The following is an 897,065-nucleotide window of genomic DNA, read 5'->3' as shown; positions in this document are numbered from 1 at the left end:
GCATGTTCGTGCTTTGGTTGCAGCAGAAACATTTAAGACACAAAAATATCCTGAGATGGTGCAGGCACTGGCTCCAGAGGTGACTGCAGCAAAGCCTGGACATTTGAAAAGTCTAAATTTACCCAATCTCACAACAGTCATTGTAATTGGAGATAAACAATATCCGTAAGTTAACTCTTGTCATTGCATTGCACGGTTTATTTGATTAAGTTAAGATCATTCCTTTTTTATGCACTTACGTTGTTCGCACAACTAAGTATTGTAAATGTTCACTCATTTTTTGTGCTAGTTACCTTCTCTCCCTTCTTTCCACCAGCTAACAGCCACTGCATTTGGGACACGGATAACTGTTATTTGATGATAAGTATCATTCTGCTCGTTTTGATATTAAGCTATCAATAGGAGGTAATCAGCAGATATTTAGTACAACCTGGGAACTAGCAGCTTTTTGAAATGTTACTTTCTTTTTCAGTTTATCTGTCTTAAATTTTACTTGAATGTACACATAGCAGTAACTTGCATCCCTTCCAATACCTTTCAACAACAGTCTCAAGATGTCTGCAGTTCATTTACATTTCTTCTTATTGGTGGTAGCAAGTAATTAACCTGCTAAGATTTTATCTGTCCAATCTAAATTACCTACTTTTTTCTCAGTATCACAATGTGGCCTGTCGAAGTGATTCCTTTCCTTTTTCCTTAAGTTCAGTGTTTTGCTGTATAAGCTACTTTCATAAGCCCAATCTGTCTAGCAGCCAGTAGCTGCCTCAGCATAATGAGTGAAGCATTTGACATGATAAATTTTTATCCATATCCATTACTGGTATCTTAAACAATCAGACAATCTACGAATTTGGTCATTACGGTTCTCTCTTTTTATGGTTTTTCTCTCTGATTTGCAGTAGTCTTTCATTATTCAGCATTCTCCTTTCTCTGTGTTTTTAATGTTTACCTCCAAACGATAATTCTCTTCTGGTTACACCGGCGTTCGACAGAAGCCATCCATCCATCTGTCTGGTACAACACCAAGTTACATAACAGCTTCAGTGGTTCCTGACAGAGCAAGATGGCACAGTAGTCAGCACACTGAACTTGCATTCAGATGAATGAGAGACTAAATGCACCTTCAACCATCCTCATTTATGTTTTCCATGATTTCCCTAAATTGTGCCCAGCAAATTTCAGGATGATTCCTTTGAAAGAGCACAACCAATTTCCTTCCCCATCTTTGAAACAATCCAAACTTGGGTTCTGTCTCCAATATCCTCCCTCTGTCCATCTGTCTGTCAGTCGCAAATTCTTTATTCCCTGTAAGGTTATTTTTGCCAACCTTCCTTCTTATAGAATAAAAAGGATGTGTGAGACTATACATTGTGAACACTCCTCCTGTATGCACAGTGTTAATCTTCTCTTAGTACAGATGCATCATCATGTATTGCTCTGACAAACTTAGAAAAAAGCAATCCATTTCCTCTGTGGCTGTACAACAACAACAACAATAATAAACTCAAATAGTACACAGCTTAAAATGTATGAATTCTATACAACTGAACTAGCTGTAGTTTCGTTATGTAAAAACAGTGGAGTATCATACATAGTTGCTATTGAGAATGTCCTTGCAACAGCTCTAAATCAGAAATAAAATCAACAACTGTTCCTATGTAGCTGTACAAGGAGAAATGTTTTCTTGTGACAGCTTTAAGACATCCAGTAAACAAATGCTTGCCAAATACTGGCACCTCACACTAAACATAGACAGACAAAGATAATGTGAATGAAAAGAGAAATATGTACTTAGTGTGAATACCATACACTACTGTTAAGGATAGAATTCTCCAAACTTGGGAGCATCATTAAAGTATGCTGATATGATCATTTAAAGCCGCACACAAAATTACCAACTCAATTCCTATATTTCCAGTGCACACTGTGTGTTACTGTGATGCTACAAATGGTTTCTGAGTAGAATATCATACAGCATTTGAAGCAGCAATGACCACTGTTGGAATATTTTGCAGAATTAGTATAATTCTCAAAAATTAATAATTCATAACTTCTTGGAGGGACCAAAATTGCTTCTTTTATTTGAATAGTAATGTTTTAGCAACCTAGTTGCTTGAATTTATCTTATAAAAAATATAATCATTATTTCAGTGGAATGTTCAGATTCAGTGATGTTATGGACTGTGCTTCAGCTGCATCATTTGAGAAGTTAAAGCAGCTGGATTATGATATCCAAGCAGATGAAGGCTGCAATGTGCAATTCACATCGGTAAGAATTTTACTTTTATTTTCATTCTGTGGCTTTTTTTTTTTTTCAGAAGAGGAAAACACTATCTGAATAGGTACCAAAGCAAACAAATACATAGGTCTTAAGAACCACATTCAAAATGGTGATCACACTACTTGTACAACAAATTACAAATTCTGTGGAAGTACTGGGGCTCTTCTGGAGCAGTGTTTGCCTAGGTTTGGGGGGGGGGGGGGGGGAGCGGCAGTTGTATTTGCTTAGTCTTCTGTGTGGGCAACATTGCCTGAGCCCTGTGTCAAGCATCCTCTGACTATAGCCCGTAACAACTTAATGTCCTTGTCTCCTTTGATATGATGTTTCTTAATACTTATTTTTATTGATTTCTTTAGCACAATCTCTCAATAGTAAGGCCACAGCAAGGTTATGCATTGAAATAAAATGTTTTTACATTGAAGCTGTGTTCTTTCACCATCAATTTCTCTTTATATCCTATGTGTATGCATTTAATGCTTGTCATGCTATGTTGAGAGATACAGTACTGCCTTTGTACATTGTGTTGATGCTTTTGTATACCTGGTACATGTGGCAGGTTACATATATCTTTAGTCTTTCATGATGGCTGAAAATGATTGTTCAATTGATTTAAGTCATTCAAATAATTACAGTTTATCACACTGCAGACCAAGTCTCAGTGAAGATGGATTTTAATGTTTAATTTCCCAGGAATTTTAACAATATTGTTGAGTGTGGTTCTGTAAGGAACATTGTTGTGCGTAGTCAGCAATTACAGGGAGAGCATCATAAAGAAATCAGTAGGAATAAGGATAAACACAGAGGAGTGCTATCGTCTCAAGTTAGCGTGGAATCCTCTGTAAGCAGCCTTTGTGAGAGCTCACCTCCAAATATGTTGCACATGAGCCGAGGCAAGAATGTACACCAAGTGAATAAGCACAGGTTCTACATATACAATCAAGAGGACATTCACAAGGACTCGACACTTCATCTGAGAATTATGGATATGACCCTTGTTGCAATGCTGTGGAATCTGAGCATTGCTGCCAACTCAAACCCAAGAGCTACTCATCAATATTATATGTAAGGGGGTGCATGCTCATGCACATACGGGTCCATTGTCCCAGGACTGCAGTCCAACTGGGGTGAAAATTGCTAGCAGCAGAGAGGAGGGGGGAGGGTGCAATAGTGACAGCTGGGAGGGAGAGGCAGCAAGGGAATTAAATAAGAATGTGGCAACAACGACCATGTCCTGGTGCAGGCTGCAATGATTGTTTGACATGCGATGAAGTGAGACTAAGTTGGACATGGGTGAAGGGTTAATAAAACAGCGGACAGGAAGGTGGGGGGAGGCCATTAAAGATTAATGGAGGGAACTGAGGGCCTCAAATGTAGGTGTCAAGTCTTAACACCTGCTGTGCTATCTGTTTCAGCTGGCCCTCTTCAGCCTCAACATCTACTTCTGTGCCCAGGTGCCTTTATCCACATAAAGACCATCAACCATCAACAATAGTCATCTTTGACATGTACCATTAATTGCACACCAAAGATTGTTTCCCATACAGTTGGTCACCCCTTGGATGGTACATTTGGAATGATGAAAAAACCCTTTTCCCAGTTTGTTGAAAGTTTTGCTAACATCTTCACAGACAGGCACTATTCATGACATGTAGTTCACAAGCAGGCCTGATGTACCCTATCTCAAGTCCTAAATTCACCATCTATCTACATTAACCAGCTGCAAAGGAGCACTTAGCTGTATCCAGTGCTAAGGCTAATTTCTCTCTCTCATTGTGCCCCAAAATGAAGAACACTTTTCAAAAAACCCTTCCCACCGCTGTAGTGTTTCAGGATGTTACAGCAAATATCATGGTCCACTATGAAGAATCGTTCCACCAAGACATGATTGCAATAGAGGAAATTGGTAGAAATAGTGTTCAAGGTGAAATTAGATACCATCCGTGCCGCTTTTCACTGGCACAGATGCTGTGGAAAGGACAAGGTATGTTGGCAGTGAATGTGCAACATCTAGCAGCTGGGCCTCCAGTTGAAGGTGTCATGGGCTGCCTGGAATACACAGCCTGCTGACAATGTCAACTTCATCATCAGGACAAATGAATTATCTTTTAATATACCACTGCCTGTCTGTAAGGCCTTTAAGTCAGAAGTGTTTCAATGATTTTTGTCTGTTACCATAGATATAGCTTCTTTGAACCACTGTAATATATATCAGTGAGAAGTAATGAACTGTAAAAGATAGAAGAGCTGAAACAAGAGTTCATTCAGTCATTTCGTAGCTTGGAGTAGAAGTTGCGATCTTTCATTTAACATTTCCTGCAAGATGGAATGAAGTGCAGAAAGGCTGGATGTTCATTCGAGCCTGGTGATGGGATGGAGAGTATGGACCACCAGAACAATGCAGCAAGACAATAATTCATCAAGAACGGACATTTGAGGTGGTAACAGATGGCATTCTAAAACTGTGTTAAATATGTATTCAACCTACATAAAGCATACTGACAGCTTTTAGTGCAGCTATTTGTAAATTTTACACAGTTTTTGGTGACTGTGAAGTGAGGAGAAACTGCGAGGCTGGAAAGATCACAAGTTTTGCAAGAAAGTATACCAATTTTCAGGAAATGGAGAGATTATTATTTTTGTTTCCTGTGGCAACTGAGGATGAACAAGAGAGCTAAATTGCTCGATACACCATGTCATCTAAATATTTCGACAAGAAATAAAAGATACTGTTGTTGTTGTGGTCTTCAGTCCTGAGACTGGTTTTATGCAGCTCTCCATGCTACTCTATCCTGTGCAAGCTTCTTAATCTCCCAGTACCTACTGCAACCAACATCCTTCTGAATCTGTTTAGTGTATCATCTCTTGGTCTCCCTCTACGATTTTTACCCTCCACGCTGCCCTCCAATACTAAATTGGTGATCCCTTGACGATGCTTCAGAACATGTCCTACCAACCGATCCCTTCTTCTAGTCAATTTGTGCCACAAACTTCTCTTCTCCTCAATCCTATTCAATACCTCCTCATTAGTCATGTGATCTACCCATCTAATCTTCAGCATTCTTCTGTAGCACCACATTTCAAAAGCTTCTATTCTCTTCTTGTCCAAACTATTTATCATCCATGTTTCACTTCCATACATGGCTACACTCCACACAAATACTTTCAGGAATGACTTCCTGACACTTAAATCTATACTCGATGTTAACAAATTTCTCTTCTTCAGAAACGCTTTCCTTGCCATTGCCAGTCTACATTTGATATCCTCTCTACTTTGACCATCATCAGTTATTTTGCTCCCCAAATAGCAAAACTCCTTTACTACTTTAAGTGTCTCATTTCCTAATCTAATTCCCTCAGCATCACCAGACTTAATTCGACTACATTCCATTATCCTCGTTTTGCTTTTGGTGATCATCTTATACCCTCCTTTCATGACACTACCCATTCCATTCAACTGCTCTTCCAAGTCCTTTGCTGTCTCTGACAGAATTACAATGTCATCGGTGAACCTCAAGGTTTTTATTTCTTCTCGATGGATATTAATATCTACTCCAAATTTTTCTTTTGTTTCCTTCACTGCTTGCTCGATATACATATTGAATAACATTGGGGATAGGCTACAACTCTGCCTCACTCCCTTCCCAACCACTGCTTCCCTTTCGTGCCCCTCGACTCTTATAACTGCCATCTGGTTTCTGTACAAATTGTAAATAGCCTTTCGCTCCCTGTATTTTACCCCTGCCACCTTCAGAATCTGAAAGAGAGTATTCCAGTCAACATTGTCAAAACCTTTCTCTAAGCCCACAAATGCTAGAAACGTAGGTTTGCCTTTCCTTAATCTAGGTTCTAAGATAAGTAGTAGGGTCAGTATTGCCTCACGTGTTCCAATATTTCTACAGAATCCAAACTGATCTTCCCCGAGGTCAGCTTCTACCAGTTTTTCCATTTGTCTGTAGAGAATACGCGTTAGTATTTTGCAGCTGTGACTTATTAAACTGATTGTTCAGTAATTTTCACATCTGTCAGCACCTGCTTTCTTTGGCATCAGAATTATTATATTCTTCTTGAAGTCTGAGGGTATTTCACCTGTCTCGTACATCTTGCTCACCAGATGGTAGAGTTTTGTCAGGACTGGCTCTCCCAAGGCCGTCAGTAGTTCTAATGGAATGTTGTCTACTCCTGGGGCCTTGTTTCGACTCAGGTCTTTCAGTGTTCTGTCAAACTCTTCACGCAGTATCATATCTCCCATTTCATCTTCATCTACATCCTCTTCCATTTCCATAATATTGTCCTCAAGTACACTGCCCTTGTATAAACCCTCTATATACTCCCTCCACCTTTCTGCTTTCCCTTGTTTGCTTAGAACTGGGTTTCCATCTGAGCTCTTGATATTCATACAAGTGGTTCTCTTTTCTCCAAAGGTCTCTTTAATTTTCCTGGGTGCAGTATCTATCTTACCCCTAGTGAGATAAGCCTCTACATCCTTACATTTGTCCTCTAGCCATCCCTGCTTAGCCATTTTGCACTTCCTGTCGATCTCGTTTTTGAGACGTTTGTATTCCTTTTTGCCTGCATCATTTACTGCATTTTTATATTTTCTCCTTTCATCAATTAAATTCAGTATTTCTTCTGTTACCCAAGGATTTCTACTAGCCCTCGTCTTTTTACCTACTAAGTCCTCTGCTGCCTTCACTACTTCATCTCTCAAAGCTACCCATTCTTCTTCTACTGTATTTCTTTCCCCCATTCCTATCAATTGTTTCCTTATGCTCTCCCTGAAACTCTGTACAACCTCTGGTTCTTTCAGTTTATCCAGGTCCCATCTCCTTAAATTCCCACCATTTTGCAAGGTGGGGGGGGGGGGGGGGGGGGAAGATACTAAAGAAATAATATTGAAAAGTGCACGATAGCATTAATCACATGCTTAATTGGATAGCTGAAAGACAGTTGCCAGTCGTGCGCATGTGTGTGTGTGTGTGTGTGTGTGTGTGTGTGTGTGTGTGTGTGTGTGTGTGTGTGTGTGTGTGTGTGTGGGCGCGCGCACGTTTTTTGTTGTTGTCGAAGGCCTTAATGGCTGAAAGCTTTAATTGTGAGTGTCTTTTTGTTGTGCCTATCTGCGACAGCATCTCAACTGTATGGTGAGGAATAACTTTCCTTCTCATAATATTGTTACATTCCATCCTGGATTTTCCATGGTTTGATTTACCTTTTACTTATTGTGCATGGTCTCCTTCGAAATACTCTCCTCTACAACAGATACTTAACTCCCAATGCCGTTTCCATTTCTGGAAGCAATCTAGGTATGCCTTTTGCTGGATCGCATGAAGTGCCATCTGCGAATTTTCTTTTATCTATTCTATCGTTGGAGATCGTCCTTTCAATGGGTTTTTCAACTTTGGAAATAAAAAAAGTCCGCAGGGGCCAGGTCTGGAGAGTATGGAGGATGAGGCAGCATAGTGATTTAGTTTTTTGTGCAATAGTCATACATCAACTAGAGTAAATGTGCAAGTGCATTATCATGATGCAAGAGCCATAAATTGTCTCACTACATTTCAGGCCATTTTCTTCTCACATTATTTCACACGTATCACAGCACATCCCAATAGTACCATCGACTGACAGGTTGTCCCTGTGACATGGATTCATGATGAACTAATCCTTCAAAGTAAAAGAAAACTATCAGCATGGCTTTGGTATTTGACCATTCCCAACCCATTGTGAAGAGTGAACCTTGGTCTCAACATCATAACTGTAGACTCATGTCCCATCATCGGCTGTGGTTCTCGTAAGGAACATCCATTTCTCATTTGCGCTCATCACAGATTGCGAGGTGAAGGACTTTCTGCTCTTGACTCGTGGGTCTTGGCAGCAACACAACGCATTCCAAGATGCTGTGTCAGGATTTTGACATTATCCAACTGAAATGTTAGATTCTTCTTCAATCTCTTGGACAGTCAGCCTTAGATTGACAGGCACAATTTTTTTGAAGTTCCTGATGTGAGCATCATTGTGAGATGTAGAGTGGCGTCACAAATGAATGTCATCTTTAACTCCTGTCCGGTCATTTTTAAACCATGTGAACCATTTGTAACACTGAGAATGGCTTAAACACGGATCACTGTAGGTTTCCTGTGTCTTTGTAAAGGTTCTTTAGCTTCAGGCAATATTTAATGCAGATGCATTGCTCCTCTAACCCTGCCATCTCGAAATTCGCAAACTGTGTGACAACTTTCTACTCAAAAAAGTAGTGAAAAAATAACTAACGGACATACAAGAATGAAACTTCCAGCAATTACACATTAAACACAGGCTTGTGCAGGGATGCCAAGCACATTTTGCTTCAACACACCATTGGCGTGAAATTATGAATGTTCCAGAATTTTTTGAACAGACCTCGTATTTGTAGGGGTTTAAATGGGACACTGTCATGGAAATAAAGAAAGAAAGATTGTACAGTAATGTGTGAATGATTATTTGACAGTGTAATTAAATTGTTACAGTGACAATTGTCATGTAACTGGAGAGGTTTTCCTTACTAGTGAAGGTAATGAGAACATTGGTAGTTTATATCTCCATATGTACAAATGCAAGAGAATTTGAAATATTGGGGTGTACTCGTGGAAGATAAGGAATCTATATGAGTTGCTTCTAGAAAATAATGTTGTATACATTTGTATGTTCTGCGTGAAAAATATTAAATGAAAATGTGAGATGTCAACACTAGAAAATTTAAAAGCAAATTTGTCCTGTTATATTATCAAGCCCAAGCAAAAAAGAATGTCTACATACGTGAACAAATTTTAAATGTTGATGAAGAAAGTTATGTACAGAATTCTAAAAGAAAGCAATCACTTGCTGTGATAATTTTGACCTAGTGAATAGAAAGAAAAATGTTTTCTTGGGGTTTTATGATCTGTTAGTAACTGCATAGTAATCAGTTATGGTGTGTGAAATATATGTACCTGTTGGATATGTATTACAATCATGATGTGTGTAATTAAGAGTTATTACACATCTCTGTTGGAGATATAGTACAGCATTGGTAATGTATATAGTTAAGAAATTTGTACATGACATCCTTAGCTTCAGTGTGGGGATATTAGTGTATCGGGATCTGTTAGCAAGTATACTAGTCCACCAGAAGAATCATCTCGACAAAAGATGATCGCAAAAGGAAATTAGACTGTCCGCACTGCTTTATATTGACACAGCTACTATGGGAGGTCCAAGGTACGTTGGGAAGAATGTGTGGTATCTACCAGCCGGGGCCATGTTTATTCTGTGATACCTACTATTGAAGGTATCATGGGCTTTAAAATATAGGAGAGTTGAAACAAATGTTCATTCAGTCATTCCGTAGCTCAGAGTTGAAGTTGTGATCTTTCATTTAGCATTCACTGCAAGATGGAACGAAGTGCAGAAGAGTTGGATGGTGAAGCATGGTGGTGGCACGGATTATCCGGACCACTAGAACAAGGTAGCAAGATGATCAGGTATCAAGAAGGCACACTTGAGGTAACATGGCAATCTAAAACTATGTTCAAGGTGCACTCAAGCTGTATAAAGCATACCCACAGCTTTTATCACAGTCGCTCTCAAATTTTACATCATACCCCTATGCACAAAAAACCTGGATTATTGTTGTATCACATCTACTCCCGACCCCTTTTCCATATGAAAAATATCCTTTTGGAAGGAGCAACACCTGCCCCATGCACCCAACTTGGATACCCTATTCTAGGCCTGTGACAGGCATTGTCTATCCTAGAAGAGGCGGAGCCACCTGTGAAAGCAGTCACATTGTACGAGGGCGGTTCAGAAAGTAACCTCCGATTGGTCACAGTGCGGGATGTGGAGGGAGTAGCGACGCCATCTGTGCGTTCACGCACTCAACAGGTCAGTTGGCATCAAGCCGTGGTCGAGTGAACGTCGTACCTGCGCTAGTTTAGTTTTTGTGGCAGTTTGAAATGTGTGCTGCAATAGAAAACCCCGCCAAATGTGAAGTGCGTGCTGTCATAAGGTTTTTTACAGCCAAAGGATATTCTGCAGCAGCTATTCATCGTGAGCTTTGTGCCGTGTACGGACCAAGAGTTATGAGTGAAGGAGTTGTCCGTGAATGGGTACGTTTATTTAAAAGTGGACAAGAAAACGTTCATGATGAAGAGAGGAGTGGTAGACCATCGTTGGTGACTGACGAACTCGTTCAGACAGTTGATGCAAAAGTTCGTGAAAATCGACGTTTCTCAATGTCGGAGTTGTCTACTGGTTTTCCACAGATTTCTAAGACTCTCTTGTACGAGATAGTGACAGCAAGATTGGGTTACCGTAAGTTCTGTGCACAATGGGTGCCCAAAATTCTTACCGACCACCACAAAACTCAAAGAATGGCCTCTGCATTAGACTTTCTGTCACGTTATGAGGACGAAGGAGAACCATTGTTAAACAGAATCATGACCGGTGATGAAACCTGGATTAAGTACGTGAACCCTGAGACAAAAGAACAATCAAAGATGTGGGCACATTCAAATTCGCCTACCAAACCAAGAAAAGCCTCGTAAGATTTTTCTGCCAGAAAACTGATGGCAACGGTGTTTTGGGATGCCAAAGGGGTGTTGTTGGTTGAATTCATGGAACGTGGTATGACCATTAATCAAGACGTGTACTGTGAAACAATAAAAAAGTTACGACGGGCTATACAGAACAAACGCCGTGGTATGCTGACTTCCGGTATCGTTTTTTTGCACGATAACGCCCGTCCTCACTCTGCTCGCAGAACAACGGCCCTTCTTCAGTCCTTCAAGTGGGACGTTATCAACCATCCACCTTACAGCCCAGACCTGGCGCCAAGTGATTATCACCTCTTCATGCATTTGAAGAAATGGCTCGGGTCACAGCGGTTTGATGACGAAGAGCTCAAAGATGCGGTCACAGGCTGGCTCCAGGCACAAGCGGGTGATTTTTATGCAGAAGGAATTTCAAAGCTTGTGAAGAGATACGATAAGTGCCTCAATCGCTATGGAGACTATGTAGAAAAATAGTGCAAAGATGTAGTTGTAGGATGTATATATTAAAATATTTTTATTTAACTTGGTGTATTTTTTTAAATCAACCGGAGGTTACTTTCTGAACGGCCCTCGTATATCGAATCTGATGCATATTTTGCGGAGCCTTTTGCATGACTGTAAGCCTTTGCTCCTTTCATTATTTATAGTCTTCCCCCAGAACTTCCCAGTATCATATTAAAACAGTTTCTGTGATGAGCAACCCTGGAAATAGTGAGGGTGCACAAATTCTGGAATATTATAAGATATCTAATGTTTGTCCCCTTTTGCTGTAAGCTGTGTAAGACTACTGAATGATTTGCAGAATCTAAGGCCTTAAACAATTCAAGAATAGCCCAATAAAATACAAAAACCAAGATAATGAGTTGGGTCTAGGCAAAGCAGTCAAATGTAATAAAATGGGATCTTTATTTAAAGGGTTCCAAACATTATAGCTCAATTAAAATAACCCTGTGACTGACAAACTCCATTGGCAGCTGGCAGTATTTTTTTACATGGCTCTGCATGTACCTACAAAACAGGCGACACAGCAAGCGTGTGGCAGTTGAGAAATAACTATTAACAGGTGCCTGGTGGCTGGCTGAAGCCAACCATTTGACTCACTTAAATGTCAGTTATAAAGTTATTTTAACCAAAGTTTAATGTGAAAGTTTCAAAAACAGTGTTTATGTGGCATAGCAAGTACATATTGTCTTCATACTGGAATATATAGATGGAATTGTTGCATTCAGATGCTTATTTCCACTAGGCTACAAAATAACTAATTTATTTTGATGTAAACAGCCACAACATGAAAAGAGGTCTACACAACATTAGAGGCAGTTCATAAAATGTGTTCATACTGTAAATGCATTGCAGGATACCTCTGCATAGCTAATATTACCTGAAATTGCGTCCTACCATAGCTTGAAAGTACTGCTGGAGTTGTAAAAGTTCTTTTATTACCACAAGACTGGTTTTGGGATCTTATATGCCCATGTTCAGGTGTCGTAACTTGGTGCTGTGAAGCCCCCCCCCCCCCCCCCTCCCTCCCCGCAGCCATGCGCAGTGGATGTGTACAAGGCACGGTGCACTATCTACAATTTTCAACCTCTGGTATAATGCTCAGCTGCGGATGTTCCTCCAACAAGATTGCTTGAAATTGCTGTTAATGTCAAAATGTGCAATAGCTATAGAAGTAAATTTTCAGACGCATCATTTTAAAAATCAAGAATGGTAGTTTTCTCAAATTGTTGAGATTAGTTTTGACTATTTTCAGCTCTTCCATGGCTTATTTTCATTTTAATTACTCACAGCATTAGAATTCTAAATTGAGAGGCCAACTGAGAGAGGTACTTAGGCCACTTAGACAAGAAAAGGGAGATATTATTTTCCAAACCATTGCATTGAGGCTTTATTTGTACAGTAAGGGGTTAATTTTTTACTGCTTAACTTAGTGTCAGGTAAATTATGCAAAAGTTGGTTAACAAGAAAATATAATCCTTTCTTTATGCATAATAACACAAAATTGTCCCATTGGCAGTTTGGTATAATTAATTTTTTTCTGTTACATTTTCATAGTTTATGCAATTGCCTTGTTTTTAATATGTATATCTTTAATAGGGCACAACCGGACATCCAAAAGCAACCTTGTTAAGTCACCACAGTGTTGTCAACAACTCATATTTCTTGGGTGAGAGAGTAGGCCTATATAAAAAGGTAAGTTATATATTATTTAACCTATTACCTGAGAGATTTAAATATAGTAATATGGGTATTCGAGAGCAGGGAATCTGTTGTGTTCTAGCATCATCGTATATGTCTACAAGTGCCCTTTTTTCACTGTTTTGGAAATGTGTGTGGAGTTCTCAATTCACTGCATCACGGGTGTACAATTGTGTTACCTTCAGCGGGTTTCAAAGGAGAGGATTCAGCAAAAGCAATACTGAAAGAAAAGTAAGTTTTTTGTAATCATCTCATCATAATTAACAATTAGTTGCAGACCAAATTGTTTAATAGTTGATAGTCTTCTGAACTGAATGTTACAAACATTCATCATCTCAGCCAGGCACAGGCACAAAATATAAATTTTGATGTACTGTGATTTATTTAGAACAAACCACAGAAAATTATACACACTCACTAAATAGTCACTGTAAACTAAACATGAATTGGAACAAGGCAGGTAAAATTTTTTACAGAAGTCAGAAGTCCAAGCCCAAACAGTAACTAGCTGGAAAAAATTACACACACACACACACACACACACACACACACACACACACACACACACCAGCTGACAGCTCTTTGATGACGTGCTGATGTTTGCTGCTACATCAGCCCTTCCCTGGGGAAGGCGGATTGTCATCCACGAATTGCAATGGGAAATGTACGTGCCATCCAGGACACATTCAGAACTTGGGTTGAGTTTCTCCTTCACCTGGAAATGTGGCTGGTTACATTGTGCAAGCATTTCTAGTAATGCAGGTAACATGAAGACTGGGTTCAACATTGATCAAAATTTCTATGGTTCTTTTGCCTCAGCCAATGACATGACGAGGGCCTGTATATGGAAGTGTCACTGCCAGTTTTACTCTATCTGTGCATAACATAACATGTGTGCATATAGGTAGGTAAAGTTCCACGTCTTGGTGCTTTGTGAGGTTGGATTTGATTCACCCGTTCCCTAGGGCAAGAGATGGAATATGTAAGATTGATGTCATCCATCTTGACTGCACTTAGAAAAGTTGCCTCACCTGGCAGTTGCTGGGCAGTTTATACGAGCTCAGCTGATGGAGAGTCCAGGTCAGGTTCATAAGTGCTTCACATACTGAGCAAGACCAATGGTATGGTTTTTGTCCAGTAAGGATCGTGACACATGATTGTGGCTCCTAATGAACTGTGGCAGTGTTCTCTCTTGCCATTACTTGTTGAGTGATAGCTTGTGGTCTTCTGATGTACGGCAAAACAGAATTTGCTCAGCTGGGCAAACAATTTAGACTCTTAATTGTCGGCTGTGGGCTGTTGTGATATGTAGCAAACAACCAAAGCTTGAAATCCAAAGTGAAATGGAGGCGGCGGCCAGTGTTCCTGCTGAAATATTGTTGACTGGTATGGCTTCAGGCCAGCAGGTAAATCAGTTGATCGCTTTTAATAGGTATTGTTGACTATTCAGTAAAGTCATATGTGCAAATCATGTGGTTGCATAAGGGAAATGTCCCACTGACACAGGAACGTGCATGTGGTGAGATACTTCACTACGTTGACACTGAACACATGCATGAGTCCACACATGATAATCTTTCTGCATACCAATCCAAATGAAATGGTTAGCAATTAGTTAAACTGTAGATCTGATGCCAGGATGGTGAAAGTTGTGAAGGCTCTCAGTAGCTTGTCTGGAGAGGCTTCACCATAAAGCTTTACATTTGTGGCAGTAACACCAATCAGTTTCAGCTGAAGATTCAAGGAAGCATCTTTGAGAAGGTCCTGAAGCTCCTAGTCTGACTTTTGTGCTTTAGGAATTTACCAAAATCTATAGCATTCACTGTGCTGTTTACGTTGGGTAGGCAGTCAACTACTGTGTTATCGGTTCCTGCTATGTAGTGTATGTCAGTTCCGTATTGAGTGATAAATTCTAACTGATTGTATTGCTGTGGCATGCATTTATCATTACTCTGTTGTAAGGCACAGAAGGCTTTTGTCGCTGATGAAAATGGTAAACTCTCTTGCCTCCAACTGTGTGCAAAGTATTAAATACCTTGCAATCGAACTCACTTCCTTTTTAATTGTGACAGAGCTCATGTGAATAAAATGCAGTTGGCTTCAGTGCACCATCTGCCCTGTTCCAGTGCTGCACTGACTGCAGTTTGACTTGATATAATATGCCAGACAACCTGGGCACCAATTGTGGAAACACTGACCATTTACTACTGGAAAGATGAATGATGCCTTCCTTCCACTTAATATTGAATTCCACCTTGGCAGCAGCATAGCTATCAGGGGCAAATCCTCTTGGTCTACATGAAATTGGTGGGCTGCAGTAGTCTTAATATAGTGCACAAAATTGTGACATACCTCGTGAGGTGCACCTGGAGGTAATGTAGTACCTGGGAACTGCTACAGCAGCGTGGTGTACCTGCTGCCTGCCGACTGGACAAGCTCGGCACTGTGCGTCGCTGCACTGCCTCGAAGACCAGTAGCAGCTAGGCCAGTGATGAGATACACTATGTGATCAAAAGTATCCAGACACCTGGCTGAAAATTATTTAAAAGTTCGTGGCACCCTCCATCAGTAATGTTGGAATTCAGTATGGTGTTGGCCCATCCTTAGCCTTGATGACAGCTTCCACTCTCACAGGTGTACGTTCAGCCAGGTGCTGGAAGGTTTCTTGGAGAATGGCACAGAGTGCTGCACTGAGAAGAGGTATCAGTGTCAGGTGATGAGGCCTGGCATGAAGTCGGCAGTCCAAAACATCCCAAAGGTGTTCTATAGGATTCAGGTCGGGACTCTGTGCAGGCCAGTCCATTACAGGGAGGTTATTGCCATGTAACTGCTCAGCTAGAGGCCATACATTATGAGCAGTTTTGTTGATGGTTTAACATACCACATCACTGAGTCTTCATGGTTTTTTTTTTTTTTTTTATGTTCTTTCCTGCAAAGTGGAAGAAATTTATTACTGTATCAATCCTTAGTCATCCCATTCATTTCAGCAGCACTCAAGTTTTGGCCAAATTCAGACTTAATGACTCAGGCTATTACGTGACAATACTGTGGAATTATGATGACCATTCCAGGAAAGAACTATCTTCTAAAACTACACTTGTAGCTGTTCTTGTCTAAAGTGTATGTCAAGCTGTGTCATCCATACATTAACTCAGTAAAAAATTGTAGTAAATTATTTTAATCTTATTGTTTCTTTTTTGTTGTTGTTGTATGATGGAAAGGAGATGAAGAGCCAAAACAGTTTACTTTAGTCACAGCTTTTGTTTCTTGTTGCAGATGCTCTGTTCTGTATGGTACCCCTACTATGAATATAGACCTGTTAAATTTTGTAGAAAGTTCTGGATTGAAAATAAACTCATTAGAAATTTTGGCAAGTGGTGGTGCAATATCTTCACCAGACCTGTATGAAAAGTTAACCAGAACATTTGGACTTGAGAGAGTTACAGTAAGGAACAATAAATAAGTCACTTAAGTTTTCACGAACTAATAAAGTTACTGGGTGTTATAACTTTGGTGTCCTATTTGCAGACTTTCTATGGCATGACTGAAACTGCTCCCTTGTCATTCATTCCTGAGGAAAATGATCCACCAGAGAAAACGTACACTACTGTTGGCAGAGTCATTGACCATGTTGAGGTAAATAGTTGCATATCAAGTGTGTTTTATCTGTTTAAAATGCAATGGTGTTAAACTGTAGATGTGTCATTATGTTTGATGTTCATGACAGTGGGAAAATATGCATTGCACTAAAAATTAACAAAACTGCTGTTCCCCTCCCTTCACACATATTCACCCACTGAACTGCATCCCACTATATACCAGAGAGTTGGAACTTAAATACAGTTTTAGTTTATTATCACTTTCTCTGCACAGGGACTGGGTGTTTGTGTTGTCCTCATCATTTCATCATCATTATTTGTGATAGTGGCTGGATTGGATTGTGTAAAAAAGAAATTGGACTGTGTAAAACTTGGGACTTTGTATGGGCACTGATGAACATGTGGTTGAGCACCCCACAAACAGAACATACTTACTTTTCAGTACAGCCTACTCCCTCCACCTACTTTATCTGTTCCATATTTTGCGTTTTTCCTACATATTTGTACATGTTTTTACACGTTTTTATTCTCCAATATGGATCCTAGCTCCTTCCATCTACACCAATACAGAAAAGTTTCTCTATGTGTAACCAGAACCTAGACCCGCATACTGTTCCTGCATTGTTACCTTGCCCATGGAAACACCATCAAATAGCCCATCTCTGGCTGCAACTCCTCCTTTCACAAGGACCTCTGCCTGTTCGAATTCCGTCACTCCATAGTCCTCTCTAACATAATCCAACAAAACCATGTAAATCTACATCTACACTCTGCAAACAACAATGAAGTTGCCTCTGCTAGGTCCCATTGTACCAGTTATTGGGGTGTCTTCCTGTTCCATTCAGTTATGGAGCATGGGAACAATGATTGTTCGAATGGCTCTGTGTGTGTGCGGTAATAATTCTAATCTTATCCTCATGACTCCTATGTGAGGGGTTGTAGTATATCCCTAGAGTAATCATTTAAGGCCAATTCTTGAATTTCTTAACTGACTTTTTCGGAATGGTTTACATCTGTCTTCAACAATCCTCCTGTTCAGTTCCTTCAGTATCTCTGTGATACTCTCCCATGGATTAAACAAACTTGTGACCATTCATGCTGCCCTTCACTGTATATGTTCAATATCCCCTGTTTGTCCTATCTGGTATGGGCCCCACACACTTCAGCAATATTCTAGGATGGGTCAAATGAGTTTTTTTGCAAGCAATCTATTTCCCAGTATTCTACCAATACTGAAGTCTACCACCTGCTTTACACATGACTGAATCTATGTGATGACTCAGTTTAATATTCCTACGAAGTGTTACACCCAGGTATTTGTATGACTTGGCCGATTGCAACAGAGCTCATTGATATTATAGTCATAAGATTTTTTTTTTTTTTACATTTTATGTGGTGTAAAATTTTACATTTCTGAAGATTTAGAGCAAATTGCCAATCTCTACAACACATTGAAATCTTATGAAGCTCTGACTGAATATTTATGCAGCTTTTCTCGGACAGTACTTCTTTACAGATAACTGTGTCATCTGCAAAAAGCCTGATTTTATTGTTAATAAATACAGCCCAAATCTCCTTGCAATACCTCCTCTCCACCTGTAAATTTCTCCTGCTCTGCATTTACAAATTCCTGCATCCCATCTCACACATTAAAACACTTTCCATCCAAGAACTAGAGCAGTGAGCACACCACCACCTCAAAAACATCTCCAGCTTGTTCACCACCTCCTCCCACCTTAGACAACCACTATCAACCACTTCAACAAGAACCTCTCAACCTTCCTTGCATCCCCTCAAAGCTGGCTAATCTTGCCTCACTGACAAACTCCCCATCACCACACAGAGTCCAGAACCTAAAAAGACCCAAAACACAGCTGTGAACCTTTTCTCTTGTAGCAGACACCTTAGTCCCACAGAAATACCAATCATCTCCAAAGGTCTTACCTTTTGCCTCATTACCAAAGTCACTCATGTTGGATTTGGTAAAGGCCTTCTCTCCTCCTCGCACTCTCTATATGGAAATATTTTTTTCACTGACCCTACCAATCAGACTATACAAAAAACCAATATTAAACCCTGCCTGGTTCATTTCACTCTATCCAACCATGGGCCACCCCGACTGCCCCCAACCTGCCACACCCCCTCTCCCTCATTCCCAGTTAAAATTACAGAATTTCTTAACCTCAAACCTTACTTCACTATTATTCCTCATTTTCTTCAACATGGAATCCAACCATACACCCACAGAAATCCCCCAGCAAAATAAGGATTCTAACCTTACAGTTCTATCTGCTGACAATGGTTCCACCACTATGGTTGTGAACCATAGGAATTACATGGCAGAGGACCACCTACAAACCCTGCCGCAAGGACCCCATTCCAAAAATACAACAGGCCATCCTGTCCCTCCGCATGTCCTCTGAGGTTAGCAGCAGAGTATCCTTTCTATAATATTTTGTTGGTCCATCATGGACTTCCCATTGTTTTTAACAAAATTAATCTGTTTATAACTATTATTATTATTATTATTTTGCAGTGGTTATTAATTTTTTTGTTTCATTTCAGGGCTCACATTATTGAGACGTGTAATTTATCAGAGAAATTATTACAGCAATTTTTTTTTTTAATAACTGGTAACTATGATGGAACTTACCATTTGTTTCTGCAGTGCTATTAAACCAGTTGTATGAGCATTGTATATAGTTTAACCTAAACAAGCAACATTTACAAATTATGTTGTTGTAAAAAAAAAAACTGTTTAGGATATTCTGTAGAATTACCTTTCACTGAATAATATCCGTAACTGAGCAATTCAAGCACAGGACAGACTGTAAATATTGACTAAGATCAAATTTGCTGCAGTTTCAAGAAATGCAGTAATTAGTGTGGAGAAAGTAACCATTTTGATTTGGTGTTGCACAACAATCAGATCGAAAACTGATGATGTTAGATTGTGGTGAAACACTGATTGTGGCTCAAACTACAGTTAGTGAAAAATTGTACCTGACCTTTAAACAATAGAAAATCCAGAATGGAATATAACAGTGTTTTGAAAAGGATAGTTACTACTCACCATATAGCAGACATGTTTGGTCACGGATAGGCACAACAAAAAGACTGTCAGAAAGCTAGCATTCAGCCAATGAGGCCTTTGTCAAAAGTCCCTCCCCCCCCTCCCCCCCCCCTCACCCGCCCCCTCCCCCCCTCCCCCCCCCCCCCCCCTCACCGCCCCCCCTGCCCACTCACACACACACACCTACTTATGCCATCCTGTTTGAGCCATCTGGAGGGAACCTTCCTGTTGGGAATGCAGGACAGCGGCATAGGTTATTTTCAATCAGAAAGATTCCCAACAATTAGTACTAAAATAATATTAAGTAAATATGAATAAATATTCGGCTTAAATGATGCTGCTTCTTGTGAAATGTCCAGCACAATTAGACGTTTTAAATTATTGCAAGTCATCTAAAATATCAAAGTCCTATCACTGTGCCTCTGAGTGATGCCTACGTAGAGGCCAGGAGCTGACCTACAATGCCTAATGTACCATGTCTTTAGTTGCATCTTGCAACTAAAGACTTCGCCTCTGACGGGCATCGGGCTCATGTCCAATGCAGACAGGGATGTGGCTATTGGCTGGCAGGAATCTTGCTGGCGTGGCATGAGGCATGCAATGAGATGAGGGCGGTGAGACCTAAGTTACTGTGACGCTGTGGATGAACTCTGACTGTTAATGTTTTACAGCAACAGGGTTGGAATATGCATTTAGGATTATATGCCTGAGCTGGGATTATGTCCAAGGGATAGGCAATGCCAGCAAGGATGCTAAGTGTTTCTGGTATTTGAGATTGGCATTGATCGCAGTGTCATAGTAAATCACTTATAGTGCTTACCGTGCTTCCAATGAAGTGGCCTTGTGGATTACTATGGAATTGACTACCTTTCAACATTGCTCCTGCAAGTTACAAACTCAAGTTTGTTACAGGTGACATTTTATTGCGCTGTGTCATTCTGAAAACACTATAGCGGATGTGTAGAAGAGTGTTGTTATGGGCAGGAGAATCAAGAACCAAGAGGAAAGATTAAAATTATATGGAAGTACTCCATTCCACAGCCACACACAGATAGAAGGGAAGACACATTGCTTTATTTCATTAATAGTTGCCTATCTGCAAAATTTCTTTTTGTTCGATGATGATGATGATGATTCTCTCTCTCTCTCTCTCTTGGAACTTATTTTAATGCACCGTAATTAACTGCTAGTCTGTCTTTTATGTAGTGTTGTTAATGTATTATTGAATAGACATATAGAGTGAGTGACACTAGCATAGGGGAGCTGTTTGTCTTGTTTTGTACTGTTATTAATTTTATTATACAGAAGTCACAAAGTCATTTCAGGACTTTCTGTAAATTTTCTTATTGCCACCTGGCGAGCTTTCATGAAATACCAGTTTATACTTAATAGGTGGAATATTTTATTATTTAACATTTGTGTATGTTGAGGGGCTGCAAGTCTGTTGTTTAATAGAGATGTCTTTACACTTGTGTTTTTTTAAAACTATGGGTAACTTTTGATAATGAATGATTTTGGGCACTATTACTTGTTGAATTTTATTAATTTCTGGTCTCTCTCTCTATCTAACTATCAAACAAAAAAGTAAAGGTCCCATAACGCTCAGTCAGTCATTCCACCCCTCGACTTCCAGCTTCCTGTTGCACTATGGGTCCCAAGCCTCGGAGACTGTGGATAAACATTGCAGCTTGTAGACTCAGCAGTAACTGGAGACCATACACAACTCGGTGCACTGAAGAGAACTGTCAACTGTAGCTCAGTGCTCGAGTATTTGAGGCATTGATAAATCGCTATGCAAACGGGTTGGCAACTGTGGCTCCTGGCAGACTGCGGTAAAGTTCTTACAACTGCTATGCTAAGAGTGTTTTGAGTGCAGCTTATCGATTGTAGTGTGGTACTATCTGAAGTCATGAGTACCACACCATCCCCCTCACTCTCCAAATTGATGCACGGTCATCGGGGGAGGAGCACTACCGTAGATTAGAAAACTGGTGGCAGAACTGTGACAGGTGGCTCCCACTAACCCACACGCTGACATTTGTCTTGCAACTGTGAGGAAACATCTGCCAGGAAACTGTCAGCAGGGTGCACGCCGGGGGCAGATCTTCAGGGGCACCAGGACATGAGGCGTCCCTGATGGTTCTTGAAGGTAGTTGCAATAGGGATGATGTCGGTGCATTCAGGTCAGAGGGGGCAGGGTTGTCTGGTGATGGCAGGTTCACATTTGTGTGGGTTGGCAGCGGGGAAAGTGGCACTGGTGGCAAAGGCTGCTTGAAGGCGTGCAGAGGTGGCTGCAGCCTGGAGGTGGGGCTGGCCAGAGGAGACTCCATTAAGTCAGATGCAGGTCCTGCGATGCAAAGGGTGACTGAAGCTCGGGGTGACAACCAGCCAGAATCTTTGGAATGAAATCTCATGACACAATCACCATAATCATCATAAGGGTGGGCTCTCAATTGATTCTGGTGCCAGCAACAGATATGACCAGAAGACGGCATGACATCATAATGTGCTCACCCATAAATGACAACCACAGTGTGCTGTTCCCAGGTATGTTGCTGATTATATACGCAGAGGTATACATTGTCAGACCCTGTGAACTTTGTGCAAAAGTGCTGAGGAGACGGCACTGTTCTGGGATGTGATAAGCTCAAAATAGTACCGTGGGGATGTCCACGTAGCTCTGCTGGAGATTGGCCATTAGGAGGCAGAGATTGATAAGAACTGAAGAATAACAGAAGAGCATTCTCTCTGGAATGTTCTTGGTGGAGCTTCGTCATCTGTGTCTTAAATGTTCTTACAAAGTGTTAGGCTGCCCCACTGCTTTAGGTTGAGAAAGTTGCTGTAGTCAAATGATTTATTCCATTAAGGCAACAAAACTGACAAAATTATGCAGAAACAAATTGAGTTCCATTGTCAGAAACACTCACTTTTGGTAATCCCTCTAAACAAAAAAATAGCCTCCCATGCACAGACATTGACATTGCTCACTGATGATGTAAGAGTGCATAGGGACACAAATGGCAAATCTACTGTGTGCTTCCACTAAAATCAGCCATCTTGTATTTCAGAATGGGCTACAAAAGTGAATATGAATACAGTAGGATGAGGCCAACTGAAATTCTGTTGCCAAGGCACTGCAGAATTCTCAGAACATGCTTGACATTGTGCAGTGATGCATTCAATCATTTTTAGAGTCCAAATAAAGTAGAATGTCAACAAATGAGCTGTTCGGTCTTGACCAGACCCCATTGTCCCATGCGGAGCTGGTGTAAAACAGAAGCTTGACTCTCAGGAGGAAGTAGGACCAGTGTATGGTCATTTGGTGAGTGAACCAGAATAACACCTTGCTGTATAGACAATGCCTCATGTTGCAGATAGCTAGGGCAAATGACTGGATCAGTGATCCCCAGTCTGTTAGTCGACCGCCTGTGTTGAATGAATTGAGAAAGCCATTTCAGTTGTGGATTGCGTACTTTGGCTGAAACAATGATCTGTACATCGATAAGAAAGGATTTCAATTTTTCAAGTTCAGGATGATCCAGCTGACATCAAGGATCTTCTGATGAATTGATACCTGGATCTTCATTCACTGGCAGACATAAAAGTGTATCTGCATTTGCGTGCTTAATGGTGGGCCTATACACGATATCATAATTGTAATTGGACAGAATCAATGCCCAAAATTGAAGTTTCTGAGCTGTTTGATCCAGTATATCCTTGGACAGATGAAACAAAGAAGTGAATGGCTTGTAGTCAGTAATTAAAGCAAACCATCTTCCATAGAGGTACCAGTGAAATTAATATGCACCAAAGAAGATGGCCAGAGCCTCCTTCTCTATCTAGCTGTAATTATGTTGGGTCTCAGTAAGCACTGGCATGTGAACACAATGGATCGTTCCGAGGGGCCAACCTTGTGTGACAGCACTGCCACTGAGCCAACATCCGATGTGTCCATTGCTATGATAAGTTTCTTCACCAGATCAAAAGGCATGAGGTAAGGGTCACTGAGAAGTTCATCCTTAAGTTCATCCTTAAGTTCATCCTTAAGTTTTTGAAAAGCATATTGAAATTCCCTTGTCCATTGAAAGAGCACATACTTCAGCTGAAAGCAATGAAACAGAGCAGTGATTTGAGTCGCATTTTGTATGAATTTAAAGTAATAAGACAATTTCCCCAAAACAGACTGTAGTTACGACACAGTCTTTGGTGGTGATAGGTGGCAAATAGTGTCCAAATTCCAGAATGAGATTTTCACTCTGCAGCGGAGTGTGCGCTGATATGAAACTTCCTGGCAGATTAAAACTGTGTGCCCGACCGAGACTCGAACTCGGGACCTTTGCCTTTCGTGGGCAAGTACTCTACCAACTGAGCTACCGAAGCACGACTCACGCCCGGTACTCACAGCTTTACTTCTGTCAGTACCTCGTCTCCTACCTTCCAAACTTTACATGTTTCATATCAGCGCACACTCCGCTGCAGAGTGAAAATCTCATTCTGGAAACATCCCCCAGGCTGTGGCTAAGCCATGTCTCCGCAATATCCTTTCTTTCAGGAGTGCTAGTTCTGCAAGGTTCGCAGGAGAGCTTCTGTAAAGTTTGGAAGGTAGGAGACGAGGTACTGGCAGAAGTAAAGCTGTGAGTACCAGGCGTGAGTCGTGCTTCGGTAGCTCAGTTGGTAGAGCACTTGCCCGCGAAAGGCAAAGGTCCCGAGTTCGAGTCTCGGTCGGCCACACAGTTTTAATCTGCCAGGAAATTTCAGTGTCCAAATTGTTTTAAGCTGGGTGAATGCCTGATTGATCAGTCATATGGCCCAAAAATTCCAATTTGGGAACAAAAAATACACACTTGTCATGATTGCATTTAAGACCAGCTAAAGCTAATATAGTAACAACATTTATGAGGTTGTTCAAATGATTCTCAGGCAATGTTACTATCCAATGTTGTCATCCAGATAGGTGGCACGACATGGAACATTATGCAATAGTTGTTCTAAATCCTTTGGAAATAATCAGGAGCAGAAGAGCTGCCAAATGGTAAACATTGAAAACAAAACAGGCCAATGTGAGTGTTGATCACCATAAACCGTAGGGTTTATTCATCCAATGGTATCTGGAGGCAGACATCCATTTGATCAGTTTACGATAAATATGTGCCAGATTGATGTTTATTAATGAGATCTTCAGGGTGAGGTAGGGGAAGAATGTCACCTGTGGCCTGGGCAATTACTGTAGATTTGAAATCCACACAAATTCTAATGTCTCCATTAGGTTTAGTTATTACGAGATGTGATGCCGACTTGACTTGCCATAATAGTCTGCAAAACACCATTGCTTTGCAAGCGACATAGCTCTGTTGCAAATTTGATGCAAAGTGCACGAGGGACTGGGTGAACCCTACAAAACTTTGGATGGGCATCTGAGCAAAGAATAATATGTGCAGCATAATCTTTGCTGCACCCTAGGGAACCATCAAATAAAATTTTAAATTCATCACACAAGGCATTAAAATCATTAAAAGATGTAAGAGAAGCCAGGTGCAGAACATTGCCCTATATTGTCAATCCAAAGAGATCAAAAGCATCCAAACCAAAAATGTTCTGACTCGGAGCTGCTGGAAGGACAGTAAATGGCACCAATTTTGTGGTGTTCTTATAAATAGCACTTAAGACACACATTCCTAAAATGTCAAGTTTAGCACAATCATAAGTTGTCACATGTGTATTTGAAGGGAGCAATGGCAGACTGCCAAGCAATATGTAATTATTTTGATTCAGTAAGGTAAGAGGTGCATCTGTATCCAGTTGAAATTGCACATCATGCTGAACAATCTTAAGAGAAATGAACAATTTGAGATCCAGTTACTTTTGATTGGCTCTGGACAGGGTTTGCTTTATTAGCAGTAGCAGATGCTGGAGCAGATTTAAGACATCTGTGTGGACTTGACATTTTGATGGGTTAATAACATTTATATCCATGTGTTCTTCTTGCTGTCTGTTCTGAAGGCTTTTGTGAACATAACTTGTGAGAACAGACTTGCTGTACATGACCAGGTTTTGTTACAGGAAAAACATACAGCGTCTTTATGAAGACAAAATTTATGTTTGTGGCAGACAAAGCATTGTGGGCATGATTTTAATTTATTTCTGGCAGATGCACTTGGTTATTGATTGTTTATGTTCAAGCATGTCTCTTGTTTATGAGAATGCAATGCCCATATTGGGCTGCAAGAGCATGGCTCGCTGCGTGCTGGCAGATGTTTGCTGCAGCACTTTGTCAACAGCAGCAGTTATGGGAAATGGCTGCACATAATTAGACAATTTGCACATCATCTGATAAGGTTGGATTCCTGTGCTGCACTATTTTAGAATGGATCCTTTCATTGGGAACATTCTGAGTAATTGTGTTGGAGAGCATTTCATCAGCAAATGATTTGCCACGTGAACAGTGAAATTTGCAATTTCTAGTGAGAAAACATAGCTCGGTAAGCCATTCCTTTTTGGTTTGCTGTGGTTGTTTGGTATCTCAAAAGAATTTTAATCAAGCCACAGTAACATGAGTTTTGCTGGAATAGTAACCTATCAGAGATGTGCTCATAAGTGTATTTGTCAGGGTCAGACTTGGGAAAATGATTGACAAGGAGACTGTAGGTCTCCTTGCCAACCAAGCTGAGAAAATAAATGATAGACAATCCTCACCTTTGATGTAGGCCACAAAGTGCTGCTGTAGTTGCTGAAGGTAGATTTTCCAGTCTTGGCCCTTCTCATCATAACTATGAAAAGGTGGTGCAGTGATTTTATTGCTTTGTCCCTCATGTCTAAGCAGCAGTGTTTGAAGAGCAGCCAAGAGCTGTGTCATCTGTTGTGACTGAGACAAAAATAATTCACATTAATTCAAGTTATCATTAGGCACCATGGTAAATAAAGAATCTCACGAATATATTTGATAAATAAGAAATACTGTTAAATTAAGTTCTGTTGTCTACCTTTCTGCAGAAGAAAATTGTCCACATACACAGTAAATTATTATCCACAAGCACTACACCCCTAACCTCTCCCATCCCCTTCCACCATCTGCTGCTCACTACAGAGGAAATGGTGTGTCAAACGGAAATTGCTGACCAAACCATTTCTTTGGGAATGCAGGAGGACAGTGCAGGTTATCTTCAATCTGAAAAATTCCCAGCAATTAGTAATAAAATGATCTTTATTAAATATGAAGAAATAATCAACTTAAATGATGATGCTTCTTGTGAAATGTCCAGTGCAATTAGATGTTTGAAACTATTAAGAGTCCTCTAAAATATTGAAGTACTGTTGTGAGGTGCCGGGGCTAGCAGTGTATTTAACACTAAATTCTTCTCGAATTTTCCTATGGAACTGATGCTCTAAGCCCCCCCTTTTCTAACTTCTACTTTTGCTGTTGCACATGGATTAAGAAGCAATGCGAACTGACTGTATTTGACCCTGCAAGTGGAGTAGAAAAGAGTTTGGCACCTGCAATAATGTAATTTGATAGACATTAATGAAATAAAGGAAAGTTTCAGTAACGTAGTGAGAAATGAAAGGGTTGTTCTACCGATTAACAGAACAAAAGTTCTGTCCAAAATAACAATTTGATTTATTATGACTAAACTCAAAATCATAAACAAAACACATGAAACATTTACAGTACATCAAAATGAATCAAATTGGATACTCAAATAAATGCTGTGAAGGTGAAGTTGTCCATAAACTAGATTGTGACATTTATGACGAAGTGGTATGTGGAGCCAATCCCTTGCAACTCAAATCTTAAGAGAAACACACAACCAACCCAACATTAATTGCTGCTACAGTAGTGATAACTCAGAAAATGAACACCCAAGACAGAACAAAGTTAGAAAAGATGAACAGGTACGCTCTGCTGAGCTCTGATTATCACAGTGCAAATTCCCTAGTCTGCCGGTGCTGCGGACATACATTACCAAGCTGTCTTCTTAACTGTAAGGACACAATCTGGTGTACCGTAAGCGATCGCTGGTTGCTTCGACGTCCCGTCGTGGCGACGATAATGTCGCAAGTATAGCCCGAAACAAATTGTCCTGGTCTGGTTGTTCCAGACTAAAGACTTCCTATCAATACAAATGCGCCTCTGAGGGAGACGAAGGCTCACCACACAATCACTGACAGTACAGTGATTGATTTTAACAAGCAAAGTCACACAGTAACTCCGATACAGTCAACTTTAGCCAAAACTGCCCAAGACAGACAACATAGGCCGCTTGTATGCAGAACGCTCAATTGCCAACTGTACTTGGAAAGTTACGTTGAAGTCGAAACTTCAGCAACTTCGTTAAACAGTTACAATCAAATAAAAGTATATTAGGCAGCCAATGGAAGGCAGGCTGTCCAGAGCAGCGAGAGCTCAGTCTTGTAACCTACTCCGAATGAAAGGCGAGAACCGACTCCCACAAGAGCACCCGTACAAACCGAACACAGAACATTCTCACCCCCACAACAGTGGCCATGGTTAAACACTCCAATCAGCAACTCGAAAACCGGCGGAGAATTCCACTCTATTGCCGAAGCACTACCATTCCACCAATGGAGATTCTTGGCGCCAATTTCTGCGCTGATTTTGCTACGTCACGGAGCTATGCCCTGAGCAAGCCAATCACAGTTACGATTTTGCAGAAAACGCGGGAATTTGCCCTCCCAGACTGCCTGGGAACACAAGTCATTCCCACGCCTCACTGGTAGCCCGCCAGAAAGTGTTTTCACTAAGTTTCTGCGAAGTAACGGAATGTCTAGCCCAGCCGCTCCTTCAGGCTCCTGCGGTTGTATCTCCGCTGCTATCATGACAATGTCGGCATCTGGAAAGCATTCACTCAACTCCCTCACACCCGCCGGCTTAACCCTTTCAAGATCAGCAGTGTCCGCCCCTTCACCGGACCACCTGGGTGACGAGAGATGCTGCGTGGGAAGTCCGCGTGTGAAGGAATAGCAACTTTTCACTGCATGCAATTAGAGAGGAAAATCAAATTACTCAGAGTAAGACAGAAATACGAGAGGGGGCTTCTGCCACCTCTCACTGTCACTGTGCCTCTGCGTGATGCATACGTAGAGTCCAGAGTTGGCATACGATGCGCTCAGTCATTCTGCCTTTTGACTTCCAGCTTCCAGTTGTATTATGGAGCCTAAGTCTCGGAGACAATGGATGAACACTGCAGCTCATAGGCTCGATGGTGACTGGGGACTGTACACAGCTCAATGTACTGAAGAGAACTGGGCACTATAACTCGGTGCTCAGATATTTAATGAACCATTGACCAATTGCTACCCACACATGTAATGCCCATGGATTGGCAGCTGCGGCCCTCGTGGACCTCAGTATAGCCAACCCATACAGCTGCTGTGCTGAGTGTTTTGAGCGCAGTTTATCAACTGTGGTGTTGTACTCTCCGAAGTCATGAGTACTGTCTTAACACTTTCTAGCCACCAAAGATCCCAAACTGCAACCTGGCAAAGCCACTCAATCCTCATGGAAAGTGGCTTACCTGCAGTGTCATATTCTGCCCTCAGTATCTCATTGGATACATCAAACCACTTTAAACAAATTTGATTATCTTCTTCATTTACTGTCCTTCTCATCAGAACACTGACGAATCTCACGTAAATAAATCCACAAGTCTACACAATAATGTGATCATTGCCGTATAATTGCAGTGCACTTCAACAGATAAAGATTGACATAATAATGTAACTACAATATTCATGGTGCACACAATTTGTTGATACAACCAGTTTCCACAAATGTAATGCAAGTCCACTGTCTTTCATAATGTTGAAACAATTACACAGCTGGTACAAATGTTGCCTACCGAAAGACAGTGCACGTAACTGCAAAGTTGTTAATTGTACACATTTTAATGACAGGTTTTAATGAAGATGTTATATGTACTGACTTTTGATGATATTGACATGAAGATATTAATCGTGAGAGCGCTAGCCACTAACTCTCCACCACATAGATGTTGCCAGAGTTAATTATAGTGGCAGACTCAACATGTTCACACTCAAGTACTGACTGAGATATTTTCTGAGGGGTTTGACTGTGTAAAGACTAGCATAAGAACAAATTGTTATTTCTGAAGCTTCATTATCATTTGAAAAACAACTAGTTTAAATTTTGTTACTTAGGCTGGATTAAAAGCATTAACATTAACTTGTTTTATGAAATATATTGGAGGTTACTAACCCAGAAAAGTTCATGAAACTATTTTATGCATCTGCATTGGGGATACTCCGATTTAAAGTATGGCAGCCATATTTAAATTTGTAATGTTTTATATTAGTTTTATCAATTTTTTAATTTGTGGCTCAACTGCTGAGTGAAGGATGTTGTTTGGTCCAGCAACATTCAGTCTACAAAAAGTATAAAGTTTATCTTGGGAATCTAACAAATAATGTATGGCATGGAAGAAAACACTGAGTATAGCTTTTTCTGAACTTTAATTACAAATATCTTTAAAGTTAATTGATTCCCATCAAATCAAAATATTCTCAGAGAGAGTGATATGAATGCTTCTGAATGAATGGTGTCAATAGTTTATAGATTGTGCTGATTACCACAAAATGTTTTCCCATTTGACTTCATTATTGTAACTTGTTACTTAAAACTCTCAGTCAAAAAATAGTTTGTAAAGCTAAAGATAACTGATCATCAGTTATAAGAAGGACAATAAAATTATATGAATTATGGTGTAAATAGTACTTTGATAAACCTTTGTATCTGCTGCTTATACATGATGTGTGTAATTATTTTTGATGAAAGTTACAAGATAAAAATAGTAATTTAGGAAGCATAGAAACATAACAGATGGGGAAATTCCTCCTTATTATGTCACAATCTCCCTACATACAATGGCCTCCTTGCTTATGGCCCTGCCACTGTCAAATTCTATCTCTCCTGTGTCCTCCAAATCCACCACCTCAGTCCTCGAGAGTAATACGTACAAACAAATACATTGGCACATACGTGGGAATCAGTATGGTCCACACAAATCGGTGCCAACCTGTTTGAGCCATCTGAAGGGAACCTTCCTAGTAATCCAAAATCGAAAACCTCTTAATTGAATCAGGTTCATTGATATCTTTATAATCTGTGCACTGGGCAAAGCCACTCTCTCTCCCATCTGCTTCACCTGGTCTTCCTCAGCCCAGCTTATCACTTCCTGGATGTTGACATGTATACATCTCCTATATCACTATAAAAACCTCTGGTCTTATTACACCCACTAATCATCAACAGAACCTCCATTTTGATAGCGGTCACTGCTTCCACACTAAAGTGATTTCCATGTAGTCTGCCTACCTTGGTTGAATCATCTGCAGTCATGAGCAACCCCTTGCCCAATATTCTGTCTTGCTAAGTGCTTTACAGAGCTGTTACCCTCCAAACATAGTCCACAAATAAATCTTCTGTGCCATATCCAAACATACACCTAATCCTCTGATCATTCCCAGTACCTACATTCACTCTGGACTGGAACAACTTAACTGTATCAGCCAGAGCTTCAACCTCTTACCAACCCTTTCCCACCACCTCTATGAAATGCTCTGGTACTCTAATCTGTCCTTATGCCACATATGCTTCCAACACTTCACCACATGGGTCATACACGTGTGGGGAGGAAACCAATGAGTAAGACTACCATACACACCTTATTTCTGCCCCATCAGACATATCCTATTTTATCCTCTTCTGCCTTGCGTTTGTTCTATACTGAACTGTATGAGGCACAACTAATAGTGAAAGCAAGTCATGTCATCTCTGCTGTAACTTCTGCACAGTATTTTATGGTGGCATGACCACCAACCAGCTGCCCACCTGAATAAATACTGTGGCCGAGACCAACTGCAAAATTGGTCACCTAGTTTTGTGCACGTGTGCACACAGTATGTAATTGAAACATTGGGCATTGACTGGGACTTAAGAGCCTAAAATTGTAGCTAAGCTTTTGGTCAATGTCCTTATAAAGGGTTAACTAAAAAAAAAACATGCACATACTCTCCCTTCATTACATTTTCTCAGCTGGCTACATCGTCATAGCACAGGTCGGGCTACTGTGTAGGGACAATTTTCATCTTGTTTGTTTGCCTGTCAATACCCAATGTCTCAACTATATGGTGAGTAGCTACCTTTACTACTTCCATTATTTGTATTCAACCCAAGACTTTAGATTTCAGCGCTGTTCAAACTGCAAATCTGTCTTACAGTTACATCTGTTGTAATTGATTTCTTTTGAAGGGTATAACTACCATTGTAGTTGCTCCTTCATCATATTTTCTTGTTAAAATTTGCTCAAAAATTTTGCACTTTCCGTGAAATGAAAATTATGTGCTCACTTCAGGTAAAAGTAGTCGACGAAACTGGAAAGATGGTACCACTTGGTACCACTGGCGAACTCTGGGTGCGTGGCTACTGCAATATGCTAGGTTATTGGGGTGACAAAAAACACACAGAAGAAACAATCAGAGAGGATCGATGGCTCAGAACAGGGTATGTACAAATCACATGCTATATTACACCACTGTTTAGATTTATTTCAAATATGTTAATGAAAGTATACCAACAGCAGAGTTGCTGCTATTCTTTATATTACAAAAACATCCAGCAAATTCTCTTGGGTAATCAAAACTGGATAATGTTCTGGACAAATCGCTAAAAGTGTTTTATCACTTATTTCCTCGACTTGAAATCTTTTAGTCAGCTCTGTATTCCACCTTAATATGTAATGAACATAAACTGAGAAATAGAAGTTTTATACTGAGGTTACCTAGTAATAAAATGTTACTCACAGCTGTTAAGATGAATTATATTTTTTCTTAGTAGTTTCAATCAGTAATGCTCATTCTCATACAGAGCCTGTCACTGAAACTAGTAGTAAAATAACATAATTTGTCTTGGCAGAACCTGGTGAATATTATCGACTAAGAGTCCTTTGCCACAGTACTCTGCACACTTGGCTGTAATACGTGCATAATATTTTGTCAACAAAATGAGTTACCAGGCTTACTAATGTCTGGAGGCAGCAGCACCACCTCTCTTTTAATCCCTATGTGCTTGATCCACTTCTTCTGCAGCCTACAGAGGTGAACCAATCATTATATGCTAGATTCTCCCCATGGTACTACCACATCTGATGTGCTATCACTCAAAAATTTTGAAGTGCTTAACACAGTGCATTTTGTTTGACTTCATGTTTGGATTCTCAGATGCCATTCTCAGCATCCACTGTCCTTTAATGAAATGGAAGGTACCATCCCAGACAAGAAATATCTGATCAATCTTGTCACAATCCAAATTTCAATTGATTCATCTATGACCCAAGGATTAGATGTCATTGAGAGTACCTTCATTTATAATAAATTAAACTAAGCAGAAATGTGTTCATTAGGATTTAAGATTATGCAACAAAAATAGAAAAGAAACAACTGAAAATAATAAGGATAGTAATAAAACAAAACATACACCTATGTTGGGTAGACACCACATTTGAGCATGTAAGATTCCAGGTGGCGAAATAACAACAAAAAATATAAAATTTTAATATTGCTTTAAATTTTTGCATAGTTAAAGAGATGAATCAGAAACACAAACAATAATTAAGAGAATGTCTGCTGTACATATTATGCAAGAGACACACTGAAGCTATACTAGCTACATAGAAAAAATATTAACTTTTAATCTGATAAAGGAAGAAGTTGGCCCCAGAGGAGAGTACAGCACAATGAACTCTTGCAAGCTACAAACAAAATTACAGACTGGCATAATGTGTGTGAATTATCACTTTATCTGGGTTCAAGATGTCGAGAAAGTTTTTGTCTAGGTTTGCCCAAATCCTTTTCAAACAAAACGAGAATTAGTGTTAACTCAACCTTTGTTAGTATACTGAAGAATATATTGCTATAGCTTCCCTTACAATTCATAAAGGTAGTGAGAGATTCAGGTCACCTGAAACTAGCAATACCAGATATTCACTACTTTCCATGACATTATCATGTTGTTGTATGTGACGTCATGCAGATGCAAACAGGAAGGGAACTATACGCTAGCAATAATGTCTATTGTACCCATTAGTTTAAAGAAGTGGCTCAATATAACTGTTAGGAATTTGAAGAATTACATGCTTGCCACCAGCTGTACAGTTTATTCTATAATGGCGCTAGTTTTGGTTGTAGTGACCATCTTCACATGAACAAAAGCTGCACTGTAGATGAATAAGCAGACCAGCCTTCTATAGAATAAACTGAAAACTTCAGTCATGAAGCATGTATAGGGCCATATATAACAGGTCACAATTAAGATACCAGCATAAAATTGACTTTTCCCACACTAAACTGAGTGATCATTTAGAAAGTGTCACTAGGACTGGTATCTGTTGACATGAGTACATGAAAGTAGTTGTTGTTTGAGGTACTCATGTCAGCAGTGGCCAGTCCTAGTGGCACTACCTTAATGATCACTCACTTTAATAACAGTGGAAATGAAATTGTACTGTTTGCTTCTAGTGCAGAAGTTACTTTTGTTCTGGTATCATGATCATGGCCTATTATGTTGTTCTGTAAACATTTTTTGATTCAGTTGGTTTTCAGATTATCCTAAGAAAAGTTTTTTGTTTGTAATTTTTTGCAATGTAGGTCATTGTGACTAACTGATCTTTAGCCTGTAGCATAGCTCAAAGTAAGTCAGACTGAAAGGTGACAACTTGGTTGAGAGTTAGCAAAGCCAATAAAACTGAGTATCAGATCTTAATGTGGAGAAATATTGATCTGTAGTGTAGCTTGAGTTTTATGGTTTAGTAATGATTTAGTTAAATGGTACCAAAGATTTCAGTTAATACAGAATTAAGGAAGAAATATGCAAGGTGGAGTCCACACCAGTTAAACTATTCTTGGCATTCATAGAGGAAGTTTTCAGATCCTATAGCTGGAAGTATGAAGAAGGAACACGAGATGCCAGAACATAACTGAATGAAATTTGTTCACTGATGACATATTGTTTCCCTCTAGTGTGATTAAGCATCAACAATGAGTAGAAGAAACTAATACCACAGTATTTGTAGCAGACCTGAAAATTGATTAAAGTAAGACTGGAAATAATGCAACATCTTACACAGAAAATAGTGCAAATTAACAGTAAAATCATAGAACTGGATAAGTTCATGTATTTAAGGCAGCGGAAGACCTTCGGAAGGATAGCTGCAGACATAAACAGAAGAGTAGAAAATGACCTAAAGTGCTTTTGGTAAACTAAATGGAGTTTTCAAAATTAAGCTTCCAGTGTTTGTGAAAAGGAGGGTTTACAGTCGGCATATATTGCCTGGTTTCACTATATGTTGCAAGGTGTGGACTCTTAATGGAAAAATGATTCAAAGTAGTGGTTAAGCAGCATGGACCTGTATAGTTATATATCATAAAATTTTTGAAAACATACTCAGCGATCTTATTTGTTAAAATTAAAATTTAAATCAATCTTGATCGCAATTTTTTTTATTTATTGGAGTTAGTGAGCGGTTTAGACTCTTTCATAGAGTCATCTTCAGACTCCAGAGCAGTGGATGGACACTGCCAGACGAGTTTCTAGGGTCACAGATCACACTTATTAATAATTATAATACAGAGTCATATCTCCTGTTACAGTTACATTGTCAGCATGTAGACCAAGTCCTTTCATCAATACATGAATTTTTTCATCATTACTTACTTTTCTACATGAAAGTGTATACAATGTAAATGACAAATTGCTATATACATAACTAGGTCTACTTTGTGTCTTCGGATCGATACTGTGAAGGATTCCAGTCCAGGTAATGAAGCATTTTCACAATGAACAATGGCGAGTGTAAACCAACTGCTATCATTATTTCCTGTTGTGACGTCAAAGGAATTCTGTCATCGTATCGCTCTACATTTTCTAGGAATTCCACATTTCACTATCTTCAGTCTAATATTGCCAACCATCTCACCTGCAAACAATGGTGAACTAACTGGGGGCAATGGGATGGGGTTGAGGTATGGTTTCTGCCCTCTCAAATTCACTTGGAGAGGTAAATGATCTACAGTCAATTGGTGATAAAAATTAAGCTGCCCATCAGGAAATATGTGATTGATACTTCAGTTGACAATAATTTATGCTCGTTACTGAATCAGATCACATTCTTGAAGCTACTGTCTGTCTGACCATGTTAAACATCTTATAACTTGATGTGACTCTTCAAGCTCTCCCAGTGGATGTCTTGTAAATAGTCTTCACAATCTTGCCGTCGGATCACGTTGTGGAAATTCCACAATATTTCCTCGGAGCAACTTTCAGACATCTTCAGGTGGTTCAACCTTGCTGGTGGCTAGGTAAGACTGATGGTATCTGCACATCAATGCCCATTTCTAGAACATGCACATGAAGAATGCGTAGGCACAGAAATCGTGCCTGCACATTCTTCGCACGCGTGTTCTAGAAACAGGGCGTCGATGTGTAGATACAGTCAGTCGTGCCTATCCACCAGCAATGTTGAACCACCTGAAGATGTCGGATAGTTGCTCCAAGGAAAGGAATTTGCACAACGTGATCCAACGGCAAGACTGTGAAGGCTATTTAGGTCTTATAACTTCTCCTAGACTCTGTCCCGTCCTAACCTGCCCTGTCCTTCTCTTTCTTTGTCCCATTTTTTAGTCCATGCCTCTTTAACTTTCCATAAAGAAATGCCCTACTGGGAGACAAGCACTGACTGTATTTGTAATGAACCACTTTTGTGTAAAATTTAGCCATGTGAAAATAGGACAACTCGCATGAGATTAGCAACATCTGCTGGCCAGTTAGGAGAAAGCTGGAACTGCTTTACATGTAATCGTCAGTTGACTCAGGTTACTGCGGTGACCAGCAAAGGCACCTTTTATGTGCAATTCATCAATGTGTAGCTCTGATCTTCCAGTCTGATTGCTTGTGGTGCCTGGAAGAAGTCTTACCTGAGAATATCAGGACTGCATTCTTTTAAAATGACAAATTCAGGGGCTGCATCCTGTCATATATATTCTTGTAATAGATCTACCTGTCAGCTGGATGTATTTCCCATTTGTGATTTTCAGCACAATTACTTTGATATCACAGAACATAGTCATTTTAACTGGCAACGAAAATCATTTAACATGATAGAAAAAGAAACTGCTGTGTTGTCTAGCACCTGAAATGGTTGGCTGTTGATGGTGAATCGATGCCATCTTGGTAACTGTCACCCATGGAAGATTTACATGTGTGACAGCCTCAACAGCATAGATGGCCACCTCACTTGGTTTTCCTGAATTCAGCAGCTAGGCAAGTGGCTGGACCCTCTGAGATGGGAAATGGCTACAGCATGTTGAGGAGTGATCTCATCCAGGGTACAGAAACTAGCTTTGACCCACAACTTGACTGTAATCATGTGAAGTTGAACAGCATTAATAGGACTGTTGTGAAACTGACATCTTGTTGTGTAATAGTCATCAAACACTCATATTCTTTCTCTGCAGCCTCCAAATGTCTGTCCTTCTGCAGTGCTTCATACTTGCTGTAAGAGTTGGTTGTACCTGCCTCAGCCAGATATTGGACTGTCATTTGACGGCTGTGCCACAGGTCCAAATTGGTAATAGCCATTCTTCATGGGGCATTCATCTGATGGTGGAGACTGGTGCCAAAGATACATACATCTCTTCAATGTTCTCTACTACCTCCTGCCATATGGGGTCAACGTTAATGGGCTCTATATCTTATGTATTCAGTGCAACTGTTTTGGCTGCCATAAAATGCTGTGAGTCTTCTTTTACAACCTGGTGTAGGAGAGAAGCAAAATCATAGTGATCTTCCACAACTGTCATAGGAACCTCTTTCATCTGACTCTTCTCTTGTACATTTCCATGATGTGCTGTCACAGCTTCATGAATTTTTGTGTTACTGTGTTGTTGTTTAATAACTTGGTACATGTATTCTGTGACGCCTTTCATGAAATATGAGATTTTGTCAGATTCTGTCATATTAGGATACACAATATTGCAAAGGGTCAAAACATTCTGTATATAAGACTGCCACCCCTCCATGACAATGATGCCTGCTCATAGATAATTCTTCTGCTAAGTGGACTTGCTGTTGATTGTCACCAAATGTTTTCTTCGCTTCAGCTTGAAATTTGTCCCAGCTTTTGAGTTTGTCTTCATTGTTCTCTGCACATTCTTGGGTTGTGCTGTCCAGGTAAAAGCATAATTTTCCAAACACAGCATGTCATCCCACTTGTTGTATTTGCTGATTTGGTCAAGTCCTTTAATGTTACACTGGGTTGTGGCCAGTATCTCCAGAAAAACAGTGACAGAGCCTGATCTACTCCCGTTTTGGAGTCTATTGTCTTCTGACTACATGGACCTTGGGAATGATATATTGTTTTTATTCTGATTCCTGCCCATGTAGGTGATGGCTTTTGTATTGCTTAATTGGAGCCACATTGATGTAGATGTTTTGAAGTACATGCCATCTTCAGCAAACTGTCATGTTGAAATCACAATAAAGTCCAAATCTGATGGCAGTATCGTCAGTGAGGTAAAACACTTAAAATTGAAGACAAATTTATTACTGACATCAGTGTGCAGGCAGAGCAGAACTGACTTCCTGGACAAAGTATGCAGCTGATACGCAAATGTGCCCCCCCCTCCCCCCGCCCCCCCCCACATACACACACACACACACACACACACACACACACACACACACACACAAAAATAACAGATTTTAATAAGATGCTTCCATTTCTTACAGGGACGCTTTCATCCTTGAAGAAAATGGTTATGGTAAAATTGTTGGCAGGATAAAAGATATGATTATTCGCGGAGGAGAAAATATATTCCCAAAGGAAATAGAAATACTATTGGAGACTCATCCAAGTATTTCAGAAGCTCAGGTAGGAAGACTTCTTCATTTATTCACATATTCAGCTTTATTCCCATGCTTGCTTGAATTACATTTGTGATTTCTCATGTTAATCAGATTCGGTATTTTTATCCTAAACATTTTCAGTGCATAGCCAGGGCTTTTTTTTTTTTCGACAGTCACAAATACAACCCTCACTCACATTGTACACATTGTATCTTTCTGCTGTACAGTTTTCAATGTTCTTTGCTTCTTCAATAATTTTAAGTTTTTCTTTAGCTGTGTATGAGTGATGATGAGAGCTTCTGGCCTTCATAAGTTAACATATGGTTAATACTTCACTTCTAACATGCTCACATTAAGATTGAGGCTACAACACCTCTATAGTATAACGAGATCTATTTTTGGAGATGGAGCAGTACCAACCTTATTATAATTAACCCATGCAACCCAGTTTCCATCCTTAAGTTTGGGGAAAATATGCGCAGATTATTCGTGTATATATTTTAATAGTACTATATTAATAGCATTATGTATTAAAAATTAACTGGATGACTGCCTACATACTCAACAAATAGAGTATTAGACAAATGGCATTATTATCTTGCGTGTAACAATATTTTACTTTAGCAAGCCGAAGTATTTCCTGTGTTTTGAATCTGCACTTGTTATTTTATTTAGGTGTTTGGGATAGCTGATGACAGACTTGGTGAACAAGTGTGTGTCGCCATAAGTACCAAAAAGGGCCACAAACTGACCGAACAAGATGTGAAAGACTTCTGCAGAGGAAAGGTAGGGTGCAAACCTAGTCCTTGTTAATCTTCTCAACATTAAATATGTTGTGTGGCCTTGGTTGCCTGAGACTGCAGTCACACACGTCTGTCTCATTTATTTTTTAATCTATTTTTGATGATTGCCTTACTGGTCAAAAGCTTTATTTGTGACAGTCTTTTTGTCGTACGTATCTGCGACTTAGCATCATCGCTATATGGTGAGTAGCAGCTTTCCTTTTCATATTATAGTTACATTCCACCCTGGATTTTTCCATTGTTTGATCAAGTAATGAGAGTATTCTGCTCAATATTGCTGGAGTTTCAAAATTGTTTTGGAGTTATTCTCTGATGAGTAGGGAAAACAATTAGTGCATTAGAGCTGCTATCAAAGATTGTCACTACAGTTACATGAAATAATAGTAACTAATAGTTCATTTTGTTCTAAATACAATAGCCAGTTCTTGAACAATCTTGTTTTATTATTTATACCATAAAAACATGTATAAATCAGTTTAAAATTACTAAGTTTCAAAACTAAGAGTTCCTTTATTTATAAAAAAAGTTTCAAGGACTTGGAAATACTTAATACAATATTCACCAAGTATCTCAGCTCACAGACTCTGCTAAATACCAGGTTGAGAGGAAAATCATCAATCCAGGACCAACCATACAAATGATTTGAAAGCCGGGAACTTGGAGGGAGGCGATTCATCAAGAAAAGCAAAATTAATAAAACATCCAGGAAAGATGTATGTCAGGCATATCACACTTGCTGTAGGAAAAGATCTGCAAAAGAGAGAATTTTTAGAAAGAATGGAAATATTTGAACATTTGAAGTCTTAGGTTGACGCCAGTCAATAATTGACTTTTTGTAGTCACCACACTAATATAGAAATATGAACTATCACGTTAGAACAGCTAGCAGGATACTGGATTATGAAAGAAGGGGTTAGATTAGTTGTTATTGGAAGACCATGTAGAGCAAGATACGCAACAGTAGTATTGTCACAAGTGTATAAACCATATAGGAAGAGTGCTGAGTAGAGAAATGCTCTCTCTCCCTCTCTCTCTCTCTCTCTCTCTCTCTCTCTCTCTCTCTCTCTGGGGGACAGGGGGGAGGAGATGTCTGTAGCTAGTGAAATCAGTACGATTATGTTTCAGTATTGTGAAAAGGAAAGTTGCTACTCACCATATAGCGGAGATCCCGACTCCAATCCAGACACAAACAACACCTATCCCATCAAAAGCAGGACCACCTGTGAAACCAGTCATGTAATCTACAAGCTATGCTGCAACCACTGTGCTGCATTCTATGTGGGCATGAAAACCGACAAGCTGTATGTCCCAATGTATGGCCACTGACAAACTGGGGCTAAGAAACAAGTGGACCACCCTATTGCTGAGCACACTACCAAACACATCATTCATTTCAATGACTGCCTCACAGCCTGTGCCATATGGATCCTTGCCACAAACACCAGATGTCCAGGATTTGTGCAGATGTGAACTTTCCCTGCAATGTATCCTACATTCCCGTAACCCTCCTGGCCTCAACCTTTGTTAGTCATTGTCCTCTCCCATGCAGCCCCTTCTCTATTCCCATTCCAGCACTACACAGCCCTTATTCCTTCATCACACAGTAATTTCACTTCCCCCTCCTGATTGCACATAGCTATCCTACCCTTTTTACACCTTGACCCTCCATGCTCCCCAACAGCACTCCACCATGCCTACCCTACTATCCTTCCCTCTCCCATCCTCCTCCTTACCCCCACCCAGTTGCCACTCTCATCATGCACCGGTTCTGCAGCTCGCAGTGTGGGCTCAGTCACCTGAGACTGCAGTCAAGTGTGTGTGAGGTGTGCGTGTGTGAGGTGTGTGTGTGTGTGTGTGTGTGTGTGTGTGTGTGTGTGTGTATGTGTGCTGTCTAATTCTGACGAAGGCCTTACTGACCAAAAGCTATTATTTGTGACAGTCTTTTTATTGTGCCTATCTGCAACTCAGCATCTCCACTATATGGTGAGTAGCAACTTTCCTTTTCACAATATTGTTGCATTCCATCGTATTGTGCCTATCTGCAACTCAGCATCTCCATCGAGGAGGAGGAGGAGGAGGAAATGTGGATTGATTTGACATATGCAGTAAAATGTTATAAGAATAATTACATAATATAGATGTACTAAATTAAGGACTGCACAAAATTAAGTACCTTTAAAAAAGTGGATATCATCATTTGATGTGGATCTATGTGAAATGTATGTTCATTTCCAGTATTTCTCCAAAATCTCTGTATGTTAAACAATATTACGCTATAATATATCGTGCTATGTGGAGCCTTGTAGTATAGTTCAGAATAACTATTGTTGAACATTTCTGCCACATGGAGTTAAACACAAAAAATGAACAGTGAAATTCACTCCCAATAGAAGTATAAACAATATCCATATAATTATTAGATTTAATTTCCACAATTGTCCATCTCAAGAAGTTAATCCTAATCACAGCCTGCAGTAGCTGGTATTAATTTACAACTTGACAAAATCCACATCCTTGAAGACACTCCTTCATTATGGGATTTACAGAACTTTTTGTATGTATAAATAAATGAAAGTCCATTTTGTCTATTTTAAACATTCAAATTGTAGTCTTAAACATTTCATGTGTTTATTCTGTGCTGATCAATACAAAGCTGTATGCTTGTAATTTAAGATATCTTGCCATATACAGTTTCTGCAGTTTGGCAATATATTGACTTTAATAACTTCTCTTCTCTTTTTTGAACAGATTGCACATTTCAAGATACCACACTACATCAGATTTGTGAAGGAATTTCCAAAGACTGTGTCAGGAAAAATTCAAAAATTTAAACTGAGGAATATGTTAGAAAAAGAACTTGGGAAAGAAACACAGTGAATGATGATGCAGTCATGAAATGAAGTATTCTGTGTAACTGTAAAAGAAAATTTTATTGTGCTTAAAATATTCTTTAGGATATTTAAATAATAAATCTGAAAAGCAGAATGAACAACAAACAAACTGTTAAGTTTAAATCAATGTTCTTAGTTAATATTGAATAGCTGCCATAAGAAACTTGAAAAATAATTTGTATAGATCAATGGAGCACCTTCATCATGTAAATGTAACTATGAACAGCAAGTGACAGAAGTCACTGATATTAGAATACTGGCACTATTCAGTGCATACTACATAAAAATGTATAGATGCTGAGTATAATATTTATAAATTAATAACCTAATTTGATGTTACAGTAAGTAAACTTTTTTTAATTGTAAAGTCTTGGGCATTTTTCTATGTTCTGTGAGTCAGCTTCCACCTCCACCAGTTCAAATATTTCAAATTGTTTTTACCAGAATGAAGATTTTAATCCCATACTGGCATCGGGAGCAGTGCAAGAGAGGATGTGAAACATTAGAATTTTTTAAAAAATGTACTCTGCATGTTGTGATTTGGTAATTGCTCTATGGTATAGAGCTGATTTGAAAAACTTTTGACTTCTCCGAACAACTGGTTCTGTTCACACAATACACAAAAATTAACATGCAAATTAATAATGAAATTGTGCTAATGACATAAGTATCACATCAAAGTGCTGCATCTTTCTACTTGAAATGCTGAAAAATAGAACTTGTAATACAATAAATGTTCATATAAACCTGTTATCTGATGGATTAAAAATAAAGGAATGCACAAATAACTCAAAATCAGCACATATATTATGAAATCATTTAAATTTACATCCAACAATGCTTACATTGTGACAGCTGAAAGCAAAAAGACAAGTGCGAACAGCCAGGCTTCTAGCAGATCTCTAAAAAATTTGAAGGGTGCAACTTCTTACATAAGCATTCACATACAAAACCATTGACATCCATATACATATAGATACAAATATTGGTACATACACACAAAAAAATAAAATATTTGGAAAGGGGTATTACAGTGCCCACTGAATGACTATGATACAGATCATTGCTTTGTTGCAACTAGTCATTCACCCTTTACACATCAAAAGGAACTGATGATATGTACACATTTCTTTGTCTTGTTTGATGAAAACTGTTTCAGTAAGTGTACTGTTCAATCATTGTGTAGTCCTTGGCATGGATTAGCCTTCTGTCAACATGATATGTGAGTGAAACAGTGTTCCAGAGTTGAGTGTTGATTCCGCACTCTTGTTGGCTTGTGCACACATGCAATCTTTGGCTGTGAGTCCATTGGAGAAGTGACATCAGTTGCGGGTTATGACATCAGACAAACACAGTGTTGTCTTCCTCATTCTCACTCCTGTGTCCGCTCTCATACATGCAGCAGTGCTGAGGCTCCATGATTCATGAAACATTTGTGCACTGACATAACTGCACTTCTGTTGTGCATATGGAATTAAAATACATATATAATACGTAAGTCCACACACACCCTATTGGCAGCACAACCTCATTAAGAAAGTGGCATCAGTTCTTTCCTAAGGTAACTGTACCCCTTGGTACCTGGCAGAAATGCTGTTTTTAGATTCACCTATTTACAATGGATATCAAATAACAACAAAGGGTCGTAATAAACTATTGTTCATTTTTCATCGTGTTTTCTACTGGAAAGGTTTGGGCGTTGTCCATTGCAGAAACAAAGCAAATTCAGGCAAAGCTGAAAGTTCATTGTCTGTTGGATAACACATTGCTTATCTACAAGGATTAAAAAGTGGTTGTTGATATTCACATGGTTATCACTGTGTCCATAAGCTTTGTTTTCTTGTTTTAAATGGCACAATAATGTGCACTGCGTAGACATGCAGTGACAATTACAGTTTATTGCTGGTGTGCTGCAGCTTTATTCAGACACGACTGTCCAACACGGCACACCTTTCTTTCATGAGGTAAGTTTACACCTTTTGTACCCGGCAGAAATGCTGTTTTAAAAAACTAAACTCCACCCAAACAGGCCATAATGGCCCAACAATACCAGGCAGCAGCCATGTCATCCTCAGCCCACCGGTGGATGTGGAGGGCCCTGTGGTCAGCACAGTGCTCTCCCGTGTGTCAGTTTACAAGACCGGAGCCGCTACTCCTCAATCAAGTAGCTCCTCAGTTGTGCCTCAAAAGGGCTGAGTACACGCCGTTTGCCAACAGCTCTCAGCAGACTGAATGGTCATGCACCCAAGTGCTAGCAGAGCCCAACAGTGATAAACTTTGGTGATCTAATGGGAACTTGTATTGCCACTGCGGCAAGGCCATTAACCCAGAAATGGTGTTTACTTGTGCTGATATTTGTTTAGCACCCCACCAGGGATCAGGATTACATACAATGCACTAATTCTCCAGCTCAGCATGTGATTGGTCATTGTTTAGCAGATGCACACCACTAGTTTGTTTTTTTGTTATAATAGTACTCTAGGTATCTTCGTACATAAGCTGTGTGGGGTAGCCATGCGGTCTGAGGCTCTTTGTCACAGTTTGCGCCACCTCCCTCCCCCCCCCCCCCCCACCCTCCCCCTCCCTGTTGGAGGCTATCCTCCGTCAGGCATGGGTGTGTATGTGTTGCCCATAGCGTAAGTTAGTTTAAGTTACATTAAGTAATGTGTAATCTTAGGGGCTGATGACCTCAGCAGTTTGGTCCCATAGAACTTGCCACAAATTTCTACGTTTGTAATATTTCCTCCGTTGTTGTTGCTGTTGTTGCAATCGCATTAGTGATATGATGTCGCAACGTAGGAATATCATCCACTTTAGTCGCATACATACGGTCCTTCATGAATGACTTGAACTCAAGCAGTGAAATGTCGGGTGAATGTGATGGCCGGGAAATGAGTCCTTCGTGTCCAATCCAACAATTGGGAAATTTCCTATCAAGGAACTTGCAAACAGCCATTGACCAATGCGGCGGAGCTCAATCTTGTTGAAAAATGATGTTGGGTTGCAAGTCTTGTATCTGAGGGTACACAAAGTGCTCCAACATGTCCAGATGTACTGATCCATTCACTGTTTGTTCCACAAAGTAGAATGGTCCAACAATCCTGTTGTGCAGTAACTTACACCAGACGTTTAATTTAGGGCTATCACGAACATGTTCAATGACAATGTGCAGATTTTGAAAACCCCAAATCCAAACATTATGCCTATTAACCCTTCCTGATAGATGAAAGGTTGCCTCATCTGAGAATAAACATCTTTCCAGGAAGCTGTCATCCGTATCAATCTGCTGCAGCACATCCACAGCAAATTGTTGTTGGTGTGGTTTGTCGTTCGGTGTCAGATGTTGCAAAATTTGCACTTTATAAGCACACACATGAAGATGCTGGTGAACTACTCGATGTAATGGTGATCGACGTACATAAAGTTGCCTAGATGCTTGACGAATTGACTTATGTGGGCTCCCGAGAAACGTTTGTCTGATGTTCTTCACCGTCTCTTCTAAAACTCCATAACATGCACCGCCAGAATGTTTCAGTACCCTATCTGTAACCAGAAACTTCCTATACCATTCCTTAATTGTTTTCACATCGGGTGGATCACATTCATACACACGACAATAATTTCTTTGCACAGTAATCGGGGAGTTTGTTTCTGCACACCACACTATTACTTGCGCGCACTGCTGTGGAGTCGCCATTTTCACTTCATGCGATAATGCTGCACTCTGGTGACGATACTTGGCACTTCTGATGTGGGAATGTAAATTCTTTGAGATGCTCTACAATGTGGTGCATTTTTCATTGTCGTATCTACTGTGGTTTTTCTCCCCTGGATCCTTGAAATTGGGGAGGTTTGAGTGGGACACCCTGTATTTTCAGCTTTTTAAAATCTGTATGATATTGCAGTGCCTGTGTTGTTTCAAATTACGATGTAGTATTCCTTCAGACATGAGCGCATGTCCAGAGGAGCAGGCACTGAAGTGACTACAGTCATCATGAACTACATGAAATGTTTTCACAGTTGTGAATACGGACTACTGTCAGCTGTGTAATTGAATGATGGCAGTGAAAATTTCTGCAGCAGTGGGACTCAAACCAGAATTTCATGCTTATTGCAAGCAGCCGCCTTACCATTTGGTTACTCAAGCACGACTCACAGCCAGATACAAACTTCTACATGCTGTCAACCATGTGCCTACAACCTGTTCTCGTACATCCATTATGTATATTCTTGTACAGGGAGACATTTTCCCTGAAAATCGCTTGCCTAGTGTCAGCGGATAAATATGATATTTCAGTGTCAGTGTTTATTCCAAATTATGATGAAAGGTTCTTACATCATAACCTGGAATAACAGTGCATGTCCAAAGGAACCTTACATCATAATTTGGAAGAACAGAGGCACTGCAATATCGCATTCATCCAGCACAGTGGGCAAGTGACTTACAAGGAAAATGTCTCCCCTGTATGGGAATTTACATAATTGATGTACAAGTACAGGTTGTTGACACACAGATGACGAGATGTGGAGGTTTGGGTCTGGCTGAGAGTCATGCTTGGGTAACCAAATGGTGAGGCGGCCGCTTGTGATAAGTGGAAAGTCCAGGTTAGAGTCCTGCTGTGGCACATTTTCAGTTTTGCTGATAGATTTTGCTCTCCAACAGATGACAAAAGTGTACTTTCTGCCAAGTAATGGGAAATCAGCAAAAACAGCTTAAGTTTCTTTGCACATTTTTGTTATTGTAATGTCCCCGGGCATCATCATTAAACCTCAGTTGGAATGCATGTTCTCACCTTGTGCCACTGTGGTTCTGCTTATTGCAATTCTTCACATTTCTGCACGTCGGTATAGTAGTGTTTGTCTTGCATGAATAAAACATGATAGTCTGTTGCTCATTCAACCATTTTCTGTAAGACCTTGTGACAGTCTAGACATTGCGTCAGCAAAGATTCTTTTAAAATAATGATAACAATCAATTTTTGACAAAACAATTTAATTTGGTAGATAAAAAACCTACTCATCAAGTAACAGCAGAACACACATATAAAAGAAAGTTACAATTAGGCAAGCTTTTGGAGCCTGTGGGTCCTTCTTTTAGGCAGGAGGGTTGAAGAGGGAGGAAGAGGGGTGAAAGAAAAGAACTGGAGAGGTGTAGGAAAAAGGGTAGATTCCAGGAAGTCACCCAGAACCATGGTTTAAGGGAGACATACTGGACAGAGCAAGAAGGAAAGACTGATTGTTGGGGACTGCATCAGATGAGATTTGAAAACCTAAGAGCTTAAAGGTGGTAGACAGGGTAATATGCAAGGTAGAGATTACTGCTTAAAAATCATGCATGATTTAATGAGGGTAAAGGCTAAGTGTATTGTCCATAACAGAGATGGAGAGGGCACTGAAAAATGGATGGGTAAGACAATGAAAGATGTAAAAAACTAAAACAAGAGTGAAGAAAAGAGTAGTTAGTGTGAAGAAATGCTAAGATAGAAGAAATTAATATAAATTAAGGCTGGGTGGGTGGCAAGAACTAAGGACACATTGTTGTGCTAGTTTGCATATGTGGAGTTCTGAAGAACTGGCGTCTGGGGAAGGATTCCAGATGGTGTGTGTGGTGTAACAGGCACCGAGATCACAATTGTCACGTTGTAGAGCCTATTCTGCAACAGGATATTGTGTGTTGTGAGTATACACACTCTTCCTATACACATTCATCCTGATAATTTGATGGCTGATGTAAAAGGCTGAACAGTGTTTACATAACAGCTGGTATATTGGTATATGGCATGTTGTTTCACAGGTGGCTCTCCCTTTGATAGTATATATTTTGCCAATTACAGGGCTGGTATTGGTGGCGGTGGTGCAAGTCTTGGGGGGAGGGGGGGGTCACACGGGTAGTAGAAGCCATAGGGTAGGGGAGATGACTGCAGAAGGAGCATAGGCTCTGAAAAGGATAAACAGCCACACCATCAACCAGCACTCCTCTCTCCTACAAACAGAGCTTGGCCAGCATCCTTAACATCCCACAGTCTTCACCACTGCCTCCCGCACCAGTAATAACTCATAATCACAAGAACTAGTCACAATAGTACAATGTTCTCAACCTCTTGTCTAAAGTACTCTCCCCCTCCTGGATTATCTGTACTATCCAAGGGTCTCACTTTCAGCCCTAAATCTCTATTAATCATGTTGCTTTGGTGAAGGACCTACATCCCATCATATGCAATATCAACTAGAAACTAAACTTCCCAACTTAGTCTCAATCTCAAAACCTTTCCAACAGCAAACCTAACAATGAAACCTGTCTTGAACTGTTCTGATCACAATCCCAACTTGATCCTCCACCACCATCACCACCACCACCACCACCACCTCAAAATAATCCCTTACAAGCCTTCCAAGAATTCCTCGAATCCTCCATTGCTTCACAGCCCTTCCTCAGATCCCTGTAACACAACCTTTACCTGTGCTCTGCAGAACTCCAGGTTCTGCATTCCCATAAAGCTGATAACTCCATTACCCTACCAGAAGACAAAGGATCTGCCACTGTGGTACTTGACTGACAGGAGTATGTTAGTGAAGGTCTATGTCAGCTGTCTGACACCTCTACATACAGCATCTGCCATCAAGATCCCATCCCTGTGATTTAAACTGACCTGCAATCACACCTTGAAACCTCAGGCCCCACACAAGGGCTAACACCTCAATCTGTAGAACTTCTTACCCACCCAAACCATGCACCCTCTCCTTGTACCTCCTTCCTAAGATCCTGGCCGCCCATAGTTTCAGCTTCAAAGCACCCACCAAATACATATCTGCCTCAGTTGATCAGCACCTGCAGCACATAGTACAAAGAACTTGCTATTACATTAAAATGCCAACAGTTCCGTAGATCAACTGAAATTCGTGCCCTCCCGCTTGCTTGTCACCATTGATGCCATCTCCATCTGTACCAATAGCCCCCATATGTGTATGGTCTGTCAGCTGCTGAATATTACCTCACTCAACACCCACCCACTATGACATCCTTCCTGCTCACCTTAATCACCTCTATACATGCCAATAACTACTTCACTTTTCAGGGGTAGACAAACAGACAGATCATGGGTACAGCCATGGAAACTCGGATGGCTCTTTCCTATGGCATCTTTTTCGTGGATCCCTTGGTGGAGGCTTTCCTAGGATCCATAAGCCTTTAGTCCCGGGTTTGGCTTAGATACATTGATATCTTTGCCATATGGACTCAGGGTGAGGCTGATGTGTTAAAATTCCTGGATTCACTAAATATCTTCTCCCAATTACATTTCACATGGTCATATTCCGAATAACACGTCACTTTCCTTGATGTTGATCTCTTCCCTCACTAAAGGTCAGCTACACAATTCTGTCCACATTAAACCTACTAACAAACAACAGTACTTACATTTTGAAAGTTGCCATCCTTTCCATTTCAAACATTCCCTCCCATACAGTCTTGGCATTCAAGGCAAACATATTTGTTCAGATGCAGACTTTACAGAAATACACCACCATTTTCACATCATCCTTTGGTGGACATAATTACCCCACCAGCCCAGTTCAAAAGCAGATTGGCCGAACTGTCACATCCAATCATGGTACTACTGATCCCTCCAAAAAACAACTTCAGATCACACCACTTATGACTCAGTATTATCATGGCCTTGAATGTATTAATAAGCTACTTTGACAAGGCCATGACTTCCTAAAATCATGCCCTGAAATGAGACCCATCCTGTCTGCAATTTTGCGCACCACACCCAGAATAGCTTTTCCTCATATCCTCCCAACCCCAATCTTCACATTATCCTTGTTAGACCCCCAGACCCTATACTCCTTCTGCACCCATCTATGACTCCTACCCCTGTAACTATCCCCATTGCAAGACTTGCTTTATGCACACTCCTACTGCTGCTACCACCACCACCACCACCACCACCACCACCACCACCACCACCCCCACCACCACCACCACACCTATTTCAGCCCTGTAACGGGCAAAACATATACCATCAAAGGGAGAGCCACCTGTGAAACTACATATGTTGTCTACCAGTTGTTATGTACACACTGTTCGGCCATTTACGTCGACATCACTAACACAAAATTGTCTGTCAGGATGAACAGGCATAGGTGGAGGGTGTATTGCAGCAACAAACAAGAGCCTGTTGTAGAGCATGCTCTACAACATTATAGTCATGAACTCGGTGCCTGTTTCACCACATGCACAATCTGGATTCTTCTCCTGGATGCCGTTTCCTCGGAACTCCGCAGCTGGGAACTAGCACTACAACACGTCCTTGGTTCTCACCACCCACCTGGCCTCAGTTTACATTAATTTCTTCCATCACAACATTTCTTCACAGTAACTCCTTTCTTCACTTTATTTTGTTTTCCTACATCCTTTTTTATCTTTGTGGTGGCGTTCGTAGTGACAAGCAATTCGCTGTAGAAACGGCTTACGAAGTCACCGCCACACTTTTAGTAGCGGGCCGACCGGTCCGCTGGAACAGTGAACAGAAAGAGGAAAACCCAAACATCTGATTAAATAAAAGTCGGTACTTATCTTTATTAACGAAGATACAGCAACACAGTAGTGAACTCCGTGTCTACAGAAATCTGTCTAGTTCGAGTCAGAGCGGCTAGGTCAGCGTCGGCTGACGACAAACAACAACTCTGCTGCGATGAACACACAACTGACTAGCAAGTACACAATTCGGTGGCGAGTATACAACTGAGCGGCGAATACAGAACTGTCCTAGCACTCGCGACTCCAGCGCTTAAGAAACCAGAAGCCAGCGGTGGCGCGCGCAGACTTGCGGCGATTTCCTGTATCGCTGGCGCTGCTTATGCGGACGGCGTCCGGACTTTGATGCTGCCAACCTTTTGGCAGCGGGCTCGGTTGGCATTACTGGCTAGGATATAACACTCCTCCCCCCCAAATCGCCGCACCGTCGTTGAATAATGACGTGGCGAGCGTCGACGGCAGGGGAGGGGTCTGGCCGCAGGCGTAGCAGAAGAGACCGGGGCGGAGACTGTTGTCGGTGGCAGTCCCTGGTCCGCACCCCAGCATTGGCTGCGCGGGGCCTCGGGAAACACCGACTGAAAACCGAGGTCAGGGTGCACGCCTGTGACCACGGGCACAGCTTCTGGTACTGGACGCGACGGGGCGTCGGGACCCACGAAGAGAGGCAGCGTCTCCGGACGCTGCGTCGACGGCTGTTGAGTGGGCGCCGGACAAGGCGCTGCGGTGTCAGACTCCTTGGGGGTGCCCAAGGAAAGCGGCTGCAGGACAGGCTGCACAGCCACCGCTTGGAATGGCGGCCCGGCTGAGGGGTCGACGTCCATCAGCTCCGAAGGCGGTGGCGACTGAAGAGGGACCGCAGGCACCGGAGTGACCACCTGGGGTGCTCCCGGATGAAGCTGCGCGGGAGGCATCAACGGGACGGGCTGTCGGCGTGGTTGCGGCGACGGCTGCTGCTGCTGCCCTGGTGGCGGCAGCGAAGTCGGAAGGCGCGGCTGGAACCCGCCGCAGACCAAATCTGTGGACAAAGAACGAGCGGCAGAATCCGGGCGGCCAGCGCGGCGCAACTGGTTCTGATGCCTCCTGTGCACCCCAGTAGCACCTTGAACAGTATAAAAACCGCGACCCTGGACACTTATCACGGTACCACGTTCCCAACGACGGCGACCGTGATAAACTCTGAAAAAAACGGCGTCGTTGTGCTGAAAACGCGTACGATGCTCAGAAGCGGCGGGTCGATCCGGGGGGTGCAACAACCGTAGTAGGGTGCGATGACGACGGCCGTGGAGAAGCTCCGCAGGCGAAGGGCCGTCGCGTGGCGTGGTCCGGTACGACGACAGGAACGTGATGAGGGCCTGCTGAGGAGAGTGCGTAGCACGAAGGCGGTCCATATGATCCTTGAATGTGCGTACAAAACGTTCCGCTGCACCATTCGATTGAGGGTGGAACGGCGGAGTAAGAACATGGCGAATGCCATTGGCAGAACAAAAACTTTCAAATTCAGCAGAGGTAAATTGTGGACCATTGTCAGACACTAAACCTTCTGGAAGACCCTCAATACAAAAAATTGAAGTCAACGCCTGTATAGTTTGTGCAGACGTTGTAGACTGCATGGGCACAACAAACGGAAAATTACCGAATGCATCTATCATGATGAGCCAACGAGAATTCCAATATGGACCAGCGAAATCAATATGTACTCGCTGCCAGGGACCGGCAGGGCGTGCCCACTCAAAATAGTGTTGAGGCGGAGCAGCTTGGTGTTCGGCACACGTCGAACAATCTGTAGACATCTGCGTAATCTGCTTATCAGTGCCGATCCATGTACAATGACGGCGGGCAAGCTGCTTGGTGCTGACCACTCCCCAATGACCTTGATGCAACAAGTCGAGGACCTTGGATTGGAGCACTTGGGGAACCACTACACGAAGCTGGTCATTCTCGGTGCGTAACAGCAAAACTCCGTGCGAAACAGACAACAGATGACGTTGCGGATAATAGCGACGAACCACAGGATCCGATATGTCCTTTGCCTTGGACGGCCAACCACGTTGAACAAAACGTAATAGTAAACTCAGATGAGGATCCGTAGCTGTCTCACGTGCCACCTGACGATAATCAATCGGAAAATCCCGGAGGGATTGATGCTCATCGGCGTCAATCTGATGGCAAGAGTCGTCAGAGGAATCGAAGACATCATCCGCAGCAATCGGCAATCTAGAAAGCGCGTCAGCGTTTGCATGCTGAGCTGTAGGGCGATACAGTATCTCATACTGGTATTGTGATAACAAAAGAGCCCAACGTTGTAGTCTCTGAGCTGTCCGCTGAGGAACTGGTTTAGACGGATGAAACAGTGACATCAGGGGCTTGTGATCTGTTACTAAATAGAATGGTCTACCATAGAGGTAGTGATGGAATTTTGTGACACCGAACACAATAGCCAACGCTTCCTTGTCCAATTGGCTATAATTACACTGAGCTTTGTTTAGCAATTTAGATGCGAACGCAATAGGACGTTCGGTGTTACCGACTCGGTGAGACAACACAGCACCGAGGCCGAAAGAAGAGGCATCACAAGCTAACACCAGAGGCTTGTTAGGGTCGTAATGGACCAGACAACGATCATTCAATAAAGCCTCTTTAAGCTGCTGAAAGGCTGATTGGCAATCAGCTGACCACACAAACGGAACATTCTTACGGTGGAGACGATGCAACGGTGCAGCAATCTGTGATGCATTAGGTATAAACCTAATATAATACGTCAATTTGCCAAGAACTGCTTGCAATTCATGCAGATTGCGAGGGGCGGGCAAATCACGAATAGCTGCTAAATGTGACTGGGAGGGATGAATGCCTTGAGCATTAATAACATGTCCCAGATACTCCATCTCCGTAAGGAAAAATGAACATTTATCGATGTTGCAACGTAGGCCTGCCTGAGACAACACTGTAAACAAACACTCCAAATTACGGAAATGTTCAGCAGGCGTCCGACCGGACACAACAATATCGTCTAAATAGTTGCAACACGATGGCACATTAGCCAGAAGTTGTGACAAAAAACGCTGAAAAACAGCTGGAGCTGACGCACAACCAAAAGGCAAACGCAGAAAACGGAATAACCCCAACGACGTGTTTATGACAAAATACTGTTGTGATTGCTCGTCGAGGGGCAATTGCAAATATGCTTCACGGAGATCAATTTTGGAAAAGAAACGAGCTTCCCCTAACTTATCCATCAGCTCGTCCGGTCTAGGCAAAGGAAAAGAATCAATGACAGTCTGAGGATTAACTGTCAACTTAAAATCAGCACACAAACGTAACTTGCCAGACGGTTTCTTTATAATAACTAAGGGAGAAGCCCACTGGCTCGCTGAAACAGGTTGAATAACACCGTTGTTTTGCCAATGACGAAGTTCATCTTCTACAGGTGCCCGGAGGGCGTGAGGCACTGGACGAGCACGAAAAAATCGAGGCTGAGCATTATCTTTTAACGTAATATGAGCGGCAAAGTTCGCAGCACAACCTAGTTCGTCTTTAAATATGTCACTGTATCGTTTACACAAATCGGTTATGCTGTCTTGAGGAACAACAACAGAATTAATTTGCAACACATTGTCTTAGATAGACAGGCCAAACAAGTCAAAACAGTCTAATCCGAAAATGTTTACACTGTCTGTAGCACGGAGCACTGTGAATGAAACTGTTTTTGTATTGCCACGGAATGTGGCTGGCACGCTACATACACCTAACACAGGAATTTGTTCTCCACTATAAGTAGCCAAAGAATGTTTTGCCGCTGAAAGTTTAGGGCGGCCGATAGCCGCATACGTAGCACTATTTATGAGAGTCACAGATGCACCAGTGTCTAATTGAAAATTGAAGGTCTTATCCTGGATGCGTAGCTTCACAAATAGTTTATTACACTGTCTCTGGATCGGTGCAGTGGAGGCGGAAGACACAAAATCAGCGCGTTTAGCGCGTGTTCGCTGCTTACGACAACTCGTGGGTTGGGCGGGTGGAACAACAACTCCCGCTTCACTTGCAGTCTGTACATTACTTTTTACAGTGTTTGAATTACGCTTGGGTCGCATAGCAGAGGGCTGGGTGGGTGGCTTATTGCGAACAAGGTTATTACCCACACGAACCGTGGAAGAGTCTTTAAACGCGACCTTCTGGGCGGGCTGGCTTTGAAGAACATGAATATCCATGGGCTGGGCAGCACTAGAATTGTTCTTGCGTTTACGCAAACAAACAGTCTGGATGTGTCCTTTCCTTTGACAAAAGTGACAAACCGCGTTTCTCAATGGGCAACGTTCACGAGGATGAGCAAGAACACACTTAGGGCAAGACTTAACTCTATCATTTTGCACACGCGGCTGACGAATGTGTTTAACATGACGCGGCCTTCTAGTGTTTACAGTCTGACTCTGCCGGTGGGGCCGCGGGCATGACATAACTTGCTTAGCACAGGCAATTTGAGAAATACATGGCTGATCTAACTCACACTCAGCATAGTCAAAAGTATCTTGGGCTTCAATGATGTTCATCACAGTCTCTAATGACGGGTCAGGCAACTTTAAGATAGCAGCACGAATACGAGAATCTGCAATGTTTTGAGTAATAGCGTCTTGTAACATGACATCACTGTAGGAAGCTCCACACACACAATTAAATCGGCACTGACGGGTGAGGCCCCGTAAATCTGTTAACCACTGTTTATTAGATTGATGTGGCAGTTTCTTTAATCTGAAGAACTTGAATCTGGCTGCTGCCACATGAACTTGCGACTCGAAATACTCAGCAAGCTTGTTAACAACAACGTCATAGTCTAAAGCTTCTGGCTTGGATTCTGGGAACAACTTACAAAGTAGTCGATAGACTTCCACGCCTGCAGTGGAAATTAAATAAAGCTGCCGCTCAGTACCCATGATTTTGTAGACTGTCATGTGTGCCTGCAACTGCGCGAAATATTCTCGCCATTCTCCTCTTGATGCATCAAAAGCATGGAAAGGTGGTGCTGCCTGTGCTTGTTCCTTTTGTGTTGGAGGATTAGCCACTTGTTTGGCGATTGCTTCCACCAGACTTTGTATTTGCTGACTCTGTAACAAGATCAACTGTTGTAATTCGGCAGACATAGTGAACACAAATTAAACCAGCCCCCAAAATTTTATCGCTATAATTAGTATAACCAGAAACAAGTTGAACCAGCCCTGCACACGAGTTCGGAAGCCATCGTCGCCAGTTTTGTGGTGGCGTTCGTAGCGACAAGCAATTCGCTGTAGAAACGACTTACGAAGTCACCGCCACACTTTTAGTAGCGGGCCGACCGGTCCGCTGGAACAGTGAACAGAAAGAGGAAAACCCAAACACTCTGATTAAATAAAAGTCTGTACTTATCTTTATTAACGAAGATACAGCAACACAGTAGTGAACTCCGTGTCTACAGAAATCTGTCTAGTTCGAGTCAGAGCGGCTAGGTCAGCGTCGGCTGACGACAAACAACAACTCTGCTGCGATGAACACACAACTGATTAGCAAGTACACAATTCGGTGGCGAGTATACAACTGAGCGGCGAATACAGAACTGTCCTAGCGTTCAGGACTCCAGCGCTTAAGAAGCCAGAAGCCAGCGGTGGCGCGCGCAGACTTGCGGCGATTTCCTGTATCGCTGGCGCTGCTTATGCGGACGGCGTCCAGACTTTGATGCTGCCAACCTTTTGGCAGCGGGCTCGGTTGGCATTACTGGCTAGGATATAACATTTATTTCCTGACCAGTCTATTTTTCGTGTCCCCCTCCCACCTCTGTTACATACAATGCACTTCGCTTTTCATTCTTATAAACTCATGCATAATGTTTTAGCATTAATCTCTGACTTGCATATTATCCTGACATCCACCTTTAAGATCTCAGGCTTTCATATCTTGTCGGGTGCAGTTTCCAACAGTCCGTCTTTCCTTCTCATCCCGTTCAGTAAGTCTCCTGTGACCTGAAGTTCTGGGTGAATTTTCTGAACTCTACCCCTTTTCCTAAATGTCTACAGTTCCTTTCCCTTCACCCCTCTTCCTTCCCCTTCAACCCTTTAGCTGGAAGGAGCAGCCCCTGGCTCTGAAAGCTTGCATAAGTAAAACTTTTTTACGTGTGTGTTCTCCTGCTGCCACTTGGTGAGTAAATTTATCCGTCCAATTATGTTTTACTTGCACTATTAATGTTTACTGTTAACAAAGTCCAGCCCCTTGTCAGAGTTTTCAGTGAGTCGGACTGCCATTCAGTGAGACCAGGTTTGATTCCCGGCTAGGTCGGAGATTTTCTTTGCTTGAGAACTGGGTGCTGTGTTGTCCTCATTGTCATTTCATCATCAATAATACACATGTTGCCCAATGCAACATCAACTGAAAAGACTTACAGCTTGGTGGCTCAAGTTCCCAAAGTGGGGGCTTCTGTCCATCAATGCCACATGGTCCTTTCATATTACTATTAATAAAGTTATATCTAAAAACAAAGATGTGTGACTTACCACCGAAAGCGCTGGCACGTCGATAGACACACAAACAAACACAAACATACACACAAAATTCTAGCTTTCGCAACCAACGGTTGCTTCATCAGGAAAGAGGGAAGGAGAGGGAAAGACAAAAGGATGTGGGTTTTAAGGGGTAAGGAGTAATTCCTATCCCGGGAGCGGAAAGACTTACCTTAGGGGGAAAAAAGGACGGATATACACTCGCACACACACACATATCCATCCACACATATACAGACACAAGCAGACATATTCAAAGGCAAAGAGTTTGGGCAGAGATGTCAGTCGAGGCGGAAGTGCAGAGGCAAAGATGTTGTTGAATGACAGGTGAGGTATGAGTGGCGGCAACTTGAAATTAGCGGAGATTGAGGCTTGGTGGATAACGGGAAGAGAGGATATATTGAAGAGCAAGATCCCATCTCTGGAGTTCGGATAGGTTGGTGTTAGTGGGAAGTATCCAGATAACCTGGATGGTGTAACACTGTGCTAAGATGTGCTGGCCGTGCACCAAGTCATGTTTAGCCACAGGGTGATCGTCATTACCAACAAACACTGTCTGCCTGTGTCCATTCATGCGAATGGACAGTTTGTTGCTGGTCATTCCCACATAGAATGCGTCACAGTGTAGGCAGGTCAGTTGGTAAAATTGTATGTTTGTGTTTGTTTGTGTGTCTATCGACCTGCCAGCGCTTTCGTTTGGTAAGTCACATCATCTTTGTTTTTAGATATATTTTTCCCATGAGGAATGTTTCCCTCTATTATATTCATATTATTAATAAAGTTATATTTATCACACACTACAATATTTGTGTCAGTCTTACAAGGGGTTTATTAAAACCAAGGATCTTATCAAAACTAAGGATCTGTAATAAGACTTTATTAAATAATAATGAGAAACTGCGTGAAACAACTGATTCAGCAAAACTTCAAAAACATGATATTTGATGAGGGACATTTTGTTATTGTCCAAAGCTTGCAAGGACAATACGGACAGATTTAAAGCACTACTTGAAAGGCAAAAGAGCTTTTAGGAAGAGCACATTCAGTGAATAAAAATGCTGCCAGCACACACAAGCCAGCCTCAGCAGTTCAACAACAAATCTATGTGAACATAAAGTTGCCTACCTTCAAACTGCATCCTTCCTGTGGTGACATACAAACATTGCCTCAATTCTTGGAGCACTAATGAAATTCTGATGGTGTCTAGTTTTGAATAAGCACTCATTCCTATGTGGATGAGGAACCCAATGATTCTGTCAGTGGTATGTTGTTAGAGATGACACATGCGAGCAAACAAAACAGATTTTTAAATTCAAGTACGGTGCAAGAACAGGAGTATCTAAAGTCACCTTGAGTTCGTGGAGAACCATAACACTTCAACTTTAGGTAGTCCATAGGCTCTTATGCCATTTGCATTGAGTACCATTAGCGGATCCATCACTTTGAGTGCTAGGAGAGGATGTGAATTCTTACGTTAAGACTGCTCGTCCCCCAAATTGTTGTTTGATTCCCAGAAGAAATTTACAGACACTGGCTTACACATGATGAAGACAAAAGATCCAGAGAGGGAATATTAATCACCTTATGGTGTCTCTAAAACAGAAGTGCAGGAAGCCATCACCACATGCAAGATACATAGAGATGCCACTTCAGAAGAGAATTATGTACCCATGGTAGCTACTTTCATTTGAAGATTAAAAGGAATGTGAGAAGAAGAACAACAACAAAATTCATACCCAATTTGTGTATGCTGTGAAAAAAAGCAAGGAATGGAGCCAAGTTTGCGAAATGGTTGTAAGCTTACAGGCTACAATATATATCCTGAAGAAAACAAGCTACTGATTTTTATGTTTTGGATGTGAGCACAACAAGAATCAATATTTAAAGTGGGGAAAGGCATCCTGCATGAAATTTAAGGGTGAGCACAGTTCTATCTAGAATAGCCACCACATAAAGTGACCAAGACTGAAACGACATCTAACTTTGAATACTTGCAAACTGTACTACTCAATGCCACTTTTTTTGATGGACAGTATCGTACGCTGCTGTGAGACCCACGCCCATTACTTGACAGATTTCAAAACCATCCTCTATAAAATGAGTGAGATTCAAAAGTTGCCCTGTGCAGCTTCTGTTTGGTCGAAATCCTGCTTGTTTGGGTATGAGAAGAGGGTCTATTCAGATTCTATTCAGAATCATACGTTCAAACAGTTTATAAAGGTGACTCAAAAGGCTACATGAAAGGAGCCTCCACAAAGATTGCAATGATTTCCGACCAAGGTAAGACTTGCACTCGGGCGTACCCTGGGCATCAGGTTTCTCTGGCGGCTGATCCTTTCACACCAGAAACATCATCTCAATGCCACTGAAACCACAGCTTTGGAGGTAACATCATTTGAGTGATCCTACACTTCATCCCTCTCAGGTAGAAAGATTCATTTTGATATGATGAGATACTCCACCAATACTCACATTTCATTTACAGCTTACAAAAACAGCAATAAATTCTCACACCAAGCAGTAGTACGACATGAGAGGGTACACGGCTGGCAGATCTGTGAAGAACTCCTGATTGGAGCTAATTGCCATTGGAAAATTTGTGGCCCTTGAAATAATCAGGTAAAGCATCACCATCATTGGTTCTTCTTTGTGCATTCTTTGGATATATTCTTAACAGAAAAAGAACTGGTACTGCAGTTAACCAGGCAACTGTCAACTTCATTCAGGGTAGCTCCAATGAGATGTCTGATAAGTCAGTGCACTGCTTTTCAGACTTGAAAACAGTTGGCATAACAGAGAATCAAATACCATGGAATCAAGCCAGTGATGCAGGTCTTCAGAAGCAACTGGAGAACAGAAGATGACTGTATCTCCACTGGTTACCAGAAGGTAGCTGAAGACATAACTGGCAACTAAGAGAAACAGTGTCATTTTTTTCTGTTGACTGTCATTCCTTAGTTGCTTCTAAATTCATGGAGGTACAGTTTGTCTATGCAACTAAATGAAAGACAGTCTTTTTATTGCCATACACATTTCACTTTCTATTTGTGAAGCATCTTCAGTGACCTGTAACATGCTTCTTTTTATACATATAATAACTGTATTATGTAGTAGTTGCAGTAGGTTATGATGTTACATTTTGTCCCGTTTTTCTCTTGTTTTTCGGCTTGGAATCAACTTTTATTGCACAAATTTTGTGAGATGAAATTATCATTCATTGTTACTTAAGATTTCCAGTGCTGTTAGCCTATATGTCTGGTCCTGGAGATGTGTTCATTAGTCCCCATCCTGCAGCTGGCAATTTCCAGTGTTTTTTACACCCACATTTGTTACATCACTTCACTTGCACTTTTAATTTTGTGATCAACATATGTGAGTTGACAGTGTGTAATGTTGCCAGCTGTCACTGTGTGTTTATCTTTAGTCTTTTGTTTGTGTTGTGTGTGGTGTTTGATATTTTTATTTGTTTTGTGTGTGCGAGTGGCAAACATGATCAGTGTGCTATTTCTTATAAGTATGATTAGTACTTTCTTTTTCATTGCAAGGGTTCTTTGTATGCAAAAGTTTTCTTGTAATGCCAGGAGTTTTTTTGTTGTGATTACTCACTCTCATAACTTTCGTATCATCATTCATGTCAATATTTTATCAAGTGTTCAATGAAGGGAATGGCTATTTTCATACTTCCAGCTTCTTATATGTTCCTCATACCCCAGTTTTGAGATTCCTACTTGTCATCCCCAAATATAATAATTTACATTCTTGGCACTTTAACTGGTATATACCTGCTCCTTGGTATTTATTGGGTTTTTCTGTTCTTTGTAAATGTGACTGGAGTGTGTGTGTCTTGTTCTGAAGGCAATGTGTAATCCCCGTGTCTTTAATATATCATGTATGTTTCTTTGTGTTTATATGTTAAACTGTACCATTTTTACTGTTAGTCATGTCACGAGTGTTACTGTTTTCTGTTTCTGTGTGTGCTGTAGTGTCTGTGGGCTTCTTTAATGTTTGTGTTCTCAACTTGTTTTCATTTTTCTTTTGCTGTGTTTTGATTTTTTGGTTGTGATTTTGTATTACATGAGTGCTGTAACCATTGTTCATGGCTATGAGTTGTACTGTTTGTAATTCTTTTTCATAATTTTCATTGTTGAGTGGAATATCATTTAGTCTGTGTAACATGTCATAGGGCTGCTAATTTTTTTATTTTGTGGGTGGTTGGATGAAGCATGTATAATTGTACCTGTGGCTGTTGACTTTCTGAAGATGTCAGGTGTGTGCTTCTTGTTGTTTCTCTCTATTGTTATATCTAAGAAAAGTATTTGTTTGTTTGTTTGAGGTTTATCAATTTTCTCAGCTGGTTCATCTTCCATACAGATTGTCATCCACATATCTGTACCAATAAACAATTTTGTATCATTTCTTTGTGATTACTGTATCAAAGATTGTGTTTCCTATGTGGTTAAAGAACATGTTTGCCAATGTTCTGGTATTGGAGATCCCATTGGAAGCCCATCTTCTTGTAAGTAAAATTCCTTTTCAAACTGGAAGTAATTTTAGGATATGTTTGCTTTGAGGGTTCTACTCATTTCATTAGTATTGTCTTCAGGTAGTTTGTCGGATGTCAGCAAGTTTTCTTCAATTAGTTTTATTGTGTCTGCAGTGGGTTTGGAGGTGTACATGTTATCTGTGTTGAAAGAAATGAGTGATGCTGTTTGTGGAATATATAAGTCTTTTATTTATGTTAAGAGCTCATTTGTATTTTTCACTGTTCTGCTGTGCTTTATTTCATAATGTTGCATTATGAGTTTGTTCATGTGCTTTGCCACATGATATGATAATGCATTCATGAAATTAACAATAGGCCTCAACGGAATAAGGGGTATGTGACCCTTGGTTTGGCTTCTGAATGTCGGTGCTTTTGGGTTCTTCTGTGTGATGTGTTGTTTTTGTTTATCTGTGAGTATGTGTTTGAGATCTTTGAGGTTGTTTTTTTATGCATGTCTGGAAATGTGCTGTTGGATCAGTTATCAGTTTCGTGATATTGTTAGATGAGATGAAATCTTAAGTTTTTTTTTCTTTATATTGTTCTTTATTGGTCAGTACTCTGCTGTTCCTTTTATCAGCTCTTGTGACTATGATGTTGTTAGACTATAGTTTTGCTTTTAATTTCTTAGTGATGGTGCTTTCTATTTGGAGTTTCCTGGTTTGCTATTTCTTTGACATAATCATTATGTTGTTTATTTCTTTCTTCACTTGTTCTCATGTTAGCCCAATATTTATAGTGTTATTTCTTTGTTTCTCTTCCTCTGTCAGGATGCTTTCTGTTTCTACAATCAGGTTTTCTATGTAGTGGTTATCTATTTTTCTACTGATGTTGTGTTTGAGCCCTTTCTCTAATAGCAGTGTTTCATTCTCTGTTAATTGTGTATCTTTGAGTTTTAGTAGTTTTGGGTGAAATTTGTGGTGTTGGATATGTTGTTCTTCATTGTGAGTTTCTTTCTGGTTATTTTTGCTAGTGAGTGTATTGGTTTTTTGTTCGTTTGTTCTGTGTATATTGCAGTGTTCTTGCTGTCATATTGTAATCTCCCCACAGAAAATTACCCTCTACCACACAATAATTAATAATGGTCAATCAAATCATCTACATTTATTCACTTTTGGAAAGTATCTGAACGGATTTTCTAGTAATATATGCGCCGACAGCTCGTCGATGCCAAGGTATTTTTCCAGTACGTTTATTCTTTGGAATAACAGAGAGACATATATGTGTTCTCCATGGTTATTATAGACGGATAACTAGGACAGCTTCGGAAGTATCTGTTGGAAGATTGTCGGGTTGCTAAAAGAGACATATTTGCTCTTCTTCTCGCTAAAGCGAGCTATTAACGTTTGTGCCACTAGCGGGTTATTTGAAGAGAGAGAAAAACTGTAAACGCAAATTAAGTAAGACTGGGAATCAACAGAAAATGGAACATGTAATGGAGATGGATTGAATATACAATTTTCCTCAGAAATAAGGTTTATGACCCTTTTATTCTAGACTGAATGACGAATGAGTCCTCTTTCTGAATCATTGATGATTGTCTTGGCCCTGTAATTAGTGGGGAAGTTTCAGTTGTGACGAAGAGAGCCTGCAATCACCAAGATTTTAAAAAATCGTCCAAAAAGGCTTTGGACACATCTGAAATTCTAAATCTGTCGTAAAATGAACGAATTGTTCAAACGATTGATTTTCCCAACCAAATGCAGCGCTTAACAATAATAATAGATATAAAGATCTTTTACAGCAAGCCAGCCGCTGAATAGTAAGACAAAGGGCTCCACCAGAGATTCTATTGGGCTGAGTTCACATAATGAAATATTGTATTTAAAACTGCATATAGATAAAGGACAGAGAGAGAGAGAGAGAGAGAGAGAGCGAATGAAATTAGAGAAAATACGCAGAATCCTCCATTAGTATAATTGTTTGCCTGTCTTATCACGGATCAGCCTAAAGATAAAACAGGAGGCCCTTACTTTACTGTACAGGTTTATGTGTGAGAGACATTACACCAAGTTAGCGGCAAGCTGCATTCACATACTTTCATCATTTACAGTATAATCCATTATAATGGCCAATCCGTGACAGGACACGTTTTTGGACGTTGTTAAAATAATTTTGTTCTCTGTTTCATGTGAACTATGACGAGTCAACTTAACTGACGCTTGGAAAAGAGAAGAAATACTCACAGTCACATTAAGTGGATCTACAAATAAGAACATAAAACAACACGCTGGGCGCAGAGAAAAGGCCAGATCTATAATATTATTATTAAAGCTTGCTAGTATAGATGAAGTATACGCTTTTCTATTTAGTATTATTGGATATTTGAACACTGATTAATTGTGTTCATGCTAGATGTAGTTTGATTGACTTGCCCCAGTTGCATTTATTTGTATAAGTACAGTAAGAAACTAGCCACAGAAGTACTCTTGTGTGAACGGAGTTACATATAGTGACAGTAGAAGGGAGATATATATATATACTGACGGTAGAACATTTATGTGGTTTTAACTAGGGCGATGTTTAAGATGAGTCAAGCAGAGCAGAGCAGCACGCAACAGCCTTCAGCTGTTAGCACTGATAATAATGATGTAGTAAGAAGTGTTGTAGAACCGATCGCTACAGATAGCGCAAGAGAACGCCCTGTAGACACGGCTGGAGATGAAATGGCAAGTACGCAACATGGGTTAGATCCATTGGTCATTATCATGAGACAGATGCAGATGATAACCGAGAGCATGAATAATATGAATACAAAATTAGCCTCAGTTACGGAAGGGCAGGAAAATTTGAAAACTGAGATTAAGCAGCAGTTACAAGACAGTTTTTCCGAATTAGAGCAGCGGATAGAGACGAAGACCAAGAAACTCAAAGATCAGGCAAAGAGACGGAACGAAAATTATCTGCACAAATAGAATTGGTGAAAGCTCAATGTGAGGAATCTACTCACCGCGTATGTGTAGAAATGAAGGAGTATGTGGCTATTAAGATAGATACCATACGGGAACAGGTGGAAATGGTTCTGCAATTAGTACAAAAGCAAGATGCCATGTCATGTGCAATTGCGCAACTTCCTGAATTGGCACGTACACAGACTAACCTAAAGGAAAGTGTTGAACATCTGACAGAGCGTCAAGATGTTATAGACCACCAAATTAATGTATTAACAGGTAAATTATCCGAAATCACATTAGAAAACAAAAGGCTAATGTGTGAAAACGTTGAGCAAAAAGTTAAGGCAGCATTCCAGAGTCTATTTGGCAAACAGGAAGAGAATTTGTTTGCGAAAGGACTTGAGGAAGTGCGACAGCAGTTAGGTGCTGATTTCGAGCATTGGAAACAAACGATAGAAGAGTCGATATGCGTTTCACAACAAGGCTCAGAACAAATGAATACAGGCCAGCAGCAGAAATTGGCAGCAACTATAGAGCCAGTTACTGCACATTCGCACACGATACCGACTGGTGTAAGTAACTCAAACATTAAATTGCCACGAGCTAGTTGTTCGCGTGAATTTTTGTCTAACGGAGATTATGAAAGCCTTTGCCATGCCAAAGAAAAAAATGATAAAGCATCGGCAATTCCAGATTTTTAACACTGACAAAAGGGGGGTCCATCCAATTGTTTTTATTCGAAGTTTCAGAGGAGTGCTACCCAGAAATTGGTCGGAGTGGCAGAAGATCAGTTTCGTTACAGGATATATACAAGGTTCGGGGGCGATTTGGGCCTCGGACATGACTTCTGTTTGCTCGACATATGACGATTTTGAGAAGGCGTTTTTAGCAAAGTTCTGGTCAGAAGGGGTACAGGAACGCCTAAGGCAGGAGGTGCTCTACCCAGAGCCTTTCTCCTTTTCAAAAGGAAGCCTTAGGAAGTATTTTGAAAAATATATAAATAAAACTAGATACTGGGACAGACCTATGCCCTTGCCAGACATAATAAACATACTTAAGGCAAGACTACCAATTAGCATCCGGAATCAATTGATTTAGGGCAATGATAAAGACTTGGAGTCGTTCCTCACGAAGTTAGACCATATAGATATTATTGAAGAGAACAACCAGAAAGCCCGTAATAACAGATTCCAATATAGGGAGACAGAACCTCCGCCCAACGGTAGGCAAGGGAATGGACAGAGATCGTTAAATAGCGGAAAAACCCCTCAAAATCTCAATAGTAATACCGGCAATAGTCTTGCGAGGGGCGATCCAAGGAACAACAGGAATGGGAAAAGATACAATCCTGTGTGGGGGAACGAAAGGAATTTCAGACCCCAAGCCTGGAATAATAACAGTAATAGAAAGTGGAATCAACCGGGGGGAATGAATTCAAATAATCAACATCAGTGTGGACGGACATCTACGAATCAACCGGTAATTACCGAAGTGACGGATGATGTCAACCAGCAGGCAAGTCAAAATCCAACAAACTTGTAAGGACCCACTCGTGCCCCGGAGGAGCGGTCAACAATTGGTTGAGGGGCAACAGGATATGTGTACCCATGCTAACGTATAATGATGGACGATTACTGGCAGATGAATTGACCGAGGACTTAGAACCACAGGATGAGGATAAGGAACAGGTGGCAGTAGCCGAAGTGCAAGTCATTTTGGAGACTGTACCTATAGTGGCGGTTTTAGACACAGCTGCAACCACAAATGTGATTTCGGAGGCACTATTCAACAAGATCAGAAATATAAGACGAGTACCAATTTTTCCAGTTCAAAATTGCAGAATAATAGGCGCCGTTGGGGCTATATCGGCTAATGTAAAAGTGCAGTCACTACTTAGTATAGAAGTCGGAAATGTAGCAATATTAAGCACATTCCTTGTTGTGAAAAATTTGGTGGTATATTGCATTATCGGAGTCGACCGCCTACGTCAATACGGATGCAGAATAGATTTTAAAACAGGAAAAATTTGGTTAAATGTAAATAAACAAGAAATTGAGTTGGACTTGTTGAAAAAAGAAAGCCTTACCAGAAAATATAATAGTGGGATCAGTGTGCAAGTAATCAGGACGGCACAAAATTCTAAACAGCACGTAATTAATGAGTTCCAAGTCAAAGGAGATTTCGGTCAATTAGTGTATGAGAAGTTAAATGAATCCGACTGCATTACTGAAGATCAGAAGAAGCAGCTAAAAGAATTATTATTAGCGTATAAAAACGTGTTTGATGAAAGGCCAGGAGTTATTAAGGGATACATATGCCATCTCTACGTTAAGCCACACGAAACGTATTGTAGAACTTTCTATCCTGTTCCCTGGAGGTTAAAGGCTCAAGTTCAGAAAGAAATAGATCGCATGTTGAAATGGGGTTTGATCGAACCCTCTACAAGCCCATACTGCTCCCCATTGTTGGTCGTGCCAAAAGCAAATGAGACTGTGTGTGTAGTGTTAGAAAACTTTAAATTGAAATAATTAATCAGTGACATAGACTATAGAAATAGTGACTAACTATTACTATCGAGTGTTGCAAAGAAGATAGTGGAGATAGGCTTCACCTGTGTTTGGGTGAACATGGAACTTTAGCATTGCTAATGTCATCAAGATTTATAAAGGATCTAACTGACCTTCAAGAACAATGAAATGTTTCCCGTAAATGACACTGAATAATCAAAAGAGGTTCCGAGTGAAGGTTCATATATAATTTCAAGTGCACGCTTAGATGTGTAAACGTGTGAAGGGATGTGTTGAGGCAGTGAATCATGAGTGACGGTTAACGCCGCAAAGATAATTTCCCGCGCAAAACAGTTGACGTTGGCGCGAGAGGTAGAATCGATATAGACGACACAGATATGCTTTGTAAGAGACTCGCACCAAACGCGAGGGTAAACTGATTCATGTTGAACTTTAAAAAGAAAAGGTGTTATAATTAGAAGTTAAGAGTTTTTAATTTATTGTTTGAAAAAAAAAAAAATCCATTTCCATACATGTGCATGTGTGAACGCCGTATGAATCAGAGAATGAATGAAAGAAGTGAATCCACATTCCTCAATGCTAATAACTTTTACATTACAACAATCAATTGGAGAAATATGTGTATTTAGGATAAAAAGTTTTTGAGTATAGATAAATTATATGACTTTCAAGGAAATGATGGATTATGTCTTTGTATAAAATGAACTACACTTTCCATTATTCGATGATTTGAATCCAAAATCTATTGTAAGTTGCATGAATCCTTTAAATTACGAAGAACAAATCAGTGATAGGAAATGTGTCAGAACTTTTGGACTTATAAGCACAAGTGGGGATGCAAAGTCAAAAAGAGTATTCAAACGAGAGTAAATATGATGATGCTTTTGGCAACATCATTAGTTAATGGCTAAATTCCTTGACGTACGTCGTAACAAAAGGGATCCATGAAGCCATAAGGATTTTGCTTTCAAAAAGGAGAATCTTGGACGGTGCAACCCAACCAGTTCTCTTACAGGAAGAGTTTCCCTTTTGGTCATTGCTAATTCTTTTGGAATGAATGTTGCATGTGAATTCGAGTATCCCTGTCCCTTCTACTCTTCCCATTGTGGGCCACTTAGAAGACCGACTACAAAGTGGGCCGCGTAGAAGACCGACTACAAATGTGGACGTCGGGGACATGCAAGACCCGGGGGAGTTTTAGCACCTCAAGATATGGTCCTAGGAACAAGATTGTAAAACGAAAATTCACATTAGTTATTGTAAAATGTTTTTTTTTTTTTGCTAGAGGCACAAATCACTCTTCTCCAAATCATGATATAAATTGATCCCTGTCTTTCCTTTAGAGATCTATTTCAAAATTATTTTTTTCTTCTATAGGCTTTCCTATCTTCTATGCACCGTAGGCTGGGGGTCTAGGCTTAAGAGGTTTTCCAAGGTTTCCCTGCTTAAGAAAGTTCCCGAATGGGTAGACCCTGATAACAGTTTCATGAAAGATCATCTTCCTTGGTTGTGCACAGCAAACATAACACCTAGATGCACGTAAAAGCAATACAGCCGCGGTAACTGTCTCTTCATTTCTTCTGTTTTCAACATTTCTTTTCTTCGTCTGTCTTAAACATAATAATCTTTTTCAGTCGGAGGACTGACAATCATCATTTCCGGGTTACCCACACTAATAGATAGCTCGCGAAGTGTGTTCGGTAAATCAAAATTGAGCTCACAAACTTCGCTCGCTGCGAGGGGCATTGTAATCTCCCCACGGAAAATTACCCTCTACCACGCAATAATTAATAATGGTCAATCAAATCATCTACGTTTATTCACTTTTGGAAAGTATCTGAACGGATTTTCTAGTAATATATGCGCCGACAGCTCGTCGACGCCAAGGTATTTTTCCAGTACGTTTATTCTTTGGAATAACAGAGAGACATATATGTATTCTCCATGGTTATTATAGACGGATAACTAGGACAGCTTCGGAAGTATCTGTTGGAAGATTGTCGGGTTGCTAAAAGAGACATATTTGCTCTTCTTCTCGCTAAAGCGAGCTATTAACGTTTGTGCCACTAGCGGGTTATTTGAAGAGAGAGAAAAACTGTAAACGCAAATTAAGTAAGACTGGGAATCAACAGAAAATGGAACATGTAATGGAGATGGATTGAATATACAATTTTCCTCAGAAATAAGGTTTATGACCCTTTTATTCTAGAGTGAATGACGAATGAGTTCTCTTTCTGAATCATTGATGATTGTCTTGGCCCTGTAATTAGTGGGGAAGTTTCAGTTGTGACGAAGAGAGCCTGCAATCACCGAGATTTTAAAAAATCGTCCAAAAAGGCTTCGGACACATCTGAAATTCTAAATCTGTCGTAAAATGAACGAATTGTTCAAACGATCGATTTTCCCAACTGAATGCAGCACTTAACAATAATAATAGATATAAAGATCTTTTACAGCAAGCCAGCTGCTGAATATTAAGACAAAGGGCTCCACCAGAGATTCTATTGGGCTGAGTTCACATAATGAAATATTGTATTTAAAACTGCATATAGATAAAGGACAGAGAGAGAGAGAGAGAGAGAGAGAGAGCGAATGAAATTAGAGAAAATACGCAGAATCCTCCATTAGTATAATTGTTTGCCTGTCTTATCACGCATCAGCCTAAAGATAAAACAGGAGGCCCTTACTTTACTGTACAGGTTTATGTGTGAGAGACATTACACCAAGTTAGCGGCAAGCTGCATTCACATACTTTCATCATTTACAGTATAATCCATTATAATGTTTCCATTTTTTTGTATTGTGTTGATAACCTCTGTTCGGTTGTTAATAAATGGAGATAACTCAGGATGTAAATCATATAACATTCTATTAAGCAATGAAAAAAAAAGTACTTAATGACCAAATCCACATAAGTAATAGCTCTCTGATCACATTAGCCACTAAAACAATAGCAAACAGATGTCTGTAACATTACCAAAATGAATAATTAATAGCTCTTCGTCTCCCCCCCACTCCTGTTTCTCCCTCCCCCCCCCTCCCCTCTCTCTCTCTCTCTCTCTCTCTCTCTCTCTCTCTCTCTCTCTGCACTTTAGGACGACCATACAATCTTGGTGGTATGCTGCCATGTGGTCTTAACCACTTGATGGTCTCTACAGGTAACGAGGAATCCAGGAGTGTACACACATGTCATTTCACATGTGCTGTAGGGTCATGATCAGTCTTTGTGTACATAGAATCACTAAGTAGGTCTTACATCATCTCCAAATACAAACTACGGTGTAACAGAGCTGCCTTTATCATCCTTCAGCACTACTATGTCCGGATCCTCTCAGAGATTTCGTAGTGCAGCTCTATCTTCAGAGGTTATATTACTGCATTTAGGAGAAGCTTACAAGAGAGCTCATGAAGTTTCCCTTCTTATTTCTCTGGCAGCATCCATAGTAAGGCAGCATACAGCTTCTGCAATACCACTCACAAAACTAATCAGAAGTAGTGCTCTTGGTGTTGGTGCAACTATGAGTTCTTTACCTAAAACTGGCTACCTCATGTTGTCCAAATTCTTCTCCATGAATTTGGCAGTGGAACCTCATGCAATTATTCCCCGCAGTGACGTTTGTTGTGGTACCAAATGATCAGATTTTGACATCTGCTGAGAACTTGCATCCTTATATACCCAATCAAACTTGGCGGAAGTCACTCTATCAATCTAATCCCATGATACAGGAGAAAGAAGTGCTACAGTCTTCAGACATAGATGCAACAGTTCTTGTGAAGTGGCACCCAACATTCATCTCTTCGTAACAATAGCATGACTGGCTTTCACCATTATCTTCTGTGCAGAGGCAGTCTTAATAAAGTATGTTACTCTGGCAAATTTTAGTATTATGCCCATAGCCCCGACATCTTATTAAAAATCTTAAGAGTTTTGCTCTTTTAACATGTAGCTTGTCGAAACTTCTTACATGTGAGGCCATTTCCTCCTCATAAAGGCATTTGATGTGAAATTTAAAATTTTTGTGGCAAATTAAATGTTCTAAGAGATTTTGAGATTTCAGCTGGTGGCCGTAAACTTCACTCCGTGATATTTCAGCTGGACACCTGCCAGTCATATTCGAGTGAGCCACTGAACACTGACAAAGACGTTCTCCGCTCTGCCTTAAATAGTATGCCGCACATGCATCACGGTCACAGTGACAGGAGGACCACACCACCCAGCACCGGTGCCCTTTCTGGTGGAATTGCGAGATCAGCTGTCTATGGCGTTGGCGCTCACTGGAGTCGTCTGAGTACTCTGGTGTCTTTGTCTTTTGTCTGAAGCAAATCTTGGAGATATAGGGATTCCACTCATTATCAAAGTGGTAACTGCTGTCACAGTTTATTTTGCACCTACACTGAGTGTGCTACCTCTGCTAAGTTTCGTGGGTGGTGTTGAAGAAGCTGTAAGACATCTTCCTGTGGATGCTGCCAAAGAAATAAGAAGGGAATCTTGCTGTGCTCTGTTGGAAGCTCATCCTTAAGGCAGTAATATAACTTCTGAAGAAAGGGCTGGACTGCAAAATCTCAGAGCGGATCCAGACACAGTGGTGCCAAAGGTCGATAAAGGTAACTCGACTATTCTGTTACATCGTAGCTTGTATTTGGAGGAGACGTATTGCCTGCTTAGTGATACCATGTACAGGAAGACTGATCACGACCCTACAGCATGTGTGCAATGGAAGGCGTGTTGCTGTGCCGTCCAAACAACACACAGCCAGGGCAAAAGCACCACGGGCACAAAGATGTGAACTGGTCCCAGTGCCACAGAGACTCGCCACTTGCCCGAGCTCCGCCAGCGTCACGGGCAGCGCCGAGGATGACTTCGCCTCTGCCAGTCGGCGACCAAATACGGTCCGCCAGTGATCGGATGACAACGGACAGAAACTTACTCGGAAGATAGAAGAGCAGCTCTCACCCACTCGGTTGTCGATCATCGTCCAGGACTGACTTGCACAGGGAATGTCATTTAGTGAACTCTTAGAAGTGAGCAGACAGTTGTAAATTGCATTTGCTATGTACTGCAAAATTTTGAAGTTTACCTAAGATTACATGCACTTATCCATTGGGGTTTTTTTATTTTTATTTATTTTTTTAAAATTGTATGCAGTATGGTGCACTTCATTATTCGACAAATCACAAAGATAAGTAAACCTTTTTAACTCATTTGTGTGACTCGTTACTAATTTGTTGGACGTTGTAGAACCTTTGGTCTCCTATTCTGTTACATGATGCTGGGGCATAGCTGTGTAATAGTGGCAGACAGAAATTGTCTTAGCAGTGTACTGCACCAGCAGCCATTTCACGAACACTCAAATTCGGCTTACCGTTAAAACAGTGGCAACTCAGCTTTCGTGGAAGTAGTGATGAGGCCTTTACAAAATGTGTACACTCCTGAATTCTTCCTGATTACCTCCAGAGATCACCAAGCAGTTAAAGACCTCATGGCAGCGTACCACCAAGACTGCACGGTCTTCCTAGAGTGCACATCGGTCTTTGTTTACGGCCTGTAGTGAGTAATATTGATGCCCTTATGGAACAGACTGGGGGCTCTTCATCTAAGTAGTTTGGATCTTCTAGTGAGCTTTGATGTAGTATCTCTTTTTACTAAGGTGCCTCTTGCTGACTCCTTGGCACTAATTGGTTAACAGTTTCATCTGTACTTCACTGCTTTGTTTTGGCATGCTCTTTCCTCAACCTATTTTATGTTTAACCAAGAATATTTTGGACAGACTGACACCATTGCCACGGGCAGTCCCTTGTCGCCCCCCCCCCCCCCCCTGGTGGCTAATTTTTTTATGGAGGATATTGAGGAAAGAACACCTGAATGAGCAATTCTTAAACCAGCTGTTATTTGGAGGTAAGTGGATTATACTTTCGTAGCGTGGCCACACGGAGAAGAGAAGTTAACTGAGTTTTTATATCATCTTAACTTCTTTCATGAGAATATTAGATTTCATGTGGAATTAAGAGAAAGATCATTGTTTCCCATTTCTGGATGTTTTGGTTAGACAGAAGAGTGAGGGCTCTCTGGGACATTCTGTTTACTGTAAGCCCATTCACAACATTTTCTACTTGCATTCTTAAAGTTGCCACCACCCATCCAAAAGTGTGAGTGTGCTTAACACTGATGCAGTCAGTTAGTTTACATAAAGTGCTTGCACATTTAAGGACGGGGTTCAAACATAATGGATACTTGACCCGGCAAATTAACAGGGCATTTTCAGCTACAACCAAGAACTGGGAAGTGGATAAAGAGGAGAATGTGCTAGCAAAGTCTGTAGTTTTTCTTCCCTTCATTGGAAATGTTTCCTTCAAAATAGCAAGAATCCTTAGTAATTTTCAGGTGATTTTCTGCCCACCATCTAAAATTTCAGATATGATGGGTTCAGTGAAGGATACTTTGTTAATTTGGAAGGCAGGAATTTACAAAATTCATTAAAGCTCCAAAGAAATTGGTATAGGCATGCATATTCAAATACAGAGATATGTAAACAGGCAAAATACGGCGCTGTGGTCGGCAGTGCACGTGTAAGACAGTACATGTCTGACACAGTTGTTAGATAGGTTGCTGCTCCTGCAATGGCAGATTATCAAGATGTGAGTGAGTTTGAATGTGGTGTTACAGTTGGCGCATGGGCAAAGGGACTCAGCACCTCTGAAGTAGTGATGGAGTGGGAATTTTCCTTTACAACCATTTCACAAGTGTATCATGAGTATCAGGAATCCTGTAAAACATCAAATCTCTGACATTGCTGTGGCTGGAGAATGATCCTCCAATAATGGGACCAGTGACGACTGAAGAGAATCATTCAACGTGACAGAAATGCAACCCTTCTGCAAATTGCTGTAGATTTCAATGCTGGGCCATCAACAAGTATCAGCATGAGAAGCATTCAATGAAACATCATCGATATGGACTTTCAGAGCCGAAGGTCCATTTACATACCCTTGATGACTACGTGACACAAAGCTTTCCACATCGCCTCGGCCTGTCAAAATCGACATTGGAATGTTGAGGACTGAAAACATGTTGCCTGGTCAGACGAGTCTTGTTTCAAATTATACTGAGCAGATGGACATGTACAGGTATGGAGACAGCCTCATGAATCCGTGTACCCTGCATGGCAGCAGGGGATTGTTCAAGCTGCCAGAGACTCTGCAATCATGTAGGGTGTGTGCAGGTGGCGTGATATGGGACCCCTGATACATCTAGATATGACTCTGACAGGTGTCATGTACTTAAACATCCTGTGTAATCACTTGCATTCATTCATGTCCTTTGTACATTCCGATGGACTTGGGCAATTCCAACAGGACAATGCGACACCCCACACGTCCAGAATTTCTACAGACTGGCTCCAGAAACACATTTAAGAGTTCAATCACTGCTGCTGGCCACCAAACTCTACAGGCATGAACATTATGGACATTATTGCCTTGCAACGTGCTGTTCAGAAGAGACCTCAAACCCCCTCATACTATTATGGATTTATGGGCAACTTTGCAGGATTCATGCTGTCAATTCCCTCTAGAACTACTTCAGACATTAGTAAAAGTCCATGCCACATCGTGTTGCGGCACTTCTTTGTGCTTGCAGGGGCTATACATGATATTAGGCAGGTGTACTTGTTTCTTTGACTCTTCAATGTACCTTGCCAGTGTGGTATGGCTTATATAGGACAAACAACACATACAGTGGAAGAACATTGCACAGAACATAAATGTTGTACTTGCCTTCTGCAAGTCAGCAAGGCTGCAGTTGCAGAACATTCCATCTCCAATGGACATTCAGTGGAGTATGACAAAATATTAATTTGGGCCACAGCAATATCCTTTGGGGACTCCATTATAAAAGAATCTATTGAAATTCGCATCGCTGAAATCTAATAAAAACCAAGACTGTGGCTACCAGCTGGATAATGCGTGAAATCCCCTCATCACTGAGATTTACTCCAGATGAAAATGAGGGAATACTCCAATGACTGTGGAGTGGTAATGCTGAAGACAGCTGATCCTTGTAGTTCCGGCAGTGAGGGTGCTGCTACCTGGCAGTATCACCATGACTCTGATGCATGCACTACAATACTATCAGTATGCTGTATAAGGTGGAGTGAAGAATGTCTTTGTCAGTCTTTGGTGGCTCACCTGAAGTTTACGATGACAGGCTGCAATCCTGAAAGTGTGTTGGCTGTCATGCCCACTTAGGTAGTAGCAGAGTCACTGAAGTTTAGTATGTAGCCCAGCCTGTGATAAGTTAGGTGATTCTTGTGACCTAACTGGATAGGTGGTGGTGGTGTATTCCTCATTTCAGAGCTTTACGAGAAATAGTCAAAACCCTGACTGAGGATGTGATTCAGGTGCTTCTGTCCTGGGCGGTAGTGAGTCATGAAGGGAGAGGCCAGACACTGGGAATATGGAATGTGGTAGGGAACTCGAGTGACAAGGCATTGATGATCTGCTTTTGTACAAGGTTGGGAGAGTAATTACAACATGTGAAGTTCAAGGTAGCTAGGCTGTATGGAAGGGATTTCTTTGTATGTAATGGGCTGTCAAAGAGGAGGTATTGCTGCTGACTGGTAGCTGTGATATAGATGGAGGTACTGATACAGCCATCTTTGAGGAGAATGTCAGCGTTGAGGAAATAGTCTTGTTGGGTTGAGGAGGATCAGGTGAAGTGAACAGGGAAGAAGGTGTTGAGATGCTGGAGGCATGTAGATAGTGTCGTCGTCCTCAGTCTACATCACAAAGATGTCGTCATTGAATCTGAACCAGTTGAGAGGTTTGGGATTCTGGGTAGTTAGGAAAGATTCATCTAGATGGCCCATGAATAGGTTGGCATAGGATGGTGCCGTGTGGTGCCCATTGCTGTATCATGGATTTGTTTGCAGGTGATGCCTTCAAAGCTGAATTAATCATGGCTGAGGATATAGCTGGTAATGGTGACCAGGAAGGAGGTTATAGGTTTGGAGTGAGTCAGGCATTGGGAAATGTCATGTTTAATAGTAGCAATATTATGGGTGTTTGTGGATGTGTGTGTAGAGGGAGACGACATCAATAGTGACAAGCAGTGTGCTGTGTGGTAAAGGAACAGGAACTGTGGAGGAAACGGCTGGTGTCAAAAGAGGGTTGGTTACAGGTAATAGACTGGAGGCATTGGTCAGTGAGAGCTGAGAAGCTCTGTGGCAGCACAGTAACCAGCCACAGTTGGGCATCCTGGGAGTTTGGGTTTATGGAAGTTGGGAAGCGTGTAGAAGGTAGGAGTGTGGGGAGTGGTAACAGCGAGGAAAGAAATAAATGTAGGGGAGAGGTTGTCAGATAGGCCTAACAATTTGTGGAGAGACTGAAACATCCTGTTTGATTTCTGGAATAGGATCACTGGGGAACATCCTGTTTGATTTCAGGAATAGGATCACTGGGGTAGAGTTTGCTGATGGATGTATCACAGCTGGAAGGCAGAGTCCTTCCACCAGGTAATTGCTACAGTTCAAAACAAGAGTGGTGGAGCCTTTGTCAACACGAAGGATTATAAGGTTGGGATCAGGTTTTAGGTGGTGGATTGTGGTTCTTGCAGACATGTAATGTTGGATTTCAATGTTGAACACTGCCTGACTCAATTCACTCCTCCATCCAACCATGATCCACCCACAATGCCCCCAATCACCCCCTCTTAACATTCTCGATTTTCTTAACCTCAAACCTTGCCTCACCAACATTCCCCAAATCCCTCAAAATGGAAGCTAACATTCCATCTGCACAGAGAACCAGAATCCACCACCCAAAAGCTGATCCTGACTTCATAATCCTACCTGCCGACAAAGCCTCTACCACTGTGGTCTGGAACAACAGGAGGACTCTGCCAGCTATCGGAATTGTCCATCTACAAATCCTGCCACAGTGCTCCTATTCCAGAACCCAATAGGGTCTCTGCCTATCTTGAAATCCCTAAGCCCACATTTCCCTGAATCTCTCTCCTCACCCTTACTACTTCCTGTACTCCTACATTCTACATGCTTCTCATATTCCATAAACCCAACCACCCAGGGTGCCCCACTGTTGTTCTTTATTGTGCCCCCACTGATAGAATCTCTGCTGTCATATATCAACACCTACAGACTATTACCCAAAACCTACCCTCCTTCTCTATATAAAAGACAGAACCATTTCCTCCACCGACTCTCCACAGTTCCTGTTTCTTTACTACGTGGCACCCTGCTTGTCACTATTAATGCCACATCCCTCTTCACTAACATCCCAATGCCAATGTCCTTGCTGCTGCTGCTGAACACTACCTTACCCAGTGCCCAAACCTACAACCTCCTACCTGATTACCATGACCAAATGTATCCCCACCTATAATTACTTCACTTTTGAAGGCACCACATACAAACAAATCTGTTGTACAGCAAGGGGCATCCGCATGGGATCACCCTATGCCAGTCTGTTTATGCGCCATCTACAGGAATCCTCCTCCACCACTCAGGATAAGGACACCCTATCCACATTCCCCCAGAATGTCAACACCTTCTTCCCTATTCATTTCACCTGGTCCTCAAGCCAACAAGCCACCTTTCTTGATGTTGACCTACACCTCAAATATGGTAGCTCTCTCTCTCTCTCTCTCTCTCTCTCTCTCTCTCTCTCTCTCTCTCTAGTGTGTGTGTGTATTTTGATTACATAATTTTATATGATTTATCCTGTTTTAATCACAAACTGTGATTTTTTGTGGTGTCAGTAGTCTCATTATACTTTACTATCATGTGATGTATGTTTTCATGCACAGGGGCCTAAAGATAAAGCATTTTGGCTTCGAAACTGGTACCATGTTTTGAATAAATGACGTTTGAATTACAATATAGTTGTTGATTTCAGTCCTCATTATTCAAGCAGCTCATGACCACTTTAGTTGGTTGAGCATTGGGAAAGTGTTAGAAAGTGTCTGAGCTTTGCAGAAGGTAATCCTCTTATTTCTCAACATGGTTTCGTGAAGAGTGGAGATGTCTGCAGCCTGATATATCTGAAAAATTGAATGGACTGATTGTGACATTGCAGGGAAAGGAGTTGTTTATACATGAAATGTGGGTGCATGTAAGATCTTTCAAAGCTCAACTATGTCTATTGGCAATGCAGGCAAGTGAAAGCAATTTTTGTCATTTCCCCTAATTAGGAAAACAGAAGGTGATGTGATTGGGAGCATCTGCCAGGTTTGGAATAGTAGGGCAGAAGAAGATTTCAGGAATGAAGAAAATTGAACCTAAACTCAATCTGTTCTCGTATCACATCACTGTTGGTGACAGAGCACCTGAGAAGCTACAGCTTGAACTTATTGATGTGCAATCAGATCACACCATGAAAGAAATGCATAATGGGCACTTATTGACTTTTACAAATCTTCATCTCCTGAAAAATTTCCATCCATGAAGAAGTTTTGTAGAAGTATGTTCTCTATATTTGGCTTCACATACATTTGTGACCAAAGATTTTCTTGCTTCATAATTAACATGAGTAAATACAGAGGCTACTTGATGGACATTATCTCACAGGGTGTGATGTGTACCTCAACAAGGAATCTGTCCTGATTTCAAAAAAGGTGTAGAAAAGAATGACAGGTTGCATTTGTCTCATTAAACTGATTCTAAAATTAAGTGTGCTTGCAGCTATAGATAATATCTATAAATAAACTGAGTATCACTGTCACCATTTTATTTCATTTACATTTATTGACTTTTATGATATAGTTTACACCATTTCTGAAATACAATAGTAACTTGCAGATTCAGTCTTTTCAAAAAGTGTGACCCTCTGCCAACCTCCACTTCCACAAAGCAGCCTCCAAGCCAAAATAACTGTCCACCCCTGATATAGTAAATCATCTCTCACTATCCATTCCCCTTCATTTACTTCGTTACTTATTATGTGAGTATTCACTACTAAATACAAACCTGTGTATTCCATGTTGGACAATTCACTTTGGATGGTATCTCATAGAGGTATTTTCCATGTTACCAATATAAAATTTTGACATCAAAATCTAACTTTCTGAGAATTTTATTAACCAATCAGTTCCCATAATAACTGTAAATTTACATTCAGTATTACCAGCACTGTTTGTATAAACTTAAAATTGCTTATACTTAAGGTTAATAGAGATACTTCTCTGAATTTTTCTTCCTTTAATGCCAGTTATTCCAATAACATGCACAGCCATCACTGGTAAAATGTGACAGTAACATTAAGTGGGTTTTGCTTGTTCCTGTTCCAAAGATTGTTTTTCTTCTACCAACCAGTCACTCATTGATAAGGTCTGAGGAAATGCGATAAGTTTTTCTTTCTTTGGGCCTACTGCTGAAATGTCACATCCTGGAATTTGGCCCTCTCTCCAGGATGTTCCTTACTTTCCTCTGTTATATCGGTATTGTCAGTTTGTATCACATTTTGTTTAGAATAAAGTGTACTCTGTCTGGTACATAATATCAACAACATCATTTGCAGGGTTTGGTATGAAAACTTGCATATTCAGTTGTTGCACAAGTTGATTATGTCTGTTGTTTCTGTTATGGTTATTTCAGGATAGATGCATAAACAAATCTCCTTACATCTTATATTTGTGTTCGTATATATATATATATATATTGTCACTAGTTTCATTAATATAACTCTTCTCTTTTTTTTTTAATGAATCCAGTTCCCCTATGAAGGTCAATAGCTCCTTAACATCGTTCCATCTTCTATACAAAATGTCCTTCCATACATAGCGTGTAAGTCTCCTGACTAACAAGTTTGTCAAGGAGTTTTCTTCTAAAGGGTTATGATTGTGTTAAATGCCATTTTGTGTATTTCTTGCAGCCTCCCCATGAATTATATAATACCTGGGGCCTGACAGTTGTAGCATCAACTCCTCCTGTTTAGTTGCAGACAAAATTTTCTTTTAAATTGTTCTTTAAAGTCTTCCCACAATTTAAAATTCTTGGAATGGACTGCTCCTCATTTTGCGGTGTCACCAACTAAGTAACTGAGTTCAAAATCTGTTTTTCTTTGGTCTTCCCAGCTCTTGTGTAAACCCTAGAAAATACTTGTAAGAAATATGTAGGATGTACGTCTCCATCTGATTTAAACTTGGGAAACTGTTTTGACAGGTTGTACCCAACCCCTATTTGAAGTTCTAACCATTCTTTTAGATTAACCGTATTATTTGGACATACAGTACTCATTTAATGTAGTTCCTGGTGTGTTTTTTTCTAACTCCTCCCATATTCTCTGAAACTTTCATTGATTTATAATCAGAGTTTTCAGTAGAAGTGTCAAGCTAGATAAATCAATTCTTTCCTGTACATTTTGTTCTACGAAGTCTTGCAATCATTCCTCCAAACCTGATAAGGTGGCATGAGGACTCAAAATTTCATTGAATTCCCTACCTTGTTTGAGTATATTTACCATTTCTTTAGTATCTGAGATTTCCTTGTTTACTGTGTTCATGTTTTTATGAGTATCTTTAAAATGTTCGTCAAATCCTTTGCAATTTCCTTTCGAAATTTAACAAATAATGCTTTCATATCTACATATCTATTCCCTGTGTCTCAGGTGCCATTTTCTGGATGGTGATTTGCATAGACTATTACAAGAATTATAAATCTGAGTTTGCCACTTCTTAGCTGTTGTCACAAATTTTATTATTTTAAACATAGTTCATCTGTGCCCCTCCTTAACAATGTCCACAACAAACATTTGCGACTAATACAGCTCACCAGATATTGTAACTGTGTGCTGCGGAGAACCACGGTCGAGCTGCGGGCATGCTGCAGACATGTCACATCAATCAGCTGTGTAGTGGGTTGCTGGTGGAACTGCTGTTATGTAGCTGGTGGACGTAACTGTGTGACACTGTAAACAATGTGCCATGTTGAACTCTCTTGTGAGATTTGTCAGCTGCTATAACATTGGTAATATTCTTCTCTGAGCTGAAAGTAAACTTCAGTATTGCAACTCCAACAGTATGTGCACGACTCATGTCTACACTTTCATGAACATACACAATAATGTAACAGTTGACCCTTTTAATCAGGACCCCAGCTCATATCCTCAAATTGTCCAAAAACTACTTCTTTTTCTCTCTAAGACAAAAACATATTTTAATAATATAAGTGCAACTGTATAATATGTGCACTGCTAGATGTTCCGTTGCTGACTCTTGTTGTCCTTGACAATGAAGTATATTCTCAAATGTTTTAAAGGAATTTTTCTCCAAAACCTTTTTGTCTTGTTCTTTGCACCTTATCTTCATGTTCTCAATTAAGGTGGCCAAATGGAATGTTTAATGGCTTATTTACCTACTGGGGGTGATAGGACTGGGCTGTTGAAACAGTCTAATACTCAATCTGCAGCTCTCATATTTTTCTGGATTTTTCAATTCTCTTACATTTTCTGCTGGTAGCCGTGCAACATCAATGCTGCAAAGGCCCTGCTATGCAGCACCCTTGAACCATGGAACCAGCTTCACCCCTGTGGACCTTGATCTACAGTATCAGTGATATTGAAAGAGAATTTTCCTTCTACCTAGTGGAATAAAGCACACAGTGAAATTCAACTTACTGTATTTCTAGAACATACAATCCTAATCTAATTGATTGACTACAAAGGCATAAGATTCCAGCTAGATGTTTGCATGAGTATGTCTCACAAGAGACTCTTAACAAATTTTTTTACAGTAAAATCTAAACATCAGTTGTCTTTTCAGCAATGGTTTCTTTGACGTCATGGAGGTCATGTGTGCTCCATGCCCTTCACTTGTGGCCCCACAGAGCAAAATGACTCCAATCAGTAGCTCAAAGCACCAGCCCGCAGCCCTCATCACTAACAGCTTAGGATCATTACAACTCCATTATGTACAAACCATCAAAATCCTCCTGAAAGTGAGGTGCTTCTACTTATTACCTACCTTAACCTATTAACATCTTTCATTGGCCAATGGAGATTAAGGGTATGGAACATCTCATTCTACAAATGACACATTACACCTCATCGTGGCCATTCTCTGTACACAAAAGATAAATAGGCTTAGTACATCCACAATTTTATAGGGGCCAACAAAACATGGTAACATTTTTTTCTCTTTTTTATCTTATCAATAGCCTTACTCTGCATCAGAAAATTTTTCACAAATACTATGTCTCCTACTTTCAGCAAGGCAGGCCACCTTCCCTCCCTGACTATATCTCCCAGCCTCCCTTTGATGTGCAGGTCAAATATTCTTCAAGGCCCTAGCCCAGTTCCTTTTGATGAACTTGGGGGTCCACTTTCTTGGGAAGGAAATCATTAGTATTCTATAACATAGGTGAGTTCAGAGGATTTACTAACATAAGTTTAGCTGGAGTGGTATCATGCTTTTCATGGACCGCCGAGTTGAATACGAAGCTCAGCCAACCCAAGGACTTGTACCAGTTAGACTGACAATCACCACAATAAATACTTAACACAGACTTCAGATTACAATATACTCTTTAATCAGAGGAAGGTTGCAGATAATAAGGGGCAGTGGTGCCATGATAAGTCATTTCTGAAATGTGGGACACTCTGTAGACATAGAAGTACGAGCATTATCTCTCACCTGTACCCTGGGCAGCCACAGCAGGAGAGAATCTCTTCAAAATGCTGAACAGCCAGACGATATGACTAAAGGAGTCGATGACCCCAAAGACATACCTATTCCCCTTCATGTATGGAGCAATGGTTCTAAATAATCTAAGAATAATTTATCCGTAGGACTACACTCTTCGCTGGAAGTGAATAAACCCCACCAGTTGTTTGGGTTTGACTTAGCAATCTACAATCCACACTTCCTAATATCTGAATACAAAATTGGCCATGTTAGACATTCTTTGATTTTCTCAATAGGTTTAAACATCCACAGGTGCCCTCCCCATAAGGACAGTGAAAGTAATGAAAAACAGCTGGCAGCAACTGCTTGGGGAGACAAATCTTAGATTTTCTGTCATTGCAGGTGCAGATAACATTAAGACCCCCTTTACTTAAGTGATAGCCACTTGGTGACTTTCCTTCCCGTATCTGTCTCCCAATTTCACTCCAGTGCTTGTCATCTTCCTGTTTCTGAGGCAAATCCTCAGAGGGAGAATCCTAATAAGTTTCCTGAACCTAGGGCTCACAATTCCGAATTTCTAAATTCGCCTCAATGCATCCACCACTGTGTTGCCTGATCCTCTAAAGCATTTGACTGAAAATTGGAATGTGGAGATGTGCACAACCCAGTGGGCTATGTGGTCAGTTTTCTGTGGCCTTGCAAGAACTCAGCTCTAGCCCGGTTTTTCACCTCTGACTTAATGATTATGCGGAAGGTAGAAATAGAGAAAATCTGCAAGGGCCTTGAGTTCATATACCAAGTACGTCGTCTCCATCTCTGTCAAACACGTAGAGGAATAAACAGTGGGCCGATACCCTCTCTCCTGTTCTTGTAACAGTAACACTGCTAGTCCAATAGTAGAACCATCAGTCTGGAGGGAAAACTCCTTGTCAAAATCAGAAATCCCTAAAACTGGAGCATTCTCTTTTGGAGCATCAAACCCCCACCAACTCTCCCTCCATCCAGTTAAAAACCTGCCTTTCCTCCAGAGTTGATTTAGAGGTGCTACCAACTGACCAAAATTTGGAATGAAGTTTATAAAAAAATTTATCATTTCTACGAAATGCATGATACCCATTTTATCCTGAGCAGTTTGTAATCTCCAATAGTCTTAGTTCTTCCTTGTTCAGTCCTCACACACCAAGCCAAAACCAGGTGTCCCAGGAATGATATTTCAGAATGCACTAGATTGTCTTTAGAGGGCTTCACAGTCAGATCAGCACCTCTCAAAAACTCCAATACTTGTCTCAGATGGATGAGATGTCTGAAAAATGTTTCACTGTTCACATAAAGATCGTTCGAATAATAATACACAAATTGAAACTTTAATTCTCCAAAAATTGAATCCAAAAATTGGGACAGAATGTTGGCAGCTGTGGCTAACCCAAATATGGAACTCTGTTAAACTCATACAAGCTCCAGTTGGTGTAGAAAGCCATCTTTCTGATAAAGGCATGTGATAGTATGCCCAATTCAAGTCTGTTACAGTAAAGTAACGAGTTCCAGCAAATCATTAAACACAATTATGGAGGTCTGGGTAAGGGTACTGATTTTAGAACAACCTTATGATTTAATGCCAAACCTCTTCTGTGGATCAATAACCCTCACCTCTCCTCTTAGGAACTAGGACACGGAGTGCTGCATATGGCAAAATGGAGGACCCAGTTGCACTACCCTCCAGCAACTGAGTAATGATCCACTTTAGCTCTCACATCTTTGATGGGGGTGGTCAGTAGGATGATTGCTGCACTGGGATTGGATCCAACAGCTGAATATTATGCTCTTTGTTATTAGTAACCCACAACTGCTCGGTCATTGTATCAGGAAACTGTTTTAACAAATTAAAAATTTCTTGTGCCTCAGTGATATAACTGAAATTGTTTCTCAAATCCAACAACTGCATTAACGTGCTGATTTAAACTGTTTAACACAAATTATACTTAACTTTAGGGAGGAGCTCAAGAAGAAAACTTTTTCCCGCATAATCCAACATGCATTGTGATTTAGTTACAAAACCACACCTCAGAATCAAGTTCATCAGAAGGCCCTTAGCCACTAGAAATTCCAATGGCCAAGTAAAATTCTGAACCCTTTCCCACTAATGATAGATTCTCTCTTTTTAACTGTACAGCACTGCTGTTCCATCAGGTCCAACGGGGGAAACTTACCCAGATACTTATGCCATCAGTACCACTGGTAACTTACTAGAATCTAACAATCTGCGCAATCATTCCAAGTTAATGGCAGCGCAAATGAGGTGAAGAGCACTCTTCACACCCCTTACTTTATTACAAGCTTTAGGCAAGGCCCCCTTCACCAAAACCGTCAGCATTTCTTATCATCCAGGTAGGATCAGATTTTGCAGTTTGCCACAAAATCCCCCAGCTAGTTGCAGCAGAAATAGTTCTGTGATTGAACAAATGCCTGATTGCTGTTCTCTTGCTTCATGCTAACAGAATCCATGCCTCCTTCACAATCATCCGTCATTTGTTTTTCTTCAAGCAATTGAAAGCCATTCACAGCTGTGACTAATTCATCAAACTCCCTGAAATTCATAATATTATCAGCCAAAACTACCCTTTAATGGTCCTGAGGGCACATTCCTTCCAAAGTACTACTAATCATTTCCACTTCAGTAGTTTCAAGATAAAGAGCAAGCTTTGCACTACGAATGCTTTCCATGTAACAGGCAGAACAGTGCACCCTAAAATAGTGCACATTCATCAACTCATACAAATTTCCACAAATGATCACTTTACTTAAGTTTTCCACTGAACCGTGCTGACTAATAGTCTGAATCACCAAAATGCTCAGTCTACTTGTTTCCATAGGATAAATAATCTGAAGTTCCAGCAAGAGGGAGGTGTGAAGGATATCAACTTGGTCTTGTAACTTAGTAGACCACCATAAAACTGTATCATTGTGGATCTTGACTCAACTGATAACACATCAATCTCCTCTAGTAGTTTTGCTAGTGGATTAGGCAACCTATTGAAACAAGTTCCATTATGCTTCCTTCTGTACCTTAGTTCCTGAGTCTCAGTTCATAATGGAGGAACTCCCTTTTTAAATGAGACATGCCAGTCCCCTCTCATGTACTCATATTCAGAAGTGGTATAACTTGAAAGATAAACCACACACAGTGCCAGACAGTAAAATATCCTTAATAGTGTTCCTTAAAACTATTTTACCAAAAACTAAATTTCCTGTACTGCTCAATCACACTCTAGCTATCAATTCAGCACTTTTAATTGATTAGTTATGGCAAATAAAGGGCTTATTGCAATAGTGGTAAAAGTCCATTATCTCCATTTTTCTGGCTATAATGCTTCTGAAATTAATGATCCAAACAAACAGAAAGAAAGGTTCATCTCTAGAAAGAAGTCATATGTTGGAATATTTCTGGTATTTTAACTGCAGATTTTTCAGCGCTCATTTAACTTTAGGACTCTGTATCTCTATCTCCAAATAAACAAAAATGGACTTGTACCACTATTGAAATTATATAATTTTTGTTGACAAGATAATAAATATTTTCCTTTTTCTTTTAAGTCAGATGCACTACTACAACAAGAGAGAGAGAGAGAGAGAGAGAGAGAGAGAAAGCAACAAGAACTTTAAAGAATAACCTCAGATCCATTGCTTTTATCTCAAACTTTAACTGACTCGAATCTACATACACTAAATTTCAAGTCCAGGATGACCAGAGGTTTTAATATTAAGTGAAATTTTGTTGCAACAACTTTGAAGTAGCAAGTTTCAAAACAACAGCATTGGTTTTGTGCAAATTTTATATTAAAAAAATATAATATAATTAACTAAACAAATTGATTTTTTCTCTTTTTTATCATTCTGATTCCTTACAGATTTTTAAGGGAATGCAACGTCCTTCACTTTTAACTTACATCAATTTCTGTATAATTAGTTCTCATTCTTGACCGTGTGTACAATATTTGATTCTTAATCGGACTTCCTCTTCAGATGCAGACAGCTAGTGACATGACGTTAGCATAATGTGAGGAAGGAAATGGAAACTTTCATGGTTTTGCACTAATAAGAATCCTCACACTTCATATTTTCATAAACAATTATTATTCAGTAATACAATGTCTACTATACACTTCTCCCAAGAATACGTCTTCTCAACACGAGAACTAACGACAGGGTCTTTCTAATAATTGTAAAAAAAAAAAAATGAAAAAGGTTTCTATCATTTGTCTTTCACCTTCCAGCATAGCAAAATATCTCTTTGCTGATGATTACAGTGGCTACACTAGTGTTTATCATAGCGTGTTGGGGCTTTTCCTCTATGTACCTCTACAATTGCTCCCACACTGTGCGGTGACATGAAATGGAGGCGCACAGTGTTTTGTATACATTCATACAGCTTAAATCTAAATTTTTCCTGAAAGGGGTACAATGACCTTTATTTGTTGGCGTATTTTTCTTTTTATTTTGGGTTGGAGATATCAGCTTGTCTTGCTTACACATTATCTTACAGGAAATACACAACTTACATACAGAATGATAATTCATTAAGTATTTACAGGAGAGTGCTGCGAAAGCAGATACTTGTCCTTTTGGCGACATTACCAGTCTCTGTGCAAATGCATACGAAATAGGTTTGTTGGCTGTGCAAGAGCTGTTAATGCTCCATGCATTATTGTGTATGGCCGTTCACGCTTCCACTCCCGCTTTAGTGTCACTTTCACATTGAGTGCTGTACTATCCATAGAATAATTTGCTGTGGCATGGTCTTCCATTGTTAGTGCAAAAAATGGTTCAAATGGCTCTGAGCACTATGGGACTTAACATCTGTGGTCACCAGTCCCCTAGAACTTAGAAATACTTAAACCTAACTAACCTTAAGGACATCACACACATCCACGCCCGAGGCAGGATTCGAACCTGCGACCGTAGCGGTCACGCGGTTCCAGACTGAAGGGCCTAGAACCGCACAGCCACACCGGCCGGCATTGTTAGTGCAGTGCATGTGCGTTTACTGTCCAAGAACTGACGCTGTGCCAGATAATTCCACTTTGATGCGGCCCAGGAAGGAGCTTTTCCATCGTATCCACATTTTGAGTGCGGTGAATATTGCACATAAACACCTGCTGTCAAGATAAGTGATGCTTTCACAATTGTAGTTTGCTGATTAATATATCAGATGTTGTGTAGCATGACACTACCACAATTGATTCGTTGCACTATTGCACACACATTTGGATACCACCATCTATTTCGTCGTTCACTTTGGTGTGAGAATTGTTTTTAGTCCTTGAGGGTTTTTTCCCTTTTTTTTCTCAAGTTCATCTTATACATATGACTTGATATACACTTAAAATTCACATAAACATTTTTACATAACAATTCGTATTACAATGGCTTACATCTAAGGCTGACATTCCACCCATTATTTATATCAAACGTAGAAAATTCTGAAATACTAAAACATTACACCGTGTTACCATATATGCATTTAATTCATCCACATTTTATTTTCCAGTCATGCATACATCAGTTATGATAGTTTAATACTTTCCTAGGGAGAAATAGAGAAAAACATTTACATCAGGATTCTGCATTATGCGTTGCTGACTTAACTACGGCTTGGCACTGCCTCGCGCTTTGGTGAGGGAATAAGGAATACTATTCTACTGGTTTATGGATTACTGAGGAAATGCTATTTGTCCTTATTTAAATCACTTATTAGGTAACTCCTTTTTCATGGAACCAAAACATATTAACGACTCACGTACTATATACCATTGTGTTGCTTATAATTATTTACGTGTAGCTTTGTTTTCGTAACGCAAAAGTTTTTGCATTACCTCATGCTTACCTCTTTATGATTATGTGGAAATGTCATCATTTATATTTCCATGTGACGCGATATGAATTGATTAGTTTTATTTGAGGTCACATGCCTCTGTGTTTGTGTCCACTTTGTAGTCAGTAGGTATGGGTAAATGTTTTGTAGGTGCACTGCAAGGATGTAGATTCTTATTCTTCATTTGTCTGATGACCAAAATATACACATTGACATACTAATAACTTAATCATTTATTTGAGGTGCAGTCCATTTTTTCATTTGGTACCTATAACACCAGTCGTAAATAACTTCTTCTGTGCTGTGTCGATGTACTGGTACTGCAATATAAAAAACTTATAGCTAATTTAAAAACTAATTGTGTTTCATAGCCCACAGGCCACACATATACTCGGTCACCACATTTGTTCACAGACGTTTTTCACATTTCATTCTTATTTGTTTATATATTTTATTTACTTGCATTTGGATTCCTTTTATTCATTTACTGCAAAGGAAGTTACTTTGACATCTTGTACGGTATCATCTTTTTGTTAGCTAACACATCCTGTATGTTTCGTTGTAATGATTTCTTTTAATTCTAGTTACAATTTATGTATCTTAGTATTGACGCAACTTTGCAGGTTGATATAAATGTAATATTATATTCTTTCATTCCCTGATAGCAAATATAGTTGTTGTGTGTTGTTATTTATTTTGAAATTGAGTTTGATACTTGTGAAGCTTTGCCTTTCTATTTGGTTGCGCCGCAAGTTAGCCTGTTGCGCTTGTGCAAGGTCAATGTCTCTTCCCTAGTACTGACATAAGCATGCATTGTTGAGCGCACACAGCTGAGTTGTACGCTGCTCCAGTTTGCATTTCGCTTCATATGAAGCTGTGTTTTTACACTTCCTTCTAGTCAAATGTTTGCCTTTACTTACAAAGCAAGAAAATTACTTGAGTTTATATACATTTCATTTAAAAATACACATAATAAAAATTTTTACTGATAAATATATTTTCTGACAAGAGAACTGCTGTGATCCTGTGCCACTACTTGTGAAAAGCCTTTAAGTCTTTGTGACGGGGTGGAGACCTTTGTCTCTCCCCGTTCCAGGATAAGGTATTTTTGCAATAATGTAGGGCCCTAAGTATAGTAATTGCCATTTTTTGTTAGCTCTAGAGGACTCGTTGCCCTTCGAAAAAATGTGTAACTCGTTTTAACTTTTTGTTGTATATTCTCTTTCTGTATTCTGCTCTATTCTCTAGTGTAATTACTGCTTGTTTGATTTTATACTCTAAAGCTTACTCTTTAGCAGGTAATTCTGGTACGGGTGATTCCCATTTGCCATTTTGCTTTGTGTTAAACATAAGTTCATTAGGAGTGAAACCTGTGGAAGAGAGGGGGAGATGGTTTGCTATTTTTGCATAAATGGAGTCACATATTCAATCCATTGTGAATGCTTGTTATGAGCGTATTTCCATATAAACCTATTGAATTCTTTAAACACCCTCTCCCTGGGACTTGCTTCTGGGTGGAAAAACTTACCAAGATATGTTTAATGCCCTGTGTATTCATGAATTGTTTCCATTTCCTTACTACAAAATACGCTGTATTGTCTGTTAAAATTACTTAGGGTTTCCCTACTCTTCATACATAATCCGCTTCAATTCTCCTTATGATGCTACTGACTGTAATAGTTTTGATAGCATAAAGTTTAAAGTATTTTGTGAAAATATCATAAAGAGCTATTCTGTATTTGACACCACCTTTTTCTCTGGGATGTGGCGCTGCGATATCCAGAGAAATCATTTCCAGTGGAGCTTTGGTTAGTGTGGGATGCAGCTCTGTAAACTTTGACATATTGGATGGTTTTGTTCTTTGGCAAATAGCATACTTCTTTAATATTTGTGAAACACGTCATCGTAAATTAGGAAAATGACAAAGTTTGGAAATCTTGTCTGTACATTTTGTTACTCCACAGTATCCCCACGCTTCATGTGTATGTTTTATAAATTCGTTGATATATTCCTCTGGAAGGCATACACTCCAGTGGTTAGAATTTTCATGCTTCTGGTGAAACGAAACGCCTTTGTATAACTGATACCATTTACTTACCTTATGGTTTGCATTCTGGTTGAGATTTTGTATTATCTTTCTCCACTTATTGTCTTGGTGTTGTATCATTCCCACCTGTTTACAAAATTTTTTGTAGTCTGGTTTTTGAGTATTACTTTTCATCAGTAATGTTCAGATTTCTGAATCATGTTCAAACAGTTCACTGAACTCGTCTAGTCCCTGCGGTAATCTGGATAGTGCATCTGCGATAATATTCTGATTGCCTTTTATGTATATTATTTCAAAATTGAATTCCTGCAGGTACAAACGCCACCTTACTAGTCTTCGGTGTAACAGTTTACATGTTAATACAAAAGGTAATGATTGGTGATCACAATAGACTTTAGTGTTTTTACCCCAAAGAAAATACTCGAATTTCGTAAATGCCAAAATTACTGCTAAACTTTCCAGTTCTGATATGGAATATGATCTTTCTCCCTCTGATAAAGTACTGCAGGCAAAGCTGATGACTTTGGGTACTGTTTTCCCTTCTTCTTCTTGTATCTGGAACAAACATGCCCACAGCCCCTGAGACGAGGTGTCCGTGCTTGAACAAAAGTCCTTGGGACATGTCAGGATGACTAAAAATGTTTGCTGATACTAATGCATTTTTAATTTTGGTAAAGTCCTCCTGGCATCTGTCATCCCATAGCCAAGGTTTATTCTTTCTCAACAGGTTAAGTGGACCATCACTGTCCGTAAGCTGTTGTGGTAAAAATTTTCAAGAAAAGGAAGTTAGTCCTAGATATGCTTTCAATTGTTTTCTGTTCCTTGGGCGTGGGCAATTATGTATGGCATCTAGTTTCTTTGGATCTGGTAATATACCCTGTTCTGATATGATATGTCCTAAGAATTTTACTTGTTCTTTGCCAAAGTTAGATTTTTCAAGATTTGCTGTTACTTTATACTCTGTAAATCTCTGAATAATTTTTCCATTATACTGATGTGTTCTGCCCAAGTTGATGTGGCTATTAACATATCATCAACATAAATTGTAACTTTACTGAGCAATTCTAGTCCTAAGACCCTGTCCAAAGCTGATATAAATACGCCTGTGCTAATGTTTAAGAAAAAGGGTAGAACTTGAAATTCATAACTCCTGCCATTGCAGACAAATGCTGTGTATTTTCTGCTCTCCTTATGTAACTTAATTTGCCAGTAGGATTATCTAAGGTCGAGGGTGCTGAAATATTTGGTGTTATGAAATTTTAGCAAATGTTCGTCTGAATTATCTGGTTTTGTTCTTACTGGTACTAGATTTTGTTTATGCCTCTAGCCTCTAAAACTAGTCATACTGATCCATCAGGTTTGCTAACTGGTAGTACTGCACTGCAATATGGTGAGAATTATGGCTGTGTGATTCCCCATTCGCACATTCTATTGATTTCCTGTTTAACTGCTTCACACTTTGACCACGGTATATGGTAAGACATAGCACAAAATGTTCTGTGAGGATAGACATTAAGTTTCTGTTCATAATCTTTGATTAATCCTGGATTCTTATTAAAAACATTTGCATATTTAAAAAGTAAGTGAGAAAGCTCTTGTCGTTGTGTAGCATCTAGAATATTTGATTCATTCAATTTTTGTTCTACTAATTCCTGGTTAACTTCAGTGTCTGTCTCGTGTTCGTTATTATATTTGTTCAACAAGTACACAGTGGGATATGAATACTGTACAGTGACATGTGGGATATGAATACTGTACAGTGACATGTGGGATATGAATATTGTACAGTGACATTGAGTTCTGGGTTTACTTTGTCATACCTCCCCGGTGTGGTAATCAGGCTGATAGAAAATCTTTTGGCACTTACCATTACCTATGTCTATTTGAGTTTTGTAGGTTCTAAATGTGTCCATACCTATCAAGTAGTTGACAATAAGTTTGTCTACTATTAAAAAATTACACTGCACAGAAAATTGTTCAATGTGCACGGTGATAAGAGCTTGGTGTTTTACTAATTTAGTTTTGCCACCGGTAGCGGTTTGTACTTTGGAATTTTGTACTGGCAGAACAGGACATTTATTCAGTCTTTTTAATTCAGTGAAAAATGCTTCAGGCATTAAATTAGTTGTGGACCCTGTATAAATTATTAACTGTGTGTGTATACCAAAAATTTTCACCCTGATTGCTGCTTGCACTTGTTCTTCTAGTGTATTTTTCGCTGATTCTAGTTCATGTTGGTATAGATTGTCTTTTATGTCTCCTTGCTCATCAAATTGTACAAATCATGTTTGAAAATCTGATTTGCCCCCATCACTTATAAGGTCTATAGTATGGGGCTCAACTATGACCGATTTGGGTTTTCCTGCGGTGTAGTCTGATCTACTTCAGTACACAGGACAATTTCTGTCAGTTGTACTGTGTGATTGTTTCCCTAGTGTGTATCATTTCCAGTTTGTGACATGCTTTCTCGTGTGTTCATATGGCTGTTGTGGAATGTTGCCATATTGTGATTTTGCTGGGCAAAAGTTGGCTGTGGTATGGCATGCGGCGTGGTATTGTTGTTGCCTCGCGCCGGCCTTTGGTACGGCTGACAGTTTTCATTTACACGCAGTGCATAGTTTTGAGAGGAGGGATTCAAATTAGCTTGTGGATGGTAATTGTTCCTGCTATACAGAAAGTTTTGTTTAAGTCTCTTGTTCCTGCCATTTCGATTCCCGTATCCATTACCACGGTTAATGTATCCTTGCGGTTGCATGAACCGTCCTTGCTATATGTTCACATCTGGCTTTTTGTATTGACCATTCGAGTTATGTTGTTGTGGTGTTTGGCTGTCTGACATCCTATTTGTTATTACTTTCTCCTCATATATTAGGTTGATTCAATCTAAATTGGATAGAAAATATTGTGTGTTGTGCTCAGGTGTGGTAATTAATTTTTCACAAATGTGTGATGGCAAACAATTCTTTAAAATTTTTCAAACATCAACATGAGAAATATGATTCATCCAATAATGTGTTTAATGGACGTACTTCTCAAAATACCCTTGCTAGCTACCATATTTGCTGTTAAAAGGGGTGGGGTTAAAAACCTCTCGCCTAAGTCTCTCTTGTACGATTTCTGACCACTATTTGTCAAGAAATGCCCGTTCAAATTGTAAATATGTGGCGCAACGCTCAGCTACCTCCGTTGCCCACAAAAGTAATCGCCTTGCATGTACCCAGCAACAAACCTGATCTTTTGTGCTTCCCTCCAATTTCTAGGAAACGCATGTCGAAAAGCACTAATAAATACAACAGGATTAATCTTCTTACCTTCACTTGTAAATGTTGCGACTTGATGGTGTCTTAATAGACCTTCCTCAGCAAATATAGTGGACAAGCTGTTTGCATTTTGTGCTATGTTCACATAGCTGTCATAATTATTTGCATTTCTCATAGGTACTGGTCTGGTATACTTACACTCTGTGGTCTGTCATTACTACTGGCATTGTTTGTGGGGTTTGCAATGATCCATGTGCATACATTACTTTGGTTTGCTGTGACTGGCTCTTTGTTTATGTGTACCACTTGTGTCCCTGGAACACTTTCACCTAAGTAGTTGCATATCCTATGCTCCGTAGCTTGCAAATTACTGTTCATTTCATCAGTAATGTCATTTTCCTTTTACTGAATAACCTTTTCAACTACGTCATTGATTAATCTACATTCCTTTACTACCTTTTCCGCTGTGTTACTGGTTTTGTCCAAAGTACCTGCTTGTGACATTACATCAGATAAATTTTCACTAATTTTGTCTCTCTCCTTTTTGGCACAGACTGATTCGATTTCAAGTGATGCTACATTTAAAGTGAGTTCATCAATAGCTGTTGGTATATTTTCGTAATCCTTACGCAGTTTTTTCACTACAGTAGAGATGTTCTTTACTGTGGAAGTTAATTGTGTTTGTGTAGCTTCCAGGTTTGTGTGTGTGTCTTTAATCACTTTTATTTGCTGCTCTACTGTATCATTCTGCTCGTTAAGAGTGTCTAATTTCTGTTTTATTTCCATAGCATCATTGTTTACTTCAGAAATTACATCTTGTTTTAGCTGTTTTCCCATATCTCTAAATTTTATATTCATTTCTTCGTGAAAATTCTTTGTCAGATTGTTGATCTGTTGTGTTACTGTATCCTGAAAATCTTTTAAAACTTGTTTCTGCTCTTGTTTTATGTTGTTTATGTCTTGTGTGACTTTGGTAAGGTTTTGCGACAAACTGTCAAATTTTGTATTTATGTCCGTTCACAAATTGGTGTTTGTTTTTTTATGTCTGCACACAAAATGGTGTTCATAACACAGAGTTTTTGAAGTGTAGTGGCAAGTGTGTCATTTTGGTTTCTATGCAATGTACTTTGGTTGTTAATAATTGTACTTTTTAAATTGACATTTGGATTTCATATGATGGGTGACGGTAAAGTGTCATCAAAAAACATGTTATCTTTGCTTTCTGTGTTTTCCTTGGCAAGGAGAATGTTTCTTGCAGAGATACGTGATGTAGTTTCATCTATTGTCATCAACTCTGTGAAAGCTCGCTAGCACTTGTCACTTGGTTATGTTCATCTCTGAACTACTTAATACTTACGAGTGTGGAAGACATGGCACTAGTACTTCAGATGTTCTGTCTTGCAATTGACCTTGGCTCATTGCTTTTTTGCCATTGTCAACAATAATGGAAACTGATTTTTGTGCCATTTTGACTGAATATTAATGTCAAAATTTTGAAAAATATAAAATTGAGATATATTATTTTTGGAAATCTAAACATATGATTTACATGTCGTCAAGCGTTAATTGGCTACTTTTATGATGCACGAAATGTTGTGACACAAAAACTTCAAACTTTTCTCTTGCTAATCATTACGTAAAATTTCTGGAAAATTCATTACAATAAATTTAGGAAGGGAAATTGAGGAAAAAGGTGTCTAATTACTATGCAGGACATGCTACCAAGCATAGCTAAGCAAGCGGTTGTGTAGAGTGGTCCTACCTTTGCTGTGATCAAACAAACAGCGTATTTCCAAAGTTTTCCATAAATTCCCATTTCACTTTTGATTCTCTTCTGAATTGGTTGCTTCATCCACAATAATTTTTGGTTCTGGTTGTTTTGCTCCCACACGTGATGTTGCATATAAAAATTTAAAAATAATTAGTACATGCAAAAAATTTTCACACAGTGTCATAAATAATTTTAAATAATTTACACAACTGGCTTCATGGCTTTCTCAATGTCATGTCACCAGGTCGCCAGTTGTGTAAATTTTATATTAAAAATGTAATTAATTAAACAAATTGATTTTTTCTTGCTTTTATCACTTTGATTCGTTATAGATTTTTAAGGGAATGCAATGTCCTTCACTTTTAACTTGCATCGATTCCAGTACAGTTAGTCCTCACTCTTGACTATGTGTACAATATTGATTCTTAATCGGACTTCCTCTTCAGATGCAGGCAGCTAGTGACATGATGTTAGCATAAAGCACAGAAGGAAATGAAAACTTTCATGGTTTTGCACTAATAAGAATCCTCACACTTCATATTTTCATAAACATTATTATTCAGGTAATACAATGTCTACTACAAACTTCTCACAAGAATACATCTTCTCACCACGAGAACTAACGACAGAGTTTCTTTAATAATTGTCAACAAAAAAAAAAAAAAATTAAAAATATTTCCACCATTTGTCTTTCGCCTTCCGGCATAGCAAAATAGCTCTCTTGCTGACGATTACAGTGGCCGCACTAGTGTTTATCATAGCGTGTTGGGGCTTTTCCTTTATGTACCTATACAATATGATACAATATCAAAACAGAACTTAATCTCTATGTTAAATTCAGTCAGTACAAAGAAAAAGGAACATACTTAACCCATAATAACTTAAAATTTGATAAGGTGTTACTACACCAAAATTCTGTGATTTGAATAACTTTTAAAAGGAAAACAAATAATGAAAGGCAAATCAGCCTTTGCCAGAACTGTGTGCAAGCTGCTTCTGGCTGGTACCACATCAGTTGCCATGTCTCAGCTACAGGGAACATCAGCTTGACAATGATGTGAACATTTGTTGCTACTGCAACACAACAAAATTCCAATTATACACACACTGTAAAAAAGCAGTTGTAGATAATAAGATAACTTTCAAAAACACTTTAATTAGAATCTTCAGAACTAGTAAGTATACTCACGCACAGTTCCATCAAACCCGGCCAAAACTAACATACTTGAACAGATCGATCACTGTTGCCAAACAAATATAAGTTTAGTATATGTAGATGCAGCTTAAGTTTGCTTCAGATTAATCACTTATCTGAATGGCTGACAGAAACACACAGCAGATCAGCAAATGCTAACACTAGTAGTTACGTCACAATAATGCGAGTGTGGTACCACCATGAGCTTCAAACAGAAATCCTCGCCAGAAGTAATGGCTGTGGTGCTGTGCCATGCCTCTCATTGATTAGCACCGTTATGCAAGCTAAAGAGTGGATTCTGAGACCCTCAGGGGCAGGGTGCAAGCTAAAAAATGGACTCGGAGACCCTCAGGGGCATCTTCAGTGGAAAATTTCTTTGCAGAATTCCATAGAAAAAGTATTGTGCCACACTAAGCAATCAATGGGCATCCTCGAGTTGTCATGTTGACCCTTTTGTTTCCTGACTCTTGGAGCACAATGCTGGAGGGCTGTTTACCCCGTCTCACTCAGACACAGCAGGCACTTTAGTTTCTTACAACCACCATACTGACATCATGCGGTGGATGAGGAATGGTGCATCGAGTCCTAAGCAAAGATCTTTGATGTATAAAGATGGAGTCGAGCTGACTGTGGCTCAGTCAGACACAGATCTTGTTTGAGTGGCTTCAGGTGTTACATCCGAAAATTGGTTTTTCTAAGGCAAGTTTTATATGAAGTTGAAAGTTTGAGAGGCTTGTAGATGTAAAAATTGCTGTGTTGTGTCTATTTCTTCAAAAGTTTGAGGTTTCATAAAATAAAATTATGGGTCTTCTTCACAAACCATTAATAAATCATGCAGTATGTCTGCAACAAGAATGTTAACTGCTTTTTGGTTGGAGTAAAGTAATTGAATAGCAATGGCAATGAGAACAGTGTTTTCACAAAGTCTAGCCAGTGAATCTCGTCAGGTGTGTGCAGACAAAAATTCTTAAATAAAAAACTTATGAATGAACTTGTAATCATGTTATAGCAAGACAGTAATAATTATTTTGTGCTCAAAATTTTAAATTTTGAAGGAAAATAGAAATGTTTTTTAAGTATTACTGAGCAAATATGATTTCCTTTAGATAACAACTAATTTTTGCATTTAAAAGATTTATGCTTGCAATTTAAGACAAAGTAAAATATAAGCATTAGTTTTACATAATTATTTAAAGACTGTCATTTGCTTTTAAATATTTGTAAAATGAAATTATGCTTTATAGTGTCTTTTGAACTACTAACAACACAACATGTTTAAAAAACTTTATATCATTTAGCATGAAAAGTAACAATTTTCTTCATATGACAAGTATCTGAGTCATCAGGTTCTTTGAATATGTTATGATTTTTTCCATATGTCTTACATCAGGTTTTTGTAAAAGATTGTTTTTTTTATCTGAAAATAAATTATAATTATTATTGTAATTGGATTGGAGACTGGTGTTGCTGTAACACTATATCACTATATTATAACTCTTGGAAATGAAATGGAAATGAGCGTTTGGCGTCATTGGCCGGGAGGCCCCTCGCGGGGCAGGTCCGGCCGCCATATCGCAGGTCTTATTACATTCGGCGCCACATTGGGCGACCTGCACGCCGGATGGGGATGAAATGATGATGAACACAACACAACACCCAGTCCCCGAGCGGAGAAAATCTCCGACCCAGCCGGGAATCGAACCCGGGCCCAGAGGACGGCAATCCGTCACGCTGACCACTCAGCTACTGGGGCGGACATTATAACTCTTAATAGCTATGGTTTTTCAAAGTAGGCTCAGTTAAATGAAATCACATGACAAATATCATAATAGAACATAGCATTTGTGTATATTGAAAATAAAGTAAATGCTATAAGAAAAGATTTTCTTTTTCATTTGTACTTTGACCAACAGTGCAAATAAAATTTTAAGAATTTACAAGTGAAATATTCTGTTTCAGGGTAAGAGCAACTGAATGGATAGTCAAATTCCTTCTTCATTTTTGTGAAGAGCTGAATCGGGTTGTTTTATCTCACTTCTGCAATAACAAATGGCACAAGGGAGATTACAAAGAGCTGGTAAAAACATTTTCAGTTGAGACAAGAGTGCAGTCTTTCCATTTTTGGCACCACACAAAATTTGTAAACAGAAAATTTAATGAACCTGATTTGACTAAAATACTAACAAATGTGAAGTACAATTAAAAAGTAACAGGAATTTTAGTTTTTCTTAAAGAATTTTTATTTTTCATCATTAACTTCATCCACTTCAAAGTAATACACTTCTGATAAAATAACTCACTTTTCATTATAGTGTTCAGCTCCTTCAGCAATTTTATTTTTATCTCACCAGTGGTGGCAAAACGATGTCTCTCTGTATTTCTGTCCAGCCTCAGAAAAAGAAAGAAGTCACAGGGAGCTACGTTGGGTGGATACAGTAGCAGAGGCAATTTAAGAGTTTTGTTTTTTGCCAAAAAGTCATGATGTGTTAGCAGGAGCATTATCATGATTCAGTTTCCATGAGTGGTTTGGCCACAATTCTGGTTGTTTTCTTTGGATTACTTCATGCAAATGACATAATTTCCAAGTAATATTCTATATTGACCGTATGACTATAAGGCAGGAACTCGTGATGTACTACCCAATGTAATCGAAGAAAGCAATGAGAAGAACCTCCACATGTGTTCAAACTTACCAAACTATTTTTGGTCCTGGCTCTTCAGGCAGTTTCCATTGGGATGATTTGGCCTGGTTTCAATGTCATACCCATAAACCTATGTTTTGCCACCTGTTATAACCTTCTTTAGAAGTTCTGGATTGATGCTGACTGCATTCAGGAATTCCTGAGTGATTTCCACACAATGTCGTTTTCGTTCAGATTCAACAATTTCAGAACATACTTAGGTGCTACGTGTTTTATGCCCAAAACATCAAAAAAATTGCTTGGCATGAAAAAAATGACATGCTGACATCATGAGCAACTTCTCTGATGCTGATTCATCTCTTTCTCAGAATCATTTTCTTTACTTCTTCCACATCATTGTCAGTAATTGATGTGATAGGGTGTCCAGGGCAGTCATCACCTTTAATGTCTTCTTGACTTTCATTGAAATGTTTGTATCACTCATAAACTCTTGTTTTACTCAGTCAAATCGCCAAAAGCCACAGACAACATTCTGAATGCGGTGCTGCTCTTATTCCATTTTTCAAGCAAAATTTAATACAGATTCTTTGATCGATGTTTTTCAAAAATAAAAATTCTTCAAGCACTTAAAAAAAACATGTAGCCTTTTCAATTGTCAGTAATAAATGAAATATTCAAAACAGCTGAAAAATACTAAGGTACATCAAGAACATGTAAACCAACAAGATACAAAAAAATTTGAAAAAGGGTGTATAAAGTATGTGAAATTAAAAAAGTTCCGTTGCTTTTGACCACACCTTGTATATTCTAATTATAATAAAACTGGTACATATATAAGGTTGGTCCAAAATTATGCCTGCAAACTTTGCGGGTATGTAGGAAGTGTCTTTAGGAATAAAATGAGAATAGGTACCCATGACCGTAATCATCATCCAACGACGCTACAGAGTGTTGAAGTTCTAGGTGGTGATTTGATGATGATGTTACATACTTTGAAGGATAATGAAGAAGGGTAAATGTATCAATTTGAGGTACGGAACACTGGTCCGGAAATGGCTGTGTCAAAAGTTATTAGTAAAAATTGTTCTGATACCTCTGATAGTGGAATGTATGTGTTAAGATTGAAGGTAGCCAACTTTCAGAGGTGGAAGTATGGACCAAAACCAGAAAAACTGCCTAGTACACATTAACTACAAAATGTATGATCCTTAAGAGCTATGAGCACTTGTTCATCTTTGCTACTGCGAAACACCGAAACACATCTCCACTATTGAACAAAAGTTCATAGGTCTTATGAAGTATGAATTTTATAATCGATGTATACTAGGCATTTTTTTCTGGGTTTGGTCCATACTACCATCTCTAAAAGTTGCGTATCCTACAATCTTGGCAAAAACAGTGCTTTTACCTGTATTCCACTGCCAGAGGTATCGGAACAATTTTCACTTGTATGTTGCAACTTGTTCATTTCTGGACCAGGGTCCATTGCATCAGTGATACATTTATTCTTTTCCATCATCTCTGAAAGTTTGTAACATCATCACGGTATAATCCTGTAAATACATACATATACAGGCACCTGTGCCTATAGCTTCAATGTTCTGTAGTGTTGGATGATGACTAGTCATGGGTCCTATCCTCATTTTGTTCCTCAAGACACTCCTATATCCCCTCACAGTTTGTTTATGTAATTTTGAAAAGACATTTGGATCTTTCATATCTGAATTTTAGTCAGAATTTTTTGTGTTGATTTTCGTATGCTATCCAGGAAGACCAGTTACAGGAATGAGCACTTTAACAAAATGATGTATGAAGTCACCCAGTTGGGGTAGGTATTACCTGCTGAGTAGTACAATCACCAAAAAATAATGATCATTCTACATGTGTCATGTAACGATATTTATTATTTGAAAGCTTTTGGTTTCTGACAAATGGACCAACTATTTTCTCATTAAACCTAAAAAATGAGTTGTCATTGCATTGAACAATAATGGTGTCAATGACACAGTAGTGTGAGCAACCATAATTAATATACACCAGTTTTCTTAACAGCATTTTCAAATGTTGCTGTCCTATTTCAGTAGTAAACCATTAACAGATGTCAGTAAGGATATATTTCATGAAGAAAAATTATTATGCTCAGGTGAGTCTTTAAAATTTGCAAGAGATGTGTCTACTTCTCAGACAGCTGTCGTAAATGTTCCAGATCAATTAATAGCAAAAAAATGTGGCATTAGCGCACTCTTAATTGTTGTAATGCTGTAGTGTGAGCACGCGTAATCAAGCAGCACACGTAATCAAGCAGCACACGTAATCAAGCAGCACACAATACAAGTGCATCCACAGCTGGCCTAGAGATGTCACCTCACAGCCTGGGCAGGTGGAACAGCAAGTGCTGTGCACAACAGTTGAACACAAGACAGGCATGCCAGGCCCTCAGCCTCACTTGGGTTTACTTGCTTATTGTATGCTCACCTACTGGACTGTATATTGATGTGTTCTGTAGATATGAGATTTTGTACCATTCTATACTTCATTCAGTGTTGCTGTCGATCTCTCCACATGAAAGCAGAACATAAGTTGGTGTTATTGCCGATATTGTGTCTGTACAATGTTACAGCAGACTCAGCAACAAGGATGAGACTCTACTTAGTGTGTTTTTTTTTTCTACTTTGATACACAGCCAACATGTCAGAAGGTCTTCAGTCTCTTTTTGAGCAACAATGAGATCTCAATGAAAGCAACACTCTCTCACCATGGCACGAAACAATTTGGTGCCATAGCCTCATTTATGCACCGGGTTCTGTTGCCATTGATGCAACTTCCACCGTTTCCTAATATGATTATTCTGTAAAAGATTGGGATGAAAATGGAAAATGCCTTCTGCAACATTTCTAAGCTTTTGGAGTCACTGACCCCAATTTTTGTAAGTCTTTATTTTTTATGTGTATTTCTCCTCGTTTATTGCCTTTCAAATCAACTAGCTTCTCTTCAGGAACCTTCCAGTCCCTCTTTGGGTGAAATGTGTGAGTATCGTTACAGACTTACTCATGTTATTGCTGCTCATGTTGAGTTCTACCATTGTCAAAAGCAGCCGCAACAGTCATACAGAACAGTCATACAGAGCTTGGATAGTGGATCTTCATAGGCTTAGCCATTATTGGCAGTTTGTCACTGAGGCCTACCGAGACTCATATGCTGACTCGATGGTTAATGATGCTATAATACTTCTGGCCCCTGACAGAGAAGTTTGTGAACATGCTTTACAATGTGGAAATCACTCTCTCACAGATGGACTCACCATTGCTCAGTCTTTTGAACTATCTATGGCAGCAGGAAATCAGATGAAAGAACAGTGTGAAGTAATTGCCATTGGTTCCTCTCGTCGTTGGCCACCTTTGGTTAGTTAGCACAAGGGGGAAGACAACATTGCAGCCATGTAACTGAAGCCTCCACGCCACATGGGGCAGTGCCATCTAAGCAGCAGCACCAGTCAGCATTACAATAGCAATCACATGCTCCTCTTCTGTTGAGCTCTTATTGTTTCATTCAACACGAACAAGCCACATGCCCAAAGCATTGGGTGATGTGCAACAATTGTAAACAAAAAAAGGGGGGGGGGGGCATTGCATCTGTGTGCAATTCTCAACCTCCTTCACCGGACATGAATATGGATATGAACAGTGTCTCCCAAGTGATGGTAACCCCAAACAAACCCTACACTGAAGTACATGTGATAGACAAGATGTTAAAAATGCAAGTTGTGCCTATTTAATTCTCAAACCTATGTGGATCTTAGATCACCAGTCTTGTTCCCTGTATCTCATCAGTTTGTAAGTTACAAGAAATGACATATACCTATATTGGGACAGTTTTATATTCCAGAGTGTAAAAAGCAGTTGTATGGCATCTGAATTTTCTAGTAGTAGATGATACCAATACTCACAACTTATTTGGTTTGGACACCTTCAAAATTTTTGGGTTCTCGATTTCTGATGAAGTGCACCTGATATTGAATCAAGTTCTGTACCAACAATTGGATGCACTCTGATCAGACTGCTCCTGTTTTTGGAAGGTTTAGGGTGTGATACCAATCACAATTAAACCAACTGACAGCATGTTCCCCACTCCCCCACCATCAATTAATTTACTTTTTTTTAATTTTTTTTTTTTTTTTTTCAGATGCTTGCTTACAACTGCCTGTGAATGATGGTTCCACACATGTCCTCATAGTGAATGACCATTGGGATTATATCAATACTAGTGCCAGCCATTCAGCATATCACTCCTGCTATTTTCCAACAATTTTTGGAGCAACTTACATCCTCGGTGCTGGAGTGGTCTGAGGTTCCTCAACAGATCAATATTTCTGGAGCTTTTGTGACTTTTTCACAGTGCTACAGGCCATCAGTTTGAAATGTAATTTGGACAAATCACAATTTTTCCAGTGGTCTGTCGTCTACCTTGCTTTTGAATTCTCACATGCTGGCCTCAAGCCTTTGTCAGCATCGTGATGCCATTACAGCTTCACCACATTCTACCAATGCCAAAGAGTTGCAAGCCTTTCTCAGAAAGAACACATACTACCATAAATTTCTTCCTGGCACCCCCCAGAGGGCTCACAGTTCTTTCGTGAGTTCATGCACGGCACACACGGGGCCCCGAGCTATTGCGACCAGTTCTTCATCCCCTGGCTGCATTTCTTAACCCTGCCCCCTCCTTTCCTCACTCCTTCCCCGTTGCCATCTCTTTCCACCTTCTCAGTTTTCTGATTTATGGCACCCTGGCTATCCATCTGGTTTCCTGTATTGGTTGCAATTTTGTTCCTTTTGCCTTTTCTTTCATCTTGTTTGGTGTTAGGTCCCCACTTGAGGTTTGACCTACACTTCAAAATTTCCTGGTTTTAGTGAGAGCCATATGGGGAAGAACTCCCTCCCTAGCATCTACAGTGTGGATTCCTCTCCCCCCCCCCCTCCCTTCCTTCCCCTCTCCCTATTTCACTGAAGCCCTCCTCCACCCTGCTAGGTCACCAGCACGTGTAGCCAGTCCTTGCGGTGGGGCTGTTACGTACCCATATGCCTGAGCCCCCTGACAACACAGGGATCACACTACTGATCTGCTGATACCCGAGCTGTTCCCTCCCCATGTATGCCAAGGAGTGGTTGCATATCTTCTTGGAGCATCAGAACTCCTGGCAATGGCTGGGTGGCCCCATGACGAGAGCCCCTGGTCGGAGTGGATGGTATCAGGGCAAATGCTTGGCACATGAAGCATTTCAAGCTGCAAAAATCTGGCCGTCTCTTTGAATGCTTCCCCCTACTTATACCTCCCGAGGAGATCACGAATGTAAAATTAGAGAGATTAGAGCGCGCACGGAGGCTTTCAGACAGTCGTTCTTCCCGCGAACCATACGCGGCTGGAACAGGAAAGGGAGGTAATGACAGTGGCACGTAAAGTGCCCTCCGCCACACACTGTTGGGTGGCTTGCGGAGTATAAATGTAGATGTAGATGTAGATGTAGATCCTTGAATGCTGCTTCGTATGACATGGCAACCATCCCTTCCCTGGCTACACCATGGGAGGAGGGCTAGGCTCGCCATCTTGGGGTGAAACCCTTTCCCCGTTACCTCATCTGTACTAGGACGGATGGGGAAACATTCACCGCCACAGAGACATTGTTTTTCATGGAAAATGTCAAGGATGAATTTGGTGAAGTGGAGTTTCTTTGCACGAGAGTATTTCGGAAAGTAAAGATACACCGTATGCCAGAGGAACAGAAGAGTTTTGGCGAGCAGGTTGGCAACACTGGTGTTAACCTTGAACCATTAGCTTTCTCCTCACGGTCATTCGGCAATTGAACGTTACTTCTGGTTGGAGTAGGTCATGTTTAAAATGGCTGCACTGATTCAGAATCCTGCCAAATGCGAAGTGCGCTACATCATACGCTTTCTTCATGCAAAAGGTCAGCGACCAGCGGATATTCACAAAGAAATTGTTTCTGTTTATGGGAACATTATGAATTGACAAAATGTAACAAAATGGCGTCATCATTTCTCTGGAGGTAGGGCCGCTGTTCATGACGAACAAAGAACAGGTCAGCCATCTGTGATCTTTGATGCCCTTCTTTGGAGAATGGAGGAAGCAATTCGTGCGAATAGATTTCTCACATTGAAAGAATTGCATCCGATCATACTGGACGTGTCAATGACAACTCTTTATGACATTGTGACTGTCAAGTTAGGGTACAGGAAATTGTGTTCGCGCTGGGTTCCAAAACTGTTAACGGAAGAACACAAAAAGAAAAGGATGGGCTTTGCACTTGACTTCCTCACATGCTATGCTGAAGCAGGTGATGAGTTCCTTGATCACATTGTGACAGATGATGAGACATGGGTTTATCACCATACACCTGAATCCAAGCAACGATCAATGCAATGGTGCCATTCGAATTCACAAAAGCCAAGAAATGCAAAATGTCGATTTCAGCGAAGAAAATCATGGCTTCTGCCTTTTGGGACAGACATGGCATTCTTCTGTTGGAATTTATGCCTCCTGGAACAACAATTAATGCTGCTGCATATTGCCTGACTTTGAAATGTCTTCTAAGGGCAATTCAAAACAAACGTAGGGGAATGCTGAAAAGTGGAGTCCACTTGCTTCATGACAACACTCGGCCTCACACAGCACTCGTAACCAAAGCACTACTCAAACAATTCAAATGGGACATATTGGACCATCCGCCATACAGCCCAGACCTGGCGCCCACTGACTTCCATGTCTTCCATTACCTGAAGTCACATCTTGGTGGAAAATCATTCAACGACGATGAGATGAAGTTGAAATGCGGTTCCGACAACAGCTGGCAACCTTCTATGACCGTGGGATATAAAAGCTTGTGCACCAACTGAACAAATGTTTGGATAATGAGGGTGATTATGTTGAAAAATAACAAATAATCCAGTTAGTAAACCATAACTGACGTTTTCAAAATAAATGTTCTATTTAAGTACTGCGAGCCACTGTATCTTTACTTTTCGAAATGCCCTTGTAAGATGCTGTCGGGCTCCCTGTTGATCAAAGCTTTTTCTGCCTCCCAGTCTGCAGCTCTTCATTGCCTGTGATCATCTTGACAACGTCCCAGTGTCTATCACTCCTCACCACTCTCATCCTGCAAACTGATGAGGGACTCCAGGCTAATCTGGAGCAGCGTGGTGTTCATTTTGTTTGACGAGTGCAGAAGGGTTGCAAAGACAACCACACCAATACTGGCACCTTCATTCTGGCTTTCAAGGGGAATACCCTCCGAGAGAAGGTTAAGGTTATGTGCTACAGATGTGATATGAAACAATACATCCCTCCACCTATGCAGTGCTTTTGGTGCTTGTGTTTTGGGCATATGTCTTCCTGCTGTAAGGTGGGCCCTTTGTGTGGAGACTGTAGCCACCCACTCCATGAGGGAAGACCCTGTGTTCCATCACTTGCATGTGCCAATTGTGCTGACTGCCACTCCCCTCACTTGTTGGATTGCTCGGCTTACGAGAGAGAAAAGAAAATTAAAGAATACAAGTCCCTGGAACACATGTCTTATGCTGAGGCTCACCAAAAATATGAGACACTCCATCCAGTGTCACTATCTTCAACTTTTGTCTCTGTTACTTCCTTTCCTCCTCCTCCTCCCTCGTCCTTACCCCTGCTCCATCCCACTATCCCCTCCCCTTCCCCCTCCCCTGTAGTTCCCCCTCCCCGGCCAAAGAAGTGCCTCCCTTCTTCGGCATCTGCTGGTGGTTGGGCTCCCTCCCAAGACCCCTCTCCCTGGCGTCTCTCAGACCAGAAGACTGTCACCACCACTCGGCCATGAGGCACACCATCTGTGCGCCCCAAGGTCGCCCTCTCTCTTTCGGTTCCAAATCTTGCAAAAGCCTGTGCTCTCCCTGTGCCCTGCCCTCCTCCACCTCAGAAAGAGAAGAAGAAGAAGAAACCTAAATCCCAAGACAAGGTGCCCCCGGATTTGCCATCTCCCCCCTTACAACCTGAGCCTGACATCTTGTTTATGGATGTTACACCATCCTTGTTGGTGACAACTACTGACCGAGTGACCTGACCTGCTTCTCAGCTTCTTCATGTCTACCTTGGACTCGTGCCACACGATCATCCGGTGGAAATGCAACGGATACTATAGTCACCTACTGGAAATTTGATGTCTTGTCCCATCTTATTCTGGATTCTGTCTTGTTCTTCAAGAAATCCATTTCTGTGATGACCACTCTCCACCTTTCTGTGGTTATCAGGCGCTCTGTCGGAACTGTGCTGGCCCTGGGGTATCGTCATCTGGTGGGGTCTGCTCTTTGATTTGCTCCGATGTCATTAGTGACTGGATCCTCCTATGTACCACCTTGGAAGTGATAGCAGTTCGAGTGCAAATGACTCTGCAAATGGTGATTGCCAATGTCTGACACCCACCAGGTAGGCCACTTGCTTACACTGCACTGTCTACCTTAATCCAGCACCTTTCACCCCCATTTCTCCTCCTTGGGGACTTCAATGCCCATCATCCACTGTGGAGTAGTGTCACTTCAATGGATAGGTTGACCAACCTATCACAGACCTCAATTTGTCTCCTCAATGATGGTTCCCCTACCCACTTCAGTGCCTCTCATGGCACCTTCTTTGCTATCAATCTCACGGTCTCCTCCCCTGCCCTCGTGGCTTCCTTACATTGGTTATACCGTGATGACTTCTGTGACAGTGACCACTTACTGGTGATTCTGTTGTTCCCCTGCTGCTGCCAGGCATACAGGCCCCCACGTTGGGCATTTCACAGGCCCAATTGGACTTTATATATGTCTGCTGTCCACTTTGGTACCCTCCTCTAGACTTCCATTGACGTAGTCGTGTAAGGCGTCTCTGCTACTATTCTTCATGCTGCTGGCACTGCTGTCCCCCTATCCACAGATCCCCTTCATTGTCAATCGATGCCGTGGTGGACCGAGGATATCGCAGTCACTGTCCAAGACCACTGACAGGTGCTGCAGCGATTTAAGTGACACACTTCACAGACCAACCTCCTCACTTTGAAGTGTCTCTGTGCTAAGGCTTGTCACCTTATTAAGCAGAGTAAAAAGAAATTCTGGGAGCAGAAGTTTCCTCCCTAGGGGCATATGCCTCTTCATCGCAGGTTTGGTCCAAGCTCCATAGACTTCTGGACTGCTAGTGATAGTCAACTGTTCAGGGTCTGAACCTCCAAGGTGTTCTGTGCACTGATCCATTGGTCATCGCAGAACACCTTGCGACACACTTTGTGATGGCATATTGTCCTCTTCCTACCCTGTTACCTGCTAGAAATGCAGAGTTGAACAGAGCCCCCTCTGTTTCATTGCACACCACATTGAGCCCTATAATGCACCCTTCACTGAATGGGAATTGCTGCAGGCTCTTAGCTCTTCACAAGACACAGCCCAAGGACTGGATTCCATCCACAACCAGATGATCCAACACTTGGACGTTTCCTAGAGGCAACAGCTCCTCAGGTTCTTCAACCACATTTGGCTCACAGGTGCTTTTCTGTCACAAATGTGAGACAGTATAGTTATCCCCATCCTTAAGTGTGGGAAAAACCCAACATCTCTCAAGACCTACCACAAAATTAGCCTTATGAATGTACTTTGTAAACTGCTCAAAAGGACGGTCAAGTTCAAATTATGTTGGGTACTCAAATCTCGGTGCCTTTTGCCCCGTATCAGTGTGGCTTTCAGGCAGGGCGATCTCCAACTAACCATTTACTCTGATTGAAATCAGCCATCCGACAGGCTTTTACTCACTGCCAGAACCTTGTTGCAGTCTTCTTCAACCGATATAAGGTGTATGACATGACTTGGCACCATCACATTTTAGTTACCCTCCGTGACTGGTGCTTCCGTGGTCCCCTTCCAATTTATATCTGTGAGTTTTTATCTTACCAGCTGTTCAGGGTTTGAGTTGGCTCTTCACTCAATGCCCCTCAGATTAGGGAGAATGGTATCCCACAGGGTTTTGTGCTAAGTGTCACACTCTTCCTCATTGCCATCAATGGGCTTGCAACCTCTGTTGGGCCTCTGGTTACCCTGGTGTTGTACTTCGATGATTTTGCATCTGGTGCAGCTCCCATTCAGTAGCGTCTGCTGAGTGCCAGCTCCAAGGTGCCATCTGAAGGGCCTCTGCGTGGGCCACCACCCATGGCTTCCAGTTTTTACCCTCCAAAACGCGGGTTATGCATTTTTGTCATTGACCCACAGTACACCCCAATCCAGAACTTTATTTAGGCAACCAAGCTCCTCGATGTTGTGGCACAATCCAATTTCTTGGGCCTTATTTTTGATAATAAGCTGACATGGCTGCCCCACATTCGCAACCTAAAGACTACATGTATGCAAAAGCTTAATGCTCTCTGCCTCCTGGTCACTCATCTTGGAGTGCAGACTGTTCCACTCTTCTCCATCTTTACCATGCTCTGGTCTTGTCTAGACTAGATTATGGTAGTCAGGTTTATGGCTCAGCAGCTCCTTCCACTTTGAAACTCCTTGACCCTGTCCATCATTGTGTGTCTGACTATTGGTGCTTTTTTCGCACTAGTCCTGTTGATAGTCTCCTTACAGAAGTGGGGATTCCCCCTCTACACATCTGATGGAGCCAACTCCTTGTTTCTTATGCAATTGCCATTCACCAATTCCCTGTCCATCCTGTGTACCCTCTGCTCTTCGCCAATGAGGGATGTCTCCCTCCTAACACCCCGTGTCTTTCCGCCCATACCTCTCCCCCCCCCCCCCCCCTGGATGGTGCTTAGACCACGTATTAGGACTGATCTATTCCAGGGTCCTAAGGTCTCTGCCACTCCTATGTTTTTCCAGTGCATTATCTGCTCCATCTGTGCAGAGTTCCAGGGTGCCACCATCTTTTACACTTTACACTTATGGTTCTAAGACTATTGATAAGGTGGGATATGCTTTCACATCTCCTGCTGGCTTCAAACACCATTTATTGCTGGTATCATGTAGTGTGTTCACAGCAGAGCTTCTAGCCATTCACAGGGCCCTCCTTTTTGTTTCTCAGGCCTCCTTCCACAGTGTTTTAATTTGTTCAGACTCCATGAGCAGCCTGCAGACTACTGACCAATGATACTCTCGTCACCCCTTGGTCTCTGCCATCCATGACATTCTCTCTGCCTTTGAGCGTGCCGCCTGTTCAGTCATCTTTCTCTGGGACCCAAGTCATGTGGGCATCCCAGGGAATAAATTGGCTGACCATTTGGCTCAAGAAGCAGATACTTACCCCATTTCCATTCATGATTAGCAGCAGATATGCGGATCTATTTCAAATATCTCTTTGCCCAACAGTGGAATGTTATCTGGAGCACTACTGCTCATAGTAATAAACTCCACACAATCAAGGAGTCTACTACAGTTTGGCACTCTTCTTTCCACTCCTCCCAGGAGAAGTCCACAGTTTTATACCATTTTTGCACTGGTCATACCCGGCTCACCCATTGTTTCCTCTTATGTAATACCCCTCCCCCCCCCCCCCCCCCCACTCACCCCACCATTGTGGTCATGGAGCCAGACTGATGATATTTCAAATATTGGTGAAATGTCCCCATCTTTCGGCCCTTTGTGTTAAGTATAGTCTTCCCGATTCCATAAATTTGATATTATCAGACGATCCACGGATGGCTGAACTGGTCCTCAGTTTCCTCCGTGAAAGTGTTTTTTTTTTTTTAATTTTATTTTCAGTAAGGTTCTCCTTTAGTCTTGGAGTGGGGGCAGTTTGGTTGTGGTCAGGACTTCTTTCAGTCTTCTCGGTCTGTGACCCCATGACAGCCCTCTTTTTTTGCAGTTTTTAGATTTGGTCTTACCTTTTATGCCTTTACTGTGTGTGTTCAATGTTCATTATTATATAATTTTACTCTCCTGACCGGATCTGTCCACTTTTAGCAGACCCTCTTTCTTTTGTAACTCACTCTGGAATCGCAGGACTCATGACCTCGCCATTTGGCTCCATAACCCCTCTCAGTTAATCAATCAATCAATTCTTCCTGGCACAGCCACATTAGACCATCTACTTCATGCTCTCTGAGGTAAAGATTTCCATTTCCACTGGTCACCCACCTGTAATTATGCTTATACCCTATTAAGGTCTAAATTTCACTCAGCAACTTGCTATGTCACCTTCCAATCAGACCAACTTGTCATGGCCACAAATGCTTCCCATTATGGCCTTGGGGCTGTTCTCTCACACAAATATGCCCATGGTTCTGCCTTGCAGCAATTCTGTCTGGGCTCCACTGTCTAGCCCTGCAAAATTGCTCTGTAAACTCTTTGGAGTGTTGCGAGTACAGCAGAATGTTAGGAGTAGTGGACATGCCTCTGATGGAAGTGCACGTGTTTTTTTTAATTTTGTCAGCAACAATGTAATTGATGGTTGTATGAAAATGGAGTTTGTGAAGTCAGTGTGATATAGAAGAATGGGATAAAATAAAAGAAAATCGTAGCAACAGATAATACTTCATCAGTTATTAAGTCATGAGGAACCCACAATGTTAAATCAAAATTTCAGCTGCAAGAATGTACCCCTTGACGCAAGAACTGGAGCCAGCAACAAGAGAAAATGGAGATAGGTAAAAAGTTTCACTTTTGTATATCTTACACCTCATGAAGCTTTCAAAACTTGTGCAGAGACAGAGAATTTTAATAGCGATGTGTGGGAGGGTAAGATTACAAGTGTGGGCATCAGCCATGATCTGTTGACTACAATGAAGTTTTTTCTGTTGCGGAAGAAGAATGGATTTTGGATTTGTGTCATTTACAGTTTATATATAAATGAAATTACAGTCACTTGATGAAAGAAAACCAGAGAGCTGCCCAACAAATTCGTATCAACAGTGACTAGATTATATCAACAGTGACGGACTGGATGAATTGAAAGAGGACTTTACAAAGACGATGGGGGACATCAGTAAGAAAAAATGTAATAGAGATGATGGCAGCGGCAATGAAATGAAAACTGTAGGACATAGCCTAGACATGTTTAAACCACGTGGATGTGTAGACAGCAAAGAAACAGTTAAGACTGATGTTACACAGTTGATTTTGGAAAAACTGAGTGCAGTTAATGATTAGTGATGGAAATAAAAGGAGAGAACAAGAGCAAATTTACTGTAGTCAATGGTCAGTTAACGGAAATATGAACTGAAAACAAAGGTAAAATGGACAGGGTACAATACCAAATACACCAACTTAGTAGTCAGGTTTTGGAGCTAAAAAATGGGTTGTATGATGGATTAAAAAGTGTGAATGAAAAAGTTGAAGTACTAGAAAAAAAATTTTGTTATTTGGAAAACGAGTTGGTTGTACAATCTGCAAATCAGGAGAAGAATGTTAATGACATCAGAGTTCAACAGAAGGCTGTAGAGGAAAAAATGGAACAGAACTTTAGTAGTTTAGATCAAAAATTTTAAATGTTGAAGACAGTAAGCTAACTAACATAAATGTTCTAGATCAAAAAATTTCAGTAGTTCAGGAAAATTTTATTCACAACAATCTGTAATCAAATAATGGTATTGCATGGTCCAACATTCCAATAAAGTTTTCCATCATACCATTTACATCCAGTGGATTTTCTACACTATTGTAGAGATACTTTTGTGTTGGGCATGAGTGATGATTAAAAAATTAAATTTGTTAAAAAGTGTCTTTAAGGCAAAGCTCTGTCTTGGGTAAATCTAAATTTAAGTCAGTGGGAGACATACCAAAGTTTTGAAAAATGTTTTTTAAATAAATTTTGGTCAGAAGCTGAACAAGCAAAAATTGAAAGTGAATTTCTGAATGACCAAATTTATAGGAATAGGGATGGTACCTTGAAAGAGTTTTGTAAGAATCAACTTAGGAAATTAACACATATTGACAAACCATTTGACAAAATGACATTGATTGATGTACAAAGAAGGAGATTACCAGAGAGATTGCTATGGGATTTAGTACACAGACCTGACGATTGCCTTGAATAATTTTTATTTTGTGTTGACAGGCAGATAGGGTAGTAGAAAGAAGCACGTACCATAATAATTGAAATGATAGAGATCTCAATGGTAATAACTACAGAAGCAGAGATAATGGTAATTTCTTTCAGGGCCAAAATGCTAATAGAGACAGAAATTTTGAACATCACCAGTGTAGGAATAATGGGGATAACTATGGGCAATTTAATAGCACAACATCACCAGAATAGGAATAATGGGGATAACTATGGGCAATTTAATAGCAAAAACAATCAGAGAGATAACTATTGGGGAAACAGTGGTCTGCCTCAATGAAGTTCCACAGTTTTGGGGCATGGAAACACAACAAGTACAGGACCCCCAATTTATGCTGACAATAATGACAGTATTAATAATGTGGCATAGATATCTGAAGTTGAACAGAAGGAATATCAGATTTCTCATTTATGTGTTAATCAAAAGTTTTGGGATACTATGTTTAATTGTAGTGATGTAGGTACTAATCACAAACCAGAATTTGAGAGTAATAAGAACTGTGATGTGGTGTGTATAAATGATTTCATCTCTTGGTCAGAAAACAGTGCTATTGACGTATGTAAAACAGGTGATCACAGTATCGGATCTGAATTAGGTGGTAGTTTTGATGCAGATATGAATGAGAGCTGTGAAATGACAGGTTGGTAAGTCTGAGATTGGTAACTTATTGCAAATGAATGTAGGTGAGGTGTGTGACTTTGATAGTGATGAGACGTGTTTTTAATAATTTTGTTGATGAAGTAATTTTGGAAGAGGTTGCTGATGATAATGATTATGATGATGATGATGATGATGAGTATCAGTTATTTGTGGAGTTTAAGAATAATGAAGTTCCAGAGTTATTTGTGAATTTGGTTAAGGTAAGTGATGTTTGTTATGATCTAAGTGAGAGTCCAGTCAAAGCAGTTTTTCATTGTCATGCAGAGTATTAGTATTAGTATTTGCATTTGTATTTGTATTTCTTTATTGGTCCTGTAAATCGTGTTTAGGTACATATTTTGCACAAACGATGTAGGACAAGTCAGGTTGGTATAGTATATACATCATCATACACATTGTTATTTTGAAAGAATAAATAGTTAAAAATTATTCAATACATGTTGAATATTGATGACAAATTTAATATAATAAAATAAAATGATAGACTTATTAAGAATATTTGAGCAATTACACTACACGTTTCTGGTACTCTAAAAACTCAGAAACAGAATAGAAGCAGTGGTCAAGCAAGTACTCTTTCAGTTTCACTTTAATCTTTTGTAAATTTTGCATGTGTTTCAAATAGGATGGCATGTGATTGTACAGCATTATGCCAGTATGATACATCGTCTCTTACAAATGTTTGTACTTACTGTATTGACATGCAAGTCATGAGGGTGGTAATCACAGTTATACTTGAAGATATTTCCATCTTTTAAAATACTTCCTTTTGTGAAATTTAATATTTCATACATATATAAGCAAGGAAGAGGCAGTATACTGAGATTTTTAAATATTGGTCTACAGGAGTCTCTGTACTTAGCACGGTTTATTATTCTAACAATCTTTTTCTGTAGCCTAAATGTTTTTTTTGCACCTACGGAGTTCCCCCAAAAGATAATGCTGTACATCAGCAGTGACTGAATACTGGCATGGTACATTGTGATCACAGACGCACGGCTTGTATTTTGTGCGAGGATTCTTACTGCGTACGTAAGTGTGTTTAGGTTTTTATTTACATGGTTAAGATGTGTCTCCCATTTTAGGTTTTGCTGTTTATGTATACCTAAAAATTTTGTGTCGCTCACAGATGAGACAGTTTTTCCATCAATTTTAAAAATTGGTCTTGCAGGATGTAGTTTCTGTGAATTGTGGAAATTGACTGTCACTGTTTTTTCATTATTTATTATTAGCTTGTTTGTTCTGAACCATTGTGTCAAATTTTGTATTATACCTGTAGCTGTTTTTTTGTAGGCTTTCCTCATCACGTGATTTGATTAGGATATTTGTGTCATCTGCAAAAAGTACTGTTGTCCCTTTAGTTATTTTTTCTGACAAATCATTAACATAAAGAATGAAAAGAATTGGCCCAAGGACTGACCCTTGAGGAACTCCATATGTAATGTTTTGTGCATTACTGTAAAAATTACAAATTTTTTTGTGTTTTTATGTCTTTGTATTTTATTTGAGTGATCTGTTGATGGTCATGAAGGAAAGAATGTATCAACTTGTTTAGCAGGCCTCGTATTCCATAATTACCTAGCTTTTGCAACAGAGTATTATGATCAATTACATCGAAGGCTTTACTAAGGTCAAGAAATATGCCGTACACATGTTGCTTATTATCTACTGCAGTTAGAATTTCATTTAAGAAGGTATAAATAGCCGACTGCGTTGATCTGCCAGTTCTGAATCCGTGTTGCGCATCACTTATTATGTTTTCTTTATTTAGAAAGGCTGTCAGCCTTCTAAGAAATAGTTTTTCAAGAATTTTACCAAAGCCTGACAATACTGATACAGGTCTATAGTTTGCAGCTTCATGTTTGTCCCCTTTCTTGTACAGTGGTGTCACTTTTGCCATTTTCAGATTTTTTGGGAATATACCACTCACGAATGATGAATTGAAAATATACATTAGTGCTTCTATGATAGATGTTACACTTGCTTTGATGATATCTGGTAGTTCATCAGTACCTGCTGCATACTTATTGGATAACCTTTTTATAATGACAGATAATTCCTCAGATGGTGGAGACATGAATAGGGTTCTTGTAAGAATTTTTGTATCTGACTGAAGTGTATTTCTGTGTGGTTGTGAGTTGTAATGTTTGGTAATTAGGTGGTGTGCAACATTACAAAAGTAGTTGTTAAATTTATTAGCCACTACTGTGGGGTTGATTATTTTATTGTTGTTTTCATGAAGTTCTATATTTTTGTGGGCTAATGATGTAGTACCTGTTTCTCTTTTTATGATACTCCGGGTTGCTTTAGTCTTATTCCTGGAATTTTTTATTTGTTTGTCATTTTCCATTTTCTTTGCTTTTGTTACAACTTGTCTAAGAATTTGTTTATATTGTTTAAAGTAATTGATAAATTCAGGATTTGTGATTTGCTTTGAGTATTCATATAAGTTCCTTTTATTCTGGCATGATATTTTTATTCCTGTTGTGATCCATTTATTTGGTTTGTGCACAGAATTCATAAGTGACGTTTGTTTAGGAAACGCTATTTCAAAAAAATGTTTGTATGTGGCCATAAATTTATCAAACTTGTCATCTGTGCTGTTTGAACTGTAAACATCAGTCCAGTTTTGTCTTCTCACGAGAGAACAAAAGTAATCTATGTTTTCATTATTAAACTTCCTCACAATAGTTCTAGTTTTCTGGGCTTTCGTGTTTCCTGGAATAGTGATTGTTAGTATTTGGGCATTTTGATCACTAAAACCAGTGTTTGCAGTCTGTGTGTTGCAGATATATTTAGCTGTGTTTACAAACACCTGATCTATGGTTGTTGCAGAAGTAGTGGTTATATGAGTTGGGTTGGTTATAGTTGGTTTTAGGTTAAAGGACTTCAGTAAGTCTTTGATTTCATCTTTAAATTTACTGGGTTTGGAGAAATCAACATTGAAATCTCCACATATGATAATATTTTTTTAAGGGTGTTGAAGTCCTCTAACAGCTCTTCCATATGATTATAAAAAACTTTTTTATCGCCATCTGGTGACCTATATACATAGGTGATTACAGAATTGCTAGTTGGCAGTTCTACTATTGAGAGTTCTATGTCTCTTTCTTTAGATAAGCTGTCAAAGTTGGTTATGTTAGTGAAGTCTATATCTTCTGGAACATATATGCAGCTACCACCATGCCTGAGTACTTCTCTACAAAATGTGGCAGCTAATTTAAAATGAGGTAGGTATGCTAGTTCTATCATGTCTTTATTTAGCCAGTGCTCAGTAAAGCATAAAACAAAAATATCACTCATATCATATTTAACAAGATTTGTATTTCATTCAGTTTATTGGAAAGAGAATGAACATTCTGATGTAACAATTTAAAGTATGAAGCAGGGACTATATTGTGTCTTGCTTGACCACTTACCTCTTTTTTACATTTAGTATTGTTAGCTGTAAAAAATCCTCCTTGATTTGAGGTGTGGGTGGGATCTTCTTGCTAGCTGGTTCCCTGGATTCTGGGCCCTGCCTTTCATGTGCTGTGGTACTTCTAATGATAATCCACTTATCAAGTAGCATTTGTTTCATTTTAGGCACTTGTATTGCACTGGTTTTCACATTGTGTTTATTTTGGTGAAACACTGATTTCTTCAGGTAGACTGGTCGATTCAGGGATACATGCATCTGGTTTGTACGATTGTTAATTTTAATTAACGAAGACAGTCTGTTGCATACTTGCTCCTTCCCCTGTCTGTTCAAGTCGAATCTTTTCTTTTTTTTCCTTTATTGTTATTTTGAAACCTGTACAACAGGCAGGCTGGCAGCAGCATTCTACACCGCTCTTCAGCCGTAGAATAGCCAATGAGAAAAAAAACATAAGGAAGGCACAGAATTTACATAATGGCAGGTAATAAAACAGTAGACACATTAATACAAACATGGAGCCATTCACACTCGACGATAATCCACACTACAAACTGTTGACATGACGCACAAACACTGAAGATGTCGATGGCACAGGTGAATGATGGAGTGTGACGGTGAACACTGAACACTGAACACTAAACACAAAACACAAAACTCAAAACACGACGGCACATACGAGACACTGATGGCAATGATCTCTGGTGCGCGAATGTCCACGTAACATGTGAGAGTCCGGGGACCTGCCAAGAGGGGAAGAAGGGTCATGGGGGGGGGGGGGGGGAGGGGAAGCCTGGGGGAGGAGTGGTGAGAAAGGGAGGAGGGAGGGAAGGGGGAGGGAGGGTGCCCAAAGGAACAAACACAGGAAGAGGGAGGGAGGATCAAAGTTGGTAAGAGGGGTAGATAGAGGAGAGGAGGGCATCATCAGGGAGGGGGAACTGGCGGAAGCCACCTTGGGAGAGGGTAAGGAGGGTGGAGAGATGGAGAGCATGTGGGACGTGGGAATACAGGCGCGGCAGTGGGTGGGGGTGGGAGAGGATGGGGGAGACAAGCGGGTGAGGAGGATCGAGTTTACGGGAGGTGTAGAGGATCCGTATCTGTTCAAGGAAAAGGAGGAGGTGGGGGAACAGAATGAGGTCGTACAGGATCCACGTGGGGGAGGGGAGACGGATGCGATAGGCGAGGCGGAGAGCATGTCATTCAAGGATCGAAAGGGATTTGTAAAAGGTAGGGGAGGGGCAGAGATCCAGGCAGGATGGGCATAACAGAGGATAGGGAGGATGAGGTATTTATAGGTGTGGAGTACGGTGGAGGGGTCGAGACCCCATGTACGGCCGGAAAGGAGTTTGAGGAGACGGAGTTGAGAGCGTGCCTTGGCTTGGATTGTCCAGAGATGGGGGGTCCAGGAGAGGCGACGGTCGAGGGTGACGCTAAGCTACTTAAGGGTGGGGGTGAGGGCGATAGGACGGCCATGGCTGGTTAGATAGAAATCGAGGAGGCGGAAGGAAGGGGTGGTTTTGCCTACAATGATCACCTGGATTTTGGAGGGATTGACCTTGAGCAACCACTGGTTGCACCAAGCGGTGAACCGGTCAAGATGGGATTGAAGAAGGTGTTGGGAATGCTGCACAGTGGGGGCAAGGGCAAGGAGGGCAGTGTCATCAGCAAACTGGAGAATGTGGACGAGGGGGGGGGGGGGGGGGGAGGGGGGGGTGGCGGCGCTGACATGTCCACCACCATACACAAAAGGTACAGAAGGGGGGAGAGGACGGAGCCTTGGGGCACACCGGCGGAGCGAAAAAAGTTGTAAGAATCCGTGTTATGGATGGTGACGTAGGAAGGATGGTGGGAGAGAAAGGAGCTGATCAGACGGACGTAGTTTATGGGAAGGGTGAAGGTTTGGAGCTTGAAGAGGACACCAGAATGCCATACGTGGTCATAGGCACGTTAGAGGTCCAGGGAGAGGAAGATTGCGGAGCGACGGGAATTAAGCTGATCGGAAAGGAGATGAGTGAGGTGAAGGAGAAGGTCGTCGGAAGAGAAGGACGGCCGAAAGCCACACTGGGTAATGGGAAGGAGGCAGTGCTGGCGGAGGTGCTGGTGGATGCGTCGGGTGAGGATGGATTCCAGGACCTTGCTGAAGGCTGAGGTAAGGCTGATGGGGACGGTAGGAGGAGATGGCAGACGGCGGTTTACCGGGTTTGAGGAACATCAGGATATGGGAGGTTTTCCACAGGTTGGGGTAGTAGCCGGTGGACTGGACTACATTGTAGAGCCTGGCCAGGGTGGAGGGGAAAGAGACAGGAGCTTCACAAAGGTGGCAGTAGGTGACACGATTGTGACCAGGAGCGGTGTTGTGTTTTGTGCGGAGTGTAGCAATGAGATCCTGTGTAGTGATAGGGGCACTGAGTTCAGTGCGTGCAATGTTGTCCAAGTACTGGAAACCAGGCGTGAGGGGAGGGACAGAGGTGTCAGTTAGATCACGGACATCTGGGAAGAGGGAGAAATCGAACTGGGGATCGTCGGGGATGGAAAAGACATCGGAAAGGTAGGAGGCAAAGTGATTGGCCTTACTAAGGGTGTCAGGGAAGGGGTGATCATCATGGAGAAGAGGATAGTAGGGGGAGGGTTTAGTTCCGGTAAGGCGACGGAAGGCTGACCAGAACTTGGACGAGTTTATAGGTAGGGTAGCATTTAAACTGGTGCATGTCTGTTGCCAGTCCCGGTGTTTCTTAGCCACGAGCAAGTTTTGGATGTGTCACTGGAGTTGCCGGTGGCGTCACAGTGTGTCCGGGTCATGCTTGAGGAGGAAGGCATGGTAGAGATGGCGGGATTCATGGAGGAGTAGGACGGCCTGTGGGGGTAAGGTAGGATGGTGGGGGTGGATGGCGACATTAGGGACGTGGGCCTACATGGCCTCAGACAAGGTCTGCTGGAGGAAGGAGGTGGCGTGGGTAACATCGTCAGGGTGGTGGTAGGTGAAGGGGTGGCCTTCGACCTGGGTGGAGAGGGTATCCCAGTAGGCATTCCAGTCGGCACGGGAATAATCATGGACACACTTCGGGGGAGGGTCATTACGAGGGTCGGGGTGGGGGCGATGACCGTCTGAAACGGTGAGTAGGACAGGGAAATGGTCGCTACCAATGAGGTCCAGGACATCCACCGCTATGCGGCCAAGGAGGTTGGGGGAGGAGAGGATGACATCGGGAGTGGAGTTGGATTTGGGGCGGGTGTGCTTGGGGATGAGGATGAGGTCGCCTTGAAGGGAGGAGAGGAACTGATGCCACTGCCGTAACTGGGTGGTGGAATGACTATGGATGTTGAGGTCGGTGGCGATCATGTAGGAGGAGAAGGTATGGTCAATGTGCGAGAGGAAGTCGAAAGGAATAGGGGCGTTAGGGCGGACATAGATGGTGGCACAGGTGACGGTAAAGCCGGGGAAGAAGAGACTAAGGATCAGGTGTTCGGTGGGGTCAGGAAGGAGAGGTTGGAGCCAAACTGGGATCTGGCAGTGGTGACCAATGGCAACTCTGCCACACACAATCGGGAGGGGATTATCAGAGGGGTGGAGAAGGTAGGGCAAAGTGTGGATGGTGTGGTGGGGTTGGAGGAAGGTTTCATTGAGGAGGAAGGCATCCACACGGTGGGTTGCAAGCATGTGCATGAAGAGGTTCTTGTTGGCTGGAAGGGAACAGATGTTGTTGAAGAGGATATGGTGCTGTCATGCCATGACAGGGATTTAGACGAGGGTGTCGAGATGGGAGAGGGTGAAATGGGCCTGGTTGTGGGAGTAGGAGGCATACATTTTTAGGTGGAAGACGGAACGGGCGGAGAGGGAGAGCTGTTGGAAGGTGTGAGGGCACTGGAAAGAGTGGACGTTTTGCAGGAAAATGGTGAGGAACCTGATGTCCTCAGTGGTGGGGGGAGGGGACGAAGGGAATTGCCAGGAGGGGTGGGGGCGTCCAGAGGGCGGACAGGAATGGTGAGATCAGGAGTGCCAGGAGGGGGTCGGGCTTTACACTTTTGGGAGTAGGTGGGATGCGGGAGATTGCAGGTATTACAGGATAGAGGAGACTCAAGGACAGGGCACTGCCGGAGGAAGTGTGCTTGCCTACAATGTGGGCAGGTGGGGGCCTCGCGGCATTCAGCTGTTGCGTTTGCGTTGTAGCGCAGACACCTCTGGCAGCGAAGGGATTTAGGAAGGGAATGGGAGGGTTCGACCTTATATCGCTGGTTGAAGAGGAGGGCAGCCTCCTTCAGGAGACGGTCTATAGAGGGGGCGTCCTCGGAGAAAACCCGCATAAGGCGGGTGGGACCGGCGGAGTTAAAAATGTGGTGGACCGCCCGCACCTCCAGTGAGGGATGCGCCTTGAGTTCCACCAACACCTCCTCCTCCGTGATCGTCGGACTAAGCCGAGTGATCACAGCGGTGAGGTTCGGCGGGTGACGCGGGGGTTGGGGTTGGCGGGTAGGAGATGGAGAATGAGCAGGGGTAAGGGAGGCATTGGGGGCAAACTGGGTGATGGAGAGGTGGGAGAGGATGTCAGTATGGAGGGTGGGGCTGGGGGAGGAGATGAGAACTGAATCCCATCTGGGAGTTAGGAGGGAGATGGGGGCTCCAGGGAAGTGTTGGCGGAGGAGTAGGGAGAGGTTCCGGGCCTCGAGAAGGGAATGATCGGGATGAGAGAGTAGGTATTTGTATAAAGAGGTGGGGGGGGGGGGAGGAGGAGGAAGAGGAGGAGGTGGAGGCGGAGGGAGCAGGGCCAGGTGGGGAGACATCCATGGCATCTTGGTCCGGGGGGGGGGGGGGGGAAGGAGGACGGGATGGGGCCTTCTTGGGAGCGGAGGAGGTGGGGGTGCCACTAGGGTGTTTAAGGGCTGCGGAAGGGTGGGTGGTGATATGAGGTACAGGAGCTATGGGAGGTGGCGGGAAGCGGCAGGTCCCAGCGTGGACGCAGTAGCCAGAGATGGCGATGGTGAAGGTGACGGCGACAGCGACGGCGACGGCGATGGCGATGGGGAGAGCGGGGCATGGGCAGTGGCCCGTCGGGCCACCACCCTAGCTGGAGCTGCAGTGACAGGCCGGGGGAGTGGGGGGAAGGGATTATAGGTGGAGGAGCGGGAGGAAGGAGCTGGGGAGGAGGCGACAAAGAGCAAGGGTGATGGGAGAGTTAGAAGAGAAGGGATGTAAGGGGGGGGGGGGGGGCGACTGGGCACACCATGTAATGGTGGTGACGGCGGTGGAGGGCAAAGTGTAAACTATGGCAGTGGTGGTAGTAGTGGCAGTGGTGGTGGGGGCTGACATGACGACAGGTAGAAACTAAGACGGTACAGGACGAAAAACGAGAGAGGAAAACCGGGGACAGACGAAGACGGACGCCAAAGTCCCACGCTGCTGGCGATGGCGACTGCTGGCAGGAACACCGCAGCTGCTGCTGCCGCGGACGGAGTCGCCGCCGCTGCTGCCGCTGCTGCCGCTGCTGCTGCCACTGGCTGGGACCGCTGCTGGCTGCTGGCTGGGGCCGCTGCTGGCTGCTGGCTGGCTAGCACCTGCAAAACCTATCGTTTCGATTAGTGCTGGAATGGCACAATCGAAGGGTGGTATTCTAGCAAATTACTGCCGGAGATGTCAAGTGGAATCCATGACATGTGAATTTATCACGAGACAGTATTTCCATTTCAAAGTTTATAAATATTCTACTTTTGTTGCAAGATTTTGAACAGTCCACTGTTTGCACTAAATGATGATTATTCATGTCAATTTTTTGATTTATATATTCTTTGTCGAATCTTTGGGGAATTGGATGCAAAATGATATTTGTCTTATTGCTGAGTTGGAGAACACTTGGTAAGACATTATCAATGCTTTCCACAATGTTGTTGTACGAGTCTTCAGTATCGTTCGACCCAGCCATTAAGATAAGAGTAACATTCGCATTCAAGTCTTCTGCTAATTTGTCAATTCGATTAAAAACTTCACGGAGAGGAGCGTTTGGTTTAATAAAACTTTGAATGTCATATTTTGTGTCTAGTTTTGTCTCCAGAATGTTTTTGCAGTACCGGCCTTGGCTGTCACTCACTAAAACTTTCGGATTCCGTACTGCATTCCTTAACTCGTAACCTTGTTTCATATGTTCAGGTGCTTTATCTTCTGGAACACTATTGGTATCGTTCATTACAGTTTCGTTTTCACTGATTGCCGTGTAAACACTGCCTTCAGTTACACTTACAAATTGCATTGGCTCTTTACCAGCTGACATCAGAACAGTTTCTTTATCTGAAGGTGCACTTACTTGTTTAGTCACACTGTTTCTGGATACCATTGGCATTGCAGATACATTATAACACAAGTGCATTTTTAGTTGCGATTTTAAATTGTGTGTGTTCGACACACTTTTTATGGTACACCACTTTCCACTGCTTACATATTTGCTTAGTTCTTGTTCTAACTTGCTGATTCTCACTAACAGATCATTTCTATCCTCTTGCAACACTTTAATTATTTTGTCTTTCAATGCTGAGTCCATTACGAATTTGTGATCGCCATGTGGCACTGAAACACAGTTCTTCGTTTTTGATCGTGTAAACATACCTTTACAGTTATTTACTTTTACAGTGCACGGATAGCACAGATTGTCCTTATCACCACCATTTTTTACACATTTTGCACATAATAGTCTTGTATTTATATCAGTTTTCGTGAGCTTTGAATACGTTACAATTTTACTCTGCGCCATCTTGAATCCCGTGTTTCAGACAGTAAAGGTAAGTTATCTATAAGCTTAGAGAATAAAGGTGAAAACTTTTTGAAATTTGCTTGGGACCAAATTGATGATAACATAGATTAATGTGCATTCTGGAGTAAGTTAGCTGTGGTTAATCCAAATTGGTGGAATGAAGTGAAAGAAGACCTAAGTAGGAAATGTAATTTTGACAGTAATATATTTTATATAAGTGATGTCAGTTGTGTCATGGAATCATTTCAGTGTGTTCAGTTTTTACCTGATAACATATGTAACCAAAGTAATACTATGATACCAGTAAAGTTGATAGAACCCTGAAATAACAGTGTGGATGTAGCATTTGATGAAATTGAAAGTGATCTCTTACATGAAGTGTCTACTAACAAAGATGATAAATCAGATTTTGGATGTCCTTACATTAAAATTAAGATTAATCAGTGGGAAGGGAACTATTTGATTGATACAGGTAGCCAAATTTGTGGTATAACTGAACAATTTAAAGACAAGATTAAACACAGGAAGAGTTTTGTGGAAATGCCCATTGCAGGTGTAAAGATAAGAGGAGCTACAGGTAAGCAAAGCAAATTGGTAAAATCTCGGGTACTTTTAACATTTAGAATAGAGTACAAGACATATGAGCATGATTGCATAATGATACCTAGTGTAGAAGAAAAGATACAGTCTTTCTGTAGAGTTTTGAGACTATGTAATAGTGTTTTGTTTGCCATGAATGTAGTGTGTAAGATCATGTAGTTTCTAGCATTCTATCTTATCCATTGACTGGATATAAATCTATTTGTAGATTCATACAATGAGATAATTGCTTTGTTTTTCTGGAATTTAGTATGTAAGATGACATGAATTTCAAGGTTCTATCTTACCTATTAACTGAGTTAAAATCTATCATACGATATATAATTATGTTCCGTATTAGATTCGTACTTTACAATTTGATACATATACGCCATGAGCCTAAATTAGATCTTTTCACAGTTTTGGAATGGAACAATGTTCATAATTTTTACTGCCAAGATTAGGAATAATATCTGAGCATATTTGTGTGCATTACCTCATTAGCCCATTCTTTTCATTGCACTCAACTCTGTTTCTTAATGTTTCATATGTGGACACTTTTTAATTTCACCATACATAAATCCCATATAATTGACTTTGAAATGTTACTAAGGAGAACATATCTTGTGTGATGTGAAGAAGTTATTGAACAGCATATTTAGTACACAAAACAATGTTTCAGTATTTGATGTGAATGCTAGACAGGAAGTTACCTATCGATTGGAGTGTGTGATGAGAAGTCTAAGGAGGAAACTGAAAGATGTGGGAAAATCCACTCCCCACACTGCTGTATGGCTGTACCCTGCTGGACCAGTCAACTTGCAAGATGTCGTGGGTGCTAGGTAACATAATCGAGCATCTGTCGACTGGATCTGTGCTGTGACTGATGTTTGTGAATTGTTAGCCCAGACTGCTAGAGACTGTGTTATTTCGCTTAAAGGCATGTTTTTTCAAGTATAGGGATTGACTTTCCAATGCATTATGTAACTTCAAATCACTATGTATTTTCTTATATCAGTTGTAAATGAATCTTCTAGGTCTTAGAGTATGTAGGCTAGTTTGTATGGGCAGTTAGCAAATAGTGTGGAAGACATCTCTTAGTATAAACAATATAACAAGATGTACACATGTCTGCTTTCGTATATTGATTTTGATCCTCAAGCTACTGGAATATGTCATTATTCAAAGCTGTTTACCTATGTGATTGAACCTACTGATATGATTATGAACATTATTCATTTAGTTGTGTTGAAAGATTTTTTTGCAGTGTGGTTTGGATTCATGGGTCGATCCCCACATCATATACTTAGACCCTAATATTTCTCCATTATTTTGTCCTTTAGTGAGTCAACATATCCATAAATATTCTGGTTTATGTGGCTGACTGATTTTGTACTACACGCCAACTCATGGTTGAGTATATTCTTCTGGTCTGTATCCATCGTTGTAAGTTTTTCCAGTCGGCTCACTCATCACACCCTTAGACTCTGAAATTTTGCTCTTCTCTTTTGAAGATTTTGAAGGTTTGATTGTATGGATGTAACTTTCAAATTGTAATGCTGGTAATTTACATTATCTTCGTATTTCTATAGTTAAGTAGTTGTAGTTTTGACCTGGTATTATTTGTCATGTGATAGTATGTTCCACAAATGTAAAAATCTGAATGCCATATCCTGATATATGTATAGATTACGATTTGCATAGCATATATTTTTCTTATGTTTTCTGTAATATGTAATGTATCAGATACTTCGATACATCCATCTGCTATCCTGGGAATCATTTTGTAAACAGTTTGGCAAACTATATAGTCTGTCACAATATATTATAAACACCTTGTTTCCAAATTTTGTGAGGGGGGGGGGATATTGTAATGGGACACTCGTTTCTAACATAACCTTTTTTTATAGAAGCAGCCGATACCAGGATTAATTCCGAATCTGGTATAGGTGAACATTCCCTGCTGTATCATGGAAAGAATTGCATTTGATTTTGTATATGATGTATTAAATTTCAGACTAAAATGTATATAAAGAAATTAATTTGCGGTTAATTTTATTCTTCTTTTGGAAATATCTGAAACTACAAAATGTGTGGCATACTTAAAATTCATATTATTAATTGCACAATCTGATACTAATTATTAAATTTATTTCTAGATTCTTTTATAAAATAATGATATAACTTGGTGGTGATTCTTCTTTTATCAAGAAAGTTTGAGCTTTGTAGACTCTTCAGAATGTTGTGAGTAGCGCAGCATGTGAGGAGTTGTGGGCAGGCCTCTGATAGAAGTGCACGTGTTTTTTAATTTTGTCAGCAACAATGTAATTGATGGTTTATGAAAATGGAGATTGTGAAGTCAGTGTGATATAGAAGAATTGGATAAAATAAAAAAATCATAGCAACAGATAAAGTATTATCTGTTATTTACTCATCAGGAGCCCACAATGTTAAATCAAAATTTCAGCCACAAGAATGTGCACCTAGACACAAGAATTGGAGCCAACAACAAGAGGAAATGGAGATAAGTAAAAAGTCTTTCTTTTTTATATCTTATGCTTCACAAAGCTTTCAAAACTTGTGCAGAAACAAGGAATTTTAATAGTGATGTGTGGGAGAGTAATATTACAAGCAGTTGTCACCTTTTGATGGAACATGAGCATCTCCACAGTGAACACTTTTCCGTGAGGGAGGAGGAGTAACCCTATACAGTGAGCACACATAATCAGTGCATCATACAAGTGCCCCCACCCCTCCCTGTGGCCAGCCTACAGAGATCACCTCACAATCAGGTTGGATGGTGCAACAAGTGCTGTGCTGTGTCCACAACAGCCCTTGGCCACAATGTTAGAACATTAATCTTAGTGCAATATAGAGAGAAACATCAAAAAAGTTGTTTAAATTGTGATGACACAGAATACGGTAACATAATGATCAGCAACCAATAAATTTCTTAATACATTTTCTCTGCTAGCTTAGTTGTATGGCACTCAAAGAATAGTAGGTGTAGCTACTAATAAAAACCATAGTTATTGGTTTTTTACTATTTTTGTATAAGGCAGAGAATATTTTAAATTATCTGGATTAACAAACTTTTGGTATTAGGTATCATGCCTGTAAAGTTTTAATGCAGTGATATTACGTAATCTTAATAATTATCTAGATATGGAGATACCAGTTTGTATGCATCAAGACATCAAGATTTATTTTTTTTTTCTAGTATTTCAAAGGGGCCTATGTAGATGTCCACAAATTTCCTTACTTCAGCAGTCATGATTTTAGAAAAAGCAATCTATTACATAGTTTACATATTTTTGTTTTAGTTAAAAGTTCTTTATGTGATGTAACGTACGTATGGGAAAAATGAATGATACTTTTTAATGGCAAATGGTAGAAGAACTGATGATGAAAAAAAATTTTATTGACAATCTATAATTACATCATGTAAATAACTACAGGAAAGTTAAGATATAATATTGCTGAAGTGGTCAAAGGAATCATAATTAAAATTAACATTTTCAATCTTTGTTTATCTCTTGTTGTCTGTCTGTTCTGTACTCTCACATGAGCTATACATTAAGTAGTTCCTGCCTCAATAATTCATGACAAAGTTTGAACGATTGTTTCTTTGAGTTATTTAAACACCAGTATGCAAATATGAAACAGCTATGTAAGAGAAGAAAGCACAGCTGAAAAGTCAGAATACCTTCTATTAGAATTACATGCAGCATAAAATCATTACTAGGAGAATGGTCAAATCTAGCACCTCCAGAGAAAACAGAAACTTTGAAAAAGAAATCTTTATCAGATGCCATTTATAATACATGTGACTTGTGAGACTAAAACAAGAAGTGTGCAGGTCAACATTACAGACAACTGTAAAAATTTATATTATTTCATTATACACTGATCAGCCAGGACAATACGACCACCATTTTTCTATCAGTATAAATCATCCAGGAAAGAGCAGTGTCACCTGGTGAGGAATAACTGCTAGTCATGCATGCATGGTGCATGTAGTATCAGTGAGTGTGCTGTCCACATGTAGAATGTGGAAGGTGCGCCATCTGTCTGAACTTGACCAAGGGCTGATTGTAATGGCCTGGAGGCTTGGTATGAGCATTTCAGAAACTGTGCAGCTTGCCAAGGGCTTGAGGAGAGCTGTGATGAGTGTCTTCAACAAGTGGCAAAACCGAGGTGAAACCACATCCAGACATCACAGATTGGGTGACTGGTAAAACAGGACAGGCAGCGGAATGTGGCAGAACTAAAATCAGACTTCACTGCTGGACAGCGTACGAGTGTTTCTGAACATACAGTGCACTGAACACTCCTAACAATCGGACTCTGCAACCTATGACCCATGCCTGTGCCAATGTTAACACCACAATATCAGCTCTATGACTGAAATGAGCATGTGACCATCACCATTGGATGTTGGCACATTGGCAGAGTGTTACATGATGTGATGAATCCTGATCTTTCTTCATCATGTCAGTGGGAGGGCACGTGTCTGTTGCCTTCCATGGGAAGAGCTGCTTGACGCCTGTACTGTGGGACAGAGAAAAGCTGGTGGCAACTCCATTATGTTCTAGGGAAAATTCATGTTGGTGTTCATGGGTCCAATGGAGCTCGGACAAGGCACCATGATGGCCAAGGGGTATTGTATACTGGTGGCAGAACACATACGCCCCTTCATGACAACCATCTCTCCTGACAGCAGTGGCATTTTTCAACAAGATAATGCCCCATGTCACAAGGCCAAGAGTATGGAGTGGTTCGAGGAACACAGTGGTGAGCTCCTATCGATGTGCTGCCGCCCTGCCCCCTCCCCCCCCCCCCCCCCCAAAACTCGTCAGACCTGAACGCGATTGAACACATCTGAGACGTGGTTGAACATGGCGTCAGAGCTCATCGACCCCTTCCCCAGAATTTACAGGAATTAGGTGACTGTGTGTGTGTGTGTGTGTGTGTGTGTGTGTGTGTGCGTGTGCGCGTGCGCGCCAATGTGGCAATGCGGTGCCAACTCCCTCCAGTGACCTACCAAGGCCTCACTGCTTCGGTGCCACAATGCATCGTATTTTCTGCAAGCGGTCTAAGGCATTTGACTCTTTGAATCACAGTATTAGCCTATATAAATTGATGTTTTATAGGATTGAGTCTGCAACCAACCAACTGATAATGCCATTTCAAACCCAAAGAATGCAGAAAGTTGTAGTTAGCAATTCAAACAATAATGTCCAGAGACATAATTCTGACTGGGGAGAAATCACCTATGCCATTTCCCAAGGTTCAATCTTAGGTCCACTACCATTCCTCATATATGTAAACAAACGTCCATCTAGTATACAACAAGCAGAACTAGTCCTTCTTGCAGATGACACTAGTATTGTAATCCATCCAAGCATACATACAGAAAGAGAAGAAATGGCAAACAAAGTTCTTAAAAGTATCACTGACTGTTTTTCTGCAAATATAGATGTACTGCACCAATGATAAGTGTAAGACATGGTGAGGAAATAATAAATAGGGTGAAAACTTCAACATTCCTAGTGGTCCCTATTGATGAGAATTTAAACTGGAAAAAACACTTCTTGGAACTCCTAAATCAACTTATTTCAGCCACATTTTCCCGTAGAGTCATTGCAAATCTTGGGGAGAGACAAATAAGTAAGTTGACATATTTTGCATATTTTACTTCAGTAATTCATATGGAGTAAGTTCTGGAGTACCTCATCTTTAAGAAAGAAAGTCTTCATTGCTCAAAAACATGCTTAGGAATAATACATGATGTTTCAAAAAGGACTTTACAACTTTGAAACTTTTAAATCATAGTACTTACAGAGGTGACCATAGTGTCAATTTGTAGGGAAATGCATCAAGTTTCATCTCGCATGGTTTGCTAGTGCTGAATCACACCATAAGGAGTGTCAGTGGCAGATGCATTAAAGATGGATAGCTGTGTGCTTTGGTTTGAAGAATCAAAGTCGGCAACAACCAAGTACACTAAAGATCTTCCTAGTAGGCCTACAATTTATGAGTGGCATAAATGTTTTGTAGAAACAGGGTGCTTGGTAAGACATGGGAAATCATCAGGCCATCTGATGACGTCAATGAGTGAGTGAGACAACGTCTTGTCAACAGCCCTTCAAAATTGACCTGGCATGCATCTATCAAACCACAAATCCCACATACTACTGTCTGGCATGTGTTGATAAACTGCTTGCATTTGAAACTGTACAGATTGATGAATAAGACACTGATAAGTCAAGTAAAATCCACATCAATCATTGCAACACATTCATGATTGCCCTAAACTGAATGTTTTTTGTGAATTGAGCAAGAAAAAGTGTACAGCCCTTTTTTTCCTGTGAGAGAACCCTCATCGGGATAGTGTTCCTGGATATGTTACAACAATTTTTGACACCACAAATATGTATTTGCAAACAGGAATAACTGGCATTGATGACAAAATGACATCATCATGATCCAAATTTGATGCAGAATACAGCCAAGGGCATTATGCTAGGAAATATTTTTATGGAAATGCAGCTAACATCAAAAAGTGTTTTTCTCAAAGTAGTTTGGTTGAGGGGGTATTGTAAATGGATCAGGAAATTTTTAACGTCTGCTGTCAAAAGCAAAAAAATCTTTTCGGGCAAAAGGGCATTACAAATGTCAAGAAATACTACTTCATCTAAGCCAAGTGACATGAAGAAGATTATGTAGTTTTTAAAAAGTATTTTTATGAATCTGTCAAATTATTTTGATCAGAAATCTACAAAAATGTCTCCGGTGTGTGTTGGGAGCCAAGATGACTGCCCACGGTAGCGAACCGTGGAGTGGCTCACCATTGGCTGTCTACGGACCCCATGTTGACCTCAGGGTGTCGAATCAGTGACCTTCCGTGGACTGGAATGCTGGCACCACATCTACTGCTGCGTGTAGCCGGTAGTGTGACACGCCCTGCTGTCCTGGAGAGCTGCCAAACTGGAATGCTTTGTTAGTGAACTGGCACCTTATTTATATGTGGCTGTGCACCTCTGTTTTGCTAAATGCACTGCTCTGCATCATGAACTCATAACACTTAGGTTGCCCAGTGGGCCTCTTCTGCCTGTGACTTGTGCCATGCAAACTGCTGTGTGTACTTATCCCAGCAGTTCTATGCGCCGGTGGCCTCTATTTTACTTCACAACTGCTGGTGAGTGTAACTCACTGTAAACAGGCCTGCGCCTGGCTGTAACTTGTGTGCTCAGAAATATTGTACCAAAACTGACTTATCCTATACCAAATGGTAGTGCCTCTACATTATTCCCCCCTTCTGAAGGACCCAGTCCCCAGGTCGACCTTTAACTAACTCAACTTGTTTGGGCTGGCACGTATGACATATTTCCTTACTTTTAGAAAACTTAAATGTGGCCTAGTGCACCTTAAAACACATGACATGAAACAAAACATAAAAATTCCTTACTGGACAACCACTGCTCGATCAACCCCTTACCTAGTCTTCTCACGCCCTTGGTATCCAATCCACTGGGACTTGGACTACCCTTGGTTCCCTCTTGGAATTGGTTCTCTGCCTGATCAGAATGAAAACACATAACAAAGTTAAGGCTGTAAAGACACTTGGCACAGAGGCGCTCAAAATGATCATTATTTGCCATTGCCTTTCCCTATACATGTTGCACAAGTTCTTCGGCTGGTATGCACCCCTCTTGCTCTAAAATGAACTGGTTTATGGATCTCAACAGACCCAGCTCCAGAGTTTGATTTAACAAGGTCAGATTCTGCCTTGGCAAAAACTCTAAAGTTGCTTCCAGGCAGTACAGCTGTGGCTGCATAACATTCAATTGAATTGACACTGGCAGGTGGAAGGTTGGTCCTATTATGTTACACTTAGTTCCATTGATTAAAATTCCACTCCCCTCAAGCTCTATATGTTTTGCTTCTGCAAATACTCTCTGCTCAAAACAACTTGCTACTACTACCAAATTCTCATAGGTGGAGAAGATCCAGTGCATCTTGACTTGTTGCAAGCTCAATTTTCGCTCCAGTCTATTCCTTTCCCCCTAGCTAAAAATAACTGCACCGTGCACATGTCCGGATTGGTGCTTACCATCCTGGCTGGACATACTGTTACCTTCCCTCTCCGGTTAGGGAATTCGGCTGTAGAATTCATTACACTGTTTCTAAGACAGTTAGCATGTCATAATATCACAATTTTCACGTTAAAGTTATGTGTATTATATACTAATAAAAATGTCTTAATTATTTCTATTAACTGCTTTATAAATACACTGTGAATTTCGTTCCTAACATAAATCCTGTGTCTTTTAGTTGGCTGTGTAATAATTACTGTAACTGTTCTAGTGAGTGTGATGGCTAGTTGAAGTGACTGTGACACATTCTTTTGAAACACATTACATTTCTGGCAATTTCAGCATCCAACGAACATTTCTTTAAAACCTAATACTCAAGCCCCCATTGTAACTTCCTTTATTTCAGGGTTTTCAATCATAAAAATCCCCAGTAAATTTTACTTATGGATAAGCTCACACACAAATTATAATAAAATGATACAAATGGCTTCCCACACAATTATAATGAGCAGGATACAAATGGTGTCCCATACAATTATAATAAAACAAAATGTAAATGCCTTCCCATACAGTTATAGTAAAACAGACACTAATGTCTTATTCCAGCTAATAGTTATGTGCTGTTTAATAACTTGGTCACAAAGTTAGAAGCAACATCAGCAGTCTTAGATAAAACACCCTTTCAAACCTGAAATATTTTGACTGAAGAATATATTGCAATGTACTCAGACAACAAACAAATGTCCATCAACTAGTTCAAATAGCAACATAAATCATTACTTGTCTGTATAATACAACTCAACACAATTCCATCTGCCTCTAATGATCTCATTGTCATTGGAATATTTAACACTAATCTCCTCCTCCTCAGCATCATTCTTATTCTTCAAAAAAGGTCACTCCCGATAAACCTCAGGCAACTACAAACCAGTCAGTGTGGCTTACACAAAACACCATTGGCCTCTGTTCATGTACTGTACATTGCCATAGCAGCCCCATGAAAACATCAGCCAAACCATGCAGCAGCCCTCACCAAATTGGAAGTCCACCATAGAAGCTTTCTCCAGTATTGGCTCCAAACTAGTACACAAAATAAAATTAATGTTTGATGGTATTGTCACTGATAGTTACCAAGAAACTGCTCTGCAGTTGTGTGGAGGGCAGCATCCGGCATGGAGAGCAAGCTGACTTCTCGGAACTTCCAGGCCAAAGGCTGAATACAGAAGGCCTATGTGTCCAGTATAATATAATAAAAAAATATTAATAGAATAATAATAAATAAAATGTGAAATGTGGCCTTTTAAACATATTGAAATTAATGAGATTAATTTTTTGGCACTCAGACAAGCACAACAAGCTGGGCTGTGACTGCAAATGAATTCTTATGAGTTCATATTGGTTCTGCACACATAAAATACTCTTTTTCTTTCTGTATATTTTTGCTTACTAATTGATAATGCTACATCCATCTGCTGTATCCACTTACAATATCTTGTCCATGTTTGTTGTTACTTTTACAGTTGGATCTTCGTAATTTTCCGAAGTATACACGTGGGCTTCAGTTCTCCTTGTTACAGTACTACTTGAAATAATAACTCGGACACACTTTCAGTTAATAAAACAATACTATATTCTTCTGTTCGATGCACATAGAAAATACATACTCTTCACTTTTTCATATCACCTAAAATTGCTGACTTGATTATGTGCCAAGATACTTGCATCTACCTTCCTTCACTAGCAGAGTACGAATCCCTCCTTGTACTGAGGAACCAGAAAACGTCTTCTGTTTTTTAACATCTGAAAATCAAAAATATGTTATGGTAGGCACAGGTTCTATGCTGGGCTACCACTTCACCTTTTCTCTTTGCCTTTAAAGAAAACAAAAATATAAAAGTAAGAAATGTGAAAGGTTTATCACACTGTAAAGCTGCAGCACCACAGTCACACTGCTCACAGCACTGCACTGCAGCCAGAGGCATGCATGGGAATCTGAGCCAGCACAGCTTGTGACGACTTGTCATTGGCTCATCCTCCCCCATCAACCTCAAACCCGTGGGGGGTGGGCTGTGGCTGAAACCTCAAACTTGCACATTAACCATAAATTCTCTGTTGTACCTTACTCACAATATAAAGTGGTGAGAAAACACCTCAATGTGTTATTCTTTCAATTGCAAGATGTCATTTTCAAAATGAGAGCGAAAAATATGTGATAAAACTACTTCACCCAGCTGCCACACAGAGCAGAAATCATAACTGTACAGTTCATCAACAGATTATGTGTCATAAGGGTACATTCTTATTTAGATCCATTCTCTGGCACATAAAGTTTAACTTGAGATAAGTGTGTTCTAAATATTCTTCTATTCTGTGGGTTCTTGATATGACCAGGTGACTGGGGTGATGAAACACAAAATTCAGGCAGGTCCCACAAACAGGGACAAAAGCTTTCCCATAATTTTATCTGCCCCACAGCTTCTCAGACTGCAGTTTTTAATCCAAACCTGATCCCATGGCTTCAGGGATAACAGCTGCCTTCCACCATTGTAAGATTTTTCCATTTTCTCATGGGCTGCTCTCAAGTTTTTATTAGTGCACTTTCAATTAGCACAGATATGTGCAGTATCAGTCATCTCTGGAAGCAAATAATTGAATTATCACAAGTCGGTAAGTGGCGAATTAGGTTTAAATGCAAACATGGAGCTAGTTGGAATGGCTTTGTGTGATTCCTGCATGGCTGTATTAAAGGCATACCCTGGCCATGATACAGAGCAATCACAGTGGGTACAGTCACAATGGTGGAAGAGAATCAGGGCTCTCCTCAAATTAAGATTCATGGGCTCTGCCAGAGAAGGGTTCTGATAAAAGAGCATGGTTGTATCATGAGCCACGCCTAGTTCAGAGCAAAAATTATGAAATGTATCAGATTTAAAGGACATAATCCTATCCAAAATCAGTGTGTGACAAGGCCTAAATCAACCAAATATACTTTGAATACACGTTGTAGGCACTTCAGCAGTAATATTATGAGTGGACACTGTGGATGTGTGTGGTAGCATCTATAAAACATTCCAATAAAATGAGCAACTGCTTTAACGTTTTCAGGAGTGAGACACAAGTAAATCACCTCATTGTGGCTTTGATCAATTCTGTCTGCTCACTCAGAAAAAAAAATGGCCTAAAAGGGATATTTCAGGCTGAGCAAATTTTACCTTTGAAGGTTTAGTGGTAAATCCCATCTTTTGCAATCACTGGTGCACCTCTCTAATGTGACCCAAATAGTCCTGAAAATTCTAACTAAATGTCACTAAATCATCCAGATAATGCTACACACACCAAAACTTAAGATCTGGAAACACCCTATCTATGATAACAGACAGCACTGCTGTCCCTGTAGACAGTCGAGATGGAACCCTATTACACTTGTAAGGCACCCAATTTTATCTATACTGGCTGCAACACTTTCACCTGTTATGCTGATAACCTGAATGGTGAATGCCTTATGGGGACATTAACTGTGAATTCAATTTCATATTCATCTTCTTTAACCTCTCCTAATCTATCAGTGTGTACATCACTACATTCTTCATGTAACTTAATGCTCTGCTCCGTCTGTTTGGGTACACATACCTGAGATCATACATGGTAATATCAGTACCCAGTGAATTAATTACATGCTAATTACCCCCTACACAACCATTAACACATACTTACAAAATTTAAAAATCTTTTGGTAAACGGACTCAAAGTAAAACATTCCTTGACTCCTCTGGGGAGCTAATCCAACCTAGCAGATAAAGCCTGCACCCAGATTAGCCAGCACAGATAGATTATGGGTCACCTTAACAGGAAATTTCCACATAAAATCACCAATCCAGATCTTAATCATCCCTAAAATTTGCATTTATGTCAAATTTGCTAGCTGACAAGACTCAATTCCACCTGCAGTTCTGCAAAGTTGCAACACTTTCAAAGCATTAACACTCATTTCTCCTTAATAACAGAGGCAGAACTACTAATATTGAGCAGAGCATAAACAGTCTCCTCATTTATAGGCATATACACAAAGAAAACCTGAGCTCTGGGGATCACCATATTTCTTCTGCAATATCCCCTTCTTTGTGATCCTTACTTAAGGTATCATCAACTGTCTTTAAGGATTCTGTGCCCTGTACAATTCCTCATAATATGTCTATTTCCTTTACACTTAACATACTTTACTGCAGTTGACACTAGCTACCAGCTGAGATTACCAATTGGTTTTCTGTGTCACCCAAGGGTTAATTCTTTTACTGCAACCCTGGTCTGGGTGTGCTACTGCTTTTTCACAGCTCACCTCCTCTTCTAGCTGGTGGAAGTTCTGCTGCAGATTACAAAACCACACCCCAGTGTAATCAACAGGACATATGCCCTCAAAATATTTTCAACTACTTCCCTTTCACTATAATTCAAACAGAAACTTATAGCACCACCTTTTATCCTTTTGATGTATTTCTCCAATGGTTCACTATAATGTTGCACTTCTAGGTAGCCTTTACTGATGAGCTCATGTCGGGCACAGGTACTCAAATAGTTACAACATATCCATTCAAAAACTGCTGTCAATGACAATTTATGCCACACAGGATCCACCAATTCCTGCTCCAATTGCCAACCTACCATATGGCTCAGCAACAGATAACAATGTTCATCACCTAAACCAAAACACTCTCCTCTGTCTTGAATTTCCAATAAAAACCTTAATGCCCTCAGTACTTCCTCAGCAGAGCCTCACAAGCTTCAAACACTCCTTTAATACAAGTTTAATACAGGATCCAGCGTCACTCAGCTACTTGCAAGTCCACAGAGCAATCAAGAACCTCTCGTACGTACTATCTCGACTGTGCTGCCCAATGTGTCAGACCCATTTATCTTCAATTTGTAACTTACATCTTCCTTTCTGAGTTCCACCACCCCAAACACCTCCCTCTGTGATGAACCTTTTGCATTCCTTACTTTTATATTTTTGTTTTCTTTAAAGGCAAAGAGAAAAGGTGAAGCGGTAGCCCAGCATAGAACCTGTATCTACTGTCCTGTGTTTTTGATTTTCAGATGTTAAAAAAACATAAGATGTTTTCTGGTTCCTCAGTACAAGGAAGGATTTGTGCTCTCTTAGTGAAGGAAGGAAGGCACAAGTATCTTGGCATGTAATCGAGTCAGCCATTTTGGGCGATCTGAATAAGTGAAGAGTATGTATTTTCTATGTGCATCGAACAGAAGAATATAGTATTGTTTTACTAACTGAAAGTTTGTCTGAGTTATTATTTTGAGTAGTGCTGTAACCAGAAGAACTGAAGCCCACCTGTGTACTTCGGAAAATTACGAAGATCCAATTGTAAAAGTAACAATGAACACAGTCAAGATCTTGTAGGTGGATATGACAATTGGACTTAGCATTATTAATTGGTAAGCAAAAATATACAGAGGGAAAAAGAGCATTTTGTTTGTGCAGAACCAATATCAACTAATAAGAATTCATTTGCAGGCATTCTGTTAATATTTCTTTAATTATGTTATAAAGTGGCGACAAGTGACAGGCATGATATGTAGTGGGCTAAACTGTGAGTATTAGTATTGTTAAAACAGTGAACATACGTGTATGTTAATATTTCTTTATGCTCCATGTATGCTGATGACATGACAGAGATGATGAAGTAATACTGGAAAAAATACTAACTGAAAGGAAAAGAAGTAACAAATAAATTAGAAGGAAGAAGACAACAATACCAAGAGTGGACACCAAAGCACAATGGAGGAAGTACCAGTTACAAGACAACAATCAGGTAGGACCGCACAATGCATATAGAAAATGCATTCCCAGTAGGCTTAGTAGAAGATCCAAGCACCTATTTCCTAAAATCCAGAATCAAGAATTTTATTCGCCATAGATCATTTTACAATGACATTGGTTTCATCATACAGGATGTACTAGTACGTACAGAATAATAAAATAAACAAGTGTCAGTACATTACAGAATACATTTCAAGCATGGCAGTGTACCGAATTACACCAGGATAGCTTCTAAAAGTTAATGCAATAAGCTATACTATAATCTAATATAGTATACTATTGTATTGTTTATTGTATACACTATGTAATTACACATGGTTAACCACAGTATACAATAATATGTTTAACTACAGACAACTTTTAAATGGTAGTATCCTCATCAGGCATCTCAAATAATTCTTTAATGTCATAGAATGGATTATCTTACAGCCAGCTGTACCACTTAATTTTTAAAAAAATTATATCCATAGACTGGAAATGAATTGGCAGTTTATAGAACATTTTGAGTGGGTTTACTTTGTGGGAATTTCCTGTGCTTGTTAATCTGTGGCACAGTATATCTAAATTACCCTTAGCTCTGGTGTTGTGTTCATGTATTTCCCCACTGGCAATAAATTCTGAAATATTATTTTTAATATAGAGTACAAACACATAGATGTATACATTTATAATTGTGAGTATTCTGAGTCTGTAAAAAAAAGAGGACGACTGTGCTACTTATGACATCTTCACATGTTCTTGATGTGAGGGGAGTGCCCCCATATAATCAGACCATATGAAATATGTGTCTGGAATAGCCCGAAGTATGTCACCCTAAGGTATTCCAAGCTCACTACCTCTCTTACTTTCAAGATAAGGTATGCCACCCAAGATATTTTTTCTCATGCGTGATGGACATGTTCCTCCCAATAGAGTTTAGATTCAATGTGAATACCTAAGAGTTTTACCGACTTATTGCCTACTTCATTTGATGTTCCCATTAAAAGTTGTTGGGTTTTATCAGGATTGCACAGGAGCTTATTGGCTGCAGACTAGTCCAGGGCCTTGTCAAGTGTTTCTTTTGTTAGTTTATTCAGATCTTAGATGTTCTGACGTGTGGTGAGTAGTAGTGTATTGCCAACATAACACATGACAGGGTGGGCTATATTTTTAGGTAAATCATTAATAGCTACAGTGAAGAAGAAGGGTCCAAGGATAGACAATTGTGGTACACCTGTGCTGATTTCCGTTACGCAAGAACTTACATTTCTGACTGAAACAAATTGTTTTCAGTTACTTAAATAATAATTTACCACAGCTAAAGTGCTCCCTCTCACCCCATAAGACTCTAGTTTCCCCGGTAGTATGTCAACAGGAATGCAATCAAAAGCTTTGCTTAGGTCACATAATACCAGTGACACCGTGTTATTGTTTTCAAAAGCTGTTAAGGTATGGTCAATGATTTCCAAGATGGCCCCTGTTGTGTTTCTACCTACACACATACCAAACTGATTGCTACATAGGATATAGTGTTTTTCAAGGAGGCTGCTTATTTGTGTACCTTTGAGAGTATTGGAACAGTGGAGACTGGTCTGTAGCTTTGGGGAAGATGTTTGTCCCCTTTTTTAAAAACTGGGACAACTTTTGATACTGGAAAACTCCAAATTCTACACATTTATTAGAAATAAAAGCTAATGGTTTGGCAATTGAGTGTATTGTCTTTTTAATTATCTTATTTGATAACCAATAACAGTCCATACTTTAGAACCTGAAAATTTGAATACAGCTTTTATAACATCAGCAGGTGTGACAGCCATCCATTGAAATACCAGGTTAACAGGCAGTGGTGTTCCAACAAGGTCCATTGCAGATGAATTTGTTGCTTTAATACCGTTACTTATTTCTTTAACTGAGTTTTAAAAGTATTGATTTAATTCCTCAGGTTCAAGCAGAGGTGTTTCTGTGCATTTTTGTGTATTCTCTTGTCTTATTATTTGCCATGCTGCCTTGCATTTATTGGGAGTCCTTTCTATATAGTTTTGCACTGCCTGCTTTTTTGCCAGAAGAAATTTAGCTTTGTAGTATTTTTTGCATTTCAGACATGACCTATGAATGCTCATGCTCTGTTCTGCTCCTTGGTTAGCCACTTGCTTATGCATCTGGTACAGCATATGCATGTTTCCTCTAATTTCTGCTTGCTCTTCTGTAAACCAGTTCAGTCTTTTCTTTTTCATTTCACTTGGGTATTTATTTTTTTTAATGGTGAGCAAGAATACCTTAAATCTGTGTACTTCTTGAAGAAGTTATCGAAGGTAGTTTCAGCTTCCCTTTTTCCTGATTGACAATTATATATAAAGTCCCAATCTGCACTTCCTAATCTATCAAAAAAACATACTTATGTATTCTTCTTTTTGTCCTCACACCATCACTATTTTAGGTTCTTCAGTTTTAACTGGTTGCCTCTCACAGAGGGTAAAGAGTAGTGGCTCATGATCTGCAAGTCCACTTCCTGCAAGTCTGACTGTAAAATCTTCCCTATGGAAATTCACAACAATATTGTCTATGCAGGCATTCTTACGTGTGTCATGGTTATTTGTACAATAGAGGTCTAATGATCTTAGCATATTCAAAAATGTCCTAGCAACTGTCCTCTGTGTGTTTACCATTTCTGTGTTGAAATCACCACATGTAGCAGTTCTTGTTTTATTCTTCAATAATTCACATTTTTCAGTAAATAAATTTACACCACCATCTGGCGGTCTATATAGACTAACTACCACTATATTTTCATTCATTAGTTTTACACAACTAAACTCCCCATCTACTTCTGAGGAGTACATAGATACATCAATTCTGGAAAATTTTATTCCTTCTTTGACAAAAATTCCAGCACCACCATTCTTTCTCTGTTTTCTGCATATCATGTCTCCCTCAACGTACCCTTGGGGAACAAACATATTTACTTGTTCTTGGGTTAACCAGTGCTCAGATAAACATATAACTTCTACATGCTCAGTGTTATATAAATGTTCTAATTTCTAAAATCTTATTTCTAATAAAACATATGTTAACTTGTAGAAAAGTAAGTAGTTTGTCTCTGTCTGTATTCCTCTGAGAGCAATTTGACTCTATAGTTGAAGTTGTAGGTTCAGTTAATGTCTTTAATCTTGATACACTGTGATCATCTGTGTTATGATAGTCACATACCTGTTCATCCACTTGATAACTCACTTTGTTAACTGCTCTCTTCTGATCCCACCAAAAATCCTGGTCCCTTGGTTGTGGTTTCTTTCTTCGAGTTGACTTCCATATTCCACCTGTTGGTATTCTCATTCCTTGAGCTTGAGTTGCTGTTCTTCTTTTTGCAGATAGTTCTCTCTTCTTATATGGTGTCTTCAAAGGTTAATGTTAATGCTATTGCAGTCAAGTAGAGAGAATGACATTTCTTTATCAGCATGAAAAAAGAAATTAATTGAACAACAATTGAGATTACAATCACAAATAGATGTACATGCATTTTGTCACGTGAGTAGTGCAGAAGTAAAATCTAAATAGAGGAAATATTAATTTTGGTAACTGCAGAGGTGTGAGGAATTCAGTAATGGAAGGTCAAAACAATAAGGAAATGTCATTCCAAAGTCAAAATGCCAATGTAGTAGATTTGCAATTGCAAAACGCAGCAATCAGTGGTTTACAACTGTTAAGCAGTGATTATTTGGATGCTGGGCACGACATGCCATTGTTGCATTAGATGCCTGTGAATACGGAACATTTCATTACAAGCAATATATTGATTGCAATAGATGAAATTAATGACACCTCAAGGCAAGAGAATATTTTAAATGAAAGTAGTACACATAGTGCAGATGCAGATGCAGATGCTGACAGGTGTAGGTTGGAAATGAATAGGGAAGATATGCAAGCCTAATTTTGAGCCTTGACAAAAACAATAAAAACAGGCGTGAATGCAATGAAAACAGACATGAATGCAATGAAAACAGATATAAATTCAAAAATGTTGGGTTTAGAGACTAACATGAACACAGTCAATTCAAAGATGTTGAGTTTAGACACAATACAAACAGACATGACTAATATGAAAGCAGACATGACCACAGTAAAGTCCAAGATCGGAACGGTAAATACAAACATGACACACATTTCAGACAAGGTAAAAAATTTATGCACATAACTCAATAGTCTGGATACAAAGTTCACACAACAGATTTCTCAAATCTCCACGGAGGTGGATAGGAAAATTAATGAACAGGTACAAACTTCAGTTCACAATATGAGTGATAAATTAAATGGCATAGTGGAAGAAAATTTTGAAACACTAACACACACGTAAGGACAGGAGCTATCTGGAATCAGAGAAACTCAGGATGGTTTACAAGTAATGCAAAAGAATACGCAGGTTAACATAGGCAATGTACATTCAGAATTAGCGAAGCTGCATTCTTTCTGTAATGACTTGCCAGAAAATGTAGAGAAAATCACAGTGGAGAAAGGATTACTTAAGTTAGAACATAAAAGAATCAACTCAGACATTGTGCAACTTAACGAAATGGTAAAGAGTAATACAAAGGATGAAAACACAATGTTCGTGGAAAAGTGCATATGCAAACAGCATACTTACGTTGAAGTGGTAAAGGAAGTGATGGGGGACATGGAGGAAGAAATTCTAAAACACATAGAACAAACATGACAACAGACAGGTAGAACAAAGGTTAAGGGACGAAACAGTTAGCAAACAAAATACGATAATATCATTGCCAGGGGCAGTGAGCTGAGCTATAGACAGCTGTCTGCCTGTGAGAGAAATCAGTGGAGCGAACTGCATTCTAACACGTGACGTGAGCAATGGGCAAAACTTTTGTGAAATAGATATGTCACTGCCACAGTTAAATGCTGTTCCACCCTGCTGGACAGCATTGTTAATGGACAAGACTTTACTAAAACATCAACAGTTTCCTGTGTTCTCAAATGAAAAAAGCAACCACACTCAGTAGTGTTTGTCTGAGCCTTTGGAAATGTACTGCCTATGACTTAGACAGAAGCTCAAAAGATCAAATATGTGGTAGGACACACTGAGAGTGATGCCCTTTTATGGGCCACAGAGATGTCGGAACTCTGCAAGACATATGATCAGTTTTAAAATGCGTTTTTAGATAAATACTGGTCAACAGCTACCCAGGAGAGATTAAGATGAGAGGTAATTAACCCAGTATCATATCATCCAAAGTTCAGGGGGATAAGAAACTATTTTGAAACATACCTAAACAAGACCTGTTACTGGAATAATCTAATAACTCATGTCAATGTATTGAAAATCTTAAAGAATAAGTTATCTGCAAATGTTAGGGAAAAGTTAGTAACCATTCCTGAATATCATGTTGAGTATTTTCTTTCAGTGCTCAACTCAATAGATCTAATTCATGATGATGGGCAAGCCATGCCTAGTTATTGTAATGGTAATGAACACAACCCAAACAGGAAGAACAACTATGGTAATGGCAATGGCTTTGGAAACTATAATGTTTATGTCCATATGAATGAATGGCATCTGTATGCACTCCCATGCCACAATGGAAATCTGTACAGTTGGTTTATCCATCAGCCACAGGGTGATCAAAAGTACAAAAATAAATATCAGCCCCATAGGTATGGCCAAGACAGAAGAAATTCAAGAGAAAACTTAGACACTAGGCAACAAGGAAATGCAAATTACCAGGACTGGAATATGCAACCCAGGGATCCAAGAGAGAACTTGCAGCCCATACAGTCAAACCGAAACAACCAGGCAGAAAATGAATCTGTACCTTTACCACCCCAGGAAGTAGTAATCGAGCGTGACTAGATGAAGAAGGTAATGAGCTGTCAGTGTGCCACAGTACTTATATGAGCGACATAAACATTAACATGAACAGGAATGGAAAAGAGGAAGTAAACACTGAAACAAACCTACAAATACAGCACATCCGGAATCTATTTTTAAGGTATGGTAAGGAAGCAGAAATGAAAGGTGACTTGTTTACTGTAGAGAAAGAAACAACATGCAAGGTAAGTGAAATTATTCAAGCAACAACAAAGGTAAACATGGGAAACATAGATGTACCAGTTGTTTTGGATACTTGCATGTCAACAAGCCTGATGTCTACCAGCTTGTTTAAAGAGATAGCGAGGGAAGTAGATGTAACCACGCTACCTGTAGAGAAGTGTAAGATCATAATGGTGTGGGAAGTAAATCTAAAGTTATAAAATTACAGGCCAGCATACCAATTAGCATATGTGGTGTAATTTTGCAGTGTACTTTCTTGTTGGTAGACAAACTTATAGTGGCGAAGAGTTCTCGGGCTTCCAGCCGGGTGGCAGTGTCTTCAAACTGCGACGTTTTGATGAGTGACATACTCATCATCTTCGCCAGAAGATGATGAGTATGTCACTCGTCAAAACGTCGCAGTTTGAAGACACCGCCACCCGGCTGGAAGCCCGAGAACTATTTGCCAGCTGTATACGCTGGGAAAGCATACATTCAAACTTATAGTGAACTGTATACTTGGTATGGAGGTGTTCAGAAGATATGGGGTAAAAATATTGGCATCAGGGAATGTCAAATACATGTAGGGAGAGTGCACACTGACAGTGGACTTAATAAGAACTACAATGACAAATTAGAGTAGGCAGATACCTGACATTAATGTTAAACGGCAAATAAGATGGAACTTGATGATGCTGGTGGGGAGATCCTCGATGAGCAAACAGTAGATAGTAAAATAAGTAAACCCACTTCTCTTAACAATTAACAGTGAAGTGAATTGACACAATTACTCTTTAAGTGCCATAACTTTTTTCATAAACAGCCTCGGGTTGTTAAGGGATATGGATATAAAATAGAAGTGTGCCTGCATGAAACCTATTGTAGAACATCATATGGCATTCCTTGGGCAAAGAAAGAGGCAGTAAGACAAGAAATAGAGTGTATGATTAGGAAGGTTATTGAAACATCGCACTCACCTTACTGCAGTCCACGTCTCGCAGTTGGTAAAACTGACAGAGTGGTGCAGTTGGTGTTAGATTTAAGAGAAATAAACAAAATCATCATTCCAATAAGAACAATGCCAGAGAATTTAAAAGAACAGTTATTAAAGTTTCATGGTGTGAAGTATTTAACATCCCTTGATTTGAAAGCTTCATACTGACAAATTTTATTACGTGGAGAGAGTAGAAAGTATACAGCTTTCATAAATGTTGGGAGGAGCTACCAGTTTAGGGTGCTACCTTTCAGACTAAATGTGAGTGCTGGTGTATTCATAGAAGCATTGGACAGGGTACTTGGACCGAAACTGCTTAGCCAGGACACACTCTACATTGATGATCTATTAATTGCAACTCAAACATGGGATGAACATGTAAGTATTTTGGAAAAGGTTTTTCAAAAATTTGATGAATACAATGTCACAGTTAACTTTAAAAAGTCTGAATTCGGAAAGGACAAAATAAAATTCTTAGGGCATATTATTTCACCAGTAGGAATTCTACCTGACCCCAGTAAACTAGATGCAATACGAAATTTCCCAACACCCTATACTAAGAAACAATTAAAAGGTTTTCTAGGAATGGCCTCATTTTTCAGGAAATTTTTACCACAACAATCATTGAACAGTATTTCACTTTTAAACTTACTGTGTAAAAACCACAGTTGGTTGTGGACTAAAGAATGTGAAAATGATTTTCAGCTGATTAAGCAGGTGCTGATTAATGCACTATCCTTAAACACCCCAATATGGAATTGTACTTTTGTTTAAGCACTGATGCTTGTTATCAGGGGCTCAGTGTATGTCTGTTTCAAATAATAACAAAGGATGGTAAGGAAGAAGTCAATGTAATCAGTTTTGCCAGCAGGACCCTCACAGAATGAGAAAGATCTTCATCTGTAACTGAGCTACAAGCGGTAGCAGTAGTTTGGACATTTCGCAAATTTCAATATTATCTTTGGGGAAAGCATACTAAAGTTTACTGAGATCAACAAGCCTCATCCTTTCTTCTTACATGTAAATTTTTACATAAGAGAATAGTGAGGTTGTACATACCTGTCCAAAAGTTTGATTTTGAGATAGTGTACATAAAAGGGGAACAGAATGTTTTGGGAGATACACTATCACAGTTACCACAAGGCCTCATCAATTTCCACGAATTAGAGGAACAATCAGGCTTCAAGGTACTTTTAATAAATGATGGAACTTTTAAACCATGTTATATCAAAATATGCAAAAACATGCAACACTTAGAGGAAGAAGACCCAAGATAGAGCAAGCAAACCAAAATATCACACATGTGCAGAGTCAATTTTCATTATCAAAGTCACTGAAAATGATGTTGCAGAAGCCCTCAGAGGGTTGAAAAATTCATATTCAGCTGCAATTGATGGTATCCCAGCAGCTATAATCAAAAAATGTGTACACACAATTGCTGAACCATTAACTCACCTCTGTGACTGTTCTTTCCAGGCAGGTACTTTCCCTGAAGCTCTGAAACTTTCTAAAGTAATTCCTGTCTTTAAAAAAAGCTGATAATAAAGATATGAATAACTACAGGCCTATGTCAATCTCTACCTGATTTTCTAAAGTTTTTAAAAAATAATGTACAAAAAACTGATGGACTTCATTGGAAAAAAAAAAAAAATTACTAAGTTTAGCTCAACATGGGTTCAGTAGCAAGAAATCTACTGAAACTGCAGTATATGATTGCATAAATATGCTATTAGATCTGTTAAATAAAAAACAACCCATAACAGGCATATTTCTGGATCTGTCAATGCTTTTGACACTGTTGAGAACAAAATATTGCTGGAAAAAATAGAACATTATGGTATCAGAGGAATTGCAAACAATTGGATTGCTTCATTCCTAACCAATTGGATGCAGAGAGTCAGCATGAAAGACACTAATAGACAAACCAACTTAATAAGCGAAATCCTATCAAGTAATAAAACTGTAAAGCAAGGTGTACCACAGGGCTCAGTGTTGGAACCTCTACTTTTCCTCCTGTGTATTAATGACTTGAGCATGAATCTAGATGCACACAAAACAATAATATTTTCTTGTGACACAACTGTACTCCTCAAAGGGGAGAATACAGAGGCTGTGTAAAAAGCTGTGAACTTGGCCACTGAACAACTGAGCAACTGGGCTAAAATCAACAGATTAACTATCAACACCAAAAAGACAGCTTCCATGAACTTTCACACAACACAAAATACAAATTTCTCTCAGCCACTTGTCCCTGTAAATAATCAGCCAATAGGTACTGACATTATTTTCAAATTCCTGGGTCTGTGGGTTCAAGATAGCCTGAAATGGAATGCACATACAGGAAAGGTAAATGCCAGAATTAGTACTGGCTGTTATGCATTGAGTGTACTGAAATCATGTGCTGGCCTGAAAACATTAACCAGCACATACTACACTTGCATACAAGCCCACCTAAAATATGGTGTGATATTCTGGGGAAATTCTCCAACTGCCCTGAGCACACTCAAAATCCAGGAGAGAACAATGAGGATAATTACTGGGAGCAAACCCAGAGACTCCTGCAAACCCATCTTCAGAAAGTTGGAAATCCTTACATTGCCTTGTCTATACCTTCTCAAGACTAAAATTTTTCAGAAACCACATAGTGCCAACTGACTCCAGAGTCATAAAAAATAGTGAAATACATAAACACAACACCAGGAAAAACTCTAAGCTGCATGTTTTATGTACAAACACTCATGTGTGTAAAAAGGGAGCTTTCCACATGGGCCTCCAACTGTTCAATAATCTTACCACTAGAATTAAGTCCCTCAAAGACAACATAAAATTTATCAAAGCCATGAAGTCATATTTGTTGTGTCACTGTTTTTACTCTATAAATGAATACTTAGAACAGTAATCTTGGTATTTGTGTTAAATTGAAAACATTGAGCAATTGGAGTGAAGTAAACTCAACCAATCATTGCAATATAATACATTAGGATACTGTATGTTAATATATGTTAACAATGTTAACTGATATTTTCCGACATCTGCAACACACTGTGTACCATCAGATCACATGGGATAAATAAATAAATAAATAAATAAATAAATTGCTGTCTAGAACATATGAACAATTAGAGCAGTGTTACACAATACATAATGGCATCCTCTTTCATAGAAGAGATCAACGAATGGGTAAGTGGTGTGTGTGTGTGTGTACCTCAGGAATATGTGGACAACCTAATTCAACACATGCATCTCACATGCGGACACTATGGAGTGCTAAAGTGTGTTGCCAAAATTTCTATGTATTGTTATTTCCCTAATATGAGGCGGCGTATAGAGCAAGTCATCAGACACTGTTCGGTGTGTCAAAAGGTCAAACATCAGAATAGGAAATGTCTTAATGTACTACACCCGATAATACCAAAGCAACCAAGGGATCTTGTATCTATTGACGCTGCATGATCTTATCCTCAAGCCTGTGGTGGGGTTAAATACATTGTAGCCCTGTATGATGTTTTTAGTAAGTATCTCTAACTGTACTCAGTCAAAATGGTTAGGTCTGGACCAGTTATAAGGCAGATTCTGGAAGACTACATACTGCACATTGGGAAACTCAATGCAGTCCTAAGTGATAACGCATCAAATTTTGCCGATGACCAATGGAAATCACTTTTTAAATCACAAAACATACATCATATTCTAGTATCCAAGTTCCACCCAGAAGCAAGTCCTGTTGAATCGTGCTTCTGTGAATTTAATAGGTTTATCTGGACATATACACGACAGAACCAAAAGAAATGGACAGAATACCTGGGTCTGTTTCAACAAATAGTAAATCACCTACCACACACATCAACATGGTAAACACTGGCCAAACTTATATTTGAAAAGGTGGAACTAGATGAATGGGCAAAACCAATACCTAAATTAAGGCACAGAGACATAGCCTTAGATGAGAAAGTACGGTGAGTGCTAATGACATTGGAAGAGCAAGCTCAAATAAGGAAAGGAATTTATGACAGGAAATTGAAAAACATAACAGAATTCCAGATTGGACAGGAGGTACTACTAAGAACTCATCCAAAATCATAAAATTAAAGGCATTGAATAAAAAATGGCAATTGTTATATGTTGGTCCATATACCATTGTTGTGAAGCCACATCCTGAGTGCTACTTGAAAGGAAATATAAAAATGTTAAAATAAAAGGCGTGTATCCAATAAAGATTGTTGTTGTTGTTGTTGTTGTGGTCTTCAGTCCTGAGACTGGTTTGATGCAGCTCTCCATGCTACTCTACCCTGTGCAAGCTTCTTCATCTCCCAGTACCTACTGTAACCTACATCCTTCTGAATCTGCTTAGTGTATTCATCTCTTGGTCTCCCTCTACGATTTTTACCCTCCACACTTCCCTCCAATGCTAAATTTGTGATTCCTTGATGCCTCAAAACATGTCCTACCAACCGATCCCTTCTTCTAGTCAAGTTGTGCCACAAACTTCTCTTCTCCCCAATCCTATTCAATACCTCCTCATTAGTTATGTGATCTACCCACCTTATCTTCAGCATTCTTCTGTAGCACCACATTTCCAAAGCTTCTATTCTCTTGTTGTCCAAACTGGTTATCGTCCATGTTTCACTTCCATACATGGCTACACTCCATACAAATACTTTCAGAAACGATTTCCTGACACTTAAATCTATACTCGATGTTAACAAATTTCTCTTCTTCAGAAACGATTTCCTTGCCATTGCCAGTCTACATTTTATATCCTCTCTACTTCAACCATCATCAGTTTTTTACTCCCTAAATAGCAAAACTCCTTTACTACTTTAAGTGTCTCATTTCCTAATCTAATCCCCTCAGCATCACCCGATTTACTTTGACTACATTCCATTATCCTCGTTTTGCTTTTGTTGATGTTCATCTTATATCCTCCTTTCAAGACACTGTCCATTCCGTGCAACTGCTCTTCCAAGTCCTTTGCTGTCTCTGACAGAATTACAATGTCATCGGTGAACCTCAAAGTTTTTACTTCTTCTCCATGAATTTTAATACCTACTCCGAATTTTTCTTTTGTTTCCTTTACTGCTTGCTCAATATACAGATTGAATAACATTGGGGAGAGGCTACAACCCTGTCTCACTCCTTTCCCAAACACTGCTTCCCTTTCATGCCCCTCGACTCTTATAACTGCCATCTGGTTTCTGTACAAATTGTAAATAGCCTTTCGCTCCCTGTATTTTACCCCTGCCACCTTCAGAATTTGAAAGAGAGTATTCCAGTTAACGTTGTCAAAAACTTTCTCTAAGTCTACAAATGCTAGAAACGTAGGTTTGCCTTTCCTTAATCTTTCTTCTAAGATAAGTCGTAAAGTTAGTATTGCCTCACGTGTTCCAACATTTCTACGGAATCCAAACTGATCTTCCCCGAGGTCCACTTCTACCAGTTTTTCCATTCATCTGTAAAGAATTCGTGTTAGTATTTTGCAGCTGTGACTTATTAAACTGATAGTTCGGTAATTTTCACATCTGTCAACACCTGCTTTCTTTGGGATTAGAATTTTTATATTCTTCTTGAAGTCTGTGGGTATTTCACCTGTCTCATACATCTTGCTCACCAGATGGTAGAGTTTTGTCATGACTGGCTCTCCCAAGGCCATCAGTAGTTCTAATGGAATGTTGTCTACTCCCAGGGCCTTGTTTCGACTCAGGTCTTTCAGTGCTCTGTCAAACTCTTCACGCCGTATCTTATCTCCCATTTCATCTTCATCTACATCCTCTTCCATTTCCATAATATTGTCCTCAAGTACATTGCCCTTGTATAAACCCTCTATATACTCCTTCCACCTTTCTGCCTTCCCTTCTTTGCTTAGAACTGGGTTGCCATCTGAGCTCTTGATATTCATACAAGTGGTTCTCTTCTCTCCAAAGGTCTCTTTAATTTTCCTGTAGGCAGTATCTATCTTACCCCTAGTGGGATAAGCCTCTACATCCTTACATTTGTCCTCTAGCCATCCCTGATTAGCCATTTTGCACTTCCTGTCGATCTCATTTTTGAGACGTTTGTATTCCTTTTTGCCTGCTTCATTTACTGCATTTTTATATTTTCTCCTTTCATCAATTAACTTCAATATTTCTTCTGTTACCCAAGGATTTCTATTAGCCCTCGTCTTTTTACCTACTTGATCCTCTGCTGCCTTCACTACTTCATCCCTCAGAGTTACCCATTCTTCTTCTACTGTATTTCTTTCCCCCATTCCTGTCAATTGTTCCCTTATGCTCTCTCTGAAACACTCTACAACCTCTGGTTCTTTCAGTTTATCCAGGTCCCATCTCCTTAAATTCCCACCTTTTTGCAGTTTCTTCATTTTCAATCTGCAGTTCATAACCAATAGATTGTGGTCAGAATCCACATATGGCCCTGGAAATGTCTTACAATTTAAAACCTGGTTCCTAAATCTCTGTCTTACCATTATATAATATATCTGATACCTTTTAGTATCTCCAGGATTCTTCCAGGTATACAACCTTCTTTTATGATTCTTGAACCAAGTGTTAGCTATGATTAAGTTATGCTCTGTGCAAAATTCTACAAGGCGGCTTCCTCTTTCATTTCTTCCCCCCAATCCATATTCACGTACTATGTTTCCTTCTGTCCCTTTTCCTACTGACAAATTCCAGTCACCCATGACTATTAAATTTTCGTCTCCCTTCACTACCTGAATAATTTCTTTTATCTCGTCACACATTTCATCAATTTCTTCATCATCTGCAGAGCTAGTTGGCATATAAACTTGTACTACTGTAGTAGGCATGGGCTTTGTGTCTATCTTGGCCACAATAATGCGTTCACTATGCTGTTTGTAGTAGCTAACCCGCACTCCTATTTTTTTACTCAGTATTAAACCTACTCCTGCATTACCCCTGTTTGATTTTGTATTTATAACCCTGTAATCACCTGACCAAAAGTCTTGTTCCTCCTGCCACCGAACTTCACTAATTCCCACTATATCTAACTTTAACCTATCCATTTCCCTATTTAAATGTTCTAACCTACCTGCCCGATTAAGGGATCTGACATTCCATGCTCCGATCCGTAGAACGCCAGTTTTCTTTCTCCTGATAACGACATCCTCTTGAGTAGTCCCCACCCGGAGATCCGAATGGGGGACTATTTTACCTCCGGAATATTTTACCCAAGAGGACGTCATCATCATTTAATCATACAGTAAAGCTGCATTTCCTCGGGAAAATTTACGGCTGTAGTTTCCCTTGCTTTCAGCCGTTCGCAGTACCAGCACAGCAAGGCCGTTTTGGTTAATGTTACAAGGCCAGATCAGTCAATCATCCAGACTGTTGCCCCTGCAACTACTGAAAAGGCTGCTGCCCCTCTTCAGGAACCACATGTTTGTCTGGCCTCTCAACAGATACCCCTCCATTGTGGTTGCACCTACGGTACGGCCATCTGTATCGCTGAGGCACGCAAGCCTCCCCACCAACGGCAAGGTCCATGGTTCACGGGGGGGACATAAAGATTAGCGGAAATTTATTAAATGAAAATTCAAGTCTCAGTCTTTCCTTGTCTGTTGCATCAATAAAACGCAAGAAGGTAGGAAGTTTGTCATCCTTTGATGAATAAACCGACTGGCGCTCAGTTCTTCTCCAGCTAGGGGGTACAATATTTATATTTCCGATACCCTCTCCCTCTTCTACTATCCTGTTGAGCCAATAAGAGATGTTCAGTTTTCTTCTATTATCTAACATGCAAAGAATGAGATGCAACCTAGTGAATAAAAATTTTCCTTGTATTTTGATATTGTACTTTCTTAAGACTTAAATAGCTCACATTTGTTAGTTGCTGTTAATTACATGATACCTTATAGGAAAAGCAAAAGCAACAAACTGAAACTGTGAACATGGATTGTACAACACACGAGAGATAAGCTAAGTAAATATGAAAACCAACCAATACACATACAATGTAATTACATGAACGTAAACATAATAACTGAGGTAAGTACTGTGTGTTTAAAAAGCAATATAGAGACATGAATGGTATTTCACTGCTGGATAATACTTGCAAGTAGAGATAGTGTGAGAAGGATTTTATATTCAATTGGAGGTATTAATTAGTTAATCTACATTTGTGGTGGTATATCATACATGGAATGAAACTAGGAATAGAATGAAAGTGTATAAGAGTAATATGAGTTTATTTATATTTGTGGGAAGAAATAAATAGGCGGTGCTTGTGTGAGAACCCCATAGGTAATACACGGGTATAATGGAAGATTTTTAATAAATAATTGTATGGGTATATGGTGATGAATATTGTGGTGTGCAGTTAGGATTGTGGTATTTTAAAAATTGTAGGCAGGACTACAACAAAAACAATTACTTATGATTAGCATAACATGAGGTTTCATTTAATCACTGCCTCTCCCAGCTAAAGATAACTATACTGTCAAAGAAATCTCCAGCTGAGAACGCATACCAATGTTGTCTGTCAAGAAGTGTAAATGGGACTAAATTTTTTCGCAAGAGTGATCTCTCACAATTTACCACACTATTATCCAAGGTGGCAACATTTCTCCTTAAACAAAATGAACTATTTTTACACACAATACCTCATGTGCACAACACTAATGTATTCTTTCCTGTCAAAAAATATTTCCTTATAGTTCTTATGAAATAATCAGGGTTCATACATTAGCAGAGAACAATTTTACCATGTAAGATACTGTTTGCACCACATTTAAAGATTATTCATAATCTAAGTAGAACTTATGATTTCTGCCTGGGTTCTGGGCCACCAATACACAATTATTATTGTGAAAATTGACCATTAAGATTCTTGTGTCTTTAGTAGTTTGATTTAAAACTGCCGCTGCAATATTTCACTAAGATGGCAGCCAACATAAGACAGTCACTTATCAATTCTGTTTCAGGCATTGTTTTATTCCCAACAGATAATATATATATTAAATCTTTTCTGTACCTTAACTATATGCATTAACATTTAAAAGTATTTCTCCATCAATCATTATTCAGCACTTTACCAATACACAGACACTCTATTTTTGAAACATTACCTAACAATATAATACAGTTTTTTACCAATCTCAGTGCTAGAAGACATCAATGGTGTCCGATCATTATAAGAGTTCAAACAGGAAGAACCATTATTCTAGAAATATCATACATAACAAAAGATGAAGATTTCCACTATCTTTTTCCGTGAGTATTGTCTGAGTTATAATTTTCACACAAAAATTAAATTACTTCACAGACAATAATTAATTATTACCATTATTTTAGTATCAATTAAGTCCTTTTCTATAAATATCGTGAGAATGTTTGCTCAAGTTGCACACATAATGCCGTCATGAATATTGTTCTGAATAAAATATAGTCATGGATATTACATTGTCCCTTGGGCTGAGAAAAAAAATTAATTTATGTATTATATATTTTTTTCTATCAGACCACCATATCCACATTGCTTATTGTTCAGTTTCACTTGATTAAACATTGTCATCATCATGCAGATGTTCAGATATAACATTGAGTAATGCATGACACAGTTAGTGTTGACATGTACAGTCTTGGAAAATGCAGCGGAGACTTCCTGAATTAATAATTCTTAGCAATACCAATTCATCGACACAGTATTGGTGTTTGTTAGTAATTTTTCTATCAGATTTTGCCTTTCAGAGCTCTGCTTGATGACTGTAATGCTATATGCAGATTCTCCTGATGTGTTATTTTTTCATCTTGGATCTTTGATACGGGATTAGCACATTCATTTACTTCATTCTTCTGTTCGTTTATGAGTTCACACGGGGTAAAACCGGTTGATATGTGCAGTAAATCATTGTAGGTTTCCATAAAACTATTTAGGTATTCTACCTACTTAGTGTGCTTATTGCGGGCATAAGTTTGGATGAACTGGTTTAGCTCTTTAAAAGTTCTGTTGACTGGGTTACTGCTGGGAGAAAATTGTAAAATCAAGACATGTTTAATGTTATGTTCTTCCATAAGGTCCTTCCACCTATCTCCAGTAAAATGTTGTTGTTGTTGTGGTCTTCAGTCCAGAGACTGGTTTGATGCAGCTTTCCATGCTATTCTATCCTGTGCAAGCTTCTTCATCTCCCAGTACCTACTGCAACCTACATCCTTCTGAATCTGCTTGGTGTATTCATCTCTTGGTCTCCCTCTACGATTTTTACTCTCCACACTGCTCTCCAGTACTAAATTGGTGATCCCTTGATGCCTCAGAACATGTCCTACCAACCAATCCCTTCTTCTAGTCAAGTTGTGCCACAAATTTCTCTTCTCCCCAGTTCTATTCAATACCTCCTCATTAGTTATGTGATCTACCCATCTAATCTTCAGCATTCTTCTGCAGCACCTCACATTGAAAGCTTCTATTCTCTTCTTGTCCAAACTATTCATCATCCACATTTCACCTCCATACATGGCCACATTTCACACAAATACTTTCAGAAATGACTTCCTGACACTTAAATCTATTCTCGATGTTAACAAATTTCTCTTCTTTAGAAATGCTTTCTTGCCATTGCCAGTCTACATTTTATATCCTCTCTACTTCCACCATCATCAGTTATTTTGCTCCCAAAATAGCAAAACTCATTTACTACTTTAAGCATCTCATTTCCTAATCAAATTCCCTCAGCATCACTCAACTTTAATTTGACTACATTCCATTATCCTTGTTTTGCTTTTGATGATGTTCATCTGATATCCCCCTTTCAAGACACTGTCCATTCTGTTCAGCTGCTCTTCCAAGTCCTTTGTTCTCTCTGACAGATTTACACTGTCAATGGTAAACTTCAAAGATTTTAATTTCTTCTCCATGGATTTTAATTCCTGCTCCAAATTTTTCTTTTGTTTCCTTTACTGCTTGCTCAATACACGGATTGAATAACATTGGGGATAGGCTACAATCCTGTCGCACTCCCTTCCTAGCCACTGCTTTCATGCCCCTCGACTCTTATAATTGCCATCGGTTTCTGTACAAATTGTAAATAGCCTTTCGCTCCCTGTATTTTACCCCTGCCACCTTTAGAATTTGAAAGAAAGTATTCCAGTCAACATTGTCAAAAAGCTGTCTCTAAGTCTACAAATGCTAGAAACATAGGTTTGTCTTTCCTTAATCTATCTTCTAAGATAAGTCATAGAGTCAGTATTGCCTCACATGTTCCAACATTTCTGTGGAATCCAAACTGGTCTTCCCTGAGGTTGGCCTCCAGTAAAATATGTAACATTATCAGTTATCAAAGTAGCTGGGCACCCGACAATCTTGATATAATCATTTGTTAATCTTTTAGCAATACTGCTGGCAGCCGACATTGGAAGTGGATTTAGTAAACAAATCATACATTCTCAGGACATATTTCAACCTCCCTCTAGCAGTTGGTAGAGGTCCTGCAATGTTTATAGTTGCAATCTGTCATGGTCATTGTGCAATAATTGGATGTAATTCAGTGTCCCTGCATACATTGCTCAGTTTCACTTTCTGGCATATCTTACATGTTCTTATAAGTTCTTGTATTTTTCTTTTTAAATTCAGATAGTAACAATACTGATTAATCTTTGTTGTGCATTTGATAATGACGAAATACCCCCATACTCAATGTGTTCACTAAATTAGGTCTTCAAGATGGTCTGATGGAATACATACTCACCAATTACTGCTAGGATTGTCTGATTTGTAAAACAGAATATTGTTGTGTAACTGATAATACTTCTGGAAAGCACTGTCATTTTGCTGACACAACATGTCTTTGATGTTCTTCCACATCAGATCATTTTTTTGGCATTGCTTCCATTTTTTCCACAACGCTAGATATTTTTTTGTATTAGATTTATCTTTTACAAGAAAGATCTTATATTCTGTGGAGTTTTCAACTAAGGCTGCAAACTCTATTAAACCTTGCACTAGCCTGGATAATGCATTGACAACTACATTATCAGATCCATGAACATGCCTGATTTCAAAGTCATATTCTTGTAGAGCTAGAGTCGACTGAGCTAAATGTTCTTGCAGTAACTTGCAAGTTAACATAAAACTCAAAGCCTGATGATCACACAGGATGTTAACATGTTTCCCACACACATAGTATCTGAATTTTTTAAAAGCAAATACTCCAGCGAGTGCCTCATGTTCAGTCACTGTGTAGGAGCATTCATATTTATTTAGTATTCTACTGGTAAATCTGATCGTTTTGACTTCCAGTTTATCGTTTATCAGCTAAGTTTGAAACAGGCATGCCCCAATTACATAATTTGAGGCATCTGATGCAATAAAGAAATCCTTTGACATATGTGGCTGATGGAGAATCGGTGCATTAATGAGTGCCTCCTTGATATTGTCAAAGTCTTCATTGCACTGTGATGTCCAGCACCAGTGTGCATTTTTCTTTAACAGGCTCAGTAATGCTTCACTTTTAAGCTGCTGAGTCATCAGAAATCTTTGAAAAAAGGATGTTAACCCAATGAAACTTTTGAGATGTTTTTTCATCCGTAGGTACAGATAATTCGCAGTTGCTTCCATTTTGCTTGGATCTGCTCTTATCCCTTGAGGCGATATTATGTGACCTAAGAATTTTATTTCTTGTCGAGTAAACTCCGATTTTTTTTTTTAATTTACTGTTACTCCCCTTGCGAGAAACTTGTCTAGCACATTCCATATTAATTCAAAGTGTTCTTCCCAGGTATCAGTCACTAGCAAAAGGTGATCCACATATGCTATGACCTGATCTAATAGCTAGGGTCCTATTACTTTATCTAAGGCTGCGATGAACACCCCAGCACTAATATTCAAGCCAAAGGGAAAACATAGAATTGGTAGCTCCGGCACCCCAAACATGAAAGCAGTATATTGTCTAGATTCCTTAGATAATATGATCTGCCAAAATGAAGAACACAAATCAAGTGAAGTCGGAAATTTTTTACCAAAAAATTTCTGAATTTGTTTGTCGAGGTTTCCAGGTCTCAAATGCATTGGCACAATAATCTTGTTGACGTCTCATGCATAAAGAACTATACGTATACTTTTAGCTGCTTTGGTTATGGCCAAAAAAGGGCTACTATATGGTGAATTTTATGTTTCAATAATTCCCCAGTCCAACATTTTTCAGATTTCCTTCATTACTTCATTTTTCTTTGTCCAGGGAACTGAGTATGAAGCTCTATAATAGGTCTTATGGGGATAGTCTTTCATATCATAAACACAATCTTTTATAATAACTGGTCAATCACTAAATACTTTGTGGCATCTGGATAACAATTTTATTAATTGCCCAGCTTGTGAAGCATCAATGCAAGTTGCCAATTTCACCTTCTCCTATATTGTTGCACTGATGTCACTCACGATATTGGGTGTATCATTGTTTCGGTTAATATGACACTTTTGTGGGTGATCATATTCTAGCACCAACAATTTTTGTTTGCCAACAGATACACCTAATTCTCTGTCAGCAGAAGGCTCACACCGAACCCCTGATTTAGCTTCAATGTTATTGGTCTTGCCGTTACTTAAGTGCACATGTTCCCTGTGCAAGATCTATTCGAAATCTGTCCCATAAGAACTCAAGGCCCAGTAACATTGATATTGATAAGTTTTCATTTAATAGGAATGTGCATATAATGCTATCATTTTCAAAGGAAACTTCAGCCTGTGTCTGGTACTTTATAATTTGTGCGTCATTTCCCAGCACTCCTATGACTTTGTAACAGGCGAAATTGGCAGTTGTTTTATTTGCATTACTTTCTTAAAAAATAGTGTGTTCATCACTGATACACTCACACCTATGTCTAGGAGGATAATGGTTGGTACACCATTGATGATTCCATTGACACTTTCCTGGATACTTTCTTTTTCTTCCCTATCAGTGACGACAGATTCTTGATAGAGTTTCTCTTCGATTTTCTTACCATCCTGATAGCAAATCATATTAACATTCTCTTGCACAAACTTATTGCCTTCATTCTTAGTCTTGGTCTTCCGGCAAAGGCTTAGAGGGACCGAGATTAGTTGCCTTTGGTATATTTTGTTTTGGGTCCGAGGATACCTCCACTATTTTCACATTTTGTGATTCTACAGTTGGAGGTGGTGTACTCAGATCCCACTGTTGTGGATACTGGTTATTAGACATAGGTATAGCCTGTACATAATTTACTGGCTGACCCAGATTCATAAAATTTTGTTCTGGCTGCACATGACTGGGCCCTGGTTGTTGCCAATATTCATTGTCACCACGCATGTTTTTTGGTTTATTCTTGTATGGACTGTCTGATTTATTTTCATTTCATCTTTTATGATTAGAATTATTATTGTTGCATTTTCATTACTATATTGCCTTTGATTACTATTTGGATGCTGGTAGTCATTGGTTTCATGGTAATTATTATTATTACAGAAGTAATCAGATTATAGTTTGTAAATATTTTTACCTTTACTATACTTTCCATTACCATGGGATTTGTTTTTGTTTTTCTTGGGTCTGCCTTTGCCACTATTTCCATTACTTCCATTCCAGGAACCTTTTTTGTTAGAACAGTTGGTACTACCTGTTATGTCAGAATTCTTTCTGGTATCTCCTTGGACTAAGTCTAACGAATCTATCACAGATAAAAATTCCTTAAGATCAGTATCTGTGACATTAAACAGTTTCTCCCTAATATCTATTGGCAATCTAGCCTTCAAATCTCGTAACAAGTCCCATGTAGTTACTGGTTCATCCCGGTACCACGTCATATTAATGTATTTTTCAATGAATTTTCTCAAAGATCCTGTCTTCGGGTTATATATTTCTGCATTATATACAATCTTTCTTAGTCATTCTTGAGTCGACACTGACCAGAGCTGGTCAAGAAACGCCTTCTCAGATTTGTTAAGTGTTTTGCATGTTTCTGCTGTGTTCAGTGCCCAGAGCGATGTGTCACCGGAAATGTGTGAAACCACAAACTGGATTTTCTGTTCCTCCATCCAAAACTTAGGAAGAACACTTCTAAATTTCCTAGTAAAAACTGTGGGATGAATATTCTTTTTACTCTCCTCATTGAATACTTGTAATTGATAGTGTTTAATTAAGCTCTCTTCACGCATTAAGGTACTTAAGTGCATGGAGTTGTTGTCATTAGCAGGTGGTGTACTGTCTTTATTACAAGTACACTCTGTTTCATAATTCAGGTTTCTTGGTGAAACAAAATGCTGGGGTAATATAGGTTGCTTACTGGAACTTGGTCTTTTATGCACTGCAATAGAGGTCATCAGCAAATCTTCATTGTTCCTTTGCCTGTCAGTACCAGCATCCTCATTGCTGTGTGCTGATATTGTTTCAAGGTTGTGATTTTCCATGTTCCATACCTTGGCTATTTCTGTTCGGACTTATTTATGTACTCCTGTGGGGGATGTCATTCTGTATTGACTCCACAGTAGTAGCCAAAGCTTTGAACTGGGTTTCTAACTTATCTACTTCCGTTTGAAGATTATTCACTCGAGTAGGTGTGTTTGCCAATGGTTCAATATTAGTTTTTTATTACACTGATTTCTTTGTCAAAATGAGCCATAATTGGTTTATCATGATCAACTAACACTTGATTAATCCTCTGGAAAATTTCCTTATCTCATTCTATAAAAGTATTGTTTATTTGTTCCATTAATTTCCTATCACGCTCCTGCTCCTTGAGCTCACATTGCTGTTTTTCTAAAGCCCTTTCTTGCTGCTGCCTGAGCTCACATTGTTGTTCCTTTATAACCTTTTCTTGTCTACACTTTTCCTTTTCGCACTCCTGCTACCTGCACTTGCATTCCAGTTCCATGCACTTGTGTTACTGTTCCATTATAAAGAACTTTTCAAATAACAATACTAGCATATCCGGTAGTGGCATAGCTTGATAGTTGCTAGATCATCTCATTTGTAATGAAAAATTTTGATTCCATACAGACTGAAACTTCATGCATACCTGTTGCAATTTAAACATCTTAACAGCTTTTAAATGTGGAAATATGAAAATCTGTTCATGTAAATACATAGACTGTTTATATGAAAGTTATTAGAAAGTATTGTGAACTGACAGTCATATGTTAAAATATAAATTTCAGCACAATTTAAAAGACTTTTCTTTATAAAAAACACTAAAATTTTAGCACTGAAAATGCAGAACTGTAGGACACTAAAATACTTAATTTATAGTTGTGAAAGTTGCATATTTTTGAAAAGTTGTTAAAATAAAACATTTTATGAAATTTACTACACGACAATTTTATATTTAATTGCAATATGTGTCTGAAATTTATTAATCATTTATGCAGAATATGTTATATTTAAAACTTCATAAATGAACATTTATTAATTGCAGATCAAGATAAATTAAAATTATAACATTGTGGAAATAGTTGTCAACTGTCAGCTCCCTAAACACAGGCTGGTGCAAGGACAAGGAGCTAAGTTAGTTGGATGGACATAGTAAAAGTTAGTAAAGTGATTGTTGATTGACCAAGATGAGTTTCTAATGTGAATAAATGGTGAAATTAGCGAATTTGGCTGTCAAAATTTATTTTGAAATTGACCAGTTTCATTTGTTGAATGTCAAATAATACAAATCCAGGACTTCATGCAAAATATGGAATAAGTATGATCAACACTCACCAAGAGCATCAATTCCTCATGCTTATAACTAAGTTTCATTTCCAGTTCTTGAATAACTTCAAGCATGTTGCAAAAAACTCGATCTCTTGCAGTAAACTGCAGTTATAGCTAAATACTTTAGGTGTAAACACAACCGCTCATGGAAAAGCAGAAATATTGAGCCATTGACACAAAACAAAGAAAGAAAACTCGTTAGCTTTCAGAATGAGTCCTTTCTCAAGTTATAGTAGTAAATACACACACAAAATACACATGCACACACATGCGTGTGCCCCTACATGGGGCTGGCTGTGTGCCAACAGAGTTGCTCACCCTTGTGGGGGCTTCACAAGGCAAACTGGGCACCTTTTAGTTTTGAGTCATATTTGACACCAGTCACTGGACTGGAAATAAGGATACTACACAGGCTATCACTGAAACACAGCCACACATTGGAAAAGACGTGATTCCTTCCATCTCAGATCCCTCTTTGTAACTTGGTGGCCTGAATAAATTACAGCTCACATCAGGGACTTTCAACAGGGACTACAATGGTATATCCTCCACTCTGCCACAGTCAACCTAGTCATGTTCAAAAGGAGTCTTGTGAATGTCATTACTGAGTGCAACCATCCCACTCTTTTAGGTATAAATTAATCATCAGAATAAAACAGTTTCCAGAATCTTTGAAAATTATGATACCATCATCAATCCTCTGTCTACTAATGATTACTTCTTGGTTCTAGTTAGAGTTAATATCGGGGTTTCTACTCATCCATATTATCTGTCGCAGCCATGGACCTGGATTCAAAGATAACAACTGTAAATAGACTGTTAAGTCAAATGAATATTTAATCAAGTATTAAGTTTCAATATATTGTTTATTGTAATTTCGAAACATCCAGCCATCTTTACAAAACTCAAATAATTTCTAACATACTTACAATACTGAAATGAGTCTTACTTAACAAGCTACATGCTTTCCATCCAAACCCACACAAAATACTGCGCGCCTATGCCAATATGGCTGCCACTATGTATAAACAATCCTCTGTATTGTTATAAACAGTTTTTCAATGAAATAACAAAGAAAACTCATCTGTCAGAATTAGGACAACATTTCATTAATTACATTGACTCTTATATATTAAACATATGAGTGAATTTTAGCATGTGTAGTAATTTAAGTGTGTACACATGCTTAGGTATTGAGTGTTAACAATGCTTCTATTATTTTTATTAATTACAGAAGAGACATGCTCCAGAGAATATTCCTACCAATTACAGCACTTATACACTTTAATATATTTATAATTTAGTAAATGGTTTCTTTGTAACCTTTCCACAAGCACATACTTTCCTACACCCCCTATAGTATTTATGTCATAAATTTATGTTTATGGTTGAAAATTACGTATTTAAATAGGTTTCAATGGATTGTTACGTCTCAACAACCCCTAAAAGGATTTGTGCAACTAAAAGTTGAACAAAAACTTTTCTGACAGGTCAATGTAACAGTACTCACTTTACAATTAATTGGATGAACAAACAATTTACGTAAGATATGAGATCAGATTTCTGCTTATTTTCCAGAATAAAATGTACACATACATCATAAAGAAATTTGAACTATGTTTTCAACCAAATATGTAAAAAATATTTTGTATCAGAATCAACTAGATTAAACAAAATATTAATTAATAGCACAAAGAAAGAACAAGTTAATTTGCAGGATTTGTCTGTAGCTTGTATTTCAGCATGAATATGAGGTAAATCTATTTCAATCAGAAAAATTATCTAATGGAAATTAGCTGGATTGGCCTCGTTTCTGTATAATTATGTCTGTCATTATAGCCTCCATGTTCTCCTTAGTGCAATGGAGATATTGGTGCATTAAATCTTTATCAATACTATCGATGCATTGTAGAACAAGCATTAGTATCGGACACTACGATACTCAAAATCCATATTAGTTTTTATTTAGGAATCTCCTATTGTAGGCAAGTACACCTAGTATTAGACCATAATATAACAAAATGTTCAGTATCCTCTATGTGCAATGAAGAGCACTGAACTGAAGCTTATTTATTTATTTGTTTATATGAATAAATATATATTCATATATATTTAAAAACAAAGATGATGTAACTTACCAAACAAAAGCATTGGTATGTTGATAGACACACAAACAAACACAAACACACACACAAAATTCAAGCTTTCGCAACCCACAGTTGCTTCATCAGGAAAGAGGGAAGGAGAGGGAAAGACGAAAGGATGTGGGTTTTAAGGGAGAGGGTAAGGAGTCATTCCAATCCCGGGAGCGGAAAGACTTACGTATACAGATATTCCATAGGAATGACTCCTTACCCTCTCCCTTAAAACCCACATCCTTTCGTCTTTCCTTCTCCTTCCCTCTTTCCTGAAAAAGCAACCGTGGGTTGCGAAAGCTTGAATTTTGTGTATGTGTTTGTGTTTATTTGTGTGTCTATCAACATACCAAAGCTTTCGTTTGGTAAGTTACATGATCTTTGTTTTTAGATATATTTTTCCCACGTGGAATGTTTCCCTCTATTATATTTCTAATCATATATATGAATATATATAAATATATCAAAAAACAAAGATGATGTGACTTACCAAAGAAAAGCGCTGGCAGGTCGAAAGACACACAAACAAACACAAACATACACACAAAATTCAAGCTTTCGCAACAAACTGTTGCCTCATCAGGAAAGAGGGAAGGAGAGGGAAAGACGAAAGGATGTGGGTTTTAAGGGAGAGGGTAAGGAGTCATTCCAATCCCGGGAGCGGAAAGATTTACCTTAGGGGGAAAAAGGACGGGTATATGCTCACACACACACACACACACATATCCATCCACACATATACAGACACAAGCAGACATATTTAAAGACAAAGAGTTTGGGCAGAGATGTCAGTCGAGGCGGAAGTGCAGAGGCAAAGATGTTGTTGAATGACAGGTGAGGTATGAGTAGCGGCAACTTGAAATTAGCGGAGATTGAGGCCTGGTGGGTAACGGGAAGAGAGGATATATTGAAGAGCAAGTTCCCATCTCCGGAGTTCGGATAGGTTGGTGTTGGTGGGAAGTATCCAGATAACCCGGATGGTGTAACACTGTGCCAAGATGTGCTGGCCGTGCACCAAGGCATGTTTAGCCACAGGGTGATCCTCATTACCAACAAACACTGTCTGCCTGTGTCCATTCGTGCTAATGGACAGTTTGTTGCTGGTCATTCCCACATAGAATGCATCACAGTGTAGGCAGGTCAGTTGGTAAATCACGTGGGTGCTTTCACACGTGGCTCTGCCTTTGATCGTGTACACCTTCCGAGTTACAGGACTGGAGTAGGTGGTGGTGGGAGGTTGCATGGGACAGGTTTTACACCGGGGGCGGTTACAAGGATAGGAGCCAGAGGGTAGGGAAGGTGGTTTGGGGATTTCATAGAGGTGAACTAACAGATTACGAAGGTTAGGTGGACGGCGGAAAGACACTCTTGGTGGAGTGGGGAGGATTTCATGAAGGATGGATCTCATTTCAGGGCAGGATTTGAGGAAGTCATATGCCTGCTGGAGAGCCACATTCAGAGTCTGGTCCAGTCCCTGAAAGTATCCTGTCACAAGTGGGGCACTTTTGTGGTTCTTCTGTGGGAGGTTCTGGGTTTGAGGGGATGAGGAAGTGGCTCTGGTTATTTGCTTCTGTACCAGGTCGGGAGGGTAGTTGCGGGATGCGAAAGCTGTTTTCAGGTTGTTAGTGTAATGATTCAGGGATTCCAGACTGGAGCAGATTCGTTTGCCACGAAGACCTAGGCTGTAGGGAAGGGACCGTTTGATGTGGAATGGGTGGCAGCTGTCATAATGCAGGTACTGTTGTTTGTTGGTGGGTTTGATGTGGTCGGTAGTGTGAAGCTGGCCATTGGACAGATGGAGGTCAATGTCAAGGAAAGTGGCGTGGGATTTGGAGTACGACCAGGTGAATCTGATGGAACCAAAGGAGTTGAGGTTGGAGAGGAAATTCTGGAGTTCTTCTTCACTGTGAGTCCAGATCATGAAGATGTCATCAATAAATCTGTACCAAAGTTTGGGTTGGCAGGCCTGGGTAACCAAGAAGGCTTCCTCTAGGCGACCCATGAATAGGTTGGCGTACGAGGGGGCCATCCTGGTACCCATGGCTGTTCCTTTTAATTGTTGGTATGTCTGGCCTTCAAAAGTGAAGAAGTTGTGGGTCAGGATGATACTGGCTAAGGTAATGAGGAAAGAGGTTTTAGGTCAGGTGGCAGGTGATCAGTGTGAAAGGAAATGCTCCATCACAGTGAGGCCCTGGACGTGCGGAATATTTGTGTATAAGGAAGTGGCATCGATGGTTACAAGGATGGTTTCCAGAGGTAACAGATTGGGTAAGGATCCCAGGCGTTCGAGAAAGTGGTTGGTGTCTTTGATGAAGGATGGGAGACTGCATGTAATGGGTTGAAGGTGTTGATCTACGTAGGCAGAGATACGTTCTGTGGGGGCTTGGTAACCAGCTACAATGGGGCGGCCGGGATGATTGGGTTTGTGAATTTTAGGAAGAAGGTAGAAGGTAGGGGTGCGGGGTGTCAGTGGGGTCAGGAGGTTGATGGAGTCAGGTGAAAGGTTTTGCAGGGGGCCTAAGGTTCTGAGGATTCTGAAGCTCCGCCTGGACATCGGGAATGGGATTACCTTGGCAAACTTTGTATGTGGTGTTGTCTGAAAGCTGACGCAGTCCCTCAGCCACATACTCCCGACGATCAAGTACCACGGTCGTCGAACCCTTGTCTGCCAGAAGAATGACGATGGATCGGTCAGCCTTGAGATCACGGATAGCCTGGGCTTCAGCAATGGCGATGTTGGGAGTAGGATTAAGGTTTTTTAAGAAGGATTGAGATGCAAGGCTGGAAGTCAGAAGTTCCTGGAAGATTTGGAGAGGGTGATTTTGAGGATGAGGAGGTGGGTCCCGTTGTGACGGAGGACGGAACTGTTCCAGGCAGGGTTCAATTTGGATAGTGTCCTGGGGAGTTGGATCATTGGGAGTAGGATTAGGATCATTTTTCTTCGTGGCAAAGTGATATTTCCAGCAGAGAGTATGAGAGTAGGACAGTAAATCTTTGACGAGGGCTGTTTGGTTGAATCTGGGAGTGGGGCTGAAGGTGAGGCCTTTGGATAGGACAGAGGTTTTGGATTGGGAGAGAGGTTTGGAGGAAAGGTTAACTACTGAATTAGGGTGTTGTGGTTCCAGATTGTGTTGATTGGAATTTTGAGGTTTTGGAGGGAGTGGAGCTGGAAGTGGGAGATTGAGTAGATGGGAGAGACTGGATTTGTGTGCAATGAGAGGAGGTTGAGGTTTGCTGGAAAGGTTGTGAAGGGTGAGTGAGTTGCCTTTCCGGAGGTGGGAAACCAGGAGATTGGATAGTTTTTTGAGATGGAAGATGGCATGCTGTTCTAATTTGCGGTTGGCCTGTAGGAGGATGCTCTGAACAGACGGTGTGGATGTGGGAGAGGAAAGATTAAGGACTTTTATTAAGGATAGGAGTTGACGGGTGTGTTCATTGGCTAAGTTGATGTGTAGGTAAAGGATTAGGTGGGTGAGGGCAATGGATTGTTCAGTTTGGAACTGGTATAGGGACTGATGGAAGGAAGGGTTGCAGCCAGAGATGGGAACTTTAAGTGTGAGGCCTTTGGGGGTGATGCCAAATGTTAGACAAGCCTGAGAAAATAGAATATGGGAGCATAATCTGGCTAGGGCGAAGGCATGTTTGTGGAGGGAATGTAAATGAAACTTAATGGGGTCATTGTGGGGGTGTTGTGAGGGTGACATGGTATTAGAAGGTGGAAAGTGTACCATGAGACTACCCTCCCGACCTGGTACAGAAGCAAATAACCAGAGCCACTTCCTCATCCCCTCAAACCCAGAACCTCCCACAGAAGAACCACAAAAGTGCCCCACTTGTGACAGGATACTTTCCGGGACTGGACCAGACTCTGAATGTGGCTCTCCAGCAGGGATACGACTTCCTCAAATCCTGCCCTGAAATGAGATCCATCCTTCATGAAATCCTCCCAATTCCACCAAGAGTGTCTTTCCGCCGTTCACCTAACCTTCGTAATCTGTTAGTTCATCCCTATGAAATCCCCAAACCATCTTCCCTACTCTCTGGCTCCTATCCTTGTAACCACCCCCGGTGTAAAACCTGTCCCATGCACCCTCCCACCACCACCTACTCCAGTCCTGTAACCCGGAAGGTGTACACGATCAAAGGCAGAGCCACGTGTGAAAGCACCCATGTGATTTACCAACTGACCTGCCTACACTGTGATGCATTCTATGTGGGAATGACCAGCAACAAACTGTCCATTAGCACGAATGGACACAGGCAGACAGTGTTTGTTGGTAATGAGGATCACCCTGTGGCTAAACATGCCTTGGTGCACGGCCAGCACATCTTGGCACAGTGTTACACCGTCTGGGTTATCTGGATACTTCCCACCAACACCAACCTATCCGAACTCCGGAAATGGGAACTTGCTCTTCAATATATCCTCTCTTCCCGTTACCCACCAGGCCTCAATCTCTGCTAATTTCAAGTTGCCGCTACTCATACCTCACCTGTCATTCAACAACATCTTTGCCTCTGCACTTCCGCCTCGACTGACATCTCTGCCCAAACTCTTTGTCTTTAAATATGTCAACTTGTGTCTGTATATGTGTGGATGGATGTGTGTGTGTGTGCGAGCATATACCTGTCCTTTTTCCCCCTAAGGTAAGTCTTTCCGCTCCCGGGATTGGAATGACTCCTTACCCTCTCCCTTAAAACCCACATCCTTTCGTCTTTCCCTCTCCTTCCCTCTTTCCTGATGAGGCACCAGTTTATTGCGAAAGCTTGAATTTTGTGTGTATGTTTGTGTTTGTTTGTGTGTCTTTCGACCTGCCAGCACTTTCGTTTGGTAAGTCACATCATCTTTGTTTTTTGATAAATTTTTCCCACGTGGAATGTTTCCCTCTATTATATATATAAATATATATTCATATCATTAATTTTAACCCAATATTTATTTATTTATTTATTTATTTAGCATCCGTGTCATCGTACAAATGATATTGGACCTGTCATACATAGAAATTAGCAATATAGAATATACAAAATGAAATTGTCTACAATTGGATTTGTCATACACAGAAATTATAATATAGAATGTACAAAATGAAACTGTCTACAATAAATAACAGAAAACTTACAGTTTCTTTTCACATAAATGGTTTATAGTAATTTGTTTCTCAGTAACAATATATAACTAGTAGTATAGATGGTAAAGTATAATAAAAGCTGAAACAAACGAAGATAGAAAATTTTGGAGGTTAGTTTGTAAAGTCATTTTCTTGGTCTTCAAGACATTCATTTATTGAGTAGCAACATTTATCAATTAAAAATTTTCTAAGTTCCAATTTAGAAATTGATATTGTCCTTTAAATCTTTAATGTACTGAGGCAGGGCATTATAGAGCTTAATGGCCATGTGGCTTACATGCTTCTGAGTTTGTGTTCTTCTTACTTGTTCTATGTGGAGATCATTCTTCTTCCTTGTGTTATAGTTGTGACAGTCTGCATTTGTGTGGAAATTGCTTAGATTAGCTTTGGTTAAGAGTACACATTTAAGTATATAGACTGATGGCAAAGTAAGTATTCCTTACTTTTTGAAAAGAGGTCTGCAGTGAGCTTGTGTTGGACTGTATGTAATTATTTGAACAGTCCATTTTTGTAAAATAAAAATGTCTTTCAAATTAGATTTTGAGCTGGCCCAGAACACTATTCCAAATGAGGCAACAGAATGAAAGTATCCAAAGTATGCCATTCTGATGGCTTCTAGAGTGCAAACATTTGCAATAACTCTCAGTGCAAAGCAGGCTGAGTTAAGTCTGTGTGTAAGAAATTTTACATGGTGTTTCCAATGCACAGCTTCACCTATATGCATTCCTAACACTTTTGCAAAGTGCACTCTCTCTATTAGTCGGTCATCCAGTTCTAGATTAATGTCTTCATCCTGAATCATTTTACCAAACTGTATGCAATTTGTTTTCTTTGTATTGAGTGTATGTTTATTTGCACTGAACCAAGTCTCAATACTTTTTACGATTTTGTCAGTAGTTCACTGTAACGAGTTTTTAAAGTCACTCACTATCAGACTTGTGTCATCTGCATATAGTACAATTTTGGCTGTATCATATTGCAACTGTCAATCTTTGACATATATGAGAAAGAGTAGTGGCCCTAAGATGCTGCCCTGGGGTACTCCTAAAGGAACTTCTTTTGCTTCTGAAACTAACCTTATTTTTTTATTTGAATTTACATTGGTGAGCTCTACAATCTGAGATCTGTTTTTGAGATATGACTCAAAACATTTTAACTCTTCCCCTAATACCTACTGCTTCCAGCTTATCAAGGAGGATTTCATGACAGACCGTATTGAAAGGTTTAGATAGATCTAAATTCATTCCTATGACACCTTTGCTTTTCTCCAAATTTTTAATTATTTCTTGGCTGTAGTCTATGACTGCACTTTCTATAGTATATAGACATGATGTAGCAACATCAGATCAGACAGCAAAGAAAATTGGGCACTCGTAAGGGTAAGTTTGTACATAGGTTAAGACAAAAGGTGAAGTAGCACATGTTACATTTGAATGGGTCAAAAGTTAGGACTAAAAATGGTTAGTTCAGCCATTCCAAAGGTATGCTTTATACTTTTCCTGATCAGGTAAGGCATAATAAATAATCTACATTCAATTTGAGAGCAGATTATTTTACCATAGCTTTGCCTTTGCTACTCATTACATAGCAATTGTTTATGACAGTCAGAATGCAAGTAAAATAATAACATAAAATTGAACTAGTTTTCATTAAGTACATCTGCCCCAATAACTATCTCCAACATAAATTTCCATTTTCTTCATGCTCCACAAATGGAGCCATTCAAGTAATATAAACATAATAAATTTCTTTCTGAGAAATGTTCCTTTGCCATGTACATAGTAGTTCCAATGAATAATATAGACAAGATCATAACATAGAATATTTTCATATCAGATAGTGAGTCATTATCGTATCCAGTGACTTTCACATAACTGGTATAGTAACCAGACAAACTAGCACGCCTATTCAGTCTTAATGTTTAAATCAGAACACATATAGGAGACTATAAACAGTCTAATCTAATTGTACTCACATCCAAGATGTAAAGTGATATAATTCCACTATAACTGCACACACATCGTAAGTAAACTTCACACCAACTCTAAACATTTTCTCAACTTTTCACAATGACAGTATCATACCCAAAATATAAAGTAACAGAACTTCACTATAACTGCACAACAGCATACGTAAACTTCAGACCAACTCTCCTCAAAAATCATACATGTATTGCAGTATTGCATTTTCTGACCAGCTGTGTTTATTTAAACAACATTTCTCTCTATTAACTAATCATTGACTTACTAACTATTTGAGGACATGGATAGTGGAAGGAGGGTTAGTTTGGACACTCCTCACAAAATTGTTTTGCCTGTCACTACATGTTTCATCAGAATTCAGAATAAATATGGAGATTGTGTTTGTGTCTTGCCTTCTTCTTTGAAAATGGAACTCTACAAGGTTCTAGTGTAATAGAGTCATGGTATGTATGTTTGGGTTTGCTTTGGTAGCTATACTTATTATTCAGCATAGCATACAATATTACCCCATATCTGTTAAATTTCACCACAAAATTACTGAAAAATGTTTCTGAGAGGATTTTCACCCCCAGATTTTGCCTTGACTATACAGTGCAACTGTTTCAGCTCCTCAAATCACTTTAATTTGTAATGGAGACAAATATTCAGTGATAACACAGATCAGAATAAATTTCTTTCTATTAGTTACTTCACATTCACTAGGTTAAAGTACTTACTGTACGGTTTGCTAAAGTGTACAGTATGATCTTGATAGTGTAGTGTAAGATGCATTTCAAATACATAAATATCAAACAACCCCCTATATATGCCAGGTAAAAGCATACACACATGTTCAAATATTCACTTTTCAACCCCCACTCTATGAATAGACAAAAATATAGGAAATATGCAACTGTTCACATATAAAATAAATATGAATGTAAACTACAAAAAAATATATTTTACTCTATTAGCTTCAAATGTGTTGAGTTATCCGATTTTTCACTTCTCAGTGTTTGAAAGCAGTGGACACTAATTGCACTTCTTATGAGTTGTAATTTTCTTTCAGTTAGTATTTTCATTACTACTGGATCAAAATATTAATAGTGTGGCATGACAACATGTACAATATGGATTTGTCTGAGTGGCATAGAGATAAAAATTCTTCAGAACACGTTTACTATTTGCTGGTTGTTCATTTGGTTTTGTAGTACTTTCACTAACTGGGTAATTACTTTTGCAAATGTCCCTCAAATCTGTCTGCAAGCTACTAATTTCAACACACACACTCCCTTCCTCCACTACTTATACACATTCACTGATTGAATTGCTATTAGGTACCTGTTCCAAATTTTCAAAACAACTTTCCTTCCCTAAATGCACATTTTGACAAATTTCATTTATGATTTTAAGTTTTTGGTCACTATGGCTACATCTGTTACTATAGTCACTACATTCACACACAAGTTCACTAACATCTACAAATAAGCAGCTTCTTTGAAAAACACAGTATCCTATGTAACAATCAGTTTGGTTTGTGCAAAGGGGAAAACACAACAGGGGCCATCTTGGAAATCATTGACCAAACCTTAACAGCTTTTGAAAACAATAACATGGTATCACCGGTATGTTGTGACCTAAGTAAAGCTTTCGATTGCATTCCTGTTGACGTACTATTGGGGAAACCAGAGTTTTATGGGGTAAGAGGGAGCACTTTAGCTTTCATAAATTCTTATTTAAGTAACAGAAAACAATTCGTTTCAGTCAGAAATGTAAGTTCTTGCATAACAAAAATCAGCACAGGTGTACCACAAGGGACTATCCTTGGACCCTTCTTCTTCATTCTAGCCATTAATGATTTACGTAAAAACATAGCCCACACTGTCATGTGTTATGCTGACTATACAACACAGACATGATGGATGTATGGAAAGCAGATGTAAGTCTTAAGTCTGTAAATAGTGGAAGTTTAATTTTAAATCTTGTACATAATCTGACTGTTCTTAACTGAGGATCACTGAAATAAATAATTTACTTTATTTTTTGACAATACTTGGTTGTAATAGCCAAGAAACTAACAAATGTCTGAATGATGGATTTAATGAAAGCAGATGTAAGTATTAAACCTGTAAATATTAGAAGTTTAAATTTAATTCATGTACATAAATTTACTGTTTATTGACTGAGGATCATTAAAATCAATGAAACTCAAGTTTTTCTAATTATATTTTTGTAATGTGTTCCACACCCATGAGGATTCCATCTTTTATGGGTCTATGGAATGAGTAATTAATCTAATCTAATCTAATCTTACCACACATCAGAACATTTCAGATCTGAATAAACTAACAAAAGAAACACTTGACAAGGCCCTGGACTGGTTTGCAGCCAATAAGCTCCTGTGCAATCCTGATAAAACACAACAACTTTTAATGAGAACATCAAATGAAGTAGGCAATAAGTCGGTAAAACTCTTAGGTATTCACATTGACTCTAAACTCTATTGGGAGGAACATGTCAGTCACGTATCAGAAAAAATATCTTGGGTGGCATACCTTGTCTTGAAACTAAGGGAGATAGTGAGCTTGGAATACCTTAGGGTGACATACTTTGGGCTATTCCAGTCACATATTTCATATGGTCTGATTATATGGAGGCAGTCCCCTCACATCAAGAACATCTTGAAATTAAAAAAAAAAAAAAAAAAAAAAAAAAAAAAGTCTTATGCATAATATGTAACAGAGGTCATAGGGAGCACTGTCGTCCTCTTTTTTCCAGACTCAGAATACTCACAATTATAAATTTATACATCTATGTGTCTGTACTCTATATTAAAAATAATATTTCAGGATTTATTGCCAGAGGGGAGAAAAACATTTTGAACTTTCAGTAGTAGAGTTAAAAGAACAAAATACCATTAAAAATTGTATATACTGTGTTTATATAGGTCTCCTAATGGTGACATCGAAACCTTTTTCAGTAAATTAACACAAGTGTTGGACAAAGTATGTAATCCTAATGCACATATTATTACTCATGGAGATTTAAATATCAATATGCTGAAAATGGCTGAAGTCAGCACCAGGTTCTTGAATATCTTGTACAGTTATGGAATCTCAAAACAGGTAAAAAATGCCACAAGAGTAACCAAACACTCATCTTCAATAATTGACCATATTCTAACAGATATTAACCATAAATGCTGCGAAGTAACTGTTAAAAACCTTGGGATATCAGACCACTTTGGTCAAAGTGCAAAACTTAAAATATCTACAAAGTTACAAGCAAAAGTGCTTAGCTACAGAAGGGTTTTTTTCTAAATCAAAAAGGTGTGAATTTGCAACACAGATGACTGGCTAGATATGGTCAGAAGTATATTCAGGAACACATGTAAATGAAAAATTCAACAAATTCACGAATATATTCAAGTTAAAATTTGAGGAAACATTTCCTAAAGTAGCACTTTCTGTAGCGGGATCTAGTAGGAAGACTTGGGTAACAAAAGGTATCAGAAAATCCTCTGAAATACTCAAATATCTGAGATCTATCAAAAATGATAACAGTGACCCAGCCTTCTTACAGTTTTTCTCGGGTACAAGAGGACATACAGAAAACTGTTTGCAGGAAGCAAAGAGAATCCACAATGAAAAGACCATACAGAACTCAAACAATAAAATCAGAGCCATTTGGAATATAGTAAATCAAGAAACTGGTAACTCAAAATCAAAGCAGATGGACATAAAAAATAGAAATAAAGGTAATTTAATAGATAATCCAAAGGGCCTGGCAAACTTTATAAACAACTACTTTAGTAATATAGAAATAAAACTGCAAGAAAAGCTTCCTAAAAGACAACAACAATGGCAAAGAACTATGTATCTCACACAATGCTACTACTACCCACCAATAGAGATGAAATCAGTAGCATTGTACATAAATTCAAGAGTAAATCATCCACAGGTCTAGATGAAGTTCCAATGTGTATACTAAAAGACTGGTAAGATGGCGGCTAGTGTAAAAATTCATTGTGCGTCTCCGAGAAAAAGTGTGAATTTTGCCGTGAAAAAGAAAAATTGTGACAGTTGTAAGGATGAAATTACAAAGATCAGCGAACGGGTGTCTAGTTTACAATTTATTATCAGTTCCTTGAAGATGGATATCAAGAAACTTAAAGAAGAAAAAAGTGAACGGAACATGAAAAACTCACGCCATGAAAGTACGAATATGTTGGAGAATTGGACAGAAGTGAAGTACAAAAGACGCAAACAGATAATACAAGATACATCTCCGGCAGTACTCCGCAAGGTTAATGCCCTTCGATTGTGCCGTTCCAGCACTAATCGAAGTGCTAGGTTTTTCAGGTGCCAGCCAGCCAGCCAGCCTGCCAGCCAGCTGAGCAGCAGCAGCAGCAGCAGCAGCAGCAGCAGCAGCGGTCCTGGTCCCAGCCAGCAGCAGCAGTCCAGCCGGCAGCAGCCAGCCAGTCCTCCTACTGCAGCAGCAGCAGCAGCAGCGGTCCAGCCAGCAAGTCAGCCCAGCAGCAGCAGCAGCAGCCCCGGCCCCGTCTGCGGCAGCAGCAGCAGCAGCTGCGGCTTTCCTGCCACCCGCCGTCACTGTCGCCGTCGCCATCACCATCGCCGTCGCCGTCAGCACCAGCGCCAGCAGCGTGGGTCTCTGGTGTTCGTCCATCTTCATCTTCCTCCGTCTTCCTCCGTCTTCATCTGTCCCCAGTTTTTGTCCTTTCTTTTTCATCCTGTGCGTTTTTGTTTCTCCCTGTCGTCATGTCTGCCCCCACCACCACTACCTCCACAGCCATCGTTTATACTTCCCCCTCTGCTGCCACCACCACCATAACATGGTGTGCCCAGTTACACACCCCTCTTTCCATCCCACCTCTTCTCACTCTCCCTTCGCCCTCACTCTTTGTCGCCCCCTCTCCAGCTTCTTCCTCCCACTCCTCTCCCTCTGATCCTTTCCCCCCACTCGCCCGGCCTGTCACTGCCGCTCCAGCTAGGGTGATGGCCTGTTGGGCCACTGCCCATGCCCAACTCTCCCCATCGCCTTCGCCGTCACCGCCACCACCGTCGCCGTCGCCTTCACTGTCACCATCTCCAGCACCGACTGCTGCGTCCACACCGTGACCTGCCCCTTCCCGTCACCTCCCTATAGCTCCCATCCCTCATATCACCACCCACCCTTCTACCACCGTTAAACGCCCTAGTGGCACCACCACCTCCTCCACTCCCATAAAGGCCCCACCCCATCCTCCTTCCCCCCCCCCCCCCCCAGAATGCCATGGATGTCTCCCCGCCTCGCCCCGCTCCCTCCACCTCCTCCTCCTCCTCCTCCTCCTCCTCCTCCTCCTCCTCCTCCTCCCCCCATCTTTATACAAATACCTCCTCTCCCGTCCCGATCCTTCCCTTCTCGAGGCCCGGAATCTCTCCCTACTCCTCCGCCAACACTTCCCTGGTGTCCCCATCTCTCTTCTCACTCTCAGACAGGATTCAGTTCTCATCTCCTCCCCCAGCCCAACCCTCCATACTGACATCCTCTCCCGCCTCCCCATCACCCGTTTTGGCCCCAACACCTCCGTCACCCTTGCTCCTTCTCTGTCCCCTACCCGCCAACCCCAACCCCCGCATCGCCCGCCGACCCTCACTGCCGTGATCACTCAGCTCAGTCCGATGATCACGGAGGGGGAGGTGTTGGTGGAGCTCAAGGCACATCCCACACTGGAGGTGCGGGTGGTCTGCCACATTTTCAACTCGGCCGGCCCCACCCGACTTATGCGGGTTTTCTCCGAGGACGCCACCTCCATTGACCGTCTCCTGAAGGAGGGTGCCCTCCTCTTCAACCAGCGCTACAAGGTGGACCCCTCCCGTTCCCCTCTTCAATCCCTGCGCTGCCAGAGGTGTCTGCGCTATAATGCACACCCAACAGCTGAGTGCCACGAGGCCCCCACCTGCCCGCATTGTAAGCAAGCACACTTCCTCTGGCAGTGCCCTAACCATCAATCCCCTCCCTCCTGCAACACCTGCAATCTCCCCCATCCCACATACTCCCAAAAGTGTAAAGCCTGACCCCCTCCTGCCACTCCTGAACTCACCGTCCCTGTCCGCCCTCTGGATGCCCCACCCCTCCCGGCAATTCCCTTCGCCCACCCCCTACCGCTGTGGACATCATCACATTCCTCACCGTCGTCCTTCAGAATGTTCATCCTTTTCAGCGCCCCCACACTCTCCAACAGATATCCCTCGCCACCCGTTCCATTTCCCAACTCAAAATGTACGCCACCTACTCCAACAACCAGGCTCATTTCACCTTCTCCCGTCTTGACACCCTTGTCTAAATCCCTGACATGGCGCAACAGCACCGTATCCTTTTCAATAATATCCGCTCCCTTCCCGCCAACAAGAACCTCTTCCTGCACACCCTTGCCACCCACCGCGTGGATGCCTTCCTCCTCAATGAAACCTTCCTCCAACCCCACCACACCATCCACACTTGGCCCTATCTCCTCCACCGCTAGGATAATCCCCTCCCGATTGCACGTGGCAGGGTTGCCATTGGTCACCACCGCCGGATCCCTGTTCGGCTCCAACCTCTCCTTCCCAACCCCACCGAACACCTGATCCTTGGTATCTTCTTCCCCGGCCTTACCGTTACCTGCGCCACCATCTATGTCCGCCCTAACGCCCCTATTCCCTCCGACTTCCTCTCCCACATTGACCGTACCTTCTCCTCCTACGTGATCACCGCCGATGTCAACATCCATAGTCGTTCTGCTGCCCAGTTACGGCGGTGGCATCAGTTCTTCTCTTCCCTTCAAGGCGACCTCGTCCCCATCCCTCAGCACACCCGTCCCGAATCCAACTCCACTCCCGATGTTATCCTTTCCTCCCCCAACCTCCTTGGTCACATAACGGTGGATGTCCTGGAGCCTATTGGTAGCGACCATCTCCCTGTCCTCCTCACCATTTCAGACGGTCGTCGCCCCCGCCCTGACCCTCGTAATGACCCTCCCCCTAAGTGCATCCATGACTATTCCCGTGCCAACTGGAATGCCTACTGGGATACCCTTTCCACCCAGGTCGATAGCCACCCCTTCACCTACCACCACCCTGATGATGTAACCCATGCCGCCTCTTTTCTCCAGCAGACCTTGTCTGAGGCCGTGGAGGCCCACGTCCCTACTGTCGCCGTCCACCCCCACCGTCCTACCTTACCCCCACAGGCCGTCCTCCTCCTCCGTGAATCCTGCCGTCTCTACCGTGCCTTCCTCCACACGCGTGACCCGGACACTCTACGATGCCACCAGCAACTCCAGCAACACATTCGTAATTTGCTCGCGGCTAAGAAATGCCGGGACTGGCGACAGACATGCACCAGTTTAAATGCTACCCTACCTATCAACTCGTCCAAGTTCTGGTCAGCCTTCCGTCGCCTTACCGGAACTAAACCCTCCCCCTACTATCCTCTTCTCCATGATGATCACCCCTTCCCTGACTCCCTTAGTAAGGCCAATCACTTTGCCTCTTACCTCTCCGATGTCTTTTTCTATCCCCCCCCGATGATCCCCAGTTCGATTACTCCCTCTTGCCGGATGTCCGCGATCGAACTGACACCTCTGTCCCTCCCCTCGCTCCTGGTTTCCAGTACTTGGACAACATTGCACACGCGGAACTCAATGCCCCTATCAGGATCTCACTGCTACACTCCGCACAAAACACAACACCGCTCCTGGTCACAATCGTGTCACCTACCGTCACCTTCGTGAAACTCCTGTCTCTTTCCCCTCCACCCTGGCCAAGCTCTGCAATGTAGTCCTGTCCACCGGTTACTACCCCGACCTGTGGAAAACCTCCCGTATCCTGATGTTCCTTAAACCTGGCAAACTGCCGTCCGTCGTCTCCTCCTACCGTCCCCATCAGCCTTACCTCGGTCTTCAGCAAGGTCCTGGAATCCATCCTCACCCGACACATCCACCAGCATCTCTGCCAGCACCACCTCCTTCCTGCTACCCACTGTGGCTTTCGGCCGTCCTTCTCTTCCGACGACCTTCTCCTTCACCTCACTCATCTCCTTTCCGACCAGCTTAATTCCCGTCGCTCCGCAATCTTCCTCTCCCTGGACCTCGAACGTGCCTATGACCGCGTATGGCATTCTGGTGTCCTCTTCAAGCTCCAAACCTTCGCCCTTCCCATTAACTACGTCCATCTGATCGGCTCCTTTTTCTCCCACCGTCTTTCCTACGTCACCATCCATAACACCGACACCTTTTTCCCCTCTGCCGGTGTGCCCCAAGGCTCCATCCTCTCCCCCCTTCTGTACCTTTTGTACACGGCGGACATCCCGCTGCCGTCACGCCCCGTCCACCTTCTCCAGTTTGCCGATGACACCGCCTTCCTTGCCATTGCCCCCACCCTGCAGCACTCCCAACACCTTCTCCAATCCCATCTTGACCGGTTCACCGCTTGGTGCAACCAGTGGTTGCTCAAGGTCAATCCCTCCAAATCCCAGGCGATCATTGTAGGCAAAACCACCCCTTCCTTCTGCCTCCTTGATTTCTATCTCACCATCTATGGCCGTCCTATCGCCCTCACTCCCACCCTTAAGTACCTTGGCGTCACCCTCGACCGTCGCCTCTCCTGGACTCCCCATTTCCGGACAATCCAAGCCAAGGTACGCTCCCAACTCCGTCTCTTCAAGCTCCTTTCTGGCCGTAAGAGGGGGTCTGGATCCCTCCACCATCCTCCACACCTATAAATCCCTCATCCGCCCTATCCTTTGTTATGCCCATCCGGCCTGATTCTCCGCCCCCCCCCCCCCTTCCTTTTATAAATCCCTCCAAATCCTTGAACACCATGCTCTCCGCCTCGCCTATCGCATCCATCTCCCCTCCCCCACACGGATCCTGTATGATCTCATCCCCTTCCCCCACCTCCTTCTCTTCCTTGAAAGGATACGGATCCTGTACACCTCCCGCAAACTCGATCCTCCTCATCTGCTTGCCTCACCAATCCTCTCCCACCCCCACCCGCTGCTGCACCTGTATTCCCACGTCCCACTCGGTCTCCATCTCTCCACCCTCATTACCCTCTCCCAAGGTGGCTTCCGCCAGCTCCCCTCCCTGATGATATCCTCCTCCCCTCCATCTACCCCTCCTATCAACTTTGATCCTCCCCCCCCCCCACTTCCTGTGTCCTTTCCTTTAGGCACCCTCCCTTCTCTTCCCTTCCCTTCTCTTTTCTTTTCCCCCCGTCCCCTCCCTCCTCTCCTCTTCTCCCGGGCTTTCCCTTCCCCTTCCTCCCTTCCCCCTATCTCCCCTACCCATGGCATCTCTGCTCTCCCCTCTCCCTCTCCCATTCCCCTTCCTCCTCCTCCTCTCTTGGCAGGTCCCCGGACTCACACACGCTCAGTGAACATTCGCGCGCTGGAGATCATCGCCATCAGTGTTTCGTGTGTATGCCTTCGTTTGTGTGTAGTGTTGTTCGCCGTCACGCCACCACCGTTCATGTGCCATCGCCATCATCCATGTTATGTGCACCGTGTTACCTAGTGTTAGTGATGTTTCTCGGCCAGCGTGAACGGCTCCATGTTTTTTCGATCTTTAGTGTCTACATTTTTTGCCCACCGTTTTGACTGTCTTCTCTGTGCCACCTTTATGTACTACTTGTTGTCAAACTCAAGGCTGAAGAGCGGCATATTGTGCTGCTGCCAGCCCGCCTTTGTATAAGGTGTTTAAAATCACAATAAAGAAAAAAAAAAAGAAAAAAAATACAAGATACAGAAAACGGCAAAAGGAACATAAATTTAGTGAACGAAAATTACTTTCAAGCTCTTTCGACTACGGATTGTGAAAGTGAAGTTAACAGTGTGAGTGTACCATGTGGAAAACCAAACGACTTTGTGAATAAGGTAAAACATGGAATATTTCAGCAGCAGTTAAGTAAAAGATCATATGCGAAAGTGCTCACGAAAAATCATCCACTGCAAAGCTGCTCTACTGAGATAATATTGACATATGTTAGCAAAAAAGACATAATAAATAGTGCCAAACAAGACTTTGTTTACTGCAAAGGTAGGCAGAAAACAGGTAATCTCGGAACAGCAAGTGCCGGTAAAATTGAACTGTATGCCGACAGCCAATGATGAATTATAGCCACTGAATTTCGGCGTACAAGTAGTCAGAATTTTAATTTTAACTACAATAAAACCAGGAGCAAAATTCAGTGCTGCTATGTCAATGAGTCAAGAAAAAATTTCCTCATTGAGCAAAAAGGACTTTTCCATCTTCCTGGAGGGATCAAATGATATAGCTAGGAACAAAAAAAACGATCTCTTAATCTCGCTAAAAAGAAATCTGTATGAGCTGATAGGAACAAATGTTATTGTTTTTTCAGTGCCACACTGTTACGGCTTGATAGAATGGTCCTGTGTAAATAAAGAAATTGAAACTGCAAATAAAGAGATGCAAAATATTTGCAAGCGGTTTGAAAATGTAACATTTGTGAACATCAGCAATGTAGGGAAAAGATTTCACACAACACATGGTTTCCATCTAAATATACTTGGAAAAAATGTAATAGTAACAAAAATTTTAGAACTTGTAAATAAAATCTCAAATGTGCAGTGTGATGATAGAAAAGTCATACCTCTCATGAACAAGAGGTGTGTGTTACCTGTAGACTCCAATGTGAAATCTACTGTCAGTGAAGCTACACCTCTCCAAGACAAATGTGAAATTTTATTAATGCAATTGAATACTCCGAATGTTAATAATTCACAGAAAGGCACAGCAGTTGTGCAACAACAAACACCAGAAATAAGTGAAACAGCAGCAGCACCATCATTATCAGCAGAAGCAGCAACAGCAGCAGAACCAACAACGACTGGAGCAGTAACACAGCAATGCTTAAGGAGGAGCCAAAGGAAAAATACATCTGTGTCATTCAGTGATAATTTTTTATGGTTTCAAGCCAAGAAGAAAATAAAAATGTGAAAAACCAGCCTGCTAACTCACAGATAAGTCACAAAAACATCCTATTTTTAAACATTCAGGGTCTTGAAAATAAAGTTAAAATTCTGGAGGAGTCATCGCCACAGAATAAGTATTCTTTCTTGTGTCTATCAGAACGTTGGCTTAAACCAGAACAAATACAATACTATGAACCAGAAGGTTATAAACATGGAAACAGTTTTTGCAGATCTGAGTACCGTAATGGTGGTACTGTTATCTATGTTTCAAATGAAATAGAGTGTGGAGAACTAGATCTTAGTTGGGCATGTGTAGAGAAACACTTTGAAATTACTGGGATCATATGAGATATAATGAAACTTATCATAGTATGTATCTACCATTCCCCTGACTAGGATGATAAAACTTTTTTTTAGATAATTTAGACAGTGTACTCTGCTACATTACGAAATGGAAACAGTATGTAACTCTAATTGGGGGAGACTTTAATTCAAGCTTTGATGTAACATGTAACAAACCCAGTGTAAATAAGTTACTGAATATGCTAAGGCAGCACAACTTCCATCATGTAAATTCAGAACCAACAAGACTGCAAGTGTGCTTGGATAATGCTTTTGTCAGCTGTGCTCGTAATATGTACTCCACCAAGGTAAAGGAATTTCTTTTCTCAGACCACTCCATGTTAACAGTAGAGTTAAGACATTTTATAAAAGGGGATGAGAGCAAGGCTGCACGAAAGTTAACAAAATCCAATACCTTAATATTAACAAAACACAATCTCATAAAACTAACACACCAGCTCAGCATAACAAACTGGGACAAATTATTTCAAAACTGTGATTCCAGTGCCCAAACAGTTTATGAAACATTCCACAATTACTTAACAGGTATTTTAAAAGCCCATTGTGTAAAAAAAAAAAAAAAAAAAAAAAAAAAACCATAAAACAAGAAAGGGTAAATTTTGGTACACCAAAGAACTGGAGAATCTAAAAAATAAGCTACTGCTGCTGAAGTGCCTTGCCTAAGTAAACAATTCTAATGAAATTAAGGATCTCGAAAAAATCTCTAAGAAACTGTATAAGAAAGAGTTGCAATTGGCGAAACAAAGATATAACACAAATTTCATAAAAAATAGTAAAAACCAATGCAAAACAGCCTGGTCAGTAATTAATACTGTTAAAGGTGAAGTCAGAAACTTTGACAAGACAGACCCAATACCAGCAGACACATTCAATAAATATTTTGTAAGCTGTGCTGGTGATATCAAAAAGATGATCAGTAAACCCAATTTAACATGTATAGATTATCTTAAGAGAGCAAACCTAAATCATAATAGGGCCAGATCATCATTGAAACACTTTAAAGAGGTACGCCAACATGAAGTTCTTAAAATAGTCAAAGAAATGAAAAATTCATACAGTACAGATATTTTTAATGTGTCAAACAATCTATTGAAAGAAATCATACATTACATTGCAGCACCGTTAACATATTCTATAAACCTGTGTCTCATAGAAGGGTTTTTTTCCTGGTCTTCTCAAACTATCCAAGGTAACTCCAGTCCTTAAGAAGGGTGTCAAATCAGATCATGCAAACTATAGACCAATTTCACGAATTCCAGTACTAGGAAAAGTCTTTGAAGGCATAATGTATAAGCAGATATATGAGTACCTAGAACTAAATGGTATGTTAAGTGCATCACAGTTTGATTACAGAAAAGGAAGGTCAGCTATACATGCCGTAGAGCTCTTAGTCAGAGACATTCTAGCAGCATTTGAGGACCATGCACCCACACAGGTAACCTCATGTGATCTGAGCAAAGCTTTTGACTGTGTTGCCACTCACTTCTGCTCTCTAGACTTGAGTACTATGGAATATGGGATAAAAGTTTAAAACTCATCAAATCATACCCCAATAAAAGGAAACAGGTGGTGAGTTCAGGAGGCCATCTGTCAAACATACTCGAGGTTCAACACGGAGTGCCACAGGGATCTAAATTGGGACCACTTCTTTTCCTTGTACACATAAATGACTTACCACGAAATGTAGATGTAAAGACATATATGTATGCAGATGACACAACTTTTGTATCTGTAAACCATGTACTTGATAACCTTGTAAGTGATATGAAATTGGCAAAAGAAAATGCAACATCATGGTTTAATGCCAATGGTCTGCTATTAAATGAGGAAAAGACCCATAATATGTGGTTCAGTCTATCAAAGACTACAAAAATAGAAAAACAAAAGGCAAAGTTTTTAGGTATGGTACTAGACAACAGTCTAACATGGAACTCTCATGTTGATCACATAGTGGTTAGGTTGTCAAGAATTATATATTTGTTGAAGAGACTGATGTGTTGTGTGACATTTGAGTACATAAGGACAGCATACTTTGCCTTTTTTCAATCTGTTGTAAGGTATGGGTTAATACTCTGGGGAAACAGCAGAAAAATAAATGAAATTATGGTGATCCAGAACAAAGCAATCAGAGTAATGGCTAAGGTAGATAATAGAACACATTGTAAACCATTGTTCATTAGATATAGAATTTTAACAGTTATTAATTTATATATTCTTGACAGTGTTAACTGCATACTTGCTGAACTACCTAATTTAAGTGTAATAAATGAAAGGCATGACTACTCTACAAGAACGTGTACTTCTCTGCTGTTGCCACAAAATAGATTAGCTAAAACTAACAATAGTCATAAGTATATGGCAATTAAAATATATGACAAATTGTCTAAAAATGGGTTAATCAAGTCTGACAAATTATTTAAAGACAATGTTCATAACTTCTTCTTAGCTAATCCATTCTATTCATTAGAAGAATTTTTAGAAATGCCCAATATCAACTTAAATATGTAAAAAATTTATTTTGTAAAATTAATAGGTTAAGTGAACTGACGAAGTCTATTGCATGTAATAATGCTGAATGACCAATAAAGAATCTGAATCTGAATCTGCATTAGCAGCATAAAAGAACCCTTAGCAGACATTATAAATGAGTAATTCTCATCAGGTTGCTTCCCTAATTATCTAAAGCATGCAAAAATTCTTCCTATGCACAAAAAATGTGATACAGAAAATATAGAGAATTACAGGCCAGTTTCATTGTTGTCTTCTTTTTCAAAAATAATGGAAACTATTCTGAAAAACAGACTTATGGACTACTTAAATAAATACCAACTCCTATGCAAAGAACAGTTTGGTTTCAGGACTGGAAAGGGAACAGAAGCAGCTATAGAAAAATTTACAAGAGTAGTTCTAGAAGCCCTAGATAAAGGAGAACAAGTAACAGGCATTTTCCTAGATCTCAGCAAAGCATCTGATACAGTTGATCATGAAATACTACAAGGTAAACTTGAAGCACTAGGAATCATGGGGGTTGTAAATAAATGGTTTAGATCTTACCTTGCAGACAGAGTGCAGAGGATGGAGATATCTCAAATTTCAAGTAGCTCAAATTATTTAGTGAAACATCTTTCAGATGAAGAATATTTGAACATTGGAGTACCTCAAGGGAGTGTGTTAGGCCCAATACTATTTCTTATTTATATTAATGACTTCCCACAGTGGGTAACGCAAGGAGAAACAGTGTTGTTTGCTGATGACAGCAATATAATAATTACAGACAGGACACCAGAAATGTTAAATGTAAAAGCTGAAAAGGCACTTGTGGAAGGTCACAACTGTTCAAATAACAACAAAGTAACCCTTAATGTGAAGAAGACTAATATCATAAACTTCCATATAAAGAAAAAAACCAAATATGACAAAACTTAAAGTTCAAAATGAAACTGTAGAGTGTGTAGCCAGCACAAAATTTTTGGGTATGTATGTTGATCAACAATTAAAATGGGATGAACATATTAGGATGCTTGGGAAAAAAATTAGCACAGCATGCTATGCCTTATGAATATTAGTCACTGTGTGCAATAGTTCATGCCAGAGAATGACATACTTTGCACACATATATTCTATAATAAGTTACGGCATAATATTCTGGGGTGCAAATGCCCAAAATGTGAAATATGTGTTCAGATTGCAAAAACAAGCTATCAGAATAATGAGCAAGAGTCACAAAAGAACACACTGCAGTGAGCTATTTAAAAAGTGGGGTATTCTGACAATCCCAAGTGAATATATCTTGCAAACTATAGTTTTTATTCACAAACATATTGAGCAATACTTAGCAAACAGCTGCATACATGATCACCAAACCAGAAACAATAATTGCTTGTACCTAGACAGAATGAATAAAACTAAAACCCAAATCACTATGTTTTACCAAGGTGTCAAGATACACAATCAATTTCCAAAAGAAATCAAAAGCATAAAGGAACTCTGTAAATTTAAAGCATTTCTTAAAGAATATTTATTAAAAAATAGTTTTTACTCGTTTAGAGAATTCATGCAGCATAAAATTGGCATAAATAAATAATCAGGTTAAAAAATTATAAAGTGGACATTCTAGATTGTAATTTACCCATGCAAGTATTCTTGATTCTTGACTGGCATGATTAAACTATCATGTATGTTTCTACTTATTTCAAAATTATCACTCAAGCTTACATCAGAGTTTCCAGAATTATTCAGCACACAATCATCAACCTTAACTTCTGCATATCAAACAATGGAAAATCCAGGATGGAATGTAACAATACCAGAGAAGGAAAGTTGCTACTCACCGTGTAGTGGAAATCTGAGTCGCAATATGCACAACAAAAAGATTCATACAATTATAGCTTTCAGACATTAAGGCCTTTGTCAGCAGTAGACACACATACACACACACACACACACACACACACACACACACACACACACACACACACAAACGCAGCTTGCACACATCTCTGCAGTCTCCGAGAGCTGAAACCACAGGTCTCTGAGACTGCAGACATGTGTGCAACAACTTCAAGACTAAGATCCTTCTGTTCTACCACATCATCATCTTTTTCCTGTTTATTGCTTACTGAAATTTTATCTGGAATAACATTGTCATCCTCACTTTCATTTCTAAATACATGATCATCCACCTCCATACATACAGCACCAGTATCAGTTCTTTCACTCATTTCACAATCACTTAACATTTTCACTAAACCATTCTCATCAGATCTATTCTCATCACTGTCAGTAACTAGTACTACATTACTACTACCAAAGAAATTTGTCAAAATGTTTTCCTCTATTTTAAATTCAGATTTTCTTTTCCTTCTTTGTTCATCTTTGTTTTCAGATAGAAAATTCTTCTAAAATTCCCAATCAAAATTCATTCTGTTCACTTGAGATTGTCTTCTGGATACATTGTTTTGGTATATCCTATTTGTACTACCCCTTCTCCTTCTGAAACTGTCACAATGTGCCTGATTATAAATACCATTTCTTTTGCCTCACTCCGCCAGGCTCTGAAGGAGGCAGGCCTTAGTTTTCTGGACCATTCCTTTTGTTATAAAAATTGTTACCATTATTTCCTTGACCTTGTCCCACTGCCTACTTCTTGGTTCAAAATTTATGTTCTCTGGTCTCTGCCTATCATTTCTTTACTCATCTCTTCTGTCATCATTTCTGAAACTATTATTCCCTTGGTATTCTCCCCTATAATTTTCATTTCTAAAACCTCCTCTCCTTTCTCTATGTTCAAAATGATCATTGAAAGGTCTGTTTCTATTTCTACTGTCATCTTGAAAGTCATTATACATTTTATTTCTTTCCCACGCTAAGTCTAATTTGTCTACAAATCTTCAAAATTCCTCAATAGTGTCATCAGGCCCATAGACCAGACTCCACTGTAATTTATATGGCAGACATCTTTTGAGTGTGTCTATTTGAATCATCTCATCAAGTGACTTATCTAAATGCACTAATGTTTTTAACTGTTTTTCACAAAATGTTTTCATACAACCACTACCTTGCTTGAAATTTGGACTTGATTCCGGCTTGTCTAGTTTCTGACCAAAATTTGCTCATAAAAGCATGTTCATCATCACAAAAAGACATTTCAGGTTTGATTGCTTGGTTAGCCCACAAAAGAAACCTGACCATCCAAGATTTTTTTAAAGAATTTGATTTTTAATTTGTGACTTGTGCTACTTTCAAAATTGTCTTTAATTTGAAACAAAGTCAATAGCACATACATTCCTCTCCCATGAAAATGTTTTAATATTGATATTGTTCCAAAAATAATTGTAGTTGCCAAAAGATTTCATAGTAACAATGTCTTCAATTTCTTGGATTTTTAAATTTAAATTTGAAGTTCACCCTAAACATGTACCTACGTCTTCTTTTAGTTCAGCAAAATTATCATTCGCAATTTTGTTATTTCTGTGAATTTCTTCACAACATATTTGTTAAATCTTTTTAATTGTTGCACTTCTGCAGTAGCAAATTTTTCTAAACTATCATCTTTCCTTTGTACGGAATCCAACCTTTCTTCAAATTTCTGCTGTTCTTGTTTTAAGATAACGATTTCCCCCTCTATAACTGACAAGTTTTTGGTACTTTCACCTACTTTTTCCCAGCATTTTTCTAAGCTATCTTTTGTTTCACAAATTTGGTTTCCATGACCATCTAATTTCTTTTCAATTGAATCAAGCTTTTGATCAAGAAAAAATTTGTGTTCATCAAACGACTTTTCAGTTGACTTTCTTTGCTCCTCCATCAGTTGAACTAACCTATCCAAGGCAGATACATTTGATTCAAACGCACAAAAAGGTGAACATACATTAATGTGATCACTATTCTCCCCTATTTCATTGTCCCAATTAACTACATCATTTATTTCCTGGCTTGATGAGCAAATACTTGTATTTCTATCAGTAACATTTACACTATTCTGAATATTCACATTAACCTCCCTATCATCGTTAACCTCCCTATTGTCCTCCATATTGACAATGCAGGAGAGAAAATATTCAACAAGTAACAGTTCAAATAAATTTTGTACTCACAGTATTTTTTCTTCTTAGTTTACCAGGTTTCTGGTGTTTCACATCATTAAGTTCTTCTTTGTAGTACTGCTCATTTTCCTTGCTATCCAGAACTTCTGCAATACTTTAACAAATAAATTCTGAAACAAAATACTAGATTAGTTTACAGAATTACACTGCATCCCAGCTCCATACACCACTTGAAAGGTTTCTTGGTTCTAGTTAGAATTTATATCGGGTTTGTACTCATCCATATTATCTGTCACAGCCATGGCCCTGGATTTATAGACAACAACTATAAATAGACTGTTAAGTCAAATGAATATTATTTAATCAAGTATTAAGTTTCAAAATATTGTTTATTGTAATTTTGAAAAATTCAACCTTCTTTACAAAAACTCAAATAATTTCTAACATACTTACAATACTGAAATGAATCTTACTTAACAAGCTACATGATTCCCATCCAAAACCACACAAAATACTGTGAGCCTATGCCAACGTGGATGCTAATGTGTGTGTGTGTGTGTGTGTGTGTGTGTGTGTGTGTGTGTGTGTGTGTTACAATACTTAAAGGAATCTTACTTAACAAATGAACGTGCTGGCAGGTCGACAGACACACAAACAAACACAAACATACACACAAAATTCAAGCTTTCGCAACAAACTGTTGCCTCATCAGGAAAGAGGGAAGGAGAGGGAAAGACGAAAGGATGTGGGTTTTAAGGGAGAGGGTAAGGAGTCATTCCAATCCCGGGAGCGGAAAGACTTACCTTAGGGGGAAAAAAGGACGGGTATACACTCGCACACACACACACATTCATCCACACATATACAGACATCTGTATATGTGTGGATGGATGTGTGTGTGTGTGTGTGTGCGCGAGTGTATACCCGTCCTTTTTTCCCCCTAAGGTAAGTCTTTCCGGTCCCGGGATTGGAATGACTCCTTACCCCCTCCCTTGGAACCCACATCCTTTCGTCTTTCTCTCTCCTTCCCCCTTTCCTGATGAGGCAACAGTTTGTTGCGAAAGCTTGAATTTTGTGTGTATGTTTGTGTTTGTTTGTGTGTCTGTCGACCTGCCAGCACTTTCATTTGGTAAGTCACATCATCTTTGTTTTTAGATATATATTTCCTACGTGGAATGTTTCCCTCTATTATAACCATATCATTAATTTGAACCCAACAATTACGTTTGTTATTGTCGCTGTTGCTTCTCGAAATCTTTCCTGTCGTCTTATTTTCTCTTTATTTTCTCTTTCTGTTTTTACCAGTAGTACCACTTTGTATTCACCTTCCCCTTGGTCTTTAAATATGTCTGCCTGTGTCTGTATATGTGTGGATGGATATGTGTGTATGTGCAAGTGTATACCCATCCTTTTTCCCCCTGAGGTAAGTCTTTCCGCTCCCGGGATTGGAATGACTCCTTACCCTCTCCCTTAAAACCCACATCCTTTCGTCTTTCCCTCTCCTTCCCTCTTTCCTGATGAGGCAACAGTTTGTTGTGAAAGCTTGAATTTTGTGTGTATGTTTGTGTTTGTTTGTATGTCTGTCGACCTGCCAGCACTTTCATTTGGTAAGTCACATCATCTTTGTTTTTAGATATATATTTCCTATGTGGAATGTTTCCCTCTATTTTTTTTATATATATATATATATATATATATATATATATAAAAAACAAAGACTTACTGAACGAAAGCACTGACAGGTCGATAGACACACAAACAAACACAAACATACACACAAAATTCAAGCTTTCGCAACAAACTGTTGCCTCATCAGGAAAGAGGGAAGGAGAGGGAAAGACGAAAGGATGTGGGTTTTAAGGGAGAGGGTAAGGAGTCATTCCAATCCCGGGAGCGGAAAGACTTACCTTAGGGGGAAAAAAGGACGGGTATACACTCGCACACACACACACATTCATCCACACATATACAGACATCTGTATATGTGTGGATGGATGTGTGTGTGTGTGTGTGTGCGCGAGTGTATACCCGTCCTTTTTTCCCCCTAAGGTAAGTCTTTCCGGTCCCGGGATTGGAATGACTCCTTACCCCCTCCCTTGGAACCCACATCCTTTCGTCTTTCTCTCTCCTTCCCCCTTTCCTGATGAGGCAACAGTTTGTTGCGAAAGCTTGAATTTTGTGTGTATGTTTGTGTTTGTTTGTGTGTCTGTCGACCTGCCAGCACTTTCATTTGGTAAGTCACATCATCTTTGTTTTTAGATATATATTTCCTACGTGGAATGTTTCCCTCTATTATAACCATATCATTAATTTGAACCCAACAATTACGTTTGTTATTGTCGCTGTTGCTTCTCGAAATCTTTCCTGTCGTCTTATTTTCTCTTTATTTTCTCTTTCTGTTTTTACCAGTAGTACCACTTTGTATTCACCTTCCCCTTGGTCTTTAAATATGTCTGCTTGTGTCTGTATATGTGTGGATGGATATGTGTGTATGTGCAAGTGTATACCCATCCTTTTTCCCCCTGAGGTAAGTCTTTCCGCTCCCGGGATTGGAATGACTCCTTACCCTCTCCCTTAAAACCCACATCCTTTCGTCTTTCCCTCTCCTTCCCTCTTTCCTGATGAGGCAACAGTTTGTTGTGAAAGCTTGAATTTTGTGTGTATGTTTGTGTTAGTTTGTATGTCTGTCGACCTGCCAGCACTTTCATTTGGTAAGTCACATCATCTTTGTTTTTAGATATATATTTCCTATGTGGAATGTTTCCCTCTATTTTTTTTATATATATATAAAAAAAACAAAGACTTACTGAACGAAAGCACTGACAGGTCGATAGACACACAAACAAACACAAACATACACACAAAATTCAAGCTTTCGCAACAAACTGTTGCCTCATCAGGAAAGAGGGAAGGAGAGGGAAAGACGAAAGGATGTGGGTTTTAAGGGAGAGGGTAAGGAGTCATTCCAATCCCGGGAGTGGAAAGACTTACCTTTGGGGGAAAAAAGGACAGGTATACACTCGCACACACGCACATTCCATCCACACACACAGACACAAGCAGGCATATTTAAAGACAAAGAGTTTGGGCAGAGATGTCAGTCGAGGCAGAAGTGTAGAGGCAAAGAAGTTGTTGAAAGACAGGTGAGGTATGAGTGGCGGCAACTTGAAATTAGCGGAGATTGAGGCCTGGCGGATGACAAGAAGAGAGGATATATTGAAGGGCAAGTTCCCATCTCCGGAGTTCGGATAGGTTGGTGTTGGTGGGAAGTATCCAGATAACCCGGACAGTGTAACACTGTGCCAAGATGTGCTGGCTGTGTACCAAGGCATGTTTAGCCACAGGGTGATCCTCATTACCAACAAACACTGTCTGCCTGTGTCCATTCATGTGAATGGACAGTTTGTTGCTGGTCATTCCCACATAGAATGCGTCACAGTGTAGGCAGGTCAGTTGGTAAATCACGTGGGTGCTTTCACACGTGGCTCTGCCTTTGATCGTGTACACCTTCCGGGTTACAGGACTGGAGTAGGTGGTGGTGGGAGGGTGCATGGGACAGGTTTTGCATCGGGGGCAGTTACAAGGATAGGAGCCAGAGGGTAGGGAAGGTGGTTTGGGGATTTCATAGGGATGAACTAACAGGTTACGAAGGTTAGGTGGACGGCGGAAAGACACTCTTGGCGGAGTGGGGAGGATTTCATGAAGGATGGATCTCATTTCAGGGCAGGATTTTTAGGAAGTCATATGCCTGCTGGAGAGCCACATTCAGAGTCTGGTCCAGTCCCTGAAAGTATCCTGTCACAAGTGGGGCACTTTTGTGGTTCTTCTGTGGGGGATTCTGGGTTCGAGGGGATGAGGAAGTGGCTCTGGTTATTTGCTTCTGTACCAGGTCGGGAGGGTAGTTGCGGGATGCGAAAGCTGTTTTCAGGTTGTTAGTGTAATGATTCAGGGATTCCAGACTGGAGCAGATTCGTTTGCCACGAAGACCTAGGCTGTAGGGAAGGGACCGTTTGATGTGGAATGGGTGGCAGCTGTCATAATGGAGGTACTGTTGCTTGTTGGTGGGTTTGATGTGGACGGACGTGTGAAGTTGGCCATTGGACAGGTGGAGGTCAACGTCAAGGAAAGTGGCATGGGATTTGGAGTAGGACCAGGTGAATCTGATGGAACAAAAGGAGTTGAGGTTGGAGAGGAAATTCTGGAGTTCTTCTTCACTGTGAGTCCAGATCATGAAGATGTCATCAATAAATCTGTACCAAACTTTGGGTTGGCAGACTTGGGTAACCAAGAAGGGTTCCTCTAAGTGACCCATGAATAGGTTGGCGTACGAGGGGGGCCATCCTGGTACCCATGGCTGTTCCCTTTAATTGTTGGTATGTCTGGCCTTCAAAAGTGAAGAAGTTGTGGGTCAGGATGAAGCTGGCTAAGGTAATGAGGAAAGAGGTTTTAGGTAGGGTGGCAGGTGATCGGCGTGAAAGGAAATGCTCCATTGCAGCGAGGCCCTGGACGTGCAGAATATTTGTGTATAAGGACGTGGCATCAATGGTTACAAGGATGGTTTCCGGGGGTAACAGATTGGGTAAGGATTCCAGGCATTCAAGGAAGTGGTTGGTGTCTTTGACACAAAATTCAAGCTTTCACAACAAACGGTTGCTTCATCAGGAAAGAGGGAAGGAGAGGGAAAGACGAAAGGATGTGGGTTTTAAGGGAGAGGGTAAGGAGTCATTCCGATCCCGGTAGCAGAAAGACTTACCTTAGGGGAAAAAAGGACAGGTATACACTCGCACACACACACATATCCATCCGCACATACACAGACATCTGTGTGTGTGTGTTTTTAAACAATACTCAGTATTGTTGTAAATGGAAATGGTTTTTCAATGATACAACAAAGAAAACTCATCTCCCAGAATTAGTACAACATTTCATTAATTACATTGACTCTTATATATTAAACATATGAGTGAATTTTAGCGTGTGTAGTAATTTAAGCGTGTACAAACTCTTAGGTATTGAGTGTTAATAACACTTTTATTATTTTTATTAAGTACGGAAGATTCATGCTCCGGAAAATATTCTTACCAATTACGGTACTTATACGCTTTAATATATTTATAATTTAGTAAATGGTTTCTTTGTAACCTTTCCACAAGTACATATTTGCCTCCACCCCTATAGTATTTACGTCAGAAATTTCTGTTTATCGTTGAAAATTATGTGTTTAAATAGGTTTCAATGGACCGTTATGTCTCAGCACTTCATATCATCCTATGCTGATGCATCTCCTTCCTCAGCTGCAATATTTTGCACCCTGCTATTCTCTCCAATATACATGGAGTAGTATAATGTCCCTTTCACAGAATGTAAACTTCACAGTGGAAGATGAGCACATTAATGGGACACCTTTACAGGACTTGACAAAATCCACAACAAACTTCCCAAACTTCTTAACAACAACAAATAATGCATGCCTTTAATTTTTAATCATATTTGGAAAAAAAGAGGAATTTTCTTTTCAGTGACAAAAAAGCACCATAGTTCCTATAGTGGAACTTGGAAATGAACCTTGCCCCCTGCACAGTTATAGGCTAATCTGCTTAATGAACAGACCATGAAAGCTGTTGATAAGAATGGCGAGCCAGAAGCTGCTCTGAAGCTTGGAGTTGTGACAGCCGTTTTTCTCCATACCAATATGACATCAATAACTTCCAGTTCGACACTAACTATTTGATATGCTTGCAGTCTGTAGTTTGAGATGCTTCAGCCCATCACTCTCAGTTAAATGGCTTGATCTGCATAAAATATATGATACTACCTAGCATTACCAATCCTTTCCACACTCCACGTGTTGAGATTCTGGGCTGCTTAACAATCGTCATCCAAAAGTTTCCAGCTCAATAGTTTTTTAACATCCAAGCAAAGCTCAGCAAACAATGTATGCAAAAGAACAGAGTATCTTAGGGACTGATGCTGAGTGTGATTCTCTTTGCCATTTTGTCATCACAATCAATGGTATGGAAGCTGCCGTATGCTCTATGGTTTCAGCACCATAAACTCAGTTCTTTGTTTAGTTTATTCATGTGTCAGTTCTATTTTAACTTGTTAACCAGCTGGGCTCAAGGGAATTTTCTGCACTGTGCTTCATTTAGTGTATGATCATTAATGTCTATTTCTGGTGTTCAATGGTTATAACTGCTTGTTTGAAAGTGAATAATATGATTTTTGTGAGATTAAGACTTAAACAATCAGCTGTGAGGCACTCATAGGGCGGTTCAGTTGCCATCTGAGCTGTGTCTGCTATGGCCGAATTTGGACTTTTAATTAGTGTACTTATGTCATAAGTAAACATTACTATTTTTGCAGTGCCCTTTAAAGTCACTGGACAATCATTTATATAGGTTAGAAACAACAGTGGGCCCAATATCAATCCCTGTGACATTGACATGTTAAGTTACCCGTTCTGGGGTTCTTTTCACACCTGCACTACAGATTGCTTTCTGTTTTGGAAGCAATATTTTGTGTATGCATGAGAGATGCCATTAATACACTAAAAGCTTTTAGGATGAATGGGCATAGGTAGAGTGTGTATACTGGAAAGTTGCAATATCTTGTTGCAGAGCACGCTCTACAACATGACAATCGTGGGTACCTGTTTCACCACACATGCCATCTGGATTCTTCCCCCATACACCAGTTTCTCAGAACTCTGCAGATGGGAACTAGCACTACACATGTCCTTGGTTCTCACCACACACCTGGCCTTAATTTAAGTTAATTTATTCCATCTCAGCATTTCCCCACTCTTTGTTTTACTCTGTTTTAGTTTTCTACATCTTTCATTGTCTTTCCCATCCATTTCCCACCACTGACCTCCCATGTCTGTTGTGTACAATGCACTTAGCTTTTCACTCTTATTAATCCATGCATGATGTTTAAGCAGTAATCTCTATCTGTATATTACACTGTCTTCCACCTTTAAGCTCTTAGGTTTTCAAATCTCATCCAATACAGTCCCCAACAATCAATCTTTCCTTCTCATCCTGTACAGTAAATCTCCCTTGACACACAGTTCTGGGTGGTTTTCCTGAAATCTACCCCTTTTCCTAGATCTCTCCAGTCCTTTTCCTTCAACCTTCTTCCTTCCCCTTCAACCCTTGTGCCTGAAGAAGGAGCCATTGACTCCAAAAGCTTGCCAATTACAACAGCCTTTTATGTGTGTGTTCTACCGACACTTAGTGAGTAGACTTTTTATGTATCCAACTACAAGCTAATCAGAATTTTGTGATTCCTACAGTCAAAGGCTTTGGAAAGGTGGTAGAATATACTAACAGGATAATATGTTTTGTTTATCTCTGCTAACACCTGGTTTTTGAGGTCTCGTATTTTGTGGAGAATCCTTTATGAAAGCCAAACTGAGAGGCAGTTAATGAGTTCTGCTCAAGTAAATGAGCCAGTATTATATCATATACCGCTTTCACAAATATTTTTGAAAAGACAGGAAGGAGTGATATAGGTCTGTAATTGAAGGTTGTTTGCTTATCTCCTGTGAGAGGGTAATACTTTTTACATATCCTCTACACCACATTTAAACTCAGTGTAACAAGAAGTTCCTATTTTGCTGCCACTCAGTGAGATGCCTACAAGATGACTGATCAATGTTATTCACAAAATATACTAGTAGCCAACATCCGTTAACCAAGCTTCATGGAGCTAGAATCTCTATAGCATTAATCTGCACAACAAGCCATGAATGATTGCCCAGGATATGGCTCACCAGTGAAAAGGCCAATGAGTTACCACAAAGTACCACTAGACACCAGAACGTCTGACACAGATATACTCTCACAACTAAGACACCTAATCATAAAACATTGGGACCATGGGACCATGACATCAACAAAACAAGCTGATTAAAGGACTCACTACTGTGTGGAAGACTTCCCCATGAACCTCTCAGTTCAGATCAATTGATTACATAGACTAACATGGGTCACACAACACTTGCCAGTAACAATATCTTATGATAAGAGGATTCCCACATTTGATACCTCCTTGACATAGCCCACAAGGGCACCACACTGGAAAATGTTAAGGATGGAACTGGAGTTACACACTTCTCTACATTTAATACTTGCAGGTAATGAAATAACTGTCAGATGAACCCTGCAATTCAAGACAAGAAGACGATTCTACAATAAACTTTAAGACCCCCCTCATTCTATGTCACAACTGAGATGGATGGGGAAGGAGAGCCCTGCTCACAGCTTCAGCTTGGAGGGTCTCAACCCAGATACTTCCCCTGCAGTGAGGCCCCCATCAAACTCACAACCTTTACAGCAAAGGCTAATCCTATCGACCCTTAAGGTACCACCAGTCATTAGACACCCTTCTCAGCCAAGCATATTTGAGTATGGAAATGGTGACTCTTCCCACAGTTGACATGAGCAGCTCAGGGGCCATCAGTTGGTTTTACCAGGGTATCTCCAACCCCCTCCCCCCTTCCCCCCCCCCCCCACCCACCCACACACAATCCCAGCCCCCTCCAAAGTGATCAACATTTTCCTTACTAGCCCAGTGCATCAGACACCTATTCATCCTCCTTTTTGCCTTACATGCTGAAGCTGCTATTATAATTTACCATGACAGTCACTCCACTCACATAGAGAACTACTGCTGTCCTCCTTGTGCATGACATCAACAGCTGATTACTCTGCGTCTTAGGGTACCGATGACCACACAGTCCCTCAAAGCAATCATCACCAACATTGTCATCCTCATTTTCGTATGTCCAAGGATACCACAGAAGACTGTTCATCAGGTGACTAAACACTAAGGAGCTACACAGAAGCTAACCACCACAGGGGGCCATGAGTCACGTCTGGCTTCAAACTGACCCAAGCACATCAAATCAAAAGTCAGTTGTAACTTAAACAGTGAGAGTCACAAACACATACCAAACAAAAACTAAACACACAACAGGGCAGTTATCACAATATTCATATGGATCAAGTTGGAGAGCTTTGTAACAAATTGTGAAGTGGCCGCCACCCTAGAAGCAGCAGCATTTATTTATCATAGTGCACTCTTGGTACCAACCAATTTATGGCCTTCTAGCACCTCTGGTGGGATGCCCTGGTTTTAGCTGGGTTGGACTATACACCCATACCTTAGGGACTATCAGTGTCAATATGAGCACCACATAGGAGTACAATAATTGCACAACATACATGAGAGGTAAAGCAGTTGGAAATATCAGAGAGAGAGAGTGAGGGTGGGGAGGGTGAGGGAGGGGAAATTATGACAACAATTACCATTAGCCCTCACCAACATAGTCCTGAAAAACCACATCAGTCAGGCCCAAACCTCCTTGCAATACCTTCTCTCCATTCACAAAATTCTCCTGTTATGCAATCCTACATTCCTGGATCCCTTAACACACATTGGAACTTTTGCCCTCTGGGGACTAGAACAACATGCCCAACACCACCTCAAACACTCTCCACCCTGCTCACTTCCTACTCCTGCCTCAGAGTATGACTGTCCATCAACTCTACAACAATCTCCAAACCTCCCCCACGTCCCCTCACAGCTGACAAACCTTTCCCACAGACCTACTACATTTACCCCAACCTACAAAACTCCCTCCCACCACCACACAGAATCCAGAAGCTAAACATACCTGAAACAAAGTCATGAACCTTTCCTCCAGAAGTCTTAGCCCCACGAAACTATCAGTCCTTTCTGAAGGCCTCACCTTTTGTCCCACCTCCAAATTCAACCAACAGGACTTATTAAAGACCTTCTCTCCTTCTCCTGATCCCTACAGTGGAAACACTTTTTTATCACCAACCCTACCAATCAGACTCAACCAAAAACCAATGTTGAACCCTGCCTGACTAAATACACTGCTCCATCCAACTACCATGATCCACCCCCCACTGCCCCCAAATCAGCCCCTGTTAACTTTCCAGAATTTCTTAACATCAAACCTTGTTTCACAATCCCAAATCCCTCCACATGCAAACCAACTTCACATCCACAGAAGGATCTGCAATACACCACCTAAAAACTAATGCTACCTGCTGACAAAGGCTCGACCACCATTGGTTTGAACTGCTCACCTGGCAGAAGGACTCTGCCAGCTATCAGATTGACCCACCTACAAACTCTGCCACAGTGACCCCACTCCAGAAATCCAGCAGGATCTTCAGTCTCTACTCAAATCCTTGGGCCCATCCGAGAACCTCTCTCTGGAGTACATCTCTCTCCTCACCCCTACCACTCCTGATACTTCTACCTTATACGTGCTTCCTGAAGTCCATAAACCCAACCACCTAGGATGCTCATTTGTGGTCGGTTACTGTGGCCCCATTGATAGAATCTTTGCTCTCATACACCAACACCTTTCTGTTACCTGCAACCTACCCTCCGACATAAAAGATACCAACCATTTCCTCCATGGTCATGGACTCTTCACATTTCCTGTTGCTTTACCACATGGTGCCCCGCTCATTATTGATGTCACATCCCTTTACACTAAAATCCCTAGTGCCCATGGCCTTACCACTATTGAACACTACCTTTCCCAACACCTGACAGATTCCAAACCAACCACCTCCTCCCTAGTTGCCATGATCCACTATATCCTCACCCACAATTTCTTCTCCTTTGAAGGCATTACCTACAAACAAAGCTGGGGTATGGCTATAGGCACCCACATGGCACCATCCTATGCCAACCTATTCATGGGCCATCTAGAGGAATCCTTCCTAAACACCAAGACTCTCAAACCCCTCACCTGGCTCAGGTTTACTGATGACATCTTCATGACTTGGATCGAGGATAAGGGCACCCTATCCACATTCCTCCAGAACCTCAACAGCTTCATTCCCAGTCGCTTCACCTGGTCCTACTCAACCCATCAAGCCACCATCATTGATGTTGACCTCCACCTCAAAGATGGCTATATCAGTACTTCTGTCTATATCAAACCTATTGACCACCAGCAATACCTCTACTTCGAAAACTGCCACCCATTCCATACCAAGAAGTCCCTTCCATATAGCCTAGCCACCCATGGCCATCGGATCTGTAGTGATGAGCAGTCCCTTTCAAAATGCAAGGGTGGTTTGAAAAGTTGTTGGAATGGAACATAAAAAAGTACTTACATCACTGAAACTTTTTATTTTTATTTTTCAATGTATTCTCCTTGTAGATTAATGCACTTGGTCCAACGATGTTCCAGCACCTTGATCCCATCTTAAAAATGAGTTTCCTCCAGGCCTGCAAAATAGTTGTCAACACCAGCTATCAACTCTTTGTTTGAAGTGAATCTTCGTCCAGCAAGAAAAAATTTCAGTTTTGGGAAGAGATGGAAGTCAGATGGAGCCATATCAGGTGAATAAGGTGGGAGTGGCAACAATTCAAACCTTAGTTTGTGTAATTTTGCCATGGCAATGGCACATGAGTGCAGGTGTGCATTATCTTGATGGAAGGTGACCTTCTTCCCTTCTAAACCTGCCCTTTTCTCATGTATCTTTTGTTGCAGTTTGTCCAGGAGGTTAGCATGGTATTCTCCAGTAATTGTTTTCCCAGTGGGGAGATAATCTACAAACAGAATCCCTTTTGCAATCCAGAACACTGATGCCATGCCATTACCCTCCCCGCTGAAGGAATTCTCTTTGCTTCCTTTGTGTGGTGGAGAATGAGCATGTTTCCACTGCGTTGACTGTCGTTTTATCTCTGGAGTGTGGTAGTCTACCCAAGTTTCATCTGCGGTCACAAACTGGCACAAAATATCGTGTTCATATCTCCTAAAAGGTGACAAACATTGTTCCAATCTGTCCTTTCCCATGTGTTTTTGATCCAGTGTCAAGAGTTGTGGCACCCATGTTGCAGATAATGTTTTCATTTCTAATTCTTCAGTTAAAATGTGATATATCCTTTAATATGACATCTGGAAAGCATGAGCAATTTGACACACTTTCAATCGGTGATCCTCCATGACCATTTTGTGCACTTTTGCAATGATTTCTGGAGTAGCGAGACATCTTGGCCAACAACTGCGCAGATCATCATCTAAGCTCTCCCAACCAAATTTAAATTCATTTGTCCACTTGGCAACAGTTGAATATAAAGGAGCAGCATCCCCAGTGTATTCTGGAAATTGGCATGAATGTGCTTTGCTTTACGAACTACTTAATTACTACTTGAATCTAGATTTTTTCCATCCTCGCAAATCACTATGCAGGAACAACAACAGAGCCACATTACCGCCACAGCTCTCTTCAAAGAACACTGATGTGGCATGTTTTTACAGGCAACAGTCTAATGAAAAGCACGTGAACAACTCGTTGCACTAGCACTGGCTTCTCCTGATGATTCCGAGAACTTTTCAAACCATCCTCGTACACCAAGGATCTCACTGAGGCCTTTACAGATCACAATTACCCTTCCAACCTTGTACAAAAACAGATCCTCTGTTATCTTTCCAGTCACCTAACACATCCCAAAGTCCCACCATCTGGCCACAGAGGAGCATTCCCCGTGTGACTGAGTACCACCCAGGGCTGGAGCAATTGAATTACATTCTCCGTCAGTGTCGACTAACTCACATAGTGCCCTGAAATGAGGAATGTCCTGCCCACCGTCCTTCCTACTCCTCCCACAGTGGTATTCTGCCACCCACTGGACCTACACAATATCATCATCCATTCCTACACAATCCCTACTCCCAACCCCTTGCCTCATGGCTTATGCCCCTATAATAGACCTACATGAAAGACTTGTCCCATACATCCTTCCACCACCACCTACTTCAGTCCTGTCACAAACATCACCTATCCCATCAAAGACAGGGTTACCTGTGAAACCAGTCATTTGATCTACAATCTAAGCTCCAACCATTGTACTGCATTCTGTGTGGGCATGACAACCAACAAGCTGTCTGTCTGCATGAATGGCCACCGACAAACTGCAGCCAAGAAACAAGTACATGACCCTGTTGCTGAGCATGCTGCGCAATACGACATTCTTCATTTCAACTGCTTCACAGCCTGTGCCTCTGAATCCTTCCCACCAACACCAGCTTTTCTGATTGTGCAGGTGGGAACTCCCGCTGCAATATATTCTTCGTTCCCATAACCCTCCTGGTCTCAACTTCTGTTAGTCATTGTCCTTACCCATCTAGCGCCTTCCCTGTTCCCATCGTGGCACTACAAAGCTTTCTATTCCACCAATGTACCCAATGTTCACTCGTTTTCCGCTAAACCTCTCCCTCTCTCCCTCACTCTCCGTGTAACCCCCCGACTCCACCTAGCTGCCCCACTCTCCACCTTATTCCTGCGTGCTCCCAGTACCACTTTATTGTCCCTCACCCCTGCTATCCCTCCCTCTCCCTGCCACAACCTCCTCCTTACACCCACCCTGTTGCCCCTCCAATAATGTCCTGCTGCTCGCAGTCTGGCTGCAGCTGCCAGAGACTGTGGTCATGTGTGAGAGAGTTGCGCTTGAGTGAATGTGTGTGCGTGTGTGTGTGTGTGTGTGTGTGTGTGTGTGTGTGTGTGTGTGTGTGAATGTTGTCTAATTTTGGCACAGGCTTCACTGTCTGAAAGCTAATTGTGTGACAGTCTTTTTGTTGTGCCTTTCTGCGACTCGTCATCTCCACTATATGGTGAGTAGCAACTATCCTTTTTATTATATTGTTACATTCCATCCTGGATTTTCCATTGTTTAATTATGATAATAGAATTTTTTGTGACCAAGAGATTGAAGAGGTATGTTTTCTGAACATGAAGCAGAGCACAAATTTCTGCACTGCAACAGGTGAAATACCGAGCGAGGTGGCGCAGTGGTAAGACACTGGACTTGCCTTCGGGAGGACGACGGTTCAATCCCGCGTCCGGCCATCCTGATTTAGGTTTTCCGTGATTTCCCTAAATCACTCTAGGCAAATGCCGGGATAGTTCCTCCGAAAGGGCACGGCCGACTTCCTTCCCCATCCTTCCCCAATCTGATGAGACCGATGACCACGCTGTCTGGTCTCCATCCCCAAAACCAACCAACCAACAGGTGAAATCACAGTTACTACTCAGTGGAAATGGTTGATGATCTGCACTCAAGCAACCACTTCCTACATTACACATACATTACAGATTAAGCGTGGCCAAAAACTAAATTGCAATAGTATGAGTAGGGGAAAGTACTATATTGGATAGATGGTGGCAGATGGAGTTAACACCAGGAAGAATGTGACTGTCCCCAGACTCCTCTTATTCTCCTCTTCTAAGCCAAGTATGTGAGCTACTTGTCTGGGCATGCTGTCACATGTAAGCACAAGCACTTACTAAAAATTATGACTATTTAAAATCATATAATTTATCACTAAGGTGCTTCAGAAATGAGGAAATGTACTTATGCTAGAGTTCAAACTTCCTCTGTTAAATAACATCAACAAAAATCAATGTTTTACAAAAGTTTCACTTCTGCTGAAACTTGAAGCTATAGAGTTGATATCATAATAGTTTTATGGAAGATGACATATTGTTAATGGGTACAGTGCCAACAGAAAGCACAGTTCAGAGAACAATGACTACTCAACATCCTGTTAAAAAAATGGCCCAAACTATATTTATTGGAATAGAGAATCAAAACTTAAATAGAGAATCAAAACTTAAATTATTCTAGAGTTCAAACTTCCTCTGTTAAATAACATCCACAAAAATCAATGTTTTACAAAAGTTTTACATCTGCTGAAACTTGAAGCTACAGAGTTGATATCATAATAGTTTCAAGGAAACTGACATATTATTAATGGGTACAGTGCCAACAGAAAGCACAGTTCAGAGAACAATGACTATTAAACATTCTATTTAAAAATTGCCCGAACTATATTTATTGGTTAGAGAATCAGAATTTAAATAGTATGTTCTTTTTGTATTCACTTGTGATGGTAGTTGCAACTGTGAGCATGAGTCTTGAGTGGCTACATGTAACAGAACCTTCAGTTACTGAGACAGAGACTGTGACCATTCTTGATTTGCGATGTGTAAAATTGGATTTTCATGTAAATGTTAGGCAATAATTTGCCTCATCCATTTCAGTTTATCAAGCTTTTATGTGCAGCTCATATCAAAATACACATGGTGAATGGAGCATTAAACTTTCCACTCTTATGTGAACTAAACTGTCTTGGATTAGTCCAGCTGATATTTGATAGAGACATAATTTTTAGGGCTGTGATTAGTATTTTGTGCTTGTGATACAAGGGAGATATGAATATAAGGCTTTTGTCTTGACACATTGCTCAAGTGATCTGACTAGCTACTTCTTCATGATCTCACAGCATAAAGCAGCAGGTTTTTCCCAGCTATGGAGACCTGGAAGTGTGGGAAAATGGAATGCAGACTACAGGTCTATGGCTATTTTCAGATTACATACCTCAGTAGTTTGTAGGCCACTGTTGCGTGATTGACAATAAGTATCAGTACAAAACCAATGCCCTAAAATGAAATCTATCCACCCACCCTGCCGGAAACATTCAGCAGAAAACTAGATGCCTTAATGAAACAAAATGCCATTGGGATAATTATATTCATTTTCAATATGAATAGCTTTGATATGACTAACAGATCATCTTCAGATCCGAGAGCTACGAAGAACAGTTTGCCCACAAGAGTGTCAAGAATGAGGGTATTACATCAACTAAGTTTAGCATTACATCATCACTTTATTGGAAAATATTTCCATATTTGAGGCAAGTGACCATTCAAATTTGGCACAGGATATAATTTTGGAAATACCATACTCTCAAATTAATTGATTCACTATTATGCATATTAATACATCACAGTCAGACGAAAACTGTATTCTGGTAATGATGTTTCAAAAAGTGTAATGGTGAGTAAATGAATGTGTGATGAGCACATTTCCAGAATTAAATCCTGTGCCTGACACTACATCCTCTTGCAAACTGCCTTTTGTCTCCTCTTGTTCTCATAATAGGTAGGTCCTTAGATCTGAGTGATCTGCCCTTCCTTTCTAACCTTCTTCAAACTATCCCTCATTACTCCATGAGGAAAACACTTAAGTTTCAAAAGGTAGGATAGGTTTTCATACTTCTGTCATACAAAACTAACATTTGATGTGTCATATGTTGATGTTGCATGTGATCATTGCAATTTATGCATGCTGATCTAGCTATGAATTACCTCACTGTGGGATTTCAAATGCTCACTGGATTTGGAAATCTCTTCTAATAATGGATCAAGTAATTTTAATGCTTTATCTTTAATTTTCTTCTGTTGTGGTCCTGCAGTACCAAGTGAACCCATACATCTGACATATAACTGTGAAGACTTTGTACAGGTGATCTAATATTTTATGAATAGGGTGAAAATGACACCCAGTGACCACAATAGGCATTTGTTTATGAAAGTAGCCTATTTGCAGATCTCACATTTCTACAAATGTGTAAGGTTATATAACTAGTGAAATTTGTCTTGTCCTGACCATGAGAGGAAAAAGTATCTCTGATTGTGCATATTATGTATTTTAAACAATGAGAAATGTTGAGGCAGTTATTTGATACATGAATCCTGTAACGTTGCACCTCTCCTGGCTGTGACATAATGCAATTTGTTTAGATCCTTGGCACCAATGAAGCATTTTCCTTTATTATTTTTTCAGTCATCTCCTTTGATATTAATTAGGTTCTCTTTTGAGCAAAATAATACAGGTTAAGTGAGGAGGAAGGGTACTTGTTCTGAGGGATGACAGTATTTCTGATTCTGAACAAAAAACTTTGAATGAACATATTCCCTTTTCTTAACTGTATCTGATATACATTAGTTTGAAGAACATGGGCATCACTCACATGTCCTTTTCACCAGCACTCACACGTGAATATAACCACATGGGCATTATGCTATGTAGAGTTGTTTTTATTGACCATTTCAATGTGCATTTCAGTTGCACAAGGTGGAGCAATGTGTCCTCAAGTAAAGGACTGTACGAACAAGCTCAGATCAGCAACACAGCAGCTGTCTACAAGAGCTGCAAAATGCATTGTAGTTGACAGTGGACTGTTTGATCATCTTTTGTGAAGAAATGTACAAAATTAAACCAAACATTAGATCCTAATGTTTCATTTACTGTCACCTGTATTTATCCTGTTCCTCAAACTTTCCATTTGTTTCCTCTGAAACAGTTAAGAACGGGACTTAGTTCCATATAGATTTTACTTACACCTGTGCATATATATAAGAACTTTTATCTGATAAGGAGCCTTATGGACTGGCCCTGTTCACTTTTCTTTCTGTTTATTTATGGAATTTTAAAGTAAGTACCCCGATATCAGTTTCCTAATAAGTGTGACACAGTTTCAAAAGAGAAAAAGTGGGAAAAGTTGCCTATTAAAGTACGATGATGTATGAACTCTGTTAAGTGTACAAAAAAAAAAAAAAAAAAAAAAAAAAAAAAATTCTTGGAGTGTCACAGATGCCTGTAATGTCAAATTCTAGTAACTGAAGAGTCTTGTGATAGAATCTCTGATTCTTTTTTTTAACTTTTATTTAAATTCTATTTTCTGTTAAGTGGAAATTTAAATAAAAAATACTGAATCATAATTTTGTAATGAAAATAACATTTTATTTTCAACTTTGGGTCACATGAAACAAAATTTGGTGCAGGCATGTGAAATGACTTACATCAATAATAGTCCAGAATGAATTTTCACTCTGCAGTGGAGAGTGTACTGAAATGAAACTTCCTCACAGATTAAAACCAAATTAATCTGCCAGGAAGTTTCATCAACAATACTGATGCATTTTGTATGCTCATTTCTCCATGAATGAAGAAAGAATGAATTAGTGGGCATTAGCAATAAATTGAGGAGATATAGAATTCCCAGATAAAAAAAAAGCACTTGTAGTTGACCAATAAGTCTTTCTGTAGATAAAGTTCAGACTTTTGAATTTTTTCATATTAGTATCTACTAGATGACCACTGTCATTTTTTGCATTTGCAGTTCTTTGCTGTTTGCAGTAAATAAGCACTGGCTTGGAGATATTTTGCTGAACAAATAGGATTGATGATACATTACACCACCAGTTCCCAACCTGTTTAGCTGTGCAGACCATATACTCTGTAAAAATAAAACACACACACACACACACACACACACACACACACACACACACACACACCTGTGTTTGTGTGTGTTTCAGCAGACTTAATTAGTAAAACATACTACTGAAATATTTATATTTTTGTTTTATCCAAAATATTTACGTTTTCTATAAAGGAAAGTTTGTATTATATTCAAATAACTATCACATCTAGATGAAAACTCATAATTGAGTGGTCAGTGTTAAGAAGAATGCAATGGAATTTTTGACATTATTCATACATTATTCATCGCCCATGAGAGAATCAGTATCTGTATTAAAACTGCTTGATTTTAGCCTCAAATCACTATCTACATTCACTCTATTCCTGTATTTATTTTTCAGAAAAAGCAAACATGAATAGGCTCATTCTCACAGATAATTTCTGAAAAAACCCACCAAGTTTCTCAGTTAACAGTAATTTAGGAATACCTCCACAGAGACTGAGTAAAATGGTGTAGAGGCTAACACCCTAAACTTGCAGTTGAGAGAAGTGGGTTCAGTTGTTGGGTCAGCCATCCACATATCAGTTTTCTGTGATCACCCATGTCATTCCGTACAAATGGCAGGATGGTTGCTCAAAAGGGTCATGATTGCTCCCTTCCCCTCCAGTAGCTCCATCTCTCATAATCTTAGCCATGGGTAGGATATAAAACACCAGTTGTCCTGCCTTCCTTCTTGTGTCAAGATATTAAGTGATCAAAATTCAGGCAAGTCACTCTTGTGAATACTTTTGTCTGAGAAACTACCAACTCGCCAAATTGCAACCAGACTGTGGTATGTTGTGTGTTTATGCTATGAGCATTCAGCCAAGGCTGCACACCAGACCTTTAGTGCACTCTTTAGACGTATACACTTCCAGACACATCCTGGCAGATGATATTGGTAACTTTCAACATAGAAAAATACTGGCAATCCATCTTTTGATCCACCATTTCAGTGTGATAAAAAAAACTGGATAGGTTTCCAACATGGCAGAATGGACCATTCTCTTGTGAATTGTGTAAGACAGGAATAAAGCATTTCAACTCTTCTTTACTTCTGTACTCTTTCACTTTGGTGACTGATGAGTGAAATCCCTGAAGCTCCCAATAATTTTTATCTTGTCTTCACCTCTTGACCGGCATTCACAACCTGCTTTCAGTTACCTGAGACTGCAATCGTGTGTGTAAGTTATGTTTGCATGAGTGTGTGTGTACGTATGTGTGTCTATTGTTGACAGAGGCCATTGGCTGAAAGCCTTAAGTGCGAAAATCTTTTTGTTGTGCCTGTCTGTGACTCAGCATCTGTGGCGAGTGGCAACTTTCCTACTCATAATATTGTTACATTCCATCCTGGATTTTCCATTGTTTGATTCATGTTTACTTGACTTGACATGAAAAAGAAATCTTAGAACACTTAAATTTGTAGTGTGTGTTCTTGTCAGTTCAGTGACTTGTCTCCTGAATAAACTTCAAAGCAGAAATATGTAGCTGCATAAATACCTTACATTCATTATATTGAACTCTATATATTAATATCACAAATAACACTAGGGAGATGTATTATTGGTCCAGTAAGCATACAATAGTTCTAAACATGTTTACTAGCACATATTCTGCAATTTCATCTGATGTGTTTGCCTATGTGACAAAGGTATAAAAGTGGAATTTGCACTCAGCTATCATCTGTTGGTACATGCCACACAGTTAGGCAGAAATTGCTGTACAGGAGCAGCATTGGCCATTATCTCTCTAAAGATGACTCACTGAGTGTGACTCCTATTGGCAGCACTAGGTACCTGCAGCATGACATTATGAGCCAAGACCCAAGAAAGCTAAGGATTTAACTTCAGGTGTTAATAAGGCCTGTGGATTTTTTTTACTTTGGTAAATAGTAAAATAAATGTTTTTCTCTTCCAATAAAAGCCTGCCCCCTCCCCTCCCCATCTCTGGTAGCTGTGGTATCAAGTGAACAGAAAATAAGGAGCCTGCTCACATTTTGTATCTGTCTGAGGAACAAATAAAAAGTAAGACTAAGAAATAATTGCACTGCCTACATTATTTTCAGCTAACACTCTTTGAATGCCACATATGTTGAACAGTATTAAAGTATTAACATCAGCCAACTCAGCAGCCACATACCTATTTTCTGTAGTAGTAATTGCTTCTCTCAAAGTTGCTTTTCTTGCAAAAACTTTTGCCACTGTCAAGAGTTTAGAAATTAAGAGCCCATTCTGCTGTTCATAAGTTCCCATTTTAAGTTTGGATTCTCGTGTCGCCAATTTCATTCTGACACCAAACATCAGTTTATAGAAGATGAACACAATAAAAAGACACTTAAGTCACAGGACCCAGCATGAACCAGCAGTCAAATAATAATTTCTATAGTTCACTTTCAATTTGGAAGCCAATCCATACCCGGAATATGCCAGTAGCATGTCATTAAAAATCCCAGCAGCATTTAGAGCAGCAGTTCCCCAACCTGGGAATAATTACCCCAAGAGGATAAAATATAATTTTTGAGTGGTAAAAACAAAAAGATTCAATTGTATTTTGGTCATGAAACTAAATTGTTTTTAAAAGATCATTACTATGATCACTATTTCATAAGACTTTAATACAGATTACACAAGGTCCAAATAATCTTTTTAAAAATGCTATCATTAATGCATGGCACAATACCGTGAAGGTTAAGTCTTGTGAAATAAATGTATCAACAGCATCTTCCTCACATACCCCACCCATTACAAATATATTTGTACAAAACATGTATGACAGTTGTCGTAGCAGCCTCTTATTGTTAGAGGGCCCACAGAACCGACACACAAGATGGGTTGCTAACCCCTTCGCAGCAGTGCGGAGAGAAACATCACCAGAGGACAGAAATAATAACAGACGTTCCAGATAAACATGGAACTACTTCGCCAGACAACATGTGACAGTGTTCCACCAATCGGAACTCATATGAATGATGTAGCACTCTCCTGACCTGGCTTTATAAGCATTCTAGACCATCAGACCTGCAGTGTTTACCAACTGCTAGAAACAGCTCTGGCCAGTACTTACGCTGGCCTTGGCATTGTATTCACTCACTGTAGCATTTGTAGTAGCATGTTGTATTTTGTATTGTGTAGAGGAGATTTTGGTCAGTATTTTTTTCCATAGTCTTGTTTCCTTATTTGGTTTGTCACCACAAGAGTTGTGGGTTTTCTTGTTGTTCTTACATTTAAAACTTAGTGTATGCCAAGAAAGAATTTTTCATTAATTATAATAAAGTGTGTTCAAATTGACTGTTAGTTCTTCTTCCTGCTGACCGCAGGTCACAACAGTTATTGGCGACGAGGATAAAACTTTCATTTTCAAACAGAATGGCCTCCTCAGAGGAACTTCTTCAGTACTTGGTGAAAACTCTACAGTAGATTCAGGCAGAGCTCACAGGGTCAGAACATCACTCTCACTCCCCAGCATTGCAAGAGGTAGCTCATGGAGTAATTACCATCGCAGGTAAATTGAACACTTTGCACGTGGCTCCACCGATGTTTCTGGCTTTTGATAGGTCTGTCGAACTGCGGTCAAATTATGTCAAATGGTTGGAACAACATTTATTGGCACACGGGATCCATGACAACAATCAAAATCAGGCTTTCTTTTTAGCAACAGTCAGTCCACAGGTGTATCGTTTAATTCAACAATTGAACCCTGAGCAGTCCCCCTGCAATTTCTCATTTACCCATATTAAGGGCTGCCTTTTTGAGAAATTTGACACACAAATACACGTCACCTCCACCTGTTACAAGTCACAAGTTGCCAGGTCAGACTTATCAGGAATGGATTACCATGCTCCAGGGTATCTCCTGCGATTGTAAATTCCAGTATGCCAATGTTGCCTGCAAGCAGTCTTATGCTTCTTCATTGACTCGCGATATGGTGGTGTTTCAGGCACCAGACAAGACCCTTCGGGTTGATATTTTGAAGTTACAGGACCTGTCTCTCAACACCTGTCTGTCTATCATTTGTGCATTCGAACAGTCCCACAAGCTACAACCACCGTGTCTTGATCCAGCTGTTTTCATGGCCCACCAGTTGCCTAGTGCCGAGTGTGAGTCTTGTCGATCTGCTAGTCCATCCTGTGACAGGAAGTCTTTCACCCACCTTCCCTCCTGTCCAGACTGTTTCCGGACTCACCAATGGTCAGAGTGCCTCCACCAGCTGGCAGCCAAGCGGGCCATATCGTCACGGTGTGTTAGGCTCCGCAGAAATATTGTGTAGACACCGTGCTTCCTGTGGATGCACAGGCTTGTCATGAATCATCACCTCAGGACCTGGACACCTTGCTTTCCATTGATGGCCACTTATTCTCCATCATTCCCCAGTCAGGTGCCCGTTTTCTCCTTACCTTGGAGGTCGCACATATTCCGGTGTTCTTCCAAATTGACACAGCACCACCTGTTCCTATTGTGGATGGTACCACACACCAATGCTTGGGCTCACTGGCTTTATTCCCATACACTCACAACTTTCACAATTCCAGTAATCACTCTAAATCAGTTGATAGCATTTTTTCCACACAAATCTCTTACAACAGTCGTTCCTTCACTCCTCAGTTTTTGGTGTCCGGATCTCCCAGCGCTACTAATCTGGGTGTGGACATTTTTGGTCATCTGAGTTTATCAGTGCAGGACACTGTACAAGCGGTATCGATTTCCTCTCAGATACTGTCCTCGCCCCGTTACTCAGCAAATACAGAACGTTGTTCTCATCTTCCACACCAGGGGTGAAGGATTTCACTCCGCACGTTCAGCTCCTTTCTTCAGCTGTTCCTCATTTTTTTTTAATGCCCGCCCAGTCCCCTTTGCTCTCCAAGACAGGCTCCAGGTGGAACTTCGCCACTTACAAGACGAAGGCATCCTTTTTCCCGTCACACACAGTCGCTGGGCGGCACCTGTCATGATAGTCGAGATGCCAAATGGCACTTTACGCATTGTACTGGTTGTTACCTATCTCGTTTCTTGATAACTGAATGATGTGGAATCTTACGCGGTATATTGTGGTAAGACCACATTCGCACCACGTGTTTGTAATTGATAATAATACGAGTAGTTCCAGCACAATTTCAGCAAGGCTTATTTATTAGTAGCTGCTGAAAGATTACACACTGCAGATCTCGTTTGTCTAGGGGTTTTCGAAGTTTTGTCTGCAAAATCATTACTCTAACAAGCATGGTCTGGGTTTTCTTCTTGTTTGAAATAAACACTACCGGATTCGAATTACTTTCGGCTAAAAATAATATTTATTCGTGCTTTTTGTTTAGTCACTACAATATTTTCACTACGAACATTGATACCCTAAAAATGCATTATACTGTACTGGTCACTTAAACACGTCCATCTCCCTCCAATACCGACAAAGAAGTGGCGTGCAAGCCAACATGTGCCCGGAAGTTACAGACATTCCTGCATTCCAGATTCTTTGGTCTTCTGATATTAATACACTTCAAAGACACATAAATAAATACATATAAATATACAACATTTATCATCTCAAACAAATCCATTATTTATCATAAAAGAAAATATTCATAAATAAATAAATTAAACACATTGTATGGCAACATAATGAAGTTACCTTAACTCTCTACTGTGGGCAACGTACTTTTCGCATGAGATAAAGTTTATCTCCGACATTTAATTACATTACAATAGCCCACCAGGACTTACAAGTGTACCTCGGTCCACTTGTCAGTCCGATACAGAAATTGCATCATTGTCTTGTATACAACTTTTTATCACAACTGTAGTAAACTGTTTATTCTTTCATCCTCCTTTGTCTCACAACATAGATTACATACATATGTCAATTTGTAGCCCAGAAATTTACTATAAAATAACACTAAAGTTAAAACATTTTCTCATATTAGAACATAGTACTAACTCCTATATCATCAGTGAGTTTGCAAAAGTATTTCAATTCAACAACACTATTCTCTCATGAGCCTTGTAAATTATGTGATATCAAAAGTAAGAGGCAAAATAAGCCAACAAAGTATCTTTATGGGGTTATAAACAGAGCTGAATAAAAACAGTTATGGTGAGCATGATGTAAAACAAAAGCACACTTGCATATACAAGAAAATATATTCTATTAACTAAACAATTTTTTTTTTACGCATTATGGTCTATTTAAGTGAATGAACAAGATTTCAAAATTTATGAGATTTGCTATTCTCAAACTGTGAGGGTGGGTGACATGTCTTGTCTCCTAGCATCATCAGTAAAATAAAATCCCTTATTTATCAAGTTTACACATTTTGCAATTCATTAAATACTGTAAAATTACTTAAAAAAAACACATAGGAATCATGAAATCTAATCTTATAATAGAATTATGTGACGATCAGTCTAGATACAACATCGTTTTGCATGAGATGTGTTACATGGCATAGTATGGTGACTGCATTTTTTTTTTCTTTACTTCCAGTAAAATTCTTTCCAGATAAAGGCATGTTTTCAGGCTCAGTTTGCTCTTTTCTCAATATACGGCTTCAAAGAAACAACATTCCTAAGACCAAACAGCTTTCTCGACTTGGGATATACTAATCGGTACGCATTTGGATGGGGGTTCTCAATAATCTCAAATGGCCCAATGTAAATGTCAAAGAACTTCTTGAGTTCTGCTGTTAGTAACTTTGATCGTTCGTGGGATTTCACTAAGACATGGTCACCTACTCTGAATGTGGTAGCCTTTATTTTCCTATTATGTCTGTTTTTCCTAGCTTCACCTAGTTTCTTCATGGTTTTCTTTACAATCTCTTCACGTTCTTTCATTGATATTAAGCTACATTGTGGAAAGTCTATTAATTCAGAAATAAGATTTGCTGGTCTGAGGTGAAACATAATTTCATATGGTGAAAACCCAGTAGAGCTATGCTGCAAGCTGTTCATGATATCCTCGAAGTTGTTTACATGGTCGGACCAACTAGGATGTTTGTGACTGCAATATGTCCTACAAAGTCTCCCTATTTCTCTCATGTACCTTTCTGCTGGGTTTGAAGATGGGTTGTACACGGATATCAAGATATGTTTTGTGTTAGTTTTTTCCATGAATGCTTTCCAGTTTTTTGAAACAAATTGTGAACCATTATCAGATAGTATAGCTTTAGGTTTCCCTACACTCTTGAAGTAATCTCTCTCAATTTTTGCAATGATCTCTTTACTTGTAGCTTTTCGCACAGAATAAAGTTTAATTAGTTTGGAAAATACATCAACCATGACGAATATAAAACAATGGCCACCTTTGCTTTTAGGTAAAGGTCCATAAAAGTCTACAGCTACTAAATCTAATGGTTTATCTGGAATGATGTTCTGCATTTCTCCCTGACATGTTCTGTTGATTACTTTTACTCTTTGACATTTGTCACATGTTGATATTTCGTTCCTCACCTTCTTTACCATGTTATAAAAGTAGATATTTTCTTGTAACTTTTTTACACATTTCTGTATTCCACAGTGACCATAACTCTCATGGGTGTACTTAATTAATTTGTCTGCCTCACACTCTGGCCAACATAGCTTCCAATTGTCAGAGTCCACATCTGTTCTTCTAAAGAGTGTTCCCTTAAAGACCTTATAGTACTTGCCAAGTTTATCGTACCCTCTTTTGCCTAAACAGTCCTTAACCAATTTCCAATTAGGATCGTTATTCTGTCCCCTCCTGATGTTATTGCAAAGTGTCTTTATGATCTTTTCATCCTGGATTCCCTTCATGTATCTTATTTTAAATTCCTTTTCTTCCTCTTGATCAAACATTTCCTGATCTCCTCCTACTGGTAACCTGGATAAAGCATCAGCTACTACATTTTCTGATCCCTTAATATACACAATTTCGTAATCAAACTGTTGCATGAACATTGCCCACCTGGTTAATCTACTGCGATATAGTCTACACTCCTGCAAGTAACTTAAAGCTTTGTGGTCTGAATAGACTTTTATCTTGTGTCCTAACAGGTATTTTTAAATTTTGTAAACGCCCAGTGTACTGCGAGTAATTCTTTTTCTGTGACAGTGTACGTTCTCTCATGTTTAAGTAACATTCTGCTGGCAAATGCAATTGTACAATGAAGATTTTCTTCATTCACAATTTTCTCCTGAAATAGTTCTGCTCCTAGTCCATAATCACTACTGTCAGTGTGAAGACAAAATGGCAAACTAAATCTGGTCTGTGTAAAAGACTGTTCTTACAAAGTTCATTCTTAATTTTATCAAATGCTTTCTGGCACTCTTCAGACCAATTCCATGGAGTATTTTTTCTAAGTAAATTGCTTAAACATGTTACATTAAGGCATTGTCCATTTACATATTTTCGATAGAATCCACAGAGTCCGTAGAAAGACTTTAATTGTTTCCGGTTTCTAGGTGATGGAAAGTTTACGATAGATTTTATTTTCTCCGGATCTGCACTTATCCCTTCCTTAGTAATGACATGACCTAAAAATTTGAGTTCTGACACACCAAATTTACATTTTTCCAGTTTTAATGTCATACCACCTCTTCTGAGTTTCTCACACACCTTTTTCAATAACTTCAAATGATCCTCCCAACTTTGATTTGAAACTAATATATCGTCTACATAAATTGTTAATTCTGACACAACTTCTTGGCCAAGTACATAGTCTAGTGCCCTTATAAATTCGGCGACTGATGAGTTTAATCCGAAAGGCACTACACAATACTGGTAACATCTCCCATTGTATAAGAAAGCAGTGTACTTTCTGGAACTAATTGCAAGAGGTACTTGATGAAAACCTGAAGTTAGGTCAAGGCTTGACATAATTTGGATATTTTTAAATTTATATAACAACTCATCGATGTTCTCTGGGTGGTCAGTTTCTCTGTATAAACATTTGTTTAACTGTCTGGAATCTAGTACTAGTCTGACTTGTCCATTAGGTTTATTTACAGTGACTAAGGGATTATTATATGGGCTTATACTCCTCTCAATGATTTTGCACACTTCCATCTTTTGCAATTCTTTCTCCACTGCTATCCTTTTTGAGATTGGAATACTGTATGGTTTTGTAAAGAAAGGTTCATGTGGCTTCAACTGTAAAGTACATTGGTATCCAATTACTTTACCTGGTATATTGCTAAATACATCACTATATTCCCACAAAAATAATTTCAAATCTTGTTTTTGGTTCTCAGTTAGTTCTCTAGCTTCGGCTACTTTTTCATTTACCAACTTTTCAAACTCTATCTCGTCTGTATCAAAATCTGTGACATGGCTTTCAATGTACTTACCTTCTTTTGTAACTTCAATACTGTTCACAGTCTTACTTATACAAAACAAATTTGATTGAAGAAGTTTCGTAGTGATGACTTCACCACTTGGTAGAGTCATCATTAATTTCTGCCCTGCCCAATCAAATGCTGCACTTACTTTTGTTATCCAAGACATGCCTAGGATAAAATCCTCTGTGAGATCAGGAATGACGAGACACCCATGTGACCATGATACTCCTTCAATTTCAAAAGTAATAAAAGCCTGACTCCTTATTGATTTACTGTGCTTCCCGGTAGCACCTCTTATTTTAATTCCTACCACAGGTAACTCGACATAATCCTTATTAGTTTTCAGTTTTTTACTTAATGATTCTGATATCCCAGATACTTGACTTCCTGTGTCTACTAAACACTTTCCTTTCCATGATCCTATCTGCACATCAATAAACGGACTGCTTACATCAAAGTCAAATTTTTTGTTAATATTCTCATGTAATAAGTCATCTTCAATTTCACCGAATCCATATCCCTTTCCAGTATCCTTACCTGTATCATCACTACCAGAGTTATATGCTGTTATTACCCTAATTGCATTTTCTTTGGCCTGATTACTATTTCTGAATATTTCATTAATCCAACAACATTCATTTGTGCTATTGTGTGTCTCTCCTTTATATTTCTCTCTTAACATTTGTGCAATGTGATACTTAATTCTATCCCACCAGTCTGGATACAAAGTTTCACATATATCAAGTGTTACCTTTCTGAAATTTTCATCATCCTTAATGGCACTACTGTTAATCCATAAATTAAACAAAAATTGCTCACTATCTGACATTTCATCATCTACTCCTCTAATGCTGTTAAGATTACCTGCTGTCAATTCCTTCTCATTTTTCTTCCCTGTATCAAGATCAAATAACTCATTGGCTGAAATTCTGGCATCCTTATCATTCAAATTGTCAACTGTGTTCATGTGTACCTCGCTAATTTCATTACTATCCTCTTTTATATTAGTAATCCCTAAAGCTTCCTCGCATTCGGGAGGACGACGGTTCAATCCCGCGTCCGGCCATCCCGATTTAGGTTTTCCGTGATTTCCCTAAATCGCTCCAGGCAAATGCCGGGATGGTTCCTTTCAAAGGGCACGGCCGACTTCCTTCTCTGTCCTTCCCTAATCCGATGAGACCGATGACCTCGATGTCTGGTCTCCTTCCCCAAAAACAACCAACCTAAAGCTTCCAACTCCTCACTTACACCAATAAAACATCTATCTTCACTACTATCCTCAATCTCCTTTTCCTCCCAATCAACATCACAAAAATTATCATCTTTATCCTCTGCACTCTTACCTTCAGTATGCAGATACACATTTAAATCATCCTTACTAGGTGCTCTTTTCATTCCTAGCCCACCAGACTCTTCCATAAGTTCTCTAATTCCTAATACACTTTGATCATTTGAACAACTATTTTCCAGCAAGGTGCTCCTCTCAGCCCACTCATAGAATGAATCTAAGTTTACTTCTTCACAGTTTTCTAAGCAATCAGTGTCTTTAAATAACTTACCTTTTGTTTCTGGTTTATTTGTATGACATATATTATTTGTAACAGATACTACATTAATGGGATAACACTTCTCTTTAAAATAATTACTCATTATGTCAGAGGTATCTTTCTGTTTAGTTAGACAGTTTGGGTTGGCCCTTTCCATTTGTGCATAAGTAGCTCCTACCTTGCGGACCGCCAATGGAGCCCTATTCAGTTTTTTAACTCTTGTTCAGTTCTCCCCATACCATTATGACTATTCCACTCCTTTGGTTTATTTCCAAAGTTCCTGTTACCAAATTGATTATGACTATTTCCATATTGACCCTTGTAATGGTAATTGTGTCCTTGTGATCCCTTGAAGTTGTGCTGGTGATTTCTCTTATGAGAATCACTACTTCCAAAACTGTGTGGTTCCTTTTTATCATGTGTGTTTCCCCAATTTGTATGCCCTGTCTTTTGAAAATGGTTTTGACTATGGTGTGGTGGTTTACCCGTTTTCTCAATAATTCTGTCTAGTTTGTCAACATATTTCAAAAACTGATCTATTGTGTCATCTGGACCATAAGCTAACTCCCACTGTAGTTCACATGGTAGCCTCCTTTTGAGTGCATCAATTTGAGTGAGTTCATCAAAAGGTTTGCTTAGGTGAGTGAGTTTCCTTAACTGATTTCTGCAAAATTGCTTCATGCTACCAAATTCATGTTTATAAACAGGTCCATTCAAGAATTCGCTTTTTATTCTTGCCTGTTCTGTCTCTGACCAGAATTTACTTAAGAACCTCTCCTCGAACTCTGCAAAAGACATTCCCTCTGTACAATAATGATTAGTCCATGACAATGCTTCACCTTCTAGAAATCTTTTCACAAATTTAATTTTCAAATTATCATTCATATTTGGAAAAAAGTTATCCTTGCAATGCTGCAGGAAATCTACCGGATGCATACTGCTCTCATCTGAAAAGTTTTTTACTGGAATATTGTACCACAAAGTGCCAATATTGTTCGGCAAACTATTGGTGACCATATTGCTACTAACACTTTCAAGTTTCTTAGTGATGTCATTAATACTACTTTCTAAACTCTTGACTTCATTTTTGTTTATCTGATTATTTACATTTATTTTTTCAGTAATAATTCCTATCTTTTGTTCAAATTTGCTTTCTACTTTAACAATTTTATCGTCTACAAGAGAAATACGCTCAGATACCGTTTCTTCTACATGTTTGATATCTGAATGCACAACTTTAAACGCATTATGGATTTTCTCTCTACCTGTACTAACTTCAGTTTTCAGATTTTTTACTTTTGCATCTACATTTTTAACTTTTCTCCCGACATAATTGACCTTACCCGTGATCTTAACCATATTACGACTCAAACTGGAAATTTTTGCTTCTACTTTTTGAAAGTGATCGTCATTTTTCTTTTCATATTCTTTGAATTGTTTTTCAAATTTATCACTCATGAGCTTAAGAGTCTGGTCTAACTGAGCAGCGTTGTTTTGCTCCATTTGATCCAAAACGAATCTCATTAGCATCGAGTCTGTCTTTAATATTTCCTAACCACTGTCCGTTTTGTCTGTTAGTGTCACCAATTGCCTTAAATTTTCCCTCCATATAATTCATTATTTTTGATAGCATGTCTTTAACTTCATTCTGTCTTTCCGTACGAGTTTCAACTTTGTCTCCAGGATTCGGACTATTACTGTTGCATTCAGTTTCGTATGATAAATTTACATCTGTACTAGCGTTGGCGACACCGTCGTCAATACTTTCCTCTTTTACAATAGTCATCTTTTTACACAGGAATAAACAAAACACAACAAATTTATCTTTTCTAAAGGATACTAAACTATTTTACTCACAGTTTACTTATTTTCTTATAAGGTCTTCTTTGTTGATTGGTGCGTGATGGAATTCACAACACTGAAACACTACACTTATATGAATATTGCTTTTTTGGTTGCACAACACTTTACACTTTTTTCTTCTTTCGTGACTTATTGCGCCGTTATTCTTGCTCCAGTAACTGCATCCCGTTGTCTTGAAGGTATCAGCATTCGACTTCCTTTGTCTTGAAGGTATCAGCATTCGACTCCCATTAACATTTTCAGCCAGGATGTACCAATTCTGTAGTTTTCTTCGCAATCTCGGTGGTAGTTTATTTCGGTAACATTTTCAATAATCCCGGACGACGCCACCATATTGTACTGGTTGTTACCTATCTCGTTTCTTGATAACTGAATGATGTGGAATCTTACGCGGTATATTGTGGTAAGACCACATTCGCACCACGTGTTTGTAATTGATAATAATACGAGTAGTTCCAGCACAATTTCAGCAAGGCTTATTTATTAGTAGCTGCTGAAAGATTACACACTGCAGATCTCGTTTGTCTAGGGGTTTTCGAAGTTTTGTCTGCAAAATCATTACTCTAACAAGCATGGTCTGGGTTTTCTTCTTGTTTGAAATAAACACTACCGGATTCGAATTACTTTCGGCTAAAAATAATATTTATTCGTGCTTTTTGTTTAGTCACTACAATATTTTCACTACGAACATTGATACCCTAAAAATGCATTATACTGTACTGGTCACTTAAACACGTCCATCTCCCTCCAATACCGACAAAGAAGTGGCGTGCAAGCCAACATGTGCCCGGAAGTTACAGACATTCCTGCATTCCAGATTCTTTGGTCTTCTGATATTAATACACTTCAAAGACACATAAATAAATACATATAAATATACAACATTTATCATCTCAAACAAATCCATTATTTATCATAAAAGAAAATATTCATAAATAAATAAATTAAACACATTGTATGGCAACATAATGAAGTTACCTTAACTCTCTACTGTGGGCAACGTACTTTTCGCATGAGATAAAGTTTATCTCCGACATTTAATTACATTACAATAGCCCACCAGGACTTACAAGTGTACCTCGGTCCACTTGTCAGTCCGATACAGAAATTGCATCATTGTCTTGTATACAACTTTTTATCACAACTGTAGTAAACTGTTTATTCTTTCATCCTCCTTTGTCTCACAACATAGATTACATACATATGTCAATTTGTAGCCCAGAAATTTACTATAAAATAACACTAAAGTTAAAACATTTTCTCATATTAGAACATAGTACTAACTCCTATATCATCAGTGAGTTTGCAAAAGTATTTCAATTCAACAACACTATTCTCTCATGAGCCTTGTAAATTATGTGATATCAAAAGTAAGAGGCAAAATAAGCCAACAAAGTATCTTTATGGGGTTATAAACAGAGCTGAATAAAAACAGTTATGGTGAGCATGATGTAAAACAAAAGCACACTTGCATATACAAGAAAATATATTCTATTAACTAAACAATTTTTTTTTTACGCATTATGGTCTATTTAAGTGAATGAACAAGATTTCAAAATTTATGAGATTTGCTATTCTCAAACTGTGAGGGTGGGTGACATGTCTTGTCTCCTAGCATCATCAGTAAAATAAAATCCCTTATTTATCAAGTTTACACATTTTGCAATTCATTAAATACTGTAAAATTACTTAAAAAAAACACATAGGAATCATGAAATCTAATCTTATAATAGAATTATGTGACGATCAGTCTAGATACAACATCGTTTTGCATGAGATGTGTTACATGGCATAGTATGGTGACTGCATTTTTTTTTTCTTTACTTCCAGTAAAATTCTTTCCAGATAAAGGCATGTTTTCAGGCTCAGTTTGCTCTTTTCTCAATATACGGCTTCAAAGAAACAACATTCCTAAGACCAAACAGCTTTCTCGACTTGGGATATACTAATCGGTACGCATTTGGATGGGGGTTCTCAATAATCTCAAATGGCCCAATGTAAATGTCAAAGAACTTCTTGAGTTCTGCTGTTAGTAACTTTGATCGTTCGTGGGATTTCACTAAGACATGGTCACCTACTCTGAATGTGGTAGCCTTTATTTTCCTATTATGTCTGTTTTTCCTAGCTTCACCTAGTTTCTTCATGGTTTTCTTTACAATCTCTTCACGTTCTTTCATTGATATTAAGCTACATTGTGGAAAGTCTATTAATTCAGAAATAAGATTTGCTGGTCTGAGGTGAAACATAATTTCATATGGTGAAAACCCAGTAGAGCTATGCTGCAAGCTGTTCATGATATCCTCGAAGTTGTTTACATGGTCGGACCAACTAGGATGTTTGTGACTGCAATATGTCCTACAAAGTCTCCCTATTTCTCTCATGTACCTTTCTGCTGGGTTTGAAGATGGGTTGTACACGGATATCAAGATATGTTTTGTGTTAGTTTTTTCCATGAATGCTTTCCAGTTTTTTGAAACAAATTGTGAACCATTATCAGATAGTATAGCTTTAGGTTTCCCTACACTCTTGAAGTAATCTCTCTCAATTTTTGCAATGATCTCTTTACTTGTAGCTTTTCGCACAGAATAAAGTTTAATTAGTTTGGAAAATACATCAACCATGACGAATATAAAACAATGGCCACCTTTGCTTTTAGGTAAAGGTCCATAAAAGTCTACAGCTACTAAATCTAATGGTTTATCTGGAATGATGTTCTGCATTTCTCCCTGACATGTTCTGTTGATTACTTTTACTCTTTGACATTTGTCACATGTTGATATTTCGTTCCTCACCTTCTTTACCATGTTATAAAAGTAGATATTTTCTTGTAACTTTTTTACACATTTCTGTATTCCACAGTGACCATAACTCTCATGGGTGTACTTAATTAATTTGTCTGCCTCACACTCTGGCCAACATAGCTTCCAATTGTCAGAGTCCACATCTGTTCTTCTAAAGAGTGTTCCCTTAAAGACCTTATAGTACTTGCCAAGTTTATCGTACCCTCTTTTGCCTAAACAGTCCTTAACCAATTTCCAATTAGGATCGTTATTCTGTCCCCTCCTGATGTTATTGCAAAGTGTCTTTATGATCTTTTCATCCTGGATTCCCTTCATGTATCTTATTTTAAATTCCTTTTCTTCCTCTTGATCAAACATTTCCTGATCTCCTCCTACTGGTAACCTGGATAAAGCATCAGCTACTACATTTTCTGATCCCTTAATATACACAATTTCGTAATCAAACTGTTGCATGAACATTGCCCACCTGGTTAATCTACTGCGATATAGTCTACACTCCTGCAAGTAACTTAAAGCTTTGTGGTCTGAATAGACTTTTATCTTGTGTCCTAACAGGTATTTTTAAATTTTGTAAACGCCCAGTGTACTGCGAGTAATTCTTTTTCTGTGACAGTGTACGTTCTCTCATGTTTAAGTAACATTCTGCTGGCAAATGCAATTGTACAATGAAGATTTTCTTCATTCACAATTTTCTCCTGAAATACACTCCTGGAAATTGAAATAAGAACACCGTGAATTCATTGTCCCAGGAAGGGGAAACTTTATTGACACATTCCTGGGGTCAGATACATCACATGATCACACTGACAGAACCACAGGCACATAGACACAGGCAACAGAGCATGCACAATGTCGGCACTAGTACAGTGTATATCCACCTTTTGCAGCAATGCAGGCTGCTATTCTCCCATGGAGACGATCGTAGAGATGCTGGATGTAGTCCTGTGGAACGGCTTGCCATGCCATTTCCACCTGGCGCCTCAGTTGGACCAGCGTTCGTGCTGGACGTGCAGACCGCGTGAGACAACGCTTCATCCAGTCCCAAACATGCTCAATGGGGGACAGATCCGGAGATCTTGCTGGCCAGGGTAGTTGACTTACACCTTCTAGAGCACGTTGGGTGGCACGGGATACATGCGGACGTGCATTGTCCTGTTGGAACAGCAAGTTCCCTTGCCGGTCTAGGAATGGTAGAACGATGGGTTCGATGACGGTTTGGATGTACCGTGCACTATTCAGTGTCCCCTCGACGATCACCAGTGGTGTACGGCCAGTGTAGGAGATCGCTCCCCACACCATGATGCCGGGTGTTGGCCCTGTGTGCCTCGGTCGTATGCAGTCCTGATTGTGGCGCTCACCTGCACGGCGCCAAACACGCATACGACCATCATTGGCACCAAGGCAGAAGCGACTCTCATCGCTGAAGACGACACGTCTCCATTCGTCGATCCATTCACGCCTGTCGCGACACCACTGGAGGCGGGCTGCACGATGTATGGGCGTGAGCGGAAGACGGCCTAACGGTGTGCGGGACCGTAGCCCAGCTTCATGGAGACGGTTGCGAATGGTCCTCGCCGATACCCCAGGAGCAACAGTGTCCCTAATTTGCTGGGAAGTGGCGGTGCGGTCCCCTACGGCACTGCGTAGGATCCTACGGTCTTGGCGTGCATCCGTGCGTCGCTGCGGTCCGGTCCCAGGTCGACGGGCACGTGCACCTTCCGCCGACCACTGGCGACAACATCGATGTACTGTGGAGACCTCACGCCCCACGTGTTGAGCAATTCGGCGGTACGTCCACCCGGCCTCCCGCATGCCCACTATACGCCCTCGCTCAAAGTCCGTCAACTGCACACACGGTTCACGTCCACGCTGTCGCGGCATGCTACCAGTGTTAAAGACTGCGATGGAGCTCCGTATGGCACGGCAAACTGGCTGACACTGACGGCGGCGGTGCACAAATGCTGCGCAGCTAGCGCCATTCGACGGCCAACACCGCGGTTCCTGGTGTGTCCGCTGTGCCGTGCGTGTGATCATTGCTTGTACAGCCCTCTCGCAGTGTCCGGAGCAAGTATGGTGGGTCTGACACACCGGTGTCAATGTGTTCTTTTTTCCATTTCCAGGAGTGTAGTTCTGCTCCTAGTCCATAATCACTACTGTCAGTGTGAAGACAAAATGGCAAACTAAAATCTGGTCTGTGTAAAAGACTGTTCTTACAAAGTTCATTCTTAATTTTATCAAATGCTTTCTGGCACTCTTCAGACCAATTCCATGGAGTATTTTTTCTAAGTAAATTGCTTAAACATGTTACATTAAGGCATTGTCCATTTACATATTTTCGATAGAATCCACAGAGTCCGTAGAAAGACTTTAATTGTTTCCGGTTTCTAGGTGATGGAAAGTTTACGATAGATTTTATTTTCTCCGGATCTGCACTTATCCCTTCCTTAGTAATGACATGACCTAAAAATTTGAGTTCTGACACACCAAATTTACATTTTTCCAGTTTTAATGTCATACCACCTCTTCTGAGTTTCTCACACACCTTTTTCAATAACTTCAAATGATCCTCCCAACTTTGATTTGAAACTAATATATCGTCTACATAAATTGTTAATTCTGACACAACTTCTTGGCCAAGTACATAGTCTAGTGCCCTTATAAATTCGGCGACTGATGAGTTTAATCCGAAAGGCACTACACAATACTGGTAACATCTCCCATTGTATAAGAAAGCAGTGTACTTTCTGGAACTAATTGCAAGAGGTACTTGATGAAAACCTGAAGTTAGGTCAAGGCTTGACATAATTTGGATATTTTTAAATTTATATAACAACTCATCGATGTTCTCTGGGTGGTCAGTTTCTCTGTATAAACATTTGTTTAACTGTCTGGAATCTAGTACTAGTCTGACTTGTCCATTAGGTTTATTTACAGTGACTAAGGGATTATTATATGGGCTTATACTCCTCTCAATGATTTTGCACACTTCCATCTTTTGCAATTCTTTCTCCACTGCTATCCTTTTTGAGATTGGAATACTGTATGGTTTTGTAAAGAAAGGTTCATGTGGCTTCAACTGTAAAGTACATTGGTATCCAATTACTTTACCTGGTATATTGCTAAATACATCACTATATTCCCACAAAAATAATTTCAAATCTTGTTTTTGGTTCTCAGTTAGTTCTCTAGCTTCGGCTACTTTTTCATTTACCAACTTTTCAAACTCTATCTCGTCTGTATCAAAATCTGTGACATGGCTTTCAATGTACTTACCTTCTTTTGTAACTTCAATACTGTTCACAGTCTTACTTATACAAAACAAATTTGATTGAAGAAGTTTTGTAGTGATGACTTCACCACTTGGTAGAGTCATCATTAATTTCTGCCCTGCCCAATCAAATGCTGCACTTACTTTTGTTATCCAAGACATGCCTAGGATAAAATCCTCTGTGAGATCAGGAATGACGAGACACCCATGTGACCATGATACTCCTTCAATTTCAAAAGTAATAAAAGCCTGACTCCTTATTGATTTACTGTGCTTCCCGGTAGCACCTCTTATTTTAATTCCTACCACAGGTAACTCGACATAATCCTTATTAGTTTTCAGTTTTTTACTTAATGATTCTGATATCCCAGATACTTGACTTCCTGTGTCTACTAAACACTTTCCTTTCCATGATCCTATCTGCACATCAATAAACGGACTGCTTACATCAAAGTCAAATTTTTTGTTAATATTCTCATGTAATAAGTCATCTTCAATTTCACCGAATCCATATCCCTTTCCAGTATCCTTACCTGTATCATCACTACCAGAGTTATATGCTGTTATTACCCTAATTGCATTTTCTTTGGCCTGATTACTATTTCTGAATATTTCATTAATCCAACAACATTCATTTGTGCTATTGTGTGTCTCTCCTTTATATTTCTCTCTTAACATTTGTGCAATGTGATACTTAATTCTATCCCACCAGTCTGGATACAAAGTTTCACATATATCAAGTGTTACCTTTCTGAAATTTTCATCATCCTTAATGGCACTACTGTTAATCCATAAATTAAACAAAAATTGCTCACTATCTGACATTTCATCATCTACTCCTCTAATGCTGTTAAGATTACCTGCTGTCAATTCCTTCTCATTTTTCTTCCCTGTATCAAGATCAAATAACTCATTGGCTGAAATTCTGGCATCCTTATCATTCAAATTGTCAACTGTGTTCATGTGTACCTCGCTAATTTCATTACTATCCTCTTTTATATTAGTAATCCCTAAAGCTTCCTCGCATTCGGGAGGACGACGGTTCAATCCCGCGTCCGGCCATCCCGATTTAGGTTTTCCGTGATTTCCCTAAATCGCTCCAGGCAAATGCCGGGATGGTTCCTTTCAAAGGGCACGGCCGACTTCCTTCTCTGTCCTTCCCTAATCCGATGAGACCGATGACCTCGATGTCTGGTCTCCTTCCCCAAAAACAACCAACCTAAAGCTTCCAACTCCTCACTTACACCAATAAAACATCTATCTTCACTACTATCCTCAATCTCCTTTTCCTCCCAATCAACATCACAAAAATTATCATCTTTATCCTCTGCACTCTTACCTTCAGTATGCAGATACACATTTAAATCATCCTTACTAGGTGCTCTTTTCATTCCTAGCCCACCAGACTCTTCCATAAGTTCTCTAATTCCTAATACACTTTGATCATTTGAACAACTATTTTCCAGCAAGGTGCTCCTCTCAGCCCACTCATAGAATGAATCTAAGTTTACTTCTTCACAGTTTTCTAAGCAATCAGTGTCTTTAAATAACTTACCTTTTGTTTCTGGTTTATTTGTATGACATATATTATTTGTAACAGATACTACATTAATGGGATAACACTTCTCTTTAAAATAATTACTCATTATGTCAGAGGTATCTTTCTGTTTAGTTAGACAGTTTGGGTTGGCCCTTTCCATTTGTGCATAAGTAGCTCCTACCTTGCGGACCGCCAATGGAGCCCTATTCAGTTTTTTAACTCTTGTTCAGTTCTCCCCATACCATTATGACTATTCCACTCCTTTGGTTTATTTCCAAAGTTCCTGTTACCAAATTGATTATGACTATTTCCATATTGACCCTTGTAATGGTAATTGTGTCCTTGTGATCCCTTGAAGTTGTGCTGGTGATTTCTCTGATGAGAATCACTACTTCCAAAACTGTGTGGTTCCTTTTTATCATGTGTGTTTCCCCAATTTGTATGCCCTGTCTTTTGAAAATGGTTTTGACTATGGTGTGGTGGTTTACCCGTTTTCTCAATAATTCTGTCTAGTTTGTCAACATATTTCAAAAACTGATCTATTGTGTCATCTGGACCATAAGCTAACTCCCACTGTAGTTCACATGGTAGCCTCCTTTTGAGTGCATCAATTTGAGTGAGTTCATCAAAAGGTTTGCTTAGGTGAGTGAGTTTCCTTAACTGATTTCTGCAAAATTGCTTCATGCTACCAAATTCATGTTTATAAACAGGTCCATTCAAGAATTCGCTTTTTATTCTTGCCTGTTCTGTCTCTGACCAGAATTTACTTAAGAACCTCTCCTCGAACTCTGCAAAAGACATTCCCTCTGTACAATAACGATTAGTCCATGACAATGCTTCACCTTCTAGAAATCTTTTCACAAATTTTATTTTCAAATTATCATTCATATTTGGAAAAAAGTTATCCTTGCAATGCTGCAGGAAATCTACCGGATGCATACTGCTCTCATCTGAAAAGTTTTTTACTGGAATATTGTACCACAAAGTGCCAATATTGTTCGGCAAACTATTGGTGACCATATTGCTACTAACACTTTCAAGTTTCTTAGTGATGTCATTAATACTACTTTCTAAACTCTTGACTTCATTTTTGTTTATCTGATTATTTACATTTATTTTTTCAGTAATAATTCCTATCTTTTGTTCAAATTTGCTTTCTACTTTAACAATTTTATCGTCTACAAGAGAAATACGCTCAGATACCGTTTCTTCTACATGTTTGATATCTGAATGCACAACTTTAAACGCATTATGGATTTTCTCTCTACCTGTACTAACTTCAGTTTTCAGATTTTTTACTTTTGCATCTACATTTTTAACTTTTCTCCCGACATAATTGACCTTACCCGTGATCTTAACCATATTACGACTCAAACTGGAAATTTTTGCTTCTACTTTTTGAAAGTGATCGTCATTTTTCTTTTCATATTCTTTGAATTGTTTTTCAAATTTATCACTCATGAGCTTAAGAGTCTGGTCTAACTGAGCAGCGTTGTTTTGCTCCATTTGATCCAAACGAATCTCATTAGCATCGAGTCTGTCTTTAATATTTCCTAACCACTGTCCGTTTTGTCTGTTAGTGTCACCAATTGCCTTAAATTTTCCCTCCATATAATTCATTATTTTTGATAGCATGTCTTTAACTTCATTCTGTCTTTCCGTACGAGTTTCAACTTTGTCTCCAGGATTCGGACTATTACTGTTGCATTCAGTTTCGTATGATAAATTTACATCTGTACTAGCGTTGGCGACACCGTCGTCAATACTTTCCTCTTTTACAATAGTCATCTTTTTACACAGGAATAAACAAAACACAACAAATTTATCTTTTCTAAAGGATACTAAACTATTTTACTCACAGTTTACTTATTTTCTTATAAGGTCTTCTTTGTTGATTGGTGCGTGATGGAATTCACAACACTGAAACACTACACTTATATGAATATTGCTTTTTTGGTTGCACAACACTTTACACTTTTTTCTTCTTTCGTGACTTATTGCGCCGTTATTCTTGCTCCAGTAACTGCATCCCGTTGTCTTGAAGGTATCAGCATTCGACTTCCTTTGTCTTGAAGGTATCAGCATTCGACTCCCATTAACATTTTCAGCCAGGATGTACCAATTCTGTAGTTTTCTTCGCAATCTCGGTGGTAGTTTATTTCGGTAACATTTTCAATAATCCCGGACGACGCCACCATATTGTACTGGTTGTTACCTATCTCGTTTCTTGATAACTGAATGATGTGGAATCTTACGCGGTATATTGTGGTAAGACCACATTCGCACCACGTGTTTGTAATTGATAATAATACGAGTAGTTCCAGCACAATTTCAGCAAGGCTTATTTATTAGTAGCTGCTGAAAGATTACACACTGCAGATCTCGTTTGTCTAGGGGTTTTCGAAGTTTTGTCTGCAAAATCATTACTCTAACAAGCATGGTCTGGGTTTTCTTCTTGTTTGAAATAAACACTACCGGATTCGAATTACTTTCGGCTAAAAATAATATTTATTCGTGCTTTTTGTTTAGTCACTACAATATTTTCACTACGAACATTGATACCCTAAAAATGCATTATACTGTACTGGTCACTTAAACACGTCCATCTCCCTCCAATACCGACAAAGAAGTGGCGTGCAAGCCAACATGTGCCCGGAAGTTACAGACATTCCTGCATTCCAGATTCTTTGGTCTTCTGATATTAATACACTTCAAAGACACATAAATAAATACATATAAATATACAACATTTATCATCTCAAACAAATCCATTATTTATCATAAAAGAAAATATTCATAAATAAATAAAGTAAACACATTGTATGGCAACATAATGAAGTTACCTTAACTCTCTACTGTGGGCAACGTACTTTTCGCATGAGATAAAGTTTATCTCCGACATTTAATTACATTACAGCATCTGTGGCGATTTTAAGGTTACGGTTACTTCTCAGTCCATCATCAATGTCTATCCTAGCCCATCGGTGGATGACATACTCACATGTCTTGTGGGCTTGACCGTTTTCATCAAAATTAATTTGCGTGATGCGTATTTGCAGCTGCTGTTGGGAAAGGAATTGCAGCAGGTCCTAGTCATCAATACCCCTCGTGGCCTTTTCTGGTAAAACCACATCCCGTTTAGCATCGCAAGCATCCCAACCATTTTCCAACGTTATTTGGAACACCTCACAAGCCAGGTGCCCGGAGCAGCCAATTATCTGGATGATATCATCACAGGTAGCTCATCCGTGATGGACCTCGTGGACAAGCTGGATTGGCTGTTTCAGGTATTTGCCAAGGCTAACCTGCATTGCTGGAAAGGAAAGTGTGACATTTTTGTGGGAGAAGTCAGCTGTCTCTGGTTCACGATTGATACCAGTGGCCTACATGCCTCTAAGGAGTATGTTGATGTGATTCAAAACCGGGCCTCCTCCCAGTAACATGAAGCAACTGCAATATCTCTTTGGTCAAATCAACTATTATCGGTGTTTTGTACCCCATGCTGCTGAGATTTTGCCTCCCCTGACTGGGTTATTGTGCAAGGGTGCTCTTTGGGTTTGGGACATGGCATGTGAGCAGGCTTTCACATGTCTCAAGTCAGCTCTCTCCCACCCTCCTTGTCTGACCACTCACGATCCTTCCCTGCCTCTTACTGTTGATGCTGATGACTTGGACTACGGCCTGGGTGTAGTCCTCCCACAAGTGGTCGGCGGCATTGAAAGGCCGGTGGTTTTCCCACATAAAAATCTGACTGAAACTTAAACCAAATATAGTCCAATTAAAAAGGAAGCTTTGGCACTGGTTTTTGCTCTGACGAAGTTCTACGATTTTGTGTATGGTTGTCATTTCACACTGAGACTGCTCACAAACCTTTGGCTTCTTTGTTTCACCTGGGTGCCCCCCCCCCCATCCCCTGCCCCCCCCCCATCCCGCCCCCCGCCCCACCCCACCCCCCACCCCCAGGCGGCGCGCCACCTCCAGTGTTGGGCACTCTTCCTGGTGACATTTGACTTTGATGCCTATCGCAACTATGAATGGCATGTAAACTCCAATTTTCTGTCCCGTCTGCCTGCCGGGGTGGACCATGAGTTTGACGCATTCCCCTTGGTTTGTTTCTATGTGGATGCAGACGTGGATGCAGCTCTGGACATGTTTCCGTTGGATGCCAATGCGGTCCAGCAAGCCACCGCTGAGGATCAGACACTGCAAGCTCTCTGCTGCCAAATAACTGCTGGTTGGCTGACCAGCCAACGTAGTGTCTGCAATGCAGAGGTCCATTGTTTTTGGGATCATTGATACAGTCTCTTTTCCTGAAGTGGTGTCATCCTTTTGCATAGTGATTCTGATGTTCCCTGGATGGTCATACTGCATGCATTGCGCCTTCGTGTCCTTGACCTTCTCCATGTTGGCCATTGGGGCATTGTTCTCACCAAAAGCTGGTGCACCAACACCTTTATTGGTGCGGTACGGATAAAGACCTTGCCTCCCTCATGTCAGCCTGCAACACATGTAAAACACGTCAACCAGCATCCCCGTGACAGTATTTTTCATGGCCGGATGCAGCTGCTCCATGGGAATGTCTCCATTTGGATTTCGCAGGGCTGTTTCATGGTTTCCAATTGCTCATACTGATCGACTCTGGGTTGGGATATCCTTATGTCTCCCGCATGATGAACACCACTTCTGCTGAGACTATCAAAATTCTCCAGCACCTCTTTGCTGTTGAGGGACTCCCCAAAATAACTGTTATGGATAACGGTCCACAGATCACTGTGGCTGTGCTTAAGCAATTCTATACTGCCAAAGGAATTTCCCTCGTCCATATCGCCCTGTTTCACCCTGCGTCAAATGGCTGGGCAGAACATTTTGTGCAGACGTTCAAGACCCAGCTCGATAAGCTGCTGAGCCATCACCCAATGGAGGAGGCCATGCTTTTTTTGGCAACATACTGTGCCGCCTCCCATTCCAGTAAAAGTCCAGTGGAGATACTTCAAGGTCGACCTTCCCGCTCTCCCTTATCTGTCCTGGTGTCTGAGGCTTCTTACCCTCTCGCCCGCATGCCGGCACACTCCTTTTGTGTCAGGCAGAAAGTCTGGGTGTCGACCTTCTCTCACCCATTGGCACGCAGGGTGCCTGCAGTCATCAGTGAGTTCTGTGGCCAGGCGATGGCATCTCTCCGGTGGGTCGACAGTTCTGCCACCCACTGGCACCTCAACCAGCTCTGCCCCCGTTTGGTGGAACACGACGCCCCAGGGGAGCTGCCACTGCCTTTCACTGAGCGCGCTGTGGTGGAACCTCCACTTCCACCTCTGCCTCTGCCTCAGCTGCTGTCTCCACCACCAGCTAACTGTGCTGCATTGCCACCGCCGGCCCCTGCCAGCCACGAACCCATGGACGTCGACCTGGATGGTGCTACTACTGTGGGAGTTTGTGGTGCGGTTCATTTTTTTTTTTTTTTTTTTTTTTTTCCCAGAGGGAGAAATGTCATAGCAGCCCCTTATTGTTAGAGGGCCTGCAGAATTGACATGCAAGATGGGCTGCTAACCCCTTTTCAGCAGCATGGAGGGAAACATTGCCAGTGGACAGCAACAATAACAGACTTTCCAAATAAACATGGAACTAATTTGCCAGACAACATGTGACAGTGTTCCATCAATTGGAACTCATATGACTGATGTAGCACTCTGCCAACCTGACTTTATAAGCATGCCTAGACCGCAAGACTGGCAGTGTTTACTAACCACTAGGAGCAGCTCTGGCCAGTACTTACGCCAGCCCTAGCATTGTATTCACACACTGTAGCATTTGTAGTAGCATGTTGTATTTTGTATTGTGTAGAGTAGAGTAGATTTTGGTCAGTATTTTCCTTCCATTGTCTTGTTTCCTTATTCAGTTTGTTACCACAAGAGTTGTGGGTTTTCTTATTGTTCTTACATTTAAATCTTAGTGTGTGCCAAGAAGGCATTTTTCTTTAATTATAATAAAGTGTGTTCAAAATGACTGTTAGTTATTTTTCCTGCCCACCACAGGACACAACAACAGTTAAACTGAGACACATAACCATATATGCTTAAATATACAGAGGGCTAAGTGGTGACACCTCTGCATGCAGTCAGGATAGCTGTTGGGTACCAGTGAAGTCCCTTCCATCTCAAATCAACTTAGTAGTTGCACACCCTAAAAAGGTTTGGTGACCCTAGTGCCATGGCAGGGTGACAGTGAGCAGGCACAACCATTTCTGAATGTGAAGAGATCTCAGGCTAGCTGCTGGAGTGTCCACAGATGATGACCATCAATGACTTGTTCACAGTATGTTTGGTGTCAATACTCACGTGGCCATTTCATCTCCTCCCTATCCCTGATAAGTTTCATCACCCAGAGGCACCAGAATTTTGAACAGGAATGTGGATCCCAAGAGGCACTGCTTCTGGCTTCCTCATTCATTTCAGTGCTGGCAACGTCCTGGAATGTGATGTTGTTGGAAGTCAGCCAGTTCTTCTGTCAATAAACGGTAGGCAACGGGCAGCATGAAGTTCATCATGTGAATGCCACCATTCAAAATACATCATCAGTTAGTTCATAGACTATGCTGGAGCATTTAGGACATAGATTTACTACAGTATCATGATCATGGAATCAAGTGCTTCTACTGTCGATGCCATTGATCCCGTTGATCAACTCGTGCTGAGAGCTTGAAAGTGGGGATATTTTAATGGAGCTAACACGAGGCTGTGATGTGAGGCTCAGTTTGTAATGACCACATTTGTCTGGATTCTGCTATATTCACTTAACAGACTGTTACCTGCTGTATTAGTTCCTCACTAAGTGCTCTTGTGAAAGAGATACAGTTTCTCGCAATATGTCTTATGAGCTGACTAACACAGTTGTATTGCTTCCTTTAGTTTTCTTTTGCAGTCTGATGAATGCCCATACTCACTCGACAGATGGTGTTGTAATGTGTCAATGACCTGATCCACCTGTGACATACTGACTCACTTCCTACTTCTGCCTCAGTCTCTGGGAAGACTTAAGTCTGCCTGTGGCAATCTGAATGAGTTTTAATAATTTTTTTGTAATGTCTATCCCTTACTATGCTCTGCCATACCATATTGCCCCTCTTTAAAAAAATTTGTCCTAAAGTTTTCTTTTGTTTCACTTACTACTCATTAGTCTATGTCTGCCTTGTATTTTTTAAAAAAGTAACTCTCCGGCTGCATACACTATTTACACTTTACACTTAGATTATTTATTACTAACTTGTATCCATTCCACAGGTATCTGATGGCCAGTTGACTCAATAGAATGAAGTATCTTAGACTTTATACCAAAGTAAGTTGCACAAATGAACATTAGAACAAATATGATGCTTGTCATTGATATTTATTGTGTTTTGTTTACATTTCTCACTATATTATATCATATGTTGCATTATTACACAGTGAAATTTCCCTTTTTCTGAAGTTAATAATTCATCTAGGGATTTTAGGAAAATACAATATGAGGTATCATAAATAAAAGTTAGGTTTTGTTTAGGTAATATGTGTGGTGGCTCCAGCCAATACAACATTGGTCAGAACATGTTAACCATTGTTGTGTCCATGTTGTTAGCTGGATGGTGAAATTGTATTATTTCTGCTAACTGTTGCAACTGAGTCCTCAATTTTTCGTACAAGAGTTCTAATTCCTGAGAGAAAAAGAACTAGTGTCAACTCCCTCCCTTCTTTATACAAGTAAGTAAACACAGAACATGACAAGTAAAGAAAATTAATACTAACCTAAGTAACTAAACAAAACCATATGTGAATTTTGCATGATATTTATACTAGGTCCTATATCTAAGTGCATAAGACACATTTCTCTGATGTTCCTTTTTCCTTTGTAATTCTTCTTTTCCTGTAACAACTGAAGGAATCTGTGACAATGCTCCATCTCACCCCAACACAGTTTGACTCTACTTAAATGGACTATAGAAGCTCTAGCTGGCAACTGTAATATTACACTGAATGGCACAATAATTTCTATAACTTGGTAAGGTCCATGATATTTTGTTAAAAATCTTTTCATGTTGCTCTTTGAGTTACACAGATTAGCTAGTAAACCCACCGTCCTGTTCTCTATTGTGGCAGTTTACTAGTCTGTTGCCCAATATGTTCTTGCTTTTGTGTTGGCTTGGTTTCCCTTTAGTAAATTTGTCTCGATTAATTCACAAAACTTTTCACTTGTTCCTCCTGTGGATCCAGTGTAGGTTGAACTTCATCAAAAGGTTACAGCACTTTTTCCCCATATTTTTTTTCTTTTATAGCAAGATGGGAGTTCCGGTATGAACTTTTGACATATATGCACTGATTATTATTATTCACGAGTCAGAAATATACAAATTTACAATAGCCATACAGATGTAGGGCACAAAGGGCACTCATATGGCTTGTGACTTGTCCTTGTCCACAATCACAGGACATGATCATCCAACTCCTGGTTGTAATCTGTTTAAAGATTTCCACACCGGCCAGCTTTCATTGCGTCCAGGTGGCAGTTCTTCAGCTTCTGGCATCCATCTGCACAGGTGAGGGGTTGACTTCTTCTATAACTCCAGCCTTGCCATCTCTGGTGAAATGGTGAGCTTCAGGGATGTTCTCAGGAAGCTCTTTCACAAGTTTAGCCATTGCTGGGGTGCACTGGATGGGCACTGTTCTGTTCCATGTTCAGTCTCTCCTTGTTGGCAGCCACTGCTCTGCTTACCCATGGTGGCACTATTAAAGCCAAGTAGAGAGCTTATTGGTTGGGGTAGGTCTTAAGCATCCTGTGATCAACCTGCAGGTTTCTTTGAGAGCAGTGTCTACTTGTTTGGCATGAGATGACCTGTATCAGACAGGGGAAGAATATTTGGCAGTAGAAAAGCACAGTATGCACTGATGGCAAGACTTAAATATGCATCCCAATCTGAGTTATGCGCATTTGCATATAGCTTAACACTCTGGATAAGATAAGGTGAACTTGTTTTATCCATCCATATGTTTGAGTATGGAATGGGATGTTATGTAAATTCTTAATTTTTGACAAGTGACAAAACTGTTTCATTAGTTCAGATGCCAAGTTAGTTCACTGGTCTGTCATAATGGTTTCTGCCATGCCAAATTTCAATAACCAGTGGTTTACCATTGTCTGTGCAATATTACTCACCTTCTCATCTGGGATGGCTACCATAACTAAATATCATGAAAAATAATCTAAACATCATAAGAACATATTTATTAGCCCCTTCCATTATATTAAAAGAAATTAAAACTTTTAATCCTTCATAGAAAGTGGTCTGTCAGCCTCATCATGGTGTAACTTCTAATGAGTTTCTTTTTCTTTAACAATTGTGGCACTTGCTCCATCAGAGTAGTTATACTGTCACTGATTGTAGATAACCTTGTGCCTAGCATTCTGGGGCAGTTTACCACTATCTTATATTTACATTGGAAATACATGCTTCCAACAGAGCACCATACACCACACGAAAAATACAACTTACAATGTAAAAAGCTAGATAAAAACTAGGCTTAAGTAATTCTTTAGCCTGGTCATCACCAGTGACACTCACTACACTTGTTTGCTGCATGACCATACCATCTACAGGTAAACAAGTTACTGGTATCAACTTAGCACATGGCTCGCTATGACTTCCTAAATTACAAGTAGTACACCTTACCAGTACCAAAAATGTATCTTTGTAATTTCCTCTGAATTCTGATAAATCAACAGGTTCCTCAGGTTTCACAAGAGACAGTTGGACATATCACATCCATCAATACACCTAAACTATGCCATATTCAAATAAAGAAGGAGATAGATGTCTTTTGTGTTTACACATTGTGGTTACTGCTGCGCTGTGTGAATGTTGTAGATGCACCACTGCATCCAAATTCCAGGTGTTGAACACTTCTGATGACAAATCCTCTGATGACAGCATCATAGTGCACGCTCCTTGCACCAGTTTACAGAGGGCCAAGCATAGGCACCTTGGCGTGAAGGCAGGATAGCTGTTGGGGGCCTGTGAAGTGTCTTTGATGCTTGTAAAACATTATTATTAGAGTTCAGTCTTTTATTCTCAATGTTTAAAAGTCATCATTCTTCTGCACCAGTCTCAGCTGTTGCTCATTCAACTGTATGTTGGATTCTAGCTGACATCCATCAAGTTGGCTCTGCTGTTGCAAGCCCCGGTGAGGTTTAGTAAACCCAGTGCCACGGTGGATTGCCAGTGAGCAGGCACCGCCACTGCCCAGTGCAAAGTGTTCTCAGGATAGCTGCTGGAGAGTCCTCAGTCCCACTCTGAGTTCTACAGTGGCCCTCGATAACCCATCTACGATGTACCTCGTGTCTGTAGTCGTAAGGTCGGTTTATCCCCTCCCGACCCCTGGTAGGTTTCATCACCTAGAGGTGCGCGAGTGTCAAACAGGCCCTGTTGCTCACTTGTGCTTTAGTTTCAGTGCTGGCAGCACCCTGCAATGTCAATGACCTGACCCACTTGTGACATACTGCCTCGCTTCCTGGTTCTGCCTGTCTCTGGCATGAATTGAGTTTACCTGTGGCAATGTGGATGAATTTAAATAAAATTTTTCTAATTTATACCTCTTACTATTCTGTACCATAACAAATATCTCACGGAAATGGATTCTCCGAGTTGCAGGTACATCCCTCAACAGACCAGACATTACTTCATTATTCACTTAAAAACAGTGAATGAACTAATTGACAGCACAAAAAACAGTAATTATGTGATGGCTGCTGTGCCATTGTGGAGCTTACACAGAATTATTATTATTATTATTATTATTATTTCTTTCTTGTCTGGTTAAAAATGGAAGGTTACACGGACCTTGATCAAGCATCACTTCCTTTTAACTGTACGGTATATGTTACACTGCATTTAGGAACTTTCAGGTAATTGAACAAGTGTCAATAATTACAGATTTCTGTAGTTGTATATATAAGTTTGGATGTAGCTGTATTGCATTGATGTACTGGTGGATATTGTGTGGTATGACTCCTGTAGTTGATAGTATAATTGGTATAATGTCAACTTTATCCTGATGCCACATGTCCTTGACTTCCTCAGCCAGTTGGATGTATTTTTCAGTTTTTTCTCCTGTTTTTTTTTTTTTTTTTTTTATATTTGTTGTATTGGGTATGGATATTTCGATTAGTTGTGTTAATTTCTTCTTTTTATTGGTGAGTATGATGTCAGGTTTGTTATGTGGCATTGTTTTATCTGTTATAATGGTTCTGTTCCAGTATAATTTGTATTCATTGTTCTCCAGTACATTTTGTGGTGCATACTTGTATGTGGGAACATGTTGTTTTATAAGTTAATGTTGTAAGGCAAGCTGTTGATGTATTATTTTTGCTACATTGTCATGTCTTCTGGGGTATTCTGTATTTGCTAGTATTGTACATCCACTTGTGATGTGATCTACTGTTTCTATTTGTTGTTTGCAAAGTCTGCATTTATCTGTTGTGGTATTGGGATCTTTAATAATATGCTTGCTGTAATATCTGGTGTTTATTGTTTGATCCCGTATTGCAATCATGAATCCTTCCGTCTCACTGTATATATTGCCTTTTCTTAGCCATGTGTTGGATGCGTCTTGATTGATGTGTGGCTGTGTTAGATGATACGGGTGCTTGCCATGTAGTGTTTTCTTTTTCCAATTTACTTTCTTCGTATCTGTTGATGTTATGTGATCTAAAGGGTTGTAGAAGTGGTTATGAAATTGCAGTGGTGTAGCCGATGTATTTATATGAGTGATTGATTTGTGTATTTTGCTGGTTTCTGCTCATTCTATAAAGAGTTTTCTTAAATTGTCTACCTGTCCATAATGTAGGTTTTTTATGTCGATAAATCCCCTTCCTCCTTCCTTTCTGCTTAATGTGAATCTTTCAGTTGCTGAATGTATGTGATGTATTCTATATTTGTGGCATTGTGATCGTGTAAGTGTATTGAGTGCTTCTAGGTCTGTGTTACTCCATTTCACTACTCCAAATGAGTAGGTCAATATTGGTATAGCATAAGTATTTATAGCTTTTGTCTTGTTTCTTGCTGTCAATTCTGTTTTCAGTATTTTTGTTAGTCTTTGTCTATATTTTTCTTTTAGTTCTTCTTTAATATTTGTATTATCTATTCCTATTTTTTGTCTGTATCCTAGATATTTATAGGCATCCGTTTTTTCCATCGCTTCTATGCAGTCGCTGTGGTTATCCAATATGTAATCATCTTGTTTAGTGTGTTTTCCCTTGACTATGCTATTTTTCTTACATTTGTCTGTTCCAAAAGCCATACTTATATCATTGCTGAATACTTCTGTTATCTTTAGTAATTGGTTGAGTTGTTGATTTGTTGCTGCCAGTAGTTTTAGATCATCCATGTATAGCAGATGTGTGATTTTGTGTGGGTATGTTCCAGTAATATTGTATCCATAGTTTGTATTATTTAGCATGTTGGATAGTGGGTTCAGAGCAAGGCAGAACCAGAAAGAACTTAATGAGTCTCCTTGGTATATTCCATGCTCAATCTGTATTGGCTGTGATGTGATATTATTTGAATTTGTTTGGATATTAAGTGTGATTTTCCAATTTTTTATTACTATGTTTAGGAACTGTATCAATTTAGGATCTACTTTGTATATTTCCAATATTTGTAGTAACCATGAGTGGGGTACACTATCAAAAGCTTTTTGGTAATCAATGTATGCATAGTGTAGCGACCCTTGTTTAGTTTTAGCTTGATATGTCACCTCTGCATCTATTATCAGTTGCTCTTTACATCCTCGTGCTCCTTTGCAACAGCCTTTTTGTTCTTCATTTATAATTTTGTTCTGTGTTGTATGTGTCATTAATTTCTGTGTAATGACTGAAGTTAATATTTTGTATATTTTTGGTAGGCATGTTATGGGGCGATATTTAGCTGGATTTGCTGTGTCTGCTTGATCTTTAGGTTTCATATAAGTTATTCCACGTGTAAGTGTATCAGTGAATGTGTATGGGTCTGCAATGTAACTGTTAAATAATTTAGTATAATAGAGGGAAACATTCCATGTGGGAAAAATTTATCAAAAAACAAAGATGATGTGACTTACCAAACGAAAGCGCTGGCAGGTCGAAAGACACACAAACAAACACAAACATACACACAAAATTCAAGCTTTCACAACAAACTGTTGCCTCATCAGGAAAGAGGGAAGGAGAGGGAAAGACGAAAGGATGTGGGTTTTAAGGGAGAGGGTAAGGAGTCATTCCAATCCCGCGAGCGGAAAGACTTACCTTAGGGGGAAAAAGGACGGGTATAAGCTCGCACACACACACACATATCCACCCACACATATACAGACACAAGCAGACATATTTAAAGACCTGATGGGAACTTTAAGTGTGAGGCCTTTGGGGGTGATGCCAAATGTTAGACAAGCCTGAGAAAATATAATATGGGAGCGTAATCTGGCTAGGGCGAAGGCATGTTTGCAGAGGGAATGTAAATAAAACTTAATGGGGTCGTTGTGGGGGTGTTGTGAGGGTGACATTGTATTAGAAGGTGGAAAGTGTACCATGAGGCTGAAATGAAAATGAAAATAAAAATATATGGGGAGAGATAAAGGTGAACTGGAAAGTAACTGGGGATCTGGTGTGAAAAAGGCGAAAAGGTGTTGGTTACAGCTGGGCTATGTTGGACTTGGGTTGGTAGACAACGATGTGCACAAAGGTTAGGTGGTTGTGTTGCCGCCAAAACACGTTAAAGGACGGAGAAATTCGGGAAAATTTCGAAAAAACTGCGTGTAATATATTAAAAGGAGTGGTTTTGTGGTGGTAGGTTATGAAAGTGAGGCTAACAATTGTCTGACGAAGAAATAATGACGTTAAAACCTGTGGGAAGCGGCTAAAAATTATCAGTGATGTGGGAAAAACGGAAATGGAAATAAAGCGAAAGTTATTAGAAATAGCCGAAATGGTTGTTTAAAAGGTGAAAGGAACTGTTTGTGAACTAGAAACGGTGAATTTTATAGCAGCGGTAGTGTTGAAAGCGGCAAAAAAAATTTTTTTTTTGGTTATGATTAGAAAGTGGGTTACGTATTATTGAGTATATATAGGCGGGATAAAATTGTATAGCAGATTACGTTAAAAAGGAGAAGGTGAATGCAAAGTGAATCTACTGGCAAAAACACAAAGAGAAAATAAGACGACAGGAAAGATTTAGAAATGCAACAGTGACAATAACAAACGTAATTGTTGGGTTCAAATTAATGATATTAATATAATAGAGGGAAACATTCCACGCGGGAAAAATTTATCAAAAAACAAAGGTGATGTGACTTACCAAACGAAAGTGCTGGCAGGTCGAAAGACACACAAACAAACACAAACATACACACAAAATTCAAGCTTTTGCAACAAACTGTTGCCTCATCAGGAAAGAGGGATGGAGAGGGAAAGACGGAAGGATGTGGGTTTTAAGGGAGAGGGTAAGGGGTCATTCCAATCCCGGGAGTGGAAAGACTTACCTTAGGCGCTAATGACCATAGCAGTTTTGCGCCCTAAAACCCAAAAAAACTTACCTTAGGGGGAAAAAGGACGGGTATACACACACACACACACACACACACACACACACACACACATATCCATCCACACATATGCAGACACAAGCAGCCATATTTAAAGGTCTCTAAATATGTCTGCTTGTGCCTGTATATGTGTGGATGGATATGTGTGTGTGTGCGAGCGTATACCCGTCCTTTTTCCCCCTAAGGTAAGTCTTTCCGCTCCCGGGATTGGAATGACTCCTTACCCTCTCCCTTAAAACCCACATCCTTTCGTCTTTCCCTCTCCTTCCCTCTTTCCTGATGAGGCAACAGTTTGTTGCGAAAGCTTGAATTTTGTGTGTATGTTTGTGTTTGTTTGTGTGTCTTTCGACCTGCCAGCGCTTTCGTTTGGTAAGTCACATCATATTTGTTTTTTGTTAAATAATTTAGTTAGATGTGAATGTGTTGAGGTGAATTTCTTTAGCCAGAAATTTGCTATTTTATCTTTTCCAGGGGCTTTCCAATTGTGAGTAGAATTAATTGCTTGAGTGACCTCATGTTGCAAAATTATCACTTCAGGCATTTGTGGTATCATCTTGTACGTATCTGTTTCTGCTTGTATCCACAGTGCATGCCTGTTATGTTGTACCAGGTTTGACCATATGTTGCTCCAGAAGTGTTCCATGTCTGTTATGTTTGGTGGATTGTCTATTTTAATGTGTGTGTTATCTATTGTCTGGTAAAATTTCTTTTGGTTTGTGTTGAATGCTTGGTTTTGTTTCCTTCTATTTTCACTTTTTTTGTATCTTCTAAGTCGTTTGGCCAATGCTTGTAATTTCTGCTTCTTTTCATCTAATTGCTCTATCACTTCTTGTTGTGAGATTTTACCTAACCTTTTTCGTTTTTTTTCTGACATTTCATTTCTTATAAATTGTGTTAGCTGTCCGATGTCTTTTCTCAGTTTTTGTATTCTGATCTGTAGCCTGTGTTGCCATGATGGTTTTGTGGGTTTCTTCTGTGTGTTGGTTGGTTCTGATCTCTGCCTAGTGTGTATATTTAGTGTAGTGAGTGCTCCTATATAAACCAGTAGTTGCAACTCTTCCATAGTTGTGTTTTCATTTATTTTGTTGTGTATGATTGTGTTGATAGTTTTTATTGTTGTTTCGACTTGTGGGTTATTTGGCGGTCTATGTAAGAATTGTCTACTGTCTGTATTTGTGTCTTTGTATTCTATATATGTCAGCTGAAATTTTTCTTCTATATCTAACATGTGTGTCACTTTGTATTCTATTTGTGCTTGTTCTGGTGGCTGTCTTAAGATTTCGTTTTCCTCTGACTGTTTAATTGATGCGTGTTGTTCTTTGTTTGTTTGCTCTGGGATGTTTGAGTCCATTATTGTATTTTCTTCTTCTTCTGATTGCACATTATTTTGTTCCAGTATTTGTTGTACTTGTTGTTTGATGTTTTCTAATTCTGACTGGGGTATCCTGTTATTTTTTATTATTACACAGATCTGATCAGCTAGTCATTGTTCTGTTAAAAATTTTAATTCTGGGTATCTGGTAATAAATGTTGTGTATACTTGTGATCTGTATCCAGTTGTGTTGGTTCCTAGGTTTGTTGCTTGGTAATAACAGAACATGAGGTGTTGATTAACTTCATCTGACCATCCCATCCTCTGTCTTTGTTTTCCTTCTAGAGTGGTTGCAGGAAGCATATCCTGCAAAACACCTCTATTTGGATTTGAATCATTTTCCAATTGGCTAGCAGTGTTGTTACCATTGTGGGCGGGCATAGGGTTTAAGCGTCGTCCCCGACCATGACGGCGCTTGTCCGAGGCTTCTTTAGTTCTGTCCTGAACCAACTAATCACACTAAAAGGGGGGTTAGCCCTATTAGTGGTTTGTTCTTTTCCTCGCCTTTTACGACTGGCAGAACATACCGGAGCCCCATTCCTTTCCCGAGCCTCCACGGGAATTATTATTATTATTATTATTATTATTATTATCATCACCATTATTATTGTAACTATCATCATCATCATCGTCACTGTCATCATCCTCAGTGGCAGTGACGAGACAGTGCGCTGTCAGTCTGAATTCTTCCAATTTGCCAGTTCTGAAGTGTGGAGTATGGAGTACATCATCAAGTGATTTACAAACAGCAGGCCTAAGTAAAGAGCACACATTTTAATTTAGTTGATTTTAAATGGAAATGTAAGATGTGAATGAAGTATGTGTCATTAGGAAGAGGAAGCGAGTTTTGTAACAAATGTCTTCCCTCATTGTAAATCAGTTCCCGACACACTTAGAACTGCTTCATTATATATATATAGAAAAGGTGTATTTGAAGAAAATTACAGTATATTGCAGACACACTTGTTGACTATTTCTCGACATAATCATCATTCATTCAATGCATTTGATGAGCTGTCCAACAAGCTCCTTTATACCTTCCTCAGAGAATTCTCCCACCAGCTCCTTTAAATCCACTCATTTTTAGCCTTCAAAGGGGTGAAAAGATGATAATCCGAAGGTGCCAAAACAGGGGAATAGAAGAGGACACTGTTGTGACAGTGCCACAACATTTTAACAGTGCCGCCATGTCAGTACACGCAAACAGCAATAGAGGCGCTCCGCAACTCGGCTGTGCGTGGGAGCGCCACCTAGATACGAACGGTGCCGGCCGCATGTCACGGCAGGGCAGTCGAATGACCGATACGGAATTGGTAGCATGTAACCAGCTATTGTTTCTACATTTGTATATCCACGCAATTTATTAGTGATTAAAGGTTATAACACTTTTTGGCGACGAGGTCGGATATTTTTGTTCCTGCATTGTGGATTTGTGTGTTCGTGTCGGGGCAGACATGGAACAGCTTATGCAAGTGCTCATCGAACAACAAACACAGCTGACAGCTGCTATTCAGGTGTTGTCGACGTCACTTACTCATCGTCTGTCTTCCTCTTCTCCGCCTCCGTTCCCTCCTTATGACGAGGCCGCTGAAGACTGGGAGGATTATGAGAAGCATTTGCGGCAACACTTCTTGGCTTTCGGTGTTGTCGACACTCCTACGTGTAAGTCGTTATTTCTATCTTGGATTTCCCCACGGATCTATCAGCTGCTATCTCAGTTAGCCCCTCTGTGGGAACCTGCCTCTCTGTCCTTCCAAGAAATGTGTGTCTTATTGTCTAACTATTACCGAAAAAACACCCACGTCGTTGCCGCCCGCGTGGTGTTCTACCGGTGTCGTAAACAGCCCCATCAATCTTATCGGGCTTGGGCGGCGGAACTACACGGTCTGAAGGAAATCTCAGTTTGTCACGGACACTCATCATGAGTCTTATGCTGATTCAATGGTTAGGGATGCTATTCTACGGCTTGCTCCCGATAAAGAAGTTCGGCAACGTGCCTTACAACTGCCAAACCTGTCGTTGTCGGACGTTCTAAGCCTCGCTCAATCTTTTGAAGTGTCTCACACTGCTGGTGCGCAAATAGACGTGTGGTGTGATGTAGGCGCTATACAGACCACTTTCGACACGGACAGTTTGCCTGTTTCCCAGGGGACTGACGATGTGGCGACAGTTCACTCACATCAACAACGTCGCATTGGGCCGCCACGCTCGCAGCAAAAACAGCAACCACAGAAGCAGGTTCGTTCCGCACTTCCTTCTTGTCCACATTGTTTCGTACAGCATGACAGGGCCGCGTGTCCAAAACGTTGGGCCAAGTGTAATTCATGTAGGAAAAAAGGCCACATTGCTTCTGTGTGTCAGTCCCCTAAAGTTCCTGTAGAAGAGGACGAGGCATCGGACATGGATGTTAACTGTGTGCTTTCTCAAACAAATAAGTTGTTTGTTACTGTTCGTGTTCTGGATAAAGACGTTCGCATGCAAGTGGACACTGGCTCTGCAGTAACTCTCATTAATTCTCGCACGTATTTGGAGTTGGGCTCCCCTCCCTTGTCTCCAGTTACGCGAAATCTGAGAACTTATAATAAACAGAAAATTCCTATCATTGGACAGTTTGATGCTTCCACTGCCTACAAGTCTGTTGTTAGGCCCCTCACGTTTTATCTGGTGGATCATGCGGGCACTGAAAACCTGTTCGGTTATGATGCTTTCCAGTTGTTTGGGTTCTCCATTGATGATGATGTGCACCTCATATCAGAGGATATTCCGTATCAACAGCTGGATGGATTGTGTTCTGAATTCTCGTCCGTGTTCTCTGCTGGTCTGGGTCGTGCCAAGGATTTTGAAGCACATATTACTCTTAAACCTACAGCTCGCCCTAAGTTTTTCCAGGCATGCCCTATTCCGGTGGCGTTGTGTGCACCTGTCAAGGCTGAGATAGACAGGTTAACAGCTTCAGGGATTCTCCTTCCTGCTACCTCCAGCGAATGGGCATCACCAATCGTGGTGGTTTCTAAACCAAACGGGACTCTGCGATTGTGTGGTGATTTTAAAGCCACTGCAACGCTCAGAGCCTCATTGACACTTATCCTCTTCCCCGTCCTGAGGAGTTATTTACCAAGCTCGCTGGGAGCCAGTTCTTTTCCAAACTTGACTCATCAGAGGCGTACCATCAGTTGCCGTTGGATGCGTCTTCCAAGGAATTTCTCATCATCAACACTCCTTGTGGGTTGTATCAGTACCAACAGTTACCGTTTGGCGTCGCCAGCGCGCCGGCCATTTTTCAGCAGTTTTTGGAACAGCTCACAGCTTCCGTTCCCGGCTGCATAAACTATCTGGATGACATTGTTGTCATGGGCGCCTCCACTGAGGAGCACCTTTGCAATTTGCGTTCACTGTTTCGGGTTCTGCATTCGGCTGGGTTGAAGTGCAATCTGGACAAGTCACAGTTCTTCCAACCCTCCGTTGTGTATCTTGGTTTCCACTTGTCCTGTGAGGGTATACGTCCTCTACGTCAGCACGTTGCGGCCATTACCGCTCTACCCCTGCCGTCTATGGTAAAAGAACTTCAGGCGTTTCTAGGCAAGATTGCTTATTATCACAAATTCATTCCATCCGCGGCGGCGGTGGCTCATCCTCTGCATCAGCTGTTACGCAAAAACGTCCCTTTCTGTTGGTCCGACGAGTGTGAGCAGGCTTTTGTCCGCCTGAAGGCTCATTTGCAGCCGGCGCCTTGTCTTGCCACATTCCGTCCGGGTCAGCACTTGGTTCTGGCGACTGACACATTACAGTATGGCATAGGGGCTGTCCTCGCCCATCGGTATGAGGATGGGTCGGAACGACCCATCGCCTATGCTTCCAAGAAACCTCAACGATGTGCAACGGCGTTATTCTCAAATCGAAAAGGAGGCGCTCGCTATCGTTTATGCTCTAAAAAAGTTCAGCGTTTTTTTGTATGGGTCTAAGTTTCACCTCATCACCGACCAAGAGCCGCTGGTCTCTCTGTTCAGCCCACCAGCGTCGCTTCCGGATAAGGCAGCTCACCGCCTGCAATGTTGGGCCTTATACTTGTCTCGTTTTCACTATGAGATTCACTATCGCCCCACGGCCCAGCAAACCAACGCCGACGCGTTGTCACGTTGTCGCGTTTGCCGATGGGCCCCGACCCGGTTTTCGATCGAGATGAATTACTCTGTTTCCACATTGATGAGGAAGAACGTTGTGCGGTCGAGGGTTTTCCACTTACAGGTTCGCAGATCGCGTCGGTTACTGCGTGGGACCTGGTCCTGCATCAGGTGATCGGTTTTATTCAACGGGGTTGGCCGGACAGGACCAAGGGCCGGGCATCGGATCCCCTTTGCAACTACCATGCCTTGCGCCTTCGTCTGTCTGTTCGTGATGGTGTTGTTCTTCTGGCCACGGATGGCGCATCTTCACGGGTCGTGGTGCCAGCCTCTCTTCGCAAAGATGTTCTCAAACTGTTGCATGAAGGCCATTGGGGGATTTCTCAGACCAAGTCCCTGGCCCGCAGGCATGTTTATTGGCCCGGTATTGATTCGGACATCGCCCTCATGGTCGCTGCATGTGGTCAGTGTGCTCAACAACTGGCTGCACCCTGTACAATGCCCTCTCTGTGGCCTGATCCGGCGCAGCCATGGGAACGGGTGCATGCTGACTTTGCCGGCTCCTTCCTCGGCACTTATTGGCTGCTGTTGATTGACGCCTTCTCAAAGTTTCCGTTTGTTGTTCGATGTCCATCGCCCACCACTGCGGCGATGATGCTGGCTTTGTCCAAAATCTTTGCGCTAGAAGGTCTCCCATCCACGATTGTCACGGACAATGGCCCTCAGTTCTCTTCGCAGGCCTTCCGTGATTTTTGTACTGGACACGGGATTCATCATGTTACAGCACCGCCCTTCCATCCGCAATCGAATGGGGAGGTCGAGCGCCTTGTCCGCACTTTCAAAAGCCAGATGAAAAAATTCCTTAGTGATTTTTCCACAGATGACGCTCTGTTGCATTTTCTGAGTTCTTATCGCTTCACGCCTCTGGGCGATCGCAGCCCTGCTGAACTCTTGCATGGCCGCCAACCGCGCACTCTACTGCACCTGCTTCACCCTGTCAGGCCTTGTGCTGTGTCCCCTAGTGCGGGAAAATACTCGGTGGGCGCCGACGTGTGGGCACGAGGGTATGGGTCTCGCCCTAAATGGATTCCAGGGGTGGTCCAGGCTCTTTGCGGCCGCCGGCTTTATGAAATACGTATGGACGGCGGCATGGTTGTTCGTCATTATGACCAGGTGCGCCCACGAGTGGTGGCCATGCCGGTGTCACCGCCCCTTCCTTTGCCTCCACCAGCCTGAGAAGCCAGTCCTGTCGCTGCTGCCGATCTCTCGTGCGTGTTGCTGCAGCCGACGTCGCTACCGCTTCCGAGTACGCCGGAACCGGCCCCAGTCGCGACGCCGCCTTTTCCGGGACCCATCTCGCTGGAGCACACCCCCAGGTCCACGACACCTATGGATGCTGCTCCGGAGTTTTCACCCATCATCTCATCCAGGAGGCACGTTCCACACACGAGCTTCCGTCCTGGACATTTTCGACCATACTCTCGTGTTTCTCCGTGGGATCTTCTCGGGGCCTCCTAAGAGGCCATGGATGTCTCCGCACTGTCCGTGTCTCCAAGGAAGTGAGTGTTTTTTTTTTTTTCAAGGGGGGAAAAGTGTTGTGACAGTGCCACGACATTTTAACAGTGCCGCCACATCAGTACGCGCAAACGGCGATAGAGGTACTCCGCAACTCGGCTGTGCGCGGGAGCGCCACCTAGATACGAACGGCGCGGCCAAATGTCACGGCAGGGCAGTCGAATGACCGATACGGAATTGGTAGCACGTAACCAGCTATTGTTTCTACGTTTGTATATCCACGCAATTTATTAGTGATTAAAGGTTATAACAGACACGTTTCAAAACATCCCAACCAAATGACTCCAAGAGCACCTTGGTGGCTAAGGCTGTGTGAGGACAGATGTTGCACAACAAACACACTCCTCCCACAGTATTCTTTGCACGTTCCTTTTGCATTGTTTTGAACTTCACAATATCATTTTGCATTGATGGTTTCCCCCTGAAGCAGAAATCTACAAAAATGATGCCTTTCCTATCCCAAAGCACTGGAGCCATGATTTTTTGCCTGAAATTTTTTCTTTTTGTTTTACACATGTAACAAGCAAAAACATTTCATCTCCAGTCACAACTGAACTCATAAAATCCTCACCTTCCAATTTAAGTTGCTCAAGAAACTCGCGGGCACTGCTGACCTGATTTTTCTTGTGCTGCTGTCAGCTCTTTTGAGGCCCATCTTATGAACAGTTTCCAGTATCCCACTATTTCTGTGAGTGTCTTCTACAATAGAGTTCTGGAAGCATCACAGAAATTCAGCAGTCTTCACCTACATTTCCTCGAGTTTTTGCACCATGTCATCAGTCAAAATGGGAGGTTCTCCACGCCTTTCTTCATCATGAAATTTTGTTCTGCCTCTGCTAAACTCTCTACATCGCTTAAACACACAATTTCTGTTCATAACATTGTCACCATACACCATTCACAGAAAAATGTCATTATGTGTTATTCCTTCTGTGAGTAGGAAGCAGATCACAGCACGTGGCTCACTCCTAGCAGGATCTGTTACTGACATCTTTCACACAACTGGACTCAACAACATGAGTTGACATACAACCATGTTCCTGGAATGCTCATTTCAGTCAGGGGACCCCTCTGTCACACAGTGTTGCAACAAAAAAAAAAAAAAAAAACAAAAAAAAACGCATAGTCTGTTAGGGTCATGTACACTTACTTTCTGAACATACCTTGTCATGGGACACACAGGCCCAGGTGCATTAATGCCCCCAGCTACATGAACATCAATCAAAATTTTGTGTTGATGATGTTGATGAACATTAGGAAGCCAAGGAGTAGTTCATAGCTAATGGTTTAAGTATTAGTTTCACAATGAGCCATACTAAGTAATTAAAACACACTACAATGATGTGCTAGCATTGTATGTAGACATTAGTAGTCATACATCAAATGAAACACAGTGTGCAAAATTCTTTGGGGTCCAGCTGGATGTTTGGTTGATTTGAGCTTAGCACAGTGAACTCTCATTCAGGAGAACAACAGTTCAAACCCACATCTGGCCATCCAGATTTATGTTTTCCATTATTTCACTAAACTGCTCCAGGAAAATGCCAGGATGGTCGCTTTGAGGGGACATGGCTGATTTCCTTCCCCGTCCTTGACACAGTCCACAATCTAAGTAGACAAACTAATGGAGAAACAACACAAATTGCACACTCCCATGATGGGAAAGGAAAACGAGCAAACAAAGAGACAAAAGGAACATCAGGTTGGCCACAAGAGTAAAGAACAAGAGGAGGGGGGGGGGGGGGAGGAGGAGGAGTAGGCTGACATGAAAGGGGCACCCCAAATGCACTACATGCAACAGGGCACCAACACTGTTGTCAACCCATCCCAATCCACACACCATACCATGAAAGTGACACTATGGGAACAACACTTGAGGAAAAAGACAAGAGAAGGGGGAAAAAAGGGCACAAGAAAACAGACCAAATGTAAGGAAAAGTGGAGGAAAATCTGGCTGGCATGGAGGCAAGGCTGAAGGCATCCAAAACCAACATCAGTGCTAACCGAGAGACTTCAGTTCTGGTAGGAAATTCAGGTACTTAAATCTGCTAGGGCAAGCCACTTCCATGAAGAAAACAAATTAATAAGAAAGGGGAGAGGGCATATTTAGTACAAAGGGCATAAAGGTGAAGGTAGTCCAGCAAAATGTGGATCACCATAGGGGGCCCCTGCAATTACAAATAAGAGGCACCTCATTACAGAGTAAAAATCATGGGTCAACATGGTATGGTCAATATGAAGACAGCAGAGGATGTCAGATTCCCGCCAGGAGAGAAGGAGGGGAGGGTGCCCTGTGTTGGGAGCTCCATTGACTGTATGAAATTTATTAGACAGGAGAGTGGCCCCCAAAAGCCAGCCCACGACAGAGAAAAATGGAGTTTGATGTGAAGCTGCAAATCTGCCACCAGAGAGGCCATGGAGAATGAGGGGTAGATGGCTGCTGGCCCAGTCACATGATCAGCAAGCTCATTGCTCGGGATACACATTTGGCCGGAACCCAAAGGAAATCAACCAAACAAGCACCACAGTCTAGATTGTGGAGAAGGTCACAGATGGAAAAGATCAATGGGTGGCAGGAAAAACAGCAGGTGATAACCTGAAGGCCACTCATTGAGTCCATACATAATAAAACTTGAGTGATGTAGGACCCTTTAATAAAGCAATCTAAAGCTACAAGAGGCTCCTCTCCACTCAGCTGTGACATTTGGTAAAATCTCTTTCATATACACAAAGTATAACTGTCTGAATGCCTCCTCCTCCTAGCTCCCTTCATGCAAACTGACAGTTCCCATTCCCCACCACCCTTCACCCTTCTCAACCTATCGAGTTCCTCCTTTGCGCATTGTAACTGCACCTGAAGGGCACAGATCTCACACTCCTGCTCCTCTGTCAACTTAATTCTACCACATATTCTGCATTCCCAGGAGAGGATCTTGCTAGAATGCCCACTGGCTTTCCCCTACATTTCCTCCAATGAAAATACTTTGAACAAATCCCACACCATATTCCACTACTCATAAACCTATGAAAGAGCCCACACCTCACACTCGTGGTAAAATTTTACAGTTACTGAAAAACACTATATGTCTACATTACCTAAGTTCAGTTACACCAGTAGAACTATTTATAGAACTAACAATAGCTGTCTTGAAATTCTCTGTCTACTAAGAAAGCAACTACTTGTATTAATACTACTACACCACATCTAATACCAGTACCAACAGAACTTCACAAAATTATTAGCTAAAACCAAAACTTCTAGCAGCCACTGGAACACTCAACGAAGTTAAAACATTGAATGAAAATTTTACTGAAATACTTCACAAGAAACAATAACAAATGTCAGCTGAAGACTAAAACATGAAATTTACTAAATGACTTCAATGCACAGAAAACTCTAAAAAACACAGTGAGCGAATGTTTCCAATAGTTTATTAAATCTTTATTTCACCACAAGCAGCATGAAACACCACTGAAAACAATTAAATTTAATAACTGTATAACAGTGCATGAATCACTTTGTCAGTACTTAGCTTTATAACCAATACAGCTGCAACTGCACGCCGCAAAATGTAAACACACTACTGAGGCGTCAGCCTTGGATGAACAACGTAAGCACATTTACAAATAACAGACCACCTGAGTCAATAACACAGGAGAAAGACTGAGATTAATGAAAATCCACTAATTAGTTACTTTTACAGCAAATATTAACGTAAATAAACTTTAAAATAAGCAACTGAAGACTAAAACTTTATGAAATATTGAAGAGCAATTTCAACAGCAGTCCAGCACATGTGACATCACACCAAAGAGTGGATGATATCATCACCTTTCAGAGTTACAACTCATTATTTCGTTTACTCCATAGCTTGTGTCGTTCTCCAGGAATTTCATTTTACTAATGCTTACTCACCAAACCTTTATATGTTCTGTGCCTTCCATCAGAACCAAATTGGCCCTTTGAGGGCTTGTGGTGGTATCTGCACATTGGTCTGTGTGGAAACTGCTAGTATGTGGCCCTCTCTTTGTACCAAATTGGAAGCAGTTGCTGTCCAGGTCCACTTGGACTCTGCGCTCGCAGTTTCTTTCTTCCTCCTGACAGGCCACCTACAACCACTGCTGTTAACTTAGTTTCTTCAGCAACTACCCCCTCCTTTCTCTCCTTTGGATTTTAATGTTTGTCATCCGTTGTGGGGCAGTGCTCCTCATACAGCAGTTTCTTGCAGGCCCTGACCTATGCCTTCTTAATGATGATTGCTCCACCAATTTCAGTACCACTTATGACACTTTCACTGCCATATATCTTCTGCCCATTTCCCACCCCTTCTCCCATCATTACAGTGGTCAGCACATGTTGATCTCTGCAGTAATTACCATTTCCTGTTGATTCTCGCATTCCCTTCCTACATTCTGATGGCCAGGTTACCCTGTTGGGCTTTCCATCTGCATCTCTCTGCCATGATTTTTATCTTCCCTCCTTGCCCTGTTCCCCACGTTCTCTCCCAAACACCCTTTCTTAGTTAGTTCCTCGGCCCAGATTTGTATGGATCTCTTCTGGGGTCAGAAAGTCTCCACTGCTCTGGTGGTGTTCCATTCTTTGTTGTGCCCGCTCTTACAGGAGTTTTTGGATGCTATTGTTTTTTTATACCTATGGCTCTAAATTGACTTATCATGTGGGATATGTCTTCATGTCTTCTGTTGCACAGAACACCATTGCTCGACTTCTACCTGTGGGGTATTTACCACAGATCTGATGGAAATCAATAGGGACCTCTGCTTTATTAAATTGTCCTCCCTCACCCAAGTTTTATTATGTATGGACTCAATGAGTGGCCTTCAGGTTATCACCTGCTGTTTTTCCTGCCGCCCATTGATCTTTTCCATCTGCGACCTTCTCCACAATCTAGACTGTGCTGTTTGTTTGGTTGATTTCCTTTGGGTTCCGGCCAAATGTGTATCCCGAGCAATGAGCTTGCTGATCATGTGACTGGGCCAGCAGCCATCTACGCCTCATTCTCCATGGCCCCTCTGGTGGCAGATTTGCAGCTTCACATCAAACTCCATTTTGCTCTGTCATGGGCTGACTTTTGGGGGACACTCTCCTGTCTAATAAATTTCATACAATCAAGGGAACTCCCACAACGTGGCATCCTCCCCTCCACCTCTCCTGGCAGGAATCTGACATCCTCTGTTGTCTTCATATTGACCATACCATGTTGACCCATGATTTTTACTCTGTAATGAGGTGCCTCTTATTTGTAATTGCAGGGGCCCCCTATGGTGATCCACATTTTGCTGGACTACCTTCACCTTTATGCCCTTTGTACTAAATATGCCCTCTCCCCTTTCTTATTCATTTGTTTCTTCATGAAAGTGGCTTGCCCTCACAGATTTAAGTATCTGAATTTCCTTCCAGAACTGAAGTCCCTCGGTTAGCATTGACATTGATTTTGGATGTCTTCAGCCTTGCCTCCATGCCAGCCAGATTTTCCTCCACTTTTCCTTACATTTGGTCTATTTTCTTGTGCCCTTTTTTCCCCTTCTCATGTCTTTAGCCTCAAGTGTTGTTCACATAGTGTCACTTTCATGGTATGGTGTGTGGATTGGGATGGGTTGATGACAGCGTTGGTGCCCTGTTACATGTAGTGCATTTGGAGAGCCCCTGTTGTTTCAGCCTTCTTCTCCTCTGCCCCCTTTCGTTCTTTACTCTTTTTGCCGACCTGATGTTCCTTTTGCCTCTTTGTTTGCCTGTTTTTCTTTCTCATCAACTGGAGTGTGCAATTTGTCTTGTTTTTCCATTAGTTTGTCTACTTAGATTGTGGAACTGATGACCTAACAGTTTGGTCCATGCCCCCCTATCCCCAGCCACAATTCAAGGAAGGAAGATTGAGATTAATGTGCTGTTGAGATTGAGGTCATTAGAGATGGAGCACAAGCTTGGATTGTGTAAAGGATGGGGAAGGAAATCAGCTGTGTCCCCTCAAAGGGACCATCCTGGCATTTTCCTGGAGCAGTTTAATGAAATAATGGAAAACATAAATCTGGATGGCCAGATGTGGGTTTGAACTGTTGTTCTCCTGAATGAGAGTCCACTGTGCTAAGCTCAAATCAACCAAACATCCAGCTGGACCCCAAGGAATTTTGCACAGATTAGATTAGATTAGATTAATACTTGTTCCATAGATCACGAATACGACACTTCGTAATGATGTGGAATGTGTCAGGTTAATAAAAGATGTTTGTACAAATATTACATTACACAAAATATTGCATGACACTAATGTTTAAGTTGTTTTTTTTCCCTGTGTTTCATTTGATGTATGACTGCTAATGTCAACATATAATGCTAGCACATCATTGTAGTTTGTTTTAATTACTTAGTATGGCTCACTGTGAAGCTCTGAACTAGTCCTTGGCTTTCTAATGTTCATCAGCATCATCAACACAAAATCTGAATTTATGTTCCTGGAGCTGGGGCCATTAATGCACTGGGCCTGTGTGTCCCATGACAAGGTATGTTCAGAAAGTAAGTGTATGTGACCCTAACAGACTATGTGGTTTTTTTTTTTTTTTTTTTTTTTTTGGCAACACTGTGTGACAGAGGGGCCCCTGACTGAAATGAGCATTGCAGGAACATGGTTGTATGTCAACTCATGTTGTTGAGTCCAGTTGTGTGAAAGATGTCAGTAACAAATCCTGCTAGGAGCGAGCCATGTGCTGTGATCTGCTTCCTACTCACAGAAGGAATAACATGTAATGAAATTTTTCAACCTTGGAAAGATAGGATCCAGTGAAAGCATCCTTTGTGCTAAGTGTGAGAAAATTTTAAAAATAAGGAAGTCAGTGTTTTGTGGGGACTTTGGTGTGGAAAAATCGTTTCATATGGATTATGTGGGGCTCACCAACAGTGAAGATTGCATTCTAAAGTGCTCAAAAGGTCACTCAAAATACGTTTGTGACAACTGTGAAGTGAAGTTAGCTGACGAAATCTCATAAGACATTAATACAGCAAAACATGAACAAATCTTGTACTCTAAGCAGCAATGCAGTGTTGATCTAGTTGCATCAGTGAATAACCTTATGCAAACAAATAATAGAAAAACTAGGCACTGTGATTGCCACAAACTATAAGTTAGAAATATTGGTACCACAAAGTGAAGAAGCATCTCAGTCATCAAGAAACACAGCAAGACAGTGTGCAGAGGATATAGAAAACAACATGTCATGTATTATAGCTGGAAATAAAGAGGTAAACATCACTAATCTGAGGCAAAGTTCAAATACTGGTCTGGAGTGTGTCAGAGAAGCAGCACCTACCACCATCACCAATCACAACAGCAGCAGGAAGCCTGGAATTTCATCATGTGGTAATTTTCCAATGAGAAATAATGTTGATGATCCAAACATTGCTAGAGTGGCATCTAGTACAAATGTAAACAATGAGTGTGTTAGCGAAACTCAACCCCACATTAGAAACAAACCAAATACAGATGTAAACAATCTGATGGATAAAAACTCTTCGGAAGGCATCAATACAGAATGGTAAGAAGTAAAAAAACAAGCAAGCAGGCAGAAGAAATTCGACTGTAGCGAAACAAGAAAATGAACTGGCCAAAACCACTGAAGCCACAGAAAAAGAAAACAAAACCTCTTACAAGAATGTGCTACAAAATGGAAAATCTGGTGAACAGTGTTTGAGGCCCACTATACAAATGTCTGTGAATGCCAGTAATAAACACAGAAATAAAGCCATAATAGGTACTGGTGATGAAAAACGAATGTTGTATGGTGACAAAAAAGCCTGGTTCCTCCTAAGCAAACTAAGAGGTGGCACCACAGCTGAAACTGTAACTAACTTCTTACAGAACACTTTCCCAAATCACAACAATTTTACAGTTGAAAAACTGGAAACAAAGGGAATAAATAATAGCTTCAAAATTGGTGTTGATTTTGACCTAAAAGATAAAATAATGGACAACAGTATATGGCTGAATAACATTGTGATAAAACGTTTTTTATTCCAGAGGATACCCAGTGTACCAGTGCAATAAACTCCCAAGACCAAGAACATTCCAGTGAAAAAGGAAATGATATCATTGAAGAAAATGTTGTCTTAGTTACAGCGAGTGTAAATGTGCAGTGTCTCAGAACAAAATTGGATACGTTATCACTATTTGTTGACATAGTGAGACCTGATGCATTATGTACATATGAACACTGGCTAGCTCAACCACAAACAGAATACTACAGAAACACTGAATATTTAGAAATAGTGAATGCATGGTGTAGAGAAACTACTATCCATGGTGGTGTGGCAGTGTATGTAAATAGTAAACTCAGTGCCAATAAAATTGATTTAGGTACATTTTGTGTAGATCTTGACCTATTTGCTTTGGGACTGTCAGATGCCAACTTAATTGTTGTTTCTGCCTACAATTCACCAGATGGAAATTTTGAAAATGTCCTCAACCAGTTGGAAAGCTGTCTGTGTTACCTAGTGCACTTAGGGACAAAAATTGCTTTATGTGGAGACTTCAACATTCATATTAGAGAAGGTAATGATAAAGAAGGAGCTTTCATGAACTTAGTAAGCAGCTAGGGGCTATTTGTAGGAAACTCTCTACCAACAAGAGGAGCTATTTGTCCTGACACAATTGTAACAAACCTAAATAGTTGGGACTACAAAGTAAGTGTGGTGGACCCTATACTAGCAGATCACCATGCAGTAATCATGAAGTTATGGACAAACTCAGTAAGTACACAACAAATTCCCAGCTGGTATTCAAATTATGTATTCAGAAATAGAGTTATTAGAAAGAAAAGCTTAGATGATTTCAAAACTACAGTGGCTTCTATAGATTGGCACCAAATAATTGATGAATTGCCACCAAATTCTGCATTCAGTCACATGTTCCAGACCCTTAAAGTGAAATTTCATGAACATTTCCCATTAAAACCCAAGAGATATTCAAATGCTAAATCAAAATGTAGACAAAAAACTAACAAAGTAAAGAGGTGGTATACTCCTAGACTAGCCAAAATAAAATGTATTGTCCAAATACCAAATGACAATGTCAAAGCTGCTAAAAATATAGATATTAAGAATAGACTGTCCTCTAGTTATTTACAGACCGAAATGATCTACAGAAAGGAAGTAGAAAAAGCAAAGAAGGAAAGCAATGCCAGATTTATTGAAGAAGCTCACACTCCTTGTAAAGCAGCATGAGAACAGGAAAAAGCTCACTTCTTGCTCTAATCCTTGCAGTCCAGATGAATTTAATGACTATTTTATAAAAATAGTGGAAAACACAGTAGATGAAATTCCTGACTTTGGAATATATCCTTCAGCTGCTGCTAAATTTGAGAATAAATGCAGCATGGTAATGTGAAAGTGAGTGTATCCAAAAGAAATAATAAAAATTGTAAAAATCTACAAATCTTCAGAGAGCCCTGATATTTATGGCAGGTCCTGTACTATGTCAAAAACTATAAACAGTGGAATTGTACATCCATTAGCAGTAGTAATAAATATTAGCCTCCGCGCAGGGGATTTCCAGACATCCTGAAAGTAGCAAGCACAGTGCCTGTTTACAAAAAAGGCAGTCCACATGAAGTGTCAAGCTACAGGCCCATATCTATCATACCAGTACTAGCGAAGGTGATGGAATCGATAATGAAAGAATAACTATTAAGCTACTTTGAAGGAAATAGTCTCTTTTATGATGCTCAATATGGCATTTGGAAGGGCAGGTCAACAACAACAGCTGCACTTGACTTAGTTACAAATGTAAGTCAGGGTTTTGAAGATAAAAAGTCTATAGCACTAGTACTCTGTGACCTTATTAAGGCATTTTACTGCATCCCACATAAGGCCCTGCTCAGAAAGCTGAAAACACACAGTATAGGTGGATATGTCCTGCAAACTCTTGAATCCTACCTGATAAACAGATAACAGATTGTCTCTGTGCAAGGAGCTGATTCAGGTGAGAAGAAGCTACAGCATGGTCTGCCACAGGGATTGGTAATAGGGCCCCTGCTGTTCCTTATCTTCATAAATGACATAGGCTCCAATGGGCACACCTTGCAGTTTACGGATGATACAACCTTTTTCTCAAAAGGAGAAAATGTTGAACAGACAGTCCAACAAGCAGAAGTCTTGTTCAATGAAGCTAAGGCTTGGTTTATCATGAACAAAAGGAAAATTAATGAAGAAAAGACTCAGAGGATGATATGCAGCCTCAGCAATGCTGGAGCACTGGGTAATGCAGCAGATGTTAAACTTCTGGGCTTTCTCACTGATACCAAATTAACCTGGCAACAGCACACCAAACATGTGTGTTCCAAACTTTCACAGGTCCTGTACCTCTTGAGGAAACTGAAAATTATAGTACCAGAACAGTACCTTCTAACTGTGTATACTATGCAATGTTCCACAGCCACATCAGTTATGGGCTGTTGTTGTGGGGCCATTCTGCAGGCTGCAAGAATGTGCTTTTACTGCAAAAGAAAGCAATGAGGATCATTACTTCAAGGAAGAAAAAAAAAAGACCACTGTAAACCAATTTTCACCAGGTATATATTGAACTGCCTCTTCCATGTTAAGAGAAACCATGATATTTACAGAAAGAGAGATGAAGTTCACAAATACAGCACTCGCAACAAAGACAGATCGACATGCCAAGGTGTCGATTAGCAAAGATACAAAACAGCTTCCCAATGGTGGCCCTAAAATTGATTAATGCTCTAGCTGATCACATTCAGTCTTTACCACGGGAGCAGTTTAAAATCACTATTTTGTGTAAGCTAAAAGAGCAACCCTTCTTCAATATTGAAGAATTCTTCTCTAGTAATAGCGTAGTGTTTACTTGAGCTGCAGCTCAGTTCCATGACTCCGACAGCAACCGTTATATTTAATTTCATTATATACTTGTATCTATTTTATAGTTGTGATATTATTGTAATCTAATTTATAACTTAAATATGTCTAGCAGTATTAAATTACTATCATAGTAGAATCATATTCATGTATTTTGATAATGTTATATCTTGACGCTGTCTGTCCAGCTGTGGCTGGTGAGTGACACAGCATTGGTAATAAAGGTGAATGGTTTATGGTGACAGTGTTATGAACAGAACGAGTGTGTATAAGTGATGTAGAGTTCAGCAGAGGCAGAACAAAAGTTCATATTGAAGAAAGGAGTGGAGAACCTCCCATTTGACTGATGACATGGTGCAAAAACTCGAGGAAATGTTGGTGAAGACTGCCAATTTTCTGTGATGCTTCCAGAACTCTCTTTTAGAAGACACTCACAGAAATAGTGGGATACTGGAAACTGTGCACAAGACTATAACATTCTTATACATTAGTTTTACTCATTGTAGCTGGCAATCTGTTGCAGCAGAAGTCCTGGAACAGTAATTGTAGGTTTTTACTATAAAGTAAAAACAATATTTAATCAAGTATAGTGTTTCATTTAATATTTATTACAGTTTCAAAATAAAGGCATCTTGACAAATCTGAAATAAGTTGTAACGTACTTACAATAATGAAATAAATTATGCACAACAAGCTACATGCTTTCTGTCCAAAATCACACAAAGTACTGACCTCCACTGCCAACACGGCAGTAACTATTTATACTTTCTTAACAGTCCTGAACAATCCTCGACATTGTTTAAAATGAATATATGATTAATTAACAATTAAAATTGATATAAAGAAAATGAAAATACATATCTGATTGCATATTTACCCCAGAACAGATAGTACACTATGATATTAGTACATGTCTGTTATTTTATTTGAGAATAAATTCTCGAATAAGAAATTACAATAATACATTTACATTTTTTATTAATTACTAGAGACTCCCTTCATGGAAAATGTTTCCTTCATTTACAGAGCTTCTACACTTTAGTGTAATTAAGATTACATAATTCTTTTCTTCGTAACTTTTTCACAAGTACATATTTCCATACACCTCTATGTCATAAATTACTGTTTATGGTTAAAATTTGCGTGTTTTTATAGGTTTTTATTAGAATGTTACATTTCAACAACCCCCAGAAGGATTTGTGCAACTGAAAGTTGAACAAAACCTTTTCTGACAGATCTATGTAACAGTCCTCATTTTACAATCAATTGGATGAACAAACAATTTGCGAAAAATACGTACAACCAAATATGTAAAATTGTCATAAATTATTTTGTATCAGATTCAGCTAGATTAAACAAAATATTAATTAATAGCACAAAGAAAGAACAAGTTAATTCAGAGGATTTGTCTGCAGCATGTATTACAACATCAATATGAGGTAAAACTATTACAATCAGAAAATTATCAATTGGAAGTTAGCTGAATTGGTCTTGTTTCTGTATATTTATGTGTGTTGTTAGATCCTCCAGGTTCTCCTGAGTGCAATGGAGACACTGGTATGTACAACTTTTTCTCAATATTGGCGATGAAGTACACTGTAGATGTGAGCCGCAAGAGTGCCACTCCAGTGCTCGCTTCATCCCTTTATACTCGTGTACCGCGCAACTGCGCATGCGGCCACAGATGCAAATGTGCCAGAGACGTTGGTCGGCGGCAGAGACGTGCATAATGCGCGAGTTGTATCTATGACTCCACAGTTGATCTGTGTTGACATATCGATATATCATTGTGAGCTGCACTGTGATGACGTCTTTGCGAGTTTATTACAGCAAGTACCGGATTCCATGATTTATCGAGATTGAAACCACTATCTCTATTAATTAAATTCGTCGTCAAGCAAATTTCAATTGCCTCCTTCACTATCGAGTCCCAAAAGGATGATGTAGTTGCCAAAATTTCGACGTTTTTATACAACATACTGTGACCATTATCAATACAGTGCTCTGCCACTGCCGACTTGTTAGGTTGTAAAAGTCGCGTGTACCTCTGGTGTTCTGTACATCTTTCTTGGACGGTACGAGTTGTTTGTCTGATGTAAGAAAGGCCACATTCACATGGAATTTTGTAAACTCCAGATTTTCGGAGCAGCAAATCATCTTTGACGGGGCCCACGAGTGCAGCTGTCTTGGGTGGAGGACGAAAAATCACTTTTACTTTGTGTCTCCCGAGAATGCGTCCTATTTTTGATGAGAGGCTACCCACATATGGCAGGAAGGCCATCAATTTAAAGGTTTCTTCATCTGCTTCTGCTTTCTTCGTGGCCTCTTTTGGTTTCATTTTCAGTGCCCTCTGTATTTGTTGTGGAGAGTACCCATTGTCTTCAAACACTGTTTGCAAGTGGGAAAGTTCATCTTGCAGACTGCTTTCATCAGAAGTAATATGCGCTCTGTGAGTCAAAGTTTGGAGAACACTCATTGTCTGGGCAGGATGGTGGCAGCTATTTGCACATAAATACAGATCGGTGTGCGTCAGCTTCCTAAACACTTCATGTCCCAAAGTGCCATCCTCTCTGCGCCGAACCAAAACATCCAAGAATGGAAGCCATCCCTCCTTTTCAATTTCCATTGTGAACTTTATTTGATCGTGGAGGGAGTTCAGATGTCTTACGAAGTCTTGCAAGTTGTCTTCACCATGGGGCCAAACTACAAAGGTGTCATTAACATACCTCCAGAATACCGTGGGTTTCAAGTCAGCAGATTCAAGCGCCTTCTCCTCAAAGTCCTCCATAAATAAATTGGCCACCAGAGGGGATAAGGGACTACCCATGGCAACTCCGGCCGTCTGTTCAAAAAATTTGTTGTTAAATAAGAAATACGTGGAGGTCAGAACATGTTTAAATAAAGCTGAAATCTCTTTGTCAAAACTTCTTTCAATAAGTTGTAGAGATTCTGGAAGGGGAACCTTTGTAAATAAAGCCACCATGTCAAAACTAACTAATATATCAGACGGGTTCATTTTCAGTGATTTCAGTTTACTAATGAAGTCAGCCGAGTTTCTTATGTGGTGAGCACATTTTCCCACAAGAGGCCTCAACAATGATGCCAGATGTTTGGCAATGTCATAGGTCGGAGAGCCTATGTTACTCACTATGGGGCGTAGAGGAACGTCTTTCTTGTGGACCTTTGGTAGTCCATAAAGTCTAGGAGGTACCGGACCACTTGGATGTGGCCACCTCACGAATCCAGTCTCATTTGGCACAAGTTGTACCATCAGTCCAATTCCAAGAGTCATAGGGCATCTCCACAGACATCTTCAGGTGCAGGCAATAAAGTTCTTCAGATACCAGGTCCAATTTTCAGTGAGTAAAGTGGATCCTCTCCTTAACAATAGCAGAGCCAGCTTTTGTTAAAATCTTATTCATAGACGTCGTTTTTATAAAATGTACTAATCTGGCATTCCATGTGAATGTGGTGTTTCTTACATCGGACAAACAACTCGTACTGTCCAAGAAAGATGTACAGAACACCAGAGGTACACATGACTTTTACAACCTAACAAGTCGGCAGTGGCAGAGCACTGTATTGATAATGGTCACAGTATGTTGTATAACAACGTCAAAATTTTGGCAACTACATCATCCTTTTGGGACTCGATAGTGAAGGAGGCAATTGAAATTCACTTGACAACGAATTTAATTAATAGAGATAGTGGTTTCAATCTCGATAAATCATGGAATCCGGAACTTGCTGTAATAAACTCGCAAAGACGTCGTCACAGTGCAGCTCACAATGATATATCGATATGCCAACACAGATCAACTGCGGAGTCATAGATACAACTCGCGCATTATGCATGTCTCTGCCGCCGACCAACGTCTCTGGTGCATTTGGATCTGTGGCCGCATGCAGAGTCGCGCGATACACGAGTATAAAGGGATGAAGTGAGCACTGGAGCGGCAGTCTTGCGGCTCACTCTGAAGATGGCTGAACGTTATACAGCCAAAATATTAGAAGAAGAAGGAGATTTCTTGTGGCTGCACACCCGAAACTTAATGGAACAGTCTTTGTGTTGCCAAAACCTGAAGATTTACACTGTAGATATCTGCTCGTCAGAAGTTCTTCGTTGCAAAAACCTGAAATGTGGCTCATACTCCACTCCTTATTATGACCATCATATATACCGTGTAGTTAGTTGATTGTTTTGAATAGAATAGTTCAATTCATCAAAATTCCAACTGTTCATACTTAAACATTTTCTCTCTTAAATCTCGTACTGTAATTTTAGCTTGTTCTTTGATAACATATCACTAAAATCATACTAGTACAAAAAAAATTTTAAGTGCTACATCACTATTCTCTGCAATTTATATTGACATTTACATATAGTATTGAATAACAAATATATTATTATAGTATAGTACAAGTAAATTCTTGGAGTATAGTTCCTCAGCTGTTAACATAATTCACTCTACATATATGGAATGAAATGTCTGACCAATGTCCAAGCTTTCCATTTTTCATTTGTCAAGACACTTCCAGTACCATTTCCCACCTTTACAATCATTCAAACATTAATTAACAGAATGATATGTAAGAGTGCAGTTACATATAACTCTGAGTGACAATATAAATGACTAATACCTTTTGGTTGTGTTTTATAAGCAGTTGAAACAGCTCTGACAACTATGTTGTTGGGCCTTATATACAGATATGTGTTCACCACTTGGGCAAGAATACACAATAAATGAATCATAAATGATTGCTAAATCATGACAAAACTTGGTTAGGTATTATACATTGGTAAGTGTTCACCACTTAGGTGTGAATACATGATAAATAAATCATAAATAATTGGTACATTATGACAATTATATGGTTGAACATTATACATTGGTAATTGGTTCATAAGTGATACATACATCACAAGAATTATGGTTGAGCACTACACATTGGTAAATTGGTACATGAGTGACACATACATCATGACAATTATATGAATAGGCTTTATACATTATAAGTTGGTTTGAGCATTATATATATATATATATAATAGAGGGAAATATTCCACGTGGGAAAAATATATCTAAAAACAAAGATGTTGTGACTTACCAAACAAAAGCGCTGGCACGTTGATAGACACACAAACAAACACAAACATACACACAAAATTCTAGCTTTCGCAACCAATGGTTGCTTCGTCAGGAAAGAGGGAAGGAGAGGGAAAGACGAAAGGATGTGGGTTTTAAGGGAGAGGGTAAGGAGTCATTCCAATCCCGGGAGCGGAAAGACTTACCTTAGGGGGAAAAAAGGACGGGTATACACTCGCACACACACACACACACATATCCATCCACACATATACAGACACAAGCAGACAAAATAAAGGCAAAGAGTTTGGGCAGAGATGTCAGTCGAGGCGGAAATGCAGAGGCAAAGATGTTGTTGAATGACAGGTGAGGTATGATTGGTGACAACTTGAAATTAGCGGAGATTGAGGCCTGGTGGATAACGGGAAGAGAGGATATATTGAAGAGCAAGTTCTCATCTCCGGAGTTCAGATAGGTTGGTGTTAGTGGGAAGTATCCAGATAACCCAGACGGTGTAACACTGTGCCAAGATGTGCTGGCCGTGCATGTTTAACCACAGGGTGATCCTCATTACCAACAAACACTGTCTGCCTGTGTCCATTCATGCGAATGGACAGTTTGTTGCTGGTCATTCCCACATAGAATGCGTCACAGTGTAGGCAGGTCAGTTGGTAAATCACGTGGGTGCTTTCACACGTGGCTCTGCCTTTGATCGTGTACACCTTCCGGGTTATAGGACTGGAGTAGGTGGTGGTGGGAGGGTGCATGGGACAGGTTTTACACCGGGGGCGGTTACAAGGGTAGGAGCCAGAGGGTAGGGAAGGTGGTTTGGGGATTTCATAGGGATGAACTAAGAGGTTACGAAGGTTAGGTGGATGGCGGAAAGACACTCTTGGTGGAGTGGGGAGGATTTCATGAAGGATGGATCTCATTTCAGGGCAGGATTTGAGGAAGTCGTATCCCTGCTGAAGAGCCACATTCAGAGTCTGATCCAGTCCCAGAAAATATATATATATTCCCACGTGGAATGTTTCCCTATATATATATATATATAAAACAAAGATGATGTGACTTACCAAATGAAAGTGCTGGCAGGTCGACAGACACACAAACAAACACAAACATACACACAAAATTCAAGCTTTCGCATCTTCAATAGTGCAGAAATACTAGCTTGTTTCCCAGATTCTCCTATAAAATAAGCTTTAGTCAACAGTTACAAGTGTTGACATGGTAAATTAGAATGATCTTAGCATCAGCGGTACATGCATGTGGAAAGGGGGAAACATAGCTTTGTACTCTGATGAGAAGTAAGAAATTAAATAGAAAATTTAGAGTGTTGGAGTTGAAGGAAAAAAAAAATACACCCCACAGATTAGAACAGCATTACACATGAAACATAATTATGTGACAGAAAACAGTATAAGCAAGTCATTCCTCTCGACATTATAGTTACAAAGTATACTTGTATATAAGTGAGTGTTCACAATTTTGAGTGCTGGTATATAGCAAAAGGAAAAAAAATTACATACAACAAACTTAGACATTGATAAACAAAGAGATTAGTGTTAAGTGAGCCATTCCTCATGATAATTAAAAAAAGTTAGTAAGTGAGCCACTCCTCAAAATATATAAATATCTAAAAACACAGATGATGTTACTTACCGAACGAAAGTGCTGGCAGGTCGACAGACACACAAACGAACACATACATACACACGAAATTCTAGCTTTCACAACCAACGGGTGCTTCGTCAGGAAAGAGGGAAGGAGAGGGGAAGATGAAAGGATGTGGGTTTTAAGGGAGAGGGTAAGGAGTCATTCCAATCCCGGGAGCGGAAAGACTTACCTTACGGGGAAAAAAGGACAGGTATACACTCGCACACACACACATATCCATCCGCACATGTACACACACAAGTGTCTGCTTACTAATATATATATATTAGTAAGTTTTCACAACTTTGAGTGCTGGTATGTAGCAAAATAAATACATAAGTAAAATGTTTACGAATTTGGTGACAACATACAACAAAATCAGATATAAAAGTATGACAGAGCAATGTTACATCTAATAATGTAGAAATGCTAGCTTGTTCCCTGAATCCTCCTATAAAATAGGTTTTAGTTGCTTAATAAAACTGACACGGTAAATTAGAAGGGTCTCAGCTATAGAGACATATGCATGTGGACAGAGGGAAAGATAACTTGGAACTCTAATGAGAAGTAAAAAATGAAATAGAAGGTTCAAAGTGTTGGAAATGGTGAACAAAAGACGACAGACCCCAAAGACAGGAAACCCCCCTACCCAGGACCCCCACTATTCCAGTACTTCACTGTAGCGCCAGAGGGAGAAGAGTGTTCGGCATTCCCTGCAGAATGGACTTGCCACAGCTTCACCTTCACAGTCCCCAAAAATTAACCCCAACTCTCCCTATTGATTGATCAACGAAGGGTGAACAAATAGCATTTTGGTGGACAAAGTAAATGACTAATATAATGCTGTATTGGTTGACTAAGCAACAAATCCTAGATCCTACCAGCTGACTTATAAGCAGTCCCTCTAGTATCTGGGTTTGATCAAACATAATCAATTACATAAACATAAAATATTGAAACCTGTGACATATCGGAGACATAAACATGAAAATTACTAAGGTGAGGTACAGAATTACTGTGTTCCTCTGACATCTGTTGCTGCTCAAATATAAATTATTATATAAACATACTAATATAGAAATAAGGTAGCCAAATGTATTGAATTACAGCATATCTCACATCAAAAAAATAAACAAAGTCAACTTATATATATATAAAAATTGGTGTTTTGCCCTTAAAGAGTGCATTTGGACTAAACTACATGGCCAGTTCCTTTTGCTGCCTTCCTTGCTGCCCCAACTTCCCTCATTTGCTCGCTGTGTTTCTGTTTCTGGTCCTCTGTCCATGCTTCTTGTCGGCTTTGTGTCTTTGGCTTCATCTTGATTGCCTTTTTGGTTGCCCATATTTCTTTCATCTTCTGGCTGTGATCTTGCTTGCGTTCTTCAGTCCATTTTACACCTGTTCATTTGTCACATTGTATCTCATGTAGTTTACTTTTCTTAATGATGTATCTGAATTTTATTCTGGCGTTTATTGTGTCTGCTGTTATGTTGAGTTGGTTCAGGTCGTTTTTTGCCTCTGCCACCCATTTGTTGTTTCTAGTGGTTACCCAGTCAAACATCTGTTTGGTCAGACTGTGTGATGGTATTCTGTATAGGTGTCCATAGAATTGCAGTCTGCGTTTTCTAATCTTTTCTGTGATTGTCTCCATATGTTTGTACAGTTCCTCTGTAGGTTTCTTGATCCATATTCCATTGTTGTTAGTTGCACCAAATATTTCCTAAGTATTTTCCATTCTACTTTTTCTAGTTGTCTGATAGGTGTATGCCCTAGGATTAGTGTGGTCTCTGCTGCATATAGTGCCTCGGGGAGCACCACCATGTCGTAATGGGGTAATTTGGCTTTTTGTGAGATAGACTTCTTGTTGTTATGATTCCACACTACTTTGTATGCCTTGTCCAGATTAGTCTTTCTTTCTTTCTTTCTTTGAGTCTCTGTTATGTCCACTCATTTGTAGTGTTTCACCGAGGTATTTGAAGTTTGCCGTTTTGTAAATCGTGCCATACTTTGTGTTCAGAGATGAGAGTTTCTTTGTGCTCATAAACTGTGTCTTTTTGTAAGAGATCTGTAGTCCAGTTTTGGAAGCGATTTTGTGCATTTTTTTCAATAGCATCTTTTGTTTCCTTTATACCTTTCATGACAATCGCCAAATCGTCTGCAAAAGCCAGGCATTTAATCTGTAGGTTTCCTAAGGTTATCCCCTGTTGTGATGTTTCCCATTCTTTTATTACCTTATCTAACACCAGATTCAAAACGAGAGGTGAGAGGCCATCGCCTTGTCGGACACCTGTGCGAATTTCAAAGGGCTCTGATAGTTCCCCACAGAACTTTACTTTGGAGGTCATGTTGGTTATATATGTATTTCAAGTGGCAGTACGTATAAATAAACAGTCTTTAGCAGAGTGATAGAATCAATTATAGTTATGATATTTCTGTTATGGACAATGAATAATTACAGGGAATTAGATTGCATGTGGCAGCCCATCATAGTATAATATATGTCAATACATCAGTAGCTCTAATTTTGTGCCTGTAAGTTGTAGATTAATTATAGTAAGTGCGTTTCTTTTGAAAGGAATAGAGCATTGAGCCGGCCGGTGTGGCCGTGCAGTTCTAGGCGCTTCAGTCCGGACCCGTGACCACTACGGTCGCAGGTTCGAATCCTGCCTCGAGCATGGATGTGTGTGATGTCCTTAGGTTAGTTAGGTTTAAGTAGTTCTAAGTTCTAGGGGACTGATGACCACAGACGTTAAGTCCCATAGTCCTCAGAGCCATTTTGAATAGAGAATTGATAATAAGTGATTACTGAGAACCATGTTGCATGTAACAGTACATTATTGTATTAAGTATAGGCAGAAAATATTACAACCAGCAGTGCGAACAGATAAACTCTCGTAAGTTTGAGAATAAATTGACAATGGGTGATTAAAAAGAATTTTATAGCATGTAACAGTATATCACTGTATTAAGTCTAGATAGACCAGATTAAACAGATAATTATATCATGTATAGGTAGTTGTCAAGCAATTTACAAGAAACAGTAACTGTTAGCCTTTCAGACATCTATTTTTATGGAAAAATTATGTCAGTTTTCAGCTGTTGAAATGCACATAGGCATAATGACTGTACCACTTGTAGGACCAAGGTTCCTCATTTCTTTACAAGTCAAACTCAGACTTTAGAGCAACTGAACCAACATGAACATTTCAGGTCAGGAAACCACAAGGACAAATAAAGGGATTTGCCCACAATAACTGTCAAAGGTACCCTGTTCTCATAGCTTGAAAGTCATCATTCCAAATTTTTCAGCATCATCTTGTAGAGACTGAGAGCCACCATGGCCACAAGCCATTGTAGAATCAGATTTACATTGGTAAATTAAGTACCAGCAGGTTACTTCCAGAATACATACTGTTCAACAACTAGTTGACAGATTTCTCGTTGGTCGTCACCACATTAGACATGATGTAGCAACATCAGATCAGACAGTAAATAAGACTGGGCACAGATAAGGTAAATTCCAAAGTAGGTTAGGGCAAAGGGTAAAGTACCAGTGGTTAATATTAGGAGTAAAATGATTAGTTCAGCCACTCTAAAGGCATGATAAATATATATATTTCCTCATCAGATACATATTAATGAATCAACTAGACTTAAATTGAAAGTAGATGTCTGCAATAACCATAACTATACCATGAATACAAATCCTCAATCTTTAGTTTTTGCTCTACTACTCATTATACATGAATCATTAGTGGTCACCAGAGTATTGTCAATAAGATATTGGATAAATTTAACCACTTTTCATTAAGAATCAGATTGTGAGCTAACATTTGTACATATTGAAAAGCATTGACTATCTGTAACATACAGCAGTACTGAACAGTTCAGTATTGCTATTCACAATATACATAAATGACCTGGTGGATGACATCGGAAGTTCACTGAGGCTTTTTGCAGATGATGCTGTGGTGTATCGAGAGGTTGTAACAATGGAAAATTGTACTGAAATGCAGGAGGATCTGCAGTGAATTGACGCATGGTGCAGGGAATGGCAATTGAATCCCAATGTAGACAAGTGCAATGTGCTGTGAATACATAGAAAGATAGATCCCTTATCATTTAGCTACAAAATAGCAGGTCAGCAACTGGAAGCAGTTAATTCCATAAATTATCTGGGAGTACGCATTAGGAGTGATTTAAAATGGAATGATCATATAAAGTTGATCGTCGGTAAAACAGATGCCAGACTGAGATTCATTGGAAGAATCCTAAGGAAACGCAATCCGAAAACAAAGGAAGTAGGTTACAGTACACTTGTTCGCCCACTGCTTGAATACTGCTCAGCAGTGTGGGATCCGTACCAGATAGGGTTGATAGAAGAGATAGAGAAGATCCAATGGAGAGCAGCGCGCTTTGTTACAGGATCATTTAGTAGCCGCGAAAGCGTTACGGAGATGATAGATAAACTCCAGTGGAAGACTTTGCAGGAGAGACGCTCAGTAGCTCGGTACGGGCTTTTGTTAAAGTTTCGAGAACATACTTTTACCGAAGAGTCAAGCAGTATATTGCTCCCTCCTACGTATATCTTGTGAAGAGACCATGAGGATAAAATCAGAGAGATTAGAGCCCACACAGAAGCATACCGACAATCCTTCTTTCCACGAACAATACGAGAGTGGAATAGAAGGGAGAACCGATAGAGGTACTCAGGGTACCCTCCACCACACACCGTCAGGTGGCTTGCGGAGTATGGATGTAGATGTAGATGTAGATGTAGATGTAGATTTGTGTAGACATTGTGTCAAAGGACACCTCGTATCTATACTAAGGAGATAGCATGACTTATATAGATACCAGACATATAGCAAACCTTACCCCTATTTTACAGTACTAAGATGGCAAAAGAATAATTAAATAAGACTACCAATGGATGATTATAATGGTCACTGAAGCAGTAGAAATAACAAGAAAATAAAACTGTGTGAATCTTAAATCCTGGGAATCAAAACACATCTGTCCCAATAACTATCTCCAACATAAAATTCCATTTTCTTTATGCTCCACAGACGGAGCCATTCTAATAATTTAGACATAATAAATTTATTTCTGATAAATGTTCCTTTTCGAATTACACAGTAGATCTAATAAATGTTAAGGACAAGATTATGACATAGAGTATTTTCATACTTGATAGTAAATCAACGTCTATCCAGTGACTTTCACATAATACACTCCTGGAAATTGAAATAAGAACACCGTGAATTCATTGTCCCAGGAAGGGGAAACTTTATTGACACATTCCTGGGGTCAGATACATCACATGATCACACTGACAGAACCACAGGCACATAGACACAGGCAACAGAGCATGCATAATGTCGGCACTAGTACAGTGTATATCCACCTTTCGCAGCAATGCAGGCTGCTATTCTCCCATGGAGACGATCGTAGAGATGCTGGATGTAGTCCTGTCGAACGGCTTGCCATGCCATTTCCACCTGGCACCTCAGTTGGACCAGCGTTCGTGCTGGACGTGCAGACCGCGTGAGACGACGCTTCATCCAGTCCCAAACATGCTCAATGGGGGACAGATCCGGAGATCTTGCTGGCCAGGGTAGTTGACTTACACCTTCTAGAGCACGTTGGGTGGCACGGGATACATGCGGACGTGCATTGTCCTGTTGGAACAGCAAGTTCCCTTGCCGGTCTAGGAATGGTAGAACGATGGGTTCGATGACGGTTTGGATGTACCGTGCACTATTCAGTGTCCCCTCGACGATCACCAGTGGTGTACGGCCAGTGTAGGAGATCGCTCCCCACACCATGATGCCGGGTGTTGGCCCTGTGTGCCTCGGTCGTATGCAGTCCTGATTGTGGCGCTCACCTGCAGGGCGCCAAACACGCATACGACCATCATTGGCACCAAGGCAGAAGCGACTCTCATCGCTGAAGACGACACGTCTCCATTCGTCCCTCCATTCACGCCTGTCGCGACACCACTGGAGGTGGGCTGCACGATGTTGGGGCGTGAGCGGAAGACGGCCTAACGGTGTGCGGGACCGTAGCCCAGCTTCATGGAGACGGTTGCGAATGGTCCTCGCCGATACCCCAGGAGCAACAGTGTCCCTAATTTGCTGGGAAGTGGCGGTGCGGTCCCCTACGGCACTGCGTAGGATCCTACGGTCTTGGCGTGCATCCGCGCGTCGCTGCGGTCCGGTCCCAGGTCGACGGGCACGTGCACCTTCCGCCGACCACTGGCGACAACATCGATGTACTGTGGAGACCTCACGCCCCACGTGTTGAGCAATTCGGCGGTACGTCCACCCGGCCTCCCGCATGCCCACTATACACCCTCGCTCAAAGTCCGTCAACTGCACATACGGTTCACGTCCAAGCTGTCGCGGCATGCTACCAGTGTTAAAGACTGCAATGGAGCTCCGTATGCCACGGCAAACTGGCTGACACTGACGGCAGCGGTGCACAAATGCTGCGCAGCTAGCGCCATTCGACGACCAACACCGTGGTTCCTGGTGTGTCCGCTGTGCCGTGCGTGTGATCATTGCTTGTACAGCCCTCTCGCAGTGTCCGGAGCAATTATGGTGGGTCTGACACACCGGTGTCAATGTGTTCTTTTTTCCATTTCCAGGAGTGTAGGTATAGTAACAGGTGAACCAAATGAGAACACATATATAAGGCTACAAACAATCTAACCTAACTGTAATCACATTTCAGTTGCTTGCAACAGCAGAGTCAACTTGATGGATGTCAGCTAGAATCCAACATACAGTTGAATGAGCAACAGCTGAGACTGGTGCAGAAGAATGATGACTTGTAAACATTGAGAATAAAGGCTGAACTTTAATAATAATGTTTTACAAGCATCGAAGACACTTCACAGGCCCCCAACAGCTATCCTGCCTCCACTCCAAGGTGCCTATGCTTGGACCTCTGTAAACTGGTGCAAGGAGCGTGCACTATGATGCTGTCATCAGAGGATTTGTCATCAGAAGTGTTCAACACCTGGAGTTTGGATGCAGTGGTGCATCTGCAATATTCACACAGTGCAGCAGTAACCACAATGTGTAAACACAAAAGACATCTATCTCCTCCTTTATTTGAATATGGCATAGTTTAGGTGTATTGATGGATGTGATATGTCCAAGTGTCTCTTGTGAAACCTGAGGAACCTGTTGATTTATCAGAATTCAGAGGAAATTACAAAGATACATTTTTGGTACTGGTAAGGTGTACTATTTGTAATTTAGGAAGTCATAGCGAGCCATGTGCTAAGTTGATACCAGTAACTTGTTTACCTGTAGATGGTATGGTCATGCAGCAAACAAGTGTAGTGAGTGTCACTGGTGATGACCAGGCTAAATAATTACTTAAGTCTAGTTTTTATCTAGTTTTTTACATTGTAAGTTGTATTTTTCGTGTGGTGTATGGTGCTCTGTTGGAAGCATGTATTTCCAGTGTAAATATAAGATAGTGCTAAATTGCACTGAAATGCTAGGGACAAGGTTATCTACAATTAGTGATAGTATAACCACTCTGATGAAGCAAGGCCACAATTGTTAAAGAAAAAAAAACTCATCATAAGTTACACTATGATGAATTGGTGGATTAATTTGAATCTTTGTGGGCTGCACAAGAGCCACAATCTAGTTCGAGTGGATTTAAGTTGCCAATAGCAATGCCCAATTTTCAGTAAATAGCTCCCTTCTCTGTAAAAATGACAGACAACATAACCATTTTCATTAATGATGTACTGGCTGCAATTGGTATGAGTAATTGATCAAATGAAACTACTCTGCGGGTGGTTAATTTATGCCTTATGGGTGATGCTAAGACGTGATGTATCATGAAATGCTGAGCAAGCCAAGTATATTTGTTGGAAGGTTGGTGTCAGAGATACTGCAAGCAGAACAGTGCTAGGATTTTTAGAGCTAAGTTGAGTGTGTTGACACAGAAGGCAAATGAGGCAGTGAAGACTGTTTTGGATAGAATCTCTAAAGTAAATGTGCAAATATTTGAGTTGACAGGGAATCCAGAAGTGAACTGCATCATACTCAATGTGTCTTTGCAAGGAATTCATGTGGAGTTTTCACAAAAAGTATGAATGGAAAACCCCTAGGATTTGGCTACACCACTATGTGTCGTCACGCATCTGTAGGAAACAGATATTGCTACATGAGTACATTATGATGAATGAATTTTTGCTTCTGAAGGAATTGTTACTGTTGTGAGAAGAAAGAGCATTTGAAGGCACAATGCAATCAACTGCAAGGTTACAGATGTGGATGTTTTGGTCACAAGGCAAACACGTGTCGGAATAGAAAGCAGGGTAATCGAAATAAGAAACAAAAAATGTAAAACATAAATAGGGGTGTTTAGTCCATTGGAAAACAGTCCCAGTGAGTCACAGTATTGCAGATACTAATGCAGAGATGGATTGGTGCTTGATTGGGTTTGTGAATGGTAATAAATGCACATTTTTAGTCAATACCAGTGCATATGTATCTGTGATTAGTCTAGATGTCGTGGAATGAGAAGATGAGGAACTCCGAGGTATAATTTATAAGAAGTGGGAAATAATGATTTGGTATCACTGGGAACAATACAGCTCATCTTTAGGACTGGAGCTATGGAGATTCATGAGCATATGGAAGTGTTACCAACTGCGGTCAGGGGTATCCTGTGATTCTTGGACTTGACTTCCTGTATAGGCTTCAAGAGAAAATTAATCTTGCAAGGTGTACAGTTCAAGTCGGTAGGCATGAGCTGACAGATGTGAATGTGTGTGTCATACAATACATCTGTTGCTAACGTGTCACTAACTGCACTGCACTGACATACATTTAAGGTAATTACACATGATGAAGTACGTGCGAGTACACGGAAGCTGGTTTGGGTATCTGTAGATGCTGACATGGCACAGCAGAGATTATGTGTGGTTGAGCCACTGTAGAACAATGAAGCATTAGATCAAATGCATTGTTTAACATTTCTGCTCAAGCTAGAGAGGGTTCTTGGTTCACTTTATAGGAAGTACCAAATATTAGTTAATTGTGGTGACTTCAATATTAATTTTGTATGTGATTGTGCAAGAAAAGGAATGTTTGGGATCTCCTAAATTCATATTATCTGATGCAGACTGTGTTCTTTCCAATCAAGGTGCAGGGGAACAGTGGTAGAGCCATAGACAATATTGTTATTCATTCATCATTAGTAGTTGGGCATTCTATTAGTAAAAGTGTGAATGGCCTTTCGTACCATTATAAAATAAATAAAATAAATAAAAAAAAATGTTGTTATTTTGAATATGTTAATTATTCTATCTGTATGATGGTGATTGTGATTGCAATTGTATTTGCTTATCTGGAACGTGGACGTTTAATTATTCGATATCAGACGCTTGACAATGGCTTTTTCGTAAAGGCAATGTTACTCGTGGTTGACCGTGAAATAAAACTGAATAATCAGACTTCGTAATTAAATCGTTTCCAAAGACTGCTGCGGTAGGTGCGGACTCATAATCTAAATCTCAATATTACAATAATTTGCCAGCCATGCCAATACGTCGTACAGAGGTGATTGTCTACTAAACATAAAAAAGTTACACAGTTAGTTAAATCAGATATATTCAATGAATAAGCCTACAGTTCATAATCCTACTTACTTTTATAAATATAAATTCTTTACAGAATCGAGTGCCTAGTGTGGTTGCAACTCGCAGTATTCTTCTATAACATGAAATACGGCGGTGTGCCAGACAATAAAATAAAATACGTGCTTCTCGCACCACTTCAACCAGAGCTCTCTCTTTCTTAATCAAACATAAGAGTAACGTAATTGTGCTTTTGTTTTATCAGCGACACAGCGCTGCAGTTGTGTGCCATAGGCTTTATTTATTTGTCACTGATTATTTATTTAATTAATATTTCGCGTTTCCGCGGAAACTCACGCTCGGCATGCAAATGTGCCTTTATATTGCCCCCTGAATTGCGAGGTGAAAGGACACACCTGCAGACGAGCAATTCACCTAAAGGCACAAGAAAATCTAAGTTATCTACAACTATTTACATGATTTACATTACACATTATATACAAAATTTGAATGACGCGGGTGCGCCGTAAAAGTTCTAATGTTGGCAGATAGAGTGCGCGCATGCGCAGAAGCGTCTGTGTAACTGCGGCACTGCCGTTATATCGTACAGTTAGATCACGCGGCACAGTATTGCAGATCATATTGTTCGTGTGCGCGCGTTTTTCAGTCGTTGCACAAAGAAAATATTCAACCAAGATTACATATGAAGACTACATTCTACGACAGGTAACTTAGTTTTAAATTTACAATATTTGTTATAACAGAATACAACTTAGATTGTTGAATGTTCTTAGTTACATAGTATTGTTTTGAAATACTTCAAAGAAAAATGTCCGTATTTTTCAGGTGCGTTGACCTATACACATCGTGTCGTTATTACAGTTCATATTCATCCGCTGCACAATAATTTTTTACAGGTTAGTATCGTCGTGGTAAAGTTTTTTGATCACAGTAACATCGTTGTATAACAACGTGATTAATACATAAGCGTGTCCATTTCTCATTTCCATTATAGTCGTAGTGATGCAGTTCGTTGTGACTAAAAGCATTGCTTATTACAGATCAGACGTGACCCGTCGAGTAATTGGTCCACGTGCAGTTCGTTTTTTACATTCCGTGGAAGCTTGGTTGCAGAACCTCGGATGGCACATAGCTGGCGTCGATCCTTGGACAGTCCAGGTAAGAGTGTCCGTCACATTTCGAGAACATTTCATTCCCTGAAGTTCCAACCAAAATTCTTCCACCCGTCGTGTTGTTTTCTGGACAGGCACTTTGTGTCCATTTAATCCAGTTAACATCTTGAAGTTGGGTACTGTAGTAATATCACTAGACGATGCACGAATTATGCACTTCACATTTTCAGTTTTTTGCTGAATATAGCTCACCTAAATGTTCGTAGTTATTAATCAAGGAAATCGTTCATCGCGTTCACATAGATACGCTGCATAATGAATGGCATTAACAGTTTCTTTCACATAGGTTTCCGCGTAGTTGCAGAGTTAGTAATGTTCGTTAATGTCGGTGAACAGTGGTTCACTATGCAATGTCTTTTTAGCACTCGTTTTGTTCAAATTTTTACATAGTAACAGTTGCACTATACATCAGTTAAAAAAATAAGTAATTATACATACACACGTCACATATTTTCTTAGCATAAACATAATATAGTTGCACATAAACATGTTTACATCATCATTACATCGCTATAGGTTATTACATTGTGTCACATTTGATTACATGAATTGCAGATATTTACATCCTCTTTAGCGGTTTTGCTGGGATATTATCGATGTTTTTTTGTGATGCCATCTGAAATTAAGATAGGTTAGACACAACATTCATTACATCAGTAGTATGTTTTGATGAAATATAGGTCCTCATTAAACGGTTTAATTCTCGGAAAAGTCTCTCAGTCGCGTTACATTGTGGACTAAAGCTCGAAATAAATATACTTTTAATGTTATTGTCCTTCAAGAAATTTCTCCATTTGTACCCAGAGTAGTATGCTGCATTATCTGATAGAATTGCTTTAGGTTTTCCCACGTGCGTCAGGTAATCACTTGAGAATCTTCGTATTATAGCATTTGCAGTGGCGGATTTTAAAGCATAAAGTTTTACATGTTTAGAAAATATATCGTAAAAAGCTAAGATATATTTGACGCCTCCAGAGCTTGCTGGATGCGGTCCACTGATCTCAGTACACAGAATTTCCAGGGGTTTACTGGGTAAAATAGAATGTAAATCTGTTTTTGTGGATAAATTCTGAGGTTTTGATTTTTGACATATGACACATGTTTTTAGTTCCCTGTAAAATTTTCTTCTCATATTGCTAAAATAACAGTATGTGCTGAGCTTCGCTAAACACTTTTTTGTCCCATAATGACCCCAAACTAAGTGTGTGTGCCAAATTAAATTACGTTCAGACTCTTTGGGAATGCATACACACCAGTTAGTAGCATTTGGACGTCGTCAATAAAATAGCACATCATTGTGTAACTTGTAATACTTAGTCAAAGGATGATTGTGTTTTTCTACCAGTAATGTTATTATCTTATACCAGTGAGGATCAGATTTTTGTAATTCAGCCATGTTTCTGCACATATCAATATAATATTGGTGATACTGCTTGTCTTGCATTAAGAGAATCCTGTAGTCATTTATATTTTCTAAGTCACTGTTGGTATCATTCATACCTTGTGGAAGTCTAGACAAAGTGTCTGCATTGGTGTTGTCCTTACCTCTTATGTACTTCATTTCAAAAGAGTAGTTCTGGAGTGTAACTGCCCATCGTGATAGTCTAGGATGTACAAGCTTACAAGTTAACAAAAATGTCAGGGCCTGGTGATCGGTGTAAATTACCGTATGTTTTCCAAATAAATAATAATTGAATTTCTTGAATGCCCATACTATGGAAAGTGTTTCTAACTCTGTAGTGGAGTATGTACGCTCACATTCAGTTAGAGTGCGACTCGCAAACCCAATAATTCTTATCTGTTCCTCCTCTTTATTCTTTACGACTTGAAATAAGCAACAGCCCAAGCCAGTACGTGAAGTGTCACAAGTCATACAAAAATCTAAATTGAAATCTGGATGGCTCAATATGTTAGCATTCACTAAAGCATGTTTAATTGTATTAAAGTCATTCTGGCACTGTTCCGACCAGATCCAAACTTGATTCTTTCTGAGTAGATTTAGCAGATGTTTACTGTTCAAAAGTGGTTGTGGCAAAAAACGTCTGAAAAATGAACATAGCCCAAGGAATGATTTTAACTGCTTTTTAATTCGAGGGCTAGGAAAGTTTCTGATAGCATCTAATTTACTGGGATCCGGACGTATGCCCTGTGAATTAATGATATGTCCTAAATACTTTATCTCACTGCAACCAAATTTTGATTTTCTTAGGTTGGCTGTGACTCCAGCTTGTGCAAATTTTTCTAAAATTCTTTGAAGAGTGTCAACGTGTTCATTCCAAGATTGTGTAGCTATCAGTATATCATCTACATAGTGTGTGACTGTCTCAACTAAATCGTCGCCAAGCACGGTATCCAGGGCTGTAATGAATACCCCAGAGCTGACATTCAGTCCGAAGGGTAGAACACAAAACTGATAGGTTCGCCCCCCGAACATAAATGCAGTATACTTCCGAGAATCGGGAGTGATACCCACCTGCCAAAACGAATTAGCGAGATCTATTGTGGAAAAATATTTTGCATCTAGAAATTTCTGTAATTGCTCTTCTAAATTTTCAGGTTTTGTGTGAACCGGTAAAATTATTTCATTAATAGCTCGTGCGTCTAACACTAACCTAATGCTTCCATTTGATTTTTTGACAACAAGTAGAGGACTACAATAAGGTGAGGTGGATGGTTCAATGACCTTCCAGTCTAACATTTGTTTTAATTCTTGCCACACAGCAGGTCGTTGAGATAACGGTACGTTATATGTCTTATGGTAGAAGATCTTGTGAGGCTTAACTTCAATCTTGTACACATACGTGTTGATAACACCTAATCGTTTGGTAAAAACTTGTAAATATTTGGATAACACTTCCTGTAGTTTTATACGTTCATGTACACTGAGAGCTGTAGCTTCACTTATCTTATGATCAAGCAATGTTTTCAAGTCCATTAGCTCTGTGTCAGATGAGTGTGTTTGCATGTCTTGAATGTCTTTGTCAAGTACCAACTGAACCTTGTACCCTGTACAGTGTTTGTCATGCCTTAGAGTTCTCCTGTCCAAATCAATAATAATTACACTGCCTTTATCATTTAAAATACATTTACCTTTGGAGAAGTCTATAATGCAGTCCTTCTCGCTCATAATATCTATTCCTAATATGCAATTTGTCACAAGGTTTTGTACAACCAGGAATGGCCATTGTATGGTTCCATTACCTATTTTAACGTTTACAAAAACTTGCTTCGTAACCCTACATGACTTATTACCTAGTGCAGTAGTTATTTTACAGTTTTGGACAGGAAACTCAGGCACAGGTTCCAATTCACACATCTTTTTATAGAAATTAAAAGACAAAACGCTCACAGCTGCACCTGTATCTAGGATAATAGTAGTTGGAATCCCACCTACTACACCAGTAGTAGATGCTAAAACAATTTCATTTGTGTTTAAACGACATTGTGTACTGTCTTGTAAAAGTTCATCTGATATATTGTTATTGTGGTTGTATCTTATAAATAAAACAGGTAGTTTTTGTTTAGAATTACTCGGCATATCATTATTCTGTTGTTCAAGTGTGGTGTCAAATAACTGATTAACATTGAAGTCGCCCCCCAAGAATTCTTCAGCCACGACCTGGGGCAAAGTAGTGACTGTTTCTAGTTTGTTGGATTAGCATTTGTACTAGGTACTGACACAGATTGAGGTTGTGCATCAGGTGTCATTTCAATTATATTCACATTCGGATATTGCCTATTATGATCTCCAAACTTTTGCGGTTGTTGTTGCTGTTGCGCATTATAACTTACCTGTCGGTCGTAAGGTATGCTCCAATTTTGTCCTGGTGGCTGCTGTGGTAAAGCAGAGTTTGAATGAAAGTACTGATCGTTACGAGTCCAACCTTGATGCTGTCTTGGCTCGTAGTTATTATTATTTCTATTTCTGTTTGTGTTTTTGTTATTACCTTTGTATCCGTTGTTACCGTTGTAGTTATTACCGCGGTGCCTTTTGTATGGATTGCCGCATGAAATGTTATTACTGTTGTAACTATTGTTTGTATTGGAATACGCGTGTTGATTTTGATTTCCGTACTGAGACGGCATGTGAGTTTGCTGTTTTTGTTGTACCGCGTATCCGACTGTGGGCGCGCCAGAATTGTGTTGGCAAACCTGCATGTTTTGCATACCACTAGTGTAAACATTGTGGCTGCTGTTTTGCCGCGCGAAGCGCTGATCTTCAAGTAACATGTCAACCGAATCTAAAGCTGTTAAAAAATAATCTGAATCGTCATCCGGGATATGTAGAAGTTTTTCCTTAATGTTGAAAGGCAATTTGGCCTTCAACGCTCGGCGTATATCACGCGTTGCGACTGGTTCGTCTAAAAAATGTCCCATGTTCAAGTATTTTTCAAAATATCTGTGTAAGTTACCATTTTTACTGTTAAAAGTTTCAGGTTCTAAAATTTGTCTTCTGAGTCGCTCCTGGACGGATTGCGACCAGAATTTGTTCAGAAAAGCACGCTCAAACTCACTGTACGTGGTACATACGTCAGCTTGACTGTATGCCCAGACAGCTGCATCGCCTTGGATGTAACCGACAATATATGAAATCTTTTTCCGGTCACTCCAAGTGCGTGGAAATGCGTTACTAAAAGATTTAAGAAAAATCACCGGATGAATGGTTCGTTTTTCTGGGATAAAAATCTGAAATTGCCTGTGTTTCATTAAGCTTTCATCTTCCTTCGCATTGTGATATGGATTTATTCCACTGTAATTACTGGTATGTTCAGCTGGCGAGTAATTACGATAATGTTGCTGTGGTTTACCATGATAATAGCTTGTGTTTGTGTTTCCACATCGTGGTATGTGTTGTAGTCGTGGTGTGTTTTGTTCTTGTGTATTTGTCGTGTGCGGAATGTGTGTATCATACTCGAATGTATATTGGTTTCTGAACTGTACATTTTGACTGATATTTTCGTTACATTCAGACTGTAGTTGATCGGTGAATTGTCTCATGGGTGCAGTGACGGATTGTACTGCGTCACTGATCAGCTGTTTGTTATTAGTAATGTATTGCGCTACGGAGTCGTGCACAATTGTTGGTAAATTTTCACGTAAGCATCTATCAAAATGTTTGTCTTTGTTCTCAACCCAATCATGAAATTCTTTATTAATATTTTGAAAATGAGCTGTGGCATCTGATTGTAAGATGTCAGTCAGGTGTTGTTCAACATTGTCAAATTTATTCTGTACGTCAGTAATTCGTTTTTCAAGGTTGTCATGTACTGAAGGATATGTTTGAATTTGTTCAGTAAGAACTTCACACGTGACATTAAGGTTTTTTACTTGTGTCTGTAAAAGTGCTACGTCAGTTGTAGTCTTTTCTTGTCTCGTATTGAGCTGGGAAAATTTAGTACTGAGTTCGGTCATCTGTTTGGTCAGTGTGGCGTCTATAAGTTCCACACGTTTGCACAAAGTGTCATTACCTATCTTGATTGCTATGAGATCAGATTTGATTTCGTCATTTTGTGTTTTTAACTGTTCATTTTGTGTCTCTAATTGTGCCTTTAAGGTTGCCATGTTTTCTGCGTTTTGTTTCATTAGCATTTGTAACATGTCGGCAATGTTTACCGTTTGCAAGGTCTCTGCCCCCGCCGCGTCATTAGACGTGACGTCATGCATTAACATGGGCTCTGATTGAGATTTTGAAATTTTTGTAGTGGACGGCCTATCGTCAAAATTTTCGTCAACACTTGCGTCAATGTTTGATGAATCGTCACTACCGGTTGCTGTCGTAAAGTCATTTTCTAACACTTGTCTCACGTCCGTGTCGGATTGCGTCTGAATAGTACGTCCTTGCTGTTCCATTTTTGCGTATTGTTTTCTAGTTATTACCATGCCACACGTGATATATGTTTCAAGAAAATTTTTGACACTGATTTTAAAATAAAATGTAGTTGAGCATGAATCGCTCGTAGCAACAATGGCTGTCTGTTAATTTAAAAATATAAACTGAATTTGAGATTATTGGTAATGGCTGCTGGCCATGTTACATGATATCGTACAGAAGTCGGCCATATTGTACACTCGTGTATTGGTATTGTTGCATACGTTATTGTTTAGGGAAAAGTACTGAGAATGAAATTTATCACTGAAACTGTTATGCAGAAAAGAAACACTACAGAATTTACTGAAAAGCTAATACACTGAATTATACGTCTGGTCAAGCCTACCAATGCAAAGATGCTGCGTCTTACCTTATTTTGCTGGAAGTTTCATTGCGTCTTCCCGCAAAATTTCAGAATTGGAAAATATCTTCAGATTTTGTTATCTCTCATACATTGACGTCCAGGTCCAGAAAGTTGATTTTTTACATGAAACAAAGAGAACAATGTAACAAATGACAAAATAACAAGTCCAACACGCAGTCGCCAATATAAAATAAATAAAAAAAATGTTATTGTCATTTAGATATTGATTATTCTATCTGTATGATGGTGATTGTGATTGCAATTGTATTTGCTTATCTGGAACGTGGACGTTTAATTATTCGATATCAGACGCTTGACAATGGCTTTTTCGTAAAGGCAATGTTACTCGTGGTTGACCGTGAAATAAAACTGAATAATCGGACTTCGTAATTAAATCGTTTCCAAAGACTGCTGCGGTAGGTGCGGACTCATAATCTAAATCTCAATATTACAATAATTTGCCAGCCATGCCAATACGTCGTACAGAGGTGATTGTCTACTAAACATAAAAAAGTTACACAGTTAGTTAAATCAGATATATTCAATGAATAAGCCTACAGTTCATAATCCTACTTACTTTTATAAATATAAATTCTTTACAGAATCGAGTGCCTAGTGTGGTTGCAACTCGTAGTATTCTTCTATAACATGAAATATGGCGGTGTGCCAGACAATAAAATAAAATACGTGCTTCTCGCACCACTTCAACCAGAGCTCTCTCTTTCTTAATCAAACATAAGAGTAACGTAATTGTGCTTTTGTTTTATCAGCGACACAGCACTGCAGTTGTGTGCCATAGGCTTTATTTATTTGTCACTGATTATTTATTTAATTAATATTTCGCGTTTCCGCGGAAACTCACGCTCGGCATGCAAATGTGCCTTTATACCATGATGCACAAATTTTAATATTAAAAGGTTTTTGTACTCAAAGAAAGGTTATATATAGTTACAAACTATGTATAAAATATAATCCAACAACAACAGAGAAATTTTTAAATCTCGTTAAGGAACAAGAGTTGCAAGACATTTATAGTGTTGATAACATAGATGACAAATATAATCCTTTCCTTAGCACATTTCTCATACTCTTTGAAAGTTACTTTCCATTAGAATGTTCTGAACAGTGTACTAGCAGTAAGAGACAGCCTGGATGGCTGACTAGTGGGCCAAGGACATCATGTAGAACAAAGTGGGAATTATAATAAAATGTTAAAAGTAGTCACAATCGAGCTACAGTAGCCCATTACAAACAGTATTGTAAGGTGCTTAAAACTGTTATTAGAAAGTCAAAGACTACGTGGTATGCAAATAGAATAGCTAATTCACAGGATAAAATTAAAACCATTTGCTCAGTTGTGAAGGAAGTGTCTGGTCAGCAGCACAAGGTTGACGATATAAAGTCAGTTCATAGTAAAAATATTTCTATTACTGATAAATCAGATATATGTACAGTATTTAACAATCATTTTCTGAGAATTGCTGGTGAATTAAATAAAAATTTAGTTTCTACAGGGAATCATTTAACTTTCTTGGCAAATGCCTTTCCGAGATTGATGTCAGAAATACTCCTCTGTGATACAGACAAAGGGGAGATTGAGTCAGTAATTAAATCACTGAAAACTAAGGACTCTCATGGATATGATGGAGTGCCTAGCAGAATATTAAAGTACTGTGCTGCACATGTTAACCCTCTATTTAGCCATATCTGTAATTTTTCCTTTAGGAATGGTCAGATTAAAGTACTCAGTAGTAAAGGCACTTTATAAAAAGGGAAAAAAGGATAATGTAGACAATTTTAGACCTATTTCTATGCCATCATTGTTTGCTAAAGTTATTAAAAAGGCTGTGTATGTAAGGATAATTGATCATTTTATATCACACGATTTGCTATCAAATGTACTGTTTGGCTTTAGAAGTCATTTTACAACTGAAAATGCTATATTCTCTTTTCTCTGCGAGGTACTGGATGTGTTAAACAAAAGGTTTCAAACACTAGGCGTATTTTTTGATTTAACTAATGTGTTTGATTGTGTGGATCACTAAATATTGCTCCAGAAGTCAGACCATTATGAGACCATTATGGAATACGGGGAGTAGCTCACAATTGGTCCACCTCTTACTTTAGCAACAGACAGCAAAAGGTCATTATTCACAATGCTGAGAATGGCTGTGATGTGGAGACTGAGTGGTGTACTGTCAACTGGGGGGGACCTGGGACCACTCCTGTTCCTTATTTATATAACTGATATGCCCTCTAGTATTACAGGTAACTCTAAAATATTTTTGGTTGCTGATGACAGTAGTTTGGTAGTAAAGGATGTTGTGTGCAACACTGGCGCCATTTCAAATAGTGCAGTTCATGACCTAAATTCACGGTTTGTAGAAAATAAACTAACACTAAATCACAGTAAGACTCACTTTTTACAGTTTCTAACACACAATTCATCAAAACCTGGCGTTTTAATTTCACAGAATGGGCATAAGATTAGTGAAACTGAATAGTTCAAATTTAGGTGTTCAGATAGATAGTCAACTGCTGTGGAAAGCCCATGTTCAGGATCTTGTTCAAAGACTTAATGCTGCCATTTTTACTATTCTAACAGTATCAGAAGTGAGTGATCATTTGACATGGAAATTAATCTACTTTGCTTATTTTCATTCACTTATGTCATATGGTATTATGTTTTGGGGTAACTCTTCTCATTCTAAAAGGATATTTTTGTCTTAGAAATGGGTGGTTCAGTCAATACGTGGTGTTAGTTCATTAACCTCTTGTTGACCCCTGTTCATGAGACTGGGTATCTTGACATGGGCCTCTCAATATGTATATTCCTTACTGTCATTTCTTGTTAACATTATTAGCTTATTCCCAAGAACAAGCAGCTTTCAGTCAGTTACTACTCAGCAGAAATCAAACCTGCATTTGGATCGGACTTCCTTAACTCTTGTGCAAAAAGGTGTGCAGTATACTGCTGCATCTATTTTCAATAAGCTACCACTCAAATTCAAAAATCTTAGCAGTAATCCATGTGCTTTCAAATTGAAACTGAAGAGTTTCCTCGTGAGTCACTTCTTCTATTCTGTCGAGGAGTTCCTTGAAAAATTAAGCTGATTCTTGTTGTATTGTTGATTGCGTTTACTTAAACTTATGGATTGACTTTTTTCAGGTTCATAAACATTTTATTTTTATCTGGTATTACTTTTATGTTGTAATTTCATGTACTGACCTTGGAGATTTGCTCCTCAATTTGGTCCTACTCAACTTTACATGGAAATAAAAAATTAAAAAAGAGAGAGGAAGCAAATGTTCAAATGTGTGTATTCCTAAGGTAGTAATCTTCTAAGGTCATCACTCCCTAGACTTACACACTACTTAAACTAATTTATGCTAAGAACAACACACACACCCATGCCCAAGGGAGGAATCAAACCTGTGCAGTCCATGACAGGATGCCTCAAACCGGGCGGCCACTCCACGTGGCAGAGAGGGAGCAGTCTTCATCAAGACCTGGAACTGAAAAAGAGTGAGGGACATTGGTGCACCTGGACTGCGGGTCCCATGGCCAATTTGTGGCAGGAAGCATTCGGTCTGTGAGACATCAGGGGAGGGCTCCTGGGGAGGGCTCCCACCAGCAGCAGGTGCTGAATAAGAGGGACACCTCTCTGTCCAGATAGAGAGAGTGGCACCCAGAGGGGACGGTGTCAGAGCCACAAGGGAGGGAGAAGGAAGGAGATGGAAAAGATGAAACAGAGGCAGAGTTAGGTGTCATTGAGACTGGATGAAGGAGGCTCTATTTTTGATGAACCTCAGTGTTGGATAAATGATCGGGGGACTTATACTCCCGTATCTCCTTTTCCTTCTTAGAAACTGGACTCTCTGGCAAGCATAGAGAGTGATGGTCATGACAATTAACACACATGGACAGCAGAACATGGTCTCCCTTCATGAAGTAGGCGTCCATATTCATCACACTGAGGATCTACTGTACAGCAGGCAGACGTGTGTCCAAAACACAAACACTGAAAACACCTCATGGATGGCAGGACGTAAGTCTTCATGTCACACCAATAGGTCATAACCTTGACCTTCTCCAGGAGGGCTCAAATGGCTCTGAGCACTATGGGACCTAACATCTGTGGTCATCAGTCCCCTAGAACTTAGAACTACTTAAATCTAATTAACCTAAGGACATCACACAACACCCAGTCATCACGAGGCAGAGAAAATCCCTGACCCCGCCGGGAATCAAACCCGGGATCTCCAGGAGGGTATTGCCTTCAAATCCCAGAATAAAGTCACCAGTATCAATTTGATTGTCCTTTTGCCCTTTCTGAAGACCCAAACAAAATGAATACCCCACTGTTCCACATGGCCCGGAGTTCCTTGTCAGTTTGACGGATGATGTCACTATGAAACATTACTCCCAGAATCATATTCAATGACAGGTGAGCAGTACTGGACACCAGAAGGTTGTCAAGATGGTCACAGGCACAAAGGGCTGCAAATTGGGTGGCAGTAGTAGTTTTGACCAACAGCAAACCCTACCACATCTTACTCAGTGTGTTCCCTTTGCCAAAAGTCTCTTCAATAGTTTCCAGAAAAATAGCAGCTGGGTGGTGGTGAATATGTCCCTATCAGTTGGTGCAGACCAGGTAGCAGGGAAAGGTGTGGCGTACTGAGATACCACGCAAGAGGAGTTTGTGACAACTGGTACCAGAAATACCGTGGATGTCTGTCCAAAGCAGGAACATCACTCCACGCAAACCACTCATACTGCCCATGAGATTCACGAGCACAAGTTGTGAGTTGCAAACTGTAGGTCAATCTGAGTCTCACTAGGGAGTTCCAGCAGAACTTCATGTCTTCCAATTGTTGAGTGAGATAGAGTGGCCAATAGACAGACAGTGGTTAGTCTTCAATAGAAATAGAACAGGGAATGGAATTATCATGTCTGGACAGGGACCACATGCCTAGAGATTTAACTGAATACTGTTAGTGTTGAACTGTTCTTTAAATAGTACATCAAAACAGAAGATTAGTTTTTTTTCCAACTTTAGTTCAGAGAATATTATTTAGTTTCTGTTCATGTTGATGTAGGTCAGATAGGCTAAACCTGCATTCTAGAATTGCTGTAACCAACATTATCAAAACTGAGTAACATATTTCACTATTCTGTTTTACTTTCATTGTGTGTGTGATGCCCTAGAACCCATGCATTCAATCTGCCAGGACACCTTTATTAGCCTTTTTCAGCGACATTGAGATTTTCATCAAAGTGGATGCCCCCAGTCCACAAAGAAAGCATTTCAACCTAAGTTGGCAAACCAGCCCTCCTCTCAGGGTGTAGCCAGGGATGGGAGGCCGCAAGGTTATAAGAAGCAGTATTACAAGTTCCATTGCCAACTAGAGAGACAGCTGTAGTGGATGGCCAGCTTGAAGTTTAATGCATTTCATACACAAAGTGACTACACTGATACCATCCACTCTGATCAGGGGCTCTCCCCATGGGTGCCACCCAGCCGCAGCAAGAGTTGTCTGGCCCGGCAGCCATTGCCGAAAGTTCTGATGCTCCAGAATGATAACCGAACACTTCTAGGCATACATGAGGAGGTATCAGTTCAGGCATCATAAGTGTGATCCCTGTAATGTCAGGGGGCTCAACCATAAGGGTTCATAATGACTCCACCACGTGGACTGGCTATCGAGCATCAAAGAACAACAGTATTGAGGAAAAGATGGAAGGGACGGTAAGGCTGGACTCTGAAGATGATAAGTAAGGTGATCTTCCCCAGTATTCTCACACTATGGAGAGAAAATTTGGAGGGGGAGGTTGAACCTCAAAGGGGTCCAAAAATGCCAAAAAGGAAAGGTGGAAAAGAGAAAGCAAAAACCAGAAGGAATGTCAGAACCAGGAGGACAGCTGGGCCAATGTAATCAAGGACACAGAGAGGAGGAGGAGGGGGCACTGGATAAAAAGTTAAAATGGAGTCAACAAACAGGTGAACTAATCAAGATGATCAGATCGGTACTTTCGCACTTATAGTTAGAAGCACCTCCAGGGTGTTGAGTTATTCTGCATACATTTGCTCCCTGTTGACTTGAAGAATTAGTGTGTGGGACACTTCATATAAAGGAAATAAACAACTTATTCATAATAATAGTACAGTATAAAGTAGATAAATGTATATCTTGCACAGGTTTCTTTGTGGGTCTTGGAATACTCACACGCACTTCATGGTACTTTCACTCCTTAAAGGTTTTTGTTGTCAATATTAACAGTTACATCAGTGAAGTGATTTTTTTTCACAGTAACGATTATCATTTGGTCTCTGAATCCTTGTATAGTATTCAGAGTGGGGTTACATACTCATTATCTCGAAAGATGCAACTTACTGCTTGGGCAGTATGTGGCATTAAATGAACATAGTCAAGTATAATATTTTCATAGACCTTGTTAGTGTCCCTTTCTCATAGTGTTATCTTTAGCAACCACTGAAAGCATCCCTACTATTACAAAGCCTCCATCATGCACATGGAAGCAGATGGCCTGAACTGCACACTCCTTGATGTTCTCCATATTTAAACATGTTGTGTAGTAGTGTCATAGTAATTGTATTGGAGTTTTATCAGCTCATAGTACAAATTTTGTATTTCTTATACCACTGAGGATCCTCCTCTGCATTCTCTTAGTTTACAAGAGCTTTGAAAACAGAAGCTGTACAATCAATGTTTTGTTTGTGCATTTCCTAAAGATTACTTTTGTTGACATTGTACTGTCTAGCTTTCATCAGTCAAAATTGCATCATTGAAAGCTGAGCACAAGCTCAGTTTACAAAAGGATGGGGAAGGATATAAATTTTACCCTTTGCAAAGGAACCATCCCAGCATTTGTCTTGAGCAATTTAGGAGAAAAACGGAAAACCTATATCTTGATGGCCAGACAGGGTAGAAGCAACAGTTCACTTTAATAGACTTTCCAGTAATTTTTCTCTCTTTTTCCATCATTGTGTTCATAGCAGTAGTTTCCACATGCATTCTTTAGGCTGCCATGACACTAACAAACACTATTCACAACAATGCAGATATGTGACTGCTGTCATGGGTGCACTAACCAATCCAATCTGTTAAGAATTTATCCTCAATTATAGCATGTGAAGTCCAGTATAACAGTAGATAAAGAATACTATCAAAACTGTACTGACAGTTCTGAGTGTTTCTACAGATGTCACAATAAAAGCAGAAAAGAAGAGCATGCCAGCTGAAACAGAGCAGATTAAAATCTCTTACCTGTTCTTAATGGACCCCTGCTAATAATTTTGTTTTCTTCACTTATTTTTCAATTTTTGTACACATTTGAAGTAATATACAGGTTGTCCAGAAATTCCCACTACAAACTTCTAGGACTGGTAGAGGGGAGTGAGTAGATAGTATTTTAAATTGGACCTTGTGTCCAAGAACGTACCATTTCTGTGCTACAGCCATCTGAAAACATCTTGGTAATGCAACCACTTTTACAAGTCATTGATGACCCAGTACATCACTTGTTTTACAATTCCACTCATTAGCAACCAAAAAAATTGTTCGTGTAGTCATTGACGGGTTCTTTTCAATGTGATGCAGCATGGCCTCTTCCAATTCATTTGTGCGGTATCTCCTTGAAGCACCAAAGTCATGCCTGCTGGAGGTGGAGGTACCCTTTCTCATAGCTGTCGCATAATTGTAGTGGAAAGGGTATGCAGTGGAGTTGGATGTTGTAGATAACAATCTTGATAAAGACAACGGGCAGCTCTTCCATTACCGTGAGCTTCGCCAATCAGAAGGATCATGTTAGCGTATTCGGCAAACTTGTACTCAATCATGTTGCTCTCACACATACAGACATGTGAATGAGGCTCCAACCAGGTCAAAGAGGTAGGACAGAAGTCAAATGACAACAGTAAGTCTGACATAACCAACCCCAGCATGACTACTATGTTGCATCCCTACCTAGCAAACATGTTTTTAAACAACTGAAGCACAGAAACACTATGTTTCCAGACACAGGTTTCTATTCAGAATATTATGTGCTCTCACCCTCTACAAGTCCTGGAAGCTCGTAATGGGAATTTCTGAACACCCTGCACATGTGGTAGGTGGTCAAGTATTTCAAAACCTTCACCTAGCTTTTCAACACTTTGACTCATTATTCAATAATTTTTTTCAATGTGCTGATTCCAGTGATTCATGTAGTTTTACTGGAAACCCTGTAAATCAAATACTTCACTGTTGTTGTTGTTGTGGTCTTCAGTCCTGAGACTGGTTTGATGCAGCTCTCCATGCTACTCTATCCTGTGCAAGCTTCTTCATCTCCCAGTACCTACAGCAACCTGCATCCTTCTGAATCTGCTTAGTGTATTCATCTCTTGGTCTCCCTCTATGATTTTTACCCTCCACGCTGCCTTCCAATACTAAATTTGTGATCCCTTGATGCCTCAGAACATGTCCCACCAGCCAATCCCTTCTGCTAGTCAAGTTGTGTCACTAACTCCTCTTCTTCCCAATTCTACTCAATACCCCCTCATTAGTTATATGAGCTACCCATCTAATCTTCAGCATTCTACTGTAGCACCACATTTTGAAAGCTTCTATTCTCTTCTTGTCCAATCTATTTATCGTCCATGTTTCACTTCCATACATGGCTACACTCCATACAAATAATTTCAGAAACGAGTTCCTGACACTTAAATCTATACTCAATGTTAGCAAATCTCTCTTCTTTAGAAATGCTTTCCTTGCCATTGCCAGTCTACATTTTATATCCTCTCTACTTCACCCATCATCAGTTATTTTGCTCCCCAAATAGCAAAACTCATTTACTACTTTAAGCCCCTCATTTCCTAATCTAATTCCCTCAGCATCACCCAATTCAATTCAACTACATTCCATTATCCTCATTTTGCTTTTGTTGATGTTCATCTTATATCATCCTTTCAAGACACTGTCCATTCCGTTCAACTGCTCTTCCAAGTCCTTTGCTGTCTCTGACAGAATTACGTCATCAGCGAACCGCAAGGTTTTTATTTCTTCTCCGTGGATTTTAATACCTACTCCGAATTATTCTTTTGTTTCCTTTACTGCTTGCTCAATATACAGATTGAACAACATTGGGGATAGGCTACAACCCTGTCTCACTCCCTTCCCAACCACTGCTTCCTTTTCATGTTCCTCGACTCTTATAACTGCCATCTGGTTTCTGTACAAATGGTTTACCCCTGCCACCTTTAGGATTTGAAAGAGAGTATTCCAGTCAACATTGTCAAAAGCTTTCTCGAAGGCTACAAATGCTAGAAATGTAGGTTTGCCTTTCCTTAGCCTATTTTCCAAGATAAGTTGTAGGGTCAGTATTGCCTCACGTTTCAATATTTCTACGGAATTCAAACTGATCTTCCCCAAAGTTGGTTTCTACCACTAATTGAACTTTTTACTGCAATACAACTTTGCAATTTTCATGTGAGCTAATACATATTTTTGAATGGTAACGCTTCTCATGAGAAAGAATGGCATTACAAGTTTTCAGTAACTTATTTCAGTTCTCATGAAACTAATTACCTTAAGAGAGAATTAACATTAAAATCTGTGAGCAGCTACATTTTCCTTTTCAGATTTTACCTGTCTTGTTACATTCCGACCTTTGCCATTATTCTTTTATTGGGCTGGATTTTATGCACAAAATGATATACTTCACTAATTTATTAAGCCATTAATTTATATTTCTGCATAATATATTACAATTGTACCCATAAACGGGATATTCCCAATGCGGATGCATAGAATGGTTTCATAAACTTACCTAAATTCAACATATTTATCACAATATGTTTGTACATCAGTCTTTAAATAGTTGGACACCAACCATCTAGCAATCTGCAACTCGTATGTTAGAGCTTGGGATGTGCTGAAGTCAATTCTTGAGTTCATGGTCTATCTTCACAATATTTACTTCTGTACAGAAAAATTGTGGCTCACTACCACCATGTTGATACTCACAAATCTATTTCATGTCCGTGGAATTCATATTTAAAATTTCTATGAAAACCTTGTCACTATTTGCATACAATATGATTGTAGGTATGGATTATATGAAGTTCTTATCGTGACTAGTGGCTATCATTTCTTTTTATGTGATAGATGTTGTTCCAACACAGTCTACTAAGTAGTCTTGAGGGACAGGATTTAGTTCCAACTATTTGTGAAGTGAATAATTATAAGCGAGGTCTAGATAGACGTATCCTTTTCAATTAGAAAATGCAAGTAAATTCTGCAAGGGTAGACACAACCCAAGGGCAAGACACATCATGTTTTTCACCGTGGGTCAGCATTCGCCTATTCATGACAAATCACAGCTATTGTGTGTCTGCCGCCCCCCCCCCCCCCCCCCCCCCCCCGCCCCCTTTCCGCCCCTCCACCACTTCCCTCTCGACCCATCATACTCATGCTGAATATTAGGTGCATTACAGGATTGTGGCATGTGGGTCATGCTAGTTTAAAAGCCAATTATCAACACGTCTACCAGTGCAAGTGAAGGTGCCGACAACACCACAGGTAACAAAACACTGTTCGTCAATTTGATATCCGAGTACACGATCGTAGTACAAAAATCCAGAATACCGAAGGTAGTGTCAGAAAAGAATGCATGGAATACTATTGCACCAGAATACTACCAAGGAACTAAAGATTTAGGAAAGGGTTCATTGGTACTGCTCTCCTAAAGAGATAATCCTGTTTTCAGGAGCTATTTCTGTTGATACCAAGTACATATCAAACACTGCTCAAGATGGCGACAAAAATGAAGATCAGAGGGACATGCCACACTAGGTATGTGTCCAGTTGTTGCTCCTGCAACAACAAAACCTTCAACCTCAATGTACATTGGAACTGGAGTGTATGAAACTAAAGAAGCAAAACACTTGTGTTACGGCAACTTCAGAGACTTGTATTGTTGAAACAAATGGAATTAATAAACATTCAAATAGAAAATGAAAAGAAAACATTAGAAAAAAATTCAGAGTCCTGATCTACTCAAATTGATTATTAGTATGAGATGCAAATATTGCATTGTTAAATGTTTCTTATCACCACAGCCTTTCCATTCCTTTCTTTACTGTCTAAAAGAAACAAATACCAATACAGTTTGTACATTCTTCTTGCTCTCTTGTAATTAAGTGATTTTCAGTTATAATTACATTACTTAAATGCTCTTTATTTCATTTGAAAAGACAGAAATTAAAACTAAATAAATCCAAGCATTTGCTGCCATTTCTGTTCACCATGGACCTTGCTTCCACTGCTTTCCAGCTGTCTGTCAGTAGCCTCATCTTCATCAGGGCTCTTACTTTCATCATTGTCTTTTTCTTCTTTTTCTGCACCTCTCCTGCCCTCCAAATTATACTACAGGTTATCCTTGAGATGCTTCAATTGATGTGCAGTATGTACATGTTCCTGTAAATTTGGGATTGCCTGAAGGTCTTACATAGTTACCGATGATCAGAAATCATCGCTTCAATTGACCAGAGGCTCGGAGTGACTAACCATGGAGATAATCTGTATCCCAAATCACCAAATAAGCAAGCATCCCCGTTGTACCCTCTAATTATATTTCTAATTGGGCTACATATCCATAGTCTAGCATTATGCACTCTGCCAGGCCATTCTGCACTTATGCTAGCAAATATTTTACCAGCACAAAACAGAGGCGTAATCTTTGCAATTGATATATTCAACACCATGTAATGCTGGTTTTCTAATTTCTACTTGGATACAATCGATAGTCCCAATAACAATTGGCAGTCTAAATACTTTTTTCCATTACAGCTTAGCAGTATTAATTTCCTGCATTTTAGATAGGAACAGAACCCAATCTTAAGTTTTTACTATCTGATCCATAACACCATTCACTGTTTTACATACTGTTACACAGTCAACTCCAAAATCCTTGGCCACACCAGTCTAGAATCCACGATCACCCACACAATGAAGAACTATCTCCATCTGGCTAGACTCCACTAAGTTTGTCATCTCGTACTGGCATAAATTCTGCAGGTAAAAAGGTCACATTTTCAGTTTAAAATTGTAACAGTTCTTTATATCTACTAACATCCTTCCAAATCTGGTAACGTTACTCATGTCTGACCAGCAGAAAAATTGCCATGGGTACGCTGATGATCAGTGCTTAAGACTAGCACATTTTTATTCACACTGCTCATTGTGTTATGCACTTGACATTTAATGATTTCTCTGGCTTTCTGGAAAGTTCTAGTACGTGTACTGGTACTGTTTGAATAATTTACAACTATTGTGCCCAATAGTGGTCTTAAAGGGATTGTAACTTCACACAGTGATTATTTTGTAAATGCCATGTCTGTGTATAGTTACACGAAGTAATGGAGGTACGTACTTGCATAAAAATATTTCAAATATGCTCATTGTAGTGTTTCTGCTGGTAATAAAAGTGGAAAAATGCCTCGTCATTTGGAAGTCTGCATAGTGTACATCATTTGCACAGTTCATTAAATTTACAGCTACCTACATGGCTCTGATCATCAAGAATCCATGGGCATAGTGAACAATGCAAGTAGACACCATCACACAGTGAATCACAGGTATGTGGGTACCCAAGTTCTCAATAACAGTTTAAACACTAAAGTGTTCAAATTATTTTGTCCAAAATCTGTATTTCAGTTTATCAGTTATCATCATTGTACACTTTTTATCTGCCGTGGGAATGATCAGAGACTTAAACTGAGGAATGGAGCCTTTCATTATGGAATGGTTATGACTTAAAGTTTTAGCAAAACCATGGAGAAACTCAAATCTACATGTTCAGACACATATTACAACGATTCTCTTCCTGAATACAAGTCTGACACGTAAGTTACCACTACACTATCTACAGGGTAGTCCAAAGGCATAAACCACCTTTCTATAGAAAGAACAGGTGGATAAACTGCAATTTAAAGTCGAGTAATACGAGATGGGAACGGGGTAAAACTGTTAGACTATGTTACCAAAATGGTAGCCATTTTGGAAGCAGCCACCAAGGATGCAATTTGTAATTTTAAAATGCACAGAGGGTCATGTGACACACAAAACAGAATTATGCAAAAAAAGATAATGGTTTTTTCCCTTCTGAGTATAGCTTTTTTCATTCTAGAATTCAACTGATGTTTATTCCTTACCGCTAACATAAAAAGCTGATTGTGTTAACACGAGCCGAACAAATTGAGAATGTCCCGATATCAGGAGAAGGGCACAACCTAGGAAACACAGAAGATTTCAAGCACCACAAATACAGACTACCACAAAATTCCCCAAGACTGGCTCACTCGGAGAAGCCACGAGCCAGACGATTTAATAGCTGAGGGTGAAGCGACAACTGCCGTACTGGCCTCGCTCGATAAGAGTTCAGACAGCAGTACTCTCTGCGTCAAACAGAAGACTACATCAGCCGTGACACAATCGCGAGAATTTTAGGTACACAAATGGGACCCTCACAAAATGCAAATGTTACATCATCTCAGTAAGGACAACGCAGATTGTCCGGTTTAGTTTATCGAACAGCTGACACAAAAGATGGACAAAATCTGTCAGTTTGTGTGTGGATGGAGATTATATATATAACAGAATCACAGCCACTGGTCCAATGTCAATCCTAATTGGATGGATTCAATGAAGACAATTGGCACCATGAAAGTGACGCGTCTGGTGTGGGATACGGGGACCTCCGACTTTCTTTCAGCACAATGCGAATTACAAGCTATCTGTCCTGACATATCTAGATTAATGTAGCCACAACAGCATCTCACTCTGTAAGAGATATACCTATCTTTACTCAACACTATCTTTGTATGTGAATTTTAAAATTTTCCCGGCGAATTGACTGTTCAAACAAATTTCGGGCTTGCAGCCGGTCGTCGTTCAATACTTCGCACGATATTTCAACTGGGCACCTGCCAGTCGTCTTCAGGTGAGCCGTCGCAGACTGGCGAAAACGTCCTCCGTTCCGCAATATATAGCGTACTGTAAGTATTCTGTAACAGATTGTCCTTAACTGATCCCACAAGGTCCGCAATATTCGATGGTGGGCGGAAAACCACTTTTACCTGAAATTTTCGGAGGATTCTTGCTATTTTAAACGAAATGTTGCCAACTAAAGGAAGAAAAGCTAAAGATTGTTCCGGCATGTTCTCCTCTTTATTCACTTCCTGCTTCTTAGTTTTAACTGTTGTGCCCTGTTAATCTGCCGGATGGAATACCCATTTTTGCTGAATACCGTCTTTAGATAGGCGAGTTCTTGAGGTAAGCTATCTAGATCTGAAACAGTATGAGCTCTACGAACAAGTGTTTTAAGCAAACTCATGGTTTGCGATGGGTGATGGCAACTCGATGCTTGCAGGTACAAATCAGTATGAGTGGGTTTCCGGTAAACTGAATGCCCTAGAGAACCATCATTCTTCCTTCGAACCAGGACATCCAAGAAAGGCAAACAACCATCTTCCTCTATTTCCATGGTGAACAGGATGTTGCTATGAATGGAGTTGAGGTGATGTAGAAACTCCATTAATTTATCTTCTCCATGAGGCCACACTATGAAAGTGTCAGCCACATACCACCAAAAAACTGTTGGCTTCAGGGCAGCTGATTCAAGCGCGCTCTCTTCAAAATCCTCCATAAAAAGGTTGGCCACCAAAGGAGACAGGGGACTACCCATGGAGACACCGTTAGTCTGTTCAAAATATTCTTGATTAAACATAAAATAAGTTGAGGAAAGAGAGTGCTTGAACAAAGCAGTGATATCAACAGGAAACATGTTACCAATCAGTGTCAAAGGATCTGCAAGAGGAACTTTTGTAAAAAGTGAGATCACATCAAAACTTACTAGAAGGTCTACACTGCTAAGACGAAGAGCACCCAGTCTATTGATAAAATCAGCTGAGTTTCGTATGTGATGTGAGCACTTACCTACGAAAGGTCTCAGTAAGGAAGCGAGATGTTTAGCTAAATCATACGTAGGACCTCCAATGTTGCTCACTATTGGACGCAGAGGAAGACCCTCTTTATGTATCTTTGGAAGGCCATAGTCTTGGAGGTACACAACCATGTGGTCTTAACCTCTTGATGGTCTCTTGCGGTAAGGAGGAGGAATTTAATAGTGCTGAAGTTTTTCGTTGCACACGTCCTGTAGGATCGTAATCAATCCTCCTATAGGTAGAGTCACTTAGCAGACCATACACCAAATTTTCGACACATACACACAATACTTACAGTACACTACATATTGCGGAACGGAGGACGTTTTCGGCAGTCTGCGACGGCTCACCTGAAGATGACTGGCAGGTGCCCAGTTGAAATATTGTGCAAAGTATTGAACGACGACCGGCTGCAAGCCCGAAATTTGTTTGAACACTATCTTTGTATGTCTACCCACAGCTCAATGTCTCTTCCATATTGTAGACAGATGTGCTTCTTGACATCAATGATTATTTTATACACGTTTCTTCCCTATGTTTTCTTGCTCACTGAATGTCCATGATAAGTAAAAGTTGATGTTATGTAAATATGGCCTGTATCTTGTGTACCTGCTTTTCTGTTATTGAAATTGTTTTTCTAATGCATATATGATATTTTGTTTTAGCTGCAAAACTTAACAGTGTACATTCGTGCCTGTAGAATAGTACACATGATTTTATACGAGAACAAAACTGCTTTATCGAGATCATAACTACAGTACAAAAATATGAACGCGGTGGCCATTTCATTTTTGCATTAGTAAAAACATAAATAAATAGTGTATAGCACATGCGATATCATCTGAAAATTCTACACTACAAAATTAAGAAAAAACTGTTCGGTATACCCTTACACTACACCATTTTTTGAAAAGTGCACATAGCCAATTTTGCTCCTGCAACTATGATAGTAAAACAATCGACCCCTCCTGAATCACTACTAATAGTGACATACAGCTCTTTAATTATTTTACACAGCAAACTCTGCTCTTTACATGATGACTGAATTCTCACAATTTAAAGTCTCTCTCTCTCTTTTAATTATGACAATTTCTATACCATGACTTTAAGTAATTACCTCTTGTCCATGAATTTTTATAACACTTAACACTTTGTACAGCTCTTGCACAGTAATATTGTGATCTCATTGCTGTTACTGGTAGAGTTCACTCATGGCAGGTTATGGGGCCGGAATTGTATTAAATATTGATATTGACTATAACTATGTCTTGATTATCATAAATGCCATAACAGTTGCAATTTTGGGACGTTTCAACACAGTTTCGCCATCAATTTTGAAAGAATGTTAGAAGTTAGTTGTCAACTCACAGCAAGAATTTTATTCACTGTCAAACACCTTTTGTTCACTATAATTCATTTAAACTTACTTGCTTTTCTTTCTAAACTTTTGACTTGTATAGTATCAAAACTGCAGCTCCACTTTTCAGTGTGTGAGATAATTATGAGTAGTGTAGTAGCATTTCCTTACAGGGTCTGGTGAAAATACGTAATTTCCTTATTCTTCATTTTAATTACACTCGAAAACACCATAGCTTCTCGATATTTCAGTTCCCCTACTCTGATTCTTTATATAACTTGCATCGCTGTTAGCACAAAACTTACAGATTCCAACAATCTCAACTTGTTAAGAGTCTGAAGTGTTGCTAAATGACCTCGATAAAACATCTTTACAAGAAATAATACCTGACACCATCCACTGCTTACATACATGTCCTACTTACAAATAATTCAAAAGCTTTAAGGCCAGATTACATAGAAAGTCACCCGTGACAGGCCTGTTACTCTGCTGTACAATGTCAGCTGTTATTATCAACTGAAATAACTATCACGCCTAATGTAGCCTTTTAGCCTAAGAGCCATTTATAATGCACAATACACAAGTGATTTAGATGTACTATCCGCACTCTGTATAAAGTGAACTGACCAGTTCAGTTGTGTACTGAGAGAAGAAACACATCTGTCTAGTTTTTCAGTGTTTTGCAAGACAATCATATGTTAAGTTAATTAACGTGTTACTGAACCGTGAAGAGCACTGAGCATATACAGGGAGGGCCTAAAGTCTTTGCACAATTATAGATATTTATTTTGTAAAAACTATAGAACTTAAAAACTTCTAGTTTGTGACAAATGAAAGAATAAATAATCAAGTTAGTTTGCATATCTGTGTTGTAGTTAGGAGTTGAGCAGAGAGCACTACAGTCACTGTTGTGAAACAGCACCACTTGAGGAGGAAAAGGAGGAGGAGGAGCAGCAGTGTGTTCTGTGGCAATTACTGAGCATCAAAGGTTTCAAAGACAATACGGGGGAGAAACCCTGACAAGAAGATGTACAGATCAGCAGTGTGCTGGATCTTCCACAAACACAACAGCATTCAGTCAGTGAACAAAGCATTGGAGCTGTATAACAGACGTTCTTATGAAGCCCTTTGAAATCTACTCGACGTGCATCTTGTGAATTAGGGATTCATAGGACCGCCGTGCAAAGAATTCTACACAACAGAGTGCACCTGCCTGTATATAAGGTCCATATAAGACACATGTAGGTGCCAGATAGTGGAACTTGTCTAATAGCTTTTGTGACAGACATGCAGGGTGTTTATAAATTAGTTATATAAAAATGTCCTTTAATTGTGAAAAAGGTAAATAAGTTAAATAAATGCTTGATACAACACTAAATGCAGTATCCTCAAGTTTTATTTACAAATGTTAATTGTGGCTACCTTTCATAGCAAAACAAATGTTCCATCTGTAATCAGTTTCCAGCCAAATCCCATGAAACAAGTCTTTCTGTATGGTGGCAACTGCTTGTGTTATCCAGTCACAGCTCATCGACGTTTCCCAGAAGCAGAGGAATGAACACGTCTTTACTGTAGTCCCATATGCGGAAGTCTGTTGAGGTTAAACCAGGTGATTGTGGTGGCCAGGATATTGTTCCACCACGTCCAATCCAATTTGGCATATTCCTATTGAGATGCGTGACAACTTCACGACATTAACATTGCGGCAGGCCATCTTATTGGAATAAAATTTTGTGCCCATATCCTGTTGTAATTGAAGCACTGAATAATGTTCAAGCATGTCTAGGTACAATATGATAGTTACAGCTGACTCGGCAAAAAAGAAAGGACCGCAAATCTTGCTACAGCTTACAGTGCAAAAAACACAACCTTAGGCGAGTCCCAGACACATCTGATTACGTGATGTGATCTCTGGTCACTCCATATCCGAACACTTTACAGATTCACTTAACAACAGGATGGAAGGTCGGTTTTTCACTGAACACAATTTCATTATGAAAATCATCTTCAATCTGCATTTTGTTAAACACTTCTGTGCAAAGCTCAGCTCCTTTTCCTTTGTCATTTGCAACAGTTCCAGTCTGTAGGGTTTGGATGACAGGCTTTTCATAGTACCTTCCACACTAGATATATTCGATTCTAAGCTGGCACATCTCACGGATTTACCCAGACTATGAATGTATGACTGCCAAACTTGTTGAACTGCTCCATCAGAGACTGCTGGCCGAACTTGACCCGCTATCCTGAGGTACACAGCCAATCGATGAAATGATTGTACCAGATAATAACAGTTTGTCTTTGTGGTGGTGGCTTGTGATATTTAGTCTTGAATTTCCTCTGAACTGTAGTAGCAGATTTTGATTCATGAAACCATAAACAATGCTGTGCACTCTTTGCACCATTATATGACTCCATGATTACTGTTGAAATAACACTTTCGTGCTTGCCACCTAGTATCAATGTCAGGAACTGTAAGTGGTAGGTGGGAATAAAACTTTAAGACAGGATGCAGTGCCATATCAAACATTTCTGCAAGTTATTTACCTGTTTCACAATTTAAGGCTACTTTCGTATACCTAATTTATAAGCACATTGTACTGACATGAATCAACACCAGCAATGAATATCTCCTCTAATTTGTTTTTCCGATAATGCTATTTTCTACAGGTTAGATAAAGTTAACAAGCACAGTAAGAAGATGATATGGGGTCTGCAAAGTACACACGTTGCTGTAAATCACATCACAGATTCTCCTTAAATGAATATGTGGTGTGATTTAATGCAGAACAGTCACTGGCCCTTTCTTTTTTGTTGAAGAAAGTCAATAACAGCTAATATCTGGACATGCTAGAAAATTTTGCAGGACACCAACAGAGAGACTTGCAGCCTGATCCAATTTTCCAACATTCACTGCATTGGGGGTTTGCATGTTAGGAAATTTCTTAACAGAACATTTATTGACAGCTGGATTGGGTGTGATGGTCCCAATGCCAAGCCTGCAACATCATCACACAAAATTCCTTCAGATTTCTTTCCATGGGACTACGTATATTATACCAAGTACCTGATCTGAACACACTAAGAAGAAGGATAATGGATGCTGTTGCTCGTGTTGCACAAGGAATGTTGTCAAATGTATGGCATGAAATCTAACATCGATTAAACATTCTTCAAGCAACAATTGGCACATGAGTAAGTTCATTGTCATCTTAACAAAAACTCCACGATTTGTTCTTTCATTTGCCACAAATCTGTAAGTCTATTACTTTTTGTAAAATAAATATTGATAATAGTACAAAGACTTCAAGTTCCCCTATATATCTTCCAAGGTCTTATTTAAATTACACAGTGATGAATCTTTTTTCATAAACAAACACTCTGCAGCATTTGACATTTAAATAAGTCATCTAGATATGAATATGAAAAAGTACATCATGTTTCACAATTACTGCATTTTTTAGAACCAAATCCCACAGAGAAATGAAAAGCCTCCCTGGTAAAATCCTGATCACTGCACAGACACCCTTCTACAATTCTCACCCAATTGTTGATGAATGTAAAAAGAAAGCTGTTAACAAAAAACTGTACTCCCATCAAAAAATAATTTTTCTCCAAATAGTAGCAACTCTTTATTTTTACCTTACAAGATAGTGACATTCTGTAACAAGACATGATACAATTCCAATGTACATACAAACAACTGCAATATCAATTGTGCTTTGAAAACACAACATAAATACAGCAAAAAAATTCACACAAAATATACTATTTCATCAGCCACACATTGTACTCAAAATCACAATAAAATGTAAGTAGCATATGGTTTTCTTATATAAAACTACCAAATTAAAACAGCAGAAATTTTATAAAAGTTGATCCACAAGTATCACATATACAAACACAGAATGCGGAGACAGTTCAGTTGTATGAACTAGCTCTGGCTGAGTTAGTTCACAAAGCACGTATTCCACACAAGTAGTAATTCTAGGTTTATCATATCTGTAAATTATCAGTATTTTAACAGCATCAAGTTTTAGATTTATTAGATAAGATGTATTGTGTGAACTGTCACCACTGTGCACTAATTTACATCTCTCAAAGCCTATTAAACACTCTTACTTACATAATATTTTGTAGCTATGACGTATACAAATCTAACAGTCATCAAACAGCCTCTGATAAACTTTATTACAAGCAGTAGCAAATTTACAAATAGCTCACATGTATGCAGCCAAAGGAAAGCTGTGTAATAGCTCAACACAAGATCATCCTCTTACAAATATTACCTCAAAAAAAGAGGAAATGATGTTACTTTGGTAATGACAATTTGATGAGTATACAGTAATTGTTCTCAAGTTTGAGTCACACTTTACCCCCATTTCTCAATTACTCATCACATAGTTCAGCATTTTTTGCTCAAAGTTCAGTGGCTTCGTAAATCATCATGTTAGTATCACAAAAGTTATGTATAATTCTTCCAATTGGTGCCAAACGATTAAACACAGAATAGCAGTACTGTTTATGCATAAAATATATGGTGATCAAAACATTTAAAAAGAAAGCAGATACACCAACAGGGATATGTGGAAAATGAAATGCTCTTGGAAGAAAAGAAACATAAAATGGATATTCTTATAATGATAACTTCGATAATTTCAGTGCATGTTTTGCTTGTATTAGTTCAGCACTGTGTAAAAATGCAGTATTGCATGATAGAAACTTTTAAAATATGACATCACATTCAGTGATGTTCAGTAACTGATGAGTGAATGTCCAAATTTTAATCACAGTGCTGCAGTGTTTAGCATCTGGAGTTTTATTCTCCAATAAATCACTGTTTAATCTTGATGATTTTCTGCAGTTTATGATCCACCCACACCCCAAAATATTATGAAATGGAAATGGCATTAGTCCTCACACTTAAGTGCAGTTAAGACCTCCCCCCCAAGTCAAGTCAAATAATTTAATATGCATGTTAACAAGCTGAAAGCTCTCTCAATCCAATTGATAAATTCTATATACAAGATTGAAGGTGGGAGCACTAAGGTTTTGCTGGAAGAATTCTCACGAGAACCTCCAACAACCTGAACAAAATATTAAGGCACAAGAAAATGCAAGAATTAAAGTGGCTCATTCATCCTATGGATCATTACTGGAACTATCACGGGATGATTTCACATTTTGAAGTTTCCATCACACAAAACAGCACTATAAAACCAGTTAAATACAATTAACAATAATTTCATCAGGTACTGATTTAACCAAATTATCAATGAAAAAAATTAAGGAGCCCAGTAACAAATCTGAGTCATCTGTATAAAATCAAGAGGTGTATGCACCATGCTTTCAAAAAGCTGATAAATTATTAATGAGAAAAATTAAGAAACAGCACAATAAAGAGTCTGAGTCGTGTGTATAAAACCGAGAGCTGTATGCACCATACTCTCAACATACCGGATATACAATATTCAATGCCATCGTGTTTTGTCTTAGGTTTAAACCAACACACACATAAATGTAAGGTTTAAAATGCCAGGGTATTAAGTCTCAAGTATTTCAGAACTTCTAAAATACTCCAGCTTCAAGTAAGCACATACACCAGCAAGACATTCTGCCTCAGGCCTCATTGTCTGATGGTAACAGCCCCACATTCTCCCAGGACTGGGGATCTTCACCATCAGATGATGTATCGCCCCCATCTCCATCATTCTGTTGAAAGAAAAAGGAAAAACATTTTTTTCTAACTTACTTCTCATCATTCCCACAAAAATATAAAATCTTTTAAGAGGGTAATGAAAGTTGAGAGAGAGAAATTTAATACCAAGTTGACTGATAGGAGCTAAGAATAAACTGCCAGGAGCAGCTTTGGGGATTGATATGTTAAACCTGATTTCATATGAGGTGACAACTGTTCGTGTGCATGTGTCAAGCTAGAAGTTTTCTGAACTATCGGTTTTTTTATTATATATTCCTCAGCTTGGTACTGAAAGCTAGACGATTATTTCTAGCTATCAGAGAAGAAGAGATTGCTTCAATAGGCACAACACAGTGAAGTGTTGGAGGAAGAAATACATTAGAAAACAGAAGAGTCACTCAGGGTCTTAATTAAATGGCAGCATAATAATTATCGTTTATTTTTGTGTGTGTGTGTGTGTGTGTGTGTGTGTGTGTGTGTGTAAACTGCCAGGAGCAGCTTTGGGGATTGATATGTTAAACCTGATTTCATATGAGGTGACAACTGTTCGTGTGCATGTGTCAAGCTAGAAGTTTTCTGAACTATCGGTTTTTTTATTATATATTCCTCAGCTTGGTACTGAAAGCTAGACGATTATTTCTAGCTATCAGAGAAGAAGAGATTGCTTCAATAGGCACAACACAGTGAAGTGTTGGAGGAAGAAATACACTAGAAAACAGAAGAGTCACTCAGGGTCTTAATTAAATGGCAGCATAATAATTATCGTTTATTTTTGTGTGTGTGTGTGTGTGTGTGTGTGTGTGTGTGTGTGTGTGTGTGTGTGTGTGTGTGTGTGTTCCCAATGCATTGCTGCTGCTGCTGCTTCTTCACAATAAGGAATTTTTTATCTCATAATTTTATTGTAGATTCATTGTTTCACCAATATTCCCCATATCTTAGAGTAACAATATCCTTTGGACCTTTCAGCAATATGCAGTTCAACTGAAATATCTGCAACCAAATTATAAAACCAACTATTACTTCATTTCGTGCACCAGTTAGGCATTTCATTCTAAAGACCAAATTTTTTCTTTTTCTTTGGTAGATTTTATTCTTATTATTATTCTTACCATACAGCATTTTTTAACACCTACATCAGGAAGACATAATCCTGAGTGCATGCTTGCACACGCACGTGTTTTAATCCCAAAGTAACTAATTAACTAGTACACAGGAAACTACGAGTGCATGTGAAAAACGCAAAACCGCAAATACAATAAAACTTATGACTAACGAGGACAACACAGCACATAAAAACAAACAGGGCACACTATCTATATAGTGTGATAGTAACATTTGTATATCTGAAAAATTATCATCTGATGATGCTACTAACTACCAATAAAATCACTAAAACACTGATGTTTGACATTATCAAATCATCCCGTATAAGCTCAAACGCACTGCTAGAATCTCAACCTATAGAAATACCTCATTGTCCAGTGTCTCTTCAGAGATCATCGCCTCTCCTGCCGCATCCTTGGGAGCTCCCATCAGAGGTTTGGCAGCAGCACAGGCAGCAGCCAAAATCGAGAGATCACTGCTACCAGGAAGGTGGGGAATGGGAACAACCCTCATGTCTGCAGTCTCTGTCTCCACTTGCCGGTAAATAATTGTGCCATTCAAGTGTCTGTAGTTGTGTTCTGCTTCTGAACAGCTGCTTGTGGAACTGCAGGTGTTGCTGCCAGGGGGGCTGGCACTGCTGCTGTTACTGCTGCCACAAGTGCGCAAACTCAACAACTGTCCATCGAGGCTGGAGGGACCACTATCTGCGTTGGACCTCTTTGCAACACTTCCATTTGCATTATGGTGCTGGCGCATGTCGTCGTCGTCGTCTTCGTCACCGTTAACAGAGCACTCGTCAGGATCACGGCTGCAGCGCTTCAGTGGCGTCTAAGGAGAAACAGAGAACATAGGTCCAATTACTGGAACACTGTGTAAAACTATTTCGTACCTTATGATGTCTTATTAAGCCTATGATTCTAAGTACATATATGTAAACAAATATGAACAACATAGGCCTATAAAATATTTGTCATACGGTAGTTCTATGCAGCTTGACGAAGAACAGGATTTTGAAATCTGCATGTGTTGTTTCTGCTTATATTTACTAGAACAGGGCAATGAAAAGTGATATGTGGAATTGGTTACTACCAATACTAATGGCCACTTATCAGAAAAATACGGTATGTTCCAGTCAGCATGTAAGCAAAGAACCCAGAAGATTCTGAGAAAGATGCAACAATCTGTTGTGTGACACTGCAGTGTATTCTGTTGAATAAGTTGTGCAATAATCAAGGAAAGTTTCAGATTGATCTGTGGGAAATTTCTGTATATTTGATTTTTTAAACTAGACATATTGTTCATGTTTCATTCAGATTGATAAATTACAACATTGCGTTATCATGAGAATATTTGTTTGGGCATTTTAACGTCTATAGGAATTCATACAAGGTACGGAAAAGTATCTCCAACAGTTTTAAGAGTTAAGAAATAATGGTTAAAGTCAATCCTGGCCGAGTTTTTCTCGAAAACGATCGAATTCAAAGATATTCCAAAAATTCAGACAAGAATGAAAACACACGGAAAGTGTACAATAAGATATTGTGCTATTGCTAATTAAAGGAAGTATCAAACAACTGATAAAATATGCTAAATATTTTGCCTATAAAGAATGAAGTTTGCAAGTGCAATATAGGAACCACTTTAGCTGAATGTTAACCAAAAGTAAATGCAAAAACAAATTTCTCAATATGGGTTTTTCTTTTAAAAAATCCAACTGATTTTGTGTGAGAATTCATTTCTTCAGATCAGATGTGTGTCTGTAGCTTCCAATAACAAGCAGACCTGATGCATCAGTTGTCAGAATATCGACACCTACGCATCATATCTGACAACATCTATGTCCACCAATTTCCTCATCTGAATAAACTTGCGCCTGTAAAACACTGAGGCCAATAAAGGCATTATGCAGGCTTTAGATTTGTAGTCGATATATGTGGCAGTCATATTTTAGTGATGAAGTCTACTCACTTGGAGGAAGGGAGCAATCACAGACAAAATGTTCTGACAAAAAGTGAGCACATCACGAAGTAAGTGCCTTTAAAAAAGTAAGTCTCACTTCTAGGCTGAAACTTTTCACTCTGTCCGTCAACAGATTAATTGTTGTATTTGAAGATGAATACAATGACCAAACTGCTTTTTTATGATCAAGAAAGCAGGTTTGGTGAGCCTAAGTGGCACCTACATTGTGTGTGTATTGGATTTGAACCGAAGTGTTGTCTCACCTAAAAAAAGGAGCTATCACAAAACATGAAGTGTGGTGGTCGCAGCAGGTCTTTAAGGCACCAAGAAAATTGATACAGAATAAAGGAACAGACATGATATTTCATCACAAATTGCTTTATACATTGTCACTTCTTGAAACAAAAAAATGCTTTACACAATGCTAATGTTTGAAGCATCCATGTTTCTCTGTAACCATACCACGAGTGCTGCAGTGTGTAAGACACTACTCTGAAAAAATCCCATGCTGCCTATTTCATTGAGCAACATTGCAGCAGTTACTGAATAAATTGGCAAACTGGGAGAAGTAGAACAGAGAGCAAAGGTGGCATGTTCCAAAATGAAATTAAGTTGCAGCTTCTACTGAGTTCCTGACGATTCCCAATTAGTCCCGTGCTGTTCAACACAATTCCATCTTTTTCCGATCGAAGCATCTCTGGTTCTCAAAGGTTTGTATTATCTGCAGCCTCTCTATCTTATGACTTGGTATTTTATTTTATTTTTTTCTTAAGAAACACGATTTTTATAAGAAGTGTATCTCAAATAAAACCACAGCATTCATAATAAATTGCGAAACCAACAGGTTACACCTCTACTGAATGAAAGCACAAAAATATCAGCTGTGATTTCACAATTATGCAGAAGCAAACCGCACAACAAGGTAATTCTTGTTCACTTTCTAAAGAGCCGTGTTGTGGTGACTGATAGGAGTTGCATTTTCGGTGTCAGTCGAAAGGTCTCAGTCGGTGCTGACTGCTGCTTCGGTGCAGCCAACCAGTTAATAGATGACAAGAGTGTTCAGCACGAATTCATACTTGTAATCACAAGCAGACCTAATTCACAGTGTTCAAGATAACAGAAATGTTTTATGTATATGAATTTGAAATAGTTTGTCTTTAACATTTAAGTTCACTGAAGCTCCTCCCGATATAAAATACATAGCAGTCATTGCATACACCCGACAGAATGAGTCTTACTACATGTCAGAAACTATTTTAGGTTGGCCACACTTTTTCCTGAGTAGGCAGCAGCTTGCTTTGTAGATTGAGTATGAGGGTGTAGCAGTTTGTTCTGCTCTTTTTCAATGTCATGGCATTTTACAGCATTTAGTGTCATTTTGAGAGGTTGGCTCCAAATTTTAGCTCTATTTTCCACTAATAGGAATGGAAGGAGTCCAGGAATGGAAGGAGTCCAATGAAGCAGCCTCACACTAGTCACTCACTCTGAAAGTGAATACAAATTGCAAACTGCTTCTCAAGTCACAACTCAAGATGATGACGTCCATCCAGAAACAATATGTCAACAATGATATTAGCATACTATCACGTGTTATTGAACGCTTGTGTTAGTAGTGACCACAAACAAGTGAATATTGTTTCTAAGTCAGATTCAGTCTGTTGGCTTTCACTGAAACAGTGGTGTATAGCCATCAGTAGCTCTTTAGAAAGTGAAGTAGTAGTAGTAGTAGTAGTAGTAGTAGTAGTAGTATGATCATCAATAGTAGCAGTAAATACTGTGAAAATTTTACATTTTTCATTGTGTTTGTAACTCATTACAACTTCATTTGAAAGCATTAGTGAAATACCACCAAAATGAAGCACACAGCTTAGAATAATCAATTCTGGCTCCAAACATTAGATGAAAATGTCATAGCTAATGAATACAACATGGTAACATTATGAACAAACCTTTCCAGGGGATACTGTGTAATTATCTTCTCCATAAGAATGTGCTACAGGTGATGGTGTTCCTGAAACTGAACGCTGCATTGTAACAGGAGCAGATGTAGCGCACGTTCCTGATGAACCCCAGCAGGATACAAAGTTGTCCGAAGATGACACTGACCATGCCCTCGTTCTCGATCGTCCAGCACTGGTTCCTGTCGATCGTCGATTTCCAGGACCAGATGCACCACGGCTTCGTGGAAGGGTCTGAGACTGGGCAGTAGATGGTGGAGATAAGCCAGAAGAGCCACGAAAACTGCCTGCACGGCGCACTAGGCGAGACACTTTTGCTTCAGGAGATTCATCCATGTCCAGTACCCATGACACAGAGTCACTCTTCTCAACAACAGCCTTCACTTTCGGTGATGCTGGGGGACTAGGGTGCTCGAGATCATGATGCATCACAGGTGTGTTGCTCAAGTCACAACGGCGCTGCATCAGCGGCGACCTGCTGAAAATTCAACCACATTTTCAGTTGTTGCACAGGAAGCATAATTATCATGCAAGTAAATGAAATCACTGAAAGAAGATTGATACTAAATTTCACTCTTTTTCTTCTTGAACAGGAAAGATCGTATTTGGAGGTAATTATATCATAGCACTTTACAAAATATTTCTAATTCCTGGCAGACATCCTCTGTGAAACCTTTTTCTGTAGAAACATGTTTAAGTAAAAAAAACCAACAACCACACCACATGTAAAATACCACTGTGTGATGAGAGGGAGATCATGAAAACAGAAAAATAGAGAGGGAAGTAAATTTTCACTTACCTACTCAATTTAGTGTAGCTCTTGCTGATTTCTGGAAATGCTTGACTATAGTCATGGAAAGAATCAATCAGCTTTCGGTTAGTTTTATGATTGTTATGTGAGATAGGCGTAGAAGTCAGAGCCTGTGTAATCACATGAACTGCTTCAGTGCTCTGTTTCAGTTTCCACTGCAGTTCTTCATTATGCTGTGAAAGCCTTTGTTTCTGCACAGCAACATGATGAAATGACTCGTTCAGTTTCCTGTTCTCTTGAGATAGCTGCCTGAAAAGTAACATTAACATTAACATTAACAACAACAACAACAACAACAACAACAACACTTGACATCCAAGTTTTCAAAACAGCCCGTACAGCCTACCCCATGAGGAGGAAGAAGAAGAAAAAATTAATTAATTAATTAATTATTCAATATCAAATTACTCCAAATATACCAAAATTTGGTGACTCTACATCCATGTGCTGGATTGACTAGCATGGAGAGCTGCACTAAACCAATCTTTTAACTGACTACAACAATAATGACAACAACAGTAAAATGTGAGTACGGGATTAACACCACCAAGCTGTGAGGACTATGGATATAGATGTAAAATAATTAAAAACATTTCACCACACTACAATGAAATGATGTAGATCAATAAAATCTTGTATTTAACCTGCAGAACATATAATATTTAAAACAGATTTACAAATACGTACTGCACCAACCAAAAAGTTTGTTAAGTTCGACAGCATTACCATTTACCATATACATGTGCTGACATTTTTATGACATTCTGACTGTTCCTCGAGGAAAAAAAAAATTACCTTTCAAAGTCAACTTTGTGCTGCAGTTGCTCCTGGAGATCCTCAACTCGCGCCTGCAGTGTTGCTATCCTTTGTAATGCTCCTGGTAGCTCTCCAGCATCTTTTGCTAGCTCAGCATTCTGCTTTCTTACCTCGGCTAGCTCTTCATGTCTCAAATCCAGCACTGTCCTCAATGACCTCACTTCCTCTTCTAGGTCATGACATCTTCCGGCTGTGACCTGTGAACAGGGATAACAGTTATTTTGGTGCCGAGGAAGCTGTAGGGAACTATCATTGAGAGAACCACTTTAATTTCCAGGTCTTCTGAAGTACAGAAATTATAATCTAATTCACTGCTATTGTACCTGGTGCGTACATAAAAAAAAGTAATAAAATGTATCACCGAAGTAAAGTATCGGTGAGCAATATATGGAAACTGGGATTAACGCAGCTCTAGCAGCCACTGGGAAATTGATGCGACAAGTCAACATCTACACCTATATTTCACAAGCCAGCTTACTCACAAATGATGTGGGACAGGGTTGAGATTTCTCAGGTTCTGTCTAGGGGTCATTTAACGCAGTGTATGTGGTAGGAGGTAGTACATTAACTGTCTTATTGGATGGTTCACTGTCTGAATTTCAACTCTAAAGCTCTTCGTGATACATATCTCTCTTGCAGTGTCTGCCACTGGAGTCTGTTCAGCACCTCCGTAATGCTCCCATGTCACACCAACGACGAAACGCACTGTTTTTAACTGAATCTTTGCTATCTTTTATATTAATACAACTTGGTAATGGGAAACTGATGAGAAGTACTAAAGAATCATTTTTACAAGAGTTTTGTAAGCCACTTCTTTCATATAGAATTACATTCCCTCAAGATATTTCCAATGAATTTCAGCCTGACATCTTCCTTTCATACAATCAGTGTAGTTTAGGATGGTTAATCTTTGGCATTTTATAGTGGTGGTGTTTACAGTGGTCCTTCACCAACAGCTTAATCTAAAATCCTATTTATGCACAATAATTTACATTTATTTACATTCTCGGTCAACTACCATTCCCTCTTCTAGTCATCAATGTGTGTGTCATAAGCAGAATAGCGCTCCCACCATTTTGTAACATACAACACTAGTGCTTAAAATATGCATGGTTTGTATCTCCACCTTTATGGTCTTCCAACTTGTTAACATACAGAAAGAAAGAAATTTTATGTTAAAAAATTCCCTAGTATAAACACGTAGTTGTCACCTGAAAAACGAAAAGCGCAATACATGAGAGTTTATGAAATATATACATACAAACTTCCATTAACTGACAACAGACTTCTCTGTAACCAATGGTGCCTGAGGACAGTTCAAGATTAACAACAATTTTGAAATTTCAGTTCCTCACCTGCAACTGGGCATCACGGTCTTGGCGAAGGCCGCTGACAAGGCCAGCTACCTGCTGCTGCAGGTGAGCTGTCTCCGCATCGGCTGCCTCCAGGCGCACGCGCAGCTCTGCGGCACGCTGCTCACTTTCACTGAGCTGGCGTTTGTGCTCCGCCTCTGCCTGCCGCAGCCTCATTACACCATCCTCCAGCAATGCTGCCTCTCGCTCTGCGTGGAGACGCTCCAGGCGTGAAATCTCACCCTCGTACCGACACCGCGTCTGCTCCGTCTGCAGAAAATACAAATGTTTTTCTAACCGATGGTGCCTTGTATATGCTGAAACTGCAGAGTCTAGTCAACTATCTAGTATCAGGAATAGCTGACAAAGTCTTTAATTTATATCTAAAAACAAAGATGATGTGACTTACCAAACGAAAGCGCTGGCAGGTTGATAGATACACAAACAAACACAAACATACACACAAAATTAAAGCTTTTGCAACCAACAGTTGCTTCATAAGGAAAGAGGTAAGGAGAGGGAAAGACGAAAGGATGTGGGTTTTAAGGGAGAGGGTAAGGAATCATTCCAATCCTGGGAGCGGAAAGACTTACCTTAGGGGGAAAAAAGGACAGGTGCGCGCGCGCACACACACACACACACACACACACACACACACACACACACACACACACACACACACATATCCACCCGCACATACACAGTCACAAGCAGACATTTGTAAACGCAAAGAGTTTGGGCAGAGATGTCAGTCGAGGCGGAAGTACAGAGGCAAAGATGTTGTTGAAAGACAGGTGAGGTATGAGCGGCAGCAACTTGAAATTAGCAGAGGTTGAGGCCTGGCGGATAACGAGAAGAGAAGATATACTGAAGGGCAAGTTCCCATCTCCGGAGTTCTGACAGGTTGGTGTTAGTGGGAAGTATCCAGATAACCCGGACGGTGTAACACTGTGCTAAGATGTGCTGGCTGTGCACCAAGGCATGTTTAGCCACAGGGTGATCCTCATTACCAACAAACACTGTCTGCATGTGTCCATTCATGCGAATGGACAGTTTGTTGCTGGTCATTTCCACATAGAAACCTTCCAGGAATTTCTGACTTCCAGCCCTGCCTCTCAATCCTTCTTAAAAAACCTTAATCCTACTCCCAACATCACCACTGCTGAAGCCCAGGCTATCCGTGATCTGAAGGCTGACCGATCCATCGTCATTCTTCCGGCGGACGAGGGTTCCACGACCGTGGTACTTGATCGTCGGGAGTATGTGGCTGAGGGACTGCGTCAGCTTTCAGACAACACCACATACAAAGTTTGCCAAGGTAATCCCATTCCTGATGTCCAGGCAGAGCTTCAAGGAATCCTCAGAACCTTAGGCCCCCTACAAAACCTTTCACCTGACTCCATCAACCTCCTGAACCCACCGACACCCTGCACCCCTACCTTCTACCTTCTTCCTAAAATTCACAAACCCAACCATACCGGCCGCTCCATTGTAGCTGGTTACCAAGCCCCCACAGAATGTATCTCTGCCTACGTAGATCAACACCTTCAACCCATTATATGCAGTCTCCCATCCTTCATCAAAGACACCAACCACTTTCTCGAACGCCCGGAATCCTTACCCAATCTGTTACCCCCAGAAACCATCCTTGTAACCATTGATGCCACTTCCTTATACACAAATATTCCGTATGTCCAGGGCCTTGCTGCAATGGAGCACTTCCTTTCACGCCGATCACCTGCCGCCCTACCTAAAACCTCTTTCCTCATTACCTCAGCCAGCTTCATCCTGACCCACAACTACTTCACTTTCGAAGGCCAGACATACCAACAATTAAAGGGAACAGCCATGGGTACCAGGATGGCCCCCTCGTACGCCAACCTATTCATGGGTCGCTTAGAGGAAGCCTTCTTGGTTACCCAAGCCTGCCAACCCAAAGTTTGGTACAGATTTATTGATGACATCTTCATGATCTTGACTCACAGTGAAGAACTCCAGAATTTCCTCTCCAACCTCAACTCCTTTGGTTCCATCAGATTCACCTCGTCCTACTCCAAATCCCATGCCACTTTCCTTGACGTTGACCTCCATCTGCCCAACGGCCAGCTTCACACGTCCGTCCACATCAAACCCACCAACAAGCAACAGTACCTCCATTATGACAGCTGCCACCCATTCCACATCAAACGGTCCCTTCCTTACAGCCTAGGTCTTCGTGGCAAACAAATCTGCAAATCTGCTCCAGTCCGGAATCCCTGAACCATTACATCAACAACCTGAAAACAGCTTTCGCATCCCGCAACTACCCTCCCGACCTGGTACAGAAGCAACTAACCAGAGCCTCTTCCTCATCCCCTCAAACCCAGAACCTCCCACAGAAGAACCCCAAAAGTGCCCCACTTGTGACAGGATACTTTCCGAGACTGGATCAGACTGAATGTGGCTCTCCAGCAGGAATACAACTTCCTCAATCCTGCCCTGAAATGAGATCCATCCTTCATGAAATCCTCCCCACTCCACCTAGAGTGTCTTTCCGCCGTCCACCTAACCTTCGTAACCTGTTAGTTCATCCCTATGAAATCCCCAAACCACCTTCTCTACCCTCTGGCTCCTACCCTTGTAACCGCCCCCGGTGTAAAACCTGTCCCATGCACCCTCCCACCACCACCTACTACAGTCCTGTAACCTGGAAGGGGTACACGATCAAAGGCAGAGCCACGTGTGAAAGCACCCACGTGATTTACCAACTGACCTGCCTACACTGTGAAGCTTTCTATGTGGAAATGACCAGCAACAAACTGTCCATTCTCATGAATGGACACAGGCAGACAGTGTTTGTTGGTAATGAGGATCACCCTGTGGCTAAACATGCCTTGGTGCACGGCCAGCACATCTTGGCACAGTGTTACACCGTCCGGGTTATCTGGATACTTCCCACTAACACCAACCTGTCAGAACTCCGGAGATGGGAACTTGCCCTTCAGTATATCCTCTCTTCTCGTTATCCGCCAGGCCTCAACCTCCGCTAATTTCAAGTTGCCGCCGCTCATACCTCACCTGTCTTTCAACAACATCTTTGCCTCTGTACGTCTGCCTCGACTGACATCTCTGCCCAAACTCTTTGCGTTTACAAATGTCTGCTTGTGACTGTATATGTGCGGATGGAAATGTGTGTGTGTGCGCGAGCGTATACCTGTCCTTTTTTCCCCCCTAAGGTAAGTCTTTCCGCTCCCAGGATTGGAATGACTCCTTACCCTCTCCCTTAAAACCCACATCCTTTCGTCTTTCCCTCTCCTTCCCTCTTTCCTGATGAAGCAACCGTTGGTTGCAAAAGCTTGAATTTTGTGTGTATGTTTGTGTATCTATCAACCTGCTAGCACTTTCGTTTGGTAAGTCACATCATCTTTGTTTTTAGATATATTTTTCCAACGTGGAATGTTTCCCTCTATTATATTCGTAAAGCCTTTAATTTGTTGCTCAGGTAGTACTGTCAACGCCAGACAGACAGGAATTGCTTCATTTAGTGGATTCAGATCAAGGAATTTATCCCTGTAGCCAACTCTGAATGATGTGTCCAAGTTGTTTTGATCTTTCCCCATTCCCCGGTCAATCTCTTTAGGACAGAGACTTGGGTACAAGTTATCTCCAGATAATTATTCAATTATCTCCTGGTTTTATCTCAAACTTGTTTGTTCCAGAAAGATCTTTCATTTGACAGTATCACAATCTTACCAAAAAATCCATTACTCGTTTTTATTTACATAGTTTTGTACATTCTACTGTAAAGTTTAGATTGTTCAGCAGAAGCTTGTCCCTACCAAGAATAACTTTAATTTTCCAATTGTTTATTTGTGAAATGCAAAACAACATAACCACCTCTTCTCGCCCACAGATTGAAACTATTCTTCCAACCCTCCCCCCATTCCCAAAATCCCACTAGCAGGTCAATCTCTGTCTTTACAGTCTCTCAACTCATTAACAAGTTCAAAGAAATACTGTAGTAACAGGCAGATTTTTGGCTAGGATATTTGAAATGAAATTGTGGACCATTTAGTGAAAAAATGTTTTTGTCACCTGAAACATAAAATGTTTATTGTATGAGACAATTTATCAAATACATACATACTAACCTGAAGTTACTTGACTAACAACAGGTAATCACTGGTATTGAGCCAAAGAGAACATTTCGAGATTAACATATCATCTTTGTTCTCACCTGCAACTGGGCTTCGTGGTCTCTACTGACGAGGTCTTCAACCTGCTGTTGCAAACGGGCTGTCTCTGCGTCAGCTGCCTCCAGGCGCTCGCGCAGGTCTTTGGCACGCTGCTCACTTTCTCTGAGCTGGTGTTTGTGCTCTGCCTCTGCCTGCTGCAGCTTTGACAAGCCATCCTGCAGCAATGCTGCTTCTCGCTCCGAATGGAGACATTCCAGGCGCGAAATCTCATCCTCATACTGACACCTTTTCTCTTCCGTCTGTAAACCATCAACATTTTTTATGAACCACTCATAGTGAAACTGGGGGGAGCAGGTGGGGGGGGGGGGGGGGGGGGGGGGAGGGGGGCAGTACTGCCATTGGATACCACAGGCAGATTATAAAGTACAAGTAATTGCAGAAGGAACTGTTCTATACACTGACAAGCTCTCCATTTTGTTGCATCACATAGTACTGTACTCTGCAAATAAACACACTATCTAGTGTATGGCAAATCAAATTGATGGTGACTGCTTCAGCTAAACTACAAACTTCACTTGGTTACAAAGTTACAGTTCAGTTATACACTTGTGAATGTACAGGATGAATCTGACTCCCTCATCATCATCATCATCATCATCATCATCATTATTATTATGGTCTTCCCCACTCCTTGATCGATCTCTAGAATATAGACACAGGTGCGAGTTATATCCACTTTCTTATTTAACAAACATCTGCTTCTATATCAAACCTGTTTGATGCTAACTAGTACCACACACGGAGTGTGTTTTTCATTTCACAATATCATAACATCACCGTGAAAAAGAAATGGCCGTTTGGCATATTTGACACTACTTCAGCAACTTGTCCGTCTGATGAAGATGAAATCGATGATGATAAGAGGACCATCCAGTCACCTGCGAGAAGAGAAATCAGTTCAGAGACAATAAAGAAGATCAAAAATATGCTTCGACTGCTATTAGGGGTGAACAATGTGTGGACTCTTTGAAAATAAAGTAAATCTGTTAAAGTTGTTATTAGTTGTCTTTGTTTTTCTTAAAATAAAAAGTTTTATGTTGAGGGCAACCTCAGCTGTAGTAGTCCACGTCACATTTCACAAGTAAACCGCTTTTTACTGGGCATGAACTTTTATTTAGCCTACAGGAGCACAACTGGTTTCGTTATATCAAATTACATCTTCAGGTGTGTATCTATATATCATTAATTTCCTCACCCCCCTCGACTTTCAAAAATGTTTATCTGTTCATTTAGGTTGTTTCTGTGTCATTTTGGAATTCACCGAGTTACTTCTCACAATCTACAAACATGCAATTTTTCTCGGGAGAGTATATCCAGCATATTCACATTTCACAGTTGAAAACAAAGTCAAATGGAATAAAATGCCAAACTGAAGAAGGTAATTCTGCATGTCACCTGACAATATTTGCATCTCAAAAAGGTTCCAAAGAAATAAAAATTTTCAGCACACCAGCAACAGTTACATAATGAAAGAAGTGAATCCTGTCTTGCTGGAAGACAAATGAGTTTTCATCACAAACTATTGCTTTTGGATAAATATGAACTTTTATAGAAATTCTGTTGTAATCATTTTGGTCTAAACAACTATTATATGATTAAGGGCGTATGGGTTATTACTTTGGAAACAGATGATCAGTTGAAAGCTATGACAAAGAGCAATGTTAAACATGGTAAGAAACAGTGCCCAACACAATGAAAACAATTTGCCACAAAAGAGCACTACAACACTGCCAGAAGCTGAAGCAGTACATCCTAAAGAATCACTGAACACAAGCCTATATGCTGCTGCTGTCTCTCCTCAGAAATCTCAACAGATATAATTTAGGGCTGCCAGAGATTACGCAAAAAGAATATTAAGTGATACAAAAGAAGCAGCTGCATTTAACACTGCTGCAGCTGGGTTCTTTGATACAAAAAATTATCAAAACATCTACACTGAAGCACAAAAAAAACTGGTATAGGCATGCATATTCAAAGCATGCCTATACCAGTTTTTTTGTGCTTCAGTGTAGATGTTTTGATAATTTTTTGTATCAAAGAACCCAGCTGCAGCAGTGTTAAATGCAGCTGCTTCAGGCAGAATGTGGTGTTGCAATTGGCAACACCTATACAAGACAAGTGTCTGGCACAGTTGTTAAATCAGTTACTGCTGCTACAATGGCAGGTCGTCAAGATTTAAGTGAGTCTGCACGAGGTGTCATAGTTGGTGCACAAACAATGGGACACAACCTCTCTGAGGTAGCAGTGAAGTAGGGATTTTCCCGTACAACCATTTCATGAATGTACCATGAATATTGGGCATCTGGTAAAACATCGAATCTTCGACATCGCTGCGCCGACATCACTGCGGGCTGAAAAAGATCCTGCAAGAACAGGACCAGTGACAATTGAAGAGAATCGTTTAATGTGACAAAGAGCAACCCTTCTGAAAATTCCTACAGATTTCAGTGCGGAGCCATCAACAAATGTCAGCATGTGAAACATTCAACGAAACATCATCAATATGGGCTTTTGGAGCCAAAGGTTCACTCATCACTCATGTAACCTTGTTGACTGCACAACACAAAACTTTACACCTTGCCTGGGCCCATCAAGAACTGACTTGGAACTGTTGATGACTAGAAACATGATGCCTGGTTGGATGAATCTCATTTCAAATTGTATTGAGAGGATAGACCTATATGGGTATGGAGACAAATCTCATGAATCCATGAACCATGCATGTCAGCAGGGAACTGGGTCATTCCATGTCAAATCAACACACCTATTTTACCTCACCGTCTTAGATTTTGCTGAAAGTTGGTATACTTACAGTGGGCACTGAGAGTAAGAAAAATTCCAAATTTACATTTTTTATCTCAAACCATTCCTGAAATATGGCTAGGTAAACTTTTCAAAAACTGGCCAAAAATTTGTGAACGTACTTTTTTTAAATTGCCCTAGGAGCTGCCCTAATTGAGCTAGAGAACTGGGAAAGGTGTCATTTTGCAGCATTTTGCATGCTCTTTCCAGGGATATACAACAAAACATAGCTTCTAATTAATAACCTATTCCAAAATAGTAATTAATATTTTGATTTAATTTTAATTTTTTACAAAAAGTACAAAATTGAAAATTTTCAAAATATTTCCATAACTACATCATACTATTGTAAATCACATGGCAAAATATAAATCTGGGATGATGATGGGTTCATTGTTAAAAAAAATTATTCTGGACTCTTGTTTTTCACTAACGGCCCTAGGTTGACCAAATTGACCTTTAACAAACAGGAATTTCTTTAAAATATACTGAAAGGTAAGTAAAAAAAGTATTATAAATATCAAAACATCACCTTATTAAACCAAAACTAACCAGCATATTTTATAATTAAGTTGACTGCTTATTTTAATTTCATACAACTTCACTAACAGTATATTAACCAATATAACAAAAACAAGAAATTGAGCATTTAACTACAAACTGAAATAAAGTATGAATAAGTACAAGTATTTACATAATAGTTCTGGTCCATGATGTTTGAAATGGAACTATTAAACAAATTAAATATGTAATGCTTGTTTTTGAGTAACTGTACATAGCTAAATTAACAGAATAGGTACTAACAATAATTTTGAAATAACTTTCTACAAAATATACATTAACACTAACCTGAGACAAAAATTGAGTTTTGAGTTGAAAGTAGTTTTCCAATAAATTATCTTGGAACTTCACATATTACATTTTAATAAAGCTGACTGGGTTCGGTTTACATCACTTTCATTAAGAATGTATGTTCTCCTGTCGGAGTAAATGGATTCACTTTTGTGAGAACATCCACAACTGACACCCACATGACATCTGCATGTGCAGGATAAGAGAATGACTTAGCTGGTCCACATGGATGAAGAAAAGTTATTTTCACTTCATCAAGTTCTTCGTTTTTATCTAAAATGTACCCAAGCCACCAGTTTGTGCCATATACAGTGGTGACATAGCCTGATACATCTTGTAACTTCAGTTTGTCTGGTGGTGTAGTTACTTCCCTCTCCCAACTCTGCATATCACCTGAGAAGTATTTGACTATTAATTTTGATGTAGTGTTGGGAATGAAAACGTGAAATTGCTGTGTTCCTTTGATTGTCAATGCCTCTTCAAGTCGACTTTTTAAGAATATTTCTGAAGCAGCGTAGTCTTCTTGAGTGGAATATGCAAAATCAACATTTGTGATATTATCTACTGCCCACTCTCGTGCGGTTTGGATCTGATTTTGGTATTGCCTTTGCAAACTTGCACGAGCTGCCAGTCTCTTTACTGAACCCCCTACTCCATCACAAGGCCCTTTCCCATGTGCTGTGGCTGAAAAGTGGCACTCAGCTTTTATGTTGAAGTCTTCCTCATGAAGGTAAAGGCTCAGGAAGTTTTTCTTATTTTTATACTGAGCGGCAGAACTGTCAGAATAATAGTATATCTTTTTTGGAATCTTTTGAAATTTATTTGTTAGATATGAAATTAGCTTCTTTTGAAAGGTGTAAACCAAAGTTGTATTGTGCTCCAGGCAATCAGAAACAATGAAAAAGCTCATATGCTCAATTTTGGCTTCCTGTTTGTAATATGTAACAAAAGGATGAAAGGTAATTTGTTGTCTTGTCCAGTGGAAACTCTGAGCTTCATCCTGTAGAACTATACTATAATTTTCTGAAAACTCACATATGACAACAAATTCAGATTCCATAAGGTTTTCTCTTGTGGAGTTAAGGAATGTTTGTTGTTGCTTGGCAAGGAAGTTATGGTGAATCAAAGTCGACATCTTACTACAAAATAAATCTATGAATTCTTCAGAAGTTTTCTGAACAATTTCCATATTACATACGTCAACTGACATCCACTGTCGGAACTGAACTTGTTCAATTAGGTTTTCATGAAAAGAGTCTTTTAAAATTTTACGTATGACAGTTTCTCCTGGGCCGTATTCACAGTTTCCCATGTTGCAAGCCGGGATGGTTCCTTTCAAAGGGCACGGCCGACTTCCTTCCCCGTCCTTCCCTAACCCGATCAGACCGATGACCTCGCTGTCTGGTCTCCTTCCCAAAACAACCCAACCCCATGTTGCAATTAACTGATGATGGGTCGCAAAGCATTTTTGCAATGCACTGCTTATAATTGTTTAAGCTGCTGTTTGTTACTGTACTTAGTTTGGGATTTTCTATCATTAATTTTATGTTTTGGTGAGTTGTACACACGGAGACATGGTGTGTGCCACTCCAGCCAGCTAATACACAATGTTTTGGTCTCAACTCAGCAAATTTAGAGAAATCTATTTTTATGTTAGGAAACTTGTCTTTAAAATGCTTTAAAGCTTCTTTAAGGTTACACAAAATAAGTCTTAATGATATTTTTGTTTTATTTCCACTTGTTTCTGTAATTGTCACACAATCTTTAATACCTGGCATTGCCCTGCTAACTTCTTCATTTTCATAAAATGAATGTACAGTTTCAACAAATTCTGCTGGTAAACACTTCCCTGGTTTTGGGTTTGGACCTTCCATGAATCCTTTCTCTTTCAAAATTTTTTTTGGACTGCCGAACAATGTAATTAGGAGCATTAAATTCCCTCATTATTTTCCTGACACTCCACTTTTCAGATAAACTTGTAAGAATCATTAGTTTTTTTGCTCTACTTATAGAATTTTTAAAGTTTCTTTTAAGATTTTCAAGAACGGATTCATCAGTATCAGTATCTGATGAAGTTTCAGGAGCAACAAACAGTTTATGTGTCATTGATGAGATTTTCTTCACTTTTGATTTGGCGTAATGCCTAGATGTTAGTTTTCTCTTGTCAATTGGGGACTCACCAAGTTCTTGAAGTGTTGTGTTAAATATTTTAACAGCTACTGAAGTTGGAGTGAAGTCAGGGTCTTGGTCTCGGATGATTATCTCTGATCCAGAAGATTCTTCTTCAACACTTTCATCACTGATGGGCTCTGGTGTATTTTTCAATTTGGTTACATCTTTCCTACATTTATCACAAATCTTGGCACCACTTGGTATTCGAGGAAATAATTTGGGCATCCATGTTGTGCCATTTCTCAGTTTTTTTCTGTCTCTAATAAAATGATTTGACTTCTTCAAAGGATTACAACATTGCACTCTTACAGCACTGCACTTTTTACTTGGTTCAATATTTATACAAAAACCACTTATAAACTCTCCTTCAATGTATAGATTTACTTGAAAACGAACTATTAAATATAATAGATACAGACTGGTCAACACAGAGGTAACAATTGATTTGCACTAAAACCACAGTGCACAATAATGCTGTAGGCACACAAAGCCTTAGAAGGTAACAATGCAGACTACATCATCTCAACAATGGCTCCAGTCCCTGAATTATTGTACAGACATCAAGCCCCATGATACGGTCCACTACTGACGTACTACCTTAAAGGTCAGTTTGGTCAAACTAGGGCCGTTGGCGAAAAACAAGAGTCCCGAATAATTTTTTTTTAACTATAAACCCATCATCATCCCGCATTTATATTTTGCCATGTGACTTACAACAGTATGAAGTAGTTACGGAAATATTTTGAAAATTTTCAATTATGTACTTTCTGTAAAAAAATTAAATCAAAATATTAATTACCATTTTGAAAAAGGTTATTAATTAGAAGCTACGTTTTTTTTGTCTATCACTGGAAAGAGCATGAAAAACGCTGCAAAATTACATCTTTCCCAGTTCTCTAGCTCAATTAGGGCAGCTCCTAGGGCAATTTAAAAAAGTCCGTTCACACATTTTTGGGCAGTTTTTGAAAAGTTTACATGACCATATTTCAGGAATGGTTTGAGGTAAAAAATTGAAATTTGGTATTTTTCTTAGTATACCAACTTTCAGCAAAATCTAAGAGGGTGAGGTAAAATTTTTATTTAAAGTGTGTTGATTTGACATGGAATGACTCAACTGTTCAAGCTGGTAGAGGCTCTGTAATGCTGTGGGGCATGTTCAGTTGAAGTGGTACGGGACCCCTGATATGTTTAGATACGACTGACAGATGACATGTATGTAAGCATCCTGTGTAATCACCCTGCATCCATTCAAGTCCATTGTGCATTCTGACGGACTTGGGCAAGTCCAGTAGGGCAATGCGACATCCCACACATCCAGAATTGTTACACAGTTGCTCCAGGAACTCTTCCGAGTTTAGAAACTTCTGCTGGCCACCAAACTTCCCCGACATGATTATTGAGCATATCTGGGATTCCTTGCGCAAAATATGCTGTTCATAAGAGATCTCTGCCCCCTCATACCTCCATGGATTTATGGACAAACCTGCAGGATTCATAGTGTCAATTCCCTCTAGCATTACTTCACACATTATTTGAGTCCACGACACGTCATGTCGCAGCACTTCTGCTTGCTAGCGGGGTTGCTCGCACGGGTCCTACACGATATTAGGCAGGTGTACCAGTTTCTTTGGCTCTTTAGTATAGTACAAGTGAGGCATGTCCTGATGTTTAGATCACAGGCTGCTGACCATAAAACTGCAAGAAAAGTTGCAATTGTCATAGCAGTAACGCAGTCAAAAAATTGCAGGTTTCATGCTACCACATCGAAGGTGGCCAATAAAGGAAGTGATGCACGTCTGCTGTTCCAGCAGCAAGTTAAAGGCAGAAAATGGCTTACTGGTACTGTCAAAGAATAAAATAATGTGGATAAAGAAAGTTTCAGTCCAAAAGTATTTGTTGTCAAACAAAATGGAAGATATATTTACTGCTTATTTTCTAAATTCTGTGAAATTATTCCAAAATGCTGCATCATAGTTGGAATTCTAGCAAAATATTTGGTCTGTTACTAAAATGTAAAAATGATGCTTGCAATCACCCAATTAAAGAAGATTATAGAAGTTTAACTGCTAAAACAGCACATAATTTGGAATCCAAGTACTGTAGGCCAGATATTTTTACCCAAAACAAAAATTGTTTGTTCGTAGAAGGTGAAAAAAGTTGTGAATTCCAAAATAGCATGAAACAACCTAAATTAACAAGTAAACATTTCTAAAAGTCAAGAGACTTTTTACTTTAATGTAACCAGAGACAATGAATAACACCTTTAACAGGTTTTACATCATTTTCAAATATGCTTACTGAAGAACTCTTCATGTTCTTTGTTTTTAATAGCAGTCAAATCACGTTTTTGACCTCCTTCATTACGTTTCAAGCCATCTGTCTGAAAAATGAAATGAACTTTTCCTGACCGAAGAAAATGAGCTTGTTTCAATTGCACAAAAGAAACTCAGGTCTTAGACGACCCTTTCAAGATACACGATTTTGAAAAATCGTGTAAAATTAATGAAAACATTATGTGAATCAACTTTAATCTTCAGTAATCAAGAGACCACTTGCACAGCCTTATGACATGCTGGCTGGCTCCAAAAAGAGGAAAAAAAAATTGGCAATGGATATTCATCCTATCATAACAAACAAGCAGCCAAAACGTCATCCAAATTTGTCACAAGATTTAAGAGCTACTTTGACAGAAAATTGAGAAATCTAGTGCTCAGTATACGCTATATTGAACACTTGTTCGGTAATTAGGCTGTTGTATCCTAAACAATGAGGAGAGTCACCAAGTTCCAGCATAATTTGCCCTTATCTCATGAGCAAACACAAAGCAAACTTCACTTGTTTCAGTGTCGCGATATGGAAATGCTGGACTTTATGAAAGCATAGCTTCATATGCATACATAGTGGAATTATTTCATCAAAATCTGTGAGGGAGGGGATTACGGGGCCAGGGAAGGGGGGGGGGGGGGGGGGGGGGGGTAGGAGCGAGGTACTTGGGGGCTTGCTTTATATTTTAAGCACTTGAAATGGAATGACCCAGAAGTAAGTACACTGAACAATTGAAACAACTGTTGCAAAAGCAAACAAGTAGCCACAAGGAAAGGGATTCCTCACTGCCTAAAGACTGTGAAGATAGAATTATGAGGGAAAAAGAAAGCTGGTAGCTAGGGGTAGTAATAACTAATGATAATTCCATTAGCAGGGCATCGGAAATGGCGACCATAGCATGGCATACACTTTCTGGAGCAGCACTTGGCAAAGCATACATGTAATGAATCTGAAACCATCTGGATTTAGCCCAAGCATCATTTCAAGCTACGTCTACCATTTCAGAACACTACGGGCTGGTGCTAACATGAAGTCATGTCCTCAGAACGCAAATGTCAAAGGAGAGAAAGCAAACTGAGCCAAATGATCAAAATGAAAAAGAATCAAATCAAATTCGTACTTCTATTACCTTTGACTCAAAGGAGTGACTGACCACTACGCTCCGATGCCAACAGATCTACGGAGTCAAAAAAGATGACACCTTTATTTCTTCCTGTTCTAACAGTGAGGTCGTGTGTTTTCTGAGGCTGGCAGACATCAAAAACCACAGACTGGAGGTGTCTTTGTTTATGGGACATCATACCACTTTTTTAAGGACACCGAAACTGCAAAGGATCTCTCTCCGTATGGTAGTCTTTCTAAAGGTGTCCTGCTGCAATCAAGGACAACTGTCCACAATCTCAGTTAACCTATTAATTGAAAGTGGGTTGTTACCTTTTTTCAGAAACTGGGAAAGCAGCTCTCCAACTGCTCAGGGCATACTTGTAGGGCTAGTCAAATTCAGATCTCTACGACTGCTGCAGGTCAGCACATCAATTTATAAGAATCCTTAATTTAATGACTGATCAAAATTACAATGCTCATTTCTCCATCACTCCTTACAATGTTACTTGCCATTCAAACTTCATTCTCCATATTTCTTGAGGAAATGAGGCTTGACACATGAACATTTTAGAAGTGAGATCACTGTAAAGAGTGAAAAGAATGTCAATTTAACCCCTCCCCCACTTCTTCAATAAATAAATACATACATAATCCCAATTTTTAATTTGTAATTTCTAATCATGCCTCTATGACGTTGCAACACTGAATTTTTCTGCAAGAATTATGACTTGGGGTAAGGTGTGATGAGTGATAAGGAAGGGGTGTGAGAAGTTGAAATTTCTATCTAAGTGGTTATTACGATTACAAAAATTTGAGGATCACATCACTTTATCGGCCCTCTGTCTGTGTTTGGCAAAGTGACAACAGATTTTCTAAGACCTTAAAATATTCAAATACATTAGAGTTGGTGACTCATCATGGAAACCTATATCTACACAAAATGTGTGTGTTACTCTTAATTCTGTTCACGTGCTAAATTTCAACAGATGATTCAGTACTAACTTATTATGGATGGGGAGCTAAATATGTAAAACCGTTAGAACTGGAAACAGGTATATGGTATAACTGAATGTGCAGATTCAAGATTTGCGATTATGTAAGGTATCATAGTGTTTAAAAATGATACAGGTCTACCTACAATGATTAAATACTGCCGTTGGTTATTATTTTGTAGAGCAGATAATGCAAGCATCTGCTCTTTCCATTTAATTTAGCAGCTATGGATATTCAAGTAGTCACAACTACCAAAAAACTATGTCACTTTTTGACAGCTGACAACAGACTAAATACACTGAAGTGCCAAAGAAACTGGTACAGGCATGCATATTCAAATACAGATAAACGTAAACAGGCAGAATACTGTGCTGTGGTCGACAATGCCTATATAACACAATAAGTGTCTGGTGCAGTTGTTAGATCAATTACTGCTGCTACAATTGCAGCTTATTAATATTCAAGTGTGTTTGGACATGGTGTTACAGTCAGCACACGAGCAATGGGACACAGCACCTCTGAGGTAGTGATGAAGTGGGGATTTTTCCATATGACAATTTCATGAGTGTACTGTGAATATCAGGAATCCGGTAAAACAATAAGACTCCAATATCGCTGCAGCCGGAAAAAAGATCCTGCAAGAATGGGACTGACGACGACTGAAGAGAACTGTTCAAACTGACAGAAGACCGACCCTTCCGCAAATTGCTACAGATTTCAGTGCTGGGCCATCAACAAATGTCAGCATGTGAACCATTGAACGAAACACCACCAATATGGGCTTTCGGAGCCAAAGGTTCACTCGTGTAATCTTGTTGACTGCACAATACAAAACTTTACACCTTGCCTGGGCCCATCAAGAACTGACTTGGAACTGTTGATGACTGGAAACATGATGCCTGGTTGGACGAATCTCATTTCAAATTGTTTCGAGAGGACAGACCTATATGGGTATGGAGACAATCTCATGAATCCATGGACCCTGCATGTCAGCAGGGGACTGTTCAAGCTGGTACAGGCTCTGTAATGCTGTGGAGCATGTGCAGTTGAAGTGGTACGGGACCCCTGATATGTCTAGGTACAACTGACAGATGAATGTATGTAAGCATCCTGTGTAATCACCCTGCATCCATTCAAGTCCATTGTGCATTCCGGCGGACTTGGGCAAGTCCAGCAGGGCAATGCGACATCCCACACATCCAGAATTGTTACACAGTTGCTCCAGGAACTCTTCCAAGTTTAGAAACTTCTGCTGGCCACCAAACTTCCCAGACATTAACATTATTGAGCATATCTGGGATTCCTTGCACAAAATATGCTGTTCATAAGAGATCTCTGCCCCCTCATACCTCTATGGATTTATGGACAAACCTGCATGATTCATGGTGTCAATTCCCTCTAGCACTACTTCCGACATTAGTCGAGTCCATGACATGTTGTCTGCATGCTCACGGAGGCCTACACGATATTAGGCAGATGTACCAATTTCTTTGGCTCTTCAGTGTATATGATACGGGTACCCATTTTTTCAGACATGTTTACCAGTATAACAAAGAACAAACTACATGAATCTAACTGATACAATGTGCAAAATTACAAAATTCTAATGTCTTAGTTATCAAACACACTTGTAAATAAATTTCCAAATATGAGAGGTAATTTTTAGATAATAAATTGAATAGAAGCTAAGTCCATAGAATGATCTGAGGAGAATCAGCAAACAACAGTAAGTTGAGTGAGGCTGCACCAAACGGGGAAACCCAGCTCCCAAAATGTAGATGTAAACTATTAGGTTCGCACAGAAGTTCGTAGTGTTTTTCTATACATTTAATAAACACAACAGATATGTATAACAGACTTTAGTCATCAATAATATAGTCTCCTTCACTACGTACAATAATCTGCAATGTCGGTGCAACTTTTTGATTCCACAAATGTAGAAATCACATTGTTTTGAGGCGAAGAATTTGTCAAGCATTTCTGGAGTGCTATTTCATCCAGGAAAGAAGTTCCTCAAAGGTTTCTCGATAGTTTGTGGAGGAGATGAAAATCTGTGGGCACAAGATCAGGTAAATAAGGTCAGTGTGGACAGACTTTACAATCCTACACCGGTATAGGGTTTTGTCGGTCTAGCAGGATGCAGGTGAGCATTATCTGAAACCTGAATCACTTCACGCAGTCTTCTTGGTTGTTGTTCTTCGACTGGCAAGAAGCGTTAGTGAAGGTTTTGTAAGAAAACCATCTTCTTGCAGACCTCTATCCAACGGCATTATCCCTACGCACAGTGCAAACGTTTCTGGCTACCTCCGATGCTGTCACCCCTCACTTGATTCAGACAGTAGAGTATTTCGGAAATGTTTCGATTTCTCCACACAGTACTCAATTTTCTAGTGGCCACAGCTCCACTCACTAATGACAAAATACAATAAGTAAACCCAAACAGCAACCGTGAACTATAAATAAAAAATGACAACTGGTAAATAAACCCATAGCAACCTGTATACCAACAGGCAAAACAAAAATGCTACGAACATATGCCCCTCCTAGTACTAAAAAGAAGCAGCAATTCTCTCATTTACACCGTTGTACGGCCATAATTTGCAGAACAGTGTTCATCATCAAAATGCCTAGTGAAATACTGGAGACTGCGAGTGCACACTTTGATTTAACTGCGTAAATTAAATGATGGAAAATCCAGGATGCTGTAACAACAATACCGCGAAAAGGGCAGATTGTTACCCACCACAGAGTGGTGGCGTTGAGTTGCAGGCAGGCACAAAATCACCACTGTCTCTAGCCGCACTTTCGAAGTGGGTCTGTAGCCCAAAAGCTCAAATGTTTATAGCTGTATTTTTGTTGGGCCTGTCTGCAGTCAACATTTCCTCTATATAGCCAGTAGCAAGGTATCATAATAATAATTGTCTCCCGCATACCACATACATCGGCACCATGATTCTGGGTTTTTAGAAGACGTGCTGACCACAGGTAGAATCTGCCCAGCACATTTAACAACGTGGGCTTTTTTTTTTGGGTCAGTTTCACACATCAGTTAGACAAATTGCAAACTTTTTGAAACATTCTCTCATACTTTGACATGGTTAACACTACACAGAGACGAGTGGAGGTACACCAGTTCTGTCCTGGGGTACAACAGGATGGGTGGCAACAGAAGGGGCATCCGGCCACTGTCTATCACCAACATCACCAAATACAGAACCCAGAACAACTCGCCACACACACACACACACACACACACACACACACACACACACACACACAGAGAGAGAGAGAGAGAGAGAGAGAGAGAGAGAGAGAGAGAGAAGGGGGGGGGGCAAAATCTAGTTACACCCTGGCTTGGATGACCGTTTGGGATGATTGTTCCTATAATCTGTAAAAATAATTGAGATTGTGTTAGAAAATTTAAAAAATCAAGTATTTTAGCCATGGCAGTATCTCCGAACTATAAACTATGTACTTTGTGGAGTCTCTTCCGAACTTACGTCATTGACGAGGTACTGGACGAGCACGGCGAAAGCCTCGAAACCGGTGGCGCTGTGGCGCAGCTGCTGCAGCTGGGCGCGCGTGGGCACGGCCGGGGCGGCTTGCAGCTGCGGCTGCAATTTGCCGGCCGGCTCCTTGAGCGGCGCGCCGCTGCCCGCCACGCGGTTGTGATCTGCAACAAAGCATCGCCGTTAGGGGGGATTCGTGAGCTGAACAGTAAGGGCGGAGGGGTGTGGAAGACGTAACCGCTTTAAGGGGTGAAAACTGCTTGCAGGTACACTGCAGTATTTAACAAAGAGTTAGGATGTACGTCTTTCTTATAAATACCTCTTCATTAAAAGTCAAATTGTACGACAAATAATAATTTCACTTCTAATTATTATTCCAGTAACATTTCATGATAGTGATTAGTTGAAGATGATTTATTATTAGCTGCTTCGAACAACGTAAGATGATCAGGAAAAGAACTCAAGTCGTCCTCTCCCAGAAACACAACCCAGTTCATTTGAGAATACACTTTTCGTCGGGAGAGGATTGTGGTAGTCTTCCTCTGGTCAGTGCTTGTAATTACTGTAATTCACCATTAACTTAAGACACAACCATCACTAAATAAGCTTCATTGTCTCATATCATTGGCATTTCGTAACTATCGAACACAGAAAAAATGTATTTATGTACGTAACTGCTTTACACTCACGCTTCACCATCATTAACACACAGTTTGATGAGCATATCACATGCAATGATGACAACTCTACATCAAGAACAATTCAAACAATTCTCAATCAGAGCTAAATATACTAAAGTTACAAGAGAAGTCTGAAAATAGGTTACTGCATTGTCTCTCACCGTTTCCGTATTGAATGGCCGGGAAGTCTGGTGAACAGAAAGCATCTTTCAAGCTACGCAAACGCCTTATAAAAAACGATCTCACACACTCCATCACTGACACTGAAGGCAACCCATAACGGTCCCAGATGTAGCGATGTAAGCCAGACTGTATCGTTTCGATCTTGCTCTGTCTAGAGCTGCGAAACGGAATACTGGCGCCACAACCAACAATGGCACGCTGCGCAATGTATACAATATCTAAAGCTGTTTTCTATCAGAAAACGACAACCATCCTTCTTGTAGTTGTCCTACTAAAATTCATGACGACATGTTGTTGGGAGTAACGAAAGGCATGTTCTGGTGTCACAATTGCAAGTAGATTGTCAAAATATCTGTACCTCTTACTAGTTCACACAGTGCAAAGAGTTATAAGTGATGTGAGATATAACAACTTTTGTAACTGGCTAAACCACCATTAACGTCGAGCAAAGATTCTGTTTGCCTGAAACGAACAAATGAAAGCGTAAAACCGCCATTCAAAGAGTACGGTGTAAACAGAAATACGGCAAACTCAGAAAGTTATGACAAATCAAAATAAGTTTTTAGCTAAACCTCCAACAATCAAACTAAGGTATTTCATGCGTTGGTCCTCTCACTGGCATCATTCTTCATATATCCTATACTTTCTACGCAGTTATCAAGTTATCGCTGACATTTTTGTACAGGTTAAGTACTGTACAGGGGAAAACGTAGAAACGGGAGAGGTTGATGGACGTGCTTCTTACTCGAATCGAGTGCTAAAAAAATAAGTGCCGCGTACGATATTTTTACAGAAAAAGTTCTGAATCCTGGCACGACTTGTGATAATGAAACGCTGAAAATAAGCAACGTTCTATCCGCTTTTCGGAAACGATGTTGAAGAAGCAAAATAGCTAAAACCACGCAACAAACTGCGGCTCTCCTGTCTGTCACGAACACTGCAAAGAACTGCGAACAGTAACTGCTCCCATCACATTGTAAGGCACCTCATATGAGAGAGGGGAGGCGTGTGTGGCGATGGAGGGGGAGGGGGGGGGAGAGGGGAGGGAGGTAAGCTTGCACGGGGTGCACAGGAAAAAGCTTGCGCCATGTTAAACATTACAGGGTGTTGCGGTCCCCAACAAATCTGTATCGTCACGGATGTTTGGCCACGTCACACTCAGCTTTACGCGTGAGAACACTCCCGACAAAATCTCACTGGTTACTGGCGGTTATTACAGGTGCATTTGCAGAACAGTTCAAAAGCGACCTGTCGTCTGATGCGACAAGCATTTTGCTACAATCTACTTCACATTAAACAACTAAAAATGCTAACAATTATAGCACGAAGTGTGGTTTTTCATTGTTTTTCTGTTTTTGTTTGCACTTTAATGTGTATATATTTTGTCTCTAAAACACATACCTATGTTTCGTTCTTGTTTGTTCATCACATACACCTTAAGCAAACGAGCGAAGCCAGTTTATTTGCCACTTATAATAATTTCCGTAACGCTGTCTTTGCTCCACACTTCATACTTAAGTCAGTCATTGTTCGCGAGGTCGAGTTGGACTAGAGTTGCCACCTTTGGCAGGTTGAAAGTTGGGACAGTTCAAACAAAAGGTAGCACTTAATATATTAAATGTTCAATTCTTACTAACGTTAGTCACTTTTTATCACTTCAATCTACCACGCTACTGCTCCTCTACACTCCGTGAAACTTGGCATCATGATCGCGAACACACCTTCAGTTGTGCATGTACAAGGAGCTATTGCGCATGCGCAACTCGTGTGACGTAATTACCTTGATAATCAAGGGGCACGGTTCACCATTTGCACAGCTAGCCCTTGCCACTCAACTAAAGGTGGTAGCACACTGCAGCAGACTTTTATCCCCGTTCGCTCGGCATAAATCCTGCTAATATGCAGATATGCTAATTCACTCACTATTTACTGCAGTAAAATTATATCAGATTTCATTATATGTTAAAGTTGTACGTACAGTAAACCTATTTTGTGATTTTCTGAACGAATTACAGTATATTAAGTTATGAGGCACTGAGACTCATACTGGGCAGATCATAGTCGATCGTGAGATTGTAGCGTTTATTCATGTTCCTGAACTCTGTTGATTTTATGGCGAGTCAAGTTCATCTGTGCTGTAGTCCTTGAAAATACACGAAAAGCGTTATCACTGGTTTCTCTGATATTCACTTAAATGTGGGATCAATGACGATATGCTGTAGGCCCTTATTGATCTCAACGCCTCATTTGTATTCTAGTCAAGTGATCACGTTGGTAGACATTACAATTTGAATTTAATCATTTCCACAAACGGCACTTTGTGTGCAGTGTAAACATGAACTATGGTGAATCTATTTTAAATGTTAACTGAAAAGTAAAGTTATGAGAACGGGTCGCGAGTCGTGCTTGGGTAGCTCAGTCGGTAGAGCACTTGCCCCCGAAAGGCAAAGGTCCCGAGTTCGAGTCTTGGTCCAGCACACAGCTTTAATCCGTCAAGAAGTTTCGTATCAACGCACACTCCGCTGCAGAGCGAAAATCTCATCCTAGGAACAGAAAATTAAATTATCAGGAGTAGTTAGCCGCAGAGGAACTAGGGCCTCCGAGAACAGATCCTTTGATTGAGACAGTGACCAAACCAAATAAGCATTACTACTAGTGAACATTTAACAAGGATGTGTACAATTAGCACAAGTTATTGTGTGGGTGTAGCGTAAGAATCTGTTTCTCAGCAGAAAGTAAATTCGTGAACTAATACATCTTTTAGGCATCTTGTAAATTCATCCGAAAAAAATGGAAAAAGCACAAAAACTCCCACTTACACAAAAATCCAAAATGGAGAGTTGCGAAAGCTTACACATTATTTCGTTATCGCCCTAAACTGTACTTAATTATGTACAAAACAACAAAATTCCACAAAACAATTCTTTGTTTTGTCAGATAAGTTTGCATATTATTATTATTATTATTATTATAGACAGTGTCTGAAGTTCTGTAAACTTGTTGATAAGCGTAACTTTCATACCACAGGTGCTATTAAGTTCACCCTCTCAAATTCATCTGAATCCAAAAACTTGTTAAATGTATACTCACGAGCCGCCACTGATTCTGAGAATATGTTATTTTGTTATTTTCCTTGCAGTGTCGATAAACATTATAATCAGCTCAGGTATTTTTTTGAAGTTTTACACAATTTGAACAATTTGGTGTCAATTCTTTGTGATGTTTATTAAACATTTATGAATGGAATTAGTGTCGCCTGGGTCTTCTGTACATATTTTGATTAGTGTACAACGAGATGACTGATGTGGAACCGGTGAAGGCGAAAGAAAATGGGAAGAATAAAGACACCTAATGAAAGTCTGCACGCAATGGCGTGAGGCTGAGACTACTGTAGGATAGCGATATGCACGTACACAAATGGCGATAGTGTCGCGTACACAATGCATAAAAGGGCAATGCATTGGCGGAGCTGTCATTTGTATTCAGATGATTCGTGTGAAATGGCTTCCGACGTGATTATTGTCGCACGACGGGAATTTATATACTTTGAACGCGGAATGGTGACTGGACATACTCATGTAACATATTTCGGAAACTATTAGGGAATTCGATGTTTCGAGATCGCAGTGTAAAGAGTGTGCCGAGGCATTACCTCTAACCGTGGACAACGCACTGGCCGACGGTCTTCACTTAACGACCGAGATCAGAAGCTTTTGCATCGAGCTGTCGTGGTAACAGACAGAAGAGCGACGCGAGTGCCTTGGCTAACAGCACGACATTACCTGCGGGGGCCTCTCCTTGGCTCGTGACCATGTCGGTTGGACCCTACTGACTGGTTGCCTGGTCAGATGGGTCCCTATTTCAGCGGGTAAGAGCTGATGTTAGGGTGTGAGTGCGTCGCAGACCCCCCACGCAGCCAAGTTGTCAACAAGAAACTGTGTAAGCTAGTGGTGGCTCCACAATGGTGTCGACTGTGTTTACATGGAATGGACAGGTCTCTCTCTTCCAAATGAACCCATCGTTGACTGGAAATGGTTATGTTCGGCTACTTGGAGACCGTTTGCAGCCATTCGTGTTCCAAAACAACGAAGGAATTTTTATGGATGATAATGCGCCATGTCATCGGGGCACAATTGCTCGAGATTGTTCTTCAAACCACTCACGACAATGCGAGCGAAAGATTTGGCCAACCTGATCCCCCGAAATGAAACCCATCGAACATTTATGGGACGTAATCGAGATGTCCTGCAACGGTAACGCTTTCGCAATTATGGACTGTTATATAGACAGCGTGGCTCAATATTTCGGCAGTGGACTTTCAAAGACTTGTTGAGTCCCTTGTACGTCGGAGTTTGCACTACGCCCGGGAAAAGGTGGTCCGACACGAAATTAGGAGGTATCCCGTGATTTTTGTCAACTCTGTGTATATGTGATACAAGAAGTACTGTTTCTTTGTGGATGTCACTGAACTTAATGAAGAGAGACGATACAGTCGAAACTTTTATTAGCTCTTCCGGAGACATGCTTTATGGAAAAAATACTCACTAATAGAAGGTTAGACTATTGCATTATTTTGGGCTTTGATGCGCTAGACAACTTCACCTTTCTGTGCACAGAATTAGCGAAAGTTTTGTCCCTGGGCACTGACTGTGTAGGAGAGTCTTCTCAAATGAAATGATAGACTGGGTATAGCAGTTTACAAATCCAAATGTTCAGAGTCGGTTTGATTTTCTTATAGCGGTGTCCTACGTTAGCCGAAGAAGCGACATCTGCCTTCGCGACATTGCAGCTTCAAGCAACAGCGCGGGCGATATTTGGTGTCCTACGTATGATCGAAAATTTCGAGCTACACCTGGCTGCTACGGCCGACAAGTTGTTTCCATAAAATGGCGCGCATGAACGGTAGCATATTGTGGCTCGAGAGAAAGGCAACAAAATTAGCTTTACTTAGGAAAATAAGGGCGATAAAGAAGCGCTGTGCGTGTAGTTTGCAGAGGGAAAATTTCGTAATTTATATCATAAGCTACGAAGATCACCAAACAGTTTCTCATATACGCGAATGAGCAGAGATATGTTCGACTAGCTAATCAGTGAATTAAACACTAATGTTTCTTACATACACTCAAATTTCAACAGCCTATACGTTCGGAAGAATTAGTTTACTCCTGTTGAGCTCGAAGGGTAGTGATTACTTAGGAGTAACCTTTATGAACGTATGTCATTTGGTTCTTCTATGGGTTAATGCTGCATCATCTGTATAATAGTTTGCAGCAGTTCTTGTAATTTTATTACAGAACAGAAGATGGTGACTTAAGTTTTGCAAAAATCTGTTCCTACAGTAAAGGTTTTTATAGCGATCTCGGCTCAGAACTCCACCTCCTCCTCTTCCTCCTGAGTTCAGAAGAATGCCTGACTTCGAAAAAAATGAATCATTTTTCCCCATGAGGAGTCTATGGGGCAGTGGTAGCATCTTTGGCTGAAGTGCCATTGATCCTGGGTTCGGACCCACCTGCTATTTACGTTTTAACTGACTCGACTACAATCGTATCACCTGCTGTGTGTGCCAAGTTTTATCAGTACTCTTCACACAGCATCGAAAGTATATATTTTAGGTCTTGCCAAAGTGATTGATAAAGCGAACACACACCTATCCTAGTGTAACACACACATTTAATTCCTAATAGAAAACAATGATCAACCATGAAATTTTACTGATACTTGGTTGTTGGGAACACAATTCATCAGTCATCAATGGTAATTCCAAGAGTTTCAATTAATTTAAATAATCTGCATATATAAATCACACAAAACTTTTCAAAAACTGTATTGCGAAATCATTTGCCTAAAAGTAGGAAGTAAAATAGATTAGAGAAACATTCGGTGCACCTCATTTGCTGTACCTGATTTCGAGCATCATTAAAAGGGACATAAAATGTGCCTCTTACTTTTAGACAAATTACTTCACAAAACATGTGACCCATTTTTTCATTATTTATTTTCATGTTTTATTCAGAAAACATGATCTTACTGACGCCAAATTTGCCTTCATAGCGAGTTATGACCACGAAATGTGCTAAATTTAGTACCTGACTCGAAGGAAGCCTTTTTGACAGTTAAATATCACACTAACGTATCTTTTTATGTACGAAACAGTCGATGAGATCAGGTTTTTGAAACTTCAGCAACTTTTTGTTAAGTATTTCAATATCCCCTTAACTCACTAAGCTATTTTTTAATTACCAGATTACTTTCAAGTAATTAAATATTTGTTTGCAAAACTAGCCTGTTTGCCATTTGTCACTCTTAACTGGGCTATAAACCTACTGTGTATTTTATAGGGAGTCGTCTTTACGTTCCTCTCAAACATTTGACCAACACATTTCGAATGTTAATCACACAACAAAATACGTCCTCTTTGCGTGCCGTCATTTGCAGGAAATCTCGTACTGATATCCTGAATCGATTATAAAAATCAAGATCTCAGAATAAAAAGAGATATCATTCTGCTCTGAACTTTAAATACAATTTAGATATGTTGGATCATTTCATACGCAATCATGTATGACCTAAAATAACTATGCGCAAGGTCTACGCAAGCTCAGAACACGCTTACGCGGAACCGTTCGAGTGCGAGGTCGTGAAAGGACAATGTTGTTTACGGCACCTGATGCGCCACCATATTGTCGGCAAAAGGGGGCGGGACTGGACGTATCCAATGGTGAGCACAGCTGATGCTACGAAGCACAGTTCAACTGCTTAGTCGACGAGTAACAAACAACAGAGCTACAGTGCTGGTGGTGTCGATACAAAGCAGAGAAATGTCCACAATAAACAAACATTGCATTACATCTACAGCAGTTGCTGAAGTTGACGTTTCGTCAGAAGGGAACCCAACGACTTTCGCAGAGCGAGAACAAAGTGGCAGATGAAATACTAGAGTTTCTGCAAGACGAGTCGGTGGAATGTGTGGTGTCGTATACGCTCGACTGTGCGAATAATGTACTTGAGGAACAATACGTGCTTAACAAGTGAAAGCGATACTGAAACAGTGTCGAGCCATGTAGTTCATCATCCTTGCAGGACAGGGAATCATAAATCCTGCCACCGGTTAAACGTAGTAAAGGACACTCATCGAAGGAGCATGTACTAAAACCTTACGTACTTGGAATATCATCCCCAGCATAGTAAAAAAAAACAATTAGGAACATATTTCGAACAGTCCACAGCAATATGATCGTGCGCTGAATAAGGAAAAAATACCGATATTCAAGAGAGGCCAAGGCGCACTTGTTACAAAAACTTGTAAACCCGTCTATTCGTGTGAACCGATGTTCCAGGGTGGCTAACGCACCTGTCTAGTAAGCAGGAGAACTGGGTTCGATTCCCTGCATTGGTACAATTTTTCAGTCGCCGCTTTAGGCTATATACACAAAATCATATCTGTGCGAGACCAGTAAATGTCTCTGTATTTATGTCATTTCTACGATAATGATGGAAGCTGAAGAAATGAATTAAAATTTGTGCTACGGCTGGGGCTCGGGCCCGGGCCTCCTCGCTTACTAGGCAGGTATGCTAGCTAGTGCACCGCCACAGCATGACAAGCAACACAGCTGCACAGACTGCCCTAGTCCAGTGCCCTCCCCAACGCAATCTCCATGAAAATTTAATTATGTCATTTCATTTGTATGACTACAAAAACTGTTGATTGCGCACTTCGAGGGTGCTCCATACAATTTGCCTACTACGTTATGCACACAAATTGCGCGCAGCGTATATTACAGACATTTCAGGGGAAGAAGTGGATAGCTGCGAAACTCCAAACAGTGCTACAGTATTGGAAAAGTTAAGACAACGAAATTTCAAACAAAGCGTTAACTTGACGATGCACAACAAACTGCGGGATCGGTCCGAGAGTTTTTAGACGAGATAAACTTATCCCATAGTTGAGCAAGCAATTTGTTTTGAACTTCGAGGAATCGGTATTTGATGAGGAAATGCATATGAAAGGAACCCTGGAAATTAAAGGTAGCAAGAGAGTTTTATCAAGATCAACTGACATGAAGGCCTTAACGCTTTCTTATAAAATTATGTCAGCTGTTCATCTGGATGGTGGAATTGTCTGGAAAATTAATTTATTGTGCTGCGAGAAGTTGGAGGTGCTCTGCCCAGACCATTCTTTTTCGTTTGTGAGATTTTGCAAGGGCAGTAGGGAGTATTTACGTCACAGCACGCAAGATTGGGAAAATGGCCGTAAGAGAACTACACCTACGGTAAGAGCAGTCCTTTTGGCTAACAGCTGGTCAAAATAACTTTCTTTTGCTCGATTCCTGGTCTGCTTGTAAGAATCTTACTCCTTTCGAGCAAACTATCACTCGCGAACTGCAATTCATACCAGCTGGAAGCTGTGGACAAATTAGGCCTCTGGATGCTTGTTTTCTCCGTTACTATAAAATATCATCGCACTACCTGCAGCTACGCCCGGTTTCAGGATAAGCTCCACGACAGACTGTTTCGAATTTGGTTGCATACAATCATTTCATCAGTCCTCATGACCCCGTTGCACCACGCTCACTCTACACGCAGTGGATACCGGCCAGAACGTTCTGCGACTCCCAAGGAGTTCGCCTTCGACCTTGATGGTGCGAACCTTTGTGATCACTGTGGTGTACCATTTTTTTGTTCGGTATTCATGGTGCGTGTTAATGGTTTGTTCTGAACATTTCTTGGATGTCGACGCTGTCCAATTTGTAAAGCGTAATAAGTATATCTCATAAAGGCTGATCTCTGAACCTTCCGACACTCGTTTTATTTCGCCCTCGTGATGCACATTGTGAGTAATTAGCAGCGAATGTTTTTCCTGTCATAACTGTTAACACAAGAATTTCAAACGCGCCTCACTAAAGACTGAACTTGCCACCTCGCACTCAAGGAGTTCCTCGTTAGATGAAATCTCGTGCACTCATTTAGTTGCGTGCAGCACGGTAACTGTGACCAATAGCGAAAAGAAGTTCAGTGTTTCATCGAGCGAAAATATGTATCTGTAAAATGCAGAAGAATCAAATTTTTTGATTGAGTAGTGTTCTTAAAATCGGATTATACGTATTTCGTTGCAGACTTCGTGCCCACTCCAGCGACAAGATTCAAACACCGCTGAATTTAAATGTCGCCAGCTACAGTGGACAAACGACCATTGGCACGAACGTCGCCAACCCGTAGCGCACTTACTTAGCTACCAATACCCTGCAGTCGCGTCTTGTCGCCTGAAGCTGTCGCTAACATAGGACGTAGCCTAATGCAACAATTATGTCATCCTTCGTCTCTTCCTTTCAAAATAACGAATATAAACGTACTTCTCTTCAGTTAAATAAAGGAAATTAATAACTTCCTGCTCGATGTGATACTCATTTTTTCCTTTAACGCACACAAAATGTTTCGTCCATATTAATCTACATTTTTGAAAGTAAGAGGAACTTGACAATGTAAGCACGTCTCAAACTGTTTAGCCTTTACATGGAAGCGAATATCGACTGTGGAAAACTGGCACCAGCATTTCCAGAAGCGGTACTGCTATTGAAGTGTGTACATGATCACGAGGAATAAGTAGATGTATCTTCAGGCGTGCCCCACACTAGTGTATTAGGGCAACTGCTCTTCATTTTGTATAGTAATAACTTGGCACACAGTATTAGGGGTTACCTCATATTTTTCGTATATTATGCAACCGTCTATAATGAAGTATTGTTTAAAGCAAGCTGAACAAATACATTGTCAGACCTTAATAAGATTTCCACGTGGTACGAAGGTCGGCAATTTACTTGAAAGTACACGAATGTAAAATTATGCACTTCACAAAACGACGAGAAAAACTATCCCACGACGACAATATAGTCACAACTGGAAACAGTCAACTCATTAATATATGGCTTTAACAATTTTTAAGGAAATGACATTAAACCATCACATAGGCACAATTTCAGATGAACTATGTGGCAGGCTTCAGTTCTTGGCGCGAACTGGGAAAATGCAGTTAGTGTTCAAAGGAGACTGCAAACAAAACACGTGTGATGTCTTAGAATATTGCTCAAGTGTGTGGCAGCCACACCAAATAGCACCAGCACGGGATAAGTAATATATTTAAAGAAGGGGAGCACAAATTATTGGTTTGACTCCCCAGAGAGCGTCAACTGAAAAGCCTGAGCTGGCCAACACTTAAAAGATAAGACGCCCAATTACCCCGCGAAAGTCCACGCACAAGATTTCACGTAGCAGTCTTAAGCGAAGAACTTTGATAACAGACTAATTGCAGCGCACAGAGAAAATCAAGCAGTCAAAAGGTGCCAGAAGAAACCCTAACACGTGTACCAAGCTAAGAATCCTCTAGCATGCACTTCACGTGGGTTTGCGGAGTACGTATTTAGATGTACAAGCGGTTTTGGGAAACTGATTCGTGAAACCCTGATTTGAGAGCTTCATGTGAACGTAGTAATTGCGCTAGAATGCGCCGAAGCCGAATCCCGCAGGTTTAATGCTGGTTTTGTCTTTGGGTCACAGCAGTGAGTTCTTCCAATAACGTTTTCATATTTAAACTCTAGTGCTAGAAACTTTATTTTTTCTATGCATTTTACAACAGCTTAAGGCTTAAATGAAAATATAGTTTTCTTCCCTTTTTATGGCTTAATTTGGTTACACTGATGTTCCTGAGATTAAGTAACGTGTGTGTTTAAAAATTTACGTCATGTACAAATACCGATAGAAAATTTTTATTACTACGAGTCTGAGATACAAGCACACACTATAATAATGGCGGACTTTGTTGAAATGTGGGACTTAATAATGCAGGTCGGTTATTACGTCCAAATCATCAAAGCATTATCGCTACTAGTAAGGTTTTATCAACTGTTTGGTTCGGTCGCAGTTAATTTAATCAACGTAGGAATTTCCGTGTGGCTATCAAGACGGAACGATTTCTTTCTGAGCAGGAATCTGAAGCATTAGTAAATGCATGTGACAGTAAAAAAAATTTCTGAAGGAAAAAGAAAAAAAAATATCACTGACGTTAGCATTTGTCCTAGATCTGGCTTTCAAACATCGATACATCACATGGCAACGTGCAAGCGGCACAAGTGGTTCAGTCAAATGACAAAACCATAATGTGGAACTTGGCACTTTTCTGCGACCTGTAAGAGTATACAGTGCAGAAAAGTTATAAAAGTGACTTCGGTCCAACAAGATATTATGCTGTGTCCATAGTAAGTGATATAGAATCCTCTTTTCAAGGTCTTATAAACGGTAATATTCAGAGTACTGCGGCGAAAATGAGTAGTACTGAGAGTCCAAAAGTTTATGGTGATAGCTGGGAAGAATTAGATCAAATTACACTTGAAGACTATATCGGTTTGTTGTTATTGGCTGCGTGTATAATTCCTATGGTGAATCAACAGTCTACAGGCTTCAGTAACAGGCAGACCCATCTTTCTTGCCTAATGTCACAGAATTGTTACCCTTGTGATCGAAGAGCAAATGGCAAGTTATCACCTATAAGAATTCTAAGGAAAACATCAGTGAAAATACTTTCGAAACTACGTAACCAGGAGACGAGCAAACTGAACCTACAATAGCTTTTGGTAATTTACGAATATTATACCCTTGAATACAGAGTTGTTATGATCCAAAATGTGTGTACAGGGTGTTCCGAAATTATTCGTTCAGGTTAATGCAAGAGGTAGAGAACATAAATGTCCTTCGATAAGGAACATACGGTCTCTGAAATCAACTCGTAATCTTACGGAACATTTTGTTAGGGGGTTAAGCTGTTGTGTCGGTGTCGCTGACAGGGAACGTGTACTGGCATTCAAATACCAACAACTCACATGTCTGGGCGCGTGGGAATCCACGACATAGCGGCGATTCGGTGTTAATGTGGAGGCCGGCATTCTCGGTGATACGTTGATTGGACAATACGTTCTTCCATTTCGCCTCAACGAAATATCGTCGCTTCGTGGGACGTGTTATTAGAACTACTGGACGATGTGCCTCTGAATGTTAGACGAAGGATGAACTTCCAGCACGATGGGGCGCCACCCCATTTCAGCACTGCTGGAATCGATGGATCGCCCGAGGTGGCTCTGTGGGCCAGACACCAACGTCAACTCACGTGTCTCCACTTCTTCCCCCATGGGCATAAGACGTAACTGGCCTATGAAACAAAATGAGATCTTGTCACTAGAACTGCCGCTGCTGGCACCATTGCGGACACGACAGGACTCTCATAGCGGATTCGACAATCAGTGGTCCGACAATGCACTGCGCGCATACAGCGCAATGCTCGCGTATTTGCGCAGTTTCTGTGAATGCCACTGCTGCAATTAGTATGCTACACTGCCTGCTGTTTAAGTTGTCCCTGGCATCAGAAATTGTTGTCAGGGGGCCACATGTACCATAAATAAATACACTGAATCGCCAAAGACACTGGTATGGGCATTCGGTCGGCAACGCCTACACAAGGTAACAAGTGTGTGGCGCATTTGTTAGATCGGTTCCTGCTCCAACAATGGCAGATTATCACGATTTAAGTGAGTTTGAACGCGGTGTTATGGTCGGCGTACAAGCGATGGGACACAGCATATCCGAGGTAGCGATGAAGTGGGGATTTTCCCATAGGACGATTTCACGAGTGTACCGCAAATGTCATGAATCTGGTAAAACATTAAATCTCCGATATCGCTGCGGCCGGAAAAATGCCCTACAAGAACGAGACCAAAGATAAGTGAAGAGAATCGTTCAACGCAACAGAATGCAACCCTTCCGCAAACTGCAGCAGATTTCAACGCTGGGCCATCAACAAGTGTCAGCGTACAAACCATTCAACGAAACATAATCGATATTGGACTGTTTATGACTGGAAACATGTTGTCCGGTCGGACGAGTCTCTCTTCATATTGTATCGAGCGGATAGAAGTTTACGAGTATGGAGACAACCTCATGAATCCATGAACCCTGCATGTCGGCAGGGGACTGTTCAAGCTGGCGGAGGCTCTGTAATGGTGTAGGGCGTGTGCTTTAGTACTGATAAGCGACCCCTGATAGGTCTAGATATCATTCTGACAGGTGACACGTACGTAAGCATCCTGTCTGATTACCTGCATCCATTCATGTCCATTGTGCATTCCGACGGACACGAGCAATTGCAGCAGGACAATGCGACACCCCACACGTCCAGAATTGTTACACAGTGACTCCAGGAACACTCATGCGAGTTTAAACACTTGACTGGCCACCAAACTCCCCAGACATGGACATTATTAAACATATCTGGGATGCCTTGCAACGTGTTGTTCAGAATAGATCTCCATCCCGTCGTACTCTTACCGATTTATGGACAACCCTGCGCGATTCATGGTGTCAGTTCCCTCCTGCACTATTTCAGACATTAATCGAGTCCACGCGGCAGTTCTGCACGATATTTAGGCAGGTGTCTCAGTTTCTTTGGCTCTTCAGTGTGTCAGTTTCTTTGGCTCTTCAGTGAATATCTGACTCCATGTTCTCCTCCTCCTGAATTGATTTGAACGAACAGTTTCGGAACAGCCTGCACACGTATATAAAAGTATGTGAAGCTTTTTCAGGAGAGGAGCACGGTTAGAGTTGGACTGGAGTGTTGCAGCGTTAGTTGGACGATCCTATTGCAAGACAGTTGAAAACTGTGAAGGCGACATCGGATGGCTCAAATTAGTCTGCGAATGCGCTAGTAGCAATGACAACACGACTTCCGTAAGTCCAACAGGCGGTCGGAAAAGCACCCAATTCGAAATCAAACGATCCTATCTCTGACGAGCCGCCTTGGAGGAGAGGGAGCAGGAATTTAGGGTACGTGAAAAGGAAACTTAGGCCACTGCGTCGGCGAGCAGACGACGCTTCGGCGTGGGCCGGCGTGGCGTATTCTCTCTCTCTCTCTCTCTCTCTCTCTCTCTCTCTCTCTCTCTCTCTCTCTCTCTCTGACCTTATCAAGCGCTGAATTAGGCCGCTCTGGCTAGTCACGGCATCCTGCCCGCTGCACCCAGGGGCGGTGGCAGGAGGGGGGGGGGCTATAGCCCCCCCCCCCCCCCCGCCAATGGAGTATCATACTACACTGGATAAAATGACTTCAGAAATCAGCGCATATATTACTCCAACAAATTCAATCATTTTTTTTCTTTTATAATTATGTAGCAATATAGGTTGCAATGTATTTCAAACACATGTTAACAAATGAATAAGAGCAGCAAATAAATCACTATCTAAACCAATAAATATCATTTAACTTAAAATGGGAGTCTTATTATTTGTCAATGCACATTTTTTTTACCCTGAACTCCAAAACAATTACCAAAAACTACTTTAAGCAACACCAAATTTTACCAATTTGTCGGTGGAGGACCCCGACTGTCCTTTTGTTAAGCGATATTCCATGCCCCCAACCCCCCTCCCCCCCCCCCCCTTGATGGACTTCTAGAATCGTCCTTGGCTGCGCCTGCAACCAATGGAATGACGTTGTCCGTAGTTGTCCTACAAAGTGTCTTCCCGGGAAACTCCGTGGTGGTGGTGGTTGTTGTTGTTGTTGTTGTTCTAGTTTGGAAAGCTGGTGGTCTGGAGGTCACTTTTAAGTTTATCTAGATTATCCCGAAAATCGCAGCTTCTAGCGAAAATGTTGCACAGTGCAGAATCCAACTACATCAAATTTCCTGCAAAGGAGGTCACATTCATTTCTCCTTTGGGTTTCCGCGTTGCATGGGTTGGAAAAATCGGAGAGTATTAAAAACAGTGTTTTAAATTTATGATATGAATGCACATTGCTAATAAAGTTGGTTAATAACAAATATTAAATGTCTGTACCGCATCTAAGTGCAGCAGAATCATGCTAAGGGATGAACGGTGTTCTGGGGGTGTTAACGGGTTGGTAAGGCGGTGGTGGAGGTTAGAAGCGTGAGGGATGTTAGGTCGCCAGATTGTGGTCACGTACTTCCCTCCTTAACTGCTGTAAAGAAATACCGATTAGATAAACCGAAATCAACTCCACTATACAAACACGATCTCACTGAAGATATTTGTCAACTTCCACAGGAGAACTGGGCAGGTTATGCTAGGAAGATACAAGTCCGTTTGTAAACTGAAGAGCGAGCAACACTATTTGTCGGGGAAGTCGCCTTTTCCGGAAGAAAACTGCCGTATGACTAAGAATGAATTTCACCTGTAGCAGTGTAGAACAGTGTGCAGAGATTTACACGTATTCTGTCCATACGCATTTCTCGGGTTAGTATCAGAAATTTTTCTGTATTGCACGTAGTGTTAACGCACTTTGTAGAAAATAAAACACCTCCGGGTCTGTCTGCACACTACTCCGCCAGTAATTCATAAGGCGAGCTACGGAAGGGTCGGTATAACTGTGTGAAACCTACTGTAGTGTCTTTTAGTGAATGTGCGGCAGAGGGAATGGCCACATGAAATGCCTGCACACCGGTGAGTGAGGGAAGTGCGTGACCACAGAGCGGCTACCTACCTTCCCTCACCCTCCTAGCCTCCGGTTCCACTCTGTAACACCCTAAGAACACAATTTATCCCTTAATACGATTCTACTTCATTGTGGTGCAAAAATTTTATATTTGTTCGTAACACACGTTATTTAACAGTACAGGCTACATTAGTTTTTAAACACTGTTTTTAATAACTTGCGATTTTTCCTTTTCCTGGAACGGTTAGTCTTAGGGAAGAAATGAGTAGTACCTTTCTTAGTAGGAAATTTGCAGTAGTTTAATTTTTCTATTGGCAAACATTTTCGCTGTATACTGTGGTTTTCGCATGTTCGAGAAAAACCTAAAAAGCAACCATTCGCAACCCCCCCTCCAGTCCCTTACTTACACACACACACACACACACACACACACACACACACACACACACACACACACACACGGGGAGAGAGAGAGAGAGAGAGAGAGAGAGAGAGAGAGAGAGAGAGAGAGTTTAGTAGTCGCGAGAGCATTACAGAGATGCTAAAAGAACTCTACAAGACGATGCAAGATAAGCTTGTATAACGGATAGGTTTACTGTTGAAATTCGACACACTAAGATCAGTCGGGCAACATACTGCTGCCTCGTGAAGTGACCACGACGTCAAAAATCACAGAAATTTGAGCTCACGAGAAAACCCCCGATTCTTCATAGTATACAACTCCCATGTAAAAGGAGCTTCAAACGGCTGATTACTTCACAAATGAGTTAATGTGTTAAATATTTGTCCTGGAGGTCGCTATGTGCTTTCATTACGAAACATTGGATTAATATAGTCTGGGTAATTTACCTCCCATTTAAGCAAAAGTAAGTTTTCCAAGCGTATAAATTTTTACTGGCGCCATATCTCCCGAACGACATGTGGCGTCTTGCAACTATGTAACTATGTAACTCTGCACGTACACTGCCGGCCGGAGTGGCCGAGCGGTTCTGGGCGCTACAGTCTGGAACCGCGCGACCGCTACGGTCGCAGGTTCGAATCCTGCCTCGGGCATGGATGTGTGTAATGTCTTTAGGTTAGTTAGGTTTAAGTAGTTCTAAGTTCTAGGGGACTGATGACCACAGCAGTTGAGTCCCATAGTGCTCAGAGCCATTTGAACCATTTCTTTGCACGTACACTCAGTGACACGTGCAGATACTATTTACAAATATAATGTGATTAGAGTTAATAGTGAAGAATTAATAAACTAAAACGTCATCCCCGCTGGTGCCGTTTGACTACATGTACGACGGAAATGTAGTAAGTGATAAACATTTTTTCCTTTCATCATTTTGTCGAGGATGCCAGCGAGAAAAAGTTTCGAAAACTATGTGTACAGTTTGGTGGAAGTCAGTAAAGTGTTCTCATCCTTAAATATTGGCCGAATAAAGTACGAGAATTTGCGCGCCGTCAGTTACGCCTTCTCGAAACACACCGTTTCTAACTGTGATACTTGTCTTGGTGTATTAAACTTGTAAGCTTATGCCTCTTAATTAGTAGATTAAGACAGCAATTTAACTAATTACATTCACTCAACAATTGCGCGAAATATTAAAAACCTAATTTTTGTTGCCCCTGTAAGCCGTCAGATAGGCAATCTAGAAATTGGACTGGGTACCGTGCCCTGGGATAGTCTTTCAGTAATAGAGGTAACGATGGTAATTCTTCTTCCCACGCGCCATTCGCAAACGGAACAGGGGAAAAGATAGTGATAGTACAGTACCCTCTGCCACACACCGTAAGGCGTCCAGCGGGTATAGATGTGAGTACCAGTGGACCAGTTCGAACCCGCCAAATTACGGCGACGCGGAACCATCGTTACGAAACTGTATAAAAGTAACGTCTCTTCCGTAGCGTCAAAAAGACTGTGGATTGCAAAACGCATTGCAGTGATGTGGTCACTTACAAAGTTTACACTAAGAAGTCTCTGGCTGACTGCTCAAGACTAACAAGATAATCTTTCCCACCATTACTAATTACAAGGACTTTCAAAGCAAAATCATGTGATAAACGATCTTACACCCAGTCACGAATATGCCGATCAGTAAGCATCGTTGTGTTAAAGTAATGACTCTACAGGACCTGGTAACTTTTCGTGAAGTCATGATAAATTTTAATGGTATCGAATATGAAGGTTAGTGGAAGGCAACTGGCTGCTACTGACTACAATTGTTTCTCCATTAGAAGCAAGAATACAAGTTATGAGTGAAAGGTAATAAGTATTTGAGACGTGTGCGTGATCGTATGTAGTGCGGCTATCAAAGAAGTTTAGACAGTGGCTGGAAGAGAAGGCACTTGCTGAAGCGGACGCTCAGGCGTGTAGCCAGCTCGCCGGCCGTCGCGCTAGAGCATACACAGGCGCCGCAAAAAATCCCTAGTTGGTCAAGGGCACGAGCCGGGAGCTGCGTTGCATATGCGAGCTGTCGCTTCTAGCCTTGTCACAAGCGCTTAAGGGACGAGCTTCCAAGCGATGTGGCAGGGCTCGTAACTAACTCACAATACGGAAGCAATCTCTGCTTGGTGTAAGCGCCCGGTAGGACGAACCAGCTATCGTGTGTTTAGCCTCTCCACCAAAGGACTGGACTGGACTGATTTGGGGGAAGAGACCAAACAGCGAGGTCATCGGTCTCATTGGATTACGGAAGGATGGGGAAGAAAGTCGGCCGTTCCCTGTCAAAGGAACCATCCCGGCATTTGCTTGAAGCGATTTAGGGAAATCATGTAAAACCTAAATCAGGATGGCCGGACGCGGGATTGAACCGTCCGCCAAAGGGATAAAACAATATGAATCACGTCCGTGAGCTTTGACAATCTAAATTGTTTACTGTGTCTGGAACTAAGTCTTTCGTTTGAAGCGTCAGCCTATTGAGCTGAGATGTGAGATTGATGGTTCGTGTAAAAGGCACCGCGTGCGTGCGTGTGTGTGTGTGTGTGTGTGTGTGTGTGTGTGTGTGTGTGTGTGTGTGTGTGTGTGTGTGTAAAATGGAGGAATATCAGAGATTCTACACCATTCGGTGCTAGAATGAGTAGTATAAAGAGTTATGAACTGATGTGGACTGCGAACAGTGCTATCTCTACTATGGATTGTATCATTTTTCTTGCGAAAAAAGTTGATTGATGTGGTTGAAGACTCAACAAACCGTGAGGTTAATCCTGGTGGGTAATGAGAAGAAGGTACACGCCACCATTGACAAAACAACTTTACTAAAGGAGTCTGTACGACCATCTGCAGCTTGAATGAAGATAGGCACAGTCTGTAACGTACACTCAAAGTTAACATGTCGAGTACGATGTGTGTATCTTCATAAGCGGATAAAACATGGTTGGTTGGTTGGTTGGTTGGTTTGTGGGAGGGGACAGAACAGAGAGATAATGGGTCCCATCGGAATGGGGAAGGATGGGAAAGGTAGTCGGCCATGTACTTTCAAAGGAACCATCCCAGTGTTTGCCTGGAGTGATAGGGAAATCACGGAAAAACTGTATCTGGATGGGCGCACGTGGGTTTGAACCATCGTCCTCCCGAACGCGAGTTCAGTGTGCTAAACACTGCGCCACCTTGCCCGGTGGATAAAACATTCAACACTTCCATTCGAAGTTTCAGATAACAGACGGTTTGATCGTAGGAGTACAGGAGGAGGAGGAGGAGGACAATTTTTTTTATCGTGGTTACTGCGAAGGACCAGCGCTACTGCTGAATGCGTATCGGCGTTTTGTGAGGTTTCGTAGCAATGAAATCAAGACTGCAACTGCTTATAAACAAACCGTGGTGCTTGCGAATTCGATGATCAGCCTGCCTGCCAACTCTCATTATTTCGTGGAACGTGTACAAAACTTGGACTAAAAGCGAGCGTTGTTGTAGCAAGCCTTGCCTTCTTAAGACCCTTTCCGCACTCTGCAGGGAACTGCCTGCTTCCGCCACTCTTGCCAGCATCATGTCAGTCGTGTGAAGCATAGTCCTGGAATGTCTACTATGGTGCGTGGAAACAGTACCTCCGACACAGGACTATTACAGGTGGTGGTTCTCTCGATCGTGTTTCCAGGTAATAAGCAGGCGTGGGTAATAGCAAAAGCGTAGCAAACGCGTAGCAACACTGCACCTAGAAATCGATTACTCAGCATTAAGATGGTGACTGGCAACTGCTGTCCCAGTTCCACAGTACACGAACGCTACACGTTGGGCATAGGGGCACAGTGTGTAGGTATGATGCTAAGTACCGCCAGCACTCTCATACTCCCGAAAGTTTCGATACATAAACTGCACAGGTAAGGGCTATACTGCAGGCATAATCGGAACGATAACAGTGAATCTTTGATTTATGAAACGCAAATGACGAAACAGTAGAATAAACCATAACCTGTACACATTTGAACAGACGTTCCCCGGTCGTTTGCGACATCACAGCGACAGTTCGTCTGATATACCGACGAAGGAGGAGGGGAGGAAACTATTATAATCGACTTTCTTAAATCACTTTAGTCCCGAGGTGTAAGGTGGAGGGAGACTCGCAGCAGAATCCAGGTTCAGCTCCTACATTTCAAATGAGTGAACTTTTTCGTGGCAGACAAAAGTTTAAATCACATCACTGCTCCCATGGCAGTTGCTTTCTCGTTCATAACAGTATCCAAAATGGTGTACTCTTGTTTCAGAAAGAAGACAACGCACGAACGCCAGCACAAGCTTTTTCTATGACGTCATTCCGCTCTGACATAAACATGCTGTTAGTGTCGGGAATCAGGCAGGGTCGTTACGAAGTGAAGAGTACGGTTTCGCTGCTATCAAAAATCCAATGGCAAGGTGGATGTGAAGTATCCACCTTGCACACTACTAGCTTCCCTCAAAAACAGAGGGGATCACGCAACTCGTCACCATCCCAATGCGAACAGGCAGGATTGTGTATCGTGTCTTCACCCCGCGGCACGTTCGTAACCATTTTTTTATTCCTGAACAATCAGCCCACCATCTCGTTAATGACAGAATGAATAACCTGTGATTTTCAGGCTTCAAAAGACGGCGAAACCTGCAATAAATTCTTTATTGATGCGTCGATTCGGGAGACATGAAAGGGAACAGTGGTTGAGAAGGGAGCGAGACATGGTTGAAGCCCATCCCCAATGTTAATCAATCTGCACATTCAACAGACAGTAAAGGAAACCAAACAAAAATTTGGAGTGCAAATTGAAGTCCAGGGAGGAGAAATAAAAATTTTGAGGTTTGGCGATGACACTGTAATTCTATGACAGACATAAAAAGACTTGGGAGAGCAGTTCAACGGAACGTACATTGTTTAGAAAGGAGGATATAAGATGAACAGCAACAAGAGCAAAACAGGGATAACGGAATGTAGTCGAATTAAACCAGGTGATGCTTCGTGAATGAGATCATGAAACGAGACATTTAAAAGTAGTTGAGTTTTGCTATTTGGGCAGCAAAATAACTGATGATCGCGTAAGTTTAGAGGATAAAATGTAGGCTGGCAATGGTAAGAAAAGCGTTTCCAAAGAAGAGAAATTTGTTAACATCGAATATAGATTAAGTGTTAGGAAATCTTTCCTGGAAGTATTTGGCTGGAGTGTAGCCATGTAGAAAATTGCATGGACGATAAACAGCTTAGACAAAAAGAGAATACAAGCTTTCGACATGTGGTGCTACAGAAGAATGTTGAACATTACATGGATCGATCGCTTACCTGACGAGGAGGTACTGAACAGAACTGGAGAGACAAGAAATGTGTGGCACAACTTTACTAAAAGAATGGATCGGTTGATAAGACACATTCTGAGACATCAAGGGATCACCAAATCAGTACTTGAGGGAAGTGTGGGAGTTAAAAATTGTAGAGGGAAACCAAGACACGAATACAGTAAGCAGATTCAGGAGGAGGTAGGTTGCAGTAGGTACTGGGAGATGATGAAGCTCGCACAGGATAGAGCAGCATGGAGAGCTGCATCAAACCAGTCTCAGGACTGAAGACAACAACAAGAACAACAAGAACAACATTGATGCGTAGTGGTATGCGGCAACAGCCAGCGGCTACCAGCCTGTTGTCCTAAGATTTATGTTTGATTGTGGTACGCCTCTGGCTTCAGATGTTGTATACACACAAGCGCGGCTGTATCCCGCAAGGTCGCCGCAGCATCAAAAGGCGCCGCTACCTGCGCCTGGGAAGGCCGAGGCTCATTCAGCTTCAGCAGGCACTGTGCGACGCAACTCCGAGCCAGCACAGCGCTCCTGCCAAGCATTAAGCTCGGTGTAACGTCGCAGTTTTAGGTGGAAGTTACTGTCTGATAGACATTAACTACTACTGACCATTACTCTGGATGTATTTCGCATTCACTTTTGCTTCACAAAATATTCTTCTCTGTTCATTTCCCCAATGAGATAGGAGAGAGTGCGCGTGCGCGTGTGCATGGTGAGGGAGGGGGAACGCAGGCTGTGTCAGATTTCAACAACATCGACGGCGGCTTGATTAGGAGCAGTGGGTGGGGTATTTACTACAGTCATGTACGAAATCTCACAGACAAATGTTGCGGGTCTGTGGAACACTTTCGGCAGCAGGACCCATTTCAATAGGAACACGTCTGCAGTCATTCTTTCCACTACGCAAAGCACATCTGCTTGTCGTTATCCGCTAGGTCGCGCAGGAGCAGTGCCGTTTTGCCTTCTGGCGACGAGCAGGTACATGTCTGTAGTAAACTGCCATGCTCTTGTTCAAACCAAGTCGCACTGACAACGCACAGCTGAAGGTTCTGATCCAGACGTGCACTTACAGACTGCTGCAAATAATTACTTAACTCTTAATCAGTTTTTGGCGTAAACATAATTTGAACCGGTTCAGGTCAGTCGGTAATTAATCACTGACATTCTTGTGTCGAATTTATCAAACAACATTACGCAATACAAGTGAGACTACTTCACGTAAACACAACTTACGGTAGCTTAAAATAGGTGACAGGGATTACTATAGAGCCACTTCACACGGTAACGTGTCATCGTCAAAGCAGACATCTATCTGGTACAACATATCACCTGCCTAAACTCCGGGTTCGTACTGATACAGAACACCAAGGAGCTACAGAGAGATCTTACAGCTGGCAATCTCGCGACATCTCTGCATTATGGCTGCGTAGGAGCTCCGTGTTTTCCTCGTCCGGATGGAGCGCAAGATTGATTGGTTGGGCATTAAGGGACTAAACTGTGAGGTCATCAGTCGCTCGGTGAATAGTTAGTTCAGCGGGAATTATGGCGCCCGCTAAAAATGTAACGGAACGACGAAAGTTCGTAGGAGTGATAAAATCGAGGTATTTAAAATGAGATTTGTATCAAAGCTGAGAAATAATTTACGGAGAAGTAGAGGGTAGTAAAAGTATATACATCGGACAAGTACGTCTAAACGGACGACGAATCTCATCTGTGGGGGAAGAAACCTTACCCTCGAAGCAGATTAAGAGCCAAGAGAGTTTCAGAGAAAAGAATGCCTTCTTGGCTGGAGACACGCAACGGTAGAAGTGAAAATGCTGCGTACGTAAATGGACATAAGCTGCCCGTCAAAAATAAAACAAGGTGGGAGAAGTAATCAAGGCAGCAAGTGTGTGGAGCTAAGCTGTCCGTAGGGGGCGGGTTACGCCCTTCCCACAGCCGCCCCACCACCGGTACATTCTAGTCACAGAGTTGAGACGGAAACAGCGCCCACAATTCGACATACTGCTACCCCTACAACGGAAAACCTGTAACGCGCTCCTAAAGTGCTACTAAAGTTGGAGGGCAAAGACGAAACATGCTGAAGGTCGAAATACAGTCCCGCAAGAAAACGTTACGAGACACCTCGGTAATGAAAGTCGCCGCCCCCTCGTAAGTGTGCCGCTGACAAGTGGAATCACAAGTGGGAGGGAGACGCGTTACGCACGGAAGGCGGCCAACTGCAGGTGCCTCGTCCCGGCGGCTGGCAGCAGGCGCACCTGTGCGGCGAGAGGCCACTAAAAATAAGCAGCGTGTACACAACAGAGGTCGGGCTGCAGGCGGCGCCGCCGTTCGTTTGTCGTCTCGCATGTCGCAATCCTCACAGCTCCGCACGCGGGGGCGTGGCGCTACGGGACGGGGCGGGGTCGAGTTGGTCGTGGAGGTCATTAGCCACTGCGAACATTTTATACCACTCAAATGGCTAGGATTTCTAGAAAATTATAAGCCTTCTCTAAGAAAGGAAACTTTTCACTTGCTTGCGTGAGGGACAGGCCACTTTGATGTGCTTGTCGCATGACCGGCAGCAGTAAACATACCGGCCAGGGAACGGCTGACCCCACACGCTGCCAACAACAAATCTGACACGTTTCACGAGGTCGCCAGTGAAATCCGCATGCCAATGAAGACACAGTATGACACGTGAGGAGGAGCTGTACCTTCCACTATGAAATAATAAAAGACTGACTTTAAAGAACGTAGGTGGAATGAAACAACTGATTCACCCGTATTTACACACGCTTGTAGTCTAAGTCTGTGTTCAGAATAGGTACTATTAAACGATGTAAACGAGGTATTTTTTATTAATTTTTTAAACTTTTTTGTTCTTTAAATGCTAGGCATGTGTAGCACAACCCAGAAGTCGTCCGTCTACTGCGCGGCGATACTTTGCATCGCGGGGGATCAGTGACGCCTGAACTACAAACACAGTGAAATGTCTAGCTATCGAGCCTGGACAGACGCGTTAACAGCTTGACTCTTCACTTTAAATTTACATAATAATATTTACTGCTTCAGACACCTGTTCCTAATATTTATTAGTACCATGGATGTTACGATTACATGCTGTGTGTGCGAGAGGGGTTACGTACCCCACTTTAATCATTATTGCTGTAAATTTATTGTTCTGACACACGCACGCACGCACGCACGCACGCACGCACGCACGCACACACACACACACACACACACACACACACACACACACACACCATTTTCACATTAATCCCAGACAACATGGATCAACTTAAGTTACGCTGCACTAAATAGTGCGCGCCTAAACGAACAGGTCTATTCCTTGCCAACTGTAGTCCATCAACAAGGCTGTGTTAGAATCATAACAGAATAAACGACGTCAAAGCTATATACGACTAGAGTACTCTATGATGCGTTCTAAAGAACGAGAGCGTAACTTCCATCGAGGATCGGACAAAATATTGCCTCCATTTACATACAGCTCGCGAGAATACCGCCAAAAAAAATTAAGAGCGCACACGGAGAATAGCCGACACTTCTCGCACCGACGCAACGTCCGCGAATGGAACAGCAAACGTGGCGGGTGGACGGTAACAGCCTACGCCGAGCGTAACTGAAGATGCGAGGTCGTGCAGGCGAACTCGTGACTTGCCGAGGACGGCGATGTCGTGACGGCGGCGGCGAACTCTGGAGGAAGCTGGAGGCGAGTGGCGCTGATGAGCGTGGGCGGCGGGCAGGGCTGGCTGGCTGGCTGGCTGGCGTGGCGTGCGCTGCAGTCAGTCGGTCTTACTGACTGACTGACTGGCTCGACCCGGGACTGGCTTTCACCGGCCGCTTCGCTTTCGCCCCTCAGCGGACCCTACAGCCAGGTTCTGCCAATGTCCCGAACTCGCCACCTACCGTACTGTCTTCTCGGACATTCTCTAATCTGCCCAAGGCATTCGACTCTGCCCCACTAAAAGGGCTGCCGCAAGTGGATTCTGCTGCCACATAATGTACCTAGGTATCTTCTTGCAACAGTACAGCAACACCTCGAAATTTACACCTTAGTACGGTAGCGTACTGGCGCACGTATTCCGTAGGTTGGAGACAGATAGGAAATGCAGCCAGACACCAACTCTGAATCAAAAACGACTACACTACACCGGCGAAAATAAATAACACTCTAAAGCACTGTGTTCAGGGGCACCAGGGTATAGTAAGTGCATACTGAGTGGTAGTGATTCATCTGTCACGCTCGTCGGCGATCAGAAGGCGTTGAGGAAGCCTGTCTGTGCCCCCTCTGTTTTGACTCTGCAGGTAGTGACTATGCTGAGTTTAGAGGTGAATCATGTTTGCAACATTCACTGTAGGGTACAGTCATGCCCCACCTACGAGTACGCCCTGGTGAACAACTTCCGCCATTTCAACGTGGTCGTGCTGTGGACCTACGGGTGTTGACCACAGTGTGTTAGTGGAGTGTCAATGTGTTCAACAGTGGTCTGTGCAACATTGACACACCACAAAGAGACCAAATTCTGGACGTTCGCGCTGTACAGACGCGCGTCTATATCGACGCATTGTGCGAACAGCTGAGACCTATCGATCATCATCCAGGGGCGAAATCTGGGCACCATTGCCGTGTCATCGGGGACCACTGGGAACCGCCTGGACGCAGCTGGATTAAGATCATGTACGCCTCTAGCCAGCCTACCACCGCCGACACCACCGAGCATGCCTACTCTGGCGTCGTGGAAGAATTCCCTGGACAATGGAAGAGCGTTCTGTCATCTTCAGTAATGAGGGCACATTCTGTCTGTAGGCGAGTCACAGGCTGAGCTGCCAGTTTCTGAGTCCGCTCGTCCACGACAGACAGATTCGATCCCAGGCTACATGTTTGCCGAGGGTAAAGAATCCAGTGTACGCTACACTGGACAGGCCGTTATCCCAGTGATACTGCCAGTTATTCGAGAGAACTGTGATGTGCTTTTTCAGTAGGACAGTCCACGTCCACATACGGCTGCTGCGACACAACCTGCTTTTCGTGGTGAATGCCCTGGCCAGCAAGATTGGCAAATATTTCGCCAACTGAACGCGTACGGGACGTGATGATGAGAGAACTTAATCGTTCTCCGGGACATACAACAACCATTGGCGAATTGCAACGAAAGGCGCAATATTCTTGGAACAATCTATCGCAAGATGTCATTCGGCACCTTTACGATCGTTTGCTTGCGAGAATACGCCCCTGCGTTGCCGCCAGACGAAGGAACACTTGTGTCGAGGTGCGGTTGCTTTGATACCCCTTACTGCGACCCGTGTGTTTCATCTGATATCAATGTGTTATATACTACTACGAAGACGACCTACTGTCACCTCATTTGTGAACCGAGTTCTCCTTGAGGGTGTTTCATTTTTTTTTTTCCAGCAGTGCATTTGTTACAATTTCTCTAGCTGCAATTTCGATATACAAGTAATTTTCCAGGGGTTAAAGTTTTCAGAGAAACAACCGTTTTTCACTGGGGTCCCAACTACTGTTTTCAGCAGCTTAACGACTCGAAACTGATTTAAAAGTCGAAATGGCAATCGTGGAAATCATAATAAATAGCACAGTCGATGGAGGACACGATGCCACCTGTGACTCAAAAGTTGCGATAAATCCGATCCGACGACGACAAACACGGACCCAACTGCACAGTAGAGCTTCAAGCTCATTTCTGCCTATTTTTGTGCCACTCCAGGCAGAACGGCATTGTGTGTGCGCATGCGCCGGCCTAGAAGGCTCATTCCGGATGACCTTTGCGAAAATTGCTCGCCGGCATGTAGCGCCGCTCTCTCTCTCTCTCTCTCTCTCTCTCTCTCTCTCTCTCTCTCTCTCTAACCTTTCCCACCAATCTGCGGTGATGACGCCACGTGAGAAGCTGCTAGGAAGCTCAACAAAAGAGCGGATGGCGGGAACCGCCGAGTCCGGTGCGACGGTACGCAGGCGCCGCGAGGTGTACAACAGCTAAGGGGCGTAGAGCGAAGCCACCATTTGCAGAATAAGCCGCACCTCCTTCGAGTGTGCCCCAGCGAAGTGCGTTGGGACACTTGCTCTTCATGTTGCGTATTTAATGACCTCCCAGAACATCAACAGTAATCTGAAAATTTTTCAGATGATACACTTATCCATCGTAAAGTACTGTCTGAGAAAGCGGCACAAGAATCCATTCAGATCTTGGTAAGATTACGAAGTGGTGCGAAGATCGTCAGCTTGAGTTTAATGTTCAAAAATATAAAACTGTGCTTTTCACAGAACGGAAAAACGTAGTATCTTCAGACTACGGTATCTACGATACACAGTTCGAAACTGTGAACTCGTACAATTACTTGGGTGTAACACTTTATAAGGACATTAAAGTGGAACGATCTCATTGGCTCAGCAGTGAGTAAAGCGGGTATCAGACTTCGATTTATCGGCAGAATACTACGGAAACGCAATCAGTCCACAAAGGAGAGTGCTATAAATGTCTCGTGCAGTCGTCCTACAATATCACTGGAGTGTGTGCGGCTTTTAACACGCAGGGCTAACATGGGATATCGGATGCGTACGGAGAATGCCAGCATGAATCGCCACGGATTTGACTCCTCGTAGAGAATAATAGAGATAGGGAAGGAGCTGAACTGGCATACTCTTGAAGATGAACTATTCAGAACACGCGTGCTTACACAGTGAAGAACCGGCTTTAAATGACGTCTCTAGAAAAAATACTATACTGCCCTACATATCGCTGCGCAGCGATTGTGAGGCAAAGATTAGATTAATTACAGCACAATACAGAAGGATTTAAACAGTCATTCTCCACGCACTCCATACATGGATAGAAGGGGATAAAGCGCTAATGAATGGTGCAGTGGTAAGAACCCTCTACCACGCACAATACAGATGTGCTGTCGGGGAGGGAATGCGTGTGGGGTGAGGAAAAATAAGAGTCTAGACGCATTCTGAAGTGCCACTTCTCGACAAATATTTGTAACGCCGCCTTAAATCGTGTACTTTTGTAAGGGAACAGATTTTCCTCCGCTTAAATACGAGCTGTATCTGAGTAATAGCACGTGCAGATGAAACCTTTACGAAGAAATACCGATAGTGTGTTACAGAAGATCTGGAAACTCCTTAAGATTCATTATGTCTGATACGAAACTATCATGTCTGGCATATGGCTGAATTTGCGACCAGACAGGAGTTACAAGATCCGCAGAAATATGTTTCATGATGCTAAAGAGAATACTGCCAATACAGGACGTCCATTCTCGAGATAACATGGCTTCAGAGTAGTGTTGTAACGTTGAATTAAGAGAAAAACGAACTTATTTTAATAGTTGTAATATTTAGTTAGCTGTTTCGTCGTGCGTCAGCTTGTTATACGTCTTTCGAAGGAAGAGATAGTTGTTCCAGATGCTTAGCGTATGGATTTTACAATGACATATAACGTCTATTAAAGGAACGTAACATTAATCGAAATATGCTCTTGAGAAATGTAACTGGGGAGAGCCGTCTACCAGTATTTGCCATCCCCCTTTGTCCTGATGGTTGCGGCACGGTGAGGACTCCGCGAGACACCAGACGCGCTCACGTGCCGTCATCCTCGGACACTGCCACAGACTCACAGAGTGAGGGCGTGCACGTGGTGGGCGACAGAGTCCCACGTGTACTGGATACGACTCAGGTCGTCAGGAGATCGCGAAGGAAGAAGGGGGGGAGAGGAGCATATGCTTTTTAATATTGTGGTACGCTCCTCAAACCATTACGACAGAATACGTCAGATACAGTGACCTAACTGACGGCTGGAGATGACTGTGTACGTAGCTTGTTGTTTAGTTCGCTATTTGCTCGTATGAGCTGCTGAAACTATTTCAAACAACGTTTTTCTTCCTTTCGGCCATACACTCATGGGTGATGCCGTAGCTTCTGCAGTAGTTCTCGAACTTCCGTTTCAGTTAAGAGCGTTGTTTCCTCCAGCCCTGTTACTGTCCACACGTAAGGACAGCTCTACCACTTGCGGGATAGATTGCCTGACGTGATTTTCGACGTTCTTATATTTTATCACGGCCTGACAAAAGGCGTATAGGAATTCAGTACAAGGACGTTTTTCAATGCTTGAAACGCCCAAGAAAGCAAAAAGAACCGAGAATACAATAAAGAAACGAAAAGAAAAAAAAAAACTAATAAAGGACGAGAACTAAAACGGAACAAAAACAAAACAGGGCAAGAAAACTAACAGAAACAGGTGAAAAAGAATAGGATGAAAATACAATAAATTTGTATTCCAGAAGGACTACACATAAGTTTACTGTCCACGAATCCACATCCGCAGTAAAAGTTTTGAAGGTTACAACCAGTTTGCCACCTACCGTTGTAAAATGAATATTTATTTCACCACTCGCTTTCAGCTGATTTCGATATATGGTTATCAAGTGGTTCCTACAATACCCCACTTAGTATAGTTCTGTTCACACTCCCAAGTTACGCGAACTATTGAAGTGTACAGGGAGCTTCGACATCCGTTAACTAGCTATTCAAAAAGCAGTTACTGCTGTCCCACCATCCATAATCCCGTAATTTGTGCTTCTCTCCTATTATATCAATGTATTTCTAATTGTGTTGAATATTTCTGGAAACATTTGCTATTAGTCAGGCAGCGAAATCAACTGATAGTGCGTAAGTGAATGACGAAATAAATAATCATTCATTTCCACTTCTCACTCTATACCGCGAAGCTCAATGCAAGTCACAGAATCGTGCAGGAATTAAGGGGGTACGACCACCAGTCGTCATGTAACAAGAAGGCAACGCCGGAATCAGATTTTTTTTGCATTTTTTAATTTTTATGGTGCGTGGAAATTCAGAACCCAAATATAGGTGTTTCAAAGTCCTTAGTTGCAACTTTCCATCATCCTCTAGAAAACCGATCTGGAGTTTTCGAATCGTCTGTAACACCCTAGAGCGAGGCCGCTTTTCCTGTGGACTGTTCGCCTGCCATGCGGGCACCCCGCTATCGCTTCCTCCGGCACCCCGCTATCGCTTCCTTACAGGTGTATGTTCTATAGGTATTTCTATGAAGTTTACAGTATATGAAGACCAAAGAAAGTTTCTATTATTTTTTGGAATTTAAACAAATTTATTAATAGTCTCTAATATTTTTCGCAAAAATGACAGGTGTGTTAAGCAGCATGGTCTTGATGAACTTTGTATTTAAATAATGTAAAATTGACCGAAAAGAACGGAAAACAATAATAGCCGAACAGACTCGAATGAGTGATTACCGACCCCAGGCATTGCCGACAGTTTTTACCATCTTCCTGTATTTAAGCTTCACGAAAATGTTCATCGAACATGACGTAGCAGGCAAGAATTCTACCACAGGGCCACGCTGCGTGCCGAAAATTGTACCTTATTTTAACTTGTTACAGACGCTCGGAAAAACTCCAAAGTTGATTTTCTCGGGTATGTTTGAGAGTTGCATCTAAGTACTTTCCGAGATTGATATTCGAGCACTGAAGTTTACGTATCAAACTTACAAAAATTATACGAATTCGGTTGTCACGTCGCTCCGTAACATGTGATACCTCGTATGTCGCATTTTTATCATTTTGCTTTACTGGTATCAAAAACTGCAGGAATGTGGTCCGCATCGTGCTAGAATTACCTCACAAACCACGAATGAAAACTTCTGAGACAAATTCTGTTTCAAAGTGGCACATCGCAAATCTGTATGTTATACAGATTGTTAGGCCGGCCGCGGTGGCCGAGCGGTTGTAGGCGCTCAGTCCGGAACCGCGCGACTGCTACGGTCGCAGGTTCGAATCCTGCCTTGGGCATGGATGTGTGTGATGTCCTTAGGTTAGTTAGGTTGAAGTAGCTCTAAGTTCTAGGGAACTGATGACCTCAGATTTTAAGTCCCATAGCGCTCAGAGCCATTTGAACAGATTCTTGTTTAAAAGAATACGTATTATAAACAAAAAATATCAGTTCTATCGTATTACTTTTAATTTTACCATTTCGTATCTATCAATTTGCAACAAATATCGCAAAACTTACTGTAGGTCTTTATAGGAAGATGTTTGAGCGATGTGGTATCGTCGTTAAGTGTCGATAACAGGGAATGTTTACGTACTGCGTCTATTCGTCCGTAATTACTCGACATGATGATGATGATGATGATGATGATGATGATGATGATGATGAAGGTGGTGGTGGTGGTGGTGGTGGTGGAGGTGGTGGTGGTGGTGAACAGTTACCTAACGTAAAACTGTGACGGAGACCTAACAAACGAAACTCCCCTTCGCACCCCAGTCAGATTTTGTGGAAAGACGGTCCAGCAGATAGCCCGTCAAAAACTGAACACAGATGAAGCCTGGAAACAGGAAGAAGGTGTACTGGACTGTGAAAAATGAAGCGAAACAGAAACAGTGGATGGTCCAAGCAGGATATGAGCAACATCGAACGAAGGTGTATCACCAAAGAATCGCGGTTGTGTGATCACGGTGCTGGATTGCGAGGAAAGATATCCGTGTTCAAATCTGCTTTGCACACCTTGTTGACTGTTCATCCGGACATTGACGTGTCTGTTCACTGAATTGAAATTTGTGTCTGTGTCGTGGCGTAAAATCCATCTATAACACTGGGGTGGTCAGTTTTCGACGGGCTATCGAATGGGTCATCTTACCACAAAATCTGAGGCGGGTGCGATGGGGAGTCTACCTTTAAGTACCGTCTACGCGTAATTGATGAGGAGATGGCAATATTTACAGAGCACTCTTTGCGAGAACGACGCAGGTTTGTCGTCGCCAAGAGCCGCGACATTGTGCTAGGCCAGAGGTCGTCCTCTGCTGGGCTACCTAGGACAGCAGGAAATTTGGCAGCCCGCCGCGCGGCTTGCGCCGCTAAAGTTAGGAGGAGACTTCAAATAAACGCACCGCGCAGCGCAGCGCCGCCCAGTTATATACACTGACGTGCAGCGCCCGCTTTGCTGCCGTGCGTCGCTTCTGTTGAGGCTGACCAGCACGGCCCGCGTTCTCACCTAAAAGCAGTGCCACGCGGCACGCTGTTGAGTGAGGGCTTTGTGAGCGGGCTCGCGGCTCTGCCGCACGGACTCTCGGTCACAGACTGAACTCCGACTGAAGTTTTAATACACTCAAGTATCAGATTTAGAAAAGCCACGGAAATGGCAGCACCTGGCTGGCTGGCTGGCTGACGTGGACTTGACTCGTCGTCTCTCCGAATACGAGTGCAGTGCGTCTCACCACCCCGCACGGTTTTGATTAACTAGGGTCGAGGAGCTGAGGGTTCTGTGCTGTTCAGTGGCTGACTATCATACTCGCTGGCAGGCTTGTACTTTCAAATTTTCACTATTTACATAGTATCAGATTAGGAGTCGACTTGATGTCGTAGTCTAGGTGCAGATCAACTTTTGTTTCACTGTTGAAGTTAGCGTTCTGTTCCATAACAAAGCTCTGTGTTAGTGGACGTTTCTCAGACTTGCAGTATTTAATTGGTGGCACTTTGACAGAAATATTATCGCTAGTTCTTGCTCTCTTAAGTTACTGAACGCGTTCCAGACAGAATTTTCCTTCCACTGTTTGTACACTCAGGGACACAGCCGTAGCTTCTGGTGTGCTATTCTAACGGTATTGTTATGTTAAAAGGTCGTTTCCTGCAACAAGTAGCATTGCAGTAGTTTCACCGAAGACCGACCTCGATACGACCGTACGAGGACAGTTTAACGATTTTTAAGTTTGGTCTACTTTCGATTTATTGTATTCTATATTAGATGTATTTAATGTTAAACAGTTACTATGGTTTATCTTGTTAGACAGGAACTTGATGGTCGAAATTAACCATCCCAATCTTTTTGTGAAGCATCGAAACAAAAATGGCAAAAATTGTTCTTCCGGGGACAGAATTCCGGATATATAAATTTTAACCGAACATCGACGAGGAGGGGGACTATGTTTCATCATGAGGGAATCTGGACCAACTGACCCGTTGGAGTGCTTCAAAGTGTTAAGAACATTCGACGAAATTTATTATAACCAAAACTTCAGTGTTTCAATCGTTAAACCTGTTTCAACTATTAGGAAGTGAACGTCATAGTCAGAAATATTTATGCGTTTTATGACTAATAAACTTCTTACGTAAAGTAGTGCTCGATGTCTGATATCCTAGTTATGAACGATGGCTGAGTACAACAAACAGGCGATGTTCTGCATGCATATGTATCGTATCATCTCTCCACTTCAATATCAAACCGGTCTCTCTCTCTCTCTCTCTCTCTCTCTGTCTGTCTGTCTGTCTGTCTGTCTGTCTGAAATACCGGAGATTATTAGCACAGTGGTCGCTGGTGCAGACCAACATCCGACGTAGTTATTCTTCTAACCGAATCGCGATTTCTTAACGTCGTATATACTCTACAAGTCACTGAATGGATGGTGGAGAATATTCTCTACCAATGTTAGCGATTGTTTGTCCAGCGCCACTCGCATACTGAACGACGAAAGTGCCTACTTGTGTACGGGTGGCAAATTTCCCTTGCCTTATTCTCATGATACCTTCGGAAAATGTATTACGATGCCAGCACAAATATCGCACAGTGTTTCTCGAATAAAAGTTCCGTAGACTTTATCGAGCAGGGTCACTACAGAACAAAGTCGCCTTTCTTCCAAAAATTCCCAATTCAGTTCCCCGAGCATCTCAGTCTCGTGTGCGCTGTATTAACTTGTTACGGTACTTGCAGCGCTTCCCTGAAGTAACAGATGCCTGATGTCGTGCCTCTAGAACTGCTGTCACTAGCTTCTCCGATGTCCCATTCTTTAAAGGTGCGCCGAGCTTTTCTAGCTGCGTCCGTCTGTAGCGACCTAAAGCAGAAAGGCCGCATAAAACCAGTTCTAGCAATAGCATACGCCGGGGGTTCGGATTCGTTCAATAAGGACGGAGGCGCTACGAAAATTCTCAACAAACTCTTATGTCGGACGCTATAACAAAAACGTTGTGCATCAGTGCGCTGTTACTGCTGAAATTCCGAGAGCGTACTTCACAAGGTAAGTAACGCGCGTCTGCCGGAATGAGCAGACGAAGAAGAAATCAGAATTTTGGAACAGGGACGGGGGAAATGATATTAGAGCCAGAAGTGCTCTCCACCATACACCGAACGCCGTCTTGTGGCGGTGTATCTGCCCGCGCCGTGTGAGCCGGCGGATGTGATCCACTTGTTACCGGCTGCAGCGCGGGACTCACCTGCGCCGTCAATGGTCGCCGCCGGCGGTTGCGGAACCCCAGGCGCCGCGGCGCGGCCGTGCGCTCGCGTCGGCGTCTCTCGGCCGACTGACGCGCCGCCGCTCTCAGAGCGAGTGACGCACCGCCAGCAAGTGGCGGCGGACGGGCGCGTGGGCAACGGCCGCGCCGCCTTCTTTCATCTCAATAATACGCCGCCTCAGTGGCGTTCAGTCCAGCATTCCACGGACATTTCGCAACTGACGCAGCAGTCGTCTTCAGGTGCTGCGAGCTGCGCCTGTTGCGTGTTCTCGCTGCCTGCACTCCAGACGGAAGTACTGCTGCTATTTGCTGCGAAGTTCGACCCACGGCGCTGGCTACGTCCTTTGCTGCTTTTCTTCTTCTTCCCAAAACCCGCGTTTATTTCGTGAAATCAACATTCCCTGGGCGTTTCCCAGCTCAGTTGAATGCGGTGACCGGCGAGATCTTAATAATTCGAGTGCCGCACCCCAAGCCACTTTCCCCGGTTTACTGGGTTTTCGTACCCCTTTATTTCGGCGGACACCTCAACTATACTGCCCGACCGACCGCCCTCCCCCAGATACTTGGGATTTGCATTCCATTTCACGGTTACATTCGAAGCAGGGCTCGGTCACGGCTGATTTGTTCAACTGCTTTAGTTGGTGGTGTCACTGACGTGCCTTGCACATCGCCTTGACTGTTACAATGGTCTTCCACACCTAAGACACGCCACATCCGCATGAAACCCTCCTTCATCTTCCATTTTCTCTCTCTTGCAGGGAGAGCGTGGGCTGATGAGAACTTATGGTCTTTTCTTTTCCGCTTGCATTCCGTTTATCTACGTACAGGGACAAAGGAGAATTTCGAGTTTGTCTATTTTTCTCTCATTGTTCTGGTTTTGGGTTTTAAGTAGGTAACTATAGCCGAAGGAATAGAAAAAGAAAAAAGACCACGTACAGATCTCAATCCCACCTCGGTAACCGAGGTTGCCAACGCTCGCCTGTGCGTTGCCGGTCGACTCCGAGGTGAACCTTTTCGAATCCTGGCAGTGGAACATTTTAACTGCCAGTATTTGGCCGCCAAGCGGAGGGTAAGTTGTTGTCGGCTGATTCGGGGGAGGGGACCAAACGGCGAGGTCATCGGTCCCATCGGATTAGGGAAGGAAGTCGGCCGTGCCCTTTCAGAGGGACCATCCATCCTGGCATTTACCCTAACCGATTTAATGGAATCACGAAAAACCTAAAGCAGGATGGCCGGATGCGGGTTTGAACCACTGTCCTCCCGAATGCGAGTCCAGTGTGCTAGCCACTGCGCCACCTCGCTCGGTGGGAAGTTGTGGCGCTAAGTTGCCCATCGCCAGTCTTTGCGCAAATGTCCGGATTAAACTCCAAACCTCTCCGCGGTGTCTCGTGCAGTGAGGACATACGGCACTGCGTCGTACGGGGACATTGAGGTCGGTGGCTCATTGGTGCTCTTCTGAAGGCGTAGTCTGTGCGCTTGGTGCCGGCCGAAGTGGCCGTGCGGTTAAAGGCGCTGCAGTCTGGAACCGCAAGACCGCTACGGTCGCAGGTTCGAATCCTGCCTCGGGCATGGATGTTTGTGATGTCCTTAGGTTAGTTAGGTTTAACTAGTTCTAAGTTCTATGGGACTAATGACCTCAGCAGTTGAGTCCCATAGTGCTCAGAGCCATTTGTGCGCTTGGTCTCGCCCTCCACCTTCCTTTCATCCGTAACAACACAAACCCAACACTGCACTGCACTGTGCAAGCACCCGCCACAGCCATCCGCACTGCTCACATACACGCCTGACACTCCGTAACAGGTCGGAGAAAGGCGCAATGGTAACCAGGATCTTGGTTAGAACGGCGATCCAGGATTCCTGCATGTGGTAGCGTACGCTCATTGGCCGAGTACGGGACCATTCTTAAGCTTGGAACTAATCAACATTTGGAATTTACGTAATTTCACTGGATAACCCTGTACATTTCATGCATTTCGAATGAAAAGACCACTGACGATAAATAGTATGGGGATAGGAAAAAAGATAACATCGGGGCAAACCCACAAATCTCATTCTTATTCTGCAGATAAACGGACCAGTCAGACGAAGAAATCAAGTCTCAATGATTGCACCTTAAAAGGATTACTCCGAAGATTGTGCTATCAATCTATACAAACTGAACTCTGAATTGCTTTTCGCTTGGGAACTGATTTCCCCTTGAGCCTCAACTAATGGCATTGCTTTTTTGCGACTGTTACGCAGAAATAGCTGAATGTTAATTTTCCTTGAAATGTTAAGACCGGCAAAGAAATTTCCTGCAGCCGCGTCACCAGACTAAAGTCAGCTTCACTTCAAAAACAGTAAGTTTTGGGAACAGTTCTATTCGGTTGACAAGACAGAGGCAAAGATGTGTTTCATTACCGCAGCCATAGACAAAAAAAATCTATACAGTACGCAGTATGTTCTTAGACGATCCGCCGTTAGTAATGAATTAAACGGCAAACGCCCGAAACACAACAGAAAAAAAACGTTCGGCACATTTCTCACTGAAAGCAAATTCGGCAACACATTTCTGAGCAATGTCTGGACAGTTTTAAAAAATAGTTTTGTATAAGGGTATGTCACGTTGCAAAGTGTAACACAAGATGATTGGCAAGTACTTCTACAGTAACTGCACGAATAGAAACGAAAGAGAACGCGACGCAACGGCAAAAGAAGATTTCAAGGCAAGGCAACGCACCTTTGGAATTGGGAAAAGTGAGGGCTTTGTAGTGGGACCTTTTAAAATATTCCTTAGACTTCCTTCCGCACCACTGTTAAAGAAATTCTTGGCTGGGAAACGTTCAGTTCAAAGAAAATTCCACGCTGTGAACAGCAATTTTACTGATCTTCCACAATCGAACTTCAGCTATGGAAAATGTTATAGTTTTCAATCCGACGATTTCATGCTGTGCTCTGTACTGGGCCTTCCTGTACAATTCTACTCTACAGAACCACTGCAACGTACATCGTAACACATTTGTAGACAACGTTACTTTTTTCCCTTTCAAAAACGTTTTTACTGCTATTGCCGGTTTATATTTATATCAGCTTTGAATCATCTATCGTCATTTAGTTTGTTGTCCAATTAGCGAAACTCATCTACTTTTAGTCTTTCCGTTACTTATCTAATTCACTCAGCATCAGCTGACGAAATTTTAGTACATACCATAAAGCCTTTTTCTGTTTTAAGTTTGTTGTTAGTCAAATGTTCAAATGTGTGTGAAATCTTTTGGGACTTAACTGCTAAGGTCATCAGTCCCTAAGCTTACACACTACTTAACCCAAATTATCCTAAGGACAAACACACACCCCCATGCCCGAGGGAGGACTCGAACCTCCGCCGGGACCAGCCGCACAGTCCATGATTGCTGCACCGTAGACCGCTCGGCTAATCCTCGAAGAAGCTATCCATTCCAACGGCTCTTACGAGTCATCTTCCCTCTCTGACAGAACTGCAATGTCGTCGGCGAATCTCACAAGTTTTCATTTCTTCTTCCTGAACTTTTATTCCGTTTTGAAAGTTCTCCTTGGTTTCTTCTTCGCTTACCCTATATCTCTATTAACATGGGCTACAATCTTTTCTCACTCTTTCTCAATTACCGTTTCAGTGTCCTTCGACTCTCAGAAGTGCAGCTCGGTCTGTGTGGTGAGTTGTAAATAACCTTTCGCTCAAAGTGCTTTATCCGTGGTAATTTCAAAATTTCCAAAGCTGTTGCAGATGGTGTTTCACGTATCAACCTCGCATCTAAATTCAGTATTACACACTCCTCCGTTGTGAGTTACTAACTCTTCGGAACACACACTAGTCACACGGTAAATGTCGATAGTACCGTATAATTCGCTGCTGTAGTTCCTAGACCGTATCGAATGGACTTGTGTCCACTACACTCTTGAGAGGAAAAAGATGCCGTGGTCCAGAGGGCTGATCAGGTGATGAGGTACAGGTCCGGATCGCCCAAACATTCTTCGACTACAGTGGCGCGTTAGGCGCAGCCTTACACGAATAGCAAAATGTGCTGATCCCCATCACGCATGCACAAAATTCCACAACCATGGGCCACAGGTGAAATTCGACGCTGTTAGATGGGAAATTAATCGAAAAGTTTACGTTTGAAATACGTTTGTCCTTAGAAGGACAATGTTTCACACTTAGATGAAGGGCGGCTAGCAGCTCCCTCCCCACGTATGCAGTTATTTTGCTGACGGCTCGTTCGCAGTCCCTTGTTTACTGGACTGTTTTTGCTGCTTTTAGAGTACACTCCTAACCGTGCTAGTTTTCACTCTTAGTTATGACACACGCCGAACACTAGAGCTGTCATCGATGCGAAAGTCAGTTTGAACACTACAGTGCATTTTACTTGAGTGCTGCTGGAGTTAGTATCCCGTTGTCTTTCTCCGACCTTCTGATTGACGTATCCGGCCAGTCATTGGAGGACGTACGTGGAATCCTACACACGGCACGTTTTTCATATTAATACCGTGCGCTTTAGCCTAGAAGGGCACTCCGTCGGAAAATCAGATTGCCGAAGTCATTTACCGTACCGTTTGCCTCGTGAGTACGAATACATTCATCTGGGAATCTGGCAATTAACAACGTGGAAGGCACTAGATGTTAGACAAGTTGCCTGTAATTCTAAACGTATTGCTCTGCTGCAGCTAATCGCATATCGCATGTTACCTCAACTCAGTGGGGTACCCGAAACTGCATGTAAAGGACTCCTCCGTTTGAATTCTTCTCTTCATGTTTGTAGGTAACTTTACAGGTTCGTTCTCTTTAGCAGAGTAAATTGAGAATTGAATTAAAATAAGTGCGCCCTATTTATAGGGCCTTACCTGAGTATGATATTCAAGTCAGGATATATACATAACGGAATCTATTCCTCAGTATGCGTTGCTTATCCGAGACAACCTTCCAAGTTACGCCCGAAACAATAGCTTGTGCAGCAGCCAGTGATGTATAACCCATCGGGCGGCGCGATCAACCCGCGTTTCGAATTTTAATTTCGTCGAGCAATGGACGTAGGCGTACGATCGTCACTTGTGTTATCCAACACACGATGTTGCGGTGGATGCGGTCTGTTATTTAACGGAGTGAGTGAGTGAGTGTGTGTGTGTGTGTGTGTGTGTGTGTGTGTGTGTGTGTCTCCAATGTTACTAATGGGCAGTTTCGTACTGTAACAAACGTAAAAGAATGTGTTACTACTTGAAGGAATAGTCACGAACTATGAAAAACTGGCGTTTTGAAGTTTGAGTCAAACGTCTGTAGAGTTGTTCAGGGGATATTTGCTGAAGCAGAGCATAACGTCGTTCGCCGAAACTGGTGAATACGATGGCGTGGTGGTAAGTAATGCCCCTGACTCTGTTGTCAGTATCGGTTGAGATATCAGAGGTCTCTCGTGTTACTCGATCGCCTCTCTCGCTTCGCTGACGCATGTCGCAAACTTCCGCCGCCAGAGTGGGTAGCAAAGTGCCGGGGCGGCGCTCTTCGTCAGTTCGCAGCGTGCACGGTACACCATCACAGGCGGACCGCCGAGCTCGATGGCGGACTGCCACATGGCGCACGGGCAGTGTCAACCACGACACCTGCCGCACGGCAGCCGGGCTCCGTGCACTCGCTTCGCCAACTACTGCACCGGCTGGCAGCGCACCGGAAGTTGTGGAGAACAGCGCCAGAGGGCTGGTGGGAGTCGCGGTGGGGGCGGGGAGGAGACAAGTGGGGGAGGGAGGGAGGAGACAAGTGGGGGAGGGAGGGAGGAAGGAAGCGGGGCAGCCGAGCGAGACGCTCTCACAACCAGGCAGGCAGCCTTCGTGCCAATGTCCCGTAGCAACAAGGTGCAGCCACGGGAGCGACCTCTAGTCTACCACGTAAAACTGTGGTTATGTATGGTGAACCAGATCTCGACAGACTGAGATGTGGCAGTATGGGCCAAAAACAAAAAAGTGTCTCGGAAGTATGGGCTCTAAAATGCGTGCATTACTAACTCTGAGCACTTGCTTAATGGAAGAGGTGTGTTTCACAGTAGCGAAACTAAACAATACATTTTAAAGCCCACGTTTATTCGACGTTTTTTCCTCGTTTCGGTCAAAGTTTGTTGGTGGATAACTCCCTTGTAAGATGCAATTTTGTCATATGATGACATGATGGAGACCGTGGCTGTTTTTTGAAGACAAATGTTGACGGTGTTAGGACAGCAAACAAAATAATCTACTACAGAAGATATTGGGTTGGGTTGTTTGGGGGAAAGAGACCAAACAGCGAGGTCATCGGTCTCATCGAATTAGGAAAGGATGGGGAAGGAAGTCGGCCGTGCCCTTTCAAAGGAACCATCCCAGCAGTTGCCTGGAGCGATTTAGGGGAATCACGGAAAACCTAAATCAGGATGGCCGGACGCGGGATTGAACCGTCACTCCTCCCGAATGCGAGTCCAGTGTGCTACTACAGAAGATATGTTGATGATACAATCTTGCTTTTTGATGGTACAAGCAATGAAATACGTTAGCAGCAGATCTAAGCAAAATACACAAAAATATTAAATTCACAGTTGAACATGAAACTAATGAAAGCATTAACTTTCTTGACTTGAACATTTGCAATAGTAACAATAAATATCAATTTAGTATTTACAGAAAACCAACCACCACAGATTTCAGTATTGGTAACTCATCTTGCCACCCCCGCCAACAAAAAATGGCATATTTCAGAACGATGCTACACCGAATTAAAAAAGTACCAATGACTGACACTGACCAACAAAATGAAATCAATATAATTAAAACAGTTGCTCATAATAATGGATATAAACCCACAATAATAGAAAAACTCCACAACAAAATGCAGACAAAAACCTCAGATCCACTTCAAGCCAAATCAGTGTACCATTGAAGCCAAACCTAAATATGCTACTCTCCCATACATAGGCCCACTTTCATACCATATAGAAAACTTGTTTAAAAAGAAGAAACATATCACAATCAGCTTTTCCACAAATAATAAATGACAACAAAAAGTAATCCATGATGTAAATACCTCGAAGAGCCCCTACCGTAAATCAGGAATATAAGAACTCAAATGTGATACATGCCCAAAATTCTACATTGGACAGACAGGCAGAAGTTTTGAAATTAGATACAAAGAACATATTGATGCTTTAAGACTTGGTAACTTGAAGAAATCAGCATTTGCAGCCCATATTGCTGAAGAAAACCACTCAGCGGGAAACACTGAGGACAACTTAAAAATTTTTCATCTAGCAGAAAAAGGAGCCACTATGAATATATTAGAATAATTAGAAATACACACACACACACACACACACACACACACACACACACACACACACACAAACACACAAAAACAGCATCCTAGACTATATCCTTAACGAACAAACAGAATTAGCTTACACCCCTTTCCTGAAACATTTCCGAAAATTATTTCCAGCCTCCAAAGCAAATAATATTAGTACACCTATGTGCAGATCAAGTAGCAAATTTATATGTTACTATAATTCTCATGATGCTAAATGCAATTAAATAATATACTATCTCTCTCTCTCTCTCTCTCTCTCTCTCTCTCTGTCTGTCTAAAATAAAAACTTTATAATTAATTTAACAACATCAACTCAAAAATTCAATTTCTCTGTATTAGTGTAAAAGGCATTACAGTTGCGTAAATGAATAAATGATCCTTTCCAAACATAGGACATCATCGTCAAATGTTACGATATATCATAGTATCTGTCATATGTTTGTAAGCTCTTGTATGTACCAAACAGGTGGTGCGTGGTAGAAATCTCAGTGACAAATATAAAGTGTTCAGTGAGAACAATTTACGTGTGCAACAATAAGAACGCAGTGGGAATGCATTTACATCTGTTGGACGAATGTTATGGAAACAAACACTCCAAACCGACGTTTCACGTAAGTCACATGCAACGAAAATCTGTAACGCAACCACCTGTGTGTGGCGTGTTTATAATTATGTATTATTTATATTTTAGGACAATTAATCTATAAAAAACACGCCACATGTCATAAAGAAAGCGTGTAAAGCGTCTGAGGATGAATCACAACGATTCGAAACCGGTAACGTTACCCTTTGAATAAAGGAACTGAAAGTAAATTTGTGGCTGGTTGCTGTCCCAACACCATCGATATTTGCCTTGTACGAGTCGCCAGGCGCATTTTCTCATGTGTTTCGGCAGTTGTTCGCAGTTTCGTTTTTGCACTGTGTGGCTGGAGTCGGCCGACACGAATACCGCTCATTGCGTCTTTCATGCGACGCCCAGTACCGGCGGAAAGCGTCTCTGTTTCCAATTACAACGAAAATGAGCTTTAACGCATAATTTTACGTCCCCATGTGACAGGGAGGTCCGTAGTTAGCATATTTGTCCTATCGATATGTATTAAAGGGGGCAGTAAAACTGTAGGAATAACCGGTTCTGCTAACACATATCGCTAAAACAAATATTGCAATTATATGCCAAAACACCAGCGGAGACGTCCTTGAGGACTCTTTATGAGACGCACTCTGTGTGAGAGAAGCAAGCTCCCGTGATTATCCGGATGCAAATCATTTGTGTACAGTTCAGCGGTTTTTGTAAAGATAAAAAAATCAGGCAGTAGATTTTCGTTTCGGAAACACTATTACGCCTGTACCTTTTCGACTAAATTAATGGCCACTGCGATTCTTCTTATCCTTAACTCCTCCAGAAGATCGGTCCACACTAGCCAAAAATTTTCGAAAGCATAAAGCTAATTGACAATCGATTCACGAATACAGTCGAGTGTTTACATGAAGCTGACACCGGTTTTCTATGTAAGGTAGAAGCGGATAGCCACTGCCACATTTACACAATCTTTACTGAAATGTTTACATTAACGACAAGAATCGGTACTGGGAACACTTTACATAAAATCTGATTTTGGAGTCCTAAACGGCATATCTGCCACACGGGTGAGCGTGCTTTGCCTCACGACGATATACTTTTACGCTCCCGCCACGTAGTACCTGCAGTCAGAAATTACTGCACGAAGCTACGCTACACGTGCGCAAGCATGCCCACGTGGCCAGCGTTAAGCTCCGTAGCTCGACGGCCGTTCCCCCTGGGCCAGAGATCGCTCACGCCGGCAGGAGAGTCCGGTCACGTCAAGCTGCGTCGCCTTACTGGCTGCGTGCTGGGGTGAGCTGCTTCCGGCACGTGATCCTCACACAGTTACACGGGGTTGCGCCAACTGGTGTGGCGTGCGGAACTGCCCGCGGCACAGTACGTAGCGCCGTCGCGGCTACTGCATACTGCAAAGTTCACCCCAAGGAGCGGCGGGCGAGGACCTACTTAGGCTGTTCTCTTCACGACAGCAGGTAGTGACCCGCTCATTGATACTGCTGCCACTAATACCAACACTTCTTCTCATACCACATTTCGGAGGAGCACTTCACTTCTCCTCCCCTCCCCCCTCTTATTCTTCAGTTGCTTCTACATTATTATTTACAAAAGTATTTTCAGCATTTCCTGCAGTTATTGATGGAATTTACAAATTTGCACCGCTAATCTAATCCGCTCATCAAGAGGTATAATCTTACGTTAAAGGTTTAAACATGGCAAGTATTACAGAAACGATTCTGCGACCCAGACCACATTTATCCAGTATTTGAGAACGAGGGTGAGCCGCGCGTGGCTCGTGTTCGTGCCATCTCTTATTTAATATCCTGTTTTTTTTTTTTTTATCGTACCGCCACCTCGTTATGTTAATTTCAGTTACTGGTGTCACTGAGTTGCTGCTTCGCCTGCCCGTGAGCGGCGGCAGCAGCAGCGCTTATCGATCTTAGCCCTGCCGTACTATCTTTCCGGGACTGCTATCGTCGTGTGTTGTGAGTTAGTTCGGACCTGGCAGTGTTTGATTTGGCACGCGGCAGCAGTGGGGTCCGGACCGCCACGTTTCGCCCTACGGTTGCCGACACACTTGATTGGAGTGGGGACGACTTTGATTGGTCGTTGGTCGGTCGTCTTCCCGGATGACATGTATTTGGCCGGCGATCGCTTATGGGTTGGCTGTGTGTGCCGACTCTTGATTCGTCCATGTTACTGTACAGTCACTGCCGTTAGTACTGTCTAGTTCTTCGTCCAAGTGTTCGTGAAACTGTGTGTAGTTTCTGTGATTTTGACTGAAGTTATTTTAAATGTTGTCGGCGTACTGGCTCTGAGGAGTCGGTCGGTTGGCGTGGAGCAGTGAGGAATTCTCGGTGGGGCGTGGTTTGGCCGGGGCCCGCTGGCGGTCTCTACGCGGTGTCGGAGAGTGTGGCGTTGTTCCCATTGCTAAGAGGTCCGTGTCTCACCGACCCTGGACGCGAAAGTTGAGTTTTGATTTAACCTACCAGCAAGTCAAGACTGTTCACATTGTGTCGTTTGTAGTTCGTTCTCGGCTGTTGGGATATTCCCGCGAGCAACAACGTGGTTTTCAAGTTGAAAATTCTACCCACCCTCCGGTGGAGTTTCACTGTATTTGGTTATTTGAACTGAGGTGCACCAGCGGAATCTTCTGCCTTGTGGCCGTTAACGTTCCGGTTACCTGCCCTGGGCGTTGACGTAAATTTCAGGCAGTGTAGTTTCCTTATCGTGTTGCTGCTGTCCAGCACAATGTGTAGTTTGACAATTCTGTGCATGACTGGTTGTGGGCGCCAATATCTTCTACGTTGTTCCGTTGAACTCCCTGTTGAACCCTGGTCGGGTGAAGTGGAAGTTATCTTGTCGGTGGGTCCGCTGACTGTCGGTCGGTTGGGTTGTCGTCGGATCGTGAATTATTGGCCCGACTGCCTGTCTCATCTAAGCGAGCGTTTGTGTTTGAATTACAGGCCGACCCTCGAACATCTGGACGCCCTTGTGTGTACTGCCTTATTTTTTTTAATTTGTTCTTGTTGTTGATACTTGTAAGGCTTCTAGCCGGATTTGTGTTTTAAATTAGAGTTGTTTTACTCTTAATGCCTTCAGCATTGTTTAAGGTACTGTTTTCACGTAAGCCCTTTGGCAATTAAAAAAATTTTTGAATTTTTAAGTCTTCGGCCTTCAGCCGATTTGAATTTCAGTTGTTCACTTCAGCCTAACCGTTTTAAGATAAGGCTTGCCTTTTAAATTTCTGATTATGCTAGCGTTTTAAGTTATTGGTCCTCAGCCGTTTTTAAATTAAAGTGGCTTCCAGCCGGTAATTAAGTTCCAAAGATTAAAGCTGTGTGTTTTTTTTTTAATATTTGTTTGTGCTCTTGTAATGTTTGATCAAATAATAAAGTTGTATGTTGAGTGTGATTGACAGCCCCTTATTTTGGCCCGTTTCCACAATGTATTCTATCTGTCCTGTTGTCCTGTCCCGCGGGTTAAGCAGGGCGTTTCAGGGGGTACTTCGTGACTACCAACAAGCCTTCCTCACAATTTCATTTCGTTTCCAAATTTATTCATTAGTATACCTGTCAAATATTCGAAACTAGTAAGAAAGAATATAATCACGGCTGTCTGTCTTCAACCGTAAAGGCGGAAGTGTTCACGTAAAATATTTACTACGCTGACTCATTTGCTGAGTAATCACAAGTCTGAAGCTGTTTTACACATGGGAGTTCTATTCTTTAAAAAAAAAAAAAAAACTGGGGTGAGGTTACCAGCTGTAGTACACCGTATGTCGTAACCGATACAACGTTCCCCCACCCGTCTACTGCTCTTCCTGCTACCAAAATTTAGACTTTTTTTAATGCTATACGTCCTGAGAAGCCTTACCTCCTAAAGACAAATCGTCTTTGTGGTCAGCAAGTATCGGAAGAGAGACACGAGTGGATGATGTTTAATTTTCGGAAAACATCTTACATTTGTAAAGATTCCAGCGAACGTAATACATTTGGGGAATGCAATGGAACCTCGCTAATCCGACCTCGGATGGTATTACTCTCCTCTTAGTCCCCACCATTATTTTCCGATGTTTGCTTACGTGCACTGGCCGCTGCTGCAGCCTAGTCTGAACTCACCGCCTGCCACATGGATCAAGACAGTTCATCGTCGCTAAATGCGACAGTTCCATCAGCTTTGGTGCGACATAGCTTGTTTATAGCTCGATCGGTAAGGATTACGTAAACGCATTTGTTTTATAAATTAGTGACAGTGTTGTTCTCACTTATTAAAGTGTGTACGACTAAATTACGACACCAACTAAACTTACGCATATTGTGCCGTCTTTACAATCGAACATTAAGCCCAGTGACGTAAGTGGGTGGAACAGTATTGTTGACGTTGCCTACACAGCGGAAGCAGAATTAACTGACGACCAAATCACTGACGATGTAACTAACAACCGATGACAATGAAGACAATGAACCTACGGCTCGAGTATTACATAAAGATGTTAAAATGCATTTCTATATATCGAAGTCCTACGTCTACCCCAAATGAGTTTTGTTGATTAGGAAATAGCGGAACATCGCTGCAAAATCAGTGTTCTCGTCAGCCATAAAAAAGAACTTTTCTCGTCCTGCTTAATAACAGAAAATTTTTCCCGTGTGATTTCCTATTTTTCGAACAGTCAAGTGAAAATCTGTTGTGTGTGAATGCAGTACTGTAATAGGTTTTGTTCAGTTGTTATACTTCCACTCACAGTAACAATATCTTACCATACGATATAGGAGAATTTCACAGTACACGCACTACTATAGGACCTACATTAAACTTTCGTGCACGGTCTTTTTTTTCATTTTGTTACTGTTTTGACATGGAAAAATATTTCAGACAGTATTTACAGTTGGAAATTAAAGTTTTACACTACCATACTGTGGTGTTACGGATCAATAACGGTGTTCCTCTGGTAATCCGACCTTTGTGTGTTTCGACCACGCTCCCGGTCCAATACGGGAGAGATTAGCGAGGCTCTACTGTACTGTTCGCTTTACGTAATCAATTTTACATGAATTCTAGAAAACAGATGTTTTGACAGCACCGCTTCCCTCCCCTAGACACGCATAGTATCAACTTCCCTTTGGTAGTTAAGAAGCCTGACATGAATATAGTGCATGTTTCTGTGAAGCATCTGTTGTTGGTATGGTAATTGTTTGAAGTTTAAAAAGTGACAGTAACTTCAGAAAAATACTACTTTCAATACTTTTGACCAAAATAACAACATTCCGAGAAAACTGTATCTACTTCTGTACCGGTCAGAACTTAGGGCGCGTAGATTATACGGCTAAGAAACAAATTCTGTAGGTCTTCAACTGCTCTGATGAGAAACACTAGGCACTGACAGACTAGTAAAAACTTATTTTGCTGATCATGGTTAACATTGTTATTCCAGAATGAGATTTCCACTCTGCAGCGGAGTGTGCGCTGTTATGAAACTTTCTGGCAGATTAAAACTGTGTGCCGGACCAAGATTCGAACTCGGGACCTTTGCCTTTCGCGGGCAAGTGCTCTACCAACTGAGCTACCCAAGCACGACTCACGCCCCGTCCTCACAGCTTTACTTCTGCCAGTACCTCGTCTCCTACCTTCCAAAGTTTAAAGAAGCTCTCCTGCTAACCTGCTAGGCAAAGGTCCCGAGTTCGAGTCTCGGTCCGGCACACAGTTTTAATCTGCCAGGAAGTTTAATATTATTATTGTGTAAATGCGTATACGACGCGCACAGCAATTTAAAGCCCAAGTGAGAACGCGAAAAATGAGATATTCAAGACTAAATGTACATGTTCTTACACACTGAAAACCTACTCAGTTGAATCACCGGTAACTGCTGTGGCTACCAACGAAGCACTCGCATAAAAATCAGTGTCTCGCTTCGTATATTGTACTCACGAAAGCAAGAGAAACAAGACGTGTTCTTCGTGGAATCCGAAACCATGGAAATTCGTGAAGTCGACCGAAAGAAAAACTGCAGGTATTTACGTGAAGGGAAGTCTTCGGTAATTTCATCGAAAACTTATTTTCTTCAAGTATCTTTACGTAAATTAAAACCGGTACCATCGTTTACAGTCAGCTACTGACCTTCGTGTTGTCGATACTAGTGTTGGGTAATAAGATAAATTTATCGACCTCAAAGAAAGTACTACCTAAAATAACTTACGCCCGCCTCTAGATGCCACAGAAGCGTCCCTTGCTTTGGCTCTGACTCTAATACGTGCAGAGGGTGGGGATTGGGAGGGGGGGAGGGAGGGGGGCGGCTGTCGGCCCAAATACCGCCCCCACCTGCAGCGAGGCCGGCGTAGATAGCCTCCAAACGAGGACATCCGCCGGACGCGGAGGAAGCGCCAGACACTGTTCACCGGCGGATAATGGCGAGCGGAGAACAATCGAGATGGAGAGTGGAAACTGGGAAAGGATGCGAACTACCAATCTAAGGGAGCCGCAGCTGCTACTGGGGAGAGGGGGGGGGGGGGGTCGGCAGATAACCACGAAACGACGTACGGTTAGAGAAACTTAGGAAACAGAGGAGGAAGAGAAAACGGGAATCAGGGTGGGAGGATCTAGGAGAGAGAGCGATTGAACTGAGAAAGAACGGAAATAAGGTTGTATCTAAGACAGTGGATAGCAAATGTTTTTGGCGAGGAACCCTTCTGAAATACTAAATCTTTTACGGAGCTCTAAAAGTAAGTGAAACGTGGTACGTTCATATTTAAATTAAAGTCATTCACTGAAAATCATACAGAAATAAATACATTATATGCAATTGACTTCTACAGCAATAAAAAAATTGATCCCACTGTAAATTTATAAAATTGTTTCCATTTAATTGAGGGTATGATTCTTTTAATCAACTGTTTAAAGGTGGGCTTTATAGAATCGCTTAACACCTATGTCAGATTCACCATCCAGTCCGGTGCGGTGTTTCGTCTTCGTAGCTGCAGGTGCTGAGAGTCTCACTCCACGCAAGTATATTTTGGGAACGGGAGAACAGCAGTCGCGTCCATGTGCCAAGCAGTGGATATTCGTCAAGATCCATGTACCAAAACTGAAGTAACATCGTTTTGAAGAATGATTCTATGCTTCAATCTGATGTCGTTTCCCAAAAGGATGCATAGGTTCGCTCAGTAGGCAGTGCAGTCGAAGGAGAAATGGACATCTCTAAAAAGGGCAATGACAGAAGTTGGAAAGAAAAACGTAGGTACAAAGAAGTTAATTGCGAAGAAACCATGGGTAACAGAAGAAATACTTTAGTTTACCGATGAAACAAGGAAGTAAAAATATGTTCAGGGAAATTCAGGAATACAGAAATACAAGTCGCTGAGGAAAGAAATAAATAGGAAGTGCAGGGAAGCTAAGACGAAATTGCTGAATGAAAAATGTGGGGAAATCGAAAATGAAATGACTGTCGGAAGGACTGACCGAGCATACAGGGAAGTCTAAAACAACCTTCGGTGACACAAAAAGCAAGTGCAACGGGAATTCCACTGTTAAATGCAGATAATAGAGCGGATAGGTGGACAGAGTACATTGAAGGCCTCTATGAGGGGGAATATTTGTCGGATGTGATAGAAGAAAAAACAGGAGTCGATTTAGAAGAGATAGGAGATCCAGTATTAGAATCAGAATTTAAGACAGCTTTGGAAGACTTGAGATCAAATAAGGCAGAATGGATAGGTAACATTTCATTAGAATTTCTATAATCATTGGGGGAAGTTGCAACAAAACGACCCTTCACGTTGTGTGTAGAACGTATGAGTCTGGCGATATACCATCTGACTTACGGAAAAAATATCATCGATACAATTCCGAAAACTGCAATAACTTACAAGTGCGAAAATTATCTCACAATTATCTTAACAGCTCATGTGTCCAAGTTGTAAACAAGAATAATATGCAGAAGAATGGAAAAGAACATTGAGGATGTGCTAGACGACGATCAGTTTGGCTTCAGAAAAGGTAAAGGCACCAGAGAGGCAATTCTGACGCTGCGGTTGATAATCGAAGCAGTATTTGTCGTCCTGGAAAATCGCCGAGTCTCATCAGAGAGGTTGCTGATCATGTTCGTATATCCTTTGGCTCATGCTAAGCAACTTTTTCGGGTGCCGTGGGCATGAAACGTGTAGCAGCAAAGTTTGTTCCGGAATTATTGAATGTCGATCAAAAATGACATCGCATAGATACCCTCAGGAATTGCTGAATTTAGTCGACAACGATCCAGAACTTCCAAAGAAGGTCGTAACATGTGACGCAACATAGGTATACTGGTATGACGTCGAAACCAAGGCCCAGTCGTCGCAATGGAAACTGCTTGAAGAGCTAAGACCGAAAAAACTCTAAAGTTAGATCGCATGTGAAGGTTCTTCTCAGGATTTTCTTATATTACTAAGGTACAATGCATCACGAGTTCCAGTCGTTTGGTAGTACGGTCGGTAAGGAATACTACCTGGAAGTTCTGGGCCGTTTGCGTGAATCAGTCCAAAGAAAACGGCCAGAACTGTCGCAAAACCGCTCGGGAAATTGCGTCACAATAATGCTCCCTCTCACACCTCAATACTTGTTCGTGATTTTTGGGCCAAAAACAAAACCGTTATGTTGCCTCAGACAACGTATTCATCGGATATGGCCCCCTGCGACTTCACCTATTCCTGAGGCTGAAGAGAACTGTGAAAGGACGTTGTTTTGCCACCACTGATGATATAAAAACAGAACTGCTGAAGGAGCTGAACATCATAAGGAAAAGTGATCTCCAGGAGTGCCTCCAAGATTAGAAAAGACGCTCGCTGGCAGAAGTGTGTCGCATCTCAGGGGGAGTACTTTGAAGGGAAGAAAGTCGATGTTGATGAATAGACAAATTTTTCTTTAAGAAAAACAAGAACATCCGTTACTTTTTGATCACACCTCGTATGTAGAAAAACGACAAAAAACTTCAACGTTGTGCAAGGCGATTAAGCTTGCTTTGTTAACAAAGCGGAAATAAAATGGGAGAATTAAAACGAGCCACTGTAACGAATAACCTTACGGAATTTCAATAGTAAACTTTACCGTGACACACAACCCCTTCTTGTAACGTCAGCCACTGGAGTTTTTTAACCACCTCAAAGTGACGTCAGTGTTGTTGACCAAAACGCTAATAAGACCTGGGTTTTTATTTTTCCATTAACGACGCGTGTCACCGCTAGGCAATATGTTTTTTAATCGGGAAAAGGGTACGGCTAACAAGCAGGGAACCACAGCTGCAGAGTTACACGTGTCCTGGAAAGGAAAACATTTCTCAGAGTCCAGCAGCAATCTTGTCCGGCTAATATAATGGAACCGGTTCACTAGGCGACGGTCAATTGTGATTATTGCGGCGTCCGCTCAGAAAGAGGCGACCCGGGCGGTCACAGCTACAGCTGGCAGCGAGGACCTCCGAGAGGCGTCTTGTTAGACGCGTCGACGGAATTAGGGGTCCGCCACACACAGACGTCGGACTGCCACGGGCTAATTGGGCGGTCCACGTGGCTCGCTCCAGACTGCCGAATTTCGCCGTCTTTCGTGCGTGCGGGCCAGTCGTAGGCAAACGCTGTTGTCCTATTCCACGATCCACTTACATCCACAGAAATGAGTATATAATTAGTGCTATCGTGTGGATGACGAATAGCAGGACCACAAAGTAAACTACATATAAAGATAAATGCTTGCCTCCTCCTCAAGCCTACTACGAATTTGCGGCAGAGAGAGACCGGACTCTTATGCCACTGGAAGGCGACATATTGCTCATTCTCAAACGTCATGGGAACTCCAAATCGCTCATCCTTAACCCTAAAGCACTAAAGGGCGGAAAATATTATACTGAAACTAAACCATCGTAAATTTTACCTCTCCAAATTTTATTCCACGAAAGTCATAATTTACATGTTAGGCACTAGTTAATTAAAATTATTGGAACTCCATCGGTATGTTACAAACAAAAAGGTACAAAATGTTATGTTTTGTACCCGTAGCTCAAAATATTATTGAAAAAGAAGTCATAATTTTTTATGTACAAGGTATAAGCTATTATCATAATTATAAAACCTCTAAGAGACGGGATTTTACACACGAAACATGGTTCTTCTGTTTTAGACACTATTATTGGAGTCTAAGCAGGACCTAGGTCAGTGTTCCTCACAAAGAGCTCTTGACCTGTCGTTACAAAATATTGACCTTAGTTTGCTCGAAGGAGAAAATGAGGTGGTTGCAGGTCCTGCTGCTGCTTATGCTTTTGACGTGAAATTTCGCAAGCAAATCACCCAGTGTGTTAATGTCCAAATGAAGCCCAGTACCATCCGTACTGTTCTAATTTCTATAGCAAAAGACGAGATTAGGGCTGAAGAGAGCCGATATGATATAAACTAACGCTCATTTAACTTTCACTGCTTGCTGTTTCAGTAAGACGGTAAACTAACAAATTCTAAGCATTTAAACAAATATGTCGACTATCAGAAACCATGCACAACGTTACTACACATTCGTAATATTTACAAGAGCACTAGAGTTAGCAAACCGCTTGAATCGGGCAATAAATAAATCAGCATCAGTTTACATAGATGTCTGCCATGAAGAGATGCTAACTGCAACAGTAAACTTAACGAGGGTTTAGTAATCTAGGGTTAACCATCCGCTGATCTTCAAGAATTTTCTTTGAGGTCTTCCATTTTTAAAATGATGAAAGGTGAATGATATTCATTTTTTTTGTAGGTGTTATGTTAAATCATGAATTAAGGAGTCAACGAAGGAATGCTTACTTCTAACAATCGCTTGTAGAATGTTAAGCAGTTTTCAGTACACCGCAGTTGCTACCCACAGCAACTCCTCCTCGGAAAAGAGAACTAACTAGCCACGTTAAGGGTGGACACTAGTTATAAAACCTGCTTTTTCTCTGCACCACTCCTCTCCCTAGAGTCACTTGTTGCACCCACATCCTGCAGCGCTATCTAAAATCAAAATGTGTGCATTACACACCGGTCTACTGTTTGTAAACCACTTGACTGCTGGACTCCAAACTTCTCAACTGGCAGAAATTGCAACACTTCTGGTTGCTAGTGCTTTGAGTCTTAACACTGGCACTAATAACAATAATAATATTTGCAGGTATTATTATTATTATTATTATTAATAATAATAATAGAGTCTCGCACCTAAATAGTAGCAATTACATAGTTCCAGTTGTGTTGTCCTGTCAGTTACTTCGTTTACTGTCGCAAAATAATGAACCAATGCCTAGTCTATTTTGGGCACTGCCAACAACTCTGAGAAGCCAGTTTCATGAGATATGTAAGCATGTGTGATGTCTACGTATCAGGTACTGCTGTCCGACGCGTGGAGCAAAGAACAAAGTATGTGTATAAAGGGTGACTTGTGAGGAAGACGACTGATAATAGTAATGATCTTTTAAAAATCGAATCCTTTTGTTTTTAACCCTCAGAAAATTACGTTTTACCCCTCACGGGATAATTATCCCCGGTTGGGATCCACTGTTATAGGGCTACCAGAGCGGTCGTTGTCTTCAGCGTCTTCTCGACCCTCTTCGAAATGTTAATACCACTCGCAAACCCTTGTCTTACTTATAGTAGATTTGCAAAATGTGAGTCTGCATTTTGAATGCTGATAATAAATAAGTTTTTGTACAAGTTGTTTCATAACATAAAAATACGACCCATCAGTTAGCTAGTTACTGAACGATCAACGGAAATAAATACGTCTATGAAAAATAAAAGAATATAATATCTTAAGTCTCAGGAATTTACTGCGGAATGCTTTTCTGGAGATCCATCATGTGAGTGTATGTCTCCGAGTTTTACTTCAGTGAGACTTTCTTAGGTACGCGACCACATGTCATGTTGCAGTACAGACCAATATTTGAAGAGCGTTGCACGTAGCACTGACCATAATGATGTGTTTACTTCCGAAACGCTACCCACGTTAAAACCTATTATAACGCTGTATCTTCCTACTGCTGGTGTCAATTTGTCAAAAGCGTCTACCATTTTTTGGTGGTTTTTGCTGCGTCCGCAGATGGGGAGCCGAAGTACGACCGTTCCCTCGATGGTGACTGCCAGAGAGTGACTGTGTGCAGCCAGCGACCGGCTTCTAGCCCTCCACACGATGGCGGAACGAAACATGAAAACTGCCCAAGAGCTCGTCTTGTTAACTTACATCTGGAGAAGCTTTGCAAAACACAGTTGCCTAATACGAGCGACAGAAGTTTAAAGAGTGATTGCCTGAGTGAAGGCCAGCTTAGCCTCAGTCGACCGCGCGCGCAGAGAGAGAGAGAGAGAGAGAGAGAGAGAGAGAGAGAGAGAGGGGGGGGGGGGAGAGAGAGAGAGAGAGAGAGAGAGAGAGAGAGAGAGAGAGAGGGGGGGGGGGGGAGAGAGAGAGAGAGAGAGAGAGAGAGAGAGAGAGAGAGAGAGAGAGAGAGAGAGAGAGAGAGAGAGAGAGGGGGGGGGGGGGGGGGTTCCGGAAGGCTTCACTTGGCAGCTCCGCGCGTCACTCAGAGCTCCTGTCTTTCCGCCACTCGACCGCGCAAACACCCGATCTTAAGATTACCTGCGGACGTGTCGAAGCGTGTAAACCTGTTGCAGATTAGAGGCACCCGCGACACCCGTGTCCGGTAGTTCATAAATGCTTACCGAGCATCAGAGGCCACTGCCGCTTGCGTAATCTTATTTCCTTAAGCATACGTCCATAGCTAGGGAACACGTAAATTAATACTGAAGCAATAGAGCTGCTAGTGCGCACGGTTTTCGCCTTCGTCAGCTGGTTCAACGTACGCTCTAGCCCACGGTCAGTGTGCCACAGTAGCGGTAGGCGGCGCGCTTTGATGTGCCGTGCGTGGTGACTGCTCTACCCCCACCGCACTCTATGGAAGCAGGCACATGTTTAACTCGACACACTAACAGATCCGTCTTTAATGTCCTCGAGGCCGTCGCAGACCCGCGGACATTGGTCACTTACTTGCGCTTACTTTGGATGAAAGGGTACGAAGGCGTTCTGCATGATGAAACTGCTGACCGTCTCGCTAAGCGCGACGTTAGGGAAGGACAGTTCCGCCCAACACCAATTCCCTGCACTAATTTCAACTGGACGGTCAGGAAAGCTGCCTATGACAACTAGAATTGTGTATGGCGCGTTGTCTCGGCACTACAAGGGCAGCCATACAACAGAACGTCCGTTCTCAGGCATGGTTCAAATCGCTGAAAGTTAGACGTCATGTGACCCCCCCCCCTCCCTCAGCCGCACAGGTTGTCTTGTACAAAAAAAATGGTTGGTAGGAGCTACCCCCTCCCTACAAGTGTAGCTGCTTTACTTCACCGGTTCGGTATGTACAACTATTACTTGCTCGCGAACTATTTAAAACACTAGGGTATCCAGCTTTGACATATAAGTAGTATGGCTCTAGTCCTTCCGTGAAAACAGCTCGGTTCTGAGACTGGGAAGTCTGTTTCTGTTATTACTTTGCACCAATACCTTATCTCTTGTAACCGATTCCATTCTCCAGCTGTCAATAACAAGTCGCTGTGGGTGTTATTCTCCTCTGGAATGGGCACAATTCGAACTCCCTCGGTTGTAATTTTGAGTTTTTTAGTTTATACAATGAATTTATCTTTCTACTTCACACTCTTGTTCATTAGTTGCTAATGCACTTACCAGTAAAATCTGTTCCGCCGTTTCGTGGCAACTGCGGTTCTCCGCCCCAACTTTTGTTTCATTTTTAGGCGCATTACTACCGCCTAAATAAACTCCGGAGGATGCAAAATACAGAGTTGGAACGCAGTCACCCTTAAACTTCCGGTTCGGAGGTAGATAAAACAGTGAACTTTTCAAACACTTTATAAACCTCTCACAACCCCTCAATACGCTGATAACTGAAGCTTAACACTGTACTTAGTCGTCAATAACGTAACTGGTACGGTCTTCAAACAGCAAATCATGGTTTCACAGGAATACGGTAGGTGCTCTAAGTCGTAATTATGGCCCACAATAAATGAAGAAGTTACGTAATACATTTGTTTGTCTGCACACATTTCAGTTGTTGGTTTGGGTTGTTTTGGGGGAAGAGACCAAACTGCGAGGTCATCGGTCTCATCGGTTTAGGGAAGGACGGGGAAGGAAGTCAGCCGTGCCCTTTCAAAGGAACTATCCCAGCATTTGTCTGGAGCGATTTAGGGAAATCACGGAAAACCTGAATCAGGATGGCAGGACGCGGGATTGAACCCTCGTCCTCCCGAATGCGAGTCCAGTGTGCTAACCACTGCGCCACCTCGCTCGGTCATTTCAGTTGTTGGCACCACGGTACCGTAGCACGCCGCTACACGAGGCGAAAGAAAATGGCGAGGCCCATTTAGAGAGTGAGGGTGGAATGCGATATTTCAAGTTTATTAACAAACAAATTTCTGCTACTCCTCAACACCTACTCCTATCTTTCCTTTACTCTCGATCCATATTATTGGAACGCTAATTTCATTCAACAAATCGTTAATTCTTCTTCACTTTAACCGAGGATTGCAACGCCATCAAGGACTCTCACCAATTACGTCCTCTCACCCTGTATTTTAACGCCAATCCTAAGCCTTTCATTTACTTTTTTTAGTGCTTCGCCGATGTACAAGTTGAACAGTAAATAGTGCTTTCCTGTTTCACGTCCTTCTTAATCCGAGCTACTACGCCACTCTTTAATACCTGTAGACCTCTCTGAGTCCCATTATTACTCACTGCTTTTGGTTCCCGTACATATTTTACATTTTGTTCTATTTAGCTGAAAATTTTAAATATGTTACGTGACATTACGCTGTCCAACACTTTTCTAGCTCTACATGTTACGGAGAAAGCAAACTAAAGACTGCGATCTATTGGTAGAACAGTTAGAAAACGCAACAGGTCTTCTAAACAGACTGCTTACACTATGCTCATCCGCCACCTTCTGGAGTATTGCTGCGCAATGTGGGATCCGCATCAGATAGGATTGACGGAGCTGAAAGAAGGGTAGCTCATTTTTTATCACCGCGAAATAAGAGAGAGGGCAACGGATATGATACACTAATTGGGTGGCAATTTTCTTTGCGGCAGGATCTTGTCACGAAATTTCAATCACCAACTTCGTCGTCATAGTGCGAAAATATTTTTTTGGCGCCCACCTCCACAGGGAGGAATGCTCATCGTAATAAAATAAGAGAAATCTGAGCTCGTACGGAAAGGAGTAAGTGTTCGTTAACCCTGCGCGCTATCGAGAGTGGAAAGGTAGAGAAATAGCTTCAAGTCGGTTCGAAGGGCCCTCTGTCAGGCACTTTAATTGTGACTTGCAGAGTAATCATGTAGATGTAGATATCCAAGCAGTCTTTCTTCCCACGTCTCATTCGCGAATAAAATGCACAGAATTCTTAGTTGTAGAATGTAAAGGATCCTCCGCCACGCACTTCACAGTTTATCTCAGAGTACGCAATCTATACGTAAAGGCTGACACTTGTGCCTCACTGTTCACTCTGTTGCGAGATATTTAATCAGAATTCCTAACAATGTCAGAACAGAGTGGTCTGTGTGCCTGCTGTGATACTCCACGGCAGGATGGGAGGAGACTGCTTCTCAACCCTTCTTCAGGGGCCGCATTCTCCGGCGCGTGGTGGGGAGAGGTGGTGATGCGAGGTGCCCGGCATGCAAATGAGGCGGGATTCCCGAGAGGAGGCGCCGCTTCCGCCAGCCAGGCGGACAAAAGGGCCGCCGGCCTCCGTGAGGGAACTCGCCTCAGGGCCGCAGGGCCGCGAGGGCGCGCTCTCACAGGCTGCGGGTGGTCCCCGTCACAGGCGCTTAGGGGCCCTGGCAAAGAGATGATGATGATGACTGCGAATAAACCCATTACGACAACGCATAAGTGTTTCTTTCATTCTCTTCCCGTGGGCTTCCTTTCTGTCTTCAGTCTCCTCGTTCGTGTTTCCTCTTGCTCAACTTACAATATCCGAATTTTGGACACCAAGAGTTCGAATTTTGGACACCAAGAGTTCGAATTTTGGACACCAAGAGTTCGAATTTTGGACACCAAGAGTTCGAATTTTGGACACCAAGAGTTCGAATTTTGGACACCAAGAGTTCGAATTTTGGACACCAAGAGTTCGAATTTTGGACACCAAGAGTTCGAATTTTGGACACCAAGAGTTCGAATTTTGGACACCAAGAGTTCGAATTTTGGACACCAAGAGTTCGAATTTTGGACACCAAGAGTTCGAATTTTGGACACCAAGAGTTCGAATTTTGGACACCAAGAGTTCGAATTTTGGACACCAAGAGTTCGAATTTTGGACACCAAGAGTTCGAATTTTGGACATCAAGAGTTCGAATTTTGGACATCAAGAGTTCGCGGGTTTGGATGGACATCATCTGGAGTAATTCCTGCCAGTTTCAGATTAGGTCTGATCTCGCCAATCCATTTCGTACCGTCCGTTTTGGCTTCGTTCCTGTTGTCAACAAAGAAAAGAAAACACTACTTTGTTGTAAGCCTATCTGGGTTTTCATTTTGTGTGCCCAGTGAAATTTAAACTCCTTTTTCCTAACGTCACTGTTGAGGTTTCTGTGTTGTTCGATTTCCTGACTCCTCCTGCGTCATTTACAAGTTTTGGACCTAGAATTTTTCTTACGATTGTGCGCTCCTTTTCTCCGCGTTTTCAATATCAGTTTTCCTTCTCAAAGTTAGTGTTTCTGATCCATAAAGGCATTCCGTTTTAATTTCTGTACTGTAATGCCTTGAGGTTGTGTGTGCTTCGAGACATTTCTTGCTGTAGCTATTTTGGGTAAGTCAGTATGTTGTTTCTATCTTTCAGCATCTGATTTCGTATGCTTTTGTTTGAATTCCGTATTCTTAAAAGTTCTCATGAAGATATTTAAATTGTGGAACGTGTTTTAATTTTACCATATTTCGTCTTCATGAATTTCGTGCTTGATAGTTGCAGGTCACGTAGTTTGTTTTTTCAGAAGTTATCACCGGCCGCGGTGGCCGAGCGGTTCTAGGCGCTTCAGTCCGGAATCGCGCGACTGCTACGGTCGCAGGTTCGAATCCTGCCTCGGGCATGGATGTGTGTGATGTCCTTAGGTTAGTAAGGTTTAAGTAGTTCTAAGTTCTAGGGGACCGATGACCTTAGATGTTAAGTCCCATAGTGCTCAGACCCATATGAACCATTTGATTTTTCAGAAGTTATCTTTAGACAGACATTTTATTAATAATGTTCAAATTTCTAATGTAACTTTCGGAGAATGAAATAGAATGGAACTTCGAATGTTTAAGACGAGGGGAAAAAATTCTGGAAATTACAGTGTGTTGTAAATGGCTTGCGAGAGAGAGTGCGCACACGCGGATGGGCTTCTGCCTGACCGCCTGCAGATAACAGTCGAGAGAGGGAAGGCGCGCGCGCGCACACACCACAGATTCATCGTACCAGCCCAGCTGTCAACAACTAACCCGAAAGGGTTCATGAGTCGATAGCTAGAACCTGTGCATCACTGGAAGCTGAGTAACGGAAGGAAGGTGCGACATCTAAAGATGACGTCAGGGTTCTTTCTGATTGAGCATATTCAAAATGAAACTGAGAACAGACAAATGGCTACATCTAGCAAACAAAAATGTGATGTAATGCACTGATGCACCTCAAGATTAGGAGCCCTGGAAAAGCGTCATGGGAGAAAACAAAAGTGGCTCATACAGGTAACTGTTTTAATTTATCTTTCATTGCGTATTATTATTATTGTTATTAAAATCTTACGCAGGTTAAATGTGGGGAGATGTCAAGTGCTGTGGGGAGGGGGGGGGGGGGCACTGTACAAACCACTCGTTTCCAGTCATCGACTGTCCAGTGGCGTCTTCTAGCGTTGACTACGTTTATAGAAATGGGTGTGGGGGCTGTCGCGCGCGCACGCGGTAGACAACGAAGGACCCGAGAGTAACGAAGGAATCGACTAAAGGGAAACGGAAGATGGGGAACAAAAGCCTTGAATGCCTTTTTTAAAAATCACTGTTACGAGTATCCAATCACGGTAGATGCATTTAACAACTTACGAGAAGTGTTGGACTAGATGGCACTGAAAAACTGAGGAAGAACGGCAAGAGAAACTAAAGCTGTTCCGTCGAACTGTGTAAGTTTCAGAAGAGAATTTGCTCGTTCTAGAGTGAACCGACAATGTTTGTTACCAGGACAAGTGTGAAACCTAATGGCACATATACAAACTGTTTTTCGATGTAGGATGATTAACGATTAATTCCCCATCCACGACCATGTTGTTATAGAAATGGGCCACGTCCTTTTTGAAGGAAACACCTCGGCATTCGTCTTCCGCGATTTAGGGAAACACTATCAGGTACGTCAACGATTTGAACCGCAGTTGTCCGAACAACAGAAGTCCACTGCCATACAACGGGGTCACCTGTTTCCTGCTCCACTACGTTTGAAACACACACACACACACACACACACACACACACACACACACACACACACACTCACTCTCTCTCTCTCTCTCTCTGGACGTAGTACGTTTTGCGGCGTCTGCCTCCACGCCCTGCGCTCCTCAACACAGTGCTGGCTCACCCTGCGACGGGGACTCCCTCGGCCTTGGCAGCAGAAAATAAGACACTTTGGCCGCGAGCGGCGCAGCCCGCGCTGCCTCGACGTCTTTTCGGAGAATCGCTTCAGCAGCGCCGCCGACTATTTCCAGCCACGCCTCCCCACCAGCCGTTACTCCATTGAAGTGGACTACTGCGCACATCACTGACGTCATTCGCTAAGCCCCTGCGACTAGTTTAGTTCTAACCGGCATTTGTGGCTCACCCAAGGTGCCTGCGCAGCTGATACTGCTGAATGTCTAATTTTACAGGACGAGCTTACGGTGGTCGCAAGTAGTGAAGAACAGTCCCACTCTTTGGGGACGTGGCGAACAATGCCGAAACACTCGCTCAACAACTGTGATATTTCAGAAGCTTCCTACTTCTTCAGTGGTCTTACAAAATTCTTTTTCGATGTCGTCCATTGCTCATAACTGCGATGACCCCCATTTCGTTTTCCTCCCCTCTCTTCCATCTTTTCTCTTGCTATAATCTGCTACTACAATTTACGTGAACTAACTTTATGACAGCCGCTTTTTCCGTGTGCTTCTATTGACATCCAACCAAATTTTTCTTCCGACTTCGTCTTTTCGTTCAACCGCACATGAACAACGACCCATCTACGTGCAACTCGCTCCCAATAATTTTAATATTGTGAGATCATGCAAATCAATGTTTCAGTTGGCTGTTGCTTGACGTAGAGGTTAGCGTTACTGAACACTTAGGTCCTCAGTTTGATTCCTAGTCACCATCAGCAATCTTCCAGCTGTAGGAAGGTCTGAAAAGAGGTGCACTCAACCTCTTAAGGCTATATGCTTATATATAGCAGCAGCTTTCTCAGAGAAACTGACAGGCAAGGCGCCTTCAAACAAACGACAGGCTGGTATCTACACGACATTTCCGTATGTAGTATTACGATCGTTCAAGCATCCGTAAAATGTATTTAGTGTTTTGTAACACTGAAGTTAGTGTTCTCAAACTGAAAATATATTAATAGGCATCAAAAATTTCGTGTGAACATAACATTCATATAATTAAGACACTGAGATATTAAGCATTTTAAAATTTGTAATTTAAAGCAACTCAATGAAATTCAATTTCAATGCTAGGTTAAAAACGAGGGGAATTTACGAAATTCCTGACTTTCCTTGGTATTTCCCCGTTTTTCCAGGTAGATTGTAATTCCCCTGTGAGTTTCAGTTTGTCCAGAAGAATCGTCACCCTGCTACTGGCTAACGCGTTCATTTCTTTTTGTGCATCAACGTGAACTAACCACGCGTTCTTGTGACACTTCGCAAGAATAATGAACGTCGAAATTCTGCAGTTGAGTATCATATATCAAAGGCTGTCTCAGTGGATCGTGTCCGAAGCCAGACATTAGGAAGAAAATAAATTCGTCTCCCGACAACTATCTCAACTGGACGTATGAAGCAGTAACAAATATTACAGACGTACAATCATTCACGGCTCGATTATATCGCGATACTGTAAGTTCAACATAACGAGCAACGAAAAAAAAATTTAAGTTTCATATCCTGTCTAAATACACTGAAGAGCCAAAGAAACTGGTACACCTGCCTAATATCGTGTAGGGCTCCCGCAGGCAGGCAGAAATGCCGCAACACGACGTGGCATGGACTCGGCTCATGTCTGCAGTAGTGTTGGAGGGAACTGACACCATGAATCCTGCAAAGCTGTCCATAAATCCCTAGGAGTAGGAAGAGGTGCGGATCTCTTCTGAAAAGCACGTTTTAAGGCATCCCAGATATGCTTAATCATGTTCACGTCTGGTGGCCAGAGAGAACTGTATAAAGTCAGTAGAGTGTTCCTGGAGCTACTATGTAGCAATTTTGAACGTTTGGGGTGTCGCTTTGCCCTGCTGGAATTGCCGAAGTTCGATAGAACGCACATTGGACATGAATGCATGCAGGTGATCAGACAGGATACTATTATACGTGTTCCTGTCAGGGTCATATCTAGACATATCAGGGGTCCCTTATCACTCCAACCGCACACGCACCACACCATTACAATGCCTCCACCAGCTTGAACAGTACCCTGCTGACACACATGGTCATGACGTTCTCTACACACAAGTACACGTCCATACGCTAGATAAAATTTTAAACGAGACTCGTCCGACTAGGCAACATGTTTCTAGTCATCAACAGTCCAATGTCGGTGTTGATGGGCCCAGGCGAAGCTTAAAGCTTTGTGGCGTGCAGTCATCAAGGGTACACAAGTGGGCCTTCTACTCCAAAGCCCATGATGTTTCGTTGAATATTCCGCACGCTGACACTTGCTGATGGCCCAGCACTGAAGTCTGCAACAATTTGCGGAAGGGTTGCTCTTCTATCACGTTGAACGATTCTCTTCGTTTGTCGTTGGTCCCATTCTTGCAGAATCTTTTTGCAGCCGCAGTGATGTCGGAGATTTAATAATTTACGGGATTCCTGATACTGACGGTACACTGGTGGAATGGTCATGCGGGAAAACCCCACTTCATCGCTACCTCGGAGATCCTGTGTCCCACAGCTCGTACGGCGAGTGTAACACCGCGTTCCAACTCACTCAAATCTTGGTAACTTGCCAGCAGCAGTAGCCGATCTAACAAATGCGCCAGACACTTGTTGTCTTATATAGGCGTTGCCGACCGCAGCGCCGTATTCTGCCTGTTTACGTATCTCTGTGTTTGAATACGCATGTCTATACGAGTTTCTTTGGCGCTTCAATGTATATTCAGAAAATTCTGGTTGCAATACAGACAAGCGGAAGTGTTCTCGGAAGTGTGCGAAAGTATTGTCTGACCAGCGGAACTGCTAATCCAAAGTTACCTGTAAGTAGCTGCCGTTTCTGGTAAGATACTTGGGTACCGTAGAGAAGAATATGAGTTAATAACTAGTTTCCGACTGTATACAAAATAACTTGAGAGTTTTTCTGCACTTAGTAGGAGTTGCAGGTTTGGAGTCCACTCAAACTGTGGGCAAACATCGTTCATGAGGACGATGGCATCGTTGGTACCTTCAGATCTGGCACTTAAGAGGAGCTAGAGACTATCGGCATAGGACAGAATGTACGTGATGTCGCGAGTGTTCAGGGAGAACAGGAGTGGTCCCAGGAGCGAGCCCTGTGGTACTGCTGAGAGAGAGTGCTCGCCGGTGCCACCTGCCGCGAGCACTCTGGCGTGCGGAGTGCAGACGTCCCGGCCTGTGCCTGGGCTGGGCCTGGGGTCCCGTTGCGCAGGCACGCGCCTCGCACACCAACCAGGGACCGCCGCGCCGTTAGCCGGCCTGACCTCGCCTACCCGAGCACGTAACCCGCTGTTACCGATACCACCAGCTGGCGACATCTATGATAACAGGTATTTGTCGTCAGCAATGTCAGAGTGTTGGAATCGGAAGAACCGAATGGAGTGGTTTAGTTGGGTAAATGCAAGACTCCGAACAAAAAGATACAGCGTTTGATCCCCAGTTGGTTCCAAGACTGTCAATTATCGCTTCTTTAACCATTGGCAGTGATTGGTGTATGTGAAAAATGCTGACATGCACCGTGTTTCGGAAGGGAATAATGAATGGAAGAGCGAAGGGAAAGGTTGCACGTCTCGTCGACGACGAAGTCATTGACGACCAAGGGCAACCTCTGATCGGAGGAGGAAATCGCCTGTACTTGTCCAAAGGAACCAACCCAGCGTTCACCCTAACTGACGGTCAGGGAAAATCCGAACGGTCCTCCCGCACACGAATCCAGGGTCTTGTCGCTGCAACATCTGCTGAGTGGAATCCGCGTTAATGTGTAACTGGTTAGGTACATCAGTTCTAAGGTACAAAGCAAAGGAATACCATCCCCAATAGGAATGTCTGGTAAAACAAAATGGTGCACAAACCAAACCTCGCGTTTTTTGTGGCTTCCCCTTGCTACTTTAACGAGAATTAAAATGTAACTATCTAACAAACAGGAAGCTAAAATGCAATAGGAAAGAATACAACAAACCATACACACACTATAATGAGCATATGTTAGATTTCAACAATATATATGCGTATCTATAGGTACAGGAAGGCGTTAATAACTCAGTGAAATGGTGTTTCTGAAAAACTTTGTAATGTTTTGAGGTACTAAATGCCTACAGATGTGGTGACCTCTTTCACATTTTCAGCATCTGTAAGCAAAACGCTTCTCCACTAGCTGCCACACTAATTCATCTCGCACATATAAGGAGAGGAGTCTTTGCACTTCACTTCATAGGACCGGTGCAGCCTCTAGAAGAATGGGAAGACATTGAGACCAGCTTCCTGGATTACTCAAAGAGGCAAGGATTGACGCCATCACCAACGCCTTTCTCGAAAGTTGGTGACGCTGTCATCCCACAGGCAAATCGGCTTTCTGAGACACACTCAGAAAAAATATTTTGGGCAGCATATCGGAAAACTAATTCTATTACGCATTATTTTTCACTGCAAAAATAATTTTTCAACTTGTAATTTACGTCATGTCATTTTTCTGTACAATACTAATTATACTAAAGTTGTTCCTCTATTAGTACTTTTCTGTTAAAGAAATACTTAAAATGTACATGAAACATCAATCACTACCTTGCGATACAGTCGGTTTTGGTACTTTTGTCCCAAGATTGTTAAGTTACTGTATTTTTCAGCATCAACACCAAAATCGAAGCAGGTACTGGAAACCCCTTACCAGCATATCATCCTCCATTCGCACTCAGCCTCTCATATCCGTAAGTAAATCAGCCACGCCCAGAATATCCTCCTCCACTATTTTGTTTTGGACTAGTACAACATGTTTAAGTCTGGCTTATTATCAGTTGGTATGCAGACGAATTCCCCAGTTGCTGGCATCGAAAGATGCAGGCCGCTCTTTTAATGCGCTGGTTGTAATTATTTGGCTTCCCAGACAGGCATGCAGTATCATTATTTTATAACTTTTTAAATTCAATTTATGTAAACTGGAAACTACATCTATCATTAGAATGTGTCTAGGACAGGACTGCTATCTAGGCTATCTCGATGGGGTGAGTTGAAGACATGAAGCTGTTCAAGCATGCGATCTCAGTGACGTTATTCTGGCGAGTAAAAACTACAAGAAAGATCAAGAGGAATTATACGGTTAACAAAGTCACAAACAACATTTACGAAACTTCGACTTTGTACTTGTCTCGGGGACACATCTATAATTAATAAAATGGTTCAACGCAATTCATATCTCAAACTAGACTTTTACGTGTAACACTCTGTAGTCTTATACTTGAAGTAGTTATAGCATTTAGCTATTGTTACAATGTATGTTCACTCATACAGCTATTGTTAATTAGCGACCTAAGCCAGCTCCCCACCGGTAGCACTATCTGCGGCCCAATGACTTGCGTAGCGCTAATAAATCATACACACATTCATGGTGAATCAGTGGATGTTTAGTGAGAAGCGTATCAAAATCTGTACGGTAGTTCCTCAGATTAGTCTTCACATACACAGACTGAAAAACCCCGTGGGAGAGAGTAATTTATGGTAAGCATGGATGTAGAAGAGGCTGGATGTATAATAAATATATATTTTGGTTGTCGTTAGCGCGATCCTCAGCTATAGGATAGTTAACACCGAGATTTAAATAAAACATTACGAAGAGGCTCGTTCTGCAGACTCTCTTGCAGTGAATTAATATTCTGTTATGTTTAGACTCATTTCGGATCTTTCGTTAGATATCTCTGTCGTTTAGATAGGTTGTCTCGAATAGTCGTACATACCTTTCCGTTCAACCTGCGGTGCTAATTTGTTCCCGCTGTGGACGACGATGCACTGTGTGTGTGTGTGTGTGTGTGTGTGTGTGTGTGTGTGTGTGTGTGTGTGTGTGTCGAGCGCTTTTCGACCGCTATGGTGCTGTGGGCGCAACGCAGCGCCCTGCAGATGGCGAAGCGGCTGGCAGTTCGCCTTGGCATTTGCCGCGCTTATCTGGTCGCTGCGCCAACTCGAGAGGACAATCTTAGCAACCCGGGGCCCCGAAGCCTTTGTTGATTTGCACAGCGCCTAACTAACTGTGATTACGAGATTACTGAGATATGGAGACAGTAGTCACGGCTGGAGTTAGACAAAGAGGGAGTGTGTGACGCATGAACACTACAGTCCCAATCGATTCTGACACAACGTGTGCGGGCTAGAGGAGGAAAAAGTGTCCTGAAGTACTGCAGGCCTTCTGCCCTCAAACACGGGCGCGCTAAAGTAGTGAACACTCAGTCCAGAGTAGCTGGCTTCTAATCCCCTTACTAGTGTTGTTTTTGTTTTCCTAGGTCGAATGCCGGATCGGTTCATTTGAAACGCACGGCCGATAATTGCCTGAAATGATCTCGTAGCTGACTGGTTGTTGAACCCTGATGTTCTTCCAACTTTACTGTGCAAGTGCTAGTTGCGAGTTGGAAATGGGGGGGGTAACAGAAGCAATAAGTTGTGAGAGAAATTTGCAACGATACAGGATCTTCCTAACAATGTCCGGAAATCAATGTCAAAATTATTACAAGTAATACACTAACTGTTGCAAGTGATGACAAACCATTTACTACTTACCACAAGTCCGAATAGTAAGCAATAAATCTAATCTGATCAAATGGGGTTTGTTGGACGAAAATGACGACGAATGCGACTGCGGCACTCGACAGGACATGGAACATCTCCTACAATGCCCTGCCTGCCCCCACAGATGCACCTTCGACGATCTATGGCTGGCTAAAGAAGAAGCATTGGACATTGCCCAATACTGGGCAAACAAATTGTAGTTTCCGGACACGAAAAAGTATTGTAAGTAAGCAATAGTTAAATTATTTACAAGATCAGGCAAACGATTACCATTCAAATTGTAATCAATAACAGGTTCCCTGATACAATCACTGTTCTCTCTGAAAGTTAGGACGAATTACACGACCGGCTGAATGGTGTGGACAGTCTACTAACCACAGAATATGGAAGGAGAGCAAATCAAACGAAGACAAAAGTATGAAGGTGCAGCAGAAGAGAGATTAGTAACAAACTTACGATAATTTGTAAGCATGCAGAATAGAAATTGAAGGAATTTTGTTACTTCGGAAGCACAAAACATGGCGAGCGGACCAAATACGACAGAAGAGGGAAGACCTTGGGCGAAGAAAAGAACTCGCCCAAAGGTATCTACTAGTATCCGACATTGGCTATAATTAGAGGAAGAAATTTTTGAGAAGGTAGGTTTATAGGATAGCGCTGTGCGGAAGTTAATAAAGGGCTGTGAGAAAACTGTAAAACGAGACAAAGGAAATGGAAAGGTTGTGATGATGCTGAAAATTAACTAGACGTAATATACTAAATGAGGTGGTTCTCCGCAGAAGTGGAGAAGAAAGCAATATATGGAAAATACTAAAGGGACAGGACGGTATGAGATCTATTAAGGCACGGGTAATAGCCTCCATTCCACTAGAGGAAGCGGCAGAAGGTGACAACTGTAAAGGAACACAGCGATTGGATTATATGGAGCGAACAACTGACGCCTTCGGCTGCGCTACTCTGAGACGAAGACACTGGTACAGGAAAACAGTGAAAGGGATGCACATATTGAGCGGCTAGGTAGACACTACTGAACACCTGCGTGGATTTCCGGCAAAATTAATCCAGTTTTGTGTAAAGATGCGAGGTCCAAACGAAATTTGTTCAAACGAAAATTGCTCTGAACAGTAAACGTTTTCTCAGAATATCGAATAACTGAAAGCGTCCAAATTTTGACTGTGGCTAAGACACGAAACGTGCGTACACTTTAACGTAGTGATACAGAGCAGACCGATGGAAAAGGATCATGATCTGTGGGATGCATGTCTGTCTCTGCCAGCTATATGCAACGGTGCAAAAAAACGTATCGCCCTCTAGCGGTCAGTACAGAACGTGCAGACAGCTGGCCGTAATACGTCACTCAGAAACAGCTCCTACAGGCACAGGAGCAGTAACGGGACACTGCGCCGCCGCTCGGTCGTTTTGTATCACTGTGCATTTAAGAGAGGTGGAGGGGCACTAAGGGCACGAAGGGGGGAGGGGGTTCCAACGTCGAACGAAACCAACGGATGATATTTACGATCATTAGAAAGTAAAGACTGTTTCAAACGCTCATCTCCTAGCACAGGATCCGCTTCAAACTTGTACAAATACCAAATTTGTGTACTTACTGCCTTGGTTGCATACTATGTCATATTGTCAATACTAGCGCTCCGTCTGTCGCGAAAGACTTGAGAGATGCTGTGTTCAGTGACGACTAGTCTGGATTGAGAGTGCCCTGCACTTACAACGTTTCATGTGTACATGGTGAAAACGACACAGCGCAGGCGATCTTCAATCGCGAACGAACGCTCTACTGAACATAAACGTTATATGAGCTTCAGCAACTTGGAAAAGTCACCAATAGCAAAACGTGGCCCAAGGAGGGAAGTAATACCATTTCCGAAGATACAAAAGCCTTGCCACGGGCTTCGCCTCTTTTCGAGTGTCCAACGTTCCGATGTGGAGCCAAATTTAACACAGTGGCTATAATCTTAGTGGATCCAGGAGCGGGTTCTATAAACGGGAAGTTCATAATGAATAAAAACGAAAACCTTGATATGAAAAGTAAGTCATAGTGCTAGGGATGGTCTCTGTTCTCCTCCCCCACACACCCCTCACTCTGGCCTGTAAAGTGGGGGAGGGGGAGGGGAGGAGAGGCTGTGGTCTCTTCACTCCCACACTTCACAGTATGGGAATCGGCTGCAGGTGACGTCACTCAAGCAGTAAGCCAGACCACAACCAAATGGGACATACTTCTATACCGGCAGTCAATCATATCTTTGAAATCTCGAGTCTTTCACATGGCGCGACTTGAGCGCCTAGGAAACTCTAGACGCGTATATGTCATTCCAGTCGTGAAGTCAGTATCTCTACGGGGTTCTATCATAAAAATTATGGTGTTATTCGATTCAAACATAACGGGTTTCAGGAAAGTATAGTCTTATCACCATGTATCTTTACTACTTGCTGTATGTGCAGACATTTCTTTCCCAATTACAGCCTTTCATTTCGTTCGCTTCTTATAATAGCAGCCACAGGCAGCAAATGTCCCTGAACGCGAATTCGACATAGAAACTGTGTTGTGAAATTATGGACAGTACTACTGGAATAAATGAAACAGCTGATGAAAGCCCATATGGATGGTCCACCCACTATAAATTCGGCAAAAATGTAAACTTGCAGGTTCACATGACGTACAAGGAACCGCTCTCATTTCTCTGTCTGTAACCCTAGGCCAAGTAAATCTATCTGCACCAACCGAGGCTGCGAGTATTCGAACTAACTCATTCCCACGGCACATCTTCGTAAGAGAATTGCCTTGCTGGGCACACGATTCGCGTAAAGAAAGAGAGGTCACCGCTCCGCAGTTACAACAACAACAACAACAACAACAACAACCTGGAGCATGTTACTGCCAAAAGTACTTGTGAGGGGAAAAGTATCGGCAATTATACCACATCATTTCATTTTTCGATGTCGTTCTGGACAGCCACGATAGGTACGAGAGTTACTTTTCTCAATAGTCCACACTACCATACTTATTTACATTTCGTTCTAGCCAGCTGTACTGGCAAGTTTCTTTATAGATACTGCCTTCAACACAGGGAACCCAATTTAGCTAATTATTTTTGCTTCTTTAACTGCCTATCCGAGAGGGCAACGCGACCCATGGTAGACTTCGTCGTTCTGTACAACCAGATCTCAGTGGGATGGGTGTGGGATACAGGAGATCTGAACGTGGAATGCATCAGTTCTGACACTTGCCTTCAAACCACGGACAACCTACCTAACCAATTTGAACAGAAATAAGGATTTGGTACTTTTTATACTTGCTGCTGGTGGAACGGCGTCCCGTTCATAAACACGCAGCTCCATTATGTAGGAGTAAAGCCTGTTGCTTCCTCTACGTTGATTGATGCCCAACCGATAAATCATTCGCGATTCTTTTTGTCTGTCGCTCCACTGGAGCCGAAATATTTCTGACTGTTGTTAGCTTCCCTTTGGGGAGGCCTGTTCTAGTAATTTAAACGCAGAAACTGCTAACCGCTTTAACGACTAACTTTTGCAAGAGGTTTCACAACGTGTTATAGATACTGTTCGTAGGTAATCTTAACCTTTTGACTGCCAACGGGACGTATGTGTCCCACGATAGGATATCAGATAATCAAGTGCAGTTTATTGCTCACTACTGCTACGTATCAGTGTCCCACTAGTAAAGGGAAGCTCACTAATGGTTAGCAGAATTCTTGTAATTACAGATTGTACCAGTAGACTGTGATGTCCTGTAGTTTGGTTGTTTACCCTCGTCACCGTATTGTCACGTCGAATTAGTTCGTACTTGCCTCCTCGCCTTCCCGGACACACCGCGTGTAGTGTGAGCTACAAACTTGGAAAGATGCTCTGTCCGCTAATGCGTGTCTGTTTTCAGTAAGTCTTGTAATTTTTGCGCAGTCGTTTGCTGAAAGCCTGGAGGTATTTATGAATAATCCTCTTCGTCCAAACCATCAACACCATTATGGAAAACGAAACGGCGTGAAATATTATTTTGATGCTGTAACTTGTGTGCAAGACATTAATGAAAATAATCACAAGAACATGGCTTAAAACTCTGTTAAGAGCATCTGCCGACTAATTAACGTTTTAAAAGCAGCATTACATGTAATGTTCTTGGTATATCTGTTGTATCTTCCAATGAAGATGTCACACCGTGTAGAGCATTTCAGTCTAGCCACGCGCGCCGTAACTTACAAAGGGTCCGAGTAGTACATTCGCGTCGCCGTGTGTGGGCCGCTCATGATTTTGCCGCGGGCTGCGGGTGGAATTCTGATAGCGCCGTACAGTCAGGTGCTGGACTGGCGGAGGCTCCGACGTCTGCTGGAACCACGGCACCGGACCCGGCGCACGCACACACACCTGCGCGCTTGCGTAAGCCGGCCCCTTCACTTCGCGCACAGAAGGTCGGGTCGAAGCGCCCCAAACCGACGCTGGGTCTGTCTGAGAGCTCCAAGCGCCCGACACAACACAGTACCCCGTGCAGATAAATACCTCTCCCTGGCCAACCGTGTTGCAGGTGTGCGGCGAAATGCCTTTACGTGACATAATTACTTACCTATAGGAAGCGAAGTTTCAGAACTGCCTATAGATACATAAAGAGCATACCATAACCCTAGCCTTCGGAGCTAATAACTACTAACCAGGGGAGGAGACAAAGGTACGTTGGGGAGGGGTAAAAAGGAAGTACATGTGACAGACTCCGGGATGAGATGGATCTACTTGAAGGGCGACAAAGATGGAAGATACTGTGGTTTTTTTCCGTTTGTGTGTGTGTGTGTGTGTGTGTGTGTGTGTGTGTGTGTGTGTGTGTGTGTGTCGGCAGTACTGAATTTTTGCCCAGGGGCGTAACTGATTAAAAATGCCTAGCACTGCCGGAAAGCGTCAGCGAATTTCTAACAGAAGGTGTTTCCTATGACGTGACCTATCACCCGTAGACGCCTGATGCAAAGACCTCGAAATATCCTATAGAGATACTAAGATGAAAAATAGTTAAAAATTGGGCATAAAGACTGTTAAAAAGTAGGCAAGAAAGAAGAAATAAAAAACGCATAGAAAGAAGCTGAGAAACATTTGGGGCATCACATTTGAGCATTTTCTATTATTTTCTTTATGTCATGGTATTTTACGTGATTATCTGCAGTAATTACGCTCGTTTGAACTACACAACCCCTTGATTCCCAAGTGCATGTGTAAAGCGTTCGGAACCTCTCTCCCAGCAACTCGAGGAAAGTTTTCTATTCGCTAGGCTGTTCTTTTCATCCACGCCAGCTCCAATTTTTGCTACCCCCAGGTCCCAGTGAGCCAATGCTCCGCATCAAGGAGCCTTTTTCAGATAGAGATGTTTTTACTTCTTCCTCCATACTTTTTCGTTCAACATCTTTCGACTTAATTTTGCTCATTTAACATCCAGTCAACATGTTCATCGGTTACAAAACCATCTTACGTTGGATTTACTCTCCGTAAGCACTTCTTTACTATATTCCAACCGTCAATTTGTGGTGCATCATACCGCGCCCGAAGACCCTAACTTTGACATATTTCCTTGCATTAAGAGCACCGTCTCAAGACAATCGATGTAGCAGTTCAATTAAGTTTTGCGCAATCTCCTAACCCGAGCTTTTAGGTACGTACGCCAAATGATAATCATGATTTGCGGCAAGAAACCATTTCCTTGTTCTGAATATGCTGAATCTAGGCGCCCAGTTGGGCATCGAGTAAACGTGCTTAAACGGACAATTACGCCTTGTATTTTCAAGTTTTTTAGCCATAGTTTCCGACGCTAGTCATCTTTCCATTCATCAAGAGCAAAAAGTGAAAACTACTAGGTGTCGTTTGGACAGTCATGTGATGAGTGATTACCAGGTGAATACCAGCAATACAACACCACATAATTAAGGGATACACCTCACACCAGTCTCTATAAATTAAGTGTCGCGGAATACGGAGATTGTGTTCAACGTACGGGTAAATTTCGCATAGCGTAATGAGTGGAAATTTGCGTCCTGCGCAACGTAATTACCTTGCGAATGTGTGCTTAATTACAACACCTAATAGCCTCCACTGATTCAGCGAGGTAAATAACAGGTAATTAAGCCTCACTTCCTCGTAGCACTGATCAAACTGGTACATTTCTATTCTTCTGAAATGATTTCGATGAAAGCGGAGCCTAGCTTCGACCTGCGGGGAAATGTTAATTAGTCACTCCTGCATCACTATTAGATGCCCTGGAGCTACAGTACTGCACTCCGGAAAACTCAAGTCTCGATCCCAACCAACGGTTCGCAAACGCCACACACCAAAAGTCTCCAGAACACTATCCAATTCATTTTCTTTCTGTGTACCAAAAGAATCTTGAGGCAGTAGTTCGGAATCTCTAAAGTTACACGGCTACGCAACAAATTATACGCTGCGATTTAACTGGCAAGAACACAAATTTTTGCCCGTGTGACTAATCGAGTACTTACTTTCGTCGAACACATTCTCAAGTACGATGTTAGCTCAGTTACTTCAACTGTGGCTGGAGAGTCGCAGATACGCCGAGTGTCCGCAAATGGTTTCTTCTCCACCCACGAAAAAATAATAATAAGTTGCCCGATTCCTCTTGGAATTTCAAGCAGAAACCTCTCTGTGATGACAACGCCTCCGTTGTAACGTCTGCCACTTTAGTTTGCTGTAGATATACTCATTTTTACTCTAGGGATTACTAAATAATACCGTAACGAATAGCGCCGCTCTTCATTGGGTCTTGTCTACGTCTTTTATTAATACAACTTGGTAGGGTTCCCACACCGATGAGCAATTCTTAAGAGTGAGTCGATCGAGTGTTCTGTAAGTCAGTTATTATTTCGTCGATGAGTTTAATTCAATTACCGCAATATTCTTCCAGTGAGGGTATGGCATATGCGTTTCAGACAATTACATTTATATTGTCGTTTCAGTTCGGGTACCTGTATCTTACGAGGTGTTACTCTTTCGCGTTGTATATCGCCAGTAGCGTGATCTAACACTAGCGGACACCTTCGCCTACTAATGAGCAATAAATTACATTTGATTACGTTTAACTGGAAGTTGTTGCACCAACATTCGATCCTCTGCAGATATTCCTGCAATTTTCTGCCACTCTCGAGCACGACTACCGGCTCAAGAAAATCTCAACTCGTTTCTCCATCTCTATGGACACCAAAACTATACAGGGAACTCAGAAACAGTGTGAAAAGCTGGTAGGGGCGTCGCAAGGCAGGTTGAACTGGGAACTAATTATTAAGAAAGAAATTCGATAGGCTGCGCTGTTTGAGAGTTAATTATCGTTGAAGTTAAGCAATGAGGCTGTTGAGCGCTCTCACTACGTAGATGATAGTGCACGAGGCTGATCAGCTTTTGGCTAGGGTTGGATCCTTACTACCGTCCTATGTTCGGTTTTAGTGAACCAAACGGTGAACACGTTTGGCGACACAGTCTCTGGCGGGCCGCTCGAATTTGCACGCGCTACAACCCGATTCAGTGCTAATTAACTCGGAAACAGCGCTACCTGCGAATTTTTTCTTCTTTGTATTTCTCAGGACAACCTACCCTATGACACCTTTTAAGCTGTTCAGACATTTTCCGACCACACTGTATATTTTCACTATGTGGACGCCGAGTGACCCCTGAAATTTGATGCCCGACAGTGCCAACCTTGAGCTTACAAACTGATTGTTTTAGGACTCTGTGACGGCGTTTCTTATTAGAATGAGATTTTCACTCTGCAGCGGAGTGTGCGCTGATATGAAACTTCCTGGCAGATTAAAACTGTGTGCCCGACCGAGACTCGAACTCGGGACCTTTGCCTTTCGCGGGCAAGTGCTCTACCATCTGAGCTACCGAAGCACGACTCACGCCCGGTCCTCACAGCTTTACTTCTGCCAGTATCTCGTCTCCTACCTTCCAAACTTTACAGAAGCTCTCCTGCGAAGGATGGTAGAGCACTTGCTCGCGAAAGGCAAAGGTCCCGAGTTCGAGTCTCGGTCGGGCACACAGTTTTAATCTGCCAGGAAGTTTCGGCGTTTATTATTGGTTGCGCCACCTCTACGTTTTTGCTAACTTCATTAGTGCTACATTTCTGTTTATGGGATCCCCGGAAAGTATATCGATGTCATGAAAAACTGACTTATAGCATCCTGGACTGATTGCTGGGTAGCCGGCGAGTACTGGCGCTTGTGATGAGCAAAAGCGTCCACACTCCTACAACATCCGCATCGTAGTGCCGAAAAGTGTGTCGACGAAGGGCAGATACGGTTTCAGTGACAACAAAGTAAGACTATTCTCCGCCATTGTTTAGCGGCGCAGTTGAGACTATCAAAGCTGTATCTGGAATCAACCCAACGCAACTATGTAAACCTGTGTCCCGCGATGTATGTTACGTTACGTCATCGGAGCTAGTGACCAGGTGCTCAGACAGTGCCTACCTGGGACGTCCGCTCCCTTGTGGCGCCGGCGTCGCAGCGTGGCGAACAGCGAGACGCCGCGGCGGCGCGCCTCGACGCCCGCCTGCGACTGCGGCGGCGGCGGGTCGGGCAGGTGCGGCGCGCTGGCCGCCAGCACGGCAGACGCCAGCCTGCCCAGCGGGCCCATGGCTGACTGGCTGAGCGGACCGGCTGCCCGCTGCGGCACGACCACACTGCACTCCACTCCACTACTGGCTTTCGCCCGCAGCTTTCTCCCGCCGCCTCGCGGGGCGCCACTAGCAGCACTTCCGGCCGGCGTTCCCACCTCGCCAGCCGGCGACAAGGCTCCGCACTCACCCCGCACGTTCCCGACTGACGGCTCAAACCGCGATAGCGTCAACCCCACCGACAAGCTACTGTCCGGCTCACATGTGTACCATCCACAGTGCTCCGATTCACGTAGGCTTCTGGATTACGGAGCGGCTAACCGGGGACGCAACCTCAACTGCAATTGACTAGCTAAAGGCGTGTACACACTACACCGACGAACGGCAGCCAACCGCTACGCTAGCCGTGATTTGCTCAGTGTGTATGGGCGGCAAATCTGAGCCAACGAAGCGGTTGGCCTCGGTTGCGATTCGGTCTACTGCCGATAACATCAAACCGCTAGCGGTTAGTTGCCATTGGGACCCTATTCTCCTATTGTCGATACTGGGTCGAATGTTCGTTGGTTCCGTAGCGTCTTCTTGTCCATCACCATCCAATTATATCACTTCGTGATGTGGCCTCCGAGTCGGCATGCAACGTAGTATCTTTGCAAATTGTTCCATTCCTGCCGATCTCGGAACTTCCCGTTGCCAGTTCAGTCCGGCTCTTCTTTTGAAATCTCTGTCCGATCTTAGTATGTTTTATTCACCGGTTCCGCTCTTTAACAAGAGTATCATCAGCAACTCTGAACTTTACCGTTTAAAATGCAATAGTTGGCTGTTAAAGAGGGAAACCAGTCATCAAACCTACTGACGTGCGACTTGTGGCTGTCCTGAATGGTTCAAATGGCTCTGAGCACTATGGGACATCACATCTAAGGCCATCCCCCCTACAACTTAGAGCTACTTAAACCTAAGGACTTCACACACATCCATGCCCGAGGCAGAATTCGAACGTGCGACCGTAGCCGTCGCGCGGTTCCGCACTGAAGCGCCTAGAACCGCTCGGTCACCGAGGCCGCCGGCTGTCCTGAAAAGCGTAATTTCAGCAATCGTCGTTTCCTCTGCAGGCAATGTCCGCTCTCGCCAACGGTGTCTATTTATGTCTTTTAAAATGCTGCAGTAGGGAGTGAAATATGGAAAGTGCATTAAACCTCATAAGAGTTCTATCGTCGACGTGCATGTTTATGGGATCCTACTAAATGACTAGGAACCCCCTTGAGCGCGTGGTCGCAAAACGCCAATCATGTTTACGGCATTCCACGCCCCCACAATTCTCTACCACGCAACCACAACATTGGCTGCTAATGCCAACAGCGGGCAGTACTGGAGGTATCCAGTGGTGAGGACTGCACGCGACTAAGGAGCCTAGATCATCTGCTTAGTCGACGAGCAATTCACAATCCTACAGCTCTAGTGCTGATGGTACAAAGCACAGCAAAGGCAACGATAAACAAAACAAACATTTCATTATCTCTTCAATACTTGCCGAAGTTGACACTTCGTCAGAAAGGAATCCACGGAATATCGCAGAGTGAGAAAGAAGTGGCAGTTGCATTAGCGTTTCTGTAAGACGAGTCTGTGGAATGTCTGGTGTCGTATACGCTCAGTTGTGTGGACAATGTACGTCAGGAGTACAAAGATCAGGATACGTGCTTCACAAGTGACACTGAAAACGGGGTCGAGCCATATAGTTCATCAGCCTTGTCGAACAGGGAGCCTCAAACCTCGTCTCCAGTTCAAGGTATCAAACGACCATTTTTGTCCATGGAGCCGGTACTAAATATAATCACGCAGATGGAAAATTATCCGCAGCAAAGCAAAATTTCAATTATGAACAAATTTCGAATGCTTCACAGGCGACGACTGCTAAAGCCTCTTCTCCCTCGTAATATCGGCTGGTGAATACTTAACTGAAACGATATTTTATAACAATAACAAAACAGGAGCAACGTCAACAAGTAATCAGAGCCAGCTCAGATTCCATCCGACCAAATCCCTTTGCCCCAAGCCCTTCGTTTGGCGTGGGTGAGAAGCCAAGCCGAGCGACAATGCAGTGACGACAACGTTCGGCCCCATCCAGTCCCTGCCGTTCGTCTTCCTTCGTCAGCAGAGTGTGTACTCGCCCTAACGCAGTGGTCGTCAAACTGCGGCCAGCATGCGGCCCTTATCAAGTATTCGTGCAGCCTGTCCAGCATTTTATTGTAATAATATGCAGTCAGCAACTAACAGCCAAATCCAAAAAAAGTCGTCTACACTCAGGAGGTTCTCAACTGTCTAGTTTTCGTAATCAGTAACAAACAAAATAGGGTGTTTCAAAAAGAATCATCAGATTTGGCACGTCTATATTTCCGATACTAATAAACATATAAAATTAAATTTCGTTTTTTGATGAACGGGAAACTCAGTTTTTTTTCATACCTTTTCATAGGTGTTCAATAGGCTCCCCTTGAGACGCACGGCATGTCAGTGCGCTATTCACATACACTGCAGCGAGAATGTCTTGAAGGTACAGCTTCCACAGCTACTGTTATGCGATGTGTGCGTCCGTTCATTGATTGTTGTTGCTAACGGAGGAACACAAACAGAGTCCTTTAAAAACCCGCACAAGAAAATCACGACCTCTGAGGCCAGTAATGTAAGGCTGAATCATTTGGTCCAGTGCCATGAATCCACCGTTCAGTAATCCTTTGATTTGAAAATTCCCGCACTTCCAGATGTCAGAAGTGACTGTGTCCCATCCTGTTGGTACATGGTGTCTTTCTAATCAATTTACAATTGAGAGAAAAGAAACTTCAAGCACATCGACATACTTGCTTCCTGTAACAGTATTCTCGGCAAAGAAAAGTGGCCCATACGCCTTTTCCCGGGACAAAACGCATTAAATTTTGAAGAGTCCCTAATTTGTGGTGATAAGATTGGTACTTACGCGGCGCTAAGTCTCACCCCACGAGGCCAGTATTAGTTCTTCAGCGAGAAAGTTTACTATTCTAAAGGTTTCAAGGAACAACAATTTCATTTTCAACATTTATTGCAGTTATCGACAGAATTTAAAAATCTAAACTCCTGTTACATTCTGCTCATTAAATGCTATAACGATAGGTCAAAAGTTTAACAAAAGTATGACACGTATTTCAGATGGAAACTGCGTATACCTGTGTCTCTTGAGCCACCGTAACTCCAGTCGCACCCATTAGCCCACTGTATGCATGAAGTATTGGAGCATGAGAGCACTTGGCGAATTGTAACAAACTTTACAGATAATTTCAATAGTTTTCAAAACTTTTTTTTTCCTTGTAGACACCACCACAAAATATTGAAACGAAAATACGACATTTTAATTTACTGCTTCTTTCCTACTAACTGTATTCGCAACACATTTTATAGTGTGTATCCACATATACCACTCAAAGTACAAAATTGCATCATTGTGAGTGACATGCTCGGGTCATATGACATTTTATACATGGGAGCTGGAGTCTTGCGCCTCTGTGTGTGTGTGTGTGTGTGTGTGTGTGTGTGTGTGTGTGTGTGTGTGTGTGTTGGGAACTACCAGTATTTACACTACTGGCCATTAAAATTGCTACACCACGAAGATGACGTGCTACAGAGGCGAAATTTAACCGACACGAAGAAGATGCTGTGATGTGCAAATGATTCAGAGTATTCACACAAGGTTGGCGCCGGTGGCGACAACTACAACGTGATGACATGAGCAAAGTTTCCAACCGTTTTCTCAAATGGCTGGCTCTGAGCACTATGGGACTTAACATCTGTGGTCATCAGTCCCCTAGAACTTAGAACTACTTAAACCTAACTAACCTAAGGACATCACACACATCCATGCCCAAGGCAGGATTCGAACCTGCGACCGTAGCGGCCTAGAACCGCACGGCCACACCAGCCGGCCCATTTTCTCATACACAAACAGCAGTTGACCGGCGTTGCCTGGTGAAACGTTGTTGTGATGCCTCGTGTAAGGAGGAGAAATGCGTACCATCACGTTTCCGACTTTGATAAAGGTCGTATTGAAGACTATTGTGATTGCGATTTATCGTATCGCGACATTGCTGCTCGCGTTGTGTTTACAGCATCATGATGGTCGCATCCGTGTTTGGCGACGTCGCGGTGAACGCACATTGGAAGCGTGTATTCGTCATCGCCATACTGGCATATCACTCGGCGTGATGGTATGGGGTGCCATTGGTTACACGTCTCTGTCACCTCTTGTTCGCATTGACGGCACTTTGAACAGTGGACGTTACATTTCAGATGTGTTACAACCTGTGGCTCTACCCTTCCATTCGATTCCTGCGAAACACTACATTTCAGCAGGATAAGCACGACCGCATGTTGCAGGTCCTGTACGGGCCTTTCTGTATACAGAAAATGTTCGACTGTTGCCCTGGCCAGCACATTCTCCAAATCTCTCACCAACTTAAAACGTCTGGTCAATGATGGCCGAACAACTGGCTCGTCACAATACGCCAGTCACTACTCTTGATGAACTGTGGTATCGTGTTGAAGCTGCATGGGCAGCTGTACCTGTACACGCCATCGAAGCCCTGTTTGACTCAATGCCCAGGCGTATCAAGGCCGTTATTACGGCCAGAGGTGGTTGTTCTAGGTACTGATTTCTCAGGATCTATGCACCCAAATTGCGTGAAAATGTAATCGCATGTCAGTTCCATTTCTTCTTGGTGTAGCAATTTTAATGGCCAGTAGTGTAGCACCCAGAGTCGGCCATGGATCCGAGAAGAAGCGGCGGGAAACGTGTCACGACTCACCCTCTGGGTCACCACAAAAAAATTGTAGGAGCGTTTTGTTGTTACATACTTCAATTTCCAAATTTCACAGTTGACTTCCGAAAAGTAAATTAGCATGAAGAGCAGATCTCGAAAATGGTAAGGAATTCGAGGAAATTGCAAGTTGTGACTAAGCACGGGAGTACTTTTCAGTTGATGCCGTGAACAGGTTTATTTACCTACTGACAACAACAACAAATCTGACACTGCTCGTGAATCGACAGGTAGAACAGGCAAACCAAAGATGCTGAATAGCCACTGCGGATGGGGTGGGAGGTTAAAAGCTGAAACGTATGGCATAAACAGCACTCATCACGCTGTACGTACGGCCGTAGATTGGAGAAGTGTGTTCACAATCTTAATTCTTAGTGAAATACTCATAACTGTGTGTGGACACTTCGACTTCATTCTGTACAAATTATGACGTTGAAGTTGGGAGCCATTGTTGCTATTAAAATTATTGAATTTATTGTGCGATATAAGTACTTATCAAATATATGCAGATATTTTTTTTCGAAGGGCTACATTTTTCTGAACTTTGCTTTCTAGTGTGTTATGCTATGGCAATCTATGGTTGACCGATGTAAAACTCTTACCACCACCACCACCACCACCACCACCACCACATAATTTATGTTTTGTACGACTTCATACACAAGGTTAAGGATAGGTGGACTACAGAGTGGTGTGGCAACTGTCGTCGTAGGAAAGCTGGACAGGAGCAGAAAGAAGATTTATCTAACTTTTTTTTCTCGAAGCACATGAAGATTCATTACAAGTAATGCAGCAGAAACCAGATACAAGGATGAGGCTCCCTAAAGTAAGCTCGGACAATGGTGTCGTAGTGATCAGCCTTCAAGTGGAAGAGGGTTGGGCATCTGCAGTCGGCCATTCTGCAGCGCGGCGGTAGAGGACGCTCGTATTCCAGAGCCACTGCAGGCGTGGCTCTGCGGGCGCAGACCACTGGGTCCGCCAGGTTCCCTGCACTACCGCTATCGGTTCCGTTGCAAACTTCGAGACGCCCGTGGGGTGGTATTGCTACGTGATGTTGTAATTTATTGTTATTAAAATTGTGTATATCTGTGGCACATAACATGTTGCTGCGTGATAATCAGTTATTCCTGTTTTTATGATGTTATATGTAAATTATCTTATTTAAAATGTTTTATAAATGTTAGGCTGTTTATAGACTCATTGTTTTACTTAACCCTATCACCCCCCCCCCCCGGTAAGAGAATTGCTGTACCCGATAGGTGGTTCTCCCAAGATGTAATATATTTTGTGAATGTAGAGCTGAAAAAATATACCAGCTGTCGCAAAGATAATCTCTTTACTGTGTTACTAATTTCCATCTGCCATCGTCCAAATAGAAAGCACTACCTGAGTATTTGTATGTATAATTTGTCACGATTTCGATAATGACGATTCTGTCTCAAGTTTAAAATGTGCTATGTCCAGTGAGTTTCTAAATTTCTTGCGATAGGAATTTATTTTGACGAAAAGAAAGAAAAGGTAAATATTTTTTTAATATTTACATCATTGGTTAGATAAACTTTTGGAAAAGTATGTTGGCAATAAAAATACCGCTATCCGTGTTAGTAGTTGATAGTTCGTCGAGTCGAAAAGCAAAATCGTTTCCTTCCAATAAAGAAAGTCACGGAGAGTAGTTGCGTCCGCGCGCGCAACGACCATAAAATCAATTTTATCACTGCTTGACAGCTTTTTGCTTACGCGGCTATTATGATCCTACCGAGGCGATTTGAAACCGATGTTTCCACTTTGAAAGCAGTCGTGGCTGAATAAACATCTTAAATGTGTAAAGCTGTGCAAATATATTTAATTTTTTCTTTTGCCGGCCGGAGTGGCCGAGCGATTCTAGGCGCTACAGTCTGGAACCGCGAGACCGCTACGTTCGCAGGTTCGAATCCTGCCTCGGGCACGGATGTGTGTGATGTCCTTAGGTTAGTAGGGTTTAAGTAGTTTTAAGTTCTAGGGGTCTGATGACCTCAGCAGTGAAGTCCCATAGTGCTCAGAGCCATTTTTTTTTCTTTTCCTGTTGAAGAGTGAAATTGTTACGCACGTTTTCAGATTGAATTCAATAGTTATTTAAAGAAAAATTCGTGGAATTCTTTAGTGCGAGGCACGTTGTCATGTAGAGTTGTTGTGCTTTTTTTAAAGTCAGTTTTATTTAGATGAAGGCGATACCTCGTTTAAGAAAGTGCAACGAAGCGCCTACGTTTCATCGAGGAATCAGGTCCGCCTCTGTAAATGCTTTTTACAGCCAGTATTGACTGCCTTCACGGAACATTTGAACAGCACTTTTCAGAAAGCGTAATAACGGTTGCTCATTCTACTGTCCCTGTTGCCAACATAAAAGTATTACATTGTTCCTGTTGCAGCCTTTCTTCTTGATAAGATTCACAAACTTACTAACTCAAACAACGTAATGTAAAAGCAAAGCTGAAATTCTACTGTACTATTCCGCATGTTTTCATGTGCTCCTGAATACGGTGACAAAGCGGAGAAAATGGACTTCATTCAGCACGAACAATGTTCAGCCCGTTATTTGGCCAACGTACTGTTCTCCACTGTTTTCTTAAATCATGTCAAACGAAAGCTGGGTTGACTTTTGAGAACGCATCTGCAGTGACCAAATTCTTGTCTTATCGTTGTCAACATTGACCCGACGGTCACTCAAACGACCTCGCCGATCCCTTATTTCCTTCACTGAGTGAAATGCAGCCTCTGACCACGTACACAGTCAAAAGGGCGAAGGGCGGACCTGAAACATCAAGAAATCCTTGTGGTTACGGGTTAGATGTCTGCTACGGTGTTCAGGATCTACGTGGAACTTACAGTTCGACATCGGTTCACAATAGACTGAAGGTGGTGATATCACATTTCAGAGGCCCAGTCGACTAAGATCATTACAGACTGTGTCCCCTACAGAAAGAACCATCCCCGTTTTTGTCTTATCATTTACGGAAGCTACGGAAAACCAGCAATTGTGTGCCGCCAAGTATGTTACTACAATTTAATGAGGACGCTATTTAACATGAGGCGTTCACAGTGCTGTAGCACAGTGCAGTCTCCGTAAGTGCGTGCGTAACGTCGTTGCAGTGGGCGGCGCTCGTGTCGTCAGGCCAACAACCGGAGTTGGCTGCGTCGCCGAGGCGTGCAGTGCGGTGTCAGCTGCGTGCCGAGCTTTCGCAGCGCAGCAGGCAGTGGCCGTTAAGCCAGCGCCTTGTTGTCGGCCGCTACCGCATACGCGCCGATAAATAAATAAACGTTTGGAGACAGCGCACAACAATCAACAAGGAACATTGTGCCACAGAGTGAATGTGGCTGCCGGGGAGGGAGGTGGAGGGAGGGGGTGGTCAGCTGAAGAGCTACGGTTAACACTTTGCCGCGATAATCGCTTGCCGCATTTAGCGCTTCTCGGCTCTGCTTCTATCCGAACGCACTGCTGCCTGTCTAGATACACGTTCGATTCCCGACGCAATATTCTCTATGAACGGTACGTGCCAGTCACGCAGGTATTTTCAGCGTTTCGTTGACAGAGTAAGCGCTTAGATACTGTTTAATGAGGTCATGTGGCGGGTGTTCCTGCAACCGTGCGCTATACTCCGTTCATCATACGAATAAACCTCATGTAAACATTACACTATGTATTCTGCGTTTTCTGGAACCTCATTAAAATATCGTTTCACGTGAAGCGGAAGCCAAGCTGTCTCGAGTACAGCCAAGTACGATCATGAGGGTACGTTTTATGCTGTCCGTTACGCCTACATCGACTCAGCGATAATACGGGACAACAGCTTTACCGGCGCATTTAACTTGGACAGGAGTGGCCGGGTGAGTTATCCAGCTAACCTGCAGTCATGTGAACACTTGCGGTAATGACGCAAAGAGAGACGAGCAGAGAAACGCTACAGCTTTGAATGTCATTTAATTTTTGAACAGAAGGAAACAATGGTAAAACTCAGCCGATACACTTCTTAGGTGATCGGACGGAAAACTTAACATGCTCTCGATCGTAGCTAACATACTATTGGAGAAGTATCAAGTATTGTCCGCGGAAGACCCACTCAGCGACGAAACCATCACCTGCGGCACAGCTTTAATTTCAGCCCTCAGCGAGGCACGCGAGTAGAAGTGGATAGCAACCCTAGAAAGAATGGATATGTCCCACAGTAGCAAAATAGCCTGGAACCTGATTAAGAAATTGGATGGTGACCCAAGGCTAAGCAAGGCCCCGGCCAACGTAACTCCAAACCAGGTGGCCAACCAGCTCCTTCTAAACGGCAAGTTCAACTCCAAACGTCAGAAAACTAAAATCACACGCCTACTGCCAACGGAAAACACCAACTTCCAGAAACCATTTACCATGAGATAGTTGAACAATGGCATAAATACCATAAAGAATGGGAAAGCCGCTGGGTTTGATGATATTTGCGTGGAACAGATTAAAAACTTCGGCCTTGGCGCCAGGGACTGGATACTTGGACTTTTTAACGTGTGCCGTGAAACCTTTCAAATCCCGGAACTGTGGAGGAAGTCAAAAGTGGTGGCTCTCCTTAAACCCGGAAAGGACCCAGAGTCTCCGAAGAGCTATCGATCCATAACCCTTCTCTGCCACCTGTTTAAGCTCTATGAAAGATTGATCCTCAACAGAATAGAGAAGATCGTTGACTCGAAGCTAATTCCACACCAAGCAAGGCTGGCACTAGTCGACCTAAGTTCCGCCTATGATACAGTGGATCACCGGACACTACTGCATAAAGCCTATGAGACCCTGAAAGACTACCACCTAGTCAAGATAATCGAATCCCTGCTCCAAAATAGACAGTACTTCGTAATGCTTGAGGGGAAAGAGAGTCGATGGCGGAATCAGAAAAATGGGCTCGCCCAAGGGAGCGTGTTGGCGCCAATCCTATTCAACATATATACAAATGACCAACTCCAGACATGACCAACTCCAGACAAAACCAAAACTTTTGTATATGCAGACGACCTGGCAATAACAGTTCAAGGCAACAGGTTTGAAGCCATCCAGGAGAAACTAGAAACCGCCCTTTCTACAATGTCAGAAAGAATTCTCTAAAACCCAATCCCTCCAAAACTTAAGTGAGTGCATTCCATGTGAACTCGAGGCAGGCAGAGTACAGGCTCAATGTTATCTGGGATCGGACACTACTAGAACACACAGATACTCCCACCTACCTTGGCGTCGTGCTGGACAGAACATTGACATACAAATATCATTGCGAAAACACATGCAAAAAAGTAGAAGCACGAAATTCCCTAATAAGAAAGCTGTCCAAAAGTAAATGGGGTGCCAAACCTACCGTGGACAGGACTTCAGCCCAAGCTTTGTGCTTCTCAACTGCCGAATATGCCTGCCCGGTATGGTGCCAATCCGCCCACGCAAAAAAGGTAGATATTAGCTTGAATGAAACATGCAGGATAGTGACAGGCTGCATGAAACCCACCCCCATAGAAAATCTTCACAGGGCCGCAGGTTTCACAAACCCTGACTCACGTAGGAAAGCCCATGAACATACCGAGAAGCTAAAACAAACCTTTGATGCCCGTCACTCAATATTTGGCCTAGAGTGTGGCCCCAGCAGACTCAAATCCAGACGCCGTTTCCTAAGTTGCGCCTTAGATGAGCCCCCAATCTGCTATCCACAAAGAGAGGACCCACCAAGCGGCGTTTATGGTGATTGGAAAACCTGGAGAATGCTTAACTGCATCAGAACTGGGGTGGCTCCTGTGAAATCTAATCTGGTCAAATGGGGTTTGTTGGACGAAAATGACGAATGCGACTGCGCACTCGACAGGACATGGAACATCTCCTACAATGCCCTGCCTGCCCGCACAGATGCACCCTCGACGATCTATGGCTGGCTAAAGAAGAAGCATTGGACATTGCCCAATGTTGGGCAAACAAATTGTAGTTTCCGGACACGAAAAAGTAAAGTAAGCATAGTATTGTAATTAAAAACAAGAGTGACGAAAACTCCGATTTTAACAAGGGTGATTTTTCTGCATGATCTGCGTGCGGCGTAAAAGCGCACTGCTGGGATTTCACCATTAGTTAAACGTTGACACTCAGTCGCCTGGTAAGCTCTGAACTCCTTCGGGACGACGACGGTTCAAACCTGCGTCCGGGCATCCTGATTTAGGTTGTCCGTAATTTCCCTAAATCGCTTCAGGCAAATGCTGGGATGGTGCCTTTGAAAGGAGACGGCCGACTTCCTTCCCCATCCCTTCCTAATCCGATCGGACTGATGACCTCGCTGTTTCGTTCCATCCCACAAATCAACCAACCAACTTCCACTTCTGAACTCCTTCCATGTCGGACTCCGAGGAATACATTTCACCACTGCTACTTGATAACGAGGCTATCAGCAACAGAATCCCGAGCCACCGAAAAGTTCACGTTTGCTGCTCGTCTTCTATGACGTGGTGTTCTGCATTTCGCCGTCGTTGGGCAGTGAAGTGTCACAAAGCTTCGTGCATTAGTTGCAGTTCATTGACAGCTTAAATGTCTCATTACTTCTCGCGACAAATCCCTTAACTTCGCTCCAGATCAATTCTACTGGGTTCAGATTTGAGTGTTAAGACGACAGCCATAAATTTGAAGCATTTGTACAGTGTGCTCGACGCCGTGAAAATGATCGGTTTGCACATTTCTACGACGCTTATCACTCTGGCTGGTGGGAGACTACGTGTACTACAAAACAGTGGACATATTCGAACAAAGATTATTTGACTTTTCGTTTTTCGCCAAAAACTTGGTGTAATCTTTTCTTAAGTTCAACAATCTTGTATGAAATAGCGATAATTAAGAATTTATATCTGCAATGCAAACCAGAATTTTGTGTACGAAATGTAATTAGAAACTAACAATCCACGCGTTTTTCTTGAAAAATAATGGTGAAGTTTGAGTTAATTAACATACATTTGATAAATTTGATATTCAAATGATTTAGGTATTCAAACAAAAAAAATAGTTTTAGACCATAATGGGATTCGAACAGCCGCCCCGAAGCACATTCGATAATCTACCTAAGCTGCTACAGATTACGCCAAACTTTGAATTAAAATTGAATGCCTTATATTTAGTACATAGCTATATCTCAAAACAGGTCAAAGTTGATTTTTCTCTGTAATTTGTTTCTAGCCATTAATGGCGTTCCGCGCACGTGTTTCACTACGAAGCAGAAAGCGGTATCATCCATTTTCATTTTCAGGTACGTATGAACAACCAAACTGTGACTCTACACGATTTTTGAAATAAAAATTACGTAGCTAAAGTATGATTAAGAAAAATGTTGACGGCTGTTAATACATCAGAATGTCTTTAAGTTTCATTTACAGTGAGACAGTAATAAGATACCTAAAACGTAAGTTGCGCCTACTTCCAAGAGCCGAACAACAACAACAACAACAACAACAACAACAACAGTGTATGAGAGCTACGGCTGCTGACCAATCATCGCGTTTGTGTTTATTTACGCCAGGTTTATTCTTATCGTTTGAAACCTACAGTGACATTCGAGAGATAGCGAAAACCGATGTGCTCGTAACAGTTGAATCAGGTGTGGGTGGCGGCTACAAAAATTCCCGTGAATGTGGGAACAGTGGAGCGGTCATTCCACCTCCGTCTGGACGCGGCGCTGCCGGCACCGCCCACACACACCGCCGCTTGCGACGAACGCGCCATCAAGTGGTCATCAAACTTCATTGCGCCGGCAGCTCCTCGATTGTGAGATCACACGCCGGCCGCTGACATTTAGGCAGCCTCATAAAAAAAGAATCCACTGCCTCAGACGTCTACATTCACAACAACGCAATGTGCGCTTCCGGGAAATCTTTTTTAGACTAAAACAAGCTTAAGTGTTCCGTTTATAGCATTATCGCAGTAAAGGGGCAGGGCGAGGGAGATGAGGACACACACACACACACACACACACACACACACACACACACACACACTACTACTACTACTACTACTACTACTACTACTACTACTACTCGCAAGGCGAGTACCAAACATTTCGCAAGGCCTGAAAGCAGAATACAAATTAATTTACAACATGGAGACGCGTGAGTTCTACTTCGCATCTAGGCAGGTGAAAGTAGGCTGTTTGCAAAAACCTGATGTTTCGTCGTTAGCCGATGTTAATCCCGCAGAAGCTGAAGAGACGATGATGTTACGGTATGCTCATAATTATTACTCTGTGACTGTCTGATGACAACTGACTGACAATCTTCGAGTCACACGCGTTTTGCCTTTACTCTCTGAATGGTAGCTGCACCGGCCTCGAATATGTCCGTATTTTCGATTGTACTATTCAGTTTACATTTAGGACGTTGTAAATATACATTCGAAACAGTTCTGGCACTTCTTGTTTTTTCAATGATATAGTAATAAATTAAATTTCTACTCACAGATTTCGTGGATGTTTATTTCCATGTTGTGTTCTTGTTGTTCTGTTACAGGTGTTCCTCGGATTATTGCCATCTGAATCTGAAATTACTTTACACTTTTGTGTTTGTGTCTGATCACAGACAACACGAAAATTCATTCAGTAGTTGGCAATTTGATTCAACCGTTGCCAATACCATCCAGAACTTCAAAATGTGTTCAGTTCCTAATGCCGTGAAGTGTAAAAAAAAAAAAAAAATCAATTATCAGAAGGAGAACAGCTGTATGAAAGGAACAAGAATGCATCATCTAAACCAACATCCACAAAAGCTGTGGGTCGAACTTTAAATTATCATCACAGCACAGAAAAACGAAGAGTGCTAGAAGCGTTTATAACCAATATATACAACGTCCTAAATTTACATTATATATCTAACTAAAATACGGACATATTCAAGGACACTGAAGATGCCTTCCGAAGAATAAAGCCGAAACGCGTATAGCACAAAAGCTGTATTTCATTACTTTCCCATTAGACTGTCCCAAAGTAACGATTATCAACATACCGTAATGTTATACACAACTGAGGATGGCAGAACTCCTTGTTGAAAGTAATACTGTGTAAGACAGTTATGAACAGCAAAGTCTGTAGAATCATAAAAGACTTGTTATTTCACAAAAGAAGAAGCGAACTTTGATTGAAACGATGCAGCGTAACACATCACACAGTCGTATTTCCCAAAATAAAGGTTGCTGTGCTGTGAACTTTGTCGTCTTGTTTATCCTCTACGAACAAACGCGGAGTTTCAATGCTGTGACTGAAAGACACGGAACTGGAGCGGCTCGTGTCGGAGATACGATTAATGCGATCGCTGAGGCCTAGTTGTGTCGTGCGGATCCAGCGAAAACGCAGCGCGTTCACCCCTTGCCCTTAAGGGTGCACGCTGTTCCTCCACTGGAACCCCGTATTTCCTCTTTGAAGACGATTAAAGGCAGGACGGATAACGGCAAAGCGATTTTGTTTTGATTCTCGAAGTAGCGCACGTTTAACGTACACTGAGTGGCCGAACGTCCTGGGAAGGTACGGGACGTGATGTCAGTCGTCCGCTACCGAAACCTAGGCGGCGCGTGTCCCTCCGCGCAGTCGTGGCAGAAACGGCTACCTGGCGGGCGGCGATCTGCCAGAAGGCCCTCCACAGCCTCGTACGGCTATGCGGAGGCGGCAGGCGACGCCACACTGAAAGCCCGCGCTCGTCCTCTGCGGCTGTTTACACGTCTCGAAACATTGCACCTGTGATGCTGTACGTCAGCCCGAGACACTACCGATCTCGCTAACCCGAATTCTTGTGTAATGTACGACACGGTTTGAGCCATGCACCTTGCGCCTACTCCTCAGTAACACACATCTACCTTATCTGCATCAGTTGCTGAATAAGTTTTTACTAATATTCACTTTGAAAGGTCTACCACAGACAGTTTCACATTGTGAATATTCTTAATCAAATATTTGTAATTCTACTAGTTACTAATTTTATATTACGTATTCAGCTGTGGCAAACAGAGCGCCTATAGCTGACGAGTTCGCCTAACGTATTCAGTGGAGGTTGAAAATACCGCTATAGTTGTAAGGTTCTTTTATTTAGAGCACGACCGGTTTCAGTCTCTTATACGCCCGTCTTCACGTGTTACTAGTCCGTGCTGTGACCCCGTGCGGCGCGGTGGACTAGTACTGGACGTGGAGTATTACCAACGAGCGCAGAGCACGGAGTGCTCCACCGCGGCTACGAACTAATAACACGTGAAGACGGGCGTATATGAGCCTGAAACCGGTCGTGCTCTAAGTAAAATAACCTTCCAACTGTAGCGGTATTTTCAACCTCTGGCATAATGCTCAGTTGCGGATGTTCCTCAGACAGGATCGTTTATGGTCTAACGTAATCAAACACGCACGGTGTGACGGCCCGCCTATATCGGCCGCCTTGAACTGCCTTACTTGGAGATTCCGCGGAGTAGACACGTCACTATGGGGACTTGCACAGACTGCTGGGAGGGTAACCACCGACCGGGCAAAGGGATTTTCCGTGTGTCAACTGAAATGGCTACATGTTTTAGAAAGCACAGTTTAAGTTACGGGGCGTCGCAGCCGATCAAACCATCGGTGAACAGAGTAGCCGTTCGGTACGAGTTTGCAGCCGACTGCCGAGGCTTTGCGAAGATATCAGCGCCCACATACGCTTTAATTATGGTGAATATAAACAGACTTGCTTGTAATTATCACGAATCAGTGATTGTGTGTCTTTAACTTGGTGGTGACGGATTTGCAGTTCGGACTCTAGTAGAGTTCAACTGGATTGATATTATGATCTGGAAGTCAGTTTAACGTCAGGAATGACATTATGTGAAAGATGCATTGTGTTTATTCTGTAGATATTCCCAGAAGATGGACATTTACTCAAGAATCTTTAACTCCCGTTCGCCGCGGCCAATTTTTTAAGGACCAGGCAACGTTTTTAATTGAGGGCGAGATTACTCTCATGAGATATCAAAAATTTAGGGGATAGTTATTCAGTCATATTCATGTTGCTTCTACCTAGGCCTCAGTGCACCCAAGTTCCTACGGGCCAACTGGTCGACAAACCACTATCCTTCTGCGAAAACGTAGCGCCTACCAGTACACAACGTCCGTCAAAACGGCTGTGAATACAAGTGCTACTCGCCACAACTTCTCACACGATATTTTGTTTTCGGCGAATTGTGCTCTGTAGTCTCCAGATAAACACTTCAAATATCCATTGTACACTAATGCAGCTCTACAGACGCATGATCTTGACTAGTGGCAGCACGGGCAACTCTGTACTTTAATGTAATTTCTATTCGGTTCAATCCTGATATACAATCAATAGCCAACGAAACTGGTATACCTGCCTAACTTCATGTAGGACAGCAACACGACGTGGCATGGACTCGACTAATCTCTGAAGGAGTGCTGGAGGGAACTGACACCATGAATCCTGCTGGGCTGTCCATAAATCCGTAAGAGTACGAGGGGGTGGAGATCTCTTCTGAACAGCACATTGCAAGGTATCACAGATACGCTCAATAATGTCCATGTCTGGGGAGTCTGGAGGCCAGCGGAAGTGTTTAAGCTCAGAAGAGTGTTCCTGGAGCCACTCTGTAGCAATTCTGGACGTATTGAGTCTCGCATTGCCCTGCTGGAATAGCCTAAGTCCGTCGGACTGCACAATGGACATGAATGGATGCAGGTAATCAAACAGGATGCTTACGTACGAATCACCTGTTAAAGTCGTATCTAGACGTGTCAGGGGTCACATGTCATTCCAGCTGAAGACGTCCTACACCATTACAGAGCCTCCACCACCTTGAACAGTCTCCTGTTGACATGCAGGGTCCACGGATTCGTTAGATTGTCTCCATACCCGTACACGCCCATCCCCTCGGTACAGTCCAATGTCGATGTTGACGGGCCCAGGTGAGGCGTAAGGCTTTGTGTCGTGCAACCTTCAAGGAGACACGAGTGGGCTTTCGGCTCCGAAAGCCCACGTCGATGATGTTTCGTTGAATGGATCGCATGTTGACACTTGCTGATGGCCAAACACTGAAATCTTCAGCAATTTGCGGAAGAGTCGCACTTCCGTCACGTCGAATGACACACTTCAGTCTTTGTTGGCCCCGTACTTGCAGGATCTTTTTCCTGCCGCAGCGATGTCGGAGATTTGATGTTTTACCGGATTCCTAATATTCACGGTACACTTGTGAAATGGTCGTACGGGAAAATCCCCACTTCATCACTACCTCGGAGATGCTGTGCCGCGTCGCTCGTGCGCCGACTATAAAACCACTTTCAAACTAGCTTAAATCTTGATAACCTGCCATTGTAGCAGCAGTAACCGATCTAACAACTGCGCCGGACATTTCTTGCCTTATTTAGGCGTTGCCGACCGCAGCGCCTTATTATGCCTGTTTACATCACACACACTCCCTCCCACTCCCCCCTCACTCACTCACTCCCCTCTCTCTCTCTCTCTCTCTCTCTCTCTCTCTCTCATTGTCCCCCTCTACTCAGCTGTATGTCGGCAACGTTACGCTTTAAACCGTGACTTCCACTGGCGACGTTCGCCGCGGCAGTCTACGTCTAGACCGCAGCCGGCGCCTGCCCGCGGGCTGATGAACTTGTGCCCAAGCGACCGTGACGGGCGCAAACACAGGCCGCTACTGTCCGTGTGCTGCCCACAACCGGCTACTGGCCTCTCAGGAGTCCGCGTTTTTTGGAAGCAGCTCCGCGTAAATCACCGCGCCGCCCCCGCGCTCCAGCCCCAGTAGCGTAACACTGGCTGCCCGTCAGATGACGTCACACACGGAGTCTATCACGCCGGAAAAGTCAAAGCTGCTCTGGCTGCTGCGCAGAGAACGGCGCCTCCTTAGCTTCGCATAACGAAAAAGGGAGAAACGCTGTCGCACGGTCTTGAGCCACTGTTTTTCTCTGACAAATGGCATGGGATCAACCGTCCGTAGATTCACAGGAACTATAAGCAGCCTGTCACTGAATTGTGTGGCAAAGGGTACTTTTTACTGTACAATATACTCAAATTTCTCCTCCTTCCATTCAACGCTCGATGAATGGCCACAATTATTTAACTTTGTACGTACGCGATGCCTACGCAACATTTATGTAACGGAGAAGAAGAATATTTCTATACTCCGTCCTTTTGTTTTATTAAGTTACTTCTCTCAATATGCACCGACTCCATCTTCGGGTGAAAAAAAAAAGAGATGATTATCAGAATTCAAACAACGCTGTATTTCCGGCACACTTCTCCACATACGTTCGATGACACGCGTTTCTGTTGCCTGTTACGGGTCGCAAATATTTGACCTGTATCGAAGTACGGTTCATACAAGTCCTTTGTAGGGAATCTCTTCTACAGACACACTAGCACGTTTTGGCACCATTCTAATATTTTGTTGAGATTGAACTGGATATTACTGCAATCACTGCTTATTGAATACATTTCACGTGTTTCTAGTATACGCAAAGTTCCTAAACGGTAACTATAACCTCGTAGTGACACACTTCATTGTCACTAACTCCGGATTTTCCTTGATAATGGAGCTACCTACGAAGTATTTCCGTCCCGTGAAGATTGCTGTAATTTCCAGTTAGAACTCGAGAAAGTATCAGCTTGGTCGAACAACTGGCATCAAGCCCTTGATGCAGGTACACGCAAAGTAGAGCAAATGACGATAGATACAGTTCTGGTGGCGTTTCACTGCAGGATCACCGAGTTACTTGGGACTAACAGTGTTTAGATATATGATGTGAAACGAGCGCATAAGTTCCGCCATAGACAAAGGAAACGACGGTATACAGTTCAGTGGGAGGTTTCTGGCATATTGCATTTAGCCTACAAAACAAACTTAATACCTATCCTCTTCAGGCTTCCCTCATCTCTGCATAGCTACTGCTGCCTACATCCATTTTAATCTGCTGGCTGTACTCTCTCTGCAAATGTTAATCTTTTTCTTCCCCCCCCCCCCCCCCCCCCCACACACACACACCATTAAGAAATTGACGATGATTCCTAGGACATGACCCAACATAATCGATACTTTCTTTTAGTTAGATTTTGCCATAAATTTCTTTTCTCCCCAAACCGATGCAGTGACTCCTATGTCTTTAAAATTCGAACTATTTAATTTTTTACATAAAATTACAAATTAACTGAAACAGTTTAAGGCAACACTTTTATACACTTGCCCTGTAGGAACAACAATGAATATTTTTAAGCGAACCGACTCTTATGTACCTACGCCATCTGTGACACATTCAGCAGTTGTCAATAGGCTGCACCTACTGACAGCTCTATACTGTCCTGCACGTTGCATTAGCCAGAACCTGGACTTTAATGTCGTCCGTAGGGTCAGCAGCGAGACAATCGAACCCCAAGACTGTGCTTTCGACATTAATATTAGTTGCTTCCAATTAGTTTCACATACATCCCCTTCAGCCGGCCGCTGTGGCCGAGCGGTTCTAGGCGCTTCAGTCCGGAACCGCGCTGCTGCTACGGTCGCAGGTTCGAATCCTGCCTCGGGCATGGATGTGTGTGATGTCCTTAGGTTAGTTAGGTTTAAGTTGTTCTAAGTTCTAGGGGACTGGTGGTGGTGGTGGTTAGTGTTTAACGTCCTGTCGACAACGAGGTCATTAGAGACAGAGCGCAAGCTCGGGTTAGGGAAGGATTGGGAAGGAAATCGGCCGTGCCCTTTCAAAGAAACCATCCCGGCATTTGCCTGAAACGATTTAGGGAAATCACGGAAAACCTAAATCAGGATGGCCGGAGACGGGATTGAACCGTCGTCCTCCCGAATGCGAGTCCAGTGTGCTAACCACTGCGCCACCTCGCTCGGTCTCTAGGGGACTGATGACCTCAGGTGTTAAGTCCCACAGTGCTCAGAGCCATTTGAACATCCTCTTCCAACCTCTACGAGTCTCTTCACTAATTTGCATTTTTTAAAATATTATTCGGCATAACAATTCCTTAGTGCATCAAGTTCGGTCAAAAGTGCTGCAAGTCAGGCTGAAAGAAACACGTTCAGACGTTCCTTCCTTGTCCCAAAGGTAGCTGATAACGTATTTATACCTCTGAGGACATAGGAGACTTTTGCTCCGCCAGAGTTAAGTATGCTCTCATGCAGCCCCTTCGTTGACAGGACGTTCAAGTCTAACCTTCCCTCGTTTATTTTGAAGTCTTCGCAATGGACGGTATTAGTGCAACGTTTCAACACGGAATGAATGTTAAATTAGGTGAACGAGGGAAAACGTCAGGGACAGGGGGTTCGAACCGTGTACGAACGCAGAGCCAGAGTCGTGCCGGCCTTGGAAGCGCCTCGCGCTCCGCCGGTCGTACAGCAGTGACGTCAGCCAGTGGCGGTCGAGGTATAATCGGATTCCGCTCGTGCGGGCGGGCGGCCAGCGCAGGTGGCGGGCGGCGCGGCGCGGTGCTCTGATCGGCCGATAGCCCAACTGCGAAATACCGCCGGTGACGCAACGACCAGCGTTTCCATTTTTCCTTACTCCATTACACTGCGCCATCAACAAGCTTGGCTGGGAAATTTCCTCTGGCCACTCAATGCGAGTACGGGCGACTCGACTTAGTTCCTGGTTAGTCACCTTCACAATTTCACTATTCTCTCTCTCTCTCTCTCTCTCTCTCTCTCTCTCTCTCTCTCTCTCTCTCTCTCTCTCCTCTCCCTCGCCCTCCTCCTCCACCCAACTGCTCAAACCACTTTAAGGTGCACCGAACGAAATGACGCAGTAGTTACGACAAAGCAGTTTTATTCCAAACAACATGAGGTCAATTATCAATTCTCAGTTCTACGTCCTGTCTGGCCATCCCGATTTACGTCTTCCGTAGTATCACTGGAACACAGGAAAGGAATACTCGTAGGAATTAATGCGCAGGCTTGTATTCAGTCCTTAGACACGCCGCCATGGACTGGACGATAAATCCGAAAATTCCTTCCTACACTTATTGACTTCTCCTCCCTTCACGCATTAGGCAGTGCGTTCAGCTGCAGTTCCTATTGTTATATCCACCTCTTAGTTGGCCGTGCGACGCTCGTACTACTTTCAGTAGCCGGCCGTATTCCATCCCTCGGACGCGTTGTACTGATTATGTTTCGCGTCTTGCCAACTGCCTTCTGAATACTAAGACCATCACAAACTTCTACAGTCTCTCTGTGATGTAGCTGTGAAATTCCCGTCCGTCTCTACGAAATCCACTTGCTTGAGGACTGCTTTCTTAGGATGTCGTGATCTGCGTTCCGTTTCCGTAGAAGCCAACTGGTACTGCCACGACTTCGTCGCTTCACATATAGCACATTCGAGATGGTACTCGAACCTCACTAGTGCACTGGCATAGCCAGTGCGACTGGCCGCCGTCTCGAAAGGGTTAGCATTACGACAAAACTAATCATTTACAGGAACAGAACCACGTTCTTCGTTATTGTCGGAATTACTTGAAAACATTGCCACATTACGCTTCCTTACACGTCTAATGATGTCACCGTCAGAGGAATCGTCCTCAGAACCATCAAAACAATCACTCAGTTATCTTTTATTCTCGTTTCGAACATGTCAATAATGATCGCGGAAAACCTCAGGAAATACTTCAGGACCGTTTTTTCCTTTCCGTTTTCTGAATAGGACCATCTCTAAAAGCAGGAGCAATTTCAAGACAAAACCAATAACTGTGTGAAATGTCAAAACAGAATCAAAGTATTAAAGAAGCAAAAAGTATAAGAAGGCAATCAAGTCTGACACACTAGTAGATTACCTGACATTTACAGCTGTATTGGGGTTGATCTCAGAATCTAAACACTGTTGTTGTTGTTCTTATTACGCACGTATATTCGCCTAGTTCGCACAAAAACACGCAATGATTACTGGTTGCAGCAAAATTAAATCCCCAACTTTAGATCATTTTGGCAAGATTTTTTTATTATTACAGGGCCAATCCATACGAGACTCTACACCTGCATGTAGTAATGCCACAAAGCACCGTTTTATATTTTTAATCTCTATATCCAAGAATTTATTATTTTAACGGTATTAATTCACCACAGAGTGACGATAATACTGATGTAAGAGACACTAATATCTTGCAATAATTTTTTGAGGCATATATTTGGAAAACGAAGTATGTACACCCGGTTTTCCATATAAATATATAATTCTTTGCACTGTATTTCGAAGATGTGATATTAGGGTGTAAAATAATTATCCCATCTGGTGGCGCCTCAAAACACGATGTGTACCGTTGATTGCCTCACAACAGTTTCGTGCCAGTTGTCACCAAGGACGGAACATTAAAACGTTTTACACATGTCTTCTGCATTTCATCTGTAACTATATGTGCACTGCTCGCACAGCTATTTTCTAATTATATGACGAGAGACGATATTATGGAATGGTGTCTCTATAAGGGATGTTTACTTCGAATTTGCATGCATTTTATGTGGGTTTGACGTTTTTAGATAATTGTGTCCCTTATATACATCATAATTTCATCCAATTAATGTGAACAGACGACGACATAAACTGGAGAAATGATCTGAAGATGGGGTTAATTCCGTTGAAGCCAGTAATTTTTGTGTGGTTGGTGGAATAAACTTCTGTAATAAGAAGAACAACCAAGAAGTAAACACCAAAATAGACGATGCATTAAAAAAAAAAAAAAAAAAAAAAAAAAAAAAAAAAAAAAAAAAAATCACCGCACATGTCATCTACAGACAGCATATAAAAAAACCGAGTTATGTCGAGATAGGTCTGCAACAGATTGCGTGCGAAACACGAATAAACTCGGGATCCGTCAGCAACGTGTTAATAGTTCCCGTTGCACACAGGTAATTCAATATTTCAATTTTGTGAATAATATGTACCTAATACCAGAAATATGCACGTAAGGGATCATTTTCTCATAAATGCGAACACCTATGGTTTTCGTTCTGTAGACACGATCAAATTAATATCCTTAGCTTTTTACACAGAACACACCTTTGCCTTCCATTCTCACATCGTGTAAGTCATTAATAACTTCTAATCTGTAATTCTTCCGTCTAATCATTTTCTTCTACAGGTGGCATAGCTGTTCGTTGTAGAAATATTAGTTTTCTACTGGCAAATAATACAAGAGAGAGGACTACAGAACAAATGTGTTGAAATTTGGAAGGGAAATTTTAAAATTTCCCTTGAGGCTAACTTACCATCGCACTTATAATTTGCCTAAATCGCTGCGTATTTATTATGAATCACGGCGCTATTCGGTTATAGCCACAATCAGGTCAAAATATAGGGTGTCCCGGGAGGAGTGGTCGATATTTAGGGATATGACAGGAAGAAGCATTCGAAGCACAAAGTCTGGTAAACGTGGGTTCTAAAGCCTTCAGAGCTATGAGCACTTTTTCATCTCCGCTACTGTGAAACACACTACTCCTACTGGAGAAGTGTTTATAGATCTAATGGTATGCATTCTGAGCCCACGTTAATTAGACGTTTTTGCTTAGAATAATCGTTCCTGTCATGTCCCTGAATACTGACCATTCCTCCTGGCATTCCCTGTAACTGTAAGTACAGGTACAATGCGTAACGTTGACCAAGTATACTGTAAAGAAACTTCCTGGCCCGAGCGAGACTCGAACTCGGGACCTTTGCCTTTCGCGGGCAAGTGCTCTACCATCTGAGCTACCGAAGCACGACTCACGCCCGGTACTCACAGCTTTACTTCTGCCAGTATCTCGTCTCCTACCTTCCAAACTTTACAGAAGCTCTCCTGGAAGTGTCCTGTACTTTCCTAGATTTGTAATGAGTAAAAAACATTGCTTTCTTTATTATCTTGGGTTTACACATATTTAGTGAAGGTTACCTTTCTGGACTCCAAATGTAAGCTGTACGACTTTCTCTACAATCACCCAGTTACCACATTTCCATGTGGACAACAGAATCGTTAAGGAACTGAGTGCCGAGGAGGCTCCATTATGAAGTACGGTGTAAGCAAAGGCACGAGAAATATTAGAGGAGATTATATATAGAGATATCTGTGATAGGTTAGCGGCTGTACCGCAGCCAGATGCTGCTGCTGCTGCCACGCGCTGAGTGAGACAGATGGCCTGTGTGACGTGCGGCGAGCTGACGGCCCGCGCAGACTTGGCTCGTCGGCTGGCTGGCTGCCTTTCCAGGCCACGTCGCAGGTCAGCGCTCCCGACCACACAGCAGCCCGCCTTCACCACCCGCACTTCAAAGGCGCCGACGCAGAGTCGGCTAGAATGTTTTGCTCGCTACACTAGCCGAAGTGTTCGTTCCGCGTTCTAATTCCTGCACCGTGGGACAGTTGATATAGGCTGCCTAGCACTAATAATGAGGCATTACTTCGATATGTACACTCGCTTTGAAAAGACTTTTTGCGTCGTGTCTGGCGCGGCTAGCGGTAATATACGGTTCTCAAAGCTGCACGCCTGTGTATTTCCTACAGTGCCGCGACGGATTGGTATGAGGCAGCGAACTACTGATGGAAAAGTCTTTGCTAAGAAACCTGATGACTCTTGAGAAATTTTCTAGAAACCTGTCATCTGATCTGTAGTGTTATCACCGTTCTCTTTCGAAGTAAACACTGTAGTGTTTTGGTGCACTTGAAAGACAGACACAAAGCCTGCAGACCGCAACCTCGGCCACTCGCAGACCAATGTTTACTTTAACGTGAGCTACAGTAGCAGGCACAGCTTCGATGTTGGCGCGTAAAGCGGCTCTCTTCTGCTCCCCATAATGTCTGCTGCGTAACAGGAGCTCCATCGTCTTCTCCTGATGTTTCTCTAGTTTATCTCCGACATGCCTGCTGGTTCTCACATACGCACGATTGGGCTACCAAATTTCTATACCTCGACAATACAGCTCCTAGTTAAAGGCATAGTTAACTCAAAACGCACCTCTCTAGTAATAGGTTTCCATTAAATCTTTACCAGTGTATAGGAACTACCTATTAATGTTTCTTATTTCCCGGTAAGTACTGCTAGCTCGTTGCTTTCAGGCAGTTACAATTTTGGTACAACTTCTTGCTCATGGAAAGCAGCGAGCGAGGGGGATGGGGGGAGGGTAAGGGGCTCAAAAGGAGGTTAAATAATGTTTCGCTGAAATCTGAGGCATATCATAAGGAATAGGGTAGACACATCACTGCACTGAATGGTTACTCTGCAACTATGAATGACAAGTTGAATAAGAGAAAACGAGTGAAAGTAGCCGTAACATGGAACATCCCCACTCTCGCTCCAGGTAAACGGAAGAGCAATAATGGTTCTCTAGGCTGCCGTATCATGGTCATGTATCGGACAAGACTGGAAGAAAACTTCTGACACCTAATAATGTTTTGGCTTATTTTGTACGGGAAAGTTTTGGCTAATAAATCGTGAAATATATAAGGGTTCGCTTTCCAATTCTGGTGTATATCGTACTGACTATAATGCAGGACAGATGTGTAATAGAGAGGTTGGTCCAACGGGACCATACTTTCATAATAGATTTGAAGAAAATAAAGGCTACGCTAATTCCACGTCAGCTTTGACCACGCATCTGATTGATGATCAGCTTGAGCTGCAACAACTTAACGACAATTTTTTGCACATTGTAGGTAAGGATCCGTACTTAATCTACTTGAAGGGATAGAAACTCTAAGAAGTCTCCCCTTTCACCCCAGTGAAACTTAACGAACATACAGATTCATACAACAGAAACATTTTAGCTAATTATGGCATATTTCAGGTCACCGTATAAGTTAGGTCTTTTCAAAGTTTTGTGCGTGTTTGGAGCATTTCCTCTTACAACTATAATTTTAACTGGTAACATTTTGTTTCTATAAAACTGGTTAATGTGGCGGTTTCTGTTTTACATCTAGACGTACAGGTCTTCTTCCTCTCTGATGTTGAGAGTATCCACACTCATGTTTGGTTTTGCCGCTCGCGGTTTTAAACCTTCCACCTACCATAGCTGCGTGTAGACACTGTGTTTGCGTCACGTGTGGTGCGTGCTCCCACCGGCCTCTCGCGTCAGCTGTTTACAGTTTTCCTTTTAGTATGGTGAGACGAGCGAGATGGTGGTTGCTGGCGGGATCCTATGTAAGAGTCTTACACGGTCCGATCTACATTTTGTTACGTGTTCCGTGATTCTGCGGGTAGTCGTTCCCTAATGATTTTTTTCGTTTTTTAACTTCTTAGTTTCCTATTTTATAAAGTGGTACACTGAACTTTTATTCAGACTACAGAGGGCGCAAGACAATCTTAGTTCTTTCACGTTTTATGTGAGTAATGCCAAGTCCTGAGTTTGCCGTCACATTTTCAGTTTTGAATGACTGCTTATCCATACTTTTAACATATTGTTTCCATCGTTACGATGTATGCCAGAAAATGGAATTATTTCATTCCGAAACCTGTCGTAAACAGTAACATTTGATTCTTGTGTTTTTCTTTATTTTGTAAAATGGACATTTACACTTTCGGCTGCTCCACAAAAATAAAAACTGTTTTTTAATGAGGCTTTTAGCTTTTGAGAGTCTTCAGCTACATCGCAAGTCCAACAATGTTCTCAACCTCCCACTATCAAATCGAACGACACTTCAAGCCTATCTTGCAATAGTAATCTTTTATTCTTGCCTTCAGATGTAATACGAATCAACACACCGCAAAATAGAGAGAGAGAGAGAGAGAGAGAGAGAGGAAATATACGCACTTTTCTTCCACAAGCGCACTCTGTATAGGGAAATTCACACGAACCTGACCATAACGTCTGCAACATTTTCTCAGTAGGTCACGTCCCAGCCTGACATCGCAGACGCACTATGGTCATCCATTTTCGATATCTTACATTAATGACCTCTCTAGTATATTGGAAGATTAGTATTAATATCCGCTGTGTATCTGTATCACCGAAAAGCAGCATGAAAACTGCACACAGTAACTTCTGATTATATTTTTCCCCATGTTTCAGAGAAAGTAGCTCCGCTTTCGAACTAACTCCCGTACAACGTATTATTGTAACACGTGCCATCTTCCTTTCCAGATACTTTGTACTTAACTGACACAATCATAAGTGACACCTGTCGAAAAAGCTACCTGCACAACGTGAACTGAGAACTTCGCTTGCCGTACCCGGAGCGGCAGCATGAAATTTTAGGATTCCTCCACAGGAGCCGCCAAACAAGGGTCGACGAATGCAGCACAAATGGAGCGAGTGTCAAGGGAGTAGCTCGCATTAGCGACGCTGTAGCGATCCAGTTACGTTTCCCTCGCACATCCATTACGCGCACACGTATGCATAACGCTTGGTAATCGCGTGAGGCTACGGAAGAAAACAGAACAGGTTTCACCGGCTATCAGGGAAATGTTGGGCTGCGGAAACCACTTTCCTTTCGCCGCGGTGAAAGAGAAAATAATCGCCCCCAAATGACTACCCGCTGGCGCCAGCCGGCGGTTAATGTTCGGTATCCTACTCTATCCGCCTAGGGCGCTGTGCTGCGGTCAGCCGCATGACAAGCCCAACTTGGGAAGATCTGATAATTTCCCGCGTTTACAAAATTGTTTTTCCCTCTCTGAGACTTTCTCCAAATATGATGGATTACTACAGTTAGTAACCGAATTTCTCAACCAGAAAGAAGACTTACGACGCGTTAATCTTCTCGAGTGTACGTAAGCAATCTGCTGCAAATCAGTCACTGTAAGAAGACGGACGATTACTGTGTACCGTCTCGCAGACGAAACGGTCATTAGAGAAGCACCAGAAGCTCGGATTGAAGAAGAAAACCAGTTGTGTCTTTTCCGAAATGGTTTAGGGAATCGTGGAAAACCTGAACGTCGATATCTAGACTGGGATTTGAACTGCCGTCTTTCTACATAAAGTCCTTTGTGTTACCACTGCGTCACTTCGCTCTGTCGCTGTTTTGCTCTGAAAACACACACACACACACACACACACACACACACACACACACACACACAAACAAAAAACGCTCGCGCGTGCGTGCGCGCTGTCCATCGATGACACGTAGTACGTTTGAAAAAACACGTTGCATCGTTTGAGTCACGCCTGTGAGTGTGTGACGGACTAGCCCGCAAAGCACGCCCGTCAGCACCTTAGCGACGACGCGGCCGTGCAGGCGTCATGCAACAGCTACCCGAGTCTGAATTGTGTGTGCCAAAAACGTGAACAATTGGAACGGGAAACTTGCCGCTTACATTAATTATTATTTCGGCGAACAATACCGCAACTGACTGCTACTAATCTTCGCCCAACAAGTGAATCCCCTCTCCAGAACACGCAGATATTAGTTAAGCTGCCAAGTTGTTCGATCGCTCATTGCGCACTTCAACAGTTTTTCTGACTGATCTGCGTCCGCAGATCGCGATAGTATGGGGTTTGCAGGTCACTTTTACACAAACATTGTTTCTTCTCCCCAACTACTGTCTGTGATTATTGGGGCGCCAATTATTTCACTAGCTCTCACGGCTTATTATAGAATCAACAATAACTGGACACAGCCTTCAGAAATTTTCGCTGCCACCTCCCGAAGCTATACTAAATGGAACAGTAATGATGGAAAAATAAAACGATTATCGAGGACACTGTAGCTTTTCTAAAAACGAGTAACTTACAAAATGAGTGTGCGAGCCTTTCTCTTGGAGAAGTAGGAGAAAACTTGAGGTATCGCGCATATATATATATTCACACGAAATCGCAAATTAGTTGAAGCATCGTGTGCCATTTTAAGAATTCCGGCTACCACAATCTCTTGCAAACTCAGTGAATGCAACAAATAAAGGGTATATCACGTCAAGATTAGTAGAGTAGTTGTTAGTGGTGAAACAGGTAATATTCTTGACGTGGTGCACCGCATGTACTGTATTCATATCGATTCTAATGGTTAAGATGGCAAAAACATGAGAAATTTTGCAAATGCTTTAATAATTTTACGATCCAGACTCTTAAAATAATTATCCGTTGTCTGAAACACACATGATGTCGACCTGAGCCGAAAAAATTGCAAAAAGCTACGCAATTTGCGACTGGTGTTAGGTCGGTACCTTAGAGTGTACTACAGTAAACAGTTTCTAAATTTACTGGAGGTTCACAAAGATTAGTGTAGACATCTCATTCCTGTAAGAAATCAGACTGATCTTTAAACAATCATTAATGCTTGTTATTGAATGCATCACGGAAACTAGAATTGTCTAAGTCTGTAAACCGTGATTCCGTCAGCTGCATCGGTAGATTGTTGCCGTATCGATGTTCCGGTTCTCTGGATGAAACAACATCGGTGTCCTGGAATGTTTCCTCATTGATACTTTCAAGTCCAACTCTTTTAACAATCTTTTCAAATTCCGGCTTCCTTAAAGTAACACGATACGAACAATCCAATATTCAACAGAAGGTTGTTGACTTTTCTGAGTTTATAGAGAGAGAGAGAGAGAGAGAGAGAGAGAGAGAGAGAGAGAGAGAGAGAGAGAGAGAGGGAGAGGCAGTCTCTGATAGCTGGAAGGATGGGTAAGGAAATCACCAGAATGCTTTTGAAAAAGACAGGTTCCTACATTTACTTCAAGCACTTAAGGGAAGCCACGGAAGAAACACATCTGGATTTTAGGTGAGTCCAATGTGCTAAACACAACGCCATGTGGCTCTTCTTGGTCGAGTTCTTGCTGAAAAGTACAGTCCACAGTGTACACGTGCTTATGATGCCTTTAGAATTTCATGCAGTTCATCTCTTCTTATCACTGCTGCACTGTTTTCAACTACAACGTGGACGAATACGTATATGCCAAGTTAACATAGAAGGATACACGAGGACAAAAGGAGACATCCTCACAAATCTACTAACAGAAGAAAAAATTGATGTGCTGACCTTGCAGGAAACACATCTATCAGAAGAAAATATCTCGAGACTTCTTATACCAGGCTATGAAATTGTGGGCTATAAAGCCCATAATAAACACGGTATTGCAACACTGATCAAGAAAGAACTGGTTGATAATATTGAGGAAACTATGCACCACGAATTTGCCGTGGGAATCAAACTAAACGATATGACTGTGTATAACTTGTACAAGCCACCTTCAGAAAAATGGGAACAACCTGTTTTACCTAACCCACAACACCCTGCAGTCATAATTGGCGATTTTAACTCCCACCACCCCAGATGGGGCTACCAGTCTTGCGACAAAGAAGGACTCATGCTGGCAGACTGAGCAGATATAAATAATTATACATTAATATACGATGCAAAAGATACCCTCACCTTCTGTTCAGGAGCGTGGGGCACAACATCAACGCCCGATCTTTGTTTTGTCTCATCTGGAGAAACTGGAATAGCACTTCCGTCCAAGAGAACTGTACTGAGCCGTATTCCTCGGAGCCAACACAGACCAGTTATTATAGACCTTGGGATCCAAATACCAGTAATAAAGAGCCCCCCCTATAGCCCGCTGGAACCTCAGGAAGGCTAACTGGGTTAAGTTTAAAGATACCATTGAAAATAATGTAAACAGAATTCCCCCAATTCCAGAAAATTACGACAGATTTACGAAGTTAATTATTAAAGCGGCACGTAACTCAATACCTAGAGGAGCGCGGAAAGAATACATCCCATGCTGGACAAAGGAGTGCGAACAACTACTCGATGAATATAACAAAACAGAGAATCCAGAACTAGGAGAACAGCTCATAAGAGCTATGGACGAGGAACGCAAACAGAGATGGCAAAAGCGGATGGAACAAATGGACTTTACGCACTCCTCACAGAAGAGCTGGAGTCTACTGAGGAAACTTGGCGGAGCACAATTCAAGGGACGGAACATCAATAATAAAATGACCCCTAACAAGATATGCTCTTCTATACTACAAACATCCAGAATCCATGCCTCCGCCTCGAAGAAAAAAGAACTGCACCAACTGATGAACGAAGAGCTAGATGCAAGCGAGGGGGAAGCAGGTTTAGCGAACTGGGTAACACAAGAAGAGATAAATATAGCACTAAAGAAAATGTCACCTGGTAAAGCAGCTAGCTGTGACGGCCTTCTTCCAGAATTCTTGAAGAACCTCGGGCCAAAGGGAAGAGCATGGCTGTCTTCTCTTTTCTCTAATATCATAGATACCAGCCGGTTACCAAAGCAATGGAAAAACGCACAAGTCATAGCCATCCAGAAACCAGGGAAAATAGGAGAGAATGCTAAAGATTATAGACCGATATCTTTATTGTGCACCACTTACAAGCTGTTTGAACGAGTCATCCTAGGCAGAATAGAAAGTAAAATAGAAGCTGCTCTTCCCCCAGAGCAAGGCGGTTTTCGAAAAGGAAGAGATTGTTGCGACCAAGTTCTCGCCCTAACCACTTTCATTGAAAGAGGTTACCAAAACAAAAAGAAGACGGGCATGGTATTATTAGATCTCACCTCAGCATACGACACCGTATGGACAAAAGGGATACTGTATAAACTGTCAAAAGTCGTGAAATGCAAGAAGATCATAGATCTAGTCAGAAATATGTTGATAAACAGGAGGTTCAAGGTATCTCTGAATGGGAAAACAAGCAGCTACAGGACACTACAAAATGGTCTCCCCCAAGGGTCTGTGCTGGCTCCATGCCTTTTCAATTTATACATAGCGGACATCCCAAACCTGGAATCTCGTTCTTTTATGTATGCAGATGACATCGCTATCGCGGCTCACGCCAACACTTTCGAAGAACTGGAAGAAATTTTAAACAGGGATCTGGAACGACTACAACAATATTATGACAACTGGCACCTCAAAGTAAATCCGACTAAATCCGTGGCATCAATAATGCACTTGTGTAACAAAGATGCAAATCGTGAGCTAAAAGTGCAAATAAAAGGTAAATTGTTGAAAAACGATAGAACGCCAAAATATCTGGGTGTTAAGCTAGATCGCACTCTCACATATAAGAGCCACCTGTACGAAGTCGCCCAAAAAATGAAAACAAGAAACAACATCATAATGAAACTGGCAGGAACAACCTGGGGATGTTCCACTGAAACTCTACGCACATCAGCACTGGCACTTCTGTATAGTGTAGCGGAATATTGCGCACCCGTCTGGGCCCGCAGTAGGCATGTCAGATATATTGATGTGCAACTTAACGAGACAATGAGGCCCATAACAGGAACAGTAAGACCCACCCCGAAACCTTGGCTGCCCGTCCTTGCCAATATCGAACCACCCTCGATTAGACGTGAAAGAGCAATCCAGAGGTACAAAGAAAAGTTCAGGGACCTACCTCCTCCCCCTGACAGATTGATGTCAAGAAATCCCTTCTGGAAAGAACTCAAACAACAGATTGATATCGATAACCTGTGGAAACAGCAATGGCAGGAAAGCAAAGTGAATAACAGTTTCCTTATTGAGGACCCATCTCAACGAGTTCCAGGCTTCCAACTCCAACGTAGAGTGTGGGTAACTCTAAATCGTCTGCGGACAGGTGTTGGTCGGTGCGGATATTTGTTGAAAAAGTGGGGTTTCTCCCAGGACCCCAATTGTGAGTGCGGAGAGAGTCAAACCATGCAGCATATAGTTGAGTGCGACGTACACGGACTTAAGGGAGGAAATCTGATGGACATACATGTGATAAGTGACCAAGCACTTTTGTGGCTGGAAACCCTGAAAATTTTATTGTAAATCATTGTTAATGTTAATTTAAATTTTTATGTTGATGTTTGTAAGTGTATCACGCTTTGCCCGTAGCTGAACGAGAAATAAATAACTACAACGAGAAATTATTTTCTTTGGGGAGAGCAAGGATGGGAGCTTCATTTCTTCGAACCGTGCGGTGTGGAGCGTTGTCAACTTGAGCAGTGTGGCTGTGTGGGGTATTTGGAGGTATGCCTTCAATCGCTTTACGTAGCCTGTACCAGTCATAAGGTTCCTGTAAGCTACTTTCTGCAATGTCTTTCCAAACACTACAAGCTGCGGCCTTCGAACTGAATAAATACGGGAGAGTCCTGTACTTCAGAATAAAACAACAATGAGAGTCCTGTACTTCAGAATAAAACAACAATGACAGTTCTGTACTTCAGAATAAAACAACAATGACAGTTCTGTACTTCAGAATAAAACAAAAATGCCAGCACTGAATGTGAACAGTAATTCCAACACGGCTGTTATCACCGTTATCAACGTACCTAACTGTCTCACGGGAAGACTGTCAGGTGCTGTCGTACGACACTTAGTAACACCGTGTCTCAGCGTTAAACTCCTGGCTTCATTTGAGACAAATTCTTTGCATAGATGTGGTTGGTGACGTACCTGCTCAAGTGTCACAAAGGCTACGTGATTCAACAGATAATAAACACCTTTTATACTGTTACTTTTGCCCAAGGGATAAGTTACCGGATAATTCGGAGATTTATAACAAAAAGGGAGTTCGTCACAAAGAATGAAGGGGCTTTATTCCTATGGCTCGGGTTAGTAAGATACTGATTTAAGCGGGTAGTGTAAGAAAAACATCTACTATAAATTTATGAAAATAGAAGTTAAGCCTAACATCATCAAGTGTATCAAGCGACCTGAGGAACACGATTCGAGAATCATTTTTCTGTACAAGTTTCAATTAAATAATTAATTGTAATTTCGTTTTATGTGCAAAAATGCGTGTGAAATGACTATCTAATTTCCTGCTTCGACAGGCTACAATTAGGTGAAGCAGCTTACTTAAAAAAAGTTTATGGCAGAATAAGTGTGCATGTGACTATCAATGAAAGGACTATCTCTCCAAGAAAAGCAAGAGGAGATGAAACCTAACTCATACACTCATATCTGTTTCACTTACTATGTATAACGATACTAAGGCTACAACTGTTTTTAAGTCCCGCTTTTCTTTCATGTCAATACTTTTGACCAAATGCCAAACCAGATGTTACTGCGTGCAAAATATGTACGAGAATTCAAGAGCTTTTTGTGTAATGCACTTGATCGTATGCTCAGTACGGATATTTGAATATAGAAAGTGGTGGATTGATGAGAACTGTATCACTTGGTTCAGATGATCCGGTATGTAAACGACGAGGAAATGTTAGCACCAACGAAGACGGACACACAGGGTCCGAAATATAGCATTCAATTTAAAACAAGTGCTCGAGTGCGGAATACTAAATACGACGTGCGGATCTTGCGCCTAGCTCCAACAAAGCCCCACGAATTTAGCGCTCAAGCGATAATGGGTAAGACGATTCCCGAACGATTTGAATATCTGTAAACTCATGCCAGAGGCCTTCGTTGCCGTCATCTGGGAGCACATTGATCAAACCGCTACTTTCTCTGCCCGGGGACTGGGTGCGTGTTATCATATAATCATCATTCGCGACAGTGAATAGATTGGACTGTGTAAAACTTGGACTGCGTAAAAATTGGGACTTTGTACGGACGCTAATTACCGCTCAGTTGAGCGCCCCCACAAAGCAATCACAATCATGATCAAACCGCTACCACTTGTGAGAGTAACCTCAATGAACCACGAGTGTACTGAGGAGACACTTTCCATTTCTTTTCCGGCCATGGTGTTCCATTTTCTGTGGTATCGTAAATCCCTAACAGCGAATGCCTTTACGCTTCCTAAAGTAAGCAGTTTCCCTCGTCCTCTACCCCATACCTGCGAAACTGACCCAGAGGTCTTATTCAATTTCTTCGTTGTCGATGCGATGATCAACACTACAACATGTCATTCATGTAACATTAGTCAAGACCAGACCCGTTCGGTCAATTCCTGCAATCCTTCGTGTGTGACACCGTGCTCTGGAAGTCCACAAGACTACTACTCGTAGGCGGCTGTTGTGACGTATGAAGTGACGTACGGTTAAGAACCTTCAAGTTCTTTTTCTTTTGCCGCATCCCAGGTTAGGAAGTTAACCGGTGAGAATGGCCGGACTGCAAGCAGTCGGTGCACACACTGCCACCGAGCGCGGAAGCGGCGCGGGCGCCCCTGTTCCACATAAGGCGGCGGCATTCCCGCACGGCTGCGACCGCGGCCTCGGATCTGGCACGCACTGCGTCCTGCTCCGCACGCAACACGCCGCCACACGCACTGCGGGGACCGGCGTACAGCCGCTGCCACTGGCCACTCCGCGTGACCGCTTACTTTCTACCTGCGTAGCCTCAACCTCTAGGCTGCACCTCGCCCAACAGCAGCCGGAGTGCGTGAATACCGTCCCACGCGTGCCCTGCTGATAACGCCACAACCCAAACGGCTGCGTCTGGAACGGTGCCGTGGACTGCTGACGAAAGGCGTCGCACTGTGTTCAGCGGTGAATCGCGGTTCTGCACTACCCCGGATGACAACCGCTGGCGATTATGGCGGCGAGCTCGACAGGTCCCATTCTTCCTACATTTTTTTTGTGGGGGGGGGGGGGGGGGGGGCGGCGCACAGCGGTGTTACTCCAGGCGCTATGGTACGGGGAGCCACTGGTGTCACTTCGGTTCACGGGTGGTAGTGATCGGGGTAGCTCTGACGGCACAGAGGCATGTCACGACCATCTTGGGTCCTGACGTGTTATCTCTCACGAAACAGTATCGTGGTGCCATTTTCCAACAGGACAACGGTTCTCCGCACACGGCACGTGTGTCTATGAACTGTCTGGGTGATGATAAGGTAATCCCTCGGGCAGCAAGAACTTTAGATCTCTCCCCAATAGAAGATGGATGGGAAGTCCCCGATAGGAGATGGGTGGGACAAACTCTGACGTCAGTTCCGTTCCAGATGCATTGCCCACGAAATCAAGGACCAGTTGCGACAGCTGCGGATCAGCTTGCCTCAGAGGAGGATAGTCTATATAACGGCTTTATGATAACCTTACCAACCGGATCACTGCATGCATCCTGGCCACAAAGGGGGGGGGAGGGGGGGAGGGGGGGGGGAGAAGGTGCAACATCATACCAATAAATTGGTGGTTCACTTTTGTCGGGCAGTGGACGTCGAGTAATTCCGTAGCATATTAATATATCAGTCGACGTTTGAATCAGAACATCGTCACAGTGAGACCTACGGTAGTCATGAAGTTCTGGGAATCGTGTCGGAAAAATAAAGTTACGTAATCGTATTTGTTTGTTGGCTGGTCGGTGCACGCCTGCAGCCCTAACAAGCACTGAAATACGCCCGCCACGTAAGCGCAGCACGCCGCTAGGCTAGTCGAAGCACAACGCCGCTGCCCATCTGCACCTTATGAGCAGGTCGCAGCGTTTCCCCTTGTCTCACCCCATCGGCATGATACGGTGTTGTGGCGAGACGATTTCAATGCGTACAGAAACTGCATACATATGCGTGCGCTAACAAAATGGAAATTACATATATTTATCTTCTGGAGGTGATAACTGAAAATCTTACAGTGAATAAAATTCGCGTCTTCCAGAATGTGCTTTATTAAAAGTTACACACGGCTGTATCTCTACCGACGACGAAATATTAATCGCCCGTTTTCAAAAATCTTACAAACGTATACCTACATGGCATAAGATGCGTTACCAGCCTACAGTTACAAGGGTGGAAAAGTATTGCGCCTGCCACGCAACATTGTGAATGAAATTTTTGGACGTTTGTCGCATCATAGTTTCATTAACTCCTTTTTTGACTAATATTGAATTGTAAGCGTCGCAGAAATACTTATTCTTTGGACAATGTGCTGAAAGTAGCCCACATTCGAAAAGCTTCCAACGGCATTCATTAGCGCCACCCTACTATCTAATAATGCTGCATAACAACTTAGAAAAGTGATCATGTGAACACACAGTAACAGCCAATTCCACATGGTTATGTTACAAGTAGCTTGTGACAAAACTAAATTCATGTTGCTGAACAGTGTACGTATTGCCTGCTTGGATGCAACTAATGCCACAGCAAGTTACATGATGATGGCTAGTGCCCGACCATTAATAGATAAAGAATACATTTGTGTGCAGCTTAAAGGAGTCGTTTTTGAATGACCACATGTACCACGTGACTGCATATATACATTGATCATCCCACAATGATAATGTCGACTTTGACGTTATCAAGTGATTTGAGTACTGAAACACAGCAACCGTAAACATGGGTAAAACAAATCCAGCGAATGTGAGCTTATACCGGGTGTCTCTGCTATAGCTCTTCAGGAGCATTTCCTCTATAGTTTTAGCAAATATTTGCCGTTTCGTTCTTGCACTGTGAGGCCGTAGTCAACTCAAATTCTGCTCATTACTTCTCTCATGCGGTGCCTCGACGGAAAGTGTCGATTTGTTTCCTGCTACAAACTAATCGTTTCTGAATCGGAGTTTTACGTTATCATTCGACAGAGAGGTTTCAAATTAATAGAGTGCGATATTCGCTTTATCGATATGTATTAACAGGGACACTCAAAACACGAAGAATAACCTCGTCTTCCTGCAGCAACTGAGGAGCTTCGCTGCTTGGCGGGTTATTACTCGTGTCTTACTGCTACTGTTAATACATATCGATAAAACAAGTATCTCACTACAGTAATTTCGAACCGCTTTGTGGAATGGGCACGTAAAATTCCGAATTAAACATCTTTTCTTTGGAACGTGAAACAAACCGACGCTTTCCGTCGACGCTGGGAGTCGCATGAAAGACGTGACGTGCAGTATGTGTTCGGGCTGGCTCCTGTTACACTTTGCGAAAGCATCAGAGAAAATGCGCCTGACAACTCTTAGAAGGGACACCCTGTGTATGGCTTTTATCGAGGCTAGTTACGGCACTGATGGAAGTGAATCTCGTTGACAAATGTAAGCATTCGATACCTAACATGTCCTCGAGAAAACTGAACGAAAACCCAATACATGAAAGGCGCGTGCGCCTATCAAAAATGACATATCTGAACTGATACATGGGCTGTCCAAAACAAAATTTAATGTGGTGGTATTTACATATGTTTTTGGATGGTGTCCCCCTTTAGCAAAACACAATTTTGTTTTTTTATCCCAAACATATTTCACTGCAGTTGCAGTATCATCAGTGGGCTTTTATTTTACGGCTTTTTACCGTATGGTGTGGTTTTCCTGAGGTGGTATATTTTTATAGTGCCCATTTCCTTTCACAGTTTCTCATATTTTCTTTTTTCATCTTCACGGTGAAGTTCTGTATATTGAACTGCCACTGTTTCACTGTTTACCAGCTGTGCTATTTGTCCAGTTCCTGAAGATGTAGGGTTAATTTAAGAATTAAGAAGAAACAGTGCGTCAGAGGCGAATTTTATTCGCTCTCATTAATACCAGCAACCAATGGCTCACGAATGAATACTTTAAAGAATGATCGTTATCAAAAGAGAAGGCGGCAGTAGCTGTCTGAAGACGTAGCAAAACCAGAGGAGAGAGGGAGCAGTGTGCCCTGGGAACGGGCCGCAGTAGTAGGGCACACCGAGAGTCCCGCAGCGTCGCCCGTGGGAAGGCGGTGTCCGCCCACGCCGGGAATCGAGGCCAGAGGCTCCGGGCTATGGCTGGGGCACCGTTACGGCCGCTGCGTCTGCCGACCGCGCTCGCTGGCTGCCGGCACCTGACTCCACACCTCTCCTCTGCGGCTGCACCACACACAGTACACACGCCGCTTCCGACACTGTCCCGTCCGGCTACCAGCATTACAAGGACACCGTTACCGTACTCCATCCGAATACTGACACAGCGACGAATAAGCACACACTGATCTTTTGACAGGGGACGAAAGAATGACTACGAGTTTGCCGTCCTTTCGACTACCAACTCACTAGAGGCGAACCACACGGTCACTTTCGGGGCGAGGACAGGGAAAGAAACCTCCCGTGTCCTCCTCAAACGAACCTTCGCGTCTTCTTGTCTTACAGATAGGAGCGCTTTTTTCCGACCTCCGACGGGTCGCGAAATGGAAACCACAGCGAAAATAAGAAATGTTTTATTCGCAACATTTAGCTACGCCTTGCAGCTACTTGTCTACACCGAAACATTTGCCGTAGCGTCGTACAAACTTTCCAATGCCGTCACAGAAGGCAGCCGCCTGCGACTTCTGCAAATTCCCTACGCTGGTCTGCACTTCGTTGCCTGTGGCAAAATGCTGTTTTCATGGTCAGCTGCTGATGTGAACAGAGAGATGAAAATCAGAGGGAGCCCAGTCTGGGCTGTACGGTGGGTCATCGAACACTTACCATCGGGGAAGCCGCAGGACTATCGTCGTTCCACCTGCAGGATGCATTCGAGGATTGTGATAAAGACGGAAGTGAGTGACGAATCAGGAGAAGGCTCTCAGCAGAACTTCACACTTGGTGGGAGCACTATTGTTCTAGGCATCTTTACGTGCTCACTGTGCGCTCGGAACTGAAAAGTGCGACGTGGGGCGATAGACAAGCGTGCTAGAGAGACTGCCCAACACATCCGCGCCAAGTTTCACTGCATTTTCACTGTAGTTTTAATTCGGCGACCGATCGGAGATTTTTCCAAACAGGCCTCGTATTTGGGAAACCTAAACTGGACGGCTGGGCGGACGTATCAATGGCAGTTCTCACGGACGGGGGTGGGTACTCTACCGTGCGGTCCTTCGATTTCCTCCATACTTGTACGATTTCAAAGTCAGTGCTCAGATCACTTTCCTAAAGCATTTCTCAGTAACACTCGAGGAAAAAAAACTCGACTTCGAAAATTATCCAGCGAGGCTAAATATGAAACATTTCAAATATTTTAATAGAGCCGCTTGTATCTGATTAACTGCCGAGTCGCTAATTCCATTCTTACCAGTAGCAACTTTTAATTTTTAATAAGTAACATTTTTATTAGTGATTACTGAATGCATGAAATCTCATGTTTTTTATCTAGTTTTGTTTACTTTTCAACCACAGGTGTTGGTTTTGCTGTTCCGGTTGAGTATACGTACTCGTATAAGTTTGAGAATTCGTAAATACGACTTCGCGTCCTATTAATATCTGATGATGATGGATGAAATAGGCAACACTGCTTAATTGTTCGTAGGAAATACGAGCTACCCTGAATTCTTCAGTCTATTTAGACTTCAAGGTAAAGTGAGAGGTTTGTCTTCCCATCGTATTCGTATGTCTTTGTACTTACAGACATGGTAGCAATTTTTACCGCTGACGTGCCGTTTCCCGACGTTATGACAAAAAATACCCATAACTACGCGTTGTGTGTGTGTGTGTGTGTGTGTGTGTGTGTGTGTGTGTGTGTGTGTGTGTGTCATGTCGGTGCCTTGAAACAGCGTATTTTCATGTTCGCCTTATGTAATACAAAAATCGCAACTAACGCCACTCCATCTTTGCAAGCTGTGTTCCTATACGTCATCTGCTCGGTTCAACCTATGAAGCTCAAAGTAACGTCGCACAGTATTGGTAAACATTTCATAGCATATTCGCCACATCCGGCACAATTTAATGCCTTGTTCGAGCATAGGGATGTGTCACAACGCGAAATTCCCCGCTGTGATGCCGAAGGCCCGTCCCCGATCTTCGTCAACATCAGCTGTCGCGTCCCTCATGATGACAACTTTGACGTGTCTGCCTGCAGTCCCGATAGCGAACGCAGCCCAGGCAACAGCTCGTAGCATGCGATGCAGATGGCTCTGCGTCAGTCGTTAAAACACAGTTCCAGATATCTAGTTGCCAATTCAGCTTCGTGTACACACACACACACACACACACACACACACACACACACACACACACACACACACACAAATCCTTACGAAACATCGAAACATACTGTAGCTATGTGGAGCGCAATTAATACCTAACTCTTTCGGTGTTGGTGTAACCCGACAGTTTTCGCTGGAGGATTACGTTGCAGGTGCAGTAAATTTCCTGTCTCGAGTGTGTATTGACGCGGAACTCTCAGCTAGCCCTAGGTCAACAGGCGGGCAGGTCGATCGTCCGAGTCGTCTCTCACGGCAACGAGACAAACAAACCAACCGAGGCGAACCGAAGGTGACCGCAGTGTGGACACACTGCTCGCAGGCACCCCGTGTCTGCGAGCAAGCCGTCAACCCCACGTCACCGAGTCGAAACTGAAGCAACAGTAGTCGATTATCCTCCGTCGCCTCTTGTCATTATTTCAAAAAATAATTACTTGTTAATGTCGATACCGGCTACGTTTGACTATACGCGTCTTTTAAAGGATTTGGACTTCGAATAACTGTCTGGACATGGGCTGTCGTTGGGAAATAATTGCGTCACCAATGGAAAGGAAGTTCTAATTTATCAAAACATATTGATTATGATCCTTCGCACAGTGAAAATATTGTTTTATGCCACGAACGTTACTAATATTCCTAAATATATGTTCCACAGTGTATCATGTGCCGCTCAACTCAAAGTCAGACGTTCAGACCATGAAATGAACTGATACTGCAGTATATCGGTTTCCATTGGCAAGGAAGACTAAAAGGATGTGTGCGACGATTAATGCCTCGCAGTCGTAGAGCGGACTACGGATTTTCAACAAGTTTGGTTTTCGCTGCGGGTCGCTGCCTGACAGCACACTTTGCAGAGTCAGTAACAACGCTCCACACTCAAGTTAACGTCTAATGGGGGAGGTCTGTCAGTGCTGAGGCAAGTAACAAACTCTCTTTCAAGTGAAAAAGATGGAAGTCGCGTGCAAACTATATGACTGCGACGATACACGTTCGCATTTACTCTGGGACTGCAATAAAGGCACAGCAATAAAACAAGGTTCATAGCAATGAAACTAAAGAACAGGCACAAACAACACTAACTGATGGATGTCGTTATATGGAAAGTAGTGATCTATATATCTAGATACATTATTTCAGAAGCGAACACAAAACCGGAAACTGATTCCAAGACCAGAGAAGTCAGAAAATTTGAATGTGAATGTGTATATTGTTCGCCCATTACGTAACACATATCTGTAATTATTTTAAGGAGGCTATATGTTAAGGATTTTAAATATTTTTTGAAAAATCACGATTAGGCACAGTAGCTGTGGGTCACTTTATTGAAAGCTCAACTTACCCGACGACATACTTTCAGGCATAAAGGAACGACAATTATACGGTTTATGTCCTGGCTATCCTCGGTCTGACGAAACTGGTAGCTTTAATGAAAGAACATATAGACATTGCATCAAATCATGACTCTTCAAAAGCGGCCATAACATGACTGATGCTACCGAGTCGTGAGAGTTCTTCCAGTTCTTTCGCCGACTCCAATACGGCGCGCAGTATCACATTTCACATCTTTCCTCTCACTTTCATCACAACATGCTAAAGCGCAAGGAACTGCTACTGTTCCACTTTGACGTTCAGATGACTCTGAACTCTTAACCATCTTGAAGAATATTTTCCAAATCGAATGCAAGTGTGCCAGTGTGCTTGTGTTGCACGTTGTTATTCTGCGGAACAATAGCGCGGGCTACCAAGGAAACAGAAGAAGTATGTTACAGCAGCGTCGGCAGAGCTGGTGGCGGTACTCACCCCTGAGAGGCTGCGGCTTGGCGGGGGTGGTGACCGGCGCCGAGCGCCGGGACGCCGGCTTGCGCGCCACGGGCGTCTTCATGTCCGGCACCCCGTTCTTCTCTGCACAAACAAACAAGGCGGGCGTCAGATGGCTGTTCTGAACGCTCTCACTGCGTCAAAACGCGACGTGTGAGGCGTACACGAAGGAAGAGATATAGTACACGTAGGACAGATCGACTATCTGCGGAAAAGTACACTGGGACTGTGATGAAGGAGAAGAGGGGAAAGGGAAGGGTTAGTGGGTGACATGGAGTTGGAATGATTAGAATACCAAGAGTTTAATTGCAGAGGATTTAAAAAAAAAATGAATTTGAGCAAGATATTACAAGGGAATAAGGTTGGTCTCATACATATATATATATATATATATATATATATATATATATATAGAGAGAGAGAGAGAGAGAGAGAGAGAGAGATCACCTAGTCTACAAAGAAAGAAATGTTTATAACTGTACTATTTTGACTCCTGAATAGAGAGCCATAATTTTAGTAGAAACCATCTGATACAATTGTCTGGGAGAATAATGAGGTATTTATTTTATTTATTATGATATCCACTTCACAAAGCTACATTTGATGTTAGTTATTAATCGCTATCGATTTCGAAGCAAAAACAGACCTATAATGTTCGGGCAAGTATTGCTGATGTGCTGGCTCGACACATTCACGTCGAATAAATATCTACGCGTAAAGCGACAAAGCGAGATGAAATACATCGAGCACGTAAGGCCGGCTGTACAGAATCTGAATGATCAACTCTTGTTTCACTGCTATAATTACAGAAAGAAGTTCACCTATAAAGGGAAACGAGTACGTACGTTACTGAACCGGTAACCCGAAACAGCTTCCAGGTTCCCTCATACCTTACGCAGGCAAAAAATTTGATTTTCAATATTTCGTGTAATTATTGGTCGAATTGGGGAGGGGGAGGAGGAGGAGGAGGAGGAGGAGGAGGAGGAGGAGGAGGAGAAGGACGAGGAGATTAGTGTTTAACGTCCAACTACGTCATTAGAGACGAAGAACAAACTCGGTTTAGGGAAGGATAGGGAACCTAATCGGCCGGCACTTTCAAAGGAACCACCCCGGAACTTGCCTGAAGCGATTTAGGAAAACCACAGGAAACCTAAATCAGGGTATCCGGACGCGGGTTTGAACCGTCGTCCTCCCGAATGACAGTGCAGTGTGCTAATCAGTGCGCCACCTCGCTCGGTTTGGCCGGTGTGTGTGTGTGTGTGTGTGTGTGTGTGTGTAAGCTGCGTTAACTGATGGCGCGTAAATACCCGTAACTATATTCATCCAGTATTTGAGAATGATAGTGCTTAGGGAGATATATATACAGGGTGATTCAAAAATGCATGTAAATATTTTAAGGGTGTATTTGTGAGGTAAATATAAGACAAAAATGTTCTATAAATGTTTTTCCATAAACGTTTAATTCCAGAGTTATCGTTAAATACGAAAGTCATGTCCGTATCAAAACGACGGCAGTGCAAGCAGCAGGATGCCATATTCTGGTACGTAATTCACATACGTATCTCCCAACAGTTGATTCGAAACTGCATGAATAGTGTTTGTTTTTGTTTGCACGTGATGTTTACTCCTACTGTACGGAAGATGGCGCTGATGTTGTTGGTAACGGAAAAGTACGTCCTGTCGTTCATTCATCGTTGGAAGGCTAAAGGTTTCGTGCACATGATGTACTCAAACAGTGAGTATGCTGATATGCACCTTGTGTATGGTGCAGCAGATGGAAATGCACTTGCAGCAAGACGAAGGTACAGTGAGCTGTTTCCAGGAAGACGGTTACCAAGTCATCAGACGTTTGTATCTGTGGACAGACGTATGCGGGAGTATGGCATTCGTCCTGGGCCACATTCAGGTCGACCACTTGAGCATGCAGTGAACGTCGAGGAACATGTTTTGGACCTGGTAGACCAAGATCCATCTATCAGTACGAGACAAATTAGTGCAGCTGTACGACTTCCACAATCTACTGTATGGCGGCTGCTTCGGAGACAACAGTTGCATCCATTTCACCTGCAAAAAGTGCACGAATTGACACCTGAAGACTATCCTCGCCGTCAGCAATTCTGCCAGTGGTTACAAGAGCGTCATTTGAATGATCCAATGTTCATTCGGCGGATATTATTCACAGATGAGGCCATGTTTACTCGTGCGGGTGTAATCAATTCGCATAATATGCACCAGTGGGCTGTCGAGAATCCTGGCGCGAGAATTGTGCGTGGATATCAACATCAATTCTCCATAAACATTTGGTGTGGTATTGTGGGGAATTACTTACTCGGACCTCATGTTCTGCCTCCAAGGCTGAATGGGCACGCGTACTGCGAATTTTTGGAGGGAGAATTGCCTGGATTGTTACAGGATGTCCCTCTTGCAACACGAGCCACCATGTGGTTTATGCACGATGGTGCTCCCGCCCATTACAGCCGCAACGTAAGGGCGTACCTCAATTCTGCGTATCCACATCGATGGATAGGTCGCGGAGGACCAATTGCTTGGCCAGCCAGATCACCTGACCTGAACCCTTTAGACTTTTATTTATGGGGCCGACTAAAGACATTGGTGTATTCTTCTGCAGTACCGAACAGAGAAGTGCTACAACAAAGAATTGAAGGTGGTTGTGAAATTATTCGTGGAGAGTTGAACGGACTGTGTAATGTGCAGAGATCATTGATGCGACGAGCACGGGTCTGTCTGCAAGTTCAGGGACAGCATTTTGAACATGCATTGCATTAAGATTTGTGCAAATACAGTACAGTACAGTACAGTCTGCAAAATGCTTCAATTTTCCTTAGTTATTGTGCATTGCTGTAGTTCAATCAACAGGACCTAAATTAATACAGTGTTCGCGAGGAATTGTTTCAGTTTGTTACGTCACGTTTATTTATCAGTTTGCGTTGTTAGTCCAAATGCACTGTAATTAAACTGTGAACTCTGGGAATTAAATACCTTACATTGTATTGAATGTATTATCCTGTTTTGTTCATAACTCTGTAATAAGCCAAGTATGGCAAAAATTGTATAGAACATTTTTGTCTTATATTTACCTCACAAATACACCCTTGAAATATTTACATGCATTTTTGAATCACCCTGTATATATATATATTTTTTTCGAACTCTTTTCTAAAAATTTTCTCGTTTACATTATTTAAGACAAATACAGGGCTAGTATTAAACATATCCCACACATAAAATAACTAAACATTTATACATGGGATTTCGATTCTTTAAACAATCGGGGGTGTCCTGGTAGAACAGTAGTGCGACCCATTATTTAGTACCGCTGGTATGTTTGATTCCCACCAGGTCGGATTGAAGGTAGACATGGAAGCAATTCATAGTCGTACTGCTAGAGCTGTTCGATCAACACGGGAGCATTGCGGAGTTTAAATTGTCTCAGTAGTCTTTCATGTAAAGAAAGAAGAGAAACGGCCGTTGCGTCTGACTACAGTACAATTCTATTGCTGACAGCGCACATTTCGCATTAGGGACCTTGAAGGCACGATTAGATAGATTAGCTGGAGGATCGTACTCGCTTGCAGTGGTACGAAGTACTCTCCGTCATTCACCATATGCTGGCTTGCGCAGTGTGTACGTCGATTTAGATGGACATACTGTGCAAACACAAAGCACATTATTTTATAATCACTGACTGTATCAAGTACGGCTCGACCTTAACTGGCAACATCGAACAGTTGTTTGGTCCCTGATCGCGTTGCATTATTAAATTTCGCACAGAGGTACTTAACGAATGGCATGCTTGGAGTGTGTCGTAATTTTTGGTAATATATTTTTGTCTGCAGCAACAAAATGTTTTTAAAACTGTAGCTTTTACGCAGTCCGTAGGTATTGCATTCTGCAAGCTCTTTAAGATGAATCTCGTGGTGGAATTCAAGTTCGCAGCAACCCTCTTCAGTGATCTTGTGGGCTTCCTTTATGTGCGAACATAACAAACAGCTAACCGGGTTGCCCATCGTCGCGTGATAGACTCAGTTCGGTGCGCGTCTAGCGGACGGCTACCTCGAGGCAGTCAGAGCTCTGGGAGCCAGTGATGTGTTCCGCCGGCTGCCTGTTGCTGCCGCTGCTGCACCTGTTGGCGGCAGCTGCTGTCCTCTGTCTGACACACACGGCACAGCCAGCACCTGGCGGGCAGCAATTATCATACCTGCCCCACCAACAGCTGCGCCTTTGGGCCCGCCACCAATGGAAGAAACAGCTTGCTCATCTTGTAGCACTTAAGTAATGTAGTGGCCGTTTCACAAATGCTGTTAATGTACATACGCAGCAATGTTGGAAGTGGTCGCTGCGAGGAATGTCAGAAATGCAAGATGCTCTGTCGACGTCTGATTTTAATGATCAAGGTCCGAACTGCGTAAGATATTTGTAGCCCTGAATTTAAACTCATGTCCTAACCTAGCCACAACCGCGTGATGTGAAATATAACCGAGAAAACGGCGGTCAACAATCTGCGGCAGACCTGAAAGCATAATCGTTTTGTTCACGGCGATCAGAAAGCTAACCTCTACGAGCAAACTCAAGGGGAAAAAAAAGGAAAGATTCAGTTTCAGAGCTAGAAGCAAACTGTAACTCTCGCTGTCACTGGTTACCTGAAACTATCCTCACACTAGTAGCCTCGTTTCCAAGCGATCAGCAGTCCTAGATGGCGTTTGGTTGCAGCTTATAGGCAACACAGGCAGATTTCAAACGAAAAAAGAATGGCAGGAAGAAAAATAACAGCAAATAAAATCAATAAGATGATGAAACTGACGTGGCAAAGAACTAGAAATAAAAAAATTACATTTAAACTAATTACCTGAGTATAGGTAATAATCATACTCTTCTGATTAGATTTAGAAATATTTTCGCTGTCTTCAGGTTTGCTGGCCTTTACACTTCGCCTCAACACTACCTTAAATAATTCTGTTAACGACTGTGGTGTACCAGTCCCAACGCTCAAATTAGAGCCTTCAAAAATTACGCTTCGTGCAGTGTCGTGTAAAGCTTCTCTAATGTTAGGCGATCTTCAAAATGGGTCCCGTAGACTTAACATTTGAGGTCATCAGTGCCCCTAGCCTTAGAACTACTTAAACCTAACCAACCTAAGGATATCACACATCCATGCCCGAGACAGTATTCGAACCTGCGACCGTAGCGGCAGCGCGGTCATAGCGGCCGGCTAGGCGATCTTCTCTGCGATTACAATCACTGTGTATGTGATGCTCAATAGCGTCTTGTGCGGAAGAATCCCGTAGCGTTTGGTTAGTGCTGTGTATGGGAACGTATGTATGTCCTTAGCATCGCGCGCTTGCGGTTTTGTTTGTTTGTTTGTCTGTGTTTCGAAATACGACTGTCAGAGGCAAATCCATGAATCGGGACCGATAAACACAAAGAATGCATAGCGGACAAGGAATTGGAACCGAACTTCTTGTGGACTATAGCTAAATTTTACAAGTTTACAGTATCTTACCGACACCATATACAACTAGGTGGAAGTATAGAGTACTAAGTCACACTAATATACAGCAACGTTTCTTATCGCAGTGTTGGACATACTGCTCTCCTACTGAGGAAGAATAGCAGCGAATACCCCGCGTGACCCATCTTTACAAATAAGGCAATATGTTCAACCCGTGTCTACATCGCCTTAAATACTCCGCAAGGGACTGTAGGCGGGGGGTACATCGTTCCAATGTTCTCGATTCTCTTTCCTATTTAACTCGCGTACTGAGCGAGGGGAAAATGACTGCCCGTATGCCTGTAATATTTCTCATCTTCCTGTCGTGGCCCCTACGTGAGAAGTATGTTGGCGGTAGCATAATGGTCACACAGTCATCTTCGGATACACGTATCTGTATTTACACAAGGTTTCGCGAGGATTGTGTCGCCTTTCTTCCACTGTTTCCCGTTTAAGCTCTACGAGCATTTATGTTACACTGCCATCCGGGTTATACCGGCATACTAGCTCGCGTCTCAATTCTTTCGAGGTCTGGTGTCGTGCCTACTTGATAAGCAGTCAAAAAATGCAGCAATATTCTAGAATTGGCACCATTGGCATCTTATACGAAATTTTGTTTACAGATGTAGCTAATTTTCTCAGAACCCTTCTAGAAAATCGAAGATACATTCATCCGCCTCCCCAAACACCGATTTTACGATGGTCGTCCCATTTAACAAGGCTTGCTCAGAATGATCTCCAGTAGTCCTACCAGATAGGATACGCCTTCTCTATGTTACACACATTATCTCAACATTTAAAGAGATCTGCATTGTCATTAATCAAACTTACGGAACAATATTTGTAACATCGGTCTATTGCAGGGTCTGAATTCTAATTTCAAGTTCCAACATTATGACGTTCATGTAAAATAAATAAATAAATAAATAAATACGAGTCCTCTTAAAGACAAAGATGATTCACAAAAACCACGTCCGTGTAGCATAAGTTTTTTCATATACATTTTCTAGATGAAAAGTATGTGCCGCCTTTCCAAATGGCTTTCGACACAAAACTGATTATGAACTTTTGTCAAATAGAACCGATAACGTTCTACACGACTGTACGTTCTACAGGAACAAAAGTACCATCACATGTTCACCAAGAAAGCGTAATATCGAGCGCTTATGGTCTCAGGGCTTCTAAACGAGCCATCAGGTTGCATCCGCAGCACTGTAAGACAGCACACTGACGACGTTGTCTGCAGCAAACTATCTTAGTTGGACGATCGAAAGGAATTGCAGAAAGACTAACGAAATTTCAAGGGGGTCTAATGAGCGGTAACTCAGTGTATGTGGATATAGGCATTATAATATCCATAAAAAAAGAGATGGAATACGATAATATCCGATTCCGAGGTCACAGGTCAAGTTATGGAGCAGATCACATCGTTCAAATATTTTGAGTTGATTCTAAGAAGCGATCTAATATGCGACGAACGCTTTACGCCAGTGGCTGCGAAGGCGGATGGAAGACATTTTGTTACAATTTGTTGTTAAGAGTTAATAGAATGTGCGGACACCCGTAAAGGAAACTAAGTACAGGACGCTACAGCCACCAGTTCTAGAGTACGTCTCCACACAGACGCGCTCCTGGGGTCGTAACACACCGGTGTCGCCTTTAGGAAAGTGTCGCAGACACGACTGCACTATGGTATGAGACTGGAAAACACCAGAGGGAAACGCCGTCTGACGGGCATACACGTACTTCTTAGAGATGCATCGATTTCATCGAAAACGGCGCCAGGCGTGCAAATAAGACGAAGCATATGAGTTATGCATGATAGAGCTCTTATTGTTCTAGAAGCACAGGACGATTTCTATTACGACCGACGGCCTGCACGCTCGTGCGATCTCAGTCCTTTCGGGTGTCATCCTTGGGGTGATCCGCTTACGGAGCAGAAAATAATCACTGATGCAGAGACTCGTCATCAACGCGCCACGGACGCCTCCGAATTCAGCCACCTCTGGCACTGTCCGGCAGTGGCAGTCTTTCGCGGCTGAGGGAATGCTCCCAGCACGCGGTAGCGGCAGGTAACCGGACTCCGCAAGTGGCGCGTGCCCTCAGCGGCCGGAGCGAGCCACACGCCCGGCAGCTTGTTCCAGGAAAACCAGCACAGTCGCCCCGCTATCAGCTCGCGGACGTTGATCCTCCGGAAACATCTTCTCCAGCTGCTGCGGCTACCGTAAGGCACTACACGCCCCGCACCTTTTTTGAAAACTCGCGCGAGCCAGAGAGCTAAACGGAAAGTACCAGCTTCTTCATTAACGTGATACAACAATGCCTGTCAATAACACGTACGGAGGCACACGGAAGAGAGGAAAGTTAACAATCGTGGGGAAACGAGGAAATTATGGGAAGCTGCAAACTACAGGTATGGAAACATGGCCTCATATTGGCTGTAAATGGAAGACTACTGGGTCGTTCTCATTTTCACCACAGTTTCGGCCTTCTAATGCGGTCTCCTCCATCCCGTTTATTCTTTCGCCACACAACGGTTTTCCATACCTCTGTCTCCTACGCGAGGTGAACATCTGTCGCCCATTTCGTCATTCAAGTCAAGAATATCTACAGTTCTTTTCTCAATCATTGCAACTGTGTAGCCTGGACTCTTACTTTTGTACTGCATTTTTTCTTAACTAAGCTTTGACACATTATTAAACTCCTCTTAGGGCATACATATATAAATACGTCATTTTCTCTGTTGTTGTCCCAGAATTTGAGCGTTCTCTTGAAAAAGCAGATCCTTCCCTATATCCTTCCTGTGAGTAGACGATATGTAAATTGCTATTTCTTTCAGAGTATCTTACATGCGACATTCAGAACTTAAAAACGGAACCAATTGAGCTTAGGTGTCCAGGCCACTTTAAGACAAGATTGTTGGGACAGGAGAGAAGAGCATAGAACCGAGTGGAGCACTTTCGGTAACGGAATGGGGGTTTCCAAAACTAAGCTTCCGATATGTTGAATTTGGAAACATTATAATCGATGCGTATAGACTTCCAACCCCAAATCATTCTACTCTTCGGCGGCCAATAGAAACAAGCATGCTAGAAATTACCAAGGCGGATTGGAAAACTAATAAATGAATCACAGAACTGACTGGAGTTAAAAACGTAATGCGACTGTAGCGATAATGAAATGGAGACACTCGGCGAATAAACTGCACGCGGACCACAGAAGTTCTCTACTATGGTCAAGATTAAATCGACAACTGAATGGAATGCAATTAGATGACATCGAAAGCGCTTGAAAGCAATGTGGATGCCTTTGACTGAAAAATCATCTGTGCAATATATTTATCGAGCGCCGGCCGGAGTGGCCGATCGGTTCTAGGCGCTACAGCTGGAACCGCGCAACGGCAACGGTCGCAGGTTCGAATCCTGCCTCGGGCATGGAGGTGTGTGATGTCATTAGGTTAGTTAGGTTTAAGTAGTTCTAAGTTCTAAGGGACTGATGACCTCAGAAGTTAAGTCCCATAGTGCTCAGAGCCATTTATGCAGCACTTGACGTCAAATGCCTAACACTAATTACATGTTACAGTAATACGTTATTTCAATAAGTTCTTAATCAGATTGTTACAAGTATGTATGAAATGACCGCGCGAGAATCTAGGTTGAGGGTGGGGGGTGCCCTTGGTGCTCGGTCCCTGTTTGAGCCAGGAGCATGTGGTAGAAATCAATTATTCAAAATGACAGTCGCAATCGCATTATTTATTTTGCCGCCAACCGGTTTCAACCCGTGATGGGGTGATCTTCAGGGCAATTTACACCATTTGGTCGCTCGCTGGAGTCGTCACCCTGCCTGTGCACGGTTGGTAACTATGATTAATTTGATTATAAGTAAATTAATAGCTGTTTATCACCATACAACTATGTTGTCTAAAAATTTATGGGGTAGAAAGTTTTTGGTACAGGCCAGACCAGCATTTGTATACATGTAGGAATATGAAAATCTCTGTTCCTGTAGCTATGTTTCAGTATATAAAGGCAATGGTTGAACAACGAACCGGAGATAGCACGCAGGCAAATTCTGCTAATCGATTAATCCCTTTCGCTACAGATTTTAATCCGGCTGAAATCAAAGCTCAGCTAATGGCACCATTTGTATGTAGAGTCACCATCGTTCGGACTTTACGTGAAAAAACACACTTAAATAACTCTGGAATGGAGCGAGACTGATAGTTCAAATTTGGTCCACCAGCGTATCGGATCTTGGTCTGAGAAGTTTTAGCTGTCGGAAAAATCTTGCTCCGTTTGGATTTTAGAAGCGAAAAGATGTAAAAAATAAGTCTTTCTGGGAGGATTTTGAAGCGCGCCACTCACATACTTTAAAAACTTGTAGGCCTACGAATCTGTTGAAACTTTGCACGGAGGTAGATAAATGGATTACATAAATTTCTTTTAACTAGTACTCTTCAGCCGTTGTCGAGATACGATGGTTTAAAGTCGAGCTGAATGTAGCACGTTAAGTTCTTTGTTACGTCAAGTGAATACGCGGAAACTGTTTCAAGACAATCAAATAAAAAATGCAGTCTTACGATACAATTTAAAACTCGCTTTCAAAAATCTATCATCTTTCGGATTTTACGTGCAAAAAGCACACGAGGTGTTTTTTACGCACGCCGCTTCTATTTTTGCAAATACGTTCAAATTGTGTAAGAAGATACACAAATACATATAATTAACGGTCGTTCTGTTGTTCTGTGAAACTTTTATCCGTTGCCACGATAAAGGCAACATGGTTCTAAAGAAAAGGAAAAAACGTATGTCGGATCGGTCGTCGCCCAAAATCTACATTGATTGCGAAGCTATGGCAGTCTAATGTCAAAATGAAAACAGTAAAAGTTGGCAAGAAAAAAGAAAAATCCTTCAATTGTAGCACAAAAAGAGGTGTGTATATCCTGGGCAGAGTGATGGATGTAAAAGAAGGCACCTGGCTTCTTGAATTATCTGGCAGTTTCATAGACATTTAAATCACAACATCTTCACATATAAGCGCAATGAGTGCTAAGAAAGCACGTCCTGTTGCATGCGTGGAGAGGCCTATAAGAACAAACAGATACAAATTTATATGCTTTAGAGAGAGTGATGCGTCCGAGAGGGAGGGTGCATGCATCCTAAACTTAAATGACACGTTGTGTCATACTGCACGACATGGCAAATGCCATGTTGGATGACATGTGTCATGTTGTAAGACATCACATCATGTATCGTGCTACTTTACTTGACACTATGCATTATACTACACGATATGGGTACTAACAAGTAAAAAGGCGCCACTTTGTCAATATATTTTGATTTGAAGGTCTTTGTAGCTGTCAGATAAGCCGGAAAGCTAGTTCCCTACCCAGGACATACTCGCCTTTTTTGTGATATGACAGGGGTTTTTTCCATTCTGATAATACATTTAGCGTAGAGTACAATATCTTTGGTAACCACTTATAAAATTTCATAATCGTATCCTGCTGGCCGATCCTTATCACCTGAATCGGTGTTGCGTTCTCCAGTGGAGAGTGCACTATTTGTAAAATCAGTGACAGGTGAGATCTGCTGCGTCACAGAGACTGAACCTGCAATTTTTTTTATAATGGTACAGCTTAAATAAAGACGAAGCGGCACCATCAGCATTCATCGACTGGCAGCAACGGCTGGAGGGTTTAGCGACAGGTTGATCTCATGTCCGATGATCACAGGTCCCCCCTTGTAGACCTAATCGGTGAGTGGTAGTGTAGACACTTCCTTCATTGCATATTTAATATGCTAATTAAATACAAATAGTCACAATGAGATTTTGGTACTATCTGATACTCTGAGGTGGATTAGCTGGATTTCCGTGTTCCAGCCTCCTCCTCCGATGATGCACGTGAAGTTTTACGAACAGTAGACGGAGACGACCCCACAGACAGTGGGACTTGGCTGAGGCTGCGTCCAGACCCCGGTCCGCGGTCCCATGCAGCGACGAGTGGCGAGTGGCCCCGGCGGCAGGAACTGGTTCCCCTGACTGACCACCGACTGGTCCCTGGCGGGCGCGGGCAGCAACGGCCGCTCCTGCGTCATTATACTGTGCAATACCCAGGGGCACCTGCCGCGCCCCGAACCAGCCGCTCCACCGAAATTTACACTGGTCACGCCGCTAGACGTCCACACCGTTCTGAGCCCAAGACAGTATGTGGAACACAAACTATAAAAGCTGGCACGTTTTAGGGGTTCCGAGAACATTTTCATTTCTCTTCTATGATGTGAATCTAACCGGCATCGGCGAAATTCTTGGTAAGGGTCGCAAGCGTCACCAGAGAAAGATGGAACAGCAAGATCTTACCCACTGCTAACATCCAGCGCAGCATCCCCAACTGCTTCCTTGCAACTAATACAAAATTGGAGGAAAAATAGACATAAAAATCCTCATGCTTCAGTTTCCCAAGCACCCAATACAATTTACTTGCTTTAGTTGGACACTCCACCGACGCTGTATCCACTTAGCGAAGATACAAACTGCCTACTATAAAGAGATGCGCGACACGTATAACGCACTGGATCAGATAACCACCAGATGGATTTGAAGACCCTCACAGAAACCAGTCTTAGTCCACCCAAGCCGCTTCATCTACAGCATCTGGGAGTAGAGCCGATATCCAGCTGAGAGACCAGAGTTCATGGTCAGTTGCACAATATTTGTAGCAGCACTGTATGCCATCACATCACACTGAGCGTAATGCCCTCACTTTTGAGGTGAAGAGCTATATGTCAATGGGAGAAAAAATGGCTACGGGGAGGGAGGGAGGGAGGGAGGGAGGGAGGGAGAAGGCGCAAGCTTCGGTCAGTGACACGGCCGTGGCTTAGCTTCCACCATCACAGAGTCAGCACCACGTGGACGCAACACTCCCCTGCATAGGACACTGGCCTGAGACGCACCACGTTTTACCCCTACCTAGACGACCCACCACTGCGTCCCACAGTCTTGCAGTAGGTCCACAATCCTGCTAGCAACTTGCCTTATGAAAGACAGCACACAAAGAGTGATGCGATTATTATTTTTTTGGTTTATTTTTTTGTTTTTGTTTTGTCTGTAAGCTTTCGCTGGATGTGTCGACAGAACTGAAGCCTTTGATTTCAAATTGGTTCAACCAGAATAATCATCTGTAACATCTACAGGAGCCTTTTTCACGTTTCTCTACTTCTAAAATTTTGTGTACTTTTTATTTTTTATTGCACTTTCTTTTTACTAATTCTCACTGCTTGTCCCCTACGTCATTCAATTTCTGTATAGAGGGAGTAATAGAAGAAAATGAGAAATGTGAGAAGAAATAAAAATAAAATAGGTGTGTGGATTATGGGTGTATTGGAAGTTAAATTGAAAAAAATGGACAGAACCTAATATTTATCAGATGGACATAAAGTAAAATAAAACCAGAATAAAGATGATGGAATTAGATTAGGAAATACGACACCGAAAGTACGGCAGTAGCTCAGCTGTGACGCGCAACTGGCGACGGTCGAAGAAGAGGCGATATAATAGAGAGACTCTCACCAACAACAGGGTTTCTGAAAGCCAAGCATAGCTTAACATTAATTTAAATGTTTAAAATCTCCTCTCATAGTATTTGTTTTGTGCAGCCTTTCGTGGAATTGAAACGTGGACTCTTAACGGTAGAGGCAAGAACATCATCGAGATTAGTTGCGTACAGAATCGAAATACGGGAGACATTTACGACAAATCGTTGTAAGAAGGGCTAGGGGATTGATGTGACTCAAATTTTAAGATTTATCTTTTAACTTTTATTTTCTTTGAGTGTTTATTTTAATAGCGTTATTTTTGTTATACGTAAATTGCTTATAATTGCAAGAAGTGATGGGTTCCTAGAATTGCTCTTTTCTGTTTTAAGAAACGGTTTATTTGGTAATAGAGAGAAGTGCAACGTGTATAAATTGCAGGTGGCGGCCAAGTTTCGACTACAATTAGGAGGTTCGAATGCCTGTACTGTGCAGTAGTAACTAAGAGATAGCAAGACTTTCGCATCAGAGGCTGGCGTGGCGAGCTGAAGAATACTAGGGCCACGACACATCGGATCAGATCGGGCTCTAATGACAAATCTGCCGAGTGTCCCCTAGAGATAACAACAGCCACGCCATATACCATCTAACTTCGGCCGCAAGAATACGGCGTACGGGATGGAAAGTACAGCAGCAGACGCAAATGTCAACCCTACCACACGTCTCTAGCACCTGACAGTTTTAAATGTAGAATCTTGCGGTAGGTAGTCTTACTTAAACGGGTACCACCGGTAAAAGTACACGTATCAATGGCTGCAGAAGCAGCTCCCGGACTGGGAAAGCGTAGCCGTGTTGCAGCACTTTCTTCCGCGGCGAGCAGCTGCACAGCCGCTTTAGGGCAGAGGGTAAGCGCGCGACGCGCTGTGTGTGCCGCCTGGCGCAGCACCGCAATGGTCACGGCCTCGTGCCATCTGCTTGCCTGCCGGCAGAGCCGCCGCCGCCGGTACATCCGTCACTCGGCCATTCCCGCCCTCGGCAGGGAAAGCACTCTACTCGGTGGCCTGCCACAGCCAATGGGTCTGCTCTCACCCGCCTCCTCGCCAACCCACGACTGTCAGGAGCCGCACAGCCACGGCCAGCAGCGACATTCTTAGGGAAGCCTAAGCAACGACTGCAACCACGGAAGGTATTCAATTCGGGTCGAAGAAACCGAATCACGATGACACTAGTTTTATGATCTGACGCGCCTTCAATTTAAAACCCGACCAGCGTATAAAGTTACAAAAAACAATTTTCTGATACATGCCATTCAGTTGCATTTTTAAAGGACTATTTGTGGCACTAAAATGTTCACGTGAAGAAAATAGCTCATGATTTAATGTACCTATATAATTAATCCATTACTAATTAGAACACGGCGTTTGAAATGCAATGGATTTTCTCGTACCGAGGTACTCTGACCGCTGCGTCGTCTCGACAGCACACTTAACTTTGATATGTGTTGCAGTCAGAACGATGTAACGCGACCTACGAAAAGCAGCACATCCCACGTGCTCCGCGTGTATTTAATGAAGTGATCCTGTACGAAGCCTATTGTGTCACTGAACGATTTGTCTTCCTATCTTCCAATAAAAATGCGCTGTTCACAAAACAGAGAATTCTACGAATATGTGAATTGAAGGGGGATCACTGCCATCAGCAGCAGCGGGGCATTAAGCGGAATCAACGGCGACGAGGGAAAGTGTGTGCCGGACCAGGATCTCCTGCTTATTAGGCAGGTGCGGCAACCACTGCGCCACCCAGGGGACAGCGTTATCGCAACTGCGCGGACTGTCTGGGTACGCCTCACGGCCGATCCACACTCCCATTGAGCGCAACCTATCTGGACTCCCTGTCCATTATTATTACTGTTACTATTTTATTTGTAGTGTTTCACAGCTGCTGGATTCGCGTGGTCCCCGTATAGGGGACAAGCAACAGCACAATTTCCACTAGCGAAACCAATATTCAATGTTTTTATCCAAAGGCAAGGGCGTTCGTCATTGCTACATTTTCCTGGAGATAGATGACAATATTGGATTGATTTAGGACGAATAGTTGAAGTCTTTCTTGAAACTCATTTCAATGGAAGATATTTCAGATTAACTCGAATTGCATGAGGTAGAATTATCTGTTTTCAAGGAACTCACATTGTTGATTTTTAATTAAACATTTCAGAAACTTAGGTATTTGCACCTTCTGTCGTGGATTTCGCGGACCTACTCTGACCACTGTGACTGTAGCACAATGGGACGATTACTGTGTTTTACTCTAATAGCACGCTATATACCTAAATTCCCCCTTCCATTGGGTATAGTTCAATTCAGTATTATTATGACAATGAAGGGTCATCATAGTTGAAAATGCAACAGGAACATACTAGAAGATCACATCTAACATTTGACGAACTGACAGGAAACTTTTATAATGGTAATACGCCAGAAGCCATTAAACTTAAAAATGCTGTTTGTTTGTACTGAAATTATGTCCACTGATTCTGGAGAAGTCGAACGCCACAAAATTGTAGTAATTGCAAGAAAACGTGAAGAGAATCTACGCTTAGATTAATAATTACAAGTTGACCTAACAAGTCGCGGACCGTATTATGTATAAACAGGGTGAAAAGCTTGCGATGGATTAGTTACACGACACGACTGCTGAGCCTCCACTGAAAAGTCACATTCGGAGTATGCACGCGGAGAACTGCAAGGGTGGCGACAACATAGAAGGAAATGAAGGCAAATTCAAACGAAGTGACTGGAAAAATCGTCAGGAAGTTCAATATAATCGGGAAACCTCCGTTAGACAGATACTGGAGTATCTTCTCCAGGCAGGACTTCTGCAGGAAACGAGAAGATTTACAGAGGAGCAACACGTTTCATCACAGGTTCATTTAGCAAGCGCAGAAGCGTCACGCACGTGGGTCTCCATTGGGAGAGGTTTTACTTTTGACATTCCGAGAGCCTATGCATCTAGAAGGGTGAACAAACCTATTGCTTACTTCCACTCGTATCCAGAGAAAAAGACTACGAGGATAAACTTAGATTCTAGCTTCTCCCTGAGCCTCCTTGGAAACTGGAATAGGAAATGGGTGAAGTGACTGTGGACTTGTGGGCTTTGCTGACTACTGACGTAGCCACTGCGAATGGTGAGGACCACGGGAGGTAGTCAGTCCCCTCCTCTCGCCAGACATGCAGCGCTACAGACCGCCACCGAAATCTGGTGACAAGACGATTTACTCTCACTCTATGGCACTTTCACAGTCTGCGTCGGATCATCCTGACGCGTGTCGTAACAGAACTGACGCAATTTGATGTACGCATATCGGCAGAGCACATTTGTGACGGACCAGTTTAACGAGTCGCCTCCTGAACAGCCTCCAGTTACGGTTAGCGTATTCTGGAGTGCACGCCAACTACAGTGCAGGGCGCGGCGCCACCTCTGTGCTCCGCACCAGGAATGTCGCAAGCGGCGCGCGCCCTGGGTCGTGTCGCCGCTGGCGGCCACGCCCACCTCTAGGCGGCAGCAGCAGCAGCAGCCCAGGACGTACCGGCACCGAGCACGAGCTGTACCCGCCTGTTCATTCGGCAGGCGCTTCTCACATGCGCTCTCCACCTCCCTGGCCTTCACTCGACTACTATTCGGCCGGACGGCACATCCATGAAAGGCCACTCCCATTCAGTTTCTCTCTCGTTTCTCTAGATTGGCACAAGGAAGAAGCTTTACAAGTCGTTTCAAAAGGAACAGCAGATTTCTTTCCCCAAATTTGCGTTTGTCCTCCAACTCTTAGGACGGGACAGTAAACCCTTCGCACAGCTGTTCAGCGGCTACTTTTGAAACCTGCCCCCATCGTCTGCGCTGCCTAAATATTCGACACAAAATCTGCAAATAACTTCTAATAATCATCAAATCTGATCACTCTGTGATTATGGAATTAACAATACCGTCAGTAAATGGCAAGAATGTCCTGCACCTACATCTACGTATCTACAGGGTGACAATTACTGAAGTATATGAAAAAATAAACGTACATTAGTTACAAACTACTGCGTGCACACAGTTTATTCAAGATGTAAAAGTCACTACACGTATTCGGATTTACGTTTTGACATCATCGACAAGCCTGCCATCTTTGGCAACGACGTGGCACAGATGAATACCGAAATTCTGCGTGACCCGTTGAAATATCGGAACATCGATGCTATCGATGAGCTCCTGAATGTCCCTTTTTAGATCAGCAATGATTTTGGGATTATTGCTGTACAACTTGTCTGTAATATAGCCCCACAAAAAGGAGTCGCACGTGTTCAGATCCGAGACCAATCGAGACCCATTCCAGGGGCCTCTGGGTACTCCACAGCCAGAATGCGCTCCCCAAAGTGCTCCTCCAAGACATTAATCACTCTTCTGTTTCGATGCAGTCGAGCTCCGTATTGCATGAACCAGATCTTGTCGAAACCGGGGTCATTTTCGATAACGGGGATGAAGTCGTCTTCCAAGACCATCACGTACCGTTCGGTAGTCACTGTACCATCAAGGGATATCGCACCGATTATTCCATGACCGGACATTGCACGCCCCACAGTCACCGGTTGGTAGTAAAGAGACTTCTCGATCACGAAATGCGGATTCTCAGTACGCCAAATGCACCAAGTTTCCTCACTGATGAACCCATCCAGATGAAAGTGGGCTTCATCGCTAGACGAAACCATATTCACATGCTAATTCCCACCACGACGCGCGGCCAACCGTGCACTTTCAGCATCCTAACGGAAACCATTCAGAAGTTATGACGATTTTATTTCATATAGTTCAATAATTGTCGCCCAGTACTTCCAGTCGATACTTCGCACCCGATCACAAAGATTGGCGGACGTCCTTTCTCTTGCCATACTCTTTCTCCAGTTAAAAATGAGAATTCCTGTTACGAAATGGCAACTGTGGCCGGACGAACGGCTATTGGTAAGCCACCATGTGAACTCTTTAATTTCTTCGATTTTCCCGTTGGGGAAAGCAGTATGACGCCGGAGTAATGGAATTAACGCTCTGGGTAGCTCAACGGCGAACCTATCCGAGACGCCGGACGGCTTCACAAACATTCCCGTAACGCGCTCGCGGCTACCAAGCGACCGTGAGATGAAACCAGAGGCTCCTCCTTGTGTAACTTCCGGAATTTGGAATTCAAAATCAGTCAAAATTGATTTTTTGGGGACACATTTCCGCCGCTGGATAGTGTTTAATTTATCAATGCGTATATTAAAAATAGAACGAAATCGATAGCGAAATGATTAAGTCCCTCAAAACATATATTCTTTGTAAACCGACGGAGATCACTCGAGGATCGGTCGAACGAGAATTTTTTATGCCACTTCTTTCATGAAAGAATTACATTTTTGGATTTACGCCACGAGTTTCATCCTGGCATCTGATTTTGCTGCAAATAGTTTTATCTGCTTTGTCCAAAACCGATACTCCTATAAATGTTTAGTTGTTTTCAGTGGTTTATCGCTACTAGTGCAATCTAAAAGCTACATCAAGTCTTTCCGATCATTTAGGTGGAATATGCTACAATTGATTACATCGAGATTCAACTAGCAGTCCAGGTACCAAGTCCCGGTGCTGTGCAAAACTAAATGGACTTCGGTACTTTTTTTCCTTGTACACGATACCATCATCTACGAACTTTCTCACGAAACTTCTGACGTTATGGATATTACAATTCTATGTGGATAGAGTGGGCAAAAAATCGTATAGAATGAGTTGTTAGTATATTTTGCCTTCTAACTCACCTGACATCGGGGTAGAAGTTACCATTATCACTTTCACGAATTCCGCATCCGTAGCAGCAACAATTATTTGTTATTCATTTTACTAATAAATAAATATGCACGAACGGCAGAAATACTTGCAATAATTGTTGGTTTTGGTATTTTGTCCAAAATATGAACAGCATTCAACCAAAAAATTTACGCAAGGTTTACTGTTTGCTACTGGCGAAACAGCCAGTACGCTGTGGTCACATCACTGGCAGTTACACTATGTGCTTATCCACGATTCGTGGAGGATAAGAGCGCTGTGTAACACATCAAAAGTTACTTTGAGCAGAGCAGCAATAGCGCACGCCCTACCACGGCTGCTGCTAACGGGCCAGCACTATAAAAACTTAAAACTGAAAATGTGTGTTTCCTTCTGGGCATCAGAAACATGCTGCCACGATATTTCAGAGCAGAGTCTTCTCCTCGTCTTCATCCCTAGACTGGCGACATTACAATGACCTGTATTTTATTTATTTATTTTTAAATGGGACGCGCGTGGCGTACGCAGTTGTCGCTGTGCATACGTTTCTTGGCCGCTTGCCCTTTTGCTGCAGTGTGTGCGCTGTTGAAGGTACAAGTTAGTTTCCCTCAAAGCTTACTGATAAGTGACGTCAAAATGACGTTCGTAGCAGTCGACCTAGAGTGTCGCGAATCACACAGCTCAATATATATGAATAAATGACATTGCTGCTCGTTCAGCTCGCAGAAATTTAATTTTTCGTTTTTAATCAGATCGGTGAACACACACACATTCCAGAGGTGCTAATGAGTACCGCTATTGCGAGCATTCTCCATGGTGAAAATTAATGTCACGGATGTCAAATCTATCGTCTGGACCACAGTTCTGCTGCGTTATAGTTGAATCCAATTACCAGTAGAAACGCACGGGCTTATCTGGCTTGGAGGAGGCTAGTATGCCACTGGTATCGCAGTCTGCACGCTGTGCAGCTTCAGATCTCACCACCCTGTTTTAATGCAGGGCACTCCTGTAATCTTGAGCAATGTTGACGTAATTGCTTTGCATGTACTTTTGTGGCTATTCCAGTGCATGTCGGTGCAAAGAAAGCTTGTGACTTGATCGCGGCCGAGGGAGGTGGCGCAGCGGTTAGCAAACTCGACTCGTATTTGGGAGAACAACGCTTGAAACCCGCATCCGGCCATCTTCATTTACGTTTTCCGAGATTTCCCTAGATCACTTTAGACAAATGGCGGGATGGGTCTTTTTAAGGGGCACGGCCGGTTTCCTTCAGCGTCTTTCGCTAATCCGAGCTTGTGCTCCGTCTCTAATGATCTCGTTGTCGTCGGGAAGTTAAACACCAATCTCCATTTCCTCCTCCTCGATCGCGTGTATGTACACTAGATTACTTGTTTCGACAGCACTAAGCTGTCATCTTCAGATGTGTAGAGCCACCGGCTACGTAGTCAAGACGGGAGCCAACCCCGACACATGCGGCACTTCTTGATGTGCCACTTTTGCACGATTCTGTCTAATCACGAAGCTACGTTTTTTAAATGTCCTACTATTATTATTATTATTATTATTATTATTGAGTCAGTTTTGTTGTTACGAAAACGAACGTACAGTTTAACGCACAGCATGATTTCGTAAACTGTACTCTGCATAAGATGGCAGCTTAGTCTTGTCGAAATACACGACAGTAAAAAGCTTCATATTAGAAGACTTCTTTATATTGAATTAATCGATCGCTCCCAGTCGACAACATCAGGTGTTTACAAATTAAGTAGCCATTCACATCTCAAACCTCGCGACAAATACCCAATGGCGCGCACTCAAACGAGTGGCACTTCCAACGGCAAGACAGCTAACATTTTTAAAAGAATGGTTAACAGAATTTTAGCAATTTCAAGTGAGTTCGATTTACCGGAAAGCACTTTTCTTCGTAAGTCACTGCAAACAGATCCACAAAAAAAATGTTACTCCCTTTCGTTGGACACTGATTCTTCAGCCTCTGAACTGGGAGAAACCATTCGTTATCGAGATATTGTGAGAAATGCAGATGTCTTTACATCCATGGCGCCTGACAGGTAGCTGACTCGTGACGTCATAACCACGATCATGCACCACTGGACGTTTCAGCGGTAAATTAAATATACAACAAATGCGTAACAAATACGAGAGTACTTTTGCCTGTACTAATGAGAGTTGCACCGCCTGGAAACAACTACGAGCATTTGGAGGCTAGAGCTGGAGCTAGGCAGCGAGCGCGGCTGTGGCAGGCTAGCGGCGGTGGTGGCGGCTGGCCGGTAACTGGATAGGCTGGGACAAAAGCAGCAGCCAGCCACGCGCCACTGACCGCGTCCTGTGTCTGCCAAACACACGGCGGCAGCGGCAGCGGCAGGGACGCCGTGGCTCACAAACTTGGCTGGGGCGCCACTTGTTGCCGGCGGTACCTGCACAGCTGCTCATCAACAGCACGTTCCCAATAATGGCCGATAAAGGGAAAACAAATTACGAACTGAACAGAGGTGTCACCGATTGTTCAAACGCCATGCAACAGAAAAATATTTAGGAAGACTATCTTACAAAAGCGTCGCCATGTTACGTTTGGCTGTTGACTTTATACTATCTCAATAGATTAGAGTACATTCCAGGTTCCGATGAAACAGCGGAGCATGTACATGTACCATTTATCTGATTCGGTCACGCAAGTGTTTATATCAAGAAGTGTACTACAGCTGGCGTTTTTAGTAAAACAGATGGCCTAGCTAACCTTTTCAGACTGGCTCACCAAACCGTAAGCCAATATGGTGTTTTGTCCACACACAAAGCGTTGCCACGTGGAAAGTAATGTAGTGGCAGACAACATTGTACATCTCACCTAAAGAATAAGGGAAAACCAGACAGATGGAAAAAAAAGTAATTTGTTTATTATTTCGAGAGTAACCTCCATGACCATTAATACATTTATCCCACTGTGTGACAAGACGGGCAGTGCCCTCACAGAAAGATAGTTGCGGCTGCCTGCGGAACCACGATTTTTTCTTCAGGGCTCCAGATTTATGGAAATCGCACGAGGAGAGATCGGGACTGTATACAGAATAGGATCTTCCCAACGAAACTTCTGGGTTGTAATGCGAATAACCTTGGCATCATGTAAGCGAGCGCTGTCCTGCAACAGAACGGATGTCGCCGAAGTCGTTTCCACTAGGCTGCAGACGTTCCGCTGGGAAGCCCTCACACATCCTCCACACAGTCTCTATCTCCCCCTACGCGATTTCCATATTTCTGGAACCCTGTGGCTGTCGGTTTGCTTTGGACGAAGACGTGCACGTCTAGCTACAATCACGATTCCGTGGGTAAACTCGAACACTTATTTAAAGACTAATGTACCACGCAGACCACCCGAACACTTGCTCTCCACGCACGAACCGCCACACGCAAGTCGCGTGACATGGCAGGGCGGAACGGTGCGCCGGGCAGTTGCAGCGGACGCGGAAGCACCACCTTAACTCGATTTGCGCTCCTCGGGGCTTCTGCGGCGCTGTCCAGCACGCTGCCGGCCGCTTCCGTAGCGGCGCAGGCGACGTCCACGTCCCCCCTCCCTCCACGGCACGGCACGGCACGCCACGCCACGCCACGCCACGCCACGAGCTCCTCCACCCACTTAATAAAACACCGGGAGCTTGGCGCGCGCGCACACACTCGTACTCTTGCTGCCATAGACGTAAGATCCGTCCGTACAAACTTTTCTGTATATTTCGTAAGGCCGTAGATCATCCAGTGGAATTTGTGATGGATACAGTGCAGAAACCTAATTTCCGGTGGGGATCGACTCTTCAACCAGAAGTTTCTACACTCTTTGCATATTTTTGGAGTGAGGTAGCAATCTGTCTTTAAGCATACTACATAACGTAAGCCACAAAACCTATGAAATAAACCAGTCGGAGCAGGAGTACTTGGAGAGAGAAGAGACGGAGGAACAGCAATAAACTGCGCGCGAAAGGCAGAGAGGGTGAATCTTGCAGAATGAATACAACATCACGGAGAGGTGTTGACCATAGAAGACTATAGAAGACTACGGTGAACACCTGAAACTTTTCATTACGTTAAAGTAGATCTGGTTTGGATTTTCGTAAAATGAATGTATGTCGACGATGTAACCAGGGCTGCAGGTATTCAGATTTAACCTTGTCGTAATACTTAAAAGTCCTGTTTACACAGAACCAGAACTGTTTCACATAATACACACTTCATTGTGAAAATGTTTACGAGACAGTCTTGTGAATGTGTATGAAATTCAAAGGTTTTTGTTAGAAAAGAATCTAAGTCGGCAAGCCTTCACTCACAAACAGTTAAAATCAAACTCTACCGTACTCAGCAGCTAATCGTAAGCCGCGGAAAACGACTGCTGGTCGTTACCGTGCGTTTCGTGTTTTCCGTACCTCATTCTATTATTGCTCCATGAAGAATTTTTAGCCCGTGCAAAGATCTATCAGTCGAGAGAAAATGTTTGCCAATGCTCATGTTGAAAGCTGTATTAATGATGAAGATGAACTGTAGTTTTGTCGTTCTATAGATTGGGAAGAAGGGATGGTTCTCCTAAGGAGGTTGAAAGGCGACCAGAAGTCCGAATACGGTAAAATGCGATGCTTTGCTTCAAGTCAGACTTCTGTATATTGTGTTATCCGTGTTTTTTTAACAACTTAAGAATTGAAAATCACAGACAGATGATTGTAAGAAAAATATTTGAATTTTAGACCTCTTTGTGTTAATTCTAGCTTTGAAGTTGTCAGATTCGTTGGACATTCTGAATTTCTTAAAGGGGAAAAAACACCCAGCCTAGCGACCAAGGATACCTCTCGGAATACTGTCATAGAGCCGAGGTCAGAATTTTCTGGTTCTGTTATGATTCGCTACGACACCATTTTCCAGCAGGGATGACAGCAGAGCGGCCTCTGAAGCCGCTCTGCGACCCGCGGAAAGCGGCTGTCCCGCATCTGCTGAGATCGCATCTGGATTTCCGAGGGAAACGCCGCACCGCCGTACTGCCGGTCTGAGAACAATCCCGCCGCCTACACGGGCCACTGCTCACACCGCCTCTCACTGTGTAAGAGATAATCCTGGCGGTGACCTGCACGCTCGCTCCCAACAGGGAAACCGAATTCACCCGACTCTGATGTAAGGTTGGCATTCTCAGCACACTTCCGCGACGCTAACTTCCGCGAAGCGTGAAAGATACTCCCAATCGGCAGATGCAACGCGCTTTCCCACGGTAAATACTGATCTCAGCTTTAGTGGTGTGTTTCCGACCTCTTAGCGGCCTACTAGGTCTCACAGGTAATGTCAACGAAGTTGTACCGTAAGAGGCATACCTACACAGAGCATCCTGAAAATGGCATGGTCACTGCTGTAAAAAGGAAGAAACGTCAGACATGTGACTAGATACAAATACTCAAAGCCTTCACCAAGTTCAGTTGTTAAGATTACAGTAGCAATAAAATCCCTCCCAACACTTTTAAGCTGCGTTAGCCATTCAACAAAGGACGCTTTTCAATATACCTTCGTCCAGAATGGGTTTCTATTAAACAAAGAGCCCTGTAGGACATTATGTATTGTACTGAGTCCTCAGTAGCGTGTTATCACTCCTCAGCCCAAAGGAACGCGTCATCATAAGAGTATTATCAAATCAAAAATCAAACACACACACACACACACACACACACACACACACACACACACACACACACACACACACTCTTCAGAAGTTGTGGACGTCACCGTTTTCAGTACACACGGAGTATGAATAGCAACGCCTGCAGTCACTAACAATTTGGTGTTTTATTAAATCGCGTGATGCGTTTTGGACCTTGTGAGTCCATCATCGTGTACCTCTCCTCTTTAGTGCAGCGACGTGAAATATAAATTTCTGTTAGGAGATGGTTCGATTTTTAATTTATAAACCCGCCAATCAAACTATGGAAAACAAAACGAAAAGCTTACCAAAGGATCCAGGAATAACATTTTTAATTCCGTAATTGTGCACTGAGTTCCGCGATTTGCAATTACAGAATGGATAAATAAGATACAGAATTACAGAATTAGCACCTGATGATTGATCCACAGATTCAGAAATAATTTTTTTCTTTTTTTTTTTTTGTAAGTAAAGCTCTTATGTTAAATGCATCCTGCTTACGTAGTAACTGTATTGCAACAGACACTCAGTATGGGAGGCCAATGTTGTGTGGAACTTTCATCTCAAAACGCCTTGTACAACCGGAGAGTGTAGTACTGTGGAATAAGCGAGAGGGCAATCTGCAATACCGGCAGCGTTGAAGTGGTCTGCCTTCCGCTCACAGGAGTGACGCAACCCTGAGTGACGCGAGCACTGCGTCATCAACAGACCGGCTCTGGCGTCATCTCCAGCGAAGCGACCCGGCCGCCAGGGCTGCACACCGCATCCGCGCCATCTCTGCTCGGTAAGCACTGAAGCGCGGGTTCCACGTGGCACGCGCTTCAGCTACGATAATCTGCGACTTCTGAGTCATTCAGCCCCCTAACTTTGCGAATCTCTTAATTTTTCTTCCTATTCCTGAATCACAGTGTAATTTCAGTAACGTGTTCCTATCTTAATCCCATTCATTAAAAATATGCCCCTGAACTTCTTGTACTGCTCTCCGTCACTGCATAGTTTTGACCACCTAGATGCTTAGCAAACACAGATCCAAAATGACTGAAACGTTCGCAACAGTTTGTGTTCCCATCGACTTCCTGGTATACTGTATCAGGTTCTATAATTGTACAATCTCTGCGTAAAATAATTTTCTATTCAGTTACATTATTCTTCAAGCTTCCATCTTCAACATCGGCGCTAATTACAATTAGTCACACATAAACAGTGTTTGGAGGTATTAATTAGAAGTACGTAACACAGTTCCACGGATTGTGCTATTCAACCACTGAGAGCGAATAGAAGAGTATCTGCACCAAATCTGGAGAAAGATATCTGTAGCAAACCTTTCGTTATTTCAGACTGCTCCACGACTATGTTATTCAGTTTTGAGAAGGACTTTGTAGAATCATAGCAGCGTTTTACATACTTTACATGAAACTGGCCAATTCCACGCTGGGTCAAACTTTTCCTAGTCACTCTTCTCACTGGTTTGATGTGGACCACCACGACTTCTCCTGTGCCTACCTCTTCATCTCCGAGTAGCAATAAAACCCAGTGTCCTCTTATTTGTTGATGTGTCTCAATCGCTGTCTTCTTCTACTAGATTTGCCCTTTACGGCACCGCCTCACGACCTGCGAGTTATTCCCTGACGTCTTTACCCATGTCGTGTCAACCTTTCCCTTCTAGTTCCGCTTTACCCCAGATAGCTCTGCGTAAAACCGCGTCATTTCTCACGTCAGCATTCTTCCTTGACACCACGTCTCAAACATTTCGATCCTTTTCCTTTTCAGACCAAGCCGGTCTAAAGATTATAATGGTAGGACTGATTTCCCTATTGCTTGGGTGCTAGTTTATATGAAAATCCTGAGAAAATTACATGTCAGCGCTATAAGCAATAAGTTGCTCTATATCTTTCTGATCTCTCTCTCTCTCTCTCTCTCTCTCTCTCTCTCTCTCTCTCTCTCTCTCCCCCCCCCCCCCCCCAACGAAATGTCACGCTATCGGATCCGAGTCTCGAGTCACGGATTTCTCATTGACTTAACCTAGCAATGCAACGTCAGTCATTTGGAGATTCCCCAGAAAGGAAACGTGTTACAGCTTTCATGTTACTCTTCAGGTCTTCCTTTTCCTGTTCCCTAACTGGCTAAGGAACTAAACTGCCAATGTAACGTCCAGTTGAAAGATTTTCACTAGGGTTTTGACCTGCATGAAATTATTATTACCTGAATTTATAAATACATAAATATATACATTCTCGTTCTATACACGTTTTAAATTGAAGTCCCCCACCATCTTCTTTTGTCTATATATTAAAGCTGATGTCAGGAATTAATATGGACGTTTTGGGAACGTTTTCACCAATAGGCTCGTTGATTCACGAGGAAAGTTCAAAGGTGTACATCCAGCATCTCCTCCTGAACCCCTGCATCGATTTCAACCAAATTTGGCAGAGAGAGCAGGGCTCTTGAGTATCAGCACAGCCTTCTAACTCCTGTGGAAACAGAGGTACAGACAAAAATGTGTTTATTCCAGCCCCTAGCATACTGGCTGTCCTGCATGACATACATGCTGCGTATGAACTGCTTCGGACTGCAAAAATCAACCCGCTTTGAAGAGCACTCTGCGTTTCAAGGCCAAGAAAATGTAGTCTGCACTGCATGACTGCTGTGTGATGGGATTAATATTGGCCTGCTTTATTGAACTGCATTGTAAGGGCTGCATGTCCTCATGAACATGGCTAGAAACAAGTTCAGATGTATAAAGGAGGGGATGGGCAAAGTGAATGGGAACAGGAAATGCACAAAGAGGGGAGGAGGGGGAGATTCACGAGACAAAATGAAGTTGTATGAGGGTAGCCGACAAATGGGAAAAAGAAGAGGGGAAGGCAGAGATGGGGAAAAGAGAGCAGGAACAGGATACAGTCAAATGTAAGGGGCAGGAGAATATGTTCATAGGGGTAGGGGGAGGTTGATCAGAGAGACGGGGTGGAGGAAATAGATAGATAGGGGGAGAAGGAGATTAAGAGACAGCGAGTGGGAAGGAGGAAACATATAGGAGGGGGACGAGGAGGAGTGGATACTAGCGGCGGAGTGGAACGATGGCCTCACCGACAAATGAATGGCCACGAAGGCGCCATTGATACCCACGTCGCGTTGTTATCGGGCTGAGGTGAGGCAGTCCGCTCAAGCCTTTAGCCACTGCAGTACACCGTAAAATGGCTTGTGCCGCTTAAATCGTTTAATTTGTAGGAAAGTGATGATATTCCATTACCTGACGCTGACCTCTGATGTTTAATCGTTACTCTACACAGCGACCCGTAAACAAAGTTACCGCTACGGCAAACAAGTATCCCGCCGCAAATACTTAGCGCTACCTGTGCGAAGCCGTGGAGGGTCATTAGTTGTGCTACAGTACGTTATTTTTTTTAAGTCAGGAAAGAAAAAAACACATATTAGAAAGTCAAAAGGACTCGTAATATGGGCCAAAGAACTAAATACAAGAGGACGGAGAAAGTGGGCCAGTCGCCACTTCGCCAGCGCAGTGTGTGTGGTGTTTACTAACACGGGGCCGGCGACTTGGCAGCGCGCAGGCGTCAGGCGTGCGGTGCGGTGCGGTGCGGACGCAGCGGTGTAACCTTTGGCGCTCTCCGCTTGGCATTCCTCCAGGTGTCAGCGACCGCCCCCCCCCCCCTCCCCCACAAGTCATTTGCGGTGGTTGCAAAACCGGCACGCCCGCCGCGCGGCGCCCTGCGCCGTTTCGCAACAGCAGTTCCTCTCCCCTTCTGTCCGCCGGAGGCAGTTCACAAACGGCGGAAGGCGCCGCGGAACATCGCACGCAGTACAGATTCCATGCGATTCACTTGCGGCCGTCTCTCGAGCCAACCGGCGCGGAAACCAAATGCAAACCGGCCTCTCTCCGTCAGCTCAGTGTTGCACAGAACGTAACAGATCACACACAACTCTCGCAGCGTTACTAGAATTATGGTGTGTTTCTACTAACAAGTAGCTTGTAGAAGTACTTGCCGAGCTGTATACGTTAGAACACAAGCTTGCTCAAGTTTAATTCGGTAAGTCGCTCAGCAAATTATTTTTAGAAAATTGCTGCTAGTGCTTACAGAACTGTTCCACTACACTCGCGTGGCAACGCATAAACGCAACTTATCAATGTCGTACTTGAAGATGTGATCAGGTCTGAGTGGTGTTGCACTGTTATGAAAGAAAAATTGTTATGAAAGAAAAATTGTAACGAAAAACGAAAAGATAAATGTTTTGGTGACGAAATGGATACAGAGGCGAACCCATTTAAGCTTTTCAAGAAGTGTGGTATTAATTCGTTGTTCGTACCGAGCACGTAATTTGTACATTTTTTCGCCTATTTAGGTATCTGTTGTCTCGAAATCTGCATTATTTTCAAGTGCGTTTAGTTTAATAACATAAATCAAAAGTGTACTGCTTTCCTGTATTATGCGACACGATACATGTGGATTTCAAGAGTAGTCTTTCAGTGGTCCACAGGCATTTCTCTCTTCTCGACACTGACATTTCTGTACCGGTAATGAACACACAAAACTTCTGAAAGTTTCCGAAAAACTACCAGGAACTGGCAAGTAATTGCAACTAGTTGCATGAAACTGTTCCCAGTAACTTTGAGAAGTTAACGGAACTTGCTAATCTCTACTTGGCAGGAGTGTTTCCACGTCAAACGAACTGCAGACGTAGCTTCTACGAGTGACTTGCAGAAGTTTGTTTATTAGTGGGCTCCCATCTTTATGCTTGGGTTATTGGATCAGGAAATGGTTTGAGCAGTGAAATAATTCAGGGCTGTAGAAGCAAACGACATAAAATGCGGTTGACTTTTAATATAAATTTACTCGTTTTTAAATTATACAATATTTATGCAGTCGCTGCGGCAAATTGATACACAAAAATATTTTTAAAATATTAAGCTTTACGGAGTAAAACTAAAAGGAAGGTCAGCGTTGGCCGTAATATTAATTAATGGTTTATTGATAGAAAAATCGATTTTCAATCACATAGTGATTTTCAATCACATAGTGATTTTCAGTCACATAGTGATTTTCAGTCACATAGTGAGTTATTGTGATTGCTTCTCAGCTTTGGTTACTGATAGTAACTTGATGCCAGTGCCTATGAGTTTAATGTGTACACCACAGCACTGAAGATGATCACTGTGTGATTGAAAATAGATTTTGCTGTCAATAAACCGTCAATATTACGGCCAACGCTGACCTTCCTTTTAATTTAAGATATATGGTCGTTGTGCACACAGCACTCCATGGAGTCGCCAATCAATATTTACGAAGTAGTTTCTTAAACAATGTGTAGCGTTGTATGGAAATGAAACGTGGACGATGTACAGAGTAGACAAGAAGAGGACGTTCCAGAAGAATGCCGGTAATTAGACAGGCACATTGGACGACCGATGAGGAAGCACTAAAGAGAATCAGAAAGAAAAGAACAGAAAGGTTCATAGGACACATTGTTAGGCATCAAAAAACCCTTCTTCCGACCAACAAAGGTAACAATTCCTCTTCTTTTACTATTGTTTGTGTGTTTCTTTAGGGCGAGTCGGAGAAAACAGAGTGCGACTGCCAGCTGCACGGTCTGGTAACAAATGACTGTCGTCACAAAACTGAACCAAATAGATGAGACAGTTACTTGTTGACAGCCATATGAATGTCACGTCTAGAAGGAAACAGGAAAGTTTACTGTTGTTACCATATTTTAAGCTTTGTACTACTATGGAGATCGATACTTTAGTGAGAGTCATTGGGTTTCTGCACCAGCACTTGCGATAATTTAGTGTACGATTAATTAATTTAAATGTCACCGTTGAAGCATTTTAGATGAAAAGCGGATCACCTGCTCAGAGACCGGAAACGAGAAGACGCACTGACGAAAAAAAAGATCACACGAGCACGGGTGTGGGCATGTCAACTGAGCGAGTGTACAGTACTGAATGATTGAAAAATGGGAAGGAACATGGTTGGACAGTGTGTTGGCGATGTTTACTCGCAGCCCGGAATATTCTGGAGTCGTTCTGTCACTCGTATGTAGAATGAGATACGAGTTTCATCAGTGTTATTACAACTGTCATACCAATGGACAAAGACTGACGAAGAGTGCGCTGCCCACAAAAAAAGGCAGACACATTTTCGTTAGTCGGTAGTTGCTATGATTTCAGGGTAAAATGCTTGCCTTTTACTCTGGGTCCCGAAACATAACTGGGGACTCTTGTGCTTCGCTGTTGGATCGTTTTGAACGAAAAGCGAACCAGGCTCGCACGGGAGAAAGGTGATTTTTCATCAGGATACAGCAGTCGCAATTACATTCACTTCATCGCCGAACCCTCTCATTCATTACCGGTTTCGACTTCTTGTCATTTCATCTTCAGATGATATTAATGCGTTACACTTTAACTCCTGAATTGAAGCTGCAGTATAGACCAACAACAAATTACTAGAGTGTCACCATGTAACATCATGCTAAATGAAGCCCAGCACTTCAGAACAGAAGCCGCTTTCCTTTTAATACTGTGCCATCCTTGCCGTGCAGTGCGCGAGCCGCGTGGAGCCAAAGGAGAAAGCGCCGCTCTGGAGTCTGCTTTGGCAACGGCCCAGTAATTAATAACACGCTGAGGTGCGAGCAGCCTTAACGTAGTCCTACAGAAAATCAGGTGCGACGTGGTAGAAAGCCAGAATTACAGCAAAATCTGAGAGAAAGTGGTGGTTGGAAACTGCGTCAGGTATTCTGTCACGAAACAGATACGCTGTAATCTTGCCATTTGCCGGGAAAAACATTTCCCGTGCACAGCCCAGGAGCTGAACTGATGCGCACTGAGACACTAACCTGTGCGCTGTGTGATGAAACGCAAAAGCGTAAAAGCCGGACAGAACGATTCACTGAAGGTTCCGCTCAGAGCCCAAGCTTTAAACGGAACAAGGGCTCCGGCAAGCGGTTACAGTACTGAATAAGGAATATGAGGTTTTTTTTTCATGGCCGCATGCTATCTTCTTCCCGTACTTCTCCCGGCGGGGTGCTTAACGCCATGCGGTTCTCATGTATTTCAGATAAACAGCTTCTCCATTTGTTCTACCAAATTGCTATTTTTGTATTGGGGAAAAAGATGTTACTTTTTCCAATATCATTTCTGTTACGCATCAAGGAGGTATGTTTAGGATTTAATGTCCCGTCGAGACGAAGCACAGATTCAGATTAGCGAAGGCAATCCACCGAGGCCTTTCAGAGGAACCGTCACGCATTCGCCTCTAGCGGTTTGGTAAAGTCGATGAAAACTTGAAATATGAACTGTCGGACAGCGACTTGAATCCCCGCCCTCCAGCGTCTTACGACACAACTGTGGCACCCCGCACTGTCGCCTCTTTCAGAGTAGACCTTCACCGCACATTCCTGTTGCCAGAATCCAGCACTGAACCGTGTGTTTCAGTCCAATAAAACATAGCTGGAGCATCCGTGTGTTCTGTATAAAATCTCAACTACTTTTACAGTCTCATCAGCGAGCTAGTGGAACCAACTAGCAGTCTTGCTCAATTCCATTTATCACCTACACAGAACATTAAGCAGTTGGATGGCTTATATCTTTTTAATATCTCTGCAGTGACATTTCTAGCAAAAATGTGACCAGGGCATTTTCCGTAATGTTTCGTAATTCCCCTGAAAATAAGAAGCGTGGGCAGCTTGTAACTGAAAAATAATTTGAGACGGAAAACTCATTAGGCGTAAATCTATTAAATAGCACTGTGGCTTAAACCTGAAGGTCGTAATGACGTTCCACTATAAATAATTTACTTGTTTCGTAGCACAACCTGAAACGTTTGAACAGGCAACGGATCAATGTCCACTCCAAAGAGAAGTGTCCACCGAATACCGACCTTATGTAAACACCTTCGCGATGAGTCCGTGGAGATTTTCATTTAGATTCAATGAATTCCTTCATATCGCGAAAATCTTTTAATAAATTCAAAATACACACGTACAAATATGACAAAGAGAATCTGTATGATTTATCAGAATGAGATTTTCATGCAGCGGAGTGTGCGCTGACATGAAACTTCCTGGCAGATTAAAACTGTGTTCCCGACCGAGACTCGAACTCGGGACCTTTGCCTTTCGCGGGCAAGTGCTCTACCAACTGAGCTACCCAAGCACGACTCACGCCCCTTCCTCACACCTTTACTTCTGTCAGTATCTCGTCTCCTACCTTCCAAAGGCACTTGCCCGCGAAAGGCAAAGGTCCCGAGTTCGAGTCTCGGTCTAGCACACAGTTTTAATCTGCCAGGAAGTTTTTGTATGTTTTATGTTACACGGTAGCGCCGACAAAGGCTTACGGGTAATGAATTCTGAGATGACACCAACATTGGAGAGAGAGAGAGGGGGGGGGGGGGATGATCGTTTGTGGAGCTTACACTGGAAGGCTGGTTTTACCACTGATCACAAACACAGTCTCATTTCATGTTACACACACAAGTCTAGCTTGAAAAATTCACAACGGCACACAACAATGTGGCCACAATTACTGCCACGTTTCTTCAGGTACGACTGTCCCGAATCGAATTCTCTGACGAATGGTTCGCAGTGCCTTGATCACCGACCGCCGTATCCACACAATGGGGACGTCCAACAACACAATGGACGCGGCACCCTATTCTGCATGCAGGCCACAACGGCGCACACATTTACAGTGGCGGCAACGAAGAGCAGGCAATTAAAAATCACTCCAGGGCTTCCGAACACGCGTAACGCCATCGACACAATGCGCTGCATCAGACACCGACAAAATTCTTTCCCACGGATGTATAGTGGGAAACCGGGATTCCCAGAGACTACCTAATACCCCATTGCAGCGTGTGAAACGCGTTTGCACTACAGGTTAAAACTGCGAGATCGCTGACTTTTTAAAGTGTTATACATGCTGATAAGGGGACAAAATCCACACATAAGTCGCACTTTTTTGTTTTACGCACAAATTTCACACTTGAGATACTTGTGCCCCTACCTGCTATGGTGTGCTGACGCCAAAAATGGTTCAAATGGCTCTGAGCACTATAGGTCTTAACATCTGATGTCATCAGTCCCCTAGAACTTGGAACTATTTAAACCTAACTAATCTAAGGGCATCTCACATCCATGCCCGAGGCAGGATTCGAACCTGCGACGTACCGGTCGCGCGGTTCCACACTGGAGCGCCTAGAACCGCTCGGTCACATCGGCCGGCCTGACGCCAAAACAAGCCGATTTTTCCACAAGTGTATAGATATCAACGATTTTGTGGTGTATTGTAGTTTGATGATGCCCAAGCGACTTAAATTTCCTAATGAAGTAGTGTATTTCAAACACAAAAAAGAGCCTACGTTTCTACGAAATGTCAATCAAAGACAATTTAACAGTGTGGTACTGTAGGGGAAAAAAGATGTACCACGCCAGTTTATTCACAAGAGCTGTAAAAATATAATAGCAGCATTAACAGAAATAACTTTACAAAAAGTATGACGGCCATACTACAACCGTATGAGATACGAAAACTCTAGGCTATTCATGTGGCGAGAAAAATGGTTTTTTCCAGTGGTGTGGAGAGACAAACTTTCTCACAGGCTCTTCTTTGTACACCACATCGCAGACGGAAACGGCAGTCGGTATCCTGGCTAAAGGCTGACTAACAATCTACAACAGTGGCGTTGATAGTGTGCAGCTTGACAGAGTCACGTCAATTAAATATCAGCCGTAACGCCGCACACCGATACGAAATGGAACAAGCACGTAAGGCCGGTAGTAGGGAAGGCAAATGGTCGACTTCGGTATAATGGCAGAATTTTAGTAAAGTATATCAAATCAATCAAATTGTGCGACCCATTCTTGAGAACTACTCATGTCTTTGGGATCCCTGCCAAGTCGGATTAAACGAAGACATGAAGCCAATTCAAACGTGAGCTGCTACATTTCTTACCGCTCGGTTCGACCAACACGCATGTATTACGGAGGTTCTTTGAGAAGTCCAACGCGAATCCTGGAGAAATTATCACTTTCTTTTCGCGAAGCACTATTGAGAGAATTAACAGAACCCGCATTTGCTGACTGCAGAACGAGTCTACAGCCGCCAACGTACAATTCGCATAAACAGCACGAAGGTAAGAGAAATGTTGGCTTGTACGGTGGCATACAGGGTAGTTTTCCGTCACTCCATTTGCGATTACAACAGAAAAGGAAACGACTAGTAGTGGTACAAGATAACCTCTGCCGTGCACCGCACGGTGGCTTGCGGAGTAAGTATGTAGACGCTGAAAGATCACAAGGACTGTTAAGGCACTGACTTGATTCATGGGGCTTCCTACAGGATACCGCTACTGTAGCAACCGTCGAACATCGGAATAAAGCTAATCGCCAGACATGCGCGATGCCCGATATCAGTGAACCTTGCACGGTTGGATAAAAAAGTTATGAGAAGACAGTGGTAAACCGGCAGTGAAAACAGATTGTTAGAGGTACGAACAGATTGGTTGGTAAGTCGTTGTGATGTAAGAAGAGATTGGTTGGTACCTCATTCTGATTGGCGAGTTTTGAAGCTTAATTCGTGCAAGACCAACTAAAATGACATGTTCCGTCGACCACAATGTAATCAGAGATGGAGCTACAGCTCTAACTGGCAAAAAATGGGGTAGAAAATCGACTGTGGTTCAAAGGAATCTTTCTCGAGTTGCTGTACGAGACTTAGAGAAATCACGGAAAACTATGTGGATTCCCGCACAGTGGTTAGGGCCCTCCCCCACAGTTCCCGAATGGGAACTGAGCCCCCGTAGGACTAAGGGTCGGTAGTAAGGGCAACAGAATGGTGCAACAGCATACAACACAGTGGCATTATCTAAACTGGATGTCTCCTCCGTCAGTCCAACTGTGCTTCGAAAAACCTTAATCCTAGTGTGCAAACAACTTACTTCAAAATCTAAAGCACTGATTCACCACATCAACATCTGAAACTGAACTTCGCAGAACTACCGTAAGCGGTGTGTGTGGCGGACGGTAGTTAGTGTGCCACAATTACTCTCTCTCTTGACAAAGTAGTTCCTTCCCTCACAGCAATGTAAGTAGGGCGCTGGTGGTTCCACTGTTTGCCCCATATGGGTAACAGTGGAAACTGACTGAAAGTTAGGAGTCAGAAACCCAGGGTGTGTAACCCTTCCGGTAGTGACTTCGCTCTGTGAGCCCAGTACCATCTCCTGCTCCATCTTCTGGGGGGTTGATGACACACGCTGAGGAATGCAGAGTAAACAACCTCCCGTTATCCACACAGCTAATGTGTGTGCGGTAGGTAAGACAAGACAACCATGAAGTCGGAGGTGGAATTTATCACCACAGTTCTATGTAATCGCCGCGGGCCCCTAGAAGCAGTACGTCCTGCCTTCATGCGACTTGGGGAAGCAAGCTCACCCAGCCGGTTGTGCGGGATGCTTATGAGGGGAAACGATGGGGGAGGGGGGGGGGGGGGGGGGTCGCAAGAGATGGAATCTGGAACACGGTGCAGCTTGGCATTTTTCATTGTCGCATTCCGGGACACGAGAGAGAGAGAGAGAGAGAGAGAGAGAGAGAGAGAGAGAGAGAGAGAGAGAGAGAGATTTCAGTCAAATCGTGTCTATGCCGAGTGTCATTTAAAAACCTCTTGCACCCCAAAAGCAATCTCTTTCTTTCATTGTAACTGTCTGTTAAAAAAGTTAGGGTAACAGCATCGGTACTCCGATAAACGACCTGTTACAACAACCGACACTGGTAGCCGAAGGGACCTCACTGAAAAGTAAGTATGAAACTAGGGGAGAATTGGGATGGTATTAACTGTCATGTTCGAACACAAGATTCATGCTTGTCTAGCACCGTACACGATCCAGATCTTAGAACGTGGTGCTGCGTTGTAAGCCGGTCCCTTGCGAGACTGGCAGTAACAACTTTACTAACATGTACGTACGGGAAAATATAACGATAGAAATATTAGGAAAACAGGTAACTCAACTTGAATGGGACACTAACAATTCTCCACTGTTGGGGTAACCAATTGACGTCAAAACAGAGACTAATGAATGGGCATATAATATAAGAGACTACTAACAACTGTCGCTCATGTGAACACACAAAGTAAAGGCAGAACATTTCCTGACCGCCAATTCGCGCGGTGTATCATTACCAGCGATGATCACACTACGCATTTGCGTGGGTATATTCCACGACCACGATCCTCAAGAACAACTACGAAAAAATATCAGACACATGCTGTACGTATTACTGTTTTGTAAACCATGAAAATGAAGCGGAAGGACAAACGAAATACACTACTTGCGGACTTGTGACTTCAGAAACACAGCGTGAGGTGAAACAGCAATGGTGTTACTTCCCGAATATAAAGACTCGCGGTGGCAGCACTCTCTTCGAAATTTCTCAATTATACGCATTGCTTGCAAAGTGGGTGCGACCAGTTTTGCAACTGCAGTGGTAGCAACTCACTTCACGAAATTCAGTGTGAAACAAATACGGATGCCAGTGTGGAGGAAATGCGTACAGTTGTGCGTAGATAATAGTGAAGGCAGAACCATATCGGATCCGCGCGACGCCAGCGCGTGCGTGATTTTAATGGCGTTCTTGACAAATGCGTGACCAAACAACACACTCACTCACTCACTCTCTCTCTCTCTCTCTCTCTCTCTCTCTCTCTCTCTCTCTGCAATGCGACATGACTATTAAAATTACACACTACACAAAATGTACATTGTTCACAAACACAGACAAACGTTCGTGTACTCAAAGGCCCAGATGATGGAACAGGAGTGACTACGTCGTGTCTCAGCACATATCGGAGCATCTCTGTAAGTGGAACACGGAAGAAAATGACTGGTAGTTTTACAACGTACCCTCCGCCACGCACCATACGGCGGCTTGCTGAGTACGGTAGCAGAGGCCACAAACTGAGTCCTCCAATTGTGTTTCAGTTTAATGGATTAGCGATACACATAGGGTTTTTCCCACCCCTCCCTACATCTGCGCTCCACTAATGTGTAGACACGTAAGCCCAAAGCCTTATTATCACAAACCGCACAGTGTAGTAAGCGTGTCTGAATGCTAGCTTTGGCGCCAGCATTGCCAACCTTTCAGCGTTACTGAATCACACAACTGCGTGAAAGTATCGTACATTTCGCTAAGACATCGTGCATATGAACAACATAAAATCAATTTGTGTGTGTCTGTGTGTGTGTGTGTGTGTGTGTGTGTGTGTGTGTGTGTGTGTGTGTGCGCGCGCGCGTCCTGGGCTTCTTGTTGGAGACTGTCCGTCTAACGGCTTCAAGGGGCCAATAAAAAAGTTCATTTTCAATATTTCGCGTAATCGACTGAATTTCAAAACTTCACATGCTACCACAATCTACTCATTAAGAGTAAAGTAAGTTTAATATTATGAGGTAACTACTACAATTTGAGACTATGTATGTGTCTCGAAGCTGATGGCGCTCAAATGTTTCAAATTTGTTCATCCATTACTCGAAAATGATAACACTTAGCAACATCCAACAACCTTCACTTTTAACTTCACCGGTTTTAAAGAAATGTTTATCAGGCTCACCGTAGTTCATTAACGAGAGGGATCATCGAACAAGTTTTTGAGTGCAGCACAATAAAAAGTTTTGTATGTTGTGGTTTCCAATTTGGAGATAAACGCCGGATGGAAATAAATATGAACTGCCGACCTACGAGAGTTATACTCCAGTACTCTTATCAAAAATTTTAATTGCGCACATAGCACAAAACATGACACTATATCAGTCAATATTGTAATATATGCCTTCAGCAGCACAATAAATCGAATGATGTGATAAGAGTAGTTGTTACAATAAGGATCGACGCTGAATGCCACCCCGTGGGATGTTGAACAAAATGTTTGAAGAAAAAAAAAAAAAATAAATAAATATGGGGGGGGGGGGCGAGAAACGTACAACTCCTTCGGCCATACGTTTAGTGCATAAACTTATACTGTGTAGAATACCTTCATTTAAATTTCCATACCTTAGCACATGATTTTTTTTTCTTTTTTTACTGTGGGACACAATGGCAATTAAAATCTTCCAACAGTAATTCGTATCATTACTGAATTGGAGCCATTCGAAAATGAGCGTTTGTTCGAAACCGGTAATGCAAAGGAACAATTCAATATATGAAACGTCATACCATTAGTGGTCTGTAGCTGCTTGGTAATACATCTACTGCATCAGTAACGAGTAGCGTAAAGAAGGCATATTAACAGCCTTTCTCCACGGGCTCCTTGCACGAAAGGGACGGGTTTAACCCTTGCCGCGCAGTACTAACACACACTTTGATGTGTGTAGTACAGATGCAGTTATCTAAATCGGCGACAACACGCCGCTACGGAGTCAGCCCTGGAGAAGTGGCGACTTACTTTTTGTAGAGATACCGCCCTCCGTGGTTGACAGGTGATGAGGTTGCTAGGGAGGTTCACAGGCGCCACTGCGTCCGTCACATACTGCGTGGGCCCAGCCACGGGCGTCCCTCGCGCTGGCAGTGACGCACGCACGCACGCACTACTACGGCACACGCCGCACACGGCACCTCTCCCACCGCCACGCCGACCTACTCTGCGTTCAGAGCGAAACTGAGCTGTCGGCTGCCGCGCATGCAACAAGGATAGACGGTGAGGTAGGGGGAGGGGAGGGAGGGCTCTGTCCCCACCACCAGGGCCGCCGGTGAATCCGCAGAGGACGCGCGCGAACACCGAACCCCTGGGTCTGCCGGCCGGTCGCACCCGCACAGTGAAGCCTTGCAGCGTCTCTGCCGCGATTGATTAAAACACACACACACACACACACACACACACACACACACACACACACCTACTATCTGGCGGCAGGCTTCTGATTTCGCACGCGCTGCTGTTACTTGCCGAACTATAAAGAAACGCGATGTAGTAAGCGGATGGATTCTATTACTGACGCAACGATTCACAATGGGAACAAAGTACCACAAATTTTCTCCAGTTCTGTTCTATCCCTTATTGCCAACATGTCAAAGATATCCATACACGTTATTGCACGTTTGACAAGCTCGCAGGATCAACTACGGAAGACGCGCCTTGCCCCGCGTAGCGCGAAAGCACGCTGATTCCAATCACCTCCGTATACGCTCCGTCCCGTGGTTTGGAGTGTCGCAGGGGTTAAGAGAGAGAGAGAGAGAGAGAGAGAGAGAGAGAGAGAGAGAGAGAGAGTGTGTGTGTGTGTGTGTGTGTGTGTGTGTGTGTGTGTGTCGAATTTTGACAACAATAGATCGATCTCGCCTCGAGTAGCTTTCACGGTTCAAACGCTTGCGGAAAATTTCCCTACACACGCGCAAGCATGTGCTTGTTGAGCTTTCGCTGTCGCTGGCTTCCCCAGGAGTACACCAGTAAGATGAAGAGATGGCTGTGAGCCTATCTATACTTTTCAGGTCTTACTGTTCATAATAAAGGGATAAAGCCTCGAGACATTATTACATTTTTGTAGATATACGGCTGGAGACGTGTTGTGATCTTCAGTCCTGAGACTGGTTTGAAACATCTGTCCATGCTAATCTATCCTGTGCAATCTTCTTCATCCCCCAGTACCTACTGCAGCCTACATCCTCCTGAATCTGCTTAGCGTATTCACCTCTTGGTCTCCCTCTACGATTTTTACCCTCCACGCTGCCCTCCAATACAAAATTGGTGATCCCTCGATGTCTCAAAACATGTCCTACCAACCGATCCCTTCTTCTAGTCAAGTTGTGCCACAAGCTCCTCTTCTCCAATTGTATTCAATACCTCCTCGTTAGTTATGTGATCTACCCATCTAATGTTCAGCATTCTTCTGTAGCACCACATTTCGAAAGCTTCTATTCTCTTCTTGTCCAAACTATTTATCGTCCACGTTTCACTTCCATACATGGCTGCACTCCATACAAATACTTTCAGAAACGACTTCCTGACATTTAAATCTATACTCGATGTTAAGAAATTTTTCTTCAGAAACGCTTTTCTTGCCATTGCCAGTCTACATTTTATACCCTCTCTACTTCGACCATCATCAGTTATTTTGCTCCCCAAATAGCTAAACTCCTTTACTACTTTAAGTGTCTCATTTCCTAATCTAACTCCCTCCGCGTCACCCGATTTAATTCGACTACGCTCCATTATCCTCGTTTTGCTTTTGTTGATGTTCATCTTATATCCTCCTTTCAAGACACTGTCCATTCCGTTCAACTGCTCTCCCAAGTCCTTTGCTGTCTCTGACAGATGACAGAATTACAATGTCATCGGCGAACCTCAAAGTTTTTATTTCTTCTCCATGGATTTTAATACCTACTGCGAACTTTTCTTTTGGTGGAGACGTATTTTATCTGAAATTATAGGAAGTACTCTGTAAAATGAATGGTGCCTACAACTGCGTTTTAAATCAAGTGTCGGAGCAGTAACATGTATTGTTCCTACTTAGCGCTCTCTCTCTCTCTCTCTCTCTCTCTCTCTCTCTCTCTCTCTCTCTCTCTCTCGCTACAAAGCACTCAGTTTCACGGCGCTGATTCTACTTTAGTTATACTCAGACTGTAAGTTATATGTACGACAATATCACAGTACTATCACCAAAGACAGAAGAAGTCAGGACTCCGCAAATGTGTATGATGTATGTGACGCACGCTAGACATCGTCAAGGCGACCAAAATCAAATATTCGGAAATGAGCAGGTGAAAATTTTTTTTTTTTTCCTATTTGTACAAGACGCACGAACTGGTCCTGTTAACTTTGATACATTATCTCTCTGCTGTTTAGATTATGTTGATACGAAATCATGAAGACCCTAACCAGATCAGTTTCACTTCGACGTCCTCTTACACTGCCAACTTGTCACTAACATTTGACAAAATATCGCCTTTTTTAACAATGAAAACCAAATTATGTTGTTTATGCTTATAATCCTGGACAGACGGAGAATAGATGGATGATACAAAATATCAGAACCACTTAGAACGTAATAATTACCACAGCTAATGTAACGGAGCTCTTTGGGAGCTGTTGGAGTTCGCTAAAACATAAGCCGCTGTTTTATAATGGTTTCACAACAATGTAACCTAAAATTTACACTTGTCAGCGGAGGAAGTCAGCAACTGATCAGCCACTAACCGCAAGGAAGGGGCAGACAGCACAAACTTAACAATTCATTTAATGCACTTTTAGTATATTCCATGCTCTGACCAAACGAAACGAGATCTTTAGTTATGAGGCAAGTGCTGTACTGGTTAGCGATTCCAAGAATATATACACTGTACTGTGTAAAGAAGAAATACTGTCCAGCATCGTTCACTGGTTTCATGGAAGCTTTTCCACGATTATTAATATCAGATATTTCTGTACCTACGAACGAAAACGAAAGAGCACGACAGTTTTCGTGGAATTCATGTTCACACAAAATGATTTATTGATAAAGGCTGCAATTCGTTACTAAACTAATTGGTCATTTTTCCTCCCATGTGTCTTGCAGGTGAAACACTTATTAACATTACCTGAGTTATTTATTTCACTGACACTTGTTGACATGTAAGATTTAGCTCCATAAAATTTTCATAAAAATTTCAACTTCAGATTCACAATCAATTATTAAATAACTTTTCTCTGCACATATTATAGCAATTTGAGCTGAAGATCAGGGAGATACACTGCCAGAGGTGAAACCTTAACGTGTGTTTGAAATTTCTTGCTCAACAATGCAATGAAGTAAGGGAAAGACTTCACACGAATCCCGTTCTGTCGCCAGTTGAACAATGGAACTCGGCAGACAATGGAAGTTTCACTCTTGCTGTATTTCGCACAGTACTTCTCTGTAAAGATGAGAAAACAGGGCCTTGGCAGTGGCCAACTGACATGGGCGACTGCGAAACATGGAAAGTATTCCCAGACAACAGCCGAGGCAGAAAAGATGGTTAACTACGTGTGCATCGTAACCCCTTCATTAATGAAAACAATTTTATGCATCTACAGAGAGGCCTGATCACAGAAGTTATAACTGTCTCAGAATTTCTGCCCCCATTATACAACAACGGTTAACAAAAACGCACGTCGTAATGTTAACCAACTTTACAGCTGAAATTAAAACAGAACTCGATGAAGATACGCCTTTTTGGCATTGGCCGTTGTGTTTGGGAAAGTATCGCTGACAGTGTCCTTAGTCATTCATATGTAGTGCGCTTTTCACCTAAAACGATTCCTGTTCAACCTTAAGCACTGTTAGTTTCGTTTCTTTCTTTGTATTTTCGCTATCTGCTGCACTGTCTTAATTAACTGGCTGCCAGTGAAAAAGTACGCAAACTAGTTCCTTAATCTATATCAGTTGATAAAGAAAGGACACGAGCACAAAAGGACAACAAAATGCTTGCCAATACCCACTGGAACTACCTTCCCAACCATACACATATTAGCCATATAAAATATTTCCTTGTACTATCTTTATTAAAGCTCTGCTTAGATCAGACCAAATGTACAAGTCAGTTTGAATGTAAAGCTAATCCTGCTCATCTTAGATAACTCAGTGGGTACAAGAGTATCACTAAACATGCTGGAAAAGAAGCTATAAAAATATTCCACATTTTTTAAAATCTGAACGGAAGACAGGTTTTCACACAACACGAATGGTTGTCCCGAATTTCTACAGAAGTTTTTATTCGGAATCGAAGAACCTAAGTGCTATTCGAGTGGAAAATCCAATCTTGACATTTTCTACCTCAAAACTTTCCTGCGTAGCCACCAAACACAACTAGGACATACAGCTGCCAATAGGCACAGAGATAGTTAACTTGACATTATTCGTCAAATACACTACCCAAATGGGTAATAAGTATGTCGTCAGCTCATTAAACAAGGGAAAACACCTTAACAGCGTAGACGGTGAAGACCTGGTCCACGCCACGGCATCACGATTTTCTATAATGGATATGTGTTGCAAATACGTATGTACACAGCCCCAGTTTTGTACTAAACAAGACAGTTCTCGAGTGATCCACGTCACGAACTCCCTCAGGTGAAGTCTCCAGCATTTGGAAACGGAATGTTAGGCACAGAAACACGCCTTGGTCCACGACCTAACGCCTATATAACAAAATTCAACAAGGGAAAAAGTGCAAATACGGCCGTGAAAGCCCACATCGAAATTTTCGAAGTCTTCTGCAACAATGAATATTTACCAAGGATGGGTTCTATACAGTAACCTGTACCTTACAGTCGTGTACCATGAACGGACTTTTTGTAACTTCCTGCTCCAGTTGTTCGGATCAGGTAGCACCAGCACATCCGTGTTTCAGGAAGGCCGGTCCCCTAGAGGGGCCAGATTCGGCCGATATACGGCATCGGCTGTGGACGGGGCCACGCGCTATCGTGTTACGGATGAGCGGGAGGTGGAAGAGGGTGAGGAGGGGGGGGGGGGGGGGGCAGAAGGGAAGAGCTGACGCCCGCCGCGTGATGGATGCTGCCTGCCATTGTACCGGCCGGCCGGAACCCGCCGTTCTGCACTGGATGGCAACCGCTGTCTGCTCGTCTCTGCACTGCGCAACATCTAAAGGCTTGTCCCCCGCAATGACACACACACACACACACACACACACACACACACACACACACACACACTTGCTTTTAGGCGTAGACTTAAGAAAAATCGTAAAACGATGACTGCATCTGTAAATCGGAAAATTAGCACTGACAAGTAATTTACGGTATTACCTCGAAAATGGTATGTATGAACTGTCCTGTCGCTACAGTACATGGAAAGGGGAAGGAACTTCAACATTATCTACTCATATCTGTAACAGATTATAACAGATTAGTGTGTGCTTATTCACTGATCCACTGTTGTGTAAACAGCAGAGAACCACTGCGTCGCCACAGCGTTAACAGCCATTGGTCGTGCACAGGATTAATACCCTGCTCTTGAGAACTAACTTCCGGGCACTTTCCTCGTCGCCTCCCTCTCTTTGTGTGTGTGTGTGTGTGTGGGGGGGGGGGGGGGGGGGGGGGGGCACCGAACTGTAATGGCACGGAATTCTCTCGTCACGCAAAGGCCAAAGGCCAGGTGGGGCCTAGAGCCGCAGTCATTATAGTGACCTTTCTGCTTAGTTCTAGGACTGCACCGGACCTGCAACTCGTCTCAACCTAAGTGAAGTTTTTCGCAGTCTTCGACTGCTGTTTCGAATGTAATCGTGAAACAACTGACATTTACACAAGTGCCAAATAGTGCTGCGGCGTGAGTGTACGAAACCACACGGCACCTTTTAGAATGTGTGTTTTCATGATACGAGTAACCGAAAAATTAAATTACAGCCTTTGGTAACATCTAGCACACCTCAAGCGCAAGGAATTCAGTAGTAAACAAGTTTTATAAAGGTAGCGTGGACAAACGTGTTATCCTAACCGTACATTGTTCTTTCTGCATATTGTTTTTAAATCTGTTATTTATGGCGCTATCCGACGCATTACCGAATGGTTTCCATGAAACACGAACGAGCTCGGTTCGCAAACAATACTGGCTCCACAATTCAAGGTACTGTCATTGTCACGCTAAAGTGCCGCCATGTTTGATTGTTGAATACTTTCTACACAAAGCGATAAGCTCACCGCAAATAAAGGAATAATTCAAAGAGCCGAGGAAGGGGGAGGAATAGTGGACATATATCAAAGGATTAAAAGCTGCTACGTAGTTAACGAGAGACAAGAAAAATGAAAATTTTACATTAACCGATGTCAGAAACGGGGAACAACTTTGAACACTGGTTAAACCAAATGGACAGTCTTCGAAAGACGTTACAAGCTGAACATCGAAAAAAGTAAAAGAAGGGTAAAGGAGGGAGTCTAATTAAACCAGGCGACGCTGACGGCATTACATTAGAAAATAAGGACACCAGACGTAGTAAATGAGATTTGTTATTTACGCAGCAATACAAGTGGCCACGGCCGAAGTGCAGAGCAGATAAAATGCAGCACGATAGGTATTCCGGAAAGGGAGAAATATTTAAATACCTAATATGATATAAATTTGCCTCAGGAAGTATAAGTATTCGTCTTTGACTGTTCCTTTGTTCGGATGTGAAATGGAGACGATAAACCGCTCAGAAAAGAGAACTGTTTTTGAAATGTGGTGGTACAGTAGATTAGAAGTTAGGTTGGTAGCTCTGATAGTTAATCAGGAAGCCGAGAACCAAAATGTATGGCAAAACTTGACCAAACATGAATCAGATGATCTGACACATCCTGAGCCATCATTCAACAGTCGTCGGCGCCGCCGTTGCAAAGTCACCGATCACAACTATACCTAAGACCTGATATCGTGTTCTGTTAGATTTTTTAATGACAGAGATTAGAAATTGATGTTTAAACAGGTACCTACAACGAACTTGAAGGAAATGTGTGGTTATAACTTTACGACTTGAGATAATTGCTACACCACCGCTGAGGAGTGGACACACTAGATACACAAAGTTGCAAAACAATGAGACTGGGTAATGCCGCATGCTTGTAATTCGTGGGAACAAACTATTAGCTAGCAATGATGATTACTGTTGAGCACTGCAGACAGTCTCAAACTCCGTCACAAATCTCAAGTCTTTAAATTGTGGTACTTTTCTGTGACCGTTTTTTCCAAAAACAGTTACATGACGTATCCAAATAACCGAAACACCCATTTGATCGAATAGTTAATCAACGTAGAGCAATATGATGAACAACAATACTATTCGGTGATTGTCGGTAACTGACCGACGCAACCTTTTCTTTTACTCTTGATTCGAATTTGCACGCCTTGTAGACGTGAGACAACGGTGAATGCATTCTCAATGGTGGGGGAAAAAAGCACATGGGTCGCCACGGGCGGTAGGGTCGGTCGCCTCCCCTAGAGCCAGTTCTCGAATCTATTTTGAAATATAATAGCAGGGGAGGAAAACATCGGTACGAGTCTCTGGTACTCGATAATTAGACCGTATCAGTCACAAATTGACAGCCGTGCCCATGAGCAACCTGCGAGACGCGTCTGACCTTTAGCAATATTCTGTGCAGGTCAAAAATAGCGAAGAGCACCATGGTTCGGAGTAGCAGACAGTAAATTCGCCAGCAATAGGCTAGGCAGGCCGGTTTCAAAAGCAGAGGAAAGCTGCTTGCCCTTTGACGCTCTCTTCCCATCAGGAGCATCCAATGCACGTGGCACGACGCACTGTTTTATATTTATATATATATACGGTGAACCATTCTAATGCACAATGGGGAATAACTTCGGATAGAGATGAGATACAGCAAAATGTTTAAAATTTGTAGTTCGCGAAGACGGTAACGCATTGCTACTAATTTCCGTGACCTTTAGCGCGATTTTCAAGGCGATTTGGAGGTTAAAGCGATTTTCTTAAATGAGAACCCTAATATTTCATTTGAGATCTGGAAAGAGCAGCATATTTTACGTATAAATGATACATTATTCAAGGTCATAGCATTCTTCAATGAAGGTCAAATAAAGCAAAGAGGAGGGATAGAGCGAATGTTATTCATTTTTAAGCATATGCTCAATGGTTAATTTCCACGTGCAAAGAGGAAGGCATAGGAACTCTTTGAATCAAACACCCAAACGAATGACATGCGAGAAGGGGGGGGGGGGGGACACTGAGCTATTTGGAAATCAATTATCTACGTTTTATTTATGCTTGTTCTGTCTTGCAGATGTCAAAACAACATTTATGTATTGTGATGTATATATTTTTGCCTATAAACATGTTAATTAATTATAAACATGTTAATTATAAACATGTTAATTAAAACAAAGTTCAAATAGCTCTTCGCTCTTTCCAAACGAGCTTCACGAATAGGGGTTTCCATGAAACAACACGCAGCCTTCGAATGACGCTCGATAATTACGTTGAAGATCATGGTTATTAGTAATGATACGTAACTCCTGATGTGTCTTCCAATTTATATGTAACATTTTGTTCTGTTGTATAGCCCTCCTCTGTTCCGAGCTAATGCCTACTAGAACTCAAAACATATCTGCTTATATGGTCTCGACTGAACCTTGCGATACCGTTGACTAATGTATCGTTGTATATGTAAAATTTGCCGCTCTTATTAAAGCTTAAGTAGTATGGTTCCCATGTAACAAATGATTTTGATCTCCAAGCCACCTTGGAAATCACGTTCAAGGTGAGCTTTTGGAAGAATGTCCGACGGAACTGCGACTGTGTAGTAATAGCAGTGTACATGGTTACAACACTAGGAGAAAGGATGGTCTTCACTACTCAAGGCTCAGAAGGGGGTAAATTATGCTGCCACAAAAGTCTTTGGTCACTTACCTAATAGCATCAAAAGTCTGAGAGATAGCCATATAGCATTTCAAACGAAATTATATTAATTTCTTAATGGCAACTCCTTCTACTCGTTAGATGAATTTTTGGATATAATAAGTGGGTAATTTCCCCAATCCCCACAAAAAAAAATCAAAAAATACTAAGTGTCGTGTAATGTTTTGTGTAATGTAATATCTTGTATAGACACCTTTTATTAACCTGACACGTTCCGCATCATTACTAAGTGTCGTATTCATGATCTATGGAACAAGTACTAATCTAATCTAACAGGTATGGCGCCTCCCACAGACGGCCGGGTTGCACCGCATCCTCCCCCGTCGGCTGCGAACTCAATCGCAGGCGCGGCGACCCCGGCCCGGGCAGCATTGGCTGCTCCTGCCGGTGCGTGGTGCGCGCGCAGGGCCTATTTGCGGAAGGTCACCGGCCTTGGCCGTGGCCGACTGCGGCGGCAGACACGGTGCGCTACGCAGTCACGGTCACCATCCGCCCTGTGTCCGACAGTTCGTGAAACGTCCAGCACTTCACTCTGCACCAAGTTAACGGTTACTTTCATTTCCCTTCTGTTACGAACATACGCTTCTGATTACACTGAGGTGACCAAGGTCATTGGTCAGTGACATGCTCGTATACAGATGGCTGTAGTATGGCGCACACAAGGCATAAGAGGGCGGTGCATTGCCACAGGTGTCGCCTGTACCGAGTCACTCGTGACAAATGCTTTCTGAGGTGATTGTGGCCGCTCGACGGCAATTAACAGACTTTGAAACCGGAATAGTAGTTGCCGCTAGACGCGTGCGACATTCCTCTTTCTGAAATCGTTAGGGAATTCATTATTTGCCCACAGTATCAAGAGTGCGCCGAGAATGCCAAATTTCGGGCATTACTTCTCACCGTGCACGACGCAGTGGCCGACAGCCTTTACTTGACGACCGAGAGCAACAGCGTTTTCGCAAAGTTGTCAGTGCTAACAGACAAGCAACACTGCGTGAAACAACCGCGGAAATCAATGGGGCGCGTACGACGAACGTATCCGTTAGTGCAGTGCAGCCAAATCTGTCGTTAATGGGCTGTGGCAGCAGACGAAGGACGCGAGTGCCTTTGCTGACAGCAGCGCCACTTGGGCTCGTGACCATTTCGGTGGCACAACAGATGACGTGAAAACCGTGGACTGGCCAGATCAGCACTGACTTCGCTTGCTTAGAGCTGATGCAAGGGTTCGAGTGTGGCCCACACCCCACAAAGATATGGAACCAAGTTGCCAACAACGCACTGTGCAAGCTCGTCGTGACTTCGTGATGATGCGGGCTGTGTTTATATGTAATGTGCTGGGTCCCCTGGTCCAACTGAACCCATAAAATGATTATGTTCGGCTACTTTGAGACCATTTGCAGCCATTCGTGGACTTCATGTTCCCTGAAAACGCCGGAATTTTTATGGATGACAATACGCCATGGCACCCAGTCACAATTGTTCGCAAATATGGTTTGAAGAACATACTGCAGAACCGAAGCGAATGACTTGACCACCCAGATCGCCCGGCATGAATCCCGTCGAACATTCATGAGGCATAATGCAGAGGTCAGTTCGTACACAAAGTCCTGCGCCGGGAACACTTTAGCAATTACGGTCGGCTATACAATATTTCTACAGGGGACTTCCAACGAATTTGTGTGTCCATTCGACGTCGAGTTGCTGCACTACGCCGAGCAAAAGGAGGTCCCTACACGACATTGGGACGTGTCCAGTGACTCGTCACCGAAAAGTAATTTCATTTTCAAACGTGTGTGGTATTGTAACAAGGGCTCCTTGTTGAAGTATGAAAGAAATTTCACTTTTACATTATTAACATCAACGCCAGTTCGTTATTGAGCAGTTTGGCCAGACTGCTGTTGGAGTTTGAAGAAAATGTTCTCTGTTCCCTGCGTACAGAAAAAAATAGTCTTTGGGGAAAAATACAAACTTTCACTTGCGTTGAAATTTTTATGCGCTTATGAATTGTAGCAAATTCTCTTCAAAAGCGCTGGGTAATACATTAGTTCTTAGAGAGGAAAGAATTGAAAATTTTCAGACACATTATGGGAAAAACTAACTTTTCTTAACGGAGGTCGTTGCAAGAGCGAGGCGAAACGTGAAGTGCGGGACAGCAATGTGAACAGTCGAAAGAAATGGGGGCACGGGATCTCAAGAAGAGTTTTGAAATTAAATACTGCAGGGTAACGAACTGACCAGTTCTCACAGAAGTTAGCGCATGTAGCAAATGTAATACAATATCGCACTCTAGACGTATTTAGAGTTTACATTTTGGGTGCTGTAAAAGAGGCATTATGACTTTAGAGTGTGACAGCATCAAAACGTACACGGTGGATTTTTGGCCTATTTCTTTCGCTGCTTTGGTGGCATCCACGACGTGTGACTTGTATTCTGGTCGCAACACACTTGGCGCAGTAGGTGGTGATCATCTCTGTTGGTGGTGTCAATGGCTCTGAGTTTCAAATCTTCTGTCCAGTTCACAGGGCGAATGGAAAACCTTTAACTTTGAGAAGTTGCAATGAGAAGCCTTCTCTAGCCTACTGTAGGGTGACACAGGAGTGGAGAGACTCCAGTCTCCCAGTCGAACGTTCTACATAACGTTTCCACGGAGTGATGGTGTGACAACGTTGTGTATGACAACTACTGTTTAACGGCCTGGTTATTGCGTTATATAATATAGATGAAACCACCACGACAACTGATATAATTAACAGTTCTTTGAGAAAAAAGGAATGAGTCGACAATGAGTGAACCACTGAACACCATACAACCACTGTAGGGCCGCCATGTACCACCTTACGTACCGTATGCAGGTTATTTTTGGGCATACGTGAGTGTTATTTATTTACCACGCTTGAAAACCGAATTCATCAAACAACGTGGACACAAACAAGCCCTCAAAAAATTATATTGTGTAAAGACAAAAAAATGTTCAAATTTGTGTGAAATCTTATGGGACTTAACTGCTAAGGTCATCAGTCCCTAAGGTTACACACTACGTAACCTAAATTATCCCAAGGACAAACACACACACCCATGACCGAGGGAGGACTCGAACCTCCGCCGGGACGAGCCGCACAGCCCATCACTGCAGCGCCTAAGACCGTTCGGCTAATCCCGCGCGGCTGTATGAAGGCAGACCGGTAAAAAAAAATATAACAACGGCGATGAAACACATCAAAAATGGAACAACGACAATGAAACAGTAAAGAATGGAACAGTGGTACGAAACAAAAAGACGTGGCATGTGCCGTGGCAAAATAATCTTGCACGACAACAGAAGTAGTGAAAAAATCGTGAGGGCAAACACGAAAAATTACTTTGAGCGGACACAAGCACGAAAAGTTGCGTTGAGGGAAAAGGAAGAAAACGTTGAGAGAAAATGACACACACACATACATCGTTTGGCGGACAGGCACGGCCAGCAGGAAATGGAGAACCGAGGGGATAGGAAGAGAGAAAGGCGGCCTTGCCCCTGACTGAGTGCCGCCCACGCTGCGCGGCGCGGCTGGCTGGTTTGCTGAATGGAGGCCGCCCGCCGCCCGCTGCCGTGGCGTGGCGTGGGCGCAGCTAGGGCTTCAGCCGCCGCAGCGGCGGTTCGGCACATGACGACCCGGGCGGTTGGCGGTCCTCCTAGCTAAACCGGCCACGGCTGCCGGCGAGTCACCGCCCCCCCCGGTGCATTCGCGCGCGCTCTTGCCGCAGGTCTGAAACCGCTCTCGTCTTCGTTACGCTACTTCTGCTGCGATCTGCTCACTGCTGTGGCTCCGGTGGCGAAAACTTCGACGCGTGGACTGCGCCTCTGGTTTCTCGGCACGGATATCTACTTACGTTTCGAACATCGGAACGCCAAATAAAAATATTTTTCCTAAATTAGGTGACTTACATCACACCCCCTCTACGGTTGTGCTCAAATGGCTCTGAGCACTATGGGACTTAACATCTATGGTCATCAGTCCCCTAGAACTTAGAGCTACTTAAACCTAACTAACCTAAGGACATCACACAACACCCAGTCATCACGAGGCAGAGAAAATCCCTGACCCCGCCGGGAATCGAACCCGGGAACCCGGTACGGTTGTGCACCCTACATTAATTTTGGAGCTGTTAACATATTTTCTACAAAAGGAAAGGACTGAAGGGTTTGATATGTGGTGCAGAAACATGCCGGAAATTAAATGAGCTTACAAGAATAGAGAAAGTCACCCACACAATCTTCGGAGGAAAGGAATATGTGCAAAGACACACTTGGCTCCAATGAGGAACATGGCGACAGGACGTGTGATAACACAACAGTCAATCGCTCTGACGTTATTACAGGGAGCTACAGAGGGGGGAAAAATTGTAGTGGAAAACAGAGACTGGAAGTATACAACAAAGTTGGATTTCAATGCCACTGCGTAATTAAATGATTGGCACATGAGACAAAATCGTGGCGAATCGTATCGAACCAACGATGATACTTTTTTAAAAAATCCTACCATCTCCCATTGGTTACATTCACATTGTTTCCGCGGAAACAATTTACGAGGTTTTCTCCTTTCCACACGTATTATTAACACGCAAAGATTCTCACTTACGGTATAACAGGTGTTGGGTGGTAGTTGGCCCTTCATTCGGTTCAAGGTTGCCTTCTGAGTCGCCGCACGATGCGATAGGGCGGGGTTGACGTTTGACATCGAACGTGGGGCAGCTTTAATATCTGTAGAGCGCTAATACTGTTACATACACATACACCGAATGACCCTTCAGTACCAGTATTGAGGAAGAAATCCCGTAATCGGCAACGTTGAATCAACGACCTAGCTTTCAACCCCTGAAAACGGCAAAATGAGATTCACTGATGTCAACAAACGACGAACTACTTTACCTCCAATGCGAAACAGTCTCCGAAATGGATCACCCAGAATCTCTGAAACTGCATGTTGCCATGGTATTCCTCGTTATTCGACATTAGTAACTGTTACTAAGTGCGTAGCACCACTATAAGTGAATTATTTTTGTAGTCTGAATATGTTTGATGATAACCTCACATGTATGTAACGAAATACGAATTATGAATCCGACAACTAAGCAGGCAACAGATTTCTGTTAGATGGGAGGGAAAGAGCGATTTTCCATACAGTCGACAAGAGGGATTAACATATTATGACCCTCACTGACAGCTTTAACAAATAAAAACTTTTAACTTCCATGTTCTTAAATACACAAATTACTTTAGTTATAGGTTAGGCAAAGTACCGCTGTGTTTAAACTCTTATTATACAAGATGCTACGCTGATGACCGCCAGAAGCAGACTGGGCTAATTTTTCGCTCTCTCCATCCCCTTCAGCATCCATTTGGTGACGTCACATCCGCGTACCACAACGTGTTTACGCATTTGCCTTCAGCGGCTCGAGTAGATCTGCGAATAAAGTGGTAAAATGTTGAACTGCCGATTATATTTAGAAGAGGATGCATCTCCTATCATCACACATAGATGCCCAAAAAAAGCCATGTGTTCAGCGCACACCTCTACAGGATAACGAGAAAATTTGCGACGACGAACAGGAGGAATTTTAGTGCGGCAGGTCTGTCAACTGGGTTGGGTACCGACAGGCAAAACACTGACCTAACCCTCTCCGACAAGCCGCTAATATGACGATCGCTTATACCCCTACCACGACATCTTGCAGCAGCAGCAGCAAAAACCGAGAGGGACACTAGAGAGAGCGGGCGCCTCGGGTACAGACCTGGTTTCCTCAGAGGGCAGCAGCACTGCGGCAGAACACTCGTTTAACACTGAGACGGCACAGACTGAGTCGCCGGCTGGCGGCCCACTGACGAGCTGCCGGCTTTCTCCGGCCAGCATCCCACCGCCCCGTCCACGCGCACGCAGCACGCTCGCCACGCAGGTGGGAGCGCAGGTTTCGCTTTCGCGCCAAAACACTGGACACTGTCGCAGCTGGAGCCGCGTCACCCCTCCCGGCCACTTTCTGGCGCGTCCGTCACCGACAGCTCTGCTTCTGCCCCCTCCCAGGCTGTCCGCTACATACGCTCAACAGTATCCAGACACCTATTGTGGACATTAGTACGGGGTGCGACCACAAACTTCGATTGCATGAAGGTGCGAAGTCTGCTGGGGACGTCCCCGAATGTCTGGAGGATTGGCTGCCCATTGTTGCGCAAGATCCGAAATCAATGAATGTAGCGATGTCGCCTGCTGGAGCCTGGAGCGAGGGAATTTTAGACGCTTTGGCAAATGGAAACGATCATCAACGCAGTGTGCTCTGAGGGGTAGACGAGTGAATTCGCAATGGGTACGATAGGTGTTGATGGGTAGTGTGGAGCGAAGGGCTCATGTTCAGACTAATCCGAAAGGCGCTCCATTGATTTTAGGTTGGGACTCTTAGTATTTCAGGAATGTTATTGTCCAAAAACTAGTGTCTTACATTGTTTTATGGCCGGAGGTGCTGCTACGCTGACAAAAACAGTCGTCGTCTCCGAACCGTTCCTCTACCGCAGGCACTACTCAATACTGTAAAATGGGTTCATATCCTTCCGCATTCAGCTTTTTCTTAAGACCAATAAGGGGACCACACCGTAACCACGAACACCATCCCCATAGCATAACACCAACTCCTCCGTACTTCACAGTTGGCAGTACATACCAAAGCATGCGATGTTTTCCACGCATTCGCCAAACACAAACGCTTCCGTTCAGTTTCCACAGGGTACAGCGTGATTTGTCACTACAGATCACTTGTTTGGAACCCATCCATAGTCCAGTGCGGCCGCTCTCTATACCACTCTCAAGCGTCGCTTAGCGCTGACTACAGAAATTCGTGGCTTGTAGAGTACAGGTCGATCATTGTATCCCACTGATTTTAGCTCCCTACGCATAGTCATTACGCTAGTTGGGCTGCTGGTAGATTTCTTCCTTTGATGCAATGCTATTTTCTGCAACCACCCTCCACACTACTAAACGGAACAACGAATTCCGCTTATTCAACAGGGCAGCATTTAGGGAGATAATTTTAAGGATCGCAATGCGAGCCCTGGTTTGTTCGTGATTAACCTCAGCCTCAAGCGAGTCCGACATCACTTCTCACCAACATTTGACACTGAAACCTCTTGTGCGATCATGTGCATCAGTTGTCTCGTTCATACCATCCCGCACAGCAACCTGCAGTTTTATTAACGTGATACCCATCATCACTGTTCCCTAACTTCGTCAGAAACGTTCAAGGAAAACGTTACCTACAGCATGCGCTCCTACAGGCCTTCGTATCATCCAGTATCAATCAACTCACCCTATTTTGGACTTGCGCACGCGTGTAAACCCCTCTGATTACCCTTCGTGAGTTGTGGACGGCGGTATAACATTCTCAAATCAGAACGGTTCCCCAAAGCTTACGGTGACTGCTGGGGTGCATACCAAGATGCCATCGGCGCGGAAGGCTATTATCAGACTGTGTCTGTGATTCAACAGCCCATGACTGTGCGTCATCACACAGTATCTAAAGTGAAAAGTGAGTATTACGTAACATATAGCCTTATAGTATTGTGCAATGTGCTGGAAAATGCCAACAGTGTTACAGGAATTAAAGGTATTCAAACGGAGTTCGCATAGTTGTAATTAGCTAACCCCCTTTGTGAATTGCAGACGCTAACCGAATGAACCAACAGCCCTGTTGTGGGTCGTAACAAAAAACACCCCTCTCCAAAGTTCCCATTGCGCACCATGCGTGAGACTACCAGCTGCAGCCGGACCGTCACTGCTGCCTCCCCCGTCCGCGACGGCGAGTACATTCGGAGCGGCAAGCGGACGGCCCGGCGGGCGCCGAGCGCTTTCCCGCTCCGCCAGCCGGCCAGCCAGCCGGTATGTTAAGTGGCGCCGCCTGTTTACCCAGGCGCGCGCGCTCGCCGCCGGTCCATCCTTTTCATTGCCCGAGTCTAAGGCAGACAGGAAGAGACTCGTGTCTCAAGCGCTACTCCTACTGGGGCAACTAAAGGCACGGCCGGACAGGCTCTCGCTCTCGAACCAGACGTCGTTTCTTCTGGAGCATACAACTGTTTCGGCTGCTGCTCAGATTTCGTAACCATTATTTGGTGTAGAAGAGAAGTTAAAACTTCCCGGCGTGTAGGCCACGTCTCGAGAATAGGCAACACCGTCTTTCCCGACAATGTATAGCGCTCTGCATTGACATCATACCTTTTTATCACTGCAAGTGGCTATCTACAGTGAAGTGTAGCGTAGCGTGAATACTAATAATCAAGCTTGTTGCAATATTCGTCAACTAATGGCTTCATACGAAGGTACAGGACGCAATGGAAACCACTGCATTAACGACACAATGTGTATCCAGAAACGTGTGGCCCGTAATTCATAGACTGTCATTATGACCACTGCACTGACTAAAGATTTCGGATTAGTCCGGCTTTCGCATCTCCGAGAGGCGGCCACCAACAGGGAGAAAGATGGAATAACCAACGAAAGGGTAGCGGTCTGGACGTCAGGGTCGATATTATGAGTTGTTTGAAGCTATAAAATCTAAAAAGGGAAACGCAAAGGCTTAATCTATATATTTTATGTCACAGTGAAATTAAATAGAAAGTAGGGATTTCTGGCCAGTGGTAGGCTTGTTCCTATCAAAATCTACAGCAAACCAACGCCAACGAAAGTAGTTCAGGTATAAATCCCGAAGTCAGATGAGATAGATAAAGAAGGTGACAACACTGAGCAGGTAATCGAGTATGTTAAGGGAGGTGATTTAATAATCACCGGGGATTGGGATGAGGTAGTAGGTGAAGAAATAAAAGACAAAGTTACGGGAGAATGATATAGCGCAGAAGCTAACAGAGTCCTGCAATAAATGATAACATTCCAGCTGGATTACTACATATTCAGACAGAGATTGCGAAATCAGATATTGGACTGTACGGCGATTCGGGAGCCAATACAGACTGAGGCAACAGTTTGGTAGTAATGGACAGTAGACGGAAGTTCAAGAGAATCGCCCGGTACAAGCCACCAGGGAAGATGTGGGATGCGGAAGTAACTGAGACACCATGAGATGCGTTTGAAGCTCTCTCAGGCTGCAGATACTGCGATGATTAACACCACACTAAACATATCAGTTGAAGGGCATGTGACAAGTCGAAAATTGAGAGATCAGAATTTGGAGGGACAAGCGTAGGGACAACGAACATAGCTGGAAAGAAACTTTGCACAACTGAAGAAATACTTCAGTTGGTCGACGGCAGAATGAAGTACAGTAACGTTCAGTGATAGACGGAGCACAGCAACATAGATCATTCACGGAAATGGGCGACAAGTGCTGGGAAATCAAGGCGAAATGGCTAAAATAACACGTAAAGAAATCGAAGAAGAAATTTCTGAAATCACTTGGTAAAGTGGCATCCAAAAGGCTGTTCAAGATGATATTTAGAATCTACGAGTTTCGAGAATTTTGGAAAATACATCGTCCACACAATCCCGAAGATATCAAGGGCAGTTATGTGGGAGAACTCGTACATTCGGCTTAACAGTTCATATATCTGAGTTGCTGACAATAATAACATACAGAAGAACTGAAAAGAAAATTGAGGATTTGTTACATGACCATCAGAATGGCTTTAGGAAAGCCCAAGGCTCCAGAGAGGCAGTTCTGACGTTGCGACTGGGAATGAAAGATCACGACAGGTACACAGAATTTGCCAAACTAGAAAAAGCTTTCGACGGTGTGAACCGGTGCAGTATGTTCGAAATTCCGAGAGAAACGGTAGTACGTTTTAGGGAGACACAGGTAATACACAGTTTGTACAAGAGCCGAGAAGAAGTAATAAAAATGGAAGACCAATAACGACGTGTTTAGATTTAAAAGGGCGTAAGAAGGGGATGCAGCCTTCCTTCCCTGCTGCTCAATTTATACATCGAAAAACGACGAAAAAAAAAGACAGGTCCAAGAGGGGGATGAAAATTCAAGGTGAAAGAGTGTCAGTGATACGATTCGCTGTGTGAAAGTGAGGGGGAAAATGTAGTACATGTTGACTGGAATGAAAAGTCTAATGAACACACACTGCGGACAGAGTAAACGGAAGGAAGACGAAAGTAATGAAGGGTGGTAAACTTAACATGAAAATTGGTGGCAACGAATTGGAGGAAGTTTACGAATATATTGGAATCAAAATAACGCATGATGGGCGAATCAAAGAGAACATAGATTCCAGACTAGCACAGGCAGATAACGCATCTTTAGTCAAAAGTAGTAATCTACTAGCGTGATACGTAGCCCTTAATTTGAGCAACAGTTCCTGAGAATGTAGGCTTGGAGCACAACACTCTATAGTAGTGAGTCATCGAATGTGGGGAGAGGGGAGATAATGGAAGCATCTGAGTTGTGGTGTAACAGAAGAATGTTGAAATCTAGTTGGACCGATTAGACAAGGACTGACGTGGTTCTCCGTATAACTGGCGAAGAAAGGAACGTGTGGCAAACACTAACAAGTAGAAGGGACAGGCCGATGGGACCTATGTTATCAGGGAATAACCTCCATTGTAGGAGAGGTATCTAAAGAAGGAAAAAAATTGTAGGAACGGTAGTGAGTGGAATGAAGTCAACAAATCGTTTAGGACGTGCTATTCTGAGGTGAAGAGGTTGGTACATGAGAGGAATTTGTTGCGGGCCTCATTAAACCACTTATTAGACTACGTGATGACTCATTACACCTCGTCTAGTAGGGACTTGACGTACCTGTGGGCTTCTCGCTACTTGCTAACGCAGCCATCGGTTTACTACTATTTGTGGGCTATTAAATAACAGCGGTAGAAAATTTACGTGAGTACTTAACTGAAAAACTTTGTTGTTTAAAACAATGAACTCGCTGATGCTGTCTGCCAATAACGTGGCAAAGAGGAATGACCTGAGCCTTAGAGGAGTACAGGGACGTCGCGTTCTGCATCAGCTATCAGAAAACCACCTAACGTTGTGAGACAGAGGGTACTTCGCGCAATACGGTCATCTCCTCCTCCGTCCAAGTGGCCAATAGAGCGGGGGACAAACGAACTGTCGTTAAGCCTCTGCATGAGTTCTAATTTCTCCGTTTTCTCTACGAGGTAATTTCGCGAGGTGCTTGTGGAAGGTTGTTTTATGTTGTCTGACTCTTCTTGTAATACGCTCTTGGAATTTCCAGAGTAACCTTTCCGCCCAGAACACGGGTCCCTCTTGTAACGTCTGCCATTTGAGTTTTACAGTCATCTTCGTGATGATCTGTCGTTTATTAAACGAAATAACGACGAAACGCACCACTATTTTTTCTAACTCTCGATTTCTCCTATTAAACTTACATGGTAAGGGTCTCCGACCAACAAGCAATGCTATAAAAGCAATCGAAGAAAGGTTTTGTAAGCTACAGCTCTCGTGGATAAGTTTCACTCCCTTAGGATTCCTCCAACGAAAGTCAGTACTTCCCTGCATGTGGCTTCAGACTGTTCCTCCTAGTTACATGTAATACAGTATCCACCTCTCCGTCGCCTGTGTAATGTTTGTGGGGTACCGTGACACTGGTGCTATTTCTCACATGGTCCCCCTTGGCCTTTGCTTGCGAACATAGTTGGTAACGGAGCCACGTGGAAGCTGATCAGCTGGCGAGACCACTTTTAGACATGACGGCACACACTGGCGGTCTGGGAGCGTGACGTGAGGTGAGGTGGTCGCCTTCCGCCTGCGAGAGAGCGGCCGCCCACGCGAAGGACACGCAGGCCGCTCTGTGGCGCGCGCCATCCGGGTCTCCCCAGCTCCTGGTAGCGGCTCAGCTGCGGACCAGACTTTCCCTAGGATGACGCCGGGTTCCACGCCCATCAACTACGTCGGCGCCACAACCAAGAACGTAGTGTACTGTTCCCCCTCTAGTAAACTGTCACATTAAAGAGGCGGTTTCTGCAGTGACTTACTACTGTGTCGAACATACTGAACGCCCACGTTGCCGTTAGCGAACGGTTGCATGTGGAGGAGCAAGTTGAATGAACCGCCAAGGTAAAGTCTAGTACACTGCTCTCGATTCTTCTCTGGACGACCAGGTAGAGGCTTGCTTATTTCACATCATCTAAAGCTCTCTCAGTGTCCCCGTTCACATTGGTCTCCGTAGGCAGCAACTTCTAACATGCGCTTTTAAAACACTGAAGTTTGGCATGCATTTGCGAATGTTGTTACGAGGCTGAAATAATGTCTCAATTCGTGTGATGCCGCCTCATTTATTAATCATAACCAAAATAAGGGAAAAAATAAGGAAAAAATTATTTATCACAGTCAGCATTTCACATCCACATTATAGAAATATGTACAGTACACTCAAGTGGTGTTTATGACTCTCGAAAGGGTATGTTATTGGAATAAATGGGGTGAAGATGTGGACTGTAATGAATGAAAGAGATTCCCCAGTGCATCTAGGAGGACCTACTTACCGAAAAGTGAAAGATATATACGGCACGGATGATATTCTGAGTCGATGACATTACATTGAATCTGAGCAGATTGATGAACATCTTGCATTTCGCTCTTAATAAAATTCTTGTGACTCTTCAGGGTTTCGCTGTAGACTTGTTGATTAAATGGCTCTCGGCAGATATGTGTTACAATGATGAGAGGAACACAAGTAACATACATCTAAATCCATCGGATAAATCTGTTATAGCAGTGCATTACCTCTGTACAAGACACCACATGATGAACATGAAAACTAAGAATGTACCTCAGTTTCGTCCTTTTGGCACCGTATGATGTAGGAGAAATAGATATTCCCAAAGCGGATTCAGAGTACTGGAGCTGTAGCCTGAATACCCGTGCTTTATGCCATCGGCCACATAAGAGAAAACCAATAGCTTCAGACGTCTGTGTAACTTTTGCTTTTTAAGATAAGGTAAAAGCTATGAACAAATCTAAGACAAAAGAAATATGTAAATATTAACCAACATCCAAACAATTCACACAAAAAGTAAAGGATAATATGCAATCCCGCATTACAAAAATGTTAGCATGGCAGTACCTATATCACTACACAGATGTTATTTTCTCCCTCTTCCCCCCCCCCCCCCCCCCCACTTCCTCAAACAGAAAAAACAGATTTAGACACAGGTTAATTTTTGTAGAAATACGCTCTAAATGATGAAATGCGACAGTATACAAATAAATGGAAAGACCATTTGGGAGCGAATGCATGACGACAGATTACTTAAACCAGTTATTTGACATTTAATGGTAATTATAGATTTTGAAAGATTACGTGGAAGATGGACTGACGTATGATGTCTGAACAGGTGGTGGCCTAATCCCTGAATTGGAAACAGAAGAAGACAATAAATAAATTCTTTTTACATGTCTTAGGAGAGTGGCGCGCGCGACACACACACACACACACACACACACACACACACACACACACACGAAGAAGCATCTAATATATTTCGCAGTTCAGGTCATTACCGTTCTTTAATTTGTCATCGTCCTTATAAAACACTGTATAAACATTTTCACACGTAGATCCTGATTATAAACGTAAAACTTCACTCACGAAAGCTGGAACTCCGTACCTCGGTATTTCAAAAATCCCAGGAGTATTAATGAGCACACATCACAACATTTCTGCTTGAAGTAGCAGTTATCGAAGCAGCGCCAAGCAAATCTTACCAAATGTAGACTGACTTTATTTCTCAGACAACCTGACGATCGGTGACCTTTGAGAACAGCACTTATTCATCGTCGTCGTTCATACAGGCGTTAGGCATATGCATGATCCACCTTTACCGTCATTTCCGTGGTCGACCTGTGTCAGCTCTTTCGGGTTGTAGTTCAGACTTTTCTTGGGTAGACTCATCCTGTATTCTGCTCCCATGATAGTTCCACATGTGTCTGCATTCAGCTATTTCCTCATAATAAGCGCGTACATTCACCTCACCTAGAAGATCTTCATTCTTCACTAAGTCTCTTCCTCTGCTGTCCTCAACTCTCCCCAAGGTTCTCATCTCTAATGACTGTATTTTGCTGTCACCTTTTTTCTTGTTTTATCCAACTCTCGTTTCGAAAAATCAGTCATGATAGTTTTACAAAATTTAATTTTTGTATCTTTTCCGGTTTTGTCGTTAAATGTCCTCTTTTTTGTTGCCTGAAATTTGTGTAGTTTTCACCTGGATCACTATCATAATCTTAACTCGTGTCTCATCCCAAGTATTTACAATTTAACTCCTGTGCAGTACTTTGTTGTTAATTAGAACTTTCGAACATACTCAATATTTACGTCGAAAGGCTGTAACTTTCATATTACATAACTAAATTTTTATATTGTATTGTGTACGTATTTGGTTTAGCTGCTGTAATGCTAACTGGAGGAAGTCCTCTCACTTCCTTGTATTATTAATTCATCATCTACGATATGCGATGCAGTTAGATTAGTGTGTTTAGTCAATCTGATTGCTGAATAATTACCTGACTTCCAATTTTTAATATAAATTGTTAATATAAATTTTGAGATGTGTCGGTGAAAGAAACTCATTTCTTGAGAGATCTTTATCGCTTCTGTCTTCTTTCCCTGTATTAATTACGATTTTTGTTTCACGATATAGCCTTTTGATTGCCCTTTTGACATGTGGTGGCGTTCTTTATTGCCAATAATTTATTTCGATGATGTCGATACGAAGCTTTTGCAAAATCTATAAAAGCGAAGTGGTTTTGGAAATTTTGTTTTTCCTTGAGTCGTTTTGTTGTAAAAAATAGTCACAAAACGAATGTCGTTTTCTAAGCCCACTTTGATCTTCTGGGTGAAGTACCTCAGCTAGAACTGTTACCCTATTGCTCAAGATTTTTGAGTAGGACTTAATGACAACACTCTCCACTTGGCACCTTCGTGTCTCCGAGGGGTCGTATCGCCCAACTACCTCTCTTGCCCGCTCGGAGCCACTGCTATGCGATTTCCACAGAGAAACTGGCACAGGGTACACTGCAGCCCCCCCTGCTGTCGGTCGGATTACGGAAATCGCTTCCCGTCTGAAGTCTGGCGACTTGTGTACACTGGCCGTTGTGACCGTATTGTTTGACTGAGACAAGGCTACAGAGACCGTGTGTAAACAAGCGCCCATACCGACGCGGCGATTCGCAAAGCGACGCACGGGGCAGCGGCAGCAGAGCCTTATCACAGGCAGCTAAATATTTACGTGCGATATCTCCTCGCGCCGCGGTGCCTTTTGCAACCGAAAGCGAAGTCTTAGGAACACGAAGTCCGAAATGAACACTCCTGCGAAAATTTTAGCATGAAATCCTCATACTAGTTCATCGGAAGATTGTCTGGCTGCATATCTTAAGACTGTCTCTTACTTTATTCTCGTTATCAGTAACTAGACTTCTGCCGTCGCATCACTGCGAGTTCGTTGGACACTACCCTGGATATTTTTCTCCAGCTAGCTAGTCAGGAACAGAGAACAAGAAGTCGGAAACAAACACACTCTAAGAACAGTATTCAAGAAGTAACTTCTTCAGAAATTATGGGAAAAAGAGAATGACCTAACAAAATTTGGTTTAACGTAAATTGCCAAGAAAAAGTGCTGGAGGCAAGAAAAGCGAGGGGATCATCGATTCAAGAGAGTAACAATATGACACTAAAGGAAAGATACCATACAATCCGCAAGGAAAGAAAAAGAACCCTAAGATAAGAAGTTAATACAACAATATGATTAGAAAAGCAGAGACTGATTTGAAGCACCACCGAGCATGGCACACGTATCAAAATATTTAAAAAAAATTTTTTGTTAAGTTTACAAAAAGTGGTCTCTAAATGATCAGGACGAGAAAATACTGACCAACAAGAATGACATACAAAAAAGGTGGTCGACGTACTTTTCGCAACTACTCATTTGCAATCATCCACAGTATTATCTTATATTTGATGAATATGATACAGTTGATATACAACTCACCATCCTATCAGTAAACGAAATACAGCAAGAAATAAAGAAATTAAACATTAACAAGGTTTGTGGTGAAGACAGGATATACGATAAGTTATTAAAGAATGGAAGATCACAACTGGAATTAGAACTACAATATTTAATAGAAACAGTACTGGAAGACAGAAACCATACTTGCCGACTGGAAAAGCTCACTTAAATGTCGCCTATTTAAGATCAAAGATCCCCGTATGTGCACTGACTATAGACGAATTGCTTTACTGGATGTCACTTATAAAACCCTATAAATGTGTCTATAAGCAGGCTGATTACGATAACAAAAACTGTAGGGCTTCCGATGCAGTTTCCGCACAAAAGTGGATAAGTTATTCGCTCTATGATAAATAACTGAGAAGGCGTGGGAATTCAGTGTTGACGTCTACATATTATTTACAGACTTCAAAAATGTCTACGATAGCATACACCGACCAACACATCTAAGTATGAGGGAATTTAAAATACCCTCAAAGCTAATCAGATTAATTAAAATATGTAAACACGAAAAAGAGACCTTCAGTATGAAAATTTTAATTTCTACGCTGTAGTGAGACAAGGGGACGCCATTTCACGTATTTTATTTAACCTCGTCTTAGAGACGTGGATGACAATGTAGTAAAATTAATCGACAAGGAAACCAATTCCGTGTTGGGAGCATTACTAGATTTGCCTACGCAGTTGACATAACAATAATGCGTAGTTCCAAAACGGAATGAATCGCTGAGAAAACAAGATTACGCATTAATGAAGAAAAGACTGAATATCAGATCATAAGTCAGAAAATCCAAAGTAAAGCACCTGTCGCTGTAGATGGATTAACTTTCAAGAAAGTTGGCCGCCTCAAGTACTTGAAGAGTCTTTTTAGTACAAACAATAGAACGCATATAGAAATAGATGCCGGTCTAGCAACAGTGTACAAAACAATTTTTAGTTTTATCAAAATATTAAAGAAAAGATCACTTAGCACTAACTTCAAAACCCGCTTTTATCAATAGACTACTATATACCGGTAACATCATACGGCTGTTAAGGATTAAAGTTTACAGACAAAGACGAAGACAACTTAATATTCGAAAGAAAAATACTAAGAAAAATTTTTGGACCGGTATATGGTGAAAATAACATGCTATGGAGGGTAAGAAAAAAAATTATCAGAGCTGTACATACACCGTACAGTCATGTAAGTGTTAAAAAACAAAGGTGCTCTCATCAGGCCATATAGCGTGGCTGACGGAGAATAGACTGCCTAGAATAACATTCGGCTTGACAACAGATCTAACGCGAGGAAGATCTAGAATCAGGATTCGAGATAACATCCTGAAGGACACAGCTCGGATGAACACCAAACAGACAAACAACGCACTCGACAGAAGGAAGTAGAAGAGACTCGTAGAACAGAACGTGTGGTCGATAAGGCCCTTGCCACATGTGAAGTAAAAAGGCAGGCAGAAATACGAGAGACTTTATTGGACCGTTAAGTAGCAGAAGGACTACTTTCTAGGTGGCATTCTGTTAATGGAGAAGTACATTCTATTAGCCCATCTACTGGTTAAGTGAAGTATGAGATACCTCCTTAGGGCTACATTTATAGTTACTTGGTAGCTTCGATTGTGGGAAGATCTAAAATTGTCCTTTCTGACTTTCATTAGCGATTAGCATTATTCCGTCCACATACCATTTTCCTTGAAGTCTGCACCAGTTCATGATAAAAGACATTAATAGTTACCACTGCCTGTAACATTTTTATTAATACATGATACGCATTTCGAGGGTTTACATAACCACATCTGAGGTGGCTACATTGTTCAGATGCATATTTTTACTCGTCTTACATTACATAAACAAGAACAAATTTTCCGCAAATAGTTACAGTAAGTTCTCTATTGCAGGTCATTATTATGTTTGCTTGTAGTACCTAATGTGTACGTATATCATACGCCTGAAGTATGTAGATTACTGGAAAACTCTGAATAATTTTGTCACTGCATATAATGTAATTTCAGTGCCATATTCAGGATAACGAGGGGAGATTTAGAGTAAACTCAAACACAAAGGAGATTACTGGCTCCATCAAGCAGAACAATACATGTGAGCCACTGCACTCACCAAAGAACAACGGCGGGAAATCTTCGAAATACGTCGGGGTATTGACAAAAAATTAGACTGACGCAGATAACTTTTGTCTCGTTGGTAATAGTCCACGATAAAGGATTCCGGGGAAATAATCATCCAAATAGAAATAATTAACTTATTCCTACGGTGACAAACGATTTACTGAAAAGAACCATACGGTCTGGTGCAATCAGGGCCGATAGCAAAAGGGGACATACATTACATACGTCAGCGGCTATTTCATAGCATCGTTGAGGGTTTACCGAAATCCAGTATCCATGCTCCGTTATTTCATGCGTAGTCTACGCAACTGCTGCATTCCATGCCTTAAAACCAATTAGCGCTTCTAAATCTTTTACTTGCTGTTCTATTCTTTTTTTACGAAACAATATTCCCACGGAGGAAATTACTTTCGCTCATTGAAATATTTTTTATAATTTCCTTTTTGTGTGTAGAATTATACAAGCTAATTTCCATACCTAGGAGATCCTTCTTTATCCATACAGCTGTAGAAGGTTTCTACAATCAATTGTAATACCACCAAAGGGAAATCTGCACCAGCTGTGATTATTCTAGCCGTCCGATGTGCCCGAGCGGTTCTAGGCGCTTCAGTCTGGAACCGCCCGACCGGTGCGGTCGCAGGTTCGAATCCTGCCTCGTGCATGGATGTTTGTGGTGTCCTTAGGTTAGTTAGGTTTAAATAGTTCTAAGTTCTAGGGGACCGATGACCTCAGATGTTAAGTCCCATAGTGCTCAGAGCCATTTTTGTTTGGTTGTTGTAAATTTACACTGGGAGCGACACCGAATATTGTCCTAAGCCCTTTATTCGTGCTAAATGCATACAGGAATTACAGCATTATAATGACCATCTCATACATGACGCGTCAGCTACGACTTTTGGGAAGCACCTTACATAATTTGAAAGTATAAAATTCGCTGACGGCAGGGTGGTTTTGCCCGACGGCGAACTGACAATGAATGACATAGCACTTTACGACTGGTTAAATGCTGTGTGAAGCGTAATTTTGTATGGCGCCGAAACGTGGACATTTAGGGACGGAAGATGGAAAACGACTGGATGCGGTTGAGATGTTGACATGAAGGAAGATGGAGAAGTAAGACAAGATAGAGTTAGCAATGAATAAGTGTTGGGTAGGTTTGGTGAAAAAATCAGTCATTGGACATTTTAAGGAGGAAAAGGAACTACTGTAGCCAGGACACTAAGACGACAACGCTTACTTACGAGCTTTAGGAGGGATGGTAACAGGAAAAAGAATGAGGGAGGAAAAGGTAACTACTGTCACGTAAAATGAAAAATAGTCACGTAATTACTGAAAGAATAGCAGAAGACAGAAAGCAGAAAACATTTTTATTAATACATGATACGCATTTCGAGGGTTTACATAACCACATCTGAGGTGGCTACATTGTTCAGATGCATATTTTTACTCGTCTTACATTACATAAACAAGAACAAATTTTCCGCAAATAGTTACAGTAAGTTCTCTATTGCAGGTCATTATTATGTTTGCTTGTAGTACCTAATGTGTACGTATATCATACGCCTGAAGTATGTAGATTACTGGAAAACTCTGAATAATTTTGTCACTGCATATAATGTAATTTCAGTGCCATATTCAGGATAACGAGGGGAGATTTAGAGTAAACTCAAACACAAAGGAGATTACTGGCTCCATCAAGCAGAACAATACATGTGAGCCACTGCACTCACCAAAGAACAACGGCGGGAAATCTTCGAAATACGTCGGGGTATTGACAAAAAATTAGACTGACGCAGATAACTTTTGTCTCGTTGGTAATAGTCCACGATAAAGGATTCCGGGGAAATAATCATCCAAATAGAAATAATTAACTTATTCCTACGGTGACAAACGATTTACTGAAAAGAACCATACGGTCTGGTGCAATCAGGGCCGATAGCAAAAGGGGACATACATTACATACGTCAGCGGCTATTTCATAGCATCGTTGAGGGTTTACCGAAATCCAGTATCCATGCTCCGTTATTTCATGCGTAGTCTACGCAACTGCTGCATTCCATGCCTTAAAACCAATTAGCGCTTCTAAATCTTTTACTTGCTGTTCTATTCTTTTTTTACGAAACAATATTCCCACGGAGGAAATTACTTTCGCTCATTGAAATATTTTTTATAATTTCCTTTTTGTGTGTAGAATTATACAAGCTAATTTCCATACCTAGGAGATCCTTCTTTATCCATACAGCTGTAGAAGGTTTCTACAATCAATTGTAATACCACCAAAGGGAAATCTGCACCAGCTGTGATTATTCTAGCCGTCCGATGTGCCCGAGCGGTTCTAGGCGCTTCAGTCTGGAACCGCCCGACCGGTGCGGTCGCAGGTTCGAATCCTGCCTCGTGCATGGATGTTTGTGGTGTCCTTAGGTTAGTTAGGTTTAAATAGTTCTAAGTTCTAGGGGACCGATGACCTCAGATGTTAAGTCCCATAGTGCTCAGAGCCATTTTTGTTTGGTTGTTGTAAATTTACACTGGGAGCGACACCGAATATTGTCCTAAGCCCTTTATTCGTGCTAAATGCATACAGGAATTACAGCATTATAATGACCATCTCATACATGACGCGTCAGCTACGACTTTTGGGAAGCACCTTACATAATTTGAAAGTATAAAATTCGCTGACGGCAGGGTGGTTTTGCCCGACGGCGAACTGACAATGAATGACATAGCACTTTACGACTGGTTAAATGCTGTGTGAAGCGTAATTTTGTATGGCGCCGAAACGTGGACATTTAGGGACGGAAGATGGAAAACGACTGGATGCGGTTGAGATGTTGACATGAAGGAAGATGGAGAAGTAAGACAAGATAGAGTTAGCAATGAATAAGTGTTGGGTAGGTTTGGTGAAAAAATCAGTCATTGGACATTTTAAGGAGGAAAAGGAACTACTGTAGCCAGGACACTAAGACGACAACGCTTACTTACGAGCTTTAGGAGGGATGGTAACAGGAAAAAGAATGAGGGAGGAAAAGGTAACTACTGTCACGTAAAATGAAAAATAGTCACGTAATTACTGAAAGAATAGCAGAAGACAGAAAGATTGAGTGCAAATATTCTCGAAAGATGCGCGTAGCGAACGGAACACAAAGAAAATGACCATTTAAGACGCTTTGTGTGTTCAAGCTCGATCGCATCAAAGCAAGACTAGTGTAGGACGCGCCGCGCGCACAGTGGGCTGGAGGTGCGGTCCTCATTGTCGCCGTCGCGAGGAGGCCAGTGGGTCTCCGTAAATAGCGACGGCCGCCTTCCGGCGCGCGCCGGAAGTTGCGTCTGGGCCGACGCGGTGGCGCAGCACCGCCAATACCGGGGCGTGTCGTGGCGGGCCACATGCTCTCTGTCCTCTGGTGGAGCGGGAGACCAGCGGGTCAAGGGCAGGTGCTCCTCATCACACTACAGCACTCGACGCTTATTTTGAGCGGTCAAGTTCCGGGCCTCCACTGACGCGCTAGGCTGCTATCTCTGCACACTTAAAACAGTCACAAGGTTTTTACCAGAAAAAAATGTCTATCACGGTCGGCAACGCGCGGCAATTCTTTGCGAATAATCGTAAAAAGCGTGGCAGACACTACCTTTTACTGTATGATATACTGTTTCCTCCCGTTTCATGAAAAGCCGTTATTTGCCTAATTTTATCGTACGATTTCGATGGGACATACGAAGGAGGCGCAAGAACCATCATCTGTGCTCTTTAACACCATTCATGGAATTTCCTGGAGTGGCAGCGTTGTAACATTTAACTCCTGTCACACACGCACAGCCGTCAAACGATTCTGTGACCCAATCTTTGTACATGCTCAACGGCCGCCTTTTAGTCCGACGTAACATGTATCCCACAGACTTGAGCAGAGTTCAAGACTGAGCCATACAAATTTTTCACAAGCAATCTCTCTTACAGACGCTTTGCAGCGTACCTGCACGTTAACAATGAACCATACCCCTCCACTTGCTCGTATCTAAAGAACTGAACCTATACAGCCGTTCCACGTCTTATCTCTACACGTTATTGATCCCACATATTTATATCACACGACTGACTAGTTCTGCCTCATTAATCTTGTAGTGAACGAATGTCAAGCTATAAGCATAGTGAAGTCCTAAACTTCGCATTTCTCTTCTTTCAGTCTTAGTTATCGGTATTTGCACCCAGCTGATGTTCGTCTCGCAGTATCTTGTTGAAAGATAACGGCACAGAGATCTCGATGACAGTAGACATTAACTGGCCTTAACACGTAAAATGGTAATGACAGTCGCACAAATTACCAGCTACCGCGACGCACAGGTGATAGTGTTGAATATCCAGTGGCGCCCATATCATCACACCAGACGCTACGTTTTACGAACATGGCGATTGCAATCTGGAAATATTCAGCTTCCCTTGGAGCATCGACACGCGTATGCGTCCATCATGATGACATACGCAAAACTGGCATTCGCCTAGAAAGACTGCGACTGCGACTTCTACTTCTGCGTTTCTGGCCAGTGCTGCTGTTGATCTCGCCGCTGTCATCGCGCCTCTCTATCCGCTGCGTGAACAGAAGTCTTCACAATCGTCGCCATGCTGACACACTCTGGTGCTCAGGACATCGCCATATGTTTGCCTGGCTACGTATCTAACTGCAAAGAAGTCAGCTGCCTGACTCAAGGTACGCAACGCAGCTGGTAAGATCCCGTGCGGCCCAGTGAGCAACGTCCGTCCTTTGGAGCGCCAGTCGCGTCGGGACAGTGTCGTGGAATCCCGAACAACGCCAACAGCACCACAGCTGAAAGATAAACCACAGTCTCGGTAGGCTCCGATCGTGCTGCTGCCAAACTCCGACACAACCTGGTACGTAGTTTTCCTTCTTACTGTTCTCACGAACGAACAACGTTCAAATTTGATTTCTGGAAATTGTGGTAAATTGCTATGGGGCCAAACTACTGAGGTCATCGGTCCCTACGGTTACAAACCACTTAATGTAACTTGAACGAACTTATGCTAAGGACAACACACACAGCCATGTCCGAAGGAGCAGTCGAACCTCCGACGGGGGAGCCGCACGAACCGTGGAAAGGCCCCGAGACCGCGCGGCTTTCATTTATGAATGAGACATGCGTCATTCCAGCTACGTTGTCTGCAGCTGGTGATATCTTCATTTAAATATATACTCCGCTAGCAGTGTGTGGCGGAGGGAACTATTCGCGCCGAAGTCATATTTCCCCCTTCTGTTCGAACTCGCGCATCGCGGGAGGGGAAAAACGACTGTCTGATCTCCTCAGTAAGAGCTCCAATTTCACTTATCTTTGAATGGTGATCATAGCGCGATTTGAAAGTTGGTGGTAATACTATATACTCTACATCCTCGCCGAAGATGGGATTCTGGAATTTAGTGAGCAGCCCCTTCCGTTTAGAGCGTCTTCTATCGGCAAGTGTGTCCCACTTCAAACTTTCTAAGAGATTTGTGGCGTTCTCGCGATGGCTAAATGTACCAGTCACAAATCTTGCCGCTCTTCTTTGGACCTTCTCAGTCTCTTGAATCATACCCTACTGGTAATGGTCCTATACAGACGAACAGTATTCCAAGACTGTACAAACTAACGTATTGTAAGCAATTTCCCTTGTTGAAGGACTGCATCCCTTTAGGATTCTACCAGTAAACCGCAATCTAGAGTTCGCCTTATCCGTTACTTGTGTAATCTGATCGTTCCATTTGAGATTATTTCGAATAGTCACACCCAGATACTTGACGGATGCTACCGCTTCCAAGGACTGGGCATTTATTTCTGGTAGATTAATGGGGATTTTCGCCTTGTTATACGCAGTAGGTGACACTTACTAATATTGAGAGTTAACTGCCAGTCATTACACCACGCATTTATTTTCAGCTAATCCTCGTTGTTTGTTCACAACATCCGTGTGATACTACTTTCCTCTAGACTACAGCATCATCGGCAAACCGTCTAATGCCACTGTCAATACCATCAACCATATAGTTAATCTAAATCGTAAAAAGCAGCGGACCTATTACGCTGCCCTGGGGCACACCTGATGTTACGCTTGTTTCTGTTGAAGTCACCCCATTTAGGACTACATACTGCTCTGTCTGTCAGAAAAGTTTCCATCCAACCGCATATGTCATCGGATAGACCGTAAGCGCGCACTTTGCGACAGTGCGGAACTGAGTCGAACGCCTTTCGAAAGTCGAGGAATATGGCATCAACCTGGGAACCGGTATCTAGAGCCTGTTGTATATCATGCACGAAGAGGTCCAGCTGTGTCTCGCATGACCGCTGTTTCCGAAAACCGTGGTGGTTTCTGCAGATGAGCTTCTCACAGTCTAGAAAGGTCATTATTTCTGAAAACAAAATATGTTCCATGATTCTACAACAAATCGATGTCAGTGAAATTGGTATTATGTGCATCCGATTTTCTCCCCTTTTTATAGATTGCTATAACCTGGGCCTTCTTCCAGTCCCGTGGAACTTACCGCTGTTCCAATGATCTCTGACAGAGGATACATAAGAATGGTGCTATATTTGTATCATAGTCAACATAAAATCTTACGGGGATACCGTCTGGGCCAGATGCGTTCCTGGCGTGTAAGGATCTTAACTGTTTTACAATCCCAGATACCACTATGTCAGCCACCCTTGCGTATGTTCGATAATGAAAGGGGGAATGGTGTTGAAGTCCTCTAGCATAAACGAGTGTCTGAAAGTTAGGTTTAGAATTTCGGCCTTCAGTTTGTCATCATCCGTTACACTACCCGTACTTTCAGCAAGAGAAGGTAGTGAATTATTTGTAGTGTTCAGAGATTTTACGTACGGCCAAAATTTTTTGGCGTTATTTTTAGAATCTGCAGATAAAATATTGCTCAGCATCGCTGCCTCTTGATATGGAGTTCCCGAGTTCCATTCCTGGCCGTGCCGGGGACTTTCGTCGCTCGCAGAGTGGCTGTTTGTGTTATCATTTAATCACATCTTCATCGACCTGCAGGTTGCCGAAGTGGCGTCAAATACAGGGACTTGCACCAGGCGGACGAAAACTCTGAGGGGTTTCCAAGCCAGTAGCGCCGTACGCCCATTTCACCACCTACGTTGTGAGGATCCTCTGTACTGCTGCTCACTCGCACACCCGAGCCTGTGGCAGTCAGTCGCCTGGTGCCGGGGCGGGCGAGGTCAGCGGGCGCCCTCCCGTGACCCGACCGCGACTCCCACGTCGATCTCCCAGCACGATAGCGCCCGACCGCCCTCCTAATTCGCTTGTTACCGGTCCTAATTGTGCCGGGGTTCGCAAATAAGTCGCCACTTAGCTCGTACCTACCACTGTCGGGCCGTTTCGCAGTCTAATTGCCACTTTGAAGTAATCTGTACTAGCCGCTAGATAAGGACAGAACTGGAAAGCCAAGGTACATGCCAAAGGTCTAACAGTTCGAGACGTCGCCCATTAACCGAGTAACGACCTCTTTAAGTGCTGTTTGTACCAACAGACACTTGGCGAGCACACCACTAGAGCGGCAGTGAACACTGAGTGGAATAGGAGCCGATAAACGACGGAGTGAAATGGAGACTTACCAGTAGCACAAGCATGTGATTTTCCGGTCGTATCGCGACTACAAACAAACAAGATGACTGTACGTAGTGATAATACTGGCGAATTCTTCGTCTCACAGGGTGACCTTTGCTACACCTTAGACTTGGGAACACTTTTCTTCCACTCCGTATCCTAGCTGCGCCCCCCACCGCCACCTAGTTCACTCTCCGCTATTACAGTGTGCTCCGCCCAGGCAACTACATACGACGGTGTAATACCTGAGCATAGTGGCGCTCTGTCGCTCTTCCGTTCCGGTCACTGGATGTATTCACCAGGTGCATAGCGCATCTCTTCGCCTGTCAACCTACCAATACTGCTGTGTGTCACAGTAAACGTACAACTCACGGGCAGGAAATACAAATCCGTGACAGACTCGAGCACAACTGAATGCAAGCTTGACGTCTAAGAGTGAATGAAACGAGATTTTGCAGGTATGCAGGGCCGTCAGAAACAGTGTGAAAACCTTTTAAGGGTTTTTCGGGGGATGTTGTGCTGAGAAATAATTGTTAAGAAAAAATAATTCCGTTCCGGCGTTTCCTAGTTAATCAGCACTGAAGGTGGCCAATGAGGCCACTGCGCGAGCAAATTCAAGCGGCCCGCGAGAGACGGTGTTTTCTTCGTCTCGTTCCCTAAAACCGAACAAGAGAACGATACAAATTTGGGCAAGGGGAGGTACTAAGGATCGAATCCGAGCCAAGGCTGTGCAGTCTCGCGCGCAATCACTTACGCTATGAGATCAATTCACACTAGTTTTATCTACTGGGCCGCCTGTATTTGCGCGCGCAACAGCTTGACTGGCTAACTTCAGTGATAATTAACTTTGAAACGGCGCAACGTATCGAATTTCTGCTTAATAAGTACTTCTCAGCACAACCTACCCTTCAACACCCTTACAAGCTTTTCAGACTGTTTCTGTACAGTCAGTATACAGAGACAGACTCATATTTCGTTTGATTTCTTGCACACATTAAATTTTGCAACGAGCAACCGTTGACCTGCGGTCGTTTGCAGTAAAGCAGTCAGGAAATATCCCTTATCAACGTATAAAATTTTGTCGGTTGCATACAAGTTCATGCTCTATATGCGCATCGAAATTAGCTTCGACATACCAGGTGTCAGATTTTTCACCCGATGCGCTCATTTCACATGAACCTATGAAAAACCCTAACATCAGAATGAAAAGTTCACTCTGCAGCGGAGTGTGCGCTGATACGAAACTTCCTGCCGGATTAAAACTGTGCGCCGGACCGAGACTCGAAATCGGAACCTTCGCCTTTCGCGAGCAAGTGCTCTACCGACTGTTTGGGAGGTAGGAGACGAGGTACTGGCAGAGTGAAGCTTTGATGACGGGTCATGGGTTGTGCTTCGGTAGTTCAATCGGTAGAGCGCCTGTCCGCGAAAGGCAAAGGTCCCGAGATTTAATCTGCCAGGAAGTATCAACCCTAACATCTTTTACACCAGGTGTTGTCACTTTATGCTTCTCGTCTTAACGAGCACGTGTATGAATAAATAGCTACTTCAAATATTAGTTCACGTGTGAGGAAGACTCAATCGTGGCATCCAGTCGAAACTCACTTTGGTTGCCGATTTAAAAATAAACAGCAACGGCAGACATAGGAAAGGCGGAAGTATACGATTTCTAGTGACAAAAAATGTGCCAAATCTGTGCACGTGAAAAGGATCATTTTTACTCACTTGGAAATTTTCCAGCCGTTACATCATTGACCGCTTTTTTTTCTTTTTTTTTTTTGCAAAACACTTGTGATCATATTGAAACGAAAGAAACAAAAAACAGCTTTGTACTCATCCATGATTTCTCCACTTCACCGTGCAGATAAAATCGGAAGAACCAATTTTGACACATCATCCGTGTCGAACAACCGACTGTGGGAACACCGATACTTGACCGGGCTAGCAAAAACTGATCAGTCCTAATACGTGAAGAAGACAAGTATGTTTACGGTATCCTGTTTTCGACAAGCGACGTCACATGTATACCTGATATGACACACACACACACACACACACACACACACACACACACACACACACACACACACACACCTCGTGACCCGAAGACACGAGTGGCTATCAAGCACGACACACCTCACAGGCACCCACGCGCCAGACTTCCCTTCACTTTCCTTTCCTTTGCCAGACACGCAGTGGACATTTTAGGGACCGCTTCCTGTCGTAAACGCAAACCTGACGAGACGCCGGTCTCCTGCGGCGACGCCGCAGTTTGGGCCCTGGCAGTGGCCATTGTTCGGCGAGAGGCAGGATTCCCCGCGACACGCGCATTCCACCTTAAAACTCTGCAGCCCACCCCACAGACCACCAGCCTCTCCAGGCCAAGCTAGTGAGATGCCAGCGTAAGTTCTTAGGCTCATTTTCCGCTCAGGCATCAGACAAACAACAGGGAATGGGAGGTGGACTGGATCACATCAACTCTCTTTCCAAGCTTGATGTGAAGTATAACAGTTTTCTGCTCTGACATAATAAGCACGCTGCACATTGACTCCCAGCCGAGATAGCAATTAGACGTCTCACAGAAATGAATACAACAAATATAGGGGTGTGAACTAGGTTACGACAAAGGAATTAGAGAGTCAAGACTTCCAAAACGGAACGCAACTTCAGAAACGTTAAAAACATGTGTTTTGATAGAGCACAGAGAAACCGTGCGATTGTGAAACTCTTGCGCTCGTTTGTTGCAGCTCTTGTGACAAACTGTTATGTTTTGATCATTTCCTGGGGGAGCGATCACATTCACATTCATACGAACAGCTGTATCAGAAAAGGAGGCAAATCCCACTCACTCATCAGGCGTACAAGATAGGTGCGTCGATAAGAGATTCCTATACACGACACACGTACTGTCAGTAATGCCATGTATGGCACACCAGACGTGTTTCACGGTGGAGGATCCAGTTGAGTTGTCGGCTTGTTATGAAACGTTTGCGGCTCGCATACAAAAGCCACTCCCTTTCGGCTGCTAAAAGAATAGTTGTGCAGAATCAACTGTCATTATAGATTCCTACCTTACACCTCGCTGTTCCAAAAGGACGTTACATCACGACACAGACAGAAATTTGAATATAATTAGAATTATGTATTAATACCTTCAGCTGCTGACGGTCGTTGATATATATCAACGGGGACACGTGAAAACGTGTGCCCCGACCGGGACTGGAACCCGGGATCTCCTGCTTACATGGCAGGAGATCCCGGGTCCGAATCCCGGTCGGGGCACACATTTTCACGTCTCCCCGTTGATATACGTCTGCCATATAAGTGCAAATTAAAATAAAGCGAACAGTGAAAAAAATCTGACATGAGGGAGATTAGATCACGTTTCGGCCGCTTGTTAGTCAAACACCATGACCACTTCACCACGACGCCATTTCTCAACTCTGCTGCTCTACATTGCACTTTTTCTTCTTGTATCTTTTTTGATTTTTCTTCACAGTCCTGTACACCTCCGTCCTGTTTTCACGCTCGATATGAGATACCGCACATCAGCAGCTGTGGAAGCTGTAACTCAAGACCTCAAGTGGGGCATATTGAACACCTATGAAACAGTATGAAAAAAACTGAATTTCCCGTTCATCAAAAAACAAAATTCATTGTATATGTTTATACTCTCAGAAATATAGACGTGCCAAATCGGATTATTATCTTTGATACACCCTGTATTTTGTTGACCCTCACTTATATGGGGAAAAACGACAATCGCAATAATATAAGAGATCAGAGTTCGCTCTGAAAGATTTAGACGTTCATTTTATTCGAGAGTGAAACGGTAGGGAAATAGTAGGAAAGTGGTTGCGTGACCCTTTGCCAAGTACTTGAGTGTGAATTTTGCACAGTAGTCGCACAGATATAGGTAAGTGTGTATTAAAATGTGCCGCTGTGTCGCTCAGGAATAGAGCCCCGAGCCAGTTGGGTTGCAGTAATTCACCAGGAACGACAATACCGATAAAGGAAGAATGTGTAACCGGCCGACACTGGCTGCCGAACGAACAAACCTTCACACGGGCATGCCACCCGTGACTGGCTGTAACTCCAACGAGCGACAGTTTTGTCGGTATTTAATCTTCTCGCGACGATAACAACGGCGGTCCTTAAAGGCATTGCGTTGTAGGCTGAGAGCACGACTCGCTCGGTACGAGCCACTCCAGTGTCCGTATCAGTGATTTACCAGTGGCGGACGGAAGCCGTTTCTAAAGCCGTGTCGGGCATTACAGCGTCGGCAGCGGCACTTTGTGCACGGTGAACACGCCGCCGTGACACGCACGGCAACAACAACTCGGTATTTGGGCGGTGTGTCATCTTTACGGCCGCTCACGGCTAGGGAGCAGTTTGTGGTCGCCGGGTGGGATGTCCTGCCCTCGCTTCTGAAGGGGAGCGTATTCTTGGCGCGAATGACGTCATATGCGGCGGCCGCCACTCAAATAAACGTGGGTCTATCGCTGCGGTTATGACACACGGCGCAGAGGACGTCTGTGGGCCCTCCGCTGGAAAGTGGCTCCCGAGTGGCCAATTCTGCAGTCCTGCTAAGACGTACCGTCTTTACAGGCGCGTACGAAGTACTACAACCAGTGGAATCGGACTAACGTTGGTCGCCAACGCATCAGAGCAACGGGTTGTGGCCAGGAGATTCGTTCGTGCGGAATCGCAGTTGATTCTCACAACATTTTGTTACTTTTATGAAGTGGCGTTTCAATTAAAATTTCATCGGCCGGTATTATGAGGAAAGAAAAGGATTAACAGTCGTCGCATGTGCAGCATTTAGTTTATTGCAACAGGGAACGGAATAGGAAGAAAAGAAGGAGAAGAAACAACGCTGGTGGACGACCTCTCTTTTTCAAAAGTATGGAGCAGTGTCGTAGGACTAAATGTCTGACTTTCAAGCTAAATTGTAATGGTTTTCCGGAAGAAAGTTTAGATTCTGAACAGTTGTTGAGTTGTGCAAGCCCTAAAATGTACAAAGGTGACACCTTCTTTTTAGGAGGGCTGTACCCTCAGCAGAAAGATCAGAGGTATCTGGCAACTCTGAGTCACCTCCACTCCCAGCTTTGTTTCTCCTCGTCGTCCACGGCGAAAGGATGTCAATAAAGACTACATTTTCTTTTACACGCCGTGCACATTGCTTCCTAATAGCTCTGTAACTTCCCTGCAAGTGCCTAATCTTTTCGATTTGTTTTTATAATCACAGGTGTTAAGATCCTTTAAACATTCCTGACTATTATAAAACTCCGTACTACAGTACGTTTAAACACAATAAATACAGACCAGTTCAAGACACAAAGCAAATTTCTGCTTAACCAACGAATATTGGACCCGGTGTGCACACTGGGACAGGAGTCTAAAGTCCAACACAGCACCGACACTTTAATGTTACCGCTAGCATCCCGAACCGCAGCCTCGTCCAACAGTTCCTTGGCTCCTATTTGCAGTCTGTATACACTAAGCAAATCTTGGACAACGATGCGATTGCTTGTCGCTCGCTGCCCTAGACTGTACGCGCCTTCAAGGGACTAGGGTCCTTCACAGAACTAGGAGGGTTCATAGTGCTTTCAGGTTTCACCTAGTTTCCCTCACTACTACAAATTGATCATATACTTCTTTAATTGGACCATAATCCATTCTTTTCGCACGTCTTTCTCCGACTGAATAGCGTGTCGTCTCAAATGACACGTACTGACAGCTCAGAGTTACGTTGCCGAAAGATGCTGTATTGTGCAAGAGCGTTCACGATTTCATACCTGACAAACGTAAAAACGTGTTGGAATAAATAAACAAAAGAAATAAATACATACATACTTATCCTGCTAATAGGCATATGAAGAGACTCTCGAATGCGATCGGTTCTTAGAAATAATATTGATTAAAATGAGGAATTGCAAATTTTCTCTCTTTATATTCCTATTGGCGACAAGGAGCAGCCTTCTCGCAGACTAAATTACAGATTGTTAGAAGACTGTCGGACGTCCACGTGTAACGACAGTATCGGTTAATGCTTCCTACACCGGAGCGCCAACTGCATAAAAAAAAGCTACACTGTTAGACTAAAAAGGCTGTTGTCAAAGCCAGCTTCAGTGACAACTTCGATAAATATTGCTGTTCTTGTCTTCTTCCTAATAGCATGAACTCTATTTTGTCTTAATTCGCCTTAAGCCCAACCTTCTGTGCTTAGTTGTCCATTTTCTGGTACTTTTTTCCAACTAGTGCTTTGATTTACAGGGTGACAATTATTGAAGTAAATGAAAAAAAAACGTGAATTAGTTACAAACTACCGCGTTCACACACTTTATTCAACATGTAAACGTCACTACAGATATTCGGATTTCGGTTATGACATGTTCGATATGCCTGCCATCATCGTCGATGATGTGGCGCAGACGAATAGAGAAATTCTGCATGAAATGTCTGCTGAAATGTCGGAATATCGATGCTGTCGATGACCTCCTGAATGGCTGTTTTCAGCTCAACAATGGCTTTGGTGTTATTGTTGTACACATTGTCTTTAATATAGCCCCTCAAAAAGGAGACGCATATGTTCAGATCCAGAGAATATGGCGGCTAATCGAAGCCCACGCCATTGGCCTCTGGGTACCCCAGAGCTACAATGCGGACCCGGAGTTCTCCTCCAGGACATCACCCTTCTGCTTCGATGGGGTCGAGTTCCGTCTAGCGTGAACCACATATTGTCGAAATCAGGGTCACTATGGAAAATAGGGATGAAATCCTCTTCCAAATCCTTCACGTACCATTCGGTAGTCACCGTACTAGCAAGGAACTTTGCACCGATTATTCCATCACTGGACGTTGCACACCACACAGTCACCCATTGAGGATAGAGAGACTTGTCGATCACGAAATGCGGATTCTCAGTCCCCCAAATGCGGCGATTTCCCTTATTGTCGAAGCCATCTAAATAAAAGTGGGTTTCGCCGCTTAACTAAACCATCGTTACATCCAAGTCATGTTCGTCAGTTCTGCGGACAATAGTGCTTTAGAGATACAACAGCTGTTCCATGGCCCTGGGGCTTAATAGCTGATGAGTCTGAATTTTGTTTGCGAATAGATGCAAGTATTCAACAGCAGTCTGACGCAGTGTCTCCCGTTTGATTCCCACCTGTTGTGTGGGTCGTCTGATAGATTTCCTGGGGCTGGTTTGAAACACAGCGCGTGTCTTCTCGATGTTTTCAGACATTTTCGCCCTTTTTGGTCGACCGATGTTGCCAAGACTGTCATTGTGAACCCATGCCCATGTGCATACTAATTCCCAACACCCCCCCGCGACCAACTTTACCATTTGAACGTCCTAACGCAAACCGTTCAGAAGTTATGACCATTTTATTTCACGTACTTCAGTAATTGTCACCTATACTTAGCAGAAACAACATATTCCATCTGCACTCCAGCTCATTCCGGTTGCCTATATTCCCTTATTACTTTCTCTAAGATGTCATTAAACAAACACGTAAGTGCATCCTCCTGTCTGTGACCTGTTTTAATCTCGAACGACCGAGCGAGGTGGCGCAGTCGTTAGCACACTGGACTCGAAATCGGGAGGACGACGGTTCAAACCCGCGTCCGGCCACCCTGATTTAAGTTTTCAGTGATTTACCTTAATAGCTTCAGGCAAATGCCGTGATGGTCCATATGGAAGGGAAAGGCTGACTTCCTTCAAAAATCTTGAACGTTTGTGACGTAACCCGTCGGGAACGCACTGCTGCCTGTGATCAATCCATAAAATTTTCCAGCATTTTCACTTGCTTGAGAGGTATTCTGAAGTTACCCAGTGCATTGTATAGACTATTCCTGTGTATGTTGTGGTACGCACGTTGAAGAGCAGAGATTTTTGTCATATTCCCAGCCTTTTTCAAACAGTTGTCTTAGGGTGAAGATGTCGATCGGTTTGGTCGAAACCAGTTTGGTATCCCCGTATGTTGCTCACTTGTCCCCCTTCTTTGTAGGTCTGGTATATTATGGCCAATTTCCATTCTCCTGGCAATGTCTTATCAACTGGATCAGTTTGTAAATCTCTAAGTCAAACTCTCATCTTTCTCTTCGATTAATTGTCCTGTTATTCTGACCTTTCCTGGAGAAACGTTATTTCTGAATCTTTTGACGGCAGTCTTCACGTCTTGTTCGTTGACTTGCCATCATTCTTCTTCACCTTTTCTTTCCATCGTGTTACCAGCAGGTAGCAACTCATCTGGGTCTGGGCGATTGGAGAGTTCCACATTTCTAAGACTCTTATCATTTCTCAAGTTGCCGTTCCTAACCTAATGACAAATGATGAGCTCTGAAATACACGTTTGCGGTTTTTGATGGATTTGAAAAATTGTCTAGAATTCTTGTTACGGCGCTCTGCCTCAGCTTGTTCTAATGAACTGGTTGGGTATATCCTCTTCCCTGTTCTGAGAATTCACGTTGTCTACTTTCTGTTGATGAGAAAATATTCCCTTTTCTGCTCACTCATTCTGTCAACCAGCCACGTCTCCATATCCCTTCCCTTCTCTGCAGCGTCCTAGCGTGTCTCGTTGAACCGTTCTCTTCTTCATTATTTTCTTTCTTCTTCATATCCTCCGCTACACTTAATACTGTGATCTTTATTTCTTTCCACTTTTCCTCCTCGTTGTCTCCTCTTGCGTCTACGTTTTCTAGGGCCTCAGAGCGGGTTTTCATTTCTATAGCACATCGTTGTTTATCTGCACTTTAACGCAGTTTCCCAACATCCTAAGTAGGTTCTAGTGATGTTACCAAGAGTAAATATATCCTTCGGTACTGCGACATTTCGACCCTTGCAAAACCGTCAGCAAAATCGCCATTTAGCTGCTATCGGAGAAGACATGCAAATGTGTATTTGTAATTGTTTCATCACTTAGATAAGTGCGAGCAATCATTATTGTCGCCACCTCTCAGTGCACTTGGCCGCCGCACACAACGGCTCCGAATTTCCCTAGATATTACATCATATTTTCTGACAGTTAGTTCCATGAGCCAGAACCTAGGGAAGCAACAGATGGGAAATGTTGCGAAGTTACCCGAAGACGACAAACACTGCTTTCCCGACTTACAGGCCACCCGTTAGCTGAGTCATTAGTGCAGCTCCAGTTCACCTTCAATCTACGCCATTTGTACTGCAGCTGCTAGTGTCTCTGTACCAAATAGTTCAACGCCTGCAAGCGATCGGTAACGAGGTGCACTCATCTGTGTTTCAGTGTTGTGATACTTATATGCTGTGCGCGCTACCTTCCTCCAAGACGACGGCAGACTTGACAGGGCTGAATGCGTTAAGTTCCTGCTCTGACGAACTCTGCGCTCCCCTATCGCTCATCAACTGTCCCGCTAAATCGCAGCGCCTCCCCCAATCACATACAGAACGTCCATTTGGGAGAGCGGCTGAATCTTACCTGTCAACATTCCCATATTTCGGCGGCTGTATGCGATTACTGGCCAATGGACGGCTTGGCTAGATGTGGCACACATGCAGAAGCCTGTGGATTCTCTTCCGTTACCAAGGCCGAGAGCAGAATGGGACGCTCCGCGGAAATCACGGACTTCGAACGTGGTCGGGCAATTGCGTGTCACTTGTGTCATAAGTCTGTACGAGACATTTCCACACTCTTCAACATCCCTAGGTCTACTGTTTCCGATGTGATAGTGAAGTGGAAACGTGAAGGGAAACGTACAGCACAAAAGCTTACAGGCCGACCTCGTCTTTTAACTGACAGAGACCGTCGACAGTTGAAGAAGGATGTAATCTGTAATAGGCAGACATCTATCCAGAGCATCAGACAGGAATTCCAAACTGCATTTGGATCCACTGCAAGTACTTTGACAGTTAGGCGGGAGGTGAGAAAACTTGGATTTCATAGTCGAGCGGTAGCTCTTAAGCCACACAACACGCAGGTAAATGCTAAACGACGCATAGCTTGGTGTAAGGAGCATAAACATTGGACGGTTGAACAGTGGAAAAACGTTGGGTGGAGTGATGAATCACGGTACACAATGTGGCGATCCGATGGCAAGGTGTGGTTATGGCGAATTCATTGATGTTTTAAGCGCCTTCTTGCTTCCCACTGTTGAAGAGCAATTCGGGGATGGCGATTCCGTCCTTCAACGCGACAATAACATCCCTGTAGTGGACTGACCTGCACAGAGTCCTGACCTGAAGAATGGGCTGCCATCCCCCAAGAAACTTTCCAGCACCTGACTGAACGTATGCCTGCGAGAGAGAAAGCTATAATCAAGGCTAAGGGTGGGCCAACACCATACTGAATTCCAGAATTATCGATGGAGGGCGCCACGACCTTGTAAGTCATTTTAAGCCAGGTGTCCGGATACTTTTGATCACGTACGACATAAAAAGCGCACTAGCAGAGGCGTAGAAGGCAATCCTGGCCGAAAGGTATGTACCATATTAAAGATCAGCCATAATTTGAGGAAGAAACTTGTGAGAAAGTACGTTTGGAATAGGGAATTGTGTGGTAGTGAATCATGAGCTGTGGGAAAGCAGGGAAAGTAAAGAAAACGTTTGACATGTGATGTTAAGGAAGACTGTTGAAAAGTAATTGGACTCTTTAAGATAAGTGAGATGGTCCTCCGCAAAACTGAAGAAAGAAACGTAGGGAAAACACTGACAACGAGGGGCTTGTGCTAAGACCCCGGAGAGTATCTTCCATGGTACTAGATGGAGTTGCAGAGGATAAAAACTACTGGCAAGGGCAGAGACTGGAATATATCTAACAAATAACGAAGCACTTTACGTGCAAGAACTGGTCTGAAGTGAAGAGTTGACACAGGAGAGGAATTTGTGGCGGACCACATCAAACAAGTCAAAAGTGTGACGACACAAAAAACTGTATTATCTGTTTTCTATCACGAGATCCCGTCAGTACTTTATCTCAGAACAGTGATGCACAGATAATAGCAGAAACTGACGCAAACTACAAAAACATCAAATGTATGAAGTCACGCTTTCGATAAATCACGGCTAAAATTGGTGAACGAACGGTTTCCTTTAGCCGTCATTGTTTGTTTTGACACCGAGCGGGTAGCGCCAAGGAATTACTGTAGCAGCTAATCTCGTTTTTAAGCGAGAGATCTTTAACAAGCGGGAAAAAACATGGTGGCGAGCTGGCATACTACTTGTTTCTGACGCCATGTCTTTTTTTAACTAAAATTACTTTGAAAGACGTACCCCCCGCAGAGTGGAAGTTGCCTAATAAAGCCGTTCCTGCCGCAGACTAATCTCAAGCAGTAATCTCTGTCTGTAGCAATTAACTCCATGCCCTTGGGAAGACGCGAGTTAAAGCAGTTCCTGTATAGCTGTGGCGCTCCACTACCACATTAACAAGATGTCTAGTCTTACACTTTCTGGAAGACAATCTGAACACTGACAAAATGTACGATCTGCAGCAGTGATACAAACCAGATCTTGCTGAGGACCGCCTGTTTCGAATTAGGAAACATTTTAATGGTTTGTTTATTTCATATTTATTTGTGCTTTGTCTTTACAGCTGGATTTGGCAGAGACTTGTAGGAACTGAGGAGCACGATTTCCAATCACGAAATCACAATATTCAGTTTGATAAGATCCGAGATTGGGTGGTATTAACGCATCGCCTCCGGAAAATTGCCCTCGAATCCACAGCCATATGACGTCATTGTTTAGCGCTGACGTACCTCGATCCGAAATTTCACTTCAGCAGCATGCTATCTTGTTGTGCAATGAAATGCAAAAACGGCTCACCCACCTCCTTCCCCTACACACACACACACACACACACACACACACACACACACACACAGAGAGAGAGAGAGAGAGAGAGAGAGAGAGAGAGAGAGAGAGAGGAACGGTGGCTGTTGCGAAAAAGCTGTTACGCGCAGCAGTTCTTGATCGATGACGTCAGGACTGATCGAGTTCGCTGGCGGAAGCGGCGGCCTGGATTCCTGAAACGCAGGTCTGCGGCGGTTCTACGGCTGTGAGGGAAGGAAACCCAAGGCCGCAAGGCAGTAAGGACACGCCGCTAGGTTCTGAGAAGATAAGCGCAGTACCACACTTGTCTCACTACGGGTGAACCTTCCGCCATCTAATTCTCTTTTACTACTCGCACTACCTGCGTGAACAGCTCCCAGAACTGATTCAGTGATTCTTTTTTCTGTTTCTCAGTAAGGATGTGCCATCAGAAATTATGAAGCCCTTACACCATTGGCGAGGTTCTTCTAAATAAAAAATTACTGTTTTGTGTGAAATATTCAGTAACATGTATCCGTGAAGTTACACAATACTTCCTTGAGTATTTTACCTATTTTCATATGTATGTAAATACTTTGCATGTTAATGTTAAATAAAAATCTTGGCTCTAGTTATGACAAAGGAAACTAAGAGTGCAGGAGAACTCGTCAGTGAGAATCTTGCGGCACTAGTATTCTTGTAAACTAATCGTGCTAACGTAAAATAAGTTACTTCTGGCTCATTGTTCTGTGCGTTGCATGACTTACCTTTAAGAGGAAAAACAAATTCAGATGCTGTTTTTGATTACTTTTTGGAGTTTCTTTCGATTTTTAGGAATCTTATTCGTGAATACTCACACGCAGCTGTTGACGACAATAACGTGCAGGCACCTATAAAATGATTATTTTAAAATAACTACCGATTAGACTTGGCCACTGTTTCTATGTTTCGATAGAGTGTATCGATACGTGGAACTGTTTCAGTGTTTCGGAACGGCTGTGGTTAACTGTTTCGAAACAGTGGTGTTTCATTCCGCTCTGTGTCGGACGAGATTCGGGCTCGGCACAGATACTGAAACACAACATGCCACTTCATGAAACACTTTCAAGAGTGTCGAAATATTTTTGACAAGCAATAGCATGAAGCTTAAGATATCCGAAAATAAAGCTTCGTTTCTAGCTGACTGTCCTATTTCGAAATGGCGTAACATCTGCTTTATAAACACTAACGAAACATTAAAACAACGCATACTATTTACATTCAAAATAACAAATATGTGAAAATCTTTCAGTTAAATTACACTTTTTTTTATAACATACGCTTCTCTGTTCATGTACAGTAATCATATTAAGAAACGCAAGTAAGCCTACAACACTTTGAATAAAAAAAGGCGTAGAGTGACAGTTATTAGACATATACATAAATTTGATGTAGGTATAATTGCAAGCAATCTGTTTGACATATCACTGATAGTGTAATGGTGAACGGGAAGGGCTGGGAAGCATGGTGAATTTATAGTAACGGTTCGAAACACCTTGAAAGACAAAATTTTTTCTGTTATATTTTGTTATTTATTCGAATTATTTGGCGTTATTTGTGAGTCTATAGTCACTGTGCCTGTTATCCACAATGATTCCCTTTGTGCGCATGGAAATTAGCATACTAACGGAATGTGTCCGCAGCTCGTGGTCGTGCGGTAGCGTTCTCGCTTCCCACGCCCGGGTTCCCGGGTTCAATTCCCGGCGGGGTCAGGGATTTTCTCTGCCTCGTGATGACTGGGTGTTGTGTGATGTCCTTAGGTTAGTTAGGTTTAAGTAGTTCTAAGTTCTAGGGGACTGATGACCATAGCTGTTAAGTCCCATAGTGCTCAGAGTCATTTGAACCATTTAAACTAACGGAATGTGGGAATCCCAGTAGCACATCCGTTGTTTCTGCAGTTTGCTCCCACCTCCAGTTCCGTTCGTGGTGGTTCTTCTGTCTTCAGCTATGGCTGTCCTCAGGCAATTGAAATGTATGAAAGTCACACGACACGAAAGCAGCGCATTTGCTGCAGGAAATGCGAAACTGCCAAGACGCCTAAGTGATGGTTTCATGCTTTCTGCGGTATGATTATTGCTCTCGCACCTCATTTTTGTTTATATGGAAATACTTATACAGTAGACATTCAAGATGATAAAATGTGTAGGTTTATTAGATTACAAAACACAAACTGTTTCACTGTTTCGAAACAGCGTATCGAAGCACTTCATTGTACTGTTTCATTTGTTTCGAAACAGTTACGTGTTTCAGTTTGCCCATCTCTACTACCGATGCTAACTTGTCGTGGGTCGTTTAACAATGAACTGATGTTATGGCAACTCTTGGGATACACTGCAGTTTCAGAATTCTAGTACGGCCATCCTGAAGTGGTGTTCCTAACATCGAGATGATTAGTATAGAGACTGTCGTATTTCTTGATTCCTGTTACGTGGTCACAATGTTAGTGGACTGGTACGCGCAGTTGCTATATGGGAAATTCACGAGTTTGTAATTGTACGTTAACAAAGCGAACAGCTACGCACAGTACTTGACACTGCGCCCAAGTTAGTGCCCACGTTGTGGTAAGCATTGTGAAACTAGTGATTCGCCACGCGTGAGCAGCGTTTACGACCGGACGAGTTGCCTGGCGTAGCGGTAGTCTTGTTTACGGGGCACTGCATACAGTTAGGATGCAAAATCAAGTCACAGCGTTAGGTAACTGAATATCACCATTTTCATACAAATTCAACGACCTAAGCAGCGCAAGGCACTTGGCGGAGCCCAAAGGCCTGAGCGGACTGCCCAACAGCAATCCGTGAACAATGCGTGCCGCGCATCGAAGGAACTGCCGCACCGCGACTATAAAAATACGCCCACAAGATCCCGAGAGTAGCATCGACACACCGACAGACAAACGGAGTGGGCGACTGTATTCGTTATGGTTCAGCTAATTAGCACCACATATATATTTACGAAATGATGGTGTGGCATTGTTGGCCGGGAGACTTCGCCTGGAGATGTTCGCCGGCCTACTGACAAGTATTTCTATTCGACGCCCATTGGGTGGCTTGCACGACGACGGAGACGAAATCAAATGGAATGAAATGATGGGGACAACAGAAAGGACGCAGTCCCAGAGTGAAGAAAATCTTCGACGCAACCGGGAACCGAACATGTGGTCGATCCTGCCTACTCGTCAGTATGTGGTGTCCAGGAAACCTGCTTTTTCGTATCGCTAGACCACATTCAAACAAATCGTATTAATGAGTTTTATTGCAAAATGAGCAATTACAATGCATAATTTTGTGTTACACAGATGTGTCGCAAGCAGAGGGCGACATACGAAATAACCAAGTTTCTCCAATATAACAATTCCAAAGTCTGATACATAGATTGTGCAAAGTAATGAGATTTGACGCTTCTATGCAAGTCGCTAGTCTTGAGGCTGCTGTGCAACTGGGCGGCGTTTGACTTGACGCCGTAACAACCTGGGACCCCGCGTGGAATCCGAAACACGTTTCGTTTCTGACGAATGTCCACATCATTATGAAGTGATCGTTAAGTTAAGAAACACAGACGAAATGCCGTGGTCCGACCATAATTCGAACCCGCAACCTTTATGTTACGAAGCCCGAGCTTTAACGCTACACCACTTCTCTCGGCAAATGCGGCTTTCAGTTCGACACGAAATCCGCGCGACATCTTGCTTTTGGCAAACATCCACCTCATGAAGTGGTGAATGCTAGCTTAAATGTCAATGAAAATTCCGGCTCTATCTGGGATCAGATCGCACGACATTACCTCGGTTGGAGCACACGATAGACTGTCAGCCCCCAGGCCCGTCCCTACTTCTGCTCGAGGTTCACTGCTGTCTGCAGTAGCAGCTGTATTGCTAGATGGCAATGTCATCGTTTTGAAAGCGATGCGGTCTTTATTTCGTCACAGTTCAGCCAATCTGCAAGAAATATATGTCAATTCTGTAGAGAAACTTTCGTCACGGATGTATCGACCACCGAAAACCGAATCAAAATCCCGACAGTAGTTTCTGCGATTATCACGTATACACTGACAGAAAGGAACAGTGAATTTCACTTTACTTCTACAGGGTGTGACCTGAGAGTAGTCAGGCGCAATTTCTTTCGTGTTTCGCCATATATTTGAAATTTAAAATGAACATAAACAGCGTCGACCGCAAGAAATACTTTTTCTGATGTTACTGGTTTTGGTCTGTTTTAGGCCATCTTCAGACATCATACTGAAATAGGAACATATAATACAATCAGGGGGATGCAGTAATATGCGAAATATATGTTACGAAACAACTAATAAAAGAAGAAATTTCACCCCTGATGGTAGGCGAAGGCGGTGAACGAGAAAAGGCGTTACGACTCAACGGACGTTAACTGGTAAAGAGAGCAAGGCAAGTGTTGCTTAGATACGCGATGCTACAGCTGTATTACTCTCTTTAGCAGTTAACGTCCGTGGAGTCTTAAGGCCTGCTTCGTTCACCGCCTACCGTAAAAAAGAAAGAAAAAAAAAGTTTCTGGCGGTGGAGAGTGTATGTTAATTTTTAAGTAATAAAAAAGCTGTTTTCCAATATAAATGGTCTCCAAAATTACTGTTTGCGATTTAGTTTTTGTAACGTGTAGCTGGAGTCAGCCCAAACCAGTACTGCCTGCTCATAACGTCCTTCGTGTGACATGCATTGTTGACGGAGAGCGTCAGCTTGTTTCCCGTTACAAGCAAGATGATTTTTAAAGCGGAATTCTTCGTGGCACTTGACAGAGCGCTCCCAAATTAGTCGAGTGCCATATTCGTTTTACCGGTATGCATTAACAGGGACAGTAAATCTGTGGCGACAGCAGAGCCCTGGCGCGCGCTGACCGCTACCGCCAAGCAGCAGTCGCTTCCGGAGTGTTTGATGTTCTTCGAGTTTTATTCTTCCTGTTAAAGCAGGTCGATAAAACGAATATCGCACTACACTAACCTTGGACCCCTCTATCGAGTGGGCACTTGAAGCTCTGCCTTACAAATTATTTTATTAGTAATAGGGAACAAAGGGACGCTTTCCGCCAATAATTGGTGTCGCGTAAAAGACGCAATTAGCAGTATTTGTCTGATCTGACTGCAGCTAGACACTGCAAAAATGAAACTGCAAGTATCTGTTAAAAGACCGGAGAAAATGCACCTGAAGAATGTTACGAAACGACACATGGAATAAAGATGAACCCGTCGACTTAGCTGTTTAGCAATGTCGGTAGACTCAGAGCTTCCATAGAGTACCCATTTGTCATTTAAGACAGTCGTTAATGGATCAACCTCGCACATTTCACCAAGTATTGTGCGTCTATTGTCCTGGGACACAGCAGCTAATGTAACCAGCTGACAATGTTTGACGCTCGTATGCTGTGTCATCCGAAGCAGAATTATCGCGTCAAGGAGGCTGCAGACAGGAAATTTCAAATATTGCAATTTTTGTTTCTTATTTTTACTTCATTCATAAAGCTGAAAGATGCATTTTGCGTTCAATTGGACAACAAATGGTTCAAATGGCTCTGAGCACTATGCGACTTAGCTTCTGTGGACATCAGTCGCCTAGAACTTAGAACTACTTAAACCTAACTAACCTAAGGACATCACACACATCCATGCCCAAGGCAGGGTTGGAACCTGCGACCGTAGCGGTCGCCCGGTTCCAGACTGTAGCGCCTAGAACCGCACGGCCACTCCGGCCGGCAATCTTTCTACTGTGGACCCTAATCCTTGTCTCCACGTTTAATTATGAACATTGGCTTCACGCTGGGCTGTCTTGCATACTTTGGACCTGCTTGCTGTACCTTGGCCTCGCATTTCTCCAACATTTTACCATCACTTATGTTACAACAATTTAAATGAACTCACCTAATGGTGGTTGTGGTGATGGTGCTGTGGTAAGTTACTATCAGAACAAAATGCTGAGGTCATCGGTCCCTAGGCTTACACACTACTTAATCTAACTTAACTTACACTAAGGACAATACACACAGTCACGCCCGAGAGAGGACTCGAACCTTCGACGGGTGAGCCGCCCGAACCGTGACATACCGTAATAGACTGGGCGGCAACCCCGCGTGGCTCACCTGACGGGACTACAATCCTGCGAAATGCTGATTCTCAAACCGAGATACAAGTGAATGGTTCTGGTTACTTGCGTATTCCATTTCATTAAAGGCGCGCGCGCGCGCCCCGCCCCCCTGTGTGCGTGAGCGCGCGCGCCGCCCCTGTGTGAGCGCGCGTGCGTGCGTGCGTAGGTGTGTTTCAGTTGGTGTATGCTCCTGGGACAGAGTGGTGCGCCACTAGCCACCCACTCCAGATGCGATCGCTGGCTGCACGCTCCCGCTCCACGCCGCCTTACCACCGACAATGCGTGCGGATCAAGGACCGCGCCGCGGCCGCGGTCACGGTCGGCGGCCCGCGACCCCCTGGTCTGCACTGCACGCCTCGTCGCCCTCCGCTGCATGGCGGCGGGGTCGCCCCACAATACGCTCTGGCCTCAGGGACCAGCTGGCTGGTTGACCTGTATTTCTGCTCCAGCACACTTCAACAGCGAGGTTCGATAGACAGTTCGGGAATCCGCTAAGGCAATCTGGCACCATACGAGGAGGTACACCCCCTCCCCACAAAAAATCGGAATAACATGGCCGTGGACGGAACTTGTGTAGTACGCATTTCTGCCGCTAGGCGTGTATAGCGCAACTCACAGCCAGTTCAGTACCGTCAGTGTTTTCAGCCTGGCTTGTTCTGTCCAACTGCAGTGATTGTTTTTGTTAGCGTTGTTGAGTTCTTGTTTTGTTTTTCGTTGCCAGGTTTAAGTGAATAACGTGCAGCTGTGAAATTTAGTTTTATACTCGGTAAAATTGCTGCTGAAACTGTTTTAATGTTGAAAACAGCTTATCAAGATGACTCCATGGGAAAAACTCAAGTCTACTAGTGGTTTGCTCCATTTAAAAATGTTGACTGATGACAAAACCTCGTTCTGGACGTCCATCAGCTGCCCGAATCGAAGAAAATATTGAAAAAATTCGAGAGCTTGTGCTCACAGACGGTCGACAGACAATTGATCAACTGTCAGTGGGTTATATTGGAGCTCGGTGCTAAAAAAAAAAAAAATTGTGGAAGACAGAAGACTGGTTCTCGCACATCGACAACGCATCTGCACACACAGCCATCTCTCTTCTATAGTTTTAGGCTGAAAATGAAATGGTTCCGCTGCCCCACGCGCCTTACTCGCCCGACCTGGCTCCGTGCGACTTTTTCTTATTCCCAAGCACGAAAAGGGCCATGAGAGGACACCGATTTGACAACACTGAAGTATTCAAGAAACAAAACGAGGGAGGAGATATCAGAAGACGTATGGCCAACGCTTACTGAAAGGTGACAGAAGGAAAACCGTGTTTTCGGCGAACCACTCTGCTACGTAGCGCGCCAGGAAGTGCACGGACTACGTGTAACCTTAAGTCGCGAGTGTCTGTACGGAGGGAGGAAGGGCGGTTAGGGAAACGTACCGTTTCGATTAAGGAACATGCAGATGAGGCAGCACTGGCTAGCTCTGGACGAGAGCTGGGAGCAGAGGAGATGGGCCACGTCCCTGCTGACGTACAATGTCGACTTTCGCCTTACGTTCCGATGTATCCGATCACACAGCATCTATACATACTATTAAATTAAAAGTCTCCAGCCGCGTTTTACTGCCTGTATGTGACTCTCAGAAATTTGATACTGTTTCACATAACTGACAGACTTATTCTCGAGAAATGCTTATATACCGGTATGTAAATACAGGCCTACTATAAAACATTCATTCGTTTTCAAACCTATATCTCTGCGAAGGTATTGTTTGTAGAAATATGGCTGCTGCATGAATAGAATCGTAATCTCACCAAGTTTGCGTTTTGGACTCAACGAACGTTCTATGACTGCCCCGCGGTGCACGTCCAAACGGTAGTCATGTTCGTTCCATACATCTTGCGACATGTCAGTGGTCATCACACCAACGCCCCTTTCAGCTGTTCCATTATTCTTGGAAGTAGGTGGTACGTAATCACTGTTCTTTGTACCCCCAAAGGCAAAAGTCACAAGCTGAATGGTCAGGCGACCTGGTGGGGCAAGGGAACAGAGCGATGCGGAAGTTCGTAGTTTAGGTAGTGAGAAACAGCGATGCTCCAACGACGGGGTGCCCCGTATAGTTGGAAGATAAAATTTCAGGGATCAGCAATCAGTTGTAGGAACAACAACCACCACAACATACCCGTCACAGTCTTCCCACAGATGAGAAACGGGCCACACAGCTTCGTTTGTGGCATTGCACAGAAAGCAATCTTAGCGAATGCCCTTCATGCGCCACAATATCATGATGATGATCCGTGCCCAACTCTGTCACATTGAGGTCATTAACCTTTCCAAGTAAAAGAGGATTGCTTCGTCGCTTAATATCACCTTGCAGGCGAAATATTCATCCTGAATTGCTTCCCGCATTGTGACGCAAATTGAAGGCTCCAGTCAATCTCTCTCCTGCAGTCGGTACGGTCTGAAGTACAACTGCTGTCGCAAAATCTTCTTCACATTTTGTTGCGTATTCCAACTTCGTGGCTTGAGGGGAGGAGCACCTTTTTTTTTTGGCTGCTTGGGAAACTTTCCCTCACCCTCCCCACCGTTGCGCCTCGCGCATTTGGCCGACTGCTACTTCACTGTTTACAACGAGAACCAGTGTCCGGACATTATCGATACCAACGCACGATGCTGCTCTGTTTACCTGGCGATTCTTTTCTGCAATTCCTTCTGGACGCACGCCGCACTACGAGGTGCAGCTAGAAAAAAACCGGACTGATGCTGGAAAAAACATTTATTTACAATTTCATGTTATCTCCTTCAATGTACTCTCCTCCTCGGTCTCTACACCGCTCCATAGGAATTTTCCACTGTTCAGCGCAATGCTGCAGATCATTTTCGGTAAGTCCATACATTACTTCCGTCGCTTTTTCTTTTACTGCTTCAACAGTCTCAAATCTAGTTCCTTTCAAAGCTAACTTGACTTTAGGGGAAAAGAAAAAAAGTCACAGGGGGCCAAATCAGGTGAGTAGGGTGGATGATCTAAGATGGGAATGTTGTGTTTTGCCAAAAACGTCTTCACTGACAACGCACTGTGAGCTGGGGCATTGTCTTGGTGAAAGATCCATGACTTTTTTCTCCACAAATCGTTCCGTTTTCTCCGTACTCGCTCACGTAGGGTAGCCAGGACGCTAATGTAGTAATGCTGATTCACTGATGTGCACAATCCCTTTGATGTAAAAAAAAACAATCATCATTGCCTTGAATTTCGATTTTGACATTCGTGCTTTTTTTGTCGTGGAGAACCAGGAGTTATGCAATGCATCGATTGGCGTTTAGTTTCGGGATCGTAAGTAAAAAAACCACGATTCATCGCAAGTAATAACATTTTGTAAGAAGGTGGGATCACTTTCAATGTTTTCCAGGATGTCAGAACAAATCATTCTTCGGCGTTCCTTCTGTTCAATTGTGAGACACTTTGGAACCATTTTTGAACACACTTTGTTCATGTTGAAACTTTCATGAAGAATCTGCCTAACACTTTCCTTGTCAACTCCTGTTAACTCAGACACTGCTCTGATTGTTAAACGGCGATCTTGTCGAAAAAGTTTACCGATTTTTTCAACGTTTGCATCAGTTTTTGCTGACAATTGTCTGCCAGTGCGAGTGTCATCACTGGTGTCTTCGCGGCCATCTTTAAATCGTTTAAACCAGTCAAACACTTGTGTTCGCGATAAACAATCATCACCGTACACTTGTTGTAACATTACAAACGTTTCACTTGCAGATTTTCCTAGTTTGAAACAAAATTTGATGTTAACACGCTGTTCTTTCTGTACACTCAACATTTTCCGACGCACAGACAAAACGTCAACTACTTAAAAGAGACGCCACGGGCAGACTGAGTGCAGGAGGCAGATGAAACTCGAGCAGTAGGCGGAGCGAGAGTCACGTGACAGGCCACGCGACTTTCAGCCTTATTGCATTCGTTTTATTGTTTCACCAGTACTGGTCCGGTTTTTTTCTAGCCACACCTCGTATTGTTAACGGGTAAACGTCTCGCATATTCCAAGACACAAAAACAGTTTTCTTGTTTTGTGGCCATTTTGTCAAGGCACTGCACTCAGCGCCATGTGGTGGGGACAATCATATTTGTACATGTAATACTTTGGAAAACGAAGAACTCTGAAAACGAGTGAATCATTTATCGAAGTGATTTCGTGCACATTGGCCGACCTATTATGACAGATTAAGTCGTGCCTACTAAGAAACTTTCGGCGCCCGCGGCTGAAGTTGTTTAAGCTGCGATTTCCTCCTGTTGTGGCACATCACTTACGGAATGAACACTACAAATAACCATAAACGATTGGAGGAACAACATGTGTGAAGTGCCTTAGACTCGTTAATGTCCAATACAGAGCACCGCATCACAGATGAAGAAAACAAAGCTCCCAAACTTGATTTCTGCGAAGATAATTACTGTTTAAGTTAAAGAAAACATTACTTAAGGGTCAAAAATTTTTTAGGCAAATAAAGCCTGTGCGCGTCGTAGACAATTTTAGAATAAACTTTTTCTGTTCTACGATTACTTCCCTCTCACTGCCAATAAAATCTAATATGACTGATTTTCTACATAAAATGCACCAGCAACAATGATTCGGTGAGAAGTCTGAAGGGGCCGACGAAGGTGCATGAAGAAAGGAACTCACGAATATTCACGAGTAAGGTGTGCACTTGTCAAAAGTAGTAACAGCTAACGCTCGCTCAGTGGTCATTTTCAATGTAACGAGAACTTTAAATGCTTGTGATACGCACTTTAAGGTAGTGACTACGAAAGTGACCGAGATACCGACGTTGTGGCTTCCGGATAATAGGAAGTCCTACCGACAGAGCAAAAGAATCTGCTGATATAGCTGTTACAGACTCAAAAATGGCTACATAATTAACGAATATCAGTAAGTAATACGTTTGTTCTTAAAACCTACCAGGATGCAATGTGTGAAAAAATATCCTCCTACTGTCGATGTTCCGAAGCGATGTGTACTCGTGGTGGGGGTTGTGATTGTGGTGGTGGTGGTGGTGGTGGTGGTGGTGGTGGTAGTAGTAGTAGTAGTAGTAGTAGTAGTAATTGTTGTTGTTGTCATCGTCCTCTTATTTCTCCTTTCTTCCTTTCCCCGCCTGTCGTTCCTCTTTGAACCCCTTCCCTCCAACCCCCCCGCAAACCACGATCAATGTTTGCGCGATGACCAACCAACACTAGCTCAGCGGTGAAGTTATGCCACCCAAGTAAGGGAAGCATCAAATCCCCTGGTTGCTGAGAGAATACGCAGCCGGTAGTTCACCAATAACGTGAGATATGAAAAAAAGTGGAGGGTGGTTGGTGGCAACAGCCTGCGTACACATCCTTCGCCACGAATGATGTAACGATGAAACCGACACGCCGGGGCTGCGCTATTCTGTATGCGGCAGCTGTACCCGAGGCGCGCACAGCGCGAGATAACATCTGGCACCAATCAGTGCGCAGACTACATACAGAGCAGCACCGGGCGCTATCACAAGCGATTTCCTCACATCAACTCAACGGCTCAATGGCACTGAAAACTTAGGAAGCAAGCAATGTTTGGATCACAGCACTGGCGTAGGATTCACCATTGCACGGAACTAGTGGCAAGTCCTATCTTGATGCGTACTCCGTTAGTTCATTTACAACAGCAAATAACTTCGTTCATATCCACTTGAGAATGCCGTTACGTGACTCATCCCTGCAAACTCAGCAGTCTCACCAACACTGTGCTTTACATGGCTGGAAGTATCGGAGGTGGCGTGTCCACACAGTTTAACAGCAGGCTCGTACAAGCTGCTGTACGATGATCCAAAGAAATACATCGAGTGTAGACCGCTGCTCAGAACGACACACTTAAATATGTCAAACTACCGCCGTCAGGCCCGAAGATTACATGATATCGAAGAAGAAGAAGAAGAAGAAGAAGAAGAAATGGGAAGACGAATATCAATTAATTATGGAAACGCCATAAAATTAAATATTATGGACAAACAGAACCTAACACGTTCGAAGCCCTGGTTCCACCAAGTTAGAACGAATGAAGAGTTTATAAGTTCACTAATTCGCCCGAGATTTAATTACAGATTTTATGCAATACATAATTCCTACTGTGAAAGTGACAGAGCTACAATAGGAGATAGAAATTACATTTTCTTCGCATATAAGACATATGTAAACCAGCAAATGGACATCTTATAACATTTAATTATATTTAAATCACTCATTATCGGCTACGCAATTCTGTTTCAAAATATACCAATTTTAAAAATTACATAATTTTTCGATAAATGTAACCTTATCCAGGAAAACCTATAAAATATGTAAATCTCTAGGAGAAAACTGTATGAACTGCAGAAAAAAATCGAATTCACAGCAAGGACGAACTTGGTTATTCTCCAATACAAAAAACATTAACAGAAATGAAAGCCACACTGCCAGAAAATGTTAGGAAGAATTCTGCCTCTAACGCCGAATCATCCAACCAAATCGATGGAGTTACAGTAAACCTTATCAAAAATGCACGCTTGCTTAGCTGGGTGGTACCGTGCTTGGTTCCCATGCAAGCGGGCCCGGGATCGATTCCCGGCCGGGTTGGAGATATTCTCCGCTCGTGGACTGAGTGTTGTGTTATCATCACTACATCCTCATCACCGGTACGCAAGTCGCCCAATGTGGCGTCGAATGAAACAAGACTTGCACTCGGCGGCCGAACTTCCCCGGGTGGGGTGTGCCGCCAACAATGCCACACGCTCATTTCATTCCACAAAAATACATAAATGCATTCCAGAACAAGTTTCTCATAGTGAATGGCAACAGAGGAGACCATTTTCAGTTACGTTCGTTAACGACCATGACTCTAATTTGTCGGTCCAGTGAAGTTTGCGAAGCGTTCCGCAGTGTCTATGACATTATAAAAGCAAGCTGGACGTCATCGCCAACATTATTTTTATTTAAAAAATGTCGAGGTGATGGACTGATATGTAACGTAACGAAATGTTTAAGTTCTGTCGTGATCTGGCCTTTCAGGAGACCAGTTCCTAAGCGGAGAAGGCCTCAGCAAACGTCTGGAAGTGTCCCCTCCTCCTCCTCCTCCTGGCTTCTTCGAACAGTCTGTAAGCATTTCCTTTTGTTCATCGCTTTTTCGCTACGCGCCTCTGTCAAAAGAAACGGTGCACTGAATGCCAGCGTCTTCACTAAATATCTGCCAAACACGCATTATTAAGGTAAGTACGGATGCACAGTGACCTTTCCAGTTCAATTTGATATTAATGACGCTATTCACTCTACTGGTTCTGGCAGACACAGGTGCTGTAAACGGGAATTCTAAATGATATGAAATAAACACGAACACGCATGTATTTTAGTATTTTGTCCATCTTCATAAACTTTACTCTTCTATAATGAAACAATAAGCAAGAAGTTGCACATAAGTAATTTCTTGATCGCTTTCGGGCACTTACTACCCTTCTTTAGAAGGTTATGCCTGTCGCATTATTTGCGAGTGCCGATAATAAAGTGGATACAGCACAATGCCATAGTCAAGTGTGTTCACAGTGTCTGCATAGAACTAGTAGTTTCATGCCCCCTAAGACCAGCTTCAAAGTATGCATGCCACTGACTGATTAGTTCATATTCCGGCGGTACGTCTGCACTTTTTGTTTCGCTTGTTTTTACTAGTTTTATGCAGACACTGAATACATGACCATGTCATTGTGCTGTATGCACTTTATTATTGACACTCGCTAATAATGCGACAGGTATAGTCTTCTGAAGAACGGCACTGAGTGCCAGAAACCGGTCAAGAAATTAAATTTCTTATATGTAACTGGTTCCTTATTATTTCATTACATACATGTATTTACGTAAACTTAAGTACAAGCTCTTGACGACAGTTATCAATGTGGCACCACGGGATATTTTGCCGGAGTGGGACTGCTATCTAGCCTGTCGACGAACACCGCCTGGACACAGACACACACACACACACACACACACACACACACACACACACTCTCTCTCTCTCTCTCTCTCTCTCTCTCTCTCTCACGCGCGCACGCACACACACACACACACACACACACACACACACACACACACACACACACACACACTCAACTGTACACATGTCCCGCGTGCTCAGTTCCTGCTACAGCAATTTAATAATTGAAGTTGTTTAGCCGTAATGGGGAAGTACGCATCTCTCTACCGGACGAGGGCGATAACTCTGTTTTGTATGAGCGGAGGGGAAGTGGAACCGGAAGAGCGACCGGGCTGGTACGCAGCGACGTGTCGCCTTGCCTCTTGTCCTTTCCAACATTTGCAATTACTTTTGAAAATGCCGAGAGGAAAGGCAAAATGACGGCAGGCAGCACTTGAAAGTCAATACGTGAATTGATACACTGATAGAAGTCAGTGTCCTAATTACATGTGCACCATAATACTCAACTCTTAGTGCTATGAGTAACTTAAAGTACTAAGAGGTTCCTACAGACTAAAAAAATGTTTATAACGGAACACCAACGTAGATTCAGAAAGTAAGATCTTCCACACGTTATATTTGCTCTGTGGACATGTGATGTACGTTCATAGTTGACTATCGAGGCAAAGTCGATCGCGGCCCGTAACAACTAACTCTGTAAACATAACCAAAAATTTTATATCACCCTAACTACTTTTCTAATACACTATGTGATCAAAAGTATCCGGACACCCCCCTCTCGAAACATACGTTTTTCATATTAGGTGCATTTTGCTGCCACCTATACGCAGGCACTGCATATCGGCGACCTCAGTAGTTTTAGACATCGTGAGACAGCAGAATGGTGCGCTCCGCGGAACTCACGGACTTCGAACGTCGTCACGTAATTAGGTGTCACTTGGGTCATACGTCTGTACCCGAGATTTCCACGCTCCTAAACTACAGTGTCTCTAGGTCCACTGTTTCCGATGTGATAGTGAAGTGGAAACGTAAAGGGGCAACGTAAATGGGCAACGTAAAGGGGCACGTACAACACAAAAGCGTACAGGCCGACCTCGTCTGTTGACTGAGAGACCGTCGACAGTTGAAGAGTTTGTAATGTGTAATATGCAGCCACCTATCCAACCCATCACACAGGAATTCTAAACTGCATCAGGATCCACTGTAAGTACTATGACAGTAAGGTAGGAGGCGAGAAAACTTTGATTTCATGGTCGAGCGGTTGCTCATAAGACACACATCACGCCGGTAAATGCCAAACGACGCCTCGCTTGGTGTAAGGAGCGTAAATATTGGACAGTTGAACAACGAAAATACGTTGTGTGGAGTGACGAATCACGGTACACAATGTGGCGATTCGATGGCAAGATGTGAGTATGGTGAATGTCCAGTGAACGTCATCTGCCAGCTTGTGTAGTGCCAACAGTATAATTCTGAGGCAGTGGTGTTATGGTGTGGTCATGTTTATCATGGAGGGGGCTTCCCAGTGTTGATGAGCAATTCGGGGATGGCGATTGCGTCTTTCAACACGATTGAGCAGCTGTTCATAACGTACGGCCTGTGGCGTGATCTTAATCCTACAGAACACCTTTGGGATGTTTTAGAACGCCGACTTCGTGTCGGGCCTCACCGACCGGCATCGATACCTCTCCTCAGTGCAGCACTCCTTCCAGAACCTGTCTGAACGTATGCCTGCGAGAGTGGAAGCTGACATCAAGGCTAAGGGTGGGCCAGCACCGTATTGAATTCCAGCGTTACCGATGGAGGGCGCCACTAACTTAAGTCATTTCCGTCAGGTGTCCGGATACCTTTCATAACATAGTTTGTATAGGGCATATTTACTACAATAATAAAATATTGCTAACTGATTGTTAATTCCATTCATACCGAACAGACCACCTGAAAATTATTTTAGAATTCCTGTAAGGAAACCATATTTCGAATGTTGCAACCAGTTTAATACGTTATCCCACATTTTGCTACCATGAGGTGAGAATCCACAGCAACTAGAAAACATGGTAGGACAATAGGTTTCATTGCGGACCAGCTCACTGCGCTAATTCCAAAATTCCGTTGTATATGAACTAAGTAAGCTGTTGCGCATTACTCAAATTCAGTTTGAAAACTAACATTTATTCAGCAAGTGCTGGAGGACAAAAGGTCACAACTTGTACTAATAACTAACCCTAACACATCAGCCGAGCGATTGCTAAAACAAACCGAAATATTAAATTCTCCGTAACTTCGAGAACATTACAGACCGTTAGTTTTTAATCAACACGAAATTTCAGTAACATGAGAATTTATAAAAAAATTTCAATACTTTTAAATTTCGTAGAAATTTCACTTGCTTTTAATGCTTATCACTTAAGGGAGAAAGATTCCAAGATATAGAAGTGGACCCATGCTATATTAATATAGCACAACATTTACTTACATTCAGACATATGTGTCATACACCAGAAAAACACTTAATTCTTACATAAAACAAGAAAGTGCTAGTTTCTGGCAGCTTATTTCTATTACAAACGTTTCCATACATCGTTCTTTGGCATCGAATTTCTTACATCGGTGGAGAGAGTGACGCCTTTAAATACACTGTGCAGACGCCAAGCGTCACACGGGTTGTGTGATAGGAAATGTAAACCTGCTGTTCTTTTAATTTTGTGCAGTGTAACTAAATACACGTTGGCAACAGTGTACGAGCCTGTCGAGTGAAAGTCACGTGTGTCTTCAGCCAGTTGTTTAGAAAATAAATGCTAAACTATGGAGACTGACTTACTGATCAATGTTGACCATGAACATAGCTTTAAAATCTGATGGCAGAAGTTACTTTCGGAACCAGATACATGGAATAACTGTAGCCACCAAAATCATCACAGCATCAAAATGAAACGCAAAAGTTGGATTTGTGGAGAGCTGGTACCGTACTGAATGGGGGCTCAAACGCATTAAACGTCGAAAAACCACAGGTAAAGCCGCAACGAAATGGCAGATAACGAGGAAACATTTGATTAGCCCCTAAAATAGGGGCTTCCTTGCAGCGTTTTAACAGGGTTACTACGATCGTCAAAGTGCGTGACAAGAGTGGCCTCCACCACCGCCACTACACAACATTTGGCACGTCTTCTCAGAATTTTTAGACTGTCACTGAAAAATACGTGTGATGTGTCCCAACGGGCATGAAAAATACGATTGAATCAACTGCCAACAATACTTAATTGAAATTTAATGGGAGCTAATACCATTCCTCCCCCCCCCTTGAACCATGGACCTTGCCGTTGGTGGGGAGGCTTGCGTGCCTCTGCGATACAGATAGCCGTACCGTAGGTGCAACCACAACGGAGGGGTATCTGTTGAGAGGCCAGACAAACGTGTGGTTCCTGAAGAGGGGGGCAGCAGCCTTTTCAGTAGTTGCAAGGGCAACAGTCTGGATGATTGACTGATCTGGCCTTGTAACAATAACCAAAACGGCCTTGCTGTGCTGGTACTGCGAACGGCTGAAAGCAAGGGGAAACTACAGCCGTAATTTTTCCCGAGGGCATGCAGCTTTACTGTATGATTACATGATGATGGCGTCCTCTTGGGTAAAATATTCCGGAGGTAAAATAGTCCCCCATTCGGATCTCCGGGCGGGGACTACTCAAGAGGATGTCGTTATCAGGAGAAAGAAAACTGGCGTTCTACGGATCGGAGCGTGGAATGTCAGATCCCTTAATCGGGCAGGTAGGTTAGAAAATTTAAAAAGGGAAATGGATAGGTTGAAGTTAGATATAGTGGGAATTAGTGAAGTTCGGTGGCAGGAGGAACAAGACTTCTGGTCAGGTGACTACAGGGTTATAAACACAAAATCAAATAGGGGTAATGCAGGAGTAGGTTTAATAATGAATAGGAAAATAGGAATGCGGGTAAGCTACTACAAACAGCATAGTGAACGCATTATTGTGGCCAAGATAGATACGAAGCCCACACCTACTACAGTAGTAACAGTTTATATGCCAACTAGCTCTGCAGATGACGAAGAAATTGAAGAAATGCATGATGAAATAAAAGAAATTATTCAGATTGTGAAGGGAGACGAAATTTTAATAGTCATGGGTGATTGGAATTCGAGTGTAGGAAAAGGGAGAGAAGGAAACATAGTAGGTGAATATGGATTGGGGGACAGAAATGAAAGAGGAAGCCGCCTGGTAGAATTTTGCACAGAGCACAACATAATCATAACTAACACTTGGTTTAAGAATCATGAAAGAAGGTTGTATACATGGAAGAACCCTGGAGATACTAAACGGTATCAGATAGATTATATAATGGTAAGACAGAGATTTAGGAACCAGGTTTTAAATTGTAAGCCATTTCCAGGGGCAGATGTGGACTCTGACCACAATCTATTGGTTATGACCTGTAGATTAAAACTGAAGAAACTGCAAAAAGGTGGGAATTTAAGGAGATGGGACCTGGATAAACTAAAAGAACCAGAGGTTGTACAGAGATTCAGAGAGAGCATAAGGGAGCAATTGACAGGAATGGGGGAAATAAATACAGTAGAAGAAGAATGGGTAGCTTTGAGGGATGAAGTAGTGAAGGCAGCAGAGGATCAAGTAGGTAAAAAGACGAGGGCTAGTAGAAATCCTTGGGTAACAGAAGAAATATTGAATTGAATTGATGAAAGGAGAAAATATAAAAATGCAAGAAGAAATACAAACACCTCAAAAATGAGATCGACAGGAAGTGCAAAATGGCTAAGCAGGGATGGCTAGAGGACAAATGTAAGGATGTAGAGGCCTATCTCACTAGGAGTAAGATAGATACCGCCTACAGGAAAATTAAAGAGACCTTTGGAGATAAGAGAACGACTTGTATGAATATCAAGAGCTCAGATGGAAACCCAGTTCTAAGCAAAGAAGGGAAAGCAGAAAGGTGGAAGGAGTATATAGAGGGTCTATACAAGGGCGATGTACTTGACGACAATGTTATGGAAATGGAATAGGATGTAGACGAAGATGAAATGAGAGATATGATACTGCGTGAAGAGTTTGACAGAGCACTGAAAGACCTGAGTCGAAACAAGGCCCCCGGAGTAGACAATATTCCATTGGAACTACTAACGGCCGTGGGAGAGCCAGTCCTGACAAAACTCTACCATCTGGTGAGCAAGATGTATGAAACAGGCGAAATACCCTCAGACTTCAAGAAGAATATAATAATTCCAATCCCGAAGAAAGCAGGTGTTGACAGATGTGAAAATTACCGAACTATCAGTTTAATAAGTCACAGCTGCAAAATACTAACACGAATTCTTTAGAGACGCATGGAAAAACTAGTAGAAGCCAACCTCGGGGAAGATCAGTTTGGTTTCCGTAGAAACACTGGAACACGTGAGGCAATACTGACCTTACGACTTATCTTAGAAGAAAGATTAAGGAAAGGCAAACCTACGTTTCTAGCATTTGTAGACTTAGAGAAAGCTTTTGACAATGTTGACTGGAATACTCTCTTTCAAATTCTAAAGGTGGCAGGGGTAAAATACAGGGAGCGAAAGGCTATTTACAATTTGTACAGAAACCAGATGGGAGTTATAAGAGTCGAGGGACATGAAAGGGAAGCAGTGGTTGGGAAGGGAGTAAGACAGGGTTGTAGCCTCTCCCCGATGTTGTTCAATCTGTATATTGAGCAAGCAGTAAAGGAAACAAAAGAAAAATTCGGAGTAGGTATTAAAATCCATGGAGAAGAAATAAAAACTTTGAGGTTCGCTGATGACATTGTAATTCTGTCAGAGACAGCAAAGGACTTGGAAGAGCAGTTGAACGGAATGGATAGTGTCTTGAATGGAGGATATAAGATGAACATCAACAAAAGCAAAACAAGGATAATGGAATGTAGTCGAGTTAAGTCGGGTGATGCTGAGGGAATTAGATTAGGAAATGAGGCACTTAAAGCAGTAAAGGAGTTTTGCTATTTGGGGAGCAAAATAACTGATGATGGTCGAAGTAGACAGGATATAAAATGTAGGCTGGCAATGGCAAGGAAAGCGTTTCTGAAGAAGAGAAATTTGTTAACATCCTGTATTGATTTAAGTGTCAGGAAATCGTTTCTGAAAGTATTTGTATGGAGTGTAGCCATGTATGGAAGTGAAACATGGACGATAACTAGTATGGACAAGAAGAGAATAGAAGCTTTCGAAATGTGGTGCTACAGAAGAATGCTGAAGATTAGATGGGTAGATCACATAACTAATGAGGAAGTATTGAATAGAATTGGGGAGAAGAGAAGTTTGTGGCACAACTTGACCAGAAGAAGGGATCGGTTGGTAGGACATGTTCTGAGGCATCAAGGGATGACCAATTTAGTATTGGAGGGCAGCGTGGAGGGTAAAAATCGTAGAGGGAGACCAAGAGATGAATACACTAAGCAGATTCAGAAGGATGTAGGTTGCAGTAGGTACTGGGAGATGAAAAAGCTTGCACAGGATAGAGTAGCATGGAGAGCTGCATCAAACCAGTCTCAGGACTGAAGACCACGACAACAACAACAACAACAACAACAACAACAACAACACCATTTTAACGCAATTTTCATGGAATTAATTTTTTAAGCTGAGTTATCACAAGCACTCGATTTTTTATCTTTGTCACTGATCTTGCCAGGCAGCGATGTGTTTAGGCGAAGTCATCAAGGTAACAAATACAGTTAATGAAAAGTTTTGTTTCTTGTGTGTGATACGGTTAACTTAAGATGTAGATGCAGAAGACAGCCTTATTTGCGGATGATCAACGTATCGTAAGTAGTCTAGACAATGAAATACAATAAATGATGTACAAACTGAACCTTGTTGCCAAAGAATATTAAAGTATCTACGGAAAAAAACCAAAACAAGAGCTTTCCACATCGAAATCGCTATCAAAGCGAAAGAACTGTCCTAAACTCATTCTTCTGTCGGTTCTTCGTACTTTATAATAATAAATGAAAAGTAGAACATTGCCCATGTTCTACAGCACTAATTTATTTTGTTAGTATTGTTAACCACTTCAAGTCGTCTGATGGCTTTGTTGGCCAAAAAGCAGTTAACAAAATAGGGTAATACAGTAGAACGTATACAATACTGTGCTTTTCATATATAACGAAAAGTGTTGTCAACGAACAAATCATTAAGCAGCTCACAGATTGTGTCAGAATCACTACATCAAACATACCAGATTTACGTATTGAACGGAAAAGATACAAGAAACACTAATTATGTAAGGACACTGCAGTACTATTAGTGCATCGCGGGAGAAAGAACCGGACTTCTACATCTTGTAACGTAACTGCTCTGCTACATGTCGCTACGCGATCTTTATTGTGTCTGGAAATATGTGTGTTTTGTTAACTTTGCTGGGAGGCTGAACGCCTGTTGGAGCCAAGCTACAGTGTCTTCTCTCCTGTGAGACAGTTCAGACGAGCCAACATCGTGCCTGGGAGGGCTCGTCGCTTTGGTACACAGGGCTCTCTCCCTGGGCTTCTCAAGGGCCGCGTTATGTCTGTCACCGTTCCTGTCTGTCGGCAGGACGGAGCGCGTCCTTGCCAAGTCAGCAATCCCAGAAGTGTTCGCAAGCGTGATGAATTTGCTCTCCCTTCAGGGTACTTAAATATGCAACTCCGCCATTTTCTGCTTCCACAGCGTGAGAACTTTTAGTATTCCGGGAGCTCCAGCAGATAGCAATCTCTGTGCCAGCCTTCACCCAACTCAGGAATACGCAGTGTGCGCTAGTCACGAATTTCAGCAGTTTCTCCTCTGTGGTATGTGCTGGAAAGAGAAATCCTGCGTCGTCAATCTGGTATTGGTGACAGACTCTACCCTCGAGCACGTGGTGTTCTGGAGTGGGGCAGTGTGGCTGTACAGAGGGTGAGGGGCGGCGCGTGGCTCCGCCAGGTCAGACTTGCGATCGCCGAGACGCGCGTCTACAAGAATCGCAGCATGTGTTGTGTCCGCATTAATTCAGAGTTGACTTTAATATTCATTTCGCTCAACTTCATGACTTAACAGGGGACCCTTCATTATTGAAAATGTTATGAATATGTTGCGGCACATTTGCTTATTTTGATCTGTGCTTTCATTGTGTCAGCGATCCCCTTAATACAGGTACCAGCACTAACAAGGAGGCGGCACGACGGTGGGGTCGGGGATTTGTCCGAAATTGTGTTTGGTGAAGGACCACCCCTAACACCTCACGTGGTTAAAATATTAGGACGCACTACCCGGAAAATCCCGGGAAAAATCGATCCAAAGTTTGTTAGTGCATTGCCGAGGCGCCGTCTGGCCAGATGTTTACGGCTCGGACTCTTACGCCAGAGGTCTCGGGTTCGATTCCTCCTCCGGCACTTTTTTTTCTTCTGTTTCATTTTCTTTTGTTATTCGACCAATTATTCAGAAAGTTTCCCAAACCTACATTATCTTTAACAAATGAGTTACATTATTGAATGAAAATTATTTTCTTTTTGTCCAAAAACACAATTCATGGCGGTGGGTTTTCCATTTTTCATTGTAAAGTACATGAGGAGAAACATTGGGTTTTTAATCAGAATAGCAAAGTCGATTGGGAAACATTCAATTTTTGTACATATAATAATTATAAACAAGAACCACCGCAGCGGTAATTATCGTAAAAACAAACAAAGCAATAGTTTTTGCGACATCTTGCGCAACATATGAAAGCGGGTCTTTTACAATCACAGGGCGTTTGCAATAAATCTGTACAAAAACATGCCCCATTAACATTTACGAAAATGTTTGGAGTCTCTGATAATTTTGAGGCAAACCAGGAATATTGAATGATGTCTCGGAATATTGGTGACGATAATTGATGGTGAATTATAGAATGAATTTTTATACAACCTTCCCTGGAATTAATTTCACGATTCTCCTGTAACAATGCGCTGCAATTTTGCAAGCAACAGAAGAAAAAAAAATGTGCGCGGGGGAGGAATCGAACCCGAGACCTCTGGCATAAACGTCCGAACGCTAACCACGTAGGCCAAACGGCGCCTCGGCAATGGACTAACATTTTATACTATTACGGCACCAAACAAACTTTGGATCGACTTTTTTTTTTTAACCACGTGAGGTGTTGGGGGTCCTCTTCCACCACACAAAATTGCGGACAAATCCCCGACCCCACGGTCGTGCCGTCTCCTTGTAAGATCTATTTGAGGACTTTCCTATGGAAACATTTGACTGCACTACCGCCACGGAACCCCAGAATGTTTCATTGCAAAATAATAATAGGAGAGTAGATTAATGAGAAAAACTGAGATTTCAATAAACAGACGCGATGGAAATTAAATTTCACAGACATGCAGCGAGATGTCCATTGCTTCGTCTCAAAATAACCGGTTGGAACTCCTGCACCGCATGCATGCATGCATCAAGCATAACCGAAACAACCTTGGCAGCACAAAGCAGCAAGTGCACAAAGGCAATGACATCCATGGAAACGATTGCAGGATCAGTAGGCAGTCGCAACACGCCCAGAGTCCTTACGGAGATGACCGCCATCATGATGGATGACGACAGTAGCAGATAATAACAGACGGGAGCTCAATCTGTTTTGTTCGCTCCTGGAGAAGACAAAATGTCTGCGTAGAGTCACATCAAGAGAGCTACTTATCTTCGACTGTGAAATGCAGGGGGCTCTCAATAAAAAACGTGTGTTTGATTACTATAGCTAGTCCACGCTAACACATTTTTATGTGTTCCATATCGTGGTACAGTGTCAAAACCCGCGTAAAAGATGCACTTTTTCCATTTTACATATGGACTTCACATCTGAGATGTGCGCGTACATAGTAAGGTTATGTAACACTCGAACTAGGACCGCTACGACATATTTCTTGCCCCATAATGGTGTGTGGCTCATAAAAAAACACTAAGCATAACACTTTCCGTTGTGATGTAGTCCGATAATGACAAATTGAGTGGAAATAAAAGAACATCCTACGAAAGAAAACGACTAATATGCTTACATTTATGTGCTAATTGGGACGATTGCACCTTGCTAATATTAACATACGAACTATAAGCTTCTAATGGTTCAAATTCCATTAATGAAAGCAAAGAAGCCACGTTTGATCCTGCGACTGCATCGCGCGACCAGCTGCAGAGGGCAGCCGATGGCCCGAGTGAGGGACTATGCCGATAACACTTGTTGGCCCTCGCCTCAGCCTCTGCCGTCTCGTCTGCTGTGGACAGCTGGCGGAACGCGGCTCAGCGGCCGGTAACAGCCGTTATACAGATCTGGGGGGGGGGGGGGGGGAGGGGGGGGGTCTGGTCTCACTGCGTTTCTCTGCTAAGCACGGTCAGCTTCCTCAGCCATGTCCAACTGCCCCCTTAAGACGCCAAGTTTATCTGTAGAATTGAGGAATACAAGTACGATATTTGAAAGGAGATGTCTAAGAAAGTTACTCGATGAATTAGGGGCAATACCCCAGACAGAATTAGACAGTCAGAAAATTGATTACTACATATTCGTCGAACTACAATTAATCTACCGGTTAGTCCTGTGACAGTGAATATTAAACTAAACTCTACAACTAATTTTCAAATAAGCATGAATGCAGAGGTTAAGAGAGCAGTATCGTACTCCTCAGTAATAAGGGACACTACTCATAGCAGCAACTCTAAGATCCACGTGGGTTTTCGGAAAATGTGAGTATGACATAAAATGTCGACAACTGCGTCTTCAGAATAATCACTGTTCTTGTTCTCGATATGTATATTCTCAGTGCTTTCTCTTTATTATGCTGTACAAGATCTTCGAATAAACCAATAGATACAGGTGTGATTACTACCAATTAGTTTCAATGACACTTTTAACAAGACATTTACGGGTATCTTAGGAACACTCTTAGTTGCTGGATGGCCTCTGCAGCTTATAATCTGCAACTTATGTTCCTTTACTTTGGGGACAAAAAATTAGGTGTTTGAAGTTCTCTTCCTGTCTTCCTCTCTCCCCCCCCCCCCCCCCCCCTGTAACTGCTTAAGTTATTTGTTTACTACTACCGCCCAATTATTGTTATAATTACGTACGTTTATTTTAAGTAATCCGGTTCTGATCTCATCTCCCGGTTTTTACGAAAGTTTCTGATTTTAATTTTAAAAATTTCTTACTCGAGTCATAAATCAAAACACCGTTGACAGCTGGTGAAACGTGGTTTTGATTGACAGATTACTGTTCTCACATGTTACAGCCGCATCTACAGGTGGAACCTACCTATTTAGAAGTTGAAACATAGTTATAAATTATATCGCGTATTTGTGCTACTATATAAAGGCTATTTGAAGACGCATACTCACAAAAAATTATTACATTAATCCAGGTGAATCCAGCGGTGTTCGTCAAGGTATTGCCATAAGGAGAATACTGTCAACATTTAAATAAAAAGTCCTCTGGACGAACGAAGGATAACCGAGATGACTGAATGCACGCACATATTTCACTAGCGACCAGCCTGGCTTCCCTCCGCCAGCTCTAACAAGTGCTTATCCGGTAACGCTAGTAAATTATACGCTATACACTGCTGGCCTTCCTCATGAATCACGCCACCCAGTAGTGAAAACCCCTTTCAAAATCCCTACAATAGTTCCTGAGATTGATCATGCACTGAGAGAAAACTCGGCGGTGTATTTTATAATACCGGGTGACTATAATTGTGCTTTCCCTATTTAACACATTACAACACGGCAACTGATTACCGTACGCGTACCAAACTTGGTAGCACTAATGTCCAGAGTGTGGGGGCGCATGATTCACGTGCGTCACAGCGCCACCGTACAGTTCCACTTATGGCTGCCACGTGCCGTGATCACTCATCGTGATTCATCGCCTCACACGCCTGACCAGTCGCAGGGTACTTGTTGACGTGTCAACATGACCTTGGGCAAAAGGAACAGGGCATTATCGGTGAAGCTCTGTTATCAAAACAACAGTAATGCTGCAGCTGCACTTCGAGAATATCGCCGACTGAAAGGATTACAGAGGGGTCCTTTCCCCACCTGCTGTGCGGAGCATGGTGAAGTTCGAATCAACTGGAGAAATGGGCGTCCCTCCGCGAAAAGGCCGACGACTAGTTGCACCACAGTTGGTTCATGACATCTATGTTGCTACGGCAGACAGCGCTGCGTGTAATACTCGATCGTCAGGCAGTGAGCGCGCTGTGTCACGACAGTTGAACATCGCGTGGTCCACTGTATGGAAGGCTCTTCGAACCATTCTCAAATGGTGTCCGTACAAGATCCATATCGCACAGCAGCTTGCACCACAGGACGCACGACGAGGTGTTGACTTCGTTCTCTACTTTCTCGTAAAGTTTCAAGTTGACGAACTGGCCCTGGACCGTTCTATGGACAGACAAAGCTCATTTTTCTCTGACAGGTGAGGTGAGCACAAAGAATTGACGAGTGTAGGGATCTTCACCTCCAGTCACTGCCGGTGAAGTTCCTCTGTATGGTGAACGTGTCACCATATGGTGTGGCTTCACGGCTACGTTCAACATTGGCCCATTCTTTGTCAAACAGGTTGGCACTCAAGGACCAAAGACGTGCAGTGTGAATGGCCAACGTTACTGCGATATGCTTCGCCATTATGTCATACCCGCCCTACGGGAGAGAAACGCATTGAAGTCAACCGTTTTCATGCAAGATGGGGTCCCCAACGCACATCGCTCGTAAAGTTCACGTGCTTCTCCGAAACACATTTGGAAACAACTGAATTATCAGCCGATCGTTTCCAGATGCTTGACCGGCACGATCACCTGGTCTCACTCCCGGTGATTTCTGGTTGTGGGGCTCACTGAAGACAGGTTTACCAGGGGGACATTCACATATCTGCTGATCTGAAGTGCAGCACACCAGGAGAGGTTGTCAGTATACCTACGAACATGCTTCGTTCTGCTGTAGAATCCCGAGCTTTCAGACCCTAATCGACACTGACTGGCGCCGTATTGAGCCCCTTCTGTGGCAATAATGACACTGGTATGTCGTTATATGACGTAGCTTTGCAGTACATTACAATTGTTTCAACTGAAGTGATTCTGCATCATTCCTCTTCCCCATGTCCTTGACATTAATGCTACCAAGTGTGGTACTCGTAAGGTAATTAAATAGGGAAAGTTTAATTATAAACACACTGTGTGTATAGTGCACTGTATAAAAAAATACGGCAGCGGACAGTGAGATTTTTGAGCATTAAACCTCGAGATGAGGGAGTATTAGCCACTCGCCGTTGGAAAGGGTGCCACAGCAGTCGGCGAGAGACTGCTTTCGTAGTGGTTACAGACGACAATGGCAAGAGCACCGGACCCGCAAGTGAGTCAGCAGAGCAGGTACGAGCACGGAGAGCGGCGTTGCGAGCCTGCCGCCAGGCCTGCTTCGGCTCTCTGGACTGTTGGCTGGCTGGCTGGGGGGCGGCGTTTCTCCGGGCGCCGTGGGCGTCGTCTCACGTCGCGTCGCGTCCCGCCCCGTCACGTCACGTCGCATTAGCCTCGATACCCCGAGCTGTCGCTCAACGCCGTACAGCGTACAGGCCGGGGGCACGGCTTTCCTCACACAGACCGTGTCCGTCGGCCTCTTCAGCAAGTCACCAGTACAACGATGCAAGCAACAGCCACCTTCACCATCAACTATTTGCCATCTAATGCTGCATGAAGGTCGGCTCTTAAATTTCTCCATGCCTTAAGGGGGTTAGATATGCTTATCTGTAATCCTTCCGCACGTCTTTTAATGCCATGTACTCAGATTCCATTACGGTATCGTCTCTTTTTTGTTTTATTGACCACACGTTCGTCTAGGTACATGTCACGACCACCGTTCCCTTCTTGTCTGCTTATGATTACGTCTTTCATTCCAGTCTGCAAAACTAAAACTGAGCCACTAAATTTGTTAGCGTTACTGATTAAGTTACTAATACTACTAAATACTAAATACACTACTAAATACTAAATAAACTACTAAATACTAAATAAACTACTAAATACTAAATAAACTACTAAATACTAAATAAACTACTAAATACTAAATAAACTACTAAATACTAAATAAACTACTAAATACTAAATAAACTACTCAATAATTAATTTTACTGCTCGTTAAAGTGCCTCAAGAATTGAAGTACTTATGGCGGCCGGAGTGGCCGAGTGGTTCTAGGCGCTACAGTCTGGACCCGTGCGATTGCTACAGTCGCAGGTTCGAATCCTGCCTCGGGCATGGATGTGTGTGATGTCCTTAGGTTAGTTAGGTTTAAGTAGTTCTAAGTTCTAGGCGACTGATGACCTAAGAAGTTAAGTCGCATAGTGCTCAGAGCCATTGAACTATTTGAAGTACTTACTAAGTAGTTTCAGTCTTCAATATAGGAAAGCTATCAGTGTAATTTAACATGATGTAATTTTCATCGTCTAATAATTAGTATGATAATTTTTGTTATTCTTTATATCGTTGTCTATCTATCTACGGTTTTATGAACCAATTGTGTGGCTTAGTGTGCACGAGCATTACGCAGACGTTGAATAATCACTCTAACAACAAGTATATCTTGTTTTGTTAGTTTATTTATTTGCAACATACTCCATTACAGTATGTGTAATGCTACGTGTGTGTGTGTGTGTGTGTGTAATGAGGATGAAAGGGAGATAGTGAAACACGGTGTTGGCACACAGCCTACTCCTCGTGAATAACACAAATGTGGCCGCCAGTCTTAACGTCCCCATCCGACGGACGGATCACTATGAACTGTGTGACAAGCCCTCACTTCATGAGAGACTCCGGAAAGGTTTGGTATACAAACCACAACATTGGTGCACCGTCTGGTGCTCAGGAACTTTACGCCACCAACTCTCCAGCCCTCACCGACCCAATACTGGCACTGAAAATGTTTCCCACCTCCAGGACCCGATTCGAGCTGCATCAAACCAGTCTCAGGACTGAAGACCACAACAACAACAACAACAACAACAACAACAACCTGGGCCGAGCGCCACCGCACAGGCGTGCTTTAGTGACCTCGGCCACGGAGGCGTGTCGACTGCAAGCATGAGATTATCTCATAGTGATCATTACATTTGCTCCAGATACTCGCAATGAACCTCAGCCTAGCATCTGCTTTTCTTACTGTGTTTCATATGACCATTCCAGTTTAGGTCGTTCTGGATGGTTAATCCTGGGCGTTTTACGGTAACTACTGTTTCCATTGACTTGTCATCGAACTGTAGTACTAGCCTTTATCAAGATTTAAAAGGAAGAGTTTCTTCAGCTCAAAGTAACTCATTTTTTTGCGTTTGACAGGAAGATTTTCGCTTATACATGGAACGTCTTTATGCAAGCGTATGTAGGTGTGTGTTTCTAAATTATGTGGAAGACTGCTGCTGCAACTAATTAGTTGAAAACAGTTCGGCATACAGTACAACTGTTCGTACTGCACTAGCGATCTTATTGTATTGTCGTAATTGTTCTTGTTTGCACCATTACTCACCAGTTGCGATCCCTTCTAACGTCTGATCATCCTCTTACTACTTTGCACTGTGCGTAATCAAAACACCGTGAATTATTCTACTTATTTTTATTGTTTATGTTTGTTTATTATTTTGCTTATTCGTAGGGTTCCGGAACCGTTTTAGCATCACGTTCTTCTCCACCTCTCTACCAAAACCCCTTTTCCTCAGGAACAGATAGAGGTGTTAAGTTCCAATTTATATCATACAGCGTGTTTGGAAATTCCCGTTACTATATATATTTCTTGCTGGTGTTACAAACTTCCAAGTATGATGGAGACGGGTAAATGTAGCAACTGAGGTAGTTGGGAAACGAACTAGTCGGAAACTTACTACCGAAAATCATTCCGATATCTCTGACTGTGGAATACATGTACTTTTTCTGTCGTCGTTAAGAATGTACGGTACGCAACTTTCAGAGGTGGTAATATGGACCAAACGAGGAAAAAATGGTGTAGTAAACATGGGCTCTAAAATGCACACCTGAGGAACCGTGATCTACATCTACACTCCGCGAGCCACCTTACGGTGTGTGGCGGAGGGTACTTATTGTACCACTATCTGATCCCCCCTTCCCTGTTCCATTCACGAATTGTGCGTGGGAAGAACGACTGCTTGTAAGTCTCCGTATTTGCTCTAATTTCTCGGATCTTTTCGTTGTGATCATTACGCGAGATATATGTGGGCGGTAGTAATATGTTGCCCGTCTCTTCCCGGAATGTGCTCTCTCGTAATTTCGATAATAAACCTCTCCGTATTGCGTAACGCCTTTCTTGAAGTGTCCGCCACTGGAGCTTGTTCAGCATCTCCGTAACGCTCTCGCGCTGACTAAATGTCCCCATGACGAATCGCGCTGCTTTCCGCTGGATCATGTCTATCTCTTCTATTAATCCAACCTGGTAAGGGTCCCATACTGATGAGCAATACTCAAGAATCGGACGAACAAGCGTTTTGTAAGCTACTTCTTTCGTCAATGAGTCACATTTTCTTAGAATTCTTCCTATGAATCTCAACCTGGCGCCTGCTTTTCCCACTATTTGTTTTATGTGATCATTCCACTTCAGATCGCTCCGGATAGTAACTCCTAAGTATTTTACGGTCGTTACCGCTTCCAATGATTTACCACCTATGGCATAATCGTACTGGAATGGTTTTCTGCCCCTATGTATGCGCATTATATTACATTTATCTACGTTTAGGGAAAGCTGCCAGCTGTCGCACCATGCATTAATCCTCTGCAGGTCCTCCTGGAGTACGTACGAGTCTTCTGATGTTGCTACTTTCTTGTAGACAACCGTGTCATCTGCAAATAGCCTCACGGAGCTACCGATGTTGTCAACTAAGTCATTTATGTATATTGTAAACAATAAAGGTCCTATCACGCTTCCCTGCGGTACTCCCGAAATTACCTCTACATCTGCAGATTTTGAACCGTTAAGAATGACATGTTGTGTTCTTTCTTCTAGGAAATCCTGAATCCAATCACAAACCTGGTCCGATATTCCGTAAGCTCGTATTTTTTTCACTAAACGTAAGTGCGGAACCGTATCAAATGCCTTCCTGAAGTCCAGGAATACGGCATCAATCTGCTCGCCAGTGTCTACGGCACTGTGAATTTCTTGGGCAAATAGGGCGAGCTGAGTTTCACATGATCTCTGTTTGCGGAATCCATGTTGGTTATGATGAAGGAGATTTGTATTATCTAAGAACGTCATAATACGAGAACACAAAACATGTTCCATTATTCTACAACAGATTGACGTAAGCGAAATAGGCCTATAATTACTCGCATCTGATTTATGACCCTTCTTGAAAATGGGAACGACCTGCGCTTTCTTCCAGTCGCTAGGTACTTTACGTTCTTCCAGCGATCTACGATAAATTGCTGATAGAAAGGGGGCAAGTTCTTTAGCATAATCACTGTAGAATCTTAAGGGTATCTCGTCTGGTCCGGATGCTTTTCCGCTACTAAGTGATAGCAGTTTTTTTTCAATTCCGATATCGTTTATTTCAATATTTTCCATTTTGGCGTCCGTGCGACGGCTGAAGTCAGGGACCGTGTTACGATTTTCCGCAGTGAAACAGTTTCGGAACACTGAATTCAGTATTTCTGCCTTTCTTCGGTCGTCCTCTGTTTCGGTGCCATCGTGGTCAACGAGTGACTGAATAGGGGGTTTAGATCCGCTTACCGATTTTACATATGACCAAAACTTTTTAGGGTTCTTGTTTAGATTGTTTGCCAATGTTTTATGTTCGAATTCGTTGAATGCTTCTCTCATTGCTCTCTTTACGCTCTTTTTCGCTTCGTTCAGCTTTTCCTTATCAGCTATGATTCGACTACTCTTAAACCTATGATGAAGCTTTCTTTGTTTCCGTAGTACCTTTCGTACATGATTGTTATACCACGGTGGATCTTTCCCCTCGCTTTGGACCTTAGTCGGTACGAACTTATCTAAGGCGTACTGGACGATGTTCCTGAATTTTTTCCATTTTTGTTCCACATCCTCTTCCTCAGAAATGAACGTTTGATGGTGGTCACTCAGATATTCTGCGATTTGTGCCCTATCACTCTTGTTAAGCAAATATATTTTCCTTCCTTTCTTGGCATTTCTTATTACACTTGTAGTCATTGATGCAACCACTGACTTATGATCACTGATACCCTCTTCTACATTCACGGAGTCGAAAAGTTCCGGTCTATTTGTTGCTATGAGGTCTAAAACGTTAGCTTCACGAGTTGGTTCTCTAACTATCTGCTCGAAGTAATTCTCGGACAAGGCAGTCAGGATAATGTCACAAGAGTCTCTGTCCCTGGCTCCAGTTCTGATTGTGTGACTATCCCATTCTATACCTGGTAGATTGAAGTCTCCCCCTATTACAATAGTATGATCACGAAACTTCTTCACGACGTTCTGCAGGTTCTCTCTGAGGCGCTCAACTACTACGGTTGCTGATGCAGGTGGTCTATAGAAGCATCCGACTATCATATCTGACCCACCTTTGATACTTAACTTAACCCAGATTATTTCACATTCGCATTCGCTAAGAACTTCACTGGATATTATTGAATTCTTTACTGCTATAAATACTCCTCCACCATTGGCGTTTATCCTATCCTTGCGGTATATATTCCATTCTGTGTCTAGGATTTCGTTACTGTTCACTTCCGGTTTTAACCAACTTTCCTTTCCTAATACTATATGCGCACTATTTCCTTCAATAAGAGATACTAATTCAGGAACCTTGCCCTGGATACTCCTGCAGTTTACCAATATTACGTTGACTTTCCCTGTTTTTGGTCTCTGAGGACGGACGTTCTTTATCAACGATGGTAAGCCGTCAGGTATTTTATCGTTTCGCCCAAGGGGGGGGGGGGTCCCTCTAACCTAAAAAAACCCCGTGTGCACGCCACACGTACTCTGCTACCCTAGTAGCTGCTTCCGGTGTGTAGTGCACGCCTGACCTGTCTAGGGGGGCCCTACAGTTCTCCACCCAATAACGGAGGTCGATGAATTTGCAACCATTATAGTCGCAGAGTCGTCTGAGCCTCTGGTTTAGACCCTCCACACGGCTCCAAACCAGAGGACCGCGATCGACTCTGGGCACTATGCTGCAGATATTAAGCTCAGCTTGCACTCCGCGTGCGATGCTGGTTGTCTTCACCAAATCAGCCAGCCGCCGGAAGGAACCAAGGATGGCCTCAGAACCCAAGCGGCAGGCGTCATTCGTTCCGACATGTGCTACTATCTGCAGCCGGTCACACCCAGTGCGTTCAATAGCTGCCGGAAGGGCCTCCTCCACATTACGGACGAGACCCCCCGGCAAGCACACCGAGTGCACACTGGCATTCTTCCCCGACCTACCCGCTATTTTCCTAAGGGGCTCCATAACCCGCCTAACGTTGGAGCTCCCTATAACTAATAGGCCCGCCCTCTGTGACTGTCGGGACCTTGCCGGAGAATCGGCCACTGGCCCAACAGGCGTGGCATCCTGTGGTGGCTCGGAAACGATGTCATCACCACTAGGAAGCACCCCGTACCTGTTGGAAAGGGGTAAGGCAGCTGCCACGCGGCCAGATCCCACCTTCGCCTTTCGGCCAGGCACGCGCGAGCCCACCACTGTCCGCCATTCACCCTGGAGTGATGGCTGACCGGTAAGATGCTCACTGCCGGAAGACGCAGCGACATCAGGGGTTCCATGCGATTCCAAGGCCACCGAAGTAGGCATAGGTCTCACCACAGTTGCCCCAACGCCACTACGAGCCGACGCCTGCGCCTCGAGCTCGATGAGCCTAACAGACAAAGCCTCCACCTGTCCCCGAAGAGTGGCCAATTCTCCTTGCGTCCGCTCGCAACAACCACAGTCCCTACACATGACTATGTTTACCCTACAAGCGAACGGTGTACTCGCCTTATTAGCAGCTGGAAATCGAAGTGCTTTCTCACTGACGGTCTAACCTGCTAATCTTCCCAACTGTAGAACACGCCTCTACTGAACAGGTGCTCATGGCTCTTAAGGAATCCGTTTTAGAGCCCATGTTCACTACACATTTTTCCCTCGTTTCGGTCCGTACTACCACCTCTGAAAGTTACCTACCCTACAATCTTAGCAACAATATACCGGTACGAGTATTCCACTGTCAAAGGTGTCAGAACAGTTCATCCTTCATCTGAAATTGATACATTCATCCATCATCGTCCTACAAAGTTTCTAACATCAGTACGGAATCATCCTGTACATACCTACATTTACAGGCGCCAGTCCATATATCTTAGACGCTCCGTAGCGTTGTTGGATGACGTTTCCTAACATGTGTTCCTATTCAATCTATTATGTACTCACTGCCCTCTACAACTCGTAGAAGTTTGCAGTGGAAATTTCCGAACACGCTATAGTAAGGTCTACCGTCCCTTGGTGGTGTAAAAAACTGGAACTTCAAAGTCAATGAAATCAAGAGATTAGGCAATTTATGTCACATATTTTCATACTCACAAACTTAACTCATGAAAACCTATAGCGTCTTCCTATTGACCTAGACTCGTGAAATTTGGCAGGAAGCAAAGTGTAATGGTACAATTACAGGAAAAAATCCGAAAAGCCTTAGTCTGTAATTACATCGCATGAAAAATAATTTTCTCGTTTATCACCCGACTTCAAACTTGAAATTAAAACGTTCTCGAAAGTCTTAAAATTCCCGGAGAAAACTATCTTGCCAGTACCAACGTTAACAACAGGCAAAAATCGTCTAGATTCTCTATTCCTGGGATGACTAAACTGACTGAGTGGAACCCCCAGAGAGCAAGTCGTCCTCGCACTTGGCTAATTTTTGACAGTAGACTGCCGTCTCCCAAACTGGTTTCGGCTGTAATTCAGATCTGGTTGCCCTATTAGACGTACCATCACAGAATCATGATGATTTATCCGATCGAGGTGTTACACATTCTGCCGGCCAGTGTCGCCGAGCGGTTCTAGGCCCTTCAGTCTGGAACCGCGCGATCGCTACGGTCGCAGGTTCGAATCTGCCTCGGGCATGGATCTGTGTGATGTCCTTAGGTTAGTTAGGTTTAAGTAGTTCTAAGTACTAGGCGACTGATGACCTCAGACTGATGACCTCAGATGTTAAATCCCATAGTGCTCAGAGCCATTTGAACCATTTGTTAAACATTCTGACGGCGTTCCCCCAACCCCATTCGTATACTCACTGCAGCACGAAGGCGCCAGTGTACACACCTTATTGCCTAAATAGGGCTCCGAAAGTTCGCCGACTGCTCCGATCGGCTCAGTCACCAGACTGTTCCATCTGTGCACCTCTCATTGAGAGGTGGTGACCGGCAGTTCCGAGCCTTCAGCGGTGTCTACTCGGCGTCTCCCTGTTCGCTCAGCCACAGACGTGCTCCTGACTTCTTATTCAGCAGCTTTACGTGAGCGAGCTGACCGTGACACCTTTGTCTCCACGGCATACTGTGTTCCCGCAATGCTGCTAACGGCAAAAGGAACCAAGTTAAACTAGTCACAACAAATTCAAGACTATGCGGATACGACAGTCTCGTCTTAGTGTTTTTCCCATGAGAATGGGGACATCATACGCCCAGAGCTTGGTCGTAACACAAGTGTATCTTGTAACCAGACAACGCCATAAAAAAGCGCGCTGTGCACTCTTTCCTCGTGATTGTAAATCTACGTGAACCGATCACAAAAATACACGCTACCACGTTCCACCCGGCGTCTTCACTTACCAAAAATCTCCAGATTTGGGAGCGCTGGTACCCTTCCCGTTTAGCGCCTGGAAAGCGCGAATCACGTCACATCGAAGTTTAGCGACTCGTATCCATTCGTAGTTAAACTTTAAGCTGGCAGTGTCGGCTCCGAAACATTTCCTCATAAAGAGTAATATTTATTTTATTCGCTAATTCTCAGAAACTAACATGCAAACTAGGTGTGTTCAAATTCATAACTTATGGAGAATTGCTTTAAGCACCACTTACTGCCCGACAGATCGCTAGTAAAGGCCGGGAAGCGAACCTGTACAGGATCCACACTTTGCGTTTTTACTGGCAGTAAACACTCAACAACAACAAATGCAACGCACTCTCACAATTGAACGGAGTGATCCTTTGTTATTCTATTACATGAATGGTGATACATCACAGAGTGAAGGCCGAATAAAACCATTTCAATAAAAGGCCTATTCATTGCACGAATCTCATTAGGGTTCTCACTTTTAGTCCCAGAACTAGTTTGACGGAGGTATCTGCCCCAGTCTGCCCTGCGCAAACCTCTATCTCTACTTAGGTACTGACACGTAATGAATTTGAATCTGCTTCCTACAGTCAGTCAAGCCTTCGTTTCTCTCTACAATTTTTATCCCCACTTACACCCTTCAGTCCCATATCAAATTGACGTGTCCTCAACGCCTTGGGGTGTGACCTATCAATCGACCCCATCTTTTAGTCAATTTTTTTCCAATTTTTCCCTCGCATTCGAGTCAGAATTATCATTTTACTTATACTGCTGCCCATCCAGTGATCGGCGTTCGCCTATGCCACGATATTTCGGATGTTTCTATTCTCCTCTTGTCTGAACTGCTTATATATTCCAAGGCTATATTCCAGACAAATACTTGCAGAAAAAGACTTCGTAACACTTACGTCTCTATTCGCTTTTCTTCAGAAACGCTTTTCTTGCTATTATCAGTCTGCATTTTATCTTTTGCTGCCCAAACAGTAAATCTTGTCTAATGGTGTCTGCGTCTTATTTTCTACTGTAATTCAGTGTGCATTGCTCGATTTAATTCGACTACATTCCAGTGGCCTTGTTTTCTGTTGATTACGTTCATCTTCCTTTGCCATCTATGACACAGTTATGACGACTTCGACATAACAACGTTTTTATTTCAGAGAATATCTCCCGAAATGTCCATGATGGGGAAAAAAACGCGAAAAATTGCAGTTGGTACAGAGATTTCACCGAAGTATTTCCGAGCATCAATCGCCAATAGCACAGGAATGGATTGGAATGATATTGGTACTGAAAGCGGCCCCTGTCACATACCCTTAGTTGGATGGAGCAGTACGTACGAGGACGTAGACTGTCGTAGCAGTGCCCGTCGCGTTCAAGCCACGTATTTGGTGAAGTGCTTTGGGCTTTAGTGTCAAGCTCTTTAGTTATGGATATGGCGGTGCAGTTAGGGGCTAACGACCAGCGAGAACTGTTATGGAGAGCAGCTTATAAGACGCCAAGGACAAACACGGGCGGGTTTACGGCGTCAGCTGCCGCGTGACGTCAGACGTACAGTGTTTACAGGCAGTGGCGGGATGACACGGCGCGACAGCTGCCTGCCTGCCGGCCGCTCACGTAACCGCTGACTGCTGCCCGCTGGAATTACACACCCCGAGGCTAATGCGCTCCAGAGCACGCGCTCAGCTATTCTCGCTCGCACCACGTCTGCTCCACCCTCCCGACGGCGATTCCGGGGTCGTACCGGACCGCAGAAAGCTCCCATCGCTAATGGGATGTGTTAGTTTACCTCGTCTAATGATATCATTGGAACCAGCGCGTACGTTAATGACTGTAGCTCACGACGTGACACGACGACGTGGACCGAAAAGCTACTATCCGTGCGTATTTCACTCGTTACTCAAACTGGCCCGTATGTGTCAATCATATATCTTTGCAACTCCGATAGATCGCCTCTCTAACCAAATGGTGCCGTACTTCTGACATGGCCGTGACAACTAACTGCTCGCGTGACTGCCGTAAACTGTATCGCAGAAAGTCTAATAAACGACCTGGAGTGTTAAGATCTGAACGTGAACTTCTCGTCAGAGAAACTGCTATGCTGAAGTGAAAATCACGCGACATGCGACAGTGGAGCGGTGAGTGTTTAAATGCACTCCGGAGCACTTTTATTACACACATGCAAACGCGTTATGAAGTGCACCACACGAGATAGTGAAACCATTGTAGAGTCGACATTATCGGTGACGCTTAGCTACCGTCCCCAACTGAAGGATCTCTGATCTGCATACAAGCGGCCTACATCTCGCTTGATACAGCCCCATATATGCTCAGCAGGACTGAGACCATTCGACATGGGTCCACACTTCAGCGGGAACTTGCTCAAGTCAACTTACACATTCGAGGAGTCACGGAATGATGCTGTGTTTGGTCACAGGACCGTAGGAAAGGAAATACATTCACGTGATAGGACAGTAAATTAATGTAGGGTTCGCTTGAAGAGGAGATCGCAACCTAGTCAAGGGCCTAATTCCAGCCAATGTTGAGATCCCACGCTAGAAAATAGCTGCACCACTTGCCAGAACTGAGAGCGCCGTGGAGCAGCCTGGCGGCGTACTGTGGCACTGGCGCCACCAGCGACTACGGCAGTGGTTCCCAATCTCAATCAGACCATTACCCCTGACTGCCATCATACATTAGCTAGTACTCTCCCCCCTCCCCGCCATCTGTTGCCCTCCTCCCCCACATTAACAACAATTCTAGCACTTACCTAAATCGTAAAAAGAAAGACTTTTCTTGGAACACTTATTTTTAAAATGATGAATGCTGAATGACATTTGATGTGTGTGTGTGTGTGTGTGTGTGTGTGTGTGTGTGTGTGTGTGTGTGCGCGTGTGTGTGTCACCAACAACTTCTCGTCATATAAGAATGCTAACGGTAGGGTAAGGTAGGGTAGGGTAGGGTAGGGTAGGGTAGGCACTTGCTAAAAACCATACTTACCCTGCATTACTCTTCATTACGGCGCTTGCTTGACCTGCTCAATGTAGCCCTATTAAAAATCCAACACGTTCAGATATTTGCGTTACACTCACTCTTTGTGAATCACTTGACTGCTGGATTCCTTACTTCGCAACTGGCACAAATTGGACTTCAGGCTCTTTAATGCTTTGTTTCTAACCAGTCTAACAACAACAACAACAACAACGTGTACAGCCTTATGTACTTACTGTTGTATCCTGCTGTCGAGTAAATCATTTATCTGTTTCGAAGCGGGTAATGAAGCAATTTCTGGACGACTGCAGGTACTATGTACAACTTTGAGAAGATATTTTCTTGAGACATTCAGCATTTGTTACGAACATCTCACTTTTGTCATCAGAAATGTACGGGAAAAGCCCAACGTAAGTGTGTAGTGGATGGACTATGTGAGGAACCTGTAGCCTGCTTCTGATTAATACTACTAATTGAAAAAAGTGATTATTGGTAACTTATATAACCAATATTTGTGTCTTACACAATTATGATAGTAGTAATGATCTTTCGAAAATAATTTAGTGACAAACAGAATTAAATCGATTATTTTTTATCCCTCAGAAAATTTCATTTTACCCCTCAGGAGGTAACTACCCCGAGGTTGGAACCACGGGCCTAGTGCGACCCGCCCTTATCTGACGCTTTTATGCAGCGCAGAACGCCTTCAAAAACCACGTGCGAGAATTTCACATTCCTCGCTCGCTACGCGGAAACTATTACACCTATTGTACTTGGAATTTGAGGGCGTTGCGGGTTGCACAGGACCCACAGGTAGGGGCAGCTGAATCACCGTGTACGGTCCACGTGACTACTTCTGCTGCTTCCTCTGTGGGCGGAGAGCGACAGCGGGCACCGCTGCACACGTAGTCACGGCGAACGGCTATATTCGTGATGCGTGTGAGGTCTAAGTGGATCTGTATGTTAAGTTACATTACATTATTTCTAAACGTTTAATACTTAATCACAACAAACATCTAGTCCTTGTATATATTTGATGGAATTTCGGGTTGCCATTGCGAATTCTCACAGCCCTTCTATGTGGTCTGGTGCTGTACTCTTCCCTGACACGTCGGATAGTGTCTCTCGGTGCCCAGCTGTGGAGAGAACAGCATTCCCCATCTAAAAAGTGACTGTACACATCCCATGTCCTGGCTCAGTCTGTTGAATCTTAACCCCCTCTTTGGGAATTGATCAAACCCAGGGACGGTATCAGCAATGCAAAGCATGTTGCTGGGGCATTTTGGAACCATTATTTCCTCCAGGAATTGGTGACGTGAGACAGGAAGTGGAAAAGAAGGATGCCTCGAACGAAACCTGTTGATTCCGTGGTGAAGGATGTCAGAATGCACCAGTCGTCCAGGGTTTGCTACGACCTCATTGTATTCCATGATCGAGGCTTCTTTCCTCCGCAGATTTAGGGGTAGAACGTGGCCGAGAACAGGCAAGCCAGATGGTTGCAGTAAACCTAATTTTTCCCGAAATGATGCGAGTCGTATTAACAACTTGGACAAAACCATACAGGCAAGACAGCTGCATCCTGCGAAAAGTGGCAATAGTGCCTAAACAATAAGAAATGTAAGGTCCTGCACATGAGTACAAAAAGAAGTTAAATTTCAGCAATTCCATAAGTGACAGAAACGTAAAGATTGTCAAGTGAACTAAAGGCCCGGGGTTTACAATTACGACCAATTTAAATTACGGCCATCATATAGAAAATGTTGCGGTGAACGCGAACAAGAGACTGCGTTTTATTGGCAGAACACTTGGACGAAGAAACTGCTCCGAACGGTGTCCTTACCAGGTTGCAGCTCTCACAGAAAGATTTAGGTGTTGATTTTTCGCATGTGTTGTTCGAGAGTGGAAAGGTTGGGAAGCAGTTTGGAAGTGGTCGTACAAAGCGCGTGGCAACCACTTGTGCGTGACTTACAGTGCAGTCGTGCAGATGTTGGCATCTAAGATGTGTCTCCCACACCGCTTCCCTGCCCCTAACCCCACACTCCTATGGACATACATATGCTGGATTTTAATTTATCACAAGTGTATCACACGATCAAATACCAAATACTGTATAGTACTACAATGGAATTTTTTAAATGTAGATTTATTTCGAAGAACGTGCTGTGAATACGTTGTCATTGCCTGTGGCAGCCGGAAAATGAATCTGCCCTGGAACTAGCAAAATGGTGCAACAGAAACGGTACGTGAAATTCTAGACGCCAGAAAGGGACAGGGAGAGTGAGGGTGAGAACGTATAGGCTCCAAACAGTGTGGATATTTACGAGCCACGAAGTCTGTGACGGCTTTGTTTCCAGACAAGTGTAAACGTTAAGATGAGAAATAGAGACGGCTCCGGCTGGCGCCGCCCGCCGCTCACGTGACCGGCCGTCGGGCTGCCGTGCTGCTCGGCTCGTGTTGATATTCCCCGGCGGCTGCGGCGCCGCCTGCTGTCTCCCCCGCCACGGACCTGATTGATATCGCGCCGCGACGCGCGCCGCAGGTATTCGCCGCTTCCACTTCCCCCCCGTGCCCCCTGTCCCTCAGCACACTCTCCACGGCGCTTACCATTCGGCGCCACTGCCGACAGAGATGGTCTCCTCCGCACGTAAACAGAAAACACACACTCCTTACCGGGAATGGTGAGTGGAAGCGGCGTCAACGGACGGGAATATTTACACTGCACAGGGTGATATGGCCGCCCTGACAGGTATAATGTGCCCGCGGCCTGCCAACGTACAACCTTCAGTATCTCAGATGTACAGTGAAGGACTATCTGTTTCCGGGCAGGACAGATACACATCCTGGAGATGACAGCTACGTGTGTGCCTTGTCCAGTGTCTGACAGGTGAAAAATCCCGCCGGTGAGTTGAAGAGGTACGCGCGAGCGGTGCGGCGCCGTAATCGGATGGTAGTCTCACTGCTCCGACAGCTTACGTCTTCGGCCACATCTGCACTCCGAAAGCCATTGTGCTGCGCGTGGCGGAGGATAAGCTATGTACAAGCACTGTTTGCCCCTTTCTGTTTCACCCGCAGAGGGTGTGTAGACTATCAGTCTTCTGTCGCACTGCCATGCGTACTACACAAACACGTGGTACTGTTACCGACGACTGTGCCGCTAAAGCGGAGTTATTGAACGCAGTTTTCCGAAATTCCTTCACCAGGGAAGACGAATGGAATATTCCAGAATTTGAAACACGAACAGCTGCTAGCATGAGTTTCTTAGAAGTAGATACCTTAGGGGTTGCGAAGCAACTCAAATCGCTTGATACGGGCAAGTCTTCAGGCCCAGATTGTATACAGATTAGATTCCTTTCAGATTACGCTGATACAATAGCTCCCTACTTAGCAATCATATACAACCGCTCGCTCACCGATAGATCTGTACCTACAGATTGGAAAATTGCGCAGGTCGCACCAGTGTTTAAGAAGGGTACTAGGAGTAATCCATCGAACTACAGACCTATATCATTGACGTCGGTTTTGGAGCATATACTGTATTCAAACATTATGAATCACCTCGAAGGAAACGTAATCAGCATGGTTTCCGAAAACATCGTTCTTGTGCGACGCAGCTAGCTCTTTATTCGCACGAAGTAAGGGCCGCTATCGACAGGGGAGCTCAAGTTGATTCCGTATTTCTAGATTTCCGGAAAGCTTTTGACAGCAAGACACAAAACCAGAAATCTGTACGCAGACAGCGTTCCTCACAAGCGACTTCTAATCAAGCTGCGGGCCTATGGGGTATCGTCTCAGTTCTGCGACTGGATTCGTGATTTCCTGTCAGCAAGGTCGCAGTTCGTAGTAATAGACGGCAAATCATCAAGTAAAACTGAAGTGATATCACGTGTTCCCCAGGGAAGCGTCCTGGGACCTCTGCTGTTCCTGATCTATATAAATGACCTGGGTGACAATCTGAGCAGTTCTCTTATGTTGTTCGCAGATGATGCTGTAATTTACCGTCTAGTAAGGTCATCCGAAGGCCAGAATCAGTTGCAAAGCGATTTAGAAAAGATTTCTGTATGGTGTGGCAGGTGGCAGTTGGCAGTTGACGCTAAATAACGAAAAGTTTGAGGTGATCCACATGAGTTCTAAAGAGATCCGTTGTAATTCGATTACTCGATAAATAGTACAATTCTCAAGGCTGTCAATTCAACTAAGTACCTGGGTATAAAAATTACGAACAACTTCAGTTGGAAAGACCACATAGATAATATTGTGGGGAAGGCGAGTCAAAGGTTGCGTTTCATTGACAGGACACTTAGAAGATGCAACAAGTCCACTAACGAGACAGCTTACACTACACTCGTTCGTCCTCTGTTAGAATATTGCTGCGTGGTGTGGGATCCTTACCAGGTGGGATTGACAGAGGACATCGAAAGGATGCAAAATAGGGCAGCTCGTTTTGTATTATCACGTAATAGGGGAGAGAGTGTGGCAGATATGATACGCGAGTTGGGATGGAAGTCATTAAAGCAAAGACGTTTTTCGTCGCGGAGAGCTCTATTTACGAAATTTCAGTCACCAACTTTCTCTTCCGAATGCGGAAATATTTTGTTGAGCCCACCCTACATAGGTAGGAATGATCATCAAAATAAAATAAGAGAAATCAGAGTTGGAACAGAAAGGTTTAGGTGTTCGTTTTTCCCGCGCGCTTTTCGGGAGTGGAATGGTAGAGAGACAGTATGATTGTGGTTCGATGAACCCTCTGCCAAGCACTTAAATGTGAATTGCAGAGTAATTACGTAGATATCGATGTAGAACCCTGCAGCTCTATTCCGTAGTTTCCGTTAGTCTAGCTTAATGAAGGTAACACGCCGATTAACAATACTCAAGAATTGTTCGATAAATTTCACTTTCTTAGGAGCTATCTACCTTCCCCGTGACTAGACACAAAGTATGTATCAGTACGTGTGTACCATCATCAGTGGGTCTTTATATCCCTAAGAAAGCGTTCATTAAACAGATTGCTTTTAACACCACTGGGCTTTTGTCGGGCGTGGTCCTATTATATCTGGTATGTCCTAGACTTCCTCCGACCTCTTAATTGACTTATCTAGTCAGTTATAATGCCAGCTGCGATTTAACTTGGACTGTGTGACTCGACATACTATAAAATCACTGCTAGAAATCAAAAAATGACAAAATATCCCGTGCCCTATTTCGGATTGAACACTGCATGTTTGGGTTTGTAATTTGAGACTTACCAACCCACACGTCATTATATATCTTAATTACTAGTCTGCTTGGTTTCATGCAGCGCTCCCAAGATGAGTATTATTTGTCCTTGTTTGAAACGAACAGTTTTACATCTCTTGCGTTCAGCTTACAAGGAGTAAATAAAATTCCTGTTATGGATCAACGTTTGAGTGCCACTCACTACAATAAAATAGCTAGTGTGGTTTTTATTGTGGTAAAAGAACATGTAAGCAGCTAGTTAAAGTCCGCCGGACCAATGGATGCATTCCATAGCAAGGAACGAGCTATCGTCTCCAACGTGTACGGGTCCCTTATGGGCTACGGAAATGACGTCACAGCCCATAAACGCGGCTGGCGGCCCTGCGACGACTCGGTAAATAGCCGCTGCCCTTGTGGGCAGGTTCTGGGAAGTCAGGCCCTTAAAAGTGGCACTATAACGACGCCGGTACCGCCTACACACAGGCATACGGTCTGAAAACTGCGTGCTGGGATAAAGTGGAAAGTGCTGCTATCATCGACTGTGGACCAGAAAGCAGTCCGAAAAGGCACATGGGTGACATTATCGTGCTACCCAGAAGCTACGTCAATCTCTAATTACACTGTTCTAAGACGTCGAGATATAATGAAACCACTGTCTGTTGTACGGAATGCACGATTAATTACACCTCTGAGCACATCGGAATATGGATCCCCCAGCAGTAAAGTCTTACGTGTCGATTGTGAAGTTGAGTGGAAAGGACATATCATGCAAGGCATAATAAACGGAAGTATTCACTTACTAGACCAAACCAATTGGCAAATTTGCGTACTACGCACGAGGCACTTTCCATTGCTGTCTAAACTGTCGATTCCTCGCTATTCACCGACCTGAATTACACGAAGTGTTCCGCAGCTAAATAACTGCACTAACGCACTTCTGAAACAGTGGGTCTCTCATATCCACTACAAAGTCTGACTTTATTCCCCGTGTCGGCGATGGTGTTTGAAGACTATGGTCCTTTCCTACGTAAATGCAGTCAGCGTTATGGAAGATAAGAGTTACATTACACATTACTTCTCGTTGCCGCTGCCATCATCTTTCCATATAGTCTGTACTCTTTAACCCAATACACACTGTTTTAATAACTTTCGTACCTCATCCTTATTGTCAACATTGCTTCCTAAAAACGGCTACCTTACTTTAAGTTAATACAGCAAACTAGCTCTCCATCCAGCCGTGCCACCAGTTCTACAAAGAAAGTTTTATTTTTTTGTTATTTCGTAATTTCTACATTTGTTTGTAAGTACCCATTTCTTTTTTTTGCGAAACTAAAGCCATGTAACATCTGACAGTGCGAATAAGTTTTAACTCATCACTGTACTGTATTTTATTGTGACTATAGTATTGTAATATTTATTTTTCGTATGTATAACTTGTCGTAAATATATGGGCCGACATGGGGAGAAATGAACAGCAGGTAATTGTAGAAGGAGGCAGGCACTAACCATAACAACAGAGAAAAACTGGACTGGACTGATCAAAGTGGAACGGGATCCAAAAAAAAAAAAGTCCTTCGAGGATATGTAAGGGGGGGGGGGGGGGGGGAGTAAGGGAGAAGCAGCAATGAGAGTACGATTCAGCTCTTAAATAATCTATTGAAACAACACAAGTGCAGCGAATTGAAAAACCAAACAGTCGGTAGAAAATGAGGCAAAAAAGGCCTCTCCAGGGCAGAATACCAACGGATGAATGAGTGGATGTTGAGACAAAGATGAACACAGACACATGGAGTACAGCAGCAACCTAAGATAAAGGGTGATGACATGATATATTGTTTGTCAATATTCGGTAAGCTGGCTACTGAAATTATAGAAGACAACTTTCTTGCAGGTTTCGTTTTAAAAGCCGTTGCTGGGAGTGGCGGAAAGAAAGTGAAACCAGTCGTGTTTAACGTCACGGTGCCAGCGACCTCTTGGCGAGACACGCGGGTAAACAGAGGACACTTCCGCAGGAGAGACGCGCGCCCGCCACCTGCTGGCAGCTGTTGCGTAATGTGGGGGAGGGGCTCTGGAGTGCCCTCAGCACTGCTGACCGCTGGGTGCCCGGCTGAGTGCTGCCGAGGCGCGGCCCGTCTCATTGACGGAGGTGGCGCCCGTATGGTGAAGAAGCACTTTCGCCAGCGAGTTTGCTTTCTCCGGTCGCTCGTTAGGCGGGGCGCTTTCGCTACACGGCAAAGTCAGCTAGGCTCGGCTCTGCCAGAGGCAGTGGAAACGGAACGCAGACCGCGTCTCAGCTGCCGCGCTGGGAAAATCACGAGAAGAGGAGCACGCCGCCGCGCGCCGTTCCGGGCAGAGCAGGCTGCGAAGACGGGAGCCGCTTTCGTGCTCGCTCGCTCACAACCCAGGTGGGAGCGCATCCTTCCCCACTCCACACTCACACGGCGCGAAACCAACTGAACAATAGGCACGGCCGCTGCAACACGGACGGCTGGAAACAAACACTACACATTCAGAAACAGAGGAGACGGTTTCTTACAAGTCAAGCACCGACTTTGCAAGTGATCAGGGCAGGAAAATAAAATGGAAGGATTGGGATGACGTTAGAAGAACGTGATAGCAACATACCACGTTGAAGCAGAACTGACAAAATTTCTGAGGTTGTTCACGGGTATTTATGAATATTTTGGTACGAGAGTTCACAAATTTTAATCATTCCGATTCTTTTTCTTTCTTTGCAGGTACTTTCCTGCATCCTGGTATACGCTGAAATCCCCGATTCACGGCACCGCAGCACGCCGCTGGTGTTGCTGAGTAGTACGCTTCCAGCGTTGTCAGACAAGTCTGCCTGATGAAATATGAAATGGCAGGTCATTGAGAACCAGGAATTCTCTTCCTTTTAACCAGATAGCTACTTTGAATGTAGCATGCGCTAATATAGGTTACCTTTGAAGCTAGTAAGTGACAGGGAACAGATAGGGATCTACTATTACATCCAGAATTTAAAAGAACTTTTGACGACTTAAGATCAAATAAAGCAGAAGAGACAGATAACACTCCACCGGAATTTTTGAAAGCTTTGAGGGAAGAGCGGCAACAGAACGACTATTCACACTGGGGTGTAGAATGTATGAGTCTGACATTATACCGTCTGACTTCCGAAAAAACATCCCTCGGAGCATTCGTTTTTTGTTCTAAACCTAGGAAGTTAGTAAGTCCAACTTTTATTTAGTCCACATAAACTTCCTCATTCTGTATCAAAAATTGCAACAGCCGACAAGTGCGAGAAATATCGCACAATCAGCTTAACAGCTCACGCATCCAAGTTGCTGACGAACAAAATATACAGAAGAATGGAAAAAGAAATTGAGGATATGTTAGTTGACGATTAGTTTGGCTTTAGGAATGGTAAAGGCACCAGAGAGGCTGTTCTGACGTTGCGTTTGACAATGGAAGTAAGGCTGAAGAAAAATCAACGTTCACAGGATTTCCCGACCTAAAAAGCGTTCGACAATGTAAGACGGTGAAATATGTTCGAAATTCTGACAAAAATAGGGCAAGCTATAGGGAACGACGGATAATGTACAATAAGTACAAGAACCAAGAAGGAAGAAGGAAGAATAAGACTAGAAGACCAAGAAGGAAGTGCTCGCATTAGAAAGGATGTAAGACAGGGAATACTTTTTCGACCTTACTGTTCTATCTATACATCGAAGAAGCAATAACGGAAACAAAGATTCAAGAGTGGATTAAAATTCAAGGTGAACGGATGTCAGAGGCAAGATTCGTTGATGACATTGCTATTCTCAGTCAAAGCAAAGAAGAATTACAGGATGTGTAGACTGGAATGAACAGTCTAATTCGAAGAAAGTAAAGAGAACTAGCAGAAATGAGAACACCGAGAAACTTAGCATCAGGATTGCTGATCGCGAAGTAGACGAAATGACGGATTTCTTCTACGTAGGCAGCAAAATAACCCGTGACTGACGGATCAATAACGACATAAAGAGCAGACTAGAACCGGCAAAAAGGACACTCCTAGTCTACTAGTTTCAAATATAGGCCTTAATTTGAGGAAGACATTTCTGAGAATGTAAGTTTGGAGCACAGCACTGTATGGTACTGAGGCAATGACTGTGGGAAAACTCTAACAGAAGGGGATCTAAGCATTATAATGTGGTGCCACAGAAGAATGTTAAAAACTAGGTGGACTGACAAGGGAAAGAATCAGGAGGTTCTATGCAGAATCGGAGAGGTAAGGAATATGTGGAAAACAGTGACAAGGAGAAGGGACGAGTGACAGCACATCTGTTAAGACATCAGGGAAAGATTTCCATGGTACTAGAGGGAGTTGTAGAGGGCAAAAACTGTGGAAGAAGAATGCGTCCAGCAAATAATTGAGGACGTAGGTTGCAAGTGCTACTCTGAAAAGAAGAGGTTCGCACAGGAGTGGAATTCGCGTGGCGAGCCGTATCAGACCAGCCACAAAGACTGACGACCTGGGGGGAGAAGGTGAAGCGTTCAGGCGGTGCGAGAGCGTAGAATGGTGCGATAGCTCTGTTGGGTATATTCACAGAATTCGAATACGAAAATGTCAAACAGGATTATCTACTGGACGTCGGTATTAATCCTGAACAACTTAAAACAGCCGCAGTTGCCTAAGTGTCGGTACACACAGTGCCTCTCACCTAGAGTGAAGAGCCCAAATTATTTTAAACAATTCAACACAAAAAAAGAAGTTTTGCTGTCAAATGATTGAGAAGAAATTTATTCAACGTTATTAACAGTATGTGTCAAGGTATTAAAGCAAAGTCATTTCTTAAATTCAACTGTTCGTGGACGATTTATTTATTAACGAGAAACGTGCGCTCCGAGTGTCAGGTTTCAGTGTTTGCTATGGTCAGTTACAGTTTTCGTTCTCTTCCCACACGTTGTAATGAGAGATATTTTACACCCTTTGCCACCTAGTACACATTTCCACTTTTTAGCTATTTCCTGGAATAATTGTTGGTACATATTTTACGACGAAACCTGCGTATTGCGGATCTGATTGTTAAGTCTCTGGTTTCTATATTACGTGGTCCAGTTATCGTCCAGAATCGCTGGTGTATTACAGAATATTCGGTTTATCTTCTCCTGTTCCCCACTCCATGATGTTAGTCATTTACTAGTATGACCACGTGGTAGGTAGCCATAGTTCTAATCTGATATCCGTACGAAGTAAGTTTCTTTCGTCAGTTCATATGCAAGTTGTAATGGCGCTGTTTTTCGCACCCTGGTACTTGTTTCATGAACATCGTCTTTACTTTTTCTGTACTCTTTATAGCGCCGATCCCAATTTTCTTTCCATGTGATCCGTATCCTCTATACATTACGACAGACGCCAGTGCCGCTGTGCTTAACGACAGGCTGGTTGCGTTCGGGATGTTGCATTGCTGCTGCTGCTGCTGCTGCTCTTTTCTGAATATGCAAATCGAATGATGTTCTCCGAAGTAATTCCTAGGTATTTTTATTTCCCCACTATTTGTAGGATTTCACTCTATACAGTTACACCGTCTCTGATTGACATTTTCGTACTCTCCTGACTGTCATTTGAACTGTCCTCTTGGTTTACTTTTAGGTCATTTTCCTTTTCCTACGTTTCGAGAGTTTGTAGTGGTTTCTATTTCTCCTATCTCACTACTACTACTATTACCATGTCGTCTGCGTACAGATTTCTGGTTTTGTGTCTTCCTGTATTATGTTTGTCACGTCTGCTTTATACATTTTGAAGGAAATGCACTCTAGGTGCGAGAGTAAAATTTACATATTTTCAATTTTTGATCTGCTCAGGACATACGCGGTAAGAATTACGAGGGAGTTCCCGATATGACAGAATTTTCTGCCTTTGACTGTAGTAACTGTTTACTTCGGCTATTGGGCAGCTTCGGCTATTATATCACTTCAGAGGCAATGGTTGACATGCACGATGAGCACAAGGCACGAGACACGAGACTACACACACCGACTAGCTTAATGCGGGAAAACACACAATTTATGATACATAACAATACGTTAGTTTTGTTTGCCCGCCAAACGCTGGAAGATTTGTAGCTCGGCGACTTGTGCCCATCATGCACGTCAAGCACCTTCTGTGGAATTGTATAAAGCCGAAACTGGACAATAGTCGAAATAAAGTTACTACAGTCAAAGGCAGAAAACGCTCCATTTCGAAAAAAAAATGAATGACTGTGGAAGCTGCTCGAAGAAAAGTTGCAATTAAGTTAGTAGACAAATGGCCTTGTGTACGGAAATTTGGAATTCAGTGCATAAAACATGCTGAAAGGTCTTTATTGGATTTCTTCCATGTTAATTTCTTAAATCTGTTGTCATTTACGGCATACATTCCTCTTCTAAATTTACTGTGGTGTTTCTGACTATCTGGGAGGAGACTGAGCAGTTGAAATTGTTACTTTTCCACATAAACAAGAGAACGATCTGTCACACTACCACACTTTGAAACACAGTTTATACGTAATTCATGTCACACCGTCTCATATGGAACCTTCATCCACTTTCTTTTATACAGTGTATATGATAAGATACTGTCATCCCCCTTCCCTTCTGTGTGGAAGGATGAATGAGCAAATGTATTTCTAGTTGCATGCTCGATGGTAGCAGACAAGCCGGTCTGCTAGAGAACAGTAGGACCAATGTCTGAACAGGTAGCTACGCTTTCTAAAATCAAAGAGATTTCTATTCTTGGTATGGTCCTGTCCGTCCCTTGTCATGTAGGTATAGGAAGCTGCCTCTCTGGTCACTTCCGCTTGTATCTGTTAAGCGCGTTTGGTAGGAGAGCAGGCCAGTCTGTCCGCGGCGAGCGTCTGAAGTGGTAAGATCTCCAGCTAAGCGCGTCTCTGGTACGTCCGTAGTACAATGGATTTCTTAAGTTCAGCCTAACTGAAAATTTAATCACATTTGTTTCAGGTTTAGGTCTAAAATATCTTATGTTATCTTAAATTGCAACGCAGTGTAATTCGAGTGTGAAGTTCAGAATATCTTCCAGTAGTTGCTTTGTCACTACTTTGTGAGTGAAGTGGAACCATGTGTGGATGATCTGTAACTCTAACTAAGATATCAGTCTTAAATGGGAATGTGCGTGAGATTATAACGTCTCGTCTTGACAATATTTTCCAGTATAGCAACTTTTCTTTATGTTCAACCGACGTGGGGTGTACTTTGAGAGACCAGTACCACGTGCTTATATAATTGTTTGACCCATCAGGTTAATAGTATGACGACAGTAACCAGTTCGAGGTTTTTCTTTTATAAATTGCGTTTCGATGTAATTTATTTTAATTATCAAAATTATTGTGGAGTTGCACTCTTTGTGTAAAAGAAGTTGACCACATGAAGCATGTGGTGTAATCAACAAAGTGGCACTCAGCTATTCTTTTCGAGAAGATTTCACACACAAGTAGTATGAATTTAGTATACCAGTATGTGGTAATTTCATGACAGACAGGATTGCGCTATTCTTCTTTGGGTGAAAATTGAATCGGTTGGTTGTGGTTAATTTCCTCTTGCATATGTTTCAACGTTCTTCATGTGTTATTTTATGAATGCAGTGTTGTATACAGTCTCCCAATCTTGGCTCCATATTTGATGTGTTGCATAAGATTACGAACTCACATTTTCACAATCGTAAATAAGGCACCAGTTTAGTTATGAATCAAGTTTAATATGCTGAAATTTTAAAGAACAATCATCAATGTTAAAATAAATATCCAAATATAAACTGATTTTTTTTTAATTTTTTTAAATTCTTTTTTTTAAATTTTTTTAATTTCTTTTAAATTTTTTTTAAATTCTTTTATATATATATATATATATATATATATATATATATATATATATATATATATATATATATATGTAAAGAATTTAAAAAAATCAGTTTATATTTGGACATTTATTTTAACATTGATGATTGTTCTTTAAAATTTCAGCATATATATATATATATAAAACCGGTTGTCTTAAGATGACTATTAGAAGATTATGATTAATGTTAGTCTGGTTGGCAATTTGGTAAACTAGACTGGATACCTGGTGAAACAGTTGCCCAGTAATGCAAGGATAACTTCCCCAGATAGCTCACAGCTTTTAACCCGCTTTTATTATCTTGAATAGCAGCACCGCTTTCAGAACAACTTAATGCATCAACATTACAATGCATGTGTGCTATTTTCCCCTGATTTCCAGACGAAAAACGTCCCAAGTACTGGAGGTGTAGCCTAGGTGCTGTAAAACGAAGTGCAGCAAAGCACTGTGTATATTTGTGTACTCGATAACGAACATTATCGGAAGAGATTTGAAATGGACACCACAAGGCAGTGCGCCCATCAGGCCTGCACCTAGCTGCACTTGGTCCACAGCGTAATGTACGTGTAACACATGTTTATGGCTGAATAAATGTTATCAAAAAACTAAAAATGCGATTAGTTGCATATTTATTCCGAGATAAATAGAACAGGACGTGGTGCCGTAACGTGGCTAGATAGCGAGTGACACAGTGTAGGTGGGTGTTGGCAGAGCCAGCACACTGGACGGCGGGTGTGGTAGGACAGGAGAGGGGCGTGGCCAGGCAGCGACCCGTCGCCTCCAGTGTGCGCCGCCGCGGCCGGCCGGAAGTGAGCCGCCGTATGTGGCGGCGGCGGCGGCCTCCAGCCGGCCGGAAAATTGCCTGCCTGCCAGCAGGCGGCCGCGGGGGCGCCGCGCTGGGTGGCGCTCCCATTGTCACCCATACTCGCTTTGAGGCGGCGCGTAAATACCAGCAAGGGGGGGCGGCTCAACTGGTAGCTCAGTACTGCCTGTATCTCTCGGCTCTCATACAGCTGCCGTCTTCATCTTCATTAGGTAAGGGAGTACAATGCTTCACCGTGCCACTATTACAGATTACAGGGCCCGGGGCCTGGGGGGGCCGAGCAGCTCCGAAACGATGAAGCTGGTCGGCTGTCTATGGCGAGTGGTCTAACGACGGTGATATCCTGATTAGGCCACAAGATGCAGGGCGCCCACGCTTGATCACCGACCGTGGAAGACGTCGACTTGCCCGCCCTGTAAAGCAGGACAGGTGGCGATCTGTGGAAGGTCTGACAACAGGGTACAGTGCTCGTCCATGCGCACACACACACAGTTCAGTGCACATTGTTGAATATGGACCTCAGCAGCACGTGACCCCTACATTTTGCCACACTGATCCTCCCGACATCTTATTTACCATTGCAGTGGAAACTGGGTCTTCGAGATTTGACTGTGTAGCAACAGAAACCTGTCTCGTGGTCGGGGGAATTCCTGTTATTGTTACAACAGGTCGACGGTCGAGTCCCGATACGCCATCTAGAAAAGTACACCGTGCCATAGAAGCTGCCGCTGGGGTACTATTATACAAGGGGGGACATTTCTGTGGGCTTTCGTACGATTCGTGGTAGTAACCCAAGGCGACATAACAGGCCACCTGAACCCGTTCATGATTGATGTCTTCCTCCATGATGAGGCCACCTTCCAACAGGGTAAGTGTCCGCGTCACAATGGCAGAATAGTGCTACAGTGGTCTGAGGATCACCAGCGTCGCCTGATTTGATGGCTACGGAACTCACGAGCGAGTCTATTGGGCGCCAGCTTCGAGCCCAGATACGGCCGGCCCGTTATTTAGAGAAGACGCACGACCTGACCTGTGTGTACACATCTGGTACACCTACCTCCGAGAAATTATCACGGACTTCTCGTATCCGTATCATTCAGAATCACCGAGGTATTGCGTTTCATAGGTGAACGAACACGACCTTAAGCAAATGGTGATGGTGGCCATCTGCTCCTCAGTGTCTGTGTAAAGCGAGCAGACATCTTGTTTCTGATATCGACCAAAACAAGAACTTCAAAGAAATGAATACATAAGTTCTAACATTGATAGTGCAGTTCCAGATGCTTTGTCCATGCTTTCGGCGACACTAGCCTACAATTACATGCGCTCTTTATGCCTGCAACGGGCACGTGGTCACCAGGAATAGTAACTTCTCATAACTGTATCCGGCGGCTGCTAATAAAGCACTGGACTGAGGTATTATGTTCACTTGAATCGTCAGTTACGTGTCACACTTATCGCTAGTCACTGTGGTGATAGAAACAATGACCAACTTTTCGTCTGAAACCGAGTTTCTGTTTTCACGTTTCCAAACGTCTCTACAGCCACAGCGAACAAAGAAATCATTACTCTTCCTGTCCTAAACGATGCAACTCCTATCTACCATTAATTAAATTTTTTGTAACAAAAATAGAAAATTTTCGATGCTCCAACAATCTATAGTTACTTTATTCTTTTCATCAGAACACTCTTCGCAAGTATTTTATTGTGTGTTATCGACATTTACGAAAGACCTTTACACACGATCATTAATTTTTATGTAGTCACCTTGAAGCAAATATAAACTGCGAAACTTTTTTTTTCTTTGGTATTTTGTGAAGGAACACTTTAGTCTCCATTCCATAGCAAAAGTGTATACGAAATACATGGTGAGAGAATACAGGTCCAACGACAGCAAAATGAGTACGAATGCATCTTTACGCTATGGTGGAAAAAACATATTTACTCACGGAATAAAACTGATTGTATCATCCGCCTTGGGAAAAGGGGCAGAGAGGGGGGGGGGGGGGGGGGGGGGGGGGGCAGGAGGAGCGGGCTGTGTGTTATATCAAAAAGGACGCTACGCTGCCTTTGAGTAAAGTACACGACGCACTGCTGGTGACTGGTGGACGGCAGAAGCAGCGGCAGTCCCAGGAGGGCGATGCTCCATCGACGCCTGCTGCAGTCTGGCGACCCAGGCGTGACCTCGCGGCTTAACAGGCGGCTAGGAGGCGCGCTGTTTACCAATGAGAAAGCCGACGGCCGAGAGCAGAGGGCCGACTGCCGGGACCCGGTGTCCGCAGACAGCCTCTCTACCGTACACACACACACACACACACACACACACACACACACACACACACACACACACACACACGTAACCTCTGCCCGCATCAGACACAGTGCTCCCTGAGCGCATGATGTAACGTGTATGTCAACCATTCGAATAGCATTAGCTCAGAAAATAGAGAGCACGAATCTTCGCTGTATTAAACCTGATAAACTTTACAAAGTGACTCTCTCTTTACATACGTGCTGTCATTACACTGACAGTACTTTAGCCCCTTCTAACTTCTGTCAATTCTATTTAATTATGCTACATTCCAACACCTTCAAAACACAGAGTTACTACTTTACACGACACTTCAGCAAAGCACGATTTCACAAATAAATTTATACTGTTCCGAATCAAAAGTAATCAATTTGATCCTAAACAGGCCAAATTTTCTACAAAAGCTTCAGAATACTACTAAACAGGAAACGTGATAAAACCTGTCTTGCCAAAAAATGTTTTCTTGCCATTGGTACTGCACTGTACACAAAATTCAAGAATCCTAATAGCAACAGAAACAAAATCATGGAGCTTTCCACGAACAATTATTTGATAAGAACGTTGTCGCTTTAAATAACCAGCCAACACGTCACGTCGCACGAAAACGTGCTTCTCGTTTTGTACACTACAGAGTGAAACGCTATCTTTAATAGAGGCTAGCATCAGACTGAAGTTCTCAGCGCTTCCCGCGCATCTTGTGGGAAAAATAAGAGGCAGCCCAAGACTTTTTGGTGAACTGCAAGTGTGACTGCCGTGGCTAAAAATGATAGCTTATTAAACTTTCCTCTGTTCAAATGGCTCTGAGCATTATGCGACTTCACTTCTGAGGTCATCAGTCGCCTAGAGCTTAGAACTAATTAAACCTAACTAACCTAAGGACATCACACACATCCATGCCCGAGGCAGGATTCGAACCTGCGACCGTAGCGGTCGCTCGGTTCCAGACTGTAGCGCCTAGAACCGCACAGCCACTCCGACCGGCAAACTTTCCTCTGTTCTGAAGCCACAGCAGGGGGTTAGCAATCGAATGATTAACTCCAGGTATCTTTCCAACGTATGTTAGACTTTTGCAGAAGTAACGAATCACAGGGACATATTACTAAAAGTATGTCCTCGAATGAAGAACTGACTTGACTTTATGACATGAACGAACTTCATCTTGCAAGAAGGCAACAGTAGTATACATTTTCTTTAGCTGTATTCTCCATAAGAAAATTAAGTATGCCGTAAGTGGTTCACGAGCAAGTGTAAAATGCGTGAGAGTAAAAGTGACAAAAATGAACTACCGAACACGCCGAATAATGAGCTTAAACTACTTCTAGAAACATGAAATTGGAGTGACGTCGTCTGTTGCTGTCACAATTTCTCTTAGAGAAAGAGAAGTCGCTCGCGATTCGAGTTTAACGGCTCGAAGTCGAGGTCATTAATTAAAGCTGGAGTGCTGACTGTGTCGGACGAAAACTGAGAAGAAAGTTGCGTTTCTTACAATTTTATCAGCCACTCAGACTTCTTCGGTCTGCAGTGCATCACATCCAAAGCTCCAAGTAAGGACTGTCGGGTGAATTTGAAGGGCAACAAACAGGTCACAGAAAAAATTCTGTGACGCTATGGAGAAGGCTTCACAGATTCAACCGTATGTGGCGCGCACTTGCTTCAGAAAAAAGTTGCGCATGTACTGACGGAATCCTTTCTGTATTCATGGTCTCTGGTAAGCTAAACAAGAGGCAAGGCACACTAACCTCATTTATCCTGTATGACGCGGCACAACGTTAAGTCGAAGCCACCTTATTCCTACGCAGATATCCAAAACCATAAATAACCCAAGCATGCGAGCCGTTATAAATCCTTTAAGTATCGACTGACTTCATGTGTACACTGTGACCAAGTTAACACCTGAGGATGCTGATCGGGGTGAGACTGTCTGAAACAACCAAGACTTGTCCCCGTTCAGCTGTTCGCTCGACAGAAAACGCTACGTCGTGGAAAAAAATTCATCCCTTCTTTTATCTCAGTACTCAGTATTCTGTACTGCAACTGGACAATGCCTAACTACATAATGTCCTGAATGCCCCCGGTTTCTTCGTAGGCAACTTCTTGTTTTCACATTCGCAGCCTTTAATGGACAAAAATGAGGAAACATCTTTTATGGCCCAACAGTTTGCGAGAAGTGTGGCTAAATTAGTACTTGTACAGTGAGTCTACTTTAGGGTCAAAAACTTTAATTTTTTGAAACAACATTTTCCTATTCAACATGAATCGGTAGATAAAAGTAAAATAACTAATCAACAAATATTCTACAAAATGCGACGCTGTAATTAAACCATACCTTCAAACGTACCAGAAACATCCCTGCTTGCATCGGCTCCAAGAGTAACCCACCTACTTACCACCAAAATTTACATGCTACCTCTCACGATAAAACAGCGGTGTGGTAGAATACACGTTATTAACACAGCCCACAAGGCGACTGCCAGCAGGTGGCGTCTGGAACATTTGTCACATTTGAATGAAACATGTATGCCAACATAACAATAATTGACAAATTACAAGTTTTTAATCAAGTATTTGCAAAAATAGCTTTCTCAACAAAAAAATATAAATTCGGTGTCGGCATACATTTTTCATTCGCGTGAGACGAATGTACCACGTACCTCCTGTAGGTGGTCGCCTTGCGGGCGATCTGAACAACATGAATTCTACCAACTCACTACTTTACCCTGTGACGTAGTGCGTAAATTTTGCTGATAAGTACGATCTGGTATATTAGATGTCTAATGGTATGGTTTAATAACAACGTTGTATTACACAGAGTATTTGTTAATGAGTTATTTTACTTTTACCCGTAGATAAGTGGATGATTAATGTTGAACTGAAATCTGTCATTTTAAAGAATTAAAACCATCAAGATGGCAAATAATGTTTTACAACCAGAGTGACTGCTAATCTTCTCCGAGGGCACTACGTCAGTTTTTGCAAAGATTAGGAATTCATGGACGGAAATCAATATTTAGTTTCTTATCGACGCAACTTACACCTTACAGCAAAGACTTAAGCCCATGGCAGCTGTTCATAATGACGATACTTGCACTACATGCATCACAGAATAACACGTGGACAGAACTGAACTGTGGATTAAAAATAATTTGAGTACATAGTTTGCGTGCATTATGATAGGAGCGCAATTCCTGCAACATTAGTAGTCTAGATACTGTATCCTTCGAGCTATGCATTATACGCGCAATTTGAGTGATGCTTATTCTATGAAATTTTTACCTTACGATCCCAATTCGAAGAACACTTTGTCGAGAACCGTGGTCTGTCCTTTGTGGCTTGAATGACGTCATTGCTAGACTGTTCCTACCCAGGAAGATATATACATAACATTAAAATCATTTTCTTAAGTTCCTGTAAGGAATAATTCAATTTTACAACCAATCACGATCACTGAACACAGAAAATGCGCAAGAGCCACGTCATAGACGACAATGTATTGTTTTAGAAGATAGCTCCACAATCATCGGTGAGGAAGGTAGACTTTTTAGAAATAGCATACGCTGTTTACAAACACATGATTGACAGGAGTTAATCATACGACATCTCCTACCGCCGGAAATATTAACCATCGACCGTTGTTCCCTGAACTCAAAATACTCGTTTAGATCGTCTGCCGTATATACTAGTTTTGACCCCAATGGTTTGATTCGCGCGGAAGAAAATTGTCATTCATTTTCAGTTACTTGTGAATCCCTTACTGCAATGGTCTATGGACCCTGATCGTATCAGCTTGCCAAGAAATACACCCCCCCCCCTCCCCACACACACACACACACACACACACACACACACACACACACACACACACACACAGAGACTTCGAGCTCTATTTTTGTTCAACGGAAGACCTTGTTAGCTCGCGGCAGCTTTCATGGCTTGCACCAATTTACTTCTGATGTCTCCTTTGCCTCGATCATCCTCTATAACCTTGCTTCGTAGACAATTACTTCACTGCTACTGCGTCGTTCTCAGATTTTATGTTAAGTAAGTCGTTGACGTTATTTGTACTACTCTTCATCACCGTCTTTGTTTATCCGTAATCCTTGAAAAGACAAAAGGTTTTTCAAACAAAGCAATACGTGTCACTACGTATCGTTTGGGAATTGCAACGAATAAGCCTACTCAATTTACTGTGTATTTTTAACTCTACCGTGTTGTATGGGATGGTAAATTTTCATAACGAAGAACCAGTAGAATGAAATTACACATGGTAATTTCAGTTGTTTGCCAGGGTTTTACACATGTACTAGTCTCACTTAAAGGATTAACCGTTACTTCGTGGCGAACATGTTGTCCGTAGTTTCAGTCAGTCTTCCAAAAATTCCTCATATACGGGCAGACCGGTTGCGTCGTCTGCGAAACCTTGCCCCTTTTTTAACTTCTGTTGCCGTTCTGTATTTTCCTTTGGTTTCTTCGCTGTCTCTTCTTACGTACACTGGTGATGATCTGCATCCCAACCTCTCCCACCTTCGTTAACACGAAATCGTATGAAGTCTTTAAACGAGGAGGGGGGGGGGGGGGGGGGAGTGGGGGTCGGAGACGGCCTCGCGGCAAATCTCTCCCCCTCTTAGACGGGCCTCACACGCGGCGGAACCACGGCGGTGCCGACGCTGCGGGTAATTAGCCTGTAATTACCGGGAATTACCCCGCCGTTTTTAGTGCTGCTCTTCCGGCAGAAGGCTCGCACGCATAATGGGCGGAACGCGCCTGTCGGCCGCCCTTGACGCAACCCGTCACACACACGAGCGTTCACGTCACTTCAGCGAAGGCGTCGCGGTCGCGGACGAACTCGACACGCGCTGACTGAGGGAGGAATCGTGCTGTCTGTGACGCGCCGTGTTTGTACTTAATTTAATTGAGACCGGGCTGAACAGTCGTACGACCTCGAGAGGAGCGGAGGCAGGCCGTTAGTTAACGTTCCGTCCACGTCTTTACAGACGGTACGCTACAGCAGCTACATTGAGGGAGTGGCCGAAGGGCCGGCGGTAACAAAGGATGGAGGGAGTCCAAGAAACCCCTGCCCCTCTTATATCAGAATTTATAATTTACGTGGTCTACCCAAAGCGAATTTACATCCTGCCCGCCACACATTCAGTATCACTAACAAAGCTAAACGTGTAACGAAAAAATGAAAATGAGCGTTTGGCGTCATTGGCCGGAAGGCCCCTTGCGCGGCAGGTCCGGCCGCCTTGGTGCAGGTCTTAGTACATTCGACGCCACATTGGGCGACCTGCGCGCTAGATAGGGATGAAATGATGATGAACGCAGCACAACACCCAGTCCCAGAGCGGAGAAAATCTCCGACCTAGCCAGGAATCGAACCCAGGCCTGTAGGACGGCAATCCGTCACGCTGACCACTCGGCTATCGGGGCGGACAACATGTAACGAATATTGACTAGTAGCGAGTGTATGCGGAGCCGTTTGTCGTGGTATCCCTGTCAGACTCTATACAGAATTAGCCGTTCTCTTAACCACAGCAAACCGCGATCCCTCCAACAACAAACCGTGCTCAGTGCGTGCCGCAACGCCCAAGTAACACACGCCTACAAGAATTGTGACAGCAGTGATCCACAAAGTAACGTACAATATTGACATTCAACTGCTGTAGAATTTTAGAACATATTCGGAGCACAAATGTAGCGATCTATCTAAGACAATGACTATCATCATGCGTGCAGCACGGATTCCGAGAACATCCACGCAGCTCGCGCTCTCACACGTGACACGCTGTCAGTCGCGGATCAAGGCGCTTAGCAACGCGCGGTACTACTTCACTTCCGGAAGTCCACAGGACCGATTGCTAGCTAAAGTAATACCATATGGAGTATAGCTATCAGTCCGGCCTTGACAAGATTTCAGATTCTGAAAAGACCGGCGAGTTGATTTAAATATTTAGAGATGTAAAATTGTGCACCTCACAAAATGCAAAAACGCAGTGATCTATGTCTGCAATACCAGTCAGTCACAACTGCAATCAGTCAACAAATACAAATAAGTGCTTGATGTAACAGTTTGTGAGGATATGAAATGTGATGATTTAAATATGCTTAATCGCTTCATTGGTATGATACCAGGCAAGAGCATTTAGTCTTCAAAGGGGGCGGCTTACAAAACACTGGTGCGCCCCATTCCTGAAATACTGCGTAAGCGCAGGGAACCAGTACCAAAGAATTGCGACGGTGATGCAGAACATAGAGAAAGAAGGGCAGAACGAACGGTCACAGGTTGGTTAGACACCGGGGAGAACGTGATGGGGGTGCTGCGAACTCTGTACTGGCACACGCTTTACGAGATACGTCAGCTGTCTCGCGAAATCTTTCTTGCAGAGTTTCAACAAACTCTGTCAGACGAGGAACCTAGGAACGCCGACGTACAGCTCTCATAGGAACGCCATAACTGTCTATCTGTAGCGTCAAAGAGGCACTTAAAACTTTTTCCCTAGCTTCACTGGAGAATGGGACGGGAAGGAAGAAAAATGTGTATAACAACGGGGAGAACTTTCTGCAGGCACTTCAAAGTGCCTAGCAGACTGGATGCAGATTTTCACTTGCGCGCAGGACATTTAATTTACACATTGAGCCACCAACAGTTCTGGTCCTGTCACTTTTTTGCTCATTACGAACAGTAAATCATGTGTATTTAATGCGAATCACGTCTGGCTAAACGGAACATCTCATGACTTTATTACGATTGTACAGCATTGGTTGCCAATTATTAAACGGAAACTGCACATATGCAGCTGCGAACAGACAGACGTAACCAGAGTATCATAATAGTGAAAAAAAGTTCTCATCGTGCTCATGAGAGCACTGCGCTGTAATGTTTGCAAGGAAATAGATAGGTTATTCGCTGAGAATGAAAAATTAAGTACCAGACAGATTCGTGTAACTCACCGTTTTTATCTTACTTTTGCAATTTTATTTTAGGTTTCCTTACGTCGAAACACACACATGCGCACACGCGCATGCAAAAATAAAGGAAAGCAATGGGATACAAATGCTTCGAACCTTTCGTCTTGGGCGCTGTGTTTTCATCGTTCGAGTGGCACATTAGAAATGGATGACGTAACATAACAATACACTTTTCCTTCCCCATACGACACGCGCCACATAATAACTAAACAGTGATTAGAGGACTCCTGAGCTCAGGAGCGACACATTTCCGTATACCGCAGTCTCCAGAACAACTAATTCCTCTGCGACATGGTCCCTTATTCCACGCACCTTAACACTTATCATAACTCTAGGAACAACAAAATAAAAAAAAACTATGAAAAGGAAAAATTAAAAGTTCAGATGTTGTAGCTTGTAGGTGTGAATGTTAGTTTATTTGATTTTTAACAGACGGCACAATAGTTGATGCGACCACGAACATCAATGTTAAACTATAAATTCATTTTATCTGTCTTAAAATTAAATACGAGCTGCTAATCAAAATTTTCAGTTTTATATCATGCGTCCATAACGTATCACGTCCTATGGAATCTACAAACTACGTTTACCTAGTGTGTGTCTACACTAGATGTGTAGAACTGTAAGATGGATTCATCTCTTCCAATGGAAGTCAGAAGGACATTACGAGGATATGTGGCCCCACAGAACACACTAGTCAAAGAGAAGGAGATATTTTATGACTATGCATACGCCATCACTTACCAGTTTTCATATTTTCCCTTTGTTTAAAAATTCGAGTCGTCAGCACCACGTTTCAGTTCACTACCACACTTCTGTATAAACGGCGAATGAAAGGACTCTGCTCCATCCATCTTAAGACCATTAATGTTCTGAATTTAGTAAGGGCAGGAAATATGGATAGGTGTGCTGAAAACTTAGTTCTGATGCTTTTGAGTTAATATAATACGCGAGATAAAGTGTGGAAAAATACTATCTAGGGCCGCAGATATACGGCAAGCGAAATGTCTTCCAAACAAGGTTTGTTGACTTCCATTACCTCTACTGTTTCCGCAGATCTGCAAGCATCTTGTAAACAATGTTCTACGTCACGACAAGCAATGTTTCGGAAAGACTATAGTTAATAACACTTGAAAATATTTTGATAAAACTCTTGAATCCACACAACATACAACGAAAACACGAAGATATTCTGTATACGAGCGATACACGTAACTACATTTGTTTATAGGAATCCTGTACATCAAAGCATGCGGGGAAACACCAAGTGAGTGTTATTACACACCTATCAATCACTCGGTAAGATTAAAATCTCTAAGAACATCATGCATTTACGCCTCCAGTCTAGCAACGCAAATGCTTGCACATAGAAGGAAATAAGTTTCTAATTTTTACTGAAATAAACGTCTATTAACGTTGCTAGAGAGTAGTGGTCCTTCGAACTAACATTCAATAGGAAGTAATACGGACTACCAAAAACTGGAATCTCTATTTTATTATTTTGTGAAACAGAAACGGGACAGCATGCCAATATGGAACTATTATCGTTAAACACACCAGCATTCCGAAAACTGGACGTCTATAAATTATGGATTACTTGGTATTATATACGCAGGCACTCGACTATGCACTGGGGAGATGCAAGACAACACATAAAAGAAAGATTTCCAACAGGCAACATACACCAAGTCCACTCATAGTTCGATAATTTGCCGTCACAAAGGTGGGAGATTACAATAAAAGGATATCAATTCATGCAAATTTCCAAGATCACATGTTACAGGACATTGCATGGAGTGCAGAAATTAAATTCTGAAACAGATTTTGGAATAATTTAATATTATGAGCGGGAACTGTGACAAACGCAATTATCGAACCACAGCAGGGCTGTACCTTCAGTGGACCGTTGAGAGACGAGCTTATTGTTGCGAGATGAATCTTTGAGCACGCGCGCCGTTGCCACCAAATGCTTTGAGGAGCGTCCACCAGAGGCGCCACTTCCTTTGACGCTGTGCGTGCGCGCTCTTGCGGCGGACTCTGCAAACAGCAGCACCAGTCAGTAACAGTGCGCCTCCACGCAGCCAGTTGTGTAACTATCTTGTCACGATGCTTTGTACGGTGGGCTAATTCGAAATTTGGCTTGGCTTAACTGTTTATCAGACTTTAATTGAGATCAAAATTAAATAATCTCGAAAGAGGAGATGTTTCTTATTTCATCAGTAAGTGTAACTACAATTACCATCATGTTAATCTTACAAAAGAAACAAAAATCCAGAGAGAAACACAGAAAGGATAATAACTTTTTCACTTACCTTTCGTATTTGTTAGTAATGGAACAATTTAATATATATACCATAAGATCTTATAACGAGTCTCTTCAAACGGTCTGGCTCGAGCGAGATGCAAGCTGTAAACATTTTTTGAATCTGTAAATTTATCAGCGTCATTCAATAGCGAGAGCATGCACTGCTTTCGAAGCTAAAATGAACACTGTAGAGGTATGTGATGATGTACTCCAATATCCTGTAGTGATGTCTGGTTAGTCACGGCATACCGGTTTAACGTTCTGAAAGTAAATATTCGATACGTGTGCTTATGTGATACTTATTCTGAGATTAATATGAAGAAGTACTGACATACTGTCTAGGATTCAAGTCAGTACCCATTTAAAGAGGAATTAAAAATCTCAGTTCAGAGAGGCGTGTGCTCTGTATTGAAGCTTTCTGGAACTAGAACATGTGTGCCGAAGCCGTTAACAGGCAGCAGTTGCGATCGTGAATAAAAGCGTTTAATAACAGGCCAGGCGCCAAATGTTGACGTTTCTAAAATATTGCTGGACTGTGGATGCAAGGAAAGAGAAAAGCAGCCTACTGTAATTTCAAGCGAATTATTTTTCTCCATCGCCCGTAAACCTTTTACTTCGAAGTTCTGGATTTCTCTCTCAACCATTAACTGGCTAATATAGTCGAATATTTAAACTCTTCTTCACACTAATTGATCTTCGTCGCTGAAACTGCTCGTAGCGCGAATAAAACATTAAAGGGAAGAAACGGCGACTATTGACTGTTTTGTTAACATCCTATCACATCTTATAATTAAATTTTCTTCGAGACATTCAAGCCTCTTCTATATCTACGAAAATGATGGAAGCAGAAGAAATGAATTAAAATTTGTGCCATTATCCTATCAACATCATTATTTAATTCCGCAATTTTCATAGAGAAGGTATGAATAATTTATTCATATTTTCAAATTCACTTAGAATGAATGACACGAGTCTCGTTGAAGCACAAAAAGAGGAATGAGTTTTTACACTCAAAAGCCTCTTATCACAAAAAAAAACCATAATTGTAACAGATGTTCATTGAGACTGATTCCGCAGCTGCAATGAATGGTTTAAATGATTTAAAGCTGCCTACACCTGTCATTACCTTCTTCATTCGCTGTGCTATTCACAGTTTCCTCCCTTAGACCAGTATTACGATTCTTTAAGAACAGTTCATCGTCCGCCCATTATGCCACCCAAGTCTCCAGAACCTGCGAGTATTTTTAAACAGTATCCACCACGATTGTAGTTGTGGGTGCAGATGTCTTAGGTTTCATGAAATTACTATAGCTAGCACCGTTTTTGCTGGTACACGTTACTACTTTAAAAATTACCCATATTTCACACAGCATCACACTCGACATCCAATTCCTAATATAGCACATACTAACGTGATATAAATTTTGTGACAACTACAGAACCTGCCCTCTCAAGAGACTAATTGGCCAACTACAAATATTTGGTAAACTTTACACTTTTCCAACAAATTAAGAAAAAAGTGACAGCTGCACGTGGCTTTAAATCATTTACATAATGACAGTGACTGATTTTCGTCAATCTGATATGTCCAGAAACTGAGCATCTACGTTGTTTTGACATTCAAGCTTCGCTTCCGTATTTTGCAGCGTGTATGATTACTCTGTAGAGGTGAAGGATTCGATCGAGGTAGGTAGGTAGGCCGATTCCGATTCGCTCCTCTGAACCAGAATGTCGAGCTTTTGTTACACTGATCCTCTTGCGGTCATTTGCGTTTATTTACTTAACAAAGCAGAAGTTCAACAGCTGATGTCGTCAAGCTATAAGCGGCTATTGCTCGGGCCTGTTTGCAGAGTTATGCAGTTTAATGTGTACCGTAAGGATAACCTGTTGCACCTCAACGGTATCGGCTAGCTGAGGGTATCTCGCCTTAATTCAAGCCTCGCAGTACTGAATTTTGAAAGCTCAAGATTAACTACATTCAGATTCAGCGTCCTGTGTGTCAAGAGACGGAAACGCTATCCGCTAACCTCGAATGCAGCCGGTGTAGTATTAACCATGGGACAAGGTACTTAATGTTACATATCAAACCTGGTACAGTAAATTGATAGCTACGTGAGACCGTTACATCTCTCAACAATCGTACGGCTTTGAGGACGAGATGCTGAAGATACTTTCTTCTGCGACACTTCTCCTGTATGACCGGGCTACCTTCAGTGGGTCGCTTCCTTTTACTTCCCAGAAGACACCGTCATCGTCGTTTCCCCCCGTGTAATGTCTGATTCCGTTTACGTTCAGGTTGATTTGAATAAACAACTCAGCACAACGGGAGGGCTGGGGGAGGCTGACCCACCAGTTTGATCGGAAGTGAGCAATTTACTGGCGGAAACTACACGGACGTTGCCCGAGCTTTGTTAACCCGTGAGCAGATATTGTCCTGTGCCTGCTGCACGGGCAGTAGGGGCAGTAGCGGTAGGCAATGAATGACCCCTTGAACTGTGAGGGGGTTAAGTGCTGTTGGGAAACTTTAACAGTTTTCCTTGTTGTGCCACGATGGCTTTCGCTTCCAGTTGGATAGCCAAGATCATTTTTGTCGATAAAAACGTTCTGTCGAATCTTAAGAGCGTTGCTGGGTAGGAGAATCGGAGTGGTTGTTGGGCCGTCTCACGGGAAAGGTGTTTCTTGCCGCGAGCGCACATCGGCCACCCTTCCTCGCGGTGTGCGAGTGTTGTGTCCAAAGAGTTCCTGTTGGACGTAGGTGAGGGTGATGGGTGTAATGTCGCACAGCATACTTCTCTCCAACAACACCGACTGGCCCTCACGGCCTAAGGCCCCCATCCGACGGACAGATCCACTGCTGACAGTGTCACACGCTCTCAGTTCGTCACAATGCAGGGAACTCTGGAATCTAACCCGGAACACTGGTCTTAGGTGTGGTGGTCAGGCACTTCACGTAGCACCTCTTTTCCCTTCGCCAGCAAACTGCAGCAGCGAAGGATTTGAACCGGCTACCGGAGAATCGAGCGCCATCGCAAAGGCGTGCGTTAGCGACCTCGCCTTTGGAGGCGGGCTGACTCTTTAATATCCTTTGCAACAGCATCTGCTGATACAACTCTAGTTTTCTAAGATTTCAGATTTACTTGCAGGATTGATCTATCCGTTCATACCCAACCCGTTAATAAATAACAAGGCACGTATACTATAATACGATATTTACCGCACTCTTCAGTCACATCCCTTTCAATGACGGTGGTTTAGTTCCAGATGGTTAATGGACCAAGTGCTAATACAACTTCCGGTGTATTCGAAATAAGACAGCTAGAATTACAATAACTAATAGTGTAGTCATTTACACCGCCTTCAGACAATCCAGCCAATAATATTTGGGGCAGCTCGGCTGGTGTGACATGCCGTCACTGAACTTCAGTCCCACCTTTATTGAAACATAGCAGTACTACAGGCTACATGTTACTGTAATAATCTAGCACCACAAAACGACGGTGCGTACCGAATCAGTATTACTCTCAGTTTTGGCTGCGGAATTTTCTGACGAAAAACGGGAAATGTAAAGACCTAACGAATGTTTTTCCCCTCAGATTGCTACCAGAAGCGAGAGGCGTCTACTGAGTCCAGCAATGAAAACAGCTGTAACTAAGATGGCGGAAGTATCAGCAGTACCGTTTGACCTATCGGCCCTGAGTTGTTCGACCAATCTTCAACGTGAAACGCCCCTAGCTTGTAACCACAGTGGACACGCATGAAATAGAAACAAAAAGAATAACCGTAAAGGGTCAATGGCTGTGAGTCAGAAATCTCAAATCATAGTATATTCACGCATACATCGTTTCAACCATCGAAACAAAAGCGTTGTTTTGTGTTAGCGTGTTACATCAGTATGATTCAGTGCTTAATTTCTGAACTTTCAGGTGCCGACATGCACCTCCTCGTCCACATACGTTATCACTGCACAAGCCGAGATCTCAGCGAGGTCAGCCGTATTTAGCAAATATTGAGCAACAAGGTATTCAAGTGTGTACATGAGACGAAGTATCTAGACTGTCTGCTTACAGTATATCGTCTAGCTTCATACCTGTAGACAGTCCCTCTACAATGTCTGTAGAAAATAGCTCTACTTTGTTTACTAGTGTGCACTCACCTTGAGAGACACTTTCGAGCTGTCGTGGAATCAAATTCCCCGTCACAGTCTTCTTAAAGCAATCAGCGTACCTAAACGCAGCGCTTCCTAGAGCATTGTTCCGTTTCACAGAATGCCACGTACGTGACACTGAGTATCAGTAAATATTACTGAGATATGAATAAAAATATTGTTAATATTTTGCTGCTTTATTTCCTAACGTATTGATCATTTTTTGTATACATTTCAAATGTAATCGTAAAGGATACAATCTGCGTACACTTCGAAAAGGTGTCAGATCCATAATCATGTTAATAATAGAAAAAGGCCTGCTTTGGAAGGAATCATGAGTCATGCTTGTGTTTCAAGAATAAAAGTAATCTCTCTATAACGAAATAAATATTGAGTCGACAGCCATCAATTCTCTGGGTTATAATAAATTTTTGTGTCACTTAACAAAACTTAATTCTTGGTTCTTGTGGCATAACGCGTCTCAAAACTGATCAAGTAATTTGTATGAAAAACGGTAATTTTAGAGTCTTGACCCCCCTCCCCCCCGCCGGTTCCCCCCTCATTTGGCATCTGCAGACTTCATGGGCATCTCCCAGTCAAGCGGGGACATTTTGAGGATTCTGAATCGCTTGAACGGCATGTGACGCCAGTTATGAAGAGGATTCCCAGCAGAAGCTTTTACTAACATGTTGCAGAGCCTCTTCAGTAATCGGCGGTGCGAGTATGTGCCACATGCGGAGGAATGCAGTGATACAATAAGTTCAGCAATTTTGTATTTTGTTTTGCGACAGTCCCGCAACTTCTTAAGGGGCTCCGGAAAGGCTCAAAATCATTAAAAGTTCAATTTTTACTTTTTTGCGTTTTCTGAATCTGCAGACTATTACCTTTTAATAGATATATAATTTATTCAATTCCGAAGACTACAACTATTTTTAAATTTTTTTTGAAATGTGTTCTACATGGGTGTGACCCACTGTGGCGCTGTTAAACTGCTGTCAAATGGTGTTATTATTAACGTCCGTGTTCATCAGGTACATTTTAGTGATGTGAGATAAAGTATGTGTTGTGGCTAACCTGTGATGGTTCAATATATATCGCTGGTGTGATTGTCGATTGTTTCATGTTTATTTACTCTGTCGTTATCTCGAAAATATTCGTAATTAATTCTGTTTCTTGAGTCTCTGTTTTGTTGAAGTATAATAATGAGTAAAAGTAAAGTTATTAGAAATCCTCTGAAGGCTTTTAAGAAAGGTAGAAATGTTAGAAAGCCAAAGGTATGTGTTATTACTGTAAACAATAAAGACGATAACCAAGTGAGTGAACCTAACCTCTCAAGTACACCTGCCCATAGCAGTCAAAATGGGAAAGAAAATACTTCACAGATGAAGCTCGGTTCAATGAGTGAAAACTATGAATGTTTTATGGGCGAATCGGATGTGAATGAAATATTTGATATGTCGGTTCTCAAAGGAATTTTTTCAAACTGTGTAAGATGTATTCATTGTAGTGAAGTTGGTCTGGAACTCTCCATAATAAAGCACGTAGGACTTGCTAGTGAAATAGAACTGAAATGTGATAAGTGTTCATACATGACCACCTTTTGGAACAGTGTTGCAGTAACTGCAACTGAAGAAAATGGTAGCAAAATCTACGAACACAACAACGAGCGATGCTTGCCTTAGACAAGTAACGCCTTCGGGCTGCAGACCGGGCTGTAAAGAGTCTAGAAATACAAGCAAGAGTAAACAGGAGGAGGAACAAGAGGAAGCTGGAGGAGGAGTTTGCAGAGGATGAAGATAATCCATCCTATGGACCTGGAATGCACTAAAAAGTTAATCCAATCTTTGTCGCTCGATTCCCAAAACTTTTATTTTCTCATACTAATTACATGTTTTCTAAGGATCTTCCAAACATATTTGTTTCAAACTTTCAGTAAATGTTACACAGTACCTTCTGCATAATTCAACACAGCCTTTTTCCAAAAAACTGTATATTTTTGAATATACAAATAAAAAATTGCAAAAAAATTTTGTTAATTATCATTACAATTGAAAAAAAAATCATCTTTAATAACTGAGCTAAAATTTTGTAAAATCCCTGTGTTAAGTTGTAGTCCATATTCCAATAAATAATCTGTAAAAAGTTCAACATCCTACCTCAAATACTTTGTGAGGAAAGATGTAATGTATAAGCGTTATTTTAACATTGCAAGTATAGGGCGTTCCGGAGCCCCTTAAGCTAACGTCTGTAGCAGGTAACAGCAACGAATCACAAGCGGAAATAATTTCACGTTGATATAATACCGCGACAAATAAAGAGGACATAACTTTTTGTCATGTTAAAATGCACTGCTGTTTTAACTTACTGAAAACAAAAGAATTCTAAACTTGAGCAGACCAAATATTTCATAGCCGAAAGAAAAACTTTGAAATAAGGAAACCCTGTATCTCGTGCTGGCAGGAACCCTGTCCGGTACGACTTCGCCTCTACCGGTCTTTCCTCTCCGTGCCAGGCAGTGCGTATCGACAAGCAAACGATCTAAGGAGATCGAGGCCTCGGCCGATAGAAAACACTGATTTCCACCATAGTGACCGAGTATCTGTAAGCAAAGGTTGGATAATTTTTAATTCCTGTTCGACATAAATCCGCTATGTGCTCACGGACGCCATTCGAGAACCATTCAGTTCCTCGACTGCCTTGACATCATCGTCTGTGCTCGATGTCGGTGGTCTACCTTCCCGATCAGCATCAGCCACGCCTCTTCGGCTCTGCTCGAATTGTTGGCACAATTTCACTACTACAAAGTGACACTACCTCTGGTCCATACAGCGTGGGAATTTCACGGGGAATCCGTGTGCAGTTTTGCCCACAAGAATCGCACTGCGCAGAGGAGGCCAGCTTAGGCCTAAGTTTACAGTTGCCACGCCACTTCACCCGCACGCTCTGATGCACCTGTGACCCGTACTGCGGCAGAATTGTCTGCAGAACACCCGTCTGGTGGAGTCCGACTCCTCGTGCGCTAGCGATCGCGGCTATGGTGGCCAGTTGTTCGGAAACAGCAGGCGCCTCACATCCTGGTGCAAAGCGGACGCGCAGCCAGACAGGCGCAGGCGCTGTGACCGCGATTAATGCTGGATTCTGACACGGCGTTCTGCGTTTACAGACAGCTGGCTGCCAGCCGACTACACGGCGGTGCTGTGCCGGCTGCAATAACAGCACAGCACAGCGCACTGCAGCGTGGCGCTCTGACCGGGCGGCATTCCTGGAGAGCGACCAGCCGCGACGCTCTAAGGCCAGCCACTGCTTCCTCCACTTTCCCCACCTGCCGTATATCTCTCTCCCTCCCACACCATGCCGCCAAACACCACCTGCTGTCACGCTCTGTTCTGCTGTGTGCAGCACATTCTGCCTCTCGAATGGTCAAAATAGCACCATGCCACTGAGGGATGCACCGATCGAAAGTAACATTTGTCTAAAATACCTACTTTTCGAGAGTCAAATTTTCACTCTACAGCGGTGTGTGTGCTGATAAACTTCTTGGCAGATTAAGACTGTGTGCCGGACCGAGACTCGGGCTCGGGACCTTTGCCTTTCGCGGGCAAGTGCTCTAACTGGTAGAGCACTTGCCCGCGAAAGGCAAAGTTCCCGAGTTCGAGTCTCGGTCAAGCGCACAATTTTAATCTGCCAGGAAGTTTCATACCTAGTTTTCGTCTGCGTGGCATTCTTCATTTCTGGACAACGGAAAGGAAAATTATTTTTACTCTGTATTTGGCACTGTTTTATATACGAGGTGGTCTTTTTCTCTTTAGTAAATGTGAAATTTGGCATACGAGGATGGTTTGATAGGACTGTAAGTTTTCACGAAAGAATTAAACATTTTTGTTGAAAAATGCACTACCATGCTCGTCACGATTGGCTTCCGCTAAGATGTCAGGCGACATGCCTCAGAGAATTTGCGTCCGTAGCCGTCCAGTGTTCGATTTCTATTTCGTGTAATTTTTGTAACGTATGATACAAATAGCAGTTGAGGTTAACGACACTGAAAATGGTTCAAATGGCTCTGAGCACTATGGGACTTAACATCTGAGGTCATCAGTCCCCTACAACTTAGAACTACTTAAACCTAACTAACCTAAGGACATCACACACACCCATGCCCGAGGCAGGATTCGAACCTGCGAACGTAGCAGTCACGCGGTTCCGGACTTAAGCGCCTAGAATCGCTCGGCCACGGCGGCCGGCGTTAAGAACACTGAAAAATCGTCTAATGATCAGAACATTTGTCAATTCTTAAACGATATTTCCTACTTCTTAACTGAAACTAGTATCACATAGCACAAAGGTGTTCCCAGATTATGTATTATCTTTAGATTCAACATTACTCTAGTGCTTTTGCCAAATGAGCTATATAAAACACTATAGTTATAATCGAGTTAATATTTACCATTTGTGATTAATTATACTATTTTCATATTATCGGTCACAAAAAGAAACAGCTGTGGAGATATTCAGCTCAATATGAAATTTATGTTCTGTTATATGGGTACGATGAATCCGCGATCATTACTCCGTTCATTTTAACTAACGACTGTCCTCAAATTTAACAAGCGACTTAGGAAACTACCTGAGAACTTACTGAAAAAAAAAGAAACAAATTAATACCCCACAGGGATCAGGATCACCGCATACTGAACAGTAACTCAGCAGGAAACAGGTAGATGGCGAATATGGGGCCTTAGCGCTCAAGGTAACACCCTGAACGAGCGTTGAAGGGAATGCATACACTCAGGAGCCAAAAAATTATCACTGCCGCCAACCGCGAAGTTCTTTGTCGCCAGGTGGTACTGCGCACAATTGTGGAGCGGTAACTAAAGTTTACGAGCGAAGACTATTGGAAAACCATTCTGGCGACGGCGCGGTCCACAAATGGGGAAAGTTCACTGAGGTAAGCGACTCTGACGGAAGGTACATTGTTATGGGCGAGTCTCTCGGAAATGGGGTGAAGCCACGAGTAGAGAGCAAGCTATTTGTCGTCGACGCCCCAGCACAGAACTTGGAAATGGAAGGCTTAACCTCTCTTACAGCAGATAAGCGGCGATCTGTGATATATGACAACAGGGTACAATGCTGGAGCAGCCACAGGTGTTTCGGAGCACATCATTCTGGAACCAGAGGTTCCACAGGCAACCTCTACGTTGTTCCAAAAACATCAAGGGTTACGACTGCAGTGGGCACAGGACCATGAATGAACGGCAAAGACCATCTCCCATGGTCGTGTCCAGATATAACGTCATCCAGGAGACTCGCTGCTCGAAAATGGGTGTCCGGGTGACGTGTGGCGGTAACCGAACGTATCACGGCAGCTGTCGACTGCGTGAGCGGTACTGCGGTCCACCTGTACCCCTTCATGCCTGACCTCTTCTCCGACGGCGATGGCAACTTCTAGCAGGGTAACTGCCCGTGTCACAACGCCAGAACCATGCTACGGTGGTATAAGGAGCGTAAGAGTGAAATGAAGTTTACGCCTTGGCCCCCATATTTGCCTGATCTGAAACCGACCGAACGCTTCTAGGACGCTACTGGGCGCCAGCTACACTCCCACAAAACATCTGACCCTAATCCACGGGAATTGCTTTGGTGACCGTAAGCGGCTGGTGCGACATATGCGGTTCCGGAAACTTGGCGAGGACTTGTCGAATCCATGGCACGCACAGTCGCTGCTACATTTCTTTCCAAAGACAGACCAAGACGCTATTAACCAGGTGCTCACAATGTTTTGCGTCCTCACTGTAGTCGTGTACGTATTCGAGTATATCAAGAGACATACAACTTTAAAATGAGCTATGTTTTGATTGATTGTTCTCTTTATAAAGGACAGCACTGACATTGATAATGGAAACTAGTGCCCTGCTTTTTATGCTTGTCTACTTCTGGCGCCTTAATCCCACCCCGTCTCACATTCTCCCAAATATTTGAAGTGTTTTCCTAGGCCTCTCCATACTGCCAGTTCTACATTTTACTCTGGAACTTCTCTTGCCTCATCCACCATCGCTGATGTCTCGCTAACACTTCTCTATCGCTACTACCACGCAAGTACTGACTGTGCAGCTTTCCTCACTACTAATGATTGAACAGCTAATGCGGCGTTTCAAGAACTGAAGCCTAATACGCCTGACTAGCAGTTTTCTACTGCCCATGGTGGCAACGTTTTGTGTTACTGCCGTTACTGCTTCTGTCGGCCTCACTCTTAAAACGGCGGTAATGAACTGGCTGGAAGTTTCAGAACATCCAGTCTTTTCTGTCCCGCAAGGTGACGCGTATTGAATCTCAATCCGCTATCCTGTATTCTTGAGATACTTCGTTGGTCCCTGGAAATATTTTCTGAACTGGCACTCACGCTGGGAACTATTTACGGCCCGGCACCTTTGTCGTTACACGGACGAGCTTCTAGACGGAGGTGAGCTTCTGGCGTCAGAGCCTCCTATAGCCCTGAGCCGCAGATCCACGCCACTTGTCTGGAGAGGCGTCTGCCGTGCTGGCAGCCTGCCTACCACTCACTCACTCACACACACACACACACTCTCTCTCTCTCTCTCTCTCTCTCTCTCTCTCTCTCCCTCTCCCTCTCCCTCTCCCCCCCCCCCCCCTGGTTATTAAAAACGCCCCTCACACATCAACGATGCCCGCCATCTGCACGCCACGTGGCTGCCACGTGCTGGTCTCGTGTTGGGGTCACGCTCTTCTTTGCGTCTGCCATTTTTTTTTTGGTACACACAAATTCTGAGGTATTCCCGTGTTTGCCGGTGACGTAATAGAAACGTTCTAACCCACGGCCGAGGAGAAGAATCTGGTAAACGGAGACGCAGATACTAATAACAAACATAAAAACTACTCACAGGTACCCACGGCGACACCGCCCTAATGCTGCATCTAGCCTCATTTCAGCTAGGCAAGTGGTCCACAAGTTTGTTTACTTATCACATATCCAGCAGACGCCAGCCATTATTGACTGGGTACCGTAGAGTTACAAAAATACTGTGGATGTTGATTCCAGCCTTACACCGGCTGTTGCAAGTAGCGCCGTACGTTTCCTATGGGATTGAAACTGCGTGTTCTAGCGGGCCAGTCGAGACGAGATACCGTGCTTCTGTGTTCGTGAAACGTGCAACATTTGCCTGTAGCCCTGAAAACACGGCTGTTGTGTTTAAAGACGTGGGTGTCCATAGCGTACTCACCGGGGAGTTATAGCAGAAAGAGCAGCGCTTTGTCACAGAGTGTCTAAGTAAACCTCAATTACTCCAGAATGAGAAATATCCTCCTACTGCAACACAAAAAGGCGAGTATGTCCTGCCTGGGCAGAGTTACAGATGTAAGCGAGGAAACTAGCCGTTCGAATTATCGGGGAGCTTCAGACATTTAACTGAAAACATCTTTACATACTCGCTCTTTCTTATTTTCAGTATCAGCACCAATGTCATATAATACGAGTATAATGCGCTGTGTCAAGTGAAGTGACATGATACATCACGACATGTCGTATAACTTAACATGTGCCAGCATGTAATCCAAGATCACATGATGTGCCACTGAAGTTTCGGATGTATGCATCTCCACTCTGGGAAATTTCCTATTATAAGAGGGATGTTCAATAAGTAATGCAACATTTTTTTTCCTGAAATCTGGTAGATTTTACTCAGGATTCCATTACACCACATTATTTCCCACTCTTTTGGCTACAAACCGGTATTTTTCAACACAATCCCCGTTCAATGTGACGGCCTAAAGACACCTTACTGCCTGTTTGCCCACATGGTACCACTCTACTAGTCTAGGTCGGAGGCAACTTCTTGCTGTATGGGTAACCCCTTCAGAGGAGCAGACAACCGCCACCATGGTTTAACTGTCTGACGATATGGCTTTGAAATTTTTCTTCGGAGAAGAGCTGGTTTGGCGCCATTCCATGGGTTGCCGTTTTGTTTCCAGTTCGAACTGATGAACTCGTGTTTTATTGTTGTGATGTGTGATGATGTTCGACAAAAAATTCACACTATCAGTGGGGGTAGCGTGCAAGCAGTTCCTCTTCCTTCGTTGCTCTTTACGGTCTTCTCTTACGCGGCGAGAAACCCAGCGGACACACACCTATGAGTACTGCAACTGGTGGAGGACTGTGCCAACACTATCAACAGAGATGTCCAGTCGAGCACCGAGTAGTTTGTGATCCATCGGTCACCTCTAATGAGAGTGTCCGCACGTTGCAACATTGCAGGAGCCACAGCTGTGCGCGGCCGGCCGGCCCGCGGGACATCAGACAGGTTTACGCGACCTTGTTGCTGTGACAGACGCATCGCCCAACGACTCACCGTGCTTGTGTTCACCACCAGGTCTCCGTAGACATTCTACGAGCTCCTATGAATATTAATTTATTTTTATTTATTTACACGTCAAGTTCCGTAGCACCAAATTGGGAGAGAAATCTCCAAAGTCATGGAACGTGTCAGTACTTGAAACAAAAAAAAAAAAAAAAAAACAAAAAAAAAAAAAAGCCACAAGTTTAAGTAAACTCAATAAAAGATATAACAAGAATCGGCTTCATTTTTCAAGGCACTCCTCGACAGAATAGAAGGAGTGACCCGTGAGGAAGCTCTTCAGTTTCGATTTGAAAGCGCGCGTATTACTGGTAAGATTTTTGAATCCTAATACTGGCTTATCCAAAATGGATGCAGTAGTACACTGCACACCTTTCTGCACAAGAGTTAACCAAGTCCGATCCAAATGCAGGTTTGATTTCTGCCAAGTATTAACAGACTGAAAGCTGCTTATTCTTGGGAATACGCTAATATTGTTGACAAGAAACGACGGTAAGGAATATACACTATGTGATCGAAAGTATGCGGACACCTGGCTGAAAATGACAAGTTCGTGGCGCCCTCCATCGGCAATGCTGGAATTCAATATGGTGTTGGCCCACCCTTAGCCTTGATGACAGTTTCCGTTCTCGCAGGCATACGTTCAATCAGGTGCTGGACGGTTTCTTGGGGAATGGCAGCCCATTCTTCTCGGAGTGCTGCACTGAGGAGAGGTATCGATGCCGGTCGGCGAGGCCCGGCACTAAGTCGGCGTTCTAAAACATTCCAAAGGTGTTCTATAGGATTCAGGTCAGGACTCTGTGCAGGCCAGTCCATTACAGGAATGTTGTTGTTGTGTAACCACTCCGCCACAGGCCGTGCATTATGAACAGGTGCTCGATCGTGTTTAAAGATGCAATCGGCATTCACCAATTGCTCGTCAACAGTGGGAAGCAAGAAGGTGCCTACGACATCAATGTAGGCCTGTGCTATCACAGTGTCACGCAAAACAACAAGGGGTGCAAGCCCCCTCCATCAAAAACATGACCACACCGAACACCACCGCCCCCGAATTTTACTGTTGTCACTACACACGCTGGCAGATGACGTTCACTGGGCATTCGCCATACCCACATCCTGCTATCGGATCGCCACATTGTGTGCCGTGATTCGTCACTACACACAACGTTTTTCCACTGTTCAATCGTCCAAGGTTTACGCTCTTTACACAAAGCGAGGCGTCGTTGGCATTTACCGGCGTGATGTGTGGCTTATGAGCACCCGCTCTACCATGAAATCCAAGTTTTCTCACCTCCCGCCTTACTGTCATAGTACTTACAGTGGATTCTGATGCAGTTTAGAATTCCTGTGTGATGGTCTGGATAGATGTCTGCCTATTACACTTACGACTCTCTTCAACGCTTTGGTGCTGCACGTGCCCCTTCACGTTTCCACTTCACTACCACATCGGAAACAGTGGACCTAGGGATGTTTAGGAGTGTGGAAATCTCGCGTACAGACGTATGACGCAAGTGAACATAATCATGTGACCACGTTCGAAGTCCTTGAGTTCCGCGGGGCGCCCCATTTTGTTCTCTCACGATGTCTAATGACTATTGAGGTCGCTGATATGGAGTACCTGGCAGTAGGTGGCAGCACAATGCACCTAATATGAAAAACGTATGTTTTGGGGGGTGTCCGGATACTTTTGTTCACAAAGTGTATATATTGAGAGGCCAGTGTCAAAATACACAGACTCGTGAAAGAGGGTCGACAAGAGGTTCGTGAACTTACTCCACTTATTGCCCGAAGCGCCCATTTTTGAGCCAAAAACATCCCTTTAGAATGGGAAGCGTTACCCCAAAATATAATACCACACGACATAAGCGAATGAAAATAAGCAGACTAATTTTCGTGTCCAACGATCACCCACTTCAGATAGCTTTCGAAAAGTAAAAATGGCAGCGTTAAGTGTTTGAACAAGATACTGAACGTTGGCTTTCCACGACAGCTTACTATTTATCTGAACACCTAGAAATATGAAGTGTTCAGTTTCACTAATCATATGCCCATTCTGTGAAGTTAAAACGTCAGGTTTTTTTAAATTGTGTGTTAGAAACTGCAAAAACTGAGTCTTACTGTGATTTAGCGTTAGTTTATTTTCTACAGGCCATGAACTTGTGTTATGAACTGCACTATTTGAAACGGATCCAATGTTGCACACAATACCCTTTACTACCAAACTACTGTCATCAGCAAACAGAAATATTTTAGAGTTACCTGTAATACTAGAGGGCAGGTCAACTGTGTAACTAAGGAACAGGAGTGGCCCCAACACTGGTCCCTGGGGCACCACCCACTCGACTGTACGCCACTCAGATCCCACATCACAGCCATTCTCAATACAGTGAATAATGACCTTTTGGTGTCTGTTGCTAAAGTAAGAGGTGAACCAATTGTGAGCTACTCTCCCCATTCCTTAATGGTCCAAGTTCTTGAGCAATATTTAGTGATCAACACAATCAAACACCTTAGTTAAGCCAAAAAATATGCCTAGCGTTCGAAACCTTTTGTTTAACCCATCCAGTACCTCACAGAGAAAAGAGAATATAGCATTTCCAGTTCTTAAACGACTTCTAAAGCCGAACTGTACGTTTGATAGGAAAACGTGTGATATAAAATGATCACTTATCCTTACGTACACAGCCTTTTGAATAACTTTTGCAAACAATGATGACATAGAAATAGGACTAAAATTGCCAAGAGAGTTATATGATTCCCAGTAGAAACTAAATTTTTATTTAATTCAGCAGCAATGCTCAGAAAATGACTTAAATACTGTACATATATTTGATTTATTAGTAACAGAAATATTTTTACTGCGAATTGACATTATATCGTGCTGACCAGACACTTCCTTAACAACTGACCATGTGGTTTTAATTTTATCCTGTGAATTAGCTATTCTATATGCGTACCACGTACTCTTTGCCTTCCTAATAACATTTTTAAGCACCTTACAGTACTGTTTATAATGGATTACTGTAGCTTTGATGTGACTACCTCTAACATTTTGATGTAATTCCCGCTTTGATGATGATTGGTTTATGGGGGCACACAGTTGTGCTATGATCAGCGCCCGTACAAAGTCCCAATTGTTACGCAGTCCAATGTTTCCACAGTCCTCTCTAGCCACTGCCACAAATGAGGATGATGATGATGAAATGATGAGGACAACACAAACGCCCAGTCCCGGGCAGAGAAAATCCCTAATCCGTGACCCCGTGATCCAGAGGCAGCAACGCTAGCCTCTAGACCACGAGCTGCGGACCGAATTCCCGCTTTGTTCTACATGATGTTCTTATCCCACTAGTCAGCCGCCTGGGCTGCCTTTTACTGTTAGTACCCCGTTTAGGACGTTCTAATGGAAAGGAGCTCTCAAAGAGCATGATAAATATGTTAAGGAAACATTACATTTGTCATCTATGTTACCGGCACTATAAACATCCTGCTACTCTTGTTCCTTGACGAGGTTTAAAAAACTGTCTATTGCTGTTCGATTAACTTTCCTACATAGTTTGTAATTATATGTGACACTTGTTTGCATACAAAAGCCTTTTAGTGTTAAAATTTGTGCATCATGGTCTGAAAGGCGATTCACCCTTTTACTAACAAAATGCCCTTCTAGTAATGAAGAATGAATTAAAATATTGTCTACGGCTGTGCAACTGTTCCCCTGCACCCTAGTTGGAAAAAAAGGCAGTCTGGATCAGATCATAGGAATTTAGGATATCTACCAACATCCTTTTTCTTGCACTATCATATACAGAATTTATATTGAAGTCAGCACATGTAGCTGATTTCTGGTAGCTCTTATAAACTAATACAAGAAACCTCCCTAGCTTGAGCAGAAATGCTCCGAAGTCGGAGTTAGGGGACCTATAAACAACAACAATTAGAAGTTAGTTTCACTAAATTCAACTGCGCCTGCATGAGATTCAGATAGCTGTTCAGTGCATTGCCGTGATACGTCTGTGGACGCAAATGGAATACTGTTTTTTTACGTGTACGGCCGCTACCCCCACCCCGCAAGGAAGTCCTTGAAAAAACAGCCAGCTAATCTGTATCCTTGTAAAGAAAGCTTTTGATCTGTCAAATAATTTAATTGTTTCTCCGATATACCAATAATTTCAGAGTCAACATTTACAAGCAGTTCACTAACTTGATCTCTAACACCTCTTATATTTTGATGAAATATCTACTTGGAAACATGACGTCCTCTGAAGGTGAGCCTTTAGTTAGGGGGGACTTCCTTTAAGCAGGTATACCTATCAGCTGACTTCAATCTAAGAAAGGTGCAGGTCTAGCAGCAACTACTACAGGAATTTTTCCGGGAGTGATCCCACCACCACCACCCACTACACTGTCACCTATAAGCTTTACCAGCGTCCCCTTCCCATGCTGTTTTTCCGACAAAAGAAACTCGTGACAGCTCTCTGCTTGGGATGCGCCTCCCTTACGGACGCCATTTTGAAAGTTACGCATAGCGCCGCCACCTATCGTAACTTCCTGAAACTACAGGAGCTGAACGGGGAATATTCCACGATTTTCCACAACAAATTCTGCATTCTTGAAACCGAAACTGGCAGAGAATAAAATGAATTATTTACTGTACGACCATCGTATGTTTATAGATCCGTTTTAAATGATGCACAAGATGGTCTATGCAAGATTTTAGGGAGCCAGATACCACTACGAGGGTAATTTTTTTTTTAATTCTGTTCTTTATAACGTGCAGAACGGTTGTGTAGATTCACTAATAACATTTCTGACTGACGTGGTTTCAACCTTCCGGACAGCGTATATCTAGTAATTTGCGGTACTTGAGTGATGATAAACAAACAAGCGCCGCTACGGACTAAGAGGCGAAAAAACTAACCTATTTTATTTTATAAAACAGTCCCTGCCGTTGCGTATGAGTTTTTAAAATTGGGCGACTAGCGCCCATTGCTGTACACGAAATGAACGGTGCGCGGCACTCAGATCGTCACCACACAGCCACCTCGGCTTCAACAAACAGCCTCCGCAGGCCGCAGTTTTAACGGCTCGCTGCGCTGTCGTTACTCTGACCCTTTGCATCAGTCGAGAAAAGGCAAAATCACAACTCGTCGAACGACACGACACACGGCATGGCTCCAGTTTGTGTGTAGTCTGGCCCACGGAAGTCGTCCTGCTGCTAGCAATGACATTTTGTTAAGTGCCGAGCTCCAAATGCCCACTTGCATGTTGTTTAGTTGGCGATATTCACTCGGGAACTTTTTTCCTTTTTTGGGGGGGGTTTAAGGGCGCTCAACTACTGAGGTCATTAGCGCCCAGTCACAATTGTTAAAGCACATAGAATCTAGTAAAACTCTAGGGGGGGGGGGGGGGGGGAGACACCAGAAAGTTCTTACAAAGATGCAGATAAAATAAGTGAAGGAGTTAGATGTCTTTGGACAAGCCAGTCAAAGTAATGAAACGAAGAACACGAGCAGCTGCTCGAGCGTCATCAGCTAAAATATCCCGTAAAGTAGATGGCAGAGACAGGACAACACGAGATTGACTAAAACGGGGACACGACAATAAAACATGGCGCACTGTTAATGCATGACCACAAGGGCACTGCCGGGCTGGGTCACCAGAGAGCAGATACCGGTGGCTAAAGCGGCAATGCCGAATCCGCAATCTGGTCAGAAGGACATCTTCTTGCCGAGATGGTCGGGAGGAGGTTGTCCAAGCAGTTGGGAACGGTTTTACTGCCCGGAGCTTGTTTCCTTGAAGTGATGACCCCTCCTACAAACAACCCCACTAATGTCAGATGACGGGACACAATGGGAGGCTGGCCGAGGCAGGAGGACTGCAGCCTTGGCTGCAGCATCAGCAGCCTCATTCCCAGGCACTGCTACATGCCCGGGAACCCACAGAAAGCTGATAGGAGAGCCATCAGCAGCAGAAGAATGGAGGGACTGCTGGATCCGTTGCACCAAGGGATGGACCGGATATGGAGCTCCAAGGCTCTGAAGAGCACAGAGTGAATCAGAGCAGAGTACATACGATGAGTGGCGGTGGCGGCGGGCATACTGAACGGCCTGATGGAGAGCAAAAAGCTCGGCCCTAAAGCTGGAACACTGGTCGAGGAGCCGGTATTTAAAGGTGACGGCCCCGACGACAAAGGCACAGCCGACACCATCGTCAGTTTTGGAGCCATCAGTGTACCACTCGGGAACTGATTTTACTAGTAACTCGTCATTGTACAAAGTATCACTTTTCTTCTAATGTATGTAAGATGATTTACTGTAAGGTAATGGTCGCGAATCTCGTTACAGCCAGTTCCCTGTGTTCCTGCACGTAAGTGAAAGACGACGGACCTCCTGTCCAACTTCACAGTGTACGATAAGGCAAAATGTTTAGAGCAGTGGCAGAAACGGATGTAGCTGTGGGCGATACTTTCTATACGACGATCAGTAAAAAATATGGGAGGTAGGAAATTTTGCGACATCCTTTGTGCCAGATCACATTAACTACAGTTTCGTGTGCAGGTAACACTTGCAGTGAAATGGCCACCGACTGCGGCTGAGTCTGGTGAGTGGCACAGCGTAAGAACAATGTTCATGGCCCAAGGACAGTCCCCTTACGGTAACCACTTGCTTAGAAATTCGACGATTTTCGTTTGTATTTTGTCAGACCTAGGTATTTCGAAGGTGTTAAGCAGGTATTTTACATGGGAAAAATACATTACCGAATAGATAATGTATTGTTCAAGCTAATTCTTTTTGATGTGTTCATGTTTCAAGAGATATATAGCATTACTGCGTGAGGCTGCCAACAGACCGGAAGATCACATCAGTCGCCAGGCGGCGCATCAGTTCGAGCAGCCGCCTGCAGATGGCCAATACACACTGCTTCCACACCACGTCCACCAGCGCAGCGTATTCGTCCGCCGACGTTGTTGATAGCCGCCAGAAGGAGTGTACGACCTCCTTTTGCCCGGAGTTGTCTCAACAAGTCGTTGGAACTCCCCCTGCAGAAAAACTGAGCCGTGCCGCCTCTGCAGCCGTCCTTAATTGAGGAAGTGTTGCCGCTGCAGGATGGTGTCCACCAACTGACTGTCCCATAAATGTTCGTTGGGATTAATGTCGGGCGACCTGGGTGGCCAAATCCTTCGCCCGGATTGCCTAGAATGATGTTCAAACCAATCGCCAACAATTGTGGACCGGTGGCATGGAGCATTGTCATTCATTTACATTCCGTCGTCGCTTGAGAACACGAACGGCTGCAAATGGACTCCAAGTAGCCGAACGTAACCGAGACCCAGTCCATTCTAGTAAACGCAGCCCACACCATTATGGAGCCACCTGCAGCTCGCACAGTGCCTTGATAACCTGGGTGCACGGTTTCGTGACGTCTGCCCCACACTCGAACCCCACTATCAGCTGTTAGCGATTGAAATCTGAATTCATCTGACCGGACCACGGTTTTCCACTCGGCTAAGGTCCAACTGATACGGGCACATGCCGAGGCGGTGCCGTGTCGTTCGTCTCCTGCCATAGCCCATTAACACCAAATTTCGCCGCACACTCCTAACGGGTGCGTCCGTCGTACTTCACACACTGATTCGTTGTGTAGCACTGACAACTCTATGCAAACGCCGCTGCTCTTGGCCGGTAAGTGAAAGCCGCCGACCACTGCGTTGTCTCTGGTGAGAGGTAATGCCACACCCTGGACGCTGTGGATCTCGGAGTACTGAATTCCCTAAATATTTCCGAAATGCAGTGTCCCGTGCGTCTAGCTCTAACTACCACTTCTCCTTCGAAGTCTGTTACTTCCCGTCGTGCGGCCACAATCTCGTCGGAAAGTTTTCACATTAATCGCCTGGGTGCAAATGACAGCTCCGACAACGCGCCGCCCTTTTATACCTTGTTTACGCAATACTTCCGCCACCCATGTCTGTGCATATCGCCGTTCCATGACTTTAGTCAGCTCAGAGTACATCGCTTCTGACTAGTACTGGAACGGATGGAGACAGCATTTCTCGCGAGTTTCGCTCAGACGACCACAGTTAAGAATTAGCAGTCGCTATTTACGGAGCAAAAGATAAAGAATTATTCAGACACTCGTGTGCGAACAACTAAATCATATACCGCCAGGAGACTGAAGTTTTTTAGATTTTCATCGTATTAGGTGTAGGACATAAGTTGGCACACATCGAGCTGTTACCAAAGTTAAGGGGAGGTTTACTGTCCTTTGGTTCAAAACACAATTATTTTTAAACTGCAATTTTGGATCCATAAAAGTGTTTAGAATCCACCGCTGAAACGACTTTTCCGAATACGGAACGGAAATATCTGTAATTCGCGGTTGAACAAAAAATGCACCTGCCCGAAATCGACCTTTTTCACGCAGCAGTTTTTTTTTCGGGAGTTTCGACTTTGTAGCCCCGAAGAATTATTCTGTGTGCTTGCCCATGATTAAAAATGATAAAGTGATCAAGGAGTTTACGACGTACTACGGCTTGGCAATCCGACGGCATTCCAATTCGATGGAATAGATGAAGGCAATTTGGGCAACGTATTTCCACAAGTGTTCGACGGATGACCACCCACGACACCAAAATTGTCCGGCTGGGGAAACTAGTTTGTGCAAGTGGCGCACTGTAGAGGCTACCGGAGATCTGGAGGAGTATCAACACGACCAACCGCTCTCCAAAGAAGTTCAGAAAGTTATTCATCGTATCTACGAGGCCCTTTCGGAGGACGCGTTATTGTACCGGTGCTTGGGAGGAAACACACAAAATTCAAATGAAAGTTTTAACGCGGGTGTTTAGAAATTAGCCCCCAAGCATTTGCATTCTGGTGCGAAGACTGGAGATAGCGACTTTCCTGGCAGTGTGCAGCTTGAACGAAGGGTATTCAGGAATTCTGAAGACCATGACAATGATGGACGTCACCCTGGGACTCTATTTGACGCAGTTCGCCGAGCATTCTGATGACCACCGAATGCAAGCGGCCGAAAACCGCTTGTCACCGGCCGTACGAGCGGCTCTGGACTAGCGCAGCATGGCCCAGATCGAGCAGAACGCCCTCTACGAGGAAGAGGAAGGACTAGTTTATGGACCCGAGATAGCAGATTGAATGTCATTTGCATAAAAACTTGAAACGCGTTTTTCTCGAAATGACTTTTTTTTTGTAGCGCGGTATGGTAACTTCAAATCTACTGAACCGAGTGGCACGATTCTTCGTTTCCGACGAAGCTAACTAAGTTGTCTAGGAACAGTACCACTTTTATTCCGATCCATCAACTATAAATATTTTTACTTTGCCGACGTAGTCGAAAAATCCATGAAAAACCCTATTTTTTCCAAATGGCCGCCATTTTGTTTCCTATGGTCCAAATAACTTAAGCGAGGTACAACTCCTAAAGAATCTCATATTTATCTAACATCAATTCTATTTTGATGTCAGACTAGCCGGCTGACCCGTGACATACCGCGCGTGGAGGTCTACATCGAAATTTTGTTTCGTTCCGACGGCACGTCCGCCTTTGCTCTTCAACATTTCATGTCGGAAAACTTCCAGTTTGTAGAAGAAATATCAATAAACATTTTGACCAAAAGTGACATTGATATCTATAACACATCCAGAGAAAAAAATTCTCAAAGAACATGCTTTTTTTCGGGTCGAAGATAGTAAACCTCCCTTAAGTGAAGTTTTGTACCACCACTATTAATAAATGTTAGAGTTTCTTACTGTGTTGCCACAGTTTTGTTCCAGTGCATATTACCATATTTTTCATAGAGAAGTGGTAGAAAGTAACTCTCCTGCTACTGTGGATGTTTGGGCTGCATTGATTGTAACTTTCAGTAAGAACTTCTAAACGCCTTCCACCCTCTGAAATACTACCGTTGTCCTGCCGAAGACCAGAATCATAATCACGGGGTAGGTCGTGACTTGTTTTATTCACTTAGGATCTTCGCTTACACACTACTTAAAAAATTAATAACACGAATTTTGCTATTTTTTCTGAAAAGGCACTTACCGCTTACTTTTAGTACAGTGAATGTTCAATCTGCATGTAATGAACGTGAGACGTATTTACAGTAACTGTGGGACACACACACACACACACACACACACACACACACACACACACACACACACACACACACACACACACACACACACACACACACACACAGTGAAGCTTGATTATGCTTGTCAAGCAGACGGAAGCGACAAGGGTGAGGCATGCTGACTGCGGACTGCGGGCAGGCTAACGTAATTTGCAGCGGGTACTCACGCTGGTTCTGTCTGCGCGCCGGCTGGTGAGACGCGGACGAGTTGAGGGACCCATCGCTGAGTGGGCTGTTCGCTCGAGTCGTATCTGCTCGCTTTTTCGCTGATCCTGCAACAAAACAGATAAATATTCCCTTAAAAACGGTCCTGCAAGTTTTCTGAGAACACGAACACGTGTAAATCTTACCGTTATGTTTGTCCTCAGAGGAAAATAAAATCCTGTGATTGGGGTTTTTGTTACAGTAGCCAATATTATATACTCTTTCTACATTGCTAGCACAGCTGCAATCACGAGATAAACTTTGCTTATTTCTTCAAAAGAATACTACTTGTTGGCCATTGTTAATTTAACCAAGTACGTCATTCTAATGCGCCCTCGCTGGTGTGTGTGTGTGTGTGTGTGTGTGTGTGTGTGTGTGTGTGTGTGTGTGTGTGTGTGTGTGTGTGTGTGTGTGTCAAGATTGCGTATGACCACACATGTGCACTATGAAATCCCCCACATACGTGCTATGACACGTTTTAAAAAGCGGAAGGTAACACCTATAAACCACATTCGCACACAACATTGTATTTGAGAAGAACCAAAGAGATTTTAACTGCAGACTTCCATTCCAGCACTGCCACCGACCTCACCTCGAAATTAAACAATTCAAAGGCTGTTTCAACGTCGTCATTATTTCGGGAGAACTATAAGCTTGCTCAATATATTGTTTGGATATACTGCAATTGCCTGAGTTCGGCTAAAGTTTTATTTTCAAGTCGTCTTAAACAAGACCACGAATACCAGCCTAACTACATGCGAATTTGGTGAAGCTGACACCAAAATGGGTCTACAGCCAACATTTCCTAGCAGCTATACCGGAGCACGAAACACTGCCCTATTGCTGGGTGCCTATCAAACGGCACCCAGGGGCAACAGAAGTGGAGTCTCAGTATTTCACATGAACAGTGACGGAATTTAAATTACGGATATAATATGCTCATTGTGAGGTTTATATGAAAGTTTCCACGCAGTAAGACCAGTGCTACAGTTACATATATATACGTCTTGAGGCAGCGTAAGTCACCACTTGCAGATACACAGACTATATTTGCCCAGTATGTGAGAATTAGAGCATTCAGCGACTTCCAATGAACTTCAAACATAATTTCAAACGTTTTCTGCACTTTTTCTCGCTTACGTGCTCAAGAGCAAATAATGAACACTTTAAATCATTTACAAAATAATCAGAAGTTTGAAGCTGTATTATACGAGGGAGTTCAACTCTCTGAAGACCTACCACTTAGAACGATGGTCGGCCCTAGAGAACTGGCCATTTATGACATTATTTAAAGCCTTACTGACACATATGTAACTGAAATATCTTCAAGAGTAATACGTACTAAAACAGGTCAGGTTTCATTCATTTTTCATATTTGTTATAGTTATTTGATAGAATACAAATTTTAAGAGAATGATTGAAGAATCTTTAAGTATCCTCCCATAAGAAAGTGCGAGGTGAGTTGAGCAGCTTCTTCCTCTCGAGCTTCCCAAATTTCTTGCTCGCCCAACAAACGTGACGCATTTGTAGAAGAATTACAGCAAACTGAGAAACGTAAGGAGTACACGCACGAAATTACATCGGTGCGATCGCATGTTAGCTCAGCCAGTCGCCTCAGCAACCGTTACGTTCGGTAATGTTTCTTTCGGAATAATTCAAGAAATCAACAACAGAAAGCAGTAGCTGTCTGGAGACACGTAGCAAGACATCCAAATATTGTTCTCATACGAAATAAATCCAGTTTTCGAGCTGTCATTGACTCGCACGTCGAGAAAAATTCAGCCCGAGCTATACTCGGGCGCGGCCTTTAGAACACTGCGTTGCGGCCCGAGCTGTGGTCGGGCTTGGTCGCCGAGATTCAGGATGCCATATAACTCAGCATCATAATTTCTAAATTGTTCTGGAAGAAGCACTTTAAAAACCCTATCAGGAAAAACCACAGAACAACCGAGAGCGTTCCGCTGCTGGGATCCATCTGTATAAATAACGATGAAAGTATGGTACATACTTGGCACACACAAAAACACACTGTGATAGTAAAGGGTGCGGGAAATTTCACAGCCATTGCTTGCATGGCTGTGGTAAGAGGGACAGGAGAGGAGTGGCATCTGTCATCAAGGAAAATAGCCACTCCACCTTTAGCCCTGTCTCCAGTAGTATCTTCCGTCCTGCAAATGTGGTAGCCCTGTAATGCAGGTGTGTCAGTGACTAAGATGCGTCTCTTGTAAGCAGATGCAGAAAGGTTTATCCTGCACCAGCAGCTGCAATTCTTCCAAATGCGAGCGATATCCATTCAAATTCCTCTGCAACACAGAAGTCCCTACGGAAGCCATTCCTTAGTTGTGGTGGTTCTTTTCTTTCTCCCTAAGAGGCGGTAATTTACTGGGGATATCAGGGGGAACGTTAGCCGGTTCGGTGCTCTCTGGTTTCTCCGATTGGAAGTCCATGTCCTCAAGAGCATAGTCGCCATCAAAGTGAGAGAGCTCGTCGATCCGAAGGTTTACCTACCGCTTTCTTGGACTTGGAATTACTTTTCGAAGGACGTTTTTCTTTACTGACAGGAGGAGGCTGCTGCCTGGGCTGCGGGGATGGCTTCTGATGTTGGGGAGTGGTATGTGGCTTAGGTGGTAAACCTACTGCTGAGGGTTTCCGCACGACATCAGTTGCAAGTGAAGCGTTTTCCCCACAGGTAAATCGACAAGTGCATGTCCTCGTACTGGAATCTGTGGTCCGAGTTTGTGCGGAGGCATCACAGTTAACTATTGGTGTCTTAAGGGCCGATGCAAAAGAAGTTACAAAAACCGGTGGTTGCATGGCTTTGTAAGCCTTTTTAGCTTCACCATAGGGTATGCGTCTCTTTAGTTTGAACTCTTGAATTTTCTTTTCCTCGTTGTAAATCCCACACTTTCTGCTCCACACTGGGTGATCCCAGAGCAGTTCACACATTTCGGAGGAAATGTACAAGAACTCCTAGAGTCGTGAGCGGAGCCTCCACAATTGCCACACGTAGCCTTTCCGTTACATCCCAAAGTGGTATGGCCAAATCTTTGACATTTATATCACCGCAAGGAGTTATGAACGAACGGGCGCACCTTAAGGCGGATATAGCCTGCAAGGGTATGTTCCAGCAATTCGGGAGCACTAAATGTTAGAATAAACGCTGCAGATTTTTCCAATTTGCCATTGACACTCCTCATATAATTCTGCACCTCCGTGACGGCCACGTTCTGCCACTCTTCATGTAACTCCGCGGGGTCCACCTCCATTATATCAGAGCATGTAACCACGCCCTTACTGTAGTTAAGGGTGTTATGCAGTTCAGCCTTGACTGGGTAGTCACATAAGGCCTTACATCCCAGAAGCTTAGATATGTGGTTGGAATTAGCAGTTTCAACTAAAAGGGTTCCATTATGAAGTCGTTTGACACTTTTCAGAGACCCAGCAATACCTTCCAATGCCTTGTGAATACAGAAAAGGTATATCTTCTCAAAGCTTCCCCCGTTTCGCTTGATTACAATGAAAGTGTTATGGCACGCTAATTCCCTGTTACTATTACCCTGAAGCTTCTTTTCGGGAGGACTGACCAATCGAGCTCTCTTTGAGCAGTGGGTGTAAGTGCTGCCCGACGGTTCACCCATCCCGTCAGCAGTAGTAGTTTCACGAGACAGTTCCATAAGGATCCCACGAGACGCTAGGGAAACAACTGTCGACCAAGGCAGAGCCCTGCATGCCTGAGCAAGGCTGATACAACTGCGGGGTGGCAGGTGCCCCAGAGGTTGCCCGCTAATGACTGTTTCACCTCAACAGACATTCACCTCAACAGACATTCACCTCAACAGACATTCACCTCAACAGACATTCACCTCAACAGACATTCACCTCAACAGACATTCACCTCAACAGACATTCACCTCAACAGACATTCACCTCAACAGACATTCACCTCAACAGACATTCACCTCAACAGACATTCACCTCAACAGACATTCACCTCAACAGACATTCACCTCAACAGACATTCACCTCAACAGACATTCACCTCAACAGACATTCACCTCAACAGACATTCACCTCAACAGACATTCACCTCAACAGACATTCACCTCAACAGACATTCACCTCAACAGACATTCACCTCAACAGACATTCACCTCAACAGACATTCACCTCAACAGACATTCACCTCAACAGACATTCACCTCAACAGACATTCACCTCAACAGACATTCACCTCAACAGACATTCACCTCAACAGACATTCACCTCAACAGACATTCACCTCAACAGACATTCACCTCAACAGACATTCACCTCAACAGACATTCACCTCAACAGACATTCACCTCAACAGACATTCACCTCAACAGACATTCACCTCAACAGACATTCACCTCAACAGACATTCACCTCAACAGACATTCACCTCAACAGACATTCACCTCAACAGACATTCACCTCAACAGACATTCACCTCAACAGACATTCACCTCAACAGACATTCACCTCAACAGACATTCACCTCAACAGAACGTAGCACACCTTGAGGTTTAGGTTTCTTTTTTTATAGAGGTGTTTACCTTCCTCGTGGTACAGGCGGTGAAGCCAAGACCCCCCCCCCCCCCTCCCCGTTCTCCGAAACACACAACATTCCACTGCCGCGCCGCACGGTGGTCGAAGTATGACCAGAGCTTAGGGTGACAGAGGACTGGTGGCGCTTACCAGTCCCCAGCTCAGGAAACTCGGTGTCGCCAAGCCTGTACTCAGCAAACGAATGCTGAGCCCCAGATGGGGAAGTAGTTCTTGTCGAAGGTGGTTCCGTGACGGTTTGGACGTGTTTTTCGAACCATAACTTCAATCCAGTCATTCAGATAGCAATGATCATGAACAAGGACGTTTATATCAACTTTCTCGATCGTCATACGTAGGCCTTTCTTCTTCATCTTCATAATAATATTCATCGTTGACATTCCCGTACTCCAAGATGTCAGTATGTTACGTTTTTGGCTAGTTGGTGCTATGATACCTGCTGTAATGTTGTGCAAAGAGGGATGAACTACTCGGCGATAGACGTTGCGTCGTAATCACTCACTGGGTGCGTGGTGGATCACGTGAAATGGCGGACAAATTCGTTCCTCGTCCCCTACTGGCTCTCAATAGCATGTCTTTATAAAGATGAATGACCTTTTCTGGTCTCTGTCTGGGAGGACAGACAATAGAACAGCCTGATACGTAAGGCTGGAGTCAGTCTGATAGTGGGGGCGAGAACTGAAAGATATATGTAGCACAGGCTCATAGTAGTTGTAACATTATTTCAACATTAATCACTCTGATGACGTACAGTGTAAGATATACACTGAGGAGCCGAAAAACTGGTACACCCGTCTAATATCGTGTAGCACGCAGAAGTGCCGCAACACGACGTGGCTTGGACTCGACTAATGTCTGAAGTAGTGCTGGAGCCAACTGACACCATGAAACCTCCAGGGCTGTTCATAAATCCGTACGAGTACTAGCGGATAGAGATCTCTTCTGAGCAGCACGTTGCAAGGCATCCCAGATATAGTCGATAATGTTCATGCCTGGGGAGTTTGGTGACCAGCGGAAGTTCGTAAACTCGGAAGTGTGTTCCTGGAGCCACTCTTTAGCAATCCTGGACGAGTGGGGTGTCGCATCGTCCTGCTGGAATTGCCCAAGTCCCTCGGAATGCACAATGGACATGGATGGCTGCAGGTGATCGGACAGGATGCTTACGTACGTGTCGCCTATCTGAGTCGTATCTAATCCAGGGTCCCATATCACTCCAACTGCACACGCCCCACACCATTACAGAGCCTCCACCAGATTGAACAGTCCCCTGCTGACATGCAGGGTCCATGGATTCATGAGGTTGCCTCTATACCAGTACACGTCCATCCATTCGATACAATTAGAAGCAAGACTCCTCCGATCACGCAACATGTATCCAGTCATCAGGAGTCCAATGTCGGTGTTGACGTGCCCAGGCGAGGCGTAAAGCTTTACGCCGTGCAGTCATCAAGGGCACAAGAGTGGGCCTTCGGCTCCAATAGCCCATATCGACGATGTTTCGTTGAATGGTTCGCACGCTAAAACTTCTTGATGACTTAGCTTTGAAATCTGCAGCTATTTGCGGAAGGGTTGCTCTTCTGTCACGTTAAACGATCCTCTTCAGTCATCGTTGGTCCCATTCTCGCAGGATGTTTTTCTGGCCGCAGTGATGTCGGAGATTTGATGTTTTATCGGATTCATGATATTCACAGCATACTCGTGAAATGGTCCTACAGGAAAATCACCACACTACATAGCTACCTCGGAGATGCTGTGACCCATCGCTCTTGCGCCGACTATAGCACCACTTTCAAACTCACTTAAATCTTGATAACCTGCCATTGCAGCAGCAGTAGTAGGCGTTGCCGACCGCAGCGCCGTATTCTGCCTGTTTACGTATATCTCTACTTGAATACGCATGCCTATACCAATTTCTTTGGCGCTTCAGTGTACATGGAGCCGAGAATGTGATCTATTCTTTTTCAGTTGTGTGTCGATAATATAGAGCTTATAAAAAAAAGAGCGACTTGAACGAGGAGCGACACACGAACGAGGAGCGACACACGAACGAGGAGCGACACACGAACGAGGAGCGACACACGAACGAGGAGCGACACACGAACGAGGAGCGACACACGAACGAGGAGCGACACACGAACGAGGAGCGACACACGAACGAGGAGCGACACACGAACGAGGAGCGACACACGAACGAGGAGCGACACACGAACGAGGAGCGACACACGAACGAGGAGCGACACACGAACGAGGAGCGACACACGAACGAGGAGCGACACACGAACGAGGAGCGACACACGAACGAGGAGCGACACACGAACGAGGAGCGACACACGAACGAGGAGCGACACACGAACGAGGAGCGACACACGAACGAGGAGCGACACACGAACGAGGAGCGACACACGAACGAGGAGCGACACACGAACGAGGAGCGACACACGAACGAGGAGCGACACACGAACGAGGAGCGACACACGAACGAGGAGCGACACACGAACGAGGAGCGACACACGAACGAGGAGCGACACACGAACGAGGAGCGACACACGAACGAGGAGCGACACACGAACGAGGAGCGACACACGAACGAGGAGCGACACACGAACGAGGAGCGACACACGAACGAGGAGCGACACACGAACGAGGAGCGACACACGAACGAGGAGCGACACACGAACGAGGAGCGACACACGAACGAGGAGCGACACACGAACGAGGAGCGACACACGAACGAGGAGCGACACACGAACGAGGAGCGACGTGAACGAGGAGTGACATACAATACATAATTACAAATACAGGGTGGAGCAAATAAAAGCGACCCGAACGACCGGATTTGATTGGACGTGAATGTGTGCATGTAACCACATCACGTGTACGCCCGCCACGTGATCAACACCCGTCCGTTGGAACACATTTATACGATCTTCACATCTGACAGAGCTGTTGGCATCGGAACAGTCCTCACAGTCTTCAAGAACTGCAGCAGAACATTTCGGATAAGACTGCAGCGATTCCAGCAGTTCCGCTTCGATTTGCCTTCAGCAGCTTACTGACCAGGGCCCAAAAGTGGCAAGAGGCGAGTGGTGGTCACTTTCAACATGTGCTGTAGTAAGCTGGGTACTGTATTTCCTTTCCTCTGCTTTTTTTTCTTTGTACCCTGGAACTCTGTTCTGCGGGTCACTTTTATTTGCCGCACACTGTATTATAGCATACGTGAAAATTATGCAATTATTCATTGCCAGTAGCGTCGAGGTTAATGGCTTCAATGGATCGACTGTAGTGCAGTCTCGTCTGCAAAGGGGCACAAGACGCAAGTTAAGTGGGCAGTGTGACTTGGTGAAGTCTAATTGCAAGGCCCACGTTATATGTCTGTCTGTTCCAAGTCCACACCAGCACATTTTCGGGACTAACGTTGAATGAGATGGTTGCGAACAGCCGCGTGCGCAGGCCTGCACATACACACCTATCGTTTGACGAGCACTCTGGCACCCTACCGAACGCCTCTGGCCCACTAAATCACCCGATCTGGCCCTTCTAAAATGTCTGACCCTATTTGGAACAGAGGGTGAAACGTATCGATCGGCCTACCCGCAACGTGCAGCTCTATACGAGCTGAAGGTCAGCGTGTAGGTTCCTCACTGAACTGATGCTAGATGCTGAGCTACACAGTATTATCGACATGTCTCCAGTGGGAAGTTTTTTTTTCCAGATGCGCTTATTGACAGATTTTGTCACCAGTGAAGGGGCACCGGAGAGGAAACGTACAGGATAGGTCATCGGTTGGAGGCAAGCTGCCTGACTAGGCACTCCCCTGGATCCAGACTGGAGGACTCCGCTTGCCACACCACGCGGCGCGGCGACGGACGGAAATAAAGCTGACGGTGGCGTGCCGTCGCCATCGCCGGCCCGGAGGCCGCTGGAGCCCCGCTGGACAGAAATATCGCTGATGGCCGGCGCGCCGCGGCAGCTGCCCCACCCACCCCGTGTGTCGATGTGCGTCCTTAAGCTCAAACAGTTTTCATCAAAATCCATCAGATCTGACAGTGGACGAGCACTTCGCTACAGATTCATTTCTGTGGTCTACTGAAAGTTGAAAGTGGCACAGCTTCTGGAAAAACGACTTGCATAGAAAGGTTCTGAGTGACCGAAGCAATTAAATAATATTTGGTAAGTAAACAAATTGCAATCATCAGACTATTTTTTTCATGTGTCAGATACCTCACATAATTCCGGGTGGACGCCAGGAGTGCATCTGCAGTTTACGCCTCGTCCACTGCCGCAGACTTGACCGATTTTGGTGAAAACTAGCAATTAGAGTTCACAGAAATTTAGGACACTTAGGATCGAACAAGTCGTGGTAGGTAACATGTCTTATTCAGTTCAATAACAACATGTTGAATAAACGTAAACATCTGTACAAATGCGCATTTTTATTATATATTGTGCGTTCCTCAGTGAAGTGCTATGTCTGTGAACATGCCCATTTACACAAGATGCTTTTTATCTGCATATGGTTTTACTTGTGATACACCGATGTATAATGTGCTGGACATTCTCCACCATAATGACATGGGATGAGGGATCAACTCATAATGGAACATGATTTAAAACATAATATTTTTTTCAAGATTAGAAGATGACAGTTTCAACTGTCTGAATTGATCGTCAATAATAAATTTTTATTAGTGGGAGCGTGACTTGAGTTTTTTCAAAAAAATGGTCCAAATGGCTCTGAGCACTATGGGACTTAACTTCTGAGGTCATCAGTCCCCTAGAACTTAGAACTACTTAAACCTAACTAACCTAAGGACATCACACACATCCATGCCCGAGGCAGGATTCGAGCCTGCGACCGTAGCGGTCGCGCGGTTCCAGATTGTAGCGCCTAGAACCGCTCGGCCACCCTGGCCGGCTAAGTTTTTTCAGGTTAAATGTAGATTGCTTCTTCCATTTTCTCAGTATGAGAAACTTCACTACGAAACAAGATGACAGACACGTGTTAAGTCATCGTGACGTAACCCCTACGGTACTAGAGGGAGCTATAGACGGTAAAAACCGTAGAAGGTAGACTGAAAAAAAAAAACAATTCAGGACGTAGGTACAAGTGCTTCTCTGAAATGAAGAGTGAAGAGGTTGGGCACAGGAGAGTAAGTCGTGGCAGGCCGTATCGAACGAGTCATAAGACTGATGATCATGGTTTTCCGAGATGGTTTGCCAAGACATGGCGTCACAGACGTGATATGTACTGGATGTTGGTGGTGTGCCCGGTGGAGTGCACACTGAAGGTTTGCGAAAAGTAAATGAATACCTCGGTCCTTAACGTGATTGCGCGTTGCAAGTTACACGAATTTTTACAGACTACTGCGACTCAAACACGACCAGTGACCGGGCGTGCAGGAGCAGCAGAAGCTGCCGCGACCGGCACACCTGGGGGCCGAGAGAGCGGCCGTGAAATTGGAAACGGTCGCAGAGGCCGCGTTTCACGGGCAGATCGGACGCGAGCAGCCGGAGCGCTATTTTTACGGCCGTCATGACGATGGCGCGCCGGCGAGAGGAAGAAAACGCCTTCTGTGAGCCATCAAAGCGAAGCTTCGCTCTCTGGCGACTTCCTGCGCCAGATGAAGCGACGAAAGGCGCACAGGAATTCGCCAGCCGAAACTCTGTTGTTGATCCGGCACCAGCGACGTAGTATCACCACCTGTACTTTGCCAAGTTATTACCTTCAGTTTCATTCGTTACAGGGAGCAATGTGTGACTGGCCTGACAATAGCTTCCGTACAACCCCATCCATCTCGTGTACCTCCATTTATGCATTAAGTTACGAACGCAGTGCGGTAAGTTTTCTACCATGCAGTTCTCCACGTCGGAAAGCCGTAAGTTCATTAATTTTCTCGCAATTTTTTCCCGCTAGTGAAATATATCTCTTAAGTGTTACCGTAGAAAGTCTGAATAAAGCCCGCCTATGGCTGCTAAGAACTCTTCTTTATTCAAAATGTTTCGAATCCGAAGACTACTTTACACATGGGAATAGGTGGCAGGAACGGGGTGTCGGACCTTGCGAACAGGGAGAAGCTTCCATCCACACAGTTGCAATTCATGAGTTTTTTTCGTCCGTATTCGTAGCTGCGCGGTCAGCGCGGTAGGTTGCTAATCCAAGGGGTCCGGAATGGATTCCCGGCAGGGTCGGAGATTTTCTCCGCCCGGAGTCTTGCTGCTGTGTTGTCCTTACGTTCGTATCGTCGTAACTGACATTCCACGACAGATGGCTGTATGGGCACGAGGAGAAAGTCAATAAATTGAAAAACGAACCAGTTTTCCTAGTGTAGGTGGCCAGACCCTCTCGTGAAATTGTTTATCATGTTGACCCAAAAGCCAAATAGTGTTGGCAGCTGTTATTACCATTTCGCAATGAAATCAATGAGAAGCATCCCTTTCACGTCGCACATATTGTAATAGTAGATATAACCTTTCCGGTAGATAGAATAGAATTCGTCTTTTGCATGAGCGCTGCTATCGGCGACCATCCAGGGACTGCAATGAACTTTCTTATGTGGCGCGTAGTGGTGAACGCTAGTCACATCTGTAGTAACAAGTATGTGCACAAAATCAGTTGAAACTGCTTGAACCATTTAGTTGGGAAATTTCTTTCCAATTTTGATTTTGATCTTTGTTTGAAAAAACCTGCACTAAACTTCCAAAATCTATGACATACTAGACCTTTAATTGCCGGTTGTCCAAATCCATATTTTGTGCTATACGAGTCTGTGGCTCCGCAGTTTTGTGATGGCCGCACGAACCCGTGTTTATAAACTGTCGCAAATGAAATAAGACACTACTTGTTTACACATACCTGTTTGCGGTGAATTTCTTTCGGCGGTAAACAGTCAGAAAGAATACAAAGAATGTACGACATCCCAGTTTATCCACTGGAATGGAATGCAGGCTGTAGTTCAAGCCAGAAGCGGCTCTATGGTGTTTTGTGAGTGTTCCGCGTGGTTACTGTGATCATTAACCCGGATGTGTATTTCAGCCTTCTCAGTAACTAAGGGTTGTCTTTTGTTCTTTATCTTTATGATGAGTATGCTGCGGACCATTCCATGTTGGAGGACGACGTCGTAGTAGTTGTTGTTGTTGGTGGTGGTGGTGGTGGTACATAAGTTAATGGCATGCCGAAAACACCGGCAGTATCTCACTTCATACCAGCACACAACCCCGCAATTTGGTTGCTTTGCGAGGTCTAATCATTAATTAGTGAATGGTTTCAGTGAAACATAACTGCACAAACTTTTCGACACTTCCTCCTCGAACTGGTACCGTTATCAGGGCTGGAGGAGTTGTTGCCCAGTGGTCTCTCCGGCGCGTGACCTTCTGTCCAGTGCCCTTGACTCAAGCGGGAGACAAAGAAGAAGGTGTTATCATCAATCTGTGTCCTTGAAGTACGTGGACTTTCTTGGGTAAGTGACTGTAAGTAGACTGGAAATCTGGCTGCGACGTGCAATGCTGATTAATTCATAGCGTTAACAGAATGGAAGGGCTCTAACTCTTAACGTCGCAGTAAAAATTTTTTTTGTCCGTATACGTTTTAGATATATGCGACGTTTTGTTCATGACTGACGTTATCTTCGCGTGCCCCAACCTTTGCTAAGAAAGTTTCGCTCTATGTAATGGCGACATTAGGTACCGGCCACAATGCTATGATTCACCTACGTATGTGAGGCTGAGACAATCACTGTGGAACCAGTGAAACTGTGCAAACTACAACCCAAAACTACAACTTACGGGAGAATGTATGGTTTCTTACGAACGAAAACGCAGACTGTTTCCATTCTGGTTGAAATTATATAATGATACAAGATACCGAACTGAGTATTTCCTTTGAACTAATGGTCTGAGAACAAATTTTAGTTCTTGATTGACAAACTTTAAGCCGGTCGGAACAATGCATGCTCATATCATCTGCTGTGTGTCTCAAACCGCGCATTGCAATATACTCCACCGGCGGACATGAGCTGCTAGTAGCAGAAATTCATTTGGCCCCTCCACTTGCACATGCTATTCACAACACCAACGTATTTGCTGTTCCTTTAAGTTCTTTGAATTTTAGTTTTGACGGAGAACTTCAAGAGAGCTTCCTCGCACGTCATCTGACATCATCTGCTCAAATTCTACTAAGCGGAAAAAGAATTGTCGACAACCTAAGCCATCTGTCTGTGGCCTGAACGGTCCATTTTCTGTCAAAAATGGTTCAAATGGCTCTGAGCACTATGGGACTTAACATTTGAGAGCATCAGTCCCCTAGAACTTAGAACTACTTAAACCTAACTAACCTAAGGACATTACAAACATTAAGCGCTTGTCTTCATGTTCGCTTAATGAATAATGCTCCATCCATCGTCAACTGTTGTGAAGTCCGCCGTTGACACATCACGGACAAGTGCGTGCTGTTTTTAAAGATAGTGCTACCACTGGCGACGTAGGAAGCGGTGTTTATCAATCCGTTCACGTGGTAGCTTCAGCGCAGCACCAGTGACAGCACGTGGTTCGAGAACGATGCGGCACACCCAGTGAAATTCATTGCGAAGCGAAAACAGTTCGAATAGCAGAAATCGTCGAGAGCCGTGGACACCTAAGTCCGAATTACTGTTCCAGGATTGTGGGTGGTGAAGCCGGTCGATATGCTGGCGTGAACTTAAGGGGGCGTGGTTAGCAGCTTCAGAGGTTTGCACCACCTGTTTTTTTGCTGTGCAGCCTCGTTACGTGGCTGTGGCGCTGTTCACACAGGTACTTTGCGACATTAAAGATCAGTAGTTTACCGACAGGTGCCTCACACGGATTGCTTACCGCCTGAAACATTCATTTCCGACCACTGGTTTCTTATCAAAGACAGCTTATGATCCTCTGTCGCCTGCATACTGGTTATGATCGCATTAATTGATAAGACCTCTTCTCCAGTTTTATAAAATTTAGTTCGTTAGAGCTAGCCGCACTTACGAAATTCGATGCACGAATTTTCTTCTTACTGATGATGTAATGATCGAGTCACTGCTGCGAATGGAAGTTACGCAATTCGTAGTAGTCCGACTTTATTTGCGGCCTGTGAGGGCTGTCAGCATATCTCTTGAAGGATCTGGTGAGTTTCTTTCAAATTACTCCATTGTCCGCCATCCGCAGTGAAATCGAAAGGCACAGGCATGAAAGTTTATACGCTTTTCGTGGGCTGCGAAACGATACGCGGTCTGCGGTTCAATTCCGCGAGGCCAGCAGTTCGCAGGAAAGTGTTTCGCAAGCGACAGGCGCGTGTGACGACATTGTCTGCAGGCGGCTGTATGCAGCAGCTGCTGCTGTACGTCGCTCACCGACACGGAAGCCCAACAGGGCATTCTGGAAGGTTCACATAGTGTTACGGAAACCTAGACGGTAGTTGATAGCTGTCAAAGCTGATTCTTTAAGGTTTCCAACTGAAAACTCTTGGGAAGAACTTTCTTCGAACGTCATCATAAATTCCAGAAAGTGACAGCACGAAGGAATGAAGACTTGAGTTTAACGTTCCGCCCACAGTGACATCATTAAAGACTAAACACAATCTCGTATAGGGGAGAGATACAGAAATAAACCGACCGTACCCTGTGCAAAGTTATCACCCCGCTATTCGCCCTAAGCGCTTAGGGAAACTACGGAAAACTTAAATCTTAAGTGTTGGATGATGCCCTGAACCGGCACCCTGCCCATCTAGAGTTCAGTGCCCCAGCAGTGTCTCAGCTGTCTTGTTCCGTGATAAAACTCTAAGAGAAACAGATAAATGAAGACTTCAGCGTAGTGTTCCGGAGCTTAATTTTTTACTTGACAAACTTCACCGCTCTGGAGATTTTCCTTTTCCTACCCATCCATCCATCTATTCTAAAGCTTTTTGCTTTAGAGCCTCTTCTCCCGATTCATCATTTGCGATTTACGTTAATCCTGTTACACGACAGAGTATGCGGGATCGAAGTTAGGGACAGGGACCTAATTTTAATTTGGTACTCAATAACCAAGATCGGTTTCGACAGATGTAACTGTCATCTTCAAAACATTTTTGTTACTAATCGTGTCCATAGTGAGAGCCTCATGTCATGTCGTCTCTACGGTGCATAAAACGTAGCACTTCATACAAAGTGTTTGTCAGAAAAAAATTTACAGTTAGAATCAGAAAATACAATCTAATTTTAGGTTTTGAAAAATGTGAGGTGTGACTCAAAGAGCACAACTTTTTAGAAAGAAAAGGACTGAAAAACTGCGTTTTTCATCACCAAACATACTAATGCTATCAATACGTACTACATATAATGTATTTAACTGTGTACAACGTCCGACCAAAACTTTACGAGGCTGACATCACTTCTAGCGTACACGCTACATCAGCGCAGTAATTACTGTCGCACTTTGAATCACGAATTGTAAACAACATACGTGTAGTCACTAGTCACTTGTGAGCAGGCAGTGTTAAATACTGGAGGTTTGCCCTCACTATCTCATCGTGGCTGTGTCACAAATAGGGATGCAGCCACATTTCTAAGTCAAACGTTCAAGAGATTCTCTAGAATTTCCTGACGAAGAGAGAAATTTATGCGAAGTTTGTCCTACATACACCTTGAGTCCCCAACAAAACCGAAGCATGGTCGTCTGCTGTGAATCGATTGAAATGCAAAGTTCCTTTAGAGAAAAAGATCACCATGTATGACGACACGTGCTATTATCGTTAAGAACCAACTACAGAACGACGCGCGAGTTTATCAACATTCCAAAGGAGAACTTTTCCGTACGTTTTACACAGTTGTATGGACGTTCTGGGCGTTGTTCTCGAGTGGGGAAGACACCACGTAGAGCACTGAACAATCAAAACCAGCATCTTAACTTTCCTTCCTTTCTTTGTTAATCCAGTCAAAAAACTTTTTGGACTGACTAGGTATGGTTTGTGCGCTATTTCTTGTCACTCTAAACAAGGCAAATAAGTCTGCGAATTAAAGGTACAACGGTGCTCGAAGTTTTCAGAGCGGGCAGCCGGCGAGTATTTTGAGTTACAAGGACAACAGCGACGGAAGAAAAAACTGTTTTAAGATTCTGGGTGACCTTCTTGTCACTATAGATAAATATTCCGCCTGTCTTCAAACTGACACTGAAATGATACTCCCGTCTGACGGAGTAGGGTGCGAATACTGCTAGCAAAGACCGTAATTTTTTCTTCCCTGCGGGTACGCCCGTACAGCTAAAGCTCGTATCAGTTCTGTTTGCTAGACGATCTGTGCTGTTTGTCCATGTCCATGTGCATGTCGGAGTGATAAAACCGCTAATGGACGCTACAATGTGTTCCAGCTGCTGCGTCTAGTAAGCAGACGAAAAAGTTAATTCGCATATTGAAACTGATTTAAGGAATTTCACGTTCCGCTTTGTAAGCGAGTGTAGAAAAAGGAACGCAAAGTGAGCCAGTAGAGCGGCCTGTACTTGGTGTTCCGTGCGATTTGTACTGTGCTCCCGGGCAGCGGGCAGCGCGCAGCGGCCGCCGTGACAGCTGGATTGGATGGGGCGGTTTCGCGAAGCAAGGCGCGCCCCGCTGCACCCTCAGAACTAGGGGCGGGTCACACACACACACACCAGATAACTGCAGCGCTCCATTCCGCATTTACAAGGTCTGTTCAAAAAAGTTCGGAACACTGCTAATCTGGCGTCAATTCAGTTGGCATCACTGCGCACACCTGTGCTTAAGGTGTAGCTGCAGGAAGTTTCATTATTGTATGTCTGTTATTGTTCAGTGCTGTACTGGGTAGACCGTTGTGTTGCACAGTTTGCAAGTTTCGAGGTGACGGATTTAGAGCAGCAACGTGTCTGCATTAAATTTTGTGGGCAACTCGAGACAACCTTTACCGAGTCAGGCCAAATGATGGAGGAAGCCTACAGTGTTGAATGCTTCAGTCGTACTCGCAGTTACGAATGGTTCACACGGTTTAAAAATGGCCCGACCGGTGTGAAAGACGACCCTTGTTCAGGACGCCTATCGACGACGCTAATGTAAGGTGCATCAACGAAGTTGTGTGTGCCACTCGAAAACTGCCCGTCCAAATGACTGCAGAAGAATGTAACATTTCAACTGGGTCTTGTCATGGAATTCTGACACAGTATCTTGGAACGCAAAGTGTCGCCCCCACGGCTCATGAGTCAATACCAGACATACCATCGCCTTGCAATCTATAAAGAGCTTTTTGCATCGCGCAAATGTGAATGATATGTTTCTTAAGAGAATCATAATTGGTGATCAGACATGGGTCTACGGTTATGATGTTGACACCAAGATTCAATATTCACAATGGGTCGGCAAAGATTCTCCAAGACCAAAAGTAGCTCGTCAGGTCAGGTCAAATGTGAAAGCCATGCTGATAGTTTTCTTTGACTTTGAAGGATTAGTAATAGTGAATTCGCCCCCACAGGAACGAACTATCAATCGATAGTATTGTCTGGACGTGTTGCGACGCCTGCGAGAAAATGTGAGAGCGGTCTGAGATGTGGTGAGGCAATTCATGGCTCTTTCATGACGGCTCCCAACTTTATGAGCATTGCTCAAGAATCGGCTGAATGAAATTACCGTAGTCACTTAATTCGTAAACCAATTCAGGTTTGTTAGGACTGTCGCAGTGACCCTCGCCATAGCACTTGTATTATATATATACAAATACAAGGACTTTCCACTTCCGGAAGCAGTCTTTATGCGCCCCCCTGCTCGATCGCTCGAAGCTCCGTCTACGATGTTTTTTTATCTCGTCTATTCAGCGGGGTTTTTGCAGGGACCAAGTCTAGTGGGTACGGAAATGACGCAGCATAATGATTTAGTTTTTGTACAGCAGTCATGCAGCAACAGGGATGAATGTGCGGGTACCCTATCGTGATACCGCGTTACGTAGTGCCGGCCGTTGTGGCCGAGGGGGTTCTAGGCGCTTCAGTCCGGAACCGCGCTGCTCCTACGGTCGCAGGCTCGAATCCTGCCTCTTGCATGGATGTGTGAGAAGTCCTTAGGTTAGTTAGGTTTAGGTAGTTCTAACTTCTAGGGGACTGATGACCTTAGATGTTAAGTCCCATAGTGCTTAGAGACATTTGAACAATTTTGTTAGGCAGAATTAACAGGACCGACTGAGGAGACCTGAAGAAGCGAAGTGCTTTTCGGCAAATGTACGCTTAATAAGCGTGACACCGTCACAGAAGTGCTCATCGGCAAGTGGCAGACGCTGTAAGGAAAGCTATTGCACGAAAACAACTAAAATTCTGCGAATATACGTTTGAAGAACGAGGTAACATCCTTATCTGACGGTGAAATCAGAGGAAGCTCAGCTCAAACGGGGACTTTCCGAACGCACTTGTTTTCGATCATCATTCACGAACATAAAGGTGAGGACTGGGGTCAGGGGGTCACGATGACGGTGGTCGCACGAGACGTAATCTTCGCCATAGATTGTGTGGTGGCTTGTCATGTGGAGTTGCAGATGTTTAAGTTCAATTCCCTTTTAATTTGTAAGAGAAATTATGTTGAATTTGCACATGATGCAGGCTTAACCTTCGTAAATAACTGTTCAACCAGTAATTAAACTGCTGCTCTGTTCAGCGGTTTCATCCACTTCTGAAGTAGCGCATATAGCCCTATTAGCACGCCGTAAAAATCACTATCTTTTAGCCACCGTCATGCGGAATTTTGAAGTTCCTCCGCATGTTGGGGTGGGGTGGGGGGACATCGGGATGTTAGTCTGGTGGAGCTAGTTCCAGATTACATGGCAAGTAAGGGAAGGAGTATAGGTACCTCAAGCAATGCACAGTTCAGATCTGTGTGGTCTCGCATTATAAAGGAGAAGTACCGATGTTGGTTGTGTGTTAAATAGCAGTTCTCACGTTTCTCTGAGGAGCAAGTTACCAAGTGTCGCAGTAATGACGTCACCGTCGCGTCCATCCACCTCTCCGATTGTGAGCAGACCGCAAACTATGCTTGCCTACGAGCAGTCTCTCTCTCTCTCTCTCTCTCTCTCTCTCTCTCTCTCTCCCCGCACGCACGCTTTTGCGTCTCTGCTGAGTGCTTACTACAGCTAATCTAACTCTGCGATCAGGCCCTGACCGCCACGTCATAGCGCGTCATCTGAATGCCGTGTAGAGGAGGACGTGGCGAAGCACGGCGCTCTCCCCGCCGTTGTGGGCCTTCCGCGGTTTTCTGCTACTAGCTAGCTCCCCGAGTGCCTCACGACGCTAATCGCCCCCCGGCAAAGCCCTATGCCCTTTACCAAACTCGCACGTTAATGTCCGCCATTTTTTCAAATTCTCTGATGCTGTTTCCTGTCCGTCTTTCGCATTATCGAAGTAACAGTAACTTAAAATATTGGCGTCAATGCGAACGTTATTTCATCATTTTACGAGGTAAGAAGCGCAAGACGTTACTTTCTCACAACTACTAGCGAAATCGTACAGCACAACATCCACTTGACATCGGACTGTGCGCTGGAACTAATCTTCCTGACAAGTCTAACAGGTTCCGGCTGCTGACTAGATACTCGCAGCAGCCGGATCTGCCTTTCGCGGGCAAAATCTCACCACTGGTAGACCCTGATTCGAGTCCCGGTTCGGCACACAACCAATCATGAAGATTAAATCTATTGCAAAACCGGTCTGAAAACTTGCAGGTCCCGTTCTCAGCCGTCAATACTTGTTTCAATTCTGTTAATGCCAGTACAACATTTTTCACTTACGTGCGATTGCGGCACAAATTCCTTGTTTACCGCAAGGTACGTGATGGAGGGTACTTGAGTAGTATCTAACACTCCCTCACTCACTCCTCCTCACATTCTTTTTCCAGTTGCATTAGAGAATGTTGAACGGGAAGAACGGCGGCCTGTGCGCCTCCGTATCATTACTAAATTGCATTATTAAATCGTAATGGTAAGGAGAGGAAGTAGAACGCTGCGTGTCTTTTTGAAACTGACGCTCTCAGAGTGTTGTCAGTAAACCTCTCCGCGATGCGTAACACCTCTCGTAAACTGCCTGCCACTGAAGTTGACGAGCATTTGTTTAATGTTCTCCCTCTTATGAACCAGTTGCTTCTCTCTAGATCTCTCCTACTAATCCTACTTGATAACTGTCACACGCTGACGAAATCTCAAGAATCTGCAGAAAGACGGTTTACTACGAGTTTGGGTGAAGGAGGACGCTTAATGAATCTAATTCGGGTCTCTCACCGGGAAGCTATTTAAGCTTTCTATTTTAAGAGGGTTTTCCTAATACGCCCAAATTTCTCAGCAGTCTGAGGTTTCAGTTTTATTTACAATGATTTTCCATTCACTGTTACATTCTCGAAAATTCGTCGCTTCTTAACAGTCGTAAGCGTCAGATGCTACAGTCAGACTAGCCTACTATCTGCAATACGGAGAAAGGAAGCTGACGGTTCAGCTACTTTTAGTTACACTATGTGAACAAAAGTATCCGGACACCCTGAGAAACATACGTTTTTCATATTACGTGCGTTGTGCTGCAAGCTACAGCTAGGTACTGCGTATCAGTGACCTCAGTAGTCATTAGACATCGTGAGAGAGCAGAATGGGGTGCTCCGCGGATCCCACAGACTTCGAACGTGGTCAGATGATTGGGTGTCACTTGCGACACATGTCTTACGGCAGATTTCCACACTACTCAACATTCCTAGGCCATTGTTTCAGATGTGATAGTGAAGTGGAAACGTGAAGGGACACCTACAGCACGAAAGTGTACAGGCCGACCTCGTCTGCACCTTGTAGCTAAGACTGGAGTTTTTATTAGAAAAATCTGTCTGTTTCCTGACGCTTGTCCAGCCGCTGTCAGGGAGAAGGCAAATGGAGTTCGCACTCGTAGCATTTGTTTCCGTCGCTTGTATTCACAAACAATGGAGCGTCTTGTTAAGACGACATAACGCCGTGAAGATGCTAGCGGTCAATACTTCTCAGCTTTCAGATGCGAAGGTTTCAGTGTACATGGGAAGCCCATTTCTGGTCGGGATATTTCAACCTAAAGGATTTATCGGTAGTAAGCTCCTACCCCACTGACGAATTTCGTAATAGGAAAAACTTAATATGCGTACAGGTTGCCTCCAACCTTTTGGATCATAGTGAAACCAGTGGTAGTGGGTCAACAACCGATTATATTGAGAATGGGAACCAATGATCGGAAATGCATAATTATCGTGTCCCGGATATACACAGCGTACACCGCATAATAAGAACATAGTTCATAGTAATTGTTCAAAGTGACGAGCGCATGCGGCACAGGTTATTGCGCCGATGCATTTCATGCGGTCGTCACACGACGAACGAACCATGAGCTAAGCTGTGAACGGTGTGTGTGTCTGGTGGTCAGAGCGTACGGTGTTCACCGCCTGCTGCCTGCTCCCATGTACAGACAGATACCCGGAATCTTTGCGAACGTGCGGCAGAACTGTATGCACCGGCGCAATACATGCATTGAGACTGGCGGTCAACATTATGAGAAGTCTCCGTGAGCGACATTGTTATACGGTGTACGCTGTCTATGTCCGTAACACAGTAAATATGCATTTCCGTCCATTGGTTCCCTATCTCAATATAATTGGTTATGGACCCACTATCACCTTTTCCAATTTGACCCAGAAGGTTCGAGACACCGTTTCGTCATGTAAATAAAATGTGACAGCCGCAAAGCTTCAGCAAATGTGATATCTGAGTAAACATTTGTTTTAAGGTGCTTTGTGCGTGATGGGGCTGAAACAGCTTTAGAGTTCACTTTTGGGAGTGTACATTCATTTATGCGTTTGTGGTAGGTTTGAGAACAAGCTTCAAATGAAACTAAGTTTCCATTTTGTTTCTTTGTATCCACTTGGGAACTGTGGAGGAAATAGTAGCATGTTTCTTCTTCTATAATATTCTAGTGTGTATTTTTATAACATGTTATCCTCTACAACCTACTCATTTCGCATTTATCGAACATAAATGTCAATCTATCTTTGTATATACGAGCCGGAAATTGTGTGTTTTCGTCTAAGGATTGCAAATTCTTAATACAGTCTCTTGTATTTGAGTTGCCAGACGGGAAATAAAATATGCATGTAACATTTGCTGAGTGTGGGTGCTCTTTGGTTGCTTAGCTCAACAGTTGTTGGCTATCGGAAAATGAAATAATTCACCTTCTGAGTCAGAACGCAACGCTCGTCTGTCGCGGCACTCCCGCACTTTGAGGGTAGCCGCTCCCGCTTTGGAGTCGTGTGTAGCACACTTTAACGGTGTCTTATCACTGACCTAACTCCCGGACCAGCAAACACACAACGAATGGGTCAGGCCGACTATTGACTGGGGCGCCCTCCTTCCGTACTTTGCTCACTGTCGATAGCAACCGTTGAGCTTTATAGTCTGTAGTGAGTCTCACCCATCTAGTTGTTACCGGTGAACGGGAAACACCAAGTTGAGTGATTTAGTTTTTCCCGGTTCTCGTCTGACACAATCGTGCAGTCTTACTCGCTGCCCCATAAAGGGCAGTGGAAGATCATATGGTTGAAGACGTTAATGGAAATCGTGAATACTCGCGAGTAGAAATGGACACCTTAAGACGATGCACTGAAATACATGTGATACAGCAACGAGTATTTTAATGCGGAAAACCTGTTGTCTCATAACTAGAAAATGTTGTGTTTATGATACATCGATGTGACGCTGAACGCCCTTAGTATTAATTACAAGAAGGAAATGTTTCATCTCCCCGTGTGCGTTTTACTGATTATCAATTATGTCAGCTGAAGCGTCGTTTGCAACGCCCGCTACTACTCCCTGCTGCCTCACTATCAGTCCTGCCCCGTCATGTCATGTTATGACAGACCGATGCCTTCGTTCATGTTTTTCAGCTTTGATAAAAGTAACTCAAACCCGGAATCGTCCAAGAGATCAGGTACCTCAAATCTTAGCTAGAAAATTCAGATGTTGGGCGGTTCGTTTTGTTTTGAGCAAAATACTACGTTAGACTTCTGGCATCGGAGGGAAAACTTCAACGCTAATACTATCTTTCAAAGCTTGATTTTTACAATGTAATTAAGTATCTAAGATTTTCTTTTGCAACAACCCCAGCAGCCAGCATCGTTACATGCACCTGACGTCATATTAATCTGAAAGAAAAGGAAACCGAGTTGCAGAGGCAGTACGCTGTCTCAGTCACATAATGTGAGAGAGATTGACGGCAAAAAAAACCGAAACAAGATAGTAGTTTGCTGCAAAGATTGTTTCAAGCTTTAACACAGTTTTCAATTTCGCAATAGTACGCAGACTGTCAACGTTAGGAATATTTGTGCTATACATGGACGTACGACTCTCAGTCACACCAACATAACGATTTATTAATGTGCAAATGGCTTCTCTGAGGAATACCGTCTAAAAGACGGAGAGTAAATAGTCAGATCGTGACAACATTTAAAAGTGTGGGAAAGATTGGGAACTTGGTTCACATGTCCAGGAATGTAAAAAGTGCGGTTCGCACAACTTTAAGAACTTTGTATCCTATGAACATAAAGTCACTGAGTCACAGGTGGAATGTGTCGACCCGTATAAATACCTAGGTGTAACGAGTTGTAGCGATATGAAATGGTTTAGCTGTGCGTACGGCAGGTGGCAGAGTGCAATTCATTGGTAGAATACTGGGAAAAGGAGACTGGGCACGAAACACACTTACAACCCATCCTAGAATATTGCTCTAGTGCGTGGAACCCGCGTCAAATAGGACTACAAGGGGATACTGAATCTATACAGAGAAGGGCAGCTCGAATGATCACAGGTTTGTTCGAGGCGTGGGAAAGTGTCACGGAAATGCTGAAACAACTGAACTGGCAGATGCTTGAAGATAGTTTGCATCTATCCTATGAAAGCCTAAGTCCGAAGTTTCAAAACTTCTGAGTGCTGAATTTAAGAATAAACAACCACAACCCCTCCTATAGGGATCGCTAAGCCACTTTGAATAATTACAGCACAGACGAAGACATTTCAACTGTCATTCTTCACGCGATCTATAAAAATGGTTCAAATGGCTCTGAGCACTATGGGACTGAACATCTATGGTCATCAGTCCCCTAGAACTTAGAACTACTTAAACCTAACTAACCTAAGGACAGCACACAACACCCAGCCATCACGAGGCAGATAAAATCCCTGACCCCGCCGGGAATCGAACCCGGGAACCCGGGCGTGGGAAGCGAGAACGCTACCGCACGACCACGAGATGCGGGCCCACGCGATCTATACACCAATGGAAAGTCAGAAAGCCCTAATAACTGCTACAATGGTAAGTGCCCTCTGCCATGCCCTTCACAGCGGTTAGCAGAGTATGGATGTAGATGAAGGCGAGTTGCATATGGAGTGGATTTCCCATGTACCTGCGGGAAGTGGCTTGGTAAGACAGTACAAAAGGTCTGAGAACTGGAAGGTGCTACCACCCCCAATGCGACCGTACCTACTAAAGTGCCGAGGTATTTTAACCTGTCTTTGGGTTGATAACTTTAAATGCCAGTATTTGACACCATACATGCCACACAAGAAGAAACTGGTGTCGAGATATAACATACTACGGCTGACTTTAGACACTGGACGCCAGTGGATTCAGAATGGCTACTAGGTGAGCGGTACTGGAAGAAAACATCTAGAGTGTTCGAAATAAGATCGCCAGAGTACAATGTGAAGTTTTCTGAAGGTTCTTGAACATTTGTACACTAGGTCTAGAGCAGAATCATCCCTACTGAGTAAGTTATAGGAACGCGGCATTTTCAAAAGTTAGGTGCGACAACCAGAACAAAGAGCCATTAAACTGACTTGGATAGCATTTCCACGTCTGCTGTTGCTTGTGAATGGCTCGTGTGCTCTGTAAAACTTTACGGGGTGATTCTTAGAATGGGGAGGAAGGGTGGGAGGATGGGTGGGAGGGGGGGGGGGGTGGGGGGAAACAAGGCAACAGCTGTTCGGGAAACACGAGGAGCGCAGCGGGGCCCTCAAAGCCAGCGGGTGCGGAGGTGAAGGGTTATGGAGACGATAATTTGTCTGGAGGAGGAGCGGGGGCCGAGGTTGGAAAAACAGAGGGCCGAGCGAGGGGAGGAGCACGGAAACTACAGCCGTCTGGAATCTCTGGGCTCCAGAGGTGCGCCAAACTCGCCAGGCGCAATTATCTCCACTGCTTAATGGCCCGTCTTACAGCTGGCAGGCACCCACCCATCACACTGGAGTGCAAGTCTGCTCGTGTTTAATGGCGTCAGTGCAACGCAATGCGCGAAGCATGGTGGTTGCGGAAAAAGCAGTTAGTCCCGCAGGAGATGAACATCAGCGGAGAAACTTACCTAGGTACCTCCTCGCACAGTTTTTTTATAATTTTCGTTGTCCGTGAGAGAGACTGTTCTGACACTGGACGGGCACAGTAGTAGTAATAGTAGATCTACAAATTATTTTCACACAGCAGCTCTGCCGATATGTTTCTGCGTAACTTCTGGACGTGAGCATATTCTGTTAAGTTTTAAAACGAATTAAGTGTCCTCGTAATGAGTTCACTTACGGCGAATTTGCCAAGCATTTCCTCGCCAGATATCGACGTCGTCCTCTCATTGCCTGCCAGTGAAGTTTTTTTAACATTTCTGCTACACCCGCTTGCCGGTGACGAGTCTCACTGACCTGCTCGTCACACGGTGGATCCCCTTGTCACTCCGATGTGAAGTGGGTTCCGCAAAAGGGCAATGTTCAACGCTAGTCGAACTAGCGTGTTTTAAGGGGTCTCTTTCGTAGATAACAGCAATTTCCTATCAATTCTACGAATACACCCAACCCCGCTACTCGGTTTACTAACGACCGAACCGATGTAATTGTTCTGCCTCCTAATCTCGACGTAATATTACTGCCAAATGTATAACGTAACTGATTAGCTATTACTCTTTAATTAGGATGCGAAAGACTTTTACATTTCAACGTTTCGCGTGAACTAGACATTCCCCTGTTTCTAGTGCTAGATGCCAGCCTTTGCAGTAATATACTTTTGATGTAAAAACCGGGAAAACAAATCGAGAAATCAACAGGGATTACAAGTTTTATTTTCCACCAGTTACGCATTTTTCCGCTTACGTAAGCAAGGGGTATATATACAAAGATCACTTAGAAAATACGAACTACGTACAGTTCTCACGTGATAGGATTTGTTCGTCACCAGCTTCTTCGCGTACGTTAAAACGGTGTTGCGACTTATTTTATCTGCTGAGGTGTAACAGGATAATCGTCATATTACCCGTTCCTGGGCATGTAAGGGCACTGCATCTGCGCCTGTATGACTCTCCATCGAGGACATCTTACTGCGTCGTCCCTGCCAAGAAACTTAGTAGCCTATGCAACGGCAATATACTTTCTACAGAAGGCTTTGATTATGTAATGAGACTGTATTATTTCCTTTTATCCTCAGTTGTTCTCTAAGTGCCCTATAACTTTCTCATTAAGTCTTAAGGAAGCACTCTAAGGTGCACATGATTACCGCTTACAGTTAGTCTTCTTTTTAGATAATGGGCCTTTGCGAATGGCCCACACATGCACTCACGTAAAGACGAATACATGTAACTAGTACACATAAGAAAAAAATTTCTTATAAACATGAAAGGCATTTAACAGCCATCCGTATTATAGACACGCATATACTTCTGATATAAACACCGGGCAAAACAAATCGAGAAAACAGAGATTACAAGTTCGATTTCCCACCAGTTACGCATTTTTCCGCTTACAGAGGCAAGGGGTTATTTATATATAGCATATTCTGTGTCTGCTAACGTCTTGCTATGTTACTAACGGTCATTTCTTATTCATAAATTTCATTAACAATCTTTACGTTCGATCTTACTTTCCTTATGCGATGAGATGCAATGAGAAAATGCTTCACTACATAAACTACAGGTTTAGATATACACGAGTATTCATCATATTGGTTTGATGGCATTACAAGCATTTTTTGAGCGTAACGTTTTCTTCTAGTTATGTGCGAACCTTGACAACCTCTGGACTCTCCGCTGCGACATGTGTATCATCTTCCTTACACGAGATCACTGTTTCACAAGCTAGACAGTCAGAAGTCTCATTTTCCTTCTGTGTTGCTGTGCGCTTTACTTCGGTACAAGGCAACACTGCGCCACTTTCTCAGTTGTCTTAGGAACGCTGTTATGCCCTGGGCTATCCGGTTGTTTTTACGCTATCGATAAAAATGCTTCAGGTCCGAGGTGGCAGATTTTAAATCAACGTGAGAATGTTTTCTTCTGGTACCATATGACAATACTTTAACTGTCCGAAGATGACGTAAGATCTGCCGTCATTAAAGGAATTTCCTTCGGGAGTTTGTGCTTAAATCCTAGTTGCACGCCAGAATCTAAAGAAAGTGCATCTTGTCACCACCTTGTTCACTAAACCATCCGTACAGAGGACCATTGTCCGTAACGATCTGGTTCGGAACTCGCCCAAGACAACTTTGCCTCTCAGACATCTGGAGCTTCATGAGTAGCCCGTTTCTTCGTGACTGTTTCGTTCATTGTTCAGCTGTCTGTTTAATAGAGACCCTCTGTAAATCTGAAATTACGAGAAAGGGATATTCTCACTGGCGAAACGACGACTTTCTAGGTTCCACGCTGTAAACTAGCTTGAGGAGCGCCAGGAGATGGAAGTTCTCGTTCCTCTTTTAGGGAACAAAAAGCGTCGACATTACTGCTTGACGGCTGCAATCAGATTTCCGACACACACACACACACACACACACACACACACACACACACACACACTAGAGAGAGAGAGAGAGAGAGAGAGAGAGAGAGTGAGTGAGTGTTGCCGGCCCTGCCCGCTGCTCTAGGGAGTTATGAATAAAAAGTCAGCCACGTCTCTTCTCTGCTCTGCGCTGCCCCAGGGCTGTGCATTATTCATGACCTCTGCACTGCAGCGTACTCCGTGGTCTGGCTGCTGGCGACTCCTCGCCGACATTAACCCTTATCTCTTTCTGTCTCACTCTCAGCTGCGAACCCTGAAGGCGCCGTTCAGTACTGTAAACAACACGACACATCACCAAGATAGAGCCACCTTGGACTACTACATCACCGGAGAGTTACGAAACGGTCGATGGTTTACTCGATGATGGCAAAATGTAGCAATTCATAATTCTTAGTGAGAAACATCGACCAATACGTTAAGTAAAATTAAAGTCGTTTGGGATGAACGCCACGGAGACTCCGAAGGGCTGTTTCAAACGCCTAACAGGAAATTTGTTTCCTATACACAGTGCCAGCAGTCACCTTTCCTTCGCAAAGTACGAGAGCTGTGCGTATAAGTGTGTCTGTTAAATGTACATGACTAATGGTATATATTCGTGTTGGAGGTGGTGACAGAGTGTGAAAGCCATCGCCGGCATGTAGCCGCCACCTCTCGAACACCACCATGGGTCCCCTGAGCTTAACGTCCCCCTCCGACGGACGGATTATCAACAACAGTGTCGCATTCCCTCACTCCGTGAGGCACTGCGAGAGGTTTGGAATTTAATGCAGGACGTTGGCGCAAAGGCAGGTGATCAGGGACTTGACACCACCACCCCTCCTGTCGTCCCTGCCGGAAAGGCAAACGCAAACGCAAAACTGCCAAAAACGCACGGTTACGCGGACGGCCACCCACCCACGAACTGACCACCCACGACGGTCCTTAACGTAGTGATCTGACGGTGCCCTGCTTATCCACCTCGCAAGGCCGTTGACAAAGCAGTGCGTTGATGCTGCTAGAGAACAGAAGGGAGAAACCTGTGTTACACGCTAGAGCAGAGTGTGCACTTCCTGACAGATTACCAGCTTAGGTCGATTCCACTTCTAGGACTTAAGATGTAGCTGCAAACAATAAATATTTAAGAAACTTCATTTTTATGTAATGAACTCGGGCTGTTGATGAAGCATTTATATACTAACAGTTCTGAGCAAAACGATCATCAGGAGATGCAAAATTTTTACTGTTTTATTTATAGCACGATTCTTTCTGCAGCGTCAATAATATACTATAAACGGTCATTCTGCGTCACGGTCATTCTGCGTCACGGTCGTCTAGAGTGAAGCGCATTTGTACAATCAAGAAATCTTAGTACAGTGCCCATTTCTGTAGTCGCTGCTGCTACATGGACTGTACTTCGCATGCTACACCTAAAAACGGACAGCTTTTGTATTACTGAGGAGCGTGTGGGGGCAATTACCATATACGCTCCTACACTGATTTTGTGTCGCTGGGATTTGAAACAACCACGTCAGCAACGTCTGTGGTTCTTATTCGCCATCCCGTCCGATAGTGATCAGCCAAGGATCGTATTATCAGTCCCAATTCTACTGTTCTGTGCTACAGAAGAGTTAAGATACGGTGATCTGTATTATCCGGGAACCAGGAATACCTTGACGGACGACATCGATCAGTTTATGGCTGAGAGCTTTCCGTTCTTAACATTTAGGCTGCGCGAAGAACTTGTTTGCGTAATTCTGAATCGCTGCGTAGTTAGGTAGCTACGTTTTCAGCCGTAAACAACGTACGGATGCAATCAGTTTGTTGCAACACACACACACACACACACACACACACACACACACACACACACACACACACACACACAGAAAGAGAGAGAGAGATTATATATATATCCGGCTGCTCGGGCAACAGACTCCAGTTGGAGGCGAGAGGAATGTAATGGAGATAGGTTGGAGGTATAGAAAGACGAATGTTTGGTAGACGGAGCAAGGAAGTTTGTTGCTGGATTTGCTACAGAAAGGTCTGTGACGAAGATCTAATAGAAGGTGGATTGAAGACCCGACAAAAGGAAACATAATTGTAGACGGTAATTCGATGGAAGCTCTCGAACAGACCTTGACCCAGCAGCGAACGCCAAGTGGCGGCGGCCGCTGATGACTCAGGACTCACTTGTCGGAGCTCAGCTGTCCCTACCTGAGGTGCCCCGGACCGTCATGTCGTCGCCACGGCGTTTAGACGCCCGCTGCCCAACTGCGGGCCCGTCTGGAACTCGGTGGCGCCGACTCTGGTCCACAGACCGGAGCTCGCGGATTAGCGGGCCTGCGGTAACCAGCGCGCCGCCCACGGACGCTTTAGCGGCTCTCGAAGAGGACAGGACCGTCCCCGACAACAGCGGGCCGGAAGTGGCCCCGAGGCAACCGGCCGCTCGCAGCGAGCAACGAGCAACGAGCAACGATCGGGCGGCCAGTGACCGAACCTCTCAGCCAGAGTAAAGCTCTCTAGCGAGATACTTGAGCGTAATGGATTGAAGGCAGGCATGCACAGAGCGCGGCCCACTCCTCACCAGTTTTGTAATTTTTTTACTATTATTTCATAGAGGGCGGGTCCTTGCAGGACTTTGTTCTTTAGAGCCACATTAGTCCAACAGAAAGAGAGCCCGAGGGATCTCAATTGGAACAACAACTTGTCTCACCGGAGCTTGTTTTTCAACTTGCAGACTTGCGCAACAATCCACCCGCAGCAGAAACAACTGGACCAGGGCGTGCAGGGAACGACACTGCTTAGTCGCCGGCGGTCTGTGTACTATACAGCACACACACTACGTCAGCGAGCTTCAGCACTCTGCTCAGGAGGTGGTTTAGGTGTAAAACAAATTTAAACTCGCTAGGAACTACCCTAGAAATATACTAAGATGGTATCTGTTCTTTCGGACATGTCAGAAAGAACAGATACCATCGGTGACCATGCAGCTCGTTAGAATGATATTAAAATGAAATGAACACCCTTAGCTGCTTACAGGCGTTGACATACGTCAACGGGGACAGATGAAAATGTGTGCCCCGACCGGGACTCGAACCCGGGATCTCCTGCTTATATGGCACCGGCCACTTGACCATCTTCTCCTCCTGTGCGAATGCACAAACAGTGCCCGAACTCTTACGGGAATCGGCAACGCGCCGCGAATAACGAGTATAATGGGCGGGGGCACTACGAATGTAGTGCGGGCCAATACGCTGAGAATGTAGGTTTCGCGGGAGGCGTGCCAGAGATAAATCCCTGCAGTCGCGCTATCCTCTGTGTCCTCGGTGGCTCAGATGGATAGAGTGTCTGCCATGTAAGCAGGAGATCCCGGGTTCGAGTCCCGGTCGGGGCACACATTTTCATCTGTCCCCGTTGACGTATGTCAACGCCTGTAAGCGGCTAAGGGTGTTCATTTCATTGTAATACCCTAGAAATGTTGTCTCTTCACAAATGCGGAAGCTTGAAGTTCGATTTGCATTTATTTCTCTGAATTGTTGCTAGATGCCAATGAAACCCTCCCCCGTCCCCACGAAGAAAGAAGAAAACGAAGCTAGCTGTCAGCGTTATTTGGTTCGCGCTAAATAAGATACAGAAAAAGTTACTTCCTTATCAGGCGACGCCGTCCTGTGTGCTAGCATAATCAAACAAGTGGGCGCGGTACGTGAACAGTAGAATAGAATACTGATGGAGGACGTAAGTTCTCTGGTGGATTGCAGTAGATAAGGAAAGACCGAAAGATGATTTAACGGAACATCAGCAGTCGACTTTAGAAGCCATACCAATACGTGTGTGTATAGCCGAAGACCGTAAAAGTCTAGCAGAGGCCTTTGACAGTGAACGTAAAAATGGTCGACGAAGTAAGGGGCAGCCTGTAAAGCGAACCACAATGTAACGAAAACAATGGAAACCACTAACATACAGTTATAGAGTAATCTTCGTTACGAAACGCACTAAAGCTTGAGCAAGCTGCATAGTATACATAATTGTTACAAGCGTAACATTAGCGCAAGTACACTTTGCGCGCTACCAAATTCCCCTACTTCCAATATGCTCGATGATGATGATATCTGGTTTGTGGGGCACTCAACTGCGTGGTTATCAGCGCCCGTACAAAGTCCCAATCTTTACACAGTCCAGTCTCGCCATTTTCCCGAATGACGATGAAATGATGAGGACAACACAAACACCGAGTCCCCGGGCGGAGAAAATCCCCGACGCTGCCGGAAATCGATCCCGAGATCCCTTGATCCACAGGCAGCAACGCTAGCCACCAGACAACGAACTCCGCGCAATACACTCGAAGTAACTGCTGTGGCAAATTAGCGAGATATCTTAAGCTGCAACGTTATCAGTTCTTACAAGCGCCTTACTGTGTTCCAAGCTCACTAATGCGTTAATGCCACTATGACAAACAGTTCGACGTCGTGCCTGCAGAATGAATCTCGCTCAGTGTGTCCGAGTGTGCCCTGTAACGGATGCAACTGAAGTTTAAGATACATACATCAAAAAAAGTTTTGCATCACCCCGGTTCCCAGAACTCCTGAAGACAGACGTTGACTGTGGATATTGTATCACGGACACAACTCCTTTGACTGTTCGGAGATGTCACTAAACCAGCCCAAAGATGTAAACAACCAAGCATGAGCAGCGCCTTTTAGACGGAATGAGTCCGACAGCCGATCTGTTACAGTCATTCCACCAGGGAGGAGGTACACGGCTCTTGTTGTCTGTAGTTCAACATGCCAAGACGGTCAATACCGCGGTTAGGTCGCATCCGCAATGTTACTTTGTGCCAGGAAGGACTCTCAACAAGGGAAGTGTCCAGGCGTCTCGGAGTGAACCAAAGCGATGTTGTTCGGACATGGAGGAGATACAGAGAGACAGGAGCTGTCTATGACAAGCCTTGCTCAGGCAACACAAGGGTTACTACTACAGTGGATGACTGCTACCTACGGATTATGGCTCGGAGGAAAGTGGCAGCAACCCCGCCATGTTGAATAATGTTTTTCGTGCAGCCACAGGACGTCGTGTTACGACTCAAACTGTGCGCAATAGGCTGCATGATGCGCAACTTCACTCCCGACGTCCATGGCGAGGTCCATCTTTGCAACGTCGTCACCGTGCAGTGCAGTACAGATGGGTCCAACAACATGCCACACGGAGCGCTCAGGATTAGCATCATGTTCCCTTCACCGATGAGTGTCACATATGCCTTCAACCAGACAATCGTCGGAGACTTGTTTGGAGGCAACCCGGTCAGGCTGAACGCCTTAGACACACTGTCCAGAGAGTGCAGCAAGGAGGTGGTTCCCTGCAGTTTGGGGTGGCATTATATGGGGGCCGACATACGCCGTTGATAGTCATGGAAGGCACCGTAACAGCTGTACGATACGTGAATGCCATCCTCCGACCGATATTGCAACCATATCGGTAGCATATTGGCGAGGCATTCGTCTTCATGGACGACGATTCGCGCCCCCATCGCGCACATCTTGTGAATGACTTCCTTCAGGGTAATGACATTGGTCGACTAGAGTGGCCGGCATGTTCTCCAGGCTTGAACCCTATCGAACATGCCTGGGATAGATTGAAAAGGGCTGTTTATGGACGACGTGATCCACCAACCACTCAGAGATCTACGCCGAATCGTTGAGGAGTGGGACAATCTGGACCAACAGTGCCTTGATGAACTTGTGGATAGTATGCCACGACGAATAAAGGCATGCATCAATGCAAGAGGACGCGCTACTGGGGATTAGAGGTATCGGTTTGTACAGGAATGTGGACCACCGCCTCTGAAGGTTCCGCTGTATGGTGGTACAATATCCAATGTGTGGTTTTCATGAGCAATAAAAGGGGGCGGAAATGATGTTTATGTTGATCCTTATTCCAATTTTCTGTACAGGTTCCGGAATTTTCGGAACCGGGGTGGTGCAAAACTGTTTTTTGTGTGTGTACAATTACGCCTCTCAGTATCTCGTGTTGTCAAAGACATTTGAATACGTTCAGGCGCCAAAGCTTCCATTACGCCAATACCTCTCGTCCAGAGGAGTTCTGCTGTTTAGAAGGGCAGCTTTCATTCCGGTCATGAATCGTACTGTGGTACTTAGTTCAGCTGAAAAGAGTGTTGGCAGTGTAAAGGGAAGATACGGCTGCGAGTCCCGGCAGGAGATCTGTTCGGTACGGCAGTGTCACCGAAAGCGTCGCTGCCACGGGCTGGAGGTAATTGGCGCTATCAGACGGCACCTAGCGGCAGCTGGGGGCGCGCCGACAGCTGGGCGAGGGCCACATTGTCCGCCCTGAGCAGTGGGGGAGCAGGCGGCACCCCTGCCTCTCTCCTCTCCACGTCGTAATCGCTTCAAACGCTGCTTCGCAGCTGACACACAGGAAGGTCTGGCGTCTTTCAGTCGACGAATGACTGATCATCTATGTTGCTGAATGCCGATCTCCCAGTTTCTAATATTAGCAGGTAACTGCGTCCATTTGGCCTACAGTACGGACGAGTAACGCTGAATGGAATGAACAAGTTATTTAGCACCGAATTTGATCTGTTTTCCAACAGACGGAAAAATGATTTTATCAACAACAAAACCGTTGAAGAGACGGCAGGAGCGGTGGGCTAAAATCTATAAGAAAGATTACACAAATTACAATAATAAGAATCTGCCTATCTCTACATCCATAATTTGTGAATCATTAAGAAGTCTGTGGCATAGGGTACATTTCACTGTACGATGTACTAAGGTATCCCTCCTCTACATGCCCGACTGGAGCGTGAAAGAGTGACTGATTGTAACCACTCTACTTGCTCACTTTTGTCTTCCTGGTAAATACGTAAGAGCAGAAGTATGTAGGCAGATTCTGTCCTGGTAATGGCATCTTCAGTTGTTCTAGGTGGGCACAAGCAAGAGGTGCTGTGGTTTCTTCAATGTATGCGCTAGATAATTTCAACATTTTCATTACGCTTATTTGCATGCACTAGATGTTCCACCTGATGTGTCCCACACCGGAGTGGTATTAGACTTATCGGCGTGATGATATCAAACATACTCTATCTGCCATTTGCGTTAAACACAAAAATCATGATGATCGTCATCAGCATCCTGCACTGTCAGATCCACTCAACCATTTTTCGTAAACCTGCATTGCAGACTTAAACGACATGCGTCTATCGCTACATTCCTCTTCCTGATTAGTCTCTAACACCATCATCCTTCGATTCAATGAAATATGTATCGGACTGTAATAGTGTGTGTGTGTGTGTGTGTGTGTGTGTGTGTGTGTGTGTGTGTGTGTGTGTGTGTGAGAGAGAGAGAGAGAGAGAGAGAGAGAGAGAGAGAGAGAAACCGCAGCTGGCGTGTCTGCCATTCATGGGAACCAGTCCCCAAGCGCTCACACAACAGGGGGAAGACGCAACAAACACACCCATCAGATGAAACGTTCCCTCCCTCTATCTCACCCCAGGCCAATGCTGGCGTCCCTCAAAGTCCAACAGTCGACAGAACAACGTCGGATGGCATCTTATACTAAATCTTATACACAATTACAATACTTTCTGGAGGTTGCACTGCAACATTCTTCACACTAAGCAGTACTATTACTTGATATAATAATATACTTCGGTGCCACGTACGTTCATTGATTTTTTTTAAATATTTTTTCCGTCCACGTATTATGGTTGTTTAAGTTTTTCGAAGGCTGTATCCAAGGTGAAATTGCGAAGGAAACAATTTCTGTCGCAAAAAGATTTTAAATGTATTATATATGGTTATAAACATTTAAGTTCTCCGTCAGTTCAGCTAGTTTGCGATGTAATATGTTAGCTTTTTCTCTGCTGAAACCTGATGCTCTCTGCAAACTCTTAGATGCTATATCCTCAGCATTTAATCTTCCAGTCTGTTCATAAATTCATCGGAAATATGCCCAGCCGGTTTTGTTTCTGCCTCATATAACCAATGCTTTATTCTCAGTTATTCTGCATATTTATTCACTGCTTTTACTAAAGACAGAAGCTGAGTATGTAATATTTTAACATGGTCATAGAACGCTGCTTCCTGTTCATCGCTGAATGTTCTCTGAAAGAAATCTTATTTTCTGGAACAGGTTTTATGACCACCTCTTTGCTTTCCCGTTAAGCTGTAAGTCCATCACGTAACATACTTCTTGGAACTGAATATTTCTTACTGTTTGGACTGCCCGGTATTCACCACAGTCGACTTAACAAAAACAAGGAAACTGCAATGGGGGATTTTATCTCAGTCCTCCGTCAAATGCGAGTCCTGGTCATATCAAAATCCAACTGTCTGAAATGAATATTGAAAGGTGGCTACACTGAGCCACTGCGCCAGAGATTGCGCCAAAGAGTACTATTAAGCCGCCTCCACAGTGCTTGTTGAGAGCTCGTAGAGTCAGTGCCTGTTAAGAACTCGTAGAAGTCAGTGCTTGTGGAGAGCTCGTAGTAGTCAGTGCGTGGGCAGAGCTCGTAGAAGACAGTTCGTTCAAATGGTTCAAATGGCTCTGAGCACTATGGGACTCAACTGCTGAGGTCATTAGTCCCCTAGAACTTAGAACTAGTTAAATCTAACTAACCTAAGGACATCACAAACATCCATGCCCGAGGCAGGATTCGAACCTGCGACCGTAGCGGCCTTGCGGTTCCAGACTGCAGCGCCTTTAACCGCACGGCCACTTCGGCCGGCGAAGACAGTTCGTGTTGAGATGTGCTAGTGGGCAAGGCTTGTCGAGATGATGTAGTAAGGAGTGCTTGTTCCATGTTTTATGCAGTTGTTTGATGGGATAGACAGCAGATGGTTTGAATGGAAATACTGTAACGATCAGAGTGCTTTTCGTCAATATATATCAAGGTAAAATATTGCGTGTTTTTTCATTATTTCCATGTTTTAAATAATGCGTCATGACAGGTTCAGTCAACAAAGCATCTGGCTTGTGTTCTTGTACTAGAGTGTAATTCTGGTTTTCTTGAGTAATTATGGTATTTTTATTTCCTTTAGTTACTTCAGTATAAATGGTATTTAAAAATTCTTGTCTTGTTGAAGTAGAACCGTGCCAGATGTACGTTGAGTCACACTCCCACATACAGAACAGTTATACTTGTGGTTTGGTTTAGTAGGTTTTATAGTTGCTGGGGACTTAATTAATTAATTGTGTAAACGAAATTTTCATTTCATTCTTTGTTGTTATTCTATGCAGTCAGATAGCGTAATAAAACTAGTCAGGGCCAACCGTTTACGAGACAGCGTAATCGGACATACAGCCACTAAAAATATTTTCAATCATATTTAATTAAGCCACCATGCAATATCTGTGGAAGAAACGAGAGCCTTAATGAGAAAAGCGTGAGGCCCTTGTCTGGAAACCGCTCTGCTTTCGTCGAAGACGGAGCGTTACTCGCTACAAACTCTTGCAGACGTGCATTTAATGTACCGAGGAGGTAGTAATATTGTGTGAAGTAGGAGGCCGCTTGTCGTTCATGAGTTACGCACGCACCTATCACAATCAACGCGCCCAAGCAGTGAAGCGAAACGATTTCGCGCACGGAGTCATGTTAAAGATTATGGTGTTCTGCAGGCATTTAGAACGACGGTCTAGTTGCCGTGAGTTACTGTTGGCGCTATGTAGGGAGAGTCATTGATGTCGCTAGAAGCTGAATATTCATTTTCAGTCCTTCGTTACTTGGATGAAAGTACTGAATTGGTCATTCTCTACCACCGATGTAATTGTTATACGAAACTTATTAGGAGATGCTGAATGTACTACCGTAAGTGACAGTGGAAATGAAACTGGCGCAATTTTCAATAGTAATGATCCATGAACAGTATAGGCAAACAAATGACTGTGTTGGCAATCTATAAACAACATTTTGTTGTGTAACTAATACCCTGAACAGTAATTTCCGTGGTTATAAATAATGAGCAACAAAATTGTGACCACCCACCACCACAAGACAAACTCGCCCGCTGCGTTGCGGACCCCTGATGCTGCAAGGTAACGTACCGGCTGATCAAAAAGTCAGTATAAATTAGAAAACTGAATAAATCACGGAATAAATTGACACACATGCTTGGAATGAGATTGGGTTTTATTAGAATCAAAAAAAATACAAACGTCCAAAAAATGTCCGACAGATGGCGCTTCATCTGATCAGAATAGCAATAATTAGCATAACAAAGTAAGATAAAGCAAAGATGATGTTCTTTACAGCAAATGGCCAATATGTCCACCATCATTCCTCAACAATAGCTGTGGTCGAGGAATAATGTTGTGAACAGCACTGTAAAGCATGTCCGGAGTTATGGTGAGGCATTGGCGTCGGATGTTGTCTTTCAGCATCCCTAGAGATATCGGTCGAACACGATACACTTGCGACTTCAGATTACCCCAAAGCCAATAATCGCACGGACTGAGGTCTGGGGACCTGGGAGGCCAAGCATGAAGCATGACGAAAGTGGCGGCTCAGCACACGATCACCACCAAACGACGCGCGCAAGAGATCTTTCACGCGTCTAGCAATACTTTTTTCCTAATAAAACCCCATGTCATTCCAAGCATGTGTCAATTTTTACCTCTCTATCTACATTATTCCGTGGTTTATTAAGTTTTCAAATTTATACTGACTTTTTGATCACCCGGTACACTGCTCCGCAGAACTCGAGAACGAGCTAGACGAAGTAACTTAACATGTTAACAGTTCTGTGGAAATGAGAAAGTGCTGGAATTTTTAGTAGCCACAGGTCTCCCAGTCGTGCAGAAAACTGGTCGTCACATGGCATAAGCTCAGCTAGACAGTGGGGGCAAACGGAGCTGGTCCAGCAAACACGAGGCAGCTGAAGCGGCGGGGAAAGACAGCGTACGTGCGTTCGTCAGTGAACAGTCACGGTGCTCTATAGGGCCGTACATTACAGTATGATCCGGAGGCAACTTTTGGACGAGTTCACGCGGGGCAGAATTATCGGAAAAATGGGGGACCGGCGAAGTTTGACGAGTGTAGCCCAGGGTTTATCGTATTGCTCACAGTATTGTTTCACGTGCATGGGGACCGTTCCGAATCACAAAGCACTGCTGCCCGAAAGCCAGGTGGTGGTCGGCGGCGGTCAAGTACAGCAGCAAGTGGCCGCTACTTTCTCCGAGTGGCGAAAAGGGACCCAACTCAGACAGCGGGTACAATTGCAGCCACATTTAAGGCGCGCAGTCTTGTTCTTCACAGTGACACGGCGACTGCATCAGGATGGGCTCTTTACACGACAGCTAGTGTTTTGTTCTGTTAACGTCCGCACATCGGCGGCATCTTTTGCGATGGTGCCAAGATCATAGGGACTGGACCAGCGAGGAGTACCGTCGCGTGCTCTTCTCGGGTGAGACCAGATTCAGTCTGAGTAGTGGTTCTGGACACGCCCTTATAAGGCGAGAGGTGAAAACAGTCAATGCACGCAGGAACGCCTAACTTGTTCGTTTTGGTTGTCCAGGTGTTATTGTATGGGGAGGTGTAATGTTACTTCGACGTACTGACCATCAGATCTTCGAACACCCGAACACCCTACACTCACATATCAACGTCACTGTGAGTCTCCACTCCTCGCTCATGTGCGTCATTTCGAGGGTGTATTCAGCAATGACTTCATTTTTATAGAGTATCCACGACCACACAGAACGGCGCAGGCTGAGCAGCTCTTGGAATGAGAGCTTGTTCGGCGAAGGCACTGGCCTTCTCGTTCCCCCTACTTAAATCCCATCGAGCACGTGTGGGATGTGTTGGGGAGACGTATAGCAGCACGTTTGCATGCATCAAGACCATCCACCAGTTGTCAAACACCTAGCGGAGGAATGGAACGCCCTACTACTCGTACTGCTCACCAAAGATGAGGGCAGAGCATGCGCTGCCGTCCGTGCTGACTACATGTCCTGGTAACGACTATGTATCACCTTTTTTGATGTCCGGGGGAACGTAAGTAATCACCATGACTTCAATATAACTATTGTATTTGAATAAAAGTGCCATTTCTATTCGTCTCATTGCCTTTTTCTGTCTAAATAGTGTACTGTAATGTACAAGTTCTTTCTATGTATCGTCCAAGTTTCATCGATGTTACTTGCCAGTGACATGATGTTAAACTGACTTTCGTCCTTAAGTTTTGCACAAAGGGCAGACTGTTACGGCCCGACGGCTGGGAACAAGCATCTGTATAACGCCGAGCTTGTCCGATGTTCGCCTGCTGTGTTCGTGAGCGTCTACGGAAAGTGGTTGAAAGACAGTGAGACCAGGTGTAGGTGGCATGCTGTTCGACGTCCACCGCTCATCGCAGACTGTGGAGTTCGGATGCCTGCCCTCGCTGCGAAGCGACATAGCCTGCAATCTGGCAAATCTGACGACGGAATACAATGTTGGTGCGGGTGCAAGAGTTTCGCAGCACACCGTTACGCTCTCACAATTCAACATGGATCTTCGCAGCAGACATAGATACGTCTTCCCATACTGACCCAATGGTACCGTCCTTTCCGACTTTAGTGGACACGGGAGAGTCGGGACTGGACCGTCGATCAATGGTAACGTATTGCCTGTTGGAGTAAATCATGTTTCTCATTACGCCACGTTGAGAATCATGTTTCTCATTACGCCACGTTGAGAATCATGTTTCTCATTACGCCACGTTGAGAATCATGTTTCTCATTACGTCACGTTGAGAATCATGTCCGGATACGCCATCATCGTGGCGAATAGCTGCTCGAAGTACGCATCGCGCCACGAACGTGAGTCGGTCGGAGCGGTGCTTATTACTAAAATAAACTCCGCCCGTACATCCCATGAAGACCCAACGGTACCGACAGACTGCCGCGACATCCTCAGCCCGCCGGCGTCGCTGGATGCGGATATGGAGGGGCATGTGGTCAGCATACTGCTGTCCCAGCCGTATGACAGTTTACGAGACCGGAGCCACTATTTCTCAATCAAGTAGCTCCTCAGTTTGCCTCACAAGAGCTGAGTGCACCCCGCTTGCCAACAGCGCTCGGCAGACCGGATGGTCATCTATCCAAGTGCTAGCCCAGCCCGACAGCGCTATGGGGGCTTCCAGTGGTAGCTGTGGTATTGATCTAAGGTACTGCGATAGCTGTGTAGCTCGGACACAAACTGTACTTGTCACTATCGTACTACAGTGGTTGGAGAAGAATGATACTGAAAACTCACTTGCTACCAAATTCGCTTGATCTGTACCCGCTGGAACTTTTACATTATCGGGCGCCACAAGTGCACCTACAAACCATCGACCCACCCACGAGACGGACGGCCAGCGCAGCTCTGGTAGCCCACCTGCTGTACGGCAGCGGTGCCACTGCCGGAGCAGAGTAAACAGACCGCGTTCGCCCGGCGGCGAGGCGCAGCTGCCACGAGGGCCCAACGCCGCCTCGCGTCCCTCACACCTCGTCCGTCTGCGGCGCTCCCCGGCGTCTACACACGGCCGCCGAAACAGCGGCAACTGGACGCTCGCTATTTATACGCCGCTGCCCACCCTCAGCGTTACGTATCGGACGATGACACGCAGAGACGTTGTCGGGTAAAATTATTGTCCAAATAGACTCGCTGTGCACAGCTGTGCTCTCTCTGCTGTTGCAAAGGATGATTTGGAGTACTTCTGGCCGACTTCACGACGACAGAAAGCAGTACATTATGTCGAGAGGTATGTGGTAGGTACAGAATTTGAAACGGCCAGTAACACAATTCAGTGTGACGGGATTACTAGTGTCTGCCAGATGGTAGGTGTAGTGTGTATTTATTACGAAAGGCTGGCGTATTTTGACCTCCTTTTCAGCTATACATTCTGACCACCACCACCACCACCACCACCACCACACCACCACCACCACCACCACCCAGAGAATCATAAAATACGCAAATAATTTGAGCCATCGGCACAATCACACCAGTGCCTACACTACTGCTGGTACAAGACGTTTCTGACATCTTTTGGGTCTCTGAAGAGCTGACTTGCAAAAGTAATGGAGAACTAACGATATTGGTACCGAATCTATAGGTTCAGCCGTCACCATGCTGAATGGTGAGCAGACTGATGGCATTCAGAACCTATGCACTGGCGTTGTACTGTCATCATCAGGCATTGGCTTCAACCGCTAGGTACACACAAGCTCTACATTTTACTGCCAATAATTTTAGTGCAATCCTTTTTCTTTCATACACTGTTGTTGCTGCACGGTAGCACTCAGTTTTGCTGGATGACTAAGCGCTGAGGACGAAAATTTGTCACCCTGCTTACAAGTACAAAGTATCAAATTTAACTTGACCAATTGGCAATGCGTTCATTTAACAATAAGCTTTACACGAATAGCCGGAGTGGGTCATCAGTAATGTACCACGAAATACAAAGCCGTTAACATTTCAGAATTCAGGCTAAGATTATCTCAATAAAGTTTCATGAAGTGCCGCCTGACGAGGTTGGGCAGCCGGTCTGTAGTGACACTTTTTCATTCGTAATAAAACATAAACAACATGATTTAACACTCTTATTGGCATTGAAAATCTTGTTTTCCATTGCACAGTGTAAGGGGATCAACATTATTTGTTTATTGACACAGGTCGCAAACACGTATATGTAGTGGTTCTAGAGACCGAGGCGCCCAGAGCGCTGGGTGCCAGTGAAGTTACTTCTGTAGCAGCAGAAGAGCGAAAGTCAGAGACGGCGGTCGAGAGACAGCGTTTGAGCGTGTCGCCCACGCGGCAATAAGAGTCATAATTACCATTATTACTGAGGAAGTGTATCTTATATCAAGAGTGGAGGCAGATCACAACTGTTTGGATATCATACAAGTGATGGGTTATTTTTGGATTGCACTGTATCTGATTGCAGTGCTGGAATAGCTTGTGACAATAATTCATTTTTGGCCTGTATCAGAATTAACTCATTAACTTATGCTTAAAAAGAATTCACTATGTTAAAACTCAACAGTGACTTTAAATTCAAGACGATATTTGCGTAAACCCGTGTTATATTGTCGCTTTCCGAGCCATCCACCCTTACCCATTTGCTACACTCACGAAGCAACTTTAGGCTGGTTTCTTTGTTTCAATGAACAGTGGTTCAATAGGCAGTGTTTCCCAAAGTGGGGGTAGTCACCCATAAGGGTAAAATGTTATATTTAAAATGAGAGTGGAGGGGGGAGGGCCGGAGAGGGGAGGGGAGGGGATGGGAGGAAAGGAAAGGAATTGCTGATGTCAGCTGCATTGGGACATTTCGCGGAATCAGCGGCGACAAGTTAAACTGAGTGCCGGACCGAAATTCGAATTGAATATCTCCTGCTTACTGGGCAGATGTGTTAACCGCTGCGTCACCGGGACACAGTGTTGTCGCAACTGTGCGGACTCTTTCGGCACAACGCACGGCCGACCCGCACTCCCACGCAGCACCATCTATCCGCGGTCACGGTCCATGTCCTCTGTGTCCACTACACTGAGATGCCCGCAGGAGGTCTGACGTAGTTGTTTATCCGCACTGAAGAAGGGTTGCCCATCTAGGGAAATCAATTATATGAGTGCTTGGTATGTCTTCTTTCGGACATGCCCGAAATAAACATCACGTCTTCAGGTAAAATATTTTTTTCAGGGGTAAAGAACAAAAGTTTCAGTTGCATGTGAGTCACCAAACTAAATTATTTGTGAAATATCATCTCTCTTGTCACTATTTCGTAAGACAGTAACATTGATTACCAATTTACTGTTTTGGTAACTTTAAGATAGTAGCATTAATGGCTGAAGTGTTATACAGGTTACAGCTTGCGGAATGAATGTATGCGGACCACGATATTTTGTTTTTACTACCAGTTTCAGCATTTCAGTTTGCCATCTCAAGGCCCCAATGTACTTCATGCATACATTCAGATGTATCGATATTGGCATACTGCAGCCGTCAGGGTCTGGATATCGCGAATTCGTTATTGGAGTGCTTCTTTCGAAGACTTGACAACGAGTCTTCGAAGGAAGCACTCGAATAACGAATTCGCGATATCCAGACACTGATGGCTCCAGTATGCCAAATATCTATACATCAATGTATACATTTGATCAGCCGCTATCCTGGGTCCACAATGGATCAACAGACACACTACACACGCAGTTTACAACCCGCGTCTACAACACTGTAACAGTAAAAGTGAAGCCCATACACCACATCTGCTTAAATGTCTCACGGAAATGCCTACTCAAAGTTGTGCTTAGTTGCCACAATACACCAGAAATTATTTCATCATTCACTTCGTAACTATACACGATTTAATCGACAGCACAACAGTAACTGTGTATACTGCTACATGTCTTGCATATTATTATTGTTATTATTATTATTATTATTATTATTATTGTTATTATTATTATTATTATTATTATTATTATTATTATTATTCTTTCTTTTCTCAGACGTTATGTCTGGTCAAAAATGGAAAGTGACGCGGACCTTGATCAAGCGTGACTTCCTTTTAACTGTACGGTATATGTTACATTGCATTTAGGAACTTTCGGGTAATTGAACATGTATCAATAATTACAGATTTCTGTAGTTGTATATATAAGTTTGGATGTAGCTGTATTGCATTGATGTACTGGTGGATATTGTGTGGTATGACTCCTGTAGTTGATAGTATAATTGGTATAATGTCAACTTTATCCTGATGCTACATGTCCTTGACTTCCTCAGCCAGTTGGATGTATTTTTCAATTTTTTCTCCTGTTTTCTTTTGAATATTTGTTGTATTGGGTATGGATATTTCGATTAGTTGTGTTAATTTCTTCTTTTTATTGGTGAGTATGATGTCAAGTTTGTTATGTGGTGTTGTTTTATCTGTTATAATGGTTCTGTTCCAGTATAATTTGTATTCATCATTCTCCAGTACATTTTGTGGTGCATACTTTTGTGTGGGAACGTGTTGTTTTATTAGTTTGTGTTGTGTGGTAAGTTGTTGATTATTATTATTATTATTATTGGCAGCGGCCAGAAAGGATTTGCACCTTGAATTCTTGCAATTTCTGAGAGGTTGGGAGTGCGGAGTCCCGCAATGAAGTGATTTACGAACAGAAGGGCTAAGTATGGTGCACAAATTTTAATTTGGTTGATCTGAAGTCGGGGGTGGGTGAGATGTGGGTGAAACAAGTGTCACAAGGGAAAAGTGTTGTGCAGGAGGAATGTTTTGCAAAGAGTGGCTACCCTCAATGTGTTTGGTTGACTTTCTTTTCTAAGAGATTGTTCGTGGCACTGGCGACGCACTTAAGAGTTGCTTCACCACTCTAAGGTGGTGGTTTAGTGAAATACCTACAGAAACTAATCATCATCTTCCGTCAGTTTAAAAATAAAAACGTTCAGGGACAATTCTTTTCCATTCCGAAGTTTAGTTGGGCGATAATGTTTGGGTGGGGGGGGAGTGGGGACTACGCTCAGTGGTAATGGTGTCAAAGGTTGGGATGCACTGATGTATGGAATCAGTGACAACATTCCAAGCATTCTGCAGCCAAACACGAGAGCACATTTTAATAAAACAAAACGCATTCCAGGCGAACCTGCAGCCTGTGGCGGCTCGCAGCCTCGGAGTGGCGCCACACTCTGGAGCCACAGCTGGAGCCGCCCAGGCTGGCCACTCCAGCGGCGCCAGACCGCGCTGCCGGCCCAGACAGTCCCCAGAATTTATTGCGGCGCTCTCAGGTCGACGCGGCCGGCGATACTCACCAGGTCGCCACTACACCGAGGGGGCTGACCAATCTCCCCACTCCACAGACCGTGGCGCGTTGAACGACGGGCGCATATAGCGGTTTCAGTCAAACTCTGTGCACCGTATGACGGCGGTTCCCAACCCAGCACAGACCATTACCCCTGAGTGCAGTCGGGTATTAGCTGCTATCCTCTGTACGGACTATCGACAATATTCGCACCTCACTACACTTCACGACAACAAAAAATTTTTGAAAACATTTTTAAAATAACGAAAGGTAAATGATATTTACTTTTTTGGGTATAGTATTAAGAATTTCGTTTTTATAGAATAATGGAGCTATTCCCACAACGTCCCGAGTGCTTCCTACAACTCTTTCTTATAAGAGGAGGCTAACTACACACACACACTGACAGTAGACACTTGCTACAAAACATGCTTCCTCTGCACCACTGCTCTCTCTAGCGGCACTTTCATCACCCACACCCTGCACCCCTATTTAAAATCAACCAAGCCAAAATGTCTGCAATGCACTTAGGCCTAATGTTTGTTGGTATCCCCACATGACTGCTGCAATTCGTGGAAATTTGAAGACGTTTGCCTGCAATGCCTTATGTGACCCCTGCCACCAACAGTAGTAGTAGTAGTAGTAGTAGTAGTAGTAAAAGTTTAGTCCTTACGACAGCGTAGTTGCCATAACGTAATTAATATTACGTTGTTCAAAAATGGTTCAAATGGCTCTGAGCACTATGGGACTCAACATCTGAGGTCATCAGTCCCTAGAACTTAGAACTACTTAAACCTAACTAGCCTAAGGACATCAAACACATCCATGCCTGAGGCAGGATTCGAAACTGCGACCGTAGCGGTCACGCGGTTCCAAACTGAAGCGCCTAGAACCGCACGGCCACACCGGCCGTCTGTTACGTTGTGCACTGCTATGCGGAGCTGTGCTGTCGCTTAGTTCCTTTGTTCATGCGAAGTGAAAAATGAAGCAATTTATGATGTATTGCTGGAACCATCTACAACTGTAGAAAGACATTTTCATGAGCTACTGTAGTATATGTGATGTTTATGTCTCAATTTTAGCGTCTTAGAGGCATGGTGCGAAGTACAGAGTACGTGCTTATAGTGAGAGGACTGTGAAGATCATGTTCATACAGTCGTTTCACAAGCTGTAACCTCCACTACACTGATCCTCATGTTAAAATAAATATTACACTCTGGTGGTGATAATAGTAATGATATTTAAAAAAAATAATTTTCTGGGAAACACCATCGTACACTCTTGTTTTTAACCTTCATAAAATTTCATTTTACCCTTCAGCGGGTAATTACTCTTAGGTTGGAAACCGCTGAATTGCGACCTTGTCTGGAAAAAGTAGGGCTCGGGTAACATCCTTAGTTGCCTTAGCTGTAGGGGTGCAGGTGTGACCTACAAAAATACAGAAACTAACGATACTAGTGTCGAATTCATAGTGAAGTAGACCGCCAGATTAATTTCTTACAGAGCTCATGACGTTTAGCCTCAGAATCAGCGTGGTGGTAAGAGGATGCGGTGACGAAGTCTAATTCTAAAGATGCTAGACAAATTACGACCAAATTTCTCGCCAAACGGCTTCCTATGAAAGAGAAAAAAGTACTGTGTGACTAAGACACCTTTAATTTTCAAGGACCGAGGAGAGGGGGGGGGGGGGGGGGCGGTTGCAGGTACGGTTAGCGATGGGGTTGACAAGGGCCTCGAAAACCGCAACAAATTGTAGGCTATCCAAGAAAGAATAGAGGGGGATACGACAACCCTTACAAATGAAGGGTAGGTGTGGTTGGGAGATGACACGTAAAAATAGTCGAAAATACAGACGGTGTATATCCTAGTTTTCTGGGTTGCTTGTCTTAACTTTCCGGATGACTTCCACTCCTGGTAACGAGAACACTCTGAAGATGGTCACATTGTGACCGAAACTGGTACGCATTGCAAATATTTTATTGCGGTCAAGACTGTTTTTAATTCATTTTTGAAAATAATTTCGGGAATCAATAACTTAGTTCGTGAAAGTTACGTGATATCCTTATACCGGGATCGGGAAGGGGGAGGAGCGGGAAGGGGGGAGGGTGTGGGTTGGAAAGAAATGAAGTGACGTTTAAAGCAGAATTATAAACTGTAAAATGCGTGGAGAATTTGCAACGAAACTTTGTACACGAACAAGAAATTTAAAAAAACACCAGGGATGAGGGTGGTGATAAAATATCTAACACACCTAGGCATGGTGATGCCAAGGTGCTGGGTAAAAATAGAACATGCATACAAATAAAGTTTTTACACTGTAGGTACAATTGCCCTTTCCAGTGTAAAAATTGCGATAAGTAAGTAATAAGGCATCGGCGGGCAGTTACCTACCGCAGAGACCAACTTCAGTAATAATGGTTATCACTGGTGGACAGCGGCACGGGCCTTACGTATCGTCGTGTTTCGTATTCCCATTTCAGCAGGTGCGCAGAAGTAAGGTGGTGGCCATATTTTCTACCGAGCTCAAGAGTGCTGACAGAATGGACTTGCAGCAGTAGCCACAAATGAAACGAACTTTTATAGAAAACGCTTTTGCACTGATACTGAATATGACTAAAAAGAGTCACGAAATTGTGCAGCACGCCGTCGTGGTTGCCGACTGGAAGCACAGCGGGCATCCTGAGGACTCGTCTCAGTGTATTTCTGTCCGATGCCGCAGCCTACAGGAATCTTGCTAAGAATAAAACTTTTTCCTTAAACCGAACCTGTTTTATCACAAAAGCTGTATTAGGGTTTTACGGTGATTCAAGTATTACATGTGTAACGACCACCTGCCATTTTTGTAAAGAACGAAATGGCGGTATCATAAATGAAGAACCAAATTACGGTAGTAATATTTTGCGTTTAGGGGAAAAGTATTCCATGTTGTGGGTTCGTCATTCGGCACACTAAACTGTATCGAGTCAACGCTCATAAACTGAAGTACGATTATTAGGGACACCAAATGACGTTCGTAACTCAGAATTTCTTTCTAGGAATCCCATAGCACTGCATTTTCAATACTGAGTCGTCGACAGCGGCAGAATTACAGGTTTGATTGCGTGGCCATCCGCCGCAGCAAGCATATAAATACTTGTTTTGTAAGTAAAACTGCCTTTTCCTGCCGCTACATAATTTATTTATCTCATACGCGTTTTGCCTTACCTTGTTCTAAGGCCTTATCAGTGGGCTCTATAGAGATACCGTTTTGTTAGTTTTAGATTATTGAACAGTTCACGTCGCGATTTTTTTGTAAAAAAGTAATTACTTACGATTTGCTGATCTGCGTTTCCTCTGGTCTGGAGGTCGCGCTACCACTTTTATTACTGCCATATAGGCACAACTTTGCGTTCTGACCTCCTCCGCACTGTTCGCCACGTTTCTCATTATTTCCTGTGGTGTACTATGTTCTTTTGCCACTCGATATGACTATTTCGTCGAACACTGATTTTCACAACGTAAATATTGCGCCTCAATTACTTGTTTCCTCCTATTTGGCATGTTTACTTACTTGTTGCCAAGCTAACAAAGTACGAAGTACATGTTCAATACTACTATTCATGATGCTTTACCGCGTGCGCGGTGTGTGTGTGTGTGTGTGTGTGTGTGTGTGTGTGTGTGTGTGTGTGTGTGTGTGTGTCATAGATAGATCGCCGACGAGTGTGTAGCTTTTTTTTTGGGTGTGGGGGGGGGGGGGGGGGGAGGGCTGGTGGTTTGAATGGTATGGTGTTGTACTAGTTGTTAGCGAATGGTTGAAAACTTTGGTAACAGCTGATTTGACTTTTCGTTTCAATATTCTGTGGAGGGGTTCCTGGATAAGTGAGGGTAAAGCTGTTGTGAGGTATTATTACTACATTGGACAGTATTATTGTATTGATCCTCTTTGGGAGCGTTATTCTATTTTTTTTATCTATTAGTGTAAATAATGAATTGCTTGGCATGTATACTTGATCATTCAACAGGGTATTCATCCTGCTTCGGTTTTCTGTATGTGGTAATTTTCTTGCAGGGTTAGGTGTTTTTTATTGTTGATCCTAATTATTTTCATGTCATCTTCTCTAGTGGTTGGTTTGTGGTCATGTTGTCTTAGGTGTTCGGCAAATGTGGAGTGGTTTGTCCCATATTTCCAAGCTCTCGTGTGTTCTTTGTATCTGACATCAAATGTTCTACCTGTTTGTCCTATGTATCTGCCTTCACAAGTGTTGAGCTGTAGTTGATATATAACTGTTTTCTGGTATGTGTGTCTGCTTTTTGTCAGTTTTGGGGAGCATTTTTCTATAGAATTGTCTTGTGTATGCTATGTTTATTCCCCGTCTTTTGGAAATGTTGGTGATTTTATGGGTGAGTTTGCATTCGTATGTCATTGTGTACCATATGATGTTTTCTTTCATCTTTTTCTGATTTACCTTCTCTAGTTGTTATGGGACTGCATGTTTGTGTTTGATTCTGTTGTGTTGTGGTCTGTAGTTTGGTGCTTACTGCTTTTATCTTACTTTTAATTTTGTTGTTTAGCTTTGTGACTTATTATTGGAATCATTATTTTGTGCCGTCTGCATTATTATGTCCAGATCTTTTTGGCAGCTTTCTTTGGTGAGCGGTACTGTGTTGAGTCTACGGAGCACGTGTCGAAGTGCTGCTTGCTTTAGTGAGTGTGGGTGGTTCGAGGATTGGGGAATGATAATGTCCGCTGCTGTGGGTTTACGGTAAATTTCAAACATATGCTTATTGTTATGTTTTTTTATTGTTATATCCAGAAAGTTAATTTGGTTGTCCTGTCCTCTTTCAACTGTGAATTTTATATTTTTATGTATCTTGTTGGTGTCAGTATGTAGTTCTTCAATTTTTGTTTGTGTTTAATCTATTAAGCAAAGGATGTCATCCATATACCTGAACCAATGTAACATGTTGTATTCTTTTGCTACTATTTTTGTAAAAATGATCTGTTCAATGTGGCTTACAAAAATATTTGCTAAGGCTCCTGAAACTGGGGACCCAATAGTTAATCCATCTTCTTGTAAATAAAATTCATTATTGAATTGGAAGTGATTTTGTTCTGTTATAAGCTTTATTAATGTGCGAATTTCCTTAATCTGTTCATCGGGGAGTTAACTATATGTATAAACGGAGCACGGTACTTCGTTAAACAGGCAGTTTAGTTTAATGTGCGAGATCCCAGGGCTAGAAGGCTTATTAAAGGACAGGAGCGTGACGAGCCGTAGAGAACATCCACGTCGGCGAGAACAGTGACGTTGCCTTTTGGAATTTCCGGCAGCGCATACATGACTTACAATGGCCAGGGCGCCATTACCCTTTTGCCGCGTGCGGCCTGCGATAGTCGGGAGCTGCGCCGACTGCTGCTGCAGCTGGCCCGAAGACAATAGCCGGCCCCGTATGTTAATGGCTTGCAGCCTGGCCTATTAATTACGCAAGAACCCGCGAGTGGGCGCTCGGGAACTCACGTTATGAGCTCTGCATGAACGATACACGCTCTCGCTGCTTCTTTCCGTCTGGAATAAAACTAGCGCGTAAGCTGCTCGCATACTGGTCACCGGTCCGACATCTCTGATTTGTAATATCTTCGTTTAATTTACATTATTTCTGTTGCCAGATTCAGAACAGTTTTTTTGACAGCCATCGTGATCCTCTCAGCTGAGACCGATACCCGTGTAATTTCTTTCATCCGGTTGCAGTGGGCTGTTTGCATCAAGGCAGATTGTGGGGTGCGGGGGCAGATAATGGAGAGTATATACATTATACATGCGTTTAGTGCAGCCGTGAAGAGAAATTATTCCCAGGTCTCATAAACGCTCACATGAGGAAGTGGGGCTTGCGGAGGAAAGAGTGTACAACTACCGACAACAGCGTTTATTTATACCACACTAATGGCCGTTTTGAAGGGGTCCTATGATGAAACATCTCTGACGTTTGTTGACTTTTGTAAAATTGCACTTGCCTTAATTATATTAAAAACTGCGCTAAGTTAGTAACTAGTGATAAAGCATAAAAGACTGTCATATAATTTTTTTAAAGGAAAGGGATAGTTAAGGTCAAACACAGCCAAATAATAGTTTTTTTCTGAAAAGAATTGTATATAAACCTACATTACAATCTTTACTAGAACGAAAATATTATTACCAGCATCCAGTGTAGTAACTAAATATGAGAAAGTGAAATATTTCATTTAATGGAATTACGTGGCTTTTTCATAGCTTAGATCTTTGTTGAAACTTCCTGGCAGATTAAAACTGTGTGCAGGACCGAGATTCGAACTCGGGACCTTTGCCTTTCGCGGGCAAGTGCTCTACCAGTTCGAGTTCGAGTCTCGGTCCGGCACACAGTTTTAATCTGCCAGGAAGTTTCATATCAGCGCACACTCCGCTGCAGAGTGAAAATCTCATTCAAGATCTTTGTTTCTTAGTTTAGTAGCTGGCTAAATCAAACTTACGATTCCAGAGGTTTGTGGTTCAAATGTCTTACGATACTGCGTCTTTTAGTTTCTCCCAACTTTTCGGAATGACATTTACAGATATGAAGTATGGTAAGTCTTCACGGTGAAGTGGTCACCTGCAACTGGCTGCTCAAGTCCATTCACAGGTTGGGAAATCATAGCTACTAAAGCACCTAAACAAATATTCGGGTTAAAGAGGTTTTATGGGCCTCTGAAGTCAAAGACAATGGAACAGAAGTATATAATGCATACGATGAACACAAAAAAATTTGTGGTTTGCAATCTATATTAAACTGTGAGGAATGAACAAACTTTTCGCACAAAGTGAAGACTATCCCTGCCTGATGTGAGGAAATGGCACCAAATTAAGCAAGCTATTTGAAATACCACCGTCACTGCTTTGTATCTCATCACGACCGAAGCATAGGAACTTACTAGCGTTAAAAAAATTTGAAAGTGCTATGGGAGTTATCGAACTTCATTTTTCTTAGACAATATTTACAGGCTCGAAGTAAAATATTTAAAGGCCGTCAAGGTATTAAAAGTATCAGTTTCCCTTTCTTGTAATCTGCCAGTTGCAAAACGCTAGGATGAGATTCCAGTGCTGAGTGGGAACTTGTTTTGTACGATCAAGGAGCAGCATTGTAAACGAAACAAATGAGCAGGTTAGTATCTGATGTCGGCACCACGGCGTAGTATGTTCAGTCCCGTAAACAAGACCGTCGCTACTAATCGCACGTAATAGGTCTGTCGTAGTCTAACAGCAGTTAAATGTCTGTAAAGATGTAATTCACTTTCGACACAGAAACAGAACATTTGCTGTGCTTAACACTTATGAACCTCGGAATTATTGATACAGTATGTGGGGCCTTCCACGTACCGTATCGACACAGATATGAAGTTTGTGAGTGACATTCGGCATAGTCTAAAGAATGAAATAAAGGCATCGCCAACACCTGTTACTAGGAGGCTCATTCCCTTCGCTTTTAAAGTAGACTACAAAATGAAGCGTCCATAAGTGTGGAATACCATTTTCATTTATGCCCGACAACTGTTGGCGTTAGGAATGTGTTCCGCCGCATCTACGCCTGATCTCACCGGAAGAGTGATAGCCGTGGCTGGCGGCCGACTCGCTGCCTTCTCCTCTTTGGCGAGTCTTCCTCCCCGCCCACCGGCGTCACGACACCGCACAACACGTCCCACGTTGTCTGCCACGTCTCTGACTTATCACGCACTCTTCTCATGACGTTTGAAAGCAAAAGTCGCCACTCACAATACATACGGCAGACTGCAACGAAGCCGCTTAAAACAAATCGGACTTAAGCTTGCCACTGCTTCAATTACCCCAGTAAAACTATCCATATGACAACTTAGGCAGCGGACAGGACAACTAACATTGGCTGCAGTGAAGTAACTCGGCCGGCACCTTTGCTCTGGGAAACTCAGGAAAGATTGTTATTGTTTTCTGTGAGATGTAATTAATAAAAGTTTATATCGTGTATTAACATTAATCAAATCTAAATGCTAGAAAGTGTTTTCTGGGGATGTATACGTGGAGTGTGTCCTTGCAAGGAAGTAAAACGTGGACCATAAGCTCAAACGAGAAGAGACTGGAAGGTTTTGAAATGGGGCGTTACAGAAGAATGCTGAATGATGGGTAGATCTGGTTACTAATGAGGACGTACTGAATCGCATTTGGAGAAAAATGCTTTTATGATACTGGCTCGGTTGACAGGGCACACCCTGAGGCATCACTGAATCGTTAATATGCTATGGAGCGATTTGTAGAGGGAGACCATGTGACGAATACAGAACCAGGTTTAAATGGACGTACGGTGAAAACAGAAACAAGAACGATACTGTGTGTACAGTGAAACACGTATGTAACGCAGCAGCGATGGCGAGGCATTGTAGCATCTGTGACCAGAGAGTATGCGCTTGACCGCGCGAGTGTTGCGAGCGGTTCTCAGTCAGTAGTAGTCTTTGCGAGTTAGTTGTCGCTATGCAGAGTAGCAGTCAGTCAGTCGTTGCGAGTCTGTAGCTCTGTCTAGTTGAGAGCAGTGCTCAGTCTGTAGTCGTCATGCAGAGCGGTCGGTCAGTAGTAGCAGCCCAGTGCGGTTGTGTGATGTAGGCGGTCGGCAACAATGGTCAAGATGAGGAATAAGGTATACTGTTAATTAATATAATCATTAGATAATGAAAGATTTTATTTATTGTAATTATTCTCCAACAAGTCTCCCAATAATAATTTTTTATTTCAAAAGCATTTTCTCAAAAGTTTAATTTTTTTGAACTAAAGATCTCGTTGCACTTCCCATTTCATTCCACTTCTTTTTGAAGAAAAATTTCACTAGAATTACAAAAAAAAAGGAGAATATTATTATTTGCAATGTAGTTCCTCCAAGTGGTGCGCAACAACAAGAGCAGATATGTGACATCCATTTATTCTGAGGTAAGACTTTAATTCTGATTGTTTTTACTCAGGGCCAAAAAAAAGACCGATATTTCGGTTTAATTGAATTTTCTTGTCACTGAATGGACTTTAATTTTTTGAAGGATTTATAATTGAGTCAGATTGCGAATTTCACATTTGTTGCCATTGTCAGTACATTTGATTGTGGGCAGGTTACGCATAGAGCCATGTCCATCAGCATTTCTAATTAGTATCGTTATTTTCTTTTAAAATTTTTGTGGGGAGGTTACACTTGGCTCCCATTTCTATTAAGTATTGATTTATTTTCTTTTAAAAAAAAATTGCGGTGGGGAGGTTACAACAGTATAAATGAATTCATCACGTTCTCAATTTACTGTCATTTGATCAACAGCACACTATCCCTTTGTCCCTTACGTAGCTTCTACATCCTGCCATTGTGGTGCCTGTCTTGCACTGCAGGACCGACACGAATCTCACCACATTAAGGTGCGGGCTCTGAACGTAAGCAACTACTCGCCTCGGAGCATTTGTGCATAAGTCATTTAAAAGTCTCTTCATCTGACGACAGCAGATCACATTAAATTACTAATATGTGGCCTCTAGCATCTTTGAGACAGATCTTATATTTTGAAGAAAAAAAACCACGTTTCTCTTATTTTGAAACAATTTAAAGACAAAATATTATTTTACAACAGAATGGGCCAGGAGAGAACATACCGGAAACGGTGACAAGAAGAAGGAACAGAATGGCAGAACGTATGTTTAGACGTCAGGGAGTAGCTTCGATGCTACTTTATGTTGCCGTAAAGGGTGAAAACTGTACGTAACGACAGACATTGGAATAAATTCAAGAAATAACTGAGGATGCAGGGAGGAAATGCTACTGTGAGATGGAGACCTCAGAGGATAAGAATTCGTGGCGGGCCGCATCAGAATCAATCAGAAGACGTAACCTTTTCCGAGCCTGATGCCTTTGTTAATTTTTAAAATCTCATGATCGATATTAGCGCCATTATTCCTGCTATTTCTGTGCAAAACATTTGTATACTGGAGTGATATATTGCTATTGCGGTTGAAATTTGCGTTCTTCCTCCCGGTGTTACGATTGTAGTGTTGCCCATGCGCCTTGAATAGTGAATACATCATTTCACTGTGTGATGATTCCTGAGAGGCTACTCGGAACCGTGCCTCTTCCACTGGCGTTCGACCTGTCCGGTACCCTGACACCGCGTACGCCGCACAGTCGCCGCTCGGCTTTTGCGCTGCGCCGCCTCCAGGTGGTCGTATCAGAGGATCGGCTGGGTTGATGCAGGCCGCTGTCGCAGACACCAGACGCTCTGGGAACGGGCCGCGCCTGGTCCCACGTCCCACGGGAAGACGCCCGACCTGTTGCGTAAGATACGGCCGCCGCCCGCGCGTGTGTGGGGTGCCTTGCAGCGACTGCCTCGTTACAGATATTTACGCCCCTCTAAACACGTGAAACGCCCGTTATCTCAGAAATACTGCCGTCTAAACACTGGGAGCAGGAAAATAGCTTAACGGAGGAAGTATTTTGGGCAGTGTGAAGAGAAGAAAGCTAAACTAAGTCTTCTCGTATCCCTAAATCTAAGATTAGCGCGCTGTGCATGGGGAAGGAAATTATTTTATCCGGGTCTCTTCTACTAGGCTTTTTCAGTTCTTCAGTGCAGCTCAGTGGCGCAGTGAGTCGGTGCCAAGCTACACATTCAAAGATCAAAGGTTCGATACCAAAGAATTTTTCTCTCTTTACTTCTTTCACCTCTGGCAATGGTTTGTCAGTGTGGAACACTCCAAGCATCATCGTAATTCGGAAACCACAATACACTGGGTGTCAGTTTAAAGCTCTGGGGTAAGCAGGAGGGTGGGACCTCTACTAGTAAAGCACTGCTGTATTCAAACCAGCGTCCGGGTTGAGGTCAGCATAAACCTGAACTCTGTACCACATAGGTCATTCATTACCTACTGGATCGTTTGAAAGTAGTGAAATCGGAATTTGCCTGAAGCGATTACAGAGTCCACGAAAACAGTAAATTTGGTTGGCCCGACAAGTACTGTTTCGGGTCCGTCGTCCTCCCTAACAGGAGGCCAGCACAGTAATCACTGCGCTCCACGCTCGGTTGGCTTGTTGGTTGGTTGGTTTGGGGGAGGGGGACCAACCAGCGTAGTCGGGCCCATTGGGTTGGGGGAAGGAATTCGGCCATGCCCCTTCGAAGAAACCATCCCGCCATTTGCCTGAATCACGGAAAACCTAAATCAGGATCCCACTCTCGGTTGGGCTACTAAGTGCACTTACAGATCTTCCTGTATAGAAATGATCGTAAGCTACTTTCATTACAATTGCGTGTCGTTTGCATGCATGCTAGACTGTTTTTACTTGCTAATTACTAATTTTCGAATACGTGTAGTAAATTCGGTAACGTGTTGTCTCGTAGTGTCCGACTCCTCCAAAGTGAATTTGTTGAAATAGAACATGATAGTTGATGTATTATTTTTTTGTCTCTCTCTTCAGTCTGGCTGGTTTGATGCGGCCCGCCACGAAGTCCTCTCCTCTGCCAACCTCATCATCTCAGTAGCGCCTGAATTATTTGCTGCATGTATTCCAGTCTGTCTCTTCCCCTACAGTTCTTACCCTCTACTGCTCCCTCTAGTACCAAGTTATTTCCCGATGTATCATCCTGTTCTTAACGATTTCGCATATGTTCCTCTCTCCTTGCCGATTCTGCGGAGAACCTAGTTCCTCCTTCGGCCACCTAATTGTCAAAACCCTTATATAACGGCACATCTCAAACTCTTCGATCCTCTTCTTTTCCTGCGTTCCCCACAGTGCTCGATCCATTGCCATACTATATGTTCTCAGAAACTACTTTCCAGCTTAGGGTCGACATTTGTCACCAGTAGCGTTGTTTGCCTATACTTGTCTGCTTTTTACGTCGTCCTCGCTCGAGCCGTTATTTTCCCTTCACTTCGTCTGTTTCCTGGTCACAAATTTTGATAACTTTGAAAGGTATGTGCTAAGGTCTGATCAGGGTAGCTCCAGAATATAGTCGGTAGTTGCCAACCGCAAGGTGGAACGAGTATAATATCTTTGAGTAGGAGGCTCTTTGATGGTTAAGAGAGCCGGGTGCGCGCAGTGAAAAACCGAGGAGTCGCAGGTAGGTGCCCGGAGGGAGCAGGCGTGTGGTGACAGCTGTAAGGTAGGTCGCGCTCGCTGCCCCAGACCAAACCTTAGCACGTAAATGAGAGAAGATTTATAATAATTTCAAATTGGTTTTGTTAGATAATATTCAGAGTTAGGATTTGTATGTCCAAGGTTTGACACAGTAAGCGTTTGCTAAAATTTTTTTGTAAGAGTTTCGTGCTACAGAAATGTTGGAAATGGTAGGTTGTGTGTATAAGTTAAAATTTTAGCAATATATATATATATATATATATATATATATATATATATATATATATATATTGATATCAACATTGTGTTTAAATCCAACAGCCTGAATCATAATCCAAATCCTTTGCTTAAATTGAATATGAAAATGAGTAGTAGTGTAAAGTTATCCACCAATGAAAGAACCAAGTAAACATCAGGGCCAAAAGTTAATTTTCCAGTACCATCTTAATGCCATTGCACAAACGGCATTATTCTCTTAAATTTTATTGGTGAGTCAAATATATGTTGCATTTCTGGCAAAATGGAGGAGTGCAAGAAACAAGTTCACAGGCGCAGTCAGATGCAGGTTTGCTGAATAATTAATTTAGAACAATCTTATCAATGATACTTTCAACTTTGTCAGTAATTTCATTTCTTCTACTCTTCACAACATTCGTCTCTCTTCGATTTGGCCTCAATCCATGGTGTGTGCTCACTGCAGAGTCCATTCCACATAAATTGTCCCGCAATTCTTCCCGAATTTCACTGATGACAGTAATGATATTCTTTCATCCAGCATTTAATGGCACAAGTGAACCTGTCTTTTATTATCGTGTTAGGTTGAACACAAAGGGCAAGATACTACGTTCCTGTGTTACACCGTTTCTAATCCGAGTACTGTGTTCTTCGTCTTCTATTTCTTTAAGGATGTCAGTATGCGTGCGCGTGTGTTCTGACACGCCGCTACGCACGACGGGGGCGGCTCCCTGACACCGCCCGCAATTGTCGTAATGCGCCGCGTCCGGGAGGGGAGACGCACGCAGGAAGACAAGACAACTTCCCGGCGAGGGAGTGCTGTCTCCTATTGTGATACCACAACGATCCCGCGCCAGTCACAGGGAGGGACTGGAGAGGGGGTTCGCGAGATGCGGCGGCGAGGTAACGCGTGTCAGCCGACTACACCGGCGCGCTCGCCACGTACGCCCTTTGTTTACAATGCAGCATGGGGTACCGCCTTGGCGGCTGTCCAGCGGGACGAGACACAACTAGGCCGCAACTTGTCTGCGGATAATCCCGGCACTCGTCTGCCGGACGTGTCACGTGCCTCCCTGTGCCCTGCCTGTATGCCATCTTATCACAGCACGTCTCTGGCGGTGTGGCACCTGGCGATTGACGGCGTGTGATTCGCACCCCTCTACTCTCTGACCGGGGTTACTACCTCCCTTTTGTTGCATGCAGTTCCTTTCCACTGTGGTGTAAATGAACCATGAACCAGCGTTTCCTTTCTTGAACCGTTCAAAAAAACAAAAATTTTCTCGTGTACGTGTTCCGAATGATATGACTATACAGCCATTAGAAAGAAAATTTCAAGCAACAGGATCAGCTTTATGGAATAGAAGTCTACAAAACCAACCGTTGTGATCCGTAGATGTTATAAAAATGGATGTACGTACACTCCTGGAAATTGAAATAAGAACACCGTGAATTCATTGTCCCAAGAAGGGGAAACTTTATTGACACATTCCTGGGGTCAGATACATCACATGATCACACTGACAGAACCACAGGCACATAGACACAGGCAACAGAGCATGCACAATGTCGGCACTAGTACAGTGTATATCCACCTTTCGCAGCAATGCAGGCTGCTATTCTCCCATGGAGACGATCGTAGAGATGCTGGATGTAGTCCTGTGGAACGGCTTGCCATGCCACTTCCACCTGGCGCCTCAGTTGGACCAGCGTTCGTGCTGGACGTGCAGACCGCGTGAGACGACGCTTCATCCAGTCCCAAACATGCTCAATGGGGGACAGATCCGGAGATCTTGCTGGCCAGGGTAGTTGACTTACACCTTCTAGAGCACGTTGGGTGGCACGGGATACATGCGGACGTGCATTGTCCTGTTGGAACAGCAAGTTCCCTTGCCGGTCTAGGAATTGTAGAACGATGGGCTCGATGACGGTTTGGATGTACCGTGCACTATTCAGTGTCCCCTCGACGATCACCAGTGGTGTACGGTCAGTATGCAGTCCTGATTGTGGCGCTCACCTGCACGGCGCCAAACACGCATACGACCATCATTGGCACCAAGGCAGAAGCGACTCTCATCGCTGAAGACGACACGTCTCCATTCGTCCCTCCATTCACGCCTGTCGCGACACCACTGGAGGCGGGCTGCACGATGTTGGGGCGTGAGCGGAAGACGGCCTAACGGTGTGCGGGACCGTAGACCAGCTTCATGGAGACGGTTGCGAATGGTCCTCGCCGATACCCCAGGAGCAACAGTGTCCCTAATTTGCTGGGAAGTGGCGTTGCGGTCCCCTACGGCACTGCGTAGGATCCTACGGTCTTGGCGTGCAGCCGTGCGTCGCTGCGGTCCGGTCCCAGGTCGACGGGCACGTGCACCTTCCGCCGACCACTGGCGACAACATCGATGTACTGTGGAGACCTCACGCCCCACGTGTTGAGCAATTCGGCGGTACGTCCACCCGGCCTCCCGCATGCCCACTATACGCCCTCGCTCGAAGTCCGTCAACTGCACATACGGTTCACGTCCACGCTGTCGCGGCATGCTACCAGTGTTAAAGACTGCGATGGAGCTCCGTATGCCACGGCAAACTGGCTGACACTGACGGCGGCGGTGCACAAATGCTGCGCAGCTAGCGCCATTCGACGGCCAACACCGCGGTTCCTGGTGTGTCCGCTGTGCCGTGCGTGTGATCATTGCTTGTACAGCCCTCTCGCAGTGTCCGGAGCAAGTATGGTGGGTCTGACACACCGGTGTCAATGTGTTCTTTTTTCCATTTCCAGGAGTGTATATGTATGTAACTTCCACACCACCTCCTGAAACACTGAACGTAGTAGTACTACCTCCTAAACCGCTCTACTGACTTGAACCAAACTTGGTACTCACGTCACTTGCTGTGTGGAAAGAATCGGTGTGGAACTAAGAAACGCAATGGAGAAAATTTAGAGAACCAGCATTTGCCACTGACTGCAGAACAATTCCATTGCCGTCAACATTGATATCTTAATAAGCAGAACAATTATTGCGTTTCTCTTAGCTGTATTCACTGTCGTAAGTATTTGCAATCGATTCAGAAGCGATTACGGCTTCATCTTCAGACACTTTAACACCGATGTGACAACCGCCTCAGTATATCCAGTTATAGAGTGGTAAATATTACACTTAGCGTACAATGAACACACTATGGGATGCTGCGTTACACTGACAGGATATACTTGCCATGGTGCCACATTGTTAAGTGCTAAAACGTCTGAAGATGAAGCTGCAGTTTCTTCGAAGTCGAATGCAAATAAATTAGAAAAGGAAATGCAGCTTTAGACAAGAAAAGTTAGCGAATTTTCACACTTGGCACGATCACTTGTTAGTTTCCAACATGTTACTCCAGGCGGGTGTAAAATGTGCGCAACGGGAAATAATGAACGCTAAAATTATGGTTTGGCCCTGCCTGACTACCCCCTGAAGCAGATCTTAGAATCTCTTAATGCTCTTTATCATAAATTACAACCTCAACATAAATGAATGATTAAGGCAACTAATACTAGTAAATGATAAAAGTTGTTTCTCATTATACATCTATTGCACATTAAAAAACAACCCTTCATATTAGAGTTGTCTATATTTCCTGACTACAAAATTGCTGATCAATTGCCCAACTTCGCCCCTTTTATGGCCACGCGATCTAACATAAATAACGCGAAATGAATGACATCTACGTACCAAACACTAGAAGACACTACTCTCAAAGATGTTCTACAGTGGCGTGGAACCTCAGTGGAAATAAACTAGCGTGATCACAGCTGCTTAGCTTTACAGCCCTAATAAGCCGAAGCAATTAGCAATATCACCATATCCACTGCGTCGCGTTCGTCGGAGTGATGGCTCTAGTACACGTCCGTGAAGATGGAAGAACTTCAGCCACAAAATAAAACTCTTTCGAACACTAGGACGGCAGAAGGCGGTCCTCTGACTAATGTACTCTAATACTGCTTTCTCCTCGCTGTGTTCCACAGACGAGAAACACGAACTCCCAGACACATGAACGGCGTTCAAATAACATCAAAAGTATAGGCAGAAGTAGTGCTCTCAAGCACTGAACGTTGCTTACTCAACGACGACTTCCAACTCGCAAGCGAAGTCCAGAATCGTATAAGTTCGCAACAGCACAGTGCCTAACCGTTATGACTATAAACTTTCCTGAGAGCAAAGACAGAAAGTTAGTCTGTACCAACAAAGCTGATACTGAGTGACCGTCACACACGGGCGCACGAAAACGGAACACTACTTCCCCTCCACTGCTGGCTTCCCAGCAAGACTCGGCTCCCCTCCCTCATAACTGCAGAAGGCGAATCATATTCTGGAAACCCCGGAATATTCTCTCTCTCTACAGGTTCTTCTGAACGCCGACCAACAATATTTTAGTCTTTTGTCGTCCAGTGCGGAAAGTTTCCGAGGGAATACCTATACTCGTACAATGGTACGCTTCTGAGTAAAAATCCTTGGAAATAATCCAGCCTGCGTGACTTTTGAGGTGACCCTTCCCCGTTGCTGTCAGCTGTGTCCAAGATCTGCAGAGCTCCCAGTTATCCTTCCGGTCCCACTACAAACACTGGCCGGCCGCGACTCTATTGTGCCCCAACGTCCGTCTTGCTACTTCCTGTGTTTAAGCAGGACCAACACACCTTTGCAGGCCTTCCACCCTAGGCTTAAGATCCGCCTGCCGTTTCATCTCCACCGGCGTTCCAACCTCTACTAGAATAGGCAATCATTCATTACGTCGTTCTGATAATAAAGACACTCCGTCACCTTTCATGCAAAAGCGTTAACAATTATTTACAAGGCGTACGTGAGAATGTCAGTCCTCCATAAATATTCATATATACGATGAACAACCTATCAACTGATACCTAATTGTGGTTGTAGATCACGGCAAAGTATATAGATGAGTGCTTGTAAGGTGCGAAATTATAGCCACCTTACAAGTTCTGTGCAAGCACCAGCGTCGCTTGTTCTGAGAGTTCACGTACCCCACTGTAAGGCGCCACACTTCATCAGGAAGGAGGAGCATTTCCGGATCCAGCATCTCCACTGCGTGCAGACTGCGCTAGTATTTTGCTTTACTGACGCCAGGAGACTGTTACGTTGCAAGTTTTCAGTTTGACTGCGGAGACTGCTTTTTAAGCAAATGCTATCGAAGCTCAAGTCCGAAGCGGACCACGGAGATAACAGAAATAACGCCTCGTACGAAGGCGTTCAGACAGCCTTATTTCCCCTCGCTCTATTTGCGAATGGAACGTGGAAGGTAACCTCCGCCATGCACTAAACGGCGGCTTACGGCTTTTGCCACAGAGGGACGACATTTTAAGCAGCTGTCACAAACAGATGTCAGGTCAATTTTCGTCGCATTCCATCCCAGTTTTTGCTCAGCTTAGGGGAGACGCGCTGAGTCGCCACGTGGCATATAGGGAGGGAACTGACTAGCCAGTGAACATTCCGTGCTAAATGCGGGCGTGCGCTTGCGTCGCGCGTCAAACTTCTTGTGCTTATGTTTTACGGTGGCTCCGATGAACATGGCCTTGCCAGAAGGCCGGACAGTCAACTCCCTTCGGTTGCTCTAAATTATGAGAAGCACTGCGCCGATTCTTCCACGTTACAGCAACGGGATTAACCACTGAGCGTAGTATGCTTCGGCCTTTGGCTTTTACACGTTCCATAACCCGGATAAAATAAATCTTCACAAGAAATTATAACTTCAAACGGCTACTGAAGTTTTTAAATGCCTTCTAAATTCTTTAACGTTACAATGAGAATTCTCTGTTCGATGACAATTGCTATAAAACAAATGAAAACCGACACACAACACCGATGAAGAAAGGTTCTATTTCGAAACAAGTCAAGGACGCTAAGCATTTCCGTCATCGCTATCTTAGAAATGCCAGTGTACGGTGACCTCATCTCCTTATGCTGTGAGAGCTGTAAATATTTATGAATGTGTCGCTACCATCGATTGATATCAGAGGGAGGGAGGGGGGGGGGAGCATTTTGAAATTGGGGCTTCTGAAAAACTGTCGTCGATCACTTGCCGTTAGGATCACAGAAAACGTCGTATAAAACTCTGAAAATAAGGAGCTTCGAAGATATCATGAAATATTTTATTGCGGAAAAACACAGTAAAGGGAATTTTCAATACAGTGGTTCATTAAAAAAACTTGTTTTTATTTAAAAAGTCCTAAATGGCTACACAGGATAATTGAAATGGCCCGGGAGTCGGGACAGGTTCCATCAGACTGGACAAAAGCAGTAATCACACCGATCTTTAAACATGGAAACAGAAAAGATTGTAACAACTACAGAGGTATCTCTTTAATCAGCGTTGTGGGTAAAATCTTCTCAGGTATTGTTGAAAGGAAAGTGCGAGTATTAGTTGAGGACCAATTGGATGAAAATCAGTGTGGGTTTAGGCCTCTTAGAGGTTGTCAGTACCAGATCTTTAGCTTACGGCAAATAATGGAGAAGTGTTATGCGTGGAACAGGGAATTTTATCTATGCTTTATAGATCTAGAAAAGGCATATGACCGGGTTCCTAGGAGGAAGTTATTGTCTGTTCTACAAGATTATGGAATAGGAGGCAAACTTTTTGCAAGCAATTAAAGGTCTTTACATGGATAGTCAGGCAGCAGTTAGAGTTGACGGTAAACTGAGTTCATGGTTCAAAGTAGTTTCAGGGGTAAGACAAGGCTGCAACCTGTCTCCACTGTTGTTCATATTATTTATGGATCATATGTTGAAAACAATAGACTGGCTGGGTGAGATTAAGATATGTGAACACAAAATAAGCAGTCTTGCATATGCGGATGACTTAGTTGTGATGGCAGATTCGATTGAAAGTTTGCAAAGTAATATTTCAGAGCTAGATCAGAAATGTAAGGACTATGGTATGAAGATTAGCATCTCCAAAACGAAAGTAATGTCAGTGGGAAAGAAATATAAACGGATTGAGTGCCAAATAGGAGGAACAAAGTTAGAACAGGTGGACGGTTTCAAGTACTTAGGATGCATGTTCTCACAGGATGGCAACATTGTGAAAGAACTGGAAGCAAGGTGTAGCAAAGCTAATGCAGTGAGCGCTCAGCTACGATCTACTATCTTCTGCAAGAAGGAAGTCAGTACCAAGACTAAGTTATCTGTGCACCGTTCAATCTTTCGACCAACTTTGTTGTATGGGAGCGAAAGCTGGGTGGATTCAGGTTACCTTATCAACAAGGTTGAGGTTACGGATATGAAAGTAGCTAGGATGATTGCAGGTACTAGTAGATGGGAACAATGGCAGGAGGGTGTCCACAATGAGGAAATCAAAGAAAAACTGGGAATGAACTCTATAGATGTAGCAGTCAGGGCGAACAGGCTTAGATGGTGGGGTCATGTTACACGCATGGGAGAAGCAAGGTTGCCCAAGAGACTCATGGATTCAGCAGTAGAGGGTAGGAGGAGTCGGGGCAGACCGAGGAGAAGGTACATGGATTCGGTTAAGAATGATTTTGAAGTAATAGGTTTAACATCAGAAGAGGCATCAATGTTAGCACTGAATAGGGGATCATGGAGGAACTGTATAAGGGGGGCTATGCTCCAGACTGAACGCTGAAAGGCATAATCAGTCTTAAATGATGATGATGATTATTTAAAATCTTATGTACTACTGTTTTATAACACTTATTTCTTCGTAAAAGCTTTAACTATTGGTTTGTTTTCTTCCATAAAGTTTTAGTAAACATTTGTCGAGAAAGTTAACATGGTACTGGAAAATAATTCGTGGTGGTGATGGGCTTTTTACTGTCTAGGAACCTCCACATTGCTTGACCCAGCGCTGCCTCGTTACCCGTGATTCTTAAAAAACAGATTCCTGTTCTTAGGCGCAGTCCTTAGCGAAGATTCACTACTGGAAGGAATATGACAGCCACTGACTACTGGACCACCCCTGTCACTGAACGTCTGTTCAGATCGCGTTTCACTTTTTCCCGTTTACTGCGCAGTGCCTTTAGATTCGTGTTTTGGGACGCCGCGGCAGCGGCACATCAGGGTGCTGCACTTGCGTATCCGTCCGCTCCGGCAGGCGTGGGTAAACAGCTTTGTGTGCCACCATAGCGGCTCCGCGTGTTTCCTAACGACTTCCTCCTCCGGATACTTGTTTACGACTTTCGATCTTGCGCCACAGCGTAACGAGCCTAAATTAGCATACAGTCAGAAAATCTATTACGTACGAAGTGGATGTGCGGGACTGATAGCTAAACTTCACTACTGAAACCATCTTATTCCACAGAACACTATGCTAAATGCCCTGAAGCACCGTATTTAATTGTTCGAGATTAGAAAACATGATCCAACAGGAACTTGGGTGGTTTTCTTCCCTGTTGTGAAACTGAATCGCAAATAGTTACGGTGAAGTTATGCGATCGTATTCCATTGTAATGAGCGAAGAAATCTGCACGTGTTGGTAACGAAGTACACGCCGTGACGTTTTGGTACGGGACTTTTCAGACCCTGACAAACTCTCCAAGGTATAACAACTTACATCAAAATCGGTAAATCCATTTAATGGCAATCGTGTTGTGCATGCTTACAGAAAACAACGCATACAAGATCTGATAACACTCTGATTGGTATAAAACAGCTTCATATTAATGCAATAAACCATTTCTCCCCTAACCCGTACCAGCTTCCTGTGGTCTACGTGCTTCACCACAGTTAAAACCTTGAAATTTACATTGGCGAAGTATTCTACTGTGGAAGCTGATATTTAGAACCACCACCATCACAGGCCTAATCTGAGGGAGTACATACAGATGGGCACTGTACTGCGATTAATTGCAGAAATTCACTTTATCCTTGACGACGCCGACAAAGAAAGCTTTCTTGAAATTTTATTTTTGTTGTTGACGCCGCAGTAAAAGTGATGCAACACAGCGTATTGTAACATTTTCATGTTACTTAAGTACGATCGTTTCGACAGACTGCTAGCAAATGAAAATTGCTTTCGTCAACAGTTCTTGTACTGATTGAAAATAATCTAAACGAGGTCGTTGATTTTCTTTTACTCGAGAAGAGTTTCTACCGTTTCAAATTCTCGTTTATATTAAATGCTGTTTCGTAGTTTGCAGCTTCGCTGTAATTCTGGAGCATCTCTCTTAGTTTCACTCACAATTTCTGTACATACGCTGTGCTTTTAACCAAACCGTATTTTGTGAAACATTCAGAAACATGAAGCTATGAAAACTTGCAAACAAAGGAATAATATATTTTGAATTAAAAACTTTGAGTGCAACATAGCGTACTCCTAAATAAGTCTGAAACTTTGACGAGGTGTCTGAGGGCTCGTATTACTCTTACAGTCGAATGTGAACGTGTTAACCCAGGTTTCGAGTTGTTCATAATCCCGGTAACCATTGCAGAGGTGGTGAAAACAAGGTCCGTCACGGACAGCTTTAGACCCGAATCAGTTTCTCATTCCGACAGAAAATTACTTCAGGCAATTAACGGCGCTTCTCGCGAATATTAAACTATCGACAACTGCGCGCCCGGAAATTGCAGCTCTTCGTGCTTCGAATGTAATTAAAAATGAGGAAAGCTTACTTCAGGGTGAAAGAGGTTCGAAATGACACTTATACCACATCCGCTTCAGAAAATTACAAACGAAATTAAAAACAAATAAAAAACGAAACTAAAAAATGTTGGCATTTAGCTCAGATACATGAAATCAAACAAACAAAACCGGACCAAGAATTCACATAAGAAACTGTTACCCATTAATCGTTTGTTACAGTTTAACTTACAGTTAACAGTCTTGCCGTGGAAGAACGGACAATTAAAATCGCTTGTGCCACCGCTGAATGACTAAAAAGCATCTAAAAGCTGGTGGTTTGACAGGGTTATTCATCACAAGATTTAGGACATACGAGTCCAATATACGAACCACAACTCCAGATCATTCGTTTCACTGCTGCTGATCTGGACAACTAGTAAATCAATGACATACTTCAGTTAAAAGTGCCAGGAGGAAACATCTTACAGTTTTTGTAGCTAGTCCATCAATACTAGTAAGCTGACTATGTTTTGATTATTTAAACAATTTCGAATTCGTGTGTAGACAGGCAAAAATTACCGTCAAAACATGCTTCCACACATCGTATTTTGATAAAACCTTTGTATGTAGGGATGGGCCTGAAGTCACTACCCATCGTAACCCATTGGAAACGTTAAGGTAATGTGTTCGTGACAATTACAGACACAAAAACGAGAGTGCACTTCTATAAAATCATTAATAATACACGTGCGGAATAATACTTTCGACACTGATTCACCTACGACAAAGGCTGTCTACAGGCTATGGAAACATTTCGAGACTATTGGATTTGCAGCGGATTGCTACTGGTCACGTAGGCCATCAATAAGTGATAAAACTAATCTTCAAGCCTTACAAGCGGTTAGCCAGAGACCTAAACAGTCTACTCGTAAACTCACTCTCTAAGAGGATATTTCTAGGCCGGCCGCTGTGGCCGAGCGGTTCTAGGTGCTTCAGTCCGGAACCGCGCTGCTGCTACAGTCACAGGTTCGAATCCTGCCTCGGGTATGGATGTGTGTGATGTCCTTAGGTTAGTTAGGTTTAAGTAGTTCTAAGTCTAGGGGACTGATGACCTCATATGTTAACTCCCATAGTGCTCAGAGCCATTTGAACCATTTTGATATTTCTAGATATATGCGGCAATTTTTACACGAGGCCAAATTCAAACATTACGTGCCTCATGTCATACGTTGATTACGTACTTGGTAAGAAATTTATTGGGCAGCGAGGGGCAATAGAAATGCCTCCTACATCTCCTGACCTTACTCCAATGTACTACTACTTTTCGGGTTATGCTACAGTGTATGCCACAAAATCGCAAACAATTGAGGATTTGGAAGACGTTATTGGCAGCACTTTTGAAGATACTGGTTCCAATAAACGATTGTGGGTAAAAGTATGATTAAGCGGCCCAGGTCGTGTGACGAAATGTATTGACAAAGACGGAAAACAGTTCGAGAAAAAATGTTATAGAATGAACGTGTGAAAACGTGCTTTGGACTGGTGCTCGACCACTGGTACTTGCCTCTCTTCGGAATGAGCGCGGCCCACCAAAACACTGTGTGTAGCCAGCTCAGCTCACGATCAAGCCTCAGTCCCTTGGATACACCAGACACTGTTTCAGTTTCACACTTTGATTCATCTCGGCGACAGCCTTATGTGAAAGATAGAATGCAAAATTTCACCTCAGATTACACTCAAACAGAAAAGTAGTTCTGACACTATGAAATCGTTGGCTCAAAGTAACAATGTGAGACGATAAACAATAATCATTTCCACTTCGATTACAATGTGCGGAACCATAGAACTACTTGAGATGGTATTTGTTGGAGACAAGAATTTCTAGTTAGTTGGTCATATCACCTCTTGTTCTCGTGAAATGCCTTGTATGTTTTCCACTTGACCCAGATGCATGGACAGGCGTATTTCTGTAGTTAGATACTGTTTTTCAGCAGAAATACAAAGCTACCTAGCAGTCTGCTTCCATTTTATTTCGTTCCTTAAAGCGACTTTTTTTTCTCAACAGATTTTTTTCCACCATTAGGCTTTGTGTTCCTGCAGTGCAGGTACACTGTCACTTCTACAGGCAAGTCCGAAGAAGGCAGTTATTAGCATAACAAAGCCAAAATCAGGGCATTTTAATGCTGTAATTACGGTTAATAACGGGAGTAATGATACTCCCGAAGTGCTTGCGAAATTAGGAGAGAGTTGAGAAAACAAAGCAGATATTTGACAACAATGCAGGAAAGTGACTTACAATAAGGGCACACTGTTTCTAGTTGTCAGGTCGTTTTGTTCCAAAATTTTCCTTACATTTTTCGCAGAGTTTTACCAAAATTATTCTCATAAAACGTGTCAATCTTTTGACTGCTTGATGCTGTCCTCTCTTATCTTGAGGAAATTTCGTCACCCGTACATATGTACCTACGTACCTACTGCAGCTAACTTCTGACCTTTTGTTCCAATAGCTGGAACGAAGCCTCGCCAGCAGCTCCTGGTTTGTGCCACTGCACTACCCCTCTCTCCCTCTTCCCACGTTCTCCCTGTATCTGTTGCTTTTCTCTCCACTGTCCTCCGTGTTACCCTCAGTCTTCTTCTGCGATGGAACCCCAGCTCAGGGTCTGTCTATTGCCGTCAGACTTTTTCGCAGCTTGTGTCCAATCTACTTGCATTTTCTTGTCTTCATCTGTCTATCCACAGGCTACTAGTTCGAACGGTACCCCATCTCTTCGTTACATATTACATCTGTCCAAAATACTTTTATATGACACTACTATTTTTTCGCGAGTATTTCCCCTTCCAGTGGAAAATCCTGGTTGACTTTTCAGATGTTCCACTAACCTGTCCCTTCTTCCTTTAAGGATCCTCAACAGAGTTGTTTGCTGATTTTACTGCATTTCATTATTTCCCGGTTTATCTTATGTCTTGGTGAAGTGATTTATCCTACAAGGTGAAATTATGTTACTGGATAAATTTTATATATAAATTCATGAACAACAAAGTGATTGGGTCGGAAAGTATAAATCTTTTTGTGTTGATGCAAAAACATTCAGTGCAGATCGTTACAGTTAGACAAATGTCCGACACACTGAAAATTTCTAAACGGTATCTTCACTGGTCCTCGACTTAATGGGGGCATGAACGTCTTGGACTGCCCACTGGTCAGATGGAGAGACGACGGCCTCTATCCTCTTATTCAGGAGTAGTTGGGTTTACACCTTAAACAAGCCTAGTGTCAGGCCTGCGTGGATTCGATGAACACTGAAGTCGCCCACAACTTGGCTGTGATCACGGGATCAACTATTTCAGTGTGACAGCAGACAATCGTCACCAGCCGCCTCCTGCGTCGCTGCCGTTAGCCTTTCACTTCGTTTCCTTTCCACTCAGGCCGTGGATAACTGCCAGCTGCCCCCGCCAAACCTTACGCCATACAGATATTCCGCGGCAGTCGAATCATCCATCACGCGAAACCCCAACTCGTGCTTTCCCTACATATCCTGAAAAGGATGGATCACAGTAATCTGGTAGATGCAGTACTTCTTCACTTCAGAAAAACATTTGCTCAATATCACACACGTGCTTATAACCAAATTACGACCATATGGATTATCAAGCGAAATTCGTGACTGGACTGAGGACTTCAGAGTACGGGTGATGCAACATATTATGCTGGAAAGTCACGAACGTGGAAGTTACTTCAGGGCGTGCCCCCAGCCAACTTTTCGGCCATGTTTTATACAGGGTGCGGCAAAAAGAACTCCACGATTTTGACACCACACAGCTAAACGAAGGAATGATCAAGAGTGGGGGGAGTAGTGTCATTAATTTGCTGTGTCTGCATCAGTAAGTGTCAGCAACGGCTTCGGCTGGTGGGTATCGTTCGTAAGTAATCGAGGAGCTTATTAAAAATGGCGGATCGCCGTTAGCGAGACAGCGATCTTACTGCGTGCACTTCACGCTTGGCTGACATGATCCCGTTCCGGATAAGGAAACACTTTACACATAAAATATGAATTTTAGAGAACAATTCGTGCTTCCAAAAGGAAATCTCCTAGACGCCCTCGCACTGCACCACGACCGGAATATGTAGCTTTAGTGAGGTATTCAGTTCAGCTGTCTGCACGGCGCCCGGCACGAAAACACCCGGCACTACACTTACAGTACCGAAGCGTACGTAGAATTCTTCACCGAAATCTAATGACGTATCCTTGCAGGGATGTGATGACTCAAGAACTGAGTGACAGAGCATATCTTTGAAGCCTGTAAGAGACTGTGCCAAAACATTCTCTGAAACGTGTGCTGCACAGATATTCTGTTTAAAGACGAAATCAATATTCATCTTTATGGTGGAGCAAATAAAATTTCAGATACTGTCTGAAAACAACCCGCGAGAACATAAACTACATAGCCCAAAAGTAAGAGTTTAGTGTGTCCCTACTTTTTCTGAAGACTGTGTGGGAGTTGCATTGAACAGTGATCGTTAATGTACTATGATGCAGAACTTTCTCCGGCCAAAAGTGGACCATATTAATAACGAACACGGGGCAGAAAAGTTTGCTTTCAGCAATATGGTGCAACATTCCACACCTCTTCGTTCACTTCAGATCTCGAGAGAGACGTTTCCTGGGCATGCTGTTTCCTTACGAGGTGATCTCGGGTGACCTCAGCGCTCAAGCGACTTGACACACTGCGATTTTTTCCTGTGAGGATGGCTAAAATACAAATAGTGTCATCATCGCCCCAAATCCATGGAAGGTCTTAAGGAAGCGATAACAAACGAGGTTGCTGCCAGTCTGCCTGAGATGGTTCACAGTCATGGAAAGTGTCCGAGAGGGGCTCAACCAGTACATCACCAGCGGGGGCTGAGTCATGTACTGTCAAAAACCCATTAATGGAATCTGTTACTGCAGAAGGCACTTCAATACTAAATAGTTGCTGGTATCTCATAAGGTTTTATTTTTATTCGTTCGCCGGTCGCTGTGGCCGAGCGGTCCTAGGCGCTTCAGTGTGGAAACGCGCGACCGCTACGGTCGCAGGTTCGAATCCTGCCTCGGGCATGGATGTGTGTGATGTCCTTAGGTTAGTTAGGTTTAAGTAGTTTTAAGTTCTAGGGGACTGATGACCTCAGATGTTAAATCCCATAGTGCTCAGAGCCATTTGAACCATTTATTCGTTCCGAAAACAGGCGAGTTATTTTTGTCGCACCCTGACTTCACAGACAACATCAACATTAACCTCAGACTTTTCGCATACGATGCAGTTATCTGTAATAAAGTACAGTCTGAAACAAGCTGCACAAACATTCAGTGAAATTTTGATGATATATCAAATCGATGAAACTGTAGCAACTGGATTTAAATGGTCACAAATGTAAAATTGTGCGCTTCACAAAATGAAAGAAAGTAGTGACCTATGACAATTGCAGTCTGTCAACTAATACAAATACCTTGATGTAACTATTTTTGAGGATATGAGATGGAGCAATCACAGACTCAGTCGTAGGTGAAAGAGCTGGCAGAGTTCGGTTGATTGGCAGAATACTAGAGAAATGCAATCAGTCAACAAAGGAGACTGCATGAAGAACACATGCTCTAGTGTGTGGGACCAATACCAAACAAAGACTAATGTGGAATGTTTAACGTACATGAAGAAGAATTGTCACGGGTTTGACTCGTGAGACAACTTCACGGATAAGTTGAAAAAATTTCACTTGTCGACACTTTAAGGTGCACGCGAACTACCCCTTGAACAGCTACTTACAGAATTTTAAGAACCAGCTTTAATTGAAGAATCTAGAATAGAGTATAACCCCTACGGTCGCTCCCGTCGGGATCGCGAAGACGAGGTAAGACAAATTTCAGCGCCGAAAGAGGCGTGCAAGTGATCCTGCTCCCCGTACTCCCTACGTCACTAACAGAAAGAAGCACTAACAACAGGTACGTTGGGAAGTACCAGCTGCTATGCACTTCACAGTGGACTGAAGATGTGGATGTAAGACGGGCAGTCAATTGAAGGCTAGACAGAAGGAAAAAGTAAGTTAACTTATTTCGAAAGTAATCGCCAGAACTTATTTCATTTGTACCATGGTTAGGCAAGACTGTCAATGCCTTCAAGGAGAAACGTTAGCGGTAGCCTACGGAACCACGATTCTACTCAGGCGTGCATCTCTTCGTCCGAAGCAAATCGACGGTCACCAATGTCTTTCTTCAGGGCTCCAAAAATATGGAACTCGCATGGGGACAGAGGTCGCGTATTGCCAAGGTTGTTTGCAGTACGCTGCAGAAGTTTCTCTGAGAAGCCCTTCACATCCTCCACACAGTCCCGACCTGCTGTGTCGTTTTTATTTGACAGCTGCCTATAGATCAACAGCTGTAAGTTTTCAACCTCGGACGCTGCGGTACACGAGCTCCCACGTCACCTGACGACCTTCAAGATACCGGCACGGTACACGATGAAATTTACAAACAAATTAGCTGGGCGGTCTGTATCCTACGTACAGATAATACGAGTCAACAATACCGGCAAGGAAGACAGCCAACGCACTGCGTGGTCGACGGATAGTGAGGCAATACGGAACATCACCGGCCTCAAATAGCCCTTCGCAGTGGGGAGTGTGTGAGCGCGCGCGTGTGTGTGTGTGTGTGTGTGTGTGTGTGTGTGTGTGTGTGTGTGTGTGTGTGTGTGTGTGGTGTGCGGGAAGTGAAGGCGACTGTGTCGGTGGGTTTGTTGTGGGGAGCGGTGGCGCCGCCCACACCCTCTCACATCACGACCCGTGCCGTATTACGAAACGCAGCGCGCCTTACGTCAGCGGCCGCTGGAATCTGCGCTCCGGAGGCAGCAAGCTGGCAATCGATGCCGACGTCTCCCCGGGGCGCCGTCGCACCACCCTAGGTCTGCGCGAGCTAGCGGCTAGAAAACGGCACTGCCACCGTCTGCCGCACTAGCGCCCCGCAACGCTTCTCAACTACCCAGTTTATGTGTACAAAAGTATCAGAGTGTGTTCACTGTGCCACTGAGATGCTGAAGGCAGCATTTTGTCGTCATTGAATGCCGCTCGCATTATATGTTTTTCTCTCCTCCACTGCAAACAATTCCTACGCGACTATCAACACCACTTGAACAAGCAACAGCTCTGTTAATCGTGTGTCTACCTTTTCAATCACGAGATCAAGATCTGATGTGTATGGATGATTGACAACAAAGATCGTAGTTATTGACTTCCGAAACGCCTTTGGTATGTTTCCACATTACCACCCAGTAAACTGACTGTGTACTCACGGAGTGAGTAACCAGGATACGGTTTCACTTCAACACACTTGGAAATATCACTTTTGATGAATGCGATGGTGACCCCGCCCCTTTTTGGTATTTAAAAACGCACTGTCAGCAAATGTCATCTGAACGCCATGTAAGTTGTCAGGACATATTTGATGAAAACGCTTATATGAACCGTATATGCGTAGATGTATGTACCAATAGAGATCTGGAATACCTGCAGAACTATCCAACAGACTAGCAACACGTATGAATTACTACCTTTAAAAATGGTGTGGTGGTGGTGAAAGACACACATAGAAACCATCAAGGAAAATGTGGGAAAAGGGAATATATTTGGAAAATTATATGAACGGCCTACATTTGATTGAAATGCACTGTTTTTGCATCCACTTGGATGACTGTGGCAGTCTATAAGATTTAAGTCCAGAATACCATCAGTGCAATTATTAATACTGACTTGTTGATCTCAGACTGCCACGGGACTCTTGCAGAGACAATGTTTGCTGCACACGAGTGGGGCACCCTAGTATTTATTCATTCCTGCGCCTCGAGGGGAAAATATGCTAATTATCACCAAGTTGCGTGTTCATATTACAGCGAAGCTTACCGCATACACTGAATTCTTAAAAACGACAAAATTCCTTTAACAATAAAATCTGTATATAATTTATAATCAGTCGCATATGTACAGTGAAACAGATGACGGCAACGACGAGTAACGAACTGGTTGCAAACAGAAGTGGGGGAAGACTTGCTGCAAAGACTGGCAGCTGTTTCACAGCTTAAGTAACGTACTGAAGTGAAATGACGCGAAATTCAACAGAAGACGAGTGTCCAACATTCTCTACCTGTGTCTACAGCTTGCTGCTGTCCGGCTGCGGCCGTAAGTGGAATCAACGGAAGAAGCAGAGAACATCCAGGAAGGAACTGTAACAGGTTCGTTTCCGACAGTCCAGAACAATGCAGAAAGTTTTACGCATACATGCATCCTACTGCCAGGAGGTAAAACCAATGAAGCTCCCGGATAACTTCAAGGACAAAATGTTTCAAGTGGTGGAACCAACAGATGCAAACTTGTGCGGCCTGAATTTTAAGGCGTTTTGGAGATTACCACATTTCTCTGAACATGCTAACCAAGTTCACATAGTTTCAGTATTGTTACCTTTGTATCACACCGCATTTTCCACACTTTTTGGTAGATCATAAGAACGCGTCAGTAGCGAACTGCTGATCTCCTGATTCTGAGATTGCGTTCGATGAAACATGTGAAAGCTGAAGGACGCAGCCGTTAAACAGTCACGGAATGACACGTTACGACAAACTGTTCTCTAGTAAAGCGACGCAGCCTTTCTTTTGTAATGTGATGTGATGATAAATTTATGCACCGAAAGTGTAAGTCATAAATTTTGCCGAGGGGACATTCCGAGACGAGAAAACAAAATATTTAATCGAAACTGATTTTAGCAGGTATCGAGACAATTTCACTGAAATCTAAGATGACAGATCAAACAAATTCGCACTTTTTGGTCGGCGAGCCTCGTGATTCAGGAAGAGAGCCTTTCACATTTTTCTTCTGTGGCATGACATCTGTCGTCTGCAGCCCGCCTTCGGAAATGAGATCTCTAAAGCGGGCTAGCAGACGGTTGAAATACTGCTGCTCTAAGAAATTCACACTAACAGACTCCCGCACGTGCAGGACAGGCGAAACAACACTGGCCCGGTAAATATTTCGGGCAATTAAAGATAGGAAACCGAACTAACATTATCCGCATCCGAGGTGAATGACCTATCTTGGGCTGCCTGTCTCAACAAGCACGAAATATATTTTGAGCCACCGTCATTACTCTGTTCTGTAGAACAGAAACCGTTCATACTCAGATGTGCAAACTAAGCAGTAGTCTCACTGAAAAATAAAACCACAATCAGCCACATTTTTTGTCCTTTGTTTGCTGTGCAGATGTACTGTTGTTGATATTCACTTTAATATATTTAGTAATCATTTCCTGACGAACACACTTTCGCGAAGCCCAGACTGCATTCGTTAACTGAAATTTGCGAGGCAACAATATTTTATCAGTGATGGCTTACAACTCCGCGTTTTTTTCGGAATTGTTTAGAAGACAGAATCGTGAACTAATGAAATTCGTACAAGAAATCCTTGCTACAGTCTCACTATGGCTTTAAAACTTTCGTACAATGAATGTCAAAGATTTAATTTGTATGTTAATAAATAAAAGGCGGCTCAGTCTTTACATGTTGTGAGAGGCAGCGAGACATGTGCCTGCTGTACTTCTGGCTCTTTTGAATGTGATCAGGCATGTGAAAGCATCTTTCTTGTACTGTTGTGACTTCGTGATTAACAATGATATTTGAAGACTTTTTTCTGTATTTATTGTCTTACAAAATTCTGATGTATTAAATTGTCAAAATATTTCAAATTTTTTTTTAGGTCAATTGGAGAACATGAGGACTGATGTGGCTTCCGATCCGCCAGTGGCGAGATTTGTCAACTTTTTTAAAATTCTATTTTTATTGTACAGCTAAACCTGCATCTTTTGTGACGAAGTTCGAACACGTATCCCGATTATTACAGCAGTGAACGATTATCATGTCGGGTTTTGTTATTTCCATTACCCTCATTCCAAATTACGACGGACCTCACCACCAGCTTGCGTGTTTTCGAACAGTTAGCGGGAACAACCACTAGCGAAAAGGCAAAACTTTCATATGCAGCTCGATCAGAAAACGTAACGTTAAAAAAAGGTTGATTTAGGAAGTATGGCTGGTTGCAATTATGACTTCGCACGTATTTCTAAGAACAGAAGTGGTATACTCAAGTCATGGCAGATAAAATAACCATAAGCAATTTACTTACTAAATGCTGTCAGTTTATCCGTTCTCCTACTCTGCTAAAAAATATTTTCCTTTCACTTGCGAAAAATCAGCCACAGTGTCACCGTGCAAGTAATTCTAGCACTGCTTGTTTTGACTTTGCGATAGCTACAAATGATGGTAATGAATCACGGGACGTGAGTAGGGGCGGCAGTCTTTAGGGATATACCAGGTCAACAGGTTCAGCTCGTAAATTATGGGGAGAAAGTTCGCTGTTAATGGCACGAAGAAAGGGAGCCTCAGAGAACAGCCAACCTCGGCTTTAAGAAACCGCGTGAGGCGCATTCCAACAGCAGCAGAGGGAGGGTGGCAGGGAGAGGGGGCAAGAGAGCAGGACGCAGGGTGGCACAACGACGGCTCTTCCTCCTCTTCTCTCTCCCCTCCCCCTCCCCCCCCCCCCCTCCGATTTGCATGTGAAACGCACGGCCAGTGCGCAGTAGGTGCTGGGTCAGCGGGAACGCTGTGCCATGTGTCGGCAGCGTCAATACGTTGCCCTTCAGGGCCGAACTACGAGTAGTAGTTTACAATCTCCCGACAACTTCATGCTCTAGTCTAAATTTATTGCAGATTTACTCCACTGTACGGAGTGCCTCCCCATGTCACAGGGAAATCTACTGATTACGCGGCATACCTGCAGAAATGGAGTAATACAAAAGCGATCTCGCACCCTTTGTATCCTTACGCTCTGACAGCTCCATTAACGAGATTCCGCTACGTTTCAGTGGACGAATAGTTTACCCAATGTGTAGATGTTCTTCCGCTATGCCGAAAAATGTTTAGACGCTGTGACAATTCGGTGCATGCTTTCAGTGTAGTACCAATCCGAGACCACACACGCTACATTTCACAGTGTAGCTCCGTAGTGATAAATGTGCTGGCAACCACTACGCTCCGATGTCTTTCTCTCAACCCTTCACCTCTGCCCATTCGAAGCGTCGATCGTTCCACTAAAACGAGAAACATGTTTCAGTGTTTGCAGCCTTAAAATTTCGCTCCCTTCAATACTTTCTCTACTTGATTCCCAACTCTTCCTGGATATCGTTACGTGTTCCAGCAAGCTGTCTTGTGCTGAGGTTCTTGTGTCTCGCCTGAAGTTTAGGCGTAGCATATTGGCTGTGTACTGAGTACAACATGATTATTTACTTTAACCGACTCTGCTGAGCATGTAGTGCGTCATGTGTAAACCGTTTACTTTCTCTGGCGTAATTTCACCTTTGTATCTGGCTTATCACTATTCCAGCCTCTCGATCAGTTCCCAGTGTTTTTGCTATCTTAGTTCGTTTAAGCAGCGTTTTCATTTCCTGATAAATTCCGTTCACCTGGAACAGTATTACCCTTCGAAGTTCAGCTGGTGAGTTCGGAAGGAAAATTTGGGTTTAACGTCCCGTCGACATCGAGATCAGAGACGGATAACTAGTACAGATTGTGTCAAGGACATAGAACGAAATTGGCCATGCCTTTGCAAAGGAACCATCCCTGGGACGAATTAGGGACATCACGGAAATTTCTTTATTTATTGCAAAATTATAGACCTGTTACCTGATGTTTAAAACAGGTCGTGTATCTTACAATTTTCGTTTTTCATCTTTTTACAGTTTTCTTTCCTTTCGTTTTATCTGCAACATTTACAAAGAATGATCCTTTTCAAAATAAGAATAATTTAAGATTGAAATATAAATAAAATTGTGTTGTCTTTTTAGAAGAATATAAAAAGGAGATAGGATAGATGAGAGATTTGTTAGTACCATCACCGAATGTGACTGACGGTGAATACCTCTGAATGGTTTCTTCGAGCCGTTGACCGCCAGTCTCACACACACACACACACACACACACACACACACACACACACACACACACACAGAGAGAGAGAGAGAGAGAGAGAGAGAGAGAGAGAGAGAGAGAGAGAGAGAGAAATGGTTATTAGTAGAGAAATAATGTTGCTTATCCTATTTATTACTAATCCTATGTATTAACTACTTTAGGTGCCCATCCATGTAAAGCATTTGGTGTTTTCTTGGCTAGATTGCCAGCACTTGTGCTTATTTACTGTCACATCTCAGCTTCCTCCTCCTGTTCCTCCTCATTGTCACTATTTTCGTTGTGACTGTGGGTATCGTTGTCCATCCTCTGGATATTGCTGTTATTGCTGTTACGCTGCACATAGGCATGTCTGTAATGACGTGTCCGCATATACTATTCATGTGTTGTTTTTGAAATACTGTTTGTCAGTGGCTTTAATTGTGCCCATTGTTCTTCGTCTCTTCTTGCTGTGTATTTATCTGTGTAATCTAAGTGTAGTGTATGTCTATTGTTCGCGTATTGCCCGCTGAAAAAGAGTGTCTTCTGGGGAACCTTCTTCCCCGCATGTGCATGTAGGTGTCTGCCTCAGACTCACGCGGTTTAAGTGTGTGGGATAAGGTCCGTGTCCGGAAAACCTAAATCTGGATGGCCAGACGCGGGTTTGAACCGATGTTTTCCCGAATCCCATTCCAGTGTGCTAGCAGGCAGCGGTGACCGAGCGGTTCTAGGCGCTTCAGTCTGGAACCGCACGACCGCTACTTTCGCAGGTTCGAATCCTGCCTCGGGCATGAATGTGTGTGTGATGTCCTTAGGTTAGTTAGGTTCAAGTAGTTCTACGTGACTGATGACCTCAGATGTTAAGTCCCACAGTGCTCAGAGCCATTTGAACCAGTATGCTAACCACCTCGCTCGGTGGGTCAGTTCGAGTCTTACTGCCACATCTCTCTACGACGAAGTAAACGAGAGTCGATTTCTCCGCTATGTTCCACCATAACTTCCTGCACAGTCCTTTCTTCACGGCACATCGCCACTGTTCTGGAAAGTCCAAAGACTTATTGCATTTCCGTACCTAGCAGGCAGTGTCAGATCATAACGTATGTTGAAGTATACTCCTTTTTCTACGTTTGTTCCTTCTAACATAGCCGTGAGGTGGTACTCTCGTCACACTTTGAGGACGCGGACGGAAGCCGACGGAGCAGCAGAGCCGGCCGGCCGCCCGCGGCTCGCAGCCACTGCCGCCGCCTGACCACGGCGGCCGCGGCTGGGCGAGCAGATGAACGACCGCGCCGCGAGGCGGCAGGCGGCAGGCGGCGCTTTTTGCCGGCGCCTCTCGATGGCCAGCCGGCTCCGGCGTTGTGTTTGGCGAAACGGGAAGCAGCCGCGCCGGACGTGCGCAGAATCCCATTCGGACGCTCATCTGCGAACTCGCCTTCTGCGATAAGTGGCGGCATCGATCGCGCGGAATTCCGTTACTACGTACGTGGATGTTCCTTAAAACATAAGGGATGTATTCATAAACCTCTAATACGATCATACATTAGCTGTACAATTTATGCACGCACGACTGAACGACACTGCTTAGTGCAACACAGCCACTGTTAAACTGTTCCTTGAAAGCTTTCTGCGAGAGTACCGCTCATGGTGTGTTGAGCTCTCAAAATTGATTGTCGACTCCTGATAAGGTCAACAGAACTTACGAACTGCGACACAGTCGCAAGCAGGCTCTTCGGCGATCCAGATATTATTTAGTCTATTATAAATCCAGCCACGGACCACAGATGGTTATTAATCAGGTTATTAATTTCGGTCAACGATGACCATCTTAAGACTTGAGTAAAGGCAGTACAGAACACAATCCGTCTCGTTGTGTAGGATCAAAATACGCAATGACACCAATTGTGCAGTATGCAGTCTTTACTCAGGTCTCAAGGTGGTCATCGGTGACCGAAATTGATAACCTGATTAATAAACAACTGTGGTCCGTTACTGGATTTGTACTAAAACAGACAACAGAAATATCGCCTTTTTGTGTAACCACTCTGTTGTCTGCAAGAAAGGAAATGCAGAAAGATTTCGCCAAGACCCCCCACTTCGTTCATTTATGACAGGTCTCTCTAAAAATGGATGACAGCTTCTGCTGCCCGTCTAACTGCTTAAATATTTGCGGGTAACAGACACTATTCGAAATAGGCCTAACATCTTAAATCTTAAGCCGATGAAATATGTAGATTTGTGGAAAAGGTTATGGGACAGTGTACAGGGAAACAGATTCCGTACCTTTTATGGGATTCGTGATAATGTAAGAACAATGAAATTTTTGTTTCATGTCATCATAGGACGCTTATTGAGCTTCGTAATACACGTCCGATGTGCTTGCTTTAGCGCCTTCCTCCAGTGCCCATATTAGCCAGGATATTCCTGACTATTACTAGTAAGAGTTGTGCTATTCCGATTTTTATTTGTAGCAGTCTTATGACAGGTCTGATGCTACCCACCACGAATTCCTCTCCCGTGCTAACCTCTTCATCTCAGTGTAGCACTTGCAACCTACATCCTCAATTATTTGCTGGATGTATTCCATTCTCTGTCTTCCGCTACACTTTTAACCCTCTACATTTCCCTCTAGTAACATGCAATTTATTCGCTCATGTTTAAAAAGATGTCCTTTCATTCTGTTCCTTCTTTTCTCCTCCTCCGTGTTTTCCATGTATTCCTTTCCTTGCCGATCCTGCTGAGAACCACCTCATTTCTTATCAGTCCATTCAGTTTTCAGCGACAAATTACGTGTAAGACAGAAGAGGTTAGAGGCAGTTAAGGACAACTACGTAATATACAGAATTATGAGAGACGAAGAGGAACAATAAGAATGAAAGACCAAGATACAAGTGCTCGGATTAGAAAGGGGCGAACGACAATAATACACTGTTTCTACCTAACAGATCAATCCGTACATTGAAGAAGCAGTGACGAAAAAAAGATTTGGTAGCAGTATATAAATTCATCTGGAAACTATCAGTAACAACATTCACTGATAACGCTGCTGTCGTATACAAAACGTGGGAAAGGACTACACGACCTGTTGACTAGAATGAAAGTAACCAAAGAGCAAAGTCCTCTATAAGATAGTCTTTATTTTACAAAAGCCTAAAACACGACAAATTTAATATTAATATTTAGGTCAAATGTATATACAATTTAAAATTGTTACTTCAAAGAAATAACTTTTCAGAACAAGGAGAAAACATTGATATATATGAAAATAGTAGTAGCACTTGTAGAGTGTAAGTCGTTTTTTCCAAAATTTCTTTTTTCTTGTTTGGATGTTTTTGTCGGTATGAATCCCGAATATTAGGTAGGAAAAATTGGTAATTTTATACCTTCGTCATTATTTCTGAGGAAGTGCCCCTATTAAATTGCCTTCCTTTTATTCACAACGTGAATGGCCGACTTATCAGACCGGTTGGTTGGTTGTTTGAGGTTAAAGGGACCAAACAGCAAGGTCATCAGTCCCTTGTTTCAAATAGACTCCATTCTGCTAACGGGACATCTCAGTATAGTCAGAAAAATAAAACGGATAAAGGGGAAACGTAAAAGGGCAGTCACGTTGTCATTAGTAAAAACAAATGAGGGAAGTTGGCAAGAGAACGAACCCAACACTATGCTGAAACAGCATAGGCAAGACCACCTGTGACTTAAAAGGTACAACTGCTATAATGCAGAAAGTACGTATGGGAATAGAAAAACTAACCAAGCCTTAAAAAGAAGGGGTAAAAACAGAGTAAAAGGGAAAGAAAAGAGGATTCCGGTCAGGGAGGTGAATCGGGAATCTCTGAACACTGCCTACAGTGGGAGACACCCAAACACTCACCGCCCTGCCCCAACACCAGAGGGAGATTAAAAACTTTAAAACTGAGAATAAAAACCACTCTCCCGGAGGAAACCTAGAACCAGAGAGACCATCCGGGAATCGTCAGCCAACATCAAAGGTAAAGTGTGGGGGAGTCTGTACTTAGCACGCAGAGCCAAAAGAAGGGGGCATTCAACCAAAATGTGGGCCACTGACTGGAAGGCTCCACAACCACATAGCGGGGGTGGCTCATCACGCAAAAGGAAACCATGGGTCAGCCTGGTATGGCCAATGCGGAGACGACACAGTGTGGTCGAGTCCTTGCGGGAGAGGCTAAAGGAAGAACGCCATGGGCCTGTATTCACCTTAATGGCACGAAGTTTATTAGACAGTGGAGTAGCCTCCCAAGAATTGGCCCATGACTGTGCAAAGTGGGATTTGATGTGAAGCCGTAAATCCGCTGCAGGAGGGGTTACAGAAAACGGGGGGTAAGTAACTGCTCCCCCAGCCAAACGATCAGCGAGCTCATTACCCGGGATACCCACATGGCCCGGGACCCATAGGAAGTCAATGGAACAAGCAGCACGGTGAAGATCAGCGAGATGGTCATGGATGGCAGAGACCAAGGGATGGCGCGAAAAACACCGGTCAATAGCAAGAAGGCCACTCATCGAGTCCGTACATAACAAAACGCGGTTGTGTTGGGATTGTTTAATAAAGGTAAGGGCCCGGGAAATTGCCATCAATTCCGCAGTAAACACCCCACATGAGGGTGGCAGTAGATGATTTTCCGTTCCAACAAAGGACGTGAAGGCATACCCAACATGATCAGCAGATTTAGAGCCATCAGTGTAAAAAACAACAGCATCCCGAAACTCCCATAAAATTTGGCGGAAAAAGGAACGGAACACCACCGGGGGGATGGAATCTTTCGGACCGCGGCGGAGATCCATCCGAATTCGAGGCCGAGGAACTAACCAAGGAGGGGTGGAGGGGAGGGAGCGAGGAAGACAGGACAAAGAAGGAAGCCGAAAATCACGGGTAAGAGACGCAAGGCGCAGCCCAACCGGTAAACCCGCCCGAGGGCGGGAGTCAGGCGGGCGACGTCCATGGTCTGGGAATAGGATAGAATAGGAAGGATGAGCGGGAGAAGAACGGATAGTAAGGGCATAAGACACCAGAAGCTGGGACCGCCGAACAGAAAGAGGGGGGATCCCAGCTTCAACCAGGAGACTATCAACAGGGCTAGTAGGGAAGGCACCGGTGGCCAAACGGATACCACGATGGTGGACTGGATCCAGCACGTGCAGCGTGGAAGGAGCAGCTGAACCATAAACTTGACAACCATAGTCCAAACGTGACAGAACTAGAGCACGATAAAGACGGAGGAGGAGGGAACGGTCCGCACCCCAGGAGGAGTGGGCAAGAAAGCGAAGGACATTGAGTTTACGGAAACATCCTACCTTCAGGAGTCTGATATGGGGCAGCCAAGTGAGCTTGTTGTCGAAAAGAAGACCTAGGAAACGAAACTGTGGAACCACAGGCAATCTTTGTGCAGCGAGATAGAGCTCTGGATCAGGGTGGACCGTAGTACGGCGACAGAAGTGGACCACCCGCGATTTTAAAGGAGAGAATTGAAACCCGTGGGAGAGGGTCCATGCAGAGGCACGCCGTATAGCCACCTGGAGCTGCCGTTCTGCAGATGGCATCGAGGAGGAACTAACCCAAATGCAGAAATCATCCACATACAGGGCAGGGGCGACCAAGGGACCGACAGAGGCCACAAGTCCATCGATAGCAATGAGGAAAAGAAGGACACTCAAGACCGAACCCTGTGGGATGCCCGTCTCCTGGGTCCGTGGAGAACTAAAAGCAGTACCAACTCGAACTCTGAATGACCGATGGATCAGGAACTGGCGGATAAAAATCGGGAGTGGGCCCCGAAGACCCCACTGATGAAGGGTTAGTAAGACGTGATGGCGCCAGGCCGTGTCATAGGCCTTGCGAAGGTCAAAAAACACTGCAACCAAATGGCGACGCTGGGAAAAAGCCTGCCGAACTGCGGATTCCAAGCGAAGCAAATGATCGATTGGAGATCGTCCCTCTCGAAAGCCACACTGGTAAGGGGACAATAGATCCCGAGATTCGAGGGCCCAAGTGAGCCGACGGGCTACCAGCCGTTCAAGTAACTTACAACCAACATTGGTCAAACTAATTGGCCGATAGCTGTCAACAGATAGGGGGTTCTGACCAGGCTTAAGGACAGGAACCACAATGCTATCCCTCCACTGAGAAGGGAAGTCACCCTGGAGCCAGATACGGTTAAACACCCGAAGAAGATGGTGCCGTTGTGGAGCACTGAGATGTTGAAGCAGCTGGTTATGAATGGAATCTGGGCCAGGAGCCGTATCATGAGAAGCAGATAGAGCAGAAAGAAATTCCCATTCAGTGAAAGGTTCGTTGTAAGATTCTGACTCACAAGTGGTGAAACATAAGGTGACAGCTTCAGCCTGCTGTTTTGGATGAAGGAAAGCAGCTGGATAGGAGGCCGACGCTGATGCCACTGCAAAATGGGTCGCAAGATGTTCTGCGAGAACTAATGGGTCCGTACAAATGCCATCTGGGAGGTGAAGGCCTGGGAGGGTGGACTGCCGATGGCAACCTTGGAGAGAGCGAAGTGTAGCCCATACCCGTGACAGAGGGACAGTGGAACCAAGGGAAGAAACGAATCGTTCCCAACATATCCGCTTGCTCTGTTTGATTAAATAACGGGCTTTAGCGCGAAGGCGCTTAAAGGTAGAAAGGCTGGCTACAGATGGGTGCCTCTTAAACTGTTGCAAAGCTCGACGGCGATCACGGATGGCAATGGCAATGGCCGTACTCCACCACGGGACTTGCCGACGACGAAATTGTCCAGATGAGCGCGGGACAGCAAGGTTAGCAGCGCGAACAATCGCGTCAGACACGTCACGTAGGACGTCATCAACACAACCCGACAAAGAGGGAGAAAACTCGACCTGTGCAGTATATAGAGGCCAATCGGCGCGGTGGAAAGACCAACGAGGTAACCTCTCCATCGGGGAGCGGGAAGGGAGCGTGATAATCAACGGGAAATGGTCACTATCACAAAGGTCGTCGTGTGGCGACCAGTGTAATGAAGGGAGGAGAGAGGGAGAAGAAAGAGAAAGATCAATGGCAGAAAAGGTACCATGACCAGCACTGAAATGAGTAGGGGAGCCATCATTAAGAAGGCACAGGTCGTGGTCTGCAATAAATTGGTCGATAAGAAGACCTCGTCTAGATGGAAAGGCACTGCCCCACAAAGGATGATGAGCATTAAAATCCCCAAGGAGGAGGAAGGGAGGAGGAAGTTGCTGAAGAAGGGTGGTTAAGGCAGCAGGTGTAAGAGTCCTGTCAGGAGGGAGATAAAGATTGCATACTGTGACTGCAGAGTCTAAGTGGACCCTAACAGCAACCGCTTCCAATGTAGTTTGGAGAGGAATCCACGTGCTAGCAATGTCTGTACGGACCAACGTACAAACGCCACCAGAAGCCCGCAAGGGTCCGACCCGATTTCGACAGAAAACACGGAACCCACGGAGGGTCGGTGAGTGAGCATCAGTAAAATGAGATTCCTGGAGAACCACACAAGCTGCTGAGTAGGACGAAAGAAGGGATTTCAATTCCGGAAGGTGACGATAGTAGCCATTACAATTCCATTGGAGAACCACAGAACGATGGTTTAAATGAGGGCTGAACACGCTAAATCCAGTCATACCGCCGGGTCCCCACCCGTCACCGACAAGGAGGGGGCGACATCCATAAACGATAGGTCAGAATCCGGTTGTGAAGCCGGGGAAGGGACCTCCGGTGACACCAGAGGCTCTTTGTCCCGGGACTTATGTTTCTTCTTCTTTTCAGGCTGAGATCGAGGAGGGCTGTGTGGCATAATGGGGCCAGCTGCAGCAAGATCAGGAACAGAAAGAGACCGGGCGACCTGGGGGCCGATAGACCGCGGCTCTCGCGGTCGCCGCGCTGCAGCAGACCTTTGACCTGGAAGGTGCCGGGAAGGGGCATCCCGGGAGAGGCGCCCTTGACCGGCAGACGCAGAAGGAGTGGGACACTTCTCCGGCTGGGGAGGGGGAGCGGCGCCCAGAGGAGAAGGTGTGGGAGCCGCAGGGGAGGGGGGAAGGAGAGGGGTCCGGGACGGGGGTAAGGAAGGGGGAGGAAGGGATGAAGATGTAACCAAGGCGTAACTAGATGTCATGGACACAGGGTGCAATCGTGCATATTTCTTACGGGCCTCTGTGTAGCTTAAACGATCAAGAGACTTATACTCCTGTATCTTTTTTTCTTTCTTATAGACTGGGCAATCTGCTGAACGTGGAGAATGACTACCATGACAATTTACACATACAGGAGGGGGAACACAGGGACTCCCCTCATGGAGTGGATGTCCACAGTCACCACAGAGAGGGTCCTGGGTACAGCGAGAAGACATGTGGCCAAAACGCAAGCACTTAAAACACCGCATAGGAGGTGGGATGTACGGCTTCACATCACAGCGATAGACCATAATCTTAACTTTCTCAGGAAGGGTATCCCCTTCAAAGGCCAGGATAAAGGCACCAGTATCAATACGATTATCTTTAGGACCCTTCTGAACACGCCGAACAAAGTGAACACCCCGCCGTCCGAGATTGTCCCGAAGTTCCTCATCAGTTTGAAGGATGAGGTCTCTGTGAAAAATCACACCTTGTACCATATTTAGAGACTGGTGAGGGGTAATGGACACGGGAATTGTGCCAAGATGGGTACAGGCACGAAGGGCCGCAGATTGGGCAGCCGAAGTAGTTTTTATCAGTAATGAACCCGACCGCATCTTGCTCAGGGAGTCCACTTCGCCGAACTTGTCTTCAATGTGTTCCACAAAGAATAAAGGTTTGACACTGGTGAAAGTATCTCCATCAGTCCTGGTGCAAACTAGATAACGGGGGAAAGGTTTTGCCCCTAGACGACGGGCCTGACCCTCCTCCCAGGGGGTAGCCATGGAAGGGAAGGCCGAAGGGGCAAGAGAAGCAGCACTTGAGGAATCAGTACCACGCAGAGAGACGGCCGCAGAAGAGCGGCCAGAGGTTTGGACCCTTATGCGTTTCATCTGCATAGCGTCCGCCCTGATACCACCCACTCCGATCAGGGGCTCTCCTCACGGGCGCCACCCAGCCACAGCAAGGGCCGTCTGGCACGGCGGCCATTGCCGGGAGTTCCGATGCTCCAGGATGACGAGCAACCACTCCAAGGCATGCATGAGGAGGTCACAGCTCAGGTATCAGAAGTGTGATCCCTGTGTGTTCAGGGGGCTCAACCAAAAGGGTACATAGCGACCCCACCACACGGGCTGGCTACCGTGCTGGCTATGCACCCTAGCATCAGACAACGACGTAGAAGAAAAGGTGGAATATACTAGGAGGGCGCACGTCGGAGACACTAGGTAAGGTGCTCTTCCCCAAATGGCTCACACTACGGAAGAGAAATTTTGGAATGGAGGTCAAACCCCAGAGGGGGACCAAGGAATGCCAAAAGGAGGAGATGATTACGCAACAAAGCCAGAGTGTAAAACCAACAGAACCAGGGACACCAATAGAGGGAGAGGAGAGGGCGAGGGGAAAGGGGTATGGAGGGGAAAGGAGGGGAAGGGAAAGGAAATGCAGCCCGGGAGAGAAAGAAGGCTGCAATGGCTCGGGGCCCCGTGCTCGCCACGCACGTATCCACGAAAGAGTTGTGGACCCCCTGGGGGGTTATCAGACCGGATATTGTGTCTGGGAACCACAGTGATCCATTAGGCACGTCATCTCTCACGTACGCAGTTAAATTTTTAAGCTTGTGTTTCCAGTATCCCAAATGCTATGAACCGTGGACAGATGTAGCACGAAGCTGTACAATATCATTTCAGGCGAAACATTGCGACCTAATGCGTTTTACATCACACATGTGGACACAGAAGAAGTAGTAACAGCCAAGAGATTAACAGACATCAGCTGATCTTTGCTATCGCACGAAGAAGGCGTTTCTCAAAGTTCGGCACGAGATAGCTTAATGGCGTGAAAAATCGATTAAAACACGATAACGTTTCATCGATTAGATCTTTCAGGAGCTTATTCCCACAAGGATGTAACAGTTCCAAATGTGTTGCAGCAGCAACAGCCAGAATATGACGCATGCGAGACGCATGATCTTATAACTTTTAGCCGTTATGGGTTTGGAACACTCCGACTATGACGAATAAAGGTTCCCACAAATTACTGCAACCAAGCGCCTTTTATTTTGTTATTCAATTTTTATTTTCCGTTATCGATTTCGAGTCACTTAGCAATTCATCAGATGGCACGCATTCACTGCACGTTCGCAGCATTGTTGGGTTGTGTAGGTATGGTAAAATATAAACGAAATATGTAAGCGCTGTATCTTCTTATGCGTTAAAGGTTTTACGTAGATACTACATTACAACGCGAGCTCACTGATTACCTGTCGCCGAGGCAAACTAAGCCACAACATTAAATATGGCTATCAACGTACAGAACGAGCGAGGAAAACAGCATGAATATGTTCAACCAAACACGCACGCCCCCATATGTTTCTGTGCCCAGCCGCGCGTCCCACAGTACTGAGACGTGTAACGTATTTCCAGACCACGAGATCCACTGTCAGGTGGTTTCCTCTGGCTGGGCGGTGGGCGGGCCGGGGTAGCAGACCTGGCGAGGCAGCTGCCCTCCATTAACAGAATTGCGCGCCGCGCATATTTCGGGATGGGCGGAGCGCGCCACGGACAGAGGTCTATCGACAGCGGCCACACCGGCCGAATCCGGTAGCGGTCAGCCGGGGGCTTTCCCTACCAAGTCTAACACTGCGGTCACGGTGGATTTCGCCGACGACCGAAATCGGTACACCACTACGTGCTCAGTCACACTATAGCCGATCTTGTCTTCCTAAAGTACAGACTTTGGACGACAATCGGTGAAATTGAAATCAGTTTGTTTTCTTCAGTCAAATCGACCGACGTTCTCGCAACGAAATATGGACCGTGACAAACTGGTAAATTTAGTCCAAGAAGGAGTAAGTTTGAGGCATCCTAAGGATGAAAATATCGTAAACGGGATTTAGTTAGGAATCTATGGACTCAAACCCCAAGTTTATTCGAGACCTAAAATAGCCAAAATCTTTATTGGAAATTGTAGGCATGAAGTATAACCCAAAAAAATAATTTGTTCAGGTGGAAAGGGTGGCGTATCTTATATGCTCATAGCTATTTTACTGGGTCTTTTTTGTGATAAGTTGTCATTAATTGTCTACAAACAAAAATAATGATATTATTATTATCATCATTTCTTTTCAGACGTTATGTCTGGTCTAAAATGGAAAGTGACGCGGACCTTGATCAAGCGTCACTTCCTTTTAACTGTACGGTATATGTTATATTGCATTTAGGAACTTTCGGGTAATTGAACATGTATCAGTAATTATGGATTTCTGTAGTTGTATACATAAGTTTGGATATAGCTGTATTGCATTGATGTATTGGTGGATATTGTGTGGTATGACTCCTGTAGTTGATAGTATAATTGGTATAAGGTCAACTTTATCCTGATGCCACATGTCCTTGACTTCCTCAGCCAGTTGGATGTATTTTTCAATTTTTTCTCCTGTTTTCTTTTGTATATTTGTTGTATTGGGTATGGATATTTCGATTAGTTGTGTTAATTTTTTCTTCTTATTGGTGAGTATGATGTCAGGTTTGCTATGTGGTGTTGTATTATCTGTTATAATGGTTCTGTTCCAGTATAATTTGTATTCATCATTCTCCAGTACATTTTGTGGTGCATACTTGTATGTGGGAACATGTTGTTTTATAAGTTTATGTTGTAAGGCAAGCTGTTGATGTATTATTTTTGCTACATTATCATGTCTTCTGGGGTATTCTGTATTTGCTAGTATTGTACATCCACTTGTGATGTGATCCACTGTTTCTATTTGTTGTTTGCAAAGTCTGCATTTATCTGTTGTGGTATTGGGATCTTTAATAATATGCTTGCTGTAATATCTGGTGTTTATTGTTTGATCTTGTATTGCAATCATGAATCCTTCCATCTCACTGTATATATTGCCTTTTCTTAGCCATGTGTTGGATGCGTCTTGATCGATGTGTGGCTGTGTTAGATGATACGGGTGCTTGCCATGTAGTGTTTTCTTTTTCCAATTTACTTTCTTCATATCTGTTGATGTTATGTGATCTAAAGGGGTGTAGAAGTGGTTATGAAATTGCAGTGGTGTAGCCGATGTATTTATACGAGTGATTGCTTTGTGTATTTTGCTAGTTTCTGCTCGTTCTAGAAAGAATTTTCTTAAATTGTCTACCTGTCCATAATGTAGGTTTTTTATGTCGATGAATCCCCTTCCTCCTCCCTTTCTGCTTAATGTGAATCTTTCTGTTGCTGAATGTATGTGATGTATTCTATATTTGTGGCATTGTGATCGTGTAAGTGTATTGAGTGCTTCTAGGTCTGTGTTACTCCATTTCACTACTCCAAATGAGTAGGTCAATACTGGTATGGCGTAAGTATTTACTGCTTTTGTCTTGTTTCTTGCTGTCAATTCTGTTTTCAGTATTTTTGTTAGTCTTTGTCTATATTTTTCTTTTAGTTCTTCTTTAATATTTGTATTATCTATTCCTATTTTTTGTCTGTATCCTAGATATTTATAGGCATCTGTTTTTTCCATCGCTTCTATGCAGTCGCTGTGGTTATCTAGTATGTAATCTTCTTGTTTAGTGTGTTTTCCCTTGACTATGCTATTTTTCTTACATTTGTCTGTTCCAAAAGCCATATTTATATCATTGCTGAATACTTCTGTTATCTTTAGTAATTGGTTGAGTTGTTGATTTGTTGCTGCCAGTAGTTTTAGATCATCCATGTATAGCAAATGTGTGATTTTGTGTGGGTATGTTCCAGTAATATTGTATCCATAATTTGTATTATTTAGCATGTTGGATAGTGGGTTCAGGGTAAGGCAGAACCACATAGGACTTAATGAGTCTCCTTGGTATATTCCACGCTTAATGTGTATTGGCTGTGATGTGATATTATTTGAATTTGTTTGGATATTAAGTGTGGTTTTCCAATTTTTCATTACTATGTTTAGGAACTGTATCAATTTAGGATCTACTTTATATATTTCCAATATTTGTAGTAACCATGAGTGGGGTACACTATCAAAAGCTTTTTGGTAATCAATGTATGCGTAGTGTAGTGACCTTTGTTTAGTTTTAGCTTGATATGTCAGCTCTGTATCTATTATCAGTTGCTCTTTACATCCTCGTGCTCCTTTGCAACAGCCTTTTTGTTCTTCATTGATAATTTTGTTCTGTGTTGTATGTGTCATTAATTTCTGTTTAATGACTGAAGTTAATATTTTGTATATTGTTGGTAGGCATGTTATGGGGCGATATTTTGCTGGGTTTGCTGTGTCTGCTTGATCTTTAGGTTTCAGATAGGTTATTACATGTGCAAGTGTATCAGGGAATGTGTATGGGTCTGCAATGTAACTGTTAAATAATTTAGTTAGATGTGAATGTGTTGAGGTGAACTTCTTTAGCCAGAAATTTGCTATTTTATCTTTTCCAGGGGCTTTCCAATTGTGAGTAGAATTAATTGCTTGGGTGACTTCATGTTGCAAAATTATCACTTCAGGCATTTGTGGTATCATCTTGTATGTGTCTGTTTCTGCTTGTATCCACCGTGCATGCCTGTTATGTTGTACCGGGTTTGACCATATGCTGCTCCAGAAGTGTTCCATGTCTGTTATGTTTGGTGGATTGTCTATTTTTATGTGTGTGTTATCTATTGTTTGGTAAAATTTCTTTTGGTTGGTGTTGAATGTTTGGTTTTGTTTCCTTCTATTTTCACTTTTTTTGTATCTTCTAAGTCGTTTGGCCCAGGCTTGTAATTTCTGCTTCTTTTCGTCCAACTGCTCTATTGCTTCTTGTTGTGAGATTTTACCTAACCTTTTTCCTTTTTTGTCTGATATTTCATTTCTTATAAATTGTGTTAGCTGTCCGATGTCTTTTCTCAGTTTTTCTATTCTGATCTGTAGCCTGTGTTGCCATGCTGGTGTTGTGGGTTTCTTCTGTGTGTTGGTTCGTTCTGATCTCTGTCTAGTGTGTATATTTAGTGTAGTGAGTGCTCCTACATAAACCAGTAATTGTAACTTATTATTATTATTATTATTATTATTATTATTACTATTATTACTATTATTACTATTATTACTATTATTATTATTATTATTATTATTATTTACTTACTGGCGTTTTATGCCAGTATGGTATTGGTACTGTTAATATGAAGTGTTTTGCAAATGTGGTGTACCGTATGTATTTGTACTTTTAAGTGCTTTACGTCATCAGATTATCTTAAGCTACACTTTGTGCTTGTCTTTCACTCACGTGCTAAATGACAGTAACTGAAAGTTAATTGTGGTACGTCTCCACAACTTTAAACAAATACAGCAAGACAGTTTTTATAACTTCCTTTTCAATATCACCAAGAATTATCTCGAGTATGGAACAGAACGTTCCTCCCGTCATCTCATATAGTCTTAAAACTTGTCTGGTTATTCCAGTAACTGAGGGGAGAGAGTATAGTACTCCCCACGTTTTTTACGGGACAGGAAAGCTATATGTATTTAGTCTCTCTAAGAGCAGAAGCCACTATGCAGCATTCGTATCCAAGCACGGAGGCGTCGTGTATTCACCCCACCCTAGGAGATTAAAATCTGACCTACTTCATGCACAGAACAGATTCTAACCTAGCATAGCCCAGCCTCACCTCCTCTGACCCTGCCAAACATTGACGAAGGATGTCTGGCGCACGATGACCACTATCGACAGATGTTATCTGGCGACCTCTGGCGCCAGTGTCTGACGGCCGTTGGCGGTGCCACTGAGCAGCTCAAGGTGCCGGCATGAAACAGACGCGACACTGACGTAACAGTCGGACCAGATATCGCTCTACGGTCAGTCACTGACGTAAGCTGAGTCGTCTCTGCGTTTTTGAGTGGAAAGAAGGTTGTTTACGTGACTGTCAGCGTTTATCGGTGATTGACTAAGTGCACAGTTGTGCTATAGTTATCTGTGGTTTGAGAAGTTTTGAGAGCGAGATTCGTTTACGGTGAAAAAGAATGGTTTGCTGTGCAATCGCGAGTTGTAATAATCATTGCTGACAACGCAAATCGTTAGGAATCAACTTTCATGAATTTGCCAGGAACTACAAGACGAAACAAAAATGTATAAATGTTTATAATGATTATGTTGCAAATAGAGTTAAGCGTAACACCCAGAATTAGCTCAAGTATGTCGTAACCTCACGGAACACACAAATTTTTCAGGTAATAACTGGCTTCGAATAATTTCAAGGAGATCTCTAATGACACTACGAGAACGGTTCGTAGTATTTCTTCAGAGAAAGGTGAAGAGAATTTCAACGATTACACAATAATTTCACTGATCATAACCCAAAAGGTTTCATAAGATTGAAGGAAATTAAAGGTACGAAATATCTAATGAGGAGGAATGCTTGTTTTTGTAAGGGCCTGTGCTTTCGTCAAAATGAAAGATATTGACAAGAAAACAAATGGCCAAATAATAAGGAGAATGAGAGCTAACGAATACAGAAAGTGAGGCAAATGAAAAAGTTATATGTTACAACTTTCCAACGTGAAGGAAAGAAAACCTATCAAGACAGTTGAAGACTGATAACTAAATATAAAACTTGATCCATGGTTCACATTACGTATATAATTATAACAAATTTTAAAATTTTCCGTTTTAAAAAATTTGAAATGACATTTGGCATTCCTCCATATGGCATGTCCATGCAGTCCCAAAGAGGTTGTGCCCTCCGAGATGGTGAAAGAGGTTGTGCCCTCCGAGATGGTGAAAGAGGTTAATGTCCCTTGGAGGTTATATACTAGCATTTCACCAGCCACAGAACTTTCAAAAACAAGTGAACTTCTAGTTATTTCTTCAAGTTTTATTCAGAGAAAATTTTTTAAATAGAGGCAGATCTGTTTAATGTGTAAACGTTTCGTATTCACTATGTCCTGCCGCCTTCATGAAAGCCATTGGTCACATCTGATTTTAATTTTTGCAGCCATGTTTTTATGTGTATGAATTATGTCGTTCAAGTTAATAATAAATGTATTATTTAAATATAATATGAAAAATCCTGGAAATAGCCACAGTACGCATTTATGCTGTACGCTGAGGCGTGTCAATGGGGACGAAATGCTGCCAAGCACATCACATCCGTGCTTTACCACCGCCACCGCCGCATGATACACTGCAGTAACCGTGGCGTGACATACAAACTATGTTTGTGATTACAAGCGCGCTTTGCTAATAACCTTTCCATATTTAATGTAAAATCACAGCACCACACGGCATGAATATACCACAAGTAATCATACAAATTAGCGAGATTAAATTATAAACAACGAAAAGATAATAGGAAGTAATAACGTAGTCTCTGAAACGTTTTAACAAATTTCGTATTTAGAGAAAGTGGACTGAACAAATGACTGGATCACAAAATAAAGAAAAACGTAGTAAAACAGAGTTTTGTCTTACGCGGTAAGCTCGAAATCACTATTTATCAGTTTTGACTTAATAACCACTGAATAACCGAGGATGCTTCAGCGAGCAACTGGGAGGGAGGGGGGTGCATATTGGGAAACACTAAGAGCGACACGAAAGCAACAGACGGGTCCGGGAACAAAATGCAATGGAAGACGTTTATTATGACCGTAATGTAGGTGGCAAGGGCAGGAGAGAGAGGGGTGGGGAGGGGAGGGAGGTCAAGTAGCCAGGCTAATGGGTGGTGGATGAACCAAGAAAGCACTGCTTATTAGCAAGAGGTACAACACCGACGCGAAATCCTTATGGAAGCCGAGCAGATGACAAAAGATAAAAATCCAATGCGGTTGCGTATTGGTAAGCACTAACAGGTACCTTGATTTCTGCTTTTGTTGACGTTCTAAGAAAATCAGAAGGTCAATCTTTAGGGTATACAAATGTAGCTGAGACTTTACTCCGTGGAAAAAAAAATTACGTACACAAAATTTTATATTATTATAGAGGAGATGAAACGAAACGTTTCTTTGCGTCAAGAATGTCACAGGTGCACCGTTTCCCCGCTAGGATTCCAAGGTTTTCTTCGGTAGTTCTGTTCAGAGGCGGTGTTCAGACCGCCGTGTGATGAATATTGTTTTGTGGATGTTGCTAACAACGTCGTCCGTTTGCACTAACATACAGCTGGCATTTGCGTGCTAATGACTGGCTAACACACGCTCACAACAACCAGTTCTTCTGGAGTCTATCGCTGTCACGTACGCCAAATGCTTAAACTCTCCCTCCCCCCCCCCCCCCCCCCCCTCACACACACAAAAAATTATCCATTCAACAACAGATATTTAACAATATATCACGCGGCAGTTCGAAAGCCATTTCTGGACATCACTAGCGTCACGAACTTGAGAAGAAATGGCGCACTAGCGATATTTTTGTCATGCGAGGAAGTGTTGATCATCTCTAAACACACTAAAATTTCGTATACGTAGTTTTTCTACACCCTGTATAGTGACCTGATGGTACCTTCACGACAACATTAAAGGACTATCAGCTTTTTTGTTTGTCCATCATCAAGATTTCTCGACACCATCGATCGCAGATGAAGCCTGTGCTCAGAAACGCCCCCGGTTACAGAAGGACGTCAGCTGCAGACTTACAGACAGACTTACTTTTCGGTGGTACGTAGCGCCGCCGGCCTTGCTTGGACTGCACGCCGAGCCGGCGACCGCCTACAGAGCAGCCTAGGAGCGGCCAGTGGCTGCTGATGTAATTAATTTCCGCCTGGCGCGGTTGACGTCTCGGTGCGAGTACAAAGCTCCGGTTGCGCGACCTAATTACAACCCTCACCCAACAGGGAGGTGTGTGCTTTCGGAACTCTTGCGGAATACTGCACTAGGATTCTAGTTACATCTCTTGTTGTATACATGCAATTTGTTACACCAGAACTATTTTTTTCATTTTTACGAGTATATCTGAAATGACTATTCGTAAAGTATAGTAAATTTATATCTCTTGTACAAAGAAAATTAGCTTACTTGTGTCGAAAAATTTACCTACTTTTGAAGCAGCCGGTGGTAGAGTAAATTTTTAGGTGGTGCTAACTTCAAGTTCTGGAAAATGTTTAGGGTACTTTATGCATTCACTTGCCTCATTCTTTCTAACTGAAGAATATTCCATTATTCACTGCTCGAAAAAAATCCTTTTATGATGGAAAACACTTCTGGAGTAGATATTTGGGTGGACTGAACAAGAGAAGTGTCGATCCTAACCCAGTTTTGACTGGACAAGTTACTGGAATCATCTGTAAATAAATGACACGAATCGCTAATAGGCTGTCAGTGATCTTGAAATAAGTGGTCTATGCAGAAAAAAAGTCACTTTGGTGTCACTGACTTTCTACAGGTAACTAGTTGTCCATGCATTTTGTTCCAGAGTAAAGCATATACATTTAAATCAGTTATGTCTATATTGCTGATTATTGTTAGTTTGAATTCAAGGACAACGAGTGAATTCTACAGTCCAAAGTTGGTATCTTTAACTTTGGTCTGCTTCTTCCTCACTACAACCGTAACTGAAAGAGGTTTCTTTTCTTTTTGTATAACTACATTTGGCTCAGCTAGCGCCCGGGAACATGATGTTTCGCCTCTTTTCTGCAAAATGTAAAATTACGATACGTATCAATGAATATCTGAATTCTTACCGAGAAGACCTATTTCATTCAAACAAGCTCAGAGCAGTTGTAGCAATTATTCTCGCGGAGCGAGATTTGATTTATAGGACAACTTTTAACCGATGATCAGAATACCATCTAGATCAAAGACCATGAACCATTGAATCAAAATATACACAGCATCACGGCTTCCCTGCTTCAGCCTGAAGGCGGAAAAGAAATTTTGTACGTTTCCTGTGACGGGTGGAGACCTGAACTAATGGAAGAGCTAAGTCCAGCGGTCAACCACGCTTTTAACCATTTTACGATTACCGCTGGATGCTTCTACATTCTAGACTGTTCTACGCGCTCCTGCACGTTTTCTTATGGCGGGTACCTGCCGTTAGTTCATTGCTTTCGTCTTAGCTCTGCGAATGCAGCAAAGAACTACAGTGGTCCATCTAGTATCTGTTCACCCACCCTCGATTTAATTTTCAATACCCACAGCTGCATCTTCCATTCCATTATGTCCCCAGTTCCATCTTTTGTTTGTTTGTTTATTCTCTCATACAGTAATTTCCAATATCCATCACTCGTTACTCGCTGATTCACGCTCAGTTTTTGAATGGTTCTCTCATTTCAAGTCCACGTAAATCAGAAATTGTAATTTTCAATCATTATAAACCACCTTTTCGGACACGTCCATTCGTTGGTTTTGAAACACCTATTTAGCTAACAAAACGCATTTCCAGCCAGTTTTATTCTTCTGACTGTTTCTTTCCACGCACATCAGTCGTTTTCAACGCTCGCAATACCGAAACTCTTGAAGTGGCTCTGTGATTTCATGGTTAATTTCCACCATTTTCTTTTTCACATGTTGATTTACGCATTATTCGGTATTATATTCAATTACTTGTCAATATCAATACAGTTTTACGCTATGAAGACAAACTGTGTGTTGCAGTCAAGCACATTACAATTGTTACCGAAATTAGTCATTGGAACGGACGTAAGGATGTAAATACTGAATTACGCCATACAAATAAAACACTGCTATTACGTTAACTATAGAGAGACGTCTGAAAATTATACTAAGACAAAACCGAAAGTGCACTGCTCCTGAACTTAGTACGTAGCTTAGGCTACTCCAGCATCTAGAAATGATCTAGTACGGTTAGCTGCCTCTGTCTCTAAGACTTAAAACAATGAACGCTGACTGAAAATAAAATGGAAATTTCGAACATATGAGAGCCCGCCTTCGAGCTTCTCGTGAACGACTGCGTCCAAAAAGTAAGCTATATGTAACTCCATCTCGTAAAACTGATGAGAAAGAAGTGCTGAGAGCTGCTTACATTCATAACCACTTAATCGGCTTACAGCAGCGATAAGTTTCACGACGTTTTACAATAAATTCCAGAGTCATATCCTTTTTACGCAACGACAAAAGTGAAGCTGTTAAAGGCTGCTGATTAGATTTATTATGTTAGTATACAGCATATGGAAGAACGGACTTATCAAGATTGCTGGAAGACGTGTGACTTTACATTTTTTTTAAATGGCGACGCCAAAAATGCGTTATTATAATGAAGTGATCTGAGTCAGTGGAAACACGCAGTTTAGAGACTGATGGTAGAGGTTCTAGTGTGGCTATCTGGCCCACCGAGCGCCACTCTAAAAATTCAAATACTGACAGTTTTATCTACAGCCGGTTCTCGTATTCATCCTGTCACACTGCTTCTTCACCTCTGTCAAAGTTTCTTGTTTTTGTGAAACGTTCACAGTTCACGTTGCATTGTAGGTCCGCCTCCAGATGTCTGGGCAAGTTAAAGGGTAGCAGAAAGTCGACGACGTACTATCCCGAATAGGAGGCTGGTCGGCAAGTGACTGCCGTGTTCATACTGAGCTTCGGCCTGAGGACATCTTTAATTTAGTTATGTCTTTCTTACAGGTTATTCGCGTAGATGAGTGATGTCGCTGCTACACAAACTGACAATTTCGTTGAATTAGCTATTTCACAACTGGAAAGGACAGTGCAGCGCCCCCCCCCCCCCCCCCCCCCCAGGCTGAATATTTACAGCCGACCATTCCTCTTCCTTACGGCGCGCTACTCCCGAATGAGTTAATGCCTGGCTTAATTGTCCAACGGTAATACGCGCTGGGAATCCGAAATGCAGTCGTAATTTCTGTCTCTTCACCCGCTCACCGGAAAGGACTACAAATGTAAACGCTTATTCTCTGAAGAATACTACTCGTGAATGTTACTTATTACTAAGCGAAGAAATGCAAAATGGCAACGCCACATTTTGTAACGTACGACAGCGTAACAGGAACCAGTATCGCTATGTTTTTTCCAATAACTGTGTAGATACGCCAGATTTTAGAGCCTTCGTTTGAATGTTCTTACGAAATAACATCTGGCAGACGGCCGTCTCGAATAGTGGAGACGTCTGCGCCGAGAGGCTTCAGGTGTAACATTTTGCAGATCTCTCTCAGAGTTCTGTTCACGTGAATAGAGGAAGACAGGCCTTAAGCGTCACGAAGAGTGACAGCTGTTCAGCTAATTTGAAGGCGTCTCGCTGGCAGCAATAGTTAGGCGATACTCAAGGCACTTTTTAACGATGCGCAAAGTAATCTGTTTACTGAAGATAGAAGATAAATTATTTGAACTTGTGTCCTTTCGCGGGCAGTGTCGATTTCAGGAAAATGCTTTTAGGCATTAGGCCGAGTTATTTTGTAACTAAACCACTATCGAAACGACGTTCGACCTCCATTTCGAGGTCGTCTACAGAGAATGTTATTCACATTTGTTTGTTTCACTAGTTTCTTTTTACATTTTATAAGTCGCTTTTGTAACATTTCTGCACGGTTCAGTCGTTGAGCTAAAAATATTATGCAAAAACTTCTTATTTCAATCAGACTGACGCAAGGTGTAGTTATTCCACAGACATTTTTATGTACAACTACGCACAGCGTGGTGCATAGTGGATATTACTTCTCCTGGAACCAGTTTCATCACGGCTCCTTCCCGTTACACACACACACACACACACACACACACACACACACACACACACACACACACACACACACACACAGAACCTCTCTGAAATCTGACGAAGATCTGACAATATTTGCGCAGCTTTCTCCACACAAGTGCGTTCTTAGTTGCACGTAACTGCGACGCCTACACGGAGGAGACCCTTTACTGTACGATTATACGATTGCAGAACACTCACTGGAAGCAGGTGCACCAATAAAATATCCAGGAAGATGCGTCGGAGGAGTTCACTGGAAGAATCCTCAGGAACTGCAGTGCGTTAACAAAGGATGTAGCTTACAAAAACCCCGTTCGACCAATTCTTGAATATTAGCGGATACGATTGATAGAGGACACAGATAAGAGCCGCCCATTACAGGTAAGCGCGAAAGCGTCACGGAGATGCTCAGACAACTGCAGATGCTGCACGAGAGGCGTTCTGATCAAGGAGTGTTTTACTGTTGAAGCTGCTAGAGCGTACGTTCCTGTAAGTGTCAGCCATGGTATTGCTTCCTCCTACGCACATCTCGAGCAAAGATAATGAAAGTAAAATTAGATAAATTCGAGCTCAGGCGGAGGCTTACTAGCAGTATTCCTTGTTGCTAATCATGCGTTTACTATGGAAGGAAGGAAGGAAGGAAGGAAGGGAGAGAGAGAGAGAGAGGGAGAGAGAGAGAGAGAGAGAGAGAGAGAGAGAGAGAGAGAGAGAGAGACGCTGGTACACTAACTATCCTCTGCCACAGGCCGTTAGATTATCATCATACGTAAGACGAAGAGAAGAAGTCCCAACATACTTCCCTGGACACGTGCTCCTTCACTTGGTACAACATAGTATGCGAACTGAAAATCACGTCAAAACAAATAATGGATACATGCAGGAGAATAAGGTGTGTCGTCCAGCGTACAGGAAGTTACCTTACTGTGCACCGACAGCTAAGTCCGAACGCCGCTGTCTCCCTGGACCTTACAACGCCCTGTGTAGGACCACTAGGTTGGGCCAGGTTAGGACGCCGTGTTTTGCCGCCTGGGCAGCGCGCGGCCACTGGTGCAGTCCTGCGGAGTTTGGGAGGGAGTGTCTGTGCCTGTGGTGGTGCCGCCCACGCGGACACTCACCTCGCCAAGCCTCGCCTCCAGAAGAAGAGCAGGCGAGGGCGGCGCAGTGCGGACGCGCGATCAATAGGCCTCCGCCAGCTGGTCGCCAGCCGCCACTGACGCCCACGCCGCCCTCGCAACGGCTAATCGCTGCCGGGGCGCCACCTGCATCCGCGCCACTTCACGCGCCCACATCATCTCCCGGCAACACTGCTTGCCTAAATAACGCCCCGCCGGCATGGATGTGTGTGACGTCCTTAGGTTAGTTAGGTTTAAGTAGGATACTGATGATCTCAGATGTTTCATCCCACAGTGCTCAGAGCCATTTGAACCACTTTTTTGAATAACGCCCCAAACACATTGCCGTTTGAAAAACAGATACTTGTAACCGAGTGCATACAAACCAATCCAGTGCGTTCTCAGGCGCTAACGCACCGTGTTCTGGTGCCTAGGGATATGTGGCGCCCACTTTCCCCACTCCTTTCTGGGCGGCAATTTCTCCTCTCCATAATGGACCGTTCCCTTCCCGACACTCATTAGCAGCCAATTACAGGCGACCGTCGCCGCCGCGGGCTAGGAGGCGGGGGAAGGAAGGCGTACTCCAGTTCCTGCCGCTTTTCCGCTTTCCTCGGTATAATAGGTGGGAGCCTCCGACACGCCATTACTCGCTCTAATCTGCAGGTTTGTGGCGCTACTGTGCGAAACGGAAAGACGGGCTCTCACAGAATCTGGACCATACAACAGCTGACAGCCAACTTGCAGCTCCCTCGACTCTGCCATTTCTGACAAACGATCCAAGCGCATTATATGCACAGTTCTATCAAAGTTCTATTTTAAGACCTTTGAGCTTGCCATAGTTCTCCATTTTCAGGACGGGTCTGCTACAAAAATCTGCATTTTAACTTAATATTTTCTTTTGCTTCACAATAGACGTATAATTCACATGACCAGTTTGTAATATTGAGTAATCAAATCCACAGTATGTTCGTATAAACGTTATCTATCGATAAGCGTAGTCATCTGACATTGTGCAATATTTGTGATCGAGAGTTTAAAAAACCGTGTGTTATTTATGTTTCCGATTTATGAATGTGTTCATCCTCAATTCCGTACTATCATCTAACATGTACTCAGACGGCTCTAAACGATGTCTGCACACCCACTGTGACGCATGAAAAGACTGTTGGTACCAAAATAAAAATAATTAATAGCGACAGATTTTCTCAAGAATTATTGCGTGAAACAAACAACGAACCCACAGTCCCCGGGAGTGTTGCTTCCCACGCGCTTCGTGTCTTAACACATTCCTGTAACATTCTTTAAGACATTAACTATTAGCACGATTATTGTCGTAAGATCCTCTTTGTACAGAAGTCTTTCGCCTCTCCGAATAAAATAGTTTGAACGTCACACGTATTACGCCCACCCTTACAATACATGTCCTCAGAATAAAATAGATGTTCTTATGGTGGCACAACGCTGGTAAAACGGTCTCCAAATACTACGACTCATATCTTCGGGTGGATTTGAAATCTGCAACTCTAAAAAGATTTTGGGCAAATGCAGTGCATCTGAAAAACAAATTGCACGCAAGAGGATAGTGAGAGCAATGCTGTTGTTTCAGTGTACACATCAGACATCGAGCTAAATCAGAGAAGCGCTGTACGATCGTACCAGAAAATCCTTTCAAAGAAGAAGGTTTTCGTGAAACTGTCAGATAGATCTACGGAACCTGTAGTCTAAGATCAGTACGCGAACATAACGCTGTCACCAACGAATAACTCGCATAGACGTCATGAGAATATGACAAGAGAGATTACGGGAAGCTTTCTTTAGTCATCAGTTTTGCTGGCTGGTTTGATGTGGCCCGCCACGAATTGTTCTCCTCTGCTCTTGAACCGTTCGTCCACAATTCTTTGCTGGATGTATTCCAGTCGCTGTCTTCCTCTATACTGTCCACCCTCTACATCCTACAGCTCCCTCTAGAACGATACTGTTATCCCTTGGAGAGTTAGCACAGATCCTATTCAACCTGTTCCCCGTTCTCGTCGTCAACGTTTTCCCTATCTTCCTTTCCTCGTCGATACTACGGACAACCACATTTCTTATAATACTTTTGGAACATCCTCCTGTAACACTACATCTGAAACGCTTCGATTGCCCTCTTTTCCGGTCACCCCAGTGTTCAGAGTTCCACGATTCTCTTCCACACTATGCAGTGAAAGACATACATTCTCAGATATTTGTTCCTCAAGTTATGTTCGATTTCTGATATGAATAGACTTCTTTTTGCCAATAATGAGCTCTTTTCCTATGCTAGTCTGCTTTTTACGTCCTTGTACCGATGTCCCATCAATTTCTACCACGTACTGTGGCATTCATAATCGCAGCATGTACAACCTTAGAGAACTTCAATCACATCTTATTTTACGTCATTTCGTCGGTGATAATTCTTTCGACAATCATTCTTCCGGAAGATTCTTTTGAATTTCAGTCACGATTACTAAATTGTGATCCGAGTCAGTCTGCTCCTGAGTACATCTTACAGTCTAATGTATGATATCGTGATCTGTGTAACCCAGCTGGAATCTTCGACGTAGACGGGCTTTTTCGAAGTATATGACCAACTCCTCCTTTTGTAACAGTGTATTCGCTGTTAGTAGTCGAAATTTATTGCATAACAAGCAAGCTCTTCCCCTCTCATTCCATAATTACCCGTTTAATATCCTGATTTACTTCCTGTATCTTCTTCTTCTTCTTCTTCTTCTGCTTCGACGTCAGCATGCATAAATTAACGATTCTTGTAGGTGTTTGCTGCAGCTTCTGATGACAGTAACACACTAAATAAGTTATTGACAGTAATGCACTGCCTTACCTACCTATTCATCTCTAACCTGGCTCCCGTTATACTACTTCCTGCTGCTGTTGATATCACCTAACTTTGTCCTACGAGCAATTCTGATCTTTCTACTTCAGTTCACCGAACTCTCACTATATATATATAGTCACACTTCCCATTCACTTTTTCAGATATTCTAGTTTCCGCATCGTATTCTAACTGCTGACATTCCACACTCCGACCCGTAGAACGTTACACTTTAGTTGGTTATTCAGTCTTTCATCGTTATCTCTCTCTCTCTTGGTACTCCCTTCCCGGGACTGCTACTGGATCGTTTGCCAATGAACAGATCACGAAAGAAATTTTTGCGTCACGGGTCACGTGTGTCTAATACAGTGTTTTCCATGGCATTCAGCATTCTCAGGCCGCCGATCACTGCTGATGCTTCTGTCTTCTAGAGGCAGTTTCTCAATCCAAGGACAAAAGGTTACCGTGGCATACTATCCGTTTCTCCGCCCTAATTTGACATGATCATTGACATGGCAGTGTGGCTTCTTATACGTAAAGCGTTTTGCCGCTATTAATTGGGAGGTACTAAGGTATTAACACAGGTTTTCTGTTTACTTGCACGAGTGGAACAGGAAAGTAAATTGATGATATTTGTATGATGAACTCTCAGCTATGCCCAGTACTTTGTTACGGTCGACCGCTGTCCAACGAATTCATAAACCACAGCTGGATACGCACACCTGCTTGGCAGAATTCATAGCGAAATCATGTGTGGAGTCATGAAGCGATACTCCCAATTCTGGAGACACAACGCGACACGCCCCTTTTCCATCCAATATTTCGTGTCATCTAGAGTTCTATATGCGAGCATTAGATTCGTTCTGATGCAATGTTGAACATAAAAGTGACTGGAGATATTTCTCACCAAACGCGTTGTGTGTTAATGATGTAAATTACAATCAGTGTCTGTGTTTTGTGTGTCCGTGTTCGGTCAGATGAGTAAGGGTCGTCCGCTTGCACATTTGAGGTATTCCCTTGTTTGGTACCGATGTTTTTTGTCAAAACTAATATCGGTTTGCAGCGCTACAAAATCTCAAGAGAATGTTTGAAAAATGTGCAAATGGACAATTATTGACCTGAGCGGAGATCAATATAAAATGGTTGCACAGCGAGATTTAAAGTATGATCATTAATTTTAAGGCAATCACGGGCGCTATGGCAACACTACCGAATTGAGAACGGATTAATTTTGCTTAATACGTTCTTGAAACCTGCGCAAACTGGAGAATTATCAGTTTGCTTAACTGGGCTATGTAGTGGTTCCGCAACGAAGGGGTCAGTACACTTTGAGAACCAGGTGGACGTTAATTTCTTCTGTATTATTCTGCATTCTTTCGTATCAGTTACAGACGGTATGTTTTTGTTATTCCGATTCATTCCAGTACGTCTGTAATGGTCCCGGATTTACGTTCGGTCAGTAGCTATCAGGAACACGAGAGTACTTTTAACGGGCAACCAGCTTTAGAAGGACCATCGCGCACATAAATCTGTACCAAGGCGATAAGTCCGGCTGCAGTAGTGGAGCCCGTCCCGTAGTATCTTCACTGTCCACCCTCTCAGCGCGCCGCCTGCGCAGCGACACAGGGGTGAGGTGACGCTGTGAACGGGCGCGGCACCGACTCTGGAGTGGTTCTCCCCTCCCCACCCCTCCTGCTGCTGCGTTCTGACAGACAGAGGGTGGGTGGGGCGACCGGGGCGGAAATGCCTGGCCGCGTGCCACGGGCGCCACGCCGACACGGGAACGTTCCACTCATTTCTCCTTACATTCGCTTAATTACTTCTAAACCCCTCTCCACGCTGCAGAGAGAGAGAGAGAGAGCGAGCGGAAGTGATGCACCCAGAAGTCTCCACCTCCGGCAGAGAGACCTATATTGGCTGTAAATCGAGCGTGATTGTTTCAAAAATGAGGCTTTTCAGACTCCGGTACCAGTCATGAAATCTGCTGACTGACTTGTTTCGGGACACAAACTTCAGGCTACAATGGCAATACAGGAATCTCATAACGAAAGTACACAGATATTGAAGTTATTTAGTCTCGGAATGTGCTTTGGTCATCCTGCAGAGGAATATTCACTTAATTTGATCTATTTTTACACACCACTAAATTTATGTTAATAGCAGATCAACAAACTAAGTAATGACTCATTTGCAGCAGGATGACCACAGCACGTTCTAAGAGTGTAAATAGCTAACATCTATACGAACTTTCTTCAAAACTCTTTGTATTGCCACTGTAGCCTATAGATGAGGTTTCGACCTCGAGAAACATTGGTTTATTAAATCATTCAGCAAGTCAACAAAATGTACGACTGGTAGAGGTCTCTGAAAAACCTTTCCAGACAACATTTCAGTCTTCTGCAAGTACCGAAATATATGGAACTCTGTCAATCTTTAAATAAATTAGTGACGTAGTAAGACGACTGATCAAACCGTATGAACACGTTTTATCATTGATTATGTATGTGCCACAACATTTGAAAGCAAAAAGTACTTCATAAAAAGCTGTCTTGTAAGTGACGGCGTAACGTCGATGGAATCTCCTACGTCCGTTTTAAGTAGGCAGGCAGGGCATCTGACATGCTGGGGTGGTAAACGCAGATTGCAATTGTCTGTCAGTTCGCTTTGACCGCCACGGAAGTATGTATTTTATTCACGTTAGAATTTAAGGCGCTGACACCCGCAGGGAAATTCATTTACCGAACTGAAAACATGCTTTCCAACGGCTTGTATAGTCACATCCGGCGGTTTCCTTTCGCGCATCGCTGACGCAATTACAGGCCACAGTTATTCTTCAAACATTCCAGTCACTAATTCAGCAAGATAAACGTGTAACGTAAATACACAGAAGCATCCTACGTCTTCTTTTCCCTGAATTATAGCGCCTCCCTGTCGCTGTAGGCAGATGACCTCCCGCGCCGCTCTTCTTTGGGTGGATCTACTGGGTGACACGCATTTTTGATGTAAGCAGTTATGGATCTACATTTTTATTAGCATGGTTTAACATGAAATTACGGTTAGCAGAAGTTTAGAGACGGAACGCGCTTATTACAAATCTTTTGTCCACAAACAAAAAGCTACTATGTCGGGTATGAATTTTGATTACACGACCTAGCAACGGCATACCACCAGCAATGGGGCAAAGCGTAAAATTTCATAGTGGTTTCCACACCAGGCTTCGAATTTCATTATTTACTTTGCATTACTCTTTCACTGCATATACTTTTCATAGTTCACTCGTACCTCGCTTGGAAGCGCCAAATCTAGTGCCTGAATTGAACCACTATAAGTGGTGGTGGCGGTGGTGGTCGTGGTGTTGGTGTTGGTGAAGCGATCAGATACGTTAGCGTCAGTTCAGTACAAAAGCCGCAGTCACCTAAACGCTGTGGCACGTCGTGAACGGAAGGTAGGAAGGCGGGAGCCGCCCGCATCCCGGGCCCCTGCAGAACGACCGGGACCCGGAGAAGTGGCGGGTGGGGAATGCGTGCCTCTTCACGCAGCCTCCCCACATGCCGTGCGTGCGCCGCGCAGCTGAGGGTCGCACCGCCAGGGGGCATTGTATGCTAATGCTGGCAGCGGCAGCGCCCGCGCAACGCGGAAACGCTTGGGCTGCGCGAGCTGTGGACGTCAACCCGTACGCATTAACGCTCCTCTGTTCATTCTACATCACTCTTATTTCACGTTCTGACAGTGGCGTTGCTAGCATCGGCTAGAGCAGCTACTACTGGTAAGACTGTTTCCGTGAACAGAGCGTTCGGAATCTTCATCCGCCGACAGTCCGCAGTTCTTACGAGGGTCACGACTGATATAGTACGTTGAAGACACCGTTTCTCGAACTCACATGGATGACGTTCGTATCTAAGAAATTTTGGACACGTGCTGCTCAATATCAGGTTAAGTGCCAAGGTGATTTGAAAATGTGAAACATTAGCGCGATGTCTATTATGTACAGTACAAACGACAACTATTACTTTAGTATTTTTATTGCAGACTGCAATCGCACTTGTGTCTAGTGATCACCGGTTTCGTTCCATAATAAAACATCTTCAAATTTATAATAACAGCGGAGTAATCCAACCGTTAGACGTGCTATGCTCAGCCTCCGTAAGCCACTAATCAATGCTGAGCACAGCACGTGACTGATTGTGCAGCAACTACTGTGCAGCTGAAGATACTCTATAATGGAACGAAACCGGTAATCACTATAAACATTAATGCGACTGAAGATTAGATAAATTCCTCTGCCGCAGTCGTGTTCTGTGAATTCCGTTCAAATGTGGAAATGGAAATAATATGCTGCTTTAAATTCTTTTTCCTCAAAATCTTTGTGTTGCCACGTCATCGTACATTATACTTTAAATACTACAAATAACTTACGTTTGGGCATTGTTGAAGCGGCCTTTAAGGCATGGACAATTTTTTATGCCGACGTTTCTAGCGATGTCCTTAGACCGTGGACGTCGTTTCGAAGTTCGATAGTCTTAAGCCTCCAGGAGAAAAACAATATGCGGAAGATCCTTACTCCAACAAAAATGGGCTTTGCTTGAAGGAGAGCAACGTATCACGGACCAAATACCTGTTATTTTATTATTTTATATGATGAGTTGCGTTGTTTGGGGGAGGAGACCAAACAGCGAGGTCATCGGTCTCATCGAATTAGGGGAGGATGGGGAAGGAAGTCGGCCGTGCCCTTTCAAAGGAACCGACCCGGCATATGGCTGAAGCGATTTAGGGAAGTCACGGAAACCCTCAATCAGGATTGCCGCACGCAGGTTTGAACCGTCTCCTCCCAAAATGCGAGTCCAATGTGCTAACCACTACGCCACCTCGCTCGGTTTATATGACACCGCAACACACCCAGACGACTTTAACGATATAATTTTTTTTTTTTTTACATGTAACGTTTTACGGTTGATGTAAACCAAGTTTTTCTTAAAGCGATTGTTAGTTTCTAAGGGATTAAGAAAGACGACTGAATTCAGACGTGAGGGCAGTACTGTAAGACTATCCACGTGAAGGACATTCAGAAACTTGTGATGGTCCGCAATACGGTACTGCATAATCGGTACCTACAGCTGAGGTCAGAGACTTACCACAACGATTAGTACACATTTAACAGTAACAACAGTTCATGTAAAACTACTGCTCAAAATTGGTGCAGTATTTATTCAGTACTGATGCGATGTGGATGTGAACTGATTTCTTTCACACCATTACGATTTATCGTGCAAATGATACACAGAATATTAAACTGACCATAAGCACACATGAAAACTAGTTTCTCGGCAGTGTTTTGACAGTTTTTAAAATAGAATCCAAATGGTTTTGTATGTCAATTTGAATCAATAAATCAGAAGTGTGCCTAATATTTTAGGCGAGATGCGACACACCATTGGAAACAATGGTTGGAAATTGTGGTACGCAACTAAAAAAAATTATAGTTTTATCGGATCTGTAGAGGATCTTTCATATTCATTACCTTTCAGAATGTAAAAAGAACTGGCAAATTCTATGGAAGACTTTTGGGCCAAACGTATGGAGAAACACATAAAAGAGCACTGGATTTCTGTACAAAAACGTTTCGACATGAGCGCAGTGTCACTTGCCAGCAAATACACTTTAAAGACTTTGAAACAGAGGGGTGAAAGACGGAGTGTTAGATCACCTTTCTAGTCAGCATACTTGGCAATTTTTCTGAACCACTACCAATATTAACTAAGAAGTTATTTTCTAGGTATAATCATTTGGTGTACAACAAAGAGGTGACGAACGCAGACGGTTATTTTATAGACGTTCCAGTTAGGTCGCGAGATAAATTCGTTTTTCAAGACTAACTGTTCTACTGGATTGTTATGCTGGAAAGCACTCTCACCGGCTGCTACGTTTTAACTCCAGAATGAGAAGATAGGTTCGGCGTGTGACACACACACACACACACACACACACACACACACACACACACACACACACACAGGTGAGTTGTAATAATCCACCTCTCGAAAACAACTTTTCTCTACTGTATCAGGATAGTCAGTGTGGGATGAGATGTGATCCTTTTACGGATACGTGACGAACCAGCGGTGTGTAAAACCGTGGCGTCCACTTTATGCTTTAGCAGCTCTAGATATTCGGCCACCATGATTGTCGGAGCTGTCCCCACCAGTTTTCATACTTCCTGTTCAAAGCGATACCAAAACCGCTGCAGTCTACATATTTAGGTACTGTGTTCTGGTATTACTTCGGGAGAAGCTGTCCCCTCATTTAGCCACGGCTGGACAGGACGTCCAAGGGGGCCGTATTCGTCAATGAACAGGCTGTCCGTATGGCTGCACGACTACAGCCGACCGATGAAGCTCGCCCACTGCAACCGAGTAACACGCGACACACGGCTGGCGACCTGTCAGTCAGCAGGGGGCTGAGCTGAAGTGTCAGCTGAGCCAGCTGTCCCCAGAGCCAAAAGTTGGACCAATGGAAGCTACTATGAACAAATGTCTTTCTAAGGCTCGATAAGTGAGAGAATATGCATCTGGACTAATGAATTTTTAAGGGGAGATCGCTGCAAGGTAGTATTGAAATCGGTAAACCTGATAATGTCGACATTATTGTGAAATGTATATGATTGCTGCACAATATCGTAATTGGCAAGGAGGGGAAGAACCAGCAGCTGCAGTCACTTGCCAGCTAACAAAATTAACTAAAATTAAATCTTCTGTCGCCGGGGGCAACATCAGCGTATTGCACCCGAAGTAATTTATTACCTTCTTGTGTTCAGTGGAAATGAACGAGTGGAAGAGGTTTGAATGCTTTATATAAGGGTGAACGCACGGTTGAAGGTTGTCTTCTACAAACTATATTTAAAATCAAAATTGAGAAGTTTTAAATCGTTAATGACTGTAGACTGTACGCTACGTATCTCACATTTAACACATGTGACAGCACAGTATTACGTCTTTTTCCTACATAATGATCAGCGTTTCCAATAGCACACTCCCGGCCTTTGCAACTCTCAGCCATAGATTCCCCTGAACGGCGCAGTCTCGTCTTGCATATCCCACAGTGATCTGTTCTCATTCACGTACTTAACGTTTCTTTAAGTCCACAGTTGCTGACTAGGTACGGAACACACACAGATAGGCGCTCGCTAGGAGCTTTTAAGTCCGACCAATCCCGTTTCACTAGGATCCGTCAGCTGGCCATGCGCAGTGGCGCTGCAATTGTTGGCATTAGTCGGCCTTGGGTGGCTGCGTAAGGCCGTCCAACTAGCCGGACCATTACGGTTCCAGTGGATGCACAGCATTAGGGTCGCCAGATGGGCGGTTTCAGGGGGGAATGTCCGCCTTCTTTCGGTCGCGTCCGGCGAAATGTATGCAAGTCCGATCTGTACGGCTTTTGTCAGGCTGTTTGCCAATGAAGCTGTGAATGCACTACACGGCCCTTTGCAAGCTAATAACTTAGGTGCACTGAGTAACTAAAAAAGGAAGAATTAGGAGATCACCATCACGATAGACATACGAAAAATTGCTATTCCTATGTCCGTGTCCTATCTTTTAGTTCGTAGGCCGAAGGAGCCGAATACACAACTCTACGTGCAGAGCGAGCGAGGCAAAGTAGCAGATGCTTATAACTAAACTTTTCCTATTTAACACGCTATGAAACGGAAACTGATTACAGTACCAGTACCAAACTTAATAACATTAATGCCGAGGGTATGGGGTGCATGATTGCCATGCGTCACAGCACCACAGTCCAGTTCCAACTATGGCCTCCAGGTGCCGTGGTCAATCATAGTGATTCTGCCTCACACATCTGACCGGTCGCAGTGCACTTGTTGACGTGGCAACATGAGCTTGGACAGCTACCCTTCGAGAATATCGCCGGTTGAAAGGATTACTGAAGGGTCCTATTTCTCCACCTGCTGTACGGAGCATGACGAAGTTCGAATCAACTCGAGAACTGTGCATCGCTCCAGGAAGAGGCCGGCGACCGGCTGCACCACAGGTGGCTGATGAAATCGCTGTTGCGATGGCAGACAACGCTGCGCGCAATTCCCGATCGTCAGGCAGTACGTGTGCTGCGTCACGACAGTTGAACATCCCGTGGTCCACTGTCCGTAAGCTGCTTCGAACCATTCTCAACTGGTGTCCGTAGAAGATCCATATCGCACAGAAGCCTACACCAGGACGCACAACGACGTGTTCACTTCGCTCTTCACTTTCCCGAAAGGATTGAAGTTGACGAGGGGTGGCCCTGGACCATCCTACCGACACACGATGCTCATTTTTCTCTGACAGGTGAAGCGAGCACACAGAATTGCCGGGTGTGGGGAGCTTCACCTCCAATCACTGTGCATTAAGTTCTTGTGTATGGTGAATGTATCACCGTATGGCGTGGCTTCACATCTACGTTCGTCATTGGCCCATTTCTTTTTGAACAGGTTGGCGCTCAAGGACCAAACATGTGCAGTGTGACTGGCCAGCGTTACTGCGATATGCTTCGGCAGCACGTCATACCCGCCCTACGGGTGAGAGACGCAATGAACTGGTTTTCGTGCAAGATGGGGCCCCACCGCACATCGTTCGTGAAGTTCAGCTGCTTCTGCGAAACACATTTGGAAGCGATAGAATAATATGCGAATCGTTTCCAAATCCTTCGCCGGCACGATTAACTTACCTCACTCCCTGTGATTTCGGGTTGTAGGGCTACCTGAAGTTCAGCATTTGCTAGGATAACATCCACACATGTTCTGATCTGAAGCACAGCATAGCAAGACATGTAACGGACATGCTTTGTTCTGTTGTGCACAATGCAAAACTGCGCTTTCAGACTTCTCTGGACACTAATGGGCGCCATATTGAGCCCCTTTTGTAGCAGTAATGCTACCGGTATGTAATGGTATGATCTACCATAACAGCACATTAAAACTGTTTCAATTGAACTGATTCTGCGTTATCTCTCTTCCCCCATGTCTTTGACACTAATGCTATCAAGTTTGGTGCCCGTACGGTAGTTAGTCTCCGTGTTGTAGCGTGTTAAATAGGAAAAGTTTAACTATAACCACACGGCAGAACGCGCCGATGGCGAATAGCGCCCCGCCGCCACGCCCGCCTAAGCGTCGCTGCTGACCGTGTTTACACGTTCATGTGCAGATTCATGGAGTTAGCACGACTGAAGCCGACCTATCAATACAACTGACCGTGTTTACACGATCATGTGCAGATTCATGGAGTTAGCACGACTGAAGCCGACCTATCAATACAACTGACTGCAATTCATTAATAAACGACTGAAAATACTCGTCAGCCTCAATTTCTATCGAAAACGGGTAGTCCGGCTTTTAGTGCGAAATATCGAGTCTGGTTTATTTTTGGAACTGGTAACCCTCGACTCACCACCTCTCAGACGGTAGCTGCCGAGCGTCGCTAGTGCTCAGTGCGGCGTACTGTTTCCGCTATCTGTGAACGCATCTTGGCCGCATGTGCGACTCGTGACCGTCACATGTGGAGAAGAAGCCACAAAGACTGGCACAGTGCCTCGCCAGCCCGGCCTTCCGGGAGCCGCCGGCGCCGCCTGCCGCTCTGTTTACCCGGTTCACACGTGAAGTGTTCTTCCTGTGCCCGCCGCAGGGATAGGGCTCCGCCCGGCAGGCGGACATCGACAGCCCTCCCGAGAAAAACAACCGCCCTAATTACGCTCTCCACTGTGCATGTGTGTGCTGGTGTCTCTTCCGCTCTCTTGGGTTTACAACAGCTGTGATACAACTAGCACTCGACGACACTCCACGGAAGACAAATCTGTAGTCCAGGTGTATTCAGGCCCGATGTTTGTCACCTGATAGTCAGCTCGTTCCCACAAAAGAGAAGATGCCGTTAGTCTGGATGTAACTAAGACCGGGACACATCGCCCATGACCCCACTATTCAGGCCAACTAATTCCAAGGACTTTGCAAAATCTGCTCGAATGCTACGTCTTCATAGAGCTTTCTCCGAATAGCCCCGAGGCCGCAGGTGACATAGGAGCTGTAAAGATACACTGAGATTTTCTTTCCGCCCCAGACTGCAAGGAAAAGATAAACGTTTCATGGTTCGAAGCGTCCTACCTGTTTGTGCAGTACTCTGGTTCGTGTTCTCGCCCGCAACAGATATCGCAGCGCCGTAGAAACGTTCTGAGCTTCAAACGGCTATGACTGGATGTGCGGGAAGTAAGTCAACTTCAAACAAAGATTCTGGACCACGTTACTGTGGAATTATTGTTAAACATCATAAGATACATAATTTCTCCGACTACTACACTTAACTCCATATAACACTGAAAATATAGAGTATAGCTGAGGAGCTACTTGGTGCCCAACAAGAACCACTAGCAAACTTCTTACGACTTCGAAAGGATTCTTGCTGCATCGGTACCGTATTCACCGTTACGCCTTTCTTATTGCAATTAGTTAACTGCATCGTGTAGTAACAGCAAAGAAACTTTGGGGACAGACTGCCTCCAGCATTTATTAAGTCAGAAATTGATTGCACCATCTGCATACATATTCCGCAAACCACCGGAGGGTATCTCGTACCAAAACCAGTCTTTTCCTTTCCCGTTCCACGCGCAAACAGAACGAGGGAGGAACAACTGTGTGTCTCCATGCGACCCCTAATTTCTCTTACCTTCGTGGTCCTTACGCGAAATGTACGTCGGCGGCTGTAGAGTTGTTCTGCAGTTCAAACGCCGGTTCTTTAAATTTTCTAAATGCTGTTTCGTGAAAAGAACCTCTGCCCATAGGGATTACCAGTTCAGTCTCCGTGACACTCACGTGTCGATCGAACATACCGGTAACAAATCTATGAGCACGCCTCTGAATTGCTTCGATATCTTCCTTTAATCCGACCTGGTGGTGATCCCAAACACACTAGTAATACTGAACGATGGGCCGCCCGTGATCTTTAAAGGTCCCAGCAAACCGACCCTACGTGCTCCCTCCACCGCCAGCGTACCTGCCACGAAATATGGCCTAACCACATTGGCTATGTGCCCCTCGAGTCTCTCGATGCAGTGCAGTAGTTCTCTGTATTACCACTCACTACAGTTACTGCGCCACCTAAATTATAGCGTTGAAATATATGAAAGTGGCCAATGTATGGTGTCTGAAATAAGAGCAAACTGCCACCTTCATTCACAGTAGTATGTGCCCCAGTAATTCGACTAGTCTTCTTCAATCAGTAGACAGATAACGCTGAAGCATGATTCGATATCGTTCATCAAGCTGTTTTAAGAAGACATTTTAGCTACACGATACGAAGGTATCAACTGGATGCTTAACGATGCAAGTGTGCTACTTACATTCCCCGCTGATTCACGGAAATCTTTGAAATGATGACTTCATTTGTTCATTCTCAGAACGCTGTTCACTTTTTGTATGGAAATGATTGACACACGCTGCTAAATGCTCGTAGTCTTCCACTTACGATCCTTAGTGATGAACATTTACAAGCAAATACAACCTTTTTCCCACCTCAATCCGTGAATGGCAAAGGGAAGCCAGCAGCCAATAACGGTGCTAGGTATTGTACGCCATACACCTTGCTTACAATAGTGTCGGGCAGTGTACACGTGAAAAAATGATGTGCATAATTAACAATGAATTTCGCCAAACAGTCGTGCAATTGAGATGTTATTTTACTTTATTTTCACTGTTACAGTCATTTCTCCGAAGGAAGCACTTGACCTACGAATTCACAACACCCGGAAACATGTGGTCCCAGCATGCCAATATCGATTACTTTTGAGACGGGCATATGGGGTCTGAAGATGGCACAATGAATTGCCGAAACTCTTAGCGAAAACAAAATCTCAATTGCACGGCTGTTTGTCGAATTTCATTGTTAGATATTTGACCAGCCCCTATCCCACGTCCACAATGGCTCAACAGAGACAAATTAGATGCATGTCGACTGTTATGGCTCCTAAAGAGCAAGTGTTGCTCGCTATCTTTGATTTTTTTAAATGTAAATTCCGCAACCTCAAGATTAGCTGATACAGCGCGGTATCGGTGTTAGTTGGAATAACCTTCGAATGCCTGCAATAATTCTAAAACTAAAAACTGTCGAGGACTTCAGCCGAAGTAAATCCGACAGTGCTTTTACTAATGAAGGAAAATACCGTGTCAGTGTATGATAAGCATCGTGAACGGATAAACGCCTCATTAGCAACGTTAGACAAAAAGGAGCGCAGAATCTGCTACAAGTAGAAAAAAATGTGTTAACTATAGTAGAAATCCGTGTACGATATTCGTGTGAAATCCCAACAACTTGTCGATCAAAACTGGTTCCAATTAACAAGCACGCTCACACACACACACACACACACACACACACACACACACACACACACACACGTCAGCCACACAGCTTTGTTTTTGGGCAACACAGCTTTGTTTTTGGGCAAAAACTGCGACGCCGTGTTATGACCGGGTCCGCTGTTGTGGCCCAACAGCTAATCCTCTGATGGCCACGACAGTGTCTGATGCAACTGTTTCCGCCCTTAAAGTCATTAGTTCTTGTTCAACCAGTCTTGGCAACATTTGTGTAACGTATTATCTCCGTAATGTCGAAAAAACAAAGCAACATTCTCACCTCGCGCATGACTTTTGGTACTTAATCAGGTCGTGGTGAAGAATCAGTTTCCCCTCTCGGTTTGTGGTTGATTTATAGGTCATACTGTTAACACTGCCTGTTGTCCCCAGTAATGATTTCCGACAAAAATGTTAGCAAATACTTTTGCCAAGCCCATAGTTGCAAATCGTAGAAACACTAACGGGCATTTACAATGCCAGGCATTTCAACCTAACTGATGCGGCACCAATTGGTCAGCTGCTTCAGTAGTAGGCACACGCAGTGAAAGAACGTCTCATTTACGCTTCTCTGCCTTTGGAAAATAATTCTAATTATTTTAGGGTGTCCTGTCTTACTTTATAACTTTCACGGAGACTTCTACGCTTACCATAATACAGGGCGATTCAAAATCAATGCACCTATTACAGACGGCTGTAAATATGTAATGCATAGCGATACATAATTACAGAGAACGTAGAAGATAATGAAAATTTTGAACGTTAATTAGACGGACGATTTATCCAACGGCACCAGTATAGGCAATGGATTAAGAAATAGTTGCTGCACGTCCCATTTTTTTGGCGTTGTGGCAACACTCCACGCAAGACAGCGTAGTTAACCGGCAGAACATTCGACTATTGGATACAGAAAAGACTTAAATTTAACGTCAGCGTGACTCCATGTGTTCTCTGCGAAACCAGCACGAAAATAAGTTGTATCCACTTTTGTTCATTTAACTGTTTCAAAATACATTTACTTCCACATACATGAGCAACTGCTAATTTCAGATCTTGCTTCAGATTCCACTGATTACAGCCTTCAACAACATGGAAAACCCTGCACATTGGGGTGTAGAGGTTCGTCCATTTTTAAATGAGTATCTTGGCAACCGTTGGCTACGTCGCATTGGACACGAGGACGCTGTGCTATGATGGTGGCCACCTAGATCTCCCAATTCATACAGATGAACGTCTTTTGTAAGGTTACGGGAAAGACTTTGTGTATGTGCGTCTTCGGACGAAAATAAATCGAGAACTCAAAATGCGTATTTCTAATATGCTCGTTTCGATGACTGTATATATGCTTCAGAATGTATGGAGTGAAATGGATTTGCATACGACTCACCTCCAGCAGGGAACACCTTTCCGTATGGAGTGACTTCTACGCTATTCGACACAATTAAAGAACCACTTTTCTGAAACCCTGTAATTGTCGCGACTTGTGGCGAAAAGTTTGAAATTTGGGTCAAACGTGCCTAGAACATTCCTCTGTAATGGACTCCCATTTCGCAACACCCTTAGTGGCACCCGCCGAACTTAACTGAGGATTTTTAAAATGTACATTTACGGAGAAAACTTGTGAAGTAGTCCTACACGCCTGCAAGCAGGGAAATGACATCGGAGGGGTGTCAGACGGTTGTCTGCCTGCAGGCGCCTATGACTGTTCCACAGATTGTGTGTGTACATGTACATTTTTGAAATTCTCAATAAAGATGAATGGAGTGGTGAAAAAGGATTAGTACCCTTTGATGCTTCGGATTAGGTTGAAATTTCTAGGAATGGTTTTGAACAGTCCCTAGAGGTTCCAACATGTACGCGATAGCAAAATTTGCAGTCGCGCTGGTCTTCATTGGGATGCGTTCACGATCGATGGTGGTGCAACCCCACGATATCCTTAGAGTGGGGCTGAATCGTCCGGGGGTGTCAGCGATGTCGAACGGTGTTAAGAACGTCGTCCTGTTCTCCTGGCACTGAGAACTGACGTTTTCGACCGCCATACGTGCGGGAATCAAACCCCCAAGGACAGGGGTGCTTTCATTGACGCTTTTTATGGCAGTTGCTGAGGTCTTTTCGAGTCGATTCTGAGCGGCGCTGCATCTGAAATGTCTTCCTCGGCCACCCATAAGACCTGCTGCGTCATTTCGATGCTGGGCGTTGCAGTTCTGATCTCCACCGAGGTGGTGTGAAAGGAAGGGGTGAAATGTGGGTTAGAGGGGGTGTGACGACCCCCCCCCCCCCCCCCCATCGTGTGCCGTGGCCACGATAGCGCTGGGCAGAACCGGGGTGCGAATGTGCCGTTAGGCGAGCGCCTGCACGCTGCACGCTGCACGCTGCACGCCACACGCGCCCCTGAGCCGCGGCCTGTTCCTCGCGCGCGTCGGCCGGCACCTTGCTGCTGGAAGCGTCGAGCCCGAGGGAGACGTCGATGGGCGCCAGGGTCTTGCACCACTACAGAAGAAAGTTGTAGGCACCTTTGAGGAAAATTTCAAATTTATACGCCGCAGTGGAAGACAATTAACGACTCCCAAAGACTGCTCCTTTGACTGTACTGCACAGTGACGCTGAAACAATTCGTTAGGCGAATATCGCCAGATACTGTACCACTACCTTATGTCACCCTACAAGGTTCTTGATTGTCCAAATGAAAAGAGTGAAACAGATAAATGGCGTGCCAGTTTGTTACTTTTATGGTTTTATAGACAAAATTAGCAAGTATTCTTTGTTTTTAAATGGTATATCGAAACGTCCATTGAAACTAAACTCGCCTTGCGTGTGTTTTGTCGTGTGGTAATATGTTGGTAAAGAGCTGTGGCATATTTCTTGTTGTCTGCTCTTGACTGCCGGCCGGAGTGGCCGTGCGGTTCTAGGCGCTACAGTCTGGAGCCGAGCGACCGCAACGGTTGCAGGTTCGAATCCTGCCTCGGGCATGGATGTGTGTGATGTCCTTAGGTTAGTTAGGTTTAATTAGTTCTAAGTTCTAGGCGACTGACGACCTCAGAAGTTAAGCCCCATAGTGCTCAGAGTCATTTGAACCATTTTGCTCTTGACTCCGTTGAAAGTAGCCGTGTTTATCTGCAGGTTCGTTTTCCAATTTCCCCAGCGTCTCTCTAATTACGCATTGACGTAGTGTAGCTGAAGCTTTCTATAGTAATTTGAATAATTAGAGTAATACACTCCTGGAAATGGAAAAAAGAACACATTGACACCGGTCTGTCAGACCCACCATACTTGCTCCGGACACTGCGAGAGGACTGTACAAGCAATGATCACACGCACGGCACAGCGGACACACCAGGAACCGCGGTGTTGGCCGTCGAATGGCGCTAGCTGCGCAGCATTTGTGCACCGCCGCCGTCAGTGTCAGCCAGTTTGCCGTGGCATACGGAGCTCCATCGCAGTCTTTAACACTCGTAGCATGCCGCGACAGCATGGACGTGAACCGTATGTGCAGTTGACGGACTTTGAGCGAGGGCGTATAGTGGGCATGCGGGAGGCCGGGTGGACGTACCGCCGAATTGCTCAACACGTGGGGCCTGAAGTCTCCACAGTACATCGATGTTGTCGCCTGTGGTCGGCGGAAGGTGCACGTGCCCGTCGACCTGGGACCGGACCGCAGCGACGCACGGATGCACGCCAAGACCGTAGGATCCTACGCAGTGCCGTAGGGGACCGCACCGCCACTTCCCAGCAAATTAGGGACACTGTTGCTCCTGGGGTATCGGCGAGGACCATTCGCAACCGTCTCCATGAAGCTGGGCTACGGTCCCGCACACCGTTAGGCCGTCTTCCGCTCACGCCCCAACATCGTGCAGCCCGCCTCCAGTGGTGTCGCGACAGGCGTGAATGGAGGGACGAATGGAGACGTGTCGTCTTCAGCGATGAGAGTCGCTTCTGCCTTGGTGCCAATGATGGTCGTATGCGTGTTTGGCGCCGTGCAGGTGAGCGCCACAATCAGGACTGCATACGACCGAGGCACACAGGGCCAACACCCGGCATCATGGTGTGGGGAGCGATCTCCTACACTGGCCGTACACCACTGGTGATCGTCGAGGGGACACTGAATAGTGCACGGTACATCCAAACCGTCATCGAACCCATCGCACTACCATTCCTAGACCGGCAACGGAACTTGCTGTTCCAACAGGACAATGCACGTCCGCATGTATCCCGTGCCACCCAACGTGCTCTAGAAGGTGTAAGTCAACTACCCTGGCCAGCAAGATCTCCGGATCTGTCCCCCATTGAGCATGTTTGGGACTGGATGAAGCGTCGTCTCACGCGGTCTGCACGTCCAGCACGAACGCTGGTCCAACTGAGGCGCCAGGTGGAAATGGCATGGCAAGCCGTTCCACAGGACTACATCCAGCATCTCTACAATCGTCTCAATGGGAGAATAGCAGCCTGCATTGCTGCGAAAGGTGGATATACACTGTACTAGTGCCGACATTGTGCATGCTCTGTTGCCTGTGTCTATGTGCCTGTGGTTCTGTCAGTGTGATCATGTGATGTATCTGACCCCAGGAATGTGTCAATAAAGTTTCCCCTTCCTGGGACAATGAATTCACGGTGTTCTTATTTCAATTTCCAGGAGTGTATTTACGTTCAAGTCTCAACTAGTTATTTATCAGAGATGAGTACGCCTTTATTTCTTCCTTGAATACAACTTTTCTCTTACTATCGAGTTGTAATAGGTGATATTCACAATTACATGTTTCCTTCGTCTTTATCAGACCAAGAACGAAATTGGAATTATTAATATTACATTCAACAACAGAGATAGCAAAGAATCAGAGATAATGCAATGACAATGTTAGCTTTTCTTATGTAAGGAGTAACGTTTTTGGTTCCTACCACAGCACAGTACTGGAACACAGTTATTTGAATAACAAAATCTGACATTACGCCAGCATCGGACGGCTACGTACCCTGCCTGCTCGATTGCACAGATATACTTAGCACCAAAATTTTCCTTGCGTGTGCGTACTGTTTGGCACTATACCATACCAATGCGACAATACGTATCAAAGCAGTTCAGCAGTGACAGCAAAACACAAATTTTTCGTAAACAGTTACTGGGGGGGGGGGGGGGGGGAGCGAGCGAGCGAGAGAGAGAGAGAGAGAGAGAGAGAGAGAGAGAGAGAGAGAGAGAGAGAGAGAAGAAAGCTCTAATGGCCTGGCACAGAGGAGCAGCTTGGATGGCTATCAGCAGGGAACCGGGAAGCGGCGAGGCTGGCTTCCGCCGCATTGCCTTCCGTGAGAGCGTCCTTATGCAGAGCAGGCAGCGGGGGGTGGGAGGTGGGAACGGAGCGGCGCCCAGCCCAGCATCCGCCGCTTTTTATGGGCCTCACAGGAGCGCACTTGCCGTCTCTGTCTTCGTCACGAGGCTTCTCCGGGAAACTTTTACCTCTCCGTCCTGTAAACTATTCTCGCGTGTCCCTGGCGGAGATCATCCCCTATATCTGCCACCTCACTCTCAGTTATCCTGTGTTGTTCCCGCTAATTTGGACGTACAGCTACGAGGAGCATCTACGGAATCCTCTGTCTTTTATTTAGCTCCAAGCGACATGTGAAGAGACTAACTTCCAACTTCTGTGAACCTACTCAGTACAGGATGGTATTGCAGTATGCTCTTCGCAGCCTGTGATTTTTCACTTATTTCGTGTTCCCTCCACTACCCAATTATATCTAACATGTCCAAGTGTCCGATCCATTGTCCTCTTCTTGCCAGTTCAGATAACGCTTTATCTCAGACTTTGGACATTTTGCCGCCGGGTTGGTTCCGGAACACCGACTAGCCACAGGATCACAAGTTTTCCGTAGGATCGTAATCATTTAAGGCGATTAGTCAGTCAAATTCGCGAAAGAAGAACATAAGCTAATAATTTTTCGCGCTCTTGCCCAATGCTAGCTACTCCCCCGTCTCTAACAACTTCATAATCGATGAGATGTTTAGCAAAAATCCTTTCAGTTCAGAGAAAAAAGTTTGTCAAACGACTACTCTGTCTGTACTATCCAATAACATTTACTTCACTCTCCCCTTTATCACATGCTGTCCTAGCTTTCTTTTCCTTCGAATGCTGAGTATCAGAATTTTGGAACTTAAATAATTGCTACTCGTCAGTCGAGAGGGCCTTTGCTCGGACACTGGAGGGTCATCGGCCTAAAACAGAAAATGAGGAGTTTCTATTGTAACCTACAGTCGTTTCCAGATCTATAGACGAAGTAAGCAAACTGAACAATAGGAACACACTCATTAACTTTTTTTTATGAAGGATTGAAATCATTCTAAATAGCCTCTTAACGCTCGTGGCGCAAGCGTTTTCGTACCGCCTACGGTAACGTAAAGGAAGAGTAACCCATGTCAAACACCGCCCCCTAGCGATAAAACCGCGAAATCATTCAATGCGTGTATCTCTCTAAAAAGTAGCTTGATACAAGATAAAAAGTATTACTAAGTGTGTGTTTTCGTTAAAGTTTTATCGTATTTCAAGTAACACTGCGCATGTGAAGAACTTAGGTTTTTATCGAGGGGATTTATTTGGCAATGAGTGCTAGTTAAGTTCTTTCAAACGTTATCCTTTGGAGTAAGACGACGTATTCACCTCATGCTCTCTGTTTAACCAAAATTTGGTATGATGCCTTCACTCTCTGCTCGTCTGATTGTGTTCCTTCCTTTGATTTTTCTTATTTTTAATTCTGAAGAAAAATGGTGTCTTAGGCGAAATCCATCAGCGCATCACTTTGTTGTCCGGATGAAGGAAAGAAATCTTATGAGACACGCCAGTCTCTGATACGACAGATGTGCCGCATTCTGCAAACCATGCACGTGCCGTATGGACGTCATTGTTCACGGAGACTTACTTTGACCGACTACTCAGTGAGGCTTGGAAATGAAACGGCGTCCGCGGTGCATATCTGCCCTAGGAGACCGCTTCCAGGAAAACCGTGTCGCCGTTGCGAAACCGCACGCCACCATCCGCCAAGTTCGCCGTGCACTGACGCGACTTTTACGTAATGGCGCGGCGCGGCGCGGCGCGCATCCCGGCTGCAGAGTAGCGAGGTCGCGCCCAGTCACCTCTGCAAATACCCACCGTCACTGCCGGACACGAGAGCGGCGGCTCAAAGCAAGCAAGCAGGCACTACTGACACACGGCCTAGCGCGCCGCTAGTAAACTTCCACGGCTGCTCTAGCTAAAAGCGACAGGGGGAGGCCACGTTAACGTCATTTCACTAGGGTTTACAGTTTCTCTCCGCTGTGAGCGCCCATTTTTATATTTAACCGCAAGAAGATGTGTTTACTTGGACAGCGTGGCGACTGTTTCAGCCAAAGATTTCCCTAATGAATCCAGGTTTTGCTGGACTAAAATTGAAAAGTTTCCCTGAATCAATTTTATTGTAGGCGTAAGCATGTTTTGCTTTACAAGTTTTCATGGCCGTAAATGAAATCTGTGTTGGCTTCTCACATGTTTAGAAACTGAAAACAAGACCTGTACGAATCTTTTCTCCTTGTTAAAGAAATAATATTCGATCATAATATTGTTATAACTTACTGTAGATAGAAATTTGTAATTTATATTCTAAAAGTTAAAGCAATATATATACAATTCGCATTAAGTTACCACTCGCGCTTGTTAAACCACCAATACAGAAGAATATGAGTAATGTCAAGGTATTCGTAACTCTGTAATCACGAATACGAATTTATACTTTGCGTTACTCTTAACACTTTCATGCAACGTTACTACATATTCTCTACCGTATAAATGCTTACCGCCCCTGAAAAATCCATCGGACGGTAGTCCGTCACCAGAGCGTCTTACGCCGTCTCCCTGTGCACTAACCGCATGCGTATGGGAAATCGTCGCAGGAACACGCTTCCAATCGTTGTCACTGCAACGCAGCGTCGGTACACTTTCACTGCAACGACGCATTGTGTTTCGAACGGGACGCGCATCGCTGTATACTCTATGTTGACTTTATGGACTGGCACGACAGGTAAATCGGGAAGTAATATTTTACATTGATTTGCGTGCGGAAAAAACCGCCTTAATATTTAATGCTGATCCACAAAGCGCCAGTTCAAAGACAGATCCTTATTTAGATTTTTCAAAAAATTAAGATTCTTCGATGTTGTAATCATTACGAATTCATTACCGTGTGACAAAGCCTCACGCACACATTGCGTGAGATTCTAGCGCCAATAATCGTAGCGTGATTTGTACAAAAAAGAGTCAGTACGTTTCTTTCCAAAGAACAGTTCAACACCCACTAGCGTCTCAGGACTCCTGGCGTCTTTCATAATTCTTCGAGATTTCCCTGACTTTGTTCAGTTAATTCAATTTCCCTTACAATATGAGATCTTAAAGACCTTGCCGTAGTGGTAACATTGGTTCCCGTCACATAACCGAAGTTAAGCGCTGTCGCGCGTGGCTAGCACTTGGGTGGGTGACCGTCTGGGTCTGCCGAGCGCTGTTGGCAAGAGGTGTGCACTCAGCCGTTGAGAGGCAAATCGAGGGGATACTTGACTGAAGAGTAGCGGCTCTGGTCAGGAAAACTGAAAACGTCCAGGAGGACTATATGTTGACCACAGCCCTTCCATAGCCGCCGCATCCAGTGACGCTCTTCGGCTGAGGTTGACACGCAGCGTGCTCGGTAAGGTTTGGCCTTCCGATGCCTGTTCGGACGGAGTTTAGAATATCAGATCTTCCACCTTGTCCACATAGGTCACCCTGTTGCACTCAAAAGACTCTACCAAACGCCACACTGTGTGGTTTCAACTTCCTATACTAAATACAAAAATGTACCACATTAGGATCACCAGCTTATCAGGACCAATCGCCTTACCCATTATGCTGTCTGTACAAGTCTCTAAGCTTCACGCAAACATTCCTTTTCACTGTTATCGCCAATCCTCTGAACTGTAGTTGCTTGGTTTGGAGTGAAAGGGATTAAACTGGGGGGTCATCAGCCTCTTCATCCGTTAAGTGTCAAATTGTCAGAGAAAGAAGGCCAAAGGCATCTAATGTAAAGCCTGAGTGTAACTATCACAATAAAAAACAGATGTAGCCAAGAAAAAAAGCAAAGACAAGTAGTTAAAGGATCAGTCAAGACAAGGCATTAGAACCAAGAACCGAAAAATAAAAAGGAATAAAGAGAATTAAAAGGTGGAAAGGGGTACCGGCCATGGTGGGCTACCCAGCAAGGGCCGCCCCCCAGGGACCTCTGGTCTCACGGGTGCCTCATCAACCCCAGAAGCTGTCAATGACGCCAAAAAGCCCTTTCTTACAAAGATGAATAGAAACCACCTTGGTCGGGAAAACGTAATACTAGCTCAGCCGAGTTGGCGTTGTCTGCTGGCACCAGAAGATGCCGTCTCAAAGCAGCCAAACGAGGGCAGTCTATGAGTAAGTGGGCCACCGTCAGTCGGACTCCACATCGGCACTGCGAGAGATCAGCATGTCAGAATGTGGGCCATGGATCAGCCAAGTGTGGTTAATGCGGAGTCTACAGAGAACGGTGGATCCCCTGTGGGACGTACATGCTTAATATATTTACTTTTTCCTGTACCGTCCTCCGACATGAGCCTACCAGTCGTCTCCTACATCGAACCAGACACCTTGCATTTCACAGAACAGATGCGTATTTTTAAATTTACAATGACAATCAGGCAATGAAATGTGTTTGACGTCTATCTCTGCAATCTAACTTTAACTCCTAGCAGAAAAATCTCATTTTAAATATGTGATTTCCCCAATGCCTTCGAATGGATTACGTGTAAAATCGAACGTCGGACGACGTGTTATAGCACGTGCCTCGCTAGCTGACACAGGGAAACGCTGATCCGCGTACGAAGACTAATTCACTGGATGCATCAGTTAGTTCGGTCTTTAATGCATTAGTGCAATGTTGGGCTTCAAATATGGCAAAAATCCCTCAGAATTCTAATTCGAAGAATACATACAGGCTAATTTCGGTCACTTTTACAAGCAGGCGCTTCGCCGAGACAGACGTAGTGTAATTACGTGACTGTGACGTGAGCAGCTGTAGGAGGCAGAGGAAGAGGATCCGACAGGGCTTTCCTTTTTGTCTCGGGTCCCGGATTCCCGCACTTAGCGCATTACACCGCCGCAACCGCAGGCACAAGAGGCGGTAAAAACGTCTCCCCACCAACAAACACGGCTCACCGTAGCCTTGTTTTGTTAGCTGGCACCAGTTGCGTAGCACGCAGAGACTCTCAAGCCGCCGAGGCGCGTTCTCCTCTCCATTTTGAATAAACTCATTAAAGCGCTCTCTCTCTCTCTCTCTCTCTCTCTCTCTCTCTCTCTCCCCCTCTCCCTGTAACCCAGTGTTTTCCTTCCAGAAGAACAACACTAAGATTCTCCAAAGGACTTAGTATGATGCCTCTTGCGCCCCAGACAACGTTAACGAGGAGTGATGCAGCATTAGCAGGAAATTACACTCTTCTACTATTCATGGAAAATTACAAGAACACACTTTTTCACACTTTTTCACCAAATTAAAGGACAAGCAGGGGTTTAGCACCACAAAGTGTTGTTCATGGGGAGATACTACCGAAGTGTACAGTAATTTCAACGCAATAGTTAAAGAGTGGACTCCATTGGTCGGAAATGTCGACAGTATTGGCAGCTATCAGAGGAGATGAAGTTGCTGGTATGATAGAGCTAGTAGTTTATCAGACAAGGGCATAATTACACGCTGGTCGTGCCTTGTCCGACGGACAAGAGTGTGTCGTACACTGTGCGACACATTACACCAATCTACTCTCTATGACAACGTGTTATAAAGGGTAAATCAATATTTGCGTAGTGTGGCTGACGCAGTTGGTGCGAGCGGGATAGTGTATAACTAACTCGTGGGTAACGGGTAATACGCTGACGTCACTTAAGACAACGCATGCACTTTTCAGTGGTTTCCAAAGTACGACCTACTTAACATATGTGATGGAGCTCATAGGGAAGCGAAATTTTGTTACTATGTGATGAAGTAATTACTCGAGTCGAGAAATCTGAATTCATTGGACTGAGGATTGACTGAAATCTCTGAACAAAGTACCGCACTCAGGACCTTTCGAAAAAATGAAATGCTGTTTTCTTTAAAGCAAGAAGAGTGCCTGACAACGAAGTACATTTTCATTACCTTACATCACCGTGGCACATTTGTAAAGTAATTCAAGAATATTCATAATCCATAAATTTGTTGCGGGACATCGTGGAGTGTTGTCGCTTCAGCTCCTGAAGTTCCACGAAGTACCGACACGTGGCGGCGTTATACGTAGCCTTCAAAATGGCGTCTGTGACGTAGGTGCGTTCCAAGCAGAGAGCTGTGATTGAGGGTTTTTTGTGTGCAAAACGAGAGCATCGCAGATATTCACAAGCGCTTGCAGAATATCTACCAAGATCTGAAATTATTCTTCATGAACTTTTTCTAGTTATTTCCGAGTAGCTTTGCTTACGTAGCCCCACGAAGCATAATGGATTGATTTGTATGGCTCTGAGCACTATGCGACTTAACTTCTGAGGTCATCAGTCCCCTAGAACTTAGAACTAATTAAACCTAACCAACCTATGGACATCACACACATCCATGCCCGAGGCAGGATTCGAAGGTGCGACCGTAGCGGTCGCTCGGCTCCAGACTGTAGCGCCTAGAACCGCACGTCCACTCCGGCCGGCGACTGATTTGTATGGAGTATCGATTCTATTGTGACCTAGGTTAACATCCTTATACGACGGCCGGACTGTCATCACATAGCCGGCCGGAGAGGCCGAGCGGTTCTAGGCGCTAGAGTCTGGAACTGTGTGACCGCTACGGTCGCAGGTTCGAATCCTGCCTCGGGCATGGATGTGTGTGATGTCCTTAGGTTAGTTGGGTTTAAGTAGTTCTAAGTTCTATGGGACTGATGACCCCAAAAGTTAAGTCCCATAGTGCTCAGAGCCATTTGAACCATTTTTGTCATCACATACCGTGACTCCATGTTAGATGTGACTTTTCATATTTGATCCACGATAGCGGCACTTGCCGCATCAACAGGAAAGTGCACCACCGCCTCTCATGCTACAGCCAGCCAAATATAGCGGCCTCGTCTACGGATTTGTGGACAGCTCACTCAACGGAGGCCTCACTACTATAGAAGGCACCGCAAGCTGATAGAAAAATTATGGGAGGGAGGTGATGAGCGAGAACAGGTTTATGGGGAGGTGGAATGATTTTTGCGACGCCTGGGAACCGACCATTGCTGGTCCAGATGAGGGACTATTTACTGTAGTGTACTGTAGAGTGTACACAGCAGCGACGCCGGCCGGTCGCGGCCCTGAATGAGGCGCCGTCCTGAATAGGCGGCCAACCCGGGGCATATAAATAGCGCCACAACACACGCACACCGGCTGCTCTTCTGTTCCTCTGCGGCCTCTGCTTCTACTCCCAGCTCCACCACCGCCAAAGTGCTCCCAACCCTGCTCCGTGACCCTTCCCCTGCAATCAGAGGCGAGCCAAGTCACTCAAATGTGGGCGACTAAACAGTCACATCAGAGTGGTGCTGCGTTCAGTGAACAACCGACCCACCCTATGCACTCTCAGCCGACTGCAAGATCGCTATGTACAGCGTGCAACTGCGGCGGCACAAGTAGGCCGAGACATATAATTGGATCGAGTTTCCACGTATACTTTTTTCGAGATCAGGGAAGAAATCTTGTAAGGCCTTGTATATATTTTCGGAAAAACTTCCTCAGGATTTCCTAGGTGGAAACCGTCCTCTGAATATAAAAGTCGCCAAATGACGTGGGTCGATAAATTTTCCAAATATAGTTCAAATGGAGTAGAGGCGAGGTTGAGAGACTGCTTCTCATGAGGGTGGGGGGAAATGCTGGCTCGTCGTTTATGTACATCTTAAAACGAGACGATAACTATAGCTCGACGGCAGCGTACTAGAGTGGAGCGGCAATTCTCGGGAATTTTCTACAACAATCGTATCACATATGATGGACGGACTTCAAACACACGTTTCCTCCCCGTTACCAGATAGCTTCTCTAAGAGGTCTTTCTGCCAGTCCAAAGGGAGAGAACACCTTTAGTCTTGTGGAGGGGGAAGCAGAGTAGCATTCAGTGGCGGTCAGTTATGTGCTAATGTGCTACAGCACATTGTAAATATCAGGTTAGGATTATGCCATTTCACTTTGAATGAGAGCTGGAAATCCCCTTACAATTAGGCCATTTCTCTTCGAAAGCGAGCCAGAAATCGCACAAAAATTACGCTATTTCTCTTCAAATGCGTGCTGACATGCAAATAAAACAGACGAAAACCTGTTTTGTAGCGTTGTTTCCACCATAACTAGGAACTAGGGGCGCGTTCTGAAATGACAGCCGCACTGCGATCGACTCAGAGAAGCGACACAGCCGCCTGGTTTCTGCTGCACATGATCTGTTATGGCGTCATCCCCTCCAGCACCACGAGTGCTGCGTTGCTCACAGCACCAGGTCGCAACATATTTATCTGAAACTGCATGTAGCGTATTGCGTAACTGCAGAGTACGGTGACTTGTTGAACAGTAGGAGTCGTGACGTCACTGTGGGTGAGAGGCGTAAAGAACACACTGGTAATTTGCGGACCTGGGTTTGAATCCCACTGGTATCAACATTTTTCTTTTTCCATTTTGCTGCACTTCGGTGTTAAACTATTAATTATAAAATTTAATTATATTTAAAAATATCATTGCATATATGTAGGTATAGGCCACCACATTGTAGCACACACTGGTGTAATTTTGCACGAGCTGACACTGCTGGCATTTACAGTCTGAATCGTGAAAGGCAGAGAATTGGGTTTTTTGTGCAGCTGCGGAGCTTTAGGATATCAGTTCCTGCGCAGACATTGATGACTGACTGACTGACCGACAAAGAAAACTCAGACATACACTGATGCTTGTAGAGCTCTTCACGCATTCACACTTCTTGTATGATGAGCCAACGTCCTGTGTCTTTCTAGCCTTGTACTTGCTTGTCTATTCATTTTGTAGAGAAAGCTCGTTTCGAATTTGTAACACTCAGGATATAATGAAATTAAAAAAGCGAACTCTGCATATCTATAAGGAGTAAGATATACCAGACTAACAGTGTCTGTCCAAAGCAAAGAAACTGTCGACGAAGCAATGCTATGACGAGGTGATCTGCGTTTGACATCGTCTCGCCATTAAGACAAGTCGACCATGTTTCATTACCATTTGGCGATACATCTTCAATGACCTTGCCTCTATGGGTACATTAAACATTAACATGAAAAAAATAATGTTGTAGCCACACACAGACTGCATCTGCCGCTATCGTGTGCTGAATAGGCTCTTTGTAATTCTGAGCACAACATGGCTGTGAAGATCGCTCCAGCAGAGTTGAGTGATTTATTCTAAAGGCCGAAATGAAATACGAGACTGTTGTGGGACCGGGGGACTGGTAATGAAATTGGTTATTGTGCGGGGAGAGCTGATCAAGTCGTCTTCCGGCGCGCTGCCGCTACTAATGGCCCCTCGTTAGACACGCTCGCTGCCCGCCCGCCATGCCCTTTACGTCATCACCACGCCGGCCTCGGCACACGGCGACCAACTGGCGGCTGGTTGGTGGTTGCGTTCTGGTCCGACGACAGTTTCTCGGCTGGCATAGTTCACCGTGGAACCGAAGGAGTAGGTGCGAGATCCCTGGATAACGGGCGCGCTGTCTCATCACTTCTGAGGTCTGTTAGAAAAGTATCCGACATTTGGCCGGGAAAGAAACTGGCTTGCCTTGAGCGCTGGACACCTAATCACCCTCGAAGTGGTTCCCTTGACACTCCACACACTTCTCCCAGCGGTGCCACCATTGTTGGAAGCATGCCGAAAAAGCCTCTTCCGGAATGGAACTCAGCTCTGCTGTCGTTGCTACCATAATGTTCTTTCTTGTCTCAAATAGGGTTCCTATAAATGGTCTCTCGAGTTTGGAGAACAGTCACAAATCTCAGGGGGCCATATGAAGAGTGTGGTCTGTTTAAGCACAGCAATCTGGTTTTTCGCCAAAGAAGAATGTGCTGGAGCATTGTCGTGATGAAAGAGCCAATTTCCTGGTGACCGCAAGTCCGGTCTCTTGCGGCGCACAGCATCACGTAGGCGACAGAGGACACCCTTATAGTACTCTTTGGTGACTGACAGCACAGGAGTCAAAGAAAGCAATCGGCACCCCTCACGCTGCTACGCACTTGGCTGGCCTTCTTTGGTCTTTAGGAGGAGGAATGCTTCCACGTGACAACTGGGACTTTTCGGGTCGTATCTGTACACCCGCAAGTCGGGATCATTGTGAAGTCCAGCATGTCCTGTGATTCACGGCCGAATCTTCGGCCACAATGGAGCGTGCCGAAGAAGTGCTGATGTCCACTTCTTCCGCAATTTCCCTGAGAGTCACACGACGGTCCATCATCACTACGGCATTCACATTGGCAACGACCTCGTCATTCCGGTATGTTGATCGCCTACCGGAGCGTGGCTCGCTCTCCACCGATGTGCAGTCGCCGTCTTTAGACCGGTTGTATCAAACCTTAATCTGTGTGATTCCCACAGCATCGTCACCAAAAGCCTTCTGAATCTTCTGAATGCTTTCCACTTGGCTGTCGTCCAATTTCTTGCAGAATTTGATGCAGTAGCTCTACCCCAGTCGTTCCGTCATTTCCCTTGGACTGAAAAAACAGACGCGAGCACTACACGTTATCTCACTTAATTGCTGCCTGTCAGCAACTGACGTTATCAATAGGCGGGAAAAAATTCACGCATGCGCACGAGGCTCATGGAAGCGCACTAGATTTAAACCCCTCACAAAAAGCGGATACTTCTCTAACAGACCTCGTACACTCAGGTGGAGGTAATTTTCTGCACGTATATTAGAGGCTAGACATATGGATGGTGCATGGATGTGAAACATCCATTTAACCGTGGAGCACTGTCTGAAACCATATCCTATTTCGTTTGGAGATTCGCAGAGTGCCGCTGACATCCATCGGGAAGAGGTGTCTTCGTTATTAACGTACGAAAAAACGTTTTTACAACGCGCGACCTTTTCACGACCTTGACTGGACGCGTTTCATAGAATTCCCGTATACAATATTCATACGTATCTAACACTTTTTAATCATCTATCTTTTACTTGAGCCGATAGAAATGCGTGTAGCCTTGTAAGTCGTTAACAGCCTGTCTATGAGAGGTACTACTTCTGTCATTAACTAGTGACTATGAGCAGTGAATCGAAAACATCACACCCTGATGAAGTCCTTCACACATGTGGACGAGCCTAGGGGTTTACCAAGAAAATCCATTTGAACGTGGCTAACAACAGGGAAAATTTTTAATGATTTTAATTATGAGGCAAGTAGCGCTTGCTGTGAGCGAGTAAAGATTATTACACTACCACCTGTGGATCTGAACCATTTCGTTATACAGAGACCCGTGGTCTACCATCTTTGATTAGTAATCAAAGTGTCCTCGGCTTAAATTTTTAACAAAAAAATCATCAGATTTGACGGCCAAAGACATCCGGCATAACAAGTCACCCTCATTCTTCCAAAGGCTTTATCAAAGACGGGCACTCTCTCGCCCTTGGATGGGAAACTCGCCCTGAAAGACGGAAGAATCAGCAATGATCAAACGTATGAGTATGCCGAAGGCAACAGAAACCACTGCATTAAAGACACATGTGTATCCACAGAACATGTGACCCGCTACTTGAGCCATAATGATCTCTCCATTGGCAAACTATTCCAGACTAGTCGATCATTCGGATCTCCTTGAAGGGACTGCCAAGGGGGAGGCGACCACGAGAAAAAGAGCGAGTGAAGAACGAAAGAATAGTTCTAAGAGTCGGGACGTGGAATATCAGGGAAGCTAGAAAATCTGTAGACCATCTCCATCAGAGAGCAAATACTTATCAAAAATTTCCGGTGTTTGTTCTAAAATGAGATATGACAAAGTATCAGAAGTAAGAATGATACGGATTGTTACTTAACCGTTTTTATTTGTTCTGTTTGACATCGCAAGAGCATACACTCTAATAATGTGAGAGGTGAAAAAGCAGAGGCAGTAAGATAGGTACACTTCTTAAATGAAAAGTGTTTCACAAAAAGGACGTATGGGGGGGGGGGGGGGGGCGAATTCTGACAACCCGTGCTATCAACAGCTAAACTGAATTCTTCGTGTCTCTGTATAGTTGGCGAGTCGAGGACGTTCTGGGAAGAGAAGGCCCCAGTTACACCTTGCTACACGGCACACATCCACGGCAGCTTTTACGTGCTCTACGGACACCTGCCACGATCTATGTTCTGCCCCGTCTACTGCTGACACTACCGGGAACTTGACGCGCAACAAGTATCAGAAAGGAGGACGAGGAGAATGTTTAAAAATATTGCGAAGAAGCAACAGCGGGGAAATGAATAATTTGTTCGCAAAACAGAGGACACAGTAATGTTGATCTGACGTCTTTAAAACGCAAAATTTCAAGTCGCTACCCCCATACGCCCTTAGCACTGCTGACCTTTGACACTGCCGTCATCTTCCCACCGGCTTTGGAGAGAGGATACAGACGTCGAGGCTGCGTACGGTTTGCCTCCACCTTACAAAGAAGTCTGCGGTTTTCGTTGCGCCGAAATCCCAACCCGTAGACAGTGCGCTACAACGCGCCCCACGACTTCAATTTACCTCGGCAATTAACCGTTTTCCCACTTGCCACTAGTTGCCTTTCCCAGCTTCTCTTCTCCATCTTCGTGTAATAGGGACACGAGGAAGCGAACTGCCCGTAATTGTCGAAGAGTGCTGAGACTATCTCAACAGAAATCAAAACGCGGCTTTACAGAGGCCCTGAACATTGTATGCTTCTCTATGAACAAACAGTTTTCTCTTTCGTCCAGCTGGTTCATAACACAGTGCAACATTCTGTGTGTTATATGACGCATTAGAAGATAACAATAATGGCTTCTGTATTGCAGGAAACACTGCCTCTTATGACCAGATAAATTGACAATCATCCGGCCATAACTGTGGGTTCTTTGATAGCTCCGGGCGATAGCTCATCGGAACTACAATAAATGAAATATTAGTTCACTTTATTATACAAATGATACAATCCTTTGCCAGAGAAATGCTTGGTAATTTACAACTGTCACTGAATATTAAAGCATCATTTGGACTCATTAACAAAATCTTCTCTTTAAGTACAATGTTCAACATTTATAAAAGTAAATTTCCGTCTGAGAGTTTAATGGCTCTTTAGGCCTACTTTACGACGTTGGCTGCTTCACTTGAAACTACGAACTGGGGCACAACACTTGGCTGTTCACCCCTGTACTGACTTCCGTGCCTGGGTTTGCTATGCTGAGAGAGGGTGTGTCTTCTTCAGGCTCTCGCGTTTATTGTTGCAGGCTGCAGACAGACACCATTTCCATATACGCGTTGCCAATTGCAGCGCGGTGCCACCGTGTCTGGACGACGCTAGCGCACTTACAATAGCCGGAACAGCCCTGGCATTTCTGTTGATGCAGGGCCGTGGGCTTCTGAACTCGCAAATCCCAGGCCTATGTGTTGCTTCTGCAGTTTTTATATCTGTCGATGGCTGCAAAACTCAAACCGATGATCACTTTTAATAAATCACTACGCGGCCAACCAAGACCTTTTTTTCAAGTGCCTCTGTCTCGCATCTCTACAGGATGAGCACGGTCATTAATGGCTTTGGCAGGGGTAGTTTAAAGGGTGGCCGGACGGCCTTCCTGTCACCACCCCTTTGCCACCCCGTGTTACCTAAGCAGATGTGCGGAATTGCCTGAAAACCAGGCCGGCACACGGTTAATCCGCCGGGCGGATTCGATCCGGGGCCGGCGCACCTCCCCATCCCGGATGCGGCGCTTTAACACGCACGGCTATCCAGACAGGTCTTGCCAACCAAGACGTCGATTTTCATAATCCAATCCGACACGAAGGTCACAGGTCGCCTCCGAAAAATCAAGCAGCGTCATTTGACGAATAAAATCTATATTCACTTTTGTTCTTATCTTTTATGTCCACCCAGCAGTTAGTCCCACTAACTACAGTCTCATCTGAAGTACACATGGAAACAGACAGTTTTTGTCCTCCGTAATGAATATATTATGCGTCGGGGACCCAATATATCGCCGCACGATCAAAAGCGGTGCCATGGCGAGTTACCTCAAATCGATCTGTCAACAAAGTGTTTCATGCGTAACAGTACAGTAAGAACTTTTGTTCATCGTGTTACAGATGCAGAATGTGTAGAAGCAACAGCAGCAGCAGCAGCAGCAGCAGCAGGACGAGGAGGATCAGCATCAAGTCAGCGAGGCGGCGAATCGGCCTACCACCGTTCCACACACCGGCGCAGTGACGCTTAGTAGAAACGACGTAGGAGCGTGAAGGCGCACAGCGGACCACCTGCCACAGACTCCCACCGCCAGACTTGCTCGCATGCAGCCGTAGTGAATGGCCGGCGTGTGGCCGCGCTGCTGAAGGCTAAACGGAGCAGAGCAACCAGAGTCAGCTGCGGCTGCGGACACGCAGCTCTGCCCTCCCATCGCCTCGCCCAGTCACGTCCTGCCAGCTGTCAGCTGCAGCTGCTCCCAGATCACTGTCCGCCCTCAGGATATGCTGCTACCTTCTTGTCCTTTCTCACAGAGACTCCATCTGGCTGCTTTGCCTTTAACGTGGCTCCAAGTACAGTCAGACACAAATCTGAGGAAATACTGAAGGTGGTCCGGATCGACCAGCCGCCCGCAGTTTCGCGTCTGCAACGCACGATGCCACCACCTCAACTTAACCACTAGATTCGTTGAACGACGAACTCTAAAGGAACTGGTGATACCTGAAAGCGTCCAACCAAACCACTTAGCACATCCTATAACACACGGTATAATCGACCGTGCGTTCGCATGTGGTAAACTTCCTTTACACTCCTGGAAAATCCTGACATTAAAACAGTGCCGGACAGGAAGCCGAACCCAGAACTCCGCCTTTCGGGCCAATATTCTTACCGAGTGACCTATCCACGTACACATCGAGAAACGTCCCCAATATTTCAGCTGTGTCAGTAACTCGTCGTAGATGGAAAGAGTGCCGTCTTTTGTAATGGAACCTATACCTCTGGATGGCGAAAGCTACATTTTTCCACCATTCGATTATGTCTTTGCATCGAGGCAAAACGGGTACAATCTTACAATATATATAAGCAAACATGCAGAAACAATATCGTTAAAACCCCAGTTGCTGCTCAGAATAAGCATTTCCTCAAAATTTGAATATGAAATTTTAAATCGCCTAAAGCGCTAAATTCGCGCTCTATTAACACAGAACATTCTAAATCATTTTTCTTGTTCATACCATTTTGCCACTGTCTATGAATGTGTGTCTCTCTCTCTCTCTCTCTCTCTCTCTCTCTCTCTCTCTCTCTGTCTCTCTCTCTCTGTCTCTCTCTCTCTGTCTCTCTCTCTCTCTGTCTCTCTCTCTCTGTCTCTCTCTCTCTGTCTCTCTCTCTCTGTCTCTCTCTCTCTGTCTCTCTCTCTCTGTCTCTCTCTCTCTGTCTCTCTCTCTCTGTCTCTCTCTCTCTGTCTCTCTCTCTCTGTCTCTCTCTCTCTGTCTCTCTCTCTCTGTCTCTCTCTCTCTCTCTCTCTGTCTCTCTCTCTCTGTCTCTCTGTTTTTCCCATTGCTTTACAGAAGCCTGTGTCCCATTGACACAGTCTCCTCTCTCACTTCTGATGTCTCTTTTTATCTTCCTTCCCCACCGTCACTGTCCCCGTCATACCGGGGCAGCTCAAAATTTCTGGGTTTCGAACTTTATTTTCCCCCTGTACCCACGTGTTTAAAATTTCGGTCCAAAATGACCCCTGTCCCACACCTACATGTTAAACTTCGCCAGTTCGGAGGGTCGACAGCCACAAAGCTTACCTTTGATCTCCATTCATCTGTACTTTTTGTTTCCAATCTCTCCCCTCCTCTCTCTCTCTCTCTCTCTCTCTCTCTCTCTCTCTCTCTCTCTCTCTCTCTCTCAGCATCACCATCTCCAGTTCCCTCCCCTTGGCACTGTTTCCTGCCTCTTCCACGGTCATCGTATACCTGCCACTCTTTCACCACAAAAATGTGTGGTAATGTTCGCATGACAAATGTTTGGCGAGGATGATTATTGAGGCAGCTGGTTTCCCACATTTCTGACAGACTCTTTAAAACAGGAACACATTCGCCTTTTCGTGCTCCAATAGTAGTCTTTTCCCGTTGGTTCCTTCTATTCCCTGCTAAAGCAGGCTGTGCTGCTTATATAAAGCGAATTTTACAGGGCAGTCAAGTTCTGATAGTTTGTTAACATACTTCGACACGTTTATATACTTTGTCACATATAAACAATAAGTAAGTACGCACAGTGTTAGGTTACCACAAAATCGTTTGCTTTACCTTTTCTTGATACTTTGCAAATCGATCGCACTTCATCAGAAACTCCCAGCTTATGATTTGTGTCTTAGAAAAGCAAGAATGATATTAGAAACATCTTACTGAAACTGCAGTCTTTCCAGTTTCGCAAAATTTCTGGCAGTCATTTTAATGTTTTTCAGACATATTGAGACCCGTCTGAACGTGAAGCGCCCATATACAGAGAATACCTTTAGTGAAAACATACTGACTAAAAACATACTTTTGTAACCTCAGAACGCTTGCCAAGTGTTCATTACGTCAGTTAAAACTACATTTACGCCTCAAACCGGATATTACGAGCGTATCTTAGTCCGTAAATACGGTAACTTTGAACCTGTGGTTCTCGGCGATAGGTAATAAAATCGGAAAAAAGTTCGAAATTTCCAAGATTATCATGTCAAGAACATACTGCAAGAACGTCCGTAGGTTTGCCATGAACATAAATTATAGAAGTGGTTATTCTCACAACTGATACTTTTTGTACTCAAAAATCATAGTTTTTCGGGGTTTTCTCAAGAACTGTCCACGGAAAAAATGGTGTTTTTGTAAATGCCCAAAGTTCATAGTAGACCAAACCTAATGTAAAAGAACCACCCAATGCGATTAGTTTCCTTGATCTCGAGAAACTGTATGATGTTTAAATTTTGACACTACAATGTAAGGTAGCTACAGTGTGCCTCTTCTCCCAACCGGTGTAAAAATGGAAAAATGCATTTCTAACCATCAGTTGGTACTTTTAAAACCTTTATGTCTACCTATTTCGGCCAATGACTATCTTCACAGGATGTAAGGCGAAAACCGACCAGCTAAAAGAAAATTTCCTGTTTTTTTTTTACCTGATCTGTGTTCAGTTTATGTCCTGTCAGGTTGGTCGATTACCGAAAGCGGTAGACAGATTTTAAAAAGTAACACTTGATGGTTAAAAATGTTTTTTCAATTACTTCATGGCTGTTTATCGTCACTTAAAATATTAAATGTATAAAAATGGTTGCTAGGCCAGTTGCTATCCCAAACACTTGACCTTTATCTTTCTGATCAACAGAATCCTAGATAGGACCCTCTGAAAAGTCGCATTTTCGCGTGCGGCTTTTTAGAACATTCTGGTATCGTACACTATCGTACACTATCGTACACAGACGACCTGCCACAAATATTCGAATTATGTAGTTAAACAAGATTCCGATGTGCAGTAGCTAAACCTATTTAAATCTGAGATTTCTACGTTATCTCTCTCCCCCGCCCCCCTTTGTTTTAGTCTGCAGAACTACTTACTGCCGAAGGAGTGAGGAAATCCCAAAGGTACAAGTAATAAAGATGTGCCCAGTGCGGCCACAGAAGCCTCACACAGCAGTTGCTTTCGCTGCGAGATATATATATGACGGCGCGCACTCACTGTCCCACAATTAAAAAATGGTTCCCATTCACCGGCTGTGGACAATGTTTTCTCTGTTGTAAGGTAATTAGCGCAACTGGACCCTCCCTGCCAAATATTCTGAACAGGAACTGACTTCGCCGCGTTAGCATCTCGCCAGATATTTGGGTGGAAAACACCCTCGCCCTACAGTGAAACCACTCGTAACTGACAACCGCTGCAGCTACACACTGGAAAATACACAAACGTGTGGAGTCTCGCTGTCAAGTGCCGATGTCCGGGCACTGCTGAGCCCAACCCCATGCGTCTGTCGATGTAGCTGTCACACACACCAATCTGCATAGGCTGATGAATTTGTCCAAGTAATGTGGACCAGAATTAGTGTCTGCTCAATGATTTTATGGCTTTTTGTGAGGCTGAATGGCTGGTTTTCCTCGGTTCCTCTGCATCACGTGCCGCTATTGAAATACGCAGTAGCGATATACAGTAATATTTTAGCGGAACATCAGCGCTGTGTATTTGAGTTTTTAATGTGTTATGTTCAAGTACCGACGGAATATTCAATACATGTTAACGGATTACGTGCAAGTAATGGATTCACCCACGGACTCATTCAACATAAGAAGCTGCGGCCCTTTTCTTCACCCTCCACCTTCTATGTGCATCGTATCACCTATTAACAGTTCTTAACAGTTTTCACAGCGTACAGCTAGACAATAAGTCAGTATTATAGAACGTGTGGCACTGAAATCCCAGCACAGTCGATCCCTTCCTCGACTACGAAATGCAAAGTGATCTTTCGAGGCGGGGAGTGTATATCAGTCAGCACCTAGTGACAGTTTTTCAGTACGTGGAAATGAAATCATCTCCGCCACTTTGAGGCCTCAGCCCGGGAGCCGTGAGTACTTTTTGCAGAAGGAAGCGCGAGCAAAGCCCCCAGCAAAAAGGAACTGCAGTGGATAGTTCAGTGCGGCCCCGGAGGAGACGAGGCGGACAGCGGAGTTCCCGGCTGGCCAGACGCCAGCAGTAGTAGCAGCAGCAGCAGCAGCAGCAAACCTCATTACACCGGCCGGGCAGGCAGGCAGGCAGAGAGCGAGCGGCCTTGACTGCGTCTGCTGCGGCCGCGAGCACAGCACAGCGGAGCAGACAGAGCAGGGCACGAGCAAAACAGGCGCGCCTCACCGTCCGTCCCCACCAACTGGTCGATCAAAGCAAGCGCAATGCACTGCGTTTAAACACAACGCCGAGTCTCTGTGACAGCCCACTGTAACTAGGTCGTGACTGTGCTAAAATATCTACAGGTAACATTACTGACGTAGCTCTGACGAAGATGACATCAGGATCCAGCGACCTTTGCTACAACGAGGACGGAGCGTATGAAATGGACTGAGTGTGTAAAACCACGCTGAAAGATGATTTATTGAAAGAATTGTGCAGCCCATATTTGAAACACGCCGTTTGTAATAATCCTGTGGTATGTCTCGAGTAATTTATTATTACCTGCGCTGCATAGAAGTCTACGTCGAGGGATAAGTGGAAGGAATGTGTGATCCACTAGGTCTCTGAATAGATCAGACACGACTATGTAAGATACACGGCAACCCTAAACGCGAATCATTGGATGGAAGGTGACAGTCACTACAAACTCCGTGACGTAAACTGCATAGGGGCCGTCCTGTGATCCGCCTCAAATGGCTCTGAGCACTTTGGGACTAAACAGCTGTCATCAGTCCCCTAGAACTTAGAACTACTTAAACCTAACTAACCTAAGGACATCACACACATATCCATGCCCGAGGCAGGATTCGAACCTGCTACCGTAGCAGCAGCGTGGTTCCGGACTGAAGCGCCTAGAACCGCTCGGACACTAATCACATCGAATCTAGTGCTGAAACAGATAAAGTCAACATTGTAATTTTTAAGCGGGGGCAATTTCTTTGGCATTATCTCTCTAGAATCTAACATGTATCTCTCACGATCCAGAGGACTCTCCACTGACGGGCGATTTTTTGTCAACGTTTCTATTCCGCAATCCATATCAGACATTACTGTGATTGCAACGTGACAAAGAAGTGACCGTATCGAGACCCACAACGAGAGAATATCGGAAGACTTGCTGCTTCGGTGTTTCGGTCTTCTTTCCTCTTGCGTTTCAGTGCGACTGAATTAATGATTTCAGTGGTTTTTGGTCGGATCAGCTGGTAAAAGTTTGCTTTCGAATTCATTGTAGGGTTCTCGCATCGCACTGCTTATACTTATTTTCGCTTCGTTCATGTTTTGTTCGTCAACGAGGTCTCGACTTCTTTTAAATCAGTGATTCTCGCTTTGATTAGGTAGCAACGGCATAAAACGTCTGTTTGAAGCGTGACGTATCTTACAAATTCCTCAGATGCTTGCTCGGCATACAATTGGGTTTGGCGTATTTTACAATGCTTCAGGATTTCATACTTCGTGTTTCACGTCCTGTCTCCGGAGAAGGTCAGGAACTCGTGGAACTACGTTTAAAATCACCATTTAAAGCGGTAAAGAAAAAACTTAGTAGCGTAAGAATGTTTACAAGATTCAACACGCGATGTTGCGGAAGTCAGTTCTCAGTTTTCAGTGACACAGCTGTGTTTCACACCGTTCGCTCGAGAAACAGGCCGGAGCGGCGTAGTGGATGTCTTCTGCTGCAACACGCCGCGGACAGGGCCTTGCTGGCTCGTCTCTGAGGTCAGGCCAGGTCGCTGCGTGACCGGGGAGAACGATGGGCAGACGGGCACTTGGCTGACTGGCCGGCCGGCAGGGGTCAGCTCGTGGGCTAGCAGAGCGCGCCGCGGCCTACGGAAGTAACTACAGGATTTTAATAAAACTACCGTGTCTTCGTCGTTGCCCGTTGTGGTATTGTTATTGTAAGGATTTTCGGGGCTCCGCTTGTCGAGACACAGTTGGAGCCACAGGTACATGAACCCGTTACAGCTGTATCCGCCTCTCATGCTTTCACGCCCGGATACACACCTTTAAAAATCACTTTCCCACGTAGGAAAGTGTGCGGTATACATTCCTATAACCATTTCATATCTCCTACACTTGGATTGGCTAAGACGTTTCTAATTGTGATCGGTTTCCACCGTGCATTCCCATCTGCTGTAACCAAAAATGTTAGCGGCATATGGTGAACACGTACGCGTTGTTAACCGCGTTAAATCTCTGAAGATGGTGTATTTCTATAATGTGGCTAGAATGTACTGTCTACCTTTTCCTGTCTTGCCTTTTGCACGCCATAGGACGACTTCGTATTCTCAGTTTTTCTATTCTCTATATGTAGCTCGATCGGATAGCATGGCTACGTGACACTAACTACCGTCTGTTAAGTAGACAGCCTTCAGTTGCATCTGATCGCAACACGCTGACGTCTAACGGTAACGGTGAAGTCAGCTAGAGGTCTCCTAGCTGTTTACTACATGGGCGTCGTACTAGAACGTAAGGTGATATGCTCTAACCGCAAGCAGTCCTTACACCGCATTAACCGCTCGCTTGCTGTCACCTCGGCGAACTTCTTCCGCACGTCGCTCTAAGTAGTTTATGCACAGCACAAGCTCTGCTGCAGTGTAAAACATCTTTTCTCGAGGTCACTGCTGCTCGCTTAAGCAACTGCGCTGCGATTATCAAGACCTTCGTACGAAAATTTACAAGGGACACTGAGCAGAAACAACATCCACGAAGACAAGTGTTGGTTGCCTGGAATCAGTCTACCCCTGCAGGGGTAGACTGATTCCAGGCAACCACTGAGCTAATTAGCTCCGTTAACAAGAACAACCCGCCTTCCTTCTCCTCTCGGCTTCTCGGTTAGCGATGTGCGCGAAAGGTGCCTTCCGCACGACGTGTGCCGTGGCAGGCGCTTTCTCCCTGCCGGGCAGAAGGCGGTCAAGGACCTCTTAGCGTCTGCCGCGGAGGTGCACCGCGAGAGCCAACATCGACGTCGCCAGAATCAATGGTCCCACCCGCTGGCTTCCTCCGACCGCCCTGTAACTGGCTACATTCCAGCCGAGGATGGCCACACCGGCAGTAGCACGGAACTGCACAGCCAGCTCTGTGTGATGAATGTACGCTGGGTCGGCTACCAAAAGCTCGTTTCACTTCAACAACTCTGAAGAGCGCAGCCACGATTTGAGCTCTGGATGGGTGCGGGCGCCAAATTACATTCGTTTCGTGGAAGGGATAGACTAAGTACAAGTTCATAAAAAAGGCAGAAAATTCTAGAGGAAGTGTATTCATTGATCACCAAACACGTTAATGCTCCCACTACCCATTATATCTGCAGCCTGCGCAACATAAAAATGTTAATGCAAGTTCTTGCTTCCAGGTAAATAAAGTTCGGATGCATGCGAATCCTTTCTATATTCTCACTGTTAGCAGTTTTTAGTGGCATGTTTCACGAAAAAAAAATATTGTGATTTATGTTAGAGCGCTACTGGAAGCTTTCAATAATTAGAGCCATCTATCACTGCTAGGGAGAAAAGCGTCGAAAGACAAAACAGATTTCGCGACGAACAGCTCTGGGTACAGGTGCTATCAGTCAGTATCTATTACGTGTCCTGGTGCTGTTTACGCTGGTGCGGAACTTATTCGACAGTCTGTGTGACGGGACAAGTTGGGAGTTGGTCTGTTTTACAGTGTCCCGCTATCCCTAACTGAGAACGCCCACTGGTGCTTCCGTATAAAAAAATATTTTATTTGTATGGAACCTCAGACACTACGGCGGCAGCGGAACGTGGGCGCTACTTTATAAATTAAAAACGGCTTCACTAATAACCACGCACATAACGTGAAGATCACACCGAATTTTCTCCTCGGAGGAAAGTTCTGTTTCATTGTTTCCACCTCCGGTACACAAAGAACTTAACACCACGAGCACGGGCTCCACCATTAAACGTTTATTTTCACGTCACTCTAGTGTAACGTTTACATATTAATATTTCATATATTTGCTCGGTTTTCACACATTCATTAATAACAACGATAGTAACTGTTGCTACTGCACGTGCAATTTGAAATATGCTGGAAGTGGAACCTTAGGCCGCACGGAACTCACGTGACTAGGGGAGAAACTCGCGTTGAGGACAAGTGTCCCGTTGTGTATCTATAGATACTGCTGCTCTATGGTTACACGCACTCCGTCGTTTTGACATTACTATTCCTCAAGCCTAAGGAAAAGCAGTATCTCGCTCTATGGCTCCTACAACAACGAAAGTTATTCCTTCATATCTTAATACGTATGCTATCGTCACCCTGTCTCTTCTACGTGAAATCTAACTCTGCCAAGAAAACTTCGGACGTTGTTCAGAAATATTTTCCGAGTATTTTGGTATAAGGGTCCCGTACTCTCCATTACAGAGAAGTAGTTTATGCTACCTCTATTAGCTTAGCATGTTGTAGGCTTTTTGCCGTCCGCTGTGACCGAGCGGTTCTAGGCGCTTCAGTCCGGAACCGCGCGACCGCTACAGTCGCAGGTTCGAATCCTGCTTTGGGCATGGATGTGTGTGATGATGGATGTGTGTGATGATGGATGTGTGTGATGTCCTTAGGTTAGTTAGGTTTAAGTAGTCCTAAGTTCTGGGGGACTGATGACCTCAGATGTTAAGTCCCATAGTGCTCAGAGCCATTTGAACCATTTGTAGGCTTTTTCACATTTGTGAAAGTATTTTCAAAGGCGTAGTCGCGAAGACCTGCAACAGAAAATTCAGAATAATATCTAAGGCTGCCAAAAACAAAAATAAATAAAAAAAGCGAACTCTGGGCAGAATCGAGCAATATTGTACGCAACTTTGAGGGCGAGAAATAAGTCGTCATTACTATCAAAAGCAAGTCACTTGAATGACAAAAAAGTTGCTATTCGAACAAACAGCGCCGTATCGCCCATTCACACTGTTGAGCAAGTACTTTCAATGCAATAAAGTTTCGTAGATAAATGGAGATAACAAACCAAATGAAATTACATTAGTCTGCAACGAGCCCCAGCCACCACGGATCCATCGTACTAAACTACACAAAAAGTCCCTGGATAACCTCTGAATTTATCAGTGGCATGTGTGCGTAGTTACTGTTTCTCGTCGATTCCGCAGAGAACTTCCTCAGTCATCAATCTACTCAATTTTCAACGTCCTTCTGTGATATAACTCACAGTCTTCGGTTCCCTTTTACTGCTCTCCAACAGCCCACATTTGATTTTCATCCAAATCTCTGTTCCAGGCGCACATACGAAGATATTTTTCAAATTAACGCCGATATTTGATACTATGTAGACACATTCTGGCTATGAATGCCCCTTTGCCTCTGCTATCTCCTCTTGATTAATAACTGTAGTTGATTCCTCCGTCATGCATTATTTATCTTCCGAGGTAGTAGAGTTCCTAGACTATCTGCTGCGTAGTCTTCAATTTCGATGTAGACTTTTGTCACTAATTTCGTTTTTCCTACTCATGAGTGCTTAAGAAACTATTGAACACTGAACATGTTCAGTATTAGTGGCGTGACTTTCTGTGGAATACATTTTATGCACGTGAACCCTACTTCTCTTACTTTCTGCGGAACGCACGCAAACGAAACGACGAGCGCAATGGCGAACACAGTTGACGTGGCGTGGCGCGAGCAGTACTGTCCCGTGACAGGCAGTTCTAGGTCGCTGGACCCCGTGGGACCAGCAGGACCGCCTGCAGCTGTTCGCCCCACCTGGTCCCTGCTTTGGCAGGTGCAGGTTGCAAAGCCTGCTCTCTCACCTCTGACCTTCCCTACACCCCCTCACCGCGCAGAGCTGATCGAAATCCCTTACGGCAGATCTCGTAGTTTCCAATTCTCTACGCACGACTCGCCGCAGCGGGCTGAACGTACACGGCACTACTGAGCAAATGAAACTCGTTACTTGGCAGCGGTGCGCTGCCTCGCTGCATTAATTAGAGGAGAGGATAACAGTGTCGGTGCGGCAAGTGCTGTGGTAGATCGGAGGTCAAGTCGTCCAGAGTTAAAACTATCAAACCAGCATTTACCTCTCCAGGTTTGCTTTTAGACCGTTGCTTCGGGCGATGTTCTTCATTAACGATACGGGAGTTGCTCTCCGCTGAAAGCAGTTCCGAAGAGCGGCACGGATGAGGCGAGACTTTTCTAAATACCACGGAGATTACTCTCTCATAATTTATTAAGATAAATTTAAAAATCTGGGGAACGAAGACCCAGTATCAGTGAAACACAAATAACGGCTGTACAAGATTTCCAGTTCTGATATTAATTTACAATACCAATAAAAATTTGTGTTTGGAGAATTATTTGATCGGGGGTGTACCAGTTTGATGGAAGAAAAACAGTGCCCATCACCTTACCAGCTGGCAAAATGAGTCTGCTTCTTCGTTGCACTTTCACCAGCCTTTGTCCATAGTTTTGACTGCCGTTTTGAAGCTGGTGTGTAATGACGGATTGAGGTTTTATCAACAATCACAAATGGGAGCGGTTGTTGAATTTTGAATAAACATCGCCAGACATTGTGTTGAAGAGTGCCGGATGCGCTTCTGGTAGGCTCGGAGCAATCGCAGCACCCACCTCCCATGCACCAACTTCGTAGGACAGTCTGGCATTACCACACCAGGTCATGGATTCTGTCAGTGGTTTACTTTGTGGCGGCCTCAACTGGACGGCCAGGGCGCGCTTCGTCTTCAGTGCTTTACATTCATTAATCCGAAAGTAAATGGTCTTCAATGGTGGTACAGAATTATGATTTGTATGGCTCTCCAAACGAAAATGTTATAAACAGCAAGATTGTGTTTTCTCCATTTTCAGTCGCAGTCGACACAATGATCAATTTAGACGCGGCTCTGATCCTTGGAATAATGAAGCTTACAAGCCACAACAAAAATGTTTCATTCTTTCATAGAAATTTACCCGACCTATCCAACCACATTCGCATTGTTCCAAGAGATTTTCGGATTGCAGACAGTCGTCGTCAACTTCACGATATTTCGACTGGATACCTTCCAGAGATCTTCAGGTGAGCCATCGAGGACTGACGAAGATGTCCTACGCTCCGCTGTGTATAGCAGTATGGTCCATGTGTCACCATGACTGACGCATGCGCGGCAGTCCTTTATATAGGGCGGAGCGGAGAACGTCTTCGATAGCTCACCTGAATATGACTAGCTGGTGTCCAGCAGCAATATCGTGGAGTGAAGTTTACGACGACTGGCTGCTATCCGGAAATCTCTTCGAACATTTAATTCGGTGGCAAAATTTTAAATTTCGCATCTGACGCCTTTACGGAGAGGAGATGGCCTCTCATGTAAGAAGTTTCTACAAGCTACATGATAAGGGAGCAAAATGTTTAAGATCTAAATTTTTCAATGATACTTCGAGACAATGTCGTTACACAAAAATCTGCCCGAGTGACATTTTATTAAGACTGCCACTGCACGGAAGATAACGGAGAAGGCAGTCATGCTATCGTTAACAAGCTAATTAGTCATACGAACCGAAGGTTGAACGACATTTCAGAAGAGCTGTTAGACCTACATCTGACGCTTGCAGCACTTCTCTCCCTGTGCCATGAGATTGGGTTGATGGAGTGACTTCAGCCAAGTTTGATTGGCTACATAAAGATGCAAGTTCTCAGCAGATCTCAAAATTTGATCGCTTGGTGCCAGAACAGCCGTCGCCACAGACAGTAATTGCATGACGTTCCGTTGTCAACTTCACGGAGAAGAATTTGGACGATGTGACGCTTTCTGTTTTGGGTGAAGACTCAATTTTGCACCTGCACCCAGTGCACTACTTCTGATTAGTTTCGCGAGTGATGTTGAAGCTGTATGATGCCTTCCCATGGACACTGCCAAAGAAATAAGAAGGGCAGCTTTACGAGCTCTCTTGTAAGCTTCTCCTCAATGCATTAATATAACTTCTGAAGGTAGGGCTGCACTATGAAATCTCCGAGAGGATCTGGACATAGTGATGCTGAAGGCTGATAAAGGTAACTCACCTGTTTTGCTACCTCATATTTTGTATTTGCAGAAGATATATGGCCTACTTAGTGATACTATGTACAGGAAGACTGATCACGACCCTCCACCATCTGTGCAACGGAAGACTTGTACGCTCCTGAATTATTCTTCGCTACCTCCAGAGACCATCAAGTGGTTAAGACCATATGGCAGCGTACCACCAACACTGCATGGTCTTCCTAGAGTGCACATAGGTCTTCCTTTACGGCCCATAGTGAGTAAAACTGGTGGCCCCACAAAATTAATTAGCCAAACATCTTGCTTTCTTGCTGAGACCATTGGTTGGTAAGTATCCACACCATATATGGAATTCAGCCGATTTTATCAACAGAATGGGGACTGTTTATCTAAGTAGTCGGATTTCTTAGCGAGTTTTGATGAATCTCTTTTTGCAAACCTACCTCTTGCTGATTCCTTGGCACTTATTGGTTAACAGTTTCAGTCGGGCATCACTGCTTTGTTTCGGTATACTCTTTTCTAACCAATTTTATGTTTAAGCAAGAACATTTTGAACAGACTGACGGCGTCGTCATGGGCAACCGCTTGTCTCCCCTGTTGGCTAACTTTTTTATGGAGGATTTTGAGGAAAGAGCAGTTGAATCAGCAGTTCTTAAACCAATTGTTTTTTGGAGGTACGTGTATGGTACTTTCGTAGTGTGGCCCCACGAAGAAGACAAGTAACTGGTTGCAACAAAATAAAATCATAAGGACGGCTGTAGGTGTTTTATTTTGTCACAATAGTGAACGGTCGTCGTCCCAGAGACATCCTGCCAAAAGGATAGACATTCAAGAACATGTAATTGGAGTTTTTACATCATCTTAACTTCATACATGAGAATATTCGATTTACTACGGAATTAGAGGAAGATGGATGGCTCCCATTCCTGGATGTTTTGGTTAGACGGAAGAGTGAGGGCTCTCTGGGGCATTCTGTTTGTTGTAAGCCCACTCACACTGATTTATACTTGCTCTCTTCAAGCTGCCATCACTCATCCCAAAGCACGAGTGTGCTTAACACCCTTGTACACAAGGTTCATATAGTGTCGGATGCATATAGTTTGTCTAAAGGGCTTGCATATTTAAGGACAGTGTTCAGAGACAATGGATACTCTACCTGGAAAATTAACGGGGCATTCTCAGCCAAAACTAGGAAGCGGGAAGTGGATGAAGAGGAGAACGCATCAGCAAAGTCCCTGGCTTTTCTTATCTTCGTTGGAAATATTTCCTCCAAATAGCAAGAATCTCCAGTAACTTTCAGGTGAAAGTGATTTTCTGCCCACCATCTAAGAATTCGAACCGGCTGGGATCAGTGAAGAATAATTTATTACTGCAGAAGACGGGAATTAAAATTCCTTGCCAGTGTGATATGGCCTATATAGGACAAACAACACGCATAGTGAAAAACCGCTGCACAGAACATAAACGTTGCATTCTGCTTTTACAACTGTGAAAATCTGCAACTGCGGAACACTGTATCTCCAGTCATTCAATGGAGATTAAAAAACAATTTTCGCCACTGCATCTTTTTGGGACTCCATTATAAAAGAATCCGTTGAAATAAGCATTGCGGGAAATCTAATGAACCGTGATAGCCGCTAGGAGCTGGATAATGGGTGGAATCCCATCATCTCAGAGATTTGCCCCAGACTAAGACACCAGAATATTGTAACGGCTGCGGCGAGCGGCAACGCCGAACACAGCAGCTGATCCTCGCAGTTCCATCAGCGAGGGCGCTGGCGCCGGGCGGTGTGGTCCGTCTGACGCACGCGCTGCAGTACTGTCAGCGCGCCATATGGGACGGAGGGGTGAGGAGGGGGACTTCGCCAGTCCTCGATGGCTCACCTGACGAAGACTGGCAGGTGTCCAGTCGAAATATCGTGGAATGAAATTTGCGACGACCGGCTGCAATCCCGAAATCTCTTCAAATATTTAACTCGCTGGCAAAATTTTAAATTTCACACCCTCGTATTTCTGTGCATTTTGGCTCGAAAACGCAATTCTTCCGTTGTCCACAAAAAACGCCGGAATATGTTAATTACAACCAACTGGTGCTTCCCATAAATTACTGTTTTTTTAGTGAAGCACCTGTATGCTGAATATTTTTCTTGACTTCCGGAAGGCGTTCGATACAGTTCCGCACTGTCGCCTGATAAGCAAAGTAAGAGCCTACGGAATATCAGACCAGCTGTGTGGCTGGATTGAGGAGTTTTTGGCAAACAGAACACAGCATGTTGTTATCAATGGAGAGACGTCTACAGACGTTAAAGTAACCTCTGGCGTGCCACAGGGGAGTGTTATGGGACCATTGCTTTTCACAATATATATAAATGACCTAGTAGATAGTGTCGGAAGTTCCATGCGGCTTTTCGCGGATGATGCTGTAGTATACAGAGAAGTTGCTGCATTAGAAAATTGTAGCGAAATACAGGAAGATCTGCAGCGGATAGGCACTTGGTGCAGGGAGTGGCAACTGACCCTTAACATAGACAAATGTAATGTATTGCGAATACATAGAAAGAAGGATCCTTTATTGTATGATTATATGATAGCGGAACAAACACTGGTAGCAGTTACTTCAGTAAAATATCTGGGAGTATGCGTACGGAACGATTTGAAGTGGAATGATCATATAAAACTAATTGTTGGTAAGGCGGGTACCAGGTTGAGATTCATTGGGAGAGTGCTTAGAAAATGTAGTCCATCAACAAAGGAGGTGGCTTACAAAACACTCGTTCGACCTATACTTGAGTATTGCTCATCAGTGTGGGATCCGTACCAGATCGGTCTGACGGAGGAGATAGAGAAGATCCAAAGAAGAGCGGCGCGTTTCGTCACTGGGTTATTTGGTAACCGTGATAGCGTTACGGAGATGTTTAATAAACTCAAGTGGCAGACTCTGCAAGAGAGGCGCTCTGCATCGCGGTGTAGCTTGCTCGCCAGGTTTCGAGAGGATGCGTTTCTGGATGAGGTATCGAATATATTGCTTCCCCCTACTTATACTTCCCGAGGAGATCACGAATGTAAAATTAGAGAGATTAGAGCGCGCACGGAGGCTTTCAGACAGTCGTTCTTCCCGCGAACCATACGCGACTGGAACAGGAAAGGGAGGTAATGACAGTGGCACGTAAGGTGCCCTCCGCCACACACCGTTGGGTGGCTTGCGGAGTATCAATGTAGAATGTAGAATGTAGAGTAGCATGGAGATCAAAAGTTGATATATAAACAAGTATTTAAATTTCTGTTGACTTCACTGCTTTCTGAAACATTAAAGGAACAACAAACTTACTATTTGTTTTACTAATTAGTTTCAGGTTGTTAGTCTACTGTCTACCGTCTGTTACTAATGTTAACAACCCGAAACCTAGATCCCAAAAATAGTGAAACAAGCAGTAAGAAGCGTATTTCTCTCCGCATCCATTAAATATTACTGAAATTGACTACCAAACAATTAAAACAGCTCTGAAAGGCATTAATTTCCACTGAGACTCGTGACGCGATAAAAATATACGTTAGATGTCCACAACAGAGTGGTCGTAACACTCATTAGTAACACAATTTACCCGTTAACGAAAGGAATACTGCTTTCCTTCCAGACCAAGAAACGAAGTGAAGTTTTCATATTAGTATTAAATGCCAGTGGTCATTGACAAATCATCGTAACAATGGAGAATTATGAAAACAGTAATTTTATCACGAAATTATGGTCTGAGACTAAGGAGGAGGCGTCCGCAGCGATGGGATCAACTTTTTTAAGTCATCTGTACGGAATTTTAGGTTAAGGTCCGAGATATCACACGTCGCAGCTATTCATTGTGGTGGGCCCTCGGTTGCGAGTAGTTAATGAAAAAATTCGGAATTTTGAATGACGCTCTACACCTTTAAAAAAGAAACATTATGTAGATTGGTTGCGTAGTGTGATGATTATACCACATGCCTGACATGCAAGATGTGGGTTCCACTGTTAACTCCTTACAAATTTATCTGTATATTTTTATGTAAATGCAGCCGCCAGGCTCTACTTGTGGCAATGGATAGTCAAATGGTGGTTCTTCAAAGGCTGTGTTTAAGAACGTTTTAACGTTTCTCAGTCAACCACGTTTGCACCCAGTTCCAAAGAGAGGATGTCGATTGTCGATGATTTTGCTGAGCCTCTCTCCGCCTTCTTGATGTGTGTTTCGGGAGATGGGACTCTAAAGACCAGCAGCTCTGTACACTTTGGCAGGGGGCGTGAGTTTTATGCACTATGATATGAGTCGTCATGTTTCATTAGGGCTTACGGAGCTCCATGCTGGTTGATCTGGTCCATAGCGGGCAGTGCTTCTTATAATAGTAGGCTTTGCTCCCCGATTGCTTTTTACGCGTTTTGAAAGTGTAAAAATAATTAAAGGAATAAAAATGAAAGCAATTGCAAAAGTTAATACGGTGATTCAAATGACGTGATAAATACCTAGAAATATAGGTGGATATTTAAACCAGTTAACTGAATAAAAATAATGATCAAAGTCATTTCGATACTTTAGGAGATTCGAACCCACATCCTATTATACGGGAGGCTTGTTATATAACAATTACGGTAAGCAACCAAATTGTGCAATGTTGCGTTTTGAAAGTTTTAGAGCATCATGCGAAATTCTGGCTATTAGTCGCAAATGGGGTTCCGCCAGAAAGAATGGCTGCAGGGTGTGACACCTGTGACCTCAATGTACATCACCGTACAGAAGGTTTCAAAAAGTCTGGTCTCTCCAACGGGGACCTCTCGCTGTAGGACGTACACGAGTAACGGTACTGAGGGCTCTTACATTCCTATACTGTCTCGAGGTGCAGCTATAGGACCGTAGTGAGAGCCTGTTCCCATAGCTGGAGGACGCTCGAGCAGCACACATTTCACGACATGTGGAGCGTACAACAGTCGTGTGAGGAGCTGCTTGCTGCGTGAGAAGGTGTTTACAAGCTGAGATACAGGTGGGGGATGACCCAGAGAAGGGGCGACAATAAGCGGTAACTTCACGCACAAATATTATCAAAAATTACTAATGTTTCTCTTAGACGTCAAGGAGGGTACGAGCCCTTTATCGCAATTATGGTAGTATTGATATCAAGTAATCTTCAAGTTTTGCCTAATGAATGACGGGGACGAAGTCCCCGAAGAGTAAGCGAAAAAAATTCCAGACCTTACGAGCAAATTTTGTAGCGCTCAAAGTGAATCAATCGGCGCTTCGATTCGATCCAGTCGACTTTTCCGTGTCGACCACTGTTTCGATATTTTCCACTTTCGAGTTAATTATGCCAGTTATTTTGGAACGTGTTTTCCTGTAAGTTCATTGTGAAGTTAATTCGTGGGCAGACTAACTCTACCGTGCCTCGGTCATTGGCGTAGTGTCACCAATCGTCCATGCGGTAGCAATGTCGCTGCTCACGGGCGAAGGGTATTCTTCTAACGAACAGTGATAACGGCAGAGCATGAGATGGATCTTGAAGTACACTTTGTGATCAAAAGTATCCTGACACCCCCAAAAACATACGTTCTTCATATTAGGTGCATTATGCTGCAACCTACAGCCAGGTACTCCATATCAGCGACTTCAGTGGTCATTAGACATCGTGAGAGAGCAGAATGGGGCGCTCCGCGTAACTCACGGACTTCGAACGTGGTCAGGTGATTGGGTGTCACTTGCGACACATGTCTTACGGCAGATTTTCACATTACTCAACATTCCTAGGCCATTGTTTCCGATGTGATAGTGAAGTGGAAAAGTGGAGGGACACGTACAGCACAAAACCGTAAAGGCCGACCTCGTCTGTTGACTGACAGACCGCCGACAGTTGAAGAGGGTCGTAATGTGTAATAGACAGACATCTATCCAGATCATCGCATGGGAATTCCAGACTACATCAGGATCCACTACAAGTATTGTGACAGATGGGCGGGAGGTGAGAAAGCGGATTTCATGGTCGAGCGGCTGCTCATAAGGCCGAGCATCACTCACGTAAATGCCAGGCGACTCCTCGCTTGGTGTAAGGAGCGTAAACATTGGGCGACTGAACAGGGGAAAAGCGTTGTATGGAGTGACGAATCACGGCACACAATGTGACGATCCGATGGCAGGGTGTGGGTATGGCGAAAGTCCGATGAGCGTCATCTGCCAGCGCGTGTGGTGCCACCGGTGGGGTTCGGGGACGGTGTTGTTACGGTGTGGTGGTATTTTTCATTGGGAGAGCTTGCACCCCTTGTTGTATTGCGTGACACTATGACAGCACACGCCTGCATTGATGTAAGCGCCTTCTTGCAACTCTCCGTGAAGACTGCCATTCCTCAAGTAACCTTCCAGCATCTGATTGAACGTATGCCTGCGAGAGTGGAAGCTGTCATCAAGGCTAAGGGTGGGCCAACACCATATTGAATTCCATCATTACCGATGGAGGGCGCCACGAACTTTTAAGTCATTTTCAGCCAAGTGTGCGGATACTTTTTATCACATGGTGTATGACGGCTCACTGCTGCAGTGCGCGTCCACCAACTCTGCGTGCGATGTTACAGCTCTGTCCCCATCCGGCGCAGGAAACTAACGCGACACCTCTGTATCACTGCGTTGTGGCGTTTTGTTTTTGTTCTCGAGCGCCACACCGCGCCACGCCACGGTACTGTGTCGCGCTGGATTTCAGTCTGTGGCGGACTGCAGAGATGTGCCAGCAAGCTAACGAAAAATTAAGTACGGAACGTAACTGTGAGGTGACGACTGATACTCTGACTAGACTTGATGGGCCGTGCGTCGCCAGGGCGGCTTGCCGAGCACGGGTAGAGGCGGAGGATGTGCGCTCAGGCGACAAACGGTCGCGTAGGCCCCGGGCCGCAGCAGGTGCTCGCTCTGTGTACGCGTGTGGCGGGCAGGTACCCACGCTGTGTGTGGGGCAAGGTCAGCCGCCCGCCATATACGCGGCGCCCAAGGCTGCGCGTACGCCGCGCAGGAATGCCGGCCGCGCTGCGGCGCCGCCAACGCCGGGCGACACCCGGGCCCCGGCCAAGCGACACACGACCCGAGACATTCCATTCACCGGCTGCCCCTCGCCTGCTGACGCGGGACTCTCAAACAGCTCGCAAGTGGCGGCCTGCGCGCGCTAGTTTCCGCTAACATCGCAACTGTGCGAGGGGCGTTCAGGAAGTAATTCAATACATTTTTTTCTGCATGCACGTTTGTTTTATTGAGAATTCGAATATACCATATTATTCCCCACTGTTCTGGCTACAAAATCCTATTTTCCAACAATCTTCGTTCAGTGCCACGGCGCTACGCCACGTTACGGGGGTGGGGGAAGAGGGGGGCCGTATGCGCGCATTACCCCCTCAATTAGTCGACATCGGAGTCAACGTCTTACTGCAACGAGATGTATGATTGCGATCCGTTAATCATCTCAAATGAGAGCGTCCGCACGTTCCGACATTGCAGGTGTCACAGCTTTGTGCCGCCGGCCGGCACGCGGGAGATCGGACAGGTTTGCGCAACCTCGTTGCAATGATGAGAGACGCCTCGCCCAGCGACTCCCGGTGCTTGTTTTCACTGCCAGGTCTCCGTAGACATTCTACAAGCGCCTGTGAACGTCTGCGATGCTCTGGTTTTCCGCTAAAAGAAACTCAATGACAGCTCTGCTTGGAACGCACCTACACAGAACTCATTTTGAAGCGTCGCCACATTTCGGGACTTCATGAAACTATAGGGATTGAAGTGGGAATATTTCGAGATATCCTACAGCAAATTTCGCATTTTTTCAACCGAAACTGGCCGAGAAAAAATATCTGTTGCATTACTTATTGAACGGCCCTCATACCAATCGTTTCAAGAGGTCGGTACCCAAGAGTTCTTCTGGCGGTAGAACTGCCCCTGGCCTAAAATCTGATCTATTGAAGTCGGGACCGGTAATTTATAATCAGCTGGCTTTATAATTTAGAGGTCCGATGTGACTGCATTTTAATAAACACAGCTTCTCATGTGAAACTTGAGTTTCATCCGGAATATCTGAACAGTCGCTTCACGATACATGTGCGAAAGGGTTGCTGCGTGCCCTTCTTGTGTTAGTCAGAAAGAGGTTCCTACACTTTAAGATCCAGCATACGAATCTTATATAAGCATGTCAGCTGTTTTTAGGTTTTGACATGTGCTGAAGGGCAGTTAGTACCGCTTGAAAAGGCCATACGGCGAAAACCTCAATAGTGGGCTGTGCAAGTAAGTCACGCCTGAGGACTTTTTCTCTTAAGCAGGTAGCATCTCCGACAGGCCTTGTCGTTTTCTGCGTAAACACTATGTGAATTGCGGTTTTCGGCCGTTATTTAACAACAGGCCCATTCTAGGGTCTGCAAAGCATGATCTTGGTTTGCCTAAGAAGAGCGTCTACGCATGGAGTTGAGACACGTCACACAGTGTTAAGACGATCAGCACCGCGGAGAACAGGTGTAGAGAGCGTAAGCGTCGCACACGCAATAGTCGTACAAATCTGCTACTGCAGAACAATACCTGGGACTGGTCATCTCAGAGAATGTAGCACAAATTCTGGAGTCCACTTCCAGCTCTACTGGGACAGTCTTATTAAAGGGAGCAGTAGATATTAAACTAGTAAGCGACCTTATAAATACAGACGGATGTTTTTTACTTAAATTCTGCTTGGAATCCTGCTCTCTCCCAGGTCGAACAAAAGAGAGAGACATACTGCTCAGCCGTGGGTAACGAACAGTCACTCACGGTAACTTCTCGCTTTGGTCACATCTTGGTTGTGTGGCACAATAGTTTTTACTGTGTGCGCGTCCGCCTCTCCAGCATACTGTGGTTTCGAGGAATCCTGCGCAGGGCTCCTCTTTCCGTTTGTGCTTCGAAAATGACGGCGTCGTGTCCATGTCTTAATATCGGCGGTTGCCGTACAAGTCACCGGTCTGCATTCGCGGAACCCGTTTGAATAAGGCGATACGTTCGGTTAAGTTACAACCTACAGCGGAATATTCCCGTAACATGAGGTTACCAGTTGCTAGATAACTTTTAGTTATTTAACGAATGTATTTTCGATAATGGGCTTCAGTCAGTAAAGGTCTTCTTAAAATCTACAAACGAAGATCAAAATATTATTTATGTTACATACAATAAATGTGTCGGCCAACAAAACAAAATACTAAATGAATACGAGTACATCTGGGTACCTAAAAACTAGTCGCACCAACTATAGTACGCCTTGAAGTGAAATTATTAGTTGTATAATGGTTACATAAAAACGAAAATACCGTATAGTGGTGCTCGGATGCCTCTATTCTGAAATTTGTTCTTCAGCTTGTCAGGATTTTGCGCATAACCGTTCAGTACCTATGAAACGTAAAACTGTGTGAAACAAAAAGAAAAAAACTGCTGTAAATTTCACCGCCTATTCGTTCCTAGACGAACATTATCCTACGGCAAGTACTGCAGCCAGAAACCTGAACACTGTTTGGTAGTCAATCGCAACCAAGCAGAGGACGCTATCCGGGTATATGGCTATCAGTATCAGGACAACGGCTACTGAGTGCGGTCGCGAAACTACGACTGCACAAGACTGACTGGCGTTGTGCGACAGTGGACCTCATTCAGAACGCAGTTCAGCATGACGCTGAGGTGCCTACCGCCTTCGTGTTGTGGTAAAGGAGTTTCTGGGACCGAGGAAATTGCAGCGTGCGGCGGCCGAGTTGCAGACTTTTATTAAGGTGCCGTGGCGAGCCTAAAGAAAGCAAAGCATTGGCGAAGAACGAGACAGGCGGGCGGAGAAGAGAAGAGGAGACGGACGAGACGCAGAGCTCGCTTTGCTTTGTCTCCGCGTCGCGCAGACGGGACTGCTGCGGCTTTTATAGCCCGGGTCTTCTTCAGCTCCCAGCAGCTTACCTTTGCCCCGGCGTCACTCAGCTCTCCGACTTCCTGTATGCAGGGACAAGTTACGAAGTATAGCAACCACGATTTATGGCGGTACTTATTGGGACAAATACTAGCGTTCACGTTCACTGACAGTTAATTCTCTCAATACTGCGTTATTTTGCGAATATATGCGACAGTTACCACACAGTCTTACCCCCACACCACACTAAGTTTAGTATTACATGCCTAAAAATTACTTACTAGACAGCTTTACTGCAGAGGAGGTGGGAACGTTGAAAGGCACTTCCATTTTCCGTCTCGGCTGAAATGTGATCAGTCATATACACTGACGAGCAACAACGTTATGAGCATCTACCTAATAGCCGGTAGGTCCACGTTTGGGACGAATGACGGCGGCGACGCGTCGCGACGTGGCAGCAACGAGGCCTTGCGACGTGCTCTGACGTCACATTCAGTGACATGCCAGTTGTGTTCGACCGGCTTGGTGGGAGGGGCAGGACATCTCTTGGAACTCGCCACTGTGTTCCTCGAACCACTCCACAGTTCTGGCCCTGTGACACGGCGCATTATCTTATGAAAAATTCCACTGCCGGAGGGAAGCATGATCGTCATGAATGGGTGCACGTGGTCTGCAACCAGTGTACGATACTCCTTTTTACGCCGTAGCATGCAGGTCAAGGTCGGAAAGAAGTCAGACACATACCAGGCCACTAGAAATACCTTCTTAGTGGAGAATAGTGTTTTCTATTTTAACAAGGCTTGTACAATGTCGCCTACCATCCTGCCATGATGTTCCTACACTTCAGTATTAAATTATACGTTTCTCTTAGTAGTCTGTAACAACAAGGGAAGATGTTTGGAAATGTTCAGAGTGTTGTTAATCTTCATTTTATACTGTGTCAGAGGTATCTTACCGGTCACTATTTACACAAGCAGTCAGTTGAAATGTGCATGAACCAGATGTTAAACATGCTTATCAGCCACAGATCTACATCCACGTCTACATACATGTCATTCTACAGTGCCTAGCGGAGTGTAGTTTATATCAGTATTATCGATTTTGTCCCACTCCATTCTGTTCAAGAGAAGCAAAAATACTACCTACACGCTCGTGTACACATATTAATCTCTTATCCTACTCTCATGATCCCTGTTGGACATTTAAGATAGCCGCAGCATTATGGTCGCTGTCTTCTTCGAAAACAGGTTCTCTAAATTTGAACAACAGGATTTCGCCAATACTATGTGATCTCCAATTGTCAGAGAACCGATCACGCCGACCCCAAGTCTATAGGAACGCGAAGCAGAAGCGACTTGAATACGTGGCTACCACACTTCGCACCAAGTTCTGCAGAAGGGCCTTGGCGCAGGAGCCATCGATATTTCGCCACCTGTTACGGGTACCATCACCGTTTCCACCCCTTTCTGCAGCGTTCTTTCCCGGTCCTCGGCAGAAGTTGCCGCACTGAATATTTAGGCGTCCCCCCACGAGCTCTTAGACCCTTCCTCCTCCCCCCCCCCCCCCCCCTGATTGCTTTGAGACTGGCAGAGCAGAGAGAAGAGCTCGAGGACTACGCAGAGTTTTCCCCACACGTGCGACACGATTCGCAGTCGAGAATTGCACTCTTTCTTTTACTCGCAACTCTCTTCTTTTGCTCGCTGACAAAATGCGAGGGACTGTTTGAGGAAATACTATTTGACAAGATAACGATAAAGTATATAGAACAATGTTACCTTTACTTACAGTTAATTCGAATGCACAGTGTTTATACAGGAGATCGCAAAACGACTTTAGGGAGGGGATTCGTTTATTTAGTGAGATCGATCGAGTGAATTGCCGCGGTGGTTAGGTACAGAGTTGAAATCCTCGTCCCGATGATGGGTCAAATTTCGCAACTGGTGGACTCTGCGAAAATTAAGCGCGCAGACCACGTAAATTCGATAGTAACTATACTAACTGCTTCGTTCATTCATATAAATGACGAAGACTCTTTCCACATTACGCAAACTGGATATGCAAAGGTGGCTGACAAGGACAGATCAGTCCGAGAACGAGCTATCACGCATTGGCGCACTTCATAGTCAGCTGTCACTTGAGAATGGCATAATAGGAGGAAATTGCGATCGTGAATACTCCCATTTATTAACTGCCTGTCGTTGACTGTCGTTTCCGCGAATTTTCTACTTCACATTGTTGAACTAGTAGAGAACTCCGTGAAATGGAAACGCTCAACAATAAAAACGTATTTGGATCGGCTGAGAAGCCAGTGAGGCTAGATCTAGTGGATGCTCTCGTCAGCAGGAAGACTGCAAGGCAGAAAGTCTGTAGCGAAATGCAAGCTCGGCAGCCGGTGCAGCGTCTCGCAGTGCAGCCTGAACGGAAGTAAACGTGAGGTATCGCGCATACTCGTAATCAGGCAGAGTGATACATACCTGCTCCTTTAGAGTATTTGTGAACCACCAATGGAAACAGTAACAACGGTAGAATTTTTCCGAGCAAGTGTCCGGAATCACTGGAAGTGCCGATAAGAAGTGAAATTGGTATACGAAAAGCAGATTCCAGGTTGAGTATCTTAAGGAAATATAGTTCGTCTACGAAACAAATGGTTTACGAAGCAGCTTTAAGACCGGCTGTTGAGCACTGGTCATCAGTACGCGATCTTTACTAGGTTGGGTTAGTAGGAGGGGACATAAAAGATGCAACGGAGAGCGGCTCTATTCGTCACGGTATCGTTTACTATTGCGAAAAAGAGGCAAAGAGGCGTTGGGCATAACGGAGAGGACTACTGCTGAAACTGGGATACGTACATTTCACGAAGTAGGACAACATGTTACATCGTTAGGACAGCCAGCCATGACTACACTATTCCACATAGCGTGCAGTACCAAGGAGACAGGCGAAATACCCTCAGACATTCAAGAAAAATGTAATAGTTCCAATTCCAAAGCAGTGAGGCGCTGACGGGTGTGAACACTACGGAACTACCAGCTTAATAAATCATGGTTGCATAATATTGACACTAATCAATTACAGAAGATTGAAAAAACTGTCAGAAACTGACTTCGGGGAAGATAGGCATGCGTTCGGGAGAAATGAAGGACAATAGTGATACCATAACTTAGGAGACAGGTGGAAGAAAGGCATAACTAGTTTACAGCGTTCACAAATTTACAGAAAGCTTATGAAGATGTAGACTGGTCTACACTTTAAAATTTTGAAAGTAACAGGAATAAACAGTGCGGGCGAAAGGTTGTTTACAACTTTTGCAGAAGCCAGATTGCAGCTATAAGAGTGTGAACGGGAAATGGAAGCCACAGTTGAGAAAGGAACGAGACAGGGTTGTAACCTATCCCCGATATTGCTCAATCTGTAAATTGAACAAGCTGTGAAAGAAACCTAGGAGAAATTTCGAAAGGGAATTAAAAAGTCAAATTAGGAGAAGAGCAATTGAATGGGCGATGCTACGGGATGTAGATTATCAAATGACAGACTACAAGAAGTAGACGAGTTTTGTTATCCGGCAACAAAACAACAGATGACGGCCGAAGTTGGGAGGTATAAAATGCAGTCTGAGGTCACGAAGAAAAGAATTTCTCAAATCTAATGTGAATGTAAATGTTAGGATGGCCTTTCTGCAGGTGTCTGTCTGCAGTGTAACCTTCTAGCGAAGTGAAACGTGGACAATTATCAATTTAGACAATAAGATGTGGTGCTGTAGAAGACTGCTGACCATTAGACTGGTAGAGCGAATAACTCAAGTTGAACCAGGATGTATAGACGGCAAGAAAAAATATTCCCGGACTTCCCGGTTGAAAATACTCTTCCCGGCGTGTAAATACACTATACTCCGGATGAGAGTGCTTTTTTCCCCTTATTAACTAACAATATTTTTTTCTGTGGAGACTTATCAATCCTTTGAACGGCAAAGGTTTTATACATCAGCGCAGAACTTCCCCACATTTAGGAAACGGAAAAAAGCTTTTTGGAAAGCTCTTTACTGCGCGGCAAAGTGTAGACTGCATATTTTTATAGTACGAAAGTATAAATAAGGATTCCACAAAATATAGCACAGTAGGTTCCGAAGTACTGACATCTAGACTGCGATCTCGCCAGCGAATGACAGCAAATATCGAGAGCACACGAGGACATGTGATGTAGTCAGCCAATAGCAACATCACTATTAGATTGCGCGAACACACGAATACAAAAAGTTAATGGCTTAAATCAATATACATTCAGGATAGGTACAAGAAAAACTACGCTTTCAGATATAGGTCGTCAGAAAATTTTTGCGTTTTTTCGGGGTTGTGGTTAAGCAGGACCCTAAGAGAACTGCTTAAATTGCAGCAGCTGAATATTTCTGGCAAGTACGATTAAAATTAAATGTTGGCTTCCGTACATCGGACATTGTGTGTGTCGCCTGGCTGAATAAATGGTCCGTCGAGCACTTCGACCTTTCCATTGAAAACCCAATTACATATGAAATTGCTGAACTCACCTCCGCCTTATTTTGAAGGCTGCATCTACTTTTTTGCCGTCGTTATTGCGTAATTTGTAATCTATGAAAGAACTGAAGTAAGTATAAAAAGCTAACGTTGACGCTTGGTCTTTTTTAGCATGTGTTACCTGTGTTACCCTTCAAGATACATCACACATAAATGTGCCAGTAAAATTTTAAATAATCCTTAAAACAGCTCGTCTTCTGGGCCCGAAAGATGTCTAACTGGCTGGTCTACAAGGAGTTAAGTTTCGAAGGACAGTGAAACGCTCCGTGATTTAAGAAATTCATCGCATATTCTCACACGTAATTTGTTTCGCCTAAAACGAAATTTACTTTGAAAGTAACGCTTCTCAAACCACCATTCGCAATATTTTCCCTCAATATAAGTGCAAACATTTGTGACGTCACGCACATCGGAAGCAGTTTGTTATTACTAAGTACTGCATAGTATTCGCCCTAAAGCCTTTGACACATTTTGCGGTCGGCAGACCCTCGTTTGTGCCTTGTGTTTCGCTGTTGTAAATGACGCATTGTGTTTGCAATTAAAGGTTTATCTTAGTGTTATTCTCTCGTTTATGCTTTATTTCTGTAGTATTATTCTGCGGTAGCGGGCTAAATTAAAATTCTTCGTTGAGTCTCAGTTGTTACCAGACAAAATTACAAAAATTGAACTGCAAATTAGAACAATGAAAACTCCCCGGAATTGTAAAATGTTCCCGGGATTTACCCCGATTTTTCCCGTGTGCAAAAATTCCCGTGTTTGTCACGAATTTGTCGGTTGTCCCAGGGTTAGCATCTGCTAGTCTGTAGTGTGATTTGGGGCTCAGCTACGATTGTTTCGTACCTGGAGAGACAGAGGCTGTGTTGGCAGCCCGTGTTCAGAGAGTGTGCGTGCGCACAGTGGGTGCTGCGACTGCGGCAGTGTCTGGGTCGGGTTTCCTGTGGGAAGCGCCGGGCCGTACGCACGCACGCACGCACGGCTAGTGCTGGCAGGCAGCGGCCGCCTTGGGAACGCGGCTCGGGCTCCCACGGAAGCACTGATCCCGATACCAGCTGCGGCGCTTCCCTCCATCTGTTTGCGCTTCCTCGACCGTCCATTCCTCGTTTAAGATAGGCGTGTAGCAGCAAGTGTGCAGCTTTCACCTGCTTCATATCCACACCCAGTTCGACACTGCATCGTCCACTCCGACGCCGTGCCTCCGAGCCTCCGCGGGTCCACGCTCGCGGCCGCTGCCCCTGACGCTACCGACGGCCTCTCGGCGACGAACGGCGCGCCACAAAAATCACGCGACGCACTGCTCTGCCGACTTAATCAGAAAAGTTTCCTCGCGGAGCCGGATTAATACTCGTCTCTGTCGCACCGTGAAACCAGTCCAAAAGAAGGTCACCAGCCTCGCTTTGACTCCCAAGACAAGGTGAAACGTTTCACAACGCTAAGGCAATGTAGTCCTACAGCGATCCAACTGCTCTCAGGAAAATTCTGAGATCAGACTGGACTGCGTCAGGTGGTAAACCACCTTCCCCCTGGCTCCTACCAACTTTCGCCGATAACCTCGAGAAGAACGGAACAGAAACAGTTCAGTCACACTAAAACACCAAACTCAGATACACACGGAAATGAGGATCATTTATCGATTTCAAAGGAAAGCTCAGCAAGTCCATCTGTTTCTCCAAGCACCACCGTCCAGCAACTAAATCGGCTCCTCAACCTAGTTTGATGTCTGGCTGCGGCAACACTCACCTAGAAAACAGGAATGACTCGCCCCGAAATCTACACCCGCGATACGGCAACGCGCTTTCGATTTATGTTTTCCAGACTGCAAGAAATAACTGTGTAGATCACTAACGATAACTTCGTCAGACTTTCGAAAGACACTACGAAACCACCACGTCCGCCCCCAGAGAGCAGACAACTCTAGCACGAAGGCTGCCGGAAGACACTCCGATTTCGCGAGCTCCAAGTCGCTCCACGTAATTATTTAAAATTTATCCTCTTCCAGTCAATCAGAATAAGGAGCAGATTGCAGGCATTTTCATTCTGCTATTGCTAGTACAGCTTCTGAAGACTGCCGCTTCCTGCCACGTCTTCCAACAACGTTTGGAAACGCCCGCCAAATTTGTAGCCATCGGCCTAGGCCGCTGTAATCACTACCCATTCAGGGGCATCACTGAGTTCCCGATCAATCACCTGCAGACGAAACAGGAGGATGGTCCTCGCGACCGCAACCAGCGAAACGACTAGCGCAGCACACGGGCCCGGCCAGGAACAGCCAGGGTGAAGACTCACTCTCCGACCACGAACAAGTCTCCCGAAGCCTTACCATCGTATTTACGCGAGTCGTACAGGATCCAAAACTCTGCGTTTTGCTATGAGGAACCTATGGTGGAAAATGAATTTCTCGTTTTATTGACCAAGAACTTCAGATTTATAAGAGCTTTGCCTTCGGCTGCTAGTTGATATAAAAAGTTTTTAGGCGTAGAGCCGCATAGAGCTGAAAAAAAATAAAGAAAAACCGAGTCATGAGTCTTCCGACTGGTTTTTTCCGGCTCACCACTAATTCCACTTTTGCGCTTACCTCGTCGTCTCAGAGTTGTACCTGCACCCTACATTCTCTATTATTTCCTCGATTTATTCCACACACTGTCTTCGCCTACTGTTTTCATCCTCTACAGCTCTCTCTCTCTCTAGTACCATGCAAGTTATTCTCTCACGTCTGAACACAGGTCCCGTCATCCTGCCCCATTCTGTTGTCAGAGTTATCCCTATTTCTTCCCTCGACAATTCTGTAGACAACCAGCTCATCCCTAATCAGTCCAGACAATCTATATTTTTTTTGTGTCACCACATCTCTCACACTTCGATTCTGTGCTGTTCTGATTTTCCTTTGTCCACGATTTACTACTGTACAATGCTGTGCTCTACACTTTAAATATGTCATTAAATTGCTGAAGTTAGACGTCTCGGCTATGGATGCAGTAACCTTACTTTGTGTAGTAATGGAGAGAGAAGTGTATGGTGTTGGTGCGAGAGTCCACTTAGACCACATGATCGCTCTAGTCACTATGTTAAGTTGCAGGGCATCCCTAACTACACTTTTAAGCCGCTCTACACTGAATCGCGGAGGGTAACCATGTGTAGACAGTTAACTTGTCCATATCTCCAGAAGGAACACTGTTGCTTCCTGGCGTCCACCTTTGAGGTAGTAAATCCTGGAAGGGTGCACCGAGACTTACTCGCGCGCGCGCCCTAGTCCGGCATGCAATGTGACAATTAACCCCCATCAGCCCATTTCGCTCCTCTCCACGTGCGGTCATTAGTCACGGATGACGTCATGACCACACGTTGCCGGCTGCCACTTTCTTCGTCCTCTCAAGGTACAGGGGAAGCCCCACCGCAGTGACGTCACGTCGGCCACTAGCCACTCACGGTGGAGGGCGCTAAGCACGCGCCGGGCCTGGCTGCGAGTTATAACAGGACACGCACGGCACCACGCACCCACCCGCGAACTGCTGCTCGGGTCGGCGCCCGCACACACACACACACACACACACACACACACACACACACACACAACTACAAAGAGGATCAGCGCAGCGCAGAAATAGCACGGCCCGGCCCGGCCCGGCCCGGCGACACGCGGATATACGCGCCTCTCGGCTTTCGCTGCTATGGTGTGCTGCTGTTTACACACGCCGGCTGACACGCGCGCGCGTTTTACAACTTGCAGCAGACGTAAACGCGATCTGGCATCCACTACAGTGGAGCATCGCCTAACAGCCTCAGTAAACGACCAGGCTTTGTTAAGTCTTCCGTCTCTCCTACTGGCGTCCTCTTCCGTTTGCTGTAGTACGTTGTTCACGAATTACTCGTGTTGGTGGACCCTTCGCAATTTTTCATCTCGTTGCTTACAACTTCAGCAGGGTCTCCGGACGGCAGCTATCGTTGTCAGTGTTACGAACACATGGCGCTCCTCATAGAATTTTGGTTCTAAATCACGAAATGCTGATTTAAATTTTCTCACCGCCGACTGCGGTATATGTGGATGACTGATATCGCCAGTGGCAAACGAGACTTCGTTTACGTGAGTTGAGGAGTTCAATTAATACTGTACAGGAGGTAGTTGTCTTGAACACCTGGAGGTCATTTTCTATAACAAAAAATTAAAAATAAAAAGCGGACAAAACTTCACACCAGAAGTGAAGATGCATTGAACACTGGTACCATACAGGGATCCAGGAAAACCCAATTCCTATCCCACATCGCATCCTAACAGAATTCCACAATAAAAGAAGAGGATGTAGTTCAATTTTTTCCACAACTTTAGTAGAGACTCAAGTAAGTTACTGCAACGGCCTTGGAAGCGAGTACTGGCCTGTTTCGGACCGTGTGTCAACAGTTGCGAGGGACATGAGAACCTCAGTTCGCAGACGGTGAAGAGAGGCGAGGGAGGGCGACGCCGACCCCTCCCCCGCCTCGACTGCTTTAATAGTGGGTGAAGTGTCATCTCTGCCCCGCAAGTACTCTAATCAGTATTCCAGGAAATTCCCTCTATGTGCAAGGAGCGTTCAATAAGTAATGCGACATTTTTTCCTCGACCGATTTTGCTTGACTTGCGGACTTTGTTGTGGGACACTGTGGAATATTCCCATTTCAGGCCCCGTAGTTTCATGAAGTTCCCACAGGTGGCGGCGCTAGCCTTCAAAATGGTGTCTGCGTTCCAAGCAGAGAGTGGCAGATATTCACAAGCGCTCAAAGAATGTCTACGGAGGCCTCGCAGTGAAAACAATGAGGTCGCGGAAATCTCGCGACCTCCCGCGTGCCGGCCGGCAGCACACAGATGTGGGTCCTGCAACATTGGAACGTGCGGGCAGGCTAGAGGTGATAGATGGGCCACAAAGAAGCACCTCGCTGCACGACTGGCCTCAACCAACCATACAGGCCGGATCTCTCACCATTCTGGCTCCATGGAGGATACACTCCTGGGGAGGCAGCACGTGGATGATGGGGAGGCTACTGGTGCACCGCTGGAGTGGCACTGTGCGGGCACACGGGCTCTCGCGGTAAGACGGCATCACGCTGTCGCATTGATCGGAGATTTTATTGAAAAAAGAATGGGATTTCGTAGCCAAAACAGTGAGGAATAATATGCTGTATTGGAATCCTGAATAAAACCAACCTTCTTCCAGAAAAAAAGGTGTCACCTTTCTTACTGAAAGTAATGGGGCTAGTAGTAATTTTGAGCAATGACTATACCGTCCAGAAAATAGTGGCCAATATAGAAATCTAAATAAATCAGTAAAAAGGGTTAACAATGTGGAAGAAATAGGAGGAAAAATAAGAAAACCAGAGGAAGACTGGAATAGAAAATCCAGTGATCAAGTGCGAGTAGAACTCGCACTTACGTACAGATTTGATCGTATATGTAGATAATTCAACCAATGCGATCATCGAGTAGCTGTACGATTCTTGCCTGTTACGGATGTCTATACTATCAAAGACATCGGTCCCAGGATTTCCAAGACTTTCGAAAATATTTTACGTTTTCAGTTAAATATTTTGTGTAATTTCGCCTTTGCTGTTGTAATTCCTGTGAAAAATGGATCTTAACGGAGAGACGGACGGACAGGCAAAGGAATCCTTAGAAGGTACAGATTCTACCGACTGAGGTATAGAACCGTAAGAAGACGGACAGAAGGAAAAAATGAACGTCGATTTAAGTAGCTGCCTTCTCTTTCACTACGGTACTTTATTTACAACGGCCTAGATTTGAAATTGTATCCTGTCCCCTGTTGTTACGGCGTTTGAAACCGTGTAAGTAACACTAGGCTGTCCACCCGAAGCTACGCTGGCGGGTTTTCAGAAAACATCGTTCACTAACAGGACATACGTTACAGAAATTATAACGCACCTTTCACTGAACCCACCTTCTCCACTGGCACTGGTGCCAAAATGATATCCGCGCACGTAAGCCAGCCAGCGCCTCTCGCGGCGATAACGCGTCTTATCTGCGAGACAACACTGGCACCGGGGTTTGCCCTCACTAGTTGCTGCTTTCTCGCGCCGTCATACAGACGTGGAAACGAGCCACGGAGACACACACTGACAGAAGCCGCCCGCCAACGAAAGCGATCGAGGTGAGACGCCAGACCAATGGGCGATACACGCTGTTAATGTCAGCAACGTAACGCCAGACTGTGTGGACTATGATTTTACCATTTAGTTGTGAACATTCTACGGTGAACGGCATACAGATCAGCTTATGCTACTAGCTGGGCCAACGAACAGTAGAAAACGAAATTGCAGCAAGGTGTTACCGAAGACATCTGGGGTCGGACGGTCCTTCTCAGAATAGGCCCATACTTGGGACACATAGCGTCTGCAGCGTACTACTGTACGCATAGCGAGGTGCGCACACTCCTCGTCTTGTTTCCGGGTGGCAGCAGCATAAGCAGCATAAAATCCAATCCTGGATCACAGAATCAGAGAAGCAGGCATTACCTTTACCGCAGCGATCGCAACAAGAATTACTATAAATGCCAGAAGCCGTTAGCGCAAGCCGGGCTACAATAAAGCGACACCTTCCCGCAGCACGGTTTAGCTTCAAAATATTGGTACAAAGCAAGTCAGCTAGATCGACAGGTAGAGACGAGCCGGATGGTGCGAGATTCACCTTGCATCCGCACTGCACACAACTGACTACCTGAGCACCACCTAGGGCTGTTGTTATTTTGTAAAAATGCCGGGAATCTTATATATCGATGTTTAAAAAGGTGTTGCTTGACACCAGGTCTTTTCTAAGTTTGTTTAGAAAATGTGCTGGGAAACATGTTGTCGTAGGAAAGTAACTAGCTGTTAAATCAGCCAAAAACGTTCCTTTGCATCTTGTTACACGGTCTGGAGCACATTAACTCGAGTCTACACAAACCTCTTTCCAATCAACTGGCGGTTGTGGCGCTAGCATGCGAAATTACGACCCCACGGGATGCCGCCGTGGAACAATAACGTTAGTGTTTTCGGTTATGTGCCTATTATAGTCGTGAGTGGACGCACGTTCCCGTTGAGTATGACTGCTGAAGCTTTCCTAGCACGGTATGTTTTGTCAGGTTTGCCGCCAACATCCTCAAGTAAGTGTTTCGCAATATTTCTGCATTTTGGCTGGCCATTACGTTCAGAAGCGTGAGCGAAGCCAGAGAGAACGCCCGTACACAGGTCTGAGGAAGGCCGTGGTTGTGGCTTCTCAGCAATTCTACTTCATATTTGAAGATAGGTTTCGGCATTTCGCCTGGCAACTAACTAATTTGAGGATCTGGTCGCACACCCGTCACAAATACCACCCAATTTTTCACTCTGCCGTGAACATACCGCGTGACATACTTTCTATTCGTACCAAATAGCTCCCAGATCGTGACAGACCTATCCTTTCCTCATCGCATTTTCAACGTGACCCTAACACTGGTACAAATGGAGAAATTACAAGCAAAAATATACGTTCCAGAGTTACCATCTACAGTCCAGGTAACATGCCCATACCCCCAGTAAGAGTCGGGATGGGAAGAAGCGGACATGTACGGCTGGTTTTAGGCATAGTACAGTAACTTTTTTGCAATTACACGTCTGAAGACCCGATAGACACTGTAATCCCCCCATAGCACAGTTGTCGATAGATGAGTCGATACAAGATTGGGCAGCTCCTGAGAGAGAGAGAGAGAGAGAGAGAGAGAGAGAGAGAGAGAGAGTTGGGTTTTCGGCAGCAGCGGAAATGCTGGAGCTGCATTGGCGCAATGCACGTGATTACTTCACATTGACGTCTCAGAAAGTGCGAGCTATTCGGGACTGCGGCGGTGAAGCTGCTGGCTACTCGGTGCGTGTACTTTCCACTGCAGCCAATCACCAGCAGCAGAGCGTGCCGGGCTGAAAGCGCTAAGTGGAGCGCGGCCCTGCCTGCTGCCGCCGGCTGGCACTGCAGCGCAGATAGCCATCTGGCCAGCTGCTGCTGTGGCGTCGGCGCCTCTCACACTGGTGAAAACTGCCGAATTAGGCGTCAGCCAGAACGGAAGTAGCTCAAGTCCAGTCCACTTCTCTTAGGTGGTCTTTTTCATTGTGACAACAGTTATGATCCTTTTTTTAAAAAAAATTACTATGAAGTTCACCACTATCAAATCTCTAGCGCATCAGGGTATAAAAAACTCAGTAAAAAGGAATTAAAATTGAAATGGTGAGTTGGAAAGGGGTCATTTGTCGCAGAAAAATTTCTCAGGAGAGAAAACACTGTTTTGTTACACAATGGGTTTAAGTACCGTGTCTTGAGTTATGTAGCAATTAACCCCAGGGTGAAACAATATACCCCATTACAACACACTTTAGCCATCGTGTGTGCTCAGTAAACCAATCTGAATGCACTGGAGATGAGCCCTCTTCGAACGTGACGATAAGGCAATTGGCGTTTTGTTTGCAATGGAAGGAATGTATTACTTAAGTTCATATTATGCATATTTATTATAGCAATAGAAAGAGTTTTATGAGCATACAGGTTTATTAATAAAGTATCCAAAATACAACCACAATCAAAATACAACAAAGCAGACAAGACATCATCTGTGTCTTGCCCATCCTTCGCTGCTCACTGGCAGATACTGTTACAAAACAGTTTCTGCTGGTGTGGTATCTAGTTTCTTTTTTTACTGCATAGGTCCACCACGTGCTTATTCATCTTTAAGATCTCCCTTATGTCCTCCTTTGAGCAGTGATTCCATCAATGAATGGCCTGGCTTCAATAATTCTAGAACTGCTGCTAAAAATGAATTGATTCTATGCAGATATCGAAAACTTCATTTTGTTTTGCTACCATAAGAGCAGACTAAGGTAGTATCCCTTTTGTAGTGGCTGGGCCAGCACGTCTTCAGATCCAGAATATTTTGTTTCCACATATATGACGCTGAAGCTCTGATTCTGAGAAGACAAACGTATCAGTTTCATACTCCTCTGGAATCAATCTGGGCATGGCCCCTTCTTTAACTCAATACCCATCTCACGACAATTTCGTTTATGACTAATGTTATACCAAACGATGCGTACGGATGTAAAGATAAGGTATCTTCGGCAAACTTAACTTGGAGATAAAAATTTGTGGCCATAGTCCCTTCTAAAACACACCAGTTCAATTAATAACCACAGGAGCCAATACAAGGAAGCATAAAATTTTTTATCATTTTTCACTTGTCATGTATGCGCTTTAGTGAAAGATCAACTCAATCTCATAATATGAAATATATTTCAGAGAAGTATTTGAAGACTCTCTGCGTAGGAAGTGGTAACTTAGATAGCACTACTAGGTGCCATGATCTAGCAGTGAGGCCGCAACTTTGATGCTCGCTACATGTCTGTTTCATCGGTATTAGAGCACAGCAAAAGTGTTAATATATTACGGTGAGGTGACGACAGACGTTTAGCGTGGGATAGCTGCTCTTTAACCACAGTTTCTTGTAGGGGAATCTGTATATGTGTTATCGCGCAGCCAACAGTGATACCTCAGAGTTACTTGGAATGGGTAATGTCTCAACCAATCAGAGACGTGATTCAGCTACTAAGAAGTTTAGCTGTAACATTTTTTCCTTATATTGTCGTTTGTTTTCGAAGTTTCTGGGTTCGTTTCCGCACGCTTTTACAATCTATGTGTAGTTGAATGAGAAACTCGTTAGTAACATCTTCCGTTTTGTAGCTCAATATGCTTACATTATGAAACATCAGTAACAGATGGTTTCACTCACTGGCAGCTCAATAAACATAAATGAAAAAAATAAAGTGAAAGCGTACCGCTATCAGGGTATTGTACTGACATAAAACCTCTGTAATGTCGCGTCTGTAATGTGTCTAGAAATTTTAGCATTGCCGTAGGACGTATATATGAAAGTCGACAAGAAATGTAAGCACCGTCCAGTCACGCTAATCTCGCTGGGTCCTCGGCCGCTAATCCGAGGTACGTCCAGCGACTGCAGTGTTAAAGCGGAACCTCCCACAAAGGGTCTCTCGTCTTGCGAATCACAAACTTGCCTCCTTTAATAATCTGCAGAGGCCAGGCTTGACGGTGGGGCTCGGAGACAGAGCCAGCGTTTTAATACGCCACAAGGAAGGCAGACTAGTCGCTGCGCAGCATAGGTTGTCTTTTTCAATTCCATATTACAATCAACCTGACGCGATTCAGTACGGATCTTTCATTCTGCATCGGAATTCACAATGTCGTGTAACTTCTTGACAGATTCAAAGTGTATGCTTGACGTTGATCCACCATAGACCTTGCTGGTGAGTACGAAGTCCATCTTGAAAATATACTTTGGACTGTGTGACAGTCACTCGTCGCAACACGTGTACCCTGAGGACTGCCAGTACACACTTCCGAAAAGTCTCGAGAATGGAAACTTTGGTAAACTCATTTGTCCACCCTACTCAGTTCGGTTGGGAACAGCTCTCTTCATTTGACGTATGCACTGTCACAGCTTCAGTTTAAAGGATAGCTGATTCCAGAACTACCTATACTAAACCTATAACACTCTTTGGAACCCAAGTATCTTACAAATACTTTCCCGTGCTGAAATGGAAACAAGTAACAGAAATCGCACTGACAACTGGCAGCAACTGTACAGAATACCGGCTGCCAGTGTGTCACGTCCGTGCTTCAGGTGGCAACGCCGGGCTGGCGCGCGCGCGCCTGTGTGTGTGTGTGTGTGTGTGTGTGTGTGTGTGTGTGTGTGTGTGTGTCTCGCTTGACGGCCGCAAACGAGTTGGGCAAATTGGTGAACATCAATGCCAGGTCCAGCAGTCGTAATTACGCAACTCAAGGTGAGCCAGCGACCTAACACACGGTTGGAAAATTGTCTCCTTTCCGTTAGTGGATACCTCCGTGGGCATGTGAACGCGTGTGATGGCACTTTAAATGATTCGCGCTCTCTGGGACAACCGAGACAAATTTAAGTTTTATTTCCTTTTTCCCGGTGGTCACATTTCGCGACCCACAAACCTATTGCGTAAATGCTAATTTAATGGTTTTTAAATTTCGATATAAAATGCACTTCACCGTGCCTATTCCTAACTGTTGTCCCAGTTGTTAACCACAACTCAGGGTTTCCTTTTTGCGCTTCTGTTTAACGATTCAGTATCCTTTGCAGTGAAGCTTAATGCAGTCACGTTCTTCAGTTTCATTGATAGGGTCTATGCAACGTTCTTCCAGGATAATCAACTTTTTACAACTACACATAGCTCAACTTGTAGACACAGTTGCTATGGTAGCATGTCTCATGTAATGGCCTTCTTTATTCCAGTGAAAAATGAACTTTGCTGCAGATGTGATACACAACCTTCTTCGAAGCAGGTTTTCATTTATCGGGAGAGTGCATGGAAGTAAAAGAACAGTTCTCCGGGTTCAAGGGCGGCCATACGATAGTTTTTTTGGAGTGAGGTGGGGATCTAGACCTGGCAGGGTTCAGACCCTTACTGACTCACTGTTAACCTGCAGTAGCTAAAACCAATTTACATATTTATCTTATCTCAAAAAACCCGTCTTAGTACAATGACTAAATGTGTTTCTGGGGCAAAGCAGCGTATCGTGAACTGTTTAACGATCTGAAAGTTTGTTACAAATTGTGTACTGAAATTTTTAACTTTGAAGTCTTTACATATCTAAAGATACTGTATTCAGAAATAATCCCTGGCAGGCCCACACCCGTGGGCAAGTGGAAGCAGCACCTCTTCCCCCCTCTCAGTGAAAGGAAAAAAATATAGAAATATAATGTAACCACGTGTGTTTCTTCGAGGAAAATGATTTAAAGGTCGGTATTAGGTAGTTTAAAAGGCTCTGAACTGGAATTTTTTTACAGCTACTTACAAGTCACCATTCGTCTTCCAAAATATTAAAAATACTTCATACTGCCAGGTCTAGATCCCCACCTCACTCCAAAAAATTATCGTATGGCCGCCCTTGAACCCGGAGAACTGTTCTTTTACTTCCATGCACTCTCCCGATAAATGAAAACTTGCTTCGAAGAAGGTTGTTTATCACATCTGCAGCAAAGTTCATTTTTCACTGGAATAAAGAAGGCCATTACATGAGACATGCTACCATAGCAACTGTGTTTACAAGTTGAGCTATGTGTAGTTGTAAAAAGTTGATTATCCTGGAAGAACGTTGCATAGACCCTATCAATGAAACTGGAGAACGTGACTGCATTAAGCTTCACTGCAAAGGATACTGAATCGTTAAACAGAAGCACAAAAAGGAAAATAATCCATCAAATTGGAAGCAGAATATTAAGAAAAGTAGGAGGAGCGATGAAAAATCTTATTTCTAAAGCTGCTAAAGATGTGCATGAAAACTACAGTCAAAGTGGTACGTAAAAGAATGGTGTGTATCATTAGAATGTATCATTAGAACGTAAAAATTTTACTTTAAAATAATTTGCTCGGTCTTGCCGTTGATTTGGACAAAAACAACTGCAGAATGATAGTTTTGTACAACTACTTTCTTTTCACGGGATATTTAACAGTATTCAGGATGCAGCTTTCTGCCTTGGGACCGTACCTCTGCACTACTGGAGAAGAAAGATAAGTAACGGATGTCATGATTACCTATGAATAGAGGTATGGAATATCTGACAACATTACAAAAAAGAATGGGCAGAACGATTTTGCTGCTGTCAATGTTCTTGAAGGTATTATGAAGTCTGATCCAAAACTTGAAACTTACTATTTACATGTTTGAATATGAATGCAGATGATCCAAATGCAATGTCATTCAGAAGAGCTGCTTCCTTTACTGAAAGAGAAAATGGGCTAGCTTGGGATATGTAATTACGTTTATGCACAATACAGATAATTTGATGTGAACTAACCTTCCGAGTGAACAGTTTACTTTTCCTCTGTATAGTTTTTTCTTTTATTATTGCTTCTTGTCCTAAACAGAACTAGTCTTTTAGCTTCGAGGTTAATTAAATAAATACAGTGAATTATTTCCACATGTCAGGTATTATATTCTTGTTAAGACTTTCCACTATTTTCGCTATTTTAACAGAAATTCATGTTTGTTTGATATGGCCCACAATGTTATTTCACAATTTCTTCTACAGAACAAGCAACGTTCACCCACAGAAATCTACTTAAAAATTAAAGTAACTTTCCAAATATTGTATAACATGCGAAATGCATGTTGCTGTTCTGTAAAACATACTGTATCTCTTCATCGTACATAATAAAATTTATAAATAAATAGTACTAAAGGGAAAGAACAATTACTTTTACTCCCTCAAAAATTATGAAATTGTGATATACAACCTCCTTTAAGTGAAGTCTTCAAATATTACCATCGAACGTATTATGTGGTTACTTAGTATTATTGCTAGCTACGAAGTTTTTGCAGTCTTCTGTCATAAGCAATACCTCTGAAGAACATTAACATCTGTCGAACCGGGAATGTGTGTTTCAATGAGGATAGGTTTATAGACAAAAGAAAAAGCTTTTAAAGTTACCTACGCAAAAGATAACACGAAACCTTTCCAGGATTAAGATCCGCTAAAACGGGCTTTGCTATATCGTAAGATATCGTGGTTAGCTGTGCAATAGCCCCCCCCCCCCCCCCCCCCCCTGTGTATAAGTGATCAGCACTTATCGGCTCACCGCAATAACGGCGCCACACGCAGCCACTTAATTGGAACGGCCAGCGTGCAGTGTTAGGGTCTTCACCTTAAATCCACACCCATACCAATCGCTTATTTCGTTATGTTCGGCTTTCTTGGAAAGCTGCAAGTGTTTATGATACAACACGAAACGTACGTGTCAGTGAGGTTGTATATGGTTGTTAATGAAGAATAAAACTGACAGCCTTTGTATTCACTGTCTTTGCTGACAGACGCGGGTATCTAGACAAGTTTTCGGCAACTGGCAGTGTCAATTTTTCTCCTTCATCGAGTGATTATCGGGCTACTGAGTAACTTAATTTTTAAACTAGACGGTGTACTTTAAATACTTTCGATAACTGTCCAAAATAACTCTTAATATCTGTAACTAAACATTTCAGTAAGATAGTTCATAAAGTATCCTAAATATGAGCTGTTAGCTAGCAGGGTGGAACTTCAGTCTCTCTAGGCTATACTATGTTTCTGCCATTAGCACTTATCTCTGTTATTTTATAATTTTCAGGAAGTGCAATATCTTCATTCTATAGGCAGGTAAGGACTGTCTATAAGCATACAGTAAAATAATCCCTCGTTGCATCTCTTGCCGTAAATCTTGTTTTGATATAACTTTATTGTTGCGTTGCATGGGGCCCCCATCTCAGGCTGAAGCTGTCGTTCTTGGCATTTGGAACAAAAAAAATTCATTAATGAATTTATATCGAGCGGTGTTTGCTCTAGCTTTAGCAGGTTTTATGTTAATAGGTAAGGGCTGTAGTTAATTCCACCATACTGTTTTTCTGCTTTGACCTATGACAAGACTATCGGCACCATTATTTAAGAATTATGTTTAATGGTAGACTGGTTAGAAGTGTTTCTCAAGTTCTAGTTCAGGTTGGAAACAGTTTGTGAATTAGGGAACGTATGATTTTTAAAAAAGTGTTTCTCAAGTTGAGGTTTTTTAAAAAAACTATTGGGAATTTCTTAGTAAAATATACGTCCTCACTGAAAACTTTTTAGATCTCATTGTGATCTATTAGATTCAACTTTTTAAATACATTTAAAGGATTTGATTAAAAAGCGTCCCCGTCCAAATCGTTTATTGCCACAAGAGTTCCCATACCCCGTTAATTTAGATACAGATAAATGACTGCGTAATTACACGAATACGTAGTGCTGCGAACTGGCTGCCTGACAGAAAGCTTCACTGGTTATAATTGATGGATGGTATCTTATTCTACAATACTTTGGTGTCTGCTGCGCGATTTTAAGACTCACATTCTGTTCATTTTCACAAAGCGTGTGTCCACGATCAGGACGACTACTAAACAAAAGGCGAACACGGACAAGGCAGGGTAGCTGCGTACGCAGCGAGTGGTTCTGCCGTGGACTCACCTCTGCGCAGGCTGGAGATGCGCACCCTGCACGACGGGGTGGCCGAGCCGTCCCGCTCGCGCTCTCGCTCCTTGGACCCGTGGGCTCCCATGTTTCGCCGTCGCCGGACACTTCACACTACACTGATTCCACGCACACGCACGCTGTCTCCGACAAGTCACTCGGTTGTCTTTCACACTTAACACACCCGGCAAAACACTGGGTCGGTTCGTTAAGGACGAGGTTACGCACAGACTGCTTCCAGCTTGTTGCTAGGTGCTTGCTGGTCAGTTGTCGCAGTACACCGTTGTAGGAGGACTGTCAGTTCGTGATTTTCTTTTTTGTTATTTGTCAGGCGAATAGAGAGGGAGGCACCCTGAAGCGTTTAGGAGCTACCGCTATCTTTAAAACGATGCTGTATTTTCGTCAGAAAATATAAAGAAGCGATAAGCTCTTTAAGAGTTGTCGAATTATCCCGTCAGCGCCGGTGCTGAAGTATGACAGGATATTCGGGAGGGCAGAATTCTTCGGCAGACTGCGTGTTTCGGAGAGGCCGTTTCATCGCTACTCCGGAAGGCTGGGCCAGCGCGCCTCCTGGTGCGGCCACTTTGTTCAGCTCAGCCTTGACCCCGACCAGAACGCGCCGGTCCGACGGTTGCACACACACTGCGCGTAGCGCCCACCGCCACTCGCTGCCGACTTCGAAAGTTCGCACTGCACAGCGCGAGTGTGCCGGCCGGCGACTGTCTTGTTCTACAGGACGGGCAGTGGGTTCCCTCTGCTCACTCGGAGAGTCAGGTGGGAGCAGGAGGCGGACCAGAAGCGGTGCGGGTGGCGACGGCAAACAGGGAACACCTGTTAGGACCGCGGCGCTAAGCAGGCGTTTATCACCGCAGAAGGTCGTCTGCCGGCACACTGGCAAACACGTACCACCGAACACGCTCGGGATTAACAGCACCGGTGCCTTACGAAAGGAGGAAAAATGGTCTCACAAAAAAAAAATAAAAAAAAATGCTACTAGTTGCTAGTAGGGGAAGAAAACAGTTCTAGTTTGTTATACGTAACATTAAGTGGGGCCAAAACGTATTCGTGATAACTAACTGCCAACGCCACCAGCAGGGTGTGGCCGGGTGGACGGAAACGGCGTCTGTCAAGTGGGGGCAGTACCAAAACAAAAGCAAAGGAAAGGAGACGCCAGTGTCTCCTCGCAGGAGGAAATAGAAACTGGAGCGCTTGAAACAGAGCCAAGAGTGGTCCAGCTGCCTCTGGAGAGACGCGGAAATAGTCCAGACGGTGCTGGGTAGGCTACTTCACTGCCGAAGACAGCGGACTCTACTTTCCGTTCAGACTTTAGAATATTTTGCTACTGATGTCTACAGGACCCAGCTGCGAGTAAGTAGACGATACTATCCAAGTGTTTGACCTAACAAGGTGACAGTTCTTCAACAGCCTCAGACGTTAAGTACACTGTACAGCCACGTGGACGGTTATCGTGGAAGCCTTTCAATACTAAAAAAAAAAAAAAACTGTAGCCTACTACGAAGTCAATTCTGTGTATGCTTCACTCAGTCACATGCTGCAGTGTTCAGTAACTCCCTTTATCGTCAGTTTGCCAACATGTTTATTGTTTCTCCCTCTGAGAACTGAGCTTCTGATGTAACGAAATTCTTGTCAATGCACCGGCAAGTAGTATACGGGAGGGGTGTAAGTTCGCTGACGTCTGCACGCCGCTGTCGATACGAGGCGGTCTACGTTGCCCGAGGCAGTGTTTTCCGCGCACGGCAGGTAGTGTCGCAGGCCCGACAGCACGCAGCGGTACACACACCCCACCTCCCCTCGTCCACACGCGTGGCTGTCCCACGCTGCACTGCCGGCAGCCGGCCGCGTGCCGCCGCCGCCGCAGCAGACAGACTCGGCCTAGTTCCGCGTCTGGCCGCCAGGGCGCTCGCCTCGCTCAATACCGCCGGCGCGGCGCACCGCGCGACCACTTGCCGGAGGTCCGCGTTCGACTCCCGGCGGGTCACTCCATTGACCCATTTTGAGGGCGATTACAAGCTCATGTGCCATATTAACACTCGCGCCGTCCCTACTGGTCGTCAGAGTAGGGCAGAAGGGCGAAAAGGAATACGTGCCATCAGTTAAGCGGCATATCAACTTTCCTTATTCTTCGACACACAGCCTGATCGCCCACTAGGACTTCTTGTCTGATATACTGAGGATCAAGACATGGATGGAAGGATATAAAAATGGGACTAGCTAGATGTTTCATTGTAAGAAGCTACCTGTTGTCCCTTATGTGCGATGTTTTATGTATGGTTACCTATGATGCATGTCAAATATTAAACCGGACGATTCCAACCCTGCCGATTTCACTCACTTCTCATGGATATGGCAAAAACACCACTTATCGAAAACCAGGAATTAAAATTGTTCTCTAAGCAGTACATCCGATGGCTTCGCTAAACAAACTCTTTGCAAATGCCAGTGTAAAGTGACCATGTGCTTCTTGATTGCTCTGTGGTCAAACTCTACGAATGTTCTTGTCGAAGCTAATGAACCTTCATTACCTCAGAAGACAGTGTACTGGTTCCAGGTTGGGTAAGATACTTTGTTTTCGAGGATTCGGTTCTTGGCCGAGCAATACTACATCAGTAGATGCCAGTTTAAAAATAAACATCCACCATTAGCATGTATCTCTTATATTTCATCAAAACGTCACTGCATTGCGGCAGTTTCGCACCATCACAGTTCCAAGACCGATTTTAACATTCGCACGTATACGCCGTTCATGAAACTTATTTCGAGCCCGAAACTGTTCAAGGCCTTTTGTAGATGCATTGGGACATGCGCAACATCTGTATCGTGTTGGAAGCGCATATTGGGACGAACAGATGCGCTATAGTGGCCAATTGCAATTCTCTAAGGAAGTCTCCGCACTTAAATCGAAGCTCACTGCAATACCAGCGGATCTTCAATATGATTTATTTACAGATACAGTCATTATTTTGACGTAGTATCAGCACTGCTGATATACTCCGTCATGTTGTCAAGAATATCAACAATAACTTTGTTTACGAGATTATAGATCGTTCTGCGGAACAACACCAGGGCTACAAGGAAATTTGTGGGGGTGGAGAGCCACCATGGTATCAGGCACAGTGAGATTTTACATCTACTTCTATACTCTGCAAAGCACCACGACGCACATGCAGAGCGTACCTCCCAGGGTTTCTTCCCGTTCCATTCACGTACGGATCGCGGGAAGAATCATTATTTGAATGCCCCTGTGCGTGCAGTAATTATTCTTAACTTCTCCTCACGATCCCTATGTGAGTCATACGTAGGGGGAATGTAGCATATTCCTGGAGTCGTCATTTAAAGCCCCTACTTGAAACTTTGTTACGCGACTTTCTCGGGGTAGTTCACATATTTCTCAATAGTCTTCCACCTTCAATTCCTCCAGTATTTCTGTAAGTCATACCGATGGATTAAAGGGACCTGTGATCATTCGTGCTGCCTTCTCTGTATACACTCAGTATCCCCCGTTAGTCCTATTTGGTTCGGATCCGACACACTTAAGCAATATTCTGAAACCGGTTGCACTAGTGATTTGTAAGCAATCTCCTTGTACTTCCCCAGTATTCTACTACGCTCTCGCTAATGCCATCCACCAGGGAGTAAATACGTATCAACTTGTTTCTTATATGGACCTTCTGCAAGGCGTGAGGCGGTCGATCGCAATCTTGTAGGTCAGCAACTGGCGCCTTATCATCAAAGGGCAAGACTTTAAGCTATACTACCAAGCAACTCAGGACTGTTGCATTCCCTTGTTATGTACAACAGAAAATTTACGGTCATATTGTTTAGACGCCGCTTTTAACCACGGACACTTCCGACTGCACCCACAGTATACCGGGCACAACTGATTTGAATAGCCCCAACGCGATCGTGGAGCGGAGGAGGACATCGAGCACATTTGTTTTCTACTGCCTACTGCGATACCACGCGACAGCCAGTTTCCGCAGTGTTTAGGGCTTCGTCGACAACGGTTTCCTACCAGAATGAAGACACTAGTCAACGCATGATTTGACACAGTATGAACATGTATAAGATACATAACTGTTTGGCGTTAGAACACGTAATGATCTCAAGAAGTGACGATTAAACGCCAAGAGCTGCTGATAAAACTTATTTATTTGGAAAAATATCGGGTTCACGAACCATCATCAGGTTCCTAGAAGAATTTATATTATATTAGACGATATAAAAATCAAGAATTAGTCACTGTTTTCACATAATCATATAAATTAATGGCTAATTACAAAGCAGCACAGTCGAAACAACGCTGGCAACTTTCGGGCCTGCCCACACTGATGAAGCCCTCACAAAGCCTCCTTGCAATTTCGATCCCTCCCCATGCGATTTCCATATTTTTTGAACCCTGGAGGATGTGCTTCGGACGAAGAGGTGCACGCCTGCGTACAGTCACGGTTTCGCGGGCAACCGCATACATTTTTCTATGAAGCCATTGACCGTCTTCTCACAATGGGATAAATTTATTAACAGTTGTCCAGAATACTTTGCAACACTAAACAGTTTACTTACATTTTTTCCATCTGTCTCGTTTTCATTTGACTGCTCCTTATACATTGAAAGGACGGGACGGTATGGCCCCACATGACCGACGTGGGAAAGGCGTTTGCTTTCATTCCAGTCAAATGAGTTGCACCCCATCACCGCGCTTGGCGCTTGGAGTCGAGGAGACATTGCTCCAGGGAAGTACAAATATTTGTTAATGTGCGTTTTCTACGCCAAGAGTGTAAAGTTCCTGCTGCATTACCTGTTCTTTCGAAAAATAAGTGCTACTCTTATTCGTCACATTTGCAAAAACATCGAGCAGTCCCCTCCGCCGAGCGTCTTTTTTAAACTGGGTAGTTGAGTGTTTGAACAAAGGCTCTGGATGGTTCGCCTTCCAGCCACAGTCTGATTTTTGGGAAACCGCGTCTCAATTACGGTAGCGCCATCTATTCTGAGAAGCTCGCTACTTACTTTGTCACGCAACTTCTCTTACTTAATTGGTTACATTTTGTGTCCTCATTTTGTCTCGTTGACTGAATTCGTGAGCTCCCCGGGGAAGGAGAGCTTGGGTTTTGCCCGCACAGTCTTCCATATTATTTGGTATCTCCCTACAGTGGTAGCGTCAATTTCCAGTTTGATGTTTTTGGAGAACCTTGCTCTATTTTATGTAAATTAGGTCTATCACTGAGAACAAATAAATCTCCGTTACTCGCAGTCTTGACTACAAGATTCTTTACTGTCCCACAACGTTTCATTGGTCAGGCGACCCACAAATCTCTGTGTATAAAAAGGCTTTCTCCAGACTGACTCCTCATCCCAATCCAGATCTCTAAGGATAGAAACTTGAAGTTTGGAGAGGGTGTGTATCTTATACTATGAGCATCATTTAAGATGGGATTGTCCGAAATTCCACTCCTATGGAGGTGAAATATGGGATCAAAAGCTTTTTGGAAGTACGCGCTATTAAGGGAATTTGTAAGCTAGAACTACGAAAACTGGTTTTCGGTTTCTCAGTCAGAAAGAATTAAGTGTTTCAGCAATTTTGGAAATTTAACCACAGTGGAGGTAAAATAGTGTGTGAAAGTTTTTTTGAAAATAGTTACTAAAAAACTGCTAAAGGATTTTAAAGGCTACATCTATGACAGTTGGTACTTGACTTCTCGGTTAGAAATAACGAAAAAAAAGACGTGTTTCAGTGTTTCTGGAAATTTAACCCCAGAGGGAGTCAGTGCATAGGGGTTGAAAATGTAAGAAAATATTTCATTACATTAAAGAAATTAAAGCTAAATCTATGAAAAATTGATATTTCACTTCCCGGTTAGATCTAAAGAAATATTTGTTAGGGGATGAAAGTTGCCAAGTAAGTATCTCCACAAGAACGCAAGAAGCATGATTAATAAACAATTTGGACTTCAATTACGAGAATCGCTTTTTGGTCAGAAATACATTCGGAAAAGAGCATGCTTATATGTTAATTAGCGTGGAAAACTTAGGTGTCGCAGTTTGTGAACAACATAAAAATTCTATTAAATAAAAACAAAAAATCTCCGAGGGCCATACAGTGTACGCGATCGAGGGAGCGGCAGCTAAGCTAATAATAAATGTGCTGGTAATAAATGTAAGAGTAACCTATCGTATTCGTAAGCTATGATCTCAATGTGACGGTATTTTAGTTGTGCACAGGGGTTAAACTAACCGGTCACCAACTTAAAAACTTCACAGAGCGGATCGAGCATTGCACTCCCTCTTGTATTATTACAGGTTTTTCTGTTGACCAGGGAGAGTAGTTTCGATTTTCCCTTGGTCTATAAGTAGAGTTTACTAAGGCATTCACTGTGAAAGAAGTGACGCGTGACAGATGAAAATCCTAGGCTGCTGAACCCCGGAGCTCTGGGTCTGGCGTTCGACATACAGCTGCTTTCGATGCAAATCACTTTCTATTTGTTCCAGTATTTGTACATCGTAATCACCGGTCACTCACTCCTGAATGTCGAAGAATGCGAGTAGACAACATTCAGCGAATATTGGTTGGGCGATCTAGAGGGTATGAACATACAAAATCTTATTTCACAAACGCATGCAGAAAAAGCTGTGAGGCAACGCCGCGGTAATTTTCCCGATGCTGCTTCATCTGTTCACGCTGTGTACGAAGTTCCTAGCGTGCCCCTTTTTCTGCCTTCTTCGGCTGACGAGAAATGAAGTTTCTACAATGTGTTTACTATCTAGTGTCGACTCGATTCTGGGAGCTGTCTGTGGGCTTTACGCTTCAGTGCTGTAGTGGACGGAAGAAAGATTAGGCTTAAGCGAATCGTCGACAACGATGCAAGTTAGAGACTGAGAAAAAGCTCCCATTAGTGAATCAAATCTGCGGTGTGCTTTCCAAACAAACCGCCTGGATCTAGAGGGGCGCCGTTACGACTTCTCAGTACCCAACGGCATCATCCGCCAAGACCCGTGCGGAGCTTGCCAGTTCATCTGCTAGATCGTACAGTGAAAAGTAGTGGCCCTTTAACACCCCTTGGGGTATGTCCGAAGTTACTTCTACGTCTCACGATTTCGCTTCGTTGAGAATGACGTGTTCTTTTAGTTAGGCACCTTTCACTCAAACCACAAAGCAGCTCTGATATCCCCCACGCCTGTATTTTGTCCGTCGGGCGAGGGTGCGGACCTGTACCGAACGCCTTCCGGAAGTCAAGGCAGGCACACGCCACTTACGTGAGCACCGGCATCTACTGCCTTCCGGGTCTCGTGGACGAACACAGCGAGCTGGATTTCACACGATTGTTGTTTTCGGAATCCATGTTGATTCCTACAAGAGAAGTTCGATCTCCAGAAATTTTATGGTACGTGAACAGAAACGTGTTCCAGTATTTTGACGCCAGCGATATAGGCCTATGGGTTTGTGCGTCTGCTGGACTACACTTCTAGAAAACTGGAACGACCCGCGTACCCTTTCCAATCACTCGGAAGGCTCCAGTCCTCCAGTGGTCTACGATACGCCGTTGCTAGAAGAGGGGGTCCTTGAAAATGGCGTTGTAAATCTGAACGGGTTGGTCTAAAACAGAAAAATAAAACGCTGTGACCGACAGGATATTAATTACAACAACGTTCCTTACGTTTACTGTTAAGAGTCACAGACAGTCACTGACGAAATTTCTGTTGATATCGTGTTGTTCTTGGAGATGTAACCCGTCTAAGACACCTATGCGAAAGGCTGTCTGTTTTGCGTCATATGCGTTTCGCTTCTTTTCTTGTAAGAAGCATTTTCAGTATCCAGCGATCAAAAACTTACATTAAACTTACATTTAAAAAATCAAAATTATAGCTATTGTTATACCAGGTAAGGATGTTTTACTTCCTGAAAGCTACAGACCAATCGCTTTCCTGAGTGTATGCTACAAGATATCGGAAAGAATTATCTACACGAGACTCCATCCCATCGTTGAAAATTGCATACCCATCGAATAACCTGCTTTATGCCAAGCAAAAATTGCCGCGACCACGTGCTATCCCTGACAGCTCGCATCGAAAAGGGCTTTACGTACCTCAAGACGGCGGCAGCTTTCATTGACCTAACCTGTGCCTGCGACACATTCTGGAAGGAGTGCCTGTTGGTAAAACTACAACCTAGTCCTCTGTAAAGCTTTTCTCCAGCTTATGACTGAAGTACTAAGCGACAGAACTTTCCAAGTAATATTAAACGGTAGGAAAAGTTCCAAAGCCTGCTGAGTGGCTGTTCTCCGGGCTCCGTTCTGACACTACTTTTGCTGAATATCTACACGTCAATGACCCAACCACAGCGTTCTATATGCAGATGATGTAGCCATAGCTGCACAAAGCGCAAACTCAGCTCAGACAGACTATACCACCAAATAGTAGATAAGGGGACTTAAGCAAAATGCGAACGAAACAGAATCCTCAGTCTTCCATCTAAATCACAGACAGGCCCACGTTCAACTATATTCCGAAGGTACGCTCTTAAGAGACAGTCTGTCCCTACATATCAAGGAGAAACGCTCGACTGAACTTTATTCCACAAGCAACGCCTGGAAAAAGGTCTCATCTGACGAGGAAAACTCCCGCCTCAGATTTTGTGGTAAGAGGGCCCAGTGGACAGCGCATCAAAAACTGAACACAGGTCGAGCATGAAAACAGGTAGACGTACTCAAATCTTTTTTTTTTTAAAAAAAGAGGAAACAGTGAACTGTCGAAGCTCAGGGAGTACACAACAACATCGAGCAAAGTCAAAGAGTCATGGCGTCACGGTGTTGGTATGCTAAGCGAGCGAGGCGTGTTCGAAACTACCCCGTCGCTACGATGTTTTTCCCCCACAAAATTTTGAACTCTCCGTCCGGTTATTGACGTACCTATTCGCTGTATCCAGATTTATATCTGGATCATGGTGTAGCTTTCGTTTGCAACAGCGACGTTTAAGGAAGGGGCCTATAATCGAAGTTGATTTTGCACAAGGAAAGTGGCTTTGGAATGGAAACGGGAAACGTTTGACAAGACAACAGAATACTCCACAGGAAAACACGTCTGCTGTGTGATGCACGGCATTAGTGACAGTACGTGTGTCATATGACAGGAATCTCTTACCGACGCACCTAGCTTGCACGTCTGGTGAGTGAGTGAGATATGCCTCCTTGCCAATATAGGTGTTCGTATGAATGTAACTGTAAACACTTCCAAGGAAATGATCAGTCGATAACAGTTTGTCACATAATCTGCAACAACTGAACGCAACAGTTTCACGATCACACTGTTTCTCTGTGTTCTGTCAAAACATACGTTTTTTAAATGTCTGAAATTGCGTTTCGGTTTGGAAGTTTTGACTTCTGAATTCCTTTGTTGTAACATAGTTCACACCAGTTTGTTATTTTCATTTTTGTGAGATGTCTGTACTATATCGGCTGCTCTCACTGTTCATTACATTTACTTGCAATGGTAACATATTCTCACCACATGTCTCATTGAACCAATGTGCAGTATGAAAGTTACCAAGACTACAGAAAGAGAATAGACATTTCAATGACCGGACGGACAGCTCATAATGTGAAAAATTTAAAAAAGTGGTGCGGTTTTTTTTTTTTTAATACGACTACTACTCTTTGCAGTCGAACAACGTGACCACTTGACCACACAGCCGTCGCTCTTTGACGTTGGGATGTGTTTTACTTCTCGAGGTTAGACCGTTCACTGTTTCCATTTTGCTTTTTTCCTCACAGTTCAGTACACCTTCTTCCTGTTTCCATGCTTCATCCGTGTTCAGCTTTTGGCTGTCCAATGGGCCATCTTACCACTAAATCTGAGAGGGGGGGGGGTGATGGGGAGTTTCCCATGTGATGTAAAAACGTAACAAATATCATCCAAAAATTAGCAAACGCGTCCTGGGGAGCTAATGCCAACAGTTTGAGAACCAGAAGCATTTCTCTGGTGTACGCTGCTGCAGAGTACTGTGTTCTTGTTTCGATCAATAGTCTCGTTGACGTCCTAGTCACGGGAATGACGAGGACAAATCCCGTTCACTGGCTACCCGCTCTGGGCAACAAAGCACCACCACCACAGACCAGATGTTTAACTGCTCTAATACCTCAGCTTCATGAATGTTCTAATAAGCCAGCTTTGCACATTCACGCCTATTCTGCCCAGCTTACCAACGAACCTATGGAACTAAGCCTGAAATCGAGAACCCCCACCGGCAGTGAGAACAGCAGCCTAACTTTAGAGCTTTACTATAGACAAGTACTGGCGATCACGGTGGAGCCAGGAAATCAGAAAACTGTACCCTCATAAAAGCCCTGACAAAAAGCTGCCGGAGCAGAAGGGTATGGTGCAACCTCAACAGAATCCGCGAATGGACTAGGAATATACAGTAAATCATTGTTTCAGTGAAGAATGGTGGAAAATCCTTCACGTGGAAACCTTCCACACAGCTTTCGAGTGCTCAGATACTCGTTATGAAGTGTCACTGCAGGAAATCGACCACCTCAGCACAGTATTGGCTGAAAAGCCGTAACATGTGTGGGATATTTGTATTCTTTTTTTATTTCACTTTTCTCCATATTGTACCTTGTGTGTGTGTGTGTGTGTGTGTGTGTGTGTGTGTGTGTGTGTGTGTGTGTGTTTTTTACGTACTTATTATTCATGAAGCAAACGAATTGTTTCATGCGAAATAATAACAGCGAATAGTACAAGGATACAATATTTGTGTAAAACTGATTACTACACTAAAGTGTGGCGTGTCTCGCCCGCAGCCAGTGTACGCTGGGCGGCTTGTAGCGCTGTGAGTCCGTGCTCGTGATTGATTCGAGCGCCGCTGGGATCGAGCAGAGGGTAGGCGCTGATAGAAGGCCAAGAAGGGGAAGCGTTCTCCGAGCTATCTACAGGACCTCAGTAACTGTCAGCATGGGGAACGGCCGTTGTCTGGACACGAACCACCTAATGGAGGCAGTTACTGTCTTCTCCAGGGCGATTCCAGTGGAGGTGCAGACAGGGGCTTCCAGATTACAAGAGGAGCAGTAACTGGGCACTTTACTCAGCTAATGCAGCATTTTGGCCGCTCCAGTGATGCAAAATAGCGTGCAGTGGAGAGTACAGGCTGTGCAAGGAGGGTACCTGGTGATCAGTAATGTTGTGCACGGAGGATCCGTGGACGCAGTGCACCGTGTTACTGTGGTAGTGTGGTGACAAGCTGGGTGTGATGATATTTTCTCTACAAATGAGAGGCACATTGACTTCGTTATTTATACGGCGTGAGCGTGATCGATGTATGTCCCATTGTACAGAGGGTGATTTTATTATGCTGTGCGCATCACTGATTTTCCTGGTGCCATTATCTCTAAAATTCTTATTTTACTCTGTAGGATTGATGTGATTTGAATGTCATGTCGAACATGAAATTGTACTGAGAAGTTGTCGTAGTGAATCATGTAAGTGGTTGGTAGAAGATCTATTTTAGTGACTAGTTGGTGGCGGGAGTGGTCAGAGGTAAATGTACGAGTCAGGTTACCTTCCATTAGGAAAGTGGGTGCACTCAGCGACTCGTATGTGATTTATAAATTATAGAGTGCAGCAAGCAGTCATCTTTTTTTTTTGTAGGTTTTGTTATGCAAATTCAGATTTCGGCTAGTGCCTAGCCACTATCAACTCACTATTTTCTAATCTTGATGCATGTTAGTTCCCAGTTGTCTGGGCCTCAGTCACAGTTTTTTGACTACTACACAGCAGCGAACATGCATCAAGATTAGAAAATAGTGCATTGATAATGGATAGTGTAATATTTCTGGGTTAGTCAGCCGTCATATTAGGCTCCAAGAAGCTGTTCACAGAGCAGTGGAGATGCAAGAAGTATATAGATGACGAAATGTGTGAGGTACCCGTGAGAGATGTTAGATTCGGTACCATTCCAGTGAGAAAGACCGCCTGCATAATGCTACTGCTCTGTGATTGGCTGCTGTGTTCGGAGCAAGGGCGCCAAAACGTTAAATTATAGTTATTATTATTATTATTGTTATTAGTTAAACTACTCATTGGAATGACCTCACTTTTTAATATAAATATCTCTCAACAGCTGACTACCGTCAGTCATTTTGTAATTATTAAGAACAATTTAAATAAAAGACAGAAGACTGACGAAACGGCAGACGAAGCACTTGAGAAGCGTTCGGGTCACGCCTTTTCTGGTATGGCATGCGATGTGTTTTGGGCTGTCGAGATGTACAGTCATGTTGTCTGTGGCAGGATGTGTTTGCCTGTATTCAGTATTAAAAGATTCACTGTGGTAGTCATGAGCCACAGACACGTGCCACAAATAGTGTAAAAAAACATTTTCGTAAACATTGTGTTTGATCATGTACTTTGCTGTATCAGAAGGTGTTGTATTAAGATCATGTATTCTTCTCGTGTGGCTATATATACGCGAGTGGCATCCCAATGATATGATACATTATTTCAGAACAGAACCTCGCTGAAAGTCAGTTTCAGCCTCAAGATACAGAACCTACGACCTGCGTGCTGTTTTCTGCGCTGGGGACATCAACTTGAAGACAGCAGGCTAGTGAACTATAACACGACCTTCGTATTCCACGCACTGCAGTGGAAACAACTAGGCGCCTCACGTGTACTGCATGCACAGAACACATGTGCCCAGTGACACGTCATCTGCAGTCATGCGGAGGAGGTAAAGGAGGAGGATCGTTATTAACACCAACAATCAATTCATTCTTCCTTTCTTGCCGCAATAGGCGCTAGCCGAAATCTGGATTTGCGTAACAAAACCTACAAAGAAAGGACGACCGATTGCTGCGCTCTGTAATTTATAAATGTATGAGCACTAATGTAAGTAGCCTTAACTAAACCAGAGTTGTCTTCTAGTTTGTTCTCCTAAGGTCAATTGCAGAAATTAATGTCTACGGTCATTTTTCTGTCTGTGGCCAGCTGCTATATTTCGTAAATTGATACTGACCCGAATCCATGTACTCGGTTGAAATCTAATTGAATTTGGTTTCATTGTGTTACGAGGTGTTTTACGTTATACTGTTGAGTCCTGCCTTCGAGAATTATACAGAACTGTAAATTAAGTTTTGTTTGTTATAGTTTATTCACTGCTGAAAAGAATATTGTATGCCTAATAAATTTTTAAAAAACTGAGCCCACGACTCCACCATCTCTATCCCGAAACCCACTCCACATAAATCCTACATTACATTAAGTTTTCATGTTCTCCTCTTATTTTTAGTTGTAAAACAACTTTTTGAATCTCAAGTTTCGTAAAGTAAAATTACTGTTTGGGTCTAGTTACTACTACTACTACTACTACTACTACTACTACTACTGCCTTCGTACTCTAATGATCAGCAGTGCAGCCTTCCGTACGGAAAGATGTGGGGTGGATTACAGGTACCAAATCAAATTTTCCGTCGGGTAGGGAGGCCCGGAGCGGGGCCAAACGAGGAGCAGCGCCGTCAGGATTAGTGTGCTGGCGGTGGCGGCCGGGGGGACTGGCGAGGCGACATGCCGCCCCCACGAGTCACCACACCGCCTCGCAGGCAGCAGTGAGAAGGCGCCTCAGGCCCGGTGCACGCAGGACGCTCTTGGCGTGACGTGCGGCAGTAAGCGCCTGCCTGGGTGTTTGGGACGCACGGCGCCGCTCGCTCAGCACAGTTTTCCCGTGACGGTTCCCAGTCTCGGCCTAAGGCCACGGTTTTCCCTGCACTCTACAGGCGTACCGCTTATTACGAGGCTTTCCCCAGACACCTGCACTGCGCCCGCCTGCACATCGGGGAAGCACGCCTGTCGTCACAGTTAAGACTGCAGTTGCGCACGGCGGCTCTATAATACACCTTTACACAAATGGTTTTCATAAAAGCAAATAGTTTCAGGACTTACAACTCAAATTTTTGACAGTAACTAGGTTCAGGCCACCTCTGGTGTTCACACTTATAACGAGAACTATTTCTGTGTAGCACCAGTCTACCTTTTTCGATAACATTTTTCTAAATAGTTCCCCCTGTCCGTGCAACGCAAGACAGAAATCTATGTAGCTGCAGCGTACAAAATCACCGGCAGTCTCGCTCAACTATAGGCTTACATGGCAGACGTCAGTCTGTTGCAGAATTTGACAACACTTTTTAGGATCACGCGCGATGTCTCGGGAGGCCGAAAATCTTATCTGCGGCAATCAACACTGATTCCGGAAGCAACGACTGTGTGAAACGCAGCTCGCTCTGTTCGTCCACGAGACCCACCAGGTGAATACTGTGTTCCTTGACTTACTGAAGGCGTTCGACACAGTACCGCACTGCCGCCTGAGGACCGAAATACGAGCATACGGAATATCACACCAATTATATAACTGGATTAGTTTTTAGCGAACAGAACACGTTCAAGGAGTGAACGTGATTTCGGGCGTACACGAGGGCAACCACATAAAACTAATCTCTGGTAAGACAGATGCCAGAAATATTCATTGCAAAAATCCTAGGAAGTGTAGTCCGATCAATTCAGAGGTAGCCCTCATTCTACTAATATTTGGCTACTCGTCGTTACTCTGACTGATAGAGTAAATACAAGAAGATTCAAAGGAAAGGAACTTCATTCGTTCCAATGGCAGATATCACAAGGAAGATGTTCTCCATAGCAGTGTAGCTAACTGTGAAAATACCGGTAGTTTACGTTCCAACAAGAGTCTCCCAATATACTGTTCCCTTTGGCGTATATCACGCGAAAACTCCATGAAGGTAAAATGAGAGTATTCGCGACTTTAAAATGGAACTGTGGTGAGGAGGGAGGGGGAGGGAGGGGGAGGGAGGGTGAGGGAGGGGGAGGGGGAGGGAGGGTGAGGGAGCGGGGAGGGAGGGGTTAAGGACGGGGCGAGAGAGAAGTTCCAGAGTACAGACAGAGTAATTTGTGAAGTCCGTGGACCTCGTACCGAGTGCTGCGTGACTGTAACCGGGTGTACATCACTGCTATTTTTACGGGAAGCAACGCGTCCTTGGCGGATCAGAAAGCGCCCGTAATTAACAAGTCATGGCCGAGGGAAATCTCCGCCGACTGCAGCTGCGGCAGAGTTGAGACGACTACAGGAAAACACACACACACACACACACACACACACACACACACACACACACAGTTAGCGAAATAAAGGATATTACGAGTGTAAAAGACGCACTTTCAGCCAGGTTGCCCTCGCGTAGCCTCACGTTGCCACCTTCTGCTCACCTCATGACAACGATAACCCATACGGGAATAAGTAGGAAATTGAAGAAATTGTTTTCATGTCGAAACTACGCCATGCCCGAGTAAAAACTCGAGCTTTCGAACAATTAACCGTCACCTCACCAGGAGCTGACAATTGCGAAGACAGATGTCTGTGTCCCGCACAGTAATGATCTGGTTGCTAATAGTGGAATGACATCAACTGGGGAGGGAGCGGAATTTTCATACTGTAGCTGGACATCCTCCTCTAGCATTACTTTTTCCCAACAGTAGTTGTCGACACCAGTTTTATTTTTGGAATTTTGGACTGGTCTATACTAGCTCACCTACTTTTCTGAAAACTGATGTAATTTTATACACAATATGTTATACATCAAGCTAATAATTTATGAAAAGGAATTACTTTATTTTAGATGTTACAACTCATAAGTATCAGCTTTGAATGTACAGTTAAAACTATTTTCTTAGAAACATTTGAGACTACGAATTATTTGGCGCACTTAAAATTTCTATTATTAATTATGCACTCTAGTACTGTTTGTACTGTTTGTTATGTTTATATCTGGATTCATTTCAGAAATAATAATCGAAATTCATAGAAATTCATTTGTCAACAAAAATTCTAACCACTTTAGAATACGGTTATTACGGCAGGGTGAAGTAGTAGTAAGCATGCCTTTGATGTGATCGGACGTATTTTTGAATCTTGGGCGAACACACTAATTTCGGCTTTACAAATGTGAAAATTCAAAAGAATTTTAATTTTCACATTAACAAATCCGAAATTACATGTGAAAATTACCGAACTATCAGTTTAATAAGTCACGGCTGCAAAATACTAACACGAATTCTTTACAAACGAATAGAAAAACTGGTAGAAGCCGACCTCGGGGAAGATAAGATTGTTTCCGTAGAAACGTTGGAACACGTGAGGCAATACTGACCCTACGACATATCTTAGAAAATAGATTAAGGATAGGCAAACCTACATTTCTAGCATTTGCAGACGTAGAGAAAGCTTTCGATAAGGTTGACTTGAATACTCTCTTTCAAATTCTGAAGGTGGCAGGGGTAAAATACAGGGAGCGAAAGGCTATTTACAATTTGTACAGAAACCAGATGGCAGTTATAACAGTCGAGGGGCATGAAAGGGAAGCAGTGGTTGGGAAGGGAGTAAGACAGGGCTGTAGCCTATCCCCGATGTTATTCAGTGTATATAATGAGCAAGCAGTAACGGAAACAAAAGAAAAATTTGGAGTAAGAATTAAAATCCATGGAGAAGAAATAAAAACTTTGAGGTTTGCCGATGACATTGTAATTCTGTCAGAGACAGCAAAGGACTTGGAAGAGCAGTTGAACGGAATGGACAGTGTCTTGAAAGGAGGATATAAGATGATCAACAAAAGCAAAAAGAGGATAATGGAATGTAGTCGAATTAAATCAGCTGATGCTGAGGGAATTAAGTTAGGAAATGAGAAAGTAGTAGATGAGTTTTGCTATTTGGGGAGCAAAATAACTGATGATGGTCGAAGCAGAGACGATATGAAATGTAGACTGGCTATGACAAGGAAAGCGTTTCTGAAGAAGAGAAGTTTGTTAACAACAAGTATAGATTTAAGTGTCAGGAAGTCTCTTCTGAAAGTAGTTGTATGAAGTGTAGCGATGTATAGAGGTGAACCATGGACGATAAATAGTTTAGACAAGAAGAGAAAAGAAGATTTCGAAATGTGGTGCTGCACAAGAATGCTGAGGATTAGATGGGTAGATCACGTAACCAATGAGGTGGTACTGAACAGAATCGGGAAGAGGAGGAATTTGTGACACAATTTGACTAGAAGAAGAGATCGGTTGCTAGGACCTGTTTTGAGGCATCAAGGAATCAACAATTTAGTGGTGGAGGGCAACGTGGAACTTGAAAACCGTAGAGGGAGACCAAGAGATGAGTACACTAAGCAGATTCAGAAGTTTGGATGGTTTTTTTTTAAAAAGGGGGAAAGCGACCAAACTGCGAAGTCATCGGTCCCTTCTTCCCAGTATAACAAGTACCCAAGGGAAAGAAGAAAACAAAGAAGATATACGGCACGATAACAGGAGAAAGGAAGAACCAAAAGAACGACAGGAGGACAACAAACACTACAATGGGCGGAACAGGACAAAAAAACCACAGAGAGACGCAAAAAACAGGGAGAAGAGATTAAAAACGAGAAAGATTACCATGGCTGGCTGACCATGAAAATAAAAAAAGGAGAAGCCAGCCACTCTGCAACACATTAAAACCTCCACCCTAAAAGCCCTATGGTGGAGGACACAGAGGGACAAACGACAAGTGCTAAAACTGCGATCAAATGATGAAACCCACCCTCACGAATAAGACGTAAAATTAAAGCTGCAGTTGAGGCACTCGCCCAACACCGAAGGTAGGATGCTTGGAAAGTTAAAAGCCTGCCGCAGAGCAGCTAAAAGTGGGCAGTCCAGCAAGATGTGGACGACTGTCATTTGGGAGCCACAGCAACACTGAGGTGGGTCCTCGTGACGGAGGAGGCAACCATGTGTAAATCAGGTATAGCCAATGCGGAGGTGGCAAAGGACAACTTATTCCCTGCGACACATTCGCAGTCTCCTTAATGACACACAGTTTGTTGTGCATACAGTTATGCCACTGTCTCCCAAAGCCGAAAAAACTTGCGGAGTAAGACAGAACGCAGGTCAGTTTCAGAGATGCCCATCTCCAGGAGCGGTTTCTGCATAGCCTGTTTGGCCAGGCAGTCAGCAAGTTCGTTGCCTGGGGTTCCGAATTGTCCTGGGGTCCACACAAGCACCACTGAACGACTGGACGGTTCCAGGACAAAAAGATGGACTCCTGCATGTTCGGTACTAAAAGATGGCGAGGGTAGCACAGGGCGATAGCTTGTAAGGTGTTCAGTCAGAACAGAGAAGAAACGACTCACTAGGACAGGAACGAATGTACTGAAGTGCACGAGATACAGCCACAAGCACAGCAGTGAATACACTGAAGCCAGCGGGCAAGGATTGCTGTTCAATATGGCCTCTGCCGACATAGGCGAAGCCAACATTACCGTCAGTTATCGAGGCGTCGGTGTAAACAACTTCAGACCCCCGGAACACGTCAAGAATCGCGAGGAAGTGACAGCGGAGGGTGGCGGGGTTAACGGAGTCCTTAGGGCCATGCAAAAGGTCCAGACGAAACTGCGGCCGAGGTGTACACCATGGAGATGTACGTGAAAGGACCTCAAGTAGAGGTGGTAAAGGGAAGGACTCCAGTTCGGAGAGAATGTATCGCACACGGACCGCAATCGTGAGCCCTGACCTGGGTCGCCGCAGCGGGAGATGAACCGTCGTGGGTGGGTAAAGGAGACGGTAATTCGGATGCTCAGAGGAACTATGAATGTGTGCTGCGTAACTGGCGAGCAGTTGCGCACGTCTGATCTGCAGTGAAGGGACACCAGCCTCCACCAGTATGCTGGTCGTCGGACTCGTCCTAAAAGCTCCTCTCGCTCGTCGAACCCCGCAGTGGTGCACAGGGTCGAATTAATGCAATGCTGAGGGCGCTGCCAAACCATAAACCACACTTCCATAGTTAATATGGGTTTGTACACGGGCTCTGTAGAGCCGCAGCAACATAGAGCTATCTGCACCCCAATTGGTGTTGCTCAAGCAATGGACGGCATTGAGGTGCTGCCAGCACTTCTGCTTAAGCTGACGAAGATGAGGAAGCCAAGTCAATCGAGCGTCTAAAACCAGTCCTAAGAATCGATACGTCTCCGCTTCAGTGAGTGGATTGTCATTAACATAAAGACCAGGTTCCGGACGAACAGTACGACACCGACAGAAGTGCATGACACACAACTTCTCACCTGGAAACTGGAAGCTGTAGGCTAGAGCCCATGACTGCACCCTGTGAATGGCTCCCTGTAGGCGCCGCTCAGCAACACCAGGACTGGAGGTGCAATACGAAACGCAAAAGTCATCCGCATACAGAGAAGGGGAGACCGACGGCCCTATAGCTGCTGCTAGACCGTTAATAACCACTAGAAGTACAGAGAGACTCAATACGGAGCCCTGTGGAACACCATTCTCCTGAGTATGGGGAGGGTGGGGGTGGGGGGGGAGGACTAAGGGAGACACCAACTTGGACACGGAGCGACAGGAAGTTTTGGATAAAAATCGGGAACAGGCCCTGGAGACCCCACTCATATAATGGGGCAAGGATATGATGTCGCCAGGTCGTGTCGTATGCTTTACGTAAGCCAAAAAATACGGCAACCAGATGTTGGCGTCTAGAAAAGGCTGTTCGGATGGCAGACTCGAGGGACACAGGAGTATCAGTGGTAGAGCGACCCTGGCGGAAGCCGCCCTGACATGGAACCAGTAGGCCACGTGACCCCAGGACCCAACCCAACTGCCGACACAGCATACGTTCCAGCAGCTTACAGAGAACGTTGGTGAGGCTGATGGGCCAATAGCTATCCACAACAAGCAGATTTTTACCGGGTTTTAACACCGGAATGACGGAGCTCTCCCGCCATTGCGAAGGAAAGACGCCATCGCACCAGATCCGGTTGAAGATGACGAGGAGACATCGCTTGTAGTCAGGCGAGAGATGTTTAATCATCTGATTATTGATCCGATCAGGCCCAGGAGCTGTGTCGGGGCAATGTGCAAAAGCGCTGAGGAGCTCCCACTCTGTAAATGAGGCGTTATAGGGTTCACTGTGGCGCTTAGTGAACGAGAGGACTTTCTTTTCCATCAGCCGTTCGAGGGTGCGAAAGGCTGAGGGTTAGTTTTCCGACGCAGAGGCTCGGGCATAGTGCTCAGAAAATTGCTCGGCAATCGCGTTTGCGTCGGTAGAGAGCACGCCATTGATGTTGGCTCCAGGGACACCTGTTGGGGTGTGGTACCCAGAAAGACGTCTGATCTTCGTCCAGACTTGGGAAGGTGACGTATGGCACACAATGGTCTACAAGTACCTCACCCAACACTCCTTCCGTTGTTTGACAAGGTAGTGAACACGGGCACAGAGCCCTTTAAAAGCTATGAGGTACTCGAGGGAAGGGTGCCGCTAATGCTGCTGTAGAGCTCGCCGAGGCTCTTTAATTGCTTCATCGACTTCCGGCGACCACCAAGGGACTGTCTTTCGCCGGGGATACCCTAGAGAACGAGGGCTCGCGTTTTACGTAGCAAAAATTATTGTTGTAGTGACCTGCTCAATCACAACATGGATGGCACCATGTAGGTGAGATTCAGTGGTGACAGCAGAGGTGAAGGCTTTCCAGTCTGCCTTGTTTAAAGCACATCTGGGTAGGCGTCCGTGGGCATGACGTCGGGGGAGTGACAGGAAGATGGGGAAGTGGTCGCTACCACGCAGGTCGTCATGTGCTCTCCAGTGGATAGATGGGAGGAGTCCTGGGCTGCAAATTTATAAATCAGTGGCCGAGTAGCTACCATGAACCACACTGAAATGTGTGGTGGCCCCAGTATTTAATAGGCATAGGTCAAACTGAGACAGTAACGTTTCGACATATCTGGCAATAAGCGTGGTGATACCAAGGAGTTATGGGCGTTAAAATCTCCCAAAAGTAGGAAAGGTTTAGGGAGATCATCAATCAGTATAGCCAATACATTCAGTATACCGCACCATCTGGAGGTAGATATACGTTGCAGACAGTTATTTCCTGCATCGTCCGTATCCTGACAGCCACAGCTTCAAGAGGAGTTTGAATGGGCACAGGTTAACTACATACCGAGTTCAGGACATAAACTCAAGCCCCACCTGACATTCTATTATATTCGCTATGGTTCTTGTAATATCCCCTGTAACCACGAAGGGCAGGGTCCGTATTGCTGGGAACCAGGTTTCCTGAATGGCAGCGCTGAAAGCAGGTGTAGAGCTCAACAGCTGCCGTAGCTCAGCCAGGTGGTAGAAAAAACCGCCGCAATTCCACTGGAGGATTACGTGATCGTGAGACTGGGAAGGCATGAAACACTCAATGAGGTAGTCTACGCCTCAGGGTCACCTGATGCCACCGACGTATTTCCTGAACAGACTATATCCATTGTGTGTGAGGGTCTGGCGAGATCTAGGTCCTCAGCAGATTCCAGAATCTTCACCTCATCCTCAGACACAGGGCTCGTAGGCAGTGGTGGTGTGGGTGCCGCCAAAATTTCCTTGGTCTTAGGGGTCTTCTTTCTGGATTTCTCTCGATGATCCTTGGGTTTCTCTGAGACTGAGGATGATCGTGATGCCCTACGACCAGCTGCTTTTGGGCGCTTCAGCCACTGGCGGGTGTCATCTTTCCCACTAGCAGAAACCTGGGAAGGGAGTGACCCAAGGGACCCCTTCCTAGCGAGAGGAGCCGAAGAAGAATTACGCATCTCCAGCTGAGAGTTGGGGACTGGTGTCCCCGATGGTTGGGGGGAATATGTGGTGCTTTGTTTTATGCGCATGGATCCAGGATCCACTGGAGGCGCTGTAACACACGTCTAATCGTAATCTTATTAGTTGCATGGACGACCTTCGCTAGCTACAGTGGTGCATGGAGTGAGCTGTCGACGATTAGTGACAAATGAAAGCAACTACGTGTGATAGAGCGGAACAAGTTTCGCTTCCATCGATCTCCAAACTCAATGATGTTCATGCTGTGAAGAGACTTCCAAGGCGTAACTAAGTTTGATGTAACAGTTGCGACTTGTTAAGCGCACACTAGTAACGACCATGAACCTGACGATGTCCAGTCTACGCTTAGGCAGAAGTTAAGCAACTCTGATTCGTAAGGCGGTTGAACAGTTGTGAGAATGGGAGACCAAACTTCTTCATTCCTGAGTTTTTGGTAATGTCTTGGATAAAAACTATGTCATGCTGTTTAGTAAAGCTGTAAACTCTGTTCGTATGAGGCTTAGTCCTGAATTGCCAGTCTTTCGGAGTTGCAGGCGGTTATATCTGATAACCTAAACAACTACTTTAGATGAAAATAGGTTATTTGTTAACGATGTCGAGATAACATTATATGGCTCACAACAGCAAATATCCTATTCTTTTTAAAACAGTGTGATAAATTATTTATGGTTGGTACTTTTACGAGCTGACCTTCCCTTTTGAAACAACTTCTTGTGGCTGATTGTTTACGAGTAGTACGTATGTACCGTTAGCTTTTACTCGGAGCGGCACGTAATGGCCCATTAACATCTACGTATTCATTTGCCAGAAAAGTTTTCTCCGGGGGCTGTTCATGTTGACTGAAGTGGGTATTCATTCCGCTGTTATCGTTATTTATCGAAATAACTTCGTTTCCACCTTGGCCAGATGTAGTTTCGCGAAGTAAAAACTAATCGTCATGTAAATGAATGTGTTTCCCAAGACGACATTTCATACTTCCTAAAGACTTTTTTGGGCTTCCTTTTCTCTCATCCGACGAGCTAGACGCCTTCCAACCGGACAACGAAGCTGCAAATCAGTTTTCAAATTTGGTGTACATCCAGACCGAATAATAAATTTTGTCTGGGCAGAATTCTCTTCTCTGACACTAACGACAAATGCGTGGCGAAACTTTTCATCAGAAGCTGAAAGGTATGCCCTATCATTCACATCCCAAGATATTTCAATTATTGGAAACCATCAGTGAAGTACAAACAACCGCTTACGTAAAAATGAATAGCGTGAATTTGGAAAAAAAACAAAAAAATGTTAGACTAAATAAGAAAACAGTGGACAAGAAGAAACATCTGCAACAGAAAAGGATCCAGTTTAGACAAAGGCGAAATAAGCAGACTACAGAAAACCAAAGATTTGGTGGCCAGTCCACAGTGTGGTTATGTGGTAAGGAAAATATGCTATACGGATCTCTAGTATGTCAGTATTCATATGGATGCACTGCGGTGGTATCTGGTAAACAGCAAGGGTACGCAAATAGGGTACTGCGTGTATTTCATTCACAAATAGTCCGCAACGTTTATTACTTTCCGTACTTACCACGATACAGAGGTGCTCAAATAACCGTACTATTGGGGTAATCAAGTATACATTAAATAAATCAACGACTGCATTTAATCTAATAACACTATGTCTGGCTTCCTGATTGGTTTATACATAGGACAGCCAAATCTAAAAATAGATAAGCAGGATTCTGAGTTCTACACTCCTGGAAATGGAAAAAAGAACACATTGACACCGGTGTGTCAGACCCACCATACTTGCTCCGGACACTGCGAGAGGGCTGTACAAGCAATGATCACACTCACGGTACAGCGGACACACCAGGAACCGCGGTGTTGGCCGTCGAATGGCGCTAGCTGCGCAGCATTTGCGCACCGCCGCCGTCAGTGTCAGCCAGTTTGCCGTGGCATACGGAGCTCCATCGCAGTCTTTAACACTGGTAGCATGCCGCGACAGCGTGGACGTGAACCGTATGTGCAGTTGACGGACTTTGAGCGAGGGCGTATAGTGGGCATGCGGGAGGCCGGGTGGACGTACCGCCGAATTGCTCAACACGTGGGGCGTGAGGTCTCCACAGTACATCGATGTTGTCGCCAGTGGTCGGCGGAAGGTGCACGTGCCCGTCGACCTGGGACCGGACCGCAGCGACGCACGGATGCACGCCAAGACCGTAGGATCCTACGCAGTGCCGTAGGGGACCGCACCGCCACTTCCCAGCAAATTAGGGACACTGTTGCTCCTGGGGTATCGGCGAAGACCATTCGCAACCGTCTCCATGAAGCTGGGCTACGGTCCCGCACACCGTTAGGCCGTCTTCCGCTCACGCCCCAACATCGTGCAGCCCGCCTCCAGTGGTGTCGCGACAGGCGTGAATGGAGGGACGAATGGAGACGTGTCGTCTTCAGCGATGAGAGTCGCTTCTGCCTTGGTGCCAATGATGGTCGTATGCGTGTTTGGCGCCGTGCAGGTGAGCGTCACAATCAGGACTGCATACGACCGAGGCACACAGGGCCAACACCCGGCATCATGGTGTGGGGAGCGATCTCCTACACTGGCCGTACACCACTGGTGATCGTCGAGGGGACACTGAATAGTGCACGGTACATCCAAACGGTCATCGAACCCATCGTTCTACCATTCCTAGACCGGCAAGGGAACTTGCTGTTCCAACAGGACAATGCACGTCCGCATGTATCCCGTGCCACCCAACGTGCTCTAGAAGGTGTAAGTCAACTACCCTGGCCAGCAAGATCTCCGGATCTGTCCCCCATTGAGCATGTTTGGGACTGGATGAAGCGTCGTCTCACGCGGTCCGCACGTCCAGCACGAACGCTGGTCCAACTGAGGCGCCAGGTGGAAATGGCATGGCAAGCCGTTCCACAGGACTACATCCAGCATCTGTACGATCGTCTCCATGGGAGAATAGCAGCCTGCATTGCTGCGAAAGGTGGATATACACTGTACTAGTGCCGACATTGTGCATGCTCTGTTGCCTGTGTCTATGTGCCTGTGGTTCTGTCAGTGTGATCATGTGATGTATCTGACCCCAGGAATATGTCAAAGTTTCCCCTTCCTGGGACAATGAATTCACGGTGTTCTTATTTCAATTTCCAGGAGTGTATTTAGCTGCACATTTTCTCTTAAAAGCTGGACTACCTACTTTTAAACAGAAATAGAGTCAGTTGGGTACTTTCAATCGAATGTTAATAATGAATCAGTTTTCGCGAGATCAACTATAAATGTTGCGTTCTATACTTCATAGTGAAAAAGCCTAACAAAAGCTGGACATGCCCGACTTTTATATATTTGGCCGGACACGGCTGTAAAAAGCCCGACACCTGGCAACCTTGTCTATGTATTCACAGACAACACGTACACAGCTGCAGGCCAAAGGCTCCTTTTTCCCTGCGGCGGGATCTAAAGGGCTGTGGGGGACAGCGGCTACGGCGCCACCTGGCGCTGACTCACAGGGGGTGGGGTGGCCAGGCGTGCCCCACCTAAGTCAGCCAGGCGGACACGTCATCACCAACACGCGACCTTGCCCGCGAAAGGCAAAGATCCCCAGTTCGAGTCTCGGTCTGGCACACAGTTTTAATCCGCCAGGAAGTTTCGAGTCAGCGCACACTCCGCTGCAGAGTGAAAATCTCATCCTGGAACCACAAAACTTTACAGCCACTGTGCGTCCTCGCCAGAGGTGCCACTTGGTTGACCATTCACCATACGGAAGCTCCAGTAGGATTCCAACATAAATCCATCTCTGATGACAGCTTACTGGCGAGTAGCAAATTAAATTTAGGGACTTCTATCGCTGTTGAGGGTACGTTTAGAAGGGCCGTAAAGAACACCATATTGTCGGCAACATATACCAGCAGTTTCTACGGAAACGTTGCAGCCACACGGATTGCAGTCACGTTTGGACAACTATTCTCGGAAGTCTTCGCGGCAATAAATTTTCGGTTCGTGAGTGTTCACTCGAGTCACGCAATGGCCGCAGAATGGACCGAAGCGACCTAGTGTAAAATCAGGTTTCGAACAAATGCCCTTTTACAAGTAAATGAACTACTTCCGAAACTAACTCGTTAAGTGATGTTGAATCAGTACCTCTTCCAGAATGCTGAAACGTTATTATGAATATATCATTTAAAAGCAATTCATCTGAGAACTGGTAACATCAGTAAGAATATGAAATACTGTGTACTCATTAACGCAAAACTGGCTATCACCCTTCACTTTGCGTTTAGTGGTAATTTATGCAGAACTTTAAGGCACCTGTTCAAAGTGGACTTATCTATGCGTCTTCGTACAACGCGTTTGCAACATTTTGGTGGAATGACTCAAGGAATTCACTAGAGTAATTAGATACAACAATTAAATGTTTCTCAACATTTTATTGAGGTTCACCAGTACCGCGAGATCAATTCATATAAGCGATACATTTACGACCATTTTAGTGGGAAGTGAAAAGCAATGTATCGAAACAGCGCAATAAAAAGAGAGACATCAAGTTGCTGACCATGAAAAACGAGCGTTGAACCATAAAGAAATTTAGACGTCTCATCAACCTACGTAGAACAACACTGTGGGTGACTGCTAAGGATCTAGGACAGTAGCTTCGAGACTTCTTTTCCAGATATCTCTCTCTCTCTCTCTCTCTCTCTCTCTCTCTCTCTCTCTCTCTCTCTCTCTGTCTGTGTCTGTGTCTGTGTGGTTCAGTTGCTTCACTTCATTTCACTGGAGCCTAAAGCTTATTAACAACATGTACAGTGACTACCTTTTGTGCGGTTTGCTTGCATCAGTAAAAATTATAATTGTGAGAAACTAAAACCTGCTAACAGATCTGTTATCACGCTAGGGCAAACTTTTGGTTTAACTCGTTAAGTGCATTCCAACTGTTCGTGAATGACAGGACTAATGAAGATCGTCACCACACCTGTAGCTGATACTGTTCTTGGTGTGTGTGTGTGTGTGTGTGTGTGTGTGTGTGTACGTACCACGATATTCGTTCTATGCGAACCCTGTATTCTGATGTTCTGCATCGTTTGTTTTTTTCAACGGTGCGTATACAACTTGCGCAATTAATGTTGATAGTTTGGAAAACTGCTGTAAGCAGTGTTCACCCGTCTTGAGTGTAATTAACAGTATACAGGATTCTTCAGCTTACTTGGTTGTAACAGAGCATATACTGGGTGCAACTATGCTCGTGATGCACTACTACTTTGACGTTTTTACGGAGAAGAGGAGGGGGTAGAAAGCGAGCTGTGATGACTTGGTAAACTAACCCACGAGTAAAAATTTGTACTGGTTATTTGACAGCAGACGTTGACAGTTCCAGAGCGTGGCCATGGTCTTCATAATCTTAAGGACTGGGAACTGCAGAGTAGTACGCAGTGGTAGTAAAACTGAATTTACAGTCCTAAATTTATGATCCAGGGCACGTACGGCGTTACAGGGAGCTGTAATTGCACCTCCTATACTATGTGACTGGTCATATCTCTGTAGATTGTAATTTTAGAACAGATACATATTAGGTGCTACCATTTTACAATGAGTAAAGACTACGCCAAATTTGGGACTCTTGAACAGCCATCCTGCTTGTCCACATTGCCCAACTATGACAGGTTCTATGTTTTGGAAATGTAGTGAAAGTCGATCCAGGCTAAACTTACCCCTACACAAGTCTGTAATGTAAATCATAAAATACCGCATACACTGGGTGTAAATGGTAACTGTTACAACGTACCGCAGTCAAGCAGGGCACGTCGAGACGAACAGTCTGAAGTAAGGTACTTGGATTTGTTACGTTTTTCCCGTGGTATCGATCTCTGCACTTTATATTCAACCAAATAAACGAGCAACAAATCTCGTCAGATGTGGTATCAATAAGACCGGTTGATAGGCTTGCACTATAAACCAAAGATTTACATTCGAGCTCGAATAATAACGATGTCATTACTAACCGAAATGATGACATGGGCTTACTGAAGAAAAAGAAGTAATCTTTATCATTCGACATTTAATGTTTCCTCCTCCTCCTCCTCCTCCTCCTCCTCCTTCTTCTTCAGTCAGAAGACTTGTTTGGTGCAGTTCTCCATGCTACCATATGCTATGCAGGGCTCTTAGTATCTGAGTGACTACTGCACCTTATATCCTTCAAGCTCCAATACTAAGTTGGTAATGTCTTGATGTCACAGGATGTGTCATTCTATAGAAATACTTTCAGAATAAACTTCCCGTCAGTTACATCTATATTCGACCTTAAAAAAATTTTATTCTTCAGAAAGATTTTCCTCGCCGTTGTCGCCTACATTTTATATCCTCTCTACTTCGGCCATCATCGGTTATTTTGCTGGCAAAATAGCAAAACTAACCTACTACTTCAAATGTTTCGTTTCCTAATGTAATTCCCTCAGCATCACTTGATTAACTGAACAAAATTCCATTATCCTTTTTTGCTTTTGTTAATGTTCAGCTCACATCCTCCTTTGAAGACACAGTGCATCCCGTTCAACTGGTATTTCAAGTCAAAATTCCTGCCATGAAACACGTAACGAAACAGTATCAACTGTCAGCCAAGCCTAATGTTAATTTAATCTCTGATACGCGACGACTCAGCCTTCAGAGCCATCAAAATATGTAGGCAACTTTTAATTACAAGTAACACAAGAATTACTGAAGTCTATAATTCATAAACTAATTACGTTTTCTAAACTTTATCTCTCGTGAGAAAGTTCAGGCGACGGAAAAGCCGGTAAAACTTCCACTTCCCATCGAACTTGCCAGATTGAGGATTATTCCACAAAAGTACGAATTATATTACGCCATAAATAAGTTATTCGAAACCACTGATTCGCACCTTTGTCATATTCAAAACACCACATATAATTTAATACCGTCTAATTATATAACACGAGAAACACCAAAGGTTTGAGAGAGACAAAATATCAATCATTGACAAGATTACCCAAAGTACAATACGCTAGTCAAATTATAGTATGTACTACTTACAAAAAGCTTGTAAGGACTTATCTGCATATTATAGCACCAACACTAAAACATTTGATTTGTGGATAAAACACATCAACATAAAAGTATTAGATCTTACGCCTGTTTTGAACCTTTAAACTTGTATTCTAAACTAGCACTGCAAACAACCAGTTGACTATGGACACGTTCCAAAACTAAAAGCATTTTGAAGCGAGAGACGCTTGTAAGGCGAATGTACTTCAGAGCAGACGTATGTTTACGTGACTCTGAAAAACAGTATTGCGCAATACTAAGTGAAGTGCTGCAATGTTTAAGTAGTTACCAAGTTAGCAACTAATAAAAGCCTCATATCTACCAGAAGAAAATGCATTTCCTATTTAATTAATCAACAGCAGAGACAATTACCGCAAGTTCGCTTCGCGGAATTAATGAACCTGGGAGGAGAAAACAAAATGCAAACTACGCTGCAAAAGCTACGCACTAACTGTACTTTTCTACAGGTAGCAAAATCGGGACTTCGTTGTGCATGTCTCATTTCAAATGAGGGCTCACACTATATTCAAACAACGCTGTGAGCACCTCACAGGTTGTATCTGTCCGGTTGGTTGGTTGGTTCATTTGAGGGAGGGGACCAAACATCGGTCCCATCGGGTAACGGAGGGATGGGGAAGGTAGTCGGCCGGGCCCTTTCAAAGGACCCATCCCGGCATTTGCCTGAGCGATTTAGGGAAATTACAGGAAACCTAAATCAGGATGGCCGGATGCGTGTTTGAACCGTCGTCCTCCCGAATGAGAGTCCACTGTGCTGACCACTGCGCCACCTTACTAGGTATATCACTCCGGAAAACAGCCTCAAATTGGCCCACAAAAGGCACCTAATGAACTACAGCGCACGTGCGCCTGCCGAGATCTCCATTAAAATCGTACTTAAATATCAAAAACTCCTTGCTGATGCACTTACAAGACGTAAATTTGATGTGTTATTTTTGCTTCACAAGTTTGTTTCGTCGCCCTGAAATTAGCAGTTAAATAGTACTGTTTCTCCGGCTTTCTTACTACGAGATAATTGCGCGTGTAGGGGTTAAGTTTAGATGGAGTTGTTAAGATAATTATTTTTGCATAGCTTGTTCAAAAGTCAGTGCCATTCATTACCCTAACAGGAAAGGTTAACTAATGTTACCGCTGGCATAAGAGGGTGGCATTAAAAATCTCGCCCGTGCACTATAGCTTCATGGGGCTTTTCTAGGCCAATTTTACGCCGTTTTCGGTCCTGGCACACTTAGTGCCTTCTATCAAATTGTTCGTCTCGAGGTCTGCATCTATCTACACTCCGCAAGCCACCTTGCGGTGTGTGACTGAGGGTACTTTGTGTACCCAGTCGTTCCCCCTTTCCTGCTCCAGTCGTGAATGAATCGCGGGAAGAAATATTACCGGTAACCTTCCGTGATGGCTACAACCTCTCATTTTTTTGTCCATCGCGTTTTCGCGTGACGTATAGGAGGAAGAATTGTACAGTATCTGTTTACTACTCTAGGAACTTTCGCTCTCACTTTAACAGTAAACCATATTCTGATGCAGAACGCATCTCTTGCAGCCTCTGCCGTTGGAGTTGCCTTAGTGTCTCCTTGATGCTTTCGTGCTTGGTAAATGAACCCGTAACGAAATGAGCTGCTCTCTTTCGATTTTATCTCTGTCCTCGATCAGTCCCATCCGGTACCGATCCCTGAATGACGAGCAATACTCACATGCGCGGATCACCTTTTAGAAGCAGACTGAAGTCCTCGGAACCCGGGAATACAGTGACAGCAGACACGGAATGTGGCAACGCACCCAACTATTTAAACATTTATAACAGTACTGATTATGGAATGAAATCAAGTCTAAATAGGTCCCTCTCTTCTATGTATTCTCATCAACCTTATTTCGTTACTGAAATATGTTAGTCAGCAGTAAAAACGCACTAATACTCGGAGAATCCTACCGCCGCATTGATTTCCATTTTCCAGCTAAACACTTATGATATGATATTCGTGAAGCTGAATGCCTCCACGATACTATATACTGTACCTATCTATGCTAATCAAGATACTGGTTCTCCACTGCATCGTTTTCTCAAATGCGATGCTATTACAGTGCTACGCTGAATGTCTTGCAGTCTCTTTCGAAGTGGAAAATAAGCAGTAGATGCATTTTTGTTGTACTCTTAGATTGATGGTGTGTGTTATTTCTCGTTTCCTGAGAGCCCCACTAAAATGAGTTAGTCTTCAAAATAATCATTTCCTGTCAGAAGCTAAATCTATGTTGACTACACTACGTCTTCGAATCGTTGTAGCCCCAAGGGAAGACTGCTTACGGAGTAATGTTCGTTAAAAGAATAAAGCGGTCGCCTTGGAGCGGGAAATTATTACCTATGTACTCGAATAGATATCTTCTTTTAAACGTATGACGACGTATTACATACGCGGTATTTGTACTTGTAATCCATATATATTTGTAATTTGCTGTTATGTCTATGATACAATGTGGTGTAAAAAACCACTATACATTCCTCTATTAAATGGTAAAAATATCGTCCGCTAACCAAAAATATTTTATAAATATGTGATTGTATTTGTAAATTTAACTTTGTAAATGTCCGTGTAAAGATATAAGTTAATATGCAAGTCCAAGGAGAATCTGCCAGTAATTTACCTGGCTCAGTAAAACAAATTGAGGTGAGACTAGCTGCCAAGATTGGCCGCGGCGTTCGTGTGTCCGGCCGCAGACGCGTGACAAGTGGCTGACGACTATTCTGAAGAATGTCGACTAGTGCTGCCTACTGAAAGAAAGCTTACGGAAAGTGCATTACTACCTACGTACAACGAATCGTACTGACGAAGTATTACTAATTGTGTCACAATTGCAGTCAGATACGCATCGGAAGAGGCGTAATGGAGGCGGCACGGAACAGTCTAGTGTCTCGCCAGAAGCATTTGTACCGAGATTAAAGTACCATTTTCTAAAAAGGCAGAACTGTTTGCAAAGACATACTAAATCCTTTGAGATGATTTTCGATTTAAGAAATGTAGTTTTGCACCAAACGTGACAAGTGTGACTGCAAAACTACTTCCATTTAGAGCTCATTTGACTTATTCCATATCAATATATTTCATCTTTACTTACGAGAAAATTGTGCTCAGATTGTTTTATTCTCACGGGAACGTATATTCACAAGATAAAGGTCTTCAAGTCGAAATTGAAATTCTGTCTGGTAAAATATTAACAGAGCGATCTTCTTCGCCATTAAATTCAAGATGGATGCCGCTTTCTACTAGCAAAGAGCAAAACCAACGACAACAACTCGCTGTCTTCGACCGCAGATCAAAATTCAAAGTCTTGTCAGTAACAACATAATTTCTTTTTCCATCTGAGAAATACACAAAGAATAAAGTATAGCGTAAATATGGAAAAGTGTGGGAAGGTAACAACATTAACTTTCTCGAAAAACCCAGAATAATAATGAAGAGAGAGTAACAGTTTTTCGGGAGTGATCATTTAGGTGCACAGAACAGAACAGAATATTTTATCAGCAGTATACGTACGGCACTAATAACTTTGGAGGCAATGTAAATGTGGTACCTATCTACCTTTCACTAATTTAGCTTTGCGTTCGTAACAGTAACAATTATTGAACTTATTTAATAATAAATGTATAAAAACAAGACTATTCGCGTCAACATCAATGATTCGCCTCACTTCAGTTTAACTGCTTATCTAAAATAAAAGATTGACTACGCCATTGGCAATTAATTACAATATATATTTAATAGCTGTTATGTAACAAACCTACAGGGAAATTTGCAAATTTCTCTCATTGTATGTTACGAAAATGTGTTACATGCTCAGCGGCTATCTGAAGTGCAATGTGTCAAACATTCAATATTACAGTTTCGGAATGGTTCAATGTGTCTGTTATGGTGAAATACAAATTTATGTAAAGCCGTCAAAGGAGCAATTTACAGTGACGAGCAGTGGTATGTATTTAAATGCGAATATTTTTAGGTTAGGCTTTACCGTGACTGTTAATGACATGAAATAAAACGGTGACTGGTAACAGTAAACTTGTTTCATTTAGTGGTATGTATCTTTAGAACTGCAAGACATAACTTTTTCAACTATTTCAAACATTTCGGAATTAAAATAATTTACATATGCACGTCCAAAAGGCACAGATGTATCATTTTCCTCGTTCTGCTCATTGGCGTTCAAACAGAAGAAAGCAATACCGTATACTTATCTTTGGTAATTTTTATTAGGGAACACCAACCAGTCTTCCAACTCCCCCTTATACATATGAATACATGGCGCATACACTCCAGAACGTGTCATCTTATTACAGTAGCTTGCATTATAATATTCACGATGTTTTGAGTACGAAGGGTTACTTTTTGCTTTCCAAGAGCTTCGCAAACGTTAGGCAAACCGATTCGCGTCACATTGTTTTAAGCTATATGAAGTGAGGAATTCCGAAGACAGACTTATTGAGTTTTGAACAAAACTGCCTCTATCATCAATTCCACTAACGAATCAAGTTCCGCATTGGTGTTTCTGGTGAACGTACAATATTCAGAAGCACAATATGCGCCAACAGCGCCGCTATGTAACGATTGACGGAAGCTAGAGTGCAGCGCCGCCGGGAGATACTTCTCGCGTCCGACGCTAGGTGGCAGGCGATTATGCGCCACACTACAGGCTCTCTACGCCACACACAATCTGAATACCACGCGATGGCCCGAATCTTTATTAGCAATATTAACGAACAGTCAAGAAACTGTGCTGAGCAGAAAAAAAGGAAGGGCAGATATTGCATGGCTTATTCTTGGAAAGGAAAGCAAATGTTATGTCGCCATATTAGCCCCGCTGCTTGCCTGAGGATGATAACACAACGGAGTATATTTGTAAGCTATTAGAGAATTATCTACCATGACGTAAATACTGCTGCTCTTGTCAGACCCAACAGCGTATCTTTTTCAGCCTCTTCACATCCAGAGTCTTTAAAACATGCGAGCAGACTATGCAACATCCATCCCCCTTGCCATACTATCCAGCTGCTGACGATTAAACTTTCAAATAAATGAATTCCATAAATTAAAGATACAACCACCAGACATACGCAGCGTGTGCCTCATTCCAAATGGCTTTACATATTTGATTTCAGTTTTTCATCTTTACCATACGAATATTACAGCCAAACTTCAGCACGTAAACTGTGCTTGTATTGTCACGTAAAGGGAATAATAACTGTTTTGATAACAAAACGAGGCTCTTTCCGGTGGTGTCGTTTAAAATCGATTAACGATTGTGCGAAGAGTAAAAATATCTGGTGAATTAGCCTATGATGTTGAAGTTTGGAATGGGAAGATAAATTGGTTTAATAACATTTGTTGAATGGTGCGCTCCTCACTTGATATCACATCGTGACGTTGTACAGCACTACCATTGTTATCACGCGACCAACAAGATGGTCATTCCATTCTGCGAAGTACGCTGCGTACCGACTAGGCGCTAAATCAAGTTTGACCACTTAGTACTTTGACCACCGCAGGTCACTGTGTTTCGTAAAAGGCAACTTAGGAGAGTTTACGAGGGATATAACATAATAATGTTTAGCTTACCATTGGCTATTAGCAAATTATATTAAACTGTGAACTCTGAGAACGCGAGAAACAAGTCTGGAGGGATACAATGATATGGTCTGGCACGCTAGGGCAATAAGTTAAAGAAAACAGCAAACAAAAACCATTTTCTAGTTTTAAAAAACACTACTTACGTTAAACACTGTCTTGTGACAGCCAGAGCGAGAGCACCAGCAGCAGCGAGTACTGTTTGTATAAAGCGTTTTTGTACTTATTTGCTGCGCTTAGCTTTTAAATAGTTTTTCTGGGAAAACCTAGCGTAGTTTTCGCGTCTCGCATTTCAGTGAGTGTTTCTTGATTATCAGAGTAGCTCATCAGAAGATTATCTTGGGAATTTGTCACCGTATAGAGTAAGGTAAACATAGTCATGTGTACGGACTGAGGTTGTTGTGAGCGGACGCAAGGAGAATTGGCCACTCTTCGGGGGCAGGTGGAGGCTTTGTCTGTTAGGCTTATCGAGCTCGAGGCGCAGGCGTCGGCTCGTAGTGGCGTTGGGGCAACTGTGGTGAGACCTATGCCTACTTCGGTGGCCTTGGAATCACATGGAACCCCTGATGTCGCTGCGTCTTCCGGCAGTGAGCATCTTACCGGTCAGCCATCACTCCAGGGTGAATGGCGGACAGTGGTGGGCTCGCGCGTGCCTGGCCGAAAGGCGAAGGTGGGATCTGGCCGCGTGGCAGCTGCCTTACCCCTTTCCAACAGGTACGGGGTGCTTCCTAGTGGTGATGACATCGTTTCCGAGCCACCACAGGATGCCTCGCCTGTTGGGCCAGTGGCCGATTCTCCGGCAAGGTCCCGACAGTCACAGAGGGCGGGCCTATTAGTTATAGGGAGCTCCAACGTTAGGCGGGTTATGGAGCCCCTCAGGAAAATAGCGGGTAGGTCGGGGAAGAATGCCAGTGTGCACTCTGTGTGCATGCCGGTGGGTCTCGTCCGTAATGTGGAGGAGGCCCTTCCGGCAGCTATTGAACGCACTGGGTGTGACCGGCTGCAGATAGTAGCACATGTCGGAACGAATGACGCCTGCCGCTTGGGTTCTGAGGCCATCCTTGGTTCCTTCCGGCGGCTGGCTGATTTGGTGAAGACAACCAGCATCGCACGCGGAGTGCAAGCTGAGCTTAATATCTGCAGCATAGTGCCCAGAGTCGATCGAGGTCCTCTGGTTTGGAGCCGTGTGGAGGGTCTAAACCAGAGGCTCAGACGACTCTGCGACTATAATGGTTGCAAATTCATCGACCTCCGTTATTGGGTGGAGAACTGTAGGGCCCCCCTAGACAGGTCAGGCGTGCACTACACACCGGAAGCAGTTACTAGGGTAGCGGAGTACGTGTGGCGTGCACACGGGGGTTTCTTAGGTTAGAGGGACCCCCCCTTGGGCGAAACGATAAAATACCTGACGGCTTACCAGAGAGGACATTATCATCGTTGATAAAGAACGTCCGTCCTCAGAGACCAAAAACAGGAAAAGTTAACGTAATATTGGTAAACTGCAGGAGTATCCAGGGCAAGGTTCCTGAAGTAGTATCTCTTATTGAAGGAAATAGTGCGCATATAGTATTAGGAACGGAAAGTTGGTTAAAACCGGAAGTGAACAGTAACGAAATCCTAGACACAGAATGGAATATATACCGCAAGGATAGGATAAACGCCAATGGTGGAGGAGTATTTATAGCAGTAAAGAATTCAATAATATCCAGTGAAGTTATTAGCGAATGCGAATGTGAAATAATCTGGGTTAAGTTAAGTATCAAAGGTGGGTCAGATATGATAGTCGGATGCTTCTATAGACCACCTGCATCAGCAACCGTAGTAGTTGAGCGCCTCAGAGAGAACCTGCAGAACGTCGTGAAGGAGTTTCGTGATCATACTATTGTAATAGGGGGAGACTTCAATCTACCAGGTATAGAATGGGATAGTCACACAATCAGAACTGGAGCCAGGGACAGAGAATCTTGTGACATTATCCTGACTGCCTTGTCCGAGAATTACTTCGAGCAGATAGAGAACCAACTCGTGAAGCTAACGTTTTAGACCTCATAGCAACAAATAGACCGGAACTTTTCGACTCCGTGAATGTAGAAGAGGGTATCAGTGATCATAAGTCAGTGGTTGCATCAATGACTACAAGTGTAATAAGAAATGCCAAGAAAGGAAGGAAAATATATTTGCTTAACAAGAGTGATAGGGCACAAATCGCAGAATATCTGAGTGACCACCATCAAACGTTCATTTCTGAGGAAGAGGATGTGGAACAAAAATGGAAAAAATTCAGAAACATCGTCCAGTACGCCTTAGATAAGTTCGTACCGACTAATGTCCAAAGCGAGGGGAAAGATCCACCGTGGTATAACAATCATGTACGAAAGGTACTACGGAAACAAAGAAAGCTTCATCATAGGTTTAAGAGTAGTCGAATCATAGCTGATAAGGAAAAGCTGAACGAAGCGAAAAAGAGCGTAAAGAGAGCAATGAGAGAAGCATTCAACGAATTCGAACATAAAACATTGGCAAACAATCTAAACAAGAACCCTAAAAAGTTTTGGTCATATGTAAAATCGGTAAGCGGATCTAAATCCCCTATTCAGTCACTCGTTGACCACGATGGCACCGAAACAGAGGACGACCGAAGAAAGGCAGAAATACTGAATTCAGTGTTCCGAAACTGTTTCACTGCGGAAAATCGTAACACGGTCCCTGACTTCAGCCGTCGCACGGACGCCAAAATGGAAAATATTGAAATAAACGATATCGGAATTGAAAAACAACTGCTATCACTTAGTAGCGGAAAAGCATCCGGACCAGACGAGATACCCTTAAGATTCTACAGTGATTATGCTAAAGAACTTGCCCCCTTTCTATCAGCAATTTATCGTAGATCGCTGGAAGAACGTAAAGTACCTAGCGACTGGAAGAAAGCGCAGATCGTTCCCATTTTCAAGAAGGGTCATAAATCAGATGCGAATAATTATAGGCCTATTTCGCTTACGTCAATCTGTTGTAGAATAATGGAACATGTTTTGTGTTCTCGTATTATGACGTTCTTAGATAATACAAATCTCCTTCATCATAACCAACATGGATTCCGCAAACAGAGATCATGTGAAACTCAGCTCGCCCTATTTGCCCAAGAAATTCACAGTGCCGTAGACACTGGCGAGCAGATTGATGCCGTATTCCTGGACTTCAGGAAGGCATTTGATACGGTTCCGCACTTACGTTTAGTGAAAAAAATACGAGCTTACGGAATATCGGACCAGGTTTGTGATTGGATTCAGGATTTCCTAGAAGAAAGAACACAACATGTCATTCTTAACGGTTCAAAATCTGCAGATGTAGAGGTAATTTCGGGAGTACCGCAGGGAAGCGTGATAGGACCTTTATTGTTTACAATATACATAAATGACTTAGTTGACAACATCGGTAGCTCCGTGAGGCTATTTGCAGATGACACGGTTGTCTACAAGAAAGTAGCAACATCAGGAGACTCGTACGTACTCCAGGAGGACCTGCAGAGGATTAATGCATGGTGCGACAGCTGGCAGCTTTCCCTAAACGTAGATAAATGTAATATAATGCGCATACATAGGGGCAGAAATCCATTCCAGTACGATTATGCCATAGGTGGTAAATCATTGGAAGCGGTAACGACCGTAAAATACTTAGGAGTTACTATCCGGAGCGATCTGAAGTGGAATGATCACATAAAACAAATAGTGGGAAAAGCAGGCGCCAGGTTGAGATTCATAGGAAGAATTCTAAGAAAATGTGACTCATCGACGAAAGAAGTAGCTTACAAAACGCTTGTTCGTCCGATTCTTGAGTATTGCTCATCAGTATGGGACCCTTACCAGGTTGGATTAATAGAAGAGATAGACATGATCCAGCGGAAAGCAGCGCGATTCGTCATGGGGACATTTAGTCAGCGCGAGAGCGTTACGGAGATGCTGAACAAGCTCCAGTGGCGGACACTTCAAGAAAGGCGTTACGCAATACGGAGAGGTTTATTATCGAAATTACGAGAGAGCACATTCCGGGAAGAGATGGGCAACATATTACTACCGCCCACATATATCTCGCGTAATGATCACAACGAAAAGATCCGAGAAATTAGAGCAAATACGGAGACTTACAAGCAGTCGTTCTTCCCACGCACAATTCGTGAATGGAACAGGGAAGGGGGGGATCAGATAGTGGTACAATAAGTACCCTCCGCCACACACCGTAAGGTGGCTCGCGGAGTATAGATGTAGATGTAGAACACATGTGACCGACTTATGTTCATATTAGCACAGTCGTGTTGTTTTCGCTTGTACGCCCTAAGGTACATGAGTATGTCCATGATCTGAGATTGGAAAGGGAGGTTCTGTGTGTGTGCGCGCGTGCGCCTGCGTGCTTGCAGGGGGGGGGGGGGGGGGGGGGAAGAGTGTTCACACAGTTTCGCAGCGAAAAGTCAAATAGAGATGTGACGACACACAGCTCTTGGTATGCTTCCTGTCAGTCTATATGCATTGGGCGTTCGGACTTCTTTCGAACTGACTCTGAGTTAAGATTTGCGCCTGTGTATTGGGACAGGAAGACGCTTTTGGCCAGTGGATGGCTTGAAGGAGGCTGCTACTTTTCTCTGCCCCTCACTGGGTACGCCCTTGCTAACGTACAGGAAAAATTCGAACGATCTTAAAGATGAGCAACCGTTCGGAGGAGTATACTGACTAAGTGAGCTCAGACTGCAGGGGAGTCAGCACGAAAATGTCCTAAATGATAGGAAAAATCTAAGCAGCACATCGGAAATCTAAAAGGTCCTTAAATCGATAGCGATATGAATTAGTAAGTTACTATCCCTTGAATATTTCGCGTTATTACTGACTGAATTCAAAATGCTGTAATATTCTTCTCTTGTTGTTGTTGTGGTCTTCAGTCCTGAGACTGGTTTGATGCAGCTCTCCATGCTACTCTATCCTGTGCAAGCTTCTTCATCTCCCAGTACCTACTGCAACCTACATCCTTCTGAATCTGCTTAGTGTATTCATCTCTTGGTCTCCCTCTACGATTTTTACCCTCCACGCTGCCCTCCAATGCTAAATTTGTGATCCCTTGATGTCTCAAAACATGTCCTACCAACCGATCCCTTCTTCTAGTCAAGTTGTGCCACAAACTTCTCTTCTCCTCAATCCTATTCAGTACCTCCTCATTAGTTACGTGATCTATCCACCTTATCTTCAGCATTCTTCTGCAGCACCACATTTCGAAAGCTTCTATACTCTTCTTGTCCAAACTAGTTATCGTCCATGTTTCGCTTCCATACATGGCTACACTCCATACAAATACTTTCAGAAACGACTTCCTGACACTTAAATCTATACTCGATGTTAACAAATTTCTTTTCTTCAGAAACGATTTCCTTGCCATTGCCAGTCTACATTTTATATCCTCTCTACTTTAACTGTCATCAGTTATTTTGCTTCACAAATAGCAAAACTTCTTTACTACTTTAAGTGTCTCATTTCCTAATCTAATTCCCTCAGCATCACCCGACTTAATTCGACTACATTCCATTATCCTTGTTTTGCTTTTGTTGATGTTCATCTTATATCCTCCTTTCAAGACCCTGTCCATTCCGTTCAACTGCTCTTCCAAGTCCTTTGCTGTCTCTGACAGAATTACAATGTCATCGGCAAACCTCAAAGTTTTTACTTCTTCTCCATGAATTTTAATACCTACTCCGAATTTTTCTTTTGTTTCCTTTACTGCTTGCTCAATATACAGATTGAATAACATCGGGGAGAGGTTACAACCTTGTCTCACTCCCTTCCCAACCACTGCTTCCCCTTCATGCCCCTCGACTCTTATAACTGGCATCTGGTTTCTGTACAAATTGTAAATAGCCTTCCGCTCCCTGTATTTTACCCCTGCCACCTTCAGAATTTGAAAGAGAGTATTCCAGTTAACATTGTCAAAAGCTTTCTCTAAGTCTACAAATGCTAGAATCTTTCTTCTAAGATAAGTCGTAAGGTTAGTATTGGCTCACGTGTTCCAACATTTCTACGGAATCCAAACTGATCTTCCCCGAGGTCCGCTTCTACCAGTTTTTCCATTCGTCGTAAAGAATTCGCGTTAGTATTTTGCAACTGTGACTTATTAAACTGATAGTTCGGTAATTTTCACATCTGTCAACACCTGCTTTCTTTGGGATTGGAATTATTATATTCTTCTTGAAGTCTGAGGGTATTTCGACTGTCTCATACATCTTGCTCACCAGATGGTAGAGTTTTGCCACGACTGGCTCTCCCAAGGCTGTCAGTAGTTCTAATGGAATGTTGTCTACTCCCGGGGCCTTGTTTCGACTCAGGTCTTTCAGTGCTCTGTCAAACTCTTCACGCAGTATCTTATGTCCCATTTCGTCTTCATCTACATCCTCTTCCATTTCCATAATATTGTCCTCAAGTACATCGCCCTTGTATAAACCCTCTATATACTCCTTCCACTTTCTGCTTTCCCTTCTTTGCTTAGAACTGGGTTTCCATCTGAGCTCTTGATATTCATACAAGTGGTTCTCTTATCTCCAAAGGTCTCTTTAATTTTCCTGTAGGCAGTATCTATCTTACCCCTAGTGAGACAGGCCTCTACATCCTTACATTTGTCCTCTAGCCATCCCTGCTTAGCCATTTTGCACTTCCTGTCGATCTCATTTTTTGAGATGTTTGTATTTCTTTTTGCATTTTTATATTTTCTCCTTTCATCAATTAAATTCAATATTTCTTCTGTTACCCAAGGATTTCTATTAGCCCTCGTCTTTTTACCTACTTGATCGTCTGCTGCCTTCACTACTTCATCCCTCAGAGCTACCCATTCTTCTTCTACTGTATTTCTTTCCCCCATTCCTGTCAATTGTTCTCTTATGCTCTCCCTGAAACTCTCTACAACGTCTGGTTCTTTCAGTTTATCCAGGTCCCATCTCCTTAAATTCTCACCTTTTTGCAGTTTCTTCAGTTTCAAACTGCAGTTCATAACCAATAGATTGGGGTCAGAATCCACATCTGCCCCTGGAAATGTCTTACAATTTAAAACCTGGTTCCTAAATCTCTGTCTTACCATTATATAACCTATCTGATACCTTTTAGTATCTCCAGGATTCTTCCAGGTATACAACCTCCTTTTATGATTCTTGAACCAAGTGTTAGCTATGATTAAGTTATGCTCTGTGCAAAATTCTTCAAGGCGGCTTCCTCTTTCATTTCTTCCCCCCAATCCATATTCACCTACTATGTTTCCATCTCTCCCTTTTCCTACTGACGAATTCCAGTCACCCATGACTATTAAATTTTCGTCTCCCTTCACTACCTGAATAATTTCTTTTATTTCATCATACATTTCATCAATTTCTTCATCATCTGCAGAGCTAGTTGGCATATAAACTTGTACTACTGTAGTACGCATGGACTTTGTGTCTCTCTTGGCCACAATAATGCGTTCACTATGCTGTTTGTAGTAGCTAACCCGCACTCCTATTTTTTGTTCATTATTAAACCTACTCCTGCATTACCCCTACTTGATTTTGTATTTATAACCCTGTAATCACCTGACCAAAAGTCTTGATCCTCCTGCCACCGAACTTCACTAATTCCCACTATATCTAACTTTAACCTATCCGTTTCCCTTTTTAGATTTTCTAATGTACCTGCCCGATTAAGGGATCTGACATTCCACGCTCCGATCCGTAGAACGCCAGTTTTCTTTCTCCTGATAACGACGTCCTCTTGAGTAGTCCCCGCCCGGAGATCCGAATGGGGGACTATTTTACCTCCGGAATATTTTACCCAAGAGGACGTCACCATCATTTAATCATACAGTAAAGCTGCATGTCCTCGGGAAAAATTACGGCTGTAGTTTCCCCTTGCTTTCAGCCGTTCGCAGTACCAGCACAGCAAGGCCGTTTTGGTTAATGTTACAAGACCAGATCAGTCAATCATCCAGACTGTTGCCCCTGCAACTACTGAAAAGGCTGCTGCCCCTCTTCAGGAACCAAACGTTTGTCTGGCCTCTCAACAGATACCCCTCCGTTGTGGTTGCACCTACGGTACGGCCATCTGTATCACTGAGGCACGCAAGCTTCCCCACCAACGGCAAGGTCCATGGTTCATGGGGGGGGGGGGGGGGGGGGGGGGGGGAAATTATTCTCTTAAGAGGTATAATCTTGTGTTCAAACGTTCAACACAATAAGACAAATTTAACTTGACTCATCCAGCATTTGAGAATGAGAGCACTTAATGACTCCTAAAAAATAAAAAACTAAGCGTAACTTCAGATATTTTACAAACTTTTTGTCACTTCCACACTTAACGTCAAATATTTGACATACTAACTCACTTGTAATCAGACATGTTTTATACATGGGAGTTCTATTTTTTAATGGATCGAGAGTCTACAGGTTGGTACCAAACTTTTCTTTCCTTCTGGTACGCACTGCGCGTTAAATGATCGGACAAGTGTCGCACGAGTAAACAGTGTACAAGTTCCTGTAGGAGCCGCCTGGCAAAGCGCAAATCTTCACACCAGTGTTTGGGATGGAGGTAACGGCTTCGCTTTTAGGAGAAATGCTCTTCAACTGTACAGCAATCCGAGGGCAGAGCACATTTTACGGCCGCCCTGCGAGCGGCGACCTGCCACATTAACGCCTCTCGCTGGCGCCTGGACGGCCATAAAAGCGACTGCGATGGGCTTGGGTTAGGGCCAGGCGTGGAAGGGGGAGTTGGCTGCACCCCATTTCACAAGGTCACTGCGCAGCACGAGATGTGGTGTTGCAGCGTTAGGCCGAGAATGCCCTGTTATCCCAACATCCGTGTTAGCAACGAAAACACGTTGCCCTAGGAGGTTCACAATGATGGGAAATCATGTAAGTCACTCTAGCTGAGTCAAGGCGGTTATAACTACGAAATCTTTAACGTAATTTTTTTATCCGTAGTTGGTGACTTCTCAAAATTTTGGAGACTTCAATACGAGTATATTTCTTCCAGAAGCAGTGAACAGCTATTTTATTTTGTTGTTGTAGTTGCTATGAAGTGAACATAACCGTCAGAGCGGGAAAACACGTTTCTTCTGTTAACTGACACTTGGGGAGGACAAACAAATCCACAATGATATCACGAGATTTCACAAAATGGACTGCCATCATGCAGTATTAAAGGTATTTCTCCTCCTCCTCCAAAATACACATCGCAGTGAAACCCTGCGGTATCTATTTTTATCGTCAGCTAAAGAATTTGATCGAAAAGCTTCAAAAATTGCTCTCATCTCGCCGAGAGATAAATCACATACCGAGAAGAGGGCATCACAATATATTCCGTTGTACATCACAAGCTATCCTCTTCAATATTTGGCGAAACGAGTTACACGTGGTTTACTGCCAAACTGCCCGATCTGAGAGAACTACTTATGGATGTACACAAGTTTTTGTGTCGAAACTTTAAAAATATAATTGTAAAAGAGCGGCGTTCATAAAGTGTACACGATAGTGAGAAAATTACTGCTTCATCTGCTTTTACGACGATCATCATCCCAGCACGTGTAGGTTGGTTGGTTAATTCGGGGGAGGGGCCAAACAGCGATGCCATCAGCGACAGTGGATTAGGGAAGGGTGGGGAAGGAACACGGCCGTAGCATTTCAAAGGAACCATCCCAGCATTTGCCTGAAGCGATTAAGTGAAATCACGGAAACCTAAATCAGGATGGGCGGACGCGGATTTGAACCGTCTTCCTTCCGAATTAGAGTCCGGTGTGCTAACCACTGCACCACCTCGGTCGGTCCCAGCAAGTGTAAATCATCAACTTTAAAACAATGTAAGTATCTAATTTTATATACGTAGTTCTAGTTCACACGTTACAATCCCTCACTCGAAATTTATTTGCAATCCAAATTTATCCTTTACTTTTCCTTTTCATGTCTTTTTATGGATAAATAGGATACGCTGAGAATTATCTCTGTTTATTTGCAATATAACTAACGTAAAAAATGTGAATTAAAAAAGGTTCGTCATAGCGACTCGAACCCTCGACTTCCAGAGTATCGTTCTGTAGTCTTTTCACAGCGCCACCGCTGCGTGCAAGCTATGCTAACGTAAATGGCTCATACCTTACTCTAACTGCATCAAAAATGCTAATTTTTATAAACGCATATGGAACTGCCACGTCTGTCCCTTCTGACCAGGCCCTTCTGATGATCTAGTTGTCGTGGTTCGCAAGCAAAGTGACTGTAACCTCGACAGCGCCAGCAGCTCCTGCAGAACTTCTGATGCCTTAGGCACTGGTGTGAACTACTGCAACATGGTGCCTAAGCTCTAGGTCCACCCAGCCTTGACGCTGACAGTACCACTCGAGGAAGACGTGTTGCCTGTAAGAAGATGAAAGCAGAAGATAAGCGCCAACAATAGTTTTTGGTGCTATTTAACCCCTGTATTCAGAGGACAGTGCACTGTCCAGAGAGGGACTGCTTTTTACAGCCAATCTGAGTTCATCTCCGCAGCTTTTGGGGAAGCTGCATGGAGGGATCTGTCAAGTTGACACACATCCACCACTATGATTGCTATTCAGTACCCGTCACATGCCTGCTCCATCATCACACACCACATTAATAATTCTTCAGTTCTTTCTCGCCTAACAGGCTTCCACTGTTTTAGTTACCCTATTTGTTTATTGCTCAATAAATTTCCTCACTCCTAGAGTAATGCAATACAATATGTTGTGGTTGTAGTAAATATCCAATTATTTTGTTAACAATTGAGAAGTTGAAACCATTGTCTTGCCAGGACTGTAGCTTCATTCAAAACTAAATCTCTCGTAATATTAACAGCTGTCTTTTTTTTATTATAGAAAGGACACAGCACGTGTACTGAACGCGCACACGCTCTCCTAGGAGGGCCGGGATTTGGGCAACTTGTGCCAATACAACCTTCCCAGTGCAAGTCTTGTTAACGGTCGGCTAATTGTAGTGAACTATACAGCTGCAGTATTCAAGCCAATTACAGTTATCTTCAGATTATAAACAGCATATAATAAACTATCAAACATCACCATGCAGTCCGTATAGGACTATCACATCCCACTTCCCTGACAGTATTTGGATTTGTTACACTGTAACAGTATGTATCACTTTCGTTTATCACTCCAATCATGTGAAAAGTGGAGGTGTCGTGGAGGACTACGTCGTTTAGGAAATGACCCTCACAAATGTCACAGCAAACCGACTTGTTGTGACTCATGGGGTTAAAGACTGAATTGCAGCTATGGTGTCTTCAGGTCTAGTAATGCGTGGTTATGTTGCAGTTCGTTGACGCTGGCCATAGCCAATCGAGTGATTGTGTACAATACCCCAGGGGTGGCCAATAATTGGAATCGCGAGCCATGCCCTGGCACGAGTGCCATAGGTCTCACTCACCTTCTCTGTGCATTCCCCCCCCCCCCCCATCCCCACCCCGCCCACTCCTCCTGCCACGACACGCTCGCCTGAGTACGAGGAGAGGGAACGGGGGGGGGGGGGGGGGACACAGTGAACGTGGCGCAATTAAATGGCAGAGCAGGCACACTCCCGATATGTGATTTGTATTTCACATTTCTCAACAAACCAGATCACAAACGAAACACATTCTCAGTATCATTTCATTATTTTTGGTAAAAAATAACGGCATACTGACAGACGCAGACAGTTACACAGATTTTCGCACTCAGGTTGCCACGTAATCTCATTTAGTTCCACAATGGGGAAAAGTTCTTTGAGAGGCACATGTTGATCGAAGTACTGTAGCACTTTTGCAACCTTCTTACGGAGACGTGGAATCTCTACCTCACCAAAATACGGTAGACGTCCTGAACTGTTTTAACGTACATTACATGTACAGGTGCACTTTAAACTGAAATGGCAAACTCTCTCGAAAACGTATGTAAGGCCGACTGTGTCCTCAAAACGTTTAGGAAACTATCTTAATTCTTTCAGGGCCTTTTAACAGCAGTGAACTCAGGGAAATAAGACTGTCAGAACGCGTCCTTTCTATAACGCGATTTTCTTTTTAAATGCATCCTCATCCAATCAATACGAAGTTGATCTCACCTTGCAATTTCTTATTGTGGGCAGTGTGCAATGAAGTCCACTTGGTCTGCAAACCATTCGAGATGTTCCAATTTTCGTTCGTGCACCCCTTTTTCTTTCGTAAATTCAACCACGGCGAGTTTAAAATCAAAAAATCGTTCCAGCCATGCCCCTTGACTTAACCAACATATTTAACAGTAACATATGTAGTCTCCATACTCTTCGTCAGTTCCGTGGAAAACTTCAATATCGACAGTCCGATAATAATGTCATGGGTTGACTACGTAGTTACATGTACATTTCTATGCTTCGGGATGTTGGAAGCTAGCAAGAGCACACCAAGATAGGAAATCAGAGAGACAGTGCAGATAGCAGGCAAAAGCGGTAGCGTTTAGGTTACCGGAAATCTACAATAACGCTAGAGCCCTGCGAATTGCGGACGCTCTGGGCAGCTTTCCCAGGCGCCGTTGTAAGGTGTCACAGCAGAAGATGATCACAAAAAGGCATGTCCTAGCAGAAGCAGCAATCTTTCCGGTGAGAATAGCAACGTCACTGGGTTTACACTGGCCAGAGTGCTACAACAGCAGTTCCCAACAGGCCAACTGACGTAGAACGCTGTTTTTGCTGGCCGTAATAGGAAGGGCAGCGACGTTTAGCTTTCACCTGAACGCTGCTGCTACCAAACTTTTAGTCAGTCTGAGTAAAGTCCAGATACACCTTTACCTAACGAGTAGAAGGGGAGGAGTCTCAATCTGGTTGGCCAGAGGTGCCCTGGGGGTGCAGAGCCACTCGTAGGATTAGCTGAAGCCTATAAAGTGCCAGTGGATTGGTGGGCCGACTATAGGAAAGTAGAAATAGTTCGCCGCCATGAAGCTTTAAAAATCCCCACTTTTGTAGAGTTCTCAGTCAGTTCATTGGGACGCCGAGACTGTGTGACTTGTTGCCAGTCTCGGTAAGCTCGTACAGGTGTTTTTGTCTCGCTTTGAGTGCTGCTCTCAAAGCTGAACTTAAAATGCTCCCAGTGTTCGCTGCTTCTGTCAGCATTCACTCCACGGGCTTTGACACTGACTTCTGCTGTGGAACTAGTTGTACCCTTGGCTTATTCTAATGTTTAGAATTAGCCTTGCGTGTAGTAGTTAGTTTCATAGCAAATAAACGTCGTTAATCAAGTTCCCGAGTATTGAGTCTCCTGCTGCGAGCACCGTATCGAGTGCTTGGCGCCACTGCAAACAATCAAGCTGCCTTCGCAGGAAGATTGTGTTTCTGCTCCTAGCCGCTCGGAAATTGCAGACCGACCTGTAATCCCACCCCCTCTCTCTTCCTCTATCCTCTGTTAGGATGCAACATTAAGTGCGACTTCAGAAATTTTGCTATTCATACCACCAGTTTCTTCAGGTTTTGCGTGTCTGCAAATTTAGCACGAAGTGCTTCTTGACGTACAGAACAGTGAAGCCTATCTGTCGATCGTTGTAATTATTTGCTCGTTCACTGTCAAATCACAGCAAATTTGTAGTACGTGTCGCCTGTGTGAGTCGTTAATATACAGGGCGATTCAAAAAGAATACCACAACTTTAGGAATTTAAAACTCTGCAACGACAAAAGGCAGAGCTAAGCACTATCTGTCGGCGAATTAAGGGAGCTATAAAGTTTCATTTAGTTGTACATTTGTTCGCTTGAGGCGCTGTTGACTAGGCGTCAGCGTCAGTTGATGCTAAGATGGCGACCGCTCAACAGAAAGCTTTTTGTGTTATTGAGTACGGCAGAAGTGAATCGACTACAGTTGTTCAGCGTGCATTTCGAACGAAGTATGGTGTTAAACCTCCTGATAGGTGGTATATTAAACGTTGGTATAAACAGTTTACAGAGAATGGGTGTTTGTGCAAAGGGAAAAGTTCTGGACGGCCGAGAACGAGTGATGAAAATGTAGCACGCATCCAGCAAGCATTTGTTCGCAGCCCAGGAAAATCGACTCGCAGAGCTAGCAGAGAGCTGCAAATTCCACAATCAACTGTATGGAGAGTCCTACGAAAAAGGTTAGTTATGAAACCTGAACGTCAACTACCCGAGGCGATGGATCAGCCGCCAGGCAGCCCGTGACAGAGCACTTCGTCACCGGCCTCCAAGAAGCCCTGATCTTACCCCCTGAGATTTTTTCTTGTGGGGGTATGTTAAGGATATGGTGTTTCGGCCACCTCTCCCAGCCACCATTGATGATTTGAAACGAGAAATAACAGCAGCTATCCAAACTGTTACGCCTGATACGCTACAGAGAGTGTGGAACGAGTTGGAGTATCGGGTTGATATTGCTCCTGTGTCTGGAGGGGGCCATATTGAACATCTCTGAACTTGTTTTTGAGTGAAAAAAAACCTTTTTAAATACTCTTTGTAATGATGTATAACAGAAGGTTATATTATGTTTCTTTCATTAAATACACATTTTTAAAGTTGTGGTATTCTTTTTCAATCACCCTGTATATTGAGAATTCTTCTCCCTCTCTTCTGTGATTCACATTCATTTTTAAAGGATTGTGGTGATATATTCCTATGCTCCCTCTTTTTCTGAAGACAGCCACTGGACCTGTGAACTTTTTTCTACCTCTAAGGAATAACGAAAGGTAAACAGCGCTGACACCACGACTCTGCTGAATTAGAGAGATATGTGCCGATCGAAAAATTACACACGGCAGTGGTAGTTGAGGTGTGGCGCTGCAGCAAGTATTTGTACTTCCGGGAAGAAACGAGCAAAGCCGAGAATAGGCGAGCCTTCGACCGCATGCGGTCCGGGTGAAGTCTGAGGTGTCGCGGCTGGAAGTGCGACAGCCAATGAGAATCGCTGACCAATTTCTCACGGCAGAAGATAAGAACTGATGACATTTGCTTTCGATACGAAGAGCGTCAGAACAACTTTTAGTGAACTTGTTGTTATGCACTTTAACTTCGTATACTATTTTCCATATTTCTTTGGTGACTCGAAAAGAAACTAGTTTTGCTGACACGTAACATAGCGGTGACCCGAGGTCTGCGTTAGGTTAAAATGTGATGATTTGCTTCTGAGTTGACGAAGCCAGCGAGTCTCGGCTAGAAAATACGATTATCATAATATATGTGAAGTGCAGACTTCAGATGTGCAGTCATGACTACAATAACCCACTTTATTATTATTCCGATTTTGGCGAAAATTTGGTTGATGGTAAATTCTAATCTACTAGAACAAAATAACAACGTCATTTATGAACCTCAGGAAACTGAATCAGCATTCTGGCTCGCTACCGAGGACTGCCTCACGGTCTACCTTATTGAATCCCCATCGTACAACACGCGAGATTTTATGAACATAAGTATGCAACACGACAGCCGGGAGCACCCTAACTGCACTTTCACCTATTTCAAGGCTTGTCTTTGTTGCTATTGGTATGCGTACAACTGTAAATGTTTTCGGATTGTTCCTTCTGTCTTATCTGTAACGCATGATCGACTGGGGTGTGTTGAGATGTTACTCTTGTGATGGTTAGTGCGGACGAACACTGGATACAAGTCTGTTGAAGCTGAACTTCCTGAGTGCCGAGATGTGGGCCACAGCTGTTAGCTGACAAGTGCTCGCGTGTCGTCGCCACAGCTGCTGCTGTGTTCCTGTACGTTACACGACAAGTGTTCGTTCCGTACCTAGCCTCACTAAATACGTTACAAGCTTATGTTTTGCACGTCCTTCAGCAATACACGCAATAATTTTTTGAATAGCAGCAATGAATCTCCTCATATTTTATGTAACTTCAAATGGTGTATATTTTAGTTAAGCGCATTGCCGTTTTCAGGAAACAAAGGGGCCATGTCTGCGTCTGTCAGTATGCCGTTATTTTTTACCAGATAAAAATTATCTTAGCGCACCAAAAATAATGAAATGATACTAAGAATGTGTTTCGTTTGTGATCTGGTTTGTTGAGAAATGTGAAATACAAATCACATACAGGGAGTGTGCCTGCTCTGCCATTTAAATGCGCCACGTTCACTGTGGATCCTGTGACTGGAGAGGTCAGCCGTGCGTGATACGAGGAGAGGGACGACGGTGCAGACGACCTTGAGGGCAGCGGCGGCTGGGGAGGCACTGCGCGGTCCAGCGACAGGCCGCGATCAATAGGCGCCGTCTCGGCGCCGGATCTCTCACGCTGAGTCACGGCGCACCACCGAGGGCGGGGAGGGTAGGCGGCGGGCGCCGGGGGCAGGAGGCCTGTCTGCCACGCCTCTAGCTCACACACCCAGCCGCGGCTACCTCTCTTCTCGCAAGTCAGCTTACGGCGTGAGGCGGCTGACGCTTCTGGTGCCCGCTTTTCCCCCCACTCCTGTACCGTTCTCGCACGCTTTGTGGGAAGGACGAATGCCGGAAAGTAATATTGCACAAACTGGCTCTAAAAATCATCAGGTGAAACAAGATACTGAGCCACACGTGAAAAGACAATAAATCCATGCACTGGCGAAGGATAGCGAGAAATTTGAGGGAATGTGAGACCTTAACTTTTCCCGGCGAATTGACTGTTCGAACAACTTACGGGTTTGCTGCCGGGTGACGTCGTCGACCACCGCCGATATTTCGGCAGGAGCACACCCTGCCATTCTCAAGGCACAAATGCAAGCAGGAAGAAATGTGCGCAGAAATTTAATACCTCGGTTCACAGAGGACAAACAAGGAAGATACCACACACAGAACAAGTGTCAACACAAACAAAGATGACCAACACCAAAAATATCGATAGTGACTAATCAACAGGTGAAGTAGCACTAATTCTGTCCCTCTGTTTTTTGATGAGAGACAGAGCCGGATTCCAAGCAGCATTTAAACAAAATCTACCCTCTCTGTTTATAAGGTTGCTTGATAGTTTGATTTCAACAGCTTCCTTAATAACACTATCCCAATAGCTGGACGTGCAGGCCAGAATCTCCGTGTTGTTGTATTCCATGGGATGACCGGTGTCAAGGCAGTGTTCTGCGATAGCGGATTTGCTCGGCTGTTGTAAGCGTGTGTGACGCTTATGTTCAGTACACCGGTCTTCCACAGTCCTGATTGTCTGGCCAATAAATGACATGCCACAACTGCAAGGAATACGATAGACACCAGCCTTACGCAAACCAAGATCATCTTTTACGGACACCAACAGGACCTTAATCTTAGAAGGTGGTCGAAAAACACGTTTCACATTTCCGCAAAATACGGCCAATCCTGTAGGAAATGCTTCCTGCGTAAGGCAAAAAGGCCGTAGTCTTAGGTGCCACTTCGTTGCTATCGTCACTCACCCGTTGCACAGAAGGCTGATAGTGCAACGCACGTTTGATCTGCCTCTCACTATAACCATTCTGACGAAAGGTGACTGCGAGATGTGATAGCTCAGGTGCCAAACTTCCAGGGTCTCAGATAACGTGGACCCTGTGAACCAAGGTACGAAGTATTCCTTCACGCTGAGCTGGATGGTGACAACTATGGAGGTGGAAAAGAATGGATGCCTTCCCTTCCTTGATGTGTTGGTCAAAAGGAAGACTGATGGTACGTTGGGTCATTCTGTTTACAGGAAGCCTACTCACACTGACTTGTATCTGCGAGCTGATAGTTGTCACAACGCGCCATGATACCAGTAAATGTGGGGCAGTTAGCATCTCGTACCGCATCCTCTAAGATTATGTCATTACGCAGTACTTTACAGACTAGCACGGTAATTTTGAAGGGTTGTGCGCTCCATTTAATTTTCCTATTCTCACTTATTCAGCAAACTGAGCCTTTTTCAGCTACCTGTTACACGCATGTTAACGTCTATTAACGTAACCCATTTCTTACATAGCTTCTCACTTTCACTTTACCAGCCTGCCAGTTTGTTTCATCAACTGCATGCTCACATTTGTTGCCACTACAGGTACTGCTGGGTAAAAAGACAGGTCAGAACAGCCTGCGAAGCTGCGGTAACATGTTGCAGATGATGTGACGAATTCAGCATCATGTCTAATAGTTGATGTAGGCCAGGGTCAATTTGCACCGTGGTATTACTGCATCGTTTCCTGCACTGTAGCATTTCTTTCCACGCTGCAGAACAGTTCGTCCATTCCTTGAATCTGCAAGTGTCTTGGGTATGTAATTAAGGTGCGTAAATCAAATATAAACCAGGGCCCTGATTAGTACTACCAAATCACAGTATTACTGTAATGACCTCCCGTCGCCATTATCGGAACCGCTCGGTGGCATTACTGTAAACGAAAGCCCGATCAGTTATTTAGACTATCGTCAACACTGTTGAAGTCTGAATAGTTTCACGGGCAAGTTGTTTGATCGTTATAACAGAACAGCATAGCACATTCTGTGCCGACCGAAGCGCCCTCACACCTAGCCGCAGTAATACCTTGGTCGATGAGTAACTAAGCACGCTGTGGCCGCGGCGGCTTCTGCGCCAATACTTTCGCCTTGCCACTCACATTCAGTACAGCTCTTTCTGCCGAGAAAGCGCAGAACTAGCCACACTATGTCAAAGAGGATAGGTCACATGGTTGACCTCTTCCTGCCCGAGAAGAGTGCAGGTACGTGCGCCTAGTCACCCAGTAGGGGGGCAGCCGCCATCTCTAAAGCTCTCTGACAGCGACCGGTTTAGTTGAAAAAAAAAAAAAAGAAAAAACTATCTCGTAACTTTCAAATATTGTTGCTGTGCTGTTTAGTCCAAAGACTGGTTTCCTGCAGGTGCCCACGCTAGTCAGTCCTGTGTATATATCTTCATATCTGCAAAACTACTGCAGCCTTCACTGCCTGACAGAGAAAGTGAAAAATACGTAAGACATGTTCTGATTTCAATGTAACTTACTACACGTATACACCATTGGCGAGTGTGTAAACGATTAGAATTCCTATTCTTTGTGACAGAAAGAAAAGCGACCACAGAGCTGTAGTGTTGGTCGTGTTTCGTGCTGTTCCCAGGCCTGTTAGGGTTTACAACGGGCGTGAACGGTGTTGGATACTGTGTCATCAGTGTGAGGGCACGGAGATGCAGTGTGCTCGTGGGAGTCAGCACCAACAGCACCTGGCAGTTTGGGAGGTGCCTGATTATGGGTCTCCATCAACGTGGCTGGTCTGGTCGCAGAATCTACTGGCACTCACACGAGTGACTGAGCTGTTACGCTGCAGAGAGCTTCATTTCTTACGTACAAAGCGGTTTCCAACTGAAATAGAACAGATGCAGCTTCACTGAATTTGTCGTGGACTAAAGTAGTGTACAGTTTTCTTAAACAAAATTGTAAGAATCAGTGCAGAAGAAAATTTTTGCCCTCACGTGATTCAAGTTAAGAAGTCAGTAGCCTTGAGAGCCGCCTTCTGTTATTCTTTAATAATAATGTAAACCATCATAAATGACGTCTGTAGATTTCCCAGAGTTGCACTACTGCATTTTTCGTCAGTACCTAGGCATCAGTATTTTTTTTTCCACCTTGGAATTCTTCTTTCCTCTATTTGTTTGCATCTTTGACATCTGCATCACATCTCTGAACACAGAATGCTTAACGAAACCATGAGAAGCTAAACGAGGAGTTGCGACGAGCACTCACGTAGTAATAACGGAAATCGCAGCAGGAGTGCACTCAACCGATCCGCATACGGGATTGTCTGTGTTTGCTTACGTATTACCAGCTGCCGTGCCTGGCGCTGCACGAGACGTTTAATATCTGCCACAAAAAAGTGACTGGCCCTGTGGCTTTCGATATTCACAATTCATTGAAGCCACATGGGAAAGTGCAATCGTTTTAAATGGAAGGGCAACATTATTTAAACCACTAAGTATCAACGGAATGCGAAGAATGAATATGTCTTCACCTGCGGCATACCTCGTGATGGTAGTGGACTATATTACGTTCGGCAACAGGTTCTTCACGGCCAGCCTTCTTCCGTTGCATATGGCATGTGTAACAACGGCAACTTGTCATTAAATAACAGTTTTCAATTATGTTTCTGTCAATTTATCTAGCGTTCGTTAGTCCGTGGATCTAGTGACGTTTGATGGTACCATCTCCAAGACAGTATTGCTGCTGCAATTTATTCTCGCCATAGGAATTACAGTTATTTTACCACGATATATTTCGTTTGTTAGTCATGTAATTTTTCATTAATTTTCTTCATTGTTTCATCTGAAGATAGGAACCTGAAGATTATATATAATGTGTATCTGTCTCTATTAAAATATGTAGCCTATGTCCAGTCAGGGGATCGTGTAGAAATCTGAAGTAAATCGGCCAAGAACTGTTCAAGTTTTTTGTAACAAATTTTCCCCTTTATATACTGATGAGCCAAAACATTATAACCACCTCCCTGACAGCTTGTTTGTCCGTCTTTGGAACGAAATTAATCACTGATTCTGCTTATCAGGGAACGACAGTTTGTTAGTAGGTTTGTTGGGAGGTATGTGGCATTAGATGTCTACGCACAGGTCGTGTAACTCTCGTGAATAGTGGCTGCTGATTTCCGTACGCCGTAAAGGCGCCCTATAGCGACCCAAATGTGTTCCATAGGATCAACATCAGGCGAATTTGGTCGCAGAGACATCAACCCAGTTCACTGTAATGCTCCTCAAACGACTGTAGAACGGGTCTGGTTCCGAGACACGCACAGTTGTACTACTGAACGATGACATCGCCGTCGGGCATGATATCAAGCATGGAGGGATCCAGGTTGTTTGCAGCCTGTCAGACTGTCATCGATAACTTGCAGAGGTCCGATGTAAGCGGAGGAGAATGTTTCGTAGCATAATACAGCTCTCCTCTAATCAGCCTGCGTCCGTGGCGCTCTGCACGTTTCGAGCCGCCGTTCACGTCGTTTGTGGAGACGACCCGCTACCTAGTGTAGCAAAAATGCGATTCACCCGAAGAGCAGACAGATTTCCATTCATCGACAATCCAATCCCTATGGTCCGTTGCCCACTGACGATGACACTGGGTCAAAATGTGAACACACAGGGATGGTCTGCTGCGAAGCTTCATGTTCGACATTGTACGATGGACGGTGTGCTCCGAAATACTTGTGCGTGCACCAGCATTGTGATCTTTCGGCAGAGATGCCACGGATCCTATCCTACTTTACAGAGCAGACATGCCTGTGAAACGCACCTTCTGTGAAGAGTCGTGGACGTCGAATCATTTATCTCGTAGCTACTCACGACAGTAGAACATTCGACCAGCTTCTTTCTCGTGATACTCGTTCATGTTGTTGTTGTTGTGGTCTTCAGTCCTGAGACTGGTTTGATGCAGCTCTCCATGCCACTCTATCCTGTGCAAGCTTTTTCATCTCCCAGTACCTACTGCAACCTACATCCTTCTGAATCTGCTTAGTGTATTAATCTCTTGGTCTCCCTCTACGATTTTTACCCTCCACGCTGCCCTCCAATACTAATTTGGTGATCCCTTGATGCCTCAGAACATGTCCTACCAACCGATCCCTTCTTCTGGTCAAGTTGTGCCACAAACTTCTCTTCTCCCCAATCCTATTCAATACTTCCTCATTAGTTATGTGATCTACCCATCTAATCTTCAGCATTCTTCTGTAGCACCACATTTCGAAAGCTTCTATTCTCTTCTTGTCCAAACTATTTATCGTCCATGTTTCACTTCCATACATGGCTACACTCCATACGAATACTTTCATAAACGACTTCCTCACACTTAAATCTATACTCGATGTTAACAAATTACTCTTCTTCAGAAACGCCTTCCTTGCCATTGCCAGCCTACATTTTATATCCTCTCTACTTCGACCATCATCAGTTATTTTGCTCCCCAAATAGCAAAACTCCTTTACTACTTTAAGTGCCTCATTTCCTAATCTAATTCCCTCAGCATCACCCGACTTAATTAGACTACATTCCATTATCCTTGTTTTGCTTTTGTTGATGTTCATCTTATATCCTCCTTTCAAGACACTGTCCATTCCATTCAACTGCTCTTCCAAGTCCTTTGCTGTCTCTGACAGAATTACAATGTCATCGGCGAACCTCAAAGTTTTTATTTCTTCTCCATGAATTTTAATACCTACCCCGAATTTTCCTTTTGTTTCCTTTACTGCTTGCTCAATATACAGATTGAACAACATCGGGGAGAGGCTACAACCCTGTCTCACTCCTTTCCCAACCACTGCTTCCCTTTCATGCCCCTCGACTCTTATAACTGCCATCTGGTTTCTGTACAAATTGTAAATAGCCTTTCGCTCCCTGTATTTTACCCCTGCCACCTTCAGAATTTGAAAGAGAGTATTCCAGTCAACATTGTCAAAAGCTTTCTCTAAGTCTACAAATGCTAGAAACGTAGGTGTGCCTTTCCTTAATCTTTCTTCTAAGATAAGTCGTAAGGTCAGTATTGCCTCACGTGTTCCAGTATTTCTACGGAATCCAAACTGATCTTCTCCGAGGTCGGCTTCTACTAGTTTTTCCATTCGTCTGTAAAGAATTCGTGTTAGTATTTTGCAGCTGTGACTTATTAAGCTGATAGTTCGGTAATTTTCACATCTGTCAACACCTGCTTTCTTTGGGATTGGAATTATTATATTCTTTTTGAAGTCTGAGGGTATTTCGCCTGTTTCATACATCTTGCTCGCCAGATGGTAGAGTTTTGTCAGGACTGGCTCTCCCACGGCCGTCAGTAGTTCCAATGGAATGTTGTCTACTCCGGGGGCCTTGTTTCGACTCAGGTCTTTCAGTGCTCTGTCAAACTCTTCACGCAGTATCTTATCTCCCATTTCATCTTCATCTACATCCTCTCCCATTTCCATAATATTGTCCTCAAGTACATCGCCCTTGTATAGACCCTCTATATACTCCTTCCACCTTTCTGCTTTCCCTTCTTTGCTTAGAACTGGGTTTCCATCTGAGGTCTTGATATTCATACCAGTCGTTCTCTTATCTCCAAAGGTCTCTTTAATTTTCCTGTAGGCGGTATCTATCTTACCCCTAGTGAGATAGGCCTCTACATCCTTACATTTGTCCTCTAGCCATCCCTGCTTAGCCATTTTGCACTTCCTGTCGATCTCATTTTTGAGACGTTTGTATTCCTTTTTGCCTGTTTCACTTACTGCATTTTTATATTTTCTCCTTTCATCAATTAAATTCAATATTTCTTCTGTTACCCAAGGATTTCTACTAGCCCTCGTCTTTTTACCTACTTGATCCTCTGCTGCCTTCACTACTTCATCCCTCAAAGCTACCCATTCTTCTTCTACTGTATTTATTTCCCCCATTCCTGTCTATTGCTTCCTTATGCTCTCCCTGAATCTCTGTACAACCTCTGGTTTTTTCAGTTTATCCAGGTCCCATCTCCTTAAATTCCCACCTTTTTGCAGTTTCTTCAGTTTTAATCTACAGGTCATAACCAATAGATTGTGGTCAGAGTCCACATCTGCCCCTGGAAATGTCTTACAATTTAAAACCTGGTTCCTAAATCTCTGTCTTACCATTATATAATCTATCTGATACCTTTTAGTATCTCCAGGGTTCTTCCATGTATACAACCTTCTATCATGATTCTTAAACCAAGTGTTAGTTATAATTATGTTGTGCTCTGTGCAAAATTCTACCAGGCGGCTTCCTCTTTCATTTCTTAGCCCCAATCCATATTCACCTACTACGTTTCCTTCTCTCCCTTTTCCTACACTCGAATTCCAGTCACCCATGACTATTAAATTTTCGTCTCCCTTCACAATCTGAATAATTTCTTTTATTTCATCATACATTTCTTCAATTTCTTCGTCATCTGCAGAGCTAGTTGGCATATAAACTTGTACTACTGTAGTAGGTGTGGGCTTCGTATCTATCTTGGCCACAATAATGCGTTCACTATGCTGTTTGTAGTAGCTTACCCGCATTCCTATTTTCCTATTCATTATTAAACCTACTCCTGCATTACCCCTATTTGATTTTGTGTTTATAACCCTGTAGTCACCTGACCAGAAGTCTTGTTCCTCCTGCCACCGAACTTCACTAATTCCCACTATATCTAACTTCAACCTATCCATTTCCCTTTTTAAATTTTCTAACCTACCTGCCCGATTAAGGGATCTGACATTCCACGCTCCGATCCGTAGAACGCCAGTTTTCTTTCTCCTGATAACGACATCCTCTTGAGTAGTCCCCGCCCGGAGATCCGAATGGGGGACTATTTTACCTCCGGAATATTTTACCCAAAAGGACGCCATCATCATGTAATCATACAGTAAAGCTGCATGCCCTCGTTCATATGCTCTGTATAATAATGATCTGACCTTTGTCAAAGTCGCTTATCTCAGTGGATTTCCCCATTTGCAGCCCGTATCTTCGCCAGTGTGATCCCCCGTCCGTGTCTGCTCCACATAATTTTGCCCCCACGTCACGTGGCCGCAACGCCACTGGGTGGCATCCAACGTCGCAGCGGGCTGTGCTGATAATATTTTGGCTGATCACTGTATGTTACATACAGACACGTTTCAAGTCAGATTACGAATCTTAGATAAGCAGTATATAAACAATGATTTCCCTTTCATCATGAAGGTAAAGAATGCAAAATTTCTTCAAGATCGGAACAGAACTGTAGCATACTCGTATATTCGGAACCATGTAGCGTGATTCTTACGACACTATGGCTAAGGAACGTACCCTTTCAATATGGCGGGAGGGGGACGGGGCGGTGTGCTTGCGTTCCTCAGACGCTGTAGCCACCTGAAGACTGAGGGGGGCTCTGGTAAGGAGAGACAGAGAGAGAGGGTACTCACGTAGCGAGGAGACGCTCTTGCAGGAGGGCGTGGCCGGCGAGGCGTGTTCTCCGCTGACGTCACTGACGGAGCTGCGCACCGAGCTGTGGCCGGACAGCGGCAGCGTCTGCGAGATGGGCGACGCGCGCGTGCGGGGCCGCCTGCTGCAACAGCACACGCCCACACGGCGGTAGTGGCGGGCGCACTCCTGCACGCTCCATTCCCACCTCTAACGATATCGACCGGCAACCGAAGATTGCGCCAGAGTCCCCAGTGAATTCTCATTTCACGATAGTTTACTTTCATCTCGATATCATCGAAGATTCATTTCAATCAAAGAGAGAAAGAGAGAGAGAGAGAGAGAGAGAGAGAGAGAGAGAGATAGGGAGAAAGGGAGATACACTCCTGGAAATGGAAAAAAGAACACATTGACACCGGTGTGTCAGATCCACCATACTTGCTCCGGACACTGCGAAACGGCTGTACAAGCAATGATCACACGCACGGCACAGCGAACACACCAGGAACCGCGGTGTTGGCCGTCGAATGGCGCTAGCTGCGCAGCATTTGTGCACCGCCGCCGTCAGTGTCAGCCAGTTTGCCGTGGCATACGGAGCTCCATCGCAGTCTTTAACACTGGTAGCATGCCGCGACAGCGTGGACGTGAACCGTATGTGCAGTTGACGGACTTTGAGCGAGGGCGTATAGTGGGCATGCGGGAGGCCGGGTGGACATACCGCCGAATTGCTCAACACGTGGGGCGTGAGGTCTCCACAGTACATCGATGTTGTCGCCAGTGGTCGGCGGAAGGTGCACGTGCCGGTCGGCCTGGGACCGGACCGCAGCGACGCACGGATGCACGCCAAGACCGTAGGATCCTACGCAGTGCCGTAGGGGACCGCACCGCCACTTCCCAGCAAATTAGGGACACTGTTGCTCCTGGGGTATCGGCGAGGACCATTCGCAACCGTCTCCATGAAGCTGGGCTACGGTCCCGCACACCGTTAGGCCGTCTTCCGCTCACGCCCCAACATCGTGCAGCCCGCCTCCAGTGGTGTCGCGACAAGCGTGAATGGAGGGACGAATGGAGACGTGTCGTCTTCAGCGATGAGAGTCGCTTCTGCCTTGGTGCCAATGATGGTCGTATGCGTGTTTGGCGCCGTGCAGGTGAGCGCCACAATCAGGACTGCATACGACCGAGGCACACAGGGCCAACACCCGGCATCATGGTGTGGGGAGCGATCTCCTACACTGGCCGTACACCACTGGTGATCGTCGAGGGGACACTGAATAGTGCACGGTACATCCAAACCATCATTGAACCCATCGTTCTACCATTCCTAGACCGGCAAGGGAACTTGCTGTTCCAACAGGACAATGCACGTCCGCATGTATCCCGTGCCACCCAACGTGCTCTAGAAGGTGTAAGTCAACTACCCTGGCCAGCAAGATCTCCGGATCTGTCCCCCATTGAGCATGTTTGGGACTGGATGAAGCGTCGTCTCACGCGGCCTGCACGTCCAGCACGAACGCTGGTCCAACTGAGGCGCCAGGTGGAAATGGCATGGCAAGCCGTTCCACAGGACTACATCCAGCATCTCTACGATCGTCTCCATGGGAGAATAGCAGCCTGCATTGCTGCGAAAGGTGGATATACACTGTACTAGTGCCGACATTGTGCATGCTCTGTTGCCTGTGTCTATGTGCCTGTGGTTCTGTCAGTGTGATCATGTGATGTATCTGACCCCAGGAATGTGTCAATAAAGTTTCCCCTTGCTGGGACAATGAATTCACGGTGTTCTTATTTCAATTTCCAGGAGTGTAGATAGATAGGGAGAAAGGGAGATAGGTAGATAGGGAGAAAGGGAGTTTTTCTTGCAACATTTTTTTTCACATCATATTCGCACATTCTTTCTTAGCACTCAGCCATTTCAGATTTCGCCCAAGCATAATAGAATTCTTCATTGTACAGGTTCATTACATTGTAAACTGAACTTTCCGAGTAACATACGAGCAGAATGGGAGCTGAAGTCTTACCGTCTCTTGTCATATGACGTCGTTCATCATCTAACAAGGAGGCCACATGGAAATCGCATTTTTGTAATTTTCTCTAAGTATGACATGTGAAGTTCAGAACTCAAATACCGCTCTTCAAAAGCAGTCGATGCACTCTAAAAATTCTAGAGAAACCCGACTTTGAAGGTATCCAATTAACTTTAATTCCCTGAAGTTTTGCGATTTTTTTTAGAATGAGCCGCTTGGCTCACACCATAACATTGGAGAGTGTGGTTATTGGGTAATCAATGGATCGCTGGTTCAGATCTCAGCATTGTCTTCTTTTCGTCCAGTTTGAGTGCTTACATCATTTAAGTATAAAATTAATCAAATTCCTACTAATTGACACATATGCCGATCATTTTAATGAAAATACACGTTTTCTTATTCGAAGTTACACATCCCACACTAAATTCCAGTTTTGGTTGCAAATATAAAATATACCCTATAGATATTTTGCAAAATATTATTAACACAGATTGTTTAAATTAAAAATGAACAACCCTTCATAAAATATAAGTAATTAAGAAGTTATATTTCCAACTGGAATTTTATTCTTGATTGTGATCAGAAACAAACACTTTTGATACATGCATGGAAGAGGTTTGATATTTGAGATCTGAATGTCACACACAAATATAAAAAAAATTGATAAATGTAATTGCCACATGATCTCCTCCTTACTCGAATGTCTTTGCAGCCTATTGCTTACATATAAAATGTAAAATTTCATACACCTTCAGCTGTCTGCTACACCATGTCCAGGCCCTTGTCTAAACACAAGGATGACTGTGTGAATTACATGAAGGGGTGGTGTGCAATTTAATGACGAATTATTTACAGTGGTAATATGTAGTACAAATTTAACAAAACCCAAACCACACAACATGAGCTATCAAAATCAATCATAAACTAACAAATAAAATGGGAGAACAGTTTCACACTATACAAATGTAAAGTCATCAAGAAAATATATGTATGCCCTTCAACAATTAAGTGAACCTACTAATCAGAGGTCATAATTACATGTCATTGTTAGATAACTATGGTGTCACATATTGACAAACAACTAGAGTGTGATGGTAACATTGATGCCTGTGAATCAAATGAAGCACAACAGTCACAGACATATATTAAAGAGTACCATCTAAAGGTGAGTTATTTACATGTTTTCATATACTACCAGAAAATAAAACCATTTACTTGAGGTCAACACTATGTTAACTACATGTATCACCATATACCACACACTAATAAACTAATAAAAACAGCAATTTAAAAGTTATATCAAAATAATCTCTTAATTACAGATGCATGTGGTGCCACCTACTACATAAAAATATTTTCAATGAGAAACTGTTAAGCTAATGTAATAAGCCATAACAAATTCCCATTATGTAGGACATGTCAAAATATCATATAGAATAAGTTGTAACCCATATTATCAAGAAGTGGTTACTTGACTGGTACACTATATGACCAAGCCACATGCCTGTCTAAGAGCAGATTTCCCACTTCTTGATGATGCTGGTTGTGACTTCTTTCATATGATATTTTGACATTCTCTACACAGCTGGAATTCGTTATGGACTTATTGTTTATTACATTAGCTTTATAGTTTGTTTCATTAAAAAATTTATTAAATAGGTGTCACCTTATGGATCTGTGATTAATATATTATTTTGATGTAAAATTAAATTCATTTTTGTTTAGTTTATTAGTATATGGTACATGGTAATGAAATGGTCATATGGCAGTATTGGCCAGGAGAGCCCATTTGGGGTTGTTTGGCCACCTAGTGCAAGTATTTTTTATTAGACGACACTTTAGTGATTTGGGCATCAATGACGGTAACAATAACACAGCACCCAGTTGCCGAGTGGATAAAATCTCCTACCCGGCCAGGAATGGAACCCGGGCCCATTGCACAGCAGTCAGCCATGTATGCAAACATGGTAAAGGTATATACAGGCAGTTAATCTGGAGTTGACCTCCTAGAAATGGTTTTATATTTTACTAGTATAGGGGAACATATAAATAATTCACCTTCAGATTGTACTCAGCAGTATACAGATGTGATTGTTCTGCTGCAACTGATTCATGAGCATTGATATTACCTTTAAATTCCAGTTGTTTGTTGATACGTGATACTGAAGTGATCTAAGAATGACATAATTTTGACTTACATTAATAGGTTCATTTTATTTTTATATGGCATATATAATTTTGCTTCCCAGATTTTATTCACACAATGTGCAGCTGTTCTCTCACTTTATTTCTTAGTTTATCATTGATACTGATATTGCACATTGTACAGTTTGTTTCTTGTTAATTGCTTACTACATATTACCACTGTATGTAAATGACCTCTAACTGTACACCACCTCTTTATTACATAACTGACACTGTCATTGTTGATGTCTTCAGAGAGGGTGTAGTGAAATGCCTAAACCAGTCACACGAATAAATTAAGTTCATAATATAGACAGCTGAAGGTGCTTTTAATTTTACATTTTATACTGAACAGCTGAAGTTCTTCAAACATCTTATACAAAGACAGACATAAAGAGACAATGTTTACCTCGTGCAGAAATTCCACACTTCTGTCAAGGAGTGGCTGTTTCCATTTCTGTTCGTGTCCCTTTTTTAGCTGTCTGATTAGGGCACGTAGAGTTTAGTCATTTCGAGATATTAATGATCAATGGAGAGAAAGGGTGAGGGTAAAGCCTCATCCAAGGTGTCTAAGGAATAGTTACAAGGGTTGGTATTATTCTGCTGAAAGATCCAGTGGTATTATCTCTGAACCACTAGCGTCTGATGGAAGTGACAGGGTACAATTTATACAGTATTATTTAAAAGTATTACATACATAGCTGCAATGCACCTGATAGTTCTAGGATTGTTATGAACAGAGAAAAATTTGTGCTGGTTTCTTCTTAACCAAAGTGTTACATGTAAGTCCAATGTTGGTCACTGGAGGAGAAGAATCTCTGTTATGATTGTTAGTAAAGGATATTATAAGTTAAATGTGGAGACAAAACATGATCGAAAGTGTTACCTTAGGAAATAAACGAAGAGAGAATTTGTGACAACTCTGAGCAAAAAAATGGACGATACTGTCAGGACTGTTACGACTTCACACTGGAAGAATCAGTGAAGCTTTCGTATGTAGGGGAGCAGGATAAGATGAGGTTATATACGCAAATAATCAACACTATGTTCTGTAGCATATTTGCAGGAAGTATAAAATCAGCGCAGTGTACGGTGAGATGGAAAGCAGCAAGAATCTAGTTGAATGAGAGGGGAAGCAATAAAGGGGAGACAGAAGGGAAGTAAAGGTAGGGAGGAAAAAGTAAACAGTTAACGGGGGTGGGAACAAATAAACTTAGAATGGGGGCGATGATGAAAACCATACAGGGAAAGAAACATGAATATAGAAAACAAGATGAAAAGATGGAAATGGAGAGAGTAAGTCAGACAGGAGAATAAGAGAGAGGGAAAGGAAGAATGAGAAGAAAGGGGAACACAGGGGAGATGTGAAGAAGCAAGAGAATGCAGATAACCGCCATTGCTCGGGCACTTCCAGTGAGTTGTCACTGGTGACGGCCTCTGCAGGCTGGCGGAGAAGCTGACCTCTTGGTCCTGGTGGGCGTGGTGGAGTCCGCGGAGCCGGCGCGCTCCAGCGCGGTCACCGCCGGCGAGGTGGGCGTGGCCGCCTTCCTGCGGGCCGTCGTGCTGTCCGGAGCCGGCGGCGCGCCCAGCCCGGCGAACACCTTGCTCTTCACCTCCTTCAGGTGGCTTTTCAGCACGCGCTGCTCCGCCTGGCCCTGCAACACGTCCACCACCTCACACGGCTATCCGTAACAGCCTCACGTCTACGTCCTATTTTGTTCGTTACTAGTGCTTGTTTCGTGTGTGCGAGGCGAGCTGGAATAATTGCGAATGAGTCTTTATTTTTGCGATACAGCTGACAACCGTGTAGAGCAGCGAGAAAGGGGTGGGGTGGGGGGCGTCGAAGCAGATGGTGATCCGGCGCCAACATACTCGAGATGTCGACAGTTTTTAGGGAACATACACTGAAGAGCCAAAGAAACTGGTACACTGCCTAATACCTTGTAGGGCCCTCGCGAGCACACATGCAACACGACGTGGTGTGAACTTGACTAATGTCTGTAGTAGTGGTGGAGGGGGCTGACGCCAAGAATCCTGCAGGGCTGTCGATAAATCCGTTAGAGTACGAGGGTGTGGAGATCTCTTCTGAACAGCACGTTACAAGGCATCCCAGATTCAATAATGTTCTTGTCTGGGGAGTTCGGTGACTAGCAGAAGTGTTAAACTCAGAATGGTGTCCCTGGAGCCACTTTGTACCAGTTGTGGATGTGTGGGGTGTCGCATTGTCTTGCTGGAATTGCCCAAGTCCGTCGGAATGCACAATGGAAACGAACGGATGCAGATGATCAGACAGAATGCTTGCGTACGTGTCACCTGTCAGCGTCGTATCTAGACTTATCAGGGGTTCCATTTCACTCCAACTGCACACGCCCTACACCATTGCAGAGCCTCCACCAGCTTGAACAGTCCCCTCCTGGCATGCAGAGTTCATGGATTCATGAGGTTTTCTCCATAACCGTACACGTCCACCCGCTCTATGCAATTTGAAACGAGACTCGTCCGACCAGGCAACATGTTTTCATACACCAACAGCCCAGTGTCTGTGTTGATGGGCCCAGGCGAAGCGTAAAGCTTTGTGTCGTGCATCCTCAAGGGTACACGAGTGGTCTTCGGCTCCGAAAGCCCATATCGATGTTTCGTTGAATGGTTCGCAAGCTGACACTTGCTGATTGCCCAGCATTGATATCTGCAACCGTTTGCTGAAGGATTGCACTTCTGTCACATTTAACGACTCTCTTCAGTCGTCATCGGTCCCGTTGTTGCAGTATCTTTTTCCGGTCGCAGCGATGTCGGAGTCTGATGTTTCAAACGGATCCCTGATATTCACGGTACACTCGTGAAATGGTCATACGGGAAAATCGCCACTTCATTGTTACCTCGGAGATGCTGCGTCCCATCGCTCGTGCGCCGACTATAACACCACGTTCAAACCTCTAATCTTGATAACCTGCCATTTCAGCAGCAGTAAGCTATCTAACAACTGTGCCAGACGCTTGTTTTATATAGGCATTGCCGACCGCAGCGTCGTATTTGAATACACATGGCTATACCAGTTTCTTTGGCGCTTCAGCTGTTTGGCGAGTAGAAGGCAGTTGTAGGACGAGACAGTTACGTAAGTGTAACTGTAGACAGTAGTATTGTGGCTAGTGGCCATCATTGTCGTGACGCTACTACTGGGGCTATTCGTAGTCGCACAATGTGTGTTACTGCGTCGATGACGCAACCCACAAAATACAAAAGTGAGTCACTAAATTTTGATTGCAGTACTGATAAATGTTGCAATAAAATCTGTGTTGGTTGTCAAGATGGTCGCAACAATTAAAGTACATGCTGAAGACCTTTAGTTTTAAACAAACTAGGGACACTGAAGCAAACTGAATTTTCTGTGTTTGCTATTTCTAAATTAATGAACCACTATGAGCGTAACTAGTTACTTTAGCAGTGGAGTTGTACATAGTTGATCGGCGACCATTTTGTTTTGTAGGAATTATTCTCATTCTTTCCAGTTTTGGTAAATACTTAGGACTTCGTAGCGATATGAAGCTCACTTTATTAGAATTTTAAGCTATTAATACAGTCTGAGTGACTTTCAGCAGTAGATGGTTATTTGTCCATCTCGTGTCGACTGCTAAACGGAAGTAGTTGCGTTATTTGCCAGTTGTTAGGCTTAGTACACAGTCATTGTGATCCAGCTGTGGGGCAGGTTTAACTGCTGGTAAGAGGGTGCTGGTAATAAGGTCAAATTGACAACGCAAAACGTCTACGTTTCAGGTAACTGAATGCAGTTTACGTACTAGGTAACATGTCTCCCGTATTACCTTGAGTTTGTGGCGTTCCACGGCTAGACAGGAGACGGCTGGACAAATCGAATGGTAGACCTGGCCGTAAGGGCAACTAGCTTCTTGACGCTGCTAATTAGAGCGACCATCTCGTCCGAAGTGCAGTGCATTATTACTTAGCCGTGCAAACACAGGAAAGCGATCGCGCAAACTGTGTTCGTGGACACGGGCAACCGCTTGCTGTAACGTCATTAAATGTGTTGACGATGAGGGAGGGAGGGAGGGAGGGAGACTGGGTTTAAACGTTCCGTCCTCAACGAGGTCATTAGAAATGGAATACAAGCTCTCATTGCATCAAGGATGGACCGGGAAATCGGCCGTGTCCTTTGAAAGAGAGAACCCCGGCATTTGCCTGGAGCGGTTTACGCAAATAGAGGAAAACCATAATCTGGATGGCCGGACGCGGGTTTGAACCGTCGTCCTCCCGGATGCGAACCGAGTGTGCTAACCACTGCGCCACCTCACTCGGTACGACGAGAAAGAATGAAGGAGCGCAGCACAGACGGGAAAAATGACGGGGATTGTTAAAACTGAGTGACTCGAAATGTGCAAGTTGCGGTAAGAGGGACACGACGCGGAGCGGTGTGGGTTTGAAGTGTGTAGCTCGAAGGGAATATCTCACTGGCGTTATCTGGCAAGCAAACAGTGTGGGAAATTTTTCCACGTACAGGATTCCGTTTTAAGAGCTGTCTTAGTAGCGGAGGCACATTTGCGATCAAAACAACATTTTTAAAAAAGACACGTGCTACAATAAACTTCCACGGAAAAGATCAAGTAGCGACGGTTTATTGAGAGGAATTGAGTTACACAGAGAAAAAATGTTAAAGTGTACGAGGAACAGAAAAGTGCCCGTCAAAATTTAATTATAGGCCTATGCAGATATCGGATATACTCGTACAGCGCGAGACAGCACTGCACTTTAAGAACGCTGGAGTGTAGGCTGTTTTTTCTTTTTTTGTGGTTTTAGGGCGCACAACTACAATGGTCATTAGTACCCAGACTAATTTAGGAATGCACTGCAAGGCACAAGGTTAAAACAGCAACTAAAAGGGACAACACTATAAAAGACATTACCAGGCATAGGATTAAAAAAAAAAAAAAAAAACAGCAGAATCCTTGGACAAGTTTGTCAAGTGGATAAAACGAAGCTGCTCCTGGGTCATCCGCTAAAATGGCATCCAGAGTACATGGCAGGCCAAGATCAACGAGCAGTGTATTAAAATTCGGACAGGAGGTTAGAATGTGGCGTACCGTCAGCAATTGCCCACATGGGCAGAACGGCGCCGGCGCAGCCGTCAGCAGATGGCGATGGCTGAACCGGCAGTGTCCAATTCGTAACCGGGCCAAAACGACCTCCTCCAGCCGAGATGGGCGTGAAGAGGTCGTCCAAGCCGTGGGGACAGGTTTCAAGGCCCGAAGCTTGTTGTCCGTAAGCGTAGACCAATCGGCATGCCACAGCGACAAAATGCACTGACAAATGACCCTGCTACAGTCAGATGAAGGGACACAACAAGAAGCTGTCCGAGGCTGGGGGCTGTCCTCCCTGTAACCGAGACGGCGCCGCCGCCCTGGCCGGGTCTCCAGCCGGCCGCCTCCCCCCTTAACGAGTGAGCGCCTCCTGCATAGAGAAGCGGCGGACTGACCTGCGCTATCTTGCTCATGACGGCGTCCCAGCGGCCGCCCTTCTTGGGCTTGTGCGCCGGCCGCTGGTTCTCCTGGTCTTCGTGCGGCTGCGGCTGCGGCGCCGGCGCCTCGATCATCGCCTTGATCTTCGAGACGACGTTGCGCTTGGGCATCTTGAACTTCTTGAGCTCGCGCGGCTTGGCGCCGGCCGCCGGCTTGGGCTGGTCCTGGGGCGCCGCCTCGGCCGCTGGCGGCGTCGTCGTCGGCGTCTGCGGCGCGGCCAGCTCCGTGATGACGGGCGACGACAGGTTCTTCAGGTTGTTCTCCTCGGTGAGCGCGCGCTCCGCCTCCTCCAGCGACGACTCCTCCGGGATGACCGTCGTGCTCGCCGTCACGTTGCTGCCCGTCGGGCTCTGCGCCTCCTCCTCCTGGAACACGCCGCCGGACAACATGCACCGTCTGTTCTGGAGAAGCGCTCAACTACTACAGCCAATTGTTCCATTAAGTTTCGGGTGTGCAGCCGCAAGAAATCTCCTAATATTTCGGCTGTATAACGTTCAGCCATCTTCAGAGTGAGCCGCAAGACTGCCGCTCCAGTGCTCGCTTCGTCCCTTTATACTCGCGTACCGCGCGACTGCGCATGCGGCCACAGATGCAAATGCTCCAGAGACGTTGGTCGGCGGCAGAGACGTGCATAATGCGTGAGTTATATCTATGACTCCGCAGTTGATCTGTGTTGGCATATCGATATATCATTGTGAGCTGCACTGTGACGACGTCTTTGCGAGTTTATTACAGCAAGTGCCGGATTCCATGATTTATCGAGATTGAAACCACTATCTCTATTAATTAAATTCGTCGTCAAGCGAATTTCAATCGCCTCCTTCACTATCGCGTCCCAAAAGGATGATGTAGTTGCCAAAATTTCGAAGTTGTCATACAACATTGGATTGGATTGTTTGGGGAAAGAGACCAAACAGCGAGGTCATCGGTCTCATCGAATTAGGGAAGGACGGGGAAGGAAGTCGACCGTGCCCTTTCAAAGGAACCATCCCGGCATTTGCCTGGAGTGATTTAGGGAATCATACAACATACTATGACCATTATCAATACAGTGCTCCGCCACTGCCGACTTGTTAGGTTGTAAAAATTAATGAGATACTGGTTTCTATCTTGATAAATCATGGAATCCGGCACTTGCTGTAATAAACTCACAAAGACGTCGTCACAGTGCAGCTCACAGTGATATATCGATATGCCAACACAGATCAACTGCGGAGTCATAGATACAACTCACGCATTATGCACGTCTCTGCCGCCGACCAACGTCTCTGGCGCATTTGCATCTGTGGCCGCATGCGCAGTCACGCGGTACAACAGTATAAAGGGACGAAGCGAGCACTGGAGCGGCAGTCTTGCGGCTCACTCTGTAGATGGCTGAACGTTATACAGCCGAAATATTAGAAGGAGATTTCTTGCGGCTGCACACCCGAAACTTAATGGAAGTCTTTGCGGCGCCAAAACGTGAAGATACTACAGCCAGATTTAACCGAAAATTGTTAAGGCAATCTTTAATATTCCTATCGGAATATGGGTTTACACTCTTTCCTTACACACTTGTACACTCGTTAGAACCAACTGAAAGAAACAGAAACATTAGCCAAAACTGATCTCAACATCACTGACATTTCTACAAAGACGAGCAAGAACAAAATCGTGGAGACTATCACCCACAAGCAGAAGAGGAGGAGGGTCAAGTACCAGAGAGGGTTGGGTCAAGTACCAGAGAGGGTTGGGTCAAGTCCAGGATGGGGAATTCTTAACTAATAACCAGATACGAAACTTCCTGGAAGATTAAAACTGAGTGCCGGACCGAGACTCGAACTCGGGACCTTTGCCTTTCGCGGGCAAGTGCTCTACCAACTGAGCTACCCAAGCACGACTCACGACCGGTACTCACAGCTTTACTTCTGCCAGTACCTCGTCTCCTACCTTCCAAACTTTACAGAAGCTCTCCTGCGAACCTCGCAGAACTAGCTCTCCTGAAAGAAAGGATACTGCGGAGACATGGCTTAGCCACAGCCTGGGGGTTGTTTCCGGAATGAGACTTTCACTCTTGAGCGGAGTGTGCGCTGACATGAAACTTCTTAGCAGATTAAAACTGTGTGCCGGTATACCACTTGCCCGCCAAAGGCAAAGGTCCCGAGTTCGAGTCTCGGTCCGGCACACAGTTTTAATCTACCAAGAAGTTTCGTATCAGCGCACACTCCGCTGCAGAGTGAAAATCTCATTCTCAATACCCAGATAGTTTATGCCAACACACAGTCAATACCTCTGTTAACAACTGTAGTGAATTTGACGATAAGGATCTCCGTATAGTGTGTATATGAAGTTTACACTGTAAATCTTCTGTAAAGGCAATGAAGCTCTAACAGCTTGCTTCTAAGCTAAGTTCTGTGGACATAACAGAGCTGTTCACACGGAATGCCATTCTAGCGGAGTGCGTGGATGGACATGAGTGTGCACGGTCTACTCCAGAGAGGTGTTAGGATGCTCCTGCCCACCTGGCTGTGCTCCGAGACGCTGCCGGTGGAGCCGCTGGGCGACGCGTCGTGCGCCGCGGAGGCGTCGTCGGCGTCGGCGTCGCCGTCCTCCGGCCGCCGCGGCTCCAGGTCGGAGAAGACGCCGCTGGACTCCATCTCGGAGGAGGCCGTGAAGCTGGGGCAGCGCTGCTGCAGCCGCTGCGACTCGTTGTACAGCGTGCCGTCGATCACCTGCACACAGGGGCGCTCGCTCTACTTCCGGCCAAATGGTCGTCGCTCTGTTCGTCCTCGAGATACGGAGCACTGTGAATCAGTACTGAACTCTTATTACCTCCAGAACTCACGCAGTCCGCTCAGCGAACACAGCAGCAACTGAGAATGAAACCAGCTTTGCGCCTGCTTCCACGACTTCCTATTAGATGGAACTCATTACACTGTTCAGTTCCATCAATACGTCGTTCTTGACGAAATGTAATGAGCGTACCCCAACACAGTGCTCTAGGATCATTATACAGGGGGAGGCATTCAAAACAGTTTTTGGAAATATACGGGAAACTACAAACTGGATTAAGCGAGCTTGTAATAAAAGTTGTTCGTCTCGACGGGTGACAGCCAAAGAAACTACCCTCTGCCGCCCCCCCCCTCCCCGCCCCCCATTCTAAGCGGGCGGGATGTGTGCTCAACTTTGAAATTTTAATTCTTTTGTATCATCCGTCTTCTGGCTGGTTTGATGCGGCCCGCCACGAGTTCCTCTCCTGTGCCACCCTTTCCACCTCAGCACACCACTTGCAACCTATATTCTCAATTATTTGCTCTATCTATTCCAATCTCAATTTTCCTCTACAGTCTCTAACCCTGTACGGCTCCCTCTAGTACCACGGGAGTTATCACCCGATGTCTTCACACGTGGCTTATCACCCAGTCCCTTCCTCTTGTCAGTGTTTTTCATATATCCCCTTCCTCCCCCAGTCTGCGGAGGACCACCTCATTCCTTATCAGTCAACCAAACTTTCAACATTATTCTGTAGCGCCACATCTAAACTGCTTCGATTCTCTTCTGTTCCGATTTTCCCATAGTACAGGTTTCACTACCACACAATGCCGTCCTCCAAACTAACATTCCCCAAAAATTTCTTCCTCAAATTAAGGCCTATGTTTGATCTATTAAATAGGAACCCCAAGTTTTACTGCCGATTTTGATTCTCTTTGTCAATTACAGCACTACCTGTAACAACGAAAAGATGTTAGATAAAAGAGTTACGTATTTCCGGAACAAACAAATCCACATTAAAAATAGGGATTCCTCTTTAAGATTTCGAAAATGATCCCAGCCGACACACTTTCCGCTGGGGCAGGTAGGTTAACAACTTTTATTATAATCTTTTTTAATCCGATTTGTAGTTTCACACGACTCCAAAATCAGTTTGAAATGCCTCGTCCTGTATTCACTGAACTCTCCGCTCGTTTTATCTGTATGATGTCAGCGAGCACCTCATCTACATTCAAGTCACTGCTTCAATCTGAAGGCCCTTTGTTGGTCGTAAACTAGATTTTCACCTACCAAACGATGGTTCCCGCGCAACGTAACAGACACTTAGGCTGTGAGATAAAATTCCTTTACATTACACGTGTCTACATTTTACTTTTATTTAACCGTCAGCTGTCATGTGATTCACGTTTTCACTTTATATTTTAGAAACTATGTTCAATATGTTTCTTAGGGAATATATTTAATGAACTAATACTAACTGATACGAGAGCACCGCTAAAATAATGTTTAGGTAATTTCTCTGAAACTGATTTGGATGGAATTGAGGTACTTCAGCCGAACTGTCCCGATTCGGGTAGTTGATTCAATCTACAGGTTATAGAAAAAAAAAAAAAAAAACATCTGTAACTTCGAAATTATTTTGTTTAAAAAAATTTTCAAATTTATACTCTCCAGATAAAATACAATCATAGTGGCATTTTTTGTCCCCCTGCCCTGTCAGATAACCCGTCAACATGTTACTAACAAGATTTGCATGCAACCAGAACCAGCGATCTGCTGAGTTCGACTATTTTGATGGAATAAATTTTCAAAAAAAAAAAAAAAAAAAAATGGCTTTCAGTGTAGTTTCGAGTTTTAGAACAGTTAATTTGACTTAAGAAAGGTGATGTATTTACTATTAAAAAGAGTCTCGATCACGATTTATTTATTAAGGTGACCGGTTTCGACCACTACTGTGGTCATCTTCAAATCATTGAATAGGAACCTCTTTCTGCTGGAGAATCACTACTCGAATAGTGATTCTCCAGCAGATAGAGGTTCCTACTCAATGGTTTGAAGATAACCACAGCAGTGGTCGAAACCGATCACCTTAATAAATAAATCGTGATCAAGACTTTTTAATAGTAAATATCTGTAACACATTGATCACTGTCACTCCCATAGTGTATTCAAAAGTAATTAATGATGATGTAATTGTGATATATAGCCACCCTGACGCCACCACAAACGAAGGATCCTCAAGCCGTGCGGGGAGTACCGAGAGACCGACAGGAACTATCGTTTTATTTTTGATTAATCATATGGTAACACTGATGACTGCCATATTGCAGCAGATAATATGCAAGTTTTTGCTAGCGCTCACGTTCAGTTTCTGTTTGTTATTGGAACATTAATATCGCCTGAAACATCAAATGGAGCTGTGACTTAACCCAGAAAGCCATTACATTAGCTGACTGGATTGTTTCCAGAATGAATCTCTCACTTTGCAGCGGGGTGTGCGCTCTTTTGAAACTTGCTGGCAGATTAAGAATCTGACCGGGACTCGAAGCCGTAAACTCACCTGGGCAACTCGGTCGGCAAGAGCACTGCCTGCCAAAGGCGAGGCTTCGGCTTGCGCAGTATTAATCTGGCAGCAAGTCTCAGATCCACAGTAGCCGTGGGTTTCGCTATTTAATAACTGGCTCTCGATTGAACGTCGCAAAATGAAACCCGGGTGAACCACACATGCCGCGAGCTCTGTGAGGCTATTCGTGGACGATGCTGTTCTCCAAGTGCGCAAACTGCAACGACAAAACTGTAGTGAAAAGCATGGCGGCCTGCAGAGACCGACGAATGGCGCAAAACGGAGTTCACCGGTTTCAAGAACAAAGTATGGCACGTAAATAGACAAAAGGACTCATTACTCGATTACAGTTTAGGCAAAGAAGTCACTGGGAGCCGTAAAATTCTAATAAATATTGGATTATCCTCTCGAAGCGACGGAGAGTGGAACAACATAAGAACAGGCATAGGAAAGGCGAGGGCAGGTTCATATTCATTGAAAGAAAGCCAAGGAAAGGCAATCCAGCCACAAGCGACGTGTCTCACTAAAAACTCGTCCCACTCATTCTTCAGTATTGCTAGTCAATCGGGCAGCGTTAACGGAGACGACAAAAATTCGAAGAAGAGTCGAGTAATTCGTTAACAGTCCGTTAAGGAAGAATTTATGGAGAAACTGGCGCTCACACGACGGCTTACTGAGAGTTTTTTTCCTTCCCACACAGCACCCGCAAATAAAAAACAGTATGAAATATAGCTTACCCAGTATCACAAGTAAGGGGTTTCTTCCAGGCGATGGAAGCCGCGTTAAGTGCCCAAAATAAAAAACCCTCGTATCAATGTCGGCGGACCCTTGCAGATTTTGATTAGTAGTTTCACACTTGCCGAGCCATTTACAGATAAAGTATGGAACAGTACGCTCTATATTAGCTTCATAGATGGAAATGACAGTGAGTCGGACTATGAAGTCTAATCAACCGACTGGTTGATCGTTGAAGTAAATGTCAGCCTTGGATTTGTTAACCAGCAATTGTTCACAAAATCGTTTACAAAACATACGAAACAACGAAATTTTCAGGTGAATCGGCGAGGAAAGGACTGTGTGTAAACCACTAACCAACAGAAACTACAGAAACATGGGATTAAGGCACCAGGAAATAACTTTCATGGTTCTACAGTGAGCTATAGACGGTAAACTATAGTGGAAGACAGATTCAGTATAAACAAAAATCAATAACTTTAGGTCGATGTGCTACTCTAAGCTTGAAACTTTGGCGGAGGTTGTGACGAGGCAGAGAGAGAGAGAGAGAGAGAGAGAGAGAGAGAGAGAGAGAGAGAGAGAGAGAGAGAATATTTCGCGATACTCGCATTGCATCTCAATGGAACGTTGTCCAACCGTGAGGGAACCTCATTACGTTCAACTAAAAATTAACGGCAGCCAACATTTTCTCCAATAGGATTTTGCCGGCTGCTGCGGCCGAGCGGTTCGAGGCGCTTCAGTCTGGAACCGCGCGACCGCTGCGGTCGCAGGTTTAAATCCTGCCTCGGGCATGGATGTGTGTGATGTCCTTAGATTAGTTAGGTTTAAGTAGTTCTAAGTTCTGATGACGTCAGATGTTAAGCCCTATAGTGCTCAGAGCCATTTGAATTTTTTTCTAATAGGATTTTCACGGAAGATTCATGTCACGGAAACATTGCAGAAAACTAACAATCGCTTCTCGCAGTCAAAATTAAAAGCTACTCAAGGTATTACACTGAACTTGCGCAGATACTAATGAATCATTCATGTCTACTGACTGCATTTCGAGAATGGAAGGTTAGTGTACGGTGCAGTAAGTCAACTCTATCAAGCAGTGATCAACTGATGCGACGTGGAACGATCGTTTAGATTCCATGACTCCAGTAAAAAAGCGTTGGGGTTCAGATACACACCCTGCCACGCATTGCTTCGTTTCTTGACCCTTTCCACTGTACTATAGAAACGAGTGTTGGGTTCCTAAAGAGATTTACATTGAAGTGTCCGTAAAAGCTGGATAAAGTAGTTGCACATCAGCACAGATAGTCCTCTGAACATCTCGGAAGACAGGTAGACGACATCAGGAAACATCTAAAGACCATAAGGCTTGGGAAATGTGAAACGGTGCCTTTATTAACCAACGTATACGAAATGGTTAATGTTGACGATGGCGAATCAAACGCCCTAACACTTGGTAAAAAAAAAAAAGTGTGAATACGGGGAAACAATCTGAATTGAAAGTTCGAGGCAAATCACTACTCGAACCCCGGAACCGTGCCTGCAGAAGACAAGCTAGAAGGTTCGAGCACTGGCCCAGCACTCTGAAATGCCACGAAGTCCAAAACAGCTCACTCTCCATTTGAGAGTACAGTTTTAACTGCCCTGCAGTGGAATAATTAACGAAAATAGTACCTCACCATTTGCTGAGCAACTCCTAAGTAGTTTAATGGCGCTCTCGTAACTACTGTTAGATTTGATATCAGCACGTTACTAACACTTTCCATTACATCACGATAAACGTCACCATTTCATATTTGTATACTGTTTTTAATGCTTGGCTCCACAACGGCTTTAAATTTCCTGGGAGCAGTCATTACTGTATCTTTTTCATAGGAGAATGCTTTATTTCATTGAAAATTGCTTACTTTAACAAATTTAGGTATCACCAAACAAAAATACGCTAAAGTTTTGTTTCGTTGAGTGAAGATTACTTAACATCTCACGACGTACACAATACTGTGAAGTAGATCAACATGATATGGCGTTGCATGTTCTGACAAGTGGGGGTTCTATAACCAAGACCGAAGAAGTGCAACCTATTTGCTGGTTTCGTCATCATACCACAGTACACTACAGTATGTTACCACATATCTTCAAATTTTAAAAAGCAAACAGTACTAACGCTTGATCCATTCTATGTTACTGACTGGGTGGATTCGTGACATGTTGACAAATGGGATCGCAACTATTTTTGTGGAATGTTACATGATGCTACCGAAAGTGATCAAAGTTAACTAATCGTGCACCAAATAAATTCTTTGTTTTAAACAGAAAATAACCTGACGCAGAATGCGACTTGTTTCAGACAATTTCAGTTTGTCTAAATCGAATGACAGCAGTGTACTAAAACTGCTAATTGTGAAACGATACCTTTTTTCGAAGTCTTGTTGCATACATTGCTTGTCTGTATGTCGTGAAGATCGAACAGGCGCTGTATTCACGGAAACGCTGCTAGTAAACAGGTACTATCAAATAAACACACAGCTATTATTGATGACTGGCAGGATTCGACGCGATTCACATCAACCCAAAGCACTTGAAACCAGTCACAGGCAGTTGCGTCCAGCAAACTGAAGCGGAGCGAGCTACTTGTTTGGTGATGCGCTATTGGCCAGTGCTAGGCAAATAGCTGGCCGAGCACACGAGGGTCTCAGGTTGACTGGCCAATTCAACACTACCGGTACTGTCAAATCCCGGGGTCGGATTTTCATCACTTCCTTCCCCTGTCGTCGTAATGCTATCATCTCGTCCCACACTGTAAAAGTGAATATATATTTTTTATTTCCATGGACCGCACGATTTCCTTTATCAGCTACAACAAATACACGTACGAAATAATTTCTGTGAATGTGACAGAATAATCTTTTTGCTTTGTGGGCTAGATGTAAAACACTTTAACGATATGAGACATCAGCAATTACTGTTCTTTAATTTATTAATGCTCTATCGAAATTATATATTAATTATGAGAACAAGAATAACGAAAAAAATCGCAGAAATACAGAGGTGACTGTATGACGTACAGACCAAGAGGTGGGAGAAAAACTGGATGTCTGAGGTGTGAGAAGCTGTAAAGATGGAGTGAAGAATAGTCACGACAGAAACAACGTTTATACTTTGTACTTTAGCTGTCGTCATGAAGACTAGCTACGAGCGTAATGGCCCGAAATCTTCGAACGCACCTGCTTACTTTAATTATGGCTTTATTTACAAACGTTGGGGTGTAATCTGATCACGACATTCATATTTTATTACTACACTCTCTATGAAGTATTGCTATAGATTTTAGATTTCGCATGGAATTTAAATAGTAATGACAGAAATAATGGCGCAACAGACGTGCACAATACGCTTGCATGTAAACAGGCATCGAGACACTTAGGAATTACTCCTCAACAGAGGACGATAATATCACGCAGACATCTGTTGATTCAGTTATTCTAGTGGAAGTCTGTTTCCTTGCAGCTGTTATTTTATTTTGATGATTACGTGATGTATGTACAGTAGATTTCCAACTTATCTCCAGGAACGATTAGGCGTGGTTCCTGAATCGAATGCTGTTATTGCTATTGCGTCGCACAATCAAGCAAGGTGACACACAGTTTGATAATTCCTGCTCTGTGCTTCGAAACGTTTCGGCGCAGAGATTGTACATACATGAGGTAAACAACAAGATAAAAATAAAGCTGCAAGGAAATTCATTTACAACGCACTGAGATGAAAAACAAATTGACCACAGCTGAAAAATCACTGATGAATTGAATCTCGTACTCGCGAACCCTGTCACCATTAAAAGAATATGAAAGGAGCGCCATACGTAGTGAATTTCAAGGCAAGCTGAAATTCCAAAATCAATCGTCAGTAATGCAAATTCCAGTAAAAGGAGATTGTCGCGCCGAAGCCGCAAGACTTGGACTATGGAGCAACGCAACAACGTCATTTGTTCGAATGAATCTTGTTTCACACAGTTTCCAACTTGCCAAGAAATTTGGCGGAAGTGTAATGATTTGGGAAGCAAGATCGAGGTATTCCACGGACCCCATGGTTACACTGCAAGACAGAATTATTGCCAAGGATTATGCGACTCTTTTGGCTGATCAGGTCGATTGCATGGTACAGTGTTTGCTCCCCAATAGTGATGCTGTGTTCAAAGATGACAGGGCCACCTGTTCACACAGCTCGCATCGTTCAGGGTTGCTTTTGCTAGCACGAAGATGAGTTGTCGTATCTCACCTGGCCACCGCAGTCACCATACCTCAAGTATTATTGAACTTTTGTGTTCTGCTTTGGAGAGGAAGGTATTTGAGCGCTATCGACTTCCATCTTCGTTAGATGAACTATCCATTATTTTGCAGGGCGAATAGCACGAGATTCCTTTCAAAATGTTACAGGACCTGTATTTATCCATTTCGAGACGACTGTAAGCCACTATGCATGCAAACGGATTTCTGACACCGTATTAGATATGGTAGTGTATTGTGTTTTTGCTGTTTCCATTTTTTGTCGATCCCCAGTGTTTCAGAAACTGAGAAGTATCCTAGCTATGTTTATCCTCTCCCTTCGATGTATTTGTCCAGAAAGGATATCATATCGGAGATTTTGGACTTTTATCACATTAAGATAAGGGAACTTTCATTTTCCTTATAACCGCCTTTCGGGGGACTATGCAAGGGCTCTGCAGGAATGGACAAGGTATCTGCAAACACTGTTCGTCTAAAAACCAGCTTCCTCTGTTTATTAATTCGACCTCAGAAGGACACTGGATGGGGTAGTTGGGGTTGACGAGTTTCTACACCGGAAACCTTGCCACACGCTCGCCTGCAGAGCAGTGCCCGACAGGTGTTGCCGCCGTTGCCAGCCTTCTGCGCCAAGCACATACTGCTGCAGAAGACGAGGCGTTGCCATAGCAACAAACACAAACTGTATTACGTGATTGCTTGACGCAAACGCGTAAAGCTCACTGCAGTGGTCAGGAACCGTTTTGCGTCGATTGTGTATCAAGTACCTCAAAATAGTGTAACAATGCCTTACCATGTTGGAGTAACATAACAGACAGAAAAAATTCAAAGAACAACCGCATGATTATTGACGGTATTGTTTTCATCGACGTAAGAGTGGCCCATGAATGCTCAACGAACCGACGTGGTAGGCATTGTCAGAAAGTCGTTCTGTGTCGCGGATACCCTTCCTGACGAAATTCCAAGATCCCACACCTTCAGCAATTCGTTCTTACAACTTCCTCCATGCTATATCTCCGCATAGCGACCGCACTACTAAAATTGGATGGGCTGTGACTCATTCAATCCAACGACAGTCTACCTTCCTGCCTGTCATCCACAAATGAAATAGGAATGTGGCGAAGGGGAAACGATACGAGATTACCCTCCGCCATAGACCAGACTGTGGCTTTCGGAGAATTGACGTAGATGTTAAAAGTCAACGGTCTGCCACCCTGTCGTCTATGTAGTTCGGAGTTGGCATACCAAATTCACTGCTCTATAGGAGAAAATAGTTACTGGTTCTGCACCAGTATGTGCTTCGCGTGGAAGGCTGGCAACGGCGACAACACCTGTCGGGCACTGGACTGCAGGCGACCTTGTGGCAAGCTTTCCGGTTTGGAAACTCGTCAACCCCTGCTACGCCATCCAGTACCCTTCTGAGATCGAATTAATGAACAGAGGAAGCTGGTTTTTAGGCGAACAGTGTTTGCAGAAACCTTGTCCATTCCTGCAGAGCCCCTGCGTAGTCCCCAGAAAGGCGGTTATAAGGAAAAAGACAGTTCCTGAATCTTAATGTGATAAAAATGATTGAATTGATTTTGATCACACATGTCGGTGTCTCGGGAAAGCCCCTCGTCAGTTTATTATGGGGCAACACAGCTTACAAAAACTTACTGTTTCAAATTAATGGACAACTTTATTAATCTGTACACAGAGTCTAAGTCTAATTCAACCATACGTGCTGTACTAAATTGCATTGCGATGGTGACCAACAGCTTCTTTAAGTTAGTAGTCTGTAAAATGTGCTGGAAGTACTCCTGTCAGAGAGGGGAAAAAAAGAAAAAGAAAAAAAAAACAGAGAGAGAGAGAGAGAGAGAGAGAGAGAGAGAGAGAGAGAGAGAGAGAGAGAGAGAGAGGTGAATACGCTCCTCTTTAAAAGACTCTGACAAAAGAGCGGAACCAGCTGCTTATTTTCATTCTGCATTGCTGACCAAAAATGATGTGATGCGAACATACTCGCGCTCTTTTGACGCAGAATATTCTAAGTTGTCATATCGTTTGACCCAGTCTCTCTAGTGGAGCCTTCATACTCGGCGTGTCCCTCTCACTGCCAGTGTCTGTGTGTGTGTGTGTCTCTCTCTCCCACTGTCTTCTTTCTCTCCCATTGACTTTATTTACTGCCTGCTTTTGAGCGTGAGCACGCAGAGCAGTTGTGGCGTGGTGGGCGGACAGAGGGGAAATGCGGGCGCAGCACGTCCTCGCTCCAACACCACATGGAAGAGCCAACTGTGAAAGACAGGACGGCCCGTTCTCACAGCAGCGTCGTCCGAGAGCAGCAATGACGAGTGGGCACTTTGTAACTCCGACAACGTCTACGCATTTCACTCCACAGGGCGAGGAATATTACCTGTTTACGCAGTAAGATGGGTACGCAATACGTACGTAGGGCTGACTGCTTCAAGTAAGTTTAATTTTCTACTTGACTACTTATCTTACATAGTCAAAAGATAGGGAAACGAAAAATCTTAAGGATCTTAGCGCGGACAAAAACTTATAAACCTTAAAAGGAAGCTCTTTAAAGAGGAGGAAGGAAAATCACGACTTTTATCAAAGGTCTTAGGTTCTTCCACGGATGGTGATTTAATAAAGACGACTTGCACCTCAACCTGTATGTCCACTTCTGGTGAAACAAGTTTCGCATGGTGTCGTTATCAAACATCACGGTCATGCGAACTGGATGTGACATTTATGACAGCGTTGAAGAAAGTGTAGAAAATGTAGGTTTGTCACAGAATTTATTAATTTATGTGTCTACAGAAGGATTGCCAGCCACGCTGGAAAATAAATCAGGATTGGTAATGCATATGTACGGGAAAACGAAAAAGCTTCCAGTACCTAATTCGTCCTAATCTGCAGTTTCAAGTAATTGATCTGGAATGCGACAGCGTGTATAAAGGTTGTCTACATTCCTCCAATCATTTCCCCTCGTTTACCCCAAGTCCCCACACGACTGCCTACAGTCTCCCCTGTGGCGACGGACTGGGGTTCAGTAGTCGCTGCTTGCAAATCTGCGCTTTTCGCCTGCTTACGCAGCCCTGATTTACAGTACATGCCACTGCCATTGTCTCCACTGTACCTCCGCAGCTCAAAAATTCTAATGAGCCAACTTACTTTTTCCCCAACACCCACGTGTTTAAAATTTTGATCCAAAGCGTACCATCACATGAGCCTACGTGTTAAATTCGGTCCGCGCAATCTCACGTATGGTCTCCACTGATCTGTCTCCTTCCTCTTTCGCTCACATTGCTGTTCTCTCTCTCTCTTCTACCGTCACTGTATCTGTGCTATTCTCGAGAAAGGACGAATACGTTCGCGAGTCAAATGTTTTGTTGAGGAAGGCGGAATAAGCATTGAGATAGCTGGTTCCCCACTTTAATGTTAGTCTTTTAAAGAGGAAGCTACTCGCCTATTTTGTGGTCTAACAGGAACATCTTTTTGCTGGTTTCCTTCTTTTACTGTTACAGCAAGGTGTCTTGCTTAACTGTGTAAAACGAATTCTATAGGTCAGTAAAGTTTTGACAGTTTTATACACTTTGACATCACATAAACAACAGATAAGCACGTGTAATACGTATAATGAACACAGACTAGTTTGTTTTAAATTTTTTTCTGGATAATTTGCCGGCTTGTGATTTGTATCATGACAGTAAAAATGTCGTTGGAAATACTGTACTTGACTGAATTTGCAGTCTTCCCAGTTTTACACAATTTTTGGCAGCCATTTTAATTTCTTTTCAAGCATGTTAAGACCCTTTTTAGCTGATTTTTGTCACCGCAGTACCACTTGGGGCATATTTGTATAGGCGTGAAGTGCCCATTAGCCAGAGACAACGCATTAAAGTTCTGTTGTTGAAAAATTCTGACTAAAAACATAGTATGGTGACCTGAGAACCCTCGCGATGACCCTAGGACCTTTGCCGTATGTTCACTACGTCAGTTGAAACGACATTCTGGTTCTCGGTAACGCGTAGCAGTATCGAAAAAAAATTTAAAGTTTCCTGAGATTATCATCTGATAAACATATGGTAAAAATGTCTACGACCTGCCATGAATAGAAATAATGTAAGTGGTCATCACCACAACTGGTACTTTTCGTACCCGAAAATCATGGTTTTTCGGAGTTTTCTCGGGAACAGCCTATGAACAAATTATGGTTTCATAATCCTCCTAAGGTCCACCCTAGACAACACCTAATGCAAAGGAACCAACGTAATTGCTCAATATGCGAAGGCTGGAGGAAGTGTGTGCTGTCATTAAATTTTGACCCTGTTTTGTATGACAGCCGCACCATTATTTCGACAGGTACACAAATGATCGCTAGGCCAAGGGTTGTTCAAGGCACTTCAGTCTTTATCTCTGCGATCAACAGAAATGATCCCCCTTTAAAAACCGCATTTTCGCTCGCGGCTTTTGCAACACATTGGTAACGCGCGCAGTCGTGCACGGACCGATTTTAATGCGCTCACCAGTACGTGTTGTCGACACAGTGCAGCGGAGCTGACTGGGGAAATAGTGTGACGGGTCGGATGTGCTTGTTTTCTGTACGGTTCAGTATTCCAGAGTCCACTACTGTGGGTCTGACACTTTACGTGCCTGATAGTACATCGCCAGTGATGTTTCGAAGCTGGGCGTGTGGCGAATAGATGAAAGTCAGTCTGCACATGATGTAGAGGTAAAACAGACATTAGAGTTTTGCGTCTGTTCCACTTGAAAATAAATATAACGACCTAAATTTTGATATAAATTAAATCATTAATCTCGATTACTATTACAGTCCCATTTAAGAATAGCAAGTATGTAGGGGTCCATAGTTACAAAAATATTTTAACAATTTCGTGTACGTTACAGGTAGTCTGACTTCTGTGATACTTCGACACGCTTTCATTAATTGCAAGCATTTGTAATTGCGTGGTTTTGGTTCGAAAATTTTAATAGGAATTTACTTCGCTTCCTGTAATTCGATGAAACTGATATGTCTTAACTTTGTGTGAAACAGGAGAAAAAATTAGTCACCTGTGGAAGACATCACAGCAGTACAGTGTAAGACCGCCCTTGGCCTTGATAACAAGGCGAGGAGAACATTGGATACGTAGGCCTAATCCAGCTGAAGCGACTGGCTGATGAGCAGACCGCTACATGTTCTGAGTGGGGTTAAGATGGGTTGATTTAGCGGGCCCATCTAAGTACGATGGCGTCTCCGAATTTCTGTGAAACCAGGAAACTATGGACGAAGCCAGGTGAACATGACTGATGTTGGGAAACGGGAGTGTACACAGCGTACTCATCCCTAAGGTCTAGACGAAAGGAGAGCACATGGTGACTGAGAATGTTGAACTTTCTGATTCACGTTCGCAGTAACCTGAATGAGTGAGCCGTAAATCATGGTACGAAAAATACCCCAAAAAGTCACAGTAGCACCTGCAGATTGAGCTGCACCCTCCGCACACTGTGAGTTAAGCTCTACATTGGACCGTTGGTGATTCGGAGCTTCGTATGATATGAAATACGAACAACCGTCGGAGCATACGTCGCACCTTCAATCGGCTACTGACCAGCTTGTGCGCGGCTGGACCCTCTGAAGAAGTGCAGCTTTATGTGCAACTGTGAGCAAGGCCCCTTTGCGAGGTAGCAGACTCCAGACGACCATTCCGTGGAACGTTCTTTTAGAAAATGCAGCGCCGAGTCCCTTCGGGTTTCAGTGCGATTTTGCTTGACTAGGTGTGACACCCATCCCCGGTGGCGTGACTGAATGGCGCACCGTTCATTGTAGATACAATGGATAGTCCCATTTGATACATCGACAAATCGGACAACTCTGCTTAAAGTATGGCCACAGCTACGTCCAAACACGACAGCACGTTTTTCCGTCCTGTCACGTCGACTCTTACTGCGCCGACTGCGTACTATCCACTGGCACGTAAGTACTACCTCACAGCAAGTACTTGAGTTAGTGATGCCATGTGCTAATTGTGCCCCACCTACTGCGTTCCTAAGCGACAACTTTCCTGTTTGTAAAGAGTGACTAATGTTTTGTCACAATGGAGGCAAAAAAGGCAATGCATTGCCGTTCCCCTACTTTCCAGTCCGCAGCAAACGAAATGCGTGCCTTGGCTTCAACATTTACATAAAACCTATCCACAGCGGCCTGTATTTCCACGCTATCAGGCATCAGGCATCACCGCCCAGCACAAAGTCACTGTGTTACAAACATTGGTGCATAGTGCAGGAACGATATCAGAAGCCGATAACGTGCACCGTGAGCTGAGCCACCTGCGCAAGATCTTCGGGAAGAAAGACTACAACGTTGACCAATTAAATGAAGTTACGTCAAGAAAGAATGACAGTAACATCATCGACGAGGACCAGGAAAAACTTGCTTGCTTGCTTGCTTGCTTGCTTTTCAGTGGCTCCGTATCGAGTAAGAGAAACCGGCTGCTGAAGAAACAAAAGATCAAATCGATTTTCAAGACCCCGACAAAAATCCAGTAATTGCTGATACCAGTTAAAGATGCAGAAGGCCTCTTGGCAACTGGCTTCTTCAAGATACCTTGTGAGTGTGGCCAGTCTCACGTCGGGCAAATAGTGCGCACTGCAGAACAACGCAGGGAGGTGCACGAGAGGTTTTACCTCGTACGCTATCGTGCGTTAGCTGAGCGTGCTTGAGACGACAATAACTCGAGCAAATTTGGTGAAACTTATGTCGCGGCTCGGACTAGCGAATGCTGGGACTGCGTAATTAAGGAAGCCATCGAAACAGAAATACCGATAACACCGTTAACACACACACACAGCGGCCTGCAGCTCACCGCGGCGAGGGATCGAGCAGTAGTGAGCTCGAAGCGGGTACAGGAGACCTACGAGAAGGACAGGTCGCGGCGCGTACGTCACGAAGGAAGGCCTGAACTAGCTAGCTAGATAGATAGCTAGCTAGCTAGCTAGATAGCTAGCTAGCTAGCTAGCTCGCTCAACTCAACAGTCAATCTACGTTTCTACACCTCTTAGCTCGCAACTAGGTGTGTACGTACAAACGAAAACTGAAACTTCAATTGGAATCCGCTATTATGGAGTCTTACTGCTATTAATCCAAAGGCCTACTTATAATTTGTTACGGCTGTGCTGGAGTACAATAGAAGTAAAATCATGCCAAAATGATAAGTTGCATGAAGCCCCAGTGAAATGAGGACTGTTAAGCAGAAGAGATTAAATGGCCGTTATACTATTTATATAGAGTGTTGATTTTAAATTTTGTTTTAGAATTGTTAATCAGGAAGAGTTCATAATAGATTCCAGTCGAAGATGCAATTCTCGTCAGTAGGTACACGCCCAGTTGCGAGTTAACAGGTATAGAAACGTAGTTTGTCTGCTGGGCTGAGCGAGCGAGTGAATTCAGGCGTTCCTTCATCACGTACGCGCCGCTGCCTGTCTTTCTCGCGGGCGTCGCGTGAGCACCAGTGACGTCACAGCCAGCAGCTAGTGTATATAAAGGCGTACCAGCAGCCCACTGGCAGTCCTACCACTTCGCAATAGCCAACGAATGCTTGGTTATAAGCTCGTGAAGTTTTAACTATCTGCCGCGGCTTCAAACTTTTTATTCCATATTATCACTAAAATATTTTCCCCTAGCGGCAGAAGTCAGAGCTTTTTCCTAGAGGTACTGTGACTGTTGATGTCTACTACGGTTTGCGAGCTTTTCTCCCGTTGCGTGTGGAACGCTCTTCTGTTATTTTATTTATTTTTTGCAAATTTAAAGACATGTTACTCGATATTTGAAAAACGGTCGTACACATTACAGTTTTCGTTTGTCATCTTTATGTAGTGTTTTTGTTTTGTTTTTATCTGCAAAATTTGACAAAGAACGTCCTATGTTCGGTGATGTGGACTCCCTTATGTATGCTGCTATATTCGATAGGCGGTACGAAGCTGGAAGGCTTGCCTGTGCGCGGCGGTCTCCGCAGCCGGTGGCGGCGGAGCTGGAGGAGGACGAGGGCGGCTCCTCGTGGGCGGCGGGGGCGGCGGCCGGGGGCGGCGCCCTGGCCTCCTCGTGGCCGTCGGCGTCGCTCTCGGTGAAGAAGTCTGAGTCGGTCATGGGGTCCTGGGGCTGCGCCAGCGCCAGTCCGTGGCCCGCCGCCGCCGCCCCCGCCACCTGCGCCTTGGGCGGCGGCCCGGGGGGCGACGACAGCTCGGCGCCGCGGCTCGCGGGGCGGCTGCTCTCGCCGTCCCCCTGCACAGGGAGAGAAAAAAGTCAATCTGGTAGCAAGGAAGTCGTTTACAGCAAGCTACATTGTGTCTGATATGCATTCTCGAGATGGACTAACATATTACGATGCAATTAGCGACCTACTATATACACTGTTGGAAAGAAAGTGCAACACCTACAAAGACTCTATTCAGTGACAGCAGTGCATGCTACGAGGTTTTAGTGTTAGCGACTCAGCGATGAGATGGATCTCAGGAGGCTTGTCTGCGCGCCCTCTGTCTTGACTCTCCAGACAGTAACTGTGTTGGTTTAGAGGTGAACACTGTTTGCTACGTTCGTTCTAGCGTTCAACTATGCTGCACCGACGAGCCCGTTCTCCTGTCGAACAGCTTCCGTCATTTCACGGGGACCGCATTTTGACTCCGCAGCAAGCAGGGCGAGCGTATCGAAGGGTTGCTGCACATACACAGCTGGCCATTAAAATTGCTACACCACGAAGATGACGTGCTACCGACGCGAAATTTAACCGACAGGAAGATGCTGTGATATGAAAATGATTACCTTTTCAGAGCATTCACACAAGGTTGGCGCCGGTGGCGACACCTACAACGTGCTGACAAGAGGAAAGTTTCCAACCGATTTCTCATACATAGACAGCAGTTGACCGGCGTTGCCTGGTGAAACGTCGTTGTGATGCCTCGTGTAAGGAGGATAAATGCGTACCATCACGTTTCCGACTTTGATAAAGGTCGGATTGTAGCCTATCGCGATTGCGGTTTATCGTATCGCGACATTACTACTCGCATTGGTCGAGATCCAATGACTGTTAGCAGAACATGGAACCGGTGGATTCAGGAGGGTAATATGGAACGCCGTGCTGGATCCCAACGGCCTCGTATCACTAGAAGTCGAGTTGACAGGCATCTTATCCGCATGGGCGTATTCGTGCAGCCACGTCTCGATCCCTGAATCAACAGATGGGGACGTTTGCAAGACAACAACCATCTGCACCAACAGTTCGACGAAGTTTGCAGCAGCATGGACTATCAGCTCGGAGACCATGGCTGTGGCTACCCTTGACGCTACATCACAGACAGGAGCGCCTGCGATGGTGTACTCAACGACGAACCTGGGTGCACGAATGGCAAAACGTCATTTCTTCGGATGAATCCAGGTTCTGTTTACAGCATCATGACGGTCGCATCCGTGTTTGGCTACATCGCGGTGAACGCACATTGGGAAGCGTGTATTCGTCATCGCCATACTGGCGTATCACCAGGCGTGTTGGTATGGGGTGCCATTGGTTACATTTCAGATGTGTTACGACCCGTGGCTCTACTCTTCATTCGATCCCTGAGAAACCCCACATTTCAGCAGGAGAATGCACGACCTCATGTTGCAGGTCCTGTACGGGCCTTTCTGGATACAAAAAATGTTCGACTGCTGCCCTGGCCAGCACATTCTCCATCTCGTTCACCAATTGAAAACATCTGGTCAATGGTGGCCGAGCAACTGGCTCGTCACAATACGCCAGTCACTACTCTTGATGAACTGTGCTATCGTGTTGAATCTGCATGGGCAGCTGTACCTGGACACGCCATCCAAGCTCTGTTTGACTCAATGCCCAGGTGTATCAAGGCCGTTATTACGGCCAGAGGTGGTTGTTCTGGGTACTGATTTCTCAGTGTCTCTGCACCCAAATTGCGTGAAAATGTAATCACATGTCAGTTCTAGTATAATACATTTGTCCAATGAATACCCGTTTATCATCTGCATTTCTTCTTCGTGTAGCAATTTTAATGGCCTGTAGTGTATAAGGCACAATGCAACGTTTCTTTCAGCAGTGGTCTGAGGAACATTCCCTCACCTATAGCACTCCTTCTGGACGTTCGCGAAGTACAGATTCACGTCAGGATAGACTCTGGGAGCAGCAGTAAGCGACAAGACGCGATCCGGGGACGATGCACCTGCTGCGTCACCAGGGACCACTGGGAACCGTCTGGTCACAGCAGGATTCAGATGACGAGCGGCTTTAGCCAGGCTACCGCAGAGTAGGTTCTCTCAGTGTGCGAGTGATGTACGTAAACGCGGTCGGCGCAGACCTGGTGAGCTGCCTGTTGCACTGTGCATTCGCAAACAACACACAGGTCCCATCCCAGCCTCCACGCTGTGGACAGCCGTCACCTTTAACGTAGTCACGTTTGGTGCTTCCACAGGACGAAGCAAGCAATCGTCGCTACACTGCTCAGGCTGTTATCCCCGTACTGTTGCCATTTCTTCCATTGGAAGCCGACGCGCGTTTCTGGCAGCACAAAGCAGCTCCACATACGACTCGTGCGCAGCTTCGCGCTCTTCATGATGTAGAACTGCTCTGGCCGGCAAGTGCACCAGACCTCTCGCCATATCGGCAAGTATGCCAGATGATCGAGGGGTAACTAGTCCCTGCTGCAGGACCTGGAAGAACCACTGAAGGGCTGCAACGTAAGACGCAATATACTTCAGACGATGTACTGCAGGATATAATTCGCCACGCCTGCGTTACGCCGGAGAGAGAGCAGTGTGGGAAGAGGGCGGTGTCTACACGGTCATGCGACCGTTTGGGTATCCTTTACCGTGAAATGTGTTTCATTTGGCTTTAGTCTTTTATCAATGATTAACTACCTGTCGCCTCACTTGTCAATGAAATGAACTTGTCCTTCGAGTGTTGCATTTTTGTCCCGCAGTGGAAGTAACATTTCATAAAAATCAATCAGAAGGATAGTAAAATATGAAAATCCAGTCTACAGATACAGTAATACAATTAAATTCAAGGTGAAACATTATCGTTAATAATACACACTGATGACATTGACATTCAGTGTGAAAGACAATAGCTAATTATAGACATACTGAAGCGAATCAGTAGTCCAGTGAGCACAGAATACGGATTGAAATTAAACCGAACAAAGACGAAAGTAATGAGGTCTACCTGAAATCAGTTTAGTGATACAATTAAGAACATAATTGGGGAGTGAAAAGTAGAGCAAGTGAAGGAATTCTGCTGGCTAGGAAACAAAAAGAAAAAAAAACCATAAGCACCAAGCAAGGACTTAAAAAGCAGACTAGTACAGGCAAAGAGGACATTCCTGGCGAAAAGAAGTCTAATATTATCAAATATTGGCCTCCATTTGAGGAAGGAATTTTTGAGGATGGTCGTTTGGGACACAGCACAGTACGGTAGTGGATAATCGACTGTAGGAAAAGCGGAACAGAAGGGACGTAAAGCATTTGACACGTGGCGTTATAGATGGATGTTGAAAATTAATTAAATAAACTGGTAAGGAATGAGAAGTTTCTCCACATTGTCGGCGAAGGAGTTAACACATGGAAAACACTGATAAGAAGGGGCAGGACCGTAGGACGCGTGGTAAGACATCAGGGTACCAGAGGGAAATGAGAAGGGTAAATACTGTAACGGGGGGCCGACTGGAGTACTTCCAGCAAATAATTTAGGACGGTGGGTGCACGCGGTACTCTGAGCCAAGGGAGCTGGCACAGGGAAGGACTAACCACTAGTAGTCAACTAAAGGGCAGCTCACTCAGAAAAAAATGGGAGCTCCCTCAGCTGAGAGCAGAGCAGGGCTGCGGCCGCGGCGCACAGTACCTGGTAGCCGGTGTCGAGGCTCGTGATGGAGGTGACGGACGTGATGAAGCAGTGCGCGGCGTGCGCGGCGCCGGGCGCGGGGGCGGCGAGGCCCTGCTGGGGGGCGGCGGCCGGCGGGGGCGGCACCGCCACAGACGACCGCGACGACGGCTCCGCCGACGAAGACGCTGCCGGGGGACACGACGACAACAACAAGCCGTTACTGAACCGCACCATTGTCGCAGCTTAGCTTTGCCTCAGCTTGTTTTTGTGTTATCCATTACAATTCAGTCAGGAATATCACAGCGGTCTGTGTCACACGCTGCCGTTTGCTGTACGCACAGCTGACCGTATAATATGGTCGCTCCACTACGTATCATCACACATTTGTACTCGCAACTGAACTGCTCGACAGTCTTTGACCACCCTTATGACTTTTTTTTTAAAAAAAAAAAAGAGTTTCTGCGTGTTGCAATATCCGAGATGTTTGTTACGGCGTAAGCTGAAGGGCCGTCACGCCCGTCGCTAACGACAGAGAAGAGAGGGTTGTGAGAAGACGTCAGCCAATCGCACGCTGACCGACCCCTTTCCAGGAGGATAACGCGACAGCAGCGACCCCTATGCGAAGAGGACGTAAGCGCCGCGCCCGACTGGTCGCAACCCAGCTGAACAGCAGCTTCAAGACTAGCGACATGAATAAAAGCGTCAGTTCTAGTTACTTCGCGTGTAATCTCTATATAGCACCGACTTGGAGTTGTATACACTGACGCCCTTTGCTTGCGGCACTTCTGTGTGATTGTCAAAGTTAAGGATTATCTCATTTCATTTTGGAGTAAAACTCATTAATATGATTTGTTTGAATGTTGTCTAGCGATGCGAGTAAGAATGCTTCCCAGACACCCCATATTTGACGACAATCACGGAGACACAAAAATGTTTATCTGCTACAATAGTGCGCGAGGATTCAGGAGTGGAAAAGAACCGCCTTGTACACTGAGCATTGTGCGTTGGCATCGATAATTTAGGGACGCCGGCTGTGCCTGCAAATACGAAAGCGGCGGTGGGCCAGATGCACCAGACGCAACCGTGTGAAGGGTGTAAGGGAAAGTTTAAGCTTCGTACGCAAAAAATTATCGCACGGAGCAATTTAGGATAAACATTTCGTCTCCAAGCATATTCAGCGACGAAGCAACTTTCACGTTATCCGGAAAGGTTAATCGCCGCAATGCGTTAGGTCGGGCACTGAAAATCGTCATTAAATTTTGGTGCTTGGCCGAAGATTGTTTTCCGTGCAGTGTCAGAGCCGAAGCTGTATGTGGGGTTTCTCTTCTGTGAGAAGACTGACGGGTGCCCCTTACCTCGATATGCTGCAGTTGTGATAGTTTCCACAACTGACTGTTTGATCCCGAGAATTTCGTCTTCCAACAACAACAACAACAACAACAACAACAAGGCACTCCCTCATTGGAGCCCCGATATTGGTCGCTACCTAAACGACGAACTTCCTCGTCGCCGCGTTGGATGTAATGGTGCCGACGTGGCCACGTTCCCTTGGTCCCCGTGGGCCGCCTCACGTAATGCCTCTACTTCTTCCTCTGGGGGCTCATCAAGGACCGTATTTATATACCCCCACTACCAAGAACGGTGGGACAACTCTGCTGTGCTGACCACTGACACTATGGAACGAACTATTCTACCGCTTGGATGTGTGACGCACGACAATCGGGGCGCTCATAGAACTTTTGCAGAGTGCAAAACGCGAACTTTTTGAGTTTACGGTTCTATTCACGCATCAGCCGAATTTGTACAAGTAATACTTTGAAAAACATGGAGGTTTAAAAACTACTGAACGCTTCATGATAGCCGTGTACATCGCTACGTACAAACACGTGTGTAGTTCCGTAGCGTGAGTTTCGTACCCAGTCGTGAATGGGGCAGTGTGGTCTCTGCTCAATGTCTAGGGTGTCAGGGTGCCTCGGCATGTCAGCACGGGAGGTTGCCCCACGAATTGGCGTGCATCCAGTGTGCTCGGTACTACTCGTCACGACACGGCCTCCAGGACAGATCGGAGCGAGGTGTCACGTTGTTGTGGTGAACAGGAGAAATGAAGCCGTCCATCCTTAGATCGGGATTCACTGAATGAGCAATACTTGCACCAGCGAATGCGTCTCACTGAAACGTCACACCCGCCCGCAGACGCGCCTTTTGTTGAGCCCACTGCGTGCAGCACAGCTCAGGGGCACGTTCCCTCATAGCACACACTACCGGCCTCACGCTGTCTGCGACCCTAAGCAGCGCTGCCCGGATTTTCAGCGTAAAAATCAACTGCTACCTGTTTTGAATTTAACATAATACTTTAGGAGTATGTGCGGCATTGCGTCCAGTTTGTTTACAGCGGTGGAAGTTTGAAGCACACATTCGACGTATTTTCATTAAAGCACACTTTACGTACTACCAATCGGGACAAGTGTCTAATTTGCATTATTTGTCCCACTACCATCTCAAGTTTATTATTACAAAGAAGAGGTAGCAAAAAGATGTGTGTGACAGGATTTCTGCAACCATAAATCACTTCTACGTCTAGATTACATATGTTA

At 43.1% G+C, this 897,065-nt stretch overlaps 2 protein-coding genes and 1 non-coding gene across 6 annotated transcripts in view; 2 read left to right on the top strand and 1 right to left on the bottom strand.

The window, feature by feature from the left end:
* Positions 1–43,134, top strand: part of LOC124619619 (medium-chain acyl-CoA ligase ACSF2, mitochondrial-like) — a 215,173-nt gene extending 172,039 nt beyond the window's left edge. The window contains exons 4-13 of the mRNA XM_047146127.1: positions 1–165; positions 2,152–2,269; positions 12,946–13,041; positions 13,130–13,278; positions 16,324–16,492; positions 16,576–16,683; positions 32,109–32,257; positions 38,537–38,678; positions 39,329–39,439; positions 42,205–43,134. The exon at positions 1–165 is cut by the window's left edge and continues 56 nt beyond it. Coding sequence (XP_047002083.1) covers positions 1–165; positions 2,152–2,269; positions 12,946–13,041; positions 13,130–13,278; positions 16,324–16,492; positions 16,576–16,683; positions 32,109–32,257; positions 38,537–38,678; positions 39,329–39,439; positions 42,205–42,333 — 1,336 coding nt within the window. The 3' untranslated portion in view covers positions 42,334–43,134. The remainder of the gene's footprint in view (positions 166–2,151; positions 2,270–12,945; positions 13,042–13,129; positions 13,279–16,323; positions 16,493–16,575; positions 16,684–32,108; positions 32,258–38,536; positions 38,679–39,328; positions 39,440–42,204) is intronic.
* A 261,574-nt stretch (positions 43,135–304,708) lies between these two features.
* Positions 304,709–890,764, bottom strand: LOC124619220 (microtubule-associated tumor suppressor candidate 2 homolog). 4 transcript variants are annotated; one of them, XM_047145442.1, is made up of 16 exons: positions 890,583–890,764; positions 874,786–874,995; positions 872,242–872,649; positions 868,221–868,414; positions 862,554–862,696; positions 624,839–624,943; positions 601,603–601,746; positions 452,186–452,287; positions 332,773–332,945; positions 319,006–319,263; positions 314,793–315,059; positions 313,417–313,634; positions 312,610–312,870; positions 311,802–312,288; positions 308,260–308,721; positions 304,709–306,803 (listed from the first exon to the last, which is right to left on the bottom strand). In XM_047145442.1, exons 1-16 carry the CDS (start codon positions 890,733–890,735, stop codon positions 306,711–306,713), a joined length of 3,678 nt encoding a protein of 1,225 aa, XP_047001398.1. In that variant the 5' UTR covers positions 890,736–890,764; the 3' UTR covers positions 304,709–306,710. The 4 variants fall into 4 exon arrangements, with proteins under 4 accessions (XP_047001398.1, XP_047001400.1, XP_047001399.1 ...); XM_047145444.1 differs by having other exon boundaries at positions 311,802–312,285; XM_047145443.1 differs by having other exon boundaries at positions 862,554–862,693.
* On the top strand, positions 655,573–655,646 carry Trnat-ugu. The gene has a single exon. It is a non-coding gene; the product is annotated as a tRNA-Thr (tRNA).
* Positions 890,765–897,065: the final 6,301 nt, after the last annotated feature.

This window comes from Schistocerca americana, chromosome 6, assembly GCF_021461395.2.
Source record: "Schistocerca americana isolate TAMUIC-IGC-003095 chromosome 6, iqSchAmer2.1, whole genome shotgun sequence".
In the NCBI taxonomy this organism is placed as follows: Eukaryota; Metazoa; Arthropoda; class Insecta; order Orthoptera; family Acrididae; genus Schistocerca; species Schistocerca americana.
Note: the sequence above shows the minus strand (reverse complement) of the source record. Positions and strands in the feature narration are given on the sequence as shown.

What these genes read in the sequence shown, in the direction of transcription:
- LOC124619220 (XM_047145442.1), bottom strand. Translation starts at nt 890,735, where the DNA reads ATGACCGACTCAGACTTCTTCACCGAGAGCGACGCCGACGGCCACGAG. An exon ending in TCATGAGCAAGATAGCGCAG is followed by an intron (nt 868,415 to 872,241) that starts GTCAGTCCGCCG and finishes GACGTGTTGCAG; the next exon opens with GGCCAGGCGGAGCAGCGCGT. An exon ending in CAAGAGCGTCTCCTCGCTAC is followed by an intron (nt 624,944 to 862,553) that starts GTGAGTACCCTC and finishes GTTTTGTTGCAG; the next exon opens with GATCAGCGAAAAAGCGAGCA.